At 41.3% G+C, this 1,138,707-nt stretch overlaps 17 protein-coding genes, 9 long non-coding RNA genes and 333 other non-coding genes across 381 annotated transcripts; 318 read left to right on the top strand and 41 right to left on the bottom strand.

Annotated features, from left to right (window-relative positions):
• Window positions 1-182,382: 182,382 nt before the first annotated feature.
• On the top strand, window positions 182,383-182,468 carry Trnam-cau. The gene is given in 2 exon segments: window positions 182,383-182,419; window positions 182,433-182,468. It is a non-coding gene; the product is annotated as a tRNA-Met (tRNA).
• Window positions 182,469-191,699: 9,231 nt separating this feature from the next.
• Window positions 191,700-191,785, top strand: Trnam-cau. The gene is given in 2 exon segments: window positions 191,700-191,736; window positions 191,750-191,785. It is a non-coding gene; the product is annotated as a tRNA-Met (tRNA).
• A 2,374-nt stretch (window positions 191,786-194,159) lies between these two features.
• Trnam-cau lies at window positions 194,160-194,245 on the top strand. Its single transcript is given in 2 exon segments — window positions 194,160-194,196; window positions 194,210-194,245. It is a non-coding gene; the product is annotated as a tRNA-Met (tRNA).
• A 1,144-nt stretch (window positions 194,246-195,389) lies between these two features.
• Trnam-cau lies at window positions 195,390-195,475 on the top strand. Its single transcript is given in 2 exon segments — window positions 195,390-195,426; window positions 195,440-195,475. It is a non-coding gene; the product is annotated as a tRNA-Met (tRNA).
• A 2,238-nt stretch (window positions 195,476-197,713) lies between these two features.
• Window positions 197,714-197,799, top strand: Trnam-cau. Its single transcript is given in 2 exon segments — window positions 197,714-197,750; window positions 197,764-197,799. It is a non-coding gene; the product is annotated as a tRNA-Met (tRNA).
• Window positions 197,800-198,416: 617 nt separating this feature from the next.
• Trnam-cau lies at window positions 198,417-198,502 on the top strand. The gene is given in 2 exon segments: window positions 198,417-198,453; window positions 198,467-198,502. It is a non-coding gene; the product is annotated as a tRNA-Met (tRNA).
• A 968-nt stretch (window positions 198,503-199,470) lies between these two features.
• On the top strand, window positions 199,471-199,556 carry Trnam-cau. The gene is given in 2 exon segments: window positions 199,471-199,507; window positions 199,521-199,556. It is a non-coding gene; the product is annotated as a tRNA-Met (tRNA).
• Window positions 199,557-202,322: 2,766 nt separating this feature from the next.
• On the top strand, window positions 202,323-202,408 carry Trnam-cau. Its single transcript is given in 2 exon segments — window positions 202,323-202,359; window positions 202,373-202,408. It is a non-coding gene; the product is annotated as a tRNA-Met (tRNA).
• A 969-nt stretch (window positions 202,409-203,377) lies between these two features.
• Window positions 203,378-203,463, top strand: Trnam-cau. Its single transcript is given in 2 exon segments — window positions 203,378-203,414; window positions 203,428-203,463. It is a non-coding gene; the product is annotated as a tRNA-Met (tRNA).
• Window positions 203,464-204,258: 795 nt separating this feature from the next.
• On the top strand, window positions 204,259-204,344 carry Trnam-cau. The gene is given in 2 exon segments: window positions 204,259-204,295; window positions 204,309-204,344. It is a non-coding gene; the product is annotated as a tRNA-Met (tRNA).
• A 793-nt stretch (window positions 204,345-205,137) lies between these two features.
• Trnam-cau lies at window positions 205,138-205,223 on the top strand. The gene is given in 2 exon segments: window positions 205,138-205,174; window positions 205,188-205,223. It is a non-coding gene; the product is annotated as a tRNA-Met (tRNA).
• A 969-nt stretch (window positions 205,224-206,192) lies between these two features.
• Window positions 206,193-206,278, top strand: Trnam-cau. Its single transcript is given in 2 exon segments — window positions 206,193-206,229; window positions 206,243-206,278. It is a non-coding gene; the product is annotated as a tRNA-Met (tRNA).
• A 795-nt stretch (window positions 206,279-207,073) lies between these two features.
• On the top strand, window positions 207,074-207,159 carry Trnam-cau. The gene is given in 2 exon segments: window positions 207,074-207,110; window positions 207,124-207,159. It is a non-coding gene; the product is annotated as a tRNA-Met (tRNA).
• A 968-nt stretch (window positions 207,160-208,127) lies between these two features.
• Trnam-cau lies at window positions 208,128-208,213 on the top strand. Its single transcript is given in 2 exon segments — window positions 208,128-208,164; window positions 208,178-208,213. It is a non-coding gene; the product is annotated as a tRNA-Met (tRNA).
• A 617-nt stretch (window positions 208,214-208,830) lies between these two features.
• On the top strand, window positions 208,831-208,916 carry Trnam-cau. Its single transcript is given in 2 exon segments — window positions 208,831-208,867; window positions 208,881-208,916. It is a non-coding gene; the product is annotated as a tRNA-Met (tRNA).
• A 264-nt stretch (window positions 208,917-209,180) lies between these two features.
• Window positions 209,181-209,266, top strand: Trnam-cau. The gene is given in 2 exon segments: window positions 209,181-209,217; window positions 209,231-209,266. It is a non-coding gene; the product is annotated as a tRNA-Met (tRNA).
• Window positions 209,267-209,705: 439 nt separating this feature from the next.
• On the top strand, window positions 209,706-209,791 carry Trnam-cau. Its single transcript is given in 2 exon segments — window positions 209,706-209,742; window positions 209,756-209,791. It is a non-coding gene; the product is annotated as a tRNA-Met (tRNA).
• A 1,667-nt stretch (window positions 209,792-211,458) lies between these two features.
• Trnam-cau lies at window positions 211,459-211,544 on the top strand. Its single transcript is given in 2 exon segments — window positions 211,459-211,495; window positions 211,509-211,544. It is a non-coding gene; the product is annotated as a tRNA-Met (tRNA).
• A 2,723-nt stretch (window positions 211,545-214,267) lies between these two features.
• Window positions 214,268-214,353, top strand: Trnam-cau. The gene is given in 2 exon segments: window positions 214,268-214,304; window positions 214,318-214,353. It is a non-coding gene; the product is annotated as a tRNA-Met (tRNA).
• Window positions 214,354-215,673: 1,320 nt separating this feature from the next.
• Window positions 215,674-215,759, top strand: Trnam-cau. Its single transcript is given in 2 exon segments — window positions 215,674-215,710; window positions 215,724-215,759. It is a non-coding gene; the product is annotated as a tRNA-Met (tRNA).
• Window positions 215,760-216,376: 617 nt separating this feature from the next.
• On the top strand, window positions 216,377-216,462 carry Trnam-cau. The gene is given in 2 exon segments: window positions 216,377-216,413; window positions 216,427-216,462. It is a non-coding gene; the product is annotated as a tRNA-Met (tRNA).
• A 264-nt stretch (window positions 216,463-216,726) lies between these two features.
• Window positions 216,727-216,812, top strand: Trnam-cau. The gene is given in 2 exon segments: window positions 216,727-216,763; window positions 216,777-216,812. It is a non-coding gene; the product is annotated as a tRNA-Met (tRNA).
• Window positions 216,813-218,654: 1,842 nt separating this feature from the next.
• Trnam-cau lies at window positions 218,655-218,740 on the top strand. The gene is given in 2 exon segments: window positions 218,655-218,691; window positions 218,705-218,740. It is a non-coding gene; the product is annotated as a tRNA-Met (tRNA).
• Window positions 218,741-219,004: 264 nt separating this feature from the next.
• Window positions 219,005-219,090, top strand: Trnam-cau. The gene is given in 2 exon segments: window positions 219,005-219,041; window positions 219,055-219,090. It is a non-coding gene; the product is annotated as a tRNA-Met (tRNA).
• Window positions 219,091-219,529: 439 nt separating this feature from the next.
• On the top strand, window positions 219,530-219,615 carry Trnam-cau. Its single transcript is given in 2 exon segments — window positions 219,530-219,566; window positions 219,580-219,615. It is a non-coding gene; the product is annotated as a tRNA-Met (tRNA).
• Window positions 219,616-220,054: 439 nt separating this feature from the next.
• Window positions 220,055-220,140, top strand: Trnam-cau. The gene is given in 2 exon segments: window positions 220,055-220,091; window positions 220,105-220,140. It is a non-coding gene; the product is annotated as a tRNA-Met (tRNA).
• A 1,142-nt stretch (window positions 220,141-221,282) lies between these two features.
• On the top strand, window positions 221,283-221,368 carry Trnam-cau. Its single transcript is given in 2 exon segments — window positions 221,283-221,319; window positions 221,333-221,368. It is a non-coding gene; the product is annotated as a tRNA-Met (tRNA).
• A 264-nt stretch (window positions 221,369-221,632) lies between these two features.
• On the top strand, window positions 221,633-221,718 carry Trnam-cau. The gene is given in 2 exon segments: window positions 221,633-221,669; window positions 221,683-221,718. It is a non-coding gene; the product is annotated as a tRNA-Met (tRNA).
• A 439-nt stretch (window positions 221,719-222,157) lies between these two features.
• On the top strand, window positions 222,158-222,243 carry Trnam-cau. Its single transcript is given in 2 exon segments — window positions 222,158-222,194; window positions 222,208-222,243. It is a non-coding gene; the product is annotated as a tRNA-Met (tRNA).
• Window positions 222,244-223,913: 1,670 nt separating this feature from the next.
• On the top strand, window positions 223,914-223,999 carry Trnam-cau. Its single transcript is given in 2 exon segments — window positions 223,914-223,950; window positions 223,964-223,999. It is a non-coding gene; the product is annotated as a tRNA-Met (tRNA).
• Window positions 224,000-224,263: 264 nt separating this feature from the next.
• On the top strand, window positions 224,264-224,349 carry Trnam-cau. Its single transcript is given in 2 exon segments — window positions 224,264-224,300; window positions 224,314-224,349. It is a non-coding gene; the product is annotated as a tRNA-Met (tRNA).
• A 439-nt stretch (window positions 224,350-224,788) lies between these two features.
• On the top strand, window positions 224,789-224,874 carry Trnam-cau. Its single transcript is given in 2 exon segments — window positions 224,789-224,825; window positions 224,839-224,874. It is a non-coding gene; the product is annotated as a tRNA-Met (tRNA).
• Window positions 224,875-226,544: 1,670 nt separating this feature from the next.
• Window positions 226,545-226,630, top strand: Trnam-cau. Its single transcript is given in 2 exon segments — window positions 226,545-226,581; window positions 226,595-226,630. It is a non-coding gene; the product is annotated as a tRNA-Met (tRNA).
• A 264-nt stretch (window positions 226,631-226,894) lies between these two features.
• On the top strand, window positions 226,895-226,980 carry Trnam-cau. Its single transcript is given in 2 exon segments — window positions 226,895-226,931; window positions 226,945-226,980. It is a non-coding gene; the product is annotated as a tRNA-Met (tRNA).
• A 439-nt stretch (window positions 226,981-227,419) lies between these two features.
• Trnam-cau lies at window positions 227,420-227,505 on the top strand. Its single transcript is given in 2 exon segments — window positions 227,420-227,456; window positions 227,470-227,505. It is a non-coding gene; the product is annotated as a tRNA-Met (tRNA).
• Window positions 227,506-227,769: 264 nt separating this feature from the next.
• On the top strand, window positions 227,770-227,855 carry Trnam-cau. Its single transcript is given in 2 exon segments — window positions 227,770-227,806; window positions 227,820-227,855. It is a non-coding gene; the product is annotated as a tRNA-Met (tRNA).
• A 439-nt stretch (window positions 227,856-228,294) lies between these two features.
• On the top strand, window positions 228,295-228,380 carry Trnam-cau. Its single transcript is given in 2 exon segments — window positions 228,295-228,331; window positions 228,345-228,380. It is a non-coding gene; the product is annotated as a tRNA-Met (tRNA).
• A 1,842-nt stretch (window positions 228,381-230,222) lies between these two features.
• Trnai-uau lies at window positions 230,223-230,308 on the top strand. Its single transcript is given in 2 exon segments — window positions 230,223-230,259; window positions 230,273-230,308. It is a non-coding gene; the product is annotated as a tRNA-Ile (tRNA).
• A 616-nt stretch (window positions 230,309-230,924) lies between these two features.
• Window positions 230,925-231,010, top strand: Trnam-cau. The gene is given in 2 exon segments: window positions 230,925-230,961; window positions 230,975-231,010. It is a non-coding gene; the product is annotated as a tRNA-Met (tRNA).
• A 1,317-nt stretch (window positions 231,011-232,327) lies between these two features.
• Window positions 232,328-232,413, top strand: Trnam-cau. Its single transcript is given in 2 exon segments — window positions 232,328-232,364; window positions 232,378-232,413. It is a non-coding gene; the product is annotated as a tRNA-Met (tRNA).
• A 794-nt stretch (window positions 232,414-233,207) lies between these two features.
• On the top strand, window positions 233,208-233,293 carry Trnam-cau. The gene is given in 2 exon segments: window positions 233,208-233,244; window positions 233,258-233,293. It is a non-coding gene; the product is annotated as a tRNA-Met (tRNA).
• Window positions 233,294-234,436: 1,143 nt separating this feature from the next.
• Trnam-cau lies at window positions 234,437-234,522 on the top strand. The gene is given in 2 exon segments: window positions 234,437-234,473; window positions 234,487-234,522. It is a non-coding gene; the product is annotated as a tRNA-Met (tRNA).
• Window positions 234,523-235,316: 794 nt separating this feature from the next.
• Window positions 235,317-235,402, top strand: Trnam-cau. Its single transcript is given in 2 exon segments — window positions 235,317-235,353; window positions 235,367-235,402. It is a non-coding gene; the product is annotated as a tRNA-Met (tRNA).
• Window positions 235,403-236,370: 968 nt separating this feature from the next.
• Trnam-cau lies at window positions 236,371-236,456 on the top strand. Its single transcript is given in 2 exon segments — window positions 236,371-236,407; window positions 236,421-236,456. It is a non-coding gene; the product is annotated as a tRNA-Met (tRNA).
• A 793-nt stretch (window positions 236,457-237,249) lies between these two features.
• Trnam-cau lies at window positions 237,250-237,335 on the top strand. The gene is given in 2 exon segments: window positions 237,250-237,286; window positions 237,300-237,335. It is a non-coding gene; the product is annotated as a tRNA-Met (tRNA).
• A 1,319-nt stretch (window positions 237,336-238,654) lies between these two features.
• Trnam-cau lies at window positions 238,655-238,740 on the top strand. The gene is given in 2 exon segments: window positions 238,655-238,691; window positions 238,705-238,740. It is a non-coding gene; the product is annotated as a tRNA-Met (tRNA).
• A 1,467-nt stretch (window positions 238,741-240,207) lies between these two features.
• Trnam-cau lies at window positions 240,208-240,293 on the top strand. The gene is given in 2 exon segments: window positions 240,208-240,244; window positions 240,258-240,293. It is a non-coding gene; the product is annotated as a tRNA-Met (tRNA).
• A 5,355-nt stretch (window positions 240,294-245,648) lies between these two features.
• On the top strand, window positions 245,649-245,734 carry Trnam-cau. Its single transcript is given in 2 exon segments — window positions 245,649-245,685; window positions 245,699-245,734. It is a non-coding gene; the product is annotated as a tRNA-Met (tRNA).
• A 793-nt stretch (window positions 245,735-246,527) lies between these two features.
• Trnam-cau lies at window positions 246,528-246,613 on the top strand. The gene is given in 2 exon segments: window positions 246,528-246,564; window positions 246,578-246,613. It is a non-coding gene; the product is annotated as a tRNA-Met (tRNA).
• A 1,144-nt stretch (window positions 246,614-247,757) lies between these two features.
• On the top strand, window positions 247,758-247,843 carry Trnam-cau. The gene is given in 2 exon segments: window positions 247,758-247,794; window positions 247,808-247,843. It is a non-coding gene; the product is annotated as a tRNA-Met (tRNA).
• Window positions 247,844-249,162: 1,319 nt separating this feature from the next.
• Window positions 249,163-249,248, top strand: Trnam-cau. Its single transcript is given in 2 exon segments — window positions 249,163-249,199; window positions 249,213-249,248. It is a non-coding gene; the product is annotated as a tRNA-Met (tRNA).
• A 969-nt stretch (window positions 249,249-250,217) lies between these two features.
• Window positions 250,218-250,303, top strand: Trnam-cau. Its single transcript is given in 2 exon segments — window positions 250,218-250,254; window positions 250,268-250,303. It is a non-coding gene; the product is annotated as a tRNA-Met (tRNA).
• A 1,318-nt stretch (window positions 250,304-251,621) lies between these two features.
• Trnam-cau lies at window positions 251,622-251,707 on the top strand. Its single transcript is given in 2 exon segments — window positions 251,622-251,658; window positions 251,672-251,707. It is a non-coding gene; the product is annotated as a tRNA-Met (tRNA).
• A 938-nt stretch (window positions 251,708-252,645) lies between these two features.
• On the top strand, window positions 252,646-252,731 carry Trnam-cau. Its single transcript is given in 2 exon segments — window positions 252,646-252,682; window positions 252,696-252,731. It is a non-coding gene; the product is annotated as a tRNA-Met (tRNA).
• A 1,144-nt stretch (window positions 252,732-253,875) lies between these two features.
• On the top strand, window positions 253,876-253,961 carry Trnam-cau. The gene is given in 2 exon segments: window positions 253,876-253,912; window positions 253,926-253,961. It is a non-coding gene; the product is annotated as a tRNA-Met (tRNA).
• A 2,716-nt stretch (window positions 253,962-256,677) lies between these two features.
• Trnam-cau lies at window positions 256,678-256,763 on the top strand. The gene is given in 2 exon segments: window positions 256,678-256,714; window positions 256,728-256,763. It is a non-coding gene; the product is annotated as a tRNA-Met (tRNA).
• Window positions 256,764-266,154: 9,391 nt separating this feature from the next.
• On the top strand, window positions 266,155-266,240 carry Trnam-cau. Its single transcript is given in 2 exon segments — window positions 266,155-266,191; window positions 266,205-266,240. It is a non-coding gene; the product is annotated as a tRNA-Met (tRNA).
• A 9,906-nt stretch (window positions 266,241-276,146) lies between these two features.
• Trnav-cac lies at window positions 276,147-276,232 on the top strand. Its single transcript is given in 2 exon segments — window positions 276,147-276,183; window positions 276,197-276,232. It is a non-coding gene; the product is annotated as a tRNA-Val (tRNA).
• A 3,778-nt stretch (window positions 276,233-280,010) lies between these two features.
• Window positions 280,011-280,096, top strand: Trnam-cau. The gene is given in 2 exon segments: window positions 280,011-280,047; window positions 280,061-280,096. It is a non-coding gene; the product is annotated as a tRNA-Met (tRNA).
• Window positions 280,097-285,100: 5,004 nt separating this feature from the next.
• Window positions 285,101-285,186, top strand: Trnav-cac. Its single transcript is given in 2 exon segments — window positions 285,101-285,137; window positions 285,151-285,186. It is a non-coding gene; the product is annotated as a tRNA-Val (tRNA).
• Window positions 285,187-288,963: 3,777 nt separating this feature from the next.
• Window positions 288,964-289,049, top strand: Trnam-cau. Its single transcript is given in 2 exon segments — window positions 288,964-289,000; window positions 289,014-289,049. It is a non-coding gene; the product is annotated as a tRNA-Met (tRNA).
• A 3,777-nt stretch (window positions 289,050-292,826) lies between these two features.
• Window positions 292,827-292,912, top strand: Trnam-cau. The gene is given in 2 exon segments: window positions 292,827-292,863; window positions 292,877-292,912. It is a non-coding gene; the product is annotated as a tRNA-Met (tRNA).
• Window positions 292,913-297,549: 4,637 nt separating this feature from the next.
• Trnam-cau lies at window positions 297,550-297,635 on the top strand. Its single transcript is given in 2 exon segments — window positions 297,550-297,586; window positions 297,600-297,635. It is a non-coding gene; the product is annotated as a tRNA-Met (tRNA).
• Window positions 297,636-300,531: 2,896 nt separating this feature from the next.
• Trnam-cau lies at window positions 300,532-300,617 on the top strand. Its single transcript is given in 2 exon segments — window positions 300,532-300,568; window positions 300,582-300,617. It is a non-coding gene; the product is annotated as a tRNA-Met (tRNA).
• A 2,893-nt stretch (window positions 300,618-303,510) lies between these two features.
• Window positions 303,511-303,596, top strand: Trnam-cau. Its single transcript is given in 2 exon segments — window positions 303,511-303,547; window positions 303,561-303,596. It is a non-coding gene; the product is annotated as a tRNA-Met (tRNA).
• Window positions 303,597-305,259: 1,663 nt separating this feature from the next.
• Window positions 305,260-305,345, top strand: Trnam-cau. Its single transcript is given in 2 exon segments — window positions 305,260-305,296; window positions 305,310-305,345. It is a non-coding gene; the product is annotated as a tRNA-Met (tRNA).
• A 2,370-nt stretch (window positions 305,346-307,715) lies between these two features.
• On the top strand, window positions 307,716-307,801 carry Trnam-cau. Its single transcript is given in 2 exon segments — window positions 307,716-307,752; window positions 307,766-307,801. It is a non-coding gene; the product is annotated as a tRNA-Met (tRNA).
• A 1,663-nt stretch (window positions 307,802-309,464) lies between these two features.
• Window positions 309,465-309,550, top strand: Trnam-cau. The gene is given in 2 exon segments: window positions 309,465-309,501; window positions 309,515-309,550. It is a non-coding gene; the product is annotated as a tRNA-Met (tRNA).
• A 2,896-nt stretch (window positions 309,551-312,446) lies between these two features.
• On the top strand, window positions 312,447-312,532 carry Trnam-cau. Its single transcript is given in 2 exon segments — window positions 312,447-312,483; window positions 312,497-312,532. It is a non-coding gene; the product is annotated as a tRNA-Met (tRNA).
• Window positions 312,533-315,944: 3,412 nt separating this feature from the next.
• Trnam-cau lies at window positions 315,945-316,030 on the top strand. Its single transcript is given in 2 exon segments — window positions 315,945-315,981; window positions 315,995-316,030. It is a non-coding gene; the product is annotated as a tRNA-Met (tRNA).
• A 965-nt stretch (window positions 316,031-316,995) lies between these two features.
• On the top strand, window positions 316,996-317,081 carry Trnam-cau. The gene is given in 2 exon segments: window positions 316,996-317,032; window positions 317,046-317,081. It is a non-coding gene; the product is annotated as a tRNA-Met (tRNA).
• Window positions 317,082-320,493: 3,412 nt separating this feature from the next.
• Trnam-cau lies at window positions 320,494-320,579 on the top strand. The gene is given in 2 exon segments: window positions 320,494-320,530; window positions 320,544-320,579. It is a non-coding gene; the product is annotated as a tRNA-Met (tRNA).
• Window positions 320,580-321,890: 1,311 nt separating this feature from the next.
• On the top strand, window positions 321,891-321,976 carry Trnam-cau. Its single transcript is given in 2 exon segments — window positions 321,891-321,927; window positions 321,941-321,976. It is a non-coding gene; the product is annotated as a tRNA-Met (tRNA).
• A 2,010-nt stretch (window positions 321,977-323,986) lies between these two features.
• Trnam-cau lies at window positions 323,987-324,072 on the top strand. The gene is given in 2 exon segments: window positions 323,987-324,023; window positions 324,037-324,072. It is a non-coding gene; the product is annotated as a tRNA-Met (tRNA).
• A 4,284-nt stretch (window positions 324,073-328,356) lies between these two features.
• Window positions 328,357-328,442, top strand: Trnam-cau. The gene is given in 2 exon segments: window positions 328,357-328,393; window positions 328,407-328,442. It is a non-coding gene; the product is annotated as a tRNA-Met (tRNA).
• Window positions 328,443-329,406: 964 nt separating this feature from the next.
• Window positions 329,407-329,492, top strand: Trnam-cau. Its single transcript is given in 2 exon segments — window positions 329,407-329,443; window positions 329,457-329,492. It is a non-coding gene; the product is annotated as a tRNA-Met (tRNA).
• A 963-nt stretch (window positions 329,493-330,455) lies between these two features.
• Trnam-cau lies at window positions 330,456-330,541 on the top strand. The gene is given in 2 exon segments: window positions 330,456-330,492; window positions 330,506-330,541. It is a non-coding gene; the product is annotated as a tRNA-Met (tRNA).
• A 788-nt stretch (window positions 330,542-331,329) lies between these two features.
• On the top strand, window positions 331,330-331,415 carry Trnam-cau. The gene is given in 2 exon segments: window positions 331,330-331,366; window positions 331,380-331,415. It is a non-coding gene; the product is annotated as a tRNA-Met (tRNA).
• A 439-nt stretch (window positions 331,416-331,854) lies between these two features.
• Window positions 331,855-331,940, top strand: Trnam-cau. The gene is given in 2 exon segments: window positions 331,855-331,891; window positions 331,905-331,940. It is a non-coding gene; the product is annotated as a tRNA-Met (tRNA).
• Window positions 331,941-333,255: 1,315 nt separating this feature from the next.
• Window positions 333,256-333,341, top strand: Trnam-cau. Its single transcript is given in 2 exon segments — window positions 333,256-333,292; window positions 333,306-333,341. It is a non-coding gene; the product is annotated as a tRNA-Met (tRNA).
• A 967-nt stretch (window positions 333,342-334,308) lies between these two features.
• Trnam-cau lies at window positions 334,309-334,394 on the top strand. Its single transcript is given in 2 exon segments — window positions 334,309-334,345; window positions 334,359-334,394. It is a non-coding gene; the product is annotated as a tRNA-Met (tRNA).
• Window positions 334,395-334,837: 443 nt separating this feature from the next.
• On the top strand, window positions 334,838-334,923 carry Trnai-uau. The gene is given in 2 exon segments: window positions 334,838-334,874; window positions 334,888-334,923. It is a non-coding gene; the product is annotated as a tRNA-Ile (tRNA).
• Window positions 334,924-335,890: 967 nt separating this feature from the next.
• Window positions 335,891-335,976, top strand: Trnam-cau. Its single transcript is given in 2 exon segments — window positions 335,891-335,927; window positions 335,941-335,976. It is a non-coding gene; the product is annotated as a tRNA-Met (tRNA).
• Window positions 335,977-336,064: 88 nt separating this feature from the next.
• On the top strand, window positions 336,065-336,150 carry Trnam-cau. Its single transcript is given in 2 exon segments — window positions 336,065-336,101; window positions 336,115-336,150. It is a non-coding gene; the product is annotated as a tRNA-Met (tRNA).
• A 968-nt stretch (window positions 336,151-337,118) lies between these two features.
• On the top strand, window positions 337,119-337,204 carry Trnam-cau. The gene is given in 2 exon segments: window positions 337,119-337,155; window positions 337,169-337,204. It is a non-coding gene; the product is annotated as a tRNA-Met (tRNA).
• A 440-nt stretch (window positions 337,205-337,644) lies between these two features.
• On the top strand, window positions 337,645-337,730 carry Trnam-cau. Its single transcript is given in 2 exon segments — window positions 337,645-337,681; window positions 337,695-337,730. It is a non-coding gene; the product is annotated as a tRNA-Met (tRNA).
• A 92-nt stretch (window positions 337,731-337,822) lies between these two features.
• On the top strand, window positions 337,823-337,908 carry Trnam-cau. The gene is given in 2 exon segments: window positions 337,823-337,859; window positions 337,873-337,908. It is a non-coding gene; the product is annotated as a tRNA-Met (tRNA).
• Window positions 337,909-342,936: 5,028 nt separating this feature from the next.
• On the top strand, window positions 342,937-343,022 carry Trnam-cau. Its single transcript is given in 2 exon segments — window positions 342,937-342,973; window positions 342,987-343,022. It is a non-coding gene; the product is annotated as a tRNA-Met (tRNA).
• A 1,307-nt stretch (window positions 343,023-344,329) lies between these two features.
• Window positions 344,330-344,415, top strand: Trnam-cau. Its single transcript is given in 2 exon segments — window positions 344,330-344,366; window positions 344,380-344,415. It is a non-coding gene; the product is annotated as a tRNA-Met (tRNA).
• Window positions 344,416-347,675: 3,260 nt separating this feature from the next.
• On the top strand, window positions 347,676-347,761 carry Trnam-cau. The gene is given in 2 exon segments: window positions 347,676-347,712; window positions 347,726-347,761. It is a non-coding gene; the product is annotated as a tRNA-Met (tRNA).
• A 2,724-nt stretch (window positions 347,762-350,485) lies between these two features.
• Window positions 350,486-350,571, top strand: Trnam-cau. Its single transcript is given in 2 exon segments — window positions 350,486-350,522; window positions 350,536-350,571. It is a non-coding gene; the product is annotated as a tRNA-Met (tRNA).
• Window positions 350,572-354,360: 3,789 nt separating this feature from the next.
• Trnam-cau lies at window positions 354,361-354,446 on the top strand. The gene is given in 2 exon segments: window positions 354,361-354,397; window positions 354,411-354,446. It is a non-coding gene; the product is annotated as a tRNA-Met (tRNA).
• Window positions 354,447-354,460: 14 nt separating this feature from the next.
• Window positions 354,461-354,546, top strand: Trnam-cau. Its single transcript is given in 2 exon segments — window positions 354,461-354,497; window positions 354,511-354,546. It is a non-coding gene; the product is annotated as a tRNA-Met (tRNA).
• Window positions 354,547-356,936: 2,390 nt separating this feature from the next.
• Trnam-cau lies at window positions 356,937-357,022 on the top strand. Its single transcript is given in 2 exon segments — window positions 356,937-356,973; window positions 356,987-357,022. It is a non-coding gene; the product is annotated as a tRNA-Met (tRNA).
• A 2,202-nt stretch (window positions 357,023-359,224) lies between these two features.
• Trnam-cau lies at window positions 359,225-359,310 on the top strand. Its single transcript is given in 2 exon segments — window positions 359,225-359,261; window positions 359,275-359,310. It is a non-coding gene; the product is annotated as a tRNA-Met (tRNA).
• A 2,492-nt stretch (window positions 359,311-361,802) lies between these two features.
• Trnam-cau lies at window positions 361,803-361,888 on the top strand. Its single transcript is given in 2 exon segments — window positions 361,803-361,839; window positions 361,853-361,888. It is a non-coding gene; the product is annotated as a tRNA-Met (tRNA).
• A 1,145-nt stretch (window positions 361,889-363,033) lies between these two features.
• Window positions 363,034-363,119, top strand: Trnam-cau. The gene is given in 2 exon segments: window positions 363,034-363,070; window positions 363,084-363,119. It is a non-coding gene; the product is annotated as a tRNA-Met (tRNA).
• A 2,557-nt stretch (window positions 363,120-365,676) lies between these two features.
• On the top strand, window positions 365,677-365,762 carry Trnam-cau. Its single transcript is given in 2 exon segments — window positions 365,677-365,713; window positions 365,727-365,762. It is a non-coding gene; the product is annotated as a tRNA-Met (tRNA).
• Window positions 365,763-365,853: 91 nt separating this feature from the next.
• Window positions 365,854-365,939, top strand: Trnam-cau. Its single transcript is given in 2 exon segments — window positions 365,854-365,890; window positions 365,904-365,939. It is a non-coding gene; the product is annotated as a tRNA-Met (tRNA).
• Window positions 365,940-366,733: 794 nt separating this feature from the next.
• On the top strand, window positions 366,734-366,819 carry Trnam-cau. The gene is given in 2 exon segments: window positions 366,734-366,770; window positions 366,784-366,819. It is a non-coding gene; the product is annotated as a tRNA-Met (tRNA).
• A 91-nt stretch (window positions 366,820-366,910) lies between these two features.
• Trnam-cau lies at window positions 366,911-366,996 on the top strand. Its single transcript is given in 2 exon segments — window positions 366,911-366,947; window positions 366,961-366,996. It is a non-coding gene; the product is annotated as a tRNA-Met (tRNA).
• A 794-nt stretch (window positions 366,997-367,790) lies between these two features.
• Trnam-cau lies at window positions 367,791-367,876 on the top strand. The gene is given in 2 exon segments: window positions 367,791-367,827; window positions 367,841-367,876. It is a non-coding gene; the product is annotated as a tRNA-Met (tRNA).
• Window positions 367,877-371,473: 3,597 nt separating this feature from the next.
• On the top strand, window positions 371,474-371,559 carry Trnam-cau. Its single transcript is given in 2 exon segments — window positions 371,474-371,510; window positions 371,524-371,559. It is a non-coding gene; the product is annotated as a tRNA-Met (tRNA).
• Window positions 371,560-373,054: 1,495 nt separating this feature from the next.
• Trnam-cau lies at window positions 373,055-373,140 on the top strand. Its single transcript is given in 2 exon segments — window positions 373,055-373,091; window positions 373,105-373,140. It is a non-coding gene; the product is annotated as a tRNA-Met (tRNA).
• Window positions 373,141-376,208: 3,068 nt separating this feature from the next.
• On the top strand, window positions 376,209-376,294 carry Trnam-cau. Its single transcript is given in 2 exon segments — window positions 376,209-376,245; window positions 376,259-376,294. It is a non-coding gene; the product is annotated as a tRNA-Met (tRNA).
• A 1,145-nt stretch (window positions 376,295-377,439) lies between these two features.
• Window positions 377,440-377,525, top strand: Trnam-cau. The gene is given in 2 exon segments: window positions 377,440-377,476; window positions 377,490-377,525. It is a non-coding gene; the product is annotated as a tRNA-Met (tRNA).
• Window positions 377,526-381,253: 3,728 nt separating this feature from the next.
• Trnam-cau lies at window positions 381,254-381,339 on the top strand. Its single transcript is given in 2 exon segments — window positions 381,254-381,290; window positions 381,304-381,339. It is a non-coding gene; the product is annotated as a tRNA-Met (tRNA).
• A 1,145-nt stretch (window positions 381,340-382,484) lies between these two features.
• Window positions 382,485-382,570, top strand: Trnam-cau. The gene is given in 2 exon segments: window positions 382,485-382,521; window positions 382,535-382,570. It is a non-coding gene; the product is annotated as a tRNA-Met (tRNA).
• Window positions 382,571-383,715: 1,145 nt separating this feature from the next.
• Trnam-cau lies at window positions 383,716-383,801 on the top strand. The gene is given in 2 exon segments: window positions 383,716-383,752; window positions 383,766-383,801. It is a non-coding gene; the product is annotated as a tRNA-Met (tRNA).
• A 441-nt stretch (window positions 383,802-384,242) lies between these two features.
• Window positions 384,243-384,328, top strand: Trnam-cau. Its single transcript is given in 2 exon segments — window positions 384,243-384,279; window positions 384,293-384,328. It is a non-coding gene; the product is annotated as a tRNA-Met (tRNA).
• Window positions 384,329-385,123: 795 nt separating this feature from the next.
• On the top strand, window positions 385,124-385,209 carry Trnam-cau. The gene is given in 2 exon segments: window positions 385,124-385,160; window positions 385,174-385,209. It is a non-coding gene; the product is annotated as a tRNA-Met (tRNA).
• Window positions 385,210-386,351: 1,142 nt separating this feature from the next.
• Trnam-cau lies at window positions 386,352-386,437 on the top strand. The gene is given in 2 exon segments: window positions 386,352-386,388; window positions 386,402-386,437. It is a non-coding gene; the product is annotated as a tRNA-Met (tRNA).
• Window positions 386,438-387,582: 1,145 nt separating this feature from the next.
• Trnam-cau lies at window positions 387,583-387,668 on the top strand. Its single transcript is given in 2 exon segments — window positions 387,583-387,619; window positions 387,633-387,668. It is a non-coding gene; the product is annotated as a tRNA-Met (tRNA).
• A 1,145-nt stretch (window positions 387,669-388,813) lies between these two features.
• Trnam-cau lies at window positions 388,814-388,899 on the top strand. Its single transcript is given in 2 exon segments — window positions 388,814-388,850; window positions 388,864-388,899. It is a non-coding gene; the product is annotated as a tRNA-Met (tRNA).
• A 441-nt stretch (window positions 388,900-389,340) lies between these two features.
• On the top strand, window positions 389,341-389,426 carry Trnam-cau. The gene is given in 2 exon segments: window positions 389,341-389,377; window positions 389,391-389,426. It is a non-coding gene; the product is annotated as a tRNA-Met (tRNA).
• Window positions 389,427-390,221: 795 nt separating this feature from the next.
• On the top strand, window positions 390,222-390,307 carry Trnam-cau. Its single transcript is given in 2 exon segments — window positions 390,222-390,258; window positions 390,272-390,307. It is a non-coding gene; the product is annotated as a tRNA-Met (tRNA).
• A 1,143-nt stretch (window positions 390,308-391,450) lies between these two features.
• Trnam-cau lies at window positions 391,451-391,536 on the top strand. Its single transcript is given in 2 exon segments — window positions 391,451-391,487; window positions 391,501-391,536. It is a non-coding gene; the product is annotated as a tRNA-Met (tRNA).
• A 1,144-nt stretch (window positions 391,537-392,680) lies between these two features.
• Window positions 392,681-392,766, top strand: Trnam-cau. The gene is given in 2 exon segments: window positions 392,681-392,717; window positions 392,731-392,766. It is a non-coding gene; the product is annotated as a tRNA-Met (tRNA).
• A 1,844-nt stretch (window positions 392,767-394,610) lies between these two features.
• On the top strand, window positions 394,611-394,696 carry Trnam-cau. The gene is given in 2 exon segments: window positions 394,611-394,647; window positions 394,661-394,696. It is a non-coding gene; the product is annotated as a tRNA-Met (tRNA).
• A 615-nt stretch (window positions 394,697-395,311) lies between these two features.
• Window positions 395,312-395,397, top strand: Trnai-uau. Its single transcript is given in 2 exon segments — window positions 395,312-395,348; window positions 395,362-395,397. It is a non-coding gene; the product is annotated as a tRNA-Ile (tRNA).
• A 795-nt stretch (window positions 395,398-396,192) lies between these two features.
• Trnam-cau lies at window positions 396,193-396,278 on the top strand. The gene is given in 2 exon segments: window positions 396,193-396,229; window positions 396,243-396,278. It is a non-coding gene; the product is annotated as a tRNA-Met (tRNA).
• Window positions 396,279-397,241: 963 nt separating this feature from the next.
• On the top strand, window positions 397,242-397,327 carry Trnai-uau. The gene is given in 2 exon segments: window positions 397,242-397,278; window positions 397,292-397,327. It is a non-coding gene; the product is annotated as a tRNA-Ile (tRNA).
• Window positions 397,328-398,299: 972 nt separating this feature from the next.
• Window positions 398,300-398,385, top strand: Trnam-cau. Its single transcript is given in 2 exon segments — window positions 398,300-398,336; window positions 398,350-398,385. It is a non-coding gene; the product is annotated as a tRNA-Met (tRNA).
• A 796-nt stretch (window positions 398,386-399,181) lies between these two features.
• Trnam-cau lies at window positions 399,182-399,267 on the top strand. The gene is given in 2 exon segments: window positions 399,182-399,218; window positions 399,232-399,267. It is a non-coding gene; the product is annotated as a tRNA-Met (tRNA).
• Window positions 399,268-401,113: 1,846 nt separating this feature from the next.
• Window positions 401,114-401,199, top strand: Trnam-cau. Its single transcript is given in 2 exon segments — window positions 401,114-401,150; window positions 401,164-401,199. It is a non-coding gene; the product is annotated as a tRNA-Met (tRNA).
• A 1,140-nt stretch (window positions 401,200-402,339) lies between these two features.
• On the top strand, window positions 402,340-402,425 carry Trnam-cau. Its single transcript is given in 2 exon segments — window positions 402,340-402,376; window positions 402,390-402,425. It is a non-coding gene; the product is annotated as a tRNA-Met (tRNA).
• A 614-nt stretch (window positions 402,426-403,039) lies between these two features.
• Window positions 403,040-403,125, top strand: Trnai-uau. The gene is given in 2 exon segments: window positions 403,040-403,076; window positions 403,090-403,125. It is a non-coding gene; the product is annotated as a tRNA-Ile (tRNA).
• A 795-nt stretch (window positions 403,126-403,920) lies between these two features.
• On the top strand, window positions 403,921-404,006 carry Trnam-cau. The gene is given in 2 exon segments: window positions 403,921-403,957; window positions 403,971-404,006. It is a non-coding gene; the product is annotated as a tRNA-Met (tRNA).
• A 2,899-nt stretch (window positions 404,007-406,905) lies between these two features.
• Window positions 406,906-406,991, top strand: Trnam-cau. The gene is given in 2 exon segments: window positions 406,906-406,942; window positions 406,956-406,991. It is a non-coding gene; the product is annotated as a tRNA-Met (tRNA).
• A 1,142-nt stretch (window positions 406,992-408,133) lies between these two features.
• Window positions 408,134-408,219, top strand: Trnam-cau. The gene is given in 2 exon segments: window positions 408,134-408,170; window positions 408,184-408,219. It is a non-coding gene; the product is annotated as a tRNA-Met (tRNA).
• Window positions 408,220-410,591: 2,372 nt separating this feature from the next.
• Window positions 410,592-410,677, top strand: Trnam-cau. The gene is given in 2 exon segments: window positions 410,592-410,628; window positions 410,642-410,677. It is a non-coding gene; the product is annotated as a tRNA-Met (tRNA).
• A 614-nt stretch (window positions 410,678-411,291) lies between these two features.
• Trnai-uau lies at window positions 411,292-411,377 on the top strand. Its single transcript is given in 2 exon segments — window positions 411,292-411,328; window positions 411,342-411,377. It is a non-coding gene; the product is annotated as a tRNA-Ile (tRNA).
• A 795-nt stretch (window positions 411,378-412,172) lies between these two features.
• On the top strand, window positions 412,173-412,258 carry Trnam-cau. The gene is given in 2 exon segments: window positions 412,173-412,209; window positions 412,223-412,258. It is a non-coding gene; the product is annotated as a tRNA-Met (tRNA).
• A 1,842-nt stretch (window positions 412,259-414,100) lies between these two features.
• On the top strand, window positions 414,101-414,186 carry Trnam-cau. The gene is given in 2 exon segments: window positions 414,101-414,137; window positions 414,151-414,186. It is a non-coding gene; the product is annotated as a tRNA-Met (tRNA).
• A 617-nt stretch (window positions 414,187-414,803) lies between these two features.
• Trnam-cau lies at window positions 414,804-414,889 on the top strand. Its single transcript is given in 2 exon segments — window positions 414,804-414,840; window positions 414,854-414,889. It is a non-coding gene; the product is annotated as a tRNA-Met (tRNA).
• A 794-nt stretch (window positions 414,890-415,683) lies between these two features.
• Window positions 415,684-415,769, top strand: Trnam-cau. The gene is given in 2 exon segments: window positions 415,684-415,720; window positions 415,734-415,769. It is a non-coding gene; the product is annotated as a tRNA-Met (tRNA).
• Window positions 415,770-419,859: 4,090 nt separating this feature from the next.
• Window positions 419,860-419,945, top strand: Trnam-cau. The gene is given in 2 exon segments: window positions 419,860-419,896; window positions 419,910-419,945. It is a non-coding gene; the product is annotated as a tRNA-Met (tRNA).
• Window positions 419,946-424,035: 4,090 nt separating this feature from the next.
• Window positions 424,036-424,121, top strand: Trnam-cau. Its single transcript is given in 2 exon segments — window positions 424,036-424,072; window positions 424,086-424,121. It is a non-coding gene; the product is annotated as a tRNA-Met (tRNA).
• Window positions 424,122-425,266: 1,145 nt separating this feature from the next.
• Window positions 425,267-425,352, top strand: Trnam-cau. Its single transcript is given in 2 exon segments — window positions 425,267-425,303; window positions 425,317-425,352. It is a non-coding gene; the product is annotated as a tRNA-Met (tRNA).
• A 1,672-nt stretch (window positions 425,353-427,024) lies between these two features.
• On the top strand, window positions 427,025-427,110 carry Trnam-cau. The gene is given in 2 exon segments: window positions 427,025-427,061; window positions 427,075-427,110. It is a non-coding gene; the product is annotated as a tRNA-Met (tRNA).
• Window positions 427,111-427,377: 267 nt separating this feature from the next.
• Window positions 427,378-427,463, top strand: Trnam-cau. The gene is given in 2 exon segments: window positions 427,378-427,414; window positions 427,428-427,463. It is a non-coding gene; the product is annotated as a tRNA-Met (tRNA).
• Window positions 427,464-428,259: 796 nt separating this feature from the next.
• Window positions 428,260-428,345, top strand: Trnam-cau. Its single transcript is given in 2 exon segments — window positions 428,260-428,296; window positions 428,310-428,345. It is a non-coding gene; the product is annotated as a tRNA-Met (tRNA).
• Window positions 428,346-429,317: 972 nt separating this feature from the next.
• Window positions 429,318-429,403, top strand: Trnam-cau. Its single transcript is given in 2 exon segments — window positions 429,318-429,354; window positions 429,368-429,403. It is a non-coding gene; the product is annotated as a tRNA-Met (tRNA).
• Window positions 429,404-429,667: 264 nt separating this feature from the next.
• Window positions 429,668-429,753, top strand: Trnam-cau. Its single transcript is given in 2 exon segments — window positions 429,668-429,704; window positions 429,718-429,753. It is a non-coding gene; the product is annotated as a tRNA-Met (tRNA).
• A 619-nt stretch (window positions 429,754-430,372) lies between these two features.
• On the top strand, window positions 430,373-430,458 carry Trnam-cau. The gene is given in 2 exon segments: window positions 430,373-430,409; window positions 430,423-430,458. It is a non-coding gene; the product is annotated as a tRNA-Met (tRNA).
• A 2,733-nt stretch (window positions 430,459-433,191) lies between these two features.
• Window positions 433,192-433,277, top strand: Trnam-cau. Its single transcript is given in 2 exon segments — window positions 433,192-433,228; window positions 433,242-433,277. It is a non-coding gene; the product is annotated as a tRNA-Met (tRNA).
• A 1,844-nt stretch (window positions 433,278-435,121) lies between these two features.
• Window positions 435,122-435,207, top strand: Trnam-cau. The gene is given in 2 exon segments: window positions 435,122-435,158; window positions 435,172-435,207. It is a non-coding gene; the product is annotated as a tRNA-Met (tRNA).
• Window positions 435,208-436,726: 1,519 nt separating this feature from the next.
• Trnam-cau lies at window positions 436,727-436,812 on the top strand. Its single transcript is given in 2 exon segments — window positions 436,727-436,763; window positions 436,777-436,812. It is a non-coding gene; the product is annotated as a tRNA-Met (tRNA).
• Window positions 436,813-438,655: 1,843 nt separating this feature from the next.
• Window positions 438,656-438,741, top strand: Trnam-cau. The gene is given in 2 exon segments: window positions 438,656-438,692; window positions 438,706-438,741. It is a non-coding gene; the product is annotated as a tRNA-Met (tRNA).
• A 1,144-nt stretch (window positions 438,742-439,885) lies between these two features.
• On the top strand, window positions 439,886-439,971 carry Trnam-cau. The gene is given in 2 exon segments: window positions 439,886-439,922; window positions 439,936-439,971. It is a non-coding gene; the product is annotated as a tRNA-Met (tRNA).
• A 2,019-nt stretch (window positions 439,972-441,990) lies between these two features.
• Trnam-cau lies at window positions 441,991-442,076 on the top strand. The gene is given in 2 exon segments: window positions 441,991-442,027; window positions 442,041-442,076. It is a non-coding gene; the product is annotated as a tRNA-Met (tRNA).
• Window positions 442,077-443,567: 1,491 nt separating this feature from the next.
• On the top strand, window positions 443,568-443,653 carry Trnam-cau. The gene is given in 2 exon segments: window positions 443,568-443,604; window positions 443,618-443,653. It is a non-coding gene; the product is annotated as a tRNA-Met (tRNA).
• Window positions 443,654-445,143: 1,490 nt separating this feature from the next.
• On the top strand, window positions 445,144-445,229 carry Trnam-cau. Its single transcript is given in 2 exon segments — window positions 445,144-445,180; window positions 445,194-445,229. It is a non-coding gene; the product is annotated as a tRNA-Met (tRNA).
• A 1,314-nt stretch (window positions 445,230-446,543) lies between these two features.
• Trnam-cau lies at window positions 446,544-446,629 on the top strand. The gene is given in 2 exon segments: window positions 446,544-446,580; window positions 446,594-446,629. It is a non-coding gene; the product is annotated as a tRNA-Met (tRNA).
• Window positions 446,630-458,201: 11,572 nt separating this feature from the next.
• Trnam-cau lies at window positions 458,202-458,287 on the top strand. The gene is given in 2 exon segments: window positions 458,202-458,238; window positions 458,252-458,287. It is a non-coding gene; the product is annotated as a tRNA-Met (tRNA).
• Window positions 458,288-458,556: 269 nt separating this feature from the next.
• Window positions 458,557-458,642, top strand: Trnam-cau. The gene is given in 2 exon segments: window positions 458,557-458,593; window positions 458,607-458,642. It is a non-coding gene; the product is annotated as a tRNA-Met (tRNA).
• A 970-nt stretch (window positions 458,643-459,612) lies between these two features.
• Window positions 459,613-459,698, top strand: Trnam-cau. The gene is given in 2 exon segments: window positions 459,613-459,649; window positions 459,663-459,698. It is a non-coding gene; the product is annotated as a tRNA-Met (tRNA).
• Window positions 459,699-462,260: 2,562 nt separating this feature from the next.
• Window positions 462,261-462,346, top strand: Trnam-cau. Its single transcript is given in 2 exon segments — window positions 462,261-462,297; window positions 462,311-462,346. It is a non-coding gene; the product is annotated as a tRNA-Met (tRNA).
• Window positions 462,347-462,788: 442 nt separating this feature from the next.
• Window positions 462,789-462,874, top strand: Trnav-cac. Its single transcript is given in 2 exon segments — window positions 462,789-462,825; window positions 462,839-462,874. It is a non-coding gene; the product is annotated as a tRNA-Val (tRNA).
• A 2,730-nt stretch (window positions 462,875-465,604) lies between these two features.
• Trnam-cau lies at window positions 465,605-465,690 on the top strand. The gene is given in 2 exon segments: window positions 465,605-465,641; window positions 465,655-465,690. It is a non-coding gene; the product is annotated as a tRNA-Met (tRNA).
• A 267-nt stretch (window positions 465,691-465,957) lies between these two features.
• Window positions 465,958-466,043, top strand: Trnam-cau. Its single transcript is given in 2 exon segments — window positions 465,958-465,994; window positions 466,008-466,043. It is a non-coding gene; the product is annotated as a tRNA-Met (tRNA).
• Window positions 466,044-466,310: 267 nt separating this feature from the next.
• Window positions 466,311-466,396, top strand: Trnam-cau. Its single transcript is given in 2 exon segments — window positions 466,311-466,347; window positions 466,361-466,396. It is a non-coding gene; the product is annotated as a tRNA-Met (tRNA).
• Window positions 466,397-467,015: 619 nt separating this feature from the next.
• On the top strand, window positions 467,016-467,101 carry Trnam-cau. Its single transcript is given in 2 exon segments — window positions 467,016-467,052; window positions 467,066-467,101. It is a non-coding gene; the product is annotated as a tRNA-Met (tRNA).
• Window positions 467,102-468,246: 1,145 nt separating this feature from the next.
• Window positions 468,247-468,332, top strand: Trnam-cau. Its single transcript is given in 2 exon segments — window positions 468,247-468,283; window positions 468,297-468,332. It is a non-coding gene; the product is annotated as a tRNA-Met (tRNA).
• A 441-nt stretch (window positions 468,333-468,773) lies between these two features.
• Window positions 468,774-468,859, top strand: Trnam-cau. The gene is given in 2 exon segments: window positions 468,774-468,810; window positions 468,824-468,859. It is a non-coding gene; the product is annotated as a tRNA-Met (tRNA).
• A 267-nt stretch (window positions 468,860-469,126) lies between these two features.
• On the top strand, window positions 469,127-469,212 carry Trnam-cau. Its single transcript is given in 2 exon segments — window positions 469,127-469,163; window positions 469,177-469,212. It is a non-coding gene; the product is annotated as a tRNA-Met (tRNA).
• A 621-nt stretch (window positions 469,213-469,833) lies between these two features.
• Window positions 469,834-469,919, top strand: Trnam-cau. Its single transcript is given in 2 exon segments — window positions 469,834-469,870; window positions 469,884-469,919. It is a non-coding gene; the product is annotated as a tRNA-Met (tRNA).
• Window positions 469,920-470,713: 794 nt separating this feature from the next.
• Trnam-cau lies at window positions 470,714-470,799 on the top strand. Its single transcript is given in 2 exon segments — window positions 470,714-470,750; window positions 470,764-470,799. It is a non-coding gene; the product is annotated as a tRNA-Met (tRNA).
• A 442-nt stretch (window positions 470,800-471,241) lies between these two features.
• On the top strand, window positions 471,242-471,327 carry Trnam-cau. The gene is given in 2 exon segments: window positions 471,242-471,278; window positions 471,292-471,327. It is a non-coding gene; the product is annotated as a tRNA-Met (tRNA).
• Window positions 471,328-471,594: 267 nt separating this feature from the next.
• Window positions 471,595-471,680, top strand: Trnam-cau. Its single transcript is given in 2 exon segments — window positions 471,595-471,631; window positions 471,645-471,680. It is a non-coding gene; the product is annotated as a tRNA-Met (tRNA).
• A 2,028-nt stretch (window positions 471,681-473,708) lies between these two features.
• On the top strand, window positions 473,709-473,794 carry Trnam-cau. The gene is given in 2 exon segments: window positions 473,709-473,745; window positions 473,759-473,794. It is a non-coding gene; the product is annotated as a tRNA-Met (tRNA).
• Window positions 473,795-474,061: 267 nt separating this feature from the next.
• On the top strand, window positions 474,062-474,147 carry Trnam-cau. Its single transcript is given in 2 exon segments — window positions 474,062-474,098; window positions 474,112-474,147. It is a non-coding gene; the product is annotated as a tRNA-Met (tRNA).
• Window positions 474,148-474,946: 799 nt separating this feature from the next.
• Trnav-cac lies at window positions 474,947-475,032 on the top strand. The gene is given in 2 exon segments: window positions 474,947-474,983; window positions 474,997-475,032. It is a non-coding gene; the product is annotated as a tRNA-Val (tRNA).
• Window positions 475,033-475,651: 619 nt separating this feature from the next.
• On the top strand, window positions 475,652-475,737 carry Trnav-cac. Its single transcript is given in 2 exon segments — window positions 475,652-475,688; window positions 475,702-475,737. It is a non-coding gene; the product is annotated as a tRNA-Val (tRNA).
• A 267-nt stretch (window positions 475,738-476,004) lies between these two features.
• On the top strand, window positions 476,005-476,090 carry Trnam-cau. Its single transcript is given in 2 exon segments — window positions 476,005-476,041; window positions 476,055-476,090. It is a non-coding gene; the product is annotated as a tRNA-Met (tRNA).
• Window positions 476,091-478,467: 2,377 nt separating this feature from the next.
• Trnam-cau lies at window positions 478,468-478,553 on the top strand. The gene is given in 2 exon segments: window positions 478,468-478,504; window positions 478,518-478,553. It is a non-coding gene; the product is annotated as a tRNA-Met (tRNA).
• A 441-nt stretch (window positions 478,554-478,994) lies between these two features.
• Trnam-cau lies at window positions 478,995-479,080 on the top strand. The gene is given in 2 exon segments: window positions 478,995-479,031; window positions 479,045-479,080. It is a non-coding gene; the product is annotated as a tRNA-Met (tRNA).
• A 267-nt stretch (window positions 479,081-479,347) lies between these two features.
• On the top strand, window positions 479,348-479,433 carry Trnam-cau. Its single transcript is given in 2 exon segments — window positions 479,348-479,384; window positions 479,398-479,433. It is a non-coding gene; the product is annotated as a tRNA-Met (tRNA).
• A 619-nt stretch (window positions 479,434-480,052) lies between these two features.
• Trnam-cau lies at window positions 480,053-480,138 on the top strand. Its single transcript is given in 2 exon segments — window positions 480,053-480,089; window positions 480,103-480,138. It is a non-coding gene; the product is annotated as a tRNA-Met (tRNA).
• A 1,145-nt stretch (window positions 480,139-481,283) lies between these two features.
• Window positions 481,284-481,369, top strand: Trnam-cau. The gene is given in 2 exon segments: window positions 481,284-481,320; window positions 481,334-481,369. It is a non-coding gene; the product is annotated as a tRNA-Met (tRNA).
• A 441-nt stretch (window positions 481,370-481,810) lies between these two features.
• On the top strand, window positions 481,811-481,896 carry Trnam-cau. Its single transcript is given in 2 exon segments — window positions 481,811-481,847; window positions 481,861-481,896. It is a non-coding gene; the product is annotated as a tRNA-Met (tRNA).
• Window positions 481,897-482,163: 267 nt separating this feature from the next.
• Window positions 482,164-482,249, top strand: Trnam-cau. The gene is given in 2 exon segments: window positions 482,164-482,200; window positions 482,214-482,249. It is a non-coding gene; the product is annotated as a tRNA-Met (tRNA).
• A 621-nt stretch (window positions 482,250-482,870) lies between these two features.
• Trnam-cau lies at window positions 482,871-482,956 on the top strand. Its single transcript is given in 2 exon segments — window positions 482,871-482,907; window positions 482,921-482,956. It is a non-coding gene; the product is annotated as a tRNA-Met (tRNA).
• A 794-nt stretch (window positions 482,957-483,750) lies between these two features.
• Window positions 483,751-483,836, top strand: Trnam-cau. Its single transcript is given in 2 exon segments — window positions 483,751-483,787; window positions 483,801-483,836. It is a non-coding gene; the product is annotated as a tRNA-Met (tRNA).
• Window positions 483,837-484,278: 442 nt separating this feature from the next.
• Window positions 484,279-484,364, top strand: Trnam-cau. Its single transcript is given in 2 exon segments — window positions 484,279-484,315; window positions 484,329-484,364. It is a non-coding gene; the product is annotated as a tRNA-Met (tRNA).
• Window positions 484,365-484,631: 267 nt separating this feature from the next.
• On the top strand, window positions 484,632-484,717 carry Trnam-cau. The gene is given in 2 exon segments: window positions 484,632-484,668; window positions 484,682-484,717. It is a non-coding gene; the product is annotated as a tRNA-Met (tRNA).
• A 1,501-nt stretch (window positions 484,718-486,218) lies between these two features.
• On the top strand, window positions 486,219-486,304 carry Trnam-cau. Its single transcript is given in 2 exon segments — window positions 486,219-486,255; window positions 486,269-486,304. It is a non-coding gene; the product is annotated as a tRNA-Met (tRNA).
• Window positions 486,305-486,745: 441 nt separating this feature from the next.
• Trnam-cau lies at window positions 486,746-486,831 on the top strand. Its single transcript is given in 2 exon segments — window positions 486,746-486,782; window positions 486,796-486,831. It is a non-coding gene; the product is annotated as a tRNA-Met (tRNA).
• A 267-nt stretch (window positions 486,832-487,098) lies between these two features.
• On the top strand, window positions 487,099-487,184 carry Trnam-cau. The gene is given in 2 exon segments: window positions 487,099-487,135; window positions 487,149-487,184. It is a non-coding gene; the product is annotated as a tRNA-Met (tRNA).
• A 799-nt stretch (window positions 487,185-487,983) lies between these two features.
• Window positions 487,984-488,069, top strand: Trnav-cac. The gene is given in 2 exon segments: window positions 487,984-488,020; window positions 488,034-488,069. It is a non-coding gene; the product is annotated as a tRNA-Val (tRNA).
• Window positions 488,070-488,864: 795 nt separating this feature from the next.
• On the top strand, window positions 488,865-488,950 carry Trnam-cau. The gene is given in 2 exon segments: window positions 488,865-488,901; window positions 488,915-488,950. It is a non-coding gene; the product is annotated as a tRNA-Met (tRNA).
• A 438-nt stretch (window positions 488,951-489,388) lies between these two features.
• Trnam-cau lies at window positions 489,389-489,474 on the top strand. The gene is given in 2 exon segments: window positions 489,389-489,425; window positions 489,439-489,474. It is a non-coding gene; the product is annotated as a tRNA-Met (tRNA).
• Window positions 489,475-490,269: 795 nt separating this feature from the next.
• On the top strand, window positions 490,270-490,355 carry Trnam-cau. Its single transcript is given in 2 exon segments — window positions 490,270-490,306; window positions 490,320-490,355. It is a non-coding gene; the product is annotated as a tRNA-Met (tRNA).
• A 268-nt stretch (window positions 490,356-490,623) lies between these two features.
• Window positions 490,624-490,709, top strand: Trnam-cau. Its single transcript is given in 2 exon segments — window positions 490,624-490,660; window positions 490,674-490,709. It is a non-coding gene; the product is annotated as a tRNA-Met (tRNA).
• A 794-nt stretch (window positions 490,710-491,503) lies between these two features.
• Trnam-cau lies at window positions 491,504-491,589 on the top strand. Its single transcript is given in 2 exon segments — window positions 491,504-491,540; window positions 491,554-491,589. It is a non-coding gene; the product is annotated as a tRNA-Met (tRNA).
• Window positions 491,590-492,030: 441 nt separating this feature from the next.
• Trnam-cau lies at window positions 492,031-492,116 on the top strand. Its single transcript is given in 2 exon segments — window positions 492,031-492,067; window positions 492,081-492,116. It is a non-coding gene; the product is annotated as a tRNA-Met (tRNA).
• A 267-nt stretch (window positions 492,117-492,383) lies between these two features.
• Trnam-cau lies at window positions 492,384-492,469 on the top strand. The gene is given in 2 exon segments: window positions 492,384-492,420; window positions 492,434-492,469. It is a non-coding gene; the product is annotated as a tRNA-Met (tRNA).
• A 621-nt stretch (window positions 492,470-493,090) lies between these two features.
• Trnam-cau lies at window positions 493,091-493,176 on the top strand. Its single transcript is given in 2 exon segments — window positions 493,091-493,127; window positions 493,141-493,176. It is a non-coding gene; the product is annotated as a tRNA-Met (tRNA).
• A 794-nt stretch (window positions 493,177-493,970) lies between these two features.
• On the top strand, window positions 493,971-494,056 carry Trnam-cau. The gene is given in 2 exon segments: window positions 493,971-494,007; window positions 494,021-494,056. It is a non-coding gene; the product is annotated as a tRNA-Met (tRNA).
• Window positions 494,057-494,497: 441 nt separating this feature from the next.
• Window positions 494,498-494,583, top strand: Trnam-cau. Its single transcript is given in 2 exon segments — window positions 494,498-494,534; window positions 494,548-494,583. It is a non-coding gene; the product is annotated as a tRNA-Met (tRNA).
• A 1,675-nt stretch (window positions 494,584-496,258) lies between these two features.
• Window positions 496,259-496,344, top strand: Trnam-cau. Its single transcript is given in 2 exon segments — window positions 496,259-496,295; window positions 496,309-496,344. It is a non-coding gene; the product is annotated as a tRNA-Met (tRNA).
• Window positions 496,345-497,485: 1,141 nt separating this feature from the next.
• Trnam-cau lies at window positions 497,486-497,571 on the top strand. The gene is given in 2 exon segments: window positions 497,486-497,522; window positions 497,536-497,571. It is a non-coding gene; the product is annotated as a tRNA-Met (tRNA).
• Window positions 497,572-497,838: 267 nt separating this feature from the next.
• On the top strand, window positions 497,839-497,924 carry Trnam-cau. The gene is given in 2 exon segments: window positions 497,839-497,875; window positions 497,889-497,924. It is a non-coding gene; the product is annotated as a tRNA-Met (tRNA).
• Window positions 497,925-498,546: 622 nt separating this feature from the next.
• Trnam-cau lies at window positions 498,547-498,632 on the top strand. The gene is given in 2 exon segments: window positions 498,547-498,583; window positions 498,597-498,632. It is a non-coding gene; the product is annotated as a tRNA-Met (tRNA).
• A 972-nt stretch (window positions 498,633-499,604) lies between these two features.
• Window positions 499,605-499,690, top strand: Trnam-cau. The gene is given in 2 exon segments: window positions 499,605-499,641; window positions 499,655-499,690. It is a non-coding gene; the product is annotated as a tRNA-Met (tRNA).
• Window positions 499,691-500,832: 1,142 nt separating this feature from the next.
• On the top strand, window positions 500,833-500,918 carry Trnam-cau. The gene is given in 2 exon segments: window positions 500,833-500,869; window positions 500,883-500,918. It is a non-coding gene; the product is annotated as a tRNA-Met (tRNA).
• A 268-nt stretch (window positions 500,919-501,186) lies between these two features.
• Window positions 501,187-501,272, top strand: Trnam-cau. The gene is given in 2 exon segments: window positions 501,187-501,223; window positions 501,237-501,272. It is a non-coding gene; the product is annotated as a tRNA-Met (tRNA).
• A 972-nt stretch (window positions 501,273-502,244) lies between these two features.
• Trnam-cau lies at window positions 502,245-502,330 on the top strand. Its single transcript is given in 2 exon segments — window positions 502,245-502,281; window positions 502,295-502,330. It is a non-coding gene; the product is annotated as a tRNA-Met (tRNA).
• A 1,846-nt stretch (window positions 502,331-504,176) lies between these two features.
• Trnam-cau lies at window positions 504,177-504,262 on the top strand. The gene is given in 2 exon segments: window positions 504,177-504,213; window positions 504,227-504,262. It is a non-coding gene; the product is annotated as a tRNA-Met (tRNA).
• Window positions 504,263-504,701: 439 nt separating this feature from the next.
• Trnam-cau lies at window positions 504,702-504,787 on the top strand. Its single transcript is given in 2 exon segments — window positions 504,702-504,738; window positions 504,752-504,787. It is a non-coding gene; the product is annotated as a tRNA-Met (tRNA).
• Window positions 504,788-505,582: 795 nt separating this feature from the next.
• Trnam-cau lies at window positions 505,583-505,668 on the top strand. The gene is given in 2 exon segments: window positions 505,583-505,619; window positions 505,633-505,668. It is a non-coding gene; the product is annotated as a tRNA-Met (tRNA).
• Window positions 505,669-505,936: 268 nt separating this feature from the next.
• Window positions 505,937-506,022, top strand: Trnam-cau. Its single transcript is given in 2 exon segments — window positions 505,937-505,973; window positions 505,987-506,022. It is a non-coding gene; the product is annotated as a tRNA-Met (tRNA).
• Window positions 506,023-506,816: 794 nt separating this feature from the next.
• Trnam-cau lies at window positions 506,817-506,902 on the top strand. Its single transcript is given in 2 exon segments — window positions 506,817-506,853; window positions 506,867-506,902. It is a non-coding gene; the product is annotated as a tRNA-Met (tRNA).
• Window positions 506,903-507,343: 441 nt separating this feature from the next.
• On the top strand, window positions 507,344-507,429 carry Trnam-cau. Its single transcript is given in 2 exon segments — window positions 507,344-507,380; window positions 507,394-507,429. It is a non-coding gene; the product is annotated as a tRNA-Met (tRNA).
• A 267-nt stretch (window positions 507,430-507,696) lies between these two features.
• Trnam-cau lies at window positions 507,697-507,782 on the top strand. Its single transcript is given in 2 exon segments — window positions 507,697-507,733; window positions 507,747-507,782. It is a non-coding gene; the product is annotated as a tRNA-Met (tRNA).
• A 621-nt stretch (window positions 507,783-508,403) lies between these two features.
• On the top strand, window positions 508,404-508,489 carry Trnam-cau. The gene is given in 2 exon segments: window positions 508,404-508,440; window positions 508,454-508,489. It is a non-coding gene; the product is annotated as a tRNA-Met (tRNA).
• Window positions 508,490-509,283: 794 nt separating this feature from the next.
• Window positions 509,284-509,369, top strand: Trnam-cau. Its single transcript is given in 2 exon segments — window positions 509,284-509,320; window positions 509,334-509,369. It is a non-coding gene; the product is annotated as a tRNA-Met (tRNA).
• Window positions 509,370-509,460: 91 nt separating this feature from the next.
• Trnam-cau lies at window positions 509,461-509,546 on the top strand. Its single transcript is given in 2 exon segments — window positions 509,461-509,497; window positions 509,511-509,546. It is a non-coding gene; the product is annotated as a tRNA-Met (tRNA).
• A 617-nt stretch (window positions 509,547-510,163) lies between these two features.
• On the top strand, window positions 510,164-510,249 carry Trnam-cau. The gene is given in 2 exon segments: window positions 510,164-510,200; window positions 510,214-510,249. It is a non-coding gene; the product is annotated as a tRNA-Met (tRNA).
• A 972-nt stretch (window positions 510,250-511,221) lies between these two features.
• On the top strand, window positions 511,222-511,307 carry Trnam-cau. The gene is given in 2 exon segments: window positions 511,222-511,258; window positions 511,272-511,307. It is a non-coding gene; the product is annotated as a tRNA-Met (tRNA).
• A 614-nt stretch (window positions 511,308-511,921) lies between these two features.
• Window positions 511,922-512,007, top strand: Trnam-cau. The gene is given in 2 exon segments: window positions 511,922-511,958; window positions 511,972-512,007. It is a non-coding gene; the product is annotated as a tRNA-Met (tRNA).
• A 441-nt stretch (window positions 512,008-512,448) lies between these two features.
• Trnam-cau lies at window positions 512,449-512,534 on the top strand. Its single transcript is given in 2 exon segments — window positions 512,449-512,485; window positions 512,499-512,534. It is a non-coding gene; the product is annotated as a tRNA-Met (tRNA).
• Window positions 512,535-512,801: 267 nt separating this feature from the next.
• Trnam-cau lies at window positions 512,802-512,887 on the top strand. The gene is given in 2 exon segments: window positions 512,802-512,838; window positions 512,852-512,887. It is a non-coding gene; the product is annotated as a tRNA-Met (tRNA).
• Window positions 512,888-513,508: 621 nt separating this feature from the next.
• On the top strand, window positions 513,509-513,594 carry Trnam-cau. Its single transcript is given in 2 exon segments — window positions 513,509-513,545; window positions 513,559-513,594. It is a non-coding gene; the product is annotated as a tRNA-Met (tRNA).
• A 796-nt stretch (window positions 513,595-514,390) lies between these two features.
• Window positions 514,391-514,476, top strand: Trnam-cau. Its single transcript is given in 2 exon segments — window positions 514,391-514,427; window positions 514,441-514,476. It is a non-coding gene; the product is annotated as a tRNA-Met (tRNA).
• Window positions 514,477-515,265: 789 nt separating this feature from the next.
• On the top strand, window positions 515,266-515,351 carry Trnam-cau. The gene is given in 2 exon segments: window positions 515,266-515,302; window positions 515,316-515,351. It is a non-coding gene; the product is annotated as a tRNA-Met (tRNA).
• Window positions 515,352-515,971: 620 nt separating this feature from the next.
• On the top strand, window positions 515,972-516,057 carry Trnam-cau. The gene is given in 2 exon segments: window positions 515,972-516,008; window positions 516,022-516,057. It is a non-coding gene; the product is annotated as a tRNA-Met (tRNA).
• A 267-nt stretch (window positions 516,058-516,324) lies between these two features.
• Window positions 516,325-516,410, top strand: Trnam-cau. The gene is given in 2 exon segments: window positions 516,325-516,361; window positions 516,375-516,410. It is a non-coding gene; the product is annotated as a tRNA-Met (tRNA).
• Window positions 516,411-517,031: 621 nt separating this feature from the next.
• Trnam-cau lies at window positions 517,032-517,117 on the top strand. The gene is given in 2 exon segments: window positions 517,032-517,068; window positions 517,082-517,117. It is a non-coding gene; the product is annotated as a tRNA-Met (tRNA).
• A 972-nt stretch (window positions 517,118-518,089) lies between these two features.
• Window positions 518,090-518,175, top strand: Trnam-cau. The gene is given in 2 exon segments: window positions 518,090-518,126; window positions 518,140-518,175. It is a non-coding gene; the product is annotated as a tRNA-Met (tRNA).
• Window positions 518,176-519,317: 1,142 nt separating this feature from the next.
• Window positions 519,318-519,403, top strand: Trnam-cau. Its single transcript is given in 2 exon segments — window positions 519,318-519,354; window positions 519,368-519,403. It is a non-coding gene; the product is annotated as a tRNA-Met (tRNA).
• A 268-nt stretch (window positions 519,404-519,671) lies between these two features.
• Window positions 519,672-519,757, top strand: Trnam-cau. Its single transcript is given in 2 exon segments — window positions 519,672-519,708; window positions 519,722-519,757. It is a non-coding gene; the product is annotated as a tRNA-Met (tRNA).
• A 972-nt stretch (window positions 519,758-520,729) lies between these two features.
• Window positions 520,730-520,815, top strand: Trnam-cau. The gene is given in 2 exon segments: window positions 520,730-520,766; window positions 520,780-520,815. It is a non-coding gene; the product is annotated as a tRNA-Met (tRNA).
• A 1,142-nt stretch (window positions 520,816-521,957) lies between these two features.
• Window positions 521,958-522,043, top strand: Trnam-cau. Its single transcript is given in 2 exon segments — window positions 521,958-521,994; window positions 522,008-522,043. It is a non-coding gene; the product is annotated as a tRNA-Met (tRNA).
• A 1,145-nt stretch (window positions 522,044-523,188) lies between these two features.
• Trnam-cau lies at window positions 523,189-523,274 on the top strand. The gene is given in 2 exon segments: window positions 523,189-523,225; window positions 523,239-523,274. It is a non-coding gene; the product is annotated as a tRNA-Met (tRNA).
• Window positions 523,275-524,942: 1,668 nt separating this feature from the next.
• Window positions 524,943-525,028, top strand: Trnam-cau. The gene is given in 2 exon segments: window positions 524,943-524,979; window positions 524,993-525,028. It is a non-coding gene; the product is annotated as a tRNA-Met (tRNA).
• A 6,264-nt stretch (window positions 525,029-531,292) lies between these two features.
• On the top strand, window positions 531,293-531,378 carry Trnam-cau. Its single transcript is given in 2 exon segments — window positions 531,293-531,329; window positions 531,343-531,378. It is a non-coding gene; the product is annotated as a tRNA-Met (tRNA).
• Window positions 531,379-533,577: 2,199 nt separating this feature from the next.
• Trnam-cau lies at window positions 533,578-533,663 on the top strand. Its single transcript is given in 2 exon segments — window positions 533,578-533,614; window positions 533,628-533,663. It is a non-coding gene; the product is annotated as a tRNA-Met (tRNA).
• A 2,729-nt stretch (window positions 533,664-536,392) lies between these two features.
• Window positions 536,393-536,478, top strand: Trnam-cau. The gene is given in 2 exon segments: window positions 536,393-536,429; window positions 536,443-536,478. It is a non-coding gene; the product is annotated as a tRNA-Met (tRNA).
• Window positions 536,479-537,273: 795 nt separating this feature from the next.
• Trnam-cau lies at window positions 537,274-537,359 on the top strand. Its single transcript is given in 2 exon segments — window positions 537,274-537,310; window positions 537,324-537,359. It is a non-coding gene; the product is annotated as a tRNA-Met (tRNA).
• Window positions 537,360-538,329: 970 nt separating this feature from the next.
• Window positions 538,330-538,415, top strand: Trnam-cau. The gene is given in 2 exon segments: window positions 538,330-538,366; window positions 538,380-538,415. It is a non-coding gene; the product is annotated as a tRNA-Met (tRNA).
• A 2,741-nt stretch (window positions 538,416-541,156) lies between these two features.
• Trnam-cau lies at window positions 541,157-541,242 on the top strand. The gene is given in 2 exon segments: window positions 541,157-541,193; window positions 541,207-541,242. It is a non-coding gene; the product is annotated as a tRNA-Met (tRNA).
• Window positions 541,243-542,387: 1,145 nt separating this feature from the next.
• On the top strand, window positions 542,388-542,473 carry Trnam-cau. The gene is given in 2 exon segments: window positions 542,388-542,424; window positions 542,438-542,473. It is a non-coding gene; the product is annotated as a tRNA-Met (tRNA).
• Window positions 542,474-546,963: 4,490 nt separating this feature from the next.
• Window positions 546,964-547,049, top strand: Trnam-cau. Its single transcript is given in 2 exon segments — window positions 546,964-547,000; window positions 547,014-547,049. It is a non-coding gene; the product is annotated as a tRNA-Met (tRNA).
• Window positions 547,050-548,190: 1,141 nt separating this feature from the next.
• Window positions 548,191-548,276, top strand: Trnam-cau. The gene is given in 2 exon segments: window positions 548,191-548,227; window positions 548,241-548,276. It is a non-coding gene; the product is annotated as a tRNA-Met (tRNA).
• A 2,886-nt stretch (window positions 548,277-551,162) lies between these two features.
• Trnai-gau lies at window positions 551,163-551,248 on the top strand. The gene is given in 2 exon segments: window positions 551,163-551,199; window positions 551,213-551,248. It is a non-coding gene; the product is annotated as a tRNA-Ile (tRNA).
• A 790-nt stretch (window positions 551,249-552,038) lies between these two features.
• On the top strand, window positions 552,039-552,124 carry Trnam-cau. The gene is given in 2 exon segments: window positions 552,039-552,075; window positions 552,089-552,124. It is a non-coding gene; the product is annotated as a tRNA-Met (tRNA).
• A 4,205-nt stretch (window positions 552,125-556,329) lies between these two features.
• Window positions 556,330-556,415, top strand: Trnam-cau. Its single transcript is given in 2 exon segments — window positions 556,330-556,366; window positions 556,380-556,415. It is a non-coding gene; the product is annotated as a tRNA-Met (tRNA).
• A 2,546-nt stretch (window positions 556,416-558,961) lies between these two features.
• Window positions 558,962-559,047, top strand: Trnai-gau. Its single transcript is given in 2 exon segments — window positions 558,962-558,998; window positions 559,012-559,047. It is a non-coding gene; the product is annotated as a tRNA-Ile (tRNA).
• Window positions 559,048-559,837: 790 nt separating this feature from the next.
• Window positions 559,838-559,923, top strand: Trnam-cau. Its single transcript is given in 2 exon segments — window positions 559,838-559,874; window positions 559,888-559,923. It is a non-coding gene; the product is annotated as a tRNA-Met (tRNA).
• A 3,155-nt stretch (window positions 559,924-563,078) lies between these two features.
• Window positions 563,079-563,164, top strand: Trnam-cau. The gene is given in 2 exon segments: window positions 563,079-563,115; window positions 563,129-563,164. It is a non-coding gene; the product is annotated as a tRNA-Met (tRNA).
• Window positions 563,165-563,779: 615 nt separating this feature from the next.
• Trnam-cau lies at window positions 563,780-563,865 on the top strand. The gene is given in 2 exon segments: window positions 563,780-563,816; window positions 563,830-563,865. It is a non-coding gene; the product is annotated as a tRNA-Met (tRNA).
• A 4,205-nt stretch (window positions 563,866-568,070) lies between these two features.
• Trnam-cau lies at window positions 568,071-568,156 on the top strand. The gene is given in 2 exon segments: window positions 568,071-568,107; window positions 568,121-568,156. It is a non-coding gene; the product is annotated as a tRNA-Met (tRNA).
• Window positions 568,157-570,878: 2,722 nt separating this feature from the next.
• Window positions 570,879-570,964, top strand: Trnai-gau. Its single transcript is given in 2 exon segments — window positions 570,879-570,915; window positions 570,929-570,964. It is a non-coding gene; the product is annotated as a tRNA-Ile (tRNA).
• A 790-nt stretch (window positions 570,965-571,754) lies between these two features.
• Window positions 571,755-571,840, top strand: Trnam-cau. The gene is given in 2 exon segments: window positions 571,755-571,791; window positions 571,805-571,840. It is a non-coding gene; the product is annotated as a tRNA-Met (tRNA).
• A 7,452-nt stretch (window positions 571,841-579,292) lies between these two features.
• Window positions 579,293-579,378, top strand: Trnam-cau. Its single transcript is given in 2 exon segments — window positions 579,293-579,329; window positions 579,343-579,378. It is a non-coding gene; the product is annotated as a tRNA-Met (tRNA).
• Window positions 579,379-582,100: 2,722 nt separating this feature from the next.
• On the top strand, window positions 582,101-582,186 carry Trnai-gau. Its single transcript is given in 2 exon segments — window positions 582,101-582,137; window positions 582,151-582,186. It is a non-coding gene; the product is annotated as a tRNA-Ile (tRNA).
• A 790-nt stretch (window positions 582,187-582,976) lies between these two features.
• Window positions 582,977-583,062, top strand: Trnam-cau. The gene is given in 2 exon segments: window positions 582,977-583,013; window positions 583,027-583,062. It is a non-coding gene; the product is annotated as a tRNA-Met (tRNA).
• A 9,693-nt stretch (window positions 583,063-592,755) lies between these two features.
• On the top strand, window positions 592,756-592,841 carry Trnam-cau. Its single transcript is given in 2 exon segments — window positions 592,756-592,792; window positions 592,806-592,841. It is a non-coding gene; the product is annotated as a tRNA-Met (tRNA).
• Window positions 592,842-593,986: 1,145 nt separating this feature from the next.
• Window positions 593,987-594,072, top strand: Trnam-cau. Its single transcript is given in 2 exon segments — window positions 593,987-594,023; window positions 594,037-594,072. It is a non-coding gene; the product is annotated as a tRNA-Met (tRNA).
• Window positions 594,073-594,865: 793 nt separating this feature from the next.
• Trnam-cau lies at window positions 594,866-594,951 on the top strand. The gene is given in 2 exon segments: window positions 594,866-594,902; window positions 594,916-594,951. It is a non-coding gene; the product is annotated as a tRNA-Met (tRNA).
• Window positions 594,952-597,504: 2,553 nt separating this feature from the next.
• Window positions 597,505-597,590, top strand: Trnam-cau. The gene is given in 2 exon segments: window positions 597,505-597,541; window positions 597,555-597,590. It is a non-coding gene; the product is annotated as a tRNA-Met (tRNA).
• Window positions 597,591-597,681: 91 nt separating this feature from the next.
• On the top strand, window positions 597,682-597,767 carry Trnam-cau. The gene is given in 2 exon segments: window positions 597,682-597,718; window positions 597,732-597,767. It is a non-coding gene; the product is annotated as a tRNA-Met (tRNA).
• A 795-nt stretch (window positions 597,768-598,562) lies between these two features.
• Trnam-cau lies at window positions 598,563-598,648 on the top strand. Its single transcript is given in 2 exon segments — window positions 598,563-598,599; window positions 598,613-598,648. It is a non-coding gene; the product is annotated as a tRNA-Met (tRNA).
• Window positions 598,649-599,090: 442 nt separating this feature from the next.
• Window positions 599,091-599,176, top strand: Trnam-cau. Its single transcript is given in 2 exon segments — window positions 599,091-599,127; window positions 599,141-599,176. It is a non-coding gene; the product is annotated as a tRNA-Met (tRNA).
• A 91-nt stretch (window positions 599,177-599,267) lies between these two features.
• On the top strand, window positions 599,268-599,353 carry Trnam-cau. Its single transcript is given in 2 exon segments — window positions 599,268-599,304; window positions 599,318-599,353. It is a non-coding gene; the product is annotated as a tRNA-Met (tRNA).
• Window positions 599,354-600,147: 794 nt separating this feature from the next.
• On the top strand, window positions 600,148-600,233 carry Trnam-cau. Its single transcript is given in 2 exon segments — window positions 600,148-600,184; window positions 600,198-600,233. It is a non-coding gene; the product is annotated as a tRNA-Met (tRNA).
• A 1,143-nt stretch (window positions 600,234-601,376) lies between these two features.
• Window positions 601,377-601,462, top strand: Trnam-cau. Its single transcript is given in 2 exon segments — window positions 601,377-601,413; window positions 601,427-601,462. It is a non-coding gene; the product is annotated as a tRNA-Met (tRNA).
• A 1,145-nt stretch (window positions 601,463-602,607) lies between these two features.
• Trnam-cau lies at window positions 602,608-602,693 on the top strand. Its single transcript is given in 2 exon segments — window positions 602,608-602,644; window positions 602,658-602,693. It is a non-coding gene; the product is annotated as a tRNA-Met (tRNA).
• Window positions 602,694-604,718: 2,025 nt separating this feature from the next.
• Window positions 604,719-604,804, top strand: Trnam-cau. Its single transcript is given in 2 exon segments — window positions 604,719-604,755; window positions 604,769-604,804. It is a non-coding gene; the product is annotated as a tRNA-Met (tRNA).
• Window positions 604,805-615,087: 10,283 nt separating this feature from the next.
• Trnam-cau lies at window positions 615,088-615,173 on the top strand. The gene is given in 2 exon segments: window positions 615,088-615,124; window positions 615,138-615,173. It is a non-coding gene; the product is annotated as a tRNA-Met (tRNA).
• Window positions 615,174-617,025: 1,852 nt separating this feature from the next.
• On the top strand, window positions 617,026-617,111 carry Trnam-cau. The gene is given in 2 exon segments: window positions 617,026-617,062; window positions 617,076-617,111. It is a non-coding gene; the product is annotated as a tRNA-Met (tRNA).
• Window positions 617,112-618,432: 1,321 nt separating this feature from the next.
• Trnam-cau lies at window positions 618,433-618,518 on the top strand. The gene is given in 2 exon segments: window positions 618,433-618,469; window positions 618,483-618,518. It is a non-coding gene; the product is annotated as a tRNA-Met (tRNA).
• A 1,142-nt stretch (window positions 618,519-619,660) lies between these two features.
• Trnam-cau lies at window positions 619,661-619,746 on the top strand. Its single transcript is given in 2 exon segments — window positions 619,661-619,697; window positions 619,711-619,746. It is a non-coding gene; the product is annotated as a tRNA-Met (tRNA).
• A 4,124-nt stretch (window positions 619,747-623,870) lies between these two features.
• Trnam-cau lies at window positions 623,871-623,956 on the top strand. The gene is given in 2 exon segments: window positions 623,871-623,907; window positions 623,921-623,956. It is a non-coding gene; the product is annotated as a tRNA-Met (tRNA).
• A 1,322-nt stretch (window positions 623,957-625,278) lies between these two features.
• Window positions 625,279-625,364, top strand: Trnam-cau. The gene is given in 2 exon segments: window positions 625,279-625,315; window positions 625,329-625,364. It is a non-coding gene; the product is annotated as a tRNA-Met (tRNA).
• A 1,142-nt stretch (window positions 625,365-626,506) lies between these two features.
• Window positions 626,507-626,592, top strand: Trnam-cau. The gene is given in 2 exon segments: window positions 626,507-626,543; window positions 626,557-626,592. It is a non-coding gene; the product is annotated as a tRNA-Met (tRNA).
• Window positions 626,593-630,882: 4,290 nt separating this feature from the next.
• Trnai-gau lies at window positions 630,883-630,968 on the top strand. Its single transcript is given in 2 exon segments — window positions 630,883-630,919; window positions 630,933-630,968. It is a non-coding gene; the product is annotated as a tRNA-Ile (tRNA).
• Window positions 630,969-632,629: 1,661 nt separating this feature from the next.
• Window positions 632,630-632,715, top strand: Trnam-cau. Its single transcript is given in 2 exon segments — window positions 632,630-632,666; window positions 632,680-632,715. It is a non-coding gene; the product is annotated as a tRNA-Met (tRNA).
• Window positions 632,716-640,079: 7,364 nt separating this feature from the next.
• Trnam-cau lies at window positions 640,080-640,165 on the top strand. Its single transcript is given in 2 exon segments — window positions 640,080-640,116; window positions 640,130-640,165. It is a non-coding gene; the product is annotated as a tRNA-Met (tRNA).
• Window positions 640,166-640,607: 442 nt separating this feature from the next.
• Trnai-uau lies at window positions 640,608-640,693 on the top strand. Its single transcript is given in 2 exon segments — window positions 640,608-640,644; window positions 640,658-640,693. It is a non-coding gene; the product is annotated as a tRNA-Ile (tRNA).
• Window positions 640,694-641,666: 973 nt separating this feature from the next.
• Trnam-cau lies at window positions 641,667-641,752 on the top strand. The gene is given in 2 exon segments: window positions 641,667-641,703; window positions 641,717-641,752. It is a non-coding gene; the product is annotated as a tRNA-Met (tRNA).
• A 612-nt stretch (window positions 641,753-642,364) lies between these two features.
• On the top strand, window positions 642,365-642,450 carry Trnam-cau. The gene is given in 2 exon segments: window positions 642,365-642,401; window positions 642,415-642,450. It is a non-coding gene; the product is annotated as a tRNA-Met (tRNA).
• A 267-nt stretch (window positions 642,451-642,717) lies between these two features.
• On the top strand, window positions 642,718-642,803 carry Trnam-cau. Its single transcript is given in 2 exon segments — window positions 642,718-642,754; window positions 642,768-642,803. It is a non-coding gene; the product is annotated as a tRNA-Met (tRNA).
• Window positions 642,804-644,837: 2,034 nt separating this feature from the next.
• Trnam-cau lies at window positions 644,838-644,923 on the top strand. The gene is given in 2 exon segments: window positions 644,838-644,874; window positions 644,888-644,923. It is a non-coding gene; the product is annotated as a tRNA-Met (tRNA).
• Window positions 644,924-645,190: 267 nt separating this feature from the next.
• Window positions 645,191-645,276, top strand: Trnam-cau. Its single transcript is given in 2 exon segments — window positions 645,191-645,227; window positions 645,241-645,276. It is a non-coding gene; the product is annotated as a tRNA-Met (tRNA).
• A 2,388-nt stretch (window positions 645,277-647,664) lies between these two features.
• On the top strand, window positions 647,665-647,750 carry Trnam-cau. Its single transcript is given in 2 exon segments — window positions 647,665-647,701; window positions 647,715-647,750. It is a non-coding gene; the product is annotated as a tRNA-Met (tRNA).
• A 1,144-nt stretch (window positions 647,751-648,894) lies between these two features.
• On the top strand, window positions 648,895-648,980 carry Trnam-cau. The gene is given in 2 exon segments: window positions 648,895-648,931; window positions 648,945-648,980. It is a non-coding gene; the product is annotated as a tRNA-Met (tRNA).
• Window positions 648,981-651,003: 2,023 nt separating this feature from the next.
• Window positions 651,004-651,089, top strand: Trnam-cau. Its single transcript is given in 2 exon segments — window positions 651,004-651,040; window positions 651,054-651,089. It is a non-coding gene; the product is annotated as a tRNA-Met (tRNA).
• A 612-nt stretch (window positions 651,090-651,701) lies between these two features.
• On the top strand, window positions 651,702-651,787 carry Trnam-cau. The gene is given in 2 exon segments: window positions 651,702-651,738; window positions 651,752-651,787. It is a non-coding gene; the product is annotated as a tRNA-Met (tRNA).
• Window positions 651,788-652,054: 267 nt separating this feature from the next.
• On the top strand, window positions 652,055-652,140 carry Trnam-cau. Its single transcript is given in 2 exon segments — window positions 652,055-652,091; window positions 652,105-652,140. It is a non-coding gene; the product is annotated as a tRNA-Met (tRNA).
• Window positions 652,141-654,351: 2,211 nt separating this feature from the next.
• Trnam-cau lies at window positions 654,352-654,437 on the top strand. Its single transcript is given in 2 exon segments — window positions 654,352-654,388; window positions 654,402-654,437. It is a non-coding gene; the product is annotated as a tRNA-Met (tRNA).
• Window positions 654,438-657,869: 3,432 nt separating this feature from the next.
• Trnam-cau lies at window positions 657,870-657,955 on the top strand. The gene is given in 2 exon segments: window positions 657,870-657,906; window positions 657,920-657,955. It is a non-coding gene; the product is annotated as a tRNA-Met (tRNA).
• A 612-nt stretch (window positions 657,956-658,567) lies between these two features.
• On the top strand, window positions 658,568-658,653 carry Trnam-cau. Its single transcript is given in 2 exon segments — window positions 658,568-658,604; window positions 658,618-658,653. It is a non-coding gene; the product is annotated as a tRNA-Met (tRNA).
• A 268-nt stretch (window positions 658,654-658,921) lies between these two features.
• On the top strand, window positions 658,922-659,007 carry Trnam-cau. The gene is given in 2 exon segments: window positions 658,922-658,958; window positions 658,972-659,007. It is a non-coding gene; the product is annotated as a tRNA-Met (tRNA).
• A 2,215-nt stretch (window positions 659,008-661,222) lies between these two features.
• Window positions 661,223-661,308, top strand: Trnam-cau. Its single transcript is given in 2 exon segments — window positions 661,223-661,259; window positions 661,273-661,308. It is a non-coding gene; the product is annotated as a tRNA-Met (tRNA).
• A 3,617-nt stretch (window positions 661,309-664,925) lies between these two features.
• On the top strand, window positions 664,926-665,011 carry Trnam-cau. Its single transcript is given in 2 exon segments — window positions 664,926-664,962; window positions 664,976-665,011. It is a non-coding gene; the product is annotated as a tRNA-Met (tRNA).
• Window positions 665,012-666,861: 1,850 nt separating this feature from the next.
• Window positions 666,862-666,947, top strand: Trnam-cau. Its single transcript is given in 2 exon segments — window positions 666,862-666,898; window positions 666,912-666,947. It is a non-coding gene; the product is annotated as a tRNA-Met (tRNA).
• Window positions 666,948-667,038: 91 nt separating this feature from the next.
• Trnam-cau lies at window positions 667,039-667,124 on the top strand. Its single transcript is given in 2 exon segments — window positions 667,039-667,075; window positions 667,089-667,124. It is a non-coding gene; the product is annotated as a tRNA-Met (tRNA).
• A 794-nt stretch (window positions 667,125-667,918) lies between these two features.
• Window positions 667,919-668,004, top strand: Trnam-cau. The gene is given in 2 exon segments: window positions 667,919-667,955; window positions 667,969-668,004. It is a non-coding gene; the product is annotated as a tRNA-Met (tRNA).
• Window positions 668,005-671,775: 3,771 nt separating this feature from the next.
• Trnam-cau lies at window positions 671,776-671,861 on the top strand. Its single transcript is given in 2 exon segments — window positions 671,776-671,812; window positions 671,826-671,861. It is a non-coding gene; the product is annotated as a tRNA-Met (tRNA).
• A 1,142-nt stretch (window positions 671,862-673,003) lies between these two features.
• On the top strand, window positions 673,004-673,089 carry Trnam-cau. The gene is given in 2 exon segments: window positions 673,004-673,040; window positions 673,054-673,089. It is a non-coding gene; the product is annotated as a tRNA-Met (tRNA).
• A 3,248-nt stretch (window positions 673,090-676,337) lies between these two features.
• On the top strand, window positions 676,338-676,423 carry Trnai-gau. The gene is given in 2 exon segments: window positions 676,338-676,374; window positions 676,388-676,423. It is a non-coding gene; the product is annotated as a tRNA-Ile (tRNA).
• Window positions 676,424-682,785: 6,362 nt separating this feature from the next.
• Window positions 682,786-682,871, top strand: Trnam-cau. Its single transcript is given in 2 exon segments — window positions 682,786-682,822; window positions 682,836-682,871. It is a non-coding gene; the product is annotated as a tRNA-Met (tRNA).
• A 14,936-nt stretch (window positions 682,872-697,807) lies between these two features.
• Window positions 697,808-707,427, bottom strand: LOC125572464. Its single transcript, XM_048732986.1, has 3 exons — window positions 707,106-707,427; window positions 699,384-699,651; window positions 697,808-699,321 (listed from the first exon to the last, which is right to left on the bottom strand). Exons 1-3 carry the CDS (start codon window positions 707,122-707,124, stop codon window positions 699,195-699,197), a joined length of 414 nt encoding a protein of 137 aa, XP_048588943.1. The 5' UTR covers window positions 707,125-707,427; the 3' UTR covers window positions 697,808-699,194.
• A 10,774-nt stretch (window positions 707,428-718,201) lies between these two features.
• LOC5502205 lies at window positions 718,202-758,970 on the top strand. 7 transcript variants are annotated; one of them, XM_048732663.1, is made up of 22 exons: window positions 718,202-718,733; window positions 719,854-719,970; window positions 720,229-720,351; window positions 734,529-734,627; window positions 736,539-736,646; window positions 740,775-740,853; window positions 741,432-741,470; window positions 741,918-742,026; window positions 742,777-742,841; window positions 743,634-743,678; window positions 744,049-744,176; window positions 744,389-744,473; window positions 744,605-744,646; window positions 744,794-745,092; window positions 745,928-746,186; window positions 746,600-747,511; window positions 747,840-747,924; window positions 748,082-748,195; window positions 748,445-748,509; window positions 749,468-749,549; window positions 756,073-756,111; window positions 757,068-758,970. In XM_048732663.1, the coding sequence occupies exons 1-21, from the start codon at window positions 718,374-718,376 to the stop codon at window positions 756,101-756,103; spliced, it is 3,246 nt and encodes a 1,081-aa protein (XP_048588620.1). In that variant the 5' UTR covers window positions 718,202-718,373; the 3' UTR covers window positions 756,104-756,111; window positions 757,068-758,970. The 7 variants fall into 7 exon arrangements, with proteins under 7 accessions (XP_048588620.1, XP_048588621.1, XP_048588624.1 ...); XM_048732667.1 differs by having other exon boundaries at window positions 718,203-718,733; window positions 719,875-719,970; window positions 720,286-720,351; XM_048732665.1 differs by having other exon boundaries at window positions 718,203-718,733; window positions 719,875-719,970.
• LOC125572294 lies at window positions 720,359-721,416 on the top strand. Its single transcript, XR_007313750.1, has 2 exons — window positions 720,359-721,126; window positions 721,278-721,416. It is a non-coding gene; the product is annotated as an uncharacterized LOC125572294 (long non-coding RNA).
• LOC125572293 lies at window positions 724,766-725,808 on the bottom strand. The gene has a single exon (XM_048732681.1). It carries the CDS (start codon window positions 725,667-725,669, stop codon window positions 725,007-725,009), a length of 663 nt encoding a protein of 220 aa, XP_048588638.1. The 5' UTR covers window positions 725,670-725,808; the 3' UTR covers window positions 724,766-725,006.
• A 161-nt stretch (window positions 758,971-759,131) lies between the features above and the next one.
• On the bottom strand, window positions 759,132-828,822 carry LOC5502691 (nuclear factor related to kappa-B-binding protein). Of its 7 annotated transcripts, none has more exons than XM_048732673.1 (29): window positions 828,545-828,822; window positions 821,241-821,318; window positions 819,977-820,032; window positions 818,612-818,679; window positions 812,564-812,634; window positions 812,204-812,260; window positions 811,657-811,709; window positions 809,823-809,885; window positions 809,566-809,596; window positions 808,811-808,862; window positions 807,844-808,058; window positions 807,578-807,662; window positions 798,498-798,533; window positions 797,940-798,084; window positions 797,012-797,105; window positions 796,662-796,688; window positions 790,486-790,585; window positions 789,350-789,415; window positions 787,701-787,783; window positions 787,374-787,420; window positions 783,077-783,137; window positions 781,211-781,291; window positions 780,501-780,644; window positions 777,956-778,012; window positions 773,719-773,842; window positions 769,638-770,261; window positions 769,452-769,506; window positions 759,467-759,544; window positions 759,132-759,337 (listed from the first exon to the last, which is right to left on the bottom strand). In XM_048732673.1, the coding sequence occupies exons 1-28, from the start codon at window positions 828,611-828,613 to the stop codon at window positions 759,487-759,489; spliced, it is 2,700 nt and encodes an 899-aa protein (XP_048588630.1). In that variant the 5' UTR covers window positions 828,614-828,822; the 3' UTR covers window positions 759,132-759,337; window positions 759,467-759,486. The 7 variants fall into 7 exon arrangements, with proteins under 7 accessions (XP_048588630.1, XP_048588629.1, XP_048588627.1 ...); XM_048732672.1 differs by having other exon boundaries at window positions 759,507-759,544; XM_048732670.1 differs by having other exon boundaries at window positions 769,465-769,506.
• A 40-nt stretch (window positions 828,823-828,862) lies between these two features.
• On the top strand, window positions 828,863-855,338 carry LOC5502700 (histone acetyltransferase KAT7). Of its 5 annotated transcripts, none has more exons than XM_048732679.1 (15): window positions 828,863-828,999; window positions 829,167-829,329; window positions 830,950-831,108; window positions 837,813-837,925; window positions 844,767-845,339; window positions 846,121-846,231; window positions 847,170-847,430; window positions 848,885-849,064; window positions 849,182-849,271; window positions 850,928-851,068; window positions 852,412-852,505; window positions 852,900-853,046; window positions 853,213-853,319; window positions 854,333-854,460; window positions 854,713-855,338. In XM_048732679.1, the coding sequence occupies exons 1-14, from the start codon at window positions 828,985-828,987 to the stop codon at window positions 854,441-854,443; spliced, it is 2,265 nt and encodes a 754-aa protein (XP_048588636.1). In that variant the 5' UTR covers window positions 828,863-828,984; the 3' UTR covers window positions 854,444-854,460; window positions 854,713-855,338. The 5 variants fall into 5 exon arrangements, 4 of the variants coding, with proteins under 4 accessions (XP_048588636.1, XP_048588635.1, XP_048588637.1 ...); XM_048732678.1 differs by having other exon boundaries at window positions 854,497-855,338; XR_007313749.1 differs by lacking the exon at window positions 854,713-855,338 and having other exon boundaries at window positions 852,900-853,066; window positions 854,333-854,376.
• On the top strand, window positions 851,075-852,288 carry LOC125572296. Its single transcript, XR_007313751.1, has 2 exons — window positions 851,075-851,996; window positions 852,165-852,288. It is a non-coding gene; the product is annotated as an uncharacterized LOC125572296 (long non-coding RNA).
• Window positions 855,339-857,621: 2,283 nt separating the features above from the next.
• LOC125572245 lies at window positions 857,622-858,989 on the top strand. Its single transcript, XR_007313694.1, has 2 exons — window positions 857,622-857,910; window positions 858,734-858,989. It is a non-coding gene; the product is annotated as an uncharacterized LOC125572245 (long non-coding RNA).
• A 4,598-nt stretch (window positions 858,990-863,587) lies between these two features.
• On the top strand, window positions 863,588-909,815 carry LOC5502690. Of its 2 annotated transcripts, XM_048732468.1 has the most exons (20): window positions 863,588-863,743; window positions 867,646-867,931; window positions 875,332-875,553; window positions 876,003-876,072; window positions 878,415-878,614; window positions 879,788-879,859; window positions 880,355-880,534; window positions 888,467-888,535; window positions 888,992-889,094; window positions 889,241-889,323; window positions 890,202-890,240; window positions 891,139-891,540; window positions 892,530-892,580; window positions 893,091-893,333; window positions 894,668-894,712; window positions 896,395-896,640; window positions 896,800-897,012; window positions 897,085-897,154; window positions 907,865-907,923; window positions 908,671-909,815. In XM_048732468.1, the coding sequence occupies exons 2-20, from the start codon at window positions 867,658-867,660 to the stop codon at window positions 908,676-908,678; spliced, it is 2,649 nt and encodes an 882-aa protein (XP_048588425.1). In that variant the 5' UTR covers window positions 863,588-863,743; window positions 867,646-867,657; the 3' UTR covers window positions 908,679-909,815. The 2 variants fall into 2 exon arrangements, with proteins under 2 accessions (XP_048588425.1, XP_048588426.1); XM_048732469.1 differs by lacking the exon at window positions 880,355-880,534.
• A 12,419-nt stretch (window positions 909,816-922,234) lies between these two features.
• On the bottom strand, window positions 922,235-922,320 carry Trnam-cau. The gene is given in 2 exon segments: window positions 922,235-922,270; window positions 922,284-922,320. It is a non-coding gene; the product is annotated as a tRNA-Met (tRNA).
• Window positions 922,321-923,505: 1,185 nt separating this feature from the next.
• Window positions 923,506-923,591, bottom strand: Trnam-cau. The gene is given in 2 exon segments: window positions 923,506-923,541; window positions 923,555-923,591. It is a non-coding gene; the product is annotated as a tRNA-Met (tRNA).
• A 277-nt stretch (window positions 923,592-923,868) lies between these two features.
• Trnam-cau lies at window positions 923,869-923,954 on the bottom strand. The gene is given in 2 exon segments: window positions 923,869-923,904; window positions 923,918-923,954. It is a non-coding gene; the product is annotated as a tRNA-Met (tRNA).
• An 89-nt stretch (window positions 923,955-924,043) lies between these two features.
• Window positions 924,044-924,129, bottom strand: Trnam-cau. The gene is given in 2 exon segments: window positions 924,044-924,079; window positions 924,093-924,129. It is a non-coding gene; the product is annotated as a tRNA-Met (tRNA).
• An 835-nt stretch (window positions 924,130-924,964) lies between these two features.
• Window positions 924,965-925,050, bottom strand: Trnam-cau. The gene is given in 2 exon segments: window positions 924,965-925,000; window positions 925,014-925,050. It is a non-coding gene; the product is annotated as a tRNA-Met (tRNA).
• Window positions 925,051-925,327: 277 nt separating this feature from the next.
• Window positions 925,328-925,413, bottom strand: Trnam-cau. The gene is given in 2 exon segments: window positions 925,328-925,363; window positions 925,377-925,413. It is a non-coding gene; the product is annotated as a tRNA-Met (tRNA).
• Window positions 925,414-925,992: 579 nt separating this feature from the next.
• Trnam-cau lies at window positions 925,993-926,078 on the bottom strand. Its single transcript is given in 2 exon segments — window positions 925,993-926,028; window positions 926,042-926,078. It is a non-coding gene; the product is annotated as a tRNA-Met (tRNA).
• Window positions 926,079-927,020: 942 nt separating this feature from the next.
• Window positions 927,021-927,106, bottom strand: Trnam-cau. The gene is given in 2 exon segments: window positions 927,021-927,056; window positions 927,070-927,106. It is a non-coding gene; the product is annotated as a tRNA-Met (tRNA).
• An 821-nt stretch (window positions 927,107-927,927) lies between these two features.
• On the bottom strand, window positions 927,928-928,013 carry Trnam-cau. The gene is given in 2 exon segments: window positions 927,928-927,963; window positions 927,977-928,013. It is a non-coding gene; the product is annotated as a tRNA-Met (tRNA).
• Window positions 928,014-928,224: 211 nt separating this feature from the next.
• Trnai-uau lies at window positions 928,225-928,310 on the bottom strand. Its single transcript is given in 2 exon segments — window positions 928,225-928,260; window positions 928,274-928,310. It is a non-coding gene; the product is annotated as a tRNA-Ile (tRNA).
• Window positions 928,311-928,585: 275 nt separating this feature from the next.
• Trnam-cau lies at window positions 928,586-928,671 on the bottom strand. The gene is given in 2 exon segments: window positions 928,586-928,621; window positions 928,635-928,671. It is a non-coding gene; the product is annotated as a tRNA-Met (tRNA).
• A 274-nt stretch (window positions 928,672-928,945) lies between these two features.
• Window positions 928,946-929,031, bottom strand: Trnam-cau. The gene is given in 2 exon segments: window positions 928,946-928,981; window positions 928,995-929,031. It is a non-coding gene; the product is annotated as a tRNA-Met (tRNA).
• Window positions 929,032-929,242: 211 nt separating this feature from the next.
• Window positions 929,243-929,328, bottom strand: Trnai-uau. The gene is given in 2 exon segments: window positions 929,243-929,278; window positions 929,292-929,328. It is a non-coding gene; the product is annotated as a tRNA-Ile (tRNA).
• Window positions 929,329-929,603: 275 nt separating this feature from the next.
• Trnam-cau lies at window positions 929,604-929,689 on the bottom strand. Its single transcript is given in 2 exon segments — window positions 929,604-929,639; window positions 929,653-929,689. It is a non-coding gene; the product is annotated as a tRNA-Met (tRNA).
• A 276-nt stretch (window positions 929,690-929,965) lies between these two features.
• Window positions 929,966-930,051, bottom strand: Trnam-cau. Its single transcript is given in 2 exon segments — window positions 929,966-930,001; window positions 930,015-930,051. It is a non-coding gene; the product is annotated as a tRNA-Met (tRNA).
• An 824-nt stretch (window positions 930,052-930,875) lies between these two features.
• Trnam-cau lies at window positions 930,876-930,961 on the bottom strand. Its single transcript is given in 2 exon segments — window positions 930,876-930,911; window positions 930,925-930,961. It is a non-coding gene; the product is annotated as a tRNA-Met (tRNA).
• A 2,058-nt stretch (window positions 930,962-933,019) lies between these two features.
• On the bottom strand, window positions 933,020-933,105 carry Trnam-cau. The gene is given in 2 exon segments: window positions 933,020-933,055; window positions 933,069-933,105. It is a non-coding gene; the product is annotated as a tRNA-Met (tRNA).
• Window positions 933,106-933,193: 88 nt separating this feature from the next.
• Window positions 933,194-933,279, bottom strand: Trnam-cau. Its single transcript is given in 2 exon segments — window positions 933,194-933,229; window positions 933,243-933,279. It is a non-coding gene; the product is annotated as a tRNA-Met (tRNA).
• Window positions 933,280-936,506: 3,227 nt separating this feature from the next.
• On the bottom strand, window positions 936,507-936,592 carry Trnam-cau. The gene is given in 2 exon segments: window positions 936,507-936,542; window positions 936,556-936,592. It is a non-coding gene; the product is annotated as a tRNA-Met (tRNA).
• Window positions 936,593-938,776: 2,184 nt separating this feature from the next.
• Window positions 938,777-938,862, bottom strand: Trnam-cau. The gene is given in 2 exon segments: window positions 938,777-938,812; window positions 938,826-938,862. It is a non-coding gene; the product is annotated as a tRNA-Met (tRNA).
• A 3,635-nt stretch (window positions 938,863-942,497) lies between these two features.
• Window positions 942,498-942,583, bottom strand: Trnam-cau. Its single transcript is given in 2 exon segments — window positions 942,498-942,533; window positions 942,547-942,583. It is a non-coding gene; the product is annotated as a tRNA-Met (tRNA).
• A 214-nt stretch (window positions 942,584-942,797) lies between these two features.
• Trnam-cau lies at window positions 942,798-942,883 on the bottom strand. Its single transcript is given in 2 exon segments — window positions 942,798-942,833; window positions 942,847-942,883. It is a non-coding gene; the product is annotated as a tRNA-Met (tRNA).
• Window positions 942,884-943,160: 277 nt separating this feature from the next.
• Trnam-cau lies at window positions 943,161-943,246 on the bottom strand. Its single transcript is given in 2 exon segments — window positions 943,161-943,196; window positions 943,210-943,246. It is a non-coding gene; the product is annotated as a tRNA-Met (tRNA).
• Window positions 943,247-944,676: 1,430 nt separating this feature from the next.
• Trnam-cau lies at window positions 944,677-944,762 on the bottom strand. Its single transcript is given in 2 exon segments — window positions 944,677-944,712; window positions 944,726-944,762. It is a non-coding gene; the product is annotated as a tRNA-Met (tRNA).
• Window positions 944,763-946,734: 1,972 nt separating this feature from the next.
• Window positions 946,735-946,820, bottom strand: Trnam-cau. The gene is given in 2 exon segments: window positions 946,735-946,770; window positions 946,784-946,820. It is a non-coding gene; the product is annotated as a tRNA-Met (tRNA).
• A 1,430-nt stretch (window positions 946,821-948,250) lies between these two features.
• Window positions 948,251-948,336, bottom strand: Trnam-cau. The gene is given in 2 exon segments: window positions 948,251-948,286; window positions 948,300-948,336. It is a non-coding gene; the product is annotated as a tRNA-Met (tRNA).
• A 4,353-nt stretch (window positions 948,337-952,689) lies between these two features.
• Window positions 952,690-952,775, bottom strand: Trnam-cau. The gene is given in 2 exon segments: window positions 952,690-952,725; window positions 952,739-952,775. It is a non-coding gene; the product is annotated as a tRNA-Met (tRNA).
• A 1,549-nt stretch (window positions 952,776-954,324) lies between these two features.
• On the bottom strand, window positions 954,325-954,409 carry Trnal-caa. The gene is given in 2 exon segments: window positions 954,325-954,360; window positions 954,374-954,409. It is a non-coding gene; the product is annotated as a tRNA-Leu (tRNA).
• Window positions 954,410-955,357: 948 nt separating this feature from the next.
• Trnal-caa lies at window positions 955,358-955,443 on the bottom strand. Its single transcript is given in 2 exon segments — window positions 955,358-955,393; window positions 955,407-955,443. It is a non-coding gene; the product is annotated as a tRNA-Leu (tRNA).
• Window positions 955,444-959,225: 3,782 nt separating this feature from the next.
• Window positions 959,226-961,386, bottom strand: LOC116610221. Its single transcript, XM_032370994.2, has one exon. The coding sequence runs from the start codon at window positions 961,018-961,020 to the stop codon at window positions 960,100-960,102; it is 921 nt and encodes a 306-aa protein (XP_032226885.2). The 5' UTR covers window positions 961,021-961,386; the 3' UTR covers window positions 959,226-960,099.
• A 440-nt stretch (window positions 961,387-961,826) lies between these two features.
• LOC116610217 lies at window positions 961,827-964,149 on the bottom strand. The gene is made up of 3 exons (XR_004293263.2): window positions 963,830-964,149; window positions 963,230-963,388; window positions 961,827-962,790 (listed from the first exon to the last, which is right to left on the bottom strand). It is a non-coding gene; the product is annotated as an uncharacterized LOC116610217 (long non-coding RNA).
• A 3,796-nt stretch (window positions 964,150-967,945) lies between these two features.
• Window positions 967,946-971,901, top strand: LOC125572437. Its single transcript, XM_048732942.1, has 2 exons — window positions 967,946-970,657; window positions 971,617-971,901. Exons 1-2 carry the CDS (start codon window positions 967,946-967,948, stop codon window positions 971,899-971,901), a joined length of 2,997 nt encoding a protein of 998 aa, XP_048588899.1.
• A 2,314-nt stretch (window positions 971,902-974,215) lies between these two features.
• LOC5502688 lies at window positions 974,216-978,089 on the bottom strand. Its single transcript, XM_001623803.3, has 3 exons — window positions 977,689-978,089; window positions 975,479-975,722; window positions 974,216-974,920 (listed from the first exon to the last, which is right to left on the bottom strand). The coding sequence occupies exons 1-3, from the start codon at window positions 978,019-978,021 to the stop codon at window positions 974,682-974,684; spliced, it is 816 nt and encodes a 271-aa protein (XP_001623853.1). The 5' UTR covers window positions 978,022-978,089; the 3' UTR covers window positions 974,216-974,681.
• Window positions 978,090-979,715: 1,626 nt separating this feature from the next.
• Window positions 979,716-982,192, bottom strand: LOC5502692 (uncharacterized protein K02A2.6). 2 transcript variants are annotated; one of them, XM_048733001.1, is made up of 3 exons: window positions 982,010-982,192; window positions 981,018-981,166; window positions 979,716-980,903 (listed from the first exon to the last, which is right to left on the bottom strand). In XM_048733001.1, the coding sequence occupies exons 1-3, from the start codon at window positions 982,114-982,116 to the stop codon at window positions 980,755-980,757; spliced, it is 405 nt and encodes a 134-aa protein (XP_048588958.1). In that variant the 5' UTR covers window positions 982,117-982,192; the 3' UTR covers window positions 979,716-980,754. The 2 variants fall into 2 exon arrangements, with proteins under 2 accessions (XP_048588958.1, XP_032226881.2); XM_032370990.2 differs by having other exon boundaries at window positions 979,716-981,166.
• A 33-nt stretch (window positions 982,193-982,225) lies between these two features.
• Window positions 982,226-984,083, top strand: LOC116610220. Its single transcript, XR_004293264.2, has 2 exons — window positions 982,226-982,916; window positions 983,073-984,083. It is a non-coding gene; the product is annotated as an uncharacterized LOC116610220 (long non-coding RNA).
• A 15,376-nt stretch (window positions 984,084-999,459) lies between these two features.
• LOC125572476 lies at window positions 999,460-1,001,981 on the bottom strand. The gene is made up of 2 exons (XR_007313833.1): window positions 1,001,055-1,001,981; window positions 999,460-999,897 (listed from the first exon to the last, which is right to left on the bottom strand). It is a non-coding gene; the product is annotated as an uncharacterized LOC125572476 (long non-coding RNA).
• Window positions 1,001,982-1,018,011: 16,030 nt separating this feature from the next.
• Window positions 1,018,012-1,037,312, bottom strand: LOC5502721 (pseudouridylate synthase PUS7L). 4 transcript variants are annotated; one of them, XM_048732995.1, is made up of 17 exons: window positions 1,037,142-1,037,312; window positions 1,036,546-1,036,720; window positions 1,035,898-1,036,015; window positions 1,035,574-1,035,665; window positions 1,035,153-1,035,238; window positions 1,033,735-1,033,822; window positions 1,030,611-1,030,765; window positions 1,030,251-1,030,308; window positions 1,029,351-1,029,484; window positions 1,028,840-1,028,980; window positions 1,028,622-1,028,652; window positions 1,028,207-1,028,329; window positions 1,025,827-1,025,894; window positions 1,025,369-1,025,477; window positions 1,021,382-1,021,968; window positions 1,020,543-1,020,590; window positions 1,018,012-1,019,878 (listed from the first exon to the last, which is right to left on the bottom strand). In XM_048732995.1, the coding sequence occupies exons 1-17, from the start codon at window positions 1,037,210-1,037,212 to the stop codon at window positions 1,019,392-1,019,394; spliced, it is 2,571 nt and encodes an 856-aa protein (XP_048588952.1). In that variant the 5' UTR covers window positions 1,037,213-1,037,312; the 3' UTR covers window positions 1,018,012-1,019,391. The 4 variants fall into 4 exon arrangements, with proteins under 4 accessions (XP_048588952.1, XP_048588954.1, XP_048588953.1 ...); XM_048732997.1 differs by lacking the exon at window positions 1,037,142-1,037,312 and having other exon boundaries at window positions 1,035,153-1,035,254; window positions 1,035,932-1,036,015; window positions 1,036,546-1,036,595; XM_048732996.1 differs by lacking the exon at window positions 1,037,142-1,037,312 and having other exon boundaries at window positions 1,035,932-1,036,015; window positions 1,036,546-1,036,594.
• Window positions 1,025,474-1,029,117, top strand: LOC125572477. The gene is made up of 2 exons (XR_007313834.1): window positions 1,025,474-1,025,926; window positions 1,028,442-1,029,117. It is a non-coding gene; the product is annotated as an uncharacterized LOC125572477 (long non-coding RNA).
• An 88-nt stretch (window positions 1,037,313-1,037,400) lies between the features above and the next one.
• On the top strand, window positions 1,037,401-1,057,467 carry LOC5502730 (histone H4 transcription factor). The gene is made up of 7 exons (XM_048732999.1): window positions 1,037,401-1,037,941; window positions 1,039,421-1,039,573; window positions 1,047,139-1,047,216; window positions 1,047,677-1,047,797; window positions 1,050,261-1,050,399; window positions 1,054,706-1,054,830; window positions 1,056,454-1,057,467. The coding sequence occupies exons 1-7, from the start codon at window positions 1,037,401-1,037,403 to the stop codon at window positions 1,056,995-1,056,997; spliced, it is 1,701 nt and encodes a 566-aa protein (XP_048588956.1). The 3' UTR covers window positions 1,056,998-1,057,467.
• Window positions 1,039,584-1,045,030, top strand: LOC125572475. The gene is made up of 2 exons (XR_007313832.1): window positions 1,039,584-1,040,320; window positions 1,044,837-1,045,030. It is a non-coding gene; the product is annotated as an uncharacterized LOC125572475 (long non-coding RNA).
• On the bottom strand, window positions 1,052,472-1,053,580 carry LOC125572474. Its single transcript, XR_007313831.1, has 2 exons — window positions 1,053,279-1,053,580; window positions 1,052,472-1,052,956 (listed from the first exon to the last, which is right to left on the bottom strand). It is a non-coding gene; the product is annotated as an uncharacterized LOC125572474 (long non-coding RNA).
• A 292-nt stretch (window positions 1,057,468-1,057,759) lies between the features above and the next one.
• Window positions 1,057,760-1,060,754, bottom strand: LOC5502722 (SET and MYND domain-containing protein 4). 2 transcript variants are annotated; one of them, XM_032371024.2, is made up of 2 exons: window positions 1,060,550-1,060,754; window positions 1,057,760-1,060,225 (listed from the first exon to the last, which is right to left on the bottom strand). In XM_032371024.2, exon 2 carries the CDS (start codon window positions 1,060,219-1,060,221, stop codon window positions 1,058,221-1,058,223), a length of 2,001 nt encoding a protein of 666 aa, XP_032226915.2. In that variant the 5' UTR covers window positions 1,060,222-1,060,225; window positions 1,060,550-1,060,754; the 3' UTR covers window positions 1,057,760-1,058,220. The 2 variants fall into 2 exon arrangements, with proteins under 2 accessions (XP_032226915.2, XP_001623892.3); XM_001623842.3 differs by having other exon boundaries at window positions 1,057,760-1,060,221.
• Window positions 1,060,755-1,060,807: 53 nt separating this feature from the next.
• Window positions 1,060,808-1,069,132, top strand: LOC5502731 (conserved oligomeric Golgi complex subunit 8). Its single transcript, XM_032371025.2, has 10 exons — window positions 1,060,808-1,060,929; window positions 1,060,994-1,061,065; window positions 1,061,508-1,061,632; window positions 1,061,885-1,061,988; window positions 1,062,318-1,062,384; window positions 1,064,983-1,065,465; window positions 1,065,635-1,065,834; window positions 1,066,481-1,066,565; window positions 1,066,769-1,066,959; window positions 1,068,489-1,069,132. The coding sequence occupies exons 1-10, from the start codon at window positions 1,060,845-1,060,847 to the stop codon at window positions 1,068,919-1,068,921; spliced, it is 1,845 nt and encodes a 614-aa protein (XP_032226916.2). The 5' UTR covers window positions 1,060,808-1,060,844; the 3' UTR covers window positions 1,068,922-1,069,132.
• An 867-nt stretch (window positions 1,069,133-1,069,999) lies between these two features.
• Window positions 1,070,000-1,083,875, bottom strand: LOC5502723 (anion exchange protein 3). The gene is made up of 4 exons (XM_032371022.2): window positions 1,083,263-1,083,875; window positions 1,081,348-1,081,708; window positions 1,079,125-1,080,695; window positions 1,070,000-1,070,612 (listed from the first exon to the last, which is right to left on the bottom strand). The coding sequence occupies exons 1-4, from the start codon at window positions 1,083,766-1,083,768 to the stop codon at window positions 1,070,357-1,070,359; spliced, it is 2,694 nt and encodes an 897-aa protein (XP_032226913.2). The 5' UTR covers window positions 1,083,769-1,083,875; the 3' UTR covers window positions 1,070,000-1,070,356.
• Window positions 1,072,298-1,074,215, top strand: LOC125572471. Its single transcript, XM_048733000.1, has 3 exons — window positions 1,072,298-1,072,942; window positions 1,073,075-1,073,173; window positions 1,073,641-1,074,215. The coding sequence occupies exons 1-3, from the start codon at window positions 1,072,715-1,072,717 to the stop codon at window positions 1,073,803-1,073,805; spliced, it is 492 nt and encodes a 163-aa protein (XP_048588957.1). The 5' UTR covers window positions 1,072,298-1,072,714; the 3' UTR covers window positions 1,073,806-1,074,215.
• A 5,466-nt stretch (window positions 1,083,876-1,089,341) lies between the features above and the next one.
• On the top strand, window positions 1,089,342-1,138,498 carry LOC116610245 (nodal modulator 3). The gene is made up of 38 exons (XM_048732713.1): window positions 1,089,342-1,089,661; window positions 1,089,795-1,089,884; window positions 1,090,704-1,090,749; window positions 1,090,945-1,091,045; window positions 1,091,356-1,091,416; window positions 1,094,071-1,094,107; window positions 1,094,808-1,094,880; window positions 1,096,489-1,096,566; window positions 1,097,587-1,097,661; window positions 1,098,443-1,098,592; window positions 1,100,271-1,100,360; window positions 1,100,674-1,100,727; window positions 1,100,908-1,101,021; window positions 1,102,941-1,103,026; window positions 1,103,722-1,103,776; window positions 1,104,411-1,104,536; window positions 1,105,250-1,105,391; window positions 1,105,919-1,105,989; window positions 1,113,607-1,113,664; window positions 1,114,143-1,114,279; window positions 1,116,175-1,116,259; window positions 1,116,611-1,116,674; window positions 1,121,316-1,121,414; window positions 1,122,262-1,122,432; window positions 1,122,749-1,122,828; window positions 1,123,381-1,123,552; window positions 1,125,761-1,125,797; window positions 1,125,938-1,126,027; window positions 1,126,735-1,126,848; window positions 1,132,363-1,132,425; window positions 1,132,520-1,132,642; window positions 1,133,201-1,133,284; window positions 1,134,000-1,134,086; window positions 1,135,223-1,135,333; window positions 1,135,492-1,135,593; window positions 1,136,029-1,136,148; window positions 1,137,077-1,137,169; window positions 1,137,809-1,138,498. The coding sequence occupies exons 1-38, from the start codon at window positions 1,089,524-1,089,526 to the stop codon at window positions 1,137,929-1,137,931; spliced, it is 3,600 nt and encodes a 1,199-aa protein (XP_048588670.1). The 5' UTR covers window positions 1,089,342-1,089,523; the 3' UTR covers window positions 1,137,932-1,138,498.
• The last annotated feature ends 209 nt before the right edge of the window (window positions 1,138,499-1,138,707 follow it).

The raw sequence follows: 1,138,707 nt of genomic DNA, 5'->3' as shown, positions 1-1,138,707 counted from the left end.
GTTGTCCCCCAAAGTCAATATTTGCAAAGATTTTCTAGGGAGAAGGTGCAATTTGGCCTTTTTCCTGCCTTTTTTAACAGCTTTACTTTGAAGCTATGCTTTTGATTTTCTAACCTTTACTAAGTGCTGATACTTTCTTCATGCTGACCAAGTTTGCGATCAATCGGACTTAATGCCTAGTCCCTAGACTCTACTCAAAATGTCTCGGAAGGTAGGGAAAAAGATTACCGGCTTTTGTCAATTCTTGATCGATTCGAAATCTGATTGCAGGGTTAGATAGCCCTTTATGAGTACATAGATCTTACCGAGTTTGAGAATTTTAGCTCAAGTATATAGACCCGAAAAGTTGTCCCCTACCCTCCGGGACACTGTTTTTTTTGGAAATAATTTCTGCGCATGCGCACTTATGAAAAAACCGAATAGCGAAACACACGCCGGGGAATGTCAAGGTTCGAATGATACCATTTTCGGCTCATTTGGACAAGTATTAAGAATTTTGGTTTTTTGAAGTTTTTGGATTTTGGACCTTTTTTGGACCTTGTTTGAACACTGAAAAACTCAAACTCATCCAATCTTAACGTGCATAGGCTCATTCGAAAGCTCTTGAAAACCATATATGCCCTCTGCCGTCTGTTGTCCTCCAAAATCAATATTTTCAAAGATATTTGAGGGAAAATGTGCAATTTGTATCATTTTTAACCCCCAAAAAGTCGTACATGCAAAATCGTTTCTGGAGATTGTTTTCGCTTATGATATAGAGATGCGCATGGACACTAACCTCATACATCAAAGTATTGTCTGCTGCTCATTCCTGGCTAGTGGGAATTTTTTGAAAATCGAAAGAAATCGTCGGCACAGAAAAAGTTTTGGGAAGTTTGCAAAAAAAAGTCTAAACTTCAATCTTCGTCCTGAATCTTTCTTAGTTAGTGTCTACCAGCATAGTTGGACCTTCCCCGTGACTTTGGGCAGGCTACGACTAACTTCAGAAATGCTCATATTCTACCTAGGACCAATTTTGGACCTTGTTTGACCACTGAAAAACTCAAACTCATCCAATCTTAACGTGCATAGGCTCATTCGAAAGCTCTTGAAAAACCATATAGGCGCTAGGCAGTTTGTTGTCCTCCAAAGTCAATATTTGCAAAGATTTTCTAGGGAGAAGTTGCAATTTGGCCTTTTTTCCGGCCTTTTTTAAAAGCTTTACTTTGAAACTATGCTTTTGATTTTCTAACCTTTACTAAGTGCTGATACTTTCTTCATGCTGACCAAGTTTGAGATCAATCGGACTCAATTCCTAGTCCCCAGGCCCTACTCAAAATGTCCCGGAAGGTAGGGAAAAAAATTAGCGGCTTTTGTCAATTCTTGATCGATTCGAAATCTGATTGCAGGGTTAGATAGCCCTTCATGAGTACATAGATATTGCCGAGTTTGAGAATTTTAGCTCAAGTATATAGACCCGAAAAGTTGTCCCCTACCCTCCGGGACACAGTTTTTTTGGAAAAAATTTCTGCGCATGCGCACTTATGAAAAAACCGAATAGCGCAACACACGCCGGGGAATGTCAGGGTTCGAATGATACCATTTGCGGCTCATTTGGACAAGTATTAAAAATTTTGGTTTTTTGAAGTTTTTAGATTTTGGACCTTTTTTGGACCTTGTTTGAACACTGAAAAACTCAAACTCATCCAATCTTAACGTGCATAGTAGCAATTATTGTCTGCTGCTCATTCCTGGCTAGTAGGAATTTTTTGAAAATCGAAAGAAATCGTCGGCACAGAAAAAGTTTTGGGAAGTTTGCAAAAAAAAGTCTAAACTTCAATCTTCGTCCTGAATCTTTCTTAGTTAGTGTCTACTAGCATAGTTGGACCTTCCCCGTGACTTTGGGCAGGCTACGACTAACTTCAGAAATGCTCATATTCTACCTTGGACCAATTTTGGACCTTGTTTGACCACTGAAAAACTCAAACTCATCCAATCTTAACGTGCATAGGCTCATTCGAAAGCTCTTGAAAAACCATATAGGCGCTAGGCAGTTTGTTGTCCTCCAAAGTCAATATTTGCAAAGATTTTCTAGGGAGAAGTTGCAATTTGGCCTTTTTCCTGCCTTTTTTAACAGCTTTACTTTGAAGCTATGCTTTTGATTTTCTAACCTTAACTAAGTGCTGATACTTTCTTCATGCTGACCAAGTTTGAGATCAATCGGACTTAATGCCTAGTCCCCAGGCTCTACTCAAAATGTCTCGGAAGGTAGGGAAAAAGATTAGCGGCTTCTGTCAATTCTTGATCGATTCGAAATCTGAATGCAGGGTTAGATAGCCCTTTATGAGTACATAGATCTTACCGAGTTTGAGAATTTTAGCTCAAGTATATAGACCCGAAAAGTTGTCCCCTACCCTCCGAAACACAGTTTTTTGGGAAACAATTTCTGCGCATGCGCACTTATGAAAAAACTGAATAGCGCAACACACGCCGGGGAATGTCAGGGTTCGAATGATACCATTTGCGGCTCATTTGGACAAGTATTAAGAATTTTGGTTTTTTGAAGTTTTTAGATTTTGGACCTTTTTTGGACCTTGTTTGAACACTGAAAAACTCAAACTCATCCAATCTTAACGTGCATAGGCTCATTCGAAAGCTCTTGAAAAACCATATAAGCGCTATGCAGATTGTTGTCCTCCAAAGTCAATATTTGCAAAGATTTTCTAGGGAGAAGGTGCAATTTGTATCATTTTTAACCCCCAAAAAGTCGTACATGCAAAATCGTTTCCGGAGATTTTTTTCGCTTATGATATAGAAATGCGCATGGACACTAACCTCATACATCAAAGTATTGTCTGCTGCTCATTCCTGGCTAGTGGGAATTTTTTGAAAATCGAAAGAAATCGTCGGCACAGAAACAGTTTTGGGAAGTTTGCAAAAAAAAGTCTAAACTTCAATCTTCGTCCTGAATCTTTCTTAGTTAGTGTCTACTAGCATAGTTGGACCTTCCCCGTGACTTTGGGCAGGCTACGACTAACTTCAGAAATGCTCATATTCTACCTTGGACCAATTTTGGACCTTGTTTGACCACTGAAAAACTCAAACTCATCCAATCTTAACGTGCATAGGCTCATTCGAAAGCTTTTGAAAAACCATATAGGCGCTAGGCAGTTTGTTGTCCTCCAAAGTCAATATTTGCAAAGATTTTCTAGGGAGAAGTTGCAATTTGGCCTTTTTCCTGCCTTTTTTAACAGCTTTACTTTGAAGCTATGCTTTTGATTTTCTAACCTTAACTAAGTGCTGATACTTTCTTCATGCTGACCAAGTTTGAGATCAATCGGACTTAATGCCTAGTCCCCAGGCTCTACTCAAAATGTCTCGGAAGGTAGGGAAAAAGATTAGCGGCTTTTGTCAATTCTTGATCGATTCGAAATCTGATTGCAGGGTTAGATAGCCCTTTATGAGTACATAGATCTTACCGAGTTTGAGAATTTTAGCTCAAGTATATAGACCCGAAAAGTTGTTCCCTACCCTCCGGGACACAGTTTTTTTTTAAATAATTTCTGCGCATGCGCACTTAAGAAAAAACCGAATAGCGCAACACACGCCGGGGAATGTCAGGGTTCGAATGATACCATTTTCGGCTCATTTGGACAAGTATTAGGAATTTTGGTTTTTTGAAGTTTTTAGATTTTGGACCTTTTTTGGACCTTGTTTGACCACTGAAAAACTCAAACTCATCCAATCTTAACGTGCATAGGCTCATCCGAAAGCTCTTGAAAAACCATATAGGCGCTAGGCAGTTTGTTGTCCCCCAAAGTCAATATTTGCAAAGATTTTCTAGGGAGAAGGTGCAATTTGGCCTTTTTCCTGCCTTTTTTAACAGCTTTACTTTGAAGCTATGCTTTTGATTTTCTAACCTTTACTAAGTGCTGATACTTTCTTCATGCTGACCAAGTTTGAGATCAATCGGACTTAATGCCTAGTCCCTAGACTCTACTCAAAATGTCTCGGAAGGTAGGGAAAAAGATTACCGGCTTTTGTCAATTCTTGATCGATTCGAAATCTGATTGCAGGGTTAGATAGCCCTTTATGAGTACATAGATCTTACCGAGTTTGAGAATTTTAGCTCAAGTATATAGACCCGAAAATTTGTCCCCTACCCTCCGGGACACTGTTTTTTTTGGAAATAATTTCTGCGCATGCGCACTTATGAAAAAACCGAATAGCGAAACACACGCCGGGGAATGTCAAGGTTCGAATGATACCATTTTCGGCTCATTTGGACAAGTATTAAGAATTTTGGTTTTTTGAAGATTTTGGATTTTGGACCTTTTTTGGACCTTGTTTGAACACTGAAAAACTCAAACTCATCCAATCTTAACGTGCATAGTAGCAAGTATTGTCTGCAGCTCATTCCTGGCTAGTAGGAATTTTTTGAAAATCGAAAGAAATCGTCGGCACAGAAAAAGTTTTGGGAAGTTTGCAAAAAAAAGTCTAAACTTCAATCTTCGTCCTGAATCTTTCTTAGTTAGTGTCTACTAGCATAGTTGGACCTTCCCCGTGACTTTGGGCAGGCTACGACTAACTTCAGAAATGCTCATATTCTACCTTGGACCAATTTTGGACCTTGTTTGACCACTGAAAAACTCAAACTCATCCAATCTTAACGTGCATAGGCTCATTCGAAAGCTCTTGAAAAACCATATAGGCGCTAGGCAGTTTGTTGTCCTCCAAAGTCAATATTTGCAAAGATTTTCTAGGGAGAAGTTGCAATTTGGCCTTTTTCCTGCCTTTTTTAACAGCTTTACTTTGAAGCTATGCTTTTGATTTTCTAACCTTAACTAAGTGCTGATACTTTCTTCATGCTGACCAAGTTTGAGATCAATCGGACTTAATGCCTAGTCCCCAGGCTCTACTCAAAATGTCTCGGAAGGTAGGGAAAAAGATTAGCGGCTTCTGTCAATTCTTGATCGATTCGAAATCTGAATGCAGGGTTAGATAGCCCTTTATGAGTACATAGATCTTACCGAGTTTGAGAATTTTAGCTCAAGTATATAGACCCGAAAAGTTGTCCCCTACCCTCCGAAACACAGTTTTTTGGGAAACAATTTCTGCGCATGCGCACTTATGAAAAAACTGAATAGCGCAACACACGCCGGGGAATGTCAGGGTTCGAATGATACCATTTGCGGCTCATTTGGACAAGTATTAAGAATTTTGGTTTTTTGAAGTTTTTAGATTTTGGACCTTTTTTGGACCTTGTTTGAACACTGAAAAACTCAAACTCATCCAATCTTAACGTGCATAGGCTCATTCGAAAGCTCTTGAGAAACCATATAAGCGCTATGCAGATTGTTGTCCTCCAAAGTCAATATTTGCAAAGATTTTCTAGGGAGAAGGTGCAATTTGTATCATTTTTAACCCCCAAAAAGTCGTACATGCAAAATCGTTTCCGGAGATTTTTTTCGCTTATGATATAGAAATGCGCATGGACACTAACCTCATACATCAAAGTATTGTCTGCTGCTCATTCCTGGCTAGTGGGAATTTTTTGAAAATCGAAAGAAATCGTCGGCACAGAAACAGTTTTGGGAAGTTTGCAAAAAAAAGTCTAAACTTCAATCTTCGTCCTGAATCTTTCTTAGTTAGTGTCTACTAGCATAGTTGGACCTTCCCCGTGACTTTGGGCAGGCTACGACTAACTTCAGAAATGCTCATATTCTACCTTGGACCAATTTTGGACCTTGTTTGACCACTGAAAAACTCAAACTCATCCAATCTTAACGTGCATAGGCTCATTCGAAAGCTTTTGAAAAACCATATAGGCGCTAGGCAGTTTGTTGTCCTCCAAAGTCAATATTTGCAAAGATTTTCTAGGGAGAAGTTGCAATTTGGCCTTTTTCCTGCCTTTTTTAACAGCTTTACTTTGAAGCTATGCTTTTGATTTTCTAACCTTAACTAAGTGCTGATACTTTCTTCATGCTGACCAAGTTTGAGATCAATCGGACTTAATGCCTAGTCCCCAGGCTCTACTCAAAATGTCTCGGAAGGTAGGGAAAAAGATTAGCGGCTTTTGTCAATTCTTGATCGATTCGAAATCTGATTGCAGGGTTAGATAGCCCTTTATGAGTTCATAGATCTTACCGAGTTTGAGAATTTTAGCTCAAGTATATAGACCCGAAAAGTTGTTCCCTACCCTCCGGGACACAGTTTTTTTGGAAATAATTTCTGCGCATGCGCACTTAAGAAAAAACCGAATAGCGCAACACACGCCGGGGAATGTCAGGGTTCGAATGATACCATTTTCGGCTCATTTGGACAAGTATTAGGAATTTTGGTTTTTTGAAGTTTTTAGATTTTGGACCTTTTTTGGACCTTGTTTGACCACTGAAAAACTCAAACTCATCCAATCTTAACGTGCATAGGCTCATCCGAAAGCTCTTGAAAAACCATATAGGCGCTAGGCAGTTTGTTGTCCCCCAAAGTCAATATTTGCAAAGATTTTCTAGGGAGAAGGTGCAATTTGGCCTTTTTCCTGCCTTTTTTAACAGCTTTACTTTGAAGCTATGCTTTTGATTTTCTAACCTTTACTAAGTGCTGATACTTTCTTCATGCTGACCAAGTTTGAGATCAATCGGACTTAATGCCTAGTCCCTAGACTCTACTCAAAATGTCTCGGAAGGTAGGGAAAAAGATTACCGGCTTTTGTCAATTCTTGATCGATTCGAAATCTGATTGCAGGGTTAGATAGCCCTTTATGAGTACATAGATCTTACCGAGTTTGAGAATTTTAGCTCAAGTATATAGACCCGAAAATTTGTCCCCTACCCTCCGGGACACTGTTTTTTTTGGAAATAATTTCTGCGCATGCGCACTTATGAAAAAACCGAATAGCGAAACACACGCCGGGGAATGTCAAGGTTCGAATGATACCATTTTCGGCTCATTTGGACAAGTATTAAGAATTTTGTTTTTTTGAAGATTTTGGATTTTGGACCTTTTTTGGACCTTGTTTGAACACTGAAAAACTCAAACTCATCCAATCTTAACGTGCATAGTAGCAATTATTGTCTGCAGCTCATTCCTGGCTAGTAGGAATTTTTTGAAAATCGAAAGAAATCGTCGGCACAGAAAAAGTTTTGGGAAGTTTGCAAAAAAAAGTCTAAACTTCAATCTTCGTCCTGAATCTTTCTTAGTTAGTGTCTACTAGCATAGTTGGACCTTCCCCGTGACTTTGGGCAGGCTACGACTAACTTCAGAAATGCTCATATTCTACCTTGGACCAATTTTGGACCTTGTTTGACCACTGAAAAACTCAAACTCATCCAATCTTAACGTGCATAGGCTCATTCGAAAGCTCTTGAAAAACCATATAGGCGCTAGGCAGTTTGTTGTCCTCCAAAGTCAATATTTGCAAAGATTTTCTAGGGAGAAGTTGCAATTTGGCCTTTTTCCTGCCTTTTTTAACAGCTTTACTTTGAAGCTATGCTTTTGATTTTCTAACCTTAACTAAGTGCTGATACTTTCTTCATGCTGACCAAGTTTGAGATCAATCGGACTTAATGCCTAGTCCCCAGGCTCTACTCAAAATGTCTCGGAAGGTAGGGAAAAAGATTAGCGGCTTCTGTCAATTCTTGATCGATTCGAAATCTGAATGCAGGGTTAGATAGCCCTTTATGAGTACATAGATCTTACCGAGTTTGAGAATTTTAGCTCAAGTATATAGACCCGAAAAGTTGTCCCCTACCCTCCGAAACACAGTTTTTTGGGAAACAATTTCTGCGCATGCGCACTTATGAAAAAACTGAATAGCGCAACACACGCCGGGGAATGTCAGGGTTCGAATGATACCATTTGCGGCTCATTTGGACAAGTATTAAGAATTTTGGTTTTTTGAAGTTTTTAGATTTTGGACCTTTTTTGGACCTTGTTTGAACACTGAAAAACTCAAACTCATCCAATCTTAACGTGCATAGGCTCATTCGAAAGCTCTTGAGAAACCATATAAGCGCTATGCAGATTGTTGTCCTCCAAAGTCAATATTTGCAAAGATTTTCTAGGGAGAAGGTGCAATTTGTATCATTTTTAACCCCCAAAAAGTCGTACATGCAAAATCGTTTCCGGAGATTTTTTTCGCTTATGATATAGAAATGCGCATGGACACTAACCTCATACATCAAAGTATTGTCTGCTGCTCATTCCTGGCTAGTGGGAATTTTTTGAAAATCGAAAGAAATCGTCGGCACAGAAACAGTTTTGGGAAGTTTGCAAAAAAAAGTCTAAACTTCAATCTTCGTCCTGAATCTTTCTTAGTTAGTGTCTACTAGCATAGTTGGACCTTCCCCGTGACTTTGGGCAGGCTACGACTAACTTCAGAAATGCTCATATTCTACCTTGGACCAATTTTGGACCTTGTTTGACCACTGAAAAACTCAAACTCATCCAATCTTAACGTGCATAGGCTCATTCGAAAGCTTTTGAAAAACCATATAGGCGCTAGGCAGTTTGTTGTCCTCCAAAGTCAATATTTGCAAAGATTTTCTAGGGAGAAGTTGCAATTTGGCCTTTTTCCTGCCTTTTTTAACAGCTTTACTTTGAAGCTATGCTTTTGATTTTCTAACCTTAACTAAGTGCTGATACTTTCTTCATGCTGACCAAGTTTGAGATCAATCGGACTTAATGCCTAGTCCCCAGGCTCTACTCAAAATGTCTCGGAAGGTAGGGAAAAAGATTAGCGGCTTTTGTCAATTCTTGATCGATTCGAAATCTGATTGCAGGGTTAGATAGCCCTTTATGAGTACATAGATCTTACCGAGTTTGAGAATTTTAGCTCAAGTATATAGACCCGAAAAGTTGTTCCCTACCCTCCGGGACACAGTTTTTTTGGAAATAATTTCTGCGCATGCGCACTTAAGAAAAAACCGAATAGCGCAACACACGCCGGGGAATGTCAGGGTTCGAATGATACCATTTTCGGCTCATTTGGACAAGTATTAGGAATTTTGGTTTTTTGAAGTTTTTAGATTTTGGACCTTTTTTGGACCTTGTTTGACCACTGAAAAACTCAAACTCATCCAATCTTAACGTGCATAGGCTCATCCGAAAGCTCTTGAAAAACCATATAGGCGCTAGGCAGTTTGTTGTCCCCCAAAGTCAATATTTGCAAAGATTTTCTAGGGAGAAGGTGCAATTTGGCCTTTTTCCTGCCTTTTTTAACAGCTTTACTTTGAAGCTATGCTTTTGATTTTCTAACCTTTACTAAGTGCTGATACTTTCTTCATGCTGACCAAGTTTGAGATCAATCGGACTTGATGCCTAGTCCCTAGACTCTACTCAAAATGTCTCGGAAGATAGGGAAAAAGATTACCGGCTTTTGTCAATTCTTGATCGATTCGAAATCTGATTGCAGGGTTAGATAGCCCTTTATGAGTACATAGATCTTACCGAGTTTGAGAATTTTAGCTCAAGTATATAGACCCGAAAATTTGTCCCCTACCCTCCGGGACACTGTTTTTTTTTTAAATAATTTCTGCGCATGCGCACTTATGAAAAAACCGAATAGCGAAACACACGCCGGGGAATGTCAAGGTTCGAATGATACCATTTTCGGCTCATTTGGACAAGTATTAAGAATTTTGGTTTTTTGAAGTTTTTGGATTTTGGACCTTTTTTGGACCTTGTTTGAACACTGAAAAACTCAAACTCATCCAATCTTAACGTGCATAGTAGCAATTATTGTCTGCTGCTCATTCCTGGCTAGTGGGAATTTTTTGAAAATCGAAAGAAATCGTCGGCACAGAAAAAGTTTTGGGAAGTTTGCAAAAAAAAGTCTAAACTTCAATCTTCGTCCTGAATCTTTCTTAGTTAGTGTCTACTAGCATAGTTGGACCTTCCCCGTGACTTTGGGCAGGCTACGACTAACTTCAGAAATGCTCATATTCTACCTTGGACCAATTTTGGACCTTGTTTGACCACTGAAAAACTCAAACTCATCCAATCTTAACGTGCATAGGCTCATTCGAAAGCTCTTGAAAAACCATATAGGCGCTAGGCAGTTTGTTGTCCTCCAAAGTCAATATTTGCAAAGATTTTCTAGGGAGAAGTTGCAATTTGGCCTTTTTCCTGCCTTTTTTAACAGCTTTACTTTGAAGCTATGCTTTTGATTTTCTAACCTTAACTAAGTGCTGATACTTTCTTCATGCTGACCAAGTTTGAGATCAATCGGACTTAATGCCTAGTCCCCAGGCTCTACTCAAAATGTCTCGGAAGGTAGGGAAAAAGATTAGCGGCTTTTGTCAATTCTTGATCGATTCGAAATCTGATTGCAGGGTTAGATAGCCCTTTATGAGTACATAGATCTTACCGAGCTTGAGAATTTTAGCTCAAGTATATAGACCCGAAAAGTTGTCCCCTACCCTCCGGGACACAGTTTTTTTGGAAATAATTTCTGCGCATGCGCACTTATGAAAAAACCGAATAGCGCAACACACGCCGGGGAATGTCAGGATTCGAATGATACCATTTTCGGCTCATTTGGACAAGTATTAAGAATTTTGGTTTTTTGAAGTTTTTAGATTTTGGACCTTTTTTGGACTTTGTTTGAACACTGAAAAACTCAAACTCATCCAATCTTAACGTGCATAGGCTCATTCGAAAGCTCTTGAAAAACCATATAGGCGCTAGGCAGTTTGTTGTCCTCCAAAGTCAATATTTGCAAAGTTTTTCTAGGGAGAAGGTGCAATTTGGCCTTTTTTCCGGCCTTTTTTAACAGCTTTACTTTGAAGCTATGCTTTTGATTTTCTAACCTTTACTAAGTGCTGATACTTTCTTCATGCTGACCAAGTTTGAGATCAATCGGACTTAATTCCTAGTCCCCAGGCCCTACTCAAAATGTCCCGGAAGGTAGGGAAAAAGATTAGCGGCTTTTGTCAATTCTTGATCGATTCGAAATCTGATTGCAGGGTTAGATAGCCCTTTATGAGTACATAGATCTTACCGAGTTTGAGAATTTTAGCTCAAGTATATAGACCCGAAAAGTTGTCCCCTACCCTCCGGGACACAGTTTTTTTGAAAATAATTTCTGCGCATGCGCACTTATGAAAAAAACGATTAACGCAACACACGCCGGGGAATGTCAGGGTTCGAATGATACCATTTTCGGCTCATTTGGACAAGTATTAAGAATTTTGGTTTTTTGAAGTTTTTAGATTTTGGACCTTTTTTGTACTTTGTTTGAACACTGAAAAACTCAAACTCATCCAATCTTAACGTGCATAGGCTCATTCGAAAGCTCTTGAAAAATTATATAGGCGCTAGGCAGTTTGTTGTCCTCCAAAGTCAATATTTGCAAAGATATTTTAGGGAAAATGTGCAATTTGTATCATTTTTAACACCCAAAAAGTCGTACATGCAAAATCGTTTCTGGAAATTTTTTTCGCTTATGATATAGAGATGCGCATGGACACTAACCTCATACATCAAAGTATTGTCTGCTGCTCATTCCTGGCTAGTGGGAATTTTTTGATAATCGAAAGAAATCGTCGGCACAAAAAGTTTTGGGAAGTTTGCAAAAAAAAGTCTAAACTTCAATCTTCGTCCAGAATCTTTCTTAGTTAGTGTCTACTAGCATAGTTGGACCTTCCCCGTGACTTTGGGCAGGCTACGACTAACTTCAGAAATGCTCATATTCTACCTTGGACCAATTTTGGACCTTGTTTGACCACTGAAAAACTCAAACTCATCCAATCTTAACGTGCATAGGCTCATTCGAAAGCTCTTGAAAAACCATATAGGCGTTAGGCAGTTTGTTGTCCTCCAAAGTCAATATTTGCAAAGATTTTCTAGGGAGAAGTTGCAATTTGGCCTTTTTTCCGGCCTTTTTTAACAGCTTTACTTTGAAGCTATGCTTTTGATTTTCTAACCTTTACTAAGTGCTGATACTTTCTTCATGCTGACCAAGTTTGAGATCAATCGGACTTAATTCCTAGTCCCCAGGCCCTACTCAAAATGTCCCGGAAGGTAGGGAAAAAAATTAGCGGCTTTTGTCAATTCTTGATCGATTCGAAATCTGATTGCAGGGTTAGATAGCCCTTCATGAGTACATAGATATTGCCGAGTTTGAGAATTTTAGCTCAAGTATATAGACCCGAAAAGTTGTCCCCTACCCTCCGGGACACAGTTTTTTTGGAAAAAATTTCTGCGCATGCGCACTTTTGAAAAAACCGAATAGCGCAACACACGCCGGGGAATGTCAGGGTTCGAAAGATACCATTTGCGGCTCATTTGGACAAGTATTAAAAATTTTGGTTTTTTGAAGTTTTTAGATTTTGGACCTTTTTTGGACCTTGTTTGAACACTGAAAAACTCAAACTCATCCAATCTTAACGTGCATAGGCTCATTCGAAAGCTCTTGAAAAACCATATAGGCGCTAGGCAGTTTGTTGTCCTCCAAAGTCAATATTTGCAAAGATTTTCTAGGGAGAACTTGCAATTTGGCCTTTTTTTCCGGCCTTTTTTAACAGCTTTACTTTGAAGCTATGCTTTTGATTTTCTTACCTTTACTAAGTGCTGATACTTTCTTCATGCTGACCAAGTTTGAGATCAATCGGACTTAATTCCTAGTCCCCAGGCCCTACTCAAAATGTCCCGGAAGGTAGCGAAAAAGATTAGCGGCTTTTGTCAATTCTTGATCGATTCGAAATCTGATTGAAGGGGTTAGATAGCCCTTTATGAGTACATAAATCTTACCGAGTTTGAGAATTTTAGCTCAAGTATATAGACCCGAAAAGTTGTAACCTACCCTACGGGACACAGTTTTTTTGGAAAAAATGTCTGCGCATGCGCACTTATGAAAAAGCCGAATAGCGCAACACACGCCGGGGAATGTCAGGGTTCGAATGATACCATTTTCGGCTCATTTGGACAAGTATTAAGAATTTTGGTTTTTTGAAGTTTTTAGATTTTGGACCTTTTTTGGACCTTGTTTGAACACTAAAAAAACTCAAACTCATCAAATCTTAACGTGCATAGGCTCATTCGAAAGCTCTTGAAAAACCATATAGGCGCTAGGCAGTTTGTTGTCCTCCAAAGTCAATATTTGCAAAGTTTTTCTAGGGAGAAGGTGCAATTTGGCCTTTTTTCCGGCCTTTTTTAACAGCTTTACTTTAAAGCTATGCTTTTGATTTTCTAACCTTTACTAAGTGCTGATACTTTCTTCATGCTGACCAAGTTTGAGATCAATCGGACTTAATTCCTAGTCCCCAGGCCCTACTCAAAATGTCCCGGAAGGTAGGGAAAAAGATTAGCGGCTTTTGTCAATTCTTGATCGATTCGAAATCTGATTGCAGGGTTAGATAGCCCTTTATGAGTACATAGATCTTACCGAGTTTGAGAATTTTAGCTCAAGTATATAGACCCGAAAAGTTGTCCCCTACCTTCCGGGACACAGTTTTTTTGAAAATAATTTCTGCGCATGCGCACTTATGAAAAAACCGAATAGCTCAACACACGCCGGGGAATGTCAGGGTTCGAATGATACCATTTTCGGCTCATTTGGACAAGTATTAAGAATTTTGGTTTTTTGAAGTTTTTAGATTTTGGACCTTTTTTGGACCTTGTTTGAACACTAAAAAAACTCAAACTCATCAAATCTTAACGTGCATAGGCTCATTCGAAAGCTCTCGAAAAACCATATAGGCGCTAGGCAGTTTGTTGTCCTCCAAAGTCAATATTTGCAAAGTTTTTCTAGGGAGAAGATGCAATTTGGCCTTTTTTCCGGCCTTTTTTAACAGCTTTACTTTGAAGCTATGCTTTTAAATTTCTAACCTTTACTAAGTGCTGATACTTTCTTCATGCTGACCAAGTTTGAGATCAATCGGACTTAATTCCTAGTCCCCAGGCCCTACTCAAAATGTCCCGGAAGGTAGCGAAAAAGATTAGCGGCTTTTGTCAATTTTTGATCGATTCGAAATCTGATTGCAGGGTTAGATAGCCCTTTATGAGTACATAGATCTTACCGAGTTTGAGAATTTTAGCTCAAGTATATAGACCCGAAAAGTTGTCCCCTACCTTCCGGGACACAGTTTTTTTGAAAATAATTTCTGCGCATGCGCACTTATGAAAAAAACGATTAACGCAACACACGCCGGGGAATGTCAGGGTTCGAATGATACCATTTTCGGCTCATTTGGACAAGTATTAAGAATTTTGGTTTTTTGAAGTTTTTAGATTTTGGACCTTTTTTGGACCTTGTTTGAACACTGAAAAACTGAAACTCATCCAATCTTAACGTGCATAGGCTCATTCGAAAGCTCTCGAAAAACCATATAGGCGCTAGGCAGTTTGTTGTCCTCCAAAGTCAATATTTGCAAAGATTTTCTAGGGAGAAGGTGCAATTTGGCCTTTTTCCTGCCTTTTTTAACAGCTTTACTTTGAAGCTATGCTTTTGATTTTCTAACCTGAACTAAGTGCTGATACTTTCTTCATGCTGACCAAGTTTGAGATCAATCGGACTTAATGCCTAGTCCCTAGACTCTACTCAAAATGTCTCAGAAGGTAGGGAAAAAGATTAGCGCCTTTTGTCAATTCTTGATCGATTCGAAATCTGATTGCAGGGTTAGATAGCCCTTTATGAGTACATAGATCTTACCGAGTTTGAGAATTTTAGCTCAAGTATATAGACCCGAAAAGTTGTCCCCTACCCTACGGGACACAGTTTTTTTGGAAAAAAAATTCTGCGCATGCGCACTTATGAAAAAACCGAATAGCGCAACACACGCCGGGGAATGTCAGGGCTCGAATGATACCATTTTCGGCTCATTTGGACAAGTATTAAGAATTTTGTTTTTTTGAAGTTTTTAGATTTTGGACCTTTTTTGGACCTTGTTTGAACACTGAAAAACTCAAACTCATCAAATATAAACGTGCATAGGCTCATTCGAAAGCTCTTGAAAAACCATATAGGCGCTAGGCAGTTTGTTGTCCTCCAAAGTCAGTATTTGCAAAGTTTTTCTAGGGAGAAGGTGCAATTTGGCCTTTTTTCCGGCCTTTTTTAACAGCTTTACTTTGAAGCTATGCTTTTGATTTTCTAACCTTTACTAAGTGCTGATACTTTCTTCATGCTGACCAAGTTTGAAATCAATCGGACTTAATTCCTAGTCCCCAGGCCCTACTCAAAATGTCCCGGAAGGTAGGGAAAAAGATTAGCGGCTTTTGTCAATTCTTGATCGATTCGAAATCTGATTGCAGGGTTAGATAGCCCTTTATGAGTACATAGATCTTACCGAGTTTGAGAATTTTAGCTCAAGTATATAGACCCGAAAAGTTGTCCCCTACCCTCCGGGACACAGTTTTTTTGAAAATAATTTCTGCGCATGCGCACTTATGAAAAAACCGATTAACGCAACACACGCCGGGGAATGTCAGGGTTCGAATGATACCATTTTCGGCTCATTTGGACAAGTATTAAGAATTTTGGTTTTTTGAAGTTTTTAGATTTTGGAACTTTTGTGTACTTTGTTTGAACACTGAAAAACTCAAACTCATCCAATCTTAACGTGCATAGGCTCATTCGAAAGCTCTTGAAAACCATATATGCCCTCTGCCGTCTGTTGTCCTCCAAAATCAATATTTTCAAAGATATTTGAGGGAAAATGTGCAATTTGTATCATTTTTAACCCCCAAAAAGTCGTACATGCAAAATCGTTTCCGGAGATTTTTTTCGCTTATGATATAGAAATGCGCATGGACACGAACCTCATACATCAAAGTAATGTCTGCTGCTCATTCCTGGCTAGTGGGAATTTTTTGAAAATCGAAAGAAATCGTCGGCACAAAAAAAGTTTTGGGAAGTTTGCAAAAAAAAGTCTAAACTTCAATCTTCGTCCTGAATCTTTCTTAGTTAGTGTCTACCAGCATAGTTGGACCTTCCCCGTGACTTTGGGCAGGCTACGACTAACTTCAGAAATGCTCATATTCTACCTAGGACCAATTTTGGACCTTGTTTGACCACTGAAAAACTCAAACTCATCCAATCTTAACGTGCATAGGCTCATTCGAAAGCTCTTGAAAAACCATATAGGCGCTAGGCAGTTTGTTGTCCTCCAAAGTCAATATTTGCAAAGATTTTCTAGGGAGAACTTGCAATTTGGCCTTTTTTTCCGGCCTTTTTTAACAGCTTTACTTTGAAGCTATGCTTTTGATTTTCTTACCTTTACTAAGTGCTGATACTTTCTTCATGCTGACCAAGTTTGAGATCAATCGGACTTAATTCCTAGTCCCCAGGCCCTACTCAAAATGTCCCGGAAGGTAGCGAAAAAGATTAGCGGCTTTTGTCAATTCTTGATCGATTCGAAATCTGATTGAAGGGGTTAGATAGCCCTTTATGAGTACATAAATCTTACCGAGTTTGAGAATTTTAGCTCAAGTATATAGACCCGAAAAGTTGTCGCCTACCCTCCGGGACACAGTTTTTTTGGAAAAAATGTCTGCGCATGCGCACTTATGAAAAAGCCGAATAGCGCAACACACGCCGGGGAATGTCAGGGTTCGAATGATACCATTTTCGGCTCATTTGGACAAGTATTAAGAATTTTGGTTTTTTGAAGTTTTTAGATTTTGGACCTTTTTTGGACCTTGTTTGAACACTAAAAAAACTCAAACTCATCAAATCTTAACGTGCATAGGCTCATTCGAAAGCTCTTGAAAAACCATATAGGCGCTAGGCAGTTTGTTGTCCTCCAAAGTCAATATTTGCAAAGTTTTTCTAGGGAGAAGGTGCAATTTGGCCTTTTTTCCGGCCTTTTTTAACAGCTTTACTTTAAAGCTATGCTTTTGATTTTCTAACCTTTACTAAGTGCTGATACTTTCTTCATGCTGACCAAGTTTGAGATCAATCGGACTTAATTCCTAGTCCCCAGGCCCTACTCAAAATGTCCCGGAAGGTAGGGAAAAAGATTAGCGGCTTTTGTCAATTCTTGATCGATTCGAAATCTGATTGCAGGGTTAGATAGCCCTTTATGAGTACATAGATCTTACCGAGTTTGAGAATTTTAGCTCAAGTATATAGACCCGAAAAGTTGTCCCCTACCTTCCGGGACACAGTTTTTTTGAAAATAATTTCTGCGCATACGCACTTATGAAAAAACCGAATAGCTCAACACACGCCGGGGAATGTCAGGGTTCGAATGATACCATTTTCGGCTCATTTGGACAAGTATTAAGAATTTTGGTTTTTTGAAGTTTTTAGATTTTGGACCTTTTTTGGACCTTGTTTGAACACTAAAAAAACTCAAACTCATCAAATCTTAACGTGCATAGGCTCATTCGAAAGCTCTCGAAAAACCATATAGGCGCTAGGCAGTTTGTTGTCCTCCAAAGTCAATATTTGCAAAGTTTTTCTAGGGAGAAGGTGCAATTTGGCCTTTTTTCCGGCCTTTTTTAACAGCTTTACTTTGAAGCTATGCTTTTGATTTTCTAACCTTTACTAAGTGCTGATACTTTCTTCATGCTGACCAAGTTTGAGATCAATCGGACTTAATTCCTAGTCCCCAGGCCCTACTCAAAATGTCCCGGAAGGTAGCGAAAAAGATTAGCGGCTTTTGTCAATTCTTCATCGATTCGAAATCTGATTGCAGGGTTAGATAGCCCTTTATGAGTACATAGATCTTACCGAGTTTGAGAATTTTAGCTCAAGTATATAGACCCGAAAAGTTGTCCCCTACCTTCCGGGACACAGTTTTTTTGAAAATAATTTCTGCGCATGCGCACTTATGAAAAAAACGATTAACGCAACACACGCCGGGGAATGTCAGGGTTCGAATGATACCATTTTCGGCTCATTTGGACAAGTATTAAGAATTTTGGTTTTTTGAAGTTTTTAGATTTTGGACCTTTTTTGGACCTTGTTTGAACACTGAAAAACTGAAACTCATCCAATCTTAACGTGCATAGGCTCATTCGAAAGCTCTCGAAAAACCATATAGGCGCTAGGCAGTTTGTTGTCCTCCAAAGTCAATATTTGCAAAGATTTTCTAGGGAGAAGGTGCAATTTGGCCTTTTTCCTGCCTTTTTTAACAGCTTTACTTTGAAGCTATGCTTTTGATTTTCTAACCTGAACTAAGTGCTGATACTTTCTTCATGCTGACCAAGTTTGAGATCAATCGGACTTAATGCCTAGTCCCTAGACTCTACTCAAAATGTCTCAGAAGGTAGGGAAAAAGATTAGCGCCTTTTGTCAATTCTTGATCGATTCGAAATCTGATTGCAGGGTTAGATAGCCCTTTATGAGTACATAGATCTTACCGAGTTTGAGAATTTTAGCTCAAGTATATAGACCCGAAAAGTTGTCCCCTACCCTACGGGACACAGTTTTTTTGGAAAAAAAATTCTGCGCATGCGCACTTATGAAAAAACCGAATAGCGCAACACACGCCGGGGAATGTCAGGGTTCGAATGATACCATTTTCGGCTCATTTGGACAAGTATTAAGAATTTTGTTTTTTTGAAGTTTTTAGATTTTGGACCTTTTTTGGACCTTGTTTGAACACTGAAAAACTCAAACTCATCCAATCTTAACGTGCATAGGCTCATTCGAAAGCTCTTGAAAAATTATATAGGCGCTAGGCAGTTTGTTGTCCTCCAAAGTCAATATTTGCAAAGATATTTTAGGGAAAATGTGCAATTTGTATCCTTTTTAACACCCAAAAAGTCGTACATGCAAAATCGTTTCTGGAAATTTTTTTCGCTTATGATATAGAGATGCGCATGGACACTAACCTCATACATCAAAGTATTGTCTGCTGCTCATTCCTGGCTAGTGGGAATTTTTTGATAATCGAAAGAAATCGTCGGCACAAAAAGTTTTGGGAAGTTTGCAAAAAAAAGTCTAAACTTCAATCTTCGTCCAGAATCTTTCTTAGTTAGTGTCTACTAGCATAGTTGGACCTTCCCCGTGACTTTGGGCAGGCTACGACTAACTTCAGAAATGCTCATATTCTACCTTGGACCAATTTTGGACCTTGTTTGACCACTGAAAAACTCAAACTCATCCAATCTTAACGTGCATAGGCTCATTCGAAAGCTCTTGAAAAACCATATAGGCGCTAGGCAGTTTGTTGTCCTCCAAAGTCAATATTTGCAAAGATTTTCTAGGGAGAAGTTGCAATTTGGCCTTTTTTCCGGCCTTTTTTAACAGCTTTACTTTGAAACTATGCTTTTGATTTTCTAACCTTTACTAAGTGCTGATACTTTCTTCATGCTGACCAAGTTTGAGATCAATCGGACTTAATTCCTAGTCCCCAGGCCCTACTCAAAATGTCCCGGAAGGTAGGGAAAAAAATTAGCGGCTTTTGTCAATTCTTGATCGATTCGAAATCTGATTGCAGGGTTAGATAGCCCTTCATGAGTACATAGATATTGCCAAATTTGAGAATTTTAGCTCAAGTATATAGACCCGAAAAGTTGTCCCCTACCCTCCAGGACACAGTTTTTTTGGAAAAAATTTCTGCGCATGCGCACTTATGAAAAAACCGAATAGCGCAACACACGCCGGGGAATGTCAGGGTTCGAAAGATACCATTTGCGGCTCATTTGGACAAGTATTAAAAATTTTGGTTTTTTGAAGTTTTTAGATTTTGGACCTTTTTTGGACCTTGTTTGAACACTGAAAAACTCAAACTCATCCAATCTTAACGTGCATAGGCTCATTCGAAAGCTCTTGAAAAACCATATAGGCGCTAGGCAGTTTGTTGTCCTCCAAAGTCAATATTTGCAAAGATTTTCTAGGGAGAACTTGCAATTTGGCCTTTTTTTCCGGCCTTTTTTAACAGCTTTACTTTGAAGCTATGCTTTTGATTTTCTTACCTTTACTAAGTGCTGATACTTTCTTCATGCTGACCAAGTTTGAGATCAATCGGACTTAATTCCTAGTCCCCAGGCCCTACTCAAAATGTCCCGGAAGGTAGCGAAAAAGATTAGCGGCTTTTGTCAATTCTTGATCGATTCGAAATCTGATTGAAGGTGTTAGATAGCCCTTTATGAGTACATAAATCTTACCGAGTTTGAGAATTTTAGCTCAAGTATATAGACCCGAAAAGTTGTCGCCTACCCTACGAGACACAGTTTTTTTGGAAAAAATGTCTGCGCATGCGCACTTATGAAAAAGCCGAATAGCGCAACACACGCCGGGGAATGTCAGGGTTCGAATGATACCATTTTCGGCTCATTTGGACAAGTATTAAGAATTTTGGTTTTTTGAAGTTTTTAGATTTTGGACCTTTTTTGGACCTTGTTTGAACACTAAAAAAACTCAAACTCATCAAATCTTAACGTGCATAGGCTCATTCGAAAGCTCTTGAAAAACCATATAGGCGCTAGGCAGTTTGTTGTCCTCCAAAGTCAATATTTGCAAAGTTTTTCTAGGGAGAAGGTGCAATTTGGCCTTTTTTCCGGCCTTTTTTAACAGCTTTACTTTAAAGCTATGCTTTTGATTTTCTAACCTTTACTAAGTGCTGATACTTTCTTCATGCTGACCAAGTTTGAGATCAATCGGACTTAATTCCTAGTCCCCAGGCCCTACTCAAAATGTCCCGGAAGGTAGGGAAAAAGATTAGCGGCTTTTGTCAATTCTTGATCGATTCGAAATCTGATTGCAGGGTTAGATAGCCCTTTATGAGTACATAGATCTTACCGAGTTTGAGAATTTTAGCTCAAGTATATAGACCCGAAAAGTTGTCCCCTACCTTCCGGGACACAGTTTTTTTGAAAATAATTTCTGCGCATGCGCACTTATGAAAAAACCGAATAGCTCAACACACGCCGGGGAATGTCAGGGTTCGAATGATACCATTTTCGGCTCATTTGGACAAGTATTAAGAATTTTGGTTTTTTGAAGTTTTTAGATTTTGGACCTTTTTTGGACCTTGTTTGAACACTAAAAAAACTCAAACTCATCAAATCTTAACGTGCATAGGCTCATTCGAAAGCTCTCGAAAAACCATATAGGCGCTAGGCAGTTTGTTGTCCTCCAAAGTCAATATTTGCAAAGTTTTTCTAGGGAGAAGATGCAATTTGGCCTTTTTTCCGGCCTTTTTTAACAGCTTTACTTTGAAGCTATGCTTTTGATTTTCTAACCTTTACTAAGTGCTGATACTTTCTTCATGCTGACCAAGTTTGAGATCAATCGGACTTAATTCCTAGTCCCCAGGCCCTACTCAAAATGTCCCGGAAGGTAGCGAAAAAGATTAGCGGCTTTTGTCAATTCTTGATCGATTCGAAATCTGATTGCAGGGTTAGATAGCCCTTTATGAGTACATAGATCTTACCGAGTTTGAGAATTTTAGCTCAAGTATATAGACCCGAAAAGTTGTCCCCTACCTTCCGGGACACAGTTTTTTTGAAAATAATTTCTGCGCATGCGCACTTATGAAAAAAACGATTAACGCAACACACGCCGGGGAATGTCAGGGTTCGAATGATACCATTTTCGGCTCATTTGGACAAGTATTAAGAATTTTGGTTTTTTGAAGTTTTTAGATTTTGGACCTTTTTTGGACCTTGTTTGAACACTGAAAAACTGAAACTCATCCAATCTTAACGTGCATAGGCTCATTCGAAAGCTCTCGAAAAACCATATAGGCGCTAGGCAGTTTGTTGTCCTCCAAAGTCAATATTTGCAAAGATTTTCTAGGGAGAAGGTGCAATTTGGCCTTTTTCCTGCCTTTTTTAACAGCTTTACTTTAAAGCTATGCTTTTGATTTTCTAACCTGAACTAAGTGCTGATACTTTCTTCATGCTGACCAAGTTTGAGATCAATCGGACTTAATGCCTAGTCCCTAGACTCTACTCAAAATGTCTCAGAAGGTAGGGAAAAAGATTAGCGCCTTTTGTCAATTCTTGATCGATTCGAAATCTGATTGCAGGGTTAGATAGCCCTTTATGAGTACATAGATCTTACCGAGTTTGAGAATTTTAGCTCAAGTATATAGACCCGAAAAGTTGTCCCCTACCCTACGGGACACAGTTTTTTTGGAAAAAAAATTCTGCGCATGCGCACTTATGAAAAAACCGAATAGCGCAACACACGCCGGGGAATGTCAGGGTTCGAATGATACCATTTTCGGCTCATTTGGACAAGTATTAAGAATTTTGTTTTTTTGAAGTTTTTAGATTTTGGACCTTTTTTGGACCTTGTTTGAACACTGAAAAACTCAAACTCATCAAATATAAACGTGCATAGGCTCATTCGAAAGCTCTTGAAAAACCATATAGGCGCTAGGCAGTTTGTTGTCCTCCAAAGTCAGTATTTGCAAAGTTTTTCTAGGGAGAAGGTGCAATTTGGCCTTTTTTCCGGCCTTTTTTAACAGCTTTACTTTGAAGCTATGCTTTTGATTTTCTAACCTTTACTAAGTGCTGATACTTTCTTCATGCTGACCAAGTTTGAGATCAATCGGACTTAATTCCTAGTCCCCAGGCCCTACTCAAAATGTCCCGGAAGGTAGGGAAAAAGATTAGCGGCTTTTGTCAATTCTTGATCGATTCGAAATCTGATTGCAGGGTTAGATAGCCCTTTATGAGTACATAGATCTTACCGAGTTTGAGAATTTTAGCTCAAGTATATAGACCCGAAAAGTTGTCCCCTACCCTCCGGGACACAGTTTTTTTGAAAATAATTTCTGCGCATGCGCACTTATGAAAAAACCGATTAACGCAACACACGCCGGGGAATGTCAGGGTTCGAATGATACCATTTTCGGCTCATTTGGACAAGTATTAAGAATTTTGGTTTTTTGAAGTTTTTAGATTTTGGACCTTTTGTGTACTTTGTTTGAACACTGAAAAACTCAAACTCATCCAATCTTAACGTGCATAGGCTCATTCGAAAGCTGTTGAAAAACCATATAGGCGCTAGGCAGTTTGTTGTCCTCCAAAGTCAATATTTGCAAAGATATTTTAGGGAAAATGTGCAATTTGTATCATTTTTAACCCCCAAAAAGTCGTACATGCAAAATCGTTTCTGGAAATTTTTTTCGCTTATGATATAGAGATGCGCATGGACACTAACCTCATACATCAAAGTATTGTCTGCTGCTCATTCCTGGCTAGTGGGAATTTTTTGATAATCGAAAGAAATCGTCGGCACAAAAAGTTTTGGGAAGTTTGCAAAAAAAAGTCTAAACTTCAATCTTCGTCCAGAATCTTTCTTAGTTAGTGTCTACTAGCATAGTTGGACCTTCCCCGTGACTTTGGGCAGGCTACGACTAACTTCAGAAATGCTCATATTCTACCTTGGACCAATTTTGGACCTTGTTTGACCACTGAAAAACTCAAACTCATCCAATCTTAACGTGCATAGGCTCATTCGAAAGCTCTTGAAAAACCATATAGGCGCTAGGCAGTTTGTTGTCCTCCAAAGTCAATATTTGCAAAGATTTTCTAGGGAGAAGTTGCAATTTGGCCTTTTTTCCGGCCTTTTTTAACAGCTTTACTTTGAAACTATGCTTTTGATTTTCTAACCTTTACTAAGTGCTGATACTTTCTTCATGCTGACCAAGTTTGAGATCAATCGGACTTAATTCCTAGTCCCCAGGCCCTACTCAAAATGTCCCGGAAGGTAGGGAAAAAAATTAGCGGCTTTTGTCAATTCTTGATCGATTCGAAATCTGATTGCAGGGTTAGATAGCCCTTCATGAGTACATAGATATTGCCGAGTTTGAGAATTTTAGCTCAAGTATATAGACCCGAAAAGTTGTCCCCTACCCTCCGGGACACAGTTTTTTTGGAAAAAATTTCTGCGCATGCGCACTTATGAAAAAACCGAATAGCGCAACACACGCCGGGGAATGTCAGGGTTCGAATGATACCATTTTCGGCTCATTTGGACAAGTATTAAGAATTTTGGTTTTTTGAAGTTTTTGGATTTTGCACCTTTTTTAGACCTTGTTTGAACACTGAAAAACTCAAACTCCTCCAATCTTAACGTGCATAGGCTCATTCGAAAGCTCTTGAAAACCATATATGCCCTCTGCCGTCTGTTGTCCTCCAAAATCAATATTTTCAAAGATATTTGAGGGAAAATGTGCAATTTGTATCATTTTTAACCCCCAAAAAGTCGTACATGCAAAATCGTTTCCGGAGATTTTTTTCGCTTATGATATAGAAATGCGCATGGACACGAACCTCATACATCAAAGTATTGTCTGCTGCTCATTCCTGGCTAGTGGGAATTTTTTGAAAATCGAAAGAAATCGTCGGCACAAAAAAAGTTTTGGGAAGTTTGCAAAAAAAAGTCTAAACTTCAATCTTCGTCCTGAATCTTTCTTAGTTAGTGTCTACCAGCATAGTTGGACCTTCCCCGTGACTTTGGGCAGGCTACGACTAACTTCAGAAATGCTCATATTCTACCTAGGACCAATTTTGGACCTTGTTTGACCACTGAAAAACTCAAACTCATCCAATCTTAACGTGCATAGGCTCATTCGAAAGCTCTTGAAAAACCATATAGGCGCTAGGCAGTTTGTTGTCCTCCAAAGTCAATATTTGCAAAGATTTTCTAGGGAGAAGTTGCAATTTGGCCTTTTTTCCGGCCTTTTTTAAAAGCTTTACTTTGAAACTATGCTTTTGATTTTCTAACCTTTACTAAGTGCTGATACTTTCTTCATGCTGACCAAGTTTGAGATCAATCGGACTCAATTCCTAGTCCCCAGGCCCTACTCAAAATGTCCCGGAAGGTAGGGAAAAAAATTAGCGGCTTTTGTCAATTCTTGATCGATTCGAAATCTGATTGCAGGGTTAGATAGCCCTTCATGAGTACATAGATATTGCCGAGTTTGAGAATTTTAGCTCAAGTATATAGACCCGAAAAGTTGTCCCCTACCCTCCGGGACACAGTTTTTTTGGAAAAAATTTCTGCGCATGCGCACTTATGAAAAAACCGAATAGCGCAACACACGCCGGGGAATGTCAGGGTTCGAATGATACCATTTGCGGCTCATTTGGACAAGTATTAAAAATTTTGGTTTTTTGAAGTTTTTAGATTTTGGACCTTTTTTGGACCTTGTTTGAACACTGAAAAACTCAAACTCATCCAATCTTAACGTGCATAGTAGCAATTATTGTCTGCTGCTCATTCCTGGCTAGTAGGAATTTTTTGAAAATCGAAAGAAATCGTCGGCACAGAAAAAGTTTTGGGAAGTTTGCAAAAAAAAGTCTAAACTTCAATCTTCGTCCTGAATCTTTCTTAGTTAGTGTCTACTAGCATAGTTGGACCTTCCCCGTGACTTTGGGCAGGCTACGACTAACTTCAGAAATGCTCATATTCTACCTTGGACCAATTTTGGACCTTGTTTGACCACTGAAAAACTCAAACTCATCCAATCTTAACGTGCATAGGCTCATTCGAAAGCTCTTGAAAAACCATATAGGCGCTAGGCAGTTTGTTGTCCTCCAAAGTCAATATTTGCAAAGATTTTCTAGGGAGAAGTTGCAATTTGGCCTTTTTCCTGCCTTTTTTAACAGCTTTACTTTGAAGCTATGCTTTTGATTTTCTAACCTTAACTAAGTGCTGATACTTTCTTCATGCTGACCAAGTTTGAGATCAATCGGACTTAATGCCTAGTCCCCAGGCTCTACTCAAAATGTCTCGAAAGGTAGGGAAAAAGATTAGCGGCTTCTGTCAATTCTTGATCGATTCGAAATCTGAATGCAGGGTTAGATAGCCCTTTATGAGTACATAGATCTTACCGAGTTTGAGAATTTTAGCTCAAGTATATAGACCCGAAAAGTTGTCCCCTACCCTCCGAAACACAGTTTTTTGGGAAACAATTTCTGCGCATGCGCACTTATGAAAAAACTGAATAGCGCAACACACGCCGGGGAATGTCAGGGTTCGAATGATACCATTTGCGGCTCATTTGGACAAGTATTAAGAATTTTGGTTTTTTGAAGTTTTTAGATTTTGGACCTTTTTTGGACCTTGTTTGAACACTGAAAAACTCAAACTCATCCAATCTTAACGTGCATAGGCTCATTCGAAAGCTCTTGAAAAACCATATAAGCGCTATGCAGATTGTTGTCCTCCAAAGTCAATATTTGCAAAGATTTTCTAGGGAGAAGGTGCAATTTGTATCATTTTTAACCCCCAAAAAGTCGTACATGCAAAATCGTTTCCGGAGATTTTTTTCGCTTATGATATAGAAATGCGCAGGGACACTAACCTCATACATCAAAGTATTGTCTGCTGCTCATTCCTGGCTAGTGGGAATTTTTTGAAAATCGAAAGAAATCGTCGGCACAGAAACAGTTTTGGGAAGTTTGCAAAAAAAAGTCTAAACTTCAATCTTCGTCCTGAATCTTTCTTAGTTAGTGTCTACTAGCATAGTTGGACCTTCCCCGTGACTTTGGGCAGGCTACGACTAACTTCAGAAATGCTCATATTCTACCTTGGACCAATTTTGGACCTTGTTTGACCACTGAAAAACTCAAACTCATCCAATCTTAACGTGCATAAGCTCATTCGAAAGCTTTTGAAAAACCATATAGGCGCTAGGCAGTTTGTTGTCCTCCAAAGTCAATATTTGCAAAGATTTTCTAGGGAGAAGTTGCAATTTGGCCTTTTTCCTGCCTTTTTTAACAGCTTTACTTTGAAGCTATGCTTTTGATTTTCTAACCTTAACTAAGTGCTGATACTTTCTTCATGCTGACCAAGTTTGAGATCAATCGGACTTAATGCCTAGTCCCCAGGCTCTACTCAAAATGTCTCAGAAGGTAGGGAAAAAGATTAGCGGCTTTTGTCAATTCTTGATCGATTCGAAATCTGATTGCAGGGTTAGATAGCCCTTTATGAGTACATAGATCTTACCGAGTTTGAGAATTTTAGCTCAAGTATATAGACCCGAAAAGTTGTTCCCTACCCTCCGGGACACAGTTTTTTTTTAAATAATTTCTGCGCATGCGCACTTAAGAAAAAACCGAATAGCGCAACACACGCCGGGGAATGTCAGGGTTCGAATGATACCATTTTCGGCTCATTTGGACAAGTATTAGGAATTTTGGTTTTTTGAAGTTTTTAGATTTTGGACCTTTTTTGGACCTTGTTTGACCACTGAAAAACTCAAACTCATCCAATCTTAACGTGCATAGGCTCATCCGAAAGCTCTTGAAAAACCATATAGGCGCTAGGCAGTTTGTTGTCCCCCAAAGTCAATATTTGCAAAGATTTTCTAGGGAGAAGGTGCAATTTGGCCTTTTTCCTGCCTTTTTTAACAGCTTTACTTTGAAGCTATGCTTTTGATTTTCTAACCTTTACTAAGTGCTGATACTTTCTTCATGCTGACCAAGTTTGAGATCAATCGGACTTAATGCCTAGTCCCTAGACTCTACTCAAAATGTCTCGGAAGGTAGGGAAAAAGATTACCGGCTTTTGTCAATTCTTGATCGATTCGAAATCTGATTGCAGGGTTAGATAGCCCTTTATGAGTACATAGATCTTACCGAGTTTGAGAATTTTAGCTCAAGTATATAGACCCGAAAAGTTGTCCCCTACCCTCCGGGACACAGTTTTTTTTGGAAATAATTTCTGCGCATGCGCACTTATGAAAAAACCGAATAGCGCAACACACGCCGGGGAATGTCAAGGTTCGAATGATACCATTTTCGGCTCATTTGGACAAGTATTAAGAATTTTGGTTTTTTGAAGTTTTTGGATTTTGGACCTTTTTTGGACCTTGTTTGAACACTGAAAAACTCAAACTCATCCAATCTTAACGTGCATAGTAGCAATTATTGTCTGCTGCTCATTCCTGGCTAGTAGGATTTTTTTGAAAATCGAAAGAAATCGTCGGCACAGAAAAAGTTTTGGGAAGTTTGCAAAAAAAAGTCTAAACTTCAATCTTCGTCTTTGAATCTTTCTTAGTTAGTGTCTACTAGCATAGTTGGACCTTCCCCGTGACTTTGGGCAGGCTACGACTAACTTCAGAAATGCTCATATTCTACCTTGGACCAATTTTGGACCTTGTTTGACCACTGAAAAACTCAAACTCATCCAATCTTAACGTGCATAGGCTCATTCGAAAGCTCTTGAAAAACCATATAGGCGCTAGGCAGTTTGTTGTCCTCCAAAGTCAATATTTGCAAAGATTTTCTAGGGAGAAGTTGCAATTTGGCCTTTTTCCTGCCTTTTTTAACAGCTTTACTTTGAAGCTATGCTTTTGATTTTCTAACCTTAACTAAGTGCTGATACTTTCTTCATGCTGACCAAGTTTGAGATCAATCGGACTTAATGCCTAGTCCCCAGGCTCTACTCAAAATGTCTCGGAAGGTAGGGAAAAAGATTAGCGGCTTTTGTCAATTCTTGATCGATTCGAAATCTGAATGCAGGGTTAGATAGTCCTTTATGAGTACATAGATCTTACCGAGTTTGAGAATTTTAGCTCAAGTATATAGACCCGAAAAGTTGTCCCCTACCCTCCGAAACACAGTTTTTTGGGAAACAATTTCTGCGCATGCGCACTTATGAAAAAACTGAATAGCGCAACACACGCCGGGGAATGTCAGGGTTCGAATGATACCATTTGCGGCTCATTTGGACAAGTATTAAGAATTTTGGTTTTTTGAAGTTTTTAGATTTTGGACCTTTTTTGGACCTTGTTTGAACACTGAAAAACTCAAACTCATCCAATCTTAACGTGCATAGGCTCATTCGAAAGCTCTTGAAAAACCATATAAGCGCTATGCAGATTGTTGTCCTCCAAAGTCAATATTTGCAAAGATTTTCTAGGGAGAAGGTGCAATTTGTATCATTTTTAACCCCCAAAAAGTCGTACATGCAAAATCGTTTCCGGAGATTTTTTTCGCTTATGATATAGAAATGCGCAGGGACACTAACCTCATACATCAAAGTATTGTCTGCTGCTCATTCCTGGCTAGTGGGAATTTTTTGAAAATCGAAAGAAATCGTCGGCACAGAAACAGTTTTGGGAAGTTTGCAAAAAAAAGTCTAAACTTCAATCTTCGTCCTGAATCTTTCTTAGTTAGTGTCTACTAGCATAGTTGGACCTTCCCCGTGACTTTGGGCAGGCTACGACTAACTTCAGAAATGCTCATATTCTACCTTGGACCAATTTTGGACCTTGTTTGACCACTGAAAAACTCAAACTCATCCAATCTTAACGTGCATAGGCTCATTCGAAAGCTTTTGAAAAACCATATAGGCGCTAGGCAGTTTGTTGTCCTCCAAAGTCAATATTTGCAAAGATTTTCTAGGGAGAAGTTGCAATTTGGCCTTTTTCCTGCCTTTTTTAACAGCTTTACTTTGAAGCTATGCTTTTGATTTTCTAACCTTAACTAAGTGCTGATACTTTCTTCATGCTGACCAAGTTTGAGATCAATCGGACTTAATGCCTAGTCCCCAGGCTCTACTCAAAATGTCTCAGAAGGTAGGGAAAAAGATTAGCGGCTTTTGTCAATTCTTGATCGATTCGAAATCTGATTGCAGGGTTAGATAGCCCTTTATGAGTACATAGATCTTACCGAGTTTGAGAATTTTAGCTCAAGTATATAGACCCGAAAAGTTGTTCCCTACCCTCCGGGACACAGTTTTTTTTTAAATAATTTCTGCGCATGCGCACTTAAGAAAAAACCGAATAGCGCAACACACGCCGGGGAATGTCAGGGTTCGAATGATACCATTTTCGGCTCATTTGGACAAGTATTAGGAATTTTGGTTTTTTGAAGTTTTTAGATTTTGGACCTTTTTTGGACCTTGTTTGACCACTGAAAAACTCAAACTCATCCAATCTTAACGTGCATAGGCTCATCCGAAAGCTCTTGAAAAACCATATAGGCGCTAGGCAGTTTGTTGTCCCCCAAAGTCAATATTTGCAAAGATTTTCTAGGGAGAAGGTGCAATTTGGCCTTTTTCCTGCCTTTTTTAACAGCTTTACTTTGAAGCTATGCTTTTGATTTTCTAACCTTTACTAAGTGCTGATACTTTCTTCATGCTGACCAAGTTTGAGATCAATCGGACTTAATGCCTAGTCCCTAGACTCTACTCAAAATGTCTCGGAAGGTAGGGAAAAAGATTACCGGCTTTTGTCAATTCTTGATCGATTCGAAATCTGATTGCAGGGTTAGATAGCCCTTTATGAGTACATAGATCTTACCGAGTTTGAGAATTTTAGCTCAAGTATATAGACCCGAAAAGTTGTCCCCTACCCTCCGGGACACAGTTTTTTTTGGAAATAATTTCTGCGCATGCGCACTTATGAAAAAACCGAATAGCGCAACACACGCCGGGGAATGTCAAGGTTCGAATGATACCATTTTCGGCTCATTTGGACAAGTATTAAGAATTTTGGTTTTTTGAAGTTTTTGGATTTTGGACCTTTTTTGGACCTTGTTTGAACACTGAAAAACTCAAACTCATCCAATCTTAACGTGCATAGTAGCAATTATTGTCTGCTGCTCATTCCTGGCTAGTAGGATTTTTTTGAAAATCGAAAGAAATCGTCGGCACAGAAAAAGTTTTGGGAAGTTTGCAAAAAAAAGTCTAAACTTCAATCTTCGTCTTTGAATCTTTCTTAGTTAGTGTCTACTAGCATAGTTGGACCTTCCCCGTGACTTTGGGCAGGCTACGACTAACTTCAGAAATGCTCATATTCTACCTTGGACCAATTTTGGACCTTGTTTGACCACTGAAAAACTCAAACTCATCCAATCTTAACGTGCATAGGCTCATTCGAAAGCTCTTGAAAAACCATATAGGCGCTAGGCAGTTTGTTGTCCTCCAAAGTCAATATTTGCAAAGATTTTCTAGGGAGAAGTTGCAATTTGGCCTTTTTCCTGCCTTTTTTAACAGCTTTACTTTGAAGCTATGCTTTTGATTTTCTAACCTTAACTAAGTGCTGATACTTTCTTCATGCTGACCAAGTTTGAGATCAATCGGACTTAATGCCTAGTCCCCAGGCTCTACTCAAAATGTCTCGGAAGGTAGGGAAAAAGATTAGCGGCTTTTGTCAATTCTTGATCGATTCGAAATCTGAATGCAGGGTTAGATAGTCCTTTATGAGTACATAGATCTTACCGAGTTTGAGAATTTTAGCTCAAGTATATAGACCCGAAAAGTTGTTCCCTACCCTCCGGGACACAGTTTTTTTTTAAATAATTTCTGCGCATGCGCACTTAAGAAAAAACCGAATAGCGCAACACACGCCGGGGAATGTCAGGGTTCGAATGATACCATTTTCGGCTCATTTGGACAAGTATTAGGAATTTTGGTTTTTTGAAGTTTTTAGATTTTGGACCTTTTTTGGACCTTGTTTGACCACTGAAAAACTCAAACTCATCCAATCTTAACGTGCATAGGCTCATCCGAAAGCTCTTGAAAAACCATATAGGCGCTAGGCAGTTTGTTGTCCCCCAAAGTCAATATTTGCAAAGATTTTCTAGGGAGAAGGTGCAATTTGGCCTTTTTCCTGCCTTTTTTAACAGCTTTACTTTGAAGCTATGCTTTTGATTTTCTAACCTTTACTAAGTGCTGATACTTTCTTCATGCTGACCAAGTTTGAGATCAATCGGACTTAATGCCTAGTCCCTAGACTCTACTCAAAATGTCTCGGAAGGTAGGGAAAAAGATTACCGGCTTTTGTCAATTCTTGATCGATTCGAAATCTGATTGCAGGGTTAGATAGCCCTTTATGAGTACATAGATCTTACCGAGTTTGAGAATTTTAGCTCAAGTATATAGACCCGAAAAGTTGTCCCCTACCCTCCGGGACACAGTTTTTTTTGGAAATAATTTCTGCGCATGCGCACTTATGAAAAAACCGAATAGCGCAACACACGCCGGGGAATGTCAAGGTTCGAATGATACCATTTTCGGCTCATTTGGACAAGTATTAAGAATTTTGGTTTTTTGAAGTTTTTGGATTTTGGACCTTTTTTGGACCTTGTTTGAACACTGAAAAACTCAAACTCATCCAATCTTAACGTGCATAGTAGCAATTATTGTCTGCTGCTCATTCCTGGCTAGTAGGATTTTTTTGAAAATCGAAAGAAATCGTCGGCACAGAAAAAGTTTTGGGAAGTTTGCAAAAAAAAGTCTAAACTTCAATCTTCGTCTTTGAATCTTTCTTAGTTAGTGTCTACTAGCATAGTTGGACCTTCCCCGTGACTTTGGGCAGGCTACGACTAACTTCAGAAATGCTCATATTCTACCTTGGACCAATTTTGGACCTTGTTTGACCACTGAAAAACTCAAACTCATCCAATCTTAACGTGCATAGGCTCATTCGAAAGCTCTTGAAAAACCATATAGGCGCTAGGCAGTTTGTTGTCCTCCAAAGTCAATATTTGCAAAGATTTTCTAGGGAGAAGTTGCAATTTGGCCTTTTTCCTGCCTTTTTTAACAGCTTTACTTTGAAGCTATGCTTTTGATTTTCTAACCTTAACTAAGTGCTGATACTTTCTTCATGCTGACCAAGTTTGAGATCAATCGGACTTAATGCCTAGTCCCCAGGCTCTACTCAAAATGTCTCGGAAGGTAGGGAAAAAGATTAGCGGCTTTTGTCAATTCTTGATCGATTCGAAATCTGAATGCAGGGTTAGATAGCCCTTTATGAGTACATAGATCTTACCGAGTTTGAGAATTTTAGCTCAAGTATATAGACCCGAAAAGTTGTCCCCTACCCTCCGAAACACAGTTTTTTGGGAAAAAATTTCTGCGCATGCGCACTTATGAAAAAACTGAATAGCGCAACACACGCCGGGGAATGTCAGGGTTTGAATGATACCATTTGCGGCTCATTTGGACAAGTATTAAGAATTTTGGTTTTTTGAAGTTTTTAGATTTTGGACCTTTTTTGGACCTTGTTTGAACACTGAAAAACTCAAACTCATCCAATCTTAACGTGCATAGGCTCATTCGAAAGCTCTTGAAAAACCATATAAGCGCTATGCAGATTGTTGTCCTCCAAAGTCAATATTTGCAAAGATTTTCTAGGGAGAAGGTGCAATTTGTATCATTTTTAACCCCCAAAAAGTCGTACATGCAAAATCGTTTCCGGAGATTTTTTTCGCTTATGATATAGAAATGCGCATGGACACTAACCTCATACATCAAAGTATTGTCTGCTGCTCATTCCTGGCTAGTGGGAATTTTTTGAAAATCGAAAGAAATCGTCGGCACAGAAACAGTTTTGGGAAGTTTGCAAAAAAAAGTCTAAACTTCAATCTTCGTCCTGAATCTTTCTTAGTTAGTGTCTACTAGCATAGTTGGACCTTCCCCGTGACTTTGGGCAGGCTACGACTAACTTCAGAAATGCTCATATTCTACCTTGGACCAATTTTGGACCTTGTTTGACCACTGAAAAACTCAAACTCATCCAATCTTAACGTGCATAGGCTCATTCGAAAGCTTTTGAAAAACCATATAGGCGCTAGGCAGTTTGTTGTCCTCCAAAGTCAATATTTGCAAAGATTTTCTAGGGAGAAGTTGCAATTTGGCCTTTTTCCTGCCTTTTTTAACAGCTTTACTTTGAAGCTATGCTTTTGATTTTCTAACCTTAACTAAGTGCTGATACTTTCTTCATGCTGACCAAGTTTGAGATCAATCGGACTTAATGCCTAGTCCCTAGACTCTACTCAAAATGTCTCGGAAGGTAGGGAAAAAGATTACCGGCTTTTGTCAATTCTTGATCGATTCGAAATCTGATTGCAGGGTTAGATAGCCCTTTATGAGTACATAGATCTTACCGAGTTTGAGAATTTTAGCTCAAGTATATAGACCCGAAAAGTTGTCCCCTACCCTCCGGGACACAGTTTTTTTTGGAAATAATTTCTGCGCATGCGCACTTATGAAAAAACCGAATAGCGCAACACACGCCGGGGAATGTCAAGGTTCGAATGATACCATTTTCGGCTTATTTGGACAAGTATTAAGAATTTTGGTTTTTTGAAGTTTTTGGATTTTGGACCTTTTTTGGACCTTGTTTGAACACTGAAAAACTCAAACTCATCCAATCTTAACGTGCATAGTAGCAATTATTGTCTGCTGCTCATTCCTGGCTAATAGGATTTTTTTGAAAATCGAAAGAAATCGTCGGCACAGAAAAAGTTTTGGGAAGTTTGCAAAAAAAAGTCTAAACTTCAATCTTCGTCTTTGAATCTTTCTTAGTTAGTGTCTACTAGCATAGTTGGACCTTCCCCGTGACTTTGGGCAGGCTACGACTAACTTCAGAAATGCTCATATTCTACCTTGGACCAATTTTGGACCTTGTTTGACCACTGAAAAACTCAAACTCATCCAATCTTAACGTGCATAGGCTCATTCGAAAGCTCTTGAAAAACCATATAGGCGCTAGGCAGTTTGTTGTCCTCCAAAGTCAATATTTGCAAAGATTTTCTAGGGAGAAGTTGCAATTTGGCCTTTTTCCTGCCTTTTTTAACAGCTTTACTTTGAAGCTATGCTTTTGATTTTCTAACCTTAACTAAGTGCTGATACTTTCTTCATGCTGACCAAGTTTGAGATCAATCGGACTTAATGCCTAGTCCCCAGGCTCTACTCAAAATGTCTCGGAAGGTAGGGAAAAAGATTAGCGGCTTTTGTCAATTCTTGATCGATTCGAAATCTGAATGCAGGGTTAGATAGCCCTTTATGAGTACATAGATCTTACCGAGTTTGAGAATTTTAGCTCAAGTATATAGACCCGAAAAGTTGTCCCCTACCCTCCGAAACACAGTTTTTTGGGAAAAAATTTCTGCGCATGCGCACTTATGAAAAAACTGAATAGCGCAACACACGCCGGGGAATGTCAGGGTTTGAATGATACCATTTGCGGCTCATTTGGACAAGTATTAAGAATTTTGGTTTTTTGAAGTTTTTAGATTTTGGACCTTTTTTGGACCTTGTTTGAACACTGAAAAACTCAAACTCATCCAATCTTAACGTGCATAGGCTCATTCGAAAGCTCTTGAAAAACCATATAAGCGCTATGCAGATTGTTGTCCTCCAAAGTCAATATTTGCAAAGATTTTCTAGGGAGAAGGTGCAATTTGTATCATTTTTAACCCCCAAAAAGTCGTACATGCAAAATCGTTTCCGGAGATTTTTTTCGCTTATGATATAGAAATGCGCATGGACACTAACCTCATACATCAAAGTATTGTCTGCTGCTCATTCCTGGCTAGTGGGAATTTTTTGAAAATCGAAAGAAATCGTCGGCACAGAAACAGTTTTGGGAAGTTTGCAAAAAAAAGTCTAAACTTCAATCTTCGTCCTGAATCTTTCTTAGTTAGTGTCTACTAGCATAGTTGGACCTTCCCCGTGACTTTGGGCAGGCTACGACTAACTTCAGAAATGCTCATATTCTACCTTGGACCAATTTTGGACCTTGTTTGACCACTGAAAAACTCAAACTCATCCAATCTTAACGTGCATAGGCTCATTCGAAAGCTTTTGAAAAACCATATAGGCGCTAGGCAGTTTGTTGTCCTCCAAAGTCAATATTTGCAAAGATTTTCTAGGGAGAAGTTGCAATTTGGCCTTTTTCCTGCCTTTTTTAACAGCTTTACTTTGAAGCTATGCTTTTGATTTTCTAACCTTAACTAAGTGCTGATACTTTCTTCATGCTGACCAAGTTTGAGATCAATCGGACTTAATGCCTAGTCCCCAGGCTCTACTCAAAATGTCTCGGAAGGTAGGGAAAAAGATTAGCGGCTTTTGTCAATTCTTGATCGATTCGAAATCTGATTGCAGGGTTAGATAGCCCTTTATGAGTACATAGATCTTACCGAGTTTGAGAATTTTAGCTCAAGTATATAGACCCGAAAAGTTGTTCCCTACCCTCCGGGACACAGTTTTTTTGGAAATAATTTCTGCGCATGCGCACTTAAGAAAAAACCGAATAGCGCAACACACGCCGGGGAATGTCAGGGTTCGAATGATACCATTTTCGGCTCATTTGGACAAGTATTAGGAATTTTGGTTTTTTGAAGTTTTTAGATTTTGGACCTTTTTTGGACCTTGTTTGACCACTGAAAAACTCAAACTCATCCAATCTTAACGTGCATAGGCTCATCCGAAAGCTCTTGAAAAACCATATAGGCTCTAGGCAGTTTGTTGTCCCCCAAAGTCAATATTTGCAAAGATTTTCTAGGGAGAAGGTGCAATTTGGCCTTTTTCCTGCCTTTTTTAACAGCTTTACTTTAAAGCTATGCTTTTGATTTTCTAACCTTTACTAAGTGCTGATACTTTCTTCATGCTGACCAAGTTTGCGATCAATCGGACTTAATGCCTAGTCCCTAGACTCTACTCAAAATGTCTCGGAAGGTAGGGAAAAAGATTACCGGCTTTTGTCAATTCTTGATCGATTCGAAATCTGATTGCAGGGTTAGATAGCCCTTTATGAGTACATAGATCTTACCGAGTTTGAGAATTTTAGCTCAAGTATATAGACCCGAAAAGTTGTCCCCTACCCTCCGGGACACAGTTTTTTTTGGAAATAATTTCTGCGCATGCGCACTTATGAAAAAACCGAATAGCGCAACACACGCCGGGGAATGTCAAGGTTCGAATGATACCATTTTCGGCTCATTTGGACAAGTATTAAGAATTTTGGTTTTTTGAAGTTTTTGGATTTTGGACCTTTTTTGGACCTTGTTTGAACACTGAAAAACTCAAACTCATCCAATCTTAACGTGCATAGTAGCAATTATTGTTTGCTGCTCATTCCTGGCTAGTAGGATTTTTTTGAAAATCGAAAGAAATCGTCGGCACAAAAAAAGTTTTAAGAAGTTTGCAAAAATAAGTCTAAACTTCAATCTTCGTCCTGAATCTTTCTTAGTTAGTGTCTACTAGCATAGTTGGACCTTCCCCGTGACTTTGGGCAGGCTACGACTAACTTCAGAAATGCTCATATTCTACCTTGGACCAATTTTGGACCTTGTTTGACCACTGAAAAACTCAAACTCATCCAATCTTAACGTGCATAGGCTCATTCGAAAGCTCTTAAAAAACCATATAGGCGCTAGGCAGTTTGTTGTCCTCCAAAGTCAATATTTGCAAAGATTTTCTAGGGAGAAGTTGCAATTTGGCCTTTTTCCTGCCTTTTTTAACAGCTTTACTTTGAAGCTATGCTTTTGATTTTCTAACCTTAACTAAGTGCTGATACTTTCTTCATGCTGACCAAGTTTGCGATCAATCGGACTTAATGCCTAGTCCCTAGACTCTACTCAAAATGTCTCGGAAGGTAGGGAAAAAGATTACCGGCTTTTGTCAATTCTTGATCGATTCGAAATCTGATTGCAGGGTTAGATAGCCCTTTATGAGTACATAGATCTTACCGAGTTTGAGAATTTTAGCTCAAGTATATAGACCCGAAAAGTTGTCCCCTACCCTCCGGGACACAGTTTTTTTTGGAAATAATTTCTGCGCATGCGCACTTATGAAAAAACCGAATAGCGCAACACACGCCGGGGAATGTCAAGGTTCGAATGATACCATTTTCGGCTCATTTGGACAAGTATTAAGAATTTTGGTTTTTTGAAGTTTTTGGATTTTGGACCTTTTTTGGACCTTGTTTGAACACTGAAAAACTCAAACTCATCCAATCTTAACGTGCATAGTAGCAATTATTGTTTGCTGCTCATTCCTGGCTAGTAGGATTTTTTTGAAAATCGAAAGAAATCGTCGGCACAAAAAAAGTTTTGGGAAGTTTGCAAAAATAAGTCTAAACTTCAATCTTCGTCCTGAATCTTTCTTAGTTAGTGTCTACTAGCATAGTTGGACCTTCCCCGTGACTTTGGGCAGGCTACGACTAACTTCAGAAATGCTCATATTCTACCTTGGACCAATTTTGGACCTTGTTTGACCACTGAAAAACTCAAACTCATCCAATCTTAACGTGCATAGGCTCATTCGAAAGCTCTTGAAAAACCATATAGGCGCTAGGCAGTTTGTTGTCCTCCAAAGTCAATATTTGCAAAGATTTTCTAGGGAGAAGTTGCAATTTGGCCTTTTTCCTGCCTTTTTTAACAGCTTTACTTTGAAGCTATGCTTTTGATTTTCTAACCTTAACTAAGTGCTGATACTTTCTTCATGCTGACCAAGTTTGAGATCAATCGGACTTAATGCCTAGTCCCCAGGCTCTACTCAAAATGTCTCGGAAGGTAGGGAAAAAGATTAGCGGCTTTTGTCAATTCTTGATCGATTCGAAATCTGAATGCAGGGTTAGATAGCCCTTTATGAGTACATAGATCTTACCGAGTTTGAGAATTTTAGCTCAAGTATATAGACCCGAAAAGTTGTCCCCTACCCTCCGAAACACAGTTTTTTGGGAAAAAATTTCTGCGCATGCGCACTTATGAAAAAACTGAATAGCGCAACACACGCCGGGGAATGTCAGGGTTTGAATGATACCATTTGCGGCTCATTTGGACAAGTATTAAGAATTTTGGTTTTTTGAAGTTTTTAGATTTTGGACCTTTTTTGGACCTTGTTTGAACACTGAAAAACTCAAACTCATTCAATCTTAACGTGCATAGGCTCATTCGAAAGCTCTTGAAAAACCATATAAGCGCTATGCAGATTGTTGTCCTCCAAAGTCAATATTTGCAAAGATATGTTAAGGAAAATGTGCAATTTGTATCATTTTTAACACCCAAAAAGTCGTACATGCACAATCGTTTCTGGAAATTTTTTTCGCTTATGATATAGAGATGCGCATGGACACTAACCTCATACATCAAAGTATTGTCTGCTGCTCATTCCTGGCTAGTGGGAATTTTTTGATAATCGAAAGAAATCGTCGGCACAAAAAGTTTTGGGAAGTTTGCAAAAAAAAGTCTAAACTTCAATCTTCGTCCAGAATCTTTCTTAGTTAGTGTCTACTAGCATAGTTGGACCTTCCCCGTGACTTTGGGCAGGCTACGACTAACTTCAGAAATGCTCATATTCTACCTTGGACCAATTTTGGACCTTGTTTGACCACTGAAAAACTCAAACTCATCCAATCTTAACGTGCATAGGCTCATTCGAAAGCTCTTGAAAAACCATATAGGCGCTAGGCAGTTTGTTGTCCTCCAAAGTCAATATTTGCAAAGATTTTCTAGGGAGAAGTTGCAATTTGGCCTTTTTTCCGGCCTTTTTTAACAGCTTTACTTTGAAACTATGCTTTTGATTTTCTAACCTTTACTAAGTGCTGATACTTTCTTCATGCTGACCAAGTTTGAGATCAATCGGACTTAATTCCTAGTCCCCAGGCCCTACTCAAAATGTCCCGGAAGGTAGGGAAAAAAATTAGCGGCTTTTGTCAATTCTTGATCGATTCGAAATCTGATTGCAGGGTTAGATAGCCCTTCATGAGTACATAGATATTGCCGAGTTTGAGAATTTTAGCTCAAGTATATAGACCCGAAAAGTTGTCCCCTACCCTCCGGGACACAGTTTTTTTGGAAAAAATTTCTGCGCATGCGCACTTATGAAAAAACCGAATAGCGCAACACACGCCGGGGAATGTCAGGGTTCGAAAGATACCATTTGCGGCTCATTTGGACAAGTATTAAAAATTTTGGTTTTTTGAAGTTTTTAGATTTTGGACCTTTTTTGGACCTTGTTTGAACACTGAAAAACTCAAACTCATCCAATCTTAACGTGCATAGGCTCATTCGAAAGCTCTTGAAAAACCATATAGGCGCTTGGCAGTTTGTTGTCCTCCAAAGTCAATATTTGCAAAGATTTTCTAGGGAGAAGTTGCAATTTGGCCTTTTTTTCCGGCCTTTTTTAACAGTTTTACTTTGAAGCTATGCTTTTGATTTTCTTACCTTTACTAAGTGCTGATACTTTCTTCATGCTGACCAAGTTTGAGATCAATCGGACTTAATTCCTAGTCCCCAGGCCCTACTCAAAATGTCCCGGAAGGTAGCGAAAAAGATTAGCGGCTTTTGTCAATTCTTGATCGATTCGAAATCTGATTGCAGGGTTAGATAGCCCTTTATGAGTACATAAATCTTACCGAGTTTGAGAATTTTAGCTCAAGTATATAGACCCGAAAAGTTGTCGCCTACCCTACGGGACACAGTTTTTTTGGAAAAAATGTCTGCGCATGCGCACTTATGAAAAAACCGAATAGCGCAACACACGCCGGGGAATGTCAGGGTTCGAATGATACCATTTTCGGCTCATTTGGACAAGTATTAAGAATTTTGGTTTTTTGAAGTTTTTAGATTTTGGACCTTTTTTGGACCTTGTTTGAACACTGAAAAACTGAAACTCATCCAATCTTAACGTGCATAGGCTCATTCGAAAGCTCTCGAAAAACCATATAGGCGCTAGGCAGTTTGTTGTCCTCCAAAGTCAATATCTGCAAAGATTTTCTAGGGAGAAGTTGCAATTTGGCCTTTTTTTCCGGCCTTTTTTAACAGCTTTACTTTGAAGCTATGATTTTGATTTTCTTACCTTTACTAAGTGCTGATACTTTCTTCATGCTGACCAAGTTTGAGATCAATCGGACTTAATTCCTAGTCCCCAGGCCCTACTCAAAATGTCCCGGAAGGTAGCGAAAAAGATTAGCGGCTTTTGTCAATTCTTGATAGATTCGAAATCTGATTGCAGGGTTAGATAGCCCTTTATGAGTACATAGATCTTACCGAGTTTGAGAATTTTAGCTCAAGTATATAGACCCGAAAAGTTGTCCCCTACCTTCCGGGACACAGTTTTTTTGAAAATAATTTCTGCGCATGCGCACTTATGAAAAAACCGAATAGCTCAACACACGCCGGGGAATGTCAGGGTTCGAATGATACCATTTTCGGCTCATTTGGACAAGTATTAAGAATTTTGGTTTTTTGAAGTTTTTAGATTTTGGACCTTTTTTGGACCTTGTTTGAACACTGAAAAACTGAAACTCATCCAATCTTAACGTGCATAGGCTCATTCGAAAGCTCTCGAAAAACCATATAGGCGCTAGGCAGTTTGTTGTCCTCCAAAGTCAATATTTGCAAAGATTTTCTAGGGAGAAGGTGCAATTTGGCCTTTTTCCTGCCTTTTTTAACAGCTTTACTTTGAAGCTATGCTTTTGATTTTCTAACCTGAACTAAGTGCTGATACTTTCTTCATGCTGACCAAGTTTGAGATCAATCGGACTTAATGCCTAGTCCCTAGACTCTACTCAAAATGTCTCAGAAGGTAGGGAAAAAGATTAGCGCCTTTTGTCAATTCTTGATCGATTCGAAATCTGATTGCAGGGTTAGATAGCCCTTTATGAGTACATAGATATTACCGAGTTTGAGAATTTTAGCTCAAGTATATAGACCCGAAAAGTTGTCCCCTACCCTACGGGACACAGTTTTTTTGGAAAAAAAATTCTGCGCATGCGCACTTATGAAAAAACCGAATAGCGCAACACACGCCGGGGAATGTCAGGGTTCGAATGATACCATTTTCGGCTCATTTGGACAAGTATTAAGAATTTTGTTTCTTTGAAGTTTTTAGATTTTGGACCTTTTTTGGACCTTGTTTGAACACTGAAAAACTCAAACTCATCAAATATAAACGTGCATAGGCTCATTCGAAAGCTCTTGAAAAACCATATAGGCGCTAGGCAGTTTGTTGTCCTCCAAAGTCAGTATTTGCAAAGTTTTTCTAGGGAGAAGGTGCAATTTGGCCTTTTTTCCGGCCTTTTTTTAACAGCTTTACTTTGAAGCTATGCTTTTGATTTTCTAACCTTTACTAAGTGCTGATACTTTCTTCATGCTGACCAAGTTTGAGATCAATCGGACTTAATTCCTAGTCCCCAGGCCCTACTCAAAATGTCCCGGAAGGTAGGGAAAAAGATTAGCGGCTTTTGTCAATTCTTGATCGATTCGAAATCTGATTGCAGGGTTAGATAGCCCTTTATGAGTACATAGATCTTACCGAGTTTGAGAATTTTAGCTCAAGTATATAGACCCGAAAAGTTGTCCCCTACCCTCCGGGACACAGTTTTTTTGAAAATAATTTCTGCGCATGCGCACTTATGAAAAAACCGATTAACGCAACACACGCCGGGGAATGTCAAGGTTCGAATGATACCATTTTCGGCTCATTTGGACAAGTATTAAGAATTTTGGTTTTTTGAAGTTTTTGGATTTTGGACCTTTTTTGGACCTTGTTTGAACACTGAAAAACTCAAACTCATCCAATCTTAACGTGCATAGTAGCAATTATTGTCTGCTGCTCATTCCTGGCTAGTAGGAATTTTTTGAAAATCGAAAGAAATCGTCGGCACAGAAAAAGTTTTGGGAAGTTTGCAAAAAAAAGTCTAAACTTCAATCTTCGTCCTGAATCTTTCTTAGTTAGTGTCTACTAGCATAGTTGGACCTTCCCCGTGACTTTGGGCAGGCTACGACTAACTTCAGAAATGCTCATATTCTACCTTGGACCAATTTTGGACCTTGTTTGACCACTGAAAAACTCAAACTCATCCAATCTTAACGTGCATAGGCTCATTCGAAAGCTCTTGAAAAACCATATAGGCGCTAGGCAGTTTGTTGTCCTCCAAAGTCAATATTTGCAAAGATTTTCTAGGGAGAAGTTGCAATTTGGCCTTTTTCCTGCCTTTTTTAACAGCTTTACTTTGAAGCTATGCTTTTGATTTTCTAACCTTAACTAAGTGCTGATACTTTCTTCATGCTGACCAAGTTTGAGATCAATCGGACTTAATGCCTAGTCCCCAGGCTCTACTCAAAATGTCTCGGAAGGTAGGGAAAAAGATTAGCGGCTTTTGTCAATTCTTGATCGATTCGAAATCTGATTGCAGGGTTAGATAGCCCTTTATGAGTACATAGATCTTACCGAGCTTGAGAATTTTAGCTCAAGTATATAGACCCGAAAAGTTGTCCCCTACCCTCCGGGACACAGTTTTTTTGGAAATAATTTCTGCGCATGCGCACTTATGAAAAAACCGAATAGCGCAACACACGCCGGGGAATGTCAGGATTCGAATGATACCATTTTCGGCTCATTTGGACAAGTATTAAGAATTTTGGTTTTTTGAAGTTTTTAGATTTTGGACCTTTTTTGGACTTTGTTTGAACACTGAAAAACTCAAACTCATCCAATCTTAACGTGCATAGGCTCATTCGAAAGCTCTTGAAAAACCATATAGGCGCTAGGCAGTTTGTTGTCCTCCAAAGTCAATATTTGCAAAGTTTTTCTAGGGAGAAGGTGCAATTTGGCCTTTTTTCCGGCCTTTTTTAACAGCTTTACTTTGAAGCTATGCTTTTGATTTTCTAACCTTTACTAAGTGCTGATACTTTCTTCATGCTGACCAAGTTTGAGATCAATCGGACTTAATTCCTAGTCCCCAGGCCCTACTCAAAATGTCCCGGAAGGTAGGGAAAAAGATTAGCGGCTTTTGTCAATTCTTGATCGATTCGAAATCTGATTGCAGGGTTAGATAGCCCTTTATGAGTACATAGATCTTACCGAGTTTGAGAATTTTAGCTCAAGTATATAGACCCGAAAAGTTGTCCCCTACCCTCCGGGACACAGTTTTTTTGAAAATAATTTCTGCGCATGCGAACTTATGAAAAAAACGATTAACGCAACACACGCCGGGTAATGTCAGGGTTCGAATGATACCATTTTCGGCTCATTTGGACAAGTATTAAGAATTTTGGTTTTTTGAAGTTTTTAGATTTTGGACCTTTTTTGTACTTTGTTTGAACACTGAAAAACTCAAACTCATCCAATCTTAACGTGCATAGGCTCATTCGAAAGCTCTTGAAAAACCATATAGGCGCTAGGCAGTTTGTTGTCCTCCAAAGTCAATATTTGCAAAGATATTTTAGGGAAAATGTGCAATTTGTATCATTTTTAACACCCAAAAAGTCGTACATGCAAAATCGTTTCTGGAAATTTTTTTCGCTTATGATATAGAGATGCGCATGGACACTAACCTCATACATCAAAGTATTGTGTGCTGCTCATTCCTGGCTAGTGGGAATTTTTTGATAATCGAAAGAAATCGTCGGCACAAAAAGTTTTGGGAAGTTTGCAAAAAAAAGTCTAAACTTCAATCTTCGTCCAGAATCTTTCTTAGTTAGTGTCTACTAGCATAGTTGGACCTTCCCCGTGACTTTGGGCAGGCTACGACTAACTTCAGAAATGCTCATATTCTACCTTGGACCAATTTTGGACCTTGTTTGACCACTGAAAAACTCAAACTCATCCAATCTTAACGTGCATAGGCTCATTCGAAAGCTCTTGAAAAACCATATAGGCGCTAGGCAGTTTGTTGTCCTTCAAAGTCAATATTTGCAAAGATTTTCTAGGGAGAAGTTGCAATTTGGCCTTTTTTCCGGCCTTTTTTAACAGCTTTACTTTGAAACTATGCTTTTGATTTTCTAACCTTTACTAAGTGCTGATACTTTCTTCATGCTGACCAAGTTTGAGATCAATCGGACTTAATTCCTAGTCCCCAGGCCCTACTCAAAATGTCCCGGAAGGTAGGGAAAAAAATTAGCGGCTTTTGTCAATTCTTGATCGATTCGAAATCTGATTGCAGGGTTAGATAGCCCTTCATGAGTACATAGATATTGCCGAGTTTGAGAATTTTAGCTCAAGTATATAGACCCGAAAAGTTGTCCCCTACCCTCCGGGACACAGTTTTTTTGGAAAAAATTTCTGCGCATGCGCACTTATGAAAAAACCGAATAGCGCAACACACGCCGGGGAATGTCAGGGTTCGAAAGATACCATTTGCGGCTCATTTGGACAAGTATTAAAAATTTTGGTTTTTTGAAGTTTTTAGATTTTGGACCTTTTTTGGACCTTGTTTGAACACTGAAAAACTCAAACTCATCCAATCTTAACGTGCATAGGCTCATTCGAAAGCTCTTGAAAAACCATATAGGCGCTAGGCAGTTTGTTGTCCTCCAAAGTCAATATTTGCAAAGATTTTCTAGGGAGAAGTTGCAATTTGGCCTTTTTTTCCGGCCTTTTTTAACAGCTTTACTTTGAAGCTATGCTTTTGATTTTCTTACCTTTACTAAGTGCTGATACTTTCTTCATGCTGACCAAGTTTGAGATCAATCGGACTTAATTCCTAGTCCCCAGGCCCTACTCAAAATGTCCCGGAAGGTAGCGAAAAAGATTAGCGGCTTTTGTCAATTCTTGATCGATTCGAAATCTGATTGCAGGGTTAGATAGCCCTTTATGAGTACATAAATCTTATCGAGTTTGAGAATTTTAGCTCAAGTATATAGACCCGAAAAGTTGTCGCCTACCCTACGGGACACAGTTTTTTTGGAAAAAATGTCTGCGCATGCGCACTTATGAAAAAACCGAATAGCGCAACACACGCCGGGGAATGTCAGGGTTCGAATGATACCATTTTCGGCTCATTTGGACAAGTATTAAGAATTTTGGTTTTTTGAAGTTTTTAGATTTTGGACCTTTTTTGGACCTTGTTTGAACACTAAAAAAACTCAAACTCATCAAATCTTAACGTGCATAGGCTCATTCGAAAGCTCTTGAAAAACCATATAGGCGCTAGGCAGTTTGTTGTCCTCCAAAGTCAATATTTGCAAAGTTTTTCTAGGGAGAAGGTGCAATTTGGCCTTTTTTCCGGCCTTTTTTAACAGCTTTACTTTAAAGCTATGCTTTTGATTTTCTAACCTTTACTAAGTGCTGATACTTTCTTCATGCTGACCAAGTTTGAGATCAATCGGACTTAATTCCTAGTCCCCAGGCCCTACTCAAAATGTCCCGGAAGGTAGCGAAAAAGATTAGCGGCTTTTGTCAATTCTTGATCGATTCGAAATCTGATTGCAGGGTTAGATAGCCCTTTATGAGTACATAGATCTTACCGAGTTTGAGAATTTTAGCTCAAGTATATAGACCCGAAAAGTTGTCCCCTACCTTCCGGGACACAGTTTTTTTGAAAATAATTTCTGCGCATGCGCACTTATGAAAAAACCGAATAGCTCAACACACGCCGGGGAATGTCAGGGTTCGAATGATACCATTTTCGGCTCATTTGGACAAGTATTAAGAATTTTGGTTTTTTGAAGTTTTTAGATTTTGGACCTTTTTTGGACCTTGTTTGAACACTAAAAAAACTCAAACTCATCAAATCTTAACGTGCATAGGCTCATTCGAAAGCTCTCGAAAAACCATATAGGCGCTAGGCAGTTTGTTGTCCTCCAAAGTCAATATTTGCAAAGTTTTTCTAGGGAGAAGATGCAATTTGGCCTTTTTTCCGGCCTTTTTTAACAGCTTTACTTTGAAGCTATGCTTTTGATTTTCTAACCTTTACTAAGTGCTGATACTTTCTTCATGCTGACCAAGTTTGAGATCAATCGGACTTAATTCCTAGTCCCCAGGCCCTACTCAAAATGTCCCGGAAGGTAGCGAAAAAGATTAGCGGCTTTTGTCAATTCTTGATCGATTCGAAATCTGATTGCAGGGTTAGATAGCCCTTTATGAGTACATAGATCTTACCGAGTTTGAGAATTTTAGCTCAAGTATATAGACCCGAAAAGTTGTCCCCTACCTTCCGGGACACAGTTTTTTTGAAAATAATTTCTGCGCATGCGCACTTATGAAAAAAACGATTAACGCAACACACGCCGGGGAATGTCAGGGTTCGAATGATACCATTTTCGGCTCATTTGGACAAGTATTAAGAATTTTGGTTTTTTGAAGTTTTTAGATTTTGGACCTTTTTTGGACCTTGTTTGAACACTGAAAAACTGAAACTCATCCAATCTTAACGTGCATAGGCTCATTTGAAAGCTCTCGAAAAACCATATAGGCGCTAGGCAGTTTGTTGTCCTCCAAAGTCAATATTTGCAAAGATTTTCTAGGGAGAAGGTGCAATTTGGCCTTTTTCCTGCCTTTTTTAACAGCTTTACTTTGAAGCTATGCTTTTGATTTTCTAACCTGAACTAAGTGCTGATACTTTCTTCATGCTGACCAAGTTTGAGATCAATCGGACTTAATGCCTAGTCCCTAGACTCTACTCAAAATGTCTCAGAAGGTAGGGAAAAAGATTAGCGCCTTTTGTCAATTCTTGATCGATTCGAAATCTGATTGCAGGGTTAGATAGCCCTTTATGAGTACATAGATCTTACCGAGTTTGAGAATTTTAGCTCAAGTATATAGACCCGAAAAGTTGTCCCCTACCCTACGGGACACAGTTTTTTCGGAAAAAAAATTCTGCGCATGCGCACTTATGAAAAAACCGAATAGCGCAACACACGCCGGGGAATGTCAGGGTTCGAATGATACCATTTTCGGCTCATTTGGACAAGTATTAAGAATTTTGTTTTTTTGAAGTTTTTAGATTTTGGACCTTTTTTGGACCTTGTTTGAACACTGAAAAACTCAAACTCATCAAATATAAACGTGCATAGGCTCATTCGAAAGCTCTTGAAAAACCATATAGGCGCTAGGCAGTTTGTTGTCCTCCAAAGTCAGTATTTGCAAAGTTTTTCTAGGGAGAAGGTGCAATTTGGCCTTTTTTCCGGCCTTTTTTAACAGCTTTACTTTGAAGCTATGCTTTTGCTTTTCTAACCTTTACTAAGTGCTGATACTTTCTTCATGCTGACCAAGTTTGAGATCAATCGGACTTAATTCCTAGTCCCCAGGCCCTACTCAAAATGTCCCGGAAGGTAGGGAAAAAAATTAGCGGCTTTTGTCAATTCTTGATCGATTCGAAATCTGATTGCAGGGTTAGATAGCCCTTCATGAGTACATAGATATTGCCGAGTTTGAGAATTTTAGCTCAAGTATATAGACCCGAAAAGTTGTCCCCTACCCTCCGGGACACAGTTTTTTTGGAAAAAATTTCTGCGCATGCGCACTTATGAAAAAACCGAATAGCGCAACACACGCCGGGGAATGTCAGGGTTCGAAAGATACCATTTGCGGCTCATTTGGACAAGTATTAAAAATTTTGGTTTTTTGAAGTTTTTAGATTTTGGACCTTTTTTGGACCTTGTTTGAACACTGAAAAACTCAAACTCATCCAATCTTAACGTGCATAGGCTCATTCGAAAGCTCTTGAAAAACCATATAGGCGCTAGGCAGTTTGTTGTCCTCCAAAGTCAATATTTGCAAAGATTTTCTAGGGAGAAGTTGCAATTTGGCCTTTTTTTCCGGCCTTTTTTAACAGCTTTACTTTGAAGCTATGCTTTTGATTTTCTTACCTTTACTAAGTGCTGATACTTTCTTCATGCTGACCAAGTTTGAGATCAATCGGACTTAATTCCTAGTCCCCAGGCCCTACTCAAAATGTCCCGGAAGGTAGCGAAAAAGATTAGCGGCTTTTGTCAATTCTTGATCGATTCGAAATCTGATTGCAGGGTTAGATAGCCCTTTATGAGTACATAAATCTTACCGAGTTTGAGAATTTTAGCTCAAGTATATAGACCCGAAAAGTTGTCGCCTACCCTACGGGACACAGTTTTTTTGGAAAAAATGTCTGCGCATGCGCACTTATGAAAAAACCGAATAGCGCAACACACGCCGGGGAATGTCAGGGTTCGAATGATACCATTTTCGGCTCATTTGGACAAGTATTAAGAATTTTGGTTTTTTGAAGTTTTTAGATTTTGGACCTTTTTTGGACCTTGTTTGAACACTAAAAAAACTCAAACTCATCAAATCTTAACGTGCATAGGCTCATTCGAAAGCTCTTGAAAAACCATATAGGCGCTAGGCAGTTTGTTGTCCTCCAAAGTCAATATTTGCAAAGTTTTTCTAGGGAGAAGGTGCAATTTGGCCTTTTTTCCGGCCTTTTTTAACAGCTTTACTTTAAAGCTATGCTTTTGATTTTCTAACCTTTACTAAGTGCTGATACTTTCTTCATGCTGACCAAGTTTGAGATCAATCGGACTTAATTCCTAGTCCCCAGGCCCTACTCAAAATGTCCCGGAAGGTAGGGAAAAAGATTAGCGGCTTTTGTCAATTCTTGATCGATTCGAAATCTGATTGCAGGGTTAGATAGCCCTTTATGAGTACATAGATCTTACCGAGTTTGAGAATTTTAGCTCAAGTATATAGACCCGAAAAGTTGTCCCCTACCTTCCGGGACACAGTTTTTTTGAAAATAATTTCTGCGCATGCGCACTTATGAAAAAACCGAATAGCTCAACACACGCCGGGGAATGTCAGGGTTCGAATGATACCATTTTCGGCTCATTTGGACAAGTATTAAGAATTTTGGTTTTTTGAAGTTTTTAGATTTTGGACCTTTTTTGGACCTTGTTTGAACACTAAAAAAACTCAAACTCATCAAATCTTAACGTGCATAGGCTCATTCGAAAGCTCTCGAAAAACCATATAGGCGCTAGGCAGTTTGTTGTCCTCCAAAGTCAATATTTGCAAAGTTTTTCTAGGGAGAAGATGCAATTTGGCCTTTTTTCCGGCCTTTTTTAACAGCTTTACTTTGAAGCTATGCTTTTGATTTTCTAACCTTTACTAAGTGCTGATACTTTCTTCATGCTGACCAAGTTTGAGATCAATCGGACTTAATTCCTAGTCCCCAGGCCCTACTCAAAATGTCCCGGAAGGTAGCGAAAAAGATTAGCGGCTTTTGTCAATTCTTGATCGATTCGAAATCTGATTGCAGGGTTAGATAGCCCTTTATGAGTACATAGATCTTACCGAGTTTGAGAATTTTAGCTCAAGTATATAGACCCGAAAAGTTGTCCCCTACCTTCCGGGACACAGTTTTTTTGAAAATAATTTCTGCGCATGCGCACTTATGAAAAAAACGATTAACGCAACACACGCCGGGGAATGTCAGGGTTCGAATGATACCATTTTCGGCTCATTTGGACAAGTATTAAGAATTTTGGTTTTTTGAAGTTTTTAGATTTTGGACCTTTTTTGGACCTTGTTTGAACACTGAAAAACTGAAACTCATCCAATCTTAACGTGCATAGGCTCATTTGAAAGCTCTCGAAAAACCATATAGGCACTAGGCAGTTTGTTGTCCTCCAAAGTCAATATTTGCAAAGATTTTCTAGGGAGAAGGTGCAATTTGGCCTTTTTCCTGCCTTTTTTAACAGCTTTACTTTGAAGCTATGCTTTTGATTTTCTAACCTGAACTAAGTGCTGATACTTTCTTCATGCTGACCAAGTTTGAGATCAATCGGACTTAATGCCTAGTCCCTAGACTCTACTCAAAATGTCTCAGAAGGTAGGGAAAAAGATTAGCGCCTTTTGTCAATTCTTGATCGATTCGAAATCTGATTGCAGGGTTAGATAGCCCTTTATGAGTACATAGATCTTACCGAGTTTGAGAATTTTAGCTCAAGTATATAGACCCGAAAAGTTGTCCCCTACCCTACGGGACACAGTTTTTTCGGAAAAAAAATTCTGCGCATGCGCACTTATGAAAAAACCGAATAGCGCAACACACGCCGGGGAATGTCAGGGTTCGAATGATACCATTTTCGGCTCATTTGGACAAGTATTAAGAATTTTGTTTTTTTGAAGTTTTTAGATTTTGGACCTTTTTTGGACCTTGTTTGAACACTGAAAAACTCAAACTCATCAAATATAAACGTGCATAGGCTCATTCGAAAGCTCTTGAAAAACCATATAGGCGCTAGGCAGTTTGTTGTCCTCCAAAGTCAGTATTTGCAAAGTTTTTCTAGGGAGAAGGTGCAATTTGGCCTTTTTTCCGGCCTTTTTTAACAGCTTTACTTTGAAGCTATGCTTTTGATTTTCTAACCTTTACTAAGTGCTGATACTTTCTTCATGCTGACCAAGTTTGAGATCAATCGGACTTAATTCCTAGTCCCCAGGCCCTACTCAAAATGTCCCGGAAGGTAGGGAAAAAGATTAGCGGCTTTTGTCAATTCTTGATCGATTCGAAATCTGATTGCAGGGTTAGATAGCCCTTTATGAGTACATAGATCTTACCGAGTTTGAGAATTTTAGCTCAAGTATATAGACCCGAAAAGTTGTCCCCTACCCTCCGGGACACAGTTTTTTTGAAAATAATTTCTGCGCATGCGCACTTATGAAAAAACCGATTAACGCAACACACGCCGGGGAATGTCAGGGTTCGAATGATACCATTTTCGGCTCATTTGGACAAGTATTAAGAATTTTGGTTTTTTGAAGTTTTTAGATTTTGGACCTTTTTTGTACTTTGTTTGAACACTGAAAAACTCAAACTCATCCAATCTTAACGTGCATAGGCTCATTCGAAAGCTCTTGAAAAACCATATAGGCGCTAGGCAGTTTGTTGTCCTCCAAAGTCAATATTTGCAAAGATATTTTAGGGAAAATGTGCAATTTGTATCATTTTTAACCCCCAAAAAGTCGTACATGCAAAATTGTTTCTGGAAATTTTTTTCGCTTATGATATAGAGATGCGCATGGACACTAACCTCATACATCAAAGTATTGTCTGCTGCTCATTCCTGGCTAGTGGGAATTTTTTGATAATCGAAAGAAATCGTCGGCACAAAAAGTTTTGGGAAGTTTGCAAAAAAAAGTCTAAACTTCAATCTTCGTCCAGAATCTTTCATAGTTGGTGTCTACTAGCATAGTTGGACCTTCCCCGTGACTTTGGGCAGGCTACGACTAACTTCAGAAATGCTCATATTCTACCTTGGACCAATTTTGGACCTTGTTTGACCACTGAAAAACTCAAACTCATCCAATCTTAACGTGCACAGGCTCATTCGAAAGCTCTTGAAAAACCATATAGGCGCTAGGCAGTTTGTTGTCCTCCAAAGTCAATATTTGCAAAGATTTTCTAGGGAGAAGTTGCAATTTGGCCTTTTTTCCGGCCTTTTTTAACAGCTTTACTTTGAAACTATGCTTTTGATTTTCTAACCTTTACTAAGTGCTGATACTTTCTTCATGCTGACCAAGTTTGAGATCAATCGGACTTAATTCCTAGTCCCCAGGCCCTACTCAAAATGTCCCGGAAGGTAGGGAAAAAAATTAGCGGCTTTTGTCAATTCTTGATCGATTCGAAATCTGATTGCAGGGTTAGATAGCCCTTCATGAGTACATAGATATTGCCGAGTTTGAGAATTTTAGCTCAAGTATATAGACCCGAAAAGTTGTCCCCTACCCTCCGGGACACAGTTTTTTTGGAAAAAATTTCTGCGCATGCGCACTTATGAAAAAACCGAATAGCGCAACACACGCCGGGGAATGTCAGGGTTCGAATGATACCATTTGCGGCTCATTTGGACAAGTATTAAAAATTTTGGTTTTTTGAAGTTTTTAGATTTTGGACCTTTTTTGGACCTTGTTTGACCACTGAAAAACTCAAACTCATCCAATCTTAACGTGCATAGGCTCATTCGAAAGCTCTTGAAAAACCATATAGGCGCTAGGCAGTTTGTTGTCCTCCAAAGTCAATATTTGCAAAGATTTTCTAGGGAGAAGTTGCAATTTGGCCTTTTTTCCGGCCTTTTTTAACAGCTTTACTTTGAAACTATGCTTTTGATTTTCTAACCTTTACTAAGTGCTGATACTTTCTTCATGCTGACCAAGTTTGAGATCAATCGGACTTAATTCCTAGTCCCCAGGCCCTACTCAAAATGTCCCGGAAGGTAGGGAAAAAAATTAGCGGCTTTTGTCAATTCTTGATCGATTCGAAATCTGATTGCAGGGTTAGATAGCCCTTCATGAGTACATAGATATTGCCGAGTTTGAGAATTTTAGCTCAAGTATATAGACCCGAAAAGTTGTCCCCTACCCTCCGGGACACAGTTTTTTTGGAAAAAATTTCTGCGCATGCGCACTTATGAAAAAACCGAATAGCGCAACACACGCCGGGGAATGTCAGGGTTCGAATGATATCATTTTCGGCTCATTTGGACAAGTATTAAGAATTTTGTTTTTTTGAAGTTTTTAGATTTTGGACCTTTTTTGGACCTTGTTTGAACACTGAAAAACTCAAACTCATCAAATATAAACGTGCATAGGCTCATTCGAAAGCTCTTGAAAAACCATATAGGCGCTAGGCAGTTTGTTGTCCTCCAAAGTCAGTATTTGCAAAGTTTTTCTAGGGAGAAGGTGCAATTTGGCCTTTTTTCCGGCCTTTTTTAACAGCTTTACTTTGAAGCTATGCTTTTGATTTTCTAACCTTTACTAAGTGCTGATACTTTCTTCATGCTGACCAAGTTTGAGATCAATCGGACTTAATTCCTAGTCCCCAGGCCCTACTCAAAATGTCCCGGAAGGTAGGGAAAAAGATTAGCGGCTTTTGTCAATTCTTGATCGATTCGAAATCTGATTGCAGGGTTAGATAGCCCTTTATGAGTACATAGATCTTACCGAGTTTGAGAATTTTAGCTCAAGTATATAGACCCGAAAAGTTGTCCCCTACCCTCCGGGACACAGTTTTTTTGAAAATAATTTCTGCGCATGCGCACTTATGAAAAAACCGATTAACGCAACACACGCCGGGGAATGTCAGGGTTAGAATGATACCATTTTCGGCTCATTTGGACAAGTATTAAGAATTTTGGTTTTTTGAAGTTTTTAGATTTTGGACCTTTTTTGTACTTTGTTTGAACACTGAAAAACTCAAACTCATCCAATCTTAACGTGCATAGGCTCATTCGAAAGCTCTTGAAAAACCATATAGGCGCTAGGCAGTTTGTTGTCCTCCAAAGTCAATATTTGCAAAGATATTTTAGGGAAAATGTGCAATTTGTATCATTTTTAACCCCCAAAAAGTCGTACATGCAAAATCGTTTCTGGAAATTTTTTTCGCTTATGATATAGAGATGCGCATGGACACTAACCTCATACATCAAAGTATTGTCTGCTGCTCATTCCTGGCTAGTGGGAATTTTTTGATAATCGAAAGAAATCGTCGGCACAAAAAGTTTTTAGAAGTTTGCAAAAAAAAGTCTAAACTTCAATCTTCGTCCAGAATCTTTCATAGTTGGTGTCTACTAGCATAGTTGGACCTTCCCCGTGACTTTGGGCAGGCTACGACTAACTTCAGAAATGCTCATATTCTACCTTGGACCAATTTTGGACCTTGTTTGACCACTGAAAAACTCAAACTCATCCAATCTTAACGTGCATAGGCTCATTCGAAAGCTCTTGAAAAACCATATAGGCGCTAGGCAGTTTGTTGTCCTCCAAAGTCAATATTTGCAAAGATTTTCTAGGGAGAAGTTGCAATTTGGCCTTTTTTCCGGCCTTTTTTAACAGCTTTACTTTGAAACTATGCTTTTGATTTTCTAACCTTTACTAAGTGCTGATACTTTCTTCATGCTGACCAAGTTTGAGATCAATCGGACTTAATTCCTAGTCCCCAGGCCCTACTCAAAATGTCCCGGAAGGTAGGGAAAAAAATTAGCGCCTTTTGTCAATTCTTGATCGATTCGAAATCTGATTGCAGGGTTAGATAGCCCTTCATGAGTACATAGATATTGCCGAGTTTGAGAATTTTAGCTCAAGTATATAGACCCGAAAAGTTGTCCCCTACCCTCCGGGACACAGTTTTTTTGGAAAAAATTTCTGCGCATGCGCACTTATGAAAAAACCGAATAGCGCAACACACGCCGGGGAATGTCAGGGTTCGAATGATACCATTTGCGGCTCATTTGGACAAGTATTAAAAATTTTGGTTTTTTGAAGTTTTTAGATTTTGGACCTTTTTTGGACCTTGTTTGAACACTGAAAAACTCAAACTCATCCAATCTTAACGTGCATAGGCTCATTCGAAAGCTCTTGAAAAACCATATAGGCGCTAGGCAGTTTGTTGTCCTCCAAAGTCAATATTTGCAAAGATTTTCTAGGGAGAAGTTGCAATTTGGCCTTTTTTTCCGGCCTTTTTTAACAGCTTTACTTTGAAGCTATGCTTTTGATTTTCTTACCTTTACTAAGTGCTGATACTTTCTTCATGCTGACCATGTTTGAGATCAATCGGACTTAATTCCTAGTCCCCAGGCCCTACTCAAAATGTCCCGGAAGGTAGCGAAAAAGATTAGCGGCTTTTGTCAATTCTTGATCGATTCGAAATCTGATTGCAGGGTTAGATAGCCCTTTATGAGTACATAAATCTTACCGAGTTTGAGAATTTTAGCTCAAGTATATAGACCCGAAAAGTTGTCCCCTACCCTACGGGACACAGTTTTTTTGGAAAAAATGTCTGCGCATGCGCACTTATGAAAAAACCGAATAGCGCAACACACGCCGGGGAATGTCAGGGTTCGAATGATACCTTTTTCGGCTCATTTGGACAAGTATTAAGAATTTTGGTTTTTTGAAGTTTTTAGATTTTGGACCTTTTTTGGACCTTGTTTGAACACTAAAAAAACTCAAACTCATCAAATCTTAACGTGCATAGGCTCATTCGAAAGCTCTTGAAAAACCATATAGGCGCTAGGCAGTTTGTTGTCCTCCAAAGTCAATATTTGCAAAGTTTTTCTAGGGAGAATGTGCAATTTGGCCTTATTTCCGGCCTTTTTTAACAGCTTTACTTTAAAGCTATGCTTTTGATTTTCTAACCTTTACTAAGTGCTGATACTTTCTTCATGCTGACCAAGTTTGAGATCAATCGGACTTAATTCCTAGTCCCCAGGCCCTACTCAAAATGTCCCGGAAGGTAGGGAAAAAGATTAGCGGCTTTTGTCAATTCTTGATCGATTCGAAATCTGATTGCAGGGTTAGATAGCCCTTTATGAGTACATAGATCTTACCGAGTTTGAGAATTTTAGCTCAAGTATATAGACCCGAAAAGTTGTCCCCTATCTTCCGGGACACAGTTTTTTTGAAAATAATTTCTGCGCATGCGCACTTATGAAAAAACCGAATAGCGCAACACACGCCGGGGAATGTCAGGGTTCGAATGATACCATTTTCGGCTCATTTGGACAAGTATAAAGAATTTTGGTTTTTTGAAGTTTTTAGATTTTGGACCTTTTTTGGACCTTGTTTGAACACTAAAAAAACTCAAACTCATCAAATCTTAACGTGCATAGGCTCATTCGAAATCTCTCGAAAAACCATATAGGCGCTAGGCAGTTTGTTGTCCTCCAAAGTCAATATTTGCAAAGTTTTTCTAGGGAGAAGGTGCAATTTGGCCTTTTTTCCGGCCTTTTTTAACAGCTTTACTTTGAAGCTATGCTTTTGATTTTCTAACCTTTACTAAGTGCTGATAATTTCTTCATGCTGACCAAGTTTGAGATCAATCGGACTTAATTCCTAGTCCCCAGGCCCTACTCAAAATGTCCCGGAAGGTAGCGAAAAAGATTAGCGGCTTTTGTCAATTCTTGATCGATTCGAAATCTGATTGCAGGGTTAGATAGCCCTTTATGAGTACATAGATCTTACCGAGTTTGAGAATTTTAGCTCAAGTATATAGACCCGAAAAGTTGTCCCCTACCCTCCGGGACACAGTTTTTTTGGAAATAATTTCTGCGCATGCGCACTTATGAAAAAACCGAATAGCGCAACACACGCCGGGGAAATTTCAGGGTTCGAATGATACCATTTTCGGCTCATTTGGACAAGTATTAAGAATTTTGGTTTTTTTGAAGTTTTTGGATTTTGGACGTTTTTTGGACCTTGTTTGAACACTGAAAAACTCAAACTCCTCCAATCTTAACGTGCATAGGCTCATTCGAAAGCTCTTGAAAACCATATATGCCCTCTGCCGTTTGTTGTCCTCCAAAATCAATATTTTCAAAGATATTTGAGGGAAAATGTGCAATTTGTATCATATTTAACCCCCAAAAAGTCGTACATGCAAAATCGTTTCTGGAGATTTTTTTCACTTATGATATAGAGATGCGCATGGACACTAACCTCATACATCAAAGTATTGTCTGCTGCTCATTCCTGGCTAGTGGGAATTTTTTGAAAATCGAAAGAAATCGTCGGCACAGAAAAAGTTTTGGGAAGTTTGCAAAAAAAAGTCTAAACTTCAATCTTCGTCCTGAATCTTTCTTAGTTAGTGTCTACCAGCATAGTTGGACCTTCCCCGTGACTTTGGGCAGGCTACGACTAACTTCAGAAATGCTCATATTCTACCTAGGACCAATTTTGGACCTTGTTTGACCACTGAAAAACTCAAACTCATCCAATCTTAACGTGCATAGGCTCATTCGAAAGCTCTTGAAAAACCATATAGGTGCTATGCAGATTGTTGTCCTCCAAAGTCAATATTTGCAAAGATTTTCTAGGGAGAAGTTGCAATTTGGCCTTTTTTCCGGCCTTTTTTAACAGCTTTACTTTGAAACTATGCTTTTGATTTTCTAACCTTTACTAAGTGCTGATACTTTCTTCATGCTGACCAAGTTTGAGATCAATCGGACTTAATTCCTAGTCCCCAGGCCCTACTCAAAATGTCCCGGAAGGTAGGGAAAAAAATTAGCGGCTTTTGTCAATTCTTGATCGATTCGAAATCTGATTGCAGGGTTAGATAGCCCTTTATGAGTACATAGATCTTACCGAGTTTGAGAATTTTAGCTCAAGTATATAGACCCGAAAAGTTGTCCCCTACCCTACGGGACACAGTTTTTTTGGAAAAAATTTCTGCGCATGCGCACTTATGAAAAAACCGAATAGCGCAACACACGCCGGGGAATGTCAGGGTTCGAATGATACCATTTGCGGCTCATTTGGACAAGTATTAAGAATTTTGGTTTTTTGAAGTTTTTAGATTTTGGACCTTTTTTGGACCTTGTTTGAACACTGAAAAACTCAAACTCATCAAATCTTAACGTGCATAGGCTCATTCGAAAGCTCTTGAAAAACCATATAGGCGCTAGGCAGTTTGTTGTCCTCCAAAGTCAATATTTGCAAAGTTTTTCTAGGGAGAAGGTGCAATTTGGCCTTTTTTCCGGCCTTTTTTAACAGCTTTACTTTGAAGTTATGCTTTTGATTTTCTAACCTTTACTAAGTGCTGATACTTTCTTCATGCTGACCAAGTTTGAGATCAATCGGACTTAATTCCTAGTCCCCAGGCCCTACTCAAAATGTCCCGGAAGGTAGGGAAAAAGATTAGCGGCTTTTGTCAATTCTTGATCGATTCGAAATCTGATTGCAGGGTTAGATAGCCCTTTATGAGTACATAGATCTTACCGAGTTTGAGAATTTTAGCTCAAGTATATAGACCCGAAAAGTTGTCCCCTACCTTCCGGGACACAGTTTTTTTGAAAATAATTTCTGCGCATGCGCACTTATGAAAAAAACGATTAACGCAACACACGAAGGGGAATGTCAGGGTTCGAATGATACCATTTTCGGCTCATTTGGACAAGTATTAAGAATTTTGGTTTTTTGAAGTTTTTAGATTTTGGACCTTTTTTGGACCTTGTTTGAACACTGAAAAACTGAAACTCATCCAATCTTAACGTGCATAGGCTCATTCGAAAGCTCTTGAAAAACCATATAGGCGCTAGGCAGTTTGTTGTCCTCCAAAGTCAATATTTGCAAAGATTTTCTAGGGAGAAGTTGCAATTTGGCCTTTTTTCCGGCCTTTTTTAACAGCTTTACTTTGAAACTATGCTTTTGATTTTCTAACCTTTACTAAGTGCTGATACTTTCTTCATGCTGACCAAGTTTGAGATCAATCGGACTCAATTCCTAGTCCCCAGGCCCTACTCAAAATGTCCCGGAAGGTAGGGAAAAAAATTAGCGGCTTTTGTCAATTCTTGATCGATTCGAAATCTGATTGCAGGGTTAGATAGCCCTTCATGAGTACATAGATATTGCCGAGTTTGAGAATTTTAGCTCAAGTATATAGACCCGAAAAGTTGTCCCCTACCCTCCGGGACACAGTTTTTTTGGAAAAAATTTCTGCGCATGCGCACTTATGAAAAAACCGAATAGCGCAACACACGCCGGGGAATGTCAGGGTTCGAATGATACCATTTGCGGCTCATTTGGACAAGTATTAAAAATTTTGGTTTTTTGAAGTTTTTAGATTTTGGACCTTTTTTGGACCTTGTTTGAACACTGAAAAACTCAAACTCATCAAATCTTAACGTACATAGGCTCATTCGAAAGCTCTTGAAAAACCATATAGGCGCTAGGCAGTTTGTTGTCCTCCAAAGTCAATATTTGCAAAGTTTTTCTAGGGAGAAGGTGCAATTTGGCCTTTTTTCCGGCCTTTTTTAACAGCTTTACTTTGAAGTTATGCTTTTGATTTTCTAACCTTTACTAAGTGCTGATACTTTCTTCATGCTGACCAAGTTTGAGATCAATCGGACTTAATTCCTAGTCCCCAGGCCCTACTCAAAATGTCCCGGAAGGTAGCGAAAAAGATTAGCGGCTTTTGTCAATTCTTGATCGATTCGAAATCTGATTGCAGGGTTAGATAGCCCTTTATGAGTACATAGATCTTACCGAGTTTGAGAATTTTAGCTCAAGTATATAGACCCGAAAAGTTGTCCCCTACCTTCCGGGACACAGTTTTTTTGGAAATAATTTCTGCGCATGCGCACTTATGAAAAAAACGTTTAACGCAACACACGCCGGGGAATGTCAGGGTTCGAATGATACCATTTTCGGCTCATTTGGACAAGTATTAAGAATTTTGGTTTTTTGAAGTTTTTAGATTTTGGACCTTTTTTGGACCTTGTTTGAACACTGAAAAACTGAAACTCATCCAATCTTAACGTGCATAGGCTCATTTGAAAGCTCTCGAAAAACCATATAGGCGCTAGGCAGTTTGTTGTCCTCCAAAGTCAATATTTGCAAAGATTTTCTAGGGAGAAGGTGCAATTTGGCCTTTTTCCTGCCTTTTTTAACAGCTTTACTTTGAAGCTATGCTTTTGATTTTCTAACCTGAACTAAGTGCTGATACTTTCTTCATGCTGACCAAGTTTGAGATCAATCGGACTTAATGCCTAGTCCCTAGACTCTACTCAAAATGTCTCAGAAGGTAGGGAAAAAGATTAGCGCCTTTTGTCAATTCTTGATCGATTCGAAATCTGATTGCAGGGTTAGATAGCCCTTTATGAGTACATAGATCTTACCGAGTTTGAGAATTTTAGCTCAAGTATATAGACCCGAAAAGTTGTCCCCTACCCTACGGGACACAGTTTTTTCGGAAAAAAAATTCTGCGCATGCGCACTTATGAAAAAACCGAATAGCGCAACACACGCCGGGGAATGTCAGGGTTCGAATGATACCATTTTCGGCTCATTTGGACAAGTATTAAGAATTTTGGTTTTTTGAAGTTTTTAGATTTTGGACCTTTTTTGGACCTTGTTTGAACACTGAAAAACTCAAACTCATCAAATATAAACGTGCATAGGCTCATTCGAAAGCTCTTGAAAAACCATATAGGCGCTAGGCAGTTTGTTGTCCTCCAAAGTCAGTATTTGCAAAGTTTTTCTAGGGAGAAGGTGCAATTTGGCCTTTTTTCCGGCCTTTTTTAACAGCTTTACTTTGAAACTATGCTTTTGATTTTCTAACCTTTACTAAGTGCTGATACTTTCTTCATGCTGACCAAGTTTGAGATCAATCGGACTTAATTCCTAGTCCCCAGGCCCTACTCAAAATGTCCCGGAAGGTAGGGAAAAAGATTAGCGGCTTTTGTCAATTCTTGATCGATTCGAAATCTGATTGCAGGGTTAGATAGCCCTTTATGAGTACATAGATCTTACCGAGTTTGAGAATTTTAGCTCAAGTATATAGACCCGAAAAGTTGTCCCCTACCCTCCGGGACACAGTTTTTTTGAAAATAATTTCTGCGCATGCGCACTTATGAAAAAACCGATTAACGCAACACACGCCGGGGAATGTCAGGGTTCGAATGATACCATTTTCGGCTCATTTGGACAAGTATTAAGAATTTTGGTTTTTTGAAGTTTTTAGATTTTGGACCTTTTTTGTACTTTGTTTGAACACTGAAAAACTCAAACTCATCCAATCTTAACGTGCATAGGCTCATTCGAAAGCTCTTGAAAAACCATATAGGCGCTAGGCAGTTTGTTGTCCTCCAAAGTCAATATTTGCAAAGATATTTTAGGGAAAATGTGCAATTTGTATCATTTTTAACCCCCAAAAAGTCGTACATGCAAAATCGTTTCTGGAAATTTTTTTCGCTTATGATATAGAGATGCGCATGGACACTAACCTCATACATCAAAGTATTGTCTGCTGCTCATTCCTGGCTAGTGGGAATTTTTTGATAATCGAAAGAAATCGTCGGCACAAAAAGTTTTGGGAAGTTTGCAAAAAAAAGTCTAAACTTCAATCTTCGTCCAGAATCTTTCATAGTTGGTGTCTACTAGCATAGTTGGACCTTCCCCGTGACTTTGGGCAGGCTACGACTAACTTCAGAAATGCTCATATTCTACCTAGGACCAATTTTGGACCTTGTTTGACCACTGAAAAACTCAAACTCATCCAATCTTAACGTGCATAGGCTCATTCGAAAGCTCTTGAAAAACCATATAGGCGCTAGGCAGTTTGTTGTCCTCCAAAGTCAATATTTGCAAAGATTTTCTAGGGAGAAGTTGCAATTTGGCCTTTTTTCCGGCCTTTTTTAACAGCTTTACTTTGAAACTATGCTTTTGATTTTCTAACCTTTACTAAGTGCTGATACTTTCTTCATGCTGACCAAGTTTGAGATCAATCGGACTTAATTCCTAGTCCCCAGGCCCTACTCAAAATGTCCCGGAAGGTAGGGAAAAAAATTAGCGGCTTTTGTCAATTCTTGATCGATTCGAAATCTGATTGCAGGGTTAGATAGCCCTTCATGAGTACATAGATATTGCCGAGTTTGAGAATTTTAGCTCAAGTATATAGACCCGAAAAGTTGTCCCCTACCCTCCGGGACACAGTTTTTTTGGAAAAAATTTCTGCGCATGCGCACTTATGAAAAAAACCGAATAGCGCAACACACGCCGGGGAATGTCAGGGTTCGAATGATACCATTTGCGGCTCATTTGGACAAGTATTAAAAATTTTGGTTTTTTGAAGTTTTTAGATTTTGGACCTTTTTTGGACCTTGTTTGAACACTGAAAAACTCAAACTCATCCAATCTTAACGTGCATAGGCTCATTCGAAAGCTCTTGAAAAACCATATAGGCGCTAGGCAGTTTGTTGTCCTCCAAAGTCAATATTTGCAAAGATTTTCTAGGGAGAAGTTGCAATTTGGCCTTTTTTTCCGGCCTTTTTTAACAGCTTTACTTTGAAGCTATGCTTTTGATTTTCTTACCTTTACTAAGTGCTGATACTTTCTTCATGCTGACCATGTTTGAGATCAATCGGACTTAATTCCTAGTCCCCAGGCCCTACATAAAATGTCCCGGAAGGTAGCGAAAAAGATTAGCGGCTTTTGTCAATTCTTGATCGATTCGAAATCTGATTGCAGGGTTAGATAGCCCTTTATGAGTACATAAATCTTACCGAGTTTGAGAATTTTAGCTCAAGTATATAGACCCGAAAAGTTGTCCCCTACCCTACGGGACACAGTTTTTTTGGAAAAAATGTCTGCGCATGCGCACTTATGAAAAAACCGAATAGCGCAACACACGCCGGGGAATGTCAGGGTTCGAATGATACCTTTTTCGGCTCATTTGGACAAGTATTAAGAATTTTGGTTTTTTGAAGTTTTTAGATTTTGGACCTTTTTTGGACCTTGTTTGAACACTAAAAAAACTCAAACTCATCAAATCTTAACGTGCATAGGCTCATTCGAAAGCTCTTGAAAAACCATATAGGCGCTAGGCAGTTTGTTGTCCTCCAAAGTCAATATTTGCAAAGTTTTTCTAGGGAGAATGTGCAATTTGGCCTTATTTCCGGCCTTTTTTAACAGCTTTACTTTAAAGCTATGCTTTTGATTTTCTAACCTTTACTAAGTGCTGATACTTTCTTCATGCTGACCAAGTTTGAGATCAATCGGACTTAATTCCTAGTCCCCAGGCCCTACTCAAAATGTCCCGGAAGGTAGGGAAAAAGATTAGCGGCTTTTGTCAATTCTTGATCGATTCGAAATCTGATTGCAGGGTTAGATAGCCCTTTATGAGTACATAGATCTTACCGAGTTTGAGAATTTTAGCTCAAGTATATAGACCCGAAAAGTTGTCCCCTATCTTCCGGGACACAGTTTTTTTGAAAATAATTTCTGCGCATGCGCACTTATGAAAAAACCGAATAGCGCAACACACGCCGGGGAATGTCAGGGTTCGAATGATACCATTTTCGGCTCATTTGGACAAGTATAAAGAATTTTGGTTTTTTGAAGTTTTTAGATTTTGGACCTTTTTTGGACCTTGTTTGAACACTAAAAAAACTCAAACTCATCAAATCTTAACGTGCATAGGCTCATTCGAAATCTCTCGAAAAACCATATAGGCGCTAGGCAGTTTGTTGTCCTCCAAAGTCAATATTTGCAAAGTTTTTCTAGGGAGAAGGTGCAATTTGGCCTTTTTTCCGGCCTTTTTTAACAGCTTTACTTTGAAGCTATGCTTTTGATTTTCTAACCTTTACTAAGTGCTGATAATTTCTTCATGCTGACCAAGTTTGAGATCAATCGGACTTAATTCCTAGTCCCCAGGCCCTACTCAAAATGTCCCGGAAGGTAGCGAAAAAGATTAGCGGCTTTTGTCAATTCTTGATCGATTCGAAATCTGATTGCAGGGTTAGATAGCCCTTTATGAGTACATAGATCTTACCGAGTTTGAGAATTTTAGCTCAAGTATATAGACCCGAAAAGTTGTCCCCTACCCTCCGGGACACAGTTTTTTTGGAAATAATTTCTGCGCATGCGCACTTATGAAAAAACCGAATAGCGCAACACACGCCGGGGAAATTTCAGGGTTCGAATGATACCATTTTCGGCTCATTTGGACAAGTATTAAGAATTTTGGTTTTTTTGAAGTTTTTGGATTTTGGACGTTTTTTGGACCTTGTTTGAACACTGAAAAACTCAAACTCCTCCAATCTTAACGTGCATAGGCTCATTCGAAAGCTCTTGAAAACCATATATGCCCTCTGCCGTTTGTTGTCCTCCAAAATCAATATTTTCAAAGATATTTGAGGGAAAATGTGCAATTTGTATCATATTTAACCCCCAAAAAGTCGTACATGCAAAATCGTTTCTGGAGATTTTTTTCACTTATGATATAGAGATGCGCATGGACACTAACCTCATACATCAAAGTATTGTCTGCTGCTCATTCCTGGCTAGTGGGAATTTTTTGAAAATCGAAAGAAATCGTCGGCACAGAAAAAGTTTTGGGAAGTTTGCAAAAAAAAGTCTAAACTTCAATCTTCGTCCTGAATCTTTCTTAGTTAGTGTCTACCAGCATAGTTGGACCTTCCCCGTGACTTTGGGCAGGCTACGACTAACTTCAGAAATGCTCATATTCTACCTAGGACCAATTTTGGACCTTGTTTGACCACTGAAAAACTCAAACTCATCCAATCTTAACGTGCATAGGCTCATTCGAAAGCTCTTGAAAAACCATATAGGTGCTATGCAGATTGTTGTCCTCCAAAGTCAATATTTGCAAAGATTTTCTAGGGAGAAGTTGCAATTTGGCCTTTTTTCCGGCCTTTTTTAACAGCTTTACTTTGAAACTATGCTTTTGATTTTCTAACCTTTACTAAGTGCTGATACTTTCTTCATGCTGACCAAGTTTGAGATCAATCGGACTTAATTCCTAGTCCCCAGGCCCTACTCAAAATGTCCCGGAAGGTAGGGAAAAAAATTAGCGGCTTTTGTCAATTCTTGATCGATTCGAAATCTGATTGCAGGGTTAGATAGCCCTTTATGAGTACATAGATCTTACCGAGTTTGAGAATTTTAGCTCAAGTATATAGACCCGAAAAGTTGTCCCCTACCCTACGGGACACAGTTTTTTTGGAAAAAATTTCTGCGCATGCGCACTTATGAAAAAACCGAATAGCGCAACACACGCCGGGGAATGTCAGGGTTCGAATGATACCATTTGCGGCTCATTTGGACAAGTATTAAGAATTTTGGTTTTTTGAAGTTTTTAGATTTTGGACCTTTTTTGGACCTTGTTTGAACACTGAAAAACTCAAACTCATCAAATCTTAACGTGCATAGGCTCATTCGAAAGCTCTTGAAAAACCATATAGGCGCTAGGCAGTTTGTTGTCCTCCAAAGTCAATATTTGCAAAGTTTTTCTAGGGAGAAGGTGCAATTTGGCCTTTTTTCCGGCCTTTTTTAACAGCTTTACTTTGAAGTTATGCTTTTGATTTTCTAACCTTTACTAAGTGCTGATACTTTCTTCATGCTGACCAAGTTTGAGATCAATCGGACTTAATTCCTAGTCCCCAGGCCCTACTCAAAATGTCCCGGAAGGTAGGGAAAAAGATTAGCGGCTTTTGTCAATTCTTGATCGATTCGAAATCTGATTGCAGGGTTAGATAGCCCTTTATGAGTACATAGATCTTACCGAGTTTGAGAATTTTAGCTCAAGTATATAGACCCGAAAAGTTGTCCCCTACCTTCCGGGACACAGTTTTTTTGAAAATAATTTCTGCGCATGCGCACTTATGAAAAAAACGATTAACGCAACACACGAAGGGGAATGTCAGGGTTCGAATGATACCATTTTCGGCTCATTTGGACAAGTATTAAGAATTTTGGTTTTTTGAAGTTTTTAGATTTTGGACCTTTTTTGGACCTTGTTTGAACACTGAAAAACTGAAACTCATCCAATCTTAACGTGCATAGGCTCATTCGAAAGCTCTTGAAAAACCATATAGGCGCTAGGCAGTTTGTTGTCCTCCAAAGTCAATATTTGCAAAGATTTTCTAGGGAGAAGTTGCAATTTGGCCTTTTTTCCGGCCTTTTTTAACAGCTTTACTTTGAAACTATGCTTTTGATTTTCTAACCTTTACTAAGTGCTGATACTTTCTTCATGCTGACCAAGTTTGAGATCAATCGGACTCAATTCCTAGTCCCCAGGCCCTACTCAAAATGTCCCGGAAGGTAGGGAAAAAAATTAGCGGCTTTTGTCAATTCTTGATCGATTCGAAATCTGATTGCAGGGTTAGATAGCCCTTCATGAGTACATAGATATTGCCGAGTTTGAGAATTTTAGCTCAAGTATATAGACCCGAAAAGTTGTCCCCTACCCTCCGGGACACAGTTTTTTTGGAAAAAATTTCTGCGCATGCGCACTTATGAAAAAACCGAATAGCGCAACACACGCCGGGGAATGTCAGGGTTCGAATGATACCATTTGCGGCTCATTTGGACAAGTATTAAAAATTTTGGTTTTTTGAAGTTTTTAGATTTTGGACCTTTTTTGGACCTTGTTTGAACACTGAAAAACTCAAACTCATCAAATCTTAACGTACATAGGCTCATTCGAAAGCTCTTGAAAAACCATATAGGCGCTAGGCAGTTTGTTGTCCTCCAAAGTCAATATTTGCAAAGTTTTTCTAGGGAGAAGGTGCAATTTGGCCTTTTTTCCGGCCTTTTTTAACAGCTTTACTTTGAAGTTATGCTTTTGATTTTCTAACCTTTACTAAGTGCTGATACTTTCTTCATGCTGACCAAGTTTGAGATCAATCGGACTTAATTCCTAGTCCCCAGGCCCTACTCAAAATGTCCCGGAAGGTAGGGAAAAAGATTAGCGGCTTTTGTCAATTCTTGATCGATTCGAAATCTGATTGCAGGGTTAGATAGCCCTTTATGAGTACATAGATCTTACCGAGTTTGAGAATTTTAGCTCAAGTATATAGACCCGAAAAGTTGTCCCCTACCTTCCGGGACACAGTTTTTTTGAAAATAATTTCTGCGCATGCGCACTTATGAAAAAAACGATTAACGCAACACACGAAGGGGAATGTCAGGGTTCGAATGATACCATTTTCGGCTCATTTGGACAAGTATTAAGAATTTTGGTTTTTTGAAGTTTTTAGATTTTGGACCTTTTTTGGACCTTGTTTGAACACTGAAAAACTGAAACTCATCCAATCTTAACGTGCATAGGCTCATTCGAAAGCTCTTGAAAAACCATATAGGCGCTAGGCAGTTTGTTGTCCTCCAAAGTCAATATTTGCAAAGATTTTCTAGGGAGAAGTTGCAATTTGGCCTTTTTTCCGGCCTTTTTTAACAGCTTTACTTTGAAACTATGCTTTTGATTTTCTAACCTTTACTAAGTGCTGATACTTTCTTCATGCTGACAAAGTTTGAGATCAATCGGACTCAATTCCTAGTCCCCAGGCCCTACTCAAAATGTCCCGGAAGGTAGGGAAAAAAATTAGCGGCTTTTGTCAATTCTTGATCGATTCGAAATCTGATTGCAGGGTTAGATAGCCCTTCATGAGTACATAGATATTGCCGAGTTTGAGAATTTTAGCTCAAGTATATAGACCCGAAAAGTTGTCCCCTACCCTCCGGGACACAGTTTTTTTGGAAAACATTTCTGCGCATGCGCACTTATGAAAAAACCGAATAGCGCAACACACGCCGGGGAATGTCAGGGTTCGAATGATACCATTTGCTGCTCATTTGAACAAGTATTAAAAATTTTGGTTTTTTGAAGTTTTTAGATTTTGGACCTTTTTTGGACCTTGTTTGAACACTGAAAAACTCAAACTCATCAAATCTTAACGTACATAGGCTCATTCGAAAGCTCTTGAAAAACCATATAGGCGCTAGGCAGTTTGTTGTCCTCCAAAGTCAATATTTGCAAAGATTTTCTAGGCAGAAGTTGCAATTTGGCCTTTTTTCCGGCCTTTTTTAACAGCTTTACTTTGAAGCTATGCTTTTGATTTTCTTACCTTTACTAAGTGCTAATACTTTCTTCATGCTGACCAAGTTTGAGATCAATCGGACTTAATTCCTAGTCCCCAGGCCCTACTCAAAATGTCCCGGAAGGTAGCGAAAAAGATTAGCGGCTTTTGTCAATTCTTGATCGATTCGAAATCTGATTGCAGGGTTAGATAGCCCTTTATGAGTACATAAATCTTACCGAGTTTGAGAATTTTAGCTCAAGTATATAGACCCGAAAAGTTGTCCCCTACCCTACGGGACACAGTTTTTTTGGAAAAAATGTCTGCGCATGCGCACTTATGAAAAAACCGAATAGCGCAACACACGCCGGGGAATGTCAGGGTTCGAATGATACCATTTTCGGCTCATTTGGACAAGTATTAAGAATTTTGGTTTTTTGAAGTTTTTAGATTTTGGACCTTTTTTGGACCTTGTTTGAACATTAAAAAAACTCAAACTCATCAAATCTTAACGTGCATAGGCTCATTCGAAAGCTCTTGAAAAACCATATAGGCGCTAGGCAGTTTGTTGTCCTCCAAAGTCAATATTTGCAAAGTTTTTCTAGGGAGAATGTGCAATTTGGCCTTATTTCCGGCCTTTTTTAACAGCTTTACTTTAAAGCTATGCTTTTGATTTTCTAACCTTTACTAAGTGCTGATACTTTCTTCATGCTGACCAAGTTTGAGATCAATCGGACTTAATGCCTAGTCCCTAGACTCTACTCAAAATGTCTCAGAAGGTAGGGAAAAAGATTAGCGCCTTTTGTCAATTCTTGATCGATTCGAAATCTGATTGCAGGGTTAGATAGCCCTTTATGAGTACATAGATCTTACCGAGTTTGAGAATTTTAGCTCAAGTATATAGACCCGAAAAGTTGTCCCCTACCCTACGGGACACAGTTTTTTCGGAAAAAAAATTCTGCGCATGCGCACTTATGAAAAAACCGAATAGCGCAACACACGCCGGGGAATGTCAGGGTTCGAATGATACCATTTTCGGCTCATTTGGACAAGTATTAAGAATTTTGGTTTTTTGAAGTTTTTAGATTTTGGACCTTTTTTGGACCTTGTTTGAACACTGAAAAACTCAAACTCATCAAATATAAACGTGCATAGGCTCATTCGAAAGCTCTTGAAAAACCATATAGGCGCTAGGCAGTTTGTTGTCCTCCAAAGTCAGTATTTGCAAAGTTTTTCTAGGGAGAAGGTGCAATTTGGCCTTTTTTCCGGCCTTTTTTAACAGCTTTACTTTGAAACTATGCTTTTGATTTTCTAACCTTTACTAAGTGCTGATACTTTCTTCATGCTGACCAAGTTTGAGATCAATCGGACTTAATTCCTAGTCCCCAGGCCCTACTCAAAATGTCCCGGAAGGTAGGGAAAAAGATTAGCGGCTTTTGTCAATTCTTGATCGATTCGAAATCTGATTGCAGGGTTAGATAGCCCTTTATGAGTACATAGATCTTACCGAGTTTGAGAATTTTAGCTCAAGTATATAGACCCGAAAAGTTGTCCCCTACCCTCCGGGACACAGTTTTTTTGAAAATAATTTCTGCGCATGCGCACTTATGAAAAAACCGATTAACGCAACACACGCCGGGGAATGTCAGGGTTCGAATGATACCATTTTCGGCTCATTTGGACAAGTATTAAGAATTTTGGTTTTTTGAAGTTTTTAGATTTTGGACCTTTTTTGTACTTTGTTTGAACACTGAAAAACTCAAACTCATCCAATCTTAACGTGCATAGGCTCATTCGAAAGCTCTTGAAAAACCATATAGGCGCTAGGCAGTTTGTTGTCCTCCAAAGTCAATATTTGCAAAGATATTTTAGGGAAAATGTGCAATTTGTATCATTTTTAACCCCCAAAAAGTCGTACATGCAAAATCGTTTCTGGAAATTTTTTTCGCTTATGATATAGAGATGCGCATGGACACTAACCTCATACATCAAAGTATTGTCTGCTGCTCATTCCTGGCTAGTGGGAATTTTTTGATAATCGAAAGAAATCGTCGGCACAAAAAGTTTTGGGAAGTTTGCAAAAAAAAGTCTAAACTTCAATCTTCGTCCAGAATCTTTCATAGTTGGTGTCTACTAGCATAGTTGGACCTTCCCCGTGACTTTGGGCAGGCTACGACTAACTTCAGAAATGCTCATATTCTACCTAGGACCAATTTTGGACCTTGTTTGACCACTGAAAAACTCAAACTCATCCAATCTTAACGTGCATAGGCTCATTCGAAAGCTCTTGAAAAACCATATAGGCGCTAGGCAGTTTGTTGTCCTCCAAAGTCAATATTTGCAAAGATTTTCTAGGGAGAAGTTGCAATTTGGCCTTTTTTCCGGCCTTTTTTAACAGCTTTACTTTGAAACTATGCTTTTGATTTTCTAACCTTTACTAAGTGCTGATACTTTCTTCATGCTGACCAAGTTTGAGATCAATCGGACTTAATTCCTAGTCCCCAGGCCCTACTCAAAATGTCCCGGAAGGTAGGGAAAAAAATTAGCGGCTTTTGTCAATTCTTGATCGATTCGAAATCTGATTGCAGGGTTAGATAGCCCTTCATGAGTACATAGATATTGCCGAGTTTGAGAATTTTAGCTCAAGTATATAGACCCGAAAAGTTGTCCCCTACCCTCCGGGACACAGTTTTTTTGGAAAAAATTTCTGCGCATGCGCACTTATGAAAAAACCGAATAGCGCAACACACGCCGGGGAATGTCAGGGTTCGAATGATACCATTTGCGGCTCATTTGGACAAGTATTAAAAATTTTGGTTTTTTGAAGTTTTTAGATTTTGGACCTTTTTTGGACCTTGTTTGAACACTGAAAAACTCAAACTCATCCAATCTTAACGTGCATAGGCTCATTCGAAAGCTCTTGAAAAACCATATAGGCGCTAGGCAGTTTGTTGTCCTCCAAAGTCAATATTTGCAAAGATTTTCTAGGGAGAAGTTGCAATTTGGCCTTTTTTTCCGGCCTTTTTTAACAGCTTTACTTTGAAGCTATGCTTTTGATTTTCTTACCTTTACTAAGTGCTGATACTTTCTTCATGCTGACCATGTTTGAGATCAATCGGACTTAATTCCTAGTCCCCAGGCCCTACTCAAAATGTCCCGGAAGGTAGCGAAAAAGATTAGCGGCTTTTGTCAATTCTTGATCGATTCGAAATCTGATTGCAGGGTTAGATAGCCCTTTATGAGTACATAAATCTTACCGAGTTTGAGAATTTTAGCTCAAGTATATAGACCCGAAAAGTTGTCCCCTACCCTACGGGACACAGTTTTTTTGGAAAAAATGTCTGCGCATGCGCACTTATGAAAAAACCGAATAGCGCAACACACGCCGGGGAATGTCAGGGTTCGAATGATACCTTTTTCGGCTCATTTGGACAAGTATTAAGAATTTTGGTTTTTTGAAGTTTTTAGATTTTGGACCTTTTTTGGACCTTGTTTGAACACTAAAAAAACTCAAACTCATCAAATCTTAACGTGCATAGGCTCATTCGAAAGCTCTTGAAAAACCATATAGGCGCTAGGCAGTTTGTTGTCCTCCAAAGTCAATATTTGCAAAGTTTTTCTAGGGAGAATGTGCAATTTGGCCTTATTTCCGGCCTTTTTTAACAGCTTTACTTTAAAGCTATGCTTTTGATTTTCTAACCTTTACTAAGTGCTGATACTTTCTTCATGCTGACCAAGTTTGAGATCAATCGGACTTAATTCCTAGTCCCCAGGCCCTACTCAAAATGTCCCGGAAGGTAGGGAAAAAGATTAGCGGCTTTTGTCAATTCTTGATCGATTCGAAATCTGATTGCAGGGTTAGATAGCCCTTTATGAGTACATAGATCTTACCGAGTTTGAGAATTTTAGCTCAAGTATATAGACCCGAAAAGTTGTCCCCTATCTTCCGGGACACAGTTTTTTTGAAAATAATTTCTGCGCATGCGCACTTATGAAAAAACCGAATAGCGCAACACACGCCGGGGAATGTCAGGGTTCGAATGATACCATTTTCGGCTCATTTGGACAAGTATAAAGAATTTTGGTTTTTTGAAGTTTTTAGATTTTGGACCTTTTTTGGACCTTGTTTGAACACTAAAAAAACTCAAACTCATCAAATCTTAACGTGCATAGGCTCATTCGAAATCTCTCGAAAAACCATATAGGCGCTAGGCAGTTTGTTGTCCTCCAAAGTCAATATTTGCAAAGTTTTTCTAGGGAGAAGGTGCAATTTGGCCTTTTTTCCGGCCTTTTTTAACAGCTTTACTTTGAAGCTATGCTTTTGATTTTCTAACCTTTACTAAGTGCTGATAATTTCTTCATGCTGACCAAGTTTGAGATCAATCGGACTTAATTCCTAGTCCCCAGGCCCTACTCAAAATGTCCCGGAAGGTAGCGAAAAAGATTAGCGGCTTTTGTCAATTCTTGATCGATTCGAAATCTGATTGCAGGGTTAGATAGCCCTTTATGAGTACATAGATCTTACCGAGTTTGAGAATTTTAGCTCAAGTATATAGACCCGAAAAGTTGTCCCCTACCCTCCGGGACACAGTTTTTTTGGAAATAATTTCTGCGCATGCGCACTTATGAAAAAACCGAATAGCGCAACACACGCCGGGGAAATTTCAGGGTTCGAATGATACCATTTTCGGCTCATTTGGACAAGTATTAAGAATTTTGGTTTTTTTGAAGTTTTTGGATTTTGGACGTTTTTTGGACCTTGTTTGAACACTGAAAAACTCAAACTCCTCCAATCTTAACGTGCATAGGCTCATTCGAAAGCTCTTGAAAACCATATATGCCCTCTGCCGTTTGTTGTCCTCCAAAATCAATATTTTCAAAGATATTTGAGGGAAAATGTGCAATTTGTATCATATTTAACCCCCAAAAAGTCGTACATGCAAAATCGTTTCTGGAGATTTTTTTCACTTATGATATAGAGATGCGCATGGACACTAACCTCATACATCAAAGTATTGTCTGCTGCTCATTCCTGGCTAGTGGGAATTTTTTGAAAATCGAAAGAAATCGTCGGCACAGAAAAAGTTTTGGGAAGTTTGCAAAAAAAAGTCTAAACTTCAATCTTCGTCCTGAATCTTTCTTAGTTAGTGTCTACCAGCATAGTTGGACCTTCCCCGTGACTTTGGGCAGGCTACGACTAACTTCAGAAATGCTCATATTCTACCTAGGACCAATTTTGGACCTTGTTTGACCACTGAAAAACTCAAACTCATCCAATCTTAACGTGCATAGGCTCATTCGAAAGCTCTTGAAAAACCATATAGGTGCTATGCAGATTGTTGTCCTCCAAAGTCAATATTTGCAAAGATTTTCTAGGGAGAAGTTGCAATTTGGCCTTTTTTCCGGCCTTTTTTAACAGCTTTACTTTGAAACTATGCTTTTGATTTTCTAACCTTTACTAAGTGCTGATACTTTCTTCATGCTGACCAAGTTTGAGATCAATCGGACTTAATTCCTAGTCCCCAGGCCCTACTCAAAATGTCCCGGAAGGTAGGGAAAAAAATTAGCGGCTTTTGTCAATTCTTGATCGATTCGAAATCTGATTGCAGGGTTAGAAAGCCCTTTATGAGTACATAGATCTTACCGAGTTTGAGAATTTTAGCTCAAGTATATAGACCCGAAAAGTTGTCCCCTACCCTACGGGACACAGTTTTTTTGGAAAAAATTTCTGCGCATGCGCACTTATGAAAAAACCGAATAGCGCAACACACGCCGGGGAATGTCAGGGTTCGAATGATACCATTTGCGGCTCATTTGGACAAGTATTAAGAATTTTGGTTTTTTGAAGTTTTTAGATTTTGGACCTTTTTTGGACCTTGTTTGAACACTGAAAAACTCAAACTCATCAAATCTTAACGTGCATAGGCTCATTCGAAAGCTCTTGAAAAACCATATAGGCGCTAGGCAGTTTGTTGTCCTCCAAAGTCAATATTTGCAAAGTTTTTCTAGGGAGAAGGTGCAATTTGGCCTTTTTTCCGGCCTTTTTTAACAGCTTTACTTTGAAGTTATGCTTTTGATTTTCTAACCTTTACTAAGTGCTGATACTTTCTTCATGCTGACCAAGTTTGAGATCAATCGGACTTAATTCCTAGTCCCCAGGCCCTACTCAAAATGTCCCGGAAGGTAGGGAAAAAGATTAGCGGCTTTTGTCAATTCTTGATCGATTCGAAATCTGATTGCAGGGTTAGATAGCCCTTTATGAGTACATAGATCTTACCGAGTTTGAGAATTTTAGCTCAAGTATATAGACCCGAAAAGTTGTCCCCTACCTTCCGGGACACAGTTTTTTTGAAAATAATTTCTGCGCATGCGCACTTATGAAAAAAACGATTAACGCAACACACGAAGGGGAATGTCAGGGTTCGAATGATACCATTTTCGGCTCATTTGGACAAGTATTAAGAATTTTGGTTTTTTGAAGTTTTTAGATTTTGGACCTTTTTTGGACCTTGTTTGAACACTGAAAAACTGAAACTCATCCAATCTTAACGTGCATAGGCTCATTCGAAAGCTCTTGAAAAACCATATAGGCGCTAGGCAGTTTGTTGTCCTCCAAAGTCAATATTTGCAAAGATTTTCTAGGGAGAAGTTGCAATTTGGCCTTTTTTCCGGCCTTTTTTAACAGCTTTACTTTGAAACTATGCTTTTGATTTTCTAACCTTTACTAAGTGCTGATACTTTCTTCATGCTGACCAAGTTTGAGATCAATCGGACTCAATTCCTAGTCCCCAGGCCCTACTCAAAATGTCCCGGAAGGTAGGGAAAAAAATTAGCGGCTTTTGTCAATTCTTGATCGATTCGAAATCTGATTGCAGGGTTAGATAGCCCTTCATGAGTACATAGATATTGCCGAGTTTGAGAATTTTAGCTCAAGTATATAGACCCGAAAAGTTGTCCCCTACCCTCCGGGACACAGTTTTTTTGGAAAAAATTTCTGCGCATGCGCACTTATGAAAAAACCGAATAGCGCAACACACGCCGGGGAATGTCAGGGTTCGAATGATACCATTTGCGGCTCATTTGGACAAGTATTAAAAATTTTGGTTTTTTGAAGTTTTTAGATTTTGGACCTTTTTTGGACCTTGTTTGAACACTGAAAAACTCAAACTCATCAAATCTTAACGTACATAGGCTCATTCGAAAGCTCTTGAAAAACCATATAGGCGCTAGGCAGTTTGTTGTCCTCCAAAGTCAATATTTGCAAAGTTTTTCTAGGGAGAAGGTGCAATTTGGCCTTTTTTCCGGCCTTTTTTAACAGCTTTACTTTGAAGTTATGCTTTTGATTTTCTAACCTTTACTAAGTGCTGATACTTTCTTCATGCTGACCAAGTTTGAGATCAATCGGACTTAATTCCTAGTCCCCAGGCCCTACTCAAAATGTCCCGGAAGGTAGGGAAAAAGATTAGCGGCTTTTGTCAATTCTTGATCGATTCGAAATCTGATTGCAGGGTTAGATAGCCCTTTATGAGTACATAGATCTTACCGAGTTTGAGAATTTTAGCTCAAGTATATAGACCCGAAAAGTTGTCCCCTACCTTCCGGGACACAGTTTTTTTGAAAATAATTTCTGCGCATGCGCACTTATGAAAAAAACGATTAACGCAACACACGAAGGGGAATGTCAGGGTTCGAATGATACCATTTTCGGCTCATTTGGACAAGTATTAAGAATTTTGGTTTTTTGAAGTTTTTAGATTTTGGACCTTTTTTGGACCTTGTTTGAACACTGAAAAACTGAAACTCATCCAATCTTAACGTGCATAGGCTCATTCGAAAGCTCTTGAAAAACCATATAGGCGCTAGGCAGTTTGTTGTCCTCCAAAGTCAATATTTGCAAAGATTTTCTAGGGAGAAGTTGCAATTTGGCCTTTTTTCCGGCCTTTTTTAACAGCTTTACTTTGAAACTATGCTTTTGATTTTCTAACCTTTACTAAGTGCTGATACTTTCTTCATGCTGACCAAGTTTGAGATCAATCGGACTTAATTCCTAGTCCCCAGGCCCTACTCAAAATGTCCCGGAAGGTAGGGAAAAAAATTAGCGGCTTTTGTCAATTCTTGATCGATTCGAAATCTGATTGCAGGGTTAGATAGCCCTTCATGAGTACATAGATATTGCCGAGTTTGAGAATTTTAGCTCAAGTATATAGACCCGAAAAGTTGTCCCCTACCCTCCGGGACACAGTTTTTTTGGAAAAAATTTCTGCGCATGCGCACTTATGAAAAAACCGAATAGCGCAACACACGCCGGGGAATGTCAGGGTTCGAATGATACCATTTGCGGCTCATTTGGACAAGTATTAAAAATTTTGGTTTTTTGAAGTTTTTAGATTTTGGACCTTTTTTGGACCTTGTTTGAACACTGAAAAACTCAAACTCATCCAATCTTAACGTGCATAGGCTCATTCGAAAGCTCTTGAAAAACCATATAGGCGCTAGGCAGTTTGTTGTCCTCCAAAGTCAATATTTGCAAAGATTTTCTAGGGAGAAGTTGCAATTTGGCCTTTTTTTCCGGCCTTTTTTAACAGCTTTACTTTGAAGCTATGCTTTTGATTTTCTTACCTTTACTAAGTGCTGATACTTTCTTCATGCTGACCATGTTTGAGATCAATCGGACTTAATTCCTAGTCCCCAGGCCCTACTCAAAATGTCCCGGAAGGTAGCGAAAAAGATTAGCGGCTTTTGTCAATTCTTGATCGATTCGAAATCTGATTGCAGGGTTAGATAGCCCTTTATGAGTACATAAATCTTACCGAGTTTGAGAATTTTAGCTCAAGTATATAGACCCGAAAAGTTGTCCCCTACCCTACGGGACACAGTTTTTTTGGAAAAAATGTCTGCGCATGCGCACTTATGAAAAAACCGAATAGCGCAACACACGCCGGGGAATGTCAGGGTTCGAATGATACCTTTTTCGGCTCATTTGGACAAGTATTAAGAATTTTGGTTTTTTGAAGTTTTTAGATTTTGGACCTTTTTTGGACCTTGTTTGAACACTAAAAAAACTCAAACTCATCAAATCTTAACGTGCATAGGCTCATTCGAAAGCTCTTGAAAAACCATATAGGCGCTAGGCAGTTTGTTGTCCTCCAAAGTCAATATTTGCAAAGTTTTTCTAGGGAGAATGTGCAATTTGGCCTTATTTCCGGCCTTTTTTAACAGCTTTACTTTAAAGCTATGCTTTTGATTTTCTAACCTTTACTAAGTGCTGATACTTTCTTCATGCTGACCAAGTTTGAGATCAATCGGACTTAATTCCTAGTCCCCAGGCCCTACTCAAAATGTCCCGGAAGGTAGGGAAAAAGATTAGCGGCTTTTGTCAATTCTTGATCGATTCGAAATCTGATTGCAGGGTTAGATAGCCCTTTATGAGTACATAGATCTTACCGAGTTTGAGAATTTTAGCTCAAGTATATAGACCCGAAAAGTTGTCCCCTATCTTCCGGGACACAGTTTTTTTGAAAATAATTTCTGCGCATGCGCACTTATGAAAAAACCGAATAGCGCAACACACGCCGGGGAATGTCAGGGTTCGAATGATACCATTTTCGGCTCATTTGGACAAGTATAAAGAATTTTGGTTTTTTGAAGTTTTTAGATTTTGGACCTTTTTTGGACCTTGTTTGAACACTAAAAAAACTCAAACTCATCAAATCTTAACGTGCATAGGCTCATTCGAAATCTCTCGAAAAACCATATAGGCGCTAGGCAGTTTGTTGTCCTCCAAAGTCAATATTTGCAAAGTTTTTCTAGGGAGAAGGTGCAATTTGGCCTTTTTTCCGGCCTTTTTTAACAGCTTTACTTTGAAGCTATGCTTTTGATTTTCTAACCTTTACTAAGTGCTGATAATTTCTTCATGCTGACCAAGTTTGAGATCAATCGGACTTAATTCCTAGTCCCCAGGCCCTACTCAAAATGTCCCGGAAGGTAGCGAAAAAGATTAGCGGCTTTTGTCAATTCTTGATCGATTCGAAATCTGATTGCAGGGTTAGATAGCCCTTTATGAGTACATAGATCTTACCGAGTTTGAGAATTTTAGCTCAAGTATATAGACCCGAAAAGTTGTCCCCTACCCTCCGGGACACAGTTTTTTTGGAAATAATTTCTGCGCATGCGCACTTATGAAAAAACCGAATAGCGCAACACACGCCGGGGAAATTTCAGGGTTCGAATGATACCATTTTCGGCTCATTTGGACAAGTATTAAGAATTTTGGTTTTTTTGAAGTTTTTGGATTTTGGACGTTTTTTGGACCTTGTTTGAACACTGAAAAACTCAAACTCCTCCAATCTTAACGTGCATAGGCTCATTCGAAAGCTCTTGAAAACCATATATGCCCTCTGCCGTTTGTTGTCCTCCAAAATCAATATTTTCAAAGATATTTGAGGGAAAATGTGCAATTTGTATCATATTTAACCCCCAAAAAGTCGTACATGCAAAATCGTTTCTGGAGATTTTTTTCACTTATGATATAGAGATGCGCATGGACACTAACCTCATACATCAAAGTATTGTCTGCTGCTCATTCCTGGCTAGTGGGAATTTTTTGAAAATCGAAAGAAATCGTCGGCACAGAAAAAGTTTTGGGAAGTTTGCAAAAAAAAGTCTAAACTTCAATCTTCGTCCTGAATCTTTCTTAGTTAGTGTCTACCAGCATAGTTGGACCTTCCCCGTGACTTTGGGCAGGCTACGACTAACTTCAGAAATGCTCATATTCTACCTAGGACCAATTTTGGACCTTGTTTGACCACTGAAAAACTCAAACTCATCCAATCTTAACGTGCATAGGCTCATTCGAAAGCTCTTGAAAAACCATATAGGTGCTATGCAGATTGTTGTCCTCCAAAGTCAATATTTGCAAAGATTTTCTAGGGAGAAGTTGCAATTTGGCCTTTTTTCCGGCCTTTTTTAACAGCTTTACTTTGAAACTATGCTTTTGATTTTCTAACCTTTACTAAGTGCTGATACTTTCTTCATGCTGACCAAGTTTGAGATCAATCGGACTTAATTCCTAGTCCCCAGGCCCTACTCAAAATGTCCCGGAAGGTAGGGAAAAAAATTAGCGGCTTTTGTCAATTCTTGATCGATTCGAAATCTGATTGCAGGGTTAGAAAGCCCTTTATGAGTACATAGATCTTACCGAGTTTGAGAATTTTAGCTCAAGTATATAGACCCGAAAAGTTGTCCCCTACCCTACGGGACACAGTTTTTTTGGAAAAAATTTCTGCGCATGCGCACTTATGAAAAAACCGAATAGCGCAACACACGCCGGGGAATGTCAGGGTTCGAATGATACCATTTGCGGCTCATTTGGACAAGTATTAAGAATTTTGGTTTTTTGAAGTTTTTAGATTTTGGACCTTTTTTGGACCTTGTTTGAACACTGAAAAACTGAAACTCATCAAATCTTAACGTGCATAGGCTCATTCGAAAGCTCTTGAAAAACCATATAGGCGCTAGGCAGTTTGTTGTCCTCCAAAGTCAATATTTGCAAAGATTTTCTAGGGAGAAGTTGCAATTTGGCCTTTTTTCCGGCCTTTTTTAACAGCTTTACTTTGAAACTATGCTTTTGATTTTCTAACCTTTACTAAGTGCTGATACTTTCTTCATGCTGACCAAGTTTGAGATCAATCGGACTCAATTCCTAGTCCCCAGGCCCTACTCAAAATGTCCCGGAAGGTAGGGAAAAAAATTAGCGGCTTTTGTCAATTCTTGATCGATTCGAAATCTGATTGCAGGGTTAGATAGCCCTTCATGAGTACATAGATATTGCCGAGTTTGAGAATTTTAGCTCAAGTATATAGACCCGAAAAGTTGTCCCCTACCCTCCGGGACACAGTTTTTTTGGAAAAAATTTCTGCGCATGCGCACTTATGAAAAAACCGAATAGCGCAACACACGCCGGGGAATGTCAGGGTTCGAATGATACCATTTGCGGCTCATTTGGACAAGTATTAAAAATTTTGGTTTTTTGAAGTTTTTAGATTTTGGACCTTTTTTGGACCTTGTTTGAACACTGAAAAACTCAAACTCATCAAATCTTAACGTACATAGGCTCATTCGAAAGCTCTTGAAAAACCATATAGGCGCTAGGCAGTTTGTTGTCCTCCAAAGTCAATATTTGCAAAGTTTTTCTAGGGAGAAGGTGCAATTTGGCCTTTTTTCCGGCCTTTTTTAACAGCTTTACTTTGAAGTTATGCTTTTGATTTTCTAACCTTTACTAAGTGCTGATACTTTCTTCATGCTGACCAAGTTTGAGATCAATCGGACTTAATTCCTAGTCCCCAGGCCCTACTCAAAATGTCCCGGAAGGTAGGGAAAAAGATTAGCGGCTTTTGTCAATTCTTGATCGATTCGAAATCTGATTGCAGGGTTAGATAGCCCTTTATGAGTACATAGATCTTACCGAGTTTGAGAATTTTAGCTCAAGTATATAGACCCGAAAAGTTGTCCCCTACCTTCCGGGACACAGTTTTTTTGAAAATAATTTCTGCGCATGCGCACTTATGAAAAAAACGATTAACGCAACACACGAAGGGGAATGTCAGGGTTCGAATGATACCATTTTCGGCTCATTTGGACAAGTATTAAGAATTTTGGTTTTTTGAAGTTTTTAGATTTTGGACCTTTTTTGGACCTTGTTTGAACACTGAAAAACTGAAACTCATCCAATCTTAACGTGCATAGGCTCATTCGAAAGCTCTTGAAAAACCATATAGGCGCTAGGCAGTTTGTTGTCCTCCAAAGTCAATATTTGCAAAGATTTTCTAGGGAGAAGTTGCAATTTGGCCTTTTTTCCGGCCTTTTTTAACAGCTTTACTTTGAAACTATGCTTTTGATTTTCTAACCTTTACTAAGTGCTGATACTTTCTTCATGCTGACAAAGTTTGAGATCAATCGGACTCAATTCCTAGTCCCCAGGCCCTACTCAAAATGTCCCGGAAGGTAGGGAAAAAAATTAGCGGCTTTTGTCAATTCTTGATCGATTCGAAATCTGATTGCAGGGTTAGATAGCCCTTCATGAGTACATAGATATTGCCGAGTTTGAGAATTTTAGCTCAAGTATATAGACCCGAAAAGTTGTCCCCTACCCTCCGGGACACAGTTTTTTTGGAAAACATTTCTGCGCATGCGCACTTATGAAAAAACCGAATAGCGCAACACACGCCGGGGAATGTCAGGGTTCGAATGATACCATTTGCTGCTCATTTGGACAAGTATTAAAAATTTTGGTTTTTTGAAGTTTTTAGATTTTGGACCTTTTTTGGACCTTGTTTGAACACTGAAAAACTCAAACTCATCAAATCTTAACGTACATAGGCTCATTCGAAAGCTCTTGAAAAACCATATAGGCGCTAGGCAGTTTGTTGTCCTCCAAAGTCAATATTTGCAAAGATTTTCTAGGCAGAAGTTGCAATTTGGCCTTTTTTCCGGCCTTTTTTAACAGCTTTACTTTGAAGCTATGCTTTTGATTTTCTTACCTTTACTAAGTGCTAATACTTTCTTCATGCTGACCAAGTTTGAGATCAATCGGACTTAATTCCTAGTCCCCAGGCCCTACTCAAAATGTCCCGGAAGGTAGCGAAAAAGATTAGCGGCTTTTGTCAATTCTTGATCGATTCGAAATCTGATTGCAGGGTTAGATAGCCCTTTATGAGTACATAAATCTTACCGAGTTTGAGAATTTTAGCTCAAGTATATAGACCCGAAAAGTTGTCCCCTACCCTACGGGACACAGTTTTTTTGGAAAAAATGTCTGCGCATGCGCACTTATGAAAAAACCGAATAGCGCAACACACGCCGGGGAATGTCAGGGTTCGAATGATACCATTTTCGGCTCATTTGGACAAGTATTAAGAATTTTGGTTTTTTGAAGTTTTTAGATTTTGGACCTTTTTTGGACCTTGTTTGAACATTAAAAAAACTCAAACTCATCAAATCTTAACGTGCATAGGCTCATTCGAAAGCTCTTGAAAAACCATATAGGCGCTAGGCAGTTTGTTGTCCTCCAAAGTCAATATTTGCAAAGTTTTTCTAGGGAGAATGTGCAATTTGGCCTTATTTCCGGCCTTTTTTAACAGCTTTACTTTAAAGCTATGCTTTTGATTTTCTAACCTTTACTAAGTGCTGATACTTTCTTCATGCTGACCAAGTTTGAGATCAATCGGACTTAATTCCTAGTCCCCAGGCCCTACTCAAAATGTCCCGGAAGGTAGGGAAAAAGATTAGCGGCTTTTGTCAATTCTTGATCGATTCGAAATCTGATTGCAGGGTTAGATAGCCCTTTATGAGTACATAGATCTTACCGAGTTTGAGAATTTTAGCTCAAGTATATAGACCCGAAAAGTTGTCCCCTACCTTCCGGGACACAGTTTTTTTGAAAATAATTTCTGCGCATGCGCACTTATGAAAAAACCGAATAGCGCAACACACGCCGGGGAATGTCAGGGTTCGAATGATACCATTTTCGGCTCATTTGGACAAGTATTAAGAATTTTGGTTTTTTGAAGTTTTTAGATTTTGGACCTTTTTTGGACCTTGTTTGAACACTAAAAAAACTCAAACTCATCAAATCTTAACGTGCATAGGCTCATTCGAAAGCTCTCGAAAAACCATATAGGCGCTAGGCAGTTTGTTGTCCTCCAAAGTCAATATTTGCAAAGTTTTTCTAGGGAAAAGGTGCAATTTGGCCTTTTTTCCGGCCTTTTTTAACAGCTTTACTTTGAAGCTATGCTTTTGATTTTCTAACCTTTACTAAGTGCTGATAATTTCTTCATGCTGACCAAGTTTGAGATCAATCGGACTTAATTCCTAGTCCCCAGGCCCTACTCAAAATGTCCCGGAAGGTAGCGAAAAAGATTAGCGGCTTTTGTCAATTCTTGATCGATTCGAAATCTGATTGCAGGGTTAGATAGCCCTTTATGAGTACATAGATCTTACCGAGTTTGAGAATTTTAGCTCAAGTATATAGACCCGAAAAGTTGTCCCCTACCCTCCGGGACACAGTTTTTTTGGAAATAATTTCTGCGCATGCGCACTTATGAAAAAACCGAATAGCGCAACACACGCCGGGGAAATTTCAGGGTTCGAATGATACCATTTTCGGCTCATTTGGACAAGTATTAAGAATTTTGGTTTTTTTGAAGTTTTTGGATTTTGGACGTTTTTTGGACCTTGTTTGAACACTGAAAAACTCAAACTCCTCCAATCTTAACGTGCATAGGCTCATTCGAAAGCTCTTGAAAACCATATATGCCCTCTGCCGTTTGTTGTCCTCCAAAATCAATATTTTCAAAGATATTTGAGGGAAAATGTGCAATTTGTATCATATTTAACCCCCAAAAAGTCGTACATGCAAAATCGTTTCTGGAGATTGTTTTCGCTTATGATATAGAGATGCGCATGGACACTAACCTCATACATCAAAGTATTGTCTGCTGCTCATTCCTGGCTAGTGGGAATTTTTTGAAAATCGAAAGAAATAGTCGGCACAGAAAAAGTTTTGGGAAGTTTGCAAAAAAAAGTCTAAACTTCAATCTTCGTCCTGAATCTTTCTTAGTTAGTGTCTACCAGCATAGTTGGACCTTCCCCGTGACTTTGGGCAGGCTACGACTAACTTCAGAAATGCTCATATTCTACCTAGGACCAATTTTGGACCTTGTTTGACCACTGAAAAACTCAAACTCATCCAATCTTAACGTGCATAGGCTCATTCGAAAGCTCTTGAAAAACCATATAGGTGCTATGCAGATTGTTGTCCTCCAAAGTCAATATTTGCAAAGATTTTCTAGGGAGAAGTTGCAATTTGGCCTTTTTTCCGGCCTTTTTTAACAGCTTTACTTTGAAACTATGCTTTTGATTTTCTAACCTTTACTAAGTGCTGATACTTTCTTCATGCTGACCAAGTTTGAGATCAATCGGACTTAATTCCTAGTCCCCAGGCCCTACTCAAAATGTCCCGGAAGGTAGGGAAAAAAATTAGCGGCTTTTGTCAATTCTTGATCGATTCGAAATCTGATTGCAGGGTTAGATAGCCCTTTATGAGTACATAGATCTTACCGAGTTTGAGAATTTTAGCTCAAGTATATAGACCCGAAAAGTTGTCCCCTACCCTACGGGACACAGTTTTTTGGGAAAAAATTTCTGCGCATGCGCACTTATGAAAAAACCGAATAGCGCAACACACGCCGGGGAATGTCAGGGTTCGAATGATACCATTTGCGGCTCATTTGGACAAGTATTAAGAATTTTGGTTTTTTGAAGTTTTTAGATTTTGGAACTTTTTTGGACCTTGTTTGAACACTGAAAAACTCAAACTCATCAAATCTTAACGTGCATAGGCTCATTCGAAAGCTCTTGAAAAACCATATAGGCGCTAGGCAGTTTGTTGTCCTCCAAAGTCAATATTTGCAAAGTTTTTCTAGGGAGAAGGTGCAATTTGGCCTTTTTTCCGGCCTTTTTTAACAGCTTTACTTTGAAGTTATGCTTTTGATTTTCTAACCTTTACTAAGTGCTGATAATTTCTTCATGCTGACCAAGTTTGAGATCAATCGGACTTAATTCCTAGTCCCCAGGCCCTACTCAAAATGTCCCGGAAGGTAGGGAAAAAGATTAGCGGCTTTTGTCAATTCTTGATCGATTCGAAATCTGATTGCAGGGTTAGATAGCCCTTTATGAGTACATAGATCTTACCGAGTTTGAGAATTTTAGCTCAAGTATATAGACCCGAAAAGTTGTCCCCTACCTTCCGGGACACAGTTTTTTTGAAAATAATTTCTGCGCATGCGCACTTATAAAAAAAACGATTAACGCAACACACGAAGGGGAATGTCAGGGTTCGAATGATACCATTTTCGGCTCATTTGGACAAGTATTAAGAATTTTGGTTTTTTGAAGTTTTTAGATTTTGGACCTTTTTTGGACCTTGTTTGAACACTGAAAAACTGAAACTCATCCAATCTTAACGTGCATAGGCTCATTCGAAAGCTCTTGAAAAACCATATAGGCGCTAGGCAGTTTGTTGTCCTCCAAAGTCAATATTTGCAAAGATTTTCTAGGGAGAAGTTGCAATTTGGCCTTTTTTCCGGCCTTTTTTAACAGCTTTACTTTGAAACTATGCTTTTGATTTTCTAACCTTTACTAAGTGCTGATACTTTCTTCATGCTGACCAAGTTTGAGATCAATCGGACTCAATTCCTAGTCCCCAGGCCCTACTCAAAATGTCCCGGAAGGTAGGGAAAAAAATTAGCGGCTTTTGTCAATTCTTGATCGATTCGAAATCTGATTGCAGGGTTAGATAGCCCTTCATGAGTACATAGATATTGCCGAGTTTGAGAATTTTAGCTCAAGTATATAGACCCGAAAAGTTGTCCCCTACCCTCCGGGACACAGTTTTTTTGGAAAAAATTTCTGCGCATGCGCACTTATGAAAAAACCGAATAGCGCAACACACGCCGGGGAATGTCAGGGTTCGAATGATACCATTTGCGGCTCATTTGGACAAGTATTAAAAATTTTGGTTTTTTGAAGTTTTTAGATTTTGGACCTTTTTTGGACCTTGTTTGAACACTGAAAAACTCAAACTCATCAAATCTTAACGTACATAGGCTCATTCGAAAGCTCTTGAAAAACCATATAGGCGCTAGGCAGTTTGTTGTCCTCCAAAGTCAATATTTGCAAAGTTTTTCTAGGGAGAAGGTGCAATTTGGCCTTTTTTCCGGCCTTTTTTAACAGCTTTACTTTGAAGTTATGCTTTTGATTTTCTAACCTTTACTAAGTGCTGATTCTTTCTTCATGCTGACCAAGTTTGAGATCAATCGGACTTAATTCCTAGTCCCCAGGCCCTACTCAAAATGTCCCGGAAGGTAGGGAAAAAGATTAGCGGCTTTTGTCAATTCTTGATCGATTCGAAATCTGATTGCAGGGTTAGATAGCCTTTTATGAGTACATAGATCTTACCGAGTTTGAGAATTTTAGCTCAAGTATATAGACCCGAAAAGTTGTCCCCTACCTTCCGGGACACAGTTTTTTTGAAAATAATTTCTGCGCATGCGCACTTATGAAAAAAACGATTAACGCAACACACGAAGGGGAATGTCAGGGTTCGAATGATACCATTTTCGGCTCATTTGGACAAGCATTAAGAATTTTGGTTTTTTGAAGTTTTTAGATTTTGGACCTTTTTTGGACCTTGTTTGAACACTGAAAAACTGAAACTCATCCAATCTTAACGTGCATAGGCTCATTCGAAAGCTCTTGAAAAACCATATAGGCGCTAGGCAGTTTGTTGTCCTCCAAAGTCAATATTTGCAAAGTTTTTCTAGGGAGAAGGTGCAATTTGGCCTTTTTTCCGGCCTTTTTTAACAGCTTTACTTTGAAGCTATGCTTTTGATTTTCTAACCTTTACTAAGTGCTGATAATTTCTTCATGCTGACCAAGTTTGAGATCAATCGGACTTAATTCCTAGTCCCCAGGCCCTACTCAAAATGTCCCGGAAGGTAGCGAAAAAGATTAGCGGCTTTTGTCAATTCTTGATCGATTCGAAATCTGATTGCAGGGTTAGATAGCCCTTTATGAGTACATAGATCTTACCGAGTTTGAGAATTTTAGCTCAAGTATATAGACCCGAAAAGTTGTCCCCTACCCTCCGGGACACAGTTTTTTTGGAAATAATTTCTGCGCATGCGCACTTATGAAAAAACCGAATAGCGCAACACACGCCGGGGAAATTTCAGGGTTCGAATGATACCATTTTCGGCTCATTTGGACAAGTATTAAGAATTTTGGTTTTTTGAAGTTTTTGGATTTTGGACGTTTTTTGGACCTTGTTTGAACACTGAAAAACTCAAACTCCTCCAATCTTAACGTGCATAGGCTCATTCGAAAGCTCTTGAAAACCATATATGCCCTCTGCCGTTTGTTGTCCTCCAAAATCAATATTTTCAAAGATATTTGAGGGAAAATGTGCAATTTGTATCATATTTAACCCCCAAAAAGTCGTACATGCAAAATCGTTTCTGGAGATTGTTTTCGCTTATGATATAGAGATGCGCATGGACACTAACCTCATACATCAAAGTATTGTCTGCTGCTCATTCCTGGCTAGTGGGAATTTTTTGAAAATCGAAAGAAATCGTCGGCACAGAAAAAGTTTTGGGAAGTTTGCAAAAAAAAGTCTAAACTTCAATCTTCGTCCTGAATCTTTCTTAGTTAGTGTCTACCAGCATAGTTGGACCTTCCCCGTGACTTTGGGCAGGCTACGACTAACTTCAGAAATGCTCATATTCTACCTAGGACCAATTTTGGACCTTGTTTGACCACTGAAAAACTCAAACTCATCCAATCTTAACGTGCATAGGCTCATTCGAAAGCTCTTGAAAAACCATATAGGTGCTATGCAGATTGTTGTCCTCCAAAGTCAATATTTGCAAAGATTTTCTAGGGAGAAGTTGCAATTTGGCCTTTTTTCCGGCCTTTTTTAACAGCTTTACTTTGAAACTATGCTTTTGATTTTCTAACCTTTACTAAGTGCTGATACTTTCTTCATGCTGACCAAGTTTGAGATCAATCGGACTTAATTCCTAGTCCCCAGGCCCTACTCAAAATGTCCCGGAAGGTAGGGAAAAAAATTAGCGGCTTTTGTCAATTCTTGATCGATTCGAAATCTGATTGCAGGGTTAGATAGCCCTTTATGAGTACATAGATCTTACCGAGTTTGAGAATTTTAGCTCAAGTATATAGACCCGAAAAGTTGTCCCCTACCCTACGGGACACAGTTTTTTGGGAAAAAATTTCTGCGCATGCGCACTTATGAAAAAACCGAATAGCGCAACACACGCCGGGGAATGTCAGGGTTCGAATGATACCATTTGCGGCTCATTTGGACAAGTATTAAGAATTTTGGTTTTTTGAAGTTTTTAGATTTTGGACCTTTTTTGGACCTTGTTTGAACACTGAAAAACTCAAACTCATCAAATCTTAACGTGCATAGGCTCATTCGAAAGCTCTTGAAAAACCATATAGGCGCTAGGCAGTTTGTTGTCCTCCAAAGTCAATATTTGCAAAGTTTTTCTAGGGAGAAGGTGCAATTTGGCCTTTTTTCCGGCCTTTTTTAACAGCTTTACTTTGAAGTTATGCTTTTGATTTTCTAACCTTTACTAAGTGCTGATACTTTCTTCATGCTGACCAAGTTTGAGATCAATCGGACTTAATTCCTAGTCCCCAGGCCCTACTCAAAATGTCCCGGAAGGTAGGGAAAAAGATTAGCGGCTTTTGTCAATTCTTGATCGATTCGAAATCTGATTGCAGGGTTAGATAGCCCTTTATGAGTACATAGATCTTACCGAGTTTGAGAATTTTAGCTCAAGTATATAGACCCGAAAAGTTGTCCCCTACCTTCCGGGACACAGTTTTTTTGAAAATAATTTCTGCGCATGCGCACTTATGAAAAAAACGATTAACGCAACACACGAAGGGGAATGTCAGGGTTCGAATGATACCATTTTCGGCTCATTTGGACAAGTATTAAGAATTTTGGTTTTTTGAAGTTTTTAGATTTTGGACCTTTTTTGGACCTTGTTTGAACACTGAAAAACTGAAACTCATCCAATCTTAACGTGCATAGGCTCATTCGAAAGTTATTGAAAAACCATATAGGCGCTAGGCAGTTTGTTGTCCTCCAAAGTCAATATTTGCAAAGTTTTTCTAGGGAGAAGGTGCAATTTGGCCTTTTTTCCTGCCTTTTTTAACAGCTTTACTTTGAAGCTATGCTTTTGATTTTCTAACCTTTACTAAGTGCTTATAGTTTCTTCATGCTGACCAAGTTTGAGATCAATCGGACTCAATTCCTAGTCCCCAGGCTCTACTCAAAATGTCCCGAAAGGTAGGGAAAAAGATTAGCGGCTTTTGTCAATTCTTGATCGATTCGAAATCTGATTGCAGGGTTAGATAGCCCTTTATGAGTACATAGATCTTACCGAGTTTGAGAATTTTAGCTCAAGTATATGGACCCGAAAAGTTGTCCCCTACCCTCCTGGACACAGTTTTTTTGAAAATAATTTCTGCGCATGCGCACTTATGAAAAAACCGAATAGCGCAACACACGCCGGGGAATGTCAGGGTTCAAATGATACCATTTGCGGCTCATTTGGACAAGTATTAAGAATTTTGGTTTTTTGAAGTTTTTAGATTTTAGACCTTTTTTGGACCTTGTTTGAACACTGAAAAACTCAAACTCATCCAATCTTAACGTGCATAGGCTCATTCGAAAGCTCTTGAAAAACCATATAGGCGCTAGGCAGTTTGTTGTCCTCCAAAGTCAATATTTGCAAAGATTTTCTAAGGAGAGGTTGCAATTTGGCCTTTTTTCCCGGCTTTTTTTAACAGCTTTACTTTGAAACTATGCTTTTGATTTTCTAACCTTTACTAAGTGCTGATACTTTCTTCATGCTGACCAAGTTTGAGATCAATCGGACTTAATTCCTAGTCCCCAGGCCCTACTCAAAATGTCCCGGAAGGTAGCGAAAAAGATTAGCGGCTTATGTCAATTCTTGATCGATTCGAAATCTGATTGCAGGGTTAGATAGCCCTTTATGAGTACATAGATCTTACCGAGTTTGAGAATTTTAGCTCAAGTATATAGACCCGAAAAGTTGTCCCCTACCCTACGGAACACAGTTTTTTGGGAAAAAATTTCTGCGCATGCGCACTTATGAAAAAACCGAATAGCGCAACACACGCCGGGGAATGTCAGGGTTCGAATGATACCATTTTCGGCTCATTTGGACAAGTATTAAGAATTTTGGTTTTTTGAAGTTTTTAGATTTTGGAACTTTTTTGGACCTTGTTTGAACACTGAAAAACTCAAACTCATCCAATCTTAACTTGCATAGGCTCATTCGAAAGCTCTTGAAAAACCATATAGGCGCTAGGCAGTTTGTTGTCCTCCAAAGTCAATATTTGCAAAGATTTTCTAAGGAGAAGTTGCAATTTGGCCTTTTTTTCCGGCCTTTTTTAACAGCTTTACTTTGAAGCTATGCTTTTGATTTTCTTACCTTTACTAAGTGCTGATACTTTCTTCATGCTGACCAAGTTTGAGATCAATCGGACGTAATTCCTAGTCCCCAGGCCCTACTCAAAATGTCCCGGAAGGTAGCGAAAAAGATTAGCGGCTTTTGTCAATTCTTGATCGATTCGAAATCTGATTGCAGGGTTAGATAGCCCTTTATGAGTACATAGATCTTACCGAGTTTGAGAATTTTAGCTCAAGTATATAGACCCGAAAAGTTGTCCCCTACCCTACGGGACACAGTTTTTTTGGAAAAAATGTCTGTGCATGCGCACTTATGAAAAAACCGAATAGCGCAACACACGCCGGGGAATGTCAGGGTTCGAATGATACCATTTTCGGCTCATTTGGACAAGTATTAAGAATTTTGGTTTTTTGAAGTTTTTAGATTTTGGAACTTTTTTGGACCTTGTTTGAACACTGAAAAACTCAAACTCATCCAATCTTAACGTGCATAGGCTCATTCGAAAGCTCTTGAAAAACCATATAGGCGCTAGGCAGTTTGTTGTCCTCCAAAGTCAATATTTGCAAAGATTTTCTAAGGAGAAGTTGCAATTTGGCCTTTATTTCCGGCCTTTTTTAACAGCTTTACTTTGAAGCTATGCTTTTGATTTTCTTACCTTTACTAAGTGCTGATACTGTCTTCATGCTGACCAAGTTTGAGATCAATCGGACTTAATTCCTAGTCCCCAGGCCCTACTCAAAATGTCCCGGAAGGTAGCGAAAAAGATTAGCGGCTTTTGTCAATTCTTGATCGATTCGAAATCTGATTGCAGGGTTAGATAGCCCTTTATGAGTACATAGATCTTACCGAGTTTGAGAATTTTAGCTCAAGTATATAGACCCGAAAAGTTGTCCCCTACCCTCCGGGACACAGTTTTTTTGGAAATAATTTCTGCGCATGCGCACTTATGAAAAAACCGAATAGCGCAACACACGCCGGGGAAATTTCAGGGTTCGAATGATACCATTTTCGGCTCATTTGGACAAGTATTAAGAATTTTGGTTTTTTGAAGTTTTTGGATTTTGGACGTTTTTTGGACCTTGTTTGAACACTGAAAAACTCAAACTCCTCCAATCTTAACGTGCATAGGCTCATTCGAAAGCTCTTGAAAACCATATATGCCCTCTGCCGTTTGTTGTCCTCCAAAATCAATATTTTCAAAGATATTTGAGGGAAAATGTGCAATTTGTATCATATTTAACCCCCAAAAAGTCGTACATGCAAAATCGTTTCTGGAGATTTTTTTCGCTTATGATATAGAGATGCGCATGGACACTAACCTCATACATCAAAGTATTGTCTGCTGCTCATTCCTGGCTAGTGGGAATTTTTTGAAAATCGAAAGAAATCGTCGGCACAGAAAAAGTTTTGGGAAGTTTGCAAAAAAAAGTCTAAACTTCAATCTTCGTCCTGAATCTTTCTTAGTTAGTGTCTACCAGCATAGTTGGACCTTCCCCGTGACTTTGGGCAGGCTACGACTAACTTCAGAAATGCTCATATTCTACCTAGGACCAATTTTGGACCTTGTTTGACCACTGAAAAACTCAAACTCATCCAATCTTAACGTGCATAGGCTCATTCGAAAGCTCTTGAAAAACCATATAGGTGCTATGCAGATTGTTGTCCTCCAAAGTCAATATTTGCAAAGATTTTCTAGGGAGAAGTTGCAATTTGGCCTTTTTTCCGGCCTTTTTTAACAGCTTTACTTTGAAACTATGCTTTTGATTTTCTAACCTTTACTAAGTGCTGATACTTTCTTCATGCTGACCAAGTTTGAGATCAATCGGACTTAATTCCTAGTCCCCAGGCCCTACTCAAAATGTCCCGGAAGGTAGGGAAAAAAATTAGCGGCTTTTGTCAATTCTTGATCGATTCGAAATCTGATTGCAGGGTTAGATAGCCCTTTATGAGTACATAGATCTTACCGAGTTTGAGAATTTTAGCCCAAGTATATAGACCCGAAAAGTTGTCCCCTACCCTACGGGACACAGTTTTTTGGGAAAAAATTTCTGCGCATGCGCACTTATGAAAAAACCGAATAGCGCAACACACGCCGGGGAATGTCAGGGTTCGAATGATACCATTTGCGGCTCATTTGGACAAGTATTAAGAATTTTGGTTTTTTGAAGTTTTTAGATTTTGGACCTTTTTTGGACCTTGTTTGAACACTGAAAAACTCAAACTCATCAAATCTTAACGTGCATAGGCTCATTCGAAAGCTCTTGAAAAACCATATAGGCGCTAGGCAGTTTGTTGTCCTCCAAAGTCAATATTTGCAAAGTTTTTCTAGGGAGAAGGTGCAATTTGGCCTTTTTTCCGGCCTTTTTTAACAGCTTTACTTTGAAGTTATGCTTTTGATTTTCTAACCTTTACTAAGTGCTGATACTTTCTTCATGCTGACCAAGTTTGAGATCAATCGGACTTAATTCCTAGTCCCCAGGCCCTACTCAAAATGTCCCGGAAGGTAGGGAAAAAGATTAGCGGCTTTTGTCAATTCTTGATCGATTCGAAATCTGATTGCAGGGTTAGATAGCCCTTTATGAGTACATAGATCTTACCGAGTTTGAGAATTTTAGCTCAAGTATATAGACCCGAAAAGATGTCCCCTACCTTCCGGGACACAGTTTTTTTGAAAATAATTTCTGCGCATGCGCACTTATGAAAAAAACGATTAACGCAACACACGAAGGGGAATGTCAGGGTTCGAATGATACCATTTTCGGCTCATTTGGACAAGTATTAAGAATTTTGGTTTTTTGAAGTTTTTAGATTTTGGACCTTTTTTGGACCTTGTTTGAACACTGAAAAACTGAAACTCATCCAATCTTAACGTGCATAGGCTCATTCGAAAGTTATTGAAAAACCATATAGGCGCTAGGCAGTTTGTTGTCCTCCAAAGTCAATATTTGCAAAGTTTTTCTAGGGAGAAGGTGCAATTTGGCCTTTTTTCCTGCCTTTTTTAACAGCTTTACTTTGAAGCTATGCTTTTGATTTTCTAACCTTTACTAAGTGCTTATACTTTCTTCATGCTGACCAAGTTTGAGATCAATCGGACTCAATTCCTAGTCCCCAGGCTCTACTCAAAATGTCCCGGAAGGTAGGGAAAAAGATTAGCGGCTTTTGTCAATTCTTGATCGATTCGAAATCTGATTGCAGGGTTAGATAGCCCTTTATGAGTACATAGATCTTACCGAGTTTGAGAATTTTAGCTCAAGTATATGGACCCGAAAAGTTGTCCCCTACCCTCCTGGACACAGTTTTTTTGAAAATAATTTCTGCGCATGCGCACTTATGAAAAAACCGAATAGCGCAACACACGCCGGGGAATGTCAGGGTTCGAATGATACCATTTGCGGCTCATTTGGACAAGTATTAAGAATTTTGGTTTTTTGAAGTTTTTAGATTTTGGACCTTTTTTGGACCTTGTTTGAACACTGAAAAACTCAAACTCATCCAATCTTAACGTGCATAGGCTCATTCGAAAGCTCTTGAAAAACCATATAGGCGCTAGGCAGTTTGTTGTCCTCCAAAGTCAATATTTGCAAAGATTTTCTAAGGAGAGGTTGCAATTTGGCCTTTTTTCACGGCTTTTTTTAACAGCTTTACTTTGAAACTATGCTTTTGATTTTCTAACCTTTACTAAGTGCTGATACTTTCTTCATGCTGACCAAGTTTGAGATCAATCGGACTTAATTCCTAGTCCCCAGGCCCTACTCAAAATGTCCCGGAAGGTAGCGAAAAAGATTAGCGGCTTATGTCAATTCTTGATCGATTCGAAATCTGATTGCAGGGTTAGATAGCCCTTTATGAGTACATAGATCTTACCGAGTTTGAGAATTTTAGCTCAAGTATATAGACCCGAAAAGTTGTCCCCTACCCTACGGGACACAGTTTTTTGGGAAAAAATTTCTGCGCATGCGCACTTATGAAAAAACCGAATAGCGCAACACACGCCGGGGAATGTCAGGGTTCGAATGATACCATTTTCGGCTCATTTGGACAAGTATTAAGAATTTTGGTTTTTTGAAGTTTTTAGATTTTGGAACTTTTTTGGACCTTGTTTGAACACTGAAAAACTCAAACTCATCCAATCTTAACTTGCATAGGCTCATTCGAAAGCTCTTGAAAAACCATATAGGCGCTAGGCAGTTTGTTGTCCTCCAAAGTCAATATTTGCAAAGATTTTCTAAGGAGAAGTTGCAATTTGGCCTTTTTTTCCGGCCTTTTTTAACAGCTTTACTTTGAAGCTATGCTTTTGATTTTCTTACCTTTACTAAGTGCTGATACTTTCTTCATGCTGACCAAGTTTGAGATCAATCGGACGTAATTCCTAGTCCCCAGGCCCTACTCAAAATGTCCCGGAAGGTAGCGAAAAAGATTAGCGGCTTTTGTCAATTCTTGATCGATTCGAAATCTGATTGCAGGGTTAGATAGCCCTTTATGAGTACATAGATCTTACCGAGTTTGAGAATTTTAGCTCAAGTATATAGACCCGAAAAGTTGTCCCCTACCCTACGGGACACAGTTTTTTTGGAAAAAATGTCTGTGCATGCGCACTTATGAAAAAACCGAATAGCGCAACACACGCCGGGGAATGTCAGGGTTCGAATGATACCATTTTCGGCTCATTTGGACAAGTATTAAGAATTTTGGTTTTTTGAAGTTTTTAGATTTTGGAACTTTTTTGGACCTTGTTTGAACACTGAAAAACTCAAACTCATCCAATCTTAACGTGCATAGGCTCATTCGAAAGCTCTTGAAAAACCATATAGGCGCTAGGCAGTTTGTTGTCCTCCAAAGTCAATATTTGCAAAGATTTTCTAAGGAGAAGTTGCAATTTGGCCTTTATTTCCGGCCTTTTTTAACAGCTTTACTTTGAAGCTATGCTTTTGATTTTTTTACCTTTACTAAGTGCTGATACTTTCTTCATGCTGACCAAGTTTGAGATCAATCGGACTTAATTCCTAGTCCCCAGGCCCTACTCAAAATGTCCCGGAAGGTAGCGAAAAAGATTAGCGGCTTTTGTCAATTCTTGATCGATTCGAAATCTGATTGCAGGGTTAGATAGCCCTTTATGAGTACATAGATCTTACCGAGTTTGAGAATTTTAGCTCAAGTATATAGACCCGAAAAGATGTCCCCTACCTTCCGGGACACAGTTTTTTTGAAAATAATTTCTGCGCATGCGCACTTATGAAAAAAACGATTAACGCAACACACGAAGGGGAATGTCAGGGTTCGAATGATACCATTTTCGGCTCATTTGGACAAGTATTAAGAATTTTGGTTTTTTGAAGTTTTTAGATTTTGGACCTTTTTTGGACCTTGTTTGAACACTGAAAAACTGAAACTCATCCAATCTTAACGTGCATAGGCTCATTCGAAAGTTATTGAAAAACCATATAGGCGCTAGGCAGTTTGTTGTCCTCCAAAGTCAATATTTGCAAAGTTTTTCTAGGGAGAAGGTGCAATTTGGCCTTTTTTCCTGCCTTTTTTAACAGCTTTACTTTGAAGCTATGCTTTTGATTTTCTAACCTTTACTAAGTGCTTATACTTTCTTCATGCTGACCAAGTTTGAGATCAATCGGACTCAATTCCTAGTCCCCAGGCTCTACTCAAAATGTCCCGGAAGGTAGGGAAAAAGATTAGCGGCTTTTGTCAATTCTTGATCGATTCGAAATCTGATTGCAGGGTTAGATAGCCCTTTATGAGTACATAGATCTTACCGAGTTTGAGAATTTTAGCTCAAGTATATGGACCCGAAAAGTTGTCCCCTACCCTCCTGGACACAGTTTTTTTGAAAATAATTTCTGCGCATGCGCACTTATGAAAAAACCGAATAGCGCAACACACGCCGGGGAATGTCAGGGTTCGAATGATACCATTTGCGGCTCATTTGGACAAGTATTAAGAATTTTGGTTTTTTGAAGTTTTTAGATTTTGGACCTTTTTTGGACCTTGTTTGAACACTGAAAAACTCAAACTCATCCAATCTTAACGTGCATAGGCTCATTCGAAAGCTCTTGAAAAACCATATAGGCGCTAGGCAGTTTGTTGTCCTCCAAAGTCAATATTTGCAAAGATTTTCTAAGGAGAGGTTGCAATTTGGCCTTTTTTCACGGCTTTTTTTAACAGCTTTACTTTGAAACTATGCTTTTGATTTTCTAACCTTTACTAAGTGCTGATACTTTCTTCATGCTGACCAAGTTTGAGATCAATCGGACTTAATTCCTAGTCCCCAGGCCCTACTCAAAATGTCCCGGAAGGTAGCGAAAAAGATTAGCGGCTTATGTCAATTCTTGATCGATTCGAAATCTGATTGCAGGGTTAGATAGCCCTTTATGAGTACATAGATCTTACCGAGTTTGAGAATTTTAGCTCAAGTATATAGACCCGAAAAGTTGTCCCCTACCCTACGGGACACAGTTTTTTGGGAAAAAATTTCTGCGCATGCGCACTTATGAAAAAACCGAATAGCGCAACACACGCCGGGGAATGTCAGGGTTCGAATGATACCATTTTCGGCTCATTTGGACAAGTATTAAGAATTTTGGTTTTTTGAAGTTTTTAGATTTTGGAACTTTTTTGGACCTTGTTTGAACACTGAAAAACTCAAACTCATCCAATCTTAACTTGCATAGGCTCATTCGAAAGCTCTTGAAAAACCATATAGGCGCTAGGCAGTTTGTTGTCCTCCAAAGTCAATATTTGCAAAGATTTTCTAAGGAGAAGTTGCAATTTGGCCTTTTTTTCCGGCCTTTTTTAACAGCTTTACTTTGAAGCTATGCTTTTGATTTTCTTACCTTTACTAAGTGCTGATACTTTCTTCATGCTGACCAAGTTTGAGATCAATCGGACGTAATTCCTAGTCCCCAGGCCCTACTCAAAATGTCCCGGAAGGTAGCGAAAAAGATTAGCGGCTTTTGTCAATTCTTGATCGATTCGAAATCTGATTGCAGGGTTAGATAGCCCTTTATGAGTACATAGATCTTACCGAGTTTGAGAATTTTAGCTCAAGTATATAGACCCGAAAAGTTGTCCCCTACCCTACGGGACACAGTTTTTTTGGAAAAAATGTCTGTGCATGCGCACTTATGAAAAAACCGAATAGCGCAACACACGCCGGGGAATGTCAGGGTTCGAATGATACCATTTTCGGCTCATTTGGACAAGTATTAAGAATTTTGGTTTTTTGAAGTTTTTAGATTTTGGAACTTTTTTGGACCTTGTTTGAACACTGAAAAACTCAAACTCATCCAATCTTAACGTGCATAGGCTCATTCGAAAGCTCTTGAAAAACCATATAGGCGCTAGGCAGTTTGTTGTCCTCCAAAGTCAATATTTGCAAAGATTTTCTAAGGAGAAGTTGCAATTTGGCCTTTATTTCCGGCCTTTTTTAACAGCTTTACTTTGAAGCTATGCTTTTGATTTTCTTACCTTTACTAAGTGCTGATACTTTCTTCATGCTGACCAAGTTTGAGATCAATCGGACTTAATTCCTCGTCCCCAGGCCCTACTCAAAATGTCCCGGAAGGTAGCGAAAAAGATTAGCGGCTTTTGTCAATTCTTGATCGATTCGAAATCTGATTGCAGGGTTAGATAGCCCTTTATGAGTACATAGATCTTACCGAGTTTGAGAATTTTAGCTCAAGTATATAGACCCGAAAAGTTGTCCCCTACCCTACGGGACACAGTTTTTTTGGAAAAAAAATTCTGCGCATGCGCACTTATGAAAAAACCGAATAGCGCAACACACGCCGGGGAATGTCAGGGTTCGAATGATACCATTTTCGGCTCATTTGGACAAGTATTAAGAATTTTGTTTTTTTGAAGTTTTTAGATTTTGGACCTTTTTTGGACCTTGTTTGAACACTGAAAAACTCAAACTCATCAAATATAAACGTGCATAGGCTCATTCGAAAGCTCTTGAAAAACCATATAGGCGCTAGGCAGTTTGTTGTCCTCCAAAGTCAGTATTTGCAAAGTTTTTCTAGGGAGAAGGTGCAATTTGGCCTTTTTTACGGCCTTTTTTAACAGCTTTACTTTGAAGCTATGCTTTTGATTTTCTAACCTTTACTAAGTGCTGATACTTTCTTCATGCTGACCAAGTTTGAGATCAATCGGACTTAATTCCTAGTCCCCAGGCCCTACTCAAAATGTCCCGGAAGGTAGGGAAAAAGATTAGCGGCTTTTGTCAATTCTTGATCGATTCGAAATCTGATTGCAGGGTTAGATAGCCCTTTATGAGTACATAGATCTTACCGAGTTTGAGAATTTTAGCTCAAGTATATAGACCCGAAAAGTTGTCCCCTACCCTCCGGGACACAGTTTTTTTGAAAATAATTTCTGCGCATGCGCACTTATGAAAAAACCGATTAACGCAACACACGCCGGGGAATGTCAGGGTTCGAATGATACCATTTTCGGCTCATTTGGACAAGTTTTAAGAATTTTGGTTTTTTGAAGTTTTTAGATTTTGGACCTTTTTTGTACTTTGTTTGAACACTGAAAAACTCAAACTCATCCAATCTTAACGTGCATAGGCTCATTCGAAAGCTCTTGAAAAACCATATAGGCGCTAGGCAGTTTGTTGTCCTCCAAAGTCAATATTTGCAAAGATATTTTAGGAAAAATGTGCAATTTGTATCATTTTTAACCCCCAAAAAGTCGTACATGCAAAATCGTTTCTGGAAATTTTTTTCGCTTATGATATAGAGATGCGCATGGACACTAACCTCATACATCAAAGTATTGTCTGCTGCTCATTCCTGGCTAGTGGGAATTTTTTGATAATCGAAAGAAATCGTCGGCACAAAAAGTTTTGGGAAGTTTGCAAAAAAAAGTCTAAACTTCAATCTTTGTCCAGAATCTTTCATAGTTAGTGTCTACTAGCATAGTTGGACCTTCCCCGTGACTTTGGGCAGGCTACGACTAACTTCAGAAATGCTCATATTCTACCTTGGACCAATTTTGGACCTTGTTTGACCACTGAAAAACTCAAACTCATCCAATCTTAACGTGCATAGGCTCATTCGAAAGCTCTTGAAAAACCATATAGGCGCTAGGCAGTTTGTTGTCCTCCAAAGTCAATATTTGCAAAGATTTTCTAGGGAGAAGTTGCAATTTGGCCTTTTTTCCGGCCTTTTTTAACAGCTTTACTTTGAAACTATGCTTTTGATTTTCTAACCTTTACTAAGTGCTGATACTTTCTTCATGCTGACCAAGTTTGAGATCAATCGGACTTAGTTCCTAGTCCCCAGGCCCTACTCAAAATGTCCCGGAAGGTAGGGAAAAAAATTAGCGGCTTTTGTCAATTCTTGATCGATTCGAAATCTGATTGCAGGGTTAGATAGCCCTTCATGAGTACATAGATATTGCCGAGTTTGAGAATTTTAGCTCAAGTATATAGACCCGAAAAGTTGTCCCCTACCCTCCGGGACACAGTTTTTTTGGAAAAAATTTCTGCGCATGCGCACTTATGAAAAAACCGAATAGCGCAACACACGCCGGGGAATGTCAGGGTTCGAATGATACCATTTGCGGCTCATTTGGACAAGTATTAAAAATTTTGGTTTTTTGAAGTTTTTAGATTTTGGACCTTTTTTGGACCTTGTTTGAACACTGAAAAACTCAAACTCATCCAATCTTAACGTGCATAGGCTCATTCGAAAGCTCTTGAAAAACCATATAGGCGCTAGGCAATTTGTTGTCCTCCAAAGTCAATATTTGCAAAGATTTTCTAGGGAGAAGTTGCAATTTGGCCTTTTTTTCCGGCCTTTTTTAACAGCTTTACTTTGAAGCTATGCTTTTGATTTTCTTACCTTTACTAAGTGCTGATACTTTCTTCATGCTGACCATGTTTGAGATCAATCGGACTTAATTCCTAGTCCCCAGGCCCTACTCAAAATGTCCCGGAAGGTAGCGAAAAAGATTAGCGGCTTTTGTCAATTCTTGATCGATTCGAAATCTGATTGCAGGGTTAGATAGCCCTTTATGAGTACATAAATCTTACCGAGTTTGAGAATTTTAGCTCAAGTATATAGACCCGAAAAGTTGTCCCCTACCCTACGGGACACAGTTTTTTTGGAAAAAATGTCTGCGCATGCGCACTTATGAAAAAACCGAATAGCGCAACACACGCCGGGGAATGTCAGGGTTCGAATGATACCATTTTCGGCTCATTTGGACAAGTATTAAGAATTTTGGTTTTTTGAAGTTTTTAGATTTTGGACCTTTTTTGGACCTTGTTTGAACACTAAAAAAACTCAAACTCATCAAATCTTAACGTGCATAGGCTCATTCGAAAGCTCTTGAAAAACCATATAGGCGCTAGGCAGTTTGTTGTCCTCCAAAGTCAATATTTGCAAAGTTTTTCTAGGGAGAATGTGCAATTTTGCCTTATTTCCGGCCTTTTTTAACAGCTTTACTTTAAAGCTATGCTTTTGATTTTCTAACCTTTACTAAGTGCTGATACTTTCTTCATGCTGACCAAGTTTGAGATCAATCGGACTTAATTCCTAGTCCCCAGGCCCTACTCAAAATGTCCCGGAAGGTAGGGAAAAAGATTAGCGGCTTTTGTCAATTCTTGATCGATTCGAAATCTGATTGCAGGGTTAGATAGCCCTTTATGAGTACATAGATCTTACCGAGTTTGAGAATTTTAGCTCAAGTATATAGACCCGAAAAGTTGTCCCCTATCTTCCGGGACACAGTTTTTTTGAAAATAATTTCTGCGCATGCGCACTTATGAAAAAACCGAATAGCGCAACACACGCCGGGGAATGTCAGGGTTCGAATGATACCATTTTCGGCTCATTTGGACAAGTATAAAGAATTTTGGTTTTTTGAAGTTTTTAGATTTTGGACCTTTTTTGGACCTTGTTTGAACACTAAAAAAACTCAAACTCATCAAATCTTAACGTGCATAGGCTCATTCGAAATCTCTCGAAAAACCATATAGGCGCTAGGCAGTTTGTTGTCCTCCAAAGTCAATATTTGCAAAGTTTTTCTAGGGAGAAGGTGCAATTTGGCCTTTTTTCCGGCCTTTTTTAACAGCTTTACTTTCAAGCTATGCTTTTGATTTTCTAACCTTTACTAAGTGCTGATAATTTCTTCATGCTGACCAAGTTTGAGATCAATCGGACTTAATTCCTAGTCCCCAGGCCCTACTCAAAATGTCCCGGAAGGTAGCGAAAAAGATTAGCGGCTTTTGTCAATTCTTGATCGATTCGAAATCTGATTGCAGGGTTAGATAGCCCTTTATGAGTACATAGATCTTACCGAGTTTGAGAATTTTAGCTCAAGTATATAGACCCGAAAAGTTGTCCCCTACCCTCCGGGACACAGTTTTTTTGGAAATAATTTCTGCGCATGCGCACTTATGAAAAAACCGAATAGCGCAACACACGCCGGGGAAATTTCAGGGTTCGAATGATACCATTTTCGGCTCATTTGGACAAGTATTAAGAATTTTGGTTTTTTTGAAGTTTTTGGATTTTGGACGTTTTTTGGACCTTGTTTGAACACTGAAAAACTCAAACTTCTCCAATCTTAACGTGCATAGGCTCATTCGAAAGCTCTTGAAAACCATATATGCCCTCTGCCGTTTGTTGTCCTCCAAAATCAATATTTTCAAAGATATTTGAGGGAAAATGTGCAATTTGTATCATATTTAACCCCCAAAAAGTCGTACATGCAAAATCGTTTCTGGAGATTTTTTTCGCTTATGATATAGAGATGCGCATGGACACTAACCTCATACATCAAAGTATTGTCTGCTGCTCATTCCTGGCTAGTGGGAATTTTTTGAAAATCGAAAGAAATCGTCGGAACAGAAAAAGTTTTGGGAAGTTTGCAAAAAAAAGTCTAAACTTCAATCTTCGTCCTGAATCTTTCTTAGTTAGTGTCTACCAGCATAGTTGGACCTTCCCCGTGACTTTGGGCAGGCTACGACTAACTTCAGAAATGCTCATATTCTACCTAGGACCAATTTTGGACCTTGTTTGACCACTGAAAAACTCAAACTCATCCAATCTTAACGTGCATAGGCTCATTCGAAAGCTCTTGAAAAACCTTATAGGTGCTATGCAGATTGTTGTCCTCCAAAGTCAATATTTGCAAAGATTTTCTAGGGAGAAGTTGCAATTTGGCCTTTTTTCCGGCCTTTTTTAACAGCTTTACTTTGAAACTATGCTTTTGATTTTCTAACCTTTACTAAGTGCTGATACTTTCTTCATGCTGACCAAGTTTGAGATCAATCGGACTTAATTCCTAGTCCCCAGGCCCTACTCAAAATGTCCCGGAAGGTAGGGAAAAAAATTAGCGGCTTTTGTCAATTCTTGATCGATTCGAAATCTGATTGCAAGGTTAGATAGCCCTTTATGAGTACATAGATCTTACCGAGTTTGAGAATTTTAGCTCAAGTATATAGACCCGAAAAGTTGTTCCCTACCATACGGGACACAGTTTTTTGGGAAAAAATTTCTGCGCATGCGCACTTATGAAAAAACCGAATAGCGCAACACACGCCGGGGAATGTCAGGGTTCGAATGATACCATTTGCGGCTCATTTGGACAAGTATTAAGAATTTTGGTTTTTTGAAGTTTTTAGATTTTGGACCTTTTTTGGACCTTGTTTGAACACTGAAAAACTCAAACTCATCAAATCTTAACGTGCATAGGCTCATTCGAAAGCTCTTGAAAAACCATATAGGCGCTAGGCAGTTTGTTGTCCTCCAAAGTCAATATTTGCAAAGTTTTTCTAGGGAGAAGGTGCAATTTGGCCTTTTTTCCGGCCTTTTTTAACAGCTTTACTTTGAAGTTATGCTTTTGATTTTCTAACCTTTACTAAGTGCTGATACTTTCTTCATGCTGACCAAGTTTGAGATCAATCGGACTTAATTCCTAGTCCCCAGGCCCTACTCAAAATGTCCCGGAAGGTAGGGAAAAAGATTAGCGGCTTTTGTCAATTCTTGATCGATTCGAAATCTGATTGCAGGGTTAGATAGCCCTTTATGAGTACATAGATCTTACCGAGTTTGAGAATTTTAGCTCAAGTATATAGACCCGAAAAGTTGTCCCCTACCTTCCGGGACACAGTTTTTTTGAAAATAATTTCTGCGCATGCGCACTTATGAAAAAAAACGATTAACGCAACACACGAAGGGGAATGTCAGGGTTCGAATGATACCATTTGCGGCTCATTTGGACAAGTATTAAGAATTTTGGTTTTTTGAAGTTTTTAGATTTTGGACCTTTTTTGGACCTTGTTTGAACACTGAAAAACTGAAACTCATCCAATCTTAACGTGCATAGGCTCATTCGAAAGCTCTTGAAAAACCATATAGGCGCTAGGCAGTTTGTTGTCCTCCAAAGTCAATATTTGCAAAGATTTTCTAGGGAGAAGTTGCAATTTGGCCTTTTTTCCGGTTTTTTTTAACAGCTTTACTTTGAAACTATGCTTTTGATTTTCTAACCTTTACTAAGTGCTTATACTTTCTTCATGCTGACCAAGTTTGAGATCAATCGGACTTAATTCCTAGTCCCCAGGCTCTACTCAAAATGTCCCGGAAGGTAGGGAAAAAGATTAGCGGCTTTTGTCAATTCTTGATCGATTCGAAATCTGATTGCAGGGTTAGATAGCCCTTTATGAGTACATAGATCTTACCGAGTTTGAGAATTTTAGCTCAAGTATATAGACCCGAAAAGTTGTCCCCTACCCTCCTGGACACAGTTTTTTTGAAAATAATTTCTGCGCATGCGCACTTATGAAAAAACCGAATAGCGCAACACACGCCGGGGAATGTCAGGGTTCGAATGATACCATTTGCGGCTCATTTGGACAAGTATTAAGAATTTTGGTTTTTTGAAGTTTTTAGATTTTGGACCTTTTTTGGACCTTGTTTGAACACTGAAAAACTCAAACTCATCCAATCTTAACGTGCATAGGCTCATTCGAAAGCTCTTGAAAAACCATATAGGCGCTAGGCAGTTTGTTGTCCTCCAAAGTCAATATTTGCAAAGATTTTCTAAGGAGAAGTTGCAATTTGGCCTTTTTTCCCGGCCTTTTTTAACAGCTTTACTTTGAAACTATGCTTTTGATTTTCTAACCTTTACTAAGTGCTGATACTTTCTCCATGCTGACCAAGTTTGAGATCAATCGGACTTAATTCCTAGTCCCCAGGCCCTACTCAAAATGTCCCGGAAGGTAGGGAAAAAAATTAGCGGCTTTTGTCAATTCATAATAATTGAAAATTAATTAATTGTAATAATTAATTAATCATAATCTTCAATTAATAGTTATAATAATTAATAATATTAATTAATAACAATATAAAATAATAATATATATATATATATTAATATTATAAAATAATAATTACTGATAATAATTACTAATAGTTATTAATTAATAATATTTAATAGTATACATCTGAATACCCACAAATAGCTAATCTATACCCTATGACCCAGAACTTACTACCCTATGACCTTGAAGGAAAAACTACTCTATACCTTATAAGGCTGGGTAAACATGGCTATACGGTAGTTACTTCTAGTTTTCAAGAGAGTGGCGCGATAGATCAGTGGTACGGGCTTCGCTTCTCAAACAAGTGTGCAAGAGGGCGGCGTTTGAATCCAGGTCAGATCAACTTGGGATTTTTTTCAGGGGTGTAAAGATAAGGGCGTTAAGGCGACGTTAAGATAAGTGAGTTTGTGGGTGAGTTGACAGGTGTATAGGGAAACAAGAGTTGGTCAAAGGGGTACAGGGTTTCAGGGGTTGGTAATAAGAGTCAAAGATATCAACAACAAGGTCATAGAGGTGCAAGTTATGAATGAGGGAGTACACAGGGGTACAGGGTATCTATGGCTTGGTCTTGGAGGTGCAGGGTTTTAGGGGATGGTTCAAACAGGTACAGGGATGCAAGAGCTAGGTAATATGGGTACATTATAATAATTAAAAATAATAATTAATAATAATAATCAATAATAATCGCTACCCTATATCCCTGAGTATTTACCCCTTACTAAGCTACACCCCTACGACCCAGCACTAACTACGCTATACTCCTGAATACCTACCCCTAAATAAGCCTTACCCCTATGACCTAGCAATAACTACACTTTACCCCTATGTACCCAACCCTTGCTAAGTTACACCACTGTGACGAAGCACTATTTACCCTATACCCCTGAATACCCAATCCTAACTAAACTACACCCCTATAACCAAGCACTAACCTACCCTATAACCCTGAGTACCCACCCCTAACTAAACTACACCACTATGTCCTAGCACTAACTACCCTATGCCCATGAGTACCCACCGCTAACTTATCTACACCCTTATGACTTAGCACTCACTACCCTATACCCCCAAGTACAAACCCCTAACTAAGCTACACCCCTACGACCTAGCACTTACTACCCTATACCCCTGCATACCCATCCCTAACTGACCTACACCCATATGACACCTAATCATATAACTACCCTTTACCCATGTATGACCAAGCACTTACCAACTTGCACCCCTGTGACCCTGCCGTTTATATCCTGTACCCCTGTGCACCCACCCATTAATGCCACCTTCCTTATTTTAACACCCCTGAAAAAGTCCCTAGTTATATTTCCTGGATTCGAACCCTCGCCCGTTTGCTTGAGAAGCGAAGCCCGTACCACGGAGCCATAGCCCACTTTAGAGATATCAAGGAAAAACTACTCTATACCTAATAAGGCTGGGTAAACAAGGCCATACGGTAGTTACTTCTAGTTTTCAAGAGAGTGGCGCGATAACTTTGTGGTACGGGCTTCGCTTCTCAAACAAGAGGGCCAGGGTTCGAATCCAGGTCAGATCAACTTGGTATTTTTTTCAGGGGTGTAAAGACAAGGACGTTAAGGGGACGTTAAGATAAGTGAGTTTGTGGGTGAATTGACAGGTGTATAGGGTAACAAGATTTGGTCAAAGGGGTACAGGGTTTCAAGGGTTGGTAATAAGGGTCAACGATATCAAGAACTAGGTCATAGGGGTGCAAGTTATGAATGAGTGGGTACACAGGGGTACAGGGTATCAATGGCTTGGTCGTGGAGGTTCAGGGTTTAAGGGGATGGTTCAAACAGGTACAGGGATTCAAGAGCTACATAATATGGGTACATTATAATAATTAATAATAATTAATAATAATTAATAATAATAATTAATAATAATAATTAATACTAATCGCTACCCTATATCCCTAAGTATCCACCCCTTACTAAGCTACACCCCTACGACCCAGCACTAACCACGCTATACTCCTGAATACCTACCCCTAACTAAGGCTCACCCCTACGACCTAGCACTAACTACCCTATACCCATGAGTACCCACCGCTAACTATGCTACACCCTTATGACTTAGCACTTACTACCCTATACCCCTGAGTACCAACCCCTAACTAACCTACACCCCAATGGCCTAGCACTTACTACCCTATACCCCTGCCTACCAATCCTTAACTGACCTACACCCCTATGACACCTAATCACATAACTACCCTTTACCCATGTATGACCAAGCGCTTACCAACTTGCTTCCCTGTGACCCTGCCGTTTATAACCTGTACCCCTGTGAACCCACCCCCTAATGCCACCGTCCTTACCTTAACACCCCTGAAAAAGTCCCTAGTTGATCTTTCCTGGATTCGAACCCTGGCTCGTTTGCTTGAGAAGCGAAGCCCGTACCACTGAGCCATAGCGCCACTCTCGAGATATCAAGGAAAAACTACTCTATACCTTATAAGGCTGGGTAAACATGGCTATACGGTAGTTACTTCTAGTTTTCAAGAGAGTGGCGCGATGGCTCAGTGGTACGGGCTTCGCTTCTCAAACAAGAGGGCCGGGGTTCGAATCCAGGTCAGATCAACTTGGGATTTTTTCAGGGGTGTAAAGATCAGGACGTTAAGGGGACGTTAAGATAAGTGAGTTTGTGGGTGAGTTGACAGGTGTATAGGGAAACAAGAGTTGGTCAAAGGGGTACAGGGTTTCAGGGGTTGGTAATAAGAGTCAAAGATATCAACAACTAGGTCATAGAGGTGCAAGTTATGAATGAGTGAGTACACAGGGGTACAGGGTATCAATGGCTTGGTCTTGGAGGTGCAGGGTTTTAGGGGATGGTTCAAACAGGTACAGGGATTCAAGAGCTAGGTAATATAGGTACATTATAATAATTAATAATAATATATAACAATAATAATTAACAATAATATTTATTAATTATTAATAATAATTATTAATCATAATAATTAATAATAATAATATATAATTATAATAATAATAAAAATAATAATAAATAATAATAATAATAATAATAATAATTAATAACAATAATTGAAAATAACAATAATTGAAAATAATTAATAATAATTAATTAATAGTTAATTAATAATTATTTAATAATAACAATAATTCATAATAATAATATAAATTAATAATAATTAATAATAATCATCAATTAATAGTTTTAATAATTAATAATATTAATTAATAACAATATAAAATAATAATATATATATTAATATTATAAAATAATAATTACTGATAATAATTACTAATAGTTATTAATTAATAATAATTAATATTATACATCTGAATACCCACCAATAGCTAATCTATACCCTATGACCAAGCACTTACTACCCTATGACCTTGAGCACCCACCGCTAACTAAGCTACATTCCTACGACCCTAGCACTAACTAGCTTTTACCCCTGAGTGCCCAACCCTTGCTAAGCTACACCCCTGTGACGTAGCACTAACTACACTATACCCCTGAATACCCAATCCTAACTAAACTACACCCCTATAACCGAGCACTTACTTACCCTATACCCCTGAATACCAGCCCCTAACAAAGCTACATCCTTATGACTTGGCTGTATCTACCCTATACCCCTGAGTACCCACCCCTAACTAAGCTAAACCCATTCAACCTAGCACTAACTACCCTATACCCCTGAATACCCACCCCTAACTAAGCTACACCCTTATGACTTGGCTGTAACTACCCTATATCCATGAGTACCCACCCCTAACTAAGCTAAACCCCTACAACTTAGCACTAACTACCCTATATCCCTGAAAACCACCCCTAACTTATCTACACCCTTATGACTCAGCACTCACTACCCTATACCCCTAAGTACAAACCCCTAACTAAGCTACACCCCTACGACCTAACACTTACTACCCTATACCACTGCATACCCATCCCTAACTGACCTACACTCCTATGACACCTAATCATATAACTACCATTTACCCATGTATGACCAAGTGCTTATCAACGTGCACCCCTGTGGCCTTGCCGTTTATATCCTGTACCCCTGTGCACCCACCCCCTGATTCCACCGTCCTTACCTTAACACCCCTGAAAAAGTCCCTAGTTGATTTTACCTGGATTCGAACCCTGGCCCGTTTGCTTGAGAAGCGAAGCCCGTACCACGGAGCCATAGCCCACTTTAGAGATATCAAGGAAAAACTACTCTATACCTAATAAGGCTGGGTAAACAAGGCTATACGGTAGTTACTTCTAGTTTTCAAGAGAGTGGCGCGATAACTCTGTGGTACGGGCTTCGCTTCTCAAACAAGAGGGCCGGGGTTCGAATCCAGGTCAGATCAACTTGGGATTTTTTCAGGGGTGTAAAGATAAGGAAGTTAAGGGGACGTTAAGATAAGTGAGTTTGTGGGTGAGTTGACAGGTGTATAGGGTAACAAGAGTTGGTCAAAGGGGTACAGGGTTTCAAGGGTTGGTAATAAGGGTCAAAGATATCAAGAACTAGGTCATAGGGGTGCAAGTTATGAATGAGTGGGTACACAGGGGTACAGGGTATCAATGGCTTGGTCTTGGAGGTGCAGGGTTTTAGGGGATGGTTCAAACAGGTACAGGGATGCAAGAGCTAGGTAATATGGGTACATTATAATAATTAATAATAATAATTAATAATAATTAATAATAATAATTAATAATAATAATCAATAATAATCGCTACCCTATATCCCTGAGTATCCATCCCTTACTAAGCTACACCCCTACGACCCAGCACTAACTACGCTATACTCCTGAATACCTACCCCTAAATAAGCCTTACCCCTATGTACCCAACCCTTGCTAAGTTACACCACTGTGACGAAGCACTATTTACCCTATACTCCTGAATACCCATTCCTAACTAAACTACACCCCTATAACCAAGCACTTACCTACCCTATAACCCTGAGTACCCACCCCTAACTAAACTACACCACTATGTCCTAGCACTAACTACCCTATACCCATGAGTACCCACCGCTAACTAAGCTACACCCCTATGACTTAGCACTTACTACCCTATACCCCTGAGTACCAGACCCAAACTAAGCTACACCCTATGACCTAGGAATTACCACCCTATACCCCTGCCTACCCATCCCTAACTGACCCACACCCCTATGACACCTAATCACATAACTACCCTTTACCCATGTATGACCAAGCACTTACCAACTTGCACCCCTGTGACCCTGCCGTTTATATCCTGTATCCCTGTGCACCCACCCCCTGATACCAGCGTCCTTACCTTAACAGCCCTGAAAAATTCCCTAGTTGATCTTACCTGGATTCGAACCCTGGCTCGTTTGCTTGAGAAGCGAAGCCCGTAACACTGAGCCATAGTGCCACTCTCGAGATATCAAGGGAAAACTACTCTATACCTTATAAGGCTGGGTAAACAAGGCTATACGGTAGTTACTTCTAGTTTTCAAGAGAGTGGCGCGATAGCTCAGTGGTACGGGATTCGCTTCTCAAACAAGAGGGCCGGGGTTCGAATCCAGGTCAGATCAACTTGGGATTTTTTCAGGGGTGTAAAGATAATGGCGTTAAGGCGACGTTAAGATAAGTGAGTTTGTGGGTGAGTTGACAGGTGTATAGGGAAACAAGAGTTGGTCAAAGGGGTACAGGGTTTCAGGGGTTGAAAATAAGAGTCAAAGATATTAACAACTAGGTCATAGAGGTGCAAGTTATGAATGAGTGAGTACACAGGAGTACAGGGTATCAATGGCTTGGTCTTGGAGGTGCAGGGTTTTAGGGGATGGTTCAAACAGGTACAGGGATGCAAGAGCTAGGTAATATGGGTACATTATAATAATTAATAATAATAATTAATAATAATTAATAATAATAATCAATAATAATCGCTACCCTATATCCCTGAGTATCCACCCCTTACTAAGCTACACCCCTACGACCCAGCACTAACTACGCTATACTCCTGAATACCTACCCCTAAATAAGCCTTACCCCTATGTACCCAACCCTTGCTAAGTTACACCACTGTGACGAAGCACTATTTACCCTATACTCCTGAATACCCAATCCTAACTAAACTACACCCCTATAACCAAGCACTTACCTACCCTATAACCCTGAGTACCCACCCCTAACTAAACTACACCACTATGTCCTAGCACTAACTACCCTATACCCATGAGTACCCACCGCTAACTAAGCTACACCCCTATGACTTAGCACTTACTACCCTATACCCCTGAGTACCAGACCCAAACTAAGCTACACCCTATGACCTAGGAATTACCACCCTATACCCCTGCCTACCCATCCCTAACTGACCCACACCCCTATGACACCTAATCACATAATTACCCTTTACCCATGTATGACCAAGCACTTACCAACTTGCACCCCTGTGACCCTGCCGTTTATATCCTGTACCCCTGTGCACCCACCCCCTGATACCAGCGTCCTTACCTTAACAGCCCTGAAAAAGTCCCTAGTTGATCTTACCTGGATTCGAACCCTGGCTCGTTTGCTTGAGAAGCGAAGCCCGTAACACTGAGCCATAGTGCCACTCTCGAGATATCAAGAGAAAACTACTCTATACCTTATAAGGCTGGGCAAACAAGGCTATACGGTAGTTACTTCTAGTTTTCAAGAGAGTGGCGCGATAGCTCAGTGGTACGGGCTTCGCTTCTCAAACAAGAGGGCCGGGGTTCGAATCCAGGTCAGATCAACTTGGGATTTTTTCAGGGGTGTAAAGATAATGGCGTTAAGGCGACGTTAAGATAAGTGAGTTTGTGGGTGAGTTGACAGGTGTATAGGGAAACAAGAGTTGGTCAAAGGGGTACAGGGTTTCAGGGGTTGAAAATAAGAGTCAAAGATATTAACAACTAGGTCATAGAGGTGCAAGTTATGAATGAGTGAGTACACAGGAGTACAGGGTATCAATGGCTTGGTCTTGGAGGTGCAGGGTTTTAGGGGATGGTTCAAACAGGTACAGGGATGCAAGAGCTAGGTAATATGGGTACATTATAATAATTAATAATAATAATTAATAATAATTAATAATAATAATCAATAATAATCGCTACCCTATATCCCTGAGTATCCACCCCTTACTAAGCTACACCCCTACGACCCAGCACTAACTACGCTATACTCCTGAATACCTACCCCTAAATAAGCCTTACCCCTATGTACCCAACCCTTGCTAAGTTACACCACTGTGACGAAGCACTATTTACCCTATACTCCTGAATACCCAATCCTAACTAAACTACACCCCTATAACCAAGCACTTACCTACCCTATAACCCTGAGTACCCACCCCTAACTAAACTACACCACTATGTCCTAGCACTAACTACCCTATACCCATGAGTACCCACCGCTAACTAAGCTACACCCCTATGACTTAGCACTTACTACCCTATACCCCTGAGTACCAGACCCAAACTAAGCTACACCCTATGACCTAGGAATTACCACCCTATACCCCTGCCTACCCATCCCTAACTGACCCACACCCCTATGACACCTAATCACATAATTACCCTTTACCCATGTATGACCAAGCACTTACCAACTTGCACCCCTGTGACCCTGCCGTTTATATCCTGTACCCCTGTGCACCCACCCCCTGATACCAGCGTCCTTACCTTAACAGCCCTGAAAAAGTCCCTAGTTGATCTTACCTGGATTCGAACCCTGGCTCGTTTGCTTGAGAAGCGAAGCCCGTAACACTGAGCCATAGTGCCACTCTCGAGATATCAAGAGAAAACTACTCTATACCTTATAAGGCTGGGCAAACAAGGCTATACGGTAGTTACTTCTAGTTTTCAAGAGAGTGGCGCGATAGCTCAGTGGTACGGGCTTCGCTTCTCAAACAAGAGGGCCGGGGTTCGAATCCAGGTCAGATCAACTTGGGATTTTTTCAGGGGTGTAAAGATAATGGCGTTAAGGCGACGTTAAGATAAGTGAGTTTGTGGGTGAGTTGACAGGTGTATAGGGAAACAAGAGTTGGTCAAAGGGGTACAGGGTTTCAGGGGTTGAAAATAAGAGTCAAAGATATTAACAACTAGGTCATAGAGGTGCAAGTTATGAATGAGTGAGTACACAGGAGTACAGGGTATCAATGGCTTGGTCTTGGAGGTGCAGGGTTTTAGGGGATGGTTCAAACAGGTACAGGGATGCAAGAGCTAGGTAATATGGGTACATTATAATAATTAATAATAATAATTAATAATAATTAATAATAATAATCAATAATAATCGCTACCCTATATCCCTGAGTATCCACCCCTTACTAAGCTACACCCCTACGACCCAGCACTAACTACGCTATACTCCTGAATACCTACCCCTAAATAAGCCTTACCCCTATGTACCCAACCCTTGCTAAGTTACACCACTGTGACGAAGCACTATTTACCCTATACTCCTGAATACCCAATCCTAACTAAACTACACCCCTATAACCAAGCACTTACCTACCCTATAACCCTGAGTACCCACCCCTAACTAAACTACACCACTATGTCCTAGCACTAACTACCCTATACCCATGAGTACCCACCGCTAACTAAGCTACACCCCTATGACTTAGCACTTACTACCCTATACCCCTGAGTACCAGACCCAAACTAAGCTACACCCTATGACCTAGGAATTACCACCCTATACCCCTGCCTACCCATCCCTAACTGACCCACACCCCTATGACACCTAATCACATAATTACCCTTTACCCATGTATGACCAAGCACTTACCAACTTGCACCCCTGTGACCCTGCCGTTTATATCCTGTACCCCTGTGCACCCACCCCCTGATACCAGCGTCCTTACCTTAACAGCCCTGAAAAAGTCCCTAGTTGATCTTACCTGGATTCGAACCCTGGCTCGTTTGCTTGAGAAGCGAAGCCCGTAACACTGAGCCATAGTGCCACTCTCGAGATATCAAGAGAAAACTACTCTATACCTTATAAGGCTGGGCAAACAAGGCTATACGGTAGTTACTTCTAGTTTTCAAGAGAGTGGCGCGATAGCTCAGTGGTACGGGCTTCGCTTCTCAAACAAGAGGGCCGGGGTTCGAATCCAGGTCAGATCAACTTGGGATTTTTTCAGGGGTGTAAAGATAATGGCGTTAAGGCGACGTTAAGATAAGTGAGTTTGTGGGTGAGTTGACAGGTGTATAGGGTAACAAGAGTTGGTCAAAGGGGTACAGGGTTTCAAGGGTTGGTAATAAGGGTCAAAGATATCAAGAACTAGGTCATAGGGGTGCAAGTTATGAATGAGTGGGTACACAGGGGTACAGGGTATCAATGGCTTGGTCTTGGAAGTGCAGGGTTTTACTGGATGGTTCAAACAGGTACAGGGATTCAAGAGCTAGGTAATATAGGTACATTATAATAATTAATGATAATATATAACAATAATAATTAACAATAATATTTATTAATTATTAATAATAATTATTAATCATAATAATTAATAATAATAATATATAATAATAATAATAATAATAATAATAATAATAATAATAATAATAATAATAATAATAATAATAATAATAATAATAATAATTAATGAATAATAAAAATAATTGATAATAATAATTAATAATAATTATTATTAAAAATAATAATTCATAATAATAATTATTAAAAAAAATAATTCATAATAATAATTATTAATAGAAATAATAATTTATAATAATAATTATTAAAAATAATAATTCATAATAATAATTATTAAAAATAATAATTCATACAAATAATTAATAATAATAATTTATTATGATAATTTATAATGATAATTAATAATAATCAAGAATAATTAACAATAAATAATAATAATTAAGAATAAATAATAATAATAATAATTAAGAATAAATAATTGATAATAATTAATAATAATTAATAATGATTAATAAAAAATAATAATAATAATAATAATAATAATAATAATAATAATAATAATAATAATAATAATAATAATAAATAATAATAATAATTAATAATAATAATAATTAATAAAAATAATTGAAAATAACAATAATTGAAAATAATCAATAATAATTAATTAATAGTTAATTAATAATTATTTAATAATAACAATAATTAATAATAATAATATAAATTAATAATAATTAATAATAATCATCAATTAATAGTTATAATAATTAATAATATTAATTAATAACAATATAAAATAATAATATATATATTAATATTATAAAATAATAATTACTGATAATAATTACAAATAGTTATTAATTAATAATAATTAATATTATACATCTGAATACCCACCAATAGCTAATCTATACCCTATGACCAAGCACTTACTACCCTATGACCTTGAGCACCCACCGCTAACTAAGCTACATTCCTACGACCCTAGCACTAACTAGCTTTTACCCCTGAGTGCCCAACCCTTGCTAAGCTACACCCCTGTGACGTAGCACTAACTACACTATACCCCTGAATACCCAATCCTAACTAAACTACACCCCTATAACCGAGCACTTACCTACCCTATACCCCTGAATACCAGCCCCTAACTAAGCTACATCCTTATGACTTGGCTGTAACTACCCTATACCCCTGAGTACCCACCCCTAACTAAGCTAAACCCATTCAACCTAGCACTAACTACCCTATACCCCTGAATACCCACCCCTAACTAAGCTACACCCTTATGACTTGGCTGTAACTACCCTATATCCATGAGTACCCACCCCTAACTAAGCTAAACCCCTACAACTTAGCACTAACTACCCTATATCCCTGAATACCCACCCCTAACTTATCTACACCCTTATGACTCAGCACTCACTACCCTATACCCCTAAGTACAAACCCCTAACTAAGCTACACCCCTACGACCTAACACTTACTACCCTATACCACTGCATACCCATCCCTAACTGACCTACACTCCTATGACACCTAATTATATAACTACCATTTACCCATGTATGACCAAGTGCTTATCAACGTGCACCCCTGTGGCCTTGCCGTTTATATCCTGTACCCCTGTGCACCCACCCCCTGATTCCACCGTCCTTACCTTAACACCCCTGAAAAAGTCCCTAGTTGATTTTACCTGGATTCGAACCCTGGCCCGTTTGCTTGAGAAGCGAAGCCCGTACCACGGAGCCATAGCCCACTTTAGAGATATCAAGGAAAAAGTACTCTATACCTAATAAATCTGGGTAAACAAGGCTATACGGTAGTTACTTCTAGTTTTCAAGAGAGTGGCGCGATAACTCTGTGGTACGGGCTTCGCTTCTCAAACAAGAGGGCCGGGGTTCGAATCCAGGTCAGATCAACTTGGGATTTTTTCAGGGGTGTAAAGATAAGGAAAATAAGGGGACGTTAAGATAAGTGAGTTTGTGGGTGAGTTGACAGGTGTATAGGGTAACAAGAGTTGGTCAAAGGGGTACAGGGTTTCAAGGGTTGGTAATAAGGGTCAAAGATATCAAGAACTAGGTCATAGGGGTGCAAGTTATGAATGAGTGGGTACACAGGGGTACAGGGTATCAATGGCTTGGTCTTGGAGGTGCAGGGTTTTAGGGGATGGTTCAAACAGGTACAGGGATGCAAGAGCTAGGTAATATGGGTACATTATAATAATTAATAATAATAATTAATAATAATTAATAATAATAATTAATAATAATAATCAATAATAATCGCTACCCTATATCCCTGAGTATCCACCCCTTACTAAGCTACACCCCTACGACCCAGCACTAACTACGCTATACTCCTGAATACCTACCCCTAAATAAGCCTTACCCCTATGTACCCAACCCTTGCTAAGTTACACCACTGTGACGAAGCACTATTTACCCTATACTCCTGAATACCCAATCCTAACTAAACTACACCCCTATAACCAAGCACTTACCTACCCTATAACCCTGAGTACCCACCCCTAACTAAACTACACCACTATGTCCTAGCACTAACTACCCTATACCCATGAGTACCCACCGCTAACTAAGCTACACCTCTATGACTTAGCACTTACTACCCTATACCCCTGAGTACCAGACCCAAACTAAGCTACACCCTATGACCTAGGAATTACCACCCTATACCCCTGCCTACCCATCCCTAACTGACCCACACCCCTATGACACCTAATCACATAACTACCCTTTACCCATGTATGACCAAGCACTTACCAACTTGCACCCCTGTGACCCTGCCGTTTATATCCTGTATCCCTGTGCACCCACCCCCTGATACCAGCGTCCTTACCTTAACAGCCCTGAAAAAGTCCCTAGTTGATCTTACCTTGATTCGAACCCTGGCTCGTTTGCTTGAGAAGCGAAGCCCGTAACACTGAGCCATAGTGCCACTCTCGAGATATCAAGGGAAAACTACTCTATACCTTATAAGGCTGGGTAAACTAGGCTATACGGTAGTTACTTCTAGTTTTCAAGAGAGTGGCGCGATAGCTCAGTGGTACAGGCTTCGCTTCTCAAACAAGAGGGCCGGGGTTCGAATCCAGGTCAGATCAACTTGGGATTTTTTCAGGGGTGTAAAGATAATGACGTTAAGGCGACGTTAAGATAAGTGAGTTTGTGGGTGAGTTGACAGGTGTATAGGGAAACAAGAGTTGGTCAAAGGGGTACAGGGTTTCAGGGTTGGTAATAAGAGTCAAAGATATCAACAACTAGGTCATAGAGGTGCAAGTTATGTATGAGTGAGTACACAGGGGTACAGGGTATCAATGGCTTGGTCTTGGAGGTGCAGGGTTTTAGGGGATGGTTCAAACAGGTACAGGGATTCAAGAGCTAGGTAATATAGGTACATTATAATAATTAATAATAATATATAACAATAATAATTAACAATAATATTAATTAATTATTAATAATAATTATTAATAATAATTATTAATAATAATAATTAATATTTAATTAATAATTACTAATAATAATTAATAATTAATTAATAATTACTAATAATACATAATAATTAATTAATAATTATTAATAATAATTATAATAATAATAATTAATAATAATAATATATAATAATAATAATAATAATAATAATAATAATAATAATAATAATAATAATAATAATAATAATAATAATAATAATAATAATAATAATATAATAATAATTATATAATTATAATAATATAATTATTAAAAATAATAATTCATAATAATATTTATTACAAATAATAATTCATAATAATAATTAATAATATTTAATAATAATAATTAAAAATAATAATTTATTATGATAATTTATAATGATAATTAATAATAATCAAGAATAATTAACAATAAATAATAATAATTAAGAATAAATAATAATAATTAAGAATAAATATTTGATAATAATTAAAAATAATTGATAATAATTGATAATAATTATTAATGATTAATAAAAAATAATAATGAATAATAATGAATTTTTAAGAATAATGATTATTAATTAATAATAATTAATAATTGATAATAATAATTAATAATAATAGTTTATAATAATTAATAATAATAATAATAATAATAAAAATAATAATAATAATAATAATAATAATAATAATAATAATAATAAATAATAATAATAACCAATAACAATAATTGAAAATAATTAATAATAATTAATTAATAGTTAATTAATAATTATTTAATAATAACAATAACTAATAATAATAATAATCATAATAATTAATAATAATCATCAATTAATAGTTATAATAATTAATAATATTAATTAATAACAATATAAAATAATAATATATATATTAATATTATAGAATAACAATTACTGATAATAATTACTAATAGTTATTAATTAAAAATAATTAATATTATACATCTGAATACCCACCAATAGCTAATCTATACCCTATGACCAAGCACTTACTACCCTATGACCTTGAGCACCCACCGCTAACTAAGCTACATTCCTACGACCCTAGCACTAACTAGCTTTTACCCCTGAGTGCCCAACCCTTGCTAAGCTACACCCATGTGACGTAGCACTAACTACACTATACCCCTGAATACCCAATCCTAACTAAACTACACCCCTATAACCGAGCACTTACCTACCCTATACCCCTAAATACCAGCCCCTAACTAAGCTACATCCTTATGACTTGGCTGTAACTACCCTATACCCCTGAGTACCCACCCCTAACTAAGCTAAACCCCTTCAACCTAGCACTAACTACCCTATACCCCTGAATACCCACCCCTAACTAAGCTACACCCTTATAACTTGGCTGTAACTACCCTATATCCCTGAGTACCCACCCCTAACTAAGCTAAACCCCTACAACTTAGCACTAACTACCCTATATCCCTGAATACCCACCCCTAACTTATCTACACCCTTATGACTCAGCACTCACTACCCTATACCCCTAAGTACAAACCCCTAACTAAGCTACACCCCTACGACCTAACACTTACTACCCTATACCACTGCATACCCATCCCTAACTGACCTACACTCCTATGACACCTAATCATATAACTACCATTTACCCATGTATGACCAAGCGCTTATCAACGTGCACCCCTGTGACCTTGCCGTTTATATCCTGTACCCCTGTGCACCCACCCCCTGATTCCACCGTCTTTACCTTAACACCCCTGAAAAAGTCCCTAGTTGATTTTACCTGGATTCGAACCCTGGCCCGTTTGCTTGAGAAGCGAAGCCCGTACCACGGAGCCATAGCCCACTTTAGAGATATCAAGGAAAAACTACTCGATACCTAATAAGGCTGGGTAAACAAGGCTATACGGTAGTTACTTCTAGTTTTCAAGAGAGTGGCGCGATAACTCTGTGGTACGGGCTTCGCTTCTCAAACAAGAGGGCCGGGGTTCGAATCCAGGTCAGATCAACTTGGGATTTTTTTTAGGGGTGTAAAGATCAGGACGTTAAGGGGACGTTAAGATAAGTGAGTTTGTGGGTGAGTTGACAGGTGTATAGGGTAACAAGAGTTGGTCAAAGGGGTACAGGGTTTCAAGGGTTGGTAATAAGGGTCCATGATATCAAGAACTAGGTCATAGGGGTGCAAGTTATGAATGAGTGAGTACACAGGGGTACAGGGTATCAATGGCTTTTTCTTGGAGGTGCAGGGTTTTAGGGGATGGTTCAAACAGGTACAGGGATTCAAAAGCTAGGTAATATGGGTACATTATAATAATTAATAATAATAATTAATAATAATCGCTACCCTATATCCCTGAGTATCCACCCCTACTAAGCTACACCCCTACGACCCAGCAATAACTAAGCTACACTCCTGAATACCTACCCCTAACTAAGCCTCACCCCTATGACCTAGCAATAACTACACTTTACCCCTGAGTACCGAACCCTTGCTAAGTTACACCCCTATAACCGAGCACTTACCTACCCTATAACACTGAGTACCCACCCCTAACTAAACTACACCACTATGTCCTAGCACTAACTAGCCTATACCCGTGAGTACCCACACCTAGCTAAGCTACACCTCTACGACCTAGCACTAACTAGCCTATACCCCTGAATACCCAACCCTGACTAAACTACACCTCTACTACCTGGCACTAACTACCTTATACCCCCTGAATACCCACCCCTAACTAAGCTACACCCTTATGACTTGGCTGTAACTACCCTATACCCCTGAGTACCCACCCCTAACTAAGCTAAACCTCTACGACCTAGCACTAACTACCGTATACCCATGAGTACCCACCGCTAACTAAGCTACACCCCTATGACTTAGCACTTACTACCCTATACCCCTGAGTACCAGCCCCAAACTAAGCTACACCCCTATAACCTAGCACTTACTACCCTATACCCCTGCCTACCCATCCCTAACTGACCTACACCCCTATGACACCTAATCACATAACTACCCTTTACCCATGTATGTCCAAGCGCTTACCAACTTGCATCCCTGTGACCCTGCCGTTTATATCCTGTACCCCTGTGCACCCACCCCCTGATGCCACCGTCCTTACCTTTACACCCCTGAAAAAGTCCCTAGTTGATCTTACCTGGATTCAAACCCTGGCTCGTTTGCTTGAGAAGCGAAGCCAGTACCACTGAGCCATAGTGCCACTCTCGAGATATCAAGGGAAAACTACTTTATACCTTATAAGGCTGGGTAAACAAGGCTATACGGTAGTTACTTCTAGTTTTCAAGAGAGTGGCGCGATAGCTCAGTGGTACGGGCTTCGCTTCTCAAACAAGAGGGCCGGGGTTCGAATCCAGGTCAGATCAACTTGGGATTTTTTCAGGGGTGTAAAGATAATGGCGTTAAGGCGACGTTAAGATAAGTGAGTTTGTGGGTGAGTTGACAGGTGTATAGGGTAACAAGAGTTGGTCAAAGGGGTACAGCGTTTCAAGGGTTGGTAATAAGGGTCAAAGATATCAAGAACTAGGTCATAGGGGTGCAAGTTATGAATGAGTGGGTACACAGGGGTACAGGGTATCAATGGCTTGGTCTTGGAGGTGCAGGGTTTTAGGGGATGGTTCAAACAGGTACAGGGATGCAAGAGCAAGGTAAAATGGGTACATTATAATAATTAATAATTCATAATAATTAAACAAAAAATTAATAATAATAGATCATAATCGCTACCCTATATCCCTGAGTATCCACCCCTTACTAAGCTACACCACTACGACCCAGCACTAACTACGCTATACTCCTGAATACCTACCCCTAAATAAGCCTTACCCCTATGACCTAGCAATAACTACACTTTACCCCTATGTACCCAACCCTTGCTATGTTACACCACTGTGACGAAGCACTATTTACCCTATACCCCTGAATACCCAGTCCTAACTAAACTACACCCCTATAACCAAGCACTTACCTACCCTATAACCCTGAGTACCCACCCCTAACTAAACTACACCACTATGTCCTAGCACTAACTAACCTATACCCATGAGTACCCACCGCTAACTAAGCTACACCCCTATGACTTAGCACTTACTACCCTATACCCCTGAGTACCAGCCCCAAACTAAGCTACACGCTATGACCTAGGAATTACTACCCTATACCCCTGCCTACCCATCCCTAACTGACCTACACCCCTATGACACCTAATCACATAACTACCCTTTACCCATGTATGACCAAGCACTTACCAACTTGCACCCCTGTGACCCTGCCGTTTATATCCTGTACCCCTGTGCACCCACCCCCTGATACCAGCGTCCTTACCTTAACAGCTCTGAAAAAGTCCCTAGTTGATCTTACCTGGATTCGAACCCTAGCTCGTTTGCTTGAGAAGCGAAGCCCGTAACACTGAGCCATAGTGCCACTCTCGAGATATCAAGGGAAAACTACTTTATACCTTATAAGGCTGGATAAACAAGGCTATACGGTAGTTACTTCTAGTTTTCAAGAGAGTGGCGCGATAGCTCAGAGGTACGGGCTTCGCTTCTCAAACAAGAGGGCCGGGGTTCGAATCCAGGTCTGATCAACTTGGGATTTTTTCAGGGGTGTAAAGATAATGGCGTTAAGGCGACGTTAAGATAAGTGAGTTTGTGGGTGAGTTGACAGGTGTATAGGGAAACAAGAGTTGGTCAAAGGGGTACAGGGTTTCAGGGGTTGGTAATAAGAGTCAAAGATATTAACAACTAGGTCATAGAGGTGCAAGTTATGAATGAGTGAGTAGACAGAAGTACAGGGTATCAATGGCTTGGTCTTGGAGGTGCAGGGTTTTAGGGGATGGTTCAAACAGGTACAGGGATTCAAGAGCTAGGTAATATAGGTACATTATAATAATTAATAATAATATATAACAATAATAATTAACAATAATATTTATTAATAATTAATAATAATTATTAATAATAATTATTATTAATAATAATTAATAATAATTATTAATATTAATTAATAATAATTAATTAATAATAATTAATAATAAATAATAACAATTATTAATTATATCATTATTAATAATAATTAATTATTAATTATTAATTATTAATTATTAATAATGATAATCAATAATTAATTAATAATTACTAATAATAATTAATAATTAATTAATAATTACTAATAATAATTAATAATTAATTAATCATTATTAATAATAATTATAATAATAATTAATAATAAAAATATATAATATTAATAATAATAATAATAATAATAATAACAATAAAAATAATAATATTTAATTAATAATAATTAATATATAATAATTAATTAATAATAATTAATGAATAATAAAAATAATTGATAATAATAATTAATAATAATAATTATTAAAAATAATAATTAATAATAATAATTATTAAAAATAATAATTAAAAATAATAATTAATAATATTTAATAATAATAATTAATAATAATAATTTATTATGATAATTAATAATGATAATTAATAATAATCAAGAATAATTAACAATAAATAATAATAATTAACAATAAATAATAATAATTAACAATAAATAATAATAATAATAATAATTAATAATAATAAATAATTGATAAAAATAAATAATTAATAATAATAATTAATAATAACAATTAATAATAACAATTAATAATAACAATTAATAATAACAATTAATAATAATAATTAATAAAAATAATCAATTATAATTAATAACTCTTAATCAATAATAATTAATACTTATTAATCAATAATAATTTATAATTGATAATATGTAAAAATAATTGATAATAATTGATAGTAATCAAAAATAATTGATAATAATTAATAATGATTAATAAAAAATAATAATGAATAATAATGAATTTTTAAGAATAATGATTATTATTCATAATAATTCATAATTGATAATAATAATTAATAATAATAGTTTATAATAATTAATAATAATAATAATAATAAAAATAATAATAATAATAATAATAATAATAATAATAATAATATTAATTAATAACAATAATTGAAAATAACAATAATTTTAAATAATTAATAATAATTAATTAATAATTATTTAATAATAACAATAATTAATAATAATAATAAATAATAATTAATAATAATTGTAATAATTAATAATAATGATTATAATATTAAAAATTAATAATAATAATGATAATTAATAATAATTAAAAAATAATTAATAGTAATAATTAATTAATAATAATCTTCAATTAATAGTTATAATAATTAATAATATTAATTAATAATAATATAAAATAATAATATATATATTAATATTATAAAATAATAATTACTAATAATAATTACTAATAGTTATTAATTAATAATAATTAATATTATACATCTGAATACCCACCCCTAGCTAATCTATACCCTATGACCCAGCACTTACTACCCTATGACCCTGAGCACACACCGCTAACTAAGCTACATTCCTACGACCCTAGCACTAACTAGCTTTTACCCCTGAGTGCCCAAGCCTTGCTAAGCTACACCCCTGTGACGTAGCACTAACTACACTATACCCCTGAATACCCAATCCTAACTAAACTACACCCCTATAACCGAGCACTTACCTACCCTATACCCCTGAATACCAGCCCCTAACTAAGCTACATCCTTATGACTTGGCTGTAACTACCCTATACCCCTGAGTACCCACCCCTAACTAAGCTAAACCCCTTCAACCTAGCACTAACTATCCTATACCCCTGAATACCCACCCCTAACTAAGCTACACCCTTAAGACTTGGCTGAAAACTACCCTATACCCCTGAGTACCCACCCCTAATTAAGCTAAACCCCTACAACTTAGCACTAACTACGCTATATCCCTGAATACCCACCCCTAACTTATCTACACCCGTATGACTTAGCACTCACTACCCTATACCCCTAAGTACCAACCCCTAACTAAGCTACACCCCTACGACCTAGCACTTACTACCCTATAACACTGCATACCCATCCCTAACTGACCTACACCCCTATGACACCTAATCACATAACCACCCTTTACCCATGTATGACCAAGCGCTTATCAACTTGCACCCCTGTGGCCTTGCCGATTATATCCTGTACCCCTGTGCACCCACCCCCTAATTCCACCGTCCTTACCTTAACACCCCTGAAAAAGTCCCTAGTTGATCTTACCTGGATTCGAACCCTAGCTCGTTTGCTTGAGAAGCGAAGCCCGTAACACTGAGCCATAGTGCCACTCTCGAGATATCAAGGGAAAACTACTTTATACCTTATAAGGCTGGGTAAACAAGGCTATACGGTAGTTACTTCTAGTTTTCAAGAGAGTGGCGCGATAGCTCAGTGGTACGGGCTTCGCTTCTCAAACAAGAGGGCCGGGGTTCGAATCCAGGTCAGATCAACTTGGGATTTTTTCAGGGGTGTAAAGATAATGGCGTTAAGGCGACGTTAAGATAAGTGAGTTTGTGGGTGAGTTGACAGGTGTATAGGGAAACAAGAGTTGGTCAAAGGGGTACAGGGTTTCAGGGGTTGGTAATAAGAGTCAAAGATATTAACATCTAGGTCATAGAGGTGCAAGTTATGAATGAGTGAGTACACAGGAGTACAGGGTATCAATGGCTTGGTCTTGGAGGTGCAGGGTTTTAGGGGATGGTTCAAACAGGTACTGGGATTCAAGAGCTAGGTAAATAGGTACATTATAATAATTAATAATAATAATTAATAATAATCGCTACCCTATATCCCTGAGTATCCACCCCTACTAAGCTACACCCCTACGACCCAGCAATAACTAAGCTACACTCCTGAATACCTACCCCTAACTAAGCCTCACCCCTATGACTTAGCAGTAACTACACTTTACCCCTGAGTACCGAACCCTTGCTAAGTTACACCCCTATAACCGAGCACTTACCTACCCTATAACCCTGAGTACCAACCCCTAACTAAACTACACCACTATGTCCTAGCACTAACTAGCCTATACCCGTGAGTACCCACACCTAGCTAAGCTACACCTCTACGACCTAGCACTAACTAGCCTATACCCCTGAATACCCAACCCTGACTAAACTACACCTCTACTACCTGGCACTAACTACCTTATACCCCCTGAATACCCACCCCTAACTAAGCTACATCCTTATGACTTGGCTGTAACTACCCTATACCCCTGAGTACCCACCCCTAACTAAGCTAAACCTCTACGACATAGCACTAACTACCCTATACCCATGAGTACCCACCGCTAACTAAGCTACACCCCTATGACTTAGCACTTACTACCCTATACCCCTGAGTACCAGCCCCAAACTAAGCTACACCCCTATAACCTAGCACTTACTACCCTATACCCCTGCCTACCCATCCCTAACTGACCTACACCCCTATGACACCTAATCACATAACTACCCTTTACCCATGTATGTCCAAGCGCTTACCAACTTGCATCCCTGTGACCCTGCCGTTTATATCCTGTACCCCTGTGCACCCACCCCCTGATGCCACCGTCCTTACCTTTACACCCCTGAAAAAGTCCCTAGTTGATCTTACCTGGATTCAAACCCTGGCTCGTTTGCTTGAGAAGCGAAGCCAGTACCACTGAGCCATAGTGCCACTTTCGAGATATCAAGGGAAAACTACTTTATACCTTATAAGGCTGGGTAAACAAGGCTATACGGTAGTTACTTCTAGTTTTCAAGAGAGTGGCGCGATAGCTCAGTGGTACGGGCTTCGCTTCTCAAACAAGAGGGCCGGGGTTCGAATCCAGGTCAGATCAACTTGGGATTTTTTCAGGGGTGTAAAGATAAGGGCGTTAAGGCGAGGTTAAGATAAGTGAGTTTGTGGGTGAGTTGACAGGTGTATAGGGAAACAAGAGTTGGTCAAAGGGGTACAGGGTTTCAGGGGTTGGTAATAAGAGTCAAAGATATCAACAACTAGGTCATAGGGGTGCATGATATGAATGAGTGAGTACACAGGGGTACAGGGTATCAATGGCTTGGTCTTGGAGGTGCAGGGTTTTAGGGGATGGTTCAAACAGGTACAGGGATTCAAGAGCTAGGTAATATAGGTACATTATAATAATTAATAATAATATATAACAATAATAATTAACAATAATATTTATTAATAAATAAAAATAATAATTAATCATAATAATAATTAATAATAATTATTAATAATAGTTATTAATAATAATAATTAATAATTATTATTATTAATTATTAAAAATAATAATTAAAAATAATAATTAAAAATAATAATTAAAAATAATAATTAATAATATTTAATAAATTATTATTAATAATAATAATTAATAATTATTATTATTAATATAATTATTGATAATTAATAATAATAATTAATAATTAATTAATAATTATTAATAATCATTATAATAATAATAATTAATAATAATAATAATAATAATAATAATTATAACAATAATAATAAAAAATAATAATAATAATAATTATTTAATAATAATTAATATATAATAATTAATTAATAATAATCAATGAATAATAATAATAATTGATAAACATAATTCATAATAATAATAATTGAAAATAATAATTCATAATAATAATTATTAAAAATAATAATTAAAAATAATAATTAATAATATTTAATAATAATAATTAATAATAATAATAAATAATAATAATTTATTATGATAATTAATAATGATAATTTATAATGATAATTAATAATAATCAAGAATAATTAACAAAAAATAATAATAATTAAGAATAAATAATAATAATAATAATAATAATAATAATAATAATAGTAATAATAATAATAATAATAATAATAATAATAATAACAATTAATAATAACAATTAATAATAACAATTAATAATTGATAATAATTAATAATAATTGGTAATAATTGATTATAATCAATAATAATTGATAACAATTAATAATGATTGATAAAAATAATAATGAATAATAATGAATTTTTAAGAATAACGATTATTAATTAATAATAATTAATAATTGATAATAATAATTAATAATAATAGTTTATAATAATTAATAATAATAATAATAATAATAATTAATAATAATAATAATTAATAACAATAATTGAAAATAATTAATAATATATAATTAATAGTTAATTAATAATTATTTAATAATAACAATAATTAATAATAATAATAATAATTAATAATAATTATTAATAATTGTAATAATTAATAATAATGATTATAATATTAAAAATTAATAAAAATAATGATAATTAATAATAATAAAAATTTAATTAATAGTAATAATTAATTAATAATAATCTTCAATTATTAGTTATAATAATTAATAATATTAACTAATAATAATATAAAATAATAATATATATATTAATATTATAAAAAAATAATAACTAATAATAATTACTAATAGTTATTAATTAATAATAATTAATATTATACATTTGAATACCCACCCTTAGCTAATCTATACCCTATGACCCAGCACTTACTACCCTATGACCCTGAGCACCCACCGCTAACTAAGATACATTCCTACGACCCTAGCACTAACTAGCTTTTACCCCTGAGTGCCCAACCCTTGCTAAGCTACACCCCTGTGACGAAGCACTAACTCCCCTTTACCCCTGAATACCCAACCCTAACTAAACTACACCCCTATAACTGAGCACTTACCTACCCTATAACCCTGAGTACCCACCCCTAACTAAACTACACCACAATGTCCTAGCACTAACTAGCCTATACTTGTGAGTACCAACACCTAGCTAAGCTACACCCCTACGACCTAGCACTAACTAGCCTATACCCCTGAATACCCAACCCTAACTAAACTACACCTCTACTACCTGGCACTAACTACCCTATACCCCTGAATACCCACCCCAAACTAAGCTACACCCTTATGACTTGGCTGTAAATACCCTATACCCCTGAGTACCCACCCCTAACTAAGCTAAACCCCTACGACTTAGCACTAACTACCCTATACCCATGAGTACCCACGCTAACTAAGCTACACCCCTATGACTTAGCACTCACTACCCTATACCCCTGAGTAACAGACCCAAACTAAGCTACACCCTATGACCTAGGAATTACTACCCTATACCCCTGCCTACCCATCCCTAACTGACCTACACCCCTATGACACCTAATCACATAACTACCCTTTACCCATGTATGACCAAGCGCTTACCAACTTGCACCCCTGTGACCCTGCCGTTTATATCCTGTACCCCTGTGCACCCACCCCCTCATGCCACCGTCCTTACCTTATCACCCCTGAAAAAGTCTCTAGTTGATCTTACCTGTATTCGAACCCTGGCTCGTTTGCTTGAGAAGCGAAGCCCGTACCACTGAGCCATAGCGCCACTCTCGAGATATCAAGGGAAAACTACTCTATACCTTATAAGGCTGGGTAAACAAGGCTATACGGTAGTTACTTCTAGTTTTCAAGAGAGTGGCGCGATAGCTCAGTGGTACGGGCTTCGCTTCTCAAACAAGAGGGCCGGGGTTCGAATCCAGGTCAGATCAACTTGGGATTTTTTCAGGGGTGTAAAGATAAGGACGTTAAGGGGACGTTAAGATAAGTGAGTTTGTGGGTGAGTTGACAGGTGTATAGGGTAACAAGAGTTGGTCAAAAGGGTACAGGGTTTCAAGGGTTGGTAATAAGGGTCAAAGATATCAAGAACTAGGTCATAGGGGTGCAAGTTATGAATGAGTGGGTACACAGGGGTACAGGGTATCAATGGCTTGGTCTTGGAGGTGCAGGGTTTTAGGGGATGGTTCAAACAGGTACAGGGATTCAAAAGCTAGGTTATATGGGTACATTATAATAATTAATAATAATCGCTACCCTATATCCCTGAGTATCCACCCCTAACTAAGCTACACCCCTACGACCCAGCACTAACTAAGCTATACTCCTGAATACCTACCCCTAACTAAGCCTCACAATTATGACCTAGAAATAACTACACTTTACCCCTGGGTACCCAACCCTTGCTAAGTTACACCCCTGTGACGAAGCACTAACTATCCTATACCCCTGAATACCCAACCCTAACTAAACTACACCCCTATAACCGAGCACTTACCTACCCTATAACCCTGAGTACCCACCCCTAACTAAACTACACCAATATATCCTAGCACTAACTAGCCTATACCCGTGTGTACCCACACCTAGCTAAGCTACACCCCTACGACCTAGCACTAACTAGCCTATACCCCTGAATACCCAACCCTAACTAAACTACACCTCTACTACCTGGCACTATCTACCCTATACCCCTGAATACCCACCCCTAACTAAGCTACACCCTTATGACGTGGCTGTAAATACCCTATACCCCTGAGTACCCACCCCTAACTAAGCTAAACCACTACGACTTAGCACTAACTACCCTATACCCATGAGTACCCACCGCTAACTAATCTACACCCGTATGACTTAGCACTTACTACCCTATACCACTGAGTATCTACCCCTAACTAAGCTACACCCCTACGACCCAGCAAAAACTAATCTACACTCCTGAATACCTACCCCTAACTAAGCCTCACCCCTATGACCTAGCAATAACTACACTTTACCCCTGAGTACCCAACCCTTGCTAAGTTACACCCCTATAACCGAGCACTTACCTACCATATAACCCTGAGTACACAACCCTAACTAAACTACACCTTTATGTCCTAGCACTGACTAGCCTATACCCGTGAGTTCCCACACCTAGCTGAGCTACACCCCTACGACCTAGCACTAACTAGCCTATACCCCTGAATACACAACCCTGACTAAACTACACCTCTACTACCTGGCACTAACTACCCTATACCCCTGAATATCCACCCCTAACTAAGCTAAACCCTTATGACTTGGCTGTAACTACCCTATACCCCTGAGTACCCACCCCTAACTAAGCTAAACCCCTACGACCTAGCACTAACTACCCTATACCCGTGAGTACCCACACCTAGCTAAGCTAACACCCCTATGATCTATCACTAACTAGCCTATACCCCTGAATACTCACCCCAAACAAAGCTACACCCCTACGAACTAGAACTAGCTACCCTATACCAATGAGTACCCACCCCTAACTAAACTACACCACTATATCCTAGCACTAACTAGCCTATACCCGTGTGTACCCACACCTAGCTAAGCTACACCCCTACTACCTAGCACTAACTAGCCTATACCCCTGAATACCCACCCCAAACTAAGCTACACCCCTAGGACCTAGCACTAAATACCCTATACCCACGAGTACCCACCGCTAACTAAGCTACACCCCTATGACCTAGCACTAGCTACCCTATACCCATGAGTACCCACCGCTAACTATGCTACACCCCTATGACTTAGCACTTACTACCCTATACCCCTGAGTACCAACCCCTAACTAAGCTACACCCCAATGACCTGGAACTTACTACCCTATACCACTGCCTACCCATCCCTAACTGACCTACACCCCTATGACACCTAATCACATAACTACCCTTTACCCATGTATGACCAAGCGCTTACCAACTTGCATCCCTGTGACCCTGCCGTTTATAACCTGTACCCCTGTGCACCCACCCCCTAATGCCACCGTCCTTACCTTAACACTCCTGAAAAAGTCCCTAGTTGATCTTTCCTGGATTCGAACCCTGGCCCGTTTGCTTGAGAAGAGAAGCCCGTACCACTGAGCCATAGCGCCACTCTCGAGATATCAAGGAAAAACTACTCTATACCTTATAAGGCTGGGTAAATATGGCTATACGGTAATTACTTCTAGTTTTCAAGAGAGTGGCGCGATGGCTCAGTGGTACGGGCTTCGCTTCTCAAACAAGAGGGCCGGGGTTCGAATCCAGGTCAGATCAACTTGGGATTTTTTCAGGGGTGTAAAGATAATGGCGTTAAGGCGACGTTAAGATAAGTGAGTTTGTGGGTGAGTTGACAGGTGTATAGGGTAACAAGAGTTGGTCAAAGGGGTACAGGGTTTCAAGGGTTGGTAATAAGGGTCAAAGATATCAAGAACTAGGTCATAGGGGTGCAAGTTATGAATGAGTGGGTACACAGGGGTACAGGGTATCAATGGCTTGGTCTTGGAGGTGCAGGGTTTTAGGGGATGGTTCAAACAGGTACAGGGATGCAAGAGCAAGGTAAAATGGGTACATTATAATAATTAATAATTCATAATAATTAAACAAAAAATTAATAATAATAGATAATAATCGCTACCCTATATCCCTGAGTATCCACCCCTTACTAAGCTACACCACTACGACCCAGCACTAACTACGCTATACTCCTGAATACCTACCCCTAAATAAGCCTTACCCCTATGACCTAGCAATAACTACACTTTACCCCTATGTACCCAACCCTTGCTATGTTACACCACTGTGACGAAGCACTATTTACCCTATACCCCTGAATACCCAATCCTAACTAAACTACAACCCTATAACCAAGCACTTACCTACCCTATAACCCTGAGTACCCACCCCTAACTAAACTACACCACTATGTCCTAGCACTAACTAACCTATACCCATGAGTACCCACCGCTAACTAAGCTACACCCCTATGACTTAGCACTTACTACCCTATACCCCTGAGGACCAGACCCAAACTAAGCTACACGCTATGACCTAGGAATTACTACCCTATACACCTGCCTACCCATCCCTAACTGACCTACACCCCTATGACACCTAATCACATAACTACCCTTTACCCATGTATGACCAAGCACTTACCAACTTGCACCCCTGTGACCCTGCCGTTTATATCCTGTACCCCTGTGCACCCACCCCCTGATACCAGCGTCCTTACCTTAACAGCTCTGAAAAAGTCCCTAGTTGATCTTACCTGGATTCAAACCCTAGCTCGTTTGCTTGAGAAGCGAAGCCCGTAACACTGAGCCATAGTGCCACTCTCGAGATATCAAGGGAAAACTACTTTATACCTTATAAGGCTGGGTAAACAAGGCTATACGGTAGTTACTTCTAGTTTTCAAGAGAGTGGCGCGATAGCTTAGAGGTACGGGCTTCGCTTCTCAAACAAGAGGGCCGGGGTTCGAATCCAGGTCAGATCAACTTGGGATTTTTTCAGGGGTGTAAAGATAATGGCGTAAAGGCGACGTTAAGATAAGTGAGTTTGTGGGTGAGTTGACAGGTGTATAGGGAAACAAGAGTTGGTCAAAGGGGTAAAGGTTTCAGGGGTTGGTAATAAGAGTCAAAGATATTAACAACTAGGTCATAGAGGTGCAAGTTATGAATGAGTGAGTACACAGGAGTACAGGGTATCAATGGCTTGGTCTTGGAGGTGCAGGGTTTTAGGGGATGGTTCAAACAGGTACAGGGATTCAAGAGCTAGGTAATATAGGTACATTATAATAATTAATAATAATATATAACAATAATAATAAACAATAATATTTATTAATAATTAATAATAATTATTAATAATAATTATTATTAATACTAATTAATAATAATTATTAATATTAATTAATAATAATTAATTAATATTAATTAATAATAATTAATTAATAATAATTAATAATAATTATTAATAATATCATTATTATTAATAATTAATTATTAATAATTAATTATTAATAATTAATAATTAATTATTAATTATTAATAATGATAATTAATAATTAATTAATAATTACTAATAATAATTAATAATTAATTAATAATTACTAATAATAATTAATAATTAATTAATCATTATTAATAATAATTATAATAATAATTAATAATAATAATATATAATATTAATAATAATAATAATAATAATAATAACAATAAAAATAATAATATTTAATTAATAATAATTAATATATAATGATTAATTAATAATAATTAATGAATAATAAAAATAATTGATAATAATAATTAATAATAATAATTATTAAAAATAATAATTAAAAATAATAATTAATAATATTTAATAATAATAATTAATAATAATAATTTATTATGATAATTAATAATGATAATTTATAATGATAATTAATAATAATCAAGAATAATTAACAATAAATAATAATAATTAACAATAAATAATAATAATTATCAATAAATAATAATAATAATAATAATTAATAATAATAAATAATTGATAAAAATAAATAATTAATAATAATAATTAATAATAACAATTAATAATAACAATTAATAATAACAATTAATAATAAAAATTAATAATAATAATTAATAAAAATAATCGATTATAATTAATAACTCTTAATCAATAATAATTAATACTTATTAATCAATAATAATTAATAATTGATAATAATTAAAAATAATTGATAATAATTGATAGTAATCAATAATAATTGATAATAATTAATAATGATTAATAAAAAATAATAATGAATAATAATGAATTTTTAAGAATAATGATTATTATTCATAATAATTCATAATTGATAATAAAAATTAATAATAATAGTTTATAATAATTAATAATAATAATAATAATAATAATAATAATAATAATAATAATAATAATAATAATAATAATAATAATAATAATAATAATAATAATAATAATAATAATAATAATAATAATAATAATAATAATAATAATAATAATTAATAACAATAATTGAAAATAACAATAATTTTAAATAATTAATAATAATTAATTAATAATTATTTAATAATAACAATAATTAATAATAATAATAATAAATAATAATTAATATTAATTGTAATAATTAATAATAATGATTATAATATTAAAAATTAATAATAATGATGATAATTAATAATAATTAAAAAATAATTAATAGTAATAATTAATTAATAATAATCTTCAATTAATAGTTATAATAATTAATAATATTAATTAATAATAATATAAAATAATAATATATATATTAATATTATAAAATAATAATTACTAATAATGATTACTAATAGTTATTAATTAATAATAATTAATATTATACATCTGAATACCCACCCCTAGCTAATCTATACCCTATGACCCAGCACTTACTACCCTATGACCCTGAGCACCCACCGCTAACTAAGCTACATTCCTACGACCCTAGCACTAACTAGCTTTTACCCCTGAGTGCCCAAGCCTTGCTAAGCTACACCCCTGTGACGTAGCACTAACTACACTATACCCCTGAATACCCAATCCTAACTAAACTACACCCCTATAACCGAGCACTTACCTACCCTATACCCCTGAATACCAGCCCCTAAATAAGCTACATCCTTATGACTTGGCTGTAACTACCCTATACCCCTGAGTACCCACCCCTAACTAAGCTAAACCCCTTCAACCTAGCACTAACTATCCTATTCCCCTGAATACCCACCCCTAACTAAGCTACACCCTTAAGACTTGGCTGAAAACTACCCTATACCCCTGAGTACCCACCCCTAATTAAGCTAAACCCCTACAACTTAGCACTAACTACCCTATATCCCTGAATACCCACCCCTAACTTATCTACACCCGTATGACTTAGCACTCACTACCCTATACCCCTAAGCACCAACCCCTAACTAAGCTACACCCCTACGACCTAGCACTTACTACCCTATAACACTGCATACCCATCCCTAACTGACCTACACCCCTATGACACCTAATCACATAACCACCCTTTACCCATGTATGTCCAAGCGCTTACCAACTTGCATCCCTGTGACCCTGCCGTTTATATCCTGTACCCCTGTGCACCCACCCCCTGATACCAGCGTCCTTACCTTAACACCCCTGAAAAAGTCCCTAGTTGATCTTACCTGGATTCAAACCCTAGCTCGTTTGCTTGAGAAGCGAAGCCCGTAACACTGAGCCATAGTGCCACTCTCGAGATATCAAGGGAAAACTACTTTATACCTTATAAGGCTGGGTAAACAAGGCTATACGGTAGTTACTTCTAGTTTTCATGAGAGTGGCGCGATAGCTCAGTGGTACGGGCTTCGCTTCTCAAACAAGAGGGCCGGGGTTCGAATCCAGGTCAGATCAACTTGGGATTTTTTCAGGGGTGTAAAGATAATGGCGTTAAGGCGACGTTAAGATAAGTGAGTTTGTGGGTGAGTTGACAGGTGTATAGGGAAACAAGAGTTGGTCAAAGGGGTACAGGGTTTCAGGGGTTGAAAATAAGAGTCAAAGATATTAACAACTAGGTCATAGAGGTGCAAGTTATGAATGAGTGAGTACACAGGAGTACAGGGTATCAATGGCTTGGTCTTGGAGGTGCAGGGTTTTAGGGGATGGTTCAAACAGGTACAGGGATGCAAGAGCAAGGTAATATAGGTACATTATAATAATTAATAATAATATATAACAATAATAATTAACAATAATATTTATTAATAATTAATAATAATTATTAATAATAATTATTATTAATAATATAATTTAATTAATTTAATTAAATTGATTAATAATTATATATTATTAATAATAATTATTATTAATAATAATTAATTATTAATATTAATATTAAATTAATATTAAATTAATATTAAATTATTAATATTAATAAATAATAATTAATTAATAATAATTAATAATAATTAGTAATAATTATTAATAATATCATTATTATTAATAATTAATTATTAATAATTAATTATTAATTATTAATAATGATAATTAATAATTAATTAATAATTACCAATAATAATTAATAATTAATTAATAATTACTAATAATAATTAATAATTAATTAATCATTATTAATAATAATTATAATAATAATTAATAATAATAATATATAATATTAATAATAATAATAATAATAATAAGAATAATAACAATAAAAATAATAATAATTAATTAATTATAATTAATATATAATAATTAATTAATAATAATTAATGAATAATAAAAATAATTGATAATAATAATTAATAATAATAATTATTAAAAATAATTATTCATAATAATAATTATTAAAAATAATAATTAAAAATAATAATTAATAATATTTAATAATAATAATTAATAATAATAATTTATTATGATAATTAATAATGATAATTTATAATGATAATTAATAATAATCAAGAATAATTAACAATAAATAATAATAATTAACAATAAATAATAATAATAATAATAATTAATAATAAAAAAATAATTGATAAAAATAAATAATTAATAATAATAATTAATAATAACAATTAATAATAACAATTAATAATAATAATTAATAAAAATAATCAATTATAATTAATAATTCTTAATCAATAATAATAAATACTTATTAATCAATAATAATTAATAATTGATAATAATTAAAAATAATTGATAATAATTGATAGTAATCAATAATGATTGATAATAATTAATAATGATTAATAAAAAATAATAATGAATAATAATGAATTTTTAAGAATAATGATTATTATTCATAATAATTCATAATTGATAATAATAATTAATAATAATAGTTTAAAATAATTAATAATAATAATAATAATAATAATAATAATAATAATTAATAATAATAACAATTAATAACAATAATTGAAAATAACAATAATTTAAAATAATTAATAATAATTAATTAATAATTATTTAATAATAACAATAATTAATAATAATAATTAATAATAATTGTAATAATTAATAATAATGATTATAATATTAAAAATTAATAATAATAATGATAATTAATAATAATTAAAAAATAATTAATAGTAATAATTAATTAATAATAATCTTCAATTAATAGTTATAATAATTAATAATATTAATTAATAATAATATAAAATAATATTATATATATTAATATTATAAAATAATAATTACTAATAATAATTACTAATAGTTATTAATTAATAATAATTAATATTATACATCTGAATACCCACCCCTAGCTAATCTATACCCTATGACCCAGCACTTACTACCCTATGACCCTGAGCACCCACCGCTAACTAAGCTACATTCCTACGACCCTAGCACTAACTAGCTTTTACCCCTGAGTGCCCAACCCTTGCTAAGCTACACCCCTGTGACGTAGCACTAACTACACTATACCCCTGAATACCCAATCCTAACTAAACTACACCCCTATAACCGAGCACTTACCTACCCTATACCCCTGAATACCAGCCCCTAACTAAGCTACATCCTTATGACTTGGCTGTAACTACCCTATACCCCTGAGTACCCACCCCTAACTAAGCTAAACCCCTTCAACCTAGCACTAACTATCCTATACCCCTGAATACCCACCCCTAACTAAGCTACACCCTTAAGACTTGGCTGAAAACTACCCTATACCCCTGAGTACCCACCCCTAATTAAGCTAAACCCCTACAACTTAGCACTAACTACCCTATATCCCTGAATACCCACCCCTAACTTATCTACACCCGTATGACTTAGCACTCACTACCCTATACCCCTAAGTACAAACCCCTAACTAAGCTACACCCCTACGACCTAGCACTTACTACCCTATAACACTGCATACCCATCCCTAACTGACCTACACCCCTATGACACCTAATCACATAACCACCCTTTACCCATGTATGACCAAGCGCTTATCAACTTGCACCCCTGTGGCCTTGCCGTTTATATCCTGTACCCCTGTGCACCCACCCCCTAATTCCACCGTCCTTACCTTAACACCCCTGAAAAAGTCCCTAGTTGATCTTACCTGGATTCGAACCCTAGCTCGTTTGCTTGAGAAGCGAAGCCCGTAACACTGAGCCATAGTGCCACTCTCGAGATATCAAGGGAAAAGTACTCTATACCTTATAAGGCTGGGTAAACAAGGCTATACGGTAGTTACTTCTAGTTTCCAAGAGAGTGGCGCGATAGCTAAGTGGTACGAACTTCGCTTCTCAAACAAGAGGGCCGGGGTTCGAATGCAGGTCATATCAACTTGGGATTTTTTCATGGGGTTTAAAGATAAGGACATTAAGGCGACGTTAAGATAAGTGAGTTTGTGGGTGAGTTGACAGGTGTATAGGGTAACAAGAGTTGGTCAAAGGGGTACAGGGTTTCAGGGGTTGGTAATAAGAGTCAATGATATCAACAACTAGGTCATAGGGGTGCAAGTTATGAATGAGTGAGTACACATGGGTACAGTGTATCAATGGCTTGGTCTTGGAGGTGCATGGTTTTAGGGGATGGTTCAAAAAGGTACAGGGATTCAAAAGCTAGGTAATATGGGCACATTATAATAATTAATAATAATAATTTATAATAATTAATAATAATAATCAATAATAATCGCTACCCTATATCCCTGAGTACCCACCCCTTACTAAGCTACACCCCTACGACCCAGCACTTACTACGCTATACTCCTGAATACCTACCCCTAAATAAGCCTTACCCCTATGACCTAGCAATAACTAGACTTTACCCATATGTACACAACCCTTGCTAAGCTACACCCCTGTGACGAAGCACTAATTACCCTATACCCCTGAATACCCAATCCTAACTAAACTACACCCCTATAACCAAGCACTTACCTACCCTATTACCCTGAGTACCCACCCTTAACTAAACTACACCACTATGTCTTAGCACTAACTACCCTATACCCATGAGTACCCACCACTAACTAAGCTACACCCCTATGACTTAGCACTTACTACCCTATACCCCTGAGTACCAGACCCAAACTAAGCTACACCCTATGACCTAGGAATTACTACCCTATACCCCTGCCTACCCATCCCTAACTGACCTACACCCCTATGACACCTAATCACATAACTACCCTTTACCCATGTATGACCAAGCACTTACGAACTTGCACCCCTGTGACCCTGCCGTTTATATCCTGTACCCCTGTGCACCCACCCCCTGTTACCAGCGTCCTTACCTTAACAGCCCTGAAAAAGTCCCTAGTTGATCTTACCTGGATTCGAACCCTGGCTCGTTTGCTTGAGAAGCGAAGCCCGTAACACTGAGCCATAGTGCCACTCTCGAGATATCAAGGGAAAACTACTCTATACCTTATAAGGCTGGGTAAACAAGGCTATACGGTAGTTACTTCTAGTTTTCAAGAGAGTGGCGCGATAGCTCAGTGGTACGGGCTTCGCTTCTCAAACAAGAGGGCCGGGGTTCGAATCCAGGTCAGATCAACTTGGGATTTTTTCAGGGGTGTAAAGATAAGGGCGTTAAGGCGAGGTTAAGATAAGTGAGTTTGTGGGTGAGTTGACAGGTGTATAGGGAAACAAGAGTCGGTCAAAGGGGTACAGGGTTTCAGGGGTTGGTAATAAGAGTCAAAGATATCAACAACTAGGTCATAGGGGTGCATGATATGAATGAGTGAGTACACAGGGGTACAGGGTATCAATGGCTTGGTCTTGGAGGTGCAGGGTTTTAGGGGATGGTTCAAACAGGTACAGGGATTCAAGAGCTAGGTAATATAGGTACATTATAATAATTAATAATAATATATAACAATAATAATTAACAATAATATTTATTAATAATTAAAAATAATAATTAATCATAATAATAATTAATAATAATTATTAATAATAGTTATTAATAATAATAATTAATAATTATTATTATTAATATAATTATTGATAATTAATAATAATAATTAATAATTAATTAATAATTATTAATAATCATTATAATAATAATAATTAATAATAATAATAATAATAATAATAATAATAATTATAACAATAATAATAAAAAATAATAATAATAATAATTATTTAATAATAATTAATATATAATAATTAATTAATAATAATCAATGAATAATAATAATAATTGATAAACATAATTCATAATAATGATAATTGAAAATAATAATTCATAATAATAATTATTAAAAATAATAATTAAAAATAATAATTAATAATATTTAATAATAATAATTAATAATAATAATAAATAATAATAATTTATTATGATAATTAATAATGATAATTATTTAATGATAATTAATAATAATCAAGAATAATTAACAAAAAATAATAATAATTAAGAATAAATAATAATAATAATAATAATAATAATAATAATAGTAATAATAATAATAATAATAATAATAATAATAATAATAATAATAATAATAATAATAATAATAATAATAATAATAATAATAACAATTAATAATAACAATTAATAATAACAATTAATAATTGATAATAATTAATAATAATTGGTAATAATTGATTATAATCAATAATAATTGATAACAATTAATAATGATTTATAAAAATAATAATGAATAATAATGAATTTTTAAGAATAACGATTATTAATTAATAATAATTAATAATTGATAATAATAATTAATAATAATAGTTTATAATAATTAATAATAATAATAATAATAATAATTAATAATAATAATAATTAATAACAATAATTGAAAATAATTAATAATATATAATTAATAGTTAATTAATAATTATTTAATAATAACAATAATTAATAATAATAAAAATAATTAATAATAATTATTAATAATTGTAATAATTAATAATAATGATTATAATATTAAAAATTAATAAAAATAATGATAATTAATAATAATAAAAATTTAATTAATAGTAATAATTAATTGATAATAATCTTCAATTAATAGTTATAATAATTAATAATATTAACTAATAATAATATAAAATAATAATATATATATTAATATTATAAAAAAAATAATAACTAATAATAATTACTAATAGTTATTAATTAATAATAATTAATATTATACATTTGAATACCCACCCCTAGCTAATCTATACCCTATGACCCAGCACTTACTACCCTATGACCCTGAGCACCCACCGCTAACTAAGATACATTCCTACGACCCTAGCACTAACTAGCTTTTACCCCTGAGTGCCCAACCCTTGCTAAGCTACACCCCTGTGACGAAGCACTAACTCCCCTTTACCCCTGAATACCCAACCCTAACTAAACTACACCCCTATAACTGAGCACTTACCTACCCTATAACCCTGAGTACCCACCCCTAACTAAACTACACCACAATGTCCTAGCACTAACTAGCTTATACTTGTGAGTACCAACACCTAGCTAAGCTACACCCCTACGACCTAGCACTAACTAGCCTATACCCCTGAATACCCAACCCTAACTAAACTACACCTCTACTACCTGGCACTAACTACCCTATACCCCTGAATACCCACCCCAAACTAAGCTACCCCCTTATGACTTGGCTGTAAATACCCTATACCCCTGAGTACCCACCCCTAACTAAGCTAAACCCCTACGACTTAGCACTAACTACCCTATACCCATGAGTACCCACGCTAACTAAGCTACACCCCTATGACTTAGCACTCACTACCCTATACCCCTGAGTAACAGACCCAAACTAAGCTACACCCTATGACCTAGGAATTACTACCCTATACCCCTGCCTACCCATCCCTAACTGACCTACACCCCTATGACACCTAATCACATAACTACCCTTTACCCATGTATGACCAAGCGCTTACCAACTTGCACCCCTGTGACCCTGCCGTTTATATCCTGTACCCCTGTGCACCCACCCCCTCATGCCACCGTCCTTACCTTATCACCCCTGAAAAAGTCTCTAGTTGATCTTACCTGTATTCGAACCCTGGCTCGTTTGCTTGAGAAGCGAAGCCCGTACCACTGAGCCATAGCGCCACTCTCGAGATATCAAGGGAAAACTACTCTATACCTTATAAGGCTGGGTAAACAAGGCTATACGGTAGTTACTTCTAGTTTTCAAGAGAGTGGCGCGATAGCTCAGTGATACGGGCTTCGCTTCTCAAACAAGAGGGCCGGGGTTCGAATCCAGGTCAGATCAACTTGTGATTTTTTCATGGGTGTAAAGATAAGGACGTTAAGGGGACGTTAAGATAAGTGAGTTTGTGGGTGAGTTGACAGGTGTATAGGGTAACAAGAGTTGGTCAAAAGGGTACAGGGTTTCAAGGGTTGGTAATAAGGGTCAAAGATATCAAGAACTAGGTCATAGGGGTGCAAGTTATGAATGAGTGGGTACACAGGGGTACAGGGTATCAATGGCTTGGTCTTGGAGGTGCAGGGTTTTAGGGGATGGTTCAAACAGGTACAGGGATTCAAAAGCTAGGTTATATGGGTACATTATAATAATTAATAATAATCGCTACCCTATATCCCTGAGTATCCACCCCTAACTAAGCTACACCCCTACGACCCAGCACTAACTAAGCTATACTCCTGAATACCTACCCCTAACTAAGCCTCACAATTATGACCTAGAAATAACTACACTTTACCCCTGGGTACCCAACCCTTGCTAAGTTACACCCCTGTGACGAAGCACTAACTACCCTATACCCCTGAATACCCAACCCTAACTAAACTACACCCCTATAACCGAGCACTTACCTACCCTATAACCCTGAGTACCCACCCCTAACTAAACTACACCAATATATCCTAGCACTAACTAGCCTATACCCGTGTGTACCCACACCTAGCTAAGCTACACCCCTACGACCTAGCACTAACTAGCCTATACCCCTGAATACCCAACCCTAACTAAACTACACCTCTACTACCTGGCACTATCTACCCTATACCCCTGAATACCCACCCCTAACTAAGCTACACCCTTATGACTTGGCTGTAAATACCCTATACCCCTGAGTACCCACCCCTAACTAAGCTAAACCACTACGACTTAGCACTAACTACCCTATACCCATGAGTACCCACCGCTAACTAATCTACACCCGTATGACTTAGCACTTACTACCCTATACCACTGAGTATCTACCCCTAACTAAGCTACACCCCTACGACCCAGCAAAAACTAATCTACACTCCTGAATACCTACCCCTAACTAAGCCTCACCCCTATGACCTAGCAATAACTACACTTTACCCCTGAGTACCCAACCCTTGCTAAGTTACACCCCTATAACCGAGCACTTACCTACCATATAACCCTGAGTACACAACCCTAACTAAACTACACCTTTATGTCCTAGCACTGACTAGCCTATACCCGTGAGTTCCCACACCTAGCTGAGCTACACCCCTACGACCTAGCACTAACTAGCCTATACCCCTGAATACACAACCCTGACTAAACTACACCTCTACTACCTGGCACTAACTACCCTATACCCCTGAATATCCACCCGTAACTAAGCTAAACCCTTATGACTTGGCTGTAACTACCCTATACCCCTGAGTACCCACCCCTAACTAAGCTAAACCCCTACGACCTAGCACTAACTACCCTATACCCGTGAGTACCCACACCTAGCTAAGCTAACACCCCTATGACCTATCACTAACTAGCCTATACCCCTGAATACTCACCCCAAACAAAGCTACACCCCTACGAACTAGAACTAGCTACCCTATACCAATGAGTACCCACCCCTAACTAAACTACACCACTATATCCTAGCACTAACTAGCCTATACCCGTGTGTACCCACACCTAGCTAAGCTACACCCCTACTACCTAGCACTAACTAGCCTATACCCCTGAATACCCACCCCAAACTAAGCTACACCCCTAGGACCTAGCACTAAATACCCTATACCCACGAGTACCCACCGCTAACTAAGCTACACCCCTATGACCTAGCACTAGCTACCCTATACCCATGAGTACCCACCGCTAACTATGCTACACCCCTATGACTTAGCACTTACTACCCTATACCCCTGAGTACCAACCCCTAACTAAGCTACACCCCAATGACCTGGAACTTACTACCCTATACCCCTGCCTACCCATCCCTAACTGACCTACACCCCTATGACACCTAATCACATAACTACCCTTTACCCATGTATGACCAAGCGCTTACCAACTTGCATCCCTGTGACCCTGCCGTTTATAACCTGTACCCCTGTGCACCCACCCCCTAATGCCACCGTCCTTACCTTAACACTCCTGAAAAAGTCCCTAGTTGATCTTTCCTGGATTCGAACCCTGGCCCGTTTGCTTGAGAAGCGAAGCCCGTACCACTGATCCATAGCGCCACTCTCGAGATATCAAGGAAAAACTACTCTATACCTTATAAGGCTGGGTAAATATGGCTATACGGTAATTACTTCTAGTTTTCAAGAGAGTGGCGCGATGGCTCAGTGGTACGGGCTTCGCTTCTCAAACAAGAGGGCCGGGGTTCGAATCCAGGTCAGATCAACTTGGGATTTTTTCAGGGGTGTAAAGATAAGAACGTTAAGGGGACGTTAAGATAAGTGAGTTTGTGGGTGAGTTGACAGGTGTATAGGGTAACAAGATTTGGTTAAAGGGGTACGGGTTTCAAGGGTTGGTAATAAGGGTCAAAGATATCAAGAACTAGGTCATAGGGGTGCAAGTTATGAATGAGTGGGTACACAGGGGTACAGGGTATCAATGGCTTGGTCCTGGAGGTGCAGGGTTTTAGGCGATGGTTCAAACAGGTACAGGGATGCAAGAGCTAGGTAATATGGGTACATTTTAATAATTAATAATAATAATTAATAATAATCGCTTCCCTATATCCCTGAGTATCCACCCCTAACTAAGCTACACCCCTACGACCCAGCACTAACTACGCTATACTCCTGAATACCTACTCCTAAATAAGCCTTACCCCTATGACCTAGCAATAACTACACTTTACCCCTATGTACCCAACCCTTGCTAAGTTATACCACTGTGACGAAGCACTATTTACCCTATACCCCTGAATACCCAATCCTAACTAAACTACACCCCTATAACCAAGCACTTACCTACACTATAACCCTGAGTACAAACCCCTAACTAAACTACACCACTATGTCCTAGCACTAACTACCCTATACCCATGAGTACCCACCGCTTACTAAGCTACACCCCTATGACTTAGCACTTACTACCCTATACCCCTGAGTACCAGACCCAAACTAAGCTACACCCTATGACCTAGGAATTACTACCCTATACCCCTGCCTACCCATCCCTTACTGACCTACACCCCTATGACACCTAATCACATAACTACCCTTTACCCATGTATGACCAAGCACTTACCAACTTGCACCCCTGTGACTTTGCCGTTGATATCCTGTACCCCTGTGCACCCACCCCCTGATACCAGCGTCCTTACCTTAACAGCCCTGAAAAAGTCCCTAGTTGATCTTACCTGGATTCGAACCCTGGCTCGTTTGCTTGAGAAGCGAAGCCTGTAACACTGAGCCATAGTGCCACTCTCGAGATATCAAGGGAAAACTACTCTATACCATATAAGGCAGGGTAAACAAGGCTATACGGTAGTTACTTCTAGTTTTCAAGAGAGTGGCGCGATAGCTCAGTGGTACGGGCTTCGCTTCTCAAACAAGAGGGCCGGGGTTCGAATCCAGGTCAGATCAACTTGGGATTTTTTCAGGGGTGTAAAGATAAGGGCGTTAAGGCGACGTTGAGATAAGTGAGTTTGTGGGTGAGTTGACAGGTGTATAGGGAAACAAGAGTTGGTCAAAGGGGTACAGGGTTTCAGGGGTTGGTAATAAGAGTCAAAGATATCAACAACTAGGTCATAGAGGTGCAAGTTATGAATGAGTGAGTACACAGGGGTACAGGGTATCAATGGCTTGGTCTTGGAGGTGCAGTGTTTTAGGGGATGGTTCAAACAGGTACAGGGATTCAAGAGCTAGGTAATATAGGTACATTATAATAATTAAAAATAATATATAACAATAATAATTACCAATAATATTTATTAATAATTAATAATAATTATTAATAATAATAATAATAATCATTAATATTCAATAATAATATATAATAAATAATTACTAATAATAATTTATAATTAATTAATATTTATTAATAATAATTAATAATAATAATAATAATAATAATAATAATAATAATAATAATAATAATTATAATAATAATAATAATAATAATAATAATAATAATAATAATAATAATAATAAATTAATAATAATTAATGAATAATAAAAAGAATTTTAAATTAAAAAAAAATTTATATATAATAATAATAATAATAATAATAATAATAATAATAATAATAATAATAATATAAATAATAATAATAATAATAATAATAATAATAATAATAATAATAATAATATTAATAATAATAATATTAATAATAATAATAATAATAATAATAATAATAATAATAATAATAATAATTGATAATAATAATTAAAAATAATTAATATTAATAATAATAATAATAATAATAATAATAATAATATTAATAATAATAATATTAATAATAATAATATTAATAATAATAATAATAATAATAATAATAATAATAATAATAATAATTGATAATAATAATTAAAAATAATTAATATTAATAATAATAATAATAATAATAATAATAATAATAATAATAAATTAATAATAATTAATGAATAATAAAAAGAATTGATAATAATAATTAATAATAATAATTATTAAAAATAATAATTCATAATAATAATTATTAAAAATAATAATTTAAAATAATAATTAATAATATTTAATAATAATAATTATAAATAATAATAATAATAATAATAATAATAATAATAATAATAATAATAAAAATAATAATAATAATATTAATTAATTAATAATAATTAATGAATAATAAAAATAATTGATAATAATAATTAATAATAATAATTATTAAAAATAATAATTAAAAATAATAATTAATAATATTCAATAATAATAATTAATAATAATAATTAATAATATTTAATAATAATAATTAATAATAATAATTTATAATGATAATTAATAATAATCAAGAATAATTAACAATAAATAATAATAATTAAGAATAAATAATAATAATAATAATAATAATTAATAATAATAAATAAGTGATAATAATAAATAATTAATAATAATAATTAATAATAACAATTAATAATAATAATTAATAACAATAATCAATTATAATTAATAACTCTTAATCAATAATAACTAATTCTTATTAATCAATAATAATTAATAATTGATAATAATTGAAAATAATTGATAATAATTGATAATAATCAATAATAATTGATAATAATTAATAATGATTAATAAAAAATAATAATGAATAATAATGATTCTTTAAGAATAATGATTATTGATTAATAATAATAATAATAAATAATAATAATAATTAATAATAATAATTAATAACAATATTTGAAAATAATTAATAATAATTAATTAATATTTAATTAATAATTATTTAATAATAACAATAATTAATAATAATGATTATAATATTAAAAATTAATAAAAATAATGATAATTAATAATAATTAAAAATTAATTAATTGTAATAATAAATTAATAATAATCTTCAATTAATAGTTATAATAATTAATAATATTAATTAATAATAATATAAAATAATATATATATATATATTAATATTATAAAATAATAATTACTAATAGTTATTAATTAATAATAATTAATATTATACATCTGAATACCCACCCCTAGCTAATCTATACCCTATGACCCAGCACTTACTACCCTATGACCTTGAGCACCCACCGATAACTAAGCTACATTCCTACGACCCTAGCACTAACTAGCTTTTACCCCTGAGTGCCCAACCCTTGCTAAGCTACACCCCTGTGACGTAGCACTAACTACACTATACCCCTGAATACCCAATCCTAACTAAACTACACCCCTATAACCGAGCACTTACCTACCCTATACCCCTGAATACCAGCCTCTAACTAAGCTACATCCTTATGACTTAACTGTAACTACCCTATACCCCTGAGTACCCACCCCTAACTAAGCTAAACCCCTTCAACCTAGCACTAACTACCCTATACCCCTGAATACCCACCCCTAACTAAGCTACACCCTTATGACTTGGCTGTAACTACCCTATATCCCTGAGTACCCATCCCTAACTAAGCTAAACTCCTACGACTTAGCACTAACTACCCTATACCCATGAGTACCCACCGGTAACTAAGCTACACCCGTATGACTTAGCACTTACTACCCTATACCCCTGAGTACCAGCCCCAAACTAAGCTACACCCCTATGACCTAGCACTTACTACCCTATACCCCTGCCTACCCATCCCTAACTGACCTACCCCCCTATGACACCTAATCACATAACTACCCTTTACCCATGTATGACCAAGCGCTTACCAACTTGCACCCCTGTGACCCTGCCGTTTATATCCTGTACCCCTGTTCACCCACCCCCTTGGAGGTGCAGGGTTTTAGGGGATGGTTCAAACAGGTACAAGGATTCAAGAGCTAGGTAATAAGAGTACATTATAATAATTAATAATAATAATTAATAATAATAATTAATAATAATAATTAAAAATAATAGTTAAAAATAACAATTACTTATTAAAAATAATAATTAGTAATTAAAAACAATAATTAGTAATTAAAAATAATTTATAATAATTTATAATAATTAACAAAAATTAACAAAAATTAATAATAATAATAATTAATAATAATAATAAATTATAATTAATAATTATAATTATTAATTAATAATTAATAACTAACAAGAAGTTGACTGACCTACACCCCTATGACACCTAATCACATAACTACCTTTTACCCATGTATGACCAAGCGCTTACCAACTTGCATCCCTGTGACCCTGCCGTTTATATCCTGTACCCCTGTGCACCTACCCCCTGATGCCACCGTCCTTACCTTAACACCCCTGAAAAAGTCCCTAGTTGATCTTACCTGGATTCGAACCCAGGCTCGTTTGCTTGAGAAGCGAAGCCCGTACCACTGAGCCATAGCGCCACTCTCGAGATATCAAGGGAAAACTACTCTATACCTTATAAGGCTGGGTAAACAAGGCTATACGGTAGTTACTTCTAGTTTTCAAGAGAGTGGGCGATAGCTCAGTGGTACGAACTTCGCTTCTCAAACAAGAAGGCCGGTGTTGGAATCCAGGTCAGATCAACTTGGGATTTTTTAAGGGGTGTAAAGATAAGGACGTTAAGGGGACGTTAAGATAAGTGAGTTTGTGGGTGAGTTGACAGGTGTATAGGGTAACAAGAGTTGGTCAAAGGGGTACAGGGTTTCAAGGGTTGGTAATAAGGGTCAATGATATCAAGAACTAGGTCATAGGGGTGCAAGTTATGAATGAGTGAGTACACAGGGTCAAAGTGTATCAATGTCTTGGTTTTGGAGGTGCAGGGTTTTAGGGGATGGTTCAAACAGGTACAAGGATTCAAGAGCATTAACTACACTATACCCCTGAATACCCAACCCTAACTAAACTACACCCCTATAACCGAGCACTTACCTACCCTTTAACCCTGAGTACCCACCCCTAACTAAGCTAAACCCCTACAACCTAGCACTAACTACCCTATACCCCTGAATACCCACCCCTAACTAAGCTACACCCTTATGACTTAGCACTTACTACACTATACCCCTAAGTACTAACCCCTAACTAGGCTACACCCCTATGACGTAGCACTTACTACCCTATACCACTGCCTACCCATCCCTAACTGACTTACACCCCTATGACACCTAATCACATAACTACCCTTTACCCATGTATGACCAAGCGCTTACCAACTTGCATCCCTGTGACCCTGCCGTTTATATCCTGTACCACTGTGCACCCACCCCCTAATTCCACCGTCCTTACCTTAACACCCCTGAAAAAGTCCCTAGTTGATTTTACTTAATAATAATTAATAATTAATAATAAGAATAAGAATAATAATAATAATAATAACTAATAATAAAAATTAATAACAAATAATTAATATTAATAATAATAATAATAATAACTAATAATAATTAACAATTTTAAATTAAAAAAAAATTTATATATAATAATAATGATAATAATAATAATAATAATAATAATAATAATAATAATAATAATAATAATAATAATAAGAATATAAATAATCATAATAATAATAATAATAATAATAATATTAATAATAATAATATTAATAATAATAATAATAATAATAATAATAATAATAATAATAATAATAATAATTGATAATAATAATTAAAAATAATTAATATTAATAATAATAATAATAATAATAATAATAATAATAATAATAATAATAATAATAATAATAATAATAATAATAATAATAATAATAATAATAATAATAATAACTAATAATAATTAATAACAATAATATCAATAATTGATAATAATTATTAATAATAATTAATAATAATTAATAATGATAATTAATAATAATAATTAAAAATAATTGATAATTAATATTAATTATTAATAATTTGGAATTAATGGTAATTAATAATTAATAATAATTTATATTAATAAATATTTAATAATAATTAATAGTAATTAATAATAAATAATAATAATTAATAGTTAATAGATATCAAGGGAAAACTACTCTATACCATATAAGGCTGGGTAAACAAGGCTATACGGTAGTTACTTCTAGTTTTCAAGAGAGTGGCGCGATAGCTCAGTGGTACGGGCTTCGCTTCTCAAACAAGAGGGCCGGGGTTCGAATCCAGGTCAGATCAACTTGGGATTTTTTCAGGGGTGTAAAGATAAGGGCGTTAAGGCGACGTTAAGATAAGTGAGTTTGTGGGTGAGTTGACAGGTGTATAGGGAAACAAGAGTTGGTCAAAGGGGTACAGGGTTTCAGGGGTTGGTAATAAGAGTCAAAGATATCAACAACTAGGTCATAGAGGTGCAAGTTATGAATGAGTGAGTACACAGGGGTACAGGGTATCAATGGCTTGGTCTTGGAGGTGCAGTGTTTTAGGGGATGGTTCAAACAGGTACAGGGATTCAAGAGCTAGGTAATATAGGTACATTATAATAATTAAAAATAATATATAACAATAATAATTACCAATAATATTTATTAATAATTAAAAATAATTATTAATAATAATAATAATAATCATTAATATTCAATAATAATAATTAATAAATAATTACTAATAATAATTAATAATTAATTAATATTTATTAATAATAATTAATAATAATAATATATAATAATATATAATAATAATAATAATAATAATAATAATAATAATAATAATAATAATAATAATAATAATAATAATAATAATAATAATAATAATAATAATAATAATAATAATAATAATAATAATAATAATAATAATAAATTAATAATAATTAATGAATAATAAAAAGAATTTTAAATTAAAAAAAAAATTTATATATAATAATAATAATAATAATAATAATAATAATAATAATAATAATAATAATAATAATAATAATAATAATAATAATAATAATAATAATATTAATAATAATAATAATAATAATAACAATAATAATAATAATAATAATAATAAAAAAAATAATAATAATAATAATAATAATAATAATAATAATAATAATAATAATAATAATAATAATAATAATAATAATAATAATAATAAATTAATAATAATTAATGAATAATAAAAAGAATTTTAAATTAAAAAAAAAATTTATATATAATAATAATAATAATAATAATAATAATAATAATAATAATAATAATAATAATAATATAAATAATAATAATAATAATAATAATAATAATAATAATAATAATAATAATAATAATATTAATAATAATAATATTAATAATAATAATAATAATAATAATAATAATAATAATAATTGATAATAATAATTAAAAATAATTAATATTAATAATAATAATAATAATAATAATAATAACTAATAATAATTAATAACAATAATATCAATAATTGATAATAATTATTAATAATAATTAATAATAATTAATAATGATAATTAATAATAATAATCAAAAATAATTGATAATTAATAATAATTATTAATAATTTGGAATTAATGGTAATTAATAATTAATAATAATTTATAATAATAAATATTTAATAATAATTAATAGTAATTAATAATAAATAATAATAATTAATAGTTAATAAAAATAATAACAATTAATTAATAATTAATAATAATTTAAAATTAAAAATAATTAATATTTAATCATATTTAATTATTTATAGTAATTAATAATAATTAATAATAATTAAAAATAATTAAAAATTAATAATACTTAATAAAAATTAATAACTAAAAACTAATAATTAATAAGAATTAATAATAACTAATGATTTATAGAAATTAATAATAATAATTAATAATTGATAATCATTAATAATAATGAAAATTTAATAATAATTAATAATAATTGATAATAATTAATAATCATAATATCAAAAAAAATTAATAATAAAAAATAAAATTAATATTAATTAATAATTTATAATAATAAATAATTATCAATAATAAATAATTAATAATGAATAATTAATAATAATAATTAATAATAATATATAATAATAAATAATTAATAATAATCAAAAATAATACTTAATAATAATAATAATAATAATAATAATAATAAATAATAATACATGATTAATAATAATAAATAATAATTAACAATAAACAATAATTAATAATAATTAATAATAATTAATAACTAATAATTAAAAATTAATAATAATTAATAATTAATAGATTTTAATAATAATTAACAATAATTAATAATAATAATATTAATAAAAATTAATAATAATTAATAATTAATAATAATAAAAAATTATCAATAATAAATAATCAATAATTAATAAAAATTAATAATAATTAATAATAATTGATAATATTAATTAATAATAATAGTTCATTATAATAATAATAATTAATAATACATGATTAATTATAATAAATAATAATTAGCATTAAACAATAATTAATAATAATCAATAATAATAAATAACTAATAATAATAATATATAATAATTACAAATAATTAATAATAATAAATAATATTAATATTTAACAATAATTAATAATAATAAATAATAATCAATAATAATAAATAATTAATAATAATGAATAACTAAAAATAATTATGAAATAATAATTGAAAAATAATAATTAAGAAATAATAATTAATAATAATTAATAATTATTAATAAATAAATATAATTACTATATAATAATTAATAATAATTAATAAAAATTAATAATAATAATAATAATAATAATAATAATAATAATTTATAATAATAATAATGATTACGATTAATGAATAATAATAATAATAATAATAATAATAATAATAATAATAATAATAATAATAATAATAATAATAATAATAATAATAATAATAATAATAATAATAATAATAATAATTGATAATAATAATAATTGATAATAATAATAATAATAATAATAATAATAATAATAATAATAATAATAATAATAATAATAATAATAATAATAATAATAATAATAATAATAATAACTAATGATAATTAACAACAATAATATCAATAATTGATAATAATTATTAATAATAATTAATAATAATTAATAATGGTAATTAATAATAATAATTCATAATAATTGATAATTAATAATAATTATTAATAATTTATAAATAATGATAATTAATAATTGATAATAATTTATATTAACTAATAATTAATAATAATTAATAATTAATAATAATTAATAATAATTAATAGTAATTAATAATAAATAATAATAATTAATAGTTAATAAAAATAATAACAATTAATTAATAATTAATAATAATTTATAATTAATAATAATTAATATTTAATAATATTTAATTATTTATAGTAATTAATAATTATTTATAATTAATAATAATTAAAAATATTTAATAATTAATAATAATAATAATTAAAAACTAATAATTAATAATTAATAATAATTAATAATTGATAATAATTAGAATCAATAATAATTAATAATTAATAATAACTAATAATCAATAAAAATTAATAATAATAATCAGTAATTGATAATCATAATAATAATTAAAATTTAATAATAATTAATAATAATTAATAATAGTAATAATAATAAAAATTAATAAAAATTAATATAATCAATATTAATTAATAATTAATAATAATAAATAATTGTCAATAATAAATAATTAATAATGATGAATAATTCATAATAATTAATAATAATAAATAATTAATAATAATTACTAATAATTAATAATAATAAATAATTAATAATAATTAAAAATAATACTTAATAATAATAATAATTAATAATAATACATGATTAATAATAATAAATATTAATTAACAATAAACAATAATTAATAATAAAAAATAATAATAAATAACTACTAATAATAATAAATAATAAAAATAAATAATTAATAATAATCAATAATAATAAATAATTAATAATAATAAATAACTAATAATAGTTAATAATAATTAATAATAAATAATCAATAATAAGTAATAATTAATAATATATTGTAATTAATAATTAATAATTAATAATAATTTATAAATAATAATTAATAATACATTAATAATAATACATAATTAATAATAATAAATAATTTATATTATTTATAATTATACATAATTATACATAATTATGCATAATTATACATAATTATACATAATTATTATATTATACATAATTAATAATAATAAATAATTTATATTATTTATTATTATTAATTATGTATTATTAATGTATTATTAATTATTATTTTTCAATTATTATTATTATAATATAATTATAATTATAATATAAATTAGTTACAATGGCTGGTAATCTCACTTGTAAGCTAGTATATGTACAAAATTCATTGATAATTTAACTAACAAAAGGTAAAAATAGTAATTGAGTAAAGAGTGACTTATGTAAGATGGTAAATAGGGTGGTGTGGATTACTAGTAGCTAAACGGTTTCTTCATGCCGTTGAAGCCACCGGGTTCAAGATTGCCAGCGCAAGCTATCGGTGTGGCTTCTCTTGCTTTGCGGATGGAGTCGCGGTTATTTCTTATTTTTTCAATAGGTATGAGCTTCTATGTCAGAAGCGGAGTGGTTAGGTTTTAGGAAGTGTTTAGCTGCGTGGGTTGGTATGGATCGAGATTGGGAGTCTACAGTTCTGCGGTGGTCCTTAAAGCGTTCTTTAATTTGCGTTTAGTTTCCCCAATATATTGAAGGTTACAGCGGTTACATTGAATCATATAAATCACGTTTCTAGTATTGCAGGTTATGTGGGAGGTTATAGGTCGTGTTTCACCTGTTGAGAAAAATGTGTAGCTTGTAAGGCCATCGGTTCTAATATAGGGGCAGGTGAGGCAGTCTTTTCCGCAACAAAAAGAACCGGGAGGTTGGTTGGTGGGAGAGCGGTCGGATGGAGCTTGGCTTTAACGAGGATGTAGCGGAGGTTAGGTGAGCGGCGAAAGGCGACAATAGGGGGCTCAGTGAAAACCTTATGGCATCGCTTAGACGAGAGTAGAAGGTTGTAGTTTCTACGGATTATGTTGTTGATGTTTGGTGATGTAGGGTTATAGGGGATGCGACTGGAGTTTTTGTGGTTGTTATTATTAGGGCGTAGGGCGTCAATGCGGGAAATGTTAGCAACGCGTTAGGATTTGTGTCTTGAGAAAAGCGGTTTATAGCCACGCTTGAGGAGGTAGTTGGTGAGTTCATTGCAGCGGTTATTAAAGCTTTCTTCTGTATAACAACTGCGGCGAATACGGAGGGCGAGGCTATAGGGGATGGCCTTTCTGGTGTGATGAGGATGGCAAGATAAACAAAGAAGGTGTTGGTGTTTGTCAGTAGGTTTGGAGTAGAGGTCAGTTTCGATTTTACTATTAACAAGGGAGACATTAACGTCAAGAAAAGGTACATTGTATAGGAGTGGGAGCTTGTAAATTTAATGGTGGGATATGGTGGGATGTAGATTGTTAGATAATCTACAAAAGCGTTCAATTTGTCTAGACCCTCAGTCCATACAACAAAAATATCGTCAATGTATCTTAACCACGTATGGGGTTTGTAAGGGGCGTGTTGGTTTCAAATAGACCAAGAAATAGACAGGCGAAAGAGGGTGCCATGCGTTGTGCATTGTCATTGAAGGAGAAGTTGTTCATTTGGAGGATCATGCGGGTTAAATCACAAATAGTGAGAAGGAAGTGGTGACAAGCGTTGATGTCATCATTATGTAGAATATTAGTATAGAGGCTAGAGACGTCGAGTGTGACCAGGAGAGAGTCTGTTGGTAGGTTGCTGAGTGTTAATAAAATGTTTGAGAAGTGGTTAGTGTCTTTAACGTATGATGGAAGTTTACCTACTAATGGCTGGAGGTAGTAGTCTACAAATTCTGAGATGCGTTCGGTTGGGTGGGAGTTGGAGGAAATAATAGGGCGTCCAGGATTACCATGTTTATGTATTTTAGGGAGTATGTAAAACCGTCCAGGTTTAGAGTCTTTGGGTGTGAGGTAGGATTTAGTGTCCTGATTAATTATTCTGTCCGTGTGCATTCGGTTGATGTAAGTTGTGACTCGTTTTTGTATGTCATTAGTAATGTCGGCATCTAATTGTGTGTAGAATTTAGTGCCATTAAGTTGTCTATTACAATCATTAATATACCAGTCTTTGTCCATTACGACTGTGCCGGATCTTTTGTCGGCGGGTTTGATTATGAGTGCAAGTGCTTTTGTTACGGAAAGGGCTAAATGAGCTGTATTATCATTGAGCTGTATTATCAACGAGCTGTATTATCATTGGATTGTCTTCATTAAAGAAATATTCAGCTAGTCGCATCCTACGATTGAAATCATATATATCAGCGTTGACTTGAGACCAGTCGATTTTGAGTGGTGCAGGGCAAAAGGTAAGGCCGCGAGCAAGAACCGAAGTTTCGTCGGGTGATAGAAGTGCTGGGGATGTTTATTACCGATGTGCTGTCAAGAGTAACAACGGAGTTGTTTTCACGTCGTCTTCGTCTACGGCGGCGGCGGCGCTGAGGGGCTTGTGTCGCCACCGGTGGTGGATTAGTATTAGGAGCGGCTTGGGGAGTAATAGTGGACGTATTATCGTTGTCGGGAGTAGGGAGATTACGGCGAGAATATTTGTTATTGCGGCGGTTTTCTAAGAGCGATTTGAGCGAGGGAGCCATGGAATCTAGTTTGCGACAGTAAAATACTAAAAAATACGTAAAATACGTTGTTAGTACTTGACATTTCTAATAATGTTCTGTGATGGAGGAGTTCCTGAGATGATGCGGCGGTCTTTCTATTGCACTCTCTTGTTAACAATTTTAGGTGCTTGGTAGCGGCATTGCGTGAGATGAAGTACCATTTGTCTGTTGAAGTTCCTATCGTGAGATCTTATTAGTGGTCGGGGCAGAATGGGTTGAGGTAGAAGGTTGTGCACTCTATAGAAGGTGAAGTTGATGAGGTGGTGCTGGAAGCGGACAAGTTTCAGCTGGATTTTTTTTGTCTTGTTGAATAGCGGAGTGAATGGGTAAATCAAGTTATCAGTTAAAGGTTTGAGGGTCACTTGAGTCCATGAACATGTTTGTGACAGGTCCAGGGTTGGTTTCTATTCCATCGATTTTGCAATAAGGATTGGTAACACGAACAACAAGAAAATGGCGGGAAGATTGTGTAACGTACATTTCAAGTTGGTTGGACTGCGTTGGCGAGTGGAGTTCGAGCGCGCCATATGGCGACCAGGGAATGAGCCAATGTGAACTCTGTAGGCAGTGATGTCGATGCCCATATTGAAGTCTTGCAAACAGAAGCCGGACCTCAATGTGGAGATGGGTGGTTGAAATTGAATTTACAAAAACGTAGGAAGAAACCACCGAACATCCTCTGTCTGCTGGTGTGCGTCGAACCTTGTGATCTGCGTCGACAGTTGATTAATTTATAAAACCTTTAAAAGAAAAAGTCGACAACAACGCAGATTTATGTTTTTTAGAACGATATTTCGGCAGGCCAATACCTACCTTCTTCAGGTTATAAATTAGTTACAATGGCTGTTAATCTCACTTGTAAGCTAGTATATGTACAAAGTTCATTGATGATTAACTAACAAAAGGTAAAAATAGTAATTGAGTAAAGAGTGACTTATGAAAGATAGTAAATAGGGTGGTGTGGATTACTAAGTAGCTAAACGGTTTCTTCACGCCTGTTGAGGCCACCGGGTTCAAGAGTGCCAGCGCGAGCTATCAGTGTGGCTTCTCTTGCTTTGCGGATGTTGTCGCAGTTATTTCTTATTTTTTCAATAGGTATGAGATCTATGTCAGAAGCGGAGTGGTTAGGTTTTAGAAAGTGTTCAGCGGCGTGGGTTGGTATGGATCGAGATTGGAAGTCTACAGTTCTGCGGTGGTCCTTAAAGCGTTCTTTAATTTGCGTTTAGTTTCCCCAATATATTGAAGGTTACAGCGGTTACATTGAACATAATAAATCACGTTTTTAGTATTGCAGGTTATGTGGGAGGTTATAGGTCGTGTTTCACCTGTTGAGAAAAATGTGTAGCTTGTAAGGCCATCGGTTCTAATATAGGGGCAGGTGAGGCAGTTTTTTGCGCAACAAAAAAAACCGGGAGGTTGGTTGGTGGGAGAGCGGTCGGAGGGAGCTTGGCTTTAACGAGGATGTCGCGGAGGTTAGGTGAGCGGCGAAAGACGACAATAGGGGGCTCAGTGAAAACCTTATGGCATCGCTTAGACGAGAGTAGAAGGTTGTAGTTTCTACGGATTATGTTGTTGATGTTTGGTAGTGTAGGGTTATAGGGGATGCGACTGGAGTTTTTGTGGTTGTTATTATTAGGGCGTAGGGCGTCAATGCGGGAAATGTTAGCAACGCGTAGGATTTGTGTCTTGAGAAAAGCGGTTTATAGCCACGCTTGAGGAGGTAGTTGGTGAGTTCATTGCAGCGGTTATTAAAGCTTTCTTCTGTAGAACAACTGCGGCAAATACGGAGGGCGAGGCTATAGGAGATGGCCTTTTTGGTGTGATGAGGATGGCAAGATGAACAAAGAAGGTGTTGGTGTTTGTCAGTAGGTTTGGAGTAGAGGTCAGTTTCGATTTTACTATTAACAAGGGAGACATTAACGTCAAGAAAAGGTACATTGTTATAGGAGTGGGAGCTTGTAAATTTAATGGTGGGATGTAGATTGTTAAGATAATCTACAAAAGCGTTCAATTTGTCTAGACCCTCAGTCCATACAACAAAAATATCGTCAATGTATCTTAACCACGTATGGGGTTTGTAAGGGGCGTGTTGGTTTCAAATAGACCAAGAAATAGACAGGCGAAAGAGGGTGCCATGCGTTGTGCATTGTCATTGAAGGAGAAGTTGTTCATTTGGAGGATCATGCGGGTTAAATCACAAATAGTGCCAGCAGGGATGGGGTTAGTGTTACATGTGAGGAAGTGGTGACAAGCGTTGATGTCATCATTATGTGGAATATTAGTATAGAGGCTAGAGACGTCGAGTGTGACCAGGAGAGAGTCTGTTGGTAGGTTGCTGAGTGTTAATAAAATGTTTGAGAAGTGGTTAGTGTCTTTAACGTATGATGGAAGTTTACCTACTAATGGCTGGAGGTAGTAGTCTACAAATTCTGAGATGCGTTCGGTTGGGTGGGAGTTGGAGGAAATAATAGGGCGTCCAGGATTACCATGTTTATGTATTTTAGGGAGTATGTAAAACCGTCCAGGTTTAGAGTCTTTGGATGTGAGGTAGGATTTAGTGTCCTGATTAATTATTTTGTCCGTGTGCATTCGGTTGATGTAAGTTGTGACTCGTTTTTGTATGTCATTAGTAATGTCGGCATCTAATTGTGTGTAGAATTTAGTGTCATTAAGTTGTCTATTACAATCATTAATATACCAGTCTTTGTCCATTACGACTGTGCCGAATCCTTTGTCTGCGGGTTTGATTATGAGTGCAAGTGCTTTTGTTACGGAAAGGGCTAAATGAGCTGTATTATCATTGAGCTGTATTATCAACGAGCTCTATTATCATTGGATTGTCTTCATTAAAGAAATATTCAGCTAGTCGCATCCTACGATTGAAATCATATATATCAGCGTTGACTTGAGAACAGTCGATTTTGAGTGGTGCAGGGCAAAAGGTAAGGCCGCGAGCAAGAACCGAAGTTTCGTCGGGTGATAGAAGTGCTGGAGATGTTTATTACCGATGTGCTGTCAAGAGTAACAACGGAGTCGTTTTTACGTCGTCTTCGTCTACGGCGGCGTCGGCGCTGAGGGGCTTGTGTCGCCACCGGTGGTGGGTTAGTATTAGGAGCGGCTTGGGGAGTAATAGTGGACGTATTATCGTTGTCGGGAGTAGGGAGATTACGGCGAGAATATTTGTTATTGCGGCGGTTTTCTAAGAGCGATTTAAGCGAGGGAGCCATGGAATCTAGTTTGCGACAGTAAAATATGTAAGCGTTGTTAGTACATGACCTTTCTAATAATGTTCTGTGATGGAGGAGTTCCAGAGATGATGCGGCGATCTTTCTATTGCACTCTCTTGTTAACAATTTTAGGTGCTTGGTAGCGGCATTGCGTGAGATGAAGTACCATTTGTCTGTTGAAGTTCCTATAGTGAGATCTTATAATTTCTTAATTTGCAGTTTTTTCCGCGACGGAAAGCACCGGGAGGTTGGTTGGTAGAGTGGTCGGAAGGTAGCCTGGCTTTAACTAGGATATCGCGGAGGTTAGGTGAGCGGCGAAAGGCGACAAGAGGGGGCTCAGTGAAAACCTTATGGCATCCCTTAGACGAGAATAGAAGGTTGTAGTTTCTACGGATTATGTTGTTAATGTTAGGTAGTGTAGGGTTATAGGTAGTGACAAAGGGGATGCGACGGGAGTTTTTGTGGTTGTTATTATCAGGGCGTAGGGCGTCATTGCGGGAAATGTTAGCAACGCGTAGGATTTGTCTCTTGAGAAAAGCGGTTTATAGCCACGCTTGAGGAGGTGTTTGTCAGTAGGTTTGGAGTATAGGTCAGTTTCGATTTTACTATTAACAAGGGAGACATTAACGTCAAAAGGTACATTGTTATAGGAGTGGGGTGGGATGTAGATTGTTAAGATAATCTACAAAAGCGTTCAATTTGTCTAGACCCTCAGTCCATACAACAAAAATATCGTCAATGTATCTTAACCACGTATGGGGTTTGTAGGGGCGTCACGCAAAGTGTTGGTTTCAAATAGGCCAAGAAAAAGACAGGCGAAAGAGGGTGCCATGCGTTGTGCATTGTCATTGAAGGAGAAGTTGTTCATTTGTAGGATCATGCTGGTTAAATCACAAATAGTGCCAGCAGGGATTTGGTTAGTGTTACATGTGAGAAGGAAGTGGTGACAAGCGTTGATGTCATCATTATGTGGAATATTAGTATAGAGGCTAGAGACGTCGAGTGTGACCAGGTAGGTTGCTGATTGTTAATAAAATGTTTAAGAAGTGGTTAGTGTCTTTACGTATGATGGAAGTTTACTTACTAATGGCTTGGAGGTAAGGTAAATTCTGAGATGCGTTCGGTGGGGTGGGAGTTGGAGGAAATAGGGCGTCCAGCATTACCGTGTTTATGTTTTTTAGGGAGTATGTAAAACCGTCCATGTTTAGAGTCTTTGGGTGTGAGGTAGGATTTAGTGTCCTCATTAATTATTCCGTCCGTGTGCATTCGGTTAATGTAAGTTGTGACTCGTTTTTGTATGTCATTAGTAATGTATTGGCATCTAATTGTGTGTAGAATTTAGTGTCATTAAGTTGTCTATTCATTCATTAATATACCAGTCTTTGTCCATTACGACTGTGATCCTTTGTCTGCAGGTTTGATTATGATGTCTTGTCTTTGGTTGAGTTGTGGTAAAGCGTTACGTTCACCAGGTGTGGTGTTAGAGTGAGTCTTGTTATGTTAAGAGTTTGTATCTGTAGTTTAACAGGATTAAGGAAGGTGTCGAGTGAGCTATCCCTGCCTACGGAGGGAGTCCAAGTGCTTTTGTTACGGAATGGGTTAAATGAGCTGTATTATCATTAAGCTGTATTATCAATGAGCTGTATTATCATTGGGATTGTCTTCATTAAAGAAATATTCAGCTAGTCGCATCCTACGATTGAAATCATATATATCAGCGTTGACTTGAGACCAGTCGATTTTGAGCGGTTTATGGCAAAAGTTAAGGCCGCGAGCAAGAACAGAAGTTCTAGACAAATTGAATGCTTTTGTAGATTATCTTAACAATCTACATCCCACCATTAAATTTACACAAGTTCCCACTCCTATAACAATGTACTTTTTCTTGACGTTAGTGTCTCCCTTGTTAATGTAAAATCGAAACTGACCTCTACTCCAAACCTACTGGCAAACACCAACACCTTCTTTTTTCATCTTGCCATCCTCAGCACACCAAAAAGGCCATCTCATATAGCCTCGCCCTCCGTATTCGCCGCATTTGTTCTACAGAAGAAAGCTTTAATAACCGCTGCAATGAACTCACCAACTACCTCCTCAAGCGTGGCTATAAACCGCTTTTCTCAAGACACAAATCCTACGCGTTGCAAACATTTCCCGCATTGACGCCCTACGCCCTAATAATAACAACCACAAAAACTCCCGTCGCATCCCCTATAACCCTACACTACCAAACATCAACAACATAATCCGTAGAAACTACAACCTTCTACTCTCGTCTAAGCGATGCCATAAGGTTTTCACTGAGCCCCCTCTTGTCGCCTTTCGCCGCTCACCTAACCTCCGCGACATCCTCGTTAAAGCAAAGCCAACCTCCCGGTTCTTTCCGTTGCGGAAAAAACTGCCTAAACTGCCACTATATTAGAACCGATGGCCTTGCAAGCTACACATTTTTCTCAACAGGTGAAACACGACCTATAACCTCCCACATAACCTGCAATACTAAAAACGTGATTTATATGATTCAATGTAACCGCTGTAACCTTCAATATATGGGAAACTTAACGCAAATTAAAAGAACGCTTCAATGACCACAGCAGAACTGCAGACTCCCTATCTCGACCAGTACCAACCCACGCCGCTGAACACTTCCTAAAACCTAACCACTCCTCTTCTGACATAGAGATCATTCCTATTGAAAAAATAAGAAATAACCGCAACTCCATCCGCAAAGCAAGAGAAGCCACATTGATAGCTCGCGCTGGCACTCTTGAACCCGGTGGCCTCAACCGGCGTGAAGAAACCGTTTAGCTGCTTAGTAATCCACACCACCCTATTTACCATCTTCCATAAGTCACTCTTTACTCAATTACTATTTTTACCTTTTGTTAGTTAATCATCAATAAACTTTGTACATATACTAGCTATAACATGCCATTGTAACTCATAAATAACCTGAAGAATGCAGGTATTGGCCTGCCGAAATATCGTTCTAAAAAACATAAATATGCGTTGTTGTCGACTTTTTCTTTTAAAGGTTTTATTAATTATTGTTAATTATTAATTATTATTAATTATGTATTATTATTAATTATTATTGTTATTAATTATTATTTACTATAATTAATTATTAATTATTATTTATTAATTATTAATTATTATAAATTATTATTTATTATTTATTATTACATATTATTTATTATTTATTATTCATTACTATTAATTATTTATTTTTATTAAATATTTTATATTATTAATTATAATCGTTATTCATTATTATTTACTATAATTAATTATTAATTATTAATTAATTATTAATTTTTAATTAATTACTCATTATTATTATTTATTATTAATTATTCATTATTAATCATTAATTATTTTTAATTATTATTGAAATATTTATTATTTATTATTAATTGTTATTTTTTATTATTAATTATTTATGATTATTAATTATTTATGTTATTAATTATTTATGTTATTAATTATTAATTACTATAATTAATTATTAATTAATTAATCATTATTATTATTTATTGTTAATTTTTAATTATTATTAATAATTAATAATTAATTATTTATTATTATTATTATTATTATTATTATTATTATTATTATTATTTTTATTATTATTATTGATATTATTATTATTATTATTATTATTATTATTATTATTATTATTATTATTATTATTATTATTATTATTATTATTATTATTATTATTATTATTATTATTATGAATTATAAATTATTTTCATAAATTATTATTTATTATTATTTATTATTATTTATTAATTATTATTTATTATTTATTAATTATTATTTATTAATTATTAATTATTCGTTATTATAAATTATTACTTATTATTTATTATTACTTATTATTTATAATTTATTATTAATTATTATTTAATATTATTAATTATTTATTATTATTTATTTTTTATTATTATTAATTAAGGAATTGTTTTTAATTATAATAATTATAATTATTAATTATTATTAATTATGTATTATTATTAATTATTATTGTTATTAATTATTATTTACTATAATTAATTATTAATTATTATTTATTAATTATTAATTATTATAAATTATTATTTATTATTTATTATTACATATTATTTATTATTTATTATTCATTACTATTAATTATTTATTTTTATTAAATATTTTATATTATTAATTATAATCGTTATTCATTATTATTTACTATAATTAATTATTAATTATTAATTAATTATTAATTTTTAATTAATTACTCATTATTATTATTTATTATTAATTATTCATTATTAATCATTAATTATTTTTAATTATTATTGAAATATTTATTATTTATTATTAATTGTTATTTTTTATTATTAATTATTTATGATTATTAATTATTTATGTTATTAATTATTTATGTTATTAATTATTAATTACTATAATTAATTATTAATTAATTAATCATTATTATTATTTATTGTTAATTTTTAATTATTATTAATAATTAATAATTAATTATTTATTATTATTATTATTATTATTATTATTATTATTATTATTATTTTTATTATTATTATTGATATTATTATTATTATTATTATTATTATTATTATTATTATTATTATTATTATTATTATTATTATTATTATTATTATTATTATTATTATTATTATTATTATGAATTATAAATTATTTTCATAAATTATTATTTATTATTATTTATTATTATTTATTAATTATTATTTATTATTTATTAATTATTATTTATTAATTATTAATTATTCGTTATTATAAATTATTACTTATTATTTATTATTACTTATTATTTATAATTTATTATTAATTATTATTTAATATTATTAATTATTTATTATTATTTATTTTTTATTATTATTAATTAAGGAATTGTTTTTAATTATAATAATTATAATTATTAATTATTATTAATTATTAATTATTATTAATTATGAATTATTATTAATTATGAATTATTATTATTAATTATTTTTTATTAATGATTATTAATTATTGTTAATTATTTAATTATTATTGATTATTATTATTAATTATTATTAATTATGTATTATTATTAATTATTATTGTTAATAATTATTATTTACTATGATTAATTATTAATTATTATTAAATATTAATTAATTATTAATTATTATTAATCATTAATTATTATTATTAATTATTAATTATTATTATTAATTCTTAATTATAATTATTAATTATTTATTATTAATTATTATTATTATCATTATTACTATTACTAATTATTATTTATTAATTATTAATTATTATTTATTAATTATTAATTATTATAAATTATTACTTATTATTTATTATTACCTATTATTTATTATTTATTATTCATTACTATTAATTATTTATTTTTATTAATTATTTTATATTATTAATTATAATCGTTATTCATTATTATTTACTATAATTAATTATTAATTATTAATTAATTATTAATTTTTAATTAATTACTCATTATTATTATTTATTATTAATTATTCATTATTAATCATTAATTATTTTTAATTATTATTGAAATATTTATTATTTATTATTAATTATTATTTTTTATTAATAATTATTTATTATTATTAATTATTGATGTTATTAATTATTATTTACTATAATTAATTATTAATTAATTAATCATTATTATTATTTATTGTTAATTTTTAATTATTATTAATAATTAATTATTTATTATTATTATTATTATTATTATTATTATTATTATTATTATTATTATTATTATTATTATTATTATTATTATTATTATTATTATTATTATTATTATTATTATTATTATTATTATTGTTATTATTATTATGAATTATAAATTATTTTCAATAATTATTATTTATTATTATTTATTATTATTTATTAATTATTATTTATTATTTATTAATTATTATTTATTAATTATTAATTATTCGTTATTATAAATTATTACTTATTATTTATTATTACTTATTATTTATAATTTATTATTAATTATTATTTAATATTATTAATTATTTATTATTATTTATTTTTTATTATTATTAATTAAGGAATTGTTTTTAATTATTATAATTATAATTATTAATTATTATTAATTATTAATTATTATTAATTATGAATTATTATTAATTATGAATTATTATTATTAATTATTTTTTATTAATGATTATTAATTATTGTTAATTATTTAATTATTATTGATTATTATTATTAATTATTATTAATTATGTATTATTATTAATTATTATTGTTATTAATTATTATTTACTATGATTAATTATTAATTATTATTAAATATTAATTAATTATTATTAATCATTAATTATTATTATTAATTATTTTTTTATTAATGATTATTAATTATTGTTAATTATTTAATTATTATTGATTATTATTATTAATTATTATTAATTATTATTAATTATTAATTATTATTAATTATTACTTATTATTTATTATTACTTGTTATTTATTATCAAATATTATTTATTATTTATTATTAATTATTATTAATTATTATTTATGATTATTAATTATTTATGATTATTTATTATTTATTATTATTAATTAATTTTGTTATTAATTATTATTTACTATAATTAATTATTAATTATTATTCATTATTATTATTATTAATTATTAATTATTAATTATTATTAATCATTAATTATTCATTATTATTAATCATTAATTATTATGAATCATTAATTATTATTAATTATAAATTAGTATTATTATTAATTTTTATTATTATTATTATTATTATTATTATTATTATTATTATTATTATTATTATTATTATTATTATTATTATTATTATTATTATTATTATTATTATTATTATTATTATTATTATTATTATTATTATTATTATTTTTATTATTATTACAATTATTAATTAATAATTATTATTAATTATTATTAAAATATTTGTTATTTATTATTAATTATTATTAATTATTACTTATTATTATAAATTATTTATTATTATTGATTATTGATGTTATTAATTATTATTTAATATAATAAAATATTATTTTACTATAATATTAATCAATTAATTATTTACTTTATTTACTATATATTAATTATTTACTATATATTAATTATTTACTATATTTACTATATATTATTAATTAATTATTATTTACTATAATAACTTATTATTTTTTAATTATTATTAATCATTAATTATTATTATTATTAATTATTATTAATTATTAATTATTATTAATAATTATTATTTATTATTATTAATTATTAATTATTAATTATTAATTATTATTTATTAATTATTAATTATTATAAATTATTACTTATTACTTATTATTACTTATTAGTTATTATTTATTATTAATTATTATTTGTTATTATTAATTATTTATTATCATTTAATTTTTATTATTATTTATCATTAATTATTGTTAATTATTAATCATAATTTATTATTATTAATTATTTATTATTATTAATTATTTATTATTAATTATTATTATTATTTATTATTTATTATTATTTATTATTATCAATTATTATTAATTATTAACTATTATTATTTATGATTAATTATTAATTATTAGTAATTATTAATTATTATTAATTTTTATTAATTTATATTAATTATTAATTATTAACTTTTATTAATTAATTATTATTTATCATTAATAATTATTATTAATTATTAATTATGATTATTAATTATAAGGTATGATTAATTATTATTAATTTATATTATTTATTTTTAATTATTAATTAATATTAATTATTAAATATTATTAATTATTATTAATTATTAAATATTATTTATTATTATTAATTATTAAATATTATTTATTATTAATAATTATTGATTATAAATTATTATTAATTAATATTAATTATTAACACTTATTAGTTATTATTAATTATTATTAATTATTAATTATTATTATTAATTATCATTATTAAATATTATTAATTATTATTATTATTATTATTATTATTATTATTGTTATTAATTATAGGGGTATAGGGTAGTTTGTGCTAGGTCGTAGGGGTTTAGCTTAGTTAGGGGTTGGTACTCAGGGGTATAGTATAGTTAAAGCCAAGTCATAAGGGTGTAGCTTAGTTAGGGGTGGGTACTCAGGGGTATAGGCTAGTTAGTGCTAGGACATAGGGGTGTAGTTTAGTTAGGGGTGTGTATTCAGGGGTATAAGGTAGTTAGTGCTAGGTTGTAAATGTTTAGCTTAGTTAGGGGTGGGTACTCAGGTGTTTAGGGTAGTTACAGCCAAGTCAAAAAGGTGTAGCTTTGTTAGGGGTGGGTATTCAGGGGTATAGGGTAGTTAGTGCAAGGTAGTAGAGGTGTTGTTTAGTTAGGGTTGGGTATTCAGGGGTATAGGGTAGTTAGTGCTACGTCACAGGGGTGTAGCTTAGCAAGGGTTGGGTACTCAGGGGTTAAGTGTAGTTATTGCTAGGTCGTAGGCGTGAGGCTTAGTTAAGGGGTAGGTATTCTGGAATATAGCGTAGTTAGTGCCAGGTCGTAGGGGTGTAGCTTAATTAGGGGTGGATACTAAGGGATATAGGATAGCTATTATTATTAATTGTTATTATTAGTTATTATTATTAATTATTATAATGCACCCAAATTACCTAGCTCTTGAATCCCTGTACCTGTTTGAGCCATCCCTTAAAACCCTGCACCTCCAAGACTAACCATTGAAACCCTGTACCCCTTTGACCAACTCTTGTTACCCTATACACCTGTCAACTCACCCACAAACTCACTTATCTTAACGTCCCCTTAACGTCCTAATTTTTACACCTTTGAAAAAATCCCAAGTTGATCTGACCTGGATTCGAACCCCGGCCCTCTTGTTTGAGAAGCGAAGCCCGTACCACTGAGCTATCGCTCCACTCTTCTGAAAACTAGAAGTAACTACCGTATAGCCTTGTTTACCCAGCTTTATAAGGTATAGACTAGTTTTTCCTTGATATCTCGAGAGTGGCGCTATGGCTCAGTGGTACGGGCTTCGCTTCTCAAGCAAACGGGCCAGGGTCCGGATCCAGGTAAGATCGACTAGGGACTTTTTCAGGGGTGTTAAGGTAAGGACGGTGGCATTAGGGGGTGGGTGCACAAGGGTACAGGATATAAACGCCGGGGTCACAGGGGTGCAAGTTGGTAATCGCTTGGTCATACATGGGTAAAGGGTAGTTATGTGATTAGGTGTCATAGGGGTGTAGGTCAGTTAGGGATGGGTAGGCAGGGGTATAGGGTAGTAAGTGCTAGGTCATAGGGGTGTAGCTTAGTTAGGGGCTGCTACTCAGGGGTATAGGGTAGTAAGTGCTAAGTCATAGGGGTGTAGCTTAGTTAGCGGTGGGTACTCATGGGTATAGGGTTGTTAGTGCTAGGTCGTAAGGGGTTTAGCTTAGTTAGGGGTGGGTACTCAGGGGTATAGGGTAGTTAAAGCCAAGTCATAAGGGTGTAGCTTGATTAGGGGTGTGTATTCAGGGGTATAGTGTAGTTAGTGCTAGGTAGTAGAGGTGTAGCTTAGTTAGGGTTGGGTATTCAGGGGTATAGGCTAGTTAGTGCTAGGTCGTAGGGGTGTAGCTTAGCTAGGTATGAGTACTCAGGGGTATAGGATAGTTAGTGCTAGGACATAGGGGTTTATAGTTAGGGGTGGGTACTCAGGGTTATAATCAATAACAATAAATAATAATTTATAAAATTTAATAATAATTAATAATGATAATTAATAATTAATAATAATTAATAAGTAATAACTAATAAATAATAATCAATAAATAATAATCAATAAATAATAAAAATAATAATGTATTATAATAATTGATAATAATAATAATTAATAATTAATAATAATTATTATTAATAATTTATAATAAATAGTAATAATTAATAATAGGGGTTTATAGTTAGGGGTGGGTACTCAGGGTTATAATCAATAACAATAAATAATAATTTATAAAAATTAATAATAATTAATAATGATAATTAATAATTAATAATAATTAATAATTGATAATAATTAATAAGTAATAACTAATAAATAATAATCAATAAATAATAATCAATAAATAATAAAAATAATAATGTATTATAATAATTGATAATAATAATAATTAATAATAATTAATAACAATAATAATCAATAATAATAATAATTATTAATAATTTATAATAAATAGTAATAATTAATAATTGATAATAATTAATAATAATAATATTAATAATCAATAATAATTAATAATAATTAATAATTATTAATAATAATTATTAATAAAAATAATAATAATAATAATAAATAATAATAATAATAATCAATAATTGATAACATTACTAATAAATAATTGTTCATAATAATAAATATGTGATAATAATAATAGATAATTAATAATAATTAATAATCAATAATTAATAAATCAATAGTAATCATTTAATCAATAATAATCATTAAGTAATAATTAATAATCAATAATTTATAATCAATAATTAATTATTAATTAATAATAAATAATAGTAATAGGGTGTAGGGGTGTAGCTTAGCTAGGTGTGTTTTTCCTTGATATCTCGAGAGTGGCGCTATGGCTCAATGGTACGGGCTTCGCTTCTCAAGCAAACGGGCCACGGTTCAAATATAGGTAAGAGAGTAACAAGAGTTGGTAAAAGGGGTACCGGGTTTCAAGGGTTGGTAATAAGGGTCAATGATATCCTGAACTAGGTCATAGGGGTGCAAGTTATGAATGAGTACACAGGGGTAGAGGGTATCAATGGCTTGGTCTTGAAGGTGTAGGGTTTTAGGGGATGGTTCAAACAGGTACAAGGATTCAAGAGATAGGTAATATGGGTAAATTATAATAATTAAAAATAATTAATAATAATAATAATAATTGATAATAATAATAATTGATAATGATAATAATTGATAATAATAATAATTAATAATAATAACAATAATTAATAATAATAATAATAAATAATAATTAATAATTAATAATAATAATTAATAATAATAATTGATAATAATAAATAATTAATTGATAATAATTAATAATGAATAATAAGGAATAATAATTATTAATAAATAATAGTTAATAGTTAATAATAGTTAATAATAATAATAATTAATAATAAAAACAATAATTAATAATAATAATAATAATAATAATAATAATAATAAGAATGATATTAATAATAATAATAAAAATTAACAATAATAATTATAATTAATAATAATTAAAAATTACTTAATAGTAATAATTAATTAATAATAATTTTTAATTAATAATTATAATAATTAATAATAAATGATAATTAATAAAAATTAATAAAAAAAATAATAATAATAATTAATAATATTAATTAATAATAGTATATAATAATAATATATAATAATATTATAAATAATAATTACTAATAGTAATTAATTAATAATAATTAGTATGATACACCTGAATACCCACCCATAGTTAATCTATACCCTATGACACAGCACTTACTACCCTATGATGCTGAGTACCAACCCCAAACTAAGCTACACCCCTATGACCTAGCACTTACTACCCTATACCCCTGCCTACCCATCCCTAACTGACCTACACCCCTATGACACCTAATCACATAACTACCCTTTACCCATGTATGACCAAGCGCTTACCAACTTGCACCCCTGTGACCCTGCCGTTTATATCCTGTACCCCTGTGCACCCACCCCCTGATGCCACCGTCCTTATCTTATATCTACATGGGGCAAATTTTTTTTTCTTTTGAAAACGAATGACTCTATGACCGGTTTGACGAAAACACCACAAACACGCATAGAGAAGACACATTTCTCATGTTGGCCTTGTTAGCGCAGTAGGCAGCGCCTCAGTCTCATAATCAAATGTAGAAATCTGAAGGTCGTGAGTTCGATCCTCACACGGGGCATATTTTTTTCTTTTGAAAACGAATGACTCTATGACCGGTTTGACGAAAACACCACAAACACGCATAGAGAAGACACATTTCTCATGTTGGCCTCGTTAGCGCAGTAGGCGGCGCGTCAGTATCATAATCGAATGTAGAAATCTGAATGTCGTGAGTTCGATCCTCACACGGGGCATAATTTTTCTTTTGAAAACGAAAGACTCTATGACCGGTTTGACGAAAGCACCACAAACACGCATAGAAAAGTCACATTTCCCATGTAGGCGTCGTTAGCGCAATAGGCAGCGCGTCAGTCTCATAATCAAATCTAGAAATCTGAAGGTCGTGAGTTCGATCATCACACGGGGCACAATTTTTTTTTTTTGAAAACGTAAGACTCTATGACCGGTTTGACGAAAACACCACAAACACGAATAGAAAAGACGCATTTCTCATGTTGGCCTTGTTAGCGCAGTAGGCAGCGCGTCAGTATCATAATCGAATATAGAAATCTGAATGTCGTGAGTTCGATCCTCAGACGGGGCATATTTTTTTCTTTTGAAAACGAATGACTCTATGACCGGTTTGACGAAAACACCACAAACACGCATAGAGAAGACACATTTCTCATGTTAGCCTCGTTAGCGCAGTAGGCAGCGCGTCAGTCTCATGATCAAATGTAGAAATCTGAAGGTCATGAGTTCGATCCTCACACGGGGCATATTTTTTTTTTCTTTTGAAAACGAATGACTCTATGACCGTTTTGACGAAAACAATACAAACACGCATAGAGAAGACACTTTTCTCAGGTTGGCCTCGCTAGCGCAGTAGGCAGCGGTTCAGTCTCATAATCGAATGTAGAAATCTGAAGGTCTTGAGTTCGATCCTCACACGGGGCATATTTTTTTTCTTTTGAAAACGAATGACTCTATGACCGGTTTGACGAAAACACCACAAACACGCATAGAGAAGACACAGTTCTCATGTTGGCCTCGTTAGCACAGTAGGCGGCGCGTCAGTATCATAATCGAATGTAGAAATCTGAATGTCGTGAGTTCGATCCTCACACGGGGCATAATTTTTCTTTTGAAAACGAAAGACTCTATGACCGGTTTGACGAAAGCACCACAAACACGCATAGAAAAGTCACATTTCCCATGTAGGCGTCGTTAGCGCAATAGGCAGCGCGTCAGTCTCATAATCAAATCTAGAAATCTGAAGGTCGTGAGTTCGATCCTCACACGTGGCACATTTTTTTTTTCTTTTGAAAACGAATGACTCTATGAGCGGTTTGACGAAAACACAACAAACACGCATAGAGAAGACACATTTCTCATGTTGGCCTCGTTAGCGCAGTAGGCGGCGCGTCAGTATCATAATCGAATGTAGAAATCTGAATGTCGTGAGTTCGATCCTCACACGGGGCATAATTTTTCTTTTGAAAACGAAAGACTCTATGACCGGTTTGACGAAAGCACCACAAACACGCATAGAAAAGTCACATTTCCCATGTAGGCGTCGTTAGCGCAATAGGCAGCGCGTCAGTCTCATAATCAAATCTAGAAATCTGAAGGTCGTGAGTTCGATCCTCACACGTGGCACATTTTTTTTTCTTTTGAAAACGAATGACTCTATGAGCGGTTTGACAAAAAACACAACAAACACGCATAGAGAAGACACTTTTCTCATGTTGGCCTCGTTAGCGCAGTAGGCAGCGCGTTAGTATCATAATCGAATGTAGAAATCTGAATGTCGTGAGTTCGATTCTATGACCGGTTTGACGAAAGCACCACAAACACGCATAGAAAAGGCACATTTCCCATGTAGGCGTCGTTAGCGCAATAGGCAGCGCGTCAGTCTCATAATCAAATCTAGAAATCTGAAGGTCGTGAGTTCGATCCTCACACGTGGCACATTTTTTTTTCTTTTGAAAACGAATGACTCTATGAGCGGTTTGACAAAAAACACAACAAACACGCATAGAGAAGACACTTTTCTCATGTTGGCCTCGTTAGCGCAGTAGGCAGCGCGTTAGTATCATAATCGAATGTAGAAATCTGAATGTCGTGAGTTCGATCCTCACACGGGGCATAATTTTTCTTTTGAAAACGAAAGACTCTATGACCGGTTTGACGAAAGCACCACAAACACGCATAGAAAAGGCACATTTCCCATGTAGGCGTCGTTAGCGCAATAGGCAGCGCGTCAGTCTCATAATCAAATCTAGAAATCTGAAGGTCGTGAGTTCGATCCTCACACGTGGCACATTTTTTTTTCTTTTGAAAACGAATGACTCTATGAGCGGTTTGACAAAAAACACAACAAACACGCATAGAGAAGACACTTTTCTCATGTTGGCCTTGTTAGCGCAGTAGGCAGCGCGTCAGTATCATAATCGAATGTAGAAATCTGAATGTCGTGAGTTCGATCCTCAGACGGGGCATATTTTTTTCTTTTGAAAACGAATGACTCTATGACCGGTTTGACGAAAACACCACAAACACGCATAGAGAAGACACATTTCTCATGTCAGCCTCGTTAGCGCAGTAGGCAGCGCGTCAGTCTCATAATCAAATGTAGAAATCTGAAGGTCGTGAATTCGATCCTCACACGGGACATATTTTTTTCTTTTCAAAACGAATGACTCTATGACCGGTTTGACGAAAACACCACAAACACACATAGAGAAGACACATTTCTCATGTTGGCCTCATTAGCGCAGTAGGCGGCGCGTCAATATCATAATCGAATGTAGAAATCTAAAGGTCGTGAGTTCGATCCTCACAAAGGGCATATTTTTTTTCTTTTGAAAATGAATGACTCTATGAGCGGTTTGACGAAAACACCACAAACACGCATAGAAAAGACGCATTTCTCATGTTGGACTCGTTAGCGCAGTAGGCAGCGCGTCAGTCTCATAATCAAATGTAGAAATCTGAAGGTCGTGAGTTCAATCCTCACACGTGGCATATTTTTTTCTTTTGAAAACGAATGACACTATGACTGGTTTGACGAAAACACCACAAACGAGCATAGAGAAGACACATTTCTCATGTTGGCCTCGTTAGCGCAGTAGGCGGCGCATCAGTATCATAATCGAATGTAGAAATCTGAATGTCGTGAGTTTGATCCTCACACGGGGCATAATTTTTCTTTTGAAAACGAAAGACTCTATGACCGGTTTGACGAAAGCACCACAAACACGCATAGAAAAGTCACATTTCCCATGTAGGCGTCGTTAGCGCAATAGGCAGCGCGTCAGTCTCATAATCAAATCTAGAAATCTGAAGGTCGTGAGTTCGATCCTCACACGTGGCACATTTTTTTTTTCTTTTGAAAACGAATGACTCTATGACCGGTTTGACGAAAGCACCACAAACACGCATAGAAAAGGCACATTTCCCATGTAGGCGTCGTTAGCGCAATAGGCAGCGCGTCAGTCTCATAATCAAATCTAGAAATATGAAGGTCGTGAGTTCGATCCTCACACGTGGCACATTTTTTTTTCTTTTGAAAACGAATGACTCTATGAGCGGTTTGACAAAAAACACAACAAACACGCATAGAGAAGACACTTTTCTCATGTTGGCCTCGTTAGCGCAGTAGGCAGCGCGTCAGTATCATAATCGAATGTAGAAATCTGAATGTCGTGAGTTCGATCCTCAGACGGGGCATATTTTTTTCTTTTGAAAACGAATGACTCTATGAGCGGTTTGACGAAAACACCACAAACATGCATAGAGAAGACACATTTCTCATGTTGGCCTCGTTAGCGCAGTAGGCGGCGCGTCAGTATCATAATCGAATGTAGAAATCTGAATGTCGTGAGTTCGATCCTCACACTGGGCATAATTTTTCTTTTGAAAACGAAAGACTCTATGACCGGTTTGACGAAAGCACCACAAACACGCATAGAAAAGTCACATTTCCCATGTAGGCGTCGTTAGCGCAATAGGCAGCGCGTCAGTCTCATAATCAAATCTAGAAATCTGAAGGTCGTGAGTTCGATCATCACACGGGGCACAATTTTTTTTTTTTTGAAAACGTAAGACTCTATGACCGGTTTGACGAAAACACCACAAACACGAATAGAAAAGACGCATTTCTCATGTTGGCCTTGTTAGCGCAGTAGGCAGCGCGTCAGTATCATAATCGAATATAGAAATCTGAATGTCGTGAGTTCGATCCTCAGACGGGGCATATTTTTTTCTTTTGAAAACGAATGACTCTATGACCGGTTTGACGAAAACACTACAAACACGCATAGAGAAGACACATTTCTCATGTTAGCCTCGTTAGCGCAGTAGGCAGCGCGTCAGTCTCATGATCAAATGTAGAAATCTGAAGGTCATGAGTTCGATCCTCACACGGGGCATATTTTTTTTTCTTTTGAAAACGAATGACTCTATGACCGTTTTGACGAAAACAATACAAACACGCATAGAGAAGACACTTTTCTCAGGTTGGCCTCGCTAGCGCAGTAGGCAGCGGTTCAGTCTCATAATCGAATGTAGAAATCTGAAGGTCTTGAGTTCGATCCTCACACGGGGCATATTTTTTTTCTTTTGAAAACGAATGACTCTATGAGCGGTTTGACGAAAACAATACAAACACGCATAGAGAAGACACTTTTCTCAGGTTGGCCTCGCTAGCGCAGTAGGCGGCGCGTCAGTATCATAATCGAATGTAGAAATCTGAATGTCGTGAGTTCGATCCTCACACGGGGCATAATTTTTCTTTTGAAAACGAAAGACTCTATGACCGGTTTGACGAAAGCACCACAAACACGCATAGAAAAGTCACATTTCCCATGTAGGCGTCGTTAGCGCAATAGGCAGCGCGTCAGTCTCATAATCAAATCTAGAAATCTGAAGGTCGTGAGTTCGATCCTCACACGTGGCACATTTTTTTTTTCTTTTGAAAACGAATGACTCTATGAGCGGTTTGACGAAAACACAACAAACACGCATAGAGAAGACACATTTCTCATGTTGGCCTCGTTAGCGCAGTAGGCGGCGCGTCAGTATCATAATCGAATGTAGAAATCTGAATGTCGTGAGTTCGATCCTCACACGGGGCATAATTTTTCTTTTGAAAACGAAAGACTCTATGACCGGTTTGACGAAAGCACCACAAACACGCATAGAAAAGTCACATTTCCCATGTAGGCGTCGTTAGCGCAATAGGCAGCGCGTCAGTCTCATAATCAAATCTAGAAATCTGAAGGTCGTGAGTTCGATCCTCACACGTGGCACATTTTTTTTTCTTTTGAAAACGAATGACTCTATGAGCGGTTTGACAAAAAACACAACAAACACGCATAGAGAAGACACTTTTCTCATGTTGGCCTTGTTAGCGCAGTAGGCAGCGCGTCAGTATCATAATCGAATGTAGAAATCTGAATGTCGTGAGTTCGATCCTCAGACGGGGCATATTTTTTTCTTTTGAAAACGAATGACTCTATGACCGGTTTGACGAAAACACCACAAACACGCATAGAGAAGACACATTTCTCATGTCAGCCTCGTTAGCGCAGTAGGCAGCGCGTCAGTCTCATAATCAAATGTAGAAATCTGAAGGTCGTGAATTCGATCCTCACACGGGACATATTTTTTTCTTTTCAAAACGAATGACTCTATGACCGGTTTGACGAAAACACCACAAACACACATAGAGAAGACACATTTCTCATGTTGGCCTCATTAGCGCAGTAGGCGGCGCGTCAATATCATAATCGAATGTAGAAATCTAAAGGTCGTGAGTTCGATCCTCACAAAGGGCATATTTTTTTTCTTTTGAAAATGAATGACTCTATGAGCGGTTTGACGAAAACACCACAAACACGCATAGAAAAGACGCATTTCTCATGTTGGACTCGTTAGCGCAGTAGGCAGCGCGTCAGTCTCATAATCAAATGTAGAAATCTGAAGGTCGTGAGTTCAATCCTCACACGTGGCATATTTTTTTCTTTTGAAAACGAATGACACTATGACTGGTTTGACGAAAACACCACAAACGAGCATAGAGAAGACACATTTCTCATGTTGGCCTCGTTAGCGCAGTAGGCGGCGCATCAGTATCATAATCGAATGTAGAAATCTGAATGTCGTGAGTTTGATCCTCACACGGGGCATAATTTTTCTTTTGAAAACGAAAGACTCTATGACCGGTTTGACGAAAGCACCACAAACACGCATAGAAAAGTCACATTTCCCATGTAGGCGTCGTTAGCGCAATAGGCAGCGCGTCAGTCTCATAATCAAATCTAGAAATCTGAAGGTCGTGAGTTCGATCCTCACACGTGGCACATTTTTTTTTTCTTTTGAAAACAAATGACTCTATGACCGGTTTGACGAAAGCACCACAAACACGCATAGAAAAGGCACATTTCCCATGTAGGCGTCGTTAGCGCAATAGGCAGCGCGTCAGTCTCATAATCAAATCTAGAAATATGAAGGTCGTGAGTTCGATCCTCACACGTGGCACATTTTTTTTTCTTTTGAAAAGGAATGACTCTATGAGCGGTTTGACAAAAAACACAACAAACACGCATAGAGAAGACACTTTTCTCATGTTGGCCTCGTTAGCGCAGTAGGCAGCGCGTCAGTATCATAATCGAATGTAGAAATCTGAATGTCGTGAGTTCGATCCTCAGACGGGGCATATTTTTTTCTTTTGAAAACGAATAACTCTATGACCTGTTTGTCGAAAACACCACAAACACGCATAGAGAAGACACATTTCTCATGTTGGCCTCGTTAGCGCAGTAGGCGGCGCGTCAGTATCATAATCGAATGTAGAAATCTGAATGTCGTGAGTTCGATCCTCACACGGGGCATAATTTTTCTTTTGAAAACGAAAGACTCTATGACCGGTTTGACGAAAGCACCACAAACACGCATAGAAAAGTCACATTTCCCATGTAGGCGTCGTTAGCGCAATAGGCAGCGCGTCAGTCTCATAATCAAATCTAGAAATCTGAAGGTCGTGAGTTCGATCATCACACGGGGCACAATTTTTTTTTTTTTGAAAACGTAAGACTCTATGACCGGTTTGACGAAAACACCACAAACACGAATAGAAAAGACGCATTTCTCATGTTGGCCTTGTTAGCGCAGTAGGCAGCGCGTCAGTATCATAATCGAATATAGAAATCTGAATGTCGTGAGTTCGATCCTCAGACGGGGCATATTTTTTTCTTTTGAAAACGAATGACTCTATGACCGGTTTGACGAAAACACCACAAACACGCATAGAGAAGACACATTTCTCATGTTAGCCTCGTTAGCGCAGTAGGCAGCGCGTCAGTCTCATGATCAAATGTAGAAATCTGAAGGTCATGAGTTCGATCCTCACACGGGGCATATTTTTTTCTTTTGAAAACGAATGACTCTATGACCGTTTTGACGAAAACAATACAAACACGCATAGAGAAGACACTTTTCTCAGGTTGGCCTCGCTAGCGCAGTAGGCAGCGGTTCAGTCTCATAATCGAATGTAGAAATCTGAAGGTCTTGAGTTCGAACCTCACACGGGGCATATTTTTTTTCTTTTGAAAACGAATGACTCTATGACCGGTTTGACGAAAACACCACAAACACGCATAGAGAAGACACAGTTCTCATGTTGGCCTCGTTAGCACAGTAGGCGGCGCGTCAGTATCATAATCGAATGTAGAAATCTGAATGTCGTGAGTTCGATCCTCACACGGGGCATAATTTTTCTTTTGAAAACGAAAGACTCTATGACCGGTTTGACGAAAGCACCACAAACACGCATAGAAAAGTCACATTTCCCATGTAGGCGTCGTTAGCGCAATAGGCAGCGCGTCAGTCTCATAATCAAATCTAGAAATCTGAAGGTCGTGAGTTCGATCCTCACACGTGGCACATTTTTTTTTCTTTTGAAAACGAATGACTCTATGAGCGGTTTGACGAAAACACAACAAACACGCATAGAGAAGACACATTTCTCATGTTGGCCTCGTTAGCGCAGTAGGCGGCGCGTCAGTATCATAATCGAATGTAGAAATCTGAATGTCGTGAGTTCGATCCTCACACGGGGCATAATTTTTCTTTTGAAAACGAAAGACTCTATGACCGGTTTGACGAAAGCACCACAAACACGCATAGAAAAGTCACATTTCCCATGTAGGCGTCGTTAGCGCAATAGGCAGCGCGTCAGTCTCATAATCAAATCTAGAAATCTGAAGGTCGTGAGTTCGATCCTCACACGTGGCACATTTTTTTTTCTTTTGAAAACGAATGACTCTATGAGCGGTTTGACAAAAAACACAACAAACACGCATAGAGAAGACACTTTTCTCATGTTGGCCTCGTTAGCGCAGTAGGCAGCGCGTTAGTATCATAATCGAATGTAGAAATCTGAATGTCGTGAGTTCGATCCTCACACGGGGCATAATTTTTCTTTTGAAAACGAAAGACTCTATGACCGGTTTGACGAAAGCACCACAAACACGCATAGAAAAGTCACATTTCCCATGTAGGCGTCGTTAGCGCAATAGGCAGCGCGTCAGTCTCATAATCAAATCTAGAAATCTGAAGGTCGTGAGTTCGATCCTCACACGTGGCACATTTTTTTTTTCTTTTGAAAACGAATGACTCTATGAGCGGTTTGACAAAAAACACAACAAACACGCATAGAGAAGACACTTTTCTCATGTTGGCCTTGTTAGCGCAGTAGGCAGCGCGTCAGTATCATAATCGAATGTAGAAATCTGAATGTCGTGAGTTCGATCCTCAGACGGGGCATATTTTTTTCTTTTGAAAACGAATGACTCTATGACCGGTTTGACGAAAACACCACAAACACGCATAGAGAAGACACATTTCTCATGTCAGCCTCGTTAGCGCAGTAGGCAGCGCGTCAGTCTCATAATCAAATGTAGAAATCTGAAGGTCGTGAATTCGATCCTCACACGGGACATATTTTTTTCTTTTCAAAACGAATGACTCTATGACCGGTTTGACGAAAACACCACAAACACACATAGAGAAGACACATTTCTCATGTTGGCCTCATTAGCGCAGTAGGCGGCGCGTCAATATCATAATCGAATGTAGAAATCTAAAGGTCGTGAGTTCGATCCTCACAAAGGGCATATTTTTTTTCTTTTGAAAATGAATGACTCTATGAGCGGTTTGACGAAAACACCACAAACACGCATAGAAAAGACGCATTTCTCATGTTGGACTCGTTAGCGCAGTAGGCAGCGCGTCAGTCTCATAATCAAATGTAGAAATCTGAAGGTCGTGAGTTCAATCCTCACACGTGGCATATTTTTTTCTTTTGAAAACGAATGACACTATGACTGGTTTGACGAAAACACCACAAACGAGCATAGAGAAGACACATTTCTCATGTTGGCCTCGTTAGCGCAGTAGGCGGCGCATCAGTATCATAATCGAATGTAGAAATCTGAATGTCGTGAGTTTGATCCTCACACGGGGCATAATTTTTCTTTTGAAAACGAAAGACTCTATGACCGGTTTGACGAAAGCACCACAAACACGCATAGAAAAGTCACATTTCCCATGTAGGCGTCGTTAGCGCAATAGGCAGCGCGTCAGTCTCATAATCAAATCTAGAAATCTGAAGGTCGTGAGTTCGATCCTCACACGTGGCACATTTTTTTTTTCTTTTGAAAACGAATGACTCTATGAGCGGTTTGACAAAAAACACAACAAACACGCATAGAGAAGACACTTTTCTCATGTTGGCCTCGTTAGCGCAGTAGGCAGCGCGTCAGTATCATAATCGAATGTAGAAATCTGAATGTCGTGAGTTCGATCATCACACGGGGCATAATTTTTCTTTTGAAAACGAAAGACTCTATGACCGGTTTGACGAAAGCACCACAAACACGCATAGAAAAGGCACATTTCCCATGTAGGCGTCGTTAGCGCAATAGGCAGCGCGTCAGTCTCATAATCAAATCTAGAAATATGAAGGTCGTGAGTTCGATCCTCACACGTGGCACATTTTTTTTTCTTTTGAAAACGAATGACTCTATGAGCGGTTTGACAAAAAACACAACAAACACGCATAGAGAAGACACTTTTCTCATGTTGGCCTCGTTAGCGCAGTAGGCAGCGCGTCAGTATCATAATCGAATGTAGAAATCTGAATGTCGTGAGTTCGATCCTCAGACGGGGAATATTTTTTTCTTTTGAAAACGAATGACTCTATGACCGGTTTGACGAAAACACCACAAACACGCATAGAGAAGACACATTTCTCATGTTAGCCTCGTTAGCGCAGTAGGCAGCGCGTCAGTCTCATAATCAAATGTAGAAATCTGAAGGTCGTGAGTTCGATCCTCACACGGGACATATTTTTTTCTTTTCAAAACGAATGACTCTATGACCGGTTTGACGAAAACACCACAAACACACATAGAGAAGACACATTTCTCATGTTGGCCTCATTAGCGCAGTAGGCGGCGCGTCAATATCATAATCGAATGTAGAAATCTGAAGGTCGTGAGTTCGATCCTCACACAGGGCATATTTTTTTCTTTTGAAAACGAATGACTCTATGAGCGGTTTGACGAAAACACCACAAACACGCATAGAAAAGACGCATTTCTCATGTTGGACTCGTTAGCGCAGTAGGCAGCGCGTCAGTCTCATAATCAAATGTAGAAATCTGAAGGTCGTGAGTTCAATCCTCACACGTGGCATATTTTTTTCTTGTGAAAACGAATGACTCTATGACCGGTTTGACAAAAAAACACCACAAACACGCATAGAGAAGACACTTTTCTCATGTTGGCCTCGTTTGCGCAGTAGGCAGCGCGTCAGTCTCATAATCGAATGTAGAAATCTGAAGGTCTTGAGTTCGATCCTCACACGGGGCATATTTTTCTCTTTTGAAAACGAATGACTCTATGACCGGTTTGACGAAAACACCACAAACACGCATAGAGAAGACACAGTTCTCATGTTGGCCTCGTTAGCACAGTAGGCGGCGCGTCAGTATCATAATCGAATGTAGAAATCTGAATGTCGTGAGTTCGATCCTCACACGGGGCATAATTTTTCTTTTGAAAACGAAAGACTCTATGACCGGTTTGACGAAAGCACCACAAACACGCATAGAAAAGTCACATTTCCCATGTAGGCGTCGTTAGCGCAATAGGCAGCGCGTCAGTCTCATAATCAAATCTAGAAATCTGAAGGTCGTGAGTTCGATCCTCACACGTGGCACATTTTTTTTTTCTTTTGAAAACGAATGACTCTATGAGCGGTTTGACGAAAACACAACAAACACGCATAGAGAAGACACATTTCTCATGTTGGCCTCGTTAGCGCAGTAGGCGGCGCGTCAGTATCATAATCGAATGTAGAAATCTGAATGTCGTGAGTTCGATCCTCACACGGGGCATAATTTTTCTTTTGAAAACGAAAGACTCTATGACCGGTTTGACGAAAGCACCACAAACACGCATAGAAAAGTCACATTTCCCATGTAGGCGTCGTTAGCGCAATAGGCAGCGCGTCAGTCTCATAATCAAATCTAGAAATCTGAAGGTCGTGAGTTCGATCCTCACACGTGGCACATTTTTTTTTCTTTTGAAAACGAATGACTCTATGAGCGGTTTGACAAAAAACACAACAAACACGCATAGAGAAGACACTTTTCTCATGTTGGCCTCGTTAGCGCAGTAGGCAGCGCGTTAGTATCATAATCGAATGTAGAAATCTGAATGTCGTGAGTTCGATCCTCACACGGGGCATAATTTTTCTTTTGAAAACGAAAGACTCTATGACCGGTTTGACGAAAGCACCACAAACACGCATAGAAAAGGCACATTTCCCATGTAGGCGTCGTTAGCGCAATAGGCAGCGCGTCAGTCTCATAATCAAATCTAGAAATCTGAAGGTCGTGAGTTCGATCCTCACACGTGGCACATTTTTTTTTCTTTTGAAAACGAATGACTCTATGAGCGGTTTGACAAAAAACACAACAAACACGCATAGAGAAGACACTTTTCTCATGTTGGCCTTGTTAGCGCAGTAGGCGGCGCATCAGTATCATAATCGAATGTAGAAATCTGAATGTCGTGAGTTTGATCCTCACACGGGGCATAATTTTTCTTTTGAAAACGAAAGACTCTATGACCGGTTTGACGAAAGCACCACAAACACGCATAGAAAAGTCACATTTCCCATGTAGGCGTCGTTAGCGCAATAGGCAGCGCGTCAGTCTCATAATCAAATCTAGAAATCTGAAGGTCGTGAGTTCGATCCTCACACGTGGCACATTTTTTTTTTCTTTTGAAAACGAATGACTCTATGACCGGTTTGACGAAAGCACCACAAACACGCATAGAAAAGGCACATTTCCCATGTAGGCGTCGTTAGCGCAATAGGCAGCGCGTCAGTCTCATAATCAAATCTAGAAATATGAAGGTCGTGAGTTCGATCCTCACACGTGGCACATTTTTTTTTCTTTTGAAAACGAATGACTCTATGAGCGGTTTGACAAAAAACACAACAAACACGCATAGAGAAGACACTTTTCTCATGTTGGCCTCGTTAGCGCAGTAGGCAGCGCGTCAGTATCATAATCGAATGTAGAAATCTGAATGTCGTGAGTTCGATCCTCAGACGGGGCATATTTTTTTCTTTTGAAAACGAATGACTCTATGAGCGGTTTGACGAAAACACCACAAACATGCATAGAGAAGACACATTTCTCATGTTGGCCTCGTTAGCGCAGTAGGCGGCGCGTCAGTATCATAATCGAATGTAGAAATCTGAATGTCGTGAGTTCGATCCTCACACTGGGCATAATTTTTCTTTTGAAAACGAAAGACTCTATGACCGGTTTGACGAAAGCACCACAAACACGCATAGAAAAGTCACATTTCCCATGTAGGCGTCGTTAGCGCAATAGGCAGCGCGTCAGTCTCATAATCAAATCTAGAAATCTGAAGGTCGTGAGTTCGATCATCACACGGGGCACAATTTTTTTTTTTTTGAAAACGTAAGACTCTATGACCGGTTTGACGAAAACACCACAAACACGAATAGAAAAGACGCATTTCTCATGTTGGCCTTGTTAGCGCAGTAGGCAGCGCGTCAGTATCATAATCGAATATAGAAATCTGAATGTCGTGAGTTCGATCCTCAGACGGGGCATATTTTTTTCTTTTGAAAACGAATGACTCTATGACCGGTTTGACGAAAACACCACAAACACGCATAGAGAAGACACATTTCTCATGTTAGCCTCGTTAGCGCAGTAGGCAGCGCGTCAGTCTCATGATCAAATGTAGAAATCTGAAGGTCATGAGTTCGATCCTCACACGGGGCATATTTTTTTTTCTTTTGAAAACGAATGACTCTATGACCGTTTTGACGAAAACAATACAAACACGCATAGAGAAGACACTTTTCTCAGGTTGGCCTCGCTAGCGCAGTAGGCAGCGGTTCAGTCTCATAATCGAATGTAGAAATCTGAAGGTCTTGAGTTCGATCCTCACACGGGGCATATTTTTTTTCTTTTGAAAACGAATGACTCTATGAGCGGTTTGACGAAAACAATACAAACACGCATAGAGAAGACACTTTTCTCAGGTTGGCCTCGCTAGCGCAGTAGGCGGCGCGTCAGTATCATAATCGAATGTAGAAATCTGAATGTCGTGAGTTCGATCCTCACACGGGGCATAATTTTTCTTTTGAAAACGAAAGACTCTATGACCGGTTTGACGAAAGCACCACAAACACGCATAGAAAAGTCACATTTCCCATGTAGGCGTCGTTAGCGCAATAGGCAGCGCGTCAGTCTCATAATCAAATCTAGAAATCTGAAGGTCGTGAGTTCGATCCTCACACGTGGCACATTTTTTTTTTCTTTTGAAAACGAATGACTCTATGAGCGGTTTGACGAAAACACAACAAACACGCATAGAGAAGACACATTTCTCATGTTGGCCTCGTTAGCGCAGTAGGCGGCGCGTCAGTATCATAATCGAATGTAGAAATCTGAATGTCGTGAGTTCGATCCTCACACGGGGCATAATTTTTCTTTTGAAAACGAAAGACTCTATGACCGGTTTGACGAAAGCACCACAAACACGCATAGAAAAGTCACATTTCCCATGTAGGCGTCGTTAGCGCAATAGGCAGCGCGTCAGTCTCATAATCAAATCTAGAAATCTGAAGGTCGTGAGTTCGATCCTCACACGTGGCACATTTTTTTTTCTTTTGAAAACGAATGACTCTATGAGCGGTTTGACAAAAAACACAACAAACACGCATAGAGAAGACACTTTTCTCATGTTGCCCTCGTTAGCGCAGTAGGCAGCGCGTTAGTATCATAATCGAATGTAGAAATCTGAATGTCGTGAGTTCGATCCTCACACGGGGCATAATTTTTCTTTTGAAAACGAAAGACTCTATGACCGGTTTGACGAAAGCACCACAAACACGCATAGAAAAGTCACATTTCCCATGTAGGCGTCGTTAGCGCAATAGGCAGCGCGTCAGTCTCATAATCAAATCTAGAAATCTGAAGGTCGTGAGTTCGATCCTCACACGTGACACATTTTTTTTTCTTTTGAAAACGAATGACTCTATGAGCGGTTTGACAAAAAACACAACAAACACGCATAGAGAAGACACTTTTCTCATGTTGGCCTTGTTAGCGCAGAGGCAGCGCGTCAGTATCATAATCGAATGTAGAAATCTGAATGTCGTGAGTTCGATCCTCAGACGGGGCATATTTTTTTCTTTTGAAAACGAATGACTCTATGACCGGTTTGACGAAAACACCACAAACACGCATAGAGAAGACACATTTCTCATGTCAGCCTCGTTAGCGCAGTAGGCAGCGCGTCAGTCTCATAATCAAATGTAGAAATCTGAAGGTCGTGAATTCGATCCTCACACGGGACATATTTTTTTCTTTTCAAAACGAATGACTCTATGACCGGTTTGACGAAAACACCACAAACACACATAGAGAAGACACATTTCTCATGTTGGCCTAATTAGCGCAGTAGGCGGCGCGTCAATATCATAATCGAATGTAGAAATCTAAAGGTCGTGAGTTCGATCCTCACAAAGGGCATATTTTTTTTCTTTTGAAAATGAATGACTCTATGAGCGGTTTGACGAAAACACCACAAACACGCATAGAAAAGACGCATTTCTCATGTTGGACTCGTTAGCGCAGTAGGCAGCGCGTCAGTCTCATAATCAAATGTAGAAATCTGAAGGTCGTGAGTTCAATCCTCACACGTGGCATATTTTTTTCTTTTGAAAACGAATGACACTATGACTGGTTTGACGAAAACACCACAAACGAGCATAGAGAAGACACATTTCTCATGTTGGCCTCGTTAGCGCAGTAGGCGGCGCATCAGTATCATAATCGAATGTAGAAATCTGAATGTCGTGAGTTTGATCCTCACACGGGGCATAATTTTTCTTTTGAAAACGAAAGACTCTATGACCGGTTTGACGAAAGCACCACAAACACGCATAGAAAAGTCACATTTCCCATGTAGGCGTCGTTAGCGCAATAGGCAGCGCGTCAGTCTCATAATCAAATCTAGAAATCTGAAGGTCGTGAGTTCGATCCTCACACGTGGCACATTTTTTTTTTCTTTTGAAAACAAATGACTCTATGACCGGTTTGACGAAAGCACCACAAACACGCATAGAAAAGGCACATTTCCCATGTAGGCGTCGTTAGCGCAATAGGCAGCGCGTCAGTCTCATAATCAAATCTAGAAATATGAAGGTCGTGAGTTCGATCCTCACACGTGGCACATTTTTTTTTCTTTTGAAAACGAATGACTCTATGAGCGGTTTGACAAAAAACACAACAAACACGCATAGAGAAGACACTTTTCTCATGTTGGCCTCGTTAGCGCAGTAGGCAGCGCGTCAGTATCATAATCGAATGTAGAAATCTGAATGTCGTGAGTTCGATCCTCAGACGGGGCATATTTTTTTCTTTTGAAAACGAATAACTCTATGACCTGTTTGTCGAAAACACCACAAACACGCATAGAGAAGACACATTTCTCATGTTGGCCTCGTTAGCGCAGTAGGCGGCGCGTCAGTATCATAATCGAATGTAGAAATCTGAATGTCGTGAGTTCGATCCTCACACGGGGCATAATTTTTCTTTTGAAAACGAAAGACTCTATGACCGGTTTGACGAAAGCACCACAAACACGCATAGAAAAGTCACATTTCCCATGTAGGCGTCGTTAGCGCAATAGGCAGCGCGTCAGTCTCATAATCAAATCTAGAAATCTGAAGGTCGTGAGTTCGATCATCACACGGGGCACAATTTTTTTTTTTTTGAAAACGTAAGACTCTATGACCGGTTTGACGAAAACACCACAAACACAAATAGAAAAGACGCATTTCTCATGTTGGCCTTGTTAGCGCAGTAGGCAGCGCGTCAGTATCATAATCGAATATAGAAATCTGAATGTCGTGAGTTCGATCCTCAGACGGGGCATATTTTTTTCTTTTGAAAACGAATGACTCTATGACCGGTTTGACGAAAACACCACAAACACGCATAGAGAAGACACATTTCTCATGTTAGCCTCGTTAGCGCAGTAGGCAGCGCGTCAGTCTCATGATCAAATGTAGAAATCTGAAGGTCATGAGTTCGATCCTCACACGGGGCATATTTTTTTCTTTTGAAAACGAATGACTCTATGACCGTTTTGACGAAAACAATACAAACACGCATAGAGAAGACACTTTTCTCAGGTTGGCCTCGCTAGCGCAGTAGGCAGCGGTTCAGTCTCATAATCGAATGTAGAAATCTGAAGGTCTTGAGTTCGAACCTCACACGGGGCATATTTTTTTTCTTTTGAAAACGAATGACTCTATGACCGGTTTGACGAAAACACCACAAACACGCATAGAGAAGACACAGTTCTCATGTTGGCCTCGTTAGCACAGTAGGCGGCGCGTCAGTATCATAATCGAATGTAGAAATCTGAATGTCGTGAGTTCGATCCTCACACGGGGCATAATTTTTCTTTTGAAAACGAAAGACTCTATGACCGGTTTGACGAAAGCACCACAAACACGCATAGAAAAGTCACATTTCCCATGTAGGCGTCGTTAGCGCAATAGGCAGCGCGTCAGTCTCATAATCAAATCTAGAAATCTGAAGGTCGTGAGTTCGATCCTCACACGTGGCACATTTTTTTTTCTTTTGAAAACGAATGACTCTATGAGCGGTTTGACGAAAACACAACAAACACGCATAGAGAAGACACATTTCTCATGTTGGCCTCGTTAGCGCAGTAGGCAGCGCGTCAGTATCATAATCGAATGTAGAAATCTGAATGTCGTGAGTTCGATCCTCACACGGGGCATAATTTTTCTTTTGAAAACGAAAGACTCTATGACCGGTTTGACGAAAGCACCACAAACACGCATAGAAAAGTCACATTTCCCATGTAGGCGTCGTTAGCGCAATAGGCAGCGCGTCAGTCTCATAATCAAATCTAGAAATCTGAAGGTCGTGAGTTCGATCCTCACACGTGGCACATTTTTTTTTCTTTTGAAAACGAATGACTCTATGAGCGGTTTGACAAAAAACACAACAAACACGCATAGAGAAGACACTTTTCTCATGTTGGCCTCGTTAGCGCAGTAGGCAGCGCGTTAGTATCATAATCGAATGTAGAAATCTGAATGTCGTGAGTTCGATCCTCACACGGGGCATAATTTTTCTTTTGAAAACGAAAGACTCTATGACCGGTTTGACGAAAGCACCACAAACACGCATAGAAAAGTCACATTTCCCATGTAGGCGTCGTTAGCGCAATAGGCAGCGCGTCAGTCTCATAATCAAATCTAGAAATCTGAAGGTCGTGAGTTCGATCCTCACACGTGGCACATTTTTTTTTTCTTTTGAAAACGAATGACTCTATGAGCGGTTTGACAAAAAACACAACAAACACGCATAGAGAAGACACTTTTCTCATGTTGGCCTTGTTAGCGCAGTAGGCAGCGCGTCAGTATCATAATCGAATGTAGAAATCTGAATGTCGTGAGTTCGATCCTCAGACGGGGCATATTTTTTTCTTTTGAAAACGAATGACTCTATGACCGGTTTGACGAAAACACCACAAACACGCATAGAGAAGACACATTTCTCATGTCAGCCTCGTTAGCGCAGTAGGCAGCGCGTCAGTCTCATAATCAAATGTAGAAATCTGAAGGTCGTGAATTCGATCCTCACACGGGACATATTTTTTTCTTTTCAAAACGAATGACTCTATGACCGGTTTGACGAAAACACCACAAACACACATAGAGAAGACACATTTCTCATGTTGGCCTCATTAGCGCAGTAGGCGGCGCGTCAATATCATAATCGAATGTAGAAATCTAAAGGTCGTGAGTTCGATCCTCACAAAGGGCATATTTTTTTTCTTTTGAAAATGAATGACTCTATGAGCGGTTTGACGAAAACACCACAAACACGCATAGAAAAGACGCATTTCTCATGTTGGACTCGTTAGCGCAGTAGGCAGCGCGTCAGTCTCATAATCAAATGTAGAAATCTGAAGGTCGTGAGTTCAATCCTCACACGTGGCATATTTTTTTCTTTTGAAAACGAATGACACTATGACTGGTTTGACGAAAACACCACAAACGAGCATAGAGAAGACACATTTCTCATGTTGGCCTCGTTAGCGCAGTAGGCGGCGCATCAGTATCATAATCGAATGTAGAAATCTGAATGTCGTGAGTTTGATCCTCACACGGGGCATAATTTTTCTTTTGAAAACGAAAGACTCTATGACCGGTTTGACGAAAGCACCACAAACACGCATAGAAAAGTCACATTTCCCATGTAGGCGTCGTTAGCGCAATAGGCAGCGCGTCAGTCTCATAATCAAATCTAGAAATCTGAAGGTCGTGAGTTCGATCCTCACACGTGGCACATTTTTTTTTTCTTTTGAAAACGAATGACTCTATGAGCGGTTTGACAAAAAACACAACAAACACGCATAGAGAAGACACTTTTCTCATGTTGGCCTCGTTAGCGCAGTAGGCAGCGCGTCAGTATCATAATCGAATGTAGAAATCTGAATGTCGTGAGTTCGATCATCACACGGGGCATAATTTTTCTTTTGAAAACGAAAGACTCTATGACCGGTTTGACGAAAGCACCACAAACACGCATAGAAAAGGCACATTTCCCATGTAGGCGTCGTTAGCGCAATAGGCAGCGCGTCAGTCTCATAATCAAATCTAGAAATATGAAGGTCGTGAGTTCGATCCTCACACGTGGCACATTTTTTTTTCTTTTGAAAACGAATGACTCTATGAGCGGTTTGACAAAAAACACAACAAACACGCATAGAGAAGACACTTTTCTCATGTTGGCCTCGTTAGCGCAGTAGGCAGCGCGTCAGTATCATAATCGAATGTAGAAATCTGAATGTCGTGAGTTCGATCCTCAGACGGGGAATATTTTTTTCTTTTGAAAACGAATGACTCTATGACCGGTTTGACGAAAACACCACAAACACGCATAGAGAAGACACATTTCTCATGTTAGCCTCGTTAGCGCAGTAGGCAGCGCGTCAGTCTCATAATCAAATGTAGAAATCTGAAGGTCGTGAGTTCGATCCTCACACGGGACATATTTTTTTCTTTTCAAAACGAATGACTCTATGACCGGTTTGACGAAAACACCACAAACACACATAGAGAAGACACATTTCTCATGTTGGCCTCATTAGCGCAGTAGGCGGCGCGTCAATATCATAATCGAATGTAGAAATCTGAAGGTCGTGAGTTCGATCCTCACACAGGGCATATTTTTTTCTTTTGAAAACGAATGACTCTATGAGCGGTTTGACGAAAACACCACAAACACGCATAGAAAAGACGCATTTCTCATGTTGGACTCGTTAGCGCAGTAGGCAGCGCGTCAGTCTCATAATCAAATGTAGAAATCTGAAGGTCGTGAGTTCAATCCTCACACGTGGCATATTTTTTTCTTGTGAAAACGAATGACTCTATGACCGGTTTGACAAAAAAACACCACAAACACGCATAGAGAAGACACTTTTCTCATGTTGGCCTCGTTTGCGCAGTAGGCAGCGCGTCAGTCTCATAATCGAATGTAGAAATCTGAAGGTCTTGAGTTCGATCCTCACACGGGGCATATTTTTCTCTTTTGAAAACGAATGACTCTATGACCGGTTTGACGAAAACACCACAAACACGCATAGAGAAGACACAGTTCTCATGTTGGCCTCGTTAGCACAGTAGGCGGCGCGTCAGTATCATAATCGAATGTAGAAATCTGAATGTCGTGAGTTCGATCCTCACACGGGGCATAATTTTTCTTTTGAAAACGAAAGACTCTATGACCGGTTTGACGAAAGCACCACAAACACGCATAGAAAAGTCACATTTCCCATGTAGGCGTCGTTAGCGCAATAGGCAGCGCGTCAGTCTCATAATCAAATCTAGAAATCTGAAGGTCGTGAGTTCGATCCTCACACGTGGCACATTTTTTTTTTCTTTTGAAAACGAATGACTCTATGAGCGGTTTGACGAAAACACAACAAACACGCATAGAGAAGACACATTTCTCATGTTGGCCTCGTTAGCGCAGTAGGCGGCGCGTCAGTATCATAATCGAATGTAGAAATCTGAATGTCGTGAGTTCGATCCTCACACGGGGCATAATTTTTCTTTTGAAAACGAAAGACTCTATGACCGGTTTGACGAAAGCACCACAAACACGCATAGAAAAGTCACATTTCCCATGTAGGCGTCGTTAGCGCAATAGGCAGCGCGTCAGTCTCATAATCAAATCTAGAAATCTGAAGGTCGTGAGTTCGATCCTCACACGTGGCACATTTTTTTTTCTTTTGAAAACGAATGACTCTATGAGCGGTTTGACAAAAAACACAACAAACACGCATAGAGAAGACACTTTTCTCATGTTGGCCTCGTTAGCGCAGTAGGCAGCGCGTTAGTATCATAATCGAATGTAGAAATCTGAATGTCGTGAGTTCGATCCTCACACGGGGCATAATTTTTCTTTTGAAAACGAAAGACTCTATGACCGGTTTGACGAAAGCACCACAAACACGCATAGAAAAGGCACATTTCCCATGTAGGCGTCGTTAGCGCAATAGGCAGCGCGTCAGTCTCATAATCAAATCTAGAAATCTGAAGGTCGTGAGTTCGATCCTCACACGTGGCACATTTTTTTTTCTTTTGAAAACGAATGACTCTATGAGCGGTTTGACAAAAAACACAACAAACACGCATAGAGAAGACACTTTTCTCATGTTGGCCTTGTTAGCGCAGTAGGCAGCGCGTCAGTATCATAATCGAATGTAGAAATCTGAATGTCGTGAGTTCGATCCTCAGACGGGGCATATTTTTTTCTTTTGAAAACGAATGACTCTATGACCGGTTTGACGAAAACACCACAAACACGCATAGAGAAGACACTTTTCTCATGTTGGCCTCGTTAGCGCAGTAGGCAGCGCGTCAGTATCATAATCGAATGTAGAAATCTGAATGTCGTGAGTTCGATCCTCACACGGGGCATAATTTTTCTTTTGAAAACGAAAGACTCTATGACCGGTTTGACGAAAGCACCACAAACACGCATAGAAAAGGCACATTTCCCATGTAGGCGTCGTTAGCGCAATAGGCAGCGCGTCAGTCTCATAATCAAATCTAGAAATATGAAGGTCGTGAGTTCGATCCTCACACGTGGCACATTTTTTTTTCTTTTGAAAACGAATGACTCTATGAGCGGTTTGACAAAAAACACAACAAACACGCATAGAGAAGACACTTTTCTCATGTTGGCCTCGTTAGCGCAGTAGGCAGCGCGTCAGTATCATAATCGAATGTAGAAATCTGAATGTCGTGAGTTCGATCCTCAGACGGGGCATATTTTTTTCTTTTGAAAACGAATGACTCTATGACCGGTTTGACGAAAACACCACAAACACGCATAGAGAAGACACATTTCTCATGTTAGCCTCGTTAGCGCAGTAGGCAGCGCGTCAGTCTCATAATCAAATGTAGAAATCTGAAGGTCGTGAGTTCGATCCTCACACGGGACATATTTTTTTCTTTTCAAAACGAATGACTCTATGACCGGTTTGACGAAAACACCACAAACACACATAGAGAAGACACATTTCTCATGTTGGCCTCATTAGCGCAGTAGGCGGCGCGTCAATATCATAATCGAATGTAGAAATCTGAAGGTCGTGAGTTCGATCCTCACACAGGGCATATTTTTTTTCTTTTGAAAACGAATGACTCTATGAGCGGTTTGACGAAAACACCACAAACACGCATAGAAAAGACGCATTTCTCATGTTGGACTCGTTAGCGCAGTAGGCAGCGCGTCAGTCTCATAATCAAATGTAGAAATCTGAAGGTCGTGAGTTCAATCCTCACACGTGGCATATTTTTTTCTTTTGAAAACGAATGACTCTATGACCGGTTTGACAAAAAAACACCACAAACACGCAAAGAGAAGACACTTTTCTCATGTTGGCCTTGTTTGCGCAGTAGGCAGCGCGTCAGTCTCATAATCGAATGTAGAAATCTGAAGGTCTTGAGTTCGATCCTCACACTGGGCATATTTTTCTCTTTTGAAAACGAATGACTCTATGACCGGTTTGACGAAAACACCACAAACACGCATAGAGAAGACACAGTTCTCATGTTGGCCTCGTTAGCACAGTAGGCGGCGCGTCAGTATCATAATCGAATGTAGAAATCTGAATGTCGTGAGTTCGATCCTCACACGGGGCATAATTTTTCATTTGAAAACGAAAGACTCTATGACCGGTTTGACGAAAGCACCACAAACACGCATAGAAAAGTCACATTTCCCATGTAGGCGTCGTTAGCGCAATAGGCAGCGCGTCAGTCTCATAATCAAATCTAGAAATCTGAAGGTCGTGAGTTCGATCCTCACACGTGGCACATTTTTTTTTCTTTTGAAAACGAATGACTCTATGAGCGGTTTGACAAAAAACACAACAAACACGCATAGAGAAGACACTTTTCTCATGTTGGCCTCGTTAGCGCAGTAGGCAGCGCGTCAGTATCATAATCGAATGTAGAAATCTGAATGTCGTGAGTTCGATCCTCAGACGGGGCATATTTTTTTCTTTTGAAAACGAATGACTCTATGACCGGTTTGACGAAAACACCACAAACACGCATAGAGAAGACACATTTCTCATGTTAGCCTCGTTAGCGCAGTAGGCAGCGCGTCAGTCTCATAATCAAATGTAGAAATCTGAAGGTCGTGAGTTCGATCCTCACACGGGACATATTTTTTTCTTTTCAAAACGAATGACTCTATGACCGGTTTGACGAAAACACCACAAACACACATAGAGAAGACACATTTCTCATGTTGGCCTCATTAGCGCAGTAGGCGGCGCGTCAATATCATAATCGAATGTAGAAATCTGAAGGTCGTGAGTTCGATCCTCACACAGGGCATATTTTTTTTCTTTTGAAAACGAATGACTCTATGAGCGGTTTGACGAAAACACCACAAACACGCATAGAAAAGACGCATTTCTCATGTTGGACTCGTTAGCGCAGTAGGCAGCGCGTCAGTCTCATAATCAAATGTAGAAATCTGAAGGTCGTGAGTTCAATCCTCACACGTGGCATATTTTTTTCTTTTGAAAACGAATGACTCTATGACCGGTTTGACAAAAAAACACCACAAACACGCATAGAGAAGACACTTTTCTCATGTTGGCCTTGTTTGCGCAGTAGGCAGCGCGTCAGTCTCATAATCAAATGTAGAAATCTGAAGGTCTTGAGTTCGATCCTCACACTGGGCATATTTTTCTCTTTTGAAAACGAATGACTCTATGACCGGTTTGACGAAAACACCACAAACACGCATAGAGAAGACACAGTTCTCATGTTGGCCTCGTTAGCACAGTAGGCGGCGCGTCAGTATCATAATCGAATGTAGAAATCTGAATGTCGTGAGTTCGATCCTCACACGGGGCATAATTTTTCATTTGAAAACGAAAGACTTTATGACCGGTTTGACGAAAGCACCACAAACACGCATAGAAAAGTCACATTTCCCATGTAGGCGTCGTTAGCGCAATAGGCAGCGCGTCAGTCTCATAATCAAATCTAGAAATCTGAAGGTCGTGAGTTCGCTCCTCACACGTGGCACATTTTTTTTTCTTTTGAAAACGAATGACTCTATGAGCGGTTTGACGAAAACACAACAAACACGCATAGAGAAGACACATTTCTCATGTTGGCCTCGTTAGCGCAGTAGGCGGCGCGTCAGTATCATAATCGAATGTAGAAATCTGAAGGTCGTGAGTTCGATCCTCACACGTGGCACATTTTTTTTTCTTTTGAAAACGAATGACTCTATGAGCGGTTTGACAAAAAACACAACAAACACGCATAGAGAAGACACTTTTCTCATGTTGGCGTCGTTAGCGCAGTAGGCAGACACTTTTCTCATGTTGGCCTCGTTAGCGCAGTAGGCAGCGCGTTAGTATCATAATCGAATGTAGAAATCTGAATGTCGTGAGTTCGATCCTCACACGGGGCATAATTTTTCTTTTGAAAACGAAAGACTCTATGACCGGTTTGACGAAAGCACCACAAACACGCATAGAAAAGGCACATTTCCCATGTAGGCGTCGTTAGCGCAATAGGCAGCGCGTCAGTCTCATAATCAAATCTAGAAATCTGAAGGTCGTGAGTTCGATCCTCACACGTGGCACATTTTTTTTTCTTTTGAAAACGAATGACTCTATGAGCGGTTTGACAAAAAACACAACAAACACGCATAGAGAAGACACTTTTCTCATGTTGGCCTTGTTAGCGCAGTAGGCAGCGCGTCAGTATCATAATCGAATGTAGAAATCTGAATGTCGTGAGTTCGATCCTCAGACGGGGCATATTTTTTTCTTTTGAAAACGAATGACTCTATGACCGGTTTGACGAAAACACCACAAACACGCATAGAGAAGACACTTTTCTCATGTTGGCCTCGTTAGCGCAGTAGGCAGCGCGTCAGTATCATAATCGAATGTAGAAATCTGAATGTCGTGAGTTCGATCCTCACACGGGGCATAATTTTTCTTTTGAAAACGAAAGACTCTATGACCGGTTTGACGAAATCACCACAAACACGCATAGAAAAGGCACATTTCCCATGTAGGCGTCGTTAGCGCAATAGGCAGCGCGTAAGTCTCATAATCAAATCTAGAAATATGAAGGTCGTGATTTCGATCCTCACACGTGGCACATTTTTTTTCTTTTGAAAACGAATGACTCTATGAGCGGTTTGACAAAAAACACAACAAACACGCATAAAGAAGACACTTTTCTCATGTTGGCCTCGTTAGCGCAGTAGGCAGCGCGTCAGTATCATAATCGAATGTAGAAATCTGAATGTCGTGAGTTCGATCCTCAGACGGGGCATATTTTTTTCTTTTGAAAACGAATGACTCTATGACCGGTTTGACGAAAACACCACAAACACGCATAGAGAAGACACATTTCTCATGTTAGCCTCGTTAGCGCAGTAGGCAGCGCGTCAGTCTCATAATCAAATGTAGAAATCTGAAGGTCGTGAGTTCGATCCTCACACGGGACATATTTTTTTCTTTTCAAAACGAATGACTCTATGACCGGTTTGACGAAAACACCACAAACACACATAGAGAAGACACATTTCTCATGTTGGCCTCATTAGCGCAGTAGGCGGCGCGTCAATATCATAATCGAATGTAGAAATCTGAAGGTCGTGAGTTCGATCCTCACACAGGGCATATTTTTTTTCTTTTGAAAACGAATGACTCTATGAGCGGTTTGACGAAAACACCACAAACACGCATAGAAAAGACGCATTTCTCATGTTGGACTCGTTAGCGCAGTAGGCAGCGCGTCAGTCTCATAATCAAATGTAGAAATCTGAAGGTCGTGAGTTCAATCCTCACACGTGGCATATTTTTTTCTTTTGAAAACGAATGACTCTATGACCGGTTTGACAAAAAAACACCACAAACACGCATAGAGAAGACACTTTTCTCATGTTGGCCTCGTTTGCGCAGTAGGCAGCGCGTCAGTCTCATAATCGAATGTAGAAATCTGAAGGTCTTGAGTTCGATCCTCACACGGGGCATATTTTTCTCTTTTGAAAACGAATGACTCTATGAGCGTTTTGACGAAAACACCACAAACACGCATAGAAATGACGCATTTCTCATGTTGGCCTCGTTAGCGCAGTAGGCAGCGCGTCAGTCTCATAATCAAATGTAGAAATCTGAAGGTCGTGAGTTCGATCCTCACACGGGGCATATTTTTTTCTTTTGAAAACGAATGACTTTATGACTGGTTTGACGAAAACACCACAAACACGCATAGAAAAGACGCATTTCTCATGTTGGCCTCGTTAGCGCAGTAGGCAGCGCGTCAGTATCATAATCGAATGTAGAAATCTGAATGTCGTGAGTTTGATCCTCACACGGGGCATAATTTTTCTTTTGAAAACGAAAGACTCTATGACCGGTTTGACGAAAGCACCACAAACACGCATAGAAAAGTCACATTTCCCATGTAGGCGTCGTTAGCGCAATAGGCAGCGCGTCAGTCTCATAATCAAATCTAGAAATCTGAAGGTCGTGAGTTCGATCCTCACACGTGGCACATTTTTTTTTCTTTTGAAAACGAATGACTCTATGAGCGGTTTGACAAAAAACACAACAAACACGCATAGAGAAGACACTTTTCTCATGTTGGCCTCGTTAGCGCAGTAGGCAGCGCGTCATTATCATAATCGAATGTAGAAATCTGAATGTCGTGAGTTCGATCCTCACACGGGGCATAATTTTTCTTTTGAAAACGAAAGACTCTATGACCGGTTTGACGAAAGCACCACAAACACGCATAGAAAAGGCACATTTCCCATGTAGGCGTCGTTAGCGCAATAGGCAGCGCGTCAGTCTCATAATCAAATCTAGAAATATGAAGGTCGTGAGTTCGATCCTCACACGTGGCACATTTTTTTTTCTTTTGAAAACGAATGACTCTATGAGCGGTTTGACAAAAAACACAACAAACACGCATAGAGAAGACACTTTTCTCATGTTGGCCTCGTTAGCGCAGTAGGCAGCGCGTCAGTATCATAATCGAATGTAGAAATCTGAATGTCGTGAGTTCGATCCTCAGACGGGGCATATTTTTTTCTTTTGAAAACGAATGACTCTATGACCGGTTTGACGAAAACACCACAAACACGCATAGAGAAGACACATTTCTCATGTTAGCCTCGTTAGCGCAGTAGGCAGCGCGTCAGTCTCATAATCAAATGTAGAAATCTGAAGGTCGTGAGTTCGATCCTCACACGGGACATATTTTTTTTCTTTTCAAAACGAATGACTCTATGACCGGTTTGACGAAAACACCACAAACACACATAGAGAAGACACATTTCTCATGTTGGCCTCATTAGCGCAGTAGGCGGCGCGTCAATATCATAATCGAATGTAGAAATCTGAAGGTCGTGAGTTCGATCCTCACACAGGGCATATTTTTTTTCTTTTGAAAACGAATGACTCTATGAGCGGTTTGACGAAAACACCACAAACACGCATAGAAAAGACGCATTTCTCATGTTGGACACGTTAGCGCAGTAGGCAGCGCGTCAGTCTCATAATCAAATGTAGAAATCTGAAGGTCGTGAGTTCAATCCTCACACGTGGCATATTTTTTTCTTTTGAAAACGAATGACTCTATGACCGGTTTGACAAAAAAACACCACAAACACGCATAGAGAAGACACTTTTCTTATGTTGGCCTCGTTTGCGCAGTAGGCAGCGCGTCAGTCTCATAATCGAATGTAGAAATCTGAAGGTCTTGAGTTCGATCCTCACACGGGGCATATTTTTCTCTTTTGAAAACGAATGACTCTATGAGCGGTTTGACGAAAACACCACAAACACGCATAGAAAAGACGCATTTCTCATGTTGGACTCGTTAGCGCAGTAGGCAGCGCGTCAGTCTCATAATCAAATGTAGAAATCTGAAGGTCGTGAGTTCAATCCTCACACGTGGCATATTTTTTTCTTTTGAAAACGAATGACTCTATGACCGGTTTGACAAAAAAACACCACAAACACGCATAGAGAAGACACTTTTCTCATGTTGGCCTTGTTTGCGCAGTAGGCAGCGCGTCAGTCTCATAATCAAATGTAGAAATCTGAAGGTCTTGAGTTCGATCCTCACACTGGGCATATTTTTCTCTTTTGAAAACGAATGACTCTATGACCGGTTTGACGAAAACACCACAAACACGCATAGAGAAGACACAGTTCTCATGTTGGCCTCGTTAGCACAGTAGGCGGCGCGTCAGTATCATAATCGAATGTAGAAATCTGAATGTCGTGAGTTCGATCCTCACACGGGGCATAATTTTTCATTTGAAAACGAAAGACTTTATGACCGGTTTGACGAAAGCACCACAAACACGCATAGAAAAGTCACATTTCCCATGTAGGCGTCGTTAGCGCAATAGGCAGCGCGTCAGTCTCATAATCAAATCTAGAAATCTGAAGGTCGTGAGTTCGATCCTCACACGTGGCACATTTTTTTTTCTTTTGAAAACGAATGACTCTATGAGCGGTTTGACGAAAACACAACAAACACGCATAGAGAAGACACATTTCTCATGTTGGCCTCGTTAGCGCAGTAGGCGGCGCGTCAGTATCATAATCGAATGTAGAAATCTGAATGTCGTGAGTTCGATCCTCACACGGGGCATAATTTTTCTTTTGAAAACGAAAGACTCTATGACCGGTTTGACGAAAGCACCACAAACACGCATAGAAAAGTCACATTTCCCATGTAGGCGTCGTTAGCGCAATAGGCAGCGCGTCAGTCTCATAATCAAATCTAGAAATCTGAAGGTCGTGAGTTCGATCCTCACACGTGGCACATTTTTTTTTCTTTTGAAAACGAATGACTCTATGAGCGGTTTGACAAAAAACACAACAAACACGCATAGAGAAGACACTTTTCTCATGTTGGCCTCGTTAGCGCAGTAGGCAGACACTTTTCTCATGTTGGCCTCGTTAGCGCAGTAGGCAGCGCGTTAGTATCATAATCGAATGTAGAAATCTGAATGTCGTGAGTTCGATCCTCACACGGGGCATAATTTTTCTTTTGAAAACGAAAGACTCTATGACCGGTTTGACGAAAGCACCACAAACACGCATAGAAAAGGCACATTTCCCATGTAGGCGTCGTTAGCGCAATAGGCAGCGCGTCAGTCTCATAATCAAATCTAGAAATCTGAAGGTCGTGAGTTCGATCCTCACACGTGGCACATTTTTTTTTCTTTTGAAAACGAATGACTCTATGAGCGGTTTGACAAAAAACACAACAAACACGCATAGAGAAGACACTTTTCTCATGTTGGCCTTGTTAGCGCAGTAGGCAGCGCGTCAGTATCATAATCGAATGTAGAAATCTGAATGTCGTGAGTTCGATCCTCAGACGGGGCATATTTTTTTCTTTTGAAAACGAATGACTCTATGACCGGTTTGACGAAAACACCACAAACACGCATAGAGAAGACACTTTTCTCATGTTGGCCTCGTTAGCGCAGTAGGCAGCGCGTCAGTATCATAATCGAATGTAGAAATCTGAATGTCGTGAGTTCGATCCTCACACGGGGCATAATTTTTCTTTTGAAAACGAAAGACTCTATGACCGGTTTGACGAAAGCACCACAAACACGCATAGAAAAGGCACATTTCCCATGTAGGCGTCGTTAGCGCAATAGGCAGCGCGTAAGTCTCATAATCAAATCTAGAAATATGAAGGTCGTGAGTTCGATCCTCACACGTGGCACATTTTTTTTTCTTTTGAAAACGAATGACTCTATGAGCGGTTTGACAAAAAACACAACAAACACGCATAGAGAAGACACTTTTCTCATGTTGGCCTCGTTAGCGCAGTAGGCAGCGCGTCAGTATCATAATCGAATGTAGAAATCTGAATGTCGTGAGTTCGATCCTCAGACGGGGCATATTTTTTTCTTTTGAAAACGAATGACTCTATGACCGGTTTGACGAAAACACCACAAACACGCATAGAGAAGACACATTTCTCATGTTAGCCTCGTTAGCGCAGTAGGCAGCGCGTCAGTCTCATAATCAAATGTAGAAATCTGAAGGTCGTGAGTTCGATCCTCACACGGGACATATTTTTTTCTTTTCAAAACGAATGACTCTATGACCGGTTTGACGAAAACACCACAAACACACATAGAGAAGACACATTTCTCATGTTGGCCTCATTAGCGCAGTAGGCGGCGCGTCAATATCATAATCGAATGTAGAAATCTGAAGGTCGTGAGTTCGATCCTCACACAGGGCATATTTTTTTTCTTTTGAAAACGAATGACTCTATGAGCGGTTTGACGAAAACACCACAAACACGCATAGAAAAGACGCATTTCTCATGTTGGACTCGTTAGCGCAGTAGGCAGCGCGTCAGTCTCATAATCAAATGTAGAAATCTGAAGGTCGTGAGTTCAATCCTCACACGTGGCATATTTTTTTCTTTTGAAAACGAATGACTATATGACCGGTTTGACAAAAAAACACCACAAACACGCATAGAGAAGACACTTTTCTCATGTTGGCCTCGTTTGCGCAGTAGGCAGCGCGTCAGTCTCATAATCGAATGTAGAAATCTGAATGTCGTGAGTTCGATCCTCACACGGGGCATAATTTTTCTTTTGAAAACGAAAGACTCTATGACCGGTTTGACGAAAGCACCACAAACACGCATAGAAAAGGCACATTTCCCATGTAGGCGTCGTTAGCGCAATAGGCAGCGCGTAAGTCTCATAATCAAATCTAGAAATATGAAGGTCGTGAGTTCGATCCTCACACGTGGCACATTTTTTTTTCTTTTGAAAACGAATGACTCTATGAGCGGTTTGACAAAAAACACAACAAACACGCATAGAGAAGACACTTTTCTCATGTTGGCCTCGTTAGCGCAGTAGGCAGCGCGTCAGTATCATAATCGAATGTAGAAATCTGAATGTCGTGAGTTCGATCCTCAGACGGGGCATATTTTTTTCTTTTGAAAACGAATGACTCTATGACCGGTTTGACGAAAACACCACAAACACGCATAGAGAAGACACATTTCTCATGTTAGCCTCGTTAGCGCAGTAGGCAGCGCGTCAGTCTCATAATCAAATGTAGAAATCTGAAGGTCGTGAGTTCGATCCTCACACGGGACATATTTTTTTTTCTTTTGAAAACGAATGACTCTATGAGCGGTTTGACAAAAAACACAACAAACACGCATAGAGAAGACACTTTTCTCATGTTGGCCTCGTTAGCGCAGTAGGCAGCGCGTCAGTATCATAATCGAATGTAGAAATCTGAATGTCGTGAGTTCGATCCTCAGACGGGGCATATTTTTTTCTTTTGAAAACGAATGACTCTATGACCGGTTTGACGAAAACACCACAAACACGCATAGAGAAGACACATTTCTCATGTTAGCCTCGTTAGCGCAGTAGGCAGCGCGTCAGTCTCATAATCAAATGTAGAAATCTGAAGGTCGTGAGTTCGATCCTCACACAGGGCATATTTTTTTTCTTTTGAAAACGAATGACTCTATGAGCGGTTTGACGAAAACACCACAAACACGCATAGAAAAGACGCATTTCTCATGTTGGACTCGTTAGCGCAGTAGGCAGCGCGTCAGTCTCATAATCAAATGTAGAAATCTGAAGGTCGTGAGTTCAATCCTCACACGTGGCATATTTTTTTCTTTTGAAAACGAATGACTATATGACCGGTTTGACAAAAAAACACCACAAACACGCATAGAGAAGACACTTTTCTCATGTTGGCCTCGTTTGCGCAGTAGGCAGCGCGTCAGTCTCATAATCGAATGTAGAAATCTGAAGGTCTTGAGTTCGATCCTCACACGGGGCATATTTTTCTCTTTTGAAAACGAATGACTCTATGAGCGTTTTGACGAAAACACCACAAACACGCATAGAAATGACGCATTTCTCATGTTGGCCTCGTTAGCGCAGTAGGCAGCGCGTCAGTCTCATAATCAAATGTAGAAATCTGAAGGTCGTGAGTTCGATCCTCACACGGGGCATATTTTTTTCTTTTGAAAACGAATGACTTTATGACTGGTTTGACGAAAACACCACAAACACGCATAGAAAAGACGCATTTCTCATGTTGGCCTCGTTAGCGCAGTAGGCAGCGCGTCAGTATCATAATCGAATGTAGAAATCTGAATGTCGTGAGTTTGATCCTCACACGGGGCATAATTTTTCTTTTGAAAACGAAAGACTCTATGACCGGTTTGACGAAAGCACCACAAACACGCATAGAAAAGTCACATTTCCCATGTAGGCGTCGTTAGCGCAATAGGCAGCGCGTCAGTCTCATAATCAAATGTAGAAATCTTAAGGTCGTGAGTTCGATCCTCACACGTGGCACATTTTTTTTTCTTTTGAAAACGAATGACTCTATGAGCGGTTTGACAAAAAACACAACAAACACGCATAGAGAAGACACTTTTCTCATGTTGGCCTCGTTAGCGCAGTAGGCAGCGCGTCATTATCATAATCGAATGTAGAAATCTGAATGTCGTGAGTTCGATCCTCACACGGGGCATAATTTTTCTTTTGAAAACGAAAGACTCTATGACCGGTTTGACGAAAGCACCACAAACACGCATAGAAAAGGCACATTTCCCATGTAGGCGTCGTTAGCGCAATAGGCAGCGCGTCAGTCTCATAATCAAATCTAGAAATATGAAGGTCGTGAGTTCGATCCTCACACGTGGCACATTTTTTTTTCTTTTGAAAACGAATGACTCTATGAGCGGTTTGACAAAAAACACCACAAACACGCATAGAGAAGACACATTTCTCATGTTAGCCTCGTTAGCGCAGTAGGCAGCGCGTCAGTCTCATAATCAAATGTAGAAATCTGAAGGTCGTGAGTTCGATCCTCACACGGGACATATTTTTTTCTTTTCAAAACGAATGACTCTATGACCGGTTTGACGAAAACACCACAAACACACATAGAGAAGACACATTTCTCATGTTGGCCTCATTAGCGCAGTAGGCGGCGCGTCAATATCATAATCGAATGTAGAAATCTGAAGGTCGTGAGTTCGATCCTCACACAGGGCATATTTTTTTTCTTTTGAAAACGAATGACTCTATGAGCGGTTTGACGAAAACACCACAAACACGCATAGAAAAGACGCATTTCTCATGTTGGACTCGTTAGCGCAGTAGGCAGCGCGTCAGTCTCATAATCAAATGTAGAAATCTGAAGGTCGTGAGTTCAATCCTCACACGTGGCATATTTTTTTCTTTTGAAAACGAATGACTATATGACCGGTTTGACAAAAAAACACCACAAACACGCATAGAGAAGACACTTTTCTCATGTTGGCCTCGTTTGCGCAGTAGGCAGCGCGTCAGTCTCATAATCGAATGTAGAAATCTGAATGTCGTGAGTTCGATCCTCACACGGGGCATAATTTTTCTTTTGAAAACGAAAGACTCTATGACCGGTTTGACGAAAGCACCACAAACACGCATAGAAAAGGCACATTTCCCATGTAGGCGTCGTTAGCGCAATAGGCAGCGCGTAAGTCTCATAATCAAATCTAGAAATATGAAGGTCGTGAGTTCGATCCTCACACGTGGCACATTTTTTTTTCTTTTGAAAACGAATGACTCTATGAGCGGTTTGACAAAAAACACAACAAACACGCATAGAGAAGACACTTTTCTCATGTTGGCCTCGTTAGCGCAGTAGGCAGCGCGTCAGTATCATAATCGAATGTAGAAATCTGAATGTCGTGAGTTCGATCCTCAGACGGGGCATATTTTTTTCTTTTGAAAACGAATGACTCTATGACCGGTTTGACGAAAACACCACAAACACGCATAGAGAAGACACATTTCTCATGTTAGCCTCGTTAGCGCAGTAGGCAGCGCGTCAGTCTCATAATCAAATGTAGAAATCTGAAGGTCGTGAGTTCGATCCTCACACGGGACATATTTTTTTTTCTTTTGAAAACGAATGACTCTATGAGCGGTTTGACAAAAAACACAACAAACACGCATAGAGAAGACACTTTTCTCATGTTGGCCTCGTTAGCGCAGTAGGCAGCGCGTCAGTATCATAATCGAATGTAGAAATCTGAATGTCGTGAGTTCGATCCTCAGACGGGGCATATTTTTTTCTTTTGAAAACGAATGACTCTATGACCGGTTTGACGAAAACACCACAAACACGCATAGAGAAGACACATTTCTCATGTTAGCCTCGTTAGCGCAGTAGGCAGCGCGTCAGTCTCATAATCAAATGTAGAAATCTGAAGGTCGTGAGTTCGATCCTCACACAGGGCATATTTTTTTTCTTTTGAAAACGAATGACTCTATGAGCGGTTTGACGAAAACACCACAAACACGCATAGAAAAGACGCATTTCTCATGTTGGACTCGTTAGCGCAGTAGGCAGCGCGTCAGTCTCATAATCAAATGTAGAAATCTGAAGGTCGTGAGTTCAATCCTCACACGTGGCATATTTTTTTCTTTTGAAAACGAATGACTATATGACCGGTTTGACAAAAAAACACCACAAACACGCATAGAGAAGACACTTTTCTCATGTTGGCCTCGTTTGCGCAGTAGGCAGCGCGTCAGTCTCATAATCGAATGTAGAAATCTGAAGGTCTTGAGTTCGATCCTCACACGGGGCATATTTTTCTCTTTTGAAAACGAATGACTCTATGAGCGTTTTGACGAAAACACCACAAACACGCATAGAAATGACGCATTTCTCATGTTGGCCTCGTTAGCGCAGTAGGCAGCGCGTCAGTCTCATAATCAAATGTAGAAATCTGAAGGTCGTGAGTTCGATCCTCACACGGGGCATATTTTTTTCTTTTGAAAACGAATGACTTTATGACTGGTTTGACGAAAACACCACAAACACGCATAGAAAAGACGCATTTCTCATGTTGGCCTCGTTAGCGCAGTAGGCAGCGCGTCAGTATCATAATCGAATGTAGAAATCTGAATGTCGTGAGTTTGATCCTCACACGGGGCATAATTTTTCTTTTGAAAACGAAAGACTCTATGACCGGTTTGACGAAAGCACCACAAACACGCATAGAAAAGTCACATTTCCCATGTAGGCGTCGTTAGCGCAATAGGCAGCGCGTCAGTCTCATAATCAAATGTAGAAATCTGAAGGTCGTGAGTTCGATCCTCACACGTGGCACATTTTTTTTTCTTTTGAAAACGAATGACTCTATGAGCGGTTTGACAAAAAACACAACAAACACGCATAGAGAAGACACTTTTCTCATGTTGGCCTCGTTAGCGCAGTAGGCAGCGCGTCATTATCATAATCGAATGTAGAAATCTGAATGTCGTGAGTTCGATCCTCACACGGGGCATAATTTTTCTTTTGAAAACGAAAGACTCTATGACCGGTTTGACGAAAGCACCACAAACACGCATAGAAAAGGCACATTTCCCATGTAGGCGTCGTTAGCGCAATAGGCAGCGCGTCAGTCTCATAATCAAATCTAGAAATATGAAGGTCGTGAGTTCGATCCTCACACGTGGCACATTTTTTTTTCTTTTGAAAACGAATGACTCTATGAGCGGTTTGACAAAAAACACAACAAACACGCATAGAGAAGACACTTTTCTCATGTTGGCCTCGTTAGCGCAGTAGGCAGCGCGTCAGTATCATAATCGAATGTAGAAATCTGAATGTCGTGAGTTCGATCCTCAGACGGGGCATATTTTTTTCTTTTGAAAACGAATGACTCTATGACCGGTTTGACGAAAACACCACAAACACGCATAGAGAAGACACATTTCTCATGTTAGCCTCGTTAGCGCAGTAGGCAGCGCGTCAGTCTCATAATCAAATGTAGAAATCTGAAGGTCGTGAGTTCGATCCTCACACGGGACATATTTTTTTCTTTTCAAAACGAATGACTCTATGACCGGTTTGACGAAAACACCACAAACACACATAGAGAAGACACATTTCTCATGTTGGCCTCATTAGCGCAGTAGGCGGCGCGTCAATATCATAATCGAATGTAGAAATCTGAAGGTCGTGAGTTCGATCCTCACACAGGGCATATTTTTTTTCTTTTGAAAACGAATGACTCTATGAGCGGTTTGACGAAAACACCACAAACACGCATAGAAAAGACGCATTTCTCATGTTGGACTCGTTAGCGCAGTAGGCAGCGCGTCAGTCTCATAATCAAATGTAGAAATCTGAAGGTCGTGAGTTCAATCCTCACACGTGGCATATTTTTTTCTTTTGAAAACGAATGACTCTATGACCGGTTTGACAAAAAAACACCACAAACACGCATAGAGAAGACACTTTTCTTATGTTGGCCTCGTTTGCGCAGTAGGCAGCGCGTCAGTCTCATAATCGAATGTAGAAATCTGAAGGTCTTGAGTTCGATCCTCACACGGGGCATATTTTTCTCTTTTGAAAACGAATGACTCTATGAGCGTTTTGACGAAAACACCACAAACACGCATAGAAATGACGCATTTCTCATGTTGGCCTCGTTAGCGCAGTAGGCAGCGCGTCAGTCTCATAATCAAATGTAGAAATCTGAAGGTCGTGAGTTCGATCCTCACACGGGGCATATTTTTTTCTTTTGAAAACGAATGACTTTATGACTGGTTTGACGAAAACACCACAAACACGCATAGAAAAGACGCATTTCTCATGTTGGCCTCGTTAGCGCAGTAGGCAGCGCGTCAGTATCATAATCAAATGTAGAAATCTGAAGGTCATGAGTTCGATCCTCACACGGGGCATATTTTTTTCTTTTGAAAACGAATGACTTTATGACTGGTTTGACGAAAACACCACAAACACGCATAGAGAAGACACTTTTCTCATGTTGGCCTCGTTAGCGCAGTAGGCAGCGCGTCAGTCTCATAATCAAATGTAGAAATCTGAAGGTCGTGAGTTCGATCCTCACACGGGGCATATTTTTTTCTTTTGAAAACGAATGACTTTATGACTGGTTTGACGAAAACACCACAAACACGCATAGAAAAGACGCATTTCTCATGTTGGCCTCGTTAGCGCAGTAGGCAGCGCGTCAGTATCATAATCAAATGTAGAAATCTGAAGGTCATGAGTTCGATCCTCACACGGGGCATATTTTTTTCTTTTGAAAACGAATGACTTTATGACTGGTTTGACGAAAACACCACAAACACGCATAGAGAAGACAATTTTCTCATGTTGGCCTCGTTTGCGCAGTAGGCAGCGCGTCAGTCTCATAATCGAATGTAGAAATCTGAAGGTCTTGAGTTCGATCCTCACACGGGGCATATTTTTCTCTTTTGAAAACGAATGACTCTATGAGCGTTTTGACGAAAACACCACAAACACGCAAAGAAATGACGCATTTCTCATGTTGGCCTCGTTAGCGCAGTAGGCAGCGCGTCAGTCTCATAATCAAATGTAGAAATCTGAAGGTCGTGAGTTCGATCCTCACACGGGGCATATTTGTTTCTTTTGAAAACGAATGACTTTATGACTGGTTTGACGAAAACACCACAAACACGCATAGAAAAGACGCATTTCTCATGTTGGCCTCGTTAGCGCAGTAGGCAGCGCGTCAGTCTCATAATCAAATGTAGAAATCTGAAGGTCATGAGTTCGATCCTCACACGGGGCATATTTTTTTCTTTTGAAAACGAATGACTCTATGAGCGGTTTGACGAAAACACCACAAACACGCATAGAGAAGACACATTTCTCATGTTGGCCTCGTTAGCGCAGTAGGCGGCGCGTCAGTATCATAATCGAATGTAGAAATCTGAATGTCGTGAGTTCGATCCTCAGACGGGGCATATTTTTTTCTTTGGAAAACGAATGACTCTATGACCGGTTTGACAAAAATTACCACAAACACGCATAGAGAAGACGCATTTCTCATGTTAGCCTCGTTAGCGCAGTAGGCAGCGCGTCAGTCTCATAATCAAATGTAGAAATCTGAAGGTAGTGAGTTCGATCCTCACACGGGGCATATTTTTTTCTTTTGAAAACGAATGACTCTATGACCGGTTTGACGAAAATACCACAAACACGCATAGAGAAGACACATTTCTCATGTTGGCCTCGTTAGCGCAGTAGGCGGCGCGTCAGTATCATAATCTAATGTAGAAATCTGAATGTCGTGAGTTCGATCCTCACACGGGGCATATTTCTTTCTTTTGAAAACGAAAGACTCTATGACCGGTTTGACGAAAACACCACAAACACGCATAGAAAAGGTACATTTCCCATGTAGGCGTCGTTAGCGCAATAGGCAGCGCGTCAGTCTCATAATCAAATGTAGAAATCTGAAGGTCGTGAGATCGATCCTCACACGAGGCATATTTTTTTCTTTTGAAAACGAAAGACTCTATGACCGGTTTGACGAAAACACCACAAACACGCATAGAGAAGACACATTTCTCATGTTAGCCTCGTTAGCGCAGTAGGCAGCGCGTCAGTATCATAATCAAATGTAGAAATCTGAAGGTCGTGAGTTCGATCCTCACACTGGACATATTTTTTTCTTTTCAAAACGAATGACTCTATGACCGGTTTGACAAAAAAACACCACAAACACGCATAGAGAAGACACTTTTCTCATGTTGGCCTTGTTTGCGCAGTAGGCAGCGCGTCAGTCTCATAATCGAATGTAGAAATCTGAAGGTCTTGAGTTCGATCCTCACACGGGGCATATTTTTCTCTTTTGAAAACGAATGACTCTATGAGCGTTTTGACGAAAACACCACAAACACGCATAGAAATGACGCATTTCTCATGTTGGCCTCGTTAGCGCAGTAGGCAGCGCGTCAGTCTCATAATCAAATGTAGAAATCTGAAGGTCATGAGTTCGATCCTCACACGGGGCATATTTTTTTCTTTTGAAAACGAATGACTTGATGACTGGTTTGACGAAAACACCACAAACACGCATAGAAAAGACGCATTTCTCATGTTGGCCTCGTTAGCGCAGTAGGCAGCGCGTCAGTATCATAATCAAATGTAGAAATCTGAAGGTCATGAGTTCGATCCTCACACGGGGCATATTTTTTTCTTTTGAAAACGAATGACTTTATGACTGGTTTGACGAAAACAGCACAAACACGCATAGAGAAGACACTTTTCTCATGTTGGCCTCGTTAGCGCAGTAGGCAGCGCGTCAGTCTCATAATCAAATGTAGAAATCTGAAGGTCGTGAGTTCGATCCTCACACGGGGCATATTTTTTTCTTTTGAAAACGAATGACTTTATGACTGGTTTGACGAAAACACCACAAACACGCATAGAAAAGACGCATTTCTCATGTTGGCCTCGTTAGCGCAGTAGGCAGCGCGTCAGTATCATAATCAAATGTAGAAATCTGAAGGTCATGAGTTCGATCCTCACACGGGGCATATTTTTTTCTTTTGAAAACGAATGACTTTATGACTGGTTTGACGAAAACACCACAAACACGCATAGAGAAGACACTTTTCTCATGTTGGCCGCGTTAGCGCAGTAGGCAGCGCGTCAGTCTCATAATCGAATGTAGAAATCTGAAGGTCGTGAGTTCGATCCTCACACGGGGCATATTTTTTTCTTTTGAAAACGAATGACTTTATGACTGGTTTGACGAAAACACCACAAACACGCATAGAAAAGACGCATTTCTCATGTTGGCCTCGTTAGCGCAGTAGGCAGCGCGTCAGTATCATAATCGAATGTAGAAATCTGAATGTCGTGAGTTCGATCCTCACACGGGGCATAATTTTTCTTTTGAAAACGAAAGACTCTATGACCGGTTTGACGAAAGCACCACAAACACGCATAGAAAAGTCACATTTCCCATGTAGGCGTCGTTAGCGCAATAGGCAGCGCGTCAGTCTCATAATCAAATCTAGAAATCTGAAGGTCGTGAGTTCGATCCTCACACGTGGCACATTTTTTTTTCTTTTGAAAACGAATGACTCTATGAGCGGTTTGACAAAAAACACAACAAACACGCATAGAGAAGACACTTTTCTCATGTTGGCCTCGTTAGCGCAGTAGGCAGCGCGTCATTATCATAATCGAATGTAGAAATCTGAATGTCGTGAGTTCGATCCTCACACGGGGCATAATTTTTCTTTTGAAAACGAAAGACTCTATGACCGGTTTGACGAAAGCACCACAAACACGCATAGAAAAGGCACATTTCCCATGTAGGCGTCGTTAGCGCAATAGGCAGCGCGTCAGTCTCATAATCAAATCTAGAAATATGAAGGTCGTGAGTTCGATCCTCACACGTGGCACATTTTTTTTTCTTTTGAAAACGAATGACTCTATGAGCGGTTTGACAAAAAACACAACAAACACGCATAGAGAAGACACTTTTCTCATGTTGGCCTCGTTAGCGCAGTAGGCAGCGCGTCAGTATCATAATCGAATGTAGAAATCTGAATGTCGTGAGTTCGATCCTCACACGGGGCATAATTTTTCTTTTGAAAACGAAAGACTCTATGACCGGTTTGACGAAAGCACCACAAACACGCATAGAAAAGTCACATTTCCCATGTAGGCGTCGTTAGCGCAATAGGCAGCGCGTCAGTCTCATAATCAAATCTAGAAATCTGAAGGTCGTGAGTTCGATCCTCACACGTGGCACATTTTTTTTTCTTTTGAAAACGAATGACTCTATGACTGGTTTGACGAAAACACCACAAACACGCATAGAAAAGACGCATTTCTCATGTTGGCCTCGTTAGCGCAGTAGGCAGCGCGTCAGTATCATAATCAAATGTAGAAATCTGAAGGTCATGAGTTCGATCCTCACACGGGGCATATTATTTTCTTTTGAAAACGAATGACTTTATGACTGGTTTGACGAAAACACCACAAACACGCATAGAGAAGACACTTTTCTCATGTTGGCCTCGTTAGCGCAGTAGGCAGCGCGTCAGTCTCATAATCAAATGTAGAAATCTGAAGGTCGTGAGTTCGATCCTCACAATGGGCATATTTTTTTCTTTTGAAAACGAATGACTTTATGACTGGTTTGACGAAAACACCACAAACACGCATAGAAAAGACGCATTTCTCATGTTGGCCTCGTTAGCGCAGTAGGCAGCGCGTCAGTATCATAATCGAATGTAGAAATCTGAATGTCGTGAGTTCGATCCTCACACGGGGCATAATTTTTCTTTTGAAAACGAAAGACTCTATGACCGGTTTGACGAAAGCACCACAAACACGCATAGAAAAGTCACATTTCCCATGTAGGCGTCGTTAGCGCAATAGGCAGCGCGTCAGTCTCATAATCAAATCTAGAAATCTGAAGGTCGTGAGTTCGATCCTCACACGTGGCACATTTTTTTTTCTTTTGAAAACGAATGACTCTATGAGCGGTTTGACAAAAAACACAACAAACACGCATAGAGAAGACACTTTTCTCATGTTGGCCTCGTTAGCGCAGTAGGCAGCGCGTCATTATCATAATCGAATGTAGAAATCTGAATGTCGTGAGTTCGATCCTCACACGGGGCATAATTTTTCTTTTGAAAACGAAAGACTCTATGACCGGTTTGACGAAAGCACCACAAACACGCATAGAAAAGGCACATTTCCCATGTAGGCGTCGTTAGCGCAATAGGCAGCGCGTCAGTCTCATAATCAAATCTAGAAATATGAAGGTCGTGAGTTCGATCCTCACACGTGGCACATTTTTTTTTCTTTTGAAAACGAATGACTCTATGAGCGGTTTGACAAAAAACACAACAAACACGCATAGAGAAGACACTTTTCTCATGTTGGCCTCGTTAGCGCAGTAGGCAGCGCGTCAGTATCATAATCGAATGTAGAAATCTGAATGTCGTGAGTTCGATCCTCAGACGGGGCATATTTTTTTCTTTTGAAAACGAATGACTCTATGACCGGTTTGACGAAAACACCACAAACACGCATAGAGAAGACACATTTCTCATGTTAGCCTCGTTAGCGCAGTAGGCAGCGCGTCAGTCTCATAATCAAATGTAGAAATCTGAAGGTCGTGAGTTCGATCCTCACACGGGACATATTTTTTTCTTTTCAAAACGAATGACTCTATGACCGGTTTGACGAAAACACCACAAACACACATAGAGAAGACACATTTCTCATGTTGGCCTCATTAGCGCAGTAGGCGGCGCGTCAATATCATAATCGAATGTAGAAATCTTAAGGTCGTGAGTTCGATCCTCACACAGGGCATATTTTTTTTCTTTTGAAAACGAATGACTCTATGAGCGGTTTGACGAAAACACCACAAACACGCATAGAAAAGACGCATTTCTCATGTTGGACTCGTTAGCGCAGTAGGCAGCGCGTCAGTCTCATAATCAAATGTAGAAATCTGAAGGTCGTGAGTTCGATCCTCACACGGGGCATATTTTTTTCTTTTGAAAACGAATGACTTTATGACTGGTTTGACGAAAACACCACAAACACGCATAGAAAAGACGCATTTCTCATGTTGGCCTCGTTAGCGCAGTAGGCAGCGCGTCAGTATCATAATCAAATGTAGAAATCTGAAGGTCATGAGTTCGATCCTCACACGGGGCAAATTTTTTTCTTTTGAAAACGAATGACTTTATGACTGGTTTGACGAAAACACCACAAACACGCATAGAAAAGTCACATTTCTCATGTTGGCCTCGTTAGCGCAATAGGCAGCGCGTCAGTCTCATAATCAAATCTAGAAATCTGAAGGTCGTGAGTTCGATCCTCACACGTGGCACATTTTTTTTTCTTTTGAAAACGAATGACTCTATGAGCGGTTTGACAAAAAACACAACAAACACGCATAGAGAAGACACTTTTCTCATGTTGGCCTCGTTAGCGCAGTAGGCAGCGCGTCATTATCATAATCGAATGTAGAAATCTGAATGTCGTGAGTTCGATCCTCACACGGGGCATAATTTTTCTTTTGAAAACGAAAGACTCTATGACCGGTTTGACGAAAGCACCACAAACACGCATAGAAAAGGCACATTTCCCATGTAGGCGTCGTTAGCGCAATAGGCAGCGCGTCAGTCTAATAATCAAATCTAGAAATATGAAGGTCGTGAGTTCGATCCTCACACGTGGCACATTTTTTTTTCTTTTGAAAACGAATGACTCTATGAGCGGTTTGACAAAAAACACAACAAACACGCATAGAGAAGACACTTTTCTCATGTTGGCCTCGTTAGCGCAGTAGGCAGCGCGTCAGTATCATAATCGAATGTAGAAATCTGAATGTCGTGAGTTCGATCCTCAGACGGGGCATATTTTTTTCTTTTGAAAACGAATGACTCTATGACCGGTTTGACGAAAACACCACAAACACGCATAGAGAAGACACATTTCTCATGTTAGCCTCGTTAGCGCAGTAGGCAGCGCGTCAGTCTCATAATCAAATGTAGAAATCTGAAGGTCGTGAGTTCGATCCTCACACGGGACATATTTTTTTCTTTTCAAAACGAATGACTCTATGACCGGTTTGACGAAAACACCACAAACACACATAGAGAAGACACATTTCTCATGTTGGCCTCATTAGCGCAGTAGGCGGCGCGTCAATATCATAATCGAATGTAGAAATCTTAAGGTCGTGAGTTCGATCCTCACACAGGGCATATTTTTTTTCTTTTGAAAACGAATGACTCTATGAGCGGTTTGACGAAAACACCACAAACACGCATAGAAAAGACGCATTTCTCATGTTGGACTCGTTAGCGCAGTAGGCAGCGCGTCAGTCTCATAATCAAATGTAGAAATCTGAAGGTCGTGAGTTCAATCCTCACACGTGGCATATTTTTTTCTTTTGAAAACGAATGACTCTATGACCGGTTTGACAAAAAAACACCACAAACACGCATAGAGAAGACACTTTTCTCATGTTGGCCTCGTTTGCGCAGTAGGCAGCGCGTCAGTCTCATAATCGAATGTAGAAAGCTGAAGGTCTTGAGTTCGATCCTCACACGGGGCATATTTTTCTCTTTTGAAAACTAATGACTCTATGAGCGTTTTGACGAAAACACCACAAACACGCATAGAAATGACGCATTTCTCATGTTGGCCTCGTTAGCGCAGTAGGCAGCGCGTCAGTCTCATAATCAAATGTAGAAATCTGAAGGTCGTGAGTTCGATCCTCACACGGGGCATATTTTTTTCTTTTGAAAACGAATGACTTTATGACTGGTTTGACGAAAACACCACAAACACGCATAGAAAAGACGCATTTCTCATGTTGGCCTCGTTAGCGCAGTAGGCAGCGCGTCAGTATCATAATCAAATGTAGAAATCTGAAGGTCATGAGTTCGATCCTCACACGGGGCATATTTTTTTCTTTTGAAAACGAATGACTTTATGACTGGTTTGACGAAAACACCACAAACACGCATAGAGAAGACACTTTTCTCATGTTGGCCTCGTTAGCGCAGTAGGCAGCGCGTCAGTCTCATAATCAAATGTAGAAATCTGAAGGTCGTGAGTTCGATCCTCACACGGGGCATATTTTTTTCTTTTGAAAACGAATGACTTTATGACTGGTTTGACGAAAACACCACAAACACGCATAGAAAAGACGCATTTCTCATGTTGGCCTCGTTAGCGCAGTAGGCAGCGCGTCAGTATCATAATCAAATGTAGAAATCTGAAGGTCATGAGTTCGATCCTCACACGGGGCATATTTTTTTCTTTTGAAAACGAATGACTTTATGACTGGTTTGACGAAAACACCACAAACACGCATAGAGAAGACACTTTTCTCATGTTGGCCTCGTTTGCGCAGTAGGCAGCGCGTCAGTCTCATAATCGAATGTAGAAATCTGAAGGTCTTGAGTTCGATCCTCACACGGGGCATATTTTTCTCTTTTGAAAACGAATGACTCTATGAGCGTTTTGACGAAAACACCACAAACACGCAAAGAAATGACGCATTTCTCATGTTGGCCTCGTTAGCGCAGTAAACAGCGCGTCAGTCTCATAATCAAATGTAGAAATCTGAAGGTCGTGAGTTCGATCCTCACACGGGGCATATTTGTTTCTTTTGAAAACGAATTACTTTATGACTGGTTTGACGAAAACACCACAAACACGCATAGAAAAGACGCATTTCTCATGTTGGCCTCGTTAGCGCAGTAGGCAGCGCGTCAGTCTCATAATCAAATGTAGAAATCTGAAGGTCATGAGTTCGATCCTCACACGGGGCATATTTTTTTCTTTTGAAAACGAATGACTCTATGAGCGGTTTGACGAAAACACCACAAACACGCATAGAGAAGACACATTTCTCATGTTGGCCTCGTTAGCGCAGTAGGCGGCGCGTCAGTATCATAATCGAATGTAGAAATCTGAATGTCGTGAGTTCGATCCTCAGACGGGGCATATTTTTTTCTTTGGAAAACGAATGACTCTATGACCGGTTTGACAAAAATTACCACAAACACGCATAGAGAAGACGCATTTCTCATGTTAGCCTCGTTAGCGCAGTAGGCAGCGCGTCAGTCTCATAATCAAATGTAGAAATCTGAAGGTAGTGAGTTCGATCCTCACACGGGGCATATTTTTTTCTTTTGAAAACGAATGACTCTATGACCGGTTTGACGAAAATACCACAAACACGCATAGAGAAGACACATTTCTCATGTTGGCCTCGTTAGCGCAGTAGGCGGCGCGTCAGTATCATAATCTAATGTAGAAATCTGAATGTCGTGAGTTCGATCCTCACACGGGGCATATTTCTTTCTTTTGAAAACGAAAGACTCTATGACCGGTTTGACGAAAACACCACAAACACGCATAGAAAAGGTACATTTCCCATGTAGGCGTCGTTAGCGCAATAGGCAGCGCGTCAGTCTCATAATCAAATGTAGAAATCTGAAGGTCGTGAGATCGATCCTCACAAGAGGCATATTTTTTTCTTTTGAAAACGAAAGACTCTATGACCGGTTTGACGAAAACACCACAAACACGCATAGAGAAGACACATTTCTCATGTTAGCCTCGTTAGCGCAGTAGGCAGCGCGTCAGTCTCATAATCAAATGTAGAAATCTGAAGGTCGTGAGTTCGATCCTCACACTGGACATATTTTTTTCTTTTCAAAACAAATGACTCTATGACCGGTTTGACAAAAAAACACCACAAACACGCATAGAGAAGACACTTTTCTCATGTTGGCCTCGTTTGCGCAGTAGGCAGCGCGTCAGTCTCATAATCGAATGTAGAAATCTGAAGGTCTTGAGTTCGATCCTCACACGGGGCATATTTTTCTCTTTTGAAAACGAATGACTCTATGAGCGTTTTGACGAAAACACCACAAACACGCATAGAAATGACTCATTTCTCATGTTGGCCTCGTTAGCGCAGTAGGCAGCGCGTCAGTCTCATAATCAAATGTAGAAATCTGAAGGTCGTGAGTTCGATCCTCACACGGGGCATATTTTTTTCTTTTGAAAACGAATGACTTTATGACTGGTTTGACGAAAACACCACAAACACGCATAGAAAAGACGCATTTCTCATGTTGGCCTCGTTAGCGCAGTAGGCAGCGCGTCAGTATCATAATCAAATGTAGAAATCTGAAGGTCATGAGTTCGATCCTCACACGGGGCATATTTTTTTCTTTTGAAAACGAATGACTTTATGACTGGTTTGACGAAAACACCACAAACACGCATAGAGAAGACACTTTTCTCATGTTGGCCTCGTTAGCGCAGTAGGCAGCGCGTCAGTCTCATAATCAAATGTAGAAATCTGAAGGTCGTGAGTTCGATCCTCACACGGGGCATATTTTTTTCTTTTGAAAACGAATGACTTTATGACTGGTTTGACGAAAACACCACAAACACGCATAGAAAAGACGCATTTCTCATGTTGGCCTCGTTAGCGCAGTAGGCAGCGCGTCAGTATCATAATCAAATGTAGAAATCTGAAGGTCATGAGTTCGATCCTCACACGGGGCATATTTTTTTCTTTTGAAAACGAATGACTTTATGACCGGTTTGACGAAAACACCACAAACACGCATAGAGAAGACGCATTTCTCATGTTGGCCTCGTTAGCGCAGTAGGCGGCGCGTCAGTATCATAATCTAATGTAGAAATCTGAAGGTCATGAGTTCGATCCTCATACGGGGCATATTTTTTTCTTTTGAAAACGAATGACTTTATGACTGGTTTGACGAAAACACCACAAACACGCATAGAGAAGACACTTTTCTCATGTTGGCCTCGTTAGCGCAGTAGGCAGCGCGTCAGTCTCATAATCAAATGTAGAAATCTGAAGGTCGTGAGTTCGATCCTCACACGGGGCATATTTTTTTCTTTTGAAAACGAATGACTTTATGACTGGTTTGACGAAAACACCACAAACACGCATAGAAAAGACGCATTTCTCATGTTGGCCTCGTTAGCGCAGTAGGCAGCGCGTCAGTATCATAATCAAATGTAGAAATCTGAAGGTCATGAGTTCGATCCTCACACGGGGCATATTTTTTTCTTTTGAAAACGAATGACTTTATGACTGGTTTGACGAAAACACCACAAACACGCATAGAGAAGACACTTTTCTCATGTTGGCCTCGTTTGCGCAGTAGGCAGCGCGTCAGTCTCATAATCGAATGTAGAAATCTGAAGGTCTTGAGTTCGATCCTCACACGGGGCATATTTTTCTCTTTTGAAAACGAATGACTCTATGAGCGTTTTGACGAAAACACCACAAACACGCAAAGAAATGACGCATTTCTCATGTTGGCCTCGTTAGCGCAGTAGGCAGCGCGTCAGTCTCATAATCAAATGTAGAAATCTGAAGGTCGTGAGTTCGATCCTCACACGGGGCATATTTGTTTCTTTTGAAAACGAATTACTTTATGACTGGTTTGACGAAAACACCACAAACACGCATAGAAAAGACGCATTTCTCATGTTGGCCTCGTTAGCGCAGTAGGCAGCGCGTCAGTCTCATAATCAAATGTAGAAATCTGAAGGTCATGAGTTCGATCCTCACACGGGGCATATTTTTTTCTTTTGAAAACGAATGACTCTATGAGCGGTTTGACGAAAACACCACAAACACGCATAGAGAAGACACATTTCTCATGTTGGCCTCGTTAGCGCAGTAGGCGGCGCGTCAGTATCATAATCGAATGTAGAAATCTGAATGTCGTGAGTTCGATCCTCAGACGGGGCATATTTTTTTCTTTGGAAAACGAATGACTCTATGATCGGTTTGACAAAAATTACCACAAACACGCATAGAGAAGACGCATTTCTCATGTTAGCCTCGTTAGCGCAGTAGGCAGCGCGTCAGTCTCATAATCAAATGTAGAAATCTGAAGGTAGTGAGTTCGATCCTCACACGGGGCATATTTTTTTCTTTTGAAAACGAATGACTCTATGACCGGTTTGACGAAAACACCACAAACACGCATAGAAAAGGTACATTTCCCATGTAGGCGTCGTTAGCGCAATAGGCAGCGCGTCAGTCTCATAATCAAATGTAGAAATCTGAAGGTCGTGAGATCGATCCTCACACGAGGCATATTTTTTTCTTTTGAAAACGAAAGACTCTATGACCGGTTTGACGAAAACACCACAAACACGCATAGAGAAGACACATTTCTCATGTTAGCCTCGTTAGCGCAGTAGGCAGCGCGTCAGTCTCATAATCAAATGTAGAAATCTGAAGGTCGTGAGTTCGATCCTCACACTGGACATATTTTTTTCTTTTCAAAACGAATGACTCTATGACCGGTTTGACAAAAAAACACCACAAACACGCATAGAGAAGACACTTTTCTCATGTTGGCCTCGTTTGCGCAGTAGGCAGCGCGTCAGTCTTATAATCGAATGTAGAAATCTGAAGGTCTTGAGTTCGATCCTCACACGGGGCATATTTTTCTCTTTTGAAAACGAATGACTCTATGAGCGTTTTGACGAAAACACCACAAACACGCATAGAAATGACTCATTTCTCATGTTGGCCTCGTTAGCGCAGTAGGCAGCGCGTCAGTCTCATAATCAAATGTAGAAATCTGAAGGTCGTGAGTTCGATCCTCACACGGGGCATATTTTTTTCTTTTGAAAACGAATGACTTTATGACTGGTTTGACGAAAACACCACAAACACGCATAGAAAAGACGCATTTCTCATGTTGGCCTCGTTAGCGCAGTAGGCAGCGCGTCAGTATCATAATCAAATGTAGAAATCTGAAGGTCATGAGTTCGATCCTCACACGGGGCATATTTTTTTCTTTTGAAAACGAATGACTTTATGACTGGTTTGACGAAAACACCACAAACACGCATAGAGAAGACACTTTTCTCATGTTGGCCTCGTTAGCGCAGTAGGCAGCGCGTCAGTCTCATAATCAAATGTAGAAATCTGAAGGTCGTGAGTTCGATCCTCACACGGGGCATAATTTTTTCTTTTGAAAACGAATGACTTTATGACTGGTTTGACGAAAACACCACAAACACGCATAGAAAAGACGCATTTCTCATGTTGGCCTCGTTAGCGCAGTAGGCAGCGCGTCAGTATCATAATCAAATGTAGAAATCTGAAGGTCATGAGTTCGATCCTCACACGGGGCATATTTTTTTCTTTTGAAAACGAATGACTTTATGACTGGTTTGACGAAAACACCACAAACACGCATAGAGAAGACACTTTTCTCATGTTGGCCGCGTTAGCGCAGTAGGCAGCGCGTCAGTCTCATAATCGAATGTAGAAATCTGAAGGTCTTGAGTTCGATCCTCACACGGGGCATATTTTTCTCTTTTGAAAACGAATGACTCTATGAGCGTTTTGACGAAAACACCAAAAACACGCAAAGAAATGACGCATTTCTCATGTTGGCCTCGTTAGCGCAGTAGGCAGCGCGTCAGTCTCATAATCAAATGTAGAAATCTGAAGGTCGTGAGTTCGATCCTCACACGGGGCATATTTGTTTCTTTTGAAAACGAATTACTTTATGACTGGTTTGACGAAAACACCACAAACACGCATAGAAAAGACGCATTTCTCATGTTGGCCTCGTTAGCGCAGTAGGCAGCGCGTCAGTCTCATAATCAAATGTAGAAATCTGAAGGTCATGAGTTCGATCCTCACACGGGGCATATTTTTTTCTTTTGAAAACGAATGACTCTATGAGCGGTTTGACGAAAACACCACAAACACGCATAGAGAAGACACATTTCTCATGTTGGCCTCGTTAGCGCAGTAGGCGGCGCGTCAGTATCATAATCGAATGTAGAAATCTGAATGTCGTGAGTTCGATCCTCAGACGGGGCATATTTTTTTCTTTGGAAAACGAATGACTCTATGACCGGTTTGACAAAAATTACCACAAACACGCATAGAGAAGACGCATTTCTCATGTTAGCCTCGTTAGCGCAGTAGGCAGCGCGTCAGTCTCATAATCAAATGTAGAAATCTGAAGGTAGTGAGTTCGATCCTCACACGGGGCATATTTTTTTCTTTTGAAAACGAATGACTCTATGACCGGTTTGACAAAAATACCACAAACACGCATAGAGAAGACACATTTCTCATGTTGGCCTCGTTAGCGCAGTAGGCGGCGCGTCAGTATCATAATCTAATGTAGAAATCTGAATGTCGTGAGTTCGATCCTCACACGGGGCATATTTCTTTTTTTTGAAAACGAAAGACTCTATGACCGGTTTGACGAAAACACCACAAACACGCATAGAAAAGGTACATTTCCCATGTAGGCGTCGTTAGCGCAATAGGCAGCGCGTCAGTCTCATAATCAAATGTAGAAATCTGAAGGTCGTGAGATCGATCCTCACACGAGGCATATTTTTTTCTTTTGAAAACGAAAGACTCTATGACCGGTTTGACGAAAACACCACAAACACGCATAGAGAAGACACATTTCTCATGTTAGCCTCGTTAGCGCAGTAGGCAGCGCGTCAGTCTCATAATCAAATGTAGAAATCTGAAGGTCGTGAGTTCGATCCTCACACTGGACATATTTTTTTCTTTTCAAAACGAATGACTCTATGACCGGTTTGACGAAAACACCACAAACACACATAGAGAAGACACATTTCTCATGTTGGCCTCATTAGCGCAATAGGCAGCGCGTCAGTCTCATAATCAAATCTAGAAATCTGAAGGTCGTGAGTTCGATCCTCACACGGGGCACATTTTTTTTTTCTTTTGAAAACGAATGACTCTATGACCGGTTTGACGAAAACACCACAAACACGCATAGAGAAGACACATTTCTCATGTTAGCCTCGTTAGCGCAGTAGGCAGCGCGTCAGTCTCATAATCAAATGTAGAAATCTGAAGGTCGTGAGTTCGATCCTCACACTGGACATATTTTTTTCTTTTCAAAACGAATGACTCTATGACCGGTTTGACAAAAAAACACCACAAACACGCATAGAGAAGACACTTTTCTCATGTTGGCCTCGTTTGCGCAGTAGGCAGCGCGTCAGTCTCATAATCGAATGTAGAAATCTGAAGGTCTTGAGTTCGATCCTCACACGGGGCATATTTTTCTCTTTTGAAAACGAATGACTCTATGAGCGTTTTGACGAAAACACCACAAACACGCATAGAAATGACTCATTTCTCATGTTGGCCTCGTTAGCGCAGTAGGCAGCGCGTCAGTCTCATAATCAAATGTAGAAATCTGAAGGTCGTGAGTTCGATCCTCACACGGGGCATATTTTTTTCTTTTGAAAACGAATGACTTTATGACTGGTTTGACGAAAACACCACAAACACGCATAGAAAAGACGCATTTCTCATGTTGGCCTCGTTAGCGCAGTAGGCAGCGCGTCAGTATCATAATCAAATGTAGAAATCTGAAGGTCATGAGTTCGATCCTCACACGGGGCATATTTTTTTCTTTTGAAAACGAATGACTTTATGACTGGTTTGACGAAAACATCACAAACACGCATAGAGAAGACACTTTTCTCATGTTGGCCTCGTTAGCGCAGTAGGCAGCGCGTCAGTCTCATAATCAAATGTAGAAATCTGAAGGTCGTGAGTTCGATCCTCACACGGGGCATATTTTTTTCTTTTGAAAACGAATGACTTTATGACTGGTTTGACGAAAACACCACAAACACGCATAGAAAAGACGCATTTCTCATGTTGGCCTCGTTAGCGCAGTAGGCAGCGCGTCAGTATCATAATCAAATGTAGAAATCTGAAGGTCATGAGTTCGATCCTCACACGGGGCATATTTTTTTCTTTTGAAAACGAATGACTTTATGACTGGTTTGACGAAAACACCACAAACACGCATAGAGAAGACACTTTTCTCATGTTGGCCGCGTTAGCGCAGTAGGCAGCGCGTCAGTCTCATAATCGAATGTAGAAATCTGAAGGTCTTGAGTTCGATCCTCACACGGGGCATATTTTTCTCTTTTGAAAACGAATGACTCTATTAGCGTTTTGACGAAAACACCAAAAACACGCAAAGAAATGACGCATTTCTCATGTTGGCCTCGTTAGCGCAGTAGGCAGCGCGTCAGTCTCATAATCAAATGTAGAAATCTGAAGGTCGTGAGTTCGATCCTCACACGGGGCATATTTGTTTCTTTTGAAAACGAATTACTTTATGACTGGTTTGACGAAAACACCACAAACACGCATAGAAAAGACGCATTTCTCATGTTGGCCTCGTTAGCGCAGTAGGCAGCGCGTCAGTCTCATAATCAAATGTAGAAATCTGAAGGTCATGAGTTCGATCCTCACACGGGGCATATTTTTTTCTTTTGAAAACGAATGACTCTATGAGCGGTTTGACGAAAACACCACAAACACGCATAGAGAAGACACATTTCTCATGTTGGCCTCGTTAGCGCAGTAGGCGGCGCGTCAGTATCATAATCGAATGTAGAAATCTGAATGTCGTGAGTTCGATCCTCACACGGGGCATATTTTTTTCTTTTGAAAACGAATGACTCTATGACCGGTTTGACAAAAATTACCACAAACACGCATAGAGAAGACGCATTTCTCATGTTAGCCTCGTTAGCGCAGTAGGCAGCGCGTCAGTCTCATAATCAAATGTAGAAATCTGAAGGTAGTGAGTTCGATCCTCACACGGGGCATATTTTTTTCTTTTGAAAACGAATGACTCTATGACCGGTTTGACGAAAATACCACAAACACGCATAGAGAAGACACATTTCTCATGTTGGCCTCGTTAGCGCAGTAGGCGGCGCGTCAGTATCATAATCTAATGTAGAAATCTGAATGTCGTGAGTTCGATCCTCACACGGGGCATATTTCTTTCTTTTGAAAACGAAAGACTCTATGACCGGTTTGACGAAAACACCACAAACACGCATAGAAAAGGTACATTTCCCATGTAGGCGTCGTTAGCGCAATAGGCAGCGCGTCAGTCTCATAATCAAATGTAGAAATCTGAAGGTCGTGAGATCGATCCTCACACGAGGCATATTTTTTTCTTTTGAAAACGAAAGACTCTATGACCGGTTTGACGAAAACACCACAAACACGCATAGAGAAGACACATTTCTCATGTTAGCCTCGTTAGCGCAGTAGGCAGCGCGTCAGTCTCATAATCAAATGTAGAAATCTGAAGGTCGTGAGTTCGATCCTCACACTGGACATATTTTTTTCTTTTCAAAACGAATGACTCTATGACCGGTTTGACGAAAACACCACAAACACACATAGAGGAGACACATTTCTCATGTTGGCCTCATTAGCGCAATAGGCAGCGCGTCAGTCTCATAATCAAATCTAGAAATCTGAAGGTCGTGAGTTCGATCCTCACACGGGGCACATTTTTTTTTTCTTTTGAAAACGAATGACTCTATGACCGGTTTGACGAAAACACCACAAACACGCATAGAGAAGACACATTTCTCATGTTAGCCTCGTTAGCGCAGTAGGCAGCGCGTCAGTCTCATAATCAAATGTAGAAATCTGAAGGTCGTGAGTTCGATCCTCACACTGGACATATTTTTTTCTTTTCAAAACGAATGACTCTATGACCGGTTTGACAAAAAAACACCACAAACACGCATAGAGAAGACACTTTTCTCATGTTGGCCTCGTTTGCGCAGTAGGCAGCGCGTCAGTCTCATAATCGAATGTAGAAATCTGAAGGTCTTGAGTTCGATCCTCACACGGGGCATATTTTTCTCTTTTGAAAACGAATGACTCTATGAGCGTTTTGACGAAAACACCACAAACACGCATAGAAATGACTCATTTCTCATGTTGGCCTCGTTAGCGCAGTAGGCAGCGCGTCAGTCTCATAATCAAATGTAGAAATCTGAAGGTCGTGAGTTCGATCCTCACACGGGGCATATTTTTTTCTTTTGAAAACGAATGACTTTATGACTGGTTTGACGAAAACACCACAAACACGCATAGAAAAGACGCATTTCTCATGTTGGCCTCGTTAGCGCAGTAGGCAGCGCGTCAGTATCATAATCAAATGTAGAAATCTGAAGGTCATGAGTTCGATCCTCACACGGGGCATATTTTTTTCTTTTGAAAACGAATGACTTTATGACTGGTTTGACGAAAACATCACAAACACGCATAGAGAAGACACTTTTCTCATGTTGGCCTCGTTAGCGCAGTAGGCAGCGCGTCAGTCTCATAATCAAATGTAGAAATCTGAAGGTCGTGAGTTCGATCCTCACACGGGGCATATTTTTTTCTTTTGAAAACGAATGACTTTATGACTGGTTTGACGAAAACACCACAAACACGCATAGAAAAGACGCATTTCTCATGTTGGCCTCGTTAGCGCAGTAGGCAGCGCGTCAGTATCATAATCAAATGTAGAAATCTGAAGGTCATGAGTTCGATCCTCACACTGGGCATATTTTTTTCTTTTGAAAACGAATGACTTTATGACTGGTTTGACGAAAACACCACAAACACGCATAGAGAAGACACTTTTCTCATGTTGGCCGCGTTAGCGCAGTAGGCAGCGCGTCAGTCTCATAATCGAATGTAGAAATCTGAAGGTCTTGAGTTCGATCCTCACACGGGGCATATTTTTCTCTTTTGAAAACGAATGACTCTATGAGCGTTTTGACGAAAACACCAAAAACACGCAAAGAAATGACGCATTTCTCATGTTGGCCTCGTTAGCGCAGTAGGCAGCGCGTCAGTCTCATAATCAAATGTAGAAATCTGAAGGTCGTGAGTTCGATCCTCACACGGGGCATATTTGTTTCTTTTGAAAACGAATTACTTTATGACTGGTTTGACGAAAACACCACAAACACGCATAGAAAAGACGCATTTCTCATGTTGGCCTCGTTAGCGCAGTAGGCAGCGCGTCAGTCTCATAATCAAATGTAGAAATCTGAAGGTCATGAGTTCGATCCTCACACGGGGCATATTTTTTTCTTTTGAAAACGAATGACTTTATGACTGGTTTGACGAAAACATCACAAACACGCATAGAGAAGACACTTTTCTCATGTTGGCCTCGTTAGCGCAGTAGGCAGCGCGTCAGTCTCATAATCAAATGTAGAAATCTGAAGGTCGTGAGTTCGATCCTCACACGGGGCATATTTTTTTCTTTTGAAAACGAATGACTTTATGACTGGTTTGACGAAAACACCACAAACACGCATAGAAAAGACGCATTTCTCATGTTGGCCTCGTTAGCGCAGTAGGCAGCGCGTCAGTATCATAATCAAATGTAGAAATCTGAAGGTCATGAGTTCGATCCTCACACTGGGCATATTTTTTTCTTTTGAAAACGAATGACTTTATGACTGGTTTGACGAAAACACCACAAACACGCATAGAGAAGACACTTTTCTCATGTTGGCCGCGTTAGCGCAGTAGGCAGCGCGTCAGTCTCATAATCGAATGTAGAAATCTGAAGGTCTTGAGTTCGATCCTCACACGGGGCATATTTTTCTCTTTTGAAAACGAATGACTCTATGAGCGTTTTGACGAAAACACCAAAAACACGCAAAGAAATGACGCATTTCTCATGTTGGCCTCGTTAGCGCAGTAGGCAGCGCGTCAGTCTCATAATCAAATGTAGAAATCTGAAGGTCGTGAGTTCGATCCTCACACGGGGCATATTTGTTTCTTTTGAAAACGAATTACTTTATGACTGGTTTGACGAAAACACCACAAACACGCATAGAAAAGACGCATTTCTCATGTTGGCCTCGTTAGCGCAGTAGGCAGCGCGTCAGTCTCATAATCAAATGTAGAAATCTGAAGGTCATGAGTTCGATCCTCACACGGGGCATATTTTTTTCTTTTGAAAACGAATGACTCTATGAGCGGTTTGACGAAAACACCACAAACACGCATAGAGAAGACACATTTCTCATGTTGGCCTCGTTAGCGCAGTAGGCGGCGCGTCAGTATCATAATCGAATGTAGAAATCTGAATGTCGTGAGTTCGATCCTCAGACGGGGCATATTTTTTTCTTTGGAAAACGAATGACTCTATGACCGGTTTGACAAAAATTACCACAAACACGCATAGAGAAGACGCATTTCTCATGTTAGCCTCGTTAGCGCAGTAGGCAGCGCGTCAGTCTCATAATCAAATGTAGAAATCTGAAGGTAGTGAGTTCGATCCTCACACGGGGCATATTTTTTTCTTTTGAAAACGAATGACTCTATGACCGGTTTGACGAAAATACCACAAACACGCATAGAGAAGACACATTTCTCATGTTGGCCTCGTTAGCGCAGTAGGCGGCGCGTCAGTATCATAATCTAATGTAGAAATCTGAATGTCGTGAGTTCGATCCTCACACGGGGCATATTTCTTTCTTTTGAAAACGAAAGACTCTATGACCGGTTTGACGAAAACACCACAAACACGCATAGAAAAGGTACATTTCCCATGTAGGCGTCGTTAGCGCAATAGGCAGCGCGTCAGTCTCATAATCAAATGTAGAAATCTGAAGGTCGTGAGATCGATCCTCACACGAGGCATATTTTTTTCTTTTGAAAACGAAAGACTCTATGACCGGTTTGACGAAAACACCACAAACACGCATAGAGAAGACACATTTCTCATGTTAGCCTCGTTAGCGCAGTAGGCAGCGCGTCAGTCTCATAATCAAATGTAGAAATCTGAAGGTCGTGAGTTCGATCCTCACACTGGACATATTTTTTTCTTTTCAAAACGAATGACTCTATGACCGGTTTGACGAAAACACCACAAACACACATAGAGAAGACACATTTCTCATGTTGGCCTCATTAGCGCAATAGGCAGCGCGTCAGTCTCATAATCAAATCTAGAAATCTGAAGGTCGTGAGTTCGATCCTCACACGGGGCACATTTTTTTTTCTTTTGAAAACGAATGACTCTATGACCGGTTTGACGAAAACACCACAAACACGCATAGAGAAGACACATTTTTCAGGTTGGCCTTGTTAGCGCAGTAGGCAGCGCGTCAGTCTCATAATCAAATGTAGTAATCTGAAGGTCGTGAGATCGATCCTCACACGGGGCATATTTTTTTCTTTTGAAAACGAAAGACTCTATGACCGGTTTGACGAAAACACCACAAACACGCATAGAAAAGGCACATTTCCCATGTAGGCGTCGTTAGCGCAATAGGCAGCGCGTCAGTCTCATAATCAAATCTAGAAATCTTAAGGTCGTGAGTTCGATCATCACACGGGGCACATTTTTTTCTTTTCAAAACGAATGACTCTATGACCGGTTTAAAGAAAACACCACAGACACGCATAGAGAAGACGCATTTCTCATGTTGGCCTCGTTAGCGCAGTAGACAGCGCGTCAGTCTCATAATCAAATGTAGAAATCTGAAGGTCATGAGTTCGATCCTCACACGGGGCATATTTTTTTCTTTTGAAAACGAATGACTCTATGACCGGTTTGACGAAAACACCACAGACACGCATAGAAAAGACGCATTTCTCATGTTGGCCTCGTTAGCGCAGTAGGCAGCGTGTAAGTCTTATAATCAAATGTAGAAATCTGAAGGGCGTGAGTTCGATCCTCACACGGGGCATATTTTATTCTTTTGAAAACGAATGACTCTATGACCGGTTTGACGAAAACACCACAAACACGCATAGAGAAGACACATTTCTCATGTTGGCCTCGTTAGCGCAGTAGGCGGCGCGTCAGTATCATAATAGAATGTAGAAATCTGAATGTCGTGAGTTCAATCCTCACACAAGGCATATTTTTCTTTTGAAAACGAAAGACTCCAAGACCGGTTTGACGAAAGCACTACAAACACGCATAGAAAAGGCACATTTCCCATGTAGGCGTCGTTAGCGCAAAAGGCAGCGCGTCAGTCTCATAATCAAATCTAGAAATCTGAAGGTCGTGAGTTCGATCCTCACACGGGGCACATTTTTTTTTCTTTTGAAAACGAATGACTCTATGAAAAATTTGACAAAAAAACACAACAAACACGCATAGAGAAGACACTTTTCTCATGTTGGCCTCGTTAGCGCAGTAGGCAGCGCGTCAGTATCATAATCTAATTTAGAAATCTGAATGTCGTGAGTTCGATCCTCAGACGGGGCATATTTTTTTCTTTTGAAAACGAATGACTCTATGACCGGTTTGACGAAAACACCACAAACACGCATAGAGAAGATGCATTTCTCATGTTAGCCTTGTTAGCGCAGTAGGCAGCGCGTCAGTCTCATAATCAAATGTAGAAATCTGAAGGTCGTGAGTTCGATCCTCACACGGGGCATAATTTTTCTTTTGAAAACGAAAAACTCTATGACCGGTTTGACGAAAGCACCACAAATACGCATAGAAAAGTCACATTTCCCATGTAGGCGTCGTTAGCGCAATAGGCAGCGCGTCAGTCTCATAATCAAATCTAGAAATCTGAAGGTCGTGAGTTCGATCCTCACACGTGGCACATTTTTTTTTTCTTTTGAAAACGAATGACTCTATGAGCGGTTTGACGAAAACACCACAAACACGCATAGAAAAGACGCATTTCTCATGTTGGCCTCGTTAGCGCAGTAGGCAGCGCCAGTCTCATAATAAAATGTAGAAATCTGAAGGTAGTGAGTTCGATCCTCACACGGGGCATATTTTTTTCTTTTGAAAACGAATGACTCTATGAGAGGTTTGACGAAAACACCACAAACACGCATAGAAAAGACGCATTTCTCATGTTGGCCTCGTTAGCGCAGTAGGCAGCGCGTCAGTCTCATAATAAAATGTAGAAATCTGAAGGTAGTGAGTTCGATCCTCACACGGGGCATATTTTTTTCTTTTGAAAACGAATGACTCTATGACCGGTTTGACGAAAACACCACAAACACGTATAGAGAAGACACATTTCTCAGGTTGGCCTCGCTAGCGCAGTAGGCAGCGTGTAAGTCTCATAATCAAATGTAGAAATCTGAAGGGCGTGAGTTCGATCCTCACACGGGGCATATTTTATTCTTTTGAAAACGAATGACTCTATGACCGGTTTGACGAAAACACCACAAACACGCATAGAGAAGACACATTTCTCATGTTGGCCTCGTTAGCGCAGTAGGCGGCGCGTCAGTATCATAATAGAATGTAGAAATCTGAATGTCGTGAGTTCAATCCTCACACAAGGCATAATTTTTCTTTTGAAAACGAAAGACTCTATGACCGGTTTGACGAAAGCACCACAAACACGCATAGAAAAGGCACATTTCCCATGTAGGCGTCGTTAGCGCAATAGGCAGCGCGTCAGTCTCATAATCAAATCTAGAAATCTGAAGGTCGTGAGTTCGATCCTCACACGGGGCACATTTTTTTTTCTTTTGAAAACGAATGACTCTTTGAGCGGTTTGACAAAAAAACACAACAAACACGCATAGAGAAGACACTTTTCTCATGTTGGCCTCGTTAGCGCAGTAGGCAGCGCGTCAGTATCATAATCTAATTTAGAAATCTGAATGTCGTGAGTTCGATCCTCAGACGGGGCATATTTTTTTCTTTTGAAAACGAATTACTCTATGACCGGTTTGACGAAAACACCACAAACACGCATAGAGAAGACGCATTTCTCATGTTAGCCTTGTTAGCGCAGTAGGCAGCGCGTCAGTCTCATAATCAAATGTAGAAATCTGAAGGTCGTGAGTTCGATCCTCACACGGGGCATAATTTTTCTTTTGAAAACGAAAAACTCTATGACCGGTTTGACGAAAGCACCACAAACACGCATAGAAAAGTCACATTTCCCATGTAGGCGTCGTTAGCGCAATAGGCAGCGCGTCAGTCTCATAATCAAATCTAGAAATCTGAAGGTCGTGAGTTCGATCCTCACACGTGGCACATTTTTTTTTTCTTTTGAAAACGAATGACTCTATGAGCGGTTTGACAAAAAACACAACAAACACGCATAGAAAAGACACTTTTCTCATGTTGGCCTCGTTAGCGCAGTAGGCAGCGCGTTAGTATCATAATCGAATGTAGAAATCTGAATGTCGTGAGTTCGATCCTCACACGGGGCATAATTTTTCTTTTGAAAACGAAAGACTCTATGACCGGTTTGACGAAAGCACCACAAACACGCATAGAAAAGGCACATTTCCCATGTAGGCGTCGTTAGCGCAATAGGCAGCGCGTCAGTCTCATAATCAAATCTAGAAATCTGAAGGTCGTGAGTTCGATCCTCACACGTGGCACATTTTTTTTTCTTTTGAAAACGAATGACTCTATGAGCGGTTTGACAAAAAACACAACAAACACGCATAGAGAAGACACTTTTCTCATGTTGGCCTTGTTAGCGCAGTAGGCAGCGCGTCAGTATCATAATCTAATGTAGAAATCTGAATGTCGTGTGTTCGATCCTCAGACGGGGCATATTTTTTTCTTTTGAAAACGAATGACTCTATGACCGGTTTGACGAAAACACCACAAACACGCATAGAGAAGACACATTTCTCATGTTAGCCTCGTTAGCGCAGTAGGCAGCGCGTCAGTCTCATAATCAAATGTAGAAATCTGAAGGTCGTGAGTTCGATCCTCACACGGGACATATTTTTTTCTTTTCAAAACGAATGACTCTATGACCGGTTTGACGAAAACACCACAAACACACATAGAGAAGACACATTTCTCATGTTGGCCTCATTAGCGCAGTAGGCGGCGCGTCAATATCATAATCGAATGTAGAAATCTAAAGGTCGTGAGTTCGATCCTCACAAAGGGCATATTTTTTTTCTTTTGAAAACGAATGACTCTATGAGCGGTTTGACGAAAACACCACAAACACGCATAGAAAAGACTCATTTCTCATGTTGGACTCGTTAGCGCAGTAGGCAGCGCGTCAGTCTCATAATCAAATGTAGAAATCTGAAGGTCGTGAGTTCAATCCTCAAAGGTGGCATATTTTATTCTTTTGAAAACGAATGACTCTATGACCAGTTTGACGAAAACACCACAAACACGTATAGAGAAGACACATTTCTCAGGTTGGCCTCGCTAGCGCAGTAGGCAGCGTGTAAGTCTCATAATCAAATGTAGAAATCTGAAGGGCGTGAGTTCGATCCTCACACGGGGCATATTTTATTCTTTTGAAAACGAATGACTCTATGACCGGTTTGACGAAAACACCACAAACACGCATAGAGAAGACACATTTCTCATGTTGGCCTCGTTAGCGCAGTAGGCGGCGCGTCAGTATCATAATAGAATGTAGAAATCTGAATGTCGTGAGTTCAATCCTCACACAAGGCATAATTTTTCTTTTGAAAACGAAAGACTCTATGACCGGTTTGACGAAAGCACCACAAACACGCATAGAAAAGGCACATTTCCCATGTAGGCGTCGTTAGCGCAATAGGCAGCGCGTCAGTCTCATAATCAAATCTAGAAATCTGAAGGTCGTGAGTTCGATCCTCACACGGGGCACATTTTTTTTTCTTTTGAAAACGAATGACTCTTTGAGCGGTTTGACAAAAAAACACAACAAACACGCATAGAGAAGACACTTTTCTCATGTTGGCCTCGTTAGCGCAGTAGGCAGCGCGTCAGTATCATAATCTAATTTAGAAATCTGAATGTCGTGAGTTCGATCCTCAGACGGGGCATATTTTTTTCTTTTGAAAACGAATGACTCTATGACCGGTTTGACGAAAACACCACAAACACGCATAGAGAAGACGCATTTCTCATGTTAGCCTTGTTAGCGCAGTAGGCAGCGCGTCAGTCTCATAATCAAATGTAGAAATCTGAAGGTCGTGAGTTCGATCCTCACACGGGGCATAATTTTTCTTTTGAAAACGAAAAACTCTATGACCGGTTTGACGAAAGCACCACAAACACGCATAGAAAAGTCACATTTCCCATGTAGGCGTCGTTAGCGCAATAGGCAGCGCGTCAGTCTCATAATCAAATCTAGAAATCTGAAGGTCGTGAGTTCGATCCTCACACGTGGCACATTTTTTTTTTCTTTTGAAAACGAATGACTCTATGAGCGGTTTGACAAAAAACACAACAAACACGCATAGAAAAGACACTTTTCTCATGTTGGCCTCGTTAGCGCAGTAGGCAGCGCGTTAGTATCATAATCGAATGTAGAAATCTGAATGTCGTGAGTTCGATCCTCACACGGGGCATAATTTTTCTTTTGAAAACGAAAGACTCTATGACCGGTTTGACGAAAGCACCACAAACACGCATAGAAAAGGCACATTTCCCATGTAGGCGTCGTTAGCGCAATAGGCAGCGCGTCAGTCTCATAATCAAATCTAGAAATCTGAAGGTCGTGAGTTCGATCCTCACACGTGGCACATTTTTTTTTCTTTTGAAAACGAATGACTCTATGAGCGGTTTGACAAAAAACACAACAAACACGCATAGAGAAGACACTTTTCTCATGTTGGCCTTGTTAGCGCAGTAGGCAGCGCGTCAGTATCATAATCTAATGTAGAAATCTGAATGTCGTGTGTTCGATCCTCAGACGGGGCATATTTTTTTCTTTTGAAAACGAATGACTCTATGACCGGTTTGACGAAAACACCACAAACACGCATAGAGAAGACACATTTCTCATGTTAGCCTCGTTAGCGCAGTAGGCAGCGCGTCAGTCTCATAATCAAATGTAGAAATCTGAAGGTCGTGAGTTCGATCCTCACACGGGACATATTTTTTTCTTTTCAAAACGAATGACTCTATGACCGGTTTGACGAAAACACCACAAACACACATAGAGAAGACACATTTCTCATGTTGGCCTCATTAGCGCAGTAGGCGGCGCGTCAATATCATAATCGAATGTAGAAATCTAAAGGTCGTGAGTTCGATCCTCACAAAGGGCATATTTTTTTTCTTTTGAAAACGAATGACTCTATGAGCGGTTTGACGAAAACACCACAAACACGCATAGAAAAGACTCATTTCTCATGTTGGACTCGTTAGCGCAGTAGGCAGCGCGTCAGTCTCATAATCAAATGTAGAAATCTGAAGGTCGTGAGTTCAATCCTCAAAGGTGGCATATTTTATTCTTTTGAAAACGAATGACTCTATGACCGGTTTGACGAAAACACCACAAACACGCATAGAGAAGACACATTTCTCATGTTGGCCTCGTTAGCGCAGTAGGCGGCGCGTCAGTATCATAATAGAATGTAGAAATCTGAATGTCGTGAGTTCAATCCTCACACAAGGCATAATTTTTCTTTTGAAAACGAAAGACTCTATGACCGGTTTGACGAAAGCACCACAAACACGCATAGAAAAGGCACATTTCCCATGTAGGCGTCGTTAGCGCAATAGGCAGCGCGTCAGTCTCATAATCAAATCTAGAAATCTGAAGGTCGTGAGTTCGATCCTCACAAGGGGCACATTTTTTTTTCTTTTGAAAACGGATGACTCTATGAGCGGCTTGACAAAAAAACACAACAAACACGCATAGAGAAGACACTTTTCTCATGTTGGCCTCGTTAGCGCAGTAGGCAGCGCGTCAGTATCATAATCTAATTTAGAAATCTGAATGTCGTGAGTTCGATCCTCAGACGGGGCATATTTTTTTCTTTTGAAAACGAATGACTCTATGACCGGTTTGACGAAAACACCACAAACACGCATAGAGAAGACGCATTTCTCATGTTAGCCTTGTTAGCGCAGTAGGCAGCGCGTCAGTCTCATAATCAAATGTAGAAATCTGAAGGTCGTGAGTTCGATCCTCACACGGGGCATAATTTTTCTTTTGAAAACGGAAAACTCTATGACCGGTTTGACGAAAGCACCACAAACACGCATAGAAAAGTCACATTTCCCATGTAGGCGTCGTTAGCGCAATAGGCAGCGCGTCAGTCTCATAATCAAATCTAGAAATCTGAAGGTCGTGAGTTCGATCCTCACACGTGGCACATTTTTTTTTCTTTTGAAAACGAATGACTCTATGAGCGGTTTGACAAAAAACACAACAAACACGCATAGAGAAGACACTTTTCTCATGTTGGCCTCGTTAGCGCAGTAGGCAGCGCGTTAGTATCATAATCGAATGTAGAAATCTGAATGTCGTGAGTTCGATCCTCACACGGGGCATAATTTTTCTTTTGAAAACGAAAGACTCTATGACCGGTTTGACGAAAGCACCACAAACACGCATAGAAAAGGCACATTTCCCATGTAGGCGTCGTTAGTGCAATAGGCAGCGCGTCAGTCTCATAATCAAATCTAGAAATCTGAAGGTCGTGAGTTCGATCCTCACACGTGGCACATTTTATTTTCTTTTGAAAACGAATGACTCTATGAGCGGTTTGACAAAAAACACAACAAACACGCATAGAGAAGACACTTTTCTCATGTTGGCCTTGTTAGCGCAGTAGGCAGCGCGTCAGTATCATAATCGAATGTAGAAATCTGAATGTCGTGAGTTCGATCCTCAGACGGGGCATATTTTTTTCTTTTGAAAACGAATGACTCTATGACCGGTTTGACGAAAACACCACAAACACGCATAGAGAAGACACATTTCTCATGTTAGCCTCGTTAGCGCAGTAGGCAGCGCGTCAGTCTCATAATCAAATGTAGAAATCTGAAGGTCGTGAGTTCGATCCTCACACGGGACATATTTTTTTCTTTTCAAAACGAATGACTCTATGACCGGTTTGACGAAAACACCACAAACACACATAGAGAAGACACATTTCTCATGTTGGCCTCATTAGCGCAGTAGGCGGCGCGTCAATATCATAATCGAATGTAGAAATCTAAAGGTCGTGAGTTCGATCCTCACAAAGGGCATATTTTTTTTCTTTTGAAAACGAATGACTCTATGAGCGGTTTGACGAAAACACCACAAACACGCATAGAAAAGACGCATTTCTCATGTTGGACTCGTTAGCGCAGTAGGCAGCGCGTCAGTCTCATAATCAAATGTAGAAATCTGAAGGTCGTGAGTTCAATCCTCAAAGGTGGCATATTTTTTTCTTTTGAAAACGAATGACACTATGACTGGTTTGACGAAAACACCACAAACGAGCATAGAGAAGACACATTTCTCATGTTGGCCTCGTTAGCGCAGTAGGCGGCGCGTCAGTATCATAATCGAATGTAGAAATCTGAATGTCGTGAGTTTGATCCTCACACGGGGCATAATTTTTCTTTTGAAAACGAAAGACTCTATGACCGGTTTGACGAAAGCACCACAAACACGCATAGAAAAGTCACATTTCCCATGTAGGCGTCGTTAGCGCAATAGGCAGCGCGTCAGTCTCATAATCAAATCTAGAAATCTGAAGGTCGTGAGTTCGATCCTCACACGTGGCACATTTTTTTTCTTTTGAAAACGAATGACTCTATGAGCGGTTTGACAAAAAACACAACAAACACGCATAGAGAAGACACTTTTCTCATGTTGGCCTCGTTAGCGCAGTAGGCAGCGCGTCAGTATCATAATCGAATGTAGAAATCTGAATGTCGTGAGTTCGATCCTCACACGGGGCATAATTTTTCTTTTGAAAACGAAAGACTCTATGACCGGTTTGACGAAAGCACCACAAACACGCATAGAAAAGGCACATTTCCCATGTAGGCGTCGTTAGCGCAATATGCAGCGCGTCAGTCTCATAATCAAATCTAGAAATATGAAGGTCGTGAGTTCGATCCTCACACGTGGCACATGTTTTTTTTCTTTTGAAAACGAATGACTCTATGAGCGGTTTGACAAAAAACACAACAAACACGCATAGAGAAGACACTTTTCTCATGTTGGCCTCGTTAGCGCAGTAGGCAGCGCGTCAGTATCATAATCGAATGTAGAAATCTGAATGTCGTGAGTTCGATCCTAAGACGGGGCATATTTTTTTCTTTTGAAAACGAATGACTCTATGACCGGTTTGACGAAAACACCACAAACACGCATAGAGAAGACACATTTCTCATGTTAGCCTCGTTAGCGCAGTAGGCAGCGCGTCAGTCTCATAATCAAATGTAGAAATCTGAAGGTCGTGAGTTCGATCCTCACACGGGACATATTTTTTTCTTTTCAAAACGAATGACTCTATGACCGGTTTGACGAAAACACCACAAACACACATAGAGAAGACACATTTCTCATGTTGGCCTCATTAGCGCAGTAGGCGGCGCGTCAATATCATAATCGAATGTAGAAATCTGAAGGTCGTGAGTTCGATCCTCACACAGGACATATTTTTTTTCTTTTGAAAACGAATGACTCTATGAGCGGTTTGACGAAAACACCACAAACACGCATAGAAAAGACGCATTTCTCATGTTGGACTCGTTAGCGCAGTAGGCAGCGCGTCAGTCTCATAATCAAATGTAGAAATCTGAAGGTCGTGAGTTCAATCCTCACACGTGGCATATTTTTTTCTTTTAAAAAAGAATGACTCTATGACTGGTTTGACGAAAACACCACAAACGAGCATAGAGAAGACACATTTCTCATGTTGGCCTCGTTAGCGCAGTAGGCAGCGCGTCAGTCTCATACTCAAATTTCGAAATCTGAAGGTCGTGAGTTCGATCCATACACGGGGCATTTTTTTTTCTTTTGAAGACAAATGACTCTATGAGCGGTTTGACAAAAAACACAACAAACACGCATAGAGAAGACACTTTTCTCAGGTTGGCCTCGCTAGCGCAGTAGGCAGCGTGTCAGTCTCATACTCAAATGTAGAAATCTGAAGGTCGTGAGTTCGATCCTCACACGGGGCATATTTTATTCTTTTGAAAACGAATGACTCTATGACCGGTTTGACAAAAAAAACCCCACAAACACGCATAGAGAAGACACTTTTCTCATGTTGGCCTCGTTTGCGCAGTAGGCAGCGCGTCAGTCTCATAATCGAATGTAGGAATCTGAAGGTCTTGAGTTCGATCCTCACACGGGGCATATTTTTCTCTTTTGAAAACGAATGACTCTATGACCGGTTTGACGAAAGCACCACAAACACGCATAGAAAAGTCACATTTCCCATGTAGGCGTCGTTAGCGCAATAGGCAGCGCGTCAGTCTCATAATCAAATCTAGAAATCTGAAGGTCGTGAGTTCAATCCTCACACAAGGCATAATTTTTCTTTTGAAAACGAAAGACTCTATGACCGGTTTGACGAAAGCACCACAAACACGCATAGAAAAGGCACATTTCCCATGTAGGCGTCGTTAGCGCAATAGGCAGCGCGTCAGTCTCATAATCAAATCTAGAAATCTGAAGGTCGTGAGTTCGATCCTCACACGGGGCACATTTTTTTTTCTTTTGAAAACGAATGACTCTATGAGCGGTTTGACAAAAAAACACAACAAACACGCATAGAGAAGACACTTTTCTCATGTTGGCCTCGTTAGCGCAGTAGGCAGCGCGTCAGTATCATAATCTAATTTAGAAATCTGAATGTCGTGAGTTCGATCCTCAGACGGGGCGTATTTTTTTCTTTTGAAAACGAATGACTCTATGACCGGTTTGACGCATTTCTCATGTTAGCCTTGTTAGCGCAGTAGGCAGCGCGTCAGTCTCATAATCAAATGTAGAAATCTGAAGGTCGTGAGTTCGATCCTCACACGGGGCATAATTTTTCTTTTGAAAACGAAAAACTCTATGACCGGTTTGACGAAAGCACCACATACACGCATAGAAAAGTCACATTTCCCATGTAGGCGTCGTTAGCGCAATAGGCAGCGCGTCAGTCTCATAATCAAATCTAGAAATCTGAAGGTCGTGAGTTCGATCCTCACACGTGGCACATTTTTTTTTTTCTTTTGAAAACGAATGACTCTATGAGCGGTTTGACAAAAAACACAACAAACACGCATAGAGAAGACACTTTTCTCATGTTGGCCTTGTTAGCGCAGTAGGCAGTGCGTCAGTATCATAATCGAATGTAGAAATCTGAATATCGTGAGTTCGATCCTCAGACGGGGCATATTTTTTTCTTTTGAAAACGGATGACTCTATGACCGGTTTGACGAAAACACCACAAACACGCATAGAGAAGACACATTTTTCAGGTTGGCCTCGTTAGCGCAGTAGGCAGCGCGTCAGTCTCATAATCAAATGTAGAAATCTGAAGGTCGTGAGATCGATCCTCACACGGGGCATATTTTTTTCTTTTGAAAACGAAAGACTCTATGACCGGTTTGACGAAAACACCACAAACACGCATAGAAAAGGCACATTTCCCATGTAGGCGTCGTTAGCGCAATAGGCAGCGCGTCAGTCTCATAATCAAATCTAGAAATCTGAAGGTCGTGAGTTCGATCCTCACACGGGGCACAATTTTTTTCTTTTGAAAACGAATGACTCTATGAGCGGTTTGACAAAAAACACAACAAACACGCATAGAGAAGAGACTTTTCTTATGTTGGCCTCGTTAGCGCAGTAGGCAGCGCGTCAGTCTCATAATCAAATCTAGAAAACTGAAAGTCTTGAGTTCGATCATCACACGGGGCACATTTTTTTCTTTTCAAAACGAATGACTCTATGACCGGTTTAAAGAAAACACCACAAACACGTATAGAGAAGACACATTTCTCAGGTTGGCCTCGCTAGCGCAGTAGGCAGCGTGTAAGTCTCATAATCAAATGTAGAAATCTGAAGGGCGTGAGTTCGATCCTCACACGGAGCATATTTTATTCTTTTGAAAACGAATGACTCTATGACCGGTTTGACGAAAACACCACAAACACGCATAGAGAAGACACATTTCCTATGTAGGCGTCGTTAGCGAAATAGGCAGCGCGTCAGTCTCATAATCAAATCTAGAAATCTGAAGGTCGTGAAATCGATCATCACACGGGGCACATTTTTTTTTAAAAACGAATGACTCTATGAGCGGTTTGACAAAAAACACAACAAACACGCATAGAGAAGAGACTTTTCTCATGTTGTCCTAGTTAGCGCAGTAGGCAGCGCGTCAGTCTCATAATCAAATCTAGAAATCTGAAGGTCGTGAGTTCGATCATCACACGGGGCACATTTTTTTTTCAAAACGAATGACTCTATGACCGGTTTGACAAAAAACACAACAAACACGCATAGAAAAGACGCATTTCTCATGTTGGCCTCGTTAGCACAGTAGGCAGCGCGTCAGTATCATAATCGAATGTAGAAATCTGAAGGTCGTGAGTTCGATCCTCACACGGGACACAATTTTTTTTCTTTTGAAAACGAACGACTCTATGAGCGGTTTGACAAAAAACACAACAAACACGCATAGAGAAGACACTTTTCTCATGTTGGCCTCGTTAGCGCAGTAGGCAGCGCGTCAGTATCATAATCGAATGTAGAAATCTGAATGTCGTGAGTTCGATCCTCAGACAGGGCATATTTTTTTCTTTTGAAAACGAATGAATCTATGACCGGTTTGACGAAAACACCACAAACACGCATAGAGAAGACACATGTCTCATGTTAACCTCGTTAGCGCAGTAAGCAGCGCGTCAGTCTCATAATCAAATGTAGAAATCTGAAGGTCGTGAGTTCGATCCTCACACGGGGAATATATTTTTTTTCTTTCGAAAACGAATGACTCTATGACCGGTTTGACGAAAACACCACAAACACGCATAGAGAAGACACATTTTTCAGGTTGGCCTCGTTAGCGCAGTAGGCGGCGCGTCAATATCATAATCGAATGTAGAAATCTGAATGTCGTGAGTCCGATCCTCACACGGGGCATATATTTCTTTTGAAAACGAATGACTCTATGACCGGTTTGACGAAAACATCACAAACACGCATAGAGAAGACACATTTCTTATGTTGGCCTTGTTAGCGCAGTAGGAAGCGCGTCAGTATCATAATCAAATCTAGAAATCTGAAGGTCGTGAGTTCGATCCTCACACGTGGCACATTTCTTTTTCTTTTGAAAACGAATGACTCTATGAGCGGTTTGACAAAAAACACAACAAACACGCATAGAGAAGAGACTTTTCTCATGTTGGCCTCGTTAGCGCAGTAGGCAGCGCGTCAGTATCATAATCGAATGTAGAAATCTGAATGTCGTGAGTTCGATCCTCAGACAGGGCATATTTTTTTCTTTTGAAAACGAATGAATCTATGACCGGTTTGACGAAAACACCACAAACACGCATAGAGAAGACACATTTCTCATGTTAACCTCGTTAGCGCAGTAAGCAGCGAGTCAGTCTCATAATCAAATGTAGAAATCTGAAGGTCTTGAGTTCGATCCTCAGGGGCATATTTTTTCTTTTAAAAACGAAAGACTATGACCGGTTTGACGAAAACACCACAAACACGCATAGAAAAGGCACATTTCCCATGTAGGCGTCGTTAGCGCAATAGGCAGCGCGTCAGTCTCATAATCTGATTTAGAAATCTGAAGGTCGTGAGTTCGATCCTCACACAGGGCATATTTTTTTTCTTTTGAACACGAATGACTCTATGACCGGTTTGACGAAAACACCACAAACACGCATAGAGAAGACACATTTTTCAGGTTGGCCTCGTTAGCGCAGTAGGCAGCGCGTCAGTATCATAATCGAATGTAGAAATCTGAATGTCGTGAGTTCGATCCTCAGACGGGGCATATTTTTTTCTTTTGAAAACGTAAGACTCTATGACCGGTTTGACGAAAACACCACAAACACGCATAGAAAAAGCACATTTCCCATGTAGGCGTCGTTAGCGCAATAGGCAGCGCGTCAGTCTCATAATCAAATCTAGAAATCTGAAGGTCGTGAGTTCGATCCTCACAAGGGGCACATTTTTTTTTCTTTTGAAAACGAATGACTCTATGAGCGGCTTGACAAAAAAACACAACAAACACGCATAGAGAAGACACTTTTCTCATGTTGGCCTCGTTAGCGCAGTAGGCAGCGCGTCAGTATCATAATCTAATTTAGAAATCTGAATGTCGTGAGTTCGATCCTCAGACGGGGCATATTTTTTTCTTTTGAAAACGAATGACTCTATGACCGGTTTGACGAAAACACCACAAACACGCATAGAGAAGACGCTTTTCTCATGTTGGCCTCGTTAGCGCAGTAGGCAGCGCGTTAGTATCATAATCGAATGTAGAAATCTGAATGTCGTGAGTTCGATCCTCACACGGGGCATAATTTTTCTTTTGAAAACGAAAGACTCTATGACCGGTTTGACGAAAGCACCACAAACACGCATAGAAAAGGCACATTTCCCATGTAGGCGTCGTTAGCGCAATAGGCAGCGCGTCAGTCTCATAATCAAATCTAGAAATCTGAAGGTCGTGAGTTCGATCCTCACACGTGGCACATTTTTTTTTCTTTTGAAAACGAATGACTCTATGAGCGGTTTGACAAAAAACACAACAAACACGCATAGAGAAGACACTTTTCTCATGTTGGCCTTGTTAGCGCAGTAGGCAGCGCGTCAGTATCATAATCGAATGTAGAAATCTGAATGTCGTGAGTTCGATCCTCAGACGGGGCATATTTTTTTCTTTTGAAAACGAATGACTCTATGACCGGTTTGACGAAAACACCACAAACACGCATAGAGAAGACACATTTCTCATGTTAGCTTCGTTAGCGCAGTAGGCAGCGCGTCAGTCTCATAATCAAATGTAGAAATCTGAAGGTCGTGAGTTCGATCCTCACACGGGACATATTTTTTTCTTTTCAAAACGAATGACTCTATGACCGGTTTGACGAAAACACCACAAACACACATAGAGAAGACACATTTCTCATGTTGGCCTCATTAGCGCAGTAGGCGGCGCGTCAATATCATAATCGAATGTAGAAATCTAAAGGTCGTGAGTTCGATCCTCACAAAGGGCATATTGTTTTTCTTTTGAAAACGAATGACTCTATGAGCGGTTTGACGAAAACACCACAAACACGCATAGAAAAGACGCATTTCTCATGTTGGACTCGTTAGCGCAGTAGGCAGCGCGTCAGTCTCATAATCAAATGTAGAAATCTGAAGGTCGTGAGTTCAATCCTCAAAGGTGGCATATTTTTTTCTTTTGAAAACGAATGACACTATGACTGGTTTGACGAAAACACCACAAACGAGCATAGAGAAGACACATTTCTCATGTTGGCCTCGTTAGCGCAGTAGGCGGCGCGTCAGTATCATAATCGAATGTAGAAATCTGAATGTCGTGAGTTTGATCCTCACACGGGGCATAATTTTTCTTTTGAAAACGAAAGACTCTATGACCGGTTTGACGAAAGCACCACAAACACGCATAGAAAAGTCACATTTCCCATGTAGGCGTCGTTAGCGCAATAGGCAGCGCGTCAGTCTCATAATCAAATCTAGAAATATGAAGGTCGTGAGTTCGATCCTCACACGTGGCACATTTTTTTTTCTTTTGAAAACGAATGACTCTATGAGCGGTTTGACAAAAAACACAACAAACACGCATAGAGAAGACACTTTTCTCATGTTGGCCTCGTTAGCGCAGTAGGCAGCGCGTCAGTATCATAATCGAATGTAGAAATCTGAATGTCGTGAGTTCGATCCTCACACGGGGCATAATTTTTCTTTTGAAAACGAAAGACTCTATGACCGGTTTGACGAAAGCACCACAAACACGCATAGAAAAGGCACATTTCCCATGTAGGCGTCGTTAGCGCAATATGCAGCGCGTCAGTCTCATAATCAAATCTAGAAATATGAATGTCGTGAGTTCGATCCTCACACGTGGCACATGTTTTTTTTCTTTTGAAAACGAATGACTCTATGAGCGGTTTGACAAAAAACACAACAAACACGCATAGAGAAGACACTTTTCTCATGTTGGCCTCGTTAGCGCAGTAGGCAGCGCGTCAGTATCATAATCGAATGTAGAAATCTGAATGTCGTGAGTTCGATCCTAAGACGGGGCATATTTTTTTCTTTTGAAAACGAATGACTCTATGACCGGTTTGACGAAAACACCACAAACACGCATAGAGAAGACACATTTCTCATGTTAGCCTCGTTAGCGCAGTAGGCAGCGCGTCAGTCTCATAATCAAATGTAGAAATCTGAAGGTCGTGAGTTCGATCCTCACACGGGACATATTTTTTTCTTTTCAAAACGAATGACTCTATGACCGGTTTGACGAAAACACCACAAACACGCATAGAAAAGACGCATTTCTCATGTTGGACTCGTTAGCGCAGTAGGCAGCGCGTCAGTCTCATAATCAAATGTAGAAATCTGAAGGTCGTGAGTTCAATCCTCACACGTGGCATATTTTTTTCTTTTAAAAACGAATGACTCTATGACTGGTTTGACGAAAACACCACAAACGAGCATAGAGAAGACACATTTCTCATGTTGGCCTCGTTAGCGCAGTAGGCAGCGCGTCAGTCTCATACTCAAATTTCGAAATCTGAAGGTCGTGAGTTCGATCCATACACGGGGCATTTTTTTTTCTTTTGAAGACGAATGACTCTATGAGCGGTTTGACAAAAAACACAACAAACACGCATAGAGAAGACACTTTTCTCAGGTTGGCCTCGCTAGCGCAGTAGGCAGCGTGTCAGTCTCATACTCAAATGTAGAAATCTGAAGGTCGTGAGTTCGATCCTCACACGGGCCATATTTTATTCTTTTGAAAACGAATGACTCTATGACCGGTTTGACAAAAAAAAACCCACAAACACGCATAGAGAAGACACTTTTCTCATGTTGGCCTCGTTTGCGCAGTAGGCAGCGCGTCAGTCTCATAATCGAATGTAGGAATCTGAAGGTCTTGAGTTCGATCCTCACACGGGGCATATTTTTCTCTTTTGAAAACGAATGACTCTATGAGCGTTTTGACGAAAACACCACAAACACGCATAGAGAAGACACTTTTCTCATGTTAGCCTTGTTAGCGCAGTAGGCAGCGCGTCAGTCTCATAATCAAATGTAGAAATCTGAAGGTCGTGAGTTCGATCCTCACACGGGGCATAATTTTTCTTTTGAAAACGAAAAACTCTATGACCGGTTTGACGAAAGCACCACAAACACGCATAGAAAAGTCACATTTCCCATGTAGGCGTCGTTAGCGCAATAGGCAGCGCGTCAGTCTCATAATCAAATCTAGAAATCTGAAGGTCGTGAGTTCGATCCTCACACGTGGCACATTTTTTTTTTTCTTTTGAAAACGAATGACTCTATGAGCGGTTTGACGAAAACACCACAAACACGCATAGAAAAGACGCATTTCTCATGTTGGCCTCGTTAGCGCAGTAGGCAGCGCGTCAGTCTCATAATAAAATGTAGAAATCTGAAGGTAGTGAGTTCGATCCTCACACGGGGCATATTTTTTCTTTTGAAAACGAATGACTCTATGAGCGGTTTGACGAAAACACCACAAACACGCATAGAAAAGACGCATTTCTCATGTTGGCCTCGTTAGCGCAGTAGGCAGCGCGTCAGTCTCATAATAAAATGTAGAAATCTGAAGGTAGTGAGTTCGATCCTCACACGGGGCATATTTTTTTCTTTTGAAAACGAATGACTCTATGACCGGTTTGACGAAAACACCACAAACACGTATAGAGAAGACACATTTCTCAGGTTGGCCTCGCTAGCGCAGTAGGCAGCGTGTAAGTCTCATAATCAAATGTAGAAATCTGAAGGGCGTGAGTTCGATCCTCACACGGGGCATATTTTATTCTTTTGAAAACGAATGACTCTATGACCGGTTTGACGAAAACACCACAAACACGCATAGAGAAGACACATTTCTCATGTTGGCCTCGTTAGCGCAGTAGGCGGCGCGTCAGTATCATAATAGAATGTAGAAATCTGAATGTCGTGAGTTCAATCCTCACACAAGGCATAATTTTTCTTTTGAAAACGAAAGACTCTATGACCGGTTTGACGAAAGCACCACAAACACGCATAGAAAAGGCACATTTCCCATGTAGGCGTCGTTAGCGCAATAGGCAGCGCGTCAGTCTCATAATCAAATCTAGAAATCTGAAGGTCGTGAGTTCGATCCTCACACGGGGCACATTTTTTTTTCTTTTGAAAACGAATGACTCTATGAGCGGTTTGACAAAAAAACACAACAAACACGCATAGAGAAGACACTTTTCTCATGTTGGCCTCGTTAGCGCAGTAGGCAGCGCGTCAGTCTCATAATCAAATGTAGAAATCTGAAGGTCGTGAGTTCGATCCTCACACGGGACATATTTTTTTCTTTTCAAAACGAATGACTCTATGACCGGTTTGACGAAAACACCACAAACACACATAGAGAAGACACATTTCTCATGTTGGCCTCATTAGCGCAGTAGGCGGCGCGTCAATATCATAATCGAATGTAGAAATCTAAAGGTCGTGAGTTCGATCCTCACAAAGGGCATATTTTTTTTCTTTTGAAAACGAATGACTCTATGAGCGGTTTGACGAAAACACCACAAACACGCATAGAAAAGACGCATTTCTCATGTTGGACTCGTTAGCGCAGTAGGCAGCGCGTCAGTCTCATAATCAAATGTAGAAATCTGAAGGTCGTGAGTTCAATCCTCAAAGGTGGCATATTTTTTTTTTTGAAAACGAATGACACTATGACTGGTTTGAGGAAAACACCACAAACGAGCATAGAGAAGACACATTTCTCATGTTGGCCTCGTTAGCGCAGTAGGCGGCGCGTCAGTATCATAATCGAATGTAGAAATCTGAATGTCGTGAGTTTGATCCTCACACGGGGCATAATTTTTCTTTTGAAAACGAAAGACTCTATGACCGGTTTGACGAAAGCACCACAAACACGCATAGAAAAGTCACATTTCCCATGTAGGCGTCGTTAGCGCAATAGGCAGCGCGTCAGTCTCATAATCAAATCTAGAAATCTGAAGGTCGTGAGTTCGATCCTCACACGTGGCACATTTTTTTTTCTTTTGAAAACGAATGACTCTATGAGCGGTTTGACAAAAAACACAACAAACACGCATAGAGAAGACACTTTTCTCATGTTGGCCTCGTTAGCGCAGTAGGCAGCGCGTCAGTATCATAATCGAATGTAGAAATCTGAATGTCGTGAGTTCGATCCTCACACGGGGCATAATTTTTCTTTTGAAAACGAAAGACTCTATGACCGGTTTGACGAAAGCACCACAAACACGCATAGAAAAGGCACATTTCCCATGTAGGCGTCGTTAGCGCAATATGCAGCGCGTCAGTCTCATAATCAAATCTAGAAATATGAAGGTCGTGAGTTCGATCCTCACACGTGGCACATGTTTTTTTTCTTTTGAAAACGAATGACTCTATGAGCGGTTTGACAAAAAACACAACAAACACGCATAGAGAAGACACTTTTCTCATGTTGGCCTCGTTAGCGCAGTAGGCAGCGCGTCAGTATCATAATCGAATGTAGAAATCTGAATGTCGTGAGTTCGATCCTAAGACGGGGCATATTTTTTTCTTTTGAAAACGAATGACTCTATGACCGGTTTGACGAAAACACCACAAACACGCATAGAGAAGACACATTTCTCATGTTAGCCTCGTTAGCGCAGTAGGCAGCGCGTCAGTCTCATAATCAAATGTAGAAATCTGAAGGTCGTGAGTTCGATCCTCACACGGGACATATTTTTTTCTTTTCAAAACGAATGACTCTATGACCGGTTTGACGAAAACACCACAAACACACATAGAGAAGACACATTTCTCATGTTGGCCTCATTAGCGCAGTAGGCGGCGCGTCAATATCATAATCGAATGTAGAAATCTGAAGGTGGTGAGTTCGATCCTCACACAGGGCATATTTTTTTTCTTTTGAAAACGAATGACTCTATGAGCGGTTTGACGAAAACACCACAAACACGCATAGAAAAGACGCATTTCTCATGTTGGACTCGTTAGCGCAGTAGGCAGCGCGTCAGTCTCATAATCAAATGTAGAAATCTGAAGGTCGTGAGTTCAATCCTCACACGTGGCATATTTTTTTCTTTTGAAAACGAATGACTCTATGACTGGTTTGACGAAAACACCACAAACGAGCATAGAGAAGACACATTTCTCATGTTGGCCTCGTTAGCGCAGTAGGCAGCGCGTCAGTCTCATACTCAAATTTCGAAATCTGAAGGTCGTGAGTTCGATCCATACACGGGGCATTTTTTTTTCTTTTGAAGACGAATGACTCTATGAGCGGTTTGACAAAAAACACAACAAACACGCATAGAGAAGACACTTTTCTCAGGTTGGCCTCGCTAGCGCAGTAGGCAGCGTGTCAGTCTCATACTCAAATGTAGAAATCTGAAGGTCGTGAGTTCGATCCTCACACGGGGCATATTTTATTCTTTTGAAAACGAATGACTCTATGACCGGTTTGACAAAAAAAAACCCACAAACACGCATAGAGAAGACACTTTTCTCATGTTGGCCTCGTTTGCGCAGTAGGCAGCGCGTCAGTCTCATAATCGAATGTAGGAATCTGAAGGTCTTGAGTTCGATCCTCACACGGGGCATATTTTTCTCTTTTGAAAACGAATGACTCTATGAGCGTTTTGACGAAAACACCACAAACACGCATAGAGAAGACACTTTTCTCATGTTAGCCTTGTTAGCGCAGTAGGCAGCGCGTCAGTCTCATAATCAAATGTAGAAATCTGAAGGTCGTGAGTTCGATCCTCACACGGGGCATAATTTTTCTTTTGAAAACGAAAAACTCTATGACCGGTTTGACGAAAGCACCACAAACACGCATAGAAAAGTCACATTTCCCATGTAGGCGTCGTTAGCGCAATAGGCAGCGCGTCAGTCTCATAATCAAATCTAGAAATCTGAAGGTCGTGAGTTCGATCCTCACACGTGGCACATTTTTTTTTTCTTTTGAAAACGAATGACTCTATGAGCGGTTTGACGAAAACACCACAAACACGCATAGAAAAGACGCATTTCTCATGTTGGCCTCGTTAGCGCAGTAGGCAGCGCGTCAGTCTCATAATAAAATGTAGAAATCTGAAGGTAGTGAGTTCGATCCTCACACGGGGCATATTTTTTCTTTTGAAAACGAATGACTCTATGAGCGGTTTGACGAAAACACCACAAACACGCATAGAAAAGACGCATTTCTCATGTTGGCCTCGTTAGCGCAGTAGGCAGCGCGTCAGTCTCATAATAAAATGTAGAAATCTGAAGGTAGTGAGTTCGATCCTCACACGGGGCATATTTTTTTCTTTTGAAAACGAATGACTCTATGACCGGTTTGACGAAAACACCACAAACACGTATAGAGAAGACACATTTCTCAGGTTGGCCTCGCTAGCGCAGTAGGCAGCGTGTAAGTCTCATAATCAAATGTAGAAATCTGAAGGGCGTGAGTTCGATCCTCACACGGGGCATATTTTATTCTTTTGAAAACGAATGACTCTATGACCGGTTTGACGAAAACACCACAAACACGCATAGAGAAGACACATTTCTCATGTTGGCCTCGTTAGCGCAGTAGGCGGCGCGTCAGTATCATAATAGAATGTAGAAATCTGAATGTCGTGAGTTCAATCCTCACACAAGGCATAATTTTTCTTTTGAAAACGAAAGACTCTATGACCGGTTTGACGAAAGCACCACAAACACGCATAGAAAAGGCACATTTCCCATGTAGGCGTCGTTAGCGCAATAGGCAGCGCGTCAGTCTCATAATCAAATCTAGAAATCTGAAGGTCGTGAGTTCGATCCTCACAAGGGGCACATTTTTTTTTCTTTTGAAAACGGATGACTCTATGAGCGGCTTGACAAAAAAACACAACAAACACGCATAGAGAAGACACTTTTCTCATGTTGGCCTCGTTAGCGCAGTAGGCAGCGCGTCAGTATCATAATCTAATTTAGAAATCTGAATGTCGTGAGTTCGATCCTCAGACGGGGCATATTTTTTTCTTTTGAAAACGAATGACTCTATGACCGGTTTGACGAAAACACCACAAACACGCATAGAGAAGACGCATTTCTCATGTTAGCCTTGTTAGCGCAGTAGGCAGCGCGTCAGTCTCATAATCAAATGTAGAAATCTGAAGGTCGTGAGTTCGATCCTCACACGGGGCATAATTTTTCTTTTGAAAACGGAAAACTCTATGACCGGTTTGACGAAAGCACCACAAACACGCATAGAAAAGTCACATTTCCCATGTAGGCGTCGTTAGCGCAATAGGCAGCGCGTCAGTCTCATAATCAAATCTAGAAATCTGAAGGTCGTGAGTTCGATCCTCACACGTGGCACATTTTTTTTTCTTTTGAAAACGAATGACTCTATGAGCGGTTTGACGAAAACACCACAAACACGTATAGAGAAGTCACATTTCTCAGGTTGGCCTCGCTAGCGCAGTAGGCAGCGTGTAAGTCTCATAATCAAATGTAGAAATCTGAAGGGCGTGAGTTCGATCCTCACACGGGGCATATTTTATTCTTTTGAAAACGAATGACTCTATGACCGGTTTGACGAAAACACCACAAACACGCATAGAGAAGACACATTTCTCATGTTGGCCTCGTTAGCGCAGTAGGCGGCGCGTCAGTATCATAATAGAATGTAGAAATCTGAATGTCGTGAGTTCAATCCTCACACAAGGCATAATTTTTCTTTTGAAAACGAAAGACTCTATGACCGGTTTGACGAAAGCACCACAAACACGCATAGAAAAGGCACATTTCCCATGTAGGCGTCGTTAGCGCAATAGGCAGCGCGTCAGTCTCATAATCAAATCTAGAAATCTGAAGGTCGTGAGTTCGATCCACACACGGGGCACATTTTTTTTTCTTTTGAAAACGAATGACTCTATGAGCGGTTTGACAAAAAAACACAACAAACACGCATAGAGAAGACACTTTTCTCATGTTGGCCTCGTTAGCGCAGTAGGCAGCGCGTCAGTATCATAATCTAATTTAGAAATCTGAATGTCGTGAGTTCGATCCTCAGACGGGGCGTATTTTTTTCTTTTGAAAACGAATGACTCTATGACCGGTTTGACGCAATTCTCATGTTAGCCTTGTTAGCGCAGTAGGCAGCGCGTCAGTCTCATAATCAAATGTAGAAATCTGAAGGTCGTGAGTTCGATCCTCACACGGGGCATAATTTTTCTTTTGAAAACGAAAAACTCTATGACCGGTTTGACGAAAGCACCACATACACGCATAGAAAAGTCACATTTCCCATGTAGGCGTCGTTAGCGCAATAGGCAGCGCGTCAGTCTCATAATCAAATCTAGAAATCTGAAGGTCGTGAGTTCGATCCTCACACGTGGCACATTTTTTTTTTCTTTTGAAAACGAATGACTCTATGAGCGGTTTGACAAAAAACACAACAAACACGCATAGAGAAGACACTTTTCTCATGTTGGCCTTGTTAGCGCAGTAGGCAGTGCGTCAGTATCATAATCGAATGTAGAAATCTGAATGTCGTGAGTTCGATCCTCAGACGGGGCATATTTTTTTCTTTTGAAAACGAATGACTCTATGACCGGTTTGACGAAAACACCACAAACACGCATAGAGAAGACACATTTTTCAGGTTGGCCTCGTTAGCGCAGTAGGCAGCGCGTCAGTCTCATAATCAAATGTAGAAATCTGAAGGTCGTGAGATCGATCCTCACACGGGGCATATTTTTTTCTTTTGAAAACGAAAGACTCTATGACCGGTTTGACGAAAACACCACAAACACGCATAGAAAAGGCACATTTCCCATGTAGGCGTCGTTAGCGCAATAGGCAGCGCGTCAGTCTCATAATCAAATCTAGAAATCTGAAGGTCGTGAGTTCGATCCTCACACGGGGCACAATTTTTTTCTTTTGAAAACGAATGACTCTATGAGCGGTTTGACAAAAAACACAACAAACACGCATAGAGAAGAGACTTTTCTTATGTTGGCCTCGTTAGCGCAGTAGGCAGCGCGTCAGTCTCATAATCAAATCTAGAAAACTGAAAGTCTTGAGTTCGATCATCACACGGGGCACATTTTTTTCTTTTCAAAACGAATGACTCTATGACCGGTTTAAAGAAAACACCACAGACACGCATAGAGAAGACGCATTTCTCATGTTGGCCTCGTTAGCGCAGTAGACAGCGCGTCAGTCTCATAATCAAATGTAGAAATCTGAAGGTCATGAGTTCGATCCTCACACGGGGCGTATTTTTTTCTTTTGAAAACGAATGACTCTATGAGCGGTTTGACGAAAACACCACAAACACGAATAGAAAAGACGCATTTCTCATGTTGGCCTCGTTAGCGCAGTAGGCAGCGCGTCAGTCTCATAATCAAATGTAGAAATCTGAAGGTCGTGAGTTCGATACTCACACGGGGCATATTTTTTTCTTTTGAAAACGAATGACTCTATGACCGGTTTGACGAAAACACCACAAACACGTATAGAGAAGACACATTTCTCAGGTTGGCCTCGCTAGCGCAGTAGGCAGCGTGTAAGTCTCATAATCAAATGTAGAAATCTGAAGGGCGTGAGTTCGATCCTCACACGGAGCATATTTTATTCTTTTGAAAACGAATGACTCTATGACCGGTTTGACGAAAACACCACAAACACGCATAGAGAAGACACATTTCCTATGTAGGCGTCGTTAGCGAAATAGGCAGCGCGTCAGTCTCATAATCAAATCTAGAAATCTGAAGGTCGTGAGTTCGATCATCACACGGGGCACATTTTTTTTTAAAAACGAATGACTCTTTGAGCGGTTTGACAAAAAACACAACAAACACGCATAGAGAAGAGACTTTTCTCATGTTGTCCTAGTTAGCGCAGTAGGCAGCGCGTCAGTCTCATAATCAAATCTAGAAATCTGAAGGTCGTGAGTTCGATCATCACACGGGGCACATTTTTTTTTCAAAACGAATGACTCTATGACCGGTTTGACAAAAAACACAACAAACACGCATAGAAAAGACGCATTTCTCATGTTGGCCTCGTTAGCACAGTAGGCAGCGCGTCAGTATCATAATCGAATGTAGAAATCTGAATGTCGTGAGTTCGATCATCAGACGGGGCAATTTTTTTTCTTTTGAAAACGAATGACTCTATGACCGGTTTGACAAAAAAAAACCACAAACACGCATAGAGAAGACACTTTTCTCATGTTGGCCTCGTTTGCGCAGTAGGCAGCGCGTCAGTCTCATAATCAAATCTAGAAATCTGAAGGTCGTGAGTTCGATCCTCACACGGGACACAATTTTTTTTCTTTTGAAAACGAACGACTCTATGAGCGGTTTGACAAAAAACACAACAAACACGCATAGAGAAGACACTTTTCTCATGTTGGCCTCGTTAGCGCAGTAGGCAGCGCGTCAGTATCATAATCGAATGTAGAAATCTGAATGTCGTGAGTTCGATCCTCAGACAGGGCATATTTTTTTCTTTTGAAAACGAATGAATCTATGACCGGTTTGACGAAAACACCACAAACACGCATAGAGAAGACACATGTCTCATGTTAACCTCGTTAGCGCAGTAAGCAGCGCGTCAGTCTCATAATCAAATGTAGAAATCTGAAGGTCGTGAGTTCGATCCTCACACGGGGAATATATTTTTTTTCTTTCGAAAACGAATGACTCTATGACCGGTTTGACGAAAACACCACAAACACGCATAGAGAAGACACATTTTTCAGGTTGGCCTCGTTAGCGCAGTAGGCGGCGCGTCAATATCATAATCGAATGTAGAAATCTGAATGTCGTGAGTCCTATCCTCACACGGGGCATATATTTCTTTTGAAAACGAATGACTCTATGACCGGTTTGACGAAAACATCACAAACACGCATAGAGAAGACACATTTCTTATGTTGGCCTTGTTAGCGCAGTAGGAAGCGCGTCAGTATCATAATCAAATCTAGAAATCTGAAGGTCGTGAGTTCGATCCTCACACGTGGCACATTTCTTTTTCTTTTGAAAACGAATGACTCTATGAGCGGTTTGACAAAAAACACAACAAACACGCATAGAGAAGAAACTTTTCTCATGTTGGCCTCGTTAGCGCAGTAGGCAGCGCGTCAGTATCATAATCGAATGTAGAAATCTGAATGTCGTGAGTTCGATCCTCAGACAGGGCATATTTTTTTCTTTTGAAAACGAATGAATCTATGACCGGTTTGACGAAAACACCACAAACACGCATAGAGAAGACACATTTCTCATGTTAACCTCGTTAGCGCAGTAAGCAGCGAGTCAGTCTCATAATCAAATGTAGAAATCTGAAGGTCTTGAGTTCGATCCTCAGGGGCATATTTTTTCTTTTAAAAACGAAAGACTATGACCGGTTTGACGAAAACACCACAAACACGCATAGAAAAGGCACATTTCCCATGTAGGCGTCGTTAGCGCAATAGGCAGCGCGTCAGTCTCATAATCTGATTTAGAAATCTGAAGGTCGTGAGTTCGATCCTCACACAGGGCATATTTTTTTTCTTTTGAACACGAATGACTCTATGACCGGTTTGACGAAAACACCACAAACACGCATAGAGAAGACACATTTTTCAGGTTGGCCTCGTTAGCGCAGTAGGCAGCGCGTCAGTATCATAATCGAATGTAGAAATCTGAATGTCGTGAGTTCGATCCTCAGACGGGGCATATTTTTTTCTTTTGAAAACGTGAGACTCTATGACCGGTTTGACGAAAACACCACAAACACGCATAGAAAAAGCACATTTCCCATGTAGGCGTCGTTAGCGCAATAGGCAGCGCGTCAGTCTCATAATCAAATCTAGAAATCTGAAGGTCGTGAGTTCGGTCCCACACGGGGCACAATTTTTTTTCTTTTGAAAACGAATGACTCTATGAGCGGTTTGACAAAAAACACAACAAACACGCATACAGAAGACACTTTTCTCATGTTGGCCTCGTTAGCGCAGTAGGCAGCGCGTCAGTATCATAATCGAATGTAGAAATCTGAATTCCGTGAGTTCGATCCTCAGACGGGGCATATTTTTTTCTTTTGAAAACGAATGACTCTATGACCGGTTTGACGAAAACACCACAAACACGCATAGAGAAGACACATTTCTCATGTTAGCCTCGTTAGCGCAGTAGGCAGCGCGTCAGTCTCATAATCAAATGTAGAAATCTGAAGGTCGTGAGTTCGATCCTCACACGGGGCATGTTTTTTTTCTTTTGAAAACGAATGCCTCTATGACCGGTTTGACGAAAACACCACAAAGACACATAGAGAAGACACATTCCTCATGTTGGCCTCATTAGCGCAGTAGGCGGCGCGTCAATACCATAATCGAATGTAGAAATCTGAATGTCGTGAGTTCGATCCTCACACGGGGCCTTTTTTTTCTTTTGAAAACGAACGACTCTATGACCGGTTTGACGAAAACACCACAAACACACATAGAGAAGACACATTTCCCATGTAGGCGTCGTTAGCGCAATAGGCAGCGCGTCAGTCTCATAATAAAATGTAGAAATCTGAAGGTCGTGAGTTCGATACTCACACAGGGCATATTTTTTTTCTTTTGAAAACGAATGACTCTATGACCGGTTTCACGAAAACACCACAAACACGCATAGAGAAGACACATTTTTCAGGTTGGCCTCGTTAGCGCAGTAGGCAGCGCGTCAGTCTCATAATCAAATGTAGAAATCTGAAGGTCGTGAGATCGATCCTCACACGGGGCATATTTTTTTCTTTTGAAAACGAATGACTCTATGACCGGTTTGACGAAAACACCACAAACACGCATAGAGAAGGTACATTTCCCATGTAGGCGTCGTTAGCGCAATAGGCAGCGCGTCAGTCTCATAATCAAATCTAGAAATCTGAAGGTCGTGAGTTCGATCCTCACACGGGGCACATTTTTTTTTCTTTTGAAAACGAATGACTCTATGACCGGTTTGACGAAAACACCACAAACACGCATAGAGAAGACACATTTTTTCAGGTTGGCCTCGTTAGCGCAGTAGGCAGCGCGTCAGTCTCATAATCAAATGTAGAAATCTGAAGGTCGTGAGATCGATCCTCACACGGGGCATATTTTTTTCTTTTGAAAACGAAAGACTCTATGACCGGTTTGACGAAAACACCACAAACACGCATAGAAAAGGCACATTTCCCATGTAGGCGTCGTTAGCGCAATAGGCAGCGCGTCAGTCTCATAATCAAATCTAGAAATCTTAAGGTCGTGAGTTCGATCCTCACACGGGGCATATTTTTTTTCTTTTGAAAACGAATGCCTCTATGACTGGTTTGACGAAAACACCACAAACACGCATAGAGGAGACACATTTCCCATGTTGGCCTCGTTAGCGCAGTAGACAGCGCGTCAGTCTCATAATCAAATGTAGAAATCTGAAGGTCGTGAGTTCGATCCTCAGGGGCATATTTTTTTTTTTAAAAACGAAACACTATGACCGGTTTGACGAAAACACCACAAACACGCATAGAAAAGGCACATTTCCCATGTAGGCGTCGTTAGCGCAATTGTCAGCGCGTCAGTCTCATAATCTGATTTAGAAATCTGAAGGTCGTGAGTTCGATCCTCACACAGGGCATATTTTTTTTCTTTTGAACACGAATGACTCTATGACCGGTTTGACGAAAACACCACAAACACGCATAGAGAAGACACATTTTTCAGGTTGGCCTCGTTAGCGCAGTAGGCAGCGCGTCAGTATCATAATCGAATGTAGAAATCTGAATGTCGTGAGTTCGATCCTCAGACGGGGCAAATTTTTTTTCTTTTGAAAACGAATGACTATGACCGGTTTGACGAAAACACCACAAAGACACATAGAGAAGACACATTTCTCATGTTGGCCTCATTAGCGCAGTAGGCGGCGCGTCAATACCATAATCGAATGTAGAAATCTGAATGTCGTGAGTTCGATCCTCACACGGGGCCTTTTTTTTCTTTTGAAAACGAACGACTCTATGACCGGTTTGACGAAAACACCACAAACACGCATAGAGAAGACACATTTCTTATGTTGGCCTTGTTAGCGCAGTAGGAAGCGCGTCAGTATCATAATCAAATCTAGAAATCTGAAGGTCGTGAGTTCGATCCTCACACTGGGCACATGTTTTTTTTTTTTGAAAACGAATGACTCTATGAGCGGTTTACAAAAAACGCAACAAACACGCATAGAGAAGAGACTTTTCTCATGTTGGCCTCGTTAGCGCAGTAGGCAGCGCGTCAGTCTCATAATCAAATGTAGAAATCTGAAGGTCGTGAGATCGATCCTCACACGGGGCATATTTTTTTTCTTTTGAAAACGAATGACTCTATGACCGGTTTGACGAAAACATCACAAACACAGATCGGGTTGCTGCTGTCATGGCGGAAGGACGCTCTAGAGATCGCTCCTCTGAAAACGTAATTTCATCTTCTCCAAGTCCATCCAGGACTCGCTCATGGTCAGTATCAGATCTCAGTAGCATGGATTTATCGAGACCAGTGGATTTGTTTGCTTTGTCTTCGCTGAATTTTACCAAAAAATGTGATCAAGTCGCCGAGCTCAAGGGCCTAAAGGATGAGTCAACTATCATCACGAAAGCGCTCGACGGGAAAACATTAGAATCACTCAATATATCAGATCTTAAAACCGAACTGGGAAAGAGAAAGCTTCCGAAATCTGGTTTAAAATCGGTGCTTGTAGAAAGACTTAGGACTCACATCTTAGATTACGAAATCTCCCGCCAAAATTCAAATTACCAACCGCCACAAATAGATCTTGATAGCACTGTTGAAAGTAAAGCCGACGCCGGCAATAAACAAGAAACTGAACCGGAAGAATTAACATCGACCAGCTATGTTTCCCTAAAGAAGTTTAACGATCTTGAGCGTGATGTATTGGAACTTAAAGATCTATACAAATCATTTCAGTCCGCTCAAAGGCTTAAAGAGGAAAATGGTTATCTGAGAGAAGAGCTTCGGCTAATAAAGAGTGACATGGATAAGATCAGGGAAGAGAGAGATTCACTAAAATTGGTTGTGTCAATGTTAAGTAAAGATTTGTACAAAAATCATCCTGACAACAAACCCTCGTCACAAGATCAAGTACTTGATTTGAATTGTGATACATTGCCCAGCCAATCAAAAGATGGAGCTTTGGAAACCGAGACAAAAGAGAGCAACCCAGCCGCGGAAAACAAACGCTCCAATCAGAAAAATGCCAACGCAAAACGAAGTCATAAGAAATCTAACAAATCTACGGCCGTAAATGGAGCTAAGCAATCTGGATCAGTACAACAAGAGCACAGAAAGCCCTCTGAGGTAGTCATCGCTGGTGATTCGATGATTAAGTACATTAATGGGTGGAATCTATCCAATGCATCGCAGCGAGTGAATGTCAAGTCCTTTTCTGGAGCCCGGGTTAGTGACATGGCTGACTATATTAAGCCATTGATTCGCAAAAAACCTGAGAGTATTGTACTTCACATCGGAACAAACGATCTCCGAGACTCGGAGCCCCACAATGTCGCTGACGGAGTTGTAGATCTCGCACATCAAATCGAATCTGCTGATATTTCTGTAGCTGTGTCGGGGTTAATAACAAGATCGGATTCTGAGGAGCTTACCGGCCGGGTGAAGGAAACGAATCGTTTACTTCGTTCCTTTTGTAACCAGAACGGTTGGGAATTTGTCCCTAATACCAACATTACATCGGCTCATCTAAATACAAAAGGACTTCACTTGATCAAGTCAGGCACCCAGGTACTCCAGAGAAATTTTAATTCAATGTTAAATAAGTGATTGGGTGAAAGTGTGAGCGCTAATTCGCCGGCTTATTCACTTCTCGACCAGCCTAAATTATTTTCTAAAAATATTTCATCTAACAATGATTATATTCCATCTGGCCCAACAGCTAGAGGCTTCAAAATGGTTTTTTTAAATATTGTCAGTATTCCAAAATATATAGATGAAATTCGGACGTCTAAATTAATGAATTCATTCGATATTTTAGGTTTTAGTGAGACCAGGCTCGATGACACTTATACAGACGCTGAATTAAAAATTCATGGATATGATATCTTCAGGAAAGACAGAAATCGCGATGGTGGCGGTGTGTGTGTATATATCCGCAACTCCATCAATTGTGTTAATAGAAAAGAAATTGTTCCTGAAGATGTCGAAGCTGTCTGTTTAGAAATTCGTAAACCAAACAGTCGGCCTTTCATTGTTAGTGTTGTCTATCGTCCTGAGTCTCCGATCGAATATTTTAATCGCTTCGAAGAGTTAATAAAGGCAGTAGACGATGAAGACAAAGAGCACGTGATTCTTGGGGATTTAAATTGTTGTTTACTCAAGAAGAAAGTCTTTGATAATAAAACAAAAAAGTTAAAATCAATTTATGAAGCATATCAACTATCCCAGTTGATAAACGAGCCTACGCGTATAACAATTGATTCTAAAAGCCTAATTGATCACTTTGTCACATCGTCTCCTGACAAAATAAACTCATCAGGCGTAATTCACATTGGTCCGAGTGATCATAGTTTGATCTATGGAATAAGAAAGATAAACCCTTATAGGTGTGCGCGAGATAAAGCAAAAACCATTGAAATACGTAATTTTAAACATTTCGATCAACAAAAGTTTGTAAAGGACCTCCTTACTCAGTCGTGGGAACAGATTGTTTTGTGTCATGACACTAATGAGATGTGGGCACATTGGAAAGACCTGTTTCTAAACGTGTTAGACAGGCATGCCCCTGTACAATCTAAAAGAAAAAAAGCATTTAATGTCCCATGGCTGACCAGAGAGATCAAAGATTTAATTAATAACAGAGATAACTTAAAGCGCAAAGCAATGGTGAGTAAATTACGTAATGACTGGGATGATTTTAAGGCATCCCGAAATAAAGTAAACATTGCCTTGCGCCAAGCCAAATCCAACTATTATCGTAATAAGATTGCAAATCAAAAGAATAATCCCAAAGAGGCTTGGAAAACGATAAATAGTCTACTTGGTCGCACCAAAGAAAATACAACTGTAAATGAACTTAAATTTGACGACCAAAGCCTTTTTTCACAAGAACATATTGCCGAAGCATTTAATGATTATTTTTCTAATGTTGGTCCAAAATTGGCAAGTTCAATGGCAAACCCTAGTAAATCATTTGAGCATTTTATTAAGCCATGTAGTGCTCAAATGTCACGTTTTAAGTTAGTATCCAATACAAAAGTACTAAAGCTTTTGGGTTGCCTTTCTAATGCCAAAGCGACTGGTATTGACAAAATCTCTGGAAAAATACTCAAGTGTGCAGCCCATGCCATTTCTCCATCTCTCACTTACATTTTTAACAACTCTATAATTTCCAACTGTTTTCCAGATGAGTGGAAAATGGCTAGGGTTTTGCCCCTCTTTAAAAAAGGCTCTAAGACTATTCCCGACAACTATAGACCAATAAGTATATTACCAGTGATTAGCAAACTAATGGAAAAAATAATGTATGAACAGTTATACGATCATTTTACAGCAAACCAAATTTTATCCGAACAACAATTTGGCTTTCGAAGACTACACTCTACTGTTTCTGCTCTCCTTGATAGCACTAATAGCTGGTATATTAACATGGACAGACAAAAGTTTAATTTAGTTGTATTTTTGGATCTAAAAAAGGCATTTGATACCGTTAATCATGACATTTTGCTTCGAAAACTAGAATTGAATGGTATCATTGGAAATGCCCTTTTATTAATTCAATCTTATTTGTCCAACCGTAAACAGAAATGCCAGCTAAACAGTACAGTGTCCTCTGAAAGTAAAATCACATGTGGCATTCCTCAAAGTTCAATTCTTGGCCCACTTTTCTTCCTCTTATATATTAATGATCTACCAGAGTGTCTATTGCACACTACTCCTAGATTATTTGCTGACGATACAAACTTGACAGCGTCTGGTAGTACTGTAGGGGAAGTTGAGTTGGCCATGAATTCGGACCTTGAGCAAGTGAAAGAATGGCTCTTGGCTAATAAATTAAGTCTCAATGTAGCAAAAACAGAATTCTTATTAATAGGATCCCACCACAAGCTAAGAACCCTTCCTTGCAAACCTTCTATTTCTATTGATAACAAGGAACTAAAACAAGTTCAGCAAAGTAGGGTTCTTGGTGTGGAAATTGACGAACACCTAAATTGGGATCAGCACATTGATTCTCTTGCTAAAAAAGTCAGTTCTGGTATAGGAGCCATGAAACGATTTTCTGAATTTGCTAATCAAAATACATTAGTCTCTATTTATAATGCAATCATCCAACCACACCTTAACTACTGTAGCGAGGTGTGGGATACTCTTGGGCAATGTAACACAATCCGTCTTCAAAAATTGCAAAATAGGGCGGCAAGGGTGATCACAAACAGGTCAAATGACACCCCTGCCACAGAGGCTCTAGCTGAATTGGGCTGGCAAAATTTAGAGACCCAGCGAGCAAAGACAAAAGCCAAACAAATGTTTAAAGTTTTGCATGATATGGCTCCAAACTGTCTCACGGACCTTTTCAGCTTAAAGAAAAATATTACAAATTACAATCTCAGAGGCTCCTCCACCTCGCTACAGCTGCCACTCCCAAAAACTGAATTTATGAAAAAAAGTTTCAGCTATGATGGAGCTAAATTATGGAATTCCCTCCCAGAGGCTAGTCGAGATTGTACACGTTTATCATCATTTGTCAGAGAATTAGAGGCTCACACTTTTATCTAAACAAATAATTAGTTTAGCGTATTTATAGTATTATATATCCACATACATCAAGTTTTTTTTTTTCTTTCGTTATTTATTTAAATATATTTCTAATTATTATAGATATATATATATTTTTTATTTTATTTTTTTTTTCCCACACGCAACTTGTGGAAATCAGCTGTTGTTGACGGGGCAAGCGTGTCTTAAATAAAGTCTATCTATCTATCTATCTATCTATCTATCTATCTATCTATCTATCTATCTATCTATCTATCTATCTATCTATCTATCTATCTATCTATCTATCTATCTATCTATCTATCTATCTATCTATCTATCTATCTATCTATCTATCTATCTATCTATCTATCTATCTATCTATCTATCTATCTATCTATCTATCTATCTACGCATAGAGAAGACACATTTCTTATGTTGGCCTTGTTAGCGCAGTAGGAAGCGCGTCAGTATCATAATCGAATGTAGAAATCTGAATGTCGTGAGTTCGATCCTCAGACGGGGCATATTTTTTTCTTTTGAAAACGTAAGACTCTATGACCGGTTTGACGAAAACACCACAAACACGCATAGAAAAAGCACATTTCCCATATAGGCGTCGTTAGCGCAATAGGCAGCGCGTCAGTCTCATAATCAAATCTAGAAATCTGAAGGTCGTGAGTTCGATCCCACACGGGGCACAATTTTTTTTCTTTTGAAAACGAATGACTCTATGAGCGGTTTGACAAAAAACACAACAAACACGCATACAGAAGACACTTTTCTCATGTTGGCCTCGTTAGCGCAGTAGGCAGCGCGTCAGTATCATAATCGAATGTAGAAATCTGAATGCCGTGAGTTCGATCCTCAGACGGCGCATGTTTTTTTTCTTTTGAAAACGAATGACTATGACCGGTTTGACGAAAACACCACAAAGACACATAGAGAAGACACATTTCTCATGTTGGCCTCATTAGCGCAGTAGGCGGCGCGTCAATACCATAATCGAATGTAGAAATCTGAATGTCGTGAGTTCGATCCTCACACGGGGCCTTTTTTTTTCTTTTGAAAACGAACGACTCTATGACCGGTTTGACGAAAACACCACAAACACACATAGAGAAGACACATTTCCCATATAGGCGTCGATTTGATCATAATCAAATCTAGAAATCTGAAGGTCGTGAGTTCGATCCTCACACGTGGCACATTTCTTTTTCTTTTGAAAACGAATGACTCTATGAGCGGTTTGACAAAAAACACCACAAACACGCATAGAAAAGGCACATTTCCCATGTAGGCGTCGTTAGCGCAATAGGCAGCGCGTCAGTCTCATAATCTGATTTAGAAATCTGAAGGTCGTGAGTTCGATCCTCACACAGGGCATATTTTTTTTCTTTTGAACACGAATGACTCTATGACCGGTTTGACGAAAACACCACAAACACGCATAGAGAAGACACATTTTTCAGGTTGGCCTCGTTAGCGCAGTAGGCAGCGCGTCAGTCTCATAATCAAATCTAGAAATCTGAAGGTCGTGAGTTCGATCCCACACGGGGCACAATTTTTTTTCTTTTGAAAACGAATGACTCTATGAGCGGTTTGACAAAAAACACAACAAACACGCATACAGAAGACACTTTTCTCATGTTGGCCTCGTTAGCGCAGTAGGCAGCGCGTCAGTATCATAATCGAATGTAGAAATCTGAATGCCGTGAGTTCGATCCTCAGACGGCGCATGTTTTTTTTCTTTTGAAAACGAATGACTATGACCGGTTTGACGAAAACACCACAAAGACACATAGAGAAGACACATTTCTCATGTTGGCCTCATTAGCGCAGTAGGCGGCGCGTCAATACCATAATCGAATGTAGAAATCTGAATGTCGTGAGTTCGATCCTCACACGGGGCCTTTTTTTTTCTTTTGAAAACGAACGACTCTATGACCGGTTTGACGAAAACACCACAAACACACATAGAGAAGACACATTTCCCATATAGGCGTCGATTTGATCATAATCAAATCTAGAAATCTGAAGGTCGTGAGTTCGATCCTCACACGTGGCACATTTCTTTTTCTTTTGAAAACGAATGACTCTATGAGCGGTTTGACAAAAAACACCACAAACACGCATAGAAAAGGCACATTTCCCATGTAGGCGTCGTTAGCGCAATAGGCAGCGCGTCAGTCTCATAATCTGATTTAGAAATCTGAAGGTCGTGAGTTCGATCCTCACACAGGGCATATTTTTTTTCTTTTGAACACGAATGACTCTATGACCGGTTTGACGAAAACACCACAAACACGCATAGAGAAGACACATTTTTCAGGTTGGCCTCGTTAGCGCAGTAGGCAGCGCGTCAGTATCATAATCGAATGTAGAAATCTGAATGTCGTGAGTTCGATCCTCAGACGGGGCATATTTTTTTCTTTTGAAAACGTAAGACTCTATGACCGGTTTGACGAAAACACCACAAACACGCATAGAAAAAGCACATTTCCCATGTAGGCGTCGTTAGCGCAATAGGCAGCGCGTCAGTCTCATAATCAAATCTAGAAATCTGAAGGTCGTGAGTTCGGTCCCACACGGGGCACAATTTTTTTTCTTTTGAAAACGAATGACTCTATGAGCGGTTTGACAAAAAACACAACAAACACGCATACAGAAGACACTTTTCTCATGTTGGCCTCGTTAGCGCAGTAGGCAGCGCGTCAGTATCATAATCGAATGTAGAAATCTGAATTCCGTGAGTTCGATCCTCAGACGGGGCATATTTTTTTCTTTTGAAAACGAATGACTCTATGACCGGTTTGACGAAAACACCACAAACACGCATAGAGAAGACACATTTCTCATGTTAGCCTCGTTAGCGCAGTAGGCAGCGCGTCAGTCTCATAATCAAATGTAGAAATCTGAAGGTCGTGAGTTCGATCCTCACACGGGGCATGTTTTTTTTCTTTTGAAAACGAATGCCTCTATGACCGGTTTGACGAAAACACCACAAAGACACATAGAGAAGACACATTCCTCATGTTGGCCTCATTAGCGCAGTAGGCGGCGCGTCAATACCATAATCGAATGTAGAAATCTGAATGTCGTGAGTTCGATCCTCACACGGGGCCTTTTTTTTCTTTTGAAAACGAACGACTCTATGACCGGTTTGACGAAAACACCACAAACACACATAGAGAAGACACATTTCCCATGTAGGCGTCGTTAGCGCAATAGGCAGCGCGTCAGTCTCATAATAAAATGTAGAAATCTGAAGGTCGTGAGTTCGATACTCACACAGGGCATATTTTTTTTCTTTTGAAAACGAATGACTCTATGACCGGTTTCACGAAAACACCACAAACACGCATAGAGAAGACACATTTTTCAGGTTGGCCTCGTTAGCGCAGTAGGCAGCGCGTCAGTCTCATAATCAAATGTAGAAATCTGAAGGTCGTGAGATCGATCCTCACACGGGGCATATTTTTTTCTTTTGAAAACGAATGACTCTATGACCGGTTTGACGAAAACACCACAAACACGCATAGAGAAGGTACATTTCCCATGTAGGCGTCGTTAGCGCAATAGGCAGCGCGTCAGTCTCATAATCAAATCTAGAAATCTGAAGGTCGTGAGTTCGATCCTCACACGGGGCACATTTTTTTTTCTTTTGAAAACGAATGACTCTATGACCGGTTTGACGAAAACACCACAAACACGCATAGAGAAGACACATTTTTTCAGGTTGGCCTCGTTAGCGCAGTAGGCAGCGCGTCAGTCTCATAATCAAATGTAGAAATCTGAAGGTCGTGAGATCGATCCTCACACGGGGCATATTTTTTTCTTTTGAAAACGAAAGACTCTATGACCGGTTTGACGAAAACACCACAAACACGCATAGAAAAGGCACATTTCCCATGTAGGCGTCGTTAGCGCAATAGGCAGCGCGTCAGTCTCATAATCAAATCTAGAAATCTTAAGGTCGTGAGTTCGATCCTCACACGGGGCATATTTTTTTTCTTTTGAAAACGAATGCCTCTATGACTGGTTTGACGAAAACACCACAAACACGCATAGAGGAGACACATTTCCCATGTTGGCCTCGTTAGCGCAGTAGACAGCGCGTCAGTCTCATAATCAAATGTAGAAATCTGAAGGTCGTGAGTTCGATCCTCAGGGGCATATTTTTTTTTTTAAAAACGAAACACTATGACCGGTTTGACGAAAACACCACAAACACGCATAGAAAAGGCACATTTCCCATGTAGGCGTCGTTAGCGCAATTGTCAGCGCGTCAGTCTCATAATCTGATTTAGAAATCTGAAGGTCGTGAGTTCGATCCTCACACAGGGCATATTTTTTTTCTTTTGAACACGAATGACTCTATGACCGGTTTGACGAAAACACCACAAACACGCATAGAGAAGACACATTTTTCAGGTTGGCCTCGTTAGCGCAGTAGGCAGCGCGTCAGTATCATAATCGAATGTAGAAATCTGAATGTCGTGAGTTCGATCCTCAGACGGGGCAAATTTTTTTTCTTTTGAAAACGAATGACTATGACCGGTTTGACGAAAACACCACAAAGACACATAGAGAAGACACATTTCTCATGTTGGCCTCATTAGCGCAGTAGGCGGCGCGTCAATACCATAATCGAATGTAGAAATCTGAATGTCGTGAGTTCGATCCTCACACGGGGCCTTTTTTTTCTTTTGAAAACGAACGACTCTATGACCGGTTTGACGAAAACACCACAAACACGCATAGAGAAGACACATTTCTTATGTTGGCCTTGTTAGCGCAGTAGGAAGCGCGTCAGTATCATAATCAAATCTAGAAATCTGAAGGTCGTGAGTTCGATCCTCACACTGGGCACATGTTTTTTTTTTTGAAAACGAATGACTCTATGAGCGGTTTACAAAAAACGCAACAAACACGCATAGAGAAGAGACTTTTCTCATGTTGGCCTCGTTAGCGCAGTAGGCAGCGCGTCAGTCTCATAATCAAATGTAGAAATCTGAAGGTCGTGAGATCGATCCTCACACGGGGCATATTTTTTTTCTTTTGAAAACGAATGACTCTATGACCGGTTTGACGAAAACATCACAAACACAGATCGGGTTGCTGCTGTCATGGCGGAAGGACGCTCTAGAGATCGCTCCTCTGAAAACGTAATTTCATCTTCTCCAAGTCCATCCAGGACTCGCTCATGGTCAGTATCAGATCTCAGTAGCATGGATTTATCGAGACCAGTGGATTTGTTTGCTTTGTCTTCGCTGAATTTTACCAAAAAATGTGATCAAGTCGCCGAGCTCAAGGGCCTAAAGGATGAGTCAACTATCATCACGAAAGCGCTCGACGGGAAAACATTAGAATCACTCAATATATCAGATCTTAAAACCGAACTGGGAAAGAGAAAGCTTCCGAAATCTGGTTTAAAATCGGTGCTTGTAGAAAGACTTAGGACTCACATCTTAGATTACGAAATCTCCCGCCAAAATTCAAATTACCAACCGCCACAAATAGATCTTGATAGCACTGTTGAAAGTAAAGCCGACGCCGGCAATAAACAAGAAACTGAACCGGAAGAATTAACATCGACCAGCTATGTTTCCCTAAAGAAGTTTAACGATCTTGAGCGTGATGTATTGGAACTTAAAGATCTATACAAATCATTTCAGTCCGCTCAAAGGCTTAAAGAGGAAAATGGTTATCTGAGAGAAGAGCTTCGGCTAATAAAGAGTGACATGGATAAGATCAGGGAAGAGAGAGATTCACTAAAATTGGTTGTGTCAATGTTAAGTAAAGATTTGTACAAAAATCATCCTGACAACAAACCCTCGTCACAAGATCAAGTACTTGATTTGAATTGTGATACATTGCCCAGCCAATCAAAAGATGGAGCTTTGGAAACCGAGACAAAAGAGAGCAACCCAGCCGCGGAAAACAAACGCTCCAATCAGAAAAATGCCAACGCAAAACGAAGTCATAAGAAATCTAACAAATCTACGGCCGTAAATGGAGCTAAGCAATCTGGATCAGTACAACAAGAGCACAGAAAGCCCTCTGAGGTAGTCATCGCTGGTGATTCGATGATTAAGTACATTAATGGGTGGAATCTATCCAATGCATCGCAGCGAGTGAATGTCAAGTCCTTTTCTGGAGCCCGGGTTAGTGACATGGCTGACTATATTAAGCCATTGATTCGCAAAAAACCTGAGAGTATTGTACTTCACATCGGAACAAACGATCTCCGAGACTCGGAGCCCCACAATGTCGCTGACGGAGTTGTAGATCTCGCACATCAAATCGAATCTGCTGATATTTCTGTAGCTGTGTCGGGGTTAATAACAAGATCGGATTCTGAGGAGCTTACCGGCCGGGTGAAGGAAACGAATCGTTTACTTCGTTCCTTTTGTAACCAGAACGGTTGGGAATTTGTCCCTAATACCAACATTACATCGGCTCATCTAAATACAAAAGGACTTCACTTGATCAAGTCAGGCACCCAGGTACTCCAGAGAAATTTTAATTCAATGTTAAATAAGTGATTGGGTGAAAGTGTGAGCGCTAATTCGCCGGCTTATTCACTTCTCGACCAGCCTAAATTATTTTCTAAAAATATTTCATCTAACAATGATTATATTCCATCTGGCCCAACAGCTAGAGGCTTCAAAATGGTTTTTTTAAATATTGTCAGTATTCCAAAATATATAGATGAAATTCGGACGTCTAAATTAATGAATTCATTCGATATTTTAGGTTTTAGTGAGACCAGGCTCGATGACACTTATACAGACGCTGAATTAAAAATTCATGGATATGATATCTTCAGGAAAGACAGAAATCGCGATGGTGGCGGTGTGTGTGTATATATCCGCAACTCCATCAATTGTGTTAATAGAAAAGAAATTGTTCCTGAAGATGTCGAAGCTGTCTGTTTAGAAATTCGTAAACCAAACAGTCGGCCTTTCATTGTTAGTGTTGTCTATCGTCCTGAGTCTCCGATCGAATATTTTAATCGCTTCGAAGAGTTAATAAAGGCAGTAGACGATGAAGACAAAGAGCACGTGATTCTTGGGGATTTAAATTGTTGTTTACTCAAGAAGAAAGTCTTTGATAATAAAACAAAAAAGTTAAAATCAATTTATGAAGCATATCAACTATCCCAGTTGATAAACGAGCCTACGCGTATAACAATTGATTCTAAAAGCCTAATTGATCACTTTGTCACATCGTCTCCTGACAAAATAAACTCATCAGGCGTAATTCACATTGGTCCGAGTGATCATAGTTTGATCTATGGAATAAGAAAGATAAACCCTTATAGGTGTGCGCGAGATAAAGCAAAAACCATTGAAATACGTAATTTTAAACATTTCGATCAACAAAAGTTTGTAAAGGACCTCCTTACTCAGTCGTGGGAACAGATTGTTTTGTGTCATGACACTAATGAGATGTGGGCACATTGGAAAGACCTGTTTCTAAACGTGTTAGACAGGCATGCCCCTGTACAATCTAAAAGAAAAAAAGCATTTAATGTCCCATGGCTGACCAGAGAGATCAAAGATTTAATTAATAACAGAGATAACTTAAAGCGCAAAGCAATGGTGAGTAAATTACGTAATGACTGGGATGATTTTAAGGCATCCCGAAATAAAGTAAACATTGCCTTGCGCCAAGCCAAATCCAACTATTATCGTAATAAGATTGCAAATCAAAAGAATAATCCCAAAGAGGCTTGGAAAACGATAAATAGTCTACTTGGTCGCACCAAAGAAAATACAACTGTAAATGAACTTAAATTTGACGACCAAAGCCTTTTTTCACAAGAACATATTGCCGAAGCATTTAATGATTATTTTTCTAATGTTGGTCCAAAATTGGCAAGTTCAATGGCAAACCCTAGTAAATCATTTGAGCATTTTATTAAGCCATGTAGTGCTCAAATGTCACGTTTTAAGTTAGTATCCAATACAAAAGTACTAAAGCTTTTGGGTTGCCTTTCTAATGCCAAAGCGACTGGTATTGACAAAATCTCTGGAAAAATACTCAAGTGTGCAGCCCATGCCATTTCTCCATCTCTCACTTACATTTTTAACAACTCTATAATTTCCAACTGTTTTCCAGATGAGTGGAAAATGGCTAGGGTTTTGCCCCTCTTTAAAAAAGGCTCTAAGACTATTCCCGACAACTATAGACCAATAAGTATATTACCAGTGATTAGCAAACTAATGGAAAAAATAATGTATGAACAGTTATACGATCATTTTACAGCAAACCAAATTTTATCCGAACAACAATTTGGCTTTCGAAGACTACACTCTACTGTTTCTGCTCTCCTTGATAGCACTAATAGCTGGTATATTAACATGGACAGACAAAAGTTTAATTTAGTTGTATTTTTGGATCTAAAAAAGGCATTTGATACCGTTAATCATGACATTTTGCTTCGAAAACTAGAATTGAATGGTATCATTGGAAATGCCCTTTTATTAATTCAATCTTATTTGTCCAACCGTAAACAGAAATGCCAGCTAAACAGTACAGTGTCCTCTGAAAGTAAAATCACATGTGGCATTCCTCAAAGTTCAATTCTTGGCCCACTTTTCTTCCTCTTATATATTAATGATCTACCAGAGTGTCTATTGCACACTACTCCTAGATTATTTGCTGACGATACAAACTTGACAGCGTCTGGTAGTACTGTAGGGGAAGTTGAGTTGGCCATGAATTCGGACCTTGAGCAAGTGAAAGAATGGCTCTTGGCTAATAAATTAAGTCTCAATGTAGCAAAAACAGAATTCTTATTAATAGGATCCCACCACAAGCTAAGAACCCTTCCTTGCAAACCTTCTATTTCTATTGATAACAAGGAACTAAAACAAGTTCAGCAAAGTAGGGTTCTTGGTGTGGAAATTGACGAACACCTAAATTGGGATCAGCACATTGATTCTCTTGCTAAAAAAGTCAGTTCTGGTATAGGAGCCATGAAACGATTTTCTGAATTTGCTAATCAAAATACATTAGTCTCTATTTATAATGCAATCATCCAACCACACCTTAACTACTGTAGCGAGGTGTGGGATACTCTTGGGCAATGTAACACAATCCGTCTTCAAAAATTGCAAAATAGGGCGGCAAGGGTGATCACAAACAGGTCAAATGACACCCCTGCCACAGAGGCTCTAGCTGAATTGGGCTGGCAAAATTTAGAGACCCAGCGAGCAAAGACAAAAGCCAAACAAATGTTTAAAGTTTTGCATGATATGGCTCCAAACTGTCTCACGGACCTTTTCAGCTTAAAGAAAAATATTACAAATTACAATCTCAGAGGCTCCTCCACCTCGCTACAGCTGCCACTCCCAAAAACTGAATTTATGAAAAAAAGTTTCAGCTATGATGGAGCTAAATTATGGAATTCCCTCCCAGAGGCTAGTCGAGATTGTACACGTTTATCATCATTTGTCAGAGAATTAGAGGCTCACACTTTTATCTAAACAAATAATTAGTTTAGCGTATTTATAGTATTATATATCCACATACATCAAGTTTTTTTTTTTCTTTCGTTATTTATTTAAATATATTTCTAATTATTATAGATATATATATATTTTTTATTTTATTTTTTTTTTCCCACACGCAACTTGTGGAAATCAGCTGTTGTTGACGGGGCAAGCGTGTCTTAAATAAAGTCTATCTATCTATCTATCTATCTATCTATCTATCTATCTATCTATCTATCTATCTATCTATCTATCTATCTATCTATCTATCTATCTATCTATCTATCTATCTATCTATCTATCTATCTATCTATCTATCTATCTATCTATCTATCTATCTATCTATCTATCTATCTATCTATCTATCTATCTATCTACGCATAGAGAAGACACATTTCTTATGTTGGCCTTGTTAGCGCAGTAGGAAGCGCGTCAGTATCATAATCGAATGTAGAAATCTGAATGTCGTGAGTTCGATCCTCAGACGGGGCATATTTTTTTCTTTTGAAAACGTAAGACTCTATGACCGGTTTGACGAAAACACCACAAACACGCATAGAAAAAGCACATTTCCCATATAGGCGTCGTTAGCGCAATAGGCAGCGCGTCAGTCTCATAATCAAATCTAGAAATCTGAAGGTCGTGAGTTCGATCCCACACGGGGCACAATTTTTTTTCTTTTGAAAACGAATGACTCTATGAGCGGTTTGACAAAAAACACAACAAACACGCATACAGAAGACACTTTTCTCATGTTGGCCTCGTTAGCGCAGTAGGCAGCGCGTCAGTATCATAATCGAATGTAGAAATCTGAATGCCGTGAGTTCGATCCTCAGACGGCGCATGTTTTTTTTCTTTTGAAAACGAATGACTATGACCGGTTTGACGAAAACACCACAAAGACACATAGAGAAGACACATTTCTCATGTTGGCCTCATTAGCGCAGTAGGCGGCGCGTCAATACCATAATCGAATGTAGAAATCTGAATGTCGTGAGTTCGATCCTCACACGGGGCCTTTTTTTTTCTTTTGAAAACGAACGACTCTATGACCGGTTTGACGAAAACACCACAAACACACATAGAGAAGACACATTTCCCATATAGGCGTCGATTTGATCATAATCAAATCTAGAAATCTGAAGGTCGTGAGTTCGATCCTCACACGTGGCACATTTCTTTTTCTTTTGAAAACGAATGACTCTATGAGCGGTTTGACAAAAAACACCACAAACACGCATAGAAAAGGCACATTTCCCATGTAGGCGTCGTTAGCGCAATAGGCAGCGCGTCAGTCTCATAATCTGATTTAGAAATCTGAAGGTCGTGAGTTCGATCCTCACACAGGGCATATTTTTTTTCTTTTGAACACGAATGACTCTATGACCGGTTTGACGAAAACACCACAAACACGCATAGAGAAGACACATTTTTCAGGTTGGCCTCGTTAGCGCAGTAGGCAGCGCGTCAGTCTCATAATCAAATCTAGAAATCTGAAGGTCGTGAGTTCGATCCCACACGGGGCACAATTTTTTTTCTTTTGAAAACGAATGACTCTATGAGCGGTTTGACAAAAAACACAACAAACACGCATACAGAAGACACTTTTCTCATGTTGGCCTCGTTAGCGCAGTAGGCAGCGCGTCAGTATCATAATCGAATGTAGAAATCTGAATGCCGTGAGTTCGATCCTCAGACGGCGCATGTTTTTTTTCTTTTGAAAACGAATGACTATGACCGGTTTGACGAAAACACCACAAAGACACATAGAGAAGACACATTTCTCATGTTGGCCTCATTAGCGCAGTAGGCGGCGCGTCAATACCATAATCGAATGTAGAAATCTGAATGTCGTGAGTTCGATCCTCACACGGGGCCTTTTTTTTTCTTTTGAAAACGAACGACTCTATGACCGGTTTGACGAAAACACCACAAACACACATAGAGAAGACACATTTCCCATATAGGCGTCGATTTGATCATAATCAAATCTAGAAATCTGAAGGTCGTGAGTTCGATCCTCACACGTGGCACATTTCTTTTTCTTTTGAAAACGAATGACTCTATGAGCGGTTTGACAAAAAACACCACAAACACGCATAGAAAAGGCACATTTCCCATGTAGGCGTCGTTAGCGCAATAGGCAGCGCGTCAGTCTCATAATCTGATTTAGAAATCTGAAGGTCGTGAGTTCGATCCTCACACAGGGCATATTTTTTTTCTTTTGAACACGAATGACTCTATGACCGGTTTGACGAAAACACCACAAACACGCATAGAGAAGACACATTTTTCAGGTTGGCCTCGTTAGCGCAGTAGGCAGCGCGTCAGTATCATAATCGAATGTAGAAATCTGAATGTCGTGAGTTCGATCCTCAGACGGGGCATATTTTTTTCTTTTGAAAACGTAAGACTCTATGACCGGTTTGACGAAAACACCACAAACACGCATAGAAAAAGCACATTTCCCATGTAGGCGTCGTTAGCGCAATAGGCAGCGCGTCAGTCTCATAATCAAATCTAGAAATCTGAAGGTCGTGAGTTCGATCCCACACGGGGCACAATTTTTTTTCTTTTGAAAACGAATGACTCTATGAGCGGTTTGACAAAAAACACAACAAACACGCATACAGAAGACACTTTTCTCATGTTGGCCTCGTTAGCGCAGTAGGCAGCGCGTCAGTATCATAATCGAATGTAGAAATCTGAATTCCGTGAGTTCGATCCTCAGACGGGGCATATGTTTTTCTTTTGAAAACGAATGACTCTATGACCGGTTTGACGAAAACACCACAAACACGCATAGAGAAGACACATTTCTCATGTTAGCCTCGTTAGCGCAGTAGGCATCGCGTCAGTCTCATAATCAAATGTAGAAATCTGAAGGTCGTGAGTTCGATCCTCACACGGGGCATGTTTTTTTTCTTTTGAAAACGAATGACTATGACCGGTTTGACGAAAACACTACAAAGACACATAGAGAAGACACATTCCTCATGTTGGCCTCATTAGCGCAGTAGGCGGCGCGTCAATACCATAATCGAATGTAGAAATCTGAATGTCGTGAGTTCGATCCTCACACGGGGCCTTTTTTTTCTTTTGAAAACGAACGACTCTATGACCGGTTTGACGAAAACACCACAAACACACATAGAGAAGACACATTTCCCATGTAGGCGTCGTTAGCGCAATAGGCAGCGCGTCAGTCTCATAATCTGATTTAGAAATCTGAAGGTCGTGAGTTCGATACTCACACAGGGCATATTTTTTTTCTTTTGAAAACGAATGACTCTATGACCGGTTTCACGAAAACACCACAAACACGCATAGAGAAGACACATTTTTCAGGTTGGCCTCGTTAGCACAGTAGGCAGCGCGTCAGTCTCACAATCAAATGTAGAAATCTGAAGGTCGTGAGATCGATCCTCACACGGGGCATATTTTTTTCTTTTGAAAACGAATGACTCTATGACCGGTTTGACGAAAACACCACAAACACGCATAGAGAAGACACATTTCTTATGTTGGCCTTGTTAGCGCAGTAGGAAGCGCGTCAGTATCATAATCAAATCTAGAAATCTGAAGGTCGTGAGTTCGATCCTCACACGGGGCACATGTTTTTTTCTTTTGAAAACGAATGACTCTATGAGCGGTTTGACAAAAAAACGCAACAAACACGCATAGAGAAGAGACGTTTCTCATGTTGGCCTCGTTAGCGCAGTAGGCAGCGCGTCAGTCTCATAATCAAATGTAGAAATCTGAAGGTCGTGAGATCGATCCTCACACGGGGCATATTTTTTTCTTTTGAAAACGAATGACTCTATGACCGGTTTGACGAAAACATCACAAACACGCATAGAGAAGACACATTTCTTATGTTGGCCTTGTTAGCGCAGTAGGAAGCGCGTCAGTATCATAATCAAATCTAGAAATCTGAAGGTCTTGAGTTCGATCCTCACACGGGGCATATTTTTTTTCTTTTGAAAAGGAATGCCTCTATGACTGGTTTGACGAAAACACCACAAACACGCATAGAGGAGACACATTTCTCATGTTGGCCTCGTTAGCGCAGTAGGCGGCGCGTCAGTATCATAATCGAATGTAGAAATCTGAATGTCGTGAGTTCGATCCTCACACGGGGCATATTTTTTTTTGAAAACGAAAGACTCTATGACCGGTTTGACGAAAGCACCACAAACACGCATAGAAAAGGCACATTTCCCATGTAGGCGTCGTTAGCGCAATAGGCAGCGCGTCAGTCTCATAATCAAATCTAGAAATCTGAAGGTCGTGAGTTCGATCCTCACACGGGGCAAATTTTTTTTTTCTTTTGAAAACGAATGACTCTATGAGCGGTTTGACAAAAAACACAACAAACACGCATAGAGAAGACACTTTTCTCATGTTGGCCTCGTTAGCGCAGTATGCAGCGCGTCAGTCTCATACTCAAATCTAGAAATCTGAAGGTCGTGAGTTCGATCATCACACGGGGCATAATTTTTTTTCTTTTGAAAACGAATGACTCTATGAGCGGTTTGACAAAAAACACAACAAACACGCATAGAGAAGACACTTTTCTCATGTTGGCCTCGTTAGCGCAGTAGGCAGCGAGTCAGTCTCATAATCAAATGTAGAAATCTGAAGGTCGTGAGTTCGATCCTCACACGGGGCATATTTTTTCTTTTAAAAACGAAACACTATGACCGGTTTGACGAAAACACCACAAACACGCATAGAAAAGGCACATTTCCCATGTAGGCGTCGTTAGCGCAATAGGCAGCGCGTCAGTCTCATAATCTGATTTAGAAATCTGAAGGTCGTGAGTTCGATCCTCACACAGGGCATATTTTTTTTCTTTTGAACACGAATGACTCTATGACCGGTTTGACGAAAACACCACAAACACGCATAGAGAAGACACATTTTTCAGGTTGGCCTCGTTAGCGCAGTAGGCAGCGCGTCAGTATCATAATCGAATGTAGAAATCTGAATGTCGTGAGTTCGATCCTCAGACGGGGCATATTTTTTTTCTTTTGAAAACGAATGACTATGACCGGTTTGACGAAAACACCACAAAGACACATAGAGAAGACACATTTCTCATGTTGGCCTCATTAGCGCAGTAGGCGGCGCGTCAATACCATAATCGAATGTAGAAATCTGAATGTCGTGAGTTCGATCCTCACACGGGGCCTTTTTTTCTTTTGAAAACGAACGACTCTATGACCGGTTTGACGAAAACACCACAAACACGCATAGAGAAGACACATTTCTTATGTTGGCCTTGTTAGCGCAGTAGGAAGCGCGTCAGTATCATAATCAAATCTAGAAATCTGAAGGTCGTGAGTTCGATCCTCACACGGGGCACATGTTTTTTTTCTTTTGAAAACGAATGACTCTATGAGCGGTTTACAAAATACGCAACAAACACGCATAGAGAAGAGACTTTTCTCATGTTGGCCTCGTTAGCGCAGTAGGCAGCGCGTCAGTCTCATAATCAAATGTAGAAATCTGAAGGTCGTGAGATCGATCCTCACACGGGGCATATTTTTTTCTTTTGAAAACGAATGACTCTATGACCGGTTTGACGAAAACATCACAAACACGCATAGAGAAGACACATTTCTTATGTTGGCCTTGTTAGCGCAGTAGGAAGCGCGTCAGTATCATAATCGAATGTAGAAATCTGAATGTCGTGAGTTCGATCCTCAGACGGGGCATATTTTTTTCTTTTGAAAACGTAAGACTCTATGACCGGTTTGACGAAAACACCACAAACACACATAGAAAAAGCACATTTCCCATATAGGCGTCGTTAGCGCAATAGGCAGCGCGTCAGTCTCATAATCAAATCTAGAAATCTGAAAGTCGTGAGTTCGATCCCACACGGGGCACAATTTTTTTTCTTTTGAAAACGAATGACTCTATGAGCGGTTTGACAAAAAACACAACAAACACGCATACAGAAGACACTTTTCTCATGTTGGCCTCGTTAGCGCAGTAGGCAGCGCGTCAGTATCATAATCGAATGTAGAAATCTGAATGCCGTGAGTTCGATCCTCAGACGGGGCATGTTTTTTTTCTTTTGAAAACGAATGACTATGACCGGTTTGACGAAAACACCACAAAGACACATAGAGAAGACACATTTCTCATGTTGGCCTCATTAGCGCAGTAGGCGGCGCGTCAATACCATAATCGAATGTAGAAATCTGAATGTCGTGAGTTCGATCCTCACACGGGGCCTTTTTTTTCTTTTGAAAACGAACGACTCTATGACCGGTTTGACGAAAACACCACAAACACACATAGAGAAGACACATTTCCCATATAGGCGTCGTTAGCGCAATAGGCAGCGCGTCAGTCTCATAATCAAATGTAGAAATCTGAAGGTCGTGAGATCGATCCTCACACGGGGCACATGTTTTTTTTCTTTTGAAAACGAATGACTCTATGAGCGGTTTGACAAAAAACGCAACAAACACGCATAGAGAAGAGACTTTTCTCATGTTGGCCTCGTTAGCGCAGTAGGCAGCGCGTCAGTCTCATAATCAAATGTAGAAATCTGAAGGTCGTGAGATCGATCCTCACACGGGGCATATTTTTTTCTTTTGAAAACGAATGACTCTATGACCGGTTTGACGAAAACACCACAAACACGCATAGAGAAGACACATTTCTTATGTTGGCCTTGTTAGCGCAGTAGGAAGCGCGTCAGTATCATAATCAAATATAGAAATCTGAAGGTCTTGAGTTCGATCCTCACACGGGGCATATTTTTTTTCTTTTGAAAACGAATGACTCTATGACCGGTTTGACGAAAACACCACAAACACGCATAGAGGAGACACATTTCTCATGTTGGCCTCGTTAGCGTAATAGGCGGAGCGTCAGTATCATAATCGAATGTAGAAATCTGAATGTCGTGAGTTCGATCCTCACACGGGGCATATTTTTTTTTTGAAAACGAAAGACTCTATGACCGGTTTGACGAAAGCACCACAAACACGCATAGAAAAGGCACATTTCCCATGTAGGCGTCGTTAGCGCAATAGGCAGCGCGTCAGTCTCATAATCAAATCTAGCAATCTGAAGGTCGTGAGTTCGATCCTCACACGGGGCACATTTTTTTTTTCTTTTGAAAACGAATGACTCTATGAGCGGTTTGACAAAAAACACCACAAACACGCATAGAGAAGACACATTTCTCATGTTGGCCTCGTTAGCGCAGTAGGCAGCGCGTCAGTCTCATAATCAAATCTAGAAATCTGAAGGTCGTGAGTTCGATCCTCACACGGGACACAATTTTTTTTCTTTTGAAAACGAACGACTCTATGAGCGGTTTGACAAAAAAACACAACAAACACGCATAGAGAAGACACTTTTCTCATGTTGGCCTCGTTAGCGCAGTAGGCAGCGCGTCAGTATCATAATCGAATGTAGAAATCTGAATGTCGTGAGTTCGATCCTCAGACAGGGCATATTTTTTTCTTTTGAAAACGAATGAATCTATGACCGGTTTGACGAAAACACCACAAACACGCAAAGAGAAGACACATTTCTTATGTTGGCCTTGTTAGCGCAGTAGGAAGCGCGTCAGTATCATAATCAAATCTAGAAATCTGAAGGTCGTGAGTTCGATCCTCACACGTGGCACATTTTTTTTTCTTTTGAAAACGAATGACTCTATGAGCGGTTTGACAAAAAACACAACAAACACGCATAGAGAAGAGACTTTTCTCATGTTGGTCCGTAAGCGCAGTAGGCAGCGCGTCAGTCTCATAATCAAATGTAGAAATCTGAAGGTCGTGAGTTCGATCCTCAGGGGCACATTTTTTCTTTTAAAAACGAAAGACTATGACCGGTTTGACGAAAACACCACAGACACGCATAGAAAAGACGCATTTCTCATGTTGGCCTCGTTAGCGCAATAGGCAGCGCGTCAGTCTCATAATCTGATTTAGAAATCTGAAGGTCGTGAGTTCGATCCTCACACAGGGCATATTTTTTTTCTTTTGAACACGAATGACTCTATGACCGGTTTGACGAAAACACCACAAACACGCATAGAGAAGACACATTTTTCAGGTTGGCCTCGTTAGCGCAGTAGGCAGCGCGTCAGTATCATAATCGAATGTAGAAATCTGAATGTCGTGAGTTCGATCCTCAGACGGGGCATATTTTTTTCTTTTGAAAACGAATGACTCTATGACCGGTTTGACGAAAACACCACAAACACGCATAGAGAAGACACATTTCTTATGTTGGCCTTGTTAGCGCAGTAGGAAGCGCGTCAGTATCATAATCAAATCTAGAAATCTGAAGGTCGTGAGTTCGATCCTCACACGGGGCAAATGTTTTTTTTCTTTTGAAAACGAATGACTCTATGAGCGGTTTGACAAAAAACGCAACAAACACGCATAGAGAAGAGACTTTTCTCATGTTGGCCTCGTTAGCGCAGTAGGCAGCGCGTCAGTCTCATAATCTGATTTAGAAATCTGAAGGTCGTGAGTTCGATCCTCAGACGGGGCATATTTTTTTTCTTTTGAACACGAATGACTCTATGACCGGTTTGACGAAAACACCACAAACACACATAGAGAAGACACATTTCCCATGTAGGCGTCGTTAGCGCAATAGGCAGCGCGTCAGTCTCATAATCAAATGTAGAAATCTGAAGGTCGTGAGTTCGATACTCACACAGGGCATATTTTTTCTTTTGAAAACGAATGACTCTATGACCGGGTTGACGAAAACACCACAAACACACATAGAGAAGACACATTTCCCATGTAGGCGTCGTAAGCAAAATAGGAAGCGCGTCAGTATCATAATCAAATCTAGAAATCTGAAGGCCGTGAGTTCGATCCTCACACGGGGCACATTTTTTTCTTTTGAAAACGAATGACTCTATGAGCGGTTTGACAAAAAACACAACAAACACGCATAGAGAAGAGACTTTTCTCATGTTGGCCTAGTTAGCGCAGTAGGCAGCGAGTCAGTCTCATAATCAAATCTAGAAATCTGAAGGTCGTGAGTTCGATCATCACACGGGGCACATTTTTTTTTTCAAAACGAATGACTCTTTGACCGGTTTAAAGAAAACACCACAGACACGCATAGAAAAGACGCATTTCTCATGTTGGCCTCGTTAGCGCAGTAGGCGGCGCGTCAGTATCATAATCGAATGTAGAAATCTTATGTCGTGAGTTCGATCCTCACACGGGGCATATTTTTTCTTTTGAAAACGAAAGACTCTATGACCGGTTTGACGAAAGCACCACAAACACGCATAGAAAAGGCACATTTCCCATGTAGGCGTCGTTAGCGCAATAAGCAGCGCGTCAGTCTCATAATCAAATCTAGAAATCTGAAGGTCGTGAGTTCGATCCTCACACGGGGCACATTTTTTTTTCTTTTGAAAACGAATGACTCTATGAGCGGTTTGACAAAAAACACAACAAACACGCATAGAGAAGACACTTTTCTCATGTTGGCCTCGTTAGCGCAGTAGGCAGCGCGTCAGTATCATAATCGAATGTAGAAATCTGAATGCCGTGAGTTCGATCCTCAGACGGGGCATGTTTTTTTCTTTTGAAAACGAATGACTCTATGACCGGTTTGACGAAAACACCACAAACACGCATAGAGAAGACACATTTCTTATGTTGGCCTTGTTAGCGCAGTAGGAAGCGCGTCAGTATCATAATCAAATCTAGAAATCTGAAGGTCTTGAGTTCGATCCTCACACGGGGCATATTTTTTTTTCTTTTGAAAACGAATGACTCTATGACCGGTTTGACGAAAACACCACAAACACGCATAGAGGAGACACATTTCTCATGTTGGCCTCGTTAGCGCAATAGGCGGCGCGTCAGTATCATAATCGAATGTAGAAATCTGAATGTCGTGAGTTCGATCCTCACACGGGGCATATTTTTTTTTTTGAAAACGAAAGACTCTATGACCGGTTTGACGAAAGCACCACAAACACGCATAGAAAAGGCACATTTCCCATGTAGGCGTCGTTAGCGCAATAGGCAGCGCGTCAGTCTCATAATCAAATCTAGAAATCTGAATGTCGTGAGTTCGATCCTCACACGGGGCACATTTTTTTTTTCTTTTGAAAACGAATGACTCTATGAGCGGTTTGACAAAAAACACAACAAACACGCATAGAGAAGACACTTTTCTCATGTTGGCCTCGCTAGCGCAGTATGCAGCGCGTCAGTCTCATACTCAAATCTAGAAATCTGAAGGTCGTGAGTTCGATCCTCACACGGGGCATATTTTTTTTCTTTTGAAAACGAATGACTCTATGACCGGTTTGACGAAAACACCACAAACACGCATGGAGAAGACACTTTTCTCATGTTGGCCTCGTTAGCGCAGTAGGCAGCGCGTCAGTATCATAATCAAATTTAGAAATCTGAATGTCGTGAGTTCGATCCTCAGACGGGGCATATTTTTTTCTTTTGAAAACGAATGACTCTATGACCGGTTTGACGAAAACACCACAAACACGCATAGAGAAGACACATTTCTCATGTTAGCCTCGTTAGCGCAGTAGGCAGCGCGTCAGTCTCATAATCAAATGTAGAAATCTGAAGGTCGTGAGTTCGATCATCACACGGGGCATATTTTTTTCTTTTGAAAACGAATGACTCTATGACCGGTTTGACGAAAACACCACAAACACGCATAGAAAAGGAACATTTCTCAGGTTGGCCTCGCTAGCGCAGTAGGCAGCGTGTCAGTCTCATAATCAAATGTAGAAATCTGAAGGTCGTGAGTTCGATCCTCACACGGGGCATATTTTATTCTTTTGAAAACTAATTACTCTATGACCGGTTTGACAAAAAAACACCACAAACACGCATAGAGAAGACACTTTCTCATATTGGCCTCGTTAGCGCAGTAGGCAGCGCGTCAGTCTCATAATCGAATGTAGAAATCTGAAGGTCTTGAGTTCGATCCTCACACGGGGCATATTTTTTTTCTTTTGAACACGAATGACTCTATGACCGGTTTGACGAAAACACCACAAACACGCATAGAAAAGGCACATTTCCCATGTAGGCGTCGTTAGCGCAATAGGCAGCGCGTCAGTCTCATAATCTGATTTAGAAATCTGAAGGTCGTGAGTTCGATCCTCACACAGGGCATATTTTTTTTCTTTTGAACACGAATGACTCTATGACCGGTTTGACGAAAACACCACAAACACGCATAGAGAAGACACATTTTTCAGGTTGGCCTCGTTAGCGCAGTAGGCAGCGCGTCAGTATCATAATCGAATGTAGAAATCTGAATGTCGTGAGTTCGATCCTCAGACGGGGCATATTTTTTTCTTTTGAAAACGTAAGACTCTATGACCGGTTTGACGAAAACACCACAAACACGCATAGAAAAAGCACATTTCCCATGTAGGCGTCGTTAGCGCAATAGGCAGCGCGTCAGTCTCATAATCAAATCTAGAAATCTGAAGGTCGTGAGTTCGATCCCACACGGGGCACAATTTTTTTTCTTTTGAAAACGAATGACTCTATGAGCGGTTTGACAAAAAACACAACAAACACGCATACAGAAGACACTTTTCTCATGTTGGCCTCGTTAGCGCAGTAGGCAGCGCGTCAGTATCATAATCGAATGTAGAAATCTGAATTCCGTGAGTTCGATCCTCAGACGGGGCATATGTTTTTCTTTTGAAAACGAATGACTCTATGACCGGTTTGACGAAAACACCACAAACACGCATAGAGAAGACACATTTCTCATGTTAGCCTCGTTAGCGCAGTAGGCATCGCGTCAGTCTCATAATCAAATGTAGAAATCTGAAGGTCGTGAGTTCGATCCTCACACGGGGCATGTTTTTTTTCTTTTGAAAACGAATGACTATGACCGGTTTGACGAAAACACTACAAAGACACATAGAGAAGACACATTCCTCATGTTGGCCTCATTAGCGCAGTAGGCGGCGCGTCAATACCATAATCGAATGTAGAAATCTGAATGTCGTGAGTTCGATCCTCACACGGGGCCTTTTTTTTCTTTTGAAAACGAACGACTCTATGACCGGTTTGACGAAAACACCACAAACACACATAGAGAAGACACATTTCCCATGTAGGCGTCGTTAGCGCAATAGGCAGCGCGTCAGTCTCATAATCTGATTTAGAAATCTGAAGGTCGTGAGTTCGATACTCACACAGGGCATATTTTTTTTCTTTTGAAAACGAATGACTCTATGACCGGTTTCACGAAAACACCACAAACACGCATAGAGAAGACACATTTTTCAGGTTGGCCTCGTTAGCACAGTAGGCAGCGCGTCAGTCTCACAATCAAATGTAGAAATCTGAAGGTCGTGAGATCGATCCTCACACGGGGCATATTTTTTTCTTTTGAAAACGAATGACTCTATGACCGGTTTGACGAAAACACCACAAACACGCATAGAGAAGACACATTTCTTATGTTGGCCTTGTTAGCGCAGTAGGAAGCGCGTCAGTATCATAATCAAATCTAGAAATCTGAAGGTCGTGAGTTCGATCCTCACACGGGGCACATGTTTTTTTCTTTTGAAAACGAATGACTCTATGAGCGGTTTGACAAAAAAACGCAACAAACACGCATAGAGAAGAGACGTTTCTCATGTTGGCCTCGTTAGCGCAGTAGGCAGCGCGTCAGTCTCATAATCAAATGTAGAAATCTGAAGGTCGTGAGATCGATCCTCACACGGGGCATATTTTTTTCTTTTGAAAACGAATGACTCTATGACCGGTTTGACGAAAACATCACAAACACGCATAGAGAAGACACATTTCTTATGTTGGCCTTGTTAGCGCAGTAGGAAGCGCGTCAGTATCATAATCAAATCTAGAAATCTGAAGGTCTTGAGTTCGATCCTCACACGGGGCATATTTTTTTTCTTTGAAAAGGAATGCCTCTATGACTGGTTTGACGAAAACACCACAAACACGCATAGAGGAGACACATTTCTCATGTTGGCCTCGTTAGCGCAGTAGGCGGCGCGTCAGTATCATAATCGAATGTAGAAATCTGAATGTCGTGAGTTCGATCCTCACACGGGGCATATTTTTTTTGAAAACGAAAGACTCTATGACCGGTTTGACGAAAGCACCACAAACACGCATAGAAAAGGCACATTTCCCATGTAGGCGTCGTTAGCGCAATAGGCAGCGCGTCAGTCTCACTAATCAAATCTAGAAATCTGAAGGTCGTGAGTTCGATCCTCACACGGGGCAAATTTTTTTTTTCTTTTGAAAACGAATGACTCTATGAGCGGTTTGACAAAAAACACAACAAACACGCATAGAGAAGACACTTTTCTCATGTTGGCCTCGTTAGCGCAGTATGCAGCGCGTCAGTCTCATACTCAAATCTAGAAATCTGAAGGTCGTGAGTTCGATCATCACACGGGGCATAATTTTTTTTCTTTTGAAAACGAATGACTCTATGAGCGGTTTGACAAAAAACACAACAAACACGCATAGAGAAGACACTTTTCTCATGTTGGCCTCGTTAGCGCAGTAGGCAGCGAGTCAGTCTCATAATCAAATGTAGAAATCTGAAGGTCGTGAGTTCGATCCTCACACGGGGCATATTTTTTCTTTTAAAAACGAAACACTATGACCGGTTTGACGAAAACACCACAAACACGCATAGAAAAGGCACATTTCCCATGTAGGCGTCGTTAGCGCAATAGGCAGCGCGTCAGTCTCATAATCTGATTTAGAAATCTGAAGGTCGTGAGTTCGATCCTCACACAGGGCATATTTTTTTTCTTTTGAACACGAATGACTCTATGACCGGTTTGACGAAAACACCACAAACACGCATAGAGAAGACACATTTTTCAGGTTGGCCTCGTTAGCGCAGTAGGCAGCGCGTCAGTATCATAATCGAATGTAGAAATCTGAATGTCGTGAGTTCGATCCTCAGACGGGGCATATTTTTTTTCTTTTGAAAACGAATGACTATGACCGGTTTGACGAAAACACCACAAAGACACATAGAGAAGACACATTTCTCATGTTGGCCTCATTAGCGCAGTAGGCGGCGCGTCAATACCATAATCGAATGTAGAAATCTGAATGTCGTGAGTTCGATCCTCACACGGGGCCTTTTTTTCTTTTGAAAACGAACGACTCTATGACCGGTTTGACGAAAACACCACAAACACGCATAGAGAAGACACATTTCTTATGTTGGCCTTGTTAGCGCAGTAGGAAGCGCGTCAGTATCATAATCAAATCTAGAAATCTGAAGGTCGTGAGTTCGATCCTCACACGGGGCACATGTTTTTTTTCTTTTGAAAACGAATGACTCTATGAGCGGTTTACAAAATACGCAACAAACACGCATAGAGAAGAGACTTTTCTCATGTTGGCCTCGTTAGCGCAGTAGGCAGCGCGTCAGTCTCATAATCAAATGTAGAAATCTGAAGGTCGTGAGATCGATCCTCACACGGGGCATATTTTTTTCTTTTGAAAACGAATGACTCTATGACCGGTTTGACGAAAACATCACAAACACGCATAGAGAAGACACATTTCTTATGTTGGCCTTGTTAGCGCAGTAGGAAGCGCGTCAGTATCATAATCGAATGTAGAAATCTGAATGTCGTGAGTTCGATCCTCAGACGGGGCATATTTTTTTCTTTTGAAAACGTAAGACTCTATGACCGGTTTGACGAAAACACCACAAACACACATAGAAAAAGCACATTTCCCATATAGGCGTCGTTAGCGCAATAGGCAGCGCGTCAGTCTCATAATCAAATCTAGAAATCTGAAAGTCGTGAGTTCGATCCCACACGGGGCACAATTTTTTTTCTTTTGAAAACGAATGACTCTATGAGCGGTTTGACAAAAAACACAACAAACACGCATACAGAAGACACTTTTCTCATGTTGGCCTCGTTAGCGCAGTAGGCAGCGCGTCAGTATCATAATCGAATGTAGAAATCTGAATGCCGTGAGTTCGATCCTCAGACGGGGCATGTTTTTTTTCTTTTGAAAACGAATGACTATGACCGGTTTGACGAAAACACCACAAAGACACATAGAGAAGACACATTTCTCATGTTGGCCTCATTAGCGCAGTAGGCGGCGCGTCAATACCATAATCGAATGTAGAAATCTGAATGTCGTGAGTTCGATCCTCACACGGGGCCTTTTTTTTCTTTTGAAAACGAACGACTCTATGACCGGTTTGACGAAAACACCACAAACACACATAGAGAAGACACATTTCCCATATAGGCGTCGTTAGCGCAATAGGCAGCGCGTCAGTCTCATAATCAAATGTAGAAATCTGAAGGTCGTGAGATCGATCCTCACACGGGGCACATGTTTTTTTTCTTTTGAAAACGAATGACTCTATGAGCGGTTTGACAAAAAACGCAACAAACACGCATAGAGAAGAGACTTTTCTCATGTTGGCCTCGTTAGCGCAGTAGGCAGCGCGTCAGTCTCATAATCAAATGTAGAAATCTGAAGGTCGTGAGATCGATCCTCACACGGGGCATATTTTTTTCTTTTGAAAACGAATGACTCTATGACCGGTTTGACGAAAACACCACAAACACGCATAGAGAAGACACATTTCTTATGTTGGCCTTGTTAGCGCAGTAGGAAGCGCGTCAGTATCATAATCAAATATAGAAATCTGAAGGTCTTGAGTTCGATCCTCACACGGGGCATATTTTTTTTCTTTTGAAAACGAATGACTCTATGACCGGTTTGACGAAAACACCACAAACACGCATAGAGGAGACACATTTCTCATGTTGGCCTCGTTAGCGTAATAGGCGGAGCGTCAGTATCATAATCGAATGTAGAAATCTGAATGTCGTGAGTTCGATCCTCACACGGGGCATATTTTTTTTTTGAAAACGAAAGACTCTATGACCGGTTTGACGAAAGCACCACAAACACGCATAGAAAAGGCACATTTCCCATGTAGGCGTCGTTAGCGCAATAGGCAGCGCGTCAGTCTCATAATCAAATCTAGCAATCTGAAGGTCGTGAGTTCGATCCTCACACGGGGCACATTTTTTTTTTCTTTTGAAAACGAATGACTCTATGAGCGGTTTGACAAAAAACACCACAAACACGCATAGAGAAGACACATTTCTCATGTTGGCCTCGTTAGCGCAGTAGGCAGCGCGTCAGTCTCATAATCAAATCTAGAAATCTGAAGGTCGTGAGTTCGATCCTCACACGGGACACAATTTTTTTTCTTTTGAAAACGAACGACTCTATGAGCGGTTTGACAAAAAAACACAACAAACACGCATAGAGAAGACACTTTTCTCATGTTGGCCTCGTTAGCGCAGTAGGCAGCGCGTCAGTATCATAATCGAATGTAGAAATCTGAATGTCGTGAGTTCGATCCTCAGACAGGGCATATTTTTTTCTTTTGAAAACGAATGAATCTATGACCGGTTTGACGAAAACACCACAAACACGCAAAGAGAAGACACATTTCTTATGTTGGCCTTGTTAGCGCAGTAGGAAGCGCGTCAGTATCATAATCAAATCTAGAAATCTGAAGGTCGTGAGTTCGATCCTCACACGTGGCACATTTTTTTTTCTTTTGAAAACGAATGACTCTATGAGCGGTTTGACAAAAAACACAACAAACACGCATAGAGAAGAGACTTTTCTCATGTTGGTCCGTAAGCGCAGTAGGCAGCGCGTCAGTCTCATAATCAAATGTAGAAATCTGAAGGTCGTGAGTTCGATCCTCAGGGGCACATTTTTTCTTTTAAAAACGAAAGACTATGACCGGTTTGACGAAAACACCACAGACACGCATAGAAAAGACGCATTTCTCATGTTGGCCTCGTTAGCGCAATAGGCAGCGCGTCAGTCTCATAATCTGATTTAGAAATCTGAAGGTCGTGAGTTCGATCCTCACACAGGGCATATTTTTTTTCTTTTGAACACGAATGACTCTATGACCGGTTTGACGAAAACACCACAAACACGCATAGAGAAGACACATTTTTCAGGTTGGCCTCGTTAGCGCAGTAGGCAGCGCGTCAGTATCATAATCGAATGTAGAAATCTGAATGTCGTGAGTTCGATCCTCAGACGGGGCATATTTTTTTCTTTTGAAAACGAATGACTCTATGACCGGTTTGACGAAAACACCACAAACACGCATAGAGAAGACACATTTCTTATGTTGGCCTTGTTAGCGCAGTAGGAAGCGCGTCAGTATCATAATCAAATCTAGAAATCTGAAGGTCGTGAGTTCGATCCTCACACGGGGCAAATGTTTTTTTTCTTTTGAAAACGAATGACTCTATGAGCGGTTTGACAAAAAACGCAACAAACACGCATAGAGAAGAGACTTTTCTCATGTTGGCCTCGTTAGCGCAGTAGGCAGCGCGTCAGTCTCATAATCTGATTTAGAAATCTGAAGGTCGTGAGTTCGATCCTCAGACGGGGCATATTTTTTTTCTTTTGAACACGAATGACTCTATGACCGGTTTGACGAAAACACCACAAACACACATAGAGAAGACACATTTCCCATGTAGGCGTCGTTAGCGCAATAGGCAGCGCGTCAGTCTCATAATCAAATGTAGAAATCTGAAGGTCGTGAGTTCGATACTCACACAGGGCATATTTTTTCTTTTGAAAACGAATGACTCTATGACCGGGTTGACGAAAACACCACAAACACACATAGAGAAGACACATTTCCCATGTAGGCGTCGTAAGCAAAATAGGAAGCGCGTCAGTATCATAATCAAATCTAGAAATCTGAAGGCCGTGAGTTCGATCCTCACACGGGGCACATTTTTTTCTTTTGAAAACGAATGACTCTATGAGCGGTTTGACAAAAAACACAACAAACACGCATAGAGAAGAGACTTTTCTCATGTTGGCCTAGTTAGCGCAGTAGGCAGCGAGTCAGTCTCATAATCAAATCTAGAAATCTGAAGGTCGTGAGTTCGATCATCACACGGGGCACATTTTTTTTTTCAAAACGAATGACTCTTTGACCGGTTTAAAGAAAACACCACAGACACGCATAGAAAAGACGCATTTCTCATGTTGGCCTCGTTAGCGCAGTAGGCGGCGCGTCAGTATCATAATCGAATGTAGAAATCTTATGTCGTGAGTTCGATCCTCACACGGGGCATATTTTTTCTTTTGAAAACGAAAGACTCTATGACCGGTTTGACGAAAGCACCACAAACACGCATAGAAAAGGCACATTTCCCATGTAGGCGTCGTTAGCGCAATAAGCAGCGCGTCAGTCTCATAATCAAATCTAGAAATCTGAAGGTCGTGAGTTCGATCCTCACACGGGGCACATTTTTTTTTCTTTTGAAAACGAATGACTCTATGAGCGGTTTGACAAAAAACACAACAAACACGCATAGAGAAGACACTTTTCTCATGTTGGCCTCGTTAGCGCAGTAGGCAGCGCGTCAGTATCATAATCGAATGTAGAAATCTGAATGCCGTGAGTTCGATCCTCAGACGGGGCATGTTTTTTTCTTTTGAAAACGAATGACTCTATGACCGGTTTGACGAAAACACCACAAACACGCATAGAGAAGACACATTTCTTATGTTGGCCTTGTTAGCGCAGTAGGAAGCGCGTCAGTATCATAATCAAATCTAGAAATCTGAAGGTCTTGAGTTCGATCCTCACACGGGGCATATTTTTTTTTCTTTTGAAAACGAATGACTCTATGACCGGTTTGACGAAAACACCACAAACACGCATAGAGGAGACACATTTCTCATGTTGGCCTCGTTAGCGCAATAGGCGGCGCGTCAGTATCATAATCGAATGTAGAAATCTGAATGTCGTGAGTTCGATCCTCACACGGGGCATATTTTTTTTTTTGAAAACGAAAGACTCTATGACCGGTTTGACGAAAGCACCACAAACACGCATAGAAAAGGCACATTTCCCATGTAGGCGTCGTTAGCGCAATAGGCAGCGCGTCAGTCTCATAATCAAATCTAGAAATCTGAATGTCGTGAGTTCGATCCTCACACGGGGCACATTTTTTTTTTCTTTTGAAAACGAATGACTCTATGAGCGGTTTGACAAAAAACACAACAAACACGCATAGAGAAGACACTTTTCTCATGTTGGCCTCGCTAGCGCAGTATGCAGCGCGTCAGTCTCATACTCAAATCTAGAAATCTGAAGGTCGTGAGTTCGATCCTCACACGGGGCATATTTTTTTTCTTTTGAAAACGAATGACTCTATGACCGGTTTGACGAAAACACCACAAACACGCATGGAGAAGACACTTTTCTCATGTTGGCCTCGTTAGCGCAGTAGGCAGCGCGTCAGTATCATAATCAAATTTAGAAATCTGAATGTCGTGAGTTCGATCCTCAGACGGGGCATATTTTTTTCTTTTGAAAACGAATGACTCTATGACCGGTTTGACGAAAACACCACAAACACGCATAGAGAAGACACATTTCTCATGTTAGCCTCGTTAGCGCAGTAGGCAGCGCGTCAGTCTCATAATCAAATGTAGAAATCTGAAGGTCGTGAGTTCGATCATCACACGGGGCATATTTTTTTCTTTTGAAAACGAATGACTCTATGACCGGTTTGACGAAAACACCACAAACACGCATAGAAAAGGAACATTTCTCAGGTTGGCCTCGCTAGCGCAGTAGGCAGCGTGTCAGTCTCATAATCAAATGTAGAAATCTGAAGGTCGTGAGTTCGATCCTCACACGGGGCATATTTTATTCTTTTGAAAACTAATTACTCTATGACCGGTTTGACAAAAAAACACCACAAACACGCATAGAGAAGACACTTTCTCATATTGGCCTCGTTAGCGCAGTAGGCAGCGCGTCAGTCTCATAATCGAATGTAGAAATCTGAAGGTCTTGAGTTCGATCCTCACACGGGGCATATTTTTCTTCTTTTGAAAACGAATGACTCTATGACCGGTTTGACGAAAACACCACAAACACGCATAGAGAAGACACATTTCTCATGTTAGCCTCGTTAGCGCAGTAGGCAGCGCGTCAGTCTCATAATCAAATGTAGAAATCTGAAGGTCGTGAGTTCGATCCTCACACGGGGCATATGTTTTCTTTTGAAAACGAATGACTCTATGACCGGTTTGACGAAAACACCACAAACACACATAGAGAAGACACATTTAGCATGTAGGCGTCGTTAGCGCAATAGGCAGCGCGTCAGTCTCATAATCTGATTTAGAAATATGAAGGTCGTGAGTTCGATCCTCACAAAGGGCATATTTTTTTTCTTTTGAACACGAATGACTCTATGACCGGTTTGACGAAAACACCACAAACACGCATAGAGAAGACATATTTTTCAGGTTGGCCTCGTTAGCGCAGTAGGCAGCGCGTCAGTCTCATAATCAAATGTAGAAATCTGAAGGTCGTGAGATCGATCCTCACACGGGGCATATTTTTTTCTTTTGAAAACGAAAGACTCTATGACCGGTTTGACGAAAACACCACAAACACGCATAGAAAAGGCACATTTCCCATGTAGGCGTCGTTAGCGCAATAGGCATCGCGTCAGTCTCATAATCAAATGTAGAAATCTGAAGGTCGTGAGTTCGATCCTCACACAGGGCATATTTTATTCTTTTGAAAACTAATTACTCTATGACCGGTTTGACAAAAAAACACCACAAACACGCATAGAGAAGACACTTTCTCATGTTGGCCTCGTTAGCGCAGTAGGCAGCGCGTCAGTCTCATAATCGAATGTAGAAATCTGAAGGTCTTGAGTTCGATCCTCACACGGGGCATATTTTTTTTCTTTTGAAAACGAATGACTCTATGACCGGTTTGACGAAAACACCACAAACACGCATAGAGAAGACACATTTCTCATGTTAGCCTCGTTAGCGCAGTAGGCAGCGCGTCAATCTCATAATCAAATGTAGAAATCTGAAGGTCGTGAGTTCGATCCTCACACGGGGCATATTTTTTCTTTTGAAAACGAATGACTCTATGACCGGTTTGACGAAAACACCACAAACACACATAGAGAAGACACATTTCTCATGTTGGCCTCATTAGCGCAGTAGGCGGCGCGTCAATATCATAATCGAATGTAGAAATCTGAATGTCGTGAGTTCGATCCTCACACGGGGCATATGTTTTCTTTTGAAAACGAATGACTCTATGACCGGTTTGACGAAAACACCACAAACACGCATAGAGAAGACACATTTTTCAGGTTGGCCTCGTTAGCGCAGTAGGCAGCGCGTCAGTCTCATAATCAAATGTAGAAATCTGAAGGTCGTGAGATCGATCCTCACACGGGGCATATTTTTTTCTTTTGAAAACGAAAGACTCTATGACCGGTTTGACGAAAACACCACAAACACGCATAGAAAAGGCACATTTCCCATGTAGGCGTCGTTAGCGCAATAGGCATCGCGTCAGTCTCATAATCAAATCTAGAAATCTGAAGGTCGTGAGTTCGATCCTCACACGGGGCACATTTTTTTTCTTTTGAAAACGAATGACTCTATGAGCGGTTTGACAAAAAACACAACAAACACGCATAGAGAAGAGACTTTTCTTATGTTGGCCTCGTTAGCGCAATAGGCAGCGCGTCAGTCTCATAATCAAATCTAGAAAACTGAAGGTCTTGAGTTCGATCCTCACACAGGGCATATTTTTTTTCTTTTGAACACGAATGACTCTATGACCGGTTTGACGAAAACACCACAAACACGCATAGAGAAGACACATTTTTCAGGTTGGCCTCGTTAGCGCAGTAGGCAGCGCGTCAGTATCATAATCTAATGTAGAAATCTGAATGTCGTGAGTTCGATCCTCAGACGGGGCATATTTTTTTCTTTTGAAAACGTAAGACTCTATGACCGGTTTGACGAAAACACCACAAACACGCATAGAAAAAGCACATTTCCCATGTAGGCGTCGTTAGCGCAATAGGCAGCGCGTCAGTCTTATAATCAAATCTAGAAAACTGAAGGTCGTGAGTTCGATCCCACACGGGGCACAATTTTTTTTCTTTTGAAAACGAATGACTCTATGAGCGGTTTGACAAAAAACACAACAAACACGCATACAGAAGACACTTTTCTCATGTTGGCCTCGTTAGCGCAGTAGGCAGCGCGTCAGTATCATAATCGAATGTAGAAATCTGAATGTCGTGAGTTCGATCCCCAGACGGGGCACATTTTTTTCTTTTCAAAACGAATGACTCTATGACCGGTTTAAAGAAAACACCACAGACACACATAGAGAAGACGCATTTCTCATGTTGGCCTCGTTAGCGCAGTAGACAGCGCGTCAGTCTCATAATCAAATGTAGAAATCTGAATGTCGTGAGTTCGATCCTCACACGGGGCATATTTTTTTTCTTTTGAAAACGAATGACTCTATGAGCAGTTTGACGAAAACACCACAAACACGAATAGAAAAGACGCATTTCTCATGTTGACCTCGTTAGCGCAGTAGGCAGCGCGTCAGTCTCATAATCAAATGTAGAAATCTGAAGGTCGTGAGTTCGATCCTCACACGGGGCATATTTTTTTCTTTTGAAAACGAATGACTCTATGACCGGTTTGACGAAAACACCACAAACACGTATAGAGAAGACACATTTCTCAGGTTGGCCTCGCTAGCGCATTAGGCAGCGTGTAAGTCTCATAATCAAATGTAGAAATCTGAAGGGCGTGAGTTCGATCCTCACACGGAGCATATTTTATTCTTTTGAAAACGAATGACTCTATAACCGGTTTGACGAAAACACCACAAACACGCATAGAGAAGACACATTTCCCATGTAGGCGTCGTTAGCGAAATAGGCAGCGCGTCAGTCTCATAATCAAATCTAGAAATCTGAAGGTCGTGAGTTCGATCATCACACGGGGCACATTTTTTTTTAAAACGAATGACTCTATGAGCGGTTTGACAAAAAACACAACAAACACGCATAGAGAAGAGACTTTTCTCATGTTGGCCTAGTTAGCGCAGTAGGCAGCGCGTCAGTCTCATAATCAAATCTAGAAATCTGAAGGTCGTGAGTTCGATCATCACACGGGGCACATTTTTTTTTTCAAAACGAATGACTCTATGACCGGTTTGACAAAAAACACAACAAACACGCATAGAGAAGACACTTTTCTCATGTTGGCCTCGTTAGCGCAGTAGGCAGCGCGTCAGTATCATAATCGAATGTAGAAATCTGAATGTCGTGAGTTCGATCCTCAGCCAGGGCATATTTTTTTCTTTTGAAAACGAATGAATCTATGACCGGTTTGACGAAAACACCACAAACACGCATAGAGAAGACACATTTTTCAGGTTGGCCTCGTTAGCGCAGTAGGCGGCGCGTCAATATCATAATCGAATGTAGAAATCTGAATGTCGTGAGTTCGATCCTCACACGGGGCATATTTTTTCTTTTGAAAACGAATGACTCTATGACCGGTTTGACGAAAACACCACAAACACGCATAGAGAAGACACATTTCTTATGTTGGACTTGTTAGCGCAGTAGGAAGCGCGTCAGTATCATAATCAAATCTAGAAATCTGAAGGTCGTGAGTTCGATGCTCACACGTGGCACATTTTTTTTTTCTTTTGAAAACGAATGACTCTATGAGCGCTTTGACAAAAAACACAACAAACACGCATAGAGAAGAGACTTTTCTCATGTTGGTCCGTAAGCGCAGTAGGCAGCGCGTCAGTCTCATAATCAAATCTAGAAATCTGAAGGTCGTGAGTTCGATCATCACACGGGGCACATTTTTTTTTTCAAAACGAATGACTCTATGACCGGTTTAAAGAAAACACCACAGACACGCATAGAAAAGACGCATTTCTCATGTTGGCCTCGTTAGCGCAGTAGGCAGCGCGTCAGTCTCATAATCAAATGTAGAAATCTGAAGGTCGTGAGTTCGATCCTCAGGGGCATATTTTGTCTTTTAAAAACGAAAGACTATGACCGGTTTGACGAAAACACCACAAACACGCATAGAAAAGGCACATTTCCCATGTAGGCATCTTAGCGCAATAGGCAGCGCGTCAGTCTCATAATCTGATTTAGAAATCTGAAGGTCGTGAGTTCGATCCTCACACAGGGCATATTTTTTTTCTTTTGAACACGAATGACTCTATGACCGGTTTGACGAAAACACCACAAACACGCATAGAGAAGACACATTTTTCAGGTTGGCCTCGTTAGCGCAGTAGGCAGCGCGTCAGTATCATAATCGAATGTAGAAATCTGAATGTCGTGAGTTCGATCCTCAGACGGGGCATATTTTTTTCTTTTGAAAACGTAAGACTCTATGACCGGTTTGACGAAAACACCACAAACACGCATAGAAAAAGCACATTTCCCATGTAGGCGTTGTTAGCGCAATAGGCAGCGCGTCAGTCTCATAATCAAATCTAGAAAACTGAAGGTCGTGAGTTCGATCCCACACGGGGCACAATTTTTTTTCTTTTGAAAACGAATGACTCTATGAGCGGTTTGACAAAAAACACAACAAACACGCATACAGAAGACACTTTTCTCATGTTGGCCTCGTTAGCGCAGTAGGCAGCGCGTCAGTATCATAATCGAATGTAGAAATCTGAATGTCGTGAGTTCGATCCCCAGACGGGGCATATTTTTTTCTTTTGAAAACAAATGACTCTATGACCGGTTTGACGAAAACACCACAAACACGCATAGAGAAGACACATTTCTCATGTTAGCCTCGTTAGCGCAGTAGGCAGCGCGTCAGTCTCATAATCAAATGTAGAAATCTGAAGGTCGTGAGTTCGATCCTCACACGGGGCATGTTTTTTTTCTTTTGAAAACGAATGACTATGACCGGTTTGACGAAAACACCACAAAGACACATAGAGAAGACACATTTCTCATGTTGGCCTCATTAGCGCAGTAGGCGGCGCGTCAATACCATAATCGAATGTAGAAATCTGAATGTCGTGAGTTCGATCCTCACACGGGGCCTTTTTTTTTCTTTTGAAAACGAACGACTCTATGACCGGTTTGACGAAAACACCACAAACACACATAGAGAAGACACATTTCCCATGTAGGCGTCGTTAGCGCAATAGGCAGCGCGTCAGTCTCATAATCTGATTTAGAAATCTGAAGGTCGTGAGTTCGATACTCACACAGGGCATATTTTTTTCTTTTGAAAACGAATGACTCTATGACCGGTTTCACGAAAACACCGCAAACACGCATAGAGAAGACACATTTTTCAGGTTGGCCTCGTTAGCGCAGTAGGCAGCGCGTCAGTCTCATAATCTAATGTAGAAATCTGAAGGTCGTGAGATCGATCCTCACACGGGGCATATTTTTTTCTTTTGAAAACGAATGACTCTATGACCGGTTTCACGAAAACACCACAAACACGCATAGAGAAGACACATTTTTCAGGTTGGCCTCGTTAGCGCAGTAGGCAGCGCGTCAGTCTCATAATCAAATGTAGAAATCTGAAGGTCGTGAGATCGATCCTCACACGGGGCACATTTTTTTTTCTTTTGAAAACGAATGACTCTATGACCGGTTTGACGAAAACACCACAAACACGCATAGAGAAGACACATTTCTTATGTTGGCCTTGTTAGCGCAGTAGGAAGCGCGTCAGTATCATAATCAAATCTAGAAATCTGAAGGTCGTGAGTTCGATCCTCACACGGGGCACATGTTTTTTTTCTTTTGAAAACGAATGACTCTATGAGCGGTTTGACAAAAAACGCAACAAACACGCATAGAGAAGAGACTTTTCTCATGTTGGCCTCGTTAGCGCAGTAGGCAGCGCGTCAGTCTCATAATCAAATGTAGAAATCTGAAGGTCGTGAGATCGATCCTCACACGGGGCATATTTTTTTCTTTTGAAAACGAATGACTCTATGACCGGTTTGACGAAAACACCACAAACACGCATAGAGAAGACACATTTCTTATGTTGGCCTTGTTAGCGCAGTAGGAAGCGCGTCAGTATCATAATCAAATCTAGAAATCTGAAGGTCTTGAGTTCGATCCTCACACGGGGCATATTTTTTTTCTTTTGAAAACGAATGACTCTATGACCGGTTTGACGAAAACACCACAAACAAGCATAGAGGAGACACATTTCTCATGTTGGCCTCGTTAGCGCAGTAGGCGGCGCGTCAGTATCATAATCGAATGTAGAAATCTGAAGGTCGTGAGTTCGATCCTCACACGGGGCACATGTTTTTTTTCTTTTGAAAACGAATGACTCTATGAGCGGTTTGACAAAAAACGCAACAAACACGCATAGAGAAGAGACTTTTCTCATGTTGGCCTCGTTAGCGCAGTAGGCAGCGCGTCAGTCTCATAATCAAATGTAGAAATCTGAAGGTCGTGAGATCGATCCTCACACGGGGCATATTTTTTTCTTTTGAAAACGAATGACTCTATGACCGGTTTGACGAAAACACCACAAACACGCATAGAGAAGACACATTTCTTATGTTGGCCTTGTTAGCGCAGTAGGAAGCGCGTCAGTATCATAATCAAATCTAGAAATCTGAAGGTCGTGAGTTCGATCCTCACACGTGGCACATTTTTTTTTTCTTCTGAAAACGAATGACTCTATGAGAGGTTTGACAAAAAACACAACAAACACGCATAGAGAAGAGACTTTTCTCATGTTGGTCCGTAAGCGCAGTAGGCAGCGCGTCAGTCTCATAATCAAATCTAGAAATCTGAAGGTCGTGAGTTCGATCATCACACGGGGCACATTTTTTTTTTCAAAACGAATGACTCTATGACCGGTTTAAAGAAAACACCACAGACACGCATAGAAAAGACGCATTTCTCATGTTGGCCTCGTTAGCGCAGTAGGCAGCGCGTCAGTCTCATAATCAAATGTAGAAATCTGAAGGTCGTGAGTTCGATCCTCAGGGGCATATTTTTTCTTTTAAAAACGAAAGACTATGACCGGTTTGACGAAAACACCACAAACACGCATAGAAAAGGCACATTTCCCATGTAGGCATCGTTAGCGCAATAGGCAGCGCGTCAGTCTCATAATCTGATTTAGAAATCTGAAGGTCGTGAGTTCGATCCTCACACAGGGCATATTCTTTTTCTTTTGAACACGAATGACTCTATGACCGGTTTGACGAAAACGCCACAAACACGCATAGAGAAGACACATTTTTCAGGTTGGCCTCGTTAGCGCAGTAGGCAGCGCGTCAGTATCATAATCGAATGTAGAAATCTGAATGTCGTGAGTTCGATCCTCAGACGGGGCATATTTTTTTCTTTTGAAAACGTAAGACTCTATGACCGGTTTGACGAAAACACCACAAACACGCATAGAAAAAGCACATTTCCCATGTAGGCGTCGTTAGCGCAATAGGCAGCGCGTCAGTCTAATAATCAAATCTAGAAAACTGAAGGTCGTGAGTTCGATCCCACACGGGGCACAATTTTTTTTCTTTTGAAAACGAATGACTCTATGAGCGGTTTGACAAAAAACACAACAAACACGCATACAGAAGACACTTTTCTCATGTTGGCCTCGTTAGCGCAGTAGGCAGCGCGTCAGTATCATAATCGAATGTAGAAATCTGAATGTCGTGAGTTCGATCCCCAGACGGCGCATATTTTTTTCTTTTGAAAACAAATGACTCTATGACCGGTTTGACGAAAACACCACAAACACGCATAAGAAGACACATTTCTCATGTTAGCCTCGTTAGCGCAGTAGGCAGCGCGTCAGTCTCATAATCAAATGTAGAAATCTGAAGGTCGTGAGTTCGATCCTCACACGGGGCATGTTTTTTTTCTTTTGAAAACGAATGACTATGACCGGTTTGACGAAAACACCACAAAGACACATAGAGAAGACACATTTCTCATGTTGGCCTCATTAGCGCAGTAGGCGGCGCGTCAATACCATAATCGAATGTAGAAATCTGAATGTCGTGAGTTCGATCCTCACACGGGGCCTTTTTTTTTTCTTTTGAAAACGAACGACTCTATGACCGGTTTGACGAAAACACCACAAACACACATAGAGAAGACACATTTCCCATGTAGGCGTCGTTAGCGCAATAGGCAGCGCGTCAGTCTCATAATCTGATTTAGAAATCTGAAGGTCGTGAGTTCGATACTCACACAGGGCATATTTTTTTCTTTTGAAAACGAATGACTCTATGACCGGTTTCACGAAAACACCACAAACACGCATAGAAAAGACACATTTTTCAGGTTGGCCTCGTTAGCGCAGTAGGCAGCGCGTCAGTCTCATAATCAAATGTAGAAATCTGAAGGTCGTGAGATCGATCCTCACACGGGGAATATTTTTTTCTTTTGAAAACGAATGACTCTATGACCGGTTTGACGAAAACACCACAAACACGCATAGAGAAGACACATTTCTTATGTTGGCCTTGTTAGCGCAGTAGGAAGCGCGTCAGTATCATAATCAAATCTAGAAATCTGAAGGTCGTGAGTTCGATCCTCACACGGGGCACATGTTTTTTTTCTTTTGAAAACGAATGACTCTATGAGCGGTTTGACAAAAAACGCAACAAACACGCATAGAGAAGAGACTTTTCTCATGTTGGCCTCGTTAGCGCAGTAGGCAGCGCGTCAGTCTCATAATCAAATGTAGAAATCTGAAGGTCGTGAGATCGATCCTCACACGGGGCATATTTTTTTCTTTTGAAAACGAATGACTCTATGACCGGTTTGACGAAAACACCACAAACACGCATAGAGAAGACACATTTCTTATGTTGGCCTTGTTAGCGCAGGAGGAAGCGCGTCAGTATCATAATCAAATCTAGAAATCTGAAGGTCTTGAGTTCGATCCTCACACGGGGCATATTTTTTTTCTTTTGAAAACGAATGACTCTATGACCGGTTTGACGAAAACACCACAAACAAGCATAGAGGAGACACATTTCTCATGTTGGCCTCGTTAGCGCAGTAGGCGGCGCGTCAGTATCATAATCGAATGTAGAAATCTGAATGTCGTGAGTTCGATCCTCACACGGGGCATATTTTTTTCTTTTGAAAACGAAAGACTCTATGACCGGTTTGACGAAAGCACCACAAACACACATAGAAAAGGCACATTTCCCATGTAGGCGTCGTTAGCGCAATAGGCAGCGCGTCAGTCTCATAATCAAATGTAGAAATCTGAAGGTCGTGAGTTCGATCCTCACACGGGGCATATTTTTTTTCTTTTGAAAACGAATGACTCTATGAGCGGTTTGACGAAAACACCACAAACACGAATAGAAAAGACGCATTTCTCATGTTGACCTCGTTAGCGCAGTAGGCAGCGCGTCAGTCTCATAATCAAATGTAGAAATCTGAAGGTCGTGAGTTCGATCCTCACACGGGGCATATTTTTTTCTTTTGAAAACGAATGACTCTATGACCGGTTTGACGAAAACACCACAAACACGTATAGAGAAGACACATTTCTCAGGTTGGCCTCGCTAGCGCATTAGGCAGCGTGTAAGTCTCATAATCAAATGTAGAAATCTGAAGGGCGTGAGTTCGATCCTCACACGGAGCATATTTTATTCTTTTGAAAACGTAAGACTCTATGACCGGTTTGACGAAAACACCACAAACACGCATAGAAAAAGCACATTTCCCATGTAGGCGTTGTTAGCGCAATAGGCAGCGCGTCAGTCTCATAATCAAATCTAGAAAACTGAAGGTCGTGAGTTCGATCCCACACGGGGCACAATTTTTTTTCTTTTGAAAACGAATGACTCTATGAGCGGTTTGACAAAAAACACAACAAACACGCATACAGAAGACGCATTTCTCATGTTGACCTCGTTAGCGCAGTAGGCAGCGCGTCAGTCTCATAATCAAATGTAGAAATCTGAAGGTCGTGAGTTCGATCCTCACACGGGGCATATTTTTTTCTTTTGAAAACGAATGACTCTATGACCGGTTTGACGAAAACACCACAAACACGTATAGAGAAGACACATTTCTCAGGTTGGCCTCGCTAGCGCATTAGGCAGCGTGTAAGTCTCATAATCAAATGTAGAAATCTGAAGGGCGTGAGTTCGATCCTCACACGGAGCATATTTTATTCTTTTGAAAACGAATGACTCTATAACCGGTTTGACGAAAACACCACAAACACGCATAGAGAAGACACATTTCCCATGTAGGCGTCGTTAGCGAAATAGGCAGCGCGTCAGTCTCATAATCAAATCTAGAAATCTGAAGGTCGTGAGTTCGATCATCACACGGGGCACATTTTTTTTTAAAACGAATGACTCTATGAGCGGTTTGACAAAAAACACAACAAACACGCATAGAGAAGAGACTTTTCTCATGTTGGCCTAGTTAGCGCAGTAGGCAGCGCGTCAGTCTCATAATCAAATCTAGAAATCTGAAGGTCGTGAGTTCGATCATCACACGGGGCACATTTTTTTTTTCAAAACGAATGACTCTATGACCGGTTTGACAAAAAACACAACAAACACGCATAGAAAAGACGCATTTCTCATGTTGGCCTCGTTAGCGCAGTAGGCAGCGCGTCAGTATCATAATCGAATGTAGAAATCTGAATGTCGTGAGTTCGATCCTCAGACGGGGCAATTTTTTTTCTTTTGAAAACGTAAGACTCTATGACCGGTTTGACAAAAACACCACAAACACGCATAGAGAAGACACATTTCTCATGTTGGCCTCGTTAGCGCAGTAGGCAGCGCGTCAGTCTCATAATCAAATCTAGAAATCTGAAGGTCGTGAGTTCGATCCTCACACGGGACACAATTTTTTTTCTTTTGAAAACGAACGACTCTATGAGCGGTTTGACAAAAAACACAACAAACACGCATAGAGAAGACACTTTTCTCATGTTGGCCTCGTTAGCGCAGTAGGCAGCGCGTCAGTATCATAATCGAATGTAGAAATCTGAATGTCGTGAGTTCGATCCTCAGCCAGGGCATATTTTTTTCTTTTGAAAACGAATGAATCTATGACCGGTTTGACGAAAACACCACAAACACGCATAGAGAAGACACATTTTTCAGGTTGGCCTCGTTAGCGCAGTAGGCGGCGCGTCAATATCATAATCGAATGTAGAAATCTGAATGTCGTGAGTTCGATCCTCACACGGGGCATATTTTTTCTTTTGAAAACGAATGACTCTATGACCGGTTTGACGAAAACACCACAAACACGCATAGAGAAGACACATTTCTTATGTTGGACTTGTTAGCGCAGTAGGAAGCGCGTCAGTATCATAATCAAATCTAGAAATCTGAAGGTCGTGAGTTCGATGCTCACACGTGGCACATTTTTTTTTTCTTTTGAAAACGAATGACTCTATGAGCGCTTTGACAAAAAACACAACAAACACGCATAGAGAAGAGACTTTTCTCATGTTGGTCCGTAAGCGCAGTAGGCAGCGCGTCAGTCTCATAATCAAATCTAGAAATCTGAAGGTCGTGAGTTCGATCATCACACGGGGCACATTTTTTTTTTCAAAACGAATGACTCTATGACCGGTTTAAAGAAAACACCACAGACACGCATAGAAAAGACGCATTTCTCATGTTGGCCTCGTTAGCGCAGTAGGCAGCGCGTCAGTCTCATAATCAAATGTAGAAATCTGAAGGTCGTGAGTTCGATCCTCAGGGGCATATTTTGTCTTTTAAAAACGAAAGACTATGACCGGTTTGACGAAAACACCACAAACACGCATAGAAAAGGCACATTTCCCATGTAGGCATCTTAGCGCAATAGGCAGCGCGTCAGTCTCATAATCTGATTTAGAAATCTGAAGGTCGTGAGTTCGATCCTCACACAGGGCATATTTTTTTTCTTTTGAACACGAATGACTCTATGACCGGTTTGACGAAAACACCACAAACACGCATAGAGAAGACACATTTTTCAGGTTGGCCTCGTTAGCGCAGTAGGCAGCGCGTCAGTATCATAATCGAATGTAGAAATCTGAATGTCGTGAGTTCGATCCTCAGACGGGGCATATTTTTTTCTTTTGAAAACGTAAGACTCTATGACCGGTTTGACGAAAACACCACAAACACGCATAGAAAAAGCACATTTCCCATGTAGGCGTTGTTAGCGCAATAGGCAGCGCGTCAGTCTCATAATCAAATCTAGAAAACTGAAGGTCGTGAGTTCGATCCCACACGGGGCACAATTTTTTTTCTTTTGAAAACGAATGACTCTATGAGCGGTTTGACAAAAAACACAACAAACACGCATACAGAAGACACTTTTCTCATGTTGGCCTCGTTAGCGCAGTAGGCAGCGCGTCAGTATCATAATCGAATGTAGAAATCTGAATGTCGTGAGTTCGATCCCCAGACGGGGCATATTTTTTTCTTTTGAAAACAAATGACTCTATGACCGGTTTGACGAAAACACCACAAACACGCATAGAGAAGACACATTTCTCATGTTAGCCTCGTTAGCGCAGTAGGCAGCGCGTCAGTCTCATAATCAAATGTAGAAATCTGAAGGTCGTGAGTTCGATCCTCACACGGGGCATGTTTTTTTTCTTTTGAAAACGAATGACTATGACCGGTTTGACGAAAACACCACAAAGACACATAGAGAAGACACATTTCTCATGTTGGCCTCATTAGCGCAGTAGGCGGCGCGTCAATACCATAATCGAATGTAGAAATCTGAATGTCGTGAGTTCGATCCTCACACGGGGCCTTTTTTTTTCTTTTGAAAACGAACGACTCTATGACCGGTTTGACGAAAACACCACAAACACACATAGAGAAGACACATTTCCCATGTAGGCGTCGTTAGCGCAATAGGCAGCGCGTCAGTCTCATAATCTGATTTAGAAATCTGAAGGTCGTGAGTTCGATACTCACACAGGGCATATTTTTTTCTTTTGAAAACGAATGACTCTATGACCGGTTTCACGAAAACACCGCAAACACGCATAGAGAAGACACATTTTTCAGGTTGGCCTCGTTAGCGCAGTAGGCAGCGCGTCAGTCTCATAATCTAATGTAGAAATCTGAAGGTCGTGAGATCGATCCTCACACGGGGCATATTTTTTTCTTTTGAAAACGAATGACTCTATGACCGGTTTCACGAAAACACCACAAACACGCATAGAGAAGACACATTTTTCAGGTTGGCCTCGTTAGCGCAGTAGGCAGCGCGTCAGTCTCATAATCAAATGTAGAAATCTGAAGGTCGTGAGATCGATCCTCACACGGGGCACATTTTTTTTTCTTTTGAAAACGAATGACTCTATGACCGGTTTGACGAAAACACCACAAACACGCATAGAGAAGACACATTTCTTATGTTGGCCTTGTTAGCGCAGTAGGAAGCGCGTCAGTATCATAATCAAATCTAGAAATCTGAAGGTCGTGAGTTCGATCCTCACACGGGGCACATGTTTTTTTTCTTTTGAAAACGAATGACTCTATGAGCGGTTTGACAAAAAACGCAACAAACACGCATAGAGAAGAGACTTTTCTCATGTTGGCCTCGTTAGCGCAGTAGGCAGCGCGTCAGTCTCATAATCAAATGTAGAAATCTGAAGGTCGTGAGATCGATCCTCACACGGGGCATATTTTTTTCTTTTGAAAACGAATGACTCTATGACCGGTTTGACGAAAACACCACAAACACGCATAGAGAAGACACATTTCTTATGTTGGCCTTGTTAGCGCAGTAGGAAGCGCGTCAGTATCATAATCAAATCTAGAAATCTGAAGGTCTTGAGTTCGATCCTCACACGGGGCATATTTTTTTTCTTTTGAAAACGAATGACTCTATGACCGGTTTGACGAAAACACCACAAACAAGCATAGAGGAGACACATTTCTCATGTTGGCCTCGTTAGCGCAGTAGGCGGCGCGTCAGTATCATAATCGAATGTAGAAATCTGAAGGTCGTGAGTTCGATCCTCACACGGGGCACATGTTTTTTTTCTTTTGAAAACGAATGACTCTATGAGCGGTTTGACAAAAAACGCAACAAACACGCATAGAGAAGAGACTTTTCTCATGTTGGCCTCGTTAGCGCAGTAGGCAGCGCGTCAGTCTCATAATCAAATGTAGAAATCTGAAGGTCGTGAGATCGATCCTCACACGGGGCATATTTTTTTCTTTTGAAAACGAATGACTCTATGACCGGTTTGACGAAAACACCACAAACACGTATAGAGAAGACACATTTCTCAGGTTGGCCTCGCTAGCGCATTAGGCAGCGTGTAAGTCTCATAATCAAATGAAGAAATCTGAAGGGCGTGAGTTCGATCCTCACACGGAGCATATTTTATTCTTTTGAAAACGAATGACTCTATAACCGGTTTGACGAAAACACCACAAACACGCATAGAGAAGACACATTTCCCATGTAGGCGTCGTTAGCGAAATAGGCAGCGCGTCAGTCTCATAATCAAATCTAGAAATCTGAAGGTCGTGAGTTCGATCATCACACGGGGCACATTTTTTTTTAAAACGAATGACTCTATGAGCGGTTTGACAAAAAACACAACAAACACGCATAGAGAAGAGACTTTTCTCATGTTGGCCTAGTTAGCGCAGTAGGCAGCGCGTCAGTCTCATAATCAAATCTAGAAATCTGAAGGTCGTGAGTTCGATCATCACACGGGGCACATTTTTTTTTTCAAAACGAATGACTCTATGACCGGTTTGACAAAAAACACAACAAACACGCATAGAAAAGACGCATTTCTCATGTTGGCCTCGTTAGCGCAGTAGGCAGCGCGTCAGTATCATAATCGAATGTAGAAATCTGAATGTCGTGAGTTCGATCCTCAGACGGGGCAATTTTTTTTCTTTTGAAAACGTAAGACTCTATGACCGGTTTGACAAAAACACCACAAACACGCATAGAGAAGACACATTTCTCATGTTGGCCTCGTTAGCGCAGTAGGCAGCGCGTCAGTCTCATAATCAAATCTAGAAATCTGAAGGTCGTGAGTTCGATCCTCACACGGGACACAATTTTTTTTCTTTTGAAAACGAACGACTCTATGAGCGGTTTGACAAAAAACACAACAAACACGCATAGAGAAGACACTTTTCTCATGTTGGCCTCGTTAGCGCAGTAGGCAGCGCGTCAGTATCATAATCGAATGTAGAAATCTGAATGTCGTGAGTTCGATCCTCAGCCAGGGCATATTTTTTTCTTTTGAAAACGAATGAATCTATGACCGGTTTGACGAAAACACCACAAACACGCATAGAGAAGACACATTTTTCAGGTTGGCCTCGTTAGCGCAGTAGGCGGCGCGTCAATATCATAATCGAATGTAGAAATCTGAATGTCGTGAGTTCGATCCTCACACGGGGCATATTTTTTCTTTTGAAAACGAATGACTCTATGACCGGTTTGACGAAAACACCACAAACACGCATAGAGAAGACACATTTCTTATGTTGGACTTGTTAGCGCAGTAGGAAGCGCGTCAGTATCATAATCAAATCTAGAAATCTGAAGGTCGTGAGTTCGATGCTCACACGTGGCACATTTTTTTTTTCTTTTGAAAACGAATGACTCTATGAGCGCTTTGACAAAAAACACAACAAACACGCATAGAGAAGAGACTTTTCTCATGTTGGTCCGTAAGCGCAGTAGGCAGCGCGTCAGTCTCATAATCAAATCTAGAAATCTGAAGGTCGTGAGTTCGATCATCACACGGGGCACATTTTTTTTTTCAAAACGAATGACTCTATGACCGGTTTAAAGAAAACACCACAGACACGCATAGAAAAGACGCATTTCTCATGTTGGCCTCGTTAGCGCAGTAGGCAGCGCGTCAGTCTCATAATCAAATGTAGAAATCTGAAGGTCGTGAGTTCGATCCTCAGGGGCATATTTTGTCTTTTAAAAACGAAAGACTATGACCGGTTTGACGAAAACACCACAAACACGCATAGAAAAGGCACATTTCCCATGTAGGCATCTTAGCGCAATAGGCAGCGCGTCAGTCTCATAATCTGATTTAGAAATCTGAAGGTCGTGAGTTCGATCCTCACACAGGGCATATTTTTTTTCTTTTGAACACGAATGACTCTATGACCGGTTTGACGAAAACACCACAAACACGCATAGAGAAGACACATTTTTCAGGTTGGCCTCGTTAGCGCAGTAGGCAGCGCGTCAGTATCATAATCGAATGTAGAAATCTGAATGTCGTGAGTTCGATCCTCAGACGGGGCATATTTTTTTCTTTTGAAAACGTAAGACTCTATGACCGGTTTGACGAAAACACCACAAACACGCATAGAAAAAGCACATTTCCCATGTAGGCGTTGTTAGCGCAATAGGCAGCGCGTCAGTCTCATAATCAAATCTAGAAAACTGAAGGTCGTGAGTTCGATCCCACACGGGGCACAATTTTTTTTCTTTTGAAAACGAATGACTCTATGAGCGGTTTGACAAAAAACACAACAAACACGCATACAGAAGACACTTTTCTCATGTTGGCCTCGTTAGCGCAGTAGGCAGCGCGTCAGTATCATAATCGAATGTAGAAATCTGAATGTCGTGAGTTCGATCCCCAGACGGGGCATATTTTTTTCTTTTGAAAACAAATGACTCTATGACCGGTTTGACGAAAACACCACAAACACGCATAGAGAAGACACATTTCTCATGTTAGCCTCGTTAGCGCAGTAGGCAGCGCGTCAGTCTCATAATCAAATGTAGAAATCTGAAGGTCGTGAGTTCGATCCTCACACGGGGCATGTTTTTTTTCTTTTGAAAACGAATGACTATGACCGGTTTGACGAAAACACCACAAAGACACATAGAGAAGACACATTTCTCATGTTGGCCTCATTAGCGCAGTAGGCGGCGCGTCAATACCATAATCGAATGTAGAAATCTGAATGTCGTGAGTTCGATCCTCACACGGGGCCTTTTTTTTTCTTTTGAAAACGAACGACTCTATGACCGGTTTGACGAAAACACCACAAACACACATAGAGAAGACACATTTCCCATGTAGGCGTCGTTAGCGCAATAGGCAGCGCGTCAGTCTCATAATCTGATTTAGAAATCTGAAGGTCGTGAGTTCGATACTCACACAGGGCATATTTTTTTCTTTTGAAAACGAATGACTCTATGACCGGTTTCACGAAAACACCGCAAACACGCATAGAGAAGACACATTTTTCAGGTTGGCCTCGTTAGCGCAGTAGGCAGCGCGTCAGTCTCATAATCTAATGTAGAAATCTGAAGGTCGTGAGATCGATCCTCACACGGGGCATATTTTTTTCTTTTGAAAACGAATGACTCTATGACCGGTTTCACGAAAACACCACAAACACGCATAGAGAAGACACATTTTTCAGGTTGGCCTCGTTAGCGCAGTAGGCAGCGCGTCAGTCTCATAATCAAATGTAGAAATCTGAAGGTCGTGAGATCGATCCTCACACGGGGCACATTTTTTTTTCTTTTGAAAACGAATGACTCTATGACCGGTTTGACGAAAACACCACAAACACGCATAGAGAAGACACATTTCTTATGTTGGCCTTGTTAGCGCAGTAGGAAGCGCGTCAGTATCATAATCAAATCTAGAAATCTGAAGGTCGTGAGTTCGATCCTCACACGGGGCACATGTTTTTTTTCTTTTGAAAACGAATGACTCTATGAGCGGTTTGACAAAAAACGCAACAAACACGCATAGAGAAGAGACTTTTCTCATGTTGGCCTCGTTAGCGCAGTAGGCAGCGCGTCAGTCTCATAATCAAATGTAGAAATCTGAAGGTCGTGAGATCGATCCTCACACGGGGCATATTTTTTTCTTTTGAAAACGAATGACTCTATGACCGGTTTGACGAAAACACCACAAACACGCATAGAGAAGACACATTTCTTATGTTGGCCTTGTTAGCGCAGTAGGAAGCGCGTCAGTATCATAATCAAATCTAGAAATCTGAAGGTCTTGAGTTCGATCCTCACACGGGGCATATTTTTTTTCTTTTGAAAACGAATGACTCTATGACCGGTTTGACGAAAACACCACAAACAAGCATAGAGGAGACACATTTCTCATGTTGGCCTCGTTAGCGCAGTAGGCGGCGCGTCAGTATCATAATCGAATGTAGAAATCTGAAGGTCGTGAGTTCGATCCTCACACGGGGCACATGTTTTTTTTCTTTTGAAAACGAATGACTCTATGAGCGGTTTGACAAAAAACGCAACAAACACGCATAGAGAAGAGACTTTTCTCATGTTGGCCTCGTTAGCGCAGTAGGCAGCGCGTCAGTCTCATAATCAAATGTAGAAATCTGAAGGTCGTGAGATCGATCCTCACACGGGGCATATTTTTTTCTTTTGAAAACGAATGACTCTATGACCGGTTTGACGAAAACACCACAAACACGCATAGAGAAGACACATTTCTTATGTTGGCCTTGTTAGCGCAGTAGGAAGCGCGTCAGTATCATAATCAAATCTAGAAATCTGAAGGTCGTGAGTTCGATCCTCACACGTGGCACATTTTTTTTTTCTTCTGAAAACGAATGACTCTATGAGAGGTTTGACAAAAAACACAACAAACACGCATAGAGAAGAGACTTTTCTCATGTTGGTCTGTAAGCGCAGTAGGCAGCGCGTCAGTCTCATAATCAAATCTAGAAATCTGAAGGTCGTGAGTTCGATCATCACACGGGGCACATTTTTTTTTTCAAAACGAATGACTCTATGACCGGTTTAAAGAAAACACCACAGACACGCATAGAAAAGACGCATTTCTCATGTTGGCCTCGTTAGCGCAGTAGGCAGCGCGTCAGTCTCATAATCAAATGTAGAAATCTGAAGGTCGTGAGTTCGATCCTCAGGGGCATATTTTTTCTTTTAAAAACGAAAGACTATGACCGGTTTGACGAAAACACCACAAACACGCATAGAAAAGGCACATTTCCAATGTAGGCATCGTTAGCGCAATAGGCAGCGCGTCAGTCTCATAATCTGATTTAGAAATCTGAAGGTCGTGAGTTCGATCCTCACACAGGGCATATTCTTTTTCTTTTGAACACGAATGACTCTATGACCGGTTTGACGAAAACGCCACAAACACGCATAGAGAAGACACATTTTTCAGGTTGGCCTCGTTAGCGCAGTAGGCAGCGCGTCAGTATCATAATCGAATGTAGAAATCTGAATGTCGTGAGTTCGATCCTCAGACGGGGCATATTTTTTTCTTTTGAAAACGTAAGACTCTATGACCGGTTTGACGAAAACACCACAAACACGCATAGAAAAAGCACATTTCCCATGTAGGCGTCGTTAGCGCAATAGGCAGCGCGTCAGTCTAATAATCAAATCTAGAAAACTGAAGGTCGTGAGTTCGATCCCACACGGGGCACAATTTTTTTTCTTTTGAAAACGAATGACTCTATGAGCGGTTTGACAAAAAACACAACAAACACGCATACAGAAGACACTTTTCTCATGTTGGCCTCGTTAGCGCAGTAGGCAGCGCGTCAGTATCATAATCGAATGTAGAAATCTGAATGTCGTGAGTTCGATCCCCAGACGGGGCATATTTTTTTCTTTTGAAAACAAATGACTCTATGACCGGTTTGACGAAAACACCACAAACACGCATAAGAAGACACATTTCTCATGTTAGCCTCGTTAGCGCAGTAGGCAGCGCGTCAGTCTCATAATCAAATGTAGAAATCTGAAGGTCGTGAGTTCGATCCTCACACGGGGCATGTTTTTTTTCTTTTGAAAACGAATGACTATGACCGGTTTGACGAAAACACCACAAAGACACATAGAGAAGACACATTTCTCATGTTGGCCTCATTAGCGCAGTAGGCGGCGCGTCAATACCATAATCGAATGTAGAAATCTGAATGTCGTGAGTTCGATCCTCACACGGGGCCTTTTTTTTTTCTTTTGAAAACGAACGACTCTATGACCGGTTTGACGAAAACACCACAAACACACATAGAGAAGACACATTTCCCATGTAGGCGTCGTTAGCGCAATAGGCAGCGCGTCAGTCTCATAATCTGATTTAGAAATCTGAAGGTCGTGAGTTCGATACTCACACAGGGCATATTTTTTTCTTTTGAAAACGAATGACTCTATGACCGGTTTCACGAAAACACCACAAACACGCATAGAAAAGACACATTTTTCAGGTTGGCCTCGTTAGCGCAGTAGGCAGCGCGTCAGTCTCATAATCAAATGTAGAAATCTGAAGGTCGTGAGATCGATCCTCACACGGGGAATATTTTTTTCTTTTGAAAACGAATGACTCTATGACCGGTTTGACGAAAACACCACAAACACGCATAGAGAAGACACATTTCTTATGTTGGCCTTGTTAGCGCAGTAGGAAGCGCGTCAGTATCATAATCAAATCTAGAAATCTGAAGGTCGTGAGTTCGATCCTCACACGGGGCACATGTTTTTTTTCTTTTGAAAACGAATGACTCTATGAGCGGTTTGACAAAAAACGCAACAAACACGCATAGAGAAGAGACTTTTCTCATGTTGGCCTCGTTAGCGCAGTAGGCAGCGCGTCAGTCTCATAATCAAATGTAGAAATCTGAAGGTCGTGAGATCGATCCTCACACGGGGCATATTTTTTTCTTTTGAAAACGAATGACTCTATGACCGGTTTGACGAAAACACCACAAACACGCATAGAGAAGACACATTTCTTATGTTGGCCTTGTTAGCGCAGGAGGAAGCGCGTCAGTATCATAATCAAATCTAGAAATCTGAAGGTCTTGAGTTCGATCCTCACACGGGGCATATTTTTTTTCTTTTGAAAACGAATGACTCTATGACCGGTTTGACGAAAACACCACAAACAAGCATAGAGGAGACACATTTCTCATGTTGGCCTCGTTAGCGCAGTAGGCGGCGCGTCAGTATCATAATCGAATGTAGAAATCTGAATGTCGTGAGTTCGATCCTCACACGGGGCATATTTTTTTCTTTTGAAAACGAAAGACTCTATGACCGGTTTGACGAAAGCACCACAAACACACATAGAAAAGGCACATTTCCCATGTAGGCGTCGTTAGCGCAATAGGCAGCGCGTCAGTCTCATAATCAAATGTAGAAATCTGAAGGTCGTGAGTTCGATCCTCACACGGGGCATATTTTTTTTCTTTTGAAAACGAATGACTCTATGAGCGGTTTGACGAAAACACCACAAACACGAATAGAAAAGACGCATTTCTCATGTTGACCTCGTTAGCGCAGTAGGCAGCGCGTCAGTCTCATAATCAAATGTAGAAATCTGAAGGTCGTGAGTTCGATCCTCACACGGGGCATATTTTTTTCTTTTGAAAACGAATGACTCTATGACCGGTTTGACGAAAACACCACAAACACGTATAGAGAAGACACATTTCTCAGGTTGGCCTCGCTAGCGCATTAGGCAGCGTGTAAGTCTCATAATCAAATGTAGAAATCTGAAGGGCGTGAGTTCGATCCTCACACGGAGCATATTTTATTCTTTTGAAAACGAATGACTCTATAACCGGTTTGACGAAAACACCACAAACTTGCATAGAGAAGACACATTTCACATGTAGGCGTCGTTAGCGAAATAGGCAGCGCGTCAGTCTCATAATCAAATCTAGAAATCTGAAGGTCGTGAGTTCGATCATCACACGGGGCACATTTTTTTTTAAAACGAATGACTCTGTGAGCGGTTTGACAAAAAACACAACAAACACGCAAAGAGAAGATACTTTTCTCATGTTGGCCTAGTTAGCGCAGTAGGCAGCGCGTCAGTCTCATAATCAAATCTAGAAATCAGAAGGTCGTGAGTTCGATCATCACACGGGGCACATTTTTTTTTTCAAAACGAATGACTCTATGACCGGTTTGACAAAAAACACAACAAACACGCATAGAAAAGACGCATTTCTCATGTTGGCCTCGTTAGCGCAGTAGGCAGCGCGTCAGTATCATAATCGAATGTAGAAATCTGAATGTCGTGAGTTCGATCCTCAGACGGGGCAATTTTTTTTCTTTTGAAAACGTAAGACTCTATGACCGGTTTGACGAAAGCACCACAAACACACATAGAAAAGGCACATTTCCCATGTAGGCGTCGTTAGCGCAATAGGCAGCGCGTCAGTCTCATAATCAAATGTAGAAATCTGAAGGTCGTGAGTTCGATCCTCACACGGGGCATATTTTTTTTCTTTTGAAAACGAATGACTCTATGAGCGGTTTGACGAAAACACCACAAACACGAATAGAAAAGACGCATTTCTCATGTTGACCTCGTTAGCGCAGTAGGCAGCGCGTCAGTCTCATAATCAAATGTAGAAATCTGAAGGTCGTGAGTTCGATCCTCACACGGGGCATATTTTTTTCTTTTGAAAACGAATGACTCTGACCGGTTTGACGAAAACACCACAAACACGTATAGAGAAGACACATTTCTCAGGTTGGCCTCGCTAGCGCATTAGGCAGCGTGTAAGTCTCATAATCAAATGTAGAAATCTGAAGGGCGTGAGTTCGATCCTCACACGGAGCATATTTTATTCTTTTGAAAACGAATGACTCTATAACCGGTTTGACGAAAACACCACAAACACGCATAGAGAAGACACATTTCCCATGTAGGCGTCGTTAGCGAAATAGGCAGCGCGTCAGTCTCATAATCAAATCTAGAAATCTGAAGGTCGTGAGTTCGATCATCACACGGGGCACATTTTTTTTTAAAACGAATGACTCTATGAGCGGTTTGACAAAAAACACAACAAACACGCATAGAGAAGAGACTTTTCTCATGTTGGCCTAGTTAGCGCAGTAGGCAGCGCGTCAGTCTCATAATCAAATCTAGAAATCTGAAGGTCGTGAGTTCGATCATCACACGGGGCACATTTTTTTTTTTCAAAACGAATGACTCTATGACCGGTTTGACAAAAAACACAACAAACACGCATAGAAAAGACGCATTTCTCATGTTGGCCTCGTTAGCGCAGTAGGCAGCGCGTCAGTATCATAATCGAATGTAGAAATCTGAATGTCGTGAGTTCGATCCTCAGACGGGGCAATTTTTTTTCTTTTGAAAACGTAAGACTCTATGACCGGTTTGACAAAAACACCACAAACACGCATAGAGAAGACACATTTCTCATGTTGGCCTCGTTAGCGCAGTAGGCAGCGCGTCAGTCTCATAATCAAATCTAGAAATCTGAAGGTCGTGAGTTCGATCCTCACACGGGACACAATTTTTTTTCTTTTGAAAACGAACGACTCTATGAGCGGTTTGACAAAAAACACAACAAACACGCATAGAGAAGACACTTTTCTCATGTTGGCCTCGTTAGCGCAGTAGGCAGCGCGTCAGTATCATAATCGAATGTAGAAATCTGAATGTCGTGAGTTCGATCCTCAGACAGGGCATATTTTTTTCTTTTGAAAACGAATGAATCTATGACCGGTTTGACGAAAACACCACAAACACGCATAGAGAAGACACATTTTTCAGGTTGGCCTCGTTAGCGCAGTAGGCGGCGCGTCAATATCATAATCGAATGTAGAAATCTGAATGTCGTGAGTTCGATCCTCACACGGGGCATATTTTTTCTTTTGAAAACGAATGACTCTATGACCGGTTTGACGAAAACACCACAAACACGCATAGAGAAGACACATTTCTTATGTTGGCCTTGTTAGCGCAGTAGGAAGCGCGTCAGTATCATAATCAAATCTAGAAATCTGAAGGTCGTGAGTTCGATCCTCACACGTGGCACATTTTTTTTTTCTTTTGAAAACGAATGACTCTATGAGCGCTTTGACAAAAAACACAACAAACACGCATAGAGAAGAGACTTTTCTCATGTTGGTCCGTAAGCGCAGTAGGCAGCGCGTCAGTCTCATAATCAAATCTAGAAATCTGAAGGTCGTGAGTTCGATCATCACACGGGGCACATTTTTTTTTCAAAACGAATGACTCTATGACCGGTTTAAAGAAAACACCACAGACACGCATAGAAAAGACGCATTTCTCATGTTGGCCTCGTTAGCGCAGTAGGCAGCGCGTCAGTCTCATAATCGAATGTAGAAATCTGAATGTCGTGAGTTCGATCCCCAGACGGGGCATATTTTTTTCTTTTGAAAACAAATGACTCTATGACCGGTTTGACGAAAACACCACAAACACGCATAAGCAGACACATTTCTCATGTTAGCCTCGTTAGCGCAGTAGGCAGCGCGTCAGTCTCATAATCAAATGTAGAAATCTGAAGGTCGTGAGTTCGATCCTCACACGGGGCATGTTTTTTTTCTTTTGAAAACGAATGACTATGACCGGTTTGACGAAAACACCACAAAGACACATAGAGAAGACACATTTCTCATGTTGGCCTCATTAGCGCAGTAGGCGGCGCGTCAATACCATAATCGAATGTAGAAATCTGAATGTCGTGAGTTCGATCCTCACACGGGGCCTTTTTTTTTTCTTTTGAAAACGAACGACTCTATGACCGGTTTGACGAAAACACCACAAACACACATAGAGAAGACACATTTCCCATGTAGGCGTCGTTAGCGCAATAGGCAGCGCGTCAGTCTCATAATCTGATTTAGAAATCTGAAGGTCGTGAGTTCGATACTCACACAGGGCATATTTTTTTCTTTTGAAAACGAATGACTCTATGACCGGTTTCACGAAAACACCACAAACACGCATAGAAAAGACACATTTTTCAGGTTGGCCTCGTTAGCGCAGTAGGCAGCGCGTCAGTCTCATAATCAAATGTAGAAATCTGAAGGTCGTGAGATCGATCCTCACACGGGGAATATTTTTTTCTTTTGAAAACGAATGACTCTATGACCGGTTTGACGAAAACACCACAAACACGCATAGAGAAGACACATTTCTTATGTTGGCCTTGTTAGCGCAGTAGGAAGCGCGTCAGTATCATAATCAAATCTAGAAATCTGAAGGTCGTGAGTTCGATCCTCACACGGGGCACATGTTTTTTTTCTTTTGAAAACGAATGACTCTATGAGCGGTTTGACAAAAAACGCAACAAACACGCATAGAGAAGAGACTTTTCTCATGTTGGCCTCGTTAGCGCAGTAGGCAGCGCGTCAGTCTCATAATCAAATGTAGAAATCTGAAGGTCGTGAGATCGATCCTCACACGGGGCATATTTTTTTCTTTTGAAAACGAATGACTCTATGACCGGTTTGACGAAAACACCACAAACACGCATAGAGAAGACACATTTCTTATGTTGGCCTTGTTAGCGCAGGAGGAAGCGCGTCAGTATCATAATCAAATCTAGAAATCTGAAGGTCTTGAGTTCGATCCTCACACGGGGCATATTTTTTTTCTTTTGAAAACGAATGAATCTATGACCGGTTTGACGAAAACACCACAAACAAGCATAGAGGAGACACATTTCTCATGTTGGCCTCGTTAGCGCAGTAGGCGGCGCGTCAGTATCATAATCGAATGTAGAAATCTGAATGTCGTGAGTTCGATCCTCACACGGGGCATATTTTTTTCTTTTGAAAACGAAAGACTCTATGACCGGTTTGACGAAAGCACCACAAACACACATAGAAAAGGCACATTTCCCATGTAGGCGTCGTTAGCGCAATAGGCAGCGCGTCAGTCTCATAATCAAATGTAGAAATCTGAAGGTCGTGAGTTCGATCCTCACACGGGGCATATTTTTTTTCTTTTGAAAACGAATGACTCTATGAGCGGTTTGACGAAAACACCACAAACACGAATAGAAAAGACGCATTTCTCATGTTGACCTCGTTAGCGCAGTAGGCAGCGCGTCAGTCTCATAATCAAATGTAGAAATCTGAAGGTCGTGAGTTCGATCCTCACACGGGGCATATTTTTTTCTTTTGAAAACGAATGACTCTATGACCGGTTTGACGAAAACACCACAAACACGTATAGAGAAGACACATTTCTCAGGTTGGCCTCGCTAGCGCATTAGGCAGCGTGTAAGTCTCATAATCAAATGTAGAAATCTGAAGGGCGTGAGTTCGATCCTCACACGGAGCATATTTTATTCTTTTGAAAACGAATGACTCTATAACCGGTTTGACGAAAACACCACAAACACGCATAGAGAAGACACATTTCCCATGTAGGCGTCGTTAGCGAAATAGGCAGCGCGTCAGTCTCATAATCAAATCTAGAAATCTGAAGGTCGTGAGTTCGATCATCACACGGGGCACATTTTTTTTTAAAACGAATGACTCTGTGAGCGGTTTGACAAAAAACACAACAAACACGCAAAGAGAAGAGACTTTTCTCATGTTGGCCTAGTTAGCGCAGTAGGCAGCGCGTCAGTCTCATAATCAAATCTAGAAATCAGAAGGTCGTGAGTTCGATCATCACACGGGGCACATTTTTTTTTTCAAAACGAATGAATCTATGACCGGTTTGACAAAAAACACAACAAACACGCATAGAAAAGACGCATTTCTCATGTTGGCCTCGTTAGCGCAGTAGGCAGCGCGTCAGTATCATAATCGAATGTAGAAATCTGAATGTCGTGAGTTCGATCCTCAGACGGGGCAATTTTTTTTCTTTTGAAAACGTAAGACTCTATGACCGGTTTGACGAAAGCACCACAAACACACATAGAAAAGGCACATTTCCCATGTAGGCGTCGTTAGCGCAATAGGCAGCGCGTCAGTCTCATAATCAAATGTAGAAATCTGAAGGTCGTGAGTTCGATCCTCACACGGGGCATATTTTTTTTCTTTTGAAAACGAATGACTCTATGAGCGGTTTGACGAAAACACCACAAACACGAATAGAAAAGACGCATTTCTCATGTTGACCTCGTTAGCGCAGTAGGCAGCGCGTCAGTCTCATAATCAAATGTAGAAATCTGAAGGTCGTGAGTTCGATCCTCACACGGGGCATATTTTTTTCTTTTGAAAACGAATGACTCTGACCGGTTTGACGAAAACACCACAAACACGTATAGAGAAGACACATTTCTCAGGTTGGCCTCGCTAGCGCATTAGGCAGCGTGTAAGTCTCATAATCAAATGTAGAAATCTGAAGGGCGTGAGTTCGATCCTCACACGGAGCATATTTTATTCTTTTGAAAACGAATGACTCTATAACCGGTTTGACGAAAACACCACAAACACGCATAGAGAAGACACATTTCCCATGTAGGCGTCGTTAGCGAAATAGGCAGCGCGTCAGTCTCATAATCAAATCTAGAAATCTGAAGGTCGTGAGTTCGATCATCACACGGGGCACATTTTTTTTTAAAACGAATGACTCTATGAGCGGTTTGACAAAAAACACAACAAACACGCATAGAGAAGAGACTTTTCTCATGTTGGCCTAGTTAGCGCAGTAGGCAGCGCGTCAGTCTCATAATCAAATCTAGAAATCTGAAGGTCGTGAGTTCGATCATCACACGGGGCACATTTTTTTTTTTCAAAACGAATGACTCTATGACCGGTTTGACAAAAAACACAACAAACACGCATAGAAAAGACGCATTTCTCATGTTGACCTTGTTAGCGCAGTAGGCAGCGCGTCAGTATCATAATCGAATGTAGAAATCTGAATGTCGTGAGTTCGATCCTCAGACGGGGCAATTTTTTTTCTTTTGAAAACGTAAGACTCTATGACCGGTTTGACAAAAACACCACAAACACGCATAGAGAAGACACATTTCTCATGTTGGCCTCGTTAGCGCAGTAGGCAGCGCGTCAGTCTCATAATCAAATCTAGAAATCTGAAGGTCGTGAGTTCGATCCTCACACGGGACACAATTTTTTTTCTTTTGAAAACGAACGACTCTATGAGCGGTTTGACAAAAAACACAACAAACACGCATAGAGAAGACACTTTTCTCATGTTGGCCTCGTTAGCGCAGTAGGCAGCGCGTCAGTATCATAATCGAATGTAGAAATCTGAATGTCGTGAGTTCGATCCTCAGACAGGGCATATTTTTTTCTTTTGAAAACGAATGAATCTATGACCGGTTTGACGAAAACACCACAAACACGCATAGAGAAGACACATTTTTCAGGTTGGCCTCGTTAGCGCAGTAGGCGGCGCGTCAATATCATAATCGAATGTAGAAATCTGAATGTCGTGAGTTCGATCCTCACACGGGGCATATTTTTTCTTTTGAAAACGAATGACTCTATGACCGGTTTGACGAAAACACCACAAACACGCATAGAGAAGACACATTTCTTATGTTGGCCTTGTTAGCGCAGTAGGAAGCGCGTCAGTATCATAATCAAATCTAGAAATCTGAAGGTCGTGAGTTCGATCCTCACACGTGGCACATTTTTTTTTTCTTTTGAAAACGAATGACTCTATGAGCGCTTTGACAAAAAACACAACAAACACGCATAGAGAAGAGACTTTTCTCATGTTGGTCCGTAAGCGCAGTAGGCAGCGCGTCAGTCTCATAATCAAATCTAGAAATCTGAAGGTCGTGAGTTCGATCATCACACGGGGCACATTTTTTTTTCAAAACGAATGACTCTATGACCGGTTTAAAGAAAACACCACAGACACGCATAGAAAAGACGCATTTCTCATGTTGGCCTCGTTAGCGCAGTAGGCAGCGCGTCAGTCTCATAATCAAATGTAGAAATCTGAAGGTCGTGAGTTCGATCCTCAGGGGCATATTTTTTCTTTTAAAAACGAAAGACTATGACCGGTTTGACGAAAACACCACAAACACGCATAGAAAAGGCACATTTCCCATGTAGGCATCGTTTGCGCAATAGGCAGCGCGTCAGTCTCATAATCTGATTTAGAAATCTGAAGGTCGTGAGTTCGATCCTCACACAGGGCATATTTTTTTTCTTTTGAACACGAATGACTCTATGACCGGTTTGACGAAAACACCACAAACACGCATAGAGAAGACACATTTCTCATGTTAGCCTCGTTAGCGCAGTAGGCAGCGCGTCAGTCTCATAATCAAATGTAGAAATCTTAAGGTCGTGAGTTCGATCCCCAGACGGGGCATATTTTTTTCTTTTGAAAACAAATGACTCTATGACCGGTTTGACGAAAACACCACAAACACGCATAGAGAAGACACATTTCTCATGTTAGCCTCGTTAGCGCAGTAGGCAGCGCGTCAGTCTCATAATCAAATGTAGAAATCTGAAGGTCGTGAGTTCGATCCTCACACGGGGCATGTTTTTTTTCTTTTGAAAACGAATGACTATGACCGGTTTGACGAAAACACCACAAAGACACATAGAGAAGACATTTCTCATGTTGGCCTCATTAGCGCAGTAGGCGGCGCGTCAATACCATAATCGAATGTAGAAATCTGAATGTCGTGAGTTCGATCCTCACACGGGGCCTTTTTTTTTCTTTTGAAAACGAACGACTCTATGACCGGTTTGACGAAAACACCACAAACACACATAGAGAAGACACATTTCCCATGTAGGCGTCGTTAGCGCAATAGGCAGCGCGTCAGTCTCATAATCTGATTTAGAAATCTGAAGGTCGTGAGTTCGATACTCACACAGGGCATATTTTTTTCTTTTGAAAACGAATGACTCTATGACCGGTTTCACGAAAACACCACAAACACGCATAGAGAAGACACATTTTTCAGGTTGGCCTCGTTAGCGCAGTAGGCAGCGCGTCAGTCTCATAATCAAATGTAGAAATCTGAAGGTCGTGAGATCGATCCTCACACGGGGCATATTTTTTTCTTTTGAAAACGAATGACTCTATGACCGGTTTAACGAAAACACCACAAACACGCATAGAGAAGACACATTTCTCATGTTGGCCTCGTTAGCGCAGTAGGCAGCGCGTCATTCTCATAATCAAATGTAGAAATCTGAAGGTCGTGAGATCGATCCTCACACGGGGCATATTTTTTTCTTTTGAAAACGAATGACTCTATGACCGGTTTGACGAAAACACCACAAACACGCATAGAGAAGACACATTTTTTTATGTTGGCCTTGTTAGCGCAGTAGGAAGCGCGTCAGTATCATAATCAAATCTAGAAATCTGAAGGTCGTGAGTTCGATCCTCACACGTGGCACATTTTTTTTTTCTTTTGAAAACGAATGACTCTATGAGCGGTTTGACAAAAAACACAACAAACACGCATAGAGAAGAGACTTTTCTCATGTTGGTCCGTAAGCGCAGTAGGCAGCGCGTCAGTCTCATAATCAAATCTAGAAATCTGAAGGTCGTGAGTTCGATCATCACACGGGGCACATTTTTTTTTTCAAAACGAATGACTCTATGACCGGTTTAAAGAAAACACCACAGACACGCATAGAAAAGACGCATTTCTCATATTGGCCTCGTTAGCGCAGTAGGCAGCGCGTCAGTCTCATAATCAAATGTAGAAATCTGAAGGTCGTGAGTTCGATCCTCAGGGGCATATTTTTTCTTTTAAAAACGAAAGACTATGACCGGTTTGACGAAAACACCACAAACACGCATAGAAAAGGCACATTTCCCATGTAGGCATCGTTAGCGCAATAGGCAGCGCGTCAGTCTCATAATCAAATCTAGAAAACTGAAGGTCGTGAGTTCGATCCCACACGGGGCACAATTTTTTTTCTTTTGAAAACGAATGACTCTATGACCGGTTTGACGAAAACACCACAAACACGCATAGAGAAGACACATTTTTCAGGTTGGCCTCGTTAGCGCAGTAGGCAGCGCGTCAGTATCATAATCGAATGTAGAAATCTGAATGTCGTGAGTTCGATCCTCAGACGGGGCATATTTTTTTCTTTTGAAAACGTAAGACTCTATGACCGGTTTGACGAAAACACCACAAACACGCATAGAAAAAGCACATTTCCCATGTAGGCGTCGTTAGCGCAATAGGCAGCGCGTCAGTCTCATAATCAAATCTAGAAAACTGAAGGTCGTGAGTTCGATCCCACACGGGGCACAATTTTTTGTCTTTTGAAAACGAATGACTCTATGAGCGGTTTGACAAAAAACACAACAAACACGCATACAGAAGACACTTTTCTCATGTTGGCCTCGTTAGCGCAGTAGGCAGCGCGTCAGTATCATAATCGAATGTAGAAATCTGAATGTCGTGAGTTCGATCCCCAGACGGGGCATATTTTTTTCTTTTGAAAACAAATGACTCTATGACCGGTTTGACGAAAACACCACAAACACGCATAGAGAAGACACATTTCTCATGTTAGCCTCGTTAGCGCAGTAGGCAGCGCGTCAGTCTCATAATCAAATGTAGAAATCTGAAGGTTGTGAGTTCGATCCTCACACGGGGCATGTTTTTTTTCTTTTGAAAACGAATGACTATGACCGGTTTGACGAAAACACCACAAAGACACATAGAGAAGACACATTTCTCATGTTGGCCTCATTAGCGCAGTAGGCGGCGCGTCAATACCATAATCGAATGTAGAAATCTGAATGTCGTGAGTTCGATCCTCACACGGGGCCTTTTTTTTTTCTTTTGAAAACGAACGACTCTATGACCGGTTTGACGAAAACACCACAAACACACATAGAGAAGACACATTTCCCATGTAGGCGTCGTTAGCGCAATAGGCAGCGCGTCAGTCTCATAATCTGATTTAGAAATCTGAAGGTCGTGAGTTCGATACTCACACAGGGCATATTTTTTTCTTTTGAAAACGAATGACTCTATGACCGGTTTCACGAAAACACCACAAACACGCATAGAGAAGACACATTTTTCAGGTTGGCCTCGTTAGCGCAGTAGGCAGCGCGTCAGTCTCATAATCAAATGTAGAAATCTGAAGGTCGTGAGATCGATCCTCACACGGGGCACATTTTTTTTTCTTTTGAAAACGAATGACTCTATGACCGGTTTGACGAAAACACCACAAACACGCATAGAGAAGACACATTTCTTATGTTGGCCTTGTTAGCGCAGTAGGAAGCGCGTCAGTATCATAATCAAATCTAGAAATCTGAAGGTCGTGAGTTCGATCCTCACACGGGGCACATGTTTTTTTTCTTTTGAAAACGAATGACTCTATGAGCGGTTTGACAAAAAACGCAACAAACACGCATAGAGAAGAGACTTTTCTCATGTTGGCCTCGTTAGCGCAGTAGGCAGCGCGTCAGTCTCATAGTCAAATGTAGAAATCTGAAGGTCGTGAGATCGATCCTCACACGGGGCATATTTTTTTCTTTTGAAAACGAATGACTCTATGACCGGTTTGACGAAAACACCACAAACACGCATAGAGAAGACACATTTCTTATGTTGGCCTTGTTAGCGCAGTAGGAAGCGCGTCAGTATCATAATCAAATCTAGAAATCTGAAGGTCTTGAGTTCGATCCTCACACGGGGCATATTTTTTTTCTTTTGAAAACGAATGACTCTATGACCGGTTTGACGAAAACACCACAAACAAGCATAGAGGAGACACATTTCTCATGTTGGCCTCGTTAGCGCAGTAGGCGGCGCGTCAGTATCATAATCGAATGTAGAAATCTGAATGTCGTGAGTTCGATCCTCACACGGGGCATATTTTTTTCTTTTGAAAACGAAAGACTCTATGACCGGTTTGACGAAAGCACCACAAACACGCATAGAAAAGGCACATTTCCCATGTAGGCGTCGTTAGCGCAATAGGCAGCGCGTCAGTCTCATAATCAAATGAAGAAATCTGAAGGTCGTGAGCTCAATCCTCACACGGGGCATATTTTTTCTTTTGAAAACGAAAGACTCTATTACCGGTTTGACGAAAACACCACAAACACGAATAGAAAAGTCACATTTCCCATGTAAGCGTCGTTAGCGCAATAGGCAGCGCTTCAGTCTCATAATCAAATCTAGAAATCTGAAGGTCGTGAGTTCGATCATCACACGGGGCACAATTTTTTTTCTTTTGAAAACGAATGACTCTATGAGCGGTTTGACAAAAAACACAACAAACACGCATACAGAAGACACTTTTCTCATGTTGGCCTCGTTAGCGCAGTAGGCAGCGCGTCAGTATCATAATCGAATCTAGAAATCTGAATGTCGTGAGTTCGATCCCCAGACGGGGCATATTTTTTTCTTTTGAAAACAAATGACTCTATGACCGGTTTGACGAAAACACCACAAACACGCATAGAGAATACACTTTTCTCATGTTGGCCGCGTTAGCGCAGTAGGCAGCGCGTCAGTCTCATAATCGAATGTAGAAATCTGAAGGTCTTGAGTTCGATCCTCACGCTGGGCATATTTTTCTTATTTGAAAACGAATGACTCTATGAGCGGTTTGACGAAAACACCACAAACACGCATAGAAAAGACGCATTTCTCATGTTGGCCTCGTTAGCGCAGTAGGCAGCGCGTCAGTCTCATAATCAAATGTAGAGATCATAGGGTCGTGAGCTTGATCCTCACATGGTGCATATTTTTTCTTTTGAAAACGAAAGACTCTATGACCGGTTTGACGAAAACACCACAAACACGAATAGAAAAGTCACATTTCCCATGTAAGCATCGTTAGCGCAATAGGCAGCGCGTCAGTATCATAATCAAATCTAGAAATCTGAAGGTCGTGAGTTCGATCATCACACGGGGCACAATTGTTTTTCTTTTGAAAACGTAAGACTCTATGACCGGTTTGACGAAAACACCACAAACACGCATAGAAAAGGCACTTTTCTCATGTTGGCCTCGTTAGCGCAATAGGCAGCGCGTCAGTCTCATAATCAAATCTAGAAATCTGAAGGTCGTGAGTTCGATCCCACACGGGGCACAATTTTTTTCTTTTGAAAACGAATGACTCTATGACCGGTTTGACGAAAACACCACAAACACGCATAGAGAAGACACATTTCTCATGTTAGCCTCGTTAGCACAGTAGGCAGCGCGTCAGTCTCATAATCAAATGTAGAAATCTGAAGGTCGTGAGTTCGATCCTCACACGGGGCATATTTTTTCTTTTGAAAACAAATGACTCTATGACCGGTTTGACGAAAACACCACAAACACACATAGAGAAGACACATTTCCCATGTAGGCGTCGTTAGCGAAATAGGAAGCGCGTCAGTATCATAATCAAATCTAGAAATCTGAAGGTCGTGAGTTCGATCCTCACACGGGGCACATTTTTTTTTCTTTTGAAAACGAATGACTCTATGAGCGGTTTGACAAAAAAACACAACAAACACGCATAGAGAAGAGACTTTTCTCATGTTGGCCTAGTTAGCGCAGAAGGCAGCGCGTCAGTCTCATAATCAAATCTAGAAATCTGAAGGTCGTGAGTTCGATCATCACACGGGGCATATTTTTTTTTTTCAAAACGAATGACTCTATGACCGGTTTAAAGAAAACACCACAGACACGCATAGAAAAGACGCATTTCTCATGTTGGCCTAGTTAGCGCAGTAGGCAGCGCGTCAGTCTCATAATCAAATGTAGAAATCTGAAGGTCGTGAGTTCGATCCTCACACGGGGCATATTTTTTCTTTTAAAAACGAAAGACTCTATGACCGGTTTGACGAAAACACCACAAACACGCATAGAGAAGACACTTTTCTCATGTTGGCCTCGTTAGCGCAGTAGGCAGCGCGTCAGTCTCATACTCAAATCTAGAAATCTGAAGGTCGTGAGTTCGATCCTCAAACGGGGCATATTTTTTTTTCTTTTGAAAACGAATAACTCTATGAGCGGTTTGACAAAAAACACCACAAACACGTATAGAGAAGACACATTTCTCAGGTTGGCCTCGCTAGTAGGCAGCGTGTCAGTCTCATAATCAAATGTAGAAATCTGAAGGTCGTGAGTTCGATCCTCACACGGGGCATATTTTATTCTTTTGAAAACGAATGACAAAAAAACACCACAAACACGCATAGAGAATACACTTTTCTCATGTTGGCCTCGTTAGCGCAGTAGGCAGCGCGTCAGTCTCATAATCGAATGTAGAAATCTGAAGGTCTTGAGTTCGATCCTCACGCGGGGCAAATTTTTCTCTTTTGAAAACGAATGACTCTATGAGCGGTTTGACGAAAACACCACAAACACGCATAGAAAAGACGCATTTCTCATGTTGGCCTCGTTAGCGCAGTAGGCAGCGCGTCAGTCTCATAATCAAATGTAGAAATCTGATTGTCGTGAGCTCAATCCTCACACGGGGCATATTTTTTCTTTTGAAAACGAAAGACTCTATGACCGGTTTGACGAAAACACCACCAACACGAATAGAAAAGGCACATTTCACATGTAGGCGTCGTTAGCGCAATAAGCAGCGCGTCAGTCTCATAATCAAATCTAGAAATCTGAAGGTCGTGAGTTCGATCCTCACACGGGGCACAAATTTTTTTCTTTCGAAAACGAATGACTCTATGAGCGGTTTGACAAAAACACAACAAACACGCATAGAGAAGACACTTTTCTCATGTTGGCCTCGTTAGCGCAGTAGGCAGCGCGTCAGTATCATAATCGAATGTTGAAATCTGAATGTCGTGAGTTCGATCCTCAGACGGGGCATATTTTTTTCTTTTGAAAACGAATGACTCTATGACCGGTTTGACGAAAACACCACAAACACGCATAGAGAAGACACATTTCTCATGTTAGCCTCGTTAGCGCAGTAGGCAGCGCGTCAGTCTCATAATCAAATATAGAAATCTGAAGGTCGTGAGTTCGATCCTCACACGGGGCATATTTTTTCTTTTGAAAACGAATGACTCTATGACCGGTTTGACGAAAACACCACAAACACACATAGAGAAGACACATTTCCCGTGTAGGCGTCGTTAGCAAAATAGAAAGCGCGTAAGTATCATAATCAAATCTAGAAATCTGAAGGTCGTGAGTTCGATCCTCACACGGGGCACATTTTTTTTTCTTTTGAAAACGAATGACTCTATGAGCGGTTTGACAAAAAACACAACAAACACGCATAGAGAAGAGACTTTTCTCATGTTGGCCTAGTTAGCGCAGTAGGCAGCGCGTCAGTCTCATAATCAAATCTAGAAATCTGAAGGTCGTGAGTTCGATCATCACACGGGGCACATTTTTTTTTTCAAAACGAATGACTCTTTGACCGGTTTAAAGAAAACACCACAGACACGCATAGAAAAGACGCATTTCTCATGTTGGCCTCGTTAGCGCAGTAGGCGGCGCGTCAGTATCATAATCGAATGTAGAAATCTTATGTCGTGAGTTCGATCCTCACACGGGGCATATTTTTTCTTTTGAAAACGAATGACTCTATGACCGGTTTGACGAAAACACCACAAACACGCATAGAAAAAGCACATTTCCCATGTAGGCGTCGTTAGCGCAATAGGCAGCGCGTCAGTCTCATAATCAAATCTAGAAAACTGAAGGTCGTGAGTTCGATCCCACACGGGGCACAATTTTTTTTCTTTTGAAAACGAATGACTCTATGAGCGGTTTGACAAAAAACACAACAAACACGCATACAGAAGACACTTTTCTCATGTTGGCCTCGTTAGCGCAGTAGGCAGCGCGTCAGTATCATAATCGAATGTAGAAATCTGAATGTCGTGAGTTCGATCCCCAGACGGGGCATATTTTTTTCTTTTGAAAACAAATGACTCTATGACCGGTTTGACGAAAACACCACAAACACGCATAGAGAAGACACATTTCTCATGTTAGCCTCGTTAGCGCAGTAGGCAGCGCGTCAGTCTCATAATCAAATGTAGAAATCTGAAGGTCGTGAGTTCGATCCTCACACGGGGCATGTTTTTTTTCTTTTGAAAACGAATGACTATGACCGGTTTGACGAAAACACCACAAAGACACATAGAGAAGACACATTTCTCATGTTGGCCTCATTAGCGCAGTAGGCGGCGCGTCAATACCATAATCGAATGTAGAAATCTGAATGTCGTGAGTTCGATCCTCACACGGGGCCTTTTTTTTTTCTTTTGAAAACGAACGACTCTATGACCGGTTTGACGAAAACACCACAAACACACATAGAGAAGACACATTTCCCATGTAGGCGTCGTTAGCGCAATAGGCAGCGCGTCAGTCTCATAATCAAATCTAGAAATCTGAAGGTCGTGAGTTCGATCATCACACGGGGCACATTTTTTTTTTTCAAAACGAATGACTCTTTGACCGGTTTAAAGAAAACACCACAGACACGCATAGAAAAGACGCATTTCTCATGTTGGCCTCGTTAGCGCAGTAGGCGGCGCGTCAGTATCATAATCGAATGTAGAAATCTTATGTCGTGAGTTCGATCCTCACACGGGGCATATTTTTTCTTTTGAAAACGAATGACTCTATGACCGGTTTGACGAAAAAACCACAAACACGCATAGAAAAAGCACATTTCCCATGTAGGCGTCGTTAGCGCAATAGGCAGCGCGTCAGTCTCATAATCAAATCTAGAAAACTGAAGGTCGTGAGTTCGATCCCACACGGGGCACAATTTTTTTTCTTTTGAAAACGAATGACTCTATGAGCGGTTTGACAAAAAACACAACAAACACGCATACAGAAGACACTTTTCTCATGTTGGCCTCGTTAGCGCAGTAGGCAGCGCGTCAGTATCATAATCGAATGTAGAAATCTGAATGTCGTGAGTTCGATCCCCAGACGGGGCATATTTTTTTCTTTTGAAAACAAATGACTCTATGACCGGTTTGACGAAAACACCACAAACACGCATAGAGAAGACACATTTCTCATGTTAGCCTCGTTAGCGCAGTAGGCAGCGCGTCAGTCTCATAATCAAATGTAGAAATCTGAAGGTCGTGAGTTCGATCCTCACACGGGGCCTTTTTTTTTTCTTTTGAAAACGAACGACTCTATGACCGGTTTGACGAAAACACCACAAACACACATAGAGAAGACACATTTCCCATGTAGGCGTCGTTAGCGCAATAGGCAGCGCGTCAGTCTCATAATCAAATCTAGAAATCTGAAGGTCGTGAGTTCGATCATCACACGGGGCACATTTTTTTTTTCAAAACGAATGACTCTTTGACCGGTTTAAAGAAAACACCACAGACACGCATAGAAAAGTCGCATTTCTCATGTTGGCCTCGTTAGCGCAGTAGGCGGCGCGTCAGTATCATAATCGAATGTAGAAATCTTATGTCGTGAGTTCGATCCTCACACGGGGCATATTTTTTCTTTTGAAAACGAATGACTCTATGACCGGTTTGACGAAAACACCACAAACACGCATAGAAAAAGCACATTTCCCATGTAGGCGTCGTTAGCGCAATAGGCAGCGCGTCAGTCTCATAATCAAATCTAGAAAATTGAAGGTCGTGAGTTCGATCCCACACGGGGCACAATTTTTTTTCTTTTGAAAACGAATGACTCTATGAGCGGTTTGACAAAAAACACAACAAACACGCATACAGAAGACACTTTTCTCATGTTGGCCTCGTTAGCGCAGTAGGCAGCGCGTCAGTATCATAATCGAATGTAGAAATCTGAATGTCGTGAGTTCGATCCCCAGACGGGGCATATTTTTTTCTTTTGAAAACAAATGACTCTATGACCGGTTTGACGAAAACACCACAAACACGCATAGAGAAGACACATTTCTCATGTTAGCCTCGTTAGCGCAGTAGGCAGCGCGTCAGTCTCATAATCAAATGTAGAAATCTGAAGGTCGTGAGTTCGATCCCCACACGGGGCATGTTTTTTTTCTTTTGAAAACGAATGACTATGACCGGTTTGACGAAAACACCACAAAGACACATAGAGAAGACACATTTCTCATGTTGGCCTCATTAGCGCAGTAGGCGGCGCGTCAATACCATAATCGAATGTAGAAATCTGAATGTCGTGAGTTCGATCCTCACACGGGGCCTTTTTTTTTTCTTTTGAAAACGAACGACTCTATGACCGGTTTGACGAAAACACCACAAACACACATAGAGAAGACACATTTCCCATGTAGGCGTCGTTAGCGCAATAGGCAGCGCGTCAGTCTCATAATCTGATTTAGAAATCTGAAGGTCGTGAGTTCGATACTCACACAGGGCATATTTTTTTCTTTTGAAAACGGATGACTCTATGACCGGTTTCACAAAAACACCACAAACACGCATAGAGAAGACACATTTTTCAGGTTGGCCTCGTTAGCGCAGTAGGCAGCGCGTCAGTCTCATAATCAAATGTAGAAATCTGAAGGTCGTGAGTTCGATCCTCACACGGGGCATATTTTTTCTTTTGAAAACGAATGACTCTATGACCGGTTTGACGAAAACACCACAAACACACATAGAGAAGACACATTTCCCATGTAGGCGTCGTTAGCGAAATAGGAAGCGCGTCAGTATCATAATCAAATCTAGAAATCTGAAGGTCGTGAGTTCGATCCTCACACGGGGCACATTTTTTTTTCTTTTGAAAACGAATGACTCTATGAGCGGTTTGACAAAAAAACACAACAAACACGCATAGAGAAGAGACTTTTCTCATGTTGGCCTAGTTAGCGCAGTAGGCAGCGCGTCAGTCTCATAATCAAATCTAGAAATCTGAAGGTCGTGAGTTCGATCATCACACGGGGCACATTTTTTTTTTCAAAACGAATGACTCTATGACCGGTTTAAAGAAAACACCACAGACACGCATAGAAAAGACGCATTTCTCATGTTGGCCTAGTTAGCGCAGTAGGCAGCGCGTCAGTCTCATAATCAAATGTAGAAATCTGAAGGTCGTGAGTTCGATCCTCACACGGGGCATATTTTTTCTTTTGAAAACGAATGACTCTATGAGCGGTTTGACAAAAAACACCACAAACACGTATAGAGAAGACACATTTCTCAGGTTGGCCTCGCTAGTAGGCAGCGTGTCAGACTCATAATCAAATGTAGAAATCTGAAGGTCGTGAGTTCGATCCTCACACGGGGCATATTTTATTCTTTTGAAAACGAATGACTCTATGACCGGTTTGACCAAAAAAACACCACAAACACGCATAGAGAATACACTTTTCTCATGTTGGCCTCGTTAGCGCAGTAGGCAGCGCGTCAGTCTCATAATCGAATGTAGAAATCTGAAGGTCTTGATTTCGATCCTCACGCGGGGCAAATTTTTCTCTTTTGAAAACGAATGACTCTATGACCGGTTTGACGAAAACACCACAAACACGAATAGAAAAGGCACATTTCACATGTAGGCGTCGTTAGCGCAATAGGCAGCGCGTCAGTCTCATAATCAAATCTAGAAATCTGAAGGTCGTGAGTTCGATCCTCACACTTGGCACAATTTTTTTTCTTTCGAAAACGAATGACTCTATGAGCGGTTTGACAAAAACACAACAAACACGCATAGAGAAGACACTTTTCTCATGTTGGCCTCGTTAGCGCAGTAGGCAGCGCGTCAGTATCATAATCGAATGTAGAAATCTGAATGTCGTGAGTTCGATCCTCAGACGGGGCATATTTTTTTCTTTTGAAAACGAATGACTCTATGACCGGTTTGACGAAAACACCACAAACACGCATAGAAAAGACGCATTTCTCATGTTAGCCTCGTTAGCGCAGTAGGCAGCGCGTCAGTCTCATAATCAAATGTAGAAATCTGAAGGTCGTGAGTTCGATCCTCACACGAGGCATATTTTTTCTTTTGAAAACGAATGACTCTATGACCGGTTTGACGAAAACACCACAAACACACATAGAGAAGACACATTTCCCAAGTAGGCGTCGTTAGCAAAATAGGAAGCGCGTCAGTATCATAATCAAATCTAGAAATCTGAAGGTCGTGAGTTCGATCCTCACACGGGGCACATTTTTTTTTCTTTTGAAAACGAATGACTCTAGGAGCGGTTTGACAAAAATCACAACAAACACGCATAGAGAAGAGACTTTTCTCATGTTGGCCTAGTTAGCGCAGTAGGCAGCGCGTCAGTCTCATAATCAAATCTAGAAATCTGAAGGTCGTGAGTTCGATCATCACACGGGGCACATTTTTTTTTTAAAAACGAATGACTCTTTGACCGGTTTAAAGAAAACACCACAGACACGCATAGAAAAGACGCATTTCTCATGTTGGCCTCGTTAGCGCAGTAGGCGGCGCGTCAGTATCATAATCGAATGTAGAAATCTTATGTCGTGAGTTCGATCCTCACACGGGGCATATTTTTTCTTTTGAAAACGAAAGACTCTATGACCGGTTTGACGAAAGCACCACAAACATGCATAGAAAAGGCACATTTCCCATGTAGGCGTCGTTAGCGCAATAGGCAGCGCGTCAGTCTCATAATCAAATCTAGAAATCTGAAGGTCATGAGTTCGATCCTCACACGGGGCACATTTTTTTTTCTTTTGAAAACGAATGACTCTATGAGCGGTTTGACAAAAAACACAACAAACACGCATAGAGAAGACACTTTTCTCATGTTGGCCTCGTTAGCGCAGTATGCAGCGCGTCAGTCTCATACTCAAATCTAGAAATCTGAAGGTCGTGAGTTCGATCATCACAGGGGGCATAATTTTTTTCTTTTGAAAACGAATGACTCTATAAGCGGTTTGACAAAAAACACAACAAACACGCATAGAGAAGACACTTTTCTCATGTTGGCCTCGTTAGCGCAGTAGGCAGCGCGTCAGTCTCATACTCAAATCTAGAAATCTGAAGGTCGTGAGTTCGATCCTCACACGGGGCACATTTTTTTTTCTTTTGAAAACGAATGACTCTATAAGCGGTTTGACGAAAACACCACAAACACGTATAGAGAAGACACATTTCTCAGGTTGGCCTCGCTAGCGCAGTAGGCAGCGTGTCAGTTTCATAATCAAATGTAGAAATCTGAAGGTGGTGAGTTCGATCCTCACACGGGGCATATTTTTTTCTTTTGAAAACGAATGACTCTATGACCGGTTTGACAAAAAAAACACCACAAACACGCATAGAGAATACACTTTTCTCATGTTGGCCTCGTTAGCGCAGTAGGCAGCGCGTCAGTCTCATAATCGAATGTAGAAATCTGAAGGTCGTGAGCTCAATCCTCACACGGGGCATATTTTTTCTTTTGAAAACAAAAGACTCTATGACCGATTTGACGAAAACACCACAAACACGAATAGAAAAGGCACATTTCCCATGTAAGCGTCGTTAGCGCAATAGGCAGCGCGTCAGTCTTATAATCAAATCTAGAAATCTGAAGGTCGTGAGTTCGATCCTCACACGGGGCACAATTTTTTTTCTTTTGAAAACGAATGACTCTATGAGCGGTTTGACAAAAACACAACAAACACGCATAGAGAAGACACTTTTCTCATGTTGGCCTCGTTAGCGCAGTAGGCAGCGCGTCAGTATCATAATCAAATCTAGAAATCTGAAGGTCGTGAGTTCGATCCTCACACGGGGCACAATTTTTTTTCTTTTGAAAACGAATGACTCTATGAGCGGTTTGACAAAAACACAACAAACACGCATAGAGAAGACACTTTTCTCATGTTGGCCTCGTTAGCGCAGTAGGCAGCGCGTCAGTCTCATAATCAAATGTAGAAATCTGAAAGTCTTGAGTTCGATCCTCAGACGGGGCATATTTTTTCTTTTGAAAACGAATGACTCTATGACCGGTTTGACGAAAACACCACAAACACGCATAGAGAAGACACATTTCTCATGTTAGCCTCCTTAGCGCAGTAGGCAGCGCGTCAGTCTCATAATCAAATGTAGAAATCTGAAGGTCGTGAGTTAGATCCTCACACGGGGCATATTTTTTCTTTTGAAAACGAATGACTCTATGACCGGTTTGACGAAAACACCACAAACACACATAGAGAAGACACATTTCCCATGTAGGCGTCGTTAGCAAAATAGGAAGCGCGTCAGTATCATAATCAAATCTAGAAATCTGAAGGTCGTGAGTTCGATCCTCACACGGGGCACATTTCTTTTTCTTTTGAAAACGAATGACTCTATGAGCGGTTTGACAAAAAACACAACAAACACGCATAGAGAAGAGACTTTTCTCATGTTGGCCTAGTTAGCGCAGTAGGCAGCGCGTCAGTCTCATAATCAAATCTAGAAATCTGAAGGTCGTGAGTTCGATCATCACACAAGGCACATTTTTTTTTTCAAAACGAATGACTCTATGACCGTTTTAAAGAAAACACCACAGACACGCATAGAAAAGACGCATTTCTCATGTCGGCCTCGTTAGCGCAGTAGGCAGCGCGTCAGTCTCATAATCAAATGTAGAAATCTGAAGGTCGTGAGTTCGATCCTCACACGGGGCATATTTTTTCTTTTAAAAACGAAAGACTCTATGACCGGTTTGACGAAAACACCACAAACACGCATAGAGAAGACACTTTTCTCATGTTGGCCTCGTTAGCGCAGTAGGCAGCGCGTCAGTCTCATACTCAAATCTAGAAATCTGAAGGTCGTGAGTTCGATCCTCACACGGGGCATATTTTTTTTTTCTTTTGAAAACAAATGACTCTATGAGCGGTTTGACAAAAAACACCACAAACACGTATAGAGAAGACACATTTCTCAGGTTGGCCTCGCTAGTAGGCAGCGCGTCAGTCTCATACTCAAATCTAAAAATCTGAAGGTCGTGAGTTCGATCCTCACACGGGGCATATTTTATTCTTTTGAAAACGAATGACTCTATGACCGGTTTGACAAAAAAAACACCACAAACACGCATAGAGAATACACTTTTCTCATGTTGGCCTCGTTAGCGCAGTAGGCAGCGCGTCAGTCTCATAATCGAATGTAGAAATCTGAAGGTCTTGAGTTCGATCCTCACGCTGGGCATATTTTTCTCTTTTGAAAACGAATGACTCTATGAGCGGTTTGACGAAAACACCACAAACACGCATAGAAAAGACGCATTTCCCATGTTGGCCTCGTTAGCGCAGTAGGCAGCGCGTCAGTCTCATAATCAAATGTAGAAATCTTAAGGTCGTGAGCTCGATCCTCACACGGGGCATATTTTTTCTTTTGAAAATGAAAGACTCTATGACCGGTTTGACGAAAACACCACAAACACGAATAGAAAAGGCACATTTCCCATGTAGGCGTCGTTAGCGCAATAGGCAGCGCGTCAGTCTCATAATCAAATCTAAAAATCTGAAGGTCGTGATTTCGATACTCACACGGGGCACAATTTTTTTTCTTTTGAAAACGAATGACTCTATGAGCGGTTTGACAAAAAACACAACAAACACGCATAGAGAAGACATTTTTCTCATGTTGGCCTCGTTAGCGCAGTAGTCAGCGCGTCAGTATCATAATCGAATGTAGAAATCTGAATGTCGTGAGTTCGATCCTCAGACGGGGCATATTTTTTTCTTTTGAAAACGAATGACTCTATGACCGGTTTGACGAAAACACCACAAACACGCATAGAGAAGACACATTTCTCATGTTAGCCTCGTTAGCGCAGTAGTCAGCGCGTCAGTCTCATAATCAAATGTAGAAATCTGAAGGTCGTGAGTTCGATCCTCACACGGGGCATATTTTTTTTCTTTTGAAAACGAATGACTCTATGACCGGTTTGACGAAAACACCACAAACACGCATAGAGAAGACACATTTTTCAGGTTGGCCTCGTTAGCGCTGTAGGCAGCGCGTCAGTCTCATAATCAAATGTAGAAATCTGAAGGTCGTGAGATCGATCCTCACACGGGGCATATTTTTTTCTTTTGAAAACGAATGACTCTATGACCGGTTTGACGAAAACACCACAAACACGCATAGAGAAGACACATTTTTCAGGTTGGCCTCGTTAGCGCTGTAGGCAGCGCGTCAGTCTCATAATCAAATGTAGAAATCTGAAGGTCGTGAGATCGATCCTCACACGGGGCATATTTTTTTCTTTTGAAAACGAATGACTCTATGACCGGTTTGACGAAAACACCACAAACACGCATAGAGAAGACACATTTCTTATGTTGGCCTTGTTAGCGCAGTAGGCAGCGCGTCAGTCTCATAATCAAATGTAGAAATCTGAAGGTCGTGAGTTCGATCCTCACACGGGGCACATTTTGTTTTTCTTTTGAAAACGAATGACTCTATGACCGGTTTGACGAAAACACCACAAACACGCATAGAGAAGACACTTTTCTCATGTTGGCCTCGTTAGCGCAGTAGGCAGCGCGTCAGTCTCATAATCAAATGTAGAAATCTGAAGGTCGTGAGTTCGATCCTCACACGGGGCATATTTTATACTTTTGAAAACGAATGACTCTATGACCGGTTTGACAAAAAAACACCACAAACACGCATAGAGAATACACTTTTCTCATGTTGGCCTCGTTAGCGCAGTAGGCAGCGCGTCAGTCTCATAATCGAATGTAGAAATCTGAAGGTCGTGAGTTCGATCATCACACGGGGCACATTTTTCTTTTCAAAACGAATGACTCTATGACCGGTTTAAAGAAAACACCACAGACACGCATAGAAAAGACGCATTTCTCATGTCGGCCTCGTTAGCGCAGTAGGCAGCGCGTCAGTCTCATAATCAAATCTAGAAATCTGAAGGTCGTGAGTTTGATCCTTACACGGGGCACAATTTTTTTTCTTTTGAAAACGAATGACTCTATGAGCGGTTTGACAAAAAACACAACAAACACGCATAGAGAAGACACTTTTCTCATGTTGGCCTCGTTAGCGCAGTAGGCAGCGCGTCAGTATCATAATCGGATGTAGAAATCTGAATGTCGTGAGTTCGATCCTCAGACGGGGCATATTTTTTTCTTTTGAAAACGAATGACTCTATGACCGGTTTGACGAAAACACCACAAACACGCATAGAGAAGACACATTTCTCATGTTAGCCTCGTTAGCGCAGTAGGCAGCGCGTCAGTCTCATAATCGAATGTAGAAATCTAAAGGTCTTGAGTTCGATCCTCACGCGGGCCACATTTTTTTTTCTTTTGAAAACGAATGACTCTATGAGCGGTTTGACAAAAAACACAACAAACACGCATATAGAAGACATTTTTCTCATGTTGGCCTTGTTAGCGCAGTAGGCAGCGCGTCAGTATCATAATCGGATGTAGAAATCTGAATGTCGTGAGTTCGATCCTCAGACGGGGCATATTTTTTTCTTTTGAAAACGAATGACTCTATGACCGGTTTGACGAAAACACCACAAACACGCATAGAGAAGACACATTTCTCATGATAGCCTCGTTAGCGCAGTAGGCAGCGCGTCAGTCTCATAATCGAATGTAGAAATCTGAAGGTCTTGAGTTCGATCCTCACGCGGGGCACAATTTTTTTTCTTTTGAAAACGAATGACTCTATGAGCGGTTTGACAAAAAACACAACAAACACGCATAGAGAAGACATTTTTCTCATGTTGGCCTTGTTAGCGCAGTAGGCAGCGCGTCAGTATCATGATCGCAGTAGGCGATCCTCAGACGGGGCATATTTTTTTCTTTTGAAAATGAATGACGAATATTTTTCTCTTTTGAAAACGAATAACTCTATGACAGGTTTGACGAAAACACCACAAACACGAATAGAAAAGGCACATTTCCCATGTAGGCGTCGTTAGCGCAATAGGCAGCGCGTCAGTCTCATAATCAAATCTAGAAATCTGAAGGTCGTGAGTTCGATCCTCACACTGGGCACAATTTTTTTCTTTTGAAAACGAATGACTCTATGAGCGGTTTGACGAAAACACCACAAACACACATAGAGAAGACACATTTCCCATGTAGGCGTCGTTAGCGAAATAGGCAGCGCGTCAGTCTCATAATCAAATCCAGAAATCTGAAGGTCGTGAGTTCGATCATCACACGGGGCACATTTTTTTTTTCAAAACGAATGACTCTATGACAGGTTTGACAAAAACACCACAAACACACATAGAGAAGACACATTTCTCATGTTGGCCTCATTAGCGCAGTAGGCGGCGCGTCAATATCATAATCAAATGTAGAAATCTGAAGGTCATGAGTTCGATCCTCACACGGGGCATATTTTTTTTCTTTTGAAAACGAATGACTCTATGAGCGGTTTGACGAAAACACCACAAACACGCATAGAAAAGACGCATTTCTCATGTTGGCCTCGTTAGCGCAGTAGGCAGCGCGTCAGTCTCATAATCAAATGTAGAAATCTTAAGGTCGTGAGCTCGATCTTCACACGGGGCATATTTTTTCTTTTGAAAACGAAAGACTCTATGACCGGTTTGACAAAAACACCACAAACACGAATAGAAAAGAAACATTTCCCATGTAGGCGTCGTTAGCGCAATAGGCAGCGCGTCAGTCTCATAATCAAATCTAGAAATCTGAAGGTCGTGAGTTCGATCCTCACACGGGGCATATTTCTTTTCTTTTGAAAACGAATGACTCTATGAGCGGTTTGACAAAAAACACAACAAACACGCATAGAGAAGACACTTTTCTCATGTTGGCCTCGTTAGCGCAGTAGGCAGCGCGTCAGTATCACAATCGAATGTAGAAATCTGAATGTCGCGAGTTCGATCCTTAGACGGAGCATATTTTTTTCTTTTGAAAACGAATGACTCTATGACCGGTTTGACGAAAACACCACAAACACGCATAGAGAAGACACATTTCTTATGTTGGCCTTGTTAGCGCAGTAGGAAGCGCGTCAGTATCATAATCAAATCTAGAAATCTGAAGGTCGTGAGTTCGATCCTCACACGGGGCACATTTTTTTTTCTTTTGAAAACGAATGACTTTATGAGCGGTTTGACAAAAAACACAACAAACACGCATAGAGAAGACACTTTTCTCATGTTGGCCTCGTTAGCGCAGTAGGTAGCGCGTCAGTCTCATACTCAAATCTAGAAATCTGAAGGTCGTGAGTTCGATCCTCACACGGGGAAAATTTTTTTTCTTTTGAAAACGAATGACTCTATGACCGGTTTGACAAAAACACCACAAACACGTATAGAGAAGACACATTTCTCAGGTTGGCCTCGCTAGCGCAGTAGGCAGCGTGTCAGTCTCATAATCAAATGTAGAAATCTGAAGGTCGTGAGTTCGATCCTCACACGGGGCATATTTTATTCTTTTGAAAACGATTGACTCTATGACCGGTTTGACAAAAAAACACCACAAACACGCATAAAGAATACACTTTTCTCATGTTGGCCTCGTTAGCGCAGTAGGCAGCGCGTCAGTCTCATAATCGAATGTAGAAATCTGAAGGTCTTGAGTTCGATCCTCACGCGGGGCATATTTTTCTCTTTTGAAAACAAATGACTCTATGAGCGGTTTGACGAAAACACCACAAACACGCATAGAAAAGACGCATTTCTCATGTTGGCCTCGTTAGCGCAGTAGGCAGCGCGTCAGTCTCATAATCAAATGTAGAAATCTGAAGGTCGTGAGCTCGATCCTCACACGGGGCATATTTTTTCTTTTGAAAACGAAAGACTCTATGACCGGTTTGACGAAAACACCACAAACACGAATAGAAAAGGCACATTTCCCATGTAGGCGTCGTTAGCGCAATAGGCAGCGCGTCAGTCTCATAATCAAATCTAGAAATCTGAAGGTCGTGAGTTCGATCCTCACAAGGGGCACATTTTTTTTCTTTTGAAAACGAATGACTCTATGAGCGGTTTGACAAAAAACACAACAAACACGCATAGAGAAGACACTTTTCTCATTTGGCCTCGTTAGCGCAGTAGGCAGCGCGTCAGTATCATAATCGAATGTAGAAATCTGAATGTCGTGAGTTCGATCCTCAGACGGGGCATATTTTTTTCTTTTGAAAACTAATGACTCTATGACCGGTTTGACGAAAACACCACAAACACGCATAGAGAAGACACATTTCTCATGTTAGCCTCGTTAGCGCAGTAGGCAGCGCGTCAGTCTCATAATCAAATGTAGAAATCTGAAGGTCGTGAGGTCGATCCTCACACGGGGCATATTTTTTTCTTTTGAAAACGAATGACTCTATGACCGGTTTGACAAAAACACCACAAACACGCATAGAGAAGACACATTTCTAATGTTGGCCTTGTTAGCGCAGTAGGAAACGCGTCAGTATCATAATCAAATCTAGAAATCTGAAGGTCGTGAGTTCGATCCTCACACGGGGCACATGTTTTTTTTTTCTTTTGAAAACGAATGACTCTATGAGCGGTTTGACAAACAACACAACAAACACGCATAGAGAAGAGACTTTTCTCATGTTGGCCTCGTTAGCGCAGTAGGCAGCGCGTCAGTCTCATAATCAAATCTAGAAATCTGAAGGTCTTGAGTTCGATCCTCACACGGGGCATATTTTTTTTCTTTTGAAAACGAATGACTCTATGACCGGTTTGACGAAAACACCACAAACACGCATAGAGAAGACAAATTTCTCATGTTGGACTCGTTAGCGCAGTAGGCGGCGCGTCAGTATCATAATCGAATGTAGAAATCTGAATGTCGTGAGTTCGATCCTCACACGGGGCATATTTTTTCTTTTGAAAACGAAATACTCTATGAGCGGTTTGACGAAAACACCATAAACACGCATAGAAAAGACGCATTTCTCATGTTGGCCTCGTTAGCGCAGTAGGCAGCGCGTCAGTCTCATAATCAAATGTAGAAATCTTAAGGTCGTGAGCTCAATCCTCAGACGGGGCATATTTTTTTCTTTTGAAAACGAAAGACTCTATGACCGGTTTGACGAAAACACCACAAACACGAATAGAAAAGGCACATTTCCCATGTAGGCGTCGTTAGCGCAATAGGCAGCGCGTCAGTCTCATAATCAAATCTAGAAATCTGAAGGTCGTGAGTTCGATCCTCACACGGGGCATATTTCTTTTCTTTTGAAAACGAATGACTCTATGAGCGGTTTGACAAAAAACACAACAAACACGCATAGAGAAGACACTTTTCTCATGTTGGCCTCGTTAGCGCAGTAGGCAGCGCGTCAGTATCACAATCGAATGTAGAAATCTGAATGTCGCGAGTTCGATCCTTAGACGGGGCATATTTTTTTCTTTTGAAAACGAATGACTCTATGACCGGTTTGACAAAAAAAAACCACAAACACGCATAGAGAAGACACATTTCTTATGTTGGCCTTGTTAGCGCAGTAGGAAGCGCGTCAGTATCATAATCAAATCTAGAAATCTGAAGGTCGTGAGTTCGATCCTCACACGGGGCACATTTTGTTTTTCTTTTGAAAACGAATGACTCTATGACCGGTTTGACAAAAACACCACAAACACGCATAGAGAAGACACTTTTCTCATGTTGGCCTCGTTAGCGCAGTAGGCAGCGCGTCAGTCTCATACTCAAATCTAGAAATCTGAAGGTCGTGAGTTCGATCCTCACACGGGGCATATTTTTTTTTCTTTTGAAAACGAATGACTCTATGAGCGGTTTGACAAAAAACACCACAAACACGTATAGAGAAGACACATTTCTCAGGTTGGCCTCGCTAGTAGGCAGCGTTTCAGTCTCCTAATCAAATGTAGAAATCTGAAGGTCGTGAGTTCGATCCTCACACGGGGCATATTTTATTCTTTTGAAAACGAATGACTCTATGACCGGTTTGACAAAAAAACACCACAAACACGCATAGAGAATACACTTTTCTCATGTTTGCCTCGTTAGCGCAGTAGGCAGCGCGTCAGTCTCATAATCGAATGTAGAAATCTGAAGGTCTTGAGTTCGATCCTCACGCGGGGCATATTTTTCTCTTTTGAAAACGAATGACTCTATGAGCGTTTTGACGAAAACACCACAAACACACATAGAGAAAACACATTTCTCATGTTGGCCTCATTAGCGCAGTAGGCGGCGCGTCAATATCATAATCGAATGTAGAAATCTGAATGTCGTGAGTTCGATCCTCACACGGGGCATATTTTTTCTTTTGAAAACGAATGACTCTATGACCGGTTTGACAAAAACACCACAAACACACATAGAGAAGACACATTTTCCATGTAGGCGTCGTTAGCGCAATAGGCAGCGCGTCAGTCTCATAATCTGATTTAGAAATATGAAGGTCGTGATTTCGATCCTCACACAGGGCATATTTTTTTTCTTTTGAAAACGAATGACTCTATAACCGGTTTGACGAAAACACCACAAACACGCATAGAAAAGACGCATTTCTCATGTTGGCCTCGTTAGCGCAGTAGGCAGCGCGTCAGTCTCATAATCAAATGTAGAAATCTTAAGGTCGTGAGCTCGATCCTCACACGGGGCATATTTTTTCTTTTGCAAACGAAAGACTCTATGACCGGTTTGACGAAAACACCACAAACACGAATAGAAAAGGCACATTTCCCATGTAAGCGTCGTTAGCGCAATAGGCAGCGCGTCAGTCTCATAATCAAATCTAAAAATCTGAAGGTCGTGATTTCGATACTCACACGGGGCACAATTTTTTTTCTTTTGAAAACGAATGACTCTATGAGCGGTTTGACAACAAACACGCATAGAGAAGACACTTTTCTCATGTTGGCCTCGTTAGCGCAGTAGTCAGCGCGTCAGTATCATAATCGAATGTAGAAATCTGAATGTCGTGAGTTCGATCCTCAGACGGGGCATATTTTTTTCTTTTGAAAACGAATGACTCTATGACCGGTTTGACGAAAACACCACAAACACGCATAGAGAAGACACATTTCTCATGTTAGCCTCGTTAGCGCAGTAGTCAGCGCGTCAGTCTCATAATCAAATGTAGAAATCTGAAGGTCGTGAGTTCGATCCTCACACGGGGCATATTTTTTTTCTTTTGAAAACGAATTACTCTATGAGCGGTTTGACGAAAACACCACAAACACGCATAGAAAAGACGCATTTCTCATGTTGGCCTCGTTAGCGCAGTAGGCAGCGCGTCAGTCTCATAATCAAATGTAGAAATCTTAAGGTCGTGAGCTCGATCTTCACACGGGGCATATTTTTTCTTTTGAAAACGAAAGACTCTATGACCGGTTTGACAAAAACACCACAAACACGAATAGAAAAGAAACATTTCCCATGTAGGCGTCGTTAGCGCAATAGGCAGCGCGTCAGTCTCATAATCAAATCTAGAAATCTGAAGGTCGTGAGTTCGATCCTCACACGGGGCATATTTCTTTTCTTTTGAAAACGAATGACTCTATGAGCGGTTTGACAAAAAACACAACAAACACGCATAGAGAAGACACTTTTCTCATGTTGGCCTCGTTAGCGCAGTAGGCAGCGCGTCAGTATCACAATCGAATGTAGAAATCTGAATGTCGCGAGTTCGATCCTTAGACGGGGCATATTTTTTTCTTTTGAAAACGAATGACTCTATGACCGGTTTGACGAAAACACCACAAACACGCATAGAGAAGACACATTTCTTATGTTGGCCTTGTTAGCGCAGTAGGAAGCGCGTCAGTATCATAATCAAATCTAGAAATCTGAAGGTCGTGAGTTCGATCCTCACACGGGGCACATTTTTTTTTCTTTTGAAAACGAATGACTTTATGAGCGGTTTGACAAAAAACACAACAAACACGCATAGAGAAGACACTTTTCTCATGTTGGCCTCGTTAGCGCAGTAGGTAGCGCGTCAGTCTCATACTCAAATCTAGAAATCTGAAGGTCGTGAGTTCGATCCTCACACGGGGAAAATTTTTTTTCTTTTGAAAACGAATGACTCTATGACCGGTTTGACAAAAACACCACAAACACGTATAGAGAAGACACATTTCTCAGGTTGGCCTCGCTAGCGCAGTAGGCAGCGTGTCAGTCTCATAATCAAATGTAGAAATCTGAAGGTCGTGAGTTCGATCCTCACACGGGGCATATTTTATTCTTTTGAAAACGATTGACTCTATGACCGGTTTGACAAAAAAACACCACAAACACGCATAAAGAATACACTTTTCTCATGTTGGCCTCGTTAGCGCAGTAGGCAGCGCGTCAGTCTCATAATCGAATGTAGAAATCTGAAGGTCTTGAGTTCGATCCTCACGCGGGGCATATTTTTCTCTTTTGAAAACAAATGACTCTATGAGCGGTTTGACGAAAACACCACAAACACGCATAGAAAAGACGCATTTCTCATGTTGGCCTCGTTAGCGCAGTAGGCAGCGCGTCAGTCTCATAATCAAATGTAGAAATCTGAAGGTCGTGAGCTCGATCCTCACACGGGGCATATTTTTTCTTTTGAAAACGAAAGACTCTATGACCGGTTTGACGAAAACACCACAAACACGAATAGAAAAGGCACATTTCCCATGTAGGCGTCGTTAGCGCAATAGGCAGCGCGTCAGTCTCATAATCAAATCTAGAAATCTGAAGGTCGTGAGTTCGATCCTCACAAGGGGCACATTTTTTTTCTTTTGAAAACGAATGACTCTATGAGCGGTTTGACAAAAAACACAACAAACACGCATAGAGAAGACACTTTTCTCATTTGGCCTCGTTAGCGCAGTAGGCAGCGCGTCAGTATCATAATCGAATGTAGAAATCTGAATGTCGTGAGTTCGATCCTCAGACGGGGCATATTTTTTTCTTTTGAAAACTAATGACTCTATGACCGGTTTGACGAAAACACCACAAACACGCATAGAGAAGACACATTTCTCATGTTAGCCTCGTTAGCGCAGTAGGCAGCGCGTCAGTCTCATAATCAAATGTAGAAATCTGAAGGTCGTGAGGTCGATCCTCACACGGGGCATATTTTTTTCTTTTGAAAACGAATGACTCTATGACCGGTTTGACAAAAACACCACAAACACGCATAGAGAAGACACATTTCTAATGTTGGCCTTGTTAGCGCAGTAGGAAGCGCGTCAGTATCATAATCAAATCTAGAAATCTGAAGGTCGTGAGTTCGATCCTCACACGGGGCACATGTTTTTTTTTTCTTTTGAAAACGAATGACTCTATGAGCGGTTTGACAAACAACACAACAAACACGCATAGAGAAGAGACTTTTCTCATGTTGGCCTCGTTAGCGCAGTAGGCAGCGCGTCAGTCTCATAATCAAATCTAGAAATCTGAAGGTCTTGAGTTCGATCCTCACACGGGGCATATTTTTTTTCTTTTGAAAACGAATGACTCTATGACCGGTTTGACGAAAACACCACAAACACGCATAGAGAAGACAAATTTCTCATGTTGGACTCGTTAGCGCAGTAGGCGGCGCGTCAGTATCATAATCGAATGTAGAAATCTGAATGTCGTGAGTTCGATCCTCACACGGGGCATATTTTTTCTTTTGAAAACGAAATACTCTATGAGCGGTTTGACGAAAACACCATAAACACGCATAGAAAAGACGCATTTCTCATGTTGGCCTCGTTAGCGCAGTAGGCAGCGCGTCAGTCTCATAATCAAATGTAGAAATCTTAAGGTCGTGAGCTCAATCCTCAGACGGGGCATATTTTTTTCTTTTGAAAACGAAAGACTCTATGACCGGTTTGACGAAAACACCACAAACACGAATAGAAAAGGCACATTTCCCATGTAGGCGTCGTTAGCGCAATAGGCAGCGCGTCAGTCTCATAATCAAATCTAGAAATCTGAAGGTCGTGAGTTCGATCCTCACACGGGGCATATTTCTTTTCTTTTGAAAACGAATGACTCTATGAGCGGTTTGACAAAAAACACAACAAACACGCATAGAGAAGACACTTTTCTCATGTTGGCCTCGTTAGCGCAGTAGGCAGCGCGTCAGTATCACAATCGAATGTAGAAATCTGAATGTCGCGAGTTCGATCCTTAGACGGGGTATATTTTTTTCTTTTGAAAACGAATGACTCTATGACCGGTTTGACAAAAAAAAACCACAAACACGCATAGAGAAGACACATTTCTTATGTTGGCCTTGTTAGCGCAGTAGGAAGCGCGTCAGTATCATAATCAAATCTAGAAATCTGAAGGTCGTGAGTTCGATCCTCACACGGGGCACATTTTGTTTTTCTTTTGAAAACGAATGACTCTATGACCGGTTTGACAAAAACACCACAAACACGCATAGAGAAGACACTTTTCTCATGTTGGCCTCGTTAGCGCAGTAGGCAGCGCGTCAGTCTCATACTCAAATCTAGAAATCTGAAGGTCGTGAGTTCGATCCTCACACGGGGCATATTTTTTTTTCTTTTGAAAACGAATGACTCTATGAGCGGTTTGACAAAAAACACCACAAACACGTATAGAGAAGACACATTTCTCCGGTTGGCCTTGCTAGTAGGCAGCGTTTCAGTCTCCTAATCAAATGTAGAAATCTGAAGGTCGTGAGTTCGATCCTCACACGGGGCATATTTTATTCTTTTGAAAACGAATGACTCTATGACCGGTTTGACAAAAAAACACCACAAACACGCATAGAGAATACACTTTTCTCATGTTTGCCTCGTTAGCGCAGTAGGCAGCGCGTCAGTCTCATAATCGAATGTAGAAATCTGAAGGTCTTGAGTTCGATCCTCACGCGGGGCATATTTTTCTCTTTTGAAAACGAATGACTCTATGAGCGTTTTGACGAAAACACCACAAACACACATAGAGAAAACACATTTCTCATGTTGGCCTCATTAGCGCAGTAGGCGGCGCGTCAATATCATAATCGAATGTAGAAATCTGAATGTCGTGAGTTCGATCCTCACACGGGGCATATTTTTTCTTTTGAAAACGAATGACTCTATGACCGGTTTGACAAAAACACCACAAACACACATAGAGAAGACACATTTTCCATGTAGGCGTCGTTAGCGCAATAGGCAGCGCGTCAGTCTCATAATCTGATTTAGAAATATGAAGGTCGTGATTTCGATCCTCACACAGGGCATATTTTTTTTCTTTTGAAAACGAATGACTCTATAACCGGTTTGACGAAAACACCACAAACACGCATAGAAAAGACGCATTTCTCATGTTGGCCTCGTTAGCGCAGTAGGCAGCGCGTCAGTCTCATAATCAAATGTAGAAATCTTAAGGTCGTGAGCTCGATCCTCACACGGGGCATATTTTTTCTTTTGCAAACGAAAGACTCTATGACCGGTTTGACGAAAACACCACAAACACGAATAGAAAAGGCACATTTCCCATGTAAGCGTCGTTAGCGCAATAGGCAGCGCGTCAGTCTCATAATCAAATCTAAAAATCTGAAGGTCGTGATTTCGATACTCACACGGGGCACAATTTTTTTTCTTTTGAAAACGAATGACTCTATGAGCGGTTTGACAACAAACACGCATAGAGAAGACACTTTTCTCATGTTGGCCTCGTTAGCGCAGTAGTCAGCGCGTCAGTATCATAATCGAATGTAGAAATCTGAATGTCGTGAGTTCGATCCTCAGACGGGGCATATTTTTTTCTTTTGAAAACGAATGACTCTATGACCGGTTTGACGAAAACACCACAAACACGCATAGAGAAGACACATTTCTCATGTTAGCCTCGTAAGCGCAGTAGTCAGCGCGTCAGTCTCATAATCAAATGTAGAAATCTGAAGGTCGTGAGTTCGATCCTCACACGGGGCATATTTTTTTTCTTTTGAAAACGAATTACTCTATGACCGGTTTGACGAAAACACCACAAACACGCATAGAGAAGACACATTTTTCAGGTTGGCCTCGTTAGCGCTGTAGGCAGCGCGTCACTCTCATAATCAAATGTAGAAATCTGAAGGTCGTGAGATCGATCCTCACACGGGGCATATTTTTTTCTTTTGAAAACGAATGACTCTATGACCGGTTTGACGAAAACACCACAAACACGCATAGAGAAGACACATTTCTTATGTTGGCCTTGTTAGCGCAGTAGGCAGCGCGTCAGTATCATAATCGGATGTAGAAATCTGAATGTCGTGAGTTCGATCCTCAGACGGGGCATATTTTTTTCTTTTGAAAACGAATGACTCTATGACCGGTTTGACGAAAACACAATAAACACGCATAGAGAAGGCGCATTTCTCATGTTAGCCTCGTTAGCGCAGTAGGCAGCGCGTCAGTCTCATAATCGAATGTAGAAATCTGAAGGTCTTGAGTTCGATCCTCACGCGGGGAACAATTTTTTTTCTTTTGAAAACGAATGACTCTATGAGCGGTTTGACAAAAAAACACAACAAACACGCATAGAGAAGACATTTTTCTCATTTTGGCCTTGTTAGCGCAGTAGGCAGCGCGTCAGTATCATGATCGCAGTAGGCGATCCTCAGACGGGGCATATTTTTTTCTTTTGAAAATGAATGACGAATATTTTTCTCTTTTGAAAACGAATGACTCTTTCAGCGGTTTGACGAAAACACCATAAACACGCATAGAAAAGACGCATTTCTCATGTTGGCCTCGTTAGCGCAGTAGGCAGCGCGTCAGTCTCATAATCAAATGTAGAAATCTTAAGGTCGTTAGCTCAATCCTCAGACGGGGCATATTTTTTTCTTTTGAAAACGAAAGACTCTATGACCGGTTTGACGAAAACACCACAAACACGAATAGAAAAGGCACATTTCCCATGTAGGCGTCGTTAGCGCAATAGGCAGCGCGTCAGTCTCATAATCAAATCTAGAAATCTGAAGGTCGTGAGTTCGATCCTCACACGGGGAACAATTTTTTTCTTTTGAAAACGAATGACTCTATGAGCGGTTTGACAAAAAACACAACAAACACGCATAGAGAAGACACTTTTCTCATGTTGGCCTCGTTAGCGCAGTAGGCAGCGCGTCAGTATCACAATCGAATGTAGAAATCTGAATGTCGTTAGTTCGATCCTTAGACGGGGCATATTTTTTTCTTTTGAAAACGAATGACTCTATGACCGGTTTGACGAAAACACCACAAACACGCATAGAGAAGACACATTTCTCATGTTAGCCTCGTTAGCGCAGTAGGCAGCGCGTCAGTCTCATAATCAAATGTAGAAATCTGAAGGTCGTGAGTTCGATCCTCACACGGGGCATATTTCTTTTCTTTTGAAAACGAATGACTCTATGACCGGTTTGACGAAAACACCACAAACACGCATAGAGAAGACACATTTTTCAGGTTGGCCTCGTTAGCGCAGTAGGCGGCGCGTCAATATCAGAATCGAATGTAGAAATCTAAATGTCGTGAGTTCGATCCTCACACGGGGCACATTTTTTTTTCTTTTGAAAACGAATGACTCTATGAGCGGTTTGACAAAAAACACAACAAACACGCATAGAGTAGACACTTTTCTCATGTTGGCCTCGTTAGCGCAGTAGGTAGCGCGTCAGTCTCATACTCAAATCTAGAAATCTGAAGGTCGTGAGTTCGATCCTCACACGGGGAAAATTTTTTTTCTTTTGAAAACGAATGACTCTATGACCGGTTTGACAAAAACACCACAAACACGTATAGAGAAGACACATTTCTCAGGTTGGCCTCGCTAGCGCAGTAGGCAGCGTGTCAGTCTCATAATCAAATGTAGAAATCTGAAGGTCGTGAGTTCGATCCTCACACGGGGCATATTTTATTCTTTTGAAAACGATTGACTCTATGACCGGTTTGACGAAAACACCACAAACACGCATAGAGAAGACACATTTTTCAGGTTGGCCTCGTTAGCGCAGTAGGCGGCGCGTCAATATCAGAATCGAATGTAGAAATCTGAAGGTCGTGAGTTCGATCCTCACACGGGGCATATTTTATTCTTTTGAAAACGATTGACTCTATGACCGGTTTGACAAAAAAACACCACAAACACGCATAGAGAATACACTTTTCTCATGTTGGCCTCGTTAGCGCAGTAGGCAGCGCGTCAGTCTCATAATCGAATGTAGAAATCTGAAGGTCTTGAGTTCGATCCTCACGCGGGGCATATTTTTCTCTTTTGAAAACAAATGACTCTATGAGCGGTTTGACGAAAACACCACAAACACGCATAGAAAAGACGCATTTCTCATGTTGGCCTCGTTAGCGCAGTAGGCAGCGCGTCAGTCTCATAATCAAATGTAGAAATCTGAAGGTCGTGAGCTCGATCCTCACACGGGGCATATTTTTTCTTTTGAAAACGAAAGACTCTATGACCGGTTTGACGAAAACACCACAAACACGAATAGAAAAGGCACATTTCCCATGTAGGCGTCGTTAGCGCAAAAGGCAGCGCGTCAGTCTCATAATCAAATCTAGAAATCTGAAGGTCGTGAGTTCGATCCTCACAAGGGGCACATTTTTTTTCTTTTGAAAACGAATGACTCTATGAGCGGTTTGACAAAAAACACAACAAACACGCATAGAGAAGACACTTTTCTCATTTGGCCTCGTTAGCGCAGTAGGCAGCGCGTCAGTATCATAATCGAATGTAGAAATCTGAATGTCGTGAGTTCGATCCTCAGACGGGGCATATTTTTTTCTTTTGAAAACTAATGACTCTATGACCGGTTTGACGAAAACACCACAAACACGCATAGAGAAGACACATTTCTCATGTTAGCCTCGTTAGCGCAGTAGGCAGCGCGTCAGTCTCATAATCAAATGTAGAAATCTGAAAGTCGTGAGGTCGATCCTCACACGGGGCATATTTTTTTCTTTTGAAAACGAATGACTCTATGACCGGTTTGACAAAAACACCACAAACACGCATAGAAAAGACACATTTCTAATGTTGGCCTTGTTAGCGCAGTAGGAAGCGCGTCAGTATCATAATCAAATCTAGAAATCTGAAGGTCGTGAGTTCGATCCTCACACGGGGCACATGTTTTTTTTTCTTTTGAAAACGAATGACTCTATGAGCGGTTTGACAAAAAACACAACAAACACGCATAGAGAAGACACTTTTCTCATGTTGGCCTCGTTAGCGCAGTAGGTAGCGCGTCAGTCTCATACTCAAATCTAGAAATCTGAAGGTCGTGAGTTCGATCCTCACACGGGGAAAATTTTTTTTCTTTTGAAAACGAATGACTCTATGACCGGTTTGACAAAAACACCACAAACACGTATAGAGAAGACACATTTCTCATGTTGGCCTCGCTAGCGCAGTAGGCAGCGTGTCAGTCTCATAATCAAATGTAGAAATCTGAAGGTCGTGAGTTCGATCCTCACACGGGGCATATTTTATTCTTTTGAAAACGATTGTCTCTATGACCGGTTTGACAAAAAAACACCACAAACACGCATAGAGAATACACTTTTCTCATGTTGGCCTCGTTAGCGCAGTAGGCAGCGCGTCAGTCTCATAATCGAATGTAGAAATCTGAAGGTCTTGAGTTCGATCCTCACGCGTGGCATATTTTTCTCTTTTGAAAACAAATGACTCTATGAGCGGTTTGACGAAAACACCACAAACACGCATAGAAAAGACGCATTTCTCATGTTGGCCTCGTTAGCGCAGTAGGCAGCGCGTCAGTCTCATAATCAAATGTAGAAATCTGAAGGTCGTGAGCTCGATCCTCACACGGGGCATATTTTTTCTTTTGAAAACGAAAGACTCTATGACCGGTTTGACGAAAACACCACAAACACGAATAGAAAAGGCACATTTCCCATGTAGGCGTCGTTAGCGCAATAGGCAGCGCGTCAGTCTCATAATCAAATCTAGAAATCTGAAGGTCGTGAGTTCGATCCTCACAAGGGGCACATTTTTTTTCTTTTGAAAACGAATGACTCTATGAGCGGTTTGACAAAAAACACAACAAACACGCATAGAGAAGACACTTTTCTCATTTGGCCTCGTTAGCGCAGTAGGCAGCGCGTCAGTATCATAATCGAATGTAGAAATCTGAATGTCGTGAGTTCGATCCTCAGACGGGGCATATTTTTTTCTTTTGAAAACTAATGACTCTATGACCGGTTTGACGAAAACACCACAAACACGCATAGAGAAGACACATTTCTCATGTTAGCCTCGTTAGCGCAGTAGGCAGCGCGTCAGTCTCATAATCAAATGTAGAAATCTGAAGGTCGTGAGGTCGATCCTCACACGGGGCATATTTTTTTCTTTTGAAAACGAATGACTCTATGACCGGTTTGACAAAAACACCACAAACACGCATAGAGAAGACACATTTCTAATGTTGGCCTTGTTAGCGCAGTAGGAAGCGCGTCAGTATCATAATCAAATCTAGAAATCTGAAGGTCGTGAGTTCGATCCTCACACGGGGCACATGTTTTTTTTTTCTTTTGAAAACGAATGACTCTATGAGCGGTTTGACAAACAACACAACAAACACGCATAGAGAAGAGACTTTTCTCATGTTGGCCTCGTTAGCGCAGTAGGCAGCGCGTCAGTCTCATAATCAAATCTAGAAATCTGAAGGTCTTGAGTTCGATCCTCACAAGGGGCATATTTTTTTTCTTTTGAAAACGAATGACTCTATGACCGGTTTGACGAAAACACCACAAACACGCATAGAGAAGACAAATTTCTCATGTTGGACTCGTTAGCGCAATAGGCGGCGCGTCAGTATCATAATCGAATGTAGAAATCTGAATGTCGTGAGTTCGATCCTCACACGGGGCATATTTTTTCTTTTGAAAACGAAATACTCTATGACCGTTTTGACGAAATCACCACAAAAAACGCATAGAAAAGGCACATTTCCCATGTAGGCGTCGTTAGCGCAATAGGCAGCGCGTCAGTCTCATAATCAAATCTAGAAATCTGAAGGTCGTGAGTTTGATCCTCACACGGGGCACATTTTTTTTTCTTTTGAAAACGAATGACTCTATGAGCGGTTAAACAAAAAACACAACAAACACGCATAGAGAAGACACTTTTCTCATGTTGGCCTCGTTAGCGCAGTAGGCAGCGCGTCAGTCTCATACTCAAATCTAGAAATCTGAAGGTCGTGAGTTCGATCCTCACACGGGGCATTTTTCTCATGTTGGCCTCGTTAGCGCAGTAGGTAGCGCGTTAGTCTCATACTCAAATCTAGAAATCTGAAGGTCGTGAGTTCGATCCTCACACGGGGCATATTTTTTTTCTTTTGAAAACGAATGACTCTATGACCGGTTTGACGAAAACACCACAAACACGTATAGAGAAGACACATTTCTCAGGTTGGCCTCGCTAGCGCAGTAGGCAGCGTGTCAGTCTCATAATCAAATGTAGAAATCTGAAGGTCGTGAGTTCGATCCTCACACGGGGCATATTTTATTCTTTTGAAAACGATTGACTCTATGACCGGTTTGACAAAAAAACACCACAAACACGCATAGAGAATACACTTTTCTCATGTTGGCCTCGTTAGCGCAGTAGGCAGCGCGTCAGTCTCATAATCGAATGTAGAAATCTGAAGGTCTTGAGTTCGATCCTCACGCGGGGCATATTATTCTCTTTTGAAAACAAATGACTCTATGAGCGGTTTGACGAAAACACCACAAACACGCATAGAAAAGACGCATTTCTCATGTTGGCCTCGTTAGCGCAGTAGGCAGCGCGTCAGTCTCATAATGAAATCTAGAAATCTGAAGGTCGTGAGTTCGATCCTCACAAGGGGCACATTTTTTTTCTTTTGAAAACGAATGACTCTATGAGCGGTTTGACGAAAACACCACAAACACGCATAGAGAAGACATATTTTTCATGTTGGCCTCGTTAGCGCAGTAGGCGGAGCGTCAATATCATAATCGAATGTAGAAATCTTAATGTTGTGAGTTCGATCCTCACACGGGGCATATTTTTTTTCTTTTGAAAACGAATGACTCTATGAGCGGTTTGACGAAAACACCACAAACACGCATAGAAAAGACGCATTTCTCATGTTGGCCTCGTTAGCGCAGTAGGCAGCGCGTCAGTCTCATAATCAAATGTAGAAATCTTAAGGTCGTGAGCTCGATCTTCACACGGGGCATATTTTTTCTTTTGAAAACGAAAGACTCTATGACCGGTTTGACAAAAACACCACAAACACGAATAGAAAAGGCACATTTCCCATGTAGGCGTCGTTAGCGCAATAGGCAACGCGTCAGTCTCATAATCGAATGTAGAAATCTGAATGTCGCGAGTTCGATCCTTAGACGGGGCATATTTTTTTCTTTTGAAAACGAATGACTCTATGACCGGTTTGACGAAAACACAACAAACACGCATAGAGAAGACACATTTCTTATGTTGGCCTTGTTAGCGCAGTAGGAAGCGCGTCAGTATCATAATCAAATCTAGAAATCTGAAGGTCGTGAGTTCGATCCTCACACGGGGCACATTTTGTTTTTCTTTTGAAAACGAATGACTCTATGACCGGTTTGACGAAAACACCACAAACACGCATAGAGAAGACACTTTTCTTATGTTGGCCTTGTTAGCGCAGTAGGAAGAGCGTCAGTATCATAATCAAATCTAGAAATCTGAAGGTCGTGAGTTCGATCCTCACACGGGGCACATTTTTTTTTCTATTGAAAACGAATGTTTCTATGAGCGGTTTGAACAAAAACACAACAAACACGCAGAGAGAAGAGACTTTTCTCATGTTGGCCTCGTTAGCGCAGTAGGCAGCGCGTCAGTCTCATAATCGAATGTAGAAATCTGAAGGTCTTGAGTTCGATCCTCACGCGGGGCACAATTTTTTTTCTTTTGAAAACGAATGACTCTATGAGCGGTTTGACAAAAAAACACAACAAACACGCATAGAGAAGACATTTTTCTCATGTTGGCCTTGTTAGCGCAGTAGGCAGCGCGTCAGTATAATGATCGCAGTAGGCGATCCTCAGACGGGGCATATTTTTTTCTTTTGAAAATGAATGACGAATATTTTTCTCTTTTGAAAACGAATGACTCTATGAGCGGTTTGACGAAAACACCACAAACACGCATAAAAAAGACGCATTTCTCATGTTGGCCTCGTTAGCGCAGTAGGCAGCGCGTCAGTCTCATAATCAAATGTAGAAATCTTAAGGTCGTGAGCTCAATCCTCAGACGGGGCATATTTTTTCTTTTGAAAACGAAAGACTCTATGACCGGTTTGACGAAAACACCACAAACACGAATAGAAAAGGCACATTTCCCATGTAGGCGTCGTTAGCGCAATAGGCAGCGCGTCAGTCTCATAATCAAATCTAGAAATCTGAAGGTCGTGAGTTCGATCCTCACAAGGGGCACAATTTTTTTTCTTTTGAAAACGAATGACTCTATGAGCGGTTTGACAAAAAACACAACAAACACGCATAGAGAAGACACTTTTCTCATGTTGGCCTCGTTAGCGCAGTAGGCAGCGCGTCAGTATCACAATCGAATGTAGAAATCTGAATGTCGTGAGTTCGATCCTTAGACGGGGCATATTTTTTTCTTTTGAAAACGAATGACTCTATGACCGGTTTGACGAAAACACCACAAACACGCATAGAGAAGACACATTTCTCATGTTAGCCTCGTTAGCGCAGTAGGCAGCGCGTCAGTCTCATAATCAAATGTAGAAATCTGAAGGTCGTGAGTTCGATCCTCACACGGGGCATATTTCTTTTTTTTTGAAAACGAATGACTCTATGACCGGTTTGACGAAAACACCACAAACACGCATAGAGAAGACACATTTTTCAGGTTGGCCTCGTTAGCGCAGTAGGCGGCGCGTCAATATCAGAATCGAATGTAGAAATCTGAATGTCGTGAGTTCGATCCTCAAACGGGGCATATTTTTTCTTTTGAAAACGAATGACTCTATGAGCGGTTTGACAAAAAACACAACAAACACGCATAGAGAAGACACTTTTCTCATGTTGGCCTCGTTAGCGCAGTAGGTAGCGCGTCAGTCTCATACTCAAATCTAGAAATCTGAAGGTCGTGAGTTCGATCCTCACACGGGGAAAATTTTTTTTCTTTTGAAAACGAATGACTCTATGACCGGTTTGACAAAAACACCACAAACACGTATAGAGAAGACACATTTCTCAGGTTGGCCTCGCTAGCGCAGTAGGCAGCGTGTCAGTCTCATAATCAAATGTAGAAATCTGAAGGTCGTGAGTTCGATCCTCACACGGGGCATATTTTATTCTTTTGAAAACGATTGACTCTATGACCGGTTTGACAAAAAAACACCACAAACACGCATAGAGAATACACTTTTCTCATGTTGGCCTCGTTAGCGCAGTAGGCAGCGCGTCAGTCTCATAATCGAATGTAGAAATCTGAAGGTCTTGAGTTCGATCCTCACGCGGGGCATATTTTTCTCTTTTGAAAACAAATGACTCTATGAGCGGTTTGACGAAAACACCACAAACACGCATAGAAAAGACGCATTTCTCATGTTGGCCTCGTTAGCGCAGTAGGCAGCGCGTCAGTCTCATAATCAAATGTAGAAATCTGAAGGTCGTGAGCTCGATCCTCACACGGGGCATATTTTTTCTTTTGAAAACGAAAGACTCTATGACCGGTTTGACGAAAACACCACAAACACGAATAGAAAAGGCACATTTCCCATGTAGGCGTCGTTAGCGCAATAGGCAGCGCGTCAGTCTCATAATCAAATCTAGAAATCTGAAGGTCGTGAGTTCGATCCTCACAAGGGGCACATTTTTTTTCTTTTGAAAACGAATGACTCTATGAGCGGTTTGACAAAAAACACAACAAACACGCATAGAGAAGACACTTTTCTCATTTGGCCTCGTTAGCGCAGTAGGCAGCGCGTCAGTATCATAATCGAATGTAGAAATCTGAATGTCGTGAGTTCGATCCTCAGACGGGGCATATTTTTTTCTTTTGAAAACTAATGACTCTATGACCGGTTTGACGAAAACACCACAAACACGCATAGAGAAGACACATTTCTCATGTTAGCCTCGTTAGCGCAGTAGGCAGCGCGTCAGTCTCATAATCAAATGTAGAAATCTGAAGGTCGTGAGGTCGATCCTCACACGGGGCATATTTTTTTCTTTTGAAAACGAATGACTCTATGACCGGTTTGACAAAAACACCACAAACACGCATAGAGAAGACACATTTCTAATGTTGGCCTTGTTAGCGCAGTAGGAAGCGCGTCAGTATCATAATCAAATCTAGAAATCTGAAGGTCGTGAGTTCGATCCTCACACGGGGCACATGTTTTTTTTTTCTTTTGAAAACGAATGACTCTATGAGCGGTTTGACAAACAACACAACAAACACGCATAGAGAAGAGACTTTTCTCATGTTGGCCTCGTTAGCGCAGTAGGCAGCGCGTCAGTCTCATAATCAAATCTAGAAATCTGAAGGTCTTGAGTTCGATCCTCACACGGGGCATATTTTTTTTCTTTTGAAAACGAATGACTCTATGACCGGTTTGACGAAAACACCACAAACACGCATAGAGAAGACAAATTTCTCATGTTGGACTCGTTAGCGCAGTAGGCGGCGCGTCAGTATCATAATCGAATGTAGAAATCTGAATGTCGTGAGTTCGATCCTCACACGGGGCATATTTTTTCTTTTGAAAACGAAATACTCTATGACCGTTTTGACGAAATCACCACAAACACGCATAGAAAAGGCACATTTCCCATGTAGGCGTCGTTAGCGCAATAGGCAGCGCGTCAGTCTCATAATCAAATCTAGAAATCTGAAGGTCGTGAGTTTGATCCTCACACGGGGCACATTTTTTTTTCTTTTGAAAACGAATGACTCTATGAGCGGTTAAACAAAAAACACAACAAACACGCATAGAGAAGACACTTTTCTCATGTTGGCCTCGTTAGCGCAGTAGGCAGCGCGTCAGTCTCATACTCAAATCTAGAAATCTGAAGGTCGTGAGTTCGATCCTCACACGGGGCATTTTTCTCATGTTGGCCTCGTTAGCGCAGTAGGTAGCGCGTTAGTCTCATACTCAAATCTAGAAATCTGAAGGTCGTGAGGTCGATCCTCACACGGGGCATATTTTTTTTCTTTTGAAAACGAATGACTCTATGACCGGTTTGACGAAAACACCACAAACACGTATAGAGAAGACACATTTCTCAGGTTGGCCTCGCTAGCGCAGTAGGCAGCGTGTCAGTCTCATAATCAAATGTAGAAATCTGAAGGTCGTGAGTTCGATCCTCACACGGGGCATATTTTATTCTTTTGAAAACGATTGACTCTATGACCGGTTTGACAAAAAAACACCACAAACACGCATAGAGAATACACTTTTCTCATGTTGGCCTCGTTAGCGCAGTAGGCAGCGCGTCAGTCTCATAATCGAATGTAGAAATCTGAAGGTCTTGAGTTCGATCCTCACGCGGGGCATATTATTCTCTTTTGAAAACAAATGACTCTATGAGCGGTTTGACGAAAACACCACAAACACGCATAGAAAAGACGCATTTCTCATGTTGGCCTCGTTAGCGCAGTAGGCAGCGCGTCAGTCTCATAATGAAATCTAGAAATCTGAAGGTCGTGAGTTCGATCCTCACAAGGGGCACAATTTTTTTTCTTTTGAAAACGAATGACTCTATGAGCGGTTTGACGAAAACACCACAAACACGCATAGAGAAGACATATTTTTCATTATGGCCTCGTTAGCGCAGTAGGCGGAGCGTCAATATCATAATCGAATGTAGAAATCTTAATGTTGTGAGTTCGATCCTCACACGGGGCATATTTTTTTTCTTTTGAAAACGAATGACTCTATGAGCGGTTTGACGAAAACACCACAAACACGCATAGAAAAGACGCATTTCTCATGTTGGCCTCGTTAGCGCAGTAGGCAGCGCGTCAGTCTCATAATCAAATGTAGAAATCTTAAGGTCGTGAGCTCGATCTTCACACGGGGCATATTTTTTCTTTTGAAAACGAAAGACTCTATGACCGGTTTGACAAAAACACCACAAACACGAATAGAAAAGGCACATTTCCCATGTAGGCGTCGTTAGCGCAATAGGCAACGCGTCAGTCTCATAATCGAATGTAGAAATCTGAATGTCGCGAGTTCGATCCTTAGACGGGGCATATTTTTTTCTTTTGAAAACGAATGACTCTATGACCGGTTTGACGAAAACACCACAAACACGCATAGAGAAGACACATTTCTTATGTTGGCCTTGTTAGCGCAGTAGGAAGCGCGTCAGTATCATAATCAAATCTAGAAATCTGAAGGTCGTGAGTTCGATCCTCACACGGGGCACATTTTGTTTTTCTTTTGAAAACGAATGACTCTATGACCGGTTTGACGAAAACACCACAAACACGCATAGAGAAGACACTTTTCTTATGTTGGCCTTGTTAGCGCAGTAGGAAGAGCGTCAGTATCATAATCAAATCTAGAAATCTGAAGGTCGTGAGTTCGATCCTCACACGGGGCACATTTTGTTTTTCTTTTGAAAACGAATGTTTCTATGAGCGGTTTGAACAAAAACACAACAAACACGCAGAGAGAAGAGACTTTTCTCATGTTGGCCTCGTTAGCGCAGTAGGCAGCGCGTCAGTCTCATAATCGAATGTAGAAATCTGAAGGTCTTGAGTTCGATCCTCACGCGGGGCACAATTTTTTTTCTTTTGAAAACGAATGACTCTATGAGCGGTTTGACAAAAAAACACAACAAACACGCATAGAGAAGACATTTTTCTCATGTTGGCCTTGTTAGCGCAGTAGGCAGCGCGTCAGTATCATGATCGCAGTAGGCGATCCTCAGACGGGGCATATTTTTTTCTTTTGAAAATGAATGACGAATATTTTTCTCTTTTGAAAACGAATGACTCTATGAGCGGTTTGACGAAAACACCACAAACACGCATAAAAAAGACGCATTTCTCATGTTGGCCTCGTTAGCGCAGTAGGCAGCGCGTCAGTCTCATAATCAAATGTAGAAATCTTAAGGTCGTGAGCTCAATCCTCAGACGGGGCATATTTTTTCTTTTGAAAACGAAAGACTCTATGACCGGTTTGACGAAAACACCACAAACACGAATAGAAAAGGCACATTTCCCATGTAGGCGTCGTTAGCGCAATAGGCAGCGCGTCAGTCTCATAATCAAATCTAGAAATCTGAAGGTCGTGAGTTCGATCCTCACACGGGGCACAATTTTTTTTCTTTTGAAAACGAATGACTCTATGAGCGGTTTGACAAAAAACACAACAAACACGCATAGAGAAGACACTTTTCTCATGTTGGCCTCGTTAGCGCAGTAGGCAGCGCGTCAGTATCACAATCGAATGTAGAAATCTGAATGTCGTGAGTTCGATCCTTAGACGGGGCATATTTTTTTCTTTTGAAAACGAATGACTCTATGACCGGTTTGACGAAAACACCACAAACACGCATAGAGAAGACACATTTCTCATGTTAGCCTCGTTAGCGCAGTAGGCAGCGCGTCAGTCTCATAATCAAATGTAGAAATCTGAAGGTCGTGAGTTCGATCCTCACACGGGGCATATTTCTTTTCTTTTGAAAACGAATGACTCTATGACCGGTTTGACGAAAACACCACAAACACGCATAGAGAAGACACATTTTTCAGGTTGGCCTCGTTAGCGCAGTAGGCGGCGCGTCAATATCAGAATCGAATGTAGAAATCTGAATGTCGTGAGTTCGATCCTCAAACGGGGCATATTTTTTCTTTTGAAAACGAATGACTCTATGACCGGTTTGACGAAAACACCACAAACACGCATAGAGAAGACACATTTCTTATGTTGGCCTTGTTACCGCAGTAGGAAGCGCGTCAGTATCATAATCAAATCTAGAAATCTGAAGGTCGTGAGTTCGATCCTCACACGGGGCACATTTTTTTTTCTTTTGAAAACGAATGACTCTATGAGCGGTTTGACAAAAAACACAACAAACACGCATAGAGAAGACACTTTTCTCATGTTGGCCTCGTTAGCGCAGTAGGTAGCGCGTCAGTCTCATACTCAAATCTAGAAATCTGAAGGTCGTGAGTTCGATCCTCACACGGGGAATATTTTTTTTCTTTTGAAAACAAATGACTCTATGACCGGTTTGACAAAAACACCACAAACACGTATAGTAAAGACACATTTCTCAGGTTGGCCTCGTTAGCGCAGTAGGCAGCGCGTCAGTCTCATAATCAAATGTAGAAATCATAAGGTCGTGAGCTCAATCCTCAGACGGGGCATATTTTTTCTTTTGAAAACGAAAGACTCTATGACCGGTTTGACGAAAACACCACAAACACGAATAGAAAAGGCACATTTCCCATGTAGGCGTCGTTAGCGCAATAGGCAGCGCGTCAGTCTCATAATCAAATCTAGAAATCTTAAGGTCGTGAGTTCGATCCTCACACGGGGCACAATTTTTTTTCTTTTGAAAACGAATGACTCTATGAGCGGTTTGACAAAAAACACAACAAACACGCATAGAGAAGACACTTTTCTCATGTTGGCCTCGTTAGCGCAGTAGGCAGCGCGTCAGTATAACAATCGAATGTAGAAATCTGAATGTCGTGAGTTCGATCCTTAGACGGGGCATATTTTTTTCTTTTGAAAACGAATGACTCTATGACCGGTTTGACGAAAACACCACAAACACGCATAGAGAAGACACATTTCTCATGTTAGCCTCGTTAGCGCAGTAGGCAGCGCGTCAGTCTCATAATCTAATGTAGAAATCTGAAGGTCGTGAGTTCGATCCTCACACGGGGCATATTTCTTTTCTTTTGAAAACGAATGACTCTATGACCGGTTTGACGAAAACACCACAAACACGCATAGAGAAGACACATTTTTCAGGTTGGCCTCGTTAGCGCAGTAGGCGGCGCGTCAATATCAGAATCGAATGTAGAAATCTGAATGTCGTGAGTTCGATCCTCAAACGGGGCATATTTTTTCTTTTGAAAACGAATGACTCTATGACCGGTTTGACGAAAACACCACAAACACGCATAGAGAAGACACATTTCTTATGTTGGCCTTGTTAGCGCAGTAGGAAGCGCGTCAGTATCATAATCAAATCTAGAAATGTGAAGGTCGTGAGTTCGATCCTCACACGGGGCACATTTTTTTTTCTTTTGAAAACGAATGACTCTATGAGCGGTTTGACAAAAAACACAACAAACACGCATAGAGAAGACACTTTTCTCATGTTGGCCTCGTTAGCGCAGTAGGTAGCGCGTCAGTCTCATACTCAAATCTAGAAATCTGAAGGTCGTGACTTCGATCCTCACACGGGGAATATTTTTTTTCTTTTGAAAACGAATGACTCTATGACCGGTTTGACAAAAACACCACAAACACGTATAGAGAAGACACATTTCTCAGGTTGGCCTCGCTAGCGCAGTAGGCAGCGTGTCAGTCTCATAATCAAATGTAGAAATCTGAAGGTCGTGAGTTCGATCCTCACACGGGGCATATTTTATTCTTTTGAAAACGATTGACTCTATGACCGGTTTGACAAAAAAAAACACCACAAACACGCATAGAGAATACACTTTTCTCATGTTGGCCTCGTTAGCGCAGTAGGCAGCGCGTCAGTCTCATAATCGAATGTAGAAATCTGAAGGTCGTGAGTTCGATCCTCACGCGGGGCATATTTTTCTCTTTTGAAAACAAATGACTCTATGAGCGGTTTGACGAAAACACCACAAACACGCATAGAAAAGACGCATTTCTCATGTTGGCCTCGTTAGCGCAGTAGGCAGCGCGTCAGTCTCATAATCAAATGTAGAAATCTGAAGGTCGTGAGCTCGATCCTCACACGGGACATATTTTTTCTTTTGAAAACGAAAGACTCTATGACCGGTTTGACGAAAACACCACAAACACGAATAGAAAAGGCACATTTCCCATGTAGGCGTCGTTAGCGCAATAGGCAGCGCGTCAGTCTCATAATCAAATCTAGAAATCTGAAGGTCGTGAGTTCGATCCTCACAAGGGGCACATTTTTTTTCTTTTGAAAACGAATGACTCTATGAGCGGTTTGACAAAAAACACAACAAACACGCATAGAGAAGACACTTTTCTCATGTTGGCCTCGTTAGCGCAGTAGGCAGCGCGTCAGTATCATAATCGAATGTAGAAATCTGAATGTCGTGAGTTCGATCCTCAGACGGGGCATATTTTTTTCTTTTGAAAACTAATGACTCTATGACCGGTTTGACGAAAACACCACAAACACGCATAGAGAAGACACATTTCTCATGTTAGCCTCGTTAGCGCAGTAGGCAGCGCGTCAGTCTCATAATCAAATTTAGAAATCTGAAGGTCGTGAGATCGATCCTCACACGGGGCATATTTTTTTCTTTTGAAAACGAATGACTCTATGACCGGTTTGACAAAAACACCACAAACACGCATAGAGAAGACACATTTCTACTGTTGGCCTTGTTAGCGCAGTAGGAAGCGCGTCAGTATCATAATCAAATCTAGAAATCTGAAGGTCGTGAGTTCGATCCTCACACGGGGCACATGTTTTTTTTCTTTTGAAAACGAATGACTCTATGAGCGGTTTGACAAACAACACAACAAACACGCATAGAGAAGAGACTTTTCTCATGTTGGCCTCGTTAGCGCAGTAGGCAGCGCGTCAGTCTCATAATCAAATGTAGAAATCTGAAGGTCGTGAGATCGATCCTCACACGGGGCATATTTTTTTCTTTTGAAAGCGAATGACTCTATGACAGGTTTGACGAAAACACCACAAACACGCATAGAGAAGACACATTTCTTATGTTGGCCTTGTTAGCGCAGTAGGAAGCGCGTCAGTATCATAATCAAATCTAGAAATCTGAAGGTCTTGAGTTCGATCCTCACACGGGGCATATTTTTTTTCTTTTAAAAACGAATGACTCTATGACCGGTTTGACGAAAACACCACAAACACGCATAGAGAAGACACATTTCTCATGTTGGACTCGTTAGCGCAGTAGGCGGCGCGTCAGTATCATAATCGAATGTAGAAATCTGAATGTCGTGAGTTCGATCCTCACACGGGGCATATTTTTTCTTTTGAAAACGAAAGACTCTATGACCGTTTTGACGAAAGCACCACAAACACGCATAGAAAAGGCACATTTCCCATGTAGGCGTCGTTAGCGCAATAGGCAGCGCGTCAGTCTCATAATCAAATCTAGAAATCTGAAGGTCGTGAGTTTGATCCTCACACGGGGCACATTTTTTTTTTTCTTTTGAAAACGAATGACTCTATGAGCGGTTAAACAAAAAACACAACAAACACGCATAGAGAAGATACTTTTCTCATGTTGGCCTCGTTAGCGCAGTAGGCAGCGCGTCAGTCTCATACTCAAATCTAGAAATCTGAAGGTCGTGAGTTCGATCCTCACACGGGGCATATTTTTTTTCTTTTGAAAACGAATGACTCTATGACCGGTTTGACAAAAAACACAACAAACACGCATAGAGAAGACACTTTTCTCATGTTGGCCTCGTTAGCGCAGTAGGTAGCGCGTCAGTCTCATACTCAAATCTAGAAATCTGAAGGTCGTGAGTTCGATCCTCACACGGGGCATATTTTTTTTCTTTTGAAAACGAATGACTCTATGACCGGTTTGACGAAAACACCACAAACACGTATAGAGAAGACACATTTCTCAGGTTGGCCTCGCTAGCGCAGTAGGCAGCGTGTCAGTCTCATAATCAAATGTAGAAATCTGAAGGTCGTGAGTTCGATCCTCACACGGGGCATATTTTATTCTTTTGAAAACGATTGACTCTATGACCGGTTTGACAAAAAAACACCACAAACACGCATAGAGAATACACTTTTCTCATGTTGGCCTCGTTAGCGCAGTAGGCAGTGCGTCAGTCTCATAATCAAATATAGAAATCTGAAGGTCTTGAGTTCGATCCTCACGCGGGGCATATTTTTCTCTTTTGAAAACAAATGACTCTATGAGCGGTTTGACGAAAACACCACAAACACGCATAGAAAAGACGCATTTCTCATGTTGGCCTCGTTAGCGCAGTAGGCAGCGCGTCAGTCTCATAATCAAATCTAGAAATCTGAAGGTCGTGAGTTCGATCCTCACAAGGGGCACATTTTTTTTCTTTTGAAATCGAATGACTCTATGAGCGGTTTGACAAAAAACACAACAAACACGCATAGAGAAGACACTTTTCTCATGTTGGCCTCGTTAGCGCAGTAGGCAGCGCGTCAGTATCATAATCGAATGTAGAAATTTGAATGTTGTGAGTTCGATCCTCAGACGGGGCATATTTTTTTCTTTTGAAAACTAATGACTCTATGACCGGTTTGACGAAAACACCACAAACACGCATAGAGAAGATACTTTTCTCATGTTGGCCTCGTTAGCGCAGTAGGCAGCGCGTCAGTCTCATACTCAAATCTAGAAATCTGAAGGTCGTGAGTTCGATCCTCACACGGGGCATATTTTTTTTCTTTTGAAAACGAATGACTCTATGACCGGTTTGACAAAAAACACAACAAACACGCATAGAGAAGACACTTTTCTCATGTTGGCCTCGTTAGCGCAGTAGGTAGCGCGTCAGTCTCATACTCAAATCTAGAAATCTGAAGGTCGTGAGTTCGATCCTCACACGGGGCATATTTTTTTTCTTTTGAAAACGAATGACTCTATGACCGGTTTGACGAAAACACCACAAACACGTATAGAGAAGACACATTTCTCAGGTTGGCCTCGCTAGCGCAGTAGGCAGCGTGTCAGTCTCATAATCAAATGTAGAAATCTGAAGGTCGTGAGTTCGATCCTCACACGGGGCATATTTTATTCTTTTGAAAACGATTGACTCTATGACCGGTTTGACAAAAAAACACCACAAACACGCATAGAGAATACACTTTTCTCATGTTGGCCTCGTTAGCGCAGTAGGCAGTGCGTCAGTCTCATAATCAAATATAGAAATCTGAAGGTCTTGAGTTCGATCCTCACGCGGGGCATATTTTTCTCTTTTGAAAACAAATGACTCTATGAGCGGTTTGACGAAAACACCACAAACACGCATAGAAAAGACGCATTTCTCATGTTGGCCTCGTTAGCGCAGTAGGCAGCGCGTCAGTCTCATAATCAAATCTAGAAATCTGAAGGTCGTGAGTTCGATCCTCACAAGGGGCACATTTTTTTTCTTTTGAAATCGAATGACTCTATGAGCGGTTTGACAAAAAACACAACAAACACGCATAGAGAAGACACTTTTCTCATGTTGGCCTCGTTAGCGCAGTAGGCAGCGCGTCAGTATCATAATCGAATGTAGAAATCTGAATGTTGTGAGTTCGATCCTCAGACGGGGCATATTTTTTTCTTTTGAAAACTAATGACTCTATGACCGGTTTGACGAAAACACCACAAACACGCATAGAGAAGACACATTTCTCATGTTAGCCTCGTTAGCGCAGTAGGCAGCGCGTCAGTCTCATAATCAAATGTAGAAATCTGAAGGTCGTGAGTTCGATCCTCACACGGGGCATATTTTTTTTCTTTTGAAAACGAATGACTCTATGACCGGTTTGACGAAAACACCACAAACACGCATAGAGAAGACATATTTTTCATGTTGGCCTCGTTAGCGCAGTAGGCGGAGCGTCAATATCATAATCGAATGTAGAAATCTTAATGTTGTGAGTTCGATCCTCACACGGGGCATATTTTTTCTTTTGAAAACGAAAGACTCTATGACCGGTTTGACGAAAACACCACAAACACGCATAGAAAAGACGCATTTCTCATGTTGGCCTCGTTAGCGCAGTTGGCAGCGCGTCAGTCTCATAATCGAATGTAGAAATCTGAATGTCGTGAGTTCGATCCTCAGACGGGGCATATTTTTTTCTTTTAAAAACGAATGACTCTATGACTGGTTTGACGAAAACACCACAAACACGCATAGAGAAGACACATTACTTATGTTAGCCTCATTAGCGCAGTAGGCAGCGCGTCAGTCTCATAATCTGATTTAGAAATATGAAGCTTCGTGAGTTCGATCCTCACACAGGGCATATTTTTTTCTATTGAAAACGAATGACTCTATGACCGGTTTGACGAAAACACCACAAACACGCATAGAGAAGACACATTTTTCAGGTTGGCCTCGTTAGCGCAGTAGGCAGCGCGTCAATCTCATAATCAAATCTAGAAATCTGAAGGTCGTGAGTGCGATCCTCACACGGGGCACATTTTTTTTCTTTTGAAAACGAATGACTCTTTGAGCGGTTTGACAAAAAACACAACAAACACGCATAGAGAAGTGACTTTTCTCATGTTGGCCTCGTTAGCGCAGTAGGCAGCGCGTCAGTCTCATAATCAAATCTAGAAATCTGAAGGTCGTGAGTTCGATCATCACACGGGGCACATTTTTTTTTTCAAAACGAATGACTCTATGACCGGTTTGAAGAAAACACCACAGACACACATAGAGAAGACGCATTTCTCATGTTGGCCTCGTTAGCGCAGTAGGCAGCGCGTCAGTCTCATAATCAAATGTAGAAATCTGAAGGTCGTGAGTTCGATCCTCACACGGAGCATATTTTTTTCTTTTGAAAACGTATGACTCTATGACCGGTTTGACGAAAATACCACAAACACGCATAGAGAAGACACATTTCTCAGGTTGGCCTCGCTAGCGCAGTAGGCAGCGCGCCAGTCTCATAATCAAATGTAGAAATCTGAAGGTCATGAGTTCGATCCTCACACGGGGCATATTTTTTTTCTTTTGAAAACGAATGACTCTATGACCGGTTTGACAAAACACCACAAACACGCATAGAAAAGGCACATTTCCCATGTAGGCGTCGTTAGCGCAATAGGCAGCGCGTCAGTCTCATAATGAAATCTAGAAATCTGAAGGTCGTGAGTTCGATCCTCACACGGGGTACATTTTTTTTCTTTTGAAAACGAATGACTCTTTCAGCGGTTTGACAAAAAACACAACAAACACGCATAGAGAAGAGACTTTTCTCATGTTGGCCTCGTTAGCGCAGTAGGCAGCGCGTCAGTCTCATAATCAAATCTAGAAATCTGAAGGTAGTGAGTTCGATCATCACACGGGGCATATTTTTTCTTTTGAAAACGAATGGCTCTATGAGCGGTTTGACAAAAAACACAACTAACACGCATAGAGAAGACACTTTTCTCATGTTGGCCTCGTTAGCGCAGTAGGCAGCGCGTCAGTATCATAATCGAATGTAGAAATCTGAATGTCGTGAGTTCAATCCTCAGACGGGGCATATTTTTTTCTTTTGAAAACGAATGACTCTATGACCGGTTTGACGAAAACACCACAAACACGCATAGAGAAGACACATTTCTCATGTTAGCCTCGTTAGCGCAGTAGGCAGCGCGTCAGTCTCATAATCTGATTTAGAAATATGAAGGTCGTGAGTTCGATCCTCACACAGGGCATATTTTTTTCTTTTGAAAACGAATGACTCTATGACCGGTTTGACAAAAAACACAACAAACACGCATAGAGAAGAGACTTTTCTCATGTTGGCCTCGTTAGCGCAGTAGGCAGCGCGTCAGTCTCATAATCAAATCTAGAAATCTGAAGGTAGTGAGTTCGATCATCACACGGGGCATATTTTTTCTTTTGAAAACGAATGGCTCTATGAGCGGTTTGACAAAAAACACCACAAACACACATAGAGAAGACACATTTCTCATGTTGGCCTCATTAGCGCAGTAGGCGGCGCGTCAATATCATAATCGAATGTAGAAATCTGAATGTCGTGAGTTCGATCCTCACACGGGGCATATTTTTTCTTTTGAAAACGAATGACTCTATGACCGGTTTGACAAAAACACCACAAACACACATAGAGAAGACACATTTTCCATGTAGGCGTCGTTAGCGCAATAGGCAGCGCGTCAGTCTCATAATCTGATTTAGAAATATGAAGGTCGTGATTTCGATCCTCACACAGGGCATATTTTTTTTCTTTTGAAAACGAATGACTCTATAACCGGTTTGACGAAAACACCACAAACACGCATAGAGAAGACACATTTTTCAGGTTGGCCTCGTTAGCGCAGTAGGCAGCGCGTCAGTCTCATAATCAAATGTACAAATCTGAAGGTCGTGAGATCGATCCTCACACGGGTCATATTTTTTTCTTTTGAAAACGAAAGACTCTATGAACGGTTTGACGAAAACACCACAAACACGCATAGAAAAGGCACATTTCCCATGTAGGCGTCGTTAGCGCAATAGGCAGCGCGTCAGTCTCATAATGAAATCTAGAAATCTGAAGGTCGTGAGTTCGATCCTCACACGGGGTACTTTTTTTCCTTTTAAAAACGAATGACTCTTTCAGCGGTTTGACAAAACACACAACAAACACGCATAGAGAAGAGACTTTTCTCATGTTGGCCTCGTTAGCGCAGTAGGCAGCGCGTCAGTCTCATAATCAAATCTAGAAATCTGAAGGTAGTGAGTTCGATCATCACACGGGGCATATTTTTTCTTTTGAAAACGAATGGCTCTATGAGCGGTTTGACAAAAAACACAACTAACACGCATAGAGCAGACACTTTTCTCATGTTGGCCTCGTTAGCGCAGTAGGCAGCGCGTCAGTATCATAATCGAATGTAGAAATCTGAATGTCGTGAGTTCAATCCTCAGACGGGGCATATTTTTTTCTTTTGAAAACGAATGACTCTATGACCGGTTTGACGAAAACACCACAAACACGCATAGAGAAGACACATTTCTCATGTTAGCCTCGTTAGCGCAGTAGGCAGCGCGTCAATCTCATAATCAAATCTAGAAATCTGAAGGTCGTGAGTTCGATCCTCACACGGGGCACATTTTTTTTTCTTTTGAAAACGAATGACTCTTTGAGCGGTTTGACAAAAAACACAACAAACACGCATAGAGAAGAGACTTTTCTCATGTTGGCCTCGTTAGCGCAGTAGGCAGCGCGTCAGTCTCATAATCAAATCTAGAAATCTGAAGGTCGTGAGTTCGATCATCACACGGGACACATTTTTTTCTTTTCAAAACGAATGACTCTATGACCTGTTTAAAGAAAACACCACAGACACGCATAGAGAAGACGCATTTCTCATGTTGGCCTCGTTAGCGCAGTAGACAGCGCGTCAGTCTCATAATCAAATGTAGAAATCTGAAGGTCGTGAGTTCGATCCTCACACGGGGCATATTTTTTTTTCTTTTCAAACGAATGACTCTATGAGCGGTTTGACAAAAAACACAACAAACACGCATAGAGAAGACACTTTTCTCATGTTGGCCTCGTTAGCGCAGTAGGCAGCGCGTCAGTATCACAATCGAATGTAGAAATCTGAATGTCGTGAGTTCGATCCTTAGACGGGGCATATTTTTTTCTTTTGAAAACGAATGACTCTATGACCGGTTTGACGAAAACACCACAAACACGCATAGAGAAGACACATTTCTCATGTTAGCCTCGTTAGCGCAGTAGGCAGCGCGCCAGTCTCATAATCAAATGTAGAAATCTGAAGGTCATGAGTTCGATCCTCACACGGGGCATATTTTTTTTCTTTTGAAAACGAATGACTCTATGACCGGTTTGACAAAACACCACAAACACGCATAGAGAAGACACATTTTTCAGGTTGGCCTCGTTAGCGCAGTAGGCAGCGCGTCAGTCTCATAATCAAATGTACAAATCTGAAGGTCGTGAGATCGATCCTCACACGGGTCATATTTTTTTCTTTTGAAAACGAAAGACTCTATGAACGGTTTGACGAAAACACCACAAACACGCATAGAAAAGGCACATTTCCCATGTAGGCGTCGTTAGCGCAATAGGCAGCGCGTCAGTCTCATAATGAAATCTAGAAATCTGAAGGTCGTGAGTTCGATCCTCACACGGGGTACTTTTTTTCCTTTTAAAAACGAATGACTCTTTCAGCGGTTTGACAAAACACACAACAAACACGCATAGAGAAGAGACTTTTCTCATGTTGGCCTCGTTAGCGCAGTAGGCAGCGCGTCAGTCTCATAATCAAATCTAGAAATCTGAAGGTAGTGAGTTCGATCATCACACGGGGCATATTTTTTCTTTTGAAAACGAATGGCTCTATGAGCGGTTTGACAAAAAACACAACTAACACGCATAGAGCAGACACTTTTCTCATGTTGGCCTCGTTAGCGCAGTAGGCAGCGCGTCAGTATCATAATCGAATGTAGAAATCTGAATGTCGTGAGTTCAATCCTCAGACGGGGCATATTTTTTTCTTTTGAAAACGAATGACTCTATGACCGGTTTGACGAAAACACCACAAACACGCATAGAGAAGACACATTTCTCATGTTAGCCTCGTTAGCGCAGTAGGCAGCGCGTCAATCTCATAATCAAATCTAGAAATCTGAAGGTCGTGAGTTCGATCCTCACACGGGGCACATTTTTTTTTCTTTTGAAAACGAATGACTCTTTGAGCGGTTTGACAAAAAACACAACAAACACGCATAGAGAAGAGACTTTTCTCATGTTGGCCTCGTTAGCGCAGTAGGCAGCGCGTCAGTCTCATAATCAAATCTAGAAATCTGAAGGTCGTGAGTTCGATCATCACACGGGACACATTTTTTTCTTTTCAAAACGAATGACTCTATGACCTGTTTAAAGAAAACACCACAGACACGCATAGAGAAGACGCATTTCTCATGTTGGCCTCGTTAGCGCAGTAGACAGCGCGTCAGTCTCATAATCAAATGTAGAAATCTGAAGGTCGTGAGTTCGATCCTCACACGGGGCATATTTTTTTTTCTTTTCAAACGAATGACTCTATGAGCGGTTTGACAAAAAACACAACAAACACGCATAGAGAAGACACTTTTCTCATGTTGGCCTCGTTAGCGCAGTAGGCAGCGCGTCAGTATCACAATCGAATGTAGAAATCTGAATGTCGTGAGTTCGATCCTTAGACGGGGCATATTTTTTTCTTTTGAAAACGAATGACTCTATGACCGGTTTGACGAAAACACCACAAACACGCATAGAGAAGACACATTTCTCATGTTAGCCTCGTTAGCGCAGTAGGCAGCGCGCCAGTCTCATAATCAAATGTAGAAATCTGAAGGTCATGAGTTCGATCCTCACACGGGGCATATTTTTTTTCTTTTGAAAACGAATGACTCTATGACCGGTTTGACAAAACACCACAAACACGCATAGAAAAGGCACATTTCCCATGTAGGCGTCGTTAGCGCAATAGGCAGCGCGTCAGTCTCATAATGAAATCTAGAAATCTGAAGGTCGTGAGTTCGATCCTCACACGGGGTACATTTTTTTTCTTTTGAAAACGAATGACTCTTTCAGCGGTTTGACAAAAAACACAACAAACACGCATAGAGAAGAGACTTTTCTCATGTTGGCCTCGTTAGCGCAGTAGGCAGCGCGTCAGTCTCATAATCAAATCTAGAAATCTGAAGGTAGTGAGTTCGATCATCACACGGGGCATATTTTTTCTTTTGAAAACGAATGGCTCTACGAGCGGTTTGACAAAAAACACAACTAACACGCATAGAGAAGACACTTTTCTCATGTTGGCCTCGTTAGCGCAGTAGGCAGCGCGTCAGTATCATAATCGAATGTAGAAATCTGAATGTCGTGAGTTCAATCCTCAGACGGGGCATATTTTTTTCTTTTGAAAACGAATGACTCTATGACCGGTTTGACGAAAACACCACAAACACGCATAGAGAAGACACATTTCTCATGTTAGCCTCGTTAGCGCAGTAGGCAGCGCGTCAGCCTCATAATCTGATTTAGAAATATGAAGGTCGTGAGTTCGATCCTCACACAGGGCATATTTTTTTCTTTTGAAAACGAATGACTCTATGACCGGTTTGACAAAAAACACAACAAACACGCATAGAGAAGAGACTTTTCTCATGTTGGCCTCGTTAGCGCAGTAGGCGGCGCGTCAATATCATAATCGAATGTAGAAATCTGAATGTCGTGAGTTCGATCCTCACACGGGGCATATTTTTCTTTTGAAAACGAATGACTCTATGACCGGTTTGACAAAAACACCACAAACACACATAGAGAAGACACATTTTCCATGTAGGCGTCGTTAGCGCAATAGGCAGCGCGTCAGTCTCATAATCTGATTTAGAAATATGAAGGTCGTGATTTCGATCCTCACACAGGGCATATTTTTTTTCTTTTGAAAACGAATGACTCTATAACCGGTTTGACGAAAACACCACAAACACGCATAGAGAATACACATTTTTCAGGTTGGCCTCGTTAGCGCAGTAGGCAGCGCGTCAGTCTCATAATCAAATGTACAAATCTGAAGGTCGTGAGATCGATCCTCACACGGGTCATATTTTTTTCTTTTGAAAACGAAAGACTCTATGAACGGTTTGACGAAAACACCACAAACACGCATAGAAAAGGCACATTTCCCATGTAGGCGTCGTTAGCGCAATAGGCAGCGCGTCAGTCTCATAATGAAATCTAGAAATCTGAAAGTCGTGAGTTCGATCCTCACACGGGGTACATTTTTTTCTTTTGAAAACGAATGACTCTTTCAGCGGTTTGACAAAAAACACAACAAACACGCATAGAGAAGAGACTTTTCTCATGTTGGCCTCGTTAGCGCAGTAGGCAGCGCGTCAGTCTCATAATCAAATCTAGAAATCTGAAGGTAGTGAGTTCGATCATCACACGGGGCATATTTTTTCTTTTGAAAACGAATGACTCTATGACCGGTTTGACGAAAACACCACAAACACGCATAGAAAAGACACATTTCTCATGTTGCCTCATTAGCGCAGTAGGCGGCGCGTCAATATCATAATCGAATGTAGAAATCTGAATGTCGTGAGTTCGATCCTCACACAGGGCATATTTTTTCTTTTGAAAACGAATGACTCTATGACCGATTTGACGAAAACACCACAAATACGCATAGAGAAGAAACATTTCTCATGTTGGCCTCGTTAGCGCAGTATGCAGCGCGTCAGTCTCATAATCAAATGTAGAAATCGGAAGGTCGTGAGTTCGATCCTCATACGGGGCATATTTTATTCTTTTGAAAACGAATGACTCTATGACCGGTTTGACAAAAAAACACCACAAAAACGCATAGAGAAGTCACTTTTCTCATTTTGGCCTCGTTAGCGCAGTAGGCAGCGCGTCAGTCTCATAATCTGATTTAAAAATCTGAAGGTCTTGAGTTCGATCCTCACACGAGGCATATTTTTTTCTTTTGAAAACGAATGACTCTATGACCGGTTTGACAAAAACACCACAAATACACATAGAGAAGACACATTTCTCATGTTGGGCTCGTTAGCGCAGTAGGCGGCGAGTCAGTATAATAATCGAATGTAGAAATCTGAATGTCATGAGTTCGATCCTCACACGGGGCATATTTTTCCTTTGAAAACGAATGACTCTATGACCGGTTTGACGAAAACACTACAAACACGCATAGAAAAGACACATTTCCCATGTATGCGTCGTTAGCGCAATAGGCAGCTCGTCAGTCTCATAATCTGATTTAGAAATCTGAAGGTCGTGAGTTCGATCCTCACACGGGGCACAATTTTTTTCTTTTGAAAACGAATGACTCTATGAGCGGTTTGACAAAAAACACAACAAACACGCATAGAGAAGACACTTTTCTCATGTTGGCCTCGTTAGCGCAGTAGGCAGCGCGTCAGTATCACAATCGAATGTAGAAATCTGAATGTCGTGAGTTCGATCCTTAGACGGGGCATATTTTTTTCTTTTGAAAACGAATGACTCTATGACCGGTTTGACGAAAACACCACAAACACACATAGAGAAGACACATTTCTCATGTTAGCCTCGTTAGCGCAGTAGGCAGCGCGTCAGTCTCATAATCAAATGTAGAAATCTGAAGGTCGTGAGTTCGATCCTCACACGGGGCATATTTCTTTTCTTTTGAAAACGAATGACTCTATGACCGGTTTGACGAAAACACCACAAACACGCATAGAGAAGACACATTTTTCTGGTTGGCCTCGTTAGCGCAGTAGGCGGCGCGTCAATATCAGAATCGAATGTAGAAATCTGAATGTCGTGAGTTCGATCCTCAAACGGGGCATATTTTTTCTTTTGAAAACGAATGACTCTATGACCGGTTTGAGGAAAACACCACAAACACGCATAGAGAAGACACATTTCTTATGTTGGCCTTGTTAGCGCAGTAGGAAGCGCGTCGGTATCATAATCAAATCTAGAAATCTGAAGGTCGTGAGTTCGATCCTCACACGGGGCACATTTTTTTTTCTTTTGAAAACGAATGACTCTATGAGCGGTTTGACAAAAAACACAACAAACACGCATAGAGAAGACACTTTTCTCATGTTGGCCTCGTTAGCGCAGTAGGTAGCGCGTCAGTCTCATACTCAAATCTAGAAATCTGAAGGTCGTGAGTTCGATCCTCACACGGGGAATATTTTTTTTCTTTTGAAAACGAATGACTCTATGACCGGTTTGACAAAAACACCACAAACACGTATAGAGAAGACACATTTCTCAGGTTGGCCTCGTTAGCGCAGTAGGCAGCGCGTCAGTCTCATAATCAAATGTAGAAATCTTAAGGTCGTGAGCTCAATCCTCAGACGGGGCATATTTTTTCTTTTGAAAACGAAAGACTCTATGACCGGTTTGACGAAAACACCACAAACACGAATAGAAAAGGCACATTTCCCATGTAGGCGTCGTTAGCGCAATAGGCAGCGCGTCAGTCTCATAATCAAATCTAGAAATCTGAAGGTCGTGAGTTCGATCCTCACACGGGGCACAATTTTTTTTCTTTTGAAAACGAATGACTCTATGAGCGGTTTGACAAAAAACACAACAAACACGCATAGAAAAGACACTTTTCTCATGTTGGCCTCGTTAGCGCAGTAGGCAGCGCGTCAGTATCACAATCGAATGTAGAAATCTGAATGTCGTGAGTTCGATCCTTAGACGGGGCATATTTTTTTCTTTTGAAAACGAATGACTCTATGACCGGTTTGACGAAAACACCACAAACACGCATAGAGAAGACACATTTCTCATGTTAGCCTCGTTAGCGCAGTAGGCAGCGCGTCAGTCTCATAATCAAATGTAGAAATCTGAAGGTCGTGAGTTCGATCCTCACACGGGGCATATTTCTTTTCTTTTGAAAACGAATGACTCTATGACCGGTTTGACGAAAACACCACAAACACGCATAGAGAAGACACATTTTTCAGGTTGGCCTCGTTAGCGCAGTAGGCGGCGCGTCAATATCAGAATCGAATGTAGAAATCTGAATGTCGTGAGTTCGATCCTCAAACGGGGCATATTTTTTCTTTTGAAAACGAATGACTCTATGACCGGTTTGACGAAAACACCACAAACACGCATAGAGAAGACACATTTCTTATGTTGGCCTTGTTAGCGCAGTAGGAAGCGCGTCAGTATCATAATCAAATCTAGAAATCTGAAGGTCGTGAGTTCGATCCTCACACGGGGCACATTTTTTTTTCTATTGAAAACGAATGACTCTATGAGCGGTTTGACAAAAAACACAACAAACACGCATAGAGAAGACACTTTTCTCATGTTGGCCTCGTTAGCGCAGTAGGTAGCGCGTCAGTCTCATACTCAAATCTAGAAATCTGAAGGTCGTGAGTTCGATCCTCACACGGGGAATATTTTATTCTTTTGAAAACGAATGACTCTATGACCGGTTTGACGAAAACACCACAAACACGCATAGAGAAGACACATTTTTCAGCTTGGCCTCGTTAGCGCAGTAGGCGGCGCGTCAATATCAGAATCGAATGTAGAAATCTGAATGTCGTGAGTTCGATCCTCAAACGGGGCATATTTTTTCTTTTGAAAACGAATGACTCTATGACCGGTTTGACGAAAACACCACAAACACGCATAGAGAAGACACATTTCTTATGTTGGCCTTGTTAGCGCAGTAGGCAGCGCGTCAGTCTCATAATCAAATCTAGAAATCTGAAGGTAGTGAGTTCGATCATCACACGGGGCATATTTTTTCTTTTGAAAACGAATGGCTCTATGAGCGGTTTGACAAAAAACACCACAAACACACATAGAGAAGACACATTTCTCATGTTGGCCTCATTAGCGCAGTAGGCGGCGCGTCAATATCATAATCGAATGTAGAAATCTGAATGTCGTGAGTTCGATCCTCACACGGGGCATATTTTTTCTTTTGAAAACGAATGACTCTATGACCGGTTTGACAAAAACACCACAAACACACATAGAGAAGACACATTTTCCATGTAGGCGTCGTTAGCGCAATAGGCAGCGCGTCAGTCTCATAATCTGATTTTGAAATATGAAGGTCGTGATTTCGATCCTCACACAGGGCATATTTTTTTTTCTTTTGAAAACGAATGACTCTATAACCGGTTTGACGAAAACACCACAAACACGCATAGAGAAGACACATTTTTCAGGTTGGCCTCGTTAGCGCAGTAGGCAGCGCGTCAGTCTCATAATCAAATGTACAAATCTGAAGGTCGTGAGATCGATCCTCACACGGGTCATATTTTTTTCTTTTGAAAACGAAAGACTCTATGAACGGTTTGACGAAAACACCACAAACACGCATAGAAAAGGCACATTTCCCATGTATTCGTCGTTAGCGCAATAGGCAGCGCGTCAGTCTCATAATGAAATCTAGAAATCTGAAGGTCGTGAGTTCGATCCTCACACGGGGTACATTTTTTTCTTTTGAAAACGAATGACTCTTTCAGCGGTTTGACAAAAAACACAACAAACACGCATAGAGAAGAGACTTTTCTCATGTTGGCCTCGTTAGCGCAGTAGGCAGCGCGTCAGTCTCATAATCAAATCTAGAAATCTGAAGGTAGTGAGTTCGATCATCACACGGGGCATATTTTTTCTTTTGAAAACGAATGGCTCTATGAGCGGTTTGACAAAAAACACATTTAACACGCATAGAGAAGACACTTTTCTCATGTTGGCCTCGTTAGCGCAGTAGGCAGCGCGTCAGTATCATAATCGAATGTAGAAATCTGAATGTCGTGAGTTCAATCCTCAGACGGGGCATATTTTTTTCTTTTTAAAACGAATGACTCTATGACCGGTTTGACGAAAACACCACAAACACGCATAGAGAAGACACATTTCTCATGTTAGCCTCGTTAGCGCAGTAGGCAGCGCGTCAATCTCATAATCTAGAAATCTCAAGGTCGTGAGTTCGATCCTCACACGGGGCATATTTTTTTCTTTTGAAAACGCAAGAAACACGCATAGAGAAGACACATTTCTCATGTTGGCCTCGTTAACGCAGTAGGCAGCGCGTCGGTCTCATAATCTGATTTAGAAATCTGAAGGTCGTGAGTTCGATCCTCACACGTGGCATATTTTTTTTAAACGAATGACTGTATGACCGGTTTGACGAAAACACCACAAACACGCAGAAAGAAGACACATTTCCCATGTAGTCCTAGTCAGCGCAGTAGGCAGCGCGTCAGTCTTATAATCTGATTTAGAAATCTAAAGGTCGTGAGTTCGATCCTCACACGAGGCATATTTTTTTTCTTTTGTAAACGAAAGATTCTATGACCGGTTTGACGAAAACACCACAAACACGCATAGAAAAGACACATTTCTCATGTTGGCCTTGTTAGCGCAGTAGGCAGCGCGACAGTCTCATAATCAAATGTAGAAATCGGAAGGTCGTGAGTTCGATCCTCACACGGGGCATATCTTATTCTTTTGAAAACGAATGACTCTATGACCGGTTTGACGAAAACACCACAAACACGCATAGAGAAGACACATTTCTCATGTTGCCTCATTAGCGCAGTAGGCGGCGCGTCAATATCATAATCGAATGTAGAAATCTGAATGTCGTGAGTTCGATCCTCACACGGGGCATATTTTTTCTTTTGAAAACGAATGACTCTATGACCGATTTGACGAAAACACCACAAATACGCATAGAGAAGAAACATTTCTCATGTTGGCCTCGTTAGCGCAGTATGCAGCGCGTCAGTCTCATAATCAAATGTAGAAATCGGAAGGTCGTGAGTTCGATCCTCACACGGGGCATATTTTATTCTTTTGAAAACGAATGACTCTATGACCGGTTTGACAAAAACACACCACAAAAACGCATAGAGAAGTCACTTTTCTCATTTTGGCCTCGTTAGCGCAGTAGGCAGCGCGTCAGTCTCATAATCTGATTTAAAAATCTGAAGGTCTTGAGTTCGATCCTCACACGAGGCATATTTTTTTCTTTTGAAAACGAATGACTCTATGACCGGTTTGACAAAAACACCACAAATACACATAGAGAAGACACATTTCTCATGTTGGGCTCGTTAGCGCAGTAGGCGGCGAGTCAGTATAATAATCGAATGTAGAAATCTGAATGTCATGAGTTCGATCCTCACACGGGGCATATTTTTCCTTTGAAAACGAATGACTCTATGACCGGTTTGACGAAAACACCACAAACACGCATAGAAAAGACACATTTCCCATGTATGCGTCGTTAGCGCAATAGGCAGCTCGTCAGTCTCATAATCTGATTTAGAAATCTGAAGGTCGTGAGTTCGATCCTCACACGGGGCACAATTTTTTTCTTTTGAAAACGAATGACTCTATGAGCGGTTTGACAAAAAACACAACAAACACGCATAGAGAAGACACTTTTCTCATGTTGGCCTCGTTAGCGCAGTAGGCAGCGCGTCAGTATCACAATCGAATGTAGAAATCTGAATGTCGTGAGTTCGATCCTTAGACGGGGCATATTTTTTTCTTTTGAAAACGAATGACTCTATGACCGGTTTGACGAAAACACCACAAACACACATAGAGAAGACACATTTCTCATGTTAGCCTCGTTAGCGCAGTAGGCAGCGCGTCAGTCTCATAATCAAATGTAGAAATCTGAAGGTCGTGAGTTCGATCCTCACACGGGGCATATTTCTTTTCTTTTGAAAACGAATGACTCTATGACCGGTTTGACGAAAACACCACAAACACGCATAGAGAAGACACATTTTTCTGGTTGGCCTCGTTAGCGCAGTAGGCGGCGCGTCAATATCAGAATCGAATGTAGAAATCTGAATGTCGTGAGTTCGATCCTCAAACGGGGCATATTTTTTCTTTTGAAAACGAATGACTCTATGACCGGTTTGAGGAAAACACCACAAATACGCATAGAGAAGACACATTTCTTATGTTGGCCTTGTTAGCGCAGTAGGAAGCGCGTCGGTATCATAATCAAATCTAGAAATCTGAAGGTCGTGAGTTCGATCCTCACACGGGGCACATTTTTTTTTCTTTTGAAAACGAATGACTCTATGAGCGGTTTGACAAAAAACACAACAAACACGCATAGAGAAGACACTTTTCTCATGTTGGCCTCGTTAGCGCAGTAGGTAGCGCGTCATTCTCATACTCAAATCTAGAAATCTGAAGGTCGTGAGTTCGATCCTCACACGGGGAATATTTTTTTTCTTTTGAAAACGAATGACTCTATGACCGGTTTGACAAAAACACCACAAACACGTATAGAGAAGACACATTTCTCAGGTTGGCCTCGTTAGCGCAGTAGGCAGCGCGTCAGTCTCATAATCAAATGTAGAAATCTTAAGGTCGTGAGCTCAATCCTCAGACGGGGCATATTTTTTCTTTTGAAAACGAAAGACTCTATGACCGGTTTGACGAAAACACCACAAACACGAATAGAAAAGGCACATTTCCCATGTAGGCGTCGTTAGCGCAATAGGCAGCGCGTCAGTCTCATAATCAAATCTAGAAATCTGAAGGTCGTGAGTTCGATCCTCACACGGGGCACAATTTTTTTTCTTTTGAAAACGAATGACTCTATGAGCGGTTTGACAAAAAACACAACAAACACGCATAGAGAAGACACTTTTCTCATGTTGGCCTCGTTAGCGCAGTAGGCAGCGCGTCAGTATCACAATCGAATGTAGAAATCTGAATGTCGTGAGTTCGATCCTTAGACGGGGCATATTTTTTTCTTTTGAAAACGAATGACTCTATGACCGGTTTGACGAAAACACCATAAACACGCATAGAGAAGACACATTTCTCATGTTAGCCTCGTTAGCGCAGTAGGCAGCGCGTCAGTCTCATAATCAAATGTAGAAATCTGAAGGTCGTGAGTTCGATCCTCACACGGGGCATATTTCTTTTCTTTTGAAAACGAATGACTCTATGACCGTTTTGACGAAAACACCACAAACACGCATAGAGAAGACACATTTTTCAGGTTGGCCTCGTTAGCGCAGTAGGCGGCGCGTCAATATCAGAATCGAATGTAGAAATCTGAATGTCGTGAGTTCGATCCTCAAACGGGGCATATTTTTTCTTTTGAAAACGAATGACTCTATGACCGGTTTGACGAAAACACCACAAACACGCATAGAGAAGACACATTTCTTATGTTGGCCTTGTTAGCGCAGTAGGAAGCGCGTCAGTATCATAATCAAATCTAGAAATCTGAAGGTCGTGAGTTCGATCCTCACACGGGGCACATTTTTTTTTCTATTGAAAACGAATGACTCTATGAGCGGTTTGACAAAAAACACAACAAACACGCATAGAGAAGACACTTTTCTCATGTTGGCCTCGTTAGCGCAGTAGGTAGCGCGTCAGTCTCATACTCAAATCTAGAAATCTGAAGGTCGTGAGTTCGATCCTCACACGGGGAATATTTTTTTTCTTTTGAAAACGAATGACTCTATGACCGGTTTGACAAAAACACCACAAACACGTATAGAGAAGACACATTTCTCAGGTTGGCCTCGTTAGCGCAGTAGGCAGCGCGTCAGTCTCATAATCAAATGTAGAAATCTTAAGGTCGTGAGCTCAATCCTCAGACGGGGCATATTTTTTCTTTTGAAAACGAAAGACTCTATGACCGGTTTGACGAAAACACCACAAACACGAATAGAAAAGGCACATTTCCCATGTAGGCGTCGTTAGCGCAATAGGCAGCGCGTCAGTCTCATAATCAAATCTAGAAATCTGAAGGTCGTGAGTTCGATCCTCACACGGGGCACAATTTTTTTTCTTTTGAAAACGAATGACTCTATGAGCGGTTTGACAAAAAACACAACAAACACGCATAGAGAAGACACTTTTCTCATGTTGGCCTCGTTAGCGCAGTAGGCAGCGCGTCAGTATCACAATCGAATGTAGAAATCTGAATGTCGTGAGTTCGATCCTTAAACGGGGCATATTTTTTTCTTTTGAAAACGAATGACTCTATGACCGGTTTGACGAAAACACCACAAACACGCATAGAGAAGACACATTTCTCATGTTAGCCTCGTTAGCGCAGTAGGCAGCGCGTCAGTCTCATAATCAAATGTAGAAATCTGAAGGTCGTGAGTTCGATCCTCACACGGGGCATATTTTATTCTTTTGAAAACGAATGACTCTATGACCGGTTTGACGAAAACACCACAAACACGCATAGAGAAGACACATTTTTCAGGTTGGCCTCGTTAGCGCAGTAGGCGGCGCGTCAATATCAGAATCGAATGTAGAAATCTGAATGTCGTGAGTTCGATCCTCAAACGGGGCATATTTTTTCTTTTGAAAACGAATGACTCTATGACCGGTTTGACGAAAACACCACAAACACGCATAGAGAAGACACATTTCTTATGTTGGCCTTGTTAGCGCAGTAGGAAGCGCGTCAGTATCATAATCAAATCTAGAAATCTGAAGGTCGTGAGTTCGATCCTCACACGGGGCACATTTTTTTTTCTTTTGAAAACGAATGACTCTATGAGCGGTTAAACAAAAAACACAACAAACACGCATAGAGAAGATACTTTTCTCATGTTGGCCTCGTTAGCGCAGTAGGTAGCGCGTCAGTCTCATACTCAAATCTAGAAATCTGAAGGTCGTGAGTTCGATCCTCACACGGGGCATATTTTTTTTCTTTTGAAAACGAATGACTCTATGACCGGTTTGACGAAAACACCACAAACACGTATAGAGAAGACACATTTCTCAGGTTGGCCTCGCTAGCGCAGTAGGCAGCGTGTCAGTCTCATAATCAAATGTAGAAATCTGAAGGTCGTGAGTTCGATCCTCACACGGGGCATATTTTATTCTTTTGAAAACGATTGACTCTATGACCGGTTTGACAAAAAAACACCACAAACACGCATAGAGAATACACTTTTCTCATGTTGGCCTCGTTAGCGCAGTAGGCAGCGCGTCAGTCTCATAATCGAATGTAGAAATCTGAAGGTCATGAGTTCGATCCTCACGCGGGGCATATTTTTCTCTTTTGAAAACAAATGACTCTATGAGCGGTTTGACGAAAACACCACAAACACGCATAGAAAAGACGCATTTCTCATGTTGGCCTCGTTAGCGCAGTAGGCAGCGCGTCAGTCTCATAATCAAATCTAGAAATCTGAAGGTCGTGAGTTCGATCCTCACAAGGGGCACATTTTTTTTCTTTTGAAAACGAATGACTCTATGAGCGGTTTGACAAAAAACACAACAAACACGCATAGAGAAGACACTTTTCTCATGTTGGCCTCGTTAGCGCAGTAGGCAGCGCGTCAGTATCATAATCGAATGTAGAAATCTGAATGTTGTGAGTTCGATCCTCAGACGGGGCATATTTTTTTTCTTTTGAAAACGAATGACTCTATGACCGGTTTGACGAAAACACCACAAACACGCATAGAGAAGACACATTTCTCATGTTAGCCTCGTTAGCGCAGTAGGCAGCGCGTCAGTCTCATAATCAAATGTAGAAATCTGAAGGTCGTGAGTTCGATCCTCACACGGGGCATATTTTTTTTCTTTTGAAAACGAATGACTCTATGACCGGTTTGACAAAAACACCACAAACACGCATAGAGAAGACATATTTTTCATGTTGGCCTCGTTAGCGCAGTAGGCGGAGCGTCAATATCATAATCGAATGTAGAAATCTTAATGTTGTGAGTTCGATCCTCACACGGGGCATATTTGTTCTTTTTAAAACGAAAGACTCTATGACCGGTTTGACGAAAACACCACAAACACGCATAGAAAAGACGCATTTCTCATGTTGGCCTCGTTAGCGCAGTAGGCAGCGCGTCAGTCTCATAATCGAATGTAGAAATCTGAATGTCGTGAGTTCGATCCTCAGACGGGGCATATTTTTTTCTTTTGAAAACGAATGACTCTATGACTGGTTTGACGAAAACACCACAAACACGCATAGAGAAGACACATTACTTATGTTAGCCTCGTTAGCGCAGTAGGCAGCGCGTCAGTCTCATAATCTGATTTAGAAATATGAAGCTTCGTGAGTTCGATCCTCACACAGGGCATATTTTTTTCTATTGAAAACGAATGACTCTATGACCGGTTTGACGAAAACACCACAAACACGCATAGAGAAGACACATTTTTCAGGTTGGCCTCGTTAGCGCAGTAGGCAGCGCGTCAGTCTCATAATCAAATGTAGAAATCTTAAGGTCGTGAGCTCAATCCTCAGGCGGGGCATATTTTTTCTTTTGAAAACGAAAGACTCTATGACCGGTTTGACAAAAACACCACAAACACGAATAGAAAAGGCACATTTCCCATGTAGGCGTCGTTAGCGCAATAGGCAGCGCGTCAGTCTCATAATCAAATCTAGAAATCTGAAGGTCGTGAGTTCGATCCTCACACGGGGCACAATTTTTTTTCTTTTGAAAACGAATGACTCTATGAGCGGTTTGACAAAAAACACAACAAACACGCATAGAGAAGACACTTTTCTCATGTTGGCCTCGTTAGCGCAGTAGGCAGCGCGTCAATATCAGAATCGAATGTAGAAATCTGAATGTCGTGAGTTCGATCCTTAGACGGGGCATATTTTTTTCTTTTGAAAACGAATGACTCTATGACCGGTTTGACGAAAACACCACAAACACGCATAGAGAAGACACATTTCTCATGTTAGCCTCGTTAGCGCAGTAGGCAGCGCGTCAGTCTCATAATCAAATGTAGAAATCTGAAGGTCGTGAGTTCGATCCTCACACGGGGCATATTTCTTTTCTTTTGAAAACGAATGACTCTATGACCGGTTTGACGAAAACACCACAAACACGCATAGAGAAGACACATTTTTCTGGTTGGCCTCGTTAGCGCAGTAGGCGGCGCGTCAATATCAGAATCGAATGTAGAAATCTGAATGTCGTGAGTTCGATCCTCAAACGGGGCATATTTTTTCTTTTGAAAACGAATGACTCTATGACCGGTTTGACGAAAACACCACAAACACGCATAGAGAAGACACATTTCTTATGTTGGCCTTGTTAGCGCAGTAGGAAGCGCGTCAGTATCATAATCAAATCTAGAAATCTGAAGGTCGTGAGTTCGATCCTCACACGGGGCACATTTTTTTTTCTTTTGAAAACGAATGACTCTATGAGCGGTTTGACAAAAAACACAACAAACACGCATAGAGAAGACACTTTTCTCATGTTGGCCTCGTTAGCGCAGTAGGTAGCGCGTCGGTCTCATACTCAAATCTAGAAATCTGAAGGTCGTGAGTTCAATCCTCACACGGGGAATATTTTTTTCTTTTGAAAACGAATGACTCTATGACCGGTTTGACAAAAACACCACAAACACGTATAGAGAAGACACATTTCTCAGGTTGGCCTCGTTAGCGCAGTAGGCAGCGCGTCAGTCTCATAATCAAATGTAGAAATCTTAAGGTCGTGAGCTCAATCCTCAGACGGGGCATATTTTTTCTTTTGAAAACGAAAGACTCTATGACCGGTTTGACGAAAACACCACAAACACGAATAGAAAAGGCACATTTCCCATGTAGGCGTCGTTAGCGCAATAGGCAGCGCGTCAGTCTCATAATCAAATCTAGAAATCTGAAGGTCGTGAGTTCGATCCTCACACGGGGCACAATTTTTTTTCTTTTGAAAACGAATGACTCTATGAGCGGTTTGACAAAAAAACACAACAAACACGCATAGAGAAGACACTTTTCTCATGTTGGCCTCGTTAGCGCAGTAGGCAGCGCGTCAGTATCACAATCGAATGTAGAAATCTGAATGTCGTGAGTTCGATCCTTAGACGGGGCATATTTTTTTCTTTTGAAAACGAATGACTCTATGACCGGTTTGACGAAAACACCACAAACACGCATAGAGAAGACACATTTCTCATGTTAGCCTCGTTAGCGCAGTAGGCAGCGCGTCAGTCTCATAATCAAATGTAGAAATCTGAAGGTCGTGAGTTCGATCCTCACACGGGGCATATTTCTTTTCTTTTGAAAACGAATGACTCTATGACCGGTTTGACGAAAACACCACAAACACGCATAGAGAAGACACATTTTTCAGGTTGGCCTCGTTAGCGCAGTAGGCGGCGCGTCAATATCAGAATCGAATGTAGAAATCTGAATGTCGTGAGTTCGATCCTCAAACGGGGCATATTTTTTCTTTTGAAAACGAATGACTCTATGACCGGTTTGACGAAAACACCACAAACACGCATAGAGAAGACACATTTCTTATGTTGGCCTTGTTAGCGCAGTAGGAAGCGCGTCAGTATCATAATCAAATCTAGAAATCTGAAGGTCGTGAGTTCGATCCTCACACGGGGCACATTTTTTTTTCTATTGAAAACGAATGACTCTATGAGCGGTTTGACAAAAAACACAACAAACACGCATAGAGAAGACACTTTTCTCATGTTGGCCTCGTTAGCGCAGTAGGTAGCGCGTCAGTCTCATACTCAAATCTAGAAATCTGAAGGTCGTGAGTTCGATCCTCACACGGGGAATATTTTTTTTCTTTTGAAAACGAATGACTCTATGACCGGTTTGACAAAAACACCACAAACACGTATAGAGAAGACACATTTCTCAGGTTGGCCTCGTTAGCGCAGTAGGCAGCGCGTCAGTCTCATAATCAAATGTAGAAATCTTAAGGTCGTGAGCTCAATCCTCAGACGGGGCATATTTTTTCTTTTGAAAACGAAAGACTCTATGACCGGTTTGACGAAAACACCACAAACACGAATAGAAAAGGCACATTTCCCATGTAGGCGTCGTTAGCGCAATAGGCAGCGCGTCAGTCTCATAATCAAATCTAGAAATCTGAAGGTCGTGAGTTCGATCCTCACACGGGGCACAATTTTTTTTCTTTTGAAAACGAATGACTCTATGAGCGGTTTGACAAAAAACACAACAAACACGCATAGAGAAGACACTTTTCTCATGTTGGCCTCGTTAGCGCAGTAGGCAGCGCGTCAGTATCACAATCGAATGTAGAAATCTGAATGTCGTGAGTTCGATCCTTAGACGGGGCATATTTTTTTCTTTTGAAAACGAATGACTCTATGACCGGTTTGACGAAAACACCACAAACACGCATAGAGAAGACACATTTCTCATGTTAGCCTCGTTAGCGCAGTAGGCAGCGCGTCAGTCTCATAATCAAATGTAGAAATCTGAAGGTCGTGAGTTCGATCCTCACACGGGGCATATTTTATTCTTTTGAAAACGAATGACTCTATGACCGGTTTGACGAAAACACCACAAACACGCATAGAGAAGACACATTTTTCAGGTTGGCCTCGTTAGCGCAGTAGGCGGCGCGTCAATATCAGAATCGAATGTAGAAATCTGAATGTCGTGAGTTCGATCCTCAAACGGGGCATATTTTTTCTTTTGAAAACGAATGACTCTATGACCGGTTTGACGAAAACACCACAAACACGCATAGAGAAGACACATTTCTTATGTTGGCCTTGTTAGCGCAGTAGGAAGCGCGTCAGTATCATAATCAAATCTAGAAATCTGAAGGTCGTGAGTTCGATCCTCACACGGGGCACATTTTTTTTTCTTTTGAAAACGAATGACTCTATGAGCGGTTAAACAAAAAACACAACAAACACGCATAGAGAAGATACTTTTCTCATGTTGGCCTCGTTAGCGCAGTAGGTAGCGCGTCAGTCTCATACTCAAATCTAGAAATCTGAAGGTCGTGAGTTCGATCCTCACACGGGGCATATTTTTTTTCTTTTGAAAACGAATGACTCTATGACCGGTTTGACGAAAACACCACAAACACGTATAGAGAAGACACATTTCTCAGGTTGGCCTCGCTAGCGCAGTAGGCAGCGTGTCAGTCTCATAATCAAATGTAGAAATCTGAAGGTCGTGAGTTTGATCCTCACACGGGGCATATTTTATTCTTTTGAAAACGATTGACTCTATGACCGGTTTGACAAAAAAACACCACAAACACGCATAGAGAATACACTTTTCTCATGTTGGCCTCGTTAGCGCAGTAGGCAGCGCGTCAGTCTCATAATCGAATGTAGAAATCTGAAGGTCATGAGTTCGATCCTCACGCGGGGCATATTTTTCTCTTTTGAAAACAAATGACTCTATGAGCGGTTTGACGAAAACACCACAAACACGCATAGAAAAGACGCATTTCTCATGTTGGCCTCGTTAGCGCAGTAGGCAGCGCGTCAGTCTCATAATCAAATCTAGAAATCTGAAGGTCGTGAGTTCGATCCTCACAAGGGGCACATTTTTTTTCTTTTGAAAACGAATGACTCTATGAGCGGTTTGACAAAAAACACAACAAACACGCATAGAGAAGACACTTTTCTCATGTTGGCCTCGTTAGCGCAGTAGGCAGCGCGTCAGTATCATAATCGAATGTAGAAATCTGAATGTTGTGAGTTCGATCCTCAGACGGGGCATATTTTTTTTCTTTTGAAAACGAATGACTCTATGACCGGTTTGACGAAAACACCACAAACACGCATAGAGAAGACACATTTCTCATGTTAGCCTCGTTAGCGCAGTAGGCAGCGCGTCAGTCTCATAATCAAATGTAGAAATCTGAAGGTCGTGAGTTCGATCCTCACACGGGGCATATTTTTTTTCTTTTGAAAACGAATGACTCTATGACCGGTTTGACGAAAACACCACAAACACGCATAGAGAAGACATATTTTTCATGTTGGCCTCGTTAGCGCAGTAGGCGGAGCGTCAATATCATAATCGAATGTAGAAATCTTAATGTTGTGAGTTCGATCCTCACACGGGGCATATTTGTTCTTTTGAAAACGAAAGACTCTATGACCGGTTTGACGAAAACACCACAAACACGCATAGAAAAGACGCATTTCTCATGTTGGCCTCGTTAGCGCAGTAGGCAGCGCGTCAGTCTCATAATCGAATGTAGAAATCTGAATGTCGTGAGTTCGATCCTCAGACGGGGCATATTTTTTTCTTTTGAAAACGAATGACTCTATGACTGGTTTGACGAAAACACCACAAACACGCATAGAGAAGACACATTACTTATGTTAGCCTCGTTAGCGCAGTAGGCAGCGCGTCAGTCTCATAATCTGATTTAGAAATATGAAGCTTCGTGAGTTCGATCCTCACACAGGGCATATTTTTTTCTATTGAAAACGAATGACTCTATGACCGGTTTGACGAAAACACCACAAACACGCATAGAGAAGACACATTTTTCAGGTTGGCCTCGTTAGCGCAGTAGGCAGCGCGTCAGTCTCATAATCAAATGTAGAAATCTTAAGGTCGTGAGCTCAATCCTCAGGCGGGGCATATTTTTTCTTTTGAAAACGAAAGACTCTATGACCGGTTTGACGAAAACACCACAAACACGAATAGAAAAGGCACATTTCCCATGTAGGCGTCGTTAGCGCAATAGGCAGCGCGTCAGTCTCATAATCAAATCTAGAAATCTGAAGGTCGTGAGTTCGATCCTCACACGGGGCACAATTTTTTTTCTTTTGAAAACGAATGACTCTATGAGCGGTTTGACAAAAAAACACAACAAACACGCATAGAGAAGACACTTTTCTCATGTTGGCCTCGTTAGCGCAGTAGGCAGCGCGTCAATATCAGAATCGAATGTAGAAATCTGAATGTCGTGAGTTCGATCCTTAGACGGGGCATATTTTTTTCTTTTGAAAACGAATGACTCTATGACCGGTTTGACGAAAACACCACAAACACGCATAGAGAAGACACATTTCTCATGTTAGCCTCGTTAGCGCAGTAGGCAGCGCGTCAGTCTCATAATCAAATGTAGAAATCTGAAGGTCGTGAGTTCGATCCTCACACGGGGCATATTTCTTTTCTTTTGAAAACGAATGACTCTATGACCGGTTTGACGAAAACACCACAAACACGCATAGAGAAGACACATTTTTCTGGTTGGCCTCGTTAGCGCAGTAGGCGGCGCGTCAATATCAGAATCGAATGTAGAAATCTGAATGTCGTGAGTTCGATCCTCAAACGGGGCATATTTTTTCTTTTGAAAACGAATGACTCTATGACCGGTTTGACGAAAACACCACAAACACGCATAGAGAAGACACATTTCTTATGTTGGCCTTGTTAGCGCAGTAGGAAGCGCGTCAGTATCATAATCAAATCTAGAAATCTGAAGGTCGTGAGTTCGATCCTCACACGGGGCACATTTTTTTTTCTTTTGAAAACGAATGACTCTATGAGCGGTTTGACAAAAAACACAACAAACACGCATAGAGAAGACACTTTTCTCATGTTGGCCTCGTTAGCGCAGTAGGTAGCGCGTCGGTCTCATACTCAAATCTAGAAATCTGAAGGTGGTGAGTTCAATCCTCACACGGGGAATATTTTTTTCTTTTGAAAACGAATGACTCTATGACCGGTTTGACAAAAACACCACAAACACGTATAGAGAAGACACATTTCTCAGGTTGGCCTCGTTAGCGCAGTAGGCAGCGCGTCAGTCTCATAATCAAATGTAGAAATCTTAAGGTCGTGAGCTCAATCCTCAGACGGGGCATATTTTTTCTTTTGAAAACGAAAGACTCTATGACCGGTTTGACGAAAACATCACAAACACGAATAGAAAAGGCACATTTCCCATGTAGGCGTCGTTAGCGCAATAGGCAGCGCGTCAGTCTCATAATCAAATCTAGACATCTGAAGGTCGTGAGTTCGATCCTCACACGGGGCACAATTTTTTTTCTTTTGAAAACGAATGACTCTATGAGCGGTTTGACAAAAAACACAACAAACACGCATAGAGAAGACACTTTTCTCATGTTGGCCTCGTTAGCGCACTAGGCAGCGCGTCAGTATCACAATCGAATGTAGAAATCTGAATGTCGTGAGTTCGATCCTTAGACGGGGCATATTTTTTTCTTTTGAAAACGAATGACTCTATGACCGGTTTGACGAAAACACCACAAACACGCATAGAGAAGACACATTTCTCATGTTAGCCTCGTTAGCGCAGTAGGCAGCGCGTCAGTCTCATAATCAAATGTAGAAATCTGAAGGTCGTGAGTTCGATCCTCACACGGGGCATATTTCTTTTCTTTTGAAAACGAATGACTCTATGACCGGTTTGACGAAAACACCACAAACACGCATAGAGAAGACACATTTTTTAGGTTGGCCTCGTTAGCGCAGTAGGCGGCGCGTCAATATCAGAATCGAATGTAGAAATCTGAATGTCGTGAGTTCGATCCTCAAACGGGGCATATTTTTTCTTTTGAAAACGAATGACTCTATGACCGGTTTGACGAAAACACCACAAACACGCATAGAGAAGACACATTTCTTATGTTGGCCTTGTTAGCGCAGTAGGAAGCGCGTCAGTATCATAATCAAATCTAGAAATCTGAAGGTCGTGAGTTCGATCCTCACACGGGGCACATTTTTTTTTCTTTTGAAAACGAATGACTCTATGAGCGGTTTGACAAAAAACACAACAAACACGCATAGAGAAGACACTTTTCTCATGTTGGCCTCGTTAGCGCAGTAGGTAGCGCGTCAGTCTCATACTCAAATCTAGAAATCTGAAGGTCGTGAGTTCGATCCTCACACGGGGAATATTTTTTTTCTTTTGAAAACGAATGACTCTATGACCTGTTTGACAAAAACACCACAAACACGTATAGAGAAGACACATTTCTCAGGTTGGCCTCGCTAGCGCAGTAGGCAGCGTGTCAGTCTCATAATCAAATGTAGAAATCTGAAGGTCGTGAGTTCGATCCTCACACGGGGCATATTTTATTCTTTTGAAAACGATTGACTCTATGACCGGTTTGACAAAAAAACACCACAAACACGCATAGAGAATACACTTTTCTCATGTTGGCCTCGTTAGCGCAGTAGGCAGCGCGTCAGTCTCATAATCGAATGTAGAAATCTGAAGGTCTTGAGTTCGATCCTCACGCGGGGCATATTTTTCTCTTTTGAAAACAAATGACTCTATGAGCGGTTTGACGAAAACACCACAAACACGCATAGAAAAGACGCATTTCTCATGTTGGCCTCGTTAGCGCAGTAGGCAGCGCGTCAGTCTCATAATCAAATGTAGAAATCTGAAGGTCGTGAGCTCGATCCTCACACGGGGCATATTTTTTCTTTTGAAAACGAAAGACTCTATGACCGGTTTGACGAAAACACCACAAACACGAATAGAAAAGGCACATTTCCCATGTAGGCGTCGTTAGCGCAATAGGCAGCGCGTCAGTCTCATAATCAAATCTAGAAATCTGAAGGTCGTGAGTTCGATCCTCACAAGGGGCACATTTTTTTTCTTTTGAAAACGAATGACTCTATGAGCGGTTTGACGAAAACACCACAAACACGCATAGAGAAGACACATTTTTCAGGTTGGCCTCGTTAGCGCAGTAGGCGGCGCGTCAATATCAGAATCGAATGTAGAAATCTGAATGTCGTGAGTTCGATCCTCAAACGGGGCATATTTTTTCTTTTGAAAACGAATGACTCTATGACCGGTTTGACGAAAACACCACAAACACGCATAGAGAAGACACATTTCTTATGTTGGCCTTGTTAGCGCAGTAGGAAGCGCGTCAGTATCATAATCAAATCTAGAAATCTGAAGGTCGTGAGTTCGATCATCACACGGGGCACATTTTTTTTTTTCAAAACGAATGACTCTATGACCGGTTTGAAGAAAACACCACAGACACACATAGAGAAGACGCATTTCTCATGTTGGCCTCGTTAGCGCAGTAGACAGAGCGTCAGTCTCATAATCAAATGTAGAAATCTGAAGGTCATGAGTTCGATCCTCAAACGGGGCATATTTTTTTTATTTTGAAAACGAATGACTCTATGAGCGGTTTGACGAAAGCACCACAAACACGCATAGAAAAGACCCATTTCTCATGTTGGCCTCGTTAGCGCAGTAGGCAGCGCGTCAGTCTCATAATCAAATGTAGAAATCTGAAGGTCGTGAGTTCGATCCTCACACGGGGCATATTTTTTTCTTTTGAAAACGTATGACTCTATGACAAGTTTGAAGAAAATACCACAAACACGCATAGAGAAGACACATTTCTCAGGTTGGCCTCGCTAGCGCAGTAGGCAGCGCGTCAGTCTCATAATCAAATGTAGAAATCTGAAGGTCGTGAGTTCGATCCTCACACGGGGCATATTTTTTTTTCTTTTGAAAACGAATGACTCTATGACCGGTTTGACGAAAACACCACAAACACGCATAGAGAAGACACATTTCTCATGTTAGCCTCGTTAGCGCAGTAGGCAGCGCGCCAGTGTCATAATCAAATGTAGAAATCTGAAGGTCATGAGTTCGATCCTCACACGGGGCATATTTTTTTTCTTTTGAAAACGAATGACTCTATGACCGGTTTGACAAAACACCACAAACACACATAGAGAAGACACATTTCTCATGTTGGCCTCATTAGCGCAGTAGGCGGCGCGTCAATATCATAATCGAATGTAGAAATCTGAATGTCGTGAGTTCGATCCTCAAACGGGGCATATTTTTTCTTTTGAAAACGAATGACTCTATGACCGGTTTGACAAAAACACCACAAACACACATAGAGAAGACACATTTTCCATGTAGGCGTCGTTAGCGCAATAGGCAGCGCGTCAGTCTTATAATCTGATTTAGAAATCTGAAGGTCGTGAGTTCGATCCTCACACGGGGCACATTTTTTTTTCTTTTGAAAACGAATGACTCTTTGAGCGGTTTGACAAAAAACACAACAAACACGCATAGAGAAGACACTTTTCTCATGTTGGCCTCGTTAGCGCAGTAGGTAGCGCGTCAGTCTCATACTCAAATCTAGAAATCTGAAGGTCGTGAGTTCGATCCTCACACGGGGAATATTTTTTTTCTTTTGAAAACGAATGACTCTATGACCGGTTTGACAAAAATACCACAAACACGTATAGAGAAGACACATTTCTCAGGTTGGCCTCGTTAGCGCAGTAGGCAGCGCGTCAGTCTCATAATCAAATGTAGAAATCTTAAGGTCGTGAGCTCAATCCTCAGACGGGGCATATTTTTTCTTTTGAAAACGAAAGACTCTATGACCGGTTTGACGAAAACACCACAAACACGAATAGAAAAGGCACATTTCCCATGTAGGCGTCGTTAGCGCAATAGGCAGCGCGTCAGTCTCATAATCAAATCTAGACATCTGAAGGTCGTGAGTTCGATCCTCACACGGGGCACAATTTTTTTTCTTTTGAAAACGAATGACTCTATGAGCGGTTTGACAAAAAACACAACAAACACGCATAGAGAAGACACTTTTCTCATGTTGGCCTCGTTAGCGCAGTAGGCAGCGCGTCAGTATCACAATCGAATGTAGAAATCTGAATGTCGTGAGTTCGATCCTTAGACGGGGCATATTTTTTTCTTTTGAAAACGAATGACTCTATGACCGGTTTGACGAAAACACCACAAACACGCATAGAGAAGACACATTTCTCATGTTAGCCTCGTTAGCGCAGTAGGCAGCGCGTCAGTCTCATAATCAAATGTAGAAATCTGAAGGTCGTGAGTTCGATCCTCACACGGGGCATATTTTATTCTTTTGAAAACGAATGACTCTGTGACCGGTTTGACGAAAACACCACAAACACGCATAGAGAAGACACATTTTTCAGGTTGGCCTCGTTAGCGCAGTAGGCGGCGCGTCAATATCAGAATCGAATGTAGAAATCTGAATGTCGTGAGTTCGATCCTCAAACGGGGCATATTTTTTCTTTTGAAAACGAATGACTCTATGACCGGTTTGACGAAAACACCACAAACACGCATAGAGAAGACACATTTCTTATGTTGGCCTTGTTAGCGCAGTAGGAAGCGCGTCAGTATCATAATCAAATGTAGAAATCTGAAGGTCGTGAGTTCGATCCTCACACGGGGCATATTTTTTTCTTTTGAAAACGTATGACTCTATGACCGGTTTGAAGAAAATACCACAAACACGCATAGAGAAGACACATTTCTCAGGTTGGCCTCGCTAGCGCAGTAGGCAGCGCGTCAGTCTCATAATCAAATGTAGAAATCTGAAGGTCGTGAGTTCGATCCTCACACGGGGCATATTTTTTTTCTTTTGAAAACGAATGACTCTATGACCGGTTTGACGAAAACACCACAAACACGCATAGAGAAGACACATTTCTCATGTTAGCCTCGTTAGCGCAGTAGGCAGCGCGCCAGTGTCATAATCAAATGTAGAAATCTGAAGGTCATGAGTTCGATCCTCACACGGGGCATTTTTTTTTTCTTTTGAAAACGAATGACTCTATGACCGGTTTGACAAAACACCACAAACACACATAGAGAAGACACATTTCTCATGTTGGCCTCATTAGCGCAGTAGGCGGCGCGTCAATATCATAATCGAATGTAGAAATCTGAATGTCGTGAGTTCGATCCTCAAACGGGGCATATTTTTTCTTTTGAAAACGAATGACTCTATGACCGGTTTGACAAAAACACCACAAACACACATAGAGAAGACACATTTTCCATGTAGGCGTCGTTAGCGCAATAGGCAGCGCGTCAGTCTTATAATCTGATTTAGAAATCTGAAGGTCGTGAGTTCGATCCTCACACGGGGCACATTTTTTTTTCTTTTGAAAATGAATGACTCTATGAGCGGTTTGACAAAAAACACAACAAACACGCATAGAGAAGACACTTTTCTCATGTTGGCCTCGTTAGCGCAGTAGGTAGCGCGTCAGTCTCATACTCAAATCTAGAAATCTGAAGGTCGTGAGTTCGATCCTCACACGGGGAATATTTTTTTTCTTTTGAAAACGAATGACTCTATGACCGGTTTGACAAAAACACCACAAACACGTATAGAGAAGACACATTTCTCAGGTTGGCCTCGTTAGCGCAGTAGGCAGCGCGTCAGTCTCATAATCAAATGTAGAAATCTTAAGGTCGTGAGCTCAATCCTCAGACGGGGCATATTTTTTCTTTTGAAAACGAAAGACTCTATGACCGGTTTGACGAAAACACCACAAACACGAATAGAAAAGGCACATTTCCCATGTAGGCGTCGTTAGCGCAATAGGCAGCGCGTCAGTCTCATAATCAAATCTAGACATCTGAAGGTCGTGAGTTCGATCCTCACACGGGGCACAATTTTTTTTCTTTTGAAAACGAATGACTCTATGAGCGGTTTGACAAAAAACACAACAAACACGCATAGAGAAGACACATTTTTCAGGTTGGCCTCGTTAGCGCAGTAGGCGGCGCGTCAATATCAGAATCGAATGTAGAAATCTGAATGTCGTGAGTTCGATCCTCAAACGGGGCATATTTTTTCTTTTGAAAACGAATGACTCTATGACCGGTTTGACGAAAACACCACAAACACGCATAGAGAAGACACATTTCTTATGTTGGCCTTGTTAGCGCAGTAGGAAGCGCGTCAGTATCATAATCAAATCTAGAAATCTGAAGGTCGTGAGTTCGATCCTCACACGGGGCACATTTTTTTTTCTTTTGAAAACGAATGACTCTATGAGCGGTTAAACAAAAAACACAACAAACACGCATAGAGAAGATACTTTTCTCATGTTGGCCTCGTTAGCGCAGTAGGTAGCGCGTCAGTCTCATACTCAAATCTAGAAATCTGAAGGTCGTGAGTTCGATCCTCACACGGGGCATATTTTTTTTCTTTTGAAAACGAATGACTCTATGACCGGTTTGACGAAAACACCACAAACACGTATAGAGAAGACACATTTCTCAGGTTGGCCTCGCTAGCGCAGTAGGCAGCGTGTCAGTCTCATAATCAAATGTAGAAATCTGAAGGTCGTGAGTTCGATCCTCACACGGGGCATATTTTATTCTTTTGAAAACGATTGACTCTATGACCGGTTTGACAAAAAAACACCACAAACACGCATAGAGAATACACTTTTCTCATGTTGGCCTCGTTAGCGCAGTAGGCAGCGCGTCAGTCTCATAATCGAATGTAGAAATCTGAAGGTCATGAGTTCGATCCTCACGCGGGGCATATTTTTCTCTTTTGAAAACAAATGACTCTATGAGCGGTTTGACGAAAACACCACAAACACGCATAGAAAAGACGCATTTCTCATGTTGGCCTCGTTAGCGCAGTAGGCAGCGCGTCAGTCTCATAATCAAATCTAGAAATCTGAAGGTCGTGAGTTCGATCCTCACAAGGGGCACATTTTTTTTGTTTTGAAAACGAATGACTCTATGAGCGGTTTGACAAAAAAACACAACAAACACGCATAGAGAAGACACTTTTCTCATGTTGGCCTCGTTAGCGCAGTAGGCAGCGCGTCAGTATCATAATCGAATGTAGAAATCTGAATGTTGTGAGTTCGATCCTCAGACGGGGCATATTTTTTTTCTTTTGAAAACTAATGACTCTATGACCGGTTTGACGAAAACACCACAAACACGCATAGAGAAGACACATTTCTCATGTTAGCCTCGTTAGCGCAGTAGGCAGCGCGTCAGTCTCATAATCAAATGTAGAAATCTGAAGGTCGTGAGTTCGATCCTCACACGGGGCATATTTTTTTTCTTTTGAAAACGAATGACTCTATGACCGGTTTGACGAAAACACCACAAACACGCATAGAGAAGACATATTTTTCATGTTGGCCTCGTTAGCGCAGTAGGCGGAGCGTCAATATCATAATCGAATGTAGAAATCTTAATGTTGTGAGTTCGATCCTCACACGGGGCATATTTTTTCTTTTGAAAACGAAAGACTCTATGACCGGTTTGACGAAAACACCACAAACACGCATAGAAAAGACGCATTTCTCATGTTGGCCTCGTTAGCGCAGTAGGCAGCGCGTCAGTCTCATAATCGAATGTAGAAATCTGAATGTCGTGAGTTCGATCCTCAGACGGGGCATATTTTTTTCTTTTGAAAACGAATGACTCTATGACTGGTTTGACGAAAACACCACAAACACGCATAGAGAAGACACATTACTTATGTTAGCCTCGTTAGCGCAGTAGGCAGCGCGTCAGTCTCATAATCTGATTTAGAAATATGAAGCTTCGTGAGTTCGATCCTCACACAGGGCATATTTTTTTCTATTGAAAACGAATGACTCTATGACCGGTTTGACGAAAACACCACAAACACGCATAGAGAAGACACATTTTTCAGGTTGGCCTCGTTAGCGCAGTAGGCAGCGCGTCAGTCTCATAATCAAATGTAGAAATCTTAAGGTCGTGAGCTCAATCCTCAGACGGGGCATATTTTTTCTTTTGAAAACGAAAGACTCTATGACCGGTTTGACGAAAACACCACAAACACGAATAGAAAAGGCACATTTCCCATGTAGGCGTCGTTAGCGCAATAGGCAGCGCGTCAGTCTCATAATCAAATCTAGAAATCTGAAGGTCGTGAGTTCGATCCTCACACGGGGCACAATTTTTTTTCTTTTGAAAACGAATGACTCTATGAGCGGTTTGACAAAAAACACAACAAACACGCATAGAGAAGACACTTTTCTCATGTTGGCCTCGTTAGCGCAGTAGGCAGCGCGTCAATATCAGAATCGAATGTAGAAATCTGAATGTCGTGAGTTCGATCCTTAGACGGGGCATATTTTTTTTTTTTGAAAACGAATGACTCTATGACCGGTTTGACGAAAACACCACAAACACGCATAGAGAAGACACATTTCTCATGTTAGCCTCGTTAGCGCAGTAGGCAGCGCGTCAGTCTCATAATCAAATGTAGAAATCTGAAGGTCGTGAGTTCGATCCTCACACGGAGCATATTTCTTTTCTTTTGAAAACGAATGACTCTATGACCGGTTTGACGAAAACACCACAAACACGCATAGAGAAGACACATTTTTCTGGTTGGCCTCGTTAGCGCAGTAGGCGGCGCGTCAATATCAGAATCGAATGTAGAAATCTGAATGTCGTGAGTTCGATCCTCAAACGGGGCATATTTTTTCTTTTGAAAACGAATGACTCTATGACCGGTTTGACGAAAACACCACAAACACGCATAGAGAAGACACATTTCTTATGTTGGCCTTGTTAGCGCAGTAGGAAGCGCGTCAGTATCATAATCAAATCTAGAAATCTGAAGGTCGTGAGTTCGATCCTCACACGGGGCACATTTTTTTTTCTTTTGAAAACGAATGACTCTATGAGCGATTTGACAAAAAACACAACAAACACGCATAGAGAAGACACTTTTCTCATGTTGGCCTCGTTAGCGCAGTAGGTAGCGCGTCAGTCTCATACTCAAATCTAGAAATCTGAAGGTCGTGAGTTCGATCCTCACACGGGGAATATTTTTTTTCTTTTGAAAACGAATGACTCTATGACCGGTTTGACAAAAACACCACAAACACGTATAGAGAAGACACATTTCTCAGGTTGGCCTCGTTAGCGCAGTAGGCAGCGTGTCAGTCTCATAATCAAATGTAGAAATCTGAAGGTCGTGAGTTCGATCCTCACACGGGGCATATTTTATTCTTTTGAAAACGATTGACTCTATGACCGGTTTGACAAAAAAACACCACAAACACGCATAGAGAATACACTTTTCTCATGTTGGTCTCGTTAGCGCAGTAGGCAGCGCGTCAGTCTCATAATCGAATGTAGAAATCTGAAGGTCTTGAGTTCGATCCTCACGCGGGGCATATTTTTCTCTTTTGAAAACAAATGACTCTATGAGCGGTTTGACGAAAACACCACAAACACGCATAGAAAAGACGCATTTCTCATGTTGGCCTCGTTAGCGCAGTAGGCAGCGCGTCAGTCTCATAATCAAATGTAGAAATCTGAAGGTCGTGAGCTCGATCCTCACACGGGGCATATTTTTTCTTTTGAAAACGAAAGACTCTATGACCGGTTTGACGAAAACACCACAAACACGAATAGAAAAGGCACATTTCCCATGTAGGCGTCGTTAGCGCAATAGGCAGCGCGTCAGTCTCATAATCAAATCTAGAAATCTGAAGGTCGTGAGTTCGATCCTCACAAGGGGCACATTTTTTTTCTTTTGAAAACGAATGACTCTATGAGCGGTTTGACGAAAACACCACAAACACGCATAGAGAAGACACATTTTTCAGGTTGGCCTCGTTAGCGCAGTAGGCGGCGCGTCAATATCAGAATCGAATGTAGAAATCTGAATGTCGTGAGTTCGATCCTCAAACGGGGCATATTTTTTCTTTTGAAAACGAATGACTCTATGACTGGTTTGACGAAAACACCAAAAACACGCATAGAGAAGACACATTTCTTATGTTGGCCTTGTTAGCGCAGTAGGAAGCGCGTCAGTATCATAATCAAATCTAGAAATCTGAAGGTCGTGAGTTCGATCATCACACGGGGCACATTTTTTTTTTTCAAAACGAATGACTCTATGACCGGTTTGAAGAAAACACCACAGACACACATAGAGAAGACGCATTTCTCATGTTGGCCTCGTTAGCGCAGTAGACAGAGCGTCAGTCTCATAATCAAATGTAGAAATCTGAAGGTCATGAGTTCGATCCTCAAACGGGGCATATTTTTTTTATTTTGAAAACGAATGACTCTATGAGCGGTTTGACGAAAGCACCACAAACACGCATAGAAAAGACCCATTTCTCATGTTGGCCTCGTTAGCGCAGTAGGCAGCGCGTCAGTCTCATAATCAAATGTAGAAATCTGAAGGTCGTGAGTTCGATCCTCACACGGGGCATATTTTTTTCTTTTGAAAACGTATGACTCTATGACCGGTTTGAAGAAAATACCACAAACACGCATAGAGAAGACACATTTCTCAGGTTGGCCTCGCTAGCGCAGTAGGCAGCGCGTCAGTCTCATAATCAAATGTAGAAATCTGAAGGTCGTGAGTTCGATCCTCACACGGGGCATATTTTTTTTCTTTTGAAAACGAATGACTCTATGACCGGTTTGACGAAAACACCACAAACACGCATAGAGAAGACACATTTCTCATGTTAGCCTCGTTAGCGCAGTAGGCAGCGCGCCAGTGTCATAATCAAATGTAGAAATCTGAAGGTCATGAGTTCGATCCTCACACGGGGCATATTTTTTTTCTTTTGAAAACGAATGACTCTATGACCGGTTTGACAAAACACCACAAACACACATAGAGAAGACACATTTCTCATGTTGGCCTCATTAGCGCAGTAGGCGGCGCGTCAATATCATAATCGAATGTAGAAATCTGAATGTCGTGAGTTCGATCCTCAAACGGGGCATATTTTTTCTTTTGAAAACGAATGACTCTATGACCGGTTTGACAAAAACACCACAAACACACATAGAGAAGACACATTTTCCATGTAGGCGTCGTTAGCGCAATAGGCAGCGCGTCAGTCTTATAATCTGATTTAGAAATCTGAAGGTCGTGAGTTCGATCCTCACACGGGGCACATTTTTTTTTCTTTTGAAAACGAATGACTCTATGAGCGGTTTGACAAAAAACACAACAAACACGCATAGAGAAGACACTTTTCTCATGTTGGCCTCGTTAGCGCAGTAGGTAGCGCGTCAGTCTCATACTCAAATCTAGAAATCTGAAGGTCGTGAGTTCGATCCTCACACGGGGAATATTTTTTTTCTTTTGAAAACGAATGACTCTATGACCGGTTTGACAAAAACACCACAAACACGTATAGAGAAGACACATTTCTCAGGTTGGCCTCGTTAGCGCAGTAGGCAGCGCGTCAGTCTCATAATCAAATGTAGAAATCTTAAGGTCGTGAGCTCAATCCTCAGACGGGGCATATTTTTTCTTTTGAAAACGAAAGACTCTATGACCGGTTTGACGAAAACACCACAAACACGAATAGAAAAGGCACATTTCCCATGTAGGCGTCGTTAGCGCAATAGGCAGCGCGTCAGTCTCATAATCAAATCTAGACATCTGAAGGTCGTGAGTTCGATCCTCACACGGGGCACAATTTTTTTTCTTTTGAAAACGAATGACTCTATGAGCGGTTTGACAAAAAACACAACAAACACGCATAGAGAAGACACTTTTCTCATGTTGGCCTCGTTAGCGCAGTAGGCAGCGCGTCAGTATCACAATCGAATGTAGAAATCTGAATGTCGTGAGTTCGATCCTTAGACGGGGCATATTTTTTTCTTTTGAAAACGAATGACTCTATGACCGGTTTGACGAAAACACCACAAACACGCATAGAGAAGACACATTTCTCATGTTAGCCTCGTTAGCGCAGTAGGCAGCGCGTCAGTCTCATAATCAAATGTAGAAATCTGAAGGTCGTGAGTTCGATCCTCACACGGGGCATATTTCTTTTCTTTTGAAAACGAATGACTCTATGACCGGTTTGACGAAAACACCACAAACACGCATAGAGAAGACACATTTTTCAGGTTGGCCTCGTTAGCGCAGTAGGCGGCGCGTCAATATCAGAATCGAATGTAGAAATCTGAATGTCGTGAGTTCGATCCTCAAACGGGGCATATTTTTTCTTTTGAAAACGAATGACTCTATGACCGGTTTGACGAAAACACCACAAACACGCATAGAGAAGACACATTTCTTATGTTGGCCTTGTTAGCGCAGTAGGAAGCGCGTCAGTATCATAATCAAATCTAGAAATCTGAAGGTCGTGAGTTCGATCCTCACACGGGGCACATTTTTTTTTCTTTTGAAAACGAATGACTCTATGAGCGGTTTGACAAAAAACACAACAAACACGCATAGAGAAGACACTTTTCTCATGTTGGCCTCGTTAGCGCAGTAGGTAGCGCGTCAGTCTCATACTCAAATCTAGAAATCTGAAGGTCGTGAGTTCGATCCTCACACGGGGAATATTTTTTTTCTTTTGAAAACGAATGACTCTATGACCGGTTTGACAAAAACACCACAAACACGTATAGAGAAGACACATTTCTCAGGTTGGCCTCGCTAGCGCAGTAGGCAGCGTGTCAGTATCATAATCAAATGTAGAAATCTGAAGGTCGTGAGTTCGATCCTCACACGGGGCATATTTTATTCTTTTGAAAACGATTGACTCTATGACCGGTTTGACAAAAAAACACCACAAACACGCATAGAGAATACACTTTTCTCATGTTGGCCTCGTTAGCGCAGTAGGCAGCGCGTCAGTCTCATAATCGAATGTAGAAATCTGAAGGTCTTGAGTTCGATCCTCACGCGGGGCATATTTTTCTCTTTTGAAATCAAATGACTCTATGAGCGGTTTGACGAAAACACCACAAACACGCATAGAAAAGACGCATTTCTCATGTTGACCTCGTTAGCGCAGTTTGCAGCGCGTCAGTCTCATAATCAAATGTAGAAATCTGAAGATCGTGAGTTCGATCCTCACACGTGGCATATTTTTTTCTTTTGAAAACGAATGACTCTATGACCGGTTTGACGAAAACACCACAAACACGCATAGAGAAGACACATTTCTTATGTTGGCCTTGTTAGCGCAGTAGGAAGCGCGTCAGTATCATAATCAAATCTAGAAATCTGAAGGTCGTGAGTTCGATCCTCACACGGGGCACATTTTTTTTTCTTTTGAAAACGAATGACTCTATGAGCGGTTTGACAAAAAACACAACAAACACGCATAGAGAAGACACTTTTCTCATGTTGGCCTCGTTAGCGCAGTAGGTAGCGCGTCAGTCTCATACTGAAATCTAGAAATCTGAAGGTCGTGAGTTCGATCCTCACACGGGGAATATTTTTTTTCTTTTGAAAACGAATGACTCTATGACCGGTTTGACAAAAACACCACAAACACGTATAGAGAAGACACATTTCTCAGGTTGGCCTCGCTAGCGCAGTAGGCAGCGTGTCAGTATCATAATCAAATGTAGAAATCTGAAGGTCGTGAGTTCGATCCTCACACGGGGCATATTTTATTCTTTTGAAAACGATTGACTCTATGACCGGTTTGACAAAAAAACACCACAAACACGCATAGAGAATACACTTTTCTCATGTTGGCCTCGTTAGCGCAGTAGGCAGCGCGTCAGTCTCATAATCGAATGTAGAAATCTGAAGGTCTTGAGTTCGATCCTCACGCGGGGCATATTTTTCTCTTTTGAAATCAAATGACTCTATGAGCGGTTTGACGAAAACACCACAAACACGCATAGAAAAGACGCAATTCTCATGTTGGCCTCGTTAGCGCAGTAGGCAGCGCGTCAGTCTCATAATCAAATGTAGAAATCTGAAGGTCGTGAGCTCGATCCTCACACGGGGCATATTTTTTCTTTTGAAAACGAAAGACTCTATGACCGGTTTGACGAAAACACCACAAACACGAATAGAAAAGGCACATTTCCCATGTAGGCGTCGTTAGCGCAATAGGCAGCGCGTCAGTCTCATAATCAAATCTAGAAATCTGAAGGTCGTGAGTTCGATCCTCACAAGGGGCACATTTTTTTTCTTTTGAAAACGAATGACTCTATGAGCGGTTTGACGAAAACACCACAAACACGCATAGAGAAGACACATTTTTCAGGTTGGCCTCGTTAGCGCAGTAGGCGGCGCGTCAATATCAGAATCGAATGTAGAAATCTGAATGTCGTGAGTTCGATCCTCAAACGGGGCATATTTTTTCTTTTGAAAACGAATGACTCTATGACCGGTTTGACGAAAACACCACAAACACGCATAGAGAAGACACATTTCTTATGTTGGCCTTGTTAGCGCAGTAGGAAGCGCGTCAGTATCATAATCAAATCAAGAAATCTGAAGGTCGTGAGTTCGATCATCACACGGGGCACATTTTTTTTTTTCAAAACGAATGACTCTATGACCGGTTTGAAGAAAACACCACAGACACACATAGAGAAGACGCATTTCTCATGTTGGCCTCGTTAGCGCAGTAGACAGAGCGTCAGTCTCATAATCAAATGTAGAAATCTGAAGGTCATGAGTTCGATCCTCAAACGGGGCATATTTTTTTTATTTTGAAAACGAATGACTCTATGAGCGGTTTGACGAAAGCACCACAAACACGCATAGAAAAGACCCATTTCTCATGTTGGCCTCGTTAGCGCAGTAGGCAGCGCGTCAATATCATAATCGAATGTAGAAATCTTAATGTTGTGAGTTCGATCCTCACACGGGGCATATTTTTTCTTTTGAAAACGAAAGACTCTATGACCGGTTTGACGAAAACACCACAAACACGCATAGAAAAGACGCATTTCTCATGTTGGCCTCGTTAGCGCAGTAGGCAGCGCGTCAGTCTCATAATCGAATGTAGAAATCTGAATGTCGTGAGTTCGATCCTCACACGGGGCATATTTTTTTTCTTTTGAAAACGAATGACTCTATGACCGGTTTGACGAAAACACCACAAACACGCATAGAGAAGACATATTTTTCATGTTGGCCTCGTTAGCGCAGTAGGCGGAGCGTCAATATCATAATCGAATGTAGAAATCTTAATGTTGTGAGTTCGATCCTCACACGGGGCATATTTTTTCTTTTGAAAACGAAAGACTCTATGACCGGTTTGACGAAAACACCACAAACACGCATAGAAAAGACGCATTTCTCATGTTGGCCTCGTTAGCGCAGTAGGCAGCGCGTCAGTCTCATAATCGAATGTAGAAATCTGAATGTCGTGAGTTCGATCCTCAGACGGGGCATATTTTTTTCTTTTGAAAACGAATGACTCTATGACTGGTTTGACGAAAACACCACAAACACGCATAGAGAAGACACATTACTTATGTTAGCCTCGTTAGCGCAGTAGGCAGCGCGTCAGTCTCATAATCTGATTTAGAAATATGAAGCTTCGTGAGTTCGATCCTCACACAGGGCATATTTTTTTCTATTGAAAACGAATGACTCTATGACCGGTTTGACGAAAACACCACAAACACGCATAGAGAAGACACATTTTTCAGGTTGGCCTCGTTAGCGCAGTAGGCAGCGCGTCAGTCTCATAATCAAATGTAGAAATCTTAAGGTCGTGAGCTCAATCCTCAGACGGGGCATATTTTTTCTTTTGAAAACGAAAGACTCTATGACCGGTTTGACGAAAACACCACAAACACGAATAGAAAAGGCACATTTCCCATGTAGGCGTCGTTAGCGCAATAGGCAGTGCGTCAGTCTCATAATCAAATCTAGAAATCTGAAAGTCGTGAGTTCGATCCTCACACGGGGCACAATTTTTTTTCTTTTGAAAACGAATGACTCTATGAGCGGTTTGACAAAAAACACAACAAACACGCATAGAGAAGACACTTTTCTCATGTTGGCCTCGTTAGCGCAGTAGGCAGCGCGTCAATATCAGAATCGAATGTAGAAATCTGAATGTCGTGAGTTCGATCCTTAGACGGGGCATATTTTTTTCTTTTGAAAACGAATGACTCTATGACCGGTTTGACGAAAACACCACAAACACGCATAGAGAAGACACATTTCTCATGTTAGCCTCGTTAGCGCAGTAGGCAGCGCGTCAGTCTCATAATCAAATGTAGAAATCTGAAGGTCGTGAGTTCGATCCTCACACGGGGCATATTTCTTTTCTTTTGAAAACGAATGACTCTATGACCGGTTTGACGAAAACACCACAAACACGCATAGAGAAGACACATTTTTCTGGTTGGCCTCGTTAGCGCAGTAGGCGGCGCGTCAATATCAGAATCGAATGTAGAAATCTGAATGTCGTGAGTTCGATCCTCAAACGGGGCATATTTTTTCTTTTGAAAACGAATGACTCTATGACCGGTTTGACAAAAAAACCACAAACACGCATAGAGAAGACACATTTCTTATGTTGGCCTTGTTAGCGCAGTAGGAAGCGCGTCAGTATCATAATCAAATCTAGAAATCTGAAGGTCGTGAGTTCGATCCTCACACGGGGCACATTTTTTTTTCTTTTGAAAACGAATGACTCTATGAGCGGTTTGACAAAAAACACAACAAACACGCATAGAGAAGACACTTTTCTCATGTTGGCCTCGTTAGCGCAGTAGGTAGCGCGTCAGTCTCATACTCAAATCTAGAAATCTGAAGGTCGTGAGTTCGATCCTCACACGGGGAATTTTTTTTTTCTTTTGAAAACGAATGACTCTATGACCGGTTTGACAAAAACACCACAAACACGTATAGAGAAGACACATTTCTCAGGTTGGCCTCGTTAGCGCAAAAGGCAGCGCGTCAGTCTCATAATCAAATGTAGAAATCTTAAGGTCGTGAGCTCAATCCTCAGACGGGGCATATTTTTTCTTTTGAAAACGAAAGACTCTATGACCGGTTTGACGAAAACACCACAAACACGAATAGAAAAGGCACATTTCCCATGTAGGCGTCGTTAGCGCAATAGGCAGCGCGTCAGTCTCATAATCAAATCTAGACATCTGAAGGTCGTGAGTTCGATCCTCACACGGGGCACAATTTTTTTTCTTTTGAAAACGAATGACTCTATGAGCGATTTGACAAAAAACACAACAAACACGCATAGAGAAGACACTTTTCTCATGTTGGCCTCGTTAGCGCAGTAGGTAGCGCGTCAGTCTCATACTCAAATCTAGAAATCTGAAGGTCGTGAGTTCGATCCTCACACGGGGAATATTTTTTTTCTTTTGAAAACGAATGACTCTATGACAGGTTTGACAAAAACACCACAAACACGTATAGAGAAGACACATTTCTCAGGTTGGCCTCGCTAGCGCAGTAGGCAGCGTGTCAGTCTCATAATCAAATCTAGAAATCTGAAGGTCGTGAGTTCGATCCTCACACGGGGCATATTTTATTCTTTTGAAAACGATTGACTCTATGACCGGTTTGACAAAAAAACACCACAAACACGCATAGAGAATACACTTTTCTCATGTTGGCCTCGTTAGCGCAGTAGGCAGCGCGTCAGTCTCATAATCGAATGTAGAAATCTGAAGGTCTTGAGTTCGATCCTCACGCGGGGCATATTTTTCTCTTTTGAAAACAAATGACTCTATGAGCGGTTTGACGAAAACACCACAAACACGCATAGAAAAGACGCATTTCTCATGTTGGCCTCGTTAGCGCAGTAGGCAGCGCGTCAGTCTCATAATCAAATGTAGAAATCTGAAGGTCGTGAGCTCGATCCTCACACGGGGCATATTTTTTCTTTTGAAAACGAAAGACTCTATGACCGGTTTGACGAAAATACCACAAACACGAATAGAAAAGGCACATTTCCCATGTAGGCGTCGTTAGCGCAATAGGCAGCGCGTCAGTCTCATAATCAAATCTAGAAATCTGAAGGTCGTGAGTTCGATCCTCACAAGGGGCACATTTTTTTTCTTTTGAAAACGAATGACTCTATGAGCGGTTTGACGAAAACACCACAAACACGCATAGAGAAGACACATTTTTCAGGTTGGCCTCGTTAGCGCAGTAGGCGGCGCGTCAATATCAGAATCGAATGTAGAAATCTGAATGTCGTGAGTTCGATCCTCAAACGGGGCATATTTTTTCTTTTGAAAACGAATGACTCTATGACCGGTTTGACGAAAACACCACAAACACGCATAGAGAAGACACATTTCTTATGTTGGCCTTGTTAGCGCAGTAGGAAGCGCGTCAGTATCATAATCAAATCTAGAAATCTGAAGGTCGTGAGTTCGATCATCACACGGGGCACATTTTTTTTTTTCAAAACGAATGACTCTATGACCGGTTTGAAGAAAACACCACAGACACACATAGAGAAGAAGCATTTCTCATGTTGGCCTCGTAAGCGCAGTAGACAGAGCGTCAGTCTCATAATCAAATGTAGAAATCTGAAGGTCATGAGTTCGATCCTCAAACGGGGCATATTTTTTTTATTTTGAAAACGAATGACTCTATGAGCGGTTTGACGAAAGCACCACAAACACGCATAGAAAAGACCCATTTCTCATGTTGGCCTCGTTAGCGCAGTAGGCAGCGCGTCAGTCTCATAATCAAATGTAGAAATCTGAAGGTCGTGAGTTCGATCCTCACACGGGGCATATTTTTTTCTTTTGAAAACGTATGACTCTATGACCGGTTTGAAGAAAATACCACAAACACGCATAGAGAAGACACATTTCTCAGGTTTGCCTCGCTAGCGCAGTAGGCAGCGCGTCAGTCTCATAATCAAATGTAGAAATCTGAAGGTCGTGAGTTCGATCCTCACACGGGGCATATTTTTTTTCTTTTGAAAACGAATGACTCTATGACCGGTTTGACGAAAACACCACAAACACGCATAGAGAAGACACATTTCTCATGTTAGCCTCGTTAGCGCAGTAGGCAGCGCGCCAGTGTCATAATCAAATGTAGAAATCTGAAGGTCATGAGTTCGATCCTCACACGGGGCATATTTTTTTTCTTTTGAAAACGAATGACTCTATGACCGGTTTGACAAAACACCACAAACACACATAGAGAAGACACATTTCTCATGTTGGCCTCATTAGCGCAGTAGGCGGCGCGTCAATATCATAATCGAATGTAGAAATCTGAATGTCGTGAGTTCGATCCTCAAACGGGGCATATTTTTTCTTTTGAAAACGAATGACTCTATGACCGGTTTGACAAAAACACCACAAACACACATAGAGAAGACACATTTTCCATGTAGGCGTCGTTAGCGCAATAGGCAGCGCGTCAGTCTTATAATCTGATTTAGAAATCTGAAGGTCGTGAGTTCGATCCTCACACGGGGCACATTTTTTTTTCTTTTGAAAACGAATGACTCTATGAGCGGTTTGACAAAAAACACAACAAACACGCATAGAGAAGACACTTTTCTCATGTTGGCCTCGTTAGCGCAGTAGGTAGCGCGTCAGTCTCATACTCAAATCTAGAAATCTGAAGGTCGTGAGTTCGATCCTCACACGGGGAATATTTTTTTTCTTTTGAAAACGAATGACTCTATGACCGGTTTGACAAAAACACCACAAACACGTATAGAGAAGACACATTTCTCAGGTTGGCCTCGTTAGCGCAGTAGGCAGCGCGTCAGTCTCATAATCAAATGTAGAAATCTTAAGGTCGTGAGCTCAATCCTCAGACGGGGCATATTTTTTCTTTTGAAAACGAAAGACTCTATGACCGGTTTGACGAAAACACCACAAACACGAATAGAAAAGGCACATTTCCCATGTAGGCGTCGTTAGCGCAATAGGCAGCGCGTCAGTCTCATAATCAAATCTAGACATCTGAAGGTCGTGAGTTCGATCCTCACACGGGGCACAATTTTTTTTCTTTTGAAAACGAATGACTCTATGAGCGGTTTGACAAAAAACACAACAAACACGCATAGAGAAGACACTTTTCTCATGTTGGCCTCGTTAGCGCAGTAGGCAGCGCGTCAGTATCACAATCGAATGTAGAAATCTGAATGTCGTGAGTTCGATCCTTAGACGGGGCATATTTTTTTCTTTTGAAAACGAATGACTCTATGACCGGTTTGACGAAAACACCACAAACACGCATAGAGAAAACACATTTCTCATGTTAGCCTCGTTAGCGCAGTAGGCAGCGCGTCAGTCTCATAATCAAATGTAGAAATCTGAAGGTCGTGAGTTCGATCCTCACACGGGGCATATTTCTTTTCTTTTGAAAACGAATGACTCTATGACCGGTTTGACGAAAACACCACAAACACGCATAGAGAAGACACATTTTTCAGGTTGGCCTCGTTAGCGCAGTAGGCGGCGCGTCAATATCAGAATCGAATGTAGAAATCTGAATGTCGTGAGTTCGATCCTCAAACGGGGCATATTTTTTCTTTTGAAAACGAATGACTCTATGACCGGTTTGACGAAAACACCACAAACACGCATAGAGAAGACACATTTCTTATGTTGGCCTTGTTAGCGCAGTAGGAAGCGCGTCAGTATCATAATCAAATCTAGAAATCTGAAGGTCGTGAGTTCGATCCTCACACGGGGCACATTTTTTTTTCTTTTGAAAACGAATGACTCTATGAGCGGTTTGACAAAAAACACAACAAACACGCATAGAGAAGACACTTTTCTCATGTTGGCCTCGTTAGCGCAGTAGGTAGCGCGTCAGTCTCATACTCAAATCTAGAAATCTGAAGGTCGTGAGTTCGATCCTCACACGGGGAATATTTTTTTCTTTTGAAAACGAATGACTCTATGACCGGTTTGACAAAAACACCACAAACACGTATAGAGAAGACACATTTCTCAGGTTGGCCTCGCTAGCGCAGTAGGCAGCGTGTCAGTCTCATAATCAAATGTAGAAATCTGAAGGTCGTGAGTTCGATCCTCACACGGGGCATATTTTATTCTTTTGAAAACGATTGACTCTATGACCGGTTTGACAAAAAAACACCACAAACACGCATAGAGAATACACTTTTCTCACGTTGGCCTCGTTAGCGCAGTAGGCAGCGCGTCAGTCTCATAATCGAATGTAGAAATCTGAAGGTCTTGAGTTCGATCCTCACGCGGGGCATATTTTTCTCTTTTGAAAACAAATGACTCTATGAGCGGTTTGACGAAAACACCACAAACACGCATAGAAAAGACGCATTTCTCATGTTGGCCTCGTTAGCGCAGTAGGCAGCGCGTCAGTCTCATAATCAAATGTAGAAATCTGAAGGTCGTGAGCTCGATCCTCACACGGGGCATATTTTTTCTTTTGAAAACGAAAGACTCTATGACCGGTTTGACGAAAACACCACAAACACGAATAGAAAAGGCACATTTCCCATGTAGGCGTCGTTAGCGCAATAGGCAGCGCGTCAGTCTCATAATCAAATCTAGAAATCTGAAGGTCGTGAGTTCGATCCTCACAAGGGGCACATTTTTTTTCTTTTGAAAACGAATGACTCTATGAGCGGTTTGACGAAAACACCACAAACACGCATAGAGAAGACACATTTTTCAGGTTGGCCTCGTTAGCGCAGTAGGCGGCGCGTCAATATCAGAATCGAATGTAGAAATCTGAATGTCGTGAGTTCGATCCTCAAACGGGGCATATTTTTTCTTTTGAAAACGAATGACTCTATGACCGGTTTGACGAAAACACCACAAACACGCATAGAGAAGACACATTTCTTATGTTGGCCTTGTTAGCGCAGTAGGAAGCGCGTCAGTATCATAATCAAATCAAGAAATCTGAAGGTCGTGAGTTCGATCATCACACGGGGCACATTTTTTTTTTCAAAACGAATGACTCTATGACCGGTTTGAAGAAAACACCACAGACACACATAGAGAAGACGCATTTCTCATGTTGGCCTCGTTAGCGCAGTAGACAGAGCGTCAGTCTCATAATCAAATGTAGAAATCTGAAGGTCATGAGTTCGATCCTCAAACGGGGCATATTTTTTTTATTTTGAAAACGAATGACTCTATGAGCGGTTTGACGAAAGCACCACAAACACGCATAGAAAAGACCCATTTCTCATGTTGGCCTCGTTAGCGCAGTAGGCAGCGCGTCAGTCTCATAATCAAATGTAGAAATCTGAAGGTCGTGAGTTCGATCCTCACACGGGGCATATTTTTTTCTTTTGAAAACGTATGACTCTATGACCGGTTTGAAGAAAATACCACAAACACGCATAGAGAAGACACATTTCTCAGGTTGGCCTCGCTAGCGCAGTAGGCAGCGCGTCAGTCTCATAATCAAATGTAGAAATCTGAAGGTCGTGAGCTCAATCCTCAGACGGGGCATATGTTTTTCTTTTGAAAACGAAAGACTCTATGACCGGTTTGACGAAAACACCACAAACACGAATAGAAAAGGCACATTTCCCATGTAGGCGTCGTTAGCGCAATAGGCAGCGCGTCAGTCTCATAATCAAATCTAAAAATCTGAAGGTCGTGAGTTCGATCCTCACACGGGGCACAATTTTTTTTCTTTTGAAAACGAATGACTCTATGAGCGGTTTGACAAAAAACACAACAAACACGCATAGAGAAGACACTTTTCTCATGTTGGCCTCGTTAGCGCAGTAGGCAGCGCGTCAGTATCACAATCGAATGTAGAAATCTGAATGTCGTGAGTTCGATCCTTAGACGGGGCATATTTTTTTCTTTTGAAAACGAATGACTCTATGACCGGTTTGACGAAAACACCACAAACACGCATAGAGAAGACACATTTCTCATGTTAGCCTCGTTAGCGCAGTAGGCAGCGCGTCAGTCTCATAATTAAATCTAGAAATCTGAAGGTCGTGAGTTCGATCCTCACACGGGGCACATTTTTTTTTCTTTTGAAAACGAATGACTCTATGAGCGGTTTGACAAAAAACACAACAAACACGCATAGAGAAGACACTTTTCTCATGTTGGCCTCGTTAGCGCAGTAGGTAGCGCGTCAGTCTCATACTCAACTCTAGAAATCTGAAGGTCGTGAGTTCGATCCTCACACGGGGAATATTTTTTTTCTTTTGAAAACGAATGACTCTATGACCGGTTTGACAAAAACACCACAAACACGTATAGAGAAGACACATTTCTCAGGTTGGCCTCGTTAGCGCAGTAGGCAGCGCGTCAGTCTCATAATCAAATGTAGAAATCTTAAGGTCGTGAGCTCAATCCTCAGACGGGGATATTTTTTCTTTTGAAAACGAAAGACTCTATGACCGGTTTGACGAAAACACCACAAACACGAATAGAAAAGGCACATTTCCCATGTAGGCGTCGTTAGCGCAATAGGCAGCGCGTCAGTCTCATAATCAAATCTAGAAATCTGAAGGTCGTGAGTTCGATCCTCACACGGGGCACAATTTTTTTTCTTTTGAAAACGAATGACTCTATGAGCGGTTTGACAAAAAACACAACAAACACGCATAGAGAAGACACTTTTCTCATGTTGGCCTCGTTAGCGCAGTAGGCAGCGCGTCAGTATCACAATCGAATGTAGAAATCTGAATGTCGTGAGTTCGATCCTTAGACGGGGCATATTTTTTTCTTTTGAAAACGAATGACTCTATGACCGGTTTGACGAAAACACCACAAACACGCATAGAGAAGACACATTTCTCATGTTAGCCTCGTTAGCGCAGTAGGCAGCGCGTCAGTCTCATAATCAAATGTAGAAATCTGAAGGTCGTGAGTTCGATCCTCACACGGGGCATATTTCTTTTCTTTTGAAAACGAATGACTCTATGACCGGTTTGACGAAAACACCACAAACACGCATAGAGAAGACACATTTTTCAGGTTGTCCTCGTTAGCGCAGTAGGCGGCGCGTCAATATCAGAATCGAATGTGGAAATCTGAATGTCGTGAGTTCGATCCTCAAACGGGGCATATTTTTTCTTTTGAAAACGAATGACTCTATGACCGGTTTGACGAAAACACCACAAACACGCATAGAGAAGACACATTTCTTATGTTGGCCTTGTTAGCGCAGTAGGAAGCGCGTCAGTATCATAATCAAATCTAGAAATCTGAAGGTCGTGAGTTCGATCCTCACACGGGGCACATTTTTTTTTCTTTTGAAAACGAATGACTCTATGAGCGGTTTGACAAAAAACACAACAAACACGCATAGAGAAGACACTTTTCTCATGTTGGCCTCGTTAGCGCAGTAGGCAGCGCGTCAGTCTCATAATCAAATCTAGAAATCTGAAGGTGGTGAGTTCGATCATCACACGGGGCATATTTTTTCTTTTGAAAACGAATGGCTCTATGAGCGGTTTGACAAAAAACACAACTAACACGCATAGAGAAGACACTTTTCTCATGTTGGCCTCGTTAGCGCAGTAGGCAGCGCGTCAGTATCATAATCGAATGTAGAAATCTGAATGTCGTGAGTTCAATCCTCAGACGGGGCATATTTTTTTCTTTTGAAAACGAATGACTCTATGACCGGTTTGACGAAAACACCACAAACACGCATAGAGAAGACACATTTCTCATGTTAGCCTCGTTAGCGCAGTAGGCAGCGCGTCAATCTCATAATCTAGAAATCTCAAGGTCGTGAGTTCGATCCTCACACGGGGCATATTTTTTTCTTTTGAAAACGCAACAAACACGCATAGAGAAGACACATTTCTCATGTTGGCCTCGTTAACGCAGTAGGCAGCGCGTCGGTCTCATAACCTGATTTAGAAATCTGAAGGTCGTGAGTTCGATCCTCACACGGGGCATATTTTTTTTAAACGAATGACTGTATGACCGGTTTGACGAAAACACCACAAACACGCAGAAAGAAGACACATTTCCCATGTAGTCCTAGTCAGCGCAGTAGGCAGCGCGTCAGTCTTATAATCTGATTTAGAAATCTAAAGGTCGTGAGTTCGATCCTCACACGAGGCATATTTTTTTTCTTTTGTAAACGAAAGATTCTATGACCGGTTTGACGAAAACACCACAAACACGCATAGAAAAGACACATTTCTCATGTTGGCCTTGTTAGCGCAGTAGGCAGCGCGTCAGTCTCATAATCAAATGTAGAAATCGGAAGGTCGTGAGTTCGATCCTCACACGGGGCATATCTTATTCTTTTGAAAACGAATGACTCTATGACCGGTTTGACGAAAACACCACAAACACGCATAGAGAAGACACATTTCTCATGTTGCCTCATTAGCGCAGTAGGCGGCGCGTCAATATCATAATCGAATGTAGAAATCTGAATGTCGTGAGTTCGATCCTCACACGTGGCATATTTTTTCTTTTGAAAACGAATGACTCTATGACCGATTTGACGAAAACACCACAAATACGCATAGAGAAGAAACATTTCTCATGTTGGCCTCGTTAGCGCAGTATGCAGCGCGTCAGTCTCATAATCAAATGTAGAAATCGGAAGGTCGTGAGTTCGATCCTCACACGGGGCATATTTTATTCTTTTGAAAACGAATGACTCTATGACCGGTTTGACAAAAAAACACCACAAACACGCATAGAGAAGTCACTTTTCTCATTTTGGCCTCGTTAGCGCAGTAGGCAGCGCGTCAGTCTCATAATCTGATTTAAAAATCTGAAGGTCTTGAGTTCGATCCTCACACGAGGCATATTTTTTTCTTTTGAAAACGAATGACTCTATGACCGGTTTGACAAAAACACCACAAATACACATAGAGAAGACACATTTCTCATGTTGGGCTCGTTAGCGCAGTAGGCGGCGAGTCAGTATAATAATCGAATGTAGAAATCTGAATGTCATGAGTTCGATCCTCACACGGGGCATATTTTTCCTTTGAAAACGAATGACTCTATGACCGGTTTGACGAAAACACCACAAACACGCATAGAAAAGACACATTTCCCATGTATGCGTCGTTAGCGCAATAGGCAGCTCGTCAGTCTCATAATCTGATTTAGAAATCTGAAGGTCGTGAGTTCGATCCTCACACGGGGCATATTTGTTTAAAACGAATGACTGTATGACAGGTTTGACGAAAACACCACAAACACGAAGAAAGAAGACACATTTCCCATGTAGTCCTCGTCAGCGCATTAAGCAGCGCGTCAGTCTCATAATCAAATGTAGAAATCTGAAGGTCGTGAGCTCCATCCTCACACGGGGCATATTTTTTCTTTTGAAAACGAAAGACTCTATGACCGGTTTGACGAAAACACCACAAACACGGATAGAAAAGGCACATTTCCCATGTAGGCGTCGTTAGCGCAATAGGCAGCGCGTCAGTCTCATAATCAAATCTAGAAATCTGAAGGTCGTGAGTTTGATCCTCACACGGGGCACAATTTTTTTTCTTTTGAAAACGAATGACTCTATGAGCGGTTTGACAAAAAACACAACAAACACGCATAGAGAAGACACTTTTCTCATGTTGGCCTCGTTAGCGCAGTAGGCAGCGCGTCAGTATCATAATCGGATGTAGAAATCTGAATGTCGTGAGTTCGATCCTCAGACGGGGCATATTTTTTTCTTTTGAAAACGAATGACTCTATGACCGGTTTGACGAAAACACCACAAACACGCATAGAGAAGACACATTTCTCATGTTAGCCTCGTTAGCGCAGTAGGCAGCGCGTCAGTCTCATAATCGAATGTAGAAATCTGAAGGTCTTGAGTTCGATCCTCACGCGGGGCACAATTTTTTTTCTTTTGTAAACGAATGACTCTATAAGCGGTTTGACAAAAAACACAACAAACACGCATAGAGAAGACATTTTTCTCACGTTGGCCTTGTTAGCGCAGTAGGCAGCGCGTCAGTATCATAATCGGATGTAGAAATCTGAATGTCGTGAGTTCGATCCTCAGACGGGGCATATTTTTTTCTTTTGAAAACGAATGACTCTATGACCGGTTTGACGAAAACACCACAAACACGCATAGAGAAGACGCATTTCTCATGTTAGCCTCGTTAGCGCAGTAGGCAGCGCGTCAGTCTCATAATCGAATGTAGAAATCTGAAGGTCTTTAGTTCGATCCTCACGCGGGGCACAATTTTTTTTCTTTTGAAAACGAATGACTCTATGAGGTGTTTGACAAAAAAACACAACAAACACGCATAGAGAAGACATTTTTCTCATGTTGGCCTTGTTAGCGCAGTAGGCAGCGCGTCAGTATCATGATCGCAGTAGGCAATCCTCAGACGAGGCATATTTTTTTCTTTTGAAAATGAATGACGAATATTTTTCTCTTTTGAAAACGAATGACTCTATGAGCGGTTTGACGAAAACACCACAAACACGCATAAAAAAGACGCATTTCTCATGTTGGCTTCGTTAGCGCAGTAGGCAGCGCGTCAGTCTCATAATCAAATGTAGAAATCTTAAGGTCGTGAGCTCAATCCTCAGACGGGGCATATTTTTTCTTTTGAAAACGAAAGACTCTATGACCGGTTTGACGAAAACACCACAAACACGAATAGAAAAGGCACATTTCCCATGTAGGAGTCGTTAGCGCAATAGGCAGCGCGTCAGTCTCATAATCAAATCTAGAAATCTGAAGGTCGTGAGTTCGATCCTCACACGGGGCACAATTTTTTTTCTTTTGAAAACGAATGACTCTATGAGCGGTTTGACAAAAAACACAACAAACACGCATAGAGAAGACACTTTTCTCATGTTGGCCTCGTTAGCGCAGTAGGCAGCGCGTCAGTATCACAATCGAATGTAGAAATCTGAATGTCGTGAGTTCGATCCTTAGACGGGGCATATTTTTTTCTTTTGAAAACGAATGACTCTATGACCGGTTTGACGAAAACACCACAAACACGCATAGAGAAGACACATTTCTCATGTTAGCCTCGTTAGCGCAGTAGGCAGCGCGTCAGTCTCATAATCAAATGTAGAAATCTGAAGGTCGTGAGTTCGATCCTCACACGGGGCATATTTCTTTTCTTTTGAAAACGAATGACTCTATGACCGGTTTGACGAAAACACCACAAACACGCATAGAGAAGACACATTTTTCAGGTTGTCCTCGTTAGCGCAGTAGGCGGCGCGTCAATATCAGAATCGAATGTGGAAATCTGAATGTCGTGAGTTCGATCCTCAAACGGGGCATATTTTTTCTTTTGAAAACGAATGACTCTATGACCGGTTTGACGAAAACACCACAAACACGCATAGAGAAGACACATTTCTTATGTTGGCCTTGTTAGCGCAGTAGGAAGCGCGTCAGTATCATAATCAAATCTAGAAATCTGAAGGTCGTGAGTTCGATCCTCACACGGGGCACTTTTTTTTTTCTTTTGAAAACGAATGACTCTATGAGCGGTTTGACAAAAAACACAACAAACACGCATAGAGAAGACACTTTTCTCATGTTGGCCTCGTTAGCGCAGTAGGCAGCGCGTCAGTCTCATAATCAAATCTAGAAATCTGAAGGTGGTGAGTTCGATCATCACACGGGGCATATTTTTTCTTTTGAAAACGAATGGCTCTATGAGCGGTTTGACAAAAAACACAACTAACACGCATAGAGAAGACACTTTTCTCATGTTGGCCTCGTTAGCGCAGTAGGCAGCGCGTCAGTATCATAATCGAATGTAGAAATCTGAATGTCGTGAGTTCAATCCTCAGACGGGGCATATTTTTTTCTTTTGAAAACGAATGACTCTATGACCGGTTTGACGAAAACACCACAAACACGCATAGAGAAGACACATTTCTCATGTTAGCCTCGTTAGCGCAGTAGGCAGCGCGTCAATCTCATAATCTAGAAATCTCAAGGTCGTGAGTTCGATCCTCACACGGGGCATATTTTTTTCTTTTGAAAACGCAACAAACACGCATAGAGAAGACACATTTCTCATGTTGGCCTCGTTAACGCAGTAGGCAGCGCGTCGGTCTCATAATCTGATTTAGAAATCTGAAGGTCGTGAGTTCGATCCTCACACGGGGCATATTTTTTTTAAACGAATGACTGTATGACCGGTTTGACGAAAACACCACAAACACGCAGAAAGAAGACACATTTCCCATGTAGTCCTAGTCAGCGCAGTAGGCAGCGCGTCAGTCTTATAATCTGATTTAGAAATCTAAAGGTCGTGAGTTCGATCCTCACACGAGGCATATTTTTTTTCTTTTGTAAACGAAAGATTCTATGACCGGTTTGACGAAAACACCACAAACACGCATAGAAAAGACACATTTCTCATGTTGGCCTTGTTAGCGCAGTAGGCAGCGCGTCAGTCTCATAATCAAATGTAGAAATCGGAAGGTCGTGAGTTCGATCCTCACACGGGGCATATCTTATTCTTTTGAAAACGAATGACTCTATGACCGGTTTGACGAAAACACCACAAACACGCATAGAGAAGACACATTTCTCATGTTGCCTCATTAGCGCAGTAGGCGGCGCGTCAATATCATAATCGAATGTAGAAATCTGAATGTCGTGAGTTCGATCCTCACACGTGGCATATTTTTTCTTTTGAAAACGAATGACTCTATGACCGATTTGACGAAAACACCACAAATACGCATAGAGAAGAAACATTTCTCATGTTGGCCTCGTTAGCGCAGTATGCAGCGCGTCAGTCTCATAATCAAATGTAGAAATCGGAAGGTCGTGAGTTCGATCCTCACACGGGGCATATTTTATTCTTTTGAAAACGAATGACTCTATGACCGGTTTGACAAAAAAACACCACAAACACGCATAGAGAAGTCACTTTTCTCATTTTGGCCTCGTTAGCGCAGTAGGCAGCGCGTCAGTCTCATAATCTGATTTAAAAATCTGAAGGTCTTGAGTTCGATCCTCACACGAGGCATATTTTTTTCTTTTGAAAACGAATGACTCTATGACCGGTTTGACAAAAACACCACAAATACACATAGAGAAGACACATTTCTCATGTTGGGCTCGTTAGCGCAGTAGGCGGCGAGTCAGTATAATAATCGAATGTAGAAATCTGAATGTCATGAGTTCGATCCTCACACGGGGCATATTTTTCCTTTGAAAACGAATGACTCTATGACCGGTTTGACGAAAACACCACAAACACGCATAGAAAAGACACATTTCCCATGTATGCGTCGTTAGCGCAATAGGCAGCTCGTCAGTCTCATAATCTGATTTAGAAATCTGAAGGTCGTGAGTTCGATCCTCACACGGGGCATATTTGTTTAAAACGAATGACTGTATGACAGGTTTGACGAAAACACCACAAACACGAAGAAAGAAGACACATTTCCCATGTAGTCCTCGTCAGCGCATTAAGCAGCGCGTCAGTCTCATAATCAAATGTAGAAATCTGAAGGTCGTGAGCTCCATCCTCACACGGGGCATATTTTTTCTTTTGAAAACGAAAGACTCTATGACCGGTTTGACGAAAACACCACAAACACGGATAGAAAAGGCACATTTCCCATGTAGGCGTCGTTAGCGCAATAGGCAGCGCGTCAGTCTCATAATCAAATCTAGAAATCTGAAGGTCGTGAGTTTGATCCTCACACGGGGCACAATTTTTTTTCTTTTGAAAACGAATGACTCTATGAGCGGTTTGACAAAAAACACAACAAACACGCATAGAGAAGACACTTTTCTCATGTTGGCCTCGTTAGCGCAGTAGGCAGCGCGTCAGTATCATAATCGGATGTAGAAATCTGAATGTCGTGAGTTCGATCCTCAGACGGGGCATATTTTTTTCTTTTGAAAACGAATGACTCTATGACCGGTTTGACGAAAACACCACAAACACGCATAGAGAAGACACATTTCTCATGTTAGCCTCGTTAGCGCAGTAGGCAGCGCGTCAGTCTCATAATCGAATGTAGAAATCTGAAGGTCTTGAGTTCGATCCTCACGCGGGGCACAATTTTTTTTCTTTTGTAAACGAATGACTCTATAAGCGGTTTGACAAAAAACACAACAAACACGCATAGAGAAGACATTTTTCTCACGTTGGCCTTGTTAGCGCAGTAGGCAGCGCGTCAGTATCATAATCGGATGTAGAAATCTGAATGTCGTGAGTTCGATCCTCAGACGGGGCATATTTTTTTCTTTTGAAAACGAATGACTCTATGACCGGTTTGACGAAAACACCACAAACACGCATAGAGAAGACGCATTTCTCATGTTAGCCTCGTTAGCGCAGTAGGCAGCGCGTCAGTCTCATAATCGAATGTAGAAATCTGAAGGTCTTTAGTTCGATCCTCACGCGGGGCACAATTTTTTTTCTTTTGAAAACGAATGACTCTATGAGGTGTTTGACAAAAAAACACAACAAACACGCATAGAGAAGACATTTTTCTCATGTTGGCCTTGTTAGCGCAGTAGGCAGCGCGTCAGTATCATGATCGCAGTAGGCAATCCTCAGACGAGGCATATTTTTTTCTTTTGAAAATGAATGACGAATATTTTTCTCTTTTGAAAACGAATGACTCTATGAGCGGTTTGACGAAAACACCACAAACACGCATAAAAAAGACGCATTTCTCATGTTGGCTTCGTTAGCGCAGTAGGCAGCGCGTCAGTCTCATAATCAAATGTAGAAATCTTAAGGTCGTGAGCTCAATCCTCAGACGGGGCATATTTTTTCTTTTGAAAACGAAAGACTCTATGACCGGTTTGACGAAAACACCACAAACACGAATAGAAAAGGCACATTTCCCATGTAGGAGTCGTTAGCGCAATAGGCAGCGCGTCAGTCTCATAATCAAATCTAGAAATCTGAAGGTCGTGAGTTCGATCCTCACACGGGGCACAATTTTTTTTCTTTTGAAAACGAATGACTCTATGAGCGGTTTGACAAAAAACACAACAAACACGCATAGAGAAGACACTTTTCTCATGTTGGCCTCGTTAGCGCAGTAGGCAGCGCGTCAGTATCACAATCGAATGTAGAAATCTGAATGTCGTGAGTTCGATCCTTAGACGGGGCATATTTTTTTCTTTTGAAAACGAATGACTCTATGACCGGTTTGACGAAAACACCACAAACACGCATAGAGAAGACACATTTCTCATGTTAGCCTCGTTAGCGCAGTAGGCAGCGCGTCAGTCTCATAATCAAATGTAGAAATCTGAAGGTCGTGAGTTCGATCCTCACACGGGGCATATTTCTTTTCTTTTGAAAACGAATGACTCTATGACCGGTTTGACGAAAACACCACAAACACGCATAGAGAAGACACATTTTTCTGGTTGGCCTCGTTAGCGCAGTAGGCGGCGCGTCAATATCAGAATCGAATGTAGAAATCTGAATGTCGTGAGTTCGATCCTCAAACGGGGCATATTTTTTCTTTTGAAAACGAATGACTCTATGACCGGTTTGAGGAAAACACCACAAACACGCATAGAGAAGACACATTTCTTATGTTGGCCTTATTAGCGCAGTAGGAAGCGCGTCGGTATCATAATCAAATCTAGAAATCTGAAGGTCGTGAGTTCGATCCTCACACGGGGCACATTTTTTTTTCTTTTGAAAACGAATGACTCTATAAGCGGTTTGACAAAAAACACAACAAACACGCATAGAGAAGACACTTTTCTCATGTTGGCCTCGTTAGCGCAGTAGGTAGCGCGTCAGTCTCATACTCAAATCTAGAAATCTGAAGGTCGTGAGTTCGATCCTCACACGGGGAATATTTTTTTTCTTTTGAAAACGAATGACTCTATGACCGGTTTGACAAAAACACCACAGACACGTATAGAGAAGACACATTTCTCAGGTTGGCCTCGTTAGCGCAGTAGGCAGCGCGTCAGTCTCATAATCAAATGTAGAAATCTTAAGGTCGTGAGCTCAATCCTCAGACGGGGCATATTTTTTCTTTTGAAAACGAAAGACTCTATGACCGGTTTGACGAAAACACCACAAACACGAATAGAAAAGGCACATTTCCCATGTAGGCGTCGTTAGCGCAATAGGCAGCGCGTCAGTCTCATAATCAAATCTAGAAATCTGAAGGTCGTGAGTTGGATCCTCACACGGGGCACAATTTTTTTTCTTTTGAAAACGAATGACTCTATGAGCGGTTTGACAAAAAACACAACAAACACGCATAGAGAAGACACTTTTCTCATGTTGGCCTCGTTAGCGCAGTAGGCAGCGCGTCAGTATCACAATCGAATGTAGAAATCTGAATGTCGTGAGTTCGATCCTTAGACGGGGCATATTTTTTTCTTTTGAAAACGAATGACTCTATGACCGGTTTGACGAAAACACCACAAACACGCATAGAGAAGACACATTTCTCATGTTAGCCTCGTTAGCGCAGTAGGCAGCGCGTCAGTCTCATAATCAAATGTAGAAATCTGAAGGTCGTGAGTTCGATCCTCACACGGGGCATATTTCTTTTCTTTTGAAAACGAATGACTCTATGACCGGTTTGACGAAAACACCACAAACACGCATAGAGAAGACACATTTTTCAGGTTGGCCTCGTTAGCGCAGTAGGCGGCGCGTCAATATCAGAATCGAATGTAGAAATCTGAATGTCGTGAGTTCGATCCTCAAACGGGGCATATTTTTTCTTTTGAAAACGAATGACTCTATGACCGGTTTGACGAAAACACCACAAACACGCATAGAGAAGACACATTTCTTATGTTGGCCTTGTTAGCGCAGTAGGAAGCGCGTCAGTATCATAATCAAATCTAGAAATCTGAAGGTCGTGAGTTCGATCCTCACACGGGGCACATTTTTTTTTCTATTGAAAACGAATGACTCTATGAGCGGTTTGACAAAAAACACAACAAACACGCATAGAGAAGACACTTTTCTCATGTTGGCCTCGTTAGCGCAGTAGGTAGCGCGTCAGTCTCATACTCAAATCTAGAAATCTGAAGGTCGTGAGTTCGATCCTCACACGGGGAATATTTTTTTTCTTTTGAAAACGAATGACTCTATGACCGGTTTGACAAAAACACCACAAACACGTATAGAGAAGACACATTTCTCAGGTTGGCCTCGTTAGCGCAGTAGGCAGCGCGTCAGTCTCATAATCAAATGTAGAAATCTTAAGGTCGTGAGCTCAATCCTCAGACGGGGCATATTTTTTCTTTTGAAAACGAAAGACTCTATGACCGGTTTGACGAAAACACCACAAACACGAATAGAAAAGGCACATTTCCCATGTAGGCGTCGTTAGCGCAATAGGCAGCGCGTCAGTCTCATAATCAAATCTAGAAATCTGAAGGTCGTGAGTTCGATCCTCACACGGGGCACAATTTTTTTTCTTTTGAAAACGAATGACTCTATGAGCGGTTTGACAAAAAACACAACAAACACGCATAGAGAAGACACTTTTCTCATGTTGGCCTTGTTAGCGCAGTAGGCAGCGCGTCAGTATCACAATCGAATGTAGAAATCTGAATGTCGTGAGTTCGATCCTTAGACGGGGCATATTTTTTTCTTTTGAAAACGAATGACTCTATGACCGGTTTGACGAAAACACCACAAACACGCATAGAGAAGACACATTTCTCATGTTAGCCTCGTTAGCGCAGTAGGCAGCGCGTCAGTCTCATAATCAAATGTAGAAATCTGAAGGTCGTGAGTTCGATCCTCACACGTGGCATATTTCTTTTATTTTGAAAACTAATGACTCTATGACCGGTTTGACGAAAACACCACAAACACGCATAGAGAAGACACATTTTTCAGGTTGGCCTCGTTAGCGCAGTAGGCGGCGCGTCAATATCAGAATCGAATGTAGAAATCTGAATGTCGTGAGTTCGATCCTCAAACGGGGCATATTTTTTCTTTTGAAAACGAATGACTCTATGACCGGTTTGACAAAAACACCACAAACACGCATAGAGAAGACACATTTCTTATGTTGGCCTTGTTAGCGCAGTAGGAAGCGCGTCAGTATCATAATCAAATCTAGAAATCTGAAGGTCGTGAGTTCGATCCTCACACGGGGCACATTTTTTTTCTTTTGAAAACGAATGACTCTATGAGCGGTTTGACAAAAAACACAACAAACACGCATAGAGAAGACACTTTTCTCATGTTGGCCTCGTTAGCGCAGTAGGTAGCGCGTCAGTCTCATACTCAAATCTAGAAATCTGAAGGTCGTGAGTTCGATCCTCACACGGGGCACATTTTTTTTCTTTTGAAAACGAATGACTCTATGACCGGTTTGACAAAAACACCACAAACACGTATAGAGAAGACACATTTCTCAGGTTGGCCTCGCTAGCGAAGTAGGCAGCGTGTCAGTCTCATAATCAAATGTAGAAATCTGAAGGTCGTGAGTTCGATCCTCACACGGGGCATATTTTATTCTTTTGAAAACGATTGACTCTATGACCGGTTTGACAAAAAAACACCACAAACACGCATAGAGAATACACTTTTCTCATGTTGGCCTCGTTAGCGCAGTAGGCAGCGCGTCAGTCTCATAATCGAATGTAGAAATCTGAAGGTCGTGAGTTCGATCCTCACACGGGGCACATGTTTTTTTTTCTTTTGAAAACGAATGACTCTATGAGCGGTTTGACAAACAACACAACAAACACGCATAGAGAAGAGACTTTTCTCATGTTGGCCTCGTTAGCGCAGTAGGCAGCGCGTCAGTCTCATAATCAAATGTAGAAATCTGAAGGTCGTGAGATCGATCCTCACACGGGGCATATTTTTTTCTTTTGAAAACGAATGACTCTATGACAGGTTTGACGAAAACACCACAAACACGCATAGAGAAGACACATTTCTTATGTTGGCCTTGTTAGCGCAGTAGGAAGCGCGTCAGTATCATAATCAAATCTAGAAATCTGAAGGTCTTGAGTTCGATCCTCACACGGGGCATATTTTTTTTCTTTTGAAAACGAATGACTCTATGACCGGTTTGACGAAAACACCACAAACACGCATAGAGAAGACACATTTCTCATGTTGGACTCGTTAGCGCAGTAGGCGGCGCGTCAGTATCATAATCGAATGTAGAAATCTGAATGTCGTGAGTTCGATCCTCACACGGGGCATATTTTTTCTTTTGAAAACGAAAGACTCTATGACCGTTTTGACGAAATGACCACAAACACGCATAAAAAGGCACATTTCCCATGTAGTCGTCGTTAGCGCAATAGGCAGCGCGTCAGTCTCATAATCAAATCTAGAAATCTGAAAGTCGTGAGTTTGATCCTCACACGGGGCACATTTTTTTTTCTTTTGAAAACGAATGACTCTATGAGCGGTTAAACAAAAAACACAACAAACACGCATAGAGAAGATACTTTTCTCATGTTGGCCTCGTTAGCGCAGTAGGCAGCGCGTCAGTCTCATACTCAAATCTAGAAATCTGAAGGTCGTGAGTTCGATCCTCACACGGGGCATATTTTTTTTCTTTTGAAAACGAATGACTCTATGACCGGTTTGACAAAAAACACAACAAACACGCATAGAGAAGACACTTTTCTCATGTTGGCCTCGTTAGCGAAGTAGGTAGCGCGTCAGTCTCATACTCAAATCTAGAAATCTGAAGGTCGTGAGTTCGATCCTCACACGGGGCATATTTTTTTTCTTTTGAAAACGAATGACTCTATGACCGGTTTGACGAAAACACCACAAACACGTATAGAGAAGACACATTTCTCAGGTTGGCCTCGCTAGCGCAGTAGGCAGCGTGTCAGTCTCATAATCAAATGTAGAAATCTGAAGGTCGTGAGTTCGATCCTCACACGGGGCATATTTTATTCTTTTGAAAACGATTGACTCTATGACCGGTTTGACAAAAAAACACCACAAACACGCATAGAGAATACACTTTTCTCATGTTGGCCTCGTTAGCGCAGTAGGCAGCGCGTCAGTCTCATAATCGAATGTAGAAATCTGAAGGTCTTGAGTTCGATCCTCACGCGGGGCATATTTTTCTCTTTTGAAAACAAATGACTCTATGAGCGGTTTGACGAAAACACCACAAACACGCATAGAAAAGACGCATTTCTCATGTTGGCCTCGTTAGCGCAGTAGGCAGCGCGTCAGTCTCATAATCAAATCTAGAAATCTGAAGGTCGTGAGTTCGATCCTCACAAGGGGCACATTTTTTTTCTTTTGAAAACGAATGACTCTATGAGCGGTTTGACAAAAAACACAACAAACACGCATAGAGAAGACACTTTTCTCATGTTGGCCTCGTTAGCGCAGTAGGCAGCGCGTCAGTATCATAATCGAATGTAGAAATCTGAATGTTGTGAGTTCGATCCTCAGACGAGGCATATTTTTTTTCTTTTGAAAACTAATGACTCTATGACCGGTTTGACGAAAACACCACAAACACGCATAGAGTAGACACATTTCTCATGTTAGCCTCGTTAGCGCAGTAGGCAGCGCGTCAGTCTCATAATCAAATGTAGAAATCTGAAGGTCGTGAGTTCGATCCTCACACGGGGCATATTTTTTTTCTTTTGAAAACGAATGACTCTATGACCGGTTTGACGAAAACACCACAAACACGCATAGAGAAGACATATTTTTCATGTTGGCCTCGTTAGCGCAGTAGGCGGAGCGTCAATATCATAATCGAATGTAGAAATCTTAATGTTGTGAGTTCGATCCTCACACGGGGCATATTTTTTCTTTTGAAAACGAAAGACTCTATGACCGGTTTGACGAAAACACCACAAACACGCATAGAAAAGACGCATTTCTCATGTTGGCCTCGTTAGCGCAGTAGGCAGCGCGTCAGTCTCATATTCAAATGTAGAAATCTGAAGGTCGTGAGTTCGATCCTCACACGGGGCATATTTTATTCTTTTGAAAACGATTGACTCTATGACCGGTTTGACAAAAAAACACCACAAACACGCATAGAGAATACACTTTTCTCATGTTGGCCTCGTTAGCGCAGTAGGCAGCGCGTCAGTCTCATAATCGAATGTAGAAATCTGAAGGTCTTGAGTTCGATCCTCACGCGGGGCATATTTTTCTCTTTTGAAAACAAATGACTCTATGAGCGGTTTGACGAAAACACCACAAACACGCATAGAAAAGACGCATTTCTCATGTTGGCCTCGTTAGCGCAGTAGGCAGCGCGTCAGTCTCATAATCAAATCTAGAAATCTGAAGGTCGTGAGTTCGATCCTCACAAGGGGCACATTTTTTTTCTTTTGAAAACGAATGACTCTATGAGCGGTTTGACAAAAAACACAACAAACACGCATAGAGAAGACACTTTTCTCATGTTGGCCTCGTTAGCGCAGTAGGCAGCGCGTCAGTATCATAATCGAATGTAGAAATCTGAATGTTGTGAGTTCGATCCTCAGACGGGGCATATTTTTTTTCTTTTGAAAACTAATGACTCTATGACCGGTTTGACGAAAACACCACAAACACGCATAGAGAAGACACATTTCTCATGTTAGCCTCGTTAGCGCAGTAGGCAGCGCGTCAGTCTCATAATCAAATGTAGAAATCTGAAGGTCGTGAGTTCGATCCTCACACGGGGCATATTTTTTTTCTTTTGAAAACGAATGACTCTATGACCGGTTTGACGAAAACACCACAAACACGCATAGAGAAGACATATTTTTCATGTTGGCCTCGTTAGCGCAGTAGGCGGAGCGTCAATATCATAATCGAATGTAGAAATCTTAATGTTGTGAGTTCGATCCTCACACGGGGCATATTTTTTCTTTTGAAAACGAAAGACTCTATGACCGGTTTGACGAAAACACCACAAACACGCATAGAAAAGACGCATTTCTCATGTTGGCCTCGTTAGCGCAGTAGGCAGCGCGTCAGTCTCATAATCGAATGTAGAAATCTGAATGTCGTGAGTTCGATCCTCAGACGGGGCATATTTTTTTCTTTTGAAAACGAATGACTCTATGACTGGTTTGACGAAAACACCACAAACACGCATAGAGAAGACACATTACTTATGTTAGCCTCGTTAGCGCAGTAGGCAGCGCGTCAGTCTCATAATCTGATTTAGAAATATGAAGCTTCGTGAGTTCGATCCTCACACAGGGCATATTTTTTTCTATTGAAAACGAATGACTCTATGACCGGTTTGACGAAAACACCACAAACACGCATAGAGAAGACACATTTTTCAGGTTGGCCTCGTTAGCGCAGTAGGCAGCGCGTCAGTCTCATAATCAAATGTAGAAATCTTAAGGTCGTGAGCTCAATCCTCAGACGGGGCATATTTTTTCTTTTGAAAACGAAAGACTCTATGACCGGTTTGACGAAAACACCACAAACACGAATAGAAAAGGCACATTTCCCATGTAGGCGTCGTTAGCGCAACAGGCAGCGCGTCAGTCTCATAATCAAATCTAGAAATCTGAAGGTCGTGAGTTCGATCCTCACACGGGGCACAATTTTTTTTCTTTTGAAAACGAATGACTCTATGAGCGGTTTGACAAAAAACACAACAAACACGCATAGAGAAGACACTTTTCTCATGTTGGCCTCGTTAGCGCAGTAGGCAGCGCGTCAATATCAGAATCGAATGTAGAAATCTGAATGTCGTGAGTTCGATCCTTAGACGGGGCATATTTTTTTCTTTTGAAAACGAATGACTCTATGACCGGTTTGACGAAAACACCACAAACACGCATAGAGAAGACACATTTCTCATGTTAGCCTCGTTAGCGCAGTAGGCAGCGCGTCAGTCTCATAATCAAATGTAGAAATCTGAAGGTCGTGAGTTCGATCCTCACACAGGGCATATTTCTTTTCTTTTGAAAACGAATGACTCTATGACCGGTTTGACGAAAACACCACAAACACGCATAGAGAAGACACATTTTTCTGGTTGGCCTCGTTAGCGCAGTAGGCGGCGCGTCAATATCAGAATCGAATGTAGAAATCTGAATGTCGTGAGTTCGATCCTCAAACGGGGCATATTTTTTCTTTTGAAAACGAATGACTCTATGACCGGTTTGACGAAAACACCACAAACACGCATAGAGAAGACACATTTCTTATGTTGGCCTTGTTAGCGCATAGGCGGAGCGTCGATCTCATAATTTTTACTTTTGAAAATGAATTACACTTTGACCGGTTTGAAAAAAACACGACAAACTCACATAGTGAAGGCACATTTCTCAATCTGGCATTCGATCTCGTAGAAAAAAACACCAGAAACACGCATAGAGAAGACGGATTAATCATGTTGGCCTCATTATCGCAGTAGGCAGCGCGTCAGTCTCATAATCTGATTTTGAAATCTGAAGGTCTTGAGTTCGGTCGTCACACCGGGCACATTTTTTCTTTTGACAATGAATGACCCTATGACCGGTTTGATTGAAACACCACAAACACGCATAGAGAAGACACATTTCTCATGTAGGCCTCGTTAGCGCAGTAGGCGGAGCGTCAATATCATAATCGAATGTAGAAATCTGAAGGTCGTGAGTTCGATCCTCACACGGGGCACATTTTTTTTTCTTTTGAAAACGAATGACTCTATGAGCGGTTTGACAAAAAACACAACAAACACGCATAGAGAAGACACTTTTCTCATGTTGGCCTCGTTAGCGCAGTAGGTAGCGCGTCAGTCTCATACTCAAATCTAGAAATCTGAAGGTCGTGAGTTCGATCCTCACACGGGGAATATTTTTTTTCTTTTGAAAACGAATGACTCTATGACCGGTTTGACAAAAACACCACAAACACGTATAGAGAAGACACATTTCTCAGGTTGGCCTCGTTAGCGCAGTAGGCAGCGCGTCAGTCTCATAATCAAATGTAGAAATCTTAAGGTCGTGAGCTCAATCCTCAGACGGGGCATATTTTTTATTTTGAAAACGAAAGACTCTATGACCGGTTTGACGAAAACACCACAAACACGAATAGAAAAGGCACATTTCCCATGTAGGCGTCGTTAGCGCAATAGGCAGCGCGTCAGTCTCATAATCAAATCTAGACATCTGAAGGTCGTGAGTTCGATCCTCACACGGGGCACAATTTTTTTTCTTTTGAAAACGAATGACTCTATGAGCGGTTTGACAAAAAACACAACAAAAACGCATAGAGAAGACACTTTTCTCATGTTGGCCTCGTTAGCGCAGTAGGCAGCGCGTCAGTATTACAATCGAATGTAGAAATCTGAATGTCGTGAGTTCGATCCTTAGACGGGTCATATTTTTTTCTTTTGAAAACGAATGACTCTATGACCGGTTTGACGAAAACACCACAAACACGCATAGAGAAGACACATTTCTCATGTTAGCCTCGTTAGCGCAGTAGGCAGCGCGTCAGTCTCATAATCAAATGTAGAAATCTGAAGGTCGTGAGTTCGATCCTCACACGGGGCATATTTCTTTTCTTTTGAAAACGAATGACTCTATGACCGGTTTGACGAAAACACCACAAACACGCATAGAGAAGACACATTTTTCAGGTTGGCCTCGTTAGCGCAGTAGGCGGCGCGTCAATATCAAAATCGAATGTAGAAATCTGAATGTCGTGAGTTCGATCCTCAAACGGGGCATATTTTTTCTTTTGAAAACGAATGACTCTATGACCGGTTTGACGAAAACACCACAAACACGCATAGAGAAGACACATTTCTTATGTTGGCCTTGTTAGCGCAGTAGGAAGCGCGTCAGTATCATAATCAAATCTAGAAATCTGAAGGTCGTGAGTTCGATCCTCACACGGGGCACATTTTTTTTTCTTTTGAAAACGAATGACTCTATGAGCGGTTTGACAAAAAACACAACAAACACGCATAGAGAAGACACTTTTCTCATGTTGGCCTCGTTAGCGCAGTAGGTAGCGCGTCAGTCTCATACTCAAATCTAGCAATCTGAAGGTCGTGAGTTCGATCCTCACACGGGGAATATTTTTTTTCTTTTGAAAACGAATGACTCTATGACCGGTTTGACAAAAACACCACAAACACGTATAGAGAAGACACATTTCTCAGGTTGGCCTCGCTAGCGCAGTAGGCAGCGTGTCAGTCTCATAATCAAATGTAGAAATCTGAAGGTCGTGAGTTCGATCCTCACACGGGGCATATTTTATTCTTTTGAAAACGATTGACTCTATGACCGGTTTGACAAAAAAACAACACAAACACGCATAGAGAATACACTTTTCTCATGTTGGCCTCGTTAGCGCAGTAGGCAGCGCGTCAGTCTCATAATCGAATGTAGAAATCTGAAGGTCTTGAGTTCGATCCTCACGCGGGGCATATTTTTCTCTTTTGAAAACAAATGACTCTATGAGCGGTTTGACGAAAACACCACAAACACGCATAGAAAAGACGCATTTCTCATGTTGGCCTCGTTAGCGCAGTAGGCAGCGCGTCAGTCTCATAATCAAATGTAGAAATCTGAAGGTCGTGAGCTCGATCCTCACACGGGGCATATTTTTTCTTTTGAAAACGAAAGACTCTATGACCGGTTTGACGAAAACACCACAAACACGAATAGAAAAGGCACATTTCCCATGTAGGCGTCGTTAGCGCAATAGGCAGCGCGTCAGTCTCATAATCAAATCTAGAAATCTGAAGGTCGTGAGTTCGATCCTCACAAGGGGCACATTTTTTTTCTTTTGAAAACGAATGACTCTATGAGCGGTTTGACGAAAACACCACAAACACGCATAGAGAAGACACATTTTTCAGGTTGGCCTCGTTAGCGCAGTAGGCGGCGCGTCAATATCAGAATCGAATGTAGAAATCTGAATGTCGTGAGTTCGATCCTCAAACGGGGCATATTTTTTCTTTTGAAAACGAATGACTCTATGACCGGTTTGACGAAAACACCACAAACACGCATAGAGAAGACACATTTCTTATGTTGGCCTTGTTAGCGCAGTAGGAAGCGCGTCAGTATCATAATCAAATCTAGAAATCTGAAGGTCGTGAGTTCGATCATCACACGGGGCACATTTTTTTTTTTCAAAACGAATGACTCTATGACCGGTTTGAAGAAAACACCACAGACACACATAGAGAAGACGCATTTCTCATGTTGGCCTCGTTAGCGCAGTAGACAGAGCGTCAGTCTCATAATCAAATGTAGAAATCTGAAGGTCATGAGTTCGATCCTCAAACGGGGCATATTTTTTTTATTTTGAAAACGAATGACTCTATGAGCGGTTTGACAAAAGCACCACAAACACGCATAGAAAAGACCCATTTCTCATGTTGGCCTCGTTAGCGCAGTAGGCAGCGCGTCAGTCTCATAATCAAATGTAGAAATCTGAAGGTCGTGAGTTCGATCCTCACACGGGGCATATTTTTTTCTTTTGAAAACGTATGACTCTATGACCGGTTTGAAGAAAATACCACAAACACGCATAGAGAAGACACATTTCTCAGGTTGGCCTCGCTAGCGCAGTAGGCAGCGCGACAGTCTCATAATCAAATGTAGAAATCTGAAGGTCGTGAGTTCGATCCTCACACGGGGCATATTTTTTTTCTTTTGAAAACGAATGACTCTATGACCGGTTTGACGAAAACACCACAAACACGCATAGAGAAGACACATTTCTCATGTTAGCCTCGTTAGCGCAGTAGGCAGCGCGCCAGCGCGTCAGTCTCAGCGCGTCAGTCTCATAATCAAATGTAGAAATCTGAAGGTCGTGAGTTCGATCCTCACACGGGGCATATTTCTTTTCTTTTGAAAACGAATGACTCTATGACCGGTTTGACGAAAACACCACAAACACGCATAGAGAAGACACATTTTTCTGGTTGGCCTCGTTAGCGCAGTAGGCGGCGCGTCAATATCAGAATCGAATGTAGAAATCTGAATGTCGTGAGTTCGATCCTCAAACGGGGCATATTTTTTCTTTTGAAAACGAATGACTCTATGACCGGTTTGACGAAAACACCACAAACACGCATAGAGAAGACACATTTCTTATGTTGGCCTTGTTAGCGCAGTAGGAAGCGCGTCAGTATCATAATCAAATCTAGAAATCTGAAGGTCGTGAGTTCGATCCTCACACGGGGCACATTTTTTTTTTCTTTTGAAAACGAATGACTCTATGAGCGGTTTGACAAAAAACACAACAAACACGCATAGAGAAGACACTTTTCTCATGTTGGCCTCGTTAGCGCAGTAGGTAGCGCGTCAGTCTCATACTCAAATCTAGAAATCTGAAGGTCGTGAGTTCGATCCTCACACGGGGAATATTTTTTTTCTTTTGAAAACGAATGACTCTATGACCGGTTTGACAAAAACACCACAAACACGTATAGAGAAGACACATTTCTCAGGTTGGCCTCGTTAGCGCAGTAGGCAGCGCGTCAGTCTCATAATCAAATGTAGAAATCTTAAGGTCGTGAGCTCAATCCTCAGACGGGGCATATTTTTTCTTTTGAAAACGAAAGACTCTATGACCGGTTTGACGAAAACACCACAAACACGAATAGAAAAGGCACATTTCCCATGTAGGCGTCGTTAGCGCAATAGGCAGCGCGTCAGTCTCATAATCAAATCTAGACATCTGAAGGTCGTGAGTTCGATCCTCACACGGGGCACAATTTTTTTTCTTTTGAAAACGAATGACTCTATGAGCGGTTTAACAAAAAACACAACAAACACGCATAGAGAAGACACTTTTCTCATGTTGGCCTCGTTAGCGCAGTAGGCAGCGCGTCAGTATCACAATCGAATGTAGAAATCTGAATGTCGTGAGTTCGATCCTTAGACGGGGCATATTTTTTTCTTTTGAAAACGAATGACTCTATGACCGGTTTGACGAAAACACCACAAACACGCATAGAGAAGACACATTTCTCATGTTAGCCTCGTTAGCGCAGTAGGCAGCGCGTCAGTCTCATAATCAAATGTAGAAATCTGAAGGTCGTGAGTTCGATCCTCACACGGGGCATATTTCTTTTCTTTTGAAAACGAATGACTCTATGACCGGTTTGACGAAAACACCACAAACACGCATAGAGAAGACACATTTTTCAGGTTGGCCTCGTTAGCGCAGTAGGCGGCGCGTCAATATCAGAATCGAATGTAGAAATCTGAATGTCGTGAGTTCGATCCTCAAACGGGGCATATTTTTTCTTTTGAAAACGAATGACTCTATGACCGGTTTGACGAAAACACCACAAACACGCATAGAGAAGACACATTTCTTATGTTGGCCTTGTTAGCGCAGTAGGAAGCGCGTCAGTATCATAATCAAATCTAGAAATCTGAAGGTCGTGAGTTCGATCCTCACACGGGGCACATTTTTTTTTCTTTTGAAAACGAATGACTCTATGAGCGGTTTGACAAAAAACACAACAAACACGCATAGAGAAGACACTTTTCTCATGTTGGCCTCGTTAGCGCAGTAGGTAGCGCGTCAGTCTCATACTCAAATCTAGAAATCTGAAGGTCGTGAGTTCGATCCTCACACGGGGAATATTTTTTTTCTTTTGAAAACGAATGACTCTATGACCGGTTTGACAAAAACACCACAAACACGTATAGAGAAGACACATTTCTCAGGTTGGCCTCGCTAGCGCAGTAGGCAGCGTGTCAGTCTCATAATCAAATGTAGAAATCTGAAGGTTGTGAGTTCGATCCTCACACGGGGCATATTTTATTCTTTTGAAAACGATTGACTCTATGACCGGTTTGACAAAAAAACACCACAAACACGCATAGAGAATACACTTTTCTCATGTTGGCCTCGTTAGCGCAGTAGGCAGCGCGTCAGTCTCATAATCGAATGTAGAAATCTGAAGGTCTTGAGTTCGATCCTCACGCGGGGCATATTTTTCTCTTTTGAAAACAAATGACTCTATGAGCGGTTTGACGAAAACACCACAAACACGCAAAGAAAAGACGCATTTCTCATGTTGGCCTCGTTAGCGCAGTAGGCAGCGCGTCAGTCTCATAATCAAATGTAGAAATCTGAAGGTCGTGAGCTCGATCCTCACACGGGGCATATTTTTTCTTTTGAAAACGAAAGACTCTATGACCGGTTTGACGAAAACACCACAAACACGAATAGAAAAGGCACATTTCCCATGTAGGCGTCGTTAGCGCAATAGGCAGCGCGTCAGTCTCATAATCAAATCTAGAAATCTGAAGGTCGTGAGTTCGATCCTCACAAGGGGCACATTTTTTTTCTTTTGAAAACGAATGACTCTATGAGCGGTTTGACGAAAACACCACAAACACGCATAGAGAAGACACATTTTTCAGGTTGGCCTCGTTAGCGCAGTAGGCGGCGCGTCAATATCAGAATCGAATGTAGAAATCTGAATGTCGTGAGTTCGATCCTCAAACGGGGCATATTTTTTTTTTGAAAACGAATGACTCTATGACCGGTTTGACGAAAACACCACAAACACGCATAGAGAAGACACATTTCTTATGTTGGCCTTGTTAGCGCAGTAGGAAGCGCGTCAGTATCATAATCAAATCTAGAAATCTGAAGGTCGTGAGTTCGATCATCACACGGGGCACATTTTTTTTTTTCAAAACGAATGACTCTATGACCGGTTTGAAGAAAACACCACAGACACACATAGAGAAGACGCATTTCTCATGTTGGCCTCGTTAGCGCAGTAGACAGAGCGTCAGTCTCATAATCAAATGTAGAAATCTGAAGGTCATGAGTTCGATCCTCAAACGGGGCATATTTTTTTTATTTTGAAAACGAATGACTCTATGAGCGGTTTGACGAAAGCACCACAAACACGCATAGAAAAGACCCATTTCTCATGTTGGCCTCGTTAGCGCAGTAGGCAGCGCGTCAGTCTCATAATCAAATGTAGAAATCTGAAGGTCGTGAGTTCGATCCTCACACGGGGCATATTTTTTTCTTTTGAAAACGTATGACTCTATGACCGGTTTGAAGAAAATACCACAAACACGCATAGGAAAGACACATTTCTCAGGTTGGCCTCGCTAGCGCAGTAGGCAGCGCGTCAGTCTCATAATCAAATGTAGAAATCTGAAGGTCGTGAGTTCGATCCTCACACGGGGCATATTTTTTTTCTTTTAAAAACGAATGACTCTATGACCGGTTTGACGAAAACACCACAAACACGCATAGAGAAGACACATTTCTCATGTTAGCCTCGTTAGCGCAGTAGGCAGCGCGCCAGTCTCATAATCAAATGTAGAAATCTGAAGGTCATGAGTTCGATCCTCACACGGGGCATATTTTTTTTCTTTTGAAAACGAATGACTCTATGACCGGTTTGACAAAACACCACAAACACACATAGAGAAGACACATTTCTCATGTTGGCCTCATTAGCGCAGTAGGCGGCGCGTCAATATCATAATCGAATTTAGAAATCTGAATGTCGTGAGTTCGATCCTCAAACGGGGCATATTTTTTCTTTTGAAAACGAATGACTCTATGACCGGTTTGACAAAAACACCATAAACACACATAGAGAAGACACATTTTCCATGTAGGCGTCGTTAGCGCAATAGGCAGCGCGTCAGTCTTATAATCTGATTTAGAAATATGAAGGTCGTGATTTCGATCCTCACACAGGGCATATTTTTTTTCTTTTGAAAACGAATGACTCTATGACCGGTTTGACGAAAACACCACAAACACGCATAGAGAAGACACATTTCTTATGTTGGCCTTGTTAGCGCAGTAGGAAGCGCGTCAGTATCATAATCAAATCTAGAAATCTGAAGGTCGTGAGTTCGATCCTCACACGGGGCACATTTTTTTTTCTTTTGAAAACGAATGACTCTATGAGCGGTTTGACAAAAAACACAACAAACACGCATAGAGAAGACACTTTTCTCATGTTGGCCTCGTTAGCGCAGTAGGTAGCGCGTCAGTCTCATACTCAAATCTAGAAATCTGAAGGTCGTGAGTTCGATCCTCACACGGGGAATATTTTTTTTCTTTTGAAAACGAATGACTCTATGACCGGTTTGACAAAAACACCACAAACACGTATAGAGAAGACACATTTCTCAGGTTGGCCTCGCTAGCGCAGTAGGTAGCGCGTCAGTCTCATACTCAAATCTAGAAATCTGAAGGTCGTGAGTTCGATCCTCACACGGGGCATATTTTTTTTCTTTTGAAAACGAATGTCTCTATGACCGGTTTGACGAAAACACCACAAACACGCATAGAGAAGACACATTTTTCAGGTTGGCCTCGTTAGCGCAGTAGGCAGCGCGTCAGTCTCATAATCAAATGTACAAATCTGAAGGTCGTGAGATCGATCCTCACACGGGTCATATTTTTTTCTTTTGAAAACGAAAGACTCTATGAACGGTTTGACGAAAACACCACAAACACGCATAGAAAAGGCACATTTCCCATGTAGGCGTCGTTAGCGCAATAGGCAGCGCGTCAGTCTCATAATGAAATCTAGAAATCTGAAGGTCGTGAGTTCAATCCTCAGACGGGGCATATTTTTTTCTTTTGAAAACGAATGACCCTATGACCGGTTTGACGAAAACACCACAAACACGCATAGAGAAGACACATTTCTCATGTTAGCCTCGTTAGCGAAGTAGGCAGCGCGTCAGTCTCATAATCAAATCTAGAAATCTAAAGGTCGTGAGTTCGATCCTCACACGGGGCACATTTTTTTTTCTTTTGAAAACGAATGACTCTATGAGCGGTTTGACAAAAAACACAACAAACACGCATAGAGAAGACACTTTTCTCATGTTGGCCTCGTTAGCGCAGTAGGTAGCGCGTCAGTCTCATACTCAAATCTAGAAATCTGAAGGTCGTGAGTTCGATCCTCACACGGGGAATATTTTTTTTCTTTTGAAAACGAATGACTCTATGACCGGTTTGACAAAAACACCACAAACACGTATAGAGAAGACACATTTCTCAGGTTGGCCTCGCTAGCGCAGTAGGCAGCGTGTCAGTCTCATAATCAAATGTAGAAATCTGAAGGTCGTGAGTTCGATCCTCACACGGGGCATATTTTATTCTTTTGAAAACGATTGACTCTATGACCGGTTTGACAAAAAAACACCACAAACACGCATAGAGAATACACTTTTCTCATGTTGGCCTCGTTAGCGCAGTAGGCAGCGCGTCAGTCTCATAATCGAATGTAGAAATCTGAAGGTCTTGAGTTCGATCCTCACGCGGGGCATATTTTTCTCTTTTGAAAACAAATGACTCTATGAGCGGTTTGACGAAAACACCACAAACACGCATAGAAAAGACGCATTTCTCATGTTGGCCTCGTTAGCGCAGTAGGCAGCGCGTCAGTCTCATAATCAAATGTAGAAATCTGAAGGTCGTGAGCTCGATCCTCACACGGGGCATATTTTTTCTTTTGAAAACGAAAGACTCTATGACCGGTTTGACGAAAACACCACAAACACGAATAGAAAAGGCACATTTCCCATGTAGGCGTCGTTAGCGCAATAGGCAGCGCGTCAGTCTCATAATCAAATCTAGAAATCTGAAGGTCGTGAGTTCGATCCTCACAAGGGGCACATTTTTTTTCTTTTGAAAACGAATGACTCTATGAGCGGTTTGACGAAAACACCACAAACACGCATAGAGAAGACACATTTTTCAGGTTGGCCTCGTTAGCGCAGTAGGCGGCGCGTCAATATCAGAATCGAATGTAGAAATCTGAATGTCGTGAGTTCGATCCTCAAACGGGGCATATTTTTTTTTTGAAAACGAATGACTCTATGACCGGTTTGACGAAAACACCACAAACACGCATAGAGAAGACACATTTCTTATGTTGGCCTTGTTAGCGCAGTAGGAAGCGCGTCAGTATCATAATCAAATCTAGAAATCTGAAGGTCGTGAGTTCGATCATCACACGGGGCACATTTTTTTTTTTCAAAACGAATGACTCTATGACCGGTTTGAAGAAAACACCACAGACACACATAGAGAAGACGCATTTCTCATGTTGGCCTCGTTAGCGCAGTAGACAGAGCGTCAGTCTCATAATCAAATGTAGAAATCTGAAGGTCATGAGTTCGATCCTCAAACGGGGCATATTTTTTTTATTTTGAAAACGAATGACTCTATGAGCGGTTTGACGAAAGCACCACAAACACGCATAGAAAAGACCCATTTCTCATGTTGGCCTCGTTAGCGCAGTAGGCAGCGCGTCAGTCTCATAATCAAATGTAGAAATCTGAAGGTCGTGAGTTCGATCCTCACACGGGGCATATTTTTTTCTTTTGAAAACGTATGACTCTATGACCGGTTTGAAGAAAATACCACAAACACGCATAGAGAAGACACATTTCTCAGGTTGGCCTCGCTAGCGCAGTAGGCAGCGCGTCAGTCTCATAATCAAATGTAGAAATCTGAAGGTCGTGAGTTCGATCCTCACACGGGGCATATTTTTTTTCTTTTGAAAACGAATGACTCTATGACCGGTTTGACGAAAACACCACAAACACGCATAGAGAAGACACATTTCTCATGTTAGCCTCGTTAGCGCAGTAGGCAGCGCGCCAGTCTCATAATCGAATGTGGAAATCTGAAGGTCGTGAGTTCGATCCTCACACGGGGCATATTTTATTCTTTTGAAAACGATTGACTCTATGACCGGTTTGACAAAAAAACACCACAAACACGCATAGAGAATACACTTTTCTCATGTTGGCCTCGTTAGCGCAGTAGGCAGCGCGTCAGTCTCATAATCGAATGTAGAAATCTGAAGGTCTTGAGTTCGATCCTCACGCGGGGCATATTTTTCTCTTTTGAAAACAAATGACTCTATGAGCGGTTTGACGAAAACACCACAAACACGCATAGAAAAGACGCATTTCTCATGTTGGCCTCGTTAGCGCAGTAGGCAGCGCGTCAGTCTCATAATCAAATGTAGAAATCTGAAGGTCGTGAGCTCGATCCTCACACGGGGCATATTTTTTCTTTTGAAAACGAAAGACTCTATGACAGGTTTGACGAAAACACCACAAACACGAATAGAAAAGGCACATTTCCCATGTAGGCGTCGTTAGCGCAATAGGCAGCGCGTCAGTCTCATAATCAAATCTAGAAATCTGAAGGTCGTGAGTTCGATCCTCACAAGGGGCACATTTTTTTTCTTTTGAAAACGAATGACTCTATGAGCGGTTTGACGAAAACACCACAAACACGCATAGAGAAGACACATTTTTCAGGTTGGCCTCGTTAGCGCAGTAGGCGGCGCGTCAATATCAGAATCGAATGTAGAAATCTGAATGTCGTGAGTTCGATCCTCAAACGGGGCATATTTTTTTTTTGAAAACGAATGACTCTATGACCGGTTTGACGAAAACACCACAAACACGCATAGAGAAGACACATTTCTTATGTTGGCCTTGTTAGCGCAGTAGGAAGCGCGTCAGTATCATAATCAAATCTAGAAATCTGAAGGTCGTGAGTTCGATCATCACACGGGGCACATTTTTTTTTTTTCAAAACGAATGACTCTATGACCGGTTTGAAGAAAACACCACAGACACACATAGAGAAGACGCATTTCTCATGTTGGCCTCGTTAGCGCAGTAGACAGAGCGTCAGTCTCATAATCAAATGTAGAAATCTGAAGGTCATGAGTTCGATCCTCAAACGGGGCATATTTTTTTTATTTTGAAAACGAATGACTCTATGAGCGGTTTGACGAAAGCACCACAAACACGCATAGAAAAGACCCATTTCTCATGTTGGCCTCGTTAGCGCAGTAGGCAGCGCGTCAGTCTCATAATCAAATGTAGAAATCTGAAGGTCGTGAGTTCGATCCTCACACGGGGCATATTTTTTTCTTTTGAAAACGTATGACTCTATGACCGGTTTGAAGAAAATACCACAAACACGCATAGAGAAGACACATTTCTCAGGTTGGCCTCGCTAGCGCAGTAGGCAGCGCGTCAGTCTCATAATCAAATGTAGAAATCTGAAGGTCGTGAGTTCGATCCTCACACGGGGCATATTTTTTTTCTTTTGAAAACGAATGACTCTATGACCGGTTTGACGAAAACACCACAAACACGCATGGAGAAGACACATTTCTCATGTTAGCCTCGTTAGCGCAGTAGGCAGCGCGCCAGTCTCATAATCGAATGTGGAAATCTGAAGGTCGTGAGTTCGATCCTCACACGGGGCATATTTTATTCTTTTGAAAACGATTGACTCTATGACCGGTTTGACAAAAAAACACCACAAACACGCATAGAGAATACACTTTTCTCATGTTGGCCTCGTTAGCGCAGTAGGCAGCGCGTCAGTCTCATAATCGAATGTAGAAATCTGAAGGTCTTGAGTTCGATCCTCACGCGGGGCATATTTTTCTCTTTTGAAAACAAATGACTCTATGAGCGGTTTGACGAAAACACCACAAACACGCATAGAAAAGACGCATTTCTCATGTTGGCCTCGTTAGCGCAGTAGGCAGCGCGTCAGTCTCATAATCAAATGTAGAAATCTGAAGGTCGTGAGCTCGATCCTCACACGGGGCATATTTTTTCTTTTGAAAACGAAAGACTCTATGACCGGTTTGACGAAAACACCACAAACACGAATAGAAAAGGCACATTTCCCATGTAGGCGTCGTTAGCGCAATAGGCAGCGCGTCAGTCTCATAATCAAATCTAGAAATCTGAAGGTCGTGAGTTCGATCCTCACAAGGGGCACATTTTTTTTCTTTTGAAAACGAATGACTCTATGAGCGGTTTGACGAAAACACCACAAACACGCATAGAGAAGACACATTTTTCAGGTTGGCCTCGTTAGCGCAGTAGGCGGCGCGTCAATATCAGAATCGAATGTAGAAATCTGAATGTCGTGAGTTCGATCCTCAAACGGGGCATATTTTTTTTTTGAAAACGAATGACTCTATGACCGGTTTGACGAAAACACCACAAACACGCATAGAGAAGACACATTTCTTATGTTGGCCTTGTTAGCGCAGTAGGAAGCGCGTCAGTATCATAATCAAATCTAGAAATCTGAAGGTCGTGAGTTCGATCATCACACGGGGCACATTTTTTTTTTTCAAAACGAATGACTCTATGACCGGTTTGAAGAAAACACCACAGACACACATAGAGAAGACGCATTTCTCATGTTGGCCTCGTTAGCGCAGTAGACAGAGCGTCAGTCTCATAATCAAATGTAGAAATCTGAAGGTCATGAGTTCGATCCTCAAACGGGGCATATTTTTTTTATTTTGAAAACGAATGACTCTATGAGCGGTTTGACGAAAGCACCACAAACACGCATAGAAAAGACCCATTTCTCATGTTGGCCTCGTTAGCGCAGTAGGCAGCGCGTCAGTCTCATAATCAAATGTAGAAATCTGAAGGTCGTGAGTTCGATCCTCACACGGGGCATATTTTTTTCTTTTGAAAACGTATGACTCTATGACCGGTTTGAAGAAAATACCACAAACACGCATAGAGAAGACACATTTCTCAGGTTGGCCTCGCTAGCGCAGTAGGCAGCGCGTCAGTCTCATAATCAAATGTAGAAATCTGAAGGTCGTGAGTTCGATCCTCACACGGGGCATATTTTATTCTTTTGAAAACGATTGACTCTATGACCGGTTTGACAAAAAAACACCACAAACACGCATAGAGAATACACTTTTCTCATGTTGGCCTCGTTAGCGCAGTAGGCAGCGCGTCAGTCTCATAATCGAATGTAGAAATCTGAAGGTCTTGAGTTCGATCCTCACGCGGGGCATATTTTTCTCTTTTGAAAACAAATGACTCTATGAGCGGTTTGACGAAAACACCACAAACACGCATAGAAAAGACGCATTTCTCATGTTGGCCTCGTTAGCGCAGTAGGCAGCGCGTCAGTCTCATAATCAAATGTAGAAATCTGAAGGTCGTGAGCTCGATCCTCACACGGGGCATATTTTTTCTTTTGAAAACGAAAGACTCTATGACCGGTTTGACGAAAACACCACAAACACGAATAGAAAAGGCACATTTCCCATGTAGGCGTCGTTAGCGCAATAGGCAGCGCGTCAGTCTCATAATCAAATCTAGAAATCTGAAGGTCGTGAGTTCGATCCTCACAAGGGGCACATTTTTTTTCTTTTGAAAACGAATGACTCTATGAGCGGTTTGACGAAAACACCACAAACACGCATAGAGAAGACACATTTTTCAGGTTGGCCTCGTTAGCGCAGTAGGCGGCGCGTCAATATCAGAATCGAATGTAGAAATCTGAATGTCGTGAGTTCGATCCTCAAACGGGGCATATTTTTTTTTTGAAAACGAATGACTCTATGACCGGTTTGACGAAAACACCACAAACACGCATAGAGAAGACACATTTCTTATGTTGGCCTTGTTAGCGCAGTAGGAAGCGCGTCAGTATCATAATCAAATCTAGAAATCTGAAGGTCGTGAGTTCGATCATCACACGGGGCACATTTTTTTTTTTCAAAACGAATGACTCTATGACCGGTTTGAAGAAAACACCACAGACACACATAGAGAAGACGCATTTCTCATGTTGGCCTCGTTAGCGCAGTAGACAGAGCGTCAGTCTCATAATCAAATGTAGAAATCTGAAGGTCATGAGTTCGATCTTCAAACGGGGCATATTTTTTTTATTTTGAAAACGAATGACTCTATGAGCGGTTTGACGAAAGCACCACAAACACGCATAGAAAAGACCCATTTCTCATGTTGGCCTCGTTAGCGCAGTAGGCAGCGCGTCAGTCTCATAATCAAATGTAGAAATCTGAAGGTCGTGAGTTCGATCCTCACACGGGGCATATTTTTTTCTTTTGAAAACGTATGACTCTATGACCGGTTTGAAGAAAATACCACAAACACGCATAGAAAAGACACATTTCTCAGGTTGGCCTCGCTAGCGCAGTAGGCAGCGCGTCAGTCTCATAATCAAATGTAGAAATCTGAAGGTCGTGAGTTCGATCCTCACACGGGGCATATTTTTTTTCTTTTGAAAACGAATGACTCTATGACCGGTTTGACGAAAACACCACAAACACGCATAGAGAAGACACATTTCTCATGTTAGCCTCGTTAGCGCAGTAGGCAGCGCGCCAGTCTCATAATCAAATGTAGAAATCTGAAGGTCATGAGTTCGATCCTCACACGGGGCATATTTTTTTTCTTTTGAAAACGAATGACTCTATGACCGGTTTGACAAAACACCACAAACACACATAGAGAAGACACATTTCTCATGTTGGCCTCATTAGCGCAGTAGGCGGCGCGTCAATATCATAATCGAATGTAGAAATCTGAATGTCGTGAGTTCGATCCTCAAACGGGGCATATTTTTTCTTTTGAAAACGAATGACTCTATGACCGGTTTGACAAAAACACCACAAACACACATAGAGAAGACACATTTTCCATGTAGGCGTCGTTAGCGCAATAGGCAGCGCGTCAGTCTTATAATCTGATTTAGAAATATGAAGGTCGTGATTTCGATCCTCACACAGGGCATATTTTTTTTCTTTTGAAAACGAATGTCTCTATGACCGGTTTGACGAAAACACCACAAACACGCATAGAGAAGACACATTTTTCAGGTTGGCCTCGTTAGCGCAGTAGGCAGCGCGTCAGTCTCATAATCAAATGTACAAATCTGAAGGTCGTGAGATCGATCCTCACACGGGTCATATTTTTTTCTTTTGAAAACGAAAGACTCTATGAACGGTTTGACGAAAACACCACAAACACGCATAGAAAAGGCACATTTCCCATGTAGGCGTCGTTAGCGCAATAGGCAGCGCGTCAGTCTCATAATGAAATCTAGAAATCTGAAGGTCGTAAGTTCAATCCTCAGACGGGGCATATTTTTTTCTTTTGAAAACGAATGACCCTATGACCGGTTTGACGAAAACACCACAAACACGCATAGAGAAGACACATTTCTCATGTTAGCCTCGTTAGCGCAGTAGGCAGCGCGTCAGTCTCATAATCTGATTTAGAAATACGAAGGTCGTGAGTTCGATCCTCACACAGGGCATATTTTTTTCTTTTGAAAACGAATGACTCTATGACCGGTTTGACAAAAAACACAACAAACACGCATAGAGAAGAGACTTTTCTCATGTTGGCCTCGTTAGCGCAGTAGGCAGCGCGTCAGTCTCATAATCAAATCTAGAAATCTGAAGGTAGTGAGTTCGATCCTCACACGGGGCATATTTTTTCTTTTGAAAACGAATGACTCTATGACCGGTTTGACAAAAACACCACAAACACACATAGAGAAGACACATTTTCCATGTAGGCGTCGTTAGCGCAATAGGCAGCGCGTCAGTCTCATAATCTGATTTAGAAATATGAAGGTCGTGATTTCGATCCTCACACAGGGCATATTTTTTTTCTTTTGAAAACGAATGACTCTATGACCGGTTTGACGAAAACACCACAAACACGCATAGAGAAGACACATTTTTCAGGTTGGCCTCGTTAGCGCAGTAGGCAGCGCGTCAGTCTCATAATCAAATGTACAAATCTGAAGGTCGTGAGATCGATCCTCACACGGGTCATATTTTTTTCTTTTGAAAACGAAAGACTCTATGAACGGTTTGACTAAAACGCCACAAACACGCATAGAAAAGGCACATTTCCCATGTAGGCGTCGTTAGCGCAATAGGCAGCGCGTCAGTCTCATAATGAAATCTAGAAATCTGAAGGTCGTGAGTTCGATCCTCACACGGGGTACATTTTTTTCTTTTGAAAACGAATGACTCTTTCAGCGGTTTGACAAAAAACACAACAAACACGCATAGAGAAGAGACTTTTCTCATGTTGGCCTCGTTAGCGCAGTAGGCAGCGCGTCAGTCTCATAATCAAATCTAGAAATCTGAAGGTAGTGAGTTCGATCATCACACGGGGCATATTTTTTCTTTTGAAAACGAATGGCTCTATGAGCGGTTTGACAAAAAACACAACTAACACGCATAGAGAAGACACTTTTCTCATGTTGGCCTCGTTAGCGCAGTAGGCAGCGCGTCAGTATCATAATCGAATGTAGAAATCTGAATGTCGTGAGTTCAATCCTCAGACGGGGCATATTTTTTTCTTTTGAAAACGAATGACTCTATGACCGGTTTGACGAAAACACCACAAACACGCATAGAGAAGACACATTTCTCATGTTAGCCTCGTTAGCGCAGTAGGCAGCGCGTCAGTCTCATAATCTGATTTAGAAATATGAAGGTCGTGAGTTCGATCCTCACACAGGGCATATTTTTTTCTTTTGAAAACGAATGACTCTATGACCGGTTTGACGAAAACACCACAAACACGCATAGAGAAGACACATTTTTCAGGTTGGCCTCGTTAGCGCAGTAGGCAGCGCGTCAATCTCATAATCAAATCTAGAAATCTGAAGGTCGTGAGTTTGATCCTCACACGGGGCACAATTTTTTTTCTTTTGAAAACGAATGACTCTATGAGCGGTTTGACAAAAAACACAACAAACACGCATAGAGAAGACACTTTTCTCATGTTGGCCTCGTTAGCGCAGTAGGCAGCGCGTCAGTATCATAATCGGATGTAGAAATCTGAATGTCGTGAGTTCGATCCTCAGACGGGGCATATTTTTTTCTTTTGAAAACGAATGACTCTATGACCGGTTTGACGAAAACACCACAAACACGCATAGAGAAGACACATTTCTCATGTTAGCCTCGTTAGCGCAGTAGGCAGCGCGTCAGTCTCATAATCGAATGTAGAAATCTGAAGGTCTTGAGTTCGATCCTCACGCGGGGCACAATTTTTTTTCTTTTGAAAACGAATGACTCTATGAGCGGTTTGACAAAAAACACAACAAACACGCATAGAGAAGACATTTTTCTCATGTTGGCCTTGTTAGCGCAGTAGGCAGCGAGTCAGTATCATAATCGGATGTAGAAATCTGAATGTCGTGAGTTCGATCCTCAGACGGGGCATATTTTTTTCTTTTGAAAACGAATGACTCTATGACCGGTTTGACGAAAACACCACAAACACGCATAGAGAAGACGCATTTCTCATGTTAGCCTCGTTAGCGCAGTAGGCAGCGCGTCAGTCTCATAATCGAATGTAGAAATCTGAAGGTCTTGAGTTCGATCCTCACGCGGGGCACATTTTTTTTTCTTTTGAAAACGAATGACTCTATGAGCGGTTTGACAAAAAACACAACAAACACGCATAGAGAAGACATTTTTCTCATGTTGGCCTTGTTAGCGCAGTAGGCAGCGCGTCAGTATCATGATCGCAGTAGGCGATCCTCAGACGGGGCATATTTTTTTCTTTTGAAAATGAATGACGAATATTTTTCTCTTTTGAAAACGAATGACTCTATGAGCGGTTTGACGAAAACACCACAAACACGCATAAAAAAGACGCATTTCTCATGTTGGCCTCGTTAGCGCAGTAGGCAGCGCGTCAGTCTCATAATCTAATTTAGAAATATGAAGGTCGTGAGTTCGATCCTCACACAGGGCATATTTTTTTCTTTTGAAAACGAAAGACTCTATGACCGGTTTGACGAAAACACCACAAACACGCATAGAGAAGGCACATTTCCCATTTAGGCGTCGTTAGCGCAATAGGCAGCGCGTCAGTCTCATAATCAAATCTAAAAATCTGAAGGTCGTGAGTTCGATCCTCACACGGGGCACAATTTTTTTTCTTTTGAAAACGAATGACTCTATGAGCGGTTTGACAAAAAACACAACAAACACGCATAGAGAAGACACTTTTCTCATGTTGGCCTCGTTAGCGCAGTAGGCAGCGCGTCAGTATCATAATCGGATGTAGAAATCTGAATGTCGTGAGTTCGATCCTCAGACGGGGCATATTTTTTTCTTTTGAAAACGAATGACTCTATGACCGGTTTGACGAAAACACCACAAACACGCATAGAGAAGACACATTTCTCATGTTAGCCTCGTTAGCGCAGTAGGCAGCGCGTCAGTCTCATAATCGAATGTAGAAATCTGAAGGTCTTGAGTTCGATCCTCACGCGGGGCACAATTTTTTTTCTTTTGAAAACGAATGACTCTATGAGCGGTTTGACAAAAAACACAACAAACACGCATAGAGAAGACATTTTTCTCATGTTGGCCTTGTTAGCGCAGTAGGCAGCGCGTCAGTATCATAATCGGATGTAGAAATCTGAATGTCGTGAGTTCGATCCTCAGACGGGGCATATTTTTTTCTTTTGAAAACGAATGACTCTATGACCGGTTTGACGAAAACACCACAAACACGCATAGAGAAGATGCATTTCTCATGTTAGCCTCGTTAGCGCAGTAGGCAGCGCGTCAGTCTCATAATCGAATGTAGAAATCTGAAGGTCTTGAGTTCGATCCTCACGCGGGGCACATTTTTTTTTCTTTTGAAAACGAATGACTCTATGAGCGGTTTGACAAAAAACACAACAAACACGCATAGAGAAGACATTTTTCTCATGTTGGCCTTGTTAGCGCAGTAGGCAGCGCGTCAGTATCATGATCGCAGTAGGCGATCCTCAGACGGGGCATATTTTTTTCTTTTGAAAATGAATGACGAATATTTTTCTCTTTTGAAAACGAATGACTCTATGAGCGGTTTGACGAAAACACCACAAACACGCATAAAAAAGACGCATTTCTCATGTTGGCCTCGTTAGCGCAGTAGGCAGCGCGTCAGTCTCATAATCAAATGTAGAAATCTTAATGTCGTGAGCTCAATCCTCAGACGGGGCATATGTTTTTCTTTTGAAAACGAAAGACTCTATGACCGGTTTGACTAAAACACCACAAACACGAATAGAAAAGGCACATTTCCCATGTAGGCGTCGTTAGCGCAATAGGCAGCGCGTCAGTCTCATAATCAAATCTAAAAATCTGAAGGTCGTGAGTTCGATCCTCACACGGGGCACAATTTTTTTTCTTTTGAAAACGAATGACTCTATGAGCGGTTTGACAAAAAACACAACAAACACACATAGAGAAGACACATTTTCCATGTAGGCGTCGTTAGCGCAATAGGCAGCGCGTCAGTCTTATAATCTGATTTAGAAATATGAAGGTCGTGATTTCGATCCTCACACAGGGCATATTTTTTTTCTTTTGAAAACGAATGTCTCTATGACCGGTTTGACGAAAACACCACAAACACGCATAGAGAAGACACATTTTTCAGGTTGGCCTCGTTAGCGCAGTAGGCAGCGCGTCAGTCTCATAATCAAATGTACAAATCTGAAGGTCGTGAGATCGATCCTCACACGGGTCATATTTTTTTCTTTTGAAAACGAAAGACTCTATGAACGGTTTGACGAAAACACCACAAACACGCATAGAAAAGGCACATTTCCCATGTAGGCGTCGTTAGCGCAATAGGCAGCGCGTCAGTCTCATAATCGGATGTAGAAATCTGAATGTCGTGAGTTCGATCCTCAGACGGGGCATATTTTTTTCTTTTGAAAACGAATGACTCTATGACCGGTTTGACGAAAACACCACAAACACGCATAGAGAAGACACATTTCTCATGTTAGCCTCGTTAGCGCAGTAGGCAGCGCGTCAGTCTCATAATCGAATGTAGAAATCTGAAGGTCTTGAGTTCGATCCTCACGCGGGGCACAATTTTTTTTCTTTTGAAAACGAATGACTCTATGAGCGGTTTGACAAAAAACACAACAAACACGCATAGAGAAGACATTTTTCTCATGTTGGCCTTGTTAGCGCAGTAGGCAGCGCGTCAGTATCATAATCGGATGTAGAAATCTGAATGTCGTGAGTTCGATCCTCAGACGGGGCATATTTTTTTCTTTTGAAAACGAATGACTCTATGACCGGTTTGACGAAAACACCACAAACACGCATAGAGAAGATGCATTTCTCATGTTAGCCTCGTTAGCGCAGTAGGCAGCGCGTCAGTCTCATAATCGAATGTAGAAATCTGAAGGTCTTGAGTTCGATCCTCACGCGGGGCACATTTTTTTTTCTTTTGAAAACGAATGACTCTATGAGCGGTTTGACAAAAAACACAACAAACACGCATAGAGAAGACATTTTTCTCATGTTGGCCTTGTTAGCGCAGTAGGCAGCGCGTCAGTATCATGATCGCAGTAGGCGATCCTCAGACGGGGCATATTTTTTTCTTTTGAAAATGAATGACGAATATTTTTCTCTTTTGAAAACGAATGACTCTATGAGCGGTTTGACGAAAACACCACAAACACGCATAAAAAAGACGCATTTCTCATGTTGGCCTCGTTAGCGCAGTAGGCAGCGCGTCAGTCTCATAATCAAATGTAGAAATCTTAATGTCGTGAGCTCAATCCTCAGACGGGGCATATGTTTTTCTTTTGAAAACGAAAGACTCTATGACCGGTTTGACGAAAACACCACAAACACGAATAGAAAAGGCACATTTCCCATGTAGGCGTCGTTAGCGCAATAGGCAGCGCGTCAGTCTCATAATCAAATCTAAAAATCTGAAGGTCGTGAGTTCGATCCTCACACGGGGCACAATTTTTTTTCTTTTGAAAACGAATGACTCTATGAGCGGTTTGACAAAAAACACAACAAACACACATAGAGAAGACACATTTTCCATGTAGGCGTCGTTAGCGCAATAGGCAGCGCGTCAGTCTTATAATCTGATTTAGAAATATGAAGGTCGTGATTTCGATCCTCACACAGGGCATATTTTTTTTCTTTTGAAAACGAATGTCTCTATGACCGGTTTGACGAAAACACCACAAACACGCATAGAGAAGACACATTTTTCAGGTTGGCCTCGTTAGCGCAGTAGGCAGCGCGTCAGTCTCATAATCAAATGTACAAATCTGAAGGTCGTGAGATCGATCCTCACACGGGTCATATTTTTTTCTTTTGAAAACGAAAGACTCTATGAACGGTTTGACGAAAACACCACAAACACGCATAGAAAAGGCACATTTCCCATGTAGGCGTCGTTAGCGCAATAGGCAGCGCGTCAGTCTCATAATGAAATCTAGAAATCTGAAGGTCGTGAGTTCAATCCTCAGACGGGGCATATTTTTTTCTTTTGAAAACGAATGACCCTATGACCGGTTTGACGAAAACACCACAAACACGCATAGAGAAGACACATTTCTCATGTTAGCCTCGTTAGCGCAGTAGGCAGCGCGTCAGTCTCATAATCTGATTTAGAAATATGAAGGTCGTGAGTTCGATCCTCACACAGGGCATATTTTTTTCTTTTGAAAACGAATGACTCTATGACCGGTTTGACAAAAAACACAACAAACACGCATAGAGAAGAGACTTTTCTCATGTTGGCCTCGTTAGCGCAGTAGGCAGCGCGTCAGTCTCATAATCAAATCTAGAAATCTGAAGGTAGTGAGTTCGATCCTCACACGGGGCATATTTTTTCTTTTGAAAACGAATGACTCTATGACCGGTTTGACAAAAACACCACAAACACACATAGAAAAGACACATTTTCCATGTAGGCGTCGTTAGCGCAATAGGCAGCGCGTCAGTCTCATAATCTGATTTAGAAATATGAAGGTCGTGATTTCGATCCTCACACAGGGCATATTTTTTTTCTTTTGAAAAGGAATGACTCTATGACCGGTTTGACGAAATCACCACAAACACGCATAGAGAAGACACATTTTTCAGGTTGGCCTCGTTAGCGCAGTAGGCAGCGCGTCAGTCTCATAATCAAATGTACAAATCTGAAGGTCGTGAGATCGATCCTCACACGGGTCATATTTTTTTCTTTTGAAAACGAAAGACTCTATGAACGGTTTGACGAAAACACCACAAACACGCATAGAAAAGGCACATTTCCCATGTAGGCGTCGTTAGCGCAATAGGCAGCGCGTCAGTCTCATAATGAAATCTAGAAATCTGAAGGTCGTGAGTTCGATCCTCACACGGGGTACATTTTTTTCTTTTGAAAACGAATGACTCTTTCAGCGGTTTGACAAAAAACACAACAAACACGCATAGAGAAGAGACTTTTCTCATGTTGGCCTCGTTAGCGCAGTAGGCAGCGCGTCAGTCTCATAATCAAATCTAGAAATCTGAAGGTAGTGAGTTCGATCATCACACGGGGCATATTTTTTCTTTTGAAAACGAATGGCTCTATGAGCGGTTTGACAAAAAACACAACTAACACGCATAGAGAAGACACTTTTCTCATGTTGGCCTCGTTAGCGCAGTAGGCAGCGCGTCAGTATCATAATCGAATGTAGAAATCTGAATGTCGTGAGTTCAATCCTCAGACGGGGCATATTTTTTTCTTTTGAAAACGAATGACTCTATGACCGGTTTGACGAAAACACCACAAACACGCATAGAGAAGACACATTTCTCATGTTAGCCTCGTTAGCGCAGTAGGCAGCGCGTCAGTCTCATAATCTGATTTAGAAATATGAAGGTCGTGAGTTCGATCCTCACACAGGGCATATTTTTTTCTTTTGAAAACGAATGACTCTATGACCGGTTTGACGAAAACACCACAAACACGCATAGAGAAGACACATTTTTCAGGTTGGCCTCGTTAGCGCAGTAGGCAGCGCGTCAATCTCATAATCAAATCTAGAAATCTGAAGGTCGTGAGTTTGATCCTCACACGGGGCACAATTTTTTTTCTTTTGAAAACGAATGACTCTATGAGCGGTTTGACAAAAAACACAACAAACACGCATAGAGAAGACACTTTTCTCATGTTGGCCTCGTTAGCGCAGTAGGCAGCGCGTCAGTATCATAATCGGATGTAGAAATCTGAATGTCGTGAGTTCGATCCCCAGACGGGGCATATTTTTTTCTTTTGAAAACGAATGACTCTATGACCGGTTTGACGAAAACACCACAAACACGCATAGAGAAGACACATTTCTCATGTTAGCCTCGTTAGCGCAGTAGGCAGCGCGTCAGTCTCATAATCGAATGTAGAAATCTGAAGGTCTTGAGTTCGATCCTCACGCGGGGCACAATTTTTTTTCTTTTGAAAACGAATGACTCTATGAGCGGTTTGACAAAAAACACAACAAACACGCATAGAGAAGACATTTTTCTCATGTTGGCCTTGTTAGCGCAGTAGGCAGCGAGTCAGTATCATAATCGGATGTAGAAATCTGAATGTCGTAAGTTCGATCCTCAGACGGGGCATATTTTTTTCTTTTGAAAACGAATGACTCTATGACCGGTTTGACGAAAACACCACAAACACGCATAGAGAAGACGCATTTCTCATGTTAGCCTCGTTAGCGCAGTAGGCAGCGCGTCAGTCTCATAATCGAATGTAGAAATCTGAAGGTCTTGAGTTCGATCCTCACGCGGGGCACATTTTTTTTTCTTTTGAAAACGAATGACTCTATGAGCGGTTTGACAAAAAACACAACAAACACGCATCGAGAAGACATTTTTCTCATGTTGGCCTTGTTAGCGCAGTAGGCAGCGCGTCAGTATCATGATCGCAGTAGGCGATCCTCAGACGGGGCATATTTTTTTCTTTTGAAAATGAATGACGAATATTTTTCTCTTTTGAAAACGAATGACTCTATGAGCGGTTTGACGAAAACACCACAAACACGCATAAAAAAGACGCATTTCTCATGTTGGCCTCGTTAGCGCAGTAGGCAGCGCGTCAGTCTCATAATCTGATTTAGAAATATGAAGGTCGTGAGTTCGATCCTCACACAGGGCATATTTTTTTCTTTTGAAAACAAAAGACTCTATGACCGGTTTGACGAAAACACCACAAACACGCATAGAGAAGGCACATTTCCCATTTAGGCGTCGTTAGCGCAATAGGCAGCGCGTCAGTCTCATAATCAAATCTAAAAATCTGAAGGTCGTGAGTTCGATCCTCACACGGGGCACAATTTTTTTTCTTTTGAAAACGAATGACTCTATGAGCGGTTTGACAAAAAACACAACAAACACGCATAGAGAAGACACTTTTCTCATGTTGGCCTCGTTAGCGCAGTAGGCAGCGCGTCAGTATCATAATCGGATGTAGAAATCTGAATGTCGTGAGTTCGATCCTCAGACGGGGCATATTTTTTTCTTTTGAAAACGAATGACTCTATGACCGGTTTGACGAAAACACCACAAACACGCATAGAGAAGACACATTTCTCATGTTAGCCTCGTTAGCGCAGTAGGCAGCGCGTCAGTCTCATAATCGAATGTAGAAATCTGAAGGTCTTGAGTTCGATCCTCACGCGGGGCACAATTTTTTTTCTTTTGAAAACGAATGACTCTATGAGCGGTTTGACAAAAAAGACAACAAACACGCATAGAGAAGACATTTTTCTCATGTTGGCCTTGTTAGCGCAGTAGGCAGCGCGTCAGTATCATAATCGGATGTAGAAATCTGAATGTCGTGAGTTCGATTCTCAGACGGGGCATATTTTTTTCTTTTGAAAACGAATGACTCTATGACCGGTTTGACGAAAACACCACAAACACGCATAGAGAAGATGCATTTCTCATGTTAGCCTCGTTAGCGCAGTAGGCAGCGCGTCAGTCTCATAATCGAATGTAGAAATCTGAAGGTCTTGAGTTCGATCCTCACGCGGGGCACATTTTTTTTTCTTTTGAAAACGAATGACTCTATGAGCGGTTTGACAAAAAACACAACAAACACGCATAGAGAAGACATTTTTCTCATGTTGGCCTTGTTAGCGCAGTAGGCAGCGCGTCAGTATCATGATCGCAGTAGGCGATCCTCAGACGGGGCATATTTTTTTCTTTTGAAAATGAATGACGAATATTTTTCTCTTTTGAAAACGAATGACTCTATGAGCGGTTTGACGAAAACACCACAAACACGCATAAAAAAGACGCATTTCTCATGTTGGCCTCGTTAGCGCAGTAGGCAGCGCGTCAGTCTCATAATCAAATGTAGAAATCTTAAGGTCGTGAGCTCAATCCTCAGACGGGGCATATGTTTTTCTTTTGAAAACGAAAGACTCTATGACCGGTTTGACGAAAACACCACAAACACGAATAGAAAAGGCACATTTCCCATGTAGGCGTCGTTAGCGCAATAGGCAGCGCGTCAGTCTCATAATCAAATCTAAAAATCTGAAGGTCGTGAGTTCGATCCTCACACGGGGCACAATTTTTTTTCTTTTGAAAACGAATGACTCTATGAGCGGTTTGACAAAAAACACAACAAACACGCATAGAGAAGACACTTTTCTCATGTTGGCCTCGTTAGCGCAGTAGGCAGCGCGTCAGTATCACAATCGAATGTAGAAATCTGAATGTCGTGAGTTCGATCCTTAGACGGGGCATATTTTTTTCTTTTGAAAACGAATGACTCTATCACCGGTTTGACGAAAACACCACAAACACGCATAGAGAAGACACATTTCTCATGTTAGCCTCGTTAGCGCAGTAGGCAGCGCGTCAGTCTCATAATCAAATCTAGAAATCTGAAGGTCGTGAGTTCGATCCTCACACGGGGCACATTTTTTTTTTCTTTTGAAAACGAATGACTCTATGAGCGGTTTGACAAAAAACACAACAAACACGCATAGAGAAGAGACTTTTCTCATGTTGGCCTCGTTAGCGCAGTAGGTAGCGCGTCAGTCTCATACTCAAATCTAGAAATCTGAAGGTCGTGAGTTCGATCCTCACACGGGGAATATTTTTTTTCTTTTGAAAACGAATGACTCTATGACCGGTTTGACAAAAACACCACAAACACGTATAGAGAAGACACATTTCTCAGGTTGGCCTCGTTAGCGCAGTAGGCAGCGCGTCAGTCTCATAATCAAATGTAGAAATCTGAAGGTCGTGAGTTCGATCCTCACACGGGGCATATTTCTTTTCTTTTGAAAACGAATGACTCTATGACCGGTTTGACGAAAACACCACAAACACGCATAGAGAAGACACATTTTTCAGGTTGTCCTCTTTAGCGCAGTAGGCGGCGCGTCAATATCAGAATCGAATGTGGAAATCTGAATGTCGTGAGTTCGATCCTCAAACGGGGCATATTTTTTCTTTTGAAAACGAATGACTCTATGACCGGTTTGACGAAAACACCACAAACACGCATAGAGAAGACACATTTCTTATGTTGGCCTTGTTAGCGCAGTAGGAAGCGCGTCAGTATCATAATCAAATCTAGAAATCTGAAGGTCGTGAGTTCGATCCTCACACGGGGCACATTTTTTTTTCTTTTGAAAACGAATGACTCTATGAGCGGTTTGACAAAAAACACAACAAACACGCATAGAGAAGACACTTTTCTCATGTTGGCCTCGTTAGCGCAGTAGGTAGCGCGTCAGTCTCATACTCAAATCTAGAAATCTGAAGGTCGTGAGTTCGATCCTCACACGGGGAATATTTTTTTTCTTTTGAAAACGAATGACTCTATGACCGGTTTGACAAAAACACCACAAACACGTATAGAGAAGACACATTTCTCAGGTTGGCCTCGCTAGCGCAGTAGGCAGCGTGTCAGTCTCATAATCAAATGTAGAAATCTGAAGGTCGTGAGTTCGATCCTCACACGGGGCATATTTTATTCTTTTGAAAACGATTGACTCTATTACCGGTTTGACAAAAAAACACCACAAACACGCATAGAGAATACACTTTTCTCATGTTGGCCTCGTTAGCGCAGTAGGCAGCGCGTCAGTCTCATAATCGAATGTAGAAATCTGAAGGTCTTGAGTTCGATCCTCACGCGGGGCATATTTTTCTCTTTTGAAAACAAATGACTCTATGAGCGGTTTGACGAAAACACCACAAACACGCATAGAAAAGACGCATTTCTCATGTTGGCCTCGTTAGCGCAGTAGGTAGCGCGTCAGTCTCATAATCAAATGTAGAAATCTGAAGGTCGTGAGCTCGATCCTCACACGGGGCATATTTTTTCTTTTGAAAACGAAAGACTCTATGACCGGTTTGACGAAAACACCACAAACACGAATAGAAAAGGCACATTTCCCATGTAGGCGTCGTTAGCGCAATAGGCAGCGCGTCAGTCTCATAATCAAATCTAGAAATCTGAAGGTCGTGAGTTCGATCCTCACAAGGGGCACATTTTTTTCTTTTGAAAACGAATGACTCTATGAGCGGTTTGACAAAAAACACAACAAACACGCATAGAGAAGACACTTTTCTCATGTTGGCCTCGTTAGCGCAGTAGGCAGCGCGTCAGTATCATAATCGAATGTATAAATCTGAATGTCGTGAGTTCGATCCTCAGACGGGGCATATTTTTTTCTTTTGAAAACTAATGACTCTATGACCGGTTTGACGAAAACACCACAAACACGCATAGAGAAGACACATTTCTCATGTTAGCCTCGTTAGCGCAGTAGGCAGCGCGTCAGTCTCATAATCAAATTTAGAAATCTGAAGGTCGTGAGATCGATCCTCACACGGGGCATATTTTTTTCGTTTGAAAACGAATGACTCTATGACCGGTTTGACGAAAACACCACAAACACGCATAGAGAAGACACATTTCTCATGTTGGACTCGTTAGCGCAGTAGGCGGCGCGTCAGTATCATAATCGAATGTAGAAATCTGAATGTCGTGAGTTCGATCCTCACACGGGGCATATTTTTTCTTTTGAAAACGAAAGACTCTATGACCGTTTTGACGAAAGCACCACAAACACGCATAGAAAAGGCACATTTCCCATGTAGGCGTCGTTAGCGCAATAGGCAGCGCGTCAGTCTCATAATCAAATCTAGAAATCTGAAGGTCGTGAGTTTGATCCTCACACGGGGCACATTTTTTTTTCTTTTGAAAACGAATGACTCTATGAGCGGTTTAACAAAAAACACCACAAACACGTATAGAGAAGACACATTTCTCAGGTTGGCCTCGCTAGCGCAGTAGGCAGCGTGTCAGTCTCATAATCAAATGTAGAAATCTGAAGGTCGTGAGTTCGATCCTCACACGGGGCATATTTTATTCTTTTGAAAACGATTGACTCTATGACCGGTTTGACAAAAAAACACCACAAACACGCATAGAGAATACACTTTTCTCATGTTGGCCTCGTTAGCGCAGTAGGCAGCGCGTCAGTATCATAATCGGATGTAGAAATCTGAATGTCGTGAGTTCGATCCTCAGACGGGGCATATTTTTTTCTTTTGAAAACGAATGACTCTATGACCGGTTTGACGAAAACACCACAAACACGCATAGAGAAGACACATTTCTCATGTTAGCCTCGTTAGCGCAGTAGGCAGCGCGTCAGTCTCATAATCGAATGTAGAAATCTGAACGTCTTGAGTTCGATCCTCACGCGGGGCACAATTTTTTTTCTTTTTAAAACGAATGACTCTATGAGCGGTTTGACAAAAAACACAACAAACACGCATAGAGAAGACATTTTTCTCATGTTGGCCTTGTTAGCGCAGTAGGCAGCGCGTCAGTATCATAATCGGATGTAGAAATCTGAATGTCGTGAGTTCGATCCTCAGACGGGGCATATTTTTTTCTTTTGAAAACGAATGACTCTATGACCGGTTTGACGAAAACACCACAAACACGCATAGAGAAGACGCATTTCTCATGTTAGCCTCGTTAGCGCAGTAGGCAGCGCGTCAGTCTCATAATCAAATGTAGAAATCTGAAGGTCTTGAGTTCGATCCTCACGCGGGGCACATTTTTTTTTCTTTTGAAAACGAATGACTCTATGAGCGGTTTGACAAAAAACACAACAAACACGCATAGAGAAGACATTTTTCTCATGTTGGCCTTGTTAGCGCAGTAGGCAGCGCGTCAGTATCATGATCGCAGTAGGCGATCCTCAGACGGGGCATATTTTTTTCTTTTGAAAATGAATGACGAATATTTTTCTCTTTTGAAAACGAATGACTCTATGAGCGGTTTGACGAAAACACCACAAACACGCATAAAAAAGACGCATTTCTCATGTTGGCCTCGTTAGCGCAGTAGGCAGCGCGTCAGTCTCATAATCAAATGTAGAAATCTTAAGGTCGTGAGCTCAATCCTCAGACGGGGCATATGTTTTTCTTTTGAAAACGAAAGACTCTATGACCGGTTTGACGAAAACACCACAAACACGAATAGAAAAGGCACATTTCCCATGTAGGCGTCGTTAGCGCAATAGGCAGCGCGTCAGTCTCATAATCAAATCTAAAAATCTGAAGGTCGTGAGTTCGATCCTCACACGGGGCACAATTTTTTTTCTTTTGAAAACGAATGACTCTATGAGCGGTTTGACAAAAAACACAACAAACACGCATAGAGGAGACACTTTTCTCATGTTGGCCTCGTTAGCGCAGTAGGCAGCGCGTCAGTATCACAATCGAATGTAGAAATCTGAATGTCGTGAGTTCGATCCTTAGACGGGGCATATTTTTTTCTTTTGAAAACGAATGACTCTATGACCGGTTTGACGAAAACACCACAAACACGCATAGAGAAGACACATTTCTCATGTTAGCCTCGTTAGCGCAGTAGGCAGCGCGTCAGTCTCATAATCAAATGTAGAAATCTGAAGGTCGTGAGTTCGATCCTCACACGGGGCATATTTCTTTTCTTTTGAAAACGAATGACTCTATGACCGGTTTGACAAAAACACCACAAACACGTATAGAGAAGACACATTTCTCAGGTTGGCCTCGTTAGCGCAGTAGGCAGCGCGTCAGTCTCATAATCAAATGTAGAAATCTTAAGGTCGTGAGCTCAATCCTCAGACGGGGCATATTTTTTTTTTTGAAAACGAAAGACTCTATGACCGGTTTGACGAAAACACCACAAACACAAATAGAAAAGGCACATTTCCCATGTAGGCGTCGTTAGCGCAATAGGCAGCGCGTCAGTCTCATAATCAAATCTAGAAATCTGAAGGTCGTGAGTTCGATCCTCACACGGGGCACAATTTTTTTTCTTTTGAAAACGAATGACTCTATGAGCGGTTTGACAAAAAACACAACAAACACGCATAGAGAAGACACTTTTCTCATGTTGGCCTCGTTAGCGCAGTAGGCAGCGCGTCAGTATCACAATCGAATGTAGAAATCTGAATGTCGTGAGTTCGATCCTCACACGGGGCACAATTTTTTTTCTTTTGAAAACGAATGACTCTATGAGCGGTTTGACAAAAAACACAACAAACACGCATAGAGAAGACACTTTTCTCATGTTGGCCTCGTTAGCGCAGTAGGCAGCGCGTCAGTATCACAATCGAATGTAGAAATCTGAATGTCGTGAGTTCGATCCTTAGACGGGGCATATTTTTTTCTTTTGAAAACGAATGACTCTATGACCGGTTTGACGAAAACACCACAAACACGCATAGAGAAGACACATTTCTCATGTTAGCCTCGTTAGCGCAGTAGGCAGCGCGTCAGTCTCATAATCAAATGTAGAAATCTGAAGGTCGTGAGTTCGATCCTCACACGTGGCATATTTCTTTTCTTTTGAAAACGAATGACTCTATGACCGGTTTGACGAAAACACCACAAACACGCATAGAGAAGACACATTTTTCAGGTTGTCCTCGTTAGCGCAGTAGGCGGCGCGTCAATATCAGAATCAAATGTGGAAATCTGAATGTCGTGAGTTCGATCCTCAAACGGGGCATATTTTTTCTTTTGAAAACGAATGACTCTATGACCGGTTTGACGAAAACACCACAAACACGCATAGAGAAGACACATTTCTTATGTTGGCCTTGTTAGCGCAGTAGGAAGCGCGTCAGTATCATAATCAAATCTAGAAATCTGAAGGTCGTGAGTTCGATCCTCACAAGGGGCACATTTTTTTTTCTTTTGAAAACGAATGACTCTATGAGCGGTTTGACAAAAAACACAACAAACACGCATAGAGAAGACACTTTTCTCATGTTGGCCTCGTTAGCGCAGTAGGTAGCGCGTCAGTCTCATACTCAAATCTAGAAATCTGAAGGTCGTGAGTTCGATCCTCACACGGGGAATATTTTTTTTCTTTTGAAAACGAATGACTCTATGACCGGTTTGACAAAAACACCACAAACACGTATAGAGAAGACACATTTCTCAGGTTGGCCTCGCTAGCGCAGTAGGCAGCGTGTCAGTCTCATAATCAAATGTAGAAATCTGAAGGTCGTGAGTTCGATCCTCACACGGGGCATATTTTATTCTTTTGAAAACGATTGACTCTATGACCGGTTTGACAAAAAAACACCACAAACAGGCATAGAGAATACACTTTTCTCATGTTGGCCTAGTTAGCGCAGTAGGCAGCGCGTCAGTCTCATAATCGAATGTAGAAATCTGAAGGTCTTGAGTTCGATCCTCACGCGGGGCATATTTTTCTCTTTTGAAAACAAATGACTCTATGAGCGGTTTGACGAAAACACCACAAACACGCATAGAAAAGACGCATTTCTCATGTTGGCCTCGTTAGCGCAGTAGGCAGCGCGTCAGTATCACAATCGAATGTAGAAATCTGAATGTCGTGAGTTCGATCCTTAGACGGGGCATATTTTTTTCTTTTGAAAACGAATGACTCTATGACCGGTTTGACGAAAACACCACAAACACGCATAGAGAAGACACATTTCTCATGTTAGCCTCGTTAGCGCAGTAGGCAGCGCGTCAGTCTCATAATCAAATGTAGAAATCTGAAGGTCGTGAGTTCGATCCTAACACGGGGCATATTTCTTTTCTTTTGAAAACGAATGACTCTATGACCGGTTTGACGAAAACACCACAAACACGCATAGAGAAGACACATTTTTCAGGTTGGCCTCGTTAGCGCAGTAGGCGGCGCGTCAATATCAGAATCGAATGTAGAAATCTGAATGTCGTGAGTTCGATCCTCAAACGGGGCATATTTTTTCTTTTGAAAACGAATGACTCTATGACCGGTTTGACGAAAACACCACAAACACGCATAGAGAAGACACATTTCTTATGTTGGCCTTGTTAGCGCAGTAGGAAGCGCGTCAGTATCATAATCAAATCTAGAAATCTGAAGGTCGTGAGTTCGATCCTCACACGGGGCACATTTTTTTTTCTATTGAAAACGAATGACTCTATGAGCGGTTTGACAAAAAACACAACAAACACGCATAGAGAAGACACTTTTCTCATGTTGGCCTCGTTAGCGCAGTAGGTAGCGCGTCAGTCTCATACTCAAATCTAGAAATCTGAAGGTCGTGAGTTCGATCCTCACACGGGGAATATTTTTTTTCTTTTGAAAACGAATGACTCTATGACCGGTTTGACAAAAACACCACAAACACGTATAGAGAAGACACATTTCTCAGGTTGGCCTCGTTAGCGCAGTAGGCAGCGCGTCAGTCTCATAATCAAATGTAGAAATCTTAAGGTCGTGAGCTCAATCCTCAGACGGGGCATATTTTTTCTTTTGAAAACGAAAGACTCTATGACCGGTTTGACGAAAACACCACAAACACGAATAGAAAAGGCACATTTCCCATGTAGGCGTCGTTAGCGCAATAGGCAGCGCGTCAGTCTCATAATCAAATCTAGAAATCTGAAGGTCGTGAGTTCGATCCTCACACGGGGCACAATTTTTTTTCTTTTGAAAACGAATGACTCTATGAGCGGTTTGACAAAAAAACACAACAAACACGCATAGAGAAGACACTTTTCTCATGTTGGCCTCGTTAGCGCAGTAGGCAGCGCGTCAGTATCACAATCGAATGTAGAAATCTGAATGTCGTGAGTTCGATCCTTAGACGGGGCATATTTTTTTCTTTTGAAAACGAATGACTCTATGACCGGTTTGACGAAAACACCACAAACACGCATAGAGAAGACACATTTCTCATGTTAGCCTCGTTAGCGCAGTAGGCAGCGCGTCAGTCTCATAATCAAATGTAGAAATCTGAAGGTCGTGAGTTCGATCCTCACACGGGGCATATTTCTTTTATTTTGAAAACGAATGACTCTATGACCGGTTTGACGAAAACACCACAAACACGCATAGAGAAGACACATTTTTCAGGTTGGCCTCGTTAGCGCAGTAGGAAGCGCGTCAGTATCATAATCAAATCTAGAAATCTGAAGGTCGTGAGTTCGATCCTCACACGGGGCACATTTTTTTTCTTTTGAAAACGAATGACTCTATGAGCGGTTTGACAAAAAACACAACAAACACGCATAGAGAAGACACTTTTCTCATGTTGGCCTCGTTAGCGCAGTAGGTAGCGCGTCAGTCTCATACTCAAATCTAGAAATCTGAAGGTCGTGAGTTCGATCCTCACACGGGGCACATTTTTTTTCTTTTGAAAACGAATGACTCTATGACCGGTTTGACAAAAACACCACAAACACGTATAGAGAAGACACATTTCTCAGGTTGGCCTCGCTAGCGCAGTAGGCAGCGTGTCAGTCTCATAATCAAATGTAGAAATCTGAAGGTCGTGAGTTCGATCCTCACACGGGGCATATTTTATTCTTTTGAAAACGATTGACTCTATGACCGGTTTGACAAAAAAACACCACAAACACGCATAGAGAATACACTTTTCTCATGTTGGCCTCGTTAGCGCAGTAGGCAGCGCGTCAGTCTCATAATCGAATGTAGAAATCTGAAGGTCGTGAGTTCGATCCTCACACGGGGCACATGTTTTTTTTTCTTTTGAAAACGAATGACTCTATGAGCGGTTTGACAAACAACACAACAAACACGCATAGAGAAGAGACTTTTCTCATGTTGGCCTCGTTAGCGCAGTAGGCAGCGCGTCAGTCTCATAATCAAATGTAGAAATCTGAAGGTCGTGAGATCGATCCTTAGACGGGGCATATTTTTTTCTTTTGAAAACGAATGACTCTATGACCGGTTTGACGAAAACACCACAAACACGCATAGAGAATACACTTTTCTCATGTTGGCCTCGTTAGCGCAGTAGGCAGCGCGTCAGTCTCATAATCGAATGTAGAAATCTGAAGGTCTTGAGTTCGATCCTCACGCGGGGCATATTTTTCTCTTTTGAAAACAAATGACTCTATGAGCGGTTTGACGAAAACACCACAAACACGCATAGAAAAGACGCATTTCTCATGTTGGCCTCGTTAGCGCAGTAGGCAGCGCGTCAGTATCACAATCGAATGTAGAAATCTGAATGTCGTGAGTTCGATCCTTAGACGGGGCATATTTTTTTCTTTTGAAAACGAATGACTCTATGACCGGTTTGACGAAAACACCACAAACACGCATAGAGAAGACACATTTCTCATGTTAGCCTCGTTAGCGCAGTAGGCAGCGCGTCAGTCTCATAATCAAATGTAGAAATCTGAAGGTCGTGAGTTCGATCCTCACACGGGGCATATTTCTTTTCTTTTGAAAACGAATGACTCTATGACCGGTTTGACGAAAACACCACAAACACGCATAGAGAAGACACATTTCTCAGGTTGGCCTCGTTAGCGCAGTAGGCGGCGCGTCAATATCAGAATCGAATGTAGAAATCTGAATGTCGTGAGTTCGATCCTCAAACGGGGCATATTTTTTCTTTTGAAAACGAATGACTCTATGACCGGTTTGACGAAAACACCACAAACACGCATAGAGAAGACACATTTCTTATGTTGACCTTGTTAGCGCAGTAGGAAGCGCGTCAGTATCATAATCAAATCTAGAAATCTGAAGGTCGTGAGTTCGATCCTCACACGGGGCACATTTTTTTTTCTATTGAAAACGAATGACTCTATGAGCGGTTTGACAAAAAACACAACAAACACGCATAGAGAAGACACTTTTCTCATGTTGGCCTCGTTAGCGCAGTAGGTAGCGCGTCAGTCTCATACTCAAATCTAGAAATCTGAAGGTCGTGAGTTCGATCCTCACACGGGGAATATTTTTTTTCTTTTGAAAACGAATGACTCTATGACCGGTTTGACAAAAACACCACAAACACGTATAGAGAAGACACATTTCTCAGGTTGGCCTCGTTAGCGCAGTAGGCAGCGCGTCAGTCTCATAATCAAATGTAGAAATCTTAAGGTCGTGAGCTCAATCCTCAGACGGGGCATATTTTTTCTTTTGAAAACGAAAGACTCTATGACCGGTTTGACGAAAACACCACAAACACGAATAGAAAAGGCACATTTCCCATGTAGGCGTCGTTAGCGCAATAGGCAGCGCGTCAGTCTCATAATCAAATCTAGAAATCTGAAGGTCGTGAGTTCGATCCTCACACGGGGCACAATTTTTTTTCTTTTGAAAACGAATGACTCTATGAGCGGTTTGACAAAAAACACAACAAACACGCATAGAGAAGACACTTTTCTCATGTTGGCCTCGTTAGCGCAGTAGGCAGCGCGTCAGTATCACAATCGAATGTAGAAATCTGAATGTCGTGAGTTCGATCCTTAGACGGGGCATATTTTTTTCTTTTGAAAACGAATGACTCTATGACCGGTTTGACGAAAACACCACAAACACGCATAGAGAAGACACATTTCTCATGTTAGCCTCGTTAGCGCAGTAGGCAGCGCGTCAGTCTCATAATCAAATGTAGAAATCTGAAGGTCGTGAGTTCGATCCTCACACGGGGCATATTTCTTTTATTTTGAAAACGAATGACTCTATGACCGGTTTGACGAAAACACCACAAACACGCATAGAGAAGACACATTTTTCAGGTTGGCCTCGTTAGCGCAGTAGGCGGCGCGTCAATATCAGAATCGAATGTAGAAATCTGAATGTCGTGAGTTCGATCCTCAAACGGGGCATATTTTTTCTTTTGAAAACAAATGACTCTATGACCGGTTTGACGAAAACACCACAAACACGCATAGAGAAGACACATTTCTTATGTTGGCCTTGTTAGCGCAGTAGGAAGCGCGTCAGTATCATAATCAAATCTAGAAATCTGAAGGTCGTGAGTTCGATCCTCACACGGGGCACATTTTTTTTCTTTTGAAAACGAATGACTCTATGAGCGGTTTGACAAAAAACACAACAAACACGCATAGAGAAGACACTTTTCTCATGTTGGCCTCGTTAGCGCAGTAGGTAGCGCGTCAGTCTCATACTCAAATCTAGAAATCTGAAGGTCGTGAGTTCGATCCTCACACGGGGCACATTTTTTTTCTTTTGAAAACGAATGACTCTATGACCGGTTTGACAAAAACACCACAAACACGTATAGAGAAGACACATTTCTCAGGTTGGCCTCGCTAGCGCAGTAGGCAGCGTGTCAGTCTCATAATCAAATGTAGAAATCTGAAGGTCGTGAGTTCGATCCTCACACGGGGCATATTTTATTCTTTTGAAAACGATTGACTCTATGACCGGTTTGACAAAAAAACACCACAAACACGCATAGAGAATACACTTTTCTCATGTTGGCCTCGTTAGCGCAGTAGGCAGCGCGTCAGTCTCATAATCGAATGTAGAAATCTGAAGGTCGTGAGTTCGATCCTCACACGGGGCACATGTTTTTTTTTCTTTTGAAAACGAATGACTCTATGAGCGGTTTGACAAACAACACAACAAACACGCATAGAGAAGAGACTTTTCTCATGTTGGCCTCGTTAGCGCAGTAGGCAGCGCGTCAGTCTCATAATCAAATGTAGAAATCTGAAGGTCGTGAGATCGATCCTCACACGGGGCATATTTTTTTCTTTTGAAAACGAATGACTCTATGACAGGTTTGACGAAAACACCACAAACACGCATAGAGAAGACACATTTCTCATGTTGGACTCGTTAGCGCAGTAGGCGGCGCGTCAGTATCATAATCGAATGTAGAAATCTGAATGTCGTGAGTTCGATCCTCACACGGGGCATATTTTTTCTTTTGAAAACGAAAGACTCTATGACCGTTTTGACGAAAGCACCACAAACACGCATAGAAAAGGCACATTTCCCATGTAGTCGTCGTTAGCGCAATAGGCAGCGCGTCAGTCTCATAATCAAATCTAGAAATCTGAAAGTCGTGAGTTTGATCCTCACACGGGGCACATTTTTTTTTCTTTTGAAAACGAATGACTCTATGAGCGGTTAAACAAAAAACACAACAAACACGCATAGAGAAGATACTTTTCTCATGTTGGCCTCGTTAGCGCAGTAGGCAGCGCGTCAGTCTCATACTCAAATCTAGAAATCTGAAGGTCGTGAGTTCGATCCTCACACGGGGCATATTTTTTTTCTTTTGAAAACGAATGACTCTATGACCGGTTTGACAAAAAACACAACAAACACGCATAGAGAAGACACTTTTCTCATGTTGGCCTCGTTAGCGAAGTAGGTAGCGCGTCAGTCTCATACTCAAATCTAGAAATCTGAAGGTCGTGAGTTCGATCCTCACACGGGGCATATTTTTTTTCTTTTGAAAACGAATGACTCTATGACCGGTTTGACGAAAACACCACAAACACGTATAGAGAAGACACATTTCTCAGGTTGGCCTCGCTAGCGCAGTAGGCAGCGTGTCAGTCTCATAATCAAATGTAGAAATCTGAAGGTCGTGAGTTCGATCCTCACACGGGGCATATTTTATTCTTTTGAAAACGATTGACTCTATGACCGGTTTGACAAAAAAACACCACAAACACGCATAGAGAATACACTTTTCTCATGTTGGCCTCGTTAGCGCAGTAGGCAGCGCGTCAGTCTCATAATCGAATGTAGAAATCTGAAGGTCTTGAGTTCGATCCTCACGCGGGGCATATTTTTCTCTTTTGAAAACAAATGACTCTATGAGCGGTTTGACGAAAACACCACAAACACGCATAGAAAAGACGCATTTCTCATGTTGGCCTCGTTAGCGCAGTAGGCAGCGCGTCAGTCTCATAATCAAATCTAGAAATCTGAAGGTCGTGAGTTCGATCCTTAGACGGGGCATATTTTTTTCTTTTGAAAACGAATGACTCTATGACCGGTTTGACGAAAACACCACAAACACGCATAGAGAAGACACATTTCTCATGTTAGCCTCGTTAGCGCAGTAGGCAGCGCGTCAGTCTCATAATCAAATGTAGAAATCTGAAGGTCGTGAGTTCGATCCTCACACGGGGCATATTTCTTTTATTTTGAAAACGAATGACTCTATGACCGGTTTGACGAAAACACCACAAACACGCATAGAGAAGACACATTTTTCAGGTTGGCCTCGTTAGCGCAGTAGGCGGCGCGTCAATATCAGAATCGAATGTAGAAATCTGAATGTCGTGAGTTCGATCCTCAAACGGGGCATATTTTTTCTTTTGAAAACGAATGACTCTATGACCGGTTTGACGAAAACACCACAAACACGCATAGAGAAGACACATTTCTTATGTTGGCCTTGTTAGCGCAGTAGGAAGCGCGTCAGTATCATAATCAAATCTAGAAATCTGAAGGTCGTGAGTTCGATCCTCACACGGGGCACATTTTTTTTTCTTTTGAAAACGAATGACTCTATGAGCGGTTTGACAAAAAACACAACAAACACGCATAGAGAAGACACTTTTCTCATGTTGGCCTCGTTAGCGCAGTAGGTAGCGCGTCAGTCTCATACTCAAATCTAGAAATCTGAAGGTCGTGAGTTCGATCCTCACACGGGGCACATTTTTTTTCTTTTAAAAACGAATGACTCTATGACCGGTTTGACAAAAACACCACAAACACGTATAGAGAAGACACATTTCTCAGGTTGGCCTCGCTAGCGCAGTAGGCAGCGTGTCAGTCTCATAATCAAATGTAGAAATCTGAAGGTCGTGAGTTCGATCCTCACACGGGGCATATTTTATTCTTTTGAAAACGATTGACTCTATGACCGGTTTGACAAAAAAACACCACAAACACGCATAGAGAATACACTTTTCTAATGTTGGCCTCGTTAGCGCAGTAGGCAGCGCGTCAGTCTCATAATCGAATGTAGAAATCTGAAGGTCGTGAGTTCGATCCTCACACGGGGCACATGTTTTTTTTTCTTTTGAAAACGAATGACTCTATGAGCGGTTTGACAAACAACACAACAAACACGCATAGAGAAGAGACTTTTCTCATGTTGGCCTCGTTAGCGCAGTAGGCAGCGCGTCAGTCTCATAATCAAATGTAGAAATCTGAAGGTCGTGAGATCGATCCTCACACGGGGCATATTTTTTTCTTTTGAAAACGAATGACTCTATGACAGGTTTGACGAAAACACCACAAACACGCATAGAGAAGACACATTTCTCATGTTGGACTCGTTAGCGCAGTAGGCGGCGCGTCAGTATCATAATCGAATGTAGAAATCTGAATGTCGTGAGTTCGATCCTCACACGGGGCATATTTTTTCTTTTGAAAACGAAAGACTCTATGACCGGTTTGACGAAAACACCACAAACACGTATAGAGAAGACACATTTCTCAGGTTGGCCTCGCTAGCGCAATAGGCAGCGCGTCAGTCTCATAATCAAATCTAGAAATCTGAAAGTCGTGAGTTTGATCCTCACACGGGGCACATTTTTTTTTCTTTTGAAAACGAATGACTCTATGAGCGGTTAAACAAAAAACACAACAAACACGCATAGAGAAGATACTTTTCTCATGTTGGCCTCTTTAGCGCAGTAGGCAGCGCGTCAGTCTCATACTCAAATCTAGAAATCTGAAGGTCGTGAGTTCGATCCTCACACGGGGCATATTTTTTTTCTTTTGAAAACGAATTACTCTATGACCGGTTTGACAAAAAACACAACAAACACGCATAGAGAAGACACTTTTCTCATGTTGGCCTCGTTAGCGAAGTAGGTAGCGCGTCAGTCTCATACTCAAATCTAGAAATCTGAAGGTCGTGAGTTCGATCCTCACACGGGGCATATTTTTTTTCTTTTGAAAACGAATGACTCTATGACCGGTTTGACGAAAACACCACAAACACGTATAGAGAAGACACATTTCTCAGGTTGGCCTCGCTAGCGCAGTAGGCAGCGTGTCAGTCTCATAATCAAATGTAGAAATCTGAAGGTCGTGAGTTCGATCCTCACACGGGGCATATTTTATTCTTTTGAAAACGATTGACTCTATGACCGGTTTGACAAAAAAACACCACAAACACGCATAGAGAATACACTTTTCTCATGTTGGCCTCGTTAGCGCAGTAGGCAGCGCGTCAGTCTCATAATCGAATGTAGAAATCTGAAGGTCTTGAGTTCGATCCTCACGCGGGGCATATTTTTCTCTTTTGAAAACAAATGACTCTATGAGCGGTTTGACGAAAACACCACAAACACGCATAGAAAAGACGCATTTCTCATGTTGGCCTCGTTAGCGCAGTAGGCAGCGCGTCAGTCTCATAATCAAATCTAGAAATCTGAAGGTCGTGAGTTCGATCCTTTGACGGGGCATATTTTTTTCTTTTGAAAACGAATGACTCTATGACCGGTTTGACGAAAACACCACAAACACGCATAGAGAAGACACATTTCTCATGTTAGCCTCGTTAGCGCAGTAGGCAGCGCGTCAGTCTCATAATCAAATGTAGAAATCTGAAGGTCGTGAGTTCGATCCTCACACGTGGCATATTTCTTTTATTTTGAAAACGAATGACTCTATGACCGGTTTGACGAAAACACCACAAACACGCATAGAGAAGACACATTTTTCAGGTTGGCCTCGTTAGCGCAGTAGGCGGCGCGTCAATATCAGAATCGAATGTAGAAATCTGAATGTCGTGAGTTCGATCCTCAAACGGGGCATATTTTTTCTTTTGAAAACGAATGACTCTATGACCGGTTTGACGAAAACACCACAAACACGCATAGAGAAGACACATTTCTTATGTTGGCCTTGTTAGCGCAGTAGGAAGCGCGTCAGTATCATAATCAAATCTAGAAATCTGAAGGTCGTGAGTTCGATCCTCACACGGGGCACATTTTTTTTCTTTTGAAAACGAATGACTCTATGAGCGGTTTGACAAAAAACACAACAAACACGCATAGAGAAGACACTTTTCTCATGTTGGCCTCGTTAGCGCAGTAGGTAGCGCGTCAGTCTCATACTCAAATCTAGAAATCTGAAGGTCGTGAGTTCGATCCTCACACGGGGCACATTTTTTTTCTTTTGAAAACGAATGACTCTATGACCGGTTTGACAAAAACACCACAAACACGTATAGAGAAGACACATTTCTCAGGTTGGCCTCGCTAGCGCAGTAGGCAGCGTGTCAGTCTCATAATCAAATGTAGAAATCTAAAGGTCGTGAGTTCGATCCTCACACGGGGCATATTTTATTCTTTTGAAAACGATTGACTCTATGACCGGTTTGACAAAAAAACACCACAAACACGCATAGAGAATACACTTTTCTAATGTTGGCCTCGTTAGCGCAGTAGGCAGCGCGTCAGTCTCATAATCGAATGTAGAAATCTGAAGGTCGTGAGTTCGATCCTCACACGGGGCACATGTTTTTTTTTTCTTTTGAAAACGAATGACTCTATGAGCGGTTTGACAAACAACACAACAAACACGCATAGAGAAGAGACTTTTCTCATGTTGGCCTCGTTAGCGCAGTAGGCAGCGCGTCAGTCTCATAATCAAATGTAGAAATCTGAAGGTCGTGAGATCGATCCTCACACGGGGCATATTTTTTTCTTTTGAAAACGAATGACTCTATGACAGGTTTGACGAAAACACCACAAACACGCATAGAGAAGACACATTTCTCATGTTGGACTCGTTAGCGCAGTAGGCGGCGCGTCAGTATCATAATCGAATGTAGAAATCTGAATGTCGTGAGTTCGATCCTCACACGGGGCATATTTTTTCTTTTGAAAACGAAAGACTCTATGACCGTTTTGACGAAAGCACCACAAACACGCATAGAAAAGGCACATTTCCCATGTAGTCGTCGTTAGCGCAATAGGCAGCGCGTCAGTCTCATAATCAAATCTAGAAATCTGAAAGTCGTGAGTTTGATCCTCACACGGGGCACATTTTTTTTTCTTTTGAAAACGAATGACTCTATGAGCGGTTAAACAAAAAACACAACAAACACGCATAGAGAAGATACTTTTCTCATGTTGGCCTCTTTAGCGCAGTAGGCAGCGCGTCAGTCTCATACTCAAATCTAGAAATCTGAAGGTCGTGAGTTCGATCCTCACACGGGGCATATTTTTTTTCTTTTGAAAACGAATGACTCTATGACCGGTTTGACAAAAAACACAAGCAACACGCATAGAGAAGACACTTTTCTCATGTTGGCCTCGTTAGCGAAGTAGGTAGCGCGTCAGTCTCACACTCAAATCTAGAAATCTGAAGGTCGTGAGTTCGATCCTCACACGGGGCATATTTTTTTTCTTTTGAAAACGAATGACTCTATGACCGGTTTGACGAAAACACCACAAACACGTATAGAGAAGACACATTTCTCAGGTTGGCCTCGCTAGCGCAGTAGGCAGCGTGTCAGTCTCATAATCAAATGTAGAAATCTGAAGGTCGTGAGTTCGATCCTCACACGGGGCATATTTTATTCTTTTGAAAACGATTAACTCTATGACCGGTTTGACAAAAAAACACCACAAACACGCATAGAGAATACACTTTTCTCATGTTGGCCTCGTTAGCGCAGTAGGCAGCGCGTCAGTCTCATAATCGAATGTAGAAATCTGAAGGTCTTGAGTTCGATCCTCACGCGGGGCATATTTTTCTCTTTTGAAAACAAATGACTCTATGAGCGGTTTGACGAAAACACCACAAACACGCATAGAAAAGACGCATTTCTCATGTTGGCCTCGTTAGCGCAGTAGGCAGCGCGTCAGTCTCATAATCAAATCTAGAAATCTGAAGGTCGTGAGTTCGATCCTCACAAGGGGCACATTTTTTTTCTTTTGAAAACGAATGACTCTATGAGCGGTTTGACAAAAAACACAACAAACACGCATAGAGAAGACACTTTTCTCATGTTGGCCTCGTTAGCGCAGTAGGCAGCGCGTCAGTATCACAATCGAATGTAGAAATCTGAATGTCGTGAGTTCGATCCTCACACGGGGCACAATTTTTTTTCTTTTGAAAACGAATGACTCTATGAGCGGTTTGACAAAAAACACAACAAACACGCATAGAGAAGACACTTTTCTCATGTTGGCCTCGTTAGCGCAGTAGGCAGCGCGTCAGTATCACAATCGAATGTAGAAATCTGAATGTCGTGAGTTCGATCCTTAGACGGGGCATATTTTTTTCTTTTGAAAACGAATGACTCTATGACCGGTTTGACGAAAACACCACAAACACGCATAGAGAAGACACATTTCTCATGTTAGCCTCGTTAGCGCAGTAGGCAGCGCGTCAGTCTCATAATCAAATGTAGAAATCTGAAGGTCGTGAGTTCGATCCTCACACGGGGCATATTTCTTTTCTTTTGAAAACGAATGACTCTATGACCGGTTTGACGAAAACACCACAAACACGCATAGAGAAGACACATTTTTCAGGTTGTCCTCGTTAGCGCAGTAGGCGGCGCGTCAATATCAGAATCAAATGTGGAAATCTGAATGTCGTGAGTTCGATCCTCAAACGGGGCATATTTTTTCTTTTGAAAACGAATGACTCTATGACCGGTTTGACGAAAACACCACAAACACGCATAGAGAAGACACATTTCTTATGTTGGCCTTGTTAGCGCAGTAGGAAGCGCGTCAGTATCATAATCAAATCTAGAAATCTGAAGGTCGTGAGTTCGATCCTCACACGGGGCACATTTTTTTTTCTTTTGAAAACGAATGACTCTATGAGCGGTTTGACAAAAAACACAACAAACACGCATAGAGAAGACACTTTTCTCATGTTGGCCTCGTTAGCGCAGTAGGTAGCGCGTCAGTCTCATACTCAAATCTAGAAATCTGAAGGTCGTGAGTTCGATCCTCACACGGGGAATATTTTTTTTCTTTTGAAAACGAATGACTCTATGACCGGTTTGACAAAAACACCACAAACACGTATAGAGAAGACACATTTCTCAGGTTGGCCTCGCTAGCGCAGTAGGCAGCGTGTCAGTCTCATAATCAAATGTAGAAATCTGAAGGTCGTGAGTTCGATCCTCACACGGGGCATATTTTATTCTTTTGAAAACGATTGACTCTATGACCGGTTTGACAAAAAAACACCACAAACACGCATAGAGAATACACTTTTCTCATGTTGGCCTAGTTAGCGCAGTAGGCAGCGCGTCAGTCTCATAATCGAATGTAGAAATCTGAAGGTCTTGAGTTCGATCCTCACGCGGGGCATATTTTTCTCTTTTGAAAACAAATGACTCTATGAGCGGTTTGACGAAAACACCACAAACACGCATAGAAAAGACGCATTTCTCATGTTGGCCTCGTTAGCGCAGTAGGCAGCGCGTCAGTATCACAATCGAATGTAGAAATCTGAATGTCGTGAGTTCGATCCTTAGACGGGGCATATTTTTTTCTTTTGAAAACGAATGACTCTATGACCGGTTTGACGAAAACACCACAAACACGCATAGAGAAGACACATTTCTCATGTTAGCCTCGTTAGCGCAGTAGGCAGCGCGTCAGTCTCATAATCAAATGTAGAAATCTGAAGGTCGTGAGTTCGATCCTAACACGGGGCATATTTCTTTTCTTTTGAAAACGAATGACTCTATGACCGGTTTGACGAAAACACCACAAACACGCATAGAGAAGACACATTTTTCAGGTTGGCCTCGTTAGCGCAGTAGGCGGCGCGTCAATATCAGAATCGAATGTAGAAATCTGAATGTCGTGAGTTCGATCCTCAAACGGGGCATATTTTTTCTTTTGAAAACGAATGACTCTATGACCGGTTTGACGAAAACACCACAAACACGCATAGAGAAGACACATTTCTTATGTTGGCCTTGTTAGCGCAGTAGGAAGCGCGTCAGTATCATAATCAAATCTAGAAATCTGAAGGTCGTGAGTTCGATCCTCACACGGGGCACATTTTTTTTTCTATTGAAAACGAATGACTCTATGAGCGGTTTGACAAAAAACACAACAAACACGCATAGAGAAGACACTTTTCTCATGTTGGCCTCGTTAGCGCAGTAGGTAGCGCGTCAGTCTCATACTCAAATCTAGAAATCTGAAGGTCGTGAGTTCGATCCTCACACGGGGAATATTTTTTTTCTTTTGAAAACGAATGACTCTATGACCGGTTTGACAAAAACACCACAAACACGTATAGAGAAGACACATTTCTCAGGTTGGCCTCGTTAGCGCAGTAGGCAGCGCGTCAGTCTCATAATCAAATGTAGAAATCTTAAGGTCGTGAGCTCAATCCTCAGACGGGGCATATTTTTTCTTTTGAAAACGAAAGACTCTATGACCGGTTTGACGAAAACACCACAAACACGAATAGAAAAGGCACATTTCCCATGTAGGCGTCGTTAGCGCAATAGGCAGCGCGTCAGTCTCATAATCAAATCTAGAAATCTGAAGGTCGTGAGTTCGATCCTCACACGGGGCACAATTTTTTTTCTTTTGAAAACGAATGACTCTATGAGCGGTTTGACAAAAAAACACAACAAACACGCATAGAGAAGACACTTTTCTCATGTTGGCCTCGTTAGCGCAGTAGGCAGCGCGTCAGTATCACAATCGAATGTAGAAATCTGAATGTCGTGAGTTCGATCCTTAGACGGGGCATATTTTTTTCTTTTGAAAACGAATGACTCTATGACCGGTTTGACGAAAACACCACAAACACGCATAGAGAAGACACATTTCTCATGTTAGCCTCGTTAGCGCAGTAGGCAGCGCGTCAGTCTCATAATCAAATGTAGAAATCTGAAGGTCGTGAGTTCGATCCTCACACGGGGCATATTTCTTTTATTTTGAAAACGAATGACTCTATGACCGGTTTGACGAAAACACCACAAACACGCATAGAGAAGACACATTTTTCAGGTTGGCCTCGTTAGCGCAGTAGGCGGCGCGTCAATATCAGAATCGAATGTAGAAATCTGAATGTCGTGAGTTCGATCCTCAAACGGGGCATATTTTTTCTTTTGAAAACGAATGACTCTATGACCGGTTTGACGAAAACACCACAAACACGCATAGAGAAGACACATTTCTTATGTTGGCCTTGTTAGCGCAGTAGGAAGCGCGTCAGTATCATAATCAAATCTAGAAATCTGAAGGTCGTGAGTTCGATCCTCACACGGGGCACATTTTTTTTCTTTTGAAAACGAATGACTCTATGAGCGGTTTGACAAAAAACACAACAAACACGCATAGAGAAGACACTTTTCTCATGTTGGCCTCGTTAGCGCAGTAGGTAGCGCGTCAGTCTCATACTCAAATCTAGAAATCTGAAGGTCGTGAGTTCGATCCTCACACGGGGCACATTTTTTTTCTTTTGAAAACGAATGACTCTATGACCGGTTTGACAAAAACACCACAAACACGTATAGAGAAGACACATTTCTCAGGTTGGCCTCGCTAGCGCAGTAGGCAGCGTGTCAGTCTCATAATCAAATGTAGAAATCTGAAGGTCGTGAGTTCGATCCTCACACGGGGCATATTTTATTCTTTTGAAAACGATTGACTCTATGACCGGTTTGACAAAAAAACACCACAAACACGCATAGAGAATACACTTTTCTCATGTTGGCCTCGTTAGCGCAGTAGGCAGCGCGTCAGTCTCATAATCGAATGTAGAAATCTGAAGGTCGTGAGTTCGATCCTCACACGGGGCACATGTTTTTTTTTCTTTTGAAAACGAATGACTCTATGAGCGGTTTGACAAACAACACAACAAACACGCATAGAGAAGAGACTTTTCTCATGTTGGCCTCGTTAGCGCAGTAGGCAGCGCGTCAGTCTCATAATCAAATGTAGAAATCTGAAGGTCGTGAGATCGATCCTTAGACGGGGCATATTTTTTTCTTTTGAAAACGAATGACTCTATGACCGGTTTGACGAAAACACCACAAACACGCATAGAGAATACACTTTTCTCATGTTGGCCTCGTTAGCGCAGTAGGCAGCGCGTCAGTCTCATAATCGAATGTAGAAATCTGAAGGTCTTGAGTTCGATCCTCACGCGGGGCATATTTTTCTCTTTTGAAAACAAATGACTCTATGAGCGGTTTGACGAAAACACCACAAACACGCATAGAAAAGACGCATTTCTCATGTTGGCCTCGTTAGCGCAGTAGGCAGCGCGTCAGTATCACAATCGAATGTAGAAATCTGAATGTCGTGAGTTCGATCCTTAGACGGGGCATATTTTTTTCTTTTGAAAACGAATGACTCTATGACCGGTTTGACGAAAACACCACAAACACGCATAGAGAAGACACATTTCTCATGTTAGCCTCGTTAGCGCAGTAGGCAGCGCGTCAGTCTCATAATCAAATGTAGAAATCTGAAGGTCGTGAGTTCGATCCTCACACGGGGCATATTTCTTTTCTTTTGAAAACGAATGACTCTATGACCGGTTTGACGAAAACACCACAAACACGCATAGAGAAGACACATTTCTCAGGTTGGCCTCGTTAGCGCAGTAGGCGGCGCGTCAATATCAGAATCGAATGTAGAAATCTGAATGTCGTGAGTTCGATCCTCAAACGGGGCATATTTTTTCTTTTGAAAACGAATGACTCTATGACCGGTTTGACGAAAACACCACAAACACGCATAGAGAAGACACATTTCTTATGTTGACCTTGTTAGCGCAGTAGGAAGCGCGTCAGTATCATAATCAAATCTAGAAATCTGAAGGTCGTGAGTTCGATCCTCACACGGGGCACATTTTTTTTTCTATTGAAAACGAATGACTCTATGAGCGGTTTGACAAAAAACACAACAAACACGCATAGAGAAGACACTTTTCTCATGTTGGCCTCGTTAGCGCAGTAGGTAGCGCGTCAGTCTCATACTCAAATCTAGAAATCTGAAGGTCGTGAGTTCGATCCTCACACGGGGAATATTTTTTTTCTTTTGAAAACGAATGACTCTATGACCGGTTTGACAAAAACACCACAAACACGTATAGAGAAGACACATTTCTCAGGTTGGCCTCGTTAGCGCAGTAGGCAGCGCGTCAGTCTCATAATCAAATGTAGAAATCTTAAGGTCGTGAGCTCAATCCTCAGACGGGGCATATTTTTTCTTTTGAAAACGAAAGACTCTATGACCGGTTTGACGAAAACACCACAAACACGAATAGAAAAGGCACATTTCCCATGTAGGCGTCGTTAGCGCAATAGGCAGCGCGTCAGTCTCATAATCAAATCTAGAAATCTGAAGGTCGTGAGTTCGATCCTCACACGGGGCACAATTTTTTTTCTTTTGAAAACGAATGACTCTATGAGCGGTTTGACAAAAAACACAACAAACACGCATAGAGAAGACACTTTTCTCATGTTGGCCTCGTTAGCGCAGTAGGCAGCGCGTCAGTATCACAATCGAATGTAGAAATCTGAATGTCGTGAGTTCGATCCTTAGACGGGGCATATTTTTTTCTTTTGAAAACGAATGACTCTATGACCGGTTTGACGAAAACACCACAAACACGCATAGAGAAGACACATTTCTCATGTTAGCCTCGTTAGCGCAGTAGGCAGCGCGTCAGTCTCATAATCAAATGTAGAAATCTGAAGGTCGTGAGTTCGATCCTCACACGGGGCATATTTCTTTTATTTTGAAAACGAATGACTCTATGACCGGTTTGACGAAAACACCACAAACACGCATAGAGAAGACACATTTTTCAGGTTGGCCTCGTTAGCGCAGTAGGCGGCGCGTCAATATCAGAATCGAATGTAGAAATCTGAATGTCGTGAGTTCGATCCTCAAACGGGGCATATTTTTTCTTTTGAAAACGAATGACTCTATGACCGGTTTGACGAAAACACCACAAACACGCATAGAGAAGACACATTTCTTATGTTGGCCTTGTTAGCGCAGTAGGAAGCGCGTCAGTATCATAATCAAATCTAGAAATCTGAAGGTCGTGAGTTCGATCCTCACACGGGGCACATTTTTTTTCTTTTGAAAACGAATGACTCTATGAGCGGTTTGACAAAAAACACAACAAACACGCATAGAGAAGACACTTTTCTCATGTTGGCCTCGTTAGCGCAGTAGGTAGCGCGTCAGTCTCATACTCAAATCTAGAAATCTGAAGGTCGTGAGTTCGATCCTCACACGGGGCACATTTTTTTTCTTTTGAAAACGAATGACTCTATGACCGGTTTGACAAAAACACCACAAACACGTATAGAGAAGACACATTTCTCAGGTTGGCCTCGCTAGCGCAGTAGGCAGCGTGTCAGTCTCATAATCAAATGTAGAAATCTGAAGGTCGTGAGTTCGATCCTCACACGGGGCATATTTTATTCTTTTGAAAACGATTGACTCTATGACCGGTTTGACAAAAAAACACCACAAACACGCATAGAGAATACACTTTTCTCATGTTGGCCTCGTTAGCGCAGTAGGCAGCGCGTCAGTCTCATAATCGAATGTAGAAATCTGAAGGTCGTGAGTTCGATCCTCACACGGGGCACATGTTTTTTTTTCTTTTGAAAACGAATGACTCTATGAGCGGTTTGACAAACAACACAACAAACACGCATAGAGAAGAGACTTTTCTCATGTTGGCCTCGTTAGCGCAGTAGGCAGCGCGTCAGTCTCATAATCAAATGTAGAAATCTGAAGGTCGTGAGATCGATCCTCACACGGGGCATATTTTTTTCTTTTGAAAACGAATGACTCTATGACAGGTTTGACGAAAACACCACAAGCACGCATAGAGAAGACACATTTCTCATGTTGGACTCGTTAGCGCAGTAGGCGGCGCGTCAGTATCATAATCGAATGTAGAAATCTGAATGTCGTGAGTTCGATCCTCACACGGGGCATATTTTTTCTTTTGAAAACGAAAGACTCTATGACCGTTTTGACGAAAGCACCACAAACACGCATAGAAAAGGCACATTTCCCATGTAGTCGTCGTTAGCGCAATAGGCAGCGCGTCAGTCTCATAATCAAATCTAGAAATCTGAAAGTCGTGAGTTTGATCCTCACACGGGGCACATTTTTTTTTCTTTTGAAAACGAATGACTCTATGAGCGGTTAAACAAAAAACACAACAAACACGCATAGAGAAGATACTTTTCTCATGTTGGCCTCGTTAGCGCAGTAGGCAGCGCGTCAGTCTCATACTCAAATCTAGAAATCTGAAGGTCGTGAGTTCGATCCTCACACGGGGCATATTTTTTTTCTTTTGAAAACGAATGACTCTATGACCGGTTTGACAAAAAACACAACAAACACGCATAGAGAAGACACTTTTCTCATGTTGGCCTCGTTAGCGAAGTAGGTAGCGCGTCAGTCTCATACTCAAATCTAGAAATCTGAAGGTCGTGAGTTCGATCCTCACACGGGGCATATTTTTTTTCTTTTGAAAACGAATGACTCTATGACCGGTTTGACGAAAACACCACAAACACGTATAGAGAAGACACATTTCTCAGGTTGGCCTCGCTAGCGCAGTAGGCAGCGTGTCAGTCTCATAATCAAATGTAGAAATCTGAAGGTCGTGAGTTCGATCCTCACACGGGGCATATTTTATTCTTTTGAAAACGATTGACTCTATGACCGGTTTGACAAAAAAACACCACAAACACGCATAGAGAATACACTTTTCTCATGTTGGCCTCGTTAGCGCAGTAGGCAGCGCGTCAGTCTCATAATCGAATGTAGAAATCTGAAGGTCTTGAGTTCGATCCTCACGCGGGGCATATTTTTCTCTTTTGAAAACAAATGACTCTATGAGCGGTTTGACGAAAACACCACAAACACGCATAGAAAAGACGCATTTCTCATGTTGGCCTCGTTAGCGCAGTAGGCAGCGCGTCAGTCTCATAATCAAATCTAGAAATCTGAAGGTCGTGAGTTCGATCCTTAGACGGGGCATATTTTTTTCTTTTGAAAACGAATGACTCTATGACCGGTTTGACGAAAACACCACAAACACGCATAGAGAAGACACATTTCTCATGTTAGCCTCGTTAGCGCAGTAGGCAGCGCGTCAGTCTCATAATCAAATGTAGAAATCTGAAGGTCGTGAGTTCGATCCTCACACGGGGCATATTTCTTTTATTTTGAAAACGAATGACTCTATGACCGGTTTGACGAAAACACCACAAACACGCATAGAGAAGACACATTTTTCAGGTTGGCCTCGTTAGCGCAGTAGGCGGCGCGTCAATATCAGAATCGAATGTAGAAATCTGAATGTCGTGAGTTCGATCCTCAAACGGGGCATATTTTTTCTTTTGAAAACGAATGACTCTATGACCGGTTTGACGAAAACACCACAAACACGCATAGAGAAGACACATTTCTTATGTTGGCCTTGTTAGCGCAGTAGGAAGCGCGTCAGTATCATAATCAAATCTAGAAATCTGAAGGTCGTGAGTTCGATCCTCACACGGGGCACATTTTTTTTTCTTTTGAAAACGAATGACTCTATGAGCGGTTTGACAAAAAACACAACAAACACGCATAGAGAAGACACTTTTCTCATGTTGGCCTCGTTAGCGCAGTAGGTAGCGCGTCAGTCTCATACTCAAATCTAGAAATCTGAAGGTCGTGAGTTCGATCCTCACACGGGGCACATTTTTTTTCTTTTAAAAACGAATGACTCTATGACCGGTTTGACAAAAACACCACAAACACGTATAGAGAAGACACATTTCTCAGGTTGGCCTCGCTAGCGCAGTAGGCAGCGTGTCAGTCTCATAATCAAATGTAGAAATCTGAAGGTCGTGAGTTCGATCCTCACACGGGGCATATTTTATTCTTTTGAAAACGATTGACTCTATGACCGGTTTGACAAAAAAACACCACAAACACGCATAGAGAATACACTTTTCTAATGTTGGCCTCGTTAGCGCAGTAGGCAGCGCGTCAGTCTCATAATCGAATGTAGAAATCTGAAGGTCGTGAGTTCGATCCTCACACGGGGCACATGTTTTTTTTTCTTTTGAAAACGAATGACTCTATGAGCGGTTTGACAAACAACACAACAAACACGCATAGAGAAGAGACTTTTCTCATGTTGGCCTCGTTAGCGCAGTAGGCAGCGCGTCAGTCTCATAATCAAATGTAGAAATCTGAAGGTCGTGAGATCGATCCTCACACGGGGCATATTTTTTTCTTTTGAAAACGAATGACTCTATGACAGGTTTGACGAAAACACCACAAACACGCATAGAGAAGACACATTTCTCATGTTGGACTCGTTAGCGCAGTAGGCGGCGCGTCAGTATCATAATCGAATGTAGAAATCTGAATGTCGTGAGTTCGATCCTCACACGGGGCATATTTTTTCTTTTGAAAACGAAAGACTCTATGACCGTTTTGACGAAAGCACCACAAACACGCATAGAAAAGGCACATTTCCCATGTAGTCGTCGTTAGCGCAATAGGCAGCGCGTCAGTCTCATAATCAAATCTAGAAATCTGAAAGTCGTGAGTTTGATCCTCACACGGGGCACATTTTTTTTTCTTTTGAAAACGAATGACTCTATGAGCGGTTAAACAAAAAACACAACAAACACGCATAGAGAAGATACTTTTCTCATGTTGGCCTCTTTAGCGCAGTAGGCAGCGCGTCAGTCTCATACTCAAATCTAGAAATCTGAAGGTCGTGAGTTCGATCCTCACACGGGGCATATTTTTTTTCTTTTGAAAACGAATGACTCTATGACCGGTTTGACAAAAAACACAACAAACACGCATAGAGAAGACACTTTTCTCATGTTGGCCTCGTTAGCGAAGTAGGTAGCGCGTCAGTCTCATACTCAAATCTAGAAATCTGAAGGTCGTGAGTTCGATCCTCACACGGGGCATATTTTTTTTCTTTTGAAAACGAATGACTCTATGAACGGTTTGACGAAAACACCACAAACACGTATAGAGAAGACACATTTCTCAGGTTGGCCTCGCTAGCGCAGTAGGCAGCGTGTCAGTCTCATAATCAAATGTAGAAATCTGAAGGTCGTGAGTTCGATCCTCACACGGGGCATATTTTATTCTTTTGAAAACGATTGACTCTATGACCGGTTTGACAAAAAAACACCACAAACACGCATAGAGAATACACTTTTCTCATGTTGGCCTCGTTAGCGCAGTAGGCAGCGCGTCAGTCTCATAATCGAATGTAGAAATCTGAAGGTCTTGAGTTCGATCCTCACGCGGGGCATATTTTTCTCTTTTGAAAACAAATGACTCTATGAGCGGTTTGACGAAAACACCACAAACACGCATAGAAAAGACGCATTTCTCATGTTGGCCTCGTTAGCGCAGTAGGCAGCGCGTCAGTCTCATAATCAAATCTAGAAATCTGAAGGTCGTGAGTTCGATCCTTAGACGGGGCATATTTTTTTCTTTTGAAAACGAATGACTCTATGACCGGTTTGACGAAAACACCACAAACACGCATAGAGAAGACACATTTCTCATGTTAGCCTCGTTAGCGCAGTAGGCAGCGCGTCAGTCTCATAATCAAATGTAGAAATCTGAAGGTCGTGAGTTCGATCCTCACACGGGGCATATTTCTTTTATTTTGAAAACGAATGACTCTATGACCGGTTTGACGAAAACACCACAAACACGCATAGAGAAGACACATTTTTCAGGTTGGCCTCGTTAGCGCAGTAGGCGGCGCGTCAATATCAGAATCGAATGTAGAAATCTGAATGTCGTGAGTTCGATCCTCAAACGGGGCATATTTTTTCTTTTGAAAACGAATGACTCTATGACCGGTTTGACGAAAACACCACAAACACGCATAGAGAAGACACATTTCTTATGTTGGCCTTGTTAGCGCAGTAGGAAGCGCGTCAGTATCATAATCAAATCTAGAAATCTGAAGGTCGTGAGTTCGATCCTCACACGGGGCACATTTTTTTTCTTTTGAAAACGAATGACTCTATGAGCGGTTTGACAAAAAACACAACAAACACGCATAGAGAAGACACTTTTCTCATGTTGGCCTCGTTAGCGCAGTAGGTAGCGCGTCAGTCTCATACTCAAATCTAGAAATCTGAAGGTCGTGAGTTCGATCCTCACACGGGGCACATTTTTTTTCTTTTGAAAACGAATGACTCTATGACCGGTTTGACAAAAACACCACAAACACGTATAGAGAAGACACATTTCTCAGGTTGGCCTCGCTAGCGCAGTAGGCAGCGTGTCAGTCTCATAATCAAATGTAGAAATCTGAAGGTCGTGAGTTCGATCCTCACACGGGGCATATTTTATTCTTTTGAAAACGATTGACTCTATGACCGGTTTGACAAAAAAACACCACAAACACGCATAGAGAATACACTTTTCTAATGTTGGCCTCGTTAGCGCAGTAGGCAGCGCGTCAGTCTCATAATCGAATGTAGAAATCTGAAGGTCGTGAGTTCGATCCTCACACGGGGCACATGTTTTTTTTTTCTTTTGAAAACGAATGACTCTATGAGCGGTTTGACAAACAACACAACAAACACGCATAGAGAAGAGACTTTTCTCATGTTGGCCTCGTTAGCGCAGTAGGCAGCGCGTCAGTCTCATAATCAAATGTAGAAATCTGAAGGTCGTGAGATCGATCCTCACACGGGGCATATTTTTTTCTTTTGAAAACGAATGACTCTATGACAGGTTTGACGAAAACACCACAAACACGCATAGAGAAGACACATTTCTCATGTTGGACTCGTTAGCGCAGTAGGCGGCGCGTCAGTATCATAATCGAATGTAGAAATCTGAATGTCGTGAGTTCGATCCTCACACGGGGCATATTTTTTCTTTTGAAAACGAAAGACTCTATGACCGTTTTGACGAAAGCACCACAAACACGCATAGAAAAGGCACATTTCCCATGTAGTCGTCGTTAGCGCAATAGGCAGCGCGTCAGTCTCATAATCAAATCTAGAAATCTGAAAGTCGTGAGTTTGATCCTCACACGGGGCACATTTTTTTTTCTTTTGAAAACGAATGACTCTATGAGCGGTTAAACAAAAAACACAACAAACACGCATAGAGAAGATACTTTTCTCATGTTGGCCTCTTTAGCGCAGTAGGCAGCGCGTCAGTCTCATACTCAAATCTAGAAATCTGAAGGTCGTGAGTTCGATCCTCACACGGGGCATATTTTTTTTCTTTTGAAAACGAATGACTCTATGACCGGTTTGACAAAAAACACAAGAAACACGCATAGAGAAGACACTTTTCTCATGTTGGCCTCGTTAGCGAAGTAGGTAGCGCGTCAGTCTCACACTCAAATCTAGAAATCTGAAGGTCGTGAGTTCGATCCTCACACGGGGCATATTTTTTTTCTTTTGAAAACGAATGACTCTATGACCGGTTTGACGAAAACACCACAAACACGTATAGAGAAGACACATTTCTCAGGTTGGCCTCGCTAGCGCAGTAGGCAGCGTGTCAGTCTCATAATCAAATGTAGAAATCTGAAGGTCGTGAGTTCGATCCTCACACGGGGCATATTTTATTCTTTTGAAAACGATTAACTCTATGACCGGTTTGACAAAAAAACACCACAAACACGCATAGAGAATACACTTTTCTCATGTTGGCCTCGTTAGCGCAGTAGGCAGCGCGTCAGTCTCATAATCGAATGTAGAAATCTGAAGGTCTTGAGTTCGATCCTCACGCGGGGCATATTTTTCTCTTTTGAAAACAAATGACTCTATGAGCGGTTTGACGAAAACACCACAAACACGCATAGAAAAGACGCATTTCTCATGTTGGCCTCGTTAGCGCAGTAGGCAGCGCGTCAGTCTCATAATCAAATCTAGAAATCTGAAGGTCGTGAGTTCGATCCTCACAAGGGGCACATTTTTTTTCTTTTGAAAACGAATGACTCTATGAGCGGTTTGACAAAAAACACAACAAACACGCATAGAGAAGACACTTTTCTCATGTTGGCCTCGTTAGCGCAGTAGGCAGCGCGTCAGTATCATAATCGAATGTAGAAATCTGAATGTTGTGAGTTCGATCCTCAGACGGGGCATATTTTTTTTCTTTTGAAAACTAATGACTCTATGACCGGTTTGACGAAAACACCACAAACACTCATAGAGAAGACACATTTCTCATGTTAGCCTCGTTAGCGCAGTAGGCAGCGCGTCAGTCTCATAATCAAATGTAGAAATCTGAAGGTCGTGAGTTCGATCCTCACACGGGGCATATTTTTTTCTTTTGAAAACGAATGACTCTATGACCGGTTTGACGAAAACACCACAAACACGCATAGAGAAGACATATTTTTCATGTTGGCCTCGTTAGCGCAGTAGGCGGAGCGTCAATATCATAATCGAATGTAGAAATCTTAATGTTGTGAGTTCGATCCTCACACGGGGCATATTTTTTCTTTTGAAAACGAAAGACTCTATGACCGGTTTGACGAAAACACAACAAACACGCATACAAAAGACGCATTTCTCATGTTGGCCTCGTTAGCGCAGTAGGCAGCGCGTCAGTCTCATAATCGAATGTAGAAATCTGAATGTCGTGAGTTCGATCCTCAGACGGGGCATATTTTTTTCTTTTGAAAACGAATGACTCTATGACTGGTTTGACGAAAACACCACAAACACGCATAGAAAAGACGCATTTCTCATGTTGGCCTCGTTAGCGCAGTAGGCAGCGCGTCAGTCTCATAATCAAATCTAGAAATCTGAAGGTCGTGAGTTCGATCCTCACACGGGGCACAATTTTTTTTCTTTTGAAAACGAATGACTCTATGAGCGGTTTGACAAAAAACACAACAAACACGCATAGAGAAGACACATTTTTCAGGTTGGCCTCGTTAGCGCAGTAGGCAGCGCGTCAGTCTCATAATCTGATTTAGAAATATGAAGCTTCGTGAGTTCGATCCTCACACAGGGCATATTTTTTTCTATTGAAAACGAATGACTCTATGACCGGTTTGACGAAAACACCACAAACACGCATAGAGAAGACACATTTTTCAGGTTGGCCTCGTTAGCGCAGTAGGCAGCGCGTCAGTCTCATAATCAAATGTAGAAATCTTAAGGTCGTGAGCTCAATCCTCAGACGGGGCATATTTTTTCTTTTGAAAACGAAAGACTCTATGACCGGTTTGACGAAAACACCACAAACACGAATAGAAAAGGCTCATTTCCCATGTAGGCGTCGTTAGCGCAATAGGCAGCGCGTCAGTCTCATAATCAAATCTAGAAATCTGAAGGTCGTGAGTTCGATCCTCACACGGGGCACAATTTTTTTTCTTTTGAAAACGAATGACTCTATGAGCGGTTTGACAAAAAACACAACAAACACGCATAGAGAAGACACTTTTCTCATGTTGGCCTCGTTAGCGCAGTAGGCAGCGCGTCAATATCAGAATCGAATGTAGAAATCTGAATGTCGTGAGTTCGATCCTTAGACGGGGCATATTTTTTTCTTTTGAAAACGAATGACTCTATGACCGGTTTGACGAAAACACCACAAACACGCATAGAGAAGACACATTTCTCATGTTAGCCTCGTTAGCGCAGTAGGCAGCGCGTCAGTCTCATAATCAAATGTAGAAATCTGAAGGTCGTGAGTTCGATCCTCACACGGGGCATATTTCTTTTCTTTTGAAAACGAATGACTCTATGACCGGTTTGACGAAAACACCACAAACACGCATAATGAAGACACATTTCCCATGTAGTCGTCGTTAGCGCAATAGGCAGCGCGTCAGTCTCATAATCAAATCTAGAAATCTGAAAGTCGTGAGTTTGATCCTCACACGGGGCACATTTTTTTTTCTTTTGAAAACGAATGACTCTATGAGCGGTTAAACAAAAAACACAACAAACACGCATAGAGAAGATACTTTTCTCATGTTGGCCTCGTTAGCGCAGTAGGCAGCGCGTCAGTCTCATACTCAAATCTAGAAATCTGAAGGTCGTGAGTTCGATCCTCACACGGGGCATATTTTTTTTCTTTTGAAAACGAATGACTCTATGACCGGTTTGACAAAAAACACAACAAACACGCATAGAGAAGACACTTTTCTCATGTTGGCCTCGTTAGCGAAGTAGGTAGCGCGTCAGTCTCATACTCAAATCTAGAAATCTGAAGGTCGTGAGTTCGATCCTCACACGGGGCATATTTTTTTTCTTTTGAAAACGAATGACTCTATGACCGGTTTGACGAAAACATCACAAACACGTATAGAGAAGACACATTTCTCAGGTTGGCCTCGCTAGCGCAGTAGGCAGCGTGTCAGTCTCATAATCAAATGTAGAAATCTTAAGGTCGTGAGCTCAATCCTCAGACGGGGCATATTTTTTCTTTTGAAAACGAAAGACTCTATGACCGGTTTGACGAAAACACCACAAACACGAATAGAAAAGGCACATTTCCCATGTAGGCGTCGTTAGCGCAATAGGCAGCGCGTCAGTCTCATAATCAAATCTAGAAATCTGAAGGTCGTGAGTTCGATCCTCACACGGGGCACAATTTTTTTTCTTTTGAAAACGAATGACTCTATGAGCGGTTTGACAAAAAACACAACAAACACGCATAGAGAAGACACTTTTCTCATGTTGGCCTCGTTAGCGCAGTAGGCAGCGCGTCAGTATCACAATCGAATGTAGAAATCTGAATGTCGTGAGTTCGATCCTTAGACGGGGCATATTTTTTTCTTTTGAAAACGAATGACTCTATGACCGGTTTGACGAAAACACCACAAACACGCATAGAGAAGACACATTTCTCATGTTAGCCTCGTTAGCGCAGTAGGCAGCGCGTCAGTCTCATAATCAAATGTAGAAATCTGAAGGTCGTGAGTTCGATCCTCACACGGGGCATATTTCTTTTATTTTGAAAACGAATGACTCTATGACCGGTTTGACGAAAACACCACAAACACGCATAGAGAAGACACATTTTTCAGGTTGGCCTCGTTAGCGCAGTAGGCGGCGCGTCAATATCAGAATCGAATGTAGAAATCTGAATGTCGTGAGTTCGATCCTCAAACGGGGCATATTTTTTCTTTTGAAAACGAATGACTCTATGACCGGTTTGACGAAAACACCACAAACACGCATAGAGAAGACACATTTCTTATGTTGGCCTTGTTAGCGCAGTAGGAAGCGCGTCAGTATCATAATCAAATCTAGAAATCTGAAGGTCGTGAGTTCGATCCTCACACGGGGCACATTTTTTTTCTTTTGAAAACGAATGACTCTATGAGCGGTTTGACAAAAAACACAACAAACACGCATAGAGAAGACACTTTTCTCATGTTGGCCTCGATAGCGCAGTAGGTAGCGCGTCAGTCTCATACTCAAATCTAGAAATCTGAAGGTCGTGAGTTCGATCCTCACACGGGGCACATTTTTTTTCTTTTGAAAACGAATGACTCTATGACCGGTTTGACAAAAACACCACAAACACGTATAGAGAAGACACATTTCTCAGGTTGGCCTCGCTAGCGCAGTAGGCAGCGTGTCAGTCTCATAATCAAATGTAGAAATCTGAAGGTCGTGAGTTCGATCCTCACACGGGGCATATTTTATTCTTTTGAAAACGATTGACTCTATGACCGGTTTGACAAAAAAACACCACAAACACGCATAGAGAATACACTTTTCTCATGTTGGCCTCGTTAGCGCAGTAGGCAGCGCGTCAGTCTCATAATCGAATGTAGAAATCTGAAGGTCGTGAGTTCGATCCTCACACGGGGCACATGTTTTTTTTTCTTTTGAAAACGAATGACTCTATGAGCGGTTTGACAAACAACACAACAAACACGCATAGAGAAGAGACTTTTCTCATGTTGGCCTCGTTAGCGCAGTAGGCAGCGCGTCAGTCTCATAATCAAATGTAGAAATCTGAAGGTCGTGAGATCGATCCTCACACGGGGCATATTTTTTTCTTTTGAAAACGAATGACTCTATGACAGGTTTGACGAAAACACCACAAACACGCATAGAGAAGACACATTTCTCATGTTGGACTCGTTAGCGCAGTAGGCGGCGCGTCAGTATCATAATCGAATGTAGAAATCTGAATGTCGTGAGTTCGATCCTCACACGGGGCATATTTTTTCTTTTGAAAACGAAAGACTCTATGACCGTTTTGACGAAAGCACCACAAACACGCATAGAAAAGGCACATTTCCCTTGTAGTCGTCGTTAGCGCAATAGGCAGCGCGTCAGTCTCATAATCAAATCTAGAAATCTGAAAGTCGTGAGTTTGATCCTCACACGGGGCACATTTTTTTTTCTTTTGAAAACGAATGACTCTATGAGCGGTTAAACAAAAAACACAACAAACACGCATAGAGAAGATACTTTTCTCATGTTGGCCTCGTTAGCGCAGTAGGCAGCGCGTCAGTCTCATACTCAAATCTAGAAATCTGAAGGTCGTGAGTTCGATCCTCACACGGGGCATATTTTTTTTCTTTTGAAAACGAATGACTCTATGACCGGTTTGACAAAAAACACAACAAACACGCATAGAGAAGACACTTTTCTCATGTTGGCCTCGTTAGCGAAGTAGGTAGCGCGTCAGTCTCATACTCAAATCTAGAAATCTGAAGGTCGTGAGTTCGATCCTCACACGGGGCATATTTTTTTTCTTTTGAAAACGAATTACTCTATGACCGGTTTGACGAAAACACCACAAACACGTATAGAGAAGACACATTTCTCAGGTTGGCCTCGCTAGCGCAGTAGGCAGCGTGTCAGTCTCATAATCAAATGTAGAAATCTGAAGGTCGTGAGTTCGATCCTCACACGGGGCATATTTTATTCTTTTAAAAACGATTGACTCTATGACCGGTTTGACAAAAAAACACCACAAACACGCATAGAGAATACACTTTTCTCATGTTGGCCTCGTTAGCGCAGTAGGCAGCGCGTCAGTCTCATAATCGAATGTAGAAATCTGAAGGTCTTGAGTTCGATCCTCACGCGGGGCATATTTTTCTCTTTTGAAAACAAATGACTCTATGAGCGGTTTGACGAAAACACCACAAACACGCATAGAAAAGACGCATTTCTCATGTTGGCCTCGTTAGCGCAGTAGGCAGCGCGTCAGTCTCATAATCAAATCTAGAAATCTGAAGGTCGTGAGTTCGATCCTTAGACGGGGCATATTTTTTTCTTTTGAAAACGAATGACTCTATGACCGGTTTGACGAAAACACCACAAACACGCATAGAGAAGACACATTTCTCATGTTAGCCTCGTTAGCGCAGTAGGCAGCGCGTCAGTCTCATAATCAAATGTAGAAATCTGAAGGTCGTGAGTTCGATCCTCACACGGGGCATATTTCTTTTATTTTGAAAACGAATGACTCTATGACCGGTTTGACGAAAACACCACAAACACGCATAGAGAAGACACATTTTTCAGGTTGGCCTCGTTAGCGCAGTAGGCGGCGCGTCAATATCAGAATCGAATGTAGAAATCTGAATGTCGTGAGTTCGATCCTCAAACGGGGCATATTTTTTCTTTTGAAAACGAATGACTCTATGACCGGTTTGACGAAAACACCACAAACACGCATAGAGAAGACACATTTCTTATGTTGGCCTTGTTAGCGCAGTAGGAAGCGCGTCAGTATCATAATCAAATCTAGAAATCTGAAGGTCGTGAGTTCGATCCTCACACGGGGCACATTTTTTTTCTTTTGAAAACGAATGACTCTATGAGCGGTTTGACAAAAAACACAACAAACACGCATAGAGAAGACACTTTTCTCATGTTGGCCTCGTTAGCGCAGTAGGTAGCGCGTCAGTCTCATACTCAAATCTAGAAATCTGAAGGTCGTGAGTTCGATCCTCACACGGGGCACATTTTTTTTCTTTTGAAAACGAATGACTCTATGACCGGTTTGACAAAAACACCACAAACACGTATAGAGAAGACACATTTCTCAGGTTGGCCTCGTTAGCGCAGTAGGCAGCGCGTCAGTCTCATAATCAAATGTAGAAATCTGAAGGTCGTGAGATCGATCCTCACACGGGGCATATTTTTTTCTTTTGAAAACGTATGACTCTATGACAGGTTTGACGAAAACACCACAAACACGCATAGAGAAGACACATTTCTCATGTTGGACTCGTTAGCGCAGTAGGCGGCGCGTCAGTATCATAATCGAATGTAGAAATCTGAATGTCGTGAGTTCGATCCTCACACGGGGCATATTTTTTCTTTTGAAAACGAAAGACTCTATGACCGTTTTGACGAAAGCACCACAAACACGCATAGAAAAGGCACATTTCCCATGTAGTCGTCGTTAGCGCAATAGGCAGCGCGTCAGTCTCATAATCAAATCTAGAAATCTGAAAGTCGTGAGTTTGATCCTCACACGGGGCACATTTTTTTTTCTTTTGAAAACGAATGACTCTATGAGCGGTTAAACAAAAAACACAACAAACACGCATAGAGAAGATACTTTTCTCATGTTGGCCTCTTTAGCGCAGTAGGCAGCGCGTCAGTCTCATACTCAAATCTAGAAATCTGAAGGTCGTGAGTTCGATCCTCACACGGGGCATATTTTTTTTCTTTTGAAAACGAATGACTCTATGACCGGTTTGACAAAAAACACAAGAAACACGCATAGAGAAGACACTTTTCTCATGTTGGCCTCGTTAGCGAAGTAGGTAGCGCGTCAGTCTCATACTCAAATCTAGAAATCTGAAGGTCGTGAGTTCGATCCTCACACGGGGCATATTTTTTTTCTTTTGAAAACGAATGACTCTATGACCGGTTTGACGAAAACACCACAAACACGTATAGAGAAGACACATTTCTCAGGTTGGCCTCGCTAGCGCAGTAGGCAGCGTGTCAGTCTCATAATCAAATGTAGAAATCTGAAGGTCGTGAGTTCGATCCTCACACGGGGCATATTTTATTCTTTTGAAAACGATTGACTCTATGACCGGTTTGACAAAAAAACACCACAAACACGCATAGAGAATACACTTTTCTCATGTTGGCCTCGTTAGCGCAGTAGGCAGCGCGTCAGTCTCATAATCGAATGTAGAAATCTGAAGGTCTTGAGTTCGATCCTCACGCGGGGCATATTTTTCTCTTTTGAAAACAAATGACTCTATGAGCGGTTTGACGAAAACACCACAAACACGCATAGAAAAGACGCATTTCTCATGTTGGCCTCGTTAGCGCAGTAGGCAGCGCGTCAGTCTCATAATCAAATCTAGAAATCTGAAGGTCGTGAGTTCGATCCTCACAAGGGGCACATTTTTTTTCTTTTGAAAACGAATGACTCTATGAGCGGTTTGACAAAAAACACAACAAACACGCATAGAGAAGACACTTTTCTCATGTTGGCCTCGTTAGCGCAGTAGGCAGCGCGTCAGTATCATAATCGAATGTAGAAATCTGAATGTTGTGAGTTCGATCCTCAGACGGGGCATATTTTTTTTCTTTTGAAAACTAATGACTCTATGACCGGTTTGACGAAAACACCACAAACACTCATAGAGAAGACACATTTCTCATGTTAGCCTCGTTAGCGCAGTAGGCAGCGCGTCAGTCTCATAATCAAATGTAGAAATCTGAAGGTCGTGAGTTCGATCCTCACACGGGGCATATTTTTTTTCTTTTGAAAACGAATGACTCTATGACCGGTTTGACGAAAACACCACAAACACGCATAGAGAAGACATATTTTTCATGTTGGCCTCGTTAGCGCAGTAGGCGGAGCGTCAATATCATAATCGAATGTAGAAATCTTAATGTTGTGAGTTCGATCCTCACACGGGGCATATTTTTTCTTTTGAAAACGAAAGACTCTATGACCGGTTTGACGAAAACACCACAAACACGCATAGAAAAGACGCATTTCTCATGTTGGCCTCGTTAGCGCAGTAGGCAGCGCGTCAGTCTCATAATCGAATGTAGAAATCTGAATGTCGTGAGTTCGATCCTCAGACGGGGCATATTTTTTTCTTTTGAAAACGAATGACTCTATGACTGGTTTGACGAAAACACCACAAACACGCATAGAAAAGACGCATTTCTCATGTTGGCCTCGTTAGCGCAGTAGGCAGCGCGTCAGTCTCATAATCAAATCTAGAAATCTGAAGGTCGTGAGTTCGATCCTTAGACGGGGCATATTTTTTTCTTTTGAAAACGAATGACTCTATGACCGGTTTGACGAAAACACCACAAACACGCATAGAGAAGACACATTTCTCATGTTAGCCTCGTTAGCGCAGTATTCAGCGCGTCAGTCTCATAATCAAATGTAGAAATCTGAAGGTCGTGAGTTCGATCCTCACACGGGGCATATTTCTTTTATTTTGAAAACGAATGACTCTATGACCGGTTTGACGAAAACACCACAAACACGCATAGAGAAGACACATTTTTCAGGTTGTCCTCGTTAGCGCAGTAGGCGGCGCGTCAATATCAGAATCGAATGTAGAAATCTGAATGTCGTGAGTTCGATCCTCAAACGGGGCATATTTTTTCTTTTGAAAACGAATGACTCTATGACCGGTTTGACGAAAACACCACAAACACGCATAGAGAAGACACATTTCTTATGTTGGCCTTGTTAGCGCAGTAGGAAGCGCGTCAGTATCATAATCAAATCTAGAAATCTGAAGGTCGTGAGTTCGATCCTCACACGGGGCACATTTTTTTTCTTTTGAAAACGAATGACTCTATGAGCGGTTTGACAAAAAACACAACAAACACGCATAGAGAAGACACTTTTCTTATGTTGGCCTCGTTAGCGCAGTAGGTAGCGCGTCAGTCTCATACTCAAATCTAGAAATCTGAAGGTCGTGAGTTCGATCCTCACACGGGGCACATTTTTTTTCTTTTGAAAACGAATGACTCTATGACCGGTTTGACAAAAACACCACAAACACGTATAGAGAAGACACATTTCTCAGGTTGGCCTCGCTAGCGCAGTAGGCAGCGTGTCAGTCTCATAATCAAATGTAGAAATCTGAAGGTCGTGAGTTCGATCCTCACACGGGGCATATTTTATTCTTTTGAAAACGATTGACTCTATGACCGGTTTGACAAAAAAACACCACAAACACGCATAGAGAATACACTTTTCTCATGTTGGCCTCGTTAGCGCAGTAGGCAGCGCGTCAGTCTCATAATCGAATGTAGAAATCTGAAGGTCGTGAGTTCGATCCTCACACGGGGCACATGTTTTTTTTTTCTTTTGAAAACGAATGACTCTATGAGCGGTTTGACAAACAACACAACAAACACGCATAGAGAAGAGACTTTTCTCATGTTGGCCTCGTTAGCGCAGTAGGCAGCGCGTCAGTCTCATAATCAAATGTAGAAATCTGAAGGTCGTGAGATCGATCCTCACACGGGGCATATTTTTTTCTTTTGAAAACGAATGACTCAATGACAGGTTTGACGAAAACACCACAAACACGCATAGAGAAGACACATTTCTCATGTTGGACTCGTTAGCGCAGTAGGCGGCGCGTCAGTATCATAATCGAATGTAGAAATCTGAATGTCGTGAGTTCGATCCTCACACGGGGCATATTTTTTCTTTTGAAAACGAAAGACTCTATGACCGTTTTGACGAAAGCACCACAAACACGCATAGAAAAGGCACATTTCCCATGTAGTCGTCGTTAGCGCAATAGGCAGCGCGTCAGTCTCATAATCAAATCTAGAAATCTGAAAGTCGTGAGTTTGATCCTCACACGGGGCACATTTTTTTTTCTTTTGAAAACGAATGACTCTATGAGCGGTTAAACAAAAAACACAACAAACACGCATAGAGAAGATACTTTTCTCATGTTGGCCTCGTTAGCGCAGTAGGCAGCGCGTCAGTCTCATACTCAAATCTAGAAATCTGAAGGTCGTGAGTTCGATCCTCACACGGGGCATATTTTTTTTCTTTTGAAAACGAATGACTCTATGACCGGTTTGACAAAAAACACAACAAACACGCATAGAGAAGACACTTTTCTCATGTTGGCCTCGTTAGCGAAGTAGGTAGCGCGTCAGTCTCATACTCAAATCTAGAAATCTGAAGGTCGTGAGTTCGATCCTCACACGGGGCATATTTTTTTTCTTTTGAAAACGAATGACTCTATGACCGGTTTGACGAAAACACCACAAACACGTATAGAGAATACACATTTCTCAGGTTGGCCTCGCTAGCGCAGTAGGCAGCGTGTCAGTCTCATAATCAAATGTAGAAATCTGAAGGTCGTGAGTTCGATCCTCACACGGGGCATATTTTATTCTTTTGAAAACGATTGACTCTATGACCGGTTTGACAAAAAAACACCACAAACACGCATAGAGAATACACTTTTCTCATGTTGGCCTCGTTAGCGCAGTAGGCAGCGCGTCAGTCTCATAATCGAATGTAGAAATCTGAAGGTCTTGAGTTCGATCCTCACGCGGGGCATATTTTTCTCTTTTGAAAACAAATGACTCTATGAGCGGTTTGACGAAAACACCACAAACACGCATAGAAAAGACGCATTTCTCATGTTGGCCTCGTTAGCGCAGTAGGCAGCGCGTCAGTCTCATAATCAAATCTAGAAATCTGAAGGTCGTGAGTTCGATCCTCACAAGGGGCACATTTTTTTTCTTTTGAAAACGAATGACTCTATGAGCGGTTTGACAAAAAACACAACAAACACGCATAGAGAAGACACTTTTCTCATGTTGGCCTCGTTAGCGCAGTAGGCAGCGCGTCAGTATCATAATCGAATGTAGAAATCTGAATGTTGTGAGTTCGATCCTCAGACGGGGCATATTTTTTTTCTTTTGAAAACTAATGACTCTATGACCGGTTTGACGAAAACACCACAAACACGCATAGAGAAGACACATTTCTCATGTTAGCCTCGTTAGCGCAGTAGGCAGCGCGTCAGTCTCATAATCAAATGTAGAAATCTGAAGGTCGTGAGTTCGATCCTCACACGGGGCATATTTTTTTTCTTTTGAAAACGAATGACTCTATGACCGGTTTGACGAAAACACCACAAACACGCATAGAGAAGACATATTTTTCATGTTGGCCTCGTTAGCGCAGTAGGCGGAGCGTCAATATCATAATCGAATGTAGAAATCTTAATGTTGTGAGTTCGATCCTCACACGGGGCATATTTTTTCTTTTGAAAACGAAAGACTCTATGACCGGTTTGACGAAAACACCACAAACACGCATAGAAAAGACGCATTTCTCATGTTGGCCTCGTTAGCGCAGTAGGCAGCGCGTCAGTCTCATAATCGAATGTAGAAATCTGAATGTCGTGAGTTCGATCCTCAGACGGGGCATATTTTTTTCTTTTGAAAACGAATGACTCTATGACTGGTTTGACGAAAACACCACAAACACGCATAGAGAAGACACATTACTTATGTTAGCCTCGTTAGCGCAGTAGGCAGCGCGTCAGTCTCATAATCTGATTTAGAAATATTAAGCTTCGTGAGTTCGATCCTCACACAGGGCATATTTTTTTCTATTGAAAACGAATGACTCTATGACCGGTTTGACGAAAACACCACAAACACGCATAGAGAAGACACATTTTTCAGGTTGGCCTCGTTAGCGCAGTAGGCAGCGCGTCAGTCTCATAATCAAATGTAGAAATCTTAAGGTCGTGAGCTCAATCCTCAGACGGGGCATATTTTTTCTTTTGAAAACGAAAGACTCTATGACCGGTTTGACGAAAACACCACAAACACGAATAGAAAAGGCACATTTCCCATGTAGGCGTCGTTAGCGCAATAGGCAGCGCGTCAGTCTCATAATCAAATCTAGAAATCTGAAGGTCGTGAGTTCGATCCTCACACGGGGCACAATTTTTTTTCTTTTGAAAACGAATGACTCTATGAGCGGTTTGACAAAAAACACAACAAACACGCATAGAGAAGACACTTTTCTCATGTTGGCCTCGTTAGCGCAGTAGGCAGCGCGTCAATATCAGAATCGAATGTAGAAATCTGAATGTCGTGAGTTCGATCCTTAGACGGGGCATATTTTTTTCTTTTGAAAACGAATGACTCTATGAGCGGTTTGACGAAAACACCACAAACACGCATAGAGAAGACACATTTCTCATGTTAGCCTCGTTAGCGCAGTAGGCAGCGCGTCAGTCTCATAATCAAATGTAGAAATCTGAAGGTCGTGAGTTCGATCCTCACACGGGGCATATTTCTTTTCTTTTGAAAACGAATGACTCTATGACCGGTTTGACGAAAACACCACAAACACGCATAATGAAGACACATTTCCCATGTAGTCGTCGTTAGCGCAATAGGCAGCGCGTCAGTCTCATAATCAAATCTAGAAATCTGAAAGTCGTGAGTTTGATCCTCACACGGGGCACATTTTTTTTTCTTTTGAAAACGAATGACTCTATGAGCGGTTAAACAAAAAACACAACAAACACGCATAGAGAAGATACTTTTCTCATGTTGGCCTCGTTAGCGCAGTAGGCAGCGCGTCAGTCTCATACTCAAATCTAGAAATCTGAAGGTCGTGAGTTCGATCCTCACACGGGGCATATTTTTTTTCTTTTGAAAACGAATGACTCTATGACCGGTTTGACAAAAAACACAACAAACACGCATAGAGAAGACACTTTTCTCATGTTGGCCTCGTTAGCGAAGTAGGTAGCGCGTCAGTCTCATACTCAAATCTAGAAATCTGAAGGTCGTGAGTTCGATCCTCACACGGGGCATATTTTTTTTCTTTTGAAAACGAATGACTCTATGACCGGTTTGACGAAAACACCACAAACACGTATAGAGAAGACACATTTCTCAGGTTGGCCTCGCTAGCGCAGTAGGCAGCGTGTCAGTCTCATAATCAAATGTAGAAATCTGAAGGTCGTGAGTTCGATCCTCACACGGGGCATATTTTATTCTTTTGAAAACGATTGACTCTATGACCGGTTTGACAAAAAAACACCACAAACACGCATAGAGAATACACTTTTCTCATGTTGGCCTCGTTAGCGCAGTAGGCAGCGCGTCAGTCTCATAATCGAATGTAGAAATCTGAAGGTCTTGAGTTCGATCCTCACGCGGGGCATATTTTTCTCTTTTGAAAACAAATGACTCTATGAGCGGTTTGACGAAAACACCACAAACACGCATAGAAAAGACGCATTTCTCATGTTGGCCTCGTTAGCGCAGTAGGCAGCGCGTCAGTCTCATAATCAAATCTAGAAATCTGAAGGTCGTGAGTTCGATCCTCACAAGGGGCACATTTTTTTTCTTTTGAAAACGAATGACTCTATGAGCGGTTTGACAAAAAACACAACAAACACGCATAGAGAAGACACTTTTCTCATGTTGGCCTCGTTAGCGCAGTAGGCAGCGCGTCAGTATCATAATCGAATGTAGAAATCTGAATGTTGTGAGTTCGATCCTCAGACGGGGCATATTTTTTTTCTTTTGAAAACTAATGACTCTATGACCGGTTTGACGAAAACACCACAAACACGCATAGAGAAGACACATTTCTCATGTTAGCCTCGTTAGCGCAGTAGGCAGCGCGTCAGTCTCATAATCAAATGTAGAAATCTGAAGGTCGTGAGTTCGATCCTCACACGGGGCATATTTTTTTTCTTTTGAAAACGAATGACTCTATGACCGGTTTGACGAAAACACCACAAACACGCATAGAGAAGACATATTTTTCATGTTGGCCTCGTTAGCGCAGTAGGCGGAGCGTCAATATCATAATCGAATGTAGAAATCTTAAAGTTGTGAGTTCGATCCTCACACGGGGCATATTTTTTCTTTTGAAAACGAAAGACTCTATGACCGGTTTGACGAAAACACCACAAACACGCATAGAAAAGACGCATTTCTCATGTTGGCCTCGTTAGCGCAGTAGGCAGCGCGTCAGTCTCATAATCGAATGTAGAAATCTGAATGTCGTGAGTTCGATCCTCAGACGGGGCATATTTTTTTCTTTTGAAAACGAATGACTCTATGACTGGTTTGACGAAAACACCACAAACACGCATAGAGAAGACACATTACTTATGTTAGCCTCGTTAGCGCAGTAGGCAGCGCGTCAGTCTCATAATCTGATTTAGAAATATGAAGCTTCGTGAGTTCGATCCTCACACAGGGCATATTTTTTTCTATTGAAAACGAATGACTCTATGACCGGTTTGACGAAAACACCACAAACACGCATAGAGAAGACACATTTTTCAGGTTGGCCTCGTTAGCGCAGTAGGCAGCGCGTCAGTCTCATAATCAAATGTAGAAATCTTAAGGTCGTGAGCTCAATCCTCAGACGGGGCATATTTTTTCTTTTGAAAACGAAAGACTCTATGACCGGTTTGACGAAAACACCACAAACACGAATAGAAAAGGCACATTTCCCATGTAGGCGTCGTTAGCGCAATAGGCAGCGCGTCAGTCTCATAATCAAATCTAGAAATCTGAAGGTCGTGAGTTCGATCCTCACACGGGGCACAATTTTTTTTCTTTTGAAAACGAATGACTCTATGAGCGGTTTGACAAAAAACACAACAAACACGCATAGAGAAGACACTTTTCTCATGTTGGCCTCGTTAGCGCAGTAGGCAGCGCGTCAATATCAGAATCGAATGTAGAAATCTGAATGTCGTGAGTTCGATCCTTAGACGGGGCATATTTTTTTCTTTTGAAAACGAATGACTCTATGACCGGTTTGACGAAAACACCACAAACACGTATAGAGAAGACACATTTCTCAGGTTGGCCTCGCTAGCGCAGTAGGCAGCGTGTCAGTCTCATAATCAAATGTAGAAATCTGAAGGTCGTGAGTTCGATCCTCACACGGGGCATATTTTATTCTTTTGAAAACGATTGACTCTATGACCGGTTTGACAAAAAAACACCACAAACACGCATAGAGAATACACTTTTCTCATGTTGGCCTCGTTAGCGCAGTAGGCAGCGCGTCAGTCTCATAATCGAATGTAGAAATCTGAAGGTCTTGAGTTCGATCCTCACGCGGGGCATATTTTTCTCTTTTGAAAACAAATGACTCTATGAGCGGTTTGAGAAAACACCACAAACACGCATAGAAAAGACGCATTTCTCATGTTGGCCTCGTTAGCGCAGTAGGCAGCGCGTCAGTCTCATAATCAAATCTAGAAATCTGAAGGTCGTGAGTTCGATCCTCACAAGGGGCACATTTTTTTTCTTTTGAAAACGAATGACTCTATGAGCGGTTTGACAAAAAACACAACAAACACGCATAGAGAAGACACTTTTCTCATGTTGGCCTCGTTAGCGCAGTAGGCAGCGCGTCAGTATCATAATCGAATGTAGAAATCTGAATGTTGTGAGCTCGATCCTCAGACGGGGCATATTTTTTTTCTTTTGAAAACTAATGACTCTATGACCGGTTTGACGAAAACACCACAAACACTCATAGAGAAGACACATTTCTCATGTTAGCCTCGTTAGCGCAGTAGGCAGCGCGTCAGTCTCATAATCAAATGTAGAAATCTGAAGGTCGTGAGTTCGATCCTCACACGGGGCATATTTTTTTTCTTTTGAAAACGAATGACTCTATGACCGGTTTGAAGAAAACACCACAAACACGCATAGAGAAGACATATTTTTCATGTTGGCCTCGTTAGCGCAGTAGGCGGAGCGTCAATATCATAATCGAATGTAGAAATCTTAATGTTGTGAGTTCGATCCTCACACGGGGCATATTTTTTCTTTTGAAAACGAAAGACTCTATGACCGGTTTGACGAAAACACCACAAACACGCATAGAAAAGACGCATTTCTCATGTTGGCCTTGTTAGCGCAGTAGGCAGCGCGTCAGTCTCATAATCGAATGTAGAAATCTGAATGTCGTGAGTTCGATCCTCAGACGGGGCATATTTTTTTCTTTTGAAAACGAATGACTCTATGACTGGTTTGACGAAAACACCACAAACACGCATAGAAAAGACACATTTCTCATGTTGGCCTCGTTAGCGCAGTAGGCAGCGCGTCAGTCTCATAATCAAATCTAGAAATCTGAAGGTCGTGAGTTCGATCCTCACACGGGGCACAATTTTTTTTCTTTTGAAAACGAATGACTCTATGAGCGGTTTGACAAAAAACACAACAAACACGCATAGAGAAGACACATTTTTCAGGTTGGCCTCGTTAGCGCAGTAGGCAGCGCGTCAGTCTCATAATCTGATTTAGAAATATGAAGCTTCGTGAGTTCGATCCTCACACAGGGCATATTTTTTTCTATTGAAAACGAATGACTCTATGACCGGTTTGACGAAAACACCACAAACACGCATAGAGAAGACACATTTTTCAGGTTGGCCTCGTTAGCGCAGTAGGCAGCGCGTCAGTCTCATAATCAAATGTAGAAATCTTAAGGTCGTGAGCTCAATCCTCAGACGGGGCATATTTTTTCTTTTGAAAACGAAAGACTCTATGACCGGTTTGACGAAAACACCACAAACACGAATAGAAAAGGCACATTTCCCATGTAGGCGTCGTTAGCGCAATAGGCAGCGCGTCAGTCTCATAATCAAATCTAGAAATCTGAAGGTCGTGAGTTCGATCCTCACACGGGGCACAATTTTTTTTCTTTTGAAAACGAATGACTCTATGAGCGGTTTGACAAAAAACACAACAAACACGCATAGAGAAGACACTTTTCTCATGTTGGCCTCGTTAGCGCAGTAGGCAGCGCGTCAATATCAGAATCGAATGTAGAAATCTGAATGTCGTGAGTTCGATCCTTAGACGGGGCATATTTTTTTCTTTTGAAAACGAATGACTCTATGACCGGTTTGACGAAAACACCACAAACACGCATAGAGAAGACACATTTCTCATGTTAGCCTCGTTAGCGCAGTAGGCAGCGCGTCAGTCTCATAATCAAATGTAGAAATCTGAAGGTCGTGAGTTCGATCCTCACACGGGGCATATTTCTTTTCTTTTGAAAACGAATGACTCTATGACCGGTTTGACGAAAACACCACAAACACGCATAATGAAGACACATTTCCCATGTAGTCGTCGTTAGCGCAATAGGCAGCGCGTCAGTCTCATAATCAAATCTAGAAATCTGAAAGTCGTGAGTTTGATCCTCACACGGGGCACATTTTTTTTTCTTTTGAAAACGAATGACTCTATGAGCGGTTAAACAAAAAACACAACAAACACGCATAGAGAAGATACTTTTCTCATGTTGGCCTCGTTAGCGCAGTAGGCAGCGCGTCAGTCTCATACTCAAATCTAGAAATCTGAAGGTCGTGAGTTCGATCCTCACACGGGGCATATTTTTTTTCTTTTGAAAACGAATGACTCTATGACCGGTTTGACAAAAAACACAACAAACACGCATAGAGAAGACACTTTTCTCATGTTGGCCTCGTTAGCGAAGTAGGTAGCGCGTCAGTCTCATACTCAAATCTAGAAATCTGAAGGTCGTGAGTTCGATCCTCACACGGGGCATATTTTTTTTCTTTTGAAAACGAATGACTCTATGACCGGTTTGACGAAAACACCACAAACACGTATAGAGAAGACACATTTCTCAGGTTGGCCTCGCTAGCGCAGTAGGCAGCGTGTCAGTCTCATAATCAAATGTAGAAATCTTAAGGTCGTGAGCTCAATCCTCAGACGGGGCATATTTTTTCTTTTGAAAACGAAAGACTCTATGACCGGTTTGACGAAAACACCACAAACACGAATAGAAAAGGCACATTTCCCATGTAGGCGTCGTTAGCGCAATAGGCAGCGCGTCAGTCTCATAATCAAATCTAGAAATCTGAAGGTCGTGAGTTCGATCCTCACACGGGGCACAATTTTTTTTCTTTTGAAAACGAATGACTCTATGAGCGGTTTGACAAAAAACACAACAAACACGCATAGAGAAGACACTTTTCTCATGTTGGCCTCGTTAACGCAGTAGGCAGCGCGTCAGTATCACAATCGAATGTAGAAATCTGAATGTCGTGAGTTCGATCCTTAGACGGGGCATATTTTTTTCTTTTGAAAACGAATGTCTCTATGACCGGTTTGACGAAAACACCACAAACACGCATAGAGAAGACACATTTCTCATGTTAGCCTCGTTAGCGCAGTAGGCAGCGCGTCAGTCTCATAATCAAATGTAGAAATCTGAAGGTCGTGAGTTCGATCCTCACACGGGGCATATTTCTTTTATTTTGAAAACGAATGACTCTATGACCGGTTTGACGAAAACACCACAAACACGCATAGAGAAGACACATTTTTCAGGTTGGCCTCGTTAGCGCAGTAGGCGGCGCGTCAATATCAGAATCGAATGTAGAAATCTGAATGTCGTGAGTTCGATCCTCAAACGGGGCATATTTTTTCTTTTGAAAACGAATGACTCTATGACCGGTTTGACGAAAACACCACAAACACGCATAGAGAAGACACATTTCTTATGTTGGCCTTGTTAGCGCAGTAGGAAGCGCGTCAGTATCATAATCAAATCTAGAAATCTGAAGGTCGTGAGTTCGATCCTCACACGGGGCACATTTTTTTTCTTTTGAAAACGAATGACTCTATGAGCGGTTTGACAAAAAACACAACAAACACGCATAGAGAAGACACTTTTCTCATGTTGGCCTTGTTAGCGCAGTAGGTAGCGCGTCAGTCTCATACTCAAATCTAGAAATCTGAAGGTCGTGAGTTCGATCCTCACACGGGGCACATTTTTTTTCTTTTGAAAACGAATGACTCTATGACCGGTTTGACAAAAACACCACAAACACGTATAGAGAAGACACATTTCTCAGGTTGGCCTCGCTAGCGCAGTAGGCAGCGTGTCAGTCTCATAATCAAATGTAGAAATCTGAAGGTCGTGAGTTCGATCCTCACACGGGGCATATTTTATTCTTTTGAAAACGATTGACTCTATGACCGGTTTGACAAAAAAACACCACAAACACGCATAGAGAATACACTTTTCTCATGTTGGCCTCGTTAGCGCAGTAGGCAGCGCGTCAGTCTCATAATCGAATGTAGAAATCTGAAGGTCGTGAGTTCGATCCTCACACGGGGCACATGTTTTTTTTTCTTTTGAAAACGAATGACTCTATGAGCGGTTTGACAAACAACACAACAAACACGCATAGAGAAGAGACTTTTCTCATGTTGGCCTCGTTAGCGCAGTAGGCAGCGCGTCAGTCTCATAATCAAATGTAGAAATCTGAAGGTCGTGAGATCGATCCTCACACGGGGCATATTTTTTTCTTTTGAAAACGAATGACTCTATGACAGGTTTGACGAAAACATAACAAACACGCATAGAGAAGACACATTTCTCATGTTGGACTCGTTAGCGCAGTAGGCGGCGCGTCAGTATCATAATCGAATGTAGAAATCTGAATGTCGTGAGTTCGATCCTCACACGGGGCATATTTTTTCTTTTGAAAACGAAAGACTCTATGACCGTTTTGACGAAAGCACCACAAACACGCATAGAAAAGGCACATTTCCCTTGTAGTCGTCGTTAGCGCAATAGGCAGCGCGTCAGTCTCATAATCAAATCTAGAAATCTGAAAGTCGTGAGTTTGATCCTCACACGGGGCACATTTTTTTTTCTTTTGAAAACGAATGACTCTATGAGCGGTTAAACAAAAAACACAACAAACACGCATAGAGAAGATACTTTTCTCATGTTGGCCTCGTTAGCGCAGTAGGCAGCGCGTCAGTCTCATACTCAAATCTAGAAATCTGAAGGTCGTGAGTTCGATCCTCACACGGGGCATATTTTTTTTCTTTTGAAAACGAATGACTCTATGACCGGTTTGACAAAAAACACAACAAACACGCATAGAGAAGACACTTTTCTCATGTTGGCCTCGTTAGCGAAGTAGGTAGCGCGTCAGTCTCATACTCAAATCTAGAAATCTGAAGGTCGTGAGTTCGATCCTCACACGGGGCATATTTTTTTTCTTTTGAAAACGAATGACTCTATGACCGGTTTGACGAAAACACCACAAACACGTATAGAGAAGACACATTTCTCAGGTTGGCCTCGCTAGCGCAGTAGGCAGCGTGTCAGTCTCATAATCAAATGTAGAAATCTGAAGGTCGTGAGTTCGATCCTCACACGGGGCATATTTTATTCTTTTGAAAACGATTGACTCTATGACCGGTTTGACAAAAAAACACCACAAACACGCATAGAGAATACACTTTTCTCATGTTGGCCTCGTTAGCGCAGTAGGCAGCGCGTCAGTCTCATAATCGAATGTAGAAATCTGAAGGTCTTGAGTTCGATCCTCACGCGGGGCATATTTTTCTCTTTTGAAAACAAATGACTCTATGAGCGGTTTGACGAAAACACCACAAACACGCATAGAAAAGACGCATTTCTCATGTTGGCCTCGTTAGCGCAGTAGGCAGCGCGTCAGTCTCATAATCAAATCTAGAAATCTGAAGGTCGTGAGTTCGATCCTTAGACGGGGCATATTTTTTTCTTTTGAAAACGAATGACTCTATGACCGGTTTGACGAAAACACCACAAACACGCATAGAGAAGACACATTTCTCATGTTAGCCTCGTTAGCGCAGTAGGCAGCGCGTCAGTCTCATAATCAAATGTAGAAATCTGAAGGTCGTGAGTTCGATCCTCACACGGGGCATATTTCTTTTATTTTGAAAACGAATGACTCTATGACCGGTTTGACAAAAAACACAACAAACACGCATAGAGAAGACACTTTTCTCATGTTGGCCTCGTTAGCGCAGTAGGTAGCGCGTCAGTCTCATACTCAAATCTAGAAATCTGAAGGTCGTGAGTTCGATCCTCACACGGGGCACATTTTTTTTCTTTTGAAAACGAATGACTCTATGACCGGTTTGACAAAAACACCACAAACACGTATAGAGAAGACACATTTCTCAGGTTGGCCTCGTTAGCGCAGTAGGCAGCGCGTCAGTCTCATAATCAAATGTAGAAATCTGAAGGTCGTGAGATCGATCCTCACACGGGGCATATTTTTTTCTTTTGAAAACTTATGACTCTATGACAGGTTTGACGAAAACACCACAAACACGCATAGAGAAGACACATTTCTCATGTTGGACTCGTTAGCGCAGTAGGCGGCGCGTCAGTATCATAATCGAATGTAGAAATCTGAATGTCGTGAGTTCGATCCTCACACGGGGCATATTTTTTCTTTTGAAAACGAAAGACTCTATGACCGTTTTGACGAAAGCACCACAAACACGCATAGAAAAGGCACATTTCCCATGTAGTCGTCGTTAGCGCAATAGGCAGCGCGTCAGTCTCATAATCAAATCTAGAAATCTGAAAGTCGTGAGTTTGATCCTCACACGGGGCACATTTTTTTTTCTTTTGAAAACGAATGACTCTATGAGCGGTTAAACAAAAAACACAACAAACACGCATAGAGAAGACACTTTTCTCATGTTGGCCTCGTTAGCGCAGTAGGTAGCGCGTCAGTCTCATACTCAAATCTAGAAATCTGAAGGTCGTGAGTTCGATCCTCACACGGGGCACATTTTTTTTCTTTTGAAAACGAATGACTCTATGACCGGTTTGACAAAAAACACAAGAAACACGCATAGAGAAGACACTTTTCTCATGTTGGCCTCGTTTGCGAAGTAGGTAGCGCGTCAGTCTCATACTCAAATCTAGAAATCTGAAGGTCGTGAGTTCGATCCTCACACGGGGCATATTTTTTTTCTTTTGAAAACGAATGACTCTATGACCGGTTTGACGAAAACACCACAAACACGTATAGAGAAGACACATTTCTCAGGTTGGCCTCGCTAGCGCAGTAGGCAGCGTGTCAGTCTCATAATCAAATGTAGAAATCTGAAGGTCGTGAGTTCGATCCTCACACGGGGCATATTTTATTCTTTTGAAAACGATTGACTCTATGACCGGTTTGACAAAAAAACACCACAAACACGCATAGAGAATACACTTTTCTCATGTTGGCCTCGTTAGCGCAGTAGGCAGCGCGTCAGTCTCATAATCGAATGTAGAAATCTGAAGGTCTTGAGTTCGATCCTCACGCGGGGCATATTTTTCTCTTTTGAAAACAAATGACTCTATGAGCGGTTTGACGAAAACACCACAAACACGCATAGAAAAGACGCATTTCTCATGTTGGCCTCGTTAGCGCAGTAGGCAGCGCGTCAGTCTCATAATCAAATCTAGAAATCTGAAGGTCGTGAGTTCGATCCTCACAAGGGGCACATTTTTTTTCTTTTGAAAACGAATGACTCTATGAGCGGTTTGACAAAAAACACAACAAACACGCATAGAGAAGACACTTTTCTCATGTTGGCCTCGTTAGCGCAGTAGGCAGCGCGTCAGTATCATAATCGAATGTAGAAATCTGAATGTTGTGAGTTCGATCCTCAGACGGGGCATATTTTTTTTCTTTTGAAAACTAATGACTCTATGACCGGTTTGACGAAAACACCACAAACACTCATAGAGAAGACACATTTCTCATGTTAGCCTCGTTAGCGCAGTAGGCAGCGCGTCAGTCTCATAATCAAATGTAGAAATCTGAAGGTCGTGAGTTCGATCCTCACACGGGGCATATTTTTTTTCTTTTGAAAACGAATGACTCTATGACCGGTTTGACGAAAACACCACAAACACGCATAGAGAAGACATATTTTTCATGTTGGCCTCGTTAGCGCAGTAGGCGGAGCGTCAATATCATAATCGAATGTAGAAATCTTAATGTTGTGAGTTCGATCCTCACACGGGGCATATTTTTTCTTTTGAAAACGAAAGACTCTATGACCGGTTTGACGAAAACACCACAAACACGCATAGAAAAGACGCATTTCTCATGTTGGCCTCGTTAGCGCAGTAGGCAGCGCGTCAGTCTCATAATCGAATGTAGAAATCTGAATGTCGTGAGTTCGATCCTCAGACGGGGCATATTTTTTTCTTTTGAAAACGAATGACTCTATGACTGGTTTGACGAAAACACCACAAACACGCATAGAAAAGACGCATTTCTCATGTTGGCCTCGTTAGCGCAGTAGGCAGCGCGTCAGTCTCATAATCAAATCTAGAAATCTGAAGGTCGTGAGTTCGATCCTTAGACGGGGCATATTTTTTTCTTTTGAAAACGAATGACTCTATGACCGGTTTGACGAAAACACCACAAACACGCATAGAGAAGACACATTTCTCATGTTAGCCTCGTTAGCGCAGTAGGCAGCGCGTCAGTCTCATAATCAAATGTAGAAATCTGAAGGTCGTGAGTTCGATCCTCACACGGGGCATATTTCTTTTATTTTGAAAACGAATGACTCTATGACCGGTTTGACGAAAACACCACAAACACTCATAGAGAAGACACATTTTTCAGGTTGTCCTCGTTAGCGCAGTAGGCGGCGCGTCAATATCAGAATCGAATGTAGAAATCTGAATGTCGTGAGTTCGATCCTCAAACGGGGCATATTTTTTCTTTTGAAAACGAATGACTCTATGACCGGTTTGACGAAAACACCACAAACACGCATAGAGAAGACACATTTCTTATGTTGGCCTTGTTAGCGCAGTAGGAAGCGCGTCAGTATCATAATCAAATCTAGAAATCTGAAGGTCGTGAGTTCGATCCTCACACGGGGCACATTTTTTTTCTTTTGAAAACGAATGACTCTATGAGCGGTTTGACAAAAAACACAACAAACACGCATAGAGAAGACACTTTTCTTATGTTGGCCTCGTTAGCGCAGTAGGTAGCGCGTCAGTCTCATACTCAAATCTAGAAATCTGAAGGTCGTGAGTTCGATCCTCACACGGGGCACATTTTTTTTCTTTTGAAAACGAATGACTCTATGACCGGTTTGACAAAAACACCACAAACACGTATAGAGAAGACACATTTCTCAGGTTGGCCTCGCTAGCGCAGTAGGCAGCGTGTCAGTCTCATAATCAAATGTAGAAATCTGAAGGTCGTGAGTTCGATCCTCACACGGGGCATATTTTATTCTTTTGAAAACGATTGACTCTATGACCGGTTTGACAAAAAAACACCACAAACACGCATAGAGAATACACTTTTCTCATGTTGGCCTCGTTAGCGCAGTAGGCAGCGCGTCAGTCTCATAATCGAATGTAGAAATCTGAAGGTCGTGAGTTCGATCCTCACACGGGGCACATGTTTTTTTTTCTTTTGAAAACGAATGACTCTATGAGCGGTTTGACAAACAACACAACAAACACGCATAGAGAAGAGACTTTTCTCATGTTGGCCTCGTTAGCGCAGTAGGCAGCGCGTCAGTCTCATAATCAAATGTAGAAATCTGAAGGTCGTGAGATCGATCCTCACACGGGGCATATTTTTTTCTTTTGAAAACGAATGACTCAATGACAGGTTTGACGAAAACACCACAAACACGCATAGAGAAGACACATTTCTCATGTTGGACTCGTTAGCGCAGTAGGCGGCGCGTCAGTATCATAATCGAATGTAGAAATCTGAATGTCGTGAGTTCGATCCTCACACGGGGCATATTTTTTCTTTTGAAAACGAAAGACTCTATGACCGTTTTGACGAAAGCACCACAAACACGCATAGAAAAGGCACATTTCCCATGTAGTCGTCGTTAGCGCAATAGGCAGCGCGTCAGTCTCATAATCAAATCTAGAAATCTGAAAGTCGTGAGTTTGATCCTCACACGGGGCACATTTTTTTTTCTTTTGAAAACGAATGACTCTATGAGCGGTTAAACAAAAAACACAACAAACACGCATAGAGAAGATACTTTTCTCATGTTGGCCTCGTTAGCGCAGTAGGCAGCGCGTCAGTCTCATACTCAAATCTAGAAATCTGAAGGTCGTGAGTTCGATCCTCACACGGGGCATATTTTTTTTCTTTTGAAAACGAATGACTCTATGACCGGTTTGACAAAAAACACAACAAACACGCATAGAGAAGACACTTTTCTCAGGTTGGCCTCGCTAGCGCAGTAGGCAGCGTGTCAGTCTCATAATCAAATGTAGAAATCTGAAGGTCGTGAGTTCGATCCTCACACGGGGCATATTTTATTCTTTTGAAAACGATTGACTCTATGACCGGTTTGACAAAAAAACACCACAAACACGCATAGAGAATACACTTTTCTCATGTTGGCCTCGTTAGCGCAGTAGGCAGCGCGTCAGTCTCATAATCGAATGTAGAAATCTGAAGGTCTTGAGTTCGATCCTCACGCGGGGCATATTTTTCTCTTTTGAAAACAAATGACTCTATGAGCGGTTTGACGAAAACACCACAAACACGCATAGAAAAGACGCATTTCTCATGTTGGCCTCGTTAGCGCAGTAGGCAGCGCGTCAGTCTCATAATCAAATCTAGAAATCTGAAGGTCGTGAGTTCGATCCTCACAAGGGGCACATTTTTTTTCTTTTGAAAACGAATGACTCTATGAGCGGTTTGACAAAAAACACAACAAACACGCATAGAGAAGACACTTTTCTCATGTTGGCCTCGTTAGCGCAGTAGGCAGCGCGTCAGTATCATAATCGAATGTAGAAATCTGAATGTTGTGAGTTCGATCCTCAGACGGGGCATATTTTTTTTCTTTTGAAAACTAATGACTCTATGACCGGTTTGACGAAAACACCACAAACACGCATAGAGAAGACACATTTCTCATGTTAGCCTCGTTAGCGCAGTAGGCAGCGCGTCAGTCTCATAATCAAATGTAGAAATCTGAAGGTCGTGAGTTCGATCCTCACACGGGGCATATTTTTTTTCTTTTGAAAACGAATGACTCTATGACCGGTTTGACGAAAACACCACAAACACGCATAGAGAAGACATATTTTTCATGTTGGCCTCGTTAGCGCAGTAGGCGGAGCGTCAATATCATAATCGAATGTAGAAATCTTAATGTTGTGAGTTCGATCCTCACACGGGGCATATTTTTTCTTTTGAAAACGAAAGACTCTATGACCGGTTTGACGAAAACACCACAAACACGCATAGAAAAGACGCATTTCTCATGTTGGCCTCGTTAGCGCAGTAGGCAGCGCGTCAGTCTCATAATCGAATGTAGAAATCTGAATGTCGTGAGTTCGATCCTCAGACGGGGCATATTTTTTTCTTTTGAAAACGAATGACTCTATGACTGGTTTGACGAAAACACCACAAACACGCATAGAGAAGACACATTACTTATGTTAGCCTCGTTAGCGCAGTAGGCAGCGCGTCAGTCTCATAATCTGATTTAGAAATATTAAGCTTCGTGAGTTCGATCCTCACACAGGGCATATTTTTTTCTATTGAAAACGAATGACTCTATGACCGGTTTGACGAAAACACCACAAACACGCATAGAGAAGACACATTTTTCAGGTTGGCCTCGTTAGCGCAGTAGGCAGCGCGTCAGTCTCATAATCAAATGTAGAAATCTTAAGGTCGTGAGCTCAATCCTCAGACGGGGCATATTTTTTCTTTTGAAAACGAAAGACTCTATGACCGGTTTGACGAAAACACCACAAACACGCATAGAGAAGACACATTTCTCATGTTAGCCTCGTTAGCGCAGTAGGCAGCGCGTCAGTCTCATAATCAAATGTAGAAATCTGAAGGTCGTGAGTTCGATCCTCACACGGGGCACAATTTTTTTTCTTTTGAAAACGAATGACTCTATGACCGGTTTGACGAAAACACCACAAACACGCATAATGAAGACACATTTCCCATGTAGTCGTCGTTAGCGCAATAGGCAGCGCGTCAGTCTCATAATCAAATCTAGAAATCTGAAAGTCGTGAGTTTGATCCTCACACGGGGCACATTTTTTTTTCTTTTGAAAACGAATGACTCTATGAGCGGTTAAACAAAAAACACAACAAACACGCATAGAGAAGATACTTTTCTCATGTTGGCCTCGTTAGCGCAGTAGGCGGCGCGTCAATATCAGAATCGAATGTAGAAATCTGAATGTCGTGAGTTCGATCCTCAAACGGGGCATATTTTTTCTTTTGAAAACGAATGACTCTATGACCGGTTTGACGAAAACACCACAAACACGCATAGAGAAGACACATTTCTTATGTTGGCCTTGTTAGCGCAGTAGGAAGCGCGTCAGTATCATAATCAAATCTAGAAATCTGAAGGTCGTGAGTTCGATCCTCACACGGGGCACATTTTTTTTCTTTTGAAAACGAATGACTCTATGAGCGGTTTGACAAAAAACACAACAAACACGCATAGAGAAGACACTTTTCTTATGTTGGCCTCGTTAGCGCAGTAGGTAGCGCGTCAGTCTCATACTCAAATCTAGAAATCTGAAGGTCGTGAGTTCGATCCTCACACGGGGCACATTTTTTTTCTTTTGAAAACGAATGACTCTATGACCGGTTTGACAAAAACACCACAAACACGTATAGAGAAGACACATTTCTCAGGTTGGCCTCGCTAGCGCAGTAGGCAGCGTGTCAGTCTCATAATCAAATGTAGAAATCTGAAGGTCGTGAGTTCGATCCTCACACGGGGCATATTTTATTCTTTTGAAAACGATTGACTCTATGACCGGTTTGACAAAAAAACACCACAAACACGCATAGAGAATACACTTTTCTCATGTTGGCCTCGTTAGCGCAGTAGGCAGCGCGTCAGTCTCATAATCGAATGTAGAAATCTGAAGGTCGTGAGTTCGATCCTCACACGGGGCACATGTTTTTTTTTCTTTTGAAAACGAATGACTCTATGAGCGGTTTGACAAACAACACAACAAACACGCATAGAGAAGAGACTTTTCTCATGTTGGCCTCGTTAGCGCAGTAGGCAGCGCGTCAGTCTCATAATCAAATGTAGAAATCTGAAGGTCGTGAGATCGATCCTCACACGGGGCATATTTTTTTCTTTTGAAAACGAATGACTCAATGACAGGTTTGACGAAAACACCACAAACACGCATAGAGAAGACACATTTCTCATGTTGGACTCGTTAGCGCAGTAGGCGGCGCGTCAGTATCATAATCGAATGTAGAAATCTGAATGTCGTGAGTTCGATCCTCACACGGGGCATATTTTTTCTTTTGAAAACGAAAGACTCTATGACCGTTTTGACGAAAGCACCACAAACACGCATAGAAAAGGCACATTTCCCATGTAGTCGTCGTTAGCGCAATAGGCAGCGCGTCAGTCTCATAATCAAATCTAGAAATCTGAAAGTCGTGAGTTTGATCCTCACACGGGGCACATTTTTTTTTCTTTTGAAAACGAATGACTCTATGAGCGGTTAAACAAAAAACACAACAAACAGGCATAGAGAAGATACTTTTCTCATGTTGGCCTCGTTAGCGCAGTAGGCAGCGCGTCAGTCTCATACTCAAATCTAGAAATCTGAAGGTCGTGAGTTCGATCCTCACACGGGGCATATTTTTTTTCTTTTGAAAACGAATGACTCTATGACCGGTTTGACAAAAAACACAACAAACACGCATAGAGAAGACACTTTTCTCATGTTGGCCTCGTTAGCGAAGTAGGTAGCGCGTCAGTCTCATACTCAAATCTAGAAATCTGAAGGTCGTGAGTTCGATCCTCACACGGGGCATATTTTTTTTCTTTTGAAAACGAATGACTCTATGACCGGTTTGACGAAAACACCACAAACACGTATAGAGAAGACACATTTCTCAGGTTGGCCTCGCTAGCGCAGTAGGCAGCGTGTCAGTCTCATAATCAAATGTAGAAATCTGAAGGTCGTGAGTTCGATCCTCACACGGGGCATATTTTATTCTTTTGAAAACGATTGACTCTATGACCGGTTTGACAAAAAAACACCACAAACACGCATAGAGAATACACTTTTCTCATGTTGGCCTCGTTAGCGCAGTAGGCAGCGCGTCAGTCTCATAATCGAATGTAGAAATCTGAAGGTCTTGAGTTCGATCCTCACGCGGGGCATATTTTTCTCTTTTGAAAACAAATGACTCTATGAGCGGTTTGACGAAAACACCACAAACACGCATAGAAAAGACGCATTTCTCATGTTGGCCTCGTTAGCGCAGTAGGCAGCGCGTCAGTCTCATAATCAAATCTAGAAATCTGAAGGTCGTGAGTTCGATCCTCACAAGGGGCACATTTTTTTTCTTTTGAAAACGAATGACTCTATGAGCGGTTTGACAAAAAACACAACAAACACGCATAGAGAAGACACTTTTCTCATGTTGGCCTCGTTAGCGCAGTAGGCAGCGCGTCAGTATCATAATCGAATGTAGAAATCTGAATGTTGTGAGTTCGATCCTCAGACGGGGCATATTTTTTTTCTTTTGAAAACTAATGACTCTATGACCGGTTTGACGAAAACACCACAAACACGCATAGAGAAGACACATTTCTCATGTTAGCCTCGTTAGCGCAGTAGGCAGCGCGTCAGTCTCATAATCAAATGTAGAAATCTGAAGGTCGTGAGTTCGATCCTCACACGGGGCATATTTTTTTTCTTTTGAAAACGAATGACTCTATGACCGGTTTGACGAAAACACCACAAACACGCATAGAGAAGACATATTTTTCATGTTGGCCTCGTTAGCGCAGTAGGCGGAGCGTCAATATCATAATCGAATGTAGAAATCTTAATGTTGTGAGTTCGATCCTCACACGGGGCATATTTTTTCTTTTGAAAACGAAAGACTCTATGACCGGTTTGACGAAAACACCACAAACACGCATAGAAAAGACGCATTTCTCATGTTGGCCTCGTTAGCGCAGTAGGCAGCGCGTCAGTCTCATAATCGAATGTAGAAATCTGAATGTCGTGAGTTCGATCCTCAGACGGGGCATATTTTTTTCTTTTGAAAACGAATGACTCTATGACTGGTTTGACGAAAACACCACAAACACGCATAGAGAAGACACATTACTTATGTTAGCCTCGTTAGCGCAGTAGGCAGCGCGTCAGTCTCATAATCTGATTTAGAAATATTAAGCTTCGTGAGTTCGATCCTCACACAGGGCATATTTTTTTCTATTGAAAACGAATGACTCTATGACCGGTTTGACGAAAACACCACAAACACGCATAGAGAAGACACATTTTTCAGGTTGGCCTCGTTAGCGCAGTAGGCAGCGCGTCAGTCTCATAATCAAATGTAGAAATCTTAAGGTCGTGAGCTCAATCCTCAGACGGGGCATATTTTTTCTTTTGAAAACGAAAGACTCTATGACCGGTTTGACGAAAACACCACAAACACGAATAGAAAAGGCACATTTCCCATGTAGGCGTCGTTAGCGCAATAGGCAGCGCGTCAGTCTCATAATCAAATCTAGAAATCTGAAGGTCGTGAGTTCGATCCTCACACGGGGCACAATTTTTTTTCTTTTGAAAACGAATGACTCTATGAGCGGTTTGACAAAAAACACAACAAACACGCATAGAGAAGACACTTTTCTCATGTTGGCCTCGTTAGCGCAGTAGGCAGCGCGTCAATATCAGAATCGAATGTAGAAATCTGAATGTCGTGAGTTCGATCCTTAGACGGGGCATATTTTTTTCTTTTGAAAACGAATGACTCTATGACCGGTTTGACGAAAACACCACAAACACGCATAGAGAAGACACATTTCTCATGTTAGCCTCGTTAGCGCAGTAGGCAGCGCGTCAGTCTCATAATCAAATGTAGAAATCTGAAGGTCGTGAGTTCGATCCTCACACGGGGCATATTTCTTTTCTTTTGAAAACGAATGACTCTATGACCGGTTTGACGAAAACACCACAAACACGCATAATGAAGACACATTTCCCATGTAGTCGTCGTTAGCGCAATAGGCAGCGCGTCAGTCTCATAATCAAATCTAGAAATCTGAAAGTCGTGAGTTTGATCCTCACACGGGGCACATTTTTTTTTCTTTTGAAAACGAATGACTCTATGAGCGGTTAAACAAAAAACACAACAAACACGCATAGAGAAGATACTTTTCTCATGTTGGCCTCGTTAGCGCAGTAGGCAGCGCGTCAGTCTCATACTCAAATCTAGAAATCTGAAGGTCGTGAGTTCGATCCTCACACGGGGCATATTTTTTTTCTTTTGAAAACGAATGACTCTATGACCGGTTTGACAAAAAACACAACAAACACGCATAGAGAAGACACTTTTCTCATGTTGGCCTCGTTAGCGAAGTAGGTAGCGCGTCATTCTCATACTCAAATCTAGAAATCTGAAGGTCGTGAGTTCGATCCTCACACGGGGCATATTTTTTTTCTTTTGAAAACGAATGACTCTATGACCGGTTTGACGAAAACACCACAAACACGTATAGAGAAGACACATTTCTCAGGTTGGCCTCGCTAGCGCAGTAGGCAGCGTGTCAGTCTCATAATCAAATGTAGAAATCTGAAGGTCGTGAGTTCGATCCTCACACGGGGCATATTTTATTCTTTTGAAAACGATTGACTCTATGACCGGTTTGACAAAAAAACACCACAAACACGCATAGAGAATACACTTTTCTCATGTTGGCCTCGTTAGCGCAGTAGGCAGCGCGTCAGTCTCATAATCGAATGTAGAAATCTGAAGGTCTTGAGTTCGATCCTCACGCGGGGCATATTTTTCTCTTTTGAAAACAAATGACTCTATGAGCGGTTTGACGAAAACACCACAAACACGCATAGAAAAGACGCATTTCTCATGTTGGCCTCGTTAGCGCAGTAGGCAGCGCGTCAGTCTCATAATCAAATCTAGAAATCTGAAGGTCGTGAGTTCGATCCTCACAAGAGGCACATTTTTTTTCTTTTGAAAACGAATGACTCTATGAGCGGTTTGACAAAAAACACAACAAACACGCATAGAGAAGACACTTTTCTCATGTTGGCCTCGTTAGCGCAGTAGGCAGCGCGTCAGTATCATAATCGAATGTAGAAATCTGAATGTTGTGAGTTCGATCCTCAGACGGGGCATATTTTTTTTCTTTTGAAAACTAATGACTCTATGACCGGTTTGACGAAAACACCACAAACACGCATAGAGAAGACACATTTCTCATGTTAGCCTCGTTAGCGCAGTAGGCAGCGCGTCAGTCTCATAATCAAATGTAGAAATCTGAAGGTCGTGAGTTCGATCCTCACACGGGGCATATTTTTTTTCTTTTGAAAACGAATGACTCTATGACCGGTTTGACGAAAACACCACAAACACGCATAGAGAAGACATATTTTTCATGTTGGCCTCGTTAGCGCAGTAGGCGGAGCGTCAATATCATAATCGAATGTAGAAATCTTAAAGTTGTGAGTTCGATCCTCACACGGGGCATATTTTTTCTTTTGAAAACGAAAGACTCTATGACCGGTTTGACGAAAACACCACAAACACGCATAGAAAAGACGCATTTCTCATGTTGGCCTCGTTAGCGCAGTAGGCAGCGCGTCAGTCTCATAATCGAATGTAGAAATCTGAATGTCGTGAGTTCGATCCTCAGACGGGGCATATTTTTTTCTTTTGAAAACGAATGACTCTATGACTGGTTTGACGAAAACACCACAAACACGCATAGAGAAGACACATTACTTATGTTAGCCTCGTTAGCGCAGTAGGCAGCGCGTCAGTCTCATAATCTGATTTAGAAATATGAAGCTTCGTGAGTTCGATCCTCACACAGGGCATATTTTTTTCTATTGAAAACGAATGACTCTATGACCGGTTTGACGAAAACACCACAAACACGCATAGAGAAGACACATTTTTCAGGTTGGCCTCGTTAGCGCAGTAGGCAGCGCGTCAGTCTCATAATCAAATGTAGAAATCTTAAGGTCGTGAGCTCAATCCTCAGACGGGGCATATTTTTTCTTTTGAAAACGAAAGACTCTATGACCGGTTTGACGAAAACACCACAAACACGAATAGAAAAGGCACATTTCCCATGTAGGCGTCGTTAGCGCAATAGGCAGCGCGTCAGTCTCATAATCAAATCTAGAAATCTGAAGGTCGTGAGTTCGATCCTCACACGGGGCACAATTTTTTTTCTTTTGAAAACGAATGACTCTATGAGCGGTTTGACAAAAAACACAACAAACACGCATAGAGAAGACACTTTTCTCATGTTGGCCTCGTTAGCGCAGTAGGCAGCGCGTCAATATCAGAATCGAATGTAGAAATCTGAATGTCGTGAGTTCGATCCTTAGACGGGGCATATTTTTTTCTTTTGAAAACGAATGACTCTATGACCGGTTTGACGAAAACACCACAAACACGCATAGAGAAGACACATTTCTCATGTTAGCCTCGTTAGCGCAGTAGGCAGCGCGTCAGTCTCATAATCAAATGTAGAAATCTGAAGGTCGTGAGTTCGATCCTCACACGGGGCATATTTCTTTTCTTTTGAAAACGAATGACTCTATGACCGGTTTGACGAAAACACCACAAACACGCATAATGAAGACACATTTTTCTGGTTGGCCTCGTTAGCGCAGTAGGCGGCGCGTCAATATCAGAATCGAATGTAGAAATCTGAATGTCGTGAGTTCGATCCTCAAACGGGGCATATTTTTTCTTTTGAAAACGAATGACTCTATGACCGGTTTGACGAAAACACCACAAACACGCATAGAGAAGACACATTTCTTATGTTGGCCTTGTTAGCGCAGTAGGAAGCGCGTCAGTATCATAATCAAATCTAGAAATCTGAAGGTCGTGAGTTCGATCCTCACACGGGGCACATTTTTTTTTCTTTTGAAAACGAATGACTCTATGAGCGGTTTGACAAAAAACACAACAAACACGCATAGAGAAGACACTTTTCTCATGTTGGCCTCGTTAGCGCAGTAGGTAGCGCGTCAGTCTCATACTCAAATCTAGAAATCTGAAGGTCGTGAGTTCGATCCTCACACGGGGAATATTTTTTTTCTTTTGAAAACAAATGACTCTATGACCGGTTTGACAAAAACACCACAAACACGTATAGAGAAGACACATTTCTCAGGTTGGCCTCGTTAGCGCAGTAGGCAGCGCGTCAGTCTCATAATCAAATGTAGAAATCTTAAGGTCGTGAGCTCAATCCTCAGACGGGGCATATTTTTTCTTTTGAAAACGAAAGACTCTATGACCGGTTTGACGAAAACACCACAAACACGAATAGAAAAGGCACATTTCCCATGTAGGCGTCGTTAGCGCAATAGGCAGCGCGTCAGTCTCATAATCAAATCTAGACATCTGAAGGTCGTGAGTTCGATCCTCACACGGGGCACAATTTTTTTTCTTTTGAAAACGAATGACTCTATGAGCGGTTTGACAAAAAACACAACAAACACGCATAGAGAAGACACTTTTCTCATGTTGGCCTCGTTAGCGCAGTAGGCAGCGCGTCAGTATCACAATCGAATGTAGAAATCTGAATGTCGTGAGTTCGATCCTTAAACGGGGCATATTTTTTTCTTTTGAAAACGAATGACTCTATGACCGGTTTGACGAAAACACCACAAACACGCATAGAGAAGACACATTTCTCATGTTAGCCTCGTTAGCGCAGTAGGCAGCGCGTCAGTCTCATAATCAAATGTAGAAATCTGAAGGTCGTGAGTTCGATCCTCACACGGGGCATATTTCTTTTCTTTTGAAAACGAATGACTCTATGACCGGTTTGACGAAAACACCACAAACACGCATAGAGAAGACACATTTTTCAGGTTGGCCTCGTTAGCGCAGTAGGCGGCGCGTCAATATCAGAATCGAATGTAGAAATCTGAATGTCGTGAGTTCGATCCTCAAACGGGGCATATTTTTTCTTTTGAAAACGAATGACTCTATGACCGGTTTGACGAAAACACCACAAACACGCATAGAGAAGACACATTTCTTATGTTGGCCTTGTTAGCGCAGTAGGAAGCGCGTCAGTATCATAATCAAATCTAGAAATCTGAAGGTCGTGAGTTCGATCCTCACACGGGGCACATTTTTTTTTCTTTTGAAAACGAATGACTCTATGAGCGGTTTGACAAAAAACACAACAAACACGCATAGAGAAGACACTTTTCTCATGTTGGCCTCGTTAGCGCAGTAGGTAGCGCGTCAGTCTCATACTCAAATCTAGAAATCTGAAGGTCGTGAGTTCGATCCTCACACGGGGAATATTTTTTTTCTTTTGAAAACGAATGACTCTATGACCGGTTTGACAAAAACACCACAAACACGTATAGAGAAGACACATTTCTCAGGTTGGCCTCGCTAGCGCAGTAGGCAGCGTGTCAGTCTCATAATCAAATGTAGAAATCTGAAGGTCGTGAGTTCGATCCTCACACGGGGCATATTTTATTCTTTTGAAAACGATTGACTCTATGACCGGTTTGAAAAAAAAACACCACAAACACGCATAGAGAATACACTTTTCTCATGTTGGCTTCGTTAGCGCAGTAGGCAGCGCGTCAGTCTCATAATCGAATGTAGAAATCTGAAGGTCTTGAGTTCGATCCTCACGCGGGGCATATTTTTCTCTTTTGAAAACAAATGACTCTATGAGCGGTTTGACGAAAACACCACAAACACGCATAGAAAAGACGCATTTCTCATGTTGGCCTCGTTAGCGCAGTAGGCAGCGCGTCAGTCTCATAATCAAATGTAGAAATCTGAAGGTCGTGAGCTCGATCCTCACACGGGGCATATTTTTTCTTTTGAAAACGAAAGACTCTATGACCGGTTTGACGAAAACACCACAAACACGAATAGAAAAGGCACATTTCCCATGTAGGCGTCGTTAGCGCAATAGGCAGCGCGTCAGTTTCATAATCAAATCTAGAAATCTGAAGGTCGTGAGTTCGATCCTCAAACGGGGCATATTTTTTCTTTTGAAAACGAATGACTCTATGACCGGTTTGACGAAAACACCACAAACACGCATAGAGAAGACACATTTCTTATGTTGGCCTTGTTAGCGCAGTAGGAAGCGCGTCAGTATCATAATCAAATCTAGAAATCTGAAGGTCGTGAGTTCGATCATCACACGGGGCACATTTTTTTTTTTCAAAACGAATGACTCTATGACCGGTTTGAAGAAAACACCACAGACACACATAGAGAAGACGCATTTCTCATGTTGGCCTCGTTAGCGCAGTAGACAGAGCGTCAGTCTCATAATCAAATGTAGAAATCTGAAGGTCATGAGTTCGATCCTCAAACGGGGCATATTTTTTTTATTTTGAAAACGAATGACTCTATGAGCGGTTTGACGAAAGCACCACAAACACGCATAGAAAAGACCCATTTCTCATGTTGGCCTCGTTAGCGCAGTAGGCAGCGCGTCAGTCTCATAATCAAATGTAGAAATCTGAAGGTCGTGAGTTCGATCCTCACACGGGGCATATTTTTTTCTTTTGAAAACGTATGACTCTATGACCGGTTTGAAGAAAATACCACAAACACGCATAGAGAAGACACATTTCTCAGGTTGGCCTCGCTAGCGCAGTAGGCAGCGCGTCAGTCTCATAATCAAATGTAGAAATCTGAAGGTCGTGAGTTCGATCCTCACACGGGGCATATTTTTTTTCTTTTGAAAACGAATGACTCTATGACCGGTTTGACGAAAACACCACAAACACGCATAGAGAAGACACATTTCTCATGTTAGCCTCGTTAGCGCAGTAGGCAGCGCGCCAGTCTCATAATCAAATGTAGAAATCTGAAGGTCATGAGTTCGATCCTCACACGGGGCATATTTTTTTTCTTTTGAAAACGAATGACTCTATGACCGGTTTGACAAAACACCACAAACACACATAGAGAAGACACATTTCTCATGTTGGCCTCATTAGCGCAGTAGGCGGCGCGTCAATATCATAATCGAATGTAGAAATCTGAATGTCGTGAGTTCGATCCTCAAACGGGGCATATTTTTTCTTTTGAAAACGAATGACTCTATGACCGGTTTGACAAAAACACCACAAACACACATAGAGAAGACACATTTTCCATGTAGGCGTCGTTAGCGCAATAGGCAGCGCGTCAGTCTTATAATCTGATTTAGAAATATGAAGGTCGTGATTTCGATCCTCACACAGGGCATATTTTTTTTCTTTTGAAAACGAATGTCTCTATGACCGGTTTGACGAAAACACCACAAACACGCATAGAGAAGACACATTTTTCAGGTTGGCCTCGTTAGCGCAGTAGGCAGCGCGTCAGTCTCATAATCAAATGTACAAATCTGAAGGTCGTGAGATCGATCCTCACACGGGTCATATTTTTTTCTTTTGAAAACGAAAGACTCTATGAACGGTTTGACGAAAACACCACAAACACGCATAGAAAAGGCACATTTCCCATGTAGGCGTCGTTAGCGCAATAGGCAGCGCGTCAGTCTCATAATGAAATCTAGAAATCTGAAGGTCGTGAGTTCAATCCTCAGACGGGGCATATTTTTTTCTTTTGAAAACGAATGACCCTATGACCGGTTTGACGAAAACACCACAAACACGCATAGAGAAGACACATTTCTCATGTTAGCCTCGTTAGCGCAGTAGGCAGCGCGTCAGTCTCATAATCTGATTTAGAAATATGAAGGTCGTGAGTTCGATCCTCACACAGGGCATATTTTTTTCTTTTGAAAACGAATGACTCTATGACCGGTTTGACAAAAAACACAACAAACACGCATAGAGAAGAGACTTTTCTCATGTTGGCCTCGTTAGCGCAGTAGGCAGCGCGTCAGTCTCATAATCAAATCTAGAAATCTGAAGGTAGTGAGTTCGATCCTCACACGGGGCATATTTTTTCTTTTGAAAACGAATGACTCTATGACCGGTTTGACAAAAACACCACAAACACACATAGAGAAGACACATTTTCCATGTAGGCGTCGTTAGCGCAATAGGCAGCGCGTCAGTCTCATAATCTGATTTAGAAATATGAAGGTCGTGATTTCGATCCTCACACAGGGCATATTTTTTTTCTTTTGAAAACGAATGACTCTATGACCGGTTTGACAAAAACACCACAAACACGCATAGAGAAGACACATTTTTCAGGTTGGCCTCGTTAGCGCAGTAGGCAGCGCGTCAGTCTCATAATCAAATGTACAAATCTGAAGGTCGTGAGATCGATCCTCACACGGGTCATATTTTTTTCTTTTGAAAACGAAAGACTCTATGAACGGTTTGACGAAAACACCACAAACACGCATAGAAAAGGCACATTTCCCATGTAGGCGTCGTTAGCGCAATAGGCAGCGCGTCAGTCTCATAATGAAATCTAGAAATCTGAAGGTCGTGAGTTCGATCCTCACACGGGGTACATTTTTTTCTTTTGAAAACGAATGACTCTTTCAGCGGTTTGACAAAAAACACAACAAACACGCATAGAGAAGAGACTTTTCTCATGTTGGCCTCGTTAGCGCAGTAGGCAGCGCGTCAGTCTCATAATCAAATCTAGAAATCTGAAGGTAGTGAGTTCGATCATCACACGGGGCATATTTTTTCTTTTGAAAACGAATGGCTCTATGAGCGGTTTGACAAAAAACACAACTAACACGCATAGAGAAGACACTTTTCTCATGTTGGCCTCGTTAGCGCAGTAGGCAGCGCGTCAGTATCATAATCGAATGTAGAAATCTGAATGTCGTGAGTTCAATCCTCAGACGGGGCATATTTTTTTCTTTTGAAAACGAATGACTCTATGACCGGTTTGACGAAAACACCACAAACACGCATAGAGAAGACACATTTCTCATGTTAGCCTCGTTAGCGCAGTAGGCAGTGCGTCAGTCTCATAATCTGATTTAGAAATATGAAGGTCGTGAGTTCGATCCTCACACAGGGCATATTTTTTTCTTTTGAAAACGAATGACTCTATGACCGGTTTGACGAAAACACCACATACACGCATAGAGAAGACACATTTTTCAGGTTGGCCTCGTTAGCGCAGTAGGCAGCGCGTCAATCTCATAATCAAATCTAGAAATCTGAAGGTCGTGAGTTTGATCCTCACACGGGGCACAATTTTTTTTCTTTTGAAAACGAATGACTCTATGAGCGGTTTGACAAAAAACACAACAAACACGCATAGAGAAGACACTTTTCTCATGTTGGCCTCGTTAGCGCAGTAGGCAGCGCGTCAGTATCATAATCGGATGTAGAAATCTGAATGTCGTGAGTTCGATCCTCAGACGGGGCATATTTTTTTCTTTTGAAAACGAATGACTCTATGACCGGTTTGACGAAAACACCACAAACACGCATAGAGAAGACACATTTCTCATGTTAGCCTCGTTAGCGCAGTAGGCAGCGCGTCAGTCTCATAATCGAATGTAGAAATCTGAAGGTCTTGAGTTCGATCCTCACGCGGGGCACAATTTTTTTTCTTTTGAAATCGAATGACTCTATGAGCGGTTTGACAAAAAACACAACAAACACGCATAGAGAAGACATTTTTCTCATGTTGGCCTTGTTAGCGCAGTAGGCAGCGAGTCAGTATCATAATCGGATGTAGAAATCTGAATGTCGTGAGTTCGATCCTCAGACGGGGCATATTTTTTTCTTTTGAAAACGAATGACTCTATGACCGGTTTGACGAAAACACCACAAACACGCATAGAGAAGACGCATTTCTCATGTTAGCCTCGTTAGCGCAGTAGGCAGCGCGTCAGTCTCATAATCGAATGTAGAAATCTGAAGGTCTTGAGTTCGATCCTCACGCGGGGCACATTTTTTTTTCTTTTGAAAACGAATGACTCTATTAGCGGTTTGACAAAAAACACAACAAACACGCATAGAGAAGACATTTTTCTCATGTTGGCCTTGTTAGCGCAGTAGGCAGCGCGTCAGTATCATGATCGCAGTAGGCGATCCTCAGACGGGGCATATTTTTTTCTTTTGAAAATGAATGACGAATATTTTTCTCTTTTGAAAACGAATGACTCTATGAGCGGTTTGACGAAAACACCGCAAACACGCATAAAAAAGACGCATTTCTCATGTTGGCCTCGTTAGCGCAGTAGGCAGCGCGTCAGTCTCATAATCTGATTTAGAAATATGAAGGTCGTGAGTTCGATCCTCACACAGGGCATATTTTTTTCTTTTGAAAACGAAAGACTCTATGACCGGTTTGACGAAAACACCACAAACACGCATAGAGAAGGCACATTTCCCATTTAGGCGTCGTTAGCGCAATAGGCAGCGCGTCAGTCTCATAATCAAATCTAAAAATCTGAAGGTCGTGAGTTCGATCCTCACACGGGGCACAATTTTTTTTCTTTTGAAAACGAATGACTCTATGAGCGGTTTGACAAAAAACACAACAAACACGCATAGAGAAGACACTTTTCTCATGTTGGCCTCGTTAGCGCAGTAGGCAGCGCGTCAGTATCATAATCGGATGTAGAAATCTGAATGTCGTGAGTTCGATCCTCAGACGGGGCATATTTTTTTCTTTTGAAAACGAATGACTCTATGACCGGTTTGACGAAAACACCACAAACACGCATAGAAAAGACACATTTCTCATGTTAGCCTCGTTAGCGCAGTAGGCAGCGCGTCAGTCTCATAATCGAATGTAGAAATCTGAAGGTCTTGAGTTCGATCCTCACGCGGGGCACAATTTTTTTTCTTTTGAAAACGAATGACTCTATGAGCGGTTTGACAAAAAACACAACAAACACGCATAGAGAAGACATTTTTCTCATGTTGGCCTTGTTAGCGCAGTAGGCAGCGCGTCAGTATCATAATCGGATGTAGAAATCTGAATGTCGTGAGTTCGATCCTCAGACGGGGCATATTTTTTTCTTTTGAAAACGAATGACTCTATGACCGGTTTGACGAAAACACCACAAACACGCATAGAGAAGATGCATTTCTCATGTTAGCCTCGTTAGCGCAGTAGGCAGCGCGTCAGTCTCATAATCGAATGTAGAAATCTGAAGGTCTTGAGTTCGATCCTCACGCGGGGCACATTTTTTTTTCTTTTGAAAACGAATGACTCTATGAGCGGTTTGACAAAAAACACAACAAACACGCATAGAGAAGACATTTTTCTCATGTTGGCCTTGTTAACGCAGTAGGCAGCGCGTCAGTATCATGATCGCAGTAGGCGATCCTCAGACGGGGCATATTTTTTTCTTTTGAAAATGAATGACGAATATTTTTCTCTTTTGAAAACGAATGACTCTATGAGCGGTTTGACGAAAACACCACAAACACGCATAAAAAAGACGCATTTCTCATGTTGGCCTCGTTAGCGCAGTAGGCAGCGCGTCAGTCTCATAATCAAATGTAGAAATCTTAAGGTCGTGAGCTCAATCCTCAGACGGGGCATATGTTTTTCTTTTGAAAACGAAAGACTCTATGACCGGTTTGACGAAAACACCACAAACACGAATAGAAAAGGCACATTTCCCATGTAGGCGTCGTTAGCGCAATAGGCAGCGCGTCAGTCTCATAATCAAATCTAAAAATCTGAAGGTCGTGAGTTCGATCCTCACACGGGGCACAATTTTTTTTCTTTTGAAAACGAATGACTCTATGAGCGGTTTGACAAAAAACACAACAAACACGCATAGAGAAGACACTTTTCTCATGTTGGCCTCGTTAGCGCAGTAGGCAGCGCGTCAGTATCACAATCGAATGTAGAAATCTGAATGTCGTGAGTTCGATCCTAAGACGGGGCATATTTTTTTCTTTTGAAAACGAATGACTCTATGACCGGTTTGACGAAAACACCACAAACTCGCATAGAGAAGACACATTTCTCATGTTAGCCTCGTTAGCGCAGTAGGCAGCGCGTCAGTCTCATAATCAAATCTAGAAATCTGAAGGTCGTGAGTTCGATCCTCACACGTGGCACATTTTTTTTTCTTTTGAAAACGAATGACTCTATGAGCGGTTTGACAAAAAACACAACAAACACGCATAGAGAAGACACTTTTCTCATGTTGGCCTCGTTAGCGCAGTAGGTAGCGCGTCAGTCTCATACTCAAATCTAGAAATCTGAAGGTCGTGAGTTCGATCCTCACACGGGGAATATTTTTTTTCTTTTGAAAACGAATGACTCTATGACCGGTTTGACAAAAACACCACAAACACGTATAGAGAAGACACATTTCTCAGGTTGGCCTCGTTAGCGCAGTAGGCAGCGCGTCAGTCTCATAATCAAATGTAGAAATCTTAAGGTCGTGAGCTCAATCCTCAGACGGGGCATATTTTTTCTTTTGAAAACGAAAGACTCTATGACCGGTTTGACGAAAACACCACAAACACGAATAGAAAAGGCACATTTCCCATGTAGGCGTCGTTAGCGCAATAGGCAGCGCGTCAGTCTCATAATCAAATCTAGAAATCTGAAGGTCGTGAGTTCGATCCTCACACGGGGCACAATTTTTTTTCTTTTGAAAACGAATGACTCTATGAGCGGTTTGACAAAAAACACAACAAACACGCATAGAGAAGACACTTTTCTCATGTTGGCCTCGTTAGCGCAGTAGGCAGCGCGTCAGTATCACAATCGAATGTAGAAATCTGAATGTCGTGAGTTCGATCCTTAGACGGGGCATATTTTTTTCTTTTGAAAACGAATGACTCTATGACCGGTTTGACGAAAACACCACAAACACGCATAGAGAAGACACATTTCTCATGTTAGCCTCGTTAGCGCAGTAGGCAGCGCGTCAGTCTCATAATCAAATGTAGAAATCTGAAGGTCGTGAGTTCGATCCTCACACGGGGCATATTTCTTTTCTTTTGAAAACGAATGACTCTATGACCGGTTTGACGAAAACACCACAAACACGCATAGAGAAGACACATTTTTCAGGTTGTCCTCGTTAGCGCAGTAGGCGGCGCGTCAATATCAGAATCGAATGTGGAAATCTGAATGTCGTGAGTTCGATCCTCAAACGGGGCATATTTTTTCTTTTGAAAACGAATGACTCTATGACCGGTTTGACGAAAACACCACAAACACGCATAGAGAAGACACATTTCTTATGTTGGCCTTGTTAGCGCAGTAGGAAGCGCGTCAGTATCATAATCAAATCTAGAAATCTGAAGGTCGTGAGTTCGATCCTCACACGGGGCACATTTTTTTTTCTTTTGAAAACGAATGACTCTATGAGCGGTTTGACAAAAAACACAACAAACACGCATAGAGAAGACACTTTTCTCATGTTGGCCTCGTTAGCGCAGTAGGTAGCGCGTCAGTCTCATACTCAAATCTAGAAATCTGAAGGTCGTGAGTTCGATCCTCACACGGGGAATATTTTTTTTCTTTTGAAAACGAATGACTCTATGACCGGTTTGACAAAAACACCACAAACACGTATAGAGAAGACACATTTCTCAGGTTGGCCTCGCTAGCGCAGTAGTAGCGTGTCAGTCTCATAATCAAATGTAGAAATCTGAAGGTCGTGAGTTCGATCCTCACACGGGGCATATTTTATTCTTTTGAAAACGATTGACTCTATGACCGGTTTGACAAAAAAACACCACAAACACGCATAGAGAAAACACTTTTCTCATGTTGGCCTCGTTAGCGCAGTAGGCAGCGCGTCAGTCTCATAATCGAATGTAGAAATCTGAAGGTCTTGAGTTCGATCCTCACGCGGGGCATATTTTTCTCTTTTGAAAACAAATGACTCTATGAGCGGTTTGACGAAAACACCACAAACACGCATAGAAAAGACGCATTTCTCATGTTGGCCTCGTTAGCGCAGTAGGCAGCGCGTCAGTCTCATAATCAAATGTAGAAATCTGAAGGTCGTGAGCTCGATCCTCACACGGGGCATATTTTTTCTTTTGAAAACGAAAGACTCTATGACCGGTTTGACGAAAACACCACAAACACGAATAGAAAAGGCACATTTCCCATGTAGGCGTCGTTAGCGCAATAGGCAGCGCGTCAGTCTCATAATCAAATCTAGAAATCTGAAGGTCGTGAGTTCGATCCTCACAAGGGGCACATTTTTTTTCTTTTGAAAACGAATGACTCTATGAGCGGTTTGACAAAAAACACAACAAACACGCATAGAGAAGACACTTTTCTCATGTTGGCCTCGTTAGCGCAGTAGGCAGCGCGTCAGTATCATAATCGAATGTATAAATCTGAATGTCGTGAGTTCGATCCTCAGACGGGGCATATTTTTTTCTTTTGAAAACTAATGACTCTATGACCGGTTTGACGAAAACACCACAAACACGCATAGAGAAGACACATTTCTCATGTTAGCCTCGTTAGCGCAGTAGGCAGCGCGTCAGTCTCATAATCAAATTTAGAAATCTGAAGGTCGTGAGATCGATCCTCACACGGGGCATATTTTTTTCGTTTGAAAACGAATGACTCTATGACCGGTTTGACAAAAACACCACAAACACGCATAGAGAAGACACATTTCTAATGTTGGCCTTGTTAGCGCAGTAGGAAGCGCGTCAGTATCATAATCAAATCTAGAAATCTGATGGTCGTGAGTTCGATCCTCAACCGGGGCACATTTTTTTTTCTTTTGAAAACGAATGACTCTATGAGCGGTTTGACAAACAACACAACAAACACGCATAGAGAAGAGACTTTTCTCATGTTGGCCTCGTTAGCGCAGTAGGCAGCGCGTCAGTCTCATAATCAAATGTAGAAATCTGAAGGTCGTGAGATCGATCCTCACACGGGGCATATTTTTTTCTTTTGAAAACGAATGACTCTATGACATGTTTGACGAAAACACCACAAACACGCATAGAGAAGACACATTTCTTATGTTGGCCTTGTTAGCGCAGTAGGAAGCGCGTCAGTATCATAATCAAATCTAGAAATCTGAAGGTCTTGAGTTCGATCCTCACACGGGGCATATTTTTTTTCTTTTGAAAACGAATGACTCTATGACCGGTTTGACGAAAACACCACAAACACGCATAGAGAAGACACATTTCTCATGTTAGCCTCGTTAGCGCAGTAGGCAGCGCGTCAGTCTCATAATCAAATGTAGAAATCTGAAGGTCGTGAGTTCGATCCTCACACGGGGCATATTTCTTTTCTTTTGAAAACGAATGACTCTATGACCGGTTTGACGAAAACACCACAAACACGCATAGAGAAGACACATTTTTCAGGTTGTCCTCGTTAGCGCAGTAGGCGGCGCGTCAATATCAGAATCGAATGTGGAAATCTGAATGTCGTGAGTTCGATCCTCAAACGGGGCATATTTTTTCTTTTGAAAACGAATGACTCTATGACCGGTTTGACGAAAACACCACAAACACGCATAGAGAAGACACATTTCTTATGTTAGCCTTGTTAGCGCAGTAGGAAGCGCGTCAGTATCATAATCAAATCTAGAAATCTGAAGGTCGTGAGTTCGATCCTCACACGGGGCACATTTTTTTTTCTTTTGAAAACGAATGACTCTATGAGCGGTTTGACAAAAAACACAACAAACACGCATAGAGAAGACACTTTTCTCATGTTGGCCTCGTTAGCGCAGTAGGTAGCGCGTCAGTCTCATACTCAAATCTAGAAATCTGAAGGTCGTGAGTTCGATCCTCACACGGGGAATATTTTTTTTCTTTTGAAAACGAATGACTCTATGACCGGTTTGACAAAAACACCACAAACACGTATAGAGAAGACACATTTCTCAGGTTGGCCTCGCTAGCGCAGTAGTAGCGTGTCAGTCTCATAATCAAATGTAGAAATCTGAAGGTCGTGAGTTCGATCCTCACACGGGGCATATTTTATTCTTTTGAAAACGATTGACTCTATGACCGGTTTGACAAAAAAACACCACAAACACGCATAGAGAAAACACTTTTCTCATGTTGGCCTCGTTAGCGCAGTAGGCAGCGCGTCAGTCTCATAATCGAATGTAGAAATCTGAAGGTCTTGAGTTCGATCCTCACGCGGGGCATATTTTTCTCTTTTGAAAACAAATGACTCTATGAGCGGTTTGACGAAAACACCACAAACACGCATAGAAAAGACGCATTTCTCATGTTGGCCTCGTTAGCGCAGTAGGCAGCGCGTCAGTCTCATAATCAAATGTAGAAATCTGAAGGTCGTGAGCTCGATCCTCACACGGGGCATATTTTTTCTTTTGAAAACGAAAGACTCTATGACCGGTTTGACGAAAACACCACAAACACGAATAGAAAAGGCACATTTCCCATGTAGGCGTCGTTAGCGCAATAGGCAGCGCGTCAGTCTCATAATCAAATCTAGAAATCTGAAGGTCGTGAGTTCGATCCTCACAAGGGGCACATTTTTTTTCTTTTGAAAACGAATGACTCTATGAGCGGTTTGACAAAAAACACAACAAACACGCATAGAGAAGACACTTTTCTCATGTTGGCCTCGTTAGCGCAGTAGGCAGCGCGTCAGTATCATAATCGAATGTATAAATCTGAATGTCGTGAGTTCGATCCTCAGACGGGGCATATTTTTTTCTTTTGAAAACTAATGACTCTATGACCGGTTTGACGAAAACACCACAAACACGCATAGAGAAGACACATTTCTCATGTTAGCCTCGTTAGCGCAGTAGGCAGCGCGTCAGTCTCATAATCAAATTTAGAAATCTGAAGGTCGTGAGATCGATCCTCACACGGGGCATATTTTTTTCGTTTGAAAACGAATGACTCTATGACCGGTTTGACAAAAACACCACAAACACGCATAGAGAAGACACATTTCTAATGTTGGCCTTGTTAGCGCAGTAGGAAGCGCGTCAGTATCATAATCAAATCTAGAAATCTGATGGTCGTGAGTTCGATCCTCAACCGGGGCACATTTTTTTTTTCTTTTGAAAACGAATGACTCTATGAGCGGTTTGACAAACAACACAACAAACACGCATAGAGAAGAGACTTTTCTCATGTTGGCCTCGTTAGCGCAGTAGGCAGCGCGTCAGTCTCATAATCAAATGTAGAAATCTGAAGGTCGTGAGATCGATCCTCACACGGGGCATATTTTTTTCTTTTGAAAACGAATGACTCTATGACAGGTTTGACGAAAACACCACAAACACGCATAGAGAAGACACATTTCTTATGTTGGCCTTGTTAGCGCAGTAGGAAGCGCGTCAGTATCATAATCAAATCTAGAAATCTGAAGGTCTTGAGTTCGATCCTCACACGGGGCATATTTTTTTTCTTTTGAAAACGAATGACTCTATGACCGGTTTGACGAAAACACCACAAACACGCATAGAGAAGACACATTTCTCATAATGGACTCGTTAGCGCAGTAGGCGGCGCGTCAGTATCATAATCGAATGTAGAAATCTGAATGTCGTGAGTTCGATCCTCACACGGGGCATATTTTTTCTTTTGAAAACGAAAGACTCTATGACCGTTTTGACGAAAGCACCACAAACACGCATAGAAAAGGCACATTTCCCATGTAGGCGTCGTTAGCGCAATAGGCAGCGCGTCAGTCTCATAATCAAATCTAGAAATCTGAAGGTCGTGAGTTTGATCCTCACACGGGGCACATTTTTTTTTCTTTTGAAAACGAATGACTCTATGAGCGGTTAAACAAAAAACACCACAAACACGTATAGAGAAGACACATTTCTCAGGTTGGCCTCGCTAGCGCAGTAGGCAGCGTGTCAGTCTCATAATCAAATGTAGAAATCTGAAGGTCGTGAGTTCGATCCTCACACGGGGCATATTTTATTCTTTTGAAAACGATTGACTCTATGACCGGTTTGACAAAAAAACACCACAAACACGCATAGAGAATACACTTTTCTTATGTTGGCCTCGTTAGCGCAGTAGGCAGCGCGTCAGTCTCATAATCGAATGTAGAAATCTGAAGGTCGTGAGTTCGATCCTCACACGGGGCACATTTTTTTTTCTTTTGAAAACGAATGACTCTATGAGCGGTTTGACAAAAAACACAACAAACACGCATAGAGAAGACACTTTTCTCATGTTGGCCTCGTTAGCGCAGTAGGTAGCGCGTCAGTCTCATACTCAAATCTAGAAATCTGAAGGTCGTGAGTTCGATCCTCACACGGGGAATATTTTTTTTCTTTTGAAAACGAATGACTCTATGACCGGTTTGACAAAAACACCACAAACACGTATAGAGAAGACACATTTCTCAGGTTGGCCTCGTTAGCGCAGTAGGCAGCGCGTCAGTCTCATAATCAAATGTAGAAATCTTAAGGTCGTGAGCTCAATCCTCAGACGGGGCATATTTTTTCTTTTGAAAACGAAAGACTCTATGACTGGTTTGACGAAAACACCACAAACACGAATAGAAAAGGCACATTTCCCATGTAGGCGTCGTTAGCGCAATAGGCAGCGCGTCAGTCTCATAATCAAATCTAGAAATCTGAAGGTCGTGAGTTCGATCCTCACACGGGGCACAATTTTTTTTCTTTTGAAAACGAATGACTCTATGAGCGGTTTGACAAAAAACACAACAAACACGCATAGAGAAGACACTTTTCTCATGTTGGCCTCGTTAGCGCAGTAGGCAGCGCGTCAGTATCACAATCGAATGTAGAAATCTGAATGTCGTGAGTTCGATCCTTAGACGGGGCATATTTTTTTCTTTTGAAAACGAATGACTCTATGACCGGTTTGACGAAAACACCACAAACACGCATAGAGAAGACACATTTCTCATGTTAGCCTCGTTAGCGCAGTAGGCAGCGCGTCAGTCTCATAATCAAATGTAGAAATCTGAAGGTCGTGAGTTCGATCCTCACACGGGGCATATTTCTTTTCTTTTGAAAACGAATGACTCTATGACCGGTTTGACGAAAACACCACAAACACGCATAGAGAAGACACATTTTTCAGGTTGTCCTCGTTAGCGCAGTAGGCGGCGCGTCAATATCAGAATCGAATGTGGAAATCTGAATGTCATGAGTTCGATCCTCAAACGGGGCATATTTTTTCTTTTGAAAACGAATGACTCTATGACCGGTTTGACGAAAACACCACAAACACGCATAGAGAAGACACATTTCTTATGTTGGCCTTGTTAGCGCAGTAGGAAGCGCGTCAGTATCATAATCAAATCTAGAAATCTGAAGGTCGTGAGTTCGATCCTCACACGGGGCACATTTTTTTTTCTTTTGAAAACGAATGACTCTATGAGCGGTTTGACAAAAAACACAACAAACACGCATAGAGAAGACACTTTTCTCATGTTGGCCTCGTTAGCGCAGTAGGTAGCGCGTCAGTCTCATACTCAAATCTAGAAATCTGAAGGTCGTGAGTTCGATCCTCACACGGGGAATATTTTTTTTCTTTTGAAAACGAATGACTCTATGACCGGTTTGACAAAAACACCACAAACACGTATAGAGAAGACACATTTCTCAGGTTGGCCTTGCTAGCGCAGTAGGCAGCGTGTCAGTCTCATAATCAAATGTAGAAATCTGAAGGTCGTGAGTTCGATCCTCACACGGGGCATATTTTATTCTTTTGAAAACGATTGACTCTATGACCGGTTTGACAAAAAAACACCACAAACACGCATAGAGAATACACTTTTCTCATGTTGGCCTCGTTAGCGCAGTAGGCAGCGCGTCAGTCTCATAATCGAATGTAGAAATCTGAAGGTCTTGAGTTCGATCCTCACGCGGGGCATATTTTTCTCTTTTGAAAACAAATGACTCTATGAGCGGTTTGACGAAAACACCACAAACACGCATAGAAAAGACGCATTTCTCATGTTGGCCTCGTTAGCGCAGTAGGTAGCGCGTCAGTCTCATAATCAAATGTAGAAATCTGAAGGTCGTGAGCTCGATCCTCACACGGGGCATATTTTTTCTTTTGAAAACGAAAGACTCTATGACCGGTTTGACGAAAACACCACAAACACGAATAGAAAAGGCACATTTCCCATGTAGGCGTCGTTAGCGCAATAGGCAGCGCGTCAGTCTCATAATCAAATCTAGAAATCTGAAGGTCGTGAGTTCGATCCTCACAAGGGGCACATTTTTTTTCTTTTGAAAACGAATGACTCTATGAGCGGTTTGACAAAAAACACAACAAACACGCATAGAGAAGACACTTTTCTCATGTTGGCCTCGTTAGCGCAGTAGGCAGCGCGTCAGTATCATAATCGAATGTATAAATCTGAATGTCGTGAGTTCGATCCTCAGACGGGGCATATTTTTTTCTTTTGAAAACTAATGACTATATGACCGGTTTGACGAAAACCCCACAAACACGCATAGAGAAGACACATTTCTCATGTTAGCCTCGTTAGCGCAGTAGGCAGCGCGTCAGTCTCATAATCAAATTTAGAAATCTGAAGGTCGTGAGATCGATCCTCACACGGGGCATATTTTTTTCGTTTGAAAACGAATGACTCTATGACCGGTTTGACAAAAACACCACAAACACGCATAGAGAAGACACATTTCTAATGTTGGCCTTGTTAGCGCAGTAGGAAGCGCGTCAGTATCATAATCAAATCTAGAAATCTGAAGGTCGCGAGTTCGATCCTCACACGGGGCACATGTTTTTTTTTCTTTTGAAAACGAATGACTCTATGAGGGGTTTGACAAACAACACAACAAACACGCATAGAGAAGAGACTTTTCTCATGTTGGCCTCGTTAGCGCAGTAGGCAGCGCGTCAGTCTCATAATCAAATGTAGAAATCTGAAGGTCGTGAGATCGATCCTCACACGGGGCATATTTTTTTCTTTTGAAAACGAATGACTCTATGACAGGTTTGACGAAAACACCACAAACACGCATAGAGAAGACACATTTCTTATGTTGACCTTGTTAGCGCAGTAGGAAGCGCGTCAGTATCATAATCAAATCTAGAAATCTGAAGGTCTTGAGTTCGATCCTCACACGGGGCATATTTTTTTTCTTTTGAAAACGAATGACTCTATGACCGGTTTGACGAAAACACCACAAACACGCATAGAGAAGACACATTTCTCATGTTGGACTCGTTAGCGCAGTAGGCGGCGCGTCAGTATCATAATCGAATGTAGAAATCTGAATGTCGTGAGTTCGATCCTCACACGGGGCATATTTTTTCTTTTGAAAACGAAAGACTCTATGACCGTTTTGACGAAAGCACCACAAACACGCATACAAAAGGCACATTTCCCATATAGGCGTCGTTAGCGCAATAGGCAGCGCGTCAGTCTCATAATCAAATCTAGAAATCTGAAGGTCGTGAGTTTGATCCTCACACGGGGCACATTTTTTTTTCTTTTGAAAACGAATGACTCTATGAGCGGTTAAACAAAAAACACCACAAACACGTATAGAGAAGACACATTTCTCAGGTTGGCCTCGCTTGCGCAGTAGGCAGCGTGTCAGTCTCATAATCAAATGTAGAAATCTGAAGGTCGTGAGTTCGATCCTCACACGGGGCATATTTTATTCTTTTGAAAACGATTGACTCTATGACCGGTTTGACAAAAAAACACCACAAACACGCATAGAGAATACACTTTTCTCATGTTGGCCTCGTTAGCGCAGTAGGCAGCGCGTCAGTATCATAATCGGATGTAGAAATCTGAATGTCGTGAGTTCGATCCTCAGACGGGGCATATTTTTTTCTTTTGAAAACGAATGACTCTATGACCGGTTTGACGAAAACACCACAAACACGCATAGAGAAGACACATTTCTCATGTTAGCCTCGTTAGCGCAGTAGGCAGCGCGTCAGTCTCATAATCGAATGTAGAAATCTGAACGTCTTGAGTTCGATCCTCACGCGGGGCACAATTTTTTTTCTTTTGAAAACGAATGACTCTATGAGCGGTTTGACAAAAAACACAACAAACACGCATAGAGAAGACATTTTTCTCATGTTGGCCTTGTTAGCGCAGTAGGCAGCGCGTCAGTATCATAATCGGATGTAGAAATCTGAATGTCGTGAGTTCGATCCTCAGACGGGGCATATTTTTGTCTTTTGAAAACGAATGACTCTATGACCGGTTTGACGAAAACACCACAAACACGCATAGAGAAGACGCATTTCTCATGTTAGCCTCGTTAGCGCAGTAGGCAGCGCGTCAGTCTCATAATCGAATGTAGAAATCTGAAGGTCTTGAGTTCGATCCTCACGCGGGGCACATTTTTTTTTCTTTTGAAAACGAATGACTCTATGAGCGGTTTGACAAAAAACACAACAAACACGCATAGAGAAGACATTTTTCTCATGTTGGCCTTGTTAGCGCAGTAGGCAGCGCGTCAGTATCATGATCGCAGTAGGCGATCCTCAGACGGGGCATATTTTTTTCTTTTGAAAATGAATGACGAATATTTTTCTCTTTTGAAAACGAATGACTCTATGAGCGGTTTGACGGAAACACCACAAACACGCATAAAAAAGACGCATTTCTCATGTTGGCCTCGTTAGCGCAGTAGGCAGCGCGTCAGTCTCATAATCGAATGTAGAAATCTGAATGTCGTGAGTTCGATCCTTAGACGGGGCATATTTTTTTCTTTTGAAAACGAATGACTCTATGACCGGTTTGACGAAAACACCACAAACACGCATAGAGAAGACACATTTCTCATGTTAGCCTCGTTAGCGCAGTAGGCAGCGCGTCAGTCTCATAATCAAATGTAGAAATCTGAAGGTCGTGAGTTCGATCCTCACACGGGGCATATTTCTTTTCTTTTGAAAACGAATGACTCTATGACCGGTTTGACGAAAACACCACAAACACGCATAGAGAAGACACATTTCTTATGTTGGCCTCGTTAGCACAGTAGGCGGCGCGTCAATATCAGAATCGAATGTAGAAATCTGAATGTCGTGAGTTCGATCCTCAAACGGGGCATATTTTTTCTTTTGAAAACGAATGACTCTATGACCGGTTTGACGAAAACACCACAAACACGCATAGAGAAGACACATTTCTTATGTTGGCCTTGTTAGCGCAGTAGGAAGCGCGTCAGTATCATAATCAAATCTAGAAATCTGAAGGTCGTGAGTTCGATCCTCACACGGGGCACATTTTTTTTTCTTTTGAAAACGAATGACTCTATGAGCGGTTTGACAAAAAACACAACAAACACGCATAGAGAAGACACTTTTCTCATGTTGGCCTCGTTAGCGCAGTAGGTAGCGCGTCAGTCTCATACTCAAATCTAGAAATCTGAAGGTCGTGAGTTCGATCCTCACACGGGGAATATTTTTTTTCTTTTGAAAACGAATGACTCTATGACCGGTTTGACAAAAACACCACAAACACGTATAGAGAAGACACATTTCTCAGGTTGGCCTTGTTAGCGCAGTAGGCAGCGCGTCAGTCTCATAATCAAATGTAGAAATCTTAAGGTCGTGAGCTCAATCCTCAGACGGGGCATATTTTTTCTTTTGAAAACGAAAGACTCTATGACCGGTTTGACGAAAACACCACAAACACGAATAGAAAAGGCACATTTCCCATGTAGGCGTCGTTAGCGCAATAGGCAGCGCGTCAGTCTCATAATCAAATCTAGAAATCTGAAGGTCGTGAGTTCGATCCTCACACGGGGCACAATTTTTTTTTTTTTGAAAACGAATGACTCTATGAGCGGTTTGACAAAAAACACAACAAACACGCATAGAGAAGACACTTTTCTCATGTTGGCCTCGTTAGCGCAGTAGGCAGCGCGTCAGTATCACAATCGAATGTAGAAATCTGAATGTCGTGAGTTCGATCCTTAGACGGGGCATATTTTTTTCTTTTGAAAACGAATGACTCTATGACCGGTTTGACGAAAACACCACAAACACGCATAGAGAAGACACATTTCTCATGTTAGCCTCGTTAGCGCAGTAGGCAGCGCGTCAGTCTCATAATCAAATGTAGAAATCTGAAGGTCGTGAGTTCGATCCTCACACGGGGCATATTTCTTTTCTTTTGAAAACGAATGACTCTATGACCGGTTTGACGAAAACACCACAAACACGCATAGGGAAGACACATTTCTTATGTTGGCCTCGTTAGCACAGTAGGCGGCGCGTCAATATCAGAATCGAATGTAGAAATCTGAATGTCGTGAGTTCGATCCTCAAACGGGGCATATTTTTTCTTTTGAAAACGAATGACTCTATGACCGGTTTGACGAAAACACCACAAACACGCATAGAGAAGACACATTTCTTATGTTGGCCTTGTTAGCGCAGTAGGAAGCGCGTCAGTATCATAATCAAATCTAGAAATCTGAAGGTCGTGAGTTCGATCCTCACACGGGGCACATTTTTTTTTCTTTTGAAAACGAATGACTCTATGAGCGGTTTGACAAAAAACACAACAAACACGCATAGAGAAGACACTTTTCTCATGTTGGCCTCGTTAGCGCAGTAGGTAGCGCGTCAGTCTCATACTCAAATCTAGAAATCTGAAGGTCGTGAGTTCGATCCTCACACGGGGAATATTTTTTTTCTTTTGAAAACGAATGACTCTATGACCGGTTTGACAAAAACACCACAAACACGTATAGAGAAGACACATTTCTCAGGTTGGCCTTGTTAGCGCAGTAGGCAGCGCGTCAGTCTCATAATCAAATGTAGAAATCTTAAGGTCGTGAGCTCAATCCTCAGACGGGGCATATTTTTTCTTTTGAAAACGAAAGACTCTATGACCGGTTTGACGAAAACACCACAAACACGAATAGAAAAGGCACATTTCCCATGTAGGCGTCGTTAGCGCAATAGGCAGCGCGTCAGTCTCATAATCAAATCTAGAAATCTGAAGGTCGTGAGTTCGATCCTCACACGGGGCACAATTTTTTTTTTTTTTGAAAACGAATGACTCTATGAGCGGTTTGACAAAAAACACAACAAACACGCATAGAGAAGACACTTTTCTTATGTTGGCCTCGTTAGCGCAGTAGGCAGCGCGTCAGTATCACAATCGAATGTAGAAATCTGAATGTCGTGAGTTCGATCCTTAGACGGGGCATATTTTTTTCTTTTGAAAACGAATGACTCTATGACCGGTTTGACGAAAACACCACAAACACGCATAGAGAAGACACATTTCTCATGTTAGCCTCGTTAGCGCAGTAGGCAGCGCGTCAGTCTCATAATCAAATGTAGAAATCTGAAGGTCGTGAGCTCCATCCTCACACGGGGCATATTTCTTTTCTTTTGAAAACGAATGACTCTATGACCGGTTTGACGAAAACACCACAAACACGCATAGAGAAGACACATTTTTCAGGTTGTCCTCGTTAGCGCAGTAGGCGGCGCGTCAATATCAGAATCGAATGTGGAAATCTGAATGTCGTGAGTTCGATCCTCAAACGGGGCATATTTTTTCTTTTGAAAACGAATGACTCTATGACCGGTTTGACGAAAACACCACAAACACGCATAGAGAAGACACATTTCTTATGTTGGCCTTGTTAGCGCAGTAGGAAGCGCGTCAGTATCATAATCAAATCTAGAAATCTGAAGGTCGTGAGTTCGATCCTCACACGGGGCACATTTTTTTTTCTTTTGAAAACGAATGACTCTATGAGCGGTTTGACAAAAAACACAACAAACACGCATAGAGAAGACACTTTTCTCATGTTGGCCTCGTTAGCGCAGTAGGTAGCGCGTCAGTCTCATACTCAAATCTAGAAATCTGAAGGTCGTGAGTTCGATCCTCACACGGGGAATATTTTTTTTCTTTTGAAAACGAATGACTCTATGACCGGTTTGACAAAAACACCACAAACACGTATAGAGAAGACACATTTCTCAGGTTGGCCTCGCTAGCGCAGTAGGCAGCGTGTCAGTCTCATAATCAAATGTAGAAATCTGAAGGTCGTGAGTTCGATCCTCACACGGGGCATATTTTATTCTTTTGAAAACGATTGACTCTATGACCGGTTTGACAAAAAAACACCACAAACACGCATAGAGAATACACTTTTCTCATGTTGGCCTCGTTAGCGCAGTAGGCAGCGCGTCAGTCTCATAATCGAATGTAGAAATCTGAAGGTCTTGAGTTCGATCCTCACGCGGGGCATATTTTTCTCTTTTGAAAACAAATGACTCTATGAGCGGTTTGACGAAAACACCACAAACACGCATAGAAAAGACGCATTTCTCATGTTGGCCTCGTTAGCGCAGTAGGCAGCGCGTCAGTCTCATAATCAAATGTAGAAATCTGAAGGTCGTGAGCTCGATCCTCACACGGGGCATATTTTTTCTTTTGAAAACGAAAGACTCTATGACCGGTTTGACGAAAACACCACAAACACGAATAGAAAAGGCACATTTCCCATGTAGGCGTCGTTAGCGCAATAGGCAGCGCGTCAGTCTCATAATCAAATCTAGAAATCTGAAGGTCGTGAGTTCGATCCTCACAAGAAGCACATTTTTTTTCTTTTGAAAACGAATGACTCTATGAGCGGTTTGACAAAAAACACAACAAACACGCATAGAGAAGACACTTTTCTCATGTTGGCCTCGTTAGCGCAGTAGGCAGCGCGTCAGTATCATAATCGAATGTATAAATCTGAATGTCGTGAGTTCGATCCTCAGACGGGGCATATTTTTTTCTTTTGAAAACTAATGACTCTATGACCGGTTTGACGAAAACACCACAAACACGCATAGAGAAGACACATTTCTCATGTTAGCCTCGTTAGCGCAGTAGGCAGCGCGTCAGTCTCATAATCAAATTTAGAAATCTGAAGGTCGTGAGATCGATCCTCACACGGGGCATATTTTTTTCGTTTGAAAACGAATGACTCTATGACCGGTTTGACAAAAACACCACAAACACGCATAGAGAAGACACATTTCTAATGTTGGCCTTGTTAGCGCAGTAGGAAGCGCGTCAGTATCATAATCAAATCTAGAAATCTGATGGTCGTGAGTTCGATCCTCACACGGGGCACATTTTTTTTTTTCTTTTGAAAACGAATGACTCTATGAGCGGTTTGACAAACAACACAACAAACACGCATAGAGAAGAGACTTTTCTCATGTTGGCCTCGTTAGCGCAGTAGGCAGCGCGTCAGTCTCATAATCAAATGTAGAAATCTGAAGGTCGTGAGATCGATCCTCACACGGGGCATATTTTTTTCTTTTGAAAACGAATGACTCTATGACAGGTTTGACGAAAACACCACAAACACGCATAGAGAAGACACATTTCTTATGTTGGCCTTGTTAGCGCAGTAGGAAGCGCGTCAGTATCATAATCAAATCTAGAAATCTGAAGGTCTTGAGTTCGATCCTCACACGGGGCATATTTTTTTTCTTTTGAAAACGAATGACTCTATGACCGGTTTGACGAAAACACCACAAACACGCATAGAGAAGACACATTTCTCATGTTGGACTCGTTAGCGCAGTAGGCGGCGCGTCAGTATCATAATCGAATGTAGAAATCTGAATGTCGTGAGTTCGATCCTCACACGGGGCATATTTTTTCTTTTGAAAACGAAAGACTCTATGACCGTTTTGACGAAAGCACCACAAACACGCATAGAAAAGGCACATTTCCCATGTAGGCGTCGTTAGCGCAATAGGCAGCGCGTCAGTCTCATAATCAAATCTAGAAATCTGAAGGTCGTGAGTTTGATCCTCACACGGGGCACATTTTTTTTTCTTTTAATAACGAATGACTCTATGAGCGGTTAAACAAAAAACACCACAAACACGTATAGAGAAGACACATTTCTCATGTTGGCCTCGCTAGCGCAGTAGGCAGCGTGTCAGTCTCATAATCAAATGTAGAAATCTGAAGGTCGTGAGTTCGATCCTCACACGGGGCATATTTTATTCTTTTGAAAACGATTGACTCTATGACCGGTTTGACAAAAAAACACCACAAACACGCATAGAGAATACACTTTTCTCATGTTGGCCTCGTTAGCGCAGTAGGCAGCGCGTCAGTCTCATAATCGAATGTAGAAATCTGAAGGTCTTGAGTTCGATCCTCACGCGGGGCATATTTTTCTCTTTTGAAAACAAATGACTCTATGAGCGGTTTGACGAAAACACCACAAACACGCATAGAAAAGACGCATTTCTCATGTTGGCCTCGTTAGCGCAGTAGGCAGCGCGTCAGTCTCATAATCAAATCTAGAAATCTGAAGGTCGTGAGTTCGATCCTCACAAGGGGCACATTTTTTTTCTTTTGAAAACCAATGACTCTATGAGCGGTTTGACAAAAAACACAACAAACACGCATAGAGAAGACACTTTTCTCATGTTGGCCTCGTTAGCGCAGTAGGCAGCGCGTCAGTATCATAATCGAATGTAGAAATCTGAATGTTGTGAGTTCGATCCTCAGACGGGGCATATTTTTTTCTTTTGAAAACTAATGACTCTATGACCGGTTTGACGAAAACACCACAAACACGCATAGAGAAGACACATTTCTCATGTTAGCCTCGTTAGCGCAGTAGGCAGCGCGTCAGTCTCATAATCAAATGTAGAAATCTGAAGGTCGTGAGTTCGATCCTCACACGGGGCATATTTTTTTTCTTTTGAAAACGAATGACTCTATGACCGGTTTGACGAAAACACCACAAACACGCATAGAGAAGACATATTTTTCATTTTGGCCTCGTTAGCGCAGTAGGCGGAGCGTCAATATCATAATCGAATGTAGAAATCTTAATGTTGTGAGTTCGATCCTCACACGGGGCATATTTTTTCTTTTGAAAACGAAAGACTCTATGACCGGTTTGACGAAAACACCACAAACACGCATAGAAAAGACGCATTTCTCATGTTGGCCTCGTTAGCGCAGTAGGCAGCGCGTCAGTCTCATAATCGAATGTAGACATCTGAATGTCGTGAGTTCGATCCTCAGACGGGGCATATTTTTTTCTTTTGAAAACGAATGACTCTATGACTGGTTTGACGAAAACACCACAAACACGCATAGAGAAGACACATTACTTATGTTAGCCTCGTTAGCGCAGTAGGCAGCGCGTCAGTCTCATAATCTGATTTAGAAATATGAAGCTTCGTGAGTTCGATCCTCACACAGGGCATATTTTTTTCTATTGAAAACGAATGACTCTATGACCGGTTTGACGAAAACACCACAAACACGCATAGAGAAGACACATTTTTCAGGTTGGCCTCGTTAGCGCAGTAGGCAGCGCGTCAATCTCATAATCAAATCTAGAAATCTGAAGGTCGTGAGTTCGATCCTCACACGGGGCACATTTTTTTTCTTTTGAAAACGAATGACTCTTTGAGCGGTTTGACAAAAAACACAACAAACACGCATAGAGAAGAGACTTTTCTCATGTTGGCCTCGTTAGCGCAGTAGGCAGCGCGTCAGTCTCATAATCAAATCTAGAAATCTAAAGGTCGTGAGTTCGATCATCACACGGGGCACATTTTTTTTTTCAAAACGAATGACTCTATGACCGGTTTGAAGAAAACACCACAGACACACATAGAGAAGACGCATTTCTCATGTTGGCCTCGTTAGCGCAGTAGACAGAGCGTCAGTCTCATAATCAAATGTAGAAATCTGAAGGTAATGAGTTCGATCCTCACACGGGGCATATTTTTTTTATTTTGAAAACGAATGACTCTATGAGCGGTTTGACGAAAGCACCACAAACACGCATAGAAAAGACCCATTTCTCATGTTGGCCTCGTTAGCGCAGTAGGCAGCGCGTCAGTCTCATAATCAAATGTAGAAATCTGAAGGTCGTGAGTTCGATCCTCACACGGGGCATATTTTTTTCTTTTGAAAACGTATGACTCTATGACCGGTTTGACGAAAATACCACAAACACGCATAGAGAAGACACATTTCTCAGGTTGGCCTCGCTAGCGCAGTAGGCAGCGCGTCAGTCTCATAATCAAATGTAGAAATCTGAAGGTCGTGAGTTCGATCCTCACACGGGGCATATTTTTTTTCTTTTGAAAACGAATGACTCTATGACCGGTTTGACAAAAACACCACAAACACACATAGAGAAGACACATTTTCCATGTAGGCGTCGTTAGCGCAATAGGCAGCGCGTCAGTCTCATAATCTGATTTAGAAATATGAAGGTCGTGATTTCGATCCTCACACAGGGCATATTTTTTTTCTTTTGAAAACGAATGTCTCTATGACCGGTTTGACGAAAACACCACAAACACGCATATAGAAGACACATTTTTCAGGTTGGCCTCGTTAGCGCAGTAGGCAGCGCGTCAGTCTCATAATCAAATGTACAAATCTGAAGGTCGTGAGATCGATCCTCACACGGGTCATATTTTTTTCTTTTGAAAACGAAAGACTCTATGAACGGTTTGACGAAAACACCACAAACACGCATAGAAAAGGCACATTTCCCATGTAGGCGTCGTTAGCGCAAAAGGCAGCGCGTCAGTCTCATAATGAAATCTAGAAATCTGAAGGTCGTGAGTTCAATCCTCAGACGGGGCATATTTTTTTCTTTTGAAAACGAATGACTCTATGACCGGTTTGACGAAAACACCACAAACACGCATAGAGAAGACACATTTCTCATGTTAGCCTCGTTAGCGCAGTAGGCAGCGCGTCAGTCTCATAATCTGATTTAGAAATATGAAGGTCGTGAGTTCGATCCTCACACAGGGCATATTTTTTTCTTTTGAAAACGAATGACTCTATGACCGGTTTGACAAAAAACACAACAAACACGCATAGAGAAGAGACTTTTCTCATGTTGGCCTTGTTAGCGCAGTAGGCAGCGCGTCAGTCTCATAATCAAATCTAGAAATCTGAAGGTAGTGAGTTCGATCATCACACAGTGCATATTTTTTCTTTTGAAAACGAATGGCTCTATGAGCGGTTTGACAAAAAACACCACAAACACACATAGAGAAGACACATTTCTCATGTTGGCCTCATTAGGCGCGTCAATATCATAATCGAATGTAGAAATCTGAATGTCGTGAGTTCGATCCTCACACGGGGCATATTTTTTCTTTTGAAAACAAATGACTCTATGACCGGTTTGACAAAAACACCACAAACACACATAGAGAAGACACATTTTCCATGTAGGCGTCGTTAGCGCAATAGGCAGCGCGTCAGTCTCATAATCTGATTTAGAAATATGAAGGTCGTGATTTCGATCCTCACACAGGGCATATTTTTTTTCTTTTGAAAACGAATGACTCTATGACCGGTTTGACGAAAACACCACAAACACGCATAGAGAAGACACATTTTTCAGGTTGGCCTCGTTAGCGCAGTAGGCAGCGCGTCAGTCTCATAATCAAATGTACAAATCTGAAGGTCGTGAGATCGATCCTCACACGGGTCATATTTTTTTCTTTTGAAAACGAAAGACTCTATGAACGGTTTGACGAAAACACCACAAACACGCATAGAAAAGGCACATTTCCCATGTAGGCGTCGTTAGCGCAATAGGCAGCGCGTCAGTCTCATAATGAAATCTAGAAATCTGAAGGTCGTGAGTTCGATCCTCACACGGGGTACATTTTTTTCTTTTGAAAACGAATGACTCTTTCAGCGGTTTGACAAAAAACACAACAAACACGCATAGAGAAGAGACTTTTCTCATGTTGGCCTCGTTAGCGCAGTAGGCAGCGCGTCAGTCTCATAATCAAATCTAGAAATCTGAAGGTAGTGAGTTCGATCATCACACGGGGCATATTTTTTCTTTTGAAAACGAATTGCTCTATGAGCGGTTTGACAAAAAACACAACTAACACGCATAGAGAAGACACTTTTCTCATGTTGGCCTCGTTAGCGCAGTAGGCAGCGCGTCAGTATCATAATCGAATGTAGAAATCTGAATGTCGTGAGTTCAATCCTCACACGGGGCATATTTTTTTCTTTTGAAAACGAATGACTCTATGACCGGTTTGACGAAAACACCACAAACACGCATAGAGAAGACACATTTCTCATGTTAGCCTCGTTAGCGCAGTAGGCAGCGCGTCAGTCTCATAATCTGATTTAGAAATATGAAGGTCGTGAGTTCGATCCTCACACAGGGCATATTTTTTTCTTTTGAAAACGAATGACTCTATGACCGGTTTGACGAAAACACCACAAACACGCATAGAGAAGACACATTTTTCAGGTTGGCCTCGTTAGCGCAGTAGGCAGCGCGTCAATCTCATAATCAAATCTAGAAATCTGAAGGTCGTGAGTTCGATCCTCACACGGGGCACATTTTTTTTTCTTTTGAAAACGAATGAATCTTTGAGCGGTTTGACAAAAAACACAACAAACACGCATAGAGAAGAGACTTTTCTCATGTTGGCCTCGTTAGCGCAGTAGGCAGCGCGTCAGTCTCATAATCAAATCTAGAAATCTGAAGGTCGTGAGTTCGATCATCACACGGGACACATTTTTTTCTTTTCAAAACGAATGACTCTATGACCTGTTTAAAGAAAACACCACAGACACGCATAGAGAAGACGCATTTCTCATGTTGGCCTCGTTAGCGCAGTAGACAGCGCGTCAGTCTCATAATCAAATGTAGAAATCTGAAGGTCATGAGTTCGTTCCTCACACGGGGCATATTTTTTTTTCTTTTCAAACGAATGACTCTATGAGCGGTTTGACGAAAACACCACAAACACGCATAGAAAAGACTCATTTCTCATGTTGGCCTTGTTAGCGCAGTAGGCAGCGCGTCAGTCTGATAATCAAATGTAGAAATCTGAAGGTCGTGAGTTCGATCCTCACACGGGGCATATTTTTTTCTTTTGAAAACGTATGACTCTATGACCGGTTTGACGAAAATACCACAAACACGCATAGAGAAGACACATTTCTCAGGTTGGCCTCGCTAGCGCAGTAGGCAGCGCGTCAGTCTCATAATCAAATGTAGAAATCTGAAGGTCGTGAGTTCGATCCTCACACGAGGCATATTTTTTTTCTTTTGTAAACGAAAGATTCTATGACCGGTTTGACGAAAACACCACAAACACGCATAGAAAAGACACATTTCTCATGTTGGCCTTGTTAGCGCAGTAGGCAGCGCGTCAGTCTCATAATCAAATATAGAAATCGGAAGGTCGTGAGTTTGATCCTCACACGGGGCATATCTTATTCTTTTGAAAACGAATGACTCTATGACCGGTTTGACGAAAACACCACAAACACGCATAGAGAAGACACATTTCTCATGTTGCCTCATTAGCGCAGTAGGCGGCGCGTCAATATCATAATCGAATGTAGAAATCTGAATGTCGTGAGTTCGATCCTCACACGGGGCATATTTTTTCTTTTGAAAACGAATGACTCTATGACCGGTTTGACGAAAACACCACAAATACGCATAGAGAAGAAACATTTCTCATGTTGGCCTCGTTAGCGCAGTATGCAGCGCGTCAGTCTCATAATCAAATGTAGAAATCGGAAGGTCGTGAGTTCGATCCTCACACGGGGCATATTTTGTTCTTTTGAAAACGAATGACTCTATGACCGGTTTGACAAAAAAACACCACAAACACGCATAGAGAAGTCACTTTTCTCATGTTGGCCTCGTTAGCGCAGTAGGCAGCGCGTCAGTCTCATAATCAAATGTAGAAATCTGAAGGTCGTGAGTTCGATCCTCACACGGGGCATATTTTTTTTCTTTTGAAAAGGAATGACTCTATGACCGGTTTGACAAAAAAAACACCACAAACACGCATAGAGAAGACACATTTCTCATGTTGGCCTCGTTAGCGCGGTAGGCAGCGCGTCAGTCTCATAATCAAATCTAGAAATCTGAAGGTCGTGAGTTCGATCCTTCGACGGGGCATATTTTTTTCTTTTGAAAACGAATGACTCTATGACCGGTTTGATGAAAAAACCACAAACACGCATAGAGAAGACAATTTTCCCATGTAGGCCTCGTTAGCGCATAGGCGGAGCGTTATTCTCATAATTTTTACTTTTGATAAAGAATTACACTTTGACAGGTTATAAGAAAACACGACAAACCCACATAGAGAAGACACATTTCTCATTCTTGCCTTCGATCTCTTATAAGAAAACACCACAAACACACATAGAGAAGACACATTTCTGATGTTGGCCTCGTTAGCGAAATATGGCAGCGCGTCAGTCTCATAATCGAATGTAGAAATCTGAAGGTCGTGAGTTCGATCCTCACACGGTGCATATTTTTTTCTTTTGAAAACGAATGAATCTATGACCGGTTTAACGAAAACACCACAAACACGCATAGAGAAGATACATTTCTCATGTTGGCCTCGTTAGCGCATAGGCGGAGCGTTATTCTAATAATTTTTTTTTTTTTGATAAAGAATTACACTTTGACAGGTTATAAGAAAACACGACAAACCCACATAGAGAAGACACATTTCTCATTCTTGCCTTCGATCTCTTATAAGAAAACACCACAAACACGCATAGAGAAGACACATTTCTCATGTTGGCCTCGTTAGCGAAATATGGCAGCGCGTCAGTCTCATAATCGAATGTAGAAATCTGAAGGTCGTGAGTTCGATCCTTACACGGGGCATATTTTTTTCTTTTGAAAACGAATGAATCTATGACCGGTTTGACGAAAACACCACAAACACGCAGAGAGAAGACACATTTCTCATGTTGGCCTCGTTAGCGCATAGGCGGAGCGTTATTTTCATAATTTTTTTTTTTTGATAAAGAATTACACTTTGACAGGTTATAAGAAAACACGACAAACCCACATAGAGAAGACACATTTCTCATTCTTGCCTTCGATCTCTTATAAGAAAACACCACAAACACGCATAAAGACACATTTCTCATGTTGGCCTCGTTAGCGAAATATGGCAGCGCGTCAGTCTCATAATCGAATGTAGAAATCTGAAGGTCGTGAGTTCGATCCTCACACGGGGCATATTTTTTTCTTTTGAAAACGAATGAATCTATGACCGGTTTAACGAAAACACCACAAACACGCATAGAGAAGACACATTTCTCATGTTGGCCTCGTTAGCGCATAGGCGGAGCGTTATTCTCATAATTTTTTTTTTTGATAAAGAATTACACTTTGACAGGTTATAAGAAAACACGACAAACCCACATAGAGAAGACACATTTCTCATTCTTGCCTTCGATCTCTTATAAGAAAACACCACAAACACGCATAGAGAAGACACATTTCTCATGTTGGCCTCGTTAGCGAAATATGGCAGCGCGTCAGTCTCATAATCGAATGTAGAAATCTGAAGGTCGTGAGTTCGATCCTCACACGGGGCATATTTTTTTCTTTTGAAAACGAATGAATCTATGACCGGTTTAACGAAAACACCACAAACACGCATAGAGAAGACACATTTCTCATGTTGGCCTAGTTAGCGAAATATGGCAGCGCGTTAGTCTCATAATCGAATGTAGAAATCTGAAGGTCGTGAGTTCGATCCTCACACGGGGCATATTTTTTTTCTTTTGAAAACGAATGAATCTATGACCGGATTAACGAAAACACAACAAACACGCATAGAGAAGACACATTTCTCATGTTGGCCTCGTTAGAGCAGTAGGCAGCGCGTCAGTCTCATAATCAAATCTAGAAATCTGAAGGCCGTGAGTTCGATCCTCACACGGGGCATATTTTTTTCTTTTGAAAACGAATGAATCTATGACCGGTTTAACGAAAACACCACAAACACGCATAGAGAAGACACATTTCTCATGTTGGCCTCGTTAGCGCATAGGCGGAGCGTTATTCTCATAATTTTTGTTTTTGATAAAGAATTACACTTTGACAGGTTATAAGAAAACACGACAAACCCACATAGAGAAGACACATTTCTCATTCTTGCCTTCGATCTCTTATAAGAAAACACCACAAACACGCATAGAGAAGACACATTTCTCATGTTGGCCTCGTTAGCGAAATATGGCAGCGCGTCAGTCTCATAATCGAATGTAGAAATCTGAAGGTCGTGAGTTCGATCCTCACACGGGGCATATTTTTTTCTTTTGAAAACGAATGAATCTATGACCGGTTTAACGAAATTACCACAAACACGCATAGAGAAGACACATTTCTAATGTAAGCCTTAGTAGCGCATAGGCAGAGCGTTATTCTCATGTTGGCCTCGTTAGCGCTGATTTAGAAATCTGAAGGTCGTGAGTTTGATCCTCACACGGGGCACATTTTAAGTTCTGAAAATGAATGACACTATGACCGGTTTGAAGAAAACACCACAAACACGAATAGAGAAGACACATTTCTCATGTTGGCCTCGTTAACGCAATATGGCAGAGCGTTAGTCTCATAATCGAATTAAGAAATCTGAATGTCGTGAGTTCTATCCTCACACGGGGCATATTTTTTTTCTTTGAAAATGTATGACTCTATGACCGGTTTTACGAAAACACCACAAACACGCAGAGAGAAGACAATTTTCCCATGTAGGCCTCGTTAGCGCATAGGCGGAGCGTTATTCTCATAATTTTTACTTTTGATAAAGAATTACACTTTGACAGGTTATAAGAAAACACGACAAACCCACATAGAGAAGACACATTTCTCATTCTTGCCTTCGATCTCTTATAAGAAAACACCACAAACACACATAGAGAAGACACATTTCTGATGTTGGCCTCGTTAGCGAAATATGGCAGCGCGTCAGTCTCATAATCGAATGTAGAAATCTGAAGGTCGTGAGTTCGATCCTCACACGGTGCATATTTTTTTCTTTTGAAAACGAATGAATCTATGACCGGTTTAACGAAAACACCACAAACACGCATAGAGAAGACATATTTTTCATGTTGGCCTCGTTAGCGCAGTAGGCGGAGCGTCAATATCATAATCGAATGTAGAAATCTTAATGTTGTGAGTTCGATCCTCACACGGGGCATATTTTTTCTTTTGAAAACGAAAGACTCTATGACCGGTTTGACGAAAACACCACAAACACGCATAGAAAAGACGCATTTCTCATGTTGGCCTCGTTAGCGCAGTAGGCAGCGCGTCAGTCTCATAATCGAATGTAGACATCTGAATGTCGTGAGTTCGATCCTCAGACGGGGCATATTTTTTTCTTTTGAAAACGAATGACTCTATGACTGGTTTGACGAAAACACCACAAACACGCATAGAGAAGACACATTACTTATGTTAGCCTCGTTAGCGCAGTAGGCAGCGCGTCAGTCTCATAATCTGATTTAGAAATATGAAGCTTCGTGAGTTCGATCCTCAAACAGGGCATATTTTTTTCTATTGAAAACGAATGACTCTATGACCGGTTTGACGAAAACACCACAAACACGCATAGAGAAGACACATTTTTCAGGTTGGCCTCGTTAGCGCAGTAGGCAGCGCGTCAATCTCATAATCAAATCTAGAAATCTGAAGGTCGTGAGTTCGATCCTCACACGGGGCACATTTTTTTTCTTTTGAAAACGAATGACTCTTTGAGCGGTTTGACAAAAAACACAACAAACACGCATAGAGAAGAGACTTTTCTCATGTTGGCCTCGTTAGCGCAGTAGGCAGCGCGTCAGTCTCATAATCAAATCTAGAAATCTGAAGGTCGTGAGTTCGATCATCACACGGGGCACATTTTTTTTTTCAAAACGAATGACTCTATGACCGGTTTGAAGAAAACACCACAGACACACATAGAGAAGACGCATTTCTCATGTTGGCCTCGTTAGCGCAGTAGACAGAGCGTCAGTCTCATAATCAAATGTAGAAATCTGAAGGTCATGAGTTCGATCCTCACACGGGGCATATTTTTTTTATTTTGAAAACGAATGACTCTATGAGCGGTTTGACGAAAGCACCACAAACACGCATAGAAAAGACCCATTTCTCATGTTGGCCTCGTTAGCGCAGTAGGCAGCGCGTCAGTCTCATAATCAAATGTAGAAATCTGAAGGTCGTGAGTTCGATCCTCACACGGGGCATATTTTTTTCTTTTGAAAACGTATGACTCTATGACCGGTTTGACGAAAATACCACAAACACGCATAGAGAAGACACATTTCTCAGGTTGGCCTCGCTAGCGCAGTAGGCAGCGCGTCAGTCTCATAATCAAATGTAGAAATCTGAAGGTCGTGAGTTCGATCCTCACACGGGGCATATTTTTTTTCTTTTGAAAACGAATGACTCTATGACCGGTTTGACAAAAACACCACAAACACACATAGAGAAGACACATTTTCCATGTAGGCGTCGTTAGCGCAATAGGCAGCGCGTCAGTCTCATAATCTGATTTAGAAATATGAAGGTCGTGATTTCGATCCTCACACAGGGCATATTTTTTTTCTTTTGAAAACGAATGTCTCTATGACCGGTTTGACGAAAACACCACAAACACGCATATAGAAGACACATTTTTCAGGTTGGCCTCGTTAGCGCAGTAGGCAGCGCGTCAGTCTCATAATCAAATGTACAAATCTGAAGGTCGTGAGATCGATCCTCACACGTGTCATATTTTTTTCTTTTGAAAACGAATGACTCTATGACCGGTTTGACGAAAACACCACAAACACGCATAGAGAAGACACATTTCTCATGTTAGCCTCGTTAGCGCAGTAGGCAGCGCGTCAGTCTCATAATCTGATTTAGAAATATGAAGGTCGTGAGTTCGATCCTCACACAGGGCATATTTTTTCTTTTGAAAACGAATGGCTCTATGAGCGGTTTGACAAAAAACACCACAAACACACATAGAGAAGACACATTTCTAATGTTGGCCTCATTAGCGCAGTAGGCGGCGCGTCAATATCATAATCGAATGTAGAAATCTGAATGTCGTGAGTTCGATCCTCACACGGGGCATATTTTTTCTTTTGAAAACAAATGACTCTATGACCGGTTTGACAAAAACACCACAAACACACATAGAGAAGACACATTTTCCATGTAGGCGTCGTTAGAGCAATAGGCAGCGCGTCAGTCTCATAATCTGATTTAGAAATATGAAGGTCGTGATTTCGATCCTCACACAGGGCATATTTTTTTTCTTTTGAAAACGAATGACTCTATGACCGGTTTGACGAAAACACCACAAACACGCATAGAGAAGACACATTTTTCAGGTTGGCCTCGTTAGCGCAGTAGGCAGCGCGTCAGTCTCATAATCAAATGTACAAATCTGAAGGTCGTGAGATCGATCCTCACACGGGTCATATTTTTTTCTTTTGAAAACGAAAGACTCTATGAACGGTTTGACGAAAACACCACAAACACGCATAGAAAAGGCACATTTCCCATGTAGGCGTCGTTAGCGCAATAGGCAGCGCGTCAGTCTCATAATGAAATCTAGAAATCTGAAGGTCGTGAGTTCGATCCTCACACGGGGTACATTTTTTTCTTTTGAAAACGAATGACTCTTTCAGCGGTTTGACAAAAAACACAACAAACACGCATAGAGAAGAGACTTTTCTCATGTTGGCCTCGTTAGCGCAGTAGGCAGCGCGTCAGTCTCATAATCAAATCTAGAAATCTGAAGGTAGTGAGTTCGATCATCACACGGGGCATATTTTTTCTTTTGAAAACGAATTGCTCTATGAGCGGTTTGACAAAAAACACAACTAACACGCATAGAGAAGACACTTTTCTCATGTTGGCCTCGTTAGCGCAGTAGGCAGCGCGTCAGTATCATAATCGAATGTAGAAATCTGAATGTCGTGAGTTCAATCCTCACACGGGGCATATTTTTTTCTTTTGAAAACGAATGACTCTATGACCGGTTTGACGAAAACACCACAAACACGCATAGAGAAGACACATTTCTCATGTTAGCCTCGTTAGCGCAGTAGGCAGCGCGTCAGTCTCATAATCTGATTTAGAAATATGAAGGTCGTGAGTTCGATCCTCACACAGGGCATATTTTTTTCTTTTGAAAACGAATGACTCTATGACCGGTTTGACGAAAACACCACAAACACGCATAGAGAAGACACATTTTTCAGGTTGGCCTCGTTAGCGCAGTAGGCAGCGCGTCAATCTCATAATCAAATCTAGAAATCTGAAGGTCGTGAGTTCGATCCTCACACGGGGCACATTTTTTTTTCTTTTGAAAACGAATGAATCTTTGAGCGGTTTGACAAAAAACACAACAAACACGCATAGAGAAGAGACTTTTCTCATGTTGGCCTCGTTAGCGCAGTAGGCAGCGCGTCAGTCTCATAATCAAATCTAGAAATCTGAAGGTCGTGAGTTCGATCATCACACGGGACACATTTTTTTCTTTTCAAAACGAATGACTCTATGACCTGTTTAAAGAAAACACCACAGACACGCATAGAGAAGACGCATTTCTCATGTTGGCCTCGTTAGCGCAGTAGACAGCGCGTCAGTCTCATAATCAAATGTAGAAATCTGAAGGTCATGAGTTCGATCCTCACACGGGGCATATTTTTTTTTCTTTTTAAACGAATGACTCTATGAGCGGTTTGACGAAAACACCACAAACACGCATAGAAAAGACTCATTTCTCATGTTGGCCTTGTTAGCGCAGTAGGCAGCGCGTCAGTCTGATAATCAAATGTAGAAATCTGAAGGTCGTGAGTTCGATCCTCACACGGGGCATATTTTTTTCTTTTGAAAACGTATGACTCTATGACCGGTTTGACGAAAATACCACAAACACGCATAGAGAAGACACATTTCTCAGGTTGGCCTCGCTAGCGCAGTAGGCAGCGCGTCAGTCTCATAATCAAATGTAGAAATCTGAAAGTCGTGAGTTCGATCCTCACACGAGGCATATTTTTTTTCTTTTGTAAACGAAAGATTCTATGACCGGTTTGACGAAAACACCACAAACACGCATAGAAAAGACACATTTCTCATGTTGGCCTTGTTAGCGCAGTAGGCAGCGCGTCAGTCTCATAATCAAATATAGAAATCGAAAGGTCGTGAGTTTGATCCTCACGCGGGGCATATCTTATTCTTTTGAAAACGAATGACTCTATGACCGGTTTGACGAAAACACCACAAACACGCATAGAGAAGACACATTTCTCATGTTGCCTCATTAGCGCAGTAGGCGGCGCGTCAATATCATAATCGAATGTAGAAATCTGAATGTCGTGAGTTCGATCCTCACACGGGGCACATTTTTTCTTTTGAAAACGAATGACTCTATGACCGGTTTGACGAAAACACCACAAATACGCATAGAGAAGAAACATTTCTCATGTTGGCCTCGTTAGCGCAGTATGCAGCGCGTCAGTCTCATAATCAAATGTAGAAATCGGAAGGTCGTGAGTTCGATCCTCACACGGGGCATATTTTATTCTTTTGAAAACGAATGACTCTATGACCGGTTTGACAAAAAAACACCACAAACACGCATAGAGAAGTCACTTTTCTCATGTTGGCCTCGTTAGCGCAGTAGGCAGCGCGTCAGTCTCATAATCAAATGTAGAAATCTGAAGGTCGTGAGTTCGATCCTCACACGGGGCATATTTTTTTTTCTTTTGAAAAGGAATAACTCTATGACCGGTTTGACAAAAAAAACACCACAAACACGCATAGAGAAGACAAATTTCTCATGTTGGCCTCGTTAGCGCGGTAGGCAGCGCGTCAGTCTCATAATCAAATCTAGAAATCTGAAGGTCGTGAGTTCGATCCTTCGACGGGGCATATTTTTTTCTTTTGAAAACGAATGACTCTATGACCGGTTTGATGAAAACACCACAAACACGCATAGAGAAGACAATTTTCCCATGTAGGCCTCGTTAGCGCATAGGCGGAGCGTTATTCTCATAATTTTTACTTTTGATAAAGAATTACACTTTGACAGGTTATAAGAAAACACGACAAACCCACATAGAGAAGACACATTTCTCATTCTTGCCTTCGATCTCTTATAAGAAAACACCACAAACACACATAGATAAGACACATTTCTGATGTTGGCCTCGTTAGCGAAATATGGCAGCGCGTCAGTCTCATAATCGAATGTAGAAATCTGAAGGTCGTGAGTTCGATCCTCACACGGTGCATATTTTTTTCTTTTGAAAACGAATGAATCTATGACCGGTTTAACGAAAACACCACAAACACGCATAGAGAAGATACATTTCTCATGTTGGCCTCGTTAGCGCATAGGCGGAGCGTTATTCTAATAATTTTTTTTTTTTTGATAAAGAATTACACTTTGACAGGTTATAAGAAAACACGACAAACCCACATAGAGAAGACACATTTCTCATTCTTGCCTTCGATCTCTTATAAGAAAACACCACAAACACGCATAGAGAAGACACATTTCTCATGTTGGCCTCGTTAGCGAAATATGGCAGCGCGTCAGTCTCATAATCGAATGTAGAAATCTGAAGGTCGTGAGTTCGATCCTCACACGGGGCATATTTTTTTCTTTTGAAAACGAATGAATCTATGACCGGTTTAACGAAAACACCACAAACACGCATAGAGAAGACACATTTCTCATGTTGGCCTCGTTAGCGCATAGGCGGAGCGTTATTTTCATAATTTTTTTTTTTGATAAAGAATTACACTTTGACAGGTTATAAGAAAACACGACAAACCCACATAGAGAAGACACATTTCTCATTCTTGCCTTCGATCTCTTATAAGAAAACACCACAAACACGCATAAAGACACATTTCTCATGTTGGCCTCGTTAGCGAAATATGGCAGCGCGTCAGTCTCATAATCGAATGTAGAAATCTGAAGGTCGTGAGTTCGATCCTCACACGGGGCATATTTTTTTCTTTTGAAAACGAATGAATCTATGACCGGTTTAACGAAAACACCACAAACACGCATAGAGAAGACACATTTCTCATGTTGGCCTCGTTAGCGCATAGGCGGAGCGTTATTCTCATAATTTTTTTTTTTGATAAAGAATTACACTTTGACAGGTTATAAGAAAACACGACAAACCCACATAGAGAAGACACATTTCTCATTCTTGCCTTCGATCTCTTATAAGAAAACACCACAAACACGCATAGAGAAGACACATTTCTCATGTTGGCCTCGTTAGCGAAATATGGCAGCGCGTCAGTCTCATAATCGAATGTAGAAATCTGAAGGTCGTGAGTTCGATCCTCACACGGGGCATATTTTTTTCTTTTGAAAACGAATGAATCTATGACCGGTTTAACGAAAACACCACAAACACGCATAGAGAAGACACATTTCTCATGTTGGCCTAGTTAGCGAAATATGGCAGCGCGTTAGTCTCATAATCGAATGTAGAAATCTGAAGGTCGTGAGTTCGATTCTCACACGGGGCATATTTTTTTTCTTTTGAAAACGAATGAATCTATGACCGGATTAACGAAAACACAACAAACACGCATAGAGAAGACACATTTCTCATGTTGGCCTCGTTAGAGCAGTAGGCAGCGCGTCAGTCTCATAATCAAATCTAGAAATCTGAAGGACGTGAGTTCGATCCTCACACGGGGCATATTTTTTTCTTTTGAAAACGAATGAATCTATGACCGGTTTAACGAAAACACCACAAACACGCATAGAGAAGACACATTTCTCATGTTGGCCTCGTTAGCGCATAGGCGGAGCGTTATTCTCATAATTTTTGTTTTTGATAAAGAATTACACTTTGACAGGTTATAAGAAAACACGACAAACCCACATAGAGAAGACACATTTCTCATTCTTGCCTTCGATCTCTTATAAGAAAACACCACAAACACGCATAGAGAAGACACATTTCTCATGTTGGCCTCGTTAGCGAAATATGGCAGCGCGTCAGTCTCATAATCGAATGTAGAAATCTGAAGGTCGTGAGTTCGATCCTCACACGGGGCATATTTTTTTCTTTTGAAAACGAATGAATCTATGACCGGTTTAACGAAAACACCACAAACACGCATAGAGAAGACACATTTCTAATGTAAGCCTTAGTAGCGCATAGGCAGAGCGTTATTCTCATGTTGGCCTCGTTAGCGCTGATTTAGAAATCTGAAGGTCGTGAGTTTGATCCTCACACGGGGCACATTTTAAGTTCTGAAAATGAATGACACTATGACCGGTTTGAAGAAAACACCACAAACACGAATAGAGAAGACACATTTCTCATGTTGGCCTCGTTAACGCAATATGGCAGAGCGTTAGTCTCATAATCGAATTAAGAAATCTGAATGTCGTGAGTTCTATCCTCACACGGGGCATATTTTTTTTCTTTGAAAATGTATGACTCTATGACCGGTTTTACGAAAACACCACAAACACGCAGAGAGAAGACAATTTTCCCATGTAGGCCTCGTTAGCGCATAGGCGGAGCGTTATTCTCATAATTTTTACTTTTGATAAAGAATTACACTTTGACAGGTTATAAGAAAACACGACAAACCCACATAGAGAAGACACATTTCTCATTCTTGCCTTCGATCTCTTATAAGAAAACACCACAAACACACATAGAGAAGACACATTTCTGATGTTGGCCTCGTTAGCGAAATATGGCAGCGCGTCAGTCTCATAATCGAATGTAGAAATCTGAAGGTCGTGAGTTCGATCCTCACACGAGGCATATTTTTTTTCTTTTGTAAACGAAAGATTCTATGACCGGTTTGACGAAAACACCACAAACACGCATAGAAAAGACACATTTCTCATGTTGGCCTTGTTAGCGCAGTAGGCAGCGCGTCAGTCTCATAATCAAATGTAGAAATCTGAAGGTCGTGAGTTCGATCCTCACACGAGGCATATTTTTTTTCTTTTGTAAACGAAAGATTCTATGACCGGTTTGACGAAAACACCACAAACACGCATAGAAAAGACACATTTCTCATGTTGGCCTTGTTAGCGCAGTAGGCAGCGCGTCAGTCTCATAATCAAATATAGAAATCGGAAGGTCGTGAGTTTGATCCTCACACGGGGCATATCTTATTCTTTTGAAAACGAATGACTCTATGACCGGTTTGACGAAAACACCACAAACACGCATAGAGAAGACACATTTCTCATGTTGCCTCATTAGCGCAGTAGGCGGCGCGTCAATATCATAATCGAATGTAGAAATCTGAATGTCGTGAGTTCGATCCTCACACGGGGCATATTTTTTCTTTTGAAAACGAATGACTCTATGACCGGTTTGACGAAAACACCACAAATACGCATAGAGAAGAAACATTTCTCATGTTGGCCTCGTTAGCGCAGTATGCAGCGCGTCAGTCTCATAATCAAATGTAGAAATCGGAAGGTCGTGAGTTCGATCCTCACACGGGGCATATTTTGTTCTTTTGAAAACGAATGACTCTATGACCGGTTTGACAAAAAAACACCACAAACACGCATAGAGAAGTCACTTTTCTCATGTTGGCCTCGTTAGCGCAGTAGGCAGCGCGTCAGTCTCATAATCAAATGTAGAAATCTGAAGGTCGTGAGTTCGATCCTCACACGGGGCATATTTTTTTTCTTTTGAAAAGGAATGACTCTATGACCGGTTTGACAAAAAAAACACCACAAACACGCATAGAGAAGACACATTTCTCATGTTGGCCTCGTTAGCGCGGTAGGCAGCGCGTCAGTCTCATAATCAAATCTAGAAATCTGAAGGTCGTGAGTTCGATCCTTCGACGGGGCATATTTTTTTCTTTTGAAAACGAATGACTCTATGACCGGTTTGATGAAAAAACCACAAACACGCATAGAGAAGACAATTTTCCCATGTAGGCCTCGTTAGCGCATAGGCGGAGCGTTATTCTCATAATTTTTACTTTTGATAAAGAATTACACTTTGACAGGTTATAAGAAAACACGACAAACCCACATAGAGAAGACACATTTCTCATTCTTGCCTTCGATCTCTTATAAGAAAACACCACAAACACACATAGAGAAGACACATTTCTGATGTTGGCCTCGTTAGCGAAATATGGCAGCGCGTCAGTCTCATAATCGAATGTAGAAATCTGAAGGTCGTGAGTTCGATCCTCACACGGTGCATATTTTTTTCTTTTGAAAACGAATGAATCTATGACCGGTTTAACGAAAACACCACAAACACGCATAGAGAAGATACATTTCTCATGTTGGCCTCGTTAGCGCATAGGCGGAGCGTTATTCTAATAATTTTTTTTTTTTTGATAAAGAATTACACTTTGACAGGTTATAAGAAAACACGACAAACCCACATAGAGAAGACACATTTCTCATTCTTGCCTTCGATCTCTTATAAGAAAACACCACAAACACGCATAGAGAAGACACATTTCTCATGTTGGCCTCGTTAGCGAAATATGGCAGCGCGTCAGTCTCATAATCGAATGTAGAAATCTGAAGGTCGTGAGTTCGATCCTTACACGGGGCATATTTTTTTCTTTTGAAAACGAATGAATCTATGACCGGTTTGACGAAAACACCACAAACACGCAGAGAGAAGACACATTTCTCATGTTGGCCTCGTTAGCGCATAGGCGGAGCGTTATTTTCATAATTTTTTTTTTTTGATAAAGAATTACACTTTGACAGGTTATAAGAAAACACGACAAACCCACATAGAGAAGACACATTTCTCATTCTTGCCTTCGATCTCTTATAAGAAAACACCACAAACACGCATAAAGACACATTTCTCATGTTGGCCTCGTTAGCGAAATATGGCAGCGCGTCAGTCTCATAATCGAATGTAGAAATCTGAAGGTCGTGAGTTCGATCCTCACACGGGGCATATTTTTTTCTTTTGAAAACGAATGAATCTATGACCGGTTTAACGAAAACACCACAAACACGCATAGAGAAGACACATTTCTCATGTTGGCCTCGTTAGCGCATAGGCGGAGCGTTATTCTCATAATTTTTTTTTTTGATAAAGAATTACACTTTGACAGGTTATAAGAAAACACGACAAACCCACATAGAGAAGACACATTTCTCATTCTTGCCTTCGATCTCTTATAAGAAAACACCACAAACACGCATAGAGAAGACACATTTCTCATGTTGGCCTCGTTAGCGAAATATGGCAGCGCGTCAGTCTCATAATCGAATGTAGAAATCTGAAGGTCGTGAGTTCGATCCTCACACGGGGCATATTTTTTTCTTTTGAAAACGAATGAATCTATGACCGGTTTAACGAAAACACCACAAACACGCATAGAGAAGACACATTTCTCATGTTGGCCTAGTTAGCGAAATATGGCAGCGCGTTAGTCTCATAATCGAATGTAGAAATCTGAAGGTCGTGAGTTCGATCCTCACACGGGGCATATTTTTTTTCTTTTGAAAACGAATGAATCTATGACCGGATTAACGAAAACACAACAAACACGCATAGAGAAGACACATTTCTCATGTTGGCCTCGTTAGAGCAGTAGGCAGCGCGTCAGTCTCATAATCAAATCTAGAAATCTGAAGGCCGTGAGTTCGATCCTCACACGGGGCATATTTTTTTCTTTTGAAAACGAATGAATCTATGACCGGTTTAACGAAAACACCACAAACACGCATAGAGAAGACACATTTCTCATGTTGGCCTCGTTAGCGCATAGGCGGAGCGTTATTCTCATAATTTTTGTTTTTGATAAAGAATTACACTTTGACAGGTTATAAGAAAACACGACAAACCCACATAGAGAAGACACATTTCTCATTCTTGCCTTCGATCTCTTATAAGAAAACACCACAAACACGCATAGAGAAGACACATTTCTCATGTTGGCCTCGTTAGCGAAATATGGCAGCGCGTCAGTCTCATAATCGAATGTAGAAATCTGAAGGTCGTGAGTTCGATCCTCACACGGGGCATATTTTTTTCTTTTGAAAACGAATGAATCTATGACCGGTTTAACGAAATTACCACAAACACGCATAGAGAAGACACATTTCTAATGTAAGCCTTAGTAGCGCATAGGCAGAGCGTTATTCTCATGTTGGCCTCGTTAGCGCTGATTTAGAAATCTGAAGGTCGTGAGTTTGATCCTCACACGGGGCACATTTTAAGTTCTGAAAATGAATGACACTATGACCGGTTTGAAGAAAACACCACAAACACGAATAGAGAAGACACATTTCTCATGTTGGCCTCGTTAACGCAATATGGCAGAGCGTTAGTCTCATAATCGAATTAAGAAATCTGAATGTCGTGAGTTCTATCCTCACACGGGGCATATTTTTTTTCTTTGAAAATGTATGACTCTATGACCGGTTTTACGAAAACACCACAAACACGCAGAGAGAAGACAATTTTCCCATGTAGGCCTCGTTAGCGCATAGGCGGAGCGTTATTCTCATAATTTTTACTTTTGATAAAGAATTACACTTTGACAGGTTATAAGAAAACACGACAAACCCACATAGAGAAGACACATTTCTCATTCTTGCCTTCGATCTCTTATAAGAAAACACCACAAACACACATAGAGAAGACACATTTCTGATGTTGGCCTCGTTAGCGAAATATGGCAGCGCGTCAGTCTCATAATCGAATGTAGAAATCTGAAGGTCGTGAGTTCGATCCTCACACGGTGCATATTTTTTTCTTTTGAAAACGAATGAATCTATGACCGGTTTAACGAAAACACCACAAACACGCATAGAGAAGACATATTTTTCATGTTGGCCTCGTTAGCGCAGTAGGCGGAGCGTCAATATCATAATCGAATGTAGAAATCTTAATGTTGTGAGTTCGATCCTCACACGGGGCATATTTTTTCTTTTGAAAACGAAAGACTCTATGACCGGTTTGACGAAAACACCACAAACACGCATAGAAAAGACGCATTTCTCATGTTGGCCTCGTTAGCGCAGTAGGCAGCGCGTCAGTCTCATAATCGAATGTAGACATCTGAATGTCGTGAGTTCGATCCTCAGACGGGGCATATTTTTTTCTTTTGAAAACGAATGACTCTATGACTGGTTTGACGAAAACACCACAAACACGCATAGAGAAGACACATTACTTATGTTAGCCTCGTTAGCGCAGTAGGCAGCGCGTCAGTCTCATAATCTGATTTAGAAATATGAAGCTTCGTGAGTTCGATCCTCAAACAGGGCATATTTTTTTCTATTGAAAACGAATGACTCTATGACCGGTTTGACGAAAACACCACAAACACGCATAGAGAAGACACATTTTTCAGGTTGGCCTCGTTAGCGCAGTAGGCAGCGCGTCAATCTCATAATCAAATCTAGAAATCTGAAGGTCGTGAGTTCGATCCTCACACGGGGCACATTTTTTTTCTTTTGAAAACGAATGACTCTTTGAGCGGTTTGACAAAAAACACAACAAACACGCATAGAGAAGAGACTTTTCTCATGTTGGCCTCGTTAGCGCAGTAGGCAGCGCGTCAGTCTCATAATCAAATCTAGAAATCTGAAGGTCGTGAGTTCGATCATCACACGGGGCACATTTTTTTTTTCAAAACGAATGACTCTATGACCGGTTTGAAGAAAACACCACAGACACACATAGAGAAGACGCATTTCTCATGTTGGCCTCGTTAGCGCAGTAGACAGAGCGTCAGTCTCATAATCAAATGTAGAAATCTGAAGGTCATGAGTTCGATCCTCACACGGGGCATATTTTTTTTATTTTGAAAACGAATGACTCTATGAGCGGTTTGACGAAAGCACCACAAACACGCATAGAAAAGACCCATTTCTCATGTTGGCCTCGTTAGCGCAGTAGGCAGCGCGTCAGTCTCATAATCAAATGTAGAAATCTGAAGGTCGTGAGTTCGATCCTCACACGGGGCATATTTTTTTCTTTTGAAAACGTATGACTCTATGACCGGTTTGACGAAAATACCACAAACACGCATAGAGAAGACACATTTCTCAGGTTGGCCTCGCTAGCGCAGTAGGCAGCGCGTCAGTCTCATAATCAAATGTAGAAATCTGAAGGTCGTGAGTTCGATCCTCACACGGGGCATATTTTTTTTCTTTTGAAAACGAATGACTCTATGACCGGTTTGACAAAAACACCACAAACACACATAGAGAAGACACATTTTCCATGTAGGCGTCGTTAGCGCAATAGGCAGCGCGTCAGTCTCATAATCTGATTTAGAAATATGAAGGTCGTGATTTCGATCCTCACACAGGGCATATTTTTTTTCTTTTGAAAACGAATGTCTCTATGACCGGTTTGACGAAAACACCACAAACACGCATATAGAAGACACATTTTTCAGGTTGGCCTCGTTAGCGCAGTAGGCAGCGCGTCAGTCTCATAATCAAATGTACAAATCTGAAGGTCGTGAGATCGATCCTCACACGTGTCATATTTTTTTCTTTTGAAAACGAATGACTCTATGACCGGTTTGACGAAAACACCACAAACACGCATAGAGAAGACACATTTCTCATGTTAGCCTCGTTAGCGCAGTAGGCAGCGCGTCAGTCTCATAATCTGATTTAGAAATATGAAGGTCGTGAGTTCGATCCTCACACAGGGCATATTTTTTTCTTTTGAAAACGAATGACTCTATGACCGGTTTGACAAAAAACACAACAAACACGCATAGAGAAGAGACTTTTCTCATGTTGGCCTCGTTAGCGCAGTAGGCAGCGCGTCAGTCTCATAATCAAATCTAGAAATCTGAAGGTAGTGAGTTCGATCATCACACAGTGCATATTTTTTCTTTTGAAAACGAATGGCTCTATGAGCGGTTTGACAAAAAACACCACAAACACACATAGAGAAGACACATTTCTCATGTTGGCCTCATTAGCGCAGTAGGCGGCGCGTCAATATCATAATCGAATGTAGAAATCTGAATGTCGTGAGTTCGATCCTCACACGGGGCATATTTTTTCTTTTGAAAACAAATGACTCTATGACCGGTTTGACAAAAACACCACAAACACACATAGAGAAGACACATTTTCCATGTAGGCGTCGTTAGAGCAATAGGCAGCGCGTCAGTCTCATAATCTGATTTAGAAATATGAAGGTCGTGATTTCGATCCTCACACAGGGCATATTTTTTTTCTTTTGAAAACGAATGACTCTATGACCGGTTTGACGAAAACACCACAAACACGCATAGAGAAGACACATTTTTCAGGTTGGCCTCGTTAGCGCAGTAGGCAGCGCGTCAGTCTCATAATCAAATGTACAAATCTGAAGGTCGTGAGATCGATCCTCACACGGGTCATATTTTTTTCTTTTGAAAACGAAAGACTCTATGAACGGTTTGACGAAAACACCACAAACACGCATAGAAAAGGCACATTTCCCATGTAGGCGTCGTTAGCGCAATAGGCAGCGCGTCAGTCTCATAATGAAATCTAGAAATCTGAAGGTCGTGAGTTCGATCCTCACACGGGGTACATTTTTTTCTTTTGAAAACGAATGACTCTTTCAGCGGTTTGACAAAAAACACAACAAACACGCATAGAGAAGAGACTTTTCTCATGTTGGCCTCGTTAGCGCAGTAGGCAGCGCGTCAGTCTCATAATCAAATCTAGAAATCTGAAGGTAGTGAGTTCGATCATCACACGGGGCATATTTTTTCTTTTGAAAACGAATTGCTCTATGAGCGGTTTGACAAAAAACACAACTAACACGCATAGAGAAGACACTTTTCTCATGTTGGCCTCGTTAGCGCAGTAGGCAGCGCGTCAGTATCATAATCGAATGTAGAAATCTGAATGTCGTGAGTTCAATCCTCACACGGGGCATATTTTTTTCTTTTGAAAACGAATGACTCTATGACCGGTTTGACGAAAACACCACAAACACGCATAGAGAAGACACATTTCTCATGTTAGCCTCGTTAGCGCAGTAGGCAGCGCGTCAGTCTCATAATCTGATTTAGAAATATGAAGGTCGTGAGTTCGATCCTCACACAGGGCATATTTTTTTCTTTTGAAAACGAATGACTCTATGACCGGTTTGACGAAAACACCACAAACACGCATAGAGAAGACACATTTTTCAGGTTGGCCTCGTTAGCGCAGTAGGCAGCGCGTCAATCTCATAATCAAATCTAGAAATCTGAAGGTCGTGAGTTCGATCCTCACACGGGGCACATTTTTTTTTCTTTTGAAAACGAATGAATCTTTGAGCGGTTTGACAAAAAACACAACAAACACGCATAGAGAAGAGACTTTTCTCATGTTGGCCTCGTTAGCGCAGTAGGCAGCGCGTCAGTCTCATAATCAAATCTAGAAATCTGAAGGTCGTGAGTTCGATCATCACACGGGACACATTTTTTTCTTTTCAAAACGAATGACTCTATGACCTGTTTAAAGAAAACACCACAGACACGCATAGAGAAGACGCATTTCTCATGTTGGCCTCGTTAGCGCAGTAGACAGCGCGTCAGTCTCATAATCAAATGTAGAAATCTGAAGGTCATGAGTTCGATCCTCACACGGGGCATATTTTTTTTTCTTTTTAAACGAATGACTCTATGAGCGGTTTGACGAAAACACCACAAACACGCATAGAAAAGACTCATTTCTCATGTTGGCCTTGTTAGCGCAGTAGGCAGCGCGTCAGTCTGATAATCAAATGTAGAAATCTGAAGGTCGTGAGTTCGATCCTCACACGGGGCATATTTTTTTCTTTTGAAAACGTATGACTCTATGACCGGTTTGACGAAAATACCACAAACACGCATAGAGAAGACACATTTCTCAGGTTGGCCTCGCTAGCGCAGTAGGCAGCGCGTCAGTCTCATAATCAAATGTAGAAATCTGAAAGTCGTGAGTTCGATCCTCACACGAGGCATATTTTTTTTCTTTTGTAAACGAAAGATTCTATGACCGGTTTGACGAAAACACCACAAACACGCATAGAAAAGACACATTTCTCATGTTGGCCTTGTTAGCGCAGTAGGCAGCGCGTCAGTCTCATAATCAAATATAGAAATCGAAAGGTCGTGAGTTTGATCCTCACGCGGGGCATATCTTATTCTTTTGAAAACGAATGACTCTATGACCGGTTTGACGAAAACACCACAAACACGCATAGAGAAGACACATTTCTCATGTTGCCTCATTAGCGCAGTAGGCGGCGCGTCAATATCATAATCGAATGTAGAAATCTGAATGTCGTGAGTTCGATCCTCACACGGGGCACATTTTTTCTTTTGAAAACGAATGACTCTATGACCGGTTTGACGAAAACACCACAAATACGCATAGAGAAGAAACATTTCTCATGTTGGCCTCGTTAGCGCAGTATGCAGCGCGTCAGTCTCATAATCAAATGTAGAAATCGGAAGGTCGTGAGTTCGATCCTCACACGGGGCATATTTTATTCTTTTGAAAACGAATGACTCTATGACCGGTTTGACAAAAAAACACCACAAACACGCATAGAGAAGTCACTTTTCTCATGTTGGCCTCGTTAGCGCAGTAGGCAGCGCGTCAGTCTCATAATCAAATGTAGAAATCTGAAGGTCGTGAGTTCGATCCTCACACGGGGCATATTTTTTTTTCTTTTGAAAAGGAATAACTCTATGACCGGTTTGACAAAAAAAACACCACAAACACGCATAGAGAAGACAAATTTCTCATGTTGGCCTCGTTAGCGCGGTAGGCAGCGCGTCAGTCTCATAATCAAATCTAGAAATCTGAAGGTCGTGAGTTCGATCCTTCGACGGGGCATATTTTTTTCTTTTGAAAACGAATGACTCTATGACCGGTTTGATGAAAACACCACAAACACGCATAGAGAAGACAATTTTCCCATGTAGGCCTCGTTAGCGCATAGGCGGAGCGTTATTCTCATAATTTTTACTTTTGATAAAGAATTACACTTTGACAGGTTATAAGAAAACACGACAAACCCACATAGAGAAGACACATTTCTCATTCTTGCCTTCGATCTCTTATAAGAAAACACCACAAACACACATAGATAAGACACATTTCTGATGTTGGCCTCGTTAGCGAAATATGGCAGCGCGTCAGTCTCATAATCGAATGTAGAAATCTGAAGGTCGTGAGTTCGATCCTCACACGGTGCATATTTTTTTCTTTTGAAAACGAATGAATCTATGACCGGTTTAACGAAAACACCACAAACACGCATAGAGAAGATACATTTCTCATGTTGGCCTCGTTAGCGCATAGGCGGAGCGTTATTCTAATAATTTTTTTTTTTTTGATAAAGAATTACACTTTGACAGGTTATAAGAAAACACGACAAACCCACATAGAGAAGACACATTTCTCATTCTTGCCTTCGATCTCTTATAAGAAAACACCACAAACACGCATAGAGAAGACACATTTCTCATGTTGGCCTCGTTAGCGAAATATGGCAGCGCGTCAGTCTCATAATCGAATGTAGAAATCTGAAGGTCGTGAGTTCGATCCTCACACGGGGCATATTTTTTTCTTTTGAAAACGAATGAATCTATGACCGGTTTAACGAAAACACCACAAACACGCATAGAGAAGACACATTTCTCATGTTGGCCTCGTTAGCGCATAGGCGGAGCGTTATTTTCATAATTTTTTTTTTTGATAAAGAATTACACTTTGACAGGTTATAAGAAAACACGACAAACCCACATAGAGAAGACACATTTCTCATTCTTGCCTTCGATCTCTTATAAGAAAACACCACAAACACGCATAAAGACACATTTCTCATGTTGGCCTCGTTAGCGAAATATGGCAGCGCGTCAGTCTCATAATCGAATGTAGAAATCTGAAGGTCGTGAGTTCGATCCTCACACGGGGCATATTTTTTTCTTTTGAAAACGAATGAATCTATGACCGGTTTAACGAAAACACCACAAACACGCATAGAGAAGACACATTTCTCATGTTGGCCTCGTTAGCGCATAGGCGGAGCGTTATTCTCATAATTTTTTTTTTTGATAAAGAATTACACTTTGACAGGTTATAAGAAAACACGACAAACCCACATAGAGAAGACACATTTCTCATTCTTGCCTTCGATCTCTTATAAGAAAACACCACAAACACGCATAGAGAAGACACATTTCTCATGTTGGCCTCGTTAGCGAAATATGGCAGCGCGTCAGTCTCATAATCGAATGTAGAAATCTGAAGGTCGTGAGTTCGATCCTCACACGGGGCATATTTTTTTCTTTTGAAAACGAATGAATCTATGACCGGTTTAACGAAAACACCACAAACACGCATAGAGAAGACACATTTCTCATGTTGGCCTAGTTAGCGAAATATGGCAGCGCGTTAGTCTCATAATCGAATGTAGAAATCTGAAGGTCGTGAGTTCGATTCTCACACGGGGCATATTTTTTTTCTTTTGAAAACGAATGAATCTATGACCGGATTAACGAAAACACAACAAACACGCATAGAGAAGACACATTTCTCATGTTGGCCTCGTTAGAGCAGTAGGCAGCGCGTCAGTCTCATAATCAAATCTAGAAATCTGAAGGACGTGAGTTCGATCCTCACACGGGGCATATTTTTTTCTTTTGAAAACGAATGAATCTATGACCGGTTTAACGAAAACACCACAAACACGCATAGAGAAGACACATTTCTCATGTTGGCCTCGTTAGCGCATAGGCGGAGCGTTATTCTCATAATTTTTGTTTTTGATAAAGAATTACACTTTGACAGGTTATAAGAAAACACGACAAACCCACATAGAGAAGACACATTTCTCATTCTTGCCTTCGATCTCTTATAAGAAAACACCACAAACACGCATAGAGAAGACACATTTCTCATGTTGGCCTCGTTAGCGAAATATGGCAGCGCGTCAGTCTCATAATCGAATGTAGAAATCTGAAGGTCGTGAGTTCGATCCTCACACGGGGCATATTTTTTTCTTTTGAAAACGAATGAATCTATGACCGGTTTAACGAAAACACCACAAACACGCATAGAGAAGACACATTTCTAATGTAAGCCTTAGTAGCGCATAGGCAGAGCGTTATTCTCATGTTGGCCTCGTTAGCGCTGATTTAGAAATCTGAAGGTCGTGAGTTTGATCCTCACACGGGGCACATTTTAAGTTCTGAAAATGAATGACACTATGACCGGTTTGAAGAAAACACCACAAACACGAATAGAGAAGACACATTTCTCATGTTGGCCTCGTTAACGCAATATGGCAGAGCGTTAGTCTCATAATCGAATTAAGAAATCTGAATGTCGTGAGTTCTATCCTCACACGGGGCATATTTTTTTTCTTTGAAAATGTATGACTCTATGACCGGTTTTACGAAAACACCACAAACACGCAGAGAGAAGACAATTTTCCCATGTAGGCCTCGTTAGCGCATAGGCGGAGCGTTATTCTCATAATTTTTACTTTTGATAAAGAATTACACTTTGACAGGTTATAAGAAAACACGACAAACCCACATAGAGAAGACACATTTCTCATTCTTGCCTTCGATCTCTTATAAGAAAACACCACAAACACACATAGAGAAGACACATTTCTGATGTTGGCCTCGTTAGCGAAATATGGCAGCGCGTCAGTCTCATAATCGAATGTAGAAATCTGAAGGTCGTGAGTTTGATCCTCACACGGTGCATATTTTTTTCTTTTGAAAACGAATGAATCTATGACCGGTTTAACGAAAACACCACAAACACGCATAGAGAAGATACATTTCTCATGTTGGCCTCGTTAGCGCATAGGCGGAGCGTTATTCTAATAATTTTTTTTTTTTGATAAAGAATTACACTTTGACAGGTTATAAGAAAACACGACAAACCCACATAGAGAAGACACATTTCTCATTCTTGCCTTCGATCTCTTATAAGAAAACACCACAAACACGCATAGAGAAGACACATTTCTCATGTTGGCCTCGTTAGCGAAATATGGCAGCGCGTCAGTCTCATAATCGAATGTAGAAATCTGAAGGTCGTGAGTTCGATCCTCACACGGGGCATATTTTTTTCTTTTGAAAACGAATGAATCTATGACCGGTTTAACGAAAACACCACAAACACGCATAGAGAAGACACATTTCTCATGTTGGCCTCGTTAGCGCATAGGCGGAGCGTTATTTTCATAATTTTTTTTTTTGATAAAGAATTACACTTTGACAGGTTATAAGAAAACACGACAAACCCACATAGAGAAGACACATTTCTCATTCTCGCCTTCGATCTCTTATAAGAAAACACCACAAACACGCATAAAGACACATTTCTCATGTTGGCCTCGTTAGCGAAATATGGCAGCGCGTCAGTCTCATAATCGAATGTAGAAATCTGAAGGTCGTGAGTTCGATCCTCACACGGGGCATATTTTTTTCTTTTGAAAACGAATGAATCTATGACCGGTTTAACGAAAACACCACAAACACGCATAGAGAAGATACATTTCTCATGTTGGCCTCGTTAGCGCATAGGCGGAGCGTTATTCTAATAATTTTTTTTTTTTTGATAAAGAATTACACTTTGACAGGTTATAAGAAAACACGACAAACCCACATAGAGAAGACACATTTCTCATTCTTGCCTTCGATCTCTTATAAGAAAACACCACAAACACGCATAGAGAAGACACATTTCTCATGTTGGCCTCGTTAGCGAAATATGGCAGCGCGTCAGTCTCATAATCGAATGTAGAAATCTGAAGGTCGTGAGTTCGATCCTTACACGGGGCATATTTTTTTCTTTTGAAAACGAATGAATCTATGACCGGTTTGACGAAAACACCACAAACACGCAGAGAGAAGACACATTTCTCATGTTGGCCTCGTTAGCGCATAGGCGGAGCGTTATTTTCATAATTTTTTTTTTTTTGATAAAGAATTACACTTTGACAGGTTATAAGAAAACACGACAAACCCACATAGAGAAGACACATTTCTCATTCTTGCCTTCGATCTCTTATAAGAAAACACCACAAACACGCATAAAGACACATTTCTCATGTTGGCCTCGTTAGCGAAATATGGCAGCGCGTCAGTCTCATAATCGAATGTAGAAATCTGAAGGTCGTGAGTTCGATCCTCACACGGGGCATATTTTTTTCTTTTGAAAACGAATGAATCTATGACCGGTTTAACGAAAACACCACAAACACGCATAGAGAAGACACATTTCTCATGTTGGCCTCGTTAGCGCATAGGCGGAGCGTTATTCTCATAATTTTTTTTTTTGATAAAGAATTACACTTTGACAGGTTATAAGAAAACACGACAAACCCACATAGAGAAGACACATTTCTCATTCTTGCCTTCGATCTCTTATAAGAAAACACCACAAACACGCATAGAGAAGACACATTTCTCATGTTGGCCTCGTTAGCGAAATATGGCAGCGCGTCAGTCTCATAATCGAATGTAGAAATCTGAAGGTCGTGAGTTCGATCCTCACACGGGGCATATTTTTTTCTTTTGAAAACGAATGAATCTATGACCGGTTTAACGAAAACACCACAAACACGCATAGAGAAGACACATTTCTCATGTTGGCCTAGTTAGCGAAATATGGCAGCGCGTTAGTCTCATAATCGAATGTAGAAATCTGAAGGTCGTGAGTTCGATCCTCACACGGGGCATATTTTTTTTTTTTTGAAAACGAATGAATCTATGACCGGATTAACGAAAACACAACAAACACGCATAGAGAAGACACATTTCTCATGTTGGCCTCGTTAGAGCAGTAGGCAGCGCGTCAGTCTCATAATCAAATCTAGAAATCTGAAGGCCGTGAGTTCGATCCTCACACGGGGCATATTTTTTTCTTTTGAAAACGAATGAATCTATGACCGGTTTAACGAAAACACCACAAACACGCATAGAGAAGACACATTTCTCATGTTGGCCTCGTTAGCGCATAGGCGGAGCGTTATTCTCATAATTTTTGTTTTTGATAAAGAATTACACTTTGACAGGTTATAAGAAAACACGACAAACCCACATAGAGAAGACACATTTCTCATTCTTGCCTTCGATCTCTTATAAGAAAACACCACAAACACGCATAGAGAAGACACATTTCTCATGTTGGCCTCGTTAGCGAAATATGGCAGCGCGTCAGTCTCATAATCGAATGTAGAAATCTGAAGGTCGTGAGTTCGATCCTCACACGGGGCATATTTTTTTCTTTTGAAAACGAATGAATCTATGACCGGTTTAACGAAATTACCACAAACACGCATAGAGAAGACACATTTCTAATGTAAGCCTTAGTAGCGCATAGGCAGAGCGTTATTCTCATGTTGGCCTCGTTAGCGCTGATTTAGAAATCTGAAGGTCGTGAGTTTGATCCTCACACGGGGCACATTTTAAGTTCTGAAAATGAATGACACTATGACCGGTTTGAAGAAAACACCACAAACACGAATAGAGAAGACACATTTCTCATGTTGGCCTCGTTAACGCAATATGGCAGAGCGTTAGTCTCATAATCGAATTAAGAAATCTGAATGTCGTGAGTTCTATCCTCACACGGGGCATATTTTTTTTCTTTGAAAATGTATGACTCTATGACCGGTTTTACGAAAACACCACAAACACGCAGAGAGAAGACAATTTTCCCATGTAGGCCTCGTTAGCGCATAGGCGGAGCGTTATTCTCATAATTTTTACTTTTGATAAAGAATTACACTTTGACAGGTTATAAGAAAACACGACAAACCCACATAGAGAAGACACATTTCTCATTCTTGCCTTCGATCTCTTATAAGAAAACACCACAAACACACATAGAGAAGACACATTTCTGATGTTGGCCTCGTTAGCGAAATATGGCAGCGCGTCAGTCTCATAATCGAATGTAGAAATCTGAAGGTCGTGAGTTCGATCCTCACACGGTGCATATTTTTTTCTTTTGAAAACGAATGAATCTATGACCGGTTTAACGAAAACACCACAAACACGCATAGAGAAGACATATTTTTCATGTTGGCCTCGTTAGCGCAGTAGGCGGAGCGTCAATATCATAATCGAATGTAGAAATCTTAATGTTGTGAGTTCGATCCTCACACGGGGCATATTTTTTCTTTTGAAAACGAAAGACTCTATGACCGGTTTGACGAAAACACCACAAACACGCATAGAAAAGACGCATTTCTCATGTTGGCCTCGTTAGCGCAGTAGGCAGCGCGTCAGTCTCATAATCGAATGTAGACATCTGAATGTCGTGAGTTCGATCCTCAGACGGGGCATATTTTTTTCTTTTGAAAACGAATGACTCTATGACTGGTTTGACGAAAACACCACAAACACGCATAGAGAAGACACATTACTTATGTTAGCCTCGTTAGCGCAGTAGGCAGCGCGTCAGTCTCATAATCTGATTTAGAAATATGAAGCTTCGTGAGTTCGATCCTCACACAGGGCATATTTTTTTCTATTGAAAACGAATGACTCTATGACCGGTTTGACGAAAACACCACAAACACGCATAGAGAAGACACATTTTTCAGGTTGGCCTCGTTAGCGCAGTAGGCAGCGCGTCAATCTCATAATCAAATCTAGAAATCTGAAGGTCGTGAGTTCGATCCTCACACGGGGCACATTTTTTTTCTTTTGAAAACGAATGACTCTTTGAGCGGTTTGACAAAAAACACAACAAACACGCATAGAGAAGAGACTTTTCTCATGTTGGCCTCGTTAGCGCAGTAGGCAGCGCGTCAGTCTCATAATCAAATCTAGAAATCTGAAGGTCGTGAGTTCGATCATCACACGGGGCACATTTTTTTTTTCAAAACGAATGACACTATGACCGGTTTGAAGAAAACACCACAGACACACATAGAGAAGACGCATTTCTCATGTTGGCCTCGTTAGCGCAGTAGACAGAGCGTCAGTCTCATAATCAAATGTAGAAATCTGAAGGTCATGAGTTCGATCCTCACACGGGGCATATTTTTTTTATTTTGAAAACGAATGACTCTATGAGCGGTTTGACGAAAGCACCACAAACACGCATAGAAAAGACCCATTTCTCATGTTGGCCTCGTTAGCGCAGTAGGCAGCGCGTCAGTCTCATAATCAAATGTAGAAATCTGAAGGTCGTGAGTTCGATCCTCACACGGGGCATATTTTTTTCTTTTGAAAACGTATGACTCTATGACCGGTTTGACGAAAATACCACAAACACGCATAGAGAAGACACATTTCTCAGGTTGGCCTCGCTAGCGCAGTAGGCAGCGCGTCAGTCTCATAATCAAATGTAGAAATCTGAAGGTCGTGAGTTCGATCCTCACACGGGGCATATTTTTTTTCTTTTGAAAACGAATGACTCTATGACCGGTTTGACAAAAACACCACAAACACACATAGAGAAGACACATTTTCCATGTAGGCGTCGTTAGCGCAATAGGCAGCGCGTCAGTCTCATAATCTGATTTAGAAATATGAAGGTCGTGATTTCGATCCTCACACAGGGCATATTTTTTTTCTTTTGAAAACGAATGTCTCTATGACCGGTTTGACGAAAACACCACAAACACGCATATAGAAGACACATTTTTCAGGTTGGCCTCGTTAGCGCAGTAGGCAGCGCGTCAGTCTCATAATCAAATGTACAAATCTGAAGGTCGTGAGATCGATCCTCACACGTGTCATATTTTTTTCTTTTGAAAACGAATGACTCTATGACCGGTTTGACGAAAACACCACAAACACGCATAGAGAAGACACATTTCTCATGTTAGCCTCGTTAGCGCAGTAGGCAGCGCGTCAGTCTCATAATCTGATTTAGAAATATGAAGGTCGTGAGTTCGATCCTCACACAGGGCATATTTTTTTCTTTTGAAAACGAATGACTCTATGACCGGTTTGACAAAAAACACAACAAACACGCATAGAGAAGAGACTTTTCTCATGTTGGCCTCGTTAGCGCAGTAGGCAGCGCGTCAGTCTCATAATCAAATCTAGAAATCTGAAGGTAGTGAGTTCGATCATCACACAGTGCATATTTTTTCTTTTGAAAACGAATGGCTCTATGAGCGGTTTGACAAAAAACACCACAAACACACATAGAGAAGACACATTTCTCATGTTGGCCTCATTAGCGCAGTAGGCGGCGCGTCAATATCATAATCGAATGTAGAAATCTGAATGTCGTGAGTTCGATCCTCACACGGGGCATATTTTTTCTTTTGAAAACAAATGACTCTATGACCGGTTTGACAAAAACACCACAAACACACATAGAGAAGACACATTTTCCATGTAGGCGTCGTTAGAGCAATAGGCAGCGCGTCAGTCTCATAATCTGATTTAGAAATATGAAGGTCGTGATTTCGATCCTCACACAGGGCATATTTTTTTTCTTTTGAAAACGAATGACTCTATGACCGGTTTGACGAAAACACCACAAACACGCATAGAGAAGACACATTTTTCAGGTTGGCCTCGTTAGCGCAGTAGGCAGCGCGTCAGTCTCATAATCAAATGTACAAATCTGAAGGTCGTGAGATCGATCCTCACACGGGTCATATTTTTTTCTTTTGAAAACGAAAGACTCTATGAACGGTTTGACGAAAACACCACAAACACGCATAGAAAAGGCACATTTCCCATGTAGGCGTCGTTAGCGCAATAGGCAGCGCGTCAGTCTCATAATGAAATCTAGAAATCTGAAGGTCGTGAGTTCGATCCTCACACGGGGTACATTTTTTTCTTTTGAAAACGAATGACTCTTTCAGCGGTTTGACAAAAAACACAACAAACACGCATAGAGAAGAGACTTTTCTCATGTTGGCCTCGTTAGCGCAGTAGGCAGCGCGTCAGTCTCATAATCAAATCTAGAAATCTGAAGGTAGTGAGTTCGATCATCACACGGGGCATATTTTTTCTTTTGAAAACGAATTGCTCTATGAGCGGTTTGACAAAAAACACAACTAACACGCATAGAGAAGACACTTTTCTCACGTTGGCCTCGTTAGCGCAGTAGGCAGCGCGTCAGTATCATAATCGAATGTAGAAATCTGAATGTCGTGAGTTCAATCCTCACACGGGGCATATTTTTTTCTTTTGAAAACGAATGACTCTATGACCGGTTTGACGAAAACACCACAAACACGCATAGAGAAGACACATTTCTCATGTTAGCCTTGTTAGCGCAGTAGGCAGCGCGTCAGTCTCATAATCTGATTTAGAAATATGAAGGTCGTGAGTTCGATCCTCACACAGGGCATATTTTTTTCTTTTGAAAACGAATGACTCTATGACCGGTTTGACGAAAACACCACAAACACGCATAGAGAAGACACATTTTTCAGGTTGGCCTCGTTAGCGCAGTAGGCAGCGCGTCAATCTCATAATCAAATCTAGAAATCTGAAGGTCGTGAGTTCGATCCTCACACGGGGCACATTTTTTTTTCTTTTGAAAACGAATGAATCTTTGAGCGGTTTGACAAAAAACACAACAAACACGCATAGAGAAGAGACTTTTCTCATGTTGGCCTCGTTAGCGCAGTAGGCAGCGCGTCAGTCTCATAATCAAATCTAGAAATCTGAAGGTCGTGAGTTCGATCATCACACGGGACACATTTTTTTCTTTTCAAAACGAATGACTCTATGACCTGTTTAAAGAAAACACCACAGACACGCATAGAGAAGACGCATTTCTCATGTTGGCCTCGTTAGCGCAGTAGACAGCGCGTCAGTCTCATAATCAAATGTAGAAATCTGAAGGTCATGAGTTCGATCCTCACACGGGGCATATTTTTTTTTCTTTTTAAACGAATGACTCTATGAGCGGTTTGACGAAAACACCACAAACACGCATAGAAAAGACTCATTTCTCATGTTGGCCTTGTTAGCGCAGTAGGCAGCGCGTCAGTCTGATAATCAAATGTAGAAATCTGAAGGTCGTGAGTTCGATCCTCACACGGGGCATATTTTTTTCTTTTGAAAACGTATGACTCTATGACCGGTTTGACGAAAATACCACAAACACGCATAGAGAAGACACATTTCTCAGGTTGGCCTCGCTAGCGCAGTAGGCAGCGCGTCAGTCTCATAATCAAATGTAGAAATCTGAAGGTCGTGAGTTCGATCCTCACACGAGGCATATTTTTTTTCTTTTGTAAACGAAAGATTCTATGACCGGTTTGACGAAAACACCACAAACACGCATAGAAAAGACACATTTCTCATGTTGGCCTTGTTAGCGCAGTAGGCAGCGCGTCAGTCTCATAATCAAATATAGAAATCGAAAGGTCGTGAGTTTGATCCTCACGCGGGGCATATCTTATTCTTTTGAAAACGAATGACTCTATGACCGGTTTGACGAAAACACCACAAACACGCATAGAGAAGACACATTTCTCATGTTGCCTCATTAGCGCAGTAGGCGGCGCGTCAATATCATAATCGAATGTAGAAATCTGAATGTCGTGAGTTCGATCCTCACACGGGGCACATTTTTTCTTTTGAAAACGAATGACTCTATGACCGGTTTGACGAAAACACCACAAATACGCATAGAGAAGAAACATTTCTCATGTTGGCCTCGTTAGCGCAGTATGCAGCGCGTCAGTCTCATAATCAAATGTAGAAATCGGAAGGTCGTGAGTTCGATCCTCACACGGGGCATATTTTATTCTTTTGAAAACGAATGACTCTATGACCGGTTTGACAAAAAAACACCACAAACACGCATAGAGAAGTCACTTTTCTCATGTTGGCCTCGTTAGCGCAGTAGGCAGCGCGTCAGTCTCATAATCAAATGTAGAAATCTGAAGGTCGTGAGTTCGATCCTCACACGGGGCATATTTTTTTTTCTTTTGAAAAGGAATAACTCTATGACCGGTTTGACAAGAAAAAACACCACAAACACGCATAGAGAAGACAAATTTCTCATGTTGGCCTCGTTAGCGCGGTAGGCAGCGCGTCAGTCTCATAATCAAATCTAGAAATCTGAAGGTCGTGAGTTCGATCCTTCGACGGGGCATATTTTTTTCTTTTGAAAACGAATGACTCTATGACCGGTTTGATGAAAACACCACAAACACGCATAGAGAAGACAATTTTCCCATGTAGGCCTCGTTAGCGCATAGGCGGAGCGTTATTCTCATAATTTTTACTTTTGATAAAGAATTACACTTTGACAGGTTATAAGAAAACACGACAAACCCACATAGAGAAGACACATTTCTCATTCTTGCCTTCGATCTCTTATAAGAAAACACCACAAACACACATAGATAAGACACATTTCTGATGTTGGCCTCGTTAGCGAAATATGGCAGCGCGTCAGTCTCATAATCGAATGTAGAAATCTGAAGGTCGTGAGTTCGATCCTCACACGGTGCATATTTTTTTCTTTTGAAAACGAATGAATCTATGACCGGTTTAACGAAAACACCACAAACACGCATAGAGAAGATACATTTCTCATGTTGGCCTCGTTAGCGCATAGGCGGAGCGTTATTCTAATAATTTTTTTTTTTTTGATAAAGAATTACACTTTGACAGGTTATAAGAAAACACGACAAACCCACATAGAGAAGACACATTTCTCATTCTTGCCTTCGATCTCTTATAAGAAAACACCACAAACACGCATAGAGAAGACACATTTCTCATGTTGGCCTCGTTAGCGAAATATGGCAGCGCGTCAGTCTCATAATCGAATGTAGAAATCTGAAGGTCGTGAGTTCGATCCTCACACGGGGCATATTTTTTTCTTTTGAAAACGAATGAATCTATGACCGGTTTAACGAAAACACCACAAACACGCATAGAGAAGACACATTTCTCATGTTGGCCTCGTTAGCGCATAGGCGGAGCGTTATTTTCATAATTTTTTTTTTTGATAAAGAATTACACTTTGACAGGTTATAAGAAAACACGACAAACCCACATAGAGAAGACACATTTCTCATTCTTGCCTTCGATCTCTTATAAGAAAACACCACAAACACGCATAAAGACACATTTCTCATGTTGGCCTCGTTAGCGAAATATGGCAGCGCGTCAGTCTCATAATCGAATGTAGAAATCTGAAGGTCGTGAGTTCGATCCTCACACGGGGCATATTTTTTTCTTTTGAAAACGAATGAATCTATGACCGGTTTAACGAAAACACCACAAACACGCATAGAGAAGACACATTTCTCATGTTGGCCTCGTTAGCGCATAGGCGGAGCGTTATTCTCATAATTTTTTTTTTGATAAAGAATTACACTTTGACAGGTTATAAGAAAACACGACAAACCCACATAGAGAAGACACATTTCTCATTCTTGCCTTCGATCTCTTATAAGAAAACACCACAAACACGCATAGAGAAGACACATTTCTCATGTTGGCCTCGTTAGCGAAATATGGCAGCGCGTCAGTCTCATAATCGAATGTAGAAATCTGAAGGTCGTGAGTTCGATCCTCACACGGGGCATATTTTTTTCTTTTGAAAACGAATGAATCTATGACCGGTTTAACGAAAACACCACAAACACGCATAGAGAAGACACATTTCTCATGTTGGCCTAGTTAGCGAAATATGGCAGCGCGTTAGTCTCATAATCGAATGTAGAAATCTGAAGGTCGTGAGTTCGATTCTCACACGGGGCATATTTTTTTTCTTTTGAAAACGAATGAATCTATGACCGGATTAACGAAAACACAACAAACACGCATAGAGAAGACACATTTCTCATGTTGGCCTCGTTAGAGCAGTAGGCAGCGCGTCAGTCTCATAATCAAATCTAGAAATCTGAAGGACGTGAGTTCGATCCTCACACGGGGCATATTTTTTTCTTTTGAAAACGAATGAATCTATGACCGGTTTAACGAAAACACCACAAACACGCATAGAGAAGACACATTTCTCATGTTGGCCTCGTTAGCGCATAGGCGGAGCGTTATTCTCATAATTTTTGTTTTTGATAAAGAATTACACTTTGACAGGTTATAAGAAAACACGACAAACCCACATAGAGAAGACACATTTCTCATTCTTGCCTTCGATCTCTTATAAGAAAACACCACAAACACGCATAGAGAAGACACATTTCTCATGTTGGCCTCGTTAGCGAAATATGGCAGCGCGTCAGTCTCATAATCGAATGTAGAAATCTGAAGGTCGTGAGTTCGATCCTCACACGGGGCATATTTTTTTCTTTTGAAAACGAATGAATCTATGACCGGTTTAACGAAAACACCACAAACACGCATAGAGAAGACACATTTCTAATGTAAGCCTTAGTAGCGCATAGGCAGAGCGTTATTCTCATGTTGGCCTCGTTAGCGCTGATTTAGAAATCTGAAGGTCGTGAGTTTGATCCTCACACGGGGCACATTTTAAGTTCTGAAAATGAATGACACTATGACCGGTTTGAAGAAAACACCACAAACACGAATAGAGAAGACACATTTCTCATGTTGGCCTCGTTAACGCAATATGGCAGAGCGTTAGTCTTATAATCGAATTAAGAAATCTGAATGTCGTGAGTTCTATCCTCACACGGGGCATATTTTTTTTCTTTGAAAATGTATGACTCTATGACCGGTTTTACGAAAACACCACAAACACGCAGAGAGAAGACAATTTTCCCATGTAGGCCTCGTTAGCGCATAGGCGGAGCGTTATTCTCATAATTTTTACTTTTGATAAAGAATTACACTTTGACAGGTTATAAGAAAACACGACAAACCCACATAGAGAAGACACATTTCTCATTCTTGCCTTCGATCTCTTATAAGAAAACACCACAAACACACATAGAGAAGACACATTTCTGATGTTGGCCTCGTTAGCGAAATATGGCAGCGCGTCAGTCTCATAATCGAATGTAGAAATCTGAAGGTCGTGAGTTTGATCCTCACACGGTGCATATTTTTTTCTTTTGAAAACGAATGAATCTATGACCGGTTTAACGAAAACACCACAAACACGCATAGAGAAGATACATTTCTCATGTTGGCCTCGTTAGCGCATAGGCGGAGCGTTATTCTAATAATTTTTTTTTTTTGATAAAGAATTACACTTTGACAGGTTATAAGAAAACACGACAAACCCACATAGAGAAGACACATTTCTCATTCTTGCCTTCGATCTCTTATAAGAAAACACCACAAACACGCATAGAGAAGACACATTTCTCATGTTGGCCTCGTTAGCGAAATATGGCAGCGCGTCAGTCTCATAATCGAATGTAGAAATCTGAAGGTCGTGAGTTCGATCCTCACACGGGGCATATTTTTTTCTTTTGAAAACGAATGAATCTATGACCGGTTTAACGAAAACACCACAAACACGCATAGAGAAGACACATTTCTCATGTTGGCCTCGTTAGCGCATAGGCGGAGCGTTATTTTCATAATTTTTTTTTTTGATAAAGAATTACACTTTGACAGGTTATAAGAAAACACGACAAACCCACATAGAGAAGACACATTTCTCATTCTCGCCTTCGATCTCTTATAAGAAAACACCACAAACACGCATAAAGACACATTTCTCATGTTGGCCTCGTTAGCGAAATATGGCAGCGCGTCAGTCTCATAATCGAATGTAGAAATCTGAAGGTCGTGAGTTCGATCCTCACACGGGGCATATTTTTTTCTTTTGAAAACGAATGAATCTATGACCGGTTTAACGAAAACACCACAAACACGCATAGAGAAGACACATTTCTCATGTTGGCCTCGTTAGCGCATAGGCGGAGCGTTATTCTCATAATTTTTTTTTTTGATAAAGAATTACACTTTGACAGGTTATAAGAAAACACGACAAACCCACATGGAGAAGACACATTTCTCATTCTTGCCTTCGATCTCTTATAAGAAAACACCACAAACACGCATAGAGAAGACACATTTCTCATGTTGGCCTCGTTAGCGAAATATGGCAGCGCGTCAGTCTCATAATCGAATGTAGAAATCTGAAGGTCGTGAGTTCGATCCTCACACGGGGCATATTTTTTTCTTTTGAAAACGAATGAATCTATGACCGGTTTAACGAAAACACCACAAACACGCATAGAGAAGACACATTTCTCATGTTGGCCTAGTTAGCGAAATATGGCAGCCCGTTAGTCTCATAATCGAATGTAGAAATCTGAAGGTCGTGAGTTCGATCCTCACACGGGGCATATTTTTTTTCTTTTGAAAACGAATGAATCTATGACCGGATTAACGAAAACACAACAAACACGCATAGAGAAGACACATTTCTCATGTTGGCCTCGTTAGAGCAGTAGGCAGCGCGTCAGTCTCATAATCAAATCTAGAAATCTGAAGGTCGTGAGTTCGATCTTCACACGGGGCATATTTTTTTCTTTTGAAAACGAATGAATCTATGACCGGTTTAACGAAAACACCACAAACACGCATAGAGAAGACACATTTCTCATGTTGGCCTCGTTAGCGCATAGGCGGAGCGTTATTCTCATAATTTTTGTTTTTGATAAAGAATTACACTTTGACAGGTTATAAGAAAACACGACAAACCCACATAGAGAAGACACATTTCTCATTCTTGCCTTCGATCTCTTATAAGAAAACACCACAAACACGCATAGAGAAGACACATTTCTCATGTTGGCCTCGTTAGCGAAATATGGCAGCGCGTCAGTCTCATAATCGAATGTAGAAATCTGAAGGTCGTGAGTTCGATCCTCACACGGGGCATATTTTTTTCTTTTGAAAACGAATGAATCTATGACCGGTTTAACGAAAACACCACAAACACGCATAGAGAAGACACATTTCTAATGTAAGCCTTAGTAGCGCATAGGCAGAGCGTTATTCTCATGTTGGCCTCTTTAGCGCTGATTTAGAAATCTGAAGGTCGTGAGTTTGATCCTCACACGGGGCACATTTTAAGTTCTGAAAATGAATGACACTATGACCGGTTTGAAGAAAACACCACAAACACGAATAGAGAAGACACATTTCTCATGTTTGCCTCGTTAACGCAATATGGCAGAGCGTTAGTCTCATAATCGAATTAAGAAATCTGAATGTCGTGAGTTCTATCCTCACACGGGGCATATTTTTTTTCTTTGAAAATGTATGACTCTATGACCGGTTTTACGAAAACACCACAAACACGCAGAGAGAAGACAATTTTCCCATGTAGGCCTCGTAAGCGCATAGGCGGAGCGTTATTCTCATAATTTTTACTTTTGATAAAGAATTACACTTTATCAGGTTATAAAAAAACACGACAAACCCACATAGAGAAGACACATTTCTCATTCTCGCCTTCGATCTCTTATAAGAAAACACCACAAACACGCATAGAGAAGACACATTTCTCATGTTGGCCTCGTTAGCGAATTATGGCAGCGCGTCGTTCTCATAATCGAATGTAGAAATCTGAAGGTCGTGAGTTCGATCGTCACACGGGGCATATTTTTTTCTTTTGAAAACGCAACAAACACGCATAGAGAAGACACATTTCTCATGTTGGCCTCGTTAGCGCAGTATGCAGCGCGTCAGTCTCATAATCAAATGTAGAAATCGGAAGGTCGTGAGTTCGATCCTCACACGGGGCATATTTTATTCTTTTGAAAACGAATGACTCTATGACCGGTTTGACAAAAAAAACACCACAAACACGCATAGAGAAGTCACTTTTCTCATTTTGGCCTCGTTAGCGCAGTAGGCAGCGCGTCAGTCTCATAATCTGATTTAAAAATCTGAAGGTCTTGAGTTCGATCCTTACACGAGGCATATTTTTTTCTTTTGAAAACGAATGACTCTATGACCGGTTTGACAAAAACACCACAAATACACATAGAGAAGACACATTTCTCATGTTGGGCTCGTTAGCGCAGTAGGCGGCGAGTCAGTATAATAATCGAATGTAGAAATCTGAATGTCGTGAGTTCGATCCTCACACGGGGCATATTTTTCCTTTGAAAACGAATGACTCTATGACCGGTTTGACGAAAACACCACAAACACGCATAGAAAAGACACATTTCCCATGTTGGCCTCGTTAGAGCAGTAGGCAGCGCGTCAGTCTCATAATCAAATCTAGAAATCTGAAGGTCGTGAGTTCGATCCTCACACGGGGCATATTTTTTTCTTTTGAAAACGAATGAATCTATGACCGGTTTAACGAAAACACCACAAACACGCATAGAGAAGACACATTTCTCATGTTGGCCTCGTTAGCGCATAGGCGGAGCGTTATTCTCATAATTTTTGTTTTTGATAAAGAATTACACTTTGACAGGTTATAAGAAAACACGACAAACCCACATAGAGAAGACACATTTCTCATTCTTGCCTTCGATCTCTTATAAGAAAACACCACAAACACGCATAGAGAAGACACATTTCTCATGTTGGCCTCGTTAGCGAAATATGGCAGCGCGTCAGTCTCATAATCGAATGTAGAAATCTGAAGGTCGTGAGTTCGATCCTCACACGGGGCATATTTTTTTCTTTTGAAAACGAATGAATCTATGACCGGTTTAACGAAAACACCACAAACACGCATAGAGAAGACACATTTCTAATGTAAGCCTTAGTAGCGCATAGGCAGAGCGTTATTCTCATGTTGGCCTCGTTAGCGCTGATTTAGAAATCTGAAGGTCGTGAGTTTGATCCTCACACGGGGCACATTTTAAGTTCTGAAAATGAATGACACTATGACCGGTTTGAAGAAAACACCACAAACACGAATAGAGAAGACACATTTCTCATGTTTGCCTCGTTAACGCAATATGGCAGAGCGTTAGTCTCATAATCGAATTAAGAAATCTGAATGTCGTGAGTTCTATCCTCACACGGGGCATATTTTTTTTCTTTGAAAATGTATGACTCTATGACCGGTTTTACGAAAACACCACAAACACGCAGAGAGAAGACAATTTTCCCATGTAGGCCTCGTAAGCGCATAGGCGGAGCGTTATTCTCATAATTTTTACTTTTGATAAAGAATTACACTTTATCAGGTTATAAAAAAACACGACAAACCCACATAGAGAAGACACATTTCTCATTCTCGCCTTCGATCTCTTATAAGAAAACACCACAAACACGCATAGAGAAGACACATTTCTCATGTTGGCCTCGTTAGCGAATTATGGCAGCGCGTCGTTCTCATAATCGAATGTAGAAATCTGAAGGTCGTGAGTTCGATCGTCACACGGGGCATATTTTTTTCTTTTGAAAACGCAACAAACACGCATAGAGAAGACACATTTCTCATGTTGGCCTCGTTAGCGCAGTATGCAGCGCGTCAGTCTCATAATCAAATGTAGAAATCGGAAGGTCGTGAGTTCGATCCTCACACGGGGCATATTTTATTCTTTTGAAAACGAATGACTCTATGACCGGTTTGACAAAAAAAACACCACAAACACGCATAGAGAAGTCACTTTTCTCATTTTGGCCTCGTTAGCGCAGTAGGCAGCGCGTCAGTCTCATAATCTGATTTAAAAATCTGAAGGTCTTGAGTTCGATCCTTACACGAGGCATATTTTTTTCTTTTGAAAACGAATGACTCTATGACCGGTTTGACAAAAACACCACAAATACACATAGAGAAGACACATTTCTCATGTTGGGCTCGTTAGCGCAGTAGGCGGCGAGTCAGTATAATAATCGAATGTAGAAATCTGAATGTCGTGAGTTCGATCCTCACACGGGGCATATTTTTCCTTTGAAAACGAATGACTCTATGACCGGTTTGACGAAAACACCACAAACACGCATAGAAAAGACACATTTCCCATGTATGCGTCGTTAGCGCAATAGGCAGCTCGTCAGTCTCATAAACTGATTTAGAAATCTGAAGGTCGTGAGTTCGATCCTCACACGGGGCATATTTGTTTAAAACGAATGACTGTATGACAGGTTTGACGAAAACACCACAAACACGAAGAAAGAAGACACATTTCCCATGTAGTCCTCGTCAGCGCATTAAGCAGCGCGTCAGTCTCATAATCAAATGTAGAAATCTGAAGGTCGTGAGCTCCATCCTCACACGGGGCATATGTTTTCTTTTGAAAACGAAAGACTCTATGACCGGTTTGACGAAAACACCACAAACACGGATAGAAAAGGCACATTTCCCATGTAGGCGTCGTTAGCGCAATAGGCAGCGCGTCAGTCTCATAATCAAATCTAGAAATCTGAAGGTCGTGAGTTTGATCCTCACACGGGGCACAATTTTTTTTCTTTTGAAAACGAATGACTCTATGAGCGGTTTGACAAAAAACACAACAAACACGCATAGAGAAGACACTTTTCTCATGTTGGCCTCGTTAGCGCAGTAGGCAGCGCGTCAGTATCATAATCGGATGTAGAAATCTGAATGTCGTGAGTTCGATCCTCAGACGGGGCATATTTTTTTCTTTTGAAAACGAATGACTCTATCACCGGTTTGACGAAAACACCACAAACACGCATAGAGAAGACACATTTCTCATGTTAGCCTCGTTAGCGCAGTAGGCAGCGCGTCAGTCTCATAATCGAATGTAGAAATCTGAAGGTCTTGAGTTCGATCCTCACGCGGGGCACAATTTTTTTTCTTTTGTAAACGAATGACTCTATGAGCGGTTTGACGAAAACACCACAAACACGCATAGAGAAGACGCATTTCTCATGTTAGCCTCGTTAGCGCAGTAGGCAGCGCGTCAGTCTCATAATCGAATGTAGAAATCTGAAGGTCTTGAGTTTGATCCTCACGCGGGTCACAATTTTTTTTCTTTTGAAAACGAATGACTCTATGAGCGGTTTGACAAAAAAACACAACAAACACGCATAGAGAAGACATTTTTCTCATGTTGGCCTTGTTAGCGCAGTAGGCAGCGCGTCAGTATCATGATCGCAGTAGGCAATCCTCAGACGGGGCATATTTTTTTCTTTTGAAAATGAATGACGAATATTTTTCTCTTTTGAAAACGAATGACTCTATGAGCGGTTTGACGAAAACACCACAAACACGCATAAAAAAGACGCATTTCTCATGTTGGCCTCGTTAGCGCAGTAGGCAGCGCGTCAGTCTCATAATCAAATGTAGAAATCTTAAGGTCGTGAGCTCAATCCTCAGACGGGGCATATTTTTTCTTTTGAAAACGAAAGACTCTATGACCGGTTTGACGAAAACACCACAAACACGAATAGAAAAGGCACATTTCCCATGTAGGCGTCGTTAGCGCAATAGGCAGCGCGTCAGTCTCATAATCAAATCTAGAAATCTGAAGGTCGTGGGTTCGATCCTCACACGGGGCACAATTTTTTTTCTTTTGAAAACGAATGACTCTATGAGCGGTTTGACAAAAAACACAACAAACACGCATAGAGAAGACACTTTTCTCATGTTGGCCTCGTTAGCGCAGTAGGCAGCGCGTCAGTATCACAATCGAATGTAGAAATCTAAATGTCGTGAGTTCGATCCTTAGACGGGCATATTTTTTTTCTTTTGAAAACGAATGACTCTATGACCGGTTTGACGAAAACACCACAAACACGCATAGAGAAGACACATTTCTCATGTTAGCCTCGTTAGCGCAGTAGGCAGCGCGTCAGTCTCATAATCAAATGTAGAAATCTGAAGGTCGTGAGTTCGATCCTCACACGGGGCATATTTCTTTTCTTTTGAAAACGAATGACTCTATGACCGGTTTGACGAAAACACCAAAAACACGCATAGAGAAGACACATTTTTCTGGTTGGCCTCGTTAGCGCAGTAGGCGGCGCGTCAATATCAGAATCGAATGTAGAAATCTGAATGTCGTGAGTTCGATCCTCAAACGGGGCATATTTTTTCTTTTGAAAACGAATGACTCTATGACCGGTTTGACGAAAACACCACAAACACGCATAGAGAAGACACATTTCTTATGTTGGCCTTGTTAGCGCAGTAGGAAGCGCGTCAGTATCATAATCAAATCTAGAAATCTGAAGGTCGTGAGTTCGATCCTCACACGGGGCACATTTTTTTTTCTTTTGAAAACGAATGACTCTATGAGCGGTTTGACAAAAAACACAACAAACACGCATAGAGAAGACACTTTTCTCATGTTGGCCTCGTTAGCGCAGTAGGTAGCGCGTCAGTCTCATACTCAAATCTAGAAATCTGAAGGTCGTGAGTTCGATCCTCACACGGGGAATATTTTATTTCTTTTGAAAACGAATGACTCTATGACCGGTTTGACAAAAACACCACAAACACGTATAGAGAAGACACATTTCTCAGGTTGGCCTCGTTAGCGCAGTAGGCAGCGCGTCAGTCTCATAATCAAATGTAGAAATCTTAAGGTCGTGAGCTCAATCCTCAGACGGGGCATATTTTTTCTTTTGAAAACGAAAGACTCTATGACCGGTTTGACGAAAACACCACAAACACGAATAGAAAAGGCACATTTCCCATGTAGGCGTCGTTAGCGCAATAGGCAGCGCGTCAGTCTCATAATCAAATCTAGAAATCTGAAGGTCGTGAGTTCGATCCTCACACGGGGCACAATTTTTTTTCTTTTGAAAACGAATGACTCTATGAGCGGTTTGACAAAAAACACAACAAACACGCATAGAGAAGACACTTTTCTCATGTTGGCCTCGTTAGCGCAGTAGGCAGCGCGTCAGTATCACAATCGAATGTAGAAATCTGAATGTCGTGAGTTCGATCCTTAGACGGGGCATATTTTTTTCTTTTGAAAACGAATGACTCTATGACCGGTTTGACGAAAACACCACAAACACGCATAGAGAAGACACATTTCTCATGTTAGCCTCGTTAGCGCAGTAGGCAGCGCGTCAGTCTCATAATCAAATGTAGAAATCTGAAGGTCGTGAGTTCGATCCTCACACGGGGCATATTTCTTTTCTTTTGAAAACGAATGACTCTATGACCGGTTTGACGAAAACACCACAAACACGCATAGAGAAGACACATTTTTCAGGTTGGCCTCGTTAGCGCAGTAGGTAGCGCGTCAGTCTCATACTCAAATCTAGAAATCTGAAGGTCGTGAGTTCGATCCTCACACGGGGAATATTTTTTTTCTTTTGAAAACGAATGACTCTATGACCGGTTTGACAAAAACACCACAAACACGTATAGAGAAGACACATTTCTCAGGTTGGCCTCGTTAGCGCAGTAGGCAGCGCGTCAGTCTCATAATCAAATGTAGAAATCTTAAGGTCGTGAGCTCAATCCTCAGACGGGGCATATTTTTTCTTTTGAAAACGAAAGACTCTATGACCGGTTTGACGAAAACACCACAAACACGAATAGAAAAGGCACCTTTCCCATGTAGGCGTCGTTAGCGCAATAGGCAGCGCGTCAGTCTCATAATCAAATCTAGAAATCTGAAGGTCGTGAGTTCGATCCTCACACGGGGCACAATTTTTTTTCTTTTGAAAACGAATGACTCTATGAGCGGTTTGACAAAAAACACAACAAACACGCATAGAGAAGACACTTTTCTCATGTTGGCCTCGTTAGCGCAGTAGGCAGCGCGTCAGTATCACAATCGAATGTAGAAATCTGAAGGTCGTGAGTTCGATCCTTAGACGGGGCATATTTTTTTCTTTTGAAAACAAATGACTCTATGACCGGTTTGACGAAAACACCACAAACACGCATAGAGAAGACACATTTCTCATGTTAGCCTCGTTAGCGCAGTAGGCAGCGCGTCAGTCTCATAATCAAATGTAGAAATCTGAAGGTCGTGAGTTCGATCCTCACACGGGGCATATTTCTTTTATTTTGAAAACGAATGACTCTATGACCGGTTTGACGAAATCACCACAAACACGCATAGAGAAGACACATTTTTCAGGTTGGCCTCGTTAGCGCAGTAGGCGGCGCGTCAATATCAGAATCGAATGTAGAAATCTGAATGTCGTGAGTTCGATCCTCAAACGGGGCATATTTTTTCTTTTGAAAACGAGTGACTCTATGACCGGTTTGACGAAAACACCACAAACACGCATAGAGAAGACACATTTCTTATGTTGGCCTTGTTAGCGCAGTAGGAAGCGCGTCAGTATCATAATCAAATCTCGAAATCTGAAGGTCGTGAGTTCGATCCTCACACGGGGCACATTTTTTTTCTTTTGAAAACGAATGACTCTATGAGCGGTTTGACAAAAAACACAACAAACACGCATAGAGAAGACACTTTTCTCATGTTGGCCTCGTTAGCGCAGTAGGTAGCGCGTCAGTCTCATACTCAAATCTAGAAATCTGAAGGTCGTGAGTTCGATCCTCACACGGGGAATATTTTTTTTCTTTTGAAAACGAATGACTCTATGACCGGTTTGACAAAAACACCACAAACACGTATAGAGAAGACACATTTCTCAGGTTGGCATCGCTAGCGCAGTAGGCAGCGTGTCAGTCTCATAATCAAATGTAGAAATCTGAAGGTCGTGAGTTCGATCCTCACACGGGGCATATTTTATTCTTTTGAAAACGATTGACTCTATGACCGGTTTGACAAAAAAACACCACAAACACGCATAGAGAATACACTTTTCTCATGTTGGCCTCGTTAGCGCAGTAGGCAGCGCGTCAGTCTCATAATCGAATGTAGAAATCTGAAGGTCTTGAGTTCGATCCTCACGCGGGGCATATTTTTCTCTTTTGAAAACAAATGACTCTATGAGCGGTTTGACGAAAACACCACAAACACGCATAGAAAAGACGCATTTCTCAAGTTGGCCTCGTTAGCGCAGTAGGCAGCGCGTCAGTCTCATAATCAAATGTAGAAATCTGAAGGTCGTGAGCTCGATCCTCACACGGGGCATATTTTTTCTTTTGAAAACGAAAGACTCTATGACCGGTTTGACAAAAACACCACAAACACGAATAGAAAAGGCACATTTCCCATGTAGGCGTCGTTAGCGCAATAGGCAGCGCGTCAGTCTCATAATCAAATCTAGAAATCTGAAGGTCGTGAGTTCGATCCTCACAAGGGGCACATTTTTTTTCTTTTGAAAACGAATGACTCTATGAGCGGTTTGACAAAAAACACAACAAACACGCATAGAGAAGACACTTTTCTCATGTTGGCCTCGTTAGCGCAGTAGGCAGCGCGTCAGTATCATAATCGAATGTAGAAATCTGAATGTCGTGAGTTCGATCCTCAGACGGGGCATATTTTTTTCTTTTGAAAACTAATGACTCTATGACCGGTTTGACGAAAACACCACAAACACGCATAGAGAAGACACATTTCTCATGTTAGCCTCGTTAGCGCAGTAGGCAGCGCGTCAGTCTCATAATCAAATTTAGAAATCTGAAGGTCATGAGATCGATCCTCACACGGGGCATATTTTTTTCTTTTGAAAACGAATGACTCTATGACCGGTTTGACAAAAACACCACAAACACGCATAGAGAAGACACATTTCTAATGTTGGCATTGTTAGCGCAGTAGGAAGCGCGTCAGTATCATAATCAAATCTAGAAATCTGAAGGTCGTGAGTTCGATCCTCACACGGGGCACATGTTTTTTTTTCTTTTGAAAACGAATGACTCTATGAGCGGTTTGACAAACAACACAACAAACACGCATAGAGAAGAGACTTTTCTCATGTTGGCCTCGTTAGCGCAGTAGGCAGCGCGTCAGTCTCATAATCAAATGTAGAAATCTGAAGGTCGTGAGATCGATCCTCACACGGGGCATATTTTTTTCTTTTGAAAACGAATGACTCTATGACAGGTTTGACGAAAACACCACAAACACGCATAGAGAAGACACATTTCTTATGTTGGCCTTGTTAGCGCAGTAGGAAGCGCGTCAGTATCATAATCAAATCTAGAAATCTGAAGGTCTTGAGTTCGATCCTCACACGGGGCATATTTTTTTTCTTTTGAAAACGAATGACTCTATGACCGGTTTGACGAAAACACCACAAACACGCATAGAGAAGACACATTTCTCATGTTGGACTTGTTAGCGCAGTAGGCGGCGCGTCAGTATCATAATCGAATGTAGAAATCTGAATGTCGTGAGTTCGATCCTCACACGGGGCATATTTTTTCTTTTGAAAACGAAAGACTCTATGACCGTTTTGACGAAAGCACCACAAACACGCATAGAAAAGGCACATTTCCCATGTAGGCGTCGTTAGCGCAATAGGCAGCGCGTCAGTCTCATAATCAAATCTAGAAATCTGAAAGTCGTGAGTTTGATCCTCACACGGGGCACATTTTTTTTTCTTTTGAAAACGAATGACTCTATGAGCGGTTAAACAAAAAACACAACAAACACGCATAGAGAAGATACTTTTCTCATGTTGGCCTCGTTAGCGCAGTAGGCAACGCGTCAGTCTCATACTCAAATCTAGAAATCTGAAGGTCGTGAGTTCGATCCTCACACGGGGCATATTTTTTTTCTTTTGAAAACGAATGACTCTATGACCGGTTTGACAAAAAACACAACAAACACGCATAGAGAAGACACTTTTCTCATGTTGGCCTCGTTAGCGCAGTAGGTAGCGCTTCAGTCTCATACTCAAATCTAGAATTCTGAAGGTCGTGAGTTCGATCCTCACACGGGGCATATTTTTTTTCTTTTGAAAACGAATGACTCTATGACCGGTTTGACGAAAACACCACAAACACGTATAGAGAAGACACATTTCTCAGGTTGGCCTCGCTAGCGCAGTAGGCAGCGCGTCAGTCTCATAATCAAATGTAGAAATCTGAAGGTCGTGAGTTCGATCCTCACACGGGGCATATTTTATTCTTTTGAAAACGATTGACTCTATGACCGGTTTGACAAAAAAACACCACAAACACGCATAGAGAATACACTTTTCTCATGTTGGCCTCGTTAGCGCAGTAGGCAGCGCGTCAGTCTCATAATCGAATGTAGAAATCTGAAGGTCTTGAGTTCGATCCTCACGCGGGGCATATTTTTCTCTTTTGAAAACAAATGACTCTATGAGCGGTTTGACAAAAACACCACAAACACGCATAGAAAAGACGCATTTCTCATGTTGGCCTCGTTAGCGCAGTAGGCAGCGCGTCAGTCTCATAATCAAATCTAGAAATCTGAAGGTCGTGAGTTCGATCCTCACAAGGGGCACATTTTTTTTCTTTTGAAAACGAATGACTCTATGAGCGGTTTGACAAAAAACACAACAAACACGCATAGAGAAGACACTTTTCTCATGTTGGCCTCGTTAGCGCAGTAGGCAGCGCGTCAGTATCATAATCGAATGTAGAAATCTGAATGTTGTGAGTTCGATCCTCAGACAGGGGAATATTTTTTTCTTTTGAAAACTAATGACTCTATGACCGGTTTGACGAAAACACCACAAACACGCATAGAGAAGACACATTTCTCATGTTAGCCTCGTTAGCGCAGTAGGCAGCGCGTCAGTCTCATAATCAAATGTAGAAATCTGAAGGTCGTGAGTTCGATCCTCACACGGGGCATATTTTTTTTCTTTTGAAAACGAATGACTCTATGACCGGTTTGACGAAAACACCACAAACACGCATAGAGAAGACATATTTTTCATGTTGGCCTCGTTAGCGCAGTAGGCGGAGCGTCAATATCATAATCGAATGTAGAAATCTTAATGTTGTGAGTTCAATCCTCAGACGGGGCATATTTTTTCTTTTGAAAACGAAAGACTCTATGACCGTTTTGACGAAAGCACCACAAACACGCATAGAAAAGGCACATTTCCCATGTAGGCGTCGTTAGCGCAATAGGCAGCGCGTCAGTCTCATAATCAAATGTAGAAATCTGAAAGTCTTGAGTTTGATCCTCACACGGGGCACATTTTTTTTTCTTTTGAAAACGAATGACTCTATGAGCGGTTAAACAAAAAACACAACAAACACGCATAGAGAAGATACTTTTCTCATGTTGGCCTCGTTAGCGCAGTAGGCAGCGCGTCAGTCTCATACTCAAATCTAGAAATCTGAAGGTCGTGAGTTCGATCCTCACACGGGGCATATTTTTTTTCTTTTGAAAACGAATGACTCTATGACCGGTTTGACAAAAAAGACAACAAACACGCATAGAGAAGACACTTTTCTCATGTTGGCCTCGTTAGCGTAGTAGGTAGCGCGTCAGTCTCATACTCAAATCTAGAAATCTGAAGGTCGTGAGTTCGATCCTCATACGGGGCATATTTTTTTTCTTTTGAAAACGAATGACTCTATGACCGGTTTGACGAAAACACCACAAACACGTATAGAGAAGACACATTTCTCAGGTTGGCCTCGCTAGCGCAGTAGGCAGCGTGTCAGTCTCATAATCAAATGTAGAAATCTGAAGGTCGTGAGTTCGATCCTCACACGGGGCATATTCTATTCTTTTGAAAACGATTGACTCTATGACCGGTTTGACAAAAAAACACCACAAACACGCATAGAGAATACACTTTTCTCATGTTGGCCTTGTTAGCGCAGTAGGCAGCGCGTCAGTCTCATAATCGAATGTAGAAATCTGAAGGTCTTGAGTTCGATCCTCACGCGGGGCATATTTTTCTCTTTTGAAAACAAATGACTCTATGAGCGGTTTGACGAAAACACCACAAACACGCATAGAAAAGACGCATTTCTCATGTTGGCCTCGTTAGCGCAGTAGGCAGCGCGTCAGTCTCATAATCAAATCTAGAAATCTGAAGGTCGTGAGTTCGATCCTCACAAGGGGCACATTTTTTTTCTTTTGAAAACGAATGACTCTATGAGCGGTTTGACAAAAAACACAACAAACACGCATAGAGAAGACACTTTTCTCATGTTGGCCTCGTTAGCGCAGTAGGCAGCGCGTCAGTATCATAATCGAATGTAGAAATCTGAATGTTGTGAGTTCGATCCTCAGACGGGGCATATTTTTTTCTTTTGAAAACTAATGACTCTATGACCGGTTTGACGAAAACACCACAAACACGCATAGAGAAGACACATTTCTCATGTTAGCCTCGTTAGCGCAGTAGGCAGCGCGTCAGTCTCATAATCAAATGTAGAAATCTGAAGGTCGTGAGTTCGATCCTCACACGGGGCATATTTTTTTTCTTTTGAAAACGAATGACTCTATGACCGGTTTGACGAAAACACCACAAACACGCATAGAGAAGACATATTTTTCATGTTGGCCTCGTTAGCGCAGTAGGCGGAGCGTCAATATCATAATCGAATGTAGAAATCTTAATGTTGTGAGTTCGATCCTCACACGGGGCATATTTTTTCTTTTGAAAACGAAAGACTCTATGACCGGTTTGACGAAAACACCACAAACACGCATAGAAAAGACGCATTTCTCATGTTGGCCTCGTTAGCGCAGTAGGCAGCGCGTCAGTCTCATAATCGAATGTAGAAATCTGAATGTCGTGAGTTCGATCCTCAGACGGGGCATATTTTTTTCTTTTGAAAACGAATGACTCTATGACTGGTTTGACGAAAACACCACAAACACGCATAGAGAAGACACATTACTTATGTTAGCCTCGTTAGCGCAGTAGGCAGCGCGTCAGTCTCATAATCTGATTTAGAAATATGAAGCTTCGTGAGTTCGATCCTCACACAGGGCATATTTTTTTCTATTGAAAACGAATGACTCTATGACCGGTTTGACGAAAACACCACAAACACGCATAGAGAAGACACATTTTTCAGGTTGGCCTCGTTAGCGCAGTAGGCAGCGCGTCAGTCTCATAATCAAATGTAGAAATCTTAAGGTCGTGAGCTCAATCCTCAGACGGGGCATATTTTTTTCTTTTGAAAACGAAAGACTCTATGACCGGTTTGACGAAAACACCACAAACACGAATAGAAAAGGCACATTTCCCATGTAGGCGTCGTTAGCGCAATAGGCAGCGCGTCAGTCTCATAATCAAATCTAGAAATCTGAAGGTCGTGAGTTCGATCCTCACACGGGGCACAATTTTTTTTCTTTTGAAAACGAATGACTCTATGAGCGGTTTGACAAAAAACACAACAAACACGCATAGAGAAGACACTTTTCTCATGTTGGCCTCGTTAGCGCAGTAGGCAGCGCGTCAGTATCACAATCGAATGTAGAAATCTGAATGTCGTGAGTTCGATCCTTAGACGGGGCATATTTTTTTCTTTTGAAAACGAATGACTCTATGACCGGTTTGACGAAAACACCACAAACACGCATAGAGAAGACACATTTCTCATGTTAGCCTCGTTAGCGCAGTAGGCAGCGCGTCAGTCTCATAATCAAATGTAGAAATCTGAAGGTCGTGAGTTCGATCCTCACACGGGGCATATTTCTTTTCTTTTGAAAACGAATGACTCTATGACCGGTTTGACGAAAACACCACAAACACGCATAGAGAAGACACATTTTTCTGGTTGGCCTCGTTAGCGCAGTAGGCGGCGCGTCAATATCAGAATCGAATGTAGAAATCTGAATGTCGTGAGTTCGATCCTCAAACGGGGCATATTTTTTCTTTTGAAAACGAATGACTCTATGACCGGTTTGACGAAAACACAACAAACACGCATAGAGAAGACACATTTCTTATGTTGGCCTTGTTAGCGCAGTAGGAAGCGCGTCAGTATCATAATCAAATCTAGAAATCTGAAGGTCGTGAGTTCGATCCTCACACGGGGCACATTTTTTTTTCTTTTGAAAACGAATGACTCTATGAGCGGTTTGACAAAAAACACAACAAACACGCATAGAGAAGACACTTTTCTCATGTTGGCCTCGTTAGCGCAGTAGGTAGCGCGTCAGTCTCATACTCAAATCTAGAAATCTGAAGGTCGTGAGTTCGATCCTCACACGGGGAATATTTTTTTTCTTTTGAAAACGAATGACTCTATGACCGGTTTGACAAAAACACCACAAACACGTATAGAGAAGACACATTTCTCAGGTTGGCCTCGTTAGCGCAGTAGGCAGCGCGTCAGTCTCATAATCAAATGTAGAAATCTTAAGGTCGTGAGCTCAATCCTCAGACGGGGCATATTTTTTCTTTTGAAAACGAAAGACTCTATGACCGGTTTGACGAAAACACCACAAACACGAATAGAAAAGGCACATTTCCCATGTAGGCGTCGTTAGCGCAATAGGCAGCGCGTCAGTCTCATAATCAAATCTAGAAATCTGAAGGTCGTGAGTTCGATCCTCACACGGGGCACAATTTTTTTTCTTTTGAAAACGAATGACTCTATGAGCGGTTTGACAAAAAACAAAACAAACACGCATAGAGAAGACACTTTTCTCATGTTGGCCTCGTTAGCGCAGTAGGCAGCGCGTCAGTATCACAATCGAATGTAGAAATCTGAATGTCGTGAGTTCGATCCTTAGACGGGGCATATTTTTTTCTTTTGAAAACGAATGACTCTATGACCGGTTTGACGAAAACACCACAAACACGCATAGAGAAGACACATTTCTCATGTTAGCCTCGTTAGCGCAGTAGGCAGCGCGTCAGTCTCATAATCAAATGTAGAAATCTGAAGGTCGTGAGTTCGATCCTCACACGGGGCATATTTCTTTTCTTTTGAAAACGAATGACTCTATGACCGGTTTGACGAAAACACCACAAACACGCATAGAGAAGACACATTTTTCAGGTTGGCCTCGTTAGCGCAGTAGGCGGCGCGTCAATATCAGAATCGAATGTAGAAATCTGAATGTCGTGAGTTCGATCCTCAAACGGGGCATATTTTTTCTTTTGAAAACGAATGACTCTATGACCGGTTTGACGAAAACACCACAAACACGCATAGAGAAGACACATTTCTTATGTTGGCCTTGTTAGCGCAGTAGGAAGCGCGTCAGTATCATAATCAAATCTAGAAATCTGAAGGTCGTGAGTTCGATCCTCACACGGGGCACATTTTTTTTTCTTTTGAAAACGAATGACTCTATGAGCGGTTTGACAAAAAACACAACAAACACGCATAGAGAAGACACTTTTCTCATGTTGGCCTCGTTAGCGCAGTAGGTAGCGCGTCAGTCTCATACTCAAATCTAGAAATCTGAAGGTCGTGAGTTCGATCCTCACACGGGGAATATTTTTTTTCTTTTGAAAACGAATGACTCTATGACCGGTTTGACAAAAACACCACAAACACGTATAGAGAAGACACATTTCTCAGGTTGGCCTCGCTAGCGCAGTAGGCAGCGTGTCAGTCTCATAATCAAATGTAGAAATCTGAAGGTCGTGAGTTCGATCCTCACACGGGGCATATTTTATTCTTTTGAAAACGATTGACTCTATGACCGGTTTGACAAAAAAACACCACAAACACGCATAGAGAATACACTTTTCTCATGTTGGCCTCGTTAGCGCAGTAGGCAGCGCGTCAGTCTCATAATCGAATGTAGAAATCTGAAGGTCTTGAGTTCGATCCTCACGCGGGGCATATTTTTCTCTTTTGAAAACAAATGACTCTATGAGCGGTTTGACGAAAACACCACAAACACGCATAGAAAAGACGCATTTCTTATGTTGGCCTCGTTAGCGCAGTAGGCAGCGCGTCAGTCTCATAATCAAATGTAGAAATCTGAAGGTCGTGAGCTCGATCCTCACACGGGGCATATTTTTTCTTTTGAAAACGAAAGACTCTATGACCGGTTTGACGAAAACACCACAAACACTAATAGAAAAGGCACATTTCCCATGTAGGCGTCGTTAGCGCAATAGGCAGCGCGTCAGTCTCATAATCAAATCTAGAAATCTGAAGGTCGTGAGTTCGATCCTCACAAGGGGCACATTTTTTTTCTTTTGAAAACGAATGACTCTATGAGCGGTTTGACAAAAAACACAACAAACACGCATAGAGAAGACACATTACTTATGTTAGCCTTGTTAGCGCAGTAGGCAGCGCGTCAGTCTCATAATCTGATTTAGAAATATGAAGCTTCGTGAGTTCGATCCTCACACAGGGCATATTTTTTCTATTGAAAACGAATGACTCTATGACCGGTTTGACGAAAACACCACAAACACGCATAGAGAAGACACATTTTTCAGGTTGGCCTCGTTAGCGCAGTAGGCAGCGCGTCAATCTCATAATCAAATCTAGAAATCTGAAGGTCGTGAGTTCGATCCTCACACGGGGCACATTTTTTTTCTTTTGAAAACGAATGACTCTTTGAGCGGTTTGACAAAAAAAACACAACAAACACGCATAGAGAAGAGACTTTTCTCATGTTGGCATCGTTAGCGCAGTAGGCAGCGCGTCAGTCTCATAATCAAATCTAGAAATCTGAAGGTCGTGAGTTCGATCATCACACGGGGCACATTTTTTTTTTTCAAAACGAATGACTCTATGACCGGTTTGAAGAAAACACCACAGACACACATAGAGAAGACGCATTTCTCATGTTGGCCTCGTTAGCGCAGTAGACAGAGCGTCAGTCTCATAATCAAATGTAGAAATCTGAAGGTCATGAGTTCGATCCTCAAACGGGGCATATTTTTTTTATTTTGAAAACGAATGACTCTATGAGCGGTTTGACGAAAGCACCACAAACACGCATAGAAAAGACCCATTTCTCATGTTGGCCTCGTTAGCGCAGTAGGCAGCGCGTCAGTCTCATAATCAAATGTAGAAATCTGAAGGTCGTGAGTTCGATCCTCACACGGGGCATATTTTTTTCTTTTGAAAACGTATGACTCTATGACCGGTTTGACGAAAATACCACAAACACGCATAGAGAAGACACATTTCTCAGGTTGGCCTCGCTAGCGCAGTAGGCAGCGCGTCAGTCTCATAATCAAATGTAGAAATCTGAAGGTCGTGAGTTCGATCCTCACACGGGGCATATTTTTTTTCTTTTGAAAACGAATGACTCTATGACCGGTTTGACGAAAACACCACAAACACGCATAGAGAAGACACATTTCTCATGTTAGCCTCGTTAGCGCAGTAGGCAGCGCGCCAGTCTCATAATCAAATGTAGAAATCTGAAGGTCATGAGTTCGATCCTCACACGGGGCATATTTTTTTTCTTTTGAAAACGAATGACTCTATGACCGGTTTGACAAAACACCACAAACACACATAGAGAAGACACATTTCTCAGGTTGGCCTCATTAGCGCAGTAGGCGGCGCGTCAATATCATAATCGAATGTAGAAATCTGAATGTCGTGAGTTCGATCCTCAAACGGGGCATATTTTTTCTTTTGAAAACGAATGACTCTATGACCGGTTTGACAAAAACACCACAAACACACATAGAGAAGACACATTTTCCATGTAGGCGTCGTTAGCGCAATAGGCAGCGCGTCAGTCTTATAATCTGATTTAGAAATATGAAGGTCGTGATTTCGATCCTCACACAGGGCATATTTTTTTTCTTTTGAAAACGAATGTCTCTATGACCGGTTTGACGAAAACACCACAAACACGCATAGAGAAGACACATTTTTCAGGTTGGCCTCGTTAGCGCAGTAGGCAGCGCGTCAGTCTCATAATCAAATGTACAAATCTGAAGGTCGTGAGATCGATCCTCACACGGGTCAAATTTTTTTCTTTTGAAAACGAAAGACTCTATGAACGGTTTGACGAAAACACCACAAACACGCATAGAAAAGGCACATTTCCCATGTAGGCGTCGTTAACGCAATAGGCAGCGCGTCAGTCTCATAATGAAATCTAGAAATCTGAAGGTCGTGAGTTCAATCCTCAGACGGGGCATATTTTTTTCTTTTGAAAACGAATGACCCTATGACCGGTTTGACGAAAACACCACAAACACGCATAGAGAAGACACATTTCTCATGTTAGCCTCGTTAGCGCAGTAGGCAGCGCGTCAGTCTCATAATCTGATTTAGAAATATGAAGGTCGTGAGTTCGATCCTCACACAGGGCATATTTTTTTCTTTTGAAAACGAATGACTCTATGACCGGTTTGACAAAAAACACAACAAACACGCATAGAGAAGAGACTTTTCTCATGTTGGCCTCGTTAGCGCAGTAGGCAGCGCGTCAGTCTCATAATCAAATCTAGAAATCTGAAGGTAGTGAGTTCGATCCTCACACGGGGCATATTTTTTCTTTTGAAAACGAATGACTCTATGACCGGTTTGACAAAAACACCACAAACACACATAGAGAAGACACATTTTCCATGTAGGCGTCGTTAGCGCAATAGGCAGCGCGTCAGTCTCATAATCTGATTTAGAAATATGAAGGTCGTGATTTCGATCCTCACACAGGGCATATTTTTTTTCTTTTGAAAACGAATGACTCTATGACCGGTTTGAGGAAAACACCACAAACACGCATAGAGAAGACACATTTTTCAGGTTGGCCTCGTTAGCGCAGTAGGCAGCGCGTCAGTCTCATAATCAAATGTACAAATCTGAAGGTCGTGAGATCGATCCTCACACGGGTCATATTTTTTTCTTTTGAAAACGAAAGACTCTATGAACGGTTTGACGAAAACACCACAAACACGCATAGAAAAGGCACATTTCCCATGTAGGCGTCGTTAGCGCAATAGGCAGCGCGTCAGTCTCATAATGAAATCTAGAAATTGTAGGTCGTGAGTTCGATCCTCACACGGGGTACATTTTTTTCTTTTGAAAACGAATGACTCTTTCAGCGGTTTGACAAAAAACACAACAAACACGCATAGAGAAGAGACTTTTCTCATGTTGGCCTCGTTAGCGCAGTAGGCAGCGCGTCAGTCTCATAATAAAATCTAGAAATCTGAAGGTAGTGAGTTCGATCATCACACGGGGCATATTTTTTCTTTTGAAAACGAATGGCTCTATGAGCGGTTTGACAAAAAAACACAACTAACACGCATAGAGAAGACACTTTTCTCATGTTGGCCTCGTTAGCGCAGTAGGCAGCGCTTCAGTATCATAATCGAATGTAGAAATCTGAATGTCGTGAGTTCAATCCTCAGACGGGGCATATTTTTTTCTTTTGAAAACGAATGACTCTATGACCGGTTTGACGAAAACACCACAAACACGCATAGAGAAGACACATTTCTCATGTTAGCCTCGTTAGCGCAGTAGGCAGCGCGTCAGTCTCATAATCTGATTTAGAAATATGAAGGTCGTGAGTTCGATCCTCACACAGGGCATATTTTTTTCTTTTGAAAACGAATGACTCTATGACCGGTTTGACGAAAACACCACAAACACGCATAGAGAAGACACATTTTTCAGGTTGGCCTCGTTAGCGCAGTAGGCAGCGCGTCAATCTCATAATCAAATCTAGAAATCTGAAGGTCGTGAGTTTGATCCTCACACGGGGCACAATTTTTTTTCTTTTGAAAACGAATGACTCTATGAGCGGTTTGACAAAAAACACAACAAACACGAATAGAGAAGACACTTTTCTCATGTTGGCCTCGTTAGCGCAGTAGGCAGCGCGTCAGTATCATAATCGGATGTAGAAATCTGAATGTCGTGAGTTCGATCCACAGACGGGGCATATTTTTTTCTTTTGAAAACGAATGACTCTATGACCGGTTTGACGAAAACACCACAAACACGCATAGAGAAGACACATTTCTCATGTAGGCGTCGTTAGCGCAATAGGCAGCGCGTCAGTCTCATAATCTGATTTAGAAATATGAAGGTCGTGATTTCGATCCTCACACAGGGCATATTTTTTTTCTTTTGAAAACGAATGACTCTATGACCGGTTTGAGGAAAACACCACAAACACGCATAGAGAAGACACATTTTTCAGGTTGGCCTCGTTAGCGCAGTAGGCAGCGCGTCAGTCTCATAATCAAATGTACAAATCTGAAGGTCGTGAGATCGATCCTCACACGGGTCATATTTTTTTCTTTTGAAAACGAAAGACTCTATGAACGGTTTGACGAAAACACCACAAACACGCATAGAAAAGGCACATTTCCCATGTAGGCGTCGTTAGCGCAATAGGCAGCGCGTCAGTCTCATAATGAAATCTAGAAATTGTAGGTCGTGAGTTCGATCCTCACACGGGGTACATTTTTTTCTTTTGAAAACGAATGACTCTTTCAGCGGTTTGACAAAAAACACAACAAACACGCATAGAGAAGAGACTTTTCTCATGTTGGCCTCGTTAGCGCAGTAGGCAGCGCGTCAGTCTCATAATCAAATCTAGAAATCTGAAGGTAGTGAGTTCGATCATCACACGGGGCATATTTTTTCTTTTGAAAACGAATGGCTCTATGAGCGGTTTGACAAAAAACACAACTAACACGCATAGAGAAGACACTTTTCTCATGTTGGCCTCGTTAGCGCAGTAGGCAGCGCTTCAGTATCATAATCGAATGTAGAAATCTGAATGTCGTGAGTTCAATCCTCAGACGGGGCATATTTTTTTCTTTTGAAAACGAATGACTCTATGACCGGTTTGACGAAAACACCACAAACACGCATAGAGAAGACACATTTCTCATGTTAGCCTCGTTAGCGCAGTAGGCAGCGCGTCAGTCTCATAATCTGATTTAGAAATATGAAGGTCGTGAGTTCGATCCTCACACAGGGCATATTTTTTTCTTTTGAAAACGAATGACTCTATGACCGGTTTGACGAAAACACCACAAACACGCATAGAGAAGACACATTTTTCAGGTTGGCCTCGTTAGCGCAGTAGGCAGCGCGTCAATCTCATAATCAAATCTAGAAATCTGAAGGTCGTGAGTTTGATCCTCACACGGGGCACAATTTTTTTTCTTTTGAAAACGAATGACTCTATGAGCGGTTTGACAAAAAACACAACAAACACGAATAGAGAAGACACTTTTCTCATGTTGGCCTCGTTAGCGCAGTAGGCAGCGCGTCAGTATCATAATCGGATGTAGAAATCTGAATGTCGTGAGTTCGATCCTCAGACGGGGCATATTTTTTTCTTTTGAAAACGAATGACTCTATGACCGGTTTGACGAAAACACCACAAACACGCATAGAGAAGACACATTTCTCATGTTAGCCTCGTTAGCGCAGTAGGCAGCGCGTCAGTCTCATAATCGAATGTAGAAATCTGAAGGTCTTGAGTTCGATCCTCACGCGGGGCACAATTTTTTTTCTTTTGAAAACGAATGACTCTATGAGCGGTTTGACAAAAAACACAACAAACACGCATAGAGAAGACATTTTTCTCATGTTGGCCTTGTTAGCGCAGTAGGCAGCGCGTCAGTATCATAATCGGATGTAGAAATCTGAATGTCGTGAGTTCGATCCTCAGACGGGGCATATTTTTTTCTTTTGAAAACGAATGACTCTATGACCGGTTTGACGAAAACACCACAAACACGCATAGAGAAGACGCATTTCTCATGTTAGCCTCGTTAGCGCAGTAGGCAGCGCGTCAGTCTCATAATCGAATGTAGAAATCTGAAGGTCTTGAGTTCGATCCTCACGCGGGGCACATTTTTTTTTCTTTTGAAAACGAATGACTCTATGAGCGGTTTGACAAAAAACACAACAAACACGCATAGAGAAGACATTTTTCTCATGTTGGCCTTGTTAGCGCAGTAGGCAGCGCGTCAGTATCATGATCGCAGTAGGCGATCCTCAGACGGGGCATATTTTTTTCTTTTGAAAATGAATGACGAATATTTTTCTCTTTTGAAAACGAATGACTCTATGAGCGGTTTGACGAAAACACCACAAACACGCATAAAAAAGACGCATTTCTCATGTTGGCCTCGTTAGCGCAGTAGGCAGCGCGTCAGTCTCATAATCTGATTTAGAAATATGAAGGTCGTGAGTTCGATCCTCACACAGGGCATATTTTTTTCTTTTGAAAACGAAAGACTCTATGACCGGTTTGACGAAAACACCACAAACACGCATAGAGAAGGCACATTTCCCATTTAGGCGTCGTTAGCGCAATAGGCAGCGCGTCAGTCTCATAATCAAATCTAAAAATCTGAAGGTCGTGAGTTCGATCCTCACACGGGGCACAATTTTTTTTCTTTTGAAAACGAATGACTCTATGAGCGGTTTGACAAAAAACACAACAAACACGCATAGAGAAGACACTTTTCTCATGTTGGCCTCGTTAGCGCAGTAGGCAGCGCGTCAGTATCATAATCGGATGTAGAAATCTGAATGTCGTGAGTTCGATCCTCAGACGGGGCATATTTTTTTCTTTTGAAAACGAATGACTCTATGACCGGTTTGACGAAAACACCACAAACACGCATAGAGAAGACACATTTCTCATGTTAGCCTCGTTAGCGCAGTAGGCAGCGCGTCAGTCTCATAATCAAATGTAGAAATCTGAAGGTCTTGAGTTCGATCCTCACGCGGGGCACAATTTTTTTTCTTTTGAAAACGAATGACTCTATGAGCGGTTTGACAAAAAACACAACAAACACGCATAGAGAAGACATTTTTCTCATGTTGGCCTTGTTAGCGCAGTAGGCAGCGCGTCAGTATCATAATCGGATGTAGAAATCTGAAGGTCGTGAGTTCGATCCTCAGACGGGGCATATTTTTTTCTTTTGAAAACGAATGACTCTATGACCGGTTTGACGAAAACACCACAAACACGCATAGAGAAGACACATTTCTCATGTTAGCCTCGTTAGCGCAGTAGGCAGCGCGTCAGTCTCATAATCGAATGTAGAAATCTGAAGGTCTTGAGTTCGATCCTCACGCGGGGCACAATTTTTTTTCTTTTGAAAACGAATGACTCTATGAGCGGTTTGACAAAAAACACAACAAACACGCATAGAGAAGACATTTTTCTCATGTTGGCCTTGTTAGCGCAGTAGGCAGCGCGTCAGTATCATAATCGGATGTAGAAATCTGAATGTCGTGAGTTCGATCCTCAGACGGGGCATATTTTTTTCTTTTGAAAACGAATGACTCTATGACCGGTTTGACGAAAACACCACAAACACGCATAGAGAAGACGCATTTCTCATGTTAGCCTCGTTAGCGCAGTAGGCAGCGCGTCAGTCTCATAATCGAATGTAGAAATCTGAAGGTCTTGAGTTCGATCCTCACGCGGGGCACATTTTTTTTTCTTTTGAAAACGAATGACTCTATGAGCGGTTTGACAAAAAACACAACAAACACGCATAGAGAAGACATTTTTCTCATGTTGGCCTTGTTAGCGCAGTAGGCAGCGCGTCAGTATCATGATCGCAGTAGGCGATCCTCAGACGGGGCATATTTTTTTCTTTTGAAAATGAATGACGAATATTTTTCTCTTTTGAAAACGAATGACTCTATGAGCGGTTTGACGAAAACACCACAAACACGCATAAAAAAGACGCATTTCTCATGTTGGCCTCGTTAGCGCAGTAGGCAGCGCGTCAGTCTCATAATCTGATTTAGAAATATGAAGGTCGTGAGTTCGATCCTCACACAGGGCATATTTTTTTCTTTTGAAAACGAAAGACTCTATGACCGGTTTGACGAAAACACCACAAACACGCATAGAGAAGGCACATTTCCCATTTAGGCGTCGTTAGCGCAATAGGCAGCGCGTCAGTCTCATAATCAAATCTAAAAATCTGAAGGTCGTGAGTTCGATCCTCACACGGGGCACAATTTTTTTTCTTTTGAAAACGAATGACTCTATGAGCGGTTTGACAAAAAACACAACAAACACGCATAGAGAAGACACTTTTCTCATGTTGGCCTCGTTAGCGCAGTAGGCAGCGCGTCAGTATCATAATCGGATGTAGAAATCTGAATGTCGTGAGTTCGATCCTCAGACGGGGCATATTTTTTTCTTTTGAAAACGAATGACTCTATGACCGGTTTGACGAAAACACCACAAACACGCATAGAGAAGACACATTTCTCATGTTAGCCTCGTTAGCGCAGTAGGCAGCGCGTCAGTCTCATAATCGAATGTAGAAATCTGAAGGTCTTGAGTTCGATCCTCACGCGGGGCACAATTTTTTTTCTTTTGAAAACGAATGACTCTATGAGCGGTTTGACAAAAAACACAACAAACACGCATAGAGAAGACATTTTTCTCATGTTGGCCTTGTTAGCGCAGTAGGCAGCGCGTCAGTATCATAATCGGATGTAGAAATCTGAAGGTCGTGAGTTCGATCCTCAGACGGGGCATATTTTTTTCTTTTGAAAACGAATGACTCTATGACCGGTTTGACGAAAACACCACAAACACGCATAGAGAAGACGCATTTCTCATGTTAGCCTCGTTAGCGCAGTAGGCAGCGCGTCAGTCTCATAATCGAATGTAGAAATCTGAAGGTCTTGAGTTCGATCCTCACGCGGGGCACATTTTTTTTTCTTTTGAAAACGAATGACTCTATGAGCGGTTTGACAAAAAACACAACAAACACGCATAGAGAAGACATTTTTCTCATGTTGGCCTTGTTAGCGCAGTAGGCAGCGCGTCAGTATCATGATCGCAGTAGGCGATCCTCAGACGGGGCATATTTTTTTCTTTTGAAAATGAATGACGAATATTTTTCTCTTTTGAAAACGAATGACTCTATGAGCGGTTTGACGAAAACACCACAAACACGCATAAAAAAGACGCATTTCTCATGTTGGCCTCGTTAGCGCAGTAGGCAGCGCGTCAGTCTCATAATCTGATTTAGAAATATGAAGGTCGTAAGTTCGATCCTCACACAGGGCATATTTTTTTCTTTTGAAAACGAAAGACTCTATGACCGGTTTGACGAAAACACCACAAACACGCATAGAGAAGGCACATTTCCCATTTAGGCGTCGTTAGCGCAATAGGCAGCGCGTCAGTCTCATAATCAAATCTAAAAATCTGAAGGTCGTGAGTTCGATCCTCACACGGGGCACAATTTTTTTTCTTTTGAAAACGAATGACTCTATGAGCGGTTTGACAAAAAACACAACAAACACGCATAGAGAAGACACTTTTCTCATGTTGGCCTCGTTAGCGCAGTAGGCAGCGCGTCAGTATCATAATCGGATGTAGAAATCTGAATGTCGTGAGTTCGATCCTCAGACGGGGCATATTTTTTTCTTTTGAAAACGAATGACTCTATGACCGGTTTGACGAAAACACCACAAACACGCATATAGAAGACACATTTCTCATGTTAGCCTCGTTAGCGCAGTAGGCAGCGCGTCAGTCTCATAATCGAATGTAGAAATCTGAAGGTCTTGAGTTCGATCCTCACGCGGGGCACAATTTTTTTTCTTTTGAAAACGAATGACTCTATGAGCGGTTTGACAAAAAACACAACAAACACGCATAGAGAAGACATTTTTCTCATGTTGGCCTTGTTAGCGCAGTAGGCAGCGCGTCAGTATCATAATCGGATGTAGAAATCTGAATGTCGTGAGTTCGATCCTCAGACGGGGCATATTTTTTTCTTTTGAAAACGAATGACTCTATGACCGGTTTGACGAAAACACCACAAACACGCATAGAGAAGACGCATTTCTCATGTTAGCCTCGTTAGCGCAGTAGGCAGCGCGTCAGTCTCATAATCGAATGTAGAAATCTGAAGGTCTTGAGTTCGATCCTCACGCGGGGCACATTTTTTTTTCTTTTGAAAACGAATGACTCTATGAGCGGTTTGACAAAAAACACAACAAACACGCATAGAGAAGACATTTTTCTCATGTTGGCCTTGTTAGCGCAGTAGGCAGCGCGTCAGTATCATGATCGCAGTAGGCGATCCTCAGACGGGGCATTTTTTTTTCTTTTGAAAACGAATGACTCTATGAGCGGTTTGACAAAAAACACAACAAACACGCATAGAGAAGACACTTTTCTCATGTTGGCCTCGTTAGCGCAGTAGGTAGCGCGTCAGTCTCATACTCAAATCTAGAAATCTGAAGGTCGTGAGTTCGATCCTCACACGGGGAATATTTTTTTCTTTTGAAAACGAATGACTCTATGACCGGTTTGACGAAAACACCACAAACACGCATAGAGAAGACGCATTTCTCATGTTAGCCTCGTTAGCGCAGTAGGCAGCGCGTCAGTCTCATAATCGAATGTAGAAATCTGAAGGTCTTGAGTTCGATCCTCACGCGGGGCACATTTTTTTTTCTTTTGAAAACGAATGACTCTATGAGCGGTTTGACAAAAAACACAACAAACACGCATAGAGAAGACATTTTTCTCATGTTGGCCTTGTTAGCGCAGTAGGCAGCGCGTCAGTATCATGATCGCAGTAGGCGATCCTCAGACGGGGCATTTTTTTTTCTTTTGAAAACGAATGACTCTATGAGCGGTTTGACAAAAAACACAACAAACACGCATAGAGAAGACACTTTTCTCATGTTGGCCTCGTTAGCGCAGTAGGTAGCGCGTCAGTCTCATACTCAAATCTAGAAATCTGAAGGTCGTGAGTTCGATCCTCACACGGGGAATATTTTTTTTCTTTTGAAAACGAATGACTCTATGACCGGTTTGACAAAAACACCACAAACACGTATAGAGAAGACACATTTCTCAGGTTGGCCTCGTTAGCGCAGTAGGCAGCGCGTCAGTCTCATAATCAAATGTAGAAATCTTAAGGTCGTGAGCTCAATCCTCAGACGGGGCATATTTTTTCTTTTGAAAACGAAAGACTCTATGACCGGTTTGACGAAAACACCACAAACACGAATAGAAAAGGCACATTTCCCATGTAGGCGTCGTTAGCGCAATAGGCAGCGCGTCAGTCTCATAATCAAATCTAGAAATCTGAAGGTCGTGAGTTCGATCCTCACACGGGGCACAATTTTTTTTCTTTTGAAAACGAATGACTCTATGAGCGGTTTGACAAAAAACACAACAAACACGCATAGAGAAGACACTTTTCTCATGTTGGCCTCGTTAGCGCAGTAGGCAGCGCGTCAGTATCACAATCGAATGTAGAAATCTGAATGTCGTGAGTTCGATCCTTAGACGGGGTATATTTTTTTCTTTTGAAAACGAATGACTCTATGACCGGTTTGACGAAAACACCACAAACACGCATAGAGAAGACACATTTCTCATGTTAGCCTCGTTAGCGCAGTAGGCAGCGCGTCAGTCTCATAATCAAATGTAGAAATCTGAAGGTCGTGAGTTCGATCCTCACACGGGGCATATTTCTTTTCTTTTGAAAACGAATGACTCTATGACCGGTTTGACGAAAACACCACAAACACGCATAGAGAAGACACATTTTTCAGGTTGTCCTCGTTAGCGCAGTAGGCGGCGCGTCAATATCAGAATCGAATGTGGAAATCTGAATGTCGTGAATTCGATCCTCAAACGGGGCATATTTTTTCTTTTGAAAACGAATGACTCTATGACCGGTTTGACGAAAACACCACAAACACGCATAGAGAAGACACATTTCTTATGTTGGCCTTGTTAGCGCAGTAGGAAGCGCGTCAGTATCATAATCAAATCTAGAAATCTGAAGGTCGTGAGTTCGATCCTCACACGGGGCACATTTTTTTTTCTTTTGAAAACGAATGACTCTATGAGCGGTTTGACAAAAAACACAACAAACACGCATAGAGAAGACACTTTTCTCATGTTGGCCTCGTTAGCGCAGTAGGTAGCGCGTCAGTCTCATACTCAAATCTAGAAATCTGAAGGTCGTGAGTTCGATCCTCACACGGGGAATATTTTTTTTCTTTTGAAAACGAATGACTCTATGACCGGTTTGACAAAAACACCACAAACACGTATAGAGAAGACACATTTCTCAGGTTGGCCTCGCTAGCGCAGTAGGCAGCGTGTCAGTCACATAATCAAATGTAGAAATCTGAAGGTCGTGAGTTCGATCCTCACACGGGGCATATTTTATTCTTTTGAAAACGATTGACTCTATGACCGGTTTGACAAAAAAACACCACAAACACGCATAGAGAATACACTTTTCTCATGTTGGCCTCGTTAGCGCAGTAGGCAGCGCGTCAGTCTCATAATCGAATGTAGAAATCTGAAGGTCTTGAGTTCGATCCTCACGCGGGGCATATTTTTCTCTTTTGAAAACAAATGACTCTATGAGCGGTTTGACGAAAACACCACAAACACGCATAGAAAAGACGCATTTCTCATGTTGGCCTCGTTAGCGCAGTAGGCAGCGCGTCAGTCTCATAATCAAATGTAGAAATCTGAAGGTCGTGAGCTCGATCCTCACACGGGGCATATTTTTTCTTTTGAAAACGAAAGACTCTATGACCGGTTTGACGAAAACACCACAAACACGAATAGAAAAGGCACATTTCCCATGTAGGCGTCGTTAGCGCAATAGGCTGCGCGTCAGTCTCATAATCAAATCTAGAAATCTGAAGGTCGTGAGTTCGATCCTCACAAGGGGCACATTTTTTTTTTTTTTGAAAACGAATGACTCTATGAGCGGTTTGACAAAAAACACAACAAACACGCATAGAGAAGACACTTTTCTCATGTTGGCCTCGTTAGCGCAGTAGGCAGCGCGTCAGTATCATAATCGAATGTATAAATCTGAATGTCGTGAGTTCGATCCTCAGACGGGGCATATTTTTTTCTTTTGAAAACTAATGACTCTATGACCGGTTTGACGAAAACACCACAAACACGCATAGAGAAGACACATTTCTCATGTTAGCCTCGTTAGCGCAGTAGGCAGCGCGTCAGTCTCATAATCAAATTTAGAAATCTGAAGGTCGTGAGATCGATCCTCACACGGGGCATATTTTTTTCGTTTGAAAACGAATGACTCTATGACCGGTTTGACAAAAACACCACAAACACGCATAGAGAAGACACATTTCTAATGTTGGCCTTGTTAGCGCAGTAGGAAGCGCGTCAGTATCATAATCAAATCTAGAAATCTGAAGGTCGTGAGTTTGATCCTCACACGGGGCACATGTTTTTTTTTCTTTTGAAAACGAATGACTCTATGAGCGGTTTGACAAACAACACAACAAACACGCATAGAGAAGAGACTTTTCTCATGTTGGCCTCGTTAGCGCAGTAGGCAGCGCGTCAGTCTCATAATCAAATGTAGAAATCTGAAGGTCGTGAGTTCGATCCTCACACGGGGCATATTTTTTTCTTTTGAAAACGAATGACTATATGACAGGTTTGACGAAAACACCACAAACACGCATAGAGAAGACACATTTCTTATGTTGGCCTTGTTAGCGCAGTAGGAAGCGCGTCAGTATCATAATCAAATCTAAAAATCTGAAGGTCTTGAGTTCGATCCTCACACGGGGCATATTTTTTTTCTTTTGAAAACGAATGACTCTATGACCGGTTTGACGAAAACACCACAAACACGCATAGAGAAGACACATTTCTCATGTTGGACTCGTTAGCGCAGTAGGCGGCGCGTCAGTATCATAATCGAATGTAGAAATCTGAATGTCGTGAGTTCGATCCTCACACGGGGCATATTTTTTCTTTTGAAAACGAAAGACTCTATGACCGTTTTGACGAAAGCACCACAAACACGCATAGAAAAGGCACATTTCCCATGTAGGCGTCGTTAGCGCAATAGGCAGCGCGTCAGTCTCATAATCAAATCTAGAAATCTGAAGGTCGTGAGTTTGATCCTCACACGGGGCACATTTTTTTTTCTTTTGAAAACGAATGACTCTATGAGCGGTTAAACAAAAAACACCACAAACACGTATAGAGAAGACACATTTCTCAGGTTGGCCTCGCTAGCGCAGTAGGCAGCGTGTCAGTCTCATAATCAAATGTAGAAATCTGAAGGTCGTGAGTTCGATCCTCACACGGGGCATATTTTATTCTTTTGAAAACGATTGACTCTATGACCGGTTTGACAAAAAAACACCACAAACACGCATAGAGAATACACTTTTCTCATGTTGGCCTCGTTAGCGCAGTAGGCAGCGCGTCAGTCTCATAATCGAATGTAGAAATCTGAAGGTCTTGAGTTCGATCCTCACGCGGGGCATATTTTTCTCTTTTGAAAACAAATGACTCTATGAGCGGTTTGACGAAAACACCACAAACACGCATAGAAAAGACGCATTTCTCATGTTGGCCTCGTTAGCGCAGTAGGCAGCGCGTCAGTCTCATAATCAAATCTAGAAATCTGAAGGTCGTGAGTTCGATCCTCACAAGGGGCACATTTTTTTTCTTTTGAAAACGAATGACTCTATGAGCGGTTTGACAAAAAACACAACAAACACGCATAGAGAAGACACTTTTGTCATGTTGGCCTTGTTAGCGCAGTAGGCAGCGCGTCAGTATCATAATCGAATGTAGAAATCTGAATGTTGTGAGTTCGATCCTCAGACGGGGCATATTTTTTTCTTTTAAAAACTAATGACTCTATGACCGGTTTGACGAAAACACCACAAACACGCATAGAGAAGACACATTTCTCATGTTAGCCTCGTTAGCGCAGTAGGCAGCGCGTCAGTCTCATAATCAAATGTAGAAATCTGAAGGTCGTGAGTTCGATCCTCACACGGGGCATATTTTTTTTCTTTTGAAAACGAATGACTCTATGACCGGTTTGACGAAAACACCACAAACACGCATAGAGAAGACATATTTTTCATGTTGGCCTCGTTAGCGCAGTAGGCGGAGCGTCAATATCATAATCGAATGTAGAAATCTTAATGTTGTGAGTTCGATCCTCACACGGGGCATATTTTTTCTTTTGAAAACGAAAGACTCTATGACCGGTTTGACGAAAACACCACAAACACGCATAGAAAAGACGCATTTCTCATGTTGGCCTCGTTAGCGCAGTAGGCAGCGCGTCAGTCTCATAATCGAATGTAGACATCTGAATGTCGTGAGTTCGATCCTCAGACGGGGCATATTTTTTTCTTTTGAAAACGAATGACTCTATGACTGGTTTGACGAAAACACCACAAACACGCATAGAGAAGACACATTACTTATGTTAGCCTCGTTAGCGCAGTAGGCAGCGCGTCAGTCTCATAATCTGATTTAGAAATATGAAGCTTCGTGAGTTCGATCCTCAAACAGGGCATATTTTTTTCTATTGGAAACGAATGACTCTATGACCGGTTTGACGAAAACACCACAAACACGCATAGAGAAGACACATTTTTCAGGTTGGCCTCGTTAGCGCAGTAGGCAGCGCGTCAATCTCATAATCAAATCTAGAAATCTGAAGGTCGTGAGTTCGATCCTCACACGGGGCACATTTTTTTTCTTTTGAAAACGAATGACTCTTTGAGCGGTTTGACAAAAAACACAACAAACACGCATAGAGAAGAGACTTTTCTCATGTTGGCCTCGTTAGCGCAGTAGGCAGCGCGTCAGTCTCATAATCAAATCTAGAAATCTGAAGGTCGTGAGTTCGATCATCACACGGGGCACATTTTTTTTTTTCAAAACGAATGACTCTATGACCGGTTTGAAGAAAACACCACAGACACACATAGAGAAGACGCATTTCTCATGTTGGCCTCGTTAGCGCAGTAGACAGAGCGTCAGTCTCATAATCAAATGTAGAAATCTGAAGGTCATGAGTTCGATCCTCACACGGGGCATATTTTTTTTATTTTGAAAACGAATGACTCTATGAGCGGTTTGACGAAAGCACCACAAACACGCATAGAAAAGACCCATTTCTCATGTTGGCCTCGTTAGCGCAGTAGGCAGCGCGTCAGTCTCATAATCAAATGTAGAAATCTGAAGGTCGTGAGTTCGATCCTCACACGGGGCATATTTTTTTCTTTTGAAAACGTATGACTCTATGACCGGTTTGACGAAAATACCACAAACACGCATAGAGAAGACACATTTCTCAGGTTGGCCTCGCTAGCGCAGTAGGCAGCGCGTCAGTCTCATAATCAAATGTAGAAATCTGAAGGTCGTGAGTTCGATCCTCACACGGGGCATATTTTTTTTCTTTTGAAAACGAATGACTCTATGACCGGTTTGACGAAAACACCACAAACACGCATAGAGAAGACACATTTCTCATGTTAGCCTCGTTAGCGCAGTAGGCAGCGCGCCAGTCTCATAATCAAATGTAGAAATCTGAAGGTCATGAGTTCGATCCTCACACGGGGCATATTTTTTTTCTTTTGAAAACGAATGACTCTATGACCGGTTTGACAAAACACCACAAACACACATAGAGAAGACACATTTCTCATGTTGGCCTCATTAGCGCAGTAGGCGGCGCGTCAATATCATAATCGAATGTAGAAATCTGAATGTCGTGAGTTCGATCCTCAAACGGGGCATATTTTTTCTTTTGAAAACGAATGACTCTATGACCGGTTTGACAAAAACACCACAAACACACATAGAGAAGACACATTTTCCATGTAGGCGTCGTTAGCGCAATAGGCAGCGCGTCAGTCTCATAATCTGATTTAGAAATATGAAGGTCGTGATTTCGATCCTCACACATGGCATATTTTTTTTCTTTTGAAAACGAATGTCTCTATGACCGGTTTGACGAAAACACCACAAACACGCATATAGAAGACACATTTCTCAGGTTGGCCTCGCTAGCGCAGTAGGCAGCGCGTCAGTCTCATAATCAAATGTAGAAATCTGAAGGTCGTGAGTTCGATCCTCACACGGGGCATATTTTTTTTCTTTTGAAAACGAATGACTCTATGACCGGTTTGACGAAAACACCACAAACACGCATAGAGAAGACACATTTCTCATGTTAGCCTCGTTAGCGCAGTAGGCAGCGCGCAAGTCTCATAATCAAATGTAGAAATCTGAAGGTCATGAGTTCGATCCTCACACGGGGCATATTTTTTTTCTTTTGAAAACGAATGACTCTATGACCGGTTTGACAAAACACCACAAACACACATAGAGAAGACACATTTCTCATGTTGGCCTCATTAGCGCAGTAGGCGGCGCGTCAATATCATAATCGAATGTAGAAATCTGAAGGTCGTGAGTTCGATCCTCAAACGGGGCATATTTTTTCTTTTGAAAACGAATGACTCTATGACCGGTTTAACAAAAACACCACAAACACACATAGAGAAGACACATTTTCCATGTAGGCGTCGTTAGCGCAATAGGCAGCGCGTCAGTCTCATAATCTGATTTAGAAATATGAAGGTCGTGATTTCGATCCTCACACAGGGCATATTTTTTTTCTTTTGAAAACGAATGTCTCTATGACCGGTTTGACGAAAACACCACAAACACGCATATAGAAGACACATTTTTCAGGTTGGCCTCGTTAGCGCAGTAGGCAGCGCGTCAGTCTCATAATCAAATGTACAAATCTGAAGGTCGTGAGATCGATCCTCACACGGGTCATATTTTTTTCTTTTGAAAACGAATGACTCTATGACCGGTTTGACGAAAACACCACAAACACGCATAGAGAAGACACATTTCTCATGTTAGCCTCGTTAGCGCAGTAGGCAGCGCGCCAGTCTCATAATCAAATGTAGAAATCTGAAGGTCATGAGTTCGATCCTCACACGGGGCATATTTTTTTTCTTTTGAAAACGAATGACTCTATGACCGGTTTGACAAAACACCACAAACACACATAGAGAAGACACATTTCTCATGTTGGCCTCATTAGCGCAGTAGGCGGCGCGTCAATATCATAATCGAATGTAGAAATCTGAATGTCGTGAGTTCGATCCTCAAACGGGGCATATTTTTTCTTTTGAAAACGAATGACTCTATGACCGGTTTGACAAAAACACCACAAACACACATAGAGAAGACACATTTTCCATGTAGGCGTCGTTAGCGCAATAGGCAGCGCGTCAGTCTCATAATCTGATTTAGAAATATGAAGGTCGTGATTTCGATCCTCACACAGGGCATATTTTTTTTCTTTTGAAAACGAATGTCTCTATGACAGGTTTGACGAAAACACCACAAACACGCATATAGAAGACACATTTTTCAGGTTGGCCTCGTTAGCGCAGTAGGCAGCGCGTCAGTCTCATAATCAAATGTACAAATCTGAAGGTCGTGAGATCGATCCTCACACGGGTCATATTTTTTTCTTTTGAAAACGAAAGACTCTATGAACGGTTTGACGAAAACACCACAAACACGCATAGAAAAGGCACATTTCCCATGTAGGCGTCGTTAGCGCAATAGGCAGCGCGTCAGTCTCATAATGAAATCTAGAAATCTGAAGGTCGTGAGTTCAATCCTCAGACGGGGCATATTTTTTTCTTTTGAAAACGAATGACTCTATGACCGGTTTGACGAAAACACCACAAACACGCATAGAGAAGACACATTTCTCATGTTAGCCTCGTTAGCGCAGTAGGCAGCGCGTCAGTCTCATAATCTGATTTAGAAATATGAAGGTCGTGAGTTCGATCCTCACACAGGGCATATTTTTTTCTTTTGAAAACGAATGACTCTATGACCGGTTTGACAAAAAACACAACAAACACGCATAGAGAAGAGACTTTTCTCATGTTGGCCTCGTTAGCGCAGTAGGCAGCGCGTCAGTCTCATAATCAAATCTAGAAATCTGAAGGTAGTGAGTTCGATCATCACACAGTGCATATTTTTTCTTTTGAAAACGAATGGCTCTATGAGCGGTTTGACAAAAAACACCACAAACACACATAGAGAAGACACATTTCTCATGTTGGCCTCATTAGCGCAGTAGGCGGCGCGTCAATATCATAATCGAATGTAGAAATCTGAATGTCGTGAGTTCGATCCTCACACGGGGCATATTTTTTCTTTTGAAAACGAATGACTCTATGACCGGTTTGACAAAAACACCACAAACACACATAGAGAAGACACATTTTCCATGTAGGCGTCGTTAGCGCAATAGGCAGCGCGTCAGTCTCATAATCTGATTTAGAAATATAAAGGTCGTGATTTCGATCCTCACACAGGGCATATTTTTTTTCTTTTGAAAACGAATGACTCTATGAGCGGTTTGACGAAAACACCACAAACACGCATAGAAAAGACGCATTTCTCATGTTGGCCTCGTTAGCGCAGTAGGCAGCGCGTCAGTCTCATAATCAAATGTAGAAATCTGAAGGTCGTGAGCTCGATCCTCACACGGGGCATATTTTTTCTTTTGAAAACGAAAGACTCTATGACCGGTTTGACGAAAACACCACAAACACGAATAGAAAAGGCACATTTCCCATGTAGGCGTCGTTAGCGCAATAGGCTGCGCGTCAGTCTCATAATCAAATCTAGAAATCTGAAGGTCGTGAGTTCGATCCTCACAAGGGGCACATTTTTTTTTTTTTTGAAAACGAATGACTCTATGAGCGGTTTGACAAAAAACACAACAAACACGCATAGAGAAGACACTTTTCTCATGTTGGCCTCGTTAGCGCAGTAGGCAGCGCGTCAGTATCATAATCGAATGTATAAATCTGAATGTCGTGAGTTCGATCCTCAGACGGGGCATATTTTTTTCTTTTGAAAACTAATGACTCTATGACCGGTTTGACGAAAACACCACAAACACGCATAGAGAAGACACATTTCTCATGTTAGCCTCGTTAGCGCAGTAGGCAGCGCGTCAGTCTCATAATCAAATTTAGAAATCTGAAGGTCGTGAGATCGATCCTCACACGGGGCATATTTTTTTCGTTTGAAAACGAATGACTCTATGACCGGTTTGACAAAAACACCACAAACACGCATAGAGAAGACACATTTCTAATGTTGGCCTTGTTAGCGCAGTAGGAAGCGCGTCAGTATCATAATCAAATCTAGAAATCTGAAGGTCGTGAGTTTGATCCTCACACGGGGCACATGTTTTTTTTTCTTTTGAAAACGAATGACTCTATGAGCGGTTTGACAAACAACACAACAAACACGCATAGAGAAGAGACTTTTCTCATGTTGGCCTCGTTAGCGCAGTAGGCAGCGCGTCAGTCTCATAATCAAATGTAGAAATCTGAAGGTCGTGAGTTCGATCCTCACACGGGGCATATTTTTTTCTTTTGAAAACGAATGACTATATGACAGGTTTGACGAAAACACCACAAACACGCATAGAGAAGACACATTTCTTATGTTGGCCTTGTTAGCGCAGTAGGAAGCGCGTCAGTATCATAATCAAATCTAAAAATCTGAAGGTCTTGAGTTCGATCCTCACACGGGGCATATTTTTTTTCTTTTGAAAACGAATGACTCTATGACCGGTTTGACGAAAACACCACAAACACGCATAGAGAAGACACATTTCTCATGTTGGACTCGTTAGCGCAGTAGGCGGCGCGTCAGTATCATAATCGAATGTAGAAATCTGAATGTCGTGAGTTCGATCCTCACACGGGGCATATTTTTTCTTTTGAAAACGAAAGACTCTATGACCGTTTTGACGAAAGCACCACAAACACGCATAGAAAAGGCACATTTCCCATGTAGGCGTCGTTAGCGCAATAGGCAGCGCGTCAGTCTCATAATCAAATCTAGAAATCTGAAGGTCGTGAGTTTGATCCTCACACGGGGCACATTTTTTTTTTCTTTTGAAAACGAATGACTCTATGAGCGGTTAAACAAAAAACACCACAAACACGTATAGAGAAGACACATTTCTCAGGTTGGCCTCGCTAGCGCAGTAGGCAGCGTGTCAGTCTCATAATCAAATGTAGAAATCTGAAGGTCGTGAGTTCGATCCTCACACGGGGCATATTTTATTCTTTTGAAAACGATTGACTCTATGACCGGTTTGACAAAAAAACACCACAAACACGCATAGAGAATACACTTTTCTCATGTTGGCCTCGTTAGCGCAGTAGGCAGCGCGTCAGTCTCATAATCGAATGTAGAAATCTGAAGGTCTTGAGTTCGATCCTCACGCGGGGCATATTTTTCTCTTTTGAAAACAAATGACTCTATGAGCGGTTTGACGAAAACACCACAAACACGCATAGAAAAGACGCATTTCTCATGTTGGCCTCGTTAGCGCAGTAGGCAGCGCGTCAGTCTCATAATCAAATCTAGAAATCTGAAGGTCGTGAGTTCGATCCTCACAAGGGGCACATTTTTTTTCTTTTGAAAACGAATGACTCTATGAGCGGTTTGACAAAAAACACAACAAACACGCATAGAGAAGACACTTTTCTCATGTTGGCCTCGTTAGCGCAGTAGGCAGCGCGTCAGTATCATAATCGAATGTAGAAATCTGAATGTTGTGAGTTCGATCCTCAGACGGGGCATATTTTTTTCTTTTAAAAACTAATGACTCTATGACCGGTTTGACGAAAACACCACAAACACGCATAGAGAAGACACATTACTTATGTTAGCCTCGTTAGCGCAGTAGGCAGCGCGTCAGTCTCATAATCAAATGTAGAAATCTGAAGGTCGTGAGTTCGATCCTCACACGGGGCATATTTTTTTTCTTTTGAAAACGAATGACTCTATGACCGGTTTGACGAAAACACCACAAACACGCATAGAGAAGACATATTTTTCATGTTGGCCTCGTTAGCGCAGTAGGCGGAGCGTCAATATCATAATCGAATGTAGAAATCTTAATGTTGTGAGTTCGATCCTCACACGGGGCATATTTTTTCTTTTGAAAACGAAAGACTCTATGACCGGTTTGACGAAAACACCACAAACACGCATAGAAAAGACGCATTTCTCATGTTGGCCTCGTTAGCGCAGTAGGCAGCGCGTCAGTCTCATAATCGAATGTAGACATCTGAATGTCGTGAGTTCGATCCTCAGACGGGGCATATTTTTTTCTTTTGAAAACGAATGACTCTATGACTGGTTTGACGAAAACACCACAAACACGCATAGAGAAGACACATTACTTATGTTAGCCTCGTTAGCGCAGTAGGCAGCGCGTCAGTCTCATAATCTGATTTAGAAATATGAAGCTTCGTGAGTTCGATCCTCACACAGGGCATATTTTTTTCTATTGGAAACGAATGACTCTATGACCGGTTTGACGAAAACACCACAAACACGCATAGAGAAGACACATTTTTCAGGTTGGCCTCGTTAGCGCAGTAGGCAGCGCGTCAATCTCATAATCAAATCTAGAAATCTGAAGGTCGTGAGTTCGATCCTCACACGGGGCACATTTTTTTTCTTTTGAAAACGAATGACTCTTTGAGCGGTTTGACAAAAAACACAACAAACACGCATAGAGAAGAGACTTTTCTCATGTTGGCCTCGTTAGCGCAGTAGGCAGCGCGTCAGTCTCATAATCAAATCTAGAAATCTGAAGGTCGTGAGTTCGATCATCACACGGGGCACATTTTTTTTTTTCAAAACGAATGACTCTATGACCGGTTTGAAGAAAACACCACAGACACACATAGAGAAGACGCATTTCTCATGTTGGCCTCGTTAGCGCAGTAGACAGAGCGTCAGTCTCATAATCAAATGTAGAAATCTGAAGGTCATGAGTTCGATCCTCACACGGGGCATATTTTTTTTATTTTGAAAACGAATGACTCTATGAGCGGTTTGACGAAAGCACCACAAACACGCATAGAAAAGACCCATTTCTCATGTTGGCCTCGTTAGCGCAGTAGGCAGCGCGTCAGTCTCATAATCAAATGTAGAAATCTGAAGGTCGTGAGTTCGATCCTCACACGGGGCATATTTTTTTCTTTTGAAAACGTATGACTCTATGACCGGTTTGACGAAAATACCACAAACACGCATAGAGAAGACACATTTCTCAGGTTGGCCTCGCTAGCGCAGTAGGCAGCGCGTCAGTCTCATAATCAAATGTAGAAATCTGAAGGTCGTGAGTTCGATCCTCACACGGGGCATATTTTTTTTCTTTTGAAAACGAATGACTCTATGACCGGTTTGACGAAAACACCACAAACACGCATAGAGAAGACACATTTCTCATGTTAGCCTCGTTAGCGCAGTAGGCAGCGCGCCAGTCTCATAATCAAATGTAGAAATCTGAAGGTCATGAGTTCGATCCTCACACGGGGCATATTTTTTTTCTTTTGAAAACGAATGACTCTATGACCGGTTTGACAAAACACCACAAACACACATAGAGAAGACACATTTCTCATGTTGGCCTCATTAGCGCAGTAGGCGGCGCGTCAATATCATAATCGAATGTAGAAATCTGAATGTCGTGAGTTCGATCCTCAAACGGGGCATATTTTTTCTTTTGAAAACGAATGACTCTATGACCGGTTTGACAAAAACACCACAAACACACATAGAGAAGACACATTTTCCATGTAGGCGTCGTTAGCGCAATAGGCAGCGCGTCAGTCTCATAATCTGATTTAGAAATATGAAGGTCGTGATTTCGATCCTCACACATGGCATATTTTTTTTCTTTTGAAAACGAATGTCTCTATGACCGGTTTGACGAAAACACCACAAACACGCATATAGAAGACACATTTCTCAGGTTGGCCTCGCTAGCGCAGTAGGCAGCGCGTCAGTCTCATAATCAAATGTAGAAATCTGAAGGTCGTGAGTTCGATCCTCACACGGGGCATATTTTTTTTCTTTTGAAAACGAATGACTCTATGACCGGTTTGACGAAAACACCACAAACACGCATAGAGAAGACACATTTCTCATGTTAGCCTCGTTAGCGCAGTAGGCAGCGCGCAAGTCTCATAATCAAATGTAGAAATCTGAAGGTCATGAGTTCGATCCTCACACGGGGCATATTTTTTTTCTTTTGAAAACGAATGACTCTATGACCGGTTTGACAAAACACCACAAACACACATAGAGAAGACACATTTCTCATGTTGGCCTCATTAGCGCAGTAGGCGGCGCGTCAATATCATAATCGAATGTAGAAATCTGAAGGTCGTGAGTTCGATCCTCAAACGGGGCATATTTTTTCTTTTGAAAACGAATGACTCTATGACCGGTTTGACAAAAACACCACAAACACACATAGAGAAGACACATTTTCCATGTAGGCGTCGTTAGCGCAATAGGCAGCGCGTCAGTCTCATAATCTGATTTAGAAATATGAAGGTCGTGATTTCGATCCTCACACAGGGCATATTTTTTTTCTTTTGAAAACGAATGTCTCTATGACCGGTTTGACGAAAACACCACAAACACGCATATAGAAGACACATTTTTCAGGTTGGCCTCGTTAGCGCAGTAGGCAGCGCGTCAGTCTCATAATCAAATGTACAAATCTGAAGGTCGTGAGATCGATCCTCACACGGGTCATATTTTTTTCTTTTGAAAACGAATGACTCTATGACCGGTTTGACGAAAACACCACAAACACGCATAGAGAAGACACATTTCTCATGTTAGCCTCGTTAGCGCAGTAGGCAGCGCGCCAGTCTCATAATCAAATGTAGAAATCTGAAGGTCATGAGTTCGATCCTCACACGGGGCATATTTTTTTTCTTTTGAAAACGAATGACTCTATGACCGGTTTGACAAAACACCACAAACACACATAGAGAAGACACATTTCTCATGTTGGCCTCATTAGCGCAGTAGGCGGCGCGTCAATATCATAATCGAATGTAGAAATCTGAATGTCGTGAGTTCGATCCTCAAACGGGGCATATTTTTTCTTTTGAAAACGAATGACTCTATGACCGGTTTGACAAAAACACCACAAACACACATAGAGAAGACACATTTTCCATGTAGGCGTCGTTAGCGCAATAGGCAGCGCGTCAGTCTCATAATCTGATTTAGAAATATGAAGGTCGTGATTTCGATCCTCACACAGGGCATATTTTTTTTCTTTTGAAAACGAATGTCTCTATGACAGGTTTGACGAAAACACCACAAACACGCATATAGAAGACACATTTTTCAGGTTGGCCTCGTTAGCGCAGTAGGCAGCGCGTCAGTCTCATAATCAAATGTACAAATCTGAAGGTCGTGAGATCGATCCTCACACGGGTCATATTTTTTTCTTTTGAAAACGAAAGACTCTATGAACGGTTTGACGAAAACACCACAAACACGCATAGAAAAGGCACATTTCCCATGTAGGCGTCGTTAGCGCAATAGGCAGCGCGTCAGTCTCATAATGAAATCTAGAAATCTGAAGGTCGTGAGTTCAATCCTCAGACGGGGCATATTTTTTTCTTTTGAAAACGAATGACTCTATGACCGGTTTGACGAAAACACCACAAACACGCATAGAGAAGACACATTTCTCATGTTAGCCTCGTTAGCGCAGTAGGCAGCGCGTCAGTCTCATAATCTGATTTAGAAATATGAAGGTCGTGAGTTCGATCCTCACACAGGGCATATTTTTTTCTTTTGAAAACGAATGACTCTATGACCGGTTTGACAAAAAACACAACAAACACGCATAGAGAAGAGACTTTTCTCATGTTGGCCTCGTTAGCGCAGTAGGCAGCGCGTCAGTCTCATAATCAAATCTAGAAATCTGAAGGTAGTGAGTTCGATCATCACACAGTGCATATTTTTTCTTTTGAAAACGAATGGCTCTATGAGCGGTTTGACAAAAAACACCACAAACACACATAGAGAAGACACATTTCTCATGTTGGCCTCATTAGCGCAGTAGGCGGCGCGTCAATATCATAATCGAATGTAGAAATCTGAATGTCGTGAGTTCGATCCTCACACGGGGCATATTTTTTCTTTTGAAAACGAATGACTCTATGACCGGTTTGACAAAAACACCACAAACACACATAGAGAAGACACATTTTCCATGTAGGCGTCGTTAGCGCAATAGGCAGCGCGTCAGTCTCATAATCTGATTTAGAAATATAAAGGTCGTGATTTCGATCCTCACACAGGGCATATTTTTTTTCTTTTGAAAACGAATGACTCTATGACCGGTTTGACGAAAACACCACAAACACGCATAGAGAAGACACATTTTTCAGGTTGGCCTCGTTAGCGCAGTAGGCAGCGCGTCAGTCTCATAATCAAATGTACAAATCTGAAGGTCGTGAGATCGATCCTCACACGGGTCATATTTTTTTCTTTTGAAAACGAAAGACTCTATGAACGGTTTGACGAAAACACCACAAACACGCATAGAAAAGGCACATTTCCCATGTAGGCGTCGTTAGCGCAATAGGCAGCGCGTCAGTCTCATAATGAAATCTAGAAATCTGAAGGTCGTGAGTTCGATCCTCACACGGGGTACATTTTTTTCTTTTGAAAACGAATGACTCTTTCAGCGGTTTGACAAAAAACACAACAAACACGCATAGAGAAGAGACTTTTCTCATGTTGGCCTCGTTAGCGCAGTAGGCAGCGCGTCAGTCTCATAATCAAATCTAGAAATCTGAATCTGATCGATCATCACACGGGGCATATTTTTTCTTTTGAAAACGAATTGCTCTATGAGCGGTTTGACAAAAAACACCTCAAACACGCATAGAAAAGGCACATTTCCCATGTAAGCGACGTTAGCGCAATAGGCAGCGCGTCAGTCTCATAATGAAATCTAGAAATCTGAAGGTCGTGAGTTCGATCCTCACACGGGGTACATTTTTTTCTTTTGAAAACGAATGACTCTTTGAGCGGTTTGACAAAAGACACAACAAACACGCATAGAGAAGAGACTTTTCTCATGTTGGCCTCGTTAGCGCAGTAGGCAGCGCGTCAGTCTCATAATCAAATCTAGAAATCTGAAGGTCGTGAGTTCGATCATCACACGGGACACATTTTTTTCTTTTCAAAACGAATGACTCTATGACCTGTTTAAAGAAAACACCACAGACACGCATAGAGAAGACGCATTTCTCATGTTGGCCTCGTTAGCGCAGTAGACAGCGCGTCAGTCTCATAATCAAATGTAGAAATCTGAAGGTCATGAGTTCGATCCTCACACGGGGCATATTTTTTTTTCTTTTCAAACGAATGACTCTATGAGCGGTTTGACGAAAACACCACAAACACGCATAGAAAAGACTCATTTCTCATGTTGGCCTTGTTAGCGCAGTAGGCAGCGCGTCAGTCTGATAATCAAATGTAGAAATCTGAAGGTCGTGAGTTCGATCCTCACACGGGGCATATTTTTTTCTTTTGAAAACGTATGACTCTATGACCGGTTTGACGAAAATACCACAAACACGCATAGAGAAGACACATTTCTCAGGTTGGCCTCGCTAGCGCAGTAGGCAGCGCGTCAGTCTCATAATCAAATGTAGAAATCTGAAGGTCGTGAGTTCGATCCTCACACGAGGCATATTTTTTTTCTTTTGTAAACGAAAGATTCTATGACCGTTTTGACAAAAACACCACAAACACGCATAGAAAAGACACATTTCTCATGTTGGCCTTGTTAGCGCAGTAGGCAGCGCGTCAGTCTCATAATCAAATATAGAAATCGGAAGGTCGTGAGTTCGATCCTCACACGGGGCATATCTTATTCTTTTGAAAACGAATGACTCTATGACCGGTTTGACGAAAACACCACAAACACGCATAGAGAAGACACATTTCTCATGTTGCCTCATTAGCGCAGTAGGCGGCGCGTCAATATCATAATCGAATGTAGAAATCTGAATGTCGTGAGTTCGATCCTCACACGGGGCATATTTTTTCTTTTGAAAACGAATGACTCTATTACCGGTTTGACGAAAACACCACAAATACGCATAGAGAAGAAACATTTCTCATGTTGGCCTCGTTAGCGCAGTATGCAGCGCGTCAGTCTCATAATCAAATGTAGAAATCGGAAGGTCGTGAGTTCGATCCTCACACGGGGCATATTTTATTCTTTTGAAAACGAATGACTCTATGACCGGTTTGACAAAAAAACACCACAAACACGCATAGAGAAGTCACTTTTCTCATTTTGGCCTCGTTAGCGCAGTAGGCAGCGCGTCAGTCTCATAATCTGATTTAAAAATCTGAAGGTCTTGAGTTCGATCCTCACACGAGGCATATTTTTTTCTTTTGAAAACGAATGACTCTATGACCGGTTTGACAAAAACACCACAAATACACATAGAGAAGACACATTTCTCATGTTGGGCTCGTTAGCGCAGTAGGCGGCGAGTCAGTATAATAATCGAATGTAGAAATCTGAATGTCATGAGTTCGATCCTCACACGGGGCATATTTTTCCTTTGAAAACGAATGACTCTATGACCGGTTTGACGAAAACACCACAAACACGCATAGAAAAGACACATTTCCCATGTATGCGTCGTTAGCGCAATAGGCAGCTCGTCAGTCTCATAATCTGATTTAGAAATCTGAAGGTCGTGAGTTCGATCCTCACACGGGGCATATTTGTTTAAAACGAATGACTGTATGAAAGGTTTGACGAAAACACCACAAACACGAAGAAAGAAGACACATTTCCCATGTAGTCCTCGTCAGCGCATTAAGCAGCGCGTCAGTCTCATAATCTGATTTAGAAATCTGAAGGTCGTGAGTTCGATCCTCACACGAGGCAAATTTTTTTTCTTTTGAAAACGAAAGATTCTATGACCGGTTTGACGAAAACACCACAAACACGCATAGAAAAGACACATTTCTCATGTTGGCCTTGTTAGCGCAGTAGGCAGCGCGTCAGTCTCATAATCAAATGTAGAAAATCGGAAGGTCGTGAGTTCGATCCTCACACGGGGCATATCTTATTCTTTTGAAAACGAATGACTCTATGACCGGTTTGACAAAAAAACACCACAAACACGCATAGAGAAGTCACTTTTCTCATGTTGGCCTCGTTAGCGCAGTAGGCAGCGCGTCAGTCTCATAATCAAATGTAGAAATCTGAAGGTCGTGAGTTCGATCCTCACACGGGGCATATTTTTTTTCTTTTGAAAAGGAATGACTCTATGACCGGTTTGACAAAAAAAACACCACAAACACGCATAGAGAAGACACATTTCTCATGTTGGCCTCGTTAGCGCGGTAGGCAGCGCGTCAGTCTCATAATCAAATCTAGAAATCTGAAGGTCGTGAGTTCGATCCTTCGACGGGGCATATTTTTTTCTTTTGAAAACGAATGACTCTATGACCGGTTTGATGAAAACACCACAAACACGCATAGAGAAGACAATTTTCCCATGTAGGCCTCGTTAGCGCATAGGCGGAGCGTTATTCTCATAATTTTTACTTTTGATAAAGAATTACACTTTGACAGGTTATAAGAAAACACGACAAACCCACATAGAGAAGACACATTTCTCATTCTTGCCTTCGATCTCTTATAAGAAAACACCACAAACACACATAGAGAAGACACATTTCTCATGTTGTCCTCGTTAGCGAAATATGGCAGCGCGTTAGTCTCATAATCGAATGTAGAAATCTATAGGGCGTGAGTTCGATCCTCACACGGGGCATATTTTTTTCTTTTGAAAACGAATGAATCTATGACCGGTTTAACGAAAACACCACAAACACGCATAGAGAAGACACATTTCTCATGTTGGCCTCGTTAGCGCATAGGCGGAGCGTTAATCTCATAATTTTTACTTTTGATAAAGAATTACACTTTGACAGGTTATAAGAAAACACGAGAAACCCACATAGAGAAGACACATTTCTCATTCTTGCCTTCGATCTCTTATAAGAAAACACCACAAACACGCATAAAGACACATTTCTGATGTTGGCCTCGTTAGCGAAATATGGCAGCGCGTCAGTCTCATAATCGAATGTAGAAATCTGAAGGTCGTGAGTTCGATCCTCACACGGGGCATATTTTTTTCTTTTGAAAACGAATGAATCTATGACCGGTTTAACGAAAACACCACAAACACGCATAGAGAAGATACATTTCTCATGTTGGCCTCGTTAGCGCATAGGCGGAGCGTTATTCTCATAATTTTTTTTTTTTTTGATAAAGAATTACACTTTGACAGGTTATAAGAAAACACGACAAACCCACATAGAGAAGACACATTTCTCATTCTTGCCTTCGATCTCTTATAAGAAAACACCACAAACACGCATAGAGAAGACACATTTCTCATGTTGGCCTCGTTAGCGAAATATGGCAGCGCGTCAGTCTCATAATCGAATGTAGAAATCTGAAGGTCGTGAGTTCGATCCTCACGCGGGGCATATTTTTTTCTTTTGAAAACGAATGAATCTATGACCGGTTTAACGAAAACACCACAAACACGCATAGAGAAGACACATTTCTCATGTTGGCCTAGTTAGCGAAATATGGCAGCGCGTTAGTCTCATAATCGAATGTAGAAATCTGAAGGTCGTGAGTTCGATCCTCACACGGGGCATATTTTTTTTCTTTTGAAAACGAATGAATCTATGACCGGATTAACGAAAACACAACAAACACGCATAGAGAAGACACATTTCTCATGTTGGCCTCGTTAGAGCAGTAGGCAGCGCGTCAGTCTCATAATCAAATCTAGAAATCTGAAGGTCGTGAGTTCGATCCTCACACGGGGCATATTTTTTTCTTTTGAAAACGAATGAATCTATGACCGGTTTAACGAAAACACCACAAACACGCATAGAGAAGACACATTTCTCATGTTGGCCTCGTTAGCGCATAGGCGGAGCGTTATTCTCATAATTTTTTTTTTTGATAAAGAATTACACTTTGACAGGTTATAAGAAAACACGACAAACCCACATAGAGAAGACACATTTCTCATTCTTGCCTTCGATCTCTTATAAGAAAACACCACAAACACGCATAGAGAAGACACATTTCTCATGTTGGCCTCGTTAGCGAAATATGGCAGCGCGTCAGTCTCATAATCGAATGTAGAAATCTGAAGGTCGTGAGTTCGATCCTCACACGGGGCATATTTTTTTCTTTTGAAAACGAATGAATCTATGACCGGTTTAACGAAAACACCACAAACACGCATAGAGAAGACACATTTCTAATGTAAGCCTTAGTAGCGCATAGGCAGAGCGTTATTCTCATGTTGGCCTCGTTAGCGCTGATTTAGAAATCTGAAGGTCGTGAGTTTGATCCTCACACGGGGCACATTTTAAGTTCTGAAAATGAATGACACTATGACCGGTTTGAAGAAAACACCACAAACACGAATAGAGAAGACACATTTCTCATGTTGGCCTCGTTAACGCAATATGGCAGAGCGTTAGTCTCATAATCGAATTAAGAAATCTGAATGTCGTGAGTTCTATCCTCACACGGGGCATATTTTTTTTCTTTGAAAATGTATGACTCTATGACCGGTTTTACGAAAACACCACAAACACGCAGAGAGAAGACAATTTTCCCATGTAGGCCTCGTAAGCGCATAGGCGGAGCGTTATTCTCATAATTTTTACTTTTGATAAAGAATTACACTTTATCAGGTTATAAGAAAACACGACAAACCCACATAGAGAAGACACATTTCTCATTCTCGCCTTCGATCTCTTATAAGAAAACACCACAAACACGCATAGAGAAGACACATTTCTCATGTTGGCCTCGTTAGCGAAATATGGCAGCGCGTCGTTCTCATAATCGAATGTAGAAATCTGAAGGTCGTGAGTTCGATCGTCACACGGGGCATATTTTTTTCTTTTGAAAACGCAACAAACACGCATAGAGAAGACACATTTCTCATGTTGGCCTCGTTAACGCAGTAGGCAGCGCGTCAGTCTCATAATCTGATTTAGAAATCTGAAGGTCGTGAGTTCCATCCTCACACGGGGCATATTTTTTTAAACGAATGTCTGGTGTTTTTTAAACGAAAACACCACAAACACGTCAGCGCAGTAAGCAGCGCGTCAGTCTCATAATCTGATTTAGAAATCTGAAGGTCGTGAGTCCGATCCTCACACGGGGCATATTTTTTTTCTTTTGAAAAGGAAAGATTCTATGACCGGTTTGACGAGAACACCACAAACACGCATAGAAAAGACACATTTCTCAGGTTGGCCTCGTCAGCGCAGTAAGCAGCGCGTCAGTCTCATAATCTGATTTAGCAATCTGAAAATCGTGAGTTCGATTCTCACACGGTGCATATTTTTTTCTTTTGAAAACAAAAGATTCTATGACCGCTTTGACGAAAACACCACAAACACGCATAGAAAAGACACATTTCTCAGGTTGGGCTCGTTAGCGCAGTAGGCAGTGCGTCATTCTCATAATCAAATAAAGAAATCTCAAGGTCGTGAGTTCGATCCTCACACGGGGCATATTTTTTTCTTTTGAAAACGAATGACTCTATGACCGGTTTGACGAAAACACCACAAACACGCAGAGAAAAGACACATTTCCCATGTTGGCCTTGTTAGCGCAATAGGCAGCGCGTCAGTCTCAAAATATGTTTAAGAAATCTGAAGGTCGTGAGTTTGATCCTCACAAGGGGCACATTTTTAGTTCTGAAAATGAATGACACTATGACCGGTTTGACGAAAACACCACAGACACTCATAGAGAAGGCACATTTCTCATGTTGGCCTCGTTAGCGCAGTAGGCAGCGCGTCAGTCTCATATTCAAATGTAGAAATCTGAAGGTCGTGAGTTCGATCCTCACAAGGGGCATATTTTTTTTTTTAAACGAATGACTCTATGACCGGTTTGACGAAAACACCACAAACACGCATAGAGAAGACACATTTATCATGTTGGCCTCGTTAGCACAGTAGGCAGCGCGTCAGTATCATAATCGAATGTAGAAATCTGAATGTCGTGAGTTCGATCCTCAAACGGGGCATATTTTTTCTTTTGAAAACGAATGACTCTATTACCGGTTTTACGAAAACACCACAAACACGCATAGAGAAGACACATTTCTCATGTTGGCCTCGTTAGCGCATAGGCGGAGCGTTATTCTCATAATTTTTTTTTTTTGATAAAGAATTACACTTTGACAGGTTATAAGAAAACACCACAAACACGCATAGAGAAGACACATTTCTCATGTTGGCCTCGTTAGCGAAATATGGCAGCGCGTCAGTCTCATAATCGAATGTAGAAATCTGAAGGTCGTGAGTTCGATCCTCACACGGGGCATATTTTTTTCTTTTGAAAACGAATGAATCTATGACCGGTTTAACGAAAACACCACAAACACGCATAGAGAAGACACATTTCTCATGTTGGCCTCGTTAGCGAAATATGGCAGCGCGTTAGTCTCATAATCGAATGTAGAAATCTGAAGGTCGTGAGTTCGATCCTCACACGGGGCATATTTTTTTTCTTTTGAAAACGAATGAATCTATGACCGGATTAACGAAAACACAACAAACACGCATAGAGAAGACACATTTCTCATGTTGGCCTCGTTAGAGCAGTAGGCAGCGCGTCAGTCTTATAATCAAATCTAGAAATCTGAAGGTCGTTAGTTCGATCCTCACACGGGGCATATTTTTTTCTTTTGAAAACGAATGAATCTATGACCGGTTTAACGAAAACACCACAAACACGCATAGATAAGACACATTTCTCATGTTGGCCTCGTTAGCGCATAGGCGGAGCGTTATTCTCATAATTTTTTTTTTTTGATAAAGAATTACACTTTGACAGGTTATAAGAAAACACGACAAACCCACATAGAGAAGACACATTTCTCATTCTTGCCTTCGATCTCTTATAAGAAAACACCACAAACACGCATAGAGAAGACACATTTCTCATGTTGGCCTCGTTAGCGAAATATGGCAGCGCGTCAGTCTCATAATCGAATGTAGAAATCTGAAGGTCGTGAGTTCGATCCTCACACGGGGCATATTTTTTTCTTTTGAAAACGAATGAATCTATGACCGGTTAAACGAAAACACCACAAACACGCATAGAGAAGACACATTTCTCATGTTGGCCTCGTTAGCGCATAGGCGGAGCGTTATTCTCATAATTTTTTTTTTGATAAAGAATTACACTTTGACAGGTTATAAGAAAACACGACAAACCCACATAGAGAAGACACATTTCTCATTCTTGCCTTCGATCTCTTATAAGAAAACACCACAAACACGCATAAAGACACATTTCTCATGTTGGCCTCGTTAGCGAAATATGGCAGCGCGTCAGTCTCATAATCGAATGTAGAAATCTGAAGGTCGTGAGTTCGATCCTCACACGGGGCATATTTTTTTCTTTTGAAAACGAATGAATCTATGACCGGTTTAACGAAAACACCACAAACACGCATAGAGAAGACACATTTCTCATGTTGGCCTCGTTAGCGCATAGGCGGAGCGTTATTCTCATAATTTTTTTTTTTTGATTAAGAATTACACTTTGACAGGTTATAAGAAAACACGACAAACCCACATAGAGAAGACACATTTCTCATTCTTGCCTTCGATCTCTTATAAGAAAACACCACAAACACACATAGAGAAGACACATTTCTCATTCTTGCCTTCGATCTCTTATAAGAAAACACCACAAACACGCATAGAGAAGACACATTTCTCATGTTGGCCTCGTTAGCGAAATATGGCAGCGCGTCAGTCTCATAATCGAATGTAGAAATCTGAAGGTCGTGAGTTCGATCCTCACACGGGGCATATTTTTTTCTTTTGAAAACGAATGAATCTATGACCGGTTTAACGAAAACACCACAAACACGCATAGAGAAGACACATTTCTCATGTTGGCCTCGTTAGCGAAATATGGCAGCGTGTTAGTCTCATAATCGAATGTAGAAATCTGAAGGTCGTGAGTTCGATCCTCACACGGGGCATATTTTTTTCTTTTGAAAACGCCACAAACACGCATAGAGAAGAAACATTTCTCATGTTGGCCTCGTTAACGCAGTAGGCAGCGCGTCAGTCTCATAATCTGATTTAGAAATCTGAAGGTCGTGAGTTCGATCCTCACACGGGGCATATTTTGTTTTTGAAAACGAATCACTATGACCGGTTGAGGAAAACACCACAAACACGCATCGAGAAGACACATTTCCCATGTAGGCCTCGATAGCGCAGTAGGCAGCGCATCAGTTTCATAATCGAATGTAGAAATTTGAAGGTCGTGAGTTCGATCCTCACAAGAGGCATATTTTTGTCTTTTGAAAATGAATGACACCATGACTTCTTTTATTAAAATACCACAAACCTACATTGACAGGACACATTTCTCATTTCGCCCTTTGACCTGTTTGAAGAAAATACCACAGACACGCATAGAAAGGACACATTTCCCATGTTGGCCTCGTTAGCGCAGTAGGCAGCGCGTCAGTCTCATAATCTGATTAAGAAATGAGAAGGTCGTGAGTTCGATCCTTACAAGAGGCATTTTTTTTCAAAACGAATGACTCTATGATCGGTTTGAAGAAAACACCACAAACACGCATAGAGAAGACACATTTCTAATGTAAGCCTTAGTAGCGCATAGGCAGAGCGTTATTCTCATGTTGGCCTCGTTAGCGCTGATTTAGAAATCTGAAGGTCGTGAGTTTGATCCTCACACGGGGCACATTTTAAGTTCTGAAAATGAATGACACTATGACCGGTTTGAAGAAAACACCACAAACACGAATAGAGAAGACACATTTCTCATGTTGGCCTCGTTAACGCAATATGGCAGAGCGTTAGTCTCATAATCGAATTAAGAAATCTGAATGTCGTGAGTTCTATCCTCACACGGGGCATATTTTTTTTCTTTGAAAATGTATGACTCTATGACTTGTTTTACGAAAACACCACAAACACGCAGAGAGAAGACAATTTTCCCATGTAGGCCTCGTAAGCGCATAGGCGGAGCGTTATTCTCATAATTTTTACTTTTGATAAAGAATTACACTTTATCAGGTTATAAGAAAACACGACAAACCCACATAGAGAAGACACATTTCTCATTCTCGCCTTCGATCTCTTATAAGAAAACACCACAAACACGCATAGAGAAGACACATTTCTCATGTTGGCCTCGTTAGCGAAATATGGCAGCGCGTCGTTCTCATAATCGAATGTAGAAATCTGAAGGTCGTGAGTTCGATCGTCACACGGGGCATATTTTTTTCTTTTGAAAACGCCATGACACTATGACTGTTTTTACTAAAATACCACAAACCTACATTGACAGGACACATTTCCCATGTTGGAATCGTTAGCGCAGTAGGCAGCGCGTCAGTCTCATAATCAAATGTAGAAATCTGAAGGTCGTGAGTTCGATCCTCACACGGGGCATATTTTTTTTTCTTTAGAAAATGAATGACTCTATGACCGGTATGACGAAACACCACTAACACGCATAGATAAGGCACTTTTCTCATGTTGGCCTCGTTAGCGCAGTAGGTAGCGCGTCAGTCTCATACTCAAATCTAGAAATCTGAAGGTCGTGAGTTCGATCCTCACACGGGGCATATTTTTTTTCTTTTGAAAACGAATGACTCTATGACCGGTTTGACGAAAACACCACAAACACGTATAGAGAAGACACATTTCTCAGGTTGGCCTCGCTAGCGCAGTAGGCAGCGTGTCAGTCTCATAATCAAATGTAGAAATCTGAAGGTCGTGAGTTCGATCCTCACACGGGGCATATTTTATTCTTTTGAAAACGATTGACTCTATGACCGGTTTGACAAAAAAACACCACAAACACGCATAGAGAATACACTTTTCTCATGTTGGCCTCGTTAGCGCAGTAGGCAGCGCGTCAGTCTCATAATCGAATGTAGAAATCTGAAGGTCTTGAGTTCGATCCTCACGCGGGGCATATTTTTCTCTTTTGAAAACAAATGACTCTATGAGCGGTTTGACGAAAACACCACAAACACGCATAGAAAAGACGCATTTCTCATGTTGGCCTCGTTAGCGCAGTAGGCAGCGCGTCAGTCTTATAATCAAATCTAGAAATCTGAAGGTCGTGAGTTCGATCCTCACAAGGGGCACATTTTTTTTCTTTTGAAAACGAATGACTCTATGAGCGGTTTGACAAAAAACACAACAAACACGCATAGAGAAGACACTTTTCTCATGTTGGCCTCGTTAGCGCAGTAGGCAGCGCGTCAGTATCATAATCGAATGTAGAAATCTGAATGTTGTGAGTTCGATCCTCACACGGGGCATATTTTTTTAATTTTGAAAACGAATGACTCTATGAGCGGTTTGACGAAAACACCACAAACACGCATAGAAAAGACGCATTTCTCATGTTGGCCTCGTTAGCGCAGTAGGCAGCGCGTCAGTCTCATAATCAAATGTAGAAATCTTAAGGTCGTGAGCTCGATCTTCACACGGGGCATATTTTTTCTTTTGAAAAACGAAAGACTCTATGACCGGTTTGACAAAAACACCACAAACACGAATAGAAAAGGCACATTTCCCATGTAGGCGTCGTTAGCGCAATAGGCAGCGCGTCAGTCTCATAATCAAATCTAGAAATCTGAAGGTCGTGAGTTCGATCCTCACACGGGGCACAATTTTTTTTCTTTTGAAAACGAATGACTCTATGAGCGGTTTGACAAAAAACACAACAAACACGCATAGAGAAGACACTTTTCTCATGTTGGCCTCGTTAGCGCAGTAGGCAGCGCGTCAGTATCACAATCGAATGTAGAAATCTGAATGTCGTGAGTTCGATCCTTAGACGGGGCATATTTTTTTCTTTTGAAAACGAATGACTCTATGACCGGTTTGACGAAAACACCACAAACACGCATAGAGAAGACACATTTCTTATGTTGGCCTTGTTAGCGCAGTAGGAAGCGCGTCAGTATCATAATCAAATCTAGAAATCTGAAGGTCGTGAGTTCGATCCTCACACGGGGCACATTTTGTTTTTCTTTTGAAAACGAATGACTCTATGACCGGTTTGACGAAAACACCACAAACACGCATAGAGAAGACACTTTTCTCATGTTGGCCTCGTTAGCGCAGTAGGCAGCGCGTCAGTCTCATACTCAAATCTAGAAATCTGAAGGTCGTGAGTTCGATCCTCACACGGGACATATTTTTTTTTCTTTTGAAAACGAATGACTCTATGAGCGGTTTGACAAAAAACACCACAAACACGTATAGAGAAGACACATTTCTCAGGTTGTCCTCGCTAGTAGGCAGCGTGTCAGTCTCCTAATCAAATGTAGAAATCTGAAGGTCGTGAGTTCGATCCTCACACGGGGCATATTTTATTCTTTTGAAAACGAATGACTCTATGACCGGTTTGACAAAAAAACACCACAAACACGCATAGAGAATACACTTTTCTCATGTTTGCCTCGTTAGCGCAGTAGGCAGCGGGTCAGTCTCATAATCGAATGTAGAAATCTGAAGGTCTTGAGTTCGATCCTCACGCTGGGCATATTTTTCTCTTTTGAAAACGAATGACTCTATGAGCGGTTTGACGAAAACACCACAAACACGCATAGAAAAGACGCATTTCTCATGTTGGCCTCGTTAGCGCAGTAGGCAGCGCGTCAGTCTCATAATCAAATGTAGAAATCTTAAGGTCGTGAGCTCGATCATCACACGGGGCACATTTTTCTTTTCAAAACGAATGACTCTATGACCGGTTTAAAGAAAACACCACAGACACGCATAGAGAAGACACTTTTCTCATGTTGGCCTCGTTAGCGCAGTAGGCAGCGCGTCAGTCTCATACTCAAATCTAGAAATCTGAAGGTCGTGAGTTCGATCCTCACACGGGGCATATTTTTTTTTCTTTTGAAAACGAATGACTCTATGAGCGGTTTGACAAAAAACACAACAAACACGCATAGAGAAGACACTTTTCTCATGTTGGCCTCGTTAGCGCAGTAGTCAGCGCGTCAGTATCATAATCGAATGTAGAAATCTGAATGTCGTGAGTTCGATCCTCAGACGGGGCATATTTTTTTCTTTTGAAAACGAATGACTCTATGACCGGTTTGACGAAAACACCACAAACACGCATAGAGAAGACACATTTCTCATGTTAGCCTCGTTAGCGCAGTAGTCAGCGCGTCAGTCTCATAATCAAATGTAGAAATCTGAAGGTCGTGAGTTCGATCCTCACACGGGGCATATTTTTTTTCTTTTGAAAACGAATTACTCTATGACCAGTTTGACGAAAACACCACAAACACGCATAGAGAAGACACATTTTTCAGGTTGGCCTCGTTAGCGCTGTAGGCAGCGCGTCAGTCTCATAATCAAATGTAGAAATCTGAAGGTCGTGAGATCGATCCTCACACGGGGCATATTTTTTTCTTTTGAAAACGAATGACTCTATGACCGGTTTGACGAAAACACCACAAACACGCATAGAGAAGACACATTTCTTATGTTGGCCTTGTTAGCGCAGTAGGAAGAGCGTCAGTATCATAATCAAATCTAGAAATCTGAAGGTCGTCAGTTCGATCCTCACACGGGGCACATTTTGTTTTTCTTTTGAAAACGAATGACTCTATGAGCGGTTTGAACAAAAACACAACAAACACGCAGAGAGAAGAGACTTTTCTCATGTTGGCCTAGTTAGCGCAGTAGGCAGCGCGTCAGTCTCATAATCAAATCTAGAAATCTGAAGGTCGTGAGTTCGATCATCACACGGGGCACATTTTTCTTTTCAAACCGAATGACTCTATGACCGGTTTAAAGAAAACACCACAGACACGCATAGAAAAGACGCATTTCTCATGTTGGCCTCGTTAGCGCAGTAGGCAGCGCGTCAGTCTCATAATCAAATCTAGAAATCTGAAGGTCGTGAGCTCCATCCTCACACGGGGCATATTTTTTCTTTTGAAAACGAAAGACTCTATGACCGGTTTGACGAAAACACCACAAACACGGATAGAAAAGGCACATTTCCCATGTAGGCGTCGTTAGCGCAATTGGCAGCGCGTCAGTCTCATAATCAAATCTAGAAATCTGAAGGTCGTGAGTTTGATCCTCACACGGGGCACAATTTTTTTTCTTTTGAAAACGAATGACTCTATGAGCAGTTTGACAAAAAACACAACAAACACGCATAGAGAAGACACTTTTCTCATGTTGGCCTCGTTAGCGCAGTAGGCAGCGCGTCAGTATCATAATCGGATGTAGAAATCTGAATGTCGTGAGTTCGATCCTCAGACGGGGCATATTTTTTTCTTTTGAAAACGAATGACTCTATGACCGGTTTGACGAAAACACCACAAACACGCATAGAGAAGACACATTTCTCATGTTAGCCTCGTTAGCGCAGTAGGCAGCGCGTAAGTCTCATAATCGAATGTAGAAATCTGAAGGTCTTGAGTTCGATCCTCACGCGTGGCACAATTTTTTTTCTTTTGAAAACGAATGACTCTATGAGCGGTTTGACAAAAAACACAACAAACACGCATAGAGAAGACATTTTTCTCATGTTGGCCTTGTTAGCGCAGTAGGCAGCGCGTCAGTATCATAATCGGATGTAGAAATCTGAATGTCGTGAGTTCGATCCTCAGACGGGGCATATTTTTTTCTTTTGAAAACGAATGACTCTATGACCGGTTTGACGAAAACACCACAAACACGCATAGAGAAGACGCATTTCTCATGTTAGCCTCGTTAGCGCAGTAGGCAGCGCGTCAGTCTCATAATCGAATGTAGAAATCTGAAGGTCTTGAGTTCGATCCTCACGCGGGGCACAATTTTTTTTCTTTTGAAAACGAATGACTCTATGAGCGGTTTGACAAAAAAACACAACAAACACGCATAGAGAAGACATTTTTCTCATGTTGGCCTTCTTAGCGCAGTAGGCAGCGCGTCAGTATCATGATCGCAGTAGGCGATCCTCAGACGGGGCATATTTATTTCTTTTGAAAATGAATGACGAATATTTTTCTCTTTTGAAAACAAATGATTCTATGAGCGGTTTGACGAAAACACCACAAACACGCATAGAAAAGACGCATTTCTCATGTTGGCCTCGTTAGCGCAGTAGGCAGCGCGTCAGTCTCATAATCAAATGTAGAAATCTTAAGGTCGTGAGCTCGATCATCACACGGGGCACATTTTTCTTTTCAAAACGAATGACTCTATGACCGGTTTAAAGAAAACACCACAGACACGCATAGAGAAGACACTTTTCTCATGTTGGCCTCGTTAGCGCAGTAGGCAGCGCGTCAGTCTCATACTCAAATCTAGAAATCTGAAGGTCGTGAGTTCGATCCTCACACGGGGCATATTTTTTTTTCTTTTGAAAACGAATGACTCTATGAGCGGTTTGACAAAAAACACAACAAACACGCATAGAGAAGACACTTTTCTCATGTTGGCCTCGTTAGCGCAGTAGTCAGCGCGTCAGTATCATAATCGAATGTAGAAATCTGAATGTCGTGAGTTCGATCCTCAGACGGGGCATATTTTTTTCTTTTGAAAACGAATGACTCTATGACCGGTTTGACGAAAACACCACAAACACGCATAGAGAAGACACATTTCTCATGTTAGCCTCGTTAGCGCAGTAGTCAGCGCGTCAGTCTCATAATCAAATGTAGAAATCTGAAGGTCGTGAGTTCGATCCTCACACGGGGCATATTTTTTTTCTTTTGAAAACGAATTACTCTATGACCAGTTTGACGAAAACACCACAAACACGCATAGAGAAGACACATTTTTCAGGTTGGCCTCGTTAGCGCTGTAGGCAGCGCGTCAGTCTCATAATCAAATGTAGAAATCTGAAGGTCGTGAGATCGATCCTCACACGGGGCATATTTTTTTCTTTTGAAAACGAATGACTCTATGACCGGTTTGACGAAAACACCACAAACACGCATAGAGAAGACACATTTCCTATGTTGGCCTTGTTAGCGCAGTAGGAAGAGCGTCAGTATCATAATCAAATCTAGAAATCTGAAGGTCGTCAGTTCGATCCTCACACGGGGCACATTTTGTTTTTCTTTTGAAAACGAATGACTCTATGAGCGGTTTGAACAAAAACACAACAAACACGCAGAGAGAAGAGACTTTTCTCATGTTGGCCTAGTTAGCGCAGTAGGCAGCGCGTCAGTCTCATAATCAAATCTAGAAATCTGAAGGTCGTGAGTTCGATCATCACACGGGGCACATTTTTCTTTTCAAACCGAATGACTCTATGACCGGTTTAAAGAAAACACCACAGACACGCATAGAAAAGACGCATTTCTCATGTTGGCCTCGTTAGCGCAGTAGGCAGCGCGTCAGTCTCATAATCAAATCTAGAAATCTGAAGGTCGTGAGCTCCATCCTCACACGGGGCATATTTTTTCTTTTGAAAACGAAAGACTCTATGACCGGTTTGACGAAAACACCACAAACACGGATAGAAAAGGCACATTTCCCATGTAGGCGTCGTTAGCGCAATTGGCAGCGCGTCAGTCTCATAATCAAATCTAGAAATCTGAAGGTCGTGAGTTTGATCCTCACACGGGGCACAATTTTTTTTCTTTTGAAAACGAATGACTCTATGAGCAGTTTGACAAAAAACACAACAAACACGCATAGAGAAGACACTTTTCTCATGTTGGCCTCGTTAGCGCAGTAGGCAGCGCGTCAGTATCATAATCGGATGTAGAAATCTGAATGTCGTGAGTTCGATCCTTAGACGGGGCATATTTTTTTCTTTTGAAAACGAATGACTCTATGACCGGTTTGACGAAAACACCACAAACACGCATAGAGAAGACACATTTCTCATGTTAGCCTCGTTAGCGCAGTAGGCAGCGCGTAAGTCTCATAATCGAATGTAGAAATCTGAAGGTCTTGAGTTCGATCCTCACGCGGGGCACAATTTTTTTTCTTTTGAAAACGAATGACTCTATGAGCGGTTTGACAAAAAACACAACAAACACGCATAGAGAAGACATTTTTCTCATGTTGGCCTTGTTAGCGCAGTAGGCAGCGCGTCAGTATCATAATCGGATGTAGAAATCTGAATGTCGTGAGTTCGATCCTCAGACGGGGCATATTTTTTTCTTTTGAAAACGAATGACTCTATGACCGGTTTGACGAAAACACCACAAACACGCATAGAGAAGACGCATTTCTCATGTTAGCCTCGTTAGCGCAGTAGGCAGCGCGTCAGTCTCATAATCGAATGTAGAAATCTGAAGGTCTTGAGTTCGATCCTCACGCGGGGCACAATTTTTTTTCTTTTGAAAACGAATGACTCTATGAGCGGTTTGACAAAAAAACACAACAAACACGCATAGAGAAGACATTTTTCTCATGTTGGCCTTCTTAGCGCAGTAGGCAGCGCGTCAGTATCATGATCGCAGTAGGCGATCCTCAGACGGGGCATATTTATTTCTTTTGAAAATGAATGACGAATATTTTTCTCTTTTGAAAACGAATGACTCTATGAGCGGTTTGACGAAAACACAACAAACACGCATAGAAAAGACGCATTTCTCATGTTGGCCTCGTTAGCGCAGTAGGCAGCGCGTCAGTCTCATAATCAAATTTAGAAATCTTAAGGTCGTGAGCTCAATCCTCAGACGGGGCATATTTTTTCTTTTGAAAACGAAAGACTCTATGACCGGTTTGACGAAAACACCACAAACACGAATAGAAAAGGCACATTTCCCATGTAGGCGTCGTTAGCGCAATAGGCAGCGCGTCAGTCTCATAATCAAATCTAGAAATCTGAAGGTCGTGAGTTCGATCCTCACACGGGGCACAATTTTTTTTCTTTTGAAAACGAATGACTCTATGAGCGGTTTGACAAAAAACACAACAAACACGCATAGAGAAGACACTTTTCTCATGTTGGCCTCGTTAGCGCAGTAGGCAGCGCGTCAGTATCACAATCGAATGTAGAAATCTGAATGTCGTGAGTTCGATCCTTAGACGGGGCATATTTTTTTCTTTTGAAAACGAATGACTCTATGACCGGTTTGACGAAAACACCACAAACACGCATAGAGAAGACACATTTCTCATGTTAGCCTCGTTAGCGCAGTAGGCAGCGCGTCAGTCTCATAATCAAATGTAGAAATCTGAAGGTCGTGAGTTCGATCCTCACACGGGGCATATTTCTTTTCTTTTGAAAACGAATGACTCTATGACCGGTTTGACGAAAACACCACAAACACGCATAGAGAAGACACATTTTTCAGGTTGGCCTCGTTAGCGCAGTAGGCGGCGCGTCAATATCAGAATCGAATGTAGAAATCTGAATGTCGTGAGTTCGATCCTCAAACGGGGCATATTTTTTCTTTTGAAAACGAATGACTCTATGACCGGTTTGACGAAAACACCACAAACACGCATAGAGAAGACACATTTCTTATGTTGGCCTTGTTAGCGCAGTAGGAAGCGCGTCAGTATCATAATCAAATCTAGAAATCGGAAGGTCGTGAGTTCGATCCTCACACGGGGCACATTTTTTTTTCTTTTGAAAACGAACGACTCTATGACCGGTTTGACAAAAACACCACAAACACGTATAGAGAAGACACATTTCTCAGGTTGGCCTCGCTAGCGCAGTAGGCAGCGTGTCAGTCTCATAATCAAATGTAGAAATCTGAAGGTCGTGAGTTCGATCCTCACACGGGGCATATTTTATTCTTTTGAAAACGATTGACTCTATGACCGGTTTGACAAAAAAACACCACAAACACGCATAGAGAATACACTTTTCTCATGTTGGCCTCGTTAGCGCAGTAGGCAGCGCGTCAGTCTCATAATCGAATGTAGAAATCTAAAGGTCTTGAGTTCGATCCTCACGCGGGGCATATTTTTCTCTTTTGAAAACAAATGACTCTATGAGCGGTTTGACGAAAACACCACAAACACGCATAGAAAAGACGCATTTCTCATGTTGGCCTCGTTAGCGCAGTAGGCAGCGCGTCAGTCTCATAATCAAATGTAGAAATCTGAAGGTCGTGAGCTCGATCCTCACACGGGGCATATTTTTTCTTTTGAAAACGAAAGACTCTATGACCGGTTTGACGAAAACACCACAAACACGAATAGAAAAGGCACATTTCCCATGTAGGCGTCGTTAGCGCAATAGGCAGCGCGTCAGTCTCATAATCAAATCTAGAAATCTGAAGTTCGTGAGTTCGATCCTCACAAGGGGCACATTTTTTTTCTTTTGAAAACGAATGACTCTATGAGCGGTTTGACAAAAAACACAACAAACACGCATAGAGAAGACACTTTTCTCATGTTGGCCTCGTTAGCGCAGTAGGCAGCGCGTCAGTCTCATAATCAAATGTAGAAATCTGAAGGTCGTGAGTTCGATCCTCACACGGGACATATTTTTTTTTCTTTTGAAAACGAATGACTCTATGAGCGGTTTGACAAAAAACACCACAAACACGTATAGAGAAGACACATTTCTCAGGTTGGCCTCGCTAGTAGGCAGCGTATCAGTCTCCTAATCAAATGTAGAAATCTGAAGGTCGTGAGTTCGATCCTCACACGGGGCATATTTTTTTTCTTTTGAAAACTAATGACTCTATGACCGGTTTGACGAAAACACCACAAACACGCATAGAGAAGACACATTTTTCAGGTTGGCCTCGTTAGCGCTGTAGGCAGCGCGTCAGTCTCATAATCAAATGTAGAAATCTGAAGGTCGTGAGATCGATCCTCACACGGGGCATATTTTTGTCTTTTGAAAACGAATGACTCTATGACCGGTTTGACGAAAACACCACAAACACGCATAGAGAAGACACATTTCTTATGTTGGCCTTGTTAGCGCAGTAGGAAGAGCGTCAGTATCATAATCAAATCTAGAAATCTGAAGGTCGTGAGTTCGATCCTCACACGGGGCACATTTTGTTTTTCTTTTGAAAACGAATGACTCTATGAGCGGTTTGAACAAAAACACAACAAACACGCAGAGAGAAGAGACTTTTCTCATGTTGGCCTAGTTAGCGCAGTAGGCAGCGCGTCAGTCTCATAATCAAATCTAGAAATCTGAAGGTCGTGAGTTCGATCATCACACGGGGCACATTTTTCTTTTCAAAACGAATGACTCTATGACCGGTTTAAAGAAAACACCACAGACACGCATAGAAAAGACGCATTTCTCATGTTGGCCTCGTTAGCGCAGTAGGCAGCGCGTCAGTCTCATAATCAAATCTAGAAATCTGAAGGTCGTGAGCTCCATCCTCACAGGGGGCATATTTTTTCTTTTGAAAACGAAAGACTCTATGACCGGTTTGACGAAAACACCACAAACACGGATAGAAAAGGCACATTTCCCATGTAGGCGTCGTTAGCGCAATAGGCAGCGCGTCAGTCTCATAATCAAATCTAGAAATCTGAAGGTCGTGAGTTTGATCCTCACACGGGGCACAATTTTTTTTCTTTTGAAAAGGAATGACTCTATGAGCGGTTTGACAAAAAACACAACAAACACGCATAGAGAAGACATTTTTCTCATGTTGGCCTTGTTAGCGCAGTAGGCAGCGCGTCAGTATCATAATCGGATGTAGAAATCTGAATGTCGTGAGTTCGATCCTCAGACGGGGCATATTTTTTTCTTTTGAAAACGAATGACTCTGTGAGCGGTTTGACGAAAACACCACAAACACGCATAGAAAAGACGCATTTCTCATGTTGGCCTCGTTAGCGCAGTAGGCAGCGCGTCAGTCTCATAATCAAATGTAGAAATCTTAAGGTCGTGAGCTCGATCTTCACACGGGGCATATTTTTTCTTTTGAAAAACGAAAGACTCTATGACCGGTTTGACAAAAACACCACAAACACGAATAGAAAAGGCACATTTCCCATGTAGGCGTCGTTAGCGCAATAGGCAGCGCGTCAGTCTCATAATCAAATCTAGAAATCTGAAGGTCGTGAGTTCGATCCTCACACGGGGCACAATTTTTTTTCTTTTGAAAACGAATGACTCTATGAGCGGTTTGACAAAAAACACAACAAACACGCATAGAGAAGACACTTTTCTCATGTTGGCCTCGTTAGCGCAGTAGGCAGCGCGTCAGTATCACAATCGAATGTAGAAATCTGAATGTCGTGAGTTCGATCCTTAGACGGGGCATATTTTTTTCTTTTGAAAACGAATGACTCTATGACCGGTTTGACGAAAACACCACAAACACGCATAGAGAAGACACATTTCTTATGTTGGCCTTGTTAGCGCAGTAGGAAGCGCGTCAGTATCATAATCAAATCTAGAAATCTGAAGGTCGTGAGTTCGATCCTCACACGGGGCACATTTTGTTTTTCTTTTGAAAACGAATGACTCTATGACCGGTTTGACGAAAACACCACAAACACGCATAGAGAAGACACTTTTCTCATGTTGGCCTCGTTAGCGCAGTAGGCAGCGCGTCAGTCTCATACTCAAATCTAGAAATCTGAAGGTCGTGAGTTCGATCCTCACACGGGACATATTTTTTTTTCTTTTGAAAACGAATGACTCTATGAGCGGTTTGACAAAAAACACCACAAACACGTATAGAGAAGACACATTTCTCAGGTTGGCCTCGCTAGTAGGCAGCGTATCAGTCTCCTAATCAAATGTAGAAATCTGAAGGTCGTGAGTTCGATCCTCACACGGGGCATATTTTATTCTTTTGAAAACGAATGACTCTATGACCGGTTTGACAAAAAAACACCACAAACACGCATAGAGAATACACTTTTCTCATGTTTGCCTCGTTAGCGCAGTAGGCAGCGCGTCAGTCTCATAATCGAATGTAGAAATCTGAAGGTCTTGAGTTCGATCCTCACGCTGGGCATATTTTTCTCTTTTGAAAACGAATGACTCTATGAGCGGTTTGACGAAAACACCACAAACACGCATAGAAAAGACGCATTTCTCATGTTGGCCTCGTTAGCGCAGTAGGCAGCGCGTCAGTCTCATAATCAAATGTAGAAATCTTAAGGTCGTGAGCTCGATCATCACACGGGGCACATTTTTCTTTTCAAAACGAATGACTCTATGACCGGTTTAAAGAAAACACCACAGACACGCATAGAGAAGACACTTTTCTCATGTTGGCCTCGTTAGCGCAGTAGGCAGCGCGTCAGTCTCATACTCAAATCTAGAAATCTGAAGGTCGTGAGTTCGATCCTCACACGGGGCATATTTTTTTTTCTTTTGAAAACGAATGACTCTATGAGCGGTTTGACAAAAAACACAACAAACACGCATAGAGAAGACACTTTTCTCATGTTGGCCTCGTTAGCGCAGTAGTCAGCGCGTCAGTATCATAATCGAATGTAGAAATCTGAATGTCGTGAGTTCGATCCTCAGACGGGGCATATTTTTTTCTTTTGAAAACGAATGACTCTATGACCGGTTTGACGAAAACACCACAAACACGCATAGAGAAGACACATTTCTCATGTTAGCCTCGTTAGCGCAGTAGTCAGCGCGTCAGTCTCATAATCAAATGTAGAAATCTGAAGGTCGTGAGTTCGATCCTCACACGGGGCATATTTTTTTTCTTTTGAAAACGAATTACTCTATGACCAGTTTGACGAAAACACCACAAACACGCATAGAGAAGACACATTTTTCAGGTTGGCCTCGTTAGCGCTGTAGGCAGCGCGTCAGTCTCATAATCAAATGTAGAAATCTGAAGGTCGTGAGATCGATCCTCACACGGGGCATATTTTTTTCTTTTGAAAACGAATGACTCTATGACCGGTTTGACGAAAACACCACAAACACACATAGAGAAGACACATTTCTTATGTTGGCCTTGTTAGCGCAGTAGGAAGAGCGTCAGTATCATAATCAAATCTAGAAATCTGAAGGTCGTGAGTTCGATCCTCACACGGGGCACATTTTGTTTTTCTTTTGAAAACGAATGACTCTATGAGCGGTTTGAACAAAAACACAACAAACACGCAGAGAGAAGAGACTTTTCTCATGTTGGCCTAGTTAGCGCAGTAGGCAGCGCGTCAGTCTCATAATCAAATCTAGAAATCTGAAGGTCGTGAGTTCGATCATCACACGGGGCACATTTTTCTTTTCAAACTGAATGACTCTATGACCGGTTTAAAGAAAACACCACAGACACGCATAGAAAAGACGCATTTCTCATGTTGGCCTCGTTAGCGCAGTAGGCAGCGCGTCAGTCTCATAATCAAATCTAGAAATCTGAAGGTCGTGAGCTCCATCCTCACACGGGGCATATTTTTTCTTTTGAAAACGAAAGACTCTATGACCGGTTTGACGAAAACACCACAAACACGCATAGAGAATACACTTTTCTCATGTTGGCCTCGTTAGCGCAGTAGGCAGCGCGTCAGTATCATAATCGGATGTAGAAATCTGAATGTCGTGAGTTCGATCCTCAGACGGGGCATATTTTTTTCTTTTGAAAACGAATGACTCTATGACCGGTTTGACGAAAACACCACAAACACGCATAGAGAAGACACATTTCTCATGTTAGCCTCGTTAGCGCAGTAGGCAGCGCGTAAGTCTCATAATCGAATGTAGAAATCTGAAGGTCTTGAGTTCGATCCTCACGCGGGGCACAATTTTTTTTCTTTTGAAAACGAATGACTCTATGAGCGGTTTGACAAAAAACACAACAAACACGCATAGAGAAGACATTTTTCTCATGTTGGCCTTGTTAGCGCAGTAGGCAGCGCGTCAGTATCATAATCGGATGTAGAAATCTGAATGTCGTGAGTTCGATCCTCAGACGGGGCATATTTTTTTCTTTTGAAAACGAATGACTCTATGACCGGTTTGACGAAAACACCACAAACACGCATAGAGAAGACGCATTTCTCATGTTAGCCTCGTTAGCGCAGTAGGCAGCGCGTCAGTCTCATAATCGAATGTAGAAATCTGAAGGTCTTGAGTTCGATCCTCACGCGGGGCACAATTTTTTTTCTTTTGAAAACGAATGACTCTATGAGCGGTTTGACAAAAAAAACACAACAAACACGCATAGAGAAGACATTTTTCTCATGTTGGCCTTCTTAGCGCAGTAGGCAGCGCGTCAGTATCATGATCGCAGTAGGCGATCCTCAGACGGGGCATATTTATTTCTTTTGAAAATGAATGACGAATATTTTTCTCTTTTGAAAACGAATGACTCTATGAGCGGTTTGACGAAAACACCACAAACACGCATAGAAAAGACGCATTTCTCATGTTGGCCTCGTTAGCGCAGTAGGCAGCGCGTCAGTCTCATAATCAAATTTAGAAATCTTAAGGTCGTGAGCTCAATCCTCAGACGGGGCATATTTTTTCTTTTGAAAACGAAAGACTCTATGACCGGTTTGACGAAAACACCACAAACACGAATAGAAAAGGCACATTTCCCATGTAGGCGTCGTTAGCGCAATAGGCAGCGCGTCAGTCTCATAATCAAATCTAGAAATCTGAAGGTCGTGAGTTCGATCCTCACACGGGGCACAATTTTTTTTCTTTTGAAAACGAATGACTCTATGAGCGGTTTGACAAAAAACACAACAAACACGCATAGAGAAAACACTTTTCTCATGTTGGCCTCGTTAGCGCAGTAGGCAGCGCGTCAGTATCACAATCGAATGTAGAAATCTGAATGTCGTGAGTTCGATCCTTAGACGGGGCATATTTTTTTCTTTTGAAAACGAATGACTCTATGACCGGTTTGACGAAAACACCACAAACACGCATAGAGAAGACACATTTCTCATGTTAGCCTCGTTAGCGCAGTAGGCAGCGCGTCAGTCTCATAATCAAATGTAGAAATCTGAAGGTCGTGAGTTCGATCCTCACACGGGGCATATTTCTTTTCTTTTGAAAACGAATGACTCTATGACCGGTTTGACGAAAACACCACAAACACGCATAGAGAAGACACATTTTTCAGGTTGGCCTCGTTAGCGCAGTAGGCGGCGCGTCAATATCAGAATCGAATGTAGAAATCTGAATGTCGTGAGTTCGATCCTCAAACGGGGCATATTTTTTCTTTTGAAAACGAATGACTCTATGACCGGTTTGACGAAAACACCACAAACACGCATAGAGAAGACACATTTCTTATGTTGGCCTTGTTAGCGCAGTAGGAAGCGCGTCAGTATCATAATCAAATCTAGAAATCGGAAGGTCGTGAGTTCGATCCTCACACGGGGCACATTTTTTTTTCTTTTGAAAACGAACGACTCTATGAGCGGTTTGACAAAAAACACAACAAACACGCATAGAGAAGACACTTTTCTCATGTTGGCCTCGTTAGCGCAGTAGGTAGCGCGTCAGTCTCATACTCAAATCTAGAAATCTGAAGGTCGTGAGTTCGATCCTCACACGGGGAATATTTTTTTTCTTTTGAAAACGAATGACTCTATGACCGGTTTGACAAAAACACCACAAACACGTATAGAGAAGACACATTTCTCAGGTTGGCCTCGCTAGCGCAGTAGGCAGCGTGTCAGTCTCATAATCAAATGTAGAAATCTGAAGGTCCTGAGTTTGATCCTCACACGGGGCATATTTTATTCTTTTGAAAACGATTGACTCTATGACCGGTTTGACAAAAAAACACCACAAACACGCATAGAGAATACACTTTTCTCATGTTGGCCTCGTTAGCGCAGTAGGCAGCGCGTCAGTCTCATAATCGAATGTAGAAATCTGAAGGTCTTGAGTTCGATCCTCACGCGGGGCATATTTTTCTCTTTTGAAAACAAATGACTCTATGAGCGGTTTGACGAAAACACCACAAACACGCATAGAAAAGACGCATTTCTCATGTTGGCCTCGTTAGCGCAGTAGGCAGCGCGTCAGTCTCATAATCAAATGTAGAAATCTGAAGGTCGTGAGCTCGATCCTCACACGGGGCATATTTTTTCTTTTGAAAACGAAAGACTCTATGACCGGTTTGACGAAAACACCACAAACACGAATAGAAAAGGCACATTTCCCATGTAGGCGTCGTTAGCGCAATAGGCAGCGCGTCAGTCTCATAATCAAATCTAGAAATCTGAAGTTCGTGAGTTCGATCCTCACAAGGGGCACATTTTTTTTCTTTTGAAAACGAATGACTCTATGAGCGGTTTGACAAAAAACACAACAAACACGCATAGAGAAGACACTTTTCTCATGTTGGCCTCGTTAGCGCAGTAGGCAGCGCGTCAGTATCATAATCGAATGTAGAAATCTGAATGTCGTGAGTTCGATCCTCAGACGGGGCATATTTTTTTCTTTTGAAAACTAATGACTCTATGACCGGTTTGACGAAAATACCACAAACACGCATAGAGAAGACACATTTCTCATGTTAGCCTCGTTAGCGCAGTAGTCAGCGCGTCAGTCGCATAATCAAATGTAGAAATCTGAAGGTCGTGAGTTCGATCCTCACACGGGGCATATTTTTTTTCTTTTGAAAACGAATTACTCTATGACCAGTTTGACGAAAACACCACAAACACGCATAGAGAAGACACATTTTTCAGGTTGGCCTCGTTAGCGCTGTAGGCAGCGCGTCAGTCTCATAATCAAATGTAGAAATCTGAAGGTCGTGAGATCGATCCTCACACGGGGCATATTTTTTTCTTTTGAAAACGAATGACTCTATGACCGGTTTGACGAAAACACCACAAACACGCATAGAGAAGACACATTTCTTATGCTGGCCTTGTTAGCGCAGTAGGAAGAGCGTCAGTATCATAATCAAATCTAGAAATCTGAAGGTCGTGAGTTCGATCCTCACACGGGGCACATTTTGTTTTTCTTTTGAAAACGAATGACTCTATGAGCGGTTTGAACAAAAACACAACAAACACGCAGAGAGAAGAGACTTTTCTCATGTTGGCCTAGTTAGCGCAGTAGGCAGCGCGTCAGTCTCATAATCAAATCTAGAAATCTGAAGGTCGTGAGTTCGATCATCACACGGGGCACATTTTTCTTTTCAAACCGAATGACTCTATGACCGGTTTAAAGAAAACACCACAGACAAGCATAGAAAAGACGCATTTCTCATGTTGGCCTCGTTAGCGCAGTAGGCAGCGCGTCAGTCTCATAATCAAATCTAGAAATCTGAAGGTCGTGAGCTCCATCCTCACACGGGGCATATTTTTTCTTTTGAAAACGAAAGACTCTATGACCGGTTTGACGAAAACACCACAAACACGGATAGAAAAGGCACATTTCCCATGTAGGCGTCGTTAGCGCAATTGGCAGCGCGTCAGTCTCATAATCAAATCTAGAAATCTGAAGGTCGTGAGTTTGATCCTCACACGGGGCACAATTTTTTTTCTTTTGAAAACGAATGACTCTATGAGCAGTTTGACAAAAAACACAACAAACACGCATAGAGAAGACACTTTTCTCATGTTGGCCTCGTTAGCGCAGTAGGCAGCGCGTCAGTATCATAATCGGATGTAGAAATCTGAATGTCGTGAGTTTGATCCTCAGACGGGGCATATTTTTTTCTTTTGAAAACGAATGACTCTATGACCGGTTTGACGAAAACACCACAAACACGCATAGAGAAGACACATTTCTCATGTTAGCCTCGTTAGCGCAGTAGGCAGCGCGTAAGTCTCATAATCGAATGTAGAAATCTGAAGGTCTTGAGTTCGATCCTCACGCGGGGCACAATTTTTTTTCTTTTGAAAACGAATGACTCTATGAGCGGTTTGACAAAAAACACAACAAACACGCATAGAGAAGACATTTTTCTCATGTTGGCCTTGTTAGCGCAGTAGGCAGCGCGTCAGTATCATAATCGGATGTAGAAATCTGAATGTCGTGAGTTCGATCCTCAGACGGGGCATATTTTTTTCTTTTGAAAACGAATGACTCTATGACCGGTTTGACGAAAACACCACAAACACGCATAGAGAAGACGCATTTCTCATGTTAGCCTCGTTAGCGCAGTAGGCAGCGCGTCAGTCTCATAATCGAATGTAGAAATCTGAAGGTCTTGAGTTCGATCCTCACGCGGGGCATATTTTTTTCTTTTGAAAACGAATGACTCTATGACCGGTTTGACGAAAACACCACAAACACGCATAGAGAAGACACATTTCTTATGTTGGCCTTGTTAGCGCAGTAGGAAGCGCGTCAGTATCATAATCAAATCTAGAAATCTGAAGGTCGTGAGTTCGATCCTCACACGGGGCACATTTTGTTTTTCTTTTGAAAACGAATGACTCTATGACCGGTTTGACGAAAACACCACAAACACGCATAGAGAAGACACTTTTCTCATGTTGGCCTCGTTAGCGCAGTAGGCAGCGCGTCAGTCTCATACTCAAATCTAGAAATCTGAAGGTCGTGAGTTCGATCCTCACACGGGACATATTTTTTTTTCTTTTGAAAACGAATGACTCTATGAGCGGTTTGACAAAAAACACCACAAACACGTATAGAGAAGACACATTTCTCAGGTTGGCCTCGCTAGTAGGCAGCGTGTCAGTCTCCTAATCAAATGTAGAAATCTGAAGGTCGTGAGTTCGATCCTCACACGGGGCATATTTTATTCTTTTGAAAACGAATGACTCTATGACCGGTTTGACAAAAAAACACCACAAACACGCATAGAGAATACACTTTTCTCATGTTTGCCTCGTTAGCGCAGGAGGCAGCGCGTCAGTCTCATAATCGAATGTAGAAATCTGAAGGTCTTGAGTTCGATCCTCACGCTGGGCATATTTTTCTCTTTTGAAAACGAATGACTCTATGAGCGGTTTGACGAAAACACCACAAACACGCATAGAAAAGACGCATTTCTCATGTTGGCCTCGTTAGCGCAGTAGGCAGCGCGTCAGTCTCATAATCAAATGTAGAAATCTTAAGGTCGTGAGCTCGATCATCACACGGGGCACATTTTTCTTTTCAAAACGAATGACTCTATGACCGGTTTAAAGAAAACACCACAGACACGCATAGAGAAGACACTTTTCTCATGTTGGCCTCGTTAGCGCAGTAGGCAGCGCGTCAGTCTCATACTCAAATCTAGAAATCTGAAGGTCGTGAGTTCGATCCTCACACGGGGCATATTTTTTTTTTCTTTTGAAAACGAATGACTCTATGAGCGGTTTGACAAAAAACACAACAAACACGCATAGAGAAGACACTTTTCTCATGTTGGCCTCGTTAGCGCAGTAGTCAGCGCGTCAGTATCATACTCGAATGTAGAAATCTGAATGTCGTGAGTTCGATCCTCAGACGGGGCATATTTTTTTCTTTTGAAAACGAATGACTCTATGACCGGTTTGACGAAAACACCACAAACACGCATAGAGAAGACACATTTCTCATGTTAGCCTCGTTAGCGCAGTAGTCAGCGCGTCAGTCTCATAATCAAATGTAGAAATCTGAAGGTCGTGAGTTCGATCCTCACACGGGGCATATTTTTTTTCTTTTGAAAACGAATTACTCTATGACCAGTTTGACGAAAACACCACAAACACGCATAGAGAAGACACATTTTTCAGGTTGGCCTCGTTAGCGCTGTAGGCAGCGCGTCAGTCTCATAATCAAATGTAGAAATCTGAAGGTCGTGAGATCGATCCTCACACGGGGCATATTTTTTTCTTTTGAAAACGAATGACTCTATGACCGGTTTGACGAAAACACCACAAACACGCATAGAGAAGACACATTTCTTATGTTGGCCTTGTTAGCGCAGTAGGAAGAGCGTCAGTATCATAATCAAATCTAGAAATCTGAAGGTCGTGAGTTCGATCCTCACACGGGGCACATTTTGTTTTTCTTTTGAAAACGAATGACTCTATGAGCGGTTTGAACAAAAACACAACAAACACGCAGAGAGAAGAGACTTTTCTCATGTTGGCCTAGTTAGCGCAGTAGGCAGCGCGTCAGTCTCATAATCAAATCTAGAAATCTGAAGGTCGTGAGCTCCATCCTCACACGGGGCATATTTTATCTTTTGAAAACGAAAGACTCTATGACCGGTTTGACGAAAACACCACAAACACGGATAGAAAAGGCACATTTCCCATGTATGCGTCGTTAGCGCAATTGGCAGCGCGTCAGTCTCATAATCAAATCTAGAAATCTGAAGGTCGTGAGTTTGATCCTCACACGGGGCACAATTTTTTTTCTTTTGAAAACGAATGACTCTATGAGCGGTTTGACAAAAAACACAACAAACACGCATAGAGAAGACACTTTTCTCATGTTGGCCTCGTTAGCGCAGTAGGCAGCGCGTCAGTATCATAATCGGATGTAGAAATCTGAATGTCGTGAGTTCGATCCTCAGACGGGGCATATTTTTTTCTTTTGAAAACGAATGACTCTATGACCGGTTTGACGAAAACACCACAAACACGCATAGAGAAGACACATTTCTCATGTTAGCCTCGTTAGCGCAGTAGGCAGCGCGTAAGTCTCATAATCGAATGTAGAAATCTGAAGGTCTTGAGTTCGATCCTCACGCGGGGCACAATTTTTTTTCTTTTGAAAACGAATGACTCTATGAGCGGTTTGACAAAAAACACAACAAACACGCATAGAGAAGACATTTTTCTCATGTTGGCCTTGTTAGCGCAGTAGGCAGCGCGTCAGTATCATAATCGGATGTAGAAATCTGAATGTCGTGAGTTCGATCCTCAGACGGGGCATATTTTTTTCTTTTGAAAACGAATGACTCTATGACCGGTTTGACGAAAACACCACAAACACGCATAGAGAAGACGCATTTCTCATGTTAGCCTCGTTAGCGCAGTAGGCAGCGCGTCAGTCTCATAATCGAATGTAGAAATCTGAAGGTCTTGAGTTCGATCCTCACGCGGGGCACAATTTTTTTTCTTTTGAAAACGAATGACTCTATGAGCGGTTTGACAAAAAAACACAACAAACACGCATAGAGAAGACATTTTTCTCATGTTGGCCTTCTTAGCGCAGTAGGCAGCGCGTCAGTATCATGATCGCAGTAGGCGATCCTCAGACGGGGCATATTTATTTCTTTTGAAAATGAATGACGAATATTTTTCTCTTTTGAAAACGAATGACTCTATGAGCGGTTTGACGAAAACACCACAAACACGCATAGAAAAGACGCATTTCTCATGTTGGCCTCGTTAGCGCAGTAGGCAGCGCGTCAGTCTCATAATCAAATTTACAAATCTTAAGGTCGTGAGCTCAATCCTCAGACGGGGCATATTTTTTCTTTTGAAAACGAAAGACTCTATGACCGGTTTGACGAAAACACCACAAACACGAATAGAAAAGGCACATTTCCCATGTAGGCGTCGTTAGCGCAATAGGCAGCGCGTCAGTCTCATAATCAAATCTAGAAATCTGAAGGTCGTGAGTTCGATCCTCACACGGGGCACAATTTTTTTTCTTTTGAAAACGAATGACTCTATGAGCGGTTTGACAAAAAACACAACAAACACGCATAGAGAAGACACTTTTCTCATGTTGGCCTCGTTAGCGCAGTAGGCAGCGCGTCAGTATCACAATCGAATGTAGAAATCTGAATGTCGTGAGTTCGATCCTTAGACGGGGCATATTTTTTTCTTTTGAAAACGAATGACTCTATGACCGGTTTGACGAAAACACCACAAACACGCATAGAGAAGACACATTTCTCATGTTAGCCTCGTTAGCGCAGTAGGCAGCGCGTCAGTCTCATAATCAAATGTAGAAATCTGAAGGTCGTGAGTTCGATCCTCACACGGGGCATATTTCTTTTCTTTTGAAAACGAATGACTCTATGACCGGTTTGACGAAAACACCACAAACACGCATAGAGAAGACACATTTTTCAGGTTGGCCTCGTTAGCGCAGTAGGCGGCGCGTCAATATCAGAATCGAATGTAGAAATCTGAATGTCGTGAGTTCGATCCTCAAACGGGGCATATTTTTTCTTTTGAAAACGAATGACTCTATGACCGGTTTGACGAAAACACCACAAACACGCATAGAGAAGACACATTTCTTATGTTGGCCTTGTTAGCGCAGTAGGAAGCGCGTCAGTATCATAATCAAATCTAGAAATCGGAAAGTCGTGAGTTCGATCCTCACACGGGGCACATTTTTTTTCTTTTGAAAACGAACGACTCTATGAGCGGTTTGACAAAAAACACAACAAACACGCATAGAGAAGACACTTTTCTCATGTTGGCCTCGTTAGCGCAGTAGGTAGCGCGTCAGTCTCATACTCAAATCTAGAAATCTGAAGGTCGTGAGTTCGATCCTCACACGGGGAATATTTTTTTTCTTTTGAAAACGAATGACTCTATGACCGGTTTGACAAAAACACCACAAACACGTATAGAGAAGACACATTTCTCAGGTTGGCCTCGCTAGCGCAGTAGGCAGCGTGTCAGTCTCATAATCAAATGTAGAAATCTGAAGGTCGTGAGTTCGATCCTCACACGGGGCATATTTTATTCTTTTGAAAACGATTGACTCTATGACCGGTTTGACAAAAAAACACCACAAACACGCATAGAGAATACACTTTTCTCATGTTGGCCTCGTTAGCGCAGTAGGCAGCGCGTCAGTCTCATAATCGAATGTAGAAATCTGAAGGTCTTGAGTTCGATCCTCACGCGGGGCATATTTTTCTCTTTTGAAAACAAATGACTCTATGAGCGGTTTGACGAAAACACCACAAACACGCATAGAAAAGACGCATTTCTCATGTTGGCCTCGTTAGCGCAGTAGGCAGCGCGTCAGTCTCATAATCAAATGTAGAAATCTGAAGGTCGTGAGCTCGATCCTCACACGGGGCATATTTTTTTTTTTGAAAACGAAAGACTCTATGACCGGTTTGACGAAAACACCACAAACACGAATAGAAAAGGCACATTTCCCATGTAGGCGTCGTTAGCGCAATAGGCAGCGCGTCAGTCTCATAATCAAATCTAGAAATCTGAAGTTCGTGAGTTCGATCCTCACAAGGGGCACATTTTTTTTCTTTTGAAAACGAATGACTCTATGAGCGGTTTGACAAAAAACACAACAAACACGCATAGAGAAGACACTTTTCTCATGTTGGCCTCGTTAGCGCAGTAGGCAGCGCGTCAGTATCATAATCGAATGTAGAAATCTGAATGTCGTGAGTTCGATCCTCAGACGGGGCATATTTTTTTCTTTTGAAAACTAATGACTCTATGACCGGTTTGACGAAAACACCACAAACACGCATAGAGAAGACACATTTCTCATGTTAGCCTCGTTAGCGCAGTAGTCAGCGCGTCAGTCGCATAATCAAATGTAGAAATCTGAAGGTCGTGAGTTCGATCCTCACACGGGGCATATTTTTTTTCTTTTGAAAACGAATTACTCTATGACCAGTTTGACGAAAACACCACAAACACGCATAGAGAAGACACATTTTTCAGGTTGGCCTCGTTAGCGCTGTAGGCAGCGCGTCAGTCTCATAATCAAATGTAGAAATCTGAAGGTCGTGAGATCGATCCTCACACGGGGCATATTTTTGTCTTTTGAAAACGAATGACTCTATGACCGGTTTGACGAAAACACCACAAACACGCATAGAGAAGACACATTTCTTATGTTGGCCTTGTTAGCGCAGTAGGAAGAGCGTCAGTATCATAATCAAATCTAGAAATCTGAAGGTCGTGAGTTCGATCCTCACACGGGGCACATTTTGTTTTTCTTTTGAAAACGAATGACTCTATGAGCGGTTTGAACAAAAACACAACAAACACGCAGAGAGAAGAGACTTTTCTCATGTTGGCCTAGTTAGCGCAGTAGGCAGCGCGTCAGTCTCATAATCAAATCTAGAAATCTGAAGGTCGTGAGTTCGATCATCACACGGGGCACATTTTTCTTTTCAAAACGAATGACTCTATGACCGGTTTAAAGAAAACACCACAGACACGCATAGAAAAGACGCATTTCTCATGTTGGCCTCGTTAGCGCAGTAGGCAGCGCGTCAGTCTCATAATCAAATCTAGAAATCTGAAGGTCGTGAGCTCCATCCTCACACGGGGCATATTTTTTCTTTTGAAAACGAAAGACTCTATGACCGGTTTGACGAAAACACCACAAACACGGATAGAAAAGGCACATTTCCCATGTAGGCGTCGTTAGCGCAATAGGCAGCGCGTCAGTCTCATAATCAAATCTAGAAATCTGAAGGTCGTGAGTTTGATCCTCACACGGGGCACAATTTTTTTTTCTTTTGAAAACGAATGACTCTATGAGCGGTTTGACAAAAAACACAACAAACACGCATAGAGAAGACATTTTTCTCATGTTGGCCTTGTTAGCGCAGTAGGCAGCGCGTCAGTATCATAATCGGATGTAGAAATCTGAATGTCGTGAGTTCGATCCTCAGACGGGGCATATTTTTTTCTTTTGAAAACGAATGACTCTATGACCGGTTTGACGAAAACACCACAAACACGCATAGAGAAGACGCATTTCTCATGTTAGCCTCGTTAGCGCAGTAGGCAGCGCGTCAGTCTCATAATCGAATGTAGAAATCTGAAGGTCTTGAGTTCGATCCTCACGCGGGGCACAATTTTTTTTCTTTTGAAAACGAATGACTCTATGAGCGGTTTGACAAAAAAACACAACAAACACGCATAGAGAAGACATTTTTCTCATGTTGGCCTTCTTAGCGCAGTAGGCAGCGCGTCAGTATCATGATCGCAGTAGGCGATCCTCAGACGGGGCATATTTTTTTCTTTTGAAAATGTATGACGAATATTTTTCTCTTTTGAAAACGAATGACTCTATGAGCGGTTTGACGAAAACACCACAAACACGCATAGAAAAGACGCATTTCTCATGTTGGCCTCGTTAGCGCAGTAGGCAGCGCGTCAGTCTCATAATCAAATGTAGAAATCTTAAGGTCGTGAGCTCAATCCTCAGACGGGGCATATTTTTTCTTTTGAAAACGAAAGACTCTATGACCGGTTTGACGAAAACACCACAAACACGAATAGAAAAGGCACATTTCCCATGTAGGCGTCGTTAGCGCAATAGGCAGCGCGTCAGTCTCATAATCAAATCTAGAAATCTGAAGGTCGTGAGTTCGATCCTCACACGGGGCACAATTTTTTTTCTTTTGAAAACGAATGACTCTATGAGAGGTTTGACAAAAAACACAACAAACACGCATAGAGAAGACACTTTTCTCATGTTGGCCTCGTTAGCGCAGTAGGCAGCGCGTCAGTATCACAATCGAATGTAGAAATCTGAATGTCGTGAGTTCGATCCTTAGACGGGGCATATTTTTTTCTTTTGAAAACGAATGACTCTATGACCGGTTTGACGAAAACACCACAAACACGCATAGAGAAGACACATTTCTCATGTTAGCCTCGTTAGCGCAGTAGGCAGCGCGTCAGTCTCATAATCAAATGTAGAAATCTGAAGGTCGTGAGTTCGATCCTCACACGGGGCATATTTCTTTTCTTTTGAAAACGAATGACTCTATGACCGGTTTGACGAAAACACCACAAACACGCATAGAGAAGACACATTTTTCAGGTTGGCCTCGTTAGCGCAGTAGGCGGCGCGTCAATATCAGAATCGAATGTAGAAATCTGAATGTCGTGAGTTCGATCCTCAAACGGGGCATATTTTTTCTTTTGAAAACGAATGACTCTATGACCGGTTTGACGAAAACACCACAAACACGCATAGAGAAGACACATTTCTTATGTTGGCCTTGTTAGCGCAGTAGGAAGCGCGTCAGTATCATAATCAAATCTAGAAATCGGAAGGTCGTGAGTTCGATCCTCACACGGGGCACATTTTTTTTCCTTTGAAAACGAATGACTCTATGAGCGGTTTGACAAAAAACACAACAAACACGCATAGAGAAGACACTTTTCTCATGTTGGCCTCGTTAGCGCAGTAGGTAGCGCGTCAGTCTCATACTCAAATCTAGAAATCTGAAGGTCGTGAGTTCGATCCTCACACGGGGAATATTTTTTTTCTTTTGAAAACGAATGACTCTATGACCGGTTTGACAAAAACACCACAAACACGTATAGAGAAGACACATTTCTCAGGTTGGCCTCGCTAGCGCAGTAGGCAGCGTGTCAGTCTCATAATCAAATGTAGAAATCTGAAGGTCGTGAGTTCGATCCTCACACGGGGCATATTTTATTCTTTTGAAAACGATTGACTCTATGACCGGTTTGACAAAAAAACACCACAAACACGCATAGAGAATACACTTTTCTCATGTTGGCCTCGTTAGCGCAGTAGGCAGCGCGTCAGTCTCATAATCGAATGTAGAAATCTGAAGGTCTTGAGTTCGATCCTCACGCGGGGCATATTTTTCTCTTTTGAAAACAAATGACTCTATGAGCGGTTTGACGAAAACACCACAAACACGCATAGAAAAGACGCATTTCTCATGTTGGCCTCGTTAGCGCAGTAGGCAGCGCGTCAGTCTCATAATCAAATGTAGAAATCTGAAGGTCGTGAGCTCGATCCTCACACGGGGCATATTTTTTCTTTTGAAAACGAAAGACTCTATGACCGGTTTGACGAAAACACCACAAACACGAATAGAAAAGGCACATTTCCCATGTAGGCGTCGTTAGCGCAATAGGCAGCGCGTCAGTCTCATAATCAAATCTAGAAATCTGAAGGTCGTGAGTTCGATCCTCACAAGGGGCACATTTTTTTTCTTTTGAAAACGAATGACTCTATGAGCGGTTTGACAAAAAACACAACAAACACGCATAGAGAAGACACTTTTCTCATGTTGGCCTCGTTAGCGCAGTAGGCAGCGCGTCAGTATCATAATCGAATGTAGAAATCTGAATGTCGTGAGTTCGATCCTCAGACGGGGCATATTTTTTTCTTTTGAAAACTAATGACTCTATGACCGGTTTGACGAAAACACCACAAACACGCATAGAGAAGACACATTTCTCATGTTAGCCTCGTTAGCGCAGTAGGCAGCGCGTCAGTCTCATAATCAAATTTAGAAATCTGAAGGTCGTGAGATCGATCCTCACACGGGGCATATTTTTTTCTTTTGAAAACGAATGACTCTATGACCGGTTTGACAAAAACACCACAAACACGCATAGAGAAGACACATTTCTAATGTTGGCCTTGTTAGCGCAGTAGGAAGCGCGTCAGTATCATAATCAAATCTAGAAATCTGAAAGTCGTGAGTTCGATCCTCACACGGGGCACATGTTTTTTTTTCTTTTGAAAACGAATGACTCTACGAGCGGTTTGACAAACAACACAACAAACACGCATAGAGAAGAGACTTTTCTCATGTTGGCCTCGTTAGCGCAATAGGCAGCGCGTCAGTCTCATAATCAAATCTAGAAATCTGAAGGTCGTGAGTTCGATCCTCACACGGGGCATATTTTTTTTCTTTTGAAAACGAATGACTCTATGACCGGTTTGACAAAAAACACAACAAACACGCATAGAGAAGACACTTTTCTCATGTTGGCCTCGTTAGCGCAGTAGGTAGCGCGTCAGTCTCATACTCAAATCTAGAAATCTGAAGGTCGTGAGTTCGATCCTCACACGGGGCATATTTTTTTTCTTTTGAAAACGAATGACTCTATGACCGGTTTGACAAAAACACCACAAACACGTATAGAGAAGACACATTTCTCAGGTTGGCCTCGCTAGCGCAGTAGGCAGCGTGTCAGTCTCATAATCAAATGTAGAAATCTGAAGGTCGTGAGTTCGATCCTCACACGGGGCATATTTTATTCTTTTGAAAACGATTGACTCTATGACCGGTTTGACAAAAAAACACAACAAACACGCATAGAGAATACACTTTTCTCATGTTGGCCTCGTTAGCGCAGTAGGCAGCGCGTCAGTCTCATAATCGAATGTAGAAATCTGAAGGTCTTGAGTTCGATCCTCACGCGGGGCATATTTTTCTCTTTTGAAAACAAATGACTCTATGAGCGGTTTGACGAAAACACCACAAACACGCATAGAAAAGACGCATTTCTCATGTTGGCCTCGTTAGCGCAGTAGGCAGCGCGTCAGTCTCATAATCAAATCTAGAAATCTGAAGGTCGTGAGTTCGATCCTCACAAGGGGCACATTTTTTTTCTTTTGAAAACGAATGACTCTATGAGCGGTTTGACAAAAAACACAACAAACACGCATAGAGAAGACACTTTTCTCATGTTGGCCTCGTTAGCGCAGTAGGCAGCGCGTCAGTATCATAATCGAATGTAGAAATCTGAATGTTGTGAGTTCGATCCTCAGACGGGGCATATTTTTTTCTTTTGAAAACAAATGACTCTATGACCGGTTTGACGAAAACACCAAAAACACGCATAGAGAAGACACATTTCTCATGTTAGCCTCGTTAGCGCAGTAGGCAGCGCGTCAGTCTCATAATCAAATGTAGAAATCTGAAGGTCGTGAGTTCGATCCTCACACGGGGCATATTTTTTTTCTTTTGAAAACGAATGACTCTATGACCGGTTTGACGAAAACACCACAAACACGCATAGAGAAGACATATTTTTCATGTTGGCCTCGTTAGCGCAGTAGGCGGAGCGTCAATATCATAATCGAATGTAGAAATCTTAATGTTGTGAGTTCGATCCTCACACGGGGCATATTTCTTCTTTTGAAAACGAAAGACTCTATGACCGGTTTGACGAAAACACCACAAACACGCATAGAAAAGACGCATTTCTCATGTTGGCCTCGTTAGCGCAGTAGTCAGCGCGTCAGTCTCATAATCGAATGTAGAAATCTGAATGTCGTGAGTTCGATCCTCAGACGGGGCATATTTTTTTCTTTTGAAAACGAATGACTCTATGACTGGTTTGACGAAAACACCACAAACACGCATAGAGAAGACACATTTCTCATGTTAGCCTCGTTAGCGCAGTAGGCAGCGCGTCGGTCTCATAATCTGATTTAGAAATATGAAGCTTCGTGAGTTCGATCCTCACACAGGGCATATTTTTTTCTATTGAAAACGAATGACTCTATGACCGGTTTGACGAAAACACCACAAACACGCATAGAGAAGACACATTTTTCAGGTTGGCCTCGTTAGCGCAGTAGGCAGCGCGTCAATCTCATAATCAAATCTAGAAATCTGAAGGTCGTGAGTTCGATCCTCACACGGGGCACATTTTTTTTCTTTTGAAAACGAATGACTCTTTGAGCGGTTTGACAAAAAACACAACAAACACGCATAGAGAAGAGACTTTTCTCATGTTGGCCTCGTTAGCGCAGTAGGCAGCGCGTCAGTCTCATAATCAAATCTAGAAATCTGAAGGTCGTGAGTTCGATCATCACACGGGGCACATTTTTTTTTTTCAAAACGAATGACTCTATGACCGGTTTGAAGAAAACACCACAGACACACATAGAGAAGACGCATTTCTCATGTTGGCCTCGTTAGCGCAGTAGACAGAGCGTCAGTCTCATAATCAAATGTAGAAATCTGAAGGTCATGAGTTCGATCCTCACACGGGGCATATTTTTTTTATTTTGAAAACGAATGACTCTATGAGCGGTTTGACGAAAGCACCACAAACACGCATAGAAAAGACCCATTTCTCATGTTGGCCTCGTTAGCGCAGTAGGCAGCGCGTCAGTCTCATAATCAAATGTAGAAATCTGAAGGTCGTGAGTTCGATCCTCACCCGGGGCATATTTTATACATTTGAAAACGTATGACTCTATGACCGGTTTGACGAAAATACCACAAACACGCATAGAGAAGACACATTTCTCAGGTTGGCCTCGCTAGCGCAGTAGGCAGCGCATCAGTCATAATCAAATGTAGAAATCTGAAGGTCGTGAGTTCGATCCTCACACGGGGCATATTTTTTTTCTTTTGAAAACGAATGACTCTATGACCGGTTTGACGAAAACACCACAAACACGCATAGAGAAGACACATTTCTCATGTTAGCCTCGTTAGCGCAGTAGGCAGCGCGTCAGTCACATAATCAAATGTAGAAATCTGAAGGTCATGAGTTCGATCCTCACACGGGGCATATTTTTTTTCTTTTGAAAACGAATGACTCTATGACCGGTTTGACAAAACACCACAAACACACATGGAGAAGACACATTTCTCATGTTGGCCTCATTAGCGCAGTAGGCGGCGCGTCAATATCATAATCGAATGTAGAAATCTGAATGTCGTGAGTTCGATCCTCAAACGGGGCATATTTTTTCTTTTGAAAACGAATGACTCTATGACCGGTTTGACAAAAACACCACAAACACACATAGAGAAGACACATTTTCCATGTAGGCGTCGTTAGCGCAATAGGCAGCGCGTCAGTCTCATAATCTGATTTAGAAATATGAAGGTCGTGATTTCGATCCTCACACAGGGCATATTTTTTTTCTTTTGAAAACGAATGTCTCTATGACCGGTTTGACGAAAACACCACAAACACGCATGGAGAAGACACATTTTTCAGGTTGGCCTCGTTAGCGCAGTAGGCAGCGCGTCAGTCTCATAATCAAATGTACAAATCTGAAGGTCGTGAGATCGATCCTCACACGGGTCATATTTGTTTCTTTTGAAAACGAAAGACTCTATGAACGGTTTGACGAAAACACCACCAACACGCATAGAAAAGGCACATTTCCCATGTAGGCGTCGTTAGCGCAATAGGCAGCGCGTCAGTCTCATAATGAAATCTAGAAATCTGAAGGTCGTGAGTTCGATCCTCACACGGGGTACATGTTTTTTCTTTTGAAAACGAATGACTCTTTCAGCGGTTTGACAAAAAACACAACAAACACGCATAGAGAAGAGACTTTTCTCATGTTGGCCTCGTTAGCGCAGTAGGCAGCGCGTCAGTCTCATAATCAAATCTAGAAATCTGAAGGTAGTGAGTTCGATCATCACACGGGGCATATTTTTTCTTTTGAAAACGAATGGCTCTATGAGCGGTTTGACAAAAAACACAACTAACACGCATAGAGAAGACACTTTTCTCATGTTGGCCTCGTTAGCGCAGTAGGCAGCGCGTCAGTATCATAATCGAATGTAGAAATCTGAATGTCGTGAGTTCAATCCTCAGACGGGGCATATTTTTTTCTTTTGAAAACGAATGACTCTATGACCGGTTTGACGAAAACACCACAAACACGCATAGAGAAGACACATTTCTCATGTTAGCCTCGTTAGCGTGGTAGGCAGCGCGTCAGTCTCATAATCTGATTTAGAAATATGAAGGTCGTGAGTTCGATCCTCACACAGGGCATATTTTTTTCTTTTGAAAACGAATGACTCTATGACCGGTTTGACAAAAAACACAACAAACACGCATAGAGAAGAGACTTTTCTCATGTTGGCCTCGTTAGCGCAGTAGGCAGCGCGTCAGTCTCATAATCAAATCTAGAAATCTGAAGGTAGTGAGTTCGATCATCACACGAGGCATATTTTTTCTTTTGAAAACGAATGGCTCTATGAGCGGTTTGACAAAAAACACCACAAACACACATAGAGAAGACACATTTCTCAGGTTGGCCTCGCTAGCGCAGTAGGCAGCGCGTCAGTCTCATAATCAAATGTAGAAATCTGAATGTCGTGAGTTCGATCCTCACACGGGGCATATTTTTTCTTTTGAAAACGAATGACTCTATGACCGGTTTGACAAAAACACCACAAACACACATAGAGAAGACACATTTTCCATGTAGGCGTCGTTAGCGCAATAGGCAGCGCGTCAGTCTCATAATCTGATTTAGAAATATGAAGGTCGTGATTTCGATCCTCACACAGGGCATATTTTTTTTCTTTTGAAAACGAATGACTCTATGACCGGTTTGACGAAAACACCACAAACACGCATAGAGAAGACACATTTTTCAGGTTGGCCTCGTTAGCGCAGTAGGCAGCGCGTCAGTCTCATAATCAAATGTACAAATCTGAAGGTCGTGAGATCGATCCTCACACGGGGCACATTTTTTTTCTTTTGAAAACGAATGACTCTATGAGCGGTTTGACAAAAAACACAACAAACACGCATAGAGAAGACACTTTTCTCATGTTGGCCTCGTTAGCGCAGTAGGCAGCGCGTCAGTATCATAATCGAATGTAGAAATCTGAATGTTGTGAGTTCGATCCTCAGACGGGGCATATTTTTTTCTTTTGAAAACAAATGACTCTATGACCGGTTTGACGAAAACACCACAAACACGCATAGAGAAGACACATTTCTCATGTTAGCCTCGTTAGCGCAGTAGGCAGCGCGTCAGTCTCATAATCAAATGTAGAAATCTGAAGGTCGTGAGTTCGATCCTCACACGGGGCATATTTTTTTTCTTTTGAAAACGAATGACTCTATGACCGGTTTGACGAAAACACCACAAACACGCATAGAGAAGACATATTTTTCATGTTGGCCTCGTTAGCGCAGTAGGCGGAGCGTCAATATCATAATCGAATGTAGAAATCTTAATGTTGTGAGTTCGATCCTCACACGGGGCATATTTCTTCTTTTGAAAACGAAAGACTCTATGACCGGTTTGACGAAAACACCACAAACACGCATAGAAAAGACGCATTTCTCATGTTGGCCTCGTTAGCGCAGTAGGCAGCGCGTCAGTCTCATAATCGAATGTAGAAATCTGAATGTCGTGAGTTCGATCCTCAGACGGGGCATATTTTTTTCTTTTGAAAACGAATGACTCTATGACTGGTTTGACGAAAACACCACAAACACGCATAGAGAAGACACATTTCTCATGTTAGCCTCGTTAGCGCAGTAGGCAGCGCGTCGGTCTCATAATCTGATTTAGAAATATGAAGCTTCGTGAGTTCGATCCTCACACAGGGCATATTTTTTTCTATTGAAAACGAATGACTCTATGACCGGTTTGACGAAAACACCACAAACACGCATAGAGAAGACACATTTTTCAGGTTGGCCTCGTTAGCGCAGTAGGCAGCGCGTCAATCTCATAATCAAATCTAGAAATCTGAAGGTCGTGAGTTCGATCCTCACACGGGGCACATTTTTTTTCTTTTGAAAACGAATGACTCTTTGAGCGGTTTGACAAAAAACACAACAAACACGCATAGAGAAGAGACTTTTCTCATGTTGGCCTCGTTAGCGCAGTAGGCAGCGCGTCAGTCTCATAATCAAATCTAGAAATCTGAAGGTCGTGAGTTCGATCATCACACGGGGCACATTTTTTTTTTTCAAAACGAATGACTCTATGACCGGTTTGAAGAAAACACCACAGACACACATAGAGAAGACGCATTTCTCATGTTGGCCTCGTTAGCGCAGTAGACAGAGCGTCAGTCTCATAATCAAATGTAGAAATCTGAAGGTCGTGAGTTCGATCCTCACACGGGGCATATTTTTTTTATTTTGAAAACGAATGACTCTATAAGCGGTTTGACGAAAGCACCACAAACACGCATAGAAAAGACCCATTTCTCATGTTGGCCTCGTTAGCGCAGTAGGCAGCGCGTCAGTCTCATAATCAAATGTAGAAATCTGAAGGTCGTGAGTTCGATCCTCACACGGGGCATATTTTATACATTTGAAAACGTATGACTCTATGACCGGTTTGACGAAAATACCACAAACACGCATAGAGAAGACACATTTCTCAGGTTGGCCTCGCTAGCGCAGTAGGCAGCGCATCAGTCTCATAATCAAATGTAGAAATCTGAAGGTCGTGAGTTCGATCCTCACACGGGGCATATTTTTTTTCTTTTGAAAACGAATGACTCTATGACCGGTTTGACGAAAACACCACAAACACGCATAGAGAAGACACATTTCTCATGTTAGCCTCGTTAGCGCAGTAGGCAGCGCGTCAGTCACATAATCAAATGTAGAAATCTGAAGGTCATGAGTTCGATCCTCACACGGGGCATATTTTTTTTCTTTTGAAAACGAATGACTCTATGACCGGTTTGACAAAACACCACAAACACACATGGAGAAGACACATTTCTCATGTTGGCCTCATTAGCGCAGTAGGCGGCGCGTCAATATCATATTCGAATGTAGAAATCTGAATGTCGTGAGTTCGATCCTCAAACGGGGCATATTTTTTCTTTTGAAAACGAATGACTCTATGACCGGTTTGACAAAAACACCACAAACACACATAGAGAAGACACATTTTCCATGTAGGCGTCGTTAGCGCAATAGGCAGCGCGTCAGTCTCATAATGAAATCTAGAAATCTGAAGGTCGTGAGTTCGATCCTCACACGGGGTACATGTTTTTTCTTTTGAAAACGAATGACTCTTTCAGCGGTTTGACAAAAAACACAACAAACACGCATAGAGAAGAGACTTTTCTCATGTTGGCCTCGTTAGCGCAGTAGGCAGCGCGTCAGTCTCATAATCAAATCTAGAAATCTGAAGGTAGTGAGTTCGATCATCACACGGGGCATATTTTTTCTTTTGAAAACGAATGGCTCTATGAGCGGTTTGACAAAAAACACAACTAACACGCATAGAGAAGACACTTTTCTCATGTTGGCCTCGTTAGCGCAGTAGGCAGCGCGTCAGTATCATAATCGAATGTAGAAATCTGAATGTCGTGAGTTCAATCCTCAGACGGGGCATATTTTTTTCTTTTGAAAACGAATGACTCTATGACCGGTTTGACGAAAACACCACAAACACGCATAGAGAAGACACATTTCTCATGTTAGCCTCGTTAGCGCAGTAGGCAGCGCGTCAGTCTCATAATCTGATTTAGAAATATGAAGGTCGTGAGTTCCATCCTCACACAGGGCATATTTTTTTCTTTTGAAAACGAATGACTCTATGACCGGTTTGACAAAAAACACAACAAACACGCATAGAGAAGAGACTTTTCTCATGTTGGCCTCATTAGCGCAGTAGGCAGCGCGTCAGTCTCATAATCAAATCTAGAAATCTGAAGGTAGTGAGTTCGATCATCACACGAGGCATATTTTTTCTTTTGAAAACGAATGGCTCTATGAGCGGTTTGACAAAAAACACCACAAACACACATAGAGAAGACACATTTCTCAGGTTGGCCTCGCTAGCGCAGTAGGCAGCGCGTCAGTCTCATAATCAAATGTAGAAATCTGAATGTCGTGAGTTCGATCCTCACACGGGGCATATTTTTTCTTTTGAAAACGAATGACTCTATGACCGGTTTGACAAAAACACCACAAACACACATAGAGAAGACACATTTTCCATGTAGGCGTCGTTAGCGCAATAGGCAGCGCGTCAGTCTCATAATCTGATTTAGAAATATGAAGGTCGTGATTTCGATCATCACACAGGGCATATTTTTTTTCTTTTGAAAACGAATGACTCTATGACCGGTTTGACGAAAACACCACAAACACGCATAGAGAAGACACATTTTTCAGGTTGGCCTCGTTAGCGCAGTAGGCAGCGCGTCAGTCTCATAATCAAATGTACAAATCTGAAGGTCGTGAGATCGATCCTCACACGGGTCATATTTTTTTCTTTTGAAAACGAAAGACTCTATGAACGGTTTGACGAAAACACCACAAACACGCATAGAAAAGGCACATTTCCCATGTAGGCGTCGTTAGCGCAATAGGCAGCGCGTCAGTCTCATAATGAAATCTAGAAATCTGAAGGTCGTGAGTTCGATCCTCACACGGGGTACATTTTTTTTCTTTTGAAAACGAATGACTCTTTCAGCGGTTTGACAAAAAACACAACAAACACGCATAGAGAAGAGACTTTTCTCATGTTGGCCTCGTTAGCGCAGTAGGCAGCGCGTCAGTCTCATAATCAAATCTAGAAATCTGAAGGTAGTGAGTTCGATCATCACACGGGGCATATTTTTTCTTTTGAAAACGAATGGCTCTATGAGCGGTTTGACAAAAAACACAACTAACACGCATAGAGAAGACACTTTTCTCATGTTGGCCTCGTTAGCGCAGTAGGCAGCGCGTCAGTATCATAATCGAATGTAGAAATCTGAATGTCGTGAGTTCAATCCTCAGACGGGGCATATTTTTTTCTTTTGAAAACGAATGACTCTATGACCGGTTTGACGAAAACACCACAAACACGCATAGAGAAGACACATTTCTCATGTTAGCCTCGTTAGCGCAGTAGGCAGCGCGTCAGTCTCATAATCTGATTTAGAAATATGAAGGTCGTGAGTTCGATCCTCACACAGGGCATATTTTTTTCTTTTGAAAACGAATGACTCTATGACCGGTTTGACGAAAACACCACAAACACGCATAGAGAAGACACATTTTTCAGGTTGGCCTCGTTAGCGCAGTAGGCAGCGCGTCAATCTCATAATCAAATCTAGAAATCTGAAGGTCGTGAGTTCGATCCTCACACGGGGCACATTTTTTTTTCTTTTGAAAACGAATGACTCTTTGAGCGGTTTGACAAAAAAAACAACAAACACGCATAGAGAAGAGACTTTTCTCCTGTTGGCCTCGTTAGCGCAGTAGGCAGCGCGTCAGTCTCATAATCAAATCTAGAAATCTGAAGGTCGTGAGTTCGATCAACACACGGGGCACATTTTTTTCTTTTCAAAACGAATGACTCTATGACCGGTTTAAAGAAAACACCACAGACACGCATAGAGAAGACGCATTTCTCATGTTGGCCTCGTTAGCGCAGTAGACAGCGCGTCAGTCTCATAATCAAATGTAGAAATCTGAAGGTCATGAGTTCGATCCTCACACGGGTCATATTTTTTTTTCTTTTCAAACGAATGACTCTATGAGCGGTTTGACGAAAACACCACAAACACGCATAGAAAAGACTCATTTCTCATGTTGGCCTTGTTAGCGCAGTAGGCAGCGCGTCAGTCTGATAATCAAATGTAGAAATCTGAAGGTCGTGAGTTCGATCCTCACACGGGGCATATTTTTTTCTTTTGAAAACGTATGACTCTATGACCGGTTTGACGAAAATACCACAAACACGCATAGAGAAGACACATTTCTCAGGTTGGCCTCGCTAGCGCAGTAGGCAGCGCGTCAGTCTCATAATCAAATGTAGAAATCTGAAGGTCGTGAGTTCGATCCTCACACGGGGCATATTTTTTTTCTTTTGAAAACGAATGACTCTATGACCGGTTTGACGAAAACACCACAAACACGCATAGAGAAGACACATTTCTCATGTAAGCCTCGTTAGCGCAGTAGGCAGCGCGTCAGTCTCATAATCAAATGTAGAAATCTGAAGGTCAGGAGTTCGATCCTCACACGGGGCATATTTTTTTTCTTTTGAAAACGAATGACTCTATGACTGGTTTGACAAAACACCACAAACACACATAGAGAAGACACATTTCTCATGTTGCCTCATTAGCGCAGTAGGCGGCGCGTCAATATCATAATCGAATGTAGAAATATGAATGTCGTGAGTTCGATCCTCACACGGGGCATATTTTTTCTTTTGAAAACGAATGACTCTATGACCGGTTTGACGAAAACGCCACAAACACACATAGAGAAGATACATTTCTCTGTTGGCCTCATTAGCGCAGTAGGCGGCGCGTCAATATCATAATCGAATGTAGAAATCTGAATGTCGTGAGTTCGATTCTCACACGGGGCATATTTTTTTTCTTTTTAAAATAAATGACTCTATGACCGGTTTTACTAAAATACCATAAACCTACATTGACGACATGACACATTTTTCATTTCGCCCTTTTACCTGTTAGAAGAAAATACCCAGACACGCATAGAAAAGACACATTTCCCATGTAGGCCTGGTTAGCGGAGTAGGCAGCGCGTCAGTCGTATAATCTAATGTAGAAATCTGAAGGTCGTGAGTTCGATCCTCACCACGGGCATATTTTTTTCTTTTGAAAATGAATGACACTATGACCGGTTTTACTAAAATACCACAAACCTACATTGACAGGACACATTTCTCATTTCGCCCTTTGAACTGTTAGAAGAAAATACCACAGACACGCATATAAAAGACACATTTCCCATGTAGGCGTCGTTAGCGCATAAGGCAGCGCGTCAGTCTCATAATCAAATGTAGAAATCTGAAGGTCGTGAGTTCGGTCCTCACACGGGGCATATTTTTTTCTTTTGAAAACGCAACAAGCACGCATAGAGAAGACACATTTCTCATGTTGGCCTCGTTAACGCAGTAGGCAGCGCGTCAGTCTCATAATCGGATTTAGAAATCTGAAGGTCGTGAGTTCGATCCTCACACGGGGCACTTTTTTTTTTTAAACGAATCACTATGACCGGTTGAGGAAAACACCACAAACACGCATAGAGAAGACACATTTCCCATGTAGGCCTCGATAGCGCTGTAGGAAGCGCATCAGTCTCATAATCGAATGTAGAAATTTGAAGGTCGTGAGTTCGATCCTCACAAGGGGCATATTTTTGTCTTTTGAAAATGAATGACACTATGACTTCTTTTATTAAAATACCACAAACCTATATTGACAGGACACATTTCTCATTTCGCCCTTTGACCTGTTTGAAGAAAATACCACAGACACGCATAGAAAAGACACATTTCCCGTGTTGGCCTCGTTAGCGCAGTAGGAAGCGCGTCAGTCTTATAATCTGATTAAGAAATGAGAAGGTCGTGAGTTCGATCCTTACAAGAGGCATTTTTTTTTAAAAACGAATGACTCTATGATCGGTTTGAAGAAAACACCACAAGACACATTTCTAATGAAAGCCTTAGTAGCGCATAGGCAGAGCGTTATTCTCATAATTTTTACTTTTGAAAATGAACTACACTTTGACCGGTCCTAAGAAAACACGACAAACGCACATAGAGAAGACATATTTCCAATTCTGGCCTTTGATCTGTCAGAAGGAAACACCACAAACACGCATAGAGAAGACACATTTCCCATGTAGGCCTCGTTAGCGCAGTAGGCAGCGCGTCAGTCTCATAATCGAATTTAGAAATCTAAAAGTCGTGAGTTCGATCCTAACACGGGGCACAGTTTTTTTCTTTTGACGGTGAATGACCCTATGACCGGTTTGATTAAAACACCACGAACACGCATAGAGAACACACATTTCTAATGTAGGCCTCGTTAGCGCATAGGAAGAGCGTCGTTCACATAATTTTTAACTTTGAAAATAAATTACACTTTGACCGGTTTGAAGAAAACACGACAAACACGCATAGAGAAGACACATTTCTCATGTTGGCCCCGTTAGCGAAATATGGCAGCGCGTCAGTCTCATTATCGAATGTAGAAATCTGAAGGTCGTGAGTTCGATCCTCACACGGGGCATATTTTTTTTCTTTTAAAACGAATGAATCTATGACGGGTTTGACGAAAACACCACAAACACGCATAGAGCAGACACATTTCTCATGTTGGCCTCGTTAGCGCAGTAGGCAGCGCGTCAGTCTCATAATCAAATCTAGAAATCTCAAGGTCGTGAGTTCGATCCTCACACGGGGCATATTTTTTTCTTTTGAAAACGCAACAAACACGCATAGAGAAGACATATTTCTCATGTTGGCCTCGTTAACGCAGTAGGCAGCGCGTCGGTCTCATAATCTGATTTAGAAATCTGAAGGTCGTGAGTTCGATCCTCACACGGGGCATATTTTTTTTTAAACGAATGACTGTATGACCGGTTTGACGAAAACACCACAAACACGCAGAAAGAAGACACATTTCCCATGTAGTCCTAGTCAGCGCAGTAGGCAGCGCGTCAGTCTTATAATCTGATTTAGAAATCTAAAGGTCGTGAGTTCGATCCTCACACGAGGCATATTTTTTTTCTTTTGTAAACGAAAGATTCTATGACCGGTTTGACGAAAACACCACAAACACGCATAGAAAAGACACATTTCTCATGTTGGCCTTGATAGCGCAGTAGGCTGCGCGTCAGTCTCATAATCAAATGTAGAAATCGGAAGGTCGTGAGTTCGATCCTCACACGGGGCATATCTTATTCTTTTGAAAACGAATGACTCTATGACAGGTTTGACGAAAACACCACAAACACGCATAGAGAAGACTCATTTCTCATGTTGCCTAATTAGCGCAGTAGGCGGCGCGTCAATATCATAATCGAATGTAGAAATCTGAATGTCGTGAGTTCGATCCTCACACGGGGCATATTTTTTTTCTTTTGAAAACGAATGACTCTATGACCGGTTTGACGAAAACACCACAAATACGCATAGAGAAGAAACATTTCTCATGTTGGCCTCGTTAGCGCAGTATGCAGCGCGTCAGTCTCATAATCAAATGTAGAAATCGGAAGGTCGTGAGTTCGATCCTTACACGGGGCATATTTTATTCTTTTGAAAACGAATGACTCTATGACCGGTTTGACAAAAAAACACCACAAACACGCATAGAGAAGTCACTTTTCTCATTTTGGCCTCGTTAGCGCAGTAGGCAGCGCGTCAGTCTCATAATCTGATTTAAAAATCTGAAGGTCTTGAGTTCAATCCTCACACGAGGCATATTTTTTTCTTTTGAAACGAATGACTCTATGACCGGTTTGACAAAAACACCACAAATACACATAGAGAAGACACATTTCTCATGTTGGGCTCGTTAGCGCAGTAGGCGGCGAGTCAGTATAATAATCGAATGTAGAAATCTGAATGTCATGAGTTCGATCCTCACACGGGGCATATTTTTCCTTTGAAAACGAATGACTCTATGACCGGTTTGACGAAAACACCACAAACACGCATAGAAAAGACACATTTCCCATGTATGCGTCGTTAGCGCAATAGGCAGCGCGTCAGTCTCATAATCTGATTTAGAAATATGAAGGTCGTGATTTCGATCCTCACACAGGGCATATTTTTTTTCTTTTGAAAACGAATGTCTCTATGACCGGTTTGACAAAAACACCACAAACACGCATATAGAAGACACATTTCCCATGTAGGCCTCGTTAGCGCAGTAGGCAGCGCGTCAGTCTCATAATCGAATTTAGAAATCTAAAAGTCGTGAGTTCGATCCTAACACGGGGCACAGTTTTTTTCTTTTGACGGTGAATGACCCTATGACCGGTTTGATTAAAACACCACGAACACGCATAGAGAACACACATTTCTAATGTAGGCCTCGTTAGCGCATAGGAAGAGCGTCGTTCACATAATTTTTAACTTTGAAAATGAATTACACTTTGACCGGTTTGAAGAAAACACGACAAACACGCATAGAGAAGACACATTTCTCATGTTGGCCCCGTTAGCGAAATATGGCAGCGCGTCAGTCTCATTATCGAATGTAGAAATCTGAAGGTCGTGAGTTCGATCCTCACACGGGGCATATTTTTTTTCTTTTAAAACGAATGAATCTATGACGGGTTTGACGAAAACACCACAAACACGCATAGAGCAGACACATTTCTCATGTTGGCCTCGTTAGCGCAGTAGGCAGCGCGTCAGTCTCATAATCAAATCTAGAAATCTCAAGGTCGTGAGTTCGATCCTCACACGGGGCATATTTTTTTCTTTTGAAAACGCAACAAACACGCATAGAGAAGACACATTTCTCATGTTGGCCTCGTTAACGCAGTAGGCAGCGCGTCGGTCTCATAATCTGATTTAGAAATCTGAAGGTCGTGAGTTCGATCCTCACACGGGGCATATTTTTTTTAAACGAATGACTGTATGACCGGTTTGACGAAAACACCACAAACACGCAGAAAGAAGACACATTTCCCATGTAGTCCTAGTCAGCGCAGTAGGCAGCGCGTCAGTCTTATAATCTGATTTAGAAATGTAAAGGTCGTGAGTTCGATCCTCACACGAGGCATATTTTTTTTTTTTTGTAAACGAAAGATTCTATGACCGGTTTGACGAAAACACCACAAACACGCATAGAAAAGACACATTTCTCATGTTGGCCTTGTTAGCGCAGTAGGCTGCGCGTCAGTCTCATAATCAAATGTAGAAATCGGAAGGTCGTGAGTTCGATCCTCACACGGGGCATATCTTATTCTTTTGAAAACGAATGACTCTATGACAGGTTTGACGAAAACACCACAAACACGCATAGAGAAGACTCATTTCTCATGTTGCCTCATTAGCGCAGTAGGCGGCGCGTCAATATCATAATCGAATGTAGAAATCTGAATGTCGTGAGTTCGATCCTCACACGGGGCATATTTTTTTCTTTTGAAAACGAATGACTCTATGACCGGTTTGACGAAAACACCACAAATACGCATAGAGAAGAAACATTTCTCATGTTGGCCTCGTTAGCGCAGTATGCAGCGCGTCAGTCTCATAATCAAATGTAGAAATCGGAAGGTCGTGAGTTCGATCCTCACACGGGGCATATTTTATTCTTTTGAAAACGAATGACTCTATGACCGGTTTGACAAAAAAACACCACAAACACGCATAGAGAAGTCACTTTTCTCATTTTGGCCTCGTTAGCGCAGTAGGCAGCGCGTCAGTCTCATAATCTGATTTAAAAATCTGAAGGTCTTGAGTCCGATCCTCACACGAGGCATATTTTTTTCTTTTGAAAACGAATGACTCTATGACCGGTTTGACAAAAACACCACAAATACACATAGAGAAGACACATTTCTCATGTTGGGCTCGTTAGCGCAGTAGGCGGCGAGTCAGTATAATAATCGAATGTAGAAATCTGAATGTCATGAGTTCGATCCTCACACGGGGCATATTTTTCCTTTGAAAACGAATGACTCTATGACCGGTTTGACGAAAACACCACAAACACGCATAGAAAAGACACATTTCCCATGTATGCGTCGTTAGCGCAATAGGCAGCTCGTCAGTCTCATAATCTGATTTAGAAATCTGAAGGTCGTGAGTTCGATCCTCACACGGGGCATATTTGTTTAAAACGAATGACTGTATGACAGGTTTGACGAAAACACCACAAACACGAAGAAAGAAGACACATTTCCCATGTAGTCCTCGTCAGCGCATTAAGCAGCGCGTCAGTCTCATAATCTGATTTAGAAATCTGAAGGTCGTGAGTTCGATCCTCACACGAGGCAAATTTTTTTTCTTTTGAAAACAAAAGATGCTATGACCGGTTTGACGAAAACACCACAAACACGCATAGAAAAGACACATTTCTCATGTTGGCCTTGTTAGCGCAGTAGGCAGCGCGTCAGTCTCATAATCAAATGTAGAAAATCGGAAGGTCGTGAGTTCGATCCTCACACGGGGCATATCTTATTCTTTTGAAAACGAATGACTCTATGACCGGTTTGACAAAAAAACACCACAAACACGCATAGAGAAGTCACTTTTCTCATGTTGGCCTCGTTAGCGCAGTAGGCAGCGCGTCAGTCTCATAATCAAATGTAGAAATCTGAAGGTCGTGAGTTCGATCCTCACACGGGGCATATTTTTTTTCTTTTGAAAAGGAATGACTCTATGACCGGTTTGACAAAAAAAACACCACAAACACGCATAGAGAAGACACATTTCTCATGTTGGCCTCGTTAGCGCGGTAGGCAGCGCGTCAGTCTCATAATCAAATCTAGAAATCTGAAGGTCGTGAGTTCGATCCTTCGACGGGGCATATTTTTTTCTTTTGAAAACGAATGACTCTATGACCGGTTTGATGAAAACACCACAAACACGCATAGAGAAGACAATTTTCCCATGTAGGCCTCGTTAGCGCATAGGCGGAGCGTTATTCTCATAATTTTTACTTTTGATAAAGAATTACACTTTGACAGGTTATAAGAAAACACGACAAACCCACATAGAGAAGACACATTTCTCATTCTTGCCTTCGATCTCTTATAAGAAAACACCACAAACACACATAGAGAAGACACATTTCTCATGTTGTCCTCGTTAGCGAAATATGGCAGCGCGTTAGTCTCATAATCGAATGTAGAAATCTATAGGGCGTGAGTTCGATCCTCACACGGGGCATATTTTTTTCTTTTGAAAACGAATGAATCTATGACCGGTTTAACGAAAACACCACAAACACGCATAGAGAAGACACATTTCTCATGTTGGCCTCGTTAGCGCATAGGCGGAGCGTTATTCTCATAATTTTTACTTTTGATAAAGAATTACACTTTGACAGGTTATAAGAAAACACGACAAACCCACATAGAGAAGACACATTTCTCATTCTTGCCTTCGATCTCTTATAAGAAAACACCACAAACACGCATAAAGACACATTTCTCATGTTGGCCTCGTTAGCGAAATATGGCAGCGCGTCAGTCTCATAATCGAATGTAGAAATCTGAAGGTCGTGAGTTCGATCCTCACACGGGGCATATTTTTTTCTTTTGAAAACGAATGAATCTATGACCGGTTTAACGAAAACACCACAAACACGCATAGAGAAGACACATTTCTCATGTTGGCCTCGTTAGCGCATAGGCGGAGCGTTATTCTCATAATTTTTTTTTTTTATAAAGAATTACACTTTGACAGGTTATAAGAAAACACGACAAACCCACATAGAGAAGACACATTTCTCATTCTTGCCTTCGATCTCTTATAAGAAAACACCACAAACACGCATAGAGAAGACACATTTCTCATGTTGGCCTCGTTAGCGAAATATGGCAGCGCGTCAGTCTCATAATCGAATGTAGAAATCTGAAGGTCGTGTGTTCGATCCTCACACGGGGCATATTTTTTTCTTTTGAAAACGAATGAATCTATGACCGGTTTAACGAAAACACCACAAACACGCATAGAGAAGACACATTTCTCATGTTGGCCTCGTTAGCGCATAGGCGGAGCGTTATTCTCATAATTTTTTTTTTTGATAAAGAATTACACTTTGACAGGTTATAAGAAAACACGACAAACCCACATAGAGAAGACACATTTCTCATTCTTGCCTTCGATCTCTTATAAGAAAACACCACAAACACGTATAAAGAAGACACATTTCTCATGTTGGCCTCGTTAGCGAAAAATGGCAGCGCGTCAGTCTCATAATCGAATGTAGAAATCTGAAGGTCGTGAGTTCGAACCTCACACAGGGCAAATTTTTTTTTTTTTGAAAACGAATGGATCTATGACCGGTTTGACGAAAACACCACAAACACGCATAGAAAAGACACATTTCCCATGTAGGCGTCGTTAGCGCAATAGGCGGCGAGTCAGTCTCATAATCTGATTTAGAAATCTGAAGGTCGTGAGTTCGATCCTCACACGGGGCATATTTTTTTTTTTTAACGAATGACTGTATGATAGGTTTGACGAAAACACCACAAACACGAAGAAAGAAGACACATTTCCCATGTAGTCCTCGTCAGCGCTGTGAGCAGCGTGTCAGTCTCATAATCTGATTTAGAAATCTGAAGGTAGTGAGTTCGATCCTCACACGGGGCATATTTTTTTTTCTTTTGAAAAGGAAAGATTCTATGACCGGTTTGACGAAAACACCACAAACACGCATAGAAAAGACACATTTCTCAGGTTGGCCTCGTTAGCGCAGTAGGCAGCGCGTCAGTCTCATAATCAAATCTAGAAATCTGAAGGTCGTGAGTTCGATCCTCCGACAGGGCACATTTTTTTCTTTTGAAAACGAATTACTCTATTACCGGTTTGATGAAAACACCACAAACACGCATAGAGAAGACACATTTCTCATGTTGGCCTCGTTAACGAAGTAGGCAGCGCGTCAGTCTCATGATCTGATTAAGAAATCTGAAGGTCGTGATTTCGATCCTCACACGGTGCACATTTCAAGTTCTGAAAATGAATGACACTATGACCGGTTTGACGAAAACACCACAGACACGCATATAGAAGACACATGTCTCATGTAGGCCTCGTTAGCGCATAGGCAGAGCCTCATTCTCAAAACTTTAACTTTTGAGAATAAATTACACTATGACCGGTTCTAAAAAAACACGACAAACCCACATAGAGAAGACACATTTCTCATTCTGGCCTTTGATGTCTTCGAAGAAAACACCACAAACACGCATAGAGAAGACACATTTCTCATGTAGGCCTCGTTAGCGCAAAGGCGGAGCGTTATTCTCATAATTTTTACTTTTGATAAAGAATTACACTTTGACAGGTTATAAGAAAACACGACAAACCCACATAGAGAAGACACATTTCTCATTCTTGCCTTCGATCTCTTATAAGAAAACACCACAAACACGCATAAAGACACATTTCTCATGTTGGCCTCGTTAGCGAAATATGGCAGCGCGTCAGTCTCATAATCGAATGTAGAAATCTGAAGGTCGTGAGTTCGATCCTCACACGGGGCATATTTTTTTCTTTTGAAAACGAATGAATCTATGACCGGTTTAACGAAAACACCACAAACACGCATAGAGAAGACACATTTCTCATGTTGGCCTCGTTAGCGCATAGGCGGAGCGTTATTCTCATAATTTTTTTTTTTTTATAAAGAATTACACTTTGACAGGTTATAAGAAAACACGACAAACCCACATAGAGAAGACACATTTCTCATTCTTGCCTTCGATCTCTTATAAGAAAACACCACAAACACGCATAGAGAAGACACATTTCTCATGTTGGCCTCGTTAGCGAAATATGGCAGCGCGTCAGTCTCATAATCGAATGTAGAAATCTGAAGGTCGTGAGTTCGATCCTCACACGGGGCATATTTTTTTCTTTTGAAAACGAATGAATCTATGACCGGTTTAACGAAAACACCACAAACACGCATAGAGAAGACACATTTCTCATGTTGGCCTCGTTAGCGAAATATGGCAGCGCGTTAGTCTCATAATCGAATGTAGAAATCTGAAGGTCGTGAGTTCGATCCTCACACGGGGCATATTTTTTTTTCTTTTGAAAACGAATGAATCTATGACCGGATTAACGAAAACACAACAAACACGCATAGAGAAGACACATTTCTCATGTTGGCCTCGTTAGAGCAGTAGGCAGCGCGTCAGTCTCATAATCAAATCTAGAAATCTGAAGGTCGTGAGTTCGATCCTCACACGGGGCATATTTTTTTCTTTTGAAAACGCAACAAACACGCATAGAGAAGACACATTTCTCATGTTGGCCTCGTTAACGCAGTAGGCAGCGCGTCAGTCTCATAATCTGATTTAGAAATCTGAATGTCGTGAGTTTGATCCTCACACGGGGCACATTTTAAGTTCTGAAAATGAATGACACTATGACCGGTTTGAAGAAAACACCACAAACACGAATAGAGAAGACACATTTCTCATGTTGGCCTCGTTAACGCAATATGGCAGAGCGTTAGTCTCATAATCGAATTAAGAAATCTGAATGTCGTGAGTTCTATCCTCACACGGGGCATATTTTTTTTCTTTGAAAATGTATGACTCTATGACCGGTTTTACGAAAACACCACAAACACGCAGAGAGAAGACAATTTTCCCATGTAGGCCTCGTAAGCGCATAGGCGGAGCGTTATTCTCATAATTTTTACTTTTGATAAAGAATTACACTTTATCAGGTTATAAGAAAACACGACAAACCCACATAGAGAAGACACATTTCTCATTCTCGCCTTCGATCTCTTTCAAGAAAACACCACAAACACGCATAGAGAAGACACATTTCTCATGTTGGCCTCGTTAGCGAAATATGGCAGCGCGTCGTTCTCATAATCGAATGTAGAAATCTGAAGGTCGTAAGTTCGATCGTCACACGGGGCATATTTTTTTCTTTTGAAAACGCAACAAACACGCATAGAGAAGACACATTTCTCATGTTGGCCTCGTTAACGCAGTAGGCAGCGCGTCAGTCTCATAATCTGATTTAGAAATCTGAAGGTCGTGAGTTCCATCCTCACACGGGGCATATTTTTTTAAACGAATGTCTGGTGTTTTTTAAACAAAAACACCACAAACACGTCAGCGCAGTAAGCAGCGCGTCAGTCTCATAATCTGATTTAGAAATCTGAAGGTCGTGAGTCCGATCCTCACACGGGGCATATTTTTTTTCTTTTGAAAACGAAAGATTCTATGACCGGTTTGACGAGAACACCACAAACACGCATAGAAAAGACACATTTCTCAGGTTGGCCTCGTCAGCGCAGTAAGCAGCGCGTTAGTCTCATAATCTGATTTAGCAATCTGAAAATCGTGAGTTCGATCCTCACACGGTGCATATTTTTTTCTTTTGAAAACAAAAGATTCTATGACCGCTTTGACGAAAACACCACAAACACGCATAGAAAAGACACATTTCTCAGGTTGGGCTCGTTAGCGCAGTAGGCAGCGCGTCATTCTCATAATCAAATAAAGAAATCTCAAGGTCGTGAGTTCGATCCTCACACGGGGCATATTTTTTTCTTTTGAAAACGAATGACTCTATGACTGGTTTGACGAAAACACCACAAACACGCATAGAGAAGACACATTTCTCATGTTGGCCTCGTTAGCGCGGTAGGCAGCGCGTCAGTCTCATAATCAAATCTAGAAATCTGAAGGTCGTGAGTTCGATCCTCACACGGGGCATATTTTTTTTCTTTTGAAAACGAATGTCTGTATGACAGGTTTGACGAAAACACCACAAACACGCATAGAGAAGACACATTTCTCATGTTGGCCTCGTTAGCGCTGGTTTAGAAATCTGAAGGTCGTGAGTTTGATCCTCACACGGGGCACATTTTAAGTTCTGAAAATGAATGACACTATGACCGGTTTGAAGAAAACACCACAAACACGAATAGAGAAGACACATTTCTCATGTTTGCCTTGTTAGCGAAATATGGCAGCGCGTCAGTCTCATAATCGAATGTAGAAATCTGAAGGTCGTGAGTTCGATCCTCACACGGGGCATATTTTTTTCTTTTGAAAACGCAACAAACACGCATAGAAAAGACACATTTCCCATGTAGGCGTCGTTAGCGCAATAGGCGGCGCGTCAGTCTCATAATCTGATTTAGAAATCTGAAGGTCGTGAGTTCGATCCTCACACGGGGCATATTTTTTTTTTTTAACGAATGACTGTATGATAGGTTTGACGAAAACACCACAAACACGAAGAAAGAAGACACATTTCCCATGTAGTCCTCGTCAGCGCTGTGAGCAGCGTGTCAGTCTCATAATCTGATTTAGAAATCTGAAGGTAGTGAGTTCGATCCTCACACGGGGCATATTTTTTTTTCTTTTGAAAAGGAAAGATTCTATGACCGGTTTGACGAAAACACCACAAACACGCATAGAAAAGACACATTTCTCAGGTTGGCCTCGTTAGCGCAGTAGGCAGCGCGTCAGTCTCATAATCAAATCTAGAAATCTGAAGGTCGTGAGTTCGATCCTCCGACAGGGCATATTTTTTTCTTTTGAAAACGAATTACTCTATTACCTGTTTGATGAAAACACCACAAACACGCATAGAGAAGACACATTTCTCATGTTGGCCTCGTTAACGAAGTAGGCAGCGCGTCAGTCTCATAATCTGATTAAGAAATCTGAAGGTCGTGATTTTGATCCTCACACGGTGCACATTTCAAGTTCTGAAAATGAATGACACTATGACCGGTTTGACGAAAACACCACAGACACGCATATAGAAGACACATGTCTCATGTAGGCCTCGTTAGCGCATAGGCAGAGCCTCATTCTCAAAACTTTAACTTTTGAGAATAAATTACACTATGACCGGTTCTAAAAAAACACGACAAACCCACACAGAGAAGACACATTTCTCATTCTGGCCTTTGATGTCTTCGAAGAAAACACCACAAACACGCATAGAGAAGACACATTTCTCATGTAGGCCTCGTTAGCGCAAAGGCGGAGCGTTATTCTCATAATTTTTATTTTGAAAAAGAATTACACTTTGACCGGTTCTAAGAAAACACGACAAACCCACATAGGCCTTTTATCTGTCAGAGGAAAACACCACAAACACGCATAGGGAAGACACATTTCTCATGTTGGCCTCGTTAGCGCAGGAGGCAGCGCGTCAGTCTCATAATCGAATGTAGAAATCTGAAGGTCGTGAGTTCGATCCTCACAAGGGGCATATTTTTGTCTTTTAAAAATAAATGACACTATGACTGTTTTTACTAAAATACCACAAACCTACATTGACAGGACACATTTCCCATGTTGGAATCGTTAGCGCAGTAGGCAGCGCGTTAGTCTCATAATCAAATGTAGAAATCTGAAGGTCTTGAGTTCGATCCTTACACGGGGCATATTTTTTTTCTTTAGAAAATGAATGACTCTATGACCGGTATAAAGAAACACCACTAACACGCATAGATAAGGCACATTTCTCATGTAGGCCTCGTTAGCGCATAGGCGGAGCGTTATTCTCATAATTTTTACTTTTGAAAAAGAATTACACTCTGACGGTTCTAAAAAAAACACGACAAACCCACATAGAGAAGACACATTTCTCATTCTGGCCTTTGATCTCTTATAAGAAAACACCACAAACACGCATAGAGAAGACACATTTCTCATTTTGGCCTCGTTAGCGCAGTAGGCAGCGCGTCAGTCTCATAACATGATTTAGAAATCTGAAGGTCGTGAGTTCGATCCTCACACGTGGCATATTTTTTTTTAAACGAATGAGTGTATGACTGGTTTGACGAAAACACCACAAACACGCAGAGAGAAGACAATTTTCCCAAGTAGGCCTCGTTAGCGCATAGGCGGAGCGTTTTTCTCATAATTTTTACTTTTGATAAAGAATTACACTTTGACAGGTTATAAGAAAACACGACAAACCCACATAGAGAAGACACATTTCTCATTCTTGCCTTCGATCTCTTATAAGAAAACACCACAAACACGTATAAAGAAGACACATTTCTCATGTTGGCCTCGTTAGCGAAAAATGGCAGCGCGTCAGTCTCATAATCGAATGTAGAAATCTGAAGGTCGTGAGTTCGAACCTCACACAGGGCAAATTTTTTTTTTTTTGAAAACGAATGGATCTATGACCGGTTTGACGAAAACACCACAAACACGCATAGAAAAGACACATTTCCCATGTAGGCGTCGTTAGCGCAATAGGCGGCGAGTCAGTCTCATAATCTGATTTAGAAATCTGAAGGTCGTGAGTTCGATCCTCACACGGGGCATATTTTTTTTTTTAACGAATGACTGTATGATAGGTTTGACGAAAACACCACAAACACGAAGAAAGAAGACACATTTCCCATGTAGTCCTCGTCAGCGCTGTGAGCAGCGTGTCAGTCTCATAATCTGATTTAGAAATCTGAAGGTAGTGAGTTCGATCCTCACACGGGGCATATTTTTTTTTCTTTTGAAAAGGAAAGATTCTATGACCGGTTTGACGAAAACACCACAAACACGCAAAGAAAAGACACATTTCTCAGGTTGGCCTCGTTAGCGCAGTAGGCAGCGCGTCAGTCTCATAATCAAATCTAGAAATCTGAAGGTCGTGAGTTCGATCCTCCGACAGGGCATATTTTTTTCTTTTGAAAACGAATTACTCTATTACCGGTTTGATGAAAACACCACAAACACGCATAGAGAAGACACATTTCTCATGTTGGCCTTGTTAACGAAGTAGGCAGCGCGTCAGTCTCATGATCTGATTAAGAAATCTGAAGGTCGTGATTTCGATCCTCACACGGTGCACATTTCAAGTTCTGAAAATGAATGACACTATGACCGGTTTGACGAAAACACCACAGACACGCATATAGAAGACACATGTCTCATGTAGGCCTCGTTAGCGCATAGGCAGAGCCTCATTCTCAAAACTTTAACATTTGAGAATAAATTACACTATGACCGGTTCTAAAAAAACACGACAAACCCACATAGAGAAGACACATTTCTCATTCTGGCCTTTGATGTCTTCGAAGAAAACACCACAAACACGCATAGAGAAGACACATTTCTCATGTAGGCCTCGTTAGCGCAAAGGCGGAGCGTTATTCTCATAATTTTTATTTTGAAAAAGAATTACACTTTGACCGGTTCTAAGAAAACACGACAAACCCACATAGGCCTTTTATCTGTCAGAGGAAAACACCACAAACACGCATAGGGAAGACACATTTCTCATGTTGGCCTCGTTAGCGCAGGAGGCAGCGCGTCAGTCTCATAATCGAATGTAGAAATCTGAAGGTCGTGAGTTCGATCCTCACAAGGGGCATATTTTTGTCTTTTAAAAATAAATGACACTATGACTGTTTTTACTAAAATACCACAAACCTACATTGACAGGACACATTTCTCATTTCGACCTTTGACCTGCTAGAAGAAAATACAACAGACACGCATAGAAAAGACACATTTCCCATGTTGGCCTCGTTAGCGCAGTAGGCAGCGCGTCAGTCTCAAAATATGTTTAAGAAATCTGAAGGTCGTGAGTTTGATCCTCACAAGGGGCACATTTTTAGTTCTGAAAATGAATGACTCTATGACCGGTTTGACGAAAACACCACAAACACGCATAGAGAAGACACATTTATCATGTTGGCCTCGTTAGCACAGTAGGCAGCGCGTCAGTATCATAATCGAATGTAGAAATCTGAATGTCGTGAGTTCGATCCTCAAACGGGGCATATTTTTTCTTTTGAAAACGAATGACTCTATGACCGGTTTTACGAAAACACCACAAACACGCATAGAAAAGGCACATTTCCCATGTAGGCGTCGTTAGCGCAGTAGGCAGCGCGTCAGTCTGATTATCTGATTTAGAAATCTGAAGGTAGTGAGATCGATCCTTACACGGGCATATATTTTTTTAAACGAATGACTGTATGACCGGTTTGACGAAAACACCACAAACACGCATAGAGAAGACACATTTGTCATTCTGGCCTTTGATCGGCCAGAAGAAAACGCAACAAACAAGTAGGCAGCACGTCAGTCTCATAATCGAATTTAGAAATCTGAAGGTCGTGAGTTCGATACTGACAAGGGGCATATTTTTGTCTTTTGAAAATGAATTACACTATGACCGGTTTTACTAAAATACCACAAACCTACATTGACAGGACACATTTCTCATTTCGCCCTTTGACATGTTAGAAGAAAATACCACAGACACGCAGAGAAAAGACACATTTCCCATGTTGGCCTTGTTAGCGCAGTAGGCAGCGCGTCAGTCTCAAAATATGTTTAAGAAATCTGAAGGTCGTGAGTTTGATCCTCACAAGGGGCACATTTTTAGTTCTGAAAATGAATGACACTATGACCGGTTTGACGAAAACACCACAGACACTCATAGAGAAGGCACATTTCTCATGTTGGCCTCGTTAGCGCAGTAGGCAGCGCGTCAGTCTCAAAATATGTTTAAGAAATCTGAAGGTCGTGAGTTTGATCCTCACAAGGGGCACATTTTTAGTTCTGAAAATGAATGACTCTATGACCGGTTTGACGAAAACACCACAAACACGCATAGAGAAGACACATTTATCATGTTGGCCTCGTTAGCACAGTAGGCAGCGCGTCAGTATCATAATCGAATGTAGAAATCTGAATGTCGTGAGTTCGATCCTCAAACGGGGCATATTTTTTCTTTTGAAAACGAATGACTCTATGACCGGTTTTACGAAAACACCACAAACACGCATAGAAAAGGCACATTTCCCATGTAGGCGTCGTTAGCGCAGTAGGCAGCGCGTCAGTCTGATTATCTGATTTAGAAATCTGAAGGTAGTGAGATCGATCCTTACACGGGCATATATTTTTTTAAACGAATGACTGTATAACCGGTTTGACGAAAACACCACAAACACGCATAGAGAAGACACATTTGTCATTCTGGCCTTTGATCGGCCAGAAGAAAACGCAACAAACAAGTAGGCAGCACGTCAGTCTCATAATCGAATTTAGAAATCTGAAGGTCGTGAGTTCGATACTGACAAGGGGCATATTTTTGTCTTTTGAAAATGAATTACACTATGACCGGTTTTACTAAAATACCACAAACCTACATTGACAGGACACATTTCTCATTTCGCCCTTTGACATGTTAGAAGAAAATACCACAGACACGCAGAGAAAAGACACATTTCCCATGTTGGCCTTGCAAGCGCAGTAGGCAGCGCGTCAGTCTCAAAATATGTTTAAGAAATCTGAAGGTCGTGAGTTTGATCCTCACAAGGGGCACATTTTTAGTTCTGAAAATGAATGACACTATGACCGGTTTGACGAAAACACCACAGACACTCATAGAGAAGGCACATTTCTCATGTTGGCCTCGTTAGCGCAGTAGGCAGCGCGTCAGTCTCATATTCAAATGTAGAAATCTGAAGGTCGTGAGTTCGATCCTCACAAGGGGCATATTTTTTTTTTTTAAACGAATGACTCTATGACCGGTTTGACGAAAACACCACAAACACGCAAAGAGAAGACACATTTATCATGTTGGCCTCGTTAGCGCAGTAGGCAGCGCGTCAGTCTGATTATCTGATTTAGAAATCTGAGGGTAGTGAGATCGATCCTTACACGGGCATATATTTTTTTAAACGAATGACTGTATGACCGGTTTGACGAAAACACCACAAACACGCATAGAGAAGACACATTTGTCATTCTGGCCTTTGATCGGCCAGAAGAAAACGCAACAAACAAGTAGGCAGCACGTCAGTCTCATAATCGAATTTAGAAATCTGAAGGTCGTGAGTTCGATACTCACAAGGGGCATATTTTTGTCTTTTGAAAATGAATTACACTATGACCGGTTTTACTAAAATACCACAAACCTACATTGACAGGACACATTTCTCATTTCGCCCTTTGACATGTTAGAAGAAAATACCACAGACACGCAGAGAAAAGACACATTTCCCATGTTGGCCTTGTTAGCGCAGTAGGCAGCGCGTCCGTCTCATAATCTGATTTAGAAATCTGAAGGTCGGGACTTCGATCCCCACACGAGGCATATTTTTTTTTGTTAAAAAAACGAATGACTCTATGACCGGTTTGACGAAAACACCACAAACACACATTTCTCATGTAGGCCTCGTTAGCGCATAGGCGGAGCGTTATTCTCATAATTTTTACTTTTGAAAAATAATTACACTTTGACAGGTTCTAAGAAAACACGACAAACCCACATAGAGAAGGCACATTTCTCATTCTTGATTTTGATCTCTTATTGGAAAACACAGCTGACACGCATAGAGAAGACACATTTCTCATGTTGGCCTCGTTAGCGCAATATGGCAGCGCGTCAGTCTCATAATCGAATGTAGAAATCTGAAGGTCGTGAGTTCTATCCTCACATGGGGCATATTTTTTTTTCTTTTGAAAATGAATGGCTCTATGACCTGTTTTACGAAAACACCACAAACGCGCATAGAGAAGACACATTTTTCATGTTGGCCTCGTTAACGCAGTAGGCAGCGCGTCAGTCTCATAATCTGATTTAGGAATCTGAAGGTCGTGAGTTCGATCTTCACACGGAGCATATTTTTTTTTTGAAAACGAATGACTAAGACCGGTTGACTAAAACACCACAAACACGCATAGAGAAGACACATTTCTTATTCTGGCCTTTGATCTGTCAGAAGAAAACACCACAAACACGCAGAGAGAAGACACATTTCCCATGTAGGCCTTTTTAGCGCAGTAGACAGCGCGTCAGTCTCATAAACTGATTTAGAAATCTAAAGGTCGTGAGATCGATCCTGACACGGGGCACATTGTTAGTTCTGAAAATGAATGTCACTATGACCGGTTTGACGAAAATACCACAGACACGCATAGAGAAGACACATTTCTTATTCTGGCCTTTGATCTCTTAGAAGAAAACACCACAAACACGCATAGAGAAGACACATTTCTTATGTTGGCCTCGTTAGCGCAGTAGGCAGCGCGTCAGTCTCATAATCGAATTAAGAAATCTGAAGGTCGTGAGTTTGATACTCACAAGGGGCATATTTTTGTCTTTTGAAAATGAATTACACTATGACCGGTTTTACTAAAATACAACAAACCTACATTGACAGGACACATTTCTCATTTCGCCCTTTGACCTGTTAGCAGAAGATACCACAGACACGCAGAGAAAAGACACATTTCCCATGTTGGCCTTGTTAGCGCAGTAGGCAGCGCGTCCGTCTCATAATCTGATTTAGAAATCTGAAGGTCGGGAGTTCGATCCCCACACGGGGCATATTTTTTTTCTTTTTAAAATAAATGACTCTATGACCAGTTTTACTAAAATACCATAAACTTACATTGACGACATGACACATTTCTCATTTCGCCCTATGACCTGTTAGAAGAAAATACCACAGACACGCATAGAAAAGACACATTTCCCATGTAGGCCTCGTTAGCGCAGTAGGCAGAGCGTCAGTCTCATAATCGAATTTAGAAATCTGAAGGTAGTGAGTTCGATCCTCACAAGGGGCATATTCTTTTCTTTTGAAAATGAATGACACTATGACCGGTTTAATTAAAATACCACAAACCTACATTGAAGGGACACATTTCTCATTTCGCCCTTTTACCTGTTAGAAGAAAATACCCAGACACACATAGAAAAGACACATTTCCCATGTAGGCCTGGTTAGCGCAGTAGGCAGCGCGTCAGTCTCATAATCGAATTTAGAAATCTGAAGGTAGTGAGTTCGATCCTCACAAGGGGCATATTTTTTTCTTTTGAAAATGAATGACACTATGACCGGTTTAACTAAAATACCACAAACCTACATTGAAGGGACACATTTCTCATTTCGCCCTTTTACCTGCTAGAAGAAAATACCCAGACACGCATAGAAAAGACACATTTCCCATGTAGGCCTGGTTAGCGCAGTAGGCAGCGCGTCAGTCGCATAATCTAATGTAGAAATCTGAAGGTCGTGAGTTCGATCCTCACCACGGGCATATTTTTTTCTTTTGAAAATGAATGACACTATGACCGGTTTTACTAAAATACCACAAACCTACATTGACAGGACACATTTCACATTTCGCCCTTTGACCTGTTAGAAGAAAATACCACAGACACGCATAGAAAAGACACATTTCCCATGTTGGCCTCGTTAGCGCAGTAAGCCGCGCGTCAGTCTCATAATCTGATTTAGAAATCTGAAGGTCGTGAGTTCGATCCTCACACGGGGCACATTTTTCGTTCTGAAAATGAATGACACTATGACCGGTTTGACGAAAACACCACAAACACGCATAGAAAAGACACATTTCTCATGTTGGCCTCGTTAGCGCAGTAGGCAGCGCGTCAGCATCATAATCGAATGTAGAAACCTGAATGTCGTGAGTTCGATCCTCACACGGGGCATATTTTTTTCTTTTTAAAATAAATGACTCTATGACCAGTTTTACTAAAATACCATAAACTTACATTGACGACATGACACATTTCTCATTTCGCCCTATGACCTGTTAGAAGAAAATACCACAGACACGCATAGAAAAGACACACTTGCCATGTTGGCCTCGTTAGCGCAGTAGGCAGCGCGTCAGTCTCATAATGTGATTTAGAAATCTTAAGGTCGTGAGTTCGTTCCTCACACGGGGCATTTATTTTTTTTAAACGAATGACTGCATGACCGGTTTGACGAAAACACCACAAACACGCATAGAGAAAACACATTTCTCATGTAGGCCTCGTTAGCGCAGTAGGCAGCTCGTCAGTCTCATAATCGAATGTAGAAATCTGAAGGTCGTGAGTTCGACCCTCACAAGAGGCATATTTTCGTCTTTTGAAAATGAATGACACTATGACCGGTTTGACTAAAATGCCACAAACCTACATTGACAGGACAAATTTCTCATTTCGCCCTTTGACCTGTTAGAAAAAAATACCACAGACACGCATAGAAAAGACACATTTCCCATGTTGGCCTCGTTAGCGCAGTAGGCAGCGCGTCAGTCTCATAATGTGATTTAGAAATCTTAAGGTCGTGAGTTCGTTCCTCACACGGGGCATTTATTTTTTTTTTTTTTTGAAAACGAATGACTGTATGACTGGTTTGACGAAAACACCACAACCACGCAGAGAGAAGCCACATTTCCCATGTAGGCCTCGTTAGCGCAGTAGGCAGCGCGTCAGTCTCATAATCAAATGTAAAAAGCTGAAGGTCGTGGTTTGGATCCTCACACGGGGCATATTTTTTTCTTTTGAAAACGAATGACTCTATGACCGGTTTTACTAAAATACCATAAACCTACATTGACGACATGACACATTTTTCATTTCGCCCTTTGACCTGTTAGAAGAAAATACCACAGACACGCATTTAGAAAAGACACATTTCCCACGTAGGCCTTGTTAGCGCAGTAGGCAGCGCGTCAGTCTCATAATCAAATGTAGAAATCTGAAGGTCGTGATTTCCATTTTCACACGGGGCGGCGAATGTTTTTCTTTTGAAAATGAATGACCGGTTTTACGAAAATACCACAAACCTGCATAGACAGGACACATTTCTCATTTCGCCCTTTGACCTGTTAGAAGAAAACACGTATAGAGAAGACACATTTGCCATAGCCCTTCAGACGTAAAAAGAAGGTTCCTTGGTTTATTTACCGTTCAGATATGTTTCATTGTTGTGTCAAGCATTGTGATATAATTCAACAACTTTCCGTGTTTTTCGAGCTACAGGCGTCTTCCCAAAGGTGCCATAGAACCAAACAATGAGAAAGAAAGCCCAGATGTCAATCTTCATGGCATGAATGGACTGTTTGGTGTGAAAACTCCACAGTATGTAGAGAGCAAACGTTTGATGTTAAAGAAAACACCTTTGTGCTGCTTTATGGTGATTTGATAGAAATATTGCATTTACAAACAAGCTGCAGTATTTGCACCTCTTTTATTTAAATAATAAAACTCCGACTCAAAGTGCTAGTCGGTTTTTGGTCGAAATTCGAAAACTCACTTGCTTTGCAAACATTACGGCATTACGGAATTCCGTAAGACCGACATCTGAGCTTTCTCTGTTATTGTTTTGATCAACTTCCCCTAGGATAAACCCTGTAGCTTCCAAAAGGCGCAAATAGAAAGAAAATAGCCCGAAAAAGTCGTCCAATTACTTGTAGTTGAATCTTTCCAGTCATTTACATTTTTGATTTGGCAGCGCGCGAGTGTTTCTCGTTTTCCCGCCTTTTTGAAATCGATCGATAAACTTATCAATATTCGCGCGAAAGCAAAAGTTGATTTGTTTTCTTGTCATTTTTATTTTAAAAAGCCATATTGCAAAGCCTCGGTCGATACGCCAAAGCCTCAGTTTGATATTTCCCGGCATGACCTCATTCTCAGTTAGTACTTTTTCTTATGATGGCGAATACAGGAAAGATAAATCAATAAAAAAGCAACACACTGAGTTATTCAAGCCTACAACAAGTATCTCCTTCCAGCTCCTTTATACATGTTTTCTCTTTACAACGCTGCTTGGACTGTCTCTTTAATCACCTGCTACCTCGTATTGATCAAGTGGTCTACTATCAATCATCCAGTCCGGGTACCAGGCCCGGGCTCAATAATGGCCACGATAAATGCTAGGGTTATTTGTTTCTTTCTGCAAAGCGTTGCCAAGCGTTGTCTATACCAATCCCGATATCTCCCCGCCTCTCTGCCTCGAGGCCATTATTTTTTAGCGCCCACCTTTTCCGCTTTGTTTTTCTTTTGCTTTTTTCCGGCTTAAAAAGTCTCTCAATACCCGACCTCCCCGGGATTTGGGCCGCATGCACTTATCACATCCATTTCCCGTATTGTTCGAGTCCCCGGGGATCGGAATGCCGTGTTTGCACACGTGGAACTTGGGGATGCTATCACTAGAGTCGTCATCGTGTGAGGACCCCCTAAAGCAGAAGTCGTCGCCTATGTGTGGCTTGACTGTTATAACTGAATGCCGTTTGCGTTCGCGGTGGTGAGGTATGGCGTGGTGCTTGGTGGCCTGGGTATGACTTGTAAATCGTCCTGATGATCCTGAATATTATAGAAATATAATCACGTGATCGATATATAATCACATACCATGTATCCCCTACCTTTCGTCGTAATGGTGCTGTTTTCTGTAGTGTGCATAAGCATCGGGGTGCGGCCCACTTGCCAGGTTGTTTTCCCTTTGTTGTCTTCCGGTGACAGAAGTCGGTCCAGTATTGCGCTTATCTCCTGCGCAGACTCTCCTGCGCAGACTCTTTATGTTTGATAACATTCCATCCTTGCTGGCCAACCAGGCCTTCTGTTTGTACGAGGTCTGGAGGTCTGGATGTCGGTGGGAGGTCTTTTGCCAGAATGTTCTTGCGACCTGATGAACTAAAACAGAAAGGACATTAGTTATAGCCCGTCACGCCATTAGTTATAGCCCGTCAGGTCATTTGTTATAGCCCGACACATCATAAGTTATAGCCCGACACATCATTAGTTATAGCCCGACACATCATTAGTTATAGCCCGACACATCATTAGTTATAGCCCGACACATCATTAGTTATAGCCCGTCACGTCATTAGTTATAGCCCGACACGTCATTAGTTATAGCCCGACACGTCATTAGTTATAGCCCGACACATCATTAGTTATAGCCCGTCACGCCATTAGTTATAGCCCGTCACGCCATTAGTTATAGCCCGTCACATAATTAGTTATAGCCCGTCACGCCATTAGTTATAGCCTGTCACGTTATTAGTTATAAGCTGTCACGTCATTAGTTATAGCCCGACACGTCATTAGTTATAGCCCGTCACGCCATTAGTTATAGCCCGTCACGCCATTAGTTATAGCCCGACACATCATTAGTTATAGCCCGACACATCATTAGTTATAGCCCGACATATCATTAGTTATAGCCCGTCACGCCATTAGTTATAGCCCGTCACGCCATTAGTTATAGCCCGACACATCATTAGTTATAGCCCGTCACGCCATTAGTTATAGCCCGTCACGCCATTAGTTATAGCCCGACACGTCATTAGTTATAGCCCGACACGTCATTAGTTATAGCCCGACACGTCATTAGTTATAGCCCGACACATCATAAGTTATAGCCCGACACGTCATTAGTTATAGCCCGTCACGTCATTAGTTATAGCCCGACACGTCATTAGTTATAGCCCGACACGTCATTAGTTATAGCCCGACACGTCATTAGTTATAGCCCGACACGTCATTAGTTATAGCCCGTCACGCCATTAGTTATAGCCCGTCACGCCATTAGTTATAGCCCGACACGTCATTAGTTATAGCCCGACACGTCATTAGTTATAGCCCGTCAGGTCATAAGTTATAGCCCGTCACGCCATTAGTTATAGCCCGACACGTCATTAGTTATAGCCCGACACGTCATTAGTTATAGCCCGACACGTCATTAGTTATAGCCCGACACGTCATTAGTTATAGCCCGACACGTCATTAGTTATAGCCCGACACGTCATTAGTTATAGCCCGACACATCATAAGTTATAGCCCGACACGTCATTAGTTATATCCCGTCACGTCATTAGTTATAGCCCGACACGTCATTAGTTATAGCCCGACACATCATAAGTTATAGCCCGTCACGTCATTAGTTATAGCCCGACACGTCATTAGTTATAGCCCGACACGTCATTAGTTATAGCCCGACACATCATAAGTTATAGCCCGACACGTCATTAGTTATAGCCCGTCAGGTCATTTGATATAGCCCGACACATCATTAGTTATAGCCCGACACATCATAAGTTATAGCCCGTCACGTCATTAGTTATAGCCCGACACGTCATTAGTTATAGCCCGACACGTCATTAGTTATAGCCCGACACGTCATTAGTTATAGCCCGACACATCATTAGTTATAGCCCGACACATCATAAGTTATAGCCCGTCACGTCATTAGTTATAGCCCGACAAGTCATTAGTTATAGCCCGACACGTCATTAGTTATAGCCCGACACGTCATTAGTTATAGCCCGACACGTCATTAGTTATAGCCCGACACGTCATTAGTTATAGCCCGTCACGCCATTAGTTATAGCCCGTCACGCCATTAGTTATAGCCCGACACGTCATTAGTTATAGCCCGACACGTCATTAGTTATAGCCCGTCAGGTCATAAGTTATAGCCCGTCACGCCATTAGTTATAGCCCGACACGTCATTAGTTATAGCCCGACACGTCATTAGTTATAGCCCGACACGTCATTAGTTATAGCCCGACACGTCATTAGTTATAGCCCGACACGTCATTAGTTATAGCCCGACACGTCATTAGTTATATCCCGTCACGCCATTAGTTATAGCCCGACACGTCATTAGTTATAGCCCGACACGTCATTAGTTATAGCCCGACACGTCATTAGTTATAGCCCGACACATCATAAGTTATAGCCCGACACGTCATTAGTTATAGCCCGTCACGTCATTAGTTATAGCCCGACACGTCATTAGTTATAGCCCGTCAGGTCATTTAATATAGCCCGACACATCATTAGTTATAGCCCGACACATCATAAGTTATAGCCCGTCACGTCATTAGTTATAGCCCGACAAGTCATTAGTTATAGCCCGACACGTCATTAGTTATAGCCCGACACGTCATTAGTTATAGCCCGACACGTCATTAGTTATAGCCCGACACGTCATTAGTTATAGCCCGTCACGCCATTAGTTATAGCCCGTCACGCCATTAGTTATAGCCCGACACGTCATTAGTTATAGCCCGACACGTCATTAGTTATAGCCCGTCAGGTCATAAGTTATAGCCCGTCACGCCATTAGTTATAGCCCGACACGTCATTAGTTATAGCCCGACACGTCATTAGTTATAGCCCGACACGTCATTAGTTATAGCCCGACACGTCATTAGTTATAGCCCGACACGTCATTAGTTATAGCCCGACACGTCATTAGTTATAGCCCGACACATCATAAGTTATAGCCCGACACGTCATTAGTTATATCCCGTCACGTCATTAGTTATAGCCCGACACGTCATTAGTTATAGCCCGACACATCATAAGTTATAGCCCGTCACGTCATTAGTTATAGCCCGACACGTCATTAGTTATAGCCCGACACGTCATTAGTTATAGCCCGACACATCATAAGTTATAGCCCGACACATCATAAGTTATAGCCCGACACATCATTAGTTATAGCCCGACACATCATTAGTTATAGCCCGTCAGGTCATAAGTTATAGCCCGTCACGCCATTAGTTATAGCCCGACACGTCATTAGTTATAGCCCGACACGTCATAAGTTATAGCCCGTCACGCCATTAGTTATAGCCCGTCACGCCATTAGTTATAGCCCGACACATCATAAGTTATAGCCCGACACGTCATTAGTTATATCCCGTCACGTCATTAGTTATAGCCCGACACATCATTAGTTATAGCCCTACACATCATAAGTTATAGCCCGTCACGTCATTAGTTATAGCCCGACACATCATAAGTTATAGCCCGACACATCATAAGTTATAGCCCGTCACGTCATTAGTTATAGCCCGTCACATCATAAGTTATAGCCCGACACGTCATTAGTTATAGCCCGTCAGGTCATTTGTTATAGCCCGACACATCATTAGTTATAGCCCGACACATCATTAGTTATAGCACGTCACGCCATTAGTTATAGCCCGACACGTCATTAGTTATAGCCCGTCACGCCATTAGTTATAGCCCGTCACGCCATTAGTTATAGCCCGTCACGTCATTAGTTATAGCCCGACACATCATTAGTTATAGCCCGACACATCATAAGTTATAGCCCGTCACGTCATTAGTTATAGCCCGACACATCATTAGTTATAGCCCGTCACGCCATTAGTTATAGCCCGTCACGCCATTAGTTATAGCCCGACACATCATAAGTTATAGCCCGTCACGCCATTAGTTATAGCCCGTCACGCCATTAGTTACAGCCCGACACATCATAAGTAATAGCCCGACACGTCATTAGTTATAGCCCGTCAGGTCATAAGTTATAGCCCGTCACGCTATTAGTTATAGTCCGTCACGCCATTAGTTATAGCCCGTCACGCCATTAGTTATAGCCCGACACATCATAAGTTATAGCCCGACCTGTCATTAGTTATAGCCCGTCACGTCATTAGTTATAGCCCGACGCATCATTAGTTATAGCCCGACACATCATAAGTTATGGCCCGTCACGTCATTAGTTATAGCCCGACACATCATTAGTTATAGCCCGACACATCATAAGTTATAGCCCGTCACGTCATTAGTTATAGCCCGACAAGTCATTAGTTATAGCCCGACACGTCATTAGTTATAGCCCGACACGTCATTAGTTATAGCCCGACACGTCATTAGTTATAGCCCGACACGTCATTAGTTATAGCCCGTCACATAATTAGTTATAGCCCGTCACGCCATTAGTTATAGCCCGACACGTCATTAGTTATAGCCCGACACGTCATTAGTTATAGCCCGTCAGGTCATAAGTTATAGCCCGTCACGCCATTAGTTATAGCCCGACACGTCATTAGTTATAGCCCGACACATCATTAGTTATAGCCCGACACGTCATTAGTTATAGCCCGACACGTCATTAGTTATAGCCCGACACGTCATTAGTTATAGCCCGACACGTCATTAGTTATAGCCCGACACATCATAAGTTATAGCCCGACACGTCATTAGTTATATCCCGTCACGTCATTAGTTATAGCCCGACACGTCATTAGTTATAGCCCGACACATCATAAGTTATAGCCCGTCACGTCATTAGTTATAGCCCGACACGTCATTAGTTATAGCCCGACACGTCATTAGTTATAGCCCGACACATCATAAGTTATAGCCCGACACATCATAAGTTATAGCCCGACACATCATTAGTTATAGCCCGACACATCATTAGTTATAGCCCGTCAGGTCATAAGTTATAGCCCGTCACGCCATTAGTTATAGCCCGACACGTCATTAGTTATAGCCCGACACGTCATAAGTTATAGCCCGTCACGCCATTAGTTATAGCCCGTCACGCCATTAGTTATAGCCCGACACATCATAAGTTATAGCCCGACACGTCATTAGTTATATCCCGTCACGTCATTAGTTATAGCCCGACACATCATTAGTTATAGCCCTACACATCATAAGTTATAGCCCGTCACGTCATTAGTTATAGCCCGACACATCATAAGTTATAGCCCGACACATCATAAGTTATAGCCCGTCACGTCATTAGTTATAGCCCGTCACATCATAAGTTATAGCCCGACACGTCATTAGTTATAGCCCGTCAGGTCATTTGTTATAGCCCGACACATCATTAGTTATAGCCCGACACATCATTAGTTATAGCCCGTCACGCCATTAGTTATAGCCCGACACGTCATTAGTTATAGCCCGTCACGCCATTAGTTATAGCCCGTCACGCCATTAGTTATAGCCCGTCACGTCATTAGTTATAGCCCGACACATCATTATTTATAGCCCGACACATCATAAGTTATAGCCCGTCACGTCATTAGTTATAGCCCGACACATCATTAGTTATAGCCCGTCACGCCATTAGTTATAGCCCGTCACGCCATTAGTTATAGCCCGACACATCATAAGTTATAGCCCGTCACGCCATTAGTTATAGCCCGTCACGCCATTAGTTACAGCCCGACACATCATAAGTAATAGCCCGACACGTCATTAGTTATAGCCCGTCAGGTCATAAGTTATAGCCCGTCACGCTATTAGTTATAGTCCGTCACGCCATTAGTTATAGCCCGTCACGCCATTAGTTATAGCCCGACACATCATAAGTTATAGCCCGACGCATCATTAGTTATAGCCCGTCACGTCATTAGTTATAGCCCGACGCATCATTAGTTATAGCCCGACACATCATAAGTTATGGCCCGTCACGTCATTAGTTATAGCCCGACACATCATTAGTTATAGCCCGACACATCATAAGTTATAGCCCGTCATGCCATTAGTTATAGCCCCGTCACGTCATTAGTTATAGCCCGACACATCATTAGTTATAGCCCGTCACGCCATTAGTTATAGCCCGTCACGTCATTAGTTATAGCCCGACAGGTCATTAGTTATTGCCCGACACATCATAAGTTATAGCCCGTCACGCCATTAGTTATAGTCCGTCACGCCATTAGTTATAGCCCGACACGTCATTAGTTATAGCCCGACACATCATAAGTTATAGCCCGACACATCATAAGTTATAGCCCGACACATCATTAGTTATAGCCCGACACATCATAAGTTATAGCCCGTCACGCCATTAGTTATAGCCCGACACATTATTAGTTATAGCCCGACACGTCATTAGTTATAGCCCGACACGTCATTAGTTATAGCCCGACACGTCATTAGTTATAGCCCGACACGCCATAAGTTATAGCCCGTCACGCCATTAGTTATAGCCCGTCACGCCATTAGTTATAGCCCGTCACGCCATTAGTTATAGCCCGTCACGCCATTAGTTATAGCCCGACACATCATAAGTTATAGCCCGACACATCATTAGTTATAGCCCGACACATCATAAGTTATAGCCCGTCACGCCATTAGTTATAGCCCGACACATCATTAGTTATAGCCCGACACGTCATTAGTTATAGCCCGACACGTCATTAGTTATAGCCCGACACGTCATTAGTTATAGCCCGACACGCCATAAGTTATAGCCCGTCACGCCATTAGTTATAGCCCGTCACGCCATTAGTTATAGCCCGTCACGCCATTAGTTATTGCCCGTCACGCCATTAGTTATAGCCCGTCACGCCATTAGTTATAGCCCGACACGTCATTAGTTATAGCCCGACACGTCATTAGTTATAGCCCGTCAGGTCATTAGTTATAGGCTGTCACGTCATAAGTTGATTTTTGCTCTGCTAATTTAATTAAATTACTATCCAAATATGTATATGATTATAGGAGCCAGCGCGGCTCCTATAATGTGGTATAGCTCTGCGACTTGGTTTTTGTGGTCATTGCGTGGGTTCCCTGTGGTGTCACTCGCCAGTCAGCCACGCAGCCCCCAGGCCCCTGGCCCCAAAATGGCCCCAAAATGCAAGCACAGAGGAAGGAAAAATGTTCTTGTCGATTATGCGAAAACCAATGCCTGTTTTTTTGCCTCATATTTTGTGACTAAAGTATAAAGGCCAAGATTTATTTGAGGATATCCCAAGAAGAAATGGCTGTGACTCGGTATCTGACAAGAGACAGTTCACATTAAAAAGCGAGTACTACCACAATCGACCAACAGAAAACGAGGAAAGAGGAAAAACGCTGCTAAGGTGAGTTTAGGACGACGATTTGTGCTTTTTTGGACGATGATTTGGGCTTTTTTGTTTTTCTTTTTGTTTGCTTTGAGCATGCGTGCGTATACAAATCAAATAAATACAAGTAATCAAATAATTTGACCATAACAACAACCTTTGACATTCTTCGTTTCATCTCTATTCTTGATTATGTTATTATATTTAATAAAGTCTAACCAATATTGTCCTGCATTTGTCATATACTGCTGAAGAAGACAGTTCTTGTCTTTATATCATGTGTTTCTTATACTGTACTTTTTAGTCTTTCAAAGATACAGTACAGCAACTTTTTGAACATTTTAAAAGATAAATTTATTCCTTACCGATGATAAAAAAATGCAACCTCTATTGTCTATATATACATATATATTTTTTGTTTATATTGTTTGCATCTTGCATTTCACGTGTTATTTTTTATTATTCAAATAGCTATGGGAAATTAGTAAGGTTATAAAGAAATGACAATAACGCTTTACCATGCATGGTCTTGGCCATTGGACAGCGGGTCTTGACCTCTTCTCTTGAATGAATCTTAGGGTTACCCTAGAACTCATTTACGAAAAGATGGCAGCCACGCTGATCAAGTAGATTATGAGATTATGGCGGCAGTAACATGTTTAGATAAGTTAAAAGACTCAAGCACGTATGTAATACGAGCGGCAGCACGATCTGAAGAGACATCAAGATGAAAGTTGAAATCAACTGTTATCAAAAGCGGCCTAGAAGAAAATGACAGAAAACGAAGCAAATTCATCTAAAACTAGTGCTTCGTTTAATTTGCTTTTCGTAGAGGGAGGGGGTCGGTACACTTGCACTAGTCGAAGTATTGTGTTGGGGGAGCCGACAGTGATGTGGGTGAGCTCGAAAGACTTGAATATTCTTTTTGTGTTGGTTACCTTTTTCATTTTAAAGCATTTCCTGTAGAGAACAGCTACCCATCCACCCTTGGTTTCCTACGAGGTAAGTGATGAAGTCGTAGTCAGTAGGGCAAAGGCAGTAGAGTAAAGTCATTACGGCAAAGGCAGTAGGGCAAAGGCAGTAGGGTAAAGGCATTACGGCAAAGGCAGTAGGGCAAAGGCAGTAAGGCAAAGGCAGTAGGGCAAAGGCAGTGGAGTAAAGGCATTACGGCAAAGGCAGTAGGGCAAAGGCAGTAGGGCAAAGGCAGTAGGGCAAAGGCAGTAGGGTAAAGGCAGTAGGGTAAAGGCAGTAGGGTAAAGGCAGTAGGGCAAAGGCAGTAGGGCAAAGGCAGTAGGGCAAAGGCAGTAGGGTAAAGGCAGTAGGGTAAAGGCAGTAGGGCAAAGGCAGTAGGGCAAAGGCAGTAGGGCAAAGGCAGTAGGGCAAAGGCAGTAGGGCAAAGGCAGTAGGGCAAAGGCAGTAGGGCAAAGGCAGTAGGGCAAAGGCAGTAGGGCAAAGGCAGTAGGGCAAAGGCAGTAGGACAAAGGCAGAAGGGTAAAGGCAGTAGGGTAAAGGCAGTAGGGTAAAGGCAGTAGGGCAAAGGCAGTAGGGCAAAGGCAGTAGGGTAAAGGCAGTAGGGTAAAGGCATTACGGCAAAGGCAGTAGGGCAAAGGCAGTAGGGCAAAGGCAGTAGGGCAAAGGCAGTAGGGCAAAGGCAGTAGGGCAAAGGTATTAGAGCTAAGGCAGTAGGGCAAAGGCAGTAGGGCAAAGGCAGTAGGGCAAAGGCAGTAGAGCTAAGGCAGTAGGGCAAAGGCATTAGGGCAAAGGCAGTAGGGCAAAGGCAGTAGGGCAAAGGCAGTAGGGCAAAGGTATTAGAGCTAAGGCAGTAGGGCAAAGGCAGTAGAGCTAAGGCAGTAGGGCAAAGGCATTAGGGCAAAGGCAGTAGGGCAAAGGCAGTAGGGTAAAGGCAGTAGGGTAAAGGCAGTAGGGCAAAGGCAATTCATAACGCTCTGGTCGACAATGCCTTCCCGGAGCCAGATTTCAGTTATTTCCAAAACAACAAATGAGTTTTCTACTATAAAATCTTTACCAATAAAAGATTTGTTTTTAACTGAACTTGTATTGAGTAGACATAAGTCTAAGGGTGTTCGAATGATGGCGTTTACCTGAATAGGTGAACGTGTGATGGTTATTAATGCTATAGCTGGAAAACCGCTGGACGTTCATTTATTCTGATATTGATTATAATATTTAATAATATGCAATATTATAAATTATTGTGATATATAAAGTATTCGAGGTTAATCGTTATTATTTATGTTTTTTTTATTTATGCCACATACATAATGTTTGCAGTGATTGTAGTTGTGATGATCCTAAAGAATCCCAAACGGTGATTGCATACGTTACTGATAGAAGGATCACTTTTGAGTAGAAGTCTACCTTTACCCACGTTGAAAGAAAGTACAGCGCTTTCAGTAAGTCAAGCTTCCTTGCGTATGGTCACCATGTTGGCACCATTCCATCTCGTAGACCGGGCACCTAGCGAGGTGTTTCCTACCAATCACCATGTACTGTACTTGATAAATGCACTTAAAACATTATCACCGCTAGTAAAGGCTTGTGCTAGTAAAGGCTTGTTTCCTACCAATCATCATGTACTCGGTCTTGCCTGGATGTGATGTAAGCTGGTTGTTACAGCTCCAGGTGTACAGGGGGCTTAGGATGGTATTTGCTACCATGTCACGTAATGGCGCTGTGACATAGATGGTCGTGTCATCTGCATACATTTAAAGTATACCATCTTCACTGGCTATACTCGTAAGGTCGTTAAACAAGAGAGAGAGAACGGTTACTGGACAGAGCACAGAACTTGGGGTACACCGTGTATCACTGCTCTTCTTGAGGATTTGCATTAGTTTTCGATGGTGTATTGTTCCCGGTCAGACAAGTATAGTCATTGATCCATGCTATAGAAGATTTCCTGTTTATCTTTAAGTAGTAGGCTGTTAAAAGCCTTTCGGACGTCGTCAAATACCAGACCCACAACCTGATGATACTCTTTAGAGTAGCACAGATTGCTGGTGATGGCATGGTTTATGAGTGCCATGCAAGAAAGCTTTATAAAACCTTTCCTGGTACGCATAGTAGTGAGATGGGTGCGATCTCTGTTTCATAGTCACTCTTGTGCAGTGAGCATTTCCACGTGCGTGGCGCTTTGTTCGACTCGGCGCTGCTAAATACCGATGTCACAGTTGGTTCTATTGCGTCATTTGTAAACTTTAGGAATTTTGGATTGACTCTATCTTGCCGACATGAATTGTTAGATTTCGACAAGAGAGAGAGGGACTCTTTGGATTTCCCCGCGCGCCATGTCGGTGCCCATCTTTTCCATTTTTAGTAACCACCACCTCACCACTGCGCGTGAGCATTTTTACTTATCCTACGCCCGCGCATTGGCATTTGCATCTTGTTGTTTGCCGCTGTTTCAACAGACAAAGTTTTTTGTTGCATATTATCCCGTGTTATCCCACCTTTATGCACATAAGAAAATAACTAGGAAAATACATTTCCATTCACGAGTTGGCTCCAGAGCCTTTGAAGGTGGTGTTACACGGGATAACATGCACCAAAACCTTTAGCGATACATCGTATGGTATCCATTCTGAAATGTTTCCAAGCAAATGTTACACGGAATAACTTTCCAGATATTCGTCATTCTGTGTTGCATGTTTTTGAAGAGCGTTAAAAAACACGCAACATTTTGTCGAGTGAAATGATGCGTGGAAAGTTGTGTTGCGCGATATGTTACACGGTCAAAAAATGTATCGCAAAACGTTTTTTTGCATGTGATCCCGTGTAACAGCACCCTCTTGATATCATAAAAAACTCATTTCGTTCAGGGCGCGCACGTCATCGAAAAGAACACGTGAGAAGCGCGCGCTTGAGCAAAAATGCAGGAATGAAAAAGGTCGCACACTATTTGTGAGATGTCCTGAGTGGAAAAGTGTTGGTGTGTAATTCAGGGTTAATTTATGTCGTATAGGAATATCACATGTTATATCCCAGTGAATAATTTTCACGCGCGCTTATTAATCAATACGATTCACGTGCACAGTTTCACAGGACAAATAACAGTCGATAACGTCAAGCCAAAGTGATATATGTCTTGTAAACATTTTTGTGCAGTCATAACTCACTTTTCTGCTGCTCAATAACTCCTCAAACAATGATTTCAAAACGCTATGAAGGCACAGAAAAAATGTCGTACTGTTTAAATCAGCCTTAAAGGGTCTTATTGCCCTTACCTTGCCTCGTCTATCGTATTCTCCTTGCCCTTACCTCGCCTCGTCTACCGTATTCTCCTTGCCCTTACCTCGCCTCGTCTATCGTATTCTTCTTGCCCTTTCCCGCCTCGTCCATCGTATTCTCCTTGCCCTTACCTCTCTTCGTCTATCGTATTCTTCCTGCCTTTACCTCGCCTCGTCTATTTTATTCTCCTTGCCCTTACCTCGCCTCGTCTATCGTATTCTCCTTGCCCTTACCTCGCCTCGTCTATTGTATTATTCTTGTCCGTGTCTCCCCTCTCGTGCGTTTCCCGCTCTATTTTTCTGCATCAAGATTTATCGTTGATATTGAACTGCTGGAAGATGACGATAGACCGAGACCAGCCCTGCGCACAACGGCTGATGCAATTTGAGGATTCAAACCCTCTTTTCTTTTTGCTAGTTCGCTTCGCCGTGCTTTAGTAGGGATGGCTATCGTTTGTACTTTAGTATCAGTGCGCAAGGAGCACATGATTCCCATCTTGTTGGCCATGAAAAAAATACTACCAGTGATTGACTTGTAATTGTTATAATGACGTCATAGAGACTGCAACTCGCGCGCGATATTATATCGATCGTTGTCTAATTTAGTCGATAATACCTCGCAGAGGCCCACAAAGAGTTGTCCAGTGAGCATCGAACAGCTTCAAGGGCGAGAATGCTGGCAAAAAGAAATCTTCATGTGAATATAAAAAGATGCAGAAGCAAACATTTCATACGAGATAAGGATGTCTAAATCTTAGTTGAGAAATTATCCACAGAATAGAACGTTGCACTTATAGAATAGAACAAGTTAGGTAGAATCATTTGCACATTTGCACTGAACATTGATATTTTCTTAGCTACATTCAAGCAAATCAAAGCAAAAACCTCACATTATCGATTCGTTATTTGAAGACTTAGCTTTCTCCCATCCTCCTTCACCTACATCGCGTGTTCAAGTAGTAGAAAACACAAGTAAGGTTACTATCCGTACGAAGTCGTACTCTGCCGACACAAGGAGGGGGGGGGGGGGGGCAGTGGCTAGCCAAGGGCTGATTCTTCGCTTCATTTTTGCTGTAAATGACAATAAACAGTATTAACTCTTCGGATATTTTGTTTAAGTAATGTTGTTTTTGTTACGCGATTTGGAGACTAAATCTAAAAATACAAGCTATGCGATTACGTGACAATCTCAAATGATTTCACAGAAAACACCGCGGTATAATCAAATAATAAATATCTTATCAGATAATAAACAAAAAATATTATAAACGGTCAGGGGGGTACTTCATAAAAAAATAAAATAATAAATATTCTTATTTACCGAGTAAAATCAGCTAGAATCGATGGAAAAGCATTAAAATTATGGTTTTGGAGCAGTTTCTGATCTGATCTGATCTTTTTAAACAACAACAACAAATAAAAAAAATGTTACTACCTAGCTGCTATTTATACAAACAAATTCAAATTCGTTCCCCCGTATATTTTTTTTTTCATGATTGAAATAGTTTTAGTCTAAATCTCCAAATAGCGCAAAAATCGAGTTTACTTCCTCTGCCTGCCTGCCCGCCCGCCCGCGCAAGCTGTTACCACGCTTCCCTAATACGGTCGCCTTCAATTGACAAAAACGCAAACTTCCAAACATCTAAGAAGTGGGAATAATTATTTGAGAAACTCTATTGCAGTCATGGATTGCTTAAATCAAAGAATCTACAATTTTGGATCACAAGTTTTAGCTGGGACTATCTTTTCACGCTAGAATCTTGCCAGCAGAAGTGGGATTTCATCTACAAAACACTATCTGTCGCTATAAACACATTCCTTCCCTCTAAGGTGTGTCGTATCCATGGAAACGACAAGCCGTGGCTGTCCTCTGCCATCAAAGCTATGATTTCTAAGAGACAGAAATGCTTGGCGCTGTTCGGAAAAGATTCTCAGCAGCTCCGTTACTGGCGTAACAAAGTCCAAGTGCATATTAAGGACTGCAATCAAAGATTCTACAACGCCAAGGTCGCAACACTTCAACAGTCCAACCCTGGAAGGTGGTGGAGGGAGGTCAAGTCACTGTCAGGGATGTCTCGAAATGACAATCAATGGTTCAACCAGTTCATTGACGGGACTAACATTGTCACCATCCAACAGTTATGTGAAAATATTAACACCTTTTTCACAGGGCTTACGTCTGAGTTCGCCCCCTTGTCTACTAACGACGTCGACGCGATATCTGTCACTGAGATTCCCGACGATCTATTTGTTACCCCGCGGGAAGCTACTGCAGCACTACGTTCCATCAAGCTAAGGAAGGCTCTCGGCCCGGACGGTGGCCCCTATTTGCTTTCGAACTTGCACCTGTTGTCGCCGAGTTGTATAACTCTTCCGTCCGTCAAGGTCACATACCCTGGCTCTTGAAATGCGCAGCTGTCAACCCTATTCCTAAAGAGCGTCCTGCCTCAGTCATCGAAAACCATATTCTCCCAATCTCCTTGACTTGTCAAATAGCTAAAGTATTGGAACGGTTTACCTACGTGCGGCTCCTTCCGCGCATCCTAGTTAAACTGGATCCCAAGCAGTTTGCGGTCGGAGGAAAGTCCACATCACAAGCCGTCTGTTACATTTTACACCTTGTTCTTGACGTCCTTGACAAAGGACACTGTGCGGCAAGGTTGTTTTTTGCCGATTTTCGCAAAGGGTTCGACTTAATTGACCATCACATCCTCTTGCGTAAATTAGGCGAATTCGATATCCACCAGTCTTTGCTTAGATGGGTGGCGGAATTCCTTCACGGTAGATCTCAGTTCGTGAAAATCGAGTCAGCGGCTTCATCAACACTTGCGCTAAATGGAGGAATACAACAGGGTACCCGGCTCGGCCCAATCCTCTTTGCCGTGATGGTGCACGCTCTCGTCACCTCCTGGGTACCTAGGGTAAAGTACGTGGATGATTTGACTGTCGTCGAGATTGTACCAAGAAACTCTCCTTCTGTATTAGATTATATTGTAAACGATATACACTTTGCTATAAAAAACAAGATGTGTCTAAATCCGTCCATATGTAAGATCATGGACATTGATTTTTTGCAATACCGTGCTTGTACGTGGCGCCCAATCTATGTCGGAGGTACCACGCTAGAATGTGTCAAGTCGTTCAAACTTCTCGGTATCCACATCTCTAGCGACCTCACATGGGATGTCCACTGTGACCACGTTTGCAAAAAGTCAAATCGTAGGCTATATGCCCTGCGCTTTTATTAAAAAGTGCGGCGTTAAAGAACTGGACTTATTCACTGTTTATTGCTCTCTAATACGATCAGTCATAGAGTACGGTGCCGCGGTGTACGCTGGCCTGCCTGCGTTTCTTTCAGATGGTCTAGAGCGTATCCAGAAACGAGCGCTTAGAATAATCTTCCCATCCAATAGTTACAATGATGCCCTGGAGAAAGCCGGTCTTGTCTCGCTTAAAAATAGACGATTTATGCTTTGTGAACAATTCATGAGTTCCCTGTGTAAGGAAAACCCTTTACATTGCCTAGCCACTAGTAGGTCGGGCAAGGGAGTCAACCAGTGCAATCTAAGAAGATCTGCTCCCATGAAACCGAAAATATGCAACACTGATCGCTTGTCAAATTTTGTTACTGTTAAGTATCTTGATAATGTAATGTCGTAATGTTGTAATCGCTTAGCTTGTGTGTGCTAATTACCTGTAATTTAGTTTCTAACTGCGAGGGCTATTTAATAAAAAAAATCTATCTATACTTTCCTTGTATCTGAACTGTATTATTCCTGTTATTTTTCCTGGCCATTGAATTAGACTAGTCTGGCACCATTGTGTAGAGGCTATATAATTGTTATTTGAATTTTTTCTCTTCTTATCATGTTTGTATTTTTTTATTTTCTTTTTTCTGTTATTGTTTATAGGTGGTGGAAAAAAATATAGAAATAAATCAAATAGAAATGTATAAAGATATATAAAAATGTAATGACCTTAGATTGTTATATTCAAACTAAAATAGAACTAAATCAGGACAGCATTTACAGAAAACACTTAATTAAAGTAGAGGTTTTTATTGTTCATTTATTTGTTAATTATTATATATTTATGTTAATTAATTTTATGGCGATTATAGTAATCCTCTATATTTGGACAGAATAAACAAGTGCTTTTTTCTTATTCTGATCTTTATTATGGTTATGCTTATTAATAAAATATATTATTACTACCACTACTACTACTACTACTACTACTACTACTACTACTACTACTACTACTACTACTACTACTACTACTACTACCACCACTACTCTCACTACTACTACTACTACTACTACCACTACTACCACTACTACTACTACTACTACTACTACTACCACCACTACTACTACTACTACCACTACTACTACTACTACTACTATTATTGTTATTGTTATTGTTATTGTTATTGTTATTGTTATTGTTATTGTTATTGTTATTGTTATTGTTATTGTTATTGTTATTGTTATTGTTATTGTTATTGTTATTGTTATTGTTATTGTTATTGTTATTCTTATTCTTATTCTTATTCTTATTCTTATTGTTATTCTTATTCTTATTCTTATTCTTATTCTTATTCTTATTCTTATTCTTATTCTTATTCTTATTCTTATTCTTATTCTTATTCTTATTCTTATTCTTATTCTTATTCTTATTCTTATTCTTATTCTTATTCTTATTCTTATTCTTATTCTTATTCTTATTCTTATTCTTATTCTTATTCTTATTCTTATTCTTATTCTTATTCTTATTCTTATTCTTATTCTTATTCTTATTCTTATTCTTATTCTTATTCTTATTCTTATTCTTATTCTTATTCTTATTCTTATTCTTATTCTTATTCTTATTCTTATTCTTATTCTTATTCTTATTCTTATTCTTATTCTTATTCTTATTCTTATTCTTATTCTTATTCTTATTCTTATTCTTATTCTTATTCTTATTCTTATTCTTATTCTTATTCTTATTCTTATTCTTATTCTTATTCTTATTCTTATTCTTATTCTTATTCTTATTCTTATTCTTATTCTTATTCTTATTCTTATTCTTATTCTTATTCTTATTCTTATTCTTATTCTTATTCTTATTCTTATTCTTATTCTTATTCTTATTCTTATTCTTATTCTTATTCTTATTGTTGAAGAACATTGACTTTAAAATTGCCAACTCTGAAAGCTCGGGTTGAACAAGATTAATGTACTTTTTTTAGTTTTCTCGATATTTTAACGTTCCATACTTTTAGAATTAGTTTTTTTTTTTTTTTTTGCTTTTAAATTATTTTTACACATAGTTATCATTATTATTGAATTCATTAGTGTTTAACCAAAAATTTTTAATGTCAAAAAATGTGATTGTAGAGAATTGTACATAGATTATTTGATTTTATAATTATTGTTAATAAAGGTTATTAAAAATTATTATAATTATTATTATTATTATGATTGTTATTGTTATTGTTATTGTTATTGTTATAAAAAAAATCATATGAAGAAAACGTTGTCGTTTTGGGGGTCTGGTACCGAGGAAACTTTTTCTTTTCAGGGACCTTCTCAACTAACTAAAGATGGTCAGAGTAACTGTTTTTCTCTTCTGGTTACAAGTCATAAAGTTTAAACCTCAAAAATTACAAGAATCATGCAGATTTTCCAAATAAGGAATATATTAGTTTCCTTATATGGAAGTGACCGCGTTTGGCAAAAACGACAATTTTGAGCTCAATTTTCATGATATGTGAAAAATATTTGGAATACAAATGCGCTGGCTCCGCCTTTAGGCAATGCCTAAATCTATATATTATTTGTATTTTTCAGTTAAATATCCTTAGTTTTGACAAGTTAATAAAAATTGCTTTCAATAAAGATCTTTTTGACATATGTGCATGGGATTTCTTTTATTCAGCGCGCGAATCACGTTCAGGTCTCGTCCTGCAAAACAAACATTCCAACATAATACTGCTACTTTCCAAGTGCATATTCCTTTGTTTTAATTCTGCTAATGTATACCTGCACTCTTTGTAAGAGTGATTATGAAAGATTATGAACGGTTTCTCGCAGATAGCAAGCGCTCCTCGACTTTCAGCGTTCGAAGTGAACTTGAGCGTTTAGATTTCTGTGCACACAACACAAGCGCACACATATGCAGAAGTTGCCGTGCTTAAAAGGAGAAATTTGGTTAAAAAAAAACTAGCTGCCATGCTTAAAAGGAGAAATTTGGTTTTAAAAAAACTAGCTGTTTAGATAGAACTTTGAAAAATAACAAAAAATAACGGAATTGCTTGGTAAATGAAAGACTTTCCGTAGCCAGTAGGAAGGCTCACAAAGACATCGACATCATCGTTCGAAAGAGCAGACATAGCCTTCTCTTGTTCTTTGTGTTTTTTTTCTATCCCAAATAACGTTGACACATCTTCTAAGGCTGACCTTAGGACAGATTTATTGCGAATAGGTGGTAGGGTCGTAGTGTTTTTTTCCAAATTTGAACCGCTCGATAAACTCACAGCTGGAACCCATAATTTCAACTTCTGATCTGTGCCAATCAAAATATCCAAGAGAACTTACTAAGTGAGTGGCCAATCGGAGACTGTTATAGGTTTACTGCTAAAGCCTTGACGTCACGGATTATCGCCGCTGTTGCGTAGACGCTACAAGAGGATATTTTCGCGAGTCACACGTAGGCTAGCGTGACTTCCACTTGGATGGAAAGTACAAAAGTAAACGTTTGCTGTTTGCGAACTAAGCAATAATTAAGCGCTAGATCGGAATAGAAACGTCAGACAAACGCATAATGTTCTTTTCTTGTAGTTACATTTATAGCTTTTGCTTGTGTATTGGATAGAAGTTTGCAAGCGTCTAAACTAAAAAACAGACAAGATACCTATTAGACATTAGTAGGAACCACAAAAATTGCAAAAGATGCTTCAAATACTTTTAGAAACCATATTTATAAAGCCTATGCATCCATACTAGCTGATTTTACTCGGTAAATAAGTATTTTTATCATTTTAAAATTACTTATGAAATACCCCCCCCCTGAACCGCGGTTAGCAAATTAGGGACACTTCCCTGCTAGTAACTAGGATCACCGCGGTGACTGAACGTTTTATTAAAAGGGTTTTTATAAGGTCAGCAGATATATAAGAGGGAGGGCCCTCATCTAAGATGGAACTTTTTCGGCTGGTAAGCTAATAATGAAAGAAATTTGATTTATTTTACTTTTACATTATCCTGCTCTCCACAAGATATGATATTGTACGGACTGATATCACCAGTTGGCGGAAATGCATGCATACGGAAGTGCTTTGTCTTTCCCAAATGAATAATCATAAATTCATAAAACATTCACACCCCAGCGATATCCGCGTTCATACGGTCACGGTGATCAGCAAATCTCCGGTTTTTCTGTTTGGCGTCACGAATAACTCCAGCCTCAAAAGACTAGGGTTGAATGAATACTTTTCCTCGTTTGATTTGCACTTACTTGAAGCCAATTTGAGCACAGGTTTTTATTTGTAACGTCATGTCGGCGCAGGAGTACTTCAACCAGTATATCGTGCCGATTATCTCTACTTGCAAACATGGCTTTGTGGATGTTGTCACGGGGAACCTCCTCACTGTCGTGGTCTACTTGGCTGCCATACACTGCTGCCTGATCGCCTTCGTCGTTTATGTTTTTATAAACAGAAAGGAAACGGAGAGAAACAGACGGAATGGAACGAGAGTTCTCAGACGCGACAATCGAGTGGTGACGATGGAGACTTGTGAATGGTTTAATTCTATATTAGCCTGGGTTTATTTACATTCTAAAGGAAAAAGCGCTCCGGATCTGCTGAGGACATGGATTCGAAATTTAAATCATGAGCTAGAAAAGGAGACACAAGTAAGCGAAAACACTACATGTAAATAGCATAAATATTGGTTCTCTGATAGCTTGCTCTTTAGTCTAGCGCTACATCAGCCTAAAAACAGATTTGATATTTATAAAGCAACAAAAAAAAATACCGGGCAATTATTGTTTTAGGAAAGCTTAGAGCGAATATGTACATGTTTTTCGGCTTTCATGTTTCACTTTTTAGATGATTTTTCAACAGGTTGTGAATGTGTGAAATATTCATAGTTTTGTCAGGGGAAAGCCTTTGGATATGCTAATCACTCCACCTGGTGTACAATATAAAATGTGGTTAATAGGGTTTTAAAATTTGCTTTTTCGAGTTTGCGTAAATTAATTTGAGTCACGGTCTCAAAAAGATAGATTCAGTGTCTTCATTTTTTTGGATAATATTGGCTCTCATTTTACATCACTTGTCCATATTTGCATGAGCTATGCCCGCCTGTAGTTGACCTGATTTATCAGTGAAACGAAACGATTTACAGATACAAGCAATACAAGCAATTTGGATAAGGTCTAGTAAAAAAAAAGACAAGTTAATCGTCCCCGCCGCATACTTATTTGAGGCCGCATCAATATAGATATATATTTTTTAGTTATTTCTGTTCCTTTTTTGATTGTTTGTTCCTCAAAAGTGCGTTAGCGGTGCCTGGGCACTGAAATAATGGCGGACGTTCCCGTTTCAAGTTTTTTCTTACGATTTTTTTCACCCGTTCGCAACATCGCGGAAATTTCCTTTGTAGATCGTGCAAATCTTTGATAAATCAAGGAAAAAAATACAAATAATAATAAATAAAAAGGCCCGCATGCTCCCTATTTTGATCTTATCAGGACAATAATGTTTTTTTATCTTACTTGGTCTAATTGAATGGACAAGTTCGAGTCCCAAAGCAAGGAGAAGTAGTAATATGAGCCTCACAAGTTATTTTATAGAATGAACGTTGGATTGAGTAAAATTAGTTTTACGGGTAGCTATTAGTGTAGAATCTAAACTAGTCAAAATGCCAATTTTAACTATCAATAGCTGAATTTTTTCTTGAGGCCTTTTGATAATATTTGTGGCAGTTTTTGAAAACATTATAATTATAATAATATTATAATAATTCCTTAGACGTTTGTTATCTTATCTCAGAAAGGCCAGATCATTGCCATCAGTAATATCACAACAGGGTGGCAGCCCCCAGTGGTGTCGGCAGTTAACTGTCTCAAGGCCGGCGGGACCATGCAGGTAATGCGGTACAGGTGCATACTCGGGATTTTCAGAGGGGGGAGGGGGAGCAGATTTCTGAGAGAAGAAAGAGATAGAGGCAGGCAGGCAGGCATACGAAGCTAGTAGTTGTAAGGGGGGGAGGGGGATGTAGTTGTAAGGGGGGAGGGGGGGGAGGGGCGTAACCAGAATTTGATGAGGAGATGAATGCGCAATCAAAGGTGCTAATATGAAGAAAAAGGATAGTGATTTGAGTGATTGTTTAATTGATTTCTCTAGTGCATTACGTTCCGTGTAGAAACATCACAGCTTGGTTTTTGTGTGACCACTTCTCAGCCATCATCAAATGGTACATCCAAAGTTGCTATCCTGGAGGTGAAAGTCGTACGTCTTACTGGTGAGGTAAGAGAAACCAAATTATATATTTGGAGAACTAACGTTGGAGCGTTAGATGATATGAAAATTTTCACGAGTGCATTTTTGCTCACTTCCTCGCGCGCCCAGAAACTCATAGTTCAAGCAGGTGAGAATTTTGCCTTTATTGCTCGCGAGACGTGAGTTTGTTCGATCGACGTCCGCACCCTGTGCGTTTTTGGCTTCGCGAGACGTGAGTTTGTTCGATCGACGTCCGCACCCTGTGCGTTTTTGGCTTCGCGAGACGTGAGTTTGTTCGATCGACGTCCGCACCCTGTGCGTTTTTGGCTTCGCGAGACGTGAGTTTGTTCGATCGACGTCCGCACACTGTGCGTTTTTGGCTTCGCGAGGCAGTGAGCAAAGTGCACGCGTGAAATTTTCCTCACCGTGGGCGCCGTGCTTAAAAAAACCTTCGTTGCTTACCATCCAAAATGTACCGTAGGCACTGGGAAAGTGAACGTTGAGTTTTATTCCATACTCTGTGCTTTAAAGTTGGTTTGCATGTGACGTCACGCTCATTAGCATAACAACCCGGCGGCCATGTTGGAGGTCTAAACACATTCCATGCCCCTCAAACGCGCAAAAGTTTGATAACAAACTCATCACAAAAATATTACCCATATGTAAGTCCACTTGATGATGAAGGATTTCAGGATGATTTAATTATTAAGACAAATGTCAGGAATAAGTGGTTAGTCGAGGGGATCCAAACTAACAACCAGACACCAAAACAGACGAGTTTTTTGCGATCATTTCATCACTGGTAAGTTATTTCATCTCTTTAAATTTTAAATTTTTCTGTACCTTTTTCTTATTTTTCTTTGTTCAGCAACCATGTTATTCGGATTAAAAAAGTGATTTTTTTATATTGATAATTTCACAAAATCTCAGTTGGCTTTTTCCTTCTCTTTTAGGATGTGATCTTTCTCTTCTAGGATGAAAAAAAAGAGTGTGCTGTTATACCTCTAAAATTATGGGAGAAAAATGCGACTATGGCCTATGAGACTAGTGGCTGGCCTATGTAAACAACAAAGAAAAACACAAATTCATAGATCCGACATGTCAATCACGCGCGCCCGAATAGCCAATCAGGAAAAAGATGGTTGAATAACAGCCATGTGGTTCGACAAATGTCCCATAAAAAGTCGGCAATCGACGCCGAAAAAGATTGGTTTGTGATATTTTTCTGCGAATCTGGACAAGCAAATAAGCATTTTCCGTTCGGCTTAGAAAGTACTGTTTTTTCTTGACCGGCCACTTTTAGTGTAGAGTCTCGAATCAAATTGCAGAAAAACGCGTATATTTACTACGAAGAAACAAAAAGCAAACAAACCACTGACAAGAACAGTATAAGTCCTAGCATTAAACTGTGTTTGATATTACCTAGGTTAATTCAATTACATATAAGAATGAGACTGTCGTTTGTATTATTGCTGTAAATCTTGGCCTTTGCTGATAAAACTTGTAGTCAGGGGTAAACAGCAAATTCGGCTTTCTCTTCTGCTTTTCCCCGCACTTAAATTAAAGCAAGTTGACAAAAATAGCTTAAAGAACACAAAAACACATAGTACCTACCGAAGAAAAAACCGCTTTATTTTATCATTTCCATTCGTATTTTAGGCTGCATTCGTGTCGTTTCCATTCAACAACCAAACTCGTATATACTCTATGCGTTACTTACAAGATTTTCTCCAAACTTGGACAACAAGACAAGTCTCCATCATGTTAGGTGACCGTGTTTTATTTCCCAAGTCTAAGGAAAACCCCTTTCATTAAAAGTCTACATTTTAGATGAATACGAGCAGGATTCACAGTCCTCATTCGATATGTTGTAAAATTTGTGGGGACATTTGGGTTGCACTTCTATTTGCTGCTTACTGATTGGATATTCGTGCGCGCGTCGGATCTTTGAATTGTTTTTATGAGTTGTACAATTTCACACGTTGCAAAATCTCAGATTTTTGAAAGCTTTCCTGGTTTTTATTATATACAGTGCTTACTCTGATTGTAAGCATCTAAGAGTTTGCGGGAAAAAAATAAGTTATCTAATGCAGGGCAAATTATCAATCTAACAGCTTGAATCAATGAGTAATTTATTTTCAAATTGTTGACTTCCATAGCAATTCAAATATTATGAATCTCCAGAAAAAAAAATCCTCAGTGATGGTATTTTGTTTAGTTTTGGTGGTAGAGAACAGGTGATCAATACAAAGTTTGTCATATAAACAGTTAGGATCATAACTTAAATTGGAGGCATTTTGTAAATAAAGAAATTATCCAATCACAGCAGAGTACCCACCCCCTCCCCCTTGGTATTTGTATGCCAAGCTATCACTTGAAATACTTGAAACAAAATGGTGGCGCGAGGGGGAGTACTACGGAGCCCGGGAAGGGACATTTGAGAAACCTACTGCAATTTTATTTCGTGCGATTTTATTTCGCGTCGTGAGGACTAATTTTCAATTTTGCGTGTCTTTTTTTTTTTCGTGAGTTTATTTTTTTTTTCGTGAGTTTTAATTTTTTTTCGTGAGTTTTATTATTTTTCGTGAGTTTTTTTTTCGTGAGTTTTAATTATTTTTCGTGAGTTTTATTTTATTCGTGAGTTTCATTTTTGTTCGTGAGTTTTATTTTTTTCGTGAGTTTGTGAGCGGTTGTGAAAAGATAGAACCTGCGTAAGGGAATGTTAGATTTTTATGTTTCTCATTTAGATGTTGCATTCGTCGTACATGATTGGTGGCTCATTTCCGAGAAACTGACTACGCGCCAGTATTCTAAAAGAAAGAGGTCTAGTGATAAACAGAAAACCATATGTACGGGATTCTCGAAAGCCAATTTGACATTAATGAAAGATGTTGCGGGGATGCCTTTGTCGATGAAGCAGTGACAAATTCATTTGGTTACCTCAAAGAACATCGTAATCGTGACCACGTTACAGTTATGGAAGTATAACCATGTTACAGTTGGAAGGATACATATGTTTTTGACCCAGGGTCCATAAGTTGTTGTGTTGAGATCGCCATAGTGGGTCTTTGATTGTCGATAAACGAGGGCATTCTTATTGCCTGAACTATGTTTCAGTATATCATTTATGAAAAATACTAACCAGTTGAATTTAAGGTGGCCCGTGGGTAATTATTTCAGAAATGCAGCTTTGAAATAATTATCCGCGGGCCACCTTAAGGTAAGAACATTGTATCAAAAAAACGCTTTTCCTGGTACGTAGCGTTCTTCAATGTTTTGTTTTCTGAAAGATATGCAGCATTATTTTGTATGTTTGTGAGGTAAATAAAATCATAGCATACTTCCAAATTTAGTCGGATTTCTTGTGAGAGTGTTAACACTTTATTTTCATTTGCATGAATATTAAAAATCAGCAAGCGTAGTGGGCCTACAAGGTATTGTTCTGGATTGAACCGTAATAAGAAAGTTTCACGTTCGCCGTCTGAATTCTTTATGAGCGCAATTAGGAGAGAGGCTAAGGGAAAAGGTAAAAAGAGGTACCCTCAGGCTAGACCCAATTCAGGGAGGGTTGGGGGGTGGGGGTTGACAGCAGCCAACCACCTAGAATTAGAAAAAATATATTAAAAATTCAAATACAAATTTTGAATATTTTGAATAGCTCTTAGTTATGAAACTAAATTCGACGAGAACCACATCAAACAATTCCCATCATTTTATCTAATGCTCTCAGATTTTACACAGCACTTTTAGAAAAAAAAGTAAGGTGTTCAAAATCAGAGGGGGTGTGGGGTATCAGACGGTGACCGTCACCTCCTTCATCCAAATTGCAAGTGTTTTAATCTGCTCCCTAATATGCTTCGTTCCACACAAGAATTTTAAGAAACAAACGCTGCGTTTCCATGTGGTAACAACATTTATTTTAGTAAAACCAAAATCGCGTTAAGCTTGTCTTACATTTTTCCTAACACAATCAGAACCACGTGTAAAAACTTTTGGGTTCAACTGGAACGCAAATACCGACAAAATGTAATGGAATATCTTCTATCAGTAAAACGAAGTGGCCTACTTGTGAAGAAAGAATAGTCTATTTCCATAGGCTGCGGTAACAATGTACAACAAATTACTCGCGTCTGTGCGGAATGATTTAAACTGGAAAACAGCAGAAAGTTACATTATTCTTTCAATCTCGTGGATAAGAGTAAGATACAAAGCTCGTGCATCATTGCCATTTTCTGGCATTCTTAATCCTTCTTCCCTCATGATTATATAGCAGGTTCAGTAAAGTCGGGTGATGAAGTTTATGACAAGTCATGGCAGCAAAGTTCTCTGGCAACATCTAAATCATCGGCGTCAACATTAAACCTGCATTCTTGACCTCCCGTCATCTCGGAATAGTGGTAAAGAAAGCAGGGTCGACAAAGAGGGGAACTGTTGCTTCTTGTTGAGGGTCGAATAAGATGGATATTCCACAGTCTTGCTACACTTTGAAGTTCGCGTTGGAGCACTCCCATGTAACAAAACTTTAGACACTCTACGTGTACAGCATCCGCGTCACAAAAAAGACCCCTGTCTCTTAAATCCTTGAAATGTTGTATCCACCACTCAGATGAGCCCTTTCTTAATTGTCCCCACCACGCCTCGATCCTCTGATTAGAAACCGATCGTCCATAAAGGAAATTTTTTTATACTGACCAACTATCTTCGGCCTCATCCCGTAAAAAGCGCTGAATAGCAGCTACTCTGCCATTCTCAGTACCCATATCTCCACGGACAATTCTTGCCGTACCTCCTACACTTTCAACACTGTCAAGAAAATAACTTGCTACGACACCCGGATGGTTATTCGTACGTCCAACTTCTAGCCACACGATTCTTCTCGAGTAACCGTCGATGCAGCCATGTATACAAAATCCGTAAGGTTTAAGCTTATCGTAACCATCCAGGGGCCAAATAAAGTTCGCCCCTTTGGCATACTGCCGTCGTCGAAGTCTGTTTCTCGAGCGTCTCTCCACGCCATCCGGATCTAATATGAGTAACGCGTTCCTCACAAATTCTTTGCTAACAGACAGTTGATGGTCAACTATTAGTTTCTGCCACATAGTTCGGTACCCGACAATGCTACCCCTTCCTTTAAGCTCGTCCTCAATTGTTTTGATTATGTCATCGAAGTCACTGAAACGCCGTCTTCCGAGGCTTTGCTTTGCTAAAATTCTTTTAATCTGTCTTTCGCTAAGCTGAATTCCACGGTCAAACAGCAAACAACTAGAAATCTCCTTGCAGCTGAAGCCCATATGAAAATATTCCTTTATAAAACTGTCGCGGAGATTTCTCAGTGCAGCAGCCATGTTGCGCGTTTACGTCTATATAATGCTTTTTTCCACCTATCACCTGACCCACCACGTGACCTACAACAGAAACTCGCTAAAAAATTAAAACTCATCAAAAATATTTAAAATCACAAAAAAAAACTCACGAAAAAAAAATAAACTCACGAAAAAAATAAAACTCACGAAAAATAATTAAAACTCACGAAAAAAAAAACTCACGAAAAATAATAAAACTCACGAAAAAAAAATTAAAACTCACGAAAAAAATTAAACTCACGAAAAAAAAAAGACACGCAAAATTGAAAACTAGTCCTCACGACGCGAAAAGTATACCGCACGAAATAAAATTGCAGTAGGTTTTTCAAATGTCCCTTCCCGGGCTCCGTAGAGTACGATTATACAGCCTAACCGTTTCTTTGAAGCTGTTTGACACCTTGAAAATAATATGCCACCATCAATATCGAAAAACACGCACTTATAGTTGACACTGACCCGGGAAGCACCGCCGACTCGATGCTAATGCGTTGTAATAAGATAAGTACAGCAACTAAAACACTAGTATAAAAGTTTTACTTGATACAAAATTAAATAGAGAATTTCTAACTTTGTCCCTCTGTTTTTCTATCTAAATCACGAGGTATTTAAGTTATTTTAAACTGTTCTTCAAGGCAATTTTATTCATACCAGGGGTCTACTATTAAGCCGGAGATTGTACATAGATTTTACTTAATTTTCTCAATAGTTTCACGTGTGATCGAAATGCAACGGCGTACAGTGAATGTATCAAACAATATAAGTACTTATAAAAAAGAATTAAGCGAGAGAGGGGGGGCTTAAACTTGAACAACCTATTCTAGTTGCAAGTTTACTTGTGTGACCACAGTCATTGTACTCCACTGGACACTAAAATCTTTTTTTGCTTCAAAAGCTTATCTTTCTCAGTCCACCCAAAATGTAGTTTTCATAATTTTTAAATTAAAATTCTTTATCATCAGGGTATTGACTATAGATTTTCAAGTGTGACAGTATTTAGAATTAGGAGGGTGGTATTTTTTGGACACAACCAATGTACTGTATTCTAGCATAAAAAGGAACTTTTAAAGGAAATCAAAGGTGCTAAGCAATAAATAATAGTTTTTAGTACTTTACTCAATTGTTGGTCAACCCTCCTTGTTTATAACCAGTGTGTGTAAGTGTATAACCTTACACTTCCCTGGTATAACTTCCCCTCCTGGTGAAATTTTATTTGTCATATCAACTAACTAAAATTCATGAATATTGTTAAATATTGCCTTGTGCTCACTAGAAACAATTCTGCATTATTGTGGCCTAAAAGTGTAGTAAAGCAGCAGAAATGATAATGAGTTTGAATGTAATATGCTGAGATTGCATTGTCTCTATTATTTTGTGCCACCAATTTACTTTGCGTATTCTAGCGGGGAATTATGTGATCCTTGTGCTTTGCAAGTATGCAACAGAAATTAAAGCTAGCCACCATCCTCTCCAGAAAACCAACTGTAGTGTACTAGCATTTAGTTATTTATAGGATTAACACTAGTGATGATGTAATTGATTATGTATGTAATGATTACGTGACAAGTGATTGTTATGCCATATAAGGTCAAAGGTGTATACTATATAATTATCTGAATGAAAGAATAAAGTTAGTCTACAGTACGAATCGGAGTGAGCAGTTGTCTTGTTATATGCCGAGCTAGAGATATTCGAATCCAACCTAACAACCCCTTTCCAAATACTCCAAAGCATTAAGCAGACATGAGAAAAATTTGGTGACAGTTAACTTATATGATGTCTTTAGATGTCTTCAGAAAGAAAATCACCCCCATTTCCACCCCTGGATCTGTCTCTGTATGGGTGTGTTCATTAGGGAAAGCCCTACAGAAAACAACAGACAGAATCATTTTCGGACATATCAAATCAGGCATCCTATTTTAGCCTGACAATGTTTTGAAAATTACAAAATAATATAAGTGAATGATCAATTGTCAATTACACCTACATGAACTCTCTTCCTTTGAACAGAAATTCTGTCCGCTTGACTAAAGGGTGCAACTTAGTTTACACTAACATTTTATCCTATAAAAGAACAGATAACAGGGGTTTGGTGTATAAGCACTAAACGTCTGATTCCTTTCCATGCAGAAGTCTTTAAACGTAGCCATGTATCTTTATACCAAGCGAAAGAGAATACGGCAGAAATTGCTTTGTTTATTTGGCAGAATCAACTCAAACTTTGCATCATGCACTACGTAAAATAAGTTGCCATCTAGCATGGTTTAAGATAGGTATACAATGATTTATTGTAGCATACTGCAGAAAATTCCGCTTGTCATGTATCTCAAGAGCACATCCCTTGAGAAAATATCCCAGATAAGTAAGCTCCTACTCATGTACTCACTAGGCCAGTCCCTTTCAATTTCATCGATTATTTTTATTCGCATCTGCTACTGTAGCACCCCAACCAAAACGAAAAGACAAGACAAAAAAGGTTAACCAAAATTCTGCTTCTTGCTTGTTTTAGTCGGCTACCTTTCTTCTGCGACTTTGATGTATGCGAGTTACCTCAAACACGCTCTCAGGTACTGGACGTGAGATTCCATGATACAGCATGTCACTTGCGAAAACGTAAACAAAAAATAAATGGCGGGCTACCCATGGGGTACCCACGAGGTATTCGCTTGTTCAAAGCATCAAAATGATGACAAACTATTGTAGATTCTGCCGATGTATTCCCTGCTGACACCGTCCGGACCTAACGAAAATCCCAACTTTCTCAGATCGATCAGGCACACATGAGGGCGAAATTTTGAGTGACTTTGGCCGTAAATCTTGAAATATATATTTTATCGCCACGATCGCACTGATTCTCTTAACAACATGACGTCCGGGTTCCTCTAGCATGCAGTTAGCGCAATAAATCGTAGGTAGGAGAATTATTCGGCCGACAGAAGAGTTTTCTGCGTGGCTCTCTCGCTGCGGCTATGGCCGCCATTTTGCATAATAAGGAGGTAAACTGATACCTCCAATTTTAGTTATGATCCTAACTGATAAAAATGAATGGCAAAACAAACTGTTTCTCCTTTGTCTATCTTTTATCAGAACCTTGATCATAAGAATTTCTAGTAAACTCCCCCCCACTCCCCTGGATCCACCAATGCACATTGCCCCCTTCCCCACCTCATTCAAAACATCCTGAACCAGCCCCTGATGTGTGGGATGCTTACAACACCGTTCCTTTGTTCTAATTGTTTTTATCTGAGGAGATGGCTGGTGCAGAACAAAGATTTCATCCTTTTATTGCTCTACTAAAAACATTTGTACCCTTTGAGGTGGTCATTTGCACAAACTATTTTGTGAATGATTAAAATCACAATATTTAGAAGAAGAAAAAAGAGAAAAAGAAATGCAGTTGTTATATAGGATGTGTATTAAGACTGATCTGTATTAAGACTGATGTGTATTAAGACATCACATCTACATTTGTTTTGCACCTTTGATCTGGTCTTGCTCTTTTTTTCTGATTTTGCATCTTTTGATCTAGTTTGCACAGAGAGAGTAAGTAAAGGGAGAGATAGTAAGTAAAGGGAGAGAGAGTAAGTAAAGGGAGAGAGAGTAAGTAAAGGGAGAGAGAGTAAGTAAAGGGAGAGAGAGTAAGTAAAGGGAGAGAGAGTAAGTAAAGCGAGAGAGAGTAAGTAAAGGGAGAGAGAGTAAGTAAAGGGAGAGAGAGTAAGTAAAGGGAGAGAGAGTAAGTAAAAGTAAGAAAACAAATGTACTGGTTAGGTTACCAAATTTACTAAATATGATGTAGCTCTCTTTGCTCCAAGAAATGATTTCTATGTGGTTAATATATAGATTTAGGCACTGCCTAAAGGCGTAGCCAGCATTTGATACCTTTTTGTGTTGACTGATGGGGTAATTTGGGTGGTTCTAGTTGTCTTTAAAATGTTTTTTTTTTTAATGAGATTAAAAATGTCTTTTTTTTACTGCCATGTCATTATGAATTGTAAAGGCCCATACCTAGGAGCTGCGACCCCCCCCCCCCCACACACACACACACACACACACACACAACGGCCGCCAAAGGAACACTTTCAGTTCTCAATAGGCGTGCTATTATTTGTAGACGAAACTCACTCTGGTATGTAGCCAAATCCGACATTAAACCTCCCCTGGAAATACTGCAAAGGCGCGGTGAGATTTTTATCAGAGAACTCCCCCCCACCCCACCCCGGAAATATAGGGTCCACTTTTTTTATTTCTCAACCCCCTCCCCCCCCCCCCCCCAAGAAAAATCCTCGGTATGGGTCTGTTGCATTGGCCCCTCCAAATGTATCAAGAAAGCACTCATTTAATAATATTTAATATGCAGTATGAAAGTTAACAAATACTAAACCTTGGTGTGAAAAAGGCTGTCAAAGTTTAGGTGTCTTAGTTGACGAGAATGATTTTCAAGAGTCTAATGGTCAATTCTTATTTTCCCTCTTATTTAACTCCACTATCTATATTTTGATTTTTATCAAAATAGCATTCTAACAAGCTTTGACCTTGTAAATAATACTGTTACATCAAGGATGTAACAGTATTCCAAAGAATTCGATGCCATACTGTAGTTTTCACCTACTGCAACTGATTATTCAGAAGAATGTGTTGAAATTAAACTCCACAAATATACCTCCTGACATGCATTACATACTAGTGTACCCACCCTTTGGCCATATTTTTAGAAACTTTGGATCCACTCATACAGGCTACTAAAAATGAATGCAATGGAGGCAAATCCTAAATTACTGAAAGTTTCTAATTTCAAACCAAACCATGTTAATTGATCTATGTTGGGGGCAGAGAGGAATAAATATACAAATAAACAAAAAGTCAATGGGGAGCAGAGAAAAGGGAGAAATGTGACTCTATTTGAAAAAAAATGTTACTCTATTCTAAAAACATTTATAACAATAATGCAATAATAACTTGACTGAGTACTTTCCTAGTATTTTTCCCTTTCCCTATTACCTTTAGGATTGATATAAAACTGTTTTCTTTGCAAATATATTATTGAAAAAGCACAAGTTTGTTGTTATCTTTATATAATTTAAGTAACTTTGATCTAATAAAAACCTCTTCCCTTTATAGAAGTATAGAACTTGTATCAAAGCTACATTCTGACCAGCTTTGCCCTTGCAAAGAAACAAATAATGAATGAAACACCATTCCAAAGATATAATGATACAGTTATACATTTCAGGTGCCATATGGAAGTTTTGTCTATCACATACTGGTAATACTCCATCACCAAGGATATTACAGTCATGCATTACATATTGGTGCACCCACCCTTTAGCATGGTGGCCTGCTGTTCTATAAAAACCCTGGATCCACGCATGCCATTTATAACCTTACTAATTTTCCACAACTATTTGAATAAAAATAAATAAACACATTAGAAAGTATGCAAGATGCAGACAATATAAAAGCAAAAACAATATAGGTAATAAGGGTTGCATTTTTTTTTTCAAGAGAAAATTATTTTGTAATTGTAAAGTTAAAGTAGTTATGATAATGTTGAAAAAATACTGCTGTATCTTTGAAAAGACAAAATACACAGAATATAAAGACAAGAAAGGTCTTCTTTAGCAATATATGACAGAATAATATTTGTCAGCCTTTATTAAATATCTCAACGCAGTCAATAAAGTATAGAGAGAACGAAGAATATCAAAGGATGTGTTATGCTCAACATGTTTGATTAGACCACGAATTCTCAAAGCAAACTCTAGAAACAAATGTATAAATCCAACAAGCTAAGTGGCATTGATACAGTAACTAGACTACTACGTATTTCTGTCGTTAAATTCTTACTTACCGTGAGGAATATACGCCTGAATTTATAGAACTTGTAACTATTTACGTATTTACATCAAAACATGGATATAATATGACTTTGATATGGCATCTTGACGTCAAACTAAAGCTGGTACGGTGTTTTAGTCTGAGCGATTGGTTATGGGAAAAAAAAAACGAACAAACGAGCATTATAAAAGCACAAGAATAAAAGAAAAATAACTTTCATATTCTCAATACAAATCGTCGTCTAAAACTCACCTTGGCAGTTTTTTTTTTTTTTTCGCTTTCTGTCGCTTCCGGTTCGTCACCAACACATATGACCCGTATGCAAGTACCACAAAACTTGTTAAAGACCTATCTTGGGACACTCTTGAACAAAGACGTTTAACTAGTCAGGCTATCTTATTTTATAAATTTCATAATAGTCTTATATATGCTAAATTACCTGATCTTGTCACGCGATCAACCAGATCCACCAGGCGCAAAGAGCTGTATTATAACCAATTGCAAGCAAATTGATCATCAAGTGCTCCAGCAAGACCTGGATAACTTAACTAAATGGTCAAATGATTGGCAAATGGAATTCAACGTGTCTAAGTGTCATCTGCTTTCTATCACAAACAAGCGCAAACCATCCTTGCATACTTACTCCATCAACAATAAGTCTCTATCCAAAGTTGCAGAGCAAGATTACCTTGGAGTACGCTGTTCCTCCAATCTTCGCTGGGGCCCCCACGCATCTAAAATCTCGGATAAGGCAAACAAAGTTCTTGGTCTTCTTCGCAGGACTTTGAAACCATGCAGTCAGCTAGTTAAAGAGAGAGCATACTTTACCTTAGTAAGACCTATTCTTGAATACGCAGCTCCAGCTTGGAACCCTTATACTGATACCGATGTCAATCGCCTGGAACAAGTGCAAAAGAACGCTGCACGGTTCGTCACCAACACATATGACCCGTATGCAAGTACCACAAAACTTGTTAAAGACCTATCTTGGGACACTCTTGAACAAAGACGTTTAACTAGTCAGGCTATCTTATTTTATAAATTTCATAATAGTCTTATATATGCTAAATTACCTGATCTTGTCACGCGATCAACCAGATCCACCAGGCGCAAAGAGCTGTATTATAACCAATTGCAAGCAAATACCCTAGCTTTCAACTATTCTTTTTTCGCTAGAGCCATAAGAATCTGGAATTTGCTCCCCAACGACGTCAAATCAATTAATACCCTTGCCAAGTATAAGGCTGCTGTTCAGCCTGCAGTTAGATCTCTACAAGTACCTAGCTACTTGCGCAGGCTTTAGATCCCCAACCCATTAGCTGCTTAGTTTGTTTGTTTATTTATTATTCATTCATTTATTTATTTATTTAGCTATTTATCTATTTATTATTTATGTATTTAGCTATTTATCTATATCATTTATCTGCAATTAGATTTAAAGTGCATGTTACTTGTGTTAGCATTTAGATCCTCAATGGTCCTTTCCCCTTGTGGCGTTCTGTGCTTCTGTCTGCGCCGGAGTCCTCTGCAATGCTTGTTGAAGCGGTTGCGAGTGATTCTGGTGTGGATGGGGGTGTGGAGCGCCGTAGGGGGAAGGGTCCATTAAATATTTCGTTTGTCTGCTTGTTATTCACTACTAATTTATTTATTTGTTTATTACCTATTTGTCTCAAGTATCTATCCTGTTTTCTTTTTTTATCTATTTACTTATTTATTTATTTATTTACTTATTTATACATTGATGTTTGTTTTTGCTACAGTTACTCTTTAATACTCTTTGTATCATAATTATACAATAATTACAATATTTACTTATACAGTTACTCTTTAATACTCTTTGTATCATAATTATTCGTTATTATTTGAGCAACACTTATTGTAATTATTTTAGCTCTATATGCCTCCTAGTATTAGCGAAAGCTACTTATAGGAGTAATAAATCGAAGTATCGAAGTATGTTGTGGTTGTGTTGTTCGCTTTTGTTGTAAACTGTGAAGTTGTCGAATTTCTGCTAGCAAGGAACTCGTCGACACAAGCGAATGATTTTTATAGCTGAAAACAGACATCAAGGCCCTTTCTTCTCAGGATCTCTTTACATAAATATAGACGTGAATGAATGTACAATGGTATAATCCTCCATAGTCCTCCTCTATTTAGCTGTTGCGACATGCGGGGGGACGATCGGGTAGATTTTACTATCGACTCGTACTTCAGACAGAACGGTTCCTAAAAGACTTCAGTCCATTTAAATCCGCATATTTTCTCATTAAATACTGCCTTTTTTTTCTGTGAACATACGAACTTTGAACTAAAAACACACAAACCCGTAAGACCGAGAGAGGCTTGAGAGTTGCGCGGCTGGTTACTGGCTGATTTGTGACACCACAGGGTAACCGCGCGATGACCACAAAACCAAGTCGCATAGCTTACCATATTTCTATACCTATGGAGCTCCGCGCGCGGCCTGCGGCCGCGCTGGCTCCGCCATGATTCATTTTCACAGTCATCCAAAAAAATGTGTACTGATGTAATGCATTCACTTGCTTACTTTACGAATAAAATCAAACAGTTTAATTTGACACATATTTTAGTACATAGAATATTAATTGCAGTCTCAGTATTCCCCCTCCCCCAATAAGAAAAAAACAGCTATATATGCTTTGTGGACAACAACTTCATAATCTAAGAAAAGCACAGAATATTGTGATTGATTGGACCAACTATACAGATCGCTACGGTTGGTGGTGTACGGCCACCATATTGGATTTTCGTTAGACCTCCATCCACAGGAAACCCGGTCAAATTAGCTAATTTGCATACGATTAGGTCACGTGTTTGCAAAACAAGATACTCATTACATCAGTTACTTATTAAGCTGTCTAAAAACTTCGTTATAATTAAAGCAAATCCGCTGTTGCGCGACTTTCCAGAATCCAAAATTGCTTATAATAATGATAATGGATTCTCACGAATTTGGATGTAACCTAGTTATCGTTATCTTTGTAAAAGGTTGCCATCCAGTTGACAAGCACGCCTTATCGACTCGAGCTGAATTCCAAGTTTATTGGTAAACCTGAAATTGACCTCTCTACCAATGTCATCTCAAAGGTAACTGTGCTATAAAAAGCCAGAAAGTTGTCATTGTGTCCCTTTTTACACTGCCCCTAATGTGCTTAATGTCTGTCTCCCTTCTCACTCTTTCCTCGCATGTGCTTGTCTGTGACACTCTCAGTGTCACGCCCCTATGGCCCTTTGTTTTGCTAAGCTTTCCTTTCCACCCTCCCGACGCTAGCTGACATAAGCTAATATGGCTCACGACCCGTCAACAAAATGAAACTTGCATCGTAGCACTATTCTCTCAAAAGTCACATCAAACAAAAATATAAACGTTACCAGTTTATCTTTAGAAAGCAACATAATACAGATTGGGAATGCAGTCACTTGGCTTCGTTGAGGACAGCATCTTGGTCTTATAATCAGAACTAAAGTGCCTGAGTCTTGTGGGAAATTTAACTTCGATAAGGATTAATATGCTTCGAGTGATTGCTAATTAAATTCATCTGAGACAAAAGTTAGTGTTCTATTTGTTTTTCTTGTTTTTTTCTTATGTCACGTGATGTATGACGTCATAGAAATGATGTCAGCTGGTACCCAGACCCAGGCCGTGCACGAGGCACCGGAGTAGCGCCCTTAATCAATTATTGAAAACACTTGAAAAAATGGTATCAAAAAATTGGAACATCCGTAAAAAGTACGTGGTTTTATATATAAATCAGTAGATCCATCAAATTCTCGCGAAGAAGCCAATTCAAAAATGGGTCAGGAGAATTCCACGCAAGGTAAAGGTTTTAAACGGTTCGGTGTTGGTCGATTTTGGTAGTTCAACCTCAAGTCAAGTTGTTTTCACGCTAAGAGATATTTGATTTGACCAGTGATAGGGAATGAAGTGTTGGAGCGCGCGGAAGAATCAAAACTTCAATGCTCTATTAAAACTACGGTTGAGGAGAGAAATGGGGTGAGTCAAATTCTGTCATGTGCCCTGGTAGAAAAAATTCAAACGCTACACTATCGCGAAATGTTTACCCAAGTCACCTGCTACATCTGTCGGAGCTAGCAAGATTTTATTTTTTATTGTTTTCAAACTAGATTATTGGCCTGTGCATTTAACTCGAGAGTTATCATTAGCAAGTGATGTGTCGGATTCTTAAAAGCAATTAAAGGAATCGTTTATATCAGTCAAAGCTTTTTGTAATCGAATGTCAAATCCGCCGTGCAATGCTACCTGTACGTACCTGCTTACAACAATCCGATAAGTTTGTTCTCCACGGAAATTTATTTGAGTTGAGTTCTTGAACAGTTGTATTAATTATACAACACGCTGATTTTGAGTCATCTCACTGATGATGATGTTGATGTTTTATGTGTATGTAACATTTCTACAACAGTGTAAATGTTACTTTTATCTTTTAGGAAGGCCAATATCGCCGCCATTTTACACTACCGCTTAATATCGAGTCACACAAAGCATTAATTTCTACCCGCTGACTCAAGCTAGTACTTGAGATAGATTTAATCAAATATTGTTACTCGACTTTAATTATGGTTGGAAGTTTGAAGTTTTATTACAGTTAGACCAAATGTAAACAACAGCAAAGGAGTGGCTGGTCGACATCCCCTACAGTAACTCCCTGGCTAAAGTAACTGTCACTTATTGACGTTAACATGTTATTTATTAAAAGCAAACAGTACAGTCAATAGTAAAACGCTCGCGATGATAAAGACCTCTTATAAATGATCTCTTGCAGATGATAACGAGAAACTTCTTGACACTTAATCGTAAAAAATCACGCCTCCCGTCATAGCAGGTTGTTTTCATATGAAATAAAATGGTTTCTTTAAGCTTGTTTTATTGGTCAATTCTATTCTATCACGCTTACCTATTGTGCAAGTCTATTATATCGCGCTTCAATATTGGTTAAGTCTATTATATCGCGCATTTTACTGGTTAATTCTGTACAGGACGAGGTTGACGCTGCCACCATAGAGGCCGTTGAGGAGAAGGTGAAGCAGGTGATATGTAAGACCGTCACCAACATCCCGCTCACGGAAGCTGCCAAGCAAGAAGAGGTGAGCTCCACGGAATACGAGGACTCAAACGCTCATTCAGGCAGCACGGTTTAGTTGTATGCGACACTTTTTAAAAGACATGTCATAAACAGGTCGAATATGACTAAATCGTGATGTCTTAAAGCAGGTGCAGACATAACAACATAACATCGACATAAGACATGGACATAACAACATAAAAAAAAGTTTTTTTCTCTTATGTCGTTAAGTTTTTATGTCGTTATGTTGTTATGTTTCCAGTACGCATAACTTCAATAACTGTAAACTTTCTGTTTAAAGTTTAAAAGTGCCCGAACTTCGAATAACGATAAAGGTGTACTGAACTTTTTGTTAGTTTTTTTTTTCTTTAACTGTTCGATGATGGTGAGGAGATCTCCCCTCGCGAGTCATAAATTAATTAAGCCCCAGAGCGCTTGTCTACGACACACTAGGCGATTTTGTACGCTCGTACGAGAGAATATAGCCGGCCGAGAATCGCCAGTTCTGTCTGGTGCGAATTCGCTGGACGTCTGATTGGTCCGATACTGGCGATCGAGTTCGCCAGAACAACAAATTTCCCAATAAGTCTAGCAAAAGAACAAAATATTTTAATCTTAAAAAAAACAGCTAGAAATCATAATGTGAGTTATTTGCTGTGTTTTGTGGTTTCCTCTACCTTGCAGTATACCAAGCACACTAGGTATCTTCATTTCTTCCGCAGTTCAGAAATTCCAGTAACGGTAGCGCTACTACTTATTTACCAGCAAGAAATACTAACCACTTACAACCACTTGCACTTTTACCATTTTTGGGGAAAAAAGAACAATTTGTCTTTTTTTTATAGCATTTTTTTCAGCATTGGAACAATACTGATTAACCTTTGCGAGCACGGCACTGGGTATACCCCAAGATTACAGAGTCAGAGGCCGAGACTCTATTTTCAAATGAATTTATTAGCTAGCCCTATATACTCAGGCCAGTATTTTTCTTGGGGGGGGGGGGGGGGGGGAGGGGGTGCGAAATCCAAAAAAAATGGACCTAATTTTTCTTGGGGAGAGAGGGTGGAGGGGAGGGAGTTTTCTGATAAAAATCTGACCACCCCCGAAACAAAAAGGCATTTTTTATGCATTTGCAGTATCTCCATGGAACATTTATTGTCGGATTTGGCTACAAATAAAGTCTGACTTATGGATTAATGACCAAAGTGATCTAGGTTGCCAAAGAGATCTAGGTTATGCTTTATAGTTCAAACTGATGCGAAACTATGAACAGATGAATAGAAAAAAAAAAGAAAGTAAATTAGATGACAGAATATATACGCAGTTGATAAGCGTTGTAAATACTTAGGCTAATAACGGATTATTTCTTTTGCGCAAGCTCAGTGCATCATTTAAAAAGGTAATGGTGTAGAAAGTTCAAGGAAGTGGTGAACTATGCGATAGTCCCGTGGTTGCGAGAAAATTCCTGTGGATGCGCCGGTGTGTACGCAGGGCCTCTTACGACTTTTTAAACTAACGGGGGATGGGCCAAGCTCGCGTCATCGATAGAGATATGAAAAAGAAAGGTTGGGCTACCTGTGATTGGCTTGGTGCGAATTAAGGCAATAGAGTCTGCCTTGGGCTAGCATTTTTCGCACTTAAAACTTAAACCCGGAAATCTTCACGGTTGATTAAAATTAAAATGAAAAGTAAAAATTTGAGAGAATATAACATCTACACATACTAAATCTTAAATCAAATTTACTATGTTGCTTTGTAATTTTAAAGATCTCAGTTCACGGAAAATAAAACTTTGAAAAGAAACATATGCATTAATTCGCACCCGCTAGTGTCGGAGTCAAGCGATGCTTGCATGTCGTCACGCAGTTCTTGCGTGACTCTGACACGTAGCTAGAGATGTACTGGATTGATGCGTTTATTTTTTCTCGGGCCTTTTTCAATTGGTTTTGCGATAATGAAAAAACTCTCTCAATGGCTTTTAAGAAGTCAGCAAAATGTGCTGGAATATATTTATGATTTGTTTTCACATGTCTTCAGAAGATGCGATATTTCTATTGTACACCTGGCGAGATTGTGCTAACCACCAGGCAATGTTTTTCACCAGTCTTCCTATATCATTTATTATTCATGCAGAACAGGTGATTGCCTTTGTAAAAAAAGTACCAAAATAATGTATGAAAATTGCGTTTTCTGAACTCTCAGATTCTGTGCTGTGATAGGCGCATTTGTGATCTTTGTCTCGAATCAGCTCATTTGTATTCTGCTTTCTTGTGTTGTTGTTTGCCTCGTTAATTGCTTCTCTTCGGTCAAACCTTAGCTTTGTCTAGCTACCAGCTGAGCTTTAGACATATCGAAAAGGGGAGTCTTTGGCGAAACACGCTTTCAAAATAAAACAGCCGTTAACAACATCATTGGGAATTCTCGACCAAATCGCATCATGTCAGTTCGCTAAAAAGACGACAAGATGGAAACATTTGCCAGGGAAAAGCGCGCGAAAATGAGCGATCGGCCGAGACCACGGTCTATTGCATGCATGGAGAACAACTATCATGTTAACGTGTATGTCTACGTGTGTGTTAGTGGCCGAACCTTTCAGGTAAGCAGTATGAGAACAAGCTTTTTGCTACAGATGAGATATTTTGTGTACAAAGGCAATCTTAGTTCGAGTGCTTACGCGTTTTTTTGACAGCCTTTCAAGATTTTAAACAAGCTATGAAATCGAATATCAAAATCTTTGCTCTTGTCTATGAATAGTCTGCTTTATACTTTGAAATAAGCAGAACAGACGTCGAGTCTTTTCCGATGTTTCTGTTTTGGCAACTGACTACTTGAACACCGACGAATGCTACGGAGATTGGCTAGCCGTAATTAGGGAAATACTCTCCAAGGCGATTGTTTTAAAACACGAAAAAGTGGAAAAAAGTGGAGGGATAATTTGAAATTTGTGACAGAGAAAAAATTAAATATTGAAATATTTAATATTTATATATGTGTGTGTAAAATGCCTTTTTTAACATCTCGAAGGATTTCGAGAGTGTTAAAAATAAAGGTATGAAAATTATTTATTAAAGTATAAAAATAAACCATGATAATAATGATTTTTTTAACGAATTCAACACATTAGACGCGTTGCATCTTTTTATGGATTTGTTTTTTATGATAACTGATCCATTAAGAATATGCAAAAATATGCTCTCTATGCTCAAGGAAAGCAAACATGTGATGCTTGTTCTTGTTATTGCAATTCATTATTATTGTCTAACTTATATTTTTTAAAGCAAAACGTCTCATATTTTAAATACTTGCTTTTTTTCGCCGAATTTTCACAAAGATTCACAACCTAAAAAGACTTGCACTTCACTCATCTGGCCTATTTGGGGCGAAGAAAAATGAACCCTTTCACTAGCTCCTGTAAGATTATTTTGTCCTTCAAATCACCTTACTAACACTTTGCCGAGATAACGTCAAAGTTCTCTTCTTTTTTTTCAATTCCAAAGCACTAAAAAAAGCTTATACGATAGTATACATGTGACAAAAGAAAATAGAATAGAAAATTAGATAAAAATATGCTTTACAATAGATGAAAATATGCTTTACAATAGATGAAAATATGATTTACAATAGATGAAAATATGCTTTACAATAGAAGAAAATATGCTTTACAATAGATGAAAATATGCTTTACAATAGATAAAAATATGATTCCACCTTCACAGAGGGAGGAATACATTTAGCTAAAAAAATACTTGGGGGGGGGGGGGTGTTGTAGCAGGATACAAAGATCATTTCCCTATTATTATTAAAAAAAATTCTGCAGGCCCTTATAGGCGTTACGGCCTTGAAACGAGTGCAGCGAGGCGCACCAGTCGTTCATAGCTTTTGTATTGGGCAAAGTATATGTATCCGGGCTGTAATGCGGCAAACTGCCTCCGTCCTCGGTATTTAACCCTTACATATTCTGCCGAACCACATCACGACTTTCAAGCGACGTAATATTGAACCGTCGCCTGGACCCAACGACGCCTTTTTTCGTTTTTTCGTTCTAATAGAAGAGGAGAGAAAACGTCACTGGGGGATAAGTTACTCAGCGAACAGGCATAAGTGTAGCATTGCTGCGTTCTTGCTGTTCATACCTTTTTCTCTTTATTAGGGAAGTCTTGGCAAAGATCGATTCGCTCCTCCGATCCTAAAGTCCTGTCTTGGTGAAGAAGGAAAACTGCTTGTGAAAGGTTTGTCACACTATTTGCTAGGGTCCATGATTAACCACAACAAGCTTTGGAATCGCCAAGCGTTACCCGGTCAACCCGCCACCCACACAAATTCGCCACCACCACTAATAACTCATAAAACCTTTAAAAGAAAAAGTCGACAACAACGCAGATTTATGTTTTTTAGAACGATATTTCGGCAGGCCAATACCTGCCTTCTTCAGGTTATAAATGAGTTACAATGGCATGTTATAGCTAGTATATGTACAAAGTTCATTGATGATTAACTAACAAAAGGTAAAAATAGTAATTGAGTGACAAAGTACAAAGTTCATTGATATACTAGCTATAACATGGCTTTGTCTGGTATGAACCTCTCTTTGTCTGCCTCTCTTTCTCCTGGAAAAAAATTGCAACAAAGACTATTAAATGCCCTTAAATTTCAATATCATCACTTCCCAATTTTGGAGTAGCATCCAGAGTTCCTTGTATCCAGATAATTCATTCAAATAGAAGAAAGTATTTTACAACAGTTATGCCAATTGAACTAACATTGTCGCTGGCTTTCCTGAGGTCAACCTGTTTGTCTTGTTTTATAGTTATCAAGGCCATGGGACTGACCTCCAAGGAACATGGTGGTACGTAGATGACGTCACATATGTTAAACTTATGCCAAACAGTACCAGCATATTCAAAGAAAACAAACAGATCATTGCGAGGGCATTCAATGCAGGCTTTTTATCCTTATTTCCGCATATTTTTTGTTCCGTTTTCACGATGCATTTGCGTGTATTGTGTGATTATTATTACGATGTGTTTATATAAGATAAGTGTGACGTCATACCCTAATGTTGTGGGACATCTTTGTGATACTTATGTTGTCACGTGATCATTTATGAAAAGCGTGACGTCATTCCGTGCTGTGTGAAATCTTGCGTTGTTGTAACGTGCTCATGTTTGAGAAGCGTAACGTCGTCCCCGTATTTGTTAGATCTTTACGTCACGCATTCATGTAAAGAAGCTTGGCGTCATCCCCTGCTGTTGTGTGAAATCAATGAGTCACTAATGTTTCCACGCGTTCACAGGAAACATCAGCCCCTACTGCATCATCTCCACAGGAAACCCGCATCAGCGCAAGAGGACCAGTTTGTTGAAGGATACCCATAATCCTTTTTGGAACGAGTACTTTGCTCTGTAAGTCGCATTTGTTTTACTTCTTGACACACATGGAAAACAATTGGGCAAATGGAAATATAATAAACGCATGCAAACAATTGAGTAAATGGCAAAATAAGAGACGCGTAAAAACAATTGGGAAAATGGCAAAATAAGAGACGCATACAAACGATTGGGTAAATGGCAACGCTTACTTATGCGCTATAGGAAAATACCTCCAAAAGGACAAGGAAAAGCAATAGTACTTGAGGCGAAGCACGAAACTGGTGTGGATTCTAGAGTGCCTGGAATAGAGGCGTGAGGTGAGGGGAATGTCAATAGTCCCTGGAAAAGAGGCGAATGTGAAAGAGTCTTGAAAACGTGCTTGAAAGAGGGGTAAAGCAGGGTTGAGGGTCGAACGAGGGTGAAGGTTGAAAGAGGTTTGAAGGCTGAAAGAGGGGAGAAGGTTGATTGAGGGGTGAAGGTTGAAAGAGGGTTGAGGGTTAAAAAAGGGGAAATGGTTAAAAGAGGGTAGAAGGTTGGAAGAGGGATAAAGGTTAAAAGAGGGTTGAGAGTCGAAAAAGGGTTGAGGGTTGAAAGATGGGAGAAGGTTGAAAGAGGGGTGAAGGTTGAGAGAGGGGAGAAGGTTGAAAGAGGTTGAAGGTTGAAAAAGGGCTGAAGGTTGAAAAGAGAGAGGTAAGGTAGAAAGTTAGAAAGATGGGTGAAAGGTTGAAAGAAAGGGTAAAGGTTGGAGTTTGATTTGATGCCTTTTAATCCTGTTCATTGCAGCGACATCAACTCCAAGACGCGCGAGCTTACGATTGACATATACGACTACGAAAGGACACCTTCGGGTAATCACCCAACTAACACGCGGAGGGGGGGGGGGGGGGTAGTACGAGCATAGGAAGGGGGGGGATAACACCGCCTGTCAGTTATATACAAAGATAGAGTAAAAGTGTTTAGAAAGATGAACCTGGTATTTAACAATTCTACCTCGGGGACGATTGAACTATGATTTATTGCTTGCAATAGCACATTGGCTGTAGTCGAAGGAATTTTTAACACTAAGAGATAACATTAAAAAACAAAGATAGTTTCAGATACCTAGATGCTGTGATTTCTTCTGTCAACTGTCAAGCCATTTGGTTGACGTTTCCTTTTTAGCACGCTCGAACAATACCCGTTTTAATTTGCTGACGGTCAGTTATTGTCTTGTTACCAACAATAAAGCCGGAAGTATAAACCGATCAGTTGACTTGTGAATGGTGATGGTATCTAATGGTGATGGCATCTAATGGTGATGGTATCTAATGGTGATGGTATCTAATGGTGATGGCATCTAATGGTGATGGTATCTAATGGTGATGGCGTCTAATGGTGATGGTATCTGATGGTGATGGTATCTAATGGTGATGGTATCTAATGGTGATGGTATCTTATGGTGATGGTATCTAATGGTGATGGTATCTTATGGTGATGGTATCTAATGGTGATGGCATCTAATGGTGATGGTATCTAATGGTGATGGTATCTAATGGTGATGGTATCTAATGGTGATGGTATCTAATGGTGATGGTATCTAATGGTGATGTTTTCTAATGGTGATGGTATCTAACGGTGATGGTGTATGTCGTTTACTTCAGATGTCAACCATCACATGGATGATCATGAGCTGACCCAAGAGCAAGGTAGGCTTGTCAAATAGCGTCTTGTCACGTCCTCCCAATTACAATAAGTTTGTTGTTATGATAATGTGATAAACACTGAGCTGTTGAGCGTCCCGGTATCATAAACTAAGGCTTTTGGTTACGAAATAATACCAAATTAGCATGATAATTGCTTAGTTAGCTGGTCAAAGTTATTTTATTTAGGTACCTAGCGGGATAAAGCTAACATATACTACATAAGGATGCGAACTATGATTGGTTGATTTCCAGTACAGTCTTCAAATTAAGCAATTGGTAGTTCCCACATTCATAGTCTTACAAGTGGAGACACCAGATTTTGACTAAGGTTATGAAAGGTGAGGCGATTGTAACAGCTTTTTTTATGCTGCAGATGATTTTCTGGGTCAGGTGATAGTACCGCTGAGCACAGTAAACAGGGACCAGACATGTCGCCTTGTTCTTCCTATCTTACCCCGAACCAACAAGTGCGACTATGTCAGCGGAGAGCTCAGTCTAGAGGTGCGCGCGTCAATGACTCATGCACCCATTTTTATACTATAAACAATGCACCATTTAGTCATTTGTGAAGGTATGATTTTTATTTCTGGAATAGCTAAGCTGGTATATTGCTGACTTTATTCAATGATTTCTTTAATAGATTGGTAATTTGTACAGAACACACACAAAAAGCTGTTTTCCGGGAGATATTGATATCATTTGGTATTATGCAGTTCGACTTTGATAAAGATGGAAAAGTGATTGACAAGAAGTTACCGCTGGTTGAGACAGCACTTGCGAAGGCTCAAGAGAATCCCGGTAACAACCCGACCTTTTGAATTGTGTTTTCATTTATTTTTTTATTTAATATATATATTTTTTAATTTCTAAGGACCTAGTCGATACTTTTGCACAATCTGTGATAACGCTTGGTTGTGTTAATATTACAGTAGTTGAGGATACCTTTATCGCCGCAGAATCTACAAAAGCCGGTAAGTTAAGAACCGGTCACAGGTAATAGTTTTTTAAATGATCGTGCAAAAATGGCTCATTAATGCCATGCTTCTCACCTAGAAGCGATTTATCTTCGTTAAAGACAATAAATTAGAAATTGAATTGAAGTTTGTTTTCATTTATAGAGGTAGAACCGGAACTGGAATCGGTGAAACTGGAAGCAGAAACAAACGGTCCTCCTTCATCGGTACGAAGCTTTGCTGCAGCTTACTCCTACTCGCTTGACAAACGTTACATGGAAACGAGTCTCGACGAGCTAGCTTTTGAGATCGAGGCTTACGAGGCCGAGTCACGTGGTGAGACAAAACCAAGTGATGTCATTGATGAGACGGATGAAGCTGCAGAGAGACTAGTAACGATGGATCCGGTGTTTGAGACAACGGAAGTAGTCGAGGAGGCTCAAGAACCTACTCCAGACCCAGAGGTATATAAGCACTATAATAAGGACCTGCCTTAGAACGAGAGGTATATAAGCACTATACTAAGGACCTGCCTTAGAACCAGATGTATATAAGCACTATAAAAGGACCTACTCCAAAGCCAGAGGTATATAAGCACTATAATAAGGACCTACCTCAGACCCAGAGGTATATTAGCACTATAATGAGGACCTACTCCAGACCCAGAGGTATATTAGCACTATAAAAGGACCTACTCCAGACCCAGAGGAATATTAGCACTATAATATGGACCTACTCCAGACCCAGAGGTATATTAGCACTATAATGAGGACCTACTCAAGACCCAGAGGTATATAAGCACTATAAAGGACCTACTCCAGACCCAGAGGTACATTAGCACTATAATATCGACTTACTCCAGACCCAGAGGTATATTAGCACTATAATGAGGACCTACTCCAGACCCAGAGGTATATTAGCACTATAAAAGGACCTACTCCAGACCCAGAGGTATATTAGCACTATAATATGGACCTACTCCAGACCCAGAGGTATATTAGCACTATAATGAGGACCTACTCAAGACCCAGAGGTATATAAGCACTATAAAAGGACCTACTCCAGACCCAAGGGTATATTAGCACTATAATATGGACCTACTCCAGACCCAGAGGTATATTAGCACTGTAATGAGGACCTACTCCAGACCCAGAGGTATATTAGCACTATAATAAGGACCTACTCAAGACCCAGAGGTATGTAAGCACTATTATAAGGACCTGCCTCGGAACCAGAAGTATATAAGAACTATAACAATATGGGGATTTCCTCCAAAGGTCACACGTTATTGATTTTCAGAAACTACAAAAAGAATTATGCAGCGAAGAGAAATCAGATGAAGCAAAGCTGGAAACGGTGAACAAGACCGAAGAGGTCAATACATCGGAAGAGCCAGAAGCCAGTGGTACACCAGAACCAAAACTGCGCACCAAGAAGTCATTTGCTTCCAAGTTTAAGAAACGTCCGAAGAGTACAGCGGACATGGACAAGATAGAAGATGAGACAGGAGAGAACAACCGCCACTCTTACCATCCTGGGGACACCATCGAGGAGACAGGTGAGTGCCGCAATAGCTCAGTGCTAAGGGCTTCGTCTCTCTCAAGCAAGAGAACCGGGGTTCGAACCTAGGTCAGGTCAACTTGGGATTTTTTCGGAGGTGTAATAACTCTACAATGGAGACTGGGAATCCTTGTCTTCTGGCAAGGACAATAAGCCGGACGTTACGCCGGAGGTTCCGTCTGTCATTGCACATCATTAAATTGTAGTATTGGGGGACGTTAAAACCTTGTGTAGACGCTGGCCCGTGGTAACATCTCTAGTGACAATGCTCAAACACTAAACTGCGCGGAATAATTCTTATACACACACAGACTAGTAAAGTCAGTTATATGTGAACCGCTATTGATCATGTCACGCGATGTTAAAGTACGCTATTCAAATACACTTTTCAACAACATTTAAATTGTTCAGGTGAAGAAGGAGGGGCAGGCATCAATCCCGAACCTAAATCAAAGATCAGGCGATCATTCAACATGAAGTTCAGACGGAGCAAGAAAGCAAGCGCGACAGAGGAGAACGACGAGAGGGAACAGGAGAACAAAGAGAAAAACAAAGTGGAGGAAGAGGAAAAGAAATCAGATAATGAAGAAACGACACCAGATCCACCCAAGTCAAGGTTTGGAAAATTCAAATGGGCGAGAAAGGACGACAAGAAGGATGAAGGTGATTCAGGCGAACATGAAAACGAATCAGAGAAAGCTGAAGACAAAAATGAAAAACCAGCTGAACCAACTAAAGAAGGTGTGCCTGCTGAAGCAAAACTGTCCAAGTCGAGACTTAGTAAGTTCAAAAAGAGAAAAGCAGATAAAGAGCATGAAAAAGTTGAGAAAAAGGAAGAAGACAAGGACACAAGTAAGCCCTTGTTCGGTAAGCTTAGGAAAAAGGCAGGGGACAAAGAGATGAACGACGGTGAAGCGAAACAAGAGAAAGCAACGGAGATTAAGAATGAAAAAGATGGCTCAAAGGAAGATGATAAGGAGGAAGAAGAAAAGAGCGAACAGATAAGGGATAAGAAAGAAGACGCTGTGGTGAATGAAGACAAACAAGAACTAGAAAAACAGCAACAAGCAGAGACACAAGCAACACCAGAAAAAGCGGAAAAACTTGAGACACTTGATGAGAATGCTGAGGCAGAACCCGCGGGGGAGAAACCAACACCAAGACTAAGGAAGTTCAACCTTAAATTTGGCCGACAGCGGCCAATGAGTATGAGTGCATTTGACAAACAGAAGCCCGGTACTAGCGCTAACGACGACACCAAGCAAGACGAGAGAGTGCGGCATTCGTACCACGCGGGAGACTTGTCTGAGCATGCGCCACTAAGTAAGTCTAATCGGTGAAACTTCAACGCAAACTGCAAATGGCGACTAGCAAAAGGCAGTTCTACAACCGAAAGGTACCATGTGTCTCTACATTATTTGAAAAATGCAAAAATATGTACGATCTTCGAATAACATAAACAATGTTAGAGTCCATCAATGTATGGTTCTGGATCCTTTGAATTATATTTATGTCTTCAAACTTGCAAGAGATTAATACCCCAACACCTTAACGGTCTTATCTTAATCCAAGAGTAAGCCTAAATAAAAAATTCTATGAAATTGCTACTGTCTGATTTCTTTTTATAGTATGGTTTTATATATTTTTCCAGGTCGAAGTCAAACGTCGTTGTTGAGCTACTCACCCAATCCAAACTCCACGCTTATCATTGAGACCTCGGACAAAGGACAAAAAACGTAAGCATTGAGCTCCTTCAACTCGTAAAATAATATGACAATTAGCATGATTATAACCTGAAAACGTTTACGCCGAGTATCCCCCACATCCCTTTAAGTCCATGTTACCCTTGCTGACAGAATGAATTCTCACGAACTCTGGTTATATTTTGTACAGGTATTACCACATTCCCCAGGCCATGGCAAAACGAGGAACCTACGAGCAAAAGGGCGTCAAATACCATGTGTACAATGAACACATGTTCCGTGCCGACCATTTAGGAGAGACAACGTACGTATTGACCATTCAACAAACAGGCGAAATGAACATAAGAATATTGATCACGTAGCGATCGCATATCCCTTTCTGATCATGCAGAAGAAACGAACGTTAGTTTATAGATTATGTGGCGATCACATGTTTCGTAAATAGTGGGACAAAAGTGATTTTTTTACATACCTTAAATGTGAATTTGTTTTATTGTATACTAGAATGACATAAATAATTAGCAAAACGTCTCTTTTTGCGTTCATTTTGTAGGGAATGCGCTGTCTGCGCCAAATCAATTATTCGCAAACCCGGCAAACAAGCATATAGGTGCAAAGGTGAGGTTTGAACATTAAACTCACATAACTCATAATCATCATCATCATGATCATTATCATCATCATTATTATCATTGATATGTCTGTTCAACAAACGCTTTCCCTTTAAAGTATTCTAAAAAGTCGTTAACTATGTAAGATATCTGTGCATATCGACATGCTTTGAGACGAGTAGATGATTATTATTATTATTATTATTATTATTATTATTATTATTATTATTATTATTATTATTATTATTATTATTATTATTATTATTATTATTATGTGCTAGATTATAAATTTTACACATCCAAAATCTATTTATACTGACAGGACTAACACCATGGACACTAATTAATAATACATAGATTTAGGCACTACCATAAAGCGGAGCTCCAAACCAAACCTTTGCTTATTTTCGTTCAATAATTTCGAAAGCAAGCTTTGAGATTGCTTGCGATGTTACCGCTACGTCACACATCACTGGACCATTTTCTTGAACTACATGGCATCTTTTAAGTTTGGTTGCCTGACGATGCTTCTACCATGATATACTAAATTTTTTGTGTCGTCATCGATGACCTCACACAAAACGTGACCATTCTGTATTTTTTGCTAAATCTTAACGCACGGAATTGTACTCACACTTTTTCTATTCTCGTTCTCACACTTCAGAAGCCGAAATGTTAGATTTTTAATAATAAACTTTCCATGCAATGACAGGAGTTTTTTTTAGTTTGGGGACTCCAGCGATACGAAGCAAGAACACGATTCAACTCTGTTCGTGTTTTTATCATGTTTTGTTGTCTTTCGATAATGGTGCCAAAGTTCAAATCTCACTCAAAAGCTTGTGCAGGGTTGTTGACGTCATAACGCTCGACCAAGCAAAAACGTTTGCCCGACAGACGTAACGCTTATAATAGTATAGATTGCTGTGGTTGTTGTTGTTAATTTTATGATTGCTGTTCTCATTTAGACTGCAAAATGACGTGCCACAAGAAATGTCACAGTCAGACGACAGTTATCTGTTCCTCTAGCACAATCAAGACGCTCGAGATGTAAGTGTAAACTAAACAAACCCCCCTCCATGTCCCCTCAACACGTTAGGGTAAACTAAACAACCCCCTCCATGTCCCCTCAACACGTAAGTGTAAACTAAGCAACCCCCATCATGTCCCCTCAACACGTAAGTGTAAACTAAACAACCCCCTCCATGTCCCCTCAACACGTTAGGGTAAACTAAACAAACCCCCCTCCATGTCCCCTCAACACGTTAGGGTAAACTAAACAACCCCCTCCATGTCCCCTCAACACGTTAGGGTAAACTAAACAACCCCCTCCATGTCCCCTCAACACGTAAGTGTAAACTAAACAACCCCCTCCATGTCCCCTCAACACGTTAGGGTAAACTAAACAACCCCCTCCATGTCCCCTCAACACGTAAGTGTAAACTAAGCAACCCCCATCATGTCCCCTCAACACGTAAGTGTAAACTAAACAACCCCCATCATGTCCCCTCAACACGTTAGGGTAAACTAAACAACCCCCTCCATGTCCCCTCAACATGTAAGTGTAAACTAAACAAACCCTTCCATGTCCCCTCAACACGTAAGTGTAAACTAAACAACCCCTTCCATGTCCCCTCGACACGTAAGTGTAAGCTAAACAACCCCCTCCATGTCCCCTCGACACGTAAGTGTGAGCTAAGCAGCCCCCTCCATGTCCCCTCAACACGTACGTGTAAACTAAATAACGCCCTCCATGTCCCCTCAACACGTAAGTGTAAGCTAAACAACCCCCTCCATGTCCCCTCGACACGTAAGTGTAAACTAAACAACCCCCTCCATGTCCCCTCAACACGTAAGTGTAAACTAAACAACCCCCTCCACGTCCCCTCAACACGTAAGTGTAAACTGAACAACCCCTCCATGTCCCCTCGACACGTAAGTGTAAACTAAACAACCCCCTCCATGTCCCCTCAACACGTAAGTGTAAACTAAACAACCCCCTCCATGTCCCCTCAACACGTAAGTGTAAACTAAACAACCCCCTCCATGTCCCCTCAACACGTAAGTGTAAACTAAACAACCCCCTCCATGTCCCCTCAACACGTAAGTGTAAACTAAATAACCCCCTCCATGTCCCCATCGACACGTAAGTGTAAATTAAGCAACCCCCTACATGTCCCCTCAACACGTAAGTGTAAACTAAGCAACCCCCTCCATGTCCCCTCGACACGTAAGTGTAAACTAAGCAACCCCCTCCATGTCCCCTCGACACATAAGTGTAAACTAAGCAACCCCCTCCATGTCCCCTCAACACGTAAGTGTAAGCTAAACAACCCCCTCCATGTCCCCTCAACACGTAAGTGTAAACTGAACAACCCCCTCCATGTCCCCTCAACACGTAAGTGTAAACAAAGCAACCCCCTCCATGTCCCCTCGACACGTAAGTGTAAACTAAACAACCCCCTCCATGTCCCCTCAACACGTAAGTGTAAACTAAACAACCCCCTCCATGTCCCCTCAACACGTAAGTGTAAACTAAGCAACCCCCATCATGTCCCCTCAACACGTAAGTGTAAACTAAACAACCCCCATCATGTCCCCTCAACACGTAAGTGTAAACTAAACAACCCCCTCCATGTCCCCTCAACACGTAAGTGTAAACTAAGCAACCCCCTCCATGTCCCCTCAACACGTAAGTGTAAACTAAACAACCCTCTCCATGTCCCCCTCGACACGTAAGTGTAAACTAAACAACCCCCTCCATGTCCCCTCAACACGTAAGTGTAAACAAAGCAACCCCCTCCATGTCCCCTCGACACGTAAGTGTAAACTAAACAACCCCCTCCATGTCCCCTCAACACGTAAGTGTAAACTAAACAACCCCCTCCATGTCCCCTCAACACGTAAGTGTAAACTAAGCAACCCCCATCATGTCCCCTCAACACGTAAGTGTAAACTAAACAACCCCCATCATGTCCCCTCAACACGTAAGTGTAAACTAAGCAACCCCCTCCATGTCCCCTCAACACGTAAGTGTAAACTAAACAACCCCCTCCATGTCCCCTCAACACGTAAGTGTAAACTAAACAACCCCCTCCATGTCCCCTCAACACGTAAGTGTAAACTAAATAACGCCCTCCATGTCCCCTCAACACTCAAGTGTAAACTGAACAACCCCCTCCATGTCCCCTCAACACGTAAGTGTAAACTGAATAACGCCTTCCATGTCCCCTCAACACGTAAGTGTAAGCTAAACAACCCCCTACATGTTCCCTCGACACGTAAGTGTAAACTAAACAACCCCCTCCATGTCCCCTCGACACGTAAGTGTAAGCTAAGCAACCCCCTCCATGTCCCCTCAACACGTAAGTGTAAACTAAGTAACCCCCTCCATGTCCCTTCAACACGTAAGTGTAAGCTAAACAACCCACTCCATGTCCCCTCGACACGTAAGTGTAAACTAAACAACCCCCTCCATGTCCCCTCAACACGTAAGTGTAAACTAAACAACCCCCTCCATGTCCCCTCAACACGTAAGTGTAAACTAAACAACCCCCTCTATGTCCCCTCAACACGTAAGTGTAAACTAAATAACGCCCTCCATGTCCCCTCAACACGTAAGTGTAAACTAAGCAACCCCCTCCATGTCCCCTCAACACGTAAGTGTAAACTAAATAACGCCTTCCATGTCCCCTCAACACGTAAGTGTAAGCTAAACAACCCCCTCCATGTCCCCTCGACACGTAAGTGTAAGCTAAGCAACCCCCTCCATGTCCCCTCAACACGTAAGTGTAAACTGAATAACGCCCTCCATGTCCCCTCAACACGTAAGTGTAAACTAAATAACGCCCTCCATGTCCCCTCAACACGTAAGTGTAAACAAAGCAACCCCCTCCATGTCCCCTCAACACGTAAGTGTAAACTAAACAACCCCCTCCATGTCCCCATCGACACGTAAGTGTAAATTAAGCAACCCCCTCCATGTCCCCTCAACACGTAAGTGTAAACTAAATAACCCCCTCCATGTCCCCTCAACACGTAAGTGTAAACTAAATAACCCCCTCCATGTCCCCTCAACACGTAAGTGTAAACTAAACAACCCCCTCCATGTCCCCTCAACACGTAAGTGTAAACTAAACAACCCCCTCCATGTCCCCTCAACACGTAAGTGTAAACTAAATAACCCCCTCCATGTCCCCATCGACACGTAAGTGTAAATTAAGCAACCCCCTACATGTCCCCTCAACACGTAAGTGTAAACTAAGCAACCCCCTCCATGTCCCCTCGACACGTAAGTGTAAACTAAGCAACCCCCTCCATGTCCCCTCGACACATAAGTGTAAACTAAGCAACCCCCTCCATGTCCCCTTAGCACGTAAGTGTAAGCTAAACAACCCCCTCCATGTCCCCTCAACAAGTAAGTGTAAACTGAACAACCCCCTCCATGTCCCCTCAACACGTAAGTGTAAACAAAGCAACCCCCTCCATGTCCCCTCGACACGTAAGTGTAAACTAAACAACCCCCTCCATGTCCCCTCAACACGTAAGTGTAAACTAAACAACCCCCTCCATGTCCCCTCAACACGTAAGTGTAAACTAAACAACCCCCTCCATGTCCCCTCAACACGTAAGTGTAAACTAAGCAACCCCCATCATGTCCCCTCAACACGTAAGTGTAAACTAAACAACCCCCATCATGTCCCCTCAACACGTAAGTGTAAACTAAACAACCCCCTCCATGTCCCCTCAACACGTAAGTGTAAACTAAGCAACCCCCTCCATGTCCCCTCAACACGTAAGTGTAAACTAAACAACCCTCTCCATGTCCCCCTCGACACGTAAGTGTAAACTAAACAACCCCCTCCATGTCCCCTCAACACGTAAGTGTAAACAAAGCAACCCCCTCCATGTCCCCTCGACACGTAAGTGTAAACTAAACAACCCCCTCCATGTCCCCTCAACACGTAAGTGTAAACTAAACAACCCCCTCCATGTCCCCTCAACACGTAAGTGTAAACTAAGCAACCCCCATCATGTCCCCTCAACACGTAAGTGTAAACTAAACAACCCCCATCATGTCCCCTCAACACGTAAGTGTAAACTAAGCAACCCCCTCCATGTCCCCTCAACACGTAAGTGTAAACTAAACAACCCCCTCCATGTCCCCTCAACACGTAAGTGTAAACTAAACAACCCCCTCCATGTCCCCTCAACACGTAAGTGTAAACTAAATAACGCCCTCCATGTCCCCTCAACACTCAAGTGTAAACTGAACAACCCCCTCCATGTCCCCTCAACACGTAAGTGTAAACTGAATAACGCCTTCCATGTCCCCTCAACACGTAAGTGTAAGCTAAACAACCCCCTACATGTTCCCTCGACACGTAAGTGTAAACTAAACAACCCCCTCCATGTCCCCTCGACACGTAAGTGTAAGCTAAGCAACCCCCTCCATGTCCCCTCAACACGTAAGTGTAAACTAAGTAACCCCCTCCATGTCCCTTCAACACGTAAGTGTAAGCTAAACAACCCCCTCCATGTCCCCTCGACACGTAAGTGTAAACTAAACAACCCCCTCCATGTCCCCTCAACACGTAAGTGTAAACTAAACAACCCCCTCCATGTCCCCTCAACACGTAAGTGTAAACTAAACAACCCCCTCTATGTCCCCTCAACACGTAAGTGTAAACTAAATAACGCCCTCCATGTCCCCTCAACACGTAAGTGTAAACTAAGCAACCCCCTCCATGTCCCCTCAACACGTAAGTGTAAACTAAATAACGCCTTCCATGTCCCCTCAACACGTAAGTGTAAGCTAAACAACCCCCTCCATGTCCCCTCGACACGTAAGTGTAAGCTAAGCAACCCCCTCCATGTCCCCTCAACACGTAAGTGTAAACTGAATAACGCCCTCCATGTCCCCTCAACACGTAAGTGTAAACTAAATAACGCCCTCCATGTCCCCTCAACACGTAAGTGTAAACAAAGCAACCCCCTCCATGTCCCCTCAACACGTAAGTGTAAACTAAACAACCCCCTCCATGTCCCCATCGACACGTAAGTGTAAATTAAGCAACCCCCTCCATGTCCCCTCAACACGTAAGTGTAAACTAAATAACCCCCTCCATGTCCCCTCAACACGTAAGTGTAAACTAAATAACCCCCTCCATGTCCCCTCAACACGTAAGTGTAAACTAAACAACCCCCTCCATGTCCCCTCAACACGTAAGTGTAAACTAAACAACCCCCTCCATGTCCCCTCAACACGTAAGTGTAAACTAAATAACCCCCTCCATGTCCCCATCGACACGTAAGTGTAAATTAAGCAACCCCCTACATGTCCCCTCAACACGTAAGTGTAAACTAAGCAACCCCCTCCATGTCCCCTCGACACGTAAGTGTAAACTAAGCAACCCCCTCCATGTCCCCTCGACACATAAGTGTAAACTAAGCAACCCCCTCCATGTCCCCTTAGCACGTAAGTGTAAGCTAAACAACCCCCTCCATGTCCCCTCAACAAGTAAGTGTAAACTGAACAACCCCCTCCATGTCCCCTCAACACGTAAGTGTAAACAAAGCAACCCCCTCCATGTCCCCTCGACACGTAAGTGTAAACTAAACAACCCCCTCCATGTCCCCTCAACACGTAAGTGTAAACTAAACAACCCCCTCCATGTCCCCTCAACACGTAAGTGTAAACTAAACAACCCCCTCCATGTCCCCTCAACACGTAAGTGTAAACTAAGCAACCCCCATCATGTCCCCTCAACACGTAAGTGTAAACTAAACAACCCCCATCATGTCCCCTCAACACGTAAGTGTAAACTGAACAACCCCCTCCATGTCCCCTCAACACGTAAGTGTAAACTAAACAACCCCCTCCATGTCCCTTCAACACGTAAGTGTAAACTAAACAACCCCCTCCATGTCCCCTCAACACGTAAGTGTAAACTAAGCAACCCCCATCATGTCCCCTCAACACGTAAGTGTAAACTAAACAACCCCCATCATGTCCCCTCAACACGTAAGTGTAAACTAAACAACCCCCTCCATGTCCCCCTCGACACGTAAGTGTAAACTAAACAACCCCCTCCATGTCCCCCTCGACACGTAAGTGTAAACTAAACAACCCCCTCCATGTCCCCCCCTCGACACGTAAGTGTAAACTAAACAACCCCCTCCATGTCCCCTCAACACGTAAGTGTAAACTAAGCAACCCCCTCCATGTCCCCTCAACACGTAAGTGTAAACTGAACAACCCCCTCCATGTCCCCTCAACACGTAAGTGTAAACTGAACAACCCCCTCCATGTCCCCTCAACACGTAAGTGTAAACTAAATAACGCCTTCCATGTCCCCTCAACACGTAAGTGTAAACTAAACAACCCCCATCATGTCCCCTCAACACGCAAGTGTAAACTAAACAACCCCTCCACGATCCCCTCAAAACCGGCCACACCTGGGGGGCAGGCAGTTACTTGGCCCATCAATCAGCTACGTTTTACTGAATTGTTAGAAATGATAGGTAAACATCATGCGTAGACTAATAGAAAATCTTGTTTTCTTCTCTGCAGTAAAGATGCGCCTAACATTGTCGGTAATTAAACTAACAGGTAGGATCACTAACAAGAAATAACCAAATAATTCATCAATAATGCAGGGCATGGTACAATGGTTGAAATAAATGAATGCATATCGCGCGAGATAACGAATCGGGTAGGCTGATGGTGATAATTATGGTGATGTTAATGATGATGTTGACAATAATAATAAATGAATGAATAACAAACGAGTTAACTAATCATTTCGGCTGATGATGGTGATAATGATTATGATGATGGTGAAAATGATAAAAATGAATATGGAGAGAGCTAACGATCGGTTTGGCTAACACGGTCAAATTATAATGAGGTTGATTTTCTGAATCCTAATTCATTTGGATTCGAGTTCTTAGTTCCCAAAATGATAGTGCTACAAGTATATAGAATTGCGCCAGAATACTATTTTGTGGTGGCCTTAATTATATTCGATTATTTCATGTTTCAAAAACAAAGAGAAATGAAATGAACAATGAAATAAGTAAATTGTTTTCTCAAAACAAAATGTTTTTTTGTTTTCTCAGAACATCATCGCAGATAATTTATTCCTTTTCAGTTTTAGGAAAACATGGTCATTATGTCATAAGAGGACGACCGCAAAAGGCTTATCTGATGCAAATTATCCTTTTCTGTTTTTAGATAAGCATTGTTATTTTTGAAATATTTAAGCGTCATCGTATATTTTATTCAGCTGGTTGCTTTAGAGACTTCTAGTATAGCTTCCCTTGTTTTTGTAAGGCCTAAAGCAAGCTTCGTTCTTTTCATGTGCGGTTAGAAATCCAAAGGAAATAAACATGAATCAATCAGATCGGTTGATCTGTAGCATTTGCATTCGGTTTCACATACCCGTACATGTACAGTAAATAGATTTATAAATAAAAAAAATGAATAAATAGATAATTAAATAAAGCCTTGTAAAAATACTAATGGATTTGTGGTAGGTCCTAACTCATGTTATCAATGATTCGTAGTGAGCGCTGTAAGAAGCATTGAAAGAAGAGAAGACTTGACGCCGTGCTCACCAGAAGCGGTCACAGGCAGACAAGTAACAAGTGGTACCTAGTTACTTAGGCCAGATACAAGTGGTACTGAGGTGCTTGTGTGAAGATGGTTTACAAGATTGGTGTGGACCGAGAGGAGCTTGAAAATATGGCAATGCGTATCAAAAAATCGTGGAAATAACATAAAACGAATAACGTGGAAATAACGAAAAAATATATAGTGATATCAGCAAAAAAAAAGATGTCAATGGACAAAGTGTTTTAATGGTCCTACTCTCTTGTATATCCAGTCGCAGTACTTTATAATCTTGATTATGTAACTCAGCTATGCTTACGGAAATCACGAGCTTATCTCTAACAAAAGAGAAAATTGAAGTCAATATTAATGTTAAAAATGCATGTGTGATAAATGTAAAATAGAAATGAAAAAAAAAAGGATATCATGGTCACGTGATATTCAGATCAAACGTAATGTTCTGAAGAGTCAGCCTAACCCGGTGGTGACTAGGTGCGAGTTTTTAGTCCAAATATTCTAGTGATTTCTTAGTCCACGTAGTCGAAAGACTTAAATAAATATAGCCGTAATAAATTACGGTAAATCCAGTTTCCTAAAACACGATAAAATCGATAATACATCACTTTATATTATTACTTATCACTTTTTCCATTCGTTTCGTAGCCGAGGCTACTCGTGGTTCGGATTTCCCGTGATTGTTCGTGTGATCTCAAGGACCGCGAGACAGGCCTTTTTAAGCCTAGTTCCCACGGCGTCATAACCATAATCGTAATCATAAGAAGGAAAAGGTACACATGCGCAATAGCAATTTTGAACGCCTGCAGATGCCCTGAACAGCGGGATTGCTACAAAATGGCGGGCGTGTACAGGAAGAGATTGCTTGTTTTGTTGTATTTACTTTGTGCAACGTCAGATAAAAAGGAGGAAGGCTACAAGAAACGTTGGAGTGTGCAGAAAAAGAAACGCCCAAGGCAAATAAGGCAATTAAAACTTATTCTGGTCGATTTGAAAACGATTTCACGATACCTACTATTTTTTTTATATCCAGCGTTCCTGTGACCGACTTCCAAGCTGAATCTTCTTTCATATCTTAAAATTCCGGGTGAGATCCCCATGTTAACGACTATGATTTAACGATTTACACGTATGATATAGCGTCATAGTCAAAATCATAGAAAAATGGAGTCTTTTCCATTTCTTATGATCTTGCTAATGATTGTGACTATGACAGAACGGTTCACAAGTCAGCCTCCTTATGACTACGACTATGATTGCGATTATGACACCGTTTGAACCAGGCTTAATAACCATGTGCGACGCGCGCTATCGTGGCCACCTTGAGAGTTCTGTTCAGAAAACCAATCGCGGAAGGTACAACCTGATATTCTGACGTTTGACATGTCATCATGATAAAATGACTTTTTTATGTTAAAACTTCACTAGCCAACCAGAGGCAAATAAATGCTTGAGTTCACACAAGAGTATGCCGATATTCTCCTCGCTTTATGCAGTGTTCTACATGCTGACTTTGTGTCAAATAAAACAGTGTTCATGCATGCTGACTTTGTGTCAACTAAAAAAGTGTTCTATATGCTGACTTTGTGTCAACTAAAAAAGTGTTCATGCATGCTGACTTTGTGTCAACTAAAACAGTGTTCATGCATGCTAGGTAACTACACCACGCACTCTAAGTAACGGCGTTTAGAGCTTGTAGCTTTGTTGCCATGAGATTTAGTTTATTTGACTTTTATTCTGGAATGTACCAGCTAATACCAGCATAAGGAGGCCATAAGGAGGCTGACGTGTACCAGCTCTAATTATAGATCCATGCAGTGCAATAAAACGTAGAAAAAATGGTGATTACTCTTCTTATGACCATTTTACTTTGAAAATGCAACCAACCCGCATTTTTTCTATAAAAACATATCTGGATTCTAGAATGCTCCTTCACCTCTAATCAGTGTCAGCTCTCCCGACCCCCCCCCCCCCCCCCCCTCTAACCATCATTAGATCTTTGGTAGAAGCTGCAGACTCCATTTATTCAATATGTTGAACTTATTAGCTTCTCACACATTTTGTTTCATGTCACATTAAAACATACATAAAACACAGACAGTCAACACACTTTTCGCGGAACAAAATTCCTGGCCTGGATCTGTCTAGTGAGGGCAGTAAGTTCTCCACGCTTAGTCCTAGTTGCCGTCATCACTTCCACTGTTCATACCTGACAAAGATAAACGTTAAATCATAGGAAGAGCAGATAAACGGGACTCCTCGTCATTTGCGCGATAGCTCGCGTGAACATGACAAGTGACCATATTAAATTCCATTCTAAAAGCTAGTAGAAGCCTACCCTCACTGCTCTCGTACCCATCATGCTCTTCGGCACTTACGTGGCCCTCCTCTTTGAAATTTGCCAGTGATTGGTACCCTGTGGTTAAGTAAATCAAAGAATTTTAAGAAGATGGGATTGAAGATAACCCAGAATAGTCTAAGGAAAGAGAAAACATACAAAAAGATGCAACAAACGCGAATATTAGGTTGGGTGACGCACAATAGCTTGACACAATACGGGTAACGCAACACTGTCGAAAAACAGAGTGAGGCAATACGGCACCGTGTGACAAAGTCACTTGGTCCCAAGTTTATTGTTCTCGCCCGAGCTGATTTAGCTGTACTTTGTGTTCTCACCTGTGCTGATTTAACTTTACTTGGTGTTCACACGTGTGCTAATTATACTGTACCTGGTGTTCTCACCTGTGCTGATTTAACTGTAATTGGTGTTCTCACCTGTGCTGATTTAACTGTACCTGGTGTTCTCGCCTGTGTTGATTTAACTGTACCTGGTGTTCTCACCTGTGCTGATTTAACTGTACTTGGTGTTCTCACCTGTGCTGATTTGAATGTACTTGATGTTCTCACCAGTGTCGATATGACTTTACTTGGTGTTCTCACCTGTGTTGATTTGACTGTACTTGGTGTTCTCACCTGTGCTGATTTGAATGTACTTGATGTTCTCACCAGTGTCGATATGACTTTACTTGGTGTTCTCACCTGTGCTGATTTAACTGTACCTGGTGTTCTCACCTGTGCTGATTTGAATGTACTTGATGTTCTCACCAGTGTGGATATGACTTTACTTGGTGTTCTCACCTGTGCTGATTTAACTGTACCTGGTGTTCTCACCTGTGCTGATGTAACTGTACCTGGTGTTTTCACCTGTGCTGATTTAACTGTACTTGGTGTTCTCACCTGTGCTGATTTAACTGTACCTGGTGTTCTCACCTGTGCTGATTTAACTGTACTTGGTGTTCTCACCTGTGTTGATTTAACTGTACTTGGTGTTCTCACCTGTGCTGATTTAACTGTACTTGGTGTTCTCACCTGTGCTGATTTAACTGTACCTGGTGTTCTCACCTGTGCTGATTTGACTGTACCTGGTGTTCTCACCTGTGCTGATTTAACTGTACTTGGTGTTCTCACCTGTGCTGATTTAACTGTACTTGGTGTTCTCACCTGTGCTGATTTAACTGTACCTGGTGTTCTCACCTGTGCTGATTTGAATGTACCTGGTGTTCTCACCTGTGCTGATTTGAATGTACTTGATGTTCTCACCAGTGTGGATATGACTTTACTTGGTGTTCTCACCTGTGCTGATTTAACTGTACTTGGTGTTCTCACCTGTGCTGATGTAACTGTACCTGGTGTTTTCACCTGTGCTGATTTAACTGTACTTGGTGTTCTCACCTGTGCTGATTTAACTGTACCTGGTGTTCTCACCTGTGCTGATTTGACTGTACCTGGTGTTCTCACCTGTGCTGATTTGAATGTACTTGATGTTATCACCAGTGTGGATATGACTTTACTTGGTGTTCTCACCTGTGCTGATTTAACTGTACTTGGTGTTCTCACCTGTGCTGATTTAACTGTACCTGGTGTTCTCACATGTGCTGATTTAACTGTACCTGGTGTTTTCACCTGTGCTGATTTAACTGTACCTGGTGTTCACACCTGTGTTGATTTAACTGTACTTGGTGTTCTCACCTGTGCTGATTTAACTGTACCTGGTGTTCACACCTGTGCTGATTTAACTGTACCTGGTGTTCTCACCTGTGCTGATTTAACTGTACCTGGTGTTCTCACCTGTGTTGATTTAACTGTACTTGGTGTTCTCACCAGTGTTGATTTAACTGTACCTGGTGTTTTCACCTGTGTTGATTTAACTGTACCCGGTGTTCTCACCTGTGTTGATTTAACTGTACTTGGTGTTCTCACCAGTGTTGATTTAACTGTACCTGGTGTTTTCACCTGTGTTGCTTTAACTGTACTTGGTGTCCTCACCTGTGTTGATTTAACTGTACTTGGTATTTTCACCTGTGCTAATTTAACTGTACTTGGTGTTCACACCTGTGCTGATTTAACTGTACCTAGTGTTCTCACCTGTGCTGATTTGAATGTACTTGATGTTCTCACCAGTGTCGATATGACTTTACTTGGTGTTCTCACCTGTGCTGATTTAACTGTACTTGGTGTTCTCACCTGTGTTGATTTAACTGTACCTGGTGTTCTCACCTGTGTTGATTTAACTGTACCTGGTGTTTTCACCTGTGTTGATTTAACTGTACTTGGTGTTTTCACCTGTGTCGATTTAACTGTACTTGGTGTTCTCACCTGTGCTGATTTAACAGTACTTGGTGTTCTCACCTGTGTTGATTTAACTGTACTTGGTGTTCTCACCTGTGTTGATTTAACTGTACTTGGTGTTCTCACCTGAGCTGATATGACTTTACTTGGTGTTCTCACCTGTGTTGATTTAACTGTACTTGGTGTTCTCACCTGTGTTGATTTAACTGTACCTGGTGTTCTCACCTGTGCTGATTTAACTGTACTTGGTGTTCTCACCTGTGCTGATTTAACTGTACTTGGTGTTCTCACCTGTGTTGATTTAACTGTACTTGGTGTTCTCACCTGAGCTGATATGACTGTACTTGGTGTTCTCACCTGTGTTGATATGACTTTACTTGGTGTTCTCACCTGTGCTGATTTAACTGTACCTGGTGTTCTCACCTGTGCTGATTTAACTGTACCTGGTGTTCTCACCTGTGCTGATTTAACTGTACCAGGTGTTCTCACCTGTGCTGATTTGAATGTACTTGATGTTCTCACCAGTGTCGATATGACTTTAGTTGGTGTTCTCACCTGTGTTGATTTGACTGTACTTGGTGTTCTCACCAGTGTGGATATGACTTTACTTGATGTTCTCACCAGTGTCGATATGACTTTACTTGGTGTTCTCACCTGTGCTGATTTAACTGTACTTGGTGTTCTCACCTGTGCTGATTTAACTGTACTTGGTGTTCTCACCTGTGTTGATTTAACTGTACTTGGTGTTCTCACCTGAGCTGATATGACTGTAATTGGTGTTCTCACCAGTGTTGATATGACTTTACTTGGTGTTCTCACCTGTGTTGATTTGACTGTACTTGGTGTTCTCACCTGTGCTGATTTGAATGTACTTGATGTTCTCACCAGTGTCGATATGACTTTACTTGGTGTTCTCACCTGTGCTGATTTAACTGTACCTGGTGTTCTCACCTGTGCTGATTTGAATGTACTTGATGTTCTCACCAGTGTGGATATGACTTTACTTGGTGTTCTCACCTGTGCTGATTTAACTGTACCTGGTGTTCTCACCTGTGCTGATGTAACTGTACCTGGTGTTTTCACCTGTGCTGATTTAACTGTACTTGGTGTTCTCACCTGTGCTGATTTAACTGTACCTGGTGTTCTCACCTGTGCTGATTTAACTGTACTTGGTGTTCTCACCTGTGTTGATTTAACTGTACTTGGTGTTCTCACCTGTGCTGATTTAACTGTACTTGGTGTTCTCACCTGTGCTGATTTAACTGTACCTGGTGTTCTCACCTGTGCTGATTTGACTGTACCTGGTGTTCTCACCTGTGCTGATTTAACTGTACTTGGTGTTCTCACCTGTGCTGATTTAACTGTACTTGGTGTTCTCACCTGTGCTGATTTAACTGTACCTGGTGTTCTCACCTGTGCTGATTTGAATGTACCTGGTGTTCTCACCTGTGCTGGTTTGAATGTACTTGATGTTCTCACCAGTGTGGATATGACTTTACTTGGTGTTCTCACCTGTGCTGATTTAACTGTACTTGGTGTTCTCACCTGTGCTGATGTAACTGTACCTGGTGTTTTCACCTGTGCTGATTTAACTGTACTTGGTGTTCTCACCTGTGCTGATTTAACTGTACCTGGTGTTCTCACCTGTGCTGATTTGACTGTACCTGGTGTTCTCACCTGTGCTGATTTGAATGTACTTGATGTTATCACCAGTGTGGATATGACTTTACTTGGTGTTCTCACCTGTGCTGATTTAACTGTACTTGGTGTTCTCACCTGTGCTGATTTAACTGTACCTGGTGTTCTCACATGTGCTGATTTAACTGTACCTGGTGTTTTCACCTGTGCTGATTTAACTGTACCTGGTGTTCACACCTGTGTTGATTTAACTGTACTTGGTGTTCTCACCTGTGCTGATTTAACTGTACCTGGTGTTCACACCTGTGCTGATTTAACTGTACCTGGTGTTCTCACCTGTGCTGATTTAACTGTACCTGGTGTTCTCACCTGTGTTGATTTAACTGTACTTGGTGTTCTCACCAGTGTTGATTTAACTGTACCTGGTGTTTTCACCTGTGTTGATTTAACTGTACCCGGTGTTCTCACCTGTGTTGATTTAACTGTACTTGGTGTTCTCACCAGTGTTGATTTAACTGTACCTGGTGTTTTCACCTGTGTTGATTTAACTGTACTTGGTGTTTTCACCTGTGTTGATTTAACTGTACTTGGTGTTCTCACCTGTGCTGATTTAACTGTACTTGGTGTTCTCACCTGTGTTGATTTAACTGTACTTGGTGTTCTCACCTGAGCTGATATGACTGTACTTGGTGTTCTCACCTGTGTTGATATGACTTTACTTGGTGTTCTCACCTGTGCTGATTTAACTGTACCTGGTGTTCTCACCTGTGCTGATTTAACTGTACCTGGTGTTCTCACCTGTGCTGATTTAACTGTACCAGGTGTTCTCACCTGTGCTGATTTGAATGTACTTGATGTTCTTACCAGTGTCGATATGACTTTAGTTGGTGTTCTCACCTGTGTTGATTTGACTGTACTTGGTGTTCTCACCAGTGTGGATATGACTTTACTTGATGTTCTCACCAGTGTCGATATGACTTTACTTGGTGTTCTCACCTGTGCTGATTTAACTGTACTTGGTGTTCTCACCTGTGCTGATTTAACTGTACTTGGTGTTCTCACCTGTGTTGATTTAACTGTACTTGGTGTTCTCACCTGAGCTGATATGACTGTAATTGGTGTTCTCACCAGTGTTGATATGACTTTACTTGGTGTTTTCACCTGTGTTGATATAACTGTACCTGGTGTTCTCACCTGTGCTGATTTAACTGTACCTGGTGTTCTCACCTGTGCTGATTTAACTGTACCTGGTGTTCTCACCTGTGCTGATTTAACTGTACCAGGTGTTCTCACCTGTGTTGATTTAACTGTACCTGGTGTTCTCACCTGTGCTGATTTGAATGTACTTGATGTTCTCACCAGTGTCGATATGACTTTAGTTGGTGTTCTCACCTGTGCTGATTTAACTGTACCTGGTGTTCTCACCTGTACTGATTTGAATGTACTTGATGTTCTCACCAGTGTTGATACGACTTTAGTTGGTGTTCTCACCTGTGTTGATTTGACTGTACTTGGTGTTCTCACCTGTCCTGATTTGAATGTACTTGATGTTCTCACCAGTGTCGATATGACTTTACTTGGTGTTCTCACCTGTGCTGATTTAACTGTACCTGGTGTTCTCACCTGTGCTGATTTGAATGTACTTGATGTTCTCACCAGTGTGGATATGACTTTACTTGGTGTTCTCACCTGTGCTGATTTAACTGTACCTGGTGTTCTCACCTGTGCTGATTTAACTGTACCTGGTGTTCTCACCTGTGCTGATTTAACTGTACCTGGTGTTTTCACCTGTGCTGATTTAACTGTACCTGGTGTTCACACCTGTGTTGATTTAACTGTACTTGGTGTTCTCACCTGTGCTGATTTAACTGTACCTGGTGTTTACACCTGTGCTGATTTAACTGTACCTGTTGTTCTCACCTGTGTTGATTTAACTGTACCTGGTGTTCTCACCTGTGCTGATTTAACTGTACCTGGTGTTCTCACCTGTGTTGATTTAACTGTACTTGGTGTTCTCACCAGTGTTGATTTAACTGTACCTGGTGTTTTCACCTGTGTTGATTTAACTGTACTTGGTGTTCTCACCTGTGTTGATTTAACTGTACTTGGTGTTCTCACCAGTGTTGATTTAACTGTACCTGGTGTTTTCACCTGTGTTGATATAACTGTTTTTGGTGTCCTCACCTGTGTTGATTTAACTGTACTTGGTGTTTTCACCTGTGCTAATTTAACTGTACTTGGTGTTCACACCTGTGCTGATTTAACTGTACCTGGTGTTCTCACCTGTGCTGATTTGAATGTACTTGATGTTCTCACCAGTGTCGATATGACTTTACTTGGTGTTCTCACCTGTGCTGATTTAACTGTACTTGGTGTTCTCACCTGTGTTGATTTAACTGTACCTGGTGTTCTCACCTGTGTTGATTTAACTGTACCTGGTGTTTTCACCTGTGTTGATTTAACTGTACTTGGTGTTCTCACCTGTGTTGATTTAACTGTACTTGGTGTTCTCACCTGTGCTGATTTAACAGTACTTGGTGTTCTCACCTGTGTTGATTTAACTGTACTTGGTGTTCTCACCTGTGTTGATTTAACTGTACCTGGTGTTCTCACCTGTGCTGATTTAACTGTACTTGGTGTTCTCACCTGTGCTGATTTAACTGTACTTGGTGTTCTCACCTGTGTTGATTTAACTGTACTTGGTGTTCTCACCTGAGCTGATATGACTGTACTTGGTGTTCTCGCCTGTGTTGATATGACTTTACTTGGTGTTCTCACCTGTGCTGATTTAACTGTACCTGGTGTTCTCACCTGTGCTGATTTAACTGTACCTGGTGTTCTCACCTGTGCTGATTTAACTGTACCAGGTGTTCTCACCTGTGCTGATTTGAATGTACTTGATGTTCTCACCAGTGTCGATATGACTTTAGTTGGTGTTCTCACCTGTGTTGATTTGACTGTACTTGGTGTTCTCACCTGTGCTGATTTGAATGTACTTGATGTTCTCACCAGTGTCGATATGACTTTCCTTGGTGTTCTCACCTGTGCTGATTTAACTGTACCTGGTGTTCTCACCTGTGCTGATTTGAATGTACTTCCCAGTGTGGATATGACTTTACTTGGTGTTCTCACCTGTGCTGATTTAACTGTACCTGGTGTTCTCACCTGTGCTGATTTAACTGTACTTGGTGTTTTAACCTGTGCTGATTTAACTGTACTTGGTGTTCTCACCTGTGCTGATTTAACTGTACCTGGTGTTCTCACCTGTGCTGATTTAACTGTACCTGGTGTTCTCACCTGTGTTGATTTAACTGTACTTGGTGTTCACACCTGTGTTGATTTAACTGTACTTGGTGTTTTCACCTGTGCTGATTTAACTGTACCTGGTGTTCACACCTGTGCTGATTTAACTGTACCTGGTGTTCTCACCTGTGTTGATTTAACTGTACCTGGTGTTCTCACCTGTGCTGATTTAACTGTACCTGGTGTTCTCACCTGTGCTGATTTAACTGTACTTGGTGTTCTCACCTGTGCTGATTTAACTGTACCTGGTGTTCTCACCTGTGGTGATTTAACTGTACTTGGTGTTCTCACCAGTGTTGATTTAACTGTACTTGGTGTTCTCACCTGAGCTGATATGACTGTACTTGGTGTTCTCGCCTGTGTTGATATGACTTTACTTGGTGTTCTCACCTGTGCTGATTTAACTGTACCTGGTGTTCTCACCTGTGCTGATTTGAATGTACTTGATGTTCTCACCAGTGTCGATATGACTTTCCTTGGTGTTCTCACCTGTGCTGATTAAACTGTACCTGGTGTTCTCACCTGTGTTGATTTAACTGTACCTGGTGTTCTCACCTGTGTTGATTTAACTGTACTTGGTGTTCGCACCTGTGTTGATTTAACTGTACTTGGTGTTCTCACCTGTGTTGATTTAACTGTACTTGGAGTTCTCACCTGAGCTGATATGACTTTACTTGGTGTTCTCACCTGTGTTGATTTAACTGTACCTGGTGTTCTCACCTGTGCTGATTTAACTGTACTTGGTGTTCTCACCTGTGCTGATTTAACTGTACTTGGTGTTCTCACCTGTGTTGATTTAACTGTACTTGGTGTTCTCACCTGTGTTGATTTAACTGTACTTGGTGTTCTCACCTGTGTTGATTTAACTGTACCTGGTGTTCTCACCTGTGCTGATTTAACTGTACTTGGTGTTCTCACCTGTGGTGATTTAACTGTACTTGGTGTTCTCACCTGTGTTGATTTAACTGTACCTGGTGTTCTCACCTGTGTTGATTTAACTGTACTTGGTGTTCTCACCTGTGTTGATTTAACTGTACTTGGTGTTCTCACCTGTGTTGATTTAACTGTACTTGGTGTTCTCACCTGAGCTGATATGACTTTACTTGGTGTTCTCACCTGTGTTGATTTAACTGTACTTGGTGTACTCACCTGTGTTGATTTAACTGTACCTGGTGTTCTCACCTGTGCTGATTTAACTGTACTTGGTGTTCTCACCTGTGCTGATTTAACTGTACTTGGTGTTCTCACCTGTGCTGATTTAACTGTACTTGGTGTTCTCACCTGTGTTGATTTAACTGTACTTGTTGTTCTTACCTGAGCTGATATGACTGTACTTGGTGTTCTCACCTGTGTTGATATGACTTTACTTGGTGTTCTCACCTGCGCTGATTTAACTGTACCTGGTGTTCTCACCTGTGCTGATGTAACTGTACCTGGTGTTTTCACCTGTGCTTATTTAACTGTACTTGGTGTTCTCACCTGTGCTGATTTAACTGTACCTGGTGTTCTCACCTGTGCTGATTTGACTGTACCTGGTGTTCTCACCTGTGCTGATTTGAATGTACTTGATGTTCTCACCAGTGTGGATATGACTTTACTTGGTGTTCTCACCTGTGCTGATTTAACTGTACTTGGTGTTCTCACCTGTGTTGATTTAACTGTACTTGGTGTTCTCACCTGAGCTGATATGACTGTACTTGGTGTTCTCACCTGTGTTGATATGACTTTACTTGGTGTTCTCACCTGTGTTGATTTAACTGTACTTGGTGTTCTCACCTGTGTTGATTTAACTGTACTTGGTGTTCTCACCTGTGTTGATTTAACTGTACCTGGTGTTTTCACCTGTGTTGATTTAACTGTACCTGGTGTTCTCACCTGTGCTGATTTAACTGTACTTGGTGTTCTCACCTGAGCTGATATGACTTTACTTGGTGTTCTCACCTGTGTTGATTTAACTGTACTTGGTGTACTCACCTGTGTTGATTTAACTGTACCTGGTGTTCTCACCTGTGCTGATTTAACTGTACTTGGTGTTCTCACCTGTGTTGATTTAACTGTACTTGTTGTTCTTACCTGAGCTGATATGACTGTACTTGGTGTTCTCACCTGTGTTGATATGACTTTACTTGGTGTTCTCAGCTGTGCTGATTTAACTGTACCTGGTGTTCTCACCTGTGCTGATGTAACTGTACCTGGTGTTTTCACCTGTGCTTATTTAACTGTACTTGGTGTTCTCACCTGTGCTGATTTAACTGTACCTGGTGTTCTCACCTGTGCTGATTTGACTGTACCTGGTGTTCTCACCTGTGCTGATTTGAATGTACTTGATGTTCTCACCAGTGTGGATATGACTTTACTTGGTGTTCTCACCTGTGCTGATTTAACTGTACTTGGTGTTCTCACCTGTCTTGATTTAACTGTACTTGGTGTTCTCACCTGAGCTGATATGACTGTACTTGGTGTTCTCACCTGTGTTGATATGACTTTACTTGGTGTTCTCACCTGTGTTGATTTAACTGTACTTGGTGTTCTCACCTGTGTTGATTTAACTGTACTTGGTGTTCTCACCTGTGTTGATTTAACTGTACCTGGTGTTTTCACCTGTGTTGATTTAACTGTACCTGGTGTTCTCACCTGTGCTGATTTAACTGTACCTGGTGTTCTCACCTGTGCTGATTTAACTGTACCTGGTGTTCACACCTGTGCTGATTTAACTGTACTTGGTATTCTCACCTGTGTTGATTTAACTTTACCTGGTGTTCTCACCTTTGTTGATTTGACTGACATGCTGGCTGTACTTGAGAGCAGCTAAGGGATAGAAATACAGACTTTGAATGACTGGAAATACCGAATTCACATGCGACTGGCCATAGATTCACTTCGTCTTTGGCTAACAATAGACAAATAGCGAATAGGTTGTAATATAACAAGCGGAATACCTGTGGTAGACTTGCCACCAGACTGGGCCTCACCCCAGGCTCCCTCGTCCTCGCTGCTGCTCCCGGAGCCACTCCCATTCTCACTTGAACTACTGATGTCACTTTCACTACCGCCGGACCTCCGCACTGCCGGCTCGTCCCCGATGGCCTGAGCCTGCACTGGGCTAAAGCTAGCGGAATTAAGCGGGCTTGCATGCGAGTTAAGTGCACTTGCGTGTTTAAGGGCGATGGGTGAGCCTGCATCACTTGTGCTCGGCTTAGTGGCGGTCTTCTGCTTTGGCGACATGATTACCGTCCCACCTTGAATTGTGGCCGTTATGAGCGAGCCTTTTGGTATCTTGTCCAACTTCGAGCCCTGTCCGACGGCCGTGATCACAGACACTTTGGGATGTCCGGTGCTAGATGGGGAGAAGTTGCCAGCGAATTTGAGTTTGATTGTGGGCTTGTTGGTGTCGAGGGATGCAGAAGGTGAGGCAACTGAGGCAATGGCGGCAGATGGGTCGATCGCCTCGGCTACTGGCGGAGATGAAGTCTCCTCCTTCGCTTGCTTTGGCTGTCGGGGAACTCGTGGTTTTTGCAACTTCTTTGCTCGTGCTGCGGCAGCGTTGGCTTGGTGAATTTTTTCTACAAAGAAAAAACAAAAAATCTTAACGAAGGTTGACTTTTAAATATTAATTTTTGGTGTTGTTTTTAACGCTGAATGGGAAACTGAAAGATAATATATGATAAATATGGACTCGATTGAATTTGGCATGGACAACTGCGATTGAGGTAAATACAAATGTTTTTTTATCAGTAGAAAGTTTTCGTTCGTTCTGTTCGCCGTAGAGATTGTCAAAACAATTAGTAGATTTGAATTTGCCTGTTCTGTTCCCTGTATTTCCATTATATTTCGAATCAAATTAGATTTAAACTTGGCATACTAAGTAAAATTGGCAAATCGTTTTCTGAATATTAATAGATTAATGACACATTAAATTATTTGTAATCGATTTTACGGCAAACGCTCATTCAACCAACGCGCTCGATTGCTAAGTAAGGGTTAAATAATGCACGCAAGTGTTCTATGGGATTTAGGGCACGAATTGTGTCCTCAATTCCATAGAACACGAGCGGACATTATCTAACTTTCTTAGAAAATTAACACTGCCACGAGACATTTTGAAATGCTTTCATACTAGATGTCACTGGCAAATCAACATCATTAAATGTAAAACAATTAAAATAATATCTTACTGTCGAAGGCCAATGTATGGTTGTCAACAAGTTTTCAAACATCATTAGGCAATACTGACGGGTCGGTTGTGTGCAAATAAAATTAGATTTCTCGCTCTGGTTGGAATTCTAGTCATCGCTGCAAGACTCGAAGCAGGAGTGCAGAAAGCGCGCGGTTTTAAAAACCATTCGGCGAAAAAAAAAAGTAAGCAAAGAGAAAGCGGGAACGAATCCCCCGTCAAAAACACGAAGAAGTACGGTCTGCAGACACGAGAAGAAAAGGACAAACCGAGGTCTTCTGATACTAATCACTAAGGCTAAGTTCAAACGCCGTATTATCCTTTAATGCAAATGTATGCAAATGAAAATGCAACAATCGACTCTATTCATTTGCAGCATTTGCATTATATTTCGGTTCCAGTCATTGGATATTTGATCCTTTCTTGTTGATGTTATTGGATTTTGTTGTGGAACTACTCATTGCTTCGATCGAAGAAAGTCGTAGTCAGAGGAAAATGAACTTTCCTTAAAATCCTAACAGATAGAAATCCGAGATGGCGTTATAATAACTATCGGTGTGAGTGCTGTTAGCCGGCTCTCATGCTGTGTATTGCATTTTCGTTAAAACTGCCGCGCTACCGATGGAGAACTCCTTTCAACACGGATTGTATAGTAGTTGTTGGAGCAGCCCATGGCTGCGCAAGTAATGCCCTTAATTACGGCAAACTGGTTCAACAAACTGGTTATCACACGGCGGAAGATCGATTACACTTCACTACCTATTCACAACGATGTAGCGATGGAACTGGAAGATAAAAATATGTTTACGAAAAGGCTAAAATAAAAAGAAAAGGTCGTATGTCTAAAGACGGAGAAATCGAAGCCAATAAAGCAGCAAAAGTATGATTATTATTGTTGGTTTCTCGCCGACTCGAAACGAATCAAACGGTACGTTTTCAAGTCGTTTTCAATCGTTTTTTTTTTTATAAACTGTAGTTTTCCATTATCAAACCTATCAAAGCAAGTCGCTGCACCTCTACTAATACTGCTGTGTCTTGGCAAATAACTCTCGAAAAAAGCACTGGATAAGCAGGTTTATTTATTATTAAACCACACCTGTAAGGCAACCAATTTTCCAACAGATTACCGGAGTGTTTATTGTTTTTAGTGGCCATAAAATTATATGAACGATTTTCTCCAAATAAGTCTATGATAGATAATTAAATAACAAATTCAGAGGTAGAAATTATAAAATCGTTAAATTGTTGAATGGTAAAATTGTTATTTGAAATTTTCTCTTCTCAACACGTTTATATTATTTTTTTTCCTTTTTGCTTTTATTTTTTATAGGTGGTGGAAATATAGAAATAAATAATAAAGAAATATTTTGCTTTATTTCTTGCTTCTTGGCACTCGCTTGGCGTTCCTGTTTTTGCTGTAGCTTCTGCTTTAATTTCTTTTTCAACTTGGCTTTCTTGTCCTTCTTTTTTAAATCAACTACAACACATTCATAAGTCTTCTGGTTACATACAAAGCAAAAAATTAACACAATAATCAATTAACGTTTATTCAATCTTAACAATATCAAGACTTTATATTTTAATATTCAAACTAAAATGGAACTAAAGCAGGACAGCATTTATAGAAAACGTTTGAGTAGAGCTTTTTATTGTTTATTTATTTATGTTAATTAAAGTAATCCTCTATATTTGGACATTTATTGATATAAACAAGGACCTTTTTTCTTATTCTGATCTTTATTACGGTTATGATTTTTTATGATTATTTATAAAATGTATTATTATCATTATTTTGTTATTGTTATATTCATAAAAGCTATAAAAAAATATTTGGAAAACAAATGCGCTGGTTCCGCCTTTAGGCAATGCCTAAATCTATTTATTATTTAAAAGCATCGTATGACAACCAAACTTGGTAGGTGTCATGTTTGTTTGTCAGGGAAGTGCAAAACTGTGGTCACGTGATTGGTGAAGTCTTCGATGACGTCACTAGAAGCAAAAATATGCTGACGTCGTCAAAATAAAAAAATATTTATATTTCACGAAGGAAACATCATATGGCAACCAAACTCGGTAGGTGTCAGGTAGGTGTAAAGGGGGATGCAAAAATAAGGTCACGTGTTGTGTGGCGTCATCGATGTCGTCACTAAAAGCAAAAAACGTGATTAAAAGCAAAACATTCATATCTCTTGAAAGAAACATTGTTTCACAACCAAACTAGTCCCGTGATTGTGACGTCATCAATGACGTCACAGAAGAAGAAAAAACTGACGTCCTCATATAAAAAAATATTTATATTTCATTAAAGAAACATCGTGTGACAACAAAACTCTGTAGGTGTGATGTATGTTTCAAGTGGGGTGCAATGAGATGGTCATGTGACGTCATCGATGACGTCAATAAATTAAAACTACCCTGACGTCGAAACATCGTATGACAACTAAACTTGTTATGTGTTATGTAGATGTGGGGGAAGGGGGTATAACAAGTTGGTCGCGTGATCTGAGAAATCGTTGACGTCGTCAAAAACATAAATAATAATAATATTTAATATTTTTTTAAATTATTAAGCGAGGATATGCAAAGTTTTGGTCGTTTGGAGCTCCGGTTTTAGGCAATGCCAAAATCTATATACTATGCATTTTACGAAAAAAGACCCAACTGTTGTGCTAGAAGCGCACACTTTCCTATCGAGCAGAGATACAGAGTTTGAGCCATTCAGACTTAACCATTTGGAAATATGAACGATTCATCAAGATATACGGAAAATCTATTCGAAATCAGTATACAAACGATCCAGTCGGATATATGAAGAACCAATTGGATATACGATTTTGGATACTTACCGAATTCCTCCTCAGTTCGGTTTCGGTGGAGATAGATCCAGACTTTTCGGTTGCTGTCGTACTTGACGCACGGGTCTTTCTCGTAGTGAAGGCGGTCCAGCGCACCGCTGACAACCGTGTGAATCTGAGACATGAACGTACAATAAGACAACCGTGTGAATCTGAGACATGAACGTACAATAAGACAACCGTGTGAATCTGAGACATGAACGTACAATAAGACAACCGTGTGAATCTGAGACATGAACGTACAATATGACAACCGTGTGAATCTGACACATGAACGTACAATAAGACAACAATGTGAATCTGAGACATGAACGTACAATAAGACAACCGTGTGAATCTGAGACATGAACGTACAATATGACAACCGTGTGAATCTGAGACATGAACGTATAATATGAGAACGGTGTGAATCTGAGACATGAACGTACAATATGACAACCGTGTGAATCTGAGACATGAACGTACAATATGACAACCGTGTAAATCTGAGAAATGAACGTACAATATGACAACCGTGTGAATCTGGGACATGAACGTACAATATGACAACCGTGTGAATCTGAGACATGAACGTACAATATGACAACCGTGTGAATCTGAGACATGAACGTACAATATGACAACCGTGTGAATCTGAGACATGAACGTACAATAAGACAACCGTGTGAATCTGAGACATGAACGTACAATACGACAACCGTGTGAATCTGAGAGATGAACGTACAATATGACAACCGTGTGAATCTGAGACATGAACGTACAATATGACAACCGTGTGAATCTGAGACATGAACGTACAATATGAAAACCGTGTGAATCTGAGACCTGAAAGTATAATATGACAACCGTGTGAATCTGAGACCTGAACGTACAATAAGACAACCGTGTGAATCTGAGACCTGAACGTACAATATGACAACCGTGTGAATCTGAGACATGAACGTACAATATGACAACCGTGTGAATCTGAGACATGAACGTACAATATGACAACCGTTTGAATCTGAGACATGAACGTACAATAAGACAACAATGTGAATCTGAGACATGAACGTACAATAAGACAACCGTGTGAATCTGAGACATGAACGTACAATATGACAACCGTGTGAATCTCAGACATGAACGTACAATATGACAACCGTGTGAATCTGAGACATGAACGTACAATATGACAACCGTGTGAATCTGAGACATGAACGTACAATATGACAACCGTGTGAATCTAAGAAATGAACGTACAATAAGACAACCGTGTGAATCTGAGACATAAACGTACAATATGACAACCGTGTGAATCTGAGACATAAACGTACAATATGACAACCGTGTGAATCTGAGACATGAACGTACAATATGACAACCGTGTGAATCTGAGACATGAACGTACAATATGACAACCGTGTGAATCTGAGACATGAACGTACAATATGACAACCGTGTGAATCTGAGACATGAACGTACAATATGACAACCGTGTGAATCTGAGACATGAACGTACAATACGACAACCGTGTGAATCTGAGACATGAACGTACAATATGACAACCGTGTGAATCTGACACATGAACGTACAATATGACAACCGTGTAAATCTGACACATGAACGTACAATATGACAACTGTGTGAATCTGAGACATGAAAGTATAATATGACAACCGTGTGAATCTGAGACCTGAACGTACAATAAGACAACCGTGTGAATCTGAGACATAAACGTACAATATGACAACCGTGTGAATCTGAGACATGAACGTACAATATGACAACCGTGTGAATCTGAGACATGAACGTACAATATGACAACCGTGTGAATCTGAGACATGAACGTACAATATGACAACCGTGTGAATCTGAGAGATGAACGTACAATATGACAACCGTGTGAATCTGAGAGATGAACGTACAATATGACAACCGTGTGAATCTGAGACATGAACGTACAATAAGACAACCGTGTGAATCTGAGACATGAACGTACAATATGACAACCGTGTGAATCTGAGACATGAACGTACAATATGACAACCGTGTGAATCTGAGACATGAACGTACAATAAGACAACCGTGTGAATCTGAGACATGAACGTACAATATGACAACCGTGTGAATCTGAGACATGAACGTACAATACGACAACCGTGTGAATCTGAGACATGAACGTACAATAAGACAACCGTGTGAATCTGAGACATGAACGTACAATATGACAACCGTGTGAATCTGAGACATGAACGTACAATAAGACAACCGTGTGAATCTGAGACCTGAACGTACAATAAGACAACCGTGTGAATCTGAGACATGAACGTACAATATGACAACCGTGTGAATCTGAGAAATGAACGTACAATATGACAACAGTGTGAATCTGAGACATGAACGTACAATAAGACAACCGTGTGAATCTGAGACATGAACGTACAATAAGACAACCGTGTGAATCTGAGGCATGAACGTACAATATGACAACCGTGAGAATCTGAGACATGAACGTACAATATGACAACCGTGTGAATCTGAGACATGAACGTACAATATGACAACCGTGTGAATCTGACACATGAACGTACAATATGACAACCGTGTGAATCTGACACATGAACGTACAATATGACAACCGTGTGAATCTGAGACATGAACATACATTATGACAACCGTGTGAATCTGACACATGAACGTACAATATGACAACCGTGTGAATCTGAGACATGAACGTACAATACGACAACCGTGTGAATCTGAGACATGAACGTACAATATGACAACCGTGTGAATCTGACACATGAACGTACAATATGACAACCGTGTGAATCTGACACATGAACGTACAATATGACAACCGTGTGAATCTGAGACATGAAAGTATAATATGACAACCGTGTGAATCTGAGACCTGAACGTACAATAAGACAACCGTGTGAATCTGAGACATGAACGTACAATATGACAACCGTGTGAATCTGAGACATGAACGTACAATATGACAACCGTGTGAATCTGAGACATGAACGTACAATATGACAACCGTGTGAATCTGAGACATGAACGTACAATATGACAACCGTGTGAATCTGAGACATGAACGTACAATATGACAACCGTGTGAATCTGACACATGAACGTACAATATGACAACCGTGTGAATCTGAGACATGAACGTAATAAGACAACCGTGTGAATCTGAGACATGAACGTACAATAAGACAACCGTGTGAATCTGAGACATGAACGTACAATAAGACAACCGTGTGAATCTGAGACATGAACGTACAATATGACAACCGTGTGAATCTGAGACATGAACGTACAATGCGACAACCGTGTGAATCTGAGACATGAACGTACAATATGACAATCGTGTGAATCTGACACATGAACGTACAATATGACAACCGTGTGAATCTGAGACATGAACGTACAATACGACAACCGTGTGAATCTGAGACATGAACGTACAATATGACAACCGTGTGAATCTGACACATGAACGTACAATATGACAACCGTGTGAATCTGAGACATGAACGTACAATATGACAACCGTGTGAATCTGAGACATGAACGTACAATATGACAACCGTGTGAATCTGAGACATGAACGTACAATAAGACAACCGTGTGAATCTGAGACATGAACGTACAATAAGACAACCGTGTGAATCTGAGACATGAACGTACAATATGACAACCGTGTGAATCTGAGACATGAACGTACAATATGACAACCGTGTGAATCTGAGACATGAACGTACAATATGACAACCGTGTGAATCTGAGACATGAACGTACAATATGACAACCGTGTGAATCTGAGACATGAACGTACAATAAGACAACCGTGTGAATCTGAGACATGAACGTACAATAAGACAACCGTGTGAATCTGAGACATGAACGTACAATATGACAACCGTGTGAATCTGAGACATGAACGAACAATATGACAACCGTGTGAATCTGAGACATAAACAAAAACTGGGGCATGAACTTACACTGAGTCGATAAAGTACACTAAGTCGATAAAGTACACTGAGTGTTAACGTAAACGTAATGAAAAGAAACTGGTCATGCGTCACATAGGAAAACCGGATCCGGAAAACCTACCCGGGGCTCGGATCATTTTCCGAGTTCCCGGATCATCTAAATGACGATTATGCTAACAGTTGTCAAACCAGTATCTAATCGACCACTAACAAAATTGCTCTTTCTACTATCCTGACCCACCTGTGCATCTGTAGCGTCCATGTTGAGGAACTGTGAGTCTTTGAGTAGTTCGCAGACCTGAGAAACGATTACCATACAACAAACAGGTTAGAAGCATAAAAACAAACACATATTCACAATCAACAGTACTTAGACTACAATAATTGCAACAGTACACAGATTACATGAAATCTGGCCTGAGAAAATAAAAACGTCCCTCAGTCAATTAATCCTATCATTTTTGTTAACATTGTCACAACAGTGACCATGCCTTGATTCGAGTTTGTTATTTGTTTGTTTGTTATTTCTCCTGTGTTTCCAGTGACCTCGATAAGATACTAAACAGGAGGTCCCGTCCCTTTAAGCTGCACTTATAAAAGAACCAGAGGGGAAGCAATAAACTGGCAGCCGCAAAACACGCTGACTGTGCTTACTAACAATACATGACTCGCTGACCGTGTTTACTAACAATACATGACTCGGTGACTGTGCTTACTAACAATACATGACGCGGCGACCGTGCTTACTAACAATACATGACTCGGTGACCGTGCTTACTAACAATACATGACGCGGCGACCGTGCTTACTAACAATACATGACTCGGTGACTGTGCTTACTAACAATACATGACTCGGTGACCATGCTTACTAACAATACATGACTCGGTGACCATGCTTACTAACAATACATGACTCGGTGACTGTGCTTACTAACAATACATGACTCGGTGACCGTGCTTACTAAGAATACATGACTCGGTGACCATGCTTACTAACAATACATGACTCGGTGACCATGCTTGCTAACAATACATGACTCGGTGACCGTGCTTACTAAGAATACATGACTCGGTGACCATGCTTACTAACAATACATGACTCGGTGACCATGCTTGCTAACAATACATGACTCGGTGACTGTGCTTACTAACAATACATGACTCGGTGACTGTGCTTACTAAGAATACATGACTCAGTGACCATGCTTACTAACAATACATGACGCGGCGACCGTGCTTACTAAAAATACATGACTCGGTGACCATGCTTACTAACAATACATGACTCGGTGACCGTGCTTACTAACAATACATGACTCGGTGACCGTGCTTACTAACAATACATGACTCGGTGACCATGCTTACTAACAATACATGACTCGGTGACCGTGCTTACTAACAATACATGACTCGGTGACCATGCTTACTAACAATACATGACTCGGTGACCATGCTTACTAACAATACATGACTCGGTGACCATGCTTTCTAACAATACATGACTCGGTGACCGTGCTTTCTAACAATACATGACTCGGTGACCGTGCTTACTAACAATACATGACTCGGTGACCATGCTTACTAACAATACATGACTCGGTGACCGTGCTTACTAACAATACATGACTCGGTGACCGTGCTTACTAACAATACATGACTCGGTGACCATGCTTACTAACAATACATGACTCGGTGACCATGCTTTCTAACAATACATGACTCGGTGACCGTGCTTTCTAACAATACATGACTCGGTGACCGTGCTTTCTAACAATACATGACTCGGTGACCGTGCTTACTAACAATACATGACTCGGTGACCATGCTTACTAACAATACATGACTCGGTGACCATGCTTACTAACAATACATGACTCGGTGACCATGCTTACTAACAATACATGACTCGGTGACCATGCTTACTAACAATACATGACTCGGTGACCATGCTTACTAACAATAGATGACTCGGTGACCATGCTTACTAACAATACATGACTCGGTGACCATGCTTACTAACAATACATGACTCGGTGACCATGCTTACTAACAATACATGACTCGGTGACCATGCTTACTAACAATACATGACTCCGTGACCATGCTTACTAACAATACATGACTCGGTGACCATGCTTACTAACAATACATGACTCGGTGACCATGCTTACTAACAATACATGACTCGGTGACCATGCTTACTAACAATACATGACTCGGTGACCATGCTTACTAACAATACATGACTCGGTGACCATGCTTACTAACAATACATGACTCGGTGACCATGCTTACTAACAATACATGACTCGGTGACCGTGCTTACTAACAATACATGACTCGGTGACCGTGCTTACTAACAATACATGACGCGGCGACCGTGCTTACTAACAATACATGACTCGGTGACCGTGCTTACTAACAATACATGACTCGGTGACCATGCTTACTAACAATACATGACTCAGTGACCGTGCTTACTAACAATACATGACACGGTGACCATGCTTACTAACAATACATGACACGGTGACCATGCTTACTATCAATACATGACACGGTGACCGTGCTTACTAACAATACATGACTCGGTGACCATGCTTACTAATAATACATGACTCGGTGACCGTGCTTACTAACAATACATGACTCGGTGACCATGCTTACTAACAATACATGACTCGGTGACCATGCTTACTAACAATACATGACTTGGAGCCCGGGCTGTGCCTTACGCGTGCAACTGGTGAAAGATACTACAACAGAACGAAACAAGGCGAGTACCTCGGCCCGGGTGCCCTCCCCGTTTGGCAGCCTCGCCGCCGCGTCCCTGACCAGGGTGAGGATGGTGACGAATGGAGGTCTGTTGGATATGAGTAGAGAGTGCTCACGGGCCTTGTTTAGATTCGTCTCCTTCGAAAATACACCCTAACAATGGGAAGAAAACACACTATAACACACTATAAAAACGGCAGAAAACATACTATAAAAACAGCAGAAACCACGCAATAAATTGGGCAGAGAAACACTATAAAGTCGGCAGAAAACACACCCTGTGAAATATTGGCGTATTTTTCTTTTCAGTCACTCTGTTATTTACCTATTTTGAAATTCGCCCCTGAAAAAAATCCATACGCAAGCAAGGATTGTTTTACCATTGCTATTTAGCTACCTCTTATTTCTAATAGCATACCAAAAATGAAAGCAAACGATTTTTCTTTTTAATCGTAAGTTTAAGGGGTCATTCCGGGGATTATTTAATACTTTCAAAATGAACTTTTTTTTGCTTTTTTAGCCGCCATGTAAAATTTCGCCGGTTAATTTTTTCGTCGTTTTCTTAGAATAAAATATATATTGAGAAACATTCGGGTTAACTTTGAGCTCCATTGAAGGGCTGTAAGCGATTATATTTTCTGGAAATGGATGAATCTCCTTAATACTGTGGAAAACCCATTCTAGAGAAAACTTGACCTGGTCACAGGAGCATCTCTTACCTTGACAGGACCAACAATGGACTCAAACCCATGCATCACAAATGTGTATGCCAAGTGTGGGTTTATGTACCGCTTCGCCTCCTACAAGACACCAAGTTAATTGGATGAAGGAAGAATGTACCCAAACAAAGATGCCTTGTCCGCTCGTGTCTATATAAGGGTATAAGCACACAAGAAATTGTCCGCTTGTGTCTAAAAAAGGACACAAGCACACAAGGACTTGTACGCTCGCTCGTGTCTATAGAAGGGCATAAGCACATAAGGAATTGTACGCTCGTGTCTATATAAGGGTATAACACACAACGAATTGTACGCTCGTGTCTATATAAGGGTATAACACACAAGAAATTGTACGCTTCTGTCTATATAAGGGTATAACACACAAGGAATTGTACGCTTGTGTCTATATAAGGGTATAACACAAGGAATTGTACGCTTGTGTCTATATAAGGGTATAACACACAAGGAATTGTACGCTTGTGTCTATATAAGGGTATAACACAAGGAATTGTACGCTTGTGTCTATATAAGGGTATAACACACAAGGAATTGTACGCTCGTGTCTATATAAGGGTATAAGCACATAAGGAATTGTACGCTCGTGTCTATATAAGGGTATAACACACAACGAATTGTACGCTCGTGTCTATATAAGGGTATAACACACAAGAAATTGTACGCTTCTGTCTATATAAGGGTATAACACACAAGGAATTGTACGCTTGTGTCTATATAAGGGTATAACACAAGGAATTGCACGCTTGTGTCTATATAAGGGTATAACACACAAGGAATTGTACGCTTGTGTCTATATAAGGGCATAAGCACATAAGGAATTGTACGCTTGTGTCTATATAAGGGCATAACACACAAGGAATTGTACGCTTGTGTCTATATAAGGGTATAACACACAAGGAATTGTACGCTTGTGTCTATATAAGGGTATAACACAAGGAATTGTACGGTCGTGTCTATATAAGGGTATAACACACAAGGAATTGTACGCTTGTGTCTATATAAGGGTATAACACAAGGAATTGTACGCTCGTGTCTATATAAGGGTATAAGCACACAAGGAATTGTACGCTTCTGTCTATATAAGGGTATAACACACAAGGAATTGTACGCTTGTGTCTATATAAGGGTATAACACACAAGGAATTGTACGCTCGTGTCTATATAAGGGTATAAGCACACAAGGAATTGTACGCTTCTGTCTATATAAGGGTATAACACACAAGGAATTGTACGCTTGTGTCTATATAAGGGTATAAGCACACAAGGAATTGTACGCTCGTGTCTATATAAGGGCATAACACACAAGGAATTGTATGCTGGTATTAACATAAACACACAAGAAATTGTACGCTCGTGTTTATATACGGGCATAAACACAACGAATTGTACGCTTGCTTGTATTAAAACAACTGACTTGGGATAAAGAATGCACTCAATAGAAACCCAACTTTACAGTAGTTTGAATCTCAGGATTCGCTGAAAGGACACAGCCTCCCTTATTCTCAAAGACTACACACTATATTAATATACACCAGCAAAAAGACTACACACTATATTAATATACACCAGCACAAAGACTACACACTATATTAATATACACCAGCACAAAGACTACACACTATATTAATATACACCAGCACAAAGACTACACACTATATTAATGTACACCAGAACAAAGACTACACACTATATTAATATACACCAGAAACCCACGTTATAGCGGTGTTCCATTTCATTTTTTCCTTGAAATCCTAGCTCTAGCCCAACCTCGTAGGTCCACCCTGTTAACATCGAACATATTTTCTACATCATTCACAAATTGTTTACGCTAATATTGTCCTCCTTTACCTGCGCCCTGAATATCTCTCTTTCACTATTAGTACTTGGCCGAACCACATAGTCGGTTTTACTGTGAATGGAAGAATGTCTAAATAAAAGGTTAAAGATTGCTGTTCCCCCAAATTTGAGAAAACGTAGTAAAATAACGTTAGTAGGTATTTCACCACACAGAGACAGGTAAATAGAGGGTAGGATGGGTAAAGATAGGATATGATGGGTAAAGAGAGAATAAGATGATGTGTAAAGAAAGGTTTATATGGGTAAAGAGAGGGTAAGATGACATGTAAAGAGAGGTTAAGATGGGTAAGAGGGTAAGATGACGTGTAAAGAGAGGGTAAGATGGGCAAAGAGAGGGTAAGATGACATGTAAAGAGATTACAAGATGGGTAAGGAGAGGGTAGGATGGGTAAAGAGATGGTAAAATGGGAAAAGAGAGGGTAAGATATGTAAACAGAGGGTAAGATGGGTAGAGAGGGTAAGATATGTAAAGAAAGGGTAAGATGGGTAAAAAGAGGGTAAGATGGGTAAAGAGAGGGTAAGATGGGTAAAGAGAGGGTAGGATGTGTAAATAGAGTGTAAAATAGAGGGTAAGATGGTTAAAAGAGGGTAAGTTGGGTAAAGAGAGGGTACGATGGGTAAGGAGAGGGTACGATGGGTAAAGAGAGGGTAAGATGGGTAAAGAGAGGGAAGGATTGGTAAGGAGAGGGTAGGTTGGGTAAGGAGAGGGTACGATGGATAAAGAGAGGGTAAGATGGGTAAAGAGAGGGAAGGATGGGTAAAGAGAGGGTAAGATGGGTAAAGAGAGGGTAGGATGGGTAAAGAGAGGGTAGGATGGGTAAGGAGAAGGTAGGATGGGTAAGGAGACGGTAAGATGGGTAAAGAGAGGGTAGGATGGGTAAAGAGAAGGTAGGATGGGTGAAGAGAGGGTAAGATGGGTAAAGAGAGGGTAGGATGGGTAAAGAGAGGGTAGGATGGGTAAAGAGAGGGTAAGTTAGGTAAAGAGAGGGTAGGATGGGTAAAGAGAGGGTAAGATGGGTAAAAAGAGGGTAAAATGGGTAAAGAGAGGGTAGGATGGGTAAGGAGAGGGTAGGATGGGTAAGGAGAGGGTAAGATGGGTGAAGAGAGGGTAAGATGGGTAAAGAGAGGGTAGGATGGGTAAAGAGAGGGTAATTTGGGTTAAGAGAGGGTAGGATGGGTAAAGAGAGGGTAAGATGGTTAAAAGAGGGTAATTTGGGTAAAGAGAGGGTAGGATGGGTAAAGAGAGGGTAGGATGGGTGAGGAGAGGGTAGGATGGGTAAAGAGAGGGTAAGATGGGTAAAGAGAGGGTAATTTGGGTAAAGAGAGGGAAGGATGGGTAAAGAGAGGGTAGGATGGGTAAGGAGAGGGTAGGATGGGTAAAAGAGGGTAAGTTGGGTAAACAGAGGGTAGGGTGGGTAAAGAGAAGGTAGGATGTGTAAAGAGAGGGTAAGATGGTTAAAAGAGGGTAAGTTGGGTAAAGAGAGGGTAGGATGGGTAAAGAGAAGGTAAGATGGGTAAAGAGAGGGAAGGATTGGTTAGGAGAGGGTAGGATGGGTAAGGAAAGGGTAGGAATAGTAAAGAGAGGGTAAGATGGGTAAAGAGAGGGTAGGATGGGTAAAGAGAGGGTAAGATGGGTAAAGAGAGGGTAGCATGGGTAAAGAGAGGGTAGCATGGGTAAGGAGAGGGTAAGATGGGTAAGAGAGGGTAGGATGGGTAAGGAGAGGGTAGGATGGGTAAAGAGAGGGTAAGATGGGTGAAGAGAGGGTAGGATGGGTAAAGAGAGGGTAAGATGGGTAGAGAGGGTAAGATATGTAAAGAAAGGGTAAGATGGGTAAAGAGAGGGTAAGATGGGTAAAGAGAGGGTAAGATGGGTAAAGAGAGGGTAGGATGTGTAAATAGAGGGTAAGATGGTTAAAAGAGGGTAAGTTGGGTTAAAAGAGGGTAAGTTGGGTAAAGAGAGGGTAGGATGGGCAAAGAGAGGGTAAGATGGGTAAAGAGAGGGTAGGATGGGTAAAGACAGGGTAAGATGGTTATAAGAGGGTAAGTTGGGTAAAGAGAGGGTAAGATGACGTGTAAAGAGAGGGTAAGATGGGTAAAGAGAGGGTAGGATGGGTAAAGAGAGGGTAAGATGGGTAAAGAGAGGGTAGGATGGGTAAGGAGAGGGTAGGATGGATAAGGAGAGGGTAAGATGGGTAAAGAGAGGGTAAGATGGGCAAAAAGAGGGTAGGATGGATAAAGAGAGGGTAAGATGGTTAAAAGAGGGTAATTTGGGTAAAGAAAGGGTAGGATGGGTAAAGAGAGGGTAGGATGGGTGAGGAGAGGGTAGGATGGGTAAAGAGAGGGTAAGATGGGTAAAGAGAGGGTAAGATGGGTGAAGAGAGGGTAGGATGGGTAAAGAGAGGGTAAGATGGTTAAAAGAGGGTAAGTTGGGTAAAGAGAGGGTAGGATGGGCAAAGAGAGGGTAAGATGGGTAAAGAGAGGGAAGGATGGGTAAGGAGAGGGTAGGATGGGTAAAAGAGGGTAGGATGGGTAAAGAGAGGGTAAGATGGTTATAAGAGGGTAAGTTGGGTAAAGAGAGGGTAAGATGACGTGTAAAGAGAGGGTAAGATGGGTAAAGAGAGGGTAGGATGGGTAAAGAGAGGGTAAGTTGGGTAAAGAGAGGGTAGGATGGGCAAAGAGAGGGTAAGATGGGTAAAGAGAGGGAAGGATGGGTAAGAGAGGGTAGGATGGGTAAAGAGAGGGTAAGATGGTTATAAGAGGGTAAGTTGGGTAAAGAGAGGGTAAGATGACGTGTAAAGAGAGGGTAAGATGGGTAAAGAGAGGGTAGGATGGGTAAAGAGAGGGTAAGATGGGTAAAGAGAGGGTAGGATGGGTAAGGAGAGGGTAGGATGGATAAGGAGAGGGTAAGATGGGTAAAGAGAGGGTAAGATGGGCAAAAAGAGGGTAGGATGGATAAAGAGAGGGTAAGATGGTTAAAAGAGGGTAATTTGGGTAAAGAGAGGGTAGGATGGGTAAAGAGAGGGTAGGATGGGTGAGGAGAGGGTAGGATGGGTAAAGAGAGGGTAAGATGGGTAAAGAGAGGGTAAGATGGGTAAAGAGAGGGTAGGATGGGTAAAGAGAGGGTAAGATGGGTAAGGAGAGGGTAGGATGGGTAAGGAGAGGGTAAGATGGGTAAAAAGAGGGTAAGATGGGTAAAGAGAGGGTAGGATGGGTAAAGAGAGGGTAGAATGCGTAAAGAGAGGGTAAGATGGTTAAAAGAGGGTAAGTTGGGTAAAGAGAGGGTAGGATGGGTAAAGAGAGGGTAAGATGGGTAAAAAGAGGGAAGAATTAGTAAGGAGAGGGTAGGATGGGTAAGGAGAGGGTAGGATGGATAAAGAGAGGGTAAGATGGGTAAAGAGAGGGTAGGATGGGTAAAGAGAGGGTAGGATGTGTAAAGAGAGGGTAAGATGGTTAAAAGAGGGTAAGTTGGGTAAAGAGAGGGTAGGATGGGTAAAAAGAGGGTAAGATGGGTAAAGAGAGGGAAGAATTGGTAAGAAGAGGAAAGGATGGGTAAGGAGAGGGTAGGATGGATAAAGAGAGGGTAAGATGGATAAGAGACGGTAAGATGGGTAAAGAGAGGGTAGGATGGGCAAAGAAAGGGTAAGATGGGTAAAGAGAGGGTAGGATGGGTAAAAAGAGATAAGGATGGGTAAAAAGAAATAAGGATGGGTGAAGAGAGGGTAGGATGGTTAAAAGAGGGTAAGTTGGGTAAAGAGAGGGTAGGATGGGTAAAGAGAGGGTAAGATGGGTAAAAAGAGGGAAGAATTAGTAAGGAGAGGGTAGGATGGGTAAGGAGAGGGTAGGATGGATAAAGAGAGGGTAAGATGGGTAAAGAGAGGGTAGGATGGGTAAAGAGAGGGTAGGATGTGTAAAGAGAGGGTAAGATGGTTAAAAGAGGGTAAGTTGGGTAAAGAGAGGGTAGGATGGGTAAAAAGAGGGTAAGATGGGTAAAGAGAGGGAAGAATTGGTAAGAAGAGGAAAGGATGGGTAAGGAGAGGGTAGGATGGATAAAGAGAGGGTAAGATGGATAAGAGACGGTAAGATGGGTAAAGAGAGGGTAGGATGGGCAAAGAAAGGGTAAGATGGGTAAAGAGAGGGTAGGATGGGTAAAAAGAGATAAGGATGGGTAAAAAGAAATAAGGATGGGTGAAGAAAGGGTAGGATGGTTAAAGAGAGTTTAGGATGGGTAAACAAATGGTTAATATGGATAAGAGAAAGTATGCGAAAACATATGTATATCTGTACTCACACTCTGGCCTCTGGGGCGTTGACAGAGCTGCCTCCTTCAGAAGTTGTCTGGGAAGAGTAATACAGATAAAAGAAGAGGACAAAAACAATGGTGATGACAATGATGATGATGATTTTGTTGTTGATGATGATGATTTTGTTGTTGATGATGATGATGGCGATAGGGATGATGATGATGATGATGATGATGATGGCGATATTGATGGTGATGACGATTATGGCGATAGTGACAATGATGGTGATGGTGATGATGATGATGATGATGCTGATATTGATGATGGAAAATAGTTCCTTTAATTGGTATATCAATGCTGACATGCCTGAGTACCTTCTTTATGGAAAGTTGATCCTTAACTTGAAGCCAGTCCTGGCACAAGTTGACTAGCTCTTCGTCTGAATCACGAAATGCTCCTGTATAAAAAGGGAATTGGAATGAATATCATAATTCAACAACAGAAACAGAGAATGAATTAATAATGAATATATATTATTACCTACAAAAACAGAGCATGAACGGTTAATAAATATTCATTATTCATCAACAGAAACTGAGAATGAACTCGTAATGAATGTTCATTATTCATTTCTGCCTACTTTCATGTCTACTTACCTATCCATTTATGTCTACTTACCTATTCATTCATCAGGTTTACTTACCTATCCATTCATGTCTTCCTACCTATCCATTCATGTCTATTTATCTATCCAATCATGTCTACTTACCTATCCATTCATGTCTACTTACCGCTCCATTCATGTCTACTTACCGCTCCATTCATGTCTACTTACCTACCCATTCATGTCTACTTACCTATCCATACATGTCTACTTACCGCTCCATTCATGTCTACTTACCTATCCATTCATGTCTACTTACCTATCCATTCATGTCTACTTACCTATCAATTCATGTCTTCCTACCTATCCATTCATGTCTACTTACCTATCCATTCATGTCTACTTACCTATCCATTCATGTCTACTTACCTATCCATTCATGTCTACTTACCTATCCATTCATGTCTACTTACCTATCTATTCATGTCTACTTACCTATCAATTCATGTCTTCCTACCTATCCATTCATGTCTACTTACCTATCCATTCATGTCTACTTACCGCTCCATTCATGTCTACTTACCTATCCATTCATGTCTACTTACCTATCCATTCATGTTTACTTACCTATCCATTCATGTTTACTTACCTATCCATTCATGTCTACTTACCTATCCATTCATGTCTACTTACCTATCCATTCATGTCTACTTACCTATCCATTCATGTCTACTTACCTATCCATTCATGTCTACTTACCTATCCATTCATGTCTACTTACCTATCAATTCATGTCTTCCTACCTATCCATTCATGTCTACTTACCTATCCATTCATGTCTACTTACCTATCCATTCATGTCTACTTACCTATCCATTCATGTCTACTTACCGCCCTATTCATGTCTGCTTACCGCTCCATTCATGTCTACTTACCTATCCATTCATGTCTACTTACCGCTCCATTCATGTCTATTTACCTATCAATTCATGTCTACTTACCTATCCATTCATGTCTACTTACCTATCCATTCATGTCTACTTACCTATCCATTCATGTCTACTTACCGCCCCATTCATGTCTACTTACCGCTCCATTCATGTCTACTTACCGCTCCATTCATGTCTACTTACCGCCCCATTCATGTCTACTTACCTATCCATTCATGTCTTCTTACCTATCCATTAATTTCTACTTACCTATCCATTCATGTCTACTTACCTATCCAATCATGTCTACTTACCGCTCCATTCATGTCTACTTACCGCTCCATTCATGTCTACTTACCGCTCCATTCATGTCTACTTACCTATCCATTCATGTCTACTTACCGCTCCATTCATGTCTACTTACCGCTCCATTCATGTCTACTTACCTATCCATTCATGTCTTCTTACCTATCCATTAATTTCCACTTACCTATCCATTTCCACTGCTGAGGACGCTCTTTGAAGTCGACCAAAGGAACAAATGCTGAGGCTGTAACTACAAACACAAGCGGTCACAAGAGATATCATTATGAACAAATAATGGTGATGATGATAAAGATTATATTCATTTTTATACATTGTGATCACTATGTCGATTCAAATAGGCTAAGAGGGCACGCTTTTTTGAGAATCACGCAATCTGAGGGTCTTCACAAAGTGAATAGCAGATAAGTGATTCTGGGCGCGCAATGCATCTTGGGCCTAGAGCGCAAAGATCCGAATGTGATAAGTGGCGGCCTTTGAGCAAACGAGAATAACATTTGTTTTCGAGAAAGTGTGTTTCACTAAATCAATGTAATAAAACAACAATTAAATTCAGTTTTGATATCGGAATAAACAGTGTCTCAGCCAAGAGGAATTCAACAAGTTCGACATTGATTATTCCGGATATCACTAAAATCTCATCCAATAATTGTTTATGATGATGGTTATCATGACTAAAATCACTAAAATCTCATCTAATAATTGTTTATGATGATGATGATTTTGTTGTTGATGATGATGATTTTGTTGTTGATGATGATGATTTTGTTGTTGATGATGATGATTTTGTTGTTGATGATTTTGTTGTTGATGATGATGATTTTGATGTTGATGATGATGATTTTGATGTTGATGATGATGATTTTGATGCTGATGATTTTGATGTTGATGATTTTGATGATGATGATTTTGATGTTGATGATGATGATTTTGATGTTGATGATAATGATTTTGATGTTGATGATGATGATTTTGATGTTGATGATGATGATTTTGATGTTGATGATGATGATTTTGATGTTGATGGTGATGATTTTGATGTTGATGATGATGATTTTGTTGTTGGTGGTGGTGGTGATGATTTTGTTGTTGTTGTTGTTGTTGGTGGTGGTGGTGATGATTTTGGTGGTGGTGGTGGTGGTGGTGATGATTTTGATGGTGGTGGTGGTGGTGGTGGTGATGATTTTGGTGGTGGTGGTGGTGTTGATTTTGGCGGTGGCAGTGGCGGTGTCAAAACAAAACAAAACTTAACCAACATTGTCAAGGATCCTCAGACTGTAAAGCATATTGCTGATAACTCACCCCCAGAGCTTCCGGACAAGTACATAAGTGATGAGTAGACAAGCTTGACCCAATCTTCTTGCTGTGCACTCCAAGGACTTGAAGTAAAACTGTACGATGCCTAAACAAACAATGATGGTTTGACGTGAAACTGAACGATAGCTACACAGACAATGGCAAATTGACGTGAAACTGAACTAGTCTTTAAGGCAACTGTACTAGTCCTGAAGGCAACTGTACTAGTCCTGAAGGCAACTCTACTCGTCTAAAGGCAACTCTACTAGTCCTGAAGGCAACTCTACTAGTCCTGAAGGCAACTCTGCTAGTCCTGAAGGCAACCCTGCAATCCTGAAGGCAACTCTGCTAGTCCTGAAGGCAACTCTAACAGTCCTGGAGGCAACTCTACTAGTCCTGGAGGCAACTCTACTAGTCCTGAAGACAACTCTGCTAGTCCTGAAGGCAACTCTAACAGTCCTGGAGGCAACTCTGCTAGTCCTGAAGGCAACTCTACTGGTCCTGAAGGCAACTCTACTAGTCCTGAAGGCAACTCTACTAGTCCTGAAGGCAACTCTGGTAGTCCTGAAGGCAACTCTACTAGTCCTGAAGGCAACTCTACTAGTCCTGAAGGCAACTCTAACAGTCCTGAAGGCAACTCTACTAGTCCTTAAGGCAACTCTACTAGTCCTGAAGGCAACTCTGCTAGTCCTGAAGGCAACTATACTAGTCCTGAAGGCAACTCTGCTAGTCCTGAAGGCAACTCTACTAGTCCTTAAGGCAACTCTACTAGTCCTGAAGGCAACACTAACAGTCCTGAAGGCAACTCTACTAGTCCTGAAGGCAACTCTACTAGTCCTGAAGGCAACTCTGGTAGTCCTGAAGGCAACTCTACTAGTCCTGAAGGCAACTCTACTAGTCCTGAAGGCAACTCTAACAGTCCTGAAGGCAACTCTACTAGTCCTTAAGGCAACTCTACTAGTCCTGAAGGCAACTCTGCTAGTCCTGAAGGCAACTATACTAGTCCTGAAGGCAACTCTGCTAGTCCTGAAGGCAACTCTACTAGTCCTTAAGGCAACTCTACTAGTCCTGAATGCAACTCTGCTAGTCCTGAAGGCAACTCTACTAGTCCTGAAGGCAACTCTACTAGTCTTGAAGGCAACTCTACTAGTCCTGAAGGCAACTCTGCTAGTCCTGAAGGCAACTCTACTAGTCCTTAAGGCAACTCTACTAGTCCTGAAGGCAACTCTACTAGTCCTGAAGGCAACTCTACTAGTCCTGAATGCAACTCTGCTAGTCCTGAAGGCAACTCTACTAGTCCTGAAGGCAACTCTACTAGTCTTGAAGGCAACTCTACTAGTCCTGAAGGCAACTCTGCTAGTCCTGAAGGCAACTCTACTAGTCCTTAAGGCAACTCTACTAGTCTAAAGGCAACTCTAACAGTACTGAAGGCAACTCTACTAGTCCTGAATGCAACTCTGCTAGTCCTGAAGGCAACTCTACTAGTCCTGAAGGCAACTCTACTAGTCTTGAAGGCAACTCTACTAGTCCTGAAGGCAACTCTGCTAGTCCTGAAGGCAACTCTACTAGTCCTTAAGGCAACTCTACTAGTCTAAAGGCAACTCTAACAGTACTGAAGGCAACTCTGCTAGTCCTGAAGGCAACTCTACTAGTCCTGAAGGCAACTCTGCTAGTCCTGAAGGCAACTCTACTAGTCCTGAAGGCAACTCTACTAGTCCTGAAGGCAACTCTACTAGTCCTGAAGGCAACTCTGCTAGTCCTGAAGGCAACTCTACTAGTCCTGAAGGCAACTCTGCTAGTCCTGAAGGCAACTCTACTAGTCCTGAAGGCAACTCTACTTGTCCTGAAGGCAACTCTACTAGTCCTAAAGGCAACTCTACTAGTCCTGAAGCCAACTCTACTAGTCCTGAAGGCAACTCTGCTAGTCCTGAAGGCAACTCTACTAGTCCTGAAGGCAATTCTGCTAGTCCTGAAGGCAACTCTACTAGTCCTGAAGGCAACTCTACTAGTCCTGAAGGCAACTCTACTAGTCCTGAAGGCAACTCTACTAGTCCTGAAGGCAACTCTACTAGTCCTGAAGGCAACCCTGCAATCCTGAAGGCAACTCTGCTAGTCCTGAAGGCAACTCTAACAGTCCTGGAGGCAACTCTACTAGTCCTGCAGGCAACTCTACTAGTTCTGAAGGCAACTCTTCTAGTCCTGAAGGCAACTCTGCTAGTCCTGAAGGCAACTCTACTAGTCCTGAAGGCAACTCTGCTAGTCCTGAAGGCAACTCTACTAGTCCTGAAGGCAACTCTACTAGTCCTGAAGGCAACTCTACTAGTCCTGAAGGCAACTCTACTAGTCCTGAAGGCAACTCTACTAGTCCTGAAGGCAATTCTGCTAGTCCTGAAGGCAACTCTACTAGTCCTGAAGGCAACTCTACTAGTCCTGAAGGCAACTCTACTAGTCCTGAAGGCAACTCTACTAGTCCTGAAGGCAACCCTGCAATCCTGAAGGCAACTCTGCTAGTCCTGAAGGCAACTCTAACAGTCCTGGAGGCAACTCTACTAGTCCTGAAGGCAACTCTACTAGTTCTGAAGGCAACTCTTCTAGTCCTGAAGGCAACTCTGCTAGTCCTGAAGGCAACTCTACTAGTCCTGAAGGCAACTCTGCTAGTACTGAAGGCAACTCTACTAGTCCTGAAGGCAACTCTACTAGTCCTGAAGGCAACTCTACTAGTCCTGAAGGCAACTCTGCTAGTCCTGAAGGCAACTCTACTAGTCCTGAAGGCAACTCTAACAGTCCTGAAGGCAACTCTGCTAGTCCTGAAGGCAACTCTAACAGTCCTGGAGGCAACTCTACTAGTCCTGAAGACAACTCTACTAGTCCTGGAGGCAACTCTGCTAGTCCTGAAGGCAACTCTACTGGTCCTGAAGGCAACTCTACTAGTCCTGAAGGCAACTCTACTAGTCCTGAAGGCAACTCTGGTAGTCCTGAAGGCAACTCTACTAGTCCTGAAGGCAACTCTACTAGTCCTGAAGGCAACTCTAACAGTCCTGAAGGCAACTCTACTAGTCCTTAAGGCAACTCTGCTAGTCCTGAAGGCAACTATACTAGTCCTGAAGGCAACTCTGCTAGTCCTGAAGGCAACTCTACTAGTCCTGAAGGCAACTCTACTAGTCCTGAAGGCAACACTAACAGTCCTGAAGGCAACTCTACTAGTCCTGAAGGCAACTCTACTAGTCCTGAAGGCAACTCTGGTAGTCCTGAAGGCAACTCTACTAGTCCTGAAGGCAACTCTACTAGTCCTGAAGGCAACTCTAACAGTCCTGAAGGCAACTCTACTAGTCCTTAAGGCAACTCTACTAGTCCTGAAGGCAACTCTGCTAGTCCTGAAGGCAACTATACTAGTCCTGAAGGCAACTCTGCTAGTCCTGAAGGCAACTCTACTAGTCCTTAAGGCAACTCTACTAGTCCTGAAGGCAACACTAACAGTCCTGAAGGCAACTCTACTAGTCCTGAAGGCAACTGTGCTAGTCCTGAAGGCAACTCTACTAGTCCTGAAGGCAACTCTACTAGTCCTGAATGCAACTCTGCTAGTCCTGAAGGCAACTCTACTAGTCCTGAAAGCAACTCTACTAGTCTTGAAGGCAACTCTACTAGTCCTGAAGGCAACTCTGCTAGTCCTGAAGGCAACTCTACTAGTCCTTAAGGCAACTCTACTAGTCTAAAGGCAACTCTAACAGTACTGAAGGCAACTCTGCTAGTCCTGAAGGCAACTCTACTAGTCCTGAAGGCAACTCTGCTAGTCCTGAAGGCAACTCTACTAGTCCTGAAGGCAACTCTACTAGTCCTGAAGGCAACTCTACTAGTCCTGAAGGCAACTCTGCTAGTCCTGAAGGCAACTCTACTAGTCCTGAAGGCAACTCTGCTAGTCCTGAAGGCAACTCTACTAGTCCTGAAGGCAACTCTACTTGTCCTGAAGGCAACTCTACTAGTCCTAAAGGCAACTCTACTAGTCCTGAAGCCAACTCTACTAGTCCTGAAGCCAACTCTACTAGTCCTGAAGGCAACTCTACTAGTCCTGAAGGCAACTCTACTAGTCCTGAAGGCAACTCTACTAGTCCTGAAGGCAACTCTGCTAGTCCTGAAGGCAACTCTACTAGTCCTGAAGGCAACTCTGCTAGTCCTGAAGGCAACTCTACTAGTCCTGAAGGCAACTCTAACAGTCCTGGAGGCAACTCTACTAGTCCTGAAGGCAACTCTACTAGTTCTGAAGGCAACTCTGCTAGTCCTGAAGGCAACTCTACTAGTCCTGAAGGCAACTCTGCTAGTCCTGAAGGCAACTCTACTAGTCCTGAAGGCAACTCTACTAGTCCTGAAGGCAACTCTACTAGTCCTGAAGGCAACTCTGCTAGTCCTGAAGGCAACTCTACTAGTCCTGAAGGCAACTCTGCTAGTCCTGAAGGCAACTCTACTAGTCCTGAAGGCAACTCTACTAGTCCTGAAGGCAACTCTACTAGTCCTGAAGGCAACTCTACTAGTCCTGAAGGCAACCCTGCAATCCTGAAGGCAACTCTGCTAGTCCTGAAGGCAACTCTAACAGTCCTGGAGGCAACTCTACTAGTCCTGAAGGCAACTCTACTAGTTCTGAAGGCAACTCTTCTAGTCCTGAAGGCAACTCTGCTAGTCCTGAAGGCAACTCTACTAGTCCTGAAGGCAACTCTGCTAGTACTGAAGGCAACTCTACTAGTCCTGAAGGCAACTCTACTAGTCCTGAGGGCAACTCTACTAGTCCTGAAGGCAATTCTGCTAGTCCTGAAGGCAATTCTGCTAGTCCTGAAGGCAACTCTGCTAGTCCTGAAGGCAACTCTACTAGTCCTGAAGGCAACTCTACTAGTCCTGAAGGCAACTCTACTAGTCCTGAAGGCAACTCTGCTAGTCCTGAAGGCAACTCTGCTAGTCCTGAAGGCAACTCTACTAGTCCTGAAGGCAACTCTAACAGTCCTGGAGGCAACTCTGCTAGTCCTGAAGGCAACTCTACTAGTTCTGAAGGCAACTCTTCTAGTCCTGAAGGCAACTCTGCTAGTCCTGAAGGCAACTCTACTAGTCCTGAAGGCAACTCTGCTAGTCCTGAAGGCAACTCTACTAGTCCTGAAGGCAACTCTGCTAGTCCTGAAGGCAACTCTACTAGTCCTGAAGGCAACTCTACTAGTCCTGAAGGCAACTCTACTAGGCAACTCTACTAGTCTAAAGGCAACTCTAACACTACTGAAGGCAACTCTGCTAGTCCTGAAGGCAACTCTACTAGTCCTGAAGGCAACTCTGCTAGTACTGAAGGCAACTCTACTAGTCCTGAAGGCAACTCTACTAGTCCTGAGGGCAACTCTACTAGTCCTGAAGGCAATTCTGCTAGTCCTGAAGGCAATTCTGCTAGTCCTGAAGGCAACTCTGCTAGTCCTGAAGGCAACTCTACTAGTCTTGAAGGCAACTCTACTAGTCCTGAAGGCAACTCTGCTAGTCCTGAAGGCAACTCTACTAGTCCTTAAGGCAACTCTACTAGTCCTGAAGGCAACTCTACTAGTCCTGAAGGCAACTCTACTAGTCCTGAAGGCAACTCTACTAGTCCTGAAGGCAACTCTGCTAGTCCTGAAGGCAACTCTACTAGTCCTGAAGGCAACTCTGCTAGTCCTGGAGGCAACTCTGCTAGTCCTGAAGGCAACTCTACTAGTCCTGAAGGCAACTCTGCTAGTCCTGAAGGCAACTCTACTAGTCCTGAAGGCAACTCTACTAGTCCTGAAGGTAACTCTACTAGTCCTGAAGGCAACTCTACTAGTCCTGGAGGCAACTCTGCTAGTCCTGAAGGCAACTCTACTAGTCCTGAAGGCAACTCTGCTAGTCCTGAAGGCAACTCTACTAGTCCTGAAGGCAACTCTGCTAGTCCTGAAGGCAACTCTACTAGTCCTGAAGGCAACTCTACTAGTCCTGAAGGCAACTCTGCTAGTCCTGAAGGCAACTCTACTAGTCCTGAAGGCAACTCTACTAGTCCTGAAGGCAACTCTGCTAGTCCTGAAGGCAACTCTACTAGTCCTGAAGGCAACTCTACTAGTCCTGAAGGCAACTTTACTAGTCCTGAAGGCAACTTAGTCCTGAAGAGGGGATAGACTATTTGCATTTTGCTCATTATATTAATATCTCACCTGCCAGGAGCGGACTTGCTCCTCAATCTGCGAAAAGAAACTAAAGGTTACTTTTAGTGGATATAATCTGTAATACAAATGCATGACTAAATCTGCCTGAATTGTGTTTTTACTTTATTTACACAGGTTGCCAATTTAGCGAATTTTGTAACAAAACAGTATCTGATACAAAGACATTATTAATATATGTATGTAGATGTATGTAGATAGGAATGATTTTAGATTTGAATTTTTGAAACAATTGACACAAGTTCCTTTGCTTTTTGTTTAGATTTCCACCCATCGTCGTGAGTACACATTGGTCCAAAGCAACGAAAAGGCAATAAATTGCATTTGCATCTTTAAAGCACCTTTTGTAGTGTTCCCTTGAGGTCTTGGAGGGTGTAGAAAACTTCTCGTAATAAGCTAAAGAAGCAGGATAATTTTCCACTTGGTGCAGGCGGCCTGTGCAGAGAAATAATAAGTAAAACTATTAACCATTTGAGGCGTTATGTAGTAACCATTTGTAATTGACTACCATATTTATTTTCTGGTTTAAGAACATGACTATTTGGGTATTTTGAGTGATTCCATTTGAAGTGTAATATTTCAACTGTGCTACGTATCAACCATTAGTCGTGGCTAAGAGGCTCAAGCTCTTTTAATATGCCAAAAAAAAATTCGACACAGGTTAAAAAAATTGACAAGCTATTACTTACAGGGCCTCCTTTCTCACAACATTTATTCCTTAAATTTGAAAAGCTGGCTAATTTCTATAAAATTTATGGTATCTCAATGTGTTGAAATATCGTCAAACATCGTATTTGACCACAAAGATCATGTAAAAGATGATTCCCTTTATAGATTTATAGATTTTGAACTTTCCCGAACTTCTCAGGCCCGAAATTCACATGGCTTAAATATTAAGAAAGTTCTCGGGACCTCGCAGTCACCCGATACTTTTCGGGTAACTTTCTGGCATCAGCATAGCTTCGAAAATAGCCCTATTGAGTGAAATCATTTGGAATATGAACCAAGAGGAAGTTCAAACTGTTCTAAAACATGAAAGCGGTTCTCAAAAAGGAGAACATGCGAAATTTTGGGCAAAAATGAAAAATAAAGTTTTCGAGCCCGAGAATTCTCGGGTGTTTCGAGAAACGGGCGCCAGGTCTGATAGGGTTTTACTTACAGGTTTGACAGGTTTTTGGTTACAAGTCTGAGAGGTGTTTACTCACAGGTCTGACAGGTTTTAAAGGTCTGATAGGGTTTTACTTACAGGTTCGACAGGTTTTTACTTACAGGTCTGACAGAGGTACTGGTTCACTCATAGTATTTTGCTTTATTTCTTGCTTCTTGGCACTCGCTTGGCGTTCCTGTTTTTGCTGTAGCTTCTGCTTTAATTTCTTTTTCAACTTGGCTTTCTTGTCCTTCTTTTTTAAATCAACTACAACACATTCATAAGTCTTCTGGTTATATACAAAACAAAAAATGAACACAATAATCAATAAACGTTAATTCAATCTTAACAATATCAACTGGCAGTTAATGCAGAGGCATTAGTGGCCCTGGATAAACAATTACATCGCTTTTTATGACATGAACACAAATTTTAATCTAATTTAAAATGTCTTATTATCTTCCAAAATTTTTTTTTAAATAAAGGAATACGTTTTTATAGTTGTACTGGTCCATTAAAAAATCCTTTCCTTCTAACAACAAGCAAGAGCATATAGGGCCAGCAGATAGCACAGACAAAATAAATAACTACAGGATACTGTGAACAGTTTCTGGGTATAGAAGGAGAAAAAGATACACTAGTTGATAAAAGTACTAGAAAATTCACAGATTAATTGTTACCTTGCATTGGTAGACGAGGTTTGTTTTTGGGATTATCTGTAAATCAGAAAAAAAATCTGAGAATACCACTCTATGTAACATGCAGAACTGTACTAAAACACTTGAGATTTGCTATAAGCCATCCTACAGTGGATCCCACGAGTGAGATTTGCTATAAGCCATCCTACAGTGGACCCCATGAGTGAGATTTGCTATAAGCCATCCTACAGTGGATCCCATGAGTGAGATTTGCTATAAGCCATCCTACAGTGGATCCCACGAGTGAGATATGGTATAAGCCATCCTACAGTGGATCCCACGAGTGAGATATGGTATAAGTCATCCTACAGTGGACCCCATGAGTGAGATATGGTATAAGCCATCCTACAGTGGACCCCATGAGTGAGATTTGCTATAAGCCATCCTACAGTGGACCCCATGAGTGAGATTTGCTATAAGCCATCCTACAGTGGATCCCACGAGTGAGATATGGTATAAGCCATCCTACAGTGGACCCCATGAGTGAGATTTGCTATAAGCCATCCTACAGTGGATCCCATGAGAAAGATTTTCCAGAAGTCACTCTACAGTGGACCCCACGAGTGAGATTTGCTATAAGCCATCCTACAGTGGATCCCATGAGTGAGATTTGCTATAAGCCATCCTACAGTGGATCCCATGAGTGAGATTTGCTATAAGCCATCCTACAGTGGACCCCATGAGTGAGATTTGCTATAAGCCATCCTACAGTGGATCCCATGAGTGAGATATGGTATAAGCCATCCTACAGTGGATCCCATGAGTGAGATATGGTATAAGTCATCCTACAGTGGACCCCATGAGTGAGATATGGTATAAGCCATCCTACAGTGGACCCCATGAGTGAGATTTGCTATAAGCCATCCTACAGTGGACCCCATGAGTGAGATATGGTATAAGCCATCCTACAGTGGACCCCATGAGTGAGATTTGCTATAAGCCATCTTACAGTGGACCCCATGAGTGAGATTTGCTATAAGCCATCCTACAGTGGACCCCATGAGTGAGATTTGCTATAAGCCATCCTACAGTGGATCCCACGAGTGAGATATGGTATAAGTCATCCTACAGTGGACCCCATGAGTGAGATATGGTATAAGCCATCCTACAGTGGACCCCATGAGTGAGATTTGCTATAAGCCATCCTACAGTGGACCCCATGAGTGAGATTTGCTATAAGCCATCCTACAGTGGACCCCATGAGTGAGATTTGCTATAAGCCATCCTACAGTGGACCCCACGAGTGAGATATGGTATAAGCCATCCTACAGTGGACCCCATGAGTGAGATTTGCTATAAGCCATCCTACAGTGGATCCCACGAGTGAGATATGGTATAAGTCATCCTACAGTGGACCCCATGAGTGAGATTTGCTATAAGCCATCCTACAGTGGACCCCACGAGTGAGATATGGTATAAGCCATCCTACAGTGGACCCCATGAGTGAGATTTGCTATAAGCCATCCTACAGTGGATCCCATGAGTGAGATATGGTATAAGCCATCCTACAGTGGATCCCATGAGTGAGATATGGTATAAGTCATCCTACAGTGGACCCCATGAGTGAGATATGGTATAAGCCATCCTACAGTGGACCCCATGAGTGAGATTTGCTATAAGCCATCCTACAGTGGACCCCATGAGTGAGATATGGTATAAGCCATCCTACAGTGGACCCCATGAGTGAGATTTGCTATAAGCCATCTTACAGTGGACCCCATGAGTGAGATTTGCTATAAGCCATCCTACAGTGGACCCCATGAGTGAGATTTGCTATAAGCCATCCTACAGTGGATCCCACGAGTGAGATATGGTATAAGTCATCCTACAGTGGACCCCATGAGTGAGATATGGTATAAGCCATCCTACAGTGGACCCCATGAGTGAGATTTGCTATAAGCCATCCTACAGTGGACCCCATGAGTGAGATTTGCTATAAGCCATCCTACAGTGGACCCCATGAGTGAGATTTGCTATAAGCCATCCTACAGTGGACCCCATGAGTGAGATTTGCTATAAGCCATCCTACAGTGGACCCCACGAGTGAGATATGGTATAAGCCATCCTACAGTGGACCCCATGAGTGAGATTTGCTATAAGCCATCCTACAGTGGATCCCACGAGTGAGATATGGTATAAGTCATCCTACAGTGGACCCCATGAGTGAGATTTGCTATAAGCCATCCTACAGTGGACCCCACGAGTGAGATATGGTATAAGCCATCCTACAGTGGACCCCATGAGTGAGATATGGTATAAGCCATCCTACAGTGGACCCCACGAGTGAGATATGGTATAAGCCATCCTACAGTGGACCCCATGAGTGAGATATGGTATAAGTCATCCTACAGTGGACCCCATGAGTGAGATTTGCTATAAGCCATCCTACAGTGGACCCCATGAGTGAGATTTGCTATAAGCCATCCTACAGTGGATCCCATGAGTGAGATATAGTATAAGCCATCCTACAGTGGACCCCACGAGTGAGATTTTCCAGAAGTCACTCTACAGTGGATCCCATGAGTGAGATATGGTATAAGTAACCTACGGTGAGTCTGATGAGTGAGATATGATATAAGTAATCAATATTTTGTTGTTGTGTCTTTTTGGAGTAGAGTTATAGAAGTTTTCGTACCCATGAGTTTTAGGGGACGTGTCTCAGGGGGGGGGGGGGGGATTCTTTGGGGGAAGGTCCTAAGTTCATAAAACTATGCGACTGAGTTTTTTTGTCATTGCACGGGAGTCTTGTGGTTCTCGCCTGCCTGCGCAAGCTATGTAACCACGCTTTGCTGACACGGTCGCCTCCACTTGAGAAAAACACAAACAAGTGGGAAAACAATTAGAGAAACTCTATTACAGTCATGGATTCCGTAAATCAAGAAATCTACAATTTTCTCTTAGTCCGCTGTCGAATTTCACCTTCAACAAAATGGTTATAACATGGTGGAAGACTGATTACAATACCGAAAGAATAAAGAAAGTCTATGAAAGAAAGACAAAAGCCTAAAATATAAGAAAGGACCCATGTCTAAAGACGAAAAAATCGAAGACAATAAAGCAGCAAAATTATAATTATTAATGTTTGTTTCTCGCCAAATTGAAACAAATGAAATGGTACGTTTTCAAAGTTAAACAAATTTATCGCTTCTGATTCAGTACTTTAGGATTAGATGTTACTTATTCGTTCATGTTCAGTTTATTCTGAATTTAAACTGTTGTTTCCTTTACCATAGTATGTATTTTAAGAGTTATTTTTTCATAATCATGGTGTACTCAAAAATGAATCTCTAAAATGTGAATAGTTTGAACAAAACCAATTCTGCTTCTTCTATTTCTGTCTAAATCATCATTTTTTGTAATATTACCGAATCTGAGCCGGACTAAAAGGCAAAAAGAGTAAACGATAGTATGTTATCTCTCATATTTTCTCTGCTTTGATTTTTGCTTGGTAAGAACAATAAAGGTTAGTTTTGTAAATTATCTTTCTTTCTGAGGGGAAATTATTTTTTTAGTTTCTTTCACCTCAACAACTAGTTTGCACTGATCCTAGAAGGTCCTTACAAATTAGAACTAGACTTTTATAAATAAATAAATAAATAAATAGATAAATAGATAAATAGATAAATAGATAAATAGATAAATAGATAAATAGATAAATAGATAAATAGATAAATAGATAAATAGATAAATAGATAAATAGATAAATAGATAAATAGATAAATAGATAAATAGATAAATAGATAAATAGATAAATAGATAAATAGATAATAATAAATAGTCATAGCGGAGCTAAAGTTCTCTAAATTGGTCTAAAATCGAATGGCGTGAAAGTGGGAATGCGTGCATGTACTGGAAAATAATTTAATTCCTTCAGCTGTTGTTTGCGAAACAAACATGCTACAAAGCCAAAGCTTATAAATATTATAAAACACTGGGAAAATGCACAAATACGAAAATGGACCACTTTTGGTTCTCAATACCATGCTATTTGTAGACAAAACTATAAAGCATAAGCTACTGTTGATCAGTCTGGTATGTAGCCAAATACGACAATGAATATCCTGCAAAGGCATAAAAAAATCCTTTTTTTCGGGGGTACTCCCCTTCCCGGAGAAATTATTTCACATCCCCTCAAGAAAAATCCTGGGTACTGGCCTGTGTTCTGTTCCCTATATTTCTTATTTTATTTTGATTAAATCACATTTAAACTTGGCCTAATATGTAAATAACAGAGGAAAATCCTGTATCATATGAGAAAAATCAATTAATGACTTGTAATGACATTAAATTTTTTTAAATTAATTTTACCGCAAACAATTCTTCAGCAAATGCGCTCGATTTTCTAGTATCATTGATTAATTGATTCTTAAGTATGTATGTAATTGCACTGTGTTACAAGTTTTTGCACTGAATACCATCTGCACGGCACTGCTCTAAGCCAACCACAATCGAGGATTTTGTGCATGTATATTATTATATTATTAATTATTTTATGTTGTTAAATTTTACTCGATGTAAATTGTGCAATTTGGCATTTTCCCTGCAAGCAATGCAACAATTTTGAAATAAATCACAGTTGTGGTACTTTCACAATATGTTATCATTATTATTATAAAAAAAAACAAGGGGAAGTAGGAGGATGAAGTGCTTGCAATAAATGAGATGGAGATGATAAGTCAGAGAGTGATGGAGATGATAGGTCAGAGAGTGATGGAGATGATAGGTCAGAGAGTGATGGATATGATAGGTCAGAGAGTGATGGATATGATAGGTCAGAGAGTGATGGATATGATAGGTCAGAGAGTGATGGAGATGATAGGTCAGAGAGTGATGGATATGATAGGTCAGAGAGTGATGGATATGATAGGTCAGAGAGTGATGGATATGATAGGTCAGAGAGTGATGGAGATGATAGGTCAGAGAGTGATGGATATGATAGGTCAGAGAGTGATGGATATGATAGGTCAGAGAGTGATGATGATAGGTCAGAGAGTGATGGAGATGATAGGTCAGAGAGTGATGGAGATGATAGGTCAGAGAGTGATGGAGATGATAGGTCAGAGAGTGATGGAGATGATAAGTCAGAGAGTGATGGAGATGATAGGTCAGAGAGTGATGGAGATGATAAGTCGGAGAGTGATGGAGATGATAAGTCAGAGAGTAATAGAGATGATAAGTCAGAGAGGGACGGAGATGATAGGTCAGAGAGTGATGTAGATAATAAGTCAGAGAGTGGTGGAGATGATAGGTCAGAGAGTGACAGAGAAGTTGATAATTCAGGGAGGGCATATTACAAAGATAGTGACGGAAAAGACGATGCCAATGTTCGAGAGCTCCTACAAAGGGCTAGGTCCGGACGGATTTGCTCTACTTGCCGTTATTTGTACAAAGGATGGTAACAAGTGAAAAAAGGACACACTTGTTTCACTATGTATGTGACACAGATATGGTTTAGCACAACCAGAAGTTCTAGATCCTTTCCACTTCGTCGTTTAGCCATTATATACAGTAGTCATCATATGTAGTCTTTATTAGCGGAGCCAGCGCGGCCACAGGCCGCGCGCGGAGCTCCATAGGTATAGAAATATGGTAAGCTATGCGACTTGGTTTTGTGGTCATCGCGCGGTTACCCTGTGGTGTCACAAATCAGCCAGCCAGTAATCCAGCCGTGCAACTCTCAGGCCCCTCTCGGTCTTACGCTTTTATGTGCTTTTAGTTCAAAGTTTGTATGTTCACAGAAAAAAGGCAGTATTTAATGAGAAAATATGTGGATTTAAATGGACTGAAGTCTTTTAGGAACCGTTTTGTCTGAAGTACGAGTCGATAGTAAAATCTACCCGAGTGTTCGTGAATCCCGCCCGTAGCAACAGCTAAAAAGAGGACTATAGAGGAGGACTATAGAGGATCTACACTACCATTATATATTCATTCACGTCTATATTTATGTAAGGAGATCCTGAGAAGAAAGGGCCTTGATGTCTGTTTTCAGCTATAAAAATCATTCGCTTGTTTCGACGAGTTCCTTGCTAGCAGAAATTCGACAACTTCACAGTTTACAACAAAAGCGAACAACACAACCACAACAGAAAGCGAAAAAAAAAACTGCCAAGGTGAGTTTTAGACGACGATTTGTATTGAGAATATGAAAGTTATTTTTCTTTTATTGTTGTGCTTTTATAATGCTCGTTTGTTCGTTTTTTTTTTCCATAACCAATCGCTTAGACTAAAACACCGTACCAGCTTTAGTTTGACGTCAAGATGCCATATCAAAGTCATATTATATCCTTGTTTTGATGTAAATACGTAAATAGTTACAAGTTCTATAAATTCAGGCGTATATTCCTCACGGTAAGTAAGAATTTAACGACAGAAATACGTAGTAGTCTAGTTACTGTATCAATGCCACTTAGCTTGTTGGATTTATACATTTGTTTCTAGAGTTTGCTTTGCGAATTCGTGGTCTAATCAAACATGTTGAGCATAACACATCCTTTGATATTCTTCGTTCTCTCTATACTTTATTGACTGCGTTGAGATATTTAATAAAGGCTGACAAATATTATCCTGTCATATATTGAAAGAAGACCTTTCTTGTCTTTATATTGTGTGTATTTAGTCTTTTCAAAGATACAGCAACATTTTTTCAACTTTATCATAACCACTTTAACTTTACAATTACAAAAGAATTTTTTCTTCGAAAAAAAAATGCAACCCTGATTACATATATTGTTTTTGCTTTTATATCGTCTGCATCTTGCATACTTTCTAATGTGTTTATTTATTTTTATTCAAATAGTTGTGGAAAATTAGTAAGGTTATAAATGGCATGATGAAACTACTGTTTTTGAAAGAAAAAAAAATTGTTTTCACTTTTATTTAGGTAAAACCAACCAAGGACTACCTAAGGGCCATGATTGATTCTAAAGGCTGAAAGGCATAATAATAGGCAAATACTAAGATAATATAGTAGGGGATTTCTTACTTTTATATTACAGTATAAGTGTAATAGGTTTTTTAGAGCAAGATACTTGCTCTCAATAATAAATCTGTAAAGAAAACATTTATCTATCAACCTAAAGATAATGAGGAAAGGGGAAATGTTAGGAGAGTGTTGTTGCATTATTGTTAATTGTTTTATCAAAGATATACTCCCATTTCATATACTCCCATTTTCATTTAGCACTACTTTCAGTAATATCAAGGATTTTTTTTTAGAATTTGCTTCCCAAGTAAATTTGTTCTTCTCCATTGCATTTAATTTTGGAGCAGCATTAGCATGTGTGGATCCAGGGTTTTTATAAAACAGCAGGCCACCATGCTAAAGGGTGGGTGCACCATGTAATGCATGACTGTAATATAATATCCTTGGTGATGGAGTATTACCAGTATGTGACAGACAAAACTTCCATATGGCACCTGATCATTATATCTTTGGAATGGTGTTTCATTCATTATTTGTTTCTTTGCAAGGGCAAAGCTGGTCAGAATGTAGCTGTTATACAAGTTCTATACTTCTATAAAGGGAAGAGGTTTTTATTAGATCAAAGTTACTTAAATTATATAAAGATAACAACAAACTTGTGCTTTTTCATTAATAAATTTGTAAAGAAAACAGTTTTATATCAATCCTAAAGGTAATAGGGAAAGGGAAAAATACTAGGAAAGTTCTCAGTCAAGTTATTATTGCATTATTGTTATAAATGTTTTAGAATAGAGTAACATTTTTTTTCAAATAGAGTCACATTTCTCCCTTTTCTTCGCTCCCCATTGACTTTTTGTTTATTTGTATATTTATTCCTCTCTGCCCCCAATATAGATCAATTAACATGGTTTGGTTTGTAATTAGAAACTTTCAGTAATTTAGGATTTGCCTCCATTGCATTAATTTTTTAGTAGCCTGTATGAGTGGATCCAAAATTTCTAAAAAAAAAAGGCCAAAGGGTGGGTGCACCAATATGTAATGCATGTCAGGAGGTATATTTGTGGAGTTTAATTTCAACACATTCTTCTGAATAATCAGTTGCAGTACGTGAAAACTACAGTGTGGCATCTAATTCTTTGGAATACTGTCACATCCTTGATATATTCTTCACAAGGTCAAAGCTTGTTAGAATGCTATTTTGATAATAAACAAAATATAGATAGTGGAGTTAAATAAGAGGGAAAATAAGAGTTGACCATTAGACACAACTAAGACACCTAAAGTTTGACAGCCTTTTTCTTACCAAGGTTTAGTACTTGTTAACTTTCATACTGCATATTTAATATTATTAAATGAGTGCTTGCTTGATACATTTGGAGGGGCCAATGCAACAGACCCATACCGAGGATTTTTCTAGGTGGGGTGAGAAATCAAAAAAGTGGACCTTATATTTCCTGGGGGGGAGTTCTCTAATAAAAATCTGACCGCGCCTTTGCAGTATTTCCAGGGGGTTCTAATGTCGGATTTGGCTACATACCAGAGTGAGTTTTGTCTACAAATAATAGCACGTCTAATACCGAAAGTTGTGTGTGTGTGTGTGTGTGTGTGTGGGGGGGGGGGGGGGGGGGGTGCGTACGGGATGCACCCCTCTTAGGTACGGGCCTTAACAATTCATAAAGACATGGCAGTAGAAAATGACTTTTTTAATCTCATTAAAAAAAAACATTTTAAAGACACCTAGATCCCCCTAAATTACCCCTACCAGTCAACACAAAAAGGTATCAAATGCTGGTTCCGCCTTATAATCTATATATTATAAGTTATAGCATGGCACGAGGGGAATTTAGTGATTAAATGTCCCCCCAACCGAAGGATGATTAGTTGGACTAGTCATCCTGAGGTTAAGTGGACATTTAATCACTATACAGTCGTTTGACAAAAAGTTGTCATCAACCGGCTTTGCGACTACGCGACAAGCCCGCATGTAAGCATGGGTAAAAAGCACTGAAGTGCTTAGCTGCATATATTAGCCACTGCATAACTTCAGACTTAGACAGTGTAGCGGTGGCTAATATATGCAGGCGCTTTAGTGCTTTTTTAGCTCTGATGTTTAACACAGTGCGCAAGGCCATACACTTACAAGTTCTTGTTGCTTTTTTGGTAGGATTTGTTCTCTGTACGATATCTTGAAGGCTCATAAACCTAGTGTCGAGTTCAGGTATATTCTGTATAACAAAAAAATGGACTTGTTTGTAAAACTTGCACAAGGGAATATATGGACTCGTTTATGAAAAGAAATTGAGAAAATTTAAAACACAAGAAAAAAAGGAAGCAATCAGTAGCAATCTAGTAACAACAACAACAACAGCAACAGCAACAGCAACAACAACAACAAAATTGTTTTACCTCCCCCAGCATCCTCTTTTTCTTGTGTCTCTGAAGCATTTTCTGAAAGTCCGACTCAGTCACCATACTAGGAGATGCAATTTGTAAACAAGATAACGGCGATGTGTGGGGGAGGGATGGGTACCCATACGGCATGCCAGGTATTGGAGCCACAACAGAATGGAAACCAGGAGGCGACAAGACACAAGGAACTCTGTAGCCAGGGACAGGAAACCCTAGGAAAAGAGACTCGTCACAGGCAATAATGTACATGCAAAAGTTTGAAAGAAAATGTTTAGTTGACGAAAAGATCATTATATGTAGGTAAAAAAAATGTTAAGTTGTCAAAAAGGTCATTATATGTAGCCAGAAAAAATGTTTAGTTGTCAAAAAGATCATTATATGTAGCCAGAAAAAATGTTTAGTTGTCAAAAAGATCATTATATGTAGGTAGAAAAAATGTTAAGTTGTCAAAAAGGTCATTATATGTAGCCAGAAAAAATGTTTAGTTGTCAAAAAGATCATTATATGTAGGTAGAAAAAATGTTAAGTTGTCAAAAAGGTCATTATATGTAGCCAGAAAAAAATGTTTAGTTGTCAAAAATGTCATTATATGTAGCCAGAAAAATGTTTAGTGGTCGCTTGCAGGCGGCACTCGGTGTTATCATCACAGAAAACCCAATCAGAATGATCAGAATGGATAGAGTCTTCCGCAATAATAAGACCGAGTACCGTCTGCAAGCAGGCTAGATGGCTAGCAGGCATTTACTTGTTTATAATAAACAACCGCAGAAGACAGAAAAAAACGCTACAACGATAAAGTTCTAATTTGTATCTTTTTAAACTGTCTTTTGTTAAGCGTACACAAGTAAGCAAGTTACTCTGTAGATAAAAAATAAGAGAAAACGTGGTTTAGTTGTTGGAATGGTCATTTGTGTGGTCAGGAAAAGGTTCATACATTAGCTACATTAGTTTAATCCACACATACCTTTTCCATTTGTCATCTGGCTATCCTCATCTTCCGAAGACATGATGACATCCTAAAGATGAACACATGAAATAGCAAACGGATGAACACATAAAATAGTAGACAGATGAACACATAAAATAGCAAACAGATGAACACATGAAATAGTAAACAGATGAACACATAAAATAGGAGATGAACACATGAAATAGCAAACATATGAACATAAAATAGAAAAAAATGACCACATAAAATAGCAAATTTGCTATGTATTTATGTCAAAGGTACATATGTGTAGCGCTGTAAAAGGTACATATGTGTAGCGCTGTAAAAGGTACATATGTGTAGCGCTGTAAAAGGTACATATGTGTTGCGCCATAAAAGGTACATATGTGTTGCGCCGTTAAAGGTACATATGTGTTGCGCCGAAAAAGGTACATATGTGTTGCGCCGAAAAAGGTACATATCTGTTGCACCGAAAAAGGTACAATGTGTTGTGCCGTAAAAGGTACAATGTGTTGCGCCGTATAAGGTACAATGTGTTGCACCGTAAAAGGTACAATGTGTTGCGCCGTAAAAGGTACAATGTGTTGCGCCCAAAAAGGTAGTACAGTATGTGTTGCGCCGTAAAAGGTACATATGTGTTGCACCGTAAAAGGAACATATGTGTTGCGCCGAAAAAGGTACATATGTGTTGCGCCGAAAAAGGTACCATGTGTTGCGCCATATAAGGTACAATGTGTTGCGCCGAAAAAGGGACATATGTTTATGCTCACCTCGTTCTCTTTCCTGCATTCATTTAGGATCCTACACAAAATAGATGCCATTAAACCTTGATCGATTTGCATTTATATGCAGGCTTTGATACCATTTAGTGTAAATCATTGTACTGGTGTCATAGAAATACAACATACCCACAATAAGTGGTAAAAACTCTTCAAGGATTTTGAATGACAGAAGCCAGAAGGCGATTTAGCAGTTGGAAGACAAGTTATCTGCGAGAATTCGCCGAATATCTGCATCAGGCACTTACTTGTCCATCTTCTGCTTCACTTTGTGTTCTACGTATGATCCTTCGTCTGACACAACTTTTCCTCTATGAAAACACTGCACTTTATAATGCGTCTAACTATTGACCAAGATTACGCAGCAAACAGCAAGTACTGATAATATCAATATAGTGGAACCTCGATTTGACGAACCTCTCTACAGCAAACTTTTCGGTACAACGAGCTTTATTTTTCAGAAGGCCAAAATGTATGGAACAGAACCTAGATATACCGAACATCGATTTAATGAAAAACCTCGTTATAACGAGCACAAGAATGTAGAATATACCTCGATATAACGATTAAATGTCAACATGTGACGAAAGGTGATTAGCAAACAGACCAAAGGAGGAAACTTCTTTAATCCTATACCGTACAACACTAGCAAAATACACCTACAGAACGATTTTATCTTCTTTGTGTCTTGAAAGTTCTATTAGTATCTTTATCTTTGAAGGTTTTTTTTTTTGGAAAACTGAATAAAAAGCTGGGTTTTTTTACCATTTTAATTTTAAAGATGACATTTACTGATGACAAAAAAACCCTCTTTGGAAGTAACCTACAGTATTTAGTAACCTACAGTATTTAGTAATAACCTACGGTATTTAGTAACCTACGGTATTTAGTAACCTACGGTATTTAGCAACCTACGGTATTTAGCAACCTACGGTATTTAGCAACCTACGGTATTTAGCAACCTACGGTATTTAGCAACCTACGGTATTTAGCAACCTACGGTATTTAGCAACCTACGGTATTTAGCAACCTACGGTATTTAGCAACCTACGGTATTTAGCAACCTACGGTATTTAGCAACCTACGGTATTTAGCAACCTACGGTATTTAGCAACCTACGGTATTTAGCAACCTACGGTATTTAGCAACCTACGGTATTTAGCAACCTACGGTATTTAGCAACCTACGGTATTTAGCAACCTACGGTATTTAGCAACCTACGGTATTTAGCAACCTACGGTATTTAGCAACCTACGGTATTTAGCAACCTACGGTATTTAGCAACCTACGGTATTTAGCAACCTACGGTATTTAGCAACCTACTGTATTTAGCAACCTACTGTATTTAGCAACCTACGGTATTTAGCAACCTACGGTATTTAGCAACCTACGGTATTTAGCAACCTACGGTATTTAGCAACCTACGGTATTTAGCAACCTACGGTATTTAGTAACCTACGGTATTTAGTAACCTACGGTATTTAGTAACCTGCAGTATTTAGTAACCTACAGTATTTAGCGAGTGGTTTTGTTTGTCAGTTCAGTTTCTCATGCTGTAGCTTTGTACAGATCTGTATAGATATGATAGATTTGCTTTTACATTAAAGAACGATTGTTTATTTTATAGTACTGAACAATTCCCTCGGAACTTTGTTAAATCAAGATTCCACTGTACTACAATAATATGTACATAATATAACACTTTTCAGGCAAAAAGCTACTATATCATGAAGCAGATTTCCATTTTCAGAGACACATGGCTTTCATTCTTAAAAACCCGACTCTGTACATTTAGACTTCTAGACTATACAAGCCTTCTCGTCTGAGATCCCGCCTCTCAGTTTACTTCATTAACCTTCCCCGCAGAAAAAAAAAAGAAAGGCGGGTATTTATACACTCATGATTGTCAACTGCATGAGAGGTTTTTATACTGGCAATCAACAGGGCATATTGTATCTATGACACTATCACGGAACGTATTTGGTACTGACTGATGACGATGATGTTGGTGATAATCATGATAATGAAAGCTTATAAATTAGAAAAGATCATACCATTTCATTTAAACATAAAAGTTCATACCTGGTTCTTATCGGATCGCTGGGTCCCTGCCGGCTTACTTGATCAAGAATCTCCTGAACAAATAGTATGTCATAGTAAAAGTGAGTAAGTTATAGAAAGATTTAGTGTGTTATAGTAACTCTAGACTATGTGAAGCAACAGGACGGCTCATATATGAGGGCCAAAAATTGCTGGGGGGGAGGGAGGGAGGGAGGGAGGGAGGGAGGGAGGGAGGGAGGGAGGGAGGGAGGGGGGGAGGGGGAGGGAGGGAGGGAGGGAGGGAGGGAGGGAGGGAGGGAGGGAGGGAGGGAGGGAGGGAGGGAGGGAGGGAGGGAGGGAGGGAGGGAGGGAGGGAGGGAGGGAGGGAGGGAGGGAGGGAGGGAGGGAGGGAGGGAGGGAGGGAGGGAGGGAGGGAGGGAGGGAGGGAGGGAGGGAGGGAGGGAGGGAGGGAGGGAGGGAGGGAGGGAGGGAGGGAGGGAGGGAGGGAGGGAGGGAGGGAGGGAGGGAGGGAGGGAGGGAGGGAGGGAGGGAGGGAGGGAGGGTCAGCCCTCTTATTCACAGTACAAACCTGTCTAGATAGCATCACCTCTTGTAATAGATTCCTGTAAAACTGCTGCTGTTGAAGCTGTGGATGAAGTATAGGCATGTAAGTTCAGGCTACAGTATACACATTAATACAGTATACACATATCAACACACCAATACATTATACACATTAATACAATAAAAACATCAATAAAGTAAAAACATAAATACAGTATAAACAAATCAATAAACACATGATAAAGAGAGGGGTTGAGCATGATAAAAGGAGGGGTTAAACATGATAAAGGGAAGAGTTAACCATGATAAATACTCAGGGTTAAAGCTTTCACCCTAAAAATATCAGACCCTCAATTAAAACCCCCCCTCCCCCAATTATACTGACTCTGTATTCCTTGTATTTTGCTTTTTGGCAAAGTTTTTTGTATTTGACAACATCTGGATAAAAGAATCCATCTAAAAAACAAAAATAAGAAATCAGGCATTACAAACTATAGGTCAATAGGATAAGGCTATTGGATACAACATCCATGTAAATGTCTTAAATAGTAAAACCCTAGTATTTCTAAATTTGTATCTAAAGAATGCCTAAAGACTTTATGTTTTAGTGACTTCCCAGTTGGATTATTGTAATAGTACTGTATGCTACATTGGCTGCCAAAATACCTGTTGGGTAAACTACAGCGAGTTCAGAACACTGCAGCTAGACCTCTACAAACACTATATAGTTTAATAACATCACTCCAGTGCTCCAAAACCTCCACTGGCTTCCTGTCTTGTATTGGATCCAGCTTAAATTGGCAATGCCACAGAACTGTATTTATCACTAGCGACGCCACTGAGCTGTATTTATCACTGGCGACACAACCGAACTGTATTTATCACTAGCGACACAACCGAACTGTATTTATCACTGGCGACACAACCGAACTGTATTTATCACTGGTGACACGACTGAACTGTATTTATCACTGGTGACATGACCGCACTGTATTTATCACTGGTGACATGACCGAACTGTATTTATCACTGGTGACATGACCGAACTGTATTTATCACTGGTGATATGACCGAACTGTATTTATCACTGGTGACATGACTGAACTGTATTTATCACTGGTAACAGGACCAAACTGTATTTATCACTGGTGACATGACCGAACTGTATTTATCACTGGTGACCCGACCGAACTGTATTTATCACTGATGACCCGACCGAACAGTATTTATCACAGGTGACCCGACCGAACTGTATTTATCACTGGTGACCCGACCGAACTGTATTTATCACTTGTGACCCGACCGAACTGTATTTATCACTGGTGACCCGACCGAACTGTATTTATCACTGATGACCCGACCGAACAGTATTTATCACAGGTGACCCGACCGAACTGTATTTATCACTGGTGACCCGACCGAACTGTATTTATCACTTGTGACCCGACCGAACTGTATTTATCACTGGTGACCCGATCGAACTGTATTTATCATAGACTCTGCAACAGAAGTTGGAAAAGGAGTGGCACCATGAATTGTTTTATATGATTTGTCAAGGGCGCAAAAATTATGAAACTTTATAAGTTGTAACCTATGATCGACAAATTCTGGAGTTACAGCAAGCTAAAACAGAACATTTTGGTCGAGCAGTACAGGCTCAATACGCTCGTCTCAAGGGTACTTAAAGAGACTTCCATTGAACTGCAGTTTTGGAAATTTGGAAGATGAATTCTTGAGAGATTACTTGTGGGATAATTTCAGAGGCCATGAGGGAGTGTATGTTGAGAGAAAAGGAACTCACACTCACCATAACACCGAAAATCTGTTGTTATGTAGAAGAAGCCAAGAAGAATGCCTAGTTGATGACAGACAATTCTGAAGTTCATGGTGTACAAATAAAATCAATCAAAGAAAGAAGCAGGAAAGGACTGCTAACAAGAGGGCCAAAAAGGGAGGTACGGAATGGAAACCATGTAGCAAATGTTAACGAAAATAACCAACATGCCACGTTTTGTCTATGCCAAAGAATGCCTTGAACGTTAAAAGAAGAATCACTTTGCAAACTACTGCAAGACAAGCAAGGGTGTGCATACAGTAAGCCAGGATAACAATGAGTCCACCTCATAGGAGCCTATATTTATTGTGCTATACGCAAGCAGTCTCACAAAACTGAGATCAAACTAAGTGAGTGTTTCACGACCTTCAATGTACAACCTGAAGTTTCACATTGTGACGATGGTGCACAAGTTACTGTAATGTATTAATACCCATGATGCTTTGCCAATAAAGTTGTTGTAGTTTGCTGACTCATAGAGTGGTCGTCTTTCTCCATGTGGAGTTCGTTTTCCCAAAATACTACATTTGGCGGCGAGTTTGTTTCTTTTCTACGTGCACGAAGTCGCACGAGAAACCCTAGCTGGTGCGGAAGACGGTTTTGGGGAAGAATTGAAGTGTTTCCTACCGAAATTTGGAATGTATTTCCCTTTGCGTTGTGAATCAAGAATTCAAGATGGCGGCCAGTGGTTTGTTTGGTCGCGTGGGAGAATATCAGGAAAATAGAGAGAAATTCAAGTCCTATGTTGAGAGAATGGAGATGTTTTTTCTTGCAAATGGGATAGCTGAAACCCCAGGCGAAGACAACGAAGCAGCAAACAAAGTGGTTCGACAAAGAAAACGGGCCATTCTTCTCACCAAACTGGGTCCTGAAGTTTATACAACGTTGAGTAATCTATTGGTTCCAGCAAAGCCGAGCGACACACCATTCGACGAGATAGTGCAAGCCCTAGAGAAGCACTACAACCCGCCACCGCTGGAAATTGCTGAAAGTTTTCACTTCGGAACTCGTGTCCAGAAAGAAGGAGAAACAATCAGTGATTTTATTGTGGCGCTAAAGAAACTGTCCATTCACTGCAATTACGGAGAGTTCCTTAATCGTGCACTATGGGATCGGTTTGTTTGTGGACTAAACAGTGCAAAGATCCAAAACAAGTTGTTAAACACAGAGGATCTCACATTTGACAAGGCTTGTCAGATATCAAAGGCAATGGAGATGGCAGAGAAAAACACTCACGAATTCAACCTGACAACTGAAAAGGCGAGCAGCCTTCAAGGGACAGTGAATAAACTAGGAACTGCTAGAAAAGGGAACACTGAGGAACCATCCTGTTACCGCTGCAAAGGAAAACAATATGCCTCTAATTGTAAGTTTAAATTAGCTAAGTGTTTTAAATGTTCCAAAGTCGGGCATATTAGGATAGGCCCAGACGCAAGCGATACACGGTAGAGTTATCGATCAATGGGTCTATGTGTGAAATGGAGGTAGATACCGCAGCTGATTATTCTGTGATGAGTAAGAGCACATACATGCAGAAATTCAGTCATATTCCACTCTTACCCTCAGAGACGGTATTGCGAACGTACACGGGAGAGACACTTGAAGGGTGTGGTAAGATGCAAGAAACAGAAGTTCTAAAAGGATTAGAAGTGCAGGAAAGAGCGACCATTTGAGAGGTGTGATAGAGTGCGTGTGCATAACACCAGAGCTAGCTCAAAGAGGGATAAGTGGATTCCTGGTACTGTAGTTAAAGTATGTGGTCCCAGAACATATGTTGTAAAAACAGGACACAGGACTAGATATGTCCACACTGATCACATGATCAGAGCACATGATGATATCTGTGGTGACGGGAATGAACCAGATATCACAGTGCCTGAGTCGTGTGAGCAGGGTGGCACATAGAGTGAGACCATGATTCAGTCTGACAAAGTCAACCAACCAGCTGCTAGTATTTCAGATCACCATGTAACTCCAGTAAAACCTCAGGATAGTTCTGTTACCCAAACTCCTGTGCTGAGGAGATCTCAGAGAGTTGTCAAACCAGTTGTCAAACTAGATCTATAAGTAGTTGTGCTCAGGATATAGTTAACTCCTCCTTTTAAAGGGAAAGCAGTGTAATATACCCATGATGCTTTGCGAATAAAGTTGTTGTAGTTTGCTGACTCATCGAGTGGTCGTCTTTCTCCATGTGGAGTTCGTTTTCCCAAAATACTACAGTTACCATTTCTCAGTGTTCAAGAAAACACCTAACATACAACTAGAAAAACCAAGTACTGCCATAACGAGCTACACTGGGGACCTCCTAGAAACAATGCCACCTTAAATGCAAGGGTCAGGAGCGTTCTTTGTGATGAACACTGAGAAGCCACCACCCTGGGTTTCAAAGCATCTCAGGACCTCAACCTAATAAAGTTTGTGATGAATATCAACAATGATCAGGTGAATGTATTTAGCAATTCCCCAAAGTTTTTCAGAATCTTGGCTGTTTAATTAGACTAAAAGCCAGTCCGTAGCACTTAGAGAAAAGCTACAGTCAACCCTGGATCTGATGTAGAAGGATGGGGGTAATCAGGACAGTAGGCACTCCCCAGAGTGGTGAATTCTCTTGCAAAACCCAAAAGCTATCACTTTCAGTTACCAACAATTGTTGACATAACCACAAGTAGTGTTCTAGAAGAGAATGACACAGCACTTTGATGATTTGGAGGGTATGGGAAAAGAAATTAATGATATTCTTTTCCGGGCACCATCAAAAGAGGAACATGACCAGCAACATTACCAGCGAAAAAATGTAAAGACATCCATTTCAGACATAACAAAGAGAGATGTGAGCTTGGAGTATCACGGGTCACCTGCATTGGACACAAGTTGTTAGAAGCTGGAGTGAAACCTGATGAAAAGAAAGTAAGTGCATTAAAGGACATGCCAGCGCCTACCGACAAGAAGGGCATAGAGCGTCTGCTCTGCACCTTCAACTACCTCTTCAAGTTAATTTCCATGTGACAGCACCTATCCGTGAAGGATCATTTGGTCCGAAGCTCAGCAATCATTGTTTTAAGAGATAAAATGCATTCTGTCCAAGAGTCCTGTTCTGGCATTCTATGACGCAACCAAAGCAGGGGTCTAACGTCAAACAAGGGGTCTATAATCAAGCAACCACTTACGCCAGCACCGCCCAGACTGCAGCGCATGCTCTAGCGTCTACAGAAATATGATTTAAACCTAAAGTACAAGCCGGGCAAAGAAATGATTCTTGCAGACAGCCTGTCAAGAGCCTATGTATACAAGATAGCAGTGACAACATGGATAGAGAAATCATCAATTATGCACACAGTGTTATCAAACATCCAAGCAAGTGGTGAAAGCTTAAAGAAAGCTTAAAGTAATCAAGACAAAGACCAAACAGGATGAGATGCTGCGAACTCTGAAGAGAACCATTCGCAAAAGATGGCCAGAGAAGAGGTCTCGTGTACAAAGCACATACAGCAGATATAGAACTACAGAAATGAGTTTTTGAAGCAGATGGCCTTAAACTGAAAGGTGAGAGAATTCTTTTTCCTCAAGAACTGAGACCCGAAATGCTTAATGTGATTCATCAGGCCACCTACTGTAGGCATAGAGTGCAGCAAGCAGCGCACCAGAGATGCCATGATCTCGCCCTGTATGAACTTCGCAACTCGAATGCTAGAGAACCAATGTTAGGGGCACCATTGCCTACCAGGCCATGGGAGTTGGTTGTAACAGACCTGATAATTAAAAAGATCATAGACAAGTCTAAAGCAGAGGGCAGTAACCCCTTCACGGCACTTCTGGAGCAACAAAACACGCCAATTAACGGAATTGGATCTCTGGAACAAATCTCAATAAGCAAACAATTGGTCAATCATCCCCACCACCCTAGAGCAACTAAAACTGACAGTCGCGGATCCGGACATCCAGAGAAAGGCTCAAGAGGATGCAAGCAAAGCATAGGGCTCACTATGATGCAGATACGAGATAACTACCACTGCTGCAGGAAGGAGAGGCTGTGCAGATGCAAATCAAGAGACGATGGCTTCCTACGACAGTGGTCGGCAAAGCTAACACAACCAGATACTATCATGTAGAGAGTCTTTAGTGATCTAAAGACGGTTGGACCAAGAAAAGACCAAAACACACCCACCACAGGAGTACCACCACCTGCTACAGATGCACCACAAACAGCAGATATCTATGTGTGTGGCACCCACTTGAGGAATGGCCTGCCTGTGATAATAACTAGGAAGTTCAGCCACTTAGCATTACAAAAAGTTTCTTAAGACACATCTTTTCAACAAATAATCATTGTCACTTACTAGTAATTTTAATGAAATAACTATAAATACACTATTTTTTTACATTTATTTAGATAGATACAATTAGTAATTTAAGCTTCTGTAAAATTGTAAATTACTTTTGATCATGTCAATGTTAAAATGCACTACAAAAATTAAATTACTATAATTATACATATTATTACATTAGAGCAACATGATAAAGTATAGTCCTATTGTTATATCCCTACAAGTACCGATTGATAATAACTTATGGCTAATGTTGAATTTGTAGGATCAGTACCTTTCAAATGAGAGTGGAATTGTTGAAGTGGGTTTCCAAACTTGAAATTCTCTCCTCCAAACAGTGCTCTTTAAAACAAAACAAAATGACATGCAATCTGGCAACCCTAAACCAGGTGGTTAGATAACGACACCCACTTCCAGAGTAAAAAAGTAAAAGCCTCTCTGTTTTGTCTAAAAAAAAACTTAAAGCACGCATTTCATAAAGTGTTTTGGACAAAGCAAGTGGTGCCCCAGTGGCTCACCGCGGTGATCTTAGATATTAATCCCTCAGATACTAATCAGATACTAAACAGATACTAGAAACGGTCACGTACTTCATAAAAAAAATTAAATAATAAAAATAACTATTAACCGAGTAAAATCAGCTAGAATCGATGGAAAGGCATTAGAAATATGGTTTCTTAAATTATATCTGTAATTTGTATAGATCCTAGACCAATGTCTAATTAGAATACCTTGTCTGATTTCTGGTTTAGACGCTTGTAAATTTCTATGCAATACGCAAGGAAATAGCTATAATAGAAATGTTCACATTTCTATGCCGATTTAGCGTTTAGTTATTAAAACAGCAAACATCTACTTTGATGCCAACATAATGAATGTTGCTGACGGTGAAAACCACCCGAGTGGAAGTCACGCTTGGATAACGCGCCTGGACACCACGCTAGCTATATCAACTACAGTAACTGCTCTACATTGCAACAATTACAGAGAGTTAAATATAACTTGGACTTGAATTGACCGGGATAAAAAAATAATCAAATCATCCAAAAAAAGGGGATTTTTTTCCTTTTGAGATCACCTTTTGAGATTTCCTTTTGAGCTGCTATTTATCCAAATTCGTTTCACCGTATTTTTTTATCCAGTTGTATTAAACTATGTGTATGTGTAGGATCGCCTTTTGAATTTTTCACGCTAGTGATGACTGACATAGAAATTTAGCCTAAATCAACTAAATAAAGTGTCTTGTGATAAATCCCACTGAAGATTAATGGTTGCTGATACGTTTTGTGCATATTATTTGTCTACATGCATATTAGAACAAATATGTATTAAGTACTTATTTTACATTGAACCCTTAACCTTTGTATTGTTTAAATGAATGTCCAAAACACTTTATCAAATATATGCTCCGATTTGTTGATTGCATAAAAGCATTTATGAAAGTTTGAAAAATGTAAACGAGCTGACACAAACATACTAATAAAAGTCCAATTCAATGCTAAAATTCTTTATTTTGGATATTTCTTTTACGCTTTTGAGACTTCATTAGAGTTTTTTTCGCTTGGAGGAATATCCCTTGGTCTACTATGAGTGCCTTTAGATTGACAGACTGTGTCAAAACCCTGGATCCTTGCAGTACCTTAAATTGACCTCTTGAGCATTTGGGTTGTCAGTTGGTAGTTTAGGTAGAAATTTCTGAAAATCAAGACAAATGCTAGATATTAACTAAAATGAAAATTACAAATGAATAAAAATAATAAATAATAAACTCTGCATGTAGGTACTGAACATAGTCAATGGCAGCATGGATGCACTGTATGTGTTATACAATAGGGCTTCATTAAACTAGCAGGGGCCACTTGCACGAAGTCTGGATAACTCCTATCCAATGGATAAAACTTGCCCAAGTGGCAGGATTTGGTATTAATATGTGTCTCTGTGTATGTTTCCCTAGGTGTCCATATGTATATGTCCCTATGTGTCTCTATGTATGTGTCCCTGTATCTCTATGTCCCTGTGTCTATGTATGTGTCCCTATGTATCTCTAGGTATATATCCCTATGTGTCTCAATGTCCGTATGTCTCTGTGTCTCTATGTATGTGTCCCTATGTGTCTCAATGTATGTGTCCCTATGTGTTTCTATGTATGTGTCCCAATGTGTTTCTATGTATGTGTCCCTTTGTGTCTCTATGTATGTGTCCCTATGTGTCTCTATGTATGTGTCCCAATGTGTTTCTATGTATGTGTCCCTTTGTGTCTCTATGTATGTGTCCCTATGTGTTTCTATGTATGTGTCCCCTTGTGTCTCTATGTATTTGTCTGAATGTGTCCTTGTGTATGTGTCTCAATGACATCACATTTGAAGCTATTTTTGGGCAACGTTTGTGCATTGCTTTACGTTCATTTTTTTGGCTTGTAAAATTCGAATCATTTTTTTTTTCATGCTGACAGACTAGTCAGAATGAGTATGGAAAAATAAAGCAAGCCACAGGCATCATTTTTGAGTTAATGTTCTCTCGAGCAGCAATCACACACAAAAGACAATCCAGGGCGTATAGCAATTCATTTTTATTTGATAGACAATTTCCTTGAACAATGCTATAATTCACAAAAAGCAACTATTTGGCAGGAAAAGAAATAAAAAAATACCTTGACCTTATCTATCACCTCAGTTTCTCACATCAATAATCCTGTCCATTGCTTGAAAACCACATTTCTCTATAGAGATGCCCAGGGAGCACATTCTTTGCTTGATACAAGAGAACTTACACTTTCAGACCTCACAAAAAGTCCCAACATGGCTGCCAAAGTGCATATGTGTCCCAATGTGTATCTGTATGTGTGCCTAGGTGTCTCTTATGTTTGGGTATGTCTCGATGTGTCTACGACAAATATACTGCACCTCTAAATACTTCCGGTCCTCATTGCTCAGCACATCCCTCCATGTGTTAATGCTTAAAACCTGGTTAAAGATCTCCACCTGTATCAATAATAGAAATATGTATTACTCGATAGCATCTTACCATCACAACATCAGTACTGTACAGGACCCAGACCCTTCCGGCAACAGATACACAACTTTTAATTGCTAAAGGAATACAACATAAACATAATCTCGATCAAAACAACCAAACTTTTCACCATTCACCTAAAATCTGAACTCTTAGAATAGTATAAAGTAAAAATGACAGCGAAAGTCAATTGCAAACTCTATAAATCATAAGCAGAAGCAAATAATTTTTTTTTTCAATTTGGATTCAAAAGTGTCAACTCTGATACTATTTCTAATTGAGTTAGGTAAATTGTTCCATATTTTTTTGGGCAGCAACTGCAAAAGCTCAGTCCCCAAACGTTTTGCAGCTTGGTGGGGGACAATAACAGTGTCCTCTGCTGTGACAAACATAATGCAGGGTTCGTACAAATGAAATTCAAGGACTTTTAAGGACCGTTTCAATGACTTTTTGTAGAAATTCAAGGACTAGTGAAACGATAAATTCATAGAGACAATAGAGGGCAAATATACTTTTCCAAGTCTTACCAAAGCTTTTATCAATTGTACATTGTTTATTTTCAATACGAAAATAGACTGTTATTAAACAGTGATTTCAAGCAAACAGATTTTCAACTTTGGGTGAGATCCTCAAATTTTCCAAACTCTCTTCTTTCAAAGCCTTTTGCTTTTCCTTAGCACAAATTCGCAGTGCAATCGACTAAGTGAGGAAGCCTAGTTGTGCCCTTTGAACAGTTTCACTTGTTCTCTAGTTCTTCTTGGCATTTTCGCTTACAGCTTACAACAATCTTCTCCTTGGCTCTTCTCTAGTCTTCATGACATTGAATCTAATGTTTCCTCCCTTGACTTACTGCATCTAGCAGCGCCTTTCTTATATCTAGATCAGCAAGCCCACGATTGTGAACAACTTTCAACAAGTTTCATTTACTGAGAAGTCTCTTTCGACTCTTGCCTGACCAAGGTGAATTCTAGGGGATGAAGCGTTTCTGGTCCTTTATAAAGCACTGTAGGAGAGACAGCAGCATGGATTTAAAGCATTACGATCATGTGAAACACAGCTTCTTGGTTTTATACACTCGTTGGTGGACAATATGCATGAAGGTAATCAGATCGAGGTTTTGGTGATGGATTTCAGTAAAGCATTTGACAAGGGAAATCACCGACTCCTTGTATCAAAGTGAAAGCACTATGGCGTTTGTGTTAAAACCAATCAGTGGATTAAGTCCTTCCTATCTGCAAGGAAGCAGAAGGTGGTGTTTGTCGGGGAATAATCTGAAATTGCAGCCGTCCTCTCTGGGGTACCCGAAGTCTCTGTATTGGGCCCATGTCCTCTACTACATTAGCGATCTCCCAGACAATCTGACCTCCTCCGTGAGACTCTTTGCAGATGATACCATCGTATATTAAACCATCAAGTCTACCGAGGATGCCTTCACTTTGCAACAGGACCTAGACAAATTAGCCATGTGGTAGAAACAATGGAGCATGGCGTTTCACCCAGCTAAATGTAAGATCTTAAGTGTTGGACGCAAGCAAAAACCTACACAAAATACTTTTCACAGCAAAACCATGTGTGCTGTCGACTCGGCAAAATACCTTGGGGTCACCCTAACATCAGACTTTAGGTGGATAAGCATATAAACAACATCTGCAACAAAGAAAGCAGCACCCTCTGTTTCCTTCGGCGTAACCTGAGAATAGGCTCCCCCAAAATAAAGCCATCTGCTTACTTCGCTGTAGTGCATCCATACCTTGAGTATGTGTGTACTGTATAGGACCCATTCACAAAGACAAACATCATCAGAATAGAGATGGTACAACGTCGCGCAGCAAGGTTTGCGCTTCATTGCTACGACAGAACAGCAATTATCTGGGTTGGTCCTCACTAGAAATCCGAAGAAAGAGAGCGAGGCTCCTGATGTTCTACCAGATACACCATGGCCTTGTTGTCACTGATGGCCTGCCAACAGTTCCGCCGATGTATAGAATAAGCAGGCATATGAATAGCCAAAGCTACAAAGTGCCACCTTCAAGAACCAACTATCACAAAAAAATCGTTCTTCCCGCGGACCATCAGGGATTGGAACTGTCTACCTGAACTAACTGCAACGCTTTTGAGAAAGCAAGCGAACTATTATTGCGTGGACTTATGTAACTTTACTTATTATATTTTTGTTATTTTATCGTTTTTGTTGAAATTATGATACCTCATAAGAATCTTTGCATAGAAGGAGATGGAGTTATATGGAAGAAGAAGTACGCACCCAGCCTGTCTAGGTTGTGGCGAATGGTCAAACCGAGAAATAGTTCCGAGAGGACAAGAAGGCCGTTTTTGAAAATCAGAGGAAACGAGATCTTGCTTTTCTTAAGTACCAGAACGAGAAGTCGAATCTCTAAAATTCGAGAAATCGAGATGCCTTAAAATTTGGAAAGAAAATCAATATATCCAAGGAACCACCTCTCTTGTAGTTGAAATTCAAGAAGATCGTCTTCTGGGCTTGCTAAGCTTTCTCCACAAATTCTGTGTACTGGAGCACCAGATCACAATCTCCTATCTTTACATGCTTGTAGCCCATCATCGTCATCAGCAACAGCTTGAACTTGGCGAAGCACACTTCCTTTCACTGTACAATCTGCGTATGATCTATGCTGATCCTGTTTCTGGGCATGGATTTTACATACTTTATCTTGTACATAATTATATAAAGAAATAACTCGCAAACCATATATTTGGCTACAATTTGCTATTAGTCTTCACTCCAATAAGATTTACTTTTGTTTATTTAATCAAATATTTTTCAAGGACTTTCAAAGACTGATAATAAGAATTTAAGCACTTTCCAGACCTTGAATATCAAATATTAGAATTCAAGCACTTTCAAGGTTTTCAAGGACTTGTATGAACCCTGTTATGTGTAGCTTGATTGCCTCACTCCAATCAGCTCGGGTAAACTACGAACCCTGCTATGTGTAGCTTGATTGCCTCGCTCCAATCAGCTCAGGTAAACTACGAACCCTGCTATGTGTAGCTTGATCGCCTCACTCCAATCAGCTCAGGTGAACTACGAACCCTGTTATGTGTAGCTTAATCGCATCACTCCAATCAGCTCAGGTAAACTACGAACCCTGTTATGTGTAGCTTGATCGCCTCACTCCAATCAGCTCAGGTAAACTACGAACCCTGCTATGTGTAGCTTGATCGCCTCACTCCAATCAGCTCAGGTAAACTACGAACCCTGTTACGTGTAGCTTGATTGCCTCATTCCAATCAGCTCAGGTAAACTACGAACCCTGTTATGTGTAGCTTGATTGCCTCACTCCAATCAGCTCAGGTAAACTACGAACCCTGTTATGTGTAGCTTGATTGCCTCACTCCAATCAGCTCAGGTAAACTACGAACCCTGTTATGTGTAGCTTGATTGCCTCACTCCAATCAGCTCAGGTAAACTACGAACCCTGTTATGTGTAGCTTGATTGCCTCACTCCAATCAGCTCAGGTAAACTACGAACCCTGCTATGTGTAGCTTGATCGCCTCACTCCAATCAGCTCAGGTAGACTGGGGCTAGTCCCTTTTTCTCCTTGAATATCAGAAGCACCACTTTGAACCAGACACGGCAAATGACAGGGAGCCAGTGTAGCTGTTGAAGAACAGGGGTGATGTTCGCGTAGCAAGGGACCAGACAGGCTCCATGGGCAGCTGCGTTGAGAACTCTTTAAAGACGATACAGTATAAGGGTGAATAAGTGTCTTTGTGCCATCTTTAGTAAGAAACGAGAAGAATTTAAACACACCTTGCCAATATGGACTATTAATGGTCATAGAGCTGTCAAACCATGAGACAATTTGCACACGGAGCTGACTGGCTGGATGTTAGAAGAGCCAACTCTGATGCCATCAAAGTTGACTTTAGCTAGCTGCTGATGCGACCCAGGCATGATGAACTTGGCCTTGCTGTCATTCAGCATCAGTTCTTGATAGCCCATCCAGCTTCTGATGTCAACAATACAGTCCTCTGTGGCTTTAACTGTCTCCTTTTGGGACTTGGTAGCCTCCGTTGCAGGCGTTTTTAGGCAGGCATCGCTCGCCTTGGACTTGGTAAATTCCGGACGAAAAGATAGAATTACCTGTCATCCACATAGGTCTATGATGTGGGTAGATTTTTTTTTCACGACATGAAACAAACATGATACGTACATTATTTAAAAGAGTACAGGACCCAGACAGCTGCATTGAGGGACTCCACTCATGAGGTCAAAGTCCTTGCACTGATGGTGGTCAATACAGACACACTGTTTTCACCCAGAGAGAAACAACTTCAAGCCCCAGCTCCTTCGAGAGAGGTCGAAAAGCAAACTTCCAATCATCCGGAACACGTCCAGTAGAAAATGACCATATTCATTATAACTGTAGAAAGTTCATTTATACACTTCTTCATAAGCCAAGTAGGAATAGGATCAAGTTAGGAGCTAGCATTGGACCCAGACGGGGTTATCGTCAGCAAAATCTATTTTAACCCTTAGGGATGGCACTTTGGGTGTGGTCAACAGAAATTCGTACCCTTAAGAGATAGCAAATTGGGTGTGGTCGAATAAATTTTTAACCCTAAGAGATAACAGAATGGTAAAAAAAATGTTAAATACCCCCTTAGGAATAGCAGCTAGTTACATTTTATCCCCTAAGTGATAGCAAAATCAGAAAAATCATTTAACACCCCCAAGGGATAGCAGTTGGTCGACTTCAAAAAGCTTCTTTGAGTCCAAAGTAATTTCTTCACAGTAATATCTGTTCTTCACATCCTTCAGAAGCGCACAGTAAGTATGACTTGGGTCCTGTACAGTACCGTAAATGATCAAATAAATGGCGGGGGTGTACTAAATTTTGATGGTTTCAGGAAGACATTCAATAGTTCCATAATAACATGTGCGTCTAAATGTTCAAAATATTTGCGTCTCAAGGACTGTACCTTTAAATTCCCGCAAGAGAGTTAGGATTAGTAAATTCTCAAAACTTTTAGCGTTGAGTGGTCTAGATTGTAAAGATCTCTTTCTATGGGAAATATTTAAAGCTTGATTATCTAAGCTCCTTAACATGTGCAATCAGCAAACAACGCATGTAACATCTAGTAAGCAAGTTCTCAAACCTTTAAGCGTTGAGTATTTGAGCATGGAATAGTAGATTTCCTTTGAATAGGAAAAAAACATGTTTGCCTCAAAATCCTTGTTTAAATGAAAATTGAGTGCGTTTGGGAGAGTGTAAAACAACAGATTTTTGGCACAGCTGAAATCCGACCAATTTTGGGAGTTTTTGGATGTGCTTGGGGTGGGTTATTCAGTGAATTTTGGCCAATAGTTTGCACTACTTTTGGTCAGTACTATAAGTTGTTACTGGGATACCTGTGGTAGCCCACTCATAAAATGCGACTGTTTTTTTTTTCTGTCATCTCGTGATTTGCACAGTGCAATTCCCACGAACCCTTGCACCACAGGCGATACTTCTTATTTTAGTGTATCGATTGCGACCTTACTAAAGCCTTTTTCTTACACAAAGTATCTAGCCTACTGTCCTACGTCATCGTAATGCCAAATTACCAAAAACTTTTGCACAATTTAAAACTGTGTCATGGCCGCCATCTTGAATTTGAGATTCCAGCTCTCAGATCCATGTTATTTGTGCAGTTGAAGGCCCGATTCGCGATTTAATAACTGCATATTTAACCATAGCCTCAATTTCTACCAAGTTATTTTGGAGATCATCTCAGATTGGATTGATTTCGCTGTATTTACTCGTGTTTACATTTGCGACCGAGTGCGAGACATGCGGCTCAAGATAAGAAAGCTGACTGCTTTAGACTCATACAGCTTACTTCAAGACGTAATTAAATGTGCTCTGGACACTCATGAATGGACTCGAGGTATTTACCTTGATTGCTTAATCTATTTTGAAGTGGAACTAGTTTGAAACAATTGATGGAAATCGTCTCCTACAAATCGCTTTGTCAATGAATCTACTTTACATTGGACACTTGACCGGCTACCCTAAGATGAATTTTATTTTCTTACTATAAAATATCTTGATCTCTCTCATTGAATCTCATCATTTTAACCATGTCGATTTTAATAAAGTACAGCATAGGTGTTGTAAGTCATGTAAGTGTAAAATATGTACTTAAATCTATGAAAATTATTTTGGTACTTTGGTGCTTCTTTTAGATAAGCTTAAGTTTTATTACTTCCCTGAAATACCTTTATCTCCATCCAATATCATTTTATTTTTATGGAACATTTTCAATAAAATCTAGAGATTTGTAATATTTTTGTAGTGTTGTTGATCTTGTAAATATGTTTATGCTCTATAAATTTCAATCAAGTCTGGATATTCTATAGCCCTCTCATTTGGCTTCAAAATAAATAAATGTTGTTGTTTACTTGTAACTTACATAAATAAAATAATACATTTCAATAAAATCATATTGTTAATACAATAGGACTTACTTTGGGTGTTAAAATAAATTTAAGTGATAGCAAATTGAGGGCAGTGAACCAAAGAAATGTTTAAGAAATAACAATTTTAAAACACATTCTCAGCTTTCCTTAATTTTATTTGGGTGCTAACTCTGATGTGAGGATAGTATTTGAAGATAGGACAATCAGCCCTGTCTACTTTCATGGAGCACACCTCAAGTCCACCCCACACCTGAAGAGATGATGCCCTTACCTTTCTTGCCCCAATCAGTGTTGTGATATGGCATTTACAATAAAAAAACAAGATTATATATATTGTTTTATTATATCCAAAGTAGGCAGTAGAATCTTTCATGTCATACATGTCACACAAACAAGTTGCAGATCTCAGGTATCCCAGTCAACTTTGCACGCAGGGTCTAGTTTGTTTTTAGGCGGAGAGGGAGGGTAGCAAGGGGAGAATATTTAATAGACATGGGGTGTTTGGTAAAGCGGCGCTCAACACAAACTTACTAACTTAGTGGGCGCCCTTATTGCGTTTATTACTTACTTCATTTACGGTAATAGAATCAGCATAACAAACAGAAAGAGTCAACGTGATGAGCAATATCATTTACGGTAATAGAATCAGCATAACAAACAGAAAGAGTCAACGTGATGAGCAATATCATTTACTATGTGCGCATCGCTTTGAACCTCAGAATGTATAAAACACTGCATCATGGTATACTGACCTGGTTGACGAGGTCGATAGGCAAAGCCATCTCGCTTCCCGCTAGATTACAAATCTCCACATCGGCCATGACTCACAAAAACCACCGAACTACCCGATATTGTGACAAAAAATACTTATCCCATCACATCACAATGTATTCACAGTTTGAATTTCCGAAAATAACACTTGTTTTTATTCTGTCGCCTCAATTGTAAGAAATCGAAGACACACCGACACACTCATTCTCTTGTCTTTTTCATTCTGCCGCCATATTGTTTTTGAGATGACACCGCTGACTTGTATAATTCTAAGCGAGCCTTTCATTGGCCGAAACTGACTCATTTTGACCAATCGAATTTCGCGTTATTTTCTTTGATTGAGCTTTTTTGGCGCTTAAAAACCAAAATGGCGGACAAATAAAGATAATCCGAACAATTGATCGATTGTGCGCCTGCTAATATGCGAAAGAGAAAGGTATGGGTAAAGTCATGGGATGTATCGTTATGCAAAGACTTGTAGTGTCCATTCTTGGTAGATCTAAAGGACTATTAAGCTTACTTAGCTTATAAATAGATTAATCATACTACTAAGTTACTTAAGACCAAGCTTACATCTCGTTGCACTTGTTTCTCATACTGTAGCGTTCTCAAAGAGAAGGTTCCGGCGACTCTGATTTTGAGGTCGATATAGAAACTTTTTCAGACAACAACGATTCGGACAGCGTTCCTTCAAGATCGAGTTCTCCGAGGAAGGGCGATCACTTGAAGTCCAGTAGGCCTCGTCGCGTCACCTTCCGTAAAAAAGGTAAGCTTATAAAGTTTTCAGAACAACCTCACTCAGTATTACCACGGGAATTAGGATACTTTGTCAGCGATTTCTTTATGAAATAAACAAAAATGAATCCCCAATTGCGTTATATATTGAACTCAGCGAATAAAATATTTCTATCCTTATAATCCAAAATGTCTCCTGCCTTCTGAGTTAGCGAAATCCTTTTTTGTTGCCTCTTGTTATATTTCTTTTTCTCTTGTCTAAAAACCCTGGCGTTCGTTGTTTTCAAGTCTCGAAACATTTGAACGGTACTGAGTAACCATAGCCTCTAGTGTTTGTGACAAGCCCGAGCCCTCTCCGAACCTATCGTCGTATTTAGGTTCTTTATAAAATAAGAAGGAAGTGAAACAACGCTCGATTCCATTGTTCAAAAACCTGCCTAGTTATGGCCAATGTAGTGATGTTGGTATGAGACATGATTGATTGACAGCTCACCCTTGTACTTATCTTGCCGCTGACACACTGAGTTCAATATTAAACATAAATTGGGGATTCATTTTTGTTTATTTTATAAAGAAATTGCTGACAAAGTATCCTTATTCCTGTGGTATTACCACTAAGTACAAATGTTCTTGCTTTTCTATGGCCTATAATTAAATTAGCTAGAGCTGAATCATAAGCAGACACGCTAGAATGCAAGCAGTCAATGACTTGCTGGTAGCAGGCCTTCTGATATTTCGCGAAATCCACGAAATCCACAAAAGGCTGTGAAATCCCAAGTAATTTGCTAAAATGTTGAAAAAAGTCCCTAAAAACATGGGGAATTTGCCAACCACAGGTATCCTAGGCTTACAACGAGTGTAGGTTTATTACAGAGTTTGTATGAGCAAACAAATCTCGTTGAAATAAATATGCTGATTTGAAAATAAAACAGTAGCTTGACGCTGCTACTCAAACCTGCCATTATTTGCCATACTAAGCTGTTTAAGCCGCTGCAAATTTTTCCCGTCACCTTCTGTATATAAAATAGACAAGGTTGCAAACTCTGACAACCACCAAATTCCAAAGCGGTCAACAAATCTACCGATCTTTTCGAAATTCAGACTCGCACGACAAAATAAACCTCGCAGAGTTATAGAACACATATTTATCTTTCCAGCCATGCCTTTTAATTGGCTACTCGTCCCTGTTTTGCTGTTTGAGTGGCAAGGATCTTTCTTTTGAATTTGAAAAAAATTCATGATAGCAACACTAGATGGGCCATTCGAGGATAAAAAGACAATACACGCCATGCCAAATTCTATTAGCCGGGATGGGGTCTTCTCATAGCAACACCTATGTGGTATTTGTCACTCAAAGTGTTATCACAGAACGTCTGATATTCTACACTATAGATACGTCGGCAAAATAGTAAAAAAAAAAGATTTTAAATACAAAATTAACCACCAAATTTTTTTTAAGTTATACTCAGCACATTGGGTTATTGAAGACCCTAGTTAAAAGTTATTAATTATTTTTTAAACAAATGTATACTTTTATTAATTTGCAAGTAAATAAGGAATTACTCTGCATATCATTTGTTTTATAAAGACCATTTGTTTTCATATCCAATAGACAAAGCATAAAGTTAGTTATCTTATTATTTTCACTTAGGGAGACGGCAGTCTAGCCGTCTAAGTGGTTCTGAGACTAAATGTGGAAGCGGTAGTAATCTGGAGGCACAGCCGGAGTGTTGTATCTGCTACGGCACAGAAGATGATGAAAACAGTGACATCGAAGAGATGATCAAATGTGCTGAATGCTTGAAACCCAGTATGTATAACACTATTCACACTAAGGTGTGTTCCTCAATTCTCTTTTAGTGCAATGTTACAGTATATGAGTTGATTTGAAATTATGCTTAGCAAAGATAGCAGCATTTTGTCCAAAAAATCAAATGTGAAATGTCTAATTTACTGAAAAATTGTAATTGCTCATTTTTCTAAAACCTTCTGAGGCGTGGGACAATTCAACTGTCATGGAGGATACAGGTTGATGAAATAAACATTTGACATTTCGTTTTTTTTTTTTGCTCAGTTATCAAACATGGACATATTGTGCAATCAACATAATTCATGATTTTTGTCACATAATGTGTAGGGCATATTGTAAAGTGCAGTCAAAATTTGGAAATAGTGTGTCCCATTTTTTCAGAATAATGCGATAAAATGTGTGGTGCAGTGATAGTGCAGCGATAGTGTGGTAGTAATTAAAAAATTTTGGAGGCAAAATAATGTTATAAGTTGCAATGGGAAATATGCTTTTATTGATCATTGTACTAATAACATGTGATGTGCTTTGTTGAAAGTATAGCCCGTGGGCCAGAACGTGAAACCCTCCCCCCCTCAGATATTTGGGGAGACATATATCATCTGAACGCCCTTTCCATACTGATTCAAAAAATATATGATTACGCTTCAAAAAGCTATGGGTGTGGCTGTACAACGTGGTTGTTTATTCCAGTTAAAAACCACAGGGAACCCACGTCTGAATTTTTTAAAAATAATTGTTTAACTGAAATTAGATTTAGAAAAGTTAACAAAACATTACATTCTTGCATCTAGAGGTCCATTTTATTTTATTTAGTAAAATATCTGCTAAAAAAGAGCCTGGGTAGGTTTTTGGGTTACCACAGGGCACCCACACTCTCAAATTTGGAAAATAATTAAATCAGCTTTGGAATTTGAAAAAAAACATGAAATGTTGTGTACTTATCTTTTTCAATCTATTCTGTTTAAAGGAGTTATATGGACGATAGGAATATAGAATATATATAAAAATCCGTGTGGTGGAATTTTATCCCAAAAACTATACTTTTTTTCACTGTTATAGAAAGCTACTTGAATACATGTTAAAAGCATTTCTGAATTTTTACTTAGCAGCAATTTTTTGTCAAGGCAGCTGGCACTAAAACCCTTTATATACTTGTTCAGCGGAAAGTTGGACTGAGCAAAGAGTTTCACCACCCTAAAAGTTTGTAGGTTCAAACTCTCTCTGAAACGCATGGACACGCTTGTTAAGCCTGCCATCACCACAATAGCAGATGGATTATATAGGATGGATTATATAGGATGGATTATATAGGATGGATTATATAGGATGGATTATATAGGATGGATTATATAGGATGGATTATATAGGATGGATTATATATTTTTCCCGTACAACCAGTCAATGCCTGTAGAATCCAGCAAGGCCTTTCATTTGGAACTCAGAGTCAGATTTTTCTTTTTTATATACATGAAAGCCATGTAACTGATTACAGGTTCTGGTTTGTTTAGGCTATTTATTTTCTTGCTTAAAGCCAATTTCTACACAATAATTATTATATGTTATTTGAAAAAAAAAAACTAAAACGAACCATGAAAAAACATAAACCAGCAAAAATTTAGGGGATAAGGCTAAAGTCCTTCCAGTAACTCCTCTGAGCATTGTTAAACACGCATGCGCGCTATAAAAGGAAGGAACCCTTGTTTCCTCCAAAAAATCTGTCAATCAAATCAGTTGAGTCGAGACTTCAAAGCGTGCGGACGTGTCTCACGGGGCTCCCGACAAACCAGAAAATGAGTCGAGCTACAGTGCAAGTAAGTAAAAATTTGGTCTATTTGTTATCAGAAACGTATTAAATGCAACAGTATCTGTAGCATAAAAAGTACAATGTTTTACAGCAGAAAATACATATCTCAATCGTAAATAGAAATTATTTTCTACCCCTTTAAAACAAGAGATAAAGTTTCCCCGTTCGGACTTAGGCATGTTTGCGGCTTTCTTTCGTCAATAAATCCTCAAAATTGTCGAAAAAAGTGTAACGAGTAGGTCCTTCTCTCTTTCTTATTTCGATCTCTTACGGGTGTTAGATAACCGGCGATGTGAATGTAAAGAAACAAGCGCACAACTTCATTTGTGTCGCTCCTTCGCTCGTATTTCGCTTCTAAGTCCAAGGAGAAGTTTTTGCTTTTTGGCATGGGAGTTGTACATTTATCAAAGGCTTATCCGCTTATGAAGTGCTTTACTCAATCTTTACCCAAGTTGCATCGATTTTCTCGTTTGGTATTCATAATAACCATTCCGCTTCTCAGTGAAAAAATGGCATCCAAATGGTTTTGTTAGGCAATGAATAAAATGTTCTAAAGATAGAATAAGCTAATGCCAGTTAAAACATTGATTGTTGCACTTAGATCATATGTCACTTTGCCTTTGACCTATTTACATTTCAATTACAGACCTATCCAAGTGCGCAAAGTTTGGAGCCCAAGTTCCGAGCTTGCATCTCCTCAAACCACTTCTCCTACTACTACCAGCTCTCCACTACCAGTATAATGTTAATATTTGTTTATTGTAAATACCTGGATTTAGGCATGATCAAGTGTGCTTTACATGCACCGACTAATCTATGCAGTTTACAATAGAAACACAATAGAAAAGAATGTATGTAACCACTGTACCTGAAGATTTCCCCCAAATATACTGTAATCCAGAGTAAATAAAATAATGAAAACTACTTGTTGTTTGAGTTGATTAGGCAGCATGCCTATAGTCATCCTAACATTGTTATCATATATGAACAACACTGATGACAGTGGCAGTCTCAAGGAGGAAGTAAGATGTGAAGTGTAGGCTAATCCAGATTATGAGAGCAATGGGGATGTTAGTTTGTATTTTCAAGGATGCATCAAATCATCTTGATTTTATTATCTGCATTTTCCTTATATTACATGGAACTCCCAATTCCAAGCAGGGAAGTTAGGGGTATGGGGCCCTGTTCCATTTTCTCAAAATATAGACATCAGAAAACCCTTGTTATATAGATTGTTTATTGTTTCATCTTTTGTATATGTTTTCACAATGATGGAAAAATAAACTGCATGGTTAGGAAAATTGCCTTTGTTATTGAATAGTTACACAAAATAGTAGTATACGTAAGATGTGTCATGAACTACAGAAATAACACACCAATTTAGTATATTTGATGTGTACATAAACCGAGATGTGTTGTAATGCATTATGATGAATAGTATTTTGTAGAGATAAGATACGCATTTTAGGAACCTGGGCATATGGAGAGGGGCTATTATTTGATAGTAGGTCCTAACATGGCTTGCTGTCTATTTCAGATTTAGGTTTCTGGAGCACATAGCCATGAATTGTCAAGGGGGTGTGCCCTGACATAGATATCATGCAAAAATTTATGTCTAATAAAGATATATACACACATCCTGCTAAAGACATGTATATGCAAAGCTACTGTATAAAACACAACAAGTGTAGTAAAACAAATGTAGTATTGCTTGTTTAAGTGAATATGAGCTGAATGCTCCCCCCCCTAAATCCTACACAGGACACTAGAACATTGTTGGGGTGAGGTGTGGGCGATGATTCAAAGATTCAAAATTTGAAGTTGTATATCATCCTTTATGCCTATGCCAAATATCTCCATATCATATCAGGGCTGCCTCACAAACATTAGCATACTGTCTCTGTGATCAGTTGATTCAAGGCCATGAAGCATCATTCTGAACAGTATAGACAATGTAATAATTCTATTGTAGTCGCTATTTATATAAGCTTACATGACAAAATTATGAAGAGAGATACACAAACATCTGACCTAATTTTGACATAGTATTTTACCACACTTCCAGATGACATAGTTGGTGAGTTTATCCACTTCATGGAGTCACCGCAAACACATTGCATCTGCATGCTGGCAGAGTGGCCCTGTCAACAAAATGCAATGCTTTGCGGGTCAATACAAAGACTACAAAACGAACACTTCCCTTTCGTTTTTTTTTAAATAGAATAGACTTAGTGAATAGATAAATTCATCGGACTGGCTTCCTGGGATTTAATCGAAAGCTATTTAAAAGGAATGTAGGGTTGAGTTGCTTGAAAGAAGGGAGGAATCCAGCATGAATAAGTATACATATCAGTTGTTGATTACTCAAGGTTCGTGAATAGTGCTTCTAGCAAATCGGATTTCTGTGTAGTTGAGGTTTCCTTTGATGAACCAAGACAGGATTTGCAATCTTTTTGTTGATCCTTAATTCTCTTAAGTCGACCTTCGTCTCCTATAGAAAGCTCTATGTTGAATAGGGTGCTTCGGTCTCAAAAAGGATTTCGCCACCACTGCAAATGGCCATTGCACTGCTTATGACTCAAAGACCGACTGTTCTTTTGGTTGAATATGCTATCCACAATAACAAACTCAGTGAAGGCTCGGAGGAAGGAAAAGAGTGAGCCTGGAGCAAAAAGGACTGATTGACACTGGAAAAATGGCGCGAATTTCAAAAGCAGCCTCCGTTCACAACAAAAAAAAAAACGAAAAATGCCGTATTATTATAGCATGTCGAAGACAAAAAATACTATACATGCAACAGAAACCACATTAATTATTAAATTAGAGCTTTGTTGACTAATAAAAAGTAAATTTTCTTATGCTTTATTCGAGCTGTCTTTCTCCCCTTTGATAACGCTACCAGCCGCCAGGTTGGATACTGATTAGTATGCAAAAAAGGGGGCGGAGCGATCCCTTTCATACCGCGCGTTACGGGGTCTGTATACAGGCTAGCTTTTGGCTTGGGCTGTACCACATGATGTTTGACCAGATTATGGGACGCTGGCACTGCGGTATGATCAAAACCCAAATCCTGGCATTGAGCTCCAGGGTTTTTCAGAAGTCGTGTATTTATTTAGGATCCTGGTATCCAACACAGTTATGAAGTTCTTTTTGTCTGTGTTCTTTTATTATTTTCGGATAAGGGACGCTAAACAGAGATCCAATCGTTCACTACATTCTAAAAATCCAAAACCAGCGGACACAGAAGAACCAAACTTGACAGAACCTACTGGTAGCTACAACCCACAGTGCCAGTATCTACATGGGATATGGTAATAAATGCCAGTGTCTACATGGGATATGGTAATAAATGCCAGTGTCTACATGGGATATGGTAATAAATGCCAGTGTCTACATGGGATATGGTAATAAATGCCAGTGTCTACATGGGATATGGTAATAAATGCCAGTGTCTACATGGGATATGGTAATAAATGCCAGTGTCTACATGGGATATGGTAATAAATGCCAGTGTCTACATGGGATATGGTAATAAATGCCAGTGTCTACATGGGATATGGTAATAAATGCCAGTGTCTACATGGGATATGGTAATAAATGCCAGTGTCTACATGGGATATGGTAATAAATGCCAGTGTCTACATGGGATATGGTAATAAATGCCAGTGTCTACATGGGATATGGTAATAAATGCCAGTGTCTACATGGGATATGGTAATAAATGCCAGTGTCTACATGGGATATGGTAATAAATGCCAGTGTCTACATGGGATATGGTAATAAATGCCAGTGTCTACATGGGATATGGTAATAAATGCCAGTGTCTACATGGGATATGGTAATAAATGCCAGTGTCTACATGGGATATGGTAATAAATGCCAGTGTCTACGTGGGATATGGTAATAAAAGCCAGTGTCTACATGGGATATGGTAATAAATGCCAGTGTCTACATGGGATATGGTAATAAATGCCAGTGTCTACATGGGATATGGCAATAAATGCCAGTGTCTACATGGGATATGGTAATAAAAGCCAGTGTCTACATGGGATATGGTAATAAAAGCCAGTGTCTACATGGGATATGGTAATAAATGCCAGTGTCTACATGGGATATGGTAATAAATGCCAGTGTCTACATGTGATATGGTAATAAATGCCAGTGTCTACATGGGATATGGTAATAAATGCCAGTGTCTACATGGGATATGGTAATAAAAGCCAGTGTCTACATGGGATATGGTAATAAATGCCTTGCTCTGTTGTGCCTTTCTTGGAATGCAATGCAGCTCAATGGTGATTCCACATACCACATTCCACATACAGCATTATTTTCCAAATTTGAGACTATGGGTACCCTGTGGTACCTCAGAAACCTTTCCTGGCTCTTTTCTTTGGCAGATTTTCCCCATAACTAAATAAAATGGACATTTCGATGCAAGAATTTAATGTTTGGTTAACTTTTTGTAAATTTTAGTTCAGTCATACAATTTTTTTCAAAACATACCAACGTGGGTACCCTGTGTTTTTTTACTGGAATAAACAACGGCCACACCCAGAGCTTTTGTCACTATGGAAAGGGCTTTCAGATGATATATGTCTACCAAAATCTGCAAGGGGGGTGGGGGGGTCACTTTCTGGCCCACGGACTAGTTAAACATATTCCATATTTAGATAAAATCTACCAACATCCTTCATAAGAATCTCCAACATAGAAGGGAAGCAATATTCAGCTAAAATCTCACCAATATCCCCATTTTTCAAGCACAGCTCATTTTGTATTAATTTGAAGCCCCACATGTTGGTTACATCCTTGACATGAGATTCCTATAACTTGTATCCTATCATCTGTCATCCATCTTGCCTAGATCTGAAGTAAGCCACAATGTGTTGTCTTGTAGGTCATCCATCTTGCCTTGACCTTGGTGACAATGTTGCTGACATCATCAAGCACTATCCCTGGCAGTGCAATGACTGCAAGACCTGTCATCTGTGCGACACAGGCGAGGTTCAGGTCGAATATCTTGTATTATGAACTTTATAACACTTAATTTTTGCAATGTCAAGATTTCGCGATTTTGAGATGGCAATATTTCGCGACAATTTATTTTTGCTATTTCGCTTTTTGCATAAACCAGGTCACTTTATTTTCAAGATTATGCGATTTTTGGACAATAAAATAAAGCAAAACAAGTGGAAATAAAATATGCTTTGTAATAAAAGGTGTTTACTTCAAAAATTCGGTTGTTTTTTTACAATAAAGCTCTACAAAATCAAATCTACCGAGTGAAAAAACTACAACGTAAGACAACGAGGAGCCCTATCCTCGGGGGGCCCATAAGATAAATAAGGGGCCACAGGGGGCCCAAAACAAATAATATTATAACATCTCCCTTCTCAACAAAGTGTTAGGTTAAGTGTTCAATAAATGTTCTTAACAATGTTCAATAAGTCTTTGTGGTTTTTTGATAACCCTGCCAGATGCTGTGCTCATCGGTGTCGTCTCGTGTTGCCTCTCAGAAGACTTTGGTGGTGTAGGCGATGCTGTCACATTATTGCTTAACTGTGTGGGGTTGTTGGTACTTTCTGGTGGTAGTTGAGGAATGGCTGGTATAACAAAAGGACTTGTGCTCATCGATTGATCATTAGGTGTTGAAATGATTTGTCGTCGATTTCTCCTGAAGACACGCCCACGCTCATCTCCTAATAAGTACGATCGGTGCAATACTTCTGCTTTCCTCCACTCAGCCTCCCGGTTTGGACGGATACGCACCTTATCTCCAACTTGTAAAGGAGGGAGATCATGACTATGACTATCATAATACTTTTTTGAAACACTCTGACGATGTTTCAATGTCTTCACAACTTGATTTGGGTCAACAGGCTGAGGCAGTAGCAAACGTCGATGAGTCGGTAGTTGGGTACGTGTTCTCCTACTCATTAGCAGCTGAGCTGGAGACACACCTAAGTCATCAAAGGGTGTATTCCTGTATTTGAGTAATCCTTCAAAAGGATCTTTGTTGTCAGCAGCCGCTTTCTTTAAAATCCGTTTTGCGGTCTGAACTGCTTTCTCGGCAGCTCCATTTGATTGTGGATACTCTGGAGAGCTTGTGGTGTGACGGAAACCCCACTCATCTGCAAACTTTTTGAACTCATGTGAACTATTAAAAAGGTTTCTAGTGTTACTGTACTGGGAGCCATTGTCGCTCAGAACTTCCACCGGGATCCCAAACCTTGCAAAAATCTTCTTTAAGTTATTGATAACACAATTAGCAGTGGTTTGGCGTAACAACTCAATCTCAAAGTACTTTGAATACAAATCGGTAACAAGCAAATAGGAATGTCCGGCATATTCAAAGATGTCAGTACTGATCACTTGCCAAGGCAATCCAGGAACCTCACGTGGTAGTAGGGTCTCTCTTGGCTGTTGGTTTCGGAAGGCATTACATATGGAGCAGGAACTAATCTTGTCTTTGATCTGTGCAGTCATTGAGGGCCAGAAAACATATTCTCTTGCAAAACTGAGACTTTTGTTCTCACCCATGTGTGCGCCATGAATTTCTTCTAGCACCTCTGCCCTCAACGATCTCGGGACAATGATTCTGTCTGCTTTGAATAACAAACCATCTTCTACGCTAAGTTCCTCTCTAAAACTCCAGTATTCTCTCGCTAGCTCATCAAGTTGATGTTTTTCTGCTGGCCAACCTTTAACGACATATTCCATGACCACTTGAGAGGTAACATCGCAGTTTGATGCTTCCTTGAATTTTTGCAAAGTGCTTGAATCTACACCAAGACTGTCAATTAAGTTGATTCCAATCATCTCTTCTGGTTCACTAACTGGTTTAGTGTCACTAACTGGGGCTCTGCTTAAGCAATCTGAGATGAATTGTTTCTTTCCTGGCACATAACGAACATCAAGGTCATACTTTGTCAGCTTTAACAACATCCTCTGCAATCTCGGTGGTGCTTCATTCAAGGGCTTTTTGAAGATGGCTTCTAGTGGTTTGTGGTCGGTTTCAACTACAACACGACGTCCATAAACATAAGTATGGAACTTTTCAGTTCCCCAGACAATTGCCAGAAGCTCTCGCTCGATGTTGGCATACCTTGTCTCAGCAGGTGATAGTGTTTTTGAGCCAAATGCTACAGGTCTTTCGTCCTGCAGAATCACAGCACCTAATCCCGTGCCACTTGCATCAACATTAAGCACTGTCTCTTTGGTGTTGTCAAAATAGGCTAAAACTGGCGCTGAGGTAATGACTGCTTTGAGCTTGTCAAATGCATGCTGTTGAGGTGTCTCCCATACGAATGCGGTATCATTCCTTGTTAGCTGCGAGATAGGGCCCTGGAGATCAGCTTTATGTTCAATAAATTTATCCAGATAGTTTACAGTTCCTAGGAAACGTAGTATGCCATCTTTATCAGTCGGGGCAGGCATCTCGTTGATAGCTCTTACCTTTTCAGGATCAGGCTTTAAACCGTCTGCAGTAAATAGGTGTCCAACGTAGCTGACTTCAGGAACTCGAAGTTTGGCTTTACGTGGATTGAACTTTAGACCTATCTCACGGCTCCTCTTCAATACTGCAATCATCTTGTGATCTAGCTCACATTGATTTCCACCATGTATCAAAAAGTCGTCAACGATTATTTCTACTGGTACTCCTGCGAAGAGTCGGTCCATCTCTCGTTGGTAAATCTCGGGCGCGGAACTTATGCCGAATGGGAGCCGCAGGAATCTGTATCGACCCCAGGGGGTATTGAAAGTCAGGAGCTTCGAGCTTTCTTCGTCTACTGGTAGTTGCCAAAAACCGCTGCATGCATCCAACGTTGAGAATATTTCAGCACCGGTGAGTTTGTTGGCAACCTGTTCCACTGTGGCCATCGGATAATGGGGTCTCTTGAGGGCTCTATTGAGGTCACGTGGGTCTATACATATTCTGATGTTGTCTTTGGTTGGTGGGCTTTTCTTTTCTTTGCCTTTTCGTTTATCGATTACTAACATCGAAGAGACCCAAGGGGTATGTTCTTCTTCTTTAACAATGATCCCATCTTCTTCCATCTCTCTCAGCTTCTGTTGAGTTGGGTCTAACATGGATACTGGGATCTTTCTGGGTGCGTGTATAACTGGAGTTACTGCAGAGTCTACCTCTAGGTGTACTTTGTTGGGTAACATTCCTGGTTTGTTACTGAAGCAATCAAGGTAATCTTTCAGAACAGGGTCACTTGTGAGGGTTGTGGTACTTTTGCTTTGTTCTCTGGACAAGTCGATGTTTGATGTTTGTGCTGATGGTGAATCTAGCAATGTGAGATCCATGAACTGTAGGACTTCAAGATCAAGGCAAGCCTCACAACTTAGTAGTGGGGTGAACTCTCCATCAACTACAAGATATAACAGATCTATCTTTCGATCTTTGTACTGTGTTGGAAGGCGGACACATCCTTTAGGGTAGATGGGCTTAGTCGCAAGCCAGCCCTTCAAAGGCTGGTGTACACGTTTCAACGGCTTGTTGGTGATGCTCTTGTACAAGTTGTAGGGGATGACAGTAGCCTCCGCACCCGTGTCTGCTTTCAGTTTGACCTCTTTTCCTGCTATCATGACTTTTATCAGGCTCTTTTTGGGTTGCTGGTTCTGTAACACGCTTCCGACTTCAATGGATCCAAAGTATGTGTGGGTTTCGTTGCTGTCACTTGAGTCATACTCCTGTTCCACCACATGCACTTCTGGATCTTTTTTCTGTTTGTTTTTACACATCTTTGCAAAATGGCCTGTTTTGCTACAAATCTTGCAATTCCTTTTAAAGGCTGGGCATCGTGTTGGGTGTGCAAATGAATGGCGATATCCACAGAACTTACAAGACGGCTGTTCTTTCTTAACTTGGACTGGTTGCACAGACACTGTTTTACTTGGGACTACTGTCTGTGGAACAAACTTATACTTCTGCAGCTCAGTCGCCTCATAAGTTCTGCAGTAATCATGCGCGGTTTGTAGGGTAAGGTCTGGCTTTTTCAACAACTCCCCTCGCAATTCATCGCTGGTTACTCCCCCCACAATACGGTCTCGTATCAATGAATCTCTAAGTGCTCCAAAGTCACAGTTTAATGAAAGCCGTTTTAGCTCACTAACAAAGTTGTCAATTCGTTCACCCTCCTTTTGGTTTCTAAGATTGAAGAGCAGTCGCTCATAAATGACATTCTTAGCTCCTCGACAAAGTTCATGGAACTTTCGGCACACATCACCATAAGATTCATTACTCTCGCCTGCAGTATACACAAAGTGGCTATACTCTTCAATTGCACTCGGTCCAGCACAGTTAAGTAACAAATTAACTTTTAACTTATCTCCCTTGTCGTCCTTTCCTTTTGCAACCAAGTAAATTTCGAACTGCATTAGGAACTTTCTCCAATTTTCTGATGCATTCGCATCCAACACCAAAGGTCCCGGAGCTCGATGATACATTTCCCCACTTTCGGCCATCGTTTCCTTGTTTTGTCGACTTTTCTTTAACAATTAATATTCTCCAGTGGTTAACCACTTCTGACACCATGTAATAAAAGGTGTTTACTTCAAAAATTCGGTTGTTTTTTTACAATAAAGCTCTACAAAATCAAATCTACCGAGTGAAAAAACTACAACGTAAGACAACGAGGAGCCCTATCCTCGGGGGGCCCATAAGATAAATAAGGGGCCACAGGGGGCCCAAAACAAATAATATTATAACATGCTTTAATCATCAAAACTGCATCAAACTGTTACGCTGAATTTAGTTCCACAAAAATCATAAATGAAGTCAAGGTCACTGGCCCGACAAAAATAAAGTGACTCGAAATTGGGATGCGCGAAAATTGAGTAATTACACGAAAAGCCTTTGGCTAAAAAATATTACCCAATTGATAAGCTTTATTGAAACGCATTGTCTATTTAGTCCTCTTGTACATATAGTGCCGTAAGGAGCTCAGGACATACTTAAGGTCGCTCGCGCGTTAATCGACAGATCACAAACAAGGGGCGTTATCAATCATATACTTTGCACAGAACCGTCAACGTTTATGCGATTGCTCTAGATTTTTTACTAAAGACCACCCAATGTATGGAGAGTGCACACAATTAAAAATTGTATCTGTATTAACACGCAATAATGTAGTAGCACATAAAAAGTAAACAACATGTTTTGCACTTATTTGAGACTGACGCAAAATTGAGCGTTAGCTTTTTGATGACACTACCAGAATCAGTTCAGTATGTGGTGATACAGCCTCTGGGAAAGTTAGAAAAAAATCTGTGGAAGAGAAAAAAAGATAGATATATATTTAGAATTATGACCCGAAAAATTGAAGGCGAAGTTCAGTCCGTCCCAAAAGCGTCTATGTTAGCCTTTACTACCCTAGTTTTTTTTACAAATACAACCGCCAATTGTGTACGATAACTCATGTCAAATTTGGTTTTGCTATGTTCAATAGAAAGAAAGTTGCAACATTTTGAATAACACTACCATTTTAGAACATCTTTGCGCAAAACTGACAAAAACACATTTTTCACAATATTTCAATAATCAACCGTGGAATTTTAGAGATATAAGGAGGACTATTTTCAGGGTTGCATCGAGGTTCACCTTTGAATCGAACCTGCTTTTTCATCCCCTCTATATGTGAATGAGTAGCTCAGAGTATGAAAAGCTTTGACTTCCAGGAAAACTAATCCCAAATTCCTTTGTAGTCGTTGTGATTGTTATCACACAATGCGGGCAAGATTCTCTAGGCAAGATACTGGCATCGACACGAACGCAGAAAGCGGAAGACTAAAGCGAAGAATGTTCTTATCTTGTGTTAAATATACTCATGAAATGCAAAAGGAATTCTGTATTGTTTTTGGACGTCAGTGAATGATTAACACAAGTTTCACGAACCTTTACATACAGTACTTCAATTCCACGTGACCTTCGGCTCGAGGTGGTAAAACTGCTTTCATATGACATTGCATAAATGCCAGCATATAGATCTTAGAATTATTTGCCAGGTATTGTTGTAAAACGATAAAGTAATAACTATTAAAAACTTTGAGCCGCATATAGACGATTTTAACGTGATTTAAACAACGATAGAAGAGGTTTCTTAAAATTTTGAAACAATTTGTAGACTTTTTTTATTTTTAGCGCAGCGCTAAAATAGAACCTCGATCTGATGTAGGCTTGGTTGCTTATGGGCCTTTAATACAGATACAATTTTAACTGTGTGCATTCTCCATACATTGAGTTGCCTTTGGTAAAAAATGTAGAACAATCGCATAAACATTGACGGTTCTGTGCGAAGTTTAAAATTGATAATGCGCTCAGATTGTGATTTGTTGATTAATGCGCGAGCGACCTTAAGTATGTCTAACTAAACTCCTTACGGTACTATAGGTACATTAGAGAACTAAACAGACAATGCATTTCAATAAAGCTTATCAATTGGGTAATATTTTTTTAGCCAAAGGCTTTTCTTGTATTTACTCAATTTTCGCGCATCCTAATTTTCGAGTCACTTTATTTTTGATTTTTTTTTTAAATCATGAAATTTGCGAAATTAAAGTGACACACAAATAAAGTGTAAAAGGTAGTTTAACTGTACTATAGTATTCTGTCTTGCCTGTGTATGTAGTTTGCAGGAGTGGGTATATTGTCTTGCCTGTGTATGTAGTTTGCAGAAACATAATCAGTTTCTGAATTTTTTTATAATCAGCCTGAGATTTCACATGATCAGTTTGCCATCAGTCTCTTAATGTCTCTGTAATTTCATTGCATTAAGAAAGTTAATGTTAGGATATCTATCAAGGTTTAAATTTTGAAATACTGTACTTCCATTTCTTTCTACAGAATGAGCTTTTGCTTTGTGATAACTGTGACAGAGGCTATCACATGTCCTGTCTTGACCCCAAACTTACTAAGGCTCCCAAAGGGGCATGGCACTGCGTGCTGTGTTCCACAGGCATACCACCACAGTCACCACTAACAAGCACGATATGCGAAGAGACAACTGAATATCACCCTGAGCAGCATACTCCGCTGCCACCTCCTAGTAAATCTCCCAAGAGATCTAGCCCAAAAAGGAAATCTGGCAAGAGAAAAACGTCTCTAAAATTCTCACACAAGAAGAGACAAAAAGCATGGAAGAGACTACAGAGAGCTGCAACAGACGATCATGACTCAGAAGAATCTACCCCCACATCATCGCCAATCAAGGAAACGCTACCAGGGCAACAGGATGGAAGTGAGGGCCCCCATGTGCGCACACCCTTCAAGCAGTTTTATGTCAAAAGTGCTGTTGTCCAGAAAAGGTGTCCAACTCCTGGCTGTGATGGGCGTGGTCACTTCACTGGACGTTTCGACATGCATCACACTACATCAGGCTGCCCTAAGTACCATAATATGACCCCAGAGGATTGTAAGGTATGAACATATGACCCCAGAGGATTGTAAGGTATGAGCATATGACCTCAGAGGATTGTTAGGTATGAACATATGACCCCAGAGGATTGTAAGGTATGAACATGTGACCCCAGTGGATTATAAGGTACGAACATATGACCCACGAGAATCGTAAGGTATGAACATATGACCCCAGAGGATTGTAAGGTATGAACATATGACCCCAGAGAATTATAAGTTATGAACATATGAATTCAGAGGATTGTAAGGTATAAACATATGAAATTTAGAGGATTGTAAGATATGAACATGTGACCCCAGAGGATTGTAAGGTATGAAAATATGACCCCAGAGGATTGTATTTAGGTATAAGCAAGCTTGAATGCTCCATAATAGTAAAAAAAAGAGAAAGAAAGAGGAACATGGGAGCTAAACAAATTGGTATGAAAAAACATAAAAACCACCCATATTCCAACCCCAAAGAGAAGAAGAGAAACTAACTTTGTTTACCATTGTTTGAACAGCAGATACTGTTTGGCAAACTTTGGGAATGTTTTTTATAGAAGGGAGGGGGGGGGGGCATCTTTCCAGATATTGATACCAATATCAATATCGATACAGTATTTCTATACATTGGAGGAGGAAACCCCTTTTTTAGTGGCATTGTAACTTAATCTCATGAAGAAGTTTAGGCTCTGTGACATTGCTTACATAAGCCTGAAGTATAGGCTCTGTGAAGCAGTTTCTACCAGCAGGAAGCCAGCCCATATAGAGGGATTTTGAAGAGCCATATTTTTCACAGTCGAAACATCTTGAGCGGGAGAGAGATGGCCCAGACAAACCTCCAAAGCCTGTTAGAAAAAATCCTTCTACTCTGACCGATGAGCTTCCAAGAAGAGAGCTCAGGCGGCAGGTACATAAACAGCGATAACATTCTCTCTTTGTATTTTCTGTTGCACTTTGTCTGTTTCCTTATATATATAACAATTTTTTGAATCAGTGATTCAAAAAATTGTTATATATATATATATATATATATAAGCATAAGACAATCACTGCACAGGACCAAAAACACTTGTCTGTTTCCTTGGTTTTTGTTTGTTGTACTGTATGTTTATTCTATGATTTTTTTTTTGTGTGTGCTGTGTGTTTATTCCTTGGTGTGTATGTATGTTAAGTACTTATCTTTTCTTGATTTGTATGTTAAGTACTTATCTTTTCTTGATTTGTTACACTCTGTATGTTTCCCTTGATTTGTTTGTTATGTACTTATCTTTTCTTGATTTGTATGTTAAGTACTTATCTTTTCTTGATTTGTATGTTAAGTACTTATCTTTCCTTGATTTGTTTGTTATGTACTTATCTTTCCTTGATTTGTTTGTTAAGTACTTATCTTTCCTTGATTTGTATGTTAAGTACTTATCTTTTCTTGATTTGTATGTTAAGTACTTATCTTTTCTTGATTTGTTACACTATGTATGTTTCCCTTGATTTGTTTGTTATGTACTTATCTTTCCTTGATTTGTTTGTTAAGTACTTATCTTTCCTTGATTTGTTTGTTATGTACTTATCTTTCCTTGATTTGTTTGTTATGTACTTATCTTTCCTTGATTTGTTTGTTATGTACTTATCTTTCCTTGATTTGTTTGTTAAGTACTTATCTTTCCTTGATCTATTTTTTATGTACTTATCTTTCCTTGATTTGTTTGTTATATGTACTTATCTTTCCTTGATTTGTTTGTTATGTACTTATCTGTCCTTGATTTATTTGTTAAGTACTTATCTTCCCTTGATTTGTTTGTTAAGTACTTACCTTTCCTTTTTTGTGTTACACCCTGTATGTCTCCTTAGGCACAGATTCAAGCAGCACTTGTACAGGATAAGCTTCGTGCAACACTGTCTGGTACCGACACTCCACCACTCCCAGACCGCTCCAAGATGCTGCCATCAGCATTTGTTCCCATTAAGGAGCCTTATCATGTGTACGAGCCTGGGGACCAGGTTCTTCCTCCTGAGGAGCTCAACGAGGAGCCCTTGAAGGGACTAACACCAGAGTACGACCTCAAGCTTTTCAAAGAGGCGTGGGATAAAGCCGCAGAAGCTAACGAGGAGGTAAAAGAGACTGACAGTGGATTCCATTGTTTTTCTTCTATTTGTATTTTAGCTAGATTTATAAGGGGGATGATGCAATAAACGCAGCATTAGACAAAGTTAAATGCTAATGAACCAAATGCATTTATAGAAGCAGAAGGAGGTATCTTTTCCTGCTGGTCAATAAACCCTGTATTTCCACGAGATATTTACCTTTAAAGGGCTGGTTTATAAACCCTCCATTTCCGGGAGGAATAACAAATTCTTGCTCCTGGTCTGGGAACTTCGCCAGGAAGAGGGTTTACGGCAAACTCGCCACCAGTGGCGAGTTGAACATTGGTAGTGGCGAGTTGGTATGTAATATTATACGATGAAATTGAAGTAGCTTGACAAAAAGAAATTAAAGTAGACCAACAAACAAACCTATTCGAGAAGTTTAAAGGCTTTTTCTAATTAGAGAATTGAAAATTCGATAAACCAACAAGAAGTTATAACAGACAAGTGTAGCTAGCGTTCTCGCCCGATAATGAACTCCGAATTAAAATATCTATATATAATGAATCTGAATCTTTCAGCTTCACTGTAGTTGCGATAAGTGGACTATTAGAGCGGCTTTCAGCCGTCGTAATGCAAGATTACCGTGCGAGTTTGTCTGTTCTTTTTTCGATAAACAACAAGAACTTCGAGGAAGCAAAGCGCATCGTGGCGGTATTTGCTCGCTTATATAAATATTCAAACAAGAAGGACCACAAATAAAGAATCATCTATGTTTTAGCTTTAATCCCGCCTCGATGCGCTTTGCCGCCGGAATTTCTTGTTGTTTATCGAAGAAAGAACAGCCAAACTCCGCACAGTATTGCATTGCGTACGGCTAAAAGCTGCTCGCATAATCGCAACTTTCTTTGCTTCAAATGAAAGCTAAGACATACATAATGTTCTATTTGTGGTTCTTGTTGTTTGAAAGTCTATATAAACGAGCTAATACCGCCACGATGCGCTTTGCCGCCTCGAAGTTCTTGTTGTTTATCAAAGAAAGAACAGACAAACTCGCACAGTAATCTTTGCACACGGCTTTAAAGCCGCTCTGTTAGTTCACTTATTGCAACCATAGTGAAGCTGAAAGATTCAGATTTAGTATTGATAAATATTTCAGTGTTGGGTCTATCAATTCGGTGTTTATTATCTAGCGAGAACGCTAACTAAACTTTGTTTATCATAACTTCTTGTTGTTTTATTGAATTTTCAATTCTCAAATTCGAAAAAGGCTTTAAACTTCTCAAATAGGTTTTTGGTTGGTTTACTTTTACTTTTTGTAGACAAGCTACTTTAATTTCATCGAATAATGTGACCAACTTACTCGCCACCACCAATGTTCAACTCGCAACCGGTGGCGAGTTGAACATTTTTGGTGGCGAGTTGGCTATGATGGCGAGTTTGCCAGATACCTTGTCTATTGTCCCTATGTCTATTGTCAGGAAGTGTCTTTGCCCCTGAATGGCAGACCGGTGTGTCGCTGTATTGAGCTTGGAAGTTATGAGATTGACACGTGGTACTCCTCCCCCTATCCTGAAGAGTACCAGAGGCTGAAGAAAATCTACCTTTGCGAGTTTTGCCTGAAGTACATGAAAAGCCCTACCATCCTTCGAAGACACATGGTGAGTAGAAGCTCTAAAAAGCCCCTGGCCTACCATCTACCCATAAAGTTGTTTATGTTTATTTTGCAATAGGCTAAATTACCGCATCTTAAAGCTGTTTGTGTTTATTGCCCACAGGCCAAATGCTCATGGAAGCATCCCCCAGGAGATGAGATTTACAGGAAGGCTGGTCTCTCCATGTTTGAGGTGGACGGAAAAGAGTTCAAGGTATGCTATGTTATGTCACGCTATGTCACACAACAGCGTCACTCTATGTCACACAACAGTGTCACGCTATAGGTAGTTGAGACATGTCCCTCACAACAGTGTCACGCTATGTCACACACAATAGTGTCACGTCATGTCCCACACAGCAGTGTCAAGCTGTCCCTCACAACATTGTCACGCTGTAGGTACAATGATGAAGAAGAACTGAAGCTCTGATACTACGCCAGTTTTCTGTTGAAACCTAAGAGTTTAGATGTTTTAAAAGTTTAAAGGAGGTCACGCTAACTCGGGAAGACGGGAAGCCTGTGTACTATTTTTCAAAATAGCCAATCAGAGACGTCCATTATACGAGAGTATCTGATATGTTGTGGTCCGGAGTTATGCTTCGAAGCTTTGCGTGGCTGAACAAATTAATTACACTTCCCTCTACCTGCGAATTTTACCGGTTATTCTTCCAAGGTTGTGACTGTGACTGTGACTGTGACTAGGAATAAGCAGAGACCACCAGTAGCAAAGATATTCGAGATAAAGAGGAGATAAGAGAGAGATAGAAAAAAGCAATACTCGAACGGAGAGAATTTTGGATGGGAAGTAAAACAGAGAGAATTTTGATAATTTATTTACGGCACTTTTCCCCCTTCTCAGAGATTGATCCGGGCTATCCGTTTCGGAAGGCTAGAGAAGGCGTGACGCCCCTCCTTTAATGAATTTTATCTAGCCTGTAAACTGCCTTGCATGACGTATGGTTTCGTAGACTATGAAACCTTATGCACATAAATGCTCATCTCAGTAGTTTATTTCGTATTAGCTACCATACCACATTGGGTACTGTGAATACCACATTGGGTACTGTGAATACCACATTGGGGACTGAATACCACATTGGGGACTGTGAATACCACATTGGGGACTGTGAATACCACATTGGGGACTGAATACCACATTGGGGACTGTGAATACCACATTGGGGACTGTGAATACCACATTGCGTACTGTGAATACCACATTGGGGACTGTGAATACCGCATTGGGGACTGTGAATACCACATTGCGTACTGTGAATACCACATTGGGTACTGTGAATACCACATTGGGTACTGTGAATACCACATTGGGGACTGTGAATACCACATTGGGGACTGTGAATACCACATTGCGTACTGTGAATACCACATTGGGTACTGTGAATACCACATTGGGGACTGTGAATACCGCATTGGGGACTGTGAATACCGCATTGGGGACTGTGAATACCACACTCGGTACTGTGAATACCACATTGGGTACTGTGAATACCACATTGGGGACTGTAAATACCACATTGGGGACTGTGAATACCACATTGGGGACTGTGAATATAGAACGTTAAGACGGAGGTCCCGTCTGTCATCGCACATCATTAACCTGTCATTAACCTGCTGGCCCGTGGTACCATCTTCAGTGACAATGCTTACACACTAACTCACTCATGATTGTAAACTGCGTGGAGCAGTCCGTGCGCTATACAAATGACAAACATATCATTTTTTTTCCATAATGCATAAATAATGCATGGAAAAAGTAATTTTTTAAAACTGATTAGTATTTTGAATATTCTCAACAAAATCAAAACAGCATTGGTTTTTCAGACTTTAACTAACTGGTCCCGTCTTTCAGGTATACTGCCAAAACCTTTGCCTGATGGCCAAGCTGTTCCTAGACCACAAGACATTGTATTATGACGTGGAGCCATTCCTTTTCTATGTTATGACCAAGGCAGATAACAGTGGTTGTCACATGATTGGTTACTTTTCCAAGGTGTGTATTATGACGTAGAGCCTAGAGTCGGCAGCTCGGCAGCAGCAGCTGCCGAGTAATAGGCGAATTCCCCGAGGTGGTAAAAGGCGAATTCCCCGAAGTGGTAATATGCGAATTCCCCGAGGTGGTAATAGGCTAATTCCCCGAAGTGGTAATAGGCGAATTCCCCGAGGTGCATTATCGACACATAGTAGCAGCTGCCAAGAAATGGGTGAATTCCCCGACGTGGGTGATCAGCATATAGTAGTAGCTGCCTAGTAATAGGCTAATTCCCCAAGGTGGGTGATCGGCATATAGTAGCAGCTGCCAAGTAGTTGGCTCATTCCCGAGGTGGGTGATCGGCATATAGTAGTAGCTGCCTAGTAATAGGTGAATTCCCCGAGGTGGGTGATCGGCATATAGTAGTAGCTGCCAAGTAATAGGCGAATTCCCTGAGGTTCATCATCGGCATATAGTTGTAGCTGCCTAGTAATAGGTGAATTCTCCGAGGTGGGTGATCGGCATATAGTAGTAGCTGCCAAGTGATAGACTAAATACCCGAGGTGGGTGATCGGCATATAGTAGTAGCTGCTAAGTAATAGGCGAATTCCCCGAGGTGGGTGATCGGCATTTAGTAGTAGCTGCTAAGTAATAGGCTAATTCCCCGAGGTGGGCGATCGGCATATAGTAGAAGCTTCCAAGTAATAGGCGAATTCCCCGAGGTGGGCGATCGGCATATAGTAGTAGCTGGCAGACTGCATTACTGGCACACCTATAGATGAGGCTGATTTGTAGGCTTTAAGAACCCTTCTTATACAAGAAATCTTGTGCTATAAGGAAAAGGAATAATTACCATTAAGCATTGCCGTTATCGTCTTCCTCCCGAGAAGTAAAAGTTTTAAACCACGCTTTTTTATGCAGCTCACACAGGGTGAGGTTTCATAGGGAGGTACAAGATGCATAATTAAAGGGGGCAGCTCACACAGGGTGAGGTTTCGTAGGGAGGTACAAGATGCATAACTAAAGGGTGCAGCTCACACAGGGTGAGGTTTCGTAGGGAGGTACAAGATGCATAACTAAAGGGTGCAGCTCACACAGGGTGAGGTTTCGTAGGGAGGTACAAGATGCATAATTAAAGGGGGCAGCTCACACAGGGTGAGGTTTCGTAGGGAGGTACAAGATGCATAATTAAAGGGTGCAGCTCACACAGGGTGAGGTTTCGTAGGGAGGTACAAGATGCATAATTAAAGGGGGCAGCTCACACAGGGTGAGGTTTCGTAGGGAGGTACAAGATGCATAATTAAAGGGTAGAATGTTGTTATGGATCTCTGTACACATCCCGACATCTGTTCATTACCTTACAGGAGAAGAAGTCTTTCCTGAATTATAACGTGTCCTGCATTCTCACTCTCCCCCCGTACATGAAGCAAGGCTACGGGAAGATGCTCATTGACTTCAGTAAGTGAATCCTGACGGTTAGATTTTTACCCAAGCCCACAATATATGCGATCTCACTCTTGGTTTTTAGTAGACAGTTATAATAAGCCGTTCATTGTACTAGCAAACAAGATCTTAAAAATATCAATAATATTTTGTACTTGATTTTTGTGTCTTTATGTAGTCTGGATGAAATTCTAAGCTATCCGGGCTAGTAGTTCATATGTCTACTACAAACGAAGATCAAGGTCGCATGCTGTGAGCTTGGGATAACTGGGATGATACGGGCTTTGTTAGTAGGTTTTTATTATATTTTTTTTATTTCTAGTGTTGTGGTTGTTTGGCTGCCTGTATTTTTGTTTTGTCATTTGTTGTTGTTTTTGAGATTATTCTGATGATGAAGATTTCTTTCAAGGTTATCTGCTGTCTAAGACCGAGTGTAAGGTGGGATCACCGGAGAAGCCTCTCTCTGATCTTGGGCTCATCAGCTACCGAAGTTACTGGAAGAACATTGTCTTAAAGTATTTGCATTGTTATGGATACGATACTATATCCATAAAAGGTACCTTTATCAATAACAAGGTAATTATATTAAGTATTTTTTAAGTTATTTATTTCGCATAAAATTAAACATGACTTATCGCCTATCTGAGCAATGATTGTTCCTTTTTCTGGTCTGATTTAAATGCTTATACGAACTCGTTAACGAAGCGTTTTTGGGGCCATAGACATAAGTCAAGAGACGGCTATCCACCCAAACGACATCGTGAGTACGCTGCAGTACCTTGGGCTTCTAAAGTACTGGAAGGGGAAACACCTCGTCCTACGCTCGCCTGTAAGTATTCACGCTGTATCTGTTAATACCCACTCAACACGCGCACACACCAGACGCCCGTAAGTATTCACGCTATATCTGGTAATAACAACTCAACACGCGCACACGCAAGACGCCCGTAAGTATTCACACTGTATCTGGTAATACCCACTCAACAGGTACACACACAAGACGCCCGTAAATATTCACGCTAAATCTGGTAATACCCACTCAACAGGTACACACACAAGACGCCCGTAAGTATTCACGCTATATCTGGTAATACCCACTCAACAGGTACACACACAAGACGCCCGTAAGTACTCACGCTATATCTGGTAATACCCACTGAACAGGTACACACACAAGACGCCCGTAAGTACTCACGCTATATCTGGTAATACCCACTGAACAGGTACACACACAAGACGCCCGTAAGTACTCATGCTATATCTGGTAATACCCACTCAACACGCGCACACACAAGACGCCCGTAAGTATTCACACTATATCTGGTAATACCCACTGAACAGGTACACACACAAGACGCCCGTAAGTACTCATGCTATATCTGGTAATACCCACTCAACAGGTACACACACAAGTCACCCGTAAGTATTCACACTATATCTGGTAATACCCACTCAACGGGTACACACACAAGACGCCCGTAAGTATTCACACTATATCTGGTAATACCCACTCAACGGGTACACACACAAGACGCCCGTAAGTATTCACACTATATCTGGTAATACCCACTCAACAGGTACACACACAAGACGCCCGTAAGTATTCACACTATATCTGGTAATACCCACTCAACACGCGAACACACAAGACGCCCGTAAGTATTCACACTATATCTAGTAATACCCACTCAACACGCGCACACACAAGACGCCCGTAAGTATTCACACTGTATCTGGTAATACCCACTCAACAGGCGCTTAGGCAAGAATGTTTATGGTTTTCAGAAGATGGATAGCGAAAAATAAGATGTTGGTTGATGCTAATACCCTTGTTCTTGACAGGAACTTTTCGAGGAATTTGCCAAGAGGGTGGCCGCACGTCCCGCTAACTATCAAGAGATCGACCCAACATGTCTACAGTGGAGCCCGCCAGCACTTGATGGAAAACCTTAATGTCACCTACTCTTAGGGTCACACTGCACCCCTCAATGTCACCAACTCTTAGGGTCACACTGCACCCCTCAATGTCACCAACTCTTAGGGTCACACTGCACCCCTCAATGTCACCCACTCTTAGGGTCACACTGCCCCTCTCAATGTCACCCACTCTCAGGGTCACACTGCTCCCCTCAATGTCACCCACTTTTAGGGTCACACTGCACCCCTCAATGTCACCAACTCTTAGGGTCACACTGCTCCCCTCAATGTCACCCACTCTTAGGGTCACACTGCACCCCTCAATGTCACCAACTCTTAGGGTCACACTGCCCCCCTCAATGTCACCCACTCTTAGGGTCACACTGCCCCCCTCAATGGCACCTACTCTTAGGGTCACACTGCTCCCCTCAATGTCACCCACTCTTAGGGTCGCACTGCCCCCCTCAATGTCACCCACTCTTAGGGTCACACTGCCCCTCTCAATGTCACCCACTCTTAGGGTCACACTGCTCCCCTCAATGTCACCCACTCTTAGGGTCGCACTGCCCCCCTCAATGTCACCCACTCTTAGGGTCACACTGCCCCTCTCAATGTCACCCACTCTTCGGGTCGCACTGCCCCCCTCAATGTCACCCTCCTTCGGTTCACACACATCAGTCTACAGTGGACCATAGCTGATGGAAAAGTCTTGTATTATAATCCTTAGCCTTTTTTGGTAACATTGTGTTTTGTACGTGTATCCTGTATCCGAGACCAGTCTTAGGCCGCCAGCTTGATTTAGTACACTTTTGTTTAACACCCTTTATTATAACAACTTGATTGGACAGGAATTGTAATATACAAAAAAGATGTTCAATGGGGCCATGCGTAAACAGGCACTAGGCCCTTGTAGGACTCACCCTCAACTAAACAAAAATTTGAAATAAATACCGCAATAAAAACTAATTGTGGTGGCAGCCACAGTTCATATAATACGTAGGCAATACAAGCTGTTTTACAATATTCAATATAATTTTGTTTTTGCCTGCTTACCTCTGGCTGACTGAAAACGCCATAAAAATTATCGTGTATTTTTTTTTATTATTATTTTTTTTTTAATATAAAATCAACTAATGTAAATACCCATTACAGGGGATGACAAATGTAATATTTTATACTATTAAAAATCATGGCGTTTAAGTATACCCCTTATTTTCTCTAATGACATCTCAAACACGGATCCCAGGGGCTTGAATGGGTGGAAAGGCTTTAGTCCAGTCAATCTGTGGTTTCAGGTGGGACTAATTGCAATAGAATTTCTCTCAGCGGATTTTGAACAAGTGATACAACCTAGTTAACATACTATAAAATCCCAAAAATCCCTTTGGTGGAACATCCTTTAATATGTGATTTTTCCATTTCGGTGCAAAACCACGGTGTACCCGCGTCTTTAAAACGGAAAAATAATAAAATGCACGTCTCAATCAGTAGTACATTTAAAAGACAATTGGTGAAAATTGATAAAAATTCAAGTTTGGATATCGAAACAAAGCAAATTGCCCCTCATATCTGTTTTTTCCAATTTTTCTGTATTCCAAATACCACAGGGTACCCGCGTAGAAAACAGTCTAAATCAGAAAATTTCAAAGGTCATTGGACAAAAATTATTAAAGACACCATTTGAGTATCGAAATAAAGCAACTTGTCCATGTTGCATTAACATAACATTTAATGCAACCTCGTTCAATAGGTCTTGTGGGTAATTTTCAATATCGCCACCAAACGCCATATTGAAAATTACCCAGAAGACCCTAGGGACGAGGTTTTGAAAACGCCTGCGAGGGAGGCTAACATACACGACCTGAGGAAGATCAATGGAGTCAGAATCGAATCGTGTCTTGGGATATGTCGCCGAAAAGCAAAGCTGGATTAGGATATGCTCTATAGGCTTATTTAAATACCTGATTTTGGGTCTTCTGAGAGGGGTTTGATAATAATGATGATATAGATTGGGCTGTTCGCGTTGGGGAAACCGAGCCGTTTTCGCTTTTGACAAGCTAAATCTTTTAAATGCATGGGAATTGTGAAAAATCGTCATGTTAGCTAGGGATATGCTCAAGAACTTGACTCTGGGACTTTTAAGATGTGTTTAGCATAATTTGTTCGCATGATTTGAGAAAGCAACAACGTTTCACGGCTAGACATCGTAGCTAAACTGTATATTTACTCAAGTTGATTTCATGAGTTATTTCTTTTTTGAAAACTATGAACTAAGCTGCTAACTAGTTAAAGAATGTTGTATAAATACTTACAGTGATTGTAAGTATCTGAAATAAGTATTGCGGTCTTTCGTGATTTTTGTTTTTAAAGTTTAATATACCTTATTACACTTAATTTTCTTGTCACTTTAATTTCGCGATTTTAAAAGATTCGCGAAAATAAAGTGACGCGAAAGTTAAGTGTCGCGAAAATTAGGATGCGCGAAAATAAATGAGTACACAAGAAGCCTTTAGAGGAATATTGGCCGTTTAATAGGTTTATGGAAACACCTTGTCTATTTAGTAATTTAATGTACATATATTACGGTTAGGGGTTGAGTTGGACTTGCATTTATAGATTTTTATGAAACTAAATTAAGCCCACGCATCTTTCTGTTTCATTGATGATTACAGCACATTTTACACTTGTTTCGCTTGATTTTATTATTCCGAAATCGCGAAAAACATGATCTGGTTTTTACAGAAATAGGATAATCGCTAAAATAAAGTGTCGCGAAATATCGCCATCTCAAAATCGCGAATTTTGACGTCGCGAAAATGACGTGTAATTAGGTAGTGAATCCCTAATATTTAGATTTAGGCATTGCCTAAAAGCGAAGCTCCAAACGACCAAATCTTTGCTTCATTCTCGCTTAATAATTTAAGAAATTTTGAATATTATTATTATATTTCTGTTTTTTGACGATTTCCACGATTTCACAAATCACGCTTCCAATTTGTTAAAGCCCCTTCCCCCCACATAACACACACATAACAAGTTTAGCTGTCATTCGATGTTTCGACGTCAGGGTAGTTACTCGGGCTACCTGTGGTAGCACGAGTCTAGGTTTACCTTTTCTATAAGTTTTATATAATCTATCCATGTCGAAAACGTGTAAGCCTGCGATGCTCAGAGGTCTGCGGTATACTCTGCCTGAAAGCCAGGCGGCTTTTGTGGAAGACTCTTTTCATTTGTAGACGCCGTCTGCCATACCCACACTAAAAGATTTCCCGTCCCCTCCCCCGATGCGCAATTAGTAGTCTACATGCGTTGCCTCTCCAGCTTCGATTTGGACGGTGTCTGTCTGTCTGTACCAAGATTTGGGCGCCCTTTTGCAGTCAGCGATACAAGGCAATACAAAAGCGGTCATGACTTTTCGCACGTGCCCTGTGTTTACGATAATGTTGAAAGCTTCTTCTTCGATTTATACCGCGAATACGATGGCGAAATCAAATAATCATTTGGTAAGTATGACGACTTATGATCCGATATTTTACGGGGTTTCTTTGTCATGACTTTTGAAGTTTGTCATTTGATGATAAAAGAGCTAAAAGAACCGATTAACTTGAAGCGGATAATCAAACTAGCCCCTCACCTAAGGGCAAAGCGAAAGGTATTAAAACTGCCCAAATCCCATTGCCTGAGGATAGTACTGTAAGGCTTTGTTTATTAAAGCAACTGAGCGAAATAACTTTATTAAGGGAAGACAGACCAATCAAATTCCTAAAATTACGGGTAAATATATGAAGATTCAGTAGATGGAAGCACGGGTGGCCTAGTGTGTTAGCGCGTCGGCCTCTCACCGCTGTGGCCCAGGTTCGAATCCTGGCTCAAACTGGGGATTTTTTCCGGGTTCCTGCCTTGAATCGAATTTGTCACAAGTGAGTTGAAGTTATTCTCCCGTGTTTCCAGTCTTCTCGGATAAGGACACTAAACCGGAGGTCCCGTCTCTTCAAGCTGCACTACATTAACCTGAACCGAAGGGACGTAAAAGAACCACTGGGGACGCAATAAACCCTCTGGCAGTGACCACCCCCAGTGACAGTGCTTACTTACCGAGGAATCGGTCTCCTAGTATTAGCGAAAGCTACCTATAGGAGTAATAAATCAAAGTTCAAAGTTCAAAGATCTCTGTGTTATTTGATGAGAGTAGTGTATATAGGGAAATGTAAAATCACTCTGAATAGTCTCATTTCTTTTCCCCGCTTCTCATATCAGACATTAAATTGTACTTTTATTCGATACTGGCTTTGCAGTATTTTATATTTTGAGTCTATTTTTTCACAGCAATGTCCAGTACAGAAAGACTATGACTGCAAATCATTGCCCAAGAAATAAAACAAAATTGATTGAATTTAACTTAGGAAAACACAGCCACGGAGGTGACACAGAGATTCTTTATAAATCAGTAGGCTCCAGTGAATACTGCAGTGTACTTACATGCAGAAGCTATTGTTAGGGAGAAGCAAGAGATCATAAATTCTGTTTAGTACACTATATGTTAACACATGAGCAGTAATCATTTCAGTAGCTATTTTCATTGCCACCACTTAGACCCAAATAGAATAGCTTACTGGGTATGTACAGGCATGCAGCTCGGGGTGGGCACACTGTTTGTGCCACTTCCACTCTACCACAAAAAGTAGTCTTTTTTTTAAGATATACTTATTTTCCATAATATCTATGACTGCACATACCGTCCAGATTGTCTGTTATGGTTATCAGACTTCACCTTTACCTTTTAGACAGACAATGCCTTCAATTAATAATTTCTTTTGTTTAATAAAATAAGACTACAAGCAATTTGTTTTTGTTCCTTATCTCTTATAAAACAAACAGAGAAACCATGAAACAAAGGGTTAGTGATTGCAAACAAAGGGTTAGTGATTGCAAACAAAGGGTTAGTGATTGCAAACAAAGGGTTAGTGATTGCAAACACAGGGTTAGTGATTGCAAACAAAGGGTTAGTGATTGCAAACAAAGGGTTAGTGATTGCAAACAAAGCGTTAGTGATTGCAAACAAAGGGTTAGTGATTGCAAACAAAGGGTTAGTGATTGCAAACAAAGGGTTAGTAATTGCAAACAAAGGGTTAGTGATTGCAAACAAAGGGACTCTTGCATAAATCTGGCGTATGGAAAATGTGCACAACACAAATCTAAAAGAATTTAGATTTAACCCTTGCAATTAAATGACCAGTCAATCTATGAGCTCGAACACTTATCTTCTCCCCGAGAACTTCTAGTATAACCGTATATGTTGGCCAGGGTTGTTTCAAGGACTGTCTAGCATGTTTTATAACCAGATATTTGATGAAGCGCCTCGGCCTTCTTTCTCTACAGCTCGTAGTGCAAATATTTCTTAGTTCTAGCAACTTCTTTCGGATTCACATGTGTCCATCGGAAGAAGAGAAACAATAACAGCGAAGATCAGTTTGGATAAGTTTTGTGTTAATTGTTTTGTATGCAGTTTTGAACAGTGTCTCAAGTATTTTATCGCTCGTTAATCGCTGGCTAGCGAGCGTGTCTTATCCCAATAAAGAGTCAAATTTATTACAAAAATGCCTGTCTCGCTATGCTAAATCCCATAGAGTTTTTTTTTAAATCCCGTGCAACAAAATTTAATTGTTAAAGTGTAATAGTCAAGCCAGAACAAAAGTGAACAAAGAGATTACATTGTTTTAGTACTTAATAAACTAATATATCAGGGGTTTTTAACCACTCTACCTTCAGTATGTCTAGCACCGTATTACGGCGTAAAACCCTGTGCAAACTGGCGAATTCTTGCTCGACTGACCACAAGACAAAGGAAATGTCAGAAAGTCAATTTCCCATTTTGACATTTCCTTTGTCCTATAGTCAGTAAAGCGGAAATTCGCCAGCAATGCTGGCTGATGCTGGCGCAGTTTGCACGGGGCAAAGTGTACGAGCCCCCGAGAAAACAGCTCACCATCAGGTACAAAATGCAGACTGCATTTTTCGGTAATTCCTTTTGTAGCCCGAGTTAAGGCTATGGTGCAGCGTCTAGTTTTACTTTTAGTGACGTCATCGATTACGTCACGCATCACGTGACCATATCTTCGCACAGCCCTTGACACATACATGACACCTATCAAGTTTGGTTGTTATACAAAGTTTCTTTCACGAGATATGAATGTTTTCTACATTAATGAAGTCACAATCACGCGACTATATTGGAGCACCCCCCTTGACACCTACCGAATTTGGTTGCCATACGATGTTTCCTTCGTAATATTTTTTATTTTGATGACGTCAACATATTTTGCTTCTAGTGACGTCATCGATGACGCCACAATGACGTGACCATATCTTGGCACCCCCCTTGACACATACATGACATCTACCAAGTTTGGTTGTTATACAATGTTTCTTTCACGAGATATAAATGTTTTTTTATTTTGATGACGTCAGCATATTTTGCTTCTAGCGACGTCATCGATGACGTCACACAACACGTGACCATGTTGACCATGTTGCACCCCCCTTGACACCTACATGACACCTACCAAGTTTGGTTGCAATACGATGTTTCCTTCGTGAAATATAAATATTTTTTTATGACTTCATCATATTCTTGCTTCTAGTGACGTCATCGATGACGTCACAAACCACGTGACCACAGTTTTGCACCTCCCTTGAAACATACATGACACCTGCCAAGTTTGGTTGTCATACGATGCTTTTTGCGGACGGATGGACGGACATCGCGTCACCAAAACCCGAGTCGGTGGGTTACCAATATCTGTTACCATATTTTTCTTATATATCACTTTTTCTTAGGTATGGGGCTCCACTAACGCGGCACTTCGCGCCGCGTGGGAGCTCCGCTATAAAGTGAATATTAAGTCTTTCATTGCTATTACCCTGAGACGCCTGTAAAATATAGGCCCAACTCCAAAACGTCAAAAATGCAAACTAAACATCACCAGACCCGGATACTCATAGATTCATCCAAGGCATAGACGACCTTCAAAAGCGCATCGAAGCAATGTAATAGAATTGACTCTTTTGTCAAAATATCAACCTTAATTTCTGACCAATTCGTAAACAAATGCTTAAACTTAGAAACATTTCTTACCCAAAAAGCACAAAATTCCGAACAAGCAAACACAGATCAAGTCACCAATAGATACCTTTATTGCGCTCCGTCAGGTCCCATTTTACAGCAATCAGTCACAATAATCAATGCTAGAACCTCCATTAGAAGCGTCACCATGTTTAGCCTATTTTGTATGCCTGCACTGCATTATGGGAGTCTTGGAAACACCTTGACAGACAGGCGGGCAATCTCCTCCCCCAGAATCATAACAGTTTTTTTTAGTCTTTAGTTTTTAAAGTCTCTTTGCCACGAAGCCAAACAAAACATTTCCAGGTCCAAGGAACCCAGAATAAGCCTGAAAACAATTTTTGAATAAGGTTGGGTAGCAAAGATGGCCCACATTGGAGAGTATGAGGACATTCACCAGAAAATTCCTTTCTCACTTGGTGAAGTCCAGACAAGGAATTATCACATTGAATCAACCTCAGTGTGCAAACATCCATAAGCACAGCATTAATTATGCCTAAAAAGACTTCATGATGTCCTAAGGCACTCTCCAGATGTGAAAAAGCTGTAATTTTAAGCAAATTACAAGCAAAACTGTTGTAAGCAACAGGCTGTAGCAGTGCCGTCGCTAGAAAAAAAAGGCACCGCAGTGCATTGTTGGAAACTTCAAGGCATACCGTCTTGGGTCAGCGGTAGCTTAGCTTAACTGGTAGTGTTGAACTTGAAGTAGGGGGGGAGGTTTCTGTTTTCAGTCTGTTTTTCTTACAATGTTGCTCAAAAGTACCCAGGAGTGAAAGGGTTAAATACAGAGTCTTTTTTTCTTTTAAAAGGAAGCTTTTTTGTAAGGTACATTCATCTTTGTCGCTCTGGCTCTTATTATCAAGACAGGGTATCCTTTTATAAGCGGGATCAGATACCTCCCCACCCCTCCGCCGGGTTGACGTTGTCACGCGATTCTTGACGCAGGCCAAGTGACTTGCTATATAGCGCGTGCTAGTACGACAGACATGTGCATTATTCTTTATCGTTTATTGATTCACGTAATGCCTCCAGGAATCAAAATGACATCGAATCTCTCAAGTCATCCCAAAAGTTATTGCTTAAACATAGAGCTTCTTTGGAGAACATGAAAATATTCTTAAAAAAAATATTTCCACTATAAACTATAATTACTTACTTAATATATTACTTATAATAACTTACTCTTCATGTGTCTTCTAATCTATTTGTGCAGTTTCTAAATATTTCAGTCGATAAAATCAGAGAAGTTCTTACGTCCTTCTTGGTATTCAAAGATAGCCATGGTATTATCGGAACGCTTTTAGGAACGCTACGGAAAGCGCATCGGAGACGTTCATTCGAGTTTCCGAGAGGAAAACGGAAACACCGCGCTGATGGCTCGGTTGGCGGTTTATGAAGAAGTGGTAGACTGATCAAGTAATAGTTGACAAGTAGAAACTATTTTAGTAGAGACTATAATTAGTTCCTAAGAGGATCTTCAAGAAATCCATCTGTCATTTAGTAAAAGGCCGTACAGTTCAACACAAATGTTGTCGACAAATCCATGTCTGGCGGTGGATGTCTAATGATCTTGGATAGCTGTCAATTGAAAAACTACTCGGAATGCGTGATGTTACAATGCTCTTTAGATGCATGAATAGCCTCGTAACTTCAACTCGTAACTCTTTTGATTTCTGCTATTCATAGCTATAATACAAAGCATAGCGAAAGATACAAGCCTCCCTGTGGCGCAGTGCAATTTCTCTATAGAGCAGTTCTGGCATCGATTTCGCTCTCTCCACCAATAGGAAAGTCCTTTAACTCTCACGATTTTTTTTTTAAAGGGCGAAAAGTCGACGTTTCTTTTTTCTATATCATTATTATTAGCAGTAGTATCAGCATCAATGTCATACGCATTATTGTGAATAACCATTTATAATTATATATATTTTAAAATAATTGTAAATTAATCTGAAAAAAAAACCGTTAGGGGCGATTAAATAAAGTATTTGTTTTGTAAAGTCTGGCGGCGAAAGGTGGACTCTGCGCGAGACGTATCGAGACGGTGATAGACCAATGCATTCCCTCTTGTAACGTCAGCAAGCGAGGTGTCAGCTTACAGATGCTTAGAATCTTGCGTTGGGCTCAAGGTGAAGAGAGAGCCTATTCCATTAATCGAACTTTCCTATACAAAGCTGAGAGACGTGCATTTCAGAGTGACAGGAACAGAAAAGGTAAGAGGGAATATCTCGCGACTGAAGTGCTTGGTGGGAGAGTAGAACGAAGTGTTTTGTCTAGTCTGAGATTCATTCAAACTCCATTGTACGATCTAAACTCGGCCAGAAGAGCATCTACGCAGCGTCTTTTGCTATATAAGATTCCCGGTCTAGTTTTACTGACGTTGCTGTGAGAAAAGACAAACTGCGAGATTGCAGACGTATTTGTGAGTAAACCCTTGGAGTAGTTAGCACTCAACAAATCGAACGTCTGAAGCTCGGATTTTACTGCGTAATTCCTACTTTGAGCGTGTTTGCAATTCGCGGTTGTTTTGCCGTAGATCTCAAGATCTCAGTGTTTTGTCGACCACACATCCTTCAAAATAAACGACACAAGATATAACTAGCTCCCGTGCGGAATTGCTGAGATTCGACAGAAAGCTGATAGCTGCATGTTGTTGATGATCCTTGAGAGTATAGCGGATAATTATGGCACGGCATATTATTGTTCTGCCTGTGTCAGATTAATGTCAATGGCTTGAATGATCTCCTGAATGCTACAACCGTTTCATTACCGCTAAATTGAGTGCGAAGCATGTAATTAATTCATGATTGTTCTTTCTATGTATGAAGCCCTTAAAAAACTATAAATAACGCATATCACTGAGGGGGTATAAGATTAGCGGGACCCATCAATTTCTCGTGGAAAAATCGTTATTTTGTTTTTGTTTTAAATTGTTTCTTACGGAAGAGCGCTATCCTCTAGCGATTATTATCAAAATCAAAAACTTGTAAAAAATAGTTTACAAATAATTTTTTTTATTTTTTTATTCCTCAGCTACGCGACGGCTCATGCTCTTATTTAAACAATTTCTCTTTCCTATTTTTGTTTTTATTTGTTTTAACATCGCTCTCCATTTAATACTGTATTTTGCCATGCAGTCCTTGATAGTGATAGTCCTTGTACATGTTAGCGAGACTGCCTTTATTCAATGCTGGTAATAGTCTAAATAAAAGATGATTAGCATATACACTTTGACCTAAACTTAAACGATTATTCATCGTGCACGTGCACACGTCTCGAGTACGTGACAATGTATGGCTGGGCGTACACAAACGCGTCACAAGCCACTAGCTAGACACTATCCGCGACACAAGACACTAACTAGACACTATCCGCGACACAACCCACTAACCAGACACTATTCGCGACACAAGCCACTAACCAGACACTATTCGCGACACAAGCCACTAACTAGAAACTATCCGCGACACAAGCCACTAACCAGACACTATTCGCGACACAAGACACTAGCTAGACACTATCCGCGACACAAGCCACTAACCAGACACTATTCGCGACACAAGCCACTAACCAGACACTATTCGCGACACAAGCCACTAACTAGACACTACCCGCGACACAAGACACTAACAAGACACTATCCGCGACACAAGACACTAACTAGACACTATCCGCGACACAAGACACTAACTAGACACTTTTCGCGACACAAGACACTAACCAGACACTATCCGCGACACAAGCCACTAACTAGACACTACCCGCGACACAAGACACTAAATAGACACTATCCGCGACACAAGCCACTAACCAGACACTATCCGTGACACAAGCCACTAACTAGACAATATCCGCCACACAAGACACTAACCAAGACTCTATCAGCGACACAAGACACTAACCAAGACCCTATCAGCGACACAAGACACTATCCGCGAGGCAAGCCACTAGCTAGACACTATCCGCGACACAAGCCACTTACAAGACACTACCCGCGACACATAACTAGAAACTTTCCGTGACACAAGACACTAGCTAGACACTATCCGCCACAAGCCACTTACAAGACACTACCCGCGACACAAGACACTAGCTAGACACTATCCGCGACACAAGACACTAACTAGACACTATCCGTGACACAAGCCACTAGCTAGACACTATCCGCCAAACAAGCCACTAACTAGACACTGTCCGCGACACAAGCCACTAGACACTATCCGCGACACAAGCCACTAACTTGACACTGTCCGGGACACAAGCTGCTAACTAGACACTATCCGCGACACAAGCCACTAACTTGACACTGTCCGCGACACAAGCCACTAACTTGACACTGTCCGCGACACAAACCACTAACTAGACACTCCGCGACACAAGCCGCTAACTAGACACTATCCGCGACACAAGACAGTAACTAGACATTACCCGTGACACAAGACACTAGCTAGACACTACCCGCGACACAAAACATTAGCTAGACACTATCCGCGACACAAGACACTAACAAGACGCTGCCCGCCACAAGAGACAGTAACTAGGCACTACGCGCCACACAAGCCGCTAACTAGACACTATCCGCGACACAAGCCACTAACTAGACACTACCCGCGACACAAGACACTAGCTAGACACTACCCGCGACACAAGGCACTAGCTAGACACTATCCGCGACACAAGACACTAACAATACGCTACCCGCCACAAGAGACAGTAACTAGGCACTACCCGCGACACAAGACACTAACTAGACACTATCCGCGACACAAGACACTAGCTAGACACTATCAGCGACACAAGACACTAACCAAGACCCTATCAGCGACACAAGACACTATCCGTGAGGCAAGCAACTAGCTAGACACTATCAACGACACAAGACACTACCCGCGACACAAGACACTAACTAGACACTATCCGCGACACAAGCCGCTAACTTGACACTATCCGCGACACAAGCCACTAACTAGACACTATCCGCGACACAAGCCGCTAACTAGACACTATCCTCGACACAAGCCACTAACTAGACACTATCCGCGACACAAGCCACTAACTAGACACTCCGCGACACAAGCCGCTAACTAGACACTATCCGCGACACAAGACAGTAAATAGACATTACCCGCGACACAAGACACTAGCTAGACACTAGCCGCGACACAAGACATTAGCTAGACACTATCCGCGACACAAGACACTAACAAGACGCTACCCACCACAAGAGATAGTAACTAGGCACTGCCCGCGACACAAGACACTAACTAGACACTCTCCGCGACACAAGACACTAGCTAGACACTATCAGCGACACAAGACATTAACCAAGACCCTATCAGCGACACAAAACACTATCCGCGAGGCAAGCAATTAGCTAGACACTATCAACGACACAAGACACTACCCGCGTCACAAGACACTAACTAGACACTATCCGCGACACAAGCCGCAAACTAGACACTATCCGCGACACAAGCCGCTAACTTGACACTATCCGCGACACAAGCCACTAACTAGACACTATCCGCGACACAAGCCGCAAACTAGACACTATCCGCGACACAAGCCGCTAACTTGACACTATCCGCGACACAAGCCACTAACTAGACATTACCCGCGACACAAGCCACTAACTAGACAATATCCGCCACACAAGACACTAACCAAGACTCTATCAGCGACACAAGACACTAACCAAGACCCTATCAGCGACACAAGACACTACCCGCGACACAAGACACTAACTAGACACCATCCGTGACACAACACACTAGCTAGAAATAATCCGCGACAAAAGACACTATCCGCGACACAAGACACTAACTAGACACTATCCGCGACACAAGACACTAACTAGACACTATCCGCGACACAAGCCGCTAACTAGACACTATCCGCGACACAAGACACTAACTAGACACTATCCGCGACACAAGACACTAACTAGACACTATTCGCGACACAAGCCGCTAACTAGACACTATCCGCGACACAAGACACTTACTAGACACTATCCGCGACACAAGACACTAACTAGACACTATCCGCGACACAAGATACTAACTAGACACTATCCACGACACAAGCCGCTAACTAGACTGTTTTTTTTCATCAGATATTCTACAAAATGAAGAGCACTCTTATTTCGCTATTTATTCTTGCGTTCTTCGCTCCTTATTCCCGAGCATATATTGATTGCCCAGAGTCATGTGATGCGTCCCAGTGCCCGCGTACAGATACGTGTAAAGGTGGCCTCATTTACGACAGGTGTGGATGCTGTAAAATGTGCGCAAAACTTGAATGGGAGCCCTGTGGCATTGACATAAGTGGCAACGAGTGGCTTTGCGACACCAGCCTCGCTTGCATGCCCAGGAATTTTCCAGTATCAAGATGTGAACAAAGTAAGTTGCTCAAAAAACATTACGCTTTGCCAATTATGCTTAAGGTGCAATCGAGCCAAACAATTAATACCCTAAAATACCCATGGACAATACCGATTTTCAGCCTCCAGCAGAACATTTTTCAAACAATTGCTAAGTCTATTCACTTTTTCGCGCATCGCTATTCTCGCGGTGACTTAACACCGCGAGAATACTTGCATTGTTCTCAGGCAGTGAGGCAAGCATGATTTTTAGGGTGTGTTGGTAAACACATTGACCCCTCAACCGGCCTGTACCGGCTTTGGGAAGTACCCACAACCCAAAAAATTCATAAATTCAAAATAAACACAACAAGATGAAGATACTCAGGCATCAGTCTAAGGGATAAATGGTCTTGCAGATATGCATCCAACCAAGGTGTTGGCATCTACTCTTAAGCCAAATAATAGCACAGGGTCTTTGACAAATCTCAAATCGAACAAGGAGAGAAAAGCAGAATCACCCCTCTCAATAAAACGCTCAAAATACCACACAAGGGAGAGAAATCAGCAAACACAGCTCAAGACACAAATAGATACCTTTATTCTGATCCTCCAGGTACATTTCCTTGGCCTCAAAACACAATGTTCATTCCTTGAAGGATTGTACAACCACAAAAATATATTTACGTATTGCAAAGCATTCTGGGAGATCCAGGGGAAAATTCACGAGGGGAGGGCCAGTCAACACTCCTCTCCCCAAAGTCAGATAGTTTTTTATAAGTCTTTTCACCCCGAAGCCAAACGAATCAATTCCAGGCCATACAGACCCAGAATAGCAGTGTAAACAATTTTGGAATCAATTTGGTTTCAGAAAAGACAGCATTTAGGAGAGCTGTGGTGATTCATTAGAAAATTATTTTCTCATCCGGGCAAAGCCAAACAAGAAAAAATCATCATGAATCCACCTTTGCTTGCAAATATCCATAAGCAAAGCACTCAATTATGCCCCAAAAGACTTCATGATGTCCTGAGACACCCTCCTAATATGCTCATAGCTGTATTTTTGATGAAAAATACAAGCAACCATCAACTTGTGCTGGCTTCAGCACATCGACGAGGGATTAAAAGTGGGGACCGCAAAGCACTGTTGGAAAGCTTGGATACCGCTGACTAGGTGCAGCTGTGTTTGACTTTGACGGGCTGTATAAAACTCAGAATAGGGGGGGAGGTATCTGTTTTCAGTCTAATTTTTGGAAATTCAGCTCCAAAAAAGCCAGGAGTCAATGGGTTAAAGTACCTTTTAGAACATGACCATTCATAAACACACTGTGAGTATCACATTATAGAACATGACCATTCATGAACACACTTTGTGTATCACACTATAGAACATGACCATTCATGAACACACTGTGAGTATCACATTATAGAACATGACAATTCATAAACACACTGTGATTATCACACTATAGAACATGACCATTCATGAACACACTTTGTGTATCACACTATAGAACATGACCATTCATGAGCACACTTTGTGTATCACACTATAGAACATGACCATTCATGAACACACTGTGTGTATCACATTATAGAACATGACCATTCATAAACACACTGTGAGTATCACATTATAGAACATGACCATTCATGAACACACTGTGAGTATCACATTATAGAACATGACCATTCATGAACAGACTTTGTGTATCACACTATATAACATGACCATTCATAAACACACTGTTAGTATCACATTATAGAACATGACCATTCATGAACACACTTTGTGTATCACACTATAGAACATGACCATTCATAAACACACTGTGAGTATCACATTATAAAACATGACCATTCATGAACACACTTTGTTTATCACACTATAGAACATGACCATTCATGAGCACACTTTGTGTATCACACTATAGAACATGACCATTCATGAACACACTGTATGAATCACACTATAGAACATGACCATTCATGAACACACTGTTATCAATCACACTATAGAACATGACCATTCATGATAAAACACACTGTGAGTATCACACTATAGAACATGACGATTCATAAACACACTTTTGTATTACACTATAGAATATGGCCATTCATGAACACATTGAGTATCACATTATAGAACAAGACCATTCATGAACACACTGCATGTATCACACTACAGAACACAAACAATCATAAACACTGTGAGTATCACATTATAGAACAAGACCATTCATGAACACACTTTATGTATCACACTATAGAACATGGCCATTTATGAACACACTATATGTATGACACTATAGAACATGACCAGTCATGAACACACTTTGTGTATCACACTATAGAACATGACCATTAATGAACACACTGTGAGTATCACACTATAGAACATGACCATTCATGAACACACTGTGAGTATCACACTATAAAACATGACCATTCATGAACACACTGTGTGTATCACACTATAGAACATGACCATTCATGAACACACTGTATGTATCACACTATAGAACAAGACCATTTATGATAGAACACACTGTGAGTATTACACTATAAAACATGACCATTCATAAACACACTGTATGTATCACACTATAGAACATTGCCATTCATGAACACACTGAGGATCACATTATAGAACAAGACCATTCATGAACACACTGTGAGTATCATATTATAGAACATGACCATTCATGAACACACTGTGAGTATCATATTATAGAACAAGACCATTAAACACACTGTGAGTATCACACTATAGAACATGACCATTCATGAACACACTGTGAGTATCACATTATAGAACATGACCATTCATGAACACACTGTGAGTATCACACTATAGAACATGACCCTTTTTGAACACACCGATGTATCACACTTAGAACAAGACCATTCATGAACACACTGTGAGTATAACATTAAAGAACATGACCATTCATGAACACACTGTATAAATCCCACTATAGAACATGGCCATTCATGAACACACTGTATCAAACTATAGAACATCACCATTCATGAACACACTGTATCAAACTATAGAACATGACCATTCATGAACACACTGCGAGTATCACACTATATAACATGACCATTTATAAACACACTGTATGAATCACACTATAGAACATGGCCATTCATGAACACACTGTATCAAACTATAGAACATGACCATTCATGAACACACTGTATCAAACTATAGAACATGACCATTCATGAACAGACTGTGAATATCACGCTATAGAACATGACAATTCATAAACACACTGTATTAATCACACTATAGAACATGACCATTCATAAACACATTGTGAGTATCACATTATAGAACATGACCATTCTTAAACACACTGTGAGTATCACATTATAGAACATGACCATTCATGAACACACTGTGAGAATCACACTATAGAACATGGCTATTCATGAACACACTGTGAGTATCACACTATAGAACATGACCATTTATGAACACACTGAGAGTATCACACTATAGAACATGACCATTCATGAACACACTGTGAGAATCACACTATAGAACATGACCATTCATGAACACACTGTGAGAATCACACTATAGAACATGACCATTCATGAACACACTGTATGTATCACACTATAGAACATGACCATTCATGAACACACTGTATGTATCACACTATAGAACATGACCATTCATAAACACACTGTGAGTATCACATTATAGAACATCACCATTTATGAACACACCGATGTATAACACTATAGAGCATGACCATTTATGAACACACTGTGAGTATCGCACTACCGAACATAACCATTCATGAACACACTGTGAGTATTGCACTACCGAACATAACCATTCATGAACACACTGTGAGTACCAAGCTATATAACATGACCATTCATGAACACACTGCGAGTATCAAGCTATATAACATGACCATTCATGAACACACTTTGTGTATAACACTATAGAACAATACCATTTATGAACACACTGTGTGTATCACACTATAGAACATGACCATTCATGATAGAACACACTGTGATTATCACACTATAGAACAAGACCATTCATGAACACACTGTATGTCTCACACTATAGAACATGACCATTTATGAACACACTGTATGTATCACACTATAGAACATGACGATTTATGAACACACTGTGAGTATCACATTATAGAACATGACCATTCATGAACACACTGTGAGTATCATATTATAGAACAAGACCATTCATTAACACACTGTATTTATCACACTATAGAACATGACCCTTTTTGAACACACCGATGTATCACACTTAGAACAAGACCATTCATGAACACACTGTGAGTATAACATTAAAGAACATGACCATTCATGAACACACTGTATAAATCCCACTATAGAACATGGCCATTCATGAACACACTGTATCAAACTATAGAACATCACCATTCATGAACACACTGTATCAAACTATAGAACATGACCATTCATGAACACACTGCGAGTATCACACTATATAACATGACCATTTATAAACACACTGTATGAATCACACTATAGAACATGGCCATTCATGAACACACTGCATCAAACTATAGAACATGACCATTCATGAACACACTGCGAGTATCACACTATAGAACATGACCAATCATGAACAGACTGTGAATATCACGCTATAGAACATGACAATTCATAAACACACTGTATTAATCACACTATAGAACATGACCATTCATGAACACATTGTGAGTATCACATTATAGAACATGACCATTCTTAAACACACTGTGAGTATCACATTATAGAACATGACCATTTATGAACACACTGTGAGAATCACACTATAGAACATGGCCAATCATGAACAGACTTTGTGTATCACACTATAGAACATGACCAATCATGAACAGACTGTGAATATCACGCTATAGAACATGACAATTCATAAACACACTGTATTAATCACACTATAGAACATGACCATTCATGAACACATTGTGAGTATCACATTATAGAACATGACCATTCTTGAACACACTGTGAGTATCACATTATAGAACATGACCATTTATGAACAAACTGTGAGAATCACACTATAGAACATGGCTATTCATGAACACACTGTGAGTATCACACTATAGAACATGACCATTCATGATAGAACACACTGTGATTATCACACTATAGAACATGACCATTCATTAACACACTGTGATTATCACATTATAGAATATGACCATTCATGAACACACTGAGAGTATCACACTATAGAACATGACCAATCATGAACAGACTGTGAATATCACGCTATAGAACATGACCATTCATAAACACACTGTATTAATTACACTATAGAACATGACCATTCATAAACACATTGTGAGTATCACATTATAGAACATGACCATTCATGAACACACTGTGAGTATCACATTATAGGACATGACCATTCATGAACACACTTTGTGTATCACACTATAGAACATGACCATTCATGAACAGACTGTGAATATCACGCTATAGAACACGACAATTCATAAACACACTGTATTAATCACACTATAGAACATGACCATTCATGAACACACTGTATGTATCACACTATAAAACATGACCATTCATGAACACACTGTGAGTATCACACTATAGAACATGACCATTCATGAACACACTGTGAGTATCACACTGTGAGTATCAAACTATAGAGCATGACCATTCATTAACACATTGTATGTATCACACTATAGAACATGGCTATTCATGAACACACTGCAAGTATTACACTATATCACATTATAGAACATGACAATTCATAAACACACTGTATTTATGAATGAATATACCCTGGCATTTGGTACGAACAGAACTACGATAAGCTGAAATGGGAAAGCGAAAGAAGATGACTCAACTTTAGAGGGACTTGTCGATGAATAGTATAGGTTAATTAATATGGACTCTCTTTTATCGGTAGAATACTTTCGTTCGTTCTAGCTGTTCGCGATAGAGATTGTCAAAACAATTCGTACAGCTGAAATTGCCTGTTCTGTTCCCTGTATTTCTTTTTCTATTTTGGATCAAATGAAATTTAAACTTGGCATACTAAATAACAGAGGCAAATCCGGTATCATGTGAATATTAAAAAATAATAATACATTAAATTATTTGAAATTGATCATTTTACGGCAAACGTCCATTCGACCAACGCGCCCGATTGCTAGTGTTATTGATAACAGACTTTTCCCGGTTGAAATCTTTTCCTTTTACTTTCGACAAAGATTCAGGATTTATTTAAAGCTTTTAGTATCTTATTTTACATCCCAATAAGATTTATCGCGTTCAAGGCTTACAAAGTAGTGTTTGACAGCAACGAACTGCCCAATCCATTATCATAAAAAAGGTTAAGTAACCTTTTCCCCTTTGAAAAAGTCTCTTTGCCATTCACAAACTATATTTATAACTTACTTTTTCAAAGGCAAAACATCATTCAGCAAACATGCTTGGTATCAAAAAGGAAAAAATAAACTTCTAAGGAGAACCCCCAAAACAATATCAGAAGCTTGTGTTGTTGTGATCGCTTTTGAAATGTTTATAACTCATGGATGAAAGATAAATATTAACTAGCCTTCTCATTTTTGTTCTTCATAGTATACTTCAATTATACAAATACAATTTAATAGTTTTGAAATCTCAAGGATTGCTCAAACCTAACATTTTGGTATTTTGGAAATACAAGCAATTTCGGGGGTAGGGTGATGACAAAATATTATTAGGATGAAGGTAAGAATATAGATTGTATCTTCTGATAATACTTTATCTATTAAACTTAAGACATTTTTCCAATGGCCTGAATAGTGTTTTGAATTTAGAGAAAAGCGCGATTATATTTTGTAAAGCTTGTGGTAGTTTCAGAAATTGTAAACAGCTCTTGGATATCTAAACCACAATTTTTGTACTTTAAAAATAAGGACAAAAAATGCTGGGCTCCGCTTTAGGCAGTGCCTAAATATATCTAGTATATAGATTTAGGAATTGCCTAAAAGCGGAGCTCCAAACGACCAAATCTTTACTTATTTTCGCTTAATAATTTAAGAAACTTTGCTTGCAATTATCCGTAAACACAGCACTCAATTATTCCCCAATATACTTAATGATGTCCTCCTAATATGCTTTTAGCTGTATTTTTATTAGCTTTATTTTTCTGTCATCTTATGCTTGCTCTAAGCGATGTGAGCTAAGTGTTAGGACCGCAAAGCCTGCTGAAAAGCCTGGGTACAACCTGGTATCTGACTAGGTGAAGTGGTGTTTTATGACTGGCTGTAAGTGGTGTTTTATGACTGGCTGTAACACACTCAAAATTGAGGGAGAGGTATTTGTTCTCGCTTTTTGGTCAAACAACTCAAAATAGCCAGGAGGCAATGGCTTAACAGTCTATGTAAATTTCAGTTGCTTGCGCAACCAAGCAATGCGGTCTGCGCCAACTGTGCGAGTTGAGCCGCCAAGGAAGGCCCGTGTGTGTTTGTCCGAGAAACTGCAAAAGCGGCAAGTGGAAGCAGACGCCTGTATGCGGCAAGAATGGGAAACAGTACACAAACGCGTGCGAGCTCTACAGACACGAATGCCAATTGGGAGAAGAGGTCGGGGTGATGTGGCCAGGGCCATGTAAAAGTAAGTTTTCCCGGGGGGGATTAGTATTCCTGGGGAGATGGGAAATTGTATTCGGGGGGGGGGGGGGGATTTGTATTCCCGGGGAGGGGGAAATAGTATTCCTGGAGGGGAGGGGGTTGGAATGGGGGGATTAGTGTTTCCGCGGACGGGGAATTAGTATTACGTGGGGGAGGGATTATTCCGTATTCCTTGGGAGTGGAAATATTATTATTCTCGGTCATTGTTGAGGGGGGTGTTTATAGGGTGGTGTGTATATATGTGTTCGGCCCTCCATTGTTGAGGGGAATGTTTAATGGGTGGTGAGTATATATGTGTTCGCCCCTCCATTGTTGAGGGAATGTTTAATGGGTGGTGTGTATGTATGTGTTCGCCTCTCCATTGTTGAGGGGGGGTGTTTAATGGGTTATGTTTATATATATGACATGTTATGGGAGTCGTTTCCTCTCTAGAGTGTTATTTTGACGGCCAGACATACAGATATGGGGACTCAAGAAAAGGAAGCATGCCCTGCGAGAAATGGTATGTCGCTTTTATTGTTGTTTCACTGGTAATTGGCTAATTTATAAAACTCTGTTTTCACAGAGGCTTAAAACATACCATGTAAACTTTAATTTGATTTTTTCTGATTTATAAATAATTTTGAAGAAATTTTGAATTGACTCAAAACAACTGCACGCGTCGTATTATAAACCATTTCAACGTACCCAAAAAAATAATATACTCATCGATTCCACGTGAGGCCTTTGTACATTGACCCTAAGAATTCTGACCCTCGGTTTTGTGGTATCAAAAGTCCTTTACCTAACGTTATTGATTCGCAGCCCCTTTGACTGTCTTACCATAATCAAACTCGTTATTCTAATTCAAAGATTCATTTTTATTACATTAGGCATGAAAGTTTTATACGTTAGCGTTGAAATTTATTTTTTTCCTCAATAAATATTCCAACTTTGTTTAACTTACGGGCTTATGGTTGCACGAGGCGAGGTTTCGCTTCTGACTTTCGTCGATGTTCGTGAAGAGTTTGTTCGCTCATGATCGTTCAATAAACTCCATTTTGTATTTCCACACAACGCTTTTAATCCTCCAGAAATAAATAACCTCCAAAGAAGACATTCATTGAGTTTTGACCGAAAATTTGGTCAAATAGTTTAGTCCAAAATTGATACGTCGTTCTCAACGTGTTTTGCTGATTATGCAGGTTAGTTCCTAGAGTGTCGATTTGCTGCCGTTCTTTATCCCAAATAAACTTTCAGCAAACTTGAAATTGCCGCGCGCGTTGCAAAATCATTATGTCGGGAAATTGTCAAAACACAGGGAGTTTGAAGCCCATTTTCCGTAACGTCAACGATTCTAGATAAAATGACAAATAAAATGCCGTTTTAGTGTAAAGATCTATAACCTCGGGAGTAAAAATCCAGTTTTAGATGGTCATTTTACAAATCAACTATTTATTTCGAACTTTGGAGGTGAGCGGTCCGGTATCGCGGGGTCCGCATCGTAGGATACCGGACCTCACGAGAGCCAATCAGAGCGCGCGATTTGATGGATACCGGACCCCCAAAATAATAAATAATAATATGTAATAATATGAAAATATATAATGCATTAAGAACTAGTATCACATTAAGCGTTAATTGGGGACTTTTGCTAAGAGATTACCGTGTTCTTTTGAGTGGCAAATTCAAGCCAAAATAAACACAGAAATGACAGTCTGAAAAAAAAATATTGGCTTTATTCGTAAGCGTCAATAAGTTTGCTCAAATAAAGCGGCAGTGGTAATCACATAAAGCGGCAGTAGCTATCACATTATAAGCGGCAGTATTTATCACATTATAAGCGGCAGTAGCTATCACATTAAGCGGCAGTATTTATCACATTATAAGCGGCAGTAGCTATCACATTATAAGCGGCAGTAGTTATCACATTAAGCGGCAGTAGCTATCACATTAAGCGGCAGTATTTATCACATTAAGCGGCAGTAGTTATCGCATTAAGCGGCAGTAGTTATCACATTAAGCGGCAGTATTTATCACATAAAGCGGCAGTAGTTATCACATTAAGCGGCAGTAGCTATCACATTATAAGCGGCAGTAGCTATCACATAAAGCGGCAGTATTTATCACATTAAGCGGCAGTAGTAATCACATAAAACGGCAGTATTTATCACATAAAGCGGCAGTATTTATCACATTAAGCGGCAGTATTTATCACATTGAGCGGCAGTATTTATCACATTATAAGCGGCAGTAGCTATCACATTATAAGCGGCAGTAGTTATCACATAAAGCGGCAGTAGTTATCACATTATAAGCGGCAGTAGTTATCACATTATAAGCGGCAGTAGTTATCACATTAAGCGGCAGTAGTTATCACATTATAAGCGGCAGTAGTTATCACATTAAGCGGCAGTAGTTATCACATTAAGCGGCAGTAGTAATCACATAAAACGGCAGTATTTATCACATAAAACGGCAGTATTTATCACATAAAGCGGCAGTAGTTATCACATTAAGCGGCAGTAGTTATCACATAAAGCGGCAGTATTTATCACATAAAGCGGCAGTAGTTATCACATTAAGCGGCAGTAGCTATCACATTATAAGCGGCAGTAGCTATCACATAAAGCGGCAGTATTTATCACATTAAGCGGCAGTAGTTATCACATTAAGCGGCAGTAGTAATCACATAAAACGGCAGTATTTATCACATAAAGCGGCAGTATTTATCACATTAAGCGGCAGTAGTTATCACATTAAGCGGCAGTAGTTATCACATAAAGCGGCAGTATTTATCACATAAAGCGGCAGTAGTATGCCATCATGGCGAGTGGCGGTTACAAAAGTCTATTTATTTCTCAGTGTGTGCCATCATGGCGAGTGGCGGTGTCGGACCAAGATGCATTGCAGGGACCAACTCAGGACTTGCAGTATTTTTCAGAGCTCGGCCGGAGAAGAAAGCTCCACATGTCCCCCAGGATACTGGTGTAAAGTGCAAATCCCCGGGATACCCGACCAAGGCATACCGGAGGTCGGGGTTTGTGTACCCGCAAAGGACCACGGTAAGTCGGACTTTAAAGGGAGCAGTACCGAACACTGCCAACCGATGTTAATTGGCCATCTCTTACTCATTTATTTTACCCTTTGTTTAACCTTTGATAAAAGTCAAAAGCCCTTGTCAAGTGGATAGTGCGTCGAATTATTCAATTATGTGAAAGAAACACAACCAGGCCCCTCACACCCGTTTGCATCGAGTCTTGCATTTGCTTGTTTCGGTCAAATCAACAACTAAAGATTATAGTTATTTCATGTTTTATTTGCCCTTATACAAAGCTAAAGAAGTTAGAAATCATGAGCCCATGAATTGCAGAAAAACACTCATTACATTATTTGACTTAAAGTTTTAGCGCTTTGAACCAAAGGCATAATATCATAACCATTTTTTACTTTTACCCGGATTAGAAAGTTCCTGATTGGTTAGGTTGGCATGTTAGTCGTGATTGAGTGACATCGGTCCCCAACAGAAACTCGTTCCTACACAAACAACCAATCTAGAAATGATGAAAACGGCAAAAATCAAAAGTCAAGACCAAATTGCAACTATTAGAATGACCAATAACAATTACTCATCTTTGACTCAAATGTCTGACTCGACAGTAGTTCCATTTGACGTAGATATTTTTTGTTTACAGTTACTTCGTCCACTAACCAGTCAAATCGCACAAAAATAACTACACCATCCTTAATCTACGTATCCCAGGGATTAATTCAGTGCTAGTTATATAGGGGTTTATGATGTATTAAAGAAATAAGAGCGAAATTTTCGTGTTGAATTTGTGTCGGCAGTGTTTTCTTGTTAAACAACGCAACGGTCTTGAAGCGACGTAAAAGAAATTGCTAATCTTAGCCGCGTCACTTAAATCGCACAAAAATAACTACACGATCCTCGATCTACATATTCCAGGGATCAAGTCGGTGCTAGTTACGTAGGGGTTAGTAAGAGTTCGTTTTAATGCAATGTTTTATGTCGAATTGGTGTTCCAAATAACTGTGCATACAAAGTTCTAAAAAAGACTCTTTTTTAAAGTTAAACATTTTAATATAAAACACTTGATGCTACCAGGCTACTTTTTTGTGAAAACTATGCGTGGGCGTGTTGGCTCAACTTGTGGACAAGTTGGTTGTGGACGACGCGGTTTATGGACGAAGTAACTGGATACCATCTTTTTTCATAGCCAAACCATCACTGGTCACGTCTCGTACCAACATCACATCTACTGAAAACTCAACGATGTCCTCAACACCCGGTAAGTCACATGGCTGTAGGGTGCGCAGGGAGTATAAGGTTGACAGGACTTTAAGATATCGTGAAAACACCCACCATATTTGTTGGGAAAATCATTTCTGTCTCCACGCAATATTGCGTGACGCAAAATCACAACGCACGCCCAATTACTTTAGTACAGCAATGGGTTAAACGCTTGCGGTGGTACAACTACTTTACAATGAAAGCGGGGTACTAGTGCGTGATGGTCATTGCTATTTGTGAGATGCTAGTGAGACCGCCAGTCAGGCTGTATTGTGTTACAAGATAAACACGCATTTTGTTCGACATTCTGTTCCCATATAACGTGGCATTACTGATAGTATTGCTTGAAAGTATTATGTGACAGTATTGTGTGACAGTGCTGTTTAACAGCGTTATGTGACTTTATTATGAGACAGTAATGCATTACTAAATTGCTAAATTGCATTACCCGTATTGCGTGGTCTTATGACGTGACAGTAGTTCTGTATCGTAGGCGTCATTTCAATCTGTGACCTACCCAAGAATCCCGGCGTTTGCCGCGCCTCCATCCAAAGATGGTACTACAACAATGAGACTCGAAAATGCATTAAGTTCACGTTCGGTGGTTGCCATGGTAACGCAAACAATTTCCCGACCAAGTCCAGCTGCCGAAACGCTTGCATGCGAAGAAAAGGTCAGAATACATGCATATATAAGAAGTAGTATAGCGCGGTCTCAATATACACAGAATACATACATTTAGTATATAAAACTCGAGAACCTCGCAAAAACAAGCATTTTGATTGGTTGAGAAACTCGGGATAAAATGCAATATACACCTCCTAGGATTGGGATATTTTTCTGCGACCCGAAATCAAGCAAAATGGAGGGTTTAACAGCCGATTTGCAAGTAAAGCTCTAAAGTTCGTTTTATATACTAAAACAGTTATACCATTTCCACTTCGGCTCCCGGTAGATATTTCGCCACTTTCCACCTCAATGGAAATAGTATAATTGTTAATTTCTCCGAAATAGCGAACCAGAATAGCGAAAAAGAAATCAAATTCATGCGGTATAAGTTTATAAGTTCAAATAATATAAACGATATAAGGTATAAGGTCTGGTATGTAATTCATCTTCCATCGGCGGTAACAAGTGTTAAAAACAACATAGATAGACAATCAGATATAGCCCAAAGTCTATGCTTGAACAATATTCTAAAAACGTGTAAACATTATCCTAAAACGTCGATAAAACAACAGTACTTACCGAGCCGCCCCATTCACTTCGCTGGTCTTCGTCAAAGTGAAACTCATGGCGGCTCGGCAGTCACGTGACCCTCCGCACAGGAAGCCCGCGAGTCTGTCTGCAACATCCTCCCCCCCCCCCCCCCCCCCCCCACGAGTGCGACGCCAGGTACCTTATTATGCTCGCTCCAACACGCACAGCTTTGTCACCGGACGCACGTACGCACCACTCTTAGTGGCCACCTCCCGTCCCGTCCAGGTAGGGTACGGACTACTCGACTGATAGGCCAGCACCCACGGGTTGCGTTCTTATCGATGACCGGGACCACGTCCCCTGCTTGGATGTCCTTGACTTCCCGGTTCGACTTCCTCCTTTCCGTAAGAGACGGAAGGTACTCACGTAACCATCTCCTTCTAAGTGCTCCGTCATCACTTGTGCATGCTTCCATGCCTTGCGACGACACAGATCTCGATCTGTAACAATTCCCGGAGGAATTGATTATAAGATTCGGGCCCAAGCAGGAAGTGATAAGGGGTCAAAGCTTCTTCATCACGGCATTTGTGACATTTCATCAGCGATGTGATCCTTGTTCCATTCCGCCAGAGCATCTCGAAGCTCCTTTTTTGCCCCTAAAAAATTGGTTCCGTTGTCAGAGTACATATGAGCCAGTTTCCCTCGTCTAGCCATTATTCGTCGCATTCAGCTTCTAGATAACGCGCGATCTCCAGATGAACAGCGCAGGTGGTCATACAAGTAAAAAGCACGCCGTACCTTTTCTCAGTGCTGCGTCCCCATCTAACCAGCATGGGACCGAAGTAATCCACACCTGTATGTGTAAATGGTGGCTGCTCGGAGGCTACGCGACAACTGGGTAAGTATGCCATGACGGGGGTTGAGCTCGTGCTCGTCTCAGCCGACAAAGTACGCACCGTAGTACACTTTACGGACGGCAGCTAGTCCTTTCAGGATCCAGTAGCGCTGTCGCAGCTCGTTCTGGACGTGGTCAACACTCGCACAGCGAAGTGTACAATGGTAATGTGATATAATTAACCGAGTCACTAAACTATTCGGGTCCAGGATTAGCGGATGCTTGACATCTTAACTGAAGTTCGCTTTGCTGAGACGAACTCTTACGAGGAGAGCTCCGTTTTCATCTAGGAAGGGTCGAAGTGCTGCCCATCTACTATGCGGCGGCAGAGGCTTGTCCGCCTTAAGGGAAAGCACATCTTCTTTAAACGACTCCATCTGTGATCGTCTAACAGCGATCTCGTCAGCATTCTCTAGCTCTGCAACTGTCAACGTTGACTTGACTCGCCGATCTTCCGGAAGCGATACATCCACGCTATAAGACGACGATAACGCGTCCACGACGAGAACCTCCCAGTGTCGGGAAACAGGACTTGTCACATGAAACATGCCCCATCCAACTGGCCATTACTTTCGCATCATCATCTATCAGAGTCGTTGCGGATGGCTCTCGAGGCCAGTGATCCTCGGTCTGTCTGAGACAGGAAGGCCGGTCCGTTAATCCAGCGGGATTCTGGCTTTAGTTCTGAGGACTTAGATCCCGAGAAGTACTACTCTCTTCGTTGGCGGCGCTCATCTTCGTCTCATCGATGACTCGGCGTGTCTAGCACGAGCGAGATTCTCTGCGGGCGAACGTAGTGTTGCCACCAGTGATTGAAATGGTAGACCCTGACTAGCGTTACAGACTATTTACGGTAGTTGGGAAGGCTCCAAAAGAGGCATTGGCGCCAATCACAGAGGAGGAAGGGCGCTCGGAGCACACAATTGTTGGGTCTCTAATCAAAAGAGGAGACAAAACCACAGTCGGTGGCCTGAAAGGTATCGATGCGGGTATTTGGGAGAAAGGACGAGCGTACCTACTTCATGTGAGATTCAAGTCAACGACGCCTGTCGCTAACTGTATTTTGAGTTATGTTGCCGACTTCTTGAGGAATCGCACCACATCATGTTCCCTTGGTCTAACCAAAAAGCGGGGAAAGATCCTTGCATCAAAGAAGTCCTCTTTGAGTTGGAAAAGAAGCTCGAGATAAAGCTTGTAGCCGTGGACAATGTGGGTAATGTTCTGTGGGACTCGGGGACGTACAAGACTAAGGCGAGTGTCACCATCCCTTGCCACAGGAACCACGCCTAGGTGGAGCTTTCGACTGAACCACCTGCGGCCACGTCGAGGCTGTGGAGGAGCTTAGTTTGTTATGTCAGGTAAAAGCCTTGGACCAGTGATAGAAACCTTTGTTTTTATTACTCAAGGTTGTCCAATCAGAAGCTAAAACTGGCCTCTGCTTTCAACCGGAGCCCTGAGTAACTACAAATATGCTAAAATATATAATCATTAAACACTATGATCTATGATCCGAGGTGAACCAATGGAAAAACAGGTCATCTGTTCTAGAATGGTACAGACAGCTACCAAGTACGGAGAATTCAGCCTTTATATGCTTCGATGTTGTGGAGTTTTATCCATCTATCACCGAGACCCTACTAGAACGAGCACTGGGATTTCCATCAGGGCATGTGAACTTCACGACCGACGAACGCGATATCATTACAAAACCCAAGCACTAGCTTCTATTTAGCAACGGCGTACCATGGGAGAAGAAATCATCTTCCACATTATTCGATGTGACAATGGGAAGCTACGATGGAGCGGAGACATGCGAATTGGTCGGATGCTTCTTACTACACCAGCTAAAACAGATTCCAGAAATCAACATTGGTCTTTATAGATATGACGGGCTGGCAATTATGTCGCAAGCACCTAGAAGCATAGAAATGACAAAGAAAAGAATATGCAAGATATTTGCTGACATCGGGTTAAGAGTCACCATTGAAGCAAATAAGAAGATCGAGAACTTCCTCGACGTAACCAGAAACCTCAACACAGGTAAATTTAAACCATGCTCCAAGCCAGCGAATATACCACAATACGGGCACAGCAAGTCCAACCACCCTCCAAACATCATAAAAAATATACCAGATTCAATAAATAGAAGACTGTCAGAAATATCGTATGACGAGGAAACCTTCATCAACGCCGCACCCAAATACCAAAACGCGCTGAGGAAAAGCGGCTATAACTACCTGCTCAAGTTCAAGCCAAGAGCACATAGGCCTGGTGCGCAACGACGCAATAGACAAAGGAACATTATCTGGTATAATCAACCTTTTAACAAAAACGTGAGCACAAATATAGGCAGAGAATTCCTAAACACATTGACCCCTCAACCGGCCTGTACCGGCTTTGGGAAGTACCCACAACCCAAAAAATTCATAAATTCAAAATAAACACAACAAGATGAAGATACTCAGGCATCAGTCTAAGGGATAAATGGTCTCGCATTTGTGCATCCAACCAAGGTGTTGGCATTTACTCTTAAGCCAAATAATAGCACAGGTTCTTTGACAAATCTCAAATCGAACAAGGAGAGAAAAGCAGAATCACCCCTCTCAATAAAACGCTCAAAATACCACACAAGGGAGAGAGATCAGCAAACACAGCTCAAGACACAAATAGATACCTTTATTCTGATCCTCCAGGTACATTTCCTTGGCCTCAAAACACAATGTCCATCCCTTGAAGGATTGTACAACCACGAAAATATCTTTACGTATTGCAAAGCATTCTGGGAGATCCAGGGGAAAATCCACGAGGGGAGGGCCAGTCAACACTCCTCTCCCCAAAGTCAGATGGTTTTTTATAAGTCTTTTCACCCCGAAGCCAAACGAATCAGCATTTAGGAGAGCTGTGGTGAAAATTATTTTCTCATCTGGGCAAAGCCAAACAAGAAAAAATCATCATGAATCCACCTTTGCTTGCAAATATCCATAAGCAAAGCACTCTATTATGCCCCAAAAGACTTCATGATGTCCTGAGACACTCTCCTAATATGCTCATAGCTGTATTTTTGATGAAAAATACAAGCAACCATCAACTTGTGCTGGCTTCAGCACATCGACGAGGGATTAAAAGTGGGGACCGCAAAGCACTGTTGGAAAGATTGGATACCGCTGACTAGGTGCAGCTGTGTTTGACTTTGACGGGCTGTATAAAACTCAGAATAGGGGGGGAGGTATCTGTTTTCAGTCTAATTTTTGGAAATTCAGCTCCAAAAAAGCCAGGAGTCAATGGGTTAAGTTAGTTGAAAAGTCTTTTCCCGCTGGCAGCACCCTTAAGGAAATCTTCCACAGGAACACTCTTAAGATTAGCTAAAGCTGTATGCCAAATGTAAAAAAAAAAATAATTGATGGGCACTGAAAGATCATTTTGAAAAGAAGGGACAATGTGCAGGTAAAGTGCGATAGGAAATGCAATTGTAGGAAAAGGGAAGACTGTCCTTTAAACGGGGAATGCCTCGAAAAAGAGAGTTTACTAGGCTAAAGTAGAGACAGGGGACAAATGTAGGTCTAACAGCGAACGAGTTTAAGAAAGATGAAGAATCACGCTTCTTCATTTACAATTGAAAGTAGGAGAAACGGGACCGAATCGAGAAAGCACACATGGCAGTTAAAAGATAGGAGAATCAATTACACAGTAAGTTGGAAGATAATAGCTAGAGCAAAGGCATACTCTAAGGAAACTAAAAGATGTAATTTATGCACTACAGAGAAACATTAAATTATGATGCCAATGACGGCAACACTTAACAAGTGAAACGAGCTGGATATATATATATATATATATATATATATATATATATTAAAATAAAAAAAGCCAAAACTGTCGTGATCTCGTACCAGAACAATGAATACAATACACCAAAAACTGAAATTCGACCAAATTTTCGTCTTTAATAAAACTTCTTCAGTGCAGATTGAAGAAAGGTGAATCGTTACAAGCTTATTTACATGAGGATGGCCTTTACAGGGAACACAAGCAGAAATTGGATGCGCTTCTAAGGTTTTATAGAAGAGAGATAGTAGATGTTATGGAAACGATAGTGGACTATGAAGAGATCGCGTTGGATGATTCGGATGAGGTGATTGCGATGAATAGTGATAAGCAAGAGTACATGGTTGATGGAGGAGCAGAGCACGAGGCTCACAGTATGGACAATATTATTAGAACATTATCTGGGTCTATTCCAGAAACTATTAATACTAATACGATTTGTTTTCGTCACTCGTTGTACCAGTATTACTGTGTGGTTGTGAAATTTGGGGTACATGCCTTTTAGGAAAGGCTTCATCGTATGAAAGTTTGAGTACCATACCTTAATGGAATGCGTCTTTGCCAATGATATCCGTCGAGGACAAACTTTTAAACGCAAATTTTAAACTAGAAAAATATTTATCAGAAGCTAATGTTAGACGCCGACAATCTATGACTAGATTGCGTGTCTCGGCACACAAACTAGCAATTGAAACAGGCCGCTATAAAAATTTACCTTATAAAATAAGGATTTGTGAAAATGTGAAAAAAAGGTTAAGGATGAGTACCATACCTTAATGGAATGCGACTATGCCAATGATATCCGTCGAGTATTTTTTAATGATCTATTTGCAATCAATAACTCTTTCGAACTGTTAAGGCCAAAATACCTTTTTCGTATATTATGAGCTTAACAGATGACTCCATTACGAGCCTAGTCCTGAAATTTTGTAATGATGTAATTAAATATTATGAATAGAGGATAGGCATATAAGCCAACTTACTTTGTATATTATCCTAATATACCTGTATTGGTATTTATTGGAATAAACTTATTATCATTTAGGTCTTAATAATGTTATGGTACAGCTTATAGATGAGTGTAATTCTGAGGCTCAGCTTAGGGAAAGGAAGGTCAGTAGGCTTATAGGTATAAGTCTATCTACCCGCGGGGTCAGATGTTTTTGCGTCTCGCGCCACTATTCTGATGTAAATAAGCTTGTAACGATTCACCTTCTTCAGTCTGCCCTGAATAAGTCTTATTAAAGACGAAAATTTGAGGAGGCGAATTCCAGTTTTTGGTGTATTGTATATAGGATTATATTATATATAGGATTATGTTATATATTGGATTATAAATTATTAAAAACATAGCAACCGTATAATAAAAAGATAGCTTAGCTATTTCAGTCCTTACTGCAGGCAGATGCAGCTTGTTGCTCTGGCGGGTAGAGCGCGTGCAGATATTTCTGTTATAACTAAAATAATTATTTTAATACTGAGGACAGTGCCCCTTCAAACATTTCTTAACTAGTTTTAAAATATGCGCATCACGCCTGTCCATCAATGTGGGCCATTCCAGGATGTCCATAGCATTTTCACTACTCGCGGATTTTACTACAATGCAAGCGCCTTTGACTGTTGCCCTGTCCGCAACACCCTTACACAGTAGTCAATGATGGGCCTAATCAACGATGTGTAATATTGCTACGAATACGGCCAAGCATGCAGTGCTGCGAGACAAGAATAGAACATGTCACAGTTGTACGCTCCTAGTGATGGGCTCACTCATAGTACCTATATCACAGTACAGTTGTACTCTCCTAGTGATGGGCTCACTCATAGTACCTATATCACAGTACAGTTGTACTCTCTTAGTGATGGGCTCACTCATAGTACCTATATCTTAGTTGTATGGTCCTTGTGATTGGCAGCTGCAATTACACGTTAAACTAATGATAATAATCTGATGACTTCTATAGCGCATTCTTAATATTAAAAGCGATCGAAAGCGGTTAAATGGATGAATGAAGAAAGGTGAGAATTGTTCAAAGTGTGTGAGAGTGCACGAGGGAGTAAATGTACGAATGCTGGACTGCGGGCTATAACTGTTTTGGTTAAAGAGCTCATTTTAAATTCATCGTAAAATACTTTTTGTAAGAGCGATTTTTGTAAATGTTTCAATCTTTATTAATTGCCTAATCAGATGCCGTAAAATTAACAAATCTTTGAAGTCAATTTCTTTTACAAGTTTAGATGATGCCATATTTTTACTTTTAAATAAAAATCGTTTCGCAATGTTTTGCATTTTTTGCAAATTCACAGTAACTCTTATAAATAGTCCAACTTGAAGCACACGAATTAATGACTATTATAGTGTAAAAAGAAAGACGAAGTTGGAATATTGATAATGGTTTCTGTTATTTTACAAAAAATATCCATTTTGCAGATTTTAATATTTTTATTTAAAAGTAAAAATATTGCCTCGTATAACTTTGTATAATTTGTTTTATTCGACTCCAAAGAGTAGTCAATTGAACGTCCTGTGATAAAGCAAGGATTCATTAATAAAGGTTGAAAAACTGCGAAAATCGCTCTTAAAATAAGTCGTTTACAGGGAATCGAAGATTAGCTGTTTGGCCAAAACAATGACAGCCTTGTAATAGATGCTAGTGGTGACGATGATGCATAATGATAACCTTGCAGGTAGAAATGACGCAAACATGGCGTCACCATCAACGGAAGTCATTGCCATGAGCACCCAAGCACCAACAGGTACGACCGAGAGCGCCACAGGAATACCGAAAAATGAAGCATTTTGTAATAATCACTAAACAGCCGATGATGAGGCCCTTTTTTGGGTCTGATACAGTTGTCATAGGTTCACTAATATTACAATGTTCTTCTGACTCACAAAGTATTATGCACGGGCTATTGTACTATATTTGTATTATGACTTTTTAAGGTCGTTCCCCAGTTGCTCTTTATAGCTCCTGTCGCAATCGTAGCAACAGTAATCTTAGTGTTCTCTTTATGTAAGTGTTAGCTAAACATTAGATTTCCCCTGGGTAAAAAGAGACGCACATCTTTAATAAATAAATAAAATAAATAAATAAATAAATAAATTGTCAGGGTAAGCAATGAACAACACTACCACCAAACTATCGCCCTTGCAACGTGTGTACATGAAGTCAGCACAAACAAAGGTTGCTATCCTCTGTTTCACCGCAGCCCCTGATTGGAGTGTGATTTGTAAGATGCCTGCAGCCGCCGGACCCTGCAGGGCTGCCATGCCTCAATGGTACTACAACTTCAAACGTCACCGTTGCATCAGGTACCCAATGGCTCTCTTACTCTCTCCCTTATAAGGTTTGTCTCTCTCCCTTATAAGGTTTGTCTTTCTCCCTTATATGGTTTGTCTCTCTCCCATTATAAGGTTTGTCACTCTCCCTTTTAAGGTTTGTCTCTCTCCCTTATAAGGTTTATCTACGGAGGCTGTGGCGGGAATCCGAACAACTTTGACACAAAGAACGAGTGCAAATCGGCGTGCATGCGTAAGAAAGGTAAAGACCGCTGGACACTCACCATAACGTGGTGGGAGAGCTATCACAAGATGCTGGTGGAGACAAAGTCAAGGCGTACACAACGATCGCGGGCTCGCGGCAGAAACGGCAGACGCCGGCAACCATAAAAACATTACTATTACGTTGCCTAGTCTTTGGTGTTTTTCTCGGGTTTCCTGTGGTCAATGATGTCATGTCACCAAAAACACTCTCCTCTCGGCTGGCTCTCCCCAGCCCCTTTTGCGTCATGTCCAACCAGAGGCATCCCGGGCAGAACACCAGGACTAGACTGATAACGCTTTTCGTATTTTGATAGTGCGACACCTGGAACATTCCTGGATAGTTAATCAATTTTTTTATAGGCCTTCTTATACAGGTATCTATGATGCGTAAATGATACAGAGGAAATAAAAAAAACATTTAGTTTTTTTCAAACGCTCGCAGTTTCAAAAGATTTATGTATTTTTACCAAATCACGGCGCCAAACAGTGCTGGATCTCACACGTAGCAGAAAGGTCGACACTGATGAATAATAATTTTCAATATCTTTTGAATTTAGGTTTTTACTCTTTAGCATTCTATAGTATTAAAGGATCTTAATGTTATATAAATTTTTCCCTTAAGGTCTGGAGGCCTATTAATTATAGGGTGCAAATGTGTGCATGTTGATAGCGATTTCTCATAATAGCCTTAGTCTTTCCTTGTTAGTGTTGCCATGCAATCTTTTCAATATTCACGTACCCACAGTTCCTAGGGAACTCCAGTGTAATTCCTTATGAGGTGACAATAAATGAAGTCAATGTATCCCAGCCGGTTTTCTATCTGATTAATTGTTAATGTCTAACCATGCCACTAAAACCGTCTCTTTTATTCCGCAGGCCCTAGGCCCACTTCTTCCTCTGCTACACTGACCTCAGGTGAGATCGAGTTTCAATCTTTGCGCGGATGCTTGCTAATAATTGTGCTAATCGATAGCTGATCGTATTTTCACCGACTCTCACCTGAGCAACACCATTCTCGTTAACACAGAAACTTAATAACACGCCTTTTCTGTTAATTGTTTTCGTTACTTCAGCCTCCAGCTCCCGTCTTCAGCACAACAAAACATCCAGTCTCTAACACGATCTTACAACATGTCATACAATGCTATTTTCAGCCTGTAACACGATCGCACAACTTGTCACACAACGCGATTTTCAGCCTGTAACACGATCCCACAACTTGTCACACAACGCCATTTTTAGCCTGTAACACGATCCTACAAATTGTCACACAATGCTATTTTCAACCTGTAACACGATCCTGAAACTTGTCACACAACGCCATTTTCAGCCTGTAACACGATCCCACAACTTGTCACACAACGCCATTTTCAGCCTGTAACACGATCCCACAACTTGTCACACAACGCCATTTTTAGCCTGTAACACAATCCCACAACTTGTCACACAACGCCATCTTTAGCCTGTAACACGACCCCGCAGCAGGTCACATAACAACATTAGAGCCTGCCATTTGTCACTCGACTGCCTGTCACACCACGTCTAGCGTATAATCACATCCTGTTACAATAGAACATGCTGTGAAACAATAACAGAGCCTGTCGCACAACGACATTTTCATCCTGTTAGTTTGTCACACCGCACTACACATCCTGTCACATAACACTACAACCTGTAACACAACAGCACAATAGCCTGTCATACACACCCCGACCTGCCACACCTAATTTTGCTTGAGACTACACAAGAGAGTGACTACAGTGTTATGCAAAATAGATGGGACCTGGAACATTACATATAATGTTATTTCTAGCCAATACAATGGTACATGAGCCTGAGGCATCATCACGTAGCCCCAAAACATTTACCACAAAGATTCCGACTCCAAGCAAGAGCCTAGCAACGTCATCATCTGTTCCCAGCCTTCCTCCCACATGGATGCGTGTGTTCACTTTTAGACCCCAAGAAAAGCAGCCTTACCAGTGCGCATGCTCAGATTGCATGTCACATGACGGTAGCCTTGGCTGCCAAACATTTCACGGTTGTTACTTAGAACTCATCGAGCAAGAAGACAAGATAGCTAAAAAGTATGGCTGTATCGAGAGTAAGAAACAATATGCCGCCATTTGCAATACAAGGTCGTCTGCGCATGCGCGACCAAGAATAACCGTCACGTGCTGTCGGGGTGAAATGTGCAATGATATACTAAACCATGGTAAGTCACTTGATACAAGTCACATGCCATGAGTCACTTGATACAAGGTACGTGGTGCGCATCACGTGATACGCGGGGATGGAGGGCCTTGAGCATCACGTGTTGCGCGAGGATTGAGGGCCTCGAGCATCACGTGTTACGCGGGGATGAAGGGCCTTGAGCATCACGTGTTACGCGAGGATTGAGGGCCTTGAGCATCACGTGTTACGCGAGGATTGAGGGCCTCGAGGATTACGTGATACGCGGGGATGGAGGGCCTTGAGCATCACGTGTTACGCGAGGATTGAGGGCCTTGAGCATCACGTGTTACGCGGGGATGGAGGGCCTTGAGCATCACGTGTTACGCGAGGATTGAGGGCCTTGAGCATCACGTGATACGCGGGGATGGAGGGCCTTAAGCATCACGTGTTACTCGAGGATTGAGGGCCTTGAGCATCACGTGTTACGCGAGGATTGAGGGCCTTTAGCATCACGTGTTACGCGAGGATTGAGGGCCTCGAGCATCACGTGATACGCGGGGATAGAGGGCCTTGAGCATCACGTGACACGCTGGGATGGAGGGCCTTGAGCATCACGTGTTACGCGAGGATTGAGGGCCTTGAGCATCACGTGTTACGCGAGGATTGAGGGCCTTTAGCATCACGTGTTACGCGAGGATTGAGGGCCTCGAGCATCACGTGATACGCGGGGATAGAGGGCCTTGAGCATCACGTGACACGCTGGGATGGAGGGCCTTGAGCATCACGTGACACGCTGGGATGGAGGGCCTTGAGCATCACGTGTTACGCTGGGATGGAGGGCCTCGAGCATCACGTGTTACGCGAGGATTGAGGGCCTCGAGGATCACGTGACACGCAGAGATGGAGGGCCTTGAGGGAAAGATGTCCTAGTCGGTGCTATGAGTTTTCTATTGCATCTATTTGATTAAGGTCGCTTTACAATGTCATAAGGGAACAGGGATACGTACATTTATTGTCTTGTTTTGACAGCGCTCCAGAAAGACAAAGGAATCAAGATCTACGCAACCCAGGCAACTGTAGGTTAGTTATTATCATGATTACAACAGCACAATAAAAATAATAACGGAATAAAATAAAATAAAATAATATATAATGATGATGACGATAACGGTGATGATCATAGTGATAAATCTTCAGCTGCCGTTGCTGACGATGACAAATATGATGATGGTGATGACGATTATGAACCTTTGTACGTTACCCATAAGACACTACAGCTTGCGACACATGGATCTTGAGTACAACTTATTTGGTGGATCTTGCTATTGGAGAATTCCATGCATACAAAAAGGGCCCTTACACGGCCAACACCGATCTGGGCGTTGATTCAGAAAGACGAGAATGGTTAAAATTTTGTTGCATTGCTGAGAAACCGTTCTGGTTTATTAGAAGATGATATTCCTTTAGCTAGACTTGCTTAAGGTAAACAAGCTTTTGCGCTGTTTTACCTTATTACAGCCTTGCAAATGCCCCTACAAAAATTATAACTTAATCCAGTGAAAGAGACTAACACTATTAAAATCGGTTTAGTTAAGGAGACTGCTTGGGAAGGTACCTCAGCTCCCAGCTGTTTCGACGAACACGGACAGAAGTTCTACGGAGAGAGGGCCGAATGGAAGCCGAACGACTGCACCGTGTGTACGTGCATTCTCGGAAGACCAGAGTGCGTGGCGACGGTTTGCCGGCACCCTAATTGTGTGGATGCCGTCCGTATCAAGGGGCAGTGTTGTCCGGTATGTCCGATAGGTGGCAACGAGACGGAAGAGCAAAAAGGTGAGGAAACACCCGGCAAATCCGGTGGGCAACGAACAATAGAGGCTTCAACGACTATTTTAGATTTTTTTCTACTTTTGTGACGTCGTCAAATATTTGTTGTGATCTCCCTGTGGTAACAAAAAACGAGTGTTCCTTGGGCCTATTCAAAATGGCTGCCAGTTTACGTTTTGCAATTCAGACATTTACCGGTGAAAAAAGCAGGAAAATAATTCAAGCGTAGTTTTAAAATTTCATATACAGTCACCTTATAAGGCAGGAAACGGGCCACGTTTGGCGACGACTTCTTAAACAAATATGTATGATATAAGATATTCATTAACACATTGACCCCTCAACCGGCACGTACCGGCTTTGAGAAGTAAAAAAAAAAAATCATAAAAAAAATCATAAAAAAAAATCATAAATGAAATTTTCAGTCTAAGGGATAAATGGTCTTGAAGATATGCATCCAGCCAAGGTTATAGCAACTAATCTTTAGCCAAATAATAAATAGCTTTGGTTTTTTGACAAATTTCAAATTGAACAAGGAAAAAAAAATTAACCCTCTCAACAAGGATAAGAGATCAGCAAACACAGCTCAATAAAAAAAAAGAATACCTTTATTCTGATTCTCCATTTCCATGGCCTCAAAACACAATGTCAGTGGATGGCATTACGGATTGCAAAGCATTCTAGGAGAACCGATCTTCCCGGACAGGGGAAAAATTCACGAGGGAAGGGCCAGTCAACACTTCTCACCCCAAAGCCAAACAAATCAATTCAAGGTCATACAGACCCAGAATAGCAGTGTAAACAATTTTGGAATCAATGACGTTTCAGAAAAGACAGCAATTAGCTGTGGTGATTCATTAGAAAATTATTTTCTTATCCAGGAAAAGCCAAACAAGAAAAAATCACCATGAACCCATCCTTGCTTGCAAATATCGATAAGCAGAACACTCAATTATGCCCCAGTAGACTTCATTATGTCCTAGAACACTCTCCCAATATGCTCATAGCTGTATATTATTTATGAAAAATACAAGCCTCGTCGTGCTCGCATTAGCACGACGAGGCATTAGACATGGGACCGCGAAGCACTGTTGGAAAGCTAGGATACCGCTGACTAGATGCAGCGGTGTTTGAATTTGACGAGCTGTATAAAACTCAAAATTGGGGGGAGGTATCTGTTTCGTTTTTTTTTTTTTTTTTTTTTTAAATTCAGCGAAAAAATTGCCAGTAGTCAATGTGTTAATGAATTTATGATGTCACACCTAATTTTTTTTCCATTTTCCATTTTAATTGAGCGTTTCAAATTTCGACGCCCTTGATTCATTTTGCTTGTTTTCTAGAAATGGTCAAAGCACTTTCCCAAAGCCAACTCGCCACAGTATTCGGTAAGTCGATCCTTTTAACCTGTTCTTTTGCGCATGCACAATGTATTATTGCAGTTGGATTCTCAAAGCAAGTGCAATCTTAACAGCCCAGACATCAAATCAAGACTATCTTTTACCTAAGGCATGAATTTAAGCTTCAGCTTCTGTATAGTTTATTCTGTATAATAAGTGTGACGCATGCGCATTTAGAACTAAGCGAAGAAGTTCAATATTTTTAGAAAATAAGACATCAGGGGATAGTCTATCGATTTAGTAAGGCCCTGCAGAAACGTCGTACTGTCCATGAGCCGTATTCAATGCAAATGAATGCAAATGAAGACAGAACAATGCATCTGGCTCATTTCCATTAATTTGCATCGAATACGGCTCATGGAAAGTACGGCGTTTAAACTAGGCCTAAGGGTTAGATAATGGACACGAGTGTTCTATGGGATTTAGGGCACGAATTAACAAATACCAGCGAGGGTGCAGCACGAGATATTCCGAAATGCTTTCATACAAGATGTCACTGGCAAATCAACATCATTAAATGGAAAACCATTAAAATAATATATTACTGTCGCAGGTCATTGTATTGTTTGCAACAAGTTATCAACTTCATAAGGCAATACTGACAGGTCAATTGTGTGCGAAAAAAAACTAGATTTCTCGCTCTGTTGAAATTCTAGTCATCGCTGCAAGACTCGAACCAGGAGCGCTTGATTTTTCCGTCCTCGGAAAAGAAACCCGCGCGATTTTAAAAACCATTCGGTGAAAAAAGTAAGAAAAGACAAAGCGGGAACGAATCCCCGTCAAAACAAGAAAAAGTATGCTCTGAAGGCCCGAGAAGATAAGGATAAACAGAGGTCTTCAGGTGTTCTTTCTTTGTTTTTATCGCTGAGCTATGTTGAAATATTTGTGAATAACTTTCATAGTAAACACACTTAGCATTGTAATTTTGTTTTCTTTTTACTCTCTAGGATGTGAAGCAGTGGAGGATTTTGAATAGCAGGGACATTTCAGTGAGGTTTTTAGTTAGTAATATATATGTAGTCATCTACTTAGTAATTAGTATTTCCTAATCAAAATAAAGGTGCAACTCAGGAAATACTAATCACTAAGTAGATGACTCCTAATTACCAACTACATCCCCCACTAATTCCCTATTGTTCAATACCCTCGCCGCTTGTCACCTTAGTTACTATTTAGGGCGCTCAAATGGAGGACGCTGATTGGTCGAGTGGCAGTGATCATTTTCTAAGATTTGTTATAAGTGGTCAAATCTTAGAAGCTATTATTTATAAATCCTTCGATAAATTCTTAAAAGCTACTGTTTAAATCCTTTGATAAACTCTTAGAAGTTATACTGTTTAAATCTCCCGATAAACTCTTAGAAGCTAGTGTTTAATTCCTTCGATAATCTGTTAGATGCTACTGTTTTAGTCCTTCGATCAAACCTTTTGAAATTGTTTTAAAATTAGAATTGCTGTCACAACAGAGTCAACTCGAGGTTTACCCCACCCCCCTCCCCTGTTATCACGCGTATATCGGACTTCCTCATAAGTCTAAGTATGCATGACCATATATGGGAACCTTAACACAGGGATACCATGACATGATAAACTTCGTTCTGCAGCCAGCATAAGTCTAAGTATGTATGACCATGTATGGAAAACTATGACATGATCAACATATTTTTGCAGTTAGCATAAAGAAAGACCAGCCCGTCTGTCAAGACGTCAAGAGTGGAGAGCTGTATGTGATAGGTCAGTCTTGGAAGCCAGACGACTGCTCCACATGTTTCTGCAAGAAAAATGGGAAAGTGGAATGCGCCCATCAGATGTGTGGTTATCCTGTGTGTGCTAATCCCATCAAGGAGACTGGGCACTGCTGCCCTATCTGCAGAGACGAGATCGTCGATGAGGGACGCGGAGAGGACGGCGGCGATGGTAAGTGAAGCGCTTTGAATGGCTTCTGCGTGATGGTGCATTTTCAAAGTAAGAGGATGCAGAAGATAACGATACTTAGAGAATGATAATATATTCAGGAAGATGATGATGTCTGATTGGATATTCGTGCTCCTATGAATGATGATCTTCCGCTTGCAGTTGTTGACGACCCTCACTCGTGCCCAGACCCCGTGACCGGGGACTATTATCATCGTTTCGAGATGTGGCAGCAAGATGATTGCACGGCTTGCATCTGTGGCTCCGACCGGAAGCTACAATGCACCAAAAAAACTTGCCCTAAACTGCTCTGTGACAATCCAGTCCATAACAAAGGTCGCTGCTGTCCTATTTGCCCCGCCGACTTCGAAAAAGGTACTGTGCTTAATTAAAAACTTAAAGCCACCAGCATTCATTTACGTCTAACCTTCTGCTCATCTACCTCAGGCTGTGTCTTCGAAGGCCGAAAATATGTTTCGGGATCATACAAATTATTGGCGGACGAATGCACGTTGTGGTACGTATCATCTCGCCATCATCCATTCACATCACCACTAAACCTTATAATCATTTTCATCATTATCTCTCCATCAGTGTCATTATCCATTGACATCACCACTAAACCTTATAATCATTATCATCATTATCTCTCCATCAGTGTCATTATCCATTCACATCACCACTAAACCTTATAATCATTATCATCATTATCTCTCCATCAGTGTCATTATCCATTGACATCACCACTAAACCTTATAATCATTATCATCATTATTTCTCCATCAGTGTCATTATCCATTCACATCACCTCTAAACCTTATAATCATTATCATCATTATCTCTCCATCAGTGTCATTATCCATTCACATCACCTCTAAACCTTATAATCATTATCATCATTATCTCTCCATCAGTGTCATTATCCATTCACATCACCACTAAACCTTATAATCATTATCATCATTATCTCTCCATCAGTGTCATTATCCATTGACATCACCACTAAACCTTATAATCATTATCATCATTATCTCTCCATCACTGTCATTATCCATTCACATCACCTCTAAACCTTATAATCATTATCATCATTATCTCTCCATCAGTGTCATTATCCATTCACATCACCTCTAAACCTTATAATCATTATCATCATTATCTCTCCATCAGTGTCATTATCCATTCACATCACCACTAAAACTTGTAATCATTATCATCATTATTTCTCCATCAGTGTCATTATCCATTCACATCACCTCTAAACCTTATAATCATTATCATCATTATCTCTCCATCAGTGTCATTATCCATTGACATCACCACTAAACCTTATAATCATTATCATCATTATCTCTCCATCAGTGTCATTATCCATTGACATCACCACTAAACCTTATAATCATTATCATCATTATCTCTCCATCAGTGTCATTATCCATTGACATCACCTCTAAACCTTATAATCATTATCATCATTATCTCTCCATCAGTGTCATTATCCATTCACATCACCACTAAAACTTGTAATCATTATCATCATTATCTCTCCATCAGTGTCATTATCCATTCACATCACCTCTAAACCTTATAATCATTATCATCATTATCTCTCCATCGGTGTCATTATCCATTGACATCACCACTAAACCTTATAATCATTATCATCATTATCTCTCCATCAGTGTCATTATCCATTGACATCACCACTAAACCTTATAATCATTATCATCATTATCTCTCCATCAGTGTCATTATCCATTGACATCACCACTAAACCTTATAATCATTATCATCATTATCTCTCCATCAGTGTCATTATCCATTCACATCACCACTAAACCTTATAATCATTATCATCATTATTTCTCCATCAGTGTCATTATCCATTGACATCACCACTAAACCTTATAATCATTATCATCATTATTTCTCCATCAGTGTCATTATCCATTCACATCACCTCTAAACCTTATAATCATTATCATCATTATCTCTCCATCGGTGTCATTATCCATTGACATCACCACTAAACCTTATAATCATTATCATCATTATCTCTCCATCAGTGTCATTATCCATTGACATCACCACTAAACCTTATAATCATTATCATCATTATCTCTCCATCAGTGTCATTATCCATTGACATCACCACTAAACCTTATAATCATTATCATCATTATCTCTCCATCAGTGTCATTATCCATTGACATCACCACTAAACCTTATAATCATTATCATCATTATCTCTCCATCAGTGTCATTATCCATTGACATTACCACTAAACCTTATAATCATTATCATCATTATCTCTCCATCAGTGTCATTATCCATTGACATCACCACTAAAACTTGTAATCATTATCATCATTATCTCTCCATCAGTGTCATTATCCATTCACATCACCACTAAAACTTGTAATCATTATCATCATTATCTCTCCATCAGTGTCATTATCCATTCACATCACCACTAAACCTTATAATCATTATCATCATTATCTCTCCATCAGTGTCATTATCCATTCACATCACCACTAAAACTTGTAATCATTATCATCATTATTTCTCCATCAGTGTCATTATCCATTCACATCACCTCTAAACCTTATAATCATTATCATCATTATCTCTCCATCAGTGTCATTATCCATTCACATCACCACTAAACCTTGTAATCATTATCATCATTATCTCTCCATCAGTGTCATTATCCATTCACATCACCACTAAACCTTGTAATCATTATCATCATTATTTCTCCATCAGTGTCATTATCCATTCACATCACCTCTAAACCTTATAATCATTATCATCATTATCTCTCCATCAGTGTCATTATCCATTGACATCACCACTAAACCTTATAATCATTATCATCATTATCTCTCCATCAGTGTCATTATCCATTGACATCACCACTAAACCTTATAATCATTATCATCATTATCTCTCCATCAGTGTCATTATCCATTGACATCACCTCTAAACCTTATAATCATTATCATCATTATCTCTCCATCAGTGTCATTATCCATTCACATCACCACTAAAACTTGTAATCATTATCATCATTATCTCTCCATCAGTGTCATTATCCATTCACATCACCTCTAAACCTTATAATCATTATCATCATTATCTCTCCATCGGTGTCATTATCCATTGACATCACCACTAAACCTTATAATCATTATCATCATTATCTCTCCATCAGTGTCATTATCCATTGACATCACCACTAAACCTTATAATCATTATCATCATTATCTCTCCATCAGTGTCATTATCCATTGACATCACCACTAAACCTTATAATCATTATCATCATTATCTCTCCATCAGTGTCATTATCCATTCACATCACCACTAAACCTCATAATCATTATCATCATTATCTCTCCATCGGTGTCATTATCCATTGACATCACCACTAAACCTCATAATCATTATCATCATTATCTCTCCATCAGTGTCATTATCCATTGACATCACCACTAAACCTCATAATCATTATCATCATTATCTCTCCATCAGTGTCATTATCCATTGACATCACCACTAAACCTTATAATCATTATCATCATTATCTCTCCATCAGTGTCATTATCCATTGACATCACCACTAAACCTTATAATCATTATCATCATTATTTCTCCATCAGTGTCATTATCCATTCACATCACCTCTAAACCTTATAATCATTATCATCATTATTTCTCCATCAGTGTCATTATCCATTCACATCACCTCTAAACCTTATAATCATTATCATCATTATCTCTCCATCGGTGTCATTATCCATTGACATCACCACTAAACCTTATAATCATTATCATCATTATCTCTCCATCAGTGTCATTATCCATTGACATCACCACTAAACCTTATAATCATTATCATCATTATCTCTCCATCAGTGTCATTATCCATTGACATCACCACTAAACCTTATAATCATTATCATCATTATCTCTCCATCAGTGTCATTATCCATTGACATCACCACTAAACCTTATAATCATTATCATCATTATCTCTCCATCAGTGTCATTATCCATTGACATTACCACTAAACCTTATAATCATTATCATCATTATCTCTCCATCAGTGTCATTATCCATTGACATCACCACTAAACCTTATAATCATTATCATCATTATCTCTCCATCAGTGTCATTATCCATTGACATCACCACTAAAACTTGTAATCATTATCATCATTATCTCTCCATCAGTGTCATTATCCATTCACATCACCACTAAACCTTATAATCATTATCATCATTATCTCTCCATCAGTGTCATTATCCATTCACATCACCACTAAAACTTGTAATCATTATCATCATTATCTCTCCATCAGTGTCATTATCCATTCACATCACCTCTAAACCTTATAATCATTATCATCATTATCTCTCCATCAGTGTCATTATCCATTCACATCACCTCTAAACCTTATAATCATTATCATCATTATCTCTCCATCAGTGTCATTATCCATTCACATCACCACTAAACCTTATAATCATTATCATCATTATCTCTCCATCAGTGTCATTATCCATTCACATCACCACTAAAACTTGTCATCATTATCATCATTATTTCTCCATCAGTGTCATTATCCATTCACATCACCTCTAAACCTTATAATCATTATCATCATTATCTCTCCATCAGTGTCATTATCCATTGACATCACCACTAAACCTTATAATCATTATCATCATTATCTCTCCATCAGTGTCATTATCCATTGACATCACCACTAAACCTTATAATCATTATCATCATTATCTCTCCATCAGTGTCATTATCCATTGACATCACCACTAAACCTTATAATCATTATCATCATTATCTCTCCATCAGTGTCATTATCCATTGACATCACCTCTAAACCTTATAATCATTATCATCATTATCTCTCCATCAGTGTCATTATCCATTCACATCACCACTAAAACTTGTAATCATTATCATCATTATCTCTCCATCAGTGTCATTATCCATTCACATCACCTCTAAACCTTATAATCATTATCATCATTATCTCTCCATCGGTGTCATTATCCATTGACATCACCACTAAACCTTATAATCATTATCATCATTATCTCTCCATCAGTGTCATTATCCATTGACATCACCACTAAACCTTATAATCATTATCATCATTATCTCTCCATCAGTGTCATTATCCATTGACATCACCACTAAACCTTATAATCATTATCATCATTATCTCTCCATCAGTGTCATTATCCATTCACATCACCACTAAACCTCATAATCATTATCATCATTATCTCTCCATCGGTGTCATTATCCATTGACATCACCACTAAACCTTATAATCATTATCATCATTATCTCTCCATCAGTGTCATTATCCATTGACATCACCACTAAACCTTATAATCATTATCATCATTATCTCTCCATCAGTGTCATTATCCATTGACATCACCACTAAACCTTATAATCATTATCATCATTATCTCTCCATCAGTGTCATTATCCATTGACATCACCACTAAACCTTATAATCATTATCATCATTATTTCTCCATCAGTGTCATTATCCATTCACATCACCTCTAAACCTTATAATCATTATCATCATTATCTCTCCATCGGTGTCATTATCCATTGACATCACCACTAAACCTTATAATCATTATCATCATTATCTCTCCATCAGTGTCATTATCCATTGACATCACCACTAAACCTTATAATCATTATCATCATTATCTCTCCATCAGTGTCATTATCCATTGACATCACCACTAAACCTTATAATCATTATCATCATTATCTCTCCATCAGTGTCATTATCCATTGACATCACCACTAAACCTTATAATCATTATCATCATTATCTCTCCATCAGTGTCATTATCCATTGACATCACCACTAAACCTTATAATCATTATCATCATTATCTCTCCATCAGTGTCATTATCCATTGACATCACCACTAAACCTTGTAATCATTATCATCATTATCTCTCCATCAGTGTCATTATCCATTCACATCACCACTAAACCTTATAATCATTATCATCATTATCTCTCCATCAGTGTCATTATCCATTCACATCACCACTAAAACTTGTAATCATTATCATCATTATTTCTCCATCAGTGTCATTATCCATTCACATCACCTCTAAACCTTATAATCATTATCATCATTATCTCTCCATCAGTGTCATTATCCATTCACATCACCTCTAAACCTTATAATCATTATCATCATTATCTCTCCATCAGTGTCATTATCCATTCACATCACCACTAAACCTTATAATCATTATCATCATTATCTCTCCATCAGTGTCATTATCCATTGACATCACCACTAAACCTTATAATCATTATCATCATTATCTCTCCATCAGTATCATTATCCATTGACATCACCACTAAACCTTATAATCATTATCATCATTATCTCTCCATCAGTGTCATTATCCATTCACATCACCACTAAACCTTATAATCATTATCATCATTATCTCTCCATCAGTGTCATTATCCATTGACATCACCACTAAACCTTATAATCATTATCATCATTATCTCTCCATCAGTGTCATTATCCATTCACATCACCACTAAACCTTATAATCATTATCATCATTATCTCTCCATCAGTGTCATTATCCATTGACATCACCACTAAACCTTATAATCATTATCATCATTATCTCTCCATCACTGTCATTATCCATTCACATCACCTCTAAACCTTATAATCATTATCATCATTATCTCTCCATCAGTGTCATTATCCATTCACATCACCTCTAAACCTTATAATCATTATCATCATTATCTCTCCATCAGTGTCATTATCCATTCACATCACCACTAAAACTTGTAATCATTATCATCATTATTTCTCCATCAGTGTCATTATCCATTCACATCACCTCTAAACCTTATAATCATTATCATCATTATCTCTCCATCAGTGTCATTATCCATTGACATCACCACTAAACCTTATAATCATTATCATCATTATCTCTCCATCAGTGTCATTATCCATTGACATCACCACTAAACCTTATAATCATTATCATCATTATCTCTCCATCAGTGTCATTATCCATTGACATCACCACTAAACCTTATAATCATTATCATCATTATCTCTCCATCAGTGTCATTATCCATTGACATCACCTCTAAACCTTATAATCATTATCATCATTATCTCTCCATCAGTGTCATTATCCATTCACATCACCACTAAAACTTGTAATCATTATCATCATTATCTCTCCATCAGTGTCATTATCCATTCACATCACCTCTAAACCTTATAATCATTATCATCATTATCTCTCCATCGGTGTCATTATCCATTGACATCACCACTAAACCTTATAATCATTATCATCATTATCTCTCCATCAGTGTCATTATCCATTGACATCACCACTAAACCTTATAATCATTATCATCATTATCTCTCCATCAGTGTCATTATCCATTGACATCACCACTAAACCTTATAATCATTATCATCATTATCTCTCCATCAGTGTCATTATCCATTCACATCACCACTAAACCTCATAATCATTATCATCATTATCTCTCCATCAGTGTCATTATCCATTGACATCACCACTAAACCTTATAATCATTATCATCATTATCTCTCCATCAGTGTCATTATCCATTGACATCACCACTAAACCTTATAATCATTATCATCATTATCTCTCCATCAGTGTCATTATCCATTGACATCACCACTAAACCTTATAATCATTATCATCATTATTTCTCCATCAGTGTCATTATCCATTCACATCACCTCTAAACCTTATAATCATTATCATCATTATCTCTCCATCGGTGTCATTATCCATTGACATCACCACTAAACCTTATAATCATTATCATCATTATCTCTCCATCAGTGTCATTATCCATTGACATCACCACTAAACCTTATAATCATTATCATCATTATCTCTCCATCAGTGTCATTATCCATTGACATCACCACTAAACCTTAAAATCATTATCATCATTATCTCTCCATCAGTGTCATTATCCATTGACATCACCACTAAACCTTATAATCATTATCATCATTATCTCTCCATCAGTGTCATTATCCATTGACATCACCACTAAACCTTATAATCATTATCATCATTATCTCTCCATCAGTGTCATTATCCATTGACATCACCACTAAAACTTGTAATCATTATCATCATTATCTCTCCATCAGTGTCATTATCCATTCACATCACCACTAAACCTTATAATCATTATCATCATTATCTCTCCATCAGTGTCATTATCCATTCACATCACCACTAAAACTTGTAATCATTATCATCATTATTTCTCCATCAGTGTCATTATCCATTCACATCACCTCTAAACCTTATAATCATTATCATCATTATCTCTCCATCAGTGTCATTATCCATTCACATCACCTCTAAACCTTATAATCATTATCATCATTATCTCTCCATCAGTGTCATTATCCATTCACATCACCACTAAACCTTATAATCATTATCATCATTATCTCTCCATCAGTGTCATTATCCATTGACATCACCACTAAACCTTATAATCATTATCATCATTATCTCTCCATCAGTGTCATTATCCATTGACATCACCACTAAACCTTATAATCATTATCATCATTATCTCTCCATCAGTGTCATTATCCATTCACATCACCACTAAACCTTATAATCATTATCATCATTATCTCTCCATCAGTGTCATTATCCATTGACATCACCACTAAACCTTATAATCATTATCATCATTATCTCTCCATCAGTGTCATTATCCATTCACATCACCTCTAAACCTTATAATCATTATCATCATTATCTCTCCATCAGTGTCATTATCCATTGACATCACCACTAAACCTTATAATCATTATCATCATTATCTCTCCATCAGTGTCATTATCCATTGACATCACCTCTAAACCTTATAATCATAATCATCATTATCTCTCCATCAGTGTCATTATCCATTCACATCACCACTAAAACTTGTAATCATTATCATCATTATTTCTCCATCAGTGTCATTATCCATTCACATCACCTCTAAACCTTATAATCATTATCATCATTATCTCTCCATCAGTGTCATTATCCATTCACATCACCTCTAAACCTTATAATCATTATCATCATTATCTCTCCATCAGTGTCATCATCCATTCACATCACCTCTAACCCTTACCATCATTCTATCGCTTTCAGGTTATTTGCCACCAACACGAAATCTATGATCATCAAAACCAGAACGACTGACATTACCAGTATAACAATGATCATCACCACCACCAGTACGACTGACATTACCAGTATAACAATGATCATCACCACCAGTACGACTGACATTACCAGTATAACAATGATCATCACCACCAGTACGACTGACATTACCAGTATAACAATGATCATCACCACCACTAGTACGACTGACATTACCAGTATAACAATGATCATCACCACCAGTACGACTGACATTACCAGTATAACAATGATCATCATCACCACCAGTACGACTGACATTATCAGTATAACAATGACCATCACCACCACCAGTACGACTGACATTACCAGTATAACAATGATCATCACCACCAGTACGACTGACATTACCAGTATAACAATCATCACCACCACCAGTACGACTGACATTACCAGTATAACAATGATCATCACCACCAGTACGACTGACATTACCAGTATAACAATGATCATCACCACCAGTACGACTGACATTACCAGTATAACAATGATCATCACCACCACTAGTACGACTGACATTACCAGTATAACAATGATCATCACCACCAGTACGACTGACATTACCAGTATAACAATGATCATCACCACCAGTACGACTGACATTACCAGTATAACAATGATCATCACCACCAGTACGACTGACATTACCAGTATAACAATGACCATCACCACCAGTACGACTGACATTACCAGTAAAACAATGATCATCACCACCAGTACGACTGACATTACCAGTATAACAATGATCATCACCACCAGTACGACTGACATTACCAGTATAACAATGAACATCATCACCACCAGTACGACTGACATTACCAGTAAAACAATGATCATCACCACCAGTACGACTGACATTACCAGTATAACAATGATCATCACCACCAGTACGACTGACATTACCAGTATAACAATGAACATCATCACCACCAGTACGACTGACATTACCAGTAAAACAATGATCATCACCACCAGTACGACTGACATTACCAGTATAACAATGATCATCACCACCAGTACGACTGACATTACCAGTATAACAATGATCATCACCACCAGTACGACTGACATTACCAGTATAACAATGATCATCACCACCAGTACGACTGACATTACCAGTATAACAATGATCATCACCACCACTAGTACGACTGACATTACCAGTAAAACAATGATCATCACCACCAGTACGACTGACATTACCAGTATAACAATGAACATCATCACCACCAGTACGACTGACATTACCAGTATAACAATGACCATCACCACCAGTACGACTGACATTACCAGTAAAACAATGATCATCACCACCAGTACGACTGACATTACCAGTATAACAATGATCATCACCACCAGTACGACTGACATTACCAGTATAACAATGATCATCACCACCAGTACGACTGACATTACCAGTATAACAATGATCATCACCACCAGTACGACTGACATTACCAGTATAACAATGATCATCACCACCACATAGTCGTTATCATTATGTTCGTCGCCGTCATGTTTCTCATCTACTGGAAAATGTTAAATCTAAAAATACAACACTTATTTTACCTCATGGTGAAAACACACTAGTAACGAGCCTCACTAAGACGGAAGTCTTTATCTTTATTCAACAAGACTCTCAAGTTCTCTGCTCTTGTTTTGAAAAAGGTGCTTCTAACAATGAAGATTTGAATTATTCGTAAACACACTCTTCTTTTCATCGAGTATTGTTTTTAATTAGAGAGCTATTGGCTTTTACCGGGGCCTGGCCACTATCAGTAGACACTTAGTAATCTAGATAAGATGATAGAAGTTTAAGTATTCGCACCCTCTTGCATACTTACCACTTCGTCTTTGAATTCTGATTGGGTGTTATATTTTCAGCCGCTGTGGTAACTATGAATGGAAGTGCTCATCGTTAAGATGTAACAACCCATTAGCAGGTAAATGATCATTTGTAACAACCCATTAGCAGGTAAATGATCATTTGTAACAACCCATTAGCAGGTAAATGATCATTTGTAACAACCCATTAGCAGGTAAATGATCATTTGTAACAACCCATTAGCAGGTAAATGATCATTTGTAACAACCCATTAGCAGGTAAATGATCATTTGTAACAACCCATTAGCAGGTAAATGATCATTTGTAACAACCATTAGCAGGTAAATGATCATTTGTAACAACCCATTAGCAGGTAAATGATCATTTGTAACAACCCATTAGCAGGTAAATGATCATTTGGAACAACCCATTGCAGGTAAATAATCATTTGTTTCAGAAATGTTAACATGCGAAGGCTGCTTCATTTTAAATTACTTTATCTAAGAAAGTTTTTATTCTTTTTGACCGCACACTGTACCTTGTGTATACGTACTAACTGTTTTGTTTTCTGCTGTTTACTACGTTTGCCATCTTTTTTAAGTGTACAATCAACTATCAGCCCTCATTTTCAGCCTGCACCCGCTACTTTCCCCACCCCACCCTTATTTCCAACCGCAACACATCCTATCCACCCCACCTCCACCCTTGTCACTCCTCTAAAGGCCTGGCTAAACATTTAAACATGTTTCTCAAACATAGCGTGATGGTTGTCAAAAAGGTGGCTCTGATGACTATTCACATAAGCCCCAGCCCGGCGATTGTATGATGTACAAACTGTAAGAAAAACGTTTGCATTTCATTCTAGGAGAGTGACACCAAGAAAGCACCGGTCTCCTTATGGGTGGACGGAATTACGCATTTCGCTCCTACCGGAGCTTAGTACAATCGATAATAAGCAATAGAACCTTGGCTAAAACAAGATAGAGACCATATTGTCTGGAATGGACGACGGCGTACTCTTTATCTATGAGGGAATATCACGGATATATCATAAGAAATAGTAAACTCTTTATAGCCATGAGGGAATATCACGGATATGTCTTAAGACATAATGAAACCTTTATAGCTATGAGGGAATATCACGGATATGTCATCAGACATAATAAACTCTTTATAGCTATGAGAAAATATCACGGATATGTCATAAAACAGGCCGGTACCCAGGATTTTTCTTGTAAGGGTGCGAAATCCGAAAAAGTGGACCTAATGATTTTTTTTTTGGAATAGGGGTGGGGGTGTGAGTTTTCTTGATAAAAATCTGACAGCCCCCAACCACCACCACCACCACCACCCCCCCCCCCCCCCCCCCCGAAAGAACAAAAAGGGATTTTTTTATTCCATTATAGTGTTTCCACAAGGTGGAGGAGGTATATTTTCGGTTACACTCTTCGACTCAAACATACACATTTCTGTCAGACACGGGCCTCCAACACTTCCGCAAAACAGATGTATAGAACTATGCATCAAAGAAGAATATTTGTCAGGCCTTTCTTGAACATAATAATTTCCCTTCGCTGCCCAGGGGAGGGGGGGTTACCCCTCTCCCCCCTCGTAGATCATCACTCCTTGAATCCACGTAAAAGTATTTCTTTTTACTTGGGTGGGAGGTTTGAGTTTACTGCTGTACTGATAAAAATTTGACCACCCCAAAAAGGGATTTTTTTATCCATAGCAGCATATGTTATTATCTGATTTGGCTACGAAAAAGTTTGACTTAGATTTATGACATACCAGAGTGATCTAGAAGGCCTTTTTATTCTGATACGCTTATGCTTTATAGTTTTGTCTACAAATATCATGTCTATTGCGAACCGGAAGTGGTCTTTCCGCCGTTGTGGGTGGTGCGAACTGGGCACCGGCCTGAAAAGTTAGAAACTATATAGCGAGGTAATTGACAGTATCGATGTATTGTTCATTGTAAAAAGTGCTTGAATAAAAAGAAGTAAAACATCCTGTTGAACAAGTTTGAGTGTCCAGACCTTTTCGAAAGCTCCTGATGTTGATGAGACAAAGTCACAACCAAAACGTGTGTGTGCGTGTAAGCCTTTTATAGCTTACTTAAACACCATTACCGATGTATGTGGTACAAGTTGTAACCTACCTGTTCAATGATGCTATGTAAATGCCTGGTACTTCCATAGAACGCAATAACAATAACTATAACCAGAACAACAACAACAACAATGAGAGGTCTTCATTGATCTGTTTTACGATTGTATTCATATCCTTGACAGGAACAAAAGGTAAAGTTTGGAATCATCCACATATCATTCCAACGAACCGTAGTGTGGCATGGTGAGTAAATCATTCAGGTAGATGCTATAAAGAGTGCCCGTCCTAGGATCGTACCCCGTAAACTACATTTTTCAAATCAGAGGCTTCAGAGTCTATTCTCACATATTGACTCCGCCACGATAGATAACTGCGAAACCATTCTGGAGCACTACGACTCACACCAAGAGATTGTAGCTTAGCAAGGAGTATAGAATGTCAAGCTGTCAAATGCTTTTGACAGATCCAGAAGTACCAAGAGATTGTAGCTTAACAAGGAGTATAGAATGTCAAGCTGTCAAATGCTTCTGACAGATCCAGAAGTACCATAAGCATCACCTGTTTTGAGTTCATTGCTTCCAGCGCCTTGTCATTCAATAACACGTTTAGGGTTTCACGAGAATGCATCGCTTTGTTCCCGCTCTGATGTACTGTGAGATGGTGGTTTTCATTCATATAAGACATCAGTTGGTTTAACGCAATTCGCTCGCAAACTTTTGATGCCGCTGCAAGCAACGATACCGGGCGGTTGTTAGGTGGAGGGACCACCTCTGATATTTTTCAGGCTGCTCGAAAAAACAGACGTCAACAAGGAGTGGTTTACTATCAGTGTAAGTGCACACAGGATACAAGGCAAGGCATTCTTTATTACCGACATTGCGATCTTGTATCTAGGCGCCTTGTCAGATGGAAATGCCATCACTATCCTTTTCACCTCTCTGCTGGACACTGCATGGAAGCAGAACTGGTCTGCCTCTTAGATGTACGGTTTCGGCGTTCTGGACAATAGAGAAGGCAGGTTGTGTAAGTCTATCAAAGGCTGCGAGTCTTCAGAGGCTTTTGCACCAACAGAAGTGAAGAATTGGTTAAATTAATTAGTGATATCCTTAGATCTCTTGTGTACACTGGCTGGGAGGAATCTCTGCGTGGGATGCAATTCTGGTAATCTTCCATTCAGAGCTGATGTGTTTGCTGCTCTACAAATTCCTTCTCCGCATTTCTGAGTTCAGACAACTCTGTACCCCAGTCCGCAGGCAACCAGACTTAACTCTGTACCCCAGTCCGCAGGCAACCAGACTCAACTCTGTACCCCAGTCCGCAGGCAACCAGACTCAACTCTGTACCCAGTCCGCAGGCAACCAGACTTCACTCTGTACCAGTCCGCAGGCAACCAGACTTAACTCTGTACCCCAGTCCGCAGGCAACCAGACTTAACTCTGTACCAGTCCGCAGGCAACCAGACTTAACTCTGTACCCCAGTCCGCAGGCAACCAGACTTAACTCTGTACCCCAGTCCGCAGGCAACCAGACTTAACTCTGTACCAGTCCGCAGGCAACCAGACTTAACTCTGTACCCCAGTCCGCAGGCAACCAGACTTAACTCTGTACCCCAGTCCGCAGGCAACCAGACTTAACTCTGTACCCCAGTCCGCAAGCAACCAGACTTAACTCTGTCCCAGTCCGCAGGCAACCAGACTTAACTCTGTACCCAGTCCGCAGGCAACCAGACTTAACTCTGTACCCCAGTCCGCAGGCAATCAGACTTAACTCTGTACCCCAGTCCGCAGGCAACCAGACTTAACTCTGTACCCCAGTCCGCAGGCAACCAGACTTAACTCTGTACCCCAGTCCGCAGGCAACCAGACTTAACTCTGTACCAGTCCGCAGGCAACCAGACTTAACTCTGTACCCCAGTCCGCAGGCAACCAGACTCAACTCTGTACCCCAGTCCGCAGGCAACCAGACTCAACTCTGTACCCAGTCCGCAGGCAACCAGACTTCACTCTGTACCAGTCCGCAGGCAACCAGACTTAACTCTGTACCCCAGTCCGCAGGCAACCAGACTTAACTCTGTACCAGTCCGCAGGCAACCAGACTTAACTCTGTACCCCAGTCCGCAGGCAACCAGACTTAACTCTGTACCCCAGTCCGCAGGCAACCAGACTTAACTCTGTACCAGTCCGCAGGCAACCAGACTTAACTCTGTACCCCAGTCCGCAGGCAACCAGACTTAACTCTGTACCCCAGTCCGCAGGCAACCAGACTTAACTCTGTACCCCAGTCCGCAGGCAACCAGACTCAACTCTGTACCCCAGTCCGCAGGCAACCAGACTCAACTCTGTACCCAGTCCGCAGGCAACCAGACTTCACTCTGTACCAGTCCGCAGGCAACCAGACTTAACTCTGTACCCCAGTCCGCAGGCAACCAGACTTAACTCTGTACCAGTCCGCAGGCAACCAGACTTAACTCTGTACCCCAGTCCGCAGGCAACCAGACTTAACTCTGTACCCCAGTCCGCAGGCAACCAGACTTAACTCTGTACCAGTCCGCAGGCAACCAGACTTAACTCTGTACCCCAGTCCGCAGGCAACCAGACTTAACTCTGTACCCCAGTCCGCAGGCAACCAGACTTAACTCTGTACCCCAGTCCGCAAGCAACCAGACTTAACTCTGTCCCAGTCCGCAGGCAACCAGACTTAACTCTGTACCCAGTCCGCAGGCAACCAGACTTAACTCTGTACCCCAGTCCGCAGGCAATCAGACTTAACTCTGTACCCCAGTCCGCAGGCAACCAGACTTAACTCTGTACCCCAGTCCGCAGGCAACCAGACTTAACTCTGTACCCCAGTCCGCAGGCAACCAGACTTAACTCTGTACCAGTCCGCAGGCAACCAGACTTAACTCTGTACCCCAGTCCGCAGGCAACCAGACTCAACTCTGTACCCCAGTCCGCAGGCAACCAGACTCAACTCTGTACCCAGTCCGCAGGCAACCAGACTTCACTCTGTACCAGTCCGCAGGCAACCAGACTTAACTCTGTACCCCAGTCCGCAGGCAACCAGACTTAACTCTGTACCAGTCCGCAGGCAACCAGACTTAACTCTGTACCCCAGTCCGCAGGCAACCAGACTTAACTCTGTACCCCAGTCCGCAGGCAACCAGACTTAACTCTGTACCAGTCCGCAGGCAACCAGACTTAACTCTGTACCCCAGTCCGCAGGCAACCAGACTTAACTCTGTACCCCAGTCCGCAGGCAACCAGACTTAACTCTGTACCCCAGTCCGCAAGCAACCAGACTTAACTCTGTCCCAGTCCGCAGGCAACCAGATTTAACTCTGTACCCAGTCCGCAGGCAACCAGACTTAACTCTGTACCCCAGTCCGCAGGCAATCAGACTTAACTCTGTACCCCAGTCCGCAGGCAACCAGACTTAACTCTGTACCCCAGTCCGCAGGCAACCAGACTTAACTCTGTACCCCAGTCCGCAGGCAACCAGACTTAACTCTGTACCAGTCCGCAGGCAACCAGACTTAACTCTGTACCCCAGTCCGCAGGCAACCAGACTTAACTCTGTACCCCAGTCCGCAGGCAACCAGACTTAACTCTGTACCCCAGTCCGCAGGCAATCAGACTTAACTCTGTACCCAGTCCGCAGGCAACCAGACTTAACTCTGTACCCCAGTCCGCAGGCAACCAGACTTAACTCTGTACCCCAGTCCGCAGGCAACCAGACTTAACTCTGTACCCCAGTCCGCAGGCAATCAGACTTAACTCTGTACCCCAGTCCGCAGGCAACCAGACTTAACTCTGTACCCCAGTCCGCAGGCAACCAGACTTAACTCTGTACCAGTCCGCAGGCAACCAGACTTAACTCTGTCCCAGTCCGCAGGCAACCAGACTTAACTCTGTACCAGTCCGCAGGCAACCAGACTTAACTCTGTACCCAGTCCGCAGGCAACCAGACTTAACTCTGTACCCCAGTCCGCAGGCAACCAGACTTAACTCTGTACCCAGTCCGCAGGCAACCAGACTTAACTCTGTACCCCAGTCCGCAGGCAACCAGACTTAACTCTGTACCCAGTCCGCAGGCAACCAGACTTAACTCTGTACCCCAGTCCGCAGGCAACCAGACTTAACTCTGTACCCCAGTCCGCAGGCAATCAGACTTAACTCTGTACCCAGTCCGCAGGCAACCAGACTTAACTCTGTACCCCAGTCCGCAGGCAATCAGACTTAACTCTGTACCCCAGTCCGCAGGCAATTAGACTTAACTCTGTACCCCAGTCCGCAGGCAACCAGACTTAACTCTGTACCCCAGTCCGCAGGCAACCAGACTTAACTCTGTACCAGTCCGCAGGCAACCAGACTTAACTCTGTACCCCAGTCCGCAGGCAACCAGACTTAACTCTGTACCCCAGTCCGCAAGCAACCAGACTTAACTCTGTCCCAGTCCGCAGGCAACCAGACTTAACTCTGTACCAGTCCGCAGGCAACCAGACTTAACTCTGTACCCAGTCCGCAGGCAACCAGACTTAACTCTGTACCAGTCCGCAGGCAACCAGACTTAACTCTGTACCCAGTCCGCAGGCAACCAGACTTAACTCTGTACCCAGTCCGCAGGCAACCAGACTTAACTCTGTACCCCAGTCCGCAGGCAACCAGACTTAACTCTGTACCAGTCCGCAGGCAACCAGACTTAACTCTGTCCCAGTCCGCAGGCAACCAGACTTAACTCTGTACCCCAGTCCGCAGGCAACCAGACTTAACTCTGTACCCAGTCCGCAGGCAACCAGACTTAACTCTGTACCCCAGTCCGCAGGCAACCAGACTTAACTCTGTACCCAGTCCGCAGGCAACCAGACTTAACTCTGTACCCAGTCCGCAGGCAACCAGACTTAACTCTGTACCCCAGTCCGCAGGCAATCAGACTTAACTCTGTACCCCAGTCCGCAGGCAATCAGACTTAACTCTGTACCCCAGTCCGCAGGCAATCAGACTTAACTCTGTACCCCAGTCCGCAGGCAACCAGACTTAACTCTGTACCCCAGTCCGCAGGCAACCAGACTTAACTCTGTACCAGTCCGCAGGCAACCAGACTTAACTCTGTACCCCAGTCCGCAGGCAACCAGACTTAACTCTGTACCCCAGTCCGCAAGCAACCAGACTTAACTCTGTCCCAGTCCGCAGGCAACCAGACTTAACTCTGTACCAGTCCGCAGGCAACCAGACTTAACTCTGTACCCAGTCCGCAGGCAACCAGACTTAACTCTGTACCAGTCCGCAGGCAACCAGACTTAACTCTGTACCCAGTCCGCAGGCAACCAGACTTAACTCTGTACCCAGTCCGCAGGCAACCAGACTTAACTCTGTACCCCAGTCCGCAGGCAACCAGACTTAACTCTGTACCAGTCCGCAGGCAACCAGACTTAACTCTGTCCCAGTCTGCAGGCAACCAGACTTAACTCTGTACCCCAGTCCGCAGGCAACCAGACTTAACTCTGTACCCAGTCCGCAGGCAACCAGACTTAACTCTGTACCCCAGTCCGCAGGCAACCAGACTTAACTCTGTACCCAGTCCGCAGGCAACCAGACTTAACTCTGTACCCCAGTCCGCAGGCAACCAGACTTAACTCTGTACCCAGTCCGCAGGCAACCAGACTTAACTCTGTACCCCAGTCCGCAGGCAACCAGACTTAACTCTGTACCCCAGTCCGCAGGCAACCAGACTTAACTCTGTACCCAGTCCGCAGGCAACCAGACTTAACTCTGTACCCCAGTCCGCAGGCAACCAGACTTAACTCTGTACCCCAGTCCGCAGGCAACCAGACTTAACTCTGTACCCCAGTCCGCAGGCAACCAGACTTAACTCTGTCCCAGTCCGCAGGCAACCAGACTTAACTCTGTACCCCAGTCCGCAGGCAACTGGGTTTGACGGGCGCGTTTTTGCAGAATGTTCCTGTTGTGCATCAGATCTTTGGTTTTAGAGTCAACAAAGAGACAGCAGCGGTGTTAACCCTTTTGACAGGGGCGGGCGTGCCCAGAACATTGATAAACTTGCTATTAACTTTGTCTAGCATTTCACTAGCCTCACCAATTGAGGCGACTTCATCCCGAAGGATTTCGTTGAGGTCGGCAACAAACTGTTGGCCATCGTAACGTCTGAAAGATCTCATTTTCAAACATCTAGTTAGAGGGTTAGGAATCTTCAGTTTCAGTTTAGCATGCACTAAGTGATGATTGCTGTTGTGGCATTGTAGCACAGAGCTCTCCACTAAATTGGCGTTCAATGCTATAATGACATCTAATAAAGTCGATGAAAATTCAGTTACGCGAGTCGGTTCTTTGATACGCTTTCGCAGAAATCTAGGAGAGCAACCGCTTCTGGAAAGCCAATTCAGGTCGCCAGTTATCAGCAGTGGCTTGTCAAGAGTGAGTGCTTGAGAATGGTGATTTAGCAGTATCTGCAATTGGTGGAATCCTAACTCAGAAATCCCAGATATGTCCTTGAGACGCTTGACTTTAAGTGCCGCTCTATTGTAACAACGACAGTAGACTGTAGTGGGGGCGGTACAGAATCAGTGGTAGGTTTTGCCAATTCTGCTTTCCCAAAAATATATAGAGGGAATATAAAGAATCCCCTGGTCCAAGGAATTTTCATAAATTTGGCAGATGCGAAAAGCGAAATTTCACCAACAAATTTTTATTTATCGAACACTTGCGTATTTCTAATAAAAGTTTGAGTCTTTGCTGAAAAAAGTAGATAAAAAGTACGAGTTTATTTTGACGAAAAAAAATATGCCGCGATATAAACATAGGTCCCATGATTTTGAGATTTGGTGATGACAAAAAGATAAAGAAAGACTCCTAAAATATTTCCTGAACCAGAAAAACAAAATATCAAAAACTGATTTTTGCACCACTATCCGCGCACGGAAAACATGAAATGTTGATGCATTTAAAAAATTGAAAAGCTGAGAAAATGAAAAACCTTTTTAGATGTTCACGCAAGTTTCCCGCCAGATTCTGTTTCAGTCCTCGTGGTGATTGGATAGCTTCAGTCTACGGACTGAGTGTGAATTAATGAGTTTTCACACCCGGGCCATGCATTTAATGAGGTGCTGTTTTGCTAGGCAACGGGCCGACGCTTTCACCTAATAACAACGGCGGGAAATTTGAGGCAAATAACTCTTCAGAAATATTAGTACCTAGACGTTTGGCATCGCACTTTAAAAAGCAAAAAAAATTGTTGCCACTTCAAGAAAGAGTCTTACAATAATGTGCTAGTAATTAGAATTTGTAGAAACAACATTAGTGATGTATTCTACCGTTTTTACGAAGTTATGTTACTGGTACGTTCTGGCGACTTTCTAAACTTTCGAATTTTTGGGCAACTATGTCATAAGCCAAGAAACGAAATGAAACTTTCCCTGGCGCCTCTACAAATATTCCCCTCGAAGTCAGGAAATTTTGGAGACAAAAGAACGCTATACCGAGATACAACAAATTAATATTTGACACAAGCTGTATTCAGTATCTCCGAGCACCTGTTAAATTACGACTTTAAGCTCGAATATCCAGGAAACTATAGAATATTATTAAAAAGTTTGTGTGAGGCATTTGTAAAGTAATACTTCAATATGTGCCTAACGTCAGTATGTCAGGAGGGCTCGGCAGAATAAAGTAATGTTCGAAAGTGCTTAACATGTCCTATGGTTGAGTAAGTTTGTGCTCGCGTATAAAAATATTTTTTGTGCACTATGTCATAAGCCAGCAAATAAGAGATCATGTATCGCTAGTTTTTCTTTAGTTACTTATCTATTTATATACGAAGTAAGAACTTGGTCCGTTTGCCCTTCGCCATACGAGACACGAAATTCAAACCCACGTTGTTTGGTTGCTTTCGCCGGAAATTATTCTAAGTGTGCTCACTCGTGTTTAGCGGCTGAATAGGGAAAACCACCAGCTTGTAACATTCCATGCATGCTTAGTCACGCAAGAAACTAAATGGTAACGCGGTTTCTTTCCGTTTCTAATACCCTCTTCCGTAAAAAGATGAGATCGCGAACAAACTTAAATATTACTTTGGCTAACGATAAGACTGTTAAACCGGTTCTTGGGGTAGAATTTTTTTTTTTTAAGTGAACAGACTCTTTTCATAATTTGGTATGCAAATTTTATTCTCATAATCTGTCACTAACTAAAGCTGATATCGGGGCCATACGGGGACAAAACTATAAAGCATAAGCTACATCCACTCTGGTATGTCATTAATCCATAAGTCAGACTTTATTTGTAGCTAAATCCGACAATAAAATTCCCGTGGAGATACTGCAAAGGCATAAAAATCCCTTTTTGTTCTTTCGGGGTGGTCAGGTTTTTATCAGAAAACAAAAACTTCCTCCCTCCCCCCCCTCCCCCAGAAAAATTAGGTCAAATTTTTCGTATTTCGCCTCCCCCTCCCCCCCTAAGAAAAATCCTGGGTACGGGCCTGGATATTGCACTGGTTTTAAGGCACGTGGCTTTCAATTTCGCCTGCCGGTAGTTCTGGCGCTACCTTGACGAAAAGGAAAGCGGGTTCCGCGCTCAGCGGACTAGATACGGCAAAAAAAAATCAAGAGGCCGTCCTATTAAACACAGCCACATCAGCACGACATGCTGTGTGTGGGAGGCAACAGGTGGAGAGGACCGTACTCTTGCCGAACACCAGGGTCCAACGAGGCACCAGGTGGAGAGGACCGTACTCTTGCCGAACACCAGGGTCTAACGAGGCACCAGGTGGAGAGGACCGTACTCTTGCCGAACACCAGGGTCCAACGAGGCATACCCCTGTTAAGTAGATGATAGACAACTTTAATTAATACATGAGTTATTTGGGCGTAACACAGGGTATCACAGGAGAACGCTGCATTTGCCAAGGGTGTTATCGTGATTTTACCTAGATTTTGAGTTTGGCGAATATGGTATTCACCTGAAATAGATTTACATGAAAGGGTATATTTCTTTTCATTTTTATTGCTTTAATCATATGTAAGTATATTATTTGTTCTTTTACACAAGTGCTAGTTGGGGAAACAAAACAGGTACCCATTTTCATAATGTACAATAAATCATATATTGTGCCTGAAAATCGTTACTTATTAGGTATAGAAAGACCGCAAGTAAGTACATTTATTGTCTCATAGAGCGGATTTTGGAAGACAGTCGTGAGTAAGTCACAATTACTTTTGTAATAAACTCCTATAGGTTTTATCACTATGCATACACTATAACCTGCACATCAGAATAAGACTTGAGGCTCTAAGCCCTAAAATACGCCGATCTAAGATAGCTCATCAATAATGTAAGCGCTAACTCAAAAACGTTCTCCAAATCAGGTTATTTTATCAATAAGAATCAGAAATAGAGAAAACTTAGGGAGTGAAAAAAAGTGTTTCATAACAAAGACGTAATGGTGGCTGCTACTAAAACATCAGTAGATAGACGCGCCTTCCTTTGACTTTAAAATTCTCAACTTCCTTGATTAAAACACAAACATGTAAAACCGATAAGTTTTCACGAGATTAGGCAAGGTAATCACCTAGATATATAAAGGCAAGGTTTAATGCAATGTCAACAAGAATTTCGAATCATAACTCGACAACAAATACGGGTTCTGTCTTCAAAAAAGGCCTTACAACTTACAATCTACAAACAGTGGAAGCAATCGCGGGGGGGACTGGGGACTTTCAGTGAAACGGGTGAGAGGCGCGAATCGCTAATCTTCCGGGCTTCCCAGTCCCGTCTTAGGCTTGGGAGGCGCGAATCCCCCCTCCGACCCCCCAGCCCCACCCATTCCAGGCTTGGGACTTTCGGTGACACCGAAACGCGTTTCGTGTAGATTAATAATTGCTGGTTATTAATCTACGTCGGGACCACTTCGCGTAGATTGATACTTAGCAGAAGTAAATCTACGCAAAACACACTCTCGCGTAGATGGGTAATTAGCGATGGTTAGCAATCATTAATCTATGTCGGGGACGCCAGCGCCTTGTGCTAGGACCTGAGAGCCGTGAAAACGAGGAACGTGGATTGGGCTGCCAACCTACGGAGCGCGGAATAACCGTTTTTCGGCCGTAAATTCAAAGCCGCTGGCGTGGCGTTTAAACCTGAGTTTTACTCGAACACCTCGCTCCCGAACTCCTCGCGAATTTCTCGCAGCCTCTTTTTCATCTTTTCGCGTGTCTCCAGGGAGGGCCCTTTCCTGCTTTTTTTCTCACGCGGTGCTAGGCCGTGTCGAGCTCTGATAGCTGCCTTGAGCGCGTAGTATCTCTCTTGTTCCTGAAGTATTAGCCGAAACTCTTCGTCTGAGATATGCCCGTCCTGCAGAGCCTTAGAGACCAGCTTGCCGATCGAGTTTTTCTTACTCTCCGCTAAAACCATCGTGTCTTCGTGTTTAGCCACCTTGCTGGTAAGACCCCTAGAGACTACCCCTGCGCCTACGCCCACGACATCGACCACAACAGGGACCCCTGTCAGCGGACCGCCGATCAGAACCCCCATCCCACTCAAAGAGACCCCTACCCCGGCGCTGGAAAGCGCCCCTGCAGCGATGCCGATGCCACAGACACAGCATGGGTAACGGCAAAGGCGCGCTTATACTTCTTCCGCACCTGTCGGTGATGCGTTATCTCGTTGTCTAGGACCGCCTGAGTGTCACATATTTTCTGGAGTCGGAAGCTTTGCACGTCGCCGCCGATGCTTGCCGGAGCGGTAGGCTTCATGTGCGTACCCTTCGGGGGGCAGACGCTGGGAAGCGAGGGGTATATGGCACCGCTGCTAACGTCGCTGTTTGCCATGCTTGTTATGTCGGACCTAGGTTAGCTCTAATACGAGGCGAACAGGCTTGCCCTTAAAGTCCACCCGTCTACCGCGGTCATCCCTGATCCATATTTGGATACTCGAGACAAACTCAGAGGAAGATGCTGGGGCACAAACAGGGATGTCGGGTCCATAGACGACTTTCTCGTGCGGCCTCCCGCGGGTTTCTAGGCAAGCGAGAACGTTTGAAGGCTCGCCTAAGGCGAGGCATTGCGTGCGGTCTACGATATCGCAGCAGATGTAGAGGGCCTCTATTTTCGGCAAAGCCACCTTTAGTAAGGGCCCCCCAAGGGCAGTGCGAGGCCCCGCTCCCCCAACTGATCGTCTTTAGCCTCTAGATCATACGCCAGAATAAGAAATGTGCCTTCTCTATGTGCGTTTGTCGTGTTTTCTTAGAACCGATCAAAGTGTAATTCATTTTCAAAAGTAAAAATTATGAGAACGACTCTCCGCATATGCGCTAACGAGGCCTACATGAGAAATGTAACTCTCTATGCGTGTTTGTGGTGTTTTCGTCAAACCCATGGTCATAGAGTCATAGGTTTTCAAAAGAAAAAAATATGCCCCGTGTAAGGATCGAACTCACGACCTTCAGATTTCTTAATCAGACTATGAGACTGACGCGCTGCCTACTGCGCTAACGAGGCCTACATGGGAAATGTGTCTTCTTTCTGCGTGTTTGTGGTGTTTTCTTCTGGCAGATCAAAGGCCAGAATAGGAACTGTGTCTTCTCTATGTGCGTTTGTTGTGTTTTCTTAGAACCGGTCATAGTGTAATTCATTTTCAAAAGTAAAAATTATGAGAACGACGCTCCGCCTATGCGCCAACGAGGCCTACATGAGAAATGTGTGTTCTCTATGCGTGTTTGTGGTGTTTTAATCAAACTGGTCATAGAGTCATTCATTGTCAAAAGAAAAAATGTGCACGGTGTGTGGATTGAACTCAAGACCTTCAGATTTCTAAATCAGATTATGAGACTGACGCGCTGCCTACTGCGCTAATGAGGCCAACATGATAAATGTGTCTTCTCTTACGTGTTTGTGGTGTTTTGGTCAAACCAGTCATAAGGTCATTCATTTTCAAAAGAAAAAACTATGCCCGGTGTGAGGACCGAACTCACGCCCTTAAGATTTCTAAATCAGATTATGAGACTGCCGCGCTGCCTACTGCGCTAACAAGGCCAACATGATAAATGTGTCTTCTCTATGCGTGTTTGTGGTGTTTTTTTCTATGAGATCGAATGCCAGAATGAGAAATGTGCCTTTTCTATGTGCGTTTGTCGGTTTTTTTCTCCAAACCGGTCAAAGTCTAAGTCATTTTCAAAAGTAAAAATTATGTGAACGACGCTCTTTCTATGCGCTAACGAGGCCTACATGAGAGAAGTGTGTTCTCTATGCGTGTTTGTGGTGTTTTCGTCAAACAGGTCATAGGGTCATTCGTTTTCAAAAGAACAAAATATGCCCCGTGTGAGGATCGAACTCACGACCTTCAGATTTCTAAATTCGATTATGAGACTGACGCGCTGCCTACTGCGCTAACGAGGCCTACATGGGAAATGTGTCTTCTCTATGCGTGTTTGTGGTGATTCCTTCTGACAGATCAAAGGCCAGAATTGGAAATATGTCTTCTCTATGTGCGTTTGTCGTGTTTTATTAGAACCGGTCATAGTGTAATTCATTTTCAAAAGTAAAAATTATGATAACGACGCTCCGCCTATGCGCTAACGAGGCCAACATGAGAAATAAGTCTTTTCTCTGCGTGTTCGTGGTGTTTTCTTCTGGCAGATCAAAGGCCAGAATGGGAACTGTGTCTTCTCTATGTGCGTTTGTCGTGTTTTCTTAGAACCGGTCAAAGTGTAATTCATTTTCAAAAGTAAAAATTATGTGAACGACGCTCCGCCTATGCGCTAACGAGGCCAACATTAGAAATGTGTCTTCTCTATGCGTGTTTCTGGTGTTTTTTTCTATGATATCGAATGCCAGAATGAGAAATGTGCCCTCTCTATGTGCGTTTGTCGTGTTTTCTTCAAACCGGTCAAAGTGTAATTCATTTTCAAAAGTAAAAATTATGAGATCGACGCTCCGCCTATGCGCTAACAAGGACTACATGAGAAATATGTCTTCTCTATGCGTGTTTGTGGTGTTTTCGTCAAACCGGTCATAGAGTCATTTGTTTTCAAAAGAAAAAAATATGCCCCGTGTGAGGATCGAACTCACGCCCTTCAGATTTCTTCATTCGATTATGAGACTGACGAGCTGCCTACTGCGCTAACAAGGCCAACATGTGAAATGTGTCTTCTCTATGCGTGTTTCTGGTGTTTTTTTCTATGAGATCGAATGCCAGAATGAGAAATGTGCCTTCTCTATGTGCGTTTGTCGTGTTTTCTTCAAACCGGTCAAAGTGTAATTCATTTTCAAAAGTAAAAATTATGTGAACGACGCTCCGCCTATGCGCTAACGAGGCCTACATCAGAAATGTTACTCTCTATGCGTGTTTGTGGTGTTTTCGTCAAACCCATGGTTATAGAGTCATAAGTTTTCAAAAGAAAAAAATATGCCCAGTGTGAGGATCGAACACACGACCTTCAGATTTCTAAATCAGACTATGAGACCGACGCGCTGCCTACTGCGCTAATGAGGCCAACATGATAAATTTGTCTTCTCTATGCGTGTTTGTGGTGTTTTCGTCAAACCGGTCATAGAGTCTTTCGTTTTCAAAAGAAAAAACTATGCCCCGTGTGAGGTTCGAACTCACGCCCTTCAGATTTCTTCATTCGATTATGAGACTGACGCGCTGACTACTGCGCTAACGAGGCCAACATGAGAAATGTGTCTTCTCTATGCGTGTTTCTGGTGTTTTTTTCTATGAGATCGAATGCCAGAATGAGAAATGTGCCTTTTCTATGTGCGTTTGTCGGTTTTTTTCTCCAAACCGGTCAAAGTCTAAGTCATTTTCAAAAGTAAAAATAATGTGAACGACGCTCTTCCTATGCGCTAACGAGGCCTACATGAGAAATGTGTGTTCTCTATGCGTGTTTGTGGTGTTTTCGTCAAACACGTCATAGGGTCATTCGTTTTCAAAAGAACAAAATATGCCCCGTGTGAGGATCGAACTCACGACCTTCAGATTTCTAAATTCGATTATGAGACTGACGCGCTGCCTACTGCGCTAACGAGGCCTACATGGGAAATGTGTCTTCTCTATGCGTGTTTGTGGTGTTTTCGTCAAACACGTCATAGGGTCATTCGTTTTCAAAAGAACAAAATATGCCCCGTGTGAGGATCGAACTCACGACCTTCAGATTTCTAAATTCGATTATGAGACTGACGCGCTGCCTACTGCGCTAACGAGGCCTACATGGGAAATGTGTCTTCTCTATGCGTGTTTGTGGTGATTCCTTCTGACAGATCAAAGGCCAGAATTGGAAATATGTCTTCTCTATGTGCGTTTGTCGTGTTTTATTAGAACCGGTCATAGTGTAATTCATTTTCAAAAGTAAAAATTATGATAACGACGCTCCGCCTATGCGCTAACGAGGCCAACATGAGAAATAAGTCTTTTCTCTGCGTGTTCGTGGTGTTTTCTTCTGGCAGATCAAAGGCCAGAATGGGAACTGTGTCTTCTCTATGTGCTTTTGTCGTGTTTTCTTAGAACCGGTCATAGTGTAATTCATTTTCAAAAGTAAAAATTATGAGAACGACGCTCCGCCTATGCGCTAACGAGGCCTACATGGGAAATGTGTCTTCTCTATGCGTGTTTGTGGTGTTTTCTTCTGACAGATCAAAGGCCAGAATTGGAAATATGTCTTCTCTATGTGCGCTTGTCGTGTTTTCTTAGAACCGGTCATAGTGTAATTCATTTTCAAAAGTAAAAATTATGAGAACGAAGCTCCGCCTATGCGCTAACGAGGCCTACATGAGAAATGTGTTTTTTCTCTGCGTGTTTGTGGTGTTTTCTTCTGGCGGATCAAAGGCCAGAATGGGAACTGTGTCTTCTCTATGTGCGTTTGTCGTGTTTTCTTAGAACCGGTGATAGTGTAATTCATTTTCAAAAGTAAAAATTATGAGAACGACTCTCCGCGTATGCGCTAACGAGGCCTACATGAGAAATGTGACTCTCTATGCGTGTTTGTGGTGTTTTCGTCAAACCCATGGTCATAGAGTCATAAGTTTTCAAAAGAAAAAAATATGCCCCGTGTGAGGTTCGAACTCACGCCCTTCAGATTTCTTCATTAGATTATGAGACTGACGCGCTGACTACTGCGCTAACGAGGCCAACATGAGAAAAGTGTCTTCTCTATGCGTGTTTCTGGTGTTTTTTTCTATGAGATCGAATGCCAGAATGAGAAATGTGCCTTTTCTATGTGCGTTTGTCGGATTTTTTCTCCAAACCGGTCAAAGTCTAAGTCATTTTCAAAAGTAAAAATAATGTGAACGACGCTCTTCCTATGCGCTAACGAGGCCTACATGAGAAATGTGTGTTCTCTATGCGTGTTTGTGGTGTTTTCGTCAAACACGTCATAGGGTCATTCGTTTTCAAAAGAACAAAATATGCCCCGTGTGAGGATCGAACTCACGACCTTCAGATTTCTAAATTCGATTATGAGACTGACGCGCTGCCTACTGCGCTAACGAGGCCTACATGGGAAATGTGTCTTCTCTATGCGTGTTTGTGATGTTTTCGTCAAACCGGTCATAGGGTCATTCGTTTTCAAAAGAAAAAACTATGCCCCGTGTGAGGATCGAACTCACACCTACATGGGAAATGTGTCTTCTCTATGCGTGTTTGTGGTGTTTTCTTCTGACAGATCAAAGGCCAGAATTGGAAATATGTCTTCTCTATGTGCGCTTGTCGTGTTTTCTTAGAACCGGTCATAGTGTAATTCATTTTCAAAAGTAAAAATTATGAGAACGAAGCTCCGCCTATGCGCTAACGAGGCCTACATGAGAAATGTGTCTTTTCTCTGCGTGTTTGTGGTGTTTTCTTCTGGCGGATCAAAGGCCAGAATGGGAACTGTGTCTTCTCTATGTGCGTTTGTCGTGTTTTCTTAGAACCGGTGATAGTGTAATTCATTTTCAAAAGTAAAAATTATGAGAACGACTCTCCGCGTATGCGCTAACGAGGCCTACATGAGAAATGTGACTCTCTATGCGTGTTTGTGGTGTTTTCGTCAAACCCATGGTCATAGAGTCATAAGTTTTCAAAAGAAAAAAATATGCCCCGTGTGAGGTTCGAACTCACGCCCTTCAGATTTCTTCATTAGATTATGAGACTGACGCGCTGACTACTGCGCTAACGAGGCCAACATGAGAAAAGTGTCTTCTCTATGCGTGTTTCTGGTGTTTTTTTCTATGAGATCGAATGCCAGAATGAGAAATGTGCCTTTTCTATGTGCGTTTGTCGGTTTTTTTCTCCAAACCGGTCAAAGTCTAAGTCATTTTCAAAAGTAAAAATAATGTGAACGACGCTCTTCCTATGCGCTAACGAGGCCTACATGAGAAATGTGTGTTCTCTATGCGTGTTTGTGGTGTTTTCGTCAAACAGGTCATAGGGTCATTCGTTTTCAAAAGAACAAAATATGCCCCGTGTGAGGATCGAACTCACGACCTTCAGATTTCTAAATTCGATTATGAGACTGACGCGCTGCATACTGCGCTAACGAGGCCTACATGGGAAATGTGTCTTCTCTATGCGTGTTTGTGATGTTTTCGTCAAACCGGTCATAGGGTCATTCGTTTTCAAAAGAAAAAACTATGCCCCGTGTGAGGATCGAACTCACACCTACATGGGAAATGTGTCTTCTCTATGCGTGTTTGTGGTGTTTTCTTCTGACAGATCAAAGGCCAGAATTGGAAATATGTCTTCTCTATGTGCGCTTGTCGTGTTTTCTTAGAACCGGTCATAGTGTAATTCATTTTCAAAAGTAAAAATTATGAGAACGACGCTCCGCCTATGCGCTAACGAGGCCTACATGAGAAATGTGTCTTTTCTCTGCGTGTTTGTGGTGTTTTCTTCTGGCGGATCAAAGGCCAGAATGGGAACTGTGTCTTCTCTATGTGCGTTTGTCGTGTTTTCTTAGAACCGGTGATAGTGTAATTCATTTTCAAAAGTAAAAAGTATGAGAACGACTCTCCGCGTATGCGCTAACGAGGCCTACATGAGAAATGTGACTCTCTATGCGTGTTTGTGGTGTTTTCGTCAAACCCATGGTCATAGAGTCATAAGTTTTCAAAAGAAAAAAATTTGCCCCGTGTGAGGATCGAACTCACGACCTTCAGATTTCAAAATCAGATTATGAGACTGACGCGCTTCCTACTGCGCTAACGAGGCCTACATGAGAAATGTGTCTTCCCTCTGCTTGTTTGTGGTGTTTTCTTCTGGCAGATCAAAAGCCAGAATGGGAACTGTGTCTTCTCTATGTGCTTTTGTCGTGTTTTCTTAGAACCGGTCATAGTGTAATTCATTTTCAAAAGTAAAAATTATGAGAACGACGCTCCGCCTATGCGCTAACGAGGCCTACATGGGAAATGTGTCTTCTCTATGCGTGTTTGTGGTGTTTTCTTCTGACAGATCAAAGGCCAGAATGGGAACTGTGTCTACTCTATGTGCGTTTGTCATGTTTTCTTAGAACCGGTCATAGTGTAATTCATTTTCAAAAGTAAAAATTATGAGAACGACGCTCCGCCTATGCGCTAACGAGGCCTACATGAGAAATGTGTCTTCTCTATGCGTGTTTGTGGTGTTTTAATCAAACCGGTCATAGGGTCATTCATTGTCAAAAGAAAAAATGTGCCCGGTGTGAGGATCGAACTCAAGACCTTCAGATTTCAAAATCAGATTATGAGACTGACGCGCTGCCTACTGCGCTAATGAGGCCAACATGATTAATCCGTCTTCTCTATGCGTGTTTCTGGTGTTTTTTTCTACGAGATCGAATGCCAGAATGAGAAATGTGCCTTCTCTATGTGCGTTTGTCGTGTTTTCTTCAAACCGGTCAAAGTGTAATTCATTTTCAAAAGTAAAAATTATGAGATCGACGCTCCGCCTATGCGCTAACGAGGCCTACATGAGAAATATGTCTTCTCTATGCGTGTTTGTGGTGTTTACGCCAAACCGGTCATAGAGTAATTCGTTTTCAAAAGAAAAAACTATGCCCCGTGTGAGGATCGAACTCACGCCCTTCAAATTTCTTTATTCGATTATGAGACTGACGCGCTGCCTACTGCGCTAACGAGGCCAACATGAGAAATGTGCCCTCTCTATGTGCGTTTGTCGTGTTTTCTTTAAACGGTCAAAGTATAATTCATTTTCAAAAGTAAAAATTATGTGAACGACGCTCCGCCTTTGCGCTAACGAGGCCTACATTAGAAATGTGTGTTCTCTATGCGTGTTTGTGGTGTTTTCGTCAAACCGGTCATAGGGTCATTCGTTTTCAAAAGAAAAAAATATGCCCCGTGTGAGGATCGAACTCACTACCTTCAGATTTCTACATTCGATTATAAGACTGACGCGTTGCCTTCTGCGCCAACGAGGCCTACATTTGAAATGTGTCTTCTCTCTGCGTGTTTTTGGTGTTTTCTTCTGACAGATCTAAGGCCAGAATTGGAAATATGTCTTCTCTATGTGCGTTTGTCGTGTTTTCTTAGAACCGGTCATAGTGTAATTCATTTTCAAAAGTAAAACTTATGAGATCGACGCTCCGCCTATGCGCTAACGAGGCCTACATGAGAAATATGTCTTCTCTATGCGTGTTTGTGGTGTTTTCGTCAAACCGGTCATAGAGTCATTCGTTTTCAAAAGAAAATACTATGCCCCGTGTGAGGATCGAACTCACGCCCTTCAGAATTCTTCATTCGCTTATGAGACTGACGCGCTGCCCACTGCGCTAACGAGGCCAACATGAGAAATGTGTCTTCTCTATGCGTGTTTCTCATGTTTTTTTCTATGATATCGAATGCCAGAATGAGAAATGTGCCTTCTCTATGTGCGTTTGTCGTGTTTTCCTCAAACCGCTCAAAGTGTAATTCATTTTCAAAAGTAAAAATTATGTGAACGACTCTCCGCCTATGCGCTAACGAGGCCTACATGAGAAATATGACTCTCTATGCGCGTTTGTGGTGTTTACGCCAAACCGGTCATAGAGTAATTCGTTTTCAAAAGAAAAAACTATGCCCCGTGTGAGGATCGAACTCACGCCCTTCAAATTTCTTCATTCGATTATGAGACTGACGCGCTGCCTACTGCGCTAACGAGGCCAACATGAGAAATGTGCCCTCTCTATGTGCGTTTTTCGTGTTTTCTTTAAACGGTCAAAGTGTAATTCATTTTCAAAAGTAAAAATTATGTGAACGACGCTCCGCCTTTGCGCTAACGAGGCCTACATTAGAAATGTGTGTTCTCTATGCGTGTTTGTGGTGTTTTCGTCAAACCGGTCATAGGGTCATTCGTTTTCAAAAGAAAAAAATATGCCCCGTGTGAGGATCGAACTCACGACCTTCAGATTTCTACATTCGATTATAAGACTGACGCGTTGCCTTCTGCGCTAACGAGGCCTACATTTGAAATGTGTCTTCTCTCTGCGTGTTTGTGGTGTTTTCTTCTGACAGATCAAAGGCCAGAATTGGAAATATGTCTTCTCTATGTGCGTTTGTCGTGTTTTCTTAGAACCGGTCATAGTGTAATTCATTTTCAAAAGTAAAACTTATGAGATCGACGCTCCGCCTATGCGCTAACGAGGCCTACATGAGAAATATGTCTTCTCTATGCGTGTTTGTGGTGTTTTCGTCAAACCGGTCATAGAGTCATTCGTTTTCAAAAGAAAATACTATGCCCCGTGTGAGGATCGAACTCACGCCCTTCAGAATTCTTCATTCGCTTATGAGACTGACGCGCTGCCCACTGCGCTAACGAGGCCAACATGAGAAATGTGTCTTCTCTATGCGTGTTTCTCATGTTTTTTTCTATGAGATCGAATGCCAGAATGAGAAATGTGCCTTCTCTATGTGCGTTTGTCGTGTTTTCCTCAAACCGCTCAAAGTGTAATTCATTTTCAAAAGTAAAAATTATGTGAACGACTCTCCGCCTATGCGCTAACGAGGCCTACATGAGAAATATGACTCTCTATGCGCGTTTGTGGTGTTTTCGTCAAACCCATGGTCATAGAGTCAAAAGTTTCAAAAGAAAAAAATATGCCCCGTGTGAGGATCGAACTCACGACCTTCAGATTTCTTCATTCGATTATGAGACTGACGCGCTGCCTACTGCGCTAACGAGGCCAACATGAGAAGTGTGTGTTCTCTATGCGTGTTTGTGGTGTTTTTTTCTATGAGATCATATGCCAGAATAAGAAATGTGCCTTCTCTATGTGCGTTTGTCGTGTTTTCCTCAAACCGGTCAAAGTGTAATTCATTTTCAAAAGTAAAAATTATGTGAACGACTCTCCGCCTATGTGCTAACGAGGCCTGCATTAGAAATGTGTCTTCTCTATGCGTGTTTGTGGTGTTTTCGTCAAACCGGTCATGATGTCATTCGTTTTCAAAAGAAAAAAATATGCCCCGTGTGAGGATCGAACTCACGACCTTCAGATTTCTATATTCGATTATGAGACTGACGTGCTGCCTTCTGCGCTAACGAGGCCTACATGGGAAATATGTCTTCTCTCTGCGTGTTTGTGGTGTTTTCTTCTGACAGATCAAAGGCCAGAATTGGAAATATGTCTTCTCCATGTGCGTTTGTCGTGTTTTCTTAGAACCGGTCATAGTGTAATTCATTTTCAAAAGTAAAAATTATGAGAACGACGCTCCGCTTATGCGCTAACGAGGCCTACATGAGAAATATGTCTTCTCTATGCGTGTTTGTGGTGTTTTTTTCTATGAGATCAAATGCCAGAATAAGAAATGTGCCTTCTCTTTGTGCGTTTGTCGTGTTTTCTTAGAACCGATCAAAGTGTAATTCATTTTCAAAAGTAAAAATTATGAGAACGACTCTCCGCCTATGCGCTATCGAGCCCTACATGAGAAATGTGACTCTCTATGCGTGTTTGTGGTGTTTTCGTCAAACCCATGGTCATAGAGTCATAAGTTTTCAAAAGAAAAAAATATGCCCCGTGTGAGGATCGAACTCACGACCTTCAGATTTCTAAATCAGATTATGAGACTGACGCGCTGCCTACTGCGCTAACGAGGCCTACATGGGAAATGTGTCTTCTCTCTGCGTGTTTGTGATGTTTTCTTCTGGATCAAAGGCCAGAATGGGAACTGTGTCTTCTCTATGTGCGTTTGTCGTGTTTTCTTAGAACAGGTCATAGTGTAATTCATTTTCAAAAGTAAAAATTATGAGAACGACGCTCCGCCTACTGCGCTAACGAGGCCTACATGAGAAATGTGTCTTCTCTATGCGTGTTTGTGGTGTTTTCGTCAAACCGGTCATAGAGTCATTCGTTTTCAAAAGAAAAAACTATGCCCCGTGTTAGGATCGAACTCACGCCCTTCAGATTTCTTCATTCGATTATGAGACTGACGCGCTGCCTACTGCGCAAACGAGGCCAACATGAGAAATGTGTCTTCTCTATGCGTGTTTGTGGTGTTTTTTTTATGAGATCATACGCCAGAATAAGAAATGTGTCTTCTCTATGCATGTTTCTGGTGTTTTTTTCTATACGATCGAATGCCAGAATGAGAAATATGCCTTCTCTATGTGCGTTTGTCGTGTTTTCCTCAAACCGGTCAAAGTGAAATTCATTTTCAAAAGTAAAAATTATGTGAACGACTCTCCGCCTATGCGCTAACGAGGCCTACATTAGAAATGTGTGTTCTCTATGCGTGTTTGTGGTGTTTTCGTCAAACCGGTCATAGGGTCATTCGTTTTTAAAAGAAAAAAATATGCCCCGTGTGAGGATTGAACTCACGACCTTCAGATTTCTATATTCGATTATGAGACTGACGCGCTGCCTTTTGCGCTAACGAGGCCTACATGGGAAATATGTCTTCTCTCTGCGTGTTTGTGGTGTTTTCGTCTGACAGATCAAAGGCCAGAATTGGAAATATGTTTTCTCCATGTGCGTTTGTCGTGTTTTCTTAGAACCGGTCATAGTGTAATTCATTTTAAAAAGTAAAAATTATGAGATCGACGCTCCGCCTATGCGCTAACGAGGCCTACATGAGAAATATGTCTTCTCTATGCGTGTTTGTGGTGTTTTCGTCTAACCGGTCATAAAGTCATTCGTTTTTAAAAGAAAGAACTATACCAAGGGTGAGGATCGAACTCACGCCCTTCAGATTTCTTCATTCGATTATGAGACTGACGCGCTGCCTACTACGCTAACGAGGGCAACATGAGAAATGTGTCTTCTCTATGCGTGTTTGTGGCGTTTTTGTCAAACTGGTCATAGGGTCATTCGTTTTCAAAAGAAAAAACTATGCCCCGTGTGAGGATCGAACTCACGCCCTTCATTTTTCTTCATTCGATTATGAGACTTTCTTCAAACTTGTCAAAGTGTACTTCATTTTTAATAGTAAAAAATATGTGAACGACGCTCCGCCTATGCGCTAACGAGGCCTACATTAGAAATGTGTGTTCTCTATGCGTGTTTGTGGTGTTTTCGTCAAACCGGTCATAGGGTCATTCGTTTAAAAAAAAAAATATGCCCCGTGTGAGGATCGAACTCACGACCTTTAGATTTCTACATTAGATTATGAGACTGACGCGCTGCCTTCTGCGCTAACGAGGCCCACATGGGAAATATGTCTTCTCTCTGCGTGTTTGTGGTGTTTTCTTCTGACAGATCAAAGGCCAGAATTGGAAATATGTCTTCTCTATGTGCGTTTGTCGTGTTTTCTTAGAACCGGTCATAGTGTAATTCATTTTAAAAAGTAAAAATTATGAGAACGACGCTCCGCCTATGCGCTATCGAGGCCTACATGAGAAATGTGTCTTCTCTATGCGTGTTTGTGGTGTTTTAATCAAACCGGTCATAGGTTCATTCATTGTCAAAAGAAAAAATGTGCCCGGTGTGAGGATAGAACTAAAGACCTTCAGATTTCTAAATCAGATTATGAGACTGACGCGCTGCCTACTGCGCTAACGAGGCCAACATGATTAATCCGTCTTCTCTATGCGTGTTTCTGGTGTTTTTTTCTACGAGATCGAATGCCAGAATGAGAAATGTGCCTTTTCTATGCGTGTTTGTGGTGTTTTCGTCAAACCCATGGTCATAGAGTCAAAAGTTTTCAAAAGAAAAAAATATGCCCCGTGTGAGGATCGAACTCACGACCTTCAAATTTCTAAATCAGATTATGAGACTGACGCGCTGCCTACTGCGCTAACGAGGCCAACATGATTAATCTGTCTTCTCTATGCGTGTTTGTGGTGTTTTCGTCAAACCGGTCATAGAGTCATTCGTTTTCAAAAGAAAAACTATGCCCCGTGTGAGGATCGAACTCACGCCCTTCAGATTTCTTCATTCGATTATGAGACTGACGCGCTGCCTACTGCGCTAACGAGGCCAACATGAGAAATGTGTCTTCTCTATGCGTGTTTGTGGTGTTTTAATCAAACCGGGTCATAGGGTCATTCATTGTCAAAAGAAAAAAATGTGCCCGGTGTGAGGATAGAACTCAAGACCTTCAGATTTCTATATCAGATTATGAGACTGACGCGCTGCCTACTCCGCTAATGAGGCCAACATGATAAATTTTTCTTCTCTATGCGTGTTTGTGGTGTTTTTGTCAAACAGGTCATAGAGTCATTCATTTTCAAAAGAAAAAACTATGCCCCGTATGAGGATCGAACTCACGCCCTTCATTTTTCTTAATTCGATTATGAGACTGACGCGCTGCCTACTGCGCTAACGAGGCCAACATAAGAAAAGTGTCTTCTCTATGCGTGTTTCTGGTGTTTTTTTCTATGAGATCGAATGCCAGAATGAGAAATGTGCCTTCTCTATGTGCGTTTGTCGTGTTTTCTTCAAACCGGTCAAAGTGTAATCATTTTCAAAAGTAAAAATTATGAGATCGACGCTCCGCCTATGCGCTAACGAGGCCTACATTAGAAATGTGTGTTCTCTATGCGTGTTTGTGGTGTTTTCGTCAAACCGGTCATAGGGTCATTCGTTTTCAAAAGAAAAAAATATGCCCCGTGTGAGGATCGAACTCATGCCCTTTAGATTTCTTCATTCGATTATGAGACTGACGCGCTGCCTACTGCGCTAACGAGGCCAACATGAGAAATGTGTGTTCTCTATGCGTGTTTGTGGTGTTTTTTTTTATGAGATCATACGCCAGAATAAGAAATGTGCCTTCTCTATGTGCGTTTGTCGTGTTTTCTTAGAACCGATCAAATTGTAATTCATTTTCAAAAGTAAAAATTATGAGAACGACTCTCCGCATATGCGCTATTTCATATGCGCTTCTTGCTCTACATGAGAAATGTGACTCTCTATGCGTGTTTGTGGTGTTTTCGTCAAACCCATGGTCATAGAGTCAAAAGTTTTCAAAAGAAAAAAATATGCCCCGTGTGAGGATCCAACTCACGACCTTCAGATTTCTAAATCAGATTATGAGACTGACGCGCTGCCTACTGCGCTAACGAGGCCAACATGAGAAATGTGTCTTCTCTATGCGTGTTTCTGGTGTTTTTTTCTATGAGATCGAATGCCAGAATGAGAAATGTGCCTTCTTTATGTGCGTTTGTCGTGTTTTCTTCAAACCGGTCATAGTGTAATTCATTTTCAAAAAGTAAAAATTATGAGTACGACGCTCCGCCTATTCGCTAACGAGGCCTACATGAGAAATGTGTCTTTTCTCTGCGTGTTTGAGGTGTTTTCTTCTGGCAGATCAAAGGCCAGAATGGGAACTCTGTCTTCTCTATGTGCGTTTGTCTTGTTTTCTTTAAACCGGTCAAAGTGTAATTCATTTTCAAAAGTAAAAATTATGTGAACGACGCTCCGCCTATGCGCTAACGAGGTCTACATGAGAAATATGTCTTCTCTATGCGTGTTTGTGGTGATTTCGTCAAACCGGTCATAGAGTCATTCGTTTTTAAAAGAAAAAACTATACCAAGTGTGAGGATCGAACTCACGCCCTTCAGATTTCTTCATTCGATTATGAGACTGACGCGCTGACTACTGCGCTAACGAGGGCAACATGAGAAATGTGTCTTCTCTATGCGTGTTTGTGGCGTTTTCGTCAAACTGGTCATAGGGTCATTCGTTTTCAAAAGAAAAAACTATGCCCCGTGTGAGGATCGAACTCACGCCCTTCATTTTTCTTCATTCGATTATAAGACTTTTTTCAAACTTGTCAAAGTGTACTTCATTTTTAATATTAAAAATTATGTGAACGACGCTCCGCCTATGCGCTAACGAGGCCTACATTAGAAATGTGTGTTCTCTATGCGTGTTTGTGGTGTTTTCGTCAAACTGGTCATAGGGTCATTCGTTTTCAAAAAAAAAAAAATATGCCCCGTATGAGGATCAAACTCACGCCCTTCAGATTTCTTAATCCGATTATGAGACTGACGCGATGCCTACTGCGCTAACGAGGCCAACATGATAGATTTGTCTTCTCTATGCTTGTTTCTGGTGTTTTTTTATATGAGATCGAATGCCAGAATGAGAAATGTGCCTTCTCTATGTGCGTTTGTCGTGTTTTCTTCAAACCGGTCAAAGTGTAATTCATTTTCAAAAGTAAAATTATGTGAACGACGCTCCGCCTACTGCGCTAACGAGGCCAACATGAGAAATGTGTCTTCTCTATGCGTGTTTCTGGTGTTTTTTTCTATACGATCGAATGCCTTCAGATTTCTAAATCAGATTATGAGACTGACGCGCTGCCTACTGCGCTAACGAGGCCAACATGATTAATCTGTCTTCTCTATGCGTGTTTGTGGTGTTTTCGTCAAACCGGTCATAGAGTAATTCATTACAAGTTGAAATGTGTCTTCTCTCTGCGTGTTTGTGATGTTTTCTTCTGGCAGATCAAAGGCCAGAATGGGAACTGTGTCTTCTCTATGTGCGTTTGTCGTGTTTTCTTAGAACCGGTCATAGTGTAATTCATTTTCAAAAGTAAAAATTATGAGAACGACGCTCCGCCTATGCGCTAACGAGGCCTACATGAGAAATGTGTCTTCTCTATGCGTGTTTGTGGTGTTTCAATCAAACCGGTCATAGGGTCATTCATTGTCAAAAGAAAAAATGTGCCCGGTGTGAGGATCGAACACAAGACCTTCAGATTTCAAAATCAGATTATGAGACTGACGCGCTGCCTACTGCGCTAATGAGGCCAACATGATTAATCCGTCTTCTCTATCCGTGTTTCTGGTGTTTTTTTCTACGAGATCGAATGCCAGAATGAGAAATGTGCCTTCTCTATTTGAGTTTGTCGTGTTTTCTTCAAACCGGTCAAAGTGTAATTCATTTTCAAAAGTAAAAATTATGAGATCGACGCTCCGCCTATGCGCTAACGAGGCCTACATGAGAAATATGTCTTCTCTATGCGTGTTTGTGGTGTTTACGCCAAACCGGTCATAGAGTAATTCGTTTTCAAAAGAAAAAACTATGCCCCGTGTGAGGATCGAACTCACGCCCTTCAGATTTCTTCATTCGATTATGAGACTGACGCGCTGCCTACTACGCTAACGAGGGCAACATGAGAAATGTGTCTTCTCTATGCGTGTTTGTGGTGTTTACGTCAAACCGGTCATAGAGTAATTCGTTTTCAAAAGAAAAAACTATGCCCCGTGTGAGGATCGAACTCACGCCCTTCAGATTTCTTCATTCGATTATGAGACTGACGCGCTGCCTACTGCGCTAACGAGGCCAACATGAGAAATGTGTCTTCTCTATGCGTGTTTCTGGTGTTTTTTTCTATGAGATCGAATGCCAGAATGAGAAATGTGCCTTCTCTATGTGCGTTTGTCGTGTTTTCCTCAAACCGGTCAAAGTGAAATTCATTTTCAAAAGTAAAAATTATGTGAACGACTCTCCGCCTATGCGCTAACGAGGCCTACATTAGAAATGTGTGTTCTCTATGCGTGTTTGTGGTGTTTTCGTCAAACCGGTCATAGGGTCATTCGTTTTTAAAAGAAAAAAATATGCCCCGTGTGAGGATTGAACTCACGACCTTCAGATTTCTATATTCGATTATGAGACTGACGCGCTGCCTTTTGCGCTAACGAGGCCTACATGGGAAATATGTCTTCTCTCTGCGTGTTTGTGGTGTTTTCGTCTGACAGATCAAAGGCCAGAATTGGAAATATGTCTTCTCCATGTGCGTTTGTCGTGTTTTCTTAGAACCGGTCATAGTGTAATTCATTTTCAAAAGTAAAAATTATGAGAACGACGCTCCGCCTATGCGCTAACGAGGCCTACATGAGAAATGTGTGTTCTCTATGCGTGTTTGTGGTGTTTTAATCAAACTGGTCATAGGGTCATTCATTGTCAAAAGAAAAAAAATGTGCCCGGTGTGAGAATCGAACTCAAGACCTTCAGATTTCTAAATCAGATTATGAGACTGACGCGCTGCCTACTGCGCTAATGAGGCCAACATGATTAATCCGTCTTCTCTATGCGTGTTTCTGGTGTTTTTTTCTACGAGATGGAAGGCCAGAATGAGGCATGTGCCTTCTCTATGTGCGTTTGTCGTGTTTTCTTCAAACCGGTCAAAGTGTAATTCATTTTCAAAAGTAAAAATTATGAGATCGACGCTCCGCCTATGCGCTAACGAGGCCTACATGAGAAATATGTCTTCTCTATGCGTGTTTGTGGTGTTTTCGTCTAACCGGTCATAAAGTCATTCGTTTTTAAAAGAAAGAACTATACCAAGTGTGAGGATCGAACTCACGCCCTTCAGATTTCTTCATTCGATTATGAGACTGACGCGCTGCCTACTACGCTAACGAGGGCAACATGAGAAATGTGTCTTCTCTATGCGTGTTTGTGGCGTTTTTGTCAAACTGGTCATAGGGTCATTCGTTTTCAAAAGAAAAAACTATGCCCCGTGTGAGGATCGAACTCACGCCCTTCATTTTTCTTCATTCGATTATGAGACTTTCTTCAAACTTGTCAAAGTGTACTTCATTTTTAATAGTAAAAAATATGTGAACGACGCTCCGCCTATGCGCTAACGAGGCCTACATTAGAAATGTGTGTTCTCTATGCGTGTTTGTGGTGTTTTCGTCAAACCGGTCATAGGGTCATTCGTTTAAAAAAAAAAATATGCCCCGTGTGAGGATCGAACTCACGACCTTTAGATTTCTACATTAGATTATGAGACTGACGCGCTGCCTTCTGCGCTAACGAGGCCCACATGGGAAATATGTCTTCTCTCTGCGTGTTTGTGGTGTTTTCTTCTGACAGATCAAAGGCCAGAATTGGAAATATGTCTTCTCTATGTGCGTTTGTCGTGTTTTCTTACAACCGGTCATAGTGTAATTCATTTTAAAAAGTAAAAATTATGAGAACGACGCTCCGCCTATGCGATAACGAGGCCTACATGAGAAATGTGTCTTTTCTCTGCGTGTTTGAGGTGTTTTCTTCTGGCAGATCAAAGGCCAGAATGGGAACTGTGTCTTCTCTATGTGCGTTTGTCGTGTTTTCTTAGAACCGGTGATAGTGTAATTCATTTTCAAAAGTAAAAATTATGAGAACGACGCTCCGCCTATGCGCTATCGAGGCCTACATGAGAAATGTGTCTTCTCTATGCGTGTTTGTGGTGTTTTAATCAAACCGGTCATAGGTTCATTCATTGTCAAAAGAAAAAATGTGCCCGGTGTGAGGAAAGAACTAAAGACCTTCAGATTTCTAAATCAGATTATGAGACTGACGCGCTGCCTACTGCGCTAATGAGGCCAACATGATTAATCCGTCTTCTCTATGCGTGTTTCTGGTGTTTTTTTCTACGAGATCGAATGCCAGAATGAGAAATGTGCCTTTTCTATGCGTGTTTGTGGTGTTTTCGTCAAACCCATGGTCATAGAGTCAAAAGTTTTCAAAAGAAAAAATATGCCCCGTGTGAGGATCGAACTCACGACCTTCAGATTTCTAAATCAGATTATGAGACTGACGCGCTGCCTACTGCGCTAACGAGGCCAACATGATTAATCTGTCTTCTCTATGCGTGTTTTTGGTGTTTTCGTCAAACCGGTCATAGAGTCATTCGTTTTCAAAAGAAAAAACTATGCCCCGTGTGAGGATCGAACTCACGCCCTTCAGATTTCTTCATTCGATTATGAGACTGACGCGCTGCCTAATGCGCTAACGAGGCCAACATGAGAAATGTGTCTTCTCTATGCGTGTTTGTGGTGTTTTAATCAAACCGGGTCATAGGGTCATTCATTGTCAAAAGAAAAAAATGTGCCCGGTGTGAGGATAGAACTCAAGACCTTCAGATTTCTATATCAGATTATGAGACTGACGCGCTGCCTACTGCGCTAATGAGGCCAACATGATAAATTTTTCTTCTCTATGCGTGTTTGTGGTGTTTTTGTCAAACCGGTCATAGAGTCATTCATTTTCAAAAGAAAAAACTATGCCCCGTATGAGGATCGAACTCACGCCCTTCATTTTTCTTCATTCGATTATGAGACTGACGCGCTGCCTACTGCGCTAACGAGGCCAACATAAGAAAAGTGTCTTCTCTATGCGTGTTTCTGGTGTTTTTTTCTATGAGATCGAATGCCAGAATGAGAAATGTGCCTTCTCTATGTGCGTTTGTCGTGTTTTCTTCAAACCGGTCAAAGTGTAATCATTTTCAAAAGTAAAAATTATGAGATCGACGCTCCGCCTATGCGCTAACGAGGCCTACATTAGAAATGTGTGTTCTCTATGCGTGTTTGTGGTGTTTTCGTCAAACCCATGGTCATAGAGTCAAAAGTTTTCAAAAGAAAAAAATATGCCCCGTGTGAGGATCCAACTCACGACCTTCAGATTTCTAAATCAGATTATGAGACTGACGCGCTGCCTACTGCGCTAACGAGGCCAACATGAGAAATGTGTCTTCTCTATGCGTGTTTCTGGTGTTTTTTTCTATGAGATCGAATGCCAGAATGAGACATGTGCCTTCTCTATGTGCGTTTGTCGTGTTTTCTTCAAACCGGTCATAGTGTAATTCATTTTCAAAAAGTAAAAATTATGAGATCGACGCTCCGCCTATGCGCTAACGAGGCCTACATTAGAAATGTGTGTTCTCTATGCGTGTTTGTGGTGTTTTCGTCAAACCGGTCATAGGGTCATTCGTTTTCAAAAAAAAAAATATGCCCCGTGTGAGGATCGAACTCACGACCTTCAGATTTCTACATTAGATTATGAGACTGACGCGCTGCCTTCTGCGCTAACGAGGCCTACATGGGAAATGTGTCTTCTCTCTGCGTGTTTGTGGTGTTTTCTTCTGACAGATCAAACGCCAGAATTGGGAATATGTCTTATCTATGTGCGTTTGTCGTGTTTTCTTAGAACCGGTCATAGTGTCATTCATTTTAAAAAGTAAAAATTATGAGAACGACGCTCCGCCTATGCGCTAACGAGGCCTACATGAGAAATGTGTCTTTTCTCTGCATGTTTGAGGTGTTTTCTTCTGGCAGATCAAAGGCCAGAATGGGAACTGTGTCTTCTCTATGTGCGTTTGTCGTGTTTTCTTAAAACCGGTGATAGTGTAATTCATTTTCAAAAGTAAAAATTATGTGAACGACGCTCCGCCTATGCGCTATCGAGGCCTACATGAGAAATGTGTCTTCTCTATGCGTGTTTGTGGTGTTTTAATCAAACCGGGTCATAGGCTCATTCATTGTCAAATGAAAAAATGTGCCCGGTGTGAGGATAGAACTAAAGACCTTCAGATTTCTAAATCAGATTATGAGACTGACTCGCTGCCTACTGCGCTAATGAGGCCAACATGATTAATCCGTCTTCTCTATGCGTGTTTCTGGTGTTTTTTTTCTACGAGATCGAATGCCAGAATGAGAAATGTGCCTTCTCTATGCGTGTTTGTGGTGTTTTCATCAAACCGGTCATAGAGTCATTCGTTTTCAAAAGAAAAAACTATGCCCTGTGTGATGATCGAACTCACGCCCTTCAGATTTCTTCATTCGATTATGAGACTGACGCGCTGCCTACTGCGCTAACCAGGCCAACATGATTAATCCGTCTTCTCTATGCGTGTTTCTGGTGTTTTTTTTCTACGAGATCGAATGCCAGAATGAGAAATGTGCCTTCTCTATGCGTGTTTGTGGTGTTTTCATCAAACCGGTCATAGAGTCATTCGTTTTCAAAAGAAAAAAATATGCCCCGTGTGATGATCGAACTCACGCCCTTCAGATTTCTTCATTCGATTATGAGACTGACGCGCTGCCTACTGCGCTAACGAGGCCAACATGAGAAATGTGTCTTCTCTATGCGTGTTTCTGGTGTTTTCGTCAAACCGGTCATAGGGTCATTCATTGTCAAAAGAAAAAATGTGCCCGATGTGAGGATAGAACTCAAGACCTTCAGATTTCTATATCAGATTATGAGACTGACGCGCTGCCTACTGCGCTAATGAGGCCAACATGATAAATTTTTCTTCTCAATGCGTGTTTGTGGTGTTTTTGTCAAACCGGTCATAGAGTCATTCATTTTCAAAAGAAAAAACTATGCCCCGTGTGAGGATCGAACTCACGCCCTTCATTTTTCTTCATTCGATTATGAGACTGACGCACTGCCTACTGCGCTAACGAGGCCTTCATGAGTAATGTTTCTTCTCTATGCGTGTTTCTGGTGTTTTTTTCTATGAGATCGAATGCCAGAATGAGAAATGTGCCTTCTCTATGTGCGTTTGTCGTGTTTTCTTCAAACCGGTCAAAGTGTAATCATTTTCAAAAGTAAAAATTATGAGAACGACTCTCCGCATATGCGCTATTTCATATGCGCTTCTTGCTCTACATGAGAAATGTGACTCTCTATGCGTGTTTGTGGTGTTTTCGTCAAACCCATGGTCATAGAGTCAAAAGTTTTCAAAAGAAAAAAATATGCCCCGTGTGAGGATCCGACTCACGACCTTCAGATTTCTAAATCAGATTATGAGACTGACGCGCTGCCTACTGCGCTAACGAGGCCAACATGAGAAATGTGTCTTCTCTATGCGTGTTTCTGGTGTTTTTTTCTATGAGATCGAATGCCAGAATGAGAAATGTGCCTTCTCTATGTGCGTTTGTCGTGTTTTCTTCAAACCGGTCAAAGTGTAATTCATTTTCAAAAGTAAAAATCATGAGATCGACGCTCCGCCTATGCGCTAACGAGGCCTACATTAGAAATGTGTGTTCTCTATGCGTGTTTGTGGTGTTTTCGTCAAACCGGTCATAGGGTCATTCGTTTTCAAAAGAAAAAATTTGCCCCGTGTGAGAATCGAACTCACGACCTTCAGATTTCTACATTAGATTATGAGACTGACGCGCTGCCTTCTGCGCTAACGAGGCCTACATGGGAAATGTGTCTTCTCTCTGCGTGTTTGTGGTGTTTTCTTCTGACAGATCAAAGGCCAGAATTGGAAATATGTCTTCTCTATGTGCGTTTGTCGTGTTTTCTTAGAACCGGTCATAGTGTAATTCATTTTCAAAAAGTAAAAATTATGAGAACGACGCTCCGCCTATTCGCTAACGAGGCCTACATGAGAAATGTGTCTTTTCTCTGCGTGTTTGTGGTGTTTTCGTCAAACCGGTCATAGAGTCATTCGTTTTCAAAAGAAAAAACTATGCCCCGTGTGAGGATCGAACTCACGCCCTTCAGATTTCTTCATTCGCTTATGAGACTGACGCGCTGCCTACTGCGCTAACGAGGCCAACATGAGAAATGTGCCCTCTCTATGTGCGTTTGTCGTGTTTTCCTCAAACCGGTCAAAGTGTAATTCATTTTCAAAAGTAAAAATTATGTGAACGACTCTCCGCCTATGCGCTAACAAGGCCTACATGAGAAATATGACTCTCTGTGCGTGTTTGTGGTGTTTTCGTCAAACCCATGGTCATAGAGTCAAAAGTTTTCAAAAGAAAAAAATATGCCCCGTGTGAGGATCGAACTCACGCCCTTCAGATTTCTTCATTCGCTTATGAGACTGACGCGCTGCCTACTGCGCTAACGAGGCCAACATGAGAAATGTGTCTTCTCTATGCGTGTTTCTGGTGTTTTTTTCTATGAGATCGAATGCCAGAATGAGTAATGTGCCTTCTCTATGTGCGTTTGTCGTGTTTTCTTAGAACCGATCAAAGTGTAATTCATTTTCAAAAGTAAAAATTATGAGAACGACTCTCCGCATATGCGCTAACGAGGCCTACATGAGAAATGTGACTCTCTATGCGTGTTTGTGGTGTTTTCGTCAAACCCATGGTCATAGAGTCAAAAGTCTTCAAAAGAAAAAAATATGCCCCGTGTGAGGATCGAACTCACGACCTTCAGATTTCTAAATCAGATTATGAGACTGACGCGCTGCCTACTGCGCTAACGAGGCCAACATGATTAATCTGTCTTCTCTATGCGTGTTTGTGGTGTTTTCGTCAAACCGGTAATAGAGTCATTCATTACATGGGAAATGTGTCTTCTCTCTGCGTGTTTGTGATGTTTTCTTCTGGCAGATCAATGGCCAGAATGGGAACTGTGTCTTCTCTATGTGCGTTTGTCGTGTTTTCTTAGAACCGATCAAAGTGTAATTCATTTTCAAAAGTAAAAATTATGAGAACGACGCTCCGCCTGTGCGCTAACGAGGCCTACATGAGAAATGTGTCTTCTCTATGCGTGTTTGTGGTGTTTTAATCAAACCGGGTCATAGGGTCATTCATTGTCAAAAGAAAAAATGTGCCCGGTGTGAGGATCGAACTCAAGACCTTTAGATTTCTAAATCAGATTATGAGACTGACGCGCTGCCTACTGCGCTAATAAGGCCAACTTGATTAATCTGTCTTCTCTATGCGTGTTTGTGGTGTTTACGTCAAACCGGTCATAGAGTCATTCATTTTCAAAAGAAAAAACTTTGCCCCGTGTGAGGATCGAACTCACGCCCTTCAAATTTCTTAATCCGATTATGAGACTGACGCGATGCCTACTGCGCTAACAAGGCCAACATGAGAAATGTGTCTTCTCTATGCGTGTTTCTGGTGTTTTTTTCTATACGATCGAATGCCAGAATGAGAAATGTGCCTTCTCTATGTGCGTTTGTCGTGTTTTCCTCAAACCGGTCAAAGTGTAATTCATTTTCAAAAGTAAAAATTATGTGAACGACTCTCCGCCTATGCGCTAACGAGGCCTACATTAGAAATGTGTGTTCTCTATGCGTGTTTGTGGTGTTTTCGTCAAACCGGTCATGATGTCATTCGTTTTCAAAAGAAAAAATTATGCCCCGTGTGAGGATCGAACTCACTACCTTCAGATTTCTATATTCGATTATGAGACTGACGCGCTGCCTTCTGCGCTAACGAGGCCTACATGGGAAATATGTCTTCTCTCTGCGTGTTTGTGGTGTTTTCTTCTGACAGATCAAAGGCCAGAATTGGAAATATGTCTTCTCCATGTGCGTTTGTCGTGTTTTCTTAGAACCGGTCATAGTGTAATTCATTTTCAAAAGTAAAAATTATGAGAACGACGCTCCGCCTAGGCGCTAACGAGGCCTACATGAGAAATATGTCTTCTCTATGCGTGTTTGTGGTGTTTTTTTCTATTAGATCAAATGCCAGAATAAGAAATGTGCCTTCTCTTTGTGCGTTTGTCGTGTTTTCTTAGAACCGATCAAAGTGTAATTCATTTTCAAAAGTAAAAATTATGGGAACGACTCTCCGCCTATGCGCTATCGAGCCCTACATGAGAAATGTGACTCTCTATGCGTGTTTGTGGTGTTTTCGTAAAACCCATGGTCATAGAGTCATAAGTTTTCAAAAGAAAAAAATATGCCCCGTGTGAGGATCGAACTCACGACCTTCAGATTTCTAAATCAGATTATGAGACTGACGCGCTGCCTACTGCGCTAACGAGGCCTACATGGGAAATGTGTCTTCTCTCTGCGTGTTTGTGATGTTTTCTTCTGGCAGATCAAAGGCCAGAATGGGAACTGTGTCTTCTCTATGTGCGTTTGTCGTGTTTTCTTAGAACCGGTCATTGTGTAATTCATTTTCAAAAGTAAAAATTATGAGAACGACGCTACGCTTATGCGCTAACGAGGCCTACATGAGAAATGTGTATTCTCTATGCGTGTTTGTGGTGTTTTCGTCAAACCGGTCATAGAGTCATTCGTTTTCAAAAGAAAAAACTATGCCCCGTGTGAGGATAGAACTCACGCCCTTCAGACTTCTTCATTCGATTATGAGACTGACGCGCTGCCTACTGCGCTAACGAGGCCAACATGAGAAATGTGTCTTCTCTATGCGTGTTTCTGGTGTTTTTTTCTATGAGATCGAATGCCAGAATGAGAAATGTGCCTTCTCTATGTGCGTTTGTCGTGTTTTCCTCAAACCGGTCAAAGTGTAATTCATTTTCAAAAGTAAAAATTATGTGAACGACTCTCCGCCTATGCGCTAACGAGGCCTACATAAGAAATATGACTCTCTATGCGTGTTTGTTGTTTTTTCGTCAAACCCATGGTCATAGAGTCAAAAGTTTTCAAAAGAAAAAATTATGCACGTGTGAGCATCGAACTCACGACCTTCAGATTTCTAAATCAGATTATGAGACTGACGCGCTGCCTACTGCGCTAACGAGGACAACATGAGAAATGTGTCTTCTCTATGCGTGTTTCTGGTGTTTTTTTCTATACGATCGAATGCCAAAATGAGAAATGTGCCTTCTCTATGTGCGTTTGTCGTGTTTTCCTTAAACCGGTCAAAGTGTAATTCATTTTCAAAAGTAAAAATTATGTGAACGACTCTCCGCCTATGCGCTAACGAGGCCTACATTAGAAATGTGTGTTCTCTATGCGTGTTTGTGGTGTTTTCGTCAAACCGGTCATAGGGTCATTCGTTTTCAAAAGAAAAAAATATGCCCCGTGTGAGGATCGAACTCACGACCTTCAGATTTCTACATTAGATTATGAGACTGACGCGCTGCCTTCTGCGCTAACGAGGCCTACATGGGAAATGTGTCTTCTCTCTGCGTGTTTGTGGTGTTTTCTTCTGACAGATCAAAGGCCAGAATTGGAAATATGTCTTCTCTATGTGCGTTTGTCGTGTTTTCTTAGAACCGGTCATAGTGTAATTCATTTTCAAAAAGTAAAAATTATGAGAACGACGCTCCGCCTATTCGCTAACGAGGCCTACATGAGAAATGTGTCTTTTCTCTGCGTGTTTGAGGTGTTTTCTTCTGGCAGATCAAAGGCCAGAATGGGAACTCTGTCTTCTCTATGTGCGTTTGTCTTGTTTTCTTAAAACCGGTGATAGTGTAATTCATTTTCAAAAGTAAAAATTATGTGAACGACGCTCCGCCTATGCGCTATCGGGGCCTACATGAGAAATGTGTATTCTCTATGCGTGTTTGTGGTGTTTTCGTCAAACCGGTCATAGAGTCATTCATTGTCAAATGAAAAAAATGTGCACGGTGTGAGGATAGAACTAAAGACCTTCAGATTTCTAAATCAGATTATGAGACTGACGCGCTGCCTACTGCGCTAACGAGGCCAACATGATTAATCCGTCTTCTCTATGCGTGTTTCTGGTGTTTTTTTCTACGAGATCGAATGCCAGAATGAGAAATGTGCCTTCTCTATGCGTGTTTGTGGTGTTTTTTTCTATGAGATCGAATGCCAGAATGAGTAATGTGCCTTCTCTATGTGCGTTTTTCGTGTTTTCTTAGAACCGATCAAAGTGTAATTCATTTTCAAAAGTAAAAATTATGAGAACGACTCTCCGCATATGCGCTAACGAGGCCTACATGAGAAATGTGACTCTCTATGCGTGTTTGTGGTGTTTTCGTCAAACCCATGGTCATAGAGTCAAAAGTCTTCAAAAGAAAAAAATATGCCCCGTGTGAGGATCGAACTCACGACCTTCAGATTTCTAAATCAGATTATGAGACTGACGCGCTGCCTACTGCGCTAACGAGGCCAACATGATTAATCTGTCTTCTCTATGCGTGTTTGTGGTGTTTTCGTCAAACCGGTAATAGAGTCATTCATTACATGGGAAATGTGTCTTCTCTCTGCGTGTTTGTGATGTTTTCTTCTGGCAGATCAATGGCCAGAATGGGAACTGTGTCTTCTCTATGTGCGTTTGTCGTGTTTTCTTAGAACCGATCAAAGTGTAATTCATTTTCAAAAGTAAAAATTATGAGAACGACGCTCCGCCTGTGCGCTAACGAGGCCTACATGAGAAATGTGTCTTCTCTATGCGTGTTTGTGGTGTTTTAATCAAACCGGGTCATAGGGTCATTTATTGTCAAAAGAAAAAATGTGCCCGGTGTGAGGATCGAACTCAAGACCTTTAGATTTCTAAATCAGATTATGAGACTGACGCGCTGCCTACTGCGCTAATAAGGCCAACTTGATTAATCTGTCTTCTCTATGCGTGTTTGTGGTGTTTACGTCAAACCGGTCATAGAGTCATTCATTTTCAAAAGAAAAAACTTTGCCCCGTGTGAGGATCGAACTCACGCCCTTCAAATTTCTTAATCCGATTATGAGACTGACGCGATGCCTACTGCGCTAACAAGGCCAACATGAGAAATGTGTCTTCTCTATGCGTGTTTCTGGTGTTTTTATCTATACGATCGAATGCCAGAATGAGAAATGTGCCTTCTCTATGTGCGTTTGTCGTGTTTTCCTCAAACCGGTCAAAGTGTAATTCATTTTCAAAAGTAAAAATTATGTGAACGACTCTCCGCCTATGCGCTAACGAGGCCTACATTAGAAATGTGTGTTCTCTATGCGTGTTTGTGGTGTTTTCGTCAAACCGGTCATGATGTCATTTGTTTTCAAAAGAAAAAATTATGCCCCGTGTGAGGATCGAACTCACTACCTTCAGATTTCTATATTCGATTATGAGACTGACGCGCTGCCTTCTGCGCTAACGAGGCCTACATGGGAAATATGTCTTCTCTCTGCGTGTTTGTGGTGTTTTCTTCTGACAGATCAAAGGCCAGAATTGGAAATATGTCTTCTCCATGTGCGTTTGTCGTGTTTTCTTAGAACCGGTCATAGTGTAATTCATTTTCAAAAGTAAAAATTATGAGAACGACGCTCCGCCTAGGCGCTAACGAGGCCTACATGAGAAATATGTCTTCTCTATGCGTGTTTGTGGTGTTTTTTTCTATTAGATCAAATGCCAGAATAAGAAATGTGCCTTCTCTTTGTGCGTTTGTCGTGTTTTCTTAGAACCGATCAAAGTGTAATTCATTTTCAAAAGTAAAAATTATGGGAACGACTCTCCGCCTATGCGCTATCGAGCCCTACATGAGAAATGTGACTCTCTATGCGTGTTTGTGGTGTTTTCGTAAAACCCATGGTCATAGAGTCATAAGTTTTCAAAAGAAAAAAATATGCCCCGTGTGAGGATCGAACTCACGACCTTCAGATTTCTAAATCAGATTATGAGACTGACGCGCTGCCTACTGCGCTAACGAGGCCTACATGGGAAATGTGTCTTCTCTCTGCGTGTTTGTGATGTTTTCTTCTGGCAGATCAAAGGCCAGAATGGGAACTGTGTCTTCTCTATGTGCGTTTGTCGTGTTTTCTTAGAACCGGTCATTGTGTAATTCATTTTCAAAAGTAAAAATTATGAGAACGACGCTACGCTTATGCGCTAACGAGGCCTACATGAGAAATGTGTATTCTCTATGCGTGTTTGTGGTGTTTTCGTCAAACCGGTCATAGAGTCATTCGTTTTCAAAAGAAAAAACTATGCCCCGTGTGAGGATAGAACTCACGCCCTTCAGACTTCTTCATTCGATTATGAGACTGACGCGCTGCCTACTGCGCTAACGAGGCCAACATGAGAAATGTGTCTTCTCTATGCGTGTTTCTGGTGTTTTTTTCTATGAGATCGAATGCCAGAATGAGAAATGTGCCTTCTCTATGTGCGTTTGTCGTGTTTTCCTCAAACCGGTCAAAGTGTAATTCATTTTCAAAAGTAAAAATTATGTGAACGACTCTCCGCCTATGCGCTAACGAGGCCTACATAAGAAATATGACTCTCTATGCGTGTTTGTTGTTTTTTCGTCAAACCCATGGTCATAGAGTCAAAAGTTTTCAAAAGAAAAAAATATGCACGTGTGAGCATCGAACTCACGACCTTCAGATTTCTAAATCAGATTATGAGACTGACGCGCTGCCTACTGCGCTAACGAGGACAACATGAGAAATGTGTCTTCTCTATGCGTGTTTCTGGTGTTTTTGTCTATACGATCGAATGCCAAAATGAGAAATGTGCCTTCTCTATGTGCGTTTGTCGTGTTTTCCTCAAACCGGTCAAAGTGTAATTCATTTTCAAAAGTAAAAATTATGTGAACGACTCTCCGCCTATGCGCTAACGAGGCCTACATTAGAAATGTGTGTTCTCTATGCGTGTTTGTGGTGTTTTCGTCAAACCGGTCATAGGGTCATTCGTTTTCAAAAGAAAAAAATATGCCCCGTGTGAGGATCGAACTCACGACCTTCAGATTTCTACATTAGATTATGAGACTGACGCGCTGCCTTCTGCGCTAACGAGGCCTACATGGGAAATGTGTCTTCTCTCTGCGTGTTTGTGGTGTTTTCTTCTGACAGATCAAAGGCCAGAATTGGAAATATGTCTTCTCTATGTGCGTTTGTCGTGTTTTCTTAGAACCGGTCATAGTGTAATTCATTTTCAAAAAGTAAAAATTATGAGAACGACGCTCCGCCTATTCGATAACGAGGCCTACATGAGAAATGTGTCTTTTCTCTGCGTGTTTGAGGTGTTTTCTTCTGGCAGATCAAAGGCCAGAATGGGAACTCTGTCTTCTCTATGTGCGTTTGTCTTGTTTTCTTAAAACCGGTGATAGTGTAATTCATTTTCAAAAGTAAAAATTATGTGAACGACGCTCCGCCTATGCGCTATCGGGGCCTACATGAGAAATGTGTATTCTCTATGCGTGTTTGTGGTGTTTTCGTCAAACCGGTCATAGAGTCATTCATTGTCAAATGAAAAAAATGTGCACGGTGTGAGGATAGAACTAAAGACCTTCAGATTTCTAAATCAGATTATGAGACTGACGCGCTGCCTACTGCGCTAACGAGGCCAACATGATTAATCCGTCTTCTCTATGCGTGTTTCTGGTGTTTTTTTCTACGAGATCGAATGCCAGAATGAGAAATGTGCCTTCTCTATGCGTGTTTGTGGTGTTTTCATCAAACCGGTCATAGAGTCATTCGTTTTCAAAAGAAAAAACTATGCCCCGTGTGATGATCGAACTCACGCCCTTCAGATTTCTTCATTCGATTATGAGACTGACGCGCTGCCTACTGCGCTAACGAGGCCAACATGAGAAATGTGTCTTCTCTATGCGTGTTTCTGGTGTTTTAATCAAACCGGGTCATAGGGTCATTCATTTTCAAAAGAAAAAATGTGCCCGATGTGAGGATAGAACTCAAGACCTTCAGATTTCTATATCAGATTATGAGACTGACGCGCTGCCTACTGCGCTAATGAGGCCAACATGATAAATTTTTCTTCTCAATCCGTGTTTGTGGTGTTTTTGTCAAACCGGTCATAGAGTCATTCATTTTCAAAAGAAAAAACTATGCCCCGTGTGAGGATCGAACTCACGCCCTTCATTTTTCTTTATTCGATTATGAGACTGACGCGCTGCCTACTGCGCTAACGAGGCCTTCATGAGTAATGTTTCTTCTCTATGCGTGTTTCTGGTGTTTTTTTCTATGAGATCGAATGCCAGAATGAGAAATGTGCCTTCTCTATGTGCGTTTGTCGTGTTTTCCTCAAACCGGTCAAAGTGTAATTCATTTTCAAAAGTAAAAATTATGTGAACGACTCTCCGCCTATGCGCTAACGAGGCCTACATAAGAAATATGACTCTCTATGCGTGTTTGTTGTTTTTTCGTCAAACCCATGGTCATAGAGTCAAAAGTTTTCAAAAGAAAAAAATATGCACGTGTGAGCATCGAACTCACGACCTTCAGATTTCTAAATCAGATTATGAGACTGACGCGCTGCCTACTGCGCTAACGAGGACAACATGAGAAATGTGTCTTCTCTATGCGTGTTTCTGGTGTTTTTGTCTATACGATCGAATGCCAAAATGAGAAATGTGCCTTCTCTATGTGCGTTTGTCGTGTTTTCCTCAAACCGGTCAAAGTGTAATTCATTTTCAAAAGTAAAAATTATGTGAACGACTCTCCGCCTATGCGCTAACGAGGCCTACATTAGAAATGTGTGTTCTCTATGCGTGTTTGTGGTGTTTTCGTCAAACCGGTCATAGGGTCATTCGTTTTCAAAAGAAAAAAATATGCCCCGTGTGAGGATCGAACTCACGACCTTCAGATTTCTACATTAGATTATGAGACTGACGCGCTGCCTTCTGCGCTAACGAGGCCTACATGGGAAATGTGTCTTCTCTCTGCGTGTTTGTGGTGTTTTCTTCTGACAGATCAAAGGCCAGAATTGGAAATATGTCTTCTCTATGTGCGTTTGTCGTGTTTTCTTAGAACCGGTCATAGTGTAATTCATTTTCAAAAAGTAAAAATTATGAGAACGACGCTCCGCCTATTCGATAACGAGGCCTACATGAGAAATGTGTCTTTTCTCTGCGTGTTTGAGGTGTTTTCTTCTGGCAGATCAAAGGCCAGAATGGGAACTCTGTCTTCTCTATGTGCGTTTGTCTTGTTTTCTTAAAACCGGTGATAGTGTAATTCATTTTCAAAAGTAAAAATTATGTGAACGACGCTCCGCCTATGCGCTATCGGGGCCTACATGAGAAATGTGTATTCTCTATGCGTGTTTGTGGTGTTTTCGTCAAACCGGTCATAGAGTCATTCATTGTCAAATGAAAAAAATGTGCACGGTGTGAGGATAGAACTAAAGACCTTCAGATTTCTAAATCAGATTATGAGACTGACGCGCTGCCTACTGCGCTAACGAGGCCAACATGATTAATCCGTCTTCTCTATGCGTGTTTCTGGTGTTTTTTTCTACGAGATCGAATGCCAGAATGAGAAATGTGCCTTCTCTATGCGTGTTTGTGGTGTTTTCATCAAACCGGTCATAGAGTCATTCGTTTTCAAAAGAAAAAACTATGCCCCGTGTGATGATCGAACTCACGCCCTTCAGATTTCTTCATTCGATTATGAGACTGACGCGCTGCCTACTGCGCTAACGAGGCCAACATGAGAAATGTGTCTTCTCTATGCGTGTTTCTGGTGTTTTAATCAAACCGGGTCATAGGGTCATTCATTTTCAAAAGAAAAAATGTGCCCGATGTGAGGATAGAACTCAAGACCTTCAGATTTCTATATCAGATTATGAGACTGACGCGCTGCCTACTGCGCTAATGAGGCCAACATGATAAATTTTTCTTCTCAATCCGTGTTTGTGGTGTTTTTGTCAAACCGGTCATAGAGTCATTCATTTTCAAAAGAAAAAACTATGCCCCGTGTGAGGATCGAACTCACGCCCTTCATTTTTCTTTATTCGATTATGAGACTGACGCGCTGCCTACTGCGCTAACGAGGCCTTCATGAGTAATGTTTCTTCTCTATGCGTGTTTCTGGTGTTTTTTTCTATGAGATCGAATGCCAGAATGAGAAATGTGCCTTCTCTATGTGCGTTTGTCGTGTTTTCTTCAAACCGGTCAAAGTGTAATCATTTTCAAAAGTAAAAATTATGAGATCGACGCTCCGCCTATGCGCTAACGAGGCCTACATTAGAAATGTGTGTTCTCTATGCGTGTTTGTGGTGTTTTCGTCAAACCGGTCATAGGGTCATTCGTTTTCAAAAGAAAAAAATATGCCCCGTGTGAGGATCGAACTCACGCCCTTCAGATTTCTTCATTCGATTATGAGACTGACGCGCTGCCTACTGCGCTAACGAGGCCAACATGAGAAATGTGTGTTCTCTATGCGTGTTTGTGGTGTTTTTTTTTTTATGAGATCATACGCCAGAATAAGAAATGTGCCTTCTCTATGTGCGTTTGTCGTGTTTTCTTAGAACCGATCAAAGTGAAATTCATTTTCAAAAGTAAAAATTATGTGAACGACTCTCCGCCTATGCGCTAACGAGGCCTACATAAGAAATATGACTCTCTATGCGTGTTTGTTGTGTTTTCGTCAAACCCATGGTCATAGAGTCAAACGTTTTCAAAAGAAAAAAATATGCACGTGTGAGGATCGAACTCACGACCTTCAGATTTCTAAATCAGATTATGAGACTGACGCGCTGCCTACTGCGCTAACGAGGACAACATGAGAAATGTGTCTTCTCTATGCGTGTTTCTGGTGTTTTTTTCTATACGATCGAATGCCAAAATGAGAAATGTGCCTTCTCTATGTGCGTTTGTCGTGTTTTCCTCAAACCGGTCAAAGTGTAATTCATTTTCAAAAGTAAAAATTATATGAACGACTCTCCGCCTATGCGCTAACGAGGCCTACATTAGAAATGTGTGTTCTCTATGCGTGTTTGTGGTGTTTTCGTCAAACCGGTCATAGGGTCATTCGTTTTCAAAAGAAAAAAATATGCCCCGTGTGAGGATCGAACTCACGACCTTCAGATTTCTACATTAGATTATGAGACTGACGCGCTGCCTTCTGCGCTAACGAGGCCTACATGGGAAATGTGTCTTCTCTCTGCGTGTTTGTGGTGTTTTCTTCTGACAGATCAAAGGCCAGAATTGGAAATATGTCTTCTCTATGTGCGTTTGTCGTGTTTTCTTAGAACCGGTCATAGTGTAATTCATTTTCAAAAAGTAAAAATTATGAGAACGACGCTCCGCCTATTCGCTAACGAGGCCTACAAGAGAAATGTGTCTTTTCTCTGCGTGTTTGAGGTGTTTTCTTCTGGCAGATCAAAGGCCAGAATGGGAACTCTGTCTTCTCTATGTGCGTTTGTCTTGTTTTCTTTAAACCGGTCAAAGTGTAATTCATTTTCAAAAGTAAAAATTATGTGAACGACGCTCCGCCTATGCGCTAACGAGGTCTACATGAGAAATATGTCTTCTCTATGCGTGTTTGTGGTGATTTCGTCAAACCGGTCATAGAGTCATTCGTTTTTAAAAGAAAAAACTATACCAAGTGTGAGGATCGAAATCACGCCCTTCAGATTTCTTCATTCGATTATGAGACTGACGCGCTGCCTTCTGCGCTAACGAGGCCTACATGGGAAATGTGTCTTCTCTCTGCGTGTTTGTGGTGTTTTCTTCTGACAGATCAAAGGCCAGAATTGGAAATATGTCTTCTCTATGTGCGTTTGTCGTGTTTTCTTAGAACCGGTCATAGTGTAATTCATTTTCAAAAAGTAAAAATTATGAGAACGACGCTCCGCCTATGCGCTAACGAGGTCTACATGAGAAATATGTCTTCTCTATGCGTGTTTGTGGTGATTTCGTCAAACCGGTCATAGAGTCATTCGTTTTCAAAAGAAAAAAATATGCCCCGTGTGAGGATCGAACTCACGACCTTCAGATTTCTAAATCAGATTTTGAGACTGACGCGCTCCTACTGCGCTAACGAGGCCTGAGAAATGTGTATTCTTTTTGCGTGTTTGTGGTGTTTTCTTCTAAGAGATAAAGGGCAGAATGAAAAATGTGTCTTCTCTATGTGTGTTTGTAAAAAATTAAAATTAGTAAATTAGTAAAATTAAAAATAGTAAAAACTATGAGAACGACGCTCCGCCTATGCGCTATCGAGGCCTACATGAGAAATATTTCTTCTCTATGAGTGTTTGTGGTGTTTTTGTTAAACTGGTCATAGTGTCATTCATTTTCAGTACTAAAAATGTGCCTACATTCTAATCTACATTCGATTATGAGACTGACGCGCTGCCTTCTGCGCTGACGAGGCGTACATGGGAAATGTGTCTTCTCTATGTGCGTTTGTCGTGTTTTCTTAGATCCGATCATTGTGTAATTCATTTCAAAAGTTAAAGTTATGAGACTGACTCTCTGCCTGTGCGCTAACGAGGCCTACGTAAGAAATGTGTCTTCTCTATGCGTGTTTGTGGTGTTTTAATCAAACCGGTCATAGGGTCATTCATTGTCAAAAGAAGAAATGTGCCCGGTGTGAGGATCGAACTCACGACCTTCAGATTTCTACATTCGACTATTAGACTGACGCGCTGCCTACTGCGCTGACGACGTTTACATGAAAAATGTGTCTTCGTAATGCGTGTTTGTGGTTTTTGTCAAACAGGTCATGAGTCATTTATTTTCAAAAGAAAAAAACTATGCCCCGTGTGAGGATCGAACTCACGACCTTCAGATTTCTAAATCAGATTATGAGACTGGCGCGCTGCCTACTGCACAAACAATGCCAACATGAGAAATGTGTCTTGTCTATGCCTGTCTGTGGTATTTTCTTCTAACAGGTCAAAGGGCAAAATAAGAACTGTGTCTTCTCAATGTAGGTTTCTGGTATTTTAGAAAAACCGGTCATAGTGTCATTCATTTTCAAAAGAAAAAAATATGCCCCGCGTGAGGATCGAACTCACGACCTTCAGATTTCTACATTCGACTTTGAGACTGACGCGCTGCTTACTGCGCTAACGAGGCCTACATGAGAAATGTGTTTTCTCTATCTTCAAAGAGCTTTCTTTCGTTCTGTTTGCCGTAGAGATTGTCAAAAGAATTCGTACAACTGAATATACCTGTTCTGTTCCCTGTATTTCCTGTGTTAGATCAAATTTAAACAGATTTAAACTTGGCACTCTAAATAACAGAGGCAAATTCTGTATAATGTGAATATTTAAAAAAAATTTTGACACATTAAATTATTTGAAATTTATTTTGAGCAAACATCTTTTTAACGAACACTCCCGGTTTCTAGTGTTATTTTGATTAAATGATTACAGACTTTTCCTGGTTTAAATCTTCACCCTTTTGACAAAGACTCAGACACCTTAATTTAAAGCTTTTAGTATCTTCTTTCACATCCAAAAAATATTTTTTGTGTTAATGGCTTACATAGTAGTGTTTGACGGCTAAACGACATTATTTTTTGAAAAAAACATTTAACCCTCCTCAATCCATTATAATGTTTTCCCCGTTGAGAAAAATTATTTTGACTCTTTAACCTTTAGTCTTATCTTGGTGAATTCTTTCCAATGTAAAAACAAATTAAAAATAGCTTACAAATTATATTTATGAAGGGAAGTTCATTTATTATCCCGAGCGAGGGGGGGGGGAGATGATACTTTTTATGGGGGAAGGGGGTGAAAAAATTTCCGAGGTCTTAAGGAGGGCGTCAAAAGTCACTGATTTTGGGTGTTCTCTTTTCTATATTATTTGACCAAGTATCAGGTCAGACTTCCTGTTTCAACGAGTCTCGGTTTGGGGGCAGTTATATGGCATGTATAATCCAGGAGTCCAGGATACGTATTAAGCCCCGTTTTATCTATGCAATGCAAACCTGTATACGCCCTATATACAATTTTTTTATGATTTTCGCTATATGATATTTATAAAGAGCTTATGTTCCATATTCAAAATTATTAACAAAACGTTCTAATGCCCCGTGTGAGGATTTAAATCACGACCTTCAGATTTCTAAATCAGATTATGAAACACACGCGCTGCCTACTGCGCTAAAGAGGCCTACATGAGAAATGTGTCTTCTCTATGCGTGTTTGTGGTGTTTTCGTCAAACCGGTCATAGGGTCATCCATTGTAAAACTTAAAAATATGCCCCGTGTGAGTTTTTGAATCCTAACCACTCCGCTTCCGACATAGAGCTAGTACCTACTGAAAAAAAACACGACTCCATCCGCCTAAGCAGGAGACGCCACCGTTCATTAATTAATTCTTTTATTTAATCATTCATTCATTTACTCATTCATTCATTTATATTTATTTATTTTTTTTTGGGGGGGGGGGGGTGGCATGGGGGCACGAATACAGTTTGAACATCAATAAAATGTGACATCTTTTTCAATATTATTATATAGTTTCAAATATGAAGAAATTAATCCTATGGAAATCCTGACAACAATTCATGTGATCACATCTAAATTCTATCGCTTAAACCAAACAAACAAATTTTAAATTAATGCAAATTCCTTCTGTAAACGAAGATTTTGACTAAGTCAACATTAGTGACCAGCGATTTAACATTAAACGGTTTAGAACTTGACTGATATTGAAATGCTACAACAAGCTAGAGTTTCATGATAGCTATAACCTGAAACATCTGAAAACGCATGCTCTCTCTTACTTGGCTTATGTTCTCGAAAGGATTGGAAACCGAGGTATTTTAATTTTGCTCTCGTTTTCTTTGACATTAATAATGCTTTACATTAATAGTAGTCCAACATCACCAACATCAGCTATTTAAATTTCTTAACGCTCACCTTGTCATGCGAAATTTTCCAAGAAAAAAATGTTGTTAATCCTCAGACCCGGTGAGATATTTTATTTTTTAATTTAAATACATAGTTGTACCCAATCTCGGATGCCGTGAACACCCAGGCAGAACATTCGCACTCAGTCTTACCCTCTTGCATCTGTTCGAAGGATTCTCATAAAAGAAGAATCTAATACTAGGGGAATAAATCAACATAGGGTGGAAATGGTATGTTTCACACCTTTTTGAAAGCACAGTGGCATTTGTCTCCAGTCTCTCACAGTAGTTTCGCCGACGTTTCTAGCGCTAGCAGCCCTCCGACTAAGCAAAAGAGCAAGAAACTAACTACTAATTAATTAAATAACCACGATTGTTGAAAAGCAGGCATGATTACAATTATACAAAAATCACTTTTAAATTTCAAAACACTCATTACAAGAACAAAGATGCGTGTATAATCGTGTAATCATCTTGGCGAGTTATGTGTCTTTCAGCGTAAGCACTATGCTATCAATGAAACATGCCAACGATGCATTCATAACATGGTGTCGTATTACCGTCAAACAGACGAGTAATGCAAATAAGAAAATCCAAAGAGTTTTCCATTGATTAGTCCGCTTGCAACATCACATGATATCACGACAAAATTACAGACTGATAAAAATGTGTGTTTGGCTTTAGTAACGAAGCCAGTAGTTCTGATCTAGAACGTTGAAGAACTCTAGATAAAATTTAAGGTTGCAAAATGTCGAATAAGCTTCCAATAAGGGCGACTCTACCATTGTAAAATCTGAAAGCTCCAATCCGAAATAGTCATCATATCAGTTCGCCATTTATAGGTACCTCAACACAAACAAAGACAGCAAAGACAGTACTAAACCAAGGAATCCTCCAGTGCTCGCTTTGGCAGAGTTGCAGAGCGGGTCATCACAGCAATAGATGCAAACGCGGCCGACTTCGGTACCAAACTGCTGGTTTTCCTTACAATCATCATAGCACGTTCTCCCATGAAAGGTCTTGTCCTCAGTGCATCCCTTTATAATAAACGGCGTATCCACGTCTTGGTTCTTACGGAGCTCAATCTTGTAGCACTGTTCTGTAGGCGGGCAAGAGTAGGTTTTGGGGCTTTGAGCGCAGTTTTCACCAGAGCATGAGTAGCAATCGAACACAGAGTTAGCGGCATCAGTGCAGTGAAGTGCCACCAAGAAAATAAGCGATAGAATCACCTCAGAGCGCATTGTGAAGACTGTAACAAGCAAACGAACGAATCGCGTCCCGCTCAATTTCACTGATGTGCTGTTTTAGAATAGTGATTACTTTAGAGGTATCATATAACAAGCGGTATCCCGGCGTGCATCTAAATCACTGGAGCCAGCCTGCAAAGGAGCCTGGGCTATATAGGCCTTGTCAGAACTTTGAGTTATCCGAGTTGAATTAGTGGGCGCAACTGAATCAGTTTTTAGAGGGCGATAAACTTTGAACCAGCGGGGGCAGTTTTTTTTTATCTCACACACAGGGTGTTGTCAATTTTGAATCAAAGGCGCGCCACATATACTGTACCAAGAGAAGATAACAAAAAAATATATTCTTAACGTGTACTTTTAACTTGAGGGTAAACTTAAAAGTTTACCCTCAAGTTATTAAGAACTAAAGGGGCTTTATTATTTAACAATTATACCATTTGCATTGAGATGGATGGTGGCTAAATATCGAGATACCGAGAGCCGAAGGCTCGAGGTAGATATTTTTAAAGCCACTATCCGCCGAAATGGAAATGGTATAATTGTTTTAGTATATAAAACGAGCTTTAGAGCAATTTTCTTTTCGGAAACACTTGCAAATAGACTGTTACACCCGCCATTTTGGGGCGCAGGTAAACCACCTCCGAGGAGGTGTATATTGCATTTTATCCCGAGTTTTTCAACCAATCAAATCTTTTGTTCCTGTGAGGTTCCTGAAACTTATATGCTAAATGTATATTATCCTACTGTACAACTTTATAGTAAAAATATTTATTTACATATTCACATATTCACATTGGAATTTTATATGCTATATCTTTTACAAGATATATTAATACATCCAAAATACAAGTATCTAATGTACCCTGTACATATGTACTTAGTCAGTATAATACAGTGCGAGCGCACTGCGCTATGTGAGTTTCATGACGCATGCTTGAGAGTCTCTAGGATTGCGTGACTAGCGTCTCCTGGGCACTACGATTGCGTGACTAGCTTGCATATCTGGTGTACTATGATTGCGTGACTAGCTTGCATATCTGGTGTTTACTATGATTACGTGACTAGCTTGCATATCTGGTGTACTATGATTGCGTGACTAGCTTGAGTCTCTGGTGTGTACTATGATTGCGTGACTATTTGCATATCTGGTGTACTATGATTACGTGACTAGCTTGAGTCTCTGGAGTGTGCTATGATTGTGTGACAGTTTGCGTCTTTGGTGTAATATGATTGCGTGACTAGTTGGCTTCACCAGTGAGATGTCGAATGGCATGTTCTGTGCATAAATGCCATTTACGGGAAGAGTAGATAATAGATAGATAGTAGATAATACCCCGAGTGCACACTACCGGTATTATTGCGTGACAGCCTTGCGTGACAGCCTTGCGTGACAGCCTTTCGATCCTATTTGCGCGACGCGTAGGTTATGAAGCCCTATGCAAATGGGTGATCATCTCAGTAGTGAATTAAATCCGGTTAAATTACATGGAATTTCAACCCATCCAACAAATGAAACGACTCTATTCTAGGGAACAAATAATACGAGGAGATTTATTTTTAAATAAAAACGGTGAGAGATTAGAATATTCCAAACAAAAACAGATCAGCATTTTCACGCAGGTCGCTCTAACTCATCAACAACATGCCAATTATGTTAAGCATGACAAGTACAAGACCCCCAACACCTCCCCCCTCAGATCCGCTTACGCCTCTTGCCCCTTTCCATGTTTCTTGAGCGGGTGACGGGCTCCCTGTGGTCCTATTAAAGTTCTCCTTGTTGCATCCGTCGCCATAACAACAATGAATACACATCTCGTAGGCGACCCCTATTGTTCTACACTCGTCCCAGCACCCTCGGTCATACAGGAGCTTGTGATCCGTACACCCTTTGAGACGGAGTGAGCCCTGGGACGAGTTCCCTCGAGCCTTGAAGCTGATTGAAACGCACCCCTCCCCCGCGGGGCAGTGAATGAGCTCCTCGGTTTGCTGGTCGCAAGTCAGGCCCTGGCAGATCGCGCACTTAAAGCTAGGTTTTTCTACGGAGATTTCCAGCCAAACTCTTGTAGTCCAAACGCAGCATAATCTTACACTGTTCCACTTTAGTACTCCGCCCTCTTCGAGTTTTGTATCTATTGTTATTTTCTCGCCTACTTTAAAGCATTTTCTTTCACAGCTGTAGATTCGTCGCTCGTTTTTGCCGCTCTGGTCTAGAATAGTGAGCTTTTTTACCAGCACACATATGTTTTCGCCGTCAAACGTGGCTCTCACGTCGTCTACAAGGTACTGCGCTGTTCTGTTAGTACTGATCGTCCTGACGGAATGGTGCACCAGCTTAGCTCCGTACGTGTACATGTTGCTAGTACCCTGGTTAAACTCACGCACCAGCAGACGAACTCTCCGGTAAGGCGTATTTGGGGGCATTGTAACATCTCCCTCATCAAATTCACACGCGGCTAAACTTCTTTGAGTCATTGGTATTCCATTAGTTGTCCAGATCCATGACAAAATCGATAAAACTTCTAATAACCCATAGAGTTTAATACTCATCGTTAGAAGGATTTCGAAAATTCGAAAAAGGAACAGCTTTTTTTAATCTGAATGGCTCTTCTTCTCTTTATCTTTTACCAGTGTGTTTTCCTTCTCGCGCATTCAATGAAAACTGCTTGATGAATGTGGTGGGATTTTGACGTCCTTTTATTTGCTATCTCTGTCAGCTCCTCCCTGCATGCGCGTGACTGAGGCCCTTGTCTTCTAATCATGGCGTGATTCTAAAGGTCACGCGTCAGCACCATCAGGAATTGAATTGCTTCCCTTTTAAAGGAAATGTTTGTAAACAGATAAGCGCATCCAGTTCCGGTGGATGATTATAGGCCTTGATATAGGCATTTAATCACTGACTAATCAAAGATAAAATTAGAAATAACAAGAACCGTCCATTTCGCTATTTTGTCATGCTCGTGGATGATTATAGGCCTTGATATAGGCATTTAATCACTGACTAATCAAAGATAAAATTAGAAATAACAAGAACCGTCCATTTCGCTATTTTGTCATGCTCGAGCGTACACTTTGGCATGCTTGAGCAAAGCTAGAGATTACTGAATCGTAGAAGGTACTGCAAAATACTCATTAGCAGAAGATGGCAATTATTCGCCCGATAATTCCCAAATGATTTAATTTACTTCGCAAAAAGATTGCCGTTCCATGCGAATGGGATGGGAGTGTATATTTGTTTTACTAATCGATGATCGATATGTGCGAACGAATATACGTATCGTAATAAAGAGCTAAAAGGGTGTTGTTTGTTGTATCTTGTTAAATGGATATGAGGAGCACAACAGGAAATACCAAAATAGCAGTAATAATATTTTTATTAAAAGCCTTTTTACAATACAAAAAAATTCCTATTAAAATTATGCCAAACTGCGCTTTGGAGTCATAATCATTATTGCCCAGTAATACAAAATTGCTCCCATTTTATTGGGGTAAACTTTAAAAGCATTGCCGATGAAGTTTAATTGAGGGAAGCCGGCTATGCCGTGCTGAGAGTCCCTAAAACGGACGAAACAGCTGTCCATGGTTGCCAAACTGCACGGGTAATAGACTGTGCTAGCGTGTTGTCTTGGCCCGCCTAGTGCCAATGTTTGTATGCTAGTGCGCTTTAAAGTTTACCCATTTTCGCTCCCATTTCATACTCAAAATCAAATTAAAATCATACTACATGTTCTAAATAAGTGATTTACCACTCCAATGAAAATAAATACTCCAATCTAACTTAAAAGATAAACAAAAGCTCGCTTGATTCTACCCACCACCCTGATCCAAAACTAATTTGATATCCCTTTAATATCTACTAAGAGAGACTACTAGAAAAGTTCCATCAGGATTATTATATTGTACAATTAGGGAACAAAACAGATAATCTATATATCTATTGCTAGTTGCTAGGTGATATCTGTACGCGAACTTGTGGGTAATAACTACATGTTTTTTATTTGATTGAAAGTGCTCTTCAGATTGAACACGAATCGAGTAGATTACCCTCCATCTCCACTTAACACATCATTCCCTAATTACACGAATCGAGTAGATTACCCTTCATTTCCACTTAACACATCATTCCCTGGTTACATGAGTCAGCATTGATGAAAGGAAAAGGACGACCCCTTTACTCGCTTTTTCCGTGACCTGTGCCCATTGGAAGAGAGCGAGCCTGTAGACCTTAATGGCATCACGTGATGGCATATGCCCTTTCAATTTCTGCTATACAGTAGGAACTCGATTCATCCATCAATTGATCGATTTCAGGTCTCACAACTATAAAATTTACGGAAATAATATCAATTAAACGATACTCCCGATATAACAACGCAATTGCATATATAATATTATGCCCTTGACGCCATCCTTATTGTCATATCGAAGTTCCATTGTAGGTGAGTATCCTACCTATCGCTGTTTAGTTTTCTTAAGCAACACACAAAACAAATAGACTCGCTCTAAGCCGCTTTGACAGAGTCACTTTAATGAGAGAAAGAGAGGGGTGGACTTTGCGGAAGTCTAACAAAAACAAATAGAATGATATCGATATCGACCGCAAAAAAACAGGTTTAATGGAAAACCAGGAGCAGGGAAATTATTACGTTTGAAAATAATATTAATAGAAATGGAAGAAGCGCACACAGGTATACCACAATCATGAAGCCTTACTGAACCAAGATTGCGAAAGGGGCTTCGTTCACTATTTATTACTCACAGAGATCTCTTATGTCCGTGTTGGTGGTATTGTGGCTCCACAGCGGACCTTTCGCTCTCGTGGGGTCACCCTCTGGGTACCGGCCTGTGACCCGTTTATCACGTCACGCGATCCTGCCTTTTTCTCTTGTGAAAGGATGTCGGGAAACAAGCCGCACTTCTGAAGCAGTAACATAAACAAATCGTGCTCTTATTTACAACATGAATTATAAGACTAATAATTGACATGAATAATTTATTCTTGATGTTTTGGTTAGCAAACGTAGGTCGGACGACTAGCGAAATTAAAAAATCCATGGGATTATGTTCTAATATCTAAATAGATACTGGATCATATATTCTTTTGTCAATGACATTGGAAATTAGCGAATAAGCGGGTTGTCATCGTTGCGAAATCAAATCTTTTGGTTGTAGTTCCTCGTAAAAAATAAGGACACGCAGGCGGCGGAGATCCTGGTAACGAGTCTTTGTTCAAACGAAGGTTAACTGCAATTTTATAACACAACATGGGCGTGGACAACTATATACAAAAGGCCGCCAAACAACTAATACGATTTAAGCTATGATACAACAATTCTATCAAATCTTAATAAGGTATTACCGATCATTCCTTGGTCGAGGAAGCGTACTTGTATATTTCACGCGGAACAAATGAATCACGAGTGAATGTTTCCGGAACATTTTATTTCCGGTATCGTCATGTATCTTTCACATTTGAATTTTAATCCGATAATGAGAAGTAAGGGAGTCACGGGGCTTTCCCCATGCCGTGCCGATAATAAATTCGCTGCTTGTGGTTCTGGCACTTCCGCATCAAGGTAATATACACGGAGCGTGTGATTGCGGGTTCTGCTCTGCTCCGGACTTTAACTCCTAATATATATCCTAATATATCCTGGTACCCTCTGTGTAGCCCCTAGTACCCCCTGTGTAGCCCCTAGTACCCCCAGTGTAGCCCCTGGTACCCCGTGTAGCCAATAGTACCCCCTGCGTAGCCCCTAGTACCCCCTTGTGTAGCCCCTAGTACCCCCTGCGTAGCCCCTAGCACCCCCCTGTGTAGCCCCTATGTAGCCCCTGGTACCCCTTGTGTAGCCCCTAGTACCCCTTGTGTAGCCCCTAGTACCCCCTAGTACCCCCTGTGTAGCCCCTGGTACCCCTTGTGTATCAGCCTGTGTAGCCCCTAGTACCCCCTGTGTAGCCCCTGGTACCCCTTGTGTAGCCCCTGGTACCCCTTGTGTATCAGCCTGTGTAGCCCCTAGTACCCCCTGTGTACCCCCTAGTACCCCCTGTGTAGCCCCTGGTACCCCTTGTGTATCAGCCTGTGTATCCCCTAGTACCCCCTGTGTAGCCCCTAGTACCCATTGTGTAGCCCCTAGTACCCCTTGTGTAGCCCCTAGTACCCCCTAGTACCCCCTGTGTAGCCCCTGGTACCCCGTGTAGCCAATAGTACCCCCCTGCGTAGCCCCTAGTACCCCCTTGTGTAGCCCCTAGTACCCCCTGCGTAGCCCCTAGCACCCCCCTGTGTAGCCCCTATGTAGCCCCTAGTACCCATTGTGTAGCCCCTAGTACCCCTTGTGTAGCCCCTAGTACCCCCTAGTACCCCCTGTGTAGCCCCTGGTACCCCGTGTAGCCAATAGTACCCCCCTGCGTAGCCCCTAGTACCCCCTTGTGTAGCCCCTAGTACCCCCTGCGTAGCCCCTAGCACCCCCCTGTGTAGCCCCTATGTAGCCCCTGGTACCCCTTGTGTAGCCCCTAGTACCCCTTGTGTAGCCCCTAGTACCCCCTAGTACCCCCTGTGTAGCCCCTGGTACCCCTTGTGTATCAGCCTGTGTAGCCCCTAGTACCCCCTGTGTAGCCCCTGGTACCCCTTGTGTATCAGCCTGTGTAGCCCCTAGTACCCCCTGTGTAGCCCCTAGTACCCCCTGTGTAGCCCCTGGTACCCCTTGTGTATCCCCTAGTACCCCTGTGTATCCCCTAGTACCCCTTGTGTATCCCCCTGTGTATCCCCTAGTACCACCTGTGTAGCCCCTGGTACCCCTGTGTATCCCCTAGTACCCCTGTGTAGCCCCTAGTACCCCTGTGTATCCCCTAGTACCCCTGTGTATCCCCTAGTACCCCTGTGTATCCCTAGTACCCCCTGTGTAGCCCCTAGTACCCCTGTGTATCCCCTAGTACTCCTGTGTATCCCCTAGTACCCCCTGTGTAGCCCCTAGTACCCCTGTGTATCCCCTAGTACCCCCTGTGTATCCCCTAGTACCCCTTGTGTAGCCCCTAGTACCCCTGTGTATCCCCTAGTACCCCCTAGTACCCCTGTGTATCCCCTAGTACCCCTGTGTATCCCCTAGTACCCCTGTGTATCCCCTAGTACCCCTTGTGTATCCCTCTGTGTAGCCCCTAGTACCCCCTGTGTAGCCCCTTGTACCCCCTGTGTAGCCCCTAGTACCCCCTGTGTAGCCCCTGATGGTACCCCTTGTGTAGCCCCTAGTACCCCCTGTGTAGCCCCTAGTACCCCCTGTGTAGCCCCTGGTACCCCTTGTGTAGCCCCTAGTACCCCCTGTGTAGCCCCTAGTACCCCCTGTGTAGCCCCTGGTACCCCTTGTGTATCCCCCTGTGTAGCCCCTAGTACCCCCTGTGTAGCCCCTGGTACCCCTTGTGTAGCCCCTAGTACCCCTTGTGTAGCCCCTAGTACCCCCTGTGTAGCCCCTGGTACCCCTTGTGTATCCCCCCTGTGTAGCCCCTAGTACCCCCTGTGTAGCCCCTGGTACCCCTTGTGTAGCCCTAGTACCCCCTGTGTAGACCCTGGTACCCCTTGTGTATCAGCCTGTGTAGCCCCTAGTACCCCCTGTGTAGCCCCTGGTACCCCTTGTGTAGCCCCTGGTACCCCTTGTGTATCCCCTAGTACCCCTGTGTATCCCCTAGTATCCCTTGTGTATCCCCCTGTGTATCCCCTAGTACCCCCTGTGTAGCCCCTAGTACCCCTTGTGTAGCCCCTAGTACCCCTGTGTATCCCCTAGTACCCCTGTGTATCCCCTAGTACCCCCTGTGTAGCCCCTAGTACCCCTGTGTAGCCCCTAGTACCCCTGTGTATCCCCTAGTACCCCTTGTGTATCCCTCTGTGTAGCCCCTAGTACCCCTGTGCATCCCCTAGTACCCCTGTGTATCCCCTAGTACCCCTGTGTATCCCCTAGTACCCCTGTGTATCCCCTAGTACCCCTTGTGTATCCCTCTGTGTAGCCCCTAGTACCCCCTGTGTAGCCCCTTGTACCCCCTGTGTAGCCCCTAGTACCCCCTGTGTAGCCCCTGGTACCCCTTGTGTAGCCCCTAGTACCCCCTGTGTAGCCCCTAGTACCCCCTGTGTAGCCCCTGGTACCCCTTGTGTAGCCCCTAGTACCCCCTGTGTAGCCCCTAGTACCCCCTGTGTAGCCCCTGGTACCCCTTGTGTATCCCCCTGTGTAGCCCCTAGTACCCCCTGTGTAGCCCCTGGTACCCCTTGTGTAGCCCCTAGTACCCCTTGTGTAGCCCCTAGTACCCCCTGTGTAGCCCCTAGTACCCCTTGTGTATCCCCCCTGTGTAGCCCCTGGTACCCCTTGTGTATCCCCCTGTGTAGCCCCTGGTACCCCCTGTGTAGCCCCTGGTACCCCTTGTGTATCCCCCTGTGTAGCCCCTAGTACCCCCTGTGTAGCCCCTGTTATCCCTTGTGTATCCCCCTGTGTAGCCCCTGGTACCCCTTGTGTATCCCCCTGTGTAGCCCCTGGTACCCCCTGTGTAGCCCCTAGTACCCCCTGTGTAGCGCCTAGTACCCCTTGTGTAGCCCCTAGTACCCCCTGTGTAGCCCCTGGTACCCCCTGTGTAGCCCCTGGTACCCCTTGTGTATCCCCCCTGTGTAGCCCCTAGTACCCCCTGTGTAGCCCCTGGTACCCCTTGTGTAGCCCTAGTACCCCCTAGTACCCCCTGTGTAGCCCCTGGTACCCCTTGTGTATCAGCCTGTGTAGCCCCTAGTACCCCCTGTGTAGCCCCTGGTACCCCTTGTGTAGCCCCTGGTACCCCTTGTGTATCCCCTAGTACCCCTGTGTATCCCCTAGTACCCCTTGTGTATCCCCCTGTGTATCCCCTAGTACCCCCTGTGTAGCCCCTGGTACCCCCGTGTATCCCCTAGTACCCCTGTGTAGCCCCTAGTACCCCTGTGTATCCCCTAGTACCCCTGTGTATCCCCTAGTACCCCTGTGTATCCCCTAGTACCCCTGTGTATCCCCTAGTACCCCTGTGTATCCCCTAGTACCCCTTGTGTAGCCCCTAGTACCCCTGTGTATCCCCTAGTACCCCTTGTGTATCCCCTAGTACCCCTGTGTATCCCCTAGTACCCCTTGTGTAGCCCCTAGTACCCCTTGTGTAGCCCCTAGTACCCCTGTGTATCCCCTAGTACCCCTTGTGTAGCCCCTAGTACCCCTGTGTATCCCCTAGTACCCCTGTATATCCCCTAGTACCCCTGTGTAGCCCCTGGTACCCCTTGTGTAGCCCCTAGTACCCCTGTGTATCCCCTAGTACCCCTGTGTATCCCCTAGTACCCCTGTGTATTCCCTAGTACCCCTTGTGTATCCCTCTGTGTAGCCCCTAGTACCCTCTGTGTAGCCCCTTGTACCCCCTGTGTAGCCCCTAGTACCCCCTGTGTAGCCCCTGGTACCCCTTGTGTAGCAGGCGCATTGCGCAGGCGCCGGTCATGGCGGCCACGACTTTTTCGCTCCGTTTTCTAGTAGCATTATTACTCTCATTGACCACCTATGTTCGAAATTCAACTCTAAAGGGGAACAGTTTAGCCACTTTAGAACCTGTTGTGCAGGGCTGGAGCTCAAGAGTATCGAGACAGACCCTAAATTCTGTCGGTGAGCTTTTGACCAGGCATGTACGCCTTTCCAACAATGGCTTCCATCGGTCTCGTCTCCCGGTCGGTAAATGGTCCAAACATGGAGTCACTATCCTCTGTGTGCCTGGTCACGACCCTCCATTGGATGTTACGGTCTTTTCCGACGTGGCTCTGAATCCTGGTCCGTGGACAAATGAAATTTCAAGAAGGCCACCGAACTCGAGAGCTGACAAAGATTCAGAACCTGATTTGCATAACCGCCAAGTTCCATCTACTCAATATTCGAGAGGAGAGTTAATGCTACTACGACATGCTTATAAACAAACAGTTGATCGATCTTTCTTTAGTACCCTTCGTGAAAACGGCATATTTCGATATCGAGGGAAGAGATCAGGAAGACGAGTGAAGCAGAGATCTGACAAAAATAACATCCAAACAGTTGCTGGTCGTCGTCCATACAAAACATTCTCGAAAGAACGTAACTTACAAAATCTCATAATGGTTAACACAGAGTCCAGTGTTTCTGAACGGAATTCTAAATCTAGTCTTGCAACATCGACCTTCGCAGTACCCAAAATGTTGTTCACCAATATTTGCAGCTTATCAAAAACAAAAAATAGGGTTCGCGCTGCAGTGGCATTGGAGGCTGACTTGCGAAATAAAGACATCGACATCTGCCTTGTTTCGGAGACTCATTTGAAGCAAGACACGCCTGACGCGATAGTAAACATTCCAAATTATACCATTTTCAGACGGGACAGGTCCTGGGCTGGCCTTGATAAAAGAGCTAAAGGAGGCATCGCAATATACACAAGAAGCAATGTAACCGTAATAGACATTTATAGATCGACACTCTACGAGCTGGTGTATTTGACTATAAGATTACCCTCGGGACACTTGTTATTGGTATGTAGTGTTTATCATCCGCCTAAGCCAACCTACCGGACCCTGGATTTTATGCAATACCTTGTAAACCTGATGGACAATGCGCTAGATCAACATCCAGGACTAACCATTGTTATTGGTGGCGATGTTAATCAACTTGATGTACAAGAGCTGTGTATGTTGACGGGCTGGAATGCCCTCGTGACTTTCCCGACTAGAGGTGATTCCTATTTAGATAACGTCTTTACAAATCGACCGGACTTGTTTGGGGAGTGCATTCCATACAACATATCAATCAAAACAGATCACACGGCAGTTATCTTGCCAGCAGGGAAGAAATTAAAACCTCTTCGAAAAACGATCAAAATTCGAGACTGCAGGAAACACAGAAAAGAAGCGTTATATTTAGCGCTGGCAGAAGAAAAATGGGATAGTGTATTAGAGAGTAATGATGTTAATGAAGCCGTTCGCAACTTAGAAAACCTTATTCATGACAACCTGGAAAAGTGTATGCCACTCAAGACTGTGCGCATGTCATCTCGTGATCCGCTATGGATGACGCCTTTGGTGAAGTCCCTGTTAAAGACAAAATCAAAGATAGGACCAAATAATACGGATCGGCTTAAAGAGATCAACAAGAAAATCAGTGATCTTATTTGCAAAAACAGAAAGAATATTTTGCAAGCACCAGTTGGCTCGAGGGAGTGGTGGAGGCATATTGATAACCTCTCACAGCGCCGACGTTCTTCAGCTAAGGTCTCGCTTGATGAGCAGTCACTAGTCGAACTCAATGACTACTTTGCGAACCTCTGTTGGGACACAGCGTATGAGCAGCCCACCCTGGTCGAAGTCCATAGTGAAGACCACGCCCCGGTTATCTCAGAAAGATACGTGTGGCAATGTCTGCAGCATTTGAAGAACACTGCAACCGGACCAGATCTCATCCCATCTTGGATATGGAAAGAACACGCAGAAATATTTACATCAATCATCTGCAAGATTTGGAACTGGTCTCTTGAATCAAGTGTTTGGCCGTCGTCATGGAAACGTGCCCATGTAACCCCCCTACCTAAAGTGGATGTACCAAAGGGCAAGACCGAGTACAGAGGAATCAACATTACGCCTGTTATTGCCCGAGCTTTCGAAAAAGCTGTTTATAACATTCACGTGCGAGAAACCGTAGAAGAACTTCTGAGTTCCACTCAGTTTGCATATAGAACTGGCGGGAGTTGCACAGACGCGCTACTATGCATGCAGCACTCGGTCTACGGCTATCTAGATAGTCCGGAATGCAAAGCCGTCAGATTGTTTGCGATGGACTTTTCCAAAGCGTTCGATAGCGTAAAACACGTAAATTTGTCATGTAAGCTTAAACAATTACCATTAAGTCCCTTTATTGTTAATTGGTATCTGAGTTTTTTGGCTAGCCGCCAACAGCGCGTGGTATACAATGGGTTTGAGTGTCATTGGAAATGTGTAAATCGAGGTACAACGCAGGGCAGCGTTAGTGGCCCGTATCTTTTTAACATATTTATCAATGATTTAGAAATCAATTTATGTAATCAGCCCGCTCTGTTTAAATATGCTGACGACTCAAATATTGTTATTCCTGTCTGGGCCAATGGCGAATGTCGCACGGACTTAGTAGATTTGTTTTTAACTTGGACAAAGGACAATGGCATGGTATGTAATTCATCTAAATGCAAAGAGCTAGTTTTCCGCAAGAAAGGGTGTAATCAGAATATCGAGTTAGTGAATAACATTCCGCAATGTACGGTATTACCGATTCTAGGGATTACCTTTCAGTCTAACGGCAAATACAGTGAACATGTGCGTTCCAAGTTAACAAAGGCAAATAAGTGTCTTTACATTTTAAGATCTTTAAGAAAGGAAGGAATTTGTCAAGAAGAACTCGATCACCTCTTTAAGTCTATTGTCCTTCCTGTACCCCTTGTACCCCTTGTGTAGCCCCTAGTACCCCTTGTGTAGCCCCTAGTACCCCTTGTGTAGCCCCTAGTACCCCCTGTGTAGCCCCTGGTACCCCTTGTGTATCCCCCCTGTGTAGCCCCTGGTACCCCTTGTGTATCCCCCTGTGTAGCCCCTGGTACCCCCTGTGTAGCCCCTGGTACCCCTTGTGTATCCCCGTGTAGCCCCTAGTACCCCCTGTGTAGCCCCTGTTATCCCTTGTGTATCCCCCTGTGTAGCCCCTGGTACCCCTTGTGTATCCCCCTGTGTAGCCCCTGGTACCCCCTGTGTAGCCCCTAGTACCCCCTGTGTAGCGCCTAGTACCCCTTGTGTAGCCCCTAGTACCCCCTGTGTAGCCCCTGGTACCCCTTGTGTAGCCCCTGGTACCCCTTGTGTATCCCCCTGTGTATCCCCTAGTACCCCTTGTGTAGCCCCTAGTACCCCTTGTGAAGCCCCTAGTACCCCCTGTGTAGCCCCTACTACCCCCTGTGTAGCCCCTGGTACCCCCATGTACCCTTGTGTAGCCCATGTACCTTATTCCTCTTATTCCTTTAATACATCACAAACTACTCCATAACTATAGCACCGAATTAATGCGTGGAATACGTAGATCAAGAATCGTGTGGTTATATTTGTGAGATTTTAGTGACGCGGCTAAGATTAGCGACAATGGCATGGTATGTAATTCATCTAAATGCAAAGAGCTAGTTTTCCGCAAGAAAGGGTGTAATCAGAATATCGAGTTAGTGAATAACATTCCGCAATGTACGGTATTACCGATTCTAGGGATTACCTTTCAGTCTAACGGCAAATACAGTGAACATGTGCGTTCCAAGTTAACAAAGGCAAATAAGTGTCTTTACATTTTAAGATCTTTAAGAAAGGAAGGAATTTGTCAAGAAGAACTCGATCACCTCTTTAAGTCTATTGTCCTTCCTGTACCCCTTGTACCCCTTGTGTAGCCCCTAGTACCCCTTGTGTAGCCCCTAGTACCCCTTGTGTAGCCCCTAGTACCCCCTGTGTAGCCCCTGGTACCCCTTGTGTATCCCCCCTGTGTAGCCCCTGGTACCCCTTGTGTATCCCCCTGTGTAGCCCCTGGTACCCCCTGTGTAGCCCCTGGTACCCCTTGTGTATCCCCGTGTAGCCCCTAGTACCCCCTGTGTAGCCCCTGTTATCCCTTGTGTATCCCCCTGTGTAGCCCCTGGTACCCCTTGTGTATCCCCCTGTGTATCCCCTAGTACCCCTTGTGTAGCCCCTAGTACCCCTTGTGAAGCCCCTAGTACCACCTGTGAAGCCCCTAGTACCCCTTGTGTAGCCCCTGGTACCCCTTGTTAAGCCCCTAGTACCACCTGTGTAGCCCCTGGTACCCCCTGTGTAGCCCCTAGTACCCCCTGTGTAGCCCCTAGTACCCCCTGTGTAGCCCCTACTACCCCCTGTGTAGCCCCTGGTACCCCCATGTACCCTTGTGTAGCCCATGTACCTTATTCCTCTTATTCCTTTAATACATCACAAACTACTCCATAACTATAGCACCGAATTAATGCGTGGAATACGTAGATCAAGAATCGTGTGGTTATATTTGTGAGATTTTAGTGACGCGGCTAAGATTAGCGACAATGGCATGGTATGTAATTCATCTAAATGCAAAGAGCTAGTTTTCCGCAAGAAAGGGTGTAATCAGAATATCGAGTTAGTGAATAACATTCCGCAATGTACGGTATTACCGATTCTAGGGATTACCTTTCAGTCTAACGGCAAATACAGTGAACATGTGCGTTCCAAGTTAACAAAGGCAAATAAGTGTCTTTACATTTTAAGATCTTTAAGAAAGGAAGGAATTTGTCAAGAAGAACTCGATCACCTCTTTAAGTCTATTGTCCTTCCTGTACCCCTTGTACCCCTTGTGTAGCCCCTAGTACCCCTTGTGTAGCCCCTAGTACCCCTTGTGTAGCCCCTAGTACCCCCTGTGTAGCCCCTGGTACCCCTTGTGTATCCCCCCTGTGTAGCCCCTGGTACCCCTTGTGTATCCCCCTGTGTAGCCCCTGGTACCCCCTGTGTAGCCCCTGGTACCCCTTGTGTATCCCCGTGTAGCCCCTAGTACCCCCTGTGTAGCCCCTGTTATCCCTTGTGTATCCCCCTGTGTAGCCCCTGGTACCCCTTGTGTATCCCCCTGTGTAGCCCCTGGTACCCCCTGTGTAGCCCCTAGTACCCCCTGTGTAGCGCCTAGTACCCCTTGTGTAGCCCCTAGTACCCCCTGGTACCCCTTGTGTAGCCCCTGGTACCCCTTGTGTATCCCCCTGTGTATCCCCTAGTACCCCTTGTGTAGCCCCTAGTACCCCTTGTGAAGCCCCTAGTACCACCTGTGAAGCCCCTAGTACCCCTTGTGTAGCCCCTGGTACCCCTTGTTAAGCCCCTAGTACCACCTGTGTAGCCCCTGGTACCCCCTGTGTAGCCCCTAGTACCCCCTGTGTAGCCCCTAGTACCCCCTGTGTAGCCCCTACTACCCCCTGTGTAGCCCCTGGTACCCCCATGTACCCTTGTGTAGCCCATGTACCTTATTCCTCTTATTCCTTTAATACATCACAAACTACTCCATAACTATAGCACCGAATTAATGCGTGGAATACGTAGATCAAGAATCGTGTGGTTATATTTGTGAGATTTTAGTGACGCGGCTAAGATTAGCGATTTCTTTCACGCCTTTTCAAGACCGTTGTGTTGTTTAACAAGAAAACACTGCCGACACACATTAAACACGAAAATTTCGCTCTTATTCCTTTAATACATCATGAACCCCTACGTAATTAGCATCGAATTAATCCCTGGAATACGTAGATTAAGGATCGTGTAGTTATTTCTGTGCGTTTTAAGTTATGCAAGTAAATATGAATAAACAAAATGTATGGAAGGGATAACAGTTAAACGTTTTTATATGAAACACTTAGAGTGGTTTTCAAAATGTGTAATAGTCAAGCCAAGCCAAAACAAAAGAAAACAAAGACAATACATTGTATTCCTAGTAGTAAATATACTAATAGTATTTCACGGGTTTCTGAAAAACTTTTTGGTTAAAGTTATATGTGTGGACGCATTGCGTATTCGACGAATACCCCAAATAAGCGCCCCCTTTAAACCAAAACTATTAATAAGTGCCTCCCCGAATAAGCGCCCCGCTCCTTTCCACAGGTTTTATGTAACTGAGTGAAATGACTATCATACATGTAGTTCTAAGAAAGCACTGAAGCACATAGAATATGGACAAGAAAGAGAAAAATATTTAATGGATCAAAGTTTATTGAAAAAAGCTACTTCAAGATGTAATGATGATATAGAGTAAAGAAACTGTTGTAGTAAAGTATAAAAGAATGGTCAAGAATCCATTGCGGATAACGTCTCCCTGATTTGATCCTTCGAATAACAACCAATTAAGGACGAACATCTTCTCGGGTTAGGGACATTAAACTGGAGGTCCGGTCTCTTAAACCTACACTAACCCGAATCGGAAGGGATGTCAAAGAACCACTTGGGATGCAATATACCCTCTGGCAGTAACCACTCTCAGTGCTTACTAACAATACACACACGCTTGACTTGGAGCCTCTGTTGTTCCTCCCGCACCAGTATAATTTGTGGAACTTTGTTAATAAAAATAAGCAAATAAATAAATACACATATTCGTGTAAATACAAGACGGAGTATAATCATCAGGAGATATTGTGTATATGTGCTTATGCAAATGTGCTCACTGCATAGCCTGATACTTTTCACTTGTTGATTTGTCTACTTGCACCATCGCTTTGATCCGTTCTTTAGCTTCCTTATACTGCTCTTTACTGAAACACTTCTCAAGCAAGGGATCCCACAAACAAGAGAGATTATCAGCGGCGCGCATGACGGTCAAGAGGGCTCTGAGGTAGCTGTCTGGCTCCGCGTGACCAAGACCAATCTTCTGAATCTGTTGCCTTAAATTCTCCTCAGGTTCTGTAGAGAGTTTCATGGGTAAAAATGATGCAATTATTAGCAAGTGCTACTTGTGTAACATGATAAGAGTTTTTATACATATCCTTTCTCACTCCCTTACCGAAGTACTTGTAAAACAAGACCCACTAACATGGTGTGCACTGATTAAATAGAGAGATTTAACATATAATGTAAACTCTCAGCAGGTTTGTCAAGGGTTTTGATCCAAATACATCTCAAGGTCAATACTAGGGCAGATGTTTGCAGCATAATAATCATTTTAGATAGGCATGTTTCCAAGGAAGGGATTATTTAGCTTTAAACTTAAAGGGAAGAAGGGCTTGGGAGATACCAGAAATTTAAATATCAAGCACAACAAATGAGATGCAGAAATTTAAGTATTTTTTTGTTAGCAGTTAACTCAATATTAAATGTTCCATTTCCTTTGACTGCCTTGCCCCTTTAATTCCCTTTTTTTCCAGGTTAGAAGTTTACAGTGGGCCTATCAATGCTGACAGCGCCCTCACCCACCATTCACATTACCCAACCTACCCCCCCCCCCAGTCTCCCAAGTCCTACCTGGGTTAACAGTGGGGTAATCAATGCTAAACATGTGCTTGTCCTTTTTTAGGATCCCTAAGTCATCAGCAAGGCTGTCAAGGGTGATGGTTCCACACTGGTTCTTGGACCTGAAGCTGTACAAATCTTCAGAGATCCATTTTTTCAGCTTTCGAGGCTCATTGAAACTTTTTTCGTGCCGCTCAAGGATCTTGTTGAATATAGCTTTGTCAAGGTAGGTTCCTGTTGGTGAATCCTGAACAACCTAGGAAATAAGATATCTGGTCCATATCTTGTGGGAAATTATAGCAGATGGGCCATATATTGCATAAACTTATAGTAGATGGTCCATATCTTGTGTTAATGTATAGTAGATGTCCATATATTGAGAGAGCTATTATAGCAGAAGGTCCATATATTGAGTCCATAGGTCAAATACTGCATCTTGACCTAATTTAAGAAATATACCTGAGGGGGGAGTGGTGCCCATTCACATGTACCATAAAGAGAAAGTACAGCTATAATAGCATATTGGGAGAGTCCCTTGGGCATTATAAGTCTATTGGGGCATAAATGAGTGCAGTGCTCACAAGAACTGGACCACCATGACCCCCATGACTCCCATGACCCCAAAGAGGCCCCAAAATGAGCCCAGAGAAGCTGCAGTAATGGACACCATTTGGAAAGAAAGAAAAACTCTAATTGCCAATAACTCATCAGGCTAGTGATACTTTAGTCAAACAGCCATTTCTATGAAGGTGAGAGTTCTATGTGTAAGTACCAGAAAGTTTTGATTTTGACATAAACCATGAAAGCCACTGTGTGAATATATGTATTATTTCTGTAAATACTGGCTGGTTGCAGCACTTTTATTACCAACAGACAAACTGGCTTCCACAACAACATTACACAATGTGAACTGTTTCCTTTTGTCATTCATTGTTCCTAAAAACTAGACCCTGCACACAGGGTTGACTGGGATACCTGAGATCTGCAACTTGTTTGTCTGACATGTATGACAAAGATTTTACTGCCTACTTTAGATATAATAAAAAAATATATATATTGTCCTATCTCCAAATACTACCCCCGCATCAGAGTAAGCACCGAAATATGTTAAGGAAAGCTGAGAATGTGTTTTAAAATTGTTATTTCTTAAACATTTTTTTGGTTCACTGCCCTCAATGTGCTATTACTTAGGGGTAAATTTATTTTAACACCCACAGTTAGTCCTATTGTATTAACAACATAATTTTATTGAAATGTATTATTTTTGTTATGTAAGTTACAAGTTAACCACAACATTTATTTATTTACTTTGAAGTCAAATGAGAGGGCTTTAGAATATCCAGACTCGATTGAAATTTATAGGGCATAAACATATTTTCAAGATCAACAACACTACAAAAATATTACAAATCCCTAGATTTTATTGAAAATGTTCCATAAAAATAAAATGACATTCAATGAGGGATAAAGGTTTTTCAGGGAATTAATAAAACTTAAGCTTATCTAAAGGAAGCACCAAAGTACCAAAATAATTTTCATAGATTTAAGTACATATTTTACACTTACATGACTTACAACCCCAATGATGTACTTTATTAAAATCGACATGGTTAAAGTGAGGAGATTCAATGAGACAGATCAAGATATTTTATAGTAAGAAAATAAAATTCATCTTAGGGTAGCCGGTCAAGTGTCCGATGTAAAGAAGATTAATCGACAAAGCGATTTGTAGGAGACGATTTCCATCAATTGTTTCAAACTAAGAAGTATCGCCTGTGGGGCAAGGGTTCTTAGGAATTGCACTGTGCAAATCGCGAGACAGAAAAAAAAACAGTTGCATTTTATGACTGGCCGGGCTACCACTGGACTGGGTATCCCAGTGCAGACGAAAACTCAATACTCAAACTCGTTACCGGAAAGTTGTTTACCTGAAACGAGCTCTTACAATGCACAAATAATATCCGGTTAGTCAATCGATTTATTCATTGCCCACAAACAACAAGTGTAGCAGGATACTTATTAGCATACACATGCAAACTTTCTAATAGCCACTTTCTAATCCACGACTCGGCCAGTTGTACTTGTATTACTGCGACCTACCTCCACTGGCAACACAAATTGGGATGGTCGATCAAAACACAGTTTTAGCCTAATACTCATAGTTGTTATTGTTTCCGATGCATTTTCGGAAACACTTAACGGGCGAAAACAAGCAATATTACCTTAACATAGACATCCTCTCGGTCGATGCCAAGCGTAGTTTTCGGTACAACATCAACTGTTATCTTTCCTTGGATTATAAGGTCAAGGAGACAAGCGGCCGCCGCTCCGGCTTGCAGCTCACAGGACGTTTGCCTTCCTTTCACATTACCACTCTCGGCGTCCTGCCACAGCAGACAATACGCTTGAGACAGCGTCAACTTTCTCTCCTTCATCTCGGAGGGATTGAAATGCGCTGAGTTTACTATTTGCAAGACAGCATCTCGCATTGACGAACTAGCATAGTCGATCGCCGCCGCCGCTGCTCCGGCACCTGGTGCTCCGTATGCTGCCATATTACACTCGAAAGGTCCGTAAGGTTCGAGGAAGGGAAGCGTATTATATCGAGGTGTTGTTTCCGTGACGTCGGCGTTATCACAGGAACCCCAAGCTCACAGTGTGATCACGCTACGCAGTGCTAATAAGTTTGAAGTAAAACATGAGCCGTTCATTCTGCTATGAAATAAATTTCTAAAAATTTTAATAATATTATTTGATTTTTATGTCTTCAAATAGTCTGGATAAAATTCTAAGCTATTTGGGCGGGTAGTTTGCAATCTTCGCTGTTGAGGCTCGCACAATACGTAAACGAAAGTTTTAGGGCGGCAAGCCAACCGAAGAGGGTTATGGGTACACTCTTAATTTTTTTTTTATAAAAACGTCTAGTTTTCAGTTGAGGCTGGGCCGTTCTTATTTTTGGGACAATTTAAGGCTGAATATGTTCTTGGCGATGTTCTTAAATTTTGGTGTATATAAGAATATAATACCGAATGAATTATTAGAAACACTAATGATCAATAGCAATAATAAGGTTGCTACTATGAGCAAAATTTGATTCTTCATTTTAGAACGCATCAGGACTAAGAAGAATTTTTTTCTGCTATCTTCGCCTCGGCATGTTCTAGCATGTTCTTAAAATTTGATGAAATCTCAGGCTGGACGTTCTTATAATATAGGTTCTTATAAAAAAAAAAGTGTAGTTAGAATCCTGTACACGTAGGATAGAATCCTTCCGTAGCACTGCGGTAGTAATACAGAATGCTGTTCACTTGGTATAGAATCCTAATACTGTAGCACTGCGGTAGTAATACATAATGCTGTTCACTTGGTATAGAATCCTAATACTGTAGCACTGCGGTAGTAATACAGAATGCTGTTCACTTGGTATAGAATCCTAATACTGTAGGACTGCGGTAGTAATACAGAATGCTGTTCACTTGGTATAGAATCCTAATACTGTAGGACTGTGGTAGTTAGATAGAATCCGGTACATGTAGGATAGAATCCTACTACTGTAAGGCTGTGGTAGTTAGATAGAATCCGGTACATGTAGGATAGAATCCTACTACTGTAAGGCTGTGGTAGTTAGATAGAATCCGGTACATGTAGGATAGAATCCTACTACTGTAAGGCTGTGTTAGTTAGAATCCGGTACATGTAGGATAGAATCCTACTACTGTAAGGCTGTGGTAGTGAGATAGAATCCGGTACATGTAGGATAGAATCCTACTACTGTAAGGCTGTGGTAGTTAGATAGAATCCGGTACATGTAGGATAGAATCCTACTACTGTAAGGCTGTGGTAGTTAGATAGAATCCGGTACATGTAGGATAGAATCCTACTACTGTAAGGCTGTGGTAGTGAGATAGAATCCGGTACATGTAGGATAGAATCCTACTACTGTAAGGCTGTGGTAGTTAGATAGAATCCGGTACATGTAGGATGGAATCCTACTACTGTAAGGCTGTGGTAGTTAGATAGAATCCTGTACACATAGGATGGAGTGGAATCTTACCACTGTGGAAGGTTGTAGTAGAAAAAGTCTTGGAGACAAGAAAAAAAAGCATGCACGATTGAACCCTTACCACCCCTACCCCCTTCACTTTTCTAATGGTCCATCACTTAAGCAGCCCCTAAGGGATAGCGGTTGGCCTAAATTATATACCCTATCGGATATATATTTTTTTACATATATCGGATATTTTTTTTCGTAGAAATCCTTGAATGCTTTTGAGGTCTTGGGGTCTTTCGTCTTCTAATATCATAATGTCTTAGACATTTCCGAATAATATGGAGTATGATGTTTAGTTATTTACGAGTCAGACAAACGACCGCATGGTGAACGCCGCCCTGTTGAATTTATTACACACACAGAACCCTGACGTGAATCGCGTGACATAAGTATAGCTTGAAAAATCATTACATCTTTCCCTTTAAGAAAAATATCAACAAAAAAACAACAACAAAAAACAACTGTAACGAAGTCTTATGGACTTAACAACAGCTAATGCTCAGAGTTCAGAAATGTTCATGTTCTATTAAACATGTCTAGAATTCTTCAATGAGTCTTTGTGGTTTGTTAATTTGTCTCTGAGATCTAGGCACGACTGGATCTTACCAACAACAGTACCTTTCTGAGGTGTATTTACCACCTGTTGTGTCTTGCTTTCTGGACTCATTTCAGCATTTGACTCATCATCAACAGTAACTGGAAACTCTTCAAACTTCTCCTTTGTGGGTAGTAGGTGGATACGATTTCTCACATAGACTCCACCATCCTCTGACTTTTGTAAGAGCGATCTGTCAGTTTCTTACAAATAACAGCTTTCTTGCTCCCACAATTCTTTTCACCCATTCTCACCGTCTCCTTTTTATCGAAGGGTCTCAATTCAATGGTTTAGACTTAATATCATAGAACAGTTTCTGTTTAAGTCTTTCTTGTTTTGCACCAAGACATGTTAGTCACTTATAGCGTGAAGCACTTGGCGGCGCCTCTTCTAATCCCAGTCCCCCCGACCGGGCGCGGACCCTATTATAGCGTGAAGCACTTGGTGGCTTGGTTCTCGACTTGAGATTCATCATAAGTCCAGCAGATTTTTCCCCATCTAAGGGTGTGTTTCTGTAGGCTAACAATGCCAAATATCCTTCTTGTTTTCAACTGACTTTTTCGTAAGTTTTCTACACCCTGAACCTTTCCTCTGCTTGTCCATTTCCTTTGGCGTAGTGTGGATCATGTAACGATATCCGGTTTATACAACTTCCGGTGACGTCACACACCACGGCGTAGTGTGGATCAGAAAAAGTATGTCAATTCCATATGACTTCACAAAAGCATCAAATTCGTCACTTATGAATTGTGGTCCGCCATCTGTTACAATAGTGCGAGGGATCCCGTGCCTTGCAAAAAATGATTTCATGTGGTTGACTACTGCGGTTATTTTTGTGATACCAACCAGCAGTGCTACTTCAGGATAGTTTGACATATAGTCTATCACAAGTATATAGTCCTTACCATCAAACTGGAAGAGGTCAGCACCTACTTTCATCCATGGTCCATTTGGTACCTCATGTGGCTCAAGAGGGTCTTTCTGTTGTTGGTGTTTGTATTTCTGACAAGCTCTGCAGTTGCATCGGCTATCTCTTTCCATCTGTTCTCTGTCACTGGAAGAGAAGCTTTGATCATATTAACATGTATTTCAACCTCATTATCGATATCACTAGTGGTGTTAGTTTCTGTGAGGCAAGCTCTTGACAATGTATCAGCTACAACACGGAACTTTCCTGGTAGGTACTCAAATTGAAGATCATCTTTGCAGCCGTAACATGAGTCTCTGTATTCTGGGAGTGGTGTCACTCAAATTCTTCTTAGATATGGCGATCAAGGGTTTGTGGTCGGTCTCAGCAATCACATTTGGTACTCCATATATATATATATTCGTGGAACTTCTCACATGCCAATACCATGCCTAGTGTTCCTTTTTTTATCTGTGCATATATTTTCTCTGATTGTGTCATGGTTCTTAAAGTGTATGCAACAGGCTTCCATGTTTCCCATACTAATATATCATCATGAATTGATGTAACACCGTTCATGCCTTCAAATAACTGAGCAAGCATGCGATGGAAAACTTCAGGAGCGCTGGAAATTCCAAATGGCATCCTTAAGAAGCAGTATCTGCCATTGGGTGTGTTAAAGGTGCAGAGCTGAGAACTTTCTTCATCTAAGGGAATTTGCCAAAATCCTGATGACGCATCAAGTTTTAAGAAATATTTGGCTCCGGACATGTTATTTGTGATTTCACTTCTTGTTGGAATGTGTTTGTGCTCTCTCATGATGCACTGGTTTAGATCTTTTGGATCCAAGCAAAGCCTTAGGTCACCATTTGGCTTTTCTACAATTACAAGGGAATTTACCCACTCGGGTGGTGCTATAATCTTTTCTTTTACAATTCCCAGCTCGGTCAAGCGATTGAGCTCCTTATCTAGCCTTTCTCCCAGACTCACCGGAACTTTCCTTGCAGGATGTATAACAGGGTTAGCATCATGCTTGAGCTTAATCTTGTAAGTAACTGGAAGACATCCAATACCTTTAAATACATCAGCAAATTCATTCATTATTTCATCTTTGAATGTGGGAATGTGGTTGTCACTAGAGTTGTTATCTCCCATGGTACTGTCCTTGTTAACAGTATTGTTATTAGTTTCAACTTTTCACATGTCTCTAGTCATAAGATTGCTTGACATTCTTGAGGTACTATTACAAAAAAACACTTCATCTTTCTTGCCACTACATTCAAATGTTGTATGACAAACGCCTGTTATGTGTATTTTCTCTCCAGTGTATGACCTTATTGTCATCTTAGTTGCCTTGATTTCAGGTTTTTTTTACTAGCTTTTGGTACTCACTCAGGGGTAAGACATTTACTTAGGCACCCGTATCCAATTTGAATTTGATCTTTGTTCCTTCTACTTGTGCCTGTATTAGCCAATCAATCATTTTGTTTCATGTGTTTTCTGTATTACACTAGAAAAAGATCTCTGTCCTTTTCTGTTTCCTTTTGTGTGTTGTCATAAACAGTTCCGGCACATTCTTGGTTTGCATGTGACGTCACGCTCATTAGCATAACCACCCGGCGGCCATGTTGGAAGTCTAAACACATTTCGCGGCGCAAGTGCAAACGCTCGAAAGTTTGATAACAAACTCATCAAAAACAAACAAAAGGGGCGTTTTGTTATACTGTTGTTATAGCTGCATAAAAATATTACCCACATGTATATTCACTTGATGACAAAGGATTTTAGAATGATTAAATAATCAAGAAAGATGTCAGGAATAAGTGGTTAGTCAAGGGGATCCAAACTAACAACAGACACCAAAACAGATTGGTTTTCTGCGATCATTTCATCAACTGTAAGTTATTACATCTCTTTTTTAAAGTTTAAATTTTTCTGTGTCTTTTTCGTATTTTCCTTTGTTCAGCAAACATGTTTTTCGGACTGAAAAAGTAATTTTTGTAACTGAGCTTATATTTCACAAAATCTTAGTTGCCTTTTCTTTCTCTTTTAGGATGCTGTTATACCTACAATATTATAGACGAGGAGAAAAATGCGAATATGTCCTATGAGACTATGGCCTTTAGTGAACAACAAATTTGTTTTAGAAAAACACAAACTGTTCATGAGCTGTACCCTAGACACATTGCAATAACTCAGACTTCTAAAAGCTTCTTTCAAGGTTTATTTCACCCATTGCTTACTCTTGATCAGATTGTATGAAGGTATTATTAGCATCTAAAGGGTGGCAAATGTTTAATCTAAGAGCTTGAATCAATAAGTAATTTATTTTAAAATTGTCGAAATCCATAGCAATTAATATCCAGGAAAGTAATCCCCAATTGATGGTATTTTGCTTGCTTCTGGTGGTAGAGGACTGTAAGTTGCCATTATCACTATACCAATCCTGGTTAACACTAGTTAGTTTGTGATATAAAAAAATAGCACAACAAACTGTTCTGTATTTTTATTTTTTTATAAGTTCCATAATCCTAAGGCAATTTTGGAATGTGCATTGGTGGATCCAAGGGATGGGGGGGGGGCATGCCACTCTCCCACACCCCTTTCATAACATCCTGATGTGTGGGATGCTTACAACACTGTTCCTTTGTTCTAATTGTTTTTATCTGAGGAGATGGCTGGTGCCAAACAAAGATTTTAGCCTGTTATTGCTTTACTAAATACCATTTGTACCTCTTGAGGTCATTTGCACAAACTATTTGTGAATGAATAACATCAATTTAAAAAAATCAAACAAATAAAAGAATGCACTTAATTTTCTGAAGAAACTGATTTTTATCACATCTACATTTGTTTTGCACCTTTTGATCTGGTTTGCACAAACTATTTTGTAATTTAAAGTAGAAAAACAAATGCACTGGGTAGGAAAATATGATGTAGCTCTCTCTACTCCAATTAATGATTCCTATGTGGTTATGATACATGCCCATAGACTCTCAGAGAAATGCTTATTAAGTACTGCACTTCCCTCACTTTACTAATAAAAGCCAACAGTGGTATTTGACACCTTTAGTCCACAGAGGATAAATTGCAGTCCCACCCCCCCACCCCCCCCCCCCCAAAAAAAAAAGAATAAAATAAAAAATCAGCTATGTGTGCTTTTGCGGACATTAACTTTTATGTCCCTATATTCAGAAAAGGATAGAACATTTGCTCATTGAGAAGAAAATGCTAAATAGAGATGCTGTTTGTGATTTGTGGTAGCTAGTTCAATAAATACACTGTGACCACACTCTACATCAAGTTAATTAACTAATCATTGTGCTGATTATGATTTTATACTTCAATATATAAGATTAACACAAATGATTACAAATTTGTTTACAATTTCCATTTCCCATTCATGATAGATCAATGTTAAGGTATTATTATTTCGATAAGAATAAATAGGTTAAAATTTACCCATTATAATTATCAGAACCAAAGTATGGCTGGTAAATACACTATTGTGCCTACAACACACTCTTTGATTTTATACATAAAAATGTGTAATCTATACAACTAAAGCAGGGCTGTTCTTATTTATGGAGTGTTTTTAACTAAATTGTTACTAAAGATGTTTTTAGTTTTGCTTTAACAAATTGCTATGAGGGGGGGACTGGGGGGTTTCATAGAAACGAGTGGGAGGCGCGGATCGCCCCTCCGGGCCTCCCAGCCCCGTCTTAGGCTTGGGAGGCGCGAACCCCCCCTCCGACCCCCACGCGCTTCTTCTCCACATTCATTTGATCGAAGAGATGCACCGCCTTGCGCATTTCTGTAGTTTCAATCGTACCCTGTACAGCGGTGCTTGAATTGCTCCCAATCCCCCAGTTTGGTCGTTCAATTATGCTTGTTTTCATGACTCCGAACTTCTCTCGGGATTCCTCTGCTAAGGCAGCAATGATAGGGCGATGCCATTGAGGGGTTCGAACGAATACGGCGATAAGTACCATCATGTATTTCTTTTATCGAACGCTCGATCATCGGCCACAGGTCTACGATTTCATGGCAGTCCTTGTTTGCGACAGAAGCCTCCTGTTTCCGAAATACAGTTTCAGAGAGGCGATCGAACTCTTTAAAAACGCCATCTACAAAGGCATCCTCCTCTTTCCCCTCGGTTGCTACTGAAAGTTTCCAGCCAAGCATTTCAGATCTAATTTTCGTGTTTGAGTCGAGCCGCCATCTTGGATAATTAAGCTTGGTACTTCATGACATACGTTTTTAAGAACCTTCTGACTCGCACTTTAATGAATAAAATTGTTATGAAGTATCATGGTTATATTTTTCCAATAATGCAGTTCGAACCCCCAAGGACTTGCAATTAGACTTCCGTCTGTCCTGTGGTATACCGAGCGTTCGAAGGATGAAGTGCGGAAAAGATTATTGCGGGTGGCTAAAGGTCGGCCACGCAAACACGTGCGGCCAGAGGTGCATGGACACCTACTGCAAGGTGCACCTCCAACGGCTCCGTAAGGGCAGCCCCCTCCCCGTGCCGTGCAGGATCTGCGGCATAGGGACTCAGTCGGAGACGCGGTTGTGCCGCCCCTGCGGAGCGAATCGTGAAGGGCAGAGGATGCGTGGCGTCGAGAGGCGCGCTCGGGGATGGTTCGCACTCGTCCTGTCTGACATCGCAGCCCGCGGTACGGGCGGCTAGAGACTGGGTGGCACAAGGCATACCCAAACGCTCGTCCTGTCTGACACCGCGGCCCGCGATACGGGCGGTTAGAGACTGGGTGGCACTGGCACACCCAAACACTCGTCCCGCCGGCTGTGATACGGGCAATTAGATACTGGGTGGCAAAAGGTGTACCCAGACACTCGTCCCGCCGGTTGTGATACGGGCAGTTAGAAACTGGGTGGCACAAGGTGTGCCCAAACATGGACGCTTACATAGAGGAGGTTCTCAATAGCATGCGTGACAAAGAGGCGCCCGCCGTACTGGCAGGGCTGGTCCAGAACATCCTGGACGAGGACATCCCCGACGATGTCAAACACAAGCTGCTTAAGCCGCTCGTACCGGCGAAAGTGTGGACAGAGGAAGTCCGGCGCGAGTTCGACCCTTTGCTGCCGGGACGGCGGCAAAAGGGCCCAGGGAGCTTAGACCCCGAGAAGTACTATTCTCTCTTCGTCGGGGGCGCCCATCTTCGGTTCCCAAGCGTGGATGCCACTCTTCGGGGCCGAGACATAAGCGCCGGCGTTTACCAGGAGATACGAGATCTTGGTGGAGCAGGTGTCATTGCTCTAAAGCCGGTTATGCGGGGGCCTGACATTAATGACGATGGCTCGGTGTGCTGGGTCTCGCACGGGCGGGAGTCTCTGCGGGCAAATGCGGTGTTGCCACCGGTGCTTGAGATGGTGGACCCCGACCGGCGCTACAGACTCTTTACGGTCGTTGGTAAGGCCCCCGCAGAGCCATTGGCGCCAATCATAGAGGAGGAAGGGCGCTCGGAGCACAAGATCGGTGGGTCGTTAGTCAAAAGAGGGGGCCAAATCGCAGTCGGTGCCCTGGAAGGCATCGATGCGGGTATTTGGGAGAAAGGACGAGAGTACCTCGTCTACGTGAGATACGAGCTTCGCCCTCTACCTGAGCAAAATGGAGAGCCTGGGCCAATGTTTGAGCGAGAGGGGAGTGACGCCTTCGCTAACTGTGTTGTGAGCTATGTTGCCGACTTCTTGAGGAATCGCGGCAACTCGCGCTCCCTTGGTCTAACCAAGACACGAGGCAAGATCCTCGAGCGATCCGACAAGAAGCTGGCCACTACGGGATGCACCAAAGAAGACCTCTTTGAGATGGAAAAGAAGCTCGAGGTAAAGCTAGTAGCCGTGAACGCCCTGGGTAACGTCCTGTGGGACTCGGGGAAGTACAAGACTAAGACGAGGATCACTATCCCTTGCCACAATAACCACGCCTGGGCGGAGCTTTCGACTGAACCACCTGCGATCGCGAGCGTCCACGGCCTAGACTTCGAGGCTGAGGGGGAGCTTCGTTCGTTATGTCAGCGCCTCGCGCTACCAGTGCCGCCACAAAAACGCGTGAGGCAAAAGTGCGAGAGGTGCTCATTCGCTTTATAAACAGGGCGATCCCCAGAAGCACGAGGATCTGGCTGGGTGGGCGCGTTATAGTCACGCACGAAGGCAAACTGTACCGATCGGGACAGGACGGAGCGGCTATCGACAGGGCGTTTACAGACGAGACTGGACATGATCCTCAATGGCTCCCTGATGACCACCCAGCCTACCAAGAGTACACCAAAGCTACGCACTCGATGGGCGGTGCAATAGGGTATCGCTTCAAGAAGTGGACCCAAAGAGAGAACATCAGGCCAACGCCTGTTAAATACAGGGACGTCTGGCGAGCGGCGCAGGTTGAGTCCAAGGTGTGGAATAGCAGGGAAAACTTAGGGGCGCGGCCTCATGAGCACATCGACATGCGTGCGGCGTACCTAGGATGCGAGGACAGTGTCTTCGGCGGCGCCTCGGACGCCATTGATCTGGTACGGAAATACGGCTTCCCTACGAACGTGTATCGTATCGCGGATGTTGTGGGACGGCCATTGAGCGAGGTTCTTCAACTAACCGGGGCCATTCAGCTGACAGAGTGGGAGTTCTCTGAGGCCTGCCACCCATACACTTCCGGGAGGGTGGGGCAGCACTTGGAACAAAACGAGGGCTGGATCACCACGCCAGAGCTCAAGGACCTGTTAGACTCGGGTGACCTCGTCACGGCCACGACGAGGGAGGTGTTGTATAGCGTCGGAAAAAAGGGCTCCATCAAGTTCCCCCACTCCATCACGTGCCGCCCCGGCGGCAAAGACTCGCAGTACCCTGAGGGTCGAGATCTCGCTGTCCGTTTCGTAGGAAAGTGCGCTCGCCACGGCGACGAGTCCTCGATCGTAGCCCGCGACCGTGAAGAAGCCGCGTATCTGACAAACCTCCTTGCGGGCAGCGACCACTTACTTAACTTCGAGCATGCCGACGGGGCTCATCTGATCCAATACAAAGACGGTGTCCGGCGCTCACAATGGTACCATATCAGGGCCTTCGTCCTGGCGTACACAAACGTAGCGTTGCGACGCATGTTGAGGCGGATCCCTCGCGAAGACGTCCTCCGAGTGTGCACAGATGCCATATACGCAAAGGCGGTGCCCAGTGGTGTAAAGCTCGCGGAGCGAAATCCGAGGTATGGGGAGTGGCGCCACAAGAAGCCTGGGTACGAGTGGCGACCCGAAGCGGCTTGGGGTCCGAAGAAGTCGGGGAGCTTGGCTAGGGAGCCAAGCACTGCGCCGAGTCTGCCGTGCGATCTAGTGGCCGCAACCTCTGCAAAGATGTATCTAGCCGGCCAAGGAGGATCGGGGAAGACCGAGTGGGCGGTGAGCATGTTCCGTGGCCGCAACGTTGTGGTGCTCACCCCCGAGAACGACCTCGCCCACGACCATCGCAACAACCCGCGCCTAGCGGTGAAGGCTCAAACCTACCACCACTACCTCTGCATACCAGCGGAGAAGCCGATAGAGGAGTGGAGACCTTCCGAGCTGGGGCATAAACTCGACCGTCTCGCAGAAGTAATCATCATTGACGAGTGCTGTAAGGTACAGACTAAAGTGCTACGTGCCATCCTAGGGTATCTCGCCACGCGGCCGTGTCAGGTAGTGTGTTGTGGCAACTATGGGCAGGTCCCGTCCTGGGGAGATAAAGAGGGGCCTCACGATATGCTCAAGGAGTGGGCACAAGGGAACATCCGCTGGTTCGAGTCCGACTACCGCTGCCTGTGTGAAACTGCGGAAAGCCGTACAGTACATGCGACTGCGGCTCTGCCGCGCCCTCCTCCAGGCTCCACGACATAAAGGGCCGGATTTGGTGTCAGCCAGATTCCCAACAGCTTGAGGTGTTTCGAGAGGAGTGGGATAGGGTGGCGTTCGACGCGGCGATCGAGCAGGCCCACCCAAGCGATATGTGGGGTGTGCTCGACCAACAAGATGGGGGCCCTTGTTCAGCAGCGATTGGTAGAGCACCACAGGAAAAACTACCCCCGACTGCCAGCAACCATCCGCTTTGACCCCGATCCTTGCGTCGCGCATCGTTATCGCATGCAATGGCGGCCGGTGCCCGTGCCAGGCAAAAGGGGCGAGAAGGTCGACGCGGTCCTTAACGGGCTTCCCCTCGAGTGGAAATATGCGGGATGGGGGACGGTCCACCGGGTGCAGGGCAAGACTATTCAGACTCCAAGACGTTTGTTTATCATAGACCACAGCTTAGAGGGCTGGATCACGAATGCTGTATACACCGGCATCTCCCGCGTGCGGCGCGCCGACCAGATGGTCCGCGTGATCCCCCCCGATGACACCCCAGGTGCCTTGGTTCCCACAGGACTGCAGGCTACGCCCAGTGAAGAGCTCATTATAGCGCGAATCAAGCGATACGCTATAGACGACAGGCAAAAGGGCCGCACAAAGTACACGGGATCGCACCATGTTCTGACGGTAGACCACGTACTCGGCATGATTGCTGACGCGGAAAAGAAGTGCACGGTCTGTGGCACTCAGCTTCTGCTTCAGGGGTACACCAAGAGCCATCCCCAACGCTTTGGTATCGACCGGCTGGACGACAGTCAGGGTCACTACAAGTGGAATGTCAGACTCACGTGCCTTAGCTGCAATAGAAGGCACAAGCGGTGATCACGCTGGCGTGACGCCACGCAACTGCGAACGCGTGAAGCCGTGCTTAGAGTACGTCGTGTAATACAACACTGGCTGTCCGGGCTCCATAACCCTCTTTAGTATTGGGTATGCCTTGCTTGTCCACCACGGGTCCGTCGCTCGCCGTCGGCCCTTGTCCTGAAGGTCTTCCTCGTTTATGGCGATGTACACCTCCGTTCCGACCTCTAAGGTGACCTCTTAGGGAGGCTTTTCGGCTTTGAGAGGCACGCGTCTCAGCTTTATGGCGTCTTTAGGCGCAAAGCCAGTCATGCGAGTCTTCGTCGCGTTTATGTCCGAGATGACGATTGGCAAAGCAGTAACCCACTCGCGGTTTGTCTCGCCGGATGCAAGCTCCTTCGAGTACTGCGCACGAAATAGGCGCTGTGCCAGCCAGCGATGGAAAGACTTGGCTTCTGGAACACCAGAAGCTTGGCTTCCGTGGTGCCCTGGCTCCGCCCGTCGGACCTCCACCCCGTGGTCTGTTAGGAGCTTTGTGGTAGCACCCTTGAACTCCATGCCGTCGTCAACCATGAGGACTTTAGGCCATGTGAGAGGTCCCTCTGCATACATGTCAGCGAGTTTGCGGGAGACGACGGCCGCGCTCTTAGTCCTCAGTGGGCGGGCGGCTTTATATCGTGAAGCAACGTCAACGACAGTCAGGGCATACTTGTACCCGCGGTCGGTTGGCAAGAATAGCAGGTCCGACTGGTGGATACGGTTTGGTATCTGCTCCGAGAAGTGGGCGTAGGTAGTCGGAGGAGGGGGTGTCTGTGTGTAGCCCCCGACGGGCTGCGAGCTTACCCACCTGCGCACTCGATCTATGGAGGCTGAGCCCTTGGGAAGTTTGGCATGCAGAGCGGTCACTCCCTGGAAGCTGCCTCTGGCGTAGTATATAGGACGAAGGAACGCATCGAGTTCTTCGTCGGACATGCGCTTCGCCGCCATTAAGTGTCGGCAATAATGTATCGCGATACATTGCAATAGGTGTATCAGTCTCCAACAGGCGGTTGCCGTCTGCTCGGGCAGTGCCGAGGTGGTCTTTCTGAGGCCGGTCTGCAATCATCTGCAATCATCTTATACGTATACGTATACGTGTACGTATACGTGTACGTATACGTATACGCATGCGCGCAGCATGGAAAAAGGCCGCCTAGATGCAGCGCCGGAACGGCAGCTACATCACAGCAAGCGGCTAGCTGTGTAGCCGATGGCGAGAGCGCCGGCGCCAATGTACGCCAACTCGGCGTTTTTCTTCGTTTTGCTGGGGATGTAGTAGTCGGACAGCTCAGGAGCCCGCATCGACTCCAGGGATTGCTTTGGCCGGGTCTGGTTGTAGAGTTTGAGCGCGTAGTCAGTGTCGGTGAAGTTTTGCTTTGCGAGGGACCCTCTCTCGCGACTTTGAGCTTGCCAATCGAGGATTTGTTTCGCCGCTGTTGGTAGCGTCCATAGTCTTGTTGGTATTTCTATAGGGCCTTGTCGTGCCTCTACTTCTCAGCTAGGGCAGGGCTCTCATCGTTCGACAGGAACTTTGCGAGGTAGTTGCCATCAACGAATACAGTCGCGTTTAGGACGGCGCCGCAAACCAAAATCGCGATAGAGGCCATCGAGTAGTGTGTCTACGTTTGACGTGCGCACACGTCACGTGCTGTGTGTACGTGAACACGAGTCTAATACATGGCCTACATGGGCAGGATCTTCTGCTCCTCGAGGTAGCCCTTCAAAGCGACAGCACCTGCAACGGCGGCAGTCATTTTTGCGTAGTTCATGGGGTTCGCGGAGGGGTCTTTGGTAAAGTCCTCGCGCAAGACCTTGCGCCCAACCCAACCGATACCGGCGACGAGGCCGGTTATGACTGCGGCGTCGGTGATGGTCTTTGTAATCTTGCTCTGCTGCGTCGTCGACATTGCGATGCACAGACGTGCGGATATGGGTGGGGCCCTCGTGTCTAAATGTCTCCATGGCTAACAACCAAGATTTGCACTGTCCGGGAGCGCGAAGCGCTGTCGCCGGAACGGCAAGCGGTAGATCCTTGGTCTGCTGCGCGGCCGCCAGCAGCGGCTTTGCGGGCGGAGTCACGCCGTCGGTAGCAAGTGGATCGGTAGCTCGCTGGTTAACAGCTGGCGTACGAGTGAACGCGGCGGCTAGCTCCCGCCTACGTGTGTAGAGGCCGATCAATGACACTAGAAGACCAGCGACCCCGATAACCGAGCTAGCCGACCAGGCAGAGTTGCTTTCCGGGACTGGTGTGTGTATACCTACGGCGCGCGCGCGCAAGCCCTCGCGTCCCTGCGGCTCGCTACCGACCGGCGACCCAACGTGTTGCACGACACGAAGTGTCTCTTTCCTCGCTCTGTTAAGTCGGTTCCACTCTGCCAAGCGCCTTCCAGCTTCGACTCGCCCAGGGTGTTTAGGTCGGGTCGCGGGTGGTTCGGGGCTCGTGATTCTCCCCGCCAACGCCGAAGGCGTACGTGCAGGTTCATGAGCAGCTTGTTTGTCAGGTTCCGCTGACCCGTAGGGTCGCTGGGCACTAGTACTTCCTTGAGGTTCTTCCATTTGTGATGCAACTACTTGGTTGCTGAAGAAGTGGCAAGCTTTCAAATGAACGTCTACTCTGGGATGGCAGACTCGCCACTGTGCGTTTGCGGGCGGTCCACTGGTGAGTCCGCGACTGCTACCTCGTGTTGACACCGCGCGTCAGCGCTTGCCGTTCCGACGGTGTTCACATGACGTGCTACGTGTAACGCCCCGACGGCTCAAGCCATCAAACGACCGCAGCGTAGAGACAGGCTTCCGCACAATGTGCGGAGCTCCTTGTTGATGATGTAGTCGGACAGTAGGTCATTGTGAAGATCGACCACACTGTCTATCGGCAGCGCCATGCCTACTAGCTTGGTCGTAAGCTTCAGAAAGCTGTCTGCCAGGGCGTCTGTAGTCCGGCTGGCTAGAGCGGTCTCGTATCGCTTCTCGTACTTCCTCACCTCCTCGGCGCTCATGCGTTTGACGTCGTCGTGAGTCAGGGCCTTGCCTACCATTTCTCTCGACTTCCCCGAGGCTACGAGAATCGCGAGTTTCTCCCTCGCGTCTGCTACCTCAGTTTGCTCACCTCCGGTTGCCGTTCCGGCAGGATGCGTCGAGCAGTCCAACGACTCGACGGCCGCGAGGCCTGCGGCGCCCCCCTCAAGAAGACTCTCAAAGTATTCGTCGCTCATCATGCGCCCCCCTGCCGTGGCTAAGGTGCAACACGTGTGATCAATGCGTTATGCCCTAGGGCATACGTGGGCGGTGGTTTACTGCGCTTACCGTTCAACTAGGGCGATGGTATAAGGGTGACGCAAGCAAAACTCTAACTTCGAGAACTTTTTCGTCTTGAGGGCCTTCATGTACTCTTTCATCTTCTGAGAGCTCCGCGCCGTAGTCATGCAGGATAGCTTTCATGTCCGTCTTGCTCGGGGTATAGAAGACCACCAAGGCCGCAATGTTCTCACGGAACGGCTTCGTGATGCTGGTGAGCTGCTGCGTGATCACCCACACGCTAATACCCACGTGGCGCTCTGAACGCCAAGTTGACGAGCTGGTCAGAGCGCCTCTTTACGTCTTTCAGGGCCGCACAGTCGTCGAGTATGATTAGTGTATTAGTGCCTTGGAAGAGAGCGGAGACAAACCTCAGCAGTATGTCGATCTGACCCGCCTCAGGTGCGATGACAAACAGACGATTGTCGCCCTCGCCGAAGCCGTCGTATGTTTTGTTGTAGACAAAGGTAGGGCACATGAGTACGATATAGTCAAACTGGCCCCGGAAAGGGCCGCGCAGCCGGTCCACTATGAATCTGGTCTTCCCGCACGACGTCGGGCCCACGATGAGAGCGTTAAATGGGATGTTTTTCGGGTCCATACCGCGCTGCCGCAACGCTTCGTGCAGAAACACGTTTCGGTGTCTGTGCTCAGTATTGGATGGGCTCTAGCTGTCCGTTCATAAGGTTCATCTGGGCGTCGGCCACCACAAACACGTGACAGTTTACGGTACCCCTGCCGCTTTCCGTGCGTTTTATCTCGAGGTGCACACCGTCGCGGGTATTGACCAATCGGAGACCACCCCCATGGATAGCACTGTCGTCCGTCATTCGAAGGTCGATCCACAGAGCAAACTTGTTATCGCCATAGAACGACTCGGGGCCGATTGCCGGGGCGGCAGGCGCTCTGCTGTGCCCCCCCCCTGGGAGGGGCGGACGAACCGCCTTTTCGCCTCCCTCCAGAAGTCCGTGGGGTCCCTGGCTGAAGACCTTGTTTGGCATGCCGTCGATTGTAACGCGAACGCTCTTGATGTCGGGGTACACGAACTTCTCAGAGTCGCGAGCCCTTGCCGTGTATGGCTCCACAAAAAGGAGCAACAGACCACTCATAGACCTTCGCGGCAGGTTGACACTCTCGTTGATTATGCTGTCCGTCCCTTTGCTAATCATGAAGGTTTTGTGAAGGTTCACTTGCTCGTAGAATAACGTTGTGCCGTTTTGGTAGGCGGCGGCTGCAGACCGGGCGAGGTTGTCGTCCCTCAGGCTTTCTTATTCCAGCTCTAGATTTTTGATGCCATAGGATAATTTGGTAGCATCGCTTCCGACTACTACCTGGTCAACCGCTGCGAACGTGATCTCGAAGAGCAGCGCCTCGGAGAGCGCCCTTGGGTACAGTACGCCGTGGTCCGTCAGCAGAGAATGGTCTAGCGGGACGGTCTACTTCGCCCCGTGGGCGGCGTTTAGAGCGTTCTCCTTGGCGTTACTAGTCATTTTATCGCCAGCCTTGGAGCGAAGCTTGCGCATGTTTTCTGACTGTATGCCCTGCTCCAGGCGGTCCTCTCTCTCGACCTTGGACAGGTAAAGCTCCTCATACGTCTTGAAGACATCGTAGCGGTTGGTGTCCTGGAGCGTTTCTCCTGCAAACGTGATTTTCAGGCGGCTCACGAGATTTCGGCCGACGTTGTTCACGACGGTATTATTTGCGTGGCCTGAGATGGAGAGATCGAAACCGACCCTCAAGGAGCCAGGCCCAAGCGTGACGCCTTCCGATAGCTTTGGGACCGCCACATATAGCGTCTCGCCTGGGGAGGCCATCGACGGGTTGAGAGTGACCCGGTAAACAGTTCTCTCGGCTTTCAACCCCAGAGGAGTTCTGGGTGTTCGTTGGGGGTCAAGTTTATCGCTGACTGACATTACGTATATTACGTATATTACAAATATTATATATCATATACGTGTGTGTACATAAAGTACGAGGCCGCGTGGCTATGGTGCGGACTGTTAGACATGTCTAATATAGCATAGCACGAGTTATGCGCACGCATCATGGGTGATGTTGACGTCGACATTGACGATACCTTGCCGGGTGCGTCCGCTGATCGCGGAGCGGGGGACGACGAGACGACGCCCCTTATCCCGTTTGACCCCGACGATGGGGAGTCGATCCCAATGACGTATGCATGCTGTGCATAGCATGGCTACGCGAAGCGCAACGCAAACGACCGCTGAAACCTCTTTCATCACAGAGGGTGCAGCGACAAGACTCGGTCTCCAGTCCCTCAGGGAGGAATACCCAGACCTTAACGAGAATCTGATACGGTTCCAGTCAGACCGGAGGGGAAAGACGCTAATACAGGTTCGCAACCTCGACAAAGGAGGTTGGTGTAAACCAAGACAGCTGTTCAATGAGGACGGGAGCGTCCGACAGGACGTTGCAAAGCAGAGAGGCTTCAAGCTGGAGATGGGGTCCGTGGCAGAGATAGACGCGGTCATCCAGGAGAACACAGAACGAGTCCAAGAGCTGCAAGGGGTGGTAGCCACAGACAGGGAGACCATCGACGACCCTAACACGTCAGAGAGTCGCCGCCAAGAGGCTCGTGAGCGCAACGAGGAGAGGCTGTCCGAGATTGACGAACTAGAACGCAAAAACCGAGAGCTCGAGAACCAAAAGCCGCTAAGAGAGCGCATCAAAGTCATCTTCAAAAAGTACGGCTTTACCGTCACCGCTATCGGGTTGGCCGTAGCGACGACGATCGCGGCCATTGTGACGTCGCTCGGCAAGTCGCTCTCCTCCGTGGCCAGAGGGGTCGGTAACAGGCTTAAGGCTATCGGGAAAAAGCTAGGCAGCATCGCTAACTTCGTGTTTAAGGCTGCAGGAGAAGCGGTGAAATTCCTTGACGAAAATGCGTGGCTGCTCATTCTAGCCGTAGCCGCGTTCTCGGTTCGTCGAATGCAAAGCAATCATCGGAACAAGTAATACGCCGCGGCCATCGCGAGTGCGGACAACCCCGCCTTGAGGGCGGTGTGGTCACCTTTTTCGCCCCGTCCGGGTGCGCTTGCCGTTCCGGCGGCAGTCATGCTATGCGCAGCGTGCGTACGTGGAGAGGGGGCAGGGGCCGCGCCCTCTGCGTGCACTTTCGCAGGGGCGGAAGCCTTGCTTCGCCGCCGGGACGGCACGCGGTCGATCCCAGGGTCAGTCACGTGTTGCACCCTAGGATGCCCACCGGCCATGTTATGAGCACCGACTGGCTTTGTCTCGGTGTTGATCGCGTTTGCGCCGAGCGTCATGGAGTCTGTGGCTTTCTGCAGCTTATTGTTGTAGCCCACGACGCTTTGCATGTTTATCACCAGATCGCTCGGCATCAGCCACACTCCTGGTGCGACCGCAAGACTCAGTCTCACCTTGGCCTCCTGCACGGCTAACTGGTACCTTTGCACGCTTTGAGCGATGTCGTTTTGTATGATCGCGTCTTCAAGCAGCTTCGTGAACTCCGCCTGCGCCTCCATGACCGGCCCACCGGTCCCCGCGATAGAGGAACGGACGTTTACCTGCGCGCCAAGCACTGCGTAGACGAACGCCTCGACCGAGCGATCGAGTCTTCCTAGCCCTGCTTTTGTCAGCCCCTCACCTTTGGGAGGCGCAAACCAGCTATATTGCACACCCCCGTTTTCGTCGTTGCGTATGAAACCCATCTGCTTCCCACTATTGTACGTCCCACCTTCGTCGCTAAACAGATTGAGGTGGCTCGGGTACTCGTCCGCCGCCGTGTCGTAGCCACGGATCACGTGCACGTTGCGATACCCCTCCCCCGGGTAGAACACAAACACATCGCCTAGCCCGTGGTTCCGCCCGCCTTTCCATCGGAAGTCCGGCTTACGCGGCAAACCGAACTCTATACATAGACGCTCGAGAGCGGCCTTCTTTTAGGGGTTACCTTTTTGCGTGAACGGGCTGTCGCCAGGCAAGGGGGCGCTGAGCTCGTAGAGTATCCTCCGGGTGGTAAAGTAGACGTGAAACCTTAGAAATCCCCTGATGACAGAGGGCAGCGTGGCGAAAACGGGGTCGACTAGGGACACCCCACATCCGGCGGTTGCGCACCAGACCGCAAAGTTGAGTTGCTGTGGCCAGTACCCATAGGAAGGCTCCGATAGCAACCGGCGAGACTCCTTGGCGGACTTGTGCGTGACTACCGTCTCTTTGAATATGTCTCGGACTCTAGTCGTGAATGATTCGTCCTCAGCCACGTGTATCTCTAGCTGCGTAAGTAGTGGGGTGATGTCTGAGGCCGTGCTCTCCACGGGGGTCGCGGGCACGGCGTAGAGCAGCTTTTGCGCGAGGGTCAGAGACCTAGGGAAACCGGTTTTTGCGCGTTTGGCTATAGCGTGTTTGACATGTTCGGCTATAGAGGCTCCCGCCGCAACTGCCAACTTCTTCGTCTCCTCCTCCTCCCTTCGGGGAATCGCCTCCTCGTTCAGCATCCGCCAGCCTTCCCAATCCATGCTCAGCCCTATTAAACACGAAGGCGGGCTATGTTCAACACAATGGTGGTCCTACATGCTGTGTTCACCGAAGGCGAACTGACGCTCTTCTTCGATCAGCCGATAAGGCACCCACGCTTTGTGGCGCTCCGGCAGTGCTCGCTGTTTAACAGCTGGTATAATCTCGAGCGGGAGCATCAGATAACGACCATAGCCTCCCTCCCGCCCATCGCTACTCTGCCAGCCGGGCACCACACGGCCGAGTCCATCGTGGAAACGATCAACCGCGCTGAAAGCAAGATTCTGACCGCGAAGCTGGATCCCCTCACCGGGAAGATCGCGCTCATGTCCAAAGGCGTTGCGTTCTTGAATGCCGGGCTTTGCGCACTATTTGGCCTAGAAGCTAAAGACGATCAGTTGGGGGGGCGGGGCCTCGCACTGCCCTTGGGGGGTCCCCCACTTAAGGTGACTTTGCCGAAAATAAAGGCCCTCTACATCTTCTGCGATATCGTAGACCGCACGCAATGCCTCGCCTTAGACGAGCCTTCAAACGTTCTCGCTTGCCTAGAAACCCGCGGGAGGCCGCACGAGAAAGTCGTCTATGGGCCCGACATCCCCGTTCGTGTCGCAGCATCTTCCTCTGAGTTTGTCTCGAGTATCCAAATATGGATCAGGGGTGACCGCGGTAGACGGGTGGAATTTAAGGGCAAGCCTGTTCGCCTCGTATTAGAGCTAACCTAGGTCCGACATAACAAGCATGGCAAACAGCGACGTTAGCAGCGGTGCCATATACCCCTCGCTTCCCAGCGTCTGCCCCCCGAAGGGTACGCACATGACGCCTACCGCTCCGGCAAGCATCGGCGGCGACGTGCAAAGCTTCCGACTCCAGAAAATATGTGACACTCAGGCGGTTCTAGACAACGAGATAACGCATCATCGACAGGTGCGGAAGAAGTATAAGCGCGCCTTTGCCGTTACCCATGCTGTGTCTGTGGCATCCGGCATCGCTGCAGGGGCGCTTTCCAGCGCCGGGGTGGGGTTCTCTTTGATTGGGATAGGGGTTCTGACCGGCGGTCCGCTGGCAGGGGTCGCTGTTGTGGTGGGTGTCGTGGGCGTAGGCGCAGGGGTAGTCTCTAGGGGTCTTACGAGCAAGGTGGCTAAACACGAAGACACGATGGTTTTAGCGGAGAGTAAGAAAAACTCGATCAGCGAGCTGGTCTCTAAGGCTCTGCAGGACGGGCATATCTCAGACGAAGAGTTTCGGCTAATACTTCAGGAACAAGAGAGATACTACGCGCTCAAGGCCGCTATCAGAGCTCGACACGGCTCGCACCGCGTGAGAAAAAAAGCAGGAAAGGGCCCTCCCTGGAGACACGCGAAAAGATAAAAAAGAGGCTGCGAGAAATTCGCGAGGAGTTTGGGAGCGAGGTGTTCGAGTTTTAAACTCAGGTTTAAACGCCACGCCAGCGGCTTTGAATTTACGGCCGAAAAACGGTTATTCCGCGCTCCGTAGGTTGGCGGCCCAATCCACGTTCCTCGCTTTCACAGCCCTCAGGCCCTAGCACAAGGCGCTGGCGTCCCCGACATAGATTAATGATTGCTAACCACCGCTAACTACTCGCCTACGCGGAGTGTGTTTGCGTAGATTTACCCATCTACGCGAAGTGGTCCCGACGTAGATTAATAACCAGCAACTGTTAGTCTACGCGAAACGCGTTTCGGTGCCACTGAAAGCCCCCAGCCTGGAACGGGACTGGGGGGTCGGAGGGGGGGTTCGCGCCTCCCAAGCCTAAGACGGGGCCGGGAGGCCCGAGGGGCGATCCGCGCCTCCCACTCGTTTCTATGAAACCCCCCAGTCCCCCCCACCCTATGATGATTCTTGGAATAATGTAAACAGCAAATATACATAAGTATAAATAAGAGTTACACAGATGAATCACAATGAAATTATACATCTAAATATCAAAGTAAGCAAAAAGTCTGCAAATGCATTACATCCATATTTATCAGAGGTAAGAAAATTACTTCAACTGCCAAAAACTATCCTGTTTACCTACTGATCCAGAAACTAGAAAACAAAGTAAATGAAAACTTTACCAGCCATATGCATCTACTTAAGCCAAAAGAACAATATATCAAGTAAGCCTTTATCTTCTGCGTGTCTCGGCGATAAAGAAGTCATCTAAACCTACATGCTTTTCCAAAGATGTTTACAAACGATCTCGATCGCCCAACAGGAATGTCCGGTAGCACGAAGTTCACAGGAAAACGAAGGAAGCGTATCTTGCAAATCCGAAACTTTGGTACATATGGGTGAGGAACATAAAATGCTTCTTTCCTTTATGGCTCTCTCATCACTTGGACCCATTTTCTCCTGAAAATAGACGGAAAAAAGTACACATCGCTACGGTTGGTGGTGGTACGGCCGCCATATTGTATTTTTGTTAGACCTCCATCCACAGGAAACCCGGTCAAATTAGCTAATTTCCATACGATAAGATCACGTGTTTGCAAACCAAGAATAGTGAATAGTGATTATTCCTGTTATTCTTGACAAGCTTTGTTTAAACACGAAGGCGCGGTATAAAAGGGCCTAAGCCCCGCCCACATTTTTCAAATGGAGAGACAGTCCAACATGGCGGCCATTACCGTTACGAGCCCAGTCAAGAAAGAATGCCCCCAAATCTAATGATTTGATATCCAACGAATAAATAATTTCCCAAATGAAAGAAAAGATATGTTTGGTTTGTACTTCAAGCCTTTCTTGGCAGCGAGAAATGCATATTTGTCTTAGAATTCGTACATTTACGGTGCGATTTCAAATCTCCCGCCTTTCCCTTCGACGCCATTTTTGGTATGTATACCTTCCCGACTCTCCTAGAAAAGGATTTGGTGAGCTTGGGCCCGCAATGACCACAGTTATTGCTTAGCAGTCTATCCTAAGGGATTATGCGTGCAATGGGGTACAAACAGAGCTAAATTTTGCCATTCTTAGCGTGTTCAGAAAACGTGGAGCGATTTTGCCTTATTTCTTCGCAGTTTTCTAGGCCGGTAGCATGATTCGTATTTCAATCAGACATTCGGGGAAATATGAAGAGCATTGTACTCTGGAAAGAAGCACCTAAAATGGGAAGAAGAGGAAAGAAAAACAGGAAGAAAGGCATACTACAAAATACATAAGTACTAGTGAACCATTATTTCTACTTTTTTTGTTGCTGCAACAGGTGTAAAACAAAACTGTGCCTATCTGCTGTTGTACATCTGTTCAAAAATTAACCAAAAATCCATAAAGTGTTTTGACATTTACCTGAGCAGGAAGAAAATTTGGTGTGGTGGGCAGGTCAGGGGATGTTGAACTCCCAGTTGACTTCTACTTCTTATTTGACAGAAAGTCAATTTGTCTTTATTACCTTTTTACCAAATTTAATAGTTGATCAATACATGTTTACCATGATCGGGCATCGGCAACTGACCCCAGTAGGGAGTGTGCAAATGAAACTCTGATATAAAATTATCTAAGGTGGTCATTACCTTGGGTCCTTTCTCTGGTGCCATCCTGCTGTTAGTACCAGACTTCTTGATCCAGAACATAAAGAAAGGCTAAGGAAATTTGTCAACTTACCCTCACCCTGTCTGTCATTTATAAGTATACTAAACAGAGTACTAGGTACACCTGTTTGAATAGGGAGTATAGTGCAGTCAACTTGATTTCTAGGAGAGCACTTGGTCATTAGACCATTGTGCCCTCGTGTTAACTTATCAGATGTAGGGTTAAAAGTAGGGCTTAGTACCATCCCAATAAAATGCAACACTTACTATTTGTCTGTACAATACAAGGGGATAAAAGAAATAAAAGAAAACATTTGTTTCAATATTTGTTTTTATAGTGCGTAACTGGCTCACAGAAACTGTGCAAAACAAGGAAGTGGTATACAATAAAAGAAAACATTTGTTTCAATATTTGTTATAGTGCATAACTGGCTCACAGAAACAGCTGAAAACCCTTTGTACAATGTCTCAGCTTACACATGTATGTACACCAAACCACTGAAGGGCTACTAAAGAAATGCCTGATATCCATCTAAGTGAGTTGGAGCCATAATTGAGTCTATCTTTCTACTTTTTGGATCAGAATGCACCTGTATAGTGTTCTGTTTTTATCTTGCAATCTATGATGACTACAAATAATGTAGAAATAATAACAATTGAATTAGCTTTTGTTTCTATTTGTCCAAAAACAGTCTGGATCCTTAGTTTTATAAAGTAATTACCCAAACATATGTTTTATACTTTATAAGTTAATTATACAAAATAAAGACATGGCTGTTTTCATTCAATGGATATCCCCCCTGTATCCACACTTGCTTTGAATGCTTGAATGAGAAGTCTTGAACTGAATGGATAAAAGAGAAAGCATTTTGGTTTATTCAAAAGTATTCTATAATGCAGTTTACAAAATATGACAAAATATGAGAGATTTACTAAACTGTATAGTTAACATTACTAGAATAATGTACGTTTGAAAAAGATATTGATGCTTATCAGTAGGCTTACTATACAGATCTGTAGATATAAACCCATCCCTAAGAGTAAGTGAAACATCAAAAAAATCCATACGTCCTGTCATCCGTCTGCTTGTAAGAAAGGCATTCCTTTTGGGCAGGCACTACGTATTCGTAGGATATGTTCGGAAGACTCTTCTTTCGAAAAGAGGGTATTAGAGTTACAAGGTTATTTAGTTGATAGGGGTTATGACAGCAGGTTTGTGGGGAGGGAAGTTGACCGGGTTAGACGTATTCCTAGGGACGACACATTGAAAGACAGGCGTAAAGGTAAGAATGATCGTGTACCTTTTGTAGTCACTTTTCATCCAGCTTTACCTAATTTACCTGGTATTCTTCGTAAATTACAGCCAGTTCTAGAATCTTCTAGTAGATGTAGGGGTGCTATTGGTAGGGTACCTATGGTGGCTTATAGGAAACCTAGGAGTTTAAAGGATATGTTGGTGCACTCCTCTCTTAAAGAGGATAGTACTCAGGCTAGAGGTTGTGGTAAGTGTGGCGGTAAAAGGTGTAGGGTGTGTAACTTTCTTAAGACAGGGCGGGAGTTTCGCAGTACAGTTACTAATAAGAAATATGTCATTAATTTTGACTTGGACTGTAACTCAGATTTTGTTGTTTATCTAATTACTTGCTCTATGTGTAGCAAGTAATACGTAGGGTCTACTATCAATAGTTTTAGGAAGCGTTTTAATAATCATAAAAGTAGGTTAAATAAGCACCCTAGTTTACCGGTTAGTGAAAGAGTTAAGGATGACCTTATCTATCAACATTTTCATTGCGACAATCATTTAGGTCTTAATAATGTTATGGTACAACTTATAGATAAGTGTAACTCTAAGGCTCAGCTTAGGGAAAGGGAAGGCCAGTGGGCTTATCGGCTTAAGTCTATCTACCCGCGGGGTCTTAATAGTGATGACTTTTTTTGTAGTAGGAACCCACGTAGAGATGTGTAAATTCTTTTTATCCATAGCGCGCGGGGGGGACTGGGTGGGTTCAGCCGATGGAATGTGTGGAATGTGTGGAATGTGGGCGGATGTTTCGCCTACATAAACAATCGGCAAAAGTTAATGTAAGCAAAATAGATTTCGCGAACGCGAATAATCGATTAGGGCCGGTGTTTCGCCGGGAGTCCGTCGGCGGCCATCTGGCCGACTACGTCGACTGTCGGACTGGGTAGTTTGAGCCAAACATTCGGCGAAGTTAATGTAGGCAAAATAGATTTCGCGAACACGAATAATCAATTAGGGGCAGGTGTTTCGCGTGCATGAATAACCAATCAGGGCTGCGGTGCTTCGCGTTCATGAATAATTAATTAGGCGTTGGGTTTTCAATTAGACATTCGTATGTCCTGTGGTGTACCGAGCGTTCGAAGGATGGGGCGCGGAAAAGATTACTGCGGGTGGCTAAGCATCGGCCGCGCAAACACGTGCGGCCGGAGGTGCTTGGACACCTACTGCAAGGTGCACCTCCAAAGGCTCCGTAAGGGCAGCCCCCTCCCCGTGCCGTGCAGGGGCTGCGGCATAGGGACTCAGTCGGAGACGCGGCTGTGTCGCCCCTGCGGAGCGAATCGTGAGGGGCAGAGGAGGCGCGGCGTCGAGAGGCGCGCTCGGAAGTCGTTCGCACCCGTCTTGTCTGACATCGCAGCCCGCGGTGCGGTCAATTAGAGATTGGGTGGCGCAGGGTATACCCCAACTCTCAGTTAGAGACTGGGGTGGCTCATGGTGTGCCCGAATATGGACGCCTACATAGAGGAGATTCTCGATAGCATGCGCGACAAAGAGGTGCCCGCCGTACTGGCAGGGCTGGTAAAAAACATCCTGGACGAGGACATCCCCGACGATGTCAAACACAGGCTGCTTAAGCCGCTCGTACCGGAGAGGGTGTGGATGGAGGAGGTCCGGCGCGAGTTCGGCCCTCTGCTGCCGCCCCGGCAGCAGAAGGGTCCGGAGAGCTTAGACCCCGAGACGTACTACTCTCTCTTCGTCGGCGGCGCCCATCTTCGGTTCCCAAGTGTGGATGCCACTCTACGGGGCCGGGACATAAGCGCCGGTGTTTACCAGGAGATGCGAGATCTTGGTGGGGCAGGTGTGATTGCTCTAAAGCCGGTTGTGCGGGGGCCTGATATTAATGACGACGGCTCGGTGTGGTGGGTCTCGCACGAGCGAGAGTCTCTGCGGGCGAACGCAGTGCTTCCGCTGGTGCTCGAGATGGTGGACCCCGACCGGCGTTACAGACTCTTCACGGTCGTTGGTAAGGCCCCCGCAGAGCCATTGGCGCCAATCACAGAGGAGGAAGGGTGCTCGGAGCACAAGATCGGTGGGTTGTTAGTCAAAAGGGGGGGCCAAATCGCAGTCGGTGCCCTGGAAGGTATCGATGCGGATATTTGGGAGAAGGGGCGAGAGTACCTCGTCTACGTGAGATACGAGCTTCGCCCTTTGCCTGAGCAAAATGGTGAGCCTGGGCCAATGTTTGTGCGAGAGGGGGGTGACGTCTTCGCTAACTGTGTTGTGAGCTATGTTGCCGACTTCTTGAGGAATCGCGACACCTCGCGCTCCCTTGGTCTAACCAAGACACGAGGCAAGATCCTCGAGCGATTTGACAAGAAGCTGGCCACCACGGGGTGCACCAAAGAAGACCTCTTTGAGATGGAAGGGAAGCTCAGGATAAAGCTGGTAGCCGTGGACGCCCTGTGCAATGTCCTGTGGGACTCGGGGAAGTACGAGAGGGGGTACACACAAATCCGCATCTCTTGCCACAATAACCACGCCTGGGCGGAGCTTCCGACTGAACCACCTGCGATCGCGAGCGTCCATGGCCTAGACTTCGAGGCTGAGAGGGAGCTTCGTTCGCTATGTGAGGGAGAGGCGGCGCCTCGTGCTACCAGTGCCGACGCAAAAACTCACGAGGCGAAGGTGCGAGAGGTGCTCATCCGCTTCATAAGCAGGGCGATCCCCAGAAGCACAAGGGTCTGGCTGTGTGGGCGTGTTATAGTCACGCACGAAGGCAAACTGTACCGGTCGGGACAAGACGACAGGGCGTTTACAGACGAGACCGGACACGATCCTCAATGGCTCCCTGATGATCACCCAGCCTACCAAGAGTACATCGAAGCTACGCACTCGATGGGTGGCGCAATAGGGTATCGCTTCAAGAAGTGGACCCGAAGAGAAAACATCAGGCCAACGCCCCTTAAATACAGGGACGTCTGGCGGGCGGCGCAGGTTGAGTCCAAGGTGTGGAATAGCAGGGAAAACTTAGGGGCGCGGCCTCATGAGCACATCGACATGCGTGCGGCGTACCTAGGATGCGAGGACAGTGTCTTCGGCGGCGCCTCGGACGCCATTGATCTGGTACGGAAATACGGCTTCCCTACGAACGTGTATCGTATCGCGGATGTTGCGGGACGGCCATTGAGCGAGGTTCTTCAACTGACCGGGGCCATTCAGTTGACCGAGTAGGGGTTCTCCGAGGCCTGCCACCCCTACACTTCCGGGAGGGTAGGGCAGCACTTGGAACAAAACGAGGGCTGGATCACCACGCCAGAGCTCAAGGACCTGCTAGACTCGGGTGACCTCGCCATGGCCGCGGCGAGGGAGGTGTTGTACAGCGTCGGAAAAAAGGACTCCATCAAGTTCCCCCACTCCGGCCCCGATGGCGAAGACTCGCAGGGTCGGGATCTCGCTGTGCGCTTCGTAGGCAAGTGCGCTCGCCATGGCGACGAGTCCTCGATCGTAGTCCGCGACCGTGAAGAAGCCGCGTATCTGACAAACCGCCTTGCGGGCACCGACCACTTACTCAACTTCGAGCATGCCGACGAGGTTCATCTGATCCAATACAAAGACGGAGTCCGGCGCTCACAATGGTACCACATCAGGGCCTTCGTCTTGGCGTACACAAACATAGCGTTGCGACGCATGTTGAGGCGGTTCCCTCGCGAAGACGTCCTCCGTGTGTGCACAGATGCCATATACGCAAAGGCGGTGCCCAGTGGTGTGAAGCTCGTGGAGCGAAATCCGAGGTATGGAGAGTGGCGCCACAAGAGGCCTGGGTACGAGTGGCGGCCCGAGGCGGCTTGGGGTCCGGAGAGGTCGGGGTGCTTGGCTAGGGAGCCAAGCACTGCGCCGAGTCTGCCACGCGATCTGGTGGCCGCAACCTCTGCGAGGATGTATCTAGCCGGCCAGGGAGGATCGGGGAAGACCGAGTGGGCGGTGAGCATGTTCCGCGGCCGTAACGCTGTGGTGCTCACCCCCGAGAACGACCTCGCCCACGACCATCGCAACAACCCGCGCCTCGCGGTGAAGGCTCAAACCTACCACCACTACCTCTGTATACCAGCGGAGAAGCCGATAGAGGAGTGGAGACCTTCCGAGCTGGGGCACAAACTCGACCGTCTCGCAGAAGTAATCATCATTGACGAGTGCTGTAAGGTGCAGACTAAAGTGCTACGCGTCATCCTAGGGTATCTCGCCACGCGGCCGTGTCAGGTAGTGTGTTGTGGCGACTATGGACAGGTCCCGCCCTGGGGAGATAAAGAGGGGCCTCACGATATGCTCAAGGAGTGGGCACAAGGGAACATCCGCTGGTTCGAGTCCGACTACCGCTGCCTGTGTGAAGACTGCGGTAATCCGTACAGTACATGCGACTGCGGCTCTGCCACCCCCTCCTCCAGGCTCCACGACATAAAGGGCCGGATTTGGTGTCAGCCAGACTCCCAACAGCTTGAGGTGTTTCGAGAGGAGTGGGATGGGGTGGCGTTCGACGTGTCGATCAAGCAGGCACACCCAAGCGATATGTGGGTGTGTTCGACCAACAAGATGGGGGCCCTGGTCCAGCAGCGATTAGTAGAGCACCACAGGAAAAACTACCCCCGACTGCCAGCAACCATCCGCTTTGACCCCGATCCTAGCGTCGCGCATCGTTATCGCAAGCAAGGACGGCCGGTGCCCGTGCCAGGCGAAAGGGGCGAGAAGGTCGACGCGTACAAAGGCACGGTAGTCGAGGTCCCTCTCGGCGTGGTCCTTAACGGGCTTCCCCTCGAGTGGAAATACGCGGGCTGGGGGACAGTCCACCGGGTGCAGGGCAAGACCATCCAGAACCCAAGACGTCTGTTTATCATAGACCACAGCTTAGAGGGCTGGATCACGATTGCTGTGTACACCGGCATCTCCCGCGTGCGGCTCGCCGACCAGATAGTCCGCGTGATCCCCCCCGATGACACCCCGGGTGCCTTGGTTCCCACAGGACTGCAGGCTACGCCCAGTGAAGAGCTCATTATAGCGCGAATCAAGCGATACGCTATAGACGACAGGCAAAAGGGTCGCACAAAGTACACTGGATCGCAACACGTTCTGACGGTAGACCACGGAAAAGAAGTGCACGGTCTGTGGCACTCAGCTTCTGCTTCAGGGGTACACCAAGAGTCATCCCCAATGCTTCAGTATCGACCGGCTGGACGACAGTCAGGGTCACTACAAGTGGAATGCCAGACTCACGTGCCTCAGCTGCAACAGAAGGCACAAGCGCTGATCACGCTAGCGTCGCGCTACGCAACTGCGATCGCGTGAAGCCGTGCTTAGAGTACGCCGTGTAATACAACACAGGCTGTCCGGGCTCCATGACCCTCTTTAGTATCGGGTACGCCTTGCTTGTCCACCACGGGTCCGTCGCTCGCCGTCGGCCCTTGTCCTGAAGGTCTTCCTCGTTTACGGCGATGTACACCTCCGTCCCGACCTCCAAGGGGACCTCTAGGGGAGGCTTTTCGGCTTTGAGAGGCACGCGCCTCAGCTTAACGGCGTCCTCAGGCGCAAGGCCAGCCATGCGAGTCTTCGTTGCGTTCATGTCCAAGATGACGATTGGTAGAGTAGTAACCCACTCGCGGTTTGTCTTGCCGGACGCAAGCTCCTTCGAGTACTGCGCACGAAATAGGCGCTGCGCCAGCCAGCGATGGAAAGACTCGGCGAAAGCTTGGCTCCTGTGGTGCCCTGGCTCAGCCCGCCGGACCTCCACCCCGTGGTCTGTTAGGAGCTTCGTGGTGGCGCCCTTGAACTCCGTGCCGTCATCAACCATGAGGACTTTAGGCCATGTGAGAGGTCCCTCTTCATAGATACCAGCGAGTTCGCGGGAGACGACGGCCGCGCTCTTAGTCCTCAGTGGGCGGGCGGCTTTATACCGTGAAGCAAAGTCAACGACAGTCAGGGCATACTTGTACCCGCGGTCGGTTGGTAAGAATAGCAGGTCCGACTGGTGGATACGGTTTGGTATCTGCTCCGAGAAGTGGGCGTAGGTAGTCGGAGGAGGGGTCGTCTGTGTGTAGCCCCCGACGGGCTGCGAGCTTACCCACTTGCGCACTCGATCTATTGAGGCTGAGCCCTTGGGAAGTTTGGCATGCAGAGCGGTCACTCCCTGGAAGCCACCTCTGGCGTAGTATACAGGGTGAAGGATCGCATCGAGTTCTTCGTCGGACATGCGCTTGCCGTTCCGGCGGGCCATTACGTGCGTATCGCGACGGGGGAACCAGTCTCCAACAGGCGGATGCCGTCTGCTACACCTTCGGCGTACGTATACGTACACGCGCAGCATGGAAAAAGGCCGCCTAGACGCATACGCACGTATACGCGTTTCGATGGCAGCTGCATCACAGCAAGCGGCTAGCTGCGTAGCCGATGGCGAGAGCGCCGGCGCCTATGTACGCCAACTCGGCGTTCTTCTGCGTTTTGCTGGGGACGTAGTAGTCGGACAGCTCGGGGGCCCGCATCGACTCCAGGGTGGTCTGGTTGTAGAGTTTGAGCGCGTAGTCGGTGTCGGTGAAGTTCTGCTTTGCGAGGTACCCTCTCTCGCGACTTTGAGCTTGCCAATCGAGGATTTTTTGTCGCCGCTGTTGGTAGCGTCCATAGTCTTGTTGGTATTTCTCCAGGGCCTTGTCGTGCCTCTCCTTCTCGGCTAAGGCGGGGCTCTCATCGTTCGACAGGAACTTTGCGAGGTAGTTGCCGCCAACGAATGCAGTCGCGTTCAGGACGGCGCCGCCGATCAAAATCGCGACAGAGGCCATGTTTACGCGAAGCGCACTCCACGTGCTGTGTGTATGCGCAGGGCGCGCACGAGTTTAATACACGGCCTACATGTACCACAGTACACTACATTGGCAGGATCTTCTGGTCCTCAAGGTAACCCTTCAAAGCGACAGCACCTGCGACGGCGGCAGTCATTTTTGCGTAGTTCATGGCGTTCGCGGAGGGATCTTTGGTGAAGTCCTCGTGTAAGACCTTGCGCCCAAACCAGCCGATGCCGGCGACGAGGCCGGTTATGACTGCGGCGTCGGTGATGGTCTTTGTAATCTTGCTCTGCTGCGTCGTCGACATCGTGCGGATATGGGTGGAGTGCACTCTCGTGTCTAAATGTCTGCTTACTCCATGGATAGCAGCCGGGAGCGCGAAGCGCTGTCGCCGGAGCGCGCTCCTTGGTGCCCGTCCGGGCGGTGGCCTTGTGGGCGGAGTCCCGCCGTCGGCCGCTGCGTGCGGATCGGTAGCCCGCTCGGCCCCGGGGCCACCAGCTGGTGTGCGCGTGAACGCGGCAGCTAGCTCCCGCCTACGTGTGTAGAGGCCGATCGATGACACTAGAAAACCAGCGAGCCCGATGATTGAGCTGGCCGACCAGGCAGAGTTGCTCTCCGGGGCAGGTGTGTGTGCCGAAGGCATGCCAGCGCTTGCCGCATCGTCGGCGCGCAAGCGCCGTCCCGGCTGCGGCTCGCTCGGCCCCGGGGTTACCGGCAGCTGCTGCGCAGCGGCGACACGAAGCGCCTCTTTCTTCGCTCTGTTGATTCGGTTCCACTTTGCCAAGCGCCTTCCGGCTTCGACTCGTCCAGGGTGAGGTCGGGTCGCGGGCGGTTCGGGGCTCGTGACGCGCGCCGCTGCCGGGAGCGCAGCAACAGGCGTACGTGCAGGTTCTTGATGCTGTTTGCCAGGTTCTTGGGCAAGTTCTTGAGCAAGTTGTTCGTCAGGTTGGGCACTGGTACTTCCTTGAGGTTCTCCCATCTGCGTCGTCGTGCGAACACGTTGTGTCAACTACTTGGAACCAAGTACTTGGTTCCATGTGGTAGGAGAAGTGGCGAGCTTTCAAATGCGTGTGCACACGCGCGTCTACTCTGGAATGGTGGGCTCGCCACTGTCCGCGGCTGCTACCTCGCGTTGGCACCGCGCGTCAGCGCTTGCCGTTCCGGTGTCGGCACGACAGTCCACATGACGCGCTATGTGTAACGCCCCGGCGGCTAAAGCCATCAAACGGCCGCAGCGTAGAGCTAGGCTTCCGCACAAAGCGCGGAGCTCGTTGTTGATGATGTAGTCGGACACTAGGTCGTTGTGGAGATCGGCCACGCTGTCTATCGGCAGCGCCATGCCTACCAGCTTGGTCGTTAGCTTCAGAAAGCTGTCTGCCAGGGCGTCTGTAGTCCGGCTGGCTAGAGCGGTCTCGTATCGCCTCTCGTACTTCCTCACCTCCTCGGCGCTCATGCGTTTGACGTCGCCGTGGGTCAGCGCTTTGCCTACCATCTCTCTCGACTTCCCCGAGGCTACGAGGATCGCGAGTTTCTCCCTCGCGTCTGCTATCTCGGTCTGCTCACCGGCAGCCGGGACGGCCTGCGTCGGGCAGGCCAGGGCGATGGTATAAGGGTGACGCAAGCAAAACTCTAACTTCGAGAACTTTTTCGTCTTGAGGGCCTTCATGTACTCTTTCATCTTCTCTTCTGAAAGCTCCGCACCGTAGTCATGCAGGATAGCTTTCATGTCCGCCTTGCTCGGGGTATAGAAGACCACCAGGGCCGCGATGTTCTCGCGGAACGGCTTCGTGATGCTGGTGAGCTGCTGCGTGATCACCCACACGCTGATACCCACGTGGCGCGCGCTGAACGCTAAGTTGACGAGCTGGTCAGAGCGCCTCTTTACGTCTTTCGAGGCCGCACAGTCGTCGAGTATGATTAGCGTATTAGTGCCTTCGAAGAGAGTGGAGACAGACCTCAGCAGTATGTCGATCTGACCCGCCTCAGGTACGATGACAAACAGACGATTGTCGCCCTCGCCGAAGCCGTCGTATGTTTTGTTGTAGACAAAGGTGGGGCACACGAGTACGATGTAGTCAAACTTGCCCCGGAAAGGGCCGCACAGTCGGTCCACTACGAATTGGGTCTTCCCGCATGACGTCGGGCCCACGATGAGAGCGTTAAATGGGACGTTTTTCGGGTCCATACCGCTCCGGCGTATGTGCTCAGTATTGTATGGACTCTAGTTGTCCGTTCATAAGGTTCATCTGGGCGTCGGCCACTACAAACACGTGACAGTTTACGCTACCCGAGCCGCCTGCCGTGCGTTTTATCTCGAGGTGCACGCCGTCGCGGGTATTGACCAATCGGAGACCGCCCCCATGGATGGCGCTGTCGTCCGTCGTTCGAAGGTCGATCCACAGAGCAAATTTGTTATCGCCATAGAACGACCGATTGCCGGGGCGGCGGGCGCTCCGCTGTGCCCCCCCGGGGAGGGGCGGACGAACCGCCTTTTCGCCTCCCTCCAGAAATCCGTGGGGCGCAGGCCCTGGCTGAAGACTTTGTTTGGCGTGCCGTCGATTGTAACGCGAACGCTCTTGATGTCGGGGTACACGAACTTCTCAGAGTCGCGAGTCCCTGCCGTGTATGGCTCCACGAAGAGGAGCAGCAGACCACTCATAGACCTTCGCGGCAGGTTGACACTCTCGTTGATTATGCTGTCCGTCCCTTTGCTAATCACGAAGGTCTTGTGAAGGTTCACTTGCTCGTAGAAGAACGTTGTGCCGTTGTGGTAGGCGGCGGCTGCAGACCGGGCGAGGTTGTCATCCCTCAGGCTTTCGTACTCCAGCTCTAGATTTTTGATGCCATAGGATAATTTGGTGGCATCAGTTCCGACTACTACCTGGTCAGCCGATGCGAACGTGATCTCGAAGAGCAGCGCCTCGGAGAGTGCCCTTGGGTATAGCACGCCGTGGTCCGTCAGCAGAGAATGGTCTAGCGGGATGGTGTACCTCGCCCCGTGGGTGGCGCTTAGAGCGTTCTCCTTGGCGTTACTGGTCGCCTTATCGCCGGCCTTGGAGCGAAGCCTGCGCATGTTTTCCGACTGTATGCCCTGCTCCAGGCGGTCCTCTCTCTCGACCTTGGACAGGTAAAGCTCCTCATACGTCTTGAAGACGTCGTAGCGGTTGGTGTCCTGGAGCATTTCTCCTGCAAACGTGATTTTCAGGCGGCTCACGAGATTTCGGCCGACGTTGTTCACGACGGTATTATTCGCATGGCCTGAGACGGAGAGTTCGAGACCGACCCTCAAGGAGCCAGGCACGAGCGTGACGCCTTCCGACAGCTTTGGGACCGCCACATATAGCGTCTCCTCTGGGGAGGCCGTCGACGGGTTGAGAGTGACCCGGTGAACAGTTCTCTCGGCTTTCAACCCCAGAGGGATTCTGGGTGTTCGCTAGGGGTCGAGTTTATCGCTGACTGACATCGTGTATATATGCACATAAAGTACGAAGTCGCGTGGCTATGGTGCGGACTGTTAGACATGTCTAACATAGCATAGCACGAGTTATGCGCGCGCATCATGGGTGATGTTGACGTCGACATTGACGATACCTTGTCGGGTGAGTCCGCCGATCGCGGGGTGGGGGACGACGAGACGACACCCCTTATCCCGTTCGACCCCGACGACGGGGAGTCGATCCCAATGACGAGCACGTCGTCGCGTATGCATGCTGCGCATAGGACGGCTTCGCAAACCGCAGGAACGGCAAGTGCTGAAACCTCGTTCATCACAGAGGGTGCGGCGGCAAGACTCGGTCTCCAGTTCCTCAGGGAGGAATACCCAAACCTTAGAGAGAGTCTGCTACGGTTCCAGTCAGACCGGAGGGGAAAGACGCTAATACGGGTTCGCAACCTCGACAAAGGGGGGTGGTCTAAACCAAGACAGCTGTTCAACGAGGACGGGAGCGTCCGACAGGACGTTGCGAAGCTGAAAGGCTTCAAGCTGGCGATGGGGTCTGTGGCAGAGATAGACGCGGTCATCCAGGAGAACACAGAACGGATCCAAGAGCTGCAAGGGGTGGCAGCCACAGACAGGGAGACCATCGACGACCCTAACTCGTCAGAGAGTAGCCGCCAAGAGGCCCGTGAGCGCAACGAGGAGAGGCTGTCCGAGATTGGCGAACTAGAACGCGAAAACCAAGAGCTCGAGAACCAAAAGCCGCTAAGGGAGCGCATCAAAGCCATCTTCAAAAAGTACGGCTTTACCGTCACCGCTATCGGGTTGGCCGTAGCGACGACGATCGCGGCCATTGTGACGTCGCTCGGCAAGTCGCTCTCCTCCGTGGCCAGAGGGGTCGGTAACGGGCTTAAGGCCATCGGGAAAAAGCTGGGCGAGCTTCTCCCCGGGCTAGTAGGCAGCATCGCGAACTTCGTGTTTAAGGCCGCAGGATAAGCGGTGAAATTCCTTGGCGAAAACGCGTGGCTGCTCATTCTAGCCGTAGCCGCGTTCTCGGTTCGTCAAATGCAAAGCAGTCATCGGAACAAGTAATACGCCGCGGCCGCCACGAGCACCAACAACCCCACCTTGAGGGCGGTGTGGTCACTCTTTTCGCCCGACGTGCTATGCGCAGCCTGTCGTGCCGACGCCGGAACGGCACCCGGCAGCCTGCCCAGGTCCGGGGCAGCCGCGCCCTCCGCGTGCACTTTCGCAGTGGCGCTTTGCCGCCGGGGCGGCACGTGGTCAGTCGCGTGTTGCACCCTAGGATGCCCACCGGCCGTGTTATGAGCACCGACTGGCTTTGTCTCGGTGTTGATCGCGTTTGCGCCGAGCTTCATGGAGTCCGTGGCTTTCTGCAGCTTATTGTTGTACCCCACGACGCTTTGCGTGTTTATCACCAGATCGCTCGGCATCAGCCACACACCTGGTGCAACCGCAAGACTCAGTCTCACCTTGGCCTCCTGCACGGCTAACTGGTGCCTTTGCACGCTTTGAGCGATGTCGTTTTCTATGATCGCGTCTTCGAGCAGCTCCGTGAACTCCGCCTGCGCCTCCATGGCCGGCCCACCGGCCCCTGCGATGGAGGAACGGACGTTTACCTGTGCACCTGTGCACCGTGTAGACGAACGCCTCGACCGAGCGGTCGAGTCTCCCTAGCCCTGCTTTTGTCAGCCCCTCGCCTTTGGGAGGCGCAAACCAGCTATATTGCACGCCCCCGTGGTCGTCGTTGCGTATGTAACCCACCTGCTTCCCACTATTGTACGTCCCACCTTCGTCGCTAAACAGATTGAGGTGGCTCGGGTACTCATCCGCCGCCGTGTCGTAGCCGCGGATCACGTGCACGTTGCGATACCCCTCCCCCGGGTAGAACACAAACACATCGCCTAGCCCGTGGTTCCGCCCGCCTTTCCATCGGAAGTCCGGCTTACGCGGCAAACCGAACTCTGCGCATAGACGCTCGAAAGCGGCCTTCTTGTAGGGGTTGCCTTTTTGCGCGAACGGGTTGTCGCCAGGCAGAGGGACGCCGAGCTCGTAGAGTATCCTCCGGATGGTGAAGTAGACGTGAAACCTTAGAAATCCCCTGATGACAGAGGGGAGCGTGGCGAAAGTGGGGTCAGTTAGGGACACCCCACATCCGGCGGTTGCGCACCAGACCGCAAAGTTGAGTTGCTGTGGCCAGTACCCATAGGAAGGCTCCGATAGCCACCGGCGAGACTCCTTGGCGGACTTGTGCGTGACTACTGTCTCTTTGAATACGTCTCGGACCCTAGTCGTGAATGATTTGTCCTCAGCCACGTGTATCTCCAGCTGCGTGAGTAGTGGGGTGATGTCTGAGGCCGTGCTCTCCACGGGGGTCGCGGGCACGGCGTAGAGCAGCTTTTGCGCGAGGGTCAGAGACCTAGGGAAACCGGTTTTTTGGCTTGTTCTGCTATAGCGTGTTTGAGTTGTTCGGCTATAGAGGCTCCCGCCGCAACCGCCGCCTTCTTCGTCTCCTCCTCCTCCTTCCTTCGGGGGACCTCGTTCAGCATCTGCCAGCCTTCCCAATCCATGCTCAGCCCTATTAAACACGAAGGCGGGCTATGTTCAACACAATGGTGGTCCTACACGCTGAGTTTACCGGAGGTGAACTGACGCTCTTCTTCGGGCAGCCGATAAGGCGCCCACGCTTTGTGGCGCTCCGGCAGTGCTCGCTGTTTAACAGCTGGTATAATCTCGAGCGGGAGCAGCAGATAACGACTATAGCCTCCCTCCCGCCCATCGCTACTCTGCCAGCCGGGCACCACACGGCCGAGTCCATCGTGGAAACGATCAACCACGCTAAAAGCCAGATTCTGACCGCGAAGCTGGATCCCCTCACCGGGAAGATCGTGCTCGTGTCCAATGGCGTTGCGTTCCTGAACGCCGAGCTTTGCGCACTGTTTGGCCTAGAGGCTAAAGACGATCAGATGGGGGAGCGGGGCCTCGCAATGCCTTTGGGGCCCCCCCGCTTGAGGTGACTTTGCCGAAAATAGAGGCCATCTACGTCTTCTGCGACATCGTAGACCGCACGAAATGCTTCGCCTTAAACGAGAATTCAAACGTTCTGGCTTGCCTAGAAACCCGCGGGAGGCCGCACGAGAAAGTCGTCTATGGGCCCGACACCCCCATTTGTGTCGCCGCGTCTTCCTCTGAGTTTGTCTCGAGTATCCGAATATGGATCAGGGATGACCGCGGTAGACGGGTGGACTTTAAGGGCAGGCCTGTTCGCCTCGTATTAGAGCTAACCTAGGCCCGACATAGCAGGCATGGCGGACAGCGACGTTAGCAGCGGTGGCATATCCATATATCCCCCACTCCCCAGTGCCCACCCCCCGCAGACGCCTACCGCTCCGGCAAGCACCGGCGGCGACGCGCAAAGTTTCCGACTCCAGGTAATACGTGACACTCAGGCGGTTCTAGACAATGAGATAACGCATTATCGACAGGTGCGGAAGAAGTACAAGCGCGCCTTCGCCGTTACCCATGCTGTGTCTGTGGCATCCGGCATCGCTGCCAGCGCCGGACTGGGAGTCTCTTTGAGTGGGATAGGGGTTCTGATCGGCGCTCCACTGGCAGGGGTCGCCGGGCTGGTCGGTGTCGTGGGCGCGGGCGCGGGCGCGGGGGTGGTCTCTAGGGGTCTTACGGGCAAGGTGGCTAAACACGAAGACACGATGGTTCTAGCGGAGAGTAAGAAAAACTCGATCAGCGAGCTGGTCTCTAAGGCTCTGCAAGACGGGCGTATCTCAGACGAAGAGTTTCGGCTAATACTTCAGGAACAAGAGAGATACAACGCACTCAAGACCGCCATCAGAGCTCGACCCGGCCTCGCACCGCATGATAAAAAAAGCGGGAAAGGGCCCTCCCTGGTGGCACGCGAAAGGATGAAAAAGAGACTGCAAAAAATTCGCGAGGAGTTCGGGAGCGGGGTGTTCGAGTAGAACTCAGGTTTAAACGCCACGCAGGCGGCCTCGAACTCACAGCCGAAAAACGATTGTTCCGCGCTCCGTAGGTTGGCGGCCCTCCACGTTTTCACGGCTGCCCCAAAAAGTCGTGTACGCGCAGGTCCTTGGGCTTGCACGCGCCCGGCCCACACCCTAATTATTCATGAACGCGAAGCACCGCAGCCCTGATTGGTTATTCATGCACGCGAAACACCTGCCCCTAATTGATTATTCGTGTTCGCGAAATCTATTTTGCCTACATTAACTTCGCCGAATGTTTGGCTCAAACTACCCAGTCCGACAGTCGACGTAGTCGGCCAGATGGCCGCCGACGGACTCCCGGCGAAACACCGGCCCTAATTGATTATTCGCGTTCGCGAAATCTATTTTGCTTACATTAACTTTTGCCGATTGTTTATGTAGGCGAAACATCCGCCCACATTCCACACATTCCATCGGCTGAACCCACCCAGTCCCCCCCGCGCGCGCTATTCTAGAAAATGCGCGTTTTTGTCAGTTGTAATGTTTTTGCGTCTCGCGCCACTTTTCTGATGTAAATAAGCTTGTAACGATTCACCTTCTTCAGTCTGCCCTGAAGAAGTCTTATTAAAGACGAAAATTTGGCAGAGTCGATTTCCAGTTTTTGGTGTATTGTATTCATTGTTCTGGTACGAGATCGCGACAGTTTGGGCTTTTTGATTCTATTCGTGACATATTACATGGAGCATAAAAGATACCAATATTAATTAGATAACAATTTTCAAACTTAACTAACCTTACGGCCAAGCAAGCATTTGATGTCTATATTCCAGGTAAATTCATTTTCTTAGAATCGTAATAAGACCTCAATCGGCGAGTGTTTTTGTGAATATTAGCAATTCAATTGTGTCAACACAGCTCATTCAAACCTCATTCAAGCCGGCTTCTAGACCCCTCATCAAGTGCCCCCAGCCCCTCTACCGACCATAATGTAGATGTAAGGGGTCTTTTTGGTGTTTTCTTATATTGATGTCCGTTTTTTTTTAAAGAAAATCATTCTACCTCATTTAGTATTTTACACAGGCTTGCTTATACATACAGAGATTTAGGCGCGAAAAAGCCGTCGCATACCTCTCGCCAAATAAAGCCCCATCTACACGTGTGACAATTTTTATTTGCTCGTGTAGTTGGTTCAAAGACAGCAATTTTGTGGCAACTACAGTTGTTAAAAAGCTAGCAGGTTTGCCCTATACACTCCAACAACTAAACATTGACATTTTGCTGTTCGCTAGTGCACGAGACTGAAACATCTGCTCGACCAATCAGAGGCCGTAGAAACACCAACAAACGTACAGACAGACAGACAGACAGACAGAAACAAAAGCGCATCCCACAGGGCCAAGTCCCGACCAGGGGAAGTTTGTCGTAGTTTACCCCTAGAATTATTGATGCCATGTTATAAAAGGCTAAATTTTTTATTATGGTACACCTCGAGGATTTTGGAAATAACAGGTGAGGGAGTTGATCACATACAGGTCATAGTGTTTTCATGTTGCGAGTAAGCGCGAGACGTCAGCAAGTAGAGGGTTCAGGCGCGGCTCATCAAATGATGGTTGTCATAGCGACAGCCAATACAAGATTCGCGAACCTTGGGTCGCGTTGCATTGTGGTCCAGATCAAGTGTGTTGCCCTTGACACACGCACTCGATCTATTTCCGTGTTTCCCTCTATTCCCCAGGACTTTAGACCCTGATCACAATGCATCGCGACCCGTGTTTCCCTCTATTCCCCAGGACTTTAGACCCTGATCACAATGCATCGCGACCCGTGTTTCCCTCTATTCCCCAGGACTTTAGACCCTGATCACAATGCATCGCGACCCGTGTTTCCCTCTATTCCCCAGGACTTTAGACCCTGATCACAATGCATCGCGACCCGTGTTTCCCTCTATTCCCCAGGACTTTAGACCCTGATCACAATGCATCGCGACCCGTGTTTCCCTCTATTCCCCAGGACTTTAGACCCTGATCACAATGCATCGCGACCCGTGTTTCCCTCTATTCCCCAGGACTTTAGACCCTGATCACAATGCATCGCGACCCGTGTTTCCCTCTATTCCCCAGGACTTTAGACCCTGATCACAATGCATCGCGACCCGTGTTTCCCTCTATTCCCCAGGACTTTAGACCCTGATCACAATGCATCGCGACCCGTGTTTCCCTCTATTCCCCAGGACTTTAGACCCTGATCACAATGCATCGCGACCCGTGTTTCCCTCTATTCCCCAGGACTTTAGACCCTGATCACAATGCATCGCGACCCGTGTTTCCCTCTATTCCCCAGGACTTTAGACCCTGATCACAATGCATCGCGACCCGTGTTTCCCTCTATTCCCCAGGACTTTAGACCCTGATCACAATGCATCGCGACCCGTGTTTCCCTCTATTCCCCAGGACTTTAGACCCTGATCACAATGCATCGCGACCCGTGTTTCCCTCTATTCCCCAGGACTTTAGACCCTGATCACAATGCATCGCGACCCGTGTTTCCCTCTATTCCCCAGGACTTTAGACCCTGATCACAATGCATCGCGACCCGTGTTTCCCTCTATTCCCCAGGACTTTAGACCCTGATCACAATGCATCGCGACCCGAGATTTGCGAATCGTGTATGGGGTACTTGCACTAAGAATTCACGTGCGCTAACGCGCTAACGCTTATTTTATTTATTGACAGACTTTTCCTTTCGTCGCTCTCTGGCGTGACAGCCGCAGTCATTTCTGTGTTCATTCTGGCTTACATCTGAAAAGGTCACGAGGGTTTCTTAGTGCAAGAAACCGTTACCCTTGCATTATCTCCCGTAGGCAAACTGTAGCGTAACAAGATGGATCCAGCCGAAATGACAGGGTAAGATCCCTTGATGTAGACTCCGCCAAGTCCGCGTCAAGTTTTATTCGTTTATGAGGAACAATAAAATCCAATGTCTTCGACTCGGTCGGAACATTATCTAGCGGCAGTGTCACGTGATCAGATTGATCTGTTGATGGGGCCTCTAGACCTGATGGGAAAGGCACGTGCTCTGATGGGCAAGGCACGTAATCTGATGGGCAAGGCACGTGCTCTGATGGGCAAGGCACGTGCTCTGATGGGCAAGGCACGTGCTCTGATGTTTGTGTGACGTGAGCCCCACCTGTGATACCCGCTACAATTTTACAACTCTGTGAAGGTGAAAAACTCTCAGTTCCGGTCCAGTGCCATGCAATGCCTGTCGGGAAGGCCACCAGTTTGCGGTATGCGCCTGGGAGACTGAGTCCCAGTTTCCTCAATCTGTAAAAAATATTTCGTAAGCGCATAATTTGATAAAGGTATGACCAGTGCATCCTCCGAACATGCACCCCGTCCCCCGAGGGGTTGGTCGTCGGCAAAATCAATTCTAACCCTAAGGTGAAGCACTTTAGTTGTAATCAAAAGAAAGTTTTACCCCTAAGAGTATTGAGTGTGGTCGAAGGGATAGCAATTGGTCGTAATTTTATATCCTAAGAGATAGGACAATCAGCCCCGTTTACTTTTCTGGAGTCCCCCCACCCCCGGGGTGTTGCACTTTACAGACTTTGATGACGAGAGGGACTATACGTCAGAAGGAAAGAAAGGGTCACTGAAAGCACAACCTGCCGCGATATTTCATCATTGAAAGCTTGTGCTTATATGGCTCTTGGAGAATTTTCACACTTTTCACGTTGTCAAAAGGCATTTTGTTTTTAGAGAAAAAAAGAATTTTCAAATAAGCGCCTCCCCCGAATTAGCGCCTCGCCTGAGACATGAAAAGTTCTATAAGTTCAATAGTTATTAGGGCAATCACAGTAGGTATTTTTACTTAACCATCAATCAAAGTGTCAGAAGGAGTCATACCTGAAGTCCCCCGCTCTGAGCCTGTCGCTATTAAGGGTCCCCTGGTAGCTGTAAGGGTTAGATTTAGGCTAAGGAGTCATACCTGAAGTCTTCCGCTCTGAGCCTGTCGCTATTAAGGGTCCCCTTGTAGCTGTAAGGGTTAGATTTAGGGTTAGATTTACTGTCTTTTGCAAAAGTCTGCGAACTCGCGTTTTTAAACAGCTAAATCGCGTTCTGGCTTTCGTAGTTCAAAATCCTTGAGGTGTTTTTATTGGCCAGCACGGAAATGGGGTCAGTACACAGCTCTTACAAGCTGCAATTTGATTGGGCAAATGAACAATATCCGCACCTCGACACAAAGAACGAGAAGAATAGAGACAAAAGAACTCCTTTGTAGAACAAAGATAATGGGAGACAAAGCAGCTGCGTACTTATTCCGGAAATGTTTTAAATGACGCTGACCCAGAAAGCACCAAATGTCATTCCGTTACTGGGAATAATAGAAGCCAGAGTGCGGTTAAGCAATTGGGAATGTCACACCTCTTAGCGATCTCAGGATAAATAACGAATAAACGAATCACGCACCTACCTGCGATCTTGTTCTCAGGATAAATAACGCATAAACGAATCACGCACCTATCTGCGATCTTGTTCTCGGGATAAATAACGCATAAACGAATCACGCACCTTTCTGCGATCTTGTTCTCAGGGTAAATAACGCATAAACGAATCACGCACCTATCTGCGATCTTGTTCTCAGGATAAATAACGCATAAACGAATCACGCACCTATCTGCGATCTTGTTCTCAGGATAAATAACGCATAGAAAAATCACGCACCTATCTGCGATCTTGTTCTCGGGATAAATAACGCATAGACAAATCACGCACCTATCTGCGATCTTGTTCTCAGGATAAATAACGCATAGACAAATCACGCACCTATCTGCGATCTTGTTCTCAGGATAAATAACGCTGTATCCGGGCAGCGGCAGAACCACGTCGGCCATGGAGTACTTGCCACTACGAGCATCATCTTCTGAAACTACCCGCACTGCGCACTTGTCAATAGGTGTTCTGCGATGCGGATTGCTAGACGCGACCGCACTTTTTCCGCAATCGCATTCGCTTGACCCGGAATCACGTGTGATCGATGTACTATGGCTACCATTACTTTCTGTTTGAGGCACTAGGCCGCGATGACTTTCAGTAGACGCCTGATTGCCCTTAATTGAGTGATTCTGAGCGATGCCGCACTGACTGGACGCACTTGAATCACTCTGAGCGAAGACGCACTGGCTGGACGCACTCTGAGCGAAGCCGCACTGACTGGACGCACTCTGAGCAATGCCGCACTGACTGGACGCACTTTGCGAGTCGTACACAAGGTCACCCGCCGCCACTCTTGTGCTTCCATACAGACGGACGCGCGCGGAGGCCGCGTGATTCCACGCGAGACTGGTGTAGCTGTGAGCATAAAGCAGGCGAGCGGAGTAGGGCAAGCTGAGTAGGGCCTGGGTACAGCCATACTGGCGATGGAATGATAAGATAAACAACAACCCCAAAACTATTATCATAACGTTTACAAGTATCATCATCATAAGCACCATTATCATCACCATCGTCATCATAACCATCGTTATAATTACCATTATTATTATCGCTACAAGAATCTGTATCGTCATCATAGCCATAAATACCATCACCATCACCATCACCATCATCATCATCACCATCATCATCATCATCATAAATATCAACTCCATAACCATAATTACGATTATCATTACCCTGTGTACCAGAGGCTCGAGCTCCACTAGTTTACTGTCACGCCGGTCTTGGCTGAGTGTCACGCCGGTCTTGGCTGAGTGTCACGCCGGTCTTGGCTGAGTGTCACGCCGGTCTTGGCTGAGTGTCACGCCGGTCTTGGCTGAGTGTCACGCCGGTCTTGGCTGAGTGTCACGCCGGTCTTGGCTGAGTGTCACGCCGGTCTTGGCTGAGTGTCACGCCGGTCTTGGCTGAGTGTCACGCCGGTCTTGGCTGAGTGTCACGCCGGTCTTGGCTGAGTGTCACGCCGGTCTTGGCTGAGTGTCACGCCGGTCTTGGCTGAGTGTCACGCCGGTCTTGGCTATCACCTCGCAGCTCTTTGTGAGTAAAGCTTTGAGCTCGATCCTCTGGTACCCAGGGTATATTGTCATAAGTATCAACATAACCATCATTATCGCATAAGTATCATTATCATCATCGTCAATATCATCATCATCATCATCATTGACTTCACAATTCATATGGAAGCAAAATAAAAACAATCGAATCCTATTCAGAACAAAAAGGCTTGAAGTATATATCCCGTCGATTAAACAAGAGGTTCCGCTATAAAAGGGACAAGAACAATCAGTTATTAAACCGTCATGAACGTCAACAAATCAGAACAATGGCTCTGAGCACTAAATTCAAATTTCATATGCTAAACCAAAATAAATATCATTATTAGATTTGTCAACCAAAAATGTTATACCAAGCTGTATACGTTCTAAAATATAAGCATTTTCATCACTGCACGATAATAACTTATGCAGATGCACAAGGCTATAGATAGCGGAGATAAGCGCGATATCGAACATTATCATTGATATCTGATATTGAGATTATGATATTGTTTTCCTCTAATTATGCTATTAGATAGTGGTTAGACCCCTCCCTCCCTCTCCTCTCCTCTTCCCTCGATATTGTGATATTATTGGAGGTTATCTTATTATTATCTACTAGATGTCTATTTAGACACCCTCCTTCCCTCTGCTGGACCCTCGATATTGTGATATTATCGGATATTATCTTATTAGAATCTATTAGATGTCTATTTAGATCATCTCCTACCATCTGCTTGCTGGACCCCTCGATATTGCGATATTTTCGGAGATTATATTATTTGGATTTACAAGATATCTTCATAGATACCTTCGTCCTCTCTGCTGGACCCCTCGATATTGCGATATTTTCGGAGATTATATTATTTGGATTTACAAGATATCTTCATAGATACCTTCGTCCTCTCTGCTGGACCCCTCGATATTGCGATATTATCGGAGATTATATTATTTGGATTTACAAGATATCTTCATAGATACCTTCGTCCTCTCTGCTGGACCCCTCGATATTGCGATATTTTCGGAGATTATATTATTTGGATTTACAAGATATCTTCATAGATACCTTCGTCCTCTCTGCTGGACCCCTCGATATTGCGATATTATCGGAGATTATATTATTTGGATTTACAAGATATCTTCATAGATACCTTCGTCCTCTCTGCTGGACCCTCGATATTGCGATATTATCGGAGATTATATTATTTGGATTTACAAGATATCTTCATAGATACCTTCGTCCTCTCTGCTGGACCCTCGATATTGCGATATTATCGGAGATTATATTATTTGGATTGACAAGATATCTTCATAGATACCTTCGTCCTCTCTGCTGGACCCCTCGATATTGCGATATTATCGGAGATTATATTATTTGGATTTACAAGATATCTTCATAGATACCTTCGTCCTCTCTGCTGGACCCCTCGATATTGCGATATTATCGGAGATTATATTATTTGGATTTACAAGATATCTTCATAGATACCTTCGTCCTCTCTGCTGGACCCCTCGATATTGCGATATTATCGGAGATTATATTATTTGGATTTACAAGATATCTTCATAGATACCTTCGTCCTCTCTGCTGGACCCCTCGATATTGCGATATTATCGGAGATTATATTATTTGGATTTACAAGATATCTTCATAGATACCTTCGTCCTCTCTGCTGGACCCCTCGATATTGCGATATTATCGGAGATTATATTATTTGGATTTACAAGATATCTTCATAGATACCTTCGTCCTCTCTGCTGGACCCCTCGATATTGCGATATTATCGGAGATTATATTATTTGGATTTACAAGATATCTTCATAGATACCTTCGTCCTCTCTGCTGGACCCCTCGATATTGCGATATTATCGGAGATTATATTATTTGGATTTACAAGATATCTTCATAGATACCTTCGTCCTCTCTGCTGGACCCTCGATTTTATCGGATATTCGACTACAAAATCTACTGTGTCTGTCACATTTGTAGAACGAGTCTATATGTGATATTATCTGATATTATCAAGTCGTGAGATGCAATAATTAAGGTTCAACACAGCAGTTCTAAAGTTATAGTATCTGATATATATCAGTAATAAGATGGACTTTCTATGTGCAAATATTGTCATATTATCTAATATTTTCAAGCCATGAGATGCATTAATCTAGGTTCAACATGGTAGTTCTAAGGGTATAAGATCTAATAAATACCAGAAATTAGATTCGTGAGCTTTGTTATAACACTAAATATATGATAGTAGAACCTTGTGAAAAAATATCTGATTTATATCCGATTTTAGATGAGTGATAAATATCGGATCAATATCAAAGAAAAGTTCGATATCGCGCCTTTGTGAGATTTAAAATTTTGCACCGAAAATGTGAGTGGACAGAAAAACACTAATTCATCAAACTCTTAACACAAATTTCTTGTTACCTGTGCATAATAGTGTTATTCCAACTAAAACCGAATGAGGCTAAGATATAAGCATGTTTATAGGAGATAAATTGTGACTGCTAGCGTGGCAGTGTTCTGATTATAATTACAAATTCGAGCCCGGGGGTGGGAGGAGCTTTTCCTTTTATAGCGGAACCTCGTGTTTAAGGATAAATAACTTCCCAAAACTTCTAAATAACCCCTTTCCGCCATATTTATAGCGTATTTTTCTCAAGTCATTACATCATTGAATAACCATGTTCAACATCATCATAATCGTCATCATCATCGTCGTCGTCATCATCATCATCGTTATCGTAATCGTAATCATCGTCGTTTCCGCACCTTGTCTCGTCCATGTCTGTGCAGGGCCTTGAGAATGAGTCTTTCCCGCGTTTGCCCGGGCGGCATCCTGGCGAGGGTCCCTGGGATATCGCCTGTCTCCTTGTAATACCTTGATTACAATAACAACTGTTTTTCTGAACCTGTTCAATAAAAGGCTCGCTAGCGCATGTCAATCGATGGCTAGCTGTCGTTTTTAGGAATAGTCTAAAAGAGTCTGTGGCGAGCATGCGAGAATTCTGTAGTCATCTAATACGTTAGGGTCTTGGCCGATTTTTCAAGATGGCGTGATAAAAAATTAAATTGCCGTAAACACGAATTTCTGCCAGTTTGTTGAAAGGTTGAAGATCAAAATAAAAATAGATACATGTTATGTTGTGATAAGGAAGTGGCAGAGCGAACTGGAAAATGGCGACTTTCCAAACAAAATATTTGCTACAAATAGATGAGTTAATCATTACCTTTTAGCTTGTGCTGCAGCCGCAACCGACGAGTTGCTAGGCGACAAAATCAGACGAACAGCCCTCTCCTACAAGTGCAACAAATGTACATCAATCACAGGTACCCCAATGTGTTAGCACATCATCGTATTGGGCCTCTTATCACAGGTAGCCCAATGTGCGTATGTGCGAACCGTATTGGGCTTCTCACCAAAGGTGGCCCAATGTGTTAGCGCACCAGCGTATGGGACCTCTCACCACAGGTGACCCAGTGTGTTAGCCAATGTCCCCTTGTAGCGTTAAGAACATAACACGTCCCCTTGTAGCGTAAAAACACACCACGTTCCCTGAACATACTTCGTCCCCTTGTAGAGTAAAGAACATACCACGTCCCCTTGTAGCGTAAAAACATACCACGTCCCCTTGTAGCGTAATGAACACACCACGTCCCCTTGTAGCGTAAAGAACATACCACGTCCCCTTGTAGCGTATAGAACATACCACGTCCCTTTGTAGCGTAATGAACACACCACGTCCCCTTGTAGCGTAATGAACATACCACGTCCCCTTGTAGCGTAAGAACATACCACGTCCCCTTGTACCGTATAGAACATACCACGTCCCCTTGTACCGTATAGAACATACCACGTCCCCTTGTACCGTATAGAACATACCACGTCCCCTTGTAGAGTATAGAACATACCACGTCTCCTTGTAGCGTAAGAACATACCACGTCCCCTTGTAGCGTAATGAACACACCACGTCCCCTTGTAGCGTAAGAACATACCACGTCCCCTTGTATCGTATAGAACATACCACGTCCCCTTGTATCGTATAGAACATACCACGTCCCCTTGTATCGTATAGAACATACCACGTCCCCTTGTAGCGTAATGAACATACCACGTCCCCTTGTAGCGTAAGAACATACCACGTCCCCTTGTAGCGTAAGAACATACCACGTCCCCTTGTAGCGTAAGAACATACCACGTCCCCTTGTAGCGTAAGAACATACCACGTCCCCTTGTAGCGTAATGAACATACCACGTCCCCTTGTAGCGTAAGAACATACCACGTCCCCTTGTAGCGTAAGAACATACCACGTCCCCTTGTATCGTATAGAACATACCACGTCCCCTTGTATCGTATAGAACATACCACGTCCCCTTGTATCGTATAGAACATACCACGTCCCCTTGTAGCGTAATGAACATACCACGTCCCCTTGTAGCGTAAGAACATACCACGTCCCCTTGTAGCGTAATGAACATACCACGTCCCCTTGTAGCGTAAGAACATACTACGTCCCCTTGTAGCGTAAGAACATACCACGTCCCCTTGTAGCGTAAGAACACACCACGTCCCCTTGTAGCGTAGAGAACATACCACGTCCCCTTGTATCGTAATGAACATACCACGTCCCCTTGTAGCGTAATGAACATACCACGTCCCCTTGTAGCGTATAGAACATACCACGTCCCCTTGTAGCGTATAGAACATACCACGTCCCCTTGTAGCGTATAGAACATACCACGTCCCTTTGTAGCGTAATGAACATACCACGTCCCCTTGTAGCGTAATGAACATACCACGTCCCCTTGTATCGTAATGAACATACCACGTCCCCTTGTAGCGTAATGAACATACCACGTCCCCTTGTAGCGTATAGAACATACCACGTCCCCTTGTAGCGTATAGAACATACCACGTCCCCTTGTAGCGTATAGAACATACCACGTCCCTTTGTAGCGTAATGAACACACCACGTCCCTTTGTAGCGTAATGAACACACCACGTCCCCTTGTATCGTATAGAACATACCACGTCCCCTTGCAGCGTATAGAACATACCATGTCCCCTTGTAGCGTATAGAACATACCACGTCCCCTTGTAGCGTAATGAACATACCACGTCCCCTTGTAGCGTAATGAACATACCACGTCCCCTTGTAGCGTAATGAACATACCACGTCCCCTTGTATCGTATAGAACATACCACGTCCCCTTGTAGCGTAATGAACATACCACGTCCCCTTGTAGCGTAAGAACATACCACGTCCCCTTGTATCGTAATGAACATACCACGTCCCCTTGTAGCGTAATAAACATACCACGTCCCCTTGTAGCGTAATGAACATACCACGTCCCCTTGTAGCGTAATGAACATACCACGTCCCCTTGTATCGCAAAGAACATACCACGTCCCCTTGTAGCGTAATGAACATACCACGTCCCCTTGTAGCGTAATGAACATACCACGTCCCCTTGTATCGTATAGAACATATCACGTCCCCTTGTAGCGTAAAGAACATACCACGTCCCCTTGCAGCGTAATGAACATACCACGTCCCCTTGTAGCGTAATGAACATACCACGTCCCCTTGTAGCGTATAGAACATACCACGTCCCCTTGTAGCATGGCTAGCCCCACGTCACTAGCATTCACCGAGTTGTCCTCTTGGCCGAAGCGCTGTGGACCAAAGTAGTTCACAAACCCATGGCGGGAAACGTTACTCACGGCCGTCTGTTAACATGAGAATATAACATAACATAACATAACATCAACATGAGAATAATACAACTTATTCGATTATATAACATAATTAATAACAAAATAATTTGAATTTCTCGTTTAGTGCTGCTGCTGTTGACGACGAAGACAATGTTGATAAAGATACAAACGATGACGATGATGTTGACGATGATGCTGATAAATGATGATGACGACAACGATGGTGATGTGAAGACAATAATGATGCTGATGATTAACCGTTGCTAAGTAGAGTCCCATGTAGCCTTAAGACAATAATCCTTACCGTTACAAGCTCAGTGATTCCTTGGGATGAACTGTTGAAGAAAATCAAGTTAAAAAAGACGTATCTTCATACGTATTGCGTATGTCTATTATGTATGCCAAGAATACAAAAGTGACAAGAAGACAACATGTTGAGTAGAACCCCATAACATGGTTCCCACGAGTTTAGACTTTCATGACAAATTTCCTGGACTTAACCTTTTTAAGGACTTGATCTACCTTGCCAAAGGCTGAACCCCACGGACGTTGATCTGAAAGAAGTTACCGCAAAGCTGCCCAAGGCGTAATGGTGCATCACACGTCTTGTATCCGCCCGTCACAATCCCACCAATCACTTGGCGATCAAGCGCTGATACCAGCCTAAAAAACCCAGAAACTTTAAGGCGAATCTAAACCGTGCTATTCCCAAACGTACAATGATGATTAAAAATTTGCGTCAAATAGTAAAATAAGCAAATTAAAATGTAATTAGTAGATATTTTGCAGGAAATTGCTGACAAAGATGTCTACTATTTTTGTGTTGCAAGAGTTCACCATTATTATTATCAACAACATTTATGCTGACAATGAGGCATTGGCATTTTGATGTTGCTGATGACAAGATGGTTCGCTGACAACAGTGGCTGTAATGATCTTGATATGATGATGATGATGATGACAATAGTGATGATAATGATTGTGATGATGACGATGACGATGATGGAAATATTCCTGAAAGTGGGGATCTTACTGTTTTGATGTAAATCCCTTGACCGCGACTCGCTGTATCGTGACAGCCTTACGATCTTTGATGCCGGCGTAGCTGAACGCAGACGAGGGTGCTCGTAGAACCCGTGACAAGCGCTCAATTGCTTCTAGGGTCTCCTAGTTACAAAAACAACAACAAAACACTCGATGGCCGGACTGAGAAGAACAACTATTCCATGGAAACGCACCCCCTCCCCCACCCACAGAGTATCACATGGCATCGATACAAGCACCCTTCCCCCACCCACAGAGTATCACATGGCATCGATACAAGCACACCTCCTCCACCCACAGAGTATCAAATGGCATCGATACAAGCACCCTTCCCCACCCACAGAGTATCACATGGCATCGATACAAGCACCCTTCCCCCACCCACAGAGTATCACATGGCATCGATACAAGCACCCCTCCCCACCCACAGAGTATCACATGGCATCGATACAAGCACACCTCCCCCACCCACAGAGTATCACATGGCATCGATACAAGCACCCTTCCCCCACCCACAGAGTATCACATGGCATCGATACAAGCACCCTTCCCCCACCCACAGAGTATCACATGGCATCGATACAAGCACACCTCCCCCACCCACAGAGTATCACATGGCATCGATACAAGAACCCTTCCCCACCCACAGAGTATCACATGGCATCGATACAAGCACCCTTCCCCACCCACAGAGTATCACATGGCATCGATACAAGCGTTACAAAAGAGACGCATAACTCACCTAACCTACAAAAATGAATCCAAGCGTTGCTAGAGGGAAGCAGTTTACCTAGTCTGCTTAGCAGCCGCTCTTAGTGACACGCACGCCTGCTGCTAAGCAGACTACAGTCCACCGAGACAACAAAGATCAATACAAGACGAGACTTACCAGTCCAGTTTTCTGTAAAGTGAAGTGAGTGTAGCGCGGACCGGTTATCTTCGAAAACCTTCGATAAAGAAAGGAATTCCTATTCGTAAATGCCATGATGATCGGCTGCATCATGAGCTTTCTATGGAATTACTTCCGCCATTAATGAAGAAAAGAATCTCCATTTCAACCCTAAGTCGTAGCCAGTGTTCCGCAGCAGTTAGTATTTTGCGAGAACCGATGAAAAACATAAGGCGAAACATAATGTCTCTACTTTGAAAATACGTCCCATGAACAGGGACGTAGTTGAAAGCGTAGCTAGAACGTCAAGAATGAGCAAATGCTAATTCAAAAAGTCCCAACTACATAAAAACAACTCACGTCTTATTATCGCCAGCTGTCTTGCGCTCTTTACTTCGGGAAAGTTTTGCTCTCATGCGGACCTGAATACAAGGGGACTCGGGACTCGACGGATCGCAAGGGAATGTTTTACTCTCCAAAAACGATCCAAACTGCTTTGCCAGTAGCCGATGAATCTGCGAATGAAAAGACAGCGGTATGCATTGAATAATTCGTAAATACAGCTGCCAGTCCATTTCCAGCTCACTCCCCCTTGAAATTCCTATGTACGAGTACTCTCAACGTGTCCACTGTGATGACTGACAAAGCAAAATGCCCCATCAGTGTATAATAGACCATATTTAGATATGGCGGACCGAGCACGGAAACGAGGCACTTGAAAAAGCGATTGAACACTTGTGTTCAATCGCTTTTTCATAAGAATCTGCCAAGTTTTTTGATTGACAATGAATGGATAGAAACTCATAAACATGTTCAAAACATTTTTACGTTAAGTCTTATTCTATGCTTGCGGTCACGATTGTGATTTAGTGAGGTGGAAATTTCTTCTCATAATTAGTCTTCCAATATTGGCAGAAAAAGGGGCACACCCTGCGTACACCCTGGGCACCCCTGTGTACACCCTGTGACCCCGTGTACACCCAGTGCACACCCTGTGTACACCCTGCGTACACCCTGTGCACACCCTGTGCAACCCTGTGTACACCCGGTGCACCCCTGTGTAACCCTGTGCATCCCTGTGTACACCCAATGCACCCCTGTGTACGCCCTGTGCACACCCTGTGTACGCCCTGTGCACACCCTGTGTACACCCTGCGTACACCCTGTGCACACCCTGTGCAACCCTGTGTACACCCGGTGCACCCCTGCGTACACCCTGTGCATCCCTGTGTACACCCAATGCACCCCTGTGTACGCCCTGTGCACACCCTGTGTACGCCCTGTGCACACCCTGTGTACACCCTGCGTACACCCTGTGCACACCCTGTGCAACCCTGTGTACACCCGGTGCACCCCTGCGTACACCCTGTGCACACCTTGTGCATCCCTGTGCACCCCTTTGCATCCCTGTGTACACCCAGTGCACCCCTGTGCACCCCTGTGTACACCTGTGTACCCCTGTGCACACCCTGTGCAACCCTGTGTACACCCGGTGCACCCCTGCGTACACCCTGTGCACACCCTGTGCATCCCTGTGCACCCCTTTGCATCCCTGTGTACACCCAGTGCACCCCTGTGCATCCCTGTGTACACCCTGTGCATTCCTTTGCAACCCAGTGCACACCCTGTGCAACCCTGTGCACACACTGTGCACCCCTGCGTACACCCTGTGCATCCCTGTGTACCCCTGTGCACACCCTGTGCATCCCTGTGCATCCCTGTGCACCCCTGTGCACACCCTGTGCACCCCTGCATACACCCTGTGCATCCCTGTGTACCCCTGTGCACACCCTGTGCATCCCTGTGCACACCTTGTGCATCCCTGTGCACCTCTGTGCACACCCTGTGCACCCCTGCGTACACCCTGTGCATCCCTGTGTACCCTTGTGCACACCCTGTGCATCCCTGTGCACCCCTGTGCATCCCTGTGCACACCCTGCGCACAACCTGCGTACACCCTGTGCACACCCTTTGCACCCCTGTGCACACCCTGTGCACCCCTGCGTACACCTTGTGCATCCCTGTGCATCCCTGTGCACACCTTGTGCATCCCTGTGCACCCCTGTGCACACCCTGTGCACACCCTGTGAACCCTGTGCAACCCTGTGCACACCCTGCGCACACCCTGCGTACACCCTGTGCACACCCTGTGCATCCCTGTGTACCCCTGTGCACACCCTGTGCATCCCTGTGCACACCTTGTGCATCCCTGTGCAACCCTGTGCACACCCTGCGCACACCCTGCGTACACCCTGTGCACACCCTGTGCACCCCTGTGTACACCCTGTGCATCCCTGTGCACCCCTGTGAACACCCTGCGCACACCCTGCATACACCCTGTGCACACCCTGTGCACCCCTGTGTACACCCTGTGCATCCCTGTGTACCCTTGTGTACACCCTGTGCATCCCTGTAAACACCCTGTGCATCCCTGCGTACACCCTGTGCATCCCTGTGTACCCCTGTTCACACCCTGTGCATCCCTGTGCACCCCTGTGCATCCCTGTGCACACCCTGTACATCCCTGTGCACACCCTGTGCACCCCTGCGTACACCCTGTGCATCCCTGTGTACCCCTGTGCACACCCTGTGCATCCCTGTGCACCCCTGAGCACACCCTGTGTACACCCTGTGCACCCCTGTGTACACCCTGTCCATATCTGTGTACCCCTGTGCACACCCTGTGCATCCCTGTGCACACCCTGTGCATCCCTGTGCACACCCTGTGCATCCCTGTGCACACCCTGCGTACACCGTGCACACCCTGTGCACCCCTGTGTACACCTTGTTCATCCCTGTGCACACCCTGTGCATCCCTGTGCACACCATGTGCATCCCTGTGTACCCCTGTGCGCACCCTGTGCATCCCTGTGCACCTCTGTGCACCCCTGTGTACACCCTGTGCACACCCTGTGCACCCCTGTTCACACCCTGTGCACCCCTGCGTACACCCTGTGCATCCCTGTGTACCCCTGTGTACACCCTGTGCACCCCTGTGCACACCCTGCGCACACCCTGTACACACCCTGTGCACCCCTGTGTACATCCTGTGCAAACCCTGTGCATCCCTGTGCACACCCTGTGCACCCCTGTGTACACCCGGTGCAGCCCTGCGCACCTCAGTGTACACCCAGTGCACCCCTGTGTACACCCTGTGCACACCTTGTGTACACCCTGTGCACCCCCCTGTGCACACCCTGTGCACCCCTGTGCACACCCTGTGCACCCCTGTGCACACCCTGCGTACACCCTGTGCATTGACTTTTAGTGGGGTGCACACCCTGTGCACCACTGAGTACACCCCTGTGCACACCCTGTGCATTGACTTTTAGAGGGGTGTACACCCTGTGCATCCCTGTCACACCCTATGTACACCTTGTGCACACCCTGTGCATCCCTGTGTACACCCTTGTGTGCATCCCTGTGTACCCCTGTGTACACACTGTGCATCCCTGTGTATGCGCCAGGCATATGAAATACCTACCTGGGTTCTGGATGTTTTGTCGTTAGTCACGGAAAGACTGCAAGTAGAAACTGTCTGCTTGTTGGTGCAGTGAGCAAATCTGAAAAATCTAGAAAAAATTCTCAAATTAATAAATAAAATAACATGCCAAAAGCCAATCAAAACAGTTAATTGTTATTGTTAGCTAAATATAGCGAATAAATAATAGCAAAAACATCCTCTAGATGTTCGCCCTGCCAAAAGGACCTGCAGTATAAAAGGTGCAGACTTCGTATACCATGTCAAGTTCCCTATTCATAGCGTTCTTAGAAAAGGTTTCTCCTTCATAAACTACACCCTAAAGTTTAAACAGGTCAGACAGGTTAGACAGGTTAGACCGTATCATGAACAAGTGGATATTACAGGTTAGACTGTATCATGAACAAGGTGATATTACATGTTAGACTGTATCATGAACAAGGTGATATCACAGGTTAGACCGTATCATGAACAAGGTGCTATTACAGGTTAGACCATATCAAGAAAAAGGTGATATTACATGTTAGACTGTATCATTAACAAGGTGATATCACAGGTTAGACTGTATCATGAACAAGGTGATATCACAGGTTAGACTGTATCATGAACAAGGTGATATTACAGGTTAGACTGTATCATGAACAAGGTGATATCACAGGTTAGACTGTATCATGAACAAGGTGATATTACAGGTTAGACTGTATCATGAACAAGGTGATATCACAGGTTAGACTGTATCATGAACAAGGTGATATCACAGGTTAGACTGTATCATGAACAAGGTGATATTACAGGTTAGACTGTATCATGAACAAGGTGATATCACAGGTTAGACTGTATCATGAACAAGGTGATATCACAGGTTAGACTGTATCATGAACAAGGTGATATTACAGGTTAGACTGTATCATGAACAAGGTGATATCACAGGTTAGACTGTATCATGAACAAGGTGATATCACAGGTTAGACTGTATCATGAACAAGGTGATATTACAGGTTAGACTGTATCATGAACAAGGTGATATCACAGGTTAGACTGTATCATGAACAAGGTGATATTACAGGTTAGACTGTATCATGAACAAGGTGATATTACAGGTTAGACTGTATCATGAACAAGGTGATATCACAGGTTAGACTGTATCATGAACAAGGTGATATCACAGGTTAGACCATATCACGAACAAGGTGAAATTACATGTTAGACTTATCATGAGCAAGGTGATATTACATGTTAGACTGTATATGAACAAGGTGATATTACAGGTTAGACTGTATCATTAGTTGTTAGGACTGAATAAGTTGATTGCTGTAGTTGTACATTCCCTACTAAAAGCTAAAAAACATGTACAAGTTTGCTACCAAAAAAAGTCATGTGCAAGTCGGCTATTGTTACTTTGACTGATGAGTTCACTTTACCGGTCAGTGTCTTCTTTGTTTTGAAGCTGTTTCTTCAGTTCCTCATATACAGGATCTTTCCTTACAACAACAACATGCTCCCCATTCTGAAATATAAACATTCTTGCCTGAAGGCTTAGTATGATTTCCACCAATCACAGTCGATTGACGAAACATTGTCGTGTCAGTGGTTAAAACCACTGAGGCGCCTAGCGCCATCTATTAGCCACTGCATAACTTCAGATCTAGACACAGTAGTGGTGGTTACTATATGTGAGCTTGTTGCGTAGTTGCGAAGCCGATTGTGCGAAAACGTTTAACCAATCAACTGTATACTGCTGTGGAAGGCACAACAGAGCAAGATTCCAAATCAAGAGTGTGTGTATTACTAGTAAGCACTCTCATTAAGGGTTTTCACTGCCACTGCATGTAACTACTCTACCTCTATTTGTAGTGTTGATGTCTTCAGCATTGGAAAAGTCATCCGTGTGTAGAGGTGTACAAGAGCTCTGTCATCTTTGTTGTTGAAATTGCCTTAAAAGTAGAACATTATCTTAACAATTTTCTAGACAGTGGACCCAGGAATTATTGAAGAGAGAACTAGGGGGACTAAAGGGTGCATAAAGCAAAGGGAAACTCAATGACTTTGCAGGTTTAAGTATGTCTCAATTGAAACAATTTTTAAGGATTCAAGCTCTCATTTTTTTTGTTAAGTTTTTGGTAATTTTTTATTCAAAATCATTTAATAATTTGCTCTCTGTTATACCTAGAATTATCTCCGCCCCTTGATTTTCCTTCACCTCCTTCAACTTGTCCCTGCCAACAAGCTCCGCAAGAAGGGCTTGTGCTTTTGTAATTGCTTCAGCAGAAGAAACTTCCTCCACCTGTGAGATGGACAAATAAATAACCACAGCGTCAGAAGTTTTCAGTTATTTTATTGTTATTAGTTAATTAATCATCATCTGAAAAAAGTTTATTATCATACCCCATGTTTTAAGGGGGAGAGGGGGTGAAAGGATTGATGGACTGGGGGTGTTGAGCTTAAATATCATGCAGATTTTAACAGAAAATCAAGTGGATTTACAAAATGACTTTGGAAGAAAAGGAGTGCTTTGTCTTATGTGAATTATTCTGTCTGCCGTGAATTATTCTGTCTGCCATTCTATGAGCCATCCTCAGGAGCCATCCTCAGGAGCCAAGGGTGTATATGTACTATATGTACAGTACATATGTAATGTGAATTATTCTGTCTGTCATTCTATGAGCCATCCTCAGGAGCCAAGGGTGTCAAGATCAGTGTCCTTTTTTCACTCTCACCCCTCCCTCCTTGTTTTTATGTCTCGTTATGCTGACCACTATGCCATGGGTTCCCGAGGATGTACAGTATATATGTACTATATGTACAGTATATAACCTTGAAACAGTGTCTCTCAGTGTCTTGTTCTTTCTCCCCTTTGACTGAAGTTATGGTGTGTTGATCTTTCAAAGTTTGTGAATTCTGTGGTAACGGCAAAGCAGAGCATTCATCTGACTTCAAGGTGACTAGTTCCCCATTCTCATCTAGCTCAGTTACAATGAAATCCTCAGGGCTATCACCAGAAATAGTTAATGGAAAACATCTCATTGGAAAATGCAATTTTCTTGTAAATATCATGATTTCATCTTATCACAACATATAATTCTTCTTTTCCATTTGCTCAGCTGCTAATGCTATTTGATTTTTTCCATGTGTATAAAATACTGTAATTGGGAAATTGATTTAAAACCCCTGTTTTGAGGTCAGTTCATACAGATTTGGTGGAGGGGAGACAGTCAGCATGTAGAGGGCTATGATGAAAGAGATGATTCTCAAAAATCTCATAAAATTAATAAATAAATGGGGGGGCGACCCTCCCCAAGTCGAAGAGTATACTTCATTTAAACAAAATTGGTGGTCGTTGCCATTTATCGTTTAAAGAGTGTGGTATTAAATCGTGAATTGCTTGTGACTAATTATTTGTAAAAGGATACAATTGCTTGATGTTGCCTGTGAAACCGCCGTGATTTGAAATAAAACATTCTATTCCGAATCCAGCGCTCATTTTCCAACACTGATACAGACCTGGAGGCCAGGCAACCTAGCTGCTACACATAACCGCTTGGTATTCGCGGGCTCATAACAATAATGGCGCGATTTTCTCGAAGTTGACACTCGGATTTGTGAGCGATCTCTTTATTCAGTAGAATTTGCTGATGCAAGTAGTTGGAGGAATACCTTAACTGTATAAAAATGCCAAGAAAGAAGACTACAGGCTCTTCTGAAGTGGACGACCAAGATATTGCCGAGCTTGTTTGCGAATGGGGGGACTGTGAGCAAACCTTCTCGTTACATTCGTGTTTTTCTGAGTTCAGGGCGCATGTAGAGGGACACATACGAACACTACTGCCTTCATACTCCAGTCAACATAGCACTGACCCGATCCCGAGAGATTTTGAGTGCCCATGGAGGGAATGCGGCTGGCTTAACCCCAAAGACACTGACGAACTCATACGACACTTTCTTTTTCACGTCGTCCACACCAGGCTAAAAACGACAGGACGGGTTCGCTTAGAGAGCGGAAAATTTAATAAATGTGTATTGGAGGCTGTTAGTCGTAATCTCGTACCGGACGTCCCTGAAAAGTTCCTATGCGAATGGATGGACTGTAATTTACAGTTTAACTGCCCGAGTCGATTCTATGAACACGTCGAAAGTCATGTCATGTCGGTTGATAAAGAGAGGATTGTTAATGGAGGAAGGAAAACAACACACGTTACGTGCCAATGGACAGGTAATAAGACACTAGGTGATAATACAAAATACTACTACATACATGTCATGTCCTGTATTAGCGGACAGGTAATAAGACACTAGGTGATAATACAAAATACTACTACATACATGTCATGTCCTGTATTAGCGGACAGGTAATAAGACACTAGGTGATAATACAAAATACTACTACATACATGTCATGTCCTGTATTAGCGGACAGGTAATAAGACACTAGGTGATAATACAAAATACTACTACATACATGTCATGTCCTGTATTAGCGGACAGGTAATAGGACACTAGGTGATAATACAAAATACTACTACATACATGTCATGTCCTGTATTAGCGGACAGGTAATAGGACACTAGGTGATGATACAAAATACTACTACATACATGTCATGTCCTGTATTAGCGGACAGGTAATAAGACACTAGGTGATAATACAAAATACTACTACATACATGTCATGTCCTGTATTAGCGGACAGGTAATAAGACACTAGGTGATAATACAAAATACTACTACATACATGTCATGTCCTGTATTAGCGGACAGGTAATAAGACACTAGGTGATAATACAAAATACTACTACATACATGTCATGTCCTGTATTAGCGGACAGGTAATAAGACACTAGGTGATAATACAAAATACTACTACATACATGTCATGTCCTGTATTAGCGGACAGGTAATAAGACACTAGGTGATGATACAAAATACAATGGGAAAACCCTTGCTTTACGCATGTCATGTCCTGTATTATTGTGATGATTTGAAGTTTAATTCCATTTTACTAAAAAAAATCAATTTTCAATCTACCTTTTTTGCATATAACTTAAGTATTTATTAATATAAGTTTACAGTGTCAAGAAAGCCAGTGGCTTATATGTGCAAAGTCGGCTATTTTATTCTAAAGACATCTACGGTAGGCAAATCTAGTGAATTGATTAAAATATCTAGAATAAAAACAAAAGCAGAAAACAATAGAAAAGCAATAACAATAACAGTATGCATTAATATGCATGATAAATGAATGCAACCATTTGGTTGGTGACTTGGGGTCATGACGAAGATAGTGACAGGTCTATAAAGAACCTTCTGGCCCTGCTCCTAGCTTGCATCAGCAGGAGAAATGACTCATACAGCATCATCTCACATCAACTATGGGTTACAATGTTACTGAGAATAATGTGTCAGGAAGGGTAAACAATATTTGTTTATGGCCTGAAAGCCTCATGATAGAAATTGTATGATAAGTGGTTTTGTAGTTTATGCAAATGAGATCTACTTCTCAGTAGTTAATTAAGTCTACTTGAATCACATTGAAATCCTTCTTACAACTAAATTCTATTAAGTATCGAATAATACCATGAAAGTTGTACAAAAATGATGAGAGTTTTTATATTCATAATAAAACAACATTGTTGTACAAGTTGAATGTACAGTGTGGAAGTCTTGAAACAAATCCCTGTGTATTGTGTTGGCAGGCTGCATGACACGTGTTAGGAACCACTGCAAGCTGAGAGAACACGCTCATGTCCACACCAGAGAAAAAGTCTATGCCTGTCATGTCTGTGGAGGGATGTTCGCCAGCATGTCCAAGTTTGCGGATCATCTTTCCAGGCAGAACACCTCAGAGTGTAAGTACCATACTGTGCATTACCAGCCCTCCAGATAATAAACTAGAAAACAATACTGTATTAATTTACCCCTTAGAACATTGTTATTGAGCCTTGATATTGAAATTCTAAGTAAGATTTGTGATTTAATAGACCTAGCCTTGTCCCCAGGCATCTCATGACAGCCCTCTGTTGTAAAATATTTTCTAAAATAAGCTATCCCCAACGCCTGGCAAAACACATGTATGTTATTTACCAGCTGAGAGGTCTGTATCGTGAAATACTGTGACCGAGGTCAGTATTTTCAAGGCCGAGGTCACAGTATTTCATGATACCGACCGACCCTTAGATGGGAAATAACATATTTATTTTTTTCCTCAATAGAATTTCCAACTTTGTTTACCTTATGGGCTTACGGTTGCACGAGGGGAGGTTTCGCTTCTGACTTTCGTCGATGTTCGTGAAGATTTTGTTCGCTCAATCATTCAATAAACCCCCATTTTGTATTTCCACACAACTCTTTAAATCCTCCAGAAATACAAAACCTCCAAAGAAGACATTCTCTGATTGATCGTAGAAATGTCTTCTTTCACTTTAAATCCTCCACAGATGATAAGATATATGGGAATATATAGCTGGGAAATAACATATTTATTTTTTTCCTTAATAGAATTTTCAACTTTGTTTACCTTATGGGCTTACGGTTGCACGAGGCGAGGTTTTGATTCTGACTTTCGTCAATGTTCGTGAAGATTTTGTTTGCTCAATGTTATAATATTATTTGTTTTGGGCCCCCTGTGGCCCCTTATTTATCTTATGGGCCCCCCGAGGATAGGGCTCCTCGTTGTCTTATGTTGTAGTTTTTTCACTCGGTAGATTTGATTTTGTAGAGCTTTATTGTAAAAGAAACAACCGAATTTTGAAGTAAACACCTTTTATTACATGGTGTCAGAAGTGGTTAACCACTGGAGAATATTAATTGTTAAAGAAAAGTCGACAAAACAAGGAAACGATGGCCGAAAGTGGGGGAATGTATCATCGAGCTCCGGGACCTTTGGTGTTGGATGCGAATGCATCAGAAAATTGGAGAAAGTTCCTAATGCAGTTCGAAATTTACTTGGTTGCAAAAGGAAAGGACGACAAGGGAGATAAGTTAAAAGTTAATTTGTTACTTAACTGTGCTGGACCGAGTGCAATTGAAGAGTATAGCCACTTTGTGTATACTGCAGGCGAGAGTAATGAATCTTATGGTGATGTGTGCCGAAAGTTCCATGAACTTTGTCGAGGAGCTAAGAATGTCATTTATGAGCGACTGCTCTTCAATCTTAGAAACCAAAAGGAGGGTGAACGAATTGACAACTTTGTTAGTGAGCTAAAACGGCTTTCATTAAACTGTGACTTTGGAGCACTTAGAGATTCATTGATACGAGACCGTATTGTGGGGGGAGTAACCAGCGATGAATTGCGAGGGGAGTTGTTGAAAAAGCCAGACCTTACCCTACAAACCGCGCATGATTACTGCAGAACTTATGAGGCGACTGAGCTGCAGAAGTATAAGTTTGTTCCACAGACAGTAGTCCCAAGTAAAACAGTGTCTGTGCAACCAGTCCAAGTTAAGAAAGAACAGCCGTCTTGTAAGTTCTGTGGATATCGCCATTCATTTGCACACCCAACCCGATGCCCAGCCTTTAAAAGGAATTGCAAGATTTGTAGCAAAACAGGCCATTTTGCAAAGATGTGTAAAAACAAACAGAAAAAAGATCCAGAAGTGCATGTGGTGGAACAGGAGTATGACTCAAGTGACAGCAACGAAACCCACACATACTTTGGATACATTGAAGTCGGAAGCGTGTTACAGAACCAGCAACCCAAAAAGAGCCTGATAAAAGTCATGATAGCAGGAAAAGAGGTCAAACTGAAAGCAGACACGGGTGCGGAGGCTACTGTCATCCCCTACAACTTGTACAAGAGCATCACCAACAAGCCGTTGAAACGTGTACACCAGCCTTTGAAGGGCTGGCTTGCGACTAAGCCCATCTACCCTAAAGGATGTGTCCGCCTTCCAACACAGTACAAAGATCGAAAGATAGATCTGTTATATCTTGTAGTTGATGGAGAGTTCACCCCACTACTAAGTTGTGAGGCTTGCCTTGATCTTGAAGTCCTACAGTTCATGGATCTCACATTGCTAGATTCACCATCAGCACAAACATCAAACATCGACTTGTCCAGAGAACAAAGCAAAAGTACCACAACCCTCACAAGTGACCCTGTTCTGAAAGATTACCTTGATTGCTTCAGTAACAAACCAGGAATGTTACCCAACAAAGTACACCTAGAGGTAGACTCTGCAGTAACTCCAGTTATACACGCACCCAGAAAGATCCCAGTATCCATGTTAGACCCAACTCAACAGAAGCTGAGAGAGATGGAAGAAGATGGGATCATTGTTAAAGAAGAAGAACATACCCCTTGGGTCTCTTCGATGTTAGTAATCGATAAACGAAAAGGCAAAGAAAAGAAAAGCCCACCAACCAAAGACAACATCAGAATATGTATAGACCCACGTGACCTCAATAGAGCCCTCAAGAGACCCCATTATCCGATGGCCACAGTGGAACAGGTTGCCAACAAACTCACCGGTGCTGAAATATTCTCAACGTTGGATGCATGCAGCGGTTTTTGGCAACTACCAGTAGACGAAGAAAGCTCGAAGCTCCTGACTTTCAATACCCCCTGGGGTCGATACAGATTCCTGCGGCTCCCATTCGGCATAAGTTCCGCGCCCGAGATTTACCAACGAGAGATGGACCGACTCTTCGCAGGAGTACCAGTAGAAATAATCGTTGACGACTTTTTGATACATGGTGGAAATCAATGTGAGCTAGATCACAAGATGATTGCAGTATTGAAGAGGAGCCGTGAGATAGGTCTAAAGTTCAATCCACGTAAAGCCAAACTTCGAGTTCCTGAAGTCAGCTACGTTGGACACCTATTTACTGCAGACGGTTTAAAGCCTGATCCTGAAAAGGTAAGAGCTATCAACGAGATGCCTGCCCCGACCGATAAAGATGGCATACTACGTTTCCTAGGAACTGTAAACTATCTGGATAAATTTATTGAACATAAAGCTGATCTCCAGGGCCCTATCTCGCAGCTAACAAGGAATGATACCGCATTCGTATGGGAGACACCTCAACAGCATGCATTTGACAAGCTCAAAGCAGTCATTACCTCAGCGCCAGTTTTAGCCTATTTTGACAACACCAAAGAGACAGTGCTTAATGTTGATGCAAGTGGCACGGGATTAGGTGCTGTGATTCTGCAGGACGAAAGACCTGTAGCATTTGGCTCAAAAACACTATCACCTGCTGAGACAAGGTATGCCAACATCGAGCGAGAGCTTCTGGCAATTGTCTGGGGAACTGAAAAGTTCCATACTTATGTTTATGGACGTCGTGTTGTAGTTGAAACCGACCACAAACCACTAGAAGCCATCTTCAAAAAGCCCTTGAATGAAGCACCACCGAGATTGCAGAGGATGTTGTTAAAGCTGACAAAGTATGACCTTGATGTTCGTTATGTGCCAGGAAAGAAACAATTCATCTCAGATTGCTTAAGCAGAGCCCCAGTTAGTGACACTAAACCAGTTAGTGAACCAGAAGAGATGATTGGAATCAACTTAATTGACAGTCTTGGTGTAGATTCAAGCACTTTGCAAAAATTCAAGGAAGCATCAAACTGCGATGTTACCTCTCAAGTGGTCATGGAATATGTCGTTAAAGGTTGGCCAGCAGAAAAACATCAACTTGATGAGCTAGCGAGAGAATACTGGAGTTTTAGAGAGGAACTTAGCGTAGAAGATGGTTTGTTATTCAAAGCAGACAGAATCATTGTCCCGAGATCGTTGAGGGCAGAGGTGCTAGAAGAAATTCATGGCGCACACATGGGTGAGAACAAAAGTCTCAGTTTTGCAAGAGAATATGTTTTCTGGCCCTCAATGACTGCACAGATCAAAGACAAGATTAGTTCCTGCTCCATATGTAATGCCTTCCGAAACCAACAGCCAAGAGAGACCCTACTACCACGTGAGGTTCCTGGATTGCCTTGGCAAGTGATCAGTACTGACATCTTTGAATATGCCGGACATTCCTATTTGCTTGTTACCGATTTGTATTCAAAGTACTTTGAGATTGAGTTGTTACGCCAAACCACTGCTAATTGTGTTATCAATAACTTAAAGAAGATTTTTGCAAGGTTTGGGATCCCGGTGGAAGTTCTGAGCGACAATGGCTCCCAGTACAGTAACACTAGAAACCTTTTTAATAGTTCACATGAGTTCAAAAAGTTTGCAGATGAGTGGGGTTTCCGTCACACCACAAGCTCTCCAGAGTATCCACAATCAAATGGAGCTGCCGAGAAAGCAGTTCAGACCGCAAAACGGATTTTAAAGAAAGCGGCTGCTGACAACAAAGATCCTTTTGAAGGATTACTCAAATACAGGAATACACCCTTTGATGACTTAGGTGTGTCTCCAGCTCAGCTGCTAATGAGTAGGAGAACACGTACCCAACTACCGACTCATCGACGTTTGCTACTGCCTCAGCCTGTTGACCCAAATCAAGTTGTGAAGACATTGAAACATCGTCAGAGTGTTTCAAAAAAGTATTATGATAGTCATAGTCATGATCTCCCTCCTTTACAAGTTGGAGATAAGGTGCGTATCCGTCCAAACCGGGAGGCTGAGTGGAGGAAAGCAGAAGTATTGCCCCGATCGTACTTATTAGGAGATGAGCGTGGGCGTGTCTTCAGGAGAAATCGACGACAAATCATTTCAACACCTAATGATCAATCGATGAGCACAAGTCCTTTTGTTATACCAGCCATTCCTCAACTACCACCAGAAAGTACCAACAACCCCACACAGTTAAGCAATAATGTGACAGCACCGCCTACACCACCAAAGTCTTCTGAGAGGCAACACGAGACGACACCGATGAGCACAGCATCTGGCAGGGTTATCAAAAAACCACAAAGACTTATTGAACATTGTTAAGAACATTTATTGAACACTTAACCTAACACTTTGTTGAGAAGGGAGATGTTATAATATTATTTGTTTTGGGCCCCCTGTGGCCCCTTATTTATCTTATGGGCCCCCCGAGGATAGGGCTCCTCGTTGTCTTATGTTGTAGTTTTTTCACTCGGTAGATTTGATTTTGTAGAGCTTTATTGTAAAAGAAACAACCGAATTTTGAAGTAAACACCTTTTATTACACTCAAGATCATTCAATAAACTCCATTTTGTATTTCCACACAACTCTTTTTATCCTCCAGAAATACAGAAAATACAAAGAAGACATTCTCTGAGTTTTGACCAACAATTTTGTAAAATAATTTAGTCCAAATTGATATGTCGTTCTCAACTCAAATTGATTGTAGAAATGTCTTCTTTCGCTTTAAATCCTCCACAGATGATAAAAAGATATATTCACTAAAGAACTTCTTTTGAATGTGGATACAGTACCGCTCACGAACATAGGGACACTGTTCGCGAAACTTTCGCGAACAACGTTCGCGAAATTCGCGAACAGCGTTTGCGAAATTCGCGAACGACTTTCGCGAAATTCGCGAACGACTTTCGCGAAATTCGCGAACGACTTTCGCGAAATTCGCGAACGACTTTCGCGAAATTTGCGAACAACGTTCGCGAAATTCGCGAACATATAGACTGTTCGCGAACACGCAAAGACAGATTTTGCATCTGTTCGCGAACACGCTGTTCGTGTTCGCGTGTTTATAACAAGTATTTGTCAAATAGAATTTCAAAATTCTTCGCTAGCAGTTTTCACACATTCGAAAATCATCAAAGAATATCAAGCGATCGGCATTCCTTCCCCAAATTGATTATCCCGTGTGTAATACAAGTATTTGTTAAATAAATGGCTTCCGCTGTTCAAAAGTATTCGCTAGCAGTTGTCACATTCGACAATCTTCGAAGAATATCAAGCGATCGACATTCCTTCCCTCTTCGAGGCAAGCTTTTCAGAATAAACTAACTAACTTTTTTGCCTGTGTCTGCCCTCGTAAATCCACGATCGAATCCTTCGCATGCTTTGGCTTTCATCCGCCATCTTTATCGTCTTTATTTCTCAAACTTGAAAGTGTCTTGTCTTGATCGTCTACAAATAATTGAACTGAAGGCATATCAGACTATAACTGAATTTGCTGTTTCTGATTTTAACGATAACCATAGCTCTCAGCTGACTTTTACACGAACAATTTATTTGAATCGCTTGCAGAACTCCTGTATGTATTTTAAGTGAGTATCAGTACTGTAAGTCTTCGGTTACACGGTACGAGTTCCCGTTTGTCAATCGGTTTGTCCCGGTCTGTTCGCGAACATCAGCTGTTTGCGAATGGTGTTCGTGAATTTCGCGAACAATTTCGCAAACATATGTCCACATGTTCGAGAGCGGTACTGTACCTTAAGCTGGTTATGCAGGTAAATTTTTTCTTCGTATGAAGAGACGATTTGCTGCCTTTTTTATTCCAAATAAAAAAAACTTTCAGCAAACTTGAAATTGTCGCACGCGTTGCAAAATCATTATGGCAGGAAATTGTCAAAACACAGCACAGGGACTTTGAAGCCGATTTCCCTAAAGTCAATGATTCTAGATAAAATGACAAATAAAATGCAGTTTATGTGTGAAGATCTATAACCTCGGGAGTAAAAACCAGTTTTCAATGGGCATTTTACAAATCAACTCACTATTTCGAGCTCTGGTGGCGAGCGGGCCGGTATCGTGGGGTCCCAAAAGTAGAATACCGGACCTCACGAGAGCCAATCAGAGCGTGCGATTTGATGGATACCAGACCCGGAAAAATTAATAGGACTTATTTTTCCAAAAGGAAAATCGCAACTTTAACCATTCAAATTCCAATATTCTAGACTATTATTAGATTGCTTGTTATTCAAGATAAATCTAGCTGTTGTGGTAAACAACAAATATTTCATGATTTAGACTTTGTGTGTGTACCGGTATCATGTAAAATTTACTCTTTCACTTGGAGATCTTCCAAAACCAGGCTCAGATCAAGGTAAATAATCTCAGTGCTAGTGAGATATGTGTGGATTCATTCCGTACTTGACTGATTTCGTGCTGAAACACTGGTATCACAGTTTCCCTTACATGCCATTGACATCTCAACTCCATACAAGCCACTAGACATGTTGATTTGTGATTTCAAGTGTTTTGCCAGGCTTCAAGGCTAGCGGCATATTAAAAGTGACGTCATTAACCAACAAGCCATTCAGCCAATAGAAGCCAGGAAAGACGCTATAATAGACCATTATTTTATATTATGCAGTGTACTGTCAGGTGCACATACAGGGTTCACACCCACACATTCCCCTGGGCTGCCAAAAGTAAGTCATTTCTTAGTGAAGGATTGTCAAATAATATTCTCCCCACCCCCCATAAATCCTGACTATGCATCTTTATGATGTCTTTATTGTCCAAATGGTTTATTATTGTGTGCTACTTGCAGTTATCAGGTTAATTAGCATCTAATTGTGTTTACAGTTGAGACTTTTCAATGTTCTCACTGTCTCAAGTACTGTGGATCCCAGCGCATCCTTAGAGACCACATGAGACACCATGGTAAGCAAAACACCATTTGTTAAGCAGAACACCATTTATTAAGCAGAACAACATTTATCAAGCAGAACAACCATTTATTAAGCAGAACAACATTTATTAAGCAGAACAACATTTATTAAGCAGAACAACCATTTATTAAGCAGAACAACATTTATTAAGCAGAACACCATTTATTAAGCAGAACAACATTTATTAAGCAGAACACCATTTTTTAAGCAGAACAACATTTATTAAGCAGAACAACCATTTATTAAGCAGAACAACATTTATTAAGCAGAACACCATTTATTAAGCAGAACAACAATTATTAAGCAGAACAACCATTTATTAAGCAGAACAACATTTATTAAGCAGAACACCATTTTTTAAGCAGAACAACATTTATTAAGCAGAACAACATTTATTAAGCAGAACAACATTTATTGACTATGTCAACCTTTTGTTGGAATCTTTTTTTCAGTGAACAATATTAAATGTGAGTTTTGTGACATGACTTGCCCAAACCCCTCAGCACTTAAACAGCATATCAAGTTTCGGCACTCGACACTCCGCCCATATGTCTGCGATGTTTGTGACTACAGGTGGGCATTTCAAGTTTTGTAAAAAACATTACTAGTCTACAAATAACTGATAGTTGACTAAATATTTATGTATAACATTACTAGTCTACAAATAACTGATAGTTGACTAAATATTTATGTATAACATTACTAGTCTACCAATAACTGATAGTTGACTAAATATTTATGTATAACATTACTAGTCTACAAATAACTGATAGTTGACTAAATATTTATGTATAACATTACTAGTCTACCAATAACTGATAGTTGACTAAATATTTATGTATAACATTACTAGTCTACAAATAACTGATAGTTGACTAAATATTTATGTATAACATTACTAGTCTACAAATAACTGATAGTTGACTAAATATTTATGTATAACATTACTAGTCTACAAATAACTGATAGTTGACTAAATATTTATGTATAACATTACTAGTCTACAAATAACTGATAGTTGACTAAATATTTATGTATAACATTACTAGTCTACAAATAACTGATAGTTGACTAAATATTTATGTATAACATTACTAGTCTACAAATAACTGATAGTTGACTAAATATTTATGTATAACATTACTAGTCTACAAATAACTGATAGTTGACTAAATATTTATGTATAACATTACTAGTCTACAAATAACTGATAGTTGACTAAATATTTATGTATAACATTACTAGTCTACAAATAACTGATAGTTGACTAAATATTTATGTATAACATTACTAGTCTACAAATAACTGATAGTTGACTAAATATTTATGTATAACATTACTAGTCAACAAATAACTGATAGTTGACTAAATATTTATGTATAATTACATTACTAGTCTACAAATAACTGATAGTTGACTAAATATTTATGTATAACATTACTAGTCTACAAATAACTGATAGTTGACTAAATATTTATGTATAACATTACTAGTCTACAAATAACTGATAGTTGACTAAATATTTATGTATAACATTACTAGTCTACAAATAACTGATAGTTGACTAAATATTTATGTATAACATTACTAGTCTACAAATAACTGATAGTTGACTAAATATTTATGTATAACATTACTAGTCTACAAATAACTGATAGTTGACTAAATATTTATGTATAACATTACTAGTCTACAAATAACTGATAGTTGACTAAATATTTATGTATAACATTACTAGTCTACAAATAACTGATAGTTGACTGAATATTTATGTATAACATTACTAGTCTACAAATAACTGATAGTTGACTAAATATTTATGTATAACATTACTAGTCTACAAATAACTGATAGTTGACTAAATATTTATGTATAACATTACTAGTCTACAAATAACTGATAGTTGACTGAATATTTATGTATAACATTACTAGTCTACAAATAACTGATAGTTGACTGAATATTTATGTATAACATTACTAGTCTACAAATAACTGATAGTTGACTAAATATTTATGTATAACATTACTAGTCTACAAATAACTGATAGTTGACTAAATATTTATGTATAACATTACTAGTCTACAAATAACTGATAGTCGACTATATATTTATGTATAACATTACTAGTCTACAAATAACTGATAGTTGACTAAATATTTATGTATAACATTACTAGTCTACAAATAACTGATAGTTGACTAAATATTTATGTATAACATTACTAGTCTACAAATAACTGATAGTTGACTAAATATTTATGTATAACATTACTAGTCTACAAATAACTGATAGTTGACTAAATATTTATGTATAACATTCTAGTCTACAAATAACTGATAGTTGACTAAATATTTATGTATAACATTACTAGTCTACAAATAACTGATAGTTGACTAAATATTTATGTATAACATTACTAGTCCACAAATAACTGATAGTTGACTAAATATTTATGTATAACATTACTAGTCTACAAATAACTGATAGTTGACTGAATATTTATGTATAACATTACTAGTCTACAAATAACTGATAGTTGACTGAATATTTATGTATAACATTACTAGTCTACCAATAACTGATAGTTGACTAAATATTTATGTAAAACATTACTAGTCTACAAATAACTGATAGTTGACTAAATATTTATGTAAAACATTACTAGTCTACAAATAACTGATAGTTGACTAAATATTTATGTAAAACATTACTAGTCTACCAATAACTCATAGTCGACTAGATGTTTTGTGTAAAACATTACTAGTCTACAAATAACTGATAGTTGACCAAATATTTATGTATAACATTACTAGTCTACCAATAACTAATAGTCGACTAGATGTTTTGTGTAACATTTCTTGTCTACCAATAACCGATAGTCGACTAAATGTTTATCTTTATTTACACCTCAATATGCTCTGAAGAGTGGCCTACCATTTTTGGGAGACTTTTTGATTAATCTTATTAAAGAATATTTGTGATGTTTTTATGTTTCCAAAATAGATTAGTGTTGATATCATTATTTGATTATAGTTGTAAGACATGCTCGGATCTTCGGCGCCACCGTGAGTCCCACAATGCAGTGTTCAGTTACACCTGTGCCGTGCAGGGCTGTGCCTTCTCCGCCAGGGCCATGCAGACTTTGAAAAGGCATTTCAAAATTACACATGAGGTACAACACATGGAAGGTGACTTTAAGCCATTAACTCCTGGTTATTTGTTTAGCTGATTTTACCCAAAATGTTGAGTTTTTATAAAGCCCATCAAAGTGAAATATTACCTGTGCCAAGTAGCTATGGCACTCTCCCAATATGCTCTTAGCAGGGCTTCTGGAATTACGCGCTTGTGCGGAAGCGCGTAATTTGGCTTTTTCCGCGTAATCCGCGTAATCCACAAATTTCCGCGTAATCCCACGTAATTTGGCTAAATTTTGAAAGACAAAACATTTAATTGCACAGCTGATGTGTTCTTTTAGGGTTCTTACCTCTATTTCTCGTAAAAAAATGAGAGATATTCTTCGTAAGAGTGCGATATTTCGAACTGAATTTCGAAAACAAATAAATTGGCTAGGCGTTCTTTGCTAAACTGCGAAGGCCTAGGACTAATAATAAAATACCTTTTTTAATTGGCTGGTGGCTAGAAGCCAATGAAAACTCGCCTAAGATATTTTCTTGCAAAAAATAACCTTTTCATGTTATTTCGTGCTTTCCTTCGGTACAAAATGTAGTTTGGGCGTAACAGATGATATTCCGTGTCATTTAGCGCGTAATTCAGTAAATAATCCCGATAAATTTTGTTTTTAAAGAAAAATGTATTGCAAAATCCTGCGTAATTTAGCGCGTAATGATTGATTTTCCGCATAATTTAGCGCATAATTTATCAAAGAATCCCGCGCAACTTTGAGTTTTTTTCCGCGTAATTCCAGAAGCCCTGTCTTAGCTGTATTTTTTATTTAAAATAATACAAGCGACTATCAGGTTATGCTTGCAATAGCACAAGCATGTAAGATTAGGATTGTTGGAAAGCTTGAATACTGCTGACTAAGTGCTTTAGTGTTTCACTTTGACAAGCTGTTAAAAATTAAAGGTGGGGGAGGGATTTGTTTTTGGTATGTTGTTGTTATTGATAATGATACTGATATAACAGTGATCAATTCTAAACTGGAAAAAAAACCTATTAAGTGGAAACATCTTAGGGTCCTGACCCCGTACACAGTTCTGCTCAAGGTTAAACCAATCAACTATCGAGCTATGATTTGGGGTTTGCACGGCGCAGATCTGCGCGGTTTGAGCCAATCAGACGTTATAGATCTCGGTGACATCAAGGAGGTGTTGACATACAATAACCAGACTACTCTGTATGGCATAAATATCTGGTTATTACATGTCAACAGGGGTAAAGCCTTTGTTAATTCTCAAACAAAAGATAAAACAAAACCTCTGAAAGTCTGAAGGAAAACACCTTCCTTTGACTAAATACAAAAAGCTAAAAAGGAGCGACATTATTTTCACAGGTCCTCTTTTATTATTATAGTTTCTCAAATTGATACTTTTTGTGTTTGATATGTGTATTATTTTTAGCTTACTTGAAGGGTGCTAATTTGGCGGGATTGTTTTGGCGCGTTAAGAACAGTGTTCTCAAATACTGGAACTTCCTTCGTGTATCTTCTCCTTAGAGTTAATCGATTAACTCCAATATAATGCCTTCCTTATTTTCGGAGTTTATGATATTTCTTTGAATACCTTGTATCCCAGAAGAGTCCTTGCGTTATTTTCCAATTTCAACTGGAAGCTTGGCAAGCCTTAATCGGCCACGGCGGACTTGTTACTTTGCTTTCGTTGTAAATGCGCATGCAACCATACAAATATCCATCTTTGGTCGCTTAATAGTAAACTCGGAATGATCAAGCCGGCTATAACGCGAGGCAACGCGAGTTGGAGTGCTTATCATTGCAAGTGGTCACAAGACACAAAGCGCAGTCCTGCGCTTGCATTAGCCAATAATGATACAATTATTCACTTCCTTTAGCGCAGGACTGCTCATGTATCAGCGAATCCCGTATTTAGCGTGATATCGGAACCCACGTGAACTGCTACCTAGCGCAGAGCAGCTTATGCCCTTGTACCTGCCACTTGGTTAATCTACTCGGCTTAGTTTCGTATTTTAACTCAAACACATTGATTAAAAATCCAGAGCATTCGAGTCGAGAAGCTCTATCATAAAACGTAGTGCTTAACAAACTTATTATCACTGTCAGTCATTCTTTATTTTATGAGTGTTGCTACTTTGCTCTGGGGAGTACACATCTAAATGTTAAATCGATAACAGAACCGGTGCGCAGGTGTTACAGGTGACAAGCTCTACCGATAAAACATGACAAAATGCCGACAAACCAATCTCAGCGCAGCACTGCTCTGTGAAGGCGACCGTGTCAGCAAAGCGTGGTTATCAGCTTCGCGGGCAGGCAGGCGATGCAAAACCACAGGGATCCAAAAAACTCAGTCTCAAAGTTATATACCATTTCTCTATACCTATGGGGTTTCTGGCTACGCTATAAATTGGTCTACTCCGGCAATCCAAAGGGTACATTTTGACACTGCAATCGGTAGTAATAAACTCCAACAAGCGTCCTCTCCACTAAGCTCCAGATCGGCGTACACCATTCATTTGTTTTCTTTATTAAGCTTTCTTCTTTTAGGCTTCTTTGGAGGGGCATTTGTTGATTTGACCTGTTTGAAAAAAAATATAAGAACTTTATACAAATTATTAAACTATAACGGTAATCAAAATCTGATATGCTCATCTAGTCGACTCTAATCATTCGAGTTTAAGGACGAAGACCTAAGCGTATTAACCATACACCTCGCGCTCTTGTCAAAACTATATGTATGCTAAAATTGTTAGATCACCATTCTCGTTCTCTAGGTGACCATCTAGAGACTCATAGAAAACTAAAATTCTAATGTTGTTATATATACCCAACAGCTTAACCAATCAAATCAGGAATTGTGAGAGCTAGTTTCCACTAAATAAGTAAAGTTTCATAATTACCCCAGCAAATTTTAGTTCCTTGTTCATCTGTCTCAATATTGCTTCCTCTGCCTGATTTATCCGGTCGTCTTCTTCTTCCTGTTTTGGGGGAGGCTCCTTGTATTTCAAATTGCTGATGTCGAATGCAAGAGCGCCAGCTTCCTGGTATTCTTCATCAGTCAGGGCTGCGCTCAAGGTTTGCCGTTTCGCGTTACTTTCATAACGAGCCCGAAATTTATCAAAATAAGCGAGTCCTTAACAGATAATTGAAAAGTACTCTGGATGTAGTGAGAAGTTTATTTTTAATCAATATGTTTGAGTTAAAATACGAAACTAAGCTGAGTAGATTAACCAGGTTAATTAACCAGGCGCTAGGTAGCAGTTCACGTGGGTTCCGATATCACGCTAAATACGGGATTCGCTGATACATGAGCAGTCCTGCGCTAAAGGAAGTGAATAATTGTATCATTATTGGCTAATGCAAGCGCAGGACTGCGCTTTGTGTCTTGTGACCACTTGCAATGATAAGCACTCCAACTCGCGTTGCCTCACGTTATAGCCGGCTTGATCATTCCGAGTTTACTATTAAGCGACCAAAGATGGATATTTGTATGGTTGCATGCGCATTTACAACGAAAGCAAAGTAACAAGTCCGCCATGGCCGATTAAGGCTTGCCAAGCTTCCAGTTGAAATTGGAAAATAACGCAAGGACTCTTCTGGGTTACAAGGTATTCAAAGAAATATCATAAACTCCGAAAATAAGGAAGGCATTATATTGGAGTTAATCGATTAACTCTAAGGAGGAGATACACGAAGGAAGTTCCAGTATTTGAGAACACTGTTCTTAACGCGCCAAAACAATCCCGCCAAATTAGCACCCTTCAAGTAAGCTAAAAATAATACACATATCAAACACAAAAAGTATCAATTTGAGAAACTATAATAATAAAAGAGGACCTGTGAAAATAATGTCGCTCCTTTTTAGCTTATTGTATTTAGTCAAAGGAAGGTGTTTTCCTTCAGACTTTCAGAGATTTTGTTTTACCTTTTGTTTGAGAATTAACAAAGGCTTTACCCCTGTTGACATGTAATAACCAGATATTTATGCCATACAGAGTAGTCTGGTTATTGTATGTCAACACCTCCTTGATGTCACCGAGATCTATAACGTCTGATTGGCTCAAACCGCGCAGATCTGCGCCGTGCAAACCCCAAATCATAGCTCGATAGCTGATTGGTTTAACCTTGAGCAGAACTGCGTACGGGGTCAGGACCCTAAGATGTTTCCACTTAATAGGTTTTTTTTTCCAGTTTAGAATTGATCACTGTTATATATGTGTACTGTATTCAATGCTTTATCTAGCTGGTTCAATTGAATCTACTAATTTGAGCAAACTCTTGCCTTTGCCATATTGATGATATTGATAAATTTCTGATTACTGCACAGGGTGGTGAATTAGCAAAGTATGAGTGTCACTTGTGTGGGGCGCGGTACACCAGGGGTACAGGGCTGACCAGTCACCTGAAAGCCAAGCACAAGTTCCGATGGCCTGCTGGGCACCCTAGATTCAGGTACCATACACATGCTGTAGTTCAGGCCACCCTAGATTAAGGTACTATACACAAGCTGTAGTTCAGGCCACCCTAGATTTAGGTACTATACACAAGCTGTAGTTCAGGCCACCCTAGATTCAGGTACCATACACATGCTGTAGTTCAGGCCACCCTAGATTAAGGTACTATACACAAGCTGTAGTTCAGGCCACCCTAGATTAAGGTACTATACACAAGCTGTAGTTCAGGCCACCCTAGATTAAGGTACCATACACATGCTGTAGTTCAGGCCACCCTAGATTAAGGTACTATACACAAGCTGTAGTTCAGGCCACCCTAGATTAAGGTACTATACACAAGCTGTAGTTCAGGCCACCCTAGATTAAGGTACCATACACAAGCTGTAGTTCAGGCCACCCTAGATTAAGGTACTATACACAAGCTGTAGTTCAGGCCACCCTAGATTAAGGTACTATACACAAGCTGTAGTTCAGGCCACCCTAGATTAAGGTACTATACACAAGCTGTAGTTCAGGCCACCCTAGATTAAGGTACTATACACAAGCTGTAGTTCAGGCCACCCTAGATTAAGGTACTATACACAAGCTGTAGTTCAGGCCACCCTAGATTAAGGTACTATACACAAGCTGTAGTTCAGGCCACCCTAGATTAAGGTACTATACACAAGCTGTAGTTCAGGCCACCTAAGGTACTATACACCCTAGATTAAGGTAGTTCAGTTCTCGACGACCTAAGCTTTTCGTCATGAGAATATCTTCTGCGTCAACGACGATCACATGGCGTCTTTTGTTAGCCGATTTCTAAAGCGTGCAAAAAACAAGTGGATCACTATTGTAACTGGAAAAAGAATAAATCATGGAGCTGGCAATGGACTAGAGATTCCTTGCATTTACACATTTTCTGGAGACAAAGAAATGTCAATCCCATGGTTGAAATTGAAGTTAGAAAATTGAAATTATGAAATTCTTTAATGTTTGCCTACTGGAAAGGCAGCTTTTGTGGAACATCACAACATTTCCGCTTTATATGTGATTTCAGCATGCATTGGATATGATGTTTATCAGGTGTTGACTGATGCTTAAAAATAAAGAAAATCTCAGTTGGTGTTTTGAAATTGTAGTCGTTAACGGAGCTGGTCGCACTGATAAGTTGGTCACATACGAGAGCTTAGAATTACAGAGTTTGTGTGACAATTCAATCGGTGATTCGTGATCGTGGTCGTTATCGGTGCTGGTCGCTTACGAGAGCGGTCGCTAAGAGAACTATACACAAGCTGTAGCTCACAAAATAGAAATATAATTATTCTTGAGAAGTATTTTACATAGTTTGGGGTGTATAACTGTATATTATATACCTATTTAAGATATGGTTGCACTCAGAGAATCTGTATTGTAATGTCCCTACTTTATTTGAAGTAGGTGCATGGCCTCTTGTAGATTTCAGTATTTGTTTTAACAGTTTTCGATAGACATGGAAACACCTTATATGATTACTATCATCTTTGCATTTTAAGCTATTGAATTCCGTGGTACAGATGTGTGATGCTTATTGATTAGATTGGCTACTTTTACAGCAGAATACAGTAAATAATGATTGTTTTTTTGTTGTTGTTGTTGTAAGGTATAAAGAACATGAGGATGGCATATGGCGATTGCAGACGGTTAGGTTTGAAAGTGTCCAGCTGTCACAACAACTTAGTGAGAAGCAGAGAATGGAGGAGGAGGACGATGAAGACAACCTGTTAGAGGCAGTGGATGGGTATGAGCCAGCAAGTGAGCCAAGCAGCCCAGGCTCAGAGTTAGCAGACCAGAATGAGGTCAACACAGCCTCTGAAGAAGAGGGGGAAGACGATGGGGAAGAGGAGAGTGAAGAGGGACAGGAAACAGGGGAGGGTAGTGAGGGGGAGCATGGTACCATGGACAGGGCAGGGTACCAGTATCTACTTATGCAATACGAAAACCACGAACAAGAACTGATAAATAGTGAAACACACTTTCCATCATCAAGCAAGGAGCTAGCACCCATCAGGAAAGAGCGGCAATCAAGGCGAGGTCACCCTTATGACCGGCCAGCCTCACCTGCAGATCATCTAGATGTGTCAAGGACTTTGTTGGCCTTACAAGAGGCTGCTTTACGACTAGCCAATATGCATGGGACTCAGTAGGGTGCTTAATATTTATGACAGCAGAGATTCTTCTATGGTGCACACACAGAATGTCCGCACTCACTACCACATTTCTTTTTAGCACATGGAGTGGGCCATAGTAAACTCTCCACCATTGTTAATCTTAAGTTCACAAATGAGAGGTGTGTGAAAGTGAAAGCTAGGAATGGCCATGATCTCAGTTTTTGACCAGAAGGAGGAATGATATACTTGATAATATTAATTAAAAAAGATTGCCTTATTAATCACCCTTATCTGCCTCCTTGGTGATTTTATATGACCTAGGCTGTTGTGTTGTTCACTTATAATTTATTCCTTCCTAGTGATGATTTTAATCAAGAACACTTTATATTATTTATATAGTTACCCCCAGATTTTTTAATTGTCTTCATAAGGATTTAAAAATGTCTTAAATGATAATAATGCAAAATGAACTGTACTTTTTCTATTAAATAAAATATTTAAACATATATGTTCCAGCCTTAACTACTATTGCCTCTCTTAAAACTGATCGAGAGAATAACTTTTAAATTAGAGGGGGAGGAGGCAGTTGTACATTTTAGATAAGAGGGGCAGTGGGGCACTGGGGGCATGTCCCCCCCCCATATTTTGAAAAGTTATAATGAACAGTAGGAAGTGGCTCTGCCCCTTTTTTCTTCATTTTGAAGTCTGCGCTTAAGTTCTGTTAAATAATAAGACTTGGTGATACTGCTAGATATATGGGCCTCTCTTACTGTACTCTTTCTTCTGACAAGCATGACAGACTTATTGCAAATTTTTATTACTACAAATCATAAACATTTGTATATATTACTTGTCAACTATTATTCTTGAAATAAGGCAGCTAGCAAGGCTGATACAAACTGTTTGATTCAACTGCAGCCCTTAGACCTTATCAAATTACAATATTTGCCTTAGGTGAATTAATAGGTGGTAAACTTCTCATTGAGATTTAAAAATTTTTTAGTTATTAAAACAACTGATCTAAGTCAACTGAACTTCAGTCACCTTCAGACAGCCGAGCACTCCAAGAAGAAAACAACTTGTTCCATCTTCCTTTCTAGAAGACCTGAACCACCTGCTCACTCCCCCCCCCCCCTCCCCCCCCGAAAACCTAGCTATTTGATTGTATGTAAACCAGCATAGGTGAGATAACATTTCTTAATTACATAGTGGCAACTAATGTAAACAAAAACAGACTTCACATCTATCTAGTCATTATATTATTCTATCAGATGACAGTTAGCAAGCATGTTATAGCCCTGCTTCATCAACTCTTGTGTGCTATTAAACCCTTGCCAAGGCATGCACACACACTCTTCCAGGACTCTCAGATGCCCCTCTAGTCTGGGCAGGGCCGAGCTCACATCTGCTTCACCAAGAAGCTTGGTCATGGCCTCATTATACTCAACCTCAGACTTCCTGAGTAGGTTTGCCTTATCCTCAAGACTTTGTGGAACACCACACTTCTCACATTTTACTAGCTTGCCATCTGTCAAGATTTCCCCTGCTAAGGCCATACTACAATTTGCACACTTAAGTTGAGGTACATCTTGTTTGATCAACTCTGAGTAAAGAGGGGAGTCCTCCAGGCATGCATGGCAGTTGCACTTGAAGTAGTATTGTGACTGCAAGCTCTCTTGCCTCTGCTTGCGAGGTGTCAGAGCACTCAGAATTCCATAGTTATCTACTACTTCCCCTCTGCATGGAATACTGCTAAATGCTCTCACCACACATTTGTCACCATAGAAAAACCTGGTAACATTTGGCTCACACGAGTGATTGAACAAACTCAGGGTGCCATAGATGCCAGCACCTATCTCAGCAGCCTCTGATGTGGCTACTGACTTGAGTGACAGCTGGAGCTCTGAGATCTCATGAGCATTACATGGAAGGCTTTGCAGGTGACGCAGCAAAAGGCCACCAATAAACGATTGGTCTTCACGAGAAGGCAGCTTTGTTGAATCCCCATAATACTCTGTTCCCTCTAAACATCTTAGTAAGTAAATGGCATTGAGTGTCCGAACAAACAAATCATTAAGTGTCCTTTCATGGGTGTGGCCCACAAGGTGGTAAATAGGCCTGTAGTCGGATGGGTCATAGACCCCATCAGGGTTACACCCAAGTTCTGCTGGATCACATTTCTTTCCCTCTGATTCAAATTGCTTCACTGAAGCTTTCAAGTACTGAAAGCCAGCTTTTACCACCACACGTAACGCCAGGTGACCATACTTACCAGCCACATATACATGCTCTAGATTCGTACATTCAGCGTAGTGGTAGGCATCCCAGCTTTCCTTGGCGCATTTCTCACTGCAGTATCTGACAGTTGTGCAGTATGAGCAGGGGAGTGGAGCTAAAATGTGGACAAAGCATTGGTGACAATGAGACTTTGACTGTTCTTGCAGAAGTACCGACGCAAAGGGCTTCTCGACCAACAAAACATCTCCAATATTGATATCTCTGGCTGCAATAGTATGTCTGCCTTTTTCCTCAGTATACTTGATATCTAAAGCTTTTGAAATGGAAACAAATTTCTCATGCAGACCATAATTTTGTACAGGGGTTGAAAATCCTGATCTTGCTTCTTCAAGGTGAGTTACTGACTTCATTAAATTCTCTGTTTGGTTAGAACATTCAGAGATTTGCTTTTCCACTTGCTTCACCCAGGATTCTCGGTCTTTCCTCTTCAGCTTTGAGGTTTTCGAGCTAACAATGGCCTCTTCAAAAACCTTTTTGGATTCTTCTATTCTACACAGAGCCTTAAGAGACCTTGCTTTCCTATCAAGTATTTTATAGACCATTTCACCAGGGTACTTCATCTTTTGTGCAAACTCAATATCTCTAAGACAAAGTTCATACTCCTTCATGTGAAAGAGAACAGCAGATCTATTAGCATAGGCAAGCGAGAGGACCTTAAGGTCTGTAGACGGGGCAACAAGAATGCTTTGTGTGTACACCTCTAAAGCTCTGCCAAGCTGTCTCTTTTGAAAATATGTGTTGCCTTCATTTCGGAGACTTGCTGCTGTACTTGAGCTCTTTGTACTTGCAGTTTGCTTGATAATGATGTTTTCTTGAACAGAGGGGAGTCGAAGTGCAAACGCCACTCTTTCTTCATCTGTCTTCATTTGTCCGAATGCTAGTGATATTTTTTCTAACTGTTTCTTACTCTTAAGATCATCGAGTACTTTGGATCGCATGGACTGAAGTCCGTTATCCGCCATCTTCCTAAACAGGAAAGAGCTCAAGTCAACCAAAGTATTAATAATGATGACACTAAATTATACTTAAATGTTCTAAGTACAATAAGTTGAAGAATTTATCTGGAAGTCTCAAGGAAGCAACAAGTGTTTTCAAATGACAATAATATCTGACTTCTCCAAACATGTATATCATTAATATCTTTAACGATGAATAATCGATATGGAGTTGGTTATTCACACCACAAATGTACAACAGCTGATAATTCAGCGACAGATTTCGTGCTCTTCGACAATCGACCAACTCCCAATCAAAGTGTGTGGAACAACGTGAAACTTATGTTTCGCTTACCGTTGATCTGCTCAAGCGAAATTTCTCTAAACTTGTCGGCTTGAATTGTAGAATGGGTTTAACAGTTTAGTCTAAAGTGTTAAGCGAGCTTTAAGAGCCCAGATCAATCGTTCTACATAGATCCTGCTGCACGCTACGCGCACAACACTCGCTTCACCCCGCCATTATCAGATAATACAGTCTACAGTCAAGTGCTGTCTGAGGTAACGCGATCTCCCACTCGGCCCGAGGGGAGTCCTGGGATTTGTCACACAATAACGTGACACCACAGGGAGCCTGAGAAAAAATCGAGAGCATGAAAATCAAAATGGCCGACTACACTGTTTCTTTCGAAAGCGACGAAAACCTTCTCAAAACACTATTTAGGGAATCTTTTCCAGGTCTGTAACATTATTGAGATAATTATTTTCGTATTTCGGTTGTAATGATATATTTTGATTGCAGAATCATGGCGAGAGAGTCCGGAGTTTACGGCATATCTAGCACAGCTGAGCTCGTCAGGAATAGATAGACTAAGTAAGATGGAATCCAAGCTTGCTTATTTCAATGTTGCTAAACACTCTTACAATGGATTTGTTTGGCAAATGCGTTTGTGGCGTTTTTGTTGGGTTTGTAATACTCAGTAATAGATTTTCTAGTTTCCCTGACTGATGTTGATGACGTTGTAATGTAAGCGTCACGATCCCTGTGGGTCGAAAATGTACAAAGAAACATTAGCATATTGTGACGGATGGATAGAAATCAAAATGCTAATTCCTACAAACTGCCCATAGGATCATTATTTGTTCAGCACCCCTCCCCTCCCCCCTACAAAACCATGGTAACACAAGTGTGATTGACAGGCTTCAAGTGCTGTTGACCAAACAGGGGCTCGTTTCTCGAAACACCCAAGAAATCTTGGGCCCGTAAACTCTCTCCCATAAACTTTCTCTGATGCTTTTGTTGTTATCATCTTAAGGCAGGGAACCAGAGCGGCTAGCTGAAGAAAAGGAACAAGTGTTGGAACAGACTCAGAACCTGGCATTTCACAATTACAAAACATTCATTAGGACAGCAGAGTGCTCACAAGAAATATTTGAGGATGTAAGTTGGAGTGTTACAGGATTCTTTTAGCAATACTTTTGGTACATTAAAATCTGCCTTTCTTGATGCAGTCTGTGGCAAAGATTTGGTAGATTGAGCACAAAAGTAAGATAAAGTTTGACACTTTATTTTTAGATTTTTTTTATTGCAAAATTCAAGTGCTAATGGTAAAAAACATTTCTGTTTTCAGGGAGGTGTAAAATATACCATTTTTGAACCCTGTATTGTTTTATTTGCCTGTTTTGTTTACAGTTTGTATTGGTTGAAAGCCATGTTGAGTCCCTACTCGACAAGCTGCCAGGATTTTCAACAAAGTGTAAGGAGTTCATGGACACAGCTAGAGAAATCAACCAGAGGTACAATATTGTACATAAGGGTCATGGGACAATAGACAAGAATAGCAGTAGCGTTTTGGATGGCAAACTTGTATGCTCCAGCTTTTGGTGGCAAAATTAAAGAACAATTTAAATGTAATTTTTACAGTGCTTATAAATCAAATCAAATTTTTTTGTCAGAAAGGGCTTATTTTTATTAAAAGATTTATTGACATCAGTCTCTGACACAGACACAGCCATTTCTGTGTTTTTTTTCTTTTCTTGTGAGTTTGTCACTCAAAAGTCACATGATTTTTTTGTGCAAGTGGGATGTAGCATGTGGCCAATAATGAATCTCCCCTCTTCTATAGTCGCAGGCTGAACTCCCTGACCCTGGCAAGACATACACAGTTGCTAGAGATTCTTGAAATTCCACAGGTAAGAATAGCCAGCTTTTGCCCAGGATCTGCTGGGGGAAGGGGGGGGTAGGAGGGTGCAAATTCAGACCTATGAAAACAGTTTATAATTTGAGGATCTTTCCACATGAAATGACCAACTTTTTGGCAGCCAGCGAGATGAGCGGGAGGTTATCTTTATCACTATCACTAAGTCATCATCATCTTCATTATCAACTGCGTGCTTGTTATCAGGTCAGTGTAATGTGGTCCTGAAAATCAAGCTCTCATATTCATCACCCAACACCATCACCCAACACCATCACCCACCACCCACAACCATCACACTTATTACCCACAACCATCACCCACCACCATCACACTCATCACCCACAATCATCATCATCCACCACCATCACACTCATCACCCACAACCATCATCATCACCACCATCACACTCATCACCCACAACCATCATCATCACCACCATCACACTCATCACCCACAACCATCATAATCCACCACCATCACACTCATCACCCACAACCATCATCATCACCACCATCACACTCATCACCCACAACCATCATCATCCACCACCATCACACTCATCACCCACAACCATCATAACCCACCACCATCACACTCATCACCCACAACCATCATCATCCACCACCATCACACTCATCACCCACAACCATCATCATCCACCACCATCACACTCATCACCCACAACCATCATCATCACCACCATCACACTCATCACCCACAACCATCATCATCACCACCATCACACTCATCACCCACAACCATCATCATCACCACCATCACACTCATCACCCACAACCATCATCATCACCACCATCACACTCATCACCCACAACCATCATAACCCACCACCATCACACTCATCACCCACAACCATCATCATCCACCACCATCACACTCATCACCCACAACCATCATCATCCACCACCATCACACTCATCACCCACAACCATCATAACCCACCACCATCACACTCATCACCCACAACCATCATCATCCACCACCATCACACTCATCACCCACAACCATCATAACCCACCACCATCACACTCATCACCCACAACCATCATAACCCACCACCATCACACTCATCACCCACAACCATCATCATCCACCACCATCACACTCATCACCCACAACCATCATAACCCACCACCATCACACTCATCACCCACAACCATCATCATCACCACCATCACACTCATCACCCACAACCATCATCATCACCACCATCACACTCATCACCCACAACCATCATCATCACCACCATCACACTCATCACCCACAACCATCATCATCACCACCATCACACTCATCACCCACAACCATCATAACCCACCACCATCACACTCATCACCCACAACCATCATCATCCACCACCATCACACTCATCACCCACAACCATCATAACCCACCACCATCACACTCATCACCCACAACCATCATCATCCACCACCATCACACTCATCACCCACAACCATCATCATCCACCACCATCACACTCATCACCCACAACCATCATCATCCACCACCATCACACTCATCACCCACAACCATCATCATCCACCACCATCACACTCATCACCCACAACCATCATCATCCACCACCATCACACTCATCACCCACAACCATCATCATCCACCACCATCACACTCATCACCCACAACCATCATCTGCAATTATTATTTATCATCTGCATGTATTATTTATCATCTGCATGTATTATTTATCATCTGCATGTATCATCATCTGCATGTATTATTTATCATCTGCATGTATCATTTATCATCTGCATGTATTATTTATTATTTGCGTGTATTATTTTTCATCTGCATGTATTATTTATCATCTGCATGTATTATTTATAATCTGCATGTATTATTTATCATCTGCATGTATTATTTATCATCTGCATGTATCATCATCTGCATGTATTATTTATCATCTGCATGTATCATTTATCATCTGCATGTATTATTTATCATCTGCATGTATTATTTATCATCTGCATGTATTATTTATCATTTGCATGTATCATCATCTGCATGTATCATTTATCATCTGCATATATTATTTATCATATGCATGTATCATCATCTGCATGTATTATTTATCATATGCATGTATCATCATCTGCATGTATTATTTATCATCTGCATGTATTATTTATCATCTGCATGTATCATTTATCATCTGCATGTATTATTTATCATCTGCATGTATTATTTATCATATGCATGTATCATCATCTGCATGTATTATTTATCATCTGCATGTATTATTTATCATCTGCATGTATCATTTATCATTTGTATGTATCATCATCTGCATGTATCATTTATCATCTGCATATATTATTTATCATCTGCATGTATCATTTATCATCTGCATGTATTATTTATCATCTGCATGTATCATTTATCATTTGCATGTATCATCATCTGCATGTATCATTTATCATCTGCATGTATCATTTATCATCTGTATGTATATAATCTTTGACACATGCATTTCACAGCACCAAAGCTAATACTGTGTGACCAAAAAGCTATTACTCTGTAACCCTGGCTAACTTTCTGTGGTGCCTTTCAGCTGATGGATACCTGTGTGCGAAATAATTACTATGAAGAAGCCTTAGAATTGTCTTCCTACATCAAGCGCTTGGAAAAGAAGCTGTCCAACATCCCAGTCATCCAAAGCATTGTCCAGGCCGTCCAGGGATCCACTCAGCTTATGTTGATGCAGCTCCAACAGCAGCTACGCTCATCCATCCAACTTCCTGCCTGCTTGCGAGTCATCGGTTACCTGCGCCGGCTTGAAGTCTTCTCCGAACCTGAGCTAAGGATTAAGTTTTTACAAGCTCGCGGGGCGTGGCTCCAAAGCGTGTTGAGTTCTGTTCCATCAGATGATCCGTATTACCACATTACTAAGATCATTGAGGCTAGCCGAGTCCACCTGTTTGACATTGTCACACAATATAGAGCGATATTCTCAGATGATGATCCAATACTTTCTATGGAAAATGAAGAGAGCCCTGCTTACAGCAACCTTTTCCACTGTTGGATTGTGGAGAAGGTAACATTAAACTTAGTATACATGTCTAGGCAGCTTGCACTAACAGATCACATGATGTTTTGGGGTGGCAAAATTACTGTATATCCATGAGTTTGAAGACTGAGTAAGCAACCTCCACTCGTATGGACATTTTATAAATAACCGCTTGCCTTGTCATTTCTGTCTGCAGGTGTCTCAGTTTTTGGAGGTTCTTGAGAAAGACCTGAGGCGGGGTGTTGGTGGTCGCTTAGACTCATTGCTTGGACAGTGCATGTATTTTGGGCTGTCATTTAGCCGTGTGGGTGCAGACTTTCGTGGATTGCTGCCTCCCCTCTTCCAGTCTGCATCATTAAGCACATTTTTGTCTGCAACAAGGGAGGCTACCAGAAGGTAAGTTGTGGCCAGGGATGCGAGGAAGCCATGGTGGAGAGGGGGTTAAGGAGGAAGGCAGGGAGATGGTCTGGGTACTCAAGGAGAATAACAGACTTGCGCTAAGAAATCAACTGTTTTTTTAAGTGGCAAACTCACCAAAATAAACACAGAAACAAATAAATAATAATCTTTTATAGAAAATAAATGAAAAAGTTAATTTTTGTTATCATTTTGGCACCAAAAGCTGGAGCATGCATGAGTTTGCCATCCAAAAAGTCACATGATTTCCTAGTGCAAGTTTACCTCGTCATTAGGAGGCAGTAAGAAGGTGGAGAAGAGAGTCATGATGGAGTAAGAGTTGAAGAAGCAGAAAGAGGTGGCAGGAATTGATTAGAAGGTATAAGGAGATTTGCAGTACTGTAAGTTATCCTCACAGCATGAGCTGTTTAACTACAAAGCTACAGGCAAAGCTCTGTTTTATTGTATTTTTTAGTCAATTGTATGTTGTAAAGCTTGCTGCTTGATAGAATGTAGATCTTGTACAGTACTAGCATAAAGGAGTGTGAGTAATGGTTCTGACAAGCCCTGGACCCTGCCTTTAATGCTCAAACCAAGTGTTTATAATCTGAATTGCCTGTGAATTTTAAACTTTCTTTGTTTTTAGTTTTGAGGAGACAATGTCATCCTATACTTTGCAAGCACAACCAAGTGCTCTGAAATCGACTGTTCTTTCTACAACTTCCTCAAAGGTATGACATTCTAAAAGACAAAGGTATAGTTCCAGTGCTCTAGTTGGTTTTCTGTCAGTGCATTCACAACTACTCTGGTATTGTGTCATTACAAATTGAAAATCTGGAAATGAAAATTTGAGTTTGGAGTAATGGAAATGGCTCGATATTCTGTTGAGTTTATCTAACCAATTCTATATAACTTTCTGACTTGTGTATTTCAGACAGGCGACACCTCACCGACCCCTCCCATAGGATTGCTAGAGCACCCCCCTTTAGCTGCCTACACCAACGCGGTCCTGTCTGCCTTTAATGAGTTACGGCACTGCGCACCAGTGGCCCTTGCGCATGCGTGCAGGGACGAGATACATACGTCACTCGCCTTTGTTGTCAAGGCAACGTGTGCCTTTCACAGGTAACTGGAAGGCAGTCATGTATGCTTAGCGACAGTATTTTGCATTCATTAACCTGCTGTAAACGCATTGCTTCTCCCATTTATATCTCAGTATTGCACCTCCCTCACTTACTATAAGCGCTTCAGTATTTCACATCCATCAATCTCCTATAGGCGCACTGCTTGTCCCATTCAAATGTCAGTATTTCTCATCTGTTTTCATGCTATAAATTTTTTTAAAGTATTTTTTGGTTTTTTCCTTTTTTTTTTCCTCTAGTGTTTTTTGTTATAAATGTTCTGTACCTGGGGTTTTCACTTTTCACGAAATGGATTTATACATACCGGGAAAAATTATATCTTATTTCGCAGGGAAATTTTGTCAGGCAAAGCGTCGTTTGCGATGCGCTCTCTGTGTTTAGCCGTTGCCAAACTTTACATTTTAGTGAGTTTACAGAGTCTAACAACACAAGCGCACAGGACTGGCATAATCTTGCTTCCAAACATTCGGAATGAATTCCGCACACAATATTTTTTATAAAGCGTTTATAAAAACGCAGGGATATTGGAAGTCCGATGCTCCCTTATATCCTAGTCTCACCCTCGAGAATAAGGTGAAGACCGTACAGGCAATGTCTAAGCGTATTGCAGATATATCTAAGGCGCGATATGTTCTCTCTCTGCTTCAAGGGTTTTTTCCCTCTTTCGGCGTCATTTGAGCTTTTTTGGAGATATTTCTGAAACTGTATAATACATTATGTACTCATACTCAACACTCTACCTTGATTTGTAAATAAATTAACAGGAAGCCCAAATAACGGTGTTTGCGTTGTTCATGTCTTTAACGACTAGCGCAGGATTTAAGGTTTATATTAAGCAACATGATTAATATAGGTTTAATTCTAGCTACCAAAATGTTATTGTACTGTAATTATAATCGTGTTTGATGAATGGCTCATTGTAAGCGCCCAGAAGTAAGGAGTGGGGATTCGGAAACCGAGGTATTCCTTGTGGTGCTATTCACTGGACTGCGGGCTTGTCGCACCACTTGCTACTAGCATCAGAGCGCAGCGCAGATTCCGATTCCCACCCTCCCTCCCTTGCACACAAAACCCTGGTAATTGTAAAAAAGTTACCTGGTTACCCGAATAGGGAGATATTTCTGGAACTGTATATACATTATGTACTCATACTTAACACTCTACCTTGATTTGTAAATTACCAGGAAGCTTGAAGGCGGGGTGGGTTTGCGTACAGCCCACGCGAGAGCAAACGTGTTCGTAAGAACAACCGGGAAATCTATTACGCTGTTATTACTAGATACGCGGTTATTACTAGATGCGCTGTTATTACTAGATGCGCGGTTATTACTAGATGCGCGGTTATTACTAGATGCGCGGTTATTACTAGATGCGCGGTTATTACTAGATACGCGGTTATTACTAGATACGCGGTTATTACTAGATGCGCGGTTATTACTAGATACGCGTATTATATTGCATTGCGGCCGCCGTTGATATAATTCTAACCAAAGTTCTAATCTCCTTTTCTAGGTCCGAGGCAGCTGCCCTGAATGAAAGTGAAAGAGCTTTGTTCCTGAATTTTGCAAAAGCCATCGTCATAGACCTAGTGCCATTTCTCGACCGTTGCTTGGCAGCCGTTTTCCCGCCAAGCGCAATCGATACCATTGTTGGTGCCAGTCCCCTTGAGTTAAACGCACGGCACCAAAGGCCCACGGGATTGGACATCCGGAGAATTACGGGACCACTCATTCCCATGATCCCTCAGGAGGATCTAGAACCAGCAGTAGGAGTTGTCAAAGAGCAACAAGGTGAACTTTCGGCTGGTACCTCGGCTAAAGAGAACTTAGACAATCAGAAAGCGGGGGAAAAGACTGATAGTAGCGAGGTGGGTGCTCCCACGGTAGAAACAGAACCGGACGCTGGGGAAAAAGACATTGACGAAGATGAGAAGTTACAAAAATGACGGACCATTAAATATTTCGGGCAGAGCGAATTTACTTTAAAAAGTAACCAGTTCCTTTTTCAAAAATATATAATGTTCATTCCCTAACTCGAAAGGGGTTGCAAAAGGGACAAGCTCATTCACAACAATTGAATGTATTTATTATAAGAATTTAATGGAGCAAGGTGGTAGAAAAGTAGAGGAAGTTAAAAATAGGTTTCGGTTCAACGTATTTATTGGTGTGGTGACATGGTTTATATGACGTAATTTTCCCCATAACTCACTCATGGTTCCCATAACTCACTCACGGTTCCCATAACCCACGGTTCCCATAACCCACGGTTCCCATAGCTCACTCACGGTTCCCATAACTCACTCACGGTTCCCATAACTCACTCACGGTTCCCATAACTCACTCACGGTTCCCATAACTCACTCACGGTTCCCATAACTCACTCACGGTTCCCATAACTCACTCACGGTTCCCATAACTCACTCACGGTTCCCATAACTCACTCACGGTTCCCATAACTCACTCACGGTTCCCATAACTCACTCACGGTTCCCATAACTCACTCACGGTTCCCATAACTCACTCACGGTTCCCATAACTCACTCACGGTTCCCATAACTCACTCACGGTTCCCATAACTCACTCACGGTTCCCATAACTCACTCACGGTTCCCATAACTCACTCACGGTTCCCATAACTCACTCACGGTTCCCATAGCTCACTCACGGTTCCCATAACTCACTCAAGGTTCCCATAACTCACTCACGGTTCCCATAACTCACTCACGGTTCCCATAACTCACTCACGGTTCCCATAACTCACTCATGGTTCCCATAACTCACTCACGGTTCCTATAACTCACTCACGGTTCCCATAACTCACGGCTCCCATAACTCACGGAACAATTTCTGTCTTCCGTCATTTGGTGCTTTTTGATTGGTCATCTTGCGGGGAGATGGCGTGATTGGAAACCATCTCAGTGCCAATAAAACGCTTCAATGATTTCCGCAGAATATTGAAAACTGAAGAAACGGAAGTATTAGTTGGCGTCACGTGACTCCCGTGACAGACACGTGATGTAATGATTAGCTATTGATGGCATTTATTCGACTATCTTCTTATTTGCTTATCACTTTTTACAATTAAATCATAATTACCATAGTATCATACATATTTCATGATAAGTGATACAAAAAACAAAAGGTTATACCAGCAACAATTTTTGGATAAATTGGGGGGAAAAATAGTTTATACCTTAGTTATAAATAAATAGTGCCTCGCATTTAGTAAAGTGTTCCAGCTATTTTCCAGAAAGTCAAAATCTCGGTCCTGACGAATTAAAAGGTTTAGTTTAGGTATCTAATAAGTACGACCATCGTTCAAGTTGCCCAGCATAAAGTTTCCAAGTATTTTCCAGTACGTTGACCAGCATGTTGCGGGAATTAGATGGGTACGTGGACCATGTCGAACTCGTCCAGGTCGCTGTCCAGGTATTCCTCCTCCTCGTTGTCCAGGTCCTCGAGTTCCTGGTCGGTATAAAAGCGCTCGAGCATGCGCCGTAGCGGGACCAGGCAGATGACGAAGAAGGGGAAAAAGGGGGCGACTACGGTGACCTTGATGGCCACCAGGAACAGCAAACACACCACTTGCACGAGGGTGAACGCGTTCATCTTGCCCGTCGACACGCTGCGCACGTACCTGCAAACGGCAGCATTTGTATTGATATCACGAGATTTTCTACGATCTACACGTGACACGAAGTCCTAGTTTAAAGGCCGCATTAACGTTGCATTAAAATTTTTTACATGATAAATTCGGCGACGGTGACGTACAACAAATACAAATGTCGGTAAGTTTGCCATTTCATATTCAAGCACACGGAACAACAATTTCGTTATTTGCCAATTTGCTGCTTTTCTACTCGATACCAATACAGTACGATGACCAGCCCCGTAGCAGTCCTAGTTCCGTATCACTCAGCATTTGTTTTTATTTTTTTTGCCTCGAATATTGTAGAGTTGAACGATCCAAAACTACCTAAATAATACAAAACTATAAACCTTTCCTGTGATATAAATCCAGCTTTTTTCATCCAATGGTTTGTTTAGAAAGTATCATTATTGATCGTCTTGTCACTTACTGGAACCCTGTGCTCCATACATCCGGGACCTTCGGTTATAGTGAATTTGCATACTGTTTTACACGTGACTTCAAAAATCTCAAATTCAGTTCCTTCGTCTTGCGGAAAGTCCTATTAGCGTTCTGAAATATATATCCGATTGATAAACGAAAAAGACGGAAGTCTACTTGGGGTCGTCTCATTTCTGTGCATATTATATGCACAGAAATTTGTAGTCGTTTTAGAAAAAATCATGAGCATTGGGCCCTCCGCAAAAAAGATAGAGCAATTTTAATATGAATTGATACGGAACTGGTGATTGTACTGTATGGTTAGGGGGTTAGGTCAGTATCTAGGACACTATATTAATGGCTACATGAAATATATACCCGCGAAACATTGCGAATATTGTCGCTAGCCAGCTAGATCATACCCTGGTCCCAGAGCCTCGAGCGTCTCTCTATTCAGTGGCCACTAAATAGAGAGACGCACGAGGCTCTGGAACCAGGGTAGCTAGATCTAAATTATATACGCGTAAAACGGCGTCTAATATTCGAATTTTATACGGCGCGACGTTAATGCGGCCTTTAAACTAGGCCTTTACTCAAAAGCCACTCAAAATAGTTTTAATTACGTGGTTTCGTGATCGAGATCGGGAGTTATGAAATACCATTTCCTTTTTCGAGAACTCTTTAGAAACGAGTAGTTAAAGCGAAATCGGGAGTTATGAAATTTCCTTTCCTTTATTGAGAAATGATGAGCAAACACTGACAATCCTCTTCATAGTCTATTCCTTATTCGGATAAGTCGTAAAACGAAATGGGACGTTTGGAGATTCCATTTCCTTATTCGCGAAAACTAACTTGAACAAGGAACAGTTCCCTATTCGTGTCACTGCACTAATCTATTTGTTTTGTCATAGCCATATCTAGTAGCCAAGGTGTTAATTGACAACAAGCACTATCTGTCAAATTGTGGTTTTGTTAGCAAGGTCAAATTCACACGACATACGTACGTAGTCAAGTAAAGCGCGAATATACTCCTCTAAACAAATTGTGAGAAAATACTAACAATCCTCTTTAAAGTAGATTCCTTATTCGAATAGATATTTAAAAAGAAATCAGGCGTTATGAAATACCATTTCCTTTTTCGAGAAATGTTTAGAAAATACTAAAGAACCCTCTCTTTAGTCTATTCCTTATTCGGATAAGTAGGTAAAACGAAATCAGGCGTTATGAAATACCATTGCCTTTTTCGAGAAATGTTTAAGTAATGGTTCGTGTAAGAACTACGGTACCCTGCGGCAACGCATGCGCAGAAGTAGCTATAAAACTTCAGTAAAATCCTGCCCTCTGATTGGCTAAAATACATCTTCGGGTGTTTTTCGTATCTTATCCATTGATTGACAAACATTTAAATTAAGAATAAAACAAAGGTTGCATTGTTACAACTTATCCCCGAGTTTTGTCCGAATCGTATGTTCGGAAGTTAGATTTCCGACCTAGCGCTCACGTCGCCATTTTGAATTCTACATGCTTCCTCCTCGATATATTAAGACAAGTCTCTCGCTATTCATTATCTCTTCGAAAATAGTTTGAAAATCTATTATATATACTTTAAAGAAACGCTTCTGAGTTCTGTTTGCTTGCAAACTTTGTCCGAGAAGTTAGAAAAGCTTGTCATGGTGTTCAAAAGGCAGGCATGTTGCTGCCCAAACCACGAGGCTTGGTGTGGCAGTAAGCCTTCAGATGTGGAACAGAGGTCCCTGAGAAAGGCGAACAGAGTAGAGAAAGTTTTCTTGGAGCTAGATGACAACGGCAAAAAGGGCTGGTCTAGAAGCATTTGTATGTACTGTCGACAGCGAGTCGATTTGGAGCTTGGAAACAAACGCATGAAAACTTCACACGAGGTAAAAAAAATGATCTTTCTCAAAGTCAATGTTCTGTCGCTTGCCGTATAGATTCTGCTGTTTCTGTACTGTCTTGACCAGTCTTGATCCTCCTTTTCAATTTGTTATTTATTTCGAAAATCAAAATTGCAGAGCTGTAGAGATGAAACTGCCTCAAGTTCCAGCGTGTTTTTCCAACCGGAAACCTCTGAGACCAGCGCCGCCGCTGAAGCCGCGTTAGAACCATTCCAGGTAAAATTTTCATAGGTCAATAAGTACTTGAGAGACAAATAATTGGTTCAGAAGGGAACGAAATATTTTACTCGTTCTATTTTACTAAAAGAGTTTTATTACGGGAAGTTGTCATTTGAGTTTACGATGTGAATATGTAAATATAAGTTATGTGAGCCTGATTTATAAGCTGGGTGAAATGTAAATACCAACAAGCCCGAATGTATTCCTTGAATGTAGCGAAACATCCTGGGGTTTGACACCCTGAAATTGAGGTACAGCAAACTCCCGTCTAAGTGAAAGAATTGTAAGCAACAATGTCTTTCTTAATTTTCATTAGCTGACAGCCCTTGTAACACTGTTTTTAGTTCCTGACGTGTCTGCTTCTGAGGAAGTTGACTGTAGTTGCCTTGTATTTTTTATAAGTTCTGATATTCAAGAAATGAAGTTGAGAAGGAATCTTAAGTTTGTGTGTACTTTTTTTACAGGACATTGAGGAAACCTCTGCACTAGGGCAAATTTTGCCGTCATCAGTTGATGCTGTACGACTCATGAAAGCATCAACTAAACTAAGGGACATAGAACTAAAGGACATAAAACGATGCATTGAAGTAGAAGATACGGCGTTTGGTGAAGCGAAGATATTTTTTTAGAAAATTGTAAAATATAAATATCAGCAATAACCCGCAATTGTCAGTAAGAGCAGTGGAATGCTTATGCGGATGCAAAAAGCTGAAAGAAATAGTGAATATAAATGCAGCCCGTCTGGAGCCAGAAGAATTACAATTTCTTCGCAGAAATTTTCCGTGAGTCCTCATGGCCTACTATGTATCGAAGACGGAGACCCCGATTATAAGCTGGACACTCTCGAATTCATCAATGAGCTTATGGAACAAACCTTGCTTGCGGCTTGTTTTAAGAAAATATTGTGCGTTCTGTCTGTGTCGATAAAATAATAATTAGAGGACTGCTACTACTGTGAATTCCAGTAAACTTTATTGCTGTGGCTTGTATGCGATAATAGTTGTATTGAGGATCGAATAAAGCAAAATTGGTAACTTTATTTAAATGCGTGAATCGTTTTAGTTGTCAATCTTAACATGAAAATCGTTGTCAAAAATCTTTGAAAGAAAAAGTGACTTTCTTTGGAAAGCTAAATTCCACCACACTAACAGGCTTTTGGAAATGTGAGACCGTATTTTCACACGTTTAGCCAGCGGAATGTTTGCTTTGGCAAGAGACAAAGCGCAAAATTGTAATAAGTGAAGTATAAAAAGTTATTAGCAGATATCCGAAAGGGATTTCTCCATGCTCCGAACATACGATTTTAACAAAAATGCACAGGTTGAAAGCTTTCTTACTTCGAACCTAAGCCCCCTAATAAATATGAGTGCAAGAGCACTTATTTCAGAGAAATGTGACTCCAAAGTTCAAATTTGGCGGGCAGAGCGTCTTGAACCAATAAGCATAGCAATATTAATTAGATTAGTTAAAAAGATAACGAACCCCTATTGCCGCAGGACCTATCGATTCACCGTAGTTCTTACACGGAGCATTACTTAAAAAACACTAACGACCCTCTTTTTAGTCTATTCCTTATTCGGTAAGTAGTTAAAACGAGATCGGGAGTTATGAAATACCCTTTCCTTTTTCGAGAACTCTTTCGAAAGGAGTCGTTAAAGCGAAATCGGGCGTTATGAAATTTCATTTCCTTTATTGAGAAATGATGAGCAAACACTGACAATCCTCTTCATAGTTTATTCCTTATTCGGATAAGTAGCCGTAAAACGAAATCAGGCGTTATGAAATACCATTTCCTTTTTCGAGAAATGTTTAAAAAACACTAACGACCCTCTTTTTAGTCTATTCCTTATTCGGATAAGTAGTTAAAACGAGATCGGGAGTTATGAAATACCATTTCCTTTTTCGAAAACTCTTTCGAAAGGAGTCGTTAAAGCGAAATCGGGCGTTATGAAATTTCATTTCCTTTATTGAGAAATGATGAGCAAACACTGACAATCCTCTTCATAGTTTATTCCTTATTCGGATAAGTAGTTAAAACGAAATCAGGCGTTATGAAATACCATTTCCTTATTCGAGAAATGTTTAGAAAACACAAACGACCCTCTTTTTAGTCTATTCCTTATTCGGATAAGTAGTTAAAACGAAATCAGGCGTTATGAAATACCATTTCCTGATTCGAGAAATGTTTAGAAAGTACTAAAGAACCCTCTCTTTAGTCTATTCCTTATTCGGATAAGTAGTTAAAACGAAATCAGGCGTTATGAAATACCATTTACTTATTCGAGAAATGTTTAGAAAAAATAAAAAACCCTCTTTTTAGCCTATTTCTTATTCGGATAAGTAGTTAAAACGAGATCGGGAGTTATGAAATACCATTTCCTTTTTCGAGAACTCTTTCGAAAGGAGTCGTTAAAGCGAAATCGGGAGTTATGAAATTTCATTTCCTTTATTGAGAAATGATGAGCAAACACTGACAATCCTCTTCATAGTCTATTCCTTATTCGGATAAAGTCGTAAAACGAAATCGGACGTTGGGAGATTCCATTTCCTTATTCGCGAAAACTAACTTGAATAAGGAACAGTTCCCTATTCGTGTCACTGCACTAAGCTATTTGTTTTGTCAGAGCCTTATGTAGTAGCCAAGGTGTTAATTGAGAACAAGCACTATCTGTCAAATTGTGGTTTTGTTAGCAAGGTCAAATTCACACGACATACGTACGTAGTCATGTAAAGCGCGAATATACTCCTCTAAACAAATTGTGAGAAAATACTAACAATCCTCTTTAAAGTAGATTCCTTATTCGAATAGATATTTAAAAAGAAATCAGGCGTTATGAAATACCATTTCCTTTTTCGAGAAATGTTTAGAAAATACTAAAGAACCCTCTCTTTAGTCTATTGCTTATTCGGATAAGTAGGTAAAACGAAATCAGGCGTTATGAAATACCATTTCCTTATTCGAGAAATGTTTAGAAAATATAAAAAACCCTCTTTTTAGTCTATTCCTTATTCGGATAAATAGTTAAAACGAGATCGGGAGTTATGAAATACCATTTCCTGATTCGAGAAATGTTTAGAAAGTACTAAAGAACCCTCTCTTTAGTCTATTCCTTATTCGGATAAGTAGTTAAACGAGATCGGGAGTTATGAAATACCATTTCCTTTATTGAGAAATGATCAGCAAACACTGACAATCCCCTTCATAGTTTATTCCTTATTCGGATAAGTAGTTAAAACGAAATCAGGCGTTATGAAATACCATTTCCTTATTCGAGAAATGTTTAGAAAACACAAACGACCCTCTTTTTAGTCTATTCCTTATTCGGATAAGTAGTTAAAACGAAATCAGGCGTTATGAAATACCATTTCCTGATTCGAGAAATGTTTAGAAAGTACTAAAGAACCCTCTCTTTAGTCTATTCCTTATTCGGATAAGTAGTTAAAACGAAATCAGGCGTTATGAAATACCATTTACTTATTCGAGAAATGTTTAGAAAAAATAAAAAACCCTCTTTTTAGTCTATTTCTTATTCGGATAAGTAGTTAAAACGAGATCGGGAGTTATGAAATACCATTTCCTTTTTCGAGAACTCTTTCGAAAGGAGTCGTTAAAGCGAAATCGGGAGTTATGAAATTTCATTTCCTTTATTGAGAAATGATGAGCAAACACTGACAATCCTCTTCATAGTCTGTTCCTTATTCGGATAAAGTCGTAAAACGAAATCGGACGTTGGGAGATTCCATTTCCTTATTCGCGAAAACTAACTTGAATAAGGAACAGTTCCCTATTCGTGTCACTGCACTAAGTTATTTGTTTTGTCAGAGCCTTATGTAGTAGCCAAGGTGTTAATTGAGAACAAGCACTATCTGTCAAATTGTGGTTTTGTTAGCAAGGTCAAATTCACACGACATACGTAAGTAGTCATGTAAAGCGCGAATATACTCCTCTAAACAAATTGTGAGAAAATACTAACAATCCTCTTTAAAGTAGATTCCTTATTCGAATAGATATTTAAAAAGAAATCAGGCGTTATGAAATACCATTTCCTTTTTCGAGAAATGTTTAGAAAATACTAAAGAACCCTCTCTTTAGTCTATTGCTTATTCGGATAAGTAGGTAAAACGAAATCAGGCGTTATGAAATACCATTTCCTTATTCGAGAAATGTTTAGAAAATATAAAAAACCCTCTTTTTAGTCTATTCCTTATTCGGATAAATAGTTAAAACGAGATCGGGAGTTATGAAATACCATTTCCTGATTCGAGAAATGTTTAGAAAGTACTAAAGAACCCTCTCTTTAGTCTATTCCTTATTCGGATAAGTAGTTAAACGAGATCGGGAGTTATGAAATACCATTTCCTTTATTGAGAAATGATCAGCAAACACTGACAATCCCCTTCATAGTCTATTCCTTATTCGGATAAGTCGTAAAACGAAATGGGACGTTTGGAGATTCCATTTCCTTATTCGCGAAAACTAACTTGAATAAGGAACAGTTCCCTATTCGTGTCACTGCACTAATCTATTTGTTTTGTCAGAGCCATATCTAGTAGCCAAGGTGTTAATTGACAACAAGCACTATCTGTCAAATTGTGGTTTTGTTAGCAAGGTCAAATTCCTTCTACACGCGTACGTAGTCAAGTAAAGCGTGGATATTTCTCCTCTAAATATATTAATGCGTTTGGAAATAAAGCCCAAGATACAAATACATTTATTAGATGAGAGGTAGATTTCCTCTCTTTTGCTAGATTCATTTGTGAAAGCGATTGCACGCATTTCGTAATTTGACCTTTTGTAGCAGAAAGAGTCTCATGTTCACAGCTCCGCTTAGCAGCGAGCACGTTAAAGCAACCAAAATTACCCGACGAAAATGCAGTTGGACTTGTTCTGAATAAACTGTTATGCCTAAATACTGTTTTAACTCGAATTAAAAGGTATCTTGTAAGTACCCCCCCCGGATTTGAATAAGGAACTGAGCGTATAAGGAAACAGACGAAAAAGGAACTGCGAATAAGGAACTAACTTCACTCTGGTTCATCAAGACCTTATCAAAATCCCTAGAGGGTTCCTTTCCTTAAGGTCTTGGTAAAGGTAAATTTGACACCACTATTTGTTTTTGTGGTTTTTGCCAAACCTGTATCACTAGTCCTTAAACTTTATTTTTTCCAAAAAAATTTTTTCCAGAAATCGCATTTTAAGACGGCTGAAATGGACCTTTGCTGTTTCCCGTGACCTGTTGACCGTGAATTCACGCCAAATCTTTGACTTTTCTCGCGTATTATTTTGAGGCGAGAACTCGAGCTTGTCGGGCGTAACCTCGCGACGGGGTTTAAGATATTTTAGACTGAAGATCGCTTTTATAGCACTTTTCGCGTCCAAATTTCGCCAGAAATGATAGTTTCAACTTTGATTCGTGATATTTTGTTGACAGTGTCAAATAACAAGAATTCCTCATACACTTTGGCAATACAAAAAAAAATATAAATATAAAAACGCGAAGGTGCATTACGCTCTAGATTAAACTCAGTACTTTTGAGTTTGAGGCCTCAAAACTTAAACACGGAATTAGCTATTGCAAAAATAAAACTTGCAGGAGATAATTCAATCTTTTAGTTTTTATTTGATATATAGTTTGTACATGTAGTGAAAATTGCGGCGCGGAAACGTCGTTTACCTTTACCAAGACCTTAAGATTGTCTTATTTTTTTACGCAATAATATATACGTATCCCTCCCACCTCGAACGGCAAATTCTAGCAGCGACACTATTTCCCTCTGGTTTGAGAAGGTAATAACAGTGTCGTAGCGCCCGACCCAAAATGGCCGCGGCTGTGCCCCCTATATTTTCAGAATGTCCCTTTATAATGCCTACCCCCCCCCCCTTCTGGTATTTCAAGAACCGCTACGGCCGTGAAGCGTTCACTATGAAGCTATTCCACCAAGCCTACCTTCTTTCTGGGTGATGGTTTGGGGAGACGAACAACAGTTTGAAGCGCTCGACGAACTGGAGATGGGAAAGAGACGAGAAGCCAAGATGGACAAAGACGCCGAACAGGACCACGACCGGAGTAAGGCGAATGACTGGGGCCAGTAGCATGGTTAGCCCAATCAGCACGTGGATTATGATGTTGGTAATGCGCTGTTCTTTGACTTCAAGTAGTTGGGGGTGTTCCCCCGGGGCGTGGTTAGTGCTGTGCACCATGAGGGCGTGGAGGTGGGACACGGTGTGCACCGGTGTGGCGCACATCCAGGGAAGACCCAGTACTGAACACATACCCATTAGGAACCCCACAACAAACAAGTCCAGGTTATAACCCGGGCCTTTTTTGAGTTGGTTGTCTTTCTTGTCGAGGATTACATTGCAGAATTCCACTTCCATAAACACGAGAATACTGACAAGGATCGCGGGCACGAGAGCGCCGAAGATTGCATCGGCCCCTAATCTCCGCTCGGTGCCCATCGGATTCACGTACCAGCCGCGTAGGTGCGGTGACGTCACGTCGAAGCCATCCGGGACGTTGAGCCTTTGGACATAGATGGACTGGGCCGAGAGTTCAACGAGGATCATGGCAACAATCGCTATGAGGACACCAAAGTCGCTAATGGCTCGTCGTAAAGTGTGGTTTAAGAATCTGCTGTGACGAACATCCCGGATAATATGTGCGACGAAGAACGTGCCAAAGAAGAGTATGGTGGTGAAAAGAGCCGTGTTTGACACATCTTTCCCATCTACATTCTCAGTCGAGCCGGACGTGAGGGGATAAAGACCGAAGATATCATAAATGTATTTAATGCCGTCGTAGATGAAAATTAAGGAGATCATACAAGCGAAGATCTCCTCGGTGAATCTTGTAAAGTAACGAATCAAGAAGCAGCCCTCCATTGCGACTAGAGCCCAGCAAATTAGCATAACCCAGATCCCCACCCAGGCTCGCCATGGCATGTACTCGAAATCAAAGCTCTCACTCAAGTTGAACACGTTCGTCTCGAATACCAGCAGAGGCCCCGTAGCGCCGATGATAATCAGAGGTTGCCCGGCGAACAACGCGAAGATCACCCCGGACAGAGCAGTCGAGACGATCATCTCGGCCACCCCCATCCAACCTTTGGTTTTCTTATAGAGTAGACCGCCGAAAGAGATCGCGGGCGCAAGGCAGGCTACATACACAAGTATGGTAGCCATCACACACCGCCAGTTGAACGAATCTGTCATGTCGCTTTTGTAGTAAGGGAATCGTCGTTTGACGTCACGGAGTAGACCCCCGCAGAAGAGCCCAGTCCTCTTAAGCGGGTCGTCCTCCAGTTCCAAGCTCTCTGTGACGGTTTCCTGTGTCTCTAGATCTGAGATATGGCGCTGTTTCCTGAGTAGCGCTCCGCGCCTGCGCAGTGCTGTTTTCTTCGTCTCCTTGGCTAGACTCGGGAGGGACTGGGCTAGAACGTTTCGGTCCCATTCCCCTGGCGGAATGATGACAGTATCTGACAGGAAAGAATCCATGGCGTCGTAAAGATCTTGAAGTTCCTGAAACAGATCAAATCTTACTTTTACTTGCTTGAACAATCTACAGCGTCAAGCTCTTGTGCTTTTTATGCAAAGCATTACAAAACACCCAGGTCCATACAGCAGCTGTTTACTAAGACAAACTCCACACGGAGGCTAAGGCGGATCAACACAGTTCCCAAAACCAAGAACTGAAATAATCTGTCTCTTTTGCGGTGGGTGGGTGGGTGGGTAAACACGACTGTCGCATCAGCACTTCTGTAATTTCTATCGTGTTTAGATAAATGCATTATAAGAACTTGCAAATTTTGTATCTATTGCAAAGACATAACGCAGCCCAAATTGGTTCGAAGAGCGCCCTTGACTACAAGCGCAAAGCACTGCAACCAAACAAGCATCCTAAATACAAACGTTGAAATACAGCATTTGCGCATGCGTATGAGTGAAGCATGGATGCAAACACCAAACGCTGAGTTCGGTGGGTTTGTATTAAGATATGGCCGAGGGGTTTGTATATTCGACCATCTGGATACCTTACCTCAGCGTCATAACCCGGCTATCTGGATACCTCAGCGTCATAACCCGGCTATCTGGTTTCCTTACCTGAGCGTTATAACCTTGCTATCTGGATATCTTACCTCAGCGTCATTACCCGACTATCTGGTTTCCCTACCTCAGCTTCATAAGCGCAATCCAAAAAGAGCCTATCTGACATCAGCGTCGCCACGCAGCGCCCCACCTCATGGTAGTCAATAGACTTATCATCTGGGCCTAGAAGAATGAACAAGAATCGCACTGGGATGTTGACTTCCGCCAGGTTCCGAAGACGACAGCCGCGAGCCAATCGCACAAAGGCGCCTTCAGGTGCGGAGAGGTGTTTGTGGCCACCCACTAGGACCGTCGTCGCCTCTGCGTCCTTTGGAATCCTAGCGTCAATACTTGAAACTTTATTGTCAATCGTGTCCACTGCGAGCGAGTCTTGTGCCCTGCTGGTATTTCCACCTGGTTTAGTAGCTATTTCAACATGCGGAATACTGGAAAAAAGGATGGAAAAGAAATCATTTTGGTTAGCTTATACTGTATGTATATGAAGGAAACGCTATCGTTTTGGGGGTTTGGTAACGAGAAAACTTCTCTTTTTCAAAAACCATCTCAATTGACAAAAGATGGTCAAAATCATAGCCTTGCTATTCCAAATTGAACAAATCGCCGAGCTGCGGCCCCCTTTAAATGAACTAAAAATAAGCTAGTAATAGACTTAAAATAAAAGTGAATGTGCAGTTATACCAAATAAGGAATTTATTAGTTTTATATCAAAGTGACCGCGTTGGCTATCATCATCATTTATCTTGTAATTAAGGTAATTCCCTCTAATTGCACTGCGCACCCCTTCTGCGCATAGTGGCGCGCGCTGTTTGTTCGAATTTTCCGGTATTAAGTGCGCGCGCGCCACAGTTGTACAAGAAAACACAGCAAAAGGCGCGCGTTTTTTTACTTAAAATCGCTTTGACAGGAAAACGAAGTCGGTTACCCCCATTTTTTTGTTCAAATAGTTAAATATATACGGAAAAATGATATACTGAAAGAAGAAAAAAAGTTGGGTTGTAGAAGTTTAGTTATTTCTCTTTATAGCCGTAAAAATACTTCAAAATGGCGCTTTTCACTGTATGAATAGTGGCGAAAACAATGTATTTTAGTGCGATCTCTTAAAATGTGATTTGTTTTGAACATTAGCTACTACGGGTTATTGTTTAGGAGATCGGATTTTGGCAGCTCGACAAACAGAACTTAATTTTCTAAAGACTATAGGCACTCTTTTTGAAAACTAAGAGTTGGGATTTTTCCTTGCGCGATCAGTAAAAACGCGTCAACTCTACGCCCCTCTGTTGTGAAAACGAGGTCGGTACCCCCATTTTTTTATTACATTTTTTGAAAGCCCTTAACTTCAATATTGTTTATGCCAAATTTTAAAAAATTCTGGGTTGTAGAACTATTTCAAGGGAATTACCTTAAGCCCGTCGCACACGGTGAGCAAAACTTCACTCGTGCAATTTGCTCACTGCCTCGCGAGGCCAAAAACTCACAGTTCAAGCAGGCTAGAATTTTGCCTCAGTTGCTCGCGAGACGTGATTTCGTTCGATTGACGTCCGCAGACGGTGAGTTTTCGGCCTCGCGAGGCAGTGAGCAAATTGCACGAGTGAAGATTTGCTCACCGTTTGCACCGGGCTTTAAAGCGTGCGTTTGTGTCTAAAAGATAATTTGCTTACCGCGGGGCAACAGCATGGATGAACGCGCTTGCGAATGATGCAAGAGATTCTAGAACCCCATAATAAGTTTCATTTTTCATGGAGTAACCCATCATACAAGAACCTTTGGAATTTTTTGGCTTAGAAGGTTCTTATAATTTGGGGTATTAAAATCCAAAATTTCCGCTTGTAGGTTCTTAAATCACTAGGTTCTTGCACGCGGGTTTTTACTGTTTTATTAGCCTTTAATAGCAAATAGTAATAGTTTAGAATAACGGCTAAGTTGAAAACCAATATTTAAAAAAATATTAAAATTTATTGATTAAGATAGACGATTCCTACCTTGTATCTTGAATTCCTTTCTCCATCACACTTGTGAGGTCGCTGGTCTTTTTAAACGGTCCACTGTTCCTCCCCTGCTCTTTTCCTATAGGATGTATAGTAGAAAGTTTGCGAATTCCCCCTCCTGATCGTTGCTTCTGAAACTGGTGTTCATGTGGGGTCAATAAAATAGATAAAAATGCATCGTGCTCTTTCTCCGATAGCTTGCCGTCCGAAATAAGTTTACTAGCGACTGCTTCGGCAATACTTGGAAGCTGATCCTCGTCGAGATCAAGCAGAAGGCAACCGTTCTGGAAAACTGTTCTTACTTTTTCACAGCTATGGAACCCTAAGCATGGTATGTGAGGCTTGCCCCATCGATTTGCGTTTTCCTCAACATCCTCTTCAAACTTGATCCATCGCGCGGTCTCTTTCCATATAAGCTTATCGTCTGAGCAGCTAAGTTCTTCGAGTTCTACAAAACCCTCGTGCAAAGACAAGCCTTCTTCTTCGCCGTAAAAGGCCATGTGCGGAGCATACCTAGACTTTACATAACTTTCTTTTCTCACATGACCGGAATAATTTTACCCCAAATAGGTAGCATGATTTCGAAGCGAGCGCGCGGAATCTTCGAATGCTAATTACAGCTTATGACGTCATTTTAGATGGTCACAAGATTTTTACAATTTTACGCGTTCCAATTGGTAATTTATAGGACAATAACAAAATAAAATAAAAAAAGTCATGCGGAGAGAGTGGTCATCACAAAAATACACTCTTTTCTATTTTGATAGAAAAACCTCGAGAAGATCATCGAGACTATTGACAGTTGAAGAGAAAACAAAATATATATTTCTTTCCTCCAATTTCGACCCAATACCAAATTTATCCATACTATAAGGGCGTAGGAACAGTGATTGTTAAGCTAAATTCTAATAATAAACCAGGAATTTCCCTCTAATTTGGCTGAAATGCGCCTTGTTAGTGACGCGCTCTCCGTGTTTAAAAATATGTTAATGAAAATATTTTTATTAGTCGCGCACGCTTCGGCTGGCGCGTCGGGAACAGTTCGCACGCCTCGAGGTAGAAGCTCGGACTACGCAACGTAACTTGGCCGGAGAGCTCGTCGCAAACAAGTCCAGCCGGACTAGACCCTGTGCGCAGGGGTTAATGGGATACCTAAGATCTGCAATTTGTGTGGGCTCTATTGTAACAAAAAAATTTCTGCCCACCACCTTTGGATATCACGAAAATTTTTGTGTAATCTTGATGTTTATTGTAAATGCCATAGCACAACACTGATTGGGGCACGAAGGGTAAGAAGCACCATCTCTTCAGGTAGAGGAGGGCCAATAAAGGGGTTGATTGTCCTATCTTTTACAGTAAATCTTATAAATTCTATCCGCACAGCAGAGGTAGCATCGAAATAAAATTCAAGAAAACTGTGAATTCGTTTTAAAATTGCTTTTTTCTTAAAAAAATATTTGGTTCACTGCTCTCAATTTGCTATCAATTAGGGAAAAATTTATTTTAACACCCAAAGTGGGCCATGTATTAACAATATAATTTACATGAAATTTATTATTTTATTTATATAAGTGCAAAGTAAACAAAAATATCTGTTCATGCTATCATATTGTTTAAACATATTTTGAAGTCAAATGAGAGGGCTATAGCATCGCCAGACTTGAAATTAGGGCATCATATATACATTTTCAAGGATCTAGCCAATAACACTACAAGACAACACAATTCTTACAACTTCAAATCAAAATTTGCACTTTATACTATTTTGTTCAAAAATGGGAATTTTTATGCATTTGAACATCAATCTTTTACTGTTTCGGTCATTTTTCAAAATTTATGGCTTATGTGATGACTGGGATTATTAAAGAACCGGGACTTTCAATGATTATTTAGTCTGATGAAGAACTGTGCTAACAGGAGTTTTGAAGAAACGTGAAGTATTTTGAAAAAGAGCAGTGTCCTTTTGACCGAGATGTGTATATAGGGAATGTGGGGGTGGTCAGTAGCGTGAGATGTTCCACTTTACGGCATGGAAGCCAACAGTATTAAAGCTCGCTTTCTGCATATAACGGTACGGTTCAATTTATGTTAAACTATATGCATGAAAGCTTCCCTTTAGCGGGGATCGTTTTGCTTGTTTCAAAATACGTTTAGCTAATCCCTAGCTAAACGGGAAAACTGTGTACATTTGATTTGCTTGTGGTCAGAGAAATACAGTGAGATATCATCATGGTACTTATCAAAGATTTTTACTCGTCATAGTAAAATATCAGTTTGAAAATGGGACAAAATCATGTCGCCCTGACAATGCGTGCAAGTCGACCGTTATTAGTTGATTCTAATTGATGGAAAGTTGTTTTGGTTCCCACTAAAAAGAGCCGAAAACAGCACACCATTTTGCTCTTCAAATTTCCTCGATGAATCCATATTGGAAATATCATCTCGCGGTATAAATTTGACACCTTAGCCAGCCATCTTGGACCTTGATAAATTTTTTTATCGCCGGCAGCCTCCTTGAAGCGCGAAAAAATCATCACCGGCAGCCATTTTGAACCTCGATAAATTTAACGCCTTGATAAATTTATCGCAGGCAGCCATTTAGAAAAAGACCTTGATGAACGGTATATTATAGCACTACTTGCCTGAACACGTTCCAAACTAAAATGAGTTTTCAAAAACACAAAATTCCGTAAAGTATAGGCTTTTTTCCTCAGAAATTTAACAAATGTTCCACTTGATACTAAATTAATTCTTCTGAAAGTGTATTTTTTCCGTTAACACCACACCAGTTTTCACTAAACCTCAGTGTTTCAGACCATTAGCCACTCTCAAGGACATACCATTTCATTTAAAAAATATTTAGATGGATATCTATGAAAATTGCCGCTCATCATAATTCATATTCTCCAGTAAACCAATGTCTGGGACTCAAGATGGCGGACGAAATCGGCGAGCAAATGTTACGAATTTTCACAAACGAAGAAAGACCTATCCATACTGCATTTCTTGCATGTAAAATTTCATGTGCACATGATAACTGCAGAAATAGCCTAAATACTTTCCTGGAGTTTCGAATTCGGCGTAAGATCATGTGTGAATAGTGACTTCCTCGCTCTAGAGATCTTCTAGGGAACATAAAGACAGTATGTGCTCGAATTATATCTCTGAAAGTAGATATTTGTGATGAATACAACCCCAACCAGAGCAGTACCAGAGCAGTATGAGTTCAAATAAGTGCCAGAACATTCAGACCAACCAAATTCATTTCATGAAATGATGTATCGAGCTCATCAGTGTCGTCCGCCTCTTGGATTTTACGAAACGACAATACCGTCTAATTGAACAGGGAACCACCGAAAAGAAAACTCAATGGTTTACAACGAGCGTGTGTAGGTAGGCCCTTGGACTTGTGCACAAAAAAAAAAAGTAAAAAACGGTCATAAAAACGATGCTTGCAAGATATTCGAAAAACTTGCAAGATATTTCCTGAGTTCTGCCAGACGTCAAGCGAATTCCGAAACCGCATCCTGACCGTCATGCATCGCGCGGCGTCTGGGTACGAGACTGGCGCAACTCCCAGGCTCTACTCGGCCCCGAAATGGCGGCTAAATACAAGCACGGAGCAAAAAGTTCGATTAATCGATGATTATTTCTTTTTGCCTAAAATTTTTTTGACTTAAGGATAAAGTCAACTAGAGGAGATCTACCAACATTCATTCACGCCAAGATTTATGAAAGGACATGTCTGGTTTTAGCTAGTAAATGTAACAGTTCACATCAAAACCCAGCGAACACAACCACAAGAAAGCGACAAAAACAATGCAACGGTTTGTTTGTTAACTTTGATGTACTGCATAATTTAAATTATTGAATATGGCCTGGATCCATTTGGTTGGTCCAATGAATAAATCTCAGTAAAGAGATTTAGATCCTAGATCCCCCAAAAATACTTCGATCAGTCAACATCAAAGGTGTTCAATGCTGGCTCCGCTTTTAGGCCTGTGCCTAAATCTATATATTGCGTTACGCACTGTGCAAATAACGACACCCACGCACTGTGCAAATAACGATACCCACGCACTGTGCGCATAACGACATACACGCACTGTGCGCATAACGACATCCACGCACTGTGTGCATAACGACATCCACGCACTGTGTGCATAACGACATCCACGCACTGTGCGCATAACGACATCCACGCACTGTGCGCATAACGACATCCACGCACTGTGCGCATAACGACATCCACGCACTGTGCGCATAACGACATCTACGAACTGTGCAAATAACGATACCCACACACTGTGCGCATAACGATATCTACGCACTGTGTGCATAACGACATCCACGCACTGTGCGCATAACGACATCCACGCACTGTGCGCATAACGACATCCACGCACTGTGCGCATAACGACATCCACGCACTGTGCGCATAACGACATCTACGAACTGTGTGCATAACGACATCCACGCACTGTGTGCATAACGACATCCACGCACTGTGTGCATAACGACATCCACGCACTGTGCGCATAACGACATCCACGCACTGTGCGCATAACGACATACACGCACTGTGCGCATAACGAAATCCACGCACTGTATACATAACGACATCCACGCACTGTATACATAACGACATCCACGCACTGTGCAAATAACGACACCCACACACTGTGCGCATAACGATATCTACGCACTGTGTGCATAACGACATCCACGCACTGTGCGCATAACGACATCCACGCACTGTGCGCATAACGACATCCACGCACTGTGCGCATCACGACATCCACGCACTGTGCGCATCACGACATCCACGCACTGTGTGCATAACGACATCCACGCACTGTCCGCATAACGAAATCTACGCACTGTCCGCATAACGACATCCACGCACTGTGCGCATAACGACATCCACGCACTGTGCGCATAACGACATCCACGCACTGTCCGCATAACGACATCCACGCACTGTGCGCATAACGATATCCACGCACTCTGCGCATGCGCACGCACACACTGTGTAAATAACGACAAGCATGCACTGTTTACAAATGACACGTTCACAAATCCCTATTGTTCTTTCGGGGGTGGTCAAATTTCGTAAAAGAAAATTCACACCCTTCCCCCCATCCCAACCCGGAAAAATTAAGTCCACTTTTTCGAATTTCGCACCCCCACCCCCTCCCCCCAATAAAAATACGCACACGCTGTGCACATAACGACACGCACACGCTGTGCACATAACGACACGCACACGCTGCGCACATAACGACACGCGCAACCCCTTTCGCCTGACAATTTGGATACGAATGAGGATTGTTCTGCAAACTCCTCTGGCACAAAAACATCCAAGGAAGGGAGGGGAGGGGAAAGGACTTGTGCCTTAAAATTTTCGCTGCCATGAGGCGTTTCAGCGCATGTCACAGTTTTAGTCAATATTTCTTTAAAAACTGTCGTTTTTTTAGCTTGCCCTTTCAATTCTTTATCAGGAAATTACATACAATTTTAAGTCGCTTTTTTTGTCGACCTAGAACTGTTAACGTAATTTTCAACTCCCAGGAATTCGTTTTTATTACGCAGGCCGCCATTTGGAAAAATGGGCCCAGAATCTAATATTTTAAAACGGAAGGCGCTGTACAACAACTAGCCTAACCGTAGTCCTGATGTGTGTTATAATATTGTTAATCTCTCGCCCTAGGCTCTTTTAGACCATTTAGAAAAAAACGACAATTGATTTTTTTTTCCCATTCCAAGCCACGGAATAAAAACGCATACATAACAGCAGCTCAGATTACGCAACGTACACGGGGTACGCGTCGCAAAACAAGGGAGATTTCGTGGTTTATTAGTAAGCAGTGGCTATATGCCCGACAGTCGGGAAAGGTCCTCAATGGGCTAAATGTCCGACAGTTTTCAATTTATTCAAATAACCCAGTGAATTGTCGACTTAGTAAGTTAAAAGTATTCTATATTTGTTGGGCATATAGCCACAGCGTTTATTATTATCCCCCTACCCTTGCGCACGCGCACTTCTAACAAGCTTGATGATAGGCTTGGTTACTAAGCGCGCCTAGTTGAAATTGCCGGCTTTGTGGTAGCTTCTTCTAGTCACGTTTGAATGAAGATTTGCTTTACTTTTATGCAAAAGCAACATCCCATTATACTCCTTTAGACGCGGGAAAAACCACAAAGATATTCGGTGCAGACGTATCTGAGGCGAGAGCTATCCAAAAAGGAAGAAGCATGGAGTATTTCGGCTTGCTAGCCGTTCACGTGTTGTGGCTTGTAGGCATTATGGCGGTGTCTTCGAATGCCGATCATGTTGTAGGATGCGGAGGGTTCGTGCAGTCAGATGTGGAAATTAACTACTCGTTGATAGAGGTTAAGTTCTTATACCTCATGTTTATTCAATTGGCGAGACTTCTATGTCAAATGTTGGCCTTTGGGTGATAAACTTATAATGTTTCGTCACAAAATTGTCCTATTTTGTGAATTGTTTTGTCTTTGTTTTCAGATGAAACTTTACACGAAGCAAGGGATTATGAAATACAAGACAGAATGTGCTCCAAACAATGGTTACTTCCTGATTCCCCTTTACGACAAGGTTTAGTTTTATTTTATGTTTGTTTATGCAATAAAGGCGTAAACTATAGGAACATGTTGGAGGGCTGTACTGTATTTTTATTCATTACGAAACTATTAATATTAATCAGTTCTTTGCTGTTGTGGGCATTGGACTATTTAACACTGTCGTTTGTGTCTGAGGCAAATAATTGTTTTATAGTAAAAGCTAAACACTACATGCCTGAACAAGGCATATTCTACTGGAATCTCTCTGTTTCTTGCCCCTAAATTTGATTTGTTCAATGTATGTGAGCTTACATACTAGAAGCTTGTGTTCCTCAGCTTCATATTCAGCGATTCTTACACCCTGTGCCTTTCATTTACAAAAGACTTTTGGTGGAAGTCAACGGCGACTTTTGAAATTTTCCAATTCTAGATCTGCCAGGGCTTTAGACCAATCCCAACCAAACTACATCAAAGAGGATTGCCTTCATAGTTACTATCACCAAGAAAATACTGATAAACACAAAGCCAGCAATAGAATAATGTTTGAATTGTTTCTTAGCTTTGCTTTGTTGTTGATTAAGTGCGTATGTGTGGTGCTTTTCAGTGCTCTCTCATTGGTTAGCGGTCTAATGCTGCCATAATTGCAAAAAGGCTTCTGTCAATTAAAACCAGTCGCGACTCAGAGAAGCACAAGGTGCATGTGAAAACGAGTGGAGTCCATATGAAGATTTTAAAATGTATTGAGTATATAGGATGCTCTTATCATATTAACTTTCTTGTTTTTATGTGAGCGCTACTTGATCATATCTTGACATCAAACTCAGGCACTACTAAACATTTTTTTTTCTTTCAGGGAACATCTGTGTTGAAGATAGAGCCCCCAACTGGTTGGAGCTTTGGTACGTTACAAAAAAAAAGATAAATAAATAAAACATTGGTTTATCTGCAACAAATACTGTATCATGTTTTTGTTTGTTTGTGAGATATATTTACTTGTTTTGTAAAAGAGACATCTTCCATTCTTAGATCAATTCTCTTTATTGCTTTTGTCTCTGGATCTCTGGTAAGTATTGAGATTTTGTTGCTTTCTTCAGAACCCAGCAGTGTTGAGTTGAACATTGATGGTAAAACAGACAAGTGCAGTAAAGGAGAGGATACCAACTTCATTTTCACTGGATTCACACTCACTGGGAAGGTAAATAGATGATAAAAATTTGGTTGTCTGATAAGCAGGCATGATTTTTTATTGTCTTCAAAATTCTTTCTTGTTACAGTTTTTATTTTATACACCCCCTGGAAGAACTCGAGAAGCTTGAATAGCTCTCTCGAAATAATACCAAATTCTCAGTCATGCCATCCTGGTTATGCCTAAAAGTATGGTGTATAACATCGCATAGCATCTTCAAATTTCCAACAACTTTTTTTGTTGCTGTTCCTGTATATTTTTGATTGGGTGCCAATTCAGCATTTAAATGAGTTATAAACCTACATGACATCTGTTACAGGTGCTGAGTCTAGGGCGTGGTGAGGGGCCATCAGGGGTGGATGTAGCTCTGTCTGGCAATGGTAAGTAGTTGTGTGGTGTGAATGTAGCTCTGTCTGGCAATGGTAAGTAGTTGTGCGGTGTGAATGTAGCTCTGTCTGGCAATGGTAAGTAGTTGTGCGGTGTGAATCTTGCTCTGTATGGCAATGGTAAGTAGTTGTGCGGTGTGAATCTTGCTCTGTCTGGCAATGGTAAGTAGTTGTGCGGTGTGAATGTTGTTCTGTCTGGCAATGGTAAGTAGTTGTGCGGTGTGAATGTTGTTCTGTCTGGCAATGGTAAGTAGTTGTGCGGTGTGAATGTAGCTCTGTCTGGCAATGGTAAGTAGTTGTGTGGTGTGAATGTAGCTCTGTATGGCAATGGTAAGTAGTTGTGCGGTGTGAATCTTGCTCTGTATGGCAATGGTAAGTAGTTGTGCGGTGTGAATCTTGCTCTGTCTGGCAATGGTAAGTAGTTGTGCGGTGTGAATGTTGTTCTGTCTGGCAATGGTAAGTAGTTGTGCGGTGTGAATGTTGTTCTGTCTGGCAATGGTAAGTAGTTGTGCGGTGTGAATGTAGCTCTGTCTGGCAATGGTAAGTAGTTGTGCGGTGTGAATCTTGCTCTGTCTGGCAATGGTAAGTAGTTGTGCGGTGTGAATGTAGCTCTGTCTGGCAATGGCAAGTAGTTGTGCGGTGTGAATGTAGCTCTGTATGGCAATGGTAAGTAGTTGTGCGGTGTGAATCTTGCTCTGTATGGCAATGGTAAGTAGTTGTGCGGTGTGAATCTTGCTCTGTATGGCAATGGTAAGTAGTTGTGCGGTGTGAATCTTGCTCTGTATGGCAATGGTAAGTAGTTGTGCGGTGTGAATGTAGCTCTGTCTGGCAATGGTAAGTAGTTGTGCGGTGTGAATGTAGCTCTGTATGGCAATGGTAAGTAGTTGTGCGGTGTGAGTCTTGCTCTGTATGGCAATGGTAAGTAATTGTGCGGTGTGAATGTAGCTTTGTCCGGCAATGGTAAGTAGTTGTGCGGTGTGAATGTAGCTTTGTCTGGCAATGGTAAGTAGTTGTGCGGTGTAAATCTTGTTCTGTCTGGCAATGGTAAGTAGTTGTGCGGTGTGAATGTAGCTCTGTCTGGCAATGGTAAGTAGTTGTGCGGTGTGAATGTTGTTCTGTCTGGCAATGGTAAGTAGTTGTGCGGTGTGAATGTAGCTTTGTCTGGCAATGGTAAGTAGTTGTGCGGTGTGAATGTAGCTTTGTCTGGCAATGGTAAGTAGTTGTGCGGTGTGAATCTTGCTCTGTCTGGCAATGGTAAGTAGTTGTGCGGTGTGAATGTAGCTCTGTCTGGCAATGGTAAGTAGTTGTGCGGTGTGAATGTTGTTCTGTCTGGCAATGGTAAGTAGTTGTGTGGTGTGAATGTAGCTCTGTATGGCAATGGTAAGTAGTTGTGCGGTGTGAATGTAGCTCTGTATGGCAATGGTAAGTAGTTGTGCGGTGTGAATGTTGCTCTGTCTGGCAATGGTAAGTAGTTGTGCGGTGTGAATGTAGCTCTGTATGGCAATGGTAAGTAGTTGTGCGGTGTGAATGTAGCTCTGTCTGGCAATGGTAAGTAGTTGTGCGGTGTGAATGTAGCTCTGTCTGGCAATGGTAAGTAGTTGTGCGGTGTGAATGTTGTTCTGTCTGGCAATGGTAAGTAGTTGTGCGGTGTGAATGTTGTTCTGTCTGGCAATTGTAAGTAGTTGTGCGGTGTGAATCTTGCTCTGTCTGGCAATGGTAAGTAGTTGTGCGGTGTGAATGTAGCTCTGTCTGGCAATGGTAAGTAGTTGTGCGGTGTGAATGTAGCTCTGTATGGCAATGGTAAGTAGTTGTGCGGTGTGAATGTTGTTCTGTCTGGCAATGGTAAGTAGTTGTGCGGTGTGAATGTAGCTCTGTCTGGCAATGGTAAGTAGTTGTGCGGTGTGAATGTTGTTCTGTCTGGCAATGGTAAGTAGTTGTGCGGTGTGAATGTAGCTCTGTCTGGCAATGGTAAGTAGTTGTGCGGTGTGAATGTAGCTCTGTCTGGCAATGGTAAGTAGTTGTGCGGTGTGAATGTTGTTCTGTCTGGCAATGGTAAGTAGTTGTGTGGTGTGAATGTAGCTCTGTATGGCAATGGTAAGTAGTTGTGCGGTGTGAATGTAGCTCTGTATGGCAATGGTAAGTAGTTGTGCGGTGTGAATGTTGCTCTGTCTGGCAATGGTAAGTAGTTGTGCGGTGTGAATGTAGCTCTGTATGGCAATGGTAAGTAGTTGTGCGGTGTGAATGTAGCTCTGTCTGGCAATGGTAAGTAGTTGTGCGGTGTGAATGTAGCTCTGTCTGGCAATGGTAAGTAGTTGTGCGGTGTGAATGTTGTTCTGTCTGGCAATGGTAAGTAGTTGTGCGGTGTGAATGTTGTTCTGTCTGGCAATGGTAAGTAGTTGTGCGGTGTGAATCTTGCTCTGTCTGGCAATGGTAAGTAGTTGTGCGGTGTGAATGTAGCTCTGTCTGGCAATGGTAAGTAGTTGTGCGGTGTGAATGTAGCTCTGTATGGCAATGGTAAGTAGTTGTGCGGTGTGAATGTTGTTCTGTCTGGCAATGGTAAGTAGTTGTGCGGTGTGAATCTTGCTCTGTATGGCAATGGTAAGTTCATAACTTCGCCACATGGGCTCATATGCCTGTTATTTTTCTAGGTGTAGATCGAAAGGCTTCAACAACAGATGGGGGATTGTAAGTACCTCCTTTTTCCACCACTTTTTTTCCTGTGAAAAATTGCTCAGTAGTACTGTAAGTACTGGAATTATTTGGACAAAGAATGACATATTTTTTAGAAGTGTCTGTTTTAACAGAGGATTTTACATTTTATAAAACTGAAACAATATGAGTCAAGACTTAGTATGCCTTGTATGCCTTGATTGATGTTATCAACTCACTGGTGATCAATTGGAAGTATTGGAAGTATTAATAATTTAATACAGTGGAACCTGGATTTTACGATACCCGATTTTACGACGACCTCCCATTCTCCCTGCGTAAATACAGTGAAATGTATAAAAAATTACCTCAATCTTACGATATTGGATACAACGATATTCTCGATTTTAGAGAAGTAACTGCACAGTCTTACACAGAGTAGAGTTTTAATATTGATAATTAACCAGACCTCGCTACAACAATATTTTCAACGGATTCGATCATAAAATCGAGGACCTCTTTGCAACAACACCTTGATTTTACGATACATTTTCTTTCTCCTGAGGCATATCGTAAAATCTAGGTTCCACTATATTTCAAAATATTCAAGAGCACACCCTCCATGGGAGATCAAACCAGCTTATTCTACTGCAGTGGAGCTACTCAGAACTATGAGATACTGTTTACTATATACCTGCCTGCAAACTATCCTGAACTAAACCTTAGTTCCTTTCAGGTTTATATTCACCCGGGTTATGCCAGGGAATTATAAAGTCACTGCCTCACACACAACCTGGGCTTTTGTCAAGGTACATAAGTTATACCAGGGAGTCATGAGACACTATTCCCTGGACATGAATCCTTCATATATTTAGTTTTTGGCTGACATCAATCAAATGGTATCATTCGGTCATTGTTCCACATCTGTCAAACAGTATTATTCAGCCTTTTTTCCACATTAGTCAAACAGTATTTTTAGTCTTAGGTCCACATCTCAATGAATGGTATCATTCAGTATTTGTTACACATCAGTCAAATTGTATCAATCAGTATTTGTAACACATCAGTCAAATTGTATCAATCAGTATTTGTTACACATCAGTCAAATTGTATCATTCAGTATTTGTTACACATCAGTCAAATTGTATCAATCAGTATTTGTTACACATCAGTCAAATTGTATCAATCAGTATTTGTTGCACATCAGTCAAATTGTATCAATCAGTATTTGTCACACATCAGTCAAATTGTATCAATCAGTATTTGTCACACATCAGTCAAATTGTATCATTCAGTATTTGTTACACATCAGTCAAATTGTATCAATCAGTATTTGTTACACATCAGTCAAATTGTATCAATCAGTATTTGTTACACATCAGTCAAATTGTATCATTCAGTATTTGTTACACATCAGTCAAATTGTATCAATCAGTATTTGTTACACATCAGTCAAATTGTATCAATCAGTATTTGCTACACATCATTCAAATTGTATCATTCAGTATTTGTTACACATCAGTCAAATTTTATCAATCAGTATTTGTTACACATCAGTCAAATTGTATCATTCAGTATTTGTTACACATCAGTCAAATTGTATCATTCAGTATTTGTTACACATCAGTCAAATTGTATCAATCAGTATTTGTTACACATCAATCAAATTGTATCAATCAGTATTTGTTACACATCAGTCAAATTGTATCAATCAGTATTTGTTACACATCAGTCAAATTGTATCATTCAGTATTTGTTACACATCAGTCAAATTGTATCATTCAGTATTTGTTACACATCAGTCAAATTGTATCAATCAGTATTTGTTACACATCAGTCATATTGTATCAATCAGTATTTGTTACACATCAGTCAAATTGTATCAATCAGTATTTGTTACACATCAGTCAAATTGTATCAATCAGTATTTGTTACACATCAGTCAAATTGTATCATTCAGTATTTGTTACACATCAGTCAAATTGTATCAATCAGTATTTGTTACACGTCAGTCAAATTGTATCAATCAGTATTTGTTACACATCTGTCAAATTGTATCAATCAGTATTTCTTACACATCAGTCAAATTGTATCAATCAGTATTTGTTACAGATCAGTCAAATTGTATCAATCAGTATTTGGTGCATATCAGAAACAGTATCATTCAGTCTTCTTGTTGATCTGATGTGGAATGTTTATTGTCTTCTGGCGAATCACAAGCAAGAATTCAGGCGCTTAGACTTGTTGAGACATGTTGCTAGTTGACTGTTTGTAAATCCAGCATGTGACTTGTCAAACCGAGCATTCCATGCATATTTCCATTGTCCACGGTATTACAGATTGCGCTTTGATATTAGCTTATTATGTGAACTTTTAACAGCAATAAACAGCAGTAACATGTTGTGTGGATGTTCTAGAGCTCTGGTGATGTAACTGTCAGTGATGGAAGTGTAGAATTGACTGAGAGCCTCATGGTGGCCGGCTATGATGTCAAGGTATCTATCTCCTTACTCGGGTCTGCACCCTTCCTTTGATGCATTGCATTAAATGGTGTCAACTCCAGGGTTTTCTAGACTCTCAAAAGTGTTGCTTTTCGACTCCCTGAATTGTTTAAAAAATTCTTAGAAATAAACACAAGACTTACACATAATACTTCATTAAGGACACCCCCATTGGCATGCAAAAAAAAAAACATTCACAAATACAAAACTCAGCACAAATTACACAAAGACACACAACATATGGCACAAAACAGGACAAAAAGCATGACAAAATCTTTGACATAATTTATATTTATTCCTTGAACATACAGAAGATTTAATTCTCAACACCAAAGCTTACACATGTACTCTTTATCTTACACATGTACTCTCTATCTTACACATGTACTCTCTATCTTACACATGTACTTTCTATCTCACACTAGTACTTTCTATCTCACACATGTATTCTCTATCTTACACATGTACTCTTTACATATCTTACATGTGTACTCTTTATCTTATACCTGTACTCTTTATCTTACACATGTACTTTTTATCTTACACATGTACTTTTTATCTTACACATGGACTCTCTATCTTACACATGTACTCTCTATCTCACACATTTACTCTCTATCTTACACATGTACTCTCTATCTTACACATGTACTCTCTATCTTACACATGTACTCTCTATCTTACACATGTACTCTCTATCTTACACATGTACTCTCTATCTTACACATGTACTCTCTATCTTACACATGTACTCTCTATCTTACACATGGACTCTCTATCTTACACATGTACTCCCTATCTAACACGTGTACTCTCTATCTAACACGTGTACTCTTTATCTTACACATGTACTCTTTATCTGTAGTAAGCACTTCGAAATTAAAATTACTTCATTTATAATACCAAACAATACTGAGCATTAACGAAAGCAAGTATTTAATGGCCTGCCTCCTTCTGTGTGATATACAGTGAGAGGCAAGTCATCTACCTTTCTGTGTTCTTATTTCCATTCAGGGTCATGTACTTAATGATGGCCAGCCCATAAAAGGTGTTCAATTTCTTCTGTTTGCCAAGACAAACATACAAAAGGTAATAGAATACTGTGGTTTCTAATATTCTGCTGACGATTTCCTGCATCTGAATTGCACTCCAGTGCTGGTGATGACCTGTCTCATGATGATGACTTGTTTTATGGTGATAATGATGACTTGTCTTATGATAATGATGGCTTGTCTTATGATGATGATTACTTGTTTTATGGTGATAATGATGACTTGTCTTATGATGGTGATGACTTTTCTTCTGATGATGATGGCCTGTCTCATGATGTTGATGACTTGTCTTATGATGACAATGACTTGTCTTATGATGATGATGACTTGTTTTGTGATGATGATGACTTGTCTTATGATGATGATGACTTGTCTTATGATGACGATGACTTGTCTTCTGATGATGATGACTTGTCTTATGGTGATGATGACTTGTCTTATGATGATGATGACCTGTCTTATGATGACGTAACTTGTCTTCTGATGATGATGACTTGTCTTATGATAACGATGACTTGTCTTCTGGTGGCAATGACTTGTCTTCTGATGATGATGAATTGTCTTATGATGGTGATGACTTGTCTTATGATAATGATGACATGTCTTCTGATGATAATGACTTGTCTTATGATGATGATGACTTGTCTTATGATGGTGATGACTTGTCTTATGATGACGATGACTTGTCTTATGATGGTGATGACTTTTCTTCTGATGATGATGGCCTGTCTCATGATGTTGATGACTTGTATTATGATGACAATGACTTGTCTTATGATGATGATAACTTGTTTTGTGATGATGATGATGTCTCACAGGAGGAGGTGTCTGGGTGTGCGCCTATCCATGAGAGTGCCCTCAAAGAAGTACAGTCCAAGTCTGACGGGGGCACGCCTCTTTGCCAGGTCAATTCTGGGGCAGATGGCACCTTCACCTTCCCCACAGTCCCTAGTGGGGAATACATCCTGGTAAGATTGGCTACAATATACACCTAGCACTAGGTAGGATTGAATACAATATACACCTAGCTCTAGTAGGTATGATTCAATACAATATACACCTAGCTCTAGTAGGTAGGATTCAATACAATATACACCTAGCACTAGTAGGTAGGATTCAATACAATATACACCTAGCTCTAGTAGGTAGGATTCAATACAATATACACCTAGCTCTAGTAGGTAGGATTCAATACAATATACACCTAGCTCTAGTAGGTAGGATTCAATACAATATACACCTAGCTCTAGTAGGTAGGATTCAATACAATATACACCTAGCTCTAGTAGGTAGGATTCAATACAACATACACCTAGCTCTAGTAGGTAGGATTCAATACAATATACACCTAGCTCTAGTAGGTAGAATTCAATACAATATACACCTAGCTCTAGTAGGTAGGATTCAATACAATATACACCTAGCTATAGTAGGTAGGATTCGATACAATATACACCTAGCTCTAGTAGGTAGGATTCAATACAATATACACCTAGCTCTAGTAGGTAGGATTCAATACAATATACACCTAGCTCTAGTAGGTAGGATTCAATACAATATACACCTAGCTCTAGTAGGTAGGATTCAATACAATATACACCTAGCTCTAGTAGGTAGGATTCAATACAATATACACCTAGCTCTAGTAGGTAGAATTCAATACAATATACACCTAGCTCTAGTAGGTAGGATTCAATACAATATACACCTAGCTCTAGTAGGTAGGATTCAATACAATAGACACCTAGCTCTAGTAGGTAGGATTCAATACAATATACACCTAGCTCTAGTAGGTAGGATTCAGGACAAAGGCTGGTACCCAGGGGGTGCACCCCTCACTGTGCGGACTAAAAGTCCACTTCTAGTTCGCAATAGATGTGCCAGACAAAACTATAAAGCATAAGCGAATTAGATAAGAAAGGCAATCTAAATCAATCTGGTATGTCATAAATCTATAAGTTAAGCCTTTTTTGTAGTCAAATCTGATTATAAAGTCCCGTGTAGATACTGCAATGGCATAAACAACCCCTTTTTAATTCTTTTAGGGGTTCCCCCCCCAAAAAAAAAAAAATGTTCCACTTTTTTGGATTTCGCACCCCTCAGAGGAAAAGCCTGGGTACGGGCCTGGTACAATATACACCTACAGTAGCTCAAGGTTGCTGTGAGGGTATCATTGTGTATGTCTTTATGGATTGCAAATGAATGAGCAAATCAATTTAAAAATACAGTTTCAAAAATAGTGATATTCTATTCATCCTATGTGCTTCACAAGGTGTAGTACAATGTTATATATTTTATGCAGGTCTTTTGAATAAACATGCCAATGAAATAAAGCAGAAGAAAAACTTATGAACAAAAATTTCGAAAAAAACAGCACCAATGAAAAAAAGTTCTTCTTCATACATCCAAAAGCTTATCCAATTTTACATGCATCTCTTTCCGAAAATGATTACCATTTCTTTGCCAGAACATGAAAAGAAAACTACTAGGCATTCCACACTGAAGCTGTTGCAACCTGGGCACTAGTGTAATAAATAAAACATGCTCTATGATTGGGTTAACATCACTAACCCTCTTGCTCCCAGATCTATCTGTTTTAAAGGGTTAACTTTGCTATTTTAATCCCTAAATATCTGTTGATGGCAGGTGCCATTCTACCAAGGTGAACACATCACGTTTGATGTTGTGCCAAGCAAGCTTACTTTTGCAGTCAACTACAAGAGTGTGGTGTTGAAGGTAGAGGAAAAACTCGTGTAGTGCTATAAATTGTAGCATAAGAGCATAATGTACAAAATATACCTGGGCCAGGGCACAGATACTGTACCAAGCTCTAAGTAAAGAAAAAGGCCAGTTTTATTGCACTTGATATTCCTGATATTGATATAATTACCTCCTTGTTTGCCCTATTTATGTATAGTGAAAGTAACTGTTGCATGTATGTATTTGTTTGTGGGTTTGTGGGCAATGTCGATGGTCTCAATAGCATGTTATGCCTTTTTATTATCTAGCTCAGATGTTCATGGTAAAGCTAACCTCGTTTTATTGCCAGACACCTTTTCAAGTTCATGGTTTCTCGGTGGTTGGCAGAGTGACATCTGTCAAGGTATGTATTCTGAATACAGAATAATTTGTTTCACCATAACATTTTCCCCCATTGTGAGTATGTATGAGTATGTAAGTATGTATGTATCATAAAATGTAAGTATACAAGTATAGTACAAATTTTCATCATTATTGATTTTCACTCTTAATTTGTTTAGTTTCACCATAACCTTTTTTCCAGGGTGAAGGTATCAGTGGTGTGAGCCTTACCGTCACAGGCGGCAAAACAACCACAACAAAGCGTGATGGGATGTACATTCTGGACAACATAACAACAGGGACGTACACAATACAGGTACAGTACAGACAACATACACCATACAGGTACAGTACAGACAACATACACAATTCAGGTACAGTACAGACAACATACACCATACAGGTACAGTACAGACAACATACACCATACAGGTACAGTACAGACAACATACACAATACAGGTACAGTACAGACAACATACACAATGCAGGTACAGTACAGATAACATACACAATACAGGTACAGTACAGACAACATACACCATACAGGTACAGTACAGACAACATACACCATACAGGTACAGTACAGACAACATACACAATACAGGTACAGTACAGACAACATACACCATACAGGTACAGTACAGACAACATACACCATACAGGTATAGTACAGACAACACACACCATACAGGTATAGTACAGACAACACACACCATACAGGTATAGTACAGACAACATACACCATACAGGTACAGTACAGACAACACACACCATACAGGTATAGTACAGACAACATACACCATACAGGTACAGTGCAGACAACTTACACAATACAGGTACAGTACAGACAACATACACAATACAGGTACAGTACAGACAACATACACCATACAGGTACAGTACAGACAACATACACAATACAGGTACAGTACAGACAACATACACAATACAGGTACAGTACAGACAACATACACCATACAGGTACAGTACAGACAACATACACAATACAGGTACAGTACAGACAACATACACCATACAGGTACAGTACAGACAACATACACAATACAGGTACAGTACAGACAACATACACAATACAGGTACAGTACAGACAACATACACCACACAGGTAAAGTACAGACAACATACACCACACAGGTACAGTACAGACAACATACACCACACAGGTACAGTACAGACAACATACACCACACAGGTACAGTACAGACAACATACACAATACAGGTATAGTACAGACAACATACACAATACAGGTACAGTACAGACAACATACACCACACAGGTACAGTACAGACAACATACACCACACAGGTACAGTACAGAAAACATACACCACACAGGTACAGTACAGACAACACACACCATACAGGTACAGTACAGACAACACACACCATACAGGTACAGTACAGATAACATACACCATACAGGTACAGTACAGACAACATACACCACACAGGTACAGTACAGACAACATACACCACACAGGTACAGTACAGACAACATACACCACACAGGTACAGTACAGACAACATACACCACACAGGTACAGTACAGACAACATACACAATACAGGTATAGTACAGACAACATACACAATACAGGTGCAGTACAGACAACATACACCACACAGGTACAGTACAGACAACATACACCACACAGGTACAGTACAGACAACATACACCATACAGGTACAGTACAGACAACACACACCATACAGGTACAGTACAGACAACATACACAATACAGGTGCAGTACAGACAACATACACCACACAGGTACAGTACAGACAACATACACCATACAGGTACAGTACAGACAACATACACAATACAGGTGCAGTACAGACAACATACACCACACAGGTACAGTACAGACAACATACACCAGACATAACCAATTTAAGCACGCATTTAGCATGCTAGTTATGTTTTTTTTTACCTAATTCATAGTTCTATGTTGTGTTGTATGTAAATGTGTCATTATATTGTATTCTGTTAGAAGCAGGTATCAATTTAAACCAGCCTTTACTGAACTGGACCAGCCTAAATATTGCTTATAGAAAAACACAAATAAATAAATAAATAAAGATTGGCTACATATAGAGTAAAATCTCTTGGTCTTCTACTGCTACAGTTAACAAATGTTTATCGAGCAATTTTGTGGACGTATAGAGTATTAATAGAATTTGTAATTAAAATAATTGTGTTTTTTTAAGGCAAGCAAGACCAACTATTTCTTTGATGCATTGCAAGTTCAAGTGACACCCAACACTCCCAAACTCCCAGACATCAAGCCTGTCAGGTAAGTCATTTAACCTGTTGTGTACGTCCTATAGAACACATATATCGAGGGTAGTCTGATTCTTTATGATTGAGGGGGTTCAGGGAGTGGTTTGGATAAGATGATGAACATAATCCCTATAGATAAATACCTTATTATCACATCATCACTTTTGGGTATCCTACACCTACTGCTTAGACCAAAACTGTTGAGAGAGTTCTCAAGCTCTAGCCTATCGACAGCACTATTTATTTAGTACTCCCCCTTTTACCCGTCTCAGCGAGGTTGAACACCTCAAACATTTCTGCACACTGTGTCTCAAAGGATATGCGTAGAGTGTGTGGCATTTTACGGAGTAAGTTTATGGATTTATGCTTGCAAATACAACAAATACTAATTACAGGATTAGATCAGTGCAAATGGCGAATCTCAAATGGCAGATCTACCACCAAGAGGTGCTAAAAATGTGTAAGAAAATTTGTGAAAAATAAACTCCATCAATGCCAGAGTTATACAACGACCTTAACTTGACAATCATATGATTTATACATATTTTTCCTGCATTTGGTAGAAATTCGAATGGCTCCAATTTATTGCAGATTAATTGTAGAACTGCCTATTTTCCAATCGTCATTTGCCCTTTGCTCAGATGACAGAGTCTTGAATAGGTGTATACAGCCTTGTGAAAGAAATGTGCTGCCCCGTATTTGATGCAGGTACCATTTGTGCGGCAAGTTGGCGGTTGATGTGTTTCCCCCAGGCATGACACAGGTGAGATTCTCCACACAGTGGCATCTACAGTAGGGACAGCCCTTGACCAAACAAAAATACTCAAAACTATTTAAAAACAGTGCATGCAGGATTGTGAATGTTCTGGTACAATCAATCGTGTTTGAGTGGTGAACAAATATCATCCCAAAAAAAAGAAAAGATAAAGAAAAGTTTATGAGACATTGAGTGTATATTTGAGTTGAGATAAAAGATGCTTTTCAGATTATGTATTTAAGACTGAAGGGTTTTTTTGTATTAACACATTGGCCCCTCAATCGGCCTGTACCGGCTTTGAGAAGTACCCATGACCAAAAAAAATCATAAATGCAAAATAAACACAACGAGATGAAGATACCCAAGCATCAATCTAACGGATAAATGGTTTTGATTGAAGGTATGCATCCATTCAAGGTGATATCAACTACTCTTTAGCCAGATAATAGCTCAATTCAATCCATAAGGGTGATTAAATGAGGGGGAAAAATCCTTTCCTTATTCCTCAAAATAAAATGTTTGAGTTTTTTCCCTAGTGTGTTTGACTGGGACCCTCAACTTGAAGGATTTTGATATTTTTTTGTTAGTTAATTAGTATATAGTATTATTGATATTAGTGTGTTTGACTTTTTGTTTTCAGCTGAGTGGCCGCAAGGCGGTGCTGAATACCAAGGATGCCCCCATTTCAACCAGATCCATGTCAGCAACAGCAGATGCTGACGGCTCCTTCTGCTTTAGAGTCAGCTCTGGTGTGCACACCATCCAGGTATGTCCAGGAGTTATGTGTTTGTGGTTACCAGCATTAAGGCTGAGTTAGTAAGCTCTCAGTTAGTAAGCCCTTAATCTTAATTGTTTAAAAATCTCTATTAGCTGCCATATGAGAAAGCATCCGTCTCCATCAGCTAATTTGTGAAAGCTGTTGCATTTTTTTAAGGGTATCTTCTCATAATTACATAATCACTGTTATCAATAGTGATTGAGTCATTGAGGCTGGGTGTGGGTTAGTGTCTGTTGCTTAATCTTCATTCCTTATGTTCCCAGCCCGTAGTTACTAGTGTTGTGGCTGGGTGTGGGTTAGTGTTTGTTGCTTAATCTTCATTCCTTATGTTCCCAGCCCGTAGTTACTAGCGTTGAGGCTGGGTGTGGGTTAGTGTTTGTTGCTTAATCTTCATTCCTTATGTTCCCAGCCCGTAGTTACTAGTGTTGCGGCTGGGTGTGGGTTAGTGTCTGTTGCTTAATCTTCATTCCTTATGTTCCCCGCCCATGGTTACTAGTGTTAAGGCTGGGTGTGGGTTAGTGTCTGTTGCTTAATCTTCATTCCTTATGTTCCCAGCCCATGGTTACTAGCGTTAAGGCTGGGTGTGGGTTGGTGTTTGTTGCTTAATCTTCATTCCTTATATTCCCAGCCCGTAGTTACTAGCGTTAAGGCTGGGTGTGGGTTGGTGTTTGTTGCTTAATCTTCATTCCTTATGTTCCCAGCCCGTAGTTACTAGCGTTGAGGCTGAGTCTGGGTTGGTTTTCAAGCCTGCTGAGCAAGTCATAACTCTTGATGATGCACCTGTGGTTGATGTTGTCTTTTCCCAGTTCCGGGCTGCTGTTTCAGGATCTGTCAAGTGCATCGGTAAGTGGCGCAATAGCTCAGTGGAACATGCTTTGTCTCAAGCAAAAAGACCAGGGGTCAAACCAAGTCAGGTTGTTCGTTTTTTTTTTTTTTTTTTTAAATACTTGCACTTTATATTAGCGGCTGTGCATCCTTGGCCTTCTCAGATGGAGGTCCTGTCTCAAAGCACATCATTAACCTCTATGAGGTAGCTGGCCTTTAGTAACATCTTCAGTCACAATGCTTACACACTAACTCACTGTGGAACAGTCCTTATATTCACACTGACGAGTAAAGTATTTGATCATGTCTCGGATAATAATTTGTGCGATACAAATTTCCAATATTTCAAAACATATTTTCCATCTGTTCTTTCCCTTCGAGTGCCAGGCTGTTCCGATAATAATCACGTGCAAGGGTTTTACAGTTCACTAGAGGATGGGGATTTTGTCTTTCTAAGAGGCTCATTCTCATTTTCATTCATGGTCAATGGACCTTGGAGAGAATTATAATATGCTGCAGTGTGTTAAATAGTGTGTTTCTTGCAGGTGGCCAATGTCAGGGCGTTTCCATCTCCCTAGTGTCGGCATCTAATCCAAACTCCAAGATGGTTACTGCGGTAAGAAATGGGATACTTCATTATATTTACACAGTCTTAAAAAGGCAATGGTCTGCTGCAGCAGACAATCATTCTCATAGGGTCTCATAACACAAGCGAGGAGGGAGTTGCTAGAGTAAAAGAAGGGAGTGGCTAAAGTAAAAGAAGGGAGTGGCTAAAGTAAAACAAGGGAGTGGCTAGGGTATAAGAAGGGAGTTGCTAGAGTATAAGAAGGGAGTTGCTAGAGTATAAGAAGGGAGTGGCTAGGGTATAAGAAGGGAGTTGCTAGGGTATAAGAAGGGAGTGGCTAGGGTATAAGAAGGGAGTGGCTAGGGTATAAGAAGGGAGTTGCTAGAGTATAAGAAGGGAGTGGCTAGGGTATAAGAAGGGAGTTGCTAGAGTATAAGAAGGGAGTTGCTAGAGTATAAGAAGGGAGTGGCTAGGGTATAAGAAGGGAGTGGCTAGGGTATAAGAAGGGAGTTGCTAGGGTATAAGAAGGGAGTGGCTAGGGTATAAGAAGGGAGTGGCTAGGGTATAAGAAGGGAGTGGCTAGCGTATAAGAAGGGAGTGGCTAGGGTATAAGAAGGGAGTGGCTAGGGTATAAGAAGGAAGTTGCTAGGGTATAAGAAGAGAGTTGCTAGGGTATAAGAAGAGAGTTGCTAGGGTATAAGAAGGGAGTGGCTAGGGTATAAGAAGGGAGTTGCTAGAGTATAAGAAGGGAGTGGCTAAAGTAAAAGAAGGGAGTTGCTAGAGTATAAGAAGGGAGTGGCTAGGGTATAAGAAGGGAGTGGCTAGGGTATAAGAAGGGAGTGGCTAGAGTATAAGAAGGGAGTTGCTAGAGTATAAGAAGGGAGTGGCTAGGGTATAAGAAGGAAGTTGCTAGGGTATAAGAAGAGAGTTGCTAGGGTATAAGAAGAGAGTTGCTAGGGTATAAGAAGGGAGTGGCTAGGGTATAAGAAGGGAGTTGCTAGAGTATAAGAAGGGAGTGGCTAAAGTAAAAGAAGGGAGTGGCTAGGGTATAAGAAGGGAGTGGCTAGGGTATAACAAGGGAGTTGCTAGGGTATAAGAAGGGAGTGGCTAGAGTATAAGAAGGGAGTGGCTAGAGTATAAAAAGGGAGTGGCTAGGGTATAAGAAGGGAGTGGCTAGGGTATAAGAAGGAAGTTGCTAGGGTATAAGAAGGGAGTGGCTAGGGTATAAGAAGGGAGTTGCTAGGGTATAAGAAGGGAGTGGCTAGGGTATAAGAAGGGAGTGGCTAGGGTATAAGAAGGGAGTGGCTAAAGTAAAAGAAGGGAGTGGCTAGAGTATAAGAAGGGAGTGGCTAGGGTATAAGAAGGGAGTGGCTAGAGTATAAGAAGGGAGTGGCTAGAGTATAAGAAGGGAGTGGCTAGGATATAAGAAGGGAGTGGCTAGGGTATAAGAAGGGAGTGGCTAGGGTATAAGAAGGGAGTGGCTAGGGTATAAGAAGGGAGTGGCTAGAGTATAAGAAGGGAGTGGCTAGAGTATAAAAAGGGAGTGGCTAGGGTATAAAAAGGGAGTGGCTAGAGTATAAGAAGGGAGTTGCTAGGGTATAAGAAGGGAGTTGCTAAAGTAAAAGAAGGGGGTTGCTAGGGTATAAGAAGGGAGTGGCTAGGGTATAAGTAGGAAGTTGCTAGGGTATAAGAAGGGAGTGGCTAGGGTATAAGAAGGGAGTGGCTAGGGTATAAGAAGGGAGTGGCTAGAGTATAAGAAGGGAGTTGCTAGGGTATAAGAAGGGAGTGGCTAGGGTATAAGAAGGGAGTGGCTAGGGTATAAGAAGGGAGTGGCTAGGGTATAAGAAGGGAGTTGCTAGAGTATAAGAAGGGAGTGGCTAGGGTATAAGAAGGGAGTGGCTAGGGTATAAGAAGGGAGTGGCTAGGGTATAAGAAGGGAGTTGCTAGGGTATAAGAAGGGAGTGGCTAGGGTATAAGAAGGGAGTGGCTAGGGTATAAGAAGGGAGTGGCTAGGGTATAAGTAGGAAGTTGCTAGGGTATAAGTAGGAAGTTGCTAGGGTATAAGAAGGGAGTGGCTAGGGTATAAGAAGAGAGTGGCTAGGGTATAAGAAGGGAGTTGCTAGAGTATAAGAAGGGAGTTGCTAGGGTATAAGAAGGGAGTGGCTAGGGTATAAGAAGGGAGTGGCTAGGGTATAAGAAGGGAGTGGCTAGAGTATAAAAAGGGAGTGGCTAGGGTATAAGAAGGGAGTGGCTAGGGTATAAGAAGAGAGTGGCTAGGGTATAAGAAGAGAGTGGCTAGGGTATAAGAAGGGAGTTGCTAGGGTATGAGAAGGGAGTGGCTAGAGTATAAGAAGGGAGTGGCTAGAGTATAAGAAGGGAGTTGCTAGGGTATAAGAAGGGAGTGGCTAGGGTATAAGAAGGAAGTGGCTAGAGTATAAGAAGGGAGTGGCTAGGGTATAAGAAGAGAGTGGCTAGAGTATAAGAAGGGAGTGGCTAGGGTATAAGAAGAGAGTGGCTAGAGTATAAGAAGGGAGTGGCTAGAGTATAAGAAGGGAGTTGCTAGGGTATAAGAAGGGAGTGGCTAGGGTATAAGAAGGGAGTGGCTAGAGTATAAGAAGAGAGTGGCTAGGGTATAAGAAGGGAGTGGCTAGAGTATAAGAAGGGAGTTGCTAGAGTATAAGAAGGGAGTTGCTAGGGTATAAGAAGGGAGTGGCTAGGGTATAAGAAGGGAGTTGCTAGAGTATAAGAAAGGAGTTGCTAGGGTATAAGAAGGGAGTGGCTAGGGTATAAGAAGGGAGTGGCTAGGGTATAAGAAGGGAGTGGCTAGAGTATAAGAAGGGAGTGGCTAGGGTATAAGAAGGGAGTGGCTAGGGTATAAGAAGAGAGTGGCTAGGGTATAAGAAGAGAGTGGCTAGAGTATAAGAAGGGAGTGGCTAGAGTATAAGAAGGGAGTGGCTAGGGTATAAGAAGAGAGTGGCTAGGGTATAAGAAGGGAGTGGCTAGGGTATAAGAAGGGGGTGGCTAGAGTATAAGAAGGGAGTGGCTAAAGTGAAAGAAGGGAGTGGCTAGAGTATAAGAAGGGAGTGGCTAGAGTATAAGAAGGGAGTGGCTAGAGTATAAGAAGGGAGTGGCTAGGGTATAAGAAGAGAGTGGCTAGGGTATAAGAAGGGAGTGGCTAGAGTATAAGAAGGGAGCGGCTAGGGTATAAGAAGAGAGTGGCTAGAGTATAAGAAGGGAGTGGCTAGAGTATAAGAAGGGAGTGGCTAGAGTATAAGAAGGGAGTTGCTAGGGTATAAGAAGGGAGTGGCTAGGGTATAAGAAGGGAGTGGCTAGGGTATAAGAAGGGAGTGGCTAGGGTATAAGAAGGGAGTGGCTAGGGTATAAGAAGGGAGTGGCTAGAGTATAAGAAGGGAGTGGCTAGGGTATAAGAAGAGAGTGGCTAGAGTATAAGAAGGGAGTGGCTAGAGTATAAGAAGGGAGTGGCTAAAGTAAAAGAAGGGAGTGGCTAGAGTATAAGAAGGGAGTGGCTAGAGTATAAGAAGGGAGTGGCTAAAGTAAAAGAAGGGAGTTGCTAGGATATAAGAAGGGAGTGGCTAGGGTATAAGAAGGGAGTGGCTAGGGTATAAGAAGGGAGTTGCTAGGGTATAAGAAGGGAGTGGCTAGAGTATAAGAAGGGAGTGGCTAGGGTATAAGAAGGGAGTGGCTAGGGTATAAGAAGAGAGTGGCTAGGGTATAAGAAGAGAGTGGCTAGAGTATAAGAAGGGAGTGGCTAGAGTATAAGAAGGGAGTGGCTAGGGTATAAGAAGAGAGTGGCTAGAGTATAAGAAGGGAGTGGCTAGGGTATAAGAAGGGAGTGGCTAAAGTAAAAGAAGGGAGTGGCTAGGGTATAAGAAGGGAGTGGCTAGGGTATAAGAAGGGAGTGGCTAGGGTATAAGAAGGGAGTGGCTAGGGTATAAGAAGGGAGTGGCTAGGGTATAAGAAGGGAGTGGCTAGGGTATAAGAAGGGAGTGGCTAGGGTATAAGAAGGGAGTGGCTAGGGTATAAGAAGGGAGTGGCTAGGGTATAAGAAGAGAGTGGCTAGAGTATAAGAAGGGAGTGGCTAGGGTATAAGAAGGGAGTGGCTAGGGTATAAGAAGGGAGTGGCTAAAGTATAAGAAGGGAGTGGCTAAAGTAAAAGAAGGGAGTGGCTAGAGTATAAGAAGGGAGTGGCTAGGGTATAAGAAAGGAGTGGCTAGGGTATAAGAAGGGAGTGGCTAGGGTATAAGAAAGGAGTGGCTAGAGTATAAGAAGGGAGTTGCTAGGGTATAAGAAGGGAGTGGCTAGGGTATAAGAAGGGAGTGGCTAGGATATAAGAAGGGAGTTGCTAGAGTATAAGAAGGGAGTTGCTAGGGTATAAGAAGGGAGTTGCTAGAGTATAAGAAGGGAGTTGCTAGGGTATAAGAAGAGAGTTGCTAGGGTATAAGAAGGGAGTTGCTAGGATATAAGAAGGGAGTGGCTAGGGTATAAGAAGGGAGTGGCTAGGGTATAAGAAAGGAGTGGCTAGAGTATAAGAAGGGAGTGGCTAGGGTATAAGAAGGGAGTGGCTAGGATATAAGAAGGGAGTTGCTAGAGTATAAGAAGGGAGTTGCTAGGGTATAAGAAGGGAGTGGCTAGAGTATAAGAAGGGAGTGGCTAGGGTATAAGAAGGGAGTGGCTAGGGTATAAGAAGGGAGTGGCTAGGGTATAAGAAGGGAGTGGCTAGAGTATAAGAAGGGAGTGGCTAGGGTATAAGAAGGGAGTTGCTAGGGTATAAGAAGGAGTTGCTAGGGTATCAGAAGGAAGTTGCTAGGATATAAGAAGGGAGTGGCTAGGGTATAAGAAGGGAGTGGCTAGGGTATAAGAAGGGAGTTGCTAGGGTATAAGAAGGAGTTGCTAGGGTATCAGAAGGAAGTTGCTAGGATATAAGAAGGGAGTGGCTAGGGTATAAGAAGGGAGTGGCTAGGGTACGAGAAGGGAGTGGCTAGGGTACGAGAAGGGAGTGGCTAGGGTATAAGAAGGGAGTGGCTAGGGTACAAGAAGGGAGTTGCTAGAGTATAAGAAGGGAGTTGCTAGGGTATCAGAAGGAAGTTGCTAGGATATAAGAAGGGAGTGGCTAGGGTATAAGAAGGGAGTGGCTAGGGTATAAGAAAGGAGTGGCTAGAGTATAAGAAGGGAGTTGCTAGGGTATAAGAAGGGAGTGGCTAGGGTATAAGAAGGGAGTGGCTAGGATATAAGAAGGGAGTGGCTAGGGTATAAGAAGAGAGTGGCTAGGGTATAAGAAGGGAGTGGCTAGGGTATAAGAAGGGAGTGGCTAGGGTATAAGAAGGGAGTGGCTAGGGTATAAGAAGGGAGTGGCTAGGGTATAAGAAGGGAGTGGCTAGGATATAAGAAGGGAGTTGCTAGAGTATAAGAAGGGAGTTGCTAGGGTATAAGAAGGGAGTGGCTAGGGTATAAGAAGAGAGTGGCTAGGGTATAAGAAGGGAGTGGCTAGGGTATAAGAAGGGAGTGGCTAGGGTATAAGAAGGGAGTGGCTAGGGTATAAGAAGGGAGTGGCTAGGGTATAAGAAGGGAGTGGCTAGGATATAAGAAGGGAGTGGCTAGGGTATAAGAAGGGAGTGGCTAGGATATAAGAAGGGAGTTGCTAGAGTATAAGAAGGGAGTTGCTAGGGTATAAGAAGGGAGTGGCTAGAGTATAAGAAGGGAGTGGCTAGGGTATAAGAAGGGAGTGGCTAGGGTATAAGAAGGGAGTGGCTAGGGTATAAGAAGGGAGTGGCTAGAGTATAAGAAGGGAGTGGCTAGGGTATAAGAAGGGAGTTGCTAGGGTATAAGAAGGAGTTGCTAGGGTATCAGAAGGAAGTTGCTAGGATATAAGAAGGGAGTGGCTAGGGTATAAGAAGGGAGTGGCTAGGGTATAAGAAGGGAGTTGCTAGGGTATAAGAAGGAGTTGCTAGGGTATCAGAAGGAAGTTGCTAGGATATAAGAAGGGAGTGGCTAGGGTATAAGAAGGGAGTGGCTAGGGTATAAGAAGGGAGTTGCTAGAGTATAAGAAGGGAGTTGCTAGGGTATAAGAAGGGAGTGGCTAGGGTACAAGAAGGGAGTTGCTAGAGTATAAGAAGGGAGTTGCTAGGGTATCAGAAGGAAGTTGCTAGGATATAAGAAGGGAGTGGCTAGGGTATAAGAAGGGAGTGGCTAGGGTATAAGAAAGGAGTGGCTAGAGTATAAGAAGGGAGTTGCTAGGGTATAAGAAGGGAGTGGCTAGGGTATAAGAAGGGAGTGGCTAGGATATAAGAAGGGAGTGGCTAGGGTATAAGAAGAGAGTGGCTAGGGTATAAGAAGGGAGTGGCTAGGGTATAAGAAGGGAGTGGCTAGGGTATAAGAAGGGAGTGGCTAGGGTATAAGAAGGGAGTGGCTAGGGTATAAGAAGGGAGTGGCTAGAGTATAAGAAGGGAGTGGCTAAAGTAAAAGAAGGGAGTGGCTAAAGTAAAAGAAGGGAGTGGCTAAAGTAAAAGAAGGGAGTTGCTAGAGTAAAAGAAGGGAGTGGCTAGGGTATAAGAAGGGAGTTGCTAGGGTATAAGAAGGGAGTTGCTAGAGTATAAGAAGGGAGTGGCTAGAGTAAAAGAAGGGAGTGGCTAGGGTATAAGAAGGGAGTTGCTAGGGTATAAGAAGGGAGTTGCTAGAGTATAAGAAGGGAGTGGCTAGGGTATAAGAAGGGAGTGGCTAGAGTATAAGAATTGAGTGGCTAGAGTATAAGAATTGAGTGGCTAGAGTATAAGAAGAGAGTGGCTAGGGTACGAGAAGGGAGTGGCTAGGGTACGAGAAGGGAGTGGCTAGAGTAGGAGAAGGGAGTGGCTAGGGTACGAGAAGGGAGTGGCTAGGGTACGAGAAGGGAGTGGCTAGGGTACGAGAAGGGAGTGGCTAGGGTACGAGAAGGGAGTGGCTAGAATACGAGAAGGGAGTGGCTAGAGTACGAGAAGGGAGTGGCTAGAGTACGAGAAGGGAGTGGCTAGGGTACGAGAAGGGAGTGGCTAGAATACGAGAAGGGAGTGGCTAGAGTACGAGAAGGGAGTGGCTAGAGTACGAGAAGGGAGTGGCTAGGGTACGAGAAGGGATTGGCTAGGGTACGAGAAGGGAGTGGCTAGGGTACGAGAAGGGAGTGGCTAGGGTACGAGAAGGGAGTGGCTAGGGTACGAGAAGGGAGTGGCTAGGGTACGAGAAGGGAGTGGCTAGGGTACGAGAAGGGAGTGGCTAGGGTACGAGAAGGGAGTGGCTAGGGTACGAGAAGGGAGTGGCTAGGGTACGAGAAGGGAGTGGCTAGGGTACGAGAAGGGAGTGGCTAGGGTACGAGAAGGGAGTGGCTAGGGTACGAGAAGGGAGTGGCTAGGGTACGAGAAGGGAGTGGCTAGGGTACGAGAAGGGATTGGCTAGGGTACGAGAAGGGAGTGGCTAGGGTACGAGAAGGGAGTGGCTAGGGTACGAGAAGGGAGTGGCTAGAGTACGAGAAGGGAGTGGCTAGGGTACGAGAAGGGAGTGGCTAGGGTACGAGAAGGGAGTGGCTAGGGTACGAGAGGGCTGTTGGAAACAGGAATGGTCAGGAGGCACTGAGACTGTGACACAAGTAGAAATGAAATTACCTTTTTTTTTGTTTTTAAGGTTTCAGACTCAGAATCAACATTTATTTTCAAGGATGTTTTACCTGGCAAGTACAAAGGTATGTATTCCATTGTACCTTTAAACCTGACTTCCTTAGGCTAGTAATATAATAATAATAATAATAATAATTTATTTATAATGCGCTAAAACTGTGTTAATATATTCTAAAGCGCTCAACAGAAAACAAATTCTTACAAAAAACATCTAACCTAAATCAACATAACAAATTGTAACACGGACAGTTAAATATAACGAGTCTTCTATGTGAAATAAGCCAATCTGAAAAGATGGGTTTTTAGTGCCTAAATGGCTCACGGCTAGTACTTCATATTGTACCTTTAAACCGTACTTCCTTAGGCTAGTTCTTCATATCCAGTTCTTACATTCATCTATGGCAAATGTTCCAATTTTTAGTACAAAAAAGTTGTTATGGTACTACTTTTTATTTGCTAACGTTTAAGAGAATTATGTCATCAATGTAAAAAAAGATGCACTGTAGACTATGCTAGTGGGTACTTCTTTCTGTTAAACCACAGCACAAGCTGTCCAGGAAAAGTGGTGTTGGCAGAACAAAACTATCGAGGTCACCATTACAAACTCTGACATCAACAACCTGGAGTTTACCCAGTCTGGTTACATCCTCAAGTGCAGTCTATCACATGCTATCACCCTGGTGAGAAAGTGCATGACAATTTACTTTATGTTGATACATGTGTTTTTTTTTTATCAAGTCTCTCAAGTTTGAGAGCTCATAATTGTACGCTTTACAAACATGTTATGGTAACAAAAGACTACTCTGATAAAGTTTTGGTAGATGAGATAAGCAAAAATCTTAAGAGAAAAGCTCTCTTAGGGACTTTGCCAACCGTGTGGAGATACATGACCAGGAAGGGGTGGAAACCTTTTCAGCGGCATAAAAAGCCATTATTGAGTGAAAATCCCGTTTGAAGCTCGAAAGCAAGTACAAGTTCTTTCAGTTATTTAATGGGACAACTTTTTCTTCACTGAGTGCCCTTAGTACTTGTTTCATCACCCAAACTAAAAAAAACAATGTTGTTTGCGGAGCTCAAAGACCGAAGTTTGGCCATCTTATCTTACTTTGGTAGAAATTTCTCACTCCATACCACAACATCTTAAGAAGTTATTAAAGCAAAAGGAGGACACGCAAACTATTGAAATTGACATGGTTATCTTGCTACGTTGATGCACCTGTTGATGCACCTGTAAATTTCCTTGAAATCGGACTATTAAAATCTGCAATTATATTCGTGTCCACGAACTTTTGAAACACCCTGTATTGAGGGGGCTATATTTCCACAGAGGGATAGTATTAAGGGGGCTATATTTCCATAGAGGGATAGTATTAAGGGGGCTGTATTTCCATAGAGGGATAGTATTAAGGGGGCTGTATTTCCACAGAGGGATAGTATTGAGGGGGCTATATCTCTATAGAGGGATAGTATTGAGGAGGCTATATTTCCACAGAGGGATAGTATTGAGGGGGCTGTATTTTCACAGAGGGATAGTATTAAGGGGGCTGTATTTCCATAGAGGGATAGTATTGAGGAGGATGTATTTTCATAGAGGGATAGTATTGAGGAGGCTGTATTTCCACAGAGGGATAGTATTAAGGGGGCTGTATTTTCATAGAGGGATAGTATTAAGGGGGCTATATTTCCATAGAGGGATAGTATTGAGGAGGCTGTATTTCCACAGAGGGATAGTATTAAGGGGGCTGTATTTCCACAGAGGGATAGTATTGAGGGGGCTATATCTCTATAGAGGGATAGTATTAAGGGGGCTATATTTCCACAGAGGGATAGTATTGAGGGGGCTGTATTTTCACAGAGGGATAGTATTAAGGGGGCTGTATTTCCACAGAGGGATAGTATTGAGGAGGCTGTATTTCCACAGAGGGATAGTATTAAGGGGGCTGTATTTCCACAGAGGGATAGTATTAAGGGGGCTGTATTTTCATAGAGGGATAGTATTGAGGAGGCTGTATTTCCACAGAGGGATAGTATTAAGGGGGCTGTATTTTCATAGAGGGATAGTATTAAGGGGGCTATATTTCCATAGAGGGATAGTATTGAGGGGGCTGTATTTCCACAGAGGGATAGTATTAAGGGGGCTGTATTTCCACAGAGGGATAGTATTGAGGGGGCTGTATTTCCACAGAGGGATAGTATTAAGGGGGCTGTATTTTCATAGAGGGATAGTATTAAGGGGGCTATATTTCCATAGAGGGATAGTATTGAGGGGGCTGTATTTCCACAGAGGGATAGTATTAAGGGGGCTGTATTTTCATAGAGGGATAGTATTAAGGGGGCTGTATTTCCATAGAGGGATAGTATTAAGGGGGCTGTATTTCCATAGAGGGATAGTATTGAGGAGGATGTATTTTCATAGAGGGATAGTATTGAGGAGGCTGTATTTCCACAGAGGGATAGTATTGAGGGGGCTGTATTTACATAGAGGGATAGTATTGAGGGGGCTGTATAACCAATTTGGCATACATACATTTAGGCAAACTTTTGATATAGCCATAACCATTTTGACTTTTTCCAGAATTTTTCCCTGGAGAACAAGAAAGAAGTGGTCGGGTCATTCATCCTGTCTAAGGGAACAAATCGCTTCTGCCTTTCTGAACCAGGTAGGAGGTTGCTTTATAGTCCTGAGGAAGCTTTCATTGGAATATTTCATTCTTAAATTTAGGGTTATTAGTTTTACGTCCATGGGAAGTGATTAAGTAAGTGTTTCAAATCACATTCATTTCTAAGATCCTGGGAATTTTAAGGGGCAGCATTAATATAAATTCACAGCTAGGAGTATCTGTTTTTGCCTTAAAGATAAGAAAGTGTTATTGTTATTCAGAGCCGTAGCAGGCCATGTAAGATTATGGGTGCACAATAGAGAAACATTAAGAAAATATTGGGGGGACATGCCCCCAGTGCCCCACCCCCTGCTTCAGCCCTGTTATTTATTATTATGCCTTTGCATGTAGGTGTCTACAATCTCACGCCTAAGTCATGTCATCGCTTTGAACAAGAAGTGTACAAGTATGACACGTAAGTGGACAAATATGTACATAAGCCTGAGAATAATATGTGTAAGTGGACAAATATGTACATAAGCCTGAGAATAATATGTGTAAGTGGACAAATATGTACATAAGCCTGAGAATAATATGTGTAAGTGGACAAATATGTACATAAGCCTGAGAATAATATGTGTAAGTGGACAAATATGTACATAAGCCTGAGAATAATATGTGTAAGTGGACAAATATGTACATAAGCCTGAGAATAATATGTGTAAGTGGACAAATATGTACATAAGCCTGAGAATAATATGTGTAAGTGGACAAATATGTACATAAGCCTGAGAATAATATGTGTAAGTGGACAAATATGTACATAAGCCTGAGAATAATATGTGTAAGTGGACAAATATGTACATACCATTGAGAATAATACATCAAAGTGGACAAATATGTACATACGACTGAGAATAATACATCTAAGTGGACAATATGTACATACCATTGAGAATAATACATCTAAGTGGACAAATATGTACATACCATTGAGAATAATACATCTAAGTGGACAATATGTACATACCATTGAGAATAATACATCTAAGTGGACAATATGTACATACCATTGAGAATAATATGTGTAAGTGGACAATATGTACATACCATTGAGAATAATATGTGTAAGTGGACAATATGTACATACCATTGAGAATAATACATCTAAGTGGACAATATGTACATACCATTGAGAATAATATGTGTAAGTGGACAATATGTACATACCATTGAGAATAATATGTGTAAGTGGACAATATGTACATACCATTGAGAATAATATGTGTAAGTGGACAAATATGTACATACCATTGAGAATAATACATCTAAGTGGACAAATATGTACATACCATTGAGAATAATATGTGTAAGTGGACAAATATGTACATACCATTGAGAATAATACATCTAAGTGGACAAATATGTACATACCATTGAGAATAATACATATTAGTGGACAAATATGTACATACGACTAAGAATAATACATCTAAGTAGACAAATATAGACATTAGAATGCACTTCACAAACAATAGCAATTCCACAGCATATAAGTAAAAATGTAGGAAGCAGATATAAAAGGCTTGTTTGTGTAGTGTGGTTCTGTGTAATTATCCATGCAAGAACTAGCCACTATCCTGTGGCATACGTCTTTATCGTAGTTTTCCAACATTTTCCCATATTTTTTGTACTAAACATGTATGCACAACATATAGAAAATAGCTAGATTTTTAAGAATTTGTGTGAAAAATGACCTTCCCTATATATCTTGTCTTATATTTACAAGGTTTTACGTACTAATTTACAAGGTTCCTACATTCTAATGACCCCTATGACCAAAATCAAAAATATTATGAGTCTTGTTGTGTAATGTGTACAATATATAGATTTAGGCACTGCCTAAAAGCAGAGCCAGCATAAACACCTTTTGTGTTGACTGATCAAAGGTATTATTGGGGGATCTAGGATCCTGCTCTCTACTGAGATTTATTTATTGTACCAACCAAATGGATCCAGGCCTTATTCAATAATTTAAATTATGCAGTACATCAAAGTTAACAAACATAATTCCTGGTGTGATTATGGCTGTCAAAGTTGTCAAGAGTCTAATGGTAAATTCTTATGTCCCATCATAGAAGTTCCATTATGAATATTTTTTTTTAAATCAAAACAATACTCCCACAAGCTTTGCCCTTGTGCAGAAAATGTCATGGATGTAACAGCATTCCAAAGATTCAGAATAATATATTTAGACCGTTTAGATGCCATACTGTGATTTTTATGTATTGATTTAGTGGCGATTCTCTCCTTCATTGGACCGAATATTCAGAAAAATGTCTGGGAATTAAAATCCAAAAATATATCTCCTTTCATGCATTACATATTGGTGCACCCCCCTTTACCATATAGTGGCCTTGTTGTTGGTGGCCTACTCCCAAATGAATACAATGAAGAAAAAACAGATTGAAAATGCTAACTTCAAATTTCAAACCAAACCCTTTCATTGATCTATGTTTGGAGTAGAGAGGAATCAAAGAATACCAATTGACTAAAAAATAATCGATGGGAGAGGAGATATAAAGTGAATTGACTCAACTTGAAAGGTTTGGTGAAAAAATATACCAGTAATGAAAATAATTTGATTGAGCATTTCTTGACATTTCCCTTTTCCAATTATCTTAACCCTTTCACCACCACAGGCCTCTAAAGAGGCCATGTCTTTGCTTTCCAAGCTATGTGAACAGAATTCTATTATTGAAAAAGAACAAGGTTGTTGCTAGTGTTATAAAGTTTAAGTATCTTGCCCTAAAAAACCCTTCCCCTTAATAAAAGTTCCATTAATGTTCATTTGTAAAGCTACATTCTGACAAGCTTTGTTCTTGCGAAGAACAATGGATGAAACAGGATTTCAAAGATGGAATATAGTGTCAAACACAATTTTAGATAAGATGCAATGCTGAAGATTTAATGTACCATTTTAAGTGGTGATTTTCCATCCCCATGGGAATTAATATCTACAAATATACATCCAGTAATGCATTATATTTTGGTGTTTTGAGAAACCCTGGATCTAACTATTCCAATGAAATAAATCTAAACATCTAAAATAAATGTAATGGGCAAGAGACTTGGAAAGAAAATCCTAAAAAGAAAATATAAGTGAAAGTAATAAATGAAAATTTCTAATTTAAAAATCAAATCTGTTCATTAATTTATTTTTGGTGTAGAGGGGAAATAGCAAAGAGCATCAATTGCATAAAAATAGTCAACAGGGAGAAGAAAAAGGAAGAAATATGACTCTTCCTTAAATGTTTGAAAAAATATATAATAACAATAATGTGATAATTATATTCAGTACTTTTCTAAAATATCCCCTTTCCCATTATCTTTAGGTTGATAGAAAACTGTTTTCTTTACAGATTTATTATTTAAAAAGCAAAAGTTTGTTTTTAGTTTTATATTATATAAGTATCTTGTTCTAAAAAAACCTATGAGTGTGTACTGCTGAATCACATAGTAATGAACTAGTCATTTGCGCCCCCTCCCTTATGGTCCCGCAGAAGTCAGGGGTTAATGTGGGGTTTTAGACCACTTTTTAACCAGAATATGTCAAGAGGGGTGGTGGTATTGACTGTTTTTGACTCTTAACTTGGAAACAGGCTTTTATTAAAGTTTAATCCCCCACCCTTCCCTGGGACCATGGGTGTGGGTCATCAAATAACTAGTGAATAAGAACATCCTACTGTTCTCTTCAAGACATGATTTTTAATTCTCATGTCTTCCAGTCTTTAGCATTCATCTTGGCCCTTAGGTAGTTCCTGGTTCATAAAAGAGTGAAAACAATTATTATTTCTTTCAAAACGATCTTTTTATCAAGCCATTTATAATCTAACTAATTTTCCACAACTATTTGAAAAAAAAAATAAACACATGAGATGCAAGATGCAGACAATAACAACAATACATATAGAAAATAGGTTTTTTTTTATCCTCGGTAAGGAAAATTTCTCTTGTAAGTTGAAAAAGCTGCTGTATCTTCTAAGGATATGTATCTTCTTAGGATTAAGAGCACAGGATATAAAGACAAGAATGGTCTTCTTTAGCAGTATTTGACAAATGCAACACGATATTGGTTAGCCTTTATGAAATATATCAACACAATCAATCTGCCCTGAAGAAGTCTTATTAAAGACGAATTCCAGTTTTTGTTGTATTGTATTTTATTCAACACAATCAAGAATATAGATAAAACGAAGAATGTCAAAACAAAACCTGTTATGCTCAAATAATTTGATTACTAAGTTAAGTACTCGCATTCTCAAAGCATACAAAAGGACAACAAAAAGCCTAATAACTGTCATATCCTCAATAGACAATGCAAATCGTCGTCCGAGACTCACCTTGCATTGTTTTTTTTTTGTTTTTTGGTCGCTTTCTTGTGGTTCTGTTCGCTTTTTAATGTGAACTGTTACTTGCTTAAATTTACTAGCTAAAACCAGATAAATCTTGGCGTGAATGAATGTTAGTAGATCTCCTCTAGTTGACTTTATCCTTAAGTCACAAAATTTGAGGCAAAATAAATAATCATCGCAAAATCGACGAGAACTTTTTCCCTTGCTCTGTGCTTGTATTTAGTCGCCATTTCGGGACCGAGTGGGGCCTGGGAGTCGCGCGGCTGACTGACTGGCGAGTGACACCATAGGGTACTCGCGCGATGACCACAAAAACCAAGTTGCATACCTATACCATATTTCTATGCCTATGGGGCTACGCGCCATAGGCATAGGCTCCGCTATAATGCTATATTTTTTGTCATGGCCATTCAAATTTCTAGAATTAACAAAGGGATTTGTTGTTTAGTATGCACTTGTCGTTAGGTTGCCTAGTTCTTGCACGGAGCATAACTTAATGTCTAGTTGTCAAGTGGTCAACAGCACAAGGACCTTGTGCATGAGTGTTATAATTAAGCCTTAATTGTTTAGTAGTGCATTATGGATTGCCTAAGTAATCTATCATAAGTGAAAGTAGCTTCCTTTACAACATCGACCTTATCAAGCTTATGTACTCTAGAATTTAAATATTAACCAGGTTTACCTTGTAATTTGCTGTTAAGGTCATCACCTTCTGTCCTCGCACTATCCGCCATCAAGCATTGGATGTCAGGTGTCGTCACTACCAAGAAGGCTGCCTCTGACATCAGGGTGAAGATCAGGTCAGTCCTTATCACATCAGGGTGAAGATCAGGTCAGTCCTTATTACATCAGGGTGAAGATCAGGTCAGTCCTTATTACATCAGGGTGAAGATCAGGTCAGTCCTTATTACATCAGGATGAAGATCAGGTCAGTCTTATTACATCAGGGTGAAGATCAGGTCAGTCCTTATTACATCAGGGTGAAGATCAGGTCAGACCTTATCACATCAGGGTAAAGATCTGGTCAGACCTTATTACATCAGGGTGAAGATCTGGTCAGACCTTGTTACATCAGGGTGAAGATCAGGTCAGACCTTATAACATCAGGGTGAAGATCAGGTCAGACCTTATTACATCAGGGTGAAGATCAGGTCAGTCCTTATTACATCAGGGTGAAGATCAGGTCAGTCCTTATTACATCAGGGTGAAGTTCAGGTCAGTCTTATTACATCAGGGTGAAGATCAGGTCAGTCCTTATTACATCAGGGTGAAGTTCAGGTCAGTCCTTATCACATCAGGGTGAAGATCAGGTCAGTCTTATTACATCAGGGTGAAGATCAGGTCAGTCCTTATCACATCAGGGTGAAGATCAGGTCAGTCTTATTACATCAGGGTGAAGATCAGGTCAGTCTTATTACATCAGGGTGAAGATCAGGTCAGTCTTATTACATCAGGGTGAAGATCAGGTCAGTCCTTATCTCCTTATTCTATGTACTGTATCATTGCCACACGATAGGTGCTACTCATTAGTTTAGAATAATGCTAGAAGCAATTTTTTTTACCTTTAAAATTGAATTTTAGAATATGGACTTGTGTCAACTACCCAAGAAAATACTTGTTATTATTGGTTTAATTATATTCCACTAGGTCTGTAAAATCTAAAGAAGTCATCATCATTGAAGGGCTAAAAGAAGGAATAGAGAATTTGGCTGGACAGAAACACCCTGATCAGACCACGCCCAAAGAAGGCAACAAGACTGAACCAAAAAACAAGGAGTCCAAGGACGAGTACGTGTACAAGTTCTCACACTGGGGCAAGTAAGTGTTCAATAAAACTGCTAGGTTGCCTTGCAGTTCTATTTGTTGTACTGATGAACTGGTATTCCTTTTCTTCCACCCCTATTGTGTCATATTTAAAGTAATGAAAATATAATAATCATGATTTATTATTGTTGTTGTTGTTGCTGTAATAATAATAATAATAATAATAATAATAATAATAATAATAATAATAATAATAATAATCAGTGATTGCACTTTTTTACAGCGTGTCTGTGAACCACTGCAGTTTGAGCCTTGACTCTGCTATTTACCATATCTATTATCCCCATAAGATCCACTTTTTATCTTGTAGACTTGGAGAGGAGTTTGAGGTCGTACCATTGTCAGCAGAACTGCTTTTCTACCCATCGTCCAAAACAGTCACCATCACAGGTACATCAATTACCTGCTGTTAGCCATGACTGCAAATTTTCACATTACTTCCCACATCTCGATCTAGAAACCATACCATAGTCCCCATAAACTAGCACACTGGGCCACCTGTGGTGAGAGGCCTTGTATATATACGTAATATTGTCCACTATTATCATATCCTCCAGTTTAGACACTGCTGCACTCAGTGATGCTTCAGTGTAAAGGGTTGGAGGTAGATAACGGCAAGAGATAGATTGTTTAACCAAAAGATGGATGAACATAAAAATCTCTTGCTACATCCTGTTACAATAAATATGGCATCAGGTCTGATCCAGGAGTTCCCATGGTGGGGGGGGGGGGGGGGGGGGGGCAAGGGGCAGATCCAGGAGTTCCCATGGGGGGGGCAAGGGGCTGATCCAGGAGTTCCCATGGGGGGGGGGCAACGGGGTGATCCAGGAGTTCCCATGGGGGGGGGGGGGCAAGGACTGCTTGACCAAGCACCAATCAGTAATGCAAGAAGTATCCTTATTGTTCGTTTTTGCCTGTAATGATAGTAATTTTATGCTTTAGATGGCTGTCCAGGGGCTTCTGTGGAAATGGAAGGTCGACCAGGAGTGTTTTTGCAGGGTGCCATCATCCCCCCTCTCTCTGGAGTAGACATCTCCATCACCTCTGGACCAGGGGACCAGGAGGGCGCAAAGACGAACATCAGGGTTCTCACAGATGATCAGGGACGCTACAGGTACAACACACACGGGCAGCACACACAGACAGCACACACGGACAGCACACACGGACAGGACACACGGACAGCACACACGGACAGCACACACGGACAGCCCACACGGACAGCACACAGGGACAGCACACAGGGACAGGACACACGGACAGGACACACGGACAGGACACACGGACAGCACACACGGACAGCACACAGGGACAGCACACACGGACAGGACACACGGACAGCACACACGGACAGGACACACGGACAGGACACACGGACAGCACACACGGACAGGACACACGGACAGGACACACGGACAGGACACACGGACAGCACACACGGACAGGACACACGGACAGGACACACGGACAGCACACATGGACAGGACACACGGACAGGACACACGGACAGGACACACGGACAGCACACACGGACAGCACACACGGACAGTACACACGGACAGGACACACGGACAGCACACACGGACAGCACACACGGACAGCACACACGGACAGCACACACGGACAGGACACATGGACAACACACACGGACAACACACACGGACAACACACACGGACAACACACATGGACAACACACGGACAGCACACACGGACAACACACACGGTCTAGTGGTGATGCCATGTCTAAGGTCTAGTGGATGCCATGTCTAAGGTCTAGTGGTGATGCCATGTCTAAGGTCTAGTGGTGATGCCATGTCTAAGGTCTAGTGCTGATGCCATGTCTAAGGTCTTGTGCTGATGTCATGTCTAAGGTCTAGTGGTGATGTCATGTCTAAGGTCTAATGGTGATGCCATGTCTAAGGTCTAGTGGTGATGCCATGTCTAAGGTCTAGTGGTGATGCCATGTCTAAGGTCTAGTGGTGATGTCATGTCTAAGGTCTAGTGGTGATGCCATGTCTAAGGTCTAGTGGTGATGTCATGTCTAAGGTCTAGTGGATGCCATGTCTAAGGTCTAGTGGTGATGCCATGTCTAAGGTCTAGTGGTGATGCCATGTCTAAGGTCTAGTGGTGATGCCATGTCTAAGGTCTAGTGGTGATGTCATGTCTAAGGTCTAGTGGTGATGTCATGTCTAAGGTCTAGTGGTGATGCCATGTCTAAGGTCTAGTGGTGATGCCATGTCTAAGGTCTAGTGGTGATGCCATGTCTAAGGTCTAGTGGTGATGCCATGTCTAAGGTCTAGTGGTGATGTCATGTCTAAGGTCTAGTGGTGATGCCATGTCTAAGGTCTAGTGGTGATGTCATGTCTAAGGTCTAGTGGTGATGTCATGTCTAAGGTCTAGTGGTGATGCCATGTCTAAGGTCTAGTGGTGATGCCATGTCTAAGGTCTAGTGGTGATGTCATGTCTAAGGTCTTGTGGTGATGTCATGTCTAAGGTCTAGTGGTGATGTCATGTCTAAGGTCTAGTGGTGATGCCATGTCTAAGGTCTAGTGGTGATGTCATGTCTAAGGTCTAGTGGTGATGCCATGTCTAAGGTCTAGTGGTGATGTCATGTCTAAGGTCTAGTGGTGATGTCATGTCTAAGGTCTAGTGGATGCCATGTCTAAGGTCTAGTGGTGATGCCATGTCTAAGGTCTAGTGGTGATGTCATGTCTAAGGTCTAGTGGTGATGTCATGTTTAAGGTCTAGTGGATGCCATGTCTAAGGTCTAGTGGTGATGTCATGTCTAAGGTCTAGTGGTGATGCCATGTCTAAGGTCTTGTGGTGATGTCATGTCTAAGGTCTAGTGATGATGTCATGTCTAAGGTCTGGTGGATGCCATGTCTAAGGTCTAGTGGTGATGCCATGTCTAAGGTCTAGTGGTGATGCCATGTCTAAGGTCTTGTGCTGATGTCATGTCTAAGGTCTAGTGGATGCCATGTCTAAGGTCTAGTGGTGATGCCATGTCTAAGGTCTAGTGGTGATGCCATGTCTAAGGTCTAGTGGTGATGCCATGTCTAAGGTCTAGTGGTGATGCCATGTCTAAGGTCTTGTGCTGATGTCATGTCTAAGGTCTAGTGGATGCCATGTCTAAGGTCTAGTGGTGATGCCATGTCTAAGGTCTAGTGGTGATGCCATGTCTAAGGTCTAGTGGTGATGCCATGTCTAAGGTCTAGTGGTGATGCCATGTCTAAGGTCTAGTGGTGATGTCATGTCTAAGGTCGAGTGGTGATGCCATGTCTAAGGTCTAGTGGTGAAGCCATGTCTAACTATTTCCTTCAGGGTTGGTCCATTACATGGTGGCATCGAGTACAGCTTGGTAAGTTATTAATTTACAATTATAATATCGTGAATTTTTTTATTGATAAGAAAAGTCAAACTTCACATGTACCTTGCACGGCAATTGCATCTTCTGCATGGTCTATTTTTAATTACCTTTATACTTTCGTTGACTAAAAGGACGCGCAGAAGAATGGTTTTATCATTACACCAATGCCGGAGAGGAAGGGACACTTCCAGGCCTTCAAACTAGGGGAAATCAATATCAAGGTACGGCGCGCTGTGGAGTATCGAAATAGGTGACTTGCCCTAGGTACAGCGCGCTGTGGAGTATGGGAATAGGCGACTCACGCCAAAATAAACACAAAATAAACAAATGATGCGGCCTTCACAACAGAAAGCGACAAAAAAATAAAACTTTTCAATAAATCTTTCCTATATCTTCCCACAACTCTTTGCGACGTGCGCATGAAAACAAGGATAAAAACAAACATTACCATCTTGTTTACAATTTTAACGCCTGACCTCGGTTTCATGCACGCGTCGTAAAGAGTTGTGGGAAGATGTGAAGGTGAATAAAAATAAGCCTTTTATTGACGCTTTATTGACATATCAACGTACTCGACTACAAACCAACATTTGTTATTGTAGCAAATTCTACAGTAAAACCTCCCCCACTGGAACTTTAATAACCCGGGCACCTTGCTTACTTGAACTTACTTCGAGTCCCCTAGTGGTTTTTTCCTTCTGTTGTCCACCCCCCTTCAGAGCTTGCCCTAGAGGAGTTCCCTAGGAACTAATTTCTATTGTTGTCCATTCTCCCTTGGGCGCTAACGCCAGGAGGGTTCCAATGTATTTGCCCTTGCCAAATAAGTGTACTTTTGATAACATGTTTTCATGCCCTTTCTAGCTACCTCAAAGGCTCAGTCATCTTATCTAGGACGCCCGAACACTGTTGTTTCTTGTGTGAATTCTAGGTGGCCGATGTAGAAGAGTCACCGCTGGCCGGAGTACTGCTGTCTCTCTCTGCAGGGCAGTTTCGTAGCAACAATCTGACGTCAGAAGCTGGTACAATGGTCTTCGCTAACTTGGTGAGTCACTCATTTTTCAATTTGTTTCTAATGGCAATTTGATAAAGGGCGAAAATTTCCCGTTATCTCTACCCATTATTTTCTCTCTTTTTTCTCCCCTGAATGCGTTCTTAGTGTTTGTCTGATCCTGGATGCGTTCTTAGTGTTTGTCTGATCCTGGATGCGTTCTTAGTGTTTGTCTGATCCTGGATGCGTTCTTAGTGTTTGTCTGATCCTGGATGCATTCTTAGTGTTTGTCTGATCCTGAATGCGTTCCTAGTGCTTGTCTGATCCTGGATGCGTTCTTAGTGTTTGTCTGATCCTGGATCCATTCTTTGTGCTTGTCTGATGCTGGATGCGTTCTTAGTGTTTGTCTGATCCTGGATACGTTCTTAGTGTTTGTCTGATCCTGGATGCGTTCCTAGTGCTTGTCTGATCCTGGATGCGTTCTTAGTGTTTGTCTGATCCTGGATGCATTCTTAGTGTTTTTTAGATCCTGGATGCGTTCCTAGTGCTTGTCTGATCCTGGATGCGTTCTTAGTGTTTGTCTGATCCTGGATGCATTTTTAGTGCTTGTCTGATCCTGGATGCGTTCTTAGTGTTTGTCTGATCCTGGATGCGTTCTTAGTGTTTGTCTGATCCTGGATGCGTTCTTAGTGTTTGTCTGATCCTGGATCCATTCTTTGTGCTTGTCTGATGCTGGATGCGTTCTTAGTGTTTGTCTGATCCTGGATACGTTCTTAGTGTTTGTCTGATCCTGGATGCGTTCCTAGTGCTTGTCTGATGCTGGATGCGTTCTTAGTGTTTGTCTGATCCTGGATGCATTCTTAGTGTTTTTTAGATCCTGGATGCGTTCCTAGTGCTTGTCTGATCCTGGATGCGTTCTTAGTGTTTGTCTGATCCTGGATGCGTTCTTAGTGTTTGTCTGATCCTGGATGCGTTCTTAGTGTTTTTTAGATCCTGGATGCGTTCTTAGTGTTTGTCTGATCCTGGATGCGTTCTTAGTGCTTGTCTGATCCTGGATGCGTTCTTAGTGTTTTTTAGATCCTGGATGCGTTCCTAGTGCTTGTCTGATCCTGGATGCGTTCTTAGTGTTTGTCTGATCCTGGATGCATTTTTAGTGCTTGTCTGATCCTGGATGCGTTCCTAGTGCTTGTCTGATCCTGGATGCGTTCTTAGTGTTTGTCTGATCCTGGATGCATTCTTAGTGTTTTTTAGATCCTGGATGCGTTCCTAGTGCTTGTCTGATCCTGGATGCGTTCTTAGTGTTTGTCTGATCCTGGATGCATTTTTAGTGCTTGTCTGATCCTGGATGCGTTCTTAGTGTTTGTCTGATCCTGGATGCGTTCTTAGTGTTTGTCTGATCCTGGATGCGTTCTTAGTGTTTGTCTGATCCTGGATCCATTCTTTGTGCTTGTCTGATGCTGGATGCGTTCTTAGTGTTTGTCTGATCCTGGATACGTTCTTAGTGTTTGTCTGATCCTGGATGCGTTCCTAGTGCTTGTCTGATGCTGGATGCGTTCTTAGTGTTTGTCTGATCCTGGATGCATTCTTAGTGTTTTTTAGATCCTGGATGCGTTCCTAGTGCTTGTCTGATCCTGGATGCGTTCTTAGTGTTTGTCTGATCCTGGATGCGTTCTTAGTGTTTGTCTGATCCTGGATGCGTTCTTAGTGTTTTTTAGATCCTGGATGCGTTCTTAGTGTTTGTCTGATCCTGGATGCGTTCTTAGTGCTTGTCTGATCCTGGATGCGTTCTTAGTGTTTTTTAGATCCTGGATGCGTTCCTAGTGCTTGTCTGATCCTGGATGCGTTCTTAGTGTTTGTCTGATCCTGGATGCGTTCTTAGTGTTTGTATGATCCTGGATGCGTTCTTAGTGTTTGTCTGATCCTGGATGAGTTCTTAGTGCTTGTCTGATCCTGGATGCGTTCTTAGTGTTTATCAGATCCTGGATGCGTTCTTAGTGTTTGTCTGATCCTGGATGCGTTCTTAGTGTTTGTCTGATCCTGGATCCATTCTTTGTGCTTGTCTGATGCTGGATGCGTTCTTAGTGTTTGTCTGATCCTGGATACGTTCTTAGTGTTTGTCTGATCCTGGATGCTTCTTAGTGTTTGTCTGATCCTGGATGCGTTCTTAGTGTTTGTCTGATCCTGGATGCGTTCTTAGTGTTTTTTAGATCCTGGATGCGTTCTTAGTGTTTGTCTGATCCTGAATGCATTCCTAGTGCTTGTCTGATCCTGGATGCATTCTTAGTGTCTGTCTGATCCTGGAGGCATTCTTAGTGTTTGTCTGATCCTGGATGCGTTCTTAGTGTTTGTCTGATCCTGGATGCGTTCTTTGTGCTTGTCTGATGCTGGATGCGTTCTTAGTGTTTGTCTGATCCTGGATGCGTTCTTAGTGTTTGTCTGATCCTGGATGCGTTCTAAGCGTTTGTCTGATCCTGGATGCATTCTTAGTGTTTGTCTGACCCTGGATGCATTCTTAGTGTTTGTCTGATCCTGGATGCATTCTTAGTGTTTGTCTGATCCTGGATGCGTTCTTAGTGTTTGTCTGATCCTGGATCCGTTCTTTGTGCTTGTCGGATGCTGGATGCGTTCTTAGTGTTTGTCTGATCCTGGATGCGTTCTTAGTGTTTGTCTGATCCTGGATGCTTCTTAGTGTTTGTCTGATCCTGGATGCGTTCTTAGTGTTTGTCTGATCCTGGATGCGTTCTTAGTGTTTTTTAGATCCTGGATGCGTTCTTAGTGTTTGTCTGATCCTGGATGCGTTCTTAGTGTTTGTCTGATCCTGGATGCGTTCTTAGTGTTTTTTAGATCCTGGATGCGTTCTTAGTTTTTGTCTGATCCTGGATGCGTTCTTAGTGTTTGTCTGATCCTGGATGCGTTCCTTGTGCTTGTCTGATCCTGGATGCATTCTTAGTGTTTGTCTGATGCTGGATGCGTTCTTAGTGTTTGTCTGATCCTGGATGCGTTCTTAGTGTTTGTCTGATCCTGGATGCGTTCTAAGCGTTTGTCTGATCCTGGATGCATTCTTAGTGTTTGTCTGACCCTGGATGCGTTCTTAGTGTTTGTCTGATCCAGGATGCGTTCTTAGTGTTTGTCTGATCCTGGATGCATTCTTAGTGTTTGTCTGACCCTGGATGCGTTCTTAGTGTTTGTCTGATCCTGGATGCGTTCTTAGCGTTTGTCTGATCCTGTATGTGTTCTTAGTGTTTGTCTGATCCTGGATGCATTCTTAGTGTTTGTCTGATCCTGGATGCGTTCTTAGTGTTTGTCTGATCCTGGATGCGTTCTTAGTGTTTGTCTGATCCTGGATGCTTTCTTTGTGCTTGTCTGATGCTAGATGCGTTCTTAGTGTTTGTCTAATCCTGGATGCGTTCTTAGTGTTTGTCTGATCCTGGATGCGTTCTTCGTGTTTGTCTGATCCTGGATGCTTCTTAGTGTTTGTCTGATCCTGAATGCATTATTAGTGTTTGTCTGATCCTGGATGCATTCTTAGTGTTTGTCTGATCCTGGATGCATTCTTAGTGTTTGTCTGATCCTGGATGCATTCTTAGTGTTTGTCTGATCCTGGATGCATTCTTAGTGTTTGTCTGATCCTGGATGCGTTCCTTGTGCTTGTCTGATCCTGGATGCGTTCTTAGTGTTTGTCTGATCCTGTATGTGTTCTTAGTGTTTGTCTGATCCTGGATGCTTCTTAGTGTTTGTCTGATCCTGAATGCATTATTAGTGTTTGTCTGATCCTGAATGCGTTCTTAGTGTTTGTCTGATTCTGGATGCGTTCTTAGTGTTTGTCTGATCCTGAATGCGTTCTTAGTGTTTGTCTGATCCTGGATGCATTCTTAGTGTTTGTCTGATCCTGGATGCTTCTTAGTGCTTGTCTGATCCTGGATGCATTCTTAGTGTTTGTCTGATCCTGGATGCTTCTTAGTGTTTGTCTGATCCTGGATGCGTTCCTTGTGCTTGTCTGATCCTGGGTGCATTCTTAGTGTCTGTCTGATCCTGGAGGCATTCTTAGTGTTTGTCTGATCCTGGATGCGTTCTTAGTGTTTGTCTGATCCTGGATGCGTTCTTTGTGCTTGTCTGATGCTGGATGCGTTCTTAGTGTTTGTCTGATCCTTGGATGCGTTCTTAGTGTTTGTCTGATCCTGGATGCGTTCTAAGCGTTTGTCTGATCCTGGATGCATTCTTAGTGTTTGTCTGATCCTGGATGCGTTCTTAGTGTTTGTCTGATCCAGGATGCGTTCTTAGTGTTTGTCTGATCCTGGATGCATTCTTAGTGTTTTTCTGATCCTGGATGTGTTCTTAGTGTTTGTCTGATCCTGGATGCATTCTTAGTGTTTGTCTGATCCTGGATGCGTTCTTAGTGTTTGTCTGATCCTGGATGCGTTCTTAGTGTTTGTCTGATCCTGGATGCTTTCTTTGTGCTTGTCTGATGCTGGATGCGTTCTTAGTGTTTCTCTGATCCTGGATGCGTTCTTAGTGTTTTTCTGATCCTGGATGCGTTCTTCGTGTTTTTCTGATCCTGGATGCGTTCTTCGTGTTTGTCTGATCCTGGATGCATTCTTAGTGTTTGTCTGATCCTGAATGCATTCTTAGTGTTTGTCTGATCCTGGATGCGTTCCTTGTGCTTGTCTGATGCTGGATGCGTTCTTAGTGCTTGTCTGATACTGGATGCGTTCTTAGTGTTTGTCTGATCCTGGATGCTTTCTTTGTGCTTGTCTGATGCTGGATGCGTTCTTAGTGTTTCTCTGATCCTGGATGCGTTCTTCGTGTTTTTCTGATCCTGGATGCGTTCTTCGTGTTTTTCTGATCCTGGATGCGTTCTTCGTGTTTGTCTGATCCTGGATGCATTCTTAGTGTTTGTCTGATCCTGAATGCATTCTTAGTGTTTGTCTGATCCTGGATGCGTTCCTTGTGCTTGTCTGATGCTGGATGCGTTCTTAGTGCTTGTCTGATACTGGATGCGTTCTTAGTGTTTGTCTGATCCTGGATGCGTTCTTAGTGTTTGTCTGATCCTGGATGCGTTCTTCGTGTTTTTCTGATCCTGGATGCGTTCTTCGTGTTTGTCTGATCCTGGATGCATTCTTAGTGTTTGTCTGATGCTGGATGCGTTCTTAGTGCTTGTCTGATCCTGGATGCGTTCTTAGTGTTTGTCTGATCCTGGATGCGTTCTTAGTGTTTGTCTGATCCTGGATGCGTTCTTAGTGTTTGTCTGATCCTGGATGCATTCTTAGTGCTTGTCTGATCCTGGATGCCTTCTTAGTGTTTGTCTGATCCTGGATGCGTTCCTTGTGCTTGTCTGATCCTGGATGCGTTCTTAGTGTTTGTCTGATCCTGGATGCGTTCTTAGTGCTTGTCTGATCCTGGATGCGTTCTTAGTGTTTGTCTGATCCTGGATGCGTTCTTAGTGTTTGTCTGATCCTGAATGCGTTCTTAGTGTTTGTCTGACCCTGGATGCGTTCTTAGTGTCCTTAAATCCTTTTATTGCTGTTAATACCACGAGCTAAATGGGATGCCTTTGTTTTTTATCTGTAGGGACCTGGGCAGTACTTTTTCAGGCCAATGCTCAAAGAGTACACATTCGATCCAGCGTCCCAGGTATTTTTGCGTGACATTATGAAAATTACATTAGATTACTTATGAGCCACTGCTAAAAAATTTTTTTTTTACCTTGCCGTTGCCGTGGTTGCAGATGATTGACGTAAAGGAAGGAGCTACGGTGGATGTCGTTGTCAAGGGAAAGCGAGTTGCCTTTAGTTGCTATGGTCTTGTGACGTCACTCAACGGGGAGCCCGAGAAGGAGATAGCCCTTGAGGTACAGCCGGTGTTGATGGAGGAGGAAGGAAAGCAACACAGGGATCGACGAAAAAATCTAATCTGTCAATGAAAATAAGCCCTGACAAATAACTTTCTTGTCGATTGGTTTTCGTGTTGGCCACCAAAAAAGACACGTCATTTCTTAGTGCAAACACCCGAAGAATTCCTTCAAGAAACCCTTGCAGATGTCCGTACCATACCTTGACCTTTTCTGAGATAGGTTTCCCCTTCGGAAAATGTGTAACAAAATAACTTCCTGTTTGCTCATTACAAGTTTAATAGAAATTCTCCACGAAATGTATTGTGTGTGGAGCATCTAGTTGGTTTGTAATTTGAAGGTTAGAATAAACTTACAGTCTGTACTAAAACCAGTATTACATTCAATCCATTTCTATCCACTCGATGTGAGACGCTCAAACAACAAAAGTGCATTTCTCTGAAAGATCAAACGTCAATTGAACCTATGGCTATTTTGTTTATTTCGCGTGACTTTAATTGTTGTCGAGCTTTCCTAAAAAAAAACTGAAAAATTACTCAGGTGTGTTTGTTCCTTCAGGCAGTCGGAATGGGGAGCTGCGAGGGAATGCAGGAAGAGACGAGATCAGATAAGGATGGAACCTACAGACTTAGGGGACTCCAGGTAAGGGATGGAACCTACAGACTCGGGGGACTCTGGGTAAGGGATGGAACCTACAGACTTAGTGGACTCTGGGTAAGGGACGGAACCTACAGACTTAGGGGACTCTGGATAAGGGACGGAACCTACAGACTTAGGGGACTCTGGGTAAGGGATGGAACCTACAGACTTAGGGGACTCTGGGTAAGGGATGGAACCTACAGACTTAGGGGACTCTGGGTAAGGGACGAAACCTACAGACTTAGGGGACTCTGGGTAAGGGATGGAACCTACAGACTTAGGGGACTCTGGGTAAGGGATGGAACCTACAGACTTAGGGGACTCTGGGTAAGGGACGGAACCTACAGACTTAGGGGACTCTGGGTAAGGGACGGAACCTACAGACTCATGGGACTCTGGGTAAGGGACGGAACCTACAGACTTAGGGGACTCTGGGTAAGGGACGGAACCTACAGACTTAGGGGACTCTGGGTAAGGGATGGAACCTACAGACTTAGGGGACTCCAGGTAAGGGACGGAACCTACAGACTTAGGGGACTCTGGGTAAGGGATGGAACCTACAGACTTAGGGGACTCTGGGTAAGGGATGGAACCTACAGACTTAGGGGTCACTAAGGAAATGACGGAACCCCCAAAAATTAGAAAGGATTGACAGGTATTTCATGTGATTGTTGTGAGAATTTCTTGGACTTAACACGTGTTGGTTGTCTTTAATCAGCCTGGCTGCAGTTATCGAATCCGCGTCAAATCAGGAGATGGCAACCCTTTGATAGAGCGTGCATCGCCAGCAAACATTGACGTTCAGGTATTATTTCAATAAAACCCACCTTATGATATACACCTATTTAAATCGAACATTATCAGTTTAAACGGCGAATGGAAAATGGCAGTTCTGATATGAAAACAATACATTGCGTCCCGTCATATTTCTACAGAATGCATAAAAATATGGATAAATCGTGCAATTAATTTAATTATCTTTTTTTTTTACAAATCAGTCAATACAATTATAGTATTAGTAGAGGTAGAGGAGTATTAGTAATTATAGAAGTCAATCTATGAACTGTCATTTTTCCTTTTCCTTTCTTCCTTTTATTTGGAAATAGGTGTAGCAGACCATAAAATATTTTTTAAGCCTCCCTCTAGAGCCAAACTCTTCCCACTATGTTTAACTGAGATTCAGGCAAACCGACAGTGCTACACTTATTTTTATTCGCGCAAACCGACAGTGCTAAACTTATCTTTGATTAAGACAAACCGACAGTGCTACACTTATTTTTATCCAAACAAACCGACAGACACTTATCTTTATGCAGACAAACCAACACTTCTACACTTATCTTTATCCAAACAAACCGACAGACACTTATCTTTATTCAGACAAACCGACAGTTCTACACTTATCTTTATTCAGACAAACCGACAGTTCTACCCTTATCTTTATTCAGACAAACCGACAGTGCTACACTTATCTTTATCCAGACAAACCAACAGTGGTACCCTTTCTTTATCCAAACAAACCGGCAGACAGACAGTGCTACACTTATCTTTAATTCGGCAAACCGACAGTGCTACACTTAGCTTTGATTCAGACAAACCGACAGTGCTACACTTATCTTAGGTGTTGATATCATATTCATCAATCCATGTGGTCATAACAAGTTGTAACAAGTGAGCTTTCAGCATTTTCACGGGCATCTGGAAGATTTCATATACGATTTCATCATAAACAGAACATTACCTGCCCGGTTGTGGATACAAATCTCCTTGTGCGGATATTATCTATCACTCGTTCGCTTCGATGTACCCTGCTAGCAGAGCTTTCTTCCTTTTGTTTCTATAAGTTCACTTATCCGTGTTGTGTGCATCTGTATTTTATCATCCGTCTTTTGTCGTCTTAATCTTAATCTCTACCATTTTTGTATGTTTGTATTGTGGTAGGTGTCTGGAAGTGACGTCACCAATGTGAACATGATTGTCTTCCGGCGTCGTAATCAGTTTGAGATTACTGGCACAGTGGCATCCGAGCGGGACCACCTTCACACTCTTAAGGTAACACCAAGCGCTTGACGACAGACAGACAGACAGACAGACAGACAGACAGACAGACAGACAGACAGACAGACAGACAGACAGACTGTTGCCGACCATGTGTTTCCCACCACCATGTTGCTCACCACTGTGTCGCCAACCACTATGTTGTCCATCAGGTGATGCTGTACCGAGAGAATAACCTAGACACACCGGTGCTGACCACCTCGGTGGGAATCGCAGGCTACTTTCAGTTCCAGCCCGTTCCAAATGATGGCGAGGTGAGTGGCGGAATCAAAAGCTGATACATAATGTTTGCAGGTTTCGGTGAAGTTAAATAGCTAGTTGACTATCAGGTTGAGATACAAAGATGACGAGAAAACTTGTAAAGACTTACAAAAACGAGTATCAGCAACAACTAAAAAGACGGATAGACGAGGACGAGGACGAGGTGTATGTACCTTGGCCATACATCTTCTTGTGTAATTTGATCGACATCTCGATCAACGTCACAAATAACTTGACCCGGGTCTTTTGTTTCACGGCCTTTCTTCCGCCATATTTTATATGCTTGCGCGTCTTTTTCGTCGAAGCGGATATCATGTATATCGTATATAAGAAAGTAATACGAGTTCAAAACTGAAAGGTGATACGACTTTTAATATGATAGGTAATATAACTTTAAATCTGAATGGTTGTACAACTTTAATCTGCAGGTGTACGTTGTCCGTCTAGACTCCAGCCTCTCCACCAAGACCTTCGTGTACAGCCTTCCCGAGGCGACCGTGACCAGCACAGGCATCCGATCACACGTCAAACTCATCTTTGCCCCCAAGGTAAGTCTCCATGGTAACCATCAGGCGTCAACCTCATCTTTGCCCTCAAGGTAGGTTTCTATGGTAACAATCAGGCGTCAACCACATCTTTGCCCCCAAGGTAAGTCTCCATGGTAACCATCATTCGTCAATCACATCTTTGCCCCCAAAGTAGGTTTCTATGGTAACCATTAGGCGTCAACCACATCTTTGCCCCCAAAGTAGGTTTCCATGGTAACCATCAGGCGTCAACCTCATCTTTGCCCTCAAGGTAGGTTTCTATGGTAACCATCAGGCGTCAACCACATCTTTGCCCCAAAGTAGGTTTCCATGGTAACCATCAGGCGTCACCACATCTTGGCCCCCAAGTTAGGTTTCTATGGTAACTGATCACACCTCAAGCGTCAGGCTAGAGAAAGGCTGGTGATAAAAATGTAAATATGTGTTTGGTGTAATACATGCTAGCATTTGTATTGATGTCGCAAAGATATTGCACTTGTTATAAGCCAATTCAGAGTTTAAGGAATGACCGGGAAAGGATGGGTCGATCGGACCAAAATCCACCGGAAGTTAAGATTTCCCATACAAACCTCTGTATTTTTTGCGCGATATGGGTTGTGCAAACTCGCTTCAAAATGCCATATTTTACGATTATATCAACAGTATGGATCTTGGATAACCGGACTAAAATTGCGTTAGCGGCCAGCAACGATAAACAACCATCGCTTTAATGAATCATAGTATTTTTGAGCGAGTTTATACACCCAATATTGCTCGAAAAATACAGAGATTTGTATGGGGAACGATCGATTACCGGTAGATTTTGGTCCATGGATCGGACTCGACCCATTCCTCCCTGTTCATTCCTTAAACTCTGAACTGGCTTATTGGGTAATGACAAGTGTTAACCGAGAGAGATTTTTTTAAGATGTGATTGTTGTTGTTTTAGAGCCGTACATTCGAGCAAGAGCCTTCCCAGGGATCCTTGCTGGCGCTGCCGTTCCTCGCCATACTTGCGTTACTCTTTATAAACCATTCCAAGGTACGGATACATCTTTACCGACTTGTAACTTCGCCCAACTTTACCACGCTTGCGTGACTCTTTATGAACCATTCCAATGTACGAGACATCTTTATCGACTCGTAACTCTACCACGCTTGCGTGACTCTTTATGAACCATTCCAAAGTACGAGACATCTTTATCGACTCGTAACTCTACCACGCTTGCGTTACTTTTTATGAAACATCCCAAAGTACGATACATCTTTATCAACTCGTACCCTCTCCCAATTCTATCACACTTGCGTTATTTTTATGAAACATCCCAAAGTACGATACATCTTTATCAACTCGTAACCTCTCCCAATTCTACCACACTTGCGTTAATCTTTATGAACCAATCCAAGATAACAAAATGTCTTTGTATTCTGAAGAAACACGCGCGAAAATCGAGTCACCTAGCTTTAATGAGACATGTTTCCAAGTTGACTACTTTAAAATCTTTCATGTGATTGGTCAGAAAAAGCATCCCATACACATTTTCAATATTCACGTGTTTTATTGGCCTGCTTTGACAGCAAGCTTTCCTTTTTCCTCGGGATTTCTTGTTATATTTTTCACTTTTTCTCGACAATTTCTTTGACCCTTGTCTTTATTGACAACCCTTCGCTCCATCCTCAGATTTTTCCCGTGATGCAACAGGCAGCGCAGATGTTGCAGGGAGTCCCCGCCGCTGACCAGCTTCAGGTGTCCGTGGACGAGCAGCTGAAAAACCGCAAGAAAATAAGCACACGGCGGAGATAACTATCACTTATCTTAGTGATTTTTTCCTCTTTAGAATTCAATAAAAGCGAAAGACCCTTAAAGAGTGGTTCTCTCACCCAGGTCACGTGACGGGCGTACTAGTTCATCTCACGTGACCCTAGTCAGTGAGGAGAGCATGGATTGTACCTGATGGCCTATTCGTCACACGTTGATCATTGAGACTCACATCTGGTCAGACGCATCTGTCGTATTTATACCAATTTTGGTATTATTAGGTAGTTAGTTTATCGAATGAGGTTAGGCGCTGAGAGTGAAAACAAGTTTTGGGGAATTTTAACGTTATAACCATGTCGCTGTCAACCTTTTAGACGAGAATTTGGTTGCTTTCCACGTGTTCGCCGTAAGTTAGTGACTGAACCATAGCGGCCAGAGCGACGTTTATTAAAGCTGACTCATATTCTCGCAGTCTATCCACCTTTAAAGGCCAGGTAGAGAGGATCCGAATTGGGATAGGGGCTAAACTACAAATAAACCACACTTGCTGATGTCTCTTAATTTGAATAGGGGCTACACTACAAATAAACCACACTTTCCGGTGTCTCTAAATTTGTCTGACTTACCGTTACCAACATCACTACCGTCCTGTTTTTGTTTTCTTTGGGGGGGGGGGGGGGGGGGAGTTAGGGTTCTCTTCGTGTAGCTTCACTACCGACTTGCTTATTTAATGTTAGGTTTCCCAACGTGCGAAGCTTGACTACTGTCTTGGGGTTAGGGTTGGGTTTCTCTTCGTGTAGCATACACCCTTTATCCTGTAC

This window comes from Nematostella vectensis, chromosome 9 (assembly GCF_932526225.1).
Source record: "Nematostella vectensis chromosome 9, jaNemVect1.1, whole genome shotgun sequence".
Lineage (NCBI taxonomy): Eukaryota > Metazoa > Cnidaria > Anthozoa > Actiniaria > Edwardsiidae > Nematostella > Nematostella vectensis.
The sequence above is the reverse complement of the archived record's forward strand: the minus strand, read 5'-3'. Positions and strand labels throughout refer to the sequence as shown.

Bases quoted from the DNA above. Each gene is read 5' to 3' on its own strand.
- LOC116610245 (XM_048732713.1), top strand. From the start codon at position 1,089,524: ATGGAGTATTTCGGCTTGCTAGCCGTTCACGTGTTGTGGCTTGTAGGC. The intron at 1,090,750-1,090,944 runs GTACGTTACAAA...TGCTTTCTTCAG, and splicing joins CCCAACTGGTTGGAGCTTTG to AACCCAGCAGTGTTGAGTTG. The intron at 1,094,108-1,094,807 runs GTAAGTACCTCC...AGTTCCTTTCAG, and splicing joins TCAACAACAGATGGGGGATT to GTTTATATTCACCCGGGTTA.
- LOC5502722 (XM_032371024.2), bottom strand. From the start codon at position 1,060,221: ATGGCGGATAACGGACTTCAGTCCATGCGATCCAAAGTACTCGATGAT.
- LOC5502691 (XM_048732670.1), bottom strand. From the start codon at position 828,613: ATGGCCGATGTGGAGATTTGTAATCTAGCGGGAAGCGAGATGGCTTTG. The intron at 811,710-812,203 runs GTTTGTACTGTG...CTATTTGTTCAG, and splicing joins AGGTGATGCTATCTAGACAG to GAGATTCTTGATCAAGTAAG. The intron at 809,886-811,656 runs GTATGAACTTTT...GTGTTTTCATAG, and splicing joins AGCGATCCGATAAGAACCAG to AGGAAAAGTTGTGTCAGACG.
- LOC5502723 (XM_032371022.2), bottom strand. From the start codon at position 1,083,768: ATGGCCTTTTACGGCGAAGAAGAAGGCTTGTCTTTGCACGAGGGTTTT. The intron at 1,081,709-1,083,262 runs GTAGGAATCGTC...CCTTTTTTCCAG, and splicing joins AAAGGAATTCAAGATACAAG to TATTCCGCATGTTGAAATAG. The intron at 1,070,613-1,079,124 runs GTAGGCTTGGTG...TGCCGTTTGCAG, and splicing joins AACCATCACCCAGAAAGAAG to GTACGTGCGCAGCGTGTCGA.
- LOC125572293 (XM_048732681.1), bottom strand. From the start codon at position 725,669: ATGGCTGCTGCACTGAGAAATCTCCGCGACAGTTTTATAAAGGAATAT.
- LOC5502721 (XM_048732995.1), bottom strand. From the start codon at position 1,037,212: ATGAGCGCTGGATTCGGAATAGAATGTTTTATTTCAAATCACGGCGGT. The intron at 1,033,823-1,035,152 runs GTAAAGTGAACT...AATTTTTTCTAG, and splicing joins AACAAAGAAGACACTGACCG to ATTTTTCAGATTTGCTCACT. The intron at 1,020,591-1,021,381 runs GTGCGTGATTTG...TAACCCTTACAG, and splicing joins GAGAACAAGATCGCAGATAG to CTACAAGGGGACCCTTAATA.
- LOC5502700 (XM_048732679.1), top strand. The intron at 849,272-850,927 runs GTATGCTATGTT...CCCGTCTTTCAG, and splicing joins TGGACGGAAAAGAGTTCAAG to GTATACTGCCAAAACCTTTG. The intron at 852,506-852,899 runs GTAAGTGAATCC...ATTTCTTTCAAG, and splicing joins GAAGATGCTCATTGACTTCA to GTTATCTGCTGTCTAAGACC.
- LOC5502731 (XM_032371025.2), top strand. From the start codon at position 1,060,845: ATGAAAATCAAAATGGCCGACTACACTGTTTCTTTCGAAAGCGACGAA. The intron at 1,061,633-1,061,884 runs GTAAGTTGGAGT...TTTTGTTTACAG, and splicing joins CACAAGAAATATTTGAGGAT to TTTGTATTGGTTGAAAGCCA. The intron at 1,065,835-1,066,480 runs GTAAGTTGTGGC...CTTTGTTTTTAG, and splicing joins ACAAGGGAGGCTACCAGAAG to TTTTGAGGAGACAATGTCAT.
- LOC5502688 (XM_001623803.3), bottom strand. From the start codon at position 978,021: ATGGCAGCATACGGAGCACCAGGTGCCGGAGCAGCGGCGGCGGCGATC. The intron at 975,723-977,688 runs GTAATATTGCTT...CTTATTTCCTAG, and splicing joins GAGAGGATGTCTATGTTAAG to GTTGTTCAGGATTCACCAAC. The intron at 974,921-975,478 runs GTAGGACTTGGG...AACTCTCTACAG, and splicing joins TTACCCCACTGTTAACCCAG to AACCTGAGGAGAATTTAAGG.
- LOC125572464 (XM_048732986.1), bottom strand. The intron at 699,322-699,383 runs GTAGGGGATACA...TATAATATTCAG, and splicing joins CAGCACCATTACGACGAAAG to GATCATCAGGACGATTTACA.
- LOC125572437 (XM_048732942.1), top strand. From the start codon at position 967,946: ATGGCGGCCACGACTTTTTCGCTCCGTTTTCTAGTAGCATTATTACTC. The intron at 970,658-971,616 runs GTATGTAATTCA...GACAATGGCATG, and splicing joins GGACAAAGGACAATGGCATG to GTATGTAATTCATCTAAATG.
- LOC5502205 (XM_048732663.1), top strand. From the start codon at position 718,374: ATGTCGGCGCAGGAGTACTTCAACCAGTATATCGTGCCGATTATCTCT. The intron at 719,971-720,228 runs GTAATGCGGTAC...TGATTTCTCTAG, and splicing joins AGGCCGGCGGGACCATGCAG to TGCATTACGTTCCGTGTAGA. The intron at 747,925-748,081 runs GTAAGCATTGAG...TATTTTGTACAG, and splicing joins TCGGACAAAGGACAAAAAAC to GTATTACCACATTCCCCAGG.
- LOC5502692 (XM_032370990.2), bottom strand. From the start codon at position 982,116: ATGAATTTGCTGATGTATTTAAAGGTATTGGATGTCTTCCAGTTACTT. The intron at 981,167-982,009 runs GTGAGTCTGGGA...CTTCTCTTCCAG, and splicing joins ATCCTGCAAGGAAAGTTCCG to TGACAGAGAACAGATGGAAA.
- LOC5502690 (XM_048732468.1), top strand. From the start codon at position 867,658: ATGAAGAGCACTCTTATTTCGCTATTTATTCTTGCGTTCTTCGCTCCT. The intron at 888,536-888,991 runs GTACGACCGAGA...GTTTCACCGCAG, and splicing joins GAGCACCCAAGCACCAACAG to CCCCTGATTGGAGTGTGATT. The intron at 892,581-893,090 runs GTTAGTTATTAT...AAATCGGTTTAG, and splicing joins CGCAACCCAGGCAACTGTAG to TTAAGGAGACTGCTTGGGAA.
- LOC125572471 (XM_048733000.1), top strand. From the start codon at position 1,072,715: ATGGTGTTCAAAAGGCAGGCATGTTGCTGCCCAAACCACGAGGCTTGG. The intron at 1,072,943-1,073,074 runs GTAAAAAAAATG...TCAAAATTGCAG, and splicing joins GCATGAAAACTTCACACGAG to AGCTGTAGAGATGAAACTGC. The intron at 1,073,174-1,073,640 runs GTAAAATTTTCA...CTTTTTTTACAG, and splicing joins CCGCGTTAGAACCATTCCAG to GACATTGAGGAAACCTCTGC.
- LOC116610221 (XM_032370994.2), bottom strand. From the start codon at position 961,020: ATGAGTATTAAACTCTATGGGTTATTAGAAGTTTTATCGATTTTGTCA.
- LOC5502730 (XM_048732999.1), top strand. From the start codon at position 1,037,401: ATGCCAAGAAAGAAGACTACAGGCTCTTCTGAAGTGGACGACCAAGAT. The intron at 1,047,217-1,047,676 runs GTAAGCAAAACA...TCTTTTTTTCAG, and splicing joins AGACCACATGAGACACCATG to TGAACAATATTAAATGTGAG. The intron at 1,050,400-1,054,705 runs GTACAACACATG...ATTACTGCACAG, and splicing joins ATTTCAAAATTACACATGAG to GGTGGTGAATTAGCAAAGTA.